This window comes from Emydura macquarii, unplaced genomic scaffold (genome assembly GCF_026122565.2).
Source record: "Emydura macquarii macquarii isolate MOO-44397 ecotype Brisbane River unplaced genomic scaffold, CSIRO-AGI_Emac_v2 contig_2422, whole genome shotgun sequence".
NCBI lineage: Eukaryota > Metazoa > Chordata > Testudines > Chelidae > Emydura > Emydura macquarii.
The window spans coordinates 10,986,490-12,076,974 of NW_027132559.1; the positions used below are offsets into that span (position 1 = coordinate 10,986,490).

The 1,090,485-nt window shown below is 39.7% G+C and overlaps 1 protein-coding gene across 3 annotated transcripts; it reads left to right on the forward strand.

Moving 5' to 3' along the window:
- The first annotated feature begins 168,581 nt into the window (after window positions 1-168,581).
- Window positions 168,582-737,454, forward strand: ZNF385D (zinc finger protein 385D). Of its 3 annotated transcripts, none has more exons than XM_067561938.1 (10): window positions 168,582-168,696; window positions 304,818-305,096; window positions 504,517-504,591; window positions 566,663-566,805; window positions 630,961-631,071; window positions 668,999-669,161; window positions 725,974-726,207; window positions 728,506-728,684; window positions 730,011-730,112; window positions 734,161-737,454. In XM_067561938.1, exons 1-10 carry the CDS (start codon window positions 168,633-168,635, stop codon window positions 734,392-734,394), a joined length of 1,584 nt encoding a protein of 527 aa, XP_067418039.1. In that variant the 5' UTR covers window positions 168,582-168,632; the 3' UTR covers window positions 734,395-737,454. The 3 variants fall into 3 exon arrangements, with proteins under 3 accessions (XP_067418039.1, XP_067418041.1, XP_067418040.1); XM_067561939.1 differs by lacking the exon at window positions 168,582-168,696 and adding an exon at window positions 303,986-304,123; XM_067561940.1 differs by lacking the exon at window positions 504,517-504,591.
- The last annotated feature ends 353,031 nt before the right edge of the window (window positions 737,455-1,090,485 follow it).

A 1,090,485-nucleotide genomic window follows, 5' to 3' on the forward strand; every position in this document is an offset into this window, starting at 1 on the left:
CCAGGAATAGACTGACAGCTCTTCTAGGCTATGTGAGCCCAGGGGCTGTGCCACGCTTGGCCAGAGGATGTGCTGTTGCACTGATGCACTGCCTCACATATATCCATAGCTCAAGCAAGGAATGTTCAATCCAAAACATTCCCTTGCCTTTGATTTCCCATCAGACCTATTGGGAATTACAAATAGGGCTGGCAACTTTGGTTGGGCCAGTTTCAGTCTTTAAATCCAACAAGGCTCAGTACCTCCATGGTCCAGGTATGTGAAGTGAATTTTGACATGGCTCTGAGTAGGAAAGTCCCAACCAAAGTACACAGGTTTTTAAGATAGTAGCTGGCCCAGAGCAAAGACAGCGAAGAGACCTGGTTGCACTTTTGTAGGAGGAGAGGGGGTATGATCAGTGATCAAATTTGGAGAGGTCAGGTAAAGGAAGAATAAGATCAGAAGGAGGCTGTCTGGTTGGCATGGGAGAAAGGAAAGAAAAAAGGCAGCAGAGAAAAGGAGATCACAAAAGATTCTGATTGAGCTCCCTTTCACAGCATTCATACATTTGGGGACTTATCCTAACCAACCTGAAACTCTGAACCTTGTGCAAATTTGCACATCTCTAATTATAATTACAATTTTCTAAAGATTTATAAAAAAGAGAAAGGAATAGTTGCTGCTAAAGTTTCTAGTGAAACAATAGTTATGCTTGACTTTGCCCACTCCCAGCCTACCTTACCTATCCACATTGTATATACCCAGGCGAAAAAGTGTTATAAAGCAGGGCTACTCACAGATCTGTGTCATTGCCAGAGACTTGTTCAACTTTTGGAGAAACTTCTTCTAAAACAATGAATTGTTGCAGTAAGTAAGTCTGCATGTGGGCTTTGCCATACCTGCAAAACCAGGAATAAAGCTGATAATCGGAGTTAATGCATTTCAATTGATTGGCTTCCCTAACACTCGTTGGTCTGGCCAGTACTGCCCACATTTTGGTTGGATCAGAAACTCTATTTCTTATTAATGCTCCATCCCAAATAACTCCCTTTCTGAAACAGCTTGCATTCTTGTAATTGTTTCAGAGTGGCAGCCGTATCCACGTCTGCTTTGGGGATTTTAATTTCTGCTCCAAGGGTTTAATGTAAACCCAAGTGTCACCGAAAGAAACAAAACAAGTTGACCAAAGTAAACCATATAAAATATTTTCCATTAATCTTTCAAAAGTAGCTCCCTCATTATGCAAAATGAACGGTAGGACTTGAAAGCCAGAAAACTTTTGTTTAGAAATAAATTCTGCCTTCCCTATATCATCTTGCTCTGCAACTAAAATGGGAGTCTGAAGTCCTGGGTTCTGTTTGTGGCTTTGTTACTGACATTCTTTTATGTCTCAATTTTAGCTTTCCGAGCACAGAGGAAGGCAGGACAGTTTCCTAAAGATAAGGAGTCTTCCTCAAAAGTCAGGACAGGCAGTGCCTCTACATGTGAAGAGAAACTTATATTGCCGGGTTTGGCAGTTTAAGACACTGGTTATCTATCTCATTTGCTGTACATATCGTTCAATATCATAATTTTAATTCCAGAATCTGTATCCTTCCAATCCTTTCCTAATAAATGAGCCACTACCTCTTGGTAACTTGAGAAATGATCTAAGCTCTGAGTTTTATTTATACTGCAACTCGCCTAGATGTTGCTTATTTGCTGGAGATTTTAAGGTACAGGCATCAGGTGCTAGTTCAGAAATCTAACTGAGGGATCACTTACACCAAGGGCTTCAGCTTTAACCATATAACATAATACCTTGGGAGATTATCCCTGAGACAAAAATGTCTCAGTGTAAGACTCTAATTCATAATTTTTTAAAAGTCTCATTTTTAAAACAAACCCATGACTATTTTTGCAACCAGATAACACCCCTTCCAAAATGATTTTGATACAAAATATAATCATCTCCAATGGGCTTATTTATCTGAATTTTACTTTCAAAGTTAGCTTAAATATTCACTTTTAGTACATATGGAATGATAGTTTTTAAGCTACTGATTTTACCTTAAACACAATATTACAAGGGGATACACTTGAAAGAAATTTCACTTTATAGACACTGAGAAGTTATTCTCAACTTTATTGGCCATTACACACAGCAGCAATGGGAAAATCTAACCCCATGTATCTTTATCAGACTTCACTGTCATTTGCAGATTGTGATGGAGTACACCCCTGTATTCACACTCTACCCTCTATTGTAATAATGTTAGTTGAAGGTATGCCTTGTCAGGTATTTGAAAACTCATATTTGCTGGTCAGTATCGTCCTGATACAATATGTATGGCAACATTGTATGGGAAGTTATAGGATTTCCTGTTTGATGTTATCAACACATGTTCCAAACCACACAGCCCTGCCTAGGCAGAAGCTGACAAACAGGTCTGTTTTGAACAAAGAATCATAGAATCACAGTGATTAGGTTTGGAAGGGACCTCAGGAGGTCATCTAGTCCAATCCGCTGCTCAAAGCAGGACCAACCCCAGCTAAATCATCCCAGCCAGGGCTTTTTCAAGCCACACCTTAAAAACCTCTAAGGATGGGGATTCCACCACCACCCTAGGTAACCCATTCCAGTGCTTCACCACCCTCCTAGTGAAAACGTTTTTCCTAATATCCAACCTAGATGTCTCTCACTGCAACTAGAGACCATTGCTCCTAGTTTTGTCATCTATTACCATTGAGAACAGACTAGTTCCTAAACCCTTCTGGAACCCCCTTTCAGGTAGTTAAAGGTTGTTATCAAATCCCCCCTCATTCTTCTCTTCTGCAGACTAAACAAGCCTACTTCCCTCAGCCTCTCCTCACAAGTCTTGTGCTCCAGCCCCCTAATAATTTTTATTGCCCTCTGCTGGACTCTTCCAATTTGTCCCCATCCTTTCTGTGGTGGTGGACCCAAAACTGGACACAGTACTCCAAATGAGGCCTCACCAATGCCGAAGAGAGGGGAATAATCACTTCCCTCGATCTGCTGGCAATGCTCCTATTAATGCAGTCCAATATGCCGTTGGCCCTCTTGGCAATAAGGGCACACTGTTGACTCGTATTCAGCTTCTTGTCCACTGTAACCCCCAGGTCCTTTTTCTGCCAAACTGCTGACTAGCCAGTCAGTCCCCAGTCTGTAGCAATGCATGTGATTCTTCCATCCTAAGTGCAGGATTCTGCACTTGTCCTTGTTGAACCTCATTTGATTTCTTTTGGCCCAATCCTTGAATTTGTCTAAGTCACTCTGTATCCTATCCCTGCCCTCCAAGGTATCTACCACTCCCCCCAGCTTAATGTCATCTGCAAACTTACTGAGGGTGCAATCCACCCCATCCTCCAGATCATTAATGAAGATATTGAACAAAACCGGCCACAGCACCGACCCCAGGGGCATGCCGCTTGTTACTGGCTGCCAACTAGACATTGAGCCACTGATCACTACCCACTGAGCCCGATGGTCTAGCCAGCTTTCTATCCATCTTGTAGTCCATTAATCCAACCCATACGTCTTTAACTTGCTGATAAGAATACTGTGGGAGACTGTATCAAAAGCTTTGTTAAAATCAAGGCATATCACATCCACACTTTCCCCACATCAACAGAGCCAGTCATCTCATCATAGAAGACAATCAGATTGGTCAGGCATGACTTGTCCTGGATGTATCCATGCTGACTGTTCCTGAGCAACTTCCTCTCTTCCAAGTGCCTCAAAAGGGATTCCTGGAGGACCTGCTTCATGATTTTTCCAGGGACTGAGGTGAGGCTTTAATTCCCCGTATCCTCTTCTTTTTTTTTGAAGAGGGGCACCATGTTTGCCTTTTTCCAGTCATCCAGGACCTCCCCCAATCACCAGGAGTTTTCAAAGATAATGGCCAATGGCTCTGCAATCACATCAGCCAACTCCCTCAGCACCCTCGGATGCATCACATCTGGCCCCATGGACTTGTGCATATCCAGCCTTTCTCAATAGTCCTGAACCTGTTCTTTCAGCACTGAGGACTGTTCACTGCCTCCCCAGTCTGTGCTGCCCAGTGAAGTTGTCTGGGAGGCAGATATTTTTCAGGAGGGACTAAAACTATAAAAACAAGGGGCAAACACCCAAGAAACCCCCCATACTCCATCTGTCTCTGGCATTGTACCTATGCAGACAAAGGGAAACAGCCATTGGACTTGTGGGGTGGGTGGATGGGGTGTTGAGTTTGGTTAGTAGCCTTCCTTGCTTGAATCTAATACAGTTTGTTAGGCACTAGTAAGCATTTTATCTTTATTTTTCTTTTAACCATTTCTGACTTTTATACCTCATTACTTTTACTCACTTAAAATCTCTCTCTTTGTAGTTAATAAACTTGTTTTACCGTTTTATCTAATCCAGTATATTTCAGTTGAAGTGTCTGGGTAACTATTAAAGACAATAAGATGGTATGTTATTCCTTTAAAGGAATAAAGGACTTAATATATCTGTACTATCCAGGAGAGGGCAGGGTACTACGGGACATCCAAAATCCAGGACTGGGGATGTGTTGGGGATGGTAAGGGCCAGGATGTAACTGGCAGGCTGCAGTTACACAGACATTCAGGGTGTCGCTTGCATGCTGGAAGGCTATTTGTGAGCAGCCCAGGTGGGAGCTACTTCAGCAAGGCATTGTAAGGCACCCAGCGTTGCAGGGCAGGGGTGACACAGCCCTCCCATTCTGAAATGTACCCCCATATGTCACCCACATCTAGACCAAATTCAGTGATTTCCCTTGGAGAATTAACATTCTCACTCTTCATCCCTTCCTCTCGATTTTGTGCTGAGGCTAGTTCGGAAGTCATGGTTTATTTGGTAATTTTCTGGGCTACCAATTTCCTGTATTGATTTTTTGAAATTGACTGCAGTTCATTTAGTCTTAATACTGCAACATTTGATACTATAGCTGCTACAGTGCTCCATGAAATGTTTTCAGTTTTAAAGTCTTTGCCAGGTCTATTAATACTTTCATATGTCTCAAACCTGAACTTAGTCCTATTTTTAAAGTATATTTTCCTCACCAAGGGACTTTCTATCCTCAGACTTTACGCAGGCAGAAGGCCCAGTGACTTCAGTAGGACTTTTGCCCTTAGGAAGAACTGTATAATCAGACTCAAAGTTTAGTCTTTCACATTTTGTTCTAACAATCCCAAGTTGTCATGTGTGACCATTCGTGTTCTGTCACTCTTTCCATGGCCTTCAGTTTCATTCAGCTATGTTTCTTTTCTCCATTTTTGTAGTAAGACAACAGCTAAGGACTGGAGAGTATTATGGTGAGGCAGGTCTGCACTGGGCGTAGGGTATAGTTGTACTCACGCAGAGGCAGCATATTCTGACTCCTGCTGACATCCTGCGGCAGGGGAAGTGAGCACATGAACTTGCTACACCTTGTTAAGGAGCTGAAGCTAAGGCCACCTACGCCGCTTTGTGTTGCTTTGTGTCCCCTAGGGAGTAAGGGGTGCAGACCCTGCACTCCACTGAGCACTAGGACATCAGTTCTGCCCAGCCTTTACACAGGCCATGCAAAAGGTAGTGGTGGGGAACCTTCTTCCCCTGTATTTCACCTGTGTAAAAGCTAGCCAGAATCTAGCCCTAAAATTACTGGATCTTGTTTCCTTGCTTTTAAACCATGGCAGGTTTCCCACCCGAGTTTGGAGGCATTCTAATGTCCCTCCTAGTGTAGCGTCTCAGTGGTTTTCTATGACCAGAAACTCTGCACAGACTGTTATTTTTATCATGCTATGTTTGTTATCCTGTTCTAATTTCCAAACTAACATTTATTCTCTTCCTTCTTGTGACTCACCTGTTTTGAAATCTGAAGCACTTGATGCCACAGGACCTGAAAATGTTACCAGTTTTCTCTGTCTTGTCTTGCATTGCATGTTCCAACTTGGGATGAGAAGTGAGATATAAGGAAAGTACGCCAGTGTCTGGTGGTCCTTCAACAGATCAGAGAGAGATGAAGAAAAAGGAAGAATCATTGTCCCTTTGAACGTGGACTCCAGCAGGTTTTGTTTGATGCTGAATCTCAAAGAAAAGATGACATGCACTTGTTGAATCCCAGTGACTTTGTTGCTCGTCCAGAGGTAGGCAGTTATATGAAAAAGTATTTATAGACGAGCTGGTCTCTGCAAGTTGATTTAAAGAAATCTGTCCTCCTTTAGCAGACCAATGACTCGTTTGGCCTGTAGTTTTAGGTTGGGATAGAGGCATCCTAGGAGGAACTATATATAAAAAAGCAAGACTTTCTGCAAGTTTAGTTTGAAACTCCAGGATAGTTGGCACTTTTCCTTCAGGGGGAGGAAGAAAGCAAAATAGAAATATCCTATTTTATCGGTGTAGAATATTTTGGATATCCTGATTTTACCCTCTGGTCCCTCCAGAGGCAGAGTCTCTTCTAACATTTGTACTATCCAATGAAGATGCCTATAAAACCTTTTTAACCTTCTATCCAAGTCCTCCTCAAAGTCTAGACTTGTTTTATGATCCATTTTTCATTTCGTTTAACCTTTTAACTTATTTTCTTTTTTTAAAAAGGCTGACTTTTTGCTGAGTTTCCATTTTTAGAATATCTATTCCCTGCATAGCTTTATGTCTGACCCACATTATATCATTCTCTAGACTTGTGATCTTTTTCACTAAGCCTCAGTGAGAAGATTTGCTTCCCTCCCTTGCCTTGGGTTGAACATTTTAAAATTAGTTTGGGCATTTTAAAAAATTCATTCTGACCCATTTCCAGTCTCTCTGGAGACCATTTCATGTCAGTTGGCATGTGCACTAAGGATTATTCTTATTACTCTGTTCAATCTCTATGTTGCCTAGTTAGCCATTTAATTAACTTTTTGTTAAAGAATAGGGAGGAAAAGAGATCCAACTCTAACCCATGGATATGCAATGACGAGATGACTCTTTCTATCTACCATTTCATTTCAGAACCCAGTGTAATTACACAGAAAAGCTGTTGGCTCTTTCAACTGTGCATCACATTATAGCAATTTTCACCAAAGATCACTGTAAATCGGACCTTCATACCCCTCTGACATATGGAGTGTACAAAACCTTTGAGAATTTACCAAAACCTGTGACCAGATACTGGATGCTGTGGCTTTGGCTCCAAGAGTATCAACTCTGTCTCTGTCATGTGTAAGTATGAAATCTTACCACTGAATTCCTACATACAGAACAATGTCTGTTTACCCAGTGTACAACTAGAACTGTATTCAGATATGATTTTTAAACTTGTGACTTGATTTACAAATTCTCAGTCAGAAATGCATATGCACAGATGTCCTGTTTTAAATAACCATTGGTCATTATTGATTTACCTTAGTTCCAGTTCCTCCAATTAGCTAGAAGAGCCCTTTTGTCTAGCTTTATCTATTTTTGTATTGGGAAGGTTTTTATCATGGATCAGCTCAGCTTCCTCTTGAACTAGGACTAGCATGGCTTCTGTTGGTCTGGCTCACTAGTTAGAAAATGTTTTCTTGCTGTTTAAACACTCACTGATCATCAAGTGCAGCCTTTTCAATACAGGATTAAACATCTTGTCAAAGTGCTTTTTGCCAGATCCTATTAAAACAGTTAAAGGGTTTACAGCGTTTCTGTCATTTTCATTACAATGTTTGCCACTTGCAAATTTCTTTCTGTGTTTGAAAGGGAACTTCTTTGTGTTCTGCTAACCTGCCCTTGAGGGAAGAGATTTTTACTGACATATAGTATGCCTTACAATGTGGCACTAGAGAAGCTCTGACCTTGTTCAGGGAAGATTAATTCAGCTGGAACAGATGCAGAGAAGGGCTACGAATATGATCAGGGGAACGGAGAGCCTATCTTACCAGTGCAGACTAAAAGAGCTTGGCTTGTTTAGTCCAGCAAAATGAAGGCTGAGTGGGGATAAATATATGGGGGGGGGGGGGGGGCAGCTATTCCATCTAAAGGATGAAGTTGGCACAAGAACAAATGAGTATAAACTGTCCATGAATACATCCAGGCTGGAAACTAGAAGAAGTATTCTAATCATCCAGAGGAGTGAGGTTCTGGAACAGCCTGCCAACAGGAGTAGTGGGGACAAGAAACCGAACTAGTTTTAAGATGAAACTTGATTTATGAATGGAGATTATATAACAGAGTTGCCTGCAATAGCAGGGACTTGGACTTAATGACCCCGGAGGTCCCTTCCAGTCCTATGCTCCTTGTAGTTCTTTCCTGGAAGTGGGCATTTGAATATATCTTATCTAGCTATTCTGTGGTAGTTCTTATGACATGGAAAACTTTCCCATCAGTAGACTTGCTATAAAAGCAGACATTCTTTTTGAGAAACCTTTTCCACCATAAGTGACACTTGCACTATGAATGTCCCCTTTTATTCCCTAATTCCTACCAACTTCCCCCCAAAAACAAAAACCCTGTATCCCAAGGAGAGTTTTGATCTTGAAAGGGAGTTGTGCCAGAGACTCCATGAGGACTTTGCTATTGATTTTACAGGGAAGGTGCCCGGATAGCCCGGACAGTGAAGGGCATCAGTGTAAAATCTTAAGATAGACGACAGATAGAACTAAAAGTATGATTGTCCTAGATCAGTCATAGTGTTTCTTTAATTCATTTCTGAAAGTAAAAGAAGCCCTTTCAGTGGCCTTCTGAAAATAATACATGTCACTGTTTCAGAATAATGCATTTGAGCTACAGCTAATAGGTATTGACAAGAGATGCTGAGCTGTTTGTAGTGGGCCATGACCATGAGGTGAGTACTGTAGTTTATTTATCATGGTATGCAAACATTTTTGATAGGCTTGTTTTTATAGTGTCTAATTTCTGTGCCAGAAACTCATTTCATTTACAGTCATTTTGCTGCCTCTGTTTGGTGCAGTGGCATCCTTGCAGAGCTTGTTTTATGCTTAAGAAATAACTAATAATACAATGGATAGCCATTTCTTAAGCAATGGGGAGGGAAGCTCCCATAATGTAGAAAGTTATTACAGTCTTTGCTGTTTCAATGAAGGGACTAGTCGCACCATTACCTTTTCTATAATTATTAATGTCCATAAAATGAATTGTATCATCCTTGCTGTATTCCATTTTGAATTTAATAGAGATTTTAATGACATTTTCATAGTAAAACAACTTGCCAGGAGGTCAAAAGAGCAAAAAAAAAAAAAAAAGGGGGGGGGGAGGGGAATGAAAGTCATCTAAATGTTCTTTTCTTTTTCATTTATGAAAATAGCACTTCAAACTGGAAAATGTGCTGGGAGCAGATTACCAGAGATTGGGAGGAGGAGGAAACAATGATAACTTGAATACAGCATAATACATTGAGAACCAGTAGATACCTTTGCAAGAGATTGCTAAAAACTCTTCATTGTGTGGCTGGGTGGTGTTATAAATTTAGTGTTGGTTTAAGTGCCTTCAGAATGACTTATACAGTATCTTTTTATTAATTCTCTGAATGTTTCCATACTACCTAGAACTCACTATTTTCATTGCTGCAACAGCATCTTCCTGAAAGGTTGAACAACTGCCTAGATAAAAGTTATTAAGGCACCAGAGAAACCCACAAACTTTTAGTGTCTAACCTGCAAAGCCTACAAAAACTTGACTTGTTTAACTATTAAACAATTAAGAAAAAAAGTTTAAAATATTATCATTATATTATGTATTGAGTGGTCAGAGCTAGTTGACTTGTTTTCACTTGAGAAAGAAAAGAGTATTTTACTTTTAGTACCGTTAGTGAGTTTTTAGTAGACCTCAAATGTTGTGAACTGAAGAATCACAAAGCACCCAGTTGGATTTCCTTAAAAATGAAATTTAATTTTTGTGTTTGGTTTTGTTTAGAATATTAAGGAACTTTAGGGACTAAACAATAGTCTGTTGTAAAAGCCTTCAGCCAGCTCAGAAACTATTATCTTCTTTCTGCTCTGCACATGCAACCAGATTTGATTAGACTGCTGCAAGGAACAAGATGCACCACAGTTTCACCTTTGAATGTTCCCAGAGCTCCCATGGACTACAGTTCAACTCCAGAATATATTTTAATCCCTAAATCCCAGCCGTGCAAAATACAGAGCAATCTAGACTTCTGTGGGAACTGAGGCCACTCATTACTGCAGAGAACTGGGCCTTTTGTTGCTGCAGTTTTACATTTTGTAAAGCACATACTATGAAGATCAATATATTGTGTTTTCTTAAGCATAAATAACATCAGAGAAAGGACACATATACGTGCTATACTAATCAGCAGGAAGCAAATGTATTACTTTTTCTATGAAACAATTTTATATGAGTGACAAATTGTTTCTAAACAGTGTGCCACCATTGGGCCCTTAGGATCTTGTGTGGCTTTCCTGCTTTTCTAATGCAGGCATGTGGGGAGAGCAGGTGTGCTTAGCCAGTAGCCTCCTACCCCAACAAAGAGCGCCTCCCTATTCCCTGTGTGCACCTGCCAGTGCAGCTAAGCTAGTGCTCATGAAAGAGGGTAGTAAACTGCTCTTGTTTCCCTTTGAAGCACGGAGGAAGCAGGGGAAGAATTTGCACCTCAGAGGGGCTATATCACTAAATGCCCCCTTAGTGGGATCAGGCAGCAATACAGCACTTGCCCTAGATTGATAATGAATATATTACATACTCCTATTTTAAAAAAACATTTTGGAAGTATAAATGCCTTATAAAGAATTCAGTATTAGACAATATTACTTATCATTCTTCTTCAAATGTGTAATATGACCCAAGACATCCAAAATTCATATATATATATGTATGTCCCTCTACTGCAACAGCAAATATTGTATTTGAAGTAAGTGGAGATAAACAAATGTCTTGAAGTTTTAGCTTCCAAGTTAGACTAGAGAGTCAAAAATAGGCTTATTTTTTGAAAAAAAGTTTGAGGAAAGAGAAATAAAGTGTGTGTATGATCTTCAGTAACAAATCAGTATCTTAATTATCACTATCAAAATTATTTTCTGGATGTTGAGCAAGTTTCCAGTTAGTAATTTTACATATTGTCCATGTCTTTGAACTCTGTTACAGACACAATTATAGCCCATTAATAATGTACCTGTAGAGTGAAATATTTTAGGTGGCTCTGTAGTGTGACGTGCAGGAAAATGGAGAAATTGGTTAAAGAGTTTGTTGCATTACATATCTAGCTGTGAGTACAACTATAATCTCCCTTTAGGCTATTAAGTACATAGCTATTGTGCATATTTCTGCAGTCCTCTTACTTTCCACTACAATGGAATCCAGTACAAACATTTTTATCTGACTGCACATGGCTTTAAACATCTCAACAGTCTTTAAAATTGTACACACCACATGTTTCTTTCACACTGATTTTAATTTTTTAAATAAACAAAAAAAAGCTTTCTATTGAGAATTTTCAATGCTCACAGACACATTGAAAGCTGATTAATATATAGTATGAGAACACTGCTTTCAGTTGGCAAGTTCAATAAGGATGTTATGCTGTGCTTTGATAGCAAAGAACCCAAAATTATACCAGTTGCTGCAAACCAGTTTTATGTTTGTCACACGTATGACTGAAAACACCGCAACTGTTGTTTGATCCAATCTTTAACCATATTGGTTTGGTAAGTGAAAGCTTAAATAACTTAGGCATCTTTGAAATTCATCTTCAGATGCCATTTAGAGAACATTAAGAATAAATTGAAAAATAAAAGACTGAAGATCTGGGATTTTAGCTTCCAGCAAAGTTATCTTTAAAGTCAAGACACTGTTTTTTGAATCTCTCAAAGATGCACAGCTGGGCAGTTCAATAAGTCCAGGAGGAGTAAGAAGTAGGGCCTTATCAGGCATTTACTTGGAGTGCTTTCATCTCTTTGGCACTTCATTCAGTGTATACAGAAGACAGATTGGTGTTTAGGCTCCCAGCGGATCACATAATATTTCTCTTTCTGCTGTCTTCAATGACTGCAATAAGGAAAACCTGCCAGTCTCTTTTTAGAATGGCTCACTGGAAAAATTCTATTTTGAAGAATGAGCCAGGAAGAAATTTTAAGGCTGGAATTTAGGAAACTGCTCACTTTTTCTTACCTATCCATTTACCACCATCACCAGGGCATTGGAGTACTTTAAAATAAATAAACAAAATTGCAAAAATAATGGTAGCACAAATATCTTCTTTGGTTTGTCTCTGAGGTAAGCCTTGGTGGTCATTTTTTAAAAATACTTTATTTGCCTAATTTTCTGAAATATTTCACGGTGGATGTTATGGAAACATTATTGTGAAGAGATGGGTCTTGTATGTGTTCCTGAGGGCAGTGATATTCATGATAGCCTTATGCTCTTCTGGGAAGAGTTCCAGGGCTATGGACTTCCCCTGCTCTTCATTGCCACAAGCTTTACTCATTTAATATGCAGTTCCATATAAGCACGGTTGTCGAGGCTAATCATGATCTCAGTGAAAGAGAGAGAGACTCCCCAAGGGTATGTCAACATTGTGATTTAAAAAACCCCACAGCACGGCCACGGCTGGGCTGGGTCAATGGGCTTGGGTTGTGGAGCCACAAAATTGCAGGGAAGATGGGCTGGAAGCTGGGTTCTGAGACCCTGTGAGGGGAGAGGGTCTCAGAGCCTGGGCAGCACCCCAATCCCAAACGTCTATACTGCAGTTTTTACCCCTTAACCCAAGCCCAAGTCAGCAGGCTCTGAGACCCAGTATTGTATTGCACTGTAGATGTATACTAAAGAAAGCCTGGGCCCATTTGGTGAGGGGCTTGAAAATCAACATAAGGGCCTTGAATCTGGTCTTGTACTGGATAGGAAGCCGAAGAAGTGAGTGTAGCACTGTGGTGATGTTTGCCTGAGCCTATGGTGGTAACGAATGCCCCTCAAATTACCAGTCTTTATTATTTAAGAATTAAATATTCTTCAAGGCTTTTTAGAAAAGATAAAACAGAGGGCTGAGATAAACAAAACAAAAACTCCTCAGTCTAATGTCAAGATTTCTTCAGTGTTGTCAAGTCGTCTGAGGAAACTCAGAGTTTCTGTAGCCTTTTGCAAGTGGGCACTGTAGATGCTATTAAAGAGACTTTCCTTTTGAGTGAATGAATTAAAAAATAAATATGAAATATTAACATACCATATTATGTTGTCAGATACCATAGCAGGAAAAATAGGGATCCACGTTGAATCAATAATTGTGATTAAATGAAGTTATATTTGTAAAAGGGAAGTAGATTATAAGTGATACAATTTAGGATTAAATGTTGTTTAATGTCAGGATTTACCTCATAAACAATTCTGGTAGGGAGAGAAGGGAGTTGCGTTCATATTGATTTCTTTTAGTTTAATGAAGAAGTAAGGCTAATTGCAGTGAAGCATGCTTATGCTATCAAGTTAGTGAAATACACCTGTGATGAAAGAGGAAGTAAATAAAAGGCGCTGAAACCAAATAGTGTGTTTATAAGAACATTTGATCATGCAGTGAAATAATCACAAATGTCTGTAAGATGTATTTAGAGCACTTCAAGCTACTGAGAAGACAAGGAGGATAGTTGGAAAGGTCTGCCCATTTATCCATGGCAGAAATAGGTTGATCACTAGTGCATCCTGCCTCATCACCATGTCGAGACCTACTTTGAAGCCAGAATGAGAGGGATATAGGCAGCAGGCCAGTTTGGCAGGAGGTAGCATTTTACCAGATTCTCTAGGACTTTACTCAAGAAACGATAGTTGGACATATTAGTTACATCTAGTGAAGGCTTCTGGAGCAGTGGTTAAACTATTGCATGTTTTAAAAAAGCTGGTGGGTTGCTCTCCCTAAAGGAGGTGTTGACTGTATCAGTCAGTAGGGAGATGAGATGGTTTTTTGTTAGCCTAACCACTCAAGAGGGTTTAGGTCAGAGTTGCACGCCATGGTGCTCACATTTTTCAATATTTTAAAGACTTTGGGTTGGGTGAATGGGCTGATTTCTGAGAAAGGAGCTGTTTTGGTGTGAGTCACTTTTTACCATCACTAACTTCTGGGGTCCAACGAGGCTGCCATGGATGTGGATATTCTCTTCTGATATTTTCAAAATATGAAGAAGTAGCCATGGATAGTACTAATTTTCATGAAATCTGTTTCCTTGTTTAAAAATGAGGGCAGTACAGTCAGTGGATAGATCAAATACTGAACAAACAAGAGAGAATAGATTGACCTTTTCTAATTCTAGTGAAACTTGCTTTCAGTTTTCCCATTTATCAGATAGCATATATATTGGTCACATATTTTTGACAGTATGTTGTACAATGACAAAAGTTGCCATATAAAAACAACACTAGTGATTATTTTTGTGAATGACTTGTACAAAGACTAATAAACAAAAAAGAAGTTTATCTGCATAATATGATGATTGACAGCTGAAGAGCCTCTCATTGCTTTTGCAACGGGTAAGTAATATAGGTGAACTAATACATCTGGGAGCCTTTCAAGGGCTGATTTTAAATTGCATAGATACAATAAATATGGAGGGGAAAATAACTCAGAGGAACAAAATTCCCATGCATTTGTTTGTGTTTTTCCCCTTTGCAGCTCTGTCCCATTTCAAAACAGAAAAGCTTTTTAATGCAATCAGAATTTCAGTTTGAAAATCTGTGATTTGTGTGTATGTATCACTAGTATATGACATACTACATATCTTAAAAATATAATAGTGCATTACCATTTGAAAACAATGGCAAATCGTTGAACAGGGCAACAGATAAAGATGAAATATTGACATAATTCACAAAAGATATCAATAATGCAAGGAAATTTAGAGTGCAAGAAAAATACATCAAAAGTAGTGGGCAAAAAAACCAAATGTATATGTGGAAAAAGTAATACAAATAGGTAGTATAAGGTATCTGAGAAATATACAGATTCTGGCTGGTGCACTGGGTTAACACATGAAGTTCTCTCTTCATGTCAGATTTCTAATTCACAGTTGGATTACAAATGAGAATGAATCTTTTCTGATACAAGCAATCTTTGCTAACAATACTTTTAAAAAAATATGTAAATAACCCTGTGGAACTCACTGCCACAGGATAGTATAGAAGCAAATAGTCTAGTAAGATTCAAAGAAGGGTAAGACATATATATGAAAAATAAAAATACAGCTAAAACAGCTAGAATTACAGGGTCAGATTCTTAGTTACACTGAGTTGGATTTCATACAGCTCAGAAAAGCAGAAGATGTGGGAGAACTGATTTTCTGCCATCTTTATGCTCCAACAATCGTAGACCTAGTAATTTTTTTTATTGAACCTTGGCTGGCATAGAACCAACATAGCTGTGCATATGCCAACCACCTCTTCCCCTGAACTTGGTGTGGGGATATCTTGGGACATGCTGGAGACAGGATAAGGCATGAGTTAAGTACACTGATTTCCAGCAATCCACATCAGTGTGATTGGCATCTAAGGGATGGTTACAAGTTAGTGCGGCCTAGTGAAGCCCTGAGACTGCTCTTATTTGTGTAAGGGACTGATCAGGCCCCTAAGTTATTCCTAGGGATCTGTTAAATGGCAGAAAATTAGCTTTGTTCCACTCCTTATAAGCACTGAACACACTGTCATAATACCTGAGAATTCAGCCTATATTCTAACAGCATTATTCCTAAAAAAACGCTTTTTCTTTGAATCTTCCTTATCAGCCCAGAAGTACCTTCTATACTGATAGAAGGACCAAGGCATTTAGGATTGCTTTGTTTAAAAGGAAGTTTCAAGTCTCTGTGTTTTCCTTCAGTAACGATGATGTGAGGACCCAATGCAAGCACACAGGGGAAAAAGACCTTTCTGTAAATAAGGGATTTCTCCCTTGAAGAGGGCAGTATGCAAGACCAGTGTTTACTTCATGGGGGAAAAATGCCTTGCAGGCCATTTAGTTGAGTTTGAACTGAAATATGGACTTGTGAACAGGGAAACCTCTTTGTACTTAAAGAAAAAACGGATGTGTCTTTAAGTCATAGGAGGATGCCTCTGCTTTTGACAGGCAGCCAAAAAGATACTTTGTATATAATGTAAGTAGGGAAATAAAAATATAAACCAAGATTATTTATAGGCATTTCCAGAGCTCTCATCACCTCACTACCATCTGATAGTACCATCGGGTGTGATGTCAGTCATCTAAAGTGAATGGTCCATAGTGTATTCTGATTCATCTAAAAATATTTTTAAAAGATAATTATTTTCTTCCCGAGTTTAGGTTAGTGTTGCTAACTGTGGCATGAAAGATGTTGGATTCTTTCTGCTACCAATTATGCTGTGGACCCATGGCCTTCGTGGCTGGAGAAGGACCATGAGGAAGATTTGCTAGATTCGTTGTCAATGCCTTCCCAAAGGAGAGCAAGTTGCTGCCTTCTATTTAGGAAGCTGTTATATGACAAGTCACTACCCTCTCTCCCACCCTGCCCCCAAATATTTGATGCTAGTATTGTAGCCATCTATTCTCCAGTTCCTAATTTTTCATTCCTTTTTAAGTGTAACATAGTTTTTGACATGTTAACCCTTGGTATCTGCCTGCCTCAGATCTTCTTGAGCTCTTGTCCATCTGAGTACAGACTTAGATGTGGAACAGACTATGCTGTTATCTGTAATAAATGATCACCTGGCAATGAATGAAGATAACTTCTCCATGCTAATACTTTTAGCTCTTTCAGGTGCCTTCGGCATTATTCATCAGGTGATCAGTTGGCTCACAAGTGAACTCTAGTGGGAATTGCTGCCCTTCATTGCTTCACTCCTGTCTCGGAGAGATTCCAGAGGAAGTGATAGACAATTGCCTTCCTGCATCTTATCTCCCATCTTGTTCAATTTTATCTAATAAGGGGCATTGGAAGGCATCATTACGCTGATGACACCCAGCTCTATTTCTCTATCTAGTTCAATTCTGCCAGCACGCTGTAGTATGCCATAACGAGCGTCTGGTAGAGATTGGGACATGAACTAGCTGGTTGAAACTCATCCATATAAGAACAGTTGATGTTGGTATGTTGTGGGAGCAACTGGAAGACTTGGTCAGGAATATATCTTGCTCCTTTAATTGAAAGTGTGTCCCCATCCATTGTTATGAGAATTTACAATGCAGGGGCATTATTAGATTCCTCCAGTGGCTGTCAGCAGTGACCACAGTATCTGTCTTTTCAATTTATGTCTAGTCTGGAGATACTGACCATTTCTCTCAGATGTGAACCTGGCTACTGTCATTGATCTCTTTATCACCTCAAGATTAGGCTAATGCAAAGCATATGCTTAGTTTGGGGCCATGCTGTTCTATTCACCTGAAACTGAAGCTGGTGCATAAGGTGGCTGCTCATGTTTTCAGCTGTATATTGTGTTGAAGCCCCCAATGCTAGTGCTCTGGGATCTGCATTGGCTTACTGTCAGTTTTAAGGCGGAGTTCAAGATGTTGTTTTGACTTATAAATCTCTAAATGACTTGGGAGCTGCCTATGTATGAGAGAGAGAGACTCTCTCTTTGCATGTCATACTGCTACAGTAGTGGCCAACAGAGGTTCTAAATCTGGAGCCCACGCTGTATGAATAGGCTTGGCAGGATTAGATTTTTATCGGTAAATGTTGATTTTATTGTACACACACAAACCAATGAAAACATTTCCAGTGATAATCTAAATTTACAAATAGGCAAAGTAAGGAAAATGATGCTTGAGAACTTACTTGAGTTCGATTTAAGAATATAAACTTTGTATATTTTGACATGTGATGTTAACAATTTGTGTTTTAATGGTTATAAAACTTTAACTTTTTAAAAACGGTGTAGACTGTCATTAAATCATTATTGTCTGATCCGCTCCATTGTCTCATCCCCCCCATAATTTCCTGCAACTGTAAAAGTGTAAATAAGATGAAAATTGCTTAAAAGTAAACATTGATAATATCTGTGAAAATAATAAAAATAATCAAATTCTGGCAAACCTAAATATAAGTGAGAGCTACCAACACAGCTTTTTACATGGGGGATCCTCAGCTTTTGAATTAATGTCCTACTCCCTTTTGACCTAAAAGAGTGTACATTGGTTGACATTCAGGGCATGTTGTATGGCCCACTTCTTTGTTCTGGGCAATTAGAAGAGAAGGGCACGATAAAGGCTGGTTTTAGCAGGTGTGGCAAGGTATTGTTGGATTATTATCTTCTGGCTTTAGGGGATACTGTTGGCTTTTTATGCTTCACTTTTAAAATATAGTAGTTGCACCTAGAGAGCAGGTTAGATACTCCATTCCCCATTTTATTATAAATCTAAACAAAGAAATAAAGTAAAACTAAATAAATACCTGAAAATCTGCCACATATAAATGTTTCAATAATATTCCTGTTCCCTTTTTATGTACTTGGCAATGATTTTAGTGCTTGATTTCTTTTATACCCTGTGTACTTATCACACAATTTCTGAAGAGGGAGTATAGTTGGAGGAAAGAGGTGTAGATGAAATGATACTGATGGCTGTATTCTTGTTTTGGATGACAATTCCAGTGTGCTTGGAGAAGCTTTCTGTGGAATTATAGGTTAAAAAAATTCCTGACAATGGAAGACACAAATAAGGTTTATTTGTTTGTGGGTTTTTTCCATGTAAGTGTAGTTTTCAAAAAGAATAATTAAAGGAGACTTTCTTTGAAACAAAACCTATTGGGCTTTTATATACAAATCAGTGTATCTGTCTTAATGGATTAGTAGGTAAAGGGTAATGTACTGTGCAGTCTGAGGAACATTTTAAATACATTTTTAAATTAGAAGTGATTGATATGCCATAGCACTGATGAGGGACCGTTGTACTGTAGGCAAATGCAGCTACTCCTTCCAAGCTGAGTTGTCTCACCAGCAGTAATGTTCTGTGTTCAATCATCACGTAGTCTGTCAGGTGGAAGGAAAGCAGTGTATTTAGTAATTTGGCAAAATAGTTGGAGAGAGGCTGATTGCTCAATCTCCTTTTTTTGTAAAAAGGGGTGATGCAGCCCCTTTTCCAATTTTCTATAATGTGACTCATTTCCCAAACTTTTAAGGCAACTGTAAGAAATCTGTGAACTAAATCTGGGCCTCCACTCTTTAGCAGTTGTGATGAAATATTGCCAAGACCAGGTGCTTGATCATTTCATAACTATTTGTCTGCAAGCATCATTCCTTTGTGACCGGCCTGTTTGCTGTTGGTTTCAGTTGTAATGTACTCAGTGGTGTGGATCTATTAATTAATTCACAAAAATGCTCACACCAATGCTTGAGTTGTGCGTGAATATCTTGTCAGTATTCTCCGTGTTTCTCCTTTAATAGTAGAAGCTGTGAGAATGGACATCCAGTTAGGACCTTCAAAGTCTCAAATACACATTTGTGATCATGTTTTTCAGAGGATTCCTCTATGTGCTGCACCGTCCTATTCCACCGTTGATTAAGATTCTTCCAAAAGGTCCTCTTGACTGCTCATTCAAGACATTTTTTCCCTCTATTGCCCATTTCCTCCTCTCTTCACTGATTTCACTTTGGCCTTCTGGTGCATCTATTCAGCACTGCACCTCTTTTTTTTATAATTAGATGGTAACATCTATAATCCGATGTTGCTTTTTCATTCTCCTTAGTCCCAGTTGTTCTCCAGCAATCTTTGTGATAGAATGCAGAAAGAAAGCACACTCTTCCTCCACTGTAGACAGCTGGTCATCCAATATAGAATATTTGTTGGAAATGCTTAACTATTAGTGATCACTTCGTCAAGTAACTTAACATGGAAGCATTCAGATACAATCAACACCGTCTCTGCAACTTTATTAAATAGAAAATTATAGCTGCTAATAGGTGTTAATAAGATTCCAGAGCAAGACCAGCACTCCTATACATACATACATTCTGGATGAGTTTAGTCAAGGATTTTTTAACTAGAATGCAATACAAGGTTGCAGTGTTGCCCAGTGGATATTGAAATGTATACTTATGGGAATTCTTATGCTAAAACCAGATGGCTATTCAAATAGTCCATATGTGGAAGCAAATTTTAATAAATGCACTTCATTATCTGATATTTCTTCCAGTAAGATACATGGTCCCAGTATTAGTTCCAATCCAGCTCTATCATGGCCAAGTCTTGCATTCATATCTCCTAAGATGACCATATCAAGTCAGGGTGACATACTAGAAACAATGTCATCTAATGCAATATAAAATATGTTTTCTGTTTGCCAACTTCTAGGTAGGCAGGGCTGTGGGGTTTGGAACATGTGTTGTTAGCATCATAAAGGGGAATCTTATAACTTTACATACAGTGTTGCTACACATATTTTACCAGGGCAATAGTGACCAACAAATTATGGGTTTTCAAATGATACCTTACAAGGCATACCATGTACAAAGATTATAACAATAGTGGGTAGGGTATGAATACAGGAGTGTATTCCATCAAAGTTTATACTCTTTGCAACCACTTTAGACTCAGTGCATTGATCAGCACTGTGGATACTACTACACCAGCATAGAGTGCCTGAGGACTCAGTGACTTAGTGTGCATAGTGGAGGAACTGTACTGTGATATATTTAGCTGTGTGAGGGTCAACAGTTTTATTACAGACTGGTTTTCAATAGAATCAGGAGTACTCCAGGGATGTGGTTTTTTCACCTACATTATTTAATGTTCTAATAAACTATCTGATGACAAAGCTGATGGAGACCAAAGTAGGAGATGTGAAATCTAAAGATTCATAGAATCCTAGAAATATAGGACTGGAAGAAACCTTGAGAAGTCAAGTCTAGTTCCCTTTGCTGAGGAAGAACCATGTAAATCTAGACCATCCCTGACAGGTGTTTGTCCAACCTATTCTTAAAACCTCCAATGACAGGGATTTCACAACCTCCTTTGGAAGTCTATTCCAGAGCTTAACTACTCTTATAGCTAGAGAGTTATTCCTAATACTTTCTGTAGAGGATCTTGAGTATGCAGATGATATTGCCTTACTTGGAGAGACTACTGACTGTGCCCAGGTGCCAACTCATGCCAACGCCCCTAGGCCTCAGCTGAACACTGATAAATAAATAGCTGGACCCAGTCTGGTTCACCTGTTTTGGAAGTATTAAAATAGGTATTAGAGTTATAAAAACGTGTTTAGGGTTTAGACTTTGTTGAATGCTTTTAAGTTGCTGCATGCATTCATCTCACTTAGAATATCAGTATCCCATGTTATAAGGTAATATTGAAGTGTTTGTTCTGAAATGTTAGTTTGCCATAGGAAGTGTTATATCCTGCCCAACAAAAGAAGGCCCATCAACACCAGACAAACCATGATGGAACATCAGAGGATGAAAGACTTTGTTGATTGTTCCCCCCATTAAGGGGAGACATGCAACTGAATTCTCCCAACAGCTGAACTTGTCCTTTGAAATAGAAGGGGAGAAGGAATAAAAGGCTCTAACAAGGAGAAACTGTATATTTTATGCTGCTTGGACTTGAGCAAACCATTAGCCATTACAAACCATAAGCAAAAGATCCCCAGTGCTTGGTCTGGGTTTGCCCTAAAGGACATACAGAGCTTGCCTATTATAAAAGATTCTATTACCTTTGGAAACTTAAGACACGAATTCATTTGTGTGTATATATGTTTACCTGTTTTAACCTTGTAAATAACTCTCTCATTTCCTTTTCCTAGTTAATAAATCTTTAGATAGTTTATTATAGGTTGGTCACAAACATTGTCTTTGATGTGAGATTTAAGGTGCAATTGACCTGCAGTAAATGACTGGGGACTGGGAGTAACCTGAATATTGCTGTGATCTTTGCTGTAAGGAACCATCTATCACAAAGGTAAGTTTACCTGGGTGACCAGATAGTTTGGAGAACCAAAGGGGACAGTCTGTGACTCTATGTTAAGGCTGTTATAGTGCTTGAGGGGTTCACACTTGATAATTGATTGGTGAAAGCTAAGTATAGAACTCGCAACCAATTTGGGGTTTGTGTCATGCTTCTGAACAGTCTGCTCTGAGGTTGGTACTAACGCTTTTGAACCACTGAAAGACAGCTTAAGACTGACCAATTACAGCTAATGCTGGAAGAGCTGTGAAAAACTCCAGAATCTATGGGACTTAAGATCATTGGTGATAAAACCAAAGCTTTGCATGCCTCCTATAAAACAGAAACAAATGACCTGCTGACGCTATAATGTAGATGACAATAATATTGAATGAGTGAATAGTTTTATTTGTCTGGATAGCTGATTGACAGTTGGAGGTACTACATCTAAAGAAGTCACACATTGGCTCAAGCTTGAGTGGCATTTCAGTGTCTTCAAAAGCATCTGTTTGGTAGTGGGATGTCAGTGGGACAACTAAGATATGAGTGTTCAATGTGGTAGTGATAACTCTGCTGTATGGAGTGGAAGAAACGTGGCTGTTAAAAGCAGATGAGGAGAGGAAACTAAACAGTCCCAGAGTCATAAGTTATGGGGTATTCTTAACACCATTTGGTTTGATGTCCTCACAGATGAGGATATACTTAGATGATCCCAGCAATTTGTAGTCTTGCACCAACTGAGAACAAGATGACTGCAATGTCGGGGTCATGTCCAATGTGCAAAAGAAGGTACACTTTTTCAGAAGTTTTGTAGAGCTGAGGTTGATGGAAGTAGCGCATTAGGTCAACCATGAATGAGGCTGGAAGATGTCGTTTTGAGAGATTTAAGAAGCCTAAATACTCCCATACTGACCCTTGATGAAAGAAGAAGACTTGTGTGGAATCATTCAAGATGGAAGTCCATTCTACATGCCACCCTAGCTATTGCTGCTTGAGATAGGTCAGGTTTACTATTATCCACACTCTGTCTTCTTCTTGAGTATCATATGGCTGATAAAAGGATTTAGTAATGCATTTGGTGGAGATGAGGGGAAAATGGGCTACTTAAATTTGTAGATGCTATAAAAGCTAACATCATGACTAAATAATAGAGTGACTGAATGCTTGTATGGGCTGAGTGGAAAAGGAGAACTAAATAACAGTTCCCAACAAATAGGTAGAAAGAAGGCCATATGAGAGAGGACACATATAATACAATAATAGAATTCAGACATTTAGAAAATTAGGGGGCCAAGAAAGGATCATTTTGTTTGAATCTTTCCTCAGAATTCCAGTCTAGTATTACAGTCTAGTCATTGTAACCACAAAATGTACTGTGTATCTTTAGAGATGAGAGGAATTGACAAATGAAATGTTGACTTTCTTTGCAAGGAGAGCCTAGCTTGTTTCCATCCAAAGTGTCTGGGTGTAGCGGTCTGGCCAATTTCACCTGTTTGTATCTTGAGGACTTGGTTGGGCCGGCAGGAAAGTCTGTTATATTTTGACCTTATATGTAGTGGCTTTGCACCACCCAAGCAGTGCAAAACTGCTGGAGAGCTGCTTTAATGGACAGCTAGGGATTCCTCTGGCCTCAAGTGGCCTAAAACTTGCATCTGGCTCCATGCCACTTGCTCCCCATCCATTGATGTAGGGGGCATTCTGAGGTCATGTGAGGGGATATAGCTGGAGCTACTGCACTTCAATAAGCCCTCATTCATTATTAGAATGGTTCCTTGGGGGCCTTTCTTGCCAGCATAGCCTAGAGCACCAGAGCCCAGAGCTGAACCTGTACCAGCTCCTAATATGCACAAATATGGATCATTTAGCTGAGATTAGTCCTGCTTTGAACAGGGGGTTGAACTAGATGAGGTCCTGAGGTCCCTTCCAACTCTAATATTCTATGATTCTATGATTACAATTCTCCTGTCCTGCAGGATGGATTCCACTGAATAACACTGAGTTCCTGTAAAAATGACACTTCCATTCTGTAGGACAGATGGGATTTTGAGTGTTGAGGACTTGGCATTATCTTTAGATGTTTTTTATAGACTTAAATAATTAACATTATCTTCATGTTATTTCTTGTACATACTCGGTGGAGAGCAGATGCCTGCTTAACATGATATATCCAATACACTTAGAGCCAAGTGCAGTGTCTACTTGCACCAGCACAACCTCAGTAACTCCTCTTGATTTGCAATCTGTGTGGAATATGAAGCATTGTTTCTAGCATTGTGTATATATTGTAGAAGATTGAGACTGCAGGCTAGGATGGCTTTATATACTTTCCACCTTTTAATATAGCCTGTTAGTCAAGCTGAAATTGAGCAAATGTGGTGATGTCAAATATGAGAGTAAGAAGCGGCTCTGACACAATAGTCAGCAACTTTGCAGATCTGGAGAAAGAGAAATCATTTGTTTATTAAAGAAGGTGGAACAATTATGAGAGCATAGTCAAGGCTGTGTCAGAGTTTTCAGTTTCACAAGGTAATGAACTGTTATGTTCAAAAATATTTTCAGAATAATAAATCCCAAATATAGATTTAAAATAGCTCTAATTTTTTTTATGTATTTATTATACACAGGTAATTTCTTTGGTTTCTGAAATATTTGTTTCAGAATAGGTTGGAATATAGATTTGGGTCATCAGTGTGTCACCCTTTCTTGGCAAATATGCCTAGGGGGAATTTGAAAAAAATTTCAGTTACTAACTAGTATGTGTGTGGAGTGATCTGCAATGTGTATTTTGTTGGTTTGATATGAAATTTGTATTGTTTGTGAACTTCAGGGATATACATCAATTTCATGCTGTTGTGTTTATAAAGAATGTCATCTTTCTTTCTAAGGAAGAAGTTTGCAGAGAGGAAACTGATGACATTTCCATGAAAGATATAAAGCCTTCTCTTAAATGATGTGTGTTTTAGAAGATTATAGGTTTTTAAGGAATAGCTTGCTCTTTTATTATGAAAAACACATCAACACTCTTTGTAAGGGAAAGTAAGATTTTTTGACATTCTTTGTAAAGATAAAACCCTTTTTCCTCCTGTCATGTTTATACAGTCTCTTGACATTCTCTGTTAAGGTAATGAATGATTGAAGGTATGATGTGTTGAAATAACAAAAACAGCATTTGTGTGGGAAGTGTTTTACATTTTTATGTACAGGTATCAACGTTGGCTTGAAGTAAGTATTTCTGTAACATTTCTGTCATGTTTTGCTAAAAAACCAAAATAGCTCATAAAAAATATACGAAGAACACCAATTTTGTTCATAATTCTATTTATTCAGACACGCTAAACTTCATTTACTAACATTGAAGGTTTTCAGAATACCTTCTCCCCACATTTTGTCAGTACATTGTTCCAGACAGAGTGCTTTTCCTGTGCACATCATAAAAATATTTGTTTAAGCACTTTTATTATTAAAATAAAATAAACAGGCAGAGGACGAAGGGCACATTTCAAGTCAGTAGTATTTGTCCAGATTAAGGGAGCAAGTTGTCCTGTTACGACTACCACTGCAGGACACTCCAACATTGAAACTCTTGCCAATTGAGCAAGAGCAGAGCTTCCCCATTGCAGAGCAGGTAGGGGCTGTAATGGGTTGACGTACCTGGAAGTTGCTCTTTCCTTATTTTACCAGTTGTAAGAGCATATATGTGGGGAACTTACTTTGCCAACCTCTTCCATGCAAGTGTCCAGCGAGCCCTGGTAGTGTAATGATTCATAGCTGTTTGCTAACTTGCCCCTGAACTCATTAACTCATACTCAGGACAAACTGGTGGCCTAGTGCTGCTTGATCAGGACATGCTGGTGAATGATGGCAGACACAGGGATGGATTTTAAGTGGCAGGCTGCAACTTTATTAAACTTAACACAGCAGAAGGGAGCTACCCACCCTTTCACCATACTTTCACACACCAGGCATTTTAAGTAGTTCCAGTACGGGGGTTAAAGGGCTCCCCACCATATTTCCCAGAACTCAAGGTATACTCTCCTCAACCTACCCCTATGACTCAGCTCACTTTTCTGATTCTTTTTGTGCCCTGCCTCTGCGAGGGGGCCATAGGGTATTAAAAAGAGGAACTTGGCCCATGCAGACCATAAAATCTCCACCTATCCCATAAGCAGAAAATCCATCAGAAAAATCCCAGGTCATTGTCCTCAGGAAACTGGCCCTTTTAACCACACTGGAAATTAGCCACCCAGAGCTCTAGTGACTAGTTTGGTTGCATACCCCATCCACGGTCTGGTATCAAACACCTGATCCAGTTCCTTGTAACCCAGACACCAGTGCTGGTGTCTGACAAATGCACTCCATTGTCCCTGGAAAAAACTCAGGGTGATTATAATGGACATTCCTTATGCTTGACCACAGAACCACTAGTCTCCAAGAACATTCCGGTAACCTCACGATTCACCTATTTCGGGCTTTATCGATGTCTAGATTGAGGGAAACTACCATAGAGACTGGTAGGGCGGGAATACTGGCAGGTGTGGCTAGTGACACCAAAAGCAGACTTTTCATAGTTTGCATTATTTTATTTATTTATATATATATAATCACTAATGAACAAACAAAAAACTCTGGAACATTATTATTCTTGAATATAACTTTGATTTCACTGAAACCATTAGGAACTTTATAAGCATTACATGCTTATAAAGCAGGACCATTTATTTCTCATACATATATGAAAACCTTCTCTTCTAGGATGTCATATATTTTCAGATAATTATATTTAAGGTTGAAATTGCTTTTCCTTTTTCGTATTTTGTTTCCAGCATTTTGTTCTTTTTTTTGCTATTCTTTACAACGTAGTCAATTAAACTTATTAAAATGATTATGGTATATATGCTACATTTTCTGTCACGTGTCTCACCTCTTAATGTTCCTATACTTTTCAGCAAAGTTTCCATGATCTCATCAAGTATTTCAAAGAAGTTGATAAAAACCTTTAGGCTATTGTCAACGTTATCTAAATTTGCCTCATCTGCTGAAATGATATAAGCATTTTCATAGATTACAAGGCCAGAAAAGACCATAGTGATTATCTAGGCTGACCTCCAGTATAATTTAAGCCATAAGACTTCTGTGAACTAACTCCTCTTTGAATTAGAGTGGATCTTTTAGAAAAGCATCCAATCTTGATTTTAAAAATGCCAGTGACGGAGAATCCACTACAACCTTAGTAGACTGTTCCAATGATTAATTATCCTCACAGTTAAAAAATTGCCTCTTATTTGTATCCTGGATTTGTCTAGTTTCAGCTTTCAGCCATTGGATCTTGTTAATAACCCTGTCTGCTGGAATGAAGAGCCTTCTACTATCCAATTTCAGTTCCCCTTGAAGGTACTAATAGACTGTGTTCAAGTCACCCATGAGCCTTCTCTTTGATAAGCTAAATAGAATCCTCATAAGGCATGTTTTCCAATCCTTTAATCATTCTCCTGGCTCCTTCCTGAATCCTTTCCAGTTTTTCAATGTCATCCTTGAATTATTTATTACAGCTGGGCAAACAATAGATTTTTGATTCTCTGGAAATGTCAGGGGAAAAGAAGATTTGTTTTGGGTAAGCCAAAATTATTTTTTTTTTGAAATTTTTGATTAATTGAAAAGTTAACAAAAAATCATTTTAGGTTGAATGAAATGTTTCATTTTAATTTTGAGAATTTTTGTCATTTTTAATTTAATAAAAGTAAAGGGAATTTTGAAATAAAATAAGTTCAAATCAAATAATCAAAACACTTCGTTTTGAAAATGTCAGTGATTCATTTTGATTTTTTTCACATTTTTTAGTTTATTTTTTTCATTTAACCAATTTAGTGGAATGTCACCAAATCCCCATTTTTAGCTGGGGAAAAAACAGTAGGTTGAAAAATGTTGCCCAGCTGTTTTGTGGACACTGGACCTGGACACAATATTCCAGTATCTGTCACTCCAATGCCAAATACAGAGGTAATATCCTCTTTCTACTCTATTTAAGATTCCCCTGTTTGTACCTCCTTGGATGCATAAGTTCTTGGAACTTTCCCTAGTGCAGTTTCTACCTTCTTTGACAAATCTACAGACAGGAAGATAATAAGAAACCTCCTTCTGGTTACAGCAAACAGACAGGGAAATTGTTTTTCAGTTGCCCAATCACAATAAGACATTATAAGGTGACAATGTTTGTGTGTTAGCTCTTTGTGAGCAGTATATTGTGTAGATGAGGTGACATCACGGTTTTCTATTACATTCAAATAATGGATTTATCTCCTATTGAGGTTACAAAGGAGAGCCACAGGAGCAACTATAGTGAAGGCATAGTGTGTTTTGATAAGATCTAGCTGTGCCCCTTTGGGTTTTGTGCTCTGGTAAATTGCATTGTTTGTTTTCAAAGGGTGATTATTTTTTACTATCTTTGAAAAAAGGTTACTTGAAAATAATAGATACAAAATACTGCTCTTTTTGATGTATTTTGTGAATGTGCTTTTTACAAATTTGGGACTGTGACTCTGAACATTTATCTTTTTGAAAAAAGTGGGAAATCACAGTGATGAATCATTACTCTGTTTCCTATTACAAAAATAAATAAATATCATTTAGAAATTACAGCAACATTCATCTATTATTAAATTTATGAGAAACATATGTTTTCATTACTATATTTTTCTTTTGCTAACAGTAAATTTTTTCCCTGAAAATACAGGGATATGTTGATTTGTTCATTTGGTATATTGTATGCAGTGCTTTTGTAGCTGTGTCCTAAGATATTAGAGAGACAAGATGGATAAGGTAATATCTTTTATTGGACCAGCTTCTCTTGGTAAGAAAGTCAAACTTTCGAGCTAACACAGAGCTGAAGAATAGCTCTGTGTAAGCTCGAAAGCTTGTCTCTCTCACCAACAGAGGCTGGTCCAATGAAAGACATTATCTCACCCAGCTTGTCTCTATTTGCTATGTTGACATTCTATGAACACACATACTGCAATTAACACGACCATATAATAAAACATCAGGATTGTTGTATTACCTTATTTTATGACATATATTTATTAAAATGGTGCTATAATTTCATTTGTTTCCCATAGTTTGAGAAACTGCTTTTTTTTTTTTTTTTTTTTTTTTTTTTTTATAAATCTAGACAATATGTGTAAGAAAGTGCCTCTGGCTTCAAAAGGCAAAAGTCACAACACAGAAAATATGAACATACAAAAAAAGATGTACACCCAAATTTTGATTTAAAACAAAAGATAATTCAATAAAACATAAAGATAACAATGGAAAAGCTATTATTTATAAGATGCCTGTACTACTTGAATGTAATTAATAAGAAAGGAAAATAAGAGATGGGCTACTTCATATATTTGGCTATTTACTAATTATATTTCTTTTTAAAAAATTACTGTATTTTAACGTTTTTGATTTAATTACATTGTTCAGCATTGCACTGACTGATAATATATGGATCTTGAAATGTCATTGTCAAATAGATAATTTGTCATTTGTATTTCTTGTGTTTAGTTACAATACATTATCTTCTTTAGAAATTACATTTTTCATACAAAAACAAAGACTATGTTTTAGCTGAGTATTTTTGAATTTTCTTGCATATCATATATTGGTCAACACTGCACTGAGAGCTAAATGTGGAGCCTCACAAAGACAAGTAGCATTAATATATATATAGTCAACACAATAAATGAATAAGTAGTTTACTATTTAAATAGTACATATATACACATTTTTTCTATTTTTAAAGAAGTAAGTTATAGTTGCTCTCCATCAAGCCATAAAAATCAAACTGTAAACTTAAAATAATATTATTTTTACCTTTATACAACCTTAACTCCAACCAAAACATTTGATGATAATTTTTTGGGATTCCTAATAATTAGCGTTTATGGAATAATTACTGTTAAACTATAATTAAAACACTTATAAATGTTTTAACTGATAAATAGTATTGCAATCCTCTCGCCAAACATTATCAGAGGGGGCACTGGCAACAACCAGTAAGAGCTTGTAGCAATATGAACAACCTGAAAGGAAGTAGATGTGGTTATATAAAGTTAAAGGGACACTTGGCAGAGAGTACTGGAAACTTCTGTTGGGAAGCCAGGATGCAAAGATAATTATGAAAACTCTTAAATTAACCCTTCTCATTTTAAATACATTCAGTGTTTTCCATTTATATTTTGTATTTTGGTCATGTTCAGGGTACAATTTGTAGAAGCATGCTAAACCTCTGAAATGGAAATAAAGAGGGAGGCAGGTTTTGTAAAGATTAAAAATACAATTTGTCATTGTCACAGTTTTGGGATAACTACACCTTTGACACACGCACACACACACACAACGCTCCCTGTAGTCTACTTTAGCAATGCCTGTTCAGGTTTCTGGCCTCTAGTTGTCACTCCTCTATGGATAGGGACCTTCAATCTTCTCTCTCCAGGCTGGGGTGTTAAACAGAAGGTTCCTGTAGTTCACTGTGATCTCCCCAGCAAGTCAGTCTTCCTAAAGGCCAGGATCTGCACTTCTCTTTCTTTTCAAGGGCTATGAATAGAGTACACCAGCATTTAAAAGTCAACATGTGACTATTTCTCAGCAAAGCACATTTATTCAGGATAAGGAACACACAGAGAAAACATATAAAAAGCAATAAAAGGCTCTACACACATACTAAACATACCAGAAATCACTCATCAGTCCTATGGTTAAAGTCTTTCCAACCTTTCAGGCGTCCTCCTGGGTCTAAAGGTTAGGTCCATTTGCTTGATCAGAAAGAAGGCCCCATGTCTGTTTAAACTCAGCTTTTTGTACCAAAACAATTGCTTTGTCTCTCAACCTCCTGAAAACAGGTAAAACCCGTCCCTCCCTTTACCCCATGTGCTCAGGCTTCTAACTCTAGGTATCTGCATAGGGGGCTTTGGGTTTTTGCATTAATCACCCTCCCCCTCCCTTCCCCCAGTGATTTCAGGAACACACAAAACTTGTATTGATTCAAAAGGCTATGAGTATTTTGTGGGCTCATATGTCTGGCCCATCTCTGTACATCAGTCTTTGAAGATATGCCTGTGTTCCTCTTATCTGTCACAGTCATGTCATATTCAAAACTTGCAGTTGAAATTTAATCCTTAGCTTTGTATTTCTTTTTTAACAATTTGATGGAGAACAACCAACCAAAATGCATGTTAAATGAATTTTTTTGGTTTGGTTAAGATTGTATGTACAGCCCAGACAGATGTATTTTGCATATGTGCATATTCTTTCGATAACAGCACTCTATTCCCTTGCCTCAGCAGCATGTTTAGAGGAATTTGGGAGCATAGCACTTCACTCACTCAGCTACGTAAGTTCAGAGGATGCTAGAGAAAGAATGTGTGATACAGCAGGAACCTCACTCAAACCTTTGTTTTCTAAAGGCTGTCAATGACTACATGATTGCAAGAAGCCTAGTGGCAAGCATTTTTGCAATAGACTTAACATTGCATAGACTAAACAACAGGATTTTTTTTGTTTATGTTCAGGGTATAATTTTGTAGAAGCATGCTAAACCTCTTGAAATTCTGTTTGAGATTTGCCTTTTCCTAGTGATGGGTCAAGGGATAAGTACCAGAGCTTCAGAGGCTAATATATGGAAAATAGATGTCCATCCCCTAATGTCAGGACTGGTGCAGTAGATCACCAAACAATAGCAGAGTCTTTTTAAAGTAATGGATCAGTGCAGTGAAATTAAAACATACCACCACCCACTCCAAAAAATACTTGAAGCAGGAATTTGAAACAAGAAGGGAGTAAGGTAAATGGATAAGGGTGGGAGAATCTGGTCTTCAGCTGCTTTTTTCCCTGTTCATGGAGTGTGTGAAGGGACTGATTTTTTAAAAACTATTTTGTTTGCTATCTAAAATTGTTGAATTGAATGTTTTGTAAGGACAAACCTTAGAATATGTATTGTTTGTGAATTGTTCACTGTAAGCGTTGTGTCTTCAAGCTGTGATGGGTCACCTAACTTGTATGTTGTTTTTTCTGTTCCCTTATTGGATGACAAAACTTTTATAAATGATTTGTTTTGTACCTCAACAAAAATTTGTCTGGTGATTTCAACAAGTCTGTTCTATAGACCCAAAATTTGCTTCTCAACACATTCATATGATCAAAACTTCATTTGCACAGTTGTTCATGGAAAGTGGAATAAAAGTGGGTACAAATATGGATGAAGTAAAATTCTGTTTAGAAGTTAATGAACTGTTCACAAATAACTTTTCTTACTATTTGACCAGCTTTAACGAAGCACGACATGGTTGAATCTACTATAAGATATTTTTTCCTCCAAGCTGCAATTGTTTTGCTTTTTACTTTTAAGCCCAAATATTTTTTTCCAGTGCAAATAACATTAGAGTGCTGGCATAATTTTTTGTAGACTTTGCTTAATATATACTGGTTTTAAATAATTCATTAACGGACGAAATGATAAACCGTCCTTGGAGGACTGAATCATTTGGAATATTTTTAAGAAGTCAAATATTTTGCAAAAGACAAAAAGAATACGGGGAGGAAGTCTGCTGCCTATTAAACTTTTTAGACCTATTGATTTTATCAAGAACATTTCTATAAGTAAATCGGTGTGGCTTTGAAGAAACTTCGGCACTGACAGCTTCACCATTCACCCCTGAATACCATAGTTACAGGCATGTTGGTATTTCTGTTATAAGCTTTCTTGGGAGGAAAGGGGCTTATACACTATAAGGTTCAGCCAAGGAGCAATGTTCCCCCCCCCCCCCCCCCTTCACCTCCTGCATTTAAAAAATAAAACCAAACCCTGTTCTGTGTTTTTTACTCATGAGCACAAATAAATAAATAGAAGTTAGTAGTTTCAGATACATTTATGTGCTCTGGGCTTTGACCCAGTCTTTAACATTACTGTCACCTTGCTCAGCACATGTGACAATTTAATTATTTGTATTCAAAACCTCTCACAGCTAACTTTTTTTGCATTACTTAGGCAGAAGTTCCAAAGAATAGCAGAGAAATTAGAGTTGATAATCTTCAAGGCATGGTAACACAATGAATCACACATTCATTGGAGAAACACAATGCATAAAAAAGAAGCTTGAAATATACGTAGTTGCCTTTTTTATGCCTTTCATTCCTCCAACGAATGTGCGCTCCATCATGTTACCCCACCCTGAAGACCATTGCCTCTCTATAATTTGTTATACAATATCCTGTACCTATGCTATCAGGACTTACTGCCCAAAGTTGTGATGTTGTGAAACTCTCTTTTGGGAAAACAAAAGACACATGTTGGTTCAGACAACAGACTACTAAGACATCATGAGGGTGCGTATGGAACAGGAATTGGCCTGTTTCCAGACAGAACTGCTTTTTATTAGTGATGACCATCAGCCAACTCAAGTGCTTGTGGCAAATACCCGGATTGACCAATGGGAGCCATCTTCTCAAAGGTGGTGTCCAAGAGACTAACCTGTGATGCAGCACACTATCACTAGGGGAATCTCCAGGAAAGTCAGTCGACCATGCAAACACAGGATACTTTTTTATCCTGCCCATGGTAACTGTGGATGGCCTAATTATCCATATACATGTCTAGTGTTTTAAAAATCTTTAAAACAAAACAAAACAAAAACCTCTTGAGCTCAGTGACATCCAGGGTAGTGGGCTCTGCAGGTTAAAGTATATGTTGGGGGAAAATGATGCATGTCCTTTTAAATATATTGCTTTTCAGTTGTACGGGCTGTCCCCTTGTTTCTGTAGTACAATAAAGATTACCGAGTACTTGATCAACCTTCTCCATACTAATCGTTATTTTGAATACATCTCTAATACTTCCCCTCTTCAGTATTGTCAACCCCAACTGTTCAGAAATCACGACTCAGGTCCTTAAACATCTCTGAAGTCATGAGATGTTTAAAAACAATAAATTTGGTCTTTGGAGTTGCCTTCTGTTGATTGGCAAGTTTTCAAGCTCTTTTTAGCAATCACGAGGAACAGAAACCTAATTTTTTTTCCAACGAAAGATGAGATTCTGAGAGATTAACATAACTCCAGGGGCTGGGGCTTTAAGAAAAGTACCAATTATTATGAGACTCATGATAAAATGATGAGAGTTGGCCACACTGCTTTTGTTAGTTTCCTCTCTTTTGAAACAATCCTGTCTTTTTAATATCACTTCATAATCTCAGTCGTTTTCATCTCCTTTTTCCCCCTTTACCCGAATACAATATTCCAAGTGAGGGCATACTGTCCATTTATATAAATAGTACTGAAAATATAACTCTATTTTCTGTGTTATTTCTTATGTATCCTACCGTCTTGCTTGATTTTTGACGGCCCCTGCACAATGAGGTGTATCCACAATGATTTTAACCTGACTTGTTGCAGCGGGACAGAGCTAAGATTCTTTTTCTCAGGTAACACAGCCCTTGACCACTAGGCTATTAATGCTTCGAAGTTGAAACCCAGTTAAGAAGTTCTGATTCAGTCGAATACAGGGAAGTCATATGCTTATAAACTACCCACATCATAACAATACAATTAAATGTTTCAGTTGATGGGAGCCCTAGAAAGTAGCTTTTTTCACAAAGGGAAGAGAGAAAAGATTTTATGCTTTGTTAATAACATGTGGGTAAACACAAATGGAAAAAAATTGTTTTTACATTGCTACAGTAAATGTTTTATTTCAAGGAATGTTGCATTCTGGAGTGGAGATGGAGAGGCTATAATAGGTTTGGGAGAGAAGAGAGCGCTGTATCTGTTATTGAGTATTTATGAAGGTAAGAGTAAAGAAAGTGACACAACACTATGCAAATACAATTGGGCTAGTGTGGTTTCCATTATATATATTAGACTGATCCTAGACGCTTCAACTTTTAGAAGAATTCATAATTTTTTTCTTTTTTTTTTATCATAATTTTTTCTGTGTGGTGCCAGCTCTTTTTTTTATGTGCTGTCTTTACAGTCAGTTAGCATGCCAGACTGTGTCATAATATTTATTCAGCCACCTATGGACAACATCTTAAGAGTGCCTTCAGAAGTTACACATACAGGTACCACTAAACACATTAGGTGTCCTTTCACCTATGTCTTATAAATTACACATATTTATACACTTCCAATTTTACAGTAGCATACAATAAGTAACACACCTTGCACATTACAGACTTACTAATATCAGAGTCTGGGAGGGTTGGTTTGGTATGATATAATAGAATGACATTACAGTGCAATTAATGGAGAGCTTTTGTGTCAGAATGTTGGTCTCATGTATATTTTCAGTGTCAATTGAATAATTGGAGTGTGGGAAAATAAACTAGTTTTGCCCTTGATATTTTTATATAAAATAAACAGGTAAAGGATAGGCATATGCCTGAAAGAAAACTGCTATATATTCCTTCCTCTAGACCTTTAAAATAACAGGAACTAGATATTCAAGGGGGCAACTCATTTGAGAGTTAGAGAATACAGAGCTTTCTCCAAAAAAAAATAAAATAAATAAAATAATGAACACGAGAATAGTGTGGCATGCCACGCAGGTCTGCAGAAGGGTGAGTGACTTGCCATCTTGAATTTCCACTGTGAAAAGAGAGAAATCTCATGTTTGCTTTGTGACTTTACTGTTTGAAAAAGCATCTTTGTGCTTTTTACCTGCTCAGATGACTTTTAGACCTAAAACAAACATTTAAAGCTGGTAAAATTGGTAATTGGACTTTAGCCTCTAATGGAAGACATTAAGAAGGTAAGATTTGTCATAGAGTAATAGACTTCAAGGCCCAAAGGGACTGCTAGATCATCTAGTCTGACCTCCATATATCACAGGCTACCAACACCACCTAGCACCTGCACACTAAACCCAATGACTGAGGTGAGACCAAAGTATTAAAACCCACAGGAGACTAGACTATTATGTGCCACAGGGAGAGAATAGGATGGAGTGAGGTGCACCAATAGTCGAGGCTCCCACAGTGTCAGGGAAATTTGAATGAAACGATGTCCCACGGTCTTAAGATGGCCTCCAGCTTTTCATGTCACTGACTGCACATGCAGTAGTAAGTGTGCTCTTATTTTGCATTTGCAAATTTGGTAGTTGGGCGTGTCAGTTGAATACACCAGTGTGCATTCATTTCTGTGGGTGCAAGCAGTTGCATGTACAAAATTGGAGGTTAGAGTTGATGTTTTATGGCATGGGTCCTAAACTGCAAAATGATGCAGGATGTGCAAGTCTCTCACAATTTCAAAGTGCCAATGCTATGTCTTTTCCCATATAAATTATGTGTATGTAAGACTAAGTGTAAAATGCTAGAAGTAACTAAATTCCTTGTAACTCAAGTTCTAACACTGTGATGGGATTAGATTAAATTTGCACTATTCTGATTCTCATTACAATCCCTGTCAGAAGGCTGGATTCATGTTGTGCCATTTTCTGTTCTCATTATCATTTTTGTCACAAGAATGAAGTTTTTAATCCATCATACACCCAGCAAAAGACACCAGTCAGCAACTGTATTACTGTGACCTTTCCAGTGCTATACGATTTGACAGGCTGGCCCTTTCTGCTTTGTTCCTTTTTACAGTTTCTCAGCCCATGAAAGTGAGAGCGGATGGACATTCATCTCAGTGAATAGAAAATTGAACTGCTTCTCTTCAAAGGATTACCACTGTCTCTAAACTTATGATGTTCTCTTCTCATTTGCAGTTAAAATGGCAAATTTTACAAACATCACCCTTTCCAACAGGAAGTCTCCTCTACTACTAGCTCCTCTTCCTCTTTTCCTTATATCACAGAAGTTAGAGATAAGGAAAAAAGCTATTATGTCATCTAATTTATGCCCAAGGCACAGTGCCTTCTTGATGGCTTTTTCCTGACTAATGTTAAGCATCCCAGTGATGGGGTTCCACCAATTCCACAGTAACTTGCAAATTAGCAGTGTTTCCTGATGTGTGGTCTAAATGTTCTATACATATTATTACTCTGGCATGCATCCTAAACAATCCTAGCCAGTTCCTCATATTCCTATCCTTCCTTTGTATTTACATCCATCAAATACTTGTTCTATCTTTTATCTATTCCTCACCCAAGGACTAGTCATTTCACCAAGATATTTTAAAAATATTTAATTTCTTTAGCCCATATTTGTGATAGCTTCTAATCTTGGTTTATCAGTTGAGAATTGCTTTCTGTTCCTCATAGTCATTACATTTCCTTATAAGAAGAATTGTTCCAATTTGCCTGGGTCGTCTTTTTGTCTTGTGGATGGTCTCCTGATCTGTCCGCATATAGAGGTATGGTAAACACCCACTGCAGTACTATTGCCAGAAGATGCTAGAGAAAAGATTAAATTAACAAGTGGGTTGTGAATTTGCTGAGATATTTGTGATAAATTGAGAAGCCACATTGCCTGATTCGTTGAGTGGTTATTGATGATTGATTATGTTGATTTTTAAAGGTTTCTAATTAGTCACTGATTAAAATTTCTGAGGTTTAAAGGGTTCCAATCCCAGAATCACATGCAACAGAACTTAGCTCAATATCTGGTTGGGAACCCTACTGTGCATAGCGATGACACTCACACTGAGGGCAAAGGTTTAAATACTTTTTTAGCATAATTAGTAAAAACACAAATGTCCCAACCCAAATGAGACTATTGCTGTAGTGAAGAATTAAGATAGTGGTATCCTGGACCCTCCTTTACATATGCTCATAGCCTTCTCATGGAGGCATAGTGGTAGGAGACAGGCAGTGTTCTACGAGCGTCCCACTCTGCCTTTAACTTGACAAATGAGTCAGATGGCCTTGATTTTGAGGCTTACATACTGGCTTGGCCTATTGTAGGACCTTGTGAATAACATGAATGGCTTCCTTGGTCCATAAATGACTTTTTCACCCTAATAATGTTGGGGTGTCCTTATCCTATAGGTTAGTATATTAATGATTTCAGCTCATTATCATTTACATCAATTAGTTGCCAAAAAAAGTTTGTGGTTGTAATTTGCAGTTGTTCCTATCCTAAAATATCCCAAAACTGGTATTAGTTCATGTTCTTGAAGTTACCCAGTATCATTTTATACAAAAATTCCCCTAAACATAATATTCCAGTTCCTTAATAACTCAGAAGCACTTTTGGGTAACTCATTTTATGCTAGGGTCATAGGCCTCAAAGCCTTACGTTAACTACTTAAGCTAAATATCTTACAGGAAGTAGACTTGTAGGTTTCTTGCACTACTGCTACATAAAACACCTTGAAACTAGCTCTGTAGGCTACAGACCAAATAAGAAAGCACAAAGGGCCAGATTGTCACCCTACAGTCCTGCCTGAGTAAGGACAATTCATAGCTGCATTGAGTCAGGAGTGGAGCAGGAACCAGAATGTGACTCTCCTTTCACTTCCACCTGTGTTGCCAATGTCCTTAAGAGAAATTTTTTGGCAGTATAGATTTAAATAATGTGACAGTTTCTGCAATTTTATTGTAAATATTTTGAATCTGTAATGCTTTAAGAATTTAAAGCATCAAACACCATGATCAGTCTTCACATCTTCCTAAATTGTTGGACCAAACTACCACACCTCTGCACCAGTCTATCACTTCCTGTAACTATATCTAACTTATGTCACCATCATTATGTCACCAACTTTTAAAAGGGCCATATTTTATCAAACCCACTGGCCACCACTAATCTGCTGCAAACACTGTAGGCCATTGCAAATGAACCAATGCCAGTTCTCCTGTATACATGTGTAAATAGGAGTATTTGTTTACTAAGTAGATTTGCTGTATAGTAATGCTGTTGCAACTGCTAAGGAATCTCCATCATGCTAGTCCCTTTTTCAACTGCACTAATTCAAATAAAGTGATATTTTAAAGTGTCTCTCATTGCCACTGCTAAATGTCATGGAAGAACACTACTGTATGGAATCATACTGAATGCAGAGTTCAGCTAACTCAGCAGAGACTCCATTTCAAAATCAATGTGATTGTGGATATGTCTACCCTGCAAGGTAAGCCTAGGGCTGTAGGACTAAAACATGCAGGCTCTGTGTTTCTAAGCCCGCACTTGAGCTTCCACACTGAACATTGACCCTAGGTTAGAATTTCTGGATCTGGGTCTCACACCCATATTCACACTGAACAACATAGATCTAAGTCAAACCAGGCTTCCTAGTGCCTTCCACCGATATAGCTGCTCTAATCCTTTCTTTATGGTGCACTGTGGGAAAACTTGACTGTCCATTTCACAGCACTTTTCTAGAGGTCATCTCAACCTGCCAACACATCCTGCCAAGCCATCTTTTGAGTCTGCATGCTCCTGGCAATCATAGCCAGCAACATGGAGGAGGCACCATTTGGACAACTTGTTCTGCTTGCATCTACAGTCCTACAAGGAAATGGTCAGACCAACTTTGAGATTCTGGTAGACGTTTCAGTGGCATTTTCTGACCTACTGATGGCACCTATCAGAGGAAGAGGACAACACAGACATGGCGGACTCCAACTGCTTGATGCTGCTCACAACTGCTAGCTGCTGATGCCCCCTGTGTAGACTGGTGCTTCTGAATCAGAGCTCCAAGTGGGATCAGTGGGATCACATTGACTTGGAACCTTGGAATCTATCAGCAATAGATCGGCAATGGATCAACTGGAAGCTGGCCACTGCGGATCACTACAGGTCTGTGGCCATCCAGTTTGGTGTTGGCAAATCGACTGTGGGGACTGTGGTGGTAGAGGTTTCTGAGGCGATCAGGTGTGTGATTTACTAATGACCCCTGAAGTCATTGCTGGTTTCGAGAGAATGGGGTTTTCTAATGGTGGTGGGGTCATTGATAGGTCTCATGTGGCCCATAGTTTGCTGTCCTAAAAGAGCACAAGAGTACATAAACTGCAAAGGGCACTACTCCATTTTTATGGAGGCCCTTGTTGACCACAGAGTCCCAATTTTTGGATGCCAATGTGGGCTGCACTGGAGAAGTGTATAAAATGTCAGGGTTTTCCAGCAATCAGGAGTCTACCTTCAATGGACTGGCTGGGACACTATTCCTTCTAAATGATATTGTCGCAAATGGAGTAACTGTTCTTACTGTTTTTTAGGGGACCTCGTGTACCCCCTTTTATCTTTGGTTATGCAACCACACCCTGATCTCTGAGCCCTTGGCAAAAGAAAGTTTAATTACACTCTTAATAGGAGTAGAATGATGGTTGAATATGTGTTTGGCAGACTGAAATCCTGCTGGAGCTGTTCACAGAACCATTTGGATTCCAGTGTCATCAATGCTGTCCATGTTACTGTGCCTTGCTCTGCTCTTCACAATCTTTGGGAAGCCAAAAATGAGCTATTTACACCTGAGTTGACCCATGACAGTAATGGATTGCTGAACCAGTACACTCAGCCAAAAGTGCACGTCAGAACTGGACAACTGGAGCAGAATGCACATGTGCAACAGAAATCAGGGATGCTTTGTGTGTCCATACTATCGACTTGTGTGGATCAATGGAAGATGGGAAAAAGTATGTTTATGAATGTGCTTCTACAGCAATGTTAACAGTAAATGAAGTGCTATTGCGGTGCACTACGAATAGGAGAGGGATGTGATTGTCATGAATTTTTAATTATGGATGAATTGACTGCTTGTACAGTGGGGTGTAAGAGGAACTGTGGATTTTCATTATGGATTGATCTGAAAAGATGTGGGTGCTTTCCTATATTGTTGAACTTGTTCTGACCTGTATTTTGAAAAGTCCCTCAATATCGACCTATTTAAATACTTTCTTGCAAGCTGCCTACTGCGTATTTGTACTAAGGAAATATTGAATCTTACACTTAAAGCTGCCATGTCAGCAATATTTCTTAGTGTTAAAATTGCGGGTTTGGTTTTGTTTTTGAAGGGGGAGGAATTAGTGACTGCACTGCCTCAGGCAAATCAATGGCTGTGAATAAAAGGACACTTACTTCTGGTACTTCTTCCTCTCTAATTGGAAATTAATAATGATTTTATTGCAGTGTGTATTTGGGTCTGTTTATATGCTATGGTGCATTCCAGCCTTGCTAAATCATTGTTTAAAATCCTTTTTGGGTGGTTCCCCCCTGCACCCCCCAACCAGCCTAATCAAAAGTGTGGTGGTAGGAACTTAAAAGCCCTTCTTTTACTTCTTTGTTTTTTATGAAGGGCCATGCCTACACTCAAAGAGAAGATGAATGAAAAGGACACACATAAAAGCAAAGAGAAGGAAAATATAGAAAGCCAATCCAGAGTCATAGAGAAGTCAAAAGAAAAGAGAAAAAAGGGACAAGGCTAAATTCACATAGAGAGCCAGCTGAATATGAGACAGAAATATCCTCATAAAAGACCCAGAAGCACTGTTTAACTTGTCCTTCAGTTAAAATTTGTAATTAAGGCACATTGGGCTTTTTAGGATTAATAAGAGTTGAGAGATGCCATGTTCTTCCAGGCTCTTAAAGGGTTATTGTTGAAGGTCTCATTACATCTGGAAACTACCTATGTCAATTCCAGGGTATTAATAAAGCACTGACAATGATGTTGCCATATATGCTCCTTGATTCCAGCTGCAACACCACATCATGACTAAAATCAATGGAACTGATCAATCTGGCCCATCATGTTAATCACTAGTTTCTGATATTATTTGCTATATCTGATCTTGTGTAGTTTAGTATATTTTCTATAACGTATTAAATGCATTTAACCTCCTTTCAGTGGGATTCAAAGGTATTCAGCTCTTAGGGCTTGTCTACATTTACAGCACTGCAGTGGTACAACTGCACCGCTGTAGCACTTAGTGAAGACACTACCTACAATGATGGGAGATCTTCTCTTGTCGGTAGAGGTATTCCACATCCGTGAGTGAAGTAGTCATACCAACATAAGTTTGTAGTGTAGACCAGAGCTTAGAGACATTTAGCTTCTTACAGGACTGGGATCCTTACTCTATTTGTTCTTGCCTTAATCCTTTGATCTTTTATATTACTTCTTGTTCCTACCTGCCTATCGTGTTCTGTTTTAATGTATTTTCTTCATCATTTCTCTTTTGGTGCGAATTGAATGATGTTTGACACCACGTTATATGTCCATGCAAGCTGATGATGATTTTGCATCAGAAACACTCATTTTATTCTGTGAAGTGAGGTTGATTGAAGGTGTTGTGTTCAGATTTGGGTCAGGTTTAATCTAGGGGCCAGGATTTATAGCGAAGGCTAAGGCTTGTGTTTGGGATCAACAGCCCCTAAATCTTGCTTTCTGTTATTGTGATAGCAATGATCTGAAATGAGGGTAATTTTGTGAGCTCAGCTGTTCTTTCAAAGAGCTTTCCACTGCCTGGGGCTGAAATATCACCAACTCTCTGGCCACATTTGAACTTGAACAAGGAACTAGATCTCTTCCAATTTTGGATCTGACCCAGAAATTCATCACTTTGGAATTTTAAATGGTTGAGCTTCTAAATTCTTGTTTTGGCTCATTTGTGATAGTGACGTGCTGATGGGCTGTCACAACATTGTGATGTAAATGTTGGGGCATTAAGTTAGGAGGGACTTTGTTCCATCAGAAAAACATGCTGAAGCCTCTTATTTGGTAAACTTGTGGTTTGGGTTATTTTCCCCCCTCTGCCATAACTTCATATCTCCCTAGGTTTCTTATCCCCTCATATTGCCATGTGTTTGTCTGCACAGGTAACTAGCCAGGCTAAGTCTGTTGCATGAGCTCTGAATTCCTCTGTCCTCTGCTCTTCCTGTATCTCCTCTTCCCCAGTTAATCTTGTTTTGCTATCTGCTTGTGTTATGGAGAAGCACAGACTACAGTGATTTCCTTAACAATGGTGAACTTCCATTAAAATCAGAGAAGAGTTTAAATTGGTGTCTCAGATCAACTTTCATAAATGCATGACTAATGGCATGTTGTCAGAGGGTGACTGGTGACATTAAGATAGTGCCAGCCACACCTGTGCCATAATTAATTAGCTGCTGCTAGCCTGACTAAGATAGGTCAGGTGATAATTTAATGGAAACCTGGGCCTTATAAAAGGACTGAGAGAGCTCAGTCTGGGAGATGGATTTACAGGTTAGTTTAGTAAGTGGGCGGGCTGGCCAGACAGCAGCCTGGATCTGTAGGAGGCTGAATACTTCTAGGGCTCTAGGACTGCACACAAGAGCAGGGAAGGCAAAAGGCACAGAGCCCAGAAAAAGGCTGAGAGTGGTGCTTCAGAGGAACCAGCCTCAGGGCCAAGTGCTTAATAGCAGAGCAGGGGAAAGACTCACAAATGTAACCCAGTAGGGGTAGGAACAGGGCTTAAGGGCAGGGTGAAGAAAAACCCTGAAGTACAGAGGAATCCTTTTCTTGGTTTAGGACTCTTTAGTTGCACTTTTGCTATCCTGGAAGGGTTATGTTTATTTTTCACTTTTGTGGAAGGCAAAGTCACATCTTCAGCACGGAAAACTATGTGTGGAAAACTGAGGAGACCCAACTTTGGGAGGGATACTGAGGCAGGGAGTGCTGGCAGTTCCATGATTGGCCAGCAGGGGGTGCTACAGGGGTCAGCCATGCCCCATAACTCATGTCCACAGACTCTATAGCCAATTGGGTGAGAGCCATGCAGAAATCAACTTCAGCACATCAGAAAATAAAAGATATTGGTCACATTATTGTGATGCTAAAACAAATATATTTTATGTTCATCTGTTAAAGACTGATTTGGTATGGGGATTTTTAGGACAATGGCTACATGTGACACATTTTAGGTATAATCATAATTATATTTCTTAAACATCAGTTTGGGAAAGTGATACTAATGATGAATACAGGGTTACTGTAGCCGGGTTAGTCTCAGAATATTAGAGAGACAGGATGGGTGAGGTAATATCTTTTATTGAACCAACTTTTGTTGGTGGGAGACAAGCTTTTGGGCTTCTCTTCCCACAGAAGTTGGTCCAATAAAAGACCTTGTCTCTCTAATATCCTAATGAGGCAGATGTTTTTGTATACAGGGGAAAATATTTAATAATATCTTAGCCTTAGAGGAAATGTCACTGGAGTATAAACAGCTAGACTACAGAGTTATGTAAGGGGGAAAAAAAACTACTGATTTTACTTACTTGTTTACAACCATGAATCATTTATTAAATTGTCATGAATCACAAATTTCATGTCCATATTTATCTGGTTAATGCCCATATTGGTGACTTTGATTTGATTAAGTTGTAGCTACAACATTAAAAATTCTGTTTTTGCCCATCACAGCTTTTAATTTATTTCCAAGTCTGGATGCCTTGCTCTGAATAGAAACTGCATGGAAAATGCTAGCAATGAGCCAGGTTTTCTGAGCAAACACCCTGGAATTTTCTGAAATTCTCTTGCATTTAGTTTTACAGATAAATAAAACTCATAATTATTTGAAGCCAGGGATAAAAGATCCTATTTGGTTTGTTAGATGTCATTATGATGGGGTGTACAGGACCCTTTGAGGCCCCTGTGGGAGGCTTCATGGTCCTACCACACCATACCCCAGAAAAGAAGCAGTGAAGGTGGGTCCTCCAGGCCTGCCTAGAGAGGCTGTAAGGCAGCAGCCAATCAGAGCACAGGAGGCCCAGTTAAAAGGAGCTGCAGGAGGTGAGCAGCTCAGTTGTTGGTTGGGTTCAGAGGAGCAAGAAAGGTGTTTCTAGCTAGTTGCTGGAGCTCAAGGGAGGAAAAGAGGGTTCCGGTGACATTGGCATTCTGTGAGGAAGAACTTCAGCCCTGAGGTAAAGGTGAAGAGGAAAGGACTACATAGGAAGTGGCCCAGGGAACAGCAGCAGCAGTAACAACTATTACAGGTGCAAGGGTTGGTACCTGGAGTAATGGACAGGCCCAAAACCCCCACTGGCAGGGTGGCCTAACCCCTGAGAAGGGGATAATGCTTTTTCAGAGACCCAAGTGAAGGGCAGGACTTAGAGTGTCCAGGGAGAAAACCCTGGGGACACTGCTCTATACCATGGCAGGCATGGACTTAAAGCTAGATCAGAAGGGGCTGAGGACTGAGCCCAAGACAGGGCTAAAGACATTAAGGAGAGCATAAGGTCAGGCTCTGTTGGGCCTTTTACCCCAGAAGAGGTTTTTGTCTATTCATGCATTGAACTACGTGCGACTTAACCAGAGGACTGAGCCACTGAAGAGTGCAGGTTCACACCCTGCCGACAGGAGGCCATCACGAGAAGTGAGTGCACTCCCTCCCAATCATAAACTCAAAAAAATACTTTTGAGCTTTTAAAATGTACTTAAAAATTCACTGAAGACTTTAGCATAGAGACTGCCATAATAAATATGAATTTAAAAAAATCTTGTACCCAGAAATGTAAAGTCAGAATTTACAGCAATTGGTTTAGACACCATCAGCCCAAAGCTATGTGGTGATTGAAAGTTTTGGTGACTTGTGTTTTTTAATTACCTCTCCTATGACTATTCCTGTTCAGGAAGACAAAGTGTAGATCTGTCCAGGTATTTACTGTACTGAAAAATCAAATTTTTTCCCCCTTTGGGTTTTTTCCCCTTTGGGCTTTGTTCTTTTAGATGAGCTGAAATGAGGAGTTTTAATAAGACCTTGATTCATCTTTCCTGAAAGTAAATAAGGGTAGAATTTTCAAAAGTGCCTTAGTGACTTAGGCATGAGAGTCCCATTGGCTGTCACTTAGGTGTTTTTTGTAAATATCACTCTGTGTGTGTAAAGTAGCCACCTTGCAGGGTGCATGTTGGCTCGAACTCGAGAAGTCCTTTTTTTTTTTTTTTTTTTTTAATTTTTGGAGTCTGCTTTAGCATCCCTCAGGCCTGGACTGTTTTCCCATTTAAATTCTATTAGAAGACCTGAATCTGAAAAAAAAATCAGAGTTAAACATTTTCTGAAGCATTTGCAAGTGAAAATATATGCGCCAATACATATATCACTGTTGAGGTGTAAAGAGGGGAAAGGCAACAGTTTAAAGGGAGGGAAACTACTCTTAATCCCCTCTTGGAAGGTTTCCAGAATGCAGTTTCTAACCCATATTGACAGCAGCGTGACCATCTATGACAAGTTGCTATGAGAGTGGCTGCTCCCTGGAGTAAGGGAGGTAGATGAGAAGAGGCTCACACTTAAAGGGAAAAAGATAAATTTTAAATATTATGTCTGAAATCCTGGCCCTGTTGAAGTTATTGGTAAAACTCCTATTGAGTCAATGGGTCCACAATTCCACTCTAAACATTTAAGAAATGCATGTCTGGATCATGAAACCCTTGTGCTGAGTAACATTTCTGTGGCTTGTTCCATTGAAACAGCATGTGTAAGGGTTATAGAATTGGGTCCTAAAAATGTCAGGGGAAACTTTCAAAGGCACAAAAGGAAGTTAGATGCTAAACTCCTATTGAGTTTCAATGGGATTTGGGTGCTTAACTGCCATTAGTGCCTTTGAAAATCTCCCCTACTTTCTCCTCTCCTTCTGATGGGTCCATTTTCACTCTGGAAAATGCTAGCCCACTGATATCAGAGTTACTTACTGAGTGAATGTCAGCATGGCTTTGCAAAACCAAACAAAACCCAAATCATGTTGGATAACTCTGATTCTGTTCTTCAAAGGAGTAATAAGGAGAAGGGATGAAAGGAAAGCTGGAGTCATGATTTAAATGTTTGATAAAGTATCCTAGGGTTGTGATCTTGATCATGGCAGATGCTCTGGGGCTTAGGCATCTGTATGCCAGGTATGAGGCTGCAGTGTGCATGTCCAGAGGCAGAAATATAGCCACCTAGGGAACTTTTACTGCAAAACTGTAGGTGCCAAGCAAGTTTAGATACCTACAGGTTTTGAGGGAGGGTGAGTGAGGGCTTTGTGAATCCCATTGAGTCTGATTCTGGGAATTAGGCATCTAAATCCTTTTGGAATCCGGCCCTTTTTCTTCAGTTGTGGAGAAGAGAGAAACAACTGAACATTTAGGGGCTGAAGAAGGTGGGAAGCTCTGCCTTTTTTCCTGAGTCCAGGGAAAGGATGAGCAAGTATGGGGTATTGCAGTTAGGCAGTTTTTCTTCTAAATGATCTGTACTTTCTCTTGTGCTTCGTATGCTTAAGTAAAAGAGCTAGTGTGTTAGACTTTCGGGCAAAGTGTGTTGGGTATGTTTCATGCATCTCAGCTACTGTGTGCCTCTGGAGAGAGATACACTGTAACCCAGAAGCTTCTGGGAGAAAGTGTTTAAATATGGGGGAGTCTGAAGGGCCAGCAATGCTCCCTGGCACTAGGTAGCTGGACAGTGGGTGCAAACTATCAGAATAGGGAGCAGGACATAAGATTTGTGCACCAAGAGTGTCTAGGTACCCCACACTGGGACAGTGACTGGATTCTGTTCAAGACCTGGAGCCGCTAAAACACTGAGAGATCCAGAGACCGGGAGGTCTGGATACCTCTCTCAGCAGTCTGATGGGTGGTTAGAAGGGGGTGCCTGACTAGATCTGTGACAAATGGCATTGTTAAGTCTCTTGTGTCCTAACACTTTAACACCTGCAGTAGCTGTTGCTTTTCCATTGCAGAAGAGTGGCTTTGTGTTGAGACCCCAGATCTAAACATCAAAGCTTGTCATAAATATGTCCCCAAATAAAATATTTGGCATGTGTAAAGTCTCTCACACATGCATTTATATACTGACCAATAAAAAAAAGAACATGATAGTAGTGTGTGAGCAATTGCAGTAGATGTCATGTTTAATTTCTGTATATAGCAATATAATCTTTATTGGTATTGTTACAGTGAGTGTAAGATGACTTATCAATTGAACAGTAAGTGCTGCGATATTAACTTTAAAGGTTTAATAGTCAGCTGTAAATATGATCCATTGCCTTTCTTGGGGTGAATAAAAATAGGCTAGGGCTGTGTGTAATAGACATTCAATTTTAATTTAGTTCTGTACTGAATAGTACTGAGGATTGATATTTGGAAACTGAGCCAGCTGAAATCCACCCCAGGCCAACAGTAACGAAAACTCCTTGCCACCTCAAGCATGATCTTGGGTATATACAAGAAGAGTTGATGATGGTGTGGATCAAGCTGTTAATGGAGATGTGTCCACAACACGCAGCCCCCTAGAATGTTGTACTAATTGGCCCCATGGGTGGCTGTTGTAGCAAGTAGATCAAAGATTGAGCTTTCCTGGAGAGCAAACTATCCTTTCATCCTCCAAGTTGGTGCATTCTGGTCAGTATTTAGGGATGGTATTGAAGTGATTGGGGGAAGCTTGTGGATCAACAGAGCATGCCAGTTTTGAGTTGCGACTCGAACAACTTTCATATACATTAACAATTGATTAGATCAATAATGCAAGCTGGTGTGTGTCTCCTGAAGTCAGTTCAGGGGCTTCACAGCTCAGCACCCCACAGTACTGAATCCTAGATTTGCTTTTATTAAGTAAACAAACATGGGTAGGCATAAAAACCTCCTCATCTTGCTGTATGAAGATGCTGCTGTAAATCATAATCAATTTGTTTTGAAGGGAGAATAAAAGGGAGAAAGGAGACATCTCCTTTTTCAGTATTTTGATCTCATGCAAAAAAATCACTTCAAATGTTACTTCATTGTGCAAATGTAATCTCCTATTCCAATTCTTTCTCTGGAAGAAACAAACAATAATTTTTTTGTTTTAAAAATAAAATGAAGCCTCCAATTGCGCAACAGAATGTGATGGCTTTTAGGAATCTACAGCCATGACATTAAATGTAATGTAATTACATAGTTCCTCCTTTATATATATATATATATTTTTTTTTAAAAAACCATTTGTACTAAACTGCTAGAAATGAAATGAAATTACTCTGAATTAAAAGCACAATTTTTGCGTGTGGAAGGAAGGGGGAAAAGTCTTTGTAAGAAAATAGTGCTAGTCATACGGCCATTCCTAAGTGCAGGAGGCTCCCTGCTGCTGTATGTGCTTACTGTCAATATTCATCCACGTTGCAATTTCCATTTCAATTCCAAATCTCAGAATTGCTGTGCACTTGTATAATACACTGCTGTCTCTAAATCATGCTGCCTACTGATGTTTAGCAACCTGAATGAAATTGTTTGATGTAATTGACTGGCACACTTTTATATATATAAAAATAAGCCTGCTCAGCAACGACTAAATTTTGATTTTAGTCATATAAAAACAGATGTTTCTTGTTCATATTTTGAAAATCAATGCGATTCCATCATCTTCCTGAGCAACACTATCTGCAGATGCCAAAGGGTGCGACCTTAAAAGCTGTAGTTTTAAAACTGAATTCTAATTCCTCCTTCCTTTTTTAAACCCTATCTTGTCCTTTTCCGATAGACCTTCTTCTCGCCTGATCAACAATCTGCTGCAGGTAGTAAGGGATAAAGCATCAACTCCCCTGAGGAATTAGAATAGTTTTTGCATTCAGTTGAATAATTATAAGTAGTAATGGAACCTATTTAAGTGAAATACATTGTTTGTATTCTCTTTTGGTATTAAACCATAGTGCTGCTTTTCTTAATTTTAAACCTACTGTAATTCAAGTTGGGGGTTTAATCAAAGCAAAACACAGCCAATTAGGCTTTAAATCAGTTAGTGAGCAAGACACTGGATATTTAACCTATGTGGCTTTCTGTTATACAGCTCTCATCTAGGGAGACCTTGGCTCTCAATTCGATTGGGTTCCTTTATAATCCCCACTCCTTTACAGAATGCATTGTGCTATACTATGAGATTTCTCTACTCCAATAAGAAATTGGTTGTCAGTGTTCTAACAGCCTCAGGAAGAATCAGATATTCTAGCTTCTGGAACAATCTCTGAAACATCTCACTAGCATGCAACCCTAAAGCAATGAATCACTTTGTCATTGACTACCATTGCAGAGACCAGTAAAGCCACATTCTGGTATTCTGCTACCATTCTGCCATTGTGACGTTTGTAGGTGCAACATAATGTGTCTAGTTCTGTGACAAATCCACACCAAAACATCACAATGAAATAGCCAGATGTTGCACTGTGACTTTTTTTCCCCATGGCTCTCTGCAATTCCACTAGAGCTGCCATACCACTTCCAGGCTGCCAGAAGCCAATCCATGTGTGGGGAGAGAATGTTACCAGTAGCTTAAAAGGTTTGGATTCAGTTTGGGGAAGGGGATGATATTTGAGTTTCTTGTGGCTACTAGCCCATTAATAACTTTTTTCTGTTAAAGAATGATAGGTGAACAAGGGGGAATGGGGAAATTATGAAACAAAAGCAATGGTTTGCTTCCCTTTGTGAGTTGTCAAAAAAGAAAATGTCCGTATCAATACTTGATGAGGAAAATAGCACTCAAAATTCAGTTGTATATTTCTGTGACTCTAAACAAGCAGTAATAGAGAGAAACAACTATTTCCTGGTGTAAGGGATGACGGATACTGTGCTTGGGCTATTGCAAAAGGGCCTTGAATGAAAACTCCGAAAGGAGTAGCTAGAATTAAAACTGAGGAAATGTATGCTGAAAATTGAAAGGGTAAGATCTGGTATGACTGATGTGGATACTTGTCGACTTTCACATTAAAATAAATGCAGATTAAAATAAATATTAGCATTTCTCAGAAAGCCAAACCTCACTTGGACTTAAAACCAAGCAGTAGCCCTGTGTTACTCTTCAAGTGGACTTGGCTGAGATAAATGGGATGTCTCATTCTTTGCTTTCCAAGAGATCCAAAAGGTGATGTCAAGTAATCACTCAGTGGCCTTGAGGGCACTCTTGGGGATCTTACTTTCTAACCTGTGCTGTTCAACAAACATGTCAAGCTGCTGGAGACATTTCTGAGCCTGATGCCATCACTATGGAGATTATACACAGCTTTACCTCTCCTTATCACCAAACCTAGAAAGTGCAGTCTCTGTGGCTACAAGCACAAAATTCCATTTAATGTTAACGCAATAACTAAATAAGCACTGCATTTATCAAAATGGAGAATACAGCTGAAGTTTTTGCAGTATGAGACAGGTAGTGTATTTGGGGCTCAAAAGGAAATTAGAACAATTGGTTGATTCATATATCCACTATTAACTACTGTGCAGTAGATCAAGAACTTATGGATGCTGGAAGCAAACGATCTATGTTTCAGTTTGACACATGAAGATATTGACTAAAAATGTTAAATTGCGGTATCTTCAAGCCAGCTGATTACCTAAAAGCCTCACAGAACATACTTTATATCCAATTCTAATACAACCAAAACTATTTAATACAGCTTGCTCACCATGTGTTCCTTTACATCCTCAATCCTCTTCTAAATAATATGAATAGGGTCTATAAATCTCTGACTACTTGTCACACTTAGGATGTAGTGCTCAAGGCACCCCAATTGTTTGTGGGTACGATTTGCATCACTTTAAATTTTACCCACAGTCCTTGCACCCTCAACTTAATTATGGGCAACAGTCCCTGAAACTTGGGATGATATCTGATCTGTACCTCCAGCCAAGTTCTTATCTAAATGATAAGACTTAAGCCTTCAGTTAACTGCAAGTGCAAAAAAGGCAATTTTTGCAAGAGGAAAATGATCCTGTCAGAAAGGCAGGCCTGGCTGTGACCAGCAGAACTGGGGCTCACAGTACTCCATTAATTGCTTCTTCCTTTTTAAAAAGTTTGGAAGTAAGTTTATTGTTTCTGAAAATTGCAGGTTTGCTGTTCCAGCAAGCAGATGTCTTTATATTCATTGACTGGGATCACAAAGGCTTTATGCCCAACCATCGCTTCTTTTTCTTTCACTCTTCTACTGTGATGCAATATGGTTTATTAGGTGTTGGGCACTGTAAGTTATCTTCTTAGGATCTACAGTGCCAAAAAAAGGAGTGGGGAGCTAACTCCATTAACGCAGGGTAGCTAACCCATGTTAACTGCCTTAAGTCAAAATGGCAATGAAGACATGGTGATTGGGCTTTTAAGTCTGGTTAGGAGATTGAATTTAAATCTGTAGAAGGGCTTGAGGTTGGAACTCAACCCTCATTAGCCATTTCGGATAAGCAACTTAACTAGCCTGAATTAAGAACACACTTTTTTGCAGTATAGACATACCTTCAGCCTTACTCTGGTTTCATGCAAAATTGGTGTTCTACAAAATAACATGACTTTTGTGCAGGAAGATGAGGAAACCATTTTTTGCAGTTGGTACAGGTGGTCAATTGGTTTCGAGTGCGTGATCCCACAGGAAAATGGTACTATCCACACAAGAGACTGTAACACAACAGAAAGCTATGCCAATCAATAGTTTGACGGGGGGTGTGGAAAAAGGAGTAAGAATTAAAAATCAGCACCTAACCAGCAGTGACCAAAAAGGAAATGAACATTTTGTTTTGCAAAATAAAATAGATCCCTGAGCCTGAAACAAAGTCTAAGGCCATGTCAAAACTAGAAAGTTGCATCATTGTAACTATAGTGGTATCATTAAAGCAACACAAGCCTCTAGTTTGGATGCAGTTGTAGGAGTACAGCTATTCCTATATGGGAAAGGGAATAACCACACAGCTTTAAAGCACTATATGGATTTAAAAAAAACAACAAAAAATCCCCTACATCCCCAATTAACATTCCTGCTAAATTTTCTTTGTACAGAGCAGGCTACAAACTGCATTACTACATTTTTGTCCTTGGGGTGGTGTGTGTACTGAACTACCTTGTGCTGTGTTGCTCCAGTTGTATACAAGCACTGAGAAGAAGAGTAGCATGGTCACCTTTGAACTTCTAGAGTAAAGTGAAAATTTTGTAACACTTTAATTAAACAACTAAATAAATAACATGAAATCAAGTGCATGCCAGATACTATCCATGTACTCACCATGTAGTAAGGTTCATATTTACTGAACATTATATATTTGTTATGCTGGAAATTTCTCCTGTATGTTTCTCAGTTGACCAGTGACACTAAATTTTGTCTAAATTAACCTCTTTCTGTATCCCACATCCAGCCCTGCTTTTCCTCCTTACCCCCCAACCCCAACCATCCCACGGTGTTCTCGGGAAGGAGTTGCATTGTACCTGTCGCGCTGGTTAGATTGGGGGGGGGGCATTTAACATATGGGTTAACATCAGTATGTCAATCATATTAATTCATGTGAGATATGCCATGTCAGGTACTGTAAGAAAGGTTATAATATGCTAACTAAGATGATAATACTTGCATTCATGTGTGATAAGTGAAATGGAAGTTATAGATATATTTGATATATTTGTATTTCAAATGGTGCTGTCTAACGACTCAGACAGGATGGCTGCAGAACAATAGCCTGCTTTATGGCTCATTAAGATATCCGCAGGTGCAAGGGGCTCAGGGGGAGAAGCTGGAGATACACCTGATGAGGCACCAGGACTTGCCCATGTTACTCTGGACTACAATTTAGTTCCTGTAAAACTCTACAAACCTCATGGCCATGGCCAGGGCCAGAGGGTATATAAGGCAGAGGAATCCATTGGGAATCCATTTTGTCTTCAGTCACCAGTCTTCAGCCAGGACTCGGCTTCAGATACCAGCTTACCTCTGGATCAGCTCATATACAACTGAACTGAAGCTGTGAAACAAAGGACTGAGACCCACCCAGAGATGGGGTGCACACCAGAGGAACTATACAAGCCTGCAACTCCACAATTCTTCTAGAAACCTGATGTATATGGACTTTTAATCGTTTGTGTGTATCTGATTGCTCTAATCCTTTAACATTTTTCTTGTGGTTTCTTTCTTTTTACAATAAACCTTTAGTTTTAGTTACTAAAGGATTGGCTGGCAGTGTGGTATTTTGGGTAAGATCCAAACTTATATTGAACTGGTACTGTGGCTGACCCCTTGGGATCAGAGGGAACCTATTTAGTAAAGAGCATAGAGTTTAAATAAGTCTCTTTACTGGACCTAGTGCTGATTTGGGAGCCAGAAGCTGAAATGCAGTAAAGGGGGCTGTGTGTATTTGTGTACTGGCTTCTGTGGGGATTCAGAAGCGCAGTTTGTGGCTGGTTGGGAAGCCTGACTTCAGTGTCACCCACCAGTACTGGGAGAATCTGTTCTCCTTTTAGAGCCTGCCCTGACCTTGGCATTTTCAGGGGGCTACCCTGGGCATGGGACGGGTCACAGTAGCCTGGAGTGGAGAGAAGCACACAGACTGGGCACTCCTGTCCCAGCAGTGGTGGCGGCGACAGCACAGGCTCCCTTGCCGTAGGTCCCTGCCAGGCCAGACAAGGAGAACAGCCTGGCTTGTGTTCCTCCCCACCTCCCCTCCTGAAATCCTTACCACTTCCTTCCAGTCCCCTGTACCAAGAGGAGCTGCCATGGCTTTTGGCAGGCATAGTGGGATCCAGGTGTCAGCCATGATCACAGCCCCCTGAGATGTGCAGTAGGTAGCACATTTCTGCATGGCTGGGTGTGCATAGCTTAAAGGGGACATTGCCCCAACTGCCAGTGTTATACTAGTACAAATTTTCAAGGGTAGACCAGGCTGTGGAAATGTCACCTGTAATAGCAGGAGAGAGAAAGCAGGAGAATAGAACTGGATCCTAAATTAAAAGGCTGATCCTGCACTCTTGCTCATGTGAGTAATCCTCTTTCAGTAGGGCTATTCATGTCAGAAAATGCTGTAGAGCTGACCCCAAAATGAGTAAGAAAGACACAAGTTGCACAAGTTTTATTTTCTGGGTATAGTACGTTGGAGATAAACTCCCCATAGTGAAAGCAACTAGATGACTTGAAACTGAAAAGTGGAACAGAATGTGGATTACTGTATTACCGACACTAATAGGAACTTACTTTGGATACCAGTATTGTACGAAAGAACTAGTCAATGAGAGTATTTAATGATTCCGCAGTTATGCTATGTTGCTTGTTGTTCTTGGCCATTTACAGACAGTCCTTCTCTGAAAGAAAGTGACTGCAGCATATAGTGGAGGGTGATGGTGGTAACAACCATAAGCACCCATGTACTGTATATTTATAATTTTGATCTTGTACACTATCTGCATGGAGACTCTCCCTCTTAAGTTCACATTCTCTTTACTCTAGACTTATTCACATTGAATGTTCTGACCATTTTATACGAATGGATACAAATGACTGGTACATCAGAAGACTACCAGAGTAACTCAGAAATTGAAGTAGCTTAGTTTCTTTATCCATTTCTTCACTTATTTCAATTCTAAAAATAGAATAGTACCAGTGTGTAGTGTTCCTTGCACCTTGTACTCTGCTTGATATTATGTCTGACAGAAACAGCATCAGATTTAACTAATAAATATATTTTAATTAAATGGTGTCTGGATTTGCTGGTCCAAATTATCTTCTGGCATAACTCCAATGAACCAAACCATAGAATTCCATGTACTGTGTTTTGGGTCATTGTAACAGAAAGTCAAATGGGAACCTGTATGGACTGTAAGCAGTCAATCCATCTGGTAAGCCAGAAAGGAGATCGTCCTTTGATCGAAGAGATGTATTCAATCTTCCTTAGCTAGAAGTTGCTTTTTGGAAACATTATTTCTGCTTCTTTCATATGTTGCACACCAGCATTTCTGCTGGAGAATGTTGAAGTCTTGTGACATGCATTAGTTCCTGATAAGGAGACAAGAGAACTTGAGTCAATTTCTGCAAACACACAAGTTCTTACTCATTCATGTGAATAGTTCCAGTGAAATCAGTGGGATTACGGACTGTATAAAGTTTAAGCTAGTGCATGTTTGCAGTATTGGACCATGGAATTTATTTTGACCTATTTAAATCATATGGCTATTTTGGCTACAAGCTGGAAATGTAAGAATATCCAAACAAAATGTTTTGGACATAGAAGAATAGCTGAATTCCTGAAGATACGTACTTGGGACAAAGAGAAAAACAAAAAATTATTTGGACGGGTGTTAAGGAAAGAATTTTGATGACAAAGAATTAAAAAATAAATGCAGTCACTTATTCCAAAGTGGCAATATGTTACTATATTTATATAGTATTAATCTTCTTTTATGATCAGGATAGCATTATTCCTGTTAAACTGAAGTAGCTAAGCTGAGAGGACACGGGAAAGACTGACTATAGGAAAAATAATTTCCAAGATGTCCGATACTAAGGATCACCTCAAGGCAATAATGCATTAAAATATTTTCCCATCTACTGACATTTTGCAAATCAATCAACACCTGGTGTACAGAGGAAAATCACTCAAGGATCTTTCTGTCCAAGATTTCATTTTATGAAAACATGATTTATAGGGGAAAAAAACAACCTATACTCTCTAAACTGATATTTAACTTCTCTTTTCCCAAATGCTGAGATTAAAAAATAGGTCAAGAAGTGCATTTAAATAGCTTATTCCACAGTGTGGTTTAAATGAGTGCCAGTGACAAGTGTATGATGTGCCGAGCATTTTGGGTTTTCCTTTTATAGCGTATTGGTTAAATTTAGAATTGTTCAAAGTAGCTGTTTATACACAAACCTCCAGGCAAATTCTCAGATCTTTCAGTCAGCTCTTTCTCTCTCTCTCCTTCTTTTTTTTTTTTTTTTTTTTTTTAACACTTACACACCGTCATGCCTTTGTCTTCATAAGCAATATGTTTTAAACTAACAAGCAATTATTGTAATGAGCTTTAGTTTGGCTTCTACAATGGAGCCTTGAAATAAGGAGCTGCCATTTGAACTAAGAATTTGAACTGGACCTTTAGCTCATAGGTCAGAGTTCTCATTTACTATGAACCTGAGTATCTAGCTTTTAGCTTTGTTGAGGACACTCTCCTCTACAGTTTTTTTAATTGAGCGCTCAAATATAATTGAGTGCTCAAATTGAGTGCAAAAATAGTTGGGGTTGGAAGGGACCTCATGAGGTCATCTAGTCCAACCCCCTGCTCAAAGCAGGACCAACCCCAACTAAATCATTCCAGCCAGAACTTAGGCAAGCTGGGTCTTGCAAACCTTTAAGGATGAAGATTCCAACACCTCCCTAGGTAACCCATTCCAGTGCTTCACCACCCTCATAGTGAAAAAGATTTTCCTAATTTCCAACCTAGACCTCCCCACTGCAACTTGTCAGAACAAGGAGCAATGGTCTCATCTATTACCACTGAGAATAGTCTAGTTCCATCCTCCCTGGAACCTTCTTTCAGGTAGTTAAAGGCTGCTATCAAATCCCCCCCCCTCATTCTTCTTTTCTGCGACTACACAAGCCTAGTTCCCTCAGCCTCTCCTCATAAGTCTTGTGCCTGACACTGACCACTTTGCTCACAATTGTTAACACCATTGCCCAGGGATCACACATGCCAGATGCCTCCTCCTTTTAAATCCCCTGAAAATTTTTAAAATGCCCTTTCTTGGTTGTCCAGCTTGGTGAGCAAACTTCTATCTGCTGTCTGGTTGTGCACAACTGCCCAGATGACCCTGCTGCCTATACACATTAGACGTGGTCCTGCCTGGAACAGACGGGAGAGCCAATATCTCCTGGGTCAATGGGGAGAAGAGCCTGTGCAGACTACATGCTGAACCTGCCATAGAAATGTCAACATCTACAAGCAGATTGCTTGGGGGTTGCAGAAGAAGGGGTTTGAATGAGACCAGCAGCAGTGCTGAGAGAAAGCCAAGGAACTGCAGCAGGCATACTAGAAAGTCAGGGAAGTCAAAAATCAATCCAGTGCTGAGCTCCAGATCTCCCGTTTTTGCAAAGAACTGCATGCCATACTTGGTGGAGATCCCACCACCACCTAACATACCATTGTGGATACCTCTGAGGAGCCTGAGTCACAGGACCCAGTGAAAAGTAAGAGTTGGATGAGGAAGAGGAGGAGGAATATGGGGAATCCAGCTGTCCTGCAAGCCAGCATCTGTTTTTGACTCCACCATAGTCCTGCGAGCTCTTGCAGTTGAGCTCTTACAGAACGATGCAGGAAAAGGAACCTCAATTAAATATGTAAATTTCCCATTACAGTGATGTCACCTCCAACTTAAGAGGAGACAGCTATTGCATTTTCATTAATTTATTCATTCTACAAGAGGTAGAGGCCCAACAAAGAGAAGTAGAGTTGCTATCTGCTTTTCATTCCTCTGTTGAGTTGAGTTGGGGTTGGGTGGGCAGGCAGGCAGTGCTTAATTTGTAATGAAAGAGGTGCTGGGGCTTAGCCCCGGCAAGCCCTGGCACAAGCAAAGCACCGATTGCATGGCCGGAGAGCGGCTGCTGCTAGCCAGATGCCCAGTTCTGAAGGCAGCACTGCCACTAGGAGCAGCAATGCTGCCTTCCGAGCTGGGTGGCTGGAGAATCTAGAGGTCCGGGGCTCAGCCCTGGCACAAATTAAGCGTGGAGAAGGGGCATGCGGAGGGGTGTTTATGTACACAAGGATGTTCCTTGCATTCTCCTGAGACATCTCAATGAAACTTCCCTGGAGGTACACTGTAGCTTCTAGGGAGGGTAGCCTTATTCCTTCCTCTGCAGTTGGACGCTTTCCCATGCCAGGTAGGAATAACTTCTTGAGGCACCATCACAGTGCACAGACTAGTGGCATGCAGGCCCGGGTGACTTTGGGATGCCAGTAACTGCCTTTGTTGCCCTTGGAAGTGAGATATCAGCTTGACCCACCACCACCTAGGAAAAATGGTGCCAATATTCAATGCCATTGCTCTATATTCAGAATTTGATGCAACTGAGCCATTCCCTCCTCGTTTCCTTCACCCCGTTGGGTCATACTCACTATGTCTTGAGCTGAGAGTAGCAGCAGGCACAAGCACTCCAAAGCAGAAGTATCAATAAACATGCCTTTTCTAGGGAAGCAAGGGAAGGGGAGGGGTGATCTGAATCTTAAGTCTTGGCTTTCCATTCCTACTATACTAACCATGGAAGCGCTGTGTGCTTTATCTGTAGCTATGGCTGATGCAGCCTTGATGGGTTCCCCCTGCACACCCATGGAAAGCCTGAGCCAGATGTAGGGCAAAAAAGAAGTGGGAGGACATGTTCTGCAAGCCAGCGCTGCATCAGACCTTGAACAGAGGGCCTGGAGGGTGACTATTGCAAACTGTATGCAGAAGGAAGAGCGGATCGGAGGAAAACAGGAAAAGGAGAGGGAGATGTACCCCGACAGAATGGGGCTTCTCCAACAGTGAACTCAGATACGATTCTACCAGTCAGTGCTCATTTCTCGGACCCAGAAGTAGTGCTCCACTGTTTGCAGATACTCCTTGAACACCACCAACCTTGAACTGATTCTTGCTATGTTCCACAGCAAGCTGACTGCCAAGAATTCGTCACGCTCCCTGCAGTTCTTGCGGCTCTGCAAATACTGGAGGATCATGCATCCTGTGTTTACAATGCTTATGACAGTAGTGCAGAGCTGTACTGGCTACATGCTTCTGTCAGAGGTGGCAGACAGCAACAAACCTGGCTAGGGCTCATGGGATATTGAAAATACGCATAAAAATTATGGGATAGAGATGATATTCTGGAATTGAGAATATTGCATTCTTCTTCAACTGCTATCCCTGTGGGTGCTCCACTTCAGGTGCTGGTGTGTCCCGTCACCGTTGTTCGGAGAAGTTTGCAGCAGTGTCTGTATGGGTGTGTATGTGCAATGCCAATGCAAGGAATCAGACATGAGCACACACACAGACCATATACTAACTGAGGCAACTGTATGCTGACATAACTTGTGTTGGTGTAAGTCTGTAGTGTAGACATGCCTGGAATTACTTCAGTTAGTTCCTTCAGTACCCTACAGTGAATTTTGTCAGGTCCGGCTGACTTGAATACAGCTAACTTCTCCACATACTCTTTAACCTGTTGTTTCCCTATTTTGGCTTGCGTGCCATCCTTGTTAATATTAATGGTATTGAATATCTGATCACCATTAACCTTTTTAGTGAAGACTGAAGATTATAGGCATTAAACACTTGTCTTCTTACTGTTATCTGTTCTTAGCTTTCTGTCCCTGCTAAGTAGTGGACCTACACTTTCCTTTGTCTTTTACTACTAATGTATTTATAGAATTTCTTCTTGTTGCCTTTTATGTACCTTGCTAGGTGTAACACTGTCTGTGCCTTAGCTTTTCTGATTTTTTTTTGGTCCCTGAATGCCTGTGCTGTTCTTTTGTACTCATCTTTAGGAATTTGTCTTTCTACTTTTTTGCAGGATTCCTTTTGGATTTTTCAGGTCATTAAAGAGCTCCTGGTAGTGCCTTACTGGCCTCTTACTATTCTACCTCTGTTCCCTTCACATCAGAAGAGTTTGCAATTGTGCTTCTAATATTATCTCCTTGAGAAACTGCCAGTGCTCATGAACTCCTTTAGCCCTTAGATTTCTTCCCATGGGACCTAACCTTCCAGTTCGGAGTTTTAGATTCTCTTTTTTTTGAGGTCCACTGTCCTTATTCAGCTGTTCACACTCCTTCCTTTCCTTACAAACATGAAATCTATCATTTCATTTATGTCTTTCACCCAGGTTGCCTTTCATCATCAGATCCACTACCCATTCTTCCCTCTTAGTCAGACTCAAATCTAAAATGGCTGTCCCCCATGTTATTCCTTCACCTTCTGAAACAAGAAGTTGTCCAATAAGTTTTTAGAATATGTTTGGAACATCTTGTGTTCTGCTGTATTACTTTTCCAAGAAATGTGTGGGTAGCTAAAGTCCCCTATTACTACTAGTTCTTGTGTTTTGGATATTTCTTATCAAAATACATCATCTCCATTTACCTGATTTGGTGGTTTGTAGAAGACCCTTACCGTGAATTCATCCCGGTTTCTTTCCGCTCCCCTTTTTATCTTCACCTGGAGACTTTCAGCTTGTCTACCACTCACCACTTTCAGGCCCCCGAACAAGTGTATATGTTCTTTATGTACAATGCAACATCCCCGCCTTTTTTTCTGCTTGTCCTTCCTGAACAAGCTATAGCCATCTCTGTCTATATTTCAGTCATGAAATGTTTTCCACCAAGTCTCTGTGATGCCAATTAATCCATAATCTAGCTTGTGTACAAAGACATCTCTGATCTACTCTTTTTTGTTTCCCCCCCTCCAGTCTGCCAGTGATGCCACCTTTGACATACACTTCCTTTCCTTCTCACACAAACAGTTCTATCTGATTGTATTCTACAGTTCTATTTGATTATATTCTACTCTATTTTTTTATATGGGTTCTTATCCCACCCTCATCACTGGTGTATCTGAGTGCTATCCTGCAGTGCATTAAATGATGTGACTAACATTTGTAGTTCATTCTTTCTCTAATCCTCTCCCTGGGGGAGAATTTGTGTGTGCAGCATAGTCTTGTTTTGGTAGGGTTGTTTTCCATTTTAAATGTACGTACTATTATCTGTTTATGCTAGAAAAGGCAAGTTGAAGAAGTGCATCTTGCATGTGGAGTGGAAGCTGGTACGTTTTGTGATGGTCCATAATTCTAGTGAGTGTTTGTTCCACAGTCTTGGGCTAGCTCCTGAAAAGTCCACTGGGCAGACAAACTTTAACCTATACCTTCTGTGTACCACTCCCCTGCCTAAAATGCTCTTACAAAACCTAGCTGCCAAGCCTCTAGTTCTGCTTGATTAATCTCCCTCCAAAAGTCCCACTTCTACCTTGAAGCCTATGAGAAGTGAACCAATTTAAAATAAATAAATAACTTCTCCAAGAAGTGTGTGTTGAGTGTCTGCACAATCTTATTTGTTACCCTGCCCCATCCCATCTTATTTGCTCTTACCTTCACTTGTCATGTCTAGATTGTTTAATCTTTAGGGCAGGGATCTTGTCTATTTATCTTCTCTGAGAGGCATGTAACACACCTTTGAGTATGGGTAAAACAACAAGTAACAATAAGACAAATTTTACTGTAAGCAAGAAAAGGCTATATTGAAGTCTGGATTACATACATCACATTCTTGCTTCTCTTAGTCCTCAATTCAGCAGTCCACATCTATTCAGTAAGCCCTTAAGCACATGTAAATGTTCCATTGACTTCAGTGAGATTTAAGTATGGGCTTAAAATTAAGCATGTGCTTAAATGTCTTCCATGAACAGGGATGCTTTCCTGAATGGGAGCCTAATTCCTTTTGTGAATAGGGATGCACTTAAGCATCCCAGGACAATGATGCACATGTTTAAATGCTCTGGTGAATTGGACCGTAACTAGCAAAACATTTATTTGGAAAATCTGAGAGCCAGAGGCTGTAATTTCCAATGGGAACATCTCTCTGGAATTTAATGTGTGAGCTGTATACACAGTAATACAACAATAAGTTTACATTTGACTCTTAAAGTCTAGCATAGCTACATGGATGGTACCATTTCCAATCCATGTACCTTTTAAATATTTAAAGTTCTAAATTGACTTCTTGCTGTTCATTCTTCTCTTCCCTGTCACAGCTTGCTTTTTACTCTTTGTGAGCGAAACTCTGTCAGCTCTCTTACTGTGAAAGAAAATAACTGTGCTCATACTTTAATAAATTATTAAACTGTTTTGGTGTGTCATGGACTGGTCTTCCCTTGCAGCAGAAAGACAGACCGAGCTAATATTTCTTATTACTCATAATACATCGATGACTCCAGCTAAAGCAAACATTTCAAATTTGTTTCACATGCTCCTGACACATGCTGCCTATTCTAATCTGCAATGAGAAGAACTCCAAAATTTATGGAATTTGACTCTGGAGAGAAGGTTTTTAACAGGGCAACTTGCTGACTTCTCTGTCTTTTCATGTTACCCTGTTTGACAGTAGGTATTTGCACTACTCTGACAATGTGAGAGACAAAGTCAGAGCAATCACACCCATCGGATCTAGTTTGTAGAACTATCTTTGCCAGATTATATTCAGACCTGGATATTGTAAGATCCAAGAACCTAATAAATATGTCTTCCGTGCATATTATTCTGTTTGCAGTTTTTGAACGTTAGTGTATATAAAGGTGCCAAATTTGCAGTCCATGAGACTGGAGTCCTCTTTAGCTACAGAATAGGTGGCAGAGCATAAGATTTCCCCCACTGCTCAAATTGTACCTCCCCTCATAGACCAAATCTAGGAGTGAGAGAAAAATCTCCAGGCCCATTTGTTTCCTGCTTCTGGTGCTTCTGCTGACAATAATAGCAAGGGTTTCACTTAGCACCAGTTGTGCTGATGGCTTTGTGAAGACTTCTCTGCTGGTCCAAGGTAGAGCTGAATGAATAACTAATTTTTTTTCCATTTGGTGGCCAAACAAAAAAAATCCCCCTGCCCCAAATTTTAAAATGATTTTTGTCAAATTATAAAACTCTAAAAATATTTTGAACTGACCAAAATCTTTCAAGTTGACCTGAAATAAATATTTGTTTCAGTTTGGTTGGTTTTAGGTATCTTTCTACCTGCCTTTCCTTTTTTAATGGTAAAACTTCAAAAAGGAAATGAAAAAGTTGAAACAAAAGATTTCAAAATGGTTGAAACAAAACATTTAGACTTTTTTGAAATTTTCTTTTTTTAGACAAAACGATTAGTTGAATTTGACCTGATGTTGTGAATAATGATTGAGCCTAGAAAAATGCATTTTTGTGTGGCTATATTACTTACCAAAAATTTCAGTCAGCTCCAGTAGAATATATGCCACTAAATGACAAGGAATTTCAATCAGTTATAATTTATACCCTGATCTTGTAAAGCCTTATGCATGTGCTTAACCTTATTCAGTGCAAGTAGTCCTGTTGATATCAATGGGACTATTCACAGAGCATAAAATTAAGCAGGGCCTAAGATTGAATTTGGACTGGCAAACAACAGTAGAGGTGAAAGGCTCCATATTTAATGAGCAGTTCCCTGAGCCATCCAATTCTTTCTGTCTGTTGTTCTTAAATAAATATTCATAAAACACTAAACTGCCCAGTTTCGATCAGAAATGCAATTTAAGAAATTCATAGTATGTTCCTACAGGATGACTCCATCATAAATTTTAGGTGGATTCACATCTGCTAAAATAGACTCATAGACTCATAATGTATCAGTGGAAAGCATTACAGACTTCCTTTATTGGGCATAATTACTAGAATCTGTCCCTTTAGTCTACTTTATGAATGCCTTTTGGGGAATGATGGATAATGAAAAATGATGTCCCTCTGAACTTCCACAGCTACCAATAAACCCTTTACAGATTTTTAATTAATATGAAAGTTTAGTGGATCTTGTTCAATGTGGGATCCTGCTTAAGAATCTCTGTAATTTTGCTACTACAAGCATTCAGCCCATTAATCTTCATGGCTTTGGGATTCCTGGTATATGAGAGAAAAGGGGCATCTCAGGTAGAAAGATAAGTACAGTAGAGAGAGTCAATAAGTGTTAAGTCAAATTCATGGGTGAATTACAGTTGTATGGCACATAAATAAAGCAAAGTTAGAAGAGCTAAAACATGAGGAATGGGTGTAGGTCATTCATAGGACTATATCTTCCAGAATTAAATAGTTTTCAATCGGTGTGTCAAGTTTTTCATCCTAATTTGATTTTTGTTTTGGAGTTGTCATAAGCAGACTTCCACCTCATGTTTCATACAGATCAAAGGGGGTGCTGACTGATGCTGTTATTAAACCTAAACTCAAATGTCTGAAAACCTAGGTTTTGCTAGCTCACACTTTGGTCTAAGAAAAAAAGTAGGATGGATCAAAGATCGGTAGCGGTGTAGGTTAATGCTCATCAGCTTCACCAGCCAACAATCTGTCTGTTTGGACCACCACCTGTCTTCTGTAGAATAATGTTCCTTCTTACTGATCAGAAATAAAAATCTCCACTTGCATATAAAGAAGATAGGTATGGGACTTTACCTAGGAGGGAATCTGGAGTGTCTGATAAGAAGCCAGACACTGCAGATGCTTCAGTTTTCAATTCACTTTTAAAAAAATTGCTGGCTGCATTAGGTATGGGCTGACTTCACTCAGAAAGCTGACAGATATTGCACCTTTATCCAGTCATGCGGTTTTTCATTGGTGCCATTTATCTCTGTTTTTGCTTTCATGCGGGATAGATTAGTTAGTTGAGCTATCATGGTGATACAGGAAGCTATTACAGAGGGTAGTATAAACTATCAAGTGTGACCTGGTCTCAGGGAAGGCTGTTGCTAGTACAGTCTGTGATTTTTAGGAAATGTGTGTCTTTTTAGTAAAGAAGGAGCAATAGTATCTTTCTGCTAGGCAAAAGAGTTCAACCTTTGGGCCTGTGGCCATACTAGTGAGGGAGTTTAAATAATGAAGGCCCCTTTCCTACCCTCACTCTGAAACTGTGTACGGCTCAAATGGTAATGAACCCAGCATAGTTTGGCTAGGGCAGAGGAGGAGGATGCATACAGCATCTATGTAGGAGGCCAAACTCCCTATGCTTCACAGAGCTATGATCCTGATCCACATCAGCATGAAGGGAGATTTTCAGGCTAGGGTGTGTTCTGATAATTGGTCCTAGGAATTTACCCTCACTGTGATCGTTAGTGTGAAAAGTGAGTAAAAGTTCATAACGTCAAATAACCTGTAACACCCACTGTTGATGGGCATTTGTGCAAAAACAAAACACAACCAAAACAAACCATCAGGAAAAGTGAAATAGTCCAAACAGAAAGGGCTACTAATATAACTAAAGGACTGCTAACATCATGCCTGATAAACCAGAACAGTGTCAGACTGAAACTCCATGAACCCCTATTGGTGTGTCTCAAATTAGGCCTATTGATGAACAATAATGAAAAATGGGCAATCCCTGGAAAGATCATGGAGCAGGTCCTTAAGGAATCCATTTTAAGGCACTTGGAAGAGAGGAAGGTGATCAGGAACAGTCAACACGGATTCACCAAGGGAAAGTCATCTGACCAACCTGATTCCCTCTGGGGGATATTTATACCTTGACTTTAGCAAAAAAACTTATCAGCAAGGGTATGGGTTGGGAAGGAGAAATTGTCAGTAGTGATCAATGGCTCCAAAAAGCAGCTGTCTGCCAACAACCGGTACAGCGAGGATTATCATCATGGCTCCCACTTCCACTATTTCCTGGGATGCTGGACCATCTTCATCTTAAGGCTAATGGAATATTGGGCTGCATTAGGAGGGGCATTGCCAGCAGGTCCTGATTATTCCCCTCTATTCGGCATTGGTGAAAAGACTGTGTCCAGTTTGCAGCGGAGGGCAACCAAAATGTCCTGACTAGATCAGGCCAGAAAATTGGCTGGAGCACAGGACTTATGAGGAGAGGCTGAGGGAACTGGGCTTGTTTACTCAAATGCACTAGGAAAAAGTTTTTTACTAGGAGGGTGGTGAAGCATTGGAATGGGTTACCTAGGGAGGTGGTGGAATCTCCATCCTTACAGGTTTTTAAGCTGAGGCTTGACAAAGCCCCTTCCTTTGGCTAAATCCCAAACATGGTCAGATTTTCAGGCCAGAGGAGACCACCAGATTATCTGCTCTGACCGCCTGTATAACACAAGCTACCAACCTCTACCCACTAAACCTAACAACCGAAATTAGACTAAGTATTACAGCCCAGAGCAGCCTAGACTGGTATATGCCATAGGCAGAGAATAGAAGGACTCAGTGGTAGAGAAATGCTTAAGTGAGATATAGCCAGTTAATCCTGGCACGTGAACTTCACCCACATGCTGCAGAAGAAGATAAAACCTGCCCAGGGTCTCTGCCAGACTGACCTGAGCTTCCTACCCCACATATGGTGATTTCTCTGCCAGCCAGCCAAACCCATGAGACAGAGAATGCTTGGCACCACTTCAGAGCCCTGATCCTCCCCGTCCACTTTCCCATCCCCCTGATGCTTCAGAGGAAGGAGCTCAACTGTCCGTCCTAGAATACATTGCACGGGGGAGATCCCTTTCAGACCCCTGCTGGTGGCCGACTGAAACCCTGAACCATGAGTTTTTAGGAACATTAGACATAAACCAGAAGTGAGCCCCACGGCTGCTGAGTCCTGTCTCCTACTGTCACAATCAACTCTGTCACACGATTGCACTCATAGATTTGTCCTGCTCGCTCTCAAAATGAATTAAGTTGTTTGTCCCACAACTCCTAATGGGAGGCTGTTCTAGGACCTCACCCTTTGGAAGGTTAGAAACTTTCCAATTTCCCACCTGAATTTGTACCTGGCCCGTCTCACCTGGGATGTGAGATTTTATCTCTGCCTTCTGCCCCAAATGTATCCTCTTCCTTTTCTACCTTATTTCTTCTCTTTCTGATCCGTCTCCTTTTTCCTCGTGTGTAATACGAATGTGGCTTAGCTGGCCAAGACTGCATGTTTTGCACCACTGTTGTAAACCTGTGACCAGAAAGGCAATTAAATGCAGTGCCCCGAGAAGCCCAACTCTGGAACAAATGTGCCAGGTCTCAAAATATGATTTTGCGCTGTTCCTGTGATTTTCCAGTAATGAGGTTGCAAGTGGAAGTCAACACCAGAGACAGAAGTTGCATTTTTATTTTCTCTGTTCCTTTCCTCCCCTTTTGTGTATGTGTGTGTTGTTTTCTCATAAAAGTGATTGAACTTTAAGACCAAAAAAGGACAGTTATTACTAACTTTAATGCCATCTAAAAGACTATTAGACAAGGGTTTTGTTTTTTTTTCCTTCTAAAGACTCTCCAATTAAAGGGAAAGAAAAAAAGGGCTGTTGTTAAATATTAATGCTTTGCTTAATATCTTACATTTCAAATGCTTTAACTGTTTCCCATCTTTTTTTGTATCTCTAACAAAAGGTTAGAAGTTTAATGATGTTTTTGCCATGGTACTAAGCAGGTTAAGGTGTCTGTATACCAAACCTCAGATCTTGTTTATTGTTGGTCAGTGACAGTCAAGTTAACACCTTTGACTTTTTGGGCCACTAGATTCCATGTAAATGAATACAACAAGCAGCCCACTGGATGTGTAGGAGTATGACTAATGGATCTGCAACAATGGAAATTCTCCAGCCACGCTTGTGTTAGCTGGGGAATGGTGTTACACAGCTGAGGCTATAGCACACTAATCTGTGGAGTGGCTAAAGGGTGGTTTGTGCAAGGCAGGAAGATTTGATCCTGATGGAAAGACACTTGACAGAGTCACAGTAGCACACCTGGGAATTAGGATCTTGAAGAATTCTATGAGTACTTTAGGGAAACTCTCCAGTGGCATAAATCCTACTATGCTGAATCTAATGAGCACACTGAAGCTAGGAAACAGGCTTGTCTGTTGTGCAAACCCCTAATACACTGCACTGGCATGATAGTAAGGCACAAACACTGTTTCACATTGATGTAGTGTAATTACATTAATGTAAATTTCTATAATCTAGACAACCCCTTTGTAATGGCTGTGAGCATAAAAAGGCTCAGAGGTCTGGCTCCATCTCGATAAAAAACCCAGAAGTCAGATATTGCTCTGAACTTCATAGATGTGCAGACTGGGGCCGGGAATCTTGGAGAAGGCATATTCTTGTGGTATTTCTGGCTGGGCCTGAAATGTTCTGCAAACAGACTCTCACTAGTCTTTCATCATTTCCGCTTCCGGGCTCAAAAGGAGGCTGGAAATATAGTAGTGTGCAGGTGGCTTTTTTTGATGTACTTTGGGTTCTGTTTATGTTTGGGATGAAAGTTTCAGAAGAGTATTTCTAGTTAAGGAGCTTTTTCTCTCTCTAATAACAATATACGCTTGGGATTTTGCAGATAGTTGTGGAAAGGGAGACTCACAATACTGTGTGTATTTGTGATCCTGATTAATAACCTACACCATAATTTGGGAGCATTTAGAATGTTACTTTTCACTATATTGTAAGCATAAGGGAAGGGAAATTGCTAATTGGTTTATGCACAAGACTGAAGTCAAGAAATTTGTGTTCTAGTCCCATCCCCACTGCTGACTTGCTGCATGAGCTTGGGAAGACTCTATGCCTTAGTTTCTTCATCTGTAAAACTTCTATGAACAGCTATTCATAGGAAAATCTGTGATACTGTACCCTTTGGAGTCAGCCCACAGCAGGTGCTGAAAGGCAAGTGGCATAGAGGAATATTGTTTGGATTGTTCCATTTGGTTTAATTAGTTAATTCAGTAAAAATATCCATTTAAAAAGATACTTGAAGCTGCTGCACAATTCAGCACGAGAGTGTCACAGAAACCAGGAGCCCTTTTTGCAGAATCCAGGTCCATTTTGCTGCAGGATACACTGGCCACTGTTGGATCTAATGACATAACCAGTCCTTCTGAGGTTAGAACATTGCAAGTGGTGAAGAAGGATACCAGTTTCTTGCTTCTAACTAGTGGTCTCAGCAGGGGGTTTTGTTTGTTTTAAAAAGGATTGTCTATCTCCCATTCAGACCAGGAACTCAAATATACCTTCCACCCGTCTTTGCTAGCTGCCAGAAAGATAATTAGACCTGAGTTAGAAATGCAGTGAGTGACAAGCAGCTGAACAATCTCATTCAGTATATTGCTCCATACAATACTGTAAAACTGCCATGCATAGTTATACACCGGAGATAATGACTAGTCCATATGGAATGGGAAAACATTGGGATATAGAATTTTGCTCTTAACGCTTCTGGTCTTCCCTTAGGTAGCAGGCAGGCAATGGCTTCCAAAGCTAACACCAATGTTACTTTTTGGCTAGCTGGAATGGAGGATTTAATTTCACATGAGCCAGCTAGCTATCTCCTACCTTTCTTCCACCTATTAGCTTGAAATATGTCATCCTTGAAATGTGACCTGAAACCTGGGTCTCAAAGCTTATTTCTTTGGCTCTTTCTGTTGGCAGTTGAAGTACTAGCAAATATTAATTATGAATGCTTTGTGCTGTGCTGTATATACATACACACAGATATTAAATATGAAAAGTATGCTGACAACTTTAAACATGGAAAAATCAGGAAATGAAAAAGCTAAGGTTCTCAAAGTTCATTTTAACATCCTAATCTTGCCTCCCCCATGCTGCACACGCAGTACTTGTAAATACTTTTGGGCTGTTAAATGTATACCAAAACATATACAGTATGTGTAATGAGAAGGAATAAATGTTATGAGGACCATAATACTTTAATTTCCTGAGTTTGGAGCATTTAAGTTATTAATCTTAATATTGCATTACTGATTTTTTTGTACTTGTTTTCCTTTTTTAATAAATATAAATAGTGGAAGGAAAGATAAACTGTCTGTTTTTAATAATGTTGGCATTTTAAATGGCCCATATAAGCTTTGAAAGTCACATCTCGAACAATGAATTGATTGGGGTATTTGACGGGTGATTTTGTGACTCTTCTGCTATTGTTTGACGGAGGTCCATTTTCTGCAAAGGCAGCAGCATTATCAGTTTGCATTGTGATTCTTCCCAATGATGATTTAGAACATGCAGAAAATTACAGATGATAACTGTGGGGAGTTCCATCACTCTAGTGGGGGTGTGTGTAACGGTGGTGAGAGAGGATTGGTATTTCAATAAGACATTTGCATTTCCCTTAATTAAATTGTCGCAGCAGTCAAGAGCAACCCTTGTCCTTGCTGGGCCCCCAGTCAAATCAGGCCAGGAGAATGTGCTGTTCGCCCAGAACCCTAGTGATATCCCAAAAAAGAGACAGGCCTTGATTAGGTGACATTAGGTCTCAGGAGACACCATAACTGAGTATGTGCAGAAGTTACCTTTTTCAATTTTTTGCAATTTTCTTCTCATACTTAGTCACAGAGATAATCCTGCCTCATAAAAAATAAGCCACAAGAAGAATTGTGTGTGTGTGTGTGTGTGTGTGTGTGTGTGTGTGTGTGTGTGTGTGTGTGTGTGTGTGTGTGTGTGTGTGTGTGTGTGTGTGTGTGTGTGTGTGTGTGTGTGTGTGTGTGTGTCCAGATACTTTCCAATTATGTTAATGGGCAAGACAAGATTTTTGCTTTCTGTTTTCTTCTTTTTCTCAGCTGTAAAAAGGGGGTGGTGGTGTTTTATTTTAACTCCCTCTCTTAATTAGACTCAGTCTCATAAACGTTAGGGCCAGAATAGACCATCATGATCATCTAGTCTGACCTCCTGCACATTACAGGCCACAGAACCTTGCCCACCCACTCCTGTAATAGACACATAACCTCCTCTGGCTGAGTTACCAAAGTCCTCAAATCACGATTTAAAGACTTCAAGTTAGAAAGAATCCACCCCATTTACTCTACTTTAAACTTGCAAGTGACCTATGCCCCAAGTTGCAGAGGAAGTCAACCCCCCACCCCCAAATAGGGAGGTCAGTTGGACCCTGAGTATTTTGGCAAGACCGAGCAGCCAGACACCCGGGAAAGAATTTGCTGTAGGAACTCAGAGCCCTCCCCATCTAATGTCCCATCACCAGTCATTGGGAATATTTGCTCCTTAAAAAAAACCCCACCTCTTGACTGATATCAGTTATGGAAAGTTTGAACTCTGTGATGAGGATCGTTGAAAAAGGCACGAGTCATGTAGATAGGAGTCCTGATGGAGATTTGAAAGTAACTCCAACATAGCAATTGTGAATGTTCTATTTCACACATTCATGGCATGAATTCAGTAACAATTTTTTTTTGTGTGGAGGTGCATTAAAAAAAGGAGAAAAGGAGGGGAAAAACATTTTTTAATTATTCAATCTTTGAATAAAAGTGGATATAAAAAGCTGAACTTAAATAAGTAATAGCTTTGGATTTTTGGATGATCTATTACACAGCACAATGTGGAACCTGCCACTTCCTTTGTATTAGAGATATTGGCACCCAGGCAGTTTATTTAAAAAACCCAACAAAACAACAAAAACAGCTTTCTCAGATAATTTGATGTGTAGTTTGTTCACTTCAAGCCTGGTCCTGGGAGGTGCTGAGTGCCTTCAAAGGGAAGTCTTTAGAGCAAGCACTGGGCTATAGATTTCTTTTGGAGAAAATGAAATGACAAAAATCATAACTCTTCTCTGAAGTAATGTGAGGAAATCTGACCATTAACTTCCTTGAGTCCAGTTAGTAATCAGACAGAACAGCTAACCCAAATGAAAGCAGAAGCTAAGGTAGTTAAGTTCTATAGTCCATTGGTTTTGGGTTATCACACTCTAAACTGATATATCGCTACTCTTTTTGCTACAGCAATTGTCTCAGAGCAATGATCACAGTATTGCTTAATGACTGCAAGCATTCATTGTTATTGGACTGGACAAGGGGGCTTGGCAGAATGACACCAGAGAACATCATATCCCACTCACACAGAGATTGCTGGTCATATACAAGTCAGAGTTCACTTCTGTGTAGAACTTCTTTTTGTCATCTGCCTCTATGGAGGTTTCAGCCTTCTAGATGAAAACAACAGTCTCCACATGGTTAATGTAGCTGGCATGGTGAATAATACCTGTTAGGATGCTGAAGACCAAACAAAGCAGATTACCCGTGCTGTCAAGAGAAGATTCTAAAGTCTCCTATTGACTTTGGAAACTCTTAAATACATACCTTGTTAGTCTAATAAAACTAATTAAATTGAAATGCTGAATTTACTCTACTCCAATTCACTGATTCATGTTATTCTTAATTTTTAAGGAAGTTGGAAATTTCAGTCAGTTTATGTACCAGTGTTTGATCAGTATTTAATTAGGAACTGTACTATTTTTATATAGTTTCTCCCAGCTGCCTATGGCCCCTAGAGTCTGCCATGGCACCTAGGAATATTCACAGTAATGCTCCAGCCAGGTAAGGACAATGATGAGCCATAACTTCACCTCTAAAGTACCTGGGAACTCCTCCTACCCTGAGAGGAATTCCCCAGTGGCCAGATCCACAACCTTTATATGGCTCTATTATGCTACAATAACTGGTATGAAAAGGGGCAGAGTGGAATAATGAATGGAAGCCCTGGAGTTCTGTTGTAGTTGAGCTACAATGCAGACATAATTCTCTAGATTTCTCCCACCTCCCCCCTCCGATTATTTGCTCTAAATTACACTTTTTTTTAGCACTTTAGGGTGGGGATTGTATGTCGTGTGTTTGTACAGTACCTGGGCCACAAAGCCTGATTGGACTCTCTGAACTCTACTGCAATATTATCAATAACCAGTGTGAGAGTTTATTATTGTATGATCACTTACAGAGCTCAAAAAGTCTAATCAGATATTTACTCTCCCTCTACCCCACACAAACAAACAAAAATAACCCACCCCAATTCCTCACCTGGTGAATTTTGTCCTGTCTCTAATTTAAAAAAATAAATAAATTCCAGAACCACCTTATTTGTATTAAAAATAAGTTAACTTCCACCCTTTATTTTGTTCACTTTAAACAGATATGTGATAATTTGACCACTCGCTGTTTAATTCATGCAGAAGGCCAACATTCTAACTTAAATTGAAGAGCTCAAGGATATCCATGTGGTGATTAAAATTTACTACTCTTAAAAATTGTTGTTGATCCTGGGCCTGATCAAAACCTGGTTACTGTCAATGGGCTGTGCATCAGGCCCATTATGATGTATTATTCAGGCTGCATAGTTATCTTAAGCACTGGCTATCTGCCCTCTTATGGCAGTCAAGATCAGCAGAGAGGCTATCAATTCTGGTTTTAAACACTCATGACTGCTCCCAGTGTTCACTTCCCTCATAGCCCACCTGAATCTAATGAGCATCAGACTACAATGTGAGATATTCTTACTTCACAAATGGATAATGATACCGATCACCTTTGTAGAGAGCTACTGAGAAAAAGCATTGTATAGAATCTAGTTATTATTATTAGAATAAATATGGAGAAGATCAATAATTTATTTCAAAGTCGGATGAACAGATTTGCTTGAAATCAGGGAAAGATACCCTAATGCAATGTATGGCTGTAAATGCATGAAAATCAGGACATTCAATATTATGGCTCCCACAGCAACTGCAACTTGGCCATGCTGCTCATATGTATTAAAGCATAGAAGTTAATTTCAGCTACAGCGAATCTAAATGATACAGAAGAAAGAAGTGATTTGTGGTTGGTATGGAAAATGTTGAAATCCAACCCCTCCCCCCTCCCCTTTTTTTTTTTTTTTTTTTTTTTTTTTTGCATTTAAAATTTCTACCACTGTGTTGCATTGGCATGTTTCCTTGAATGAATACAAAAGTAATAGAGAAGGGCCTGAGCCACAATTTTGGTTCCAACCAGCCCATAGACTTTGGGTCAGTTTAGATCTGAATCTAGATCCAAACTTTACAAAGCAGACCCTTCTTAAAAAAAACAAAAACAAACAAACTTTGAACACTTATTCCTCTTCTCTGACTTTTGGTATTTATACCAATGTATCCCATTTTCATCTTAGGCTATGTCTTCACTAGAAACACTGCAATTCTGCTGCTGTAGCGCTCCAGGGCAGGCAGATACTACAATGATGGCAGCAGGTTCTCCAGGTGCTGTAGTTAATCCCTAAAGGGCAGTAGCTGGGCTGATGGAAGAATTCTGCTGTTGTCTTAGTGCTGTTTACATGGTGGGTAAGGTTGCCTTAACTACATCATCTGTCAAGAGGGTAGATTTTTTTTGTATGCCCATGAGCAATGTAGCTGAGTCATCCTAACTTTTTAATATAGACCTGTCCCTAGACTTTTCAAGGATGTGAGTGTGTGTGTTGGGTATAGAGTTGTGCGAAAAATTCTCAGCTCTAGCAAAACACTAAGTTTCTGCTTGTTTGTTTGGTTTTTTCCCCCCAAGCAAAAACAAAACACCTTTTTAGTTGTTGCCTCAAGTTTTCCTTGAGAATAAAAATGATCATTTTTACACATGAATACACCTGCAGCAGAACTTGGTAGTTTCCCACATATCTAGATGGCTCTGCTATCTCATGATTTCAGATATACAATACAAACAACATGAATGTGCCTCAGGATTTAAAAAAAGGGAAGACTGTTTATTGCAGTACTGGCTGTTCAACATGGTTGTGGCAAGAAAACCCTGCTTCTCTCTAGTTTAGATCAATACTTGGATGACACCAAGCTTGGAGGGGTTGCAAGCACTTTGGAGGTCAGGATTAGAATTCAAAATATCCTTGACAAATTGGAGAGTTGGTCTGAAATAAACAAGATGAAATTCAATAAAGACAAATGCAAAGTACTACACTTAGGAAGGAAAAGTCTATAACTACAAAATAGGGAATAAATGGCCAAGTGGTAGTGCTGCTGAAAAAGCATCTGAGGGTTACAATGGATGATACTGAATATGAGTCAATAATGTGATGCAGTTGCAAAAAAGGCTAACATAATTCTGGGGTGTATTAATGGGGTGTCATATGTAAGACACTGGAGACAATTGTCCCACTCTACTTGGCACAGCTGAAGTAGTGTGTCCAATTCTGCATGACCAACTATAGGAAATATGTGGACAAATTGGAGGGAGTCCAGAGGGGAGCAACACAAATGAATAAAGATAAGAAAAGAATAATGGGCTTAATCTGCAGCAAGGGAGATTTAGGTTACATATTAGGAAAAGTTTTTAATCATGGGGGTACGTAAATTCTGGAATAGGCTTCCAAGGGAGGTTGTACAATCCCCACCATGGGAGGTTTTTAAAAACAATTTGGACAAACCCCAATCAGGAATGGTCTAGGTATCCTTGGTCTTGTTTCCACACATGCAGTCCTACATTTCTGTGTTTGTGTTCCTTTGAGACTATACAGAATGTGAAATATGGAATAGATTGTTTTTGAAAGATAGACGGGTGTGGGGGAAGAATTAACTTTCACTTATGTAAAATGGCATTGAAAAAAATACCTACAGCAAGAGAATGCTATGCTTGCAAAGTCACAGATTCAAATGTTAGGGAATGCCAAAATTAATGTAGGAGATACAAGGTGAGCGAGGTAATATTTTTGTATTGGACCAACTTTTTGGTGAGGGACAGAAGCTTTTGAGCTACACAAAACTAGATCACCTGTGTAGCTCAAAAGCTGGTCTCTTTCACCAACAGAAATTGGTCGATGAAATATACTACCTCACTCCCTTGTCTTGTTAATATCCTGGGACTGATATGGCTACAACAAAACTACATACAAAATTAATGTTGCTCATGCAATCTCAATTCTGCTCCCTTTTGCATATGCATTATGAAACAGTCTTCACTTGTATTCATAGATTAGATGCATGGAGTTTAAAGCCAGAAGGGACCATTAGATCATGTAGTCTGACCTGTTATATCACAAGCCCTTACATTTCACTGTTCCCCTTATATAATGATGGAACTGGGACATGGATGGTCAGAGCAGAGGCAGTCAGTGATCAGGAATCAGAGCCCTGGGTCAGAATCCAAGCAGAGGAGTGAAACAGGAGCAAGACTGGCAACAAGGGTAGATCAATGCTAGTAGCAGGGTAGGCAGAGGAGAGATCACAGCTGCAGGCATGTGCATTAAGCAGATGAAGCTCAGTTGTTACTGTTGGGCTTAAGCTCAGGCTTGCTGACTTCCTTGGCCAATCAGGCCCAGTAGTCAATCAGGTAGCCCAGCTGTGCACATAGACTGCCTGGTGACTGGGGGTGCAGCTGACATATGGTGCTTGTGTTTGACTAAAGCAAAACTTACGTTTGGATTAAGCATATTTTACTGAAGAGCATCCAGTCTTGATTTGAAGATATCAAGAGCTGGAGAATCCACCACTTCCTTGGTAATTTTTTCCAATGTTTAATAACCCTCATTGTTAAAAAATGATGACTTATTTCTAATTTGAATTTGTCTGGTTTCAGTTTCCAGCCATTTTTTCTTGTTATGCCTTTTTCCATTAGATTAAAGAGCCCTTTTAGTAGCCAGAATTTTCTCCCTCTGAAGGTACTGTAATCAAGTCACTTTGCAATCTTCTTTTTGCTAAGCTAAACAGATGGAGCTCATTAAGTTTTTCACTTTAAGGCATTTTCACCTGGCCTCAAGTCATTATTTGTGGTTCTTTTCTGTACTATCTCCAGTTTTTCAACATGCTTTTTACAATGTGGACACTAGAACTAGATGCACAGTCTAGTATTGGTTGTGCCATATATAGAGGTAAAATCACCTTCCTACTCTTGCTCATTACACCTGTTTATACCCCCTAAAAATCACACTGGGCTTAGTAAATCCCCCTAATGCTGCTTTCTGAGATCTGGCAGTTAGCTAATTCTTCATCTATTTAGCATGTGCTTTTTCAGTATTGTATAGTGCTAAAATTTTAATCAGAATGTTGTGAAGTACTAAATAAAACCCCTTACAAAAGTCAAAACATGGTCAAAGTAATTGTGTAGATGTACTAACCAAACTTGTAACTCATCAAAGAATGAAATCAGGTTTAATATTTTTTCCATGGCTCCTTTGTCTCATTTAGTTTTGGGGGAGAAAGTAACTTCCCCCTCCAAAATTACTAAAAATGTATACTCCAGAAAAACAAGAAATGGCAAGCTACAGCTTAATAGCTTTAATGTCAACTCATGGAAAAGACCACTGATATTTTAGTAATTTGCAGTTCTTACTATTCTCTTGGGAATACCAAAATTAATCATGAGCTAAAGACCCATTGTTATATTGATAAAGGTAAAAAAAAAGAAAAAATAAAACCAAAACAGAGACAAGCAGTAAACAATAGTTACTTCAACTATAGCGTTTTCTGCACATCTCTCAAGGGAGAACTTTCAATCGAGATTATGCTCTGAGTGGTCTGCTCTCATGGGATGTTCTTCTGTAGGTAAACTGAGAGCAAAGCATATAATTCCTCAGTATATATGAAGTCCTATCTTAGCATATCATAGATAGGCAATGGAATTTATTTTAAGTGTCACCGAGTCCTGTTTTCTTTATAACTGATTGCCTAAACAGTTTATGAATGGGCAGGGTAAGTGATTTTTACCTTATTCCTGTGAAATTGAAGAAAATATTTTAATCTGTTACTTAAAATAAATCATTCAATAGTTACTCATAAAATAACAATATTTCTTTTTAAACCCAACAACTCATTTTAAGGAGTAGTCTTGTAATAGGCAAATTAATGAAAACTGAGCCCTGGTCTACACTTACCTGGAGATTTGGCAGCAGTCAAAGGGAGTTACGCAAGTTACGCAGAGTAGCTTGCGTAACTCCCATCAACTGCTGTATTTCCATTCTATGCGGTGTCATCACTGCACTGCGCCACTTAAGGAGGTGGTTTTACTACATCGGCTTCCTGATCAATTGTGCAGGTCTACACTGACTGCTCAAACGATCCAGAAAGATCGATTTGACGGCGGCGACTTCTATTTCTCTCTGTTTAGTAAGGTTACCTTATGTCTTCTGTCCACGAGTACACAGTCTTCTGGTGTTTAGCAGAAGAAGTGTTAATACCTTAATCACAGTTGTGTTTTCATATTCCCTTAAAATAATTTCAAGAATAAATGTAAATCTAATCTTTTGGCAAAGGTTTACAAACCCTTTCTCCCCAAAGATGTTGGGGTTTCCATGATGTTATTTTGCAGAAGCAATGCTGGTCTGAAAGGTTGCTTCTTCTTGATGCTGTGTGGTGGTTTCCTTTGCTCTCTGTTCTTAGTGGTCTTGCTGCTGCTGCTAATTGCTTAGCTGAGACAAGAGAAACAGACAAAGCTGAGAAGAGCGTGCTTAGGAGAGCATAAGAGAGCAAGTGTCTCAGTTCAGAGAAATTTATATTCATCTCTTTCCATAATCTCTCAGAAGATGGAAGAGGGATCTCTTTCATGGGTTTGGCTGGATTAAAATATTTGCTGCTGTTGCCTTTCACTGTCTCAGCACCTTGGGGTGGCTCTTGCTAGCATCTTCAGCTCACAAATATGCAATTTGCTAGCGCATAATAACAAGGCTATGCTTGAACTTTATGGTTCTATTGCTTTTGTCTGTGTGTCAGGAAATTCTCAGAACATATTTAAAGTTAGAGTTTTAGCTCTTTTTCTTTGATTCAGTTCACGTGAGATAGAACTAAAGGGCAATCAGGGTTTAATTAGGAGTTAAAGTTCTGTACAAATGCTTCTGCTTTCTACATTAAGGACCAACCACCGCAGCCCTCCCCACCCTCTGCTTCTATCCCCCTCACCTCTCTACATTTCGTTTAGGCTGTTCTCTCTTTCCTTGCTGCCTGGGAGCCTGCAAAGGGGTAGGGAGCACCAAGAGCAGAAGAAAGACTGTCTCCCTACTCTCAGTTCTTGTGTCTGGAACCACGGTAGCCCCTGGCATTGTAAAGGAGCAATTGCAGGGAAAGTTCCACTCAGCCCTTGGAGTCCCAACTTGAGCATGATCAGTACAGACAGAATCTTTTTGGAGAATTTAGCTGCCAAAGTCAAGCCTCTACTGAGTATATATGAACTGAGATTTTTCAGAGGCTCAAAATTTGGCCAAAATTGGGTGACTTTTCCTGGGGACAGCAAAAGGAACAGACCTGCTGCCAGGGCATCTCTTTCCCTGCTAAATTTGAAATCCCTTTTGCCAAGCATGAAGGTGCTAGAGCTTCTCAACACAAGAATGTCTTTAACAAGGGCAAAACGTCTTTTCATATGATCTCATTCTTGGAAATGGCTGAACTGTTTTAGCTGATACTTTAAACAAAACAATAACAAGAAAAATAAAAAAATAGGCAGATATCTGGCATGGAAAATTTGAGCCAATACAGTTAGTTTGGCAAAGATAGAGGCAACAGATAGCAGTATTTTTTATGGAAAGTGTGAGATAGTACCACCCACAGTTAATATTATCAGCTCCACCTAAAATGCTACTGAAATATGGTAAAACAGAAAAATGTGACTCCATGCAACTGCAAAGAAATAGACAAAGGGATGTTCAATGGAAAAAGAATTAGAAGAGAACTAGCTTCTCTCTCTTTTTTCTATATCATGTTCTTCATTGTAATATCTGAGCACGTTCTCTTAGAATATTAAGCAATATGACTAACATTTGTCATCTGTTTTTTCTCTTATCCTCTCCCCAAGTATGCATAGTGGAATTTTTTTTTGCTTTTTGCCCCCTTCCGTTTGTAATGCAATTTTGGGAATGTATTGCGGGGGATTAACACGAACTACCACATTAAAAACAAATCATGTAAATATTCTTTTGTAGGAGTGTTGTATAAAGAAGTTTTGGGCTAATGCCTGACTTCATATAAAAAATAATGGGTTCATCTATTCAGCTGGCGTAAGTCAGTATAGCTGCATTGAAGTCAAAGACTTCTTCTCTGCAGCCTTCTTAGACATGACCCATGTCTCCATTTCTAATTATCATTATTTATTAGTCATTTGTAGTACAGTAGCACCTTGGATGTCCAAATGTTGGGCTATGTTGTGCTAGAAACTGTAAAAATACCTGGGGAGACAGTCTGTGCCACAAGTTGCTTAAAACCTAGACAGAAAAAAATTGGGAGAAAGGAAGGAACAGAGAGAGTCTGTGACTTGCCCAACCTGAGAAAGGAAAACTGTGGCGGAGCTCAGAACTGAACCCCTATCTCCTGGTCTCCATCCACTGTTTCAACCCCAAGAGCCTGCCTCTCTCAATTTTTTTTCAACTCCCATGTATTCGATGTCACTTTCACAGTTGCAGAATCTGCAGTTGCGGCGCCTCTGCCAACCATGTCTGTCATGGTCAATGATCCCAGGATTTTGGAATCTGGAGATCTGAGACAGTCCCAAAATGTCTGTGAATTAGACCAAAACCCTGAAGTTTGGCAGATCTAACTATGACTCAGGATGAGCTATTTGTTTCTCCTGATTAGCACAGTTGACATTTCTTCCAGCCCTGCTTGTGAGAATGGATCTCTCACGTTAATACACTAAATGCAGATGGAGAAGGAGGCACCCAGATAACATCTGTGTCACTAATGCTTGGTATTCAATGTAAGTAACAGCTCATAGGCGACTATTTTTCCCCCAGCATTTAGCATTTACCCTAAACTATTTACTGTTTCAGAATAGCAAGGAACAAGACAGAAAGAATGAAACAAGATTAAAAGAATTAAAATCTGAAAGGAAGGAACGGAGTGATTAAGAGGAGAAACAATATTGAAGCTGAGGTTCAATGTGATGTTTTGCAATGACCATCCCTTACTTTATTATATCTACCCCATCCCGTACACTGCTCCTCAGGCCCAAAGCTAGAAGCAGCATATGATAAATCCCTCAGCTTGCTTCTTCCCACTCTGAACGCCGTTAACAAACAGTGTCTTGTTAACAGTAACAAATAACATACTTCAGGATAGCAATTTTGATTATATTGATCTGTTGGGAATGGTGTCAGTGTTAAATGTTGCTAACAGTATGAGTCATGGCCAGGCTTAACACTGCAACTTCATGCTGACCTTTTCTGCACCTATTTTTTCTTCTTCTGAAAGCTCTTTAGCTTTTATAGAGAGAACAATACATGTATCTTGCTTTTATATTTAGATAAGCTCCATTCATGTAACATGGGGCTGGATCCTCACTTATAGTATAGCCCCAATCCACTGATAGACAATTTTGACATGAACTCACTTGAAATTCTCATGATCAATTTGGAGATGATTGACAAATAGAAAACAAATCAAAATTAATGGAGTAAATTTACTCCGAGTTATTTCCTTAGTTCAATCCTTCTACTTGAAAGTGGGGACAAAGGTATTGATTATTGCTAATTATACTTGTATTGAAAATTTATCCTGAAAAAAATGTTTTGATTTCAATAATATAGCCCCGTCCTGTGCTAAAGTCTATGCACAAAAATGACTGTGAATTTATAAAGCAAGTCAGGAGGATACAAAATAAAAATACTAAGGCCTGGTCTACACTTACCTGGAAATTCAAATTGCACTGTGGCAAGACCAAGTAAACCTAAATCATCCTTGACAGCTGTTTATCCAACCTGTTGTTAGAAGCATGAAGTGAAGGGGATTCCACACTTTCCAAGGAAGCCTATTCCAGAGTTTAACTACCCTCATCATTAGAAAGTTTTCCCTACCATCTAATTTAAATCTCCTTTGCTGCAGATTAAGCCCATTGCTTCTTGTTTTAGCTTCAGTGGATATGGAGGAGAACAATTGGTCACCACTCCCTTTATAACAACCCAGATCTTTTAGTCTGTAAACAGCAACAAAAAATGAGAGTCCTATAGCTCCTACAGGACTCTCATTGTTTTTTCTCAAGATTAAACATGTCCATTTAAAAAAAAAATCTTTCCTCATAGGTCAGGTTTTCTAAAACTTTAATCATTTTTGTTTCTCCCCCTCTGGATTCTTTTCCGTTTGTCCACATCTTTTTTGTAGTGTGGGATCCAGAGTTGGATACAGTACTCCAGCTGAGGACTTATCAGTGCTGGGTGGAGTTTGTTAAAATTTGCTGTTTTGAAGTCCTTTGGCCTTATTCTGCTGCTTGTACTCTTTCCTTTCCCTAGAATCATGAAATATATTGCTTCATGATCACTTTTACCCAAATTGCTTTCCATCGTCCGACTCTCAACCAATTCCTTCCTGCTGGTCAGAATCAAGTCTAAAAAGTCTGCCCTCCAGTTATTTCCTCCAATTTCTGGAACAAAAAATTGTCCCCAGTGCATTCCAAGAACATGAAAAGTTGATGTAGTCACAAGGTTTTATTATTTTAAGGTTTATTTTAAGGACTGTATTAACATTCTCTTTTTTTATTATTGAAGAGGAGTCTTTTTTTCAAGATTTCTTAGTGAATTCTTTCAGAAGATGCCAGAGTGAAAGCCCGAGAGACCTCTATCAAGAGAATGGCTACAGCACAGCACAGACAGTGATAGTGTATGCTTTCCTGCCCCAGTCTTGATGTGGGAGTTGGGTTCAGCTGAAAACCTGGCCCCACTGAAGTCTATGGGAGTTTTACTATTGACTCGGTGGAGCCAGGATTTCACCCTCCATCTCTAAGGGGGGAAAATGTTTCTTCACTTTGCATGCCCAATTCAATCCTTGGTCGTTCTGTTAAATTTCAACAAAGGTGCCAGTACTCATTTTGGCATTGTCATTAGAGGTCAAATATTGAGTGGATAAGGGAACCTAAATTACCCCTCATCACTGGAGGTAGCACTTGGTGGTCAGAGTGAGCCATGTTAGCGCAGAAGTGGAGGAAAGTGCAATGCCAATGCTTGTATGTACCTGTTCTGTGGATATTGGGGACTTTAATTATGCAAGGTCTCACAAGATAAGAGTAAACCCTATTCAGGCTAATGGGAGTTAATCCTAGCCAAGCACATTTTGCCAGCATTACATTCACACAAATACTTAAAAATCAAAGCTGCCAAATAATGCTCATTGTAATGGTTGATCTTGTCATGTGAGTGCCTGTGACATAGGAATAGGACTGAGACCACTGACTCATTTCACATAAGCTCTCAAACAGATTTTTGATAATGGTTTTTAACCATTACTAAGCAGGTCCAAATTCAAACTAATCAGATTGTTAATGTCCTGCATCATTGTCAAACCCCGTCTTTGCTTTTTCACAGTATCATTCAACATTCTTTCCAAAAATGTCTACTAGGGTTTCACCCCAATGGTCTTGTGCAACTTGATTCTTAATAAAATTCGGCTCTGCAAAGACCATAGAATTTTTAAAGCTTTTTATATTTTAGTTATATCTATTTCTTTTATGCCTTGTCTTTAGTATCCTTACTATGCAGTGCACTGCGACTGAGAAGCCACAGGAAAGAATGAACAGAAACATTTTGCTTCTCCTGAGCAATTTGTAGTTGTTGGCTTTTGCAGTCAGGAACATGAAAAGAAGGGTGTATTTAGCGCCACTGCAGCAGAAGTTGCTCTCCATTTCACCCTTTCCCATCTTTACAATAGGTTTTACACCATGAATTATCTGATAAATATTGTATAAAATCATAAGGGGTAGCCGTGTTAGTCTGTACACAGCAAAAACAACGAGAGTTTTGTAGCACCTTAAAGACTAACAAATTTCTGTGGGCATAAGCTTTCATGGGCTGCAACCCACTTTGTCAGATGCAAGTGCATTGCAGCCCACGAAAGCCTATGCCCGCAGAAATTTGTTAGTCTTTAAGGTGCTACAGAACTCTCGTTTTTGCTATAAAATCATAATTTGCTTACCAACGATGTCCTAATTGCTAATTGTTCTATTGCTAATTTGAAATGGCTTCCTTGCTTCTCTTCACTTTAACAAGCTGGGAAATAACATTTAGAGCCCAAGAAGGTGCATTCTTGGCTTTAGTCTAGTTTGTATTTGTCCCAGCCCAGAGGCTGAGCAATGCAAAGATGACCCATTTTTCTGCCTTCTGTAATTGTCTTGATTTTTTTTTAACCAGATGTCAAATGGAGAATCAACACACTTTAGTTGCTTCTAAAATTATAATAAAAAGGAAGATGATGGAACATAATTGGCTTGTTCTCTCTCAGCACAATTGTTATTGATTTTCAAGAATGTAAAACTCAGTGGGAAATGAACATTTCTCTCATTCTGGACAAGATTCTGCCACTCCTACTTACATTGAATAGTGCCTTACTCTGCAAAGGGTCCTATCGATTTCATTGGGACAACTTGTAATGTAAGATGCTAGTCAGTGTGAGTAAAGGTGGTAGAATCTGACTTTTTCTTTGTTCATCGGTCTCCTCCCATTGAATTTATTGGCAAAACACATGTTGATCTCAGTGGTGCAGGATACAGACAGTGAGCAGCACCATCAATGCTTCTTTATTCACTTTTGTGTTGAAAGCACCATTTTTGTGGCTTTGGAAGGGAGAGCTGTAAAAACTCTCTCAAGAAGGGACTGGCCCAAGCCAAAGTCCTGGATCTACAGAGCCTTGAACCTCATGGAATCATGAGTTTGGATCAACAGCCAAATTTCGCAGCTGACCTCTATTTTTTTTTTAAATGAGCTGAAACAAAATAGTGGGCCTGAATATCCACATGTTTAGAGTAAGTTGTCCTCTGAACTGTAATCCAAATTCTGTGGTTAGGAGCTGATCCTCAGTGAATGTTCCTAGCTGTCTATCCATCCTATCTAATGAAAAAATTGGATCAAGTTGGTGATGATACAAGTCACAGTGAATGACAAGGTAACCACAGTGGGGAGCATATAGTGCGAGTAGACTCTCACAATATACAACCCTTCAGCACAAGGGGCCAGGAGACCCAATCACAGCAGTGCAGCATTAGTTGTTTGGTTAATGATAGCGCAAAGCTTCTCCTGAACCAGCCTCAATGGTTATTTAGTACGTATGTAGAGATCTAATTAATTGATTCTGTGAATGAGACTACCCATGTATTTAAAGTTAGAAATAAGCTTTAAATGCTTTGTTGGAACAGGGCCATAGAACTTCTGAAAGATGCCAGATGGACAGCCTTGGAAATGAGAAGTGGTTGACTTCAGAGCAACATGGGAAGCACCTTGTGATGGGGTTTACAGACCCCATGCTAAAGTTAAAGGAGTGGTGGAGCTGTAATGGGCCGAGAAGGTCCCATCTCTCAGCAGCTTTGGGGCATGCTTGCTGTGAAAGACCTTGCTTAAAAGGAAGCTTTAGCAGTCATGCAGGGGGAGAGTGAAGGAGAGATGGGCTGGAAGAAGGTAGACAAGTTGTACAATTTGTAGTACTGGGGCAGTGGGTCTAGGCCCAGCCATAACTGAAAGGCCTGCCCCTCAGTTAAGAGGGAGGAATCACTAAGCCAGACTACAATTGACTTCTGGTGACGACAAATGGAAAAACAGGAGCAGGAGTGATGTCAAAGTTTGAAAATCAGAAGGGGACACCAAGCAGAGAACCCTAGATGGCACCCATAGCTCCTCAAAGGTGTCCAAGGAGTCAGTAGACGCTGCCTATGGGAACTTTGCCCAGAGGCTTGAGTAGACAAGGGACCAGAAATAGGCTCCACAGTCAAAAAGCACCCCCCCCATCCAGCTTTTTCCTCTTGGTGTGATGGATGGCCATCTTGGCCAGTGCCAGGAGGTTGACAAGAAGGTCCTGTGACTTTGTGGGGCCATGCACGGGGTGTGCATAAATCAGAGGTGCAGAGAGAAGTGCAACCTGAACCTCAGTAAAGAGGAGCTGGAAGAAAGGCTGCAACCTGACACATCCTACATAGATGTGCACCAGGGACTGCAAAAGGGAGAGGTGTTGGAGCAGTGCATGAACCCATGCCAGGTACATGCCTGTTCTCATGGCTCCATGAAGGAACCATCAACTAATATCCTAGTGGGCCGTGGAAGCTGAGTAGAGTACAGATTGTCCACTGGTGCTTCTCATCCTCCTTAGATGATAACAGGTCCTGCCACTTAGTGTCAGGGAGGGACACTAGGTCAAGGAAGTGGATGGTATGAAGCATGAGATAACATAAGGATGTTCTCTGGGCTTGTTTCGGAGGTGGACTGGCTGGATAGTGTGCAGTTGGCTCAGGTGGCATGTCGGGGGGAAGCTAGGGAGGCTTGCAGGGCAGGGGCTTGATGGTAAGTTTGGGAGGGCCAGGGCTGAGTGGTGGCTGGGGAGCACCCTCCAGCAGGACCCAGTTGAGGAAAGAAGAGACGCAGGAGGCCAGGCTACCTTCACCTCTTGGAGCACACGACAGGGGATGTGTATTGTGGATAGCCCCTTGCGCTGGCTGAGCACCGTGAGGCCCACCCAGTCCTTCCAATAATAGTCCAGGAGGTCTTCAAGTCTGGTAGTACCCGCCAGGACCAACCTCTGGTTCACCAGTGGGGATTTCACCACTTGCATATGGAGATGGATGCTGTGTAGCAGGGGATCGCCGCCTCAGCGGCCACTATGGACTAAGTCGTTGAGACTAGCATCCAGGTCCTGAGGAGGTCCCGGTAAAAGACTGGCAGCTCAGAGGGAATATAAACAGCTGCTGGTTGTTCAGAGCCCTCAGAGATGGCAGAGGAAGGCATGCACTAGCCTGGTCCTTAGCAGACTACCTGCACTATAAAGGGGTTTCTGCAGGGCAGACAGGGGGTAGCTGCTGAGGCAGAGCGATCTACGGGAGGAGGACTGGGACTGTGAGGAAGACTCAGCTGGGAGCCTGAATTTCCCCCTTCCCTGCCTTCTCCCTGAGGAAGGGAAACTGCTGGTCTCTCAGAGTGAGCTGGGGATTTCCCCCTAGCTGAGACTTTGTCACTGACACTGTGCAAGCAGAAGGCTGGGGCCATGCCCCAAACTGAAGGGAAAATAGGGAAGGTAAGAAGTGGCCCCAGGGGAGGCTGATCCGGAGTGGCAGCCAGAAAAGACTGAGCCACCCCTTGCCTCTCTCCCCCTGGGCCAGAACGTGGTGGAGAGAGTGGGCCGGGGTCCCCCTCCCATTCCCTCCTTCCCTGGAGGACTCTGGTGAGGGTGGAAGGTGACGAAGGATGACTTGGCTGCTGGGTCCCCAGGCTGCCTGGAAGAGTCATCCCAAGATTCGGAAAGACTCTGTTTGGCTGTAGTCTGACTACCAGGCCTGCTGGCCCCTTGGCAAAGCCTGCTACACGCTTGTTTAAACTTCGATTGGCAGCATGATGAGGTAGGTGAGGGAGTCAGTATACCAGCTCAGTCTGAGCCTGTTCAGTTGTTGGCCCATCGGCTGAAACTTACGAACAAGAGTACCAATTAGTGCCAGCGGTGTTGTGATTTTTTGTAATATAGACACCTGTCCACTGGAAACTGGTGTCAGATCAATACTCATTTTGCATGGGGCAGGAATGTCATTGAAATATATGTATTTAATTTGGGATTTGTCTTTTTTTTTTTCATTTCACTGATTGCATTTGTTCCATGAAGAAGATGCCCTATTTAATGTTTGTTTCTCATAGCCAAGGCATGTGAGAGACTGCCTTTCTTTCAACATTTTGTTTGTATTCCTTTATTTAAAAAGACAGAGATTCTTTCTTTACTCACATGGCCAAGCATATAAACTACTATTGTCAATTTTATATATATCTTCCAGCATCTCTTTTTTTCCCTGTGGAACTAAATAATACTGGCATAGTTTATATTTTTGATTTTTTTGTGATTGCAGTAATAAATATAGGTATAGGACAGAGGGATATGACATTATTTCTGTTGCAGTTTTTATGTAATTTTGCAATAAAATTGTGTTCCGTTTTTAAATTATAATCTCATTATAAAGCTTCCTCTTACAAAGGATAGATAGAGGCAGTGTTATACTGGATACAAAACATCTCACAAGAACATACAAAATCCTTACTCTTGAAAAAATGTGTACTGGTTTTGGCTTATATCAACTCAAATTGTTTTGCTATATAGTACATAAATCTGCAAATTATGGAAATATACCACAAGTAATTCTAAAGGGTAGAGCTTTTCGTTTTATTCTGTAGCGATATCAAACGGCAACATAATTATGGAAAACAATATGTACTATCTTTAACATGCAAAGACAAGATGTCACATCTAATCAGCATAAATGTAATATGATTGTATATCATAACAGTGGTGAGTTAGATTCTGCATATTTAGATATACATTCGAGTATACATAGGAACAAAACAAGAGGCATGGATTTGTGGAAGAGGATTTCAGAAAGCAAAGGACTTATCAAAAATAGAACTAATGTATTAAAAAAAAATGTTCTCCACACCTTTATTTTGGTTTTACACTTCCATGACTCTGAGAGTCAATGGACTATTCCAGTGGCATAAAGCCAATGCAAAAGAGTGCAGCGTAAGCGCCTCAGTACTTTCCACACCATTTCTTGCTGCCTAAGTACTTGCTTTAAAGTATTAATAATAATTGTTAAGAACTGATATTTGATCTAAATGCAGATTCCTTTATTAGAAACACCTTTCCCAGATGCCATGATTAGGATCCCTATTACTACACATTCAGACAGACATTAGATCATGCTAACTGTGGGGCATAATCTGCTGTCAGTTGCACATGTGCTGCTCTCTTTAACTTAATTGGAAACTGTCTGTGTGATACCAAGTGCATTTGCTCCTTAGTCTGTAATACACACTATTTGCTGTATGGAATTTATTTCCTTTGTTTGCAAGTCATCTGGCTGGCTTGTGGGCTATAAAAATGGAGTACCATGGGGCAATCTGAGTTCAAGATGCCGTGCACCTTCTTCAACGGGACCTGGGAACTCTATAATAGTAGCACTGTTGATTGCCCTGCATTGTTCTTCATTGATTTGTCTGGCTGATTTCAGGAATTGCATTAATAGGCTTCTGAGGATTCAGCCTCTTCTTAGCTAGTGGGACATGGTGTATAATGGTGTATAATACCAGGCCAAGAAAGTAGATCATTTTAACATTGAAAAATATGCATGGGAGAACTAATGGAGAAGGTGTCTGGAAGGGAAAAAAATAGCAGACCCAGTAAAGATCCTTGAAGGATTTGCTATATGTTGATTATATTAACTACAGTAAGTGTCATGAATATTGATAGTGGAGGCTTAACCGCATGTAGTCAAACTCAATAGGTATTTCTGGACTTAAGCCATTTTTGGAAGGGGAAGTGGAAATACAATTTGTTAGTTTGCGAAGTCAGAGCCTTTTCACTTTTATCTACTCTCAGAAATGCCTTGTCTCATATCAGCTCCCAATTTTCCATCAAAATTTTCCTATTGCAGTCAGCTTCACATGAGAAGGTGCCAGTGGAATGATTCCATTTTAGCAAAGTGGGATAGTGGATCCTAATGAATGTAAGGCAGTATATAAAGGTAAGTTGCTTGTGAGCATTGAGACAAAGGGAGTAGAAGGGTAATGGCTGGCAAATTTAAAAGCACTTGTGCTAGTACCAAATAGCACAATCTACTCTATTAAGAGTAATTTATCTTTCCTATCACCTTAAAGGAAATATGATCTACAGTGTAGGATCCACAAACCATCTAAATGGTGTTAGTTTCTATTTTCCCAGAAGATGTTTCATTCCAGAAAACTCATATGTAAGTAATCTCCATGTCTGAGGCCAATTACAAACAATGAACTGTTTCTGGAAGCCCTTTTCTGTATATGCTTTCTCATTCGGTCATCTTGGCCTCTTTCCCTTCTCTGTGATTTGTTACTTGAGAATTCACATAAATTGAAGAATGCAGCACATTCAAGGAAAGATCCTGGATCTGAAATGTTGCAGCTGTTCTGCTTCTGTGATCCCTTAAATCAGAGTCTCAGTTTGTACAGATGAGGATTAATAAAAAAAAAAAAAAAAATCTTGAAAAGTTGCTGTTGACGTGGTATGGTGTAGGGCACCTCCATTCCGGTTATAGCAAGGAGGATAATATTTTTGAGAACCCAGGTGCCTGAATTCTAACTGAGCGAATATAATGCTCACAGCCTAGTTAAGGCTATTTTGGTGTCTTCCACTAATGACCGATGTCAGAACAATTAGTTATGAACTTAAATTTAATGAAGGATTGAACCCCTTGCAAGACATCAATATCCTTCCCGTCTTCTCTGTTAAAAGGCATCCCAGATAGTGAGCATGTTTGTGCTGTATCATATTTCTTTGCCTAAATGGTATTTGACATGATATAAAGTGTAAATCATTAATCAATGCTCATGTATACTGATGCCCTGTAATAATTTTTACATAACTGAAGTTTTAGAAGAACATTCAAAAGGATATTTTCGCCTTCACTCATTAGCTGGGTTGCGGGTGGGTGTGGTTTGAGATAGACTGGGGGAATGGAAGGTGAAAGTATTTTTGAGCATAGTTATAAGCTCCGGAAGAGACCAGCACTGCTATGTGAGGGCTCTGACTGCATTGGAGAATGGTGCAATGTTAAGGCATTGTGCCATCCCCTTATTACAGCTGAGTGAATAATTGATTTTTCATTTCAATGACCAAACCGAAAAATCTGGGGAAAAGATCGGCTAGTTGAACCAAAACTGATTTTTTTTGCCCTCTCCTAAAACACGCACCCCACCCCACCCCAAAAAAACAAACAAAAACAAAACAGACCAACAAAAAAAACCCTGAAAAAATTAGTTTGGGTCAATTTGAAACATTTTGACATTTCAGCTAGAACTATTTGCTAAATTTGACCCAGCAAATTGACAGTCTGTTGTAAGAATTTTGCCCATCCGTACTCCTTTTTCCTTTGGATACCTGTAATACTGCGATCTGGTACATGAAAATGGAAATATGCACACTGGTCCACATGTACTGGATTATACCTGATAGGGATTGCAGAGATGTAAATGGAGACAGATTTTGGCTCTGTGTATGCAGTGACAAGAAGTCAATAGTAGTGAAAGACTGCATGGCATAATCTGTTCCTTTATGCACGAGAGGGAACAGACAGTGCAATTTTAATCCAAATGGAACTTTAGCATATTAAACTAAAATTACTTTGGTGGGACCAATTTAAAAAAAAAAAAAGGAGAGATGAGTCCAAGCTGCAGAATTCAAGTCTAGATTCTGAACACATTAATGTTGAGGATGATTGGATATAGAATCTTGGTTCAGGGTTGTTTCTAAGATCAAAATATAAATAAAACTCCATCTGCACCACTGTCATCAACCTTCCTGGCATGGCTCCCTTCTCCAAATGCAACCTAGATATACATTTCCCCCACCGCCCCCCCCATCAACTCTACACATATAGGCAACTGATCCAAGAATAGAGCTGTGTGGGAAAAACACATTTTTTATTTTTATTTCTATTTATTTATTTATTTTGGTTAACAGGTTCAGGAAAACATATTTTGGGTTGTACAAAATGTAAATGTTTTTTGGTTTGATTTTGAGAATTTTAAAAGGTGTTTTGCAATTTAATAAAATTAAAGGAAACTTCAAACAATTATTTTGAACCAAAAAAAAAAAAAAAAAAACCCAACCATTTTGTGTAATAAATGTCAAAGCAAAACATTTAGACTTTTTTGTCTGTGTGTAATTTTTTTAGTGTGGGTTTTTTGTGGGTTTTTTTAACTGCAACAATGCAGCAACACCAACATGAATTCATGAAACCTTTTGTTGTCACCAACTCTCCCTCCATTCCCACCCCCACTCCAGAAAAAGCTTAGTATGAAACATTTTGCCCAGCTTTAGCCACAAGGAACCTACACTGAGAGGGGCTTTTTGTGCCACTCTTTTTATATAGAAGAGGGAGAAGCTGGTGTCTGTCTTAAACTGGGCACCCCAAAATCTGAGGCATTAAAGGTGATTTAGGTGTTTTTGGAAATTTAGCCTTGTAAGTGGTTACCTTTAGCTTTAAAATGTAGAAGGTTGTGGGCCTGGTTCTCCATTGTCCTGAACCCTGTGGGTGAAATGGTGTCAAATGTTGTTCTAACACAGTAGCACTTCATACCCACTTTGCCCTGGTATACATATCTACATGAGGTGCAGAGCAATGAGAATCCAAGCCTGTGTGTGGCACATTTAAAAAACAAAAACATAAAAAACTTGTCAGTTGATGGCAACTGAAGTGGGTGTAGCTTGTAAATAAGGATCCACTCACTGGGCTTGGTTTTTCTTGTGTGTGTTGTTGTTAATCAGTTAATGTCATTTTAGTTAATTAAAAGGACATGACTTTTATTTGGAGACATAATATATGACAACTCTATTGGCTCAGTGTTCACATCTATTTCAGAGACATTTATCTTCTGTAAGAATCTCTTAGATTCTCTCTGAGGATTAGACTGCAGCTACAGGCTGGGATAGAGCTGCTGTGTATCAGAAAGTGAGAGACCAACAAAACTACAGCCTGGAACAATCCAGTGTGACACAGGGGGTTAAACCTACGTAATGATCAGCATGGATGTTAATTCCCTGTTAGTGCACCCTGGTTTTTTCACTTAAGGACATGGAAGTGCGATAGATCTAATTCGGGTTCTTATTTGAAGGAAAAGAGTCCATGGTAGGCTCATTCAGGTAGCATAATCTTGAGGAAGTTATGAAACTATTTTCTAAAACTATTTTTGTTTAGCTAGGGGCACAACAAGGGCCCTTGATTGGAACTGACTAGCGTAATGGTGGATTATGATAGAGAGACAGATGGGGCAAATTTGAGTGCCATTGTGACCCATGTGCCTTCTTGGACCCCCCCGACTTTCTTAGTCCTTCCAGTACCAATGAACACCAGGAGGATGGGCAGACTAGATCCAAGCTTTTGGTGCTTCCTGGGGAAGCGGAGACACAAGAGGAAGATAGGTTCTGGGGCCCCTAGAACTGCGTGGCCACTGGTGGGGATGGTGGATTTCAGCCTGGCAACTTCTCTGGGTAAGAGCTTGGGAGTGGGGCGGGAAGACTGTGGGATGCAGGGGGGAGAGCTTGGTGCTAGTTGCAGGACAATGTGGGAGTAAGAATGCAGGGCTGGGGGTGGGGCAGCAAGAGGGGCATGTGTGTGAAGTTGGGTACAGTGGGTAGAGCTTGGGTCCAGGTGAAGAGACAGCATGGGAGAGCTCAAGATTTGGTATGGGGGAACAGCAGTGGGAAAGGTGGGGGCTGGTTGTAAGGGCAGCAGAGGGAGGACTCTGGGCCCCCTTCCTTAGGAAAATTCTGGCTGCTCCCCTATGTTTAGCCTGAGTCAGCCTTTATTTTGGGTAATGGAAACAAAAAACTAAGAAAATGCCACTCTCAGATCTATTTACTGAATGATTGTCGTTGCCCCTGCCAGTTTCTATCCAAATATCTCCTCAGCACATATTGTTAGCCTTGCTTAAGCCAGCACAGTTACGGTTGTCTCTTACTCAGCAGAAAGGATTCAGCCTGGATCCAATTCCCAAGCATTTGCAAAAAACAAAACAAAAAACCCCAGGTCTGGGATGCAAATACTAACAAAGCAGAAACTGATAGTTTTACACGGCTCTGCTTTCTTCTTGCCTTTGCTTTTTGTTCTTTCTTCCCCCTTTCCTTAGCCAACTGCCAAGAAGGGCCATGTCAGAAAGGTCAATCCAGTCTTGACTTGTGACAACACTAGTCTCAATGGGAGATTTACACTTAGGGGACAGATGGAGAGATGTATGAAATAGCTTTGGAAGAGTGGAGATTTACACTTGAAATGGTTATGCTATTTCTAATACTACTATCATACTTATACTGAACATTCATCTTCAGCTCTCAAAGAGAGAGTAAAGGCAGCAGCAGCAGCAGCATACTATCTTTCCTCACCTTTTATAGATTGAGAAAACTAAGGAACAGAGAAGTTAAGTGACTTGCCCGAGGCTGCACAAAGAATCAATGGTAGAATTCTCTGGTACTCTCTTCCTATGCCAAATGCAGGATGGAGCTGGGTTAAAGGAGCACTCCCTGTGTTCTTGTGTGTGTCAGGGAGAGGTAGAAGGAGGGGCAGGCTGCCCAGCCTGTAGCATAAACTAGAACAGCCTCAGGGCTGATTTGACTTATGTACTGGTTGCACCATCACTTGGGGGATGGCACCCACCAGTTGACAAGAGATGGAGCACAGTACTCTCTAGGTATTTTTCATTCCTTCCCACTGCTTGCATGCCCCATAGTCCGGGGCTGGCAGGACTAGTGTAGAGGCATTTTAGTAGCTCAAGGTCAGGTGGAGAGCCACCCACCCTTTGCACCCGGTGGGTGTTCCTCAGGGGCTTTTTCCAGCTCCTTTATGCTGTTAGTGAAGTGTAAAGGGGTTGCAGCAGAAGAGAATCAGACCCAATAAATGATGAGATTATATTAAGATAATTGTTTATAACCCAATATGTTAAGCATTGTCACTTTCATAATTGTTTGTACAAAAATATATATATTTTACTGACACATCTGCCTGCACAGCTTGCTAAAAACAGCTTCTGGAATTCTCATAAAATCTTACCAGTGTTTGAAGAAGCTCTAGGCAAGGAGGAGCAGGCCAAGGGGAGCAGTGGAGGCAATAAACCTAGCTAGCTTCAAGACTGAGCTTGATAAATTTATGGAGGGGATGGTATGATGGGACAGCCTCATTTGGCAGTTGACTGATCTTTGACTACTAGGGGTAAATATTCCCAATGGCCTGTGATGGGCTGCTAGATGGGGTGGGTTCTGAGTTAATACAGAGAATTCTTTCTGGGTGTCTGGCTGGTGAGTCTTGCCCACACACTCAGGGTTTAGCTGATTGCCATATTTGGGGTCGGGAAAGAATTTTCCCCCAAGGCAGATTGGCATAGGCACTGGGGGTTTTTCGCCTTCCTCTGCAGCATGGGGCACAGGTCACTTGCTGGTGGATTCTCTGTACCTTGAAGTCTTTAAATCATTATTTGAGGACTTCATTAACTCAGTCTTAGGCTAGGGGTCTATTGCAGGAGTGGTTGGGTGAAGTTCTGTGGCCTGCATTCTGCAGGAGGTCAGACTAGATGATCATAATGGTCCCTTATGACCTTAGAGTCTATGAGGAAGTAGCAGCTAAAGTGTTGCCACCAATTTCAATGGCACAGTGTGAGTGATCCTTAAAGCTAGAGTCAGATTTATAAATGTTCTGTGCAATGAAGGAACATTCCTTACAAGGAAACATCACACTTGGAAGAACTAAGGCAAGGAAATAACCATGCACAAAGATCAGATCGTCTGCTATTCATCACTGGCCACATTGCACCACTCAGGCACAATCTTAATGTCGCGAGCCCCACAAATCAGCAGATATCCACATCTGCCGATGCGGTTGTACTGTTTATCATCTTTGCAGATTGGATGCGAATCCAAATTTTTGTATCTGTGCAGGGCTCTAACAGTGACATCGGGTGTTATGGATGCAGCTACATATAAAAGGTGGAGTGTGGGTTGCATACAAGTTAATTATTGCAGTTGCCAATCCAAATTTTTGTATCTGCACAGGGCTCTACTAATTTGGGGCTCCCTCAGGGGGAGCATTGCAAGGCATTGTACCTAAAATGTCTCCTGGAATTTCCTGGTGTGCAGAGAGCATGCATCTCTGGAATCATCCTTTAGGAAGGAGCCATATAGACTCCCCACTATTGGGCTAGCCACCTCTGATAGTTGGTGAATACAGGGGCAGATTAAAACATCACATCCTGCTTTGCTTTTTGGAGTGGTACGGTAGTATCTTGATGACAAAAGCAGGTTTGAGGATAACCTTTATTTAACTAACAGCAAGAAAAACCACAGAGTACTTGTACTACTGTAATCTAGCCTGGCTATGCTGTCTGTCTCAATACGTGCAACTAGTTCCTGACTTGGTCAGAGATCATTAACAGGAAGTGCAGCGTTGTGTTGTGTTGGGGCAGCTTTACTCCTCTAGAGTTATCAATACTCATTAGTCCCTTATGTCCTCCCTCCTCCTCATTCACTGACTCAAGTTCCCTTAGTCTGCTGTGCATATTTGTTTATATTAACACTCTCCACCCCCTCAAAAAAACTCCTCACCATCTGCTAGCAAAACAAAGTTATTTCACAGCTAAACACAGTTCAAGCAGCAATGTGATGCAATGTGTGTTCAACCAATAAATGCACACAGAAAGTTGCCCAAAATTCAGATACATTTTGGAAGAATATAACAGTTTGGTTAAAATTGTTTTCCCATTTAATGTTCAAACACCCCCTTTACTTCGTGGCTGCTTCTGGCGCTGAAAGGAGAGGTACTGAAATATTGTGAGGGAGACTGTATTCCCAGTATTTGATCTGGCTCAGGGAGGAAATATTTAGGACAGGTTTTCTTGTAATTTTTTCCCCCTCACAACCTGATTAATACACCACAGGGAGTTATTTATTAATATTTCCTGTGTGTTTTGTACTAGGGCAGCATGTAGACGGCCATAGCGCTATTTCACTAGGCACTGTGCCGACACCTAGTGAAAGGTGGTTCCAGCCCCAAAGAGGGTTTGGTGAAGTACTCAAATTTTAATGTGCGTCTCAAACCATGCTTCTTTATTGTTCAGCCATTAGTTCTCAGGCTTGAAACATGCCATTTCTGTCTCTCTTTGCTGCTGTTGGTATTATCTTTTTCCTGTGTCTGTGGATTCAAACAATAGAAGTTCTTTTTGTTGTTCATGTCCTTAATGTTTACATTGGATTAATATTTCAACTTTTATTTTTCAAAGCTTTGGTAAGTGTAACAGTAACAAAGAAAAGGGGAGTTTTTTTAGCTAATTCAAAGACATGTTCTGAAGTTCTCTCTTAATCAGCTGGTTAACATAATAAAGTATGTTGTCATGAAACATTTCTACCCTAGCTGCAACTCATTATATAGGCTGATTAACATTCATATTTATGAGTAATTGGGGAGAACATTAGCAAATATTTAAAATAATATTTATACTTTAGAAGTGCAAAGTCTTTAATAACTGTAATGTGGTAAGAGTTCTTCTGATAAATAAATTCATCCTCAAAATACCCCATGTTTCCCTCAGTTTACAGGTGTGAAAACTGAGGCACTCTTACATTTGGCAGCTTATGAAAGGTTACACAGGAATTTGTAGCAGAGTTATGACTCCAGGCTCCCAAATGGTAACCACTGTCTACTCTAATTTCCCTATCCTCTTCAGCCCTTCTAACTGCTCATTGTATTCCTAGTTTCTAATAGACATTTGTCCACCTCACAAAACCACCATATATTACAGTACAATATGGTACGGTCACATCTCCCTTCAGGAGAGGCCAAGGGCTGGAATAAAAGAGGTGTCGCAAGTCACTGGAGAGGCACATTAGCAGAACATTGAGGAATCTCACTCCTTGTATAGTTGAGCTATTCCTGACTCAGCATAGTGATTAGTCTCTTGTTTTCACTAAATATCAAATTCCGCCACAAAATGTGTGTGTGTGTGTGTGTGTGTGTGTGTGTGTGTGTGTGTATATATATATATATATATGAAAGTAGATTAAGTTCATGTTTTTTCCCCCTAGGTCATTCTGAGCCACAAACTTTCCTATGAAGCGCCTTCCTTTGATTTTTTTCATGTAAATATTTCTGCTGCAACCCTCTTGCTCTCATTTCTTCCAGTGACTTACTGTTAGTTGTTCTATTTAATGCTGTATGACTTTTTACTAGTATGCAGAGAATGTGGGTTTTTTTGTTCTGCAGTCTGAACATTTCAAAGATAGTTTGGGCTTCCCTAAAGTTTTATGCCATATTATTCTCTTCTTTTTCAGTGTTCAGAAGAAGCCTGGTTTCTTCCCGTTAATTTAATACCTTTGCCACTAGAAATTGCTTTATAGGTTTCTTACACATTCTGCAGTGTTTTACTGTGCTCATTATCTGTCTCATTGTTTTCCACAGGTTTGGTACAGTGCTTCCCAATGTGTTTTCCTTGCTATGCCTCATTTCATGATGTTTTCCAGTGTTTACAAAGGGATTTTTTCCCCATTTGTTTGGCTGATGGTTCTTTCCCTGCTGTTTCAAATGGCACATTGTAATATATTCTTAATCAGAAATGAGAAACTGATGATCTATGTGGTCATCATTTCCTTCCAGAGCTTCAAATGCTTTCTAAAAGTAAGTCCTGAAGTGCCTCCAACTTCTGTACCAGTTTTCTTACATGGATTTATAGAGCTATTCAACTGAGCTTTACAAGGGAATGCTGAATTTTAAGAGAGATGCATGCATTTTTTTATTAAATCTTTGTAGTGTCTAACACAGTCCAATTGGTTGTGATGGGATTAATTAAATATTTAGTGTCCTGCCATTGTAGCTGAGTCATACTTGTATTTGTGAGCTGCAGGTCTGAGTGAGCTGCATTTGTTTGAGATAAAATCAAATGATATTTTTTCTCAGTAGTCCTCAAAACATAAGCCTCTAGTAGTAGTGTCAGCCTAACATGAAATGGAGTAACAGTGATGGTATTTGTATTACAGTATCACCTGGAGGCCTCAATGTGCTAGACATTGTACATTGTAATAAAAACACAATAAAAAGTCCTTATCCACATATTGTACAAATGTAGCACTAAAACATGATTCTATATGAAACTAACTGTACCCTTAGAATATTTGTGTACCTGTATTTCTCACTGAGTTGTTGAATGGAGCAAGCGTCACAAAACGTATAGAGAAAATGTTGCTGGCACAGAATGCTATATTGCTCTTTTGAAGCCCATTGCAGAGTCCCTCCTATGTAATGTTTACACCACTCTCCTAACACTTATTTTCATATTGTACAAGCTTTCCAAGAAATAAAGTGTTGTATGGTCACTAAAATAGGAGCTTGTGGATCTGATCTCCTAGATGTGATGCCCAGCTTTCTACCACTGTGTGCTATGGGCCAGATTCTGCTACCCTCATGCACCCTGAGGAGTACCTTACTGTGCAAATGCTGAGGAAAATGTGACTACTCACAGGAAGGAGTAACTACTCAGAGTGAGTAAGAATGACTGAATCTGACCCTATATTAAGTTGGGCAAGTCACTAAGGCCTGGATCCCCAAAGGTATTTAGTTGCCTAACTCCAGTTTATTCCAATGTCCTGAGCTAGGTTAACCTGAAAGGAGGTAGGTCAGGACTGTGCAATGAGCTGACCTATTATGAGGTTAGCCTTGTGCACTAGGGTCAAAACTTAAACAAAACAATCCAATGCATAGACAAGATCTGAGGAAGTGTTCAGAGGGCCGGGAGTTCACAAAGAGCGTGCTCTCCCCTGTGAACAGCCTTAGCTCAACTTGTCCTTCCACCCCCTTCCGCTATTCATGTCCCAGGCCTACTTTTTAAAATTTATTTTATTTATAGGGTTTTTTTTTTTCTATTTGTTGGTGCTCATCATTTTGTCTGAATACCTCATATATGTTTGTTAGTTTCTTCTCACAACACTGCATTGAGCTAAGGTAGTGTTGTTACAGAGGAGAAACTGAGTCTCAGAAAGGTCACATGACTTTCCCAAGCTCCCACATGACTTTCCCAAGATCCTGTCTGTGGCAGAGCCAGGCACAGAACTCCGTTCTCCAGTGCTTTATCCTAAATATCTCACCAATACCAGCTCCTCTAGCACCGTAAGTGTTTCTTGGAGGTCAACTATCCAAGCAAGGCTTAACGTTATTTAGCTTGGAATATCTGCCAGATCCTGCTGGCAAACTTCACGTTGTGCAGTCCCCTTTAAAGAAGACTTGCAAATAATTTTAAAAAAAATTTCACTTGTAATTTTTTACATGTATTTTTAATTCTTTGTAATATATGACAGCCTGATAAGGTTGTTTGTTTTGTAAAGAGATTTTTTTTCCCCTCCCTGATAGTTTTTTTACCTTATCAAGACTGGTATTCCCTGGATTTGTGGGAGGACTGGTTTGGGTAGGGGGAGGCATATTAACTTTCTCCTCCTCCTTAATTGAAGGAGAAGAGTGAAGTTTAATAAAGGTGTACTCCTGTTCAGTGAGCTTAAATGAGTGTTAAAAACTAATAAGAGTTCAAAACAGTCTGACTAAAATATCCCTTCCTCTGTCAGTTTCTCAGCTTTCACTCTCTTGGCTCTAGTAATGTCGTCATTTCAATAGTTTTATAGACCTCCTAGAAACCTGCAATGTTTGGAGGACTTCTACACAAATGGGTTCTTGTGAGTGGAAGAGGGGGAAGGGCCTGTACAGCATGATATACTTTATTTTTATATAGTATTCTTTATGAACAATATTGCATAGTTAGCAGAGAGTTGCATGTGAAAACAGGAGAAAAGGAAGATTTTGAAGGAAAGATATAAAGAAGGTGCCCCTTGTATCCCATTAAATCAGTGAAGAATTTAGCCAGGAGTGTACTGGCAAAGAAGAAAGGGAAGTCTGATGGATAGCACATCATAAATGATACAAAGTAACTTTCAGTTGTATAGAGTCACGGAAAGGTGACACAGGAAGCAGTGTGTGAGACTCATGTTCAGTTTGGCTTGGATAAACATCCCAAAGTTCAATGCTCACTCAAACCTCTTTGGTCTGAAAAATTGAGCTGGAAATCCCTTTACTGTCTAATGGTATTTAGGCACTTTGGCTTCCAATCCTGGGCTGAACCCAGAAGTTTCACAGAGACCAACGATAAGGAGGGTTGAGAGGGCGAATGTTGCTGAACTCTTCAAAATGAAAAACCGTTTGGCTTGGCTTTTGTGGGAAGGTGTTAGGATGTGTACATGAGGGCAAGGGGTAATTGATCTGAACCAACTCACCCATCCCTACGAAGAGAAGACAAGGCTGGAGTGGAATCAGTGGGCTGATGGAGGTCTAATGGTTCGGACAAGAAACTGGGAGTCAGGAGACCTGTTTCTATTTTCAGTTCTGTACCTGAGTTGCCGTGTATCTTTTGGGCAAGTTCATGTTAGCAGCTCAGCTACTTCATCTCTAAAATGTACAATATTTCTGTTTGTAAAGTACCCCAAGGTGCTCTGATGAAAAGCACTATAAATGCAAAATATTTTTATTGTTATGGTGTGAGTGGTGGGTGGAAGACAAGATGAAACTGATTACCAAGGGAGGTGAACTTGTAATCACAGTATTCTTATGGGGGCTATTTATACCACTATTGGTTAATATGAGGTTTACATTTATATAGAGAGCTATATTTACAGTTTTCTACAACCATTTCCTTTGTTTATATTTTGTCTAATTCTTGACATATCTTAAATATACCAAGACTCCTTCAGTAGCAAATAATCATAATGTAAATAGGATGAGAAGCTTGCTTTTATAAAACAAAAACGAAACCTTTTGTGATGCATTATTCACTATGTAGGTTATAAAAAGCAGCACTGCATGTACAATCTGATCATATTGCACTATTTCTACCTTTAAAAACTATTTTGCTTTGTTCTAGCAATTGCGTCTAGCCTTAATACCTTTTTAATAATAAAATAGTTGTGAAGGCATAAGGAATAAAATATTTGAGAGTTACAGGATAATGGCATTGGCTTCAATGTTTTTCATATGGTTCATAGGAATTGCCAAGTTTAATCATAGCTCTACATCTCCAAGGACTTATTTGGTTTGAAATAATTTAGTGTTGCAAATTCAGACATGAAAGTTCTTTTGACCTGAAAGTTTGGCAGCTCAGTGAACAGAAAACAGTCCTAACAAATTTAAGTGTATTGAAATATTTTAAAATGTAATAAACATGATGATAAACCAGCAGGGCAGATTCAATTAGGTTTTAAAACTCTTTAATGTAGTTTTGATTAGATACTTTGCACAGAACAAGTGCAAAATAGATGCCTTTTAAGTGTGAACTTTAGTGATTTATTAATTTGTTCCATTCAGTGAAAGTGGCTGAATGTTTTATGCACTTTAGATCTAGGAAACACAAGGAGGCTTTCTGTGCACCAGAATTTAAAGTACTCACTAAAAATTGTGTACAACCTGATTGTGTGCAACCAGGATTTCACATCCCCACTTACAGATTTTAAGGATTCATTCTGGTTTAAATGTTTACTCTTCTTTTAATAGAAATAAAAATAGAGCTTATCTCAGTAATCTTGAAACCTGTGGATTCTTCAGTATGTTCTTACATATATAAAAGTCGTTGTCTTTTTGTGTTCAGTAAGATTTTAGGGAAACTATTCACTTGACCTTGATACCCCTGTATCAATATAAACCTCACAATCCAACTTGCTGTTTTACTATGGACTGCATTCTTTTTCACCAGCTGGAGGAACAAATCTGAGCAAGGATGTGTAGACTTATTCAAAAAGCTCGTTGAAACATGTGAAACTGGGAGAAGGTGAAATGCAAGTTGTAGAATTTTCATTCTAGCACCTTCCATGTCAGTTCAGTCCTCACAATGGAGCATTCCCCATCTCCATGGTAACTGGTGCCAGATCAGATCTTTCATTTGTGCCCCTAGCCTTGTCTTAGTACCACCCTTCAGGAAGAATTCTCCAGAATAATAATTTCCAAACTCCTTGCCAGAGGAAGTTATGAAGGCCAAGACTATAAGAGGATTCAAAAAAGAACTAGATAAATTGATGGAGGATAGGTCTAGCAATGGTTATTAGCTAGGATAGGTTGCTGTTTGCCAGAAGCTGGGAATGGGTGATGAGATGGATCACCTGATGATTACCTGTTCGATTCATTCCCTCTGAAGCACCTGTCATTGGCCACCAGTGGAAGATAGGATACTGGGCTAAATGGTCTGACCCAGTATGTATGGCCATTCTTATGTTCTAAAGCTGAAAAATACTTATATAAAAGTGCATTTCAACTCAAAACACTTGCAGCAGAGCCTTGACATGAATTTTAGTGATTTCCTGCAGGAACCCTATTTCCTCTCAAACTATTGAATAAACGAACAACAGTGTTTAAAAAAAAATCCTGGACATAATTCAATCCTCCGAGAGAGGGCCAGACTGGCATGGAGGGTCCTAGAATGAAAATTCACAGCTAAGACAAAGTTTTCCCTTTCTCAGTCCACTCCATATCCGTTTTCACAGTGATATGTAGAAAGCAGTGGATCATATCTCAGAAGGGAGAAGGATTCAGTTTACCCATGTAAAATTGTGAAAGGGAACATAAAGGTTACTGCCCATAGGGCACTCTGTTCCGTAACACCCTTCAACGAAATGATGCATCATTAGGGGTGAGGATGTCTGTCCTACAGGGTCTGGTAGACCCAGCAGTAGCCTTAGTGACCTACTCATAAAGTGTCATCCATTTCCCCCAAAAAACAGTTGCTCTATTTTCAGAGTGCATAGTCATGAAAGGAATTGTATGTGGATCTTTGAATGCCTCTGAAAAAGAGCTGTGTATAAGCTTGAAAGTTTCTCTCTATCTCCCCCTGCCCCCCAATAAGGTATTTCCTTATCTACCTTGTTTCTCTGCTATATACACCTTTATTCCTCTGTAGACTCTAATTTATGCATTTCTACTTCCTTTAGATGTTTTGATTCAACCAGAAGGACAAGAATTCCATTTCCTATTATATGAGGAAGATTGTAGTGTACTTGAGACAGAGGCCTGGTTAATTCCCAGAATTACCATGTTTGATAGAATGTGTAACTGAAGTTTCATTAAGAGTATGCCAAACTCTGTAACTCTTTTGAACAAGAAGATGGTGAGTAGGCAAGATGCTTTCAGTGAGAAGGGGAAGGGACCTATCATCTGTGCTGCTGAAAGGTGGTTTTATTGGGGCTAATAATCCACAAATCAAGACCATGACAGGAATCTACATATTGATAACAGATTCCTGAGGATTATTACTCTTATGTGATGGTGATGAGAGATTCTCATGGGTTTCTTACAGTGCAATAGGCCTGCAGTCACTACTTTTGTCTTTCCAAAAGTGCTGGCCTTGAGCCTCATTGCCAGGCCATCTTGTAAAAACACTAGTATGTATTTTGCTTCAGCTGACTTTGCCCTGATGTATGTCACTTGTGATATCAAGATACATAGATAAATCAGTGATACATAGATATCATTTGTGAATTTCCTCAGAGATGCTAGGAGGGTATTGAACACCTTTTTTGTATGATTGTCTATGGTTCCTTCTTTTTAGCTTTTCAGCTGATCGGTTTAGGTAGCATTGGATATCAGTTCATAAGTCTCTCTTGCACTGTTTTGTTTGTGTGTTTTGGGAATTTGAGAGTAGGTTCTACTTAGATCCATATCAGGTCTCATAAAATGAGTATTAATGATAAGGGGATTATAATCACTGTAGTCTGTTCCTTCATGATCTTTAACATCTTTTCTCTCATTGGCTGGGGGGAAGGGCATAAAGCAGGTCTTGTACCCTACTTCTGAGATAACAAGGCCATAGCCTCCACTTTTTAGTGTGTTTTTATCCCATAGTACTACTTTTGGTTTTCCAACTGGAGTTGAATGGCAAGAGGTGCCATCAGGAGGCTTCCAGTCTGGCCTGTGATGCACTAAAAGGCTAGTGAACCTAGATTACATACACTTAGAACCAAGGGTATCTTGGAGAGCCAGTTGTGGCTGACTTTCCTTCTTGTTATAGAACTCTAAGGAATAGACTGAGACATGCTGCCTAAGGCATGCTTCTCTAAACTGTGCTGAAGGCTTTCTGCCTTCTTAGTAAATACATACATTCCATGCTGGAAATTGGGGATGGCGATGTAGCAGCTCAATTGTCCATAACATAAGACAGGTCATACTCCACATTTCCGCCTTGGGCCACATCCTTCTTGAGTCATATAGGAGTCCAGAAAATGCTCCTAGATAGGTAGTTTCTCTGTTCAGATGTACACAATGGCCTCCCAGCTGAGCCAAGAATTGCATGATAAGAATCTGCAGCCAATATTCTCAAGGCTGTGCTGTGTCCAGTTTTAGTCTGAGTCATGATCTCCTTCTCCTGTCTGTGGGTTGGGCAGGAGTACTCCCCCAGCTGTCAAGTCCTTTACTATGAAGCTAGCCTTACCTTAGACTGAGTAATGTAGACCTTTCAGAACCTTAGATGTGGAATTGATAGAAAATTCCCACTCACCTTAATCACACCCCCATGAATCAGGTGAGGAAGTATTATACAGTTTTTCAACTTTGCAAAAAATTATTTTTAAGTTCCATTTTCTAAAAACATAAGCCTTTGTGAAAGTAGAACCCCATTTGTGCTTAATTATGAGAATCTTGGTTGAGACTCGGAGTATCTCACTCAAAGTTTCACCTTTAGTGGTTTCTCCTTCTCTTTTGAGGAATTATAAGGGAGACTCTCAGGAGAGAGTGACAGATAAATAGACTGATATCAGAAAGGTCTCTGGAGTTGGCACCATTCATGACACCGAGGCCTTGCAGGTAAAACAGCTTGCGGGAGAGTGAGAGTGGGGTTCTTTGCAGCTTTTTTAACCATTTCAGCATGGATCTTGCTGATGTGTGGGCTGGAAGCAGGAATTTCTTCCTCCTGGCTGCTATAGGGGTGGTGGTGGTGGTGGTGGTGGGGGGGGGGTTGGCATACCTTTCCCCAAGATTCAGGAGGTACCTGTGAAACTTTCCTGCTGGCTCTCCAAGTTGTGGGAATATGGGTCTGTGCCAAAGGGCCCTCCTAGAACATGCCACCTCGTGGCACTGCAGGGATGCCACCCTCAATTTCCTCTTGCTTTTTCCAAATAACTTTTTTGCAGCCCACAGTATTTAAAGTAATATTCCATTTCTAAGGTCCAAATTATCAAGTCCAAATAAAAATACAGTCTCGTTTTGGCCCCTAAGACACAAACTCTCCAGGGTAAGGGATTCCACAGCCCTCCTTCACAGGGCTGTGCAAAGGCTTAAGTCAGCTTCCTCAGCCCAGCAATAGCTGGCTTTTTAGACCTGCTTCATGGAGCCTCTCTCCCAGAATCAGCTAGCTGGTGTATTTTTATCCCTTTTAGGGGATAGCTACCTGATTTACACCTGGACCCCATTTCCCAGCTTGTCTGCTGCTCCCTGAAACACCTGTTTCCTTAAAGGGGCCATATCATGGAACAGGGTGGCTGGCTCTGATCCCTACTACTCCTTAAAGGGGGCAGACCACCCTGTTACAGGATCCCATGCCTTGGGGAGAAGCGGGGTGGCTTTGAGAAACTTATCCTCAGTTTCATATTATTGATTTTAGCTTGCCCTTAGCGAAGGGACCCTTCTTTCAGCCTGCTTAACTGACTCAGCACAGATCTTGCCCACACATCAGCTTGAAGCCAGGTAACACAGTAGCCTGCTCAACCACGGTGATATGGGCTTTACCCACATACTGGCTTGGAGCTGAATTCCTTCTGAATGCTGTGTCTCTGGCAGACAGGTGCTTTCCTTCAGACCCTCCACAAAAAGAATTTTTGAGGCAGAAAACATTGAAGCCAGTGAAGAAACTGATAGACATTTAGTTAAAAATCTGGTGAAAGGTCTGCTACAAAGGGAGCTCTGGAGTCCACTGTGTGTGCTGCTAGATGGCAGCGAATCCTGGATAGTTTGTCCTGAGGGGTGGTCCAAAGCCCAGGTTCAGAGCCAAGATCTAGTCTGACTCCAGTTGCCATGGAGATGGGGAATGCCCCACTGTGAAGACTATGGGACATGGCCATACCACTGCCCCTCTCTTATGGTGGTGGATCAATTGCAGTACTCCACCCTCCTGAACTGTTGAATTCCACAGGCTTCCAGAATTTCCTGCTGAACAACACAGACCTGGTGCTGGATGTCAGCACAGTGATGGCTTGGTAGGTACTACAACTGTTTGTTGACAATCTGTGTCAGTCTACAGCCCTCTCCTTTGATGATAACTTACGGCAGGTGAAGTGAAAGGGCAGAGGCTTGAAATGATATTGGTGAAGATATTAATTGTTGTATAAGTCATTCCTTTGCTTCTGTGATGAGAAATGCTATCTATTCCCTCTCCTCCACTGTTGTCATTCCAGCCAGTGGAATTATTTTAGATGATGAGACATTTAACCACTGGCATTACATGAAGCTTTGCCTTCTGAGGAAACCTTTTTATTTTCTCTTTTCCATACATAGACCCAAGACAATTTTTATGGATACTGTATGGGGCTACAAATGAAGATGGGCAGAGATACAAATGAAAATATCACCATGGATAGTTCTAGTTTCAGTCTGATTTTTACCCAAACCCCACCAAAGGTTTGTATTTGTATTTTAAGGGTAGGTTTTAAGGCGGCAATTGTTTGGATAAATGGTTGCATTTTTTGCTGCAGATAGGCCTAAACCATAACTCTGGTTCCACAACCCTCCTATCTTCCCCCTGCCCCAAAAAAATTTGAGAAAAATTTGTTACTGAACTTTTCATCTGGTCCCTAACTATATAATGGGTTGAATTGAGATGCTGTATCTACACATCACTTAACTTTGGGGAAGTTGGACTTTGTAGTTTGCGCCCATCTCTTGTTTTGGCCAATCTTTAGAGAAAATGCATGCTTGTGACAGATATGTCAATTTTCTGTAATATCCTGAACAAACCTTATTGAATTAAGTTTAAGTATCTTAAGAGTTCATGGTATTAAAATGCAAATGGTTATGTATCATTGTGGAGTTGAATCTAATGTCTCTGAGGTGGAGAGCTGACTAGAAAATCTTGTGAAATGTTATAAACTTCAAAGCTCTCTTTGAAACAATGTGCTAGACAAACAAAATTAAGTGGGATTCATAGGAAATACTTGAGAGGAGGGGAAGACAACTTCTCCTCTCCAGACCTATCCTTTTAGAGCCGTTCCCTTAGAAGAACAACCTTTTGTCTGCTTCTGTAACATGAGGACAAAGCCAGAGACTTAAACTGGAAAAAAGAGTGATTCACAGGTTCATGGGTGTGCTTGTTCTGAGCTAACAGCTGTTATGAAATTGTTAGCACAGAAAAACCCCTTGATGGAGTTTTAAGGATTGCTCACCGGCCAGAGCCCTTGCTGGAGTCAGGGTGATGTCTGGTAAGCTTATTAATATGCCTGTAGGGTTTTTTCATTTTGTTATTTTTGTTTAATGTGTTTTTCTCTGTATTGCTTTTACCTTAAGAGTAAATAAGCAGTGCGGTAACTTATAACTGTGGCAATTACATGATTTATGGCCTTTGAAGAAGCTTTTGTTGACAAAACTCTGTGCTTTGCTTAGGGTTGGTCTACACTACAGACACAGGCCTGTTTAGGCAAGTCTGCCCTGCTGGGGAATAACACAGTGTAGGCAGGCAACTATTTAGCCAGGAAATACCCCAGTCAGGAGGGAGAGAGACACATGTCTACGCCCAAGAGCAGTGATGGCTGGGGAGAGAAGCCGGAAGCCTACGAATGGGTGTCCTGGCTGGACCATAGAGGGAGAATACAGGTGCAACTGCCCTGAACTTTAATATTGCTTATTGGAATATATTCAGGATGGCAAAATTTACTGATTTTCCCCAAAACCTTCCTGCCCGCTGGGCAGAATCCTCAAGCTGCAGGGCAGAAGCTCCGAGCTCCCCACCCCTGTCTGCGAGCCACACTTTAACTGTAAAAGAGACACATGCAGCTCACGAGCCACAGTTTGGTCACCCCTGTAATATATTCTCAGAAAGATCTTTTTCCTTCTTCGAGTCACTGATCTCAAAATTTGGAAGAAGGTAGAGGCTGGCGATACCTTTAACTATGTACATGTTAACCATTGCAACTGGATACTCTTGTTTTAATTTATTAGGGTAAAAATTATTTAAGAATTTAAGAAATTCTGTCATTCACTAGTGTAACAGGTTAACAATGTAAACAGCAGCAGAAAAGAGAACTTGTATGCTTTGGTTACCTTTCTCTGCTCTTCTCATTTATTACTAATGTTTAATTTTTGGCTTTTTCATTACATTTTGATGATATGCTTGAAATTTAGCTTGGCATGGAAATGGATAAACTGTATTATTAATATCACATTATTTTAAGGCTTATAAAAGAGAACATTTGAATTGTCATTTTAAATCAGCCCTTGATCCAATGTAAAGATCTTAATGTGCTCTCTAGATGTGTATCTGCACTGAATTAAACAGTAATTTGGCATTCTCTTCCACAAAATGTAGTGAGATAGTTAGTTAGCATGATATGTCCAAGGAAATATATTGTGTTGCAGTGATAGAGACAGTTCCCTGTGGGGATTGCACTGTCAGTTGACTTGATTCTTCTTGATAAATTGACTCTGTGTGTCCTTTATGTTGAAGAAGCAAAGATGTGAGAAAGAAGCTCATGATATGATTGCTAGGAAGTAGGGAGAATATCACTAGCACATGAGCGGACCCTGAAACATACTTTTATTACGTTTTTCTTCATATTCTTTTGAAAATGCATTCTATTGCATAATAGACCTAATTGGGAATTATATATACACTATAAATCTATTGCAACATTTTTGAGTTTTCAAATATAAAACAGTTACACTTTTTACCTTTTTATTGCCAAAATTTGATTCATATGTACATTTTGATGAAATCCTTCAGGCTAGTAAACCAGTGTTCTTAAAATCTCTCATAGACGAAGTGATACATTATTAATGCCTTACTGTAACGGAAAATATTTAGTCTAAGCTGCCTTTACAGTTTAGATGAGAAAAATGTCATTTCAGACTGTCAAATGCATTCTAACTGCATGTTCATTAAACAATGTAAAGTCTTTCTGTAGAATAGGTATTTTAATCAAACATAACAATTCTTTAGGCCTTGTTATCTTAAAAATGGTAGAGAGAAAGTATCACTGCTGATTTCATATGTACCGCTGAAAAATGCTATCTTTAGAAGGGCATTAGCACTTCTGCACCTCCTTGAGTTGCTACCTCTGTATATCAGAAATAACTCTAGCTAGTGGAAGGTGAAGATGGAATAGAAGGAAAGTGCTTCTTGTAAATATGAGCCAGTGAGATAATAGGATCAAAATAACTTACTAAATCCTTTTTCCTTCCCAAGGAAGGACAGTGTTGTTCTAAACTGTTTCATGTATTTTTTCAGTTGAGACTTAGAGAAACAGTTATGGGCCGTGCATGCTCCTTTTCTCAACTGCTGGTTTAAAATGCATTCAATACACATTTTAAACTCTGTTTTAGAATTGTAATGTTTGTTCATGCAACATTTAAAAAAATGCACCAATATCTTTACAACAATACTGGAAAACCGGAAGCTATTTACTGTCAGTATATTTAAAAAAAAAAAAAATCCTCTGACACTAAAATTGTATAAGACTTATATCCTCACATATTTTACCCCAAAATATATCTTTAGTATAATGAAACTCAGAAGGTTTCTTGTACACAAGGTTAATAGTAGATAAACAATGGTGGTGAATAACTTAAAACAGTCACATTTAACAGTTATACTAAGAACTTTCAGGCAAATAAACAAAAACATAAAATGATGTTTTGCTTCTCTAACTTCTTCCAGCTGTGGATTTCATAGCATTCTGTAAATGTTAGGCTGCATTTTCATAACATGGCCTCACTAGAGCATGCACAGTATCATATGTACGGTCATTTGTATCAGTACTTTTTCTGTACTATCTGTCATACGCACACCTAATAGAATTTAGACATCCTATTCTGTTTTCACCTGAAATCAAAGTTAAAAGGAAAAGAGAAAAAAAGGCAAGAAACTGTCATCAGTAAATGACAAACAGTTAAGAGGAAACACAAACTGAGCAAGCCCAATGCATACACTAACTAACACTTTTCATTCTCCATTTTAAGCCACTGCCTTTAGATATTAAAGGTGATGGTTCATTTTTTGGACTTATGCTCTTTTCTAAAATATCTGTTGTACCTTAACCCCCTCAGACAGTGTCAACCACTTTTACACTGAAAATATTCAGCCATGAAACACCTTTAATGATTGAGTGTCTTTACCTTCCTTGATCAAGTAAATCTGTGGCTTCACCTCAACTGCATTTTACATAAAGTTTTCAAAGAATTACTCCTCTTGGACAAAAGGAGTGTCTAAGCCCTGGTCCACATACCTGGTGATTCAGTGGCAGTCGACGGGAGTTACGCAAACTACACAGAGTAGCTTGTGTAACTCACGTCCACTGCTCTGCTTCCCTTCTGCGCGCTGTCTACACTGCGCTGCGCCAACAGGAACAGCGTTCCCATCGACGCAGTGCTACGCGGTTTGAGGGGGTGGTTTTACTCAGTCGACTTCCTGATCGATTGAGCGGGTCTACACTGACCGTTCAATCGATCCAGAAAGATTGATCTGCAGCGGTGAATTTGCTGGCGTCAGTATAGACATGGCCTAAGGATGCTATCTGTCTCACTCAGTGACTGCCATTCCATTTCCTCCATGATCTTATAAGCATCTCTTGTTATCCAGAATTTTTTCCACTTTCCTACCATGTATTCTGTGTCGGTAGCTGTGCATATCTCCCCCAATGCAACATTGCCCAGGAGTACTGTTGTTTCTTTTATCTGTTCTAAAATCCCAATTCATGTTTCCACCTCCTGTCAACTTGACTATAGCAAGTCTCCTCTTGAAGGACCCTCCAAATCCCAACCCTTCACATGCTGGCATGTGCAGAAAGCTTAATTTCTCTCAAAAAAAAGTCTGACTACTACTTTTTAAGCATTTCCACTGACTGCATGCATTCCAGAATCCAGTTCAAAACTATCTGTCTCTATGCAGCTCTTTTAGTACCTGCCTCCTCTCTGTCCCTTGATGTAATCTGTTTGTGTAAGAGCTTCTACTTTGCTGCTTCTGCTAACTAAAGCCATTTTTCCTTTCTCATCAATGCTTCGCTATTTTAAAATCTCATCTAAAAATGTAGCATTTCTCCTTTAGCTAAATCTCTTTAATTTTTCTCCCTGCTGTTTATTTTTTTTATTTAATTGTGTAAATGTAAGAACTCTATGATGTATATGTTGCACAAAGGTGCTATATCAAAGTTGTACAATCGTGTATTATTTTTTTTCCACGTTTCAGAGGCAATGGAATTCATTGTTATGTTTAAAAAAAATGTACTAAAGACTTAGTTTTGACCTCTGCTTTGCTGGTGTGTGACTTGTAAAACTAACTGCTGGGCCTGCAGGCATGTGCCTTCAATGATTTTAAAGATAGATAGTGACGCATGTCCTCATATCAGAACTCAGCTTTAACAAATTATCGAAGAGGCAACTGAGCTCTATCCTGCCATGTAGAATAGTTACATTTGGGGAATGTTGGACATTTAGAGTGGTGCTGTATAGCACAATAGACTCTCTTTCTCTCTCACATACCTTGTGGCTAGTTGAGGGATTATTGATAACTGATTGTGCTACACTATGCTCTTACCAATCTATGAAATCACATCAGCCATAGTAATTCAATTTTCACTCTCCAGGTTCCCTCCAAGACCTCTTTCCACTTGGTTTCTCAAGAAGTCAGTTAGACTACAGACTTTGTCACTCAGATATCTTTATTTGGCATACGGCAATGCTATGCTGAGTTGATCAGTCTCAAATGCAGGGGGAATGAAAGCAGGGAGGGTATATCACAACTCCAAAGTTGCACAGAAACCGTCTCCCTTTATATACATTGTATGTATGTCTTATTGCATTTACTATACAATGCATCACACATTTTTGGATTGGCTTGATTATTTTGTTGGACCCAATCCCTCTGCAACATGTGCTGTCCATGCACTGTCCATGGTTTGATTTCCTCTTTACCTCATCTCTACATTCCTAACTTATTTTGTTCCTTGTTATCTAGTTCATAATAAATAGTTCCCTGGGTGTTCTCCCTCTTTTCTTAGTTGGCTCAGATATTTTGTCTTTCTACCCTAATGACCTATTTACATATCTTTTTCAGCACAAACATTCTGTTTTCAACCTGATTCATTTACATTCCTAATTCTATCTTCCAAAAAATAAGGCCTCCCTCCCTGTGTTAATTATTCATGTCAGACCAGGCCTCAGCTACAGGATGAAGAGAAAGTTCAGTTGTGGTGGTTAGCAGAAGCATCAGTGTCGTCAGAATGAAGGGATGTATTTTTCCTATTTCCAGATGTCTGTAGAGAACGCAAAGAAAATAAGAGGGTAGGATTCTCTGTTTTGCTACGACCACTTTGCACTGCTCACAGCACAAAATTATTTTTCTATTTATTTATTTAGGAAGTTTTAACATGTTTATAAATTCTTGCCCTGTAAATAGTAGCTACACAGCTATCTAGTGGTAGCTTCTCATTGGGGAAAAAATTAGCCCAGCCGCAGAGGAATGGTTAAGAAAAATATGGGAAGTTGTGTTATGGAAAAATTAACCCGACATTAGACAGAGGACAGACACTTAGATATTTGGTTACCTTTTATTCAATATTGAAAGTACATTCACCTGCCCGACTCTCCCCCCATTTTTTTCAATGTTAACATTTGATGGACATGTCTGATTTATTAAATGTGTATATAGAGATTTCACTCAATTTAATAAGATCACTAGAAATGACATATTATAGGTGGTGTAATGATGCTCACTCTGCAATATGGTAAAACAGTGTCTGGAGATTCCCACTGGAGAATTCCCCCGGTGTATGGAGAATGTCTGCTGGTATAGAGCTTTGCTGCCTCCTATACAGCTACAGCTCCCATTTTAGGTAAGAGAGAAGAGGGGAGGTATGCTGGGGGTAAGTTAGGGACAAGCAGATCTGAGCTCCGTTATGCATGCTCCTCAGTTGGCAGAAAGGATCTTACCCTGGGCTAGCACCCTAACTTACATGTGCCTGTGTCAAGGAACCACAACTGGTTCCCTACAGCTGCCCTTCTCCATTATGCTCATACACAGTCCCATAATATTTAATCAAAAACTACTGAGAGCGCCTGTATTTCCCATGGCAAATGTAACTTGCATATTGAAGCCGCCTTACATATTTAAGATTGTTTTTATATATTATTTTGAAGATGAAGGGGAAAAACCAACTAGTCCGTTGACATGTTGGAAATCTGTTTTTATACTGGCATATGGCACAATAGACCGGATTCAGCATGCTTAAAAAGATTGAGTAACTTGCAGAGAATCTGTTTGACATGTTCTCCTCTTCTAAAAATGAGATTGTTCCTCAAGTCTTAATCATTATTTTATTGTTTTGATGATATCCAAGGTCTTAAGTTTTGTTTCATGTGTTGACCCTTTTTGATGGTGTTTGAAGATGTGCATCACCTTTTTAGTGATTCAGTGATGTGCTAAAGTGTATAAGTTTTTTTTTTTAAATAGGAATACTTATATTTGAATAATGTGGGCATATATTAAACTTTGGAATTTGCATTATAGGCTTTACATATCATTTTGAATTTTTTCTTTACAATCTTCTTTAATTTGACTGACTTCATATATTTTTGCCATTTAAGCATTCATGCTTTTTCCTGATACACTGAACATCAAGAGTTTGTTTTGCAAAATCCATTAGAAAGATTCCAATAGATTTTGCTGACTCCCAACTGTGACGTTGAAGTGGTTTAACATCAGTCTTTTTGTTTGTTTGTATTTTGTAGAAAAGATGAGCAAACCTACAGTAACAGCAAAGGAAAGTTACAGAAAAAAGCCTGCCTCTACGTTATTTGTCAGCATAGTATAAAATAAAATTTCATCTATGTATAATGTACGTTCCCCCAAACAAAACATATTACTCAGGAGTGGCAAACCTGTGGTTTTAGGGCCAAATTCAGTCCTGAATCATCAAAAGAAAGGCTCCATGCCTATTGCCAAATTTCATTTATGCAAAGCCCTCTAAAACTTTCATTTTTGTATATTTATTGTTTTTTATTTAACTTTATCTAGTATATTTCTGCCTGATATTTCCCACTTTCTTCATGCCCCCAAATCTCTAGCTTGGTGTGATGGGAGATTGTTTCGCTAGACCACGACCCTTAGTGGTCAGGTCACTGGCTAACTGTACCACCTAGTGCTGCAAGTTCAGAAGTTGGCAGTAGGGGAACATGGACCCTCCCATTCCTCCAGGCCCCATCCTTGGGCCCTGGGGCAGGCAATTCAGGTGTGCAACCCTGACCCAGGGCTGCATCTCCAAGCCTACTCCTTGGGTTACTTCCTACCTACTGCAGAGGCACAATGAAGGCCTGGTAACAGCCTGCAATGCATCCTCCCAAATGGTGGTCAGAAGATTTCCTTCCCCACTCTCGAACAGATGCTCTGATGTCTCTTCTGCTGTGACTTGCGGCTCTGACTTGAGGTCTGCTTTAGGGTGGTGTGGGGCTCTTACTGGACTAGCTATCAGTTCAGGTCTGCTCTCTTGCATTGACCACCCTGACTGAGCTGTGGTACTCCTGCACCGTTTTAAGCTCCACCTCCATTGCGAGCATGCCCGGCAGGTATGGCTGGGTGGAGCCTCCTATGACCAGAGCTTTTCCTTAACCCCTTTGCCCCTAACTCCCCCATCACAGTTGGTGAAAGTTTCTTCTGCAGTTCTGCGTTTCCCAGCCTTACTGCACCATGTGAACAGCTTGCATACAAATTGAGCTCAGCTACATTTTTATCTCCATCTCTTTTTTAAATCCAAAGCTGAATATCCGTGTGTCCTCAGGGCCCCCGTCACGTTAGAGCCTGGCTGTCAGATCCTAAAATACCAGACACATTCTGTACTATTCCAGCAACTATCATAGAAGGGCAAAGGTAAAATAAATTACAAAGTCATCCATATGATTACATTGCTCATATAAACTGTCAAGGCATTATATAAATCTCTGCTTTCACCGTATGTATATTAACAAGAAAGTTGTCTTGTGGCTCAACCATAAGAGTGGGAACTGGAAGTTCTGAATTCCATTCCGGGATTTCTCTCAGACCCCCTGTCTGCCAACAGCCATTTGGCCAACATTTTCAAAATTGGTTAATGTGCCTCAGCGTTTGGGTGCCCGGCTTGAGCCAGAAGCTCCATCCGCCTCTGAACATCAGACTCAAAACTGAGGCACAAAAATTTTGGCCAGATTTCTAAATATTGGCCTTCATCTCTCTGTAGTTCATGGGCTTTTATGTCCCCAAGCATAAAATGTGCATAATAATACTTTAGGGGGTGTTTTATGAGGCTTAATTCTTATATGGTGCACTGAGATCCTCACAATCTTGCCAGCTCTCGAGATTTTATCACCAGTAATGCAATATATGGTATCCTCCTTCAGTCTGTCTCCTGGAATCATGGGACTATGAAAGACTCAGCTTTCATCTCTTTATATATATATATAAAGTATGTTTGTAGCCCTCATTATGAAGAGAGAGCTTGAAAATAGCTCAAAAACCAGAAAGCAAGTAAAATGAACAGAAATGTATTATTTTTAATCCAATCTCTTGATTTTGGGGGGGGGGAGGGGGGATGGATTGCTTGGGGTTTGCATTACTATCTTCAAATAGCAGGCCTCATGAATTGCAAAGCATTACTTTTATTAAGCTCAGTGAATAACTTGTAGAAAATAAGTTACATGATGAATTTAGCTTTTTTATGCTTATAGACTGTCTGAACATGGATTGCAATCTCTTGCATGTGTTCATTGTTTGCATTTACTGAAATTTTCTTACAAGAGCACTTTATGACATGATCATGAAAAGTCAGCCTACATATTTGATAAACATGATTTAACATTTGAACTGTGTTGGATGGTTCTGAGTGGTCACATTATCAATTCCCCGTATCACCAGACTGTTGCTTCTTCCTGGCTCTGAAGCATGAGCTGCCACATCCAGTCACAGTCAAGGAGGTTGATTTTCATAACAGAGGTTAAACAAACAAACAAACAAACAAATAGAACACAGTCTTAACTCAATCCTTGGGGACAGCCATCAGTGGCCTCTGGCAGCCTTCTAGCCTCAGACATATCTGTTCCCCGTCTTGCTCCAGGGACCCACCACAGGAGCTAGCTCCACTCCAGTGTGTCTCTCCCTTTCCAGGGCTCAGCCTGTCTCAGACCTTTCTCCCCAGCTGCCTACTAGAAGCACTTTATAGGCCCAGGGGTAGCCCCAGCCTTCTTTAATTAGCTGGGATTGGGTTCACCTGCTAGTCTATCCACAGGGACTAGCTACCCTGTGATACCTTATACCTCTTTATTTATATATATATATATATATATATATATATATAAAATCAGCAGAAGACTTTGAAAAAATCTATTTGCAGCTTGAAATCTTTCAAGGAGAAGTAACAGATAAGCATGAGATGGGGACTTTCTGAGAACTTAACTTTTTTTCTGCACTATACAGACATTGCCCAAGGCATTATGTAAAATTGTTACTGTCCAATTTATTGGCTGGGTACAGAGTTCAGAGTTTATATTTAATGTTCTGTGATGCCATTAATACAAAGTAGTAGTGTGATTGCATAGCCATAACTGTGAAATATGCAGTTGGGTCCCTTCTTTTAACTTTTCTTCAGTTGTGGGGTTTTGGGAATACTATCCTGCTGTCTTAAGCTATGTCCCATGCCACATAAAATAATACCACATGTGTTACATTTACTGGTGTGTATTTCTCTGTCAATGCCACAAAATAAGTGTGTGCCGTGTAAGGTGTGAGATGCCTGTGTGAGTGGCTGATATAACTGCTTCTCTGCATGGGATTTTGGAAACATCACCTTGCAGAGTTAAGCAGTGTCCTATGTGAATCACACTGAGTTGTGTACAGTATGGTTTTTGCATACTTATTGGATCTGCTGCAGTCTGTGGTAGAAAAGAACAAGAAACAAGCTTCTCTTAACAGGTTGTATTGAAGCCGATATGGATTTTACTTCTGGGAAACAGGCTGCTGTATGTTCCACCTCCCAAGTGTGGCGCCATTGCTAGTAGAGTTCTTTTTAGGATCCTAATTTGTGTGGCATATTCTGCAGCATGTACATAGTAGAACTGATCAGAATTTTTGAATTTCAAAGGGTTGACGATATTTCTGTCAACATTTCCACTGAGAAAGCGGAGATAAAAGATTTGATGACATTTTCATCAGTTTCACCCCACCCCCCTACTATTTTTCAACCGGCTTTGCTTCATATTCTAGAACGTTAACAAAAATGCCTGTGTGGTGCCCCATTGTTTTCAGTGGGGTTCTGCATAGGCACAGAAGTCGGCCCACCCAGATTACAATGCAGGATCTGGAGAACCTAAAGCCATTACTGTAAGTGTGGTTTAAAAATGCTGGAGTCATGCACACACATTTAGGTGGGTAAGGCTTCCATCTTGCGGGAGGAGAAAGCTTAGACTTGCTGTACAAGTGATGCTGCTATTTTGGGGCCCTTATTGGCCCTTGTTGCTGCCACTGATCAATTTATACTTTTGATTTAGTAGTCATGGGAGGAGATAAACTGCTTGCTCTCTAATGCTTCAGACAAACAATTATCTTTGAAACGGTGGCTGCTCTGCGAAGTGATCAATTGCATTTTGTACCATTCCTTTATTGCTTGGCTGAATGCTACACTGTTTCCTTTTTTAAAACAAACTAGTGACCAAAGCGCAAAACAGCACCAAAAAACCTAGCTACACCAAACCGCATGTTCATTTACCAACACCTGCATCCCTAAAAAAAGACCAAACAATAACAACATCCTAACTAGAACCAACAAATTTTAATTTTGAAATCATGCTGACAAATGACAAATTTTTGCTTCTTTTTAAACATGAAGCTTCATAATTTCCCATCTAAAACTAGTATCATATGGGACCTTAAGCTAATAGTATTTTTATTTAAGAGAGAGAGAAATCTGTTCTGGTAAAGGACAGGGTTTTTTTTTGTTTTGTTTTGTTTTTGGCTAAAGCAAAAAAATAAAAATGCTTTAAACCAACTAGCATTAATTTTCTCCACGAATAATTTTACATTTGTTTTGTTTTATATTTGCAATTGTAATTTCTGAAAAATTTAAACAAAGAAAATTCTCAAAATAGAAATCTTACTCTTTTTTTCCCATTTTATTTTATTTTATTTTTTTATTTTTTTAAGTAAAAATCTTCTCTGTTGACTTCCTCCCTACTCTTTCCTACAAAGCAATTTTGTTTCATGGCCTCATGAGGACTTCTGACATGATTTTTAAAATTGCTATCTGTAATTACTGAACTTGTGATGATAAAACTTCATCTCCATGACGGTTCACACAATCCAAAGAGAATCACCCAATTCTTCATGAAAAGCAAATTAAAATGCTTGCTGAATGAAATTATCTTAAAAGTCAAGTGAATGCTCGCACAACTTTTTAATTTTTTTTCTGTAGTCACCCATCTCTCAGTATTTTATACCCATCTATCTATAAAGTAGATATCATGACCTATGAGTCTTGAACCCAGCCGTGCTCCAACCCTCCGCCTGGCAGCCTGCTGACATTTGCTTACCTGGGACCCAGAAAGCCCAGCCCCAGCTTGAGGGTCCATCCCTGAAATCCGATTGATGGAATCCCAAAGTGGCCCACTGGCCCTACTTCCACCAGAAACAGGAACAGGAAGCTTGTCTGAACACCTGGATTCACTCCTGCTTCTTTTCCCCGGTTTGATTTCCTGGCATCCGGACCTAATGTGGCTCCTGGCATCTGACTTACTGTTCTGAGCTCCAATTTGTCTCCTGTTTTTTGACCTCCAAATATCCTGACCCTTGACTCCTGTCTCATGACTGCAGATCCTGTCTCTGATTACTAGGTCTGGCCACCTCTGACCCAGCCATGACAGTAAATAGGTTCAGTTATTGGATCTCCAAGATGGTTTGAAGAAATGGAGTAATCTGTTTGGATGACGAAGCTTTCACAGCAGGTGATTTACTATAGTACCCATCAGACCTAAATGTGTTGAGACTGTATTCGATGTATCCTTTGGAACTCCTTTGTTAGAAATTCTTTTTTTTTTTTTTTTTTTTTTTTTTTTTTTTTTAAACTCTCTCTGACTATGAGAACTGAGAAGGGACCATGAGAAGGGGAGGAAGAGAATGAACGTCTAACAAAATAGTCATTTGACAAACACAATGGCAAATTAGCGCATGGATGTGTTGGGAAGTCCTCTGCTTATCTGAATGCAGCCTTCTGCTCACATTGCACACTACTCCTTTTGTGTTGCTGCTGAATTACCTAGAGTCCACCTATACTTGGAGATTGCGTAGTCCTTTTTCATTAGTGGCACAGCTGCATTGTTGCTGGTATTGCAATATATTCTACTGTGGACCAGGTAAAAGAGTTTTTACCACCACGTGTCGTCTAACGATAATCAGAGGTTCAAATGTCTAAGCTTGATCTACACTAAAACTACTCTGTTGGTAGCACCAGTGATACTGAAAAGCCAGTAAGAACATTCCTAATATACACTAGGCTGCAGGGCCTGGACCAAGTTTACATACTAGACAACATTGCTTGTCACATAACTCAGTGTTTCTCAACGGCTGGTCTGTGGACTGGTGCCGGTCCCTGAGATCTCTGACACAGTTTAGGAAGGCAGCAAGCCCATCTCTGGTATCAAAAAGGTTGAAAAACCCTGACATAACCTAGGAATTGATATTGATCATGGATTTTAGCAGGGACAATTTTTGCAACAAATTAAACATAAAGAAAATGGATGAATCCTAATACATTGGAGTAAATGGTAAAACTGCTATTGACGTCAATAGGGGCAGGATTCACCAGACGTGTAGTGAAAAGTCAGGAAACAAAGGAAGTTGTGACACTTATTCTTGTCCAATTCTTTGATATTTCTTGAAATAAATGTGCCCTATAATGCTATAATGTGATTAATAGAGCAACAGATTTTACAATTGTGCTGTACTACAGAGTCAACTGCACTCTGTCTGCAGCAAAGGAGCCTTAACATAAGACTGTAAAAAAGAGTAAATGTATCAGACAGAAGGCTAGGGAACATTATCAGAGTATAAATGAAAGTGATTTCCTTTCCGTTTCCTCCTCTAGGTGTGTATGGAGAGGGAACAATAATTTCATTAATGCAACTTGTCTAGTTATTTGCCCTACTTAAATAAAAAACTCTAGACTTACAAATTGTGGACACTGTCCCTACAAAATATTTTCACATTACTTACCCTGCCCTCTCTCTTCACTCCTTGTTTTTAATTTTTTTTTTCACCATCCTCTTGTATCTTGTTTTAAATAAAGATCTTTCTTTTACTAGGTCTGCCCAGCATCTAGCACCACAGAGCCCCAAGCAGTTGTTCTGATAAAGCACTCAACTGTCCTGATCTTGCTCAAGCCAAAATTTACTCCCATGATTGCAAGGGGTTACGGGATGCTTAGCATAAGTGAATAGGGTTATATAAAAATCATAGAGCAATTTAGGCTATATAACTGCTATCATATTTGTGCTTACTGCTGTTTGTGTTTAATGCATTCTAATATATGGTGAGGATAACGCATTATTAATATATACACACTAGCAAGCATATATTAGCCAAGAAAGCCAATTACACTGATGGCAGTCCAGATGTTATATGTTATATTATATGATTCATAAAGGTTGGAGAAAAGCAAATGGTAATTTTTTTTTTTTAATAGATTTTGAAAGGTTGGACTTTCAGTGAAGAAAATGACAGTGTTGGATTTTTAGAAGTACTAAGGATCCACAGCTCATTGGGAGCGTCTAGTGCACAGCAACTCTAAAAATGAGGCCCACAATGTCTAGCCAGTAAGGTGGTTTTTTTCCACTGAAAAGAAGAGAACTGAATAGTGTCTAGCTGGTGGATGTAATCTTCATGTTGACAAACCAAATCAGAATTTTTGTGATGTAATTAATTACATCGGGAAAATAAGGATTGCATTAAAAAACAAGGAGTGTAGGAGAGAGATTGCCCATGAATAATGGGTGAATTCTTGGCCCATTAAAGAATTTTGCCACTGCCTTCAGTAGAACCAAGATTTCACGCAACAAAAGAAGCTCTCATAATTTAATTAGGCTGCTACTTCATAAAACACTCCCTCATTTTCTTTAAGCATTACTGTGTTCATGTAGGTTTGTCTTAGTGAAGGAGATAAGTACATACTATATACATGATTACTCTTTGTGTAATGTTCATACAGAAATATTCAGAATGCTTTATAGTCAAATATATATAATTTTTGCTTTCATTGGCTCTGATTTAGCAAGGCACTAACTTGAAGCACCTGCCTAACTTTAAGCACATGAGTAATCCCACTTATGTCCCTCCATGCAGGGGTAACCATGACCAGCTAACAAGTTTTGTAAACATGACTGTCACTGGATGCTAAGCTGTATTTCACACTTAAATGTTAGTTACATGTTAGTTAATGCATTTTTCCAGTGAGGCCAAGGCCATTGTACCTTAGAAAGGAACTTTTGTATCCACTTTAAAGAGCATTACTGAAACTTAAACTTCACTCAGTGCAGATACAAATTGGTGGAAAGAAGTTCTTTCAGACAAAGGGCTCCAGGCCATGTCATCCTCCTTTCTGTCTCTCATGTGTATTTAAATGCACCTCATTAAATACAATGATCCTGGGACATTCCAGAGAGCAAAAAGACTAGGATAAAGACCAAATAAAACTATATCAGTAACACCTGTATCAACAACAGTAATACCAGTCATTATATAAGCTCTACTGGCTTGGTCAGTGGTACTCTATACTCTTTTCTCCCTATTCTTCCTAGCACAGTAGGTGTGCTAGTTAGGAAAATCGAGTGGCAGATCTCGATATTGACAGGAAAATATTACAATGATTATTTATTGGTCATTAAACTTGCCTTTACTGAAGCTTACAATATATTTATCTTTACTTTCATACATATGGTGCTTGGAGAAAAATAACCTTATGCATATTTTGTTTGTTTAATTATATGAAATATTCAAGCTAACAAAAGTAATTCCAGAAGGCTTCTGTTTTGTCTCCAGGTATGAGCAAATGTCCGAAAGATAACCCCTCCTTTAACATAAAACCATGTTTATTACCCCTAAGGTTGTTATAAAAACTCAGAAAAGCTGCATTTGAAACATTACCTTGTTTTAATTGTATACTATTTTTTCTGCTATATTGAAGAGATATTGGTTATTGAAATTTATGCTTTTTACAAAACTGTAATAGAAGTTGAATTGCTGTAACAGAGATTGTAACTCTAAGGAGCTTGAATCAAGAGACGACAAAGCCCTAAGTGCCTTATCTAGACCAAGATACTGCAAAATGGAATGTAGGAATGTGTTATCAGAGCAATGAATCTAGGTTGTGAAGTGGGCCTGTCCCAATCCCCCTTTCTTTTCAAAGGAAAACCTCTGATCGCGTCTTCAGAAAAACCTCCTAGGAAACCTGTAGTTGGAAATATTTGAAACCTTTTTGTTTATTTCTTAAGTGTTGAAATGACAAACATCTTTGTGAAATACAAACTTGCAAATATGTTAACTGAAAACAAAAGCGCCTAATATGGTTTCCTAGTATCTGTGCTATGTAAATGGTTACATGCTTTATGTACTAACATGGAATCTAATAACCTTGACATATTAATGTAAGAAGCCACTTAAGCATAGAATATTTATATTGATGCAGAATTAATTAATTACTGGCAGTGCTCTAGCAAGAATCTCACCCAACTCCAGAAGACAGTACCCACTGCATCTCTCCAAAAATTGTCATGTAAAATCAACAACTTCTTTAATATTTAAGATAAGTACTCTCTTTAAGAATTATTTAATATTACAACTGTTTACAAAAACTTAAGTTATATAAGTAACAAGGGTGTTTGTTTTGGAAAACAGAATTTTACTGTCATCTTTGTAATAAGTCACAGAATTTTCTCCTTTTCTTGCAAATTCTGTCTGCTACCAAGATAGCAAATGCGAAATTAAACACTTGTCTGTAAAATCTAGTATGTGTCTCCTTGCTGTTTAACATTTAGTACACAGGAAAAACTCTTGTAAGTTGGGAGCAAATTCTTAGCAACAAAAAATAAAAACCTATTTCCTATCCCACTGCTCTCCCTTAATCAGCCCTCTTGATTTTTCTTCCCCCTCCTCACCTTTTCCACCAACTGGTCCTGAACACTAGTGTCGCAAGACTTGGCTGAACCTGCGTTGTCGGTTTGGATTCCAAACCAGCCTGCTTCCTTATGGGTAAACTGTAGGCTAGATAACGCTCCAACAGTGGACTTATTCAATTGTATCCACAGGTAATGGCAAGCTGGGTTTTGATTCTTATATCCTACCCTACAATAGGAGCTCACAGTAAAGAGATCCAAATTGTTCATACGATCATTTTGGGAGCTGAAACACAGTTTTCTCAACATCATCTTTAAAAAAAAAAAAAAAAAAAAACCCAGCAGAGAAAAGTAATTAATAGATAAATGTAAAAAATGTGGGTCGGTTCTGTCAAACCTATAGGTTCTCATTGCAGAATGCAGCTGACAAGGGTAGTGAAAAACAAATTTAATTGACTGCAAGTCACATTTGGTCTTCTAGCAATGACGGAATAAATGTTAAGTAAACTCCTATTTGAAATAGCGTTGGGTTTGATTCTTATTTACACTAAGATCCTTTTCAAAAGCTAGTAGTACAAAGGGGCCTTTTAGTAAATGAGAATTGTGCTCTTATGTATGCTTTTTTACTTTCATTTTCCCCTTATGTTGAAATCAATTTTTTTAGTCAATCTTTCTCCCTTCCCCCTTTTTTTCCAAATAAAGCCCTGAAAATAGGGCAGCTTGATATAAGCCTTAGTTTTATTGTTTTCCACTAATATGTAGATTTTGCCTGTATGTAACTCATTGAAATGCACAAACCACTTAGCACAGAACAAAGAAAATCCTTGGTCTGAGATTTACCAAAAGGAAAAGAAAGCAGAGATTAAAAATGTCTGTTAATACTTTTGTGTAAAAGGATTAAAAATGGAATGTCTGTTTCAGACTCATTAAAATTAAATGAATGAGATTTTAAGCACTTTACAATTTGCATACTAGATACAAAGTATATAGTTCCTCAGCTTTTGCCTCAGTAATCGTTCTCTTGACCTGTCCATGCTTCCTTAGAAGAGAATACATTTGATCAAACAAGGTGTAAGATCTAATATATATATTTAAATCTATCAGAAAGGACTAGCATATATGCTATGAAAAAATGCTATCTGGAATAAGCCTTCTTTGCCCTAAGCACAATAGGGTTCAATATAATTTGATCTAAAAATTACCATGAACAGTTAAAAAAGTTGTATAGATCCAGTAAGTAAATGAATGAAACAATAGGTAAAGAGAGCCTTTTAAGTGTTAATAAATTAATCAATAAACAACTGTGTTCTATCCCTTATTATCTGTATTACAGTTGCACTGAGAGGCCCTATTATGTTAATCACTGTACAGACATAAGATGACAGTACCTGCCCTTAAGCGCTTACAATCTAAGTCTCTGATCCTTCAAAGGCTTGCACACATGCTTGCACATTAGCTCTATTTGTTGTCCCATTGATTTCAAGCTCACAATAACTAAAGTCTAGTACCTGTGTAAATCTTTGCAACATTGGGGCCTTAGTTTATTATATGATGTAATAGATGGGTAAAACAAACAAAGGGTAGAGGAGGCATAAAGCACAAAGTACAAACATGTTTTTCATAGACTAGTTCTATGCACAAATTGTAGTTGTAGAGTAATATTTGTATTTTGTTTGTTAAACGAAAACAAATAAGCTTCAGCTTGCCACCTGCCTGACCATTATCATCTGGCAGTGTTTAGAAGGCATACAAAGTATGAATAATCATGCTAGAAATAAATCTTAAGGGGAGAGCTGAAAGAGGCTTTATAGATGTATTTACTGTCGGGGAGAGTATTCCACACCTAAGGAAGAAAGGATGAAGATTCTTGTTGGAGAAGTAGACAAGTGGGTTAAGGAGGTTATCAGAGGAGCAATAGAGCAATTGATGACATAAGATGCTAGGATGAAGTGGTAGGGCAGGGATACATTGTGGAAGGCCAGGAAGGTAAAGACAAAAAAATTGTACTTGTTTATATGCTTTTGCATTCTCTTCTGCACTCATCCAATACAACTTCTCCTCTTGTGTGTCACATTGAGGTGGGGAGGATGAGTTGATCAGAATGAGGGGACAGGAAGATGATGTCTGAACAGGATTCTGAATGGACTTCTGGGGCAAGATTACAGCAGTCTAGGCTAGAGAAGAGAGAGTTGAAATAGTGAGAGAGAGAAAGGCATGGCAAAGAGTTTTTTGGAGGTGTGGACTAAGGAAGGGAAACATCTTTGGAATGTTATTTGGGAAGCAATGGCAAAATTTAGGTGTGGTCTGGATGTGTGAGTCCAGAGAGGGGACTGAGTCAAAAACATTTGGAATTCTCACTATTTAATTATAAGATAAAAATACATACTTATCCCATTACATAGCATGGACCCAACCTACATTCTCTGAGTGCACACAACTCAGACTGAAGTCAACTAGAGCTTTGGTTGTGTAAGGAGAGTGCCTAATATGCCATTAGAAACACCTAGCACAAAGGTAGACATTGCTGTTGTGTTTAATAAAAATCTTTATAAATTATACATGTGAAAATGTGATTATAGTCTCTCTTTAGTCTTAAGACCTCCCCAGTGTTCTTGTCTGATTGCTATGTAAAGAACTGTACAACTGTCTCCTTCCTGAAAACTTGAGCAAGGAATCCTTTTTTGTATGGAGCCAGGTTTTTGTTTTTGTTTTAATTTTGGGAAGGGGGTAATTCTACAAATTGTGACACGTACACAATTGATCCACTGTACTATCTTGTAAAAATTGTATATTTCTCTGCCAGTCTGCCTGTACATAAATTATAGCATTACCCCTTGTGAACTGAGTGGCTAGTCAAAGTGTGGTGCCTTGGGGATGTTCCAGTTGGAAGTAGAAATTGGTGATAGACAGGTATTTCTTTGATGCAATTTTGTTTATTTACAAGGAATGTACCCAGTCCTGTGTCTCTGAATGTGGAAGGAACAAAGTCCAAAAAGAGCAGTTTCTTCGCTTACAGCCACCAAGTCTCTTTAGCCAAAAGCTCTTTCTCTAGCTCTTTCCAGGGTCACACTGTGCTTACAGGTTCTTCCTGTTTGGCTTCTCTTGCTTCTTTTCCTGTGCCTCCTGTTCTTGTTTTGTCACCTGAGACTTGGTCTACGCTACATACATTGGTATAACTACATTGCTTGGGGGAGGAGGGTGTGAAAAATCCATACCCCTGAGGGATATAATTATTCTGACCTGATCATCCCCCCCCTGCCCCCCCCCCCCCCCGCACCTAGACAGCGGTGTCATCAGGAGAGCTTCTACTGCTGACATAACTACCACCTCTCGCAGAAGTGGAGTTATTGAGATGATGGGAGAATTCTCCCCCATCTGCTTAGAGCGTCTTCATCAGATGCACTACAGGAGCGCAGCTGCAGCAATGTAAATTTGTAGTGTAGACCTGCCTTCAATATCTGTGTGTTCTCTTACCTACCCAAAGCAATACTTGGGCAAAAGCTCCTGGGAGGGTTCATACACACCTTTTGTCTTAGATGGGTCTTATATTTATATTTGCATTAATTGCAGAGTGAATTCACACCTATTAATCTCAATGGGGTTTTAACCCAACCCATAACAAGCTTTTGCCCAGATCATAACAACTTACCTAAAGCTTTCTCACATTACACATATATAATACAAGAATTATTGAAGTCAAATGGATAATTTGCAGGAGTTGGGATAAAATAAGAAAATTGCCAAACCTTCACCCAAAACTCAAACTACATTTTAACTGGAATTTTGTTAAACTAAAAATGTTTAGATAATTTTTGTCCATTTTTTGTGGTGACTATATAGTATAAATGTATGTCTTTGTTTGTTTGCCCTGATTTCTTTACTTACTCAAGAATGTAAAATGTGATAGCAGTGTTTTTCTTAAGCATTCTCTCCCCCACCCCAAGACAACTACTGAAGTCATAGTGCAAACATAACAACCCACGAACCAGATTCTGCACTCAAATACAGTGATGTAAATCCAGAGTAACTCAGTTGACTATAGTGTTATACATTAGATCAGATTGTGACCCTTAGTGATGATGAAATGTCTATTGGAAGTGGGATATTAATTCCTTTGAAATTGTAACACTTAGGCATAGATCTCGGCTGGCAAGGGAATGAGAAGGCAAAAAGAACTTCCATTCTTCCTTAAAGGAGCAGAGAGGAGATTGAGTCTTGCTTTGCTTTGGCTGTGGGTAGGTCTTGCTGAATTTTCTTAAGGGTGATGCATCGAATGCACTCCTTTTGCATGCCAGAGAGCTGTGTCTTGATACACAATCTTTACTGGCGCCCCAACCATGACAATGCAATTCTACTTCACCCTGAAGTAGGCCAGTGCCTTAATGAGAAAAGATAGCCCTTACTCTTTGTCTTGGATATGTGGGAAGAAAGACCAGATACAAGGGATGTTGTTTAATTTGACTACAACTATATTAATTTAACCAGTTTGGGAATTACCTGACAATAACTTGTATGGTACACGTCATCATTCCCTCCTTAATTGTTTCCACAATACAGAAGGCTGCCCTCAGCCCTAGTCTTCTCCTTAACTGTTCCCTGGCCATTGCTCTCCCTTTGTATGAAGGTTAAGGGAGTATGGAAAGAGGGTTGTCTTCTCACTTACTAGACATTAAGAGCCCCAATTCCACTCCTCAGCTTCTTTAAGTCCATTTCCTGTTTATCAGAGATCTGGACCCATTATTGAACAAGTATCTGCAGTGGGCACCTATTAAAAAAGCAATAACTCCAACTTTACTTTCTGACCTACACCCCTGTGTCCTCGAACTGCTGTGGAAAAATTCACCCTCCTTGGACAATCTGGGAAAAAGGGAAAAATTCCTTCCTAGTTCCACAAAAGACTACTAGTGCAATGCCCCTAGCAAACCAAAAAATCCTGTCTTACTCTGATTCCAGAGATGGGAGGTTGGGAGCTGCTAAGTGGGAGTGAGAGAGGATTCTGGCTAGAGAAACCAGGTTTATACAAGCTTCCTCCAGGACAAATGGCTTATCTACTACCCATTGGCTCATCTACCAGCTCAGATACCACTTTACATCTCTTCCCAGCACAGTATTCCACTACCATCTCTTGAGTATGGGGTGGAAGCTTTAAAGGAGTCACTACCCTTTTTCCAACCAGACCAGACAAAGCCCCCTACACACACACCCTACCTGTGAGGTTGCAAAGCTTGCATTTTTGTAAGTAACAGAAGCATCTCTCCAAGTTCAGTGTGAGTTTGATTATTTTGTAAACCATTTATTAAATATTAGTCATAATTCACATCAATTTTAGTGATAGATGACCTCTGAAAAAAATGTGAAGACCAGCAACTGCCAAATAGAGGACCTGTGTTCAGTACAGATCTATTAAAAATCTTGACCAAAAAATTCAAAATAAGACAGAGAGAGATCATGTTATTTTAGAATGTTGAGGGGGAAATATACAAAAAAACCCCCCGGATATTTCCTTCCATCTGGTTTGCCAAACTATAATCCATTACTAGTGGTCCTTAATAAATTCAGGTTCTCAGATTTTTACGTTTAGTTGACCTGAAAGATAGGAAAAGCAATCTTGTAACTGTTGAATTAAATTACTTCAAAAACCTGCATGGCTGTGGATCCTCACTGGGTGCCTCAAAGAGGGGTGTATGTTATCTTTCATGTACAGATACACATCCATAAACTGTGTTGGTGAAGCACAAATTATTATACTACCCTATTACTTTACAGTGAATCACGATGAGCCAGGTCCTCAGCTGGTGTAAATTGATGTAAATGCACTGATTTCAATGGAGCTGCGCTAATATACATGAGATTAGGATCTGGCCCATTATGCATGTCACAGTCGTCTTGTACTCTTCTCTCTCATACATTTGATGGTCAACACTGCTGGGGAATTCCTTATAAAAACACCATACTCATCCTGATGCTATCTAGTGAGTTTTTTGTGCAGCTGATGCAATATGCATAACCTGCATTACCATTAGTTGGAGTATGTGTGTTTCAGTAGAAGAATAGACCTTCCTGACATGATTTGAAAGCTTGTGATGGGGCAGTGAAAGCAATAACATGCTGAAAACCAGACAGAAGAAAGCATTCAAGATATGTCTATAAATAAAAGCTAATCTAGTATCACACAGGAAATGTACAAATATCTGAATGCATGGAGGAAAGGAATGCTGAAGGAAATAACATTTCAGATGCACTGATTTTTATCTGACAAAAATGGGTCCCCTAATGTATACATTGCTGTATCTTTCTTTGTGTGTGTGTGTGTGTGTGTGTGTGTGTGTGTGTGTGTGTGTGTGTGTTGTTTAAAGAATATTCAGTCTCTTTGTTGTTTCAAGGCTAGATTATTGTAGTTCTCAATTTGCAGTTCTTCTTGAGCGTGTTTTTCATGGGATGGAATTTACACAAAATAATACAGCTTGAATTCTTATTTGTATAAAGCTCAGCACATCACACCTGTATTATCATTTTTACATTGGATTTTTGTGAATTTTTTTAATATTTTAATAAAAAGTTCCTTTGCTCCCAAATAAAGGCCTTAATTATTTTAGACAATCAATCTGATCTATCTATTAAGAGTAAGTAAATAAGAATTAAGAGTATCCAGTGTGTCCCTGATATAACATATTTTTGATAATTGAGACAATGAAATAATATGAGAACTGGAGATTTGATTGTCCTTTCTATCAATATTTGATAAGTCTGTTCTGATTTTTAAGTTAAAATTTACCATGAATAGCATGGGTATGACCAAAATGGAGTTTGTATCTCTGCCACACCCAGCATCATAAGTAACACTTTTAGATGCACCATGAGTAATTTTTCTTATGTGGCTTGCACATAAGACTTGCATCTTCTTAAAATGATTGCCTACATTGTCTCAAGTTCGTTGGAGGAACCAGCTGTTATGATTGCTGCATAGCTACTTTGTTATTCTGTATGTTGACACCCACCCACTATTTCAATAAGCAGCACTAAGTTCAGTCAAGTTGTAAAATAGAAGAAGAAATTGTTTATGGATCTTTGAATGTAGAATGCAAAAAAGAGGTCTGTCCTGGGGATAAAGAACTAATTCAAAGAGCTCATGCTAGAAAAGATCCTCTTAATCCGTCTTAATGATACTATTGCTGCAAGGTCTCTGAAATTCTCCTAGCTCTAATTCAGTTCACTTCATTTTATATTTACTGTATATACACGACTGTTACATATTAGCTTAGTTGATCAAAATCTTTGATCACTGCATTTGCTGTGACCTCCGAGTTCATTGCCCTGTGTTCTTTGTGCCATCAGCAGTTTTGATTAGTCGACTGCTTGTGGTTCTTTTCTCTTGATCTTCCCTAGGGATCTGAAATAGCAGAACTCTGAAATTTACTCCTGTTGAGAATGAAATAATACCATTTTTACTGTATTTTATTAACACTTCATTGGCTATGCCTACATCATGAGCTGGGTATGCAAAGACGTACGCCTGTTGGCTTTCAGCGGGGCTAACATGCTGAAAATAGCAGTATAGCTGTGCTACCACGGACAGCGGCAGCAGCAACACTCTTAGCTACCACAAGTACAAACGTGCCTGAACCTCCTGGGTATGAACTGGGAGCTGCTAACACATACCACCAATGCTGCTGCCTGTGCTACTGCAGCATCACTGCTATTTTGAGTGTGTTAGCTCAAATGAGAGCTAACTTGGGTATGTCAATGGGAATTGGGAATCATACCCCAAAATCCTACTATAGACGTAGCCATATTTGGATTATGGTAGCACTTTCAATGTGATAGATGTTCTCCACATACTTAATTAGATGAAGACCTGCCCAAAAACTCAGTCTACGAAGATAAACATACACAAATGATAAGGGATAAAACATATAAACAATTTTTAAAAATAATAAATCTGTCCCGTTGGCTTTCTATCTACACCCTATTAGCTGACCCTTTCTTGAGTGTAGCTTTATTTCTGAATAATTTCTGCTTTCCACTTTGACTGGTGCTATGGACAAAGTCCTATCTTGAAACCAAGGTCAGTACAATACCTTTTAGCTGAAAGTGTTTTGTCATATCCTAGTTTTACCAAAGGTTTTCTGAGAGCCAAATACATAGTATCATTTGCTATCACCAGCCTTGTCTATAACGTTTTAAAACTAGTCAAAAGTCAAGTTTTTTCTCATGAGAGAGATTAAAGAAAGATACATAAGAAAGAGCTCTATTGAATGTGTCATCAGTTAAAACGTTTTACACACACAGTGAGAGTGCTTGATTTGAAGATGTATCAAATTCAAAAATAAAATTGCATTCTTGCTTCATTTAAATGGAATTTTAACACTATTTCATATTTTTTTCATCCTATTCCTTGCCTATCCAAGATATTTTCTTTCTAAATCCATCTTGGTTCTTTCAATTACATGATGATGAATAGACTTGTCCTCTAACTTTCACTCCATTGTATTATGTGTTACACAGTTGTGACTCAGCTGAGAGTGTCAGGATATTATAAACTCTCTAAATATCTGGGGTTTTATACAGTCTTAAAAGCTACAGTGAACCAATAATAAATAGCAATAACAATAAAACTGGCCTTTGAAGACCATGAAAGATTATTTTCATCCAGTAAGTGTCAAGGGAACAGCATGAGGGGAAAAATAGAAGACACTTCTAATAGGAGAACCTATGTCACCAAAACCCAGGAGAAATTTTAAGAATAACATTAATATTGCCTTAGAGGAAACTAAAGGGAAAACAAGCAAAGTTGGTGTTAAGATCTTTTACAGCTATAGGTATAATTCTGAGGAGTAAGAGGTATGAACTACAAATGGAGGGAGGTCTGGATCTCATATTTACTGGATGTGAGAAGACCCAGGCACAAATGATGTGGTGAGAACTAGACATTTATATTATGCCTTTGACATGTTCTCCCTCTATGGACCTCTCTTGTTTCCTGATGAATATCCTCAATTTGCTATATATATTAGTGCTGTAAGTAGAATGATGAGTTATGGAAGAGTGTCAGGTTCAAACAGTAGTTTACCCCTAGGATACCAGAAGGTTATTTTAAAGAGACTCAAATACATTTTTGGAGAGACTCAAATACATTTTCTGGATTGTTCATGGGATTAATAAAAGGCTTTAAATCCTTTCACTTCTGTCATCACTTCAAATCCAGTACAGGTGACTAGTAACTAGAAGTTGAAAGGCTATGCAATATTCTGTGACATTAGTCTAGAGCACGGGTTCTCAAACTTTTTTGCTGGGATCCTCTGAAAATATTTCAGGCTGTGATGACCCCGTCCATGCCATGCCCTCCTTACTGGCATGCACAGGGGCTGACAACTCAGAACCTCTCCATAATAACCTCGTGATACCTTGAAGGGTCACAACCCCCAGTTTGAGAATCCCCAGTCTAGGGTTGTGAGAAGAAAGATTTCCACTTCGAAGGATTTCAGACTTTGGTTTAGTTCTGATTCAGAACAGCCCCCCAAAATTCTCCATGAAGGGAATGGAGCCATGGACTCTGGAAGTTTTGAAGTCCTGACTCCAAAGCATTCTTCCTGGTGGGCTGCCATGGACCCTGAAAACCCTTGAGGTTTCCAACTGTGTGGCAGTCAGGCCAGCGGGCTGTTAGGAAACCAGATAGGTTTCCACTGGAATCCTGCCTGCGTTCCAGAGGAAGTTTATCAAAAACAAACAGTCCCCAAAATATTTTGATTTTGACAAATCAGCACATTCTGATATTAAAAAAAAGTTTTGCCAGAATTTTCCAATCAGCTCTATATCATAATACTGTTATGCTTGTATTATCCTGAGGCTGCCAGCAAAGGTACCAGTTATGTGTACTCAGCAAAAAAAAAAAGACCGACAGCAGTAAGTCTCAGAGGCATGGTCAACTGACTTAGGCTCATACTGTGGGGCTCAAAGAAGTAATATAGATGTTTGGGCTCAGAATGAAGCCTGGATTCTGAAACCCTGGTGAGGAGGGAGAGTCTCAGAGCCTGGGCTCCAGCCTGAGCCTCCATGTCAACACTACAATTTTTAGCCCTGCGTTGAGAGTCATTTGCGCTGGGATCTGAGACTTGCTGCTGTGGCTTTTTTTTTTTTTTTTTTTTTTTTTTTTTTTGTGTAGACATAGCCTTTGCTAACACTAAATGGATGGAGAAACTGAACTACTGTACTGCCTGAGAGAGTACACTATTGATCTTTTGCTAAGCAGTGACTATGTGATAGGTGCTGTACAAGACACGCACAAAAAGGAAAGTACCTGCCACAGAGTGTTTCCACTCTGAAGGACAGACACAGATAAGTCAAGGCACAGGAGGTGATGGCTTTATAATTTTTGTTATTGCTTGGAATACATCTCCATGTCAGTGAGGCAAATTCATGGGCCAGCATAGGGAAGTTTGCACTGCCTCTGCCTTTGCTGTGCCTCTTTTGTGGATAAAGAATATGTCCTTCTCGTTGCTGTCAATAGGATTTTTCTCTTGAGCATTCATTTTAATTCTGTGATAAATTAAAGGTTTTACATTCACAGGATCAATCTTTTTGTTTTTCATGTTGGAGAGAATGGTTGAATTATGACAGGGAAATGTTTTATAAGGTGATAAGTCAGCGTGCTGATTTACTGTTTGAACGGGGAGAAAGGATGAAGAGAATCAGACCTACTGTTGCATTGTGGAAGTCCATTATCCCGCTAGCCAAGCAGCAGCCCTAGAAATAATCATTTTTTAGAAATTAATACATTTTAAATAATAGTGGAACAAATTACTTATGTGAACCATCCCCAATTGAAAGAGGCCCAAGTGGAGCATGGTTTCCCAAACAAGTTCTTACATGACTAGCTGTTCTGTCACATGAGTATGTCCTGTTTTAAGTTGAACTGGCAGATCTCAAGGGTCATCAGAGCCTTTGCTGAAGTGCTCAGCTGTCAGACAAGGTGTAAAACCTGAAAAGCCTTGAATAAATCAATTCACTAAAGATATCAGAACTTTTAGCATGAATAGGAATGTTTAACTCTGGTTTCCTGGCCTAATTCCAGCTTGAGTTTGAGTTCAGCCTAACTAAAGTCTGCCTTTGAATTTCCATACTACTGGTATTGGGTGCAGTATTCTTTTTTCACTACCAGTCTGAAAATATTATTCAGTGTTGCTATATGGAGTTTAACAGCTTGCATAGTCCACCTATAGGTGGCTGCATTTCAATGGTAGGTAAAGTGCTTTCTGTACAAAGCCTGATCTTAATAGTGTTGTGGGATCTCATCACTTCTCAAGATTAGGATAATAATTTGTAAAGTACTTTCGGATGAACAGTGCACTGTGCTGTATATATACTGAAGACCTGGTGTGATTGACTGAGTCCTCTAATTTCTCCTAATCTCCAGTGATCTGTAATGGATCCCATTGGTTATCAGTTATGCCATGTTGTAAAACAGTGACTTTTTACCTCCATAGTATGCCACTTCCCTCTACAATGGATTGTGCACTTTTTGTATTTAAAATGGACTGTAAATAGGTTAATGTACCTGTCTTCTTGCCCCCTGTAAGATTTGTATCTTGTCTTTAGGCATTCCTCTGGTAATACTGCTTATATTTTATGGTTGTGATTTCCCTTATTGTAGATATAGCTTTATTTTCCTATAGATGTTCCCTGGAGCCAAAGGAGGAGGAGTAAATCTTTGCTGTAAAAGTTGTTTTTATGATGCTCATAGTGACAGGGAGGGAAAAAGTCCTTAGAAAAATAACTCAGGTTTAAAAACAAGCAATATTCACGTTTTAAAATGATTTGTGGAACACAGAGTTTTAGGTCTATAAAATAAAAATAAAAAATCTTTGGATGTTGTTGTTAATAAAGCAGGTGGCACATCTTTCAAAATCCCATTTTAGCCAGGCAGTGATGTTCAATGAAATCTGACACGTTCATTTTTGCCAGACTTAGCAGCCCCCAAGGCCTGTTGAAAGTCATCTAAAAAAAAAAAAAAGCCTTTTTAATGGATCAGACTTTTCTTTGCTGAAGCTATAGAAGTTCCCTATATTTATAGATATTTGATTCCCTTACATCTGTATCAGTTGAGCAGCAGGCTAAGTATGGCAATGTAGCCTAATAAAGTAGGCTGGTTATATAACAGTAAGGAATGACAGTTTAAAAAAAAAAGACCTGGAAAACATTACACTTGTATCTTTTAAATATTTGCTACTTATTTTTATTTTTTCCCCAAAAAGTAGGGAATTAGTGCCTTGGAATTTATAACTATATCTAATGTCATCTGGAAGACTTGAATTAGATTGTGAATGTGTTACTTGTAAGGCTGTCAATTAGTCACAGTTAACTCAAGTTTAATATAAAACAAATTAACTAGATTAAAAAAATTAGTCACAGTTAATCGTACTGTTAAACAATAATATAATACATTTAAATTGATATTCTATTTTTGAATGTTTTTCTACATTTTCAAATATATTGATTTCAATTACAACACAGTAAATGAAGTGTACAGTGCTCACTATATTTTTATTACAAATATTTGCACTGTAAAAAAGATAAGAATAATATTTTCAATTCACCTCATACAAGTACCTTAGTGCAATCTCTTTATCATGAAAGTGTAACTTACAAATGTAGAATTTTTTTTACATAACTGCACTCAAAACAAAATAATGTAAAAACTTTAGAGCCTACAAGTCCACTCAGTCCTACTTCTTGTTCAGTCAATTGCCAAGACAAACAAGTTTGCTTACATTTATGAGAGATAATGCTGCCCACTTCTCGTTTACGTCACCTGAAAGGGAGAACAGGCATTCACATAGCACTGTTGTAGACAGCATTGCCAGGTATTTATGTGCCAGGTATTCTAAACATTTTTATGTCCCTTCATGCTTTGACTTGTAGATTTCACTATCTTTTTTACAGTGCAAATTTTAGTAATAAAAATAATTAGGCTTGTCAATCATAGTTAATGCATGTGATTAACGCAAAACAAATCAACGTGTTTCTTTTTTAACAAGTGCTAATTGCATACCAGCATTCTGTGCTCAGGGGGGCACCGCTGCCTGTCTCTGGGTCAGGGTGCCCTTCCTCCCACTGCCCTATTCCACTGTTGCCCTTCTCCTCCCCTCGTCCCCACAGAGCAGTCCTGGCCAAGCTACTCTGGACCAGAAGCCTGCCTCCTGTCTTCTGTGCAGAACAGGGGCTGGGGGCTGATGTTGGAGTGTCCCTCTCCGCCCGCCACTGTGTACTCGGCCACTGCTGAACTGGGGCGAGGGAACAGGGGGAGCCTGTCTGCTGCTGGCTCAAGTGTGAATGCTGCCGACAGCAGTTGCTGCTGGTTGAAAAAGCATTCAGGTTCCTGAGTGCTCTGCTTAAAGAGACCCACCCCACCACACACACTCTCTCTCTCTTCTCCCCCTCCCCCCCCCAAATATTTTAATACAAGGTATTCTATTATTTAACAGTGCGACTAATCACTATTCACAGGAAAGGATCAGTTTTGATGATATTCTTGTCTCAAAACTTTTTGAAAAAATTTGAAATGATTGAAATGTCCTATTTTTGCCATACTTGAATAAAAATCCTGGTTTCCCAGTTCAAATGACTTTTTGTTTAAAAAAATGAGCTAATCATAGTATTTTTTAAAATAAAAAAATGGTCAAAATCTAATCAGAACATTTCAAAATTATTGAAATGAAGTATTTTGATTTACCTAAAATGATTTTTTTTTCATATGCTGGTTCATAAAAAATTTTGCTTTTTCAACTTTTTCATTCCTAAATTGGACAGTAAATCTTTTTCAAAATCTCAAATATTTTCCTAGGATGAGAGAGCCATTTCCTGAACAGTCCTAATCTCAATGTCTCTGAGATTTACAAGGCAAATGAAGACTGATTAAATGCATGGGTAGGAGTTGTTGATCAAAATGTGTCTCTTTAGGATCAAAGTATGTAGAAACTGCCCCTTTGATGATTCATATTTGTCTACTGCAGCAGGTGAAGTTGGAAATATAAAAGCACCTATAATATGAATAACACATGCATGCGGGCTCCTGTTCCCATCACTTCCCACTTTTCCTAGTTGATGAAGGGCTTTTCTCTTAAACGTGGAATGTTCTGAGAATGGATCAAATGCCTCAGGAGTGGTTTGGTACAGCACTTGCAGCTGTCTTAGGTGAGGTGTGGATGTGACATCTTGAAATTGGAAGTAGGAAAACGGCCTGAAAACAATATCATACAGGAATAGTGAGACTTTGAAAATGTCATTGTCTGGATTCTTATCTGCCTGGATTCATAAATTCCTTGTGTACCAAGGTCTAGGACACGTTTTCAGAGAAGGGGCATCTCCCACATTCAGTTTTGGAAATTCCCCCTTTTTTTGTCTGAGCACCTGAACAGGGTACTCAATACCTATGCTCTGTGCCCATGGGTGAGCCTTTGAAAATCTCCCTGGACATGTGTTAGACTAATCAGAGCTAAAATGTGGAAAAAATGCTTTCTAAAAGTAGATTCTGTAAGCTGATTTTTAGTTGCTTGACTATAGTTACTCCATTTTTGCAGCTTCTTTGTTTATAAGGCAAGGCCGTTCCACTCTGTGCACAGATCATGGAAAGTTCTTAAGAATGCAGAAAAAGATAAGCCTCGGCTGAATTCAGCAAGCTATGCAACCTTGATAGATAAGTTGTAGTTAGCTGCAAAATATCTGTAAAAGTATTTTATAAATAATGTATGCCAAATAATATAGACCAATAGTTATAGAGAAAATAGGTTTGTGCCCTTGTAAGGGGGATATGTATACTTACTTACTGCCCGTGACGGCAGTGGTGCATAGGGCAGCAACAAAGTCCTTCCACTTCTGCCGGTCGCGGGCCAGAGCGCCTATTGTTCCCCAGGTGTGGTGGTGGTCTTTTAATTCTTGTTCTACCGTTCGGCGCCAGGTTGTCTTTAGTCTTCCTCTCTTCCTCTTCCTGTCTGGTTTCCAGTGGAGTGCAATTTTGATAATGGATCCGTCCTCTCTTCGTAGCACATGACCTATCCATCGCCAGCGTCTTTTCATAATTATAGTGGCCATGTCTTCTTGTTTGCACTGAGACAGTAGATCTTCGTTGGAAATTTTATTTGGCCAAAATATCCTGATTATTCTTCTGAGATTCTTGGTATGGAATGTGGACAGCTTAGTAAGATCCCGTTGTGTCATACACCAGCATTCTGCTCCGTAGAGAAGCACTGGGAGAACACAGCTGTTATATAGTTTCAGCTTGGTGCGCACGCTGTACTTCGAGGATTTCCAATTGTTGTTCATGCTGATGAAGGCATTCCGTGCTTTACTCAGTCTATTCTGAATGTCTTGCTTACCTCTGCCATATACCATATGTATAGTTTTGTCATAAATGTTTAAGTAGCAATAAGGTATAAAACTGTCTGTAATCCTTTGTTCGGGGTCTTTTTCCACTGTCCACTTGTGGGCTTGGGAATTGACCTTCTGCAGAATAAACTCTTGGAAACTGTCCAGCCTAAAATCCTGTGTGGGTCTCTTATCAGTGCAAGGTAACGAACCACACTTAAAAACTTTTTCCAACAATTCACAAGAATTCTATGCTAAAATTCTTTTCTCACTTTAACAGAGAGAGATACTGTTTTTGGTTTAATACTTATGAATATTTTAATATTTTTGCTTAGAAAGGTTCTGTTTTCCTATTGATGCAAATGTGATAACATGGAAGTTTTTCCTTATGTAACACACAAGATCAGGGTTCACTGCAAAGTTTCTTAGAGTGGTGAGATTGCCTTTTCTGTCCTGTCCTATCCTATCCTAAATGACCATGCTCCAAATTTGGTGAGAGGGAAAACGTAAGAAGGCTAGTACTTTGCTGAGTTCTGCTGTCAGGTGATAAGTAATGGTGTTACTGTCTCCATGCAAGGAATCCATGGCCCTGGGGTGAAAATGTAAATGCTAAAAGAGTCTCTATTGCCTCCATTGGACAAACTAGTTTGTTCAGAATGTGTTAGACTGAGATAACTAAACTGACGTGTCTGACAGGTTTGGGAGAACTGAAGATTCATTTTCTCAAGTGTGTTTCTGTTTTGTCCCTCAATATGGCTATGCAGTATGTTGCTCTGTTGTCCAGGGCTGTATTGCTATCACATACTGGTGTACAATCCGGACTACTGAGGGACAGTATCATTGACTACCCTTTAACCCTGGCCACCTCACAATGCTGTGTTGTTGTAGCTACCAATGGGCTGCTCACAATCAGCCTACTAGTGTGCAGATCACACCCTGAGTGTTTCTGTGTTATACAGTTATGTTTCAGCAACTCTGACCCCAGCAGGCTGACAACAGCCCCATTCTGGCTTCCACCAAGCTTGGTTACTACTTGCAGTCAATATTCAACAGTTTATTACTTCACCTGGAGTTACCAAACAGTTTGGTTTAAACACAGCACTGGATAGGTTCAGATTAAAAATAAAACAAGGTTATTTAAAAAAAAAAAAAAAGTAGGATTTTAAGTGAATTCATGTATAAGAAATAAAGTTAGAAATAAAAACAACGAGAGTCCTGTAGCGCTTTAAAAACTAACAAATTTAATTTCTGCAGGCATACGCTTTCGTGGGCTGTAACCCACTTCATAAAATGTAAGGAATAGAAATCAGATAGGAGGTGTATATATATACATATCCAAGGGTAAGGAACAACAATGGGGAAGGTAGATATAAGCAAAGTCCATTCAGTTAGAGTAGTTGAGGCCTAGTCACAGCCATTGATTAGGAGGTGAGAATGTGTGAACAGTGACAATTACTTCTTGTAATGAGATAACCATTCCAAGTCTCTCTTTAGACCCAGTTTGATTGTGTCAAGTTTGCATATGAGTTCCAGCTCTGCAGTTTCTCTTTGAAGTCTGTTTTTGAAGTTTTTTTTGTAGAAGTGTGGCAACTTTCAAGTCAGCTACAGAGTGTCCTGGGAGATTGAAGTGCTCTCTGACTGGTTTATGGATGTTATTTTTTATGTCTGATTTGTGTCCATTTATTCTTTTGCGTAGTGACAGTCCAGTTTGGCCAATGTACATGGCAGAGGGGCATTGCTGGCACATGATGGCATATATTATATTAGTAGATGTGCAGGTGAATGAGCCCCTTATGGTATGGCTGATGTGGTTAGGACCTGTGATGGTGTTACTAGAGTTGATGTGTGGGCAGAGCTGGCAACGGGGTTTGTTGCAGGGGTAGGTTCCTGGGTTAGTATTCTTGTATGGTGTACTGTTGCTGGTGAGTATTTGCTTCAGGTTGGGGGGCTGTCTGTAAGCAAGGATATGTCTGCCTCCCACAGCTTGAGCGAGTGAGGGATCATTTGCTAGGATTGGTTGTAGATCCTTAATGATATATTGGAGAGATTTTAACTGGGGACTGTAGGTGGTGGCCAGTGGTGTTCTGTTGTTTTCTTTGTTGCGTCTGTCCTGTAGTAGGTGACTTCTGGGTACCCGTCTGGCTCTGTCAATTTGTTTCTTCACCTCTCCAGGTGGGTATTGTAGTTTTAAGAATGTTTTATGGAGATCCTATAGGTGTTTGTCTCTATCTGAGGGATCGGAGAAAATCTGGTTGTATTTTAAGGCTTGGCTGTAGACAATGGATCATGTAGTGTGTCCAGGGTGGAAGCTGGAGGCATGAAGATATGTATTGCGGTCAGTTGGTTTTCGGTATAGGGTGGTATTAATGTGATCATCCTTTATTTGTATTGTAGTATCCAGGAAGTGGATTTCTTATGTGGACTGGTCCAGGCTGAGGTTGATAGTGGGATGGAAATTATTGAAATCTCGGTGGAATTCTTCGAGGGATTCTTTCCCGTGGGTCCAGATGATGAAAATGTCATCAATGTAGCAAAGGTAAAGGAGAGGTTCTTGGGGACGAGTTTTGAGGAACCGTTGTTCTAGGTCAGCCATAAAAATGTTGGCATATTGTGGGGCCATGCGGGTGCCCATAGCTGTGCCACTGACTTGAAGGTATAGATTGTCTCCAAATCTGAAGTAATTGTGGGTCAGGACAGAGTCACAAAGTTCAGCTACCAGGTGTTATGAAATGTTATGAAAGTTAGAAATGGTTTCCAGCAAATAAAAGTGAAAAGATGCACCAAAAAATCTAAAATTGTTTCTATAACATTTTGGTTCAAGGCTTTGTTTAGGATGGCCTTTCTCATCCACGGTCTTCCAGTACGATGATGACTAATTCTCTGCTCAGTCAGGATCTCTTTCAGAGGCCCAGAGGTCTTAGGTGAAAGAGAGAGAAGTTGGGGTTTTCTGCACCTCTCTTTTATGGTCCAGTGAACTCTTCTGAGTTGGGTTCTTTTGAAGGTCACCCTTCAAAGTAAAGTTCATCCAAACAATGAGGAAGGCAACACGGAGTCTGGTGGTGAAAAGAGGCTCTATGCTCCTTCTTCTCCCATTGGTGTTTGCTAAAATGCAAACTATACTATTGCCTGCCATCTCCTGCCCCTCTGCTGTCTTGAGGACCCTGTTTATTACTTATATATAAATTGAGGTAAACACACATTCCTTTTGTTTACTTTTGCGTAGGCAGGGCTGTCTGATTTTGAACATGGACTAATAACATCATAGAGCGGGAATTAATACATTTACATATAATGTTGCTACATACATTTCACCATAATATTATTGACCATTGAGTTATTCATTTTCAAATGATACTTTACAAGGCATATTTTGTACAAAGATTGTTACAATATTGTGTAGGATGTGAATACGGGGTGCTTTCGGTCACAATTCCTACATTTTGATTTGGGAACATCTTTCTAGAGTTCTGCTACTTCCTTTGGTTGATCTGCACATGAGTTTTTATTTTCATATCCAACCTACAGTGACTTTGTTTAATGCAGAATATTTGAAGTGTCCAGGAAAAGCCTCTTGTAGAAGAAGATGTGCCTTTGAAATAGCAGTGTGTGTGTGTGAATGATTAACACTGGGCAGTTTTCTTTTTTCTTGTCTCTTCTTCCTTTTCCTTACATGTCAATATTTTTGCATTGACAGACTCTTCCTTTTCTTTCCTCCACTGATGTGCAGTACTGGAAACCTTTCATTCATAGTGTTGAATTAGTTAGGGAGAAAAAAATCTACCCTTTCCTCACCTCTTTTGACATTTTTAAGTATAGCTGTATAGTTAACCTCTACTTTTACGTACAGTCATTCCAAAATCCTGATTTAAATCAGAAGGATTATTTGGGCCAGACCATGCCCTGGTAGCTTTCTATCACATACCTCAAAAAAGTCAGTAGGATTTATTCTGAAAATATCTGGGAATTTTAATGCAGCCTGAACATTCTAGAGCTGTGTGAAATTCTGTAGTTTCAATCTGCAGGAAGCTTATGCAATTTTTTTTGTTTGTTTCCTGTGTCTTGCTTGGAACGTCAGGTGAAAAGTGAAACTCATTTGAAGCTGCCAGACTTTTCTGGTTTTGGATTGAAATCATGTGAAGCCAAAGGGTTTTGCCTTTTTCATCCAAAACTGTAATTGGATCCATGCTTGCATTAAATTCAGTCTACCTATAAGAGGAGCATGTGAGCCTTTACTGAACCTGGCTCAAGTTTTACACGTCTCTAAGTTTACCTCTTCCATTTCACATCTGGACTCCAGAAACGGTGCTCAGTGAGGTGTTTGACCTTCTGATCTTTCAAGCTGCAGAATGAAGAGCTCCCATGTGACTGGGAAACTGCATAGAGTAATTACTGAGTAGAGGGTCTGACATAGAAACCCTAGTCCCATGAGCTCTATACTGCTCATCCTTTCAACTTTCACACTGCAGAGGGTTTTGGTTAGCTAGAGCTCAGAATTGAAGTTTGTCTTGCTGTGAAGCAAGGATCTTACAAGCAGCTCCAGGTCCCCCCCCCCACTCCCGCCCTTTTAGAAACCAGAGGAATTAAATGCAACTCCCTTACACCATTTTCTCTACCCAATAGAAGCAAACAAGCAGGATGGTTTATGCAGCATTGAGATTGCAAAAGCAAATACTCAAAAATCAAAAAAGTTTAAAGTACCTATTTGGATTAAAGGAGGGAAATTCTATAATAACTCCTTCAACTTCATTATTCAGGAAATTTAGATAGATGAAAAATATTTGAACAAATAAACAATTACAGTTTTAAATCTTTATTGGGGCTATAAAAGACAATGCAACAAAACTTTCATGTAGTCATTTCTGTTAAGTTGTTTTTAATGTATCTAAGACAGGCAAAACTTGGAATCATTTATCTGACCTCAAATCGGCTTGGTTTACTGATCTGAATTAATTTTTATTTGGGTCTTGCAAAACCCAAACTCAACAAACTACATTTTGTAAAAGCGAAATGGTTTTGTCCTTACAGGAATGCTTTATCCTAGTTTTCAGAAATCTCAAGAAAGGGCTGAGAGTTCTGGGTTGAGAGTTTTTGGGCTAGTAGAGTTGTATTTCTTTCTGCACTGTTAACTTGAAATCAGTGTCTTTAATCACTATATGAGGCAGCTGCTTTGAAATTATTTTGTTTTATAAAACGTCTCTTCTTCAGATTTATACTGTAGTTGGACATAATCAGAAAATGCACACTTTTCCTTTACGCTAACCCTTAGATTTCAGGGTATATGCTGGCAGGCCAATGTGTGTGCCCCGCAAAACTAAGATTTTAAAACAACCATTTTCCATCTTCTTTGTTTTCTTGATGATAAATCTGGTAGGACAGGAAATTCATGAATTAGGAAGGGCGTCATATTTTCCGTTTTTCTAAAACCAGTTCTTAGTGTGATGAAGACATGAAATTCTGGTAGGAATGTGTCTAACTAGCTTTTGACTTTCAGATTCCCCCTCCCACCTCTTCAACAACTCACTGTCAGACTCCGAGGCTTTTTTGTTATCTGTTTATATTGTCCTGTGTTAATTTTTCAAGTAAATTTTGGGCTAGTGAAATGTCCTAGACCATATTCCTAGAAGTCTTATTTCCTCCCAATAATGTTATATTCCCTATGCTGGCCATTGTGTGTGCTTCATTCATAGCTGACCCATCAGTAGGAGTAAAAGTATAATTCGACTTCCATGCTCATTTATTTATTCGCTTCACTGAGACTGCTAGCAAGGGACCTTATCCTGCAAACACCTATTCATGTGAGTGGTCTTATTTATGTGTATAGTCTGATTAAATGGGATTAGAAGTCATTAGGACTACTCATGTGAATAAGAATTTGCAAGGAAGTGTGTTGACTATTTGTATCTTTGAGTCTAGATCTCCACTTAACTTTGTTTCAGATTATTCCATTCCAAACCAGGAAGGTGGCCCAACAGGCATACATTTTTATGCTTCAAAGCATTTCCTAATGACTCTACTTTGAAATGACATGAAGCATTATCCTGAATTATTGCTGTGATTGGTTTAAGTTTCTTTTTCAGCACAAAATTATATTCTTACAGTAAATGTGTCCTTTCTTCCATCCCTCTGAATCTTATTTCAAGCTTATCAAACAGCTGATTTAAAAGTCAATTTTTAAGTCCATTACCTATATTTTTAAAATTATATAGTTCATAATACTATCTCCACCATCCAGCCACACTTTTTTGTCTGAGCTGTTGTTCTGCAAAGCATGAACCAGAAGCAAGGTATGGAGGCATGTGCAACCAGGACTAGCTGTACCATGAAAACAGGAAAAAGTAGTTGCCTAGGACAGCAAAAAGTTCCATAATTGTTTGTGTGGGAGACTGAGAGCTAGTAGGGTAGACATTTGCTGGTATGCTTATAGTGGTAGAATCCTTGAAATCATCAAGTATCTAATGTTGTTTCTGTTACCAAATTTCTTCCGCAGCTTTTCAGTTGCTCTTCAAAATAATTCCTTTGTAGGAATATTTCCAGATTTCAAACTGCTCTTATCTTTTTCCAGCAACTGAGAAATGGTGTTTATTCCCCAAATCCAAAAATAAATAGTAAAATTTCTTTTTGCCAGACTTTCTCTCAGATGCAATATATTTTATGTTGCTTATAAATACACTAAATCACAGTATGGAACAACTCTGATTTAAGCAGACACAGCACCATTGATTTCAATGGTTATTTCAGGGCTGAATTTGATTATATGTGTTTTCTCTCTGAACTGGGCACATAGGTCAATATTTTAGCTTCTTAAAATAAAAATGAACAGAAATGAGTAATATAATGTGTAATCAACAGAAGGGACTCCATTGACTTTAGTAAGAGCTGTATACAACTCTGAGAAAACTGCTTTGTTCTGTTCTACTTATGTTCAGAATTCCTCCAGTCATTATGTCCAGCTTTGTATCTTTGTAAAGGTTCTGAAACATTCATATAAATGTAAAGTGTTTCAAAAAGTACAGATCACCATGTTTGGTAGGTGATGATTTTAATATACTGCAGTCCTCTCTTATTGCAGCTAACATTTTCATATCAATCATGTAAGTTTTATTGCATGGATGGTAATATTTAATACCTGAAATGAATAATTAAACTAAAAATCCTCACCCCAAAATTAGATGTCTGTCCAAGAGAACCTCAAACTAATGCAAGTTAGTACATTGGTGAGCCACTACCCACTGATGTCGGTCAGCGAGGACGCCATGCTAATTACCATAAGGCGGGAAGCGGGCAGTCGTGTATCAAACGGCACACTATCCGCCATAAAGCTGATAGCAGGCTGTCATGTACACTACGGTGTAATTCTCTCAAAATCACTCTCTATGGGTGGAACCAGAAGAGGGCGGTAAGAGTACTCCTGGGACTTTAATAAAAACCCTGCTGAACCATTGGACAGCGCTTCAGATGACCCAGGCGCCAACCATCCCTGATAGCCCACCAAAGCCTGTCAGAACCTGCTGATGCAGCGGTGTTAACTTGCGCTGATCGGGTGAGTCGTCTCTAGACACGGTTGTTGCTTCCCTGTTCCCTAATAAATTAGTTTTTCATAAGCCTTGCCTGTTGGGTCTCATCTTTCGGACTACAATTGATAAGTGAGGTTATTAATCATGCCTAATTAGCATGACAGGGATAAGGAAAAAAACACTGTAGATTTTCTCAAATAGTTGAGGCAACAATGTGAGTTTTCTATTAAATTTGAAGAAATGCGCTAGATAATTGTTTAATGGAGGATCGAAGGGAAGGGAGCAGCAAGTTTGGCATATCATATTGACTGTTAAACACACACAGTTGATTCTAACCTTTACATTATCTGGGCAGGATCATTAGCAATCTTGCTTTCTGCTTGCTTAGCTGTGAAGCAAGTATAACTTTATTACTGGCAGCACTACAACTACCTTTCAACAGTTGCTTTGTTCAGACTCCTCAGTTTTGGGTCCATATTTCATTCTGTCCCACATGGATTGTTCATTGTCCCTCAATCTGTTGCTTTAAATTAATATCAGAGGTACAATAATGACCTATAATGACCTTACAGTTAAGACACTCTTTTCACATCAGTTGGTTCTCTTCTATTGCACTAATGTAAGCCTGGAGGAAGTAAAAATTGGACTTATAAAGGAAAGCTGTTTACAACCTTACATAAAGAGAAATTGCAGTCTCTCCATAATATCCAAAACTGTTAAATCTGATAGTGTTGTACAGTCTGTATGATTTGCCTTTTTATATAATAGTAGATAAACATAATTTCGGACATTTTATATTTGAAAAATATTAAAAGGCTTATAGAACCATCAGAACAATTATTTCTTTTCCTTCTAAGCAAATAATTCTATCTGAAACCATGGAAGATGTAAGAAAATAACTATTTATTATTTGTGCCTTTTCTTTAGTAAAGAAATCATTTAATGGGAGACTGCTATAATAAAATATTGCAAACTTTATGGGAATGTCATATCAAACAAACCTAACTCCTTAATCAAAGAAGACATATTACATGAGTGCAAAAGGATTTACAGAATACCACTCATAACCTAAGACGTTTCAAATATGTAAAATTCAAGACTATGACCATTTTAGTCTAAAGGCCAAAATTCTGTTCTCATGTGCACTGATGTAAAAGCAGAATGACTGCATTGACTTCAAATATATTTCCAACCTTCATTAGAATCTCATAACAAAACACAGAACTCATTGATCAAAGCCACCTGTTCTTCATCAACATACATATCCTTTGCAGGTACCAAAAATCTGGATGCTAGCATTGACTGTCTGCTGAAAAAGATGTAAGGTGGGTTTTGTTAGCATATTGGTGCATGGCATCTCATAATTTTGGGGCCAGTCAGGGACATTCTCTCCCATAACTGCCTTCCCTAGTTACGTTATTGCGACCATCTCCCCACCCACTGGCATCCAGAGCTATTAAGTCAATTTCTTACTCATGACGGTGTCTTCTTCCATCAAGAAGTAATAGGTGGCAACAGTGTTTTAACCTTCTACACACTCCTTGCAGAAACTTCCAACATCTTTCGATCTGGTACATGAAGTAAAGAGAGAGCCCTAATGAAGGGGCAAGGGGAGAAATATTTTGCATGCATTCCTGTTATCTTGGCACTGCATTTCTTTATATGATCTGCCCACTTTCAGATGTTAATAGCCACCACGTGCTTGGGATGTTAATTATCCAGCAAAAAACACATGCTTTATTCCTATTAATTTGTATTTTTGTAGTGCATAGGAACCTCAGCCATGGAGCAGGACTCCGTTGCACTAGGCTGTTTACAAAAACGGTAGAAAAAGACAGTCCCTGTCCCAAAGTGTTGGCAATCTAAATTCATGCTTGTTGCCTGATTTTCAAACCCTTAAACCTAATTTATTTGAAAAAGGGGAAAAAATAGGAAAAGAAAAGGAGATACAAACATGCTACATAACATTACATAACATTACATTGATATGATTGTGTTTCTCAGCACACTTTATTACATATTTTCATGCATTAACCTATACTGCACCTGATTCTAATCCCATGATGTTAATGGCAAAAGTATAATTGGTTTCACTGGAAACATGACCAGGATCATTGTTAGTATGATAGCTGTCTCCTTTGCTAATAATTTATGAGGGCATCTTTTTCAAATATTTATATATTCATTCTCATAATTTTGTATATGAACAAAGATTCAATTAAAATAAAATTTCTGGCACAAACCTTGGTGTCTATGCATAGAAAGTGCTGTCCAACAGCTAAGTATTATTATATATAGTGGTAACTAAGACAGCTATTTGTATGACCTGCATCACTGCACTATCTGAGCACCTCACAAACGTTAATGAATGTATCCTCAGAACACGCTTGTGAGGTATGAACGTAGTAGATGGGAAAATGAGGTACAGAGAGGTTAAGTGGCTTGCCCAAGGTCACCCAAGTCTCCTGAGTGCAAGCTGAGTGCCTCAACCAATAAACCGCCTTTTTTCTCTATATGATTGTAACATTAGCTTTATGATTGAGGAAGAAATATCATAATTTAACCTAGGCTAGAGACAACCGAAGAGAAGAAACTAAAATTTAAAAGGGCAGGAGGGGAGAAAATAGAGGAATAAATCAGTCTGAACAAACTGTCATGACACTGAAGAAAATCACTACTCTTAAGAATTAGAAATTTTGTTGGAGATAATAGTAGTTATCACCATAGTAATAATAAAGCTGTTTAATCCATGTGTAAAAGGTAAGAAAAAAGGAACACAGTATTTCCATTTGGCTTTATCTTTGCAAATTTAAGTAGTGAAATCCTGGTTCTATTAAAATCAATGGGGGAAACTCCCATTTAGTTCATTAGGCCCAGGATTTCAATCAAGGTTTTTCTGATGTAAGTCGAATGTAAATTGGATCAATCTTGCTTTGTAGCAAGGGGGAGTTTTATCACTGGCTTCAGTGGCAACAGTATGGGGCCCATTGATTTGGGCCTGTTCCTGAAGTTAATGAGAATTTTGTCTTAATTTAGGTCATATAATCTATCCTCATTGATATAGTTCATTTTCTTCTTAATAACTTGTTTTACGATTATAGCAGGATCAGCTCCATAATCTGTTACAGAAGTGAAACAATTGTCTTTCAGTTTGCAAATTAAGGAACGCATGGATGCACTATACAATGTGCTCAACCCTACTGGACTAAGTACATCCCTGGTATGATTCTCATTGACTTCAAAGGAGTTACAATGGGAATGAATTTTTTTCCATGGTTTCTAAACCAGAACAGAACCAGGATTTTGTAAATCAAAGAACATTTGCATGATAGCATTTACGAAGTTTATTTTAGAAGGATTTAAACTAAAGTTGATTGCCAATCTATAGCTAAAATGTCTTATCAAGGATGAAGATCTTGTCTAAGATGCTGAAAAAAAATTTTTTTAGGAGGTTGTGACTCTCTTTTAATATTTATGTAATCCATTTAAGCATATTATTCTTATTTTGTGAAAATTTCCTTGCAATGGAGCTTCTTTTTTCAAAGGAAAATACAGCCTAAAAGGCATAGAAAAACTTCATTTCAAAAGCCTGGGGAGAACTTCATTAAGATTCTAAGAAATAACTGGTGCTTGTTTCTTTAAGATGAACTAGCAAAGAGTACTATAAAATTGGAATGTAAGAGAATTGCCAGGCTGTCAAATTATTACTGTAATTTTGAATGAAGAAATAGTTCATACAGAGAAAAGTTTCCTTATACAGTGTTTGCTCTCCAAGGGTATGCATTTCATCTACTGTACATATAAACCTCCATTTGTGGAGCTTGACAGGCTGAGCATTATTTACAATAATACCTACCTTTTTTGTTTTTCTACTTGCATTTTGGTATACAATAATACTCTGTATATTACTGATATATATCTAAATACATGTTATCAAATATGTGGTTTATTGTACTTTAAAGAATAACATTGTAGTCTAAGATGCATATTAAATTCCCTGACAAAAAACTTTATGAAATGTTAAGGTAAATACTGGATCTCAGTGGAGTCAGTAAATATCCAAAGAAAGTATACACTAAATATATTAGAGTGGAGTAACAGCTAACCGATCCACCCATGTCCCCTTTAGCAGATGTAACCTTTCATGTCTCACTACCTTCTCACACAGCATTCACTTTGCCCCTATGTTTTCTTCTATAGCAAATTGTTAATTTTGTATAGTGTTTTAAAAGCAATGTAAACCCAGGGTCATTATTTCAGATTTCTGTAAATTGTAATAAAAGTTGTCTTAACTGGAAAATCACAAACTTCCAGGAAAGTATAAAATCTCATTTCCTATTCAAGGGATCCATTTCCAATATACAATAGTAATGACATTATTCACTGCAGAAAAATGACTTGTTAGTTGCTGCACAGTACAGCTAGTACATTTAAAAAGTACGGATTTGTAACTGGATGTTGACCTTGCATAAACCTAAATGCATTAATCTGTTTGGTGAAATCATTCTAATTATATTCATAAATATATTCTCCACCACCACCTACAAATAATGCTATGGGCTTATCTTCACTAGAAGTATGTTTCATGTTTAAACATGATTATGAAGTCAAATTATCTGACTCAATGCTAATCCAGATTGACTGGTCACTCTAGATGAGGACAATTTAGGGTATGTCTTCATGGCTGAGTTTACCCAGGTCTGGGAATTTGGGTTAGTCAAGCCTGGGTGTGAGCATCCACACTGCTAAAATGCACTGGATTCATAACCATATAGCAACATCCAAGCTGTCGCTGCAATAGCCCATGTTAGGCACTAGGGTTTCTGTGGGCCAATACCATGATTCTTAGTGCCGCACTAAATGGTGCTGCTCTATAAATCAATTCATGTGTATTGTAGAACATGTCTGGCTTTCCCAGACCCCTGTGTAGAACTGTTCTTAGCCCACCATTTCAGTAAACAAAGGCACTTCCAGCTCAGCATGCTACATGCTGTTGTCCCTGGCCTCCATTCCAGTTGGTGCCAAATCATTGATCCAGCTCCGACTGATGACCTGTTTGGAATTAAAGCAATTCTCACTTTGGGAACAGCAAGCAAATGCAGGGCACGAGACATGGTGGAAGGAATTTTGGCAGTGGCTTGTCACCCTGCGACTGTGATGGTATACATGGCGGCACCTGATGCAAGGTGTAATAGCTGTACTTTCCCAGAATGCTGACCAGTGGTTCTGGAGCAGGACCATAAACACAGACTGGTGGGACTATACTGTCATGCAGACCTGGGAAAAATAGTATTGGGACCAGAGTGTCTTCATAGGGAAATCCAACTTCCTAGAGCTGTATGTGCAACTTGCCCCAACCCTTCCGCTCCAAGACATGCAGATGAGGGAGGCTATAGCAGTCCAGAAGTGGGTTGCTATTGCCATCTGAATGGTCATGCCCCAGACTGCTAGAAGTCAATGGCTAATCAGTTTGGCATTTGCAAGTCAACTGTCAAGGCTGTCATGATGGAGGTTTGTGAAGTGATTGTTGCTGTGGTTCATGTGTGTATGGTGAAGATTACTAATATCCTTGAAATAATAGCAGGTTTTGAGTGAATGGGGTTCCTCAAATGTGCTGGAGCCATCAATAGCACACATCTATGACAGAAGAATTCTATTGATTCCATTAGTGACATCAGGGAAGAGGAGAGATGGTAGCGCAGTTGGTTGCTGCTCTAATGAAGTTGTTAGAGCATTGTCAGTTTGGACAAACGTTGAGTGATGCCCTACGTGACCAGTTAATTTATGGATTTGGGGATGATCAGGTCCAAAAGAAGTTATTGCTCACATTAAAAAAAAAGGTTGTTGAAGTAGTAGTTGCAATGGAAACTGCAGAGAAGGATTCTTTGGAATTTAGAGTCAACGGAGAAGTTAATCTGAATTGGCAAAACAGGGGACCACGGAAAAAAGTTCTGTTTGGCCATTGTGTGCAAACTATGCATGCTGAGAAGGATTTCTGGGCACATCAGGTTATTTTCAAAAAGTGTCAGAAGAAAGGACACATTGCCATGACCTGTTGTACAATTCAAAGACCAGCCACAGAGTAACCATACATCCAAGAAGACACCTATGAAGACTGAAGCTAAAAAAGGAGGACAGGAGTCAGGAATTCATAATATGGGGGAGAACTAAGAGTTCTAATGACACAGGCCAAGACCTAGCTCTATATGTATAATCAGAAGCTGGAGTCAGAGATGGCATCAGGGTCCCACACTGACTTCTGCATCTACCTATCACCAGACACCTCCACAAACCGCCACAGTGTTGAAGACTTGTAGTGGGGAAAAAGTTAGTTCCAAAAGGAATATGCCAGGTGAAAGTTCAAGGAGATGAACAATCAGTTTTATCCTTGTATGTGTTTTGCAGAGATGTACCCACCATTATTTGGCAGATCTTGGCTTGAAAAGATCAAGGGGAATTGGACTGAGATCAAAGGGATCCTGAAAGCACTTCAAAATCTTCAAGAAATACTGGACAGACACTCCAAATATTGCAAGCCCAGAGTTGGGCCTTCTGCACTGAAAACTCTGGTGGAAACTGATTCAGACTGTTTAGTGAACATGGGAGTCCTGTCATTGGTTTCACAAAGTGAATAGGCTACGTTCATCATACCAGTGATCCAGGAAGATGGCTCCATCCAAATTTATGAAGATTTCAAAGTGAACTGAATCCAGATTTGTGTGCTGACCAATATCCACTACTTCATACTGAAGTTTTGTTTTGGAGGATGGTGTTTCAGTAAATTGGATTTGCTCAATTGTACCTCCAAATGGAGAATGATCTGGCATCTCACAATCAGCTCTCAAAAGGCTTATTTTATTACAACAGTTTGCCTTTCTCTATCCCATTGTCACCTGTCCTGTTCCAGAAAGCCATGGATGAGATTGTGAAGGGAGTCAATAGTGTTCAATGCTATTTGATGACAGCCTTGTTACAGGAAAGGATCAGGAGGATCAGCTTTAAAACTTTGAATGTTGTGTTGCAGTTGATTCATGAATACTTACTATGCCTGAGAAGAACTATGCACAAATAGAGTGAGAAGCTCTCAGCATTATCGTCAGAATTTGTAAATTCCATACCTAGCTATATGGTAGACATTTGACCTCGCTGATGGCTCATTGCCTGTTACTTTCAATTCTGGGAGCAACAGGGAATTGCATCATTAGTTGCTGCTCATATACAGTGATGAGCATTGCCACTTTCATCTCCTTTCTATTATTCAATTCCATAAAAGGACTAATCACAGCAATGCTGATGGGGTGTCATGCCCACCATGACCAAGCTCCTGTCAACCCAAAGAAAATGTGGATGAAGTGTTCTATCTCAATTTGATGGATAGGTTACCCATTAGTAGCACAGACATCAACAAAGAAACTATTAAGGATGATGTGCTTTCTGTTTTGAAGGGAATGATTATACAGTTCGTATCATGTCAGCCAGAATTATCTGTGAATCACAGTTGTATTCTATGGGGAATGTGAGTTATCATTCTGAAATTACTTCAGTCTCAGGTTTGGAAACTCCTTCATGAAGCTCATAATCCAGAATCACGTCTGGTGGCCAGGGACCAACAAAGCCATTGACAGGAAGGTGTACTGAGTGTCAGCAAATTTAGCATGATCCTGTCCTAACTTGGCTATACCCCTGATTGTAGCCTCAGCCTCCTTGGACGCATATTCACATGGACTTACCTGACCTATAGAAGCTTATTGGTTTTGGTCAAAGTTGATACCCATTCAAAATGGCTAGAAATTTTCAGAATGCTTTCTACAGCTACTAAGACCACTGAACATCTTTAAACCTTGTTTAGCCAATTTGATTTACTGTTACAGTTGGTGAATCACAATGGACCTCAGTTCTGTTCTGAAGAATTTCAAAGTTTCCAAGCTTAGATGGAATTCAGCACATACACGTCCCTTCATACTATTCTGATACACATGGACTAGCAGAACACTTTTAACAGACACTTGAGCATGCCTTAAAAACTAAGAAAGCTATTTTAAGTCATCAGCAGAAATTGAACAATTTCTTGCTTGTCTTAAGGAGCATACCACGTGTTACTGCCCAGGAGACATCTGAAACTCTTGTCTTGAAGCAATCTTTGTTTACCTATTGGGACCCGCTACATTCCACATGTGAAATGATATTGCCTCACATGTAGCCAAATCCAAAGCTATGCAAATTGATCAATATGTGAAACTCATCATTGTTCTTTTCAAATAGGAGACTTAATGAGGACGTAATGCTACAGTTGTGGAATGAAGTGGGTACCAAGAGAACTTGTAAAATGCCTGGGACCTGTTTCATTTGTGGTAAAACTATTCAACAGTATTATATGGAAATGACATATGGACCAGTTGCAGTCTTGACAAATACTAGAGTATGGAGATGTTCTAGTTGGACTTTCTGTTTTTCTGATCTAACCTCCTTTTGTTACCGCTCCTAATTGCAATAGCTTGTTGGGAGAAACTTTGGTACCAGATCCATTTGATTCCTTGCCACAGACTGTTCCTGTTTAGTACACTGCCATGCCACCATCACCACGTTATCCCAAGAGAGTGCAAAAACCACTGGTGTGCCTGAACTTATAAATTACTTAGTTAGTGAATTGCCCTATTCCAGGACAGAAGAAACCCTTGCAATTTGAAAGTCTATGGTTGTCCACACACAACTTTTAGTTAGGTTATATAGTGTCTTACATTAGCCATGTAAACAATAATGTGTATATAAATTTGGGAAGCTTCTTAAAGTAGGGTGGAGGAATGTATTGTCCTGTCCCTTTTAAATGTTTGCACACTCCCCTCCTCCTCAATTCAAAGCCTCACTTTTTGTGTTTTAAGTTTTGCAACCTGAACAATAATGTGAGCACAGCAGACAGCTGTGTTTTGATCTCCTCCTCTGCTGAGTCCCAATATAATAATATATAATATGAAAAGCTCTATATTAATATTTACACTGGAAATCAAGTTTGTGGTACAAACTGTAAATGCCTATTGTTAAATATTCTTTTAAATGGAAAATAACAGCTGAAATGGTCCAGGATAGCAACAATGACTTATTGCTTTATAATAAAGATTAGAAATGGTCCAATAATATTTGTCAATACAAAAATTCAAAACATGTTCTTTCTTCTTTTGTGAATCATTCAAGGGCAAGTCCCATTTATCTGGTATTCCTAAGTATTCACCAAGTAGTTAGAATGAAGCACTTTCAAACTGTGAGTGTGTCATCTTGTGTGTGTGTGTGTGGGGGGGGGGGTCACATGACACTCTTTCTGCTCCCTGATTGGATAACTGAATTTCTCTCTAAGGACAGTAAAACAAGCCCCATTTTGAATAACAGATAATGTGCTTCCAGTATGAGTTTCTGAAACTCTCAGGATTCATAAACATTTTCATGCATACACATGCAATAACAGATAGTATATTCCTGCAAATTAAATGTAAACTTTTTATTAGTGAATTTTGTTTTTCACATTTTTAGCCAGCTCTACTTAAGATTTTATTTTCCAAACTTACAATAGCTTCCTATAAAATTAATACATATTTTAAGATTCAACCTGCAGTCTTTGAATACCCCAAATCTCCAGTGACGTTAACCTGAGTTTTGTATGCTCAAGGAATGCATGAGGCCCCACATGTTGTATTCATTTCTCCAAATAAAGATTTAATTGATTCTTTTTTTTTCTAACATAAATCAGCTTGCTACATGTGAATAATGCTAGAATAAAACCCAATACATATATAGAGCCCAATTCAGCAAAGCGCTCAAGCATGTTCTCAACTTTCAACACCTGTGTAGTTTCAGGAAAATTAATGGTACTATACACAGTCTTAAGCATGTATTTAAGAAATTTCTTTGCTGGATTGGAGTCATAACAGGAGGGGAAATAAACATAAGTAATCTGGGCAAAATTAGATTTAAAAAAATTTTTGACGATATTTATTTAAAGCATTTTTAAATTTTATTTTAAATTTTCACAGTTGTGGGAAGTTATGGTGTGTTAGGTAATAGCAGTGGTTAGACAATAATTAATGACAGTAAACAATGAGATTCAAAAAGCTAAAGCTTTATAACCATTAAAATGCAAATTAACATCATATATCAAAATATACTGTGTACATATCTTTAAATCAAACTAATTTCTCAAACAGCATGTTCTTACGTTGTATATCTGTAAATCTTGATTATCAATATTTTTTCTTCAGTTTGTGTGTGTACACTGAAATAAAAATGTACCAGCCTTTACTAATCAAAATAATCCTTCTAAGCCTACATTTAAGTAAGGATGCAAGTTTCAATTCCAACTTCCAACAGGCTGTTATGTGCAATAGTGAATAAAATTATTTAAAAATGATATTGGCACTGTGTCCCTATTCAACATAATGTCAAAACCACTGAACAGACTATTAAAATCTTTCTGGCATGTTAAACTTGGAACATAAAAAGTCAAGGGCCTGTTCTGCAAACCATTAGTTGCATGAATAAATACTTACAGGACTGGGCCCCAAATTCTGAAGCCCTTATTAAGTTCTTACTAAGTCTTTGCTCAAGCAAACTTCCCATTTGACTTCAGTAAGACTAAGAACTAAGTAAGGTCTTCAGGATTTGGCCCAAACTGAATTTCACTGGGCTTTTTTCATATTTAGACTTCAGAAATATGTATCTAACAGGAAGCATGGGAATACTACCCCATGTTTAATGTGTTATATGTTTGTCATATTCCTGAAATATATTTTTATTGTGATGGTGCCTAAAAGTTCAACAAAGTGTGGTTTAGCAAATATAATTAATAACAGTATCTATGGCAGGAGACTTTTACATTCTCAAACTTTGTTCGTTGCTATTAAATTTCTTTTCAAGTTATATAGGTAGGTTCAATAAATTTTTATCTTATCAGGCTATATAACACTTTTGAAGTGTACTTTGTTTAACACAGAGCAAGTACTCAGTCCTGTAACTTTCTAACTGACAAGTAGTTTCACTCACATGAGCAGCTTCTTTAAAATGAATGGAACTACATGTATGAATAAAAGTTTGCAGGATTGGGACCATATTCCGTGAGCCAAATTTTCAGCCAACTTTGACCTGGCCTCAAAGTTAACATGCACAAAATTGCTCATGCAGCTGTTTCTGCACGTACTGGGTGAAGTCCTGGCCCCACTGAAGTCTATGGCAAAATTTCCAGCTTCCATAGTGGCAGGATTTCACTCATTTAGTCTGCTTGTCTATGCAGATAAAGTAACTGCAGGTGCAAAATTAGAAACAACGTTTTGACAATGTCTCCTTTTATGTAAATGACTGCTTTATTTTGCTTGTGAAATAATGGTGGAAGGGTTTTCTGTACTTGTTACATTGTGCTGATGAACCCTAGTAGCTTTTAACATGTGGATCTTCTGTTTCTGCTCTTGTATAGTAGTGCTATATATGTGTGGCACTTTTGGAATTGAAAAGGGACTATAGGTGTGTGGGATTGCATAACTATTTATGCTCTTATTTTGCTTGCACTGCTGCATAATAATTTGTGTTGAATTTGAGTTCTAGAGCACACTTAGACTTGTATTCAGAGGTAAAGTCTGTGTGTTTTAAAGTTTTGGTTTGATGGTTTTCTGGTGAAATTATTGTCCCCACTTTATTTCTGCGCTGTATTTTGCGGAATGAGGTAAAAAAAATATGTTCTAGTGTTAAATTGAACACGTCATTGGTATCTTGGTGGACAAAAATTTCAAGTTAAGAATGATTGCCTCATTACAAGAAGTTGTAACTCCTGGATCATAGAGCAGAAGCCATTACAGTTACAATTGTTTTTGTATTAGCGTGGACCTATGAGTTCCAGAAATGAAGTTGAAATACCACAGCCATTTCAGAAGGGAAAAACAAAAAATTGACATAGTGTATATCTGTGTACACAGTGCCTCTAAATATATCAGAATATCAAATATGAAAAATTGTTACTTATACCTCTCGTGATCTTCAGAAATGTCATAGGCAAATAGAAAATGATTTAGTGAGAGCTCTGTGTTGTGTACGGCACCTCTGAGTTTTATAACATCTTGATATAAAAAATCCAATTATGTAATTACTTATTGTGCACATCCATATTTGAGTTGTGTTTTCCTTACAGAACCATACGGTTCCTAGATAGGTAGGTCTGGTCATTTCATGTATTTCCAGAGTCTTTTGACCCCAAAATCTTAGTTTAAAATGTATTTGGATCCCATGAAGTGTTAAGCGCTAGACTTTCCTTTACCTCTAGCCCATAGGAAGGTCCAAGTTCATTTGTGCTACTGCAGGAACTGCCATGGGTGGGAACTCTACCAGGCCTTCTGGGAACAGTGATCTGCTATTGCCCCTTTACCAATAGCATGTTATTACCCCCCTGAATCAGCTCAGTGGCCCCAAAAGCTGTGCCCATGCTTCACCCCTCTCTCTTCACTTCCGTCCCACATATCTGATGACGGGAATGTAGCTCATTTTCCCTCCCTCGTAATGCTTGCAGTGAAATACAGGAAAAACATTCAGGGGTGGAAGGTATTACTTTGATGAAGTCCACGTAATCATGTAGGTCAAGCCCCAATATGGCCTTAGGAGTTTAGACTGTTGATTATGCCACCTGCTGCCCCAGTTACAACAGTCAGAAAATGCTGACATAAACTCCATTCTAATATTCCAGTCAGTAACATGCAAACAATTCTGGACTCAGCCAGCTGTGAGATGTGCCAATCAATTAGAACATGACCTGACATGCATCATAATTCTGAACATTGCTAGCATCTGTCTTCTACTCCATGCCTAGATATTCTCTCTGTGTGTAACAAAAGAGTTTTGCACAGCAATCATGTACATTATCTAATGTACTGCTCAAGGCTCAAATTTCATCCTCTCCTTTTTGGCCCCCACTCCTCTTCCAAGGACATTGAAAGGCAATAAAACCAGAAGAACTGCCAATTTTTTCTTGTATGCAGTGTTGTTGTAGCCACGTTGGTCCCAGGATATTAGAGAGACAAGGTAGGTTTAGGTAATATTTTTAGTCAATCAATTTCTGTGTGTGACAGAGATAAGCTTTTGAGCTTACACTGAGCTCGTCTTCAGGTCTTCAGACCTAGGTGTGTTGGGGTACTTATCCCATCCCACCACTCGTGCTATCCTGACTACACTTTTATTTTTAGTGTATTAGCTCAGTCGGTGCTAGCACAGACATTCAAGCTGGAAATTACACCTCCAGCTCCGATGTATACATACTCAGAAGCGGCTAGTGACTTAACAAGAATGCAGATCCATTAGCCAAAACTCCTGTTTGTTTGGTGGTTAGGGGGAGGTGAAGAAGAAGTGTGTGTGGGGGTGGGGGGAGGAGAGAAAAATGGGTATTACTTATACAGGCAAAATTGGTGCTAAGCACTCGTCATGGGGATGATTCTATTCCCCTATTCTCTGTGGAGATCTCTTCTACATTTACTTGAGTTTTGCTCAAGCCTTCAGCATTAGGCCATACCCATGATGAGTGGGCTAATAAATGGATATTTCTTCCCTAAAGTCATCTGTTTTAGCTAACAGACCCAGAACCATGTTTCTGTGCTAGTGGACTGCACTGTAAAATCAGGGTCTATGTCATGTGCAATACCTATGGCATGAAGAAATACTTTTTCCTCAATCCCTCTAGCACATTAAGTGGCATGGATCCAGTCCCATGCTGAGTGTCTCCTTTGGGGTGCTGACTCCCACTGAAGTCTTAAAATGGCTAATCACAGTATGAAGCCCAGCAGTATATGTTAAAAAAAATTATGATCAAGTCATTTTCCTATTTACATCATTGGATGTAAAATTGTGTGCAGCTGAAAAAGTGATGCTTTTAGAAAGGATTCAGTAGTCATTAAATGGGGCTATCAGTCTTTCTGGCCAGGAAAATTTGCCTATATAGAAGCAATTAGGGATTTTGTGCACACTTAATTTTTATGGGAATTTTCAAATTGTTATAGCTGGCACTTTTGTTTCCATATTCTTCAGCATTTCAGAACAGAAGCATCCAGAGATCATTTAAAAAAAATTTTGGCCTACACTGGTTAACACTTATGTAATGTACTTAAAACCAATATAAATAACATTTCAGTAAACTCATTCATTAAACAGTAAGGTGAATTATCAGAAGGCGAGAGATTCAAACAAACTAAACTAGGCAGTTCATGTCCATATGGTAGTTTGTAAACAGTGAAGAAGTCTTCGAGGGAAAAATCATAAATCCATCTTTCAGAGGCATACATGATGAAATTCTATTACAATATTTTATCACACATGGGTTGATACTGAAGTGCTCTCTTAAAAAACTAAAGTGACTGCTCTTCCTTAAGGGCCAGAAAAATGCTGAGCAATGTGATTCTAATGGGAGTTGTGGAGGATGCTCAAACTTGAATATCTTTATTACATTTTTCATGCTAATGTACAGTTCAGTAAGCCTCTTGCTTAAGTCACATTCAATATGCTCTTTTAGCCAAGACAAACAAGGCCCAATCCTAGAGTCCTTACTCAAGCAAAACTCCTATGGTAGGCAGGACTGGACGTTTGATTTACCTTTCGCTTCTGCTAGCATAAATCAGAGTTCTGAGCCCCTCATACTATAAAGTCTGCTGGAGGTATATGCAGGCTGCTGCCACCTGCCTTATGCTAGAGGGGCAACACAGACTAAAAAGTTGGCGCTGTTACCTGGAGGATGCATGGCCAAGAAATTCAATGTTTCAGTGCATACCATTTGCAGCATCTGGCAGTAGGGTTCCTATGGAGACACAAATGAAAACTAAAGCTGCCCCTGACTCACAGAACCTCCAACAAGGTGGTAAGGTGTAAAACAATCAGCACTTCTCAGGAGCATGACTCCTCCCTGGAGTGCAATGGCCTGTTTCAGTTAGGAATGTGCAATTTACACCTTCATTCCTCTGCAGCAATGACTAAGTCCTTGCATCAAACTCAGTCTTCAATTGCACCAATGTAACCCCATTGATTTTAATTTCAAACAATGTTATTTAGAACTAAAATTATCACCAACAATAAGCTTTCCATAAAACAGGAGACATACATTTCCAAAACAGTGACAAGGAAACATCTTTATTATAGATCAAGCCGACTGCTAAGGCAAACTGACAAGCAACATAACAACTTGGTCTGTTAGAATTACAGATCACACCAAAATATGTGTAAGAAGAAATAGAAGGAATAAGAAGGAGAAGGAATAAACTGTTAAATATATCTGCTTGCTTGGGAATTTAGAGTTTTTAAAGGAAAAATGTATTTAATTACAGGAAGTGAAATGGGAAGGAACGCCCTCTCTCCCAATTTTTTTCTTGTATGTTTCTTTTATAATTACTGGAGTCACTATAGGATGAATTTAGTCCTTTATGCTTTACCTTTCAATTTTTCATACAGAGATCAAAACTGATTTATTTTTGTTCTATATTTATCTGAAAACCTATTCCTCAACGTGGAGCAGCTACTAAATACCTAGGGGTCAATTTGCCTCCATGGGATCTTGTCCCCTAAACATTCTAAAGAACATCCTTCTTATGATACAAGATGCATGTTATCTGCTAATATGAATGCTTAAGAAACACTTCAGTAATAACCCATACAATCTTGAAACTTACATATTTTGCACAGCAGTTGTGGTTTTCAGGCATCTAAAGTTGACTGACCTGAATGGAAGCATCCCACACAATTTTTCTTTATACATTTTGTGCACTTACTGTGCACCCTTAGGTCTAGTACCCTGCAGCCCTTTTGTCTGAGAAATGCTAAATAATTGTGCACCCATATAAATATATACACCCTCGCTGTAAATGTTTTGTGCAGCAGTTTAGAAATGTAAGCATGCAACGTTTCAAATATCTAGTCATAAGAGTTATATTGTCATGTGCTGAAATATCTTGAATCAAGCAACAATGCTAGGAAAAATGGGTCTGGGATTAGAAATTTCCAAGGTATTCATTGTATAGGAAGGAAAGATGAAAATGTGCTGATACCTTTGTTCTATGGTAATATCATCAGATAATGGACTGACAGAATTGTGATTTAGATAGTTCCCTGGTGCTCAGATTGTGTGTGTGCGCAAACAGCAATGAATCCTATCAGTGCTCCCATTATGATTTGCCAATTTAGTGTTTTGAGCATTATCTTCCTAAGACTAAATCCTCTCCTTTGCACAAAGCCTGAGTAAATGGACTTTCTGCAGGCAAGTTCTGTAGGTGACAAAACTTTTCAAGCTATGGCATGCAGAGTGGCAATTAAGATGCTTTGTGCTCAGTACTGCAACTTATGGGCTTTTTGAGCCTCCATATCCATTCTACTTTTTAATATAACATGGGAAGTTGGCTGGTGGATCACTCTAGTGTGGATCCACTGTCCCCCCTGCTTGTCATCTTGTCCACCCCCTACTGCCAAAGTCCCCTCTATGGTATAGTAGATTGAGTCCCATGTCAATTGGGAAGTGCAGATACCATATATGGTGTGATGCTGGCAGACTGTCTGTGACTCCAGGGTAAGACAGGTATAGTGATCCAGGAGATCACACTGGTTACTGGCTTGGTGAAATCTAATTATAGGACATACAACCAGTTTAGGATGTCTGCCCATGTTTACTAATAGTCTGCCTTGAGATAGACACCCAGGTTGTGAGCTACTCCAGACAACGTGACACATGGATTCTCTGCATTGTGTCCTGTGTGATAGCTTTTGGGCTACGCATGTGCACAGCAATGAAGTAAGCAGATCTGCGCTGAATGAAACACACAGATTGGTAGGAGTATAGAGAGGCAAGGTTCTAATTGTACACAAGATGCTGCTACTGTACTTTGCAACCTATTTGTTAGTTGGTCTCATTTCTCCCTAGTTTCTGGTGGTAGAAGTGACGTGTTGAAACTTGAAGAAGACTTCTGGGAAGTCCAGTTGATGTGTGAAATGTAGGACAGAGGTGATCTGGAAATGAAACTTTGTGGCTATGCAGATATGACATCATTTCTTCCAATTTATTCAGTTCATTACTAGATTTTTTTTTTACAGTGGTTGTGTCTTCTGCATGCTTTTTTTAGTAGGGCATCTTTCTAATCTTTTAAAGAATATCCCCAACCGCCAGCAGCAAAAGAGGCACATTTTCAGAATCCTGACTACGTGGCAGTACATATCCCCCTTGCCAAACGAAAAGATGCTCTATTCCAAGCACAGACAAATAGCAGTATCACAAATTCATATTCAGTAATAGATGCCTAATCTCCCTCTGCATCCCCCTCTCCCTAAAAAAGCAAATATGGCCAACATTCAGCATAGATCTGGTGTGCTCCTAATAATCAAGTTCAGTATAAGCAATGTGAAAACATACTTTTAATGGTTTTTAATCACCGGTTTGTACAAGGATACATTAAACAGGTAGAAAAATGTGACTTATAAATACCACTTTGCCAGGGAAATCAAGTGAATGCATGAAAATAGGTGCTCTACATATTTAACAAAAAAATTAACATACAGAAAACACACAAAAGCAAATGAATATAAGAATGGCCATAATAGTCAGACCAATCATCCATCTAGCCCAGTGTCTTTTCTTCCAACAGTGGCCAGTGCCAGGTGCTTCAGAGGGAATGAACAGAACAGTTAATCATCAAATGATCCACCCTGTAGCCCATTTCCAGCTTCTGGCAAACAGCAATCCCAACCTATCCTGGCTAATAGTCATTGATGGACCTATCATCCATGAACTTGTTTAGTTCTTTTTTGAACCCTGCTATAGTCTTGGACTTCACAACGTCCCCTAGCAAGGAGTTCCACAGATTGACTGTGTGGTATGTGAAGAAATACTTCCTTTTGTTTGTTTTAAACCTGCTGCCTATTAATTGTATTTGGTAACCACTAGTTTTTGTGTTATGAGGAGTAAATAACACTTCCTTATTTACTTTCTCCACACCAATCATATTTGATAGACCTCTATCATATTCCCCCCTTAGTTGTCTCTTTTCCAAGATGAAAAGTCCCAGTCTTATTAATCTCCTCATATGGAGATTACCCCTAATCATTTTAGTTGCCCTTTTCTGTACCTTTTCAAATTCCAATTTATCTTTCTGAGATGGGGAGACCAGATCTGCATGCAGTATTCATGATGTGGGTGTACCATGGATTTAGAAAGAGGCAATATGACAGTTTCTGTCTTATTATTTATCCCTTTTCTAATGATTCCCAACATGCTGCTAGCTTTTTTGACTGCTGCTGCACGTTGAAATGAAAACACGCTAGTGGTTCTACACTAAGAAAGTGAAAGTATGATCCATCAAATACTCATTTGTACCGTTCATTCTCCTGTCACAGAGGCTCTCTTTTCATCACACATTCTGTTAAGCTATATTTTTGAATAAATATGGATAATCATATGGCCCTCTACTGCACAGGTATCACACTGTACAAAAATATTTTAGGGTGTAGGAGGGCTCCTGCCCTTTTCATTCCCTCAAAAACCAAATAAAATCTTTTTAAAGGGGCAATAAACTGTTTTTCCCCTAGCCATGGAAATTTCTACAAGATCTTATCCCCTCATACAAGACAAATGTAAATATGTAAGGTCCCAGTTGGCATAATGCTTCTTTTTTTGTCCCATTTTTTCCTTTATCGTTTCCTTTATCCTTTTCTTTTCCAAGTATTTCAGTATATTAATTCTACCTAACCTACTACAGTATTTACCTTTTCCACTCCCTTTCTAAGCCAGCTACATCATGTACATATTTTAACTTTACATAAAGTTACTGTTCTATATATTGGTTAATTATACCATATACTTTATTAACAATAATCGAAATTGCTATAGAAATTTCATATTCTTTCATAACAGAGTATGCTGTTATCAAGATGTAATTTCTTTGGGATCGTTTTCTCTTCCTTTAGGAAAAAATTGTTTTTAATAAAAAATAAGTAAATGTTTACAAAGTAATATTCACTGTAAAAACATCCTACTGTATAACCAAAACAGCATGATACACTTTGCTTCCAGCTGGATTATCATTATCAATAACATTGGAAGCAAGACCCAAAGAAAAATATTTGATCTAAATCACTCTTTCTGGAATTTTATTTGTTCCTAATTCAAGATCACTCAGAAGTGATTAACAGTAGATGTCTATATATTAAGTAAGCTGGGCCAGTGATTCATTATTTACATTATAATGTAGTAGAAACAGAATAGTCTATGTAACAGGTGTAGATAAGAAGGGTCAGAAGTCACTTTGGACACATTGGGTAAATCTGGACACTTTCAGTCAAGGTCACTCATCTGTGCTTACATGAATAAGTTTGAATCCTAATGAAAACACACTCAAATGCATCATATTCACATAGTCATACAGCATCAGTTTATATAAAACCACTAGAACATGTGGCTGATTCACCTATGAGCACAGAAAGTGGAGGTCAATTTTACAGGATAGTTCCTTCCTCCTATTCTACAGAAGGTACCTCTAAAGGACTTTAAGAATAACTTTAAAAAGCAGAGTGGAGAAGTGCTGTTGAGACATGTCCTCCTTTCCAGTTTGGTCATTGTATTTCAATACCAAAGAAGTGGGTTTTGTTTTTTTTTTAAAGTAGTTAAAAACTCATTTCTGAAACACTCTTAGAAGAATGAGAGTTTTAAAGATGGGGCAACAAAGTTATGATAATGATATATCCTTTAATATCTTTCTTCATGGAGTTAGTGCAGTAAGGGACAAACAGATTGACTACAGTGTCACAAAAAATGTTTGATTCTCTAAGCAAATTGTATTTTCCTTAAACATAAAAGCTACTGTGACTTCTGTATGCCCTGTACCCACATCCTACCGTGACTAGTAAGAAAATTCCCCCAAATGCTGTTTGAGCGGAATGGTGGATGTTCGGGTGGATCCTGGTGGCTATTGTGAGTAGAATTTTCACACCAGCTGTGGACCATCTTTTCAATACTGCTATAGCAACTACTATGATTTGGTGCCTAGGTATAAACACATTAGAGCAGAGGTTCTCAAACATTTTTTGCTGTGACCGCCTTTGAAAATATTTCAGAGTGTGATGACTTCCCCCCAAAATGTGACAACCTCCCCCCATGCCATGCCACCCTTACTTCTGCATTGCTGCTGAGGGTGGTACTGTCTTCAGAGCACCTAAGCAGCAGCTGCTGCTCTCTGGCAACCAGGCATGCACAGGGCTGACAGCTGGGGCCAGGGCAAGTGCAGGGACTGACAGCTGACAACCCGCCCTAACAACCTCATGACCTCTTGAGAGGTCCTGACTCCCAGTTTGAGAACCTCTGCATTAGAAGGAATATAAAGAAAAAGTTCCACACGCATAGTTACATTATATCCACCCTCAGGTTACTAGTAAAAGGCATAAATAGCGTTGAAAGCTGCTTAGGACTACACCATCACATTTACTGCAACAGAAATTTTTAAAATTTGATTATCTTTTTGTGCCTGTAATTTACTAAACTGCATATGTTCACCTTAAACAAACAAATTCCAGAGAACTTTACACTTCCAGAAATCAAAGCAAAAATTATCAACATTGACCGGTTCTAGGATCGAATGACTGTTTTGTTAAATTGTTGAAGGTTCCGGTCAAAGTAACACGAGGCTCATTTGAGGACATTCCAAAACTCCAGTACAGCAGAGAGTGATCTAATCAAGATGATTGTCGCAAGGAGTGTATGAGCAAATTTTGCAACTAAGGTGGGTGTGTGTGTCAAATTGAGTTAATTAGCACTAGGGTGGGGGAATATTATTGAGGGGAAGGAATCGTAACAGGTGTTTTTCATTAAGGAGGTTGTAGGAGGGTTTGGTAGCTTTGAGAGAGAAGGGTAGGTTGAGAGTTATCTATAGGGATGGAAGGATCCTATTCCTGGAAACCTAACACAGTTTATTGTGTCTCTCTTTTCCACTGATATATCTCTTCCTCTTGTTAAAGCTGAACTGAAGCCTTAGCAGCCTCTCTCTGCCAGGAAACTGTGGAAATCCCATTAAACTGTAGCACGCCAGGGGAGCCCTTACACTCTGCTTTTGGGCTCCCTAGGATGCACTGGATGTGCAGTGGGGGTAGCTAGGGCCCACAATAAGCTTTCCAGGTAAAGAGTGACTGCCAGTCCGGTCCTCCCCTTTACAGCCCTGTGCTTCCAAAATTTCCCTAGGGGTGGTTTGTGGCCGGTGTCTCCTCTGGGCTGTTGGTAAGCTCCCCCTTCGCTCTGATGAGGCGGGCAGGGCTGGCACACAGTGGATTTTTGCAGGGGCATGTCTTCAAATGAAGATAGCTACTCTGTGACCGCACTAGACTAAGACGGGGGGGCTCCGCTCTCCATAGCTGACTTTTGACACGGGTGACCCCTGGGAGCGGGGGCCAGGAGGTGGATGCCCTCCAGGCGCCTGGGTTTACTCAGTGAGGGAGGAGGAGGTGCTCAGCACCCACCTGCTGGAGGCGGGGGTGGGGGGGGGCACGGAGAGATGAGGGAGGCCGCGGTTATGACTCGGTTTCCCGCCCCCAAATCGCGCAGGGGGAAGGCAGCCCCGAGGCGGAATGTAGCCGCGGCACAGGCTTGGCACGGGCTGTCAGGGCTCCCAGTCCTCCCTCCCCATCTCCAGGGCTATTTCGAGCTTGCTGGCCCCGCCCCGGACCCCAGCGAGTCCCTCTGATTTTGCAGGGTGTGTGTGTGTGTGTGTGTTGGGTTGGGTTTAGCCCGCTGCGCTCGGGAGAGGCGGGGCGCAAGTTGCAAGGCGCTGATCCGCGCCCTGCCCGCTGAGGCGGCACCGAGCCGAGTGCCCGCGCGCCCGCCCGCCCGAGCCGGCCAGCGACCAGCCCGCCCGCTGCTGATTGACAGCCCGGCCGGAGAGGAGGCGGGACCGCGCCGGGACCACTCTCCCCGAGCGGCTGTGAAGCTCCCTCCTCCCCCCCCTCCACCACACCCCCCCCCCCCCGGATCTCTTCTCCCGCGGCTGGTCCCTCTCGCCCTGCCCTGGCCGCGCGCATCAGTCCCGGGCTGCTAGCTCGCCCTCCCTCCTGCGCGGCTACTTCGGGGGGCAGGCAGCCTCCTGCAGGATGAAGCGCTCCGCGGAGGGCAGAAGGGAAAAGCTGCCAGGAGCTAAATGTCAGCCCAGGAACGGTAAGTTTGGGGGAAGACCCCCGGCTCCCCCTTTCCAAACGTGGGCTGTCCTCATCTCTGGCTCTGCCGGGGGAGGGGAAGACCCTCCCCGTCCTCTGCATCTCCTGGGGGTGGCGAGAGGTCCCCGGTCTCTCCTCGGTGAAGCAGCAGCAGCAGCAGCAGCAGCGGGTGCTGTTGGTTTATTTTTTCCTCTCTTGAAAGGTGCCAAGCCATTTGCCACCCCTCGTCTTTTAGGCGAATAGCACTGAAGTGTTGAACGGCTGTGGGATGTCGTGGAGAGAGGAAGGGTTAAAGTGTTTGCGGTCTGTGCAGGACAGATCCCGGAGATAGTCAGCTGTACTTTGTTTGTTACTTATTTTGTCGCTCATAAAATTTGGGGTAATTTCTGTATAAGCATCTTTGCCTTCTCGGCCAAGACAAACTCTCCTGGGACCTGTCTGTGTGATCAAACTAGCCAGGAGCTGCTCCTCACGCGTTTTATTTGTTCCATGCCAAGGCTGGATGGGGGAAAACATGTCTTTTGACATCTCGTTTTGATAGTGGCTTTTAAAAAAATTGATTCAGAAGGGTTTTAAAGGTATTTATGAACAGGCAAACTTCCATAAATCTGGAAGAAGTCCTTCAAACTTTTATTGGCTCACATGTGAACGATCTTAATGCTTGGAAAGAATTTAAAAAAAAAAAAAAATACTGACTCCACTTGTGGTGTTACTTGTTCAAGAAGGCAGACACATATTTCAAGGGCTAAGCTGCATGCTAACTGTTCTTCAGAAAGCAGCTCCTGACTTTGGAAAAATAATGAGCAGTTTTATATGAGTTATTTTCAATAAGTGTTCAGGTACATAACCCTCATTTACTGAATGGTGAATTCCTTTACCCAAAGTCAAATCTGTTGGATACCATTTCCTTACCTAACAGCTGGTTGTAGTTGTCTGCTTTGATGAACAAAACCAATAGTTTATTGATAAGGTCAGATTATTTAGAATTCTGTCTAGAATTCCATGTAATGGTTCATTGTCAGCAGGGTTTTAAAACCCCTATTTGGCCTAAATTAGAAAAGTGTGTTTGTATAAATCCCCAGTATCTAACCACAAAAGCCAAAAATAGACCACTTAAATTATGCAGATGCAGTTTAACATGTCTAAATTTTACCATAATTTGTGCTGTTTGTTGCCAGATGTATTTGCCAGAAAGTAACTTTGGTGCTATTCCAAATAAGATCATTAGCCAGCCTTAACTATTCTCTCAAAGGTATATAGTACAGTGTAAGAATAGCTACATTGGTAAAGACCGCTGTCGTAATGAGTGAGAACCAAGTGGTATTACGTTTGTGCTTTGTTGAAGACAGTGCTGTCTATGAAATTTAAACGGATGCTGTCAACCTGAGATCTAGTAGTCATTTAAAAATGAAAATCAAAAGCTGTTTCTGGTATTATACCTGCACCGGAATCCTTCTGCCAATTATCCTGGTTTTACAATCACATATTTTCTCTCTGCTCTGTTGTTCACAAACCAGAAGAAGAACCAGAGTGTATCAGACTATATTTGAGAAACTTTGGAAAATGACTGTGCATGAAATGCAATCAAGTGCATAGAGTAACCATATAAATACATCAAACATTTTAAATCTCTTTCAGTTACAGTAATTTGAAATGTTACTTTTCACAGCGGTAGTGGAAAAATTCAGTCAAAGGAGTGATATTTTTTAAAGTTGGAAGTGTCCCTCTAAGTTGTAAAAGTCCAGTATGTATGGAACTAGCCAGAAAGGGTGAAATCCTGGCCTTACTGAAGTCAAGGAGATATGTTCTATCAGAACCTGAATGGCTCAAAAGGAAATGCCCTGGTCATTGAATCTAAGTCACACCCAGCCAATGAGAGTTCAAATCCAGTCCTAGATAGAAATCTGAAATAAAAAATTAGAGTTTTGCCATTGATTTCAGTAGAGCCAGCATTTCACCCACAGACTGACATAAGGCATGAGGCCAAGCTGATAATCTTTGGCTGCTGTTGAGCCATTATGACCAAGTGTATATTTACTAGTGTATGTTAGTGTGATTAAAACAGTTTTTATATTACTGTACAATAAACTAGATTTTTAATAACCATTTTATAACTTCTGCTCTGTTTTGGTTCTAATCTAAAACACAAAAAGGTTTAATGTTTATTTGTCAGTAAGTCTGAGAGAATAGTTTCTTAATACAAAATACCACATACCCCACGGCAATGTATAAATAGTAATAGCAATAAATAATATTTAATATTAAACTACAGTGCAGTGGAGCACATCTATTTTGTATCTTATTTCATTTTCAGTGGTATTTTAAAGATAATAATTCTTCCTGCTGTGTTCAGTTGGAAAGGTGCTTCAATTTTATTTATGTAGAGCATTTGTTGAACACTAGCAGTCCCAAATGAGAGCAAAGACAAATGTTATGCTTAATTTGTATGATCTAATGCTAATTATGTGGTGTAATTATTGAGTACTAGAAAATGTGTGTACAAAAATCTTAGAATGTTGTTTCAGTACACTTTTTTCAGTGTTAAATCTTTAACTTCAAAGGAACACTTTGCTTTCTAAGTTGACATCCTCAGATAAATTTTAGCATCTCTTAAGAATACTGATTATTCCTCTGTCAGTATAATGAAATTACTTAAAATGCTTAGGTTACAAAGAACACGGGAATTACAAAGAGGCAAGCGGGGTGTATGAACACATACACATGTATATAAAATATGCAATGTTGTAAATTGTTATAAATTTATAAATAGCAATGTTTTTTTAAAACATAAATGTATGTATGTGTGTGTGTATGCGTGCATGTTAAAATAACATTGCAATTCGTGCTTGTGCTTGTTCCACCAATTTTTTTAGCAGCAAACAGACTTGGACTTTTGGCTCATTGGTGCATACATGGAATTATCCTAATGATATTTGTAGAGGTCTTTTGGAAAACAAGCACCACAGTTGCGTTCCAGAGTAGGAAAGGGAGCTATCAGAAAGATGAATTAATTAGGAAGTTGGGAAATCATGCTGTTTCTTCCTGTTCTTTTGCTTTGCTGTAAATAAAAAACAGTTGGCCACAAACTTAGTTGTTTTAAATTGTCTTGGACGTCTTGACTCAGTGGAGCTATTCCAATTTACACCACCTGAGGATCTGACCCAATATGTCTATGTACCTTCAGATTCAGAGTAATTTGTCTGCTTTTTCTTCGGCTATTAAGAATCTCTTCACCAAATTTTCATTTGAAAGCCCCAATCTTCCTGTGGCTTTCAAATGAAGCTGATCACTTTCAACTGTCAGCAAACTTCTAGAAATTGAGAAAACTCAGCATCTCACAGAATCAAGCAATAAATGCTCCATAATCTTCAAAATTTTCCTTCTCTGTATAAGCAAGCACATGTTGTTTTATTATGGAACATCCCATTACCAAATGTGCCTGAGTAAAGCATAGAAATCATACAAATGTAGGTCTGGAAGGGACTTTGATAGGCCTCGTTCAGTTCCCAGCACTGAGGTAGGACTAAATATTACCTACACTATCACTGACAGGTATTTGTCTAAGTGGGTCTTAAAAACCTCCAATGACAGAAATCCCACAGCCTCCTTAGGTAATTTGTTCCAGTGCTTAACTACTCATATAGTTAAATTTTTTTTCCTAACTTCTAACCTAAATCTCCCTTCCTTCAGTTTAAACCCATTTTTTCTAGTCTTGTCCTCCTCAGTGGCTAAAGAGAACAATTTATTACCCTTCTCTTTAAGCAACCTTTTACGTACTTCAAGACTGTTTATCGTCTCCCCCTTCAGTCTTCTCTTCTCCAAACCAAACCAAATTTTTCAGTCTTTCCTGGTAGGTCACATTTTCTAGACCTTTAATAATTTTTGTTGCTCTCCTCTGGACTCTGTCCAATTTGTCCACATCTTTCCTGAAGTGTGGTGCCCAGATACAATACTCCAGTTGAGGACTCATGAGTGCTGAGTAGTGTGGAAGAATTACTTCTTGTGTCTTACTTACAACACTCCTGCTAATACATGCCAGAACGATGTTTGTTGTTTTGGTTTGGTTTGGTTTTTGTTTGGGTTCCCCCCCACCCCCCAATAATATTACATTGTTGACTATCGTGTAGCAGGGGTGGCCAAACTTACTGACCCTTGGAGCCACATACAACAATTTTCAGAAGTTTGAGAGCCCTGGCGCACTGGCCGGGCCACCGGGCTTAAACCCTGTGGGGTGGTGGTGGGGCTCAGGACATGGCAGGCACGCCCGATGGGGCAGAAGCCCTGAACCTCTCCACCACCCTGCCACAAGGCGGAAGCCTGGAAGCCCAGCAGGTGCCTCCCCAGGCAGAAGCCCCTACCCCCATCACCCCACTGTGGGGTTGAAATCCCAAGCCCTGACAGGTGTGCCTCCTGGGGCTGAAGCCCTGAGACCCCCTCCCTGCTGGGCAGAAACCTCTAGCCTCTATCACCCTGCTGCAAGGCAAAAGCCCTGAACTCTCCACCCCAATCTGGTAGGTGGAGAATGGTTGGGGGTGGGGGGAGGGGGGACATTGGGAGCTCTGCGAGCTGCACTTTAACTGCAAAAGAACCACATGTGGCTCACGAGCCACAGTTTGGCCAGCCTTGTCATATAGTTTGTGATCCACTATAACTCCCAGATCCTTTTCTGAAGTACTTCTTCTTTAATTAGGAAGTTGGGAAATCATGCTATTTCTTCCTGTTCTTTCACTTTGCTGTAAAGCAAAAACAGTTGCCCACAAACTCAGTTGGTGTCAATTGTCTTGGCTGTCTTGACATGAGTGGAGCTATAGTGACCTCAGTGGGCAGTCATTTCCCATTTTGTATGTGTGCAATTGATTATTCCTTCCTAAATGTAGTACTTTGCATTTGTCCTTATTGAATTTCATCCTATTTATTTCAGACCATTTTTTCCAGTTTGTCAAGGTCATTTTGAAATCCAATCCTATCCTCCAAAGCACTTGCAACCCCATCCAGCTTGGTGTCATTTGCAAACTTTATAAATGCAATCTCTGTCATTATCCAAATAATTTATGAAGATATTGTACAGAATTAGACCTAGGACAGGTTGCTGCGGGACCCTACTCAATATACTCTCTTATCTTGACTTTGAACCATTGATGATTACTCTCTCAGTATGGTTTTCCAACCAGTTGCACACCCACCTTATATTAGGTTTCTCTGGGCTATATTTTCCTCATTTGTTTATGAGACGTTCATGTGAGACCATATCAAAAAACTTACTAAAATCAAGTGTTAGGACCCCACCAACCCCAGTCCTTTCAGTTCTTAGTTCACTGACAGAAGCAGAAGTCCAGAGTCCAGCAAAAGGCAATACAACAGGTTCATTGGGATCTTTTCAAGCAAGCATCCATTAGGACCCCAGTCCTTTACACCAATAAATCTTCCCCCCTACCTCCTGTTTTACCTCAGTTTTTATAATGTATCTCAACCAATCATTTCTTTAACAATATTACAAGTTGATTCTTTAACCAATCCTAACATATTGTAACATAATTCTTTAACCAATCATATCCCACCACCTTAACTGATCACGCTTAGTTATGCAACAAACAGAAACAATCAAAGAACCAGACAGAACTCATTCAAATAGATAATAGAGAATTGGTTACCATAAAGACAAAACAATAAGGAGTGTAGATTTTACAACTACAACTGTTGATAAGTAATTCTTTTGCCAGACAGAATGCTATCAAACCAGGTTTCCTTTAGACTTTCTAGGATCTGGAGGTGTTAGATTGGATCACCATCTTAACAGCCTGGTATTAGCTGTTATGTTGGAATGTGTGTATGTGTCTGCACACTTCCCAGCTTATGGCTGCCACTCCAGCATCTGAGCCAAAGTACAAGGCCTCAGACTGTCACAGTGAGAGAAGGCCTGTGGTTTTGATTCTTTGTTTTATACTCCTGTAACCAGCTAAATGATAAGAATATACTTATAGAATATGGTCCCTTACAGGCAGACCTGAATATCTATATACGAACATGAAGATACATCACATCTATTGTTTCCCTTCTATTAACCTGCCAAAGAAAGATATTAGACTGGTTTGACATGATTTGTTCTTGACCAGTCCATGTTGACTGCTACTTATCACCCTATTGTCTTCTAGATGCTTACAAATTGATTGATTGATTGTTCCATTATCTCTCAGGGTACTGAAGTTTAGTTGACTGGTCTAAAATTTGCTGGGTTGTCCTTATATCATTTTTTATTGATAGGTACTATATTTGCCATTTTTCAGTCCTCCAGGATCTCTTCTGTCCTCCACGAGTTGTCAAAGATAATCACTAATGGCTCAGAAATCTGTTCAGTCAGTTCCTTAAATATTCTAGGGTGTATTTCGTCATGCCCTGCTAACTTGTCTAAGGCCATGTCTACACTATAAAGTTTTGCCAATGCAAGTTATGTCAGCATACAATCGCCATAGTTAGTATATTTCTTGTGCATGTATATACTTGGCTTATTGAGTTGCTGTTCTGCATACTCATCAGGAGTGCTTGTGTCAATGAACAATGAGGTGCATCATGGGTAGGAATCCCAGTGTGCAACTGCCACCATTCAGTGCACTCTATTTTGGGTAGTTTGAGCAATGCATGGTGGACAGAAACAACTCGTGCAGGGGTTACTGGGAGGAAGGGTTGAACTTCCCACAATGCAGTCTTCCCCACCACATAATATCATGTATATCCCATAATTTTTGTGTCTATTTTCAATTTCTCATGAACCCACATGGGACTCATTGCTGTTTGCCATCTAATATGAAATATGGAGCCTGCACAGCTCTACACTATTTTCATGAGTGTTGCAAGCACAGGACGGACGATCCTCCAGTATTTTCAGAGCTGCAAGAAGAACTGTGACGAACATGACAATTTCCTAGTGGTCATTTTGAAGAACCAATTCAAGGTTGTTCTTAGTGTTCATGGGGGAGCTGCAAACTGTAGAGCACCACTTCCAAGAAATGAGCACTGACTGGTGGGATCACCATTGCAATACAGGTTTGTTGTGATGAGCTGTGGATGGAGAACTTTCAGATGCTAAAGGCCATGTTCCTGGATGTGTGTGCTGCGTTCGCACCAACCATCCACCCAGGGAAACCAAAATGAAAGGCACTGACAGTGGAAAAGCAAAGGGCGAGCGCACTTTGGAAATGTGCAATGAGGGATTACTACTGGTCAGTGGGAATTGATTCTGAAGTGGAAAAATCCACTGTGGGGACTGCTGTCATGCTAGTGTGAGGGTCACTTATCTCCTGCTATGCAGGACTGTGACTCTTGGCAATGTGGAGGACATAGTGGATGGCTTTGCAGCTATGAAGTTCCTGAGCTGCAGTGGAGCTACAGAAGGAATGCATCCTTATTTTGGCCCCAGAGCACCTTGCCACAGAGAACTTCAACAGAACGGGTTACTTTTCCATTGTTATGCACGTGCTGGCGGGTCACCAGGGATACTTCACTGACATCTGGTTTGGCTGGTCAGGGAAGGTGCATAATGCTCACATCTTTAAGAACACAGGACTGTTCAGAAAGGGAACTTGTTTCCCAACTGGCAGATTACGACTGGTGATACTGAAATGCTGGTAGTGGTCCTGGGGGATTCAGCTTACCCCTTGCTCATGAAATCATATACCAGCCACCCTGACAACACTAAGGAAAGATTCCACTACAGGCTCAGTAGGTGCAGAACCATAGCTGAATGTGCTTTTGGTCAATTGAAAAGGCGCTGGCATTGTTTACTCACCAGATTGGATCTCAGTGTGAAAAATATCCCAATGATTATAGCTGCCTGTTGCATCTGCATAATATTTGTGAAGCAAAAGGGGAAACTTGCCATAGGGGTAAAGGGCAGAGGTGGAGTGTCTGTCTGTCTGTCTGAGTTTGAACAGCCAGACATAATGGCTATTAGATGAGCTCTTTATGGAGCTGTATGGCTTAAGGAGGCTTTAGAAGAGCACTTTAACTGCAAGTCACAGTAACGTGCGGTGATGTTTTGTGCTCAACCTGGTTCTGCAGTTTGGGGGCCTGTGAAGAGTTGTGTGGTGCTAACTGCACAACTGTGCATATATCACTGACAGCGCACCTATTAATGTTGGGGTTCTTGTGGTACATTAATGTCAACTACATTGTTTGGCACTGGTCTTATGGATTGTGAGTATACAAGACCACTACTTTACTGCCAGCAGGTATTATACAGCAATGTGTTGTTAGAGATGAATAAGTTTCAAAACAAAAGAGTTTTATTCACTTATGAAAACAGCTAAAAAAATCTGACAATCTTAAAAGTAAATACGTTTAAAAAAAATTAGGAACCTTAATAAATAAACAGGGAGAAGGAATATTGATATCCATTGTAGATATATACGTCAATCATGATTCTCACAGGTCAATGTGTATGTGAATCTGTGGTTGTCTATACTTTCCTCTAATGTGGAGTGGTAGTGGGAGGCGTGTGGGCCCTGAGGCCATGTGGAATGCTGGGAAGGGGTGTTTGTAGGAACGTGCTATGCTGTAGTTCTCCACTGACTGTAATGGAAGTCAAGCCCGGGCTTATTGAATCTGCAGGTTCACAAGAGTGTGCAGCATCTGAATTTGCTGATGGAGAGCCCTATTATGTCCTGGTGCATCTCCCTCTCCTTTTCCTGTGCCTTTCTCTTATCTGCTCTTTCCTTCTTCATACAGTTTGCACTATTCACCCTTCAGGCCCTCTGTTCAAGATCTGATGCAGCATTTGATTGCAGGATCTTGCAGATCACATTTTCGCATATCCTTTTTTTTTCTCTTTCCTATCTGGCTCAGGCATTCTGCTAGTGTGGAGGAGGAACCTGTCAAGGCTGCAACTGCCACAGCTACAGATAAAACACACATAGGTACCATTGTCACTATCATGGGAATGTTGCTAGCCTGTTTAATGCACTGGTGCCTGCTGAAGTCATCGCAGACTGGCATGGGAAAGTGCCCTATTGCAGAGGAATAATTAAGGCTGCCATCTCTAGAAATCTTCAGGAGAGGATTGGAGTGTATCTCCACGGAAGTTTCATCAAGATGTCTCAGGAGGATTCAAGGAACAACTCTATGTACATAAACGAACTGCTCAGCATGTCCTGCCTCCCGGGGACCCCTGCCTAACTCAAGAGGGGGATGAAAAGCAGATAGCAGCTCTACCTTTCTTTGTGATAGCACTACATCTTATAGTATGACTAAATTAATTAAACAGCGATTGCTGTCTCCTGCTAAGTTGGGCACTCCATCATTGTACTGGGAAATTTATTTACATACTTAACTGAGGTCTCTTCCCCTGCATTGGCCTTCTCAGTGCTCAACTGCAGGGACTGGTTGGATTGCAGTGGAGTCAAAAACAGGTGCTGGATAATGGCACAACTGGAACCCCCAGTCACTGGTCCCCCATACTCCACCTCCTCACTGTTCATGGCACTGGTCTCTGACTGAGGCTCCTTGGGGGTATCCACGTAGGTGTGTGGAGTGGTGGTGGGGTTTTTGCCTAGAATAGCATGTAGCTCTTTGTAAAAGTGGCAGGTCTGCAGCTTGCTACCAAATTGATTGTTGACCTCCCTGGCCTTCTGATATGCCTGTCTTAGTTCCTTGGCTTTCAAGTGGCATTGCTGCTGGTCCCTGTCAGACCCCTTCTCCTACATCCCCCAAGCAGTCTGCTCATAGATGTTGACTACGGCTGGTTTGGAACTATGCCTGCACAGCCTCTTCTTCCCATAGGCCCAGGAGATCCAATACCTCCTGTCTTCTCCAGACAGGAATGCATCTGAAGTGTGTAGTCGGCATGGTCAGCTGGGCAGTTGCGCACAACAAAAACAGATAGAGGTGTGCTCACTAAGCTAGACAACCAGGAAAAGGCATTACAAAAATTCACAAGGGTTTGAAAGTGGGGGACAAAGGTGGGGGAGAAGGCAACTTCTGGTATGCATGACCTCTGTGCAGTGGAGTTAACAATTGTGACCAGAGTGGTCAGTGTCAGGCATTGTGGGACAGCTGCTGGAGGACTGTTAGGGTTGGAATTGGTAAAGCAGTGTTTACACTCCTGCTATGTCGACCTCCCCATAGTGACCACAGCTCAATACTGCTTGAGAAGCTGGTATTACTATGTTGGGGCACTTACATCGGTGGGAGACAAATTTAAGTGTAGGCATGTGCACAATTAGGTTGATGTAAAGTGGCTTATGTCAACCTAATTTTGTAATGTAGACCAGGCCTAACTAATAGTTAATTTCCTCTTTCCCTATTTTAGCTTCAGATTATACCTCATTTACACTGATGTTTACTATGTTAGTTATTCAATCGCTCCTAACCCTTCTGGTGGAAAGTGAAGCAAAAATGGCATTTAACAACTAAGCCATTGCTTCATTTTCTGTCCTCATTGAGTAATAAGTCTACCTGTCCTCGATCTTCCTCTTGTTTGTAATTTGTTTGTAAAACATTTTCTTGTAACCCTTTATGTCACTAGCTAGTTTAATCTTATTTTATGCCTTGGCCTTTCTAGCTTTATCCTTATGTTTGTGCTGTCTTTTTATTTTTTATATTCACCCTTCATAATTTGACCTATTTTCAGCTTTTTGTATGATTCTCTTTTGAGTTTCAGTTCACTGAAAAGCTGGTTAAGCCAGGTTGTTCTCTTACCACAATTCCTATCTTTCCTATGCATTGGGATAGTTTGCTTTTGTGTCTGTAATAATGTCTCTTTAAAAAATTGCCAACTCTCCTGAACTCTTTTTTCCCTTGCTTCCCACAGGATCTTACCTACCAATTCTCTGAGTACGCTAAAGTCTGCCTTCTTGAAGTCCATTGTCTTTATTCTGCTATTTTCCCTCCTACCATTCTTTAGAATGAACTCTATCATTTCATGATATCATTGCCTTCTACTTCAAATTTTCAACCAGTTCCTCTCTATTGGTCAGAATCAAATCTAGAAGACTTTTCCCTTGGTGCTTTCTCCACCTTTTTCAATAAAAAACTGTCTGGAGTGCATTCCATGAACTTGTTGGATAATCTGTGCCCTGTTGTATCATTTTCCCAGATGTCTGGGTAGTTGAATTTCCCCATCACCACCAAGTCCTGTGCTTTGGATGATTTTGTTAGTTATTTTAAAAAAATGTCATCCACCTTGTTTTCCTGGTTAGGTGGTCTATAGTAGCCCCATACTGTTATATGACCTTTGTTTTTTGCCCCTTTTATCCTTACCCAGAGACTTTCAACAAATCTGCATCCCATTTCTATCTCAAACAGTGCAAGTGTATACATCTTTGATATACAAGGCAACACCATCTCTTTTTTTTCCTTGCCTGTCCTTCCTATACAAGTTGTACTATTCTATACTTAATATTCCAGTCATGTGAATTATTCCACCAAATCTTTGTGATGCAAATTTTGTCATAATTATGATTATTCACTAATTTCTAGTTCTTCCTGTTTTATTCCTCATACTTCTTTCATTAGTATACAGACATCTAAGATGTTTGTTAGATTTCTTCTCTATATTCCCTCTTGTCTCTCCTGTATCCCTGCTATGATTGCTTTGTTCCCCCTAGATTCTGATCCTTCACCCAGGTCTTCATGTTCTGGACTTACCTGTGAGCTTTTGTCGCCTGCCCCCATCACACTTAGTTTAAAGCCCACCTCACTGTTAGCCAGTGTGTAGCCAAAAATACTATGTATCTTCAGTCTGTATCCAAAGATCCAAAATGTTCTAAGATACTGTAATACAGACATTAATTAATCTTACTTTACCATTTTAATGACAAAATGGCTTTCTTAAGTAAATGTAACTATTAATAAAACCAGCACTTTGTCAACATCATACTTAAATAATACTAATCGATTTGTGAGGACGTTTTCTACACTAGTCAAAATATTAAAAAAAACCCAAACAAACAAACAAACAAACAAAAAAAAACCAACTAAAAATATTTGAACTCTATCCTCTGATGGCACACACAGAAAGTCTTGTCTTGCATACTTAAAAAAAAAAATCACTGTGGAAACTCAAATTTAGAGCAGTATAAAATAGAATTAACATTTCTGCTTGATATGGTCTAGACAGCAAGTTAGGACAAAGAGTTCCTTAAAAAAATGTAAGATATCGCTAAAAAGATAAGTATCAAAGAACTTGTAAAAAGCCTGGTTTTAAGGGACTTAGGATTGGATGTGCATTGGTAATTTAAATTTAAAATGATTAAAGAGCTGGAAAATCTAGATGAATGGTTACAGGCAGAGTTCTTTTACAAGTACTCTCAAAGTAGATGTTAAGAAGTACTCTAATGAAAACCCAGATGTAAATCAAGCAAATAGTTTTACATTGCCACTTAAGAGAAGTTTGAAATCGCTGTGTACATTGGCAAAAAAGATTATTATAGCTTACTTTTTTGAAGAACTGGTGTGGAAAATTTATGACTATAAGCAGTAAAAAGGAAAAGTGTTTAAATTATTTGTCAACACCAAAAATAGCTTTAAAATCATTACAACATTTTGATTTTGTTCCAGAACATTGTGTTACAGTCAAGTTATACTTTTATAAGGCAAATATTTCTACCTTTCTCTTATGAAATCTTTCTTGATTTTTGAATACTTGGGATACAAGGAATGAACAGTATCGGATATCCTAAATGCATATATGATGATGTTTCAACATATGGATATATATATTAGTTGACTGAATTTAGTGTTCGTGAAAAGTGCCATTTACTTGCCTAATCATATGTGCACAAACTACTCTGAGCATCATGTGACCATTCAACTCACCCAATACCACCAGCAAATGCTCCACAGGCAATTAATGGTCCATGAAACAGTTTGTGAACCTTTGGATTAAAGCATGATAGGCAGTTTTTTTAAACTAATAAACAACGTAACTTCTTTCTGTTTCTATACTTTATGTTTTGTTGCTGCAGAGCAATAAATCTTCATGAAGTGTTATAGACTTGTTTTCTATATTTCTTCAGAGCCTGGATCATCTGAAGGTGCTTTTACACTCTTTTGTGTTGCCAAGAGACCCCAACAGAGATTGGGGTCCGTTTGTGCTAGGAACTGTGTAAATATGTAATAAGAAACATGAAAAGTTTATGTTCTAACCAAACAAGGTATGCAAAGGGTTTGACTAGAGTAAGAAAACTGACTGGGTTAGTTAACATGTTTTATCTGACCTTGACCTTTTTCTTAGTGTAGACTCAAGTTGACGCTTTTTACCTGCATTTAGCTGGTCAACGTAAATAGTGGTACATTTTTCAATACTACTTGAGTGATTTAGGAGCTTAGGTCCCATTGACTTTTGAACATTTTACCCAGTATAGCTAATGTTGAACCATCTCTGAATATATTTAATGTTGGGAAAATCTGGACCTAAACTCCTAAACTACAGATTAATTTAAAATCCATTTTAGAATACTGTACCTATAAGAACACAGTGCTCTGTTTTGTCCATCAATTTATAAAATAATAATTTAAAAAAATCAATAAATACCTATTGCTGTGACTATACATGCATTTTATATCTTCTAAAGAACTGGCTAGTTATGGCAATGATAAAATACTAGGGTAACAATTTACATAATTGGATATAAGTACTTAATCAGAAGTGCAAAGTTGTGGACTGTGCTAAGTCTGAATTTGCAATAAAGGGAAAAACAAATTTTCTAGAACTTAGATGCAAACAGTGTAAAACAATATTTGTGAATGAAACAACTGGTATTCTTTTGAAACATATGCAAAAAGATTTCCCTCTGTCTATTATTCAGTTTCATTTTATTTCTGATGAGTTGTCTGGGCTATACAGAATTCTTTAAAAAGATGGTGTGGAGATTTTTAATCATGCAGTGACCACAAATGGATTTACTGAGACATGAAAGGTGCTTTTAAAGTAGGGAGAATTCTCTTAATTGATCATGGCTGTTAACAGTTTTGTATATTTGTGAAATGATTGATGACTAAATGATGACAGAAACTAACTTATTTTACTACATTTTGATTGAGTATTTTATGTTTTGGGTAACACTAGCTCATTGGTATTTTATGCTCACATCTGGAAGTTTCCAGTCCTAATATTCAGTTTGCTTTCTCTGTCTTTCCATTTAGCCTCACCATGTTATAACAATGAATCATCTTGTGCATTAAATAAACTTGGAATGTCTGCTTATGTACTGAATTTGTTTCATCACGTCGCCATAATAATTGATTGGAACTCTGGCAACTCCAATGGCTTTGTATTTGTGCTGGACTTTACCCAGTGTTGTTCTGAGCAATGGAAGAATTAACTGTCACAAAAACTGAATATCTTTTATTCTATTAGGATTTGACTTCTTTCTCTCATGCATATTTAAAGTAGTATTTTTTTTTGTGGGTTACTGATTTGAAAATTATTAGACTATGTAATATTTGGTAATTAAATAAAATGACAGCAGAATTCTTTTAATTGACACATAAAAATGTAAACAGGAACTGACCAAGTAATCAATCGTGATGATCACTGACTCATATAGATATATTGCGATATTTATTTCTATTTCATTAACTGATTTAAAATAAGCAGTGTTCAAAGTTTTAACATATCTTAAAAAACAAAAACACAAAAATATAGTCACAAACTAAAAGACAAATAGTATGAACTAACACAGTGCAGGAAAATATGTGCCAGCAAACACCAGTTCACACCTGTTAACCTGTGAATAGCTTTACAGACAGCATAGGGTTGCCATTTAAACAGGCTTTTTGCAACTAGGGGTCCTATTGTTAAGTCATGGAAAAACACTACACTTTGGCTGTTCCTTGGCAGTTTACAGCATTGTTAATCCCAAATGTTAAAAAAAATCATGGGTCAGGCTCACCAAAAATCATGTGAATTGGCTTTAAAATCATGACATTATGTAAAATAATAGATTTGGTGTTCTCTTTATTTGCCTTCGGCTTTTTGAGTTTTTAGTATACCCTGGGGTAACACTTTGAAGCTTTCTCCACAGCTACGAGGGCTATAAACTTACTTTCTTAAGGCTGAAATCATCTCATATCTAGTTGACTCCAGGAGCTAGGGCTTTAAGGAAAACAATAATTATCATGAGACTTATGACAAAATCATGAACTTTGGCAACTGATTAAGTGGATGTCTACTGCAATTACAAGTACTGCCCATTGTTGTGATATAAATTATTTCCATTATTTCTTTAGTGTTCTTTTTTGTTTTTAAAAAGTGTATGGTTTCTCATCAAATCACTGGAGGAGCTGTTCTCAATAAATGGAACTAAAACAATTGCATGAAATATGTACATTGTCTCAGTGAATATCACAGAGACTTGTCTTAAATACTCTAGATTGTCTGAAAAAATGTTCACCTGCATAAATGCAATCAAGATAGCATTTGACTGGAGAGAAGTTTGGGAGGTTTTGATGGTTTTTTTTCTGGAAAGTGTTGGAAAAACTGAAAGGTGGAGTAGAGGTTAGGAGATAGAATCCGTTCCTTCAGGTAAACTTAAGTCTAGGTTTTGTTAGCTACTTTATAATAAGGAGCTCAAGAACCCGTAGAAAGGTGCAATAACCAAACCTCATTACTTCTTATGACTGAATTGGAGCTTTGCTATATTAACCATTTTAGTATTTAGCTCAATATTTACAGCTTTTAGGTTCTGGATTTTTCAAAAATGATGGAGGTTGTGGAGGGAGGGAAAGGGGAACTTCATTTTCTGTCTTCCGAAGTTTGGAAATAAAGGGCTACACTCCTCCTCCTGGTGTAAACTGGTGCTCTCACAAGCCTCCTCTTATTAGTTGACAGTTTCATTGTTTCAGTGGAATGTAGATCATGTGGGAGGTCAAAGCTGTTGTGGAAGAGGCGATCTCTTGGGCAATTAGGGTCAATCTCCTGGGAGGCTTTGAATATAAGGACAGTACTTGAACTAGAATCTGTAATCTGTGAAGAGACATTATAGAGATCAAAGTACCAAAGTGATGTGTTCATGGCGACCTCTGTTGCAATGCAGGCAAATATACCACCCAGTAAAAGATGGGGTGCTGTATATTGTATTTGAAGGAATATTTGAGGGTTGTGGCTTCATTCCTAGATATAAGAAAATTCCTATAATCAAGATGGAGATGTTTTTTGTTGTTGGTTTGGTTTGTTTGTTTTTGTTTCGTTTGTGCTGCTCTAGGCATCTAAAGCACTAAGGAGTTGAAGAGTGTTGCAAATTCACTTAACGATCACAGGACAAAGTCTTTTGACAGTATTGGGAATGTTATAGAGGAGGCATGGTTTATATAGTGTTCTCTTCCAATCAGGTTCACCTTAGGCTTCTTTAGCTAGCTAAATATGATCCCATTCTTCTCTCATGTGTTGATTTCAGGTAGGAATTGAGAAAACTGGGACACAATGCTGTTTACATCCGCTGTACCTCAACTGTAAAGCTGGGTGTCATTTGAACTACTGCTGGCACTTCACCCTGTGTTGTCTCACCAACTCTACCAATGACTTCAAATTATTTTGAATAATAGGGGAAAGAGGACTGAGCCTTGGTTTCACAGTGGAGAGAATGTTTATTTTTTTCACCTAGAAAAGGAAATGGCTTGACCAGAAGAGGGGTGAGCAGTTCTTGCATTTTTATGCCCACATCCAGCACTGGACGCAAATACCTGTGGGAGAACCTCAGATGGAGAGTTTGTTGTGAGGTTTTGGATTTTCCTGTCAAAAGTGTCATCATTTACCTGGATGGTGAAGTCTCCCAAGATTAGTCTTGGTGAAGTCTCCCAATATGAGGTGCCTGGGAGTTTAGAGATTAGCAGGATTTCTTACTTATTCTTGTCTCTGGTCTAGCAGAGTAACCAGATACACTCGCAGGGCTTTGATGTGAGTGAGGTTTTTTTTTTTTATCTGCATATGTATGGAAGGAAATAGACTTGCCATTCAGACCTTTCCTCCCTAGGTTTAGTGAATCCTTGGGATCTAGGTGAATTAACTCTGATCTTGCTGTGTCTTCTATGAGCAGATCAGGTTGAATGACTCTGGCAACAAGCTTGGGCCTTTTCATATCCTTAGATTATAGATCTTGTATTGATCAGTGTGAGGCAGAGGTTCTGGTGTTTGACTGACTGGTTTGAACCTGTGTGAGGTAACTATTTGCTGATTGCAGCATATTAAGAGTACCTCTTTCATGAACTTCTTTCTAGGTACTGGTTTGTTTTTTCTTGTATTTCTTCCTATTGTGTTCCGTTCTAAGGAGGGATGCAGGTGAGCGATCTGCCTAAATGGCAGTGGTGGTGATCTATTGGTGTGCCAGATATATAGCGTACCTAGAGCAAAACTGCTAGACTCCTCAGGGGACTCAATTAAAGTGAAGTATTGGTGAAGGTCTGAGAATGCACTAAACACTCAAAATATAGAAATGTTCTCGAATGCCCTGGGTACTGGGCTGTTCTTGTGCTGTAGGAAGGGACAAAGCTGGTGAAGCTCTTTACCATCTCATCCTCTGACTTTCTTGAAATATCTTTTTCCTGAAGTACCATAATGTCCAATTGACATGGACTGACTCTCACTACCCAGTGGCCCATGTGTCCTGAGAACCTAAACTAAGTGTTGCTGCCAAAGAGGCCATCTCAATCTAAATGAAACAAGTCACAAAATCTGGAGGGTGTGGTCTGATAATGTGATTAAATAAATGATGATGTATGATGATTAAATAAATAAAAAAAGAACAGGCATGCAGACCCATTGGAGCTGACATTATCCAGTACAGCTAATGAAAAGTTGCATAATAAGATAATAGAGAGATAAGATGGGTGAGGTAATATCTTTTATCGGATCAACTGCTGTTGATGAGAAAGACAAGCTTTCAAACTTACACACCTCTTCTTCAGGTCAGGTTTTCCCAGACTTGAGGAAGAGGTCTTTGTAGCTCAAAAGCTTGTTTCTAACGGAAGTAGGTCCAATAAAAGATATTAGCTTACTTTGTCTCTCTGGGACCAACACGGCTACAACAACACTGCATATAGTAATAGGATAATGTAAGTCTTCCTCAGAGGCCATAGCTCAAGTAAATTCCTTGACTAGCTATCAGCTTGAAAAAAACACCACATAGCTCAAGAAAACCTGTCAGGCAAATGCAGAAAGAGATGCCAATGAAGTGTCCTGAAGTTGTAGAAGAGGATAACACTGACTGGGCTAAGGCTGCCAAAAATTGCACAACATGTTCCTCTGGCATCAGCCATATCAGAGGTAACCACACTCATAGAGCTTATCATGTTAAGGAAATTCTCATTTAATTGAGCTGAGTTCCAGCCTGAACTGGAGCCTGATTTGTGCTGTGCCATCTCAGGCTTTAACTATTCTTCAGCATCTTTTGGACAAGGAATAACAGTCACCCCGAAAGAAGCAAGAATGTGTTCCTGATGCCCCCTGATGGTGACATGTCTCTTTACATGGCTAACTGGTGGCCAGACGAGACTGATGGTTTACAAAACAAGCAAAGACATAGACGGGAAGTCAGAAGATTTTCACTGATGGTTTTGCAAACCACCTAATTATGCCATGGAGGGCCACATATTAGGCTAATCTTATACACTAATCTTAGTGATAAGACTGTCATTAAAAGGCCATGTGTTATCTGATCTTGGTGATTATTTGGTAATCGTGTAACCAGTAATTTATTTTCCTACAATGTGAAAGCTTCATTATGTCCATTCCTAAGCAGACACTATATAATTTTTAATATGAACACCCATTCTTTTTCATTCCTTGATTGTTTTTTTTGCTATTAGTGAATATAATTAATGTGTTGAAAGTAATTATATAGAATCATGTACAGCATAATTGTGTAGAATGTACCCATCAACTTATATTTTGTTTTCTCAAGCCACTCAGATGAAATGTTGTCTGGAGGAAAATTCAGTCCTTTGAGGACACCGTAAATGTGTTCTCCTTCATCTCCAGTCTAACAGTAATTTATCTTGTATTGCACCTCTATTTGGTGTTCTCTAAAGTCTGCTTTTATTATTTGAAGTCTGTGAACTTGCAAATGTTTCTATACTTTGTGACTAAAGGTCAATATCCTCTATTTCTAAACTTTCTCCTCTTTATTTGCTTTGTCTCTCATCTCTCCACATCTGTTTATGAATCTATATTCCTTTTGTTTTGTTCTAATTTTCAAATCTCATTTTTGTCTTGGTGCTTTTTACAGATATTTGTTTACAAATAGATTAATACATTTTAAGGCCAAAAGAGACAATTATGATTGTGACAGGTATGGCAATTTCCTGCAATATCCTAGTTAAACCTTACTGAATTAAGTTTAAGTATTTTAGGAGTTCATGGTATTAAAAATACAAATATTTAGATATTATTGTGGGATTAAATGTAATTTATTTAAGGAAGAGGTATAGCTAAAGGAAATGCCGGGACCTGTTATGAGCTTCAAGGGACTCTTTGAAACACTGTGCTAGACAAACAAAATAGAGGAATGCAAATGACCTACCTCTTGATCCATCCTTTTGAAGCTGTGCCTTGAGCAGAAACCCATTGTCCGGTTGATTACCTATTGATGGTCTCCTCAAAGACCCAAATTGGATAAAGGAGTGACACTCAGATTCATGAGAGTGCTTGTTCTGAGCTGATGCTGTGATGAAATTGTGACCTCAGGGGAAAAAAACCTTGTGGAGGATCTGAAGGACTAACACCAGCCAGAACCCTTGTTGGAGTGAGTGGGTGATCTCTGGTAAGATTACTAGCATGCGTTCTTTTATGATTTTGAATATGTTTTCTCTGTAATGCTTTTACCTTAAGAATAAATGTGTTTGTTAGAAGAGTTGTATTGTAACTTAACCATGGAGAAAAAGCTGAGCAGGCCAGCTTAGAAAGTCAGACTTTGCTGCAGAATTCACAGTATAGCCAGGGAGCTGTGCAGTCTGGAGACACTCCAATCAGTGGGGAGTGTGATGTGAGTGTCCACCCAAGGGAAGTGATGGTTGAGGAGCAAGGACCCTAAAGTGGGTTCCTTTGCAGAACCATAGAGGAGGACTACAGGTACAGTTGCCCTGACTATGATAATCTAGTGTGACTTCCTGCATAACACAAGCTAAAGAACGTCACCCAGTAATTTCTGCATCACGCCCATAACTTCTGTTTGAGCTATAGTGTACCATTTAGAAAGACGTCCCATGTTGATTAAAGGATTTAGGACTAGATCAGCAAAGGGACTTAGATGCCTAAAGTGGCAGTTAGGCACCTAGATCCAACATTTAGGTACAATTGAGATCCTCAAAACCCTGCTCAGCTGCTACGTAACCCTGTAGGCACCTAACATTCTAGGCCACAAAGTTTCTCCCAGTGGGCATGTGCACAACTGCCTAAGTCCCAGTGCCATGTAGCTGCTCAGTGCCCTAGGTCACACCTAAGCCTCACCTATCTCACCTGTGGGGCCTGATCTGGTAGGTATGCTTTGAGTATACTTAGCAGATTGGGCAGAACATAAAAGACAGCATGTGAGAGAGGGACAGTGTTCCATTATACTCAATAGATCAATTGTTAGTGTGTGCACCTGGGGTGTGGGAGATCCAGGTTTGATTTCCTACTCTGCCTGATTTGGAGCAAGAACTTGAACCTTCTCCTGCCTCCCACCCAGGTGGGTGCCCTAACCACCAGACTATTTAGTGTTCGGGGGGAGGGGGTGGGGCGGGGAAGGGTCTCTCTCCATCTGTCCTGTTGGAGCTGTTCCATTTTGTATAAATAATCAACTGTTAATTGGAGTAGGGACTTGAACCTGACTGTCCCGCATCCCTGGGAGTGCCCTCATCACTAGGTTACACAGTTAATGTATCTATTTTTTACTTCTCTTTTGGTCCTAATGAATATTTAATTATTTATTCAAAGTGGAACAGCTTCAGCTGGAAAGATTGAGAATGACCTATCCCAGAATACCAAGGTGGTTAGGGCAATCTTGTGGAATGTGGGAGACCTGCGTTTAAATCACTGCTCCAAATCAGGCAGAAAAGAGCTTCAAGCATAGGTCTCCCACATTTTAGGAGAGCACCCAGTAATTCTTTGGTTTTTCAGAAGGAAGGGTTTATGTGCTTCACATCATGACAGAATTCATGGCTGTGAATTCTAAGCGGGAGTCACCTTCCTCCAGCCTGGAGTTAGGTGTCTAACTACCCTTTGAGCGGTAGGGCCTTAGGCTTTTCCTTGGCGTTTCCTATTGGCTAGTTTAGGCAGCTCCCCACTCAGAGTGCTGACTTCTGTGAATCCCTCTCTTAGGTATCTAAGTCCTTGTTTACACTACAAAGACAAAAGCTGTCTTTTGTCAATAAATCTCTGTAGTGTAGACGAGCCCTAAGTGTACCCACAGAGTGGATGGGGAACTGGGTGCCTAACTTGGGGCTGTGAATTCCATTGGATGGCAGAGCACCTAGGAGTTAGGCATTGTAATGCCTAAGTCCCCTTTGTAGATCTAGCCCATCAAGTGACAGAGAATCTGCCACACTCTGGGTAAATCATTCCAATGCATAATTACCCTCACTTAAAAATGTGAGCCATATGTTTATTCTGAATTTGTCAAAATTGAGCTTCCAGCCCTTCTTAGGTCTCTTTTGTTAGACTGAAGTGCCATCTACTATACGATGTCTCTTCCCCTTGTAGGTACTTGTAGACTGTGATCAAATTTCCTCTTAATCATCTCTTTGATAAACAAAATAGACAAGTTTCTTAATGTCTCACTATAAGACAGGCTTTGCAGACTTCGATTCTTGTATCTCTTTTCTAAACTCTTTTTTAAATTTATCAACATCCTTTTTATGAAGTGTAGACACCAGAACTGGACACTATAGTAATGGTTTCACTAATGCTGTACGCAGAACTAATACCCTTTCCCTACACGCTCTTGATGCTCCCCAGCTTATGCATCCAAGGATTGTGTTCATCATCTTATCTACTGCATTGCATTGGGAATTCATGTGCAACTGGTTCTCTACTATGGTTCCCAAGTCCTTTTCAGTGACACTGCATTCCAGAATACAGTCATCTTGTAAGTGAGACCTACATTTTTTGTTCTTAGATATATTACCTTGCATTTTGTTGTATTAAAATGCATGTTGTGCAAGCTAATCTGGATCATGTGGAAAGGTGGGACTCATTTGAACAACTTACCTGTCCTCATCTTTATTTCCAATCCACCAATTTTTGTCATGTGCAAACTTAACCAGCAATGATTTTCAATGTTTTCCAGAAAATTTATAAAGATACTGAATAGCATTTGTCCATGAAAAGATCCTTGCAGAGCCCTACTAGATATGCCCCCTCTGTGTGATGATTCCAAATTCACAAATACTTTTTTGAGAGCTACCAGTTAGCTAGTTAGAAATCCATTTAATGTGATCTGCATTGATTTTATATAATGCTAACTTTTTAAAAATCAGAATGTCATGTAGGACTAAGACAAATGTCTTACAGAAGTCTATTATATCAACAGTTAACTTTATCAGCCAAACTTATGATCACAGCAGAAAACAATAACCAATTTGTTTGACAAGATATGTTTTCCATAAAATCATGTTGACTGGCATTAATTATGCTACCATTCCTTAATTATTTACTGAATGCATTTCATAACAACCTTTCCATGATTCAGTCTGGAATGATATCAAGTTTAGTTAGTTACCCAGGTCATCCCATATACTCTTTTAAAACACTGGCATTACATTAGTTTTTTTCCAGTCCTTTCTTTACTGTTCCAATATTTGTTAAAACATCAACATTAGCCATTCAGAGACCACTTCAGCCAATTCTTTTAATACTTTTGTGTGCAAGTGATTTGGTCTTGCAGATTTAAATAGGAATTTTGCATTTAAAAGGGCCATGTGTTACCCTTCTATAGCCCAATAGGTAAACTACGAGAGCTAAATCATATACCCCCAACTCATGGAGTTGCTATCAAATTGTGTTTCTAAGGGGGAGTGGATTTGCTCACCTCAGAGGGAGAAGGCAACACAATCAAGAAAACCAGGAGATCTTCTGGATTCACTGTGGACTCCCTGTTGAAATTGGTTATGTCCTCTGCATTCATGTCCCAACCCCTTATTCAGGGTAGAAGGGATGAAAGTCTGTCCCTACTGGTTCAAGCAGCAGTAATTCTCATGCAGACTTCCATTCGGATATGTCCATATATTATTGCTCAGACAGTGAGATGATAATGCCAAATTTAGCAGCTGCTCTCTTCCCAGTACCTGGAAAGCCTTTCTCCATTCTAAACAGTAGAAATTCAAAGGAACTTCTGCAGTGTTTGTTAGCAGGAAGGAGCACATAGGAGGGTAGAGCTCCTTCCCTTCTGCAGATGGCAGGGCTTTTTTTCCGCTCTATTCTGCTCCATGCTCTGTCAAAGAGGGGAGCATATAACAACATATTAGAAAACTCAATATTTCAGTGATAACATGCCTCTGTTATGATATGTATGTAAATTCCGAAATCTTTGTCCAAGTCACTCTGTACTTCCCCATTTTTTCAGACCTTCTTTTGAACCTTGAAGATCTTGGCACCAAATCATTGTGTTTGACCAACCTGTGCTTAGCAAAAAAAATGAAGAAGTAAGTGGCAATGTGGTTTCAATCGTTAGGGCGGCTCTAACTTTTGCTGGGCTACCAACAGCCTCATGGATCTTTTCTGCAGCAAGGGATGTTTGGGGTGTAGTGATACCCAGGCTAAGTACCTTCCCCCAGTAATGCTTCATATGTCACAGTTTAGAAAAGGGAGTGGTGTAGAAGCCACTACAGTGGCTCCAAGCCATCCCCAGATGTTTCCTAATACAGGGGAACTCCTCAGAGGACTAAATTTGTGGGTTTTGTGGTTACCTTGTACTACCAGAGTCACTATCACAAAGTAGCCAGAGTTGGATCCAAAAACTGATTCTTGTAATTTAGTAGGGAGACAAAATTCCTTTATTATTACCTGCTTAAAACTTCTATGGAAAATTAACTCCTGCACTTGATAATTTACAAAACAAAGGAAAGACTGAGGTGGGTCTTCAATAACCACTCCAAACCTAGGACCTGACATAACATAACCAGTTCCAATTAGCTTTTGCCAGAGCCTATTAAAGATACAGTTCCCCACATGAGGGTTGTGGGTAAACCAGCTCTGGTAGCTAAAGGGCTTAAAATGAATTAATACATCCCTTCACAAGTGCTGTGTTAACTGGTCATAACTTAAAAGTCTTCAAATCTGGTGTGCAAAAATGTGTCCCCTATAGGATAATAAACAGTACTTTCATACTCATACACAGTGCAACATACTGCATATCTGTGTCACCCTATTAAGTAACTTGTGTACCTTTTGCTACAGATATATAATATGCTATTGGTGTAGATAAGTCGCAGCAAGCATTATGAATATGGCTTAGAACTCTATTGCCATCTCTGCTAGCATTGTCTGTTAACGTTGTATGTCAGTTTTCATATGTATATGTATAGTTCAGCATTTAGTCACTACTATCGATATATTAGTATAACTGAAAACAGTTATGCTGAGTAGAAAACATACATTTTAGAAATAATTTTGCTGGCTTCTAATAGGTAGCCTGTTTTTGTTGTTGTTCTTTTACTATGATAGACATTTTGTATGAAAACAGGAACTCTTTTTCTTACAAAAGAAATGGAACTATTTTATGTAAACATATTTTTTCAAAGTTTTCCGTAAGCAGTGGAGTTTTTAATTCTTCATGGGATTTCTAAGTTTTCTTCCTCCCCTCCTTTCTACACTTTAAAAAAATTCCCTATATTCTGTATCCCTGGCCAGTAGAAATTTCTCTTTAGCCTCTCATAGGTTCTCTGTGCCCTCAAGTGACAAGCAAAAGGACAACATTGTCCTAGCAACATTAATTCCTCATGGAGCTGGGCAGGCACAGCCAGCTGTTTGTAGGGTTTTCCAGGGCTCTTGTGATTTTTTTCCCATGGGAGCTTTTCTGTACAATCTCCCTTCCTCTTCAAAAAAACCACATCCATTTTCCCCTGCTCCCTTTAGAACATATCCCCTTATGCACTCTAGCCCTTTGTTCATCTGCAAAACACTGGCAGCTGACAACTGAGACAGCTTCTTCAGTATCTGGGGTTAATTCCTCCTCCCCAGCCCCAAGGGCACTCTGCTTTCATCTACCATACAAGACGTGGCTTCAGCCTCTCCCACACCTGGAAACACTGATTTCGTCTGCTGAGGTAGAGTTGGAAAGACCATCCATCCCCCTTAGTAGTTTGTGGGTCTTTACCATTTCTCTCTGGGTCCCCTGCACAATATTTCTTTTTACTACAAGTTACAACATTAACGGCTTTAGTCCTGTGCAAAATATCATTCCCCACCAGATTTCCATGGGGATATTATTCAGCATCCCCATTGTCAAATCACCTTTTAACCCTTCCCGTTCCAAATGAACCTTTAGCCAAAAGCACAAGTTTTTTTTTGTTTCCCCAGTGCCAGAAACTCTATCTTCCGGTCAGACAACAGGTCAATCTTTTGGACCATGATTTTGCTGACCAGAGACAATTGGGCACTAGTGACTCTCCACCGCATGCATTCTTTGCCATTCATCTTGGCAAAGTCAATACATTTCATATATTCCGCCACAGGATCAGACCTCATAAAATTCATCAGAGGACCTGCAGGTACCTCTTGGGGTTTCGTAATTACAGCTGCATTAACATGAGCTGGATGGGTTGTGGACTTAATTTCTCTTAGTTTAGGGCAATGATTTCTCATGTGCTCCATGGATTTATATTGGGATCACCTTCTTGCTATACAGGAGGTCTATTATGGGGATTTCTTGCGTGAGAAATGATTCTGGGGAGGTGAGTTCCTGGATTCCCGGCCACTCTCCTTGTTCTCATTAGCCATTGGGGTTTGCACAAAGGAATCAGCCAGGAAGGCAACTTCCTGTACAGAGTTTAATGATTTGTCGTATATTGTGTCTCTGATCTTCTCAGAATATATGCCTAGGAAATGTTCTTGAGCAAAGAGATCAAACAATTGGTCATAGTTCTCAGCCCCCTTTCCCTTTGTTCATTTTCTCAGTAGGTCCTACATCTTATAGGCGTACTTACTATGCCTCCTGCCAGCAGTTTTCCTGAGATTTCTAAATTTCAACCTATGGGGTAATTTGAAATCTTTGCAAGACAGCATTTTTGAAATTCAGGTTTATTCAAAGCCTCACCTGGCATTTCAGTACATGCATTTAAAGCTTTACTAGAGAGTTCTGCAGTCTGTGTGGGGAGTCTCTTGTCCTGTGGAACTTTATGTACTTCACACAGGCTTTACAAAGTGGTAAGGTATTCTCCAGTACAGTCTGCTTCTTTGCATGCAGGGCACAACTTGTCCTAGCGGAGTGATCCTTGGATGGAGGGAGTGACTGGGGACTGTGGGATCTGTCGATGACTTGCCATCATGTCCAGATTATATTGTGTCTCCTCCTTTTATAGGGCTTCTTTGTCTTTCAGCTCCATGGCTCACTAGTCTGCCTTTCTGCCTTCCTCAATTTGGCTCTCATCTCTACTTGCCAGTTTGGGGTTCACGCTATTTGTCTTTCTGTTCTTTCTCCAACCTGGCCAGCTCTGTCTTTATAGTTGCTTCACTGGCACTCATAGTTATGATTTACTATTGTTCTATTTCCCTTACTCAAAATAAACAAACAGAAAATAAAGCTGTAACCTTTCTTGACTGTTCACAGCCACCACACTTGAGACTCACTTAAAACTGTTACGCCAACGCTAAAAGTGTAAATCTCAGTTAAAATAACAAGCTGTGTATAAATCCTGTTTTGACTACACCACTGTGACAATGCAGGATGCAATCCAGACTAGTGAGGGTTTGTGTCACCACCTGCCCCACAACCTTGGGTGCTCACAATGCTTTGCTGTTTAGATCCCAACCTGGGCTGCTCACAAACAGCCTAACAGCACGCAGGTCGCACTCTGAGTAGTCTTTGTATAGCTGCAGCCCTGGTCCAGCAGGTCTGACCCCAGCAGTCTGTCAGCAACACTTCAGTCACACTCTGGCTTCCACCAGCTTTGGCTATTACTTGCAGGGTGATCCCACCCACACTCCCACTTCCAAATTTTCCCAAAAATATGATCTGCACTCTCCAGCCCTCTCCTGGACAGTTCAGATATTCAAGGTTCATTGCCCCTGTAGAAGGTAAATATTCAACAGTTTGTTACCTTAGGTGGAGATACCAAACAATTCAGTTGAAACACAACACTGAATCAGTTTAAATTAAAAATAAAACAAGTTTATTTAACTACAAAGAGAGAGGTTTTAAGTGAATACAGGTATTAGGTATTAAAGTCAGACATGATTACAAGAGAAATAAAGATAAAGTACTTTCTAGTAGCTAAAACTTAACAAGCTAGACTTGATTCAAAGTAAAATCTTTACCACATGGTCCCAGTAACAGGGCTGACTAAATTCACAGAATCTTCACCCAGAGTGAAAGGGCTGGTTCTTTTGTCTTCTGAGGTGAGAGAGAGAGAGTGTAAACTTGGGGTTTTCTGCCCCTTTCCTTTATAGTCAAGTTAACCTTTGAAGTGGATTCTTCTGAATATTACCCCTCAAAGCAAAGTTTATTCAAACAGTAAAGAAAGTGGTGTGTAGTCTGGTGGGGAAGGAAGCTCCATGTTCTTTCTTTCTTGTGTTTGCTGAAGTGCAAATTTGCTTTGTCTCCTGCCATCTCTTCTCTCTGCTGATTTGAGGACCCTGTTTACTACTTATAAGTAAATTGAGGTAAACACATTTAGCATAGACCTGTTGTATTTTGAACATCACTAATAACATCATACAGAGGGAATTCATAACTTTACATATGTTAATACATACATTTTACTATGATATTATTGACCAGTGATTTATTAGTTTTCAAATGATACCTGAAAAGGCATATTTTGTACAATGATTATTACAATAGTGTGTAGAGTGTGACTATAGGGATGCTTTCGGTCACAAGTACAATCTGCCATGGAAGGATAGTTCCTCCGCTTCTGCTGTTTCACTTTCCCAGGAGGCAGCAAGTCACTGCCCTTGCTGTTCACAGAGAATGAAACTAAACTGGCCCCCACTCTGGTATTCTGAGCCTCCCCACCTTGTTCCTGGCACAGACCTGTGTAGTGCTCTCTGCAGGGTCCATGGACAATAAGATGCCCTGAATGTCTGAGCCTTCTTTTGTACATGGAGGGTCACTTCTATATGCAGATCTTGGCCCATCTTACTACCAAAATTAGAATTTAGCTAGGGGTCTGTAGCTAATTTTGTATTTTAAAGGCCATTTCCTGGAAGTGGACATGATTGTGGAGAATGAATATTTTAAATTCTTATGCAGTTTTGTTGCTCTTGTTTTAAAACTGGAACATGAAATACTGGAAGTTTTAGTATATATATTTGCCCTGAAAGGTCATCGTTCAGGCTATTAGGCAATGGATTAACTCAAACATAACCATTCTTATGTTTCATTTATTACATTACAATACATATTTTGTAAGGTAATAAATTGAGAAATTGTGAATCCATAACTGGGGGCAGTAGGACTCTTCAATAAATTGTTAAGCACATGCTGGCAACATTAGAAAGAATTTAATCTTGCTTATATTTGTTCAGTTATATGATGGAAAGAGAACACTAAAAAAATATGTTTTATTTTTCTCTGGTCAGGCTCTGTTGTAGCCTGCAACCATAACAGCAGTAGACGGTACCACCTGTCAAAGCCTCAGGACATACCAATGCTTTGGACTGATAAGCACTGAAGTAACTCCCCTCCAGTGGAGGAAATGCCATCGAAAAGTAGAAGGGTTAAACAACAGTTTAATTTAAGGCAGTCATTAAACAGAAGGAAGGCAATGGGAAACCACACTCTGTATTTTCTCCCAGGAGAACTGTCATGACAGAAGAAAGGCATTGTTGATCCATGTGTGGTGCTGAATGGTGAGATCCCCAGCACCTGGTTTAGGCCAGAAAGCATGAAGAATTATACTGAGTAGTTAATTCAGGCCATTAAGAGTACCATTTGCTATTATGATGACACCATACCAAACCATTTGGGAAGTACATTGCCTGGTGTTGGCATGAAAGAAAAGAATGACCTGAAACTTTGTAAATGAATCACCAGAGCAGGAAAATGGAATGTAAGGAGTATACATGAAGGGAAGCTTGTCGTTGTTAGGACTCTCCCCTTTTCCCTCACTTATTGGTTCGCAGACAGAAAACAGAAGGCCAGAGTTCAAAGTGCAGGCAATGAGATGTTTATTGGGATAAGTAAGCAAGCATAAACCACAGTTCACCACACCAGTAAAGCTTCCTTCTTTTTTTCTTCCTTTTTGGTAGGCTTAATTATACCTGTAATGCCTGCCTCTGTTACCATCCCTTACAATTTATGGTCATGTTCGTTTTGAAGGATTTTGCGGCTTAGGTACGTTCTTTTCTGTACCCCAGGGGAGAGGTAGGGAGTGAGCATGTTCCAGCAATAGTCACCTTTTCTTTGGCTTCAGTGTTTTTTGTTCTTACACCTTCTCCCATTCCTCTTGCCCCTTTCAACTGGTTGTTTGACTTTGTTCTGGAATCTGTTTTAAGAGAGGATTCGGGGACAGAACTGTCCTTCAATCATACATCTATATATCAAACTCCCATTATACCTAGCAACACTTTAACTATACCCCCTATCTTTTCTCATAGTAATAAAAAAAACCATACGGCTGTAGGGTAGGCAGAAGCAACACACAGTGTCTTTGTTTACATACGTCAATAAGGTTTTAACACACACATGTAATACTACATCTCGAAGACCTCAATGCTCACACGCACAAACAATCACAAAATTCTAACTCAGGCAAACCAACAGGCTTGAATACTATACTATTATCAATAACAATTGTGACTAAAGAATTGGAAAGGTGTACAATAGATTTATGTGGAATCTCAGCGCTGTGATGGAATAATAAGGGTTATTTCATGACGATGGATGGGAAAATGGTATAGTATGGGATTTGAGAAAGTGAGAGAAAAAGTGTTTGCATTTATCTTATTCAAGCAGACATCAAAGTGGATATAATCCTATCAACAATAGAAATGTTACAGTTTGTCTTTGAGCACAGTCAGTTAATGTCGATCATGCAGGTTTATGCCCTTACGGCAGAAGCTGATGGCAAAGTGCTTGATGAGTTCTATGAACTATTTGACAAAACAGTCACTAAAAAACCAAGCAAAAACATCACCTTTGTAATGTGAAAGTTTCAGCTATAAACTCTTATAAAGAAGTAATGGGAAACAATAGTCTGGGTTTACAAAATGAGAGAGGAAGGTGTTCAGTTGAATTCTGTTGCTGTAATCATTTGGTCTTTACAAACATTATCTTCAACCAATATCCTAGACATTGATATATATGGAGATCAGCTGAGAATATGACAAAGAACCAAACTGACTATGTAATGCTAGAGAGATGCTGGAGATTGAGCATCCAATGGACAAAGACTTTCTCGAATACAGACTGAAAGTCAGACCATCAAATGTTGGCCTCAAACATAAAATCAGAACTTTAAAAGATAAGATGTTTGGCATGCCTGCTGCATTTGGACTTGTCCAGAATCAACCAAAACTATAGGACTTCTCTCCAGAATGGGTGTTAGGCATTTTCAAAGTTGAAAGAGGATAACAACACAAGCAAACTTTGGAATAAAATGAAAACTGTTATGCTCGAACCCACCAATGCACACATTCTGAAAAGTCAGCATTGGATTGCACCATGGTTAATGGAGAAGGTGTTTGAGCTGGTGAAAAAATGACACAAAATGAAAGTGTGTGTCTCAGAGACTGAAGAATGAAGAAAAGATTACAAGGAATTCAGCAGACAGATTCAAAAGCAGAATAGATGAGACAAGACCAAATACATCCAGGCAAAATGCAAGGAACTACTAGAGAATTATAAAGGGAGTAATAATACAAAAGGTATGGTCCCAGTGGTCAGATTTCTTATTAAAAAGATTTCCCCGCAACCAAGCATAATAAAAAATCATGATGGCAGAGTTCTTACTGAAGGTGATGATATCAAATATAGATGGAGAGATTACTGTGTCAGTCTGTTTACCTCATCAGAGCTACTTACAACACAGGAAGACAGCAAAGAGAGTATGGAACCAATGCCATCAATCCTGCATGAGGAAGTGGTGTATGCTATTATGAAAATGAAACCCTGAAAAGCACCAGGGGTAGATAATGTACCAGCAGAACTGCTTAAAGTGGTTGGTGACTGTGTGAATGGTCACATATGGAAAATTTACAGTGATGTATGGATGATTATTGGCTGACTGACTGGACAAAGGGAAACCTTCTGCCTTATCAAAGATAGGAGATATAATAGAATGCAGTAGATATCGTGAGATCTCCCTGATATTGCCCATGAGTAAAGTGCAGTTTTACATAATACAGGATTTGCATGAAGCAAAATAATAGGAACAGAATAACCACCAAAACAAGCTGGTCTCAGAGAGGGACAAGGCACACATGATCAAATTGTGAATATCTATCATATTATTGAAAAATGCAGAGAATATAATCACCTATTGATTATACGTTTCATTGACTATTCCAAAGTGTTTGATACCATCCAATATGACCATCTCTGGAGCATACTGGCAGATCTAGTGATTACAAAGAATCTCATGGAACTTATTGCAAGTCCCTACGGTGAACAACAGACCACGGTGTGAATAGCATCAGGTGACAGTGAGTGGTTTTCCACTGGACAGGGTGTGATACAAAGGTGCATTGAGTCCCCAAGTCTTTTCAACATGTATGCAGAATTTATTATGAGACAGACCCTGGAAGGTTTGAAAAAGTAGTAGGAGCTGGGATTTCCATTGGTGGACACCCCTGAACCAACTTCAGATATGCTGATGATACAAAGCTCTTTGCTGCAACATCAATGCAATGCAATGGATATTGGAATCTGTGAAAACAGTCAGGAATATGGACTATCTCTGAATATAGCAAAAATGAAATGCATGTACATTGACCCAATCAATAATAATAGGATGCAAGCAGATATCACAATTAACTGTCAAGCTGTAGAGGCTGTAGATTAATTGAATTATCTGGAATCATACATATCCAACCATGGAGGCAGCTCCAAAGAACTCAGAAGAAGACTAAACGTGGCTCACTCAGACATAAGGGGCTCACTTATGAAAGTGTAGGACAACCATAGCATCTCAAAACGTATGAAGGTTTGACAGGTGAAAAGCTTAATTTTCTCCATAGTGACTACAGGATGTGAATCCTGGGAAACTAATGCTGATGAGGAAAATTGAAGACTTTGGGATGTGGTGCTGGTGCAGACTTTTGTGTATCTCCTGGATTGAAAAGAAGATGAACACTTTTATATTAGAAATATTGGAGAGAAGTTGAATTGGTTTTGGAAATCAACAGGTGCAAACTTACGTACTTTGGTCATATCAGGCATAAAAATGGAAATGACCTTGAGAAAGTTATCATGGAAGGAATGTTGGTGGGTCATAATGATAGGGGATGACCAGCGAGGAGATGGGTAAATGGTGTGTGACAGATCACTGTGAGGTCATCTGGTGAGTTCTCAAAGCTAGTGATGGATTGAGAAGGCTTCAGAAAATTCTGTTATAACATCACCAGTATTCAGTCATGAATAAATGGACTTTACTTGCTTACTTCTGTTTTTCTGGAACACTGAAGAGCAGGACTCTATAAACATAGAAGACTTTACCTGTCTTATAGGCTGTTTAGCTATTTTGTACAGTTAGGACCTAGCTCTGCAACCCTGATGTGCACAGACATAGTCTTCATCAGATGTGTGGCCTTAGTCCTTATATGGCAAATTCTTTCCCCTGAGGGTTTCTCAAACAATTTCAGTGTATGGGCCACCTCTCCACCTATTGACAAAGGCTTACCTTCCCTCTGGCCCTCACTGTTCATGTAGTGTCTTAAATAAATATACATATGTAATATATTACATAGCATATTTCAAACATGTTAACTCTTCTCCTATAGAGCAGAAATTTAATGCATATATTATGAGCCAAGTCTCCTAATAAGAAAAACAGAGGATCAGCAGGGATCTCTGTTTAATATAATGTGGATCCATGCTCCACAAAACTTGTTAACATGAGGATATCCCCACACTATATAGAAAGGGTAGCATTTGCTGTTCCACAAATCCAGCAATTTCATTTACATTTCAAAGAGAGTGAGTATATCATATATTTGATTCCAATATGCAGTAAAGCTAGGTAAGCATTTCTACATCTATCCAGTATGACCAGTTTTCGTCAGTTTCATTTGTTCTGTCTTTTCAGTTGCCTCTCTAATCTCCTTTTTTTGATCATTGGTTCATGATTAGATTTGACAGTGACAGCATGATCATAAATATATTGATGTTAGTGGCTGCAGCCAGATAGATTTGCAATTTGTTTTTTCTTTGGGTATAATTCTCTTTAGTCAGCATGACTTTGAAACTTATGGATGTCCAATATCAGTAATTCACTAGGCCATTCTTAAGTGCATCAGTTTACAAGGTTAGCTGTTTACTTTGATCAAAGAACACAAGACCAGTATCTGTTTTTACTTACTGCATCTATCTTGCTTTAGCCTAAACTTTTTTCTCTTTCTAGATTTGTCCACTATTTCTTTCCTGCCAGCCATAAGTCTTTCAATGATAGATCATAGTATATTCTTTCCTGCATTTGTTTTCAGTGTCTGTTGTTTCTTTTTCTTCACTCCTTATATCACTGCCTCTTTGTCTTTACATTGTATTCTCTACCTCCCTCCTATATACTCTTTCCATATAATCTCTGCCCCATTTAGCTTTTTTTTTTTTTTTTTTTTTTTTTTTAAACTTATCTTTCAACCACTCTCACGCAGGCCCCTAGTTTTGCAAAAAGAGAAGAGCTTCTCTGGCTTCACTTTGTGGAAGTGCAGAGATATGGTGGTCACCCAGCTCCTGACGACGTCTCTACCCACTTCCCTCAAGGACTTGGAAAAATCTTAGAGAACTTTCTGTTGTTTTTGCGAATTTTTTTAAGTTTGTTCAGAAGCCTAAGCCTTATAAAACCAAAACAGTCAGTGTGAAAGAGCTCCATTCTGACTCTCTTTAAATACTTGAATTTGGTTAACCTTTGAAGCTGGTAGCGTTGTTCAGTCTCATAGCCTTTGTTTTGTAATTTTATGCAGGAGCACTCTTATTTTTTGTTGGTTTTGTGGTTATGACTCAAGGAAGATCAACTTTCACACCTTGAAGTTACAGGGTTACTTAGGGCAAATGCTTCTTGGTTGAAAATCTGACCTGTATGATCCAGAGGGCAATACTGCTAATGAATATCCTCTTTTGAGGATGCTGTCGTCACTAACAATTTTGGAGGTAAGATATATTGCATTAGTAATGTTGGTAAACAAATATAACTATTAATAACACATGAAAATTATAGCAAGCAAAAGTCTTATCTGCATGTTGAAAAATATATTGGAGGATGGTACCAAAGGGCTGCTTTGCAGCTGGAGACTCTATGAATTATAGCAGAATTCTAATAGAAGCTCTGATATCCTTGAAGTGTGTGAGTTACTCTCTGGTCAGTGCTTGGCTAGTTTTGCTGGCTATTGTGGAGGTGATATGGCCATGGGCCAGCCTTAACCCTACCCTTTGTTTAGTTTGTTGCACCTACGGAGACTCTAACTGGGAATAGGGACCATGCTTCCCAAGGTGATGATAGCCAGAACCTTCATATACCCCTGCAATTACTGATCATATTCTAGCCCTTAGAATACATTATTCAAATCTTTAAATTAGGCTTCACTGACTTCAGTGGGACAACATATGTGTTTAATGTTATGTGCTAGAGAGATTTACTGGATCAGGACCTATGTGTGCTTTCTGGTATAAATTGGGTTGGTGCCTCTCTTTTGGCCTGATTGAAATCTCAGTGAAGTCACAGAATCATAGGATAGAAGGGACCACAAGAGGTATTCTAGTCCAGTCCTCTGCACTCAAACCATGAGCAAGCATTACCTAGACCATCCCTGACAGGTGTCTGTCCAACCTGCTCTTAAAAATCTCCAATCATGGAGATTCCACAACTTCTCTATGCAATTTATTCCAGTGCTTTACTACCCTTTCAGTTAGGAAGTTTTTCCTAACATCCAACCTAAAACCACCATTGCTGTAATTTAAGCCAATTTCCTCTTGTCCTATCCTCAGCAATTATCAAGAACAATTTTTCTCCCTCCTCCTTGTAACAACCTTTACTTAAAAACTTGTCATGCTCCCCACCCAAGTCTTCTCTTCTCCAAAATAAACAAAGCCAATGTTTTCAATCTTTCTTCATAGGTCATGTTTTCTAGACCTTAAATCGTTTTTGTTGCTCTTCACTGGATTTTCTACAATTTGTCCACATCTTTCCTGAAATGTGGCACCCGAACTGGACACAATCTCCTAATCAGTCCAGAGTAGAGTGGAAGAATTACTTCTCTTGTCCTGCTTGCAACACTCCGGTGAATACATCCCAGAATGATGTTTGCTTTTTTTACGTGTGAGTGCCTCCATTGACTGCAATGGGAGTTGGATGGGACTCTTAGTAAGGTGGCTGTTTTACAGCAGAACTTTGAAAAGGGTAATAAGTCCCATGCAGTAAATCAGCATTGCAAATTTCTTATTAATGTTACTTTTTCATTCGGCAAATTTTGTAACTGCAGCCAGTGTATTTCTTCCTTTGCTGTTTTTTAAAAATAAATTTTATATGTGGTGGCAGGATTAAAAGAATACTGATGGCACTCACCATAGGTGAACATTTGTATTGTGAAGATTCCTGCTAGCATATTACAGTGTCTGACTGACCATGAACCAGAACAGAACATTCTAGTAGATGAAAATTGCACTCTGACTGAGAAACACAAGTTAAATGGATTTTAAAAGAGGAAACAGATTGCAAATCTAGTAGTTTGAAATTAAGGCAAAAGTGCAAACCACCACTGTTTGTACTTGTGTGTGATTTGGCCCTGTAATTAAAGCTGTGATTGTAGAAGGTATAATTTGAGGTGAAAGGTGGGGACAATTAATTAACTGAAACTGAACTGCATGTGCTCTTTTAGTATCATTATTAAAACAATAAAATTTCCTACTCTTAAAAAATATGAAAATAAAATTGTAAAATGCTAATGTCTGTCATAAATGATAGTGTTTTCAGTCTATTATGCAAAGGAATGTATACACTTCTTACAAATGGGCAAAATTGACAATGAATCTGGGGCAGGATTTGGTGGTGGGGGCACATAAGAGGGTGAGCATCCTCTATGCCGTTCAGAGCCATGTGTGTATGGAAGGTTGGACAAGTGGCCAGAGAACATGCTATGGCATGGAGTCTCCAGTCCTCTATCCTTTTGGCAGGGATGTGTGGAGAGCTGCTTCAGACATTGAGTTGAAGCAACCTCCACAAAATAGATACAGCTATTAACATCAGTTTCTAATAAAATATTTACTCAAATACACTGCATTCATAACCTTGGTTACAGCACCTTCCTTGTTTCATCACTTCACCCTGGCTTCAGAGTAGGACCCCACACATCCCTTATCCCTTTCCACAGACCATTTGAGGCACCATGTAGAGGCACCCTCTCTGGATGCTGATGATGTCCTAAAAGAATCTCCACCACTGCCTTCCAGCCATTGGAGAGGATCGTTGTCATGGATGTTGTGCAAAATAGGGCAAGCATCCAAGCAACCACCTTTCCTTCAGTCTTCCAAACACACACGCCACAGTCATCCTGCAGCTATTCAGCTTATAGTTAAACAGTTCCTTTCTGCTGTCCAAGTGTTCAATAAAAGTCTTCATAAGTTTGGGGAAACAGGGTTTAATGTGTCTCTCGAACAACAGAAGTAACGGTGTTGTGATTAATATCCATAGAGGTTTCCCTGTCTCACTGAAGTAAAGAGGGCTGAGTTTCTAAAGGTCCTGACATCATGGACCTTTCCAGACCAGCCCACGCCAATATTGATGAACCGTCCACAATAATCAATCACATCTTGCAGCATCATGCAGAAGTACCTCTTTCTGTTGACGAACTCTGAGGCCTGGTTTAGAGGGCAAAGAATAGGCATGTGGGTCCCATCAGTAGTCCTTATAAAGTTTTGAGAACCTCATCCATACAAAGCTATCGATAATCCCCTGTGCATTGACAACATTTATGGTGAGCTACAGCAGCAGCTTCTCGATAGCAGCCCACACCTTGATGAGAAACGTGATTTACCAACACCAAACTGCAACCAATAGCAATCAGGAGTGGCTAGGTTCCAGATGATGATGTCCACATGCTTCTCCATGCTGAGGGGAACTTTCATGTTGGTGTTCTGCTGCAGCTCTGGACTGAGCTCTACACAGATTTCTAGGAAGCAGCCTTACTCATTCTAAAGTTCTGCTTCTACTGCTGGTCATTTCATATCTATATCACTATCCTGTCCCACTAGTCAGTCCTTGCTGACTGAGCCCAGAAGTCGTCCTCCTCCTTTATTCATGTTGCAGCAACATCGCTATCTGATTCTTCTAACCCATTCGAAGCCATTTGGCTGCATGACTGCCAATACATGTGGAGCAGCCTGTGGTATTGACAGTCAGGATTGCAAAGGTGAACAGTTTTCTCCATGTGCCCAATAACAGATTGAAAATGGTGCGGTCTTGCAAAAGAAAAGCCCAGAGGAATTATGGGATGCTAGAAGACGATTCAAGGGAATTATGTAGTTTGACCGTAAGTCCCAGAATTCCAGTAGGTTTTGTTAGATGTCCTAAAATGCACCATGAGAAAAATTCCAGAATACATAGAGCTTAGTGGTAGAACATTGTACCTCAAGATATCTGCCTGGAATGCCATGTGGTTATTTAAAAAACATACAGAGCCATGTGGACACAACGATTCACAAAGGAAGTAGTTTAAACCAGCACGAACACAGCTGTGTGCATGCACACCTTTGCTATAGTAATTCCAGGTTAAAGTGAAAAAACATATTCTGAGAGAACTTTTCTGTGTTGACAATGCTTTAGGCCCCCTTAGGTTCATGCCCCCGTGCATGTCACCTTGGATTTGATCCACTGTGTCTCCCTGAGTCTGATGGAATCTATGATAATACAGCTGAAGTGCTGAATGACTGCAAGAGAGGGTATGGAAGGAAAAGCTACAAAGGGTAAAATGTAAATAGGTGTAACTTGCTAGGCACAATGTATAATCTGAATCAGATTTTACTTTCTTTAGCCACATGTAACCTACACCGATTGTTTAGTTACTTTTATTGAGTTATGCTGTGTGATTCTTTTTTGTGCTATATATCTAGGAATATAGAGCAAAACAATTATACAAATATACTTTTGAATTTTTAAATGAATGCATGTGGACTGTGCCCCTTCTGCATTTTGCTTTCTGCAAATGCTCTATCAAATATGTTTGCTGCCAAGAATGTTCATGTAAATAGCAAATTTGAAGCAAATAATAGACAATATTAACAGAAAATTAATTTTGAATTTGTCCACTTTAAGTATTTCTAAAGGCTTTTCTACACTTAAAATGCTGCAACAGCACAGTTGCAGTGGTGTAGGTGTGCTGCTGTAGTGATTCAGTGATGACATTACCTATGTCAGCAGGCAGGGTTCTCCCACTGGTGTCGGAAATCCACCTCCCCTGGAGGCGGTAGCTATGTTGACAGGAGAATTCTCCCATTGACCTAGCACTGTCTGCACTGTGGGTTAATGTGTATCACTCAGGTGTGGCTTTTCAGAGCCCTTTGGGACATAGTTATACCAACATAATTTCCTAGTATAGATCAGACTTAAGAGTTACAATCATCCAATCAAGGAACGGCTCTGAACATATCCAATTAAGACTAATCAACACAGTTGAATTTTTAATGTAAAAAAAAAAAATCAATAATCTGCTCACAAAAGTCTGTAGAGCAAGAATTATTTGCAGAAATTATTTGGAAAATAACAAATTCAAGAAAATAGAGATCTGATTGTGGACAATTTGAAAACAGAAAAAGGCAACATTCATTCAATAAATAGTTACAGGTTTTTTCACCCTGTTCTGGGGAATGGAAAATGATCAATCTTTTGGGCTAATTCCTTCAATAGTAGGCCCCCAACAAGGGTGCCAGTTACTACCAATTGGTATGGACACCTATCTGCTGTGAACTAGACTTCACCATTGTTCAGGCAACAGAAAGTAACAGATTCAGTTCATTACCAATCCAGGCCTGATTTGAATTTAATAGTGAAAGTTTTGATTACTAATCACATGAGCCAACCAGTCTCATGAGGATTTTTTTTTAAAAAACTTTTATCTTGTGTGAGATACTTGTCTTCAACCCTGTACAGAGAAGAAGCAAAGTCAAACATCTGAGACCATCTGATATGAAATACATGATTGATGTGAATGGTGCCAGATGGGTGCCAGAAATAATTAGAATGTTGGTGCTTTCTAAGTAGGGAACCACTAAGGACCAGATTCTGGTCAGTCTGTGGAAATGTACTTTCAACTGCACTTAACTAAAACATATGTTAAAGGATGAGCTTACGTGGATATTATTGAAATCTCTTAGATTTCTGGGAACAATCAAGTACCCTACTAGCATAATTATACCAATGATGTTCTTTATTAGTACAGAGGCAAAAGCATAGTTAAAACATCCTTTAAATCATTCTGTCTCTTAGTGAAAATAACTGCTTAAATCTGGGTAAGAAATATCCAAGTCACCTTTGTATTGTTTTTATAATTCAGAACTGCATAAAATTTGACTCTGCCAAGTCAGTATATACAGGCAAGCTTGAAACTGAAACTCAAGTGTTTAGTTTTGCAAGTAGTGATTTTTTGGAGAAAACAGTTTCAAAAAAGAGTTGCTTCATATATAGTAGATAGAAAAGCATGACTTCATTTAGAGTACAATGAAAATTGTGACTGAGGCAATAAGGAATCAGGTTTCACATCTTTTAATCCTACATTTTAGTAATCTCAAAAGAATTCCCACTCTGTGGTAGTATTCACTTGTCACTATGTTTGGTTGGAGGTAGACCGATCTCTTTGTCTTAATATCAACAAAGAAGTGCATTTCCAGGTGGACTGCTTCGAGGCTCAATTTCTTAGGTAAGCAGCATACTAATTTGACTTAAACTAGAGCACATTTAATGCTCTTATTCTTCACTTGGTAGTCTTTTAAAATATTATTTGCTGTACTGATGAAATAATCATTTAAAAATACTCATTCTGGAAGTAGATGCAATGTAAAATCAGTTTTCAAGGAACAAAGGCAATGTAAAGCCTAAGTGACTGGAACGTATGTGTGGCACTTTTGCTTAAATCCCTGGTAGTTGACATTAATCCTGCAGACTTTTTATCATTAAGTTGTTAACCCTAAAGCCTAATGAGCTGAGGCTTCAATGGCTCTCTGCAGATTCGAGAACAGAACGTTGTATTGGCTTATACTTGGTTCACCCTGTAAAGGGTCAGGGTTTTTTGCATGCAAATGTACTAGAAAATTAATTTCATTAAAAAAGATGAAGGCTCAGATTCTGAAGAATTTGAATGTGCCACATGCGTCCAATATGTCAAATGCACTGGATCCAACCTGCAGGCCTGGAGTTGTCACTTCTGTTTTATTAATATGAACAAAGAACTGTGTTATATAAGAATATCCTGAACAACACCTATTTTCTCAGCAAAATGTGAGAGTACCTGATTTTTTTTCTGTCCTTACATATACTGGAGAAAATGTCTTCTTGCTTATGAAGGATCAGTCGACCAACTACTGTAAAGGGCATTTGGTATTTAATTGAAAAATTGTTTTAAAAACAACAGTTAGGTCTCAAAAATTCTAATGAAACATTTCATCTTGGAAAATGGAATTTAATCAAAATCTGAGTACTGATGGCAGCCCCCACAGCAGTTCAGTCACAGAAAGACCACCATGCATTAGGGCCCATAGGGGATAATGTGGAAAATGCAGCACTCAGAACTAAAACTCCCATGAAGTACCATGGTAGCTCAGGTAGATGCAGAGATTAATGTTGAATCAACCCGTGTCATAATGTTTCATTTGGATTGAAAATAGTGCAATGAAATGTTATATTTCTGTGCTGAAATTTTTCAGAATTTTTTGTTCTATGGAAAGTTTTTAATATTTTTATTTTTCTGCTCTTTGCCTACCTGTGAATGTGGTTCTTGGGAGAATTCCTTTCACTACTTTACTAAAAAATTCTGGATGCCCTGGACATGCTTTGAAAAATCTACTAAAATTCAATGTCATCAGGGCAGCGTCTGAAAGTCTGAACAGTTTAATTTTAATGTCAATCCCATAAGTAGGGTTTCTCAACAGTGGTTTTGGTCATCCCCAAAATACAACAATGTGTATAAAAACTCCTACTATGTTTCTATAAATATAGGAGCTTATACACTAACATGTGATAGATATGTGTAAGGAACCTAAGGTACCACCACCAACCCTTATATTTGTCACAGTAATTTCTACTTTCAAATGCATACCAGTACCTTTTATCATTAATTAATGATGAAAAAAGGTAACTGGAATTCATATAACGCTTTTTTGAAGGTAATTTTTGTAATACTTTTCTACTCTTTTAAAATCACTGGATTTTATACTTGGAACACTTACTGGTTTTATTAACACAATCTGAAGGTCAAGAAAGAGTTTCTGTTAATATTTCCCCTTCTCAGTCTCCAAGTTCCAGAGTCTGTTAAATCATGTTGCTCTGCAACCTGGTATGGAAATTGGTATCCGTATATCATCAGAGTAAAAAATGCTGTCTAAATATGTTTGTCTAAATGTTATCAGTGTCTGATATTTGTCATCCACCTTTTTTATGTGCATATTAGATGGCAGTTGTCACTGTAGCAAGTCATTTTACACATGCATTACCTCCACACAATTCAGTGAATTGTTTTGATTCTATATTGTGGGGTTTTAGTACTAAACATGTTTAATGGCTTACTTAATGACGTGTCAAATAGTCCTGCAGGAGTAAACCTGAGAGAGTCTTTTTAGTCACAAAAATATCTCCCCTACCGCCCCCCAAAATGTTTAAATCAGCTAAGCTAACTTTTAAAATAATAATAATAACTCTGTTTACCCCCAGAGCACTTGGTTACAGTACAATAATGCTGGTTGGACTGAGGTTGTAATGTTTTAGTTCTAAAGCGTCATAAAATGGAATGGGGTTCCATTTTTTTAGAAATTACTTTGTGAAAAATGTTAAACACAAAATCTTAGTATTTTTCAAATGCAGTCTCTTTTTTTATTTGGAGTTTACCATAAGTGCTTTGAATAGCTGAACTACTAAGTCTATCCAGTAATTATTTTATCTAACTTCTGGTAAATCTATCTTACACCTAATTTAATTATTCTTGACCTCACCACAAAGTTGTCAGGTTTAATGTCTGTGTAAGTCTATGTATGTAAAAGAAGTTTGTGCACAATCAGTCTTTACAATTGTAATTCTTGGATGTATACGTGGGGACGAATGATAGGCAGCAACAATAATTTATAAGCTACCTATTTTTAGTGCACTCCTTCTGCTCTTCCCACCACCTTAGCTTGAGATCATCATAAAGGAAAGGGAGTTAGTGAATGCAGTCGACCATTGCCTTTACTATGCCTCTTAATTTGTTCCAGCAATTTCTGTCACTGAACCTTTGATGGAGACAGCGGTTCACTTGGGTCTTCCCACTACAAATTCCTCTCTTCATCTGTGACATTGAGCAGTATTGCCCTCTATAGCCTTAAGTACATATTGAAGGCTAGTTGATAACCATAGGTGTGTTGGATTTTAAAAAGAAAAGGTGACAGGTCCTCAGAAAAGTAATTAGCCCTTTTTGCTGCACACCTTTCAGTTTATCTGCGCTCATTTTATGCCACTAGGTCTCTTTTGGTGTGGCTAGAAGATTTCTAACCATCAAATAAAGGGGAAAACACTGGCCTTCACGACTTCTAGTAAAATAAAATAAAATTAAAATTAAATAAAAAGGGTTCTGGCCTAATTTAGTTTCCAGGTTCTTCCGTGACAAATCACAAGGTTCTCACTGACTACTGGCAAGGTGTATAACTAACCTCACCATACAGCTAGAAAAGTTTTCTGGTTTCCTCCTTTTTTTTTTGCTAAGTATAAAGGGGTCTGTTTTCATTCAGCTAGAAACATTTGGCTGGATCACCTTAGTATTTGTCTTCCAGGGGTTCATTTGATGCCCATCTTCCCCTTCCTAATTAGTATGGAGCTGAATATTGGAGTAAATATTCATTTAATTCTCTGCATAGGACAGTTAGAGGGTTTCAAGGTTCATTTAGAGCAGTAGCTAGAGTTCAAGGCTATTCCATTGCATGATTTCTGCTTATCTGTGAAAACTGTTACTCTTTGCAGATAAAGCTACATGGAGTATATACTTGCCGCTGTTATCTCACTCCTGCAGCCTGATCAGTATTTTTTAACAAAGATTAGTTGTCTACAAGAGGCTTTAAAGTGAGGTATTTACTTTAAAAATGATTGTGTAAAAATAACACCACCTAAATCAACAGATCTGCTCTCGGTGTGTGTATTCAGCATCATATTTGCTCTCCAAGACTAGGTCCAGTTTGCAGGGCTAGCTGGTGTTAGGAAAATATCATTTTACTTGTAAACTGAGCACATCATAAGATGTGGACATCACTGAGAGACAATATCATGAGGATTCATGTTTGGCATTTTTCCAAAGTTACTTGGCAGAGCAGAATAGTTCTCTAACTCTTCCAACAGACAACATCAAAGTGAGGGGGAAAGAGAGACAAAACTTTAAACATGTCTATCATCCACCCGATTCCCCATTCATAACTAACCATCAGTGGACCCCTGAGTTCACACAGAGTCCATCTGTTGTCAGTTGCAGAATCAGGACCTATTTGCTTAACATTAAGCATGTAAGTAACCCATTGACTTTAGTGAGACTATTCATGTGATTAATTTAAACATGTGTACAAGTGATTGCAGGATAGAGTACTTGAAGCATTTTGAGACCTAGTCATAAAGGACCCCATGTAGTACAATATTTATGCACAACAAATCTCAATTAGGGATAGCAATTTCAATGTCTAAATTAATTGTGTTTTTAACTGTCTCTTTAAGTTTAATATTCTATGAAAATCAATTTTGCATACCAGTATTATTTGCATTATGCAGCTGACTAATAATTTTTTGGGGAAAAAGTTGGTTTACTTGATGTTAGTAATCTTTTTTGAGATTCTCATCTGCCTTCCAAAATTGAATTATATTTAAATCCACATAATGCAGGATTTTAACTAACCCCTCCTGGGTTTGATATTTGAACATGGCAATTTTCTCCCTCTCTCTCTCTCTGGATCATATTTCATAATTATTTTGATACACAGATAATCTTTTTCAAATGCATTGTGATCCCTTGGGAATGCGCTAGAAGCAGCCAGTTTGGCCCTTGTGGGAAAATGAATGCCTCACATTACTCAACTCTGGTTTCTGCATCATATTAAAGATTGGTTTTGATGGGCTCCAAAGGGATCCTCATTCAGTCATCCTTTACTAGAGGATGGTGTATATGATGTGTAGCCTTCAGAGAGCCTGTGGAGGGATTAAGTGGTTGGGAAATGGATTTTCCATTGGAGGAAAGAATACTGTCAGCCACTAAAATATGTAGTGCCCCAACATGAGTTTCAATGGGAAAGTTATTTAAAAAACACTGTCAACCTTCATTTACATCTGTAAAATGTGTATACCTGTGATTATTACAGCAAACGCCCAGGCCCAGGCTTTTAAAAGTATTTAGGTGGTGTTGCATTCAGGATGGTAATGCCTAATCGATTTAGGACCCTAAATCTCATTTCCAAAAGGGATTCAGGCATTCAGGAGCCAAAATCCTATTGACTGCTGATGATAGTAAGAGCCTAAATCGCATTTAGAAGTGAGACTCAGGGCATGTTTACACTACAAAGTTAAGTCAACTTAATTTAAGTCGACATCAGTCGCCGTGGTAATTTAGTCGGTTGGGCGTGTGTGCATCACACTCATTGTGTCGGTGGAGTGTCCTCACTAGCAGTTCTTGTGTCAATGAAGAAAGCAGTGCACCATGGGTAGCTATCCCACGGTGCAACTAGCTGCAGGGGGTTTTGGGAGGGGCTTGCAATGACTGTCTGCGTGTCCCGGTTGTAGTCCTTGTCCCACATGCCTCGTGTGATCTTTTCATAGATGTCAACTTTTCTCCAGCTGGCTCAGAGCTGAGTGCCTCCACAGACTCTTCTCCCCACAGGCCCATAAGATCCACCATCTCCTGTGTACTTCAGGCTGGAGTGCGTTTGGGGCATTGTTTTGCCATGATGAGCTGGGCTGGTGAGCTCTCCACATTGTGCAAACAGGATATGGGAATTCAAAAATTCCTAGGGCTATCCCAGGGGAGGGGCTGTTTCTTGTGTACCTAGCTGCTGTGCAGCAGAATTGAAAATGATCACTAGAGTGGTCTCAACAGAGCACTGTAGGACACCTTCTGGAGGCCAATTCAGTCGGCGTAAACAACACTGCATCTACATTGCATCTCTGTTGATGCATCAACATCACATTAAACACTGTGCCTCTTGCGGAGGTGGAATACTGAAGCTGATGTAACAGGTGAGTTACATCAGCTGAAGGGACCTCGTAATGTAGACGCATACGTTATTAGGTCGACGTAAGGTGACTTCTGTTGCCCTACGTTTGTGGTGTAGACCAGGCCATAGGCCCCTATATTAGTTAAGCATTATGATGCTGAGCACAGCAATACCTATATACCTTCAAAAATCTGGCTTAACTTCACTACTGTGACCAGTCTCATTGAAATCAAAGCTAAGCATGTGTATAAGTGGTTAGGATAGTGGCCTATGATGCAACCCCATTCTCTCAGCATCCCTAGCCTCTGACTTCTAGAAGCTGGAAATGGACAACAGGGGATGGATTACTTGATGATTGCCTGTTCTGTTCATTCCTTCTGAAGCACCTGACAATAGCCACAGTCAGAAGACAGGATACTGGGCTAGATGGATCATTGGTTTGACTCAGTATGGACGTTCTTGTGTTCTTAGTGACTGAAAGAGATGTGAGGAAAAATACTTTGTCTATGTTTTTTCAGTTGACTTACTTTGTGCATTCAACAGCATTTTGTGTATAGTCATATTTTAGCTAATGATCTGTTGTACTTTTGGTGCCATGCACTAGGCATGATGACATCATTCTTAGGTACTGCTCAGGGAAAGTTCACAAGTAAATTTTTTCCCAGGCTTTGTATGAACTAAATTCTTGAAAGCTGAAAGTGAAGAAGCAAGAATCTTCACATAAAGAGGAGGGGAGTATGATGGAACCAAGTGTATTTGGTTTGTTGATCCAGGGTCCACTCAAAGACCTTCTTAAACACCTGCAAGGATGCAGAAAAAGAAAAACATTAAAAAGTTTTTAAAAATTCGGGACTTAACAATACAAAGTGTTTTTTATCAGGAAACTGATTTTTTTAAATTGATTTTTTTTTCAATTAAAAGAATTCAAATAAAAAAAAATTAAAATTAACTTTCTTTTTAAAGATATTTACTGTGAGCCAGGGTTTAACTTTCTATTTCTAAAAAATCTCATTGAACCCATATAATTATGGAATTATGTAACTACAATTTACAAATCTTTTATGATACATCTGCATGTGTGGATGGAGAGTACATAGTGGAATAGTGTTGGATAAAAGTTTTATCAGGCTGAATTTGGGATAGCTGTATGACTGTCAAGTAATGAGGCCACATTACACTAATATCCCAAATGAATGCCAGTAAAACCTTTTATGTCACAAGGTCATGTATTCAGTATATGCCCCAGGAACTGCAGAAATGCTTGGAGGGGTTCAGATCATTTTACTGTTTTATTTTCTATCCCTCTACCTGTAAAAGCCAGGCTTCCTGCCTGCAAAGCATGAGTCCAGTCACATAGCAGTCAGAGAAGAGGGAAATTATAGCTAATATTTATTAGGAACTGCTAAAAATGATGTAAATTGTTATAGCTTTTTCTATTTTTTATACCTAGAATATAGATATGTAGCAATTTTAAGATCCATATCTCAGGACCTACAGAGGCTAGTTGCGAATGCTGTGCATCTTATTGGAAAGATATGACTCTCCCCTTTCCAGTGATATAGATCTGATGGGTTGAGAGAAATAAGTCATTAAACTTTATGTTGCACCTGAGACCTGTGTAATTTGGAGGGAAAACTTCACATTGTGAGTGTGGTGAGGGAAAAGAAACATTTCACTGGTTGGTGGTGTCAACACTGTCTGGTGTAGCTCACGACCCTGAGTGCCAACTGCAGGGCAGAAACCCCAAACTGGTTAGTATGTTCTGTAATTAGATTTTACCAACCCAGTGACAACTGTGAACTCTTAAAGCACTATAACAGTCTTGCCATGGAGTCACACACAGTCCCCTTGGTCATTCCAGTCTTTCTTGCCACCCAAGCAAGTTGTAGTATGTGATTGATGGTCACTTTGCACCAAAAATCACAACAATATGCAGGTTACTCCCAGTCCCAAAGAACCAGTCACATGCCCAGATCAACTATACTCCTATCTCAAACCAAAGACGAGGTCTGTAGTCAATCCTGTAATAAACTAACTACAAATTTATTAAGTAAGAAAAGAAACAAGACCATTATTTCCAAGATTAAAGCAGATAAGCGCATACACACAAATGAGGTACAATCTTAAGTTCAAAAGGTAATAGAAGATTTTATAATAAGTAAGCTTTTATGTCCTTTGGAGCTAACCCAAGCCAAGCAGCTTGGGGATCTTTTGCTTATGTCTAGGCATCTTTGCCCCTCAGAATAGAGACAGCATAAACAGACCCAATTCCTTCAGGCTAGGATTTTTAACCCCCATTCCTCCTTTCTAGAGTCCAAGCTGATTGGACAAGTTCTCCTGCACGTAGCCTCTTCATGGGTGAGTGGGGGAAATAATCAACAAAGTCTTGGTTCAGAAATGGCCCATATGGATTCAACAGTCATTCCTGATGGACAGGCGATAACAGTTCTTGGGGTGAACTAGTATTTCACATTTGGTAATGCTTCTCCCTTAACTGTGGGGCATTTACAGTCTAAGCGTTTTTATAGTTACAGAGCAAACATTTAAACATTATCTTATCACATGGGATATGGCTATTATAGTACTGTTAATAAATGCAGTATCTGACATGTAGTCCATAAAATCTAAACACTACATTGTTATGAAGGTGATATTTATTCTGATAATGCTAATACAGAAGTAAGCCAGACTGGTTTCCAGCTACGCATTTGTAAGTTTTCAGTGAGGCCTAAAGACCTTGGCATGAGCTGGCATGTAGTCTACCAGCATCACAGGTGATTATATATTTTTTAAATGATTGCTGCTTGGAAGCTACTAAGAGCTTTTGTACAGTGACACCAAGTCAGGTATTTCTGGGATGGCGGCAAATTTTCAGACTGGAGTTTAAATGTGCAAATAAGAACAACTATTTATGCCAACACCCCTGCCATGAATATCTGGGGGGGGAGGGAAGGGGGATACTTCATGCACCTGCCAAGCCCAGGTGGGGGTCAGGGCATTTTTAGATCTCTCCTCCCATGTCACTGCCAGGGTCTGCCTAACCCCTCAGCCTGGGGAGAGAGAGCTCCCTGCCAGGGAGTGAGGCACAGCTGGTATTGGATGTTGAACTATACGGCTCCCTCCATCACTGATGCTTTTTGTATGGGGATAGGGAGGGGGTAAAACAACATAGCGGCATGGGCAGAGTTGCTGGCTCATGTGACTTGGGCCGGCTGCTGAACCCCTGCCATTCAAAAGTAGTCACACAGGCTTAGTTTTGCATTGGCTGGGATGCTAATTGGGTGGGCTGTGCCCCACCAAAGTGCACCTGTTGCTATGCCCCTGATTTGAGCAAGTGCATAAACCTTAAGGGGGGAATTTGTCTCCCCCACTTCCCCAATTGGCAAGCCCGGTCTGGAATGCTTAAAATATTGTAATTGAAGGTGGATTAGTGGGCAGAGTGCAGATGAGGTCAGAAGTTCAATTCCTCATGCCTCTGTAATTTGCCATATGTATACCAGTATCACCTACTATATTTGTATTTATCAATCTATTTCTCAAAGACAAGGTCTTTTTCAAGTCTGTGCAATTTGGAAGCTTTTCTTTTTCAACAGAAGTTGGTCCAATAAAAGATATTACCTCACCCATCTTGTTCCATTGTTTCCTGGGACCAAGACAGCCACAACAATACTGCACATCTATATCTCACTATTTATTGTGTTTTATAACTTTGCATACAAGCACACTTTACTTGGATATTTTCTGTTGATATCTGGCTGGGGAGAAATTAAAATCTTGTGGGCATAAAATGTCTGTCTCATTATTTATTTGCCAGAATAGTATGTGAAATAATTTGAGTTATAGTTGAGTTATAGTTGCCTTCTGCTGGTAGTGTATTACCAATCAGAATGAACTTTAATCTTGAATATTTGTATTAACATTAGATGATAATGATAATAATAAGAATAATGTTGAAGTGCAGCATGTCTACAAATAGGTTATGACAAAGACATAGTTCCTTTTTACTGTTCCATTTCTGTTTGATCTTCATTCAAGTTTCCAAATTGGGGGGAAGGGGAGACATGAGAGACAAACTAGCCTTATAGGCCCACTAAATAGTATGTGAAATTTCTAGTTCAGTGTCAGTTTCCTTCTCTGAAACATAGTTTGGTTTAAATGTCTTAAAATACAATTCTAGGCATAAGGAACTGTAATGGTAAATAGATATTCTCTTTATCACTGGACATCTGAACCCACAATTCATTTGATTTCACTTGTCCATCAATACTGAGGAATTGTACTTTAGGAGTGTGTGGCCGCCCTTCCCTCAGTCTTGAGGGAGGCCATGCCCCCTAGTTGCCACGCAACTGTAAAAGGCAATTTATACTGTGGAATTAGCCTTATCTGGAGCTCAGGCCCTCTGGGCAGGGCAGAGTGATAAGCAATCTCTGAGCTCAGCTCCTCAGGCAGAGCGGAGCACCAAACAGTCTAGGGACTCAGGCCCTCAGGCAGGGCAGAGCGCCAAACAGTCTTTCACCTGACACCCTGGCTCAGGAGACAGAAGACAAATGCAGGCTTCTTGGCCTAAGGCACGGAGGCTGTCGAATGGGGTCAGCAGCAAGGGGGTAGGGGGACCCAGGCCCAGCCTACTCTATCAGATCCCAGCCCAGGGCCCTAACACTGGCAGAGGGTTCTGCCACTGGGTCAGCGGGGATCCCACCAAAACACATTGGCCAACTCTCTATCCACACAACTGGACTAGTGTTTGGTAACTTTAGGCTACTTCCTACATTACCCTTGTGGAGTACCTGCGTCTTGGGGTCATTCTCCGTCTTACCTGGGTACACCACCAGCAGCAGTCCCAGAAGCTCCTCAGCATCCTGGTCGGCTGGCAAGTCTGGACTGATTCTGGCAGGTCCTCAGTGCCTACGGAGTCCTGTTCAGGCTCCTGCTCTAGCAACAGGCAGGAGGTGTCTGTCTCCCTCAGCAGCCCCAGTCCGACCGAACTGTAGGACCCACCTGTTATATTTCCTGTCCCATCCTTCCACATTCCAGTCGGGCAGGTGTGGCCATCCTGGCTCTGCCTGTCAATCTCTGAGGGAGTCCACGCCCCCTCACTACATGTACCCATAGATTTTGTTTGTGTGAAATATAACACATTCCACATCCGTAACCTGTTATATGTATCTTGAGACCGTAGGGTGAAATTAATCCAGCTTAGTGGACCAGCACCAAGCCCATGTATACTTGCTTTCTGTGGCTATTCTTTATAGATTGCTGTTCTTGGCTGTTCATGAGTGAGGAGCCAGTTCAAAGGAACTAGGGCCCAAATTTATAAATGATTTAGGCACCTAATTTCCATTTTAGGTATCTTAGTCCTAAATTTAGACACCACTGAAATTCTTAAAACCCCTTCCAAGTTGCAGCCTTACCATAGAAGTGCGGAAATTCCCTCCGCACTTAAATTTCCACCTAAATTCCTTTATAGATTTGGGCCTACATGTGTAATTCAGCAAGTGTCCTCCTGACAGTTTTCTTTCTTTCTTCTTTTCTTTGCTTGAACAGTGTACCATAGTAAGGCTTAGTATATGAATAACTGAATAATTTAAAAATTACAGGATATTAATAATTAATTAGACAAACTATTTTCTAAAAGATGAACTGCATAAAATTAATCAAGAAAAATTATTGCTGGCACTTATAAAAAAGTTAATTGATCTTCACAGTCTTTTGTGAATAAACAGTGAAAAAAGGGACCTGATTAAAAAAAAAATGGAAGTTGATGGAAAGATTCACATTGGTGTTAATGGACTTTGGATCAGGCCTAAAGGGAGCAGACTGGAGGTTTATACAAAGTCAACTTTTGTTGTTGCTTCAAGCCAATTAGCTGAGCATTTTGGCACTACAGTTTTCTACTTTATTACTATTTTTGTATTAGTGTTTTAATAGGAATACACTGCTTGGATGGGGTCTCAAATCTATTGTAGTAATATAAATTATTTACAGTTATAGAAATGCAAGGTTAAATTAATATGCAGATTTTTTGTTTGGTTTTCTAAATTATAGGTATTCTTATAAACCACCTGCAAGTTTAACACTATTTTTAAATGATTATAAGCAGAATGACAAGTTAAGATTACTAGATTTACTGTAGCAATTATATGGACTATGAAGGAAGTAGAGGAAATTGTCCTTCAGGTTCTATGCACAGAAGGGATCATCTGTGGACAGATCTCCTGCTCTATGCATTTGTGGACCTACTGGTCTTGCCCTGTTTCGTACTCCAGACTGAAACTGAAGTCACAGTATGGAGCTCCACTCCATAACATGCATTGGGAGTACGTAGATTCCCTGCACTGGCTTTTTATGTACTACTTCTTTTCCCATGCATTATGACATTGCATGACCATGGGGCAGAATAAGCAGGATTGGTCTGAAGTTTTTATATTGATTCTTCCTATGTTTCATTTTATGTCCTGAAAACTTCTTGTAAATTTATTTGTATAAAGTATTTTTAAAAAGAGAATCCAGAACAGCATCTCCTTCATCTTCTCTGTCTTGTCTCTCTCCTTTTTCTTTTTAGACCTGCTTTACTATCTGTGACAGGCACTCTGTCCCATTGTGGTCTGTCTGCACTGTGGGCTTCCCACTGATGATAAATCATTAATAAGTTTCACTTTGCAGTTGGTGGCACAGTTATCTGCCAGTGCACAATTTCAGCCTTTAGGCTTTCGCTTCTGGATCTGTTGTCCTGGCTGCAATCCCTGACTGCAGAACTGCCAATGAGCATGCTATTGTCTACTACTACAAGGCCTCTGTTCAAGCTTATTAGAGCTGCTCCCACAAGAGTATGTTGACAGCATCATCACTTGTCTGACTCCATGAACTTAGCAGTGTCATGGGGATACATCATCTCTGGAAATGTGGAGCAAATGATGTCTCTTGCTCAAATGAGCTATTTTTATTAATAGTCTTTGATTAAATTTCCTTTTATTCATTAGACTTAAAGCAACCATAATGTCCAATAAACATCTAACAAAGCTGATAAATAGTAACATATAAACTAATACAAAATTATTAACACATACCCTGGTATAAGGTAGGATAAGCTCTGTTTTGGTAACGTCTCTCACTATCTCAAACTGGAAGCTTTGTGAAAACCGAATGCCATTCCTAAGACCACGTCCAGGTAACATGGAAAGCTATAAATTTAATATTATACTCAGGAGTTGCAGATCCTGATGGGTGAAAGTATGTATGTATGTGCCCTACATAGTACTGCAGAAGAACTGTGTCCTGCGGCATGTTTTCAGACTGCCAGCCATTGATTGTTCCAGATTAGCCAGCTGCTAGTATTATCCAGTTCATGAGGGAATTGCTCATCAGTTGCTTTAAGTCTAATGAATAAATGGTCATCAGTGACCAAGATAAGAATGTTCTGGATGATTCTCTCATAGCTAAACCCTTTCTCCTCCATCCTCCTTTGCTGTCACCAGGACAACTAACTGACACAGGCAACAGTGTCTTTAATGTATTTATCCTAATGCCCCTGTGACGTAAAGAAGTACAATTCTCTCTATTTTACAGAGGGAGACCTGAGGCACAGGGAGACCAAATAAATGGATTGTCCAGTGCTGGACCTGAAGTCTTTGGCAGAGCAGGGAATCGAAAGCAGGTCTGCCAACCCCCACACCAGCACTCCAGTCTCTGGACATTGCTAACTGTGATTTCCCAGTTAGCAAGAAAAGGTTTCTATGAGACCAATTCAAACTTTTCTTATGTTTGTTTATATCAAAAGTTAAAGCCGCAGAGTATGTGCAGTTATTAACAAAAGCAAAGCAAAACAAAGCCCACAAGGATAAATATAAAAAACTCTTATTGCTATGCAACAAGCCAATGGTTATGAGTTGCAATTTTATTGTATAACATATGTAAGTGTGATTACAGTTAGCATGACGTAAAACTAACTACTCTCATTGTGCTATAGCTTATTTTTAGTTAGTACATAGTAGAAAGACTTGGATGAATTTTGGGAAAATGTTCTGTGCATATTCGGTTGTGTATTTTTAATTGGTTAGCTTCTGTTATGTGAATAAATGGATTTACTGGCAGGAATGGTCACTGAAACCATGAATTTTATGCAAATACATTGGAGAATATTCACAGAAAGCAAATTTCTTTTTCTATTTTCATTTGCACCAGACACCTGTAGTTTGTAAAACAATGAATAAGGAGAAAATTATGTCCCCCCCATTTCATATATCCATACACAGTTTTTAGATTATTCTTGTTTAGAAGTACTACCTTAGAAATTTTGGAGCAACTGAGGATAGTGGATTCACATGTGGAATATATATCGTATTACCAACCCTCAACATTCAAAAATCATGACTGGCTTAAAAATAATGGGTGAAATTGTGGTCCTATTGAACACAATGGCAAAAGTCCCATTGACTTCAATCGTGTCGGGATTTCATCCCAAAAGAGTTTAAAACCTAATTAATTTTGAGTTCTTTTCATTTGTCTTCTGGGGTTTGAGCTTTTAAGATTCAGGTTTTCAGGCTTTTAGCTTAATTTTTCAAAAAAGTATAAGCTAAGATTTCATGTAAACACATGAATCCAGGAGCTGCGGCATTTAAAAATAAAATATTGGAAGACTTGCAATACAAGCATTTGAGTTGACAACACTATGTGCAGGTTATAGATGAAAATACTATACATGAATCCCATATCTACTCCTCATTTGGACCCAAATTCTGTTAACCCCGGTGTGTCAGACTGGAAATTCTACTTCATCTTCATTTCAATTTTTTAAAATGTTTTTAATGAAGTGAATAGGGAAGTAGGTATTAAAATCAGTATTGTACTCCTGCGTTATTTATTTTTATGTTAATATGTCAGTTGTAAATTATTCCCAATTTTCAGTTTTCCATGTGCCAAAATCTTTTTTATTGATATTTCATAATGATCAGAAAAGTTGTCAGGTTCAAAGCTGGGGCTATGGTAACTGAGTGGGGAGCACTTGCAGCTTATTCTCCCTTTAGGGTTACTGTGCAAATAACATTTTCCAATTTGCTGGCAGTTCAGAAAAAAAATAATTGGTTCAGACTGAACCAAAATTTTTCAGAACTTTCAGTGAATTGAAAAAGTTTAGAAAAATTTTGTGGAATAGATTAAACAGGAGAGACAAATCCCTAACCACCAGGTTTATAGAGTACTTACCTGGGATGTGGGAGACCTGGTTTCAGGTTGCTGCTTCCGAGTGGTGATTGGAGCCTGGATCTCCTATATCCTAGGGGAGTTGGCGGTGAGGGTTGAGATTGGGGATGGGGTTACACCACTATCATCTACTCCTCTGTGAATCTAGCCAGAAAAATCAAAATGTTTAGTTTTGATAGTGTTGAATATAAAACAAAAACCAATTTTCTTTTGTTTTGATCTAAAACAATGAGCTCAAATTGATACATTTTGCAAGTTTGTGTTAGTCAACCCCAATCTGCATTTTTCACCAAAAAAGGTTTTTTCAAAAAATTGCACTGAGCTTTACTTGCTACTTCCTTCCCCCTCTATTTTCTTCTTCTCTTCCTGCTCTTCCACTCCCACCGTCCATTGTGCTCTCTCTGCATAGGGGGACAATCATAGTGATTATTTAAGTGGTATAACATTTTGTGTCTCACCACATGAGGAAAACAGTTGGGCTTAGTAGTTTTCCCCATACCTTCAGACTGTTGGTTCCAAGGCAAAGTGATTTATCAAAGAGAAGGTTGAAGGAGTAACTTGAACACTGTCTGTGATTTCCTACATGGGGAACAAAAATTTGATAGTGGTATCTTCACTCTAGCAGACAAAGATACAAAAAGATCTAATGGCTGGACGGTGAAGCTACACAAATTCAGACTAGAAATAAGATTCAAATTTTTAACAGTGAGGGCAATTCATATTTGGAACAATTTACCAAGGGTTGTGGTGGATTCTCCATTGCTGGCAACCTTTAAATCAATTTTAGAAGTTTTAATAAAAGATTTGTTGTTGTTCAAACAGGATTTAATTGAGGAATGTCCTATGGCCTTCATTATCGAGGTCAGACTAGTCAATCACAGAGGTCCCTTTTGGCATTATGATCTATGAATCATTAATCTTGAAGTATGTTTCAGTTTGAAGTTCTTTGGCCCAGACACCAGGATGTGGCAGGGACAGCTGACAGGTTTGCTATGCAGGAATAAGAAGGAGGATAGTGTGCTGTGGGGACACAAGAAAAGTCACCATTGCATGACATTACCACTTCATCTGGGCTTGACAGGTATGCATGCCTATCATGAGATCCAAAATTTTTAGAAACTGGAGGCACACTAGTAAATACTTAATTATGTGTGGAGGCAGCTGTCATATAAATAAAGCCACATTTCTGCATTCCATAGTGCAGATCTGATAACATATGGCCCACAAGCTTTTAGGATTCTTTTCAGAAAACATTTATGCATCATTAATACTCAGCCCTTCTGGTACCGAGTAAAACAGTGTTTTGGAGCGTTCCCTGAGCCATTACCTTTGCTCACTGTCTCAGTATGTAGATTTTATTTGTCAACCAAAGTGGCATGAAAAGCAATCCAAGACTATCAAGAAGACTCATTTTAACTGTACTTTCACTCTATTATGCATTTTTTCCTGTTACAAAATGTCATTTGCAACCAAAGGATTTTATTTCATAGTGATGTGTAGAAAAATTATGTGGGTCACTACCATTCATACTAGCAAGTACCTCAGTTAATCGTCTGTGCATCTATCAACACATAGATCTTGATGTATCAATGTGATTTACTGACACCAGATAGGCATTAGAGTCCACATTTTCAAAACTCAGACACCTAAATTGTTTTGCTCGCACACACATGCTTCACTACACAAAGAATAGGTAATTGTGTATTGTAGGTTCAAGCAGGCAAAATGTAAATATATATAGATATTAAATTACATATCTTGCATGAACACATACATAATTGTTTTAAAAGAAATCCTGTCTTTACTTGCAAAAACAGTTTTACCTTCAATTTTTTTTTTTTTTTTAAATCAGGTTCAATTATTCCCTTTGATTTCATGACCATAGAAACTGCTAAAAAATTTGTGTTTGTTCCTGGAAATTGTCTTTTATATAATTGTTTTTTAACTTTCTTCCTAATGTTGTTGGTTGCTTTTCCACTAAGGTCATCTTCATCCTGCAACTGTGACCAAATGTGCATTCTGTTCCTGGGAGTCTTGCAGCTCACTTGGACTGATGCTCCCAGGTTTCTGCAGGTGGCAGCAATAAACCTTTCCTTTTCTAATTTCTCTGTGCAATTCTGCCTGTGTGCCAACTGGCCTTCATCATAAAGAGCATGGCTGGACTACAGTTTGCACATCTAGTGGAAGGAGGGAAATGCTGCATCACTGTGTGCTGTCTGGAGGACAAGTTAAAAACATCAAACAAATCTTTTCCTTTTGGTCAAATATTTGATGGTTCAGTTCTCTTTTTGTAGCCACTATTTCATGTATCTTAGCCAAGACCCCCTGTACTCTGTAGCAAGCTAGAACTAACTTTTGTAGCAAGATTCCTGGGTACCACAGCACTTTGTTGCAACAGACTGGAAAGTGGTGTGCAGCTTCATTTAAAATTTAAAAATGAAGGTTTTAAATGAATTAAACATGTGGATGAATAATATAATCAGTTCACTAGTCCCTGTGATTTATGTTGATATTAAATTCTACTTTATGTTGTTCCCTCATTTTCAGTTTCTGATTTTTGTATGGACAATATTTAACTGCATCATAGAAGCTGTCCACAGTGAAGCTGGAGGTTTGGCTGCTGGGAAGGAAACAGTTGGCAATGGGGGAGGCTTGGAAGCAGTTTAGGATTGTGGAATAAGCCCATTAGCTGGATGTTTCTGCAGGAAATCATCAGCAGTGAAAGTTAAAGACATTGACATTTAAATTGTCATCTTTAGGTTTTGGCTGTAATAAGACATTGAGAAGATTGGGACAATTTATGCCTTGTTTCTGGCTGTCTGAAGTCTCCTGGAGATGGGAAATTGCACTGGTTTACACTTCATGGTTTTCTTTGCAATTGTGAGAGCTAGGGATTTCATTTCTTTTTTAAAAAGGACAGCTTTGGAGTGTGGCAGAATTCTATAGAATCAGGTCAGCAAGGATTGCATTCTGCAGCAAATTCCAAGTGCAGGGAAATGCTACATACGTCTCCCAGCACCAACTCCTGTCGTACACATATGTGTGACTGCTGACTTGTAAACTTTGCCAGTGATTTTAAATGGTTCCTGCACATCTTGTTTTAAGGTGCACAACTTTGGCTCTGTTAGTCCCAGATGCACACAGACTATACAGTTTTACTGGGAGATGCTGCAGCCTAGCACAGACTCAGTTTAACCCAACATCTAAAGTATATATAGGCATATAAAATATAGGAAGGCAGGCCCAATGGTTGTGTGGAAAATGTGTCGTGTTGTGTGGGAGAGCATTCAAGGATAACCTCACATCAGATCAATGCTGGACATAATGTACAGAATTATGCTGTTGCATCTTTGTCTTTGGGAAGAAAGGGACAAAGAGATCATTAGGTGTCCATGGGTGGCTGAATAAAAAACAGTATTGCAGTGTCAAAGGAAACAATTGGCCCCCTTCTCTGGAGAGTTAGATGCCATCATCCGCTTGCCCTGATGGAAGGGAACAGAAGTCAGAGGTACCAAGAGGTGGTTCACAAAGGCAGGAAACACTCTCTCCCTTCTTTGGACATAGAAAAGCTTTTGAAAAGGGATGTACCAGGGAGTATGAGTATCAGTGGTAAACACAGCTGCTCTCTCTGAAACAACTGGATTTACAAGTGGAGAACACCCAAGGAGTAAAAGATGCCCTAAATAGGTTTTTACTTTCCATCTAAAGCACCTACCCCACTTGGAATAACTATGCTACCTGGGGTACATAGGGATACCATGGAGGTTTAGCTCCCAAATGATTCTATCCTGGAATCTAGGGATATGCAGCCCATCTCTCCATGGGGTCTCTAGATACACCCTTCCAATCATTGGAAAATTAGCAACTCTCCCCTGTTGAGGAATTTCCATGAAGGGGCTTTTACTCCTCTCAGGGGTTTTCCACCAGAGGAAACAACTGGGCCCTTAATGTGAAAAATATTGGCATCCTGTAATAATAAATAAATGGAAATCCCACAACTGCTGTCATTCATTCAGGTTCTTACAAGGAGGTGTGAGCATCCACTTGCTTTTTCTCATTTTTTTTTTTTTAAGTCCTGCTCACGGAGCAACTTAAAATTAGCGACCTTGGTCTGTGGAAAGATGATTAAAATAAGCAATAATACTTGTTCTAACTTCACTGGAGGTTTCATGAGTGAGAAGCTTTCCACAGCTCTGATTTGCAAAGCATTCGTAGTAGCATTGTGCCCCACAAGAACACCCCAGACCTTTCAGTTTATTCCAAGAGCTCAGACACCAGCATTGGCTTGTGAAATAGCTTTGAAGTTTGTTTATTTAAGCTTTTCTTACTGGGATAGCCTCCAGAGACGGAAAATTCATTTTTCGTGTCCTTGGGGGACAGCAGTCATGCGGTGTTATTTGAACACACTTTAGCTCAATATAGTGCATACCACGTAATGGAATGTAGTGCAAACAATGTAATGCAGAACACTCAGTTAAAAAAGAGGACAGAACTACAACTGAATTGGAAGTGAGTGCACTTTTGCTATTTGGCATGGGGATGCTAGATTGTGCTTTAAAGCTTACTCAGTGTGAGCAGTGAGGAGGTTCACTGACCTAGTAGGACCTCTTGCAGGCACAATTCCTGCTGGGTTCTGAGGGAGCCTAAGCCAGAGAGGAGCCCGGTGTGCCCTTTTACTGGGTACCTCATGTACTCTGTCCCGTGCAGGGCTAAATCTACTGGCTCCTATGCGGGACAGTATCATGGCCTCATCCCAACCCTGCTGTCTTTGGTATGCTGCGGTCAGCACGAGGGAGCACTCTTTGCGCTACAAGAAATATAATTCTGTCTGGCTGTTGTTTAGTGACATAAAATGGAAGAGCCTTTATACTCTCTGCTTTCCCATGTGCTTCTGCACACGGCCAGTCAAAATTTGAGCTTAGTTATCTCACCAAAGCATTCCAGTTTGCTTCAGAACTCCATGTTCATTGCTTCCACCGTACTTTGCCTTAGGAGTAAGCCTAAGCTAGAATTTACAATGCAAGTGTGTACACCATTAGGGCTTATCAGCATGGTATAACAACAAGATGATACATGTATAATTTAAATACATATTAATCACTTCATATAGACATAATTTGTAAACATATTCATCACCTCATCACTAGATGTGCAGACTTCCATAAATATATAGGTATGTAGACAGTGTCATCCCCTTTCTATGTGTAATAAACTGGCTGTGCTCATTGGATCCTGTCTTTCCATCAATGGAAAACTTACCATTGATGGTAAGTTACTTGTTTAGTTGAAATGGTGGGAACTTCTGCTTTTGGTGCTGAAGGGTTTGACTTCTGCTCCTTTGACAGCTATGAACGCTGTATGTAGGTAGCTACAGATTTGTGATATATGTACATACTATGTTACATATTTAAAAAAAAAAAAAAAAAAAAGTAAAAGACCCGATGGATACAATTTAAAGGGTGACTTAATACCACATCCTTCAGTTGCTAAATATTTCAAGTTTCCTCCTTTTATTTCTCCTTTAGAAGCACAATGAATTGACTAGCAATAGATCTGGGCTGTCTGGAGAAGCATCCAAATGCTGTACTGAGGTTTATTTACTGAAAAATTAACAATGATGTTATTGACTGAAGAATATTAGATTTTGCTTATATTTTAATGTATAAAATTATGCTTTATGCGTTCTTTGCCATTGTGTTTATATTCTATATTAATAAGACAAAAGGTCTACTAGAAGTCAGTTATGGAAATGGGAATGTTACAAATGAATACATGTACGGTAACTGTATTATGGTGATTGGTTCATTACACTTAAAATAAAGTTGAACCCTTCCTGGTGAATCCTTCTTTCCTGTAATCCCAAATGGAAAAGGGTCTATTTTACAGTGAGTCTCTTAAAATGTCTCTGAGATATTTACAAATAAATCCCCCATACAAAGGTGAGAAAATAGACTAAATTGATCCCTCCATAGTGGGTTTGGAAGCTATAGCCAACATAGCAAGATTTGCTTGGGAGGATGATTTTCCTGAACTGTTGGGAAGGGGGAGAGAGAATATGGGACATTCCCTAGTATTGGAGGTGACTGGGAGTATTGGCAGTAGAGGGATGTACCCCAGGGCAGCCGAGTGTTTTGCCAGGCAGATCCACTCCATTGAGGAGAGAGCTGACTGGAACAATTTGGTCCCTATCAGTAGAATAGGTGAGTAGGCAGGGAGTAGAACAGGATTGATGTAAGTTCACTCTCAACCAGCTTTATCCAACACAATAGCCAATGCATGGGGTGATGTAATTGGCTGAGAAATTATAATTGGCTCTTAGAAATTATAATGCGGTTAAACTTGACTCTAATTTTCTTTGGAAACTAATATAACAAACAAGGAGCCATAAGAGCATGTTTCCCTGGGAGCATTAACAAAATGAAAGTGAAAATCACTAAATTATAATTTTCAGAATGGTAATAGAATAAATGAATTGCAGAAAGATAAAGATTTAAAGCAGACTCATCAACTTTAAATTCAAATAAATTAGGCATATACAATATAGAACTGTACTGGGACCATTCTGGCTGAAATGTATTTTAAATTTTTTATGGCTGAATCTAAGTCCTGAAGCAGTTTAAAGTAATTCCCATTGACTGTGATGACTCTTTAATTATGAGGGCAGAGCTAATCAACTGAAAGCTGCCCTCTTGCTGAGTTCTGCCAAGAAACTATCTTGACACTAGCAGACGTTTTTTCTCTTTTTTTCTTTCCTTTATTTTTTCAAGTCAATGAGAATCTTATGGACCATTTTCTTCCCTGTCTCAAGAGCAAACTCGAACATTGCTAAGAAAGAGCAAGTGATTTATCTTATGCCAAGATCACCAACCCAATTGGTATTTGTTGGAATGGAACCAAGCTCTATAGTAGAGCATCTTACAGAGTGAGATACTAGCCAGGTTAGGGTACAGTCTTTATTAAGTACAAATATATCAGGCTTGCTTTGTTAAATATGTTACAGGCCTTATGAGAGTTATTGTATGGAATAATTACCTTGATTAGAGAAGAAAAAAGTGCCTGGATCTAATTTAAACACTCTAACTCATTGGTTGTAATCATTATTATTTCTTCCCTTTACAAAATACAGGTGTGTGGTTTGAGTGTGAGAATAGCTATGTTTATCTTCACGCTTTGATTAATATCTAATTCTTTTACATCATGGAAAGAGCTAATCAGATATTAAATTTGCTAATCAGTTTCTCAGTTTAATTAGTGACATACTAATCACTTAAGGAAATCAAACGTTACATATATTTAAGATTGTGACTTTAAGCCACAACCTACTTTGGGGGTGGAGGATGCATGTGAGGAGGGTCTGCTACCTGATTGCAACTCATGGAGACCTTGTGCCTGAGGCAGGTGAAATGTCTCCAAGAGTACCGGGGAAAGTTCATACAGCAGGAGTGGCTACCTCATACTCTTTTCAAAGGTGAATTTGAGCATATGTTCCCATGCCTGCTTAACTCCACTGGCTGGCCAGAGTGAGGGTGGTGAGATTGTGTTCCTATCCCTCATCACGTTCCTCCCCTCCCTGTTTCCCCCTTGCGAAGCTCAGTTGGACTCCCCTTCAATAGGTGTTTCGCCTAGGCTGGCTGTCTAGAGCCATTTTTTCAGAAGTGTGAGGTACCCATAAACCTCCCTTGAAATCAGTGGAAGTTATGGGTGATTGGCAGCTCTAAAAATGAGGCCAATCATAATTAATTTGCTTCAGTCTTACCTCATACTATTCATTAATGTAATTTTTCAGTGTATGTTTGTTTGTGACAATGCATTAAATCGTTGCCCCATCAAATTCCATGACAAAATTCCTTTTGATGTCAACGGAGCCAGGGTTTTGCCCAATGTAGATAGTAGCTATTACTGCAGGGAGCAGTAGAACCTTCTCTCATGCTATCCCATGCAAGAGCCTTTGTTGGATCTTTGTCTGTTAGCTCTCTTTGCCATAGTTTCTCTGTGGCCTATTATTCCTATTGTTCTTTCTAATGAAACCATGAAACCTTATTTCCTAAGCCTCCTAGTCTCCTCTTGGTCAATCTTCTTTTCCTGAAATTTCATTTCTGAATAGCACATCACCACTGCTTTACTGTACTTCAGTAGTTTTATTTATATTTCTTCATTTTGTCAGACATCAAAGACTGTTACTGTGCCAGGTCCTTATGAAGAATCACAAAGAGAAGAGAGGCATTCATCCCTTATACACCTAGGAAAGATCTCATCCTTAACTGAAATGATGTTCTATCTATGAGGCAGCATTTTTCATCATCACTACTAGCTATGTATTATGGATCTACAAATAGTGAGGTTGTAGGTATTTATTCCAATTTGTATCCTTGTAAGTGCCTCACTATGATAACATCCCTGCTGTCAGAGCCTGGTAGTGCTGGGATCTTCATCTCCAGCATCCTGTGTTGACAATTTCTCTGTTGACCATTTATTTGGCCCTACGATGTCCTGTTTCTCTCTGTCTTCCATGGCCTAGCCCTCCAGTGAGGTCAACTTTTAGTTCTCTTCCTTTCCTAGATAACAAAGTCGAGCTAAAGAATCCACACTAAAAACCCCTATTGGGCTACATTACATTTCCCTGCTCTTTATCCTTACTGCAGAGTTCCTATCTCACTCCTTTGACTGAGCACTGACTCTCAGGGCTATTTCTCTGGATGCCTTTCTTTCCTAGCAGGTTTCCCATTGCCTCCCTTCCTTGGGGATTCTGGCAACTTCTTTGAGGGTCCTCCTTGCTTCTTAGGGTACGTCTACATGGTAAAAAAAAAACCCTAAGCAAACCTGCAATAGTGAGTCTCAGAACCCGGGTCTACAGACTTGGCTCATGATACGCTGCTAAAAATAGCTGTGTAGATGTTTGGGCTTAAGCAGGAGCTTGGACTCCGAAACTCACTCTCCTCCTCAGGCTTAAGAGCCCAAACTGCAGCCTCTGCCTGAAGACCTACACAGCTATTTTTTGCACGGAGTTTGTAGACATGGGTTCTGAGACTCACTGTCGCAGGGTTTTTTTTGCCAGGTGGATATACCCTTATAAAGCCCTGTCCCATGTCCTCTTACAGGAACATAATCTGCTCCCAATGGTTCTCTCTAGACTGCCTTCAACAGGCCTTTTCCAGAGAGAGGGCATTCCCCTGGCTCCTCTTATTGAGTTCTTATCCTCTAATTGAGTTATTTTCTCTATTTATTTAGTCCTTCCTGACCCTTTCACACTTGGGATCACTAGCTGTAAGTAAATCATCAGATCAAGATCCGCTAGGGGTTAACTGCTATGTCACAGGCAATGCTGAGCCTGGCTCACCTTAAAGGGCCAGCCAGCCTCTGATAGTCCTCAAATGAGAGTGCTGTTGGCTTCGTATGTAAAAGATTCATAGATTCCAAGGCCCGCGGGGACCATTGTGATCATCTAGTCTGGCCTCCTGTATAGCACAGGCCTTAGAACATCCCCAAAATAATTTCTAGAGCAGATTTTTTAGAAAAATCTTGATTTAAAAATTGATAGTGATGGAAAAATCCACCAAACCTTTGGTCAGTTGTTCGAATGATTAATTACTCTCACTGTTAAAAATGTTCACCTTATTTCCAGTCTGAATTTTTCTAGCTTCAACTTCCAGCCATTGGATCGTTTTATACCTTTCTCTGCTAGACTGAAGAGCCCATTATCAAAATATTGTTCCTCAGGTAGATATTTATAGACTACAATCAAGTCACCTCTCAACTTTCTCCTTGCTGTGGTAAATAGACTGAGCTCTTGGAATCTATCACTCTAAGGTATATTTTCTAATTCTTTAATCATTCTTGTGGTCCTTCTCTGAGTCCTCTCCAATTTATCAGCATCCTTCTTGAATTATGGACATCACAACTGGACATGGTGTTCCAGCAGTGGTCACACCTGTGCCAAATACATATTCCTACTGGAGATTCTTCTGTTTATACACCCAAGGATCACATTAGTCTTTCTTTGGCCACAGTGTTGCACTATGCTTATGTTCAGTTGATTATCCACCATGACCCCCAAATCTTTTTCAAATGCCCCCATTATGTAAATACACTCTTTGTTCCTAGATGTATACATTTATATTTAGCCATATTAAAACACATCGTTTGCATGCCCTCCACATACTGAACTATGTAGATCATTGTGTATCAGTGACCTGTCCTTTTTGTTGTTTACCACTCCCCCAATTTTTATGTCAGCTACAAACTTTATCAGTGATGATTTTATGTTTTCTTCCAGGTCACGGATAAATATGTTAAATAGCGCAGGGCCAAGAATCGATCCCTGTGGAATCCCACTAGAAACTCTCCCGTTTGATGTTGAGTCTCCATTTATAATTACATTAGCAACCTACTAGTTAGCCAGCTTTAAATCCATTTAATATGCTCCATGTTATTATATTGTTCTAGTTTTTTAACGGAAATATTATGCTGTTGCAAGTCAAACACTTTATAGAAGTCTAAGTATATTACATCAATACAATTATCTTTATCAACCAAATTTATAATTTTAGCAAAAAACGATATCAAGTTAGTTTGACAGAATCTATTTTCCATAAATCCATGTTGACTGGCATTAATTATATTACTTCCTTTAATTCTTTATTAATTGAGATCCTGTAATATCTGCTCCACTATCTTGCCTGGGATCAATTTCAGACTCGCAGACATAATTAATGGGGTCATCTTTTAAAATATTGGCACAACATTAGATTTCTTCCAGTCTTCTGGAATTTCCATAGTGTTCCAAGAGTTATTGAAAATCAACATTAATAGTCCAGGCAGTTCTTTTGAAACTCTTGTATGTAAGGTATCTGGATCTGCTGATTTAGACATATATAATTTTAATAGTTGCTGTATAACATCCTCCTGAGATACTAATGAAATGAAAAGAGTGTTGTTGTTATAAGATATGACTACATCATCTGTTTGTTTCCAAATACAGACCAGAAATACCTATTGAACATTTCTATCTTTTCTGTATTATTACTGATAATTCTACCATTTCCATCCAAAGGACCAGTATCATTGTCAGGATTATTTTAGTTCCTAATATACTTTAAAAAACGCCTTCTTATTGTCCTTAACTCCACTGGCCATAGATTTCTCGCTGAGTCTCTTTGCTTCTCTTTTCAATTTTCTACAATTCCTAGCTTCTAATTTATATTTTTTACTATGAACTTCCCCTTTCTTCCATAAATATTATTTTTTAGTTACCTTCCTTTTCCCTTTAAATCACATCACTTTTTAAAAACCAATATGGCCTTCTTCCTTGATTGTGGCTTTTTGGGCTTCTAGTAAAGTGTTCGTAAACATTTCCCAATAACCAATCACATTTTTCTGATTAAATTCTTCCTCCCAGCTGATTTGGCTCATAATAGAGGGAAACGTAGTGTCTGTGAGGTAGTTGCATGTAAATCATGAAGGGCCTTGAAGATTACTTCCTGGTGTAGATCTGTGAGTGAGTCACATTGTTGTATCAATTTACTGAAATTAAAGTTAGATGGACCATCCACTGAAGACATAAGACTCCAAATTCTGATCTTAATCAGAGGATTATTAAAATTAGACTATGAATTAATGTTAATTATGTTAAGTGTTATCTTCAGTTTGATGATCAAAAAGAAGGTTTCTAGGATTTTTCATTTTAAATCAGTTGTGTTTCTTTAACCCTTAGATGGTTCCCCATTACAGGAAGGATGTGGACAAATTGGAGAGAGTCCAGCGTAGGCGAATAAAAATAATTAGGGGGCTGGAGCACATGATTTATGCGGAGAGGCTGAGGGAACTAGGCTTGTTTAGGCTGCAGAAGAGAAGAGTGAGGGGGGATTTGATTGTGGCCTTTAGCTACCTGAAGAAGGGTTCCAGGGAGGATGGAGCTAGGCTGTTCTCAATGGTGGCAGATGATAGAACAAGGAGCAATGATTTCAAGTTGCAATGGGGAAGGTCTTGGCTGGATGTTATAAAAAACTTTTTCACTAGGAGTGTGGTCAATCACTGGAATGGATTACCTAAGGAGGTGGTGGAATCTCCATCTTTAGAGGTTTTTAAGGCCTGGCTTGACAAAGCCCTGGCTGGGATGATTTAGTTGGGGTTAATCCTGTTTTGAGCAGGGGGTTGGACTAGATGACCTTCTGGGATCCCTTTCAACCCTAATATTCTATGATTCGATGGTGTAGTCTTTTGGCTTTCCCACTGCCTGATCAAGTTCAGTTCAAATAAGACAGAAATATTGTTAGTTGCAAACTGGGGTAAGCAACCAGAAGGAATGACATGATAATAACTGACATTATACATGAGACTGTGTCTGCCTTTATTTAGTACCTTTAATGATTCAGAGGGCTGATTGATTCCTTAGCTATTTCTAGTAGACAGGATATCAGAATTAGTCAAAAATGCTTTTTCCAATTGCCCTTAGCTAGAAGCTGACAGATGTGGACTTTGCCACAATTATCCAATTTATTGTTACCTCCAAATTGGATGATTATAATGTGCTACATGTGAGGCTACTCCTAAAATGCATTTGAAAATTTAAACTAGAGATGTAGAACAGAGATCTATCTCTGTTTAGTGATGCAGGAACTTTCCCTCTAAACCAGGTCCGTTTGGTTTTTAAACAAATACGGCCTTCTTCCTTGATTGGGTATCTAGTAAAGTGTACTTAAACAATTCCCAATGATCATTCACATTTTTCTGATTAAATTTGTCTGCCCGGCTGATTTGGCTCATAATGAAGGGGAAGGTTGTGTCTGGAGTCAGGTGGCCTAGGGGCCTAAGATGTTTCTTGAAGAACTAGATGCCTGCCTCGCTGCACAGAAAATGTTTGGAGGATGAGGATGTGATGCCCACCTTATAACTTTTAGCCCAGGTGTTACAGCACTTGCCTGGCATATGGGATGTGGTTCTGTCTTCATGCCACTTCATCCTGTTTGGAGTGCCAATAAATCTTGTGGTACCCTGACTCCTCTAATACATGTGTTCAAGGAGCACAAACACTAGGATTCTGACTGACTCCTGCTCTTGTGAGCAGGAGATGGGAAAAGCTCCCTACCTCCCCATCTTTGGTCACCTGCACAACAACCATCACAATATTTAACGTGATGAAATGGTACCATGAAGATTTATTGTTATGTTTCCACTAACTGCAACAGACTCTTGTTTCTCATAGGAAACAAATATATTTGCCTAATGCAGTTTAAATGATGCATTTCCAAAGTAAACTTTAGTAATGAGTATTCACGCACATAAGGAAATGTCTTATCAGCCATCTTAATAAGCAGATATTTTCTAATAAACTTAACTCTGGGTAATTAATAATATGATAGAATGGCACAAAAATAATTTTTTTGCAATGGTGTCATGCTCAAAATAATCTGAAATTTCATCACATTATAAATAATTCTGCATCTTTCTTCTAAAGAACAAGGGAGTATTATAAACTTACTGCAGAGACCATGATAATGGTATTCAGAGTGATGCTGACATCAACCTGGTGGTTCTTGCCATCACTGAAATAGCACCAGTTATCATTTAATTCTAATGCAGTAAGATAGCCTGAAGCTAAATACATGTTTTTAGCAATTATTTAGCACAATCCCAAACTGCAAAACATATTTACATAATAATTTGTCTCTTGTAGCGTATACTTTCAGGGAGTGTAACTAGAAGTAGAGGAAAGAAAATGGCTCCAAAAGGATGGAATGTTTGCATTACTTCAACCATTACTACACAAAAACCTTTAAATAAAAATAAAATATAAATAAGTTGCAGTTTTTAAACATTAACTAGGCATGCATACAACATGTTACCATATTCCATCAAAGTTATTACCTTTTTATGTAAAAGGAAATATATGAATAGGAACACATTTTCCTCAATCCTTCTGTATGCAAGGCTTGATTTTTTTTTATTTATTTTTTTAATAATTGAGCATATGCATTGAAGTCTATGTAAAAGAATTTGACCGTGTATACGTTGGTCCAAGCCCGCCCTAAGGAACCCCATTGACATCAATTTGAATGCAGCCTATGATTCAACAGAGGATACGTCTACAGTGCATACTTCTATGGGCAGTGTGGAGAGTATGTACTTGTGTAGCCCCCAGAACAGCAATGTAGGTGGTGAGGTATGGCTTAGGTGAGTATAGAATATGGACATGCCTGAAGGGTATGCCCAATGGCTCTCTAATCGCTCAAGCCATGCCTTCCCATCTATAGTGTAGTGTCCTGCTGCCTGCCAGCTCTTGGAGCCTTTCCTTGCTACAGGAAAAGACTGTGGCAACAGGGAAAGGCTGTGACAGCTCCCCACTGCTAGAGCCTTTCCCTGCTGCAGGCAAGGAGTCTGGCAGTGGAGAAAGGCTCCGGCAGCTCCCTGCTATTGGAGCTTTACCCCGCTGCAGGGAAAGGCTCTAGCAGCAGGAAAAGGCTCTCATTCCTTCCTTGGCCCACCTCCCCACGAGAGCCTTTCACTGATACATGTAGCTATGCACCACAGTGTGGATGCAGCTTGTTTTTCACTGCAGCATGTAGCTACACATCGGAGATACATCAGGGAGGAATATGGCCTCTTCTCTGTCAGGCAGAACACTCAGCAAATCAATTAATTACTTAAAAAAAATAAAACCTTAATTAATCAGCGTTACATGACTTAAAAACATAACATCAGCAATTGAACTGGAAGTAAAACAAACAGTATATTCATACTGAGCTGCATGAATGCATTTGCCTATACCCTTTAAACTGTGGGTTTTCTGAATGAGGTGAAGATGATGAATTAGCGTTCCCAAGGAGGAGGAGAAACTGGGTTTCATTAGATCACCTGTGTCTCACCCTGTGTTCGTTTATCCAGTGATAGTACTCTAGCCACTTTACCAAAATAATGGGAAAAGCTGAATGCAGCACTGTCTGCAACAAATCCAGACAACAATAACATGCTAGCAAGACAAGAATAGCACTTGTACAAATTGTTGTAGCCCTCTGGCTTCAATCAAAAATAGGATTTCTTACATGTCATCTATATACGGGGATATACTGGACAAACAATATTGTACTTCACCCAGTATAACTATATTTAGCTGAATCCTTAAAGAGATGTTGTTCCTGACTTGCCTTATTGCTTTTATTTTTTTCACATCCCATTTCATACTTCATTGTAGTTTGGATCCTCTGAACCAGCACTTGTCACAACTTCCTGGGAACATCAAAAAAATTGCAATGCTACTTCCATTTTCTGTGCATTACAATCCTGCAGTGTCAAACATTAATTCTGCAATGTGTATTAAACAGACAGACATAAGGTCATTGCTTTTGGTTTTCCATTCTCCAGGGAATTTTTGTTGTGGGAGAAGAAGCTCCTCAATCTGGCACATTAATGCTGTTGCCAGTTTCTCTGGCACAGCTAAGATGTGACCCCATGCAGGAGCACAACAGTGTTTTATAGTCATATCTTGTTCATATTTAGTTTTCAGGCAAAACACTTTAAACAGAGTAAGTTTCAGGCCCACATAAAAATACAGACACTGTTAAAAAAAATCCGTAAATACTGTGAAGTACAGAAATGTGAAATTAAAGCTTTCTTGCCAGCTGTAGCTCTGCCCAAATATCCTTTTCCCCTCTCTACATATACACTATGGATTTTCCTCACTTGCTACTTGGAGTGCAGCTCTGCTTTGTTAAAATACATGAACTGCAGCCCTGTGTTGGGTCTTGAGTGCCATACTGAGAAAACCCATCTCTTTTTCCATGTTTTCCCAATCTTTGTAAAGTCCGTCTGCTTAGATTTAAACTAGCATTGGGTTTCTATTTGTTCAGTGTATAAGGTAGATGGGGCACAGAGAGATGGGTAGCCTGTATGTGGAGGTATTTATTTTTCAATCTGTATTGGGAAATAAAAAAGAACATAGAGTCTTGAGGGTACAGTGGTTATTTTGGCCTATAAAGGGATGGTGGATGAGACAGAGGTCTAATCTCTGGTTTGTGTGAAAGTAAGATGTTTTGGGTCTATAATGTGGGGATAAGCTGGTGAGTGTACAGTCCCAGCCCTATATAGACATGTTCTTTATTATTTGGTAAGATAGCATGTAGCATTTTGTTGGAGAGGGTGGTTATCTGTGATCAGTACTACATTTTGAGGGAGGGCTACTGGAGGTATTTATATACATAGAGGGTTGGTGGGGGTAGACCTTTAATGAGGTTTATTTTTAAAAAATTACAAAAGTCCATTAATGTTAATAGGTTCAAACTTACACCTATCTTAATGACATATTTTACCTGGGAATTTCCCTGGTTACTTTTATAGAGGCTTCCTGAAGTTTAAATCTTTGCTGGAATTGTCAGTGGCTCTGTTGCCTCAATATGTTCAAACTTTATTGATTTTGCAATGTTTGAGGTCTCCTTAAAATGTTGCATTGCTGCTTCTGCCATCATATAGTAACTTTCATAAGGCCTCCAGCTGTGCTGACTGAGACCTTCAAAAGTTGCACACACATGGATTGTTAGGTTTCCAAAATGTTCATAACAAGATACAAACCCAGGTGAGAGTTGACTTTTGAGTTGTGTTACAAACCTAAAACTTGCTAAGGTTCACCAATCCCTTGTTTTACAGTTTGTACATTCCTTGGGTGCTAGTTATCAAAACATAGACTCTCCTGTTAAGTTTCTAATTTTTGAAACTCTCAAAATCTTTTAATGTACATAGAGTCTAACTAAAGCCTTTATGTTCACCTTTTTCAGGATCGATCCTTAAATAACTATACATTAAGGACTTCAAAAAAGCAAAACTGGACCTATACACTAGTTTTCATTGAGGAAAAGTATCTAAAACACATCTGAAATATTTACTCCAACCAGTGCTTGATAGACCAGTGTGCAAAAATATTTAGAACAATTTCCAAAAAGAAAAATATCTGGGTTTTTATACATCCCATAATTCAAAAACACTTTGCTCAATTAGTTTCAAACATTGTTAAAAGTCTTCTTACCTACAACTAATTATACACAATTGTACAGTAAAAAAATTGTTTTTATAACAAAAGGGGAATAGTGGGTTGCCTTTGAAGAGATGGAAACTATGTTGTAATCTTAAGAATGGAGTTGCTGCTGCACCTCCATAATATTTTGAATTTTAAAAGGTAAAAAAATCTGTTGGCAAGTGGGTCTGGATAATGTAAAGCGAAAAATTAGGAAGTTAATTGTCTTTTCTTCGTGTTATATAATCATAGAAATTATAGATGAAAATACCTGTCATCTTTGACCATCAGAAATTTCATCAGTGATATTTAAAACTTTAATTCTAGAGTAAAATTACTTTGGTCTCATTTTAAAGCTTTTGAAATTGACACTTGTCAATAGAAAGTCTTATATTAGGTAAGAAAAATATCTTTTAATTTTTATTTTAAGTGATTGGAAATTAAACAATGTAGTTTAATATGATTAATCAGCAAAATAACATTAAAAATCCTGTTTGCAGTGACAGTGAGGTGCAAAAAATGTTCTAAAAACTGCCAAGTTAAACGGGTGTTTTAAATATTATTTTGAAGTGTCTCATTCTTAGGAATAGATTATGGGGAAAAAGCTGAAGTACTCAATGCTTTTTTTGCCTCCGTCTTCACAGACAATGTCAGCTCCCAGAATACTGCACTGGGTAGCACAGAATGGGGAGTTGGTGAGAAACCCTCAGTTGTGAAAGAACAGGTTCAAGATTATTTAGAAATGCACATGCACAAGTCCATGGGGCCAGATGCAGTGCATCCAAAGGTTGTTGAGGGAGTTTGCTGATGTGATTGCAGAGCCATTGGCCATTATCTTTGAAAACTCCTGGCTATTGGAGGAGGTCCTGGATGATTGGGAAAAAGGCAAATATAGTGCACATCATCAGATAAGGGAAGAAGGAGGATCCGGGGAATTACAGACCAATCAGCTTCATCTCAGTTCCTGAAAAAATCATGGAACAAGTCCTCAAGGAATCCATTTTGAGGCCCTTGGAAGGGAGAAAGGTGATCAAGAACAGTCAGCATGGATTCACTAAGGACAAGTCATGCCTGACCAACCTGATTGCCTTCTATGATGAGATGACTGACTCTGTGGATGTGGGGAAAGCGGTGGACATGATATAGCTTGACTTTAGCAAAGCTTTTGTTATGGTCTCTCACAGTATTGCTGGCAAGTTAAAGAAGTATGGGTTGGATAAATGGACTATAAGGTGGAGAGAAAGCTGGTTAGATCATTGGGCTCAATGAGTAGTGATCAATGGTTCAATGTCTAGTTGGCAGCCGGTAACAAGCGGAGTGCCTCAGGGGTCAGTTCTGGGGCCAATTTTGTTCAACATCTTCATTAATGATTTATAGGATGGAGTGTATTGTACCTACAGCAAGTTTTCAGATGACACTAAGTTGTGGGGAGTGGTAGATGCCTTGGAGTGTAGGTATAGGTTACAGAGTGACCTAGACAAATTGGAGGATTGGGTCAAAAAAAAATCTGATGAGGTTCAACACAAGTACAGAGTCCTGCACTTAGAACTGAAGAATCCCATGCACTGCTACAGACTGGGGACTGACTGGCTAGGCAGCAGTTCTGCAGAAAAGGACCTGGGGGTACAGTGGACAAGAAGCTGGATATGAGTCATCAATGTGCCCTTATTACCAAGAAGGCTAACAGCATATTGGGCTGCATTAGTAGGAGCATTGCCAGCAGACTGAGGGAAGTGATTATTCCCTTCTATTCGACACTGGTGAGGCCTTATTTGGAGTATTGTGTCCAGTTTTGGGCCCCCACTACAGGAAGAATATGAACAAATTGGAGAGAATCCAGCAGAGGGCAACAAAAATGATTAGGGGGCTGGAGCACATGACTTATGAGGAGAGTTTGAGGGAACTAGGCTTGTTTAGTCTGCAGAAGAGAACAGTGAGGGGGGATTTGATAGAGGCCTTCAACTACCTGAAGAAGGGTTCCAGGGAGGATGGAGTTAGGCTGTTCTCAGTGGTGGCAGATGACAGAACAATGAGCAATGGTCTCAAGTTGCAATGGGGGAGGTCTAGATTGGATATTAGGAAAAACATTTTCATTAGGAGGGTGGTGAAGTACTAGAATAGGTTACCTAGAGAGGTGGTGGAATCTCCATCCTTAGCAGTTTTAAGGCCTGGCTTGACAAAGCCCTGGCTGGAATGATTTATTTGGGGTTGATCCTGCTTTGAGCAGAGGGTTGGACTAGATGACCTCCTGAGGTCCTTTCCATCCCTAATATTCTATGGTTCTATGATTAACTGCCCTTACTTTAGTAAGTATGTTTGTGTGAAGGATGAGAGTTTTGTGACGCTCCATGCTCTAACTGTAATTTGAAACTAGCCTTGAATCTGAAGTCACAGTAACTAAAGTATTAAAACTTGCTATTCTAATACATACAATTGCATCCAGCTTCATTCACATCAAGATGCCCTATTGACAATCATGCAGGCTTCAGCTGGTGGGCCTTCTATAAGGCTGATATTTTCCTTTATCACCGAGGAAGTTGGAATCACATTGCCCGTGGTAAAGGAGTCCAAATACTGATGTCATCTAATAAAAGAATACTTCAGTCACATTTGGCTAGACTGTCAAGGACCTTATCTGTCTTTACAGGGGAGTCAGGTCTCTCTCACTTCCCTGCTTGGCCCTGCTCAACTATGACTCTGGCTGCAGAAGGGAATTGCAGGGGATGCTGTCCTGATATACCCTGTGAGGAAAAGGATAACCAGCCTGGGGACCTAGCTGGGGAGTGGAATGAGCCTTATTTCCACCCTCTTGCCCACTCATTAGCTGGTCCACTGGGCTAGGAACATAGGACGGTGTAAACTACTTCATGAAAAGGAGTTAAATGACTTATTCCTCCTACAGAACAAGGGAGGAGCAGGGAAGAAATTGTGACTCAGTTACGATTCATTCTCTGATTTGTTTCTATGGTAGTGCAGCTGTATGCCACCTTTTACTCTGAAATTTTAGCCTGCTCTATCTAGCCCATTAATGTGATGTATTCCAGATAAAAATAAAATATTTTGGCCTTCCTGATCAGTGATCCTTGATCAAGGCCAGTAAGTCTGAAATGCCTGGACTTTATCATGGTTAAATTTATATGATGATAAAATTTCAACTAATATGATGATGAGGGTACCTGGAATATTTTCACTGATGTTGTGATCACAATTGATCTGTGACCACTTAAATTAACATTATGAAAGCTTGTTTCTGTTCTAACAAAACTTTAATTTATGGCCTACTAAAACATTTCTAAAATACGTTTAATATGATACAAAATGTTACCCTTTTAGACATACTTGTAAAGTGCTGTATGTAGGAAAAAGGCATTTTGTTTGCAATCAATTACACACTTTATTGCCTGCTGGTAATGGTTTCATAATTAGAATAAGCCAAGTGCATTAGATGTTAGCATGTGACATAGCTTACTCATGTAGTGTTAACTATGAGTTATTCCAAAATATGCTGAAGCACTAAACAGAAATGGAATTGAGAATTGAATTGTTGAGAAGTTGAGTAGGACATAAGTAATTGGAGAGACAGCTTTGAAAATAATCTGAAGGTGAAAGGGGCAGAGAGCTAGCTGAGGCCCCTATGTGGGGCTTATTATGATTCTATAGCTTGAGCAGTTCTCCATGGGAGCCTAAGCAGTCTCAGCACACCATGGGCAGAGCCTCTGCACTGACCCTGCATATGCAACTATGGAAGGCTACAGAGTGGACAAGCTGAAAAAAGGCCTTCTGACCATATTTACATGGATTCAGTGATCTTAACCTACACAACTGGCCTGGAAGGACTACAGCATCTATACCAGCCCATCACCTGCAACAACAGGGGTGTAGTGTGTGAAGAGCTGGTCTTAGGTTGGAGTGTGTGGATTTCATCTGGTAAGTTGCACAAGCAAACAATATGTGTTTTAATATGACTAACAGTAGAGGTCTTTGTCTAGCAACAAAGAATATAGGCCGTACTGACATGACTGGAGATGCTTTCCTGGGAAGCAGTGACTTTAAAAAAGATCAGATGATGAGCTCCCAGTGTCATGCTGTGGCTAAAAGGTCTATTGAAATCTTTGGATGTATAAACAGGGGAATCTTGAGTAGGAGTAGAGAGGATATTTTACTACTGCATTTGGCACTGATGCAACTGCTGCTGGAATACTGTATCCAGCTCTGGTGTCCACAGTTCAAGAAGGATGTGGATAAATTGGAGAGGGTCAGAGATGAGCCAAGAGAATGATTAAAGGGTTTGAAAACATACCTTATAATGACAGACTAAAGAAGACAAATCAACAAAGAGAAAGTTAAGGGTTGACTTGATCACAGTCTATAAATACCCACATGGGGAACAAATATTTGATATGCTCTTCAGTCTAGAAGAGAAAGATATATAACATGATCCAATGGCTGGAAGTTGAAGCTAGACAAATTCAGCTTAGAAATAAGGCATACATTTTTAACAGTGAGAATAATTAACCATTGGAACTATTTACCAAAGATCATGGTGTATTCTCCATTGCTGGCCATTTTAAAATCAAGATTGCATGTTTTTCTAAAAGATCTGTTCTAGGAATTATTCTGGGGAAGTTCTATGGCCTGTGTGATAGTGGAAGTCAGACTAGATGATCACAATCATCACTTCTGGCCTTAGAATCTATGAACCACGTCTGCTTCTCTGAACTTCACCCTGTCTACCTGCACAGAGCCCAAGAGACTTTCACTTTGATTGAATTTTACAAAAGAATTAGAAAACTGGAGGTAAAATTAATTAGAAAAAGGGTGATGTGTTGATCCACCTACTTTTGCCTTGTTTTTAATTTTTCCTTAGTGTTTTCTGCCATTTCCTTATACCACGTTACTAATTTAGGGCAAACAGTGGAAAATGGGAGAAACAAACCTTCATGCATTTCAGTTGGAAAATATCCCTTATCAGGTAAACATTGTTTTCTTTATACACATTTACTGAGAAATGTTGCATGCCAGAGGTGGCTTCCCAGCTTGTATCTTCACCAAGGAGTGCTGATTTATTATTAAATTTTCCTATAGAAATTTCCTTCAAAACATCATTAAAAGTGTGGTTTTGTAGGAATTCTTTATACACTATCTATTATCCTTAGACTGTCCAATAAAATACAAGCTCACTTCAATCATTCTGTCCTGACAGTGCTTGTTATTTTATATGGAGAACTTATGTTTTCACGCATCGCCTCCAGATTTAGGGCTCTAAGCTGAAAGATGAATTGTTAGCCTTTCCTGCTATTCAGAATCTTTGTGCTGTCAGTTTGTGAGGCCCAGTGCTAAGAAGATGAGGAGAAAAAGGTTGTTTCTTCAATCAATTTCTTGAACAGTTGCTTTGTCCAAAACTCCACATAGTTTTAGCAGTTGCTGATGTTCTAGCTACATTGTCTCACATGGGCAAGGCTGTATTTTTAGAAATATGTCAAATCATTCAGCCCAATGCTGATGAAGGTTGAACAGAAAAAGAGGAAAAAGAACATTTAAAAAGATAAGGAAATTACAAACATTTGGCTAGTGTAGTAAGGAGGCATGACCTCCCTCAGAGAATGATAGGGAGAGCACCCTAAGTGCCCCCTAGTAGGTGGAGCCAGAACAGCCACGCTGGAAGAAAAGGGGCAGGACAAGGAGAACCCTGAAGCTCAGTTGGGCAGGATACGGATATCTCCTGCCTGCTGCTGGAGCCAGAAGTGGACGCGGACACCGACGATGCTGGGGACTCACTGGGAGCATCAGACCCGCCAGGTGACCCAGACACTGAGGAGCTGCTGGGACTGCCAGGGAAACGCAGGATGACTCTGCACAAGAGGTTCATCCAGAGGGGAGGGTAGGAAGTAGCCTAGGGATACCAGACTATAGTCCACTGGTGTTATTGCCTGAAACCAGGTGAGCGTGTTTCGGCTGGATCCCCGCTGACCCAGTGGTGGAACCATCCGCCACTGTTAGGCCCCAGTCTGGAACCTGGTGGAGTAGGGTGGGCCTGGGTTCCCCTATCCTTCCTACCAACCCCATCCAGGGGTGGAAGCCGTTATATCAGGAGGCCTGCGTTACCTCTGCCCTGCCTGAGGGCCAGAACCCCTAGACTGGAGGCTAGCTCTGCCTGGCCTGAGGATCAGAGCCCCTAGACCATTTGGTGCTCTGCCCAGCCAGAGGGCTTGAGCCCATAGCGACTCTGCCCTGTCTTAGGGCCTGAGCTTTATAGATCACTTGTATGTCCCAGGGCTGTGAAGGCTGCTAATTCCCCATGGCAGCTTATGGTTAGAGGGATGTGGAAGCGGAGGGGCATGACCTCCCTCAGAGAGTGACAGGGAGAGATGGCCACGTACTCCTACAGCCAGATTTTGATCTATTTCTGCTAGTGAAGATTCAGAGTAGCTTCACTGAGATCAATGAATTTACTTTGGATTTACATTAGTTTGTGCTGAATTTCCATATGCTCACACAGGGAACCATAGACACTTTCAGTGCCTTCATCATTCTCTTGCTTATATCAAAATGTGGTCAGGTTTAGATCGTCAATCCACATCTATTTATTTCACTATGCCTTAAAAATGCCAAAAGCCTTCTCATCCAATCCCACGGAGATTTCCCACCCAGAACAGGCTGTGGATGCAATTCATAAAGCCAATTCATCCCCAGGGATCCACAGGAGGTCGCAACTGTCCTCAAGAAAGTCCTTCTCTTTTTTGAGTTGACTTTGCGTCTCCAGTAGCATAGCTCATATTAAGTGATGCTGGCAAGACTCCCATAGCACGTGGCTTCTCTCAAGGGTGTCTTGAGTGGGACCTCCACGGAGTGTGAGGTGGAGCATGGAAACATAATACAGCTAGAGGCTGAGAACATGGAGAGATGATGCAAAATTCTTCCCCCCCCCCCAGTTCTTCCCAGGTTGCCCACTACATGCTTCCTCTTCCTTTCTGTGTCTGGGGCCAGGAGGAATGCTGCTGCGGTGTAATGAAAGGTATTACCTTTCTAAAGTGAGACACAGAGATCCATTTGTGGAGGGGATCCCTCCAGTGGGAATCTTGTATGTATGATTTGGCCCTATGACTTGAACAATCAGCGTCCTAATGCAACAGTTTCCTGTGCATGACCTCTGGGTTGTTGAGATTTCAGTCATTTTAAAACACATTTTGTTACAATGCCTTTGAATCTATTGGGCTTCTTGCTGAGACCTAGTGGCAATTTCATTAAATTGATCCTCTTAGTAATCTTCAAATTTCATTTTTATTGACTTTATTAAATGGGTTTTGACTTTCCTTGATATTTGAAAAGTAGGAGAGCCTCTTTGGCCTTTCATAAATGTTATGGTTTTCTAAAATTGTAATTGATTTTTATGGCTGGATTTCTGCAGTTATTTTTCTGCTAGTTGCATGCATGTGTGTCTATAGCTACTACTGAGACATTTTCCCCTTAGTTTTATTTTTTTCATTTTTCTGGCAATAATTTAAGTGGTTTGTATTTTTTATGGGACTAAAATGGAATGGTTTTAAAGATATTTTTAGTTCACTTGATATAGTACTTGAGAAATGCATTAATTTTCAAGTGTATGTATAGCTGAAAGGAAAGAAATTAATAACTATACTGTCTGATAGACAACATGCCAGTCACAGAAATATTTTGCTTTCTGTCACTTTCTAAAGATACATGTGATCTGTGCTCCCATGGTGGTCTAAGGAGAATATATGCTTCCAGTATTACTTAGGTAGTAGTAGATTTCTTTTTCATACTGGAAAGCAGATAAGCTTTAATTTGTTTTGAAGAGAATATATATTAAAAAAAAAGGGGGGGGGGGCAGGGAGAGGGGAGGGTAATGCAATTGGTTTGGATGGTTTACTGGGTTATTGTGCTTGCCTTACCTCTATAGAGGTATGGTGAGAACAGCGATCTTTGGACCTGAAACTAGAAAAATAAAATGAATTTTAGGTAATAATGGGGTGAATGCTTCAATGTCCAGGGTAAGATGGGCATTTAGCACATAGCAATAAAGGTATTAGAAGATGGTACTTTATACTTACAAGTCACCAAATGATTTTTCGAATATGTGTTGAAAGGCCTTCTTAGATATTAGGAGCATTCATCTCATTATCCCCCAAAATTCAGCACATATAGCAAAATCTTGCTTGCCTTACTCACAGATATCACCATAAAATTCACCAAGACTAATCACAAGTCAGGAAAGAAAGGATTTAACCTATCACTTGACACTATACAATCATGTGACATGCAATGGTAAACTACTAAATTCTAGTAAATTCACCAGTTCAGATAATGCTTATTTAAGTGACTGTGATGCTCTCTCCTGTCATCCTGACATCTGGATCTGCGGTTTAGGAAAAGCTGATTTTTTAAGTATTTTATTTAACTATATGGCTGTGATTTTTAAGTTTGTCTATATATCATCTAATTATTTGGAATCTTAAACAATGTTTTAATTTTTAATTACAAGATACCTTTAAGTTAATAAATTATGATAGAAAAGCTGTGCGCCAAATTCAGCCCTTGTAGAAGTTGGCTCATTTCCCATTAACTTGAGTGCTTACAGTAGGGCTTTTTTTTTTTTTTTTTGGGGGGGGGGGGTAGGGGAAATAACATAATTGCTTTTGATTATTTCTTGCTATACTTTTCAGATAAAAGAGGTATTTCAAATAAATGCAAAGGCAGCCCTAAAGATCCCTATTGGTGTTTTCTTAAAGTGAATGGTTTATATACACTTATTTTTATTTTATGATTTCAGTGACATCATTCTGGTTCAGATGCAAAGATGGGGTACTGAAAATAAATAGCAGCAACACCATAAACACCCTGGTTGAAATTCATTTCTATGCAGAGGTCAGTGCAAGTCTCAGGCTCAGTTTAAATGGCATTTGCCAAATCTTCCAAGACACTAAACACTTAGAACTTCCAGTGACAACCATGGAAGATGAACATGCTCAGTACTTTGCAGGAGGAGCTCAGCATCCTGCAGGATCTGGCCTGATAGTTTAACTAAATGACTTAAAATCTGCATCGGGAATTTAATGAAAAGCAATGTTTCCACATACATTTTTCTAAAAAGAAACAATGAATGGTTCTTGATATTACCTTTTATTTATTTATAGATTTAAGTGCAGTGTCCGTTTATATACATAAAAATTGCCATTGCTATAAATCAGGCCAATCAAAAGATTGGTGCACAATACAAAGCAAAAAGTGTTTTTGTTCATGTTGCGTATCTCTGATACTGCATTTACTTAAATCTCTTCTGCTACTTGACATTCACTTCTCTAGAGTGGACCTTGGAGAATGGTTTGTCATTGCGGTGACTTTTGTTTATAAATATAAGTATATTAAACACAAAGAACTACGTCAATAAGTCATTGTGATTGACATTTACATACACAAAAATCAGGAAACTTTAGACTAATGATTCCCACAATAACCATAACTTGTCCTGTTGCTCATATTGAGTATAGTGTTTTGTATTACTCCCTGTGTTGGGATTTGTGGGTTATTAAGCATTCTTAAATTCTCTGGTAGGATGACCTTTTTGCTGTGTCACATGCAACAGCAAATTCTGCTGAAAGTTTAATGGAATTTTAATTTCCATGGCAGTATAAGATTGCAAAAGCAGTCAAGAGTCAAGTGAAGTAAATATAAGCAAATACTATCTCTCCGTTTTTTTCCTCTTTTCCTCTCCTTACTGACGGGCCTGAGGGAATCCCCCTCCTTCTACACAGATAATCTCTGCTTGATAGGAGAATGCTATTGTTTATGACACTGTGCAGGAGCCCAGGCAGAGCTACATACTTCCCATGAAGAAGACCCAGCAGTGTGAGACAGGCAATTGTGTCTTTTCTCAGAAGCAGAGGTTTTTCACAAAACAATATAGATTTTGTGGAAAATACAATATAGTCAAGGCAATGTGGATGAGTTACTAAGGCTGTGGGAATGATAACTTGCAATTTCTTGATTTTTGTATATGTAAAAACCTCAACTCTAATATTGCACTGATACTTTTTATTTTATTTTATCTTTTTTTGCATTGGATATACATTTTTTTTTTTATTTTAAAAGAGAATAAGAAAGTTGTCGGTGCATCAGATGTTTGTTGTATTCAGATATATATTTAAAATACATATTATATAAAATATATATTTAGATTTATAAAATGCTCACTCCCCCACCTGACAAGGCAATATACACACAATATAACGAAAACACCTGCAGAAGTCTTTTTGAGACAGAGAAGACAAAAAAGGAAAACCCCAGAAAAACCCCTTAGGACACATATGCCTAAATCCTCTAGCAAATTCTTGAGAAAAAATATGCACACATTCAATAGATATACACACAGATATACACACATTCAATCTATTTATCTATACATACATTTCCTGAATTCTTATGTTACGCATACTTGAGTTCATTGCATCTTACTTATACTTCTCCTTTAAGATGGTCTAGGTGTCTGGCAAAGAGTGATTTTTTTATTTTTAAATCAGAAATTCTTAATTGTTGTATTCTTTACAGCATGGATTGTCTGCATGGATTCTGCATGTATATGCTTTTGTACTTTTGAATGTTGAGCTTTGCTCCAACAAATTTTTCTTAGAAAAACATCTGTGACACTTGGTCTCATTAAGGGCTAGATTGTACCCATGCCAAGTTTCAAGTTTTATAAAATATATTTTGAATTATTAGCATGCAAAAGGATCTGAAAAAATATGAAGAAATGAAAAATACCCTTTAAACCAGGCTCAGGTAACACAAAAATCAACAGATGGAATTTTAACAAGCATCCTCCATGAAAATCACCTTAAGGCTAAACACATGCCAAAGCGATTTCATCCCTAAGGGTAATATCTTTTAGAAAGTTACAAAAGTATTCACTGAAAGTTCCATCTCATCAGCCATAACTAGTGTTGCTAGCACAATGCTATAATGTATTCTGCATTCTGTTTCTAAAAACTATTATGTGTTGAATAGCAGCCAGGTGCATTAGCTTTGTCAATTTAACAGAGATTTGTTGTAAGTGAAGCTGCCTGCTTCATAAGAAGTTCAGCTCCAGCCTTGACACTTAATCTAAATACTGTAGCTACAGGGATTTTCCTGGAGGTAATTTAGAGTGATTATTAGATGATTAAAGTGGTTCTTTGTGTCAGCTTCAATCATGAATTGGCCTTATATGTACCAGAGTTGGAATTTATCATTCTGATTGATGTTGGTGTGCAACTGAATATTTTCCACATAAATTAGAATGAGTAGCTTGGTAACCTCCACAATTTTTAACAAAATCCTTCACAATAGCTGTGTATGTTCATCTACTGCACAGAGCAGTTAAATGATAAATTTAAAATAGTGTCCCCTCGCCTTTTTTTTTTTTTTTTAAATTGGAATTCTGTGTGCAGAAAATTGGTAGTGTGCTGAGTAATCTCATGAAATATAAATAGGCATTCTCCAATATGTTTTTGACACATCTAAATTTCCAGTAATACAACTGAGTTGGATAACATCATATTGACTGTAAAAGAGTAGAGTTGATTGTAGAGCTCACTGGGTTATTTTGAATTTGCTATACTGAAATCAGCAATGTGTTTTACTTTTAAAGGCTATAATCACAGCAGTAATGAATAGCCCTAGGACTTCTGGGCCATGCAGTATATCTGTACCAAAAGACAGGCCTGACTATAGGTTCCCACCTGTTTTTTTCTGTTATCATTCACGGCTTCTCTATATGCTTTGTTCTGAATATTAAAGATTCTTTGTAAATTAAGAACATGATTCAGGCTTTTTATGATTAGTGTATGTTTAAAGTTAATCATATTTTAAATGCCTTCCTGAATGGGGATACTTTCCTGATTTGGTGCCAAAATGGGTACATTTAATGTACATTGAGAAATAAGTAACAGTAGGCTTAAGAAGGCTAATAGGAACATTTAGTTCATAAACAACTAAAACCAGAATTTACATCTTCGTTGTATTCCTCTAAAATTAGTCATTCTGTGATGTTACCAATGCAAAACAAAGCTCCTTAAATGGTGAAAAACCTGATTTGTGAGTATGTTCGTGAACGTGAGCCCGAAGATCAATTCTTTACTGTTTGTGGGATATAATTGGTTATTCATGAGTATTGGGGCGACCACCAGGCATTCATGAAAATTATTGCAAATTCCAGAATTGTCATGAATTTTAGCATAAATTTTGTATAAAATTTGTATCAGGAATGTAGTTATTACTTAACATTATTTATTATGCTGAGTGTCACTAGGTGCACTATTCACAGCCGGACTGGCTTCTCCTGCCACTTCAGGCCAAAGCCCATGTCCACAGTCTGCGCACTGTCACTCTTTCCCCACAGTTCACCTGTAGCCCTTCTCACAGCCGTCAGGACCCGCGGTGTCCTCTTCGTGACTCGGCTCTCCAGCCAAGCCACAATCCATGTTGCCCCCCTTCCAGAGGATGTTTGGCTCCTCAGGAGTCCAGCCACTTTCCCTAGTGGCTACTGAAGTATCTTGTCCACCACTTCCTGAGTGGCATCTGCAGCAACTTATTCTGCCACTTCCCCGGTGGCGAGTGGGGGTGAGTGACCCAGGCTTGCTCACTACTCTGTGTCCCTGCCCAGGGACCCTGTGGATTGCTGCTTCCTGCTGTGCCTCAAATTCCTCTCCCTGCTGCTGTCTCCCTGGAGCACTTCCTTCCAGCCCTAGCACCGTCTTTGCCCATCCTCAGCTACTACCCAGTCTCAGCAGCCTGCGCAGAGCTCTTCTGGCTCCCCTGGTCTCTGTCAACAGTAGCTCTGTCTCAGGTGCTGCAGGCTTCTCAGCCTGTGAGAGACACAGGCCTGGCCTATGCTAGGCTATATCTAACTGCAGCGCTAATCCAAATTAGCTTAATTCGACTTTCAGCAGCCGATTTATAGAAATCGCAGCAGAGTGTACACACTATGCTGTTTGCGCTGGTCTCTTGCGTTCACACTGGCCAGCCTTAATTCGAATGAGAAAGCAGTGCAATGTGGGTAGCTATCCCACAGTGCAATTAGCCTGGTGGCTGTTGGGACAAGTGTCATCGTCCCAGGATGTAGCGCTGCTTCCCCCACTCTTTCTTCCCCCCCTCCCCCCCCCAAACAAACAGGAAAAGGATTTTCATGCCCTATTTTTACTCACTGCGATTGCCATTGCTGCAGAGACATGGAGCCAGCTCAACTCTGCACTATAATTGTGAGCGTGACAAATACATCGTGGCTTATCATGGAGTACTTTAGAAATAGAGCAAGAAGACAAAGCAGATACTACACCTATGCCACCGAGGCTGCCCTGCTACAAGACATCGAGCAGAACAATTCCTGATTGCTGCAGGCTGTAACGTGTCATCTGCAGTCCGTGGAACGCATGTTCTGGTGCAGGGAAACAAGCACAGACTGGTGGGACCGCATCGTTATGCAGCTGTGGGACGATGATCAGTGGCTGCAAAACTTCCGTATGAGAGAGGCAACTTTCCTAGAACTGTACTCAGAGCTGGCACCATCCCCGAAGCGTGTGAACACTCGCTTGAAACAAGCTATGGTGGTGGAGAACAGAGTCGCCATCGCTCTCTGGAAGTTGGCAACCCCCGACTGTTACCGCTTGGTTGGGAATCATTTTGGAGTCAGTAAATCTACAGTGGGCATAGCCATGAATCAAGTGTGCAGTGCCATAAATAGACTTCTGCTCCGAAGGGTAGTGACTTTGGGAAATGTGCAGGACATAGTGGAGGAGTTTGCCACAATGGGCTTCTCAAACTGTGGGGGGAGGGAGGCATTAATGAGACGCACATCCCCATCTTAGCGCCTGCACACCTGGTGACCGAGTACATAAACTGCAAGGGGTACTTTTTCATGGTCCTGCAGGGGCTTGTGGATCACAGGGGTCATTTCACAGACATCAATGTGGGGTGGTCTAGGAAGGTGCATGACCCTCGTGTATTTTGTAACTCATGGCTGTTCTCTAAGATGCAGGCAGGCACTTTCTTCCCTGACCAAAAAATTGACCTTCGGGGTGTGGAAATGTCCATAGTGATCCTGGGGGATCCTGCTTACCCCTTGCTCCCTTGGCTAATGAAGCCGTACACCGGTCACCTTGACAGTGACAAGGAGTGTTTTAATAAGAGGTTAAGCAGTTGCAGAATGGTTATAGAATGTGCCTTTGGGTGTTTAAAGGGTAGATGGAGAAGTCTCCTCACTAGGCTGGATGTGAGTGAGAAGAACTTCCCTTCTGTGATATCTGCTTGCTGTGTTCTTCATACTGTGTGTGAAGCAAAGGGGGAAAAGTTCCCCCAGGGTTGGGCTGTGGAGGCAGAAAGACTGGCCGCCAATTATGAGCAGCCAGATGCCAGCACTACGCTGAGAGCTAACCATGGAACGCTTTGCATTAGGGAAACTTTGAAAACCAGGTTCTGCAATGAGATGCAGGAGTGATTTCTATTCCTATATGTTATTTGCCTTTGATGATCCCCCCCATCCCCACCTCCCTGTATGTTGTTTGCCTTTGATAATCATCCCACTCCCCACCCCCCTCAATATCTGTGCCCGACAAATCCGTCTCCCTCCTGAACAATATATGATTTGATAAAAGAAAAGTTTTGGAATGATGAAAAACTTTATTTTTTAACATTCAAGTCATGGGTGGTGGTGGGGGGAGGGTGCATTTACTGTCTCCAGGGGTAGGGTGGTAGCCGGCTGGCCAGCAGTCAGCATGGCTGCCGCAACTTTCTACTCACCTCCACTGGGGTGGAGGAGAGCACATACTGCATCCTGGACAATCTCCTCCTAGCCCTCTTGGGACGGGGGAGGGGGAGGGTGGCAAAGCACTCAGTTGAGGAGAATTATGGAGGGGTTGCAGCTGGACTCTGTCCACAAGAAGCCGGAGCAAGTCTGACTGGTCCTGCAGGAGTCACAGCATCTCCTGCATGGTGCTGCGATCATGCTCCTGCATTTGACCCATGTTATGGGACAAGTTCAGCTACCTCGCTCTTTGCTCTGTCTCTGCGGCTGCTGAGGCGTTCATGATCTCCGCAAACATGTCATCTCTGCTTCCCCCCCCCCCCCTTTGTCTAATCTGAGACAGTCTGTCCGCAGTGCTTCTTAAGGGTCGGTCCACTGCCGAGGTGTCTACAGAATGAAAGAAAAATAACAAGGTAGCTACAGCTAGCATAGTGAAGAAAATGATACAGATGTAACTATTTTGATAATGGGCCCATGAAACAATGTAGCAAATGATTTCCTCTCTCTGCTTGTATTCCAAACTCTTACAGAGAAGAATTGCAGATGGCGTGTGTGTGTGTAGCCGGCTGGCCAGCAGTCAGCATGGCTGCCGCAACTTTCAGGGAACTGATGGGCAGGATTCCCTGGGAGGCTAATATGAGGGGGAAAGGAACCCAAGAGAGCTGGCTGTGTTTTAAGGAGACCTTATTGAGGGCACAAGAGCAAACCATCCCGATGTGCAGAAAGAATAGCAAATATGGTAGGCGTCCAGCTTGGCTTAACAAAGAAGTCTTTGGCGAACTTAAACGCAAAAAAGAAGCTTACAAGAAGTGGAAGCTTGGTCAGATGACTAGGGAGGATTATATAAACACTGCTCGAACGTGCAGGAATGAAATGAGGAAGGCCAAAGCACAATTGGAGTTGCAGCTAGCAAGGGACGTGAAGGGGAACAAAAAGGGTTTCTACAGGCATGTTGCCAACAAGAGGAAGATTCGGGAAAGTGTAGGCCCCTTAAAGAAAGAGGGAGGCGACCTAGTGACGGAGGATGTGGAGAAAGCTGAGGTACTCAATGCCTTTTTTGCCTCTGTCTTCACAGACAAGATCAGCTCCCAGACTGCAGTACTGGGTGGCACAGAATGGGAAGGAGGCAAACATCCCGCAGTGCTGAAGGAACAGGTTCAAGACTATTTAGAAGGATTGGACATTCACAAGTCCATGGGGCCGGATGCAATGCACCCGAGGGTGCTGAGGGAGTTGGCTGAGGTGATTTCAGAGCCATTGGCTATTATCTTTGAAAGCTCGTGGCAACAGGGGGAGGTCCCTGAGGACTGGAAAAAAGCAAATATAGTGCCCATCTTCAAAAAAGGGAGGAAAGAGGATCCGGGGAACTACAGACCGGTCAGCCTCACCTCAATCCCTGGAAAGATCATGGAGCAGGTCCTTAAGGAATCCATTTTAAGGCACTTGGAAGAGAGGAAGGTGATCAGGAACAGTCAACACGGATTCACCAAGGGAAAGTCATGCCTGACCAACCTGATTGCTTTCTATGATGAGGTGACTGGCTCTGTGGATGTGGGGAAGGCGGTGGATGTGATATACCTTGACTTTAGCAAAGCTTTTGATACGGTTTCTCACAGTATTCTTATCAGCAAGTTAAAGAAGTATGGGTTGGATGAATGGACTATAAAATGGATAGTGAACTGGCTAGAGCATAGGGCTCAACGAGTAGTGATCAATGGCTCCATGTCTAGCTGGCAACCGGTCACAAGCGGAGTTCCCCAGGGGTCGGTCCTGGGGCCGGTTTTGTTCAACATCTTTATTAATGATCTGGAGGATGGGGTAGATTGCACCCTCAGCAAGTTTGCGGACGACACTAAGCTGGGGGGAGTGGTAGATACCCTGCAAGGTAGGGATAGGATACAGAGTGACCTAAACAAACTGGAGGATTGGGCCAAAAGAAATCTAATGAGGTTCAACAAGGACAAGTGCAGAGTCCTCCACTTAGGAAGGAAGAATCCCATGCACAGCTATAGACTGGGGACCGACGAGCTGGGCAGCAGCTCTGCAGAAAAGGACCTGGGGGTAACGGTGGATAAAAAGCTGGATATGAGTCAGCAGTGTGCCCTGGTTGTCAAGAAGGCTAATGGAATATTGGGCTGCATTAGGAGGGGCATTGCCAGCAGGTCACGGGAAGTGATTATTCCCCTCTATTCGGCATTGGTGAGGCCGCATTTAGAATACTGTGTCCAGTTTTGGGCCCCCCACTACAAAAAAGATGTGGACAATTTGGAGAGAGTCCAGCGGAGGGCAACCAAAATGATTAGGGGGCTGGAGCACAGGACTTATGAGGAGAGGCTGAGGGAACTGGGCTTGTTTAGTCTGCAAAAGAGAAGAGTGAGGGGGGATTTGATAGCGGCTTTTAACTACCTGAAAGGGGGTTCCAGGGAGGATGGGGCTAGGCTGTTCTCGGTGGTGGCAGATGACAGAACAAGGAGCAACGGTCTCAAGTTGCAGGGGGAGGTCTAGGTTGGACATTAGGAAAAAGTTTTTTACTAGGAGGGTGGTGAAGCATTGGAATGGGTTACCTAGGGAGGTGGTGGAATCTCCATCCTTACAGGTTTTTAAGCTGAGGCTTGACAAAGCCCTGGTTGGGATGATATAGCTGAGGTTAGTCCTGCTTTGAGCAGGGGGTTGGACTAGATGACCTCCTGAGGTCCCTTCCAACTCTAATATTCTATGATTCTATGATTCTATGTGTGTGGGGGGAACTATGCTTAAAACACATGAAGCCATGATGCTGGCTACCTTGATTGCAGAGAAGAATCCTGCCATGGAGGGAGGAACAAAGCAGCCCTCCCCTGAAAATTTTTTCAAGGGATAACCGATTACATACATTAAATTTTCCATGTGATATCAACTGATGATTAAAGTACCATTTCTCATCACGTAAAAAAACTGATCCCTGGGTTAACCACCCAGTACAGTCACCAAAACACCTGAGATCCCCTTCATGCCCCCCCACACCCAATGTACAAGGACAGAAATGCTAATAAGAAGGAAAACTCACTAGCTGTGCCTTCCCCGGGATCATTTGTGCTGTCCTGTGTGCTGGTGGACTGCTCAGGGGTCAGGAATAATAACGGACACCCCACTCTCCTGCACCCTGCTCTCCACAGCTTCCTCCTCCTCCTTCTCGTCCACAGAGTCCCCCTCATTGTTCATGGACTTTAAACTAGCAGCGGTATCAATGCTTCAGGGAGGCACCATGGTGGGATCGCCCCCCAGAATAGCATGCACCTCATCATAGAACCTGCATGTTTTGGGAGAGGAGCCCGAGCAGCTGTTAGCTTCCCTGGCTTTCTGATACGACTGGCGCAGCTCCTTGATCTTCACTCGGCACTGTTGAGTGTCTCTATGGTGTCCCTTCTCCAGCATGCCCTGTCATATCTTCCCATAAATGTCCAGATTCCTTTTGCTGGCTCTGAGCTGAGCCAGAACGGACTCCTCTCCCCGCAGCCCAATGAGGTCTAAGACTTCTGGTCGACTCCATGCTGGAGCATGTTTGGGCTTTGCCATGCAGAGAACAGTGGCAAAGCTCTCACAACATCCATCTTCCACTCTCCCTTTAAAGTCCTGGGAATTTTTGAAATTCCTCTTCCTGCTTGGTCAGCATGAAGAGCTCACATCACATCCTCCCAGCTGACAATGGCTCTCCCACTTGAAGCAGACTGGAGTTGCTGGACCTTATGGGCATTTGGGGAGAGTTGGCTCTGCAGTCTCCTCTATGCTCTAGCCATAGGAACTATGATACCTACAGCCAGATTTCTCAAGCCATGGTGGAGAAGGGCTATGAACAGGACATACTGAAGTGCTGAGTGAAAATCATGCTGCTGCGGCAGAGCTACCAGAAGACCAGGGAGTCAAACCATCACTCTGGTGCAGAGCCAAAGAACTGTCACTTCTATGAGGAGCTAGAAATCATTCTCAGTCTTGACTCCACCTCCAAGACTCCTGTGGATACCTCCAGGGCCAGCGGATACCAGAATCAACCCCAATGAAGTTGTTGATGAGGAAGTCAAGGTGGAGGATGACGCGGAGCCAAGAACCGGTTCATTTGGTGAGGTGGGGAGTCAGGAGCTCTTCTCAACCCTAGAAGGTTTCAGTCAATCAGCAATCATTTTTGCAGGGACCGAAGTGCACACAGGCGAACAGCACAGAGACCCAGTTTGAAGCTGTTCTCATGGAGGAAACGCACCCTAGCTTACTCTGAAGAGTGAGTTATCAGCTACTATGGGTGCCGCCTGCAGAAAATGGTGGCATAATTTACAATTTCATCCCTCTCAACTTGCATCGAGACCACAAACAACCTTCTGCCCATAACCTCTTCCCCAGGTTTATGGCCCCCTCCAAGCCCCTGGGAAAAACTCACCATGCCCTGCTTCACTGTGGAGCTGTGTGATAGCCAGGGGACAGTGAAAGACAGGTATATTTAACAGTAATGTATCAGTGCTGTTATTGCATTCACAATAATGCTACTGTTCATTGTTTATTATGCTTCTACAGTTGTGGCCTTGGTGGTCAAACATTGAACACCTGCCAAAAGGCTGCGGCTGATAAGAAAAAGACCTCGGAGGAGCAAAGAGGAGATTTTCCAAGAACTCCTTCACTCCTCTGAGGCGGACAAGAAAGAAAAAAAGGCATAGAGACACAAGGATCACCAGGACAGAAAGGAAAACCAGGAGCAAGTGATGGCAGGTCATAAGTGCATGATAAAAGTCATGGAGGAGCAAACGGAGCTGCTAAAATCGCTAATCACGCTGCAGACTGGAATCATGCGAGCTCCCCCTTTGCAGCCAATACAATACTGCTATCTGCGCCCCCCAGAGACCCCTTCCATCTACCAAAGTCCTGGCCTGTCTCAGTACTCTCATCACTACACCCCTACCAGAATGATAGCTGGCCTTACACCCAATTGTGATAGCTCACACTGCCCCTCACTGCTTTCTCCCCAGCCATGTCTGTGTTTGTTGTCAGTTACTGTTATTTAATAAAGATATAACATCTGAAGAATAAGCACTCTTTATGTTTTTGCACACACTGGTTGCACCTCTCATCGATATACAGTGCAAGCTGGATAGCCGTGAGCATGACACATTGCTGTTTACAAAGACACCTTATTGGGTCTTGTTGTCAAAAGAGTACCTCAAGGCCCCCCTGATTCGAATGGCTCCCTGTTGTGCCCCTCTAACAGCCCTGGCATTAGGCAGCTCATAGTCATCTGCAAGGCGATCTGGATCTGTGCTCCAGATAGGGGCAAATTTTTCACCCTTAACTTCACATAAATTATGGATGACACGGCAGCAACAATAACCATGGGAATGTTGTCCTCATTGAGGTCTAGTCTACCATACAGGCACCTCCAGCAAGCCTTTAATCTGCCAAATGCACATCCAATGGTCATTCGCCACCTGCTCAGTCTGTTATTGAAATGCTCCTTGCTGCTATCCAGATTGCCTGTATAAAGCTTCATGAGCCTTAAGGGAAAGACTGGGTCTCCCAGGATCACTATGGGCATTTCGATATCCCCCACTGGAATCTTTTGGTCTGGAAAGAAAGTCCCTGCTTGCAGCTTTCTGTACAGGCCAGTGTTCCTGAAGATGTGTTTGTCATGCACCTTTCCTGGCCAACCTGTGTTGATGTCAGTGGAACGCCTACAGTGATCTACAAGATCCTGCAGTACCATAGAGAAGTACCCCTTTCTGTGTATATACTTGTTATATACTTGTCACAAGATGGTCTGGGGCCAAAATTGGGATATGTGTGCCATCTTTTGCCCCGCCACAGATAGGGAATCCCATCGCTGCAAATTCATCCATTATTTCATGACTATTGCCCACAGTCACAGTCCTTTGTAGCAGAATGTGATTAATGGCCCTGCAAACTTGCAAAAACACAATGCTAATGGTGGCCTTCCTGACTCCAAACTGATTTGTGACTGACTGATAGCAGTTGGGAGTTGCCAGCTTCCACACGACAATTGTCATGTGCTCCTTCACTGGATGGCAGCTCTTATTCCGGTGTCTTTGCGCCGCAAGACAAGGGCAAGCTCTGTACAGAGTTCCATGAAGGTGGCTTTGCGTATTCGAAAGTTCCTCAGCCACGGCTAGTCATCCCAGACCTGTATAATGATGCGATCCCATCACTGAGTGCATGTCTCACATGCCTCAAAAGTGGCGGTTCACTGTGTGCAGATGCTCTGTGAATGCAAAGAGTAATGTGGTGCTGTTCGTTTGCATGGCACACAACAGGTCAGGGTCCTGGGATTCCAGTTCTGATTGGGCAATCATGATATACTGTGCAATCAGCTGCAATGTGTTCAGAACTCTGACCGCAACAGTGGAGGGCACTGCAAAATCCATCCTTTCAGATAGAGATGGCAGGCACTCAGGAAAGGGGGGGCATTGAAAAATGTCATGACATGCATTTGGAAACCCACGGAATGATGGAACAGAAGTCAGTGCATCACAGGATGTAAAGCCCGCACTCATGATGTACTGTGGACCAAACGCCTTTCTACAACTCCTAGCGGCACAAAGTGGCGAGTTGCACCGTGGGTTAGCTGCCCACAGTGCTCTGCTCTTAATGTTGATGCTACAGCATCGAGTGTGGACACGCTTCAGTGACAGTCTGTATGTATGGGAGCAAGCGCTGTAATTACAGTGCTTTTTGATCACTGCTGTAACTTGAGTTGACAAAATTTTCTGATGTAGAGAAGGCCACACCTTTCCCTCCTTGAACTCCAAGCATTCACTGGTCTTCTCTGTCCTGCAGCTCTTTTTATATGGGCCTGTTGGGCCCTGACTGGTTGTTCCTCCCAACCTTATCCTATTGGCCACTTCCTGCACAGGCTCCCTAGGCTGCTTTTAACCCCTTCAGTGCCACTGTGGGGCAGACGCCCCATCACACTCATATTAAAAAAGTTTTTAGTTATGCAATAAAGGAGCAGAAACAATACTAATATGATTTAGGCGACCAACTACACAACATATAAATAATAATCAATAGTGAAAAGTCAAAGTAAAATATTTGAAAACAATTCATGTACTCATAGTCTGAAATTGTATACATCCAAACTATTTGATGAATACCTAAGAATATATAAAAATATGATTCACACTACAGGCCCCCAATATTACAAGGTCTGATGAGGAGAGAGAAAGGGAAAAAGTGCAATGGTTCAAGTCACCAATGACATATGATGTGACCTAGAGCAGGCTGAAACTTCCCACAAAGCATGCCAGCCTGGGCAGAGAGGTGGCAGGGCTAAGGAAGTGTGCTGTTTCAGTGTTGGGGAATCTATGGAGCCCTAGATGCTCACTGAAGAACCTGTAGGAAGTAGAATGGTAATATTGCTTTCTGGAGGTGTGAATGTCTCCACTATTACAGCTCTCAACCAATTGCACTCTGTTGTGCCTGAATGTTGTAGCAATGCAATGTGTACAACACAAAACTACAGCAATTGTAAACTGCACAAGTTTAATACTATTATAGAGTGCTTCATAGACAATATCTACAGATGACCAAAGCGTTTATAATGGGCGTGGGTGTCTTGGGTATGTGAATTTTGTGTGATGGCTCAAAAATTGTTTGGTTTTTAGAATGATATGTGATGACACTGTATGGGTTTATATGAGTGGAGTTTGTGGTGGTGGTGGTGGTATGTGACTCTGAGTACTAACGTACAATGTGGGTGTATATGTGTGTAGTTTGGCGTTAGGGTTGCCAATTTTGGTTGGTTGGAGGTTTCAACACATGACATAATCTTTCATTAAAGATTGATCTTTTTTTAATTCCTGGAGAGTCCAGGACAATACTGGAGGGTTGGCAACCATATTTGGACTAGTAAGTGGAAGTTCCATGTATTCACATTATGAGCCTGATCTAATGTCCGTTGAAACCAATGGAAAAACTCCCATTGCTTTCAGTGGATCAGGGCAGTATAAGCTCCCAGCACCAGGGCATCCTGCTAGCTGCCTGGCTTCTTACCTGCTGGGACTCCAGGCAACTGGGGGAGCCTCAGAAACATTTAGAAAAGGTGAAGAAATATGTCCAAATAGTGAAATTATTCCTGTGTGCATTAACTTTCTTTATCACCTTGGAATTTCATCTGCCAGTGTGTTGCCCATTTACACAGCTTGGCTAGAGTCTTCTGAAGTTCCTCACAGTCAAATCTGGTCTTGGCTAACCTGTAAATTTTTCCACTTCACTACTTGCCGCCTTGTCAAGATAACACCATTATATTAAATAACAGTGGCTCTGGAACTTAATATTTTTCTATGACAAAAATGATAACATGTTTGTTTTTCTAGTCAGTTTTTGACTATGACAAAAGTTTGTTTTTCACCCCATGAATATTCTCCTAAATGAATTCTCAACTTTGATCCCTATGTTCCTCTATCAGCCATGGATGTAGCCTTTCTATAGCCAATGCTTTGTTTGATTTTTATCTTCTCCAAATACTTGTTCTCCATTGTTCCTGTTTCTTTTCATGCAGCTGCTTTCAGACCATAGATTAATATTGTTAATACACTGGTTTGATATATTTTCTCTTTTGTACTTAACAATATTTTTGTTAGTCTTGTTTGTTTCATCAATTTCTGTGCAGCACTTATAGCTAAGGCATGTATCCTTTTACCTCATCCTTGATGGAATCATTGGCACTGAGCAAGCTTCCTAGGTACACACAAGATTTTGCTTGTTCTATGACTTTGCTGCTGCATTTCAACACTTTATATATTGTCCCTTTTCCAATATGCAATCACTTCATCATCTTGGCATTTATTGTAAGTTCAAGTAGACTACACCAGTTTTAAAGGTAGCAAAAAGTATCACCATTAAGTCAGATAACATCGGAAGGCAGGAGGCAGTAGAGAAGAGAGTTATTTGAAAGATGCAGGTGTAAAGTTGAATGATTTTAAGACAAATGAAGACGTTAGAAGGAGAGGAGAACTGGAAAGATTATGATGTTGGGGACACTGTAGAAGACAAACAGATGAGAGGATGCCAAAGAAAATTGTCTGATTATCAATCTGATCTAAAGGCTGACCACTGACTAGATGGCGGGACACTGTACACAGAGACATACCATGTTTGAGCTCAGTGGAGGAACAAATCATGGACAGAAATGAATGGCAATGTTGTACTGCTGCCCATGTCTGCAAAGATGCTCAGGTATGAAAGAAGAAAAAGATTGTTCATGTAAGCTCAGTCTTTTTCAGTTTGTCCTAATTGATACCCACAAACACATCCTGTGCAGATGCATTATTAATGTTCCCCTTATCAAATACAGATGCAAATAAAACATTTAGTTATTCAACCATCTCTTTTTTATGTTGTGTAGTTCTTTACTTTTATACCCTGATCATAGTCTCACTAGTTCTCTGACTTATTTTTAATGTTTTTTATTTTGTTCCGTTACTCTTCAATGTACATTTTGTTTCTTTGTGTAGTTTTCTAGGTTTGTAATTCATGAATTATTTATCTTGAAGTTTCTTTAAAAAATGAGTGACAGGTAGGTGATCTGGTTTTTTGAACCAGTGTCAGTTGAATATTCAATAATTCCCCCCCCCCCATTTCCATATTTTCTATTTTATATGTTCACATGTGAGTAATCATTGCCAATTTTGATGAAGGGAGAAGGAAGGAATATCTCTTCTGTAAAGAGTCTAAAGCGCATCACTGTTTATAGAAGATGACCTCTTTACAAGTTTGAGTTATCATCAAGAAGCAGTAGATTGGCACTGGCTCCTGTGAAGCTGAAGAAAACAAAAGTTTGTTAAAAATGGAAGCATATAGCCTCATATTAGACATTTTCTGATAAGTTCTTTTAACACACTTTTGATGTAGAGAGAGATGAAGCCATGATAATTTTATCTATGTCTTGATAAACCTGAATGTAAGTATTGTGTGATACATATAAGGTGTGTTTTGTGGATCCATGACACCCTGAATTGGGAAAATCTGTCAATTGAAATTTCTCTCCCTCTCATATATTAGATTTGAAACCCTGTATTGATAACAGATTGATTATACTGAATTTGGTGCCATGATATCCAGACTGACAATATATCACTGTTTGGCTATGATTTTTTTTTTAAATGGCTAGTGCCCAGCCTGAGAGAATTTAAAAGGAGTTGATCTGCAGAGTGTGTGTTCTCAGTACTTTCTGAAAATAAGGTGTCTCAAACAGGACACTAAAGATTTCTTAAAAAAATCTTGGTGTCATATGATTCAGACAAAGAAAATGTGGACATAGCTTATTTTGCTGTGGAGACGACTTATGGCTAATTCCATCCTCAGTCCCACTCCATTCACAGAATTCAAGGTTTTCACAAGTGACTGTTTCTCCTCTCCCCCTTTTTTTCCCCCACATGCCCAAATATATCCACACCCACACCAAAGTTTTAGGTGGGGCTGCTCAAAAGTCCCAGTTTTGTCTTTTTGGGGAAATGGAAAGTTTTTGAAATCTTGAAAATTTTTGCAGGATGGGAAATGTTTCTACTCTGAGCAGCATTATTTTCTCATGAACCTCAGTGATATATAAAGTGGACTTCAATTGTATATCTCTCTTGCAAATACTGAACAATAGTATTGGCACAAGGAGGTGGAAATTATATAAATGCATCCCAGGAGATATTTATATCATAAAAGAGCTTTGAATTTCTCCTGGGAGGAGGTAGCTTTGCTTTACAGTCAGGGCTACAATGAAATACCTGATCCCCTTAGTTTTGTTCACATTTTTGGTCAATGACCAAAAGACGGGGGAAAAAAAAATGGAAGCAATTCTGATGACCAGAAAGCAGGATGACTCCTGAGATATTGGGATGGGACCAGCCAGATTGAAAAGAGTTGGGAGTCACATAGGAAAATGGCTGAACTCCTGTACTTCAGTTTCAGTCTAAGGCAAAGGTGGCAAAAATAGTTTCAATGGGCTGTCTAAGCATTAGAGCATATCCATTTTGTATATTTAGTTTTTCCTTTCTTCTACTTGACTTTTTCTGTTGTTCTGATTTATCATCACAATCATGATTTAGTTGATGTTGAATGACCAGACTTGTCAGTTACATACTAAAGACAAGAAAATACATGTTATTTTTTTTCTGCTCTAGACATAAAGATTATTTTAAAAATGCATTGAAAATTCTGTCAGGCTGAATAAGTGATTTTCTTCTTTAGACAGATATAAGCAACGCCTCCAACAAGTGAATTGGCTGCTTTTTGTTTTTAATTCCTTTTCATTTGGTTTTGTTAGAACAGTTTTATTTTTAACTTCTGATTTTTTTCATTGATTGTACATAAGCTATTATTCATGGACTGTGATGACTCAAAAATGGAGTCCATCTCTGGTTAAAAAGAATAAGCTCAAAGTCAGACTGAAGCAGTTATAATTGTGAGATAATCCAGTTATTGTCCTCTGTGATATTCATCTCTGAGCTAGCACAAAGCCTATACATCAGTTAAGTCCCACTCAAGAACCACTTATGCCCTACTTTAGATGGTGCATAGTTCATATGCTGTCTCCTTGCACTGGAATGAATTTAATGCAAATGCAGTTAGCATTTTGTCAAAAGAAAATAAAAAGCTGCTGGGAAAGGGAATTAATTTTGCCTCCTATTCTACAATTCTCTTGAGCATTGTTAGCCCAGTTGCCAGTATTTCCTAATTCTGGGGTTACAGATTTTTGCCACAGAATGAATCTGCCATAGAGATACTCAGCTCCATGATGCCTCCTTAGATGCATTAATGAAGTGCTTTCAATATTGTTTAACCTTTTTATTTTATGGAGAAGTCTGGATGTCATGCTTTTTCTCCAGTATTCCCTAGCATGCAAAGGGGGTTTGATTATTTTACAACTGTAATATGTATGTGTTCCCATGGATTGCATGCTGAAATTGTAGCAATGTATTACAAAATCTGCCTCCAAATTCTATACAGTTCTAAACCTCCTACTTATTAGGAGAGCAAAACCATGCTCTGGAGTGTCTCTAACCTCTGTTTGCCAGAGGCTGGGAAAGGACAGGGGATGGATCACTTGATGATTACCTGTTCTGTTCATTCCCTCTGAAGCACCTGGCATTGGCTACTGTCAGAAGACAGGATACCGGGCTAGATGGACCACTGGTCTGACCCATTGTGGTTGTTCTTATGTTGTTATTCTGCCATAACAAGTCACACAAATGTTCCCACACAGAAGATCAGCAAAATATCAGCACGTTCAAAAATAAAAGGGTGATATGGGCTTTGGTCTGAAAAGAAAAATAATAGTAAAGATTCCTCTTTTCTTCCTTATGTAGCAATAATTCCTGTAGATAGAAAGTCCCCAGAATTGTGGCTTTTGTGCCTCTCAGAAACCTGGGCATAAGAGAATCCCTTATCTGTAAATAAAGATACATCGTATGGAATAGTACCATGGAGAGCAGATTCCTTTACCAAAAATCTGTCAAGCTAGTTAAATATTATTATTATTATTATTATTTATTATTCTATTCAGGCTTTTATACTGCATTGTAATAGCTGAACATCTTCTAGTAGTGCATGAAGCAATGTAACTTTCATCTGTCATACGTGGTTTGTTCTTTATTTTTTATCCTCTCCTCAGAGAGAAAACTGTGAGCCGTGTGGGTTCTTTTAATAAATTATATGTGCACCATGCTATGTGTTTATAGCAACAAAAGCACTTGGAATGGAAAGTGGTTAGGGTTTTGATGCTCAATTCCTGTGGAGGAATCTACATGGTCAGTTCAGGTCCTGAGAAATCTCTGTTTCCTTCAGAAAAAAAGCTTTATTCTAGTGGTACACAGCTAGCTACATTGTGCCTGAGGAATGGTGCTGTCAACCACATTCGTCATCCCAGAGCTTTAGGTCATCTTTTAGGCACCATGATCCTTGCCATTGAGTGCAATATGATGTGCTCGCAATAGCCTATATGGCTTGGGCAGGCGTGCTGCTGCATTCTGTACTAGGTGCAGTTTTCTGAGGACTGATGGCTTTGTGTCAAGGTAGACTGCATTGCTGTAGTTCAGCCAAGAGTAAAGAAGCCTTGAATTACTGAGGTTATGTCTGTCCATCAGGATAGCATGGAGTCCCCTTGCTAGCTGCAAATGGTAGAATGAGTTATTTGTGCACAATGTCATGTGAGAGCAAGGAAGTGGCAATACTAAATTCCAGACTGACTTGGCCACTTATGGATGTGCCACCATGGAACTTACTTCTTAACTCAAGCTCAAGTGGCAGGGGCATGTGCTGTTAAGACTGAAAGTCCAAGGTTCAATTCACATTAACCACTGGCATGGAGCATTCATTCCTTTTACTGCCTACTGTGTGCTAGAGATAACTCCTAACCTAACTTCTCATAGAAATCAGTGGGAGTTATGTGCCTAAATACCTTTGAGGAACTGGGCTTTTCCAAATGTTTTCCAGATGTTTTCCAAACATTCAAAGGACAGTCCTTGCAATGAGACAATCTCACAGTTTAAGGACAGACAAGTAGACAGAGGTTTAGGGAGAAGGAAGAGCAACAGTAATAGGGAAATTATACATAAGATGGAGCTCATTTGGAGGAGCATCCTGTAGGGACCAAGTAAGGGAAGAAGAGGGGGAGAGATGATTCAGCAGAAATGGCATTCTCATTCCTTGCACAGAAAGGGGAGATATATAACACTGCAACTACATAAATGGCTTTCCAGCAGATTCCTTAGATATTGGGGGAATCCATGGAATTATGGTGTTGAGCTCCTTGAGAAGGTTAAGGAAATTCAGCAAGAGGAACCTCACTGATTTTTTTTCCCTCTTCCACAATTTCTATATGTTTTCCTGGGGAAGGCAGGATCTAGGCATTAGGAACACAATTAGCATGGTTTTTAGCCTCTTGACCACTACCCACTGTGAAAAGCTCTCTTAACTTACTGAGTTTCCTCTAAGGAAATGTTATTGCTATGAGTTTCTGACTTAGGGCTAGCAAATCTGCAACCCCAGTATAAAACTCCAGTGTGAAAGCTTTATATTTTCCCTACCTGTGCTTATTGATTTGTCACTAGTTTTTACAAATAAAGCTGAAAGTTCATATTTTCTTCCATTTCTGTAGAGTTTATTGATCTGATTCTGTTTTCGCTTACATTGGTATTTCATTAGTACTGCTGTGCAAAAACTGGAATGATCAGAATCTCTGTAAACTGAGACCAGATTCTGTTTTCAGTTACACTGGTTTGACATCCGGAGAGTTACTCCTGATTTACCCTGGTGTAAATAAGTCCCAATATATCTGTAAATTGACATACACATCTGTGGTGCCCTATGAATGTAATTAATTATTTAACTTTGTTTCTTTGATCTTGATTCCCAGAATTCCTTATAATTCTGATTCAACTTACTTCATTAAAATCTTGCATAACTTTACCACTCATAAATTTCATTGGTTTTAAAAACTCGGTTTTGTTTCTTACATTCCCTTTATTAGAAAACAGCATTCCTTGGCTTATTAATGAGCCCCCAAAGTTGTTGCAGAATCTTCCTGAAATATGACAGATATCTATGAACTGTAATGAATATAGAAACCTAAATGACAAATACATTTGAAGTCAAGAAATACGATTATATCAATAGTCATCCTAACACATATTAAGTCAGGGCTCACTGTCAGTGTCAAAGCAGTTACAATTGTCAAGAAATGTTTATGAAAATTTTCTGTGGAATGCATTATGTAGCCCTAACATAGTTGTCAAATCAGAACTGCATGCTAACAACATGAGATCAGACTCTTTTATCAGTAGATGAATAGTGACAGTATATGGGTCAGATTCAAAATGCTGAAATTGTTCTCACAGACACAAGTGCTGCCTTTAGCTGCGAGTGCACCAGCTGTTACACTGATTTCAAAGGACTGGCCAACTGTCCGAGACTGTTTTATCCCTGTCAGTCAATTCAAATATTTTAATAATATGCTAATAGTTTTTTCATATCTATATGATTGTAGCTAGATGTCCTTGCAAAGGGCTATCTGCAAATTTCCAGTTCAGTAAGAGCCCAATACAAAACCCACGGAAGTCAATGGGAGTTCTTCCCTTGACTTCAGAAGGCAATGGGTCAGGCCCTAAGTTAGTTAGTAAAGACTGTAGTGCAGACAAAAATCTATGGGTCTATGATATGTGCACCTTATTTCAGTCATTTTAGCATGAACCAAATACAGGGCCAAAGTTTGACTGCTGCCAGGAGCCCAATTTCCCCGATCATTCAGGGGACAACCATAATGTGTCTGCTTGTGATCCTGGAGTGTAATGGAGGTGTATTTGTTGCTGTCTAGATCTGTCAGCAATATCTCAGTCATCAGAGATGGCATGTCTGTCCCCCTCTCTAAGCACAATGGCCAGTGTTCGGAGGTAACAGATGGGTGGACAGCATGTTACATCTTTTAAAAAATTATAGCAGGACTCACTACTGAGCACAGTCCCCATAGTGCCCCAGAGACATTGTTTCTACATCAGTTTTGCCCAAGTCAAATGGGCAAATTCAGTGGGTCAAATTCAACCATAATGTAACTATTTAATTCAATGGAATTACATCAAGGATGATTTTGACCCAATGTGCCCAGCCACTGTTTCTTGGGTACTACACCTCCTCACCCTTTCCGCAGGCTTTGTGAGCAAAAATTCATCTAATAGAATGTAACCACAGGCAATGTTCTTAGTGTTAGAGAAGCTTCCAGCTACAGTAATCTTAATCAGAGTTGCCTATGGTGGGCACGGTATAGACACCCAGATAAGATGGAATAAATGATAGCCAACATTCATTTTTGCCTCTTTGCTATTGTTGCTTCACTGCAGGTGCTGGATATGCAGTGTTGTTAGTGACCAACAATGATGACCCTTTAATATTAGGTGGGTGGTATTTGCTGCTCCAATATACTAAAAAAACCCAAACAAACAAAACCCTGAGGTCTAGATACATCCCTTAACAAATTTGTTCTCATCTCTCCCCCCCCAGTATAGCTATGTGTTGTATTGTCTCTGCCACCGACCACAGATATTGCACATCAATGTTCTAGTTCCAGCTAGTCAAAGGCTGGGCTTTGGCTTTATCTGTAAGGAGTCTCCACTTAAAACTGGTGCCTTTATCTCCAAAGAAAGCTAAAAACACAGCGTAATCTTTTGTTTTTATTCATAACCAGTCTTTGCAACATTAAAGAGTTTATACAAAGAGTCTGAAGATACTTTCAGTTGATAAACACAATACTGAAACAAAGGAGTATCAAAAAAAAACCTGAAAGAAAATACAAACAAGAATTGTAATCTTTAAAACCCAGTAAATCAATGCTATTTAAATTGAGTTATAGTTTACACCGTTATTCATGCCTTCACATACTTTCTCACAGTTCAAAAGAGCTACCTCTCTACATATATAAAGTGGCAGAACCTTTGAGCTTCATAGTGATCACTCCTTAAGAACCTGCAGAGCAAAACACTTCAATGGCAAAAAAATAAAAGGGGATCCTCTGATATTAGTATGTAGTATCTGACATGGTCCAAGTGTTTTTCTCCCATTCAGTGCTGATTTTTTTTTAATAATTCTTTTCCCTATTCTGTTTTTCATCCCAAGATGGGATTCTTTCATGCTGAGACCTCATGCTTTCCAATGCCTTTATCACTGCTAAATGCCTGTTTATAATACATGTACCCAGCTGCAGTGAAAGCGTATGTTATTAAGAGGCTGCGGAAGGTGAGGCTTCCTTGCTGGGGCAAACTACTTAAAAAATACAGAGTATTGTACAAAAAGAAATGTACTTGTCCCGTATTTTTCTGCAATTATAAACAATATGTTTAATAGGTGCTTTCCCATTCACAGTCTAGCTTTTTTCTCCCTGCTTGATCCTGCAATAAAGTCACAGTTAGAACTGGATGAAATTTTCCTGCCAAAACTTTTTTTCAGTGAAAAATGTAGATTTGATGACACTATACAAGATTTTGCAATTAACATCTGTTTCACAAAATGGTTAGTGTTGAAAAAAATTTGAGAAGTTGAAACATTTAATTTTGAATATTTTTTAAACAAAGTATCTTGATTTTTTGGTTTGAAATTACCTTTTGTTTAGAAATTTCTATCAACTTTATTTTAAAATATTTAAAACTATAAAAAAAATGTTTTTGGTCAACAGGAAACACTTCCCGTCCCCCAATTTTTCAGAATTGTCAAGATACTGAACAATCCATTATTCACAGAGATCTAGTCATGGTTTTATACTTACTATATAAGTCCCTGCAGCATTTTAACTTTGGCATTATCAATGTGTGGGTTATTGCTTTCCATGCTTTCCTTCATTTCCCCCCCTTTGCCTTGTGTTCTTGAGTTTTGCCTTTTGACACAAAACTTCCCAAATATGCACACATGCACGCACACACTCAGTCACCAGATTTCTAGGCATAATGGCTGAACCTAGAGATGGCAAAGACTCGTCTATTGCGTGATTCTGATAGGTAAATTCAGTACTTTAATACTAGTGGGGGCAAATAATAGATGTTTTTTCAATACTATTCACTAAAAAGTTTTGTGTGCCAACTACCTACTAATTTTTCCAAATTAAGGACTTCCTTCATATATTCCAAGGATGAGAGATGGCACTTAGAGCCAGCAATTCAACAACCTTGCATCTGTACCTGCCGGGCGTATGGGTGCAGGAGATTTATTTGTACCTAGTAACTGCACCAGTGTCTATATTTTCACATAACTATCACAAAGTGAAGTTCTAAGGCAAAAAAAGTGAGCAGAATCTACAGTGCTTTCTGAACTTTTACAACGAAAGCTGTGTGAATAGTGTTGTCCCCTCCCCCATTTTTTTTTTTTTTTGGTGCGGGAGCTAGTTTCAAAAAGGAACTGAGGTGCCGTTCACAAAACCAGAAGAGGAGGTGGTAGAACTGGTACGCTCCTTATATTTTGTAGCTACTGCTACATCAGTTACCTGGAATGTTTCTACTCTGCCTGATTCAGAGCAAGGATTTGAATGAGGATCTCCTACACTGCAGGTCTGTGCCCTAACCATTGGTATTCTGGGGTTGGTCTCTCTCCATCTTTCTTGTTCCACTTTGTATAAAATACTTTAAAAGACACTGGTGCAGGGACTGGCTCCCAGGTGAGGGCCCTAACTAGCAGGCTATCCAGTCATCCTCTCTCTATCTCTCTCTCTGTGTCTGGCCCAGTAAAATGGCCCACATCTCGAGTGAGTGTTCTAGCCACAGGGCTAACTAACCAAAATATTAATTATTCACCCACATCTGGTCACAATGCCACTATTCTTGATTCTTACATCAAGCTGCTTTGATGAAGCTATGAATAAGGTCAGTTAATGGTGTAGCTTTCTTTCCTCTTCACTCTTTCCTTTTCCTCAATCCTAAATGCACACTCCTGCACACAAAAGACTGAATCGCTCTCTGCTACCAGCTGCGAGCATTGCTGGAAAACTCCTCTTTATGTGCAAAAGCATTAGATACAGACATGCTGGGAGGAATTTGTGGGGTAGTTTTGCTTTGGTGAGGGGCAAGATGCAGACAGAATGGGAAGGAGTGGGATTCTTTTGATCCTGGTCTGGATTTACTTTCGGTTGAAATTGATAGAGATGATACACTTGTGTAAAACAACTGTGAGTGAGAAAAGAATCAGTCCATCTAACTTCACCCTAGGATTAAACAGGAGAAGGAACTGCGTTGAGAGCCTTTAAACACAAAGGGTGAAACCCTGGTTCCACTGACGTCAGTGAGAGTTTTAACATTGATTTCAGTGGGACTAGGATTTCACCCAAAATAAATAGGTGACTTGAAAACCTGCTGAAAAGGTTTTATGGGTTTTTGGAAAGTGGGCTCCAGTGCTGCCAGATATTACATCTTACCTGGAGAGCAATCACTCCAGCCAATCAAGTAAACAGACCCAGGAAGAGTCTAATTGAATTTTGAACACTATGTTCTCAGCAGGAAGAACATCATCAAAGAGACCAATGATAAACTGAGGTAAAAAAGCTTATCTACGCCATTCCAAAACTTCACTACCTTCTCATCACAAGTAGACAGTACTCTCCTGACATTTCCTCCTTCGTGACAAAGGACATTCATTGAATCCAGAGTGAGTTAGGCTCTAACATTTACCATAAGTAGTGAACAGTAGCTCACCATTTACATGTAGATGAAGTCATTTATTTTCTCTTACACTGTGAAGAACAGCTATTTGTAAGGGCAGGGATAGTATTATATACATGTGTGCTTTTGCCCTTTCTGAAAGTTCTTCTCTCTCATCCTTTGCCATTGCTTTTGGCAAGATGAATGCTTTTTGTTGTATCCCTAGTTACTGGGAATTTTTAAATCAAAACACAGATATTAGATAGTGCAGTGGTTCCCAAACTTTTTACTAAGGAGACCCATCAACTGCATTTTTTCTTTTTATGTGACACACTCAGGGTCCAAATTTGTGCAGTGGGGGGAGGGTCAAAATCATAGGCCAGCATCTTTCTTCTCCTCTGATACCTTCTCAATGGAGTGAAAAATAGGAGGTATCAACCATCTGCAGCAGTATCCACAACCCCAGTACCGCAACCCTGGCCCAATGCAGAAAGGGAGGTCCCAGGGATGGGGATTGGAGAGTGAGCCCATCCCACACTTGCTCCACAATGATGGCTCTGTTCAGTGGGGCTGGGCCTGGCTCCCCATCGGAGGATTGTGACCTGGCACACAGGGTTGCAGTGCCACTCAGGTTTGACTTGGCTACTCCTCTCATGATGGAGGGGCGGCTGGGCCAAACCTGAGTGGCACTACAACTGTGGGCACCAGGTCTCAACACCACACACTCAAACTTGGCTCGGCTGCCTCTCCATCATGAGAGAGGACTGGTCAGGCCAAACCTGAGTGATCTGTGTGTCAAGTCACAACGTCTGGAGTGGGGAGCCAGCCCCAGCCCCACAGGAAAGGAGCTGCCTCTCTGGGGTGAGTTCATTCTCCAATCCCCTCACCCAGATCTCCTTGCAGCACAGGACGTGCTGGTGCTACCCAGTTAGCGTCTTCCCACAACCAGACTCACTGCCTGGGAAATGCTGAGATAGTGAGTTGTATAACTGAGTGCAACTGATCATACTTTCACTGTGTGGGCCTGTCTACACTGCAGGTGGGTCCGTGCTTCCCAGCTCAAGTTGAGAGACTAGTTGTGTACTAGTTGTGCTCAGTCACTGCGCTAAAAATAGTAATGTAGGCGGGGGTAGCCAACTGCGTCCATACCCAGAGGGTCTCGGGGTATGTGTACTTGGGCCGCTAGCCCAAGTTATCACCTGTGCTATCTCTGGTTACGCTGCCCTTTTTAGCACAAGCACCATTAGCGTGTGTCTGTCTACCTGAGCTGGGAACCAAGCTCCCGGGGGCATTGTCAATGTAGCCTGAGAGTATTCTTGCTGTTCAGACTATGAGCCAAATCCTCAGGGCTGGTTGCAGTCCCTTTGTGCCTCTGAAGTGACATAAAGGATCTGTACTACAGATGCATATCATCATCATCAGAGAAATCTCCTCATTTAGAGGCACTCCATACAAGTGCATCTGTTCCACAGCCAGACACTGCACCTCTGTACCCCTGCCTGCTGGTGTAGGGGTTGTGTTGAGCATATGTCATTGCAGGTGAAAGGCATGGCACAGCTCCACTTTCCTCTCCTCCATTGGCATTAGATCCATTAATACGCAAAGCTAGTGGTGGAAGTTAAAGCTGCTGGGCATCAGCTTTAAGTGTCACTGGGGCCAGGACTGTCCTTCAGAATTGGGGAGCTGAAACTGGCTCTCTGATGTATCACACGTCCCTCAGAACAGATCTTGGCAGAGAAGATAATCTGCCCCTATAATCCCAAAATCCTGTCACAGAATGCATTCTACAATCTGGAAAGGATTATTTTCGGTCAGTCTTTCTGGTTGTTTTAAAGTCCTGGTAAGAATTTGGAAGGCATGCTCAAAGACATTACACTGTCTGCATGAGAAACAGGATGGGTACTGACTTTCTGCTGCCTGCCTGCCTGGGTATTAGATGGCTTTGAGTGACTGAGGAAAACAATCTCAGTTACTAATCTTTTCATGTGGATAACATTCATAATTATAACAAGAGAACTGGATGACTGTTTAAGGTATCTGATTAGGTATCTCATAGTGGACATCTCTGTCCCATCACCCCTCCCCCTCACCTTTCTGATTCTGTATTGTTTTCTTGATATTTTCCCATTACTTGCCATAAAAGACTAGGAAAATATGCACCAATTAATTGTTTCTTGTGTACATCTGTAGCAAGCAGAAAAGTAGGAGACTGAGGTAAATCAAAAAGTCTGGAGATGGGCACAATTTATTTAATAATTAAACAAACCAATCACAATGAATATAGGATAATGCAGCTGGACAAGGGGGATGTATAATTATTGCCCAGGCCTGTAATATTCTGACTGTTCTTTATTTCAGATACTAATAGTTGAATCTGAGGGTGTTCATTACTTTGGTGAAATAGGCCAAATAAACATATAGTGCTCCCTAAACCAAGATTAAAGGTTTCAAGGTTGCACACTGTCTTTGCTATTAAAATATTATCCTGTGAATCTCACTACTGTAATAATAAAATGAAGTTACAGCATTATTTCTTATTGGTGTAAATGCAGTAGACTTTAAAGAGTCACCCCAGTGAAGGCAAATAAAGAAACACAGAATGCATCCAAATCCAGGATATTACAAAAATACCTTCACTTCTTTAATGAAAATTGGTTTAAATATATCTTGTTTTTTCTTAGCAAATAATCAGAGTGGCAAGAGTCGTGTCTATCCTATTTAAATATTTTATTATATTCACCCTCCTCATTGTAGCATCTGAGCAACTTCCAGGAGTAAAAAATAACAAACCCAATTACAACAACTTAATTATAATTACCTCTCCCTGTTCCTTGGTGGTAAGAGGCATGTTCAGGCTTTTGAATGAGTAAATAAAACAAAGAGAAAGGGGTGCTGTTTTGATAAAGTTTGAGTGAAGAGATGGCTTTTGCAGTTAGCTCTCCCATGGGACTTCATTTCTCCCCTCTATTTATGTTTCAAGGCATTTACCTTCAGAAGGTTATAAAAAACATTGGGGGTATTGCACTGCTGGAGGAATAAGTTACTTTTTGAGTAAGATGTAAAACTGCAGTTATTGACCAGATGTCAATTGAAAGATCATAATGGGAGGGGGGGAAGAGGTGGAGCATTACAAAAAATGAGATATTTGGAGGGTTTTTTTTAATAATTTTTCCTTTTCTGCAAATCTCAAGATTTTGAAATTCAAAAAATTTCAACCAGCTCTATAACTGATCACAAAAGGGGGGGGGGTTGAAATTCACAAAAATGTGGACATTTTTTCACATTTTTTTTCAAACTTCCAAATTTCAATTTTTTTTTTTTTTGTAATTTGAAGTGTCAACCAGCTTGTATAAACAGTAGGAATGCTATTCCTAAAGTCCTGCTTAAATTCTAATATGGGCAATTGCATTTTACCTGCTTAAATGCCTCTTGCAGTTTCAGCTGGAAATCATCCATTTCTTTTTTGTGCATTCAGATTCTTGGCCTTCCTCTCAATATTTGAATGGAAGTGGCAACATCTCAATAAGATTTTGCCCTTGAAACTAAGACAGAAATTCATACTATCCATTGAGAAATAATTTCTATACAAATTGTACAAATGGAAAATAGGGAATTATGGAAAATTATAATCCTTTCACAATGAAGAATGATGCAGAAAATGGTACCTTTTATGCACATGTAGGATGAACTACCCCTTAGAGAGATGGGGCTATTATCATACCAATTTTTTTTTGACAAAAGTATAGCCAGAAAAAGGTTGACAGTCATAGATGCTCAAAAGAGCTTTTGAATTACTGACAGGAAAAATGAAGAGAAATTACTGCTCTGCAGTGGAGTGGGCCATTAATTAAATGTGATATACAATGTGGTTATTCCCAGAAAGGCACAGAGGTTAACACACTTCAAGAGATATTGCACTATGTGCATTATGTTCTCTTTGTGGATGTGATCCAAGACAGTATGGTAATATGATGCTGTGTGGTCACAACTCACACTTCAGAATGACTGCAGGAACTCTCAGAAGGAGGAAGAGAAAGAAATAGTTTACAGACGCCTCTTAGGTATAACAATGTTATCAGTAGGAGAGCAAGAAAGAACCTGATAGAATGAAACAAACATCACTAGGATTCAAGTGAATTCTACCTTAAATCTATAACTGTAAAGTTGTATCATATCTGGCTAAACTGGTCCAGAGTTAGACCACCTGCTGTATGATTTATAGTTTCCTTTTGATTTAATATGACTTTCTCTGGATTTACTAATCAGCTTTTCCACTGAGACCCTGTTGGTTTGGAGATAATTCACTGTTATGCATTCTCAAGAACAAGGAAAAGAAACCCTTGTTAAGAGATGCCTAACTTGCAATACTAGATCCAAGGCGTAAGGGAAAACACTCTCTCTCCCCCCAAGAGTTACTGGCAGGCTGCTCCTGTGGTCAGCAAGATGCACGGAGAAAGCCTTGTGATCACTATGAGTGACAGCAATCAAGAAATGAAGATTACAGGGCTATTTTGGACTCCTAAAATTCAGATTAAATGGTGGTTCTGTTATTTATCCCCCCCCCCCCCCTTCTTTGCTGGCCTCCTAAGTGGATTTAATTTATTTTAAAAATCATACTCCTGGCTTTAGAACTAGATCCGTGAAAGCTTTTATAATTAAAGCTGAAACCAAAGGAGTTGTTTCCTTAACAAATGGAAACTTAGCCCAGGTTCACTGTGATTTGTGAATTTGGACTGACTTTCATACATACCCCTCCATTATTCCCATTTGTGGTGGGCAGGTTTAAATGAATCAAAACTCTTCGCTTTTGTTAAAGTTTGGCTTTTTTCCTCTTCTCTTCTGGTTTGTTCAAATGTGAAGTTCAAAGCAAAGCTAAGGAGGTATGAACCCACATAAATTAAAACCAAAGGTTTGCTGAGCTTCACATGGCTTCTTTCAGTTCTTCACGACTTCCATGGACTTATAGTCAATCTGTTTTTGTATTTTCAATTGACTTGGAGACTTTTGCATTTCCATAGAATTTGATGAATGCTAAATTCAAGGTGAAGAACTAAGAAGAACTGCATAATAAACATGTTAAAGTAGTCATCAGAAAAGTACTCCAACCATCAGCTCTTCATCTCTGACCTGCGTTTCCACTATGGAAGAGTATGAGGCGGGGGGGAATCTGTCAGACTTCAAGATGTTGCTGGGAAATCAGCATGTTTTATCTTCTCTCAAAAAAACATAGAGACATTCAGAGCAACCTCTCCAGTGGTACACAGTGCTGCTTTTTCTGCAGAAAGTAGTGGTTATGACACTGTTGGTATTGATTATGTAGAGTTCAAACAATGCATACCGGAAATACTGCACACCAGTACAATTAAGATAAACCTGATTCATATTCTGTGGTAGAGTAGGAACAATAAATAAACAAAATATGTCTAGTTTGAAACAATCTCCTTCCCTTCGGGTACTTAAAGCTAGCTCCAGAAAGTCCATACTAAAATATTAACAGGGTAAGGCTCAGTTATTTTGGGAATCCTCCTGCTCCCATTTTGTTCTTTTGACGGATGATATTGATGACATTGTAAACAGAGTTCAATTTACAATGGAAATGACTGAGACTAGGTCAGAGAATTATTCATCTGTCACATATCCATCATCTCTTAGTTGCCTGCCTGTAGGCAATTGCGGTGGATGGAAGGGAAAGGATGGGAGTGTGTCCAGAAAGAGGATTGCTGATGTTTTTTTGTTGAGCTGGTCATCTACTTTGATCCAATCGCAATTTCAGTTCCAGTTACTGGCATGTGGCAGTTTGTTTTTCAAGATGATAGTTTTTTTTTTCTCATGCTGGGGTTTACCCAGGAACCCCTACATTCTAATCTTGGTTCTGGCATTGATTCACTCTGTGGCCTTGCAAAAGTCACTTAGCATTTCTGCTTCAATATCTATACCTGCAGGAGAGGGACACTAATGTTTTCTCAGCTTCCTCACAGGGAAGTTAGAAGGATTCATACACTATCTTAAAATGGAGTTGATTTGGAAGATCTCTGAGAGGGAATTTACAATGTGTATATAGGGGTGGGAAAACTTCCTTCACATGCTGTTAATGTGGTATATCGCTCTGATAACCATAACCCTAGGATGCTGAGGAGAGTCATTCATAACAGAAGCTACAATATTCTAATACAGTGATACTCAGACTGAAGCTCGGGAGCTGAAAGTGGCTCTTTAATGTGTTTCCTGTGGCTCTTTGCATGATATTAAAATGTGTGATTTAATCATTAACCAATCTAAGTTATTAACCAGTCAGTATGCTTTTACTATGTTATTAACCCATTGTAGAATACTTGTTCAATTATTTTGTGTGAAGATAATATATATAGTAAATGAAACAAAGAATTTATGCTACTGTGACTCTTTTGGGTAATGTTGACTGTTAATCTGGCTCTTGAATCACTGAGGTCTGAATATCACTGTTCTAATAAATTACCCTCTTTAATCAGAAAAAATAGAGATGAAAATGGTATGGGTAGAGACATAAATAAATTAAGGAAAAATTATCTAAAAAGATAATTCTGCTCCCTAAAACTAGTGGAAAAATATTGCCTGTTAAATATGTATACACTCAGCTGTCACCATTGTCTCAATTGCTTGAGCTCATCCAATATTTCTTATAATTTCCTAAAAAGAAGCATAACTGAAAATCTGTCCTGAAAAGTTGATGATGATAACAATAGTTGGCACTTGTAAAAACTTTACATGTTCAAAGCACTGCACAAACATTAACTAATGAATCAATTAACTTAAAGAAGTAAATAAAGTATTTTTCCATGTTTGTAGCAGAATGTTCTTAGCACATCTTATTGCAACAATAAATGTATTCTCAATCTCTTTTAGCAGATTTGGAGAACACACTGTACTATTACGCCTGGTGAATGCATTTGGAAGAGCATCTTAATCCAATATCATCATACAATGGCTAAATGTACCAAAATAAGTAACAAACTGTCCTGTACATAATTCGATACATTTGCATGTTTCCCTTCTGTAACTGACCTTGCAAAGTATTTTTTTTATTTAAAAAAGATTATTAATTACCTATAAACATATATTTATGAATTTTCAAGTATAAAACAAAGGAAAAAACTAAGAGAAGCATACAACTCTGACTCAATTTATCTTTGTCTTCTACACATCTTGAACTAGGTTTTTAAAAAGCTGCTACTTAGACTTTGAAGTGTCTGCAGTTGGGCACTAGTCACTTTTGAAAATCTTGTCCCTTAAATGGAGACATCACCGAGATTGCACGAGGTCACCTCTTGCAGGGCTGCAAGTATTATTGTATTTTCCAGAAGTATCACTACTAATAAAAAAAAATTCAGTACTGGACTCCTAGACCTTCAGACAGTCCTAATACTTTACAATACTTGATCTTATTTTCCAGCATCTCAGTCTTATGGTTTAATAATGAATTTAATTTAAAGAGTTTCCTTCTACTCTATTTGTGAGTTCAGATTTTTTTTCCTCCCAGATTTCTCCAGAGGATCTCTCTGTCCAGCCTGTTTTCTTTGTAACCTAATGTACGTTTGTCCCAATGTACTGTGAATAAACCATACAGTTTTCAACAACTACAGAAAAAGGTCTCCAGTCTTCATGCCAATATAATTTTAGATTGAAAGGTCTTCCTATATGTCTAGACAGCACCAAGCACTCTGTGTGCTGCTGCAAGATAAAGAAATAATGAAAGAAATAACATAATATTTGTTAGGTGTAAGCAAATTAAGTGCTTTCTTTTTGCATAAAGAAGGAAGCTTGATGGTTTCTTCTCCTCCCCATACACTCCACATAATATTCATATATAGGAGTTGTCTTCGCTGCAGGGGTATGTTTATGTATACTTGTGTGGGTGCTAGCTTGCTCTGGAGCAGCTGTGTAAAAAGGATAGTAGCAGATGCAGTCTTTCACTAAAAGGGGCAGAAGAGTGAGGCTGGAAGAATTTCTTATGATAGTGTTTTCTGATATTTCCTTGATCATTAAGAATGAAGATATTGCTATAGAAGCTTTACATGAGTGACTGGCTAGTTGGGTGCTTTGGAAGAGCTTTTGAGTCAGGGCAAATAAACAAAGTAGTTTAGCCAAATTATACAATCATAGTGTAGGATTGGAAGGGACCTCGAGAGGGCTTCTATTTCAGTCCCCTACATTCAAGGAAGGACTAAATATTATCTAGACCATCTCTGACAGGTGCTTGTCTAACCTTCTCTTAAAAACCCCAAAATATGAGATTCCACAACCTCTCCAGGCAATTTATTCCACAGCTTAACTACCCTGAGAGTTAGGAAGATTTTCCTAATGTTCAACCTAAACCACCTTTGCTGAAATTTAAGCCCATTGCTTCTTGTCCCATTCTCAGAGGTTAAAGAGAACAATTTTTCTCCCTCCTCCTTGTAATAATTTTTATGTACTTAAAATTTTTATCATGTCCCCCCCTCAGTCTTCTTTTCTACAGACTAAACAAACCCAACTTTTTTTCTTTCTTCCCTCATAGGTCATGTTTTCTAGACCTTTAATCGTTTTTGTTGCTCTTCTCTGGACTTTCTCTAATTTGTTCACATCTTTTCTGAAATTGTCACCCAGAACTGGACACAATACTTCAGCTGAGCCCTAATCATCACAGAGTAGAGTAGAAGAATTACTTCTCGAATTTAGTATACACGCAGAGTAAATAAAACTGTGAAAGTGAATCTAAAAACAGACAGGAGGAAAACACCAATGAGGTTTGCTGTGCTTCTCAGACAAACAAACAGATGGATGCTTAGCCAAACAATTTATATTTGTTAAACACAAGGAGTACACATTTTGGGCAAGCATAATGTGAAAGTCACTCATAAGAATGCAATCACAGAGCCAACACATGCCTCCTTGGGAAAAGTCTGTGCGAAAATGTTTGGGTTTCATCTTGAGGAGCTTTCTAAAAATCATCCACTCTGGAACTGGGTTTCCCCTTACTCACCTGCATAATGAGCATAGTGAATAGCTTTCTTAACTTATGGATGTCCCAAGATCAACAGAGAGATCATGCAGAGGCTGGGATACTAGCACAGAAGTCTAGTGCCTTCACACACCTTCCTAGGCTACTGTCCCCCCATAGCAACATGGATCCCTTAGTTAGAGCAGTGCTGATATTTGTTCCTGGCCTTTATCTGTGCAATTACCAGACCCAGGTTTGACAGAAGAGAGTTGGATTCCATATTATATAAGGATAAAGTCATCATTCCTATGCAGGGAAATACCAGTGCATTTGGAAATGGATAATACTGTAGAGTGGCTCTCTCCAGGATCCTCCACCTCTTACCATGCTCCCACAAAATGGTGGAGCCCGGAATACAAGAAGATCAGGTGGTGACTTCTGCAAAGCTGGGGTGTGTGGGTGGTAAGATGATGTTGTATTGACACAACTGCCTCCCCATGGCTAAATATACAATATTTTATAATAATGTATTTCATCAAGGTCCCCGCTGTTTTCATCCTCTTTGGGGTGAGGTTTGTGCAGTGCTTAATTTGTAATGAAAGAGGTGCTGAGGCTCAAGCAATAAGGTGCCGGAGCTCAAGCAAATTTTTATATTAATAACTGATGCAGCAAGTCCAAAGGTGCTAGGACTATGAACTGCCAAGCCTAGAGGTGCTGGGGCCCAACACTGGCAAGCCCTGGCACAAATTAAGCACTGGATTTGTAGGAAGAAAGAAGAGGATCTGGGTCATAATTTAACATCGTTAAGCCCTTTTTCTTTCTTGACCAAATGGTCTGATGTGTGAGACAGTATTCTATAATATAACAACAGATATGGCATACAAAGTTATTGCTCTAGTACTCCAGTACACACATTTCCTCACAAGGTAGTGACTTCTGCCACTCAAACCTGGTGGTTTGTTTCCTTTTGCCTCACTTCTCAGTCTGCAGTTAAGGTCATGCTGTTGGTGAGGTCTGTGTGCAGAGTGGGACTAATCCTTAAAATATCCTTTGTCTCGATTAAAAAATGAGTGGAACAAGGCATTGTGTGAAAGACTGAAATTTAGAATGGGAACTGCTTGTTGTCTCCAAACTTTGTAACTTAGCTGATACAAATAGCAAAAGCACATAACTGTGATTTACCGACTGTTCTTTCGTGTCTAAATGAAAGAGTTAGAAGGCTATTGTGCCTTTGGTAATTATGTGCTCCCTATCCTAACAAAACCAATTAATTGTAATACAAATCAACCGTTGAATGTGCAGCAAATGGTATTGGGATAGGAAAATGTTCATTTCTCCTTTGCCAGTGCAAACTCATCCCAGGTTGACCTATATGAAAAAAAAAGAACAGTCTAGTTCTTTGTGGGCAAATACCCAGTATCCTCATACAAAATTATCACTAAGTTTGTCAGTAAATGACACTGCTACAGGCAGTCTCAGCAGAAAGGCCAAGGACAGAATAGTATAGAAAATGGTGCTACTTCTATCATCCCTAAAGGTATTTCCATCAGGTCAAAGTAGAGGGATACTGAGAGGGCAAAGTGGAGAAGTTTGCACTACTGCGGCCCTTGTTGCTGATAGAGGCCTGTCTAGAGGTCTCCAGGATTGCTGATTTGGCATCATTCACAAGCAATAAATGTACTTTAAAAAGTTATCTAAATATGCATTTATAAATCTTAAACTTTGTTTATTTTGCATTTAGGAATAAATGTATATATTTTTAAATGTTTCCACTATAAATCAATCTACACTGTTGGGGTAGGACATTTTGGGTTTGTGTTTTTCCTCCACTGTTTATTTATAGGAAGAAATCTTTGAAAGTTTAATTTGCAATTTTTCTTCTTCTTAGAAGAAAATTGCAGATCAATGTAAAAAATCTTGAAATGGTAAAAGGGATCATTGCCCTAGCCTGTTTGTGAATTTTTACCGCAGGAGAAATATCAGGAACTTGCTGAAGCAGCAGGAGAGCAGTAATGTGAAATGAGGTTCAGTCAATGAAGAGCGATAAGTCTAGTGATCAATAATCAAGTGATTTGTGAAAAGCAGTTGATGACAGTGTATGTTGGTTCCAGATGTGTACTGTAGGAACAGAACCCATTGTAGTAGATAACATCGCTATGCTGCAAGGTAAGTCATTCAAGTTTCCTTTCTGACAGTGAGCATCAATTGCAAATTCCATTATTAGGACTGTTTTGAATAATTTGAATTGGGAGAATGATGATTTCATTTAAATGTGGAAGTGGCAGTTAGTGACGGAACAATCTCTCATCTGTAAAGGCTTGGGGCAAGGTCAGTTGTTCAATTGTTTACTTTTAGGCTGAATGTGTTTTTGATGGCTTTGCCTGCCTGCGGTATTTACTCTTTGTATGCTTCTGTAATAAACACACAAGGAAAGTGTGACAAAAATATCAAAAGAATTGCCATTACAATAAGACAGACATATATGAAGTTGTCTAGAATTTAATATGGTTTTGTTTTGTTGTTTGTTTTTCTGGTGCTTGCACTTCATCTAACAACATTTTTTACATTAGAAAATAGATTTTTTTAAAAAAGAAACAAACTGACTGACAATGTAAATATTGAACATGAAACCATTAATTCAGCATAGTTTATAAATCTTCCCAGAAAACTAAAAATAACTGATTAGCTCAGGATTGATTAAGTTAATTGCAAACAGTTACAAACTTGTGCTACAGAGTAATTAGCTCTTACTACTCAGCTATTGGAACATTTGTACTGTTTTATTATTTACTTTTTTACCAAATCTCTTTAAAATGCAATCCTGCAAATCTTTTCACATGAGAAGTCCTTACTCATGAAAGGTCTGGTCTATGCTACAGACTTTTGTCGACCAAAGTCAGCTTTTTGCACCAAAACAGTGGTGGTGTACACATTACCATCCTACCCCACCAACCCACCTCCTTTGATTTTGCAACAAAATAAAACCACCTCAGTGAGAGGTGTAGAGCTCTTTGTACCAAACTTTTAGTGACAAAATCTCAGTGTAGACACCGCTCTTGGTTATGTCATGGTAAATGGCCTCCAGGAGGTGTCCCACAAGGCCCATCCTGACCACTCCGGCCATCAGTTTGAATTCCATTGCCCTACAACCATCTGCCCCTCCCCCTTTAAAGTCCCAGGAGTTTTGGAAATTCCTCTTCCTGCTTGGGTGGCATAAAGAACTGACATCACATCTTCCCAGCTGATCATGGCTGCTCCACGCACCAAACAGTCTCCTGCTTGGAAAACACTGGAGCTTCTGGATCTGATCAGAATTTGGGGAGAGGAGGCTGTGCAGTCTCAGCTCCACTCCAGCTGAAGGAACTATGGTACCTATAATCACATTTCTAGTGTCATAGTGAAGAAGGGCTATGAATGGTACACGCTGCAGTGCTGTGCGAAAATCAAGGAGCTGCGGCAGGGGTACCAAAAGGCTAAGGAGTCAAACCATTGCTCTGCTGTAGATCCAAAGACCTGCTGCTTCTATAAGGAGCTGGAAGCCATCCTGGGTGGCAACCCCATCTCCACTGCCAAGAGACCCATAGATACCTCCACAGATCTGGAGACAGCGGGCACCAATTAAACCCCAACTAAGAAGTCATGGACGAGAAGGTCAAGTTGAAGGACAATGCGGAGGAGGGGACTGTGTCGTTTGGTGACATGGGGAGCCAGGACCTCTTCTCAACCTTTTTGAGCCAGTCCCAGCGCTCCAGCTCTGGCATGCAGGATACAGGAAAGAGGAGCTCTGGTGAGTGATTTTTTGAGCTGATGCTGCTCATTTACATGAGATGCATCTGGCCTTTGCTTTGTTCCATTATACTGCTGGTTGAAGGGATAGAAATGCACAAGTATAGCCATGTTTGCATGTGTTTTCCATTCCCCTGTGAAGCTAGACAGTGTGGCAGAAAAGTGTGTTAATGCACACCGAGATTTCATGGGAATCCTCCAGAGATATCGCTAGGAAACTTTCCTGGAAGTAATCAACAATCCTCTGCCGGAGATTCCTCAGCAGCGCTGCTTTGTTTGTTCCATCATTGTAGGAAACTTTCCCATGCCAATCATCAATCACTTATGCAGGGACCAAAGGAGAGTACAGGTGAGCAGCACAGGGACCTGGTTTGAAGCTGCTCGCATGGAGGAGATACACCCTAGCATCCCTGCTTACTTTCAGGAGTGAGATATCGGCTTCTATGGCCTCCGTCTGTGGAAAATGGGGGCACAGTTTGAAATTTTGTCCCTATCTACCTGCATCAATGCCCCAGACAATCACCCAACCAGCTTGAGTGCCCCTTCCCCCCAGGCACAACTCATCATGCCCTGCTTGATCATCGAGCTGTGCACTTGCCAGGGGACAGTGAGAAAGAGGTGTATTTTACATTAATGAATCAATGCTGTTAGTGCACTGATAATCATGCTTCTGTTCACTGTTTATTGTGTTTCTGCAAATATGGCCCTGAGGGGAAACTCCTCCACACCTGCCAAGTGCCTGCAGCTGATAAGAAAATGACCATGGAGAAGAAAATAGGAGATGTTCCGAGAACTCTTCCAGTCCTCTGAGGCACAAAAAAAAAAGAAAAAAGGCCATGGAGACACAGTGTGACCAAAAATAAAAAAAAGGATAGACAGGAGAGGAGGGAAAACCAGGAGTGATAGCAGGTCACGAGAGTATGATAAAAGCCGTGGAAGAGCAAACAGAGCTTATGGTACTGCAGACTGAATTCATGCATACTCACCCCCCCCCCCCACCCCACCCCCCCCGCCTGGGCAGCCAAAACAGAACTGCTTTCCATATCCTCACCAAACTCCACCCACACATTCCTACCAAACTTCTGGCCCATCTTGGTACCCCATTCACTCCACCCCTTTGGACAGCTTCCAGAATGATATCTGGACTTATGCCCAGCTATCATAGCCCACACTACCCCTCACTGCTTTCTGTCCTCCAACTCAGCTTTTGGTGTGTGTTGTGAATAATTGTTATTTAATAAAGACATACTCTGTGTAGGATAAGCAATCTTTACTTGTCTCTTGCACACAATGGTTGCAGCTTACATTGATAAACAATGCAACCTGGCTTGCAGTCATAGCATGGCACAGTGCTGTTTACAAAGACACCTTATTGTTGCTCATTGTCAAAATGGTTCTTCAAGACCTCCCTGAGCTGAATGGCCTTCCCGTTGTGCCCCTCTAATAGCCCTAACATCTGGTTGTTCATAGTCAGCTATAAGGCAATCTGCCTCTGCGCTCCACCCAGGGGGAAACTTTTCACCCTTAGTTTCATAAATATTATGGAGCACACAGCAGGCAGCTATAACCGTGGGAATATTTTCCTCATTTAGATCTAACTTGCCATAAAGGCATCACCAGTGAGCTTTTAATCTGCCAAACTCGGCTCCTGCTCAACCTGTAATTAAAGTGCTCCTGGCTGCTATCCATATTGCCCATATAAGGCTTCATGAGCTAGGGCAGTAAGGGATAGACTGGGTCTCCCAGGATCGCTATGCGCATTTCAACATTTCCCATTGAAATCTTTTGGTTTAGAAAGAAAGTTCCTGCTTTTTCCTGAAGATGCATGCATCATTCACCTTCCCGAGGGCCGCTGACAATAATTCCCAGCCCTGGGCAGACCAGTCAATGGCCCCTGCTCTTCTAGAAAGTGATGGCTCAGGTTTGTGACCATGGGCGGCTGGTGAAGCTTCCCCTCAGGGAGGCTAGCTCCCCATCCCACCTCTTCCACCCACCCCTCGTCTTCCGCCCATGGCTCTGCTCACACCCCACCCCCACTCCACCTCATACCCCACCCCCGCTGCACCACAGGACTGGTCCCCTCCCCTGCTTGCTGCTGCATCCCTCCTCCCTGTTCGACCCCCCTCCTCTCTTCCACACTTCTCCTTCCCCCAGGGAATGCAGGAGGGATGCAGGGAGCAGCAGTGGGGGGTGAGTAGGAGAGGACAAATGCGGCAGCGGAAAGGTCATGCAGGGAAGAGGGGGTGTGGAAGAGAGGAGGGGGGGCCAAGCAGTGAGGGACAGTGGGACTGGGGTGGACCAGGGCCTGGGGCTGAGGCAGAGCAGGGGTGGAGTGTGGGTGAGGCCGTGGGCAGAAGATGTGGGAAAGGGAGCTAGCCTTCCTGAGGGTAAGCTTCACCTGCTGCTCATGGCCGGGGCCCTTTTAAAATCCCTGAGCCCCTGGGAAATTGCCCCCTTTGCCCCCTCACCAGTGGTGATCCACAAGCACCTACAGTACCATAGAGAAGTATCCCTTTCTATTGATACTTTCCATCTCAGGATGATCCGGGGCCAAAATTGGGATATGCGTGCCATCTATTGCCCCGCCACAATTGGGAATTCCATCGCTGCAAAGCCATCCGTTATTTCACACACATTCCCAAGACTTACAGTCCTTCATTGCAGAATGTGATTAATGGCCCTGAACACTTGGGATAACACAGCGCCAACAGTGGACTTCCTGACTCCAAACTGATTAGTGACCAACCGGTAGCTGTCTGGAGTTGCCAGCTTCCACACAGCGATCGCCACATGCTTCTCCACTGAGATGGCAGCTCTCATTCTGGTGTCCTTGCACTGCAGGGTGAGGGTGGGCTCCGCACAGTTCCATGAAAGTGGCTTTGTGCATTTGAAAGTTCTGCAGCCACTGCTCGTCACCCAGACCTGCATAACGATGTGATCTCACCACTCAGTGCTTGTTTCTCACGCCCAAAAGGAGCGGTGCACCATGTGCAGATGCTCTGTGAATGCAAACAGTAATCCGGCATTGTTTGTGTGCATGGCACATCTCGGATTCCTGTTCCAACTGGGAGCTCATGATATACTACATGAGCAGCTGTGATGTGTTCAGGGCACTGGCAACAGCAGTGGAGAGCAGTGTATGATCCATCCTTTCACATAGAAATGGCAGGCGCACAGGACACTAGGGCCACTGAAAAATGCTGCGAAAGAGAGTCAGAAACCCATAGAATGATGGGACAGAAATCAGTGCATCATGGGATGTTGAACCCGCACCCAGGATGCACTGTGAGCCTCTCCACCTTCCCACAACTCCTAGCAGCACAGGTTGGTGAGTTGAACAGTGGGATACCTGCCCACAGTACATTGGTCTCACTGGAGATGCTAGAGCATCAACTATGAATGCGCTTCAGCGACACGAGTGCTGTGTAATTATAGCTCTTTTTGATCATCACTGTAACTTATATCAACAACACTCTAGTGTAGACAAAGCCAAAGTAATCCCCCTAGTCAATGGAATTTTTTTCAAACATGGTAAGTGCAGTAATTTTTTTTTTAAGCCAAGCAATACAAGATAAAATTGATTTTAAAAATGGCAGTTTTCATAAGACATAGCAAAGAACTGCAGAAATTATGGTAACTCTTTAAGTGCATAACTACTGTAGGGACTTTTAGATTGAATTTGAAAATGCATGGCCTGATTTTGCTCTCATTTATACCATTTTTATGTCAGTGAAGCTCTATGGACTTCAACGGACCTACTTCTGTTTTTCATCCTCATAAATGACAGTAGAAACTGGTTTGCAATCTTAAGGGATAAGGTATGTTTAGACATCTATTATGTAGTGTGATGTTTTCCACATTGTGGAGTTACAACAGTAAATTAGTAGTTAAGGTTGTAAATAGGGTGACCAGATAGCAAGTGTGAAAAATCGGGACAGGGGATGGGTGGGACGTGTAATAGGCGCCTATATAAGAAAAAGCCCCGAATATCGAGTGTCTCTATAAAATTGGGACATCTATTATAAATCCAATTTTTATACCTCTTTTTCCAAAAAACTTCTTTCAGATTGAAGTTTTGTACATGTCACAGTAAATAGTTAGAGCCTTTTTTTTTGTTTTTTTTTTTTTTGATGAAATGGATTATGTTTTTTGTAAAGTCTTCTAAACTTTATTTGTAAAACCATGTCTCAAAACCTGCTTGTTCTAGCAACTTCAGTTTTATTTTATTCAGTAATCTTAAATGGCCTTCACTGCAGAGGAATATTTTTAATGCTAATTTTAGGGGTTATTTGGTATGGATTTGGAACAATCAACTCCTCTGACAAGTCTCAAGGGATGTTATACATTTCTAACAGATGTCTAACAGAGTTTATAAACTTGTCCAGCTGAATCAGCTTTGATGAAGAAATTTAGAAACTTCTTCATAGGTCTTACAGAGTTTTATACTCTGCCACGCATAAGTTCTTCTCAGAGGTTTTCAGCAGAGTGCCAGATGGGTTGGAGTTTGCAGTCTGCCAGCCAAGCCAGAGGAGCTTGAGGTAGTTTGCAGACTCAGCTACTGTAGCGGAGCAACTCCAGAGGATGAGCATATTGAACAAACTTCATTTTTACAGTAGCTTGGTGGATTGAGTCTGAACGTCCACAACACACTGCAAGTCTGCTGCTGCTGGGGTCTCCCAGGGAATGGAAGAAAATATAACTTCTGCTTCTGTGTGTGTGTGTGTGTGTGTATATATGTAAATAATAGTCTTTCCTGTGATTTTTATTAAATTCCTATTTAGAATAAAAATTACCTTTAAACTAGTGTTAGGATAAATTAGAAAGAACACCTTTAATTTGCTTTGTAAAAGACTGGAGCTTGGAGACTGGAAAAGAGAGGGAGATGGGAAGGAAAGAGGGTAATGTGCTCCACATGGCTTCATCATAAATATGAATGGAGAATGTATCAGGCTGAGGATGGCACCCATGACAGAGAAGGAATTTTAAGGAGAAAAAGGGAGTAACATGTGGAGGTCATGAGGACAATATATGGGCCACAATTGTTCCTCGTTGGTAAAAAATGAAACAAATGGATTGTTTTTTTTTAATTATTGAACAAAAGCCAAGAAGATATTTCCCCCATTTCTAAAACTTACTTTCTGTTTTCTAGCAACAAGATGGCAGTATTTTTGAGCAAGAAGTTTGGCAGACTCCCAGTGAGTTTCATTAGCTTCCCAGATGTGGGCAGACATTGCTGAATATCTTGTAAAATCTTTCATTGTACTTGGAGTTTTATACAGTGACTGATTTTTACAAAACAAATAGAAATGCAAACCCATGTATTAGAGGGCAGTATTGGCTTGAGGTCTCTAATGTGTACCAATGCATTTTCCTTTTTTGTCCGGCTATTAATTTGTATACATTCAAGCCAATATGTGTTCAATTCATGAGTGCACACAGAGAAAGCCCAATCCTGCTACCTCTAGAAAGGCAAAGCTTCTAGATTGATTAAGTATTGTTTCCTAAGGTCAAGAAGATTTGACCCAATAACTTTTTCATAAGGCTTTGAGAGATCTGGAGCTCAACTACACTGGTGTTAGTAAAATAATTTTAATCAAACTAGGCTTCCTATCATGTTATGTTAGGCAACATTAGGAGGGATTGGATATCATCATTGCAATAGAACTCAGCAAATCTTAATTTAAGCAATTTAAACTTTCTCTTGTAGAAACATTGATATAATCTCGTCTCTGCAAACTCATTCTGATGCATTACTAGTGTTTAGCTATGATCAAAACCTATAGCTTTACATGAGGAAATGAATGCATTAGGTTCTTCATACAATTATATTAGAATATGATATGCTACCACCAGAGCACACAAACTCAGTAGTGCTTTGTCAGATCAAAGTGTAAATCTTTGGGGAAATCCATTGGAATAAACAGAAATATTAAGGAATCTGGGTTTCATACACAGTTTTCTTAGATTCACTTCTTATCATTATAGGCACATACAGGTGAGTTTTCAGTGTCTGATTCAAATGTATGTAACTGTGGTAACCCATTCGACAAGTATATAGGTAAACTCAGGTTTGCCTATAGAATTATATTAAATTAGGACTAATCTATGTTCCATAGGATATAATATAATTTCTCAGTGGTTAGATTTCTGTCTCACACTTATATTTCTGTTGGATATGCTTTCTAGAAACACATGACATCTGGCTACTGTGGTGATATGCATAGTAGAAATGTCATATCAACAGAAAAGCATTTTACCAAATTCCTCCCTCTGTTATACATGTGCAAACCTATTGATTTTGTGGTCCATTGTGATTGCAGTAAAATACATGAGGCTGCCTCTGTAGTGCACTCTGCCAAGGTCAACATGAATTAAAACTGGGAGAACCACAAAGACGACTGTGGCCCAAAATTTGTTGTTGGACTCTTTCCTGACTGTTGTCAATAATTGAACTATTTATCCAGACATTTGTCTCTACATCCCTAATATTGCCGGACAGGGGACAGCGGGGAGGGGGAGGCAAATGCTAAATATAAATACAGTAGCTGACATCAAGAACAGATCTACTGTATCAGCCAGGAAACATACAAAAAGGAGACATGAATTTTCAAGATGCATAAGGAAGTATATATTTTTAAAGCTTATATGCAATGTGCAATAGAGCCCAAAAAACTCCTAGTGTATTGCCTATAGGAGTTATGTACCAATTTCCATAGGCACTGTGTAAAGTGTACCCTGTGCTGAATTCCTCCAAAGTCATTGTAGTAATTTAAAAAATGACATCATTAAATTTCTGGTACACATTAGCAAAAACATCTGCTAACCTTTATTAACATAATAAACTTTTACCTTGATATGTTTACATTGTTTGGAAAGTGATCTGCTCTCCATTAAATTCAACAGTAAATGGTCCAGTGAGAATAGTGAAGCAGTAAAAACAATATCCTTGTTAAATGTTGTCAGACCTATCTGAGCAATGTGTAACTCATGAATGAAAACAATTGCTCGTGTGCAAATATAATTATAATATTGAAACATGGGCCTGAATTCTGTAGGCCTTATTAATGCTGAGGGTTGCAGGATTGATTCTACAGTGAGAGTTACAAAAGGGAAAAATCAGTCTTATGCTGTATTAGGAAGAAGATCCAAAAGGCTTTTTTTAAATAACAAAAAATTAAGAAAGGGGAGGATCCTGGTAGGTTTTTTGTTTTTTACGGTTGAAATGGTTCCAAAACTCCCAATCCTTCATTTAAGGTGTGAGAGCTCACAGTAGCAACCCAGCTCTGGGAGCCCTAAGAAATCCTTTAGCAAAACTAATAAAATAATCACTCTAATGTGTAAAGAACAGCAATTAAAAATAAAACCAAATTTCAGACTTACTTTTGATTATTTTGTATTTATAAAGTATCTTTTCCTTGTCACCTTTTACTACCATTTGCCCAGCCAAATCTATGTTCAACATACCGTCAGTTAATTTCACCAGATGCAGTTTCTTATGACTGTGATTCCTAGGCATAAGAAGGAACATTAGGGATGAAATTTCCATCCCAAACCTAAATTTCTTTATTCTGCAAAAAAATTTTAAAACATGTATATAAATGAGCTTTATTTTATTTTATTTTTTAATCTGAATTGCCTTAACTCCATAAGGAGTTTCTTTGTGTGAGTTTTGTTTTATGACTATATTGCTGAAATGACAGCAAGCTTAGCCACTCCACCTTGAGATGAAACTGAGGCCTTTAAACAATTTCAACTAGAAATTGACAGAAAGCGAGACCTCAGAATAGTCGATAGCTCAGTGGTTATGACACTTAGGTGGCATGCAGGAAACATGGGAATTAGGTTTAAGTTCTTGCTTTGCCTGATTCAGAGCAGGGATTTGAACTTTATGACATCCCAAATGAGTTCCCTAACCATTGAGTGATGGAGACCCATCCAATAAAAGCTCATGGCCTGGGGGTGAAAGTATGGCAATGATGCTACAGAGGCAGCTTTTCTTCCCTGCATGGGAATGGCAAGATCATTGTGTGAGGGGTCCTCTCTGTGCATGGATCTCAGGGTGGTGGCTGGGCCCTCTGTTTTTTAGCCCTTTTTTCTTCAGTAGGCGTTATGTCTGAAGAAGGACAGAATAAAAACCAAACAGAGACTTCAGAGTTTGGATCTCTGACTGTAGAGAGATTAGTCACCACAGCATTTTAAAACATTTTAAAAGTTGATGTTTGCAAATTAATTACTTGGCCTTAAATAGTTCCAAACCACCCAAAGTGCTCCATTATGTTAACACAGGCTTGAGAAATAGATCTGTATTACTATCTAATTGAATAACATATGGTGTTGATTAGTGCTTAGTTCTTTTTATAGAACTCAATTAAAGACATGACTGCAGTATATTTTAAGACTATGAGATGGCTGAGATAAGGTTGCTTCTAGCATGTAGGAACTACTGAACCGAGGAATGATGAACTTTTTCTTTTAGTTTAGCTGTAAGATCCTCTCAGAATACGTTGTGTGCAGTGTTGTGACTGGGAAATAGAATGGAGTCTGTTCATATGCTGCTATACTAAAACACAGTCTTGAAAGATTTAAGTGCTCTCCAGGCCAAAAAAAAAAAAGCCCCGGGTTTCATTTTCTGCAGTATTGCTAAAAATGTACCAACATACGGTGAGCCTTTCCCAGCTTTTGGAATTTGGTAGAACCCTATTCTTGTAGGAATTAGTTTATAAAGAGGCCATCCTGGTGTGAATTCTCAAGACATAGGCTTTAAAATGAAGGGGAAAAAAATAAAATAAAAATAAAACTTTCAAGGAAAACTGCACCTTTGTTACTAGTAATTGATGTTGTTTTTGCCCAAGAGATTCTTCTTCTCTTAAAAATAGCTAAAGCATCTGAGATTATTACTGTGTTTTTATTATTCACATGGATGATTGAGGTGATACAACAGCTACAGGGCTAATAGCAGTGCTCAGACTGGAAGGAGAAAAGGTAATGGTATGAAAAAATGAACAGTAAAATAAGGTGGCTATTTGTCCATCAATCTTTCTTATCCTTTTTTCAATCCATCCCTCTACTTTTTGGTGGTGGTGCAGGTGGATAGGATAATCTTTTCGAACAGTCGCAGAGAACATGATGATCAGTGCTTTAGAAATGCCAATAGATTAGATATAGGAGGCAGGTATAGTACCAACCTCTGCCCCTATTTCAGCATTAACTAATAACTACCAAGCCAACTTTTGGGAGTATGACCTGAAGAGCCTGCTAACATTGTCCAATTATTTAATGTGTTTATTTCTTTCAGTTTCTCACATCACCCACCATATACTAGTTATACTGACATCAATTTAAAAGACAACTGTTAACCAACACAGAACAAAACAGATCTTAAAAAACAGACCATCTTAAAACTAAAATAAGTCTTTCTGAGCTCATAAAGAATCCTATCACCTATGATGTCCTCCAATAAACCTGCACTCATCCATTTGGGAAAAATAGGTGAGTCTTGCAGCATTTCCTAAAGCTTACTCAGATCATCTGGGAGGGAATCAATCTGGACAGGGTGGCTGGCCAATAGGAGAGAAGGGGGGCATGACTTGCCTGAACTGCAACTCATATGAGGCAATGCAGTATTATAGAGAAATGCAGTTTAATGTTGAATTGACTCCTATACAAAATGAAATATTTTGACATCTCTGAATCAAAAATTTTCAGAACTTCTCATTATGTGAAAAATATTGATATTTCAATTTTTCATCCTGATTCAGGACAAAAACAAGCTGGAATATTAGAATTTCTGGTGGGATAGAAATTCCAGTTTTCACTCAGCTGTAACTTAGGGCCAATGCAGATCGGAAAGCATGGGTGTAATGTCCTCTCTGCATGGAACACTGCTTCGCCAATGGGCACGTCCACTTTGTGGTCACTGCAGTATCTGCATGGTTGAATGTATAGCCCTATGACAATGCCATAATCCCAGCCTCGAGGTGACAAAGGCATGGATGACTGTTGTACCTTGGTACCCAGACACATCTGGGGATCCAAAAAGATACCCAAGTTGCAAACTTTAGAAACAAACATTGGGCAAACCATGTCAGGTTTGCTGATATAACTGCTACCATTTCCTTTTATTATTTTATAACGTGGGTATCATCTCGGTCTTATCTGCACTGGGTCTCTTCTATGACCCGTAGACACTGGACAATTTGTTTCAATACATTAGCAGTGTCTGAAGATATGGAAATATAGAGATGGGTGATATAAGCATAATCAATACCATAACTCATATACTATCACGTACCCTCCCAAATATACTAGATACATAATGAATGAATGTGACAGAACAAACCTTGTAATAGCCTCTATGTCCCTCAGGTAGATGGAAAATTGCCCAACAATAACTTCTCCGGTCCTCAGAAAGAACAGAAGAGAACCACTCATGCTACTCCAGCTACCCTGTAGGGTCAATAACTGGGTCAGCAACAGTCTAAAAAAATCAATATAGGCACATGGAGAATGAGGGAGCTATGTGTATTATTTTTTATAAATATCCTGTGCACTTTGGTGAGCTTGTTTAATATTACCCTGCCTAATTGTGTAGTGTTAAATCAAAGGAGACTGTGGTAGGTGGAAGCAAACAGGAAATGAAACAATATCAGAAATAAGGCCTTTTTAGGGAACAATATGGGGAGCTGTTCAGTGGGGAATGCCCCTTCCTTGCTCCATCCAGTCTAGCATGGTTTACCCATACCAGGCCTAAGCCTAGGATCAGAGAGGATAATAAAAGTCTTAAAAATCCTGCCCTAAGGTAGAAGGGGGATTGAGAAGACTGTCAGCAGCTGCCTGTGAGGAGATGCTGATGCTGACAGACACACACAGAAAGAGGCAAGAATACAGCAGGATAGTCTGTTCTCCCAGCCCAGTGATGGAGGTAATTGGGTTGAATGAAATTTACCAAACTTTACAAGAAAAGATTAAAGGTAAGACCAGGAGAAATATACATCTAGGTCTTTATTGTTAAAACATTTGTCATTGATTCCGGTGTATCTTTGATTGAACAAATAAATAACACTTTATATTGAATCGGTTTCTGAGTTACTTTAGTCAGCTACAGTCAGAGGTCCCCAGAATAAAAGGACTTACAGTTGCCGACACGTTTGTGCTTGTTGGGTTAATACAGTTGGTACATGGGGCTGCGGCACACAGATACAGTCCAGGAATAGTCCACGTGGTTCCAGCCATGTGGGACAGAAGATAGGGGCAAAGGTAGCAAAACCTGTAATTAAAAGGGCTCACTCAAGAGGGACTAAAAGGGGTCTAATGTGAAGCTTTCCCTGTAACCATGACAACATATTCATTAATTGTCAAAGGGACATCATCAATCAACACTACAAATGCCGCTTCCAAGCCTAAAATCAAATTGACTGAGTTTGAAGAGACTTGAAGATTCCAGCTGTTACTGGGGAGTTTTGCTACAATGTTCTTGATAACCTTCCCCCAAAGTAGGAAATTTGAGACAGGGTGATAATTGGATAGATAGTGTATGTCAAGAGACGGTTTTTGAAACAAGGTTTAACGACTGCTTATTTGAGAGAAGCTGACTCCTTTTGCTCCCTTTTGACATTCCTCTCCAATAAAAGTCCGACTATCTCTCAAAAGGCTTTCACCAGCCAGGAGGACACACGATTAATTTGCAAGTCATGGTCTAGGCAACCTCCAGTTCATACAGAATTTCAAAAAGTGTCACTAACTGAAACTTAAGCAGAGGCAGCTTTGTGAGTGAGTCGATGCTACTAAGAACTAATGCTGTACCTCCAGAGGCAGACTGCTTATTTCAGATCCAAGCCATCTTATTTGCATGCTGGTTTGAAAACTCCTCGCAATGAGAAACACTTGACTCTGTCACCAGATGTGAACTACCTGGATTATCAAGATTATTAATTGCCCAGAGAAATTCTGCCAATCTGAGTTTCAAGGATGCTATAGTGGAAGTGAATACATTTATCGTTTCCTCCTGTATAGCCATTGCATAACACCTCCAAAGCAATTTATGCCGCAATTAGTGGACTTTGCCACTGGTGACCTAGCTTTATTCCCTATGTTTCATCTATTGTAGGTCATTTGTTTGTCATGGTAACTGGTGAGGACAGAACCAAGGAAGAAATGTTTGAAGAGACACTGACGTTTGGTTGTCTGGTTGTTGAGTATCACCAACCCACTTGCAAAGTGGTCTGTTGGCAACACTTTATTCTTCCTGTGAAGCCAGTAGTGCTCCAGTAGCATTGTTAATGGACTGAATGTGCATGGCTATGCAAAATAGAATAATAGAGAGTAGTTTTGACTTTGATAATTTCATACTCACAAGACACTCAGCTAGCACCACAATTAGCTGTACTTTAAGAGAACACAGTTGTCTCTCTTTTTCCCTGAATGGAAAGTGCAGTTTTGCCTCAGACATGGGAGGTATTTGTTGGTTTATAACAGGGATATAATTTCTACCCCCTCACTTCCAATCCCATCTCAGAAACAAAATCCTCAAGGTGTTGCAAGCTGTCTTACTTGAGCCAGCAAACACCACAAATTGTAGCTGTGTTGGTTTTCCATGTGGGACAGTTTTCTGCTTTGCACAAAGCTATCCTGTCATGCAAAGTTCATTTTACTGGTAAGCCTCATTGAACCAGAACTGAGTTCAGAGCTCCAGGGAAAACAGGCCTGAGCATTTATCCACAATGCCATTTGAGCTGGCTTGAATTTTTGAATCCTCAGTTAGTTTGCTAATTAAATTGTAGTGCACTACTGCTCTTCTTAACATCTGAGAACATAGCTTGTTCCTCTTAGTTATAACCCAAAATAAAGCTGTTCACAAAGGTAATAATTATCCATATATGTCCCTTAATCTACTACAGTGAAGATAAGTTCTATGCTACAATAGAAAGGAAACAACTTTCGTTTAATGATACTTTGTAGGGCAGATAACGTAAGTCAGTAAAGTAATTGATATCAATCGAAAGAGTTTAACGTTTAAAAAATAGGACTGGGTGCTTGTTTTTAAACATTGTGAATGGCACTAATAATTAATTAATAATTATATTAATGAGACATTTTTCCTGCAACTGCAAACTTGCATTTGCTTGTGCAAACAATCAGAATTGCACTCAAATATCAATGTGTATGACACCCAAAAATATAGGTTTGTAACTGTGAGCATATACTTTTAGAGGCCACTTTTGAAGTGTGGCCTTCTGAGACTTCCTGGCTCTTTATTTTCCCCCCTTTATACTATATAGTCAGTATTAGGATGCTAGTTCACCTGCAGAACTCCTGGGCGTCAATCTACTACAATGAGCTGGGGAGGCTTGACTTAATGGGTTTTTGTTTACATTCTTCTAAAATATTGGGTTGACTGGTAAACATAATTTTTAAAAAATCAACAAATTATATACAACAAGATCTCTCCTTTATCTCCATTCTTCCCTCTCCTCCCCCATGCCTCCTCTGCCTGACTCCATCATCCTGCTCTGCTGCTGAAAATACTACCCTTGTTGCTCCAAAATTCAGAAAGAGGTAGCAATAGTCAATGTTCTACAGCTAAAAAGCCATCACCGGTGTCTAATGCAAACACAAATCATATGGTTGAAGCTTGAGTTATTTATTTCTAACATATCATTTTGTTGCATTCCATTCTTGTGCATTTTATTATTTCTTTTTGTAAAATGAGATTAGAATATTTCTATTGCATACTCCAAAACATCTCATACGAAGTTGTCATAATAATCCTAATATTAGTGATGTCCTATTACAATTTATGTTGTCTACTTATCTGTAAAAGTTAAGAAAAATGTATTAGGCATGTATGTATAATTTACTATATAATATTTCCTTATAAAGCTGAATGTATTGGCCAGAAGACATACACATTACAGTAACTCCATGCCCATAACGATATAAAATTAGAGAGATACTGTATTTGTAATCTTAAAATCATACTGCACTCTAGTGGGGGATGCTTTCAATGCAAAAAATGTTAGGTATGGTACAGAATATACGAACCGGAGTTTCTGACAAGTTATTGTCATCTAATTAACTTCTAATAATATTAGGAATTTTAATAGTATGTTATTTTATTCTTCTGTTTGATTAAATGCTGAATTTCTTCATTTAATATTGTGCTAGATGGACAAAAATATAGTTCTCTGATTATGGATTGGTACCTCCAGCAGGCTCCAGAGGATTTAAACTTTGAGGGATCCCTTTTTCTTCCCTAGGGGAGATCCTTACTTCACCAAAAATGCATTTTGAGGAAACTCCACAAGAAGAATCCGAGTTTTTCCTCCATCTCTCACAGGTTTCCCTAAGGGAGAATGTGATCTGGCCCAATAAAGGGACACCATTATCACTGTTGGTATAATACATTTATTTAATGACAATTATTCACTTCTGGGTTGTTGTTTTTTTCATTTGGTGTTTGTCCTGCATCCAGTGTTTTAATCTTCTTTTAGATTTTTGAAATCCTATACAACATAGAGAGTTGGTTGTATTTGTAAGCAGAAAATAATCCAATAAAACTGACTCAGCTGATCTTGAGAGATGCTGACTTTACTAAAAGTAGCAAATGCTGAGCCACCTCTCAGGTTTGGGTGCTTATTCATTGCATAATTGTAGCAAACTATTTTGAGTAAATATTCTTAAGTTTACATAAATGAACCCAATATTAATTGGAAATGGAGCAAATCTGGGAACTTGAATTGAAACTCTCTCAAATTTCGGGACTGGAATCTTCATATCTCAATTTGTCCCTTATGCTTTGGTTCCAGTTCAGTGAATGTTTTCTGGTTCTGATATAACCAAAGTCCAGAGATGGCAGCTGAGCACATGAATTTCTACCATTGGGTAGAACAGCTTTCAATATTTTGGCGTAGTTAAATTAAAACCTGAAACCTAGTCTTCATTCACTTTTGGACTCAAACTGTGGCATAAACCTAATCTGGATCTGGAAATAAAAATGGCCTTGGACAATTCTCTTGTACTAAAGCAGCTGTCTTTCCCTTTCCTCAGTATGGCTGACATGACAGTATTATGGATGCAGCAAAAGAGGCACCATATTTGAAGTTGCATTGAGTTTTTCCACTTAAAGCACAAAGTTCCTTAATTAAAATTAAATGTATCCATTCAGTTTGCAGAACTATTATTTTGCCTAAGAAACTATCCAACCTCACTGGGTACTGCATTCATGTCACATAGTGTATTCCTTCATAATGCATTAATTTTGTTGTGTGTGCAGGGAGCATGACTTTGTCTGATTTATATGACTCTGCTGGGCCAATTTTAGGTTCTTTAATTTTAAAAATTCATATTTGCATTTATTTCAGTTTAGTTTCTAGAAGGCTGACTTTTCTTTCCCTTCTTCTCCACTGTGTTTGTTGGGGTTACTCTTGGTTCACCTTGACATAAGGAGAATCCTGATCTAGATTTGTAGATTAACCTTACCTAAATTATATTTTATGAGGACTAAAGTAAGAGCAATAATGCTTGTTTATTTTTTCTCTTTAGAGTATTTTGGAGCAGACAATGAGAAAATGGGTAGAATCTAAACAAAACAGAGCCATGTTTGATAGTTTACTCGGTTTTATTATGCATTTAGAATTTTGATTTGAAAGCAGTCCAGACAAATGCAGAGAGAGTGAGTAAGGGTTGCTACAATAATTAAAGTGATTAATACAAGAATGATCGGCCTACAACTTATAGGGGCAGGATTTTTTTATGGTTCTGGTATCTTCAGTATATCAGATCATGAATATTGGCAATAGACTCCAGCTTTCCCATGGGCTTTTATGAAAATCTTGCAACAAGGCCTCCAGGTTGTGCCTTGCAGCTCTCCCACTGATAATACAATTTATTGCCTGTGCCCTGTACGCCAATCACAAGATTTGTAGCAATATTGGAATATAGTTGTATGTTGTCCTCCACACAGAGCATAACACTGGCCTATTTAGAATACTAAATGATATGCAAAACTGATGACATGTTACTTAATCATAAAGAAGACTGTAAGTATTTTACAAGGGGGTTCAACCCCCATCTCACTTATGCTTGGGGCCCTTGGAAGTCCACTTGTCTTTTAAGAGCTTGCCTTCTTAGCTTTTCCATTAGCTCCCACTATCCTCAAATGTGGTATTTCACCCAGGCTTGGTACCAGGACTGGTGGGAATCCAGTCTATTTCTAGCTTATGGAGAGCAAGAAAAAGGAAGGGTTTTTTCCCTCCAAGGAGCCTTACCGCCGTTCTGAGGGAATTTTAAACTGGCCTGCTCTTTGGGCAGCTTTCTGCCAGTTTGCTGCTAATGCAGGATTGTCCTCAGCCTCTCTGACAGCCACTCTGCTCTGCCTGGGCTGCAGCTTGTTATCCTAACTCTTACCAGTCAACCAATTAGCCATTAACTCCTTCATGGCTGCGTCAAAGTGGGGTTATGCATTCCATTTCATATGTAAAATGTATTTCTGTTCTAGGAAATAATTGTGCTTTCTCAGGAAAGATTAATATTCGGCTGCTGTAGATCTCATCCAGAGCTCACTAAGGAAAAGGTTAACTTCCCTTCTGGCTAGAAGAAATATAATTACCCGTTCTTAATGTGGAATCCTAGGGCTGGACCAGCTGTGGAGAACTGAGTCCTCACAGCACACTGTAAGAGGGAAGTAAATCAAGTGATGTGGTGATTTGGGAGCTGAATTTAGTACTTAAGAGGAAGAAGTTCTAGGAAGAGCTGGGGCTGAGTAACCCAGTATTTCTCCTGTCTACCCTTTTATCTTTTTCTTCATTGGAGGAATTTGGTGAAAAGAGCTATATTTCACAGCTTTGGTTTGGTTTTGGATTTGGCTGAGGTAAGCCATCCTGTGTACCTTTGCTTTGGTTGAGAGAAGCCCTGTTTTATTTGTGTGTGGGGCACAAATAAACATGCCATGGGTGTTTTAAACTACAGTTGTTATGATGTTTGGCATTATTTAATCCTCATCTATGGAACTCTCAAAGTGCTTTATGAAGTCAGGTGGGCATCATTCTCTTTCTACTCTGCTTCCTTTTGAATAGAAGGAAACTGAGGTATAGAGAAATTAAGTATTTTTACTTGCCCAAAACATAGTAAGTCAATAGCAGAGCTGGGAACAGAAGAAAAGTTTCCTGGTTTTGAGCTCTGTTACTCTAACCGCTAGATTAATGTTTCTTCAATATAATGGTTCATCCTCACTTTTTTGTTCTGTTAATGAACAAACACAGCAAAATAACTGGAAAGTCAGAATAGAGTTTCATTAGAAAAGGATTTTGCAGTGATAGCTTAACTCTAGAGACAGACTTAAAGCTTCCATTACAATGTGTAAATACTTGCATATGCTTAACTAAGAGGTTTAAATAAGATTCAGCAAGAGGAAGCAAAACATGTCAAAAGGAACAGTATACTTTCAGAACTAAAATAAAAAAAGGAAGACTAACCACTGTGCTTCTCTTTAGTTTCCAGCTGTTGAAATACTATGTATATACTGTGCATCATTCATCAGATTTTTTAATTTCTTTTTTTTGTAGAAAATATGAAGAAGCCCTGGAGCCCTGATGTATCCCATGGTAATCATCCTTACACTCCAGATTTCACAAGTGTATCTGACAGGGAAAGTGAGAGAGAATTGACACCTGATGACAGTGAGGAAAAGAAAGAGAGGGAGAAAAAACACACCAATTTCACTTTGTGCAGTGTTTGTAACATTCAGTTGAACTCTGCTGCTCAAGCACAAATCCACTATAATGGCAAATCACATCAGAAAAGATTAAAACAGCTCAGCAACGGGAATCTTAAAAATGATAACGGTAAGCTTTAAAAATATATATATCTCTGTCTTGTGTGAGGTGTGTATGCTTGTCTGCTTAGTTCATGCAGGCATATTTAAACAATTTAAACTTGGTTCTTTGCAATATTAACTGATTCTTGGTAAATATATGTCATGAAAAATGTTCAGTATCTTGGTATTTTTCAGCAGGGTGGTTTTTTGTTCTTTTGCAATACTCTTGGTTTATACACCCATATATTTCAGTTTCTGTGCCAAGGAGAAATAGGAGCAGCAAATTTGATATTCTATGCATATAATACTGAGTAGCATTATGTTTAAGGTTTTAAAATGACTTAAATATGCCTTGTAGTAAATCTTCATGTTAGCATTCTCTCTGTGCAAGCCTAGTAAAGTTATACCACAATTTAGCTCACTACATACTGTGCGGTAGCTAAACAGTATTATTGATAATGATCTGAGAAATACAACACTGTATGGTAACAATGATTTAAACTTGTTACAGGCCTGATCCTAAGAACATTTTAGTTAGTGGAAAGAATCCCATTGATTTAGTGGATTTTTGGATCAAACCCATTCTGAATATTTAAGCCTGTTGCTAATGGTTTTTTGCCTGTGTTGTTTCAAAGGTATTGGTTTAAACTTCAATGCACACAATGTTGGTGGTCCATGGCTTTCTACACTCCACTTGGATTTTACATGGTTTAAACCTATTCAGTGGCTTTTGGTGTCTTCAGATTGTTTTTGAGTTGTAAAGTTTAATAGATTACTTTTTCATATTTTTAAGGCCGTAGCAAAACTTTTTGAAATTAATTGACTATTTGCATAACTGATTCTAATTGCCCTGAATATAGGGATAATACATTAATACTGTGTAGAAAGATGTTTTTGTTGCTGGTGTATTTTACAGTTAATGATAAGAAAATCATTCCAAACCTAATCCTGTCTGATTTACTTTATTCAGGGTTTAATCCATGTCCCACTGAAGTTTATCAAAAGACTCTCATTGAGTTCAATGAGAGATGGCTCAAAGATTCTGTTATGTTTATGAGACCAAATGACATCTTGTGGAAGTTTTCTGTGAGTAGTTTTGGTCACTAGGTGTAGTGTTTTCCTATATGTAATCAAGGTGAATAAGATGCTTATAACAGAAACATCTTTATAACTTTATGTACAGAAGTAGGAGGAACCAATTAGAGACAATATTTTTTAACATCATTTTGGTTTTTTTTTTTTCCGTATAAAAGGGAGGAAAATATACATGTTTCATCTAGGGCTCAGTGTAATTTGCACTGAGCCAACACATAGATGCTCCAGTCATGGTTCAGGGCCCCATTGTTCTAGGCAATGTACAAACACTGAACAGAATATATGGTCTCTGCCCGCAAAGAACGTTATCTAATACCTTATATTCTTAGGCCCTGACCCTGCAACATGTAGTGCTCAGCTGGTTTGCTATGTCCATGCAGAGTTACATTGAATTCAGTGGGGGATCTATGTGGCTGTATCTAGACTGTCTGCATGCTGCAAGTTATGGGACTGAGGCATTATATGATGTATATATGATTGTGTTGGGTTTTTTTCTTCCAACTAAATGTATACTTTAAAATGTTCTGTACTAAAATCTACTACTGAGGTGTAATTCAGCCTGTGCAAAAGACAAGTACAAGGCTTGTGCACAATACACATCCTGAAAACAGGATTTAGGTGGTGTGTAGCCCTTATGCTGGCTCTGTTTTCAACAGATTCTCAAATGGTGAACAATGTGGCAATGTTGCAGAAATATAATGGGAATGAATGTTTCACTATGTGTAGGTGAAGATGTCTCGTTTCCTTAAACCCCAAACACTGTCTTTTAGAATTGTAGGATGGCTAAGAATGGTGTTATGGAACTGTTCATAGATCAGGTTAATCCCTATTAACTTTAATGGGAGTTGTGCACATGAATCAGAGAGAGTCTCCTAAATGATTTAAACACCTGCAGTGCTGATCATCAAAAGCACTGCGGTTACATAAAGAAACACTATTATTAAATGTTTTCCAAGAAGTTCAGATTGGATTATTTTAGTGTAATGTAGTTTATGTGATTATAAAAAGTGTTCCTTGTAAGAAAAAAACAGTATTTTTGTACTTTATGCCATAGCAGCAACAGAACTTACGAAGTGAGTACTGTGTAAGATACACGGGACTTTAATAACTCTGAAATAGAAATATTTCAGTACTATATGAAATAAGAATGAATACTCTATCTTCTCTAAAATATCCCACACTATTTATGGTTGCATCCCTCAGAGGAGGTAACTGCACATTTAACTCCGTGTTTGTGAATGCAGTTTTTCAGTTTGGTTGCACAAATGCTAGTTTTTTTCACCCATACCGGTTTATATTTAGAGAACAGCTGAAAATATGGGCCTGAGTAACTTTGTACCATGTCTAAAGAGCATGGGAAATCCTGAAAATCAGGGAGTCTTCATACAATGTATGGTGAATGAATAACTGTGTATTGTCCTCTTTTGTCTACTTATTTCCATATCTCGGTCCCCTAATTTAAAGGTTATAAAATCAGTGGAATTTGCAGATAAAATGGCAAAATCTCAGCACTGCTTCAGATTTTATTTTTGTTGCATTGTTTCCATTTTTCAATGGCAGAATAGAATGGAACAGGATAGAAATGAAGCTGTATTAATCTGCATTTTCCCAGCATACTCTGAGCCAGTTCAATGCTATGTTTCAGCCAACCCCTGAGAGCAGACAAGATGTAGCTTAGTAGTATATGCACTCATCTTCATACACAGGGATTTACAAACATTAGCAGAAGTTACACATGTTAAGATCTGGATATTGAGATGAGAATGAGACTATACCTTGAAACAGCTAATTTGACAAAGATAACCGTTACAATATGTTTGTTCCCTTTCATTTGGGATATATATTAAAATATTAGGTGCTATATATGTGTCAAATCCTATACAAACTGGATATATTTGAGTATTAAAAACCTTCAAATAGAAATTATTTAAACAAATAGGGTCAAAGCATATAGCCATGTCACCTGGGAGTTGAAGAAGTGCTGCTTGTGTGCAGTCAGTGTGGAAACACAGAGGATGACTCTGACCTTATGTGGATCCCAGTGGAATCTGCTTGGCTTTGGGATAGGTCACACATGGCTTCCACCCACTGGTGTGACAGTGTGGGCAGGAGCAAGCTGCGTGGGAGGAGGTAATCTAAACTGAGAGCATAATATGGCCCTGAGTGAGATCTGGCCCATTTGTTTTATCACATGCACATTCAGCATTCTTTATGCAATAATTGTTGCTTAAATAATACTATGAACCTTTTAAAATAGGGTATTGAGCTGCTCTCTTTATAAAAGTGCCATTATATATACATACAAAATCTGATTGTAAAAGCAGGCACCCATTAAGCGCAATGTACAAGTTTATTGTCTAATCACTCTTAATAGACTAAATTCTGCTGTAAATTAAACGAAGAAAGCAAACTGAAGCCTTTCTTCCATGAGAGAGTTTTCTAAAGCCTACACATCAGCATTACTGGGCATCTCCTGTGTTGTCTGGCACAGTGAAGTGCTTGCCATCTGCAGTAGAAAATCCTGTTTCCAAGTATAGTGATTCACTGATTAAATTGCACTGATCTGGGATGTCTTTGCAGAGGAGTGTGCTTTTTTTGACGCAAATGCACAATAGCAAGGTTGGTGAAAATGTTGAAGTGTGATAGCTCTTTGTTTTGTGTCATCTGTAAATTTATTTCTGCAAAGCAAGAAGAGTTTTGAGTGTTTTATGTCATGAGGGGAAATGATAGAAATTGAGAACAGCTTTATGTGAATAACAGCCCATCACTTGCTTCTAAACAAATTTGCAATGAACTGATGGGACAGAAATAGGATTCGGCTATATTATATTTGATTAGGTAAAACTTCTCACTACAGTCTTCTTCTTCAGTGTTTTTATTGGCTAGATATAAACCAAATAGCAAATGTCCTTAGTATTGTACTGTACATACATTATTTAATTATAAATTACATTGGCTCAAATATAAAGCCTGTTTATCAGAAAAAAATCAGAGTATGAACAGCAGCATTACCATGGTAAAAATTGCATCTCTTTGCAGGTATATCAGTGTCTGTATTGAATTTTTGAAACTGAGAAGGAAAAACTCTTTAGTGCTTTCTTTTAAGTAATGTGATGCAATGTGAACAAATGAGGCACTGCTACAACTAAAACTGCTTCCCTGTGCAATAGTTTCTGTCAATATTTTAAATAAGGTAGAAAATACTGGCCTATAGAAGATGAGTGGACAAAAATGAATGTAACACCACTTCCCATGACTTTTAAAAGTGCATTAAGGCATTATTTGTTCCTTTGAAACATAGGAGCCATTTACTTCAGTGAGGCAGTTGACAGTGAATCTTTTGATTTAATAAAGATAATCAAGCTCTGTGATTATTCAGTTCCTGAAGTCACAACCCAGACCAAGAATTACTCAGTAGAGTGAGTCCTGTTTACTCTCTCATAAACTGAAATCTAAGTCTTTTCAGGAACATAAAAATTCCATTCTTATAAACTGGAACTTAAAATTATTGTGGTGTAAACCAGTGCACTGTGTGTGCGCATGTGAGTGTATTCTTAGAAGCTTTTATTTTAAAGGGTGACATGTTACAATTAAATGTTCAGTGTGTGCGTCCTGCTAATTGTAGAGACTTGTTACTCTCATATTTCAGCACTAAATATTGAGCCTCAGTAGTGACTCCATAGTATAAACACAAATCTCACTGTAACCAAAATAAGATTAAAATCCATCTGTTTCCCACTTTAATGGTTGAATTTAGTTTCCAAAAATAACACGTTAGTTCTTCAGGGGTCTATCAAATCTTCCATAATATCTCTTTGGTAAAATTCTTATAAACTAGTGCAAAGGAAACATCTAAATATTAATTCTTTTTAAAATTTTTGCCATAAAATGTTAGGTTTTTTTCCTATAGCTCAGAAACCTGCATCACTTTAAACTCTAGTATTCTCCTAGCATCTCACATGAAGGCTGCTTTTCCAAATATTATTACACTTAACACAAAAACTGTTACTCCCTATGTTTACCATAATTGAATTTAGCCTCACAAAATTAATGGAACTGCCCAGCTCCACCGGGTACTACTGTTCTCTGTCTGATTTTTCTTCCCTTGCACCAGCTGTACAGCCCTTGCCAGATCCTGATCCTACTTGCCTCTATGCCTCTTTCATGGCCATCCATATCCCTCCACCATCCCTGTAAGCTGACAGTCTTCTGACAGCTGGATCCTAATCTGATAGACCCGATAAACTGCTAGCTCTACTCATCAAGTAACAGTGGCTGCATCATCCTCTTCCACTATATCATATCTTTTACCAAGAGGGGGCATGAATAGATGAGAGAGAACTGCAGACAAAATTTGTGCTTTACTGGAGGAGAGCATATTTTGCTAGTCCATACGAACACACTGGAATTGATACACTAGATCAAACTAGTAGGTGGTGTCTCCAACAGCAGCTTCAGAGAAAAGTACAATAAATTGCATTATGAATAGAGATGGAAAAAAATTTCAGCTGAAACTTTTTACACTGAAAAATGCAGCTTTGTGAACATTGAAACATTTGAGGAACTTGCATCAGTTTTGCCCAGTTGTCCATGTCAACCCCCCAAACCCAAAAATATATTAAGAAAAAAAGTTTGAAAGGTTTCAATTTTTCAATTTTAAATGACTTTTCATTTTGAAATGTCCTTAAATTTTTTTTTTTTTTTTTTTTTTTTTTTAAAACATACAAATGTTGGAAATCAAACACAATATTTTGTGGTGGCTTGAACAAAACACTTTTATTTGACCCAAACCAGTTCTTTCAACTTTTCAATTCTCTGAAACGTTTTGGTTTTGCATTGATCCAAAACACTGTTTTAATCTCTCTGAATTGCCAGCAAATTGAACAACCGGTTATTCTCACAACTCTAATCCCAGAGTTCTGTTCTTATTACTCTGAATTTAAGTAGTTTGTGGTCCAAGCTTCATTTTTTAATGTCACATTCTCAGCTGGTTCCTTCCAATCGGTAAGCAGTACATTCAGGATGACGTATCCTCTGGTTTAAACCTCTACTTTTTTTAATCATAAAGCTGCTGGCATCTGAAAAGAGGCCTCAGATGAGCAACTCAAAAGGCTCCTCCTGGGTATTCTGTAATGACTTCCTAATGTTATAGCTAGCTAAGTGCTGTGCACCATCACAAATGCTCTATCTGCCACTGTGACCAGATGCTAATTTTTGCTCTTGTTGCAATACACTTGGCTGCTTTCTTTTTCATCATACTATTATGACTATTACTAACATATTAACATTAACAACTGCTTATGAAAATATCTTACAAGTAAGATTCTGCTCTTTTTATAGCACTACTTGAGCTTACAAAGATTTACTTTTTAATTGCACTTTTTCTGATGAATTCAGTGATGTATCAATCCAGTGTTTGTAACATCACAATTAGTCTCACTGGAAGCTGTTGGGATGTTACTAAATGAATCAAGAAAAAAGGAACAGGCAATTCACAGATGCCAGGTATGTGGTACTTATATTCAAAGGCAATTAGCACGGTGGAACTTTTTCACAAGTGCTATCTACATCAATTTAATTGAACAAACCTCTAAGGTAGATAAGTTGAACCTACATAAGGCTCATTTTAAATAACACTGATGTCAGGTGTCCTGAAAAATGTGCAATTGCATTGACTTTGTTCAGTACCAATTTCCCGTTTTACAAATAGATATTGAAAAGGTTTTGAGTGTAGACAATCATTATGAATGATAGAGGAAGAACACTGAGTTAATGGCATATTAGGAATGACTTTTATATATTGATTTCTTGGTCTTGATGTTAAACTCATCCAGATGTATGAGCTTCTTTTAATATATATGTCATACTTAGAAAGTGAAGGTAGATTAACAGTTGGCTTTTCAAGTCTTCAGTAGAGGGATATGATGTGAGTTTGAAGATCCCAAGACGAAGTTCAAGCTTTTTAGCAACCGGGGAGGAAAGGTTGTTGACCATCTCCAGGACCTATTTTGTCATCTCTAATGACCTACTGGTACAGTGGTACTATAAATTCCTGTCAAATTTATATAATCTCAGGATAGTTTTATTGAATTTGGGAGAAGAAATTCATTAATAGCTGGATAGTCCCTTTTACAGGTGGTAATGTTATCTATTTAGGATTTCTTGATGGAGGAAGCCGTTGGTGACTCTAGGATCTTTCCATATTTTTCTAACAGTTCCAGATTGTATTTCATCTCCTTCTCCTCAGCCTCTGTCTTTCAGCTCCATGGCTCTCCTGTGGGCTTTACCTTCTTGTTGCTTCAGCTCCCTGGCTCTCCTATGGACTTCAGCTTCTTGTTGTCTCACTTTTACCTGCCATTTCTGGTATTCACATTCACATCTCTTTCTGCTGCCTCTGGTCTGGCCGGCTCTACCTTTGCAGTTGTTTTGCTGATGCTCATTTTTATGCTTTACCGTTTCTATTTCTCTCACCCAAAACAAGCAAACAGAAAACAACAAATTGTAACCTCTTTGACTGTTTAAGCACTTTAAGTGTGGTGGCTGAAAAGTGTCAACTTCCCCTAAAATAACAGCTGTTCAGGACCCTTCTCGCTGCACCACTGTGATGTTACCCAGGGTACAATCTGGACTGATGAACAGCTGTGTCCCCTCAATTCTGCAATCTGGATTGCCTTTTACACTGCTTTGCTGTGAAAGCTACCATACCTGGTCTGTTCTCACATCCTCCAGCATTGTTACTTCCAGTTTATTGTTTGAATTACTCTTGAATTACACTGAAGAGCAACACCAATAAATTTCTATTTCCAGGGTTTCCTCACAAATGAATGTCTTGTACTGCCCAGCTCTCTCCTGGACAATACAAGCTCATATAAATCCATCATTGTATTAATAGAAAATAATATGCACAAATCCTATTATCTCAAATACATCAATCCAAACACTCTCTGGTTCAGATAAAACAATAAAACAAATGTATTAACTACAGAAAGATAGATTTTAAGCGATTACCAGTAATGAGACATAAATCAGAACTGATTACAAGAAAATGAAAGTAAAATGCAACTAATGCCTAACTTAACAAGCTAAAGTTAATTCAAAGCAAATATCTCATCACATGTTTCAACAGTCTTACTGGCTGAATTTCTTTCAGTCAGGAGCCCTCCCCCGGTCTAATGCTGCTTTCTTTGTTCTTCAAGTGTTGTCGATGCCATGAGTAGAGAGAGCGAGCTTGGGGCGTTTTGCCTTCCCTTCTTATAGTTGATTCTCAAAGAAAAGAAAGATCTCCAGCTGAGGTTCAGGAGAGAGAGTCTGTATGGACAGGAACCCCCAGCTGTTTCTTTGCGAAGATGTAGATTTTTCACCCAAATCTTCTTTCCTGCCAAAGAATGTCCACTTAACCGGGTGATGGTCCATTTGATTTTGTTGACACCTGACTGAGACATTGGCTAGCCTTTTGTCTCTGAGGATCTAGTTTGTGGCTGCTCCCCCAGAATTGGAACATGTCTTAGTAATATCATACAGAGGAATCTTATAACTTCACATGCAATGTTGCCACACACATTTTAAGGACAACAGTGATCAGCAAATTGAGTTCTCAAATGATACCTCACAAGGCATACTTTGTACGAAATTTATCAGTCTTGTAAAAGGAGAGAACATAGGGGTAGAGACTGTCACAGATAATACAATATTGATTACCTAAATCTCACTTGGCTGCCTGGCTAGCCAGCTTGACTGCCTGACTGGCTTTCTGCTGACAATCCATCTCTCTTGGATCTCCACCAGTTTCCCCCATAGCCTGCTTGGCTTCCAGGACTACCTGCCTCCCTGGGATCCCTGTTGTTTTACCCACAACTTGCCTTGGCAGAGTGCCAGGGAGCTGGGTGTTTTTGGGCTCACTGGGTAGTTGGCTTCTCAGCAGCAGGAAAATTTTAGGTCTTTACAAAAGGACCGTGTGAAATTTTTAATCTTGCAAAAATTCCAAGGTTTTTGACTTTTTGTCCTGAATAGGAATAAAACAACACAACTTTTCACCAGGCGGAAATTCCATTTCCTGGCCAGCCAACTTTTCCTGTATCCTTAGTCTTCATTAAGCTACAGAATGGTGGCCTGACCATCACTCCTAAATGTGAGCCATTGACTCCCTCCCCCTTACCTTTTAATGGTTGCTTCCTCCTTTGAGTGGTGAAAAGGGCCAGTTATTGCCACCAACTCCTGCCAATCCAGCAGGCCATCTCCTCCCAGTAGGGTAGCCAATTGGTTCTTGCTTCAGTGTCTGATAAATTAATGAACAGGGTAAGTAGCATATCATAATCAGAGAATCATAGACATGTAAGGCTGAAAGGGACCTCAAGATGTCAAGCCCAGCCCCCTGCACTGAGAAAGGTCCAAGTAAACCTAGACCATCCCTGACAAGTGTCTGTCCCACCTGTTCTTAAAAAACTCTACTATGGGGATTCCACAGCCTCCTGTGGAAATCTATTCCAGAGCTCAACTATTCTTATAGTTAGAAAGATTTTCCTACTATCTAACCTAAATATCCCTTGCTACAGATGAAGTCAATAACTTCTTTTCCTATCTTCACTCAACACAGAAAGAAACTGATCACCATTCTCTTTATAACAGTCCTTAACATATCTGAAGACTATTATCAGATTCCCCCCTCAGCTGCCTTTTCTCAAGAGTAAATGTGCTTAAAATGGTAGCTATGGAACCTCAAGGGAGTTCTCTGGCAATCTCATGATAGCAGCCAGGGAATTCAGGTGAGCACTCAGCAACTATGCTTAGCCTGAGAGAGGTTGTGATGCTAAAGCATGGCAAAAAGATTGCCATTATGCCTAAAATAGGGAGTTCCAGACCTGAAGTTTTTTCTCTTCCTTTTGGACCCTCACCCTACAGTGAACCCTGTCTCTCTACTTTAATCTTTTTCAACTTCTCTTTCTCCCAACTGTTGCTCCTCCTAAACTTCCTTGTCCCACTATTCCCTTCATTTCCATCTTCCGTTCTGGCCCCTGTGTAGTCCTTTTCTTTTCTGAGAAATGACTCTTCTCTCTTCACCTGAATCTGTGCTTAAAATATGCTTCTTCAATAAAGATGTCAACAATACTGTCTTCCAAAACCTACTTTAAATAACACAGATTTTGGCATCACTTTGGGACAGATCTATCCATTTGATGCATTATTTAGCTGTAGTGAATTCTGTCCAATTTTAAATGAATTTTCCCTTAGGTAGGGATTGTTTTAATCTGTTTTGGATGCACCGAGCACACACACAATCCAAATATAGTTGTATAGATTTTAGCTATTCTAAGAATTGTCCTCTGTCCCAATTGTATCATTTTAAAGCTGTATGGAGATTCCTAATCTGCTATTCTTCACTTCTTCCTCAGTGTGGCATCAGTATCATTTCTAAGAGAACTAGCATTTGAGCTGCACTTGTTGTTTACATTTGCTGAGTGTTGAAGCCCAGTTTGTAGTCTCATTCTGTTTGTCACTCATTTCAATATAGACTATGATGACTGTGAATTCTTTCCAAACCCTATTAGTCACTTGTCTGTCTTTTTAATATGATGTCTTTTTCTGCTTAGGCATCTGGCAGGCAACAAATCACATGAGTCATGACCGCACACTATAGTTATCATTAACATTTCAAGGTATTAATTTCTCTCCAACTGTCCAGTTTTTCTCCCACCTGGGTAAAGGTATATGTACAGCACTTATGTCTTGAAACTACATTTCCTTGTCTCACCCTCTGCATGCACAGAATTCTTATGATCTCACAGAATTTAAAGTTCTGTTTAGTAATATATCTTGTGAAATTTACATGGGTCATTACTGTTTCCTTTCTCTTCTGTCACAGTAATCCAGCTATCACTTTCTTCTGTTCTTGGTCTTCCATTCTTTTCATTCAAAATCTGCCCTGTTCTTGGTAGTTGCTTTTCTAAAAATTTCATCAGCTAATGTTTCATTAACTTGAATATTACACAGAGGACCAAATTGGACTTCAAGATAGGGGTAAAATCCTGGCCCCACTGAAGTCAATGGCAAAACTGCCTCTGATTTCATTAGAGCCAGAATATCATTCCAGCTGTCTTTTTTGTCGAGAGACTTAAAGTTGGCACTGCATGCACTTTCACTGCTCCAGGTCACTTTAGCCAGGAAGCACTATATTTTAAGTTGCTTACAAATAGTACAGATGCCTTTTATGCTCTAGTTTCTCATACTCACAGGGCCACATTAATCTCTGCTGTATTATTATAATTTTTATTTTACTTTTATTGTGGTAATGCCTAGAGGACAACTGGTTGGAACCCCATTGTGCTAGATCCTGTACATACACTGAAGAAAATGGTTTTGAAGCAGGGATGGATTTGGCTCCATGTCTTTTGCAAATGGCACAAAAAAGTTGAAGAAGGAGATATGCCAGTTATGAGCAATGGAGAAGACAGCAAGTCAGAGTAGCATAAACGTGGCCAGACAGGGTCAGACCAATAATCTGTGTAGATCAGTACCCTGTCTATTGATAGTAGCTGGTGCCAGATGCTGCAGAGGGAATGAACAGAACAGGGAAATTATCCAATGATTCATCCCCTATTGTCCAGTCCCAGCTGCTGGCAGAAAGAGGTTTAAAGACAGACAGCAAGGGGTTGCATCCCTGACCATCTTCATTTATAGCCATTAATGGACTTATCTACGAATTCATCTAATTCTTTTTTGAGCCTAGTTATGCTTTTGGCTTTCACAACATCTCCTGGCAATGAGTTCCACAGGTTGATTGTGTGTTATGTGAAGAAGTACTTCCTTTTGTTTGTTTTAAACCTATTAGTTTCATTGGGTGACCTCTAGTTCTTGTGTTATGTGAAGGAGTAAATAATAGTTGCCTATTGTCTTTCTCCACACCATTCCTAATTTTATAGACATGTATCATATACCCCACCCCCACTAGTTATCTCTGCTAAACTGAACAGTCCCTGTATTTTTAATCTCTCCTTATATTGAAGTTGTTCCATATCCACAATCATTTTTGTTGCCCTTCCTCTGTACCTTTTCCTATTCTAATGTATCTTCTTTAGATGAGGTGGCCAGAACTGCATGCTGTGTTCAAGGTGAGAGTTTATGTAATGACATGATGTTTTCTGTCTATCTATTCCTTTCCTAATTCTGTAAGCTTTTTTTGACTGCTGCTGCACATTGAGCAGATGTTTTCAAGGAACTATCCATGATGACTCCAAGATCTTTGAGTGGTAATGGCTAATTTAGTTCCTATAATTTTATATGTATAGTTGGGATTGTTTTCTAATGTGTATTACTTTGCATTTTTCAACATTGAATTTCATCTGCCATTTTGTTGCCCAGTGATCCACTTTAACGAGTCCATTTGAAACTCTTCACTGCTTTGCTGTTCATAGAGCATCGCTTGATATATTCCCTGATTGTGTAATCATCACTAACTGTAGCCTAATTAAACCAAACTGTTCATCTTGCACATTTTACTCCAAGAAATCCAACATCTTATACATTTTAAAGATTTTAATCAAGCGATATAACTTCTTTCTTAGACTACAAATATTTTTTAAACAGTCCTTCTTCTGACTGGCTTCAGAAATATAATAAATGAAAAAGGGCACAGAGACCAAACAAAGAAACACTCTCTCCTTTTGGGCTCAATCATGCAGGGTGCTAAGTGTCTTCAACTCCCACATTCTCCTCACAATTGGATCCATGCGTGATCAGGTCCTTGGTTGGTAAACCATTTAGGTATCTCCCAGAATGAGGCTTTTTGGTAGCCTGGAGGTAGCATATGCAGCTGGCTCTGCTCAATCTACTTCCTGCTGTTTTCAGTGCTGCCTTCTTCATTTTATTTTTGGCATTTTAGAAATTATTGCATTTAAAGTGGCTCTTTTAGGAAAGATAGCGCTTGACTAATGAAGCATTCCTTCAAGTACTCTGAGCCACACTTCCTATCAAAGGTAACGCTGATCAGGCCTCTGGACTAATATAACTGAGAGCGAATTGAGGTACATCAAGAAATATCCCACCAGCTAAGCAGTATTACCTGACCCTGTGATGTATCTTTGTTGTGCAATATTTCCAGAAACATTAGAACTCTTTAGAAATAGCGGCACTGGCCACATTCAAAGAGAGGTTCTGACTTCAGGTCATCCTGTTCAAGAATGCAAGAGCTCTGTGATCTTGTGTCCTAGAAGGAGTGTGTTGCAGCAGCTGGCAGAAAGGTAGCAGTCACTGTGGATATAAAAGAAAGGCAATATAAAATGAGGAACAAAAATACGGCAATAAACCTCAGGGTTTTAAGAAAATTTTAGAGGACACTGTGTTTTTCATAACTACACATCACCAGAAAATAAGTCTGCACATAATTCAACATAAGTTTGACAATTGACCCAAATAAATCTGTTCTTAAAAAGCTTTCAGATGTAAGACTAAAACAAACTTTACTTTAAAGCCTCTTCAAATATTTTTACAACTCTTTTTAATTGCCTGCATTGTGTTTGTGTATATACCAGTTATATACACCAACAGCGCTCTCTCTCACTCCAAGGCAAATTACCTAGTTTAAACTAAATAGATAAGAAGTTCCTTACCTCAAAAAGATTAAATTAAGGAACAAAACTGCTGAAGTATAGAACTGTCTTCTCCAAATTTCCTCTCCTCACACTAGTAGCAGTCACAGAGGGAGAAGCAAACATTGCAGGGGTCTCAGCAGGTGTTCCATTGATCAAAGATGCATTAAAACAAATCTGTCCCTGATGCTGTACAGGAGTACAAATATTAATTGCATTTCAATATAATTCCAATAAAACAATTAACTTTTAAAGCAAATTATTGAAGCTATTAGGAGTAGAATCAATGGCTCAATTTAACCATTGACCCATTCATTAAAAATAAGTTTGCGTGTGTGGCATGAAAATTGATGATGGTTGGTTCAAATCTAAAGTTTTGTGTCGAACAAAACGCATAGAACATATAGTTAAAAATGTGGCATTTGAAACCCAGTAACAGAAGTACTGTACATTAGCACCAGTGTGTTCTTAATGTTTGAATTTAAAATCTCCCACTTCTAGAGAATACAAATTGGTCATCATAATTCATTATGTTCTTTGATTTTTATCTCCAACTCTTTTGATGTCAATGACCCTTGTTACATACAGACATGAGAAAGCTGAAGAAAAAAAAACTTACAAGTGCCAGGCTTGGAAAATGATGTATTATCTTGACTTGCAAAGCTGGCATTTAAAGACTTACTACTCAGAAATGAAGTTTCTGGAGAACAGTTGTAAACTTCTAAAGTTATATGAACACCACAAATTAAAAATGATGTAACTTCAAAAGAAAACAAGCAGAATTTCTGTAGCTAAGTAAGAGCACTTTAAATAAGAGAGGCTGACCCAGCACAGAGGACCTGAATACTTGTTAGAAATGAAGTATTTTGACTTTATCATCATACTTGGGACATTAAGTCAGGAAATGCTTTTGATTCAGAAATCAATCTCTCTCTTTCTCTCTTTTTCCTTTGTTTCTATTAGAAGGACTTGTTTGTAAGTGGTTCTAAAGTAGCCATAACATTTTGCTGTGCAGGCTGAAAATACATCTGGGCTGCAAAGATTCAGTCCAGGAATTTACATGTCTCTGGTGTTACATCAAGACCCACATCAGGCAATCTGCAGTGGGGTCTGGGTAGAAATTGTTTGCCCCTGTTTTGACTTCTCTGAGTTGTGACATACAGATTATTCCATGGGCCTCCATGAGACAAATTACAAAAAGAGCATTGTGGAGCATGGACATTGCTTTATTTGTGTCATGTCTTACTAGGGCTGAGCCTCACCACCTACAGAGTTGGCAGTTTATAGTCCCAACACCTCTGGGCTTGCTGCATCAATTATGAATGTAAACATTTGCTTGAGCCCTGGCACTTTTTTCATTACAAATTAAGCACAGAGCATGGACAAGATCTAGGTTTATGTCAACCACTTCTTGACATGACAGTGGTTTCTAGCCACAGTTCCTGCCAGCTTATTCTTATTCTTAATAGAAATACCTAGATCTTGGAGCTAAATTGAGCCAAAATAGTAGAGCAGTTCTTTTTGCAGGGTTACCTGTTCAGACATTCATCATGCTGTTTCTGAGGAGCACCTATAATTTGGTTGAATTGATTTTTGTCAAAGATCTAGAAAAATGTAATTCTTTTGGCTCATTAATTAATCTTCCAAACAGCTTATAATTGTGGCTTTAATTTGGTAAGCAAACAATATGGATAAGATTTTCAAATTAACATCAAAAGGTATTGGGCATCCAAATCCCTTAACTGGCTTTGAAAATCTTAACCTACATATTTTACTAATTGACTCTAGTTGTTGAATGTGTAGACTGGCAAGTCCAATGAGACAAATCTCATACAATAATATAGCAAAATAATTTAATTTTTTCTTTGGTTTTTAAAAAATTTTCTTCAATATGTTTCCATAACTTTAGTCACCAAAAAAATCCTCTACTCTGTATTCCAGTAATAACATGGGTCTGTTTTATGCCCATGTAAGGCAAAATAATTGAGACTAAAGGCTCTAACTGTATCAAGGCTTTGATATTGCCAGCGTGGTGGTGATGTGGTGGGTTTGTGTGTGAGAATTTTTTTTTTTTAATGTTTTGTTTTGTGTTACAATTTTGACAGATCTGTGTGACCTCGTGAGTAATTTAGTTGATTGTATTACTAATGCTAGTCCTACCTTTATGCAACAATGAATTTTGCCAATAGGAATATCAAGTGGTGCAATTGTAATTCAATGCAGTTAAAATATCTCTGGAATTTTAGTGAGAACAAAGGTACAGCTCTTATCACTAAAATGTAGCTCAATTTGGAGAGTAACTTCCATGCTATTCTTATTTTCTTGTTTTAGGTCTTGTCAATAAACTATGCTTCCTCTACTACATATAATCATAGAGAAAGCTCAAGAAATCTGACTACACTGATTACTCATGTGTAAATCTGTCACCATGCTTTATTTTTTCTGGATACAGTACGCATTTCCATTTAATTTGTTCTGACAGGACTGTCTCCGCTCTATAGTTACCCTGCTATAGATAAGATGCCATTAAATTCGGTGGATGAGGCAGTGCGTACAAACGCAAAATGGCAGAAGTTATGAGCTTATAATGCATTTTCTGAGGAGCAGAAGCATCCAACAAATGATGTGTGTTTCACCTTTAACAACCCTTTACAAGTTACGCTGGTGACTTTTGAAAGATTGCATTCATAATGAAAAAACAGCAAGAGTCCAGTAGCACTTTAAAGACTAACAAATTTAATTTCTGCAGGCATAAGCTTTCGTGGGCTGTAACCCATTTCATCAGATATAAGGAATAGAAATCAGACGGGGTGTGTGTGTGTGTGTGTGTGTGTGTGTGTGTGTGTACACACATCTAAGGTTAAGGAACAACAATGGGGAAGTTAGGTATAAGCGAAGTCCATTCAGTTAGAGTAGTTGTGGCCTATTCAGAACCATTGATTAGGAGGTGAGAATGTGTGAACAGTGACAATTACTACTTGTAATGAGATAAGTCCCTATTCCAAGTCCCTATTTAGACCCAGTTTGATTGTGTCAAGTTTGCAGATGAGTTCCAATTCTGCAGTTTCTCTTTGAAGGCTGTTTTTTGAAGATTTTTTGTAGAAGTATGGCAACTTTCAAGTCAACTACAGAGTGTCCTGGGAGTATTTCCCATTGTTTTTGAGCATTCACTAAAATATATAAGCAAAATTAGATATGGTAGTAATAAATATGGAAGGCACACTGTCGATTGTGAAATATGCTCAATTCAGTCACTTCATGCACAGATCAATTGCCTAAGGCTTTCACTTGCCTTTCAGACTCTCCCTGTGTAGGGCTGGAGATCACCCATTGCACTCTAATGTTGCCTATAAGAAGAGACTCTGATGCCAACATTAGGAACAGCAATGGGATAGTAACAGCTTTCCTATCCCATCCCTCCACTATGGCAATATGTAGTGCTAGAGCCCAATGGCCGTTTCCTGGTGAAGCTCTAAGCCTCTGGGCAAGGGAAAAAGCTCTCAGTACATCAGTAATATGCCTTCACAGTCCTCTGAAAACAGTAGAACCAAACTTCTGAAAACAGTTACTTTTTTTAAGGAGGAAAGAGGAACCATACTGAAAGAAGAGAAGTTGTTGACTATGATGAAGGAGTTGTAAGGAATAAAGATGGGACAAATTCAAAGCCACTGCGTAAAAGGGCAGGGAGGGAAAACTTGATGTGACAATGAGAGAATTATTATAGGAAAGTGGAAAAAATAAGGTTAAATTGCAAATATAAACTTAATGTAGGGTAGGATAGATAATGAGTAAGTAAAGGTGATATGAGACCTTTTTAAAAAAAGGTGCAAAATAATTTAAAAGCTGAGAGAATATCAAATAGCGAGTGAAAGTCCTGGCCCCTTTAAGTCAATGGGAAAACTCCCTTTGACTTCAATAGGGTCAGGATTTCAGCCTTTTTGTTAACTTCTTTTCCCATGCTTTTTTACATGTAATATCTACTTCGAATGTAGGCTCTTTCTGGCTTGTAAACCCCCTGTATGTTGTATGAGAATAGTTATCGGTGCTATATATAAATAAGAATAACTAATACTGGTATTCCCCCATGAGTTTGGGGTGTTGTGTTGCAGTCAGGTAGAGAAAAGCTAGCTGCCCCCCTCCTCCAATCATCGGGTTCCTACTGCATAGCTTCAACCTCATTAATAGGATGAGGGACAGAAGGAAATAGTTCTCTCAGGTACCTGTTCCCTCCCATTTAATTTCAGTGCAGATCTCTAAGGTAGGATTTGACTCCCATTTTACCTGACTAAACATTTGAGGGGGGAAAACTGAGGATCATTCCATGCAGTCCTTTCCTGAGAAAAACTTCTTCTGAATTCAGTGAGAATCTTGTCTGACAATAGACTGTCTTGCTTGATTTGGATTTGAATAAGGACTTCAGGATTTCCCCCTCCCCTCCCCTTCCCCCCAACTGGTGTGTATGTTCAGATGCCCCAACTTTTGTATGGGTTTTTTTTTGTTTTTTGTTAATTCAGAGCCCATAATCAGGGACTTCACATAGCATTAAAGCAAGAAAAACAAAACCACTCTGATTCAAGCCCCAAGAAAATCAAAACTGAAAAAAATATCCTTTACTTACATTTTCTGTTCTTTGTTTCACCCCATAGCTATACAATTGTAAAGAGTAAAAAACAAAGCAATCTTTAAGCAAGCTGTTGTTTGTGTTAGAAGAGGGATCTGTCTCATTTTGGAAGTTACGTAATTTGAGCATTAAATTCACACACCTAATTCCTCATGTAAAAAGTTTGGTGATATTTGAAAGAAATTTCTCATGCAAATAGGACATCAGATGCTACCCCAACCCTGCTGGCAAAAAATCATTGGCATTTGAAGCAGTCCTATGGTTTCTACGGCAAAGTGCCAGCATTAATTATATTTCCATCAGTTTTTTCTAATTGTATAATCCCACAGATAAAATTATCTAATGGCAATACTAGATCTGATATGTTGACAATCTGTGTTTCAGGGGGGCCTTGTTATCTTGATATCCACTTAGGGTTAAAAGAGTCTGACAACTTCTGAATGATGTGATACATAACATGAAATTTTTTGCAGTAATAACTGGGAATTTTAAAAATGAAGCTGAGAAGGGGCTTCTGAGCAGTTTGGAAATGTGGCACGAAAAGACTTGAGAAAAGTTCTTTCTCAGATTCATTTCAGAACAATTGGTTTAATGATATTTTCCCCAGCCCACTCTTCTCTTGCCATTTTTACATACCATTCCATGTGCTCTTTGCTTTCTGTCTTTTACCCCAGAGGTATCTATAGTTTAGTGATGATCTTGAATATGCAACTCCACTTACGCAGGTCCTATCAATTCCTTATTTAGGCAAAACTCACATGGATTTTAATATCCATAAAGATTGGACAGATCCTTTGTTTATACTGGTCTCTTCAAAAAACACCAAGCAAATGGCAACAATCTCTGCTAATTCATGTGAAGATGGAGTAAATTGACCTTTCTGGAATTTGGACCTAGGTTCCAATGAGTCTAGTCATTTCAAACCAAACATTAAGCAAGTGCTCTGGCATGAACCTGAGAGAACTCGTCTCATCTGCTTTCCTTTTTTGCTTGCACTGAACACACACCACAAGCAAAAGTAGATAAGCTCTGTAAATTCCAACCATGTCCTTCCATAAATGAATAGTACTACTGGTAACTTCTGTATGGACCATTATAGTATTTTCAAGGAATATGAAGTGCTTACTTTGTGCAATTGGACACTTTTCTCCTTCACTTTCCACTGAATAAGGTCAGTTAATGGTATCTTTTTGTGGAGGTATTATTTCAAACAAACTCCTCTGAAGCCTTCTCAGCTTCATTTCCCTCTTAATACTGAATGGCCTAGCAGTCAAAATTTCATGATATTTATAGTATAACTCAGAAATTGTTACATAGATTCTTTCTACCATATGTGGAGATCAAACAAGTTTTTTATCTCTCACAGATTGTCAGCATATCAGGCCTAATATTACCATATGCTCATTAGATCATTGTATCTATGAGATTATCTAGTTAGAAAAAGAGATGCAAGTATAACTGATGCACTGCCTCCTTGACTTATCTGGCTGCTATCGACTTTATTTGTATTAGCAAACACATAGAAGATAATAAGGGGATAAGTAACAGTCAGCATTGATTTGTCAAGAACAAATCATGTCAAACCAACCCGACAGCTTTCTTTGACAACCCTTGTGGATAGGAGGGAAGCCATAGATGTGGTATATCTTGACTTTAGTAAGGCTTTTAATACTGTCTTGCATGGCCTTCTCATAAACAAACTAGGGAAATATAACCAAGATGGAGCTACTATAAAGTGGGTGCATAACTGGTTGGAAAACTGTTCAAAGAGTCGTTATTAGTGGTTCACAGTCAAGTTAGAAGGGCATATCGAGTGGAGTCCCACAGTGATGAGCTCTGGGTCCAGTTCTGTTCAATATCTTCATCAGTGATTTAGATAATGGCTTAGAGAGTACACTTCTAAAGTTTGCAGATGAAACCAAGATAGAAGGATTTGCAAGTGCTTTTGGGGATAGGATTAAAATTCAAAATGATCTGGAGAAATGGTCCGAAGTAAATAGGAGGAAATGTAATAAGGACAAATAGGAAGTACTTCACTTAAGGAAGAACAATCAGTTGCACACATACAAAATGAGAAATTACTCCCTAGAAAGGAGTACTGAAGAAAGGGATCTGGGGGTCATAGTGGATCACAAGCTAAATATGAGTCAACAGTGTAACACTGTTGCTCCCCCCCGCCCCCCCCCCCCACCAAAAAAAAAAAAAAAAAAAGCAAACATCATTCTGGGATGTATTAGCAGGGGTGTTATAAGCAAGACACAAGAAGTAATTCTTCTGCTCTATTCCACCGTGATTAGGTCTCAACTGGAGTATTGTGTCCAGTTCTGGATGCTACATTTCAGGAAAGATGTGGACAAATTGGAGAAAGTCCAGAGAAGAGCAACAGCAATGATTAAAGGTCTAGAAAACACGACCTATGAGAGACACTTCAAAAAATTGGGTTTGTTTACTCTGGAGAAAAGAAGATTGAGGGGGAACATAACAGTTTTCCAGTACATATGTTGTTATGGAGGAGGGAGAAATATTGTTCTACTTAACCTCTGAGGATAGGCCAAGAAAAAATGTGCTTAAATTGCAGGAAGGGCGGTTTAGTTTGGACATTAAGAAAAATTTCCTAACTGTCAGGTAGTTAAGCACTGGAATAAATTGCCTAGAGAGGCTGTGGAATCTCCATCATTGGAGATTTTTAAGAGCAGGTTAGACAAACACCCGTCAGGGATGGTCTAGATAATGCTTTGTCCTGCCGTAAGTGCAGAGGACTGGACTAGATGACCATGATTTTATGAATGACTGTTTGAGTAAAGATTTCAGGTCTTGGTCCCTATTTTGCAAAGTGCTTTTGGAAACGAGAACGGAGCCATATAAAATATCTGATTTATTTTTACATGGTTCTCAATCGTCTTTTTGGGGTTTTCTCAAGACTCACATGGCCATATTACCCTTCACTATACGCCATGAAAGGGGACAAGATATAGTAGGAAAGAACCTCAAACTTGGGGAGAAGAGGAAGCAATGACTCCCCAGAAGAAGGAAAAGATAGGTAATTCCAGAAACGATTGGTGCCTCTTCTTCCCAAATGCATCCAGTATAGGTTCCTCAGCAATTTGGCTATAGGAAGATTTCTGGGGAGGAATTGTTGTGCAATTCCAGTTCTCTCTGAACCGGGACAGATTCCCATTTGAAAATTTACTTGTAAATTACTGTTCTTGGACCATCTATAATTAGTTCTGCATGCATGTTACCCCTCTTGGAGAGGGTAAAACGTAGGCAGATGAATTAGGCAGTGCTGCCATGTCTCTTAGTAGCAATGCTATTGTTTTGTGTGTGGTGGGGGTAGTGTGAAGATCACTTTAGATCAGTGGGTGTGACTTGTTTTCTCATGGATCTTTGGTGTAAGAAAGAAGTATGCAGTTGCCACTCATCCGCTCTTATTCCCCTCACCCTATCTTCTATGTATTTCCAAGCCTCTTACCCTTGAGAGAAGAATCAGACAGGAACTACACAAGCATAAATTAGCAGGTTTTCTGTGATATTCCCCCTCTATCCTCCAAGGGTTTTCCTGTTTGGGCCATAAATTGGTGAGGAAACAATGTTTGGAAAAGGCAGGAGAATTGCAAATAAAGTTCCACTTGCAGTCTCCCTTCCACTGAAGATATACTATGTAGACAGGAGATAATAGCTGCTTTTTACCTGTGTTTCAGTAAAAGTGAGCAATAAATTCAGGTGGCTAACCAGTTCTAAAAAATCATGACTTGTTATGGAAGTACTGCATATGGATATACAAGAAGAGGATCAGATATTCATGATTATATTCATTTTGAGAAACAAAGAATGGCTATATAAACTATTTAATAATGTACATATAGTACTTAGTACTCAGTGGGTACTAGAATAACATCAATCTCTGCCCCTTTAAATTCAGTGATTTGAAAAATGAGGATTTCTGCTGTATAAAGGTACAGCTTTCAGAGGAGTTACAACAAATCTCTTAATCTCCCTGAACACTTACTTTCCTCTAGATTGTTCACAGGCATTTATCCATATTGCATTTATGTCCAATCTGTATTTAAATCCAGGAATGAATGTCTGAGATTTGAGCTATGTTTGCCTGCACTCCTACTAGGCTCCACCATAAGAACTCTGGATGAAAAGAAAAAAAAAAAAAAAATCTGAGCCCTGACACATTTGGCTTCCATTTCAGCTTTAGCAGAGTACAGTTCAACCTCTACTTGCCCTTGGTGATTACAGATTTAAAGAGAGCAATTATGTGGAAGAAAAACAGGCAGGATCCACAAAAAGTTTTCTCCAGGCTTTATACAGAGCAGATGGAGACACATTAGTAGGCTTCAGAACTTTAAATTTAATGTGTTACACAGCGTGATGGGTCTGATTTCGGCCTGGTGGCCTGAGTTGAAACTATCTAATGACTTCAGCACTTTTTTATATTCTGTACTGAAACTGTGGTACATATCCTCAGTTGCTGAAAAGGGGCATTACTCAATCTATTCCTTTCTGGAAGCAGTAACTCACTGAAGAGTGTACACTCCCCAACCAGTATGTGCACACTAGGATGACATGTAGTGCTTAACTCCTGCAACTCATTTTTGTAATACAATTTTTCAGTCTGTACCCTTTTATCATATTGTAATTAGAAATGGAAACACAAAGGCCACAAGTCCTGTTGCACAGTTTAAACGCAATTGTCTCTTGAACATCTGGTATTTCCTGTTCTGCTGATAATAAAAAAATATTTAAATTTGGGCAACAGCATTGCTACAAAAGATAAATTAAGGAACATATATGTAACAATAGTAAGAAGAGTTTTCATGTTTACCATACATATATAATGTTCTTTGACTGTAGATTGGCCCTCTATGTATAACTGACACTATTAATGAACTGATTTGCTTCTGAATAATCGATTGTGTTGATATTCAGTCAAATCCTGTTTGCTAAACTCCTAAGTTCAGTGTCTAACCCAAATATTCTTTTCATTCTCCTTCCCCCCACCACCTTGTCCTGCACTACAAATTCCCCTCACCTTTACTGTAGTTGCAGGTAGTTCTTTGTTAATTCAGGCAAATCTTTGTTAATTCAATCTACTTTGCCTAGCTAATTTCAAATACAACGGTGGCCCTTAAAAACCATGCCAGTTTACTTAAGTTAAACAAACAGCCCTCAGTACCTTCAGTATTCTCTCCTCCTTCCCTACTGTTAAGTAGGACATACCTTAAATACTTGCGTTATCTAACTTCAAATATTATAGAGCTACCTAAGGTAATTGGTATGATTTTAAGGGTTTCTTTTGTAAATGTATTTAATCTGAAATATGACACTTGAAAATATTCCTACTAGCGTGTGAAGGATATGGATGAGCTGTACAACACAGACCCTGTTACCAATGGAAACTTAAAAAATAATTACAGGGCTTTGTCTCACGCATAACTCTTAGTAGAAATCAAATTGTAAATAAAAATGTGATGCTTTTGTAAATATTGGCAGGTCCTGCCTGGACCCTCCTCTTTAATGCTGAAAATGTCTGGCTCAGGTCATGACAGTATGACTAATCTTTTAAGGAGTATATACAGATGGATGTTAGGGAAAAAAATTGACTAAAGGCCCAATTCTGCAAGGTGCTGCTCAGCTTCCATTAGCATTATGGGGGCAGACCAGATGATGGAGGGGAGGGAAGAGGCATGATCAGAGGCAGCTCTGCACCCTACATTACCCACTGTCATAAACCCTGTAGGGCAGGACTAAGATTATGGAACTTGTTTAAAGCTTTCTAATCTTTGTCAGATGCAGCACTAATAGGTGAATAGGAATAAACTTGCAGAGCTGTTTTCGCTCTGGTGCAAAGCTCTGGTCAACAGCTAATTGTGGTTCTGAATCACAAATGTGAAAGAGCATGGCATATCTTGTCTCCAGTTTAAGAAAATATTTATAAAGGAGTGGACTGTGTTTATGTAGCCAGGAAAGTATTGCTTAAGATCACAGCTTTTATGAGATTTTTTTTTTTAATATTGCCTTGTGTGCAACGTCATATACCTGTGCAACAGCTTCTAAGTAATATTTCATAATGTTCAAAGGTACAATGAAGATATAGTTCTGGAAAACTATCCATACATGAGGTTTATCGGAAGTGGGACTCTTCCAAACCTAGTAATCTAAATATTTTCTTGATTAAATTTACTTTCTATGTCTCTTTTATCCAAAAGCAATGAGTTTTGTTTTGTTTTGTTTTTTCTGGAGGGGAAAGGGTGTCACACAAAGTTTTAATATCTCCTGCACATTGTCTTGCAGAGTGCAAATATTTCTTAAGTTATATTCCATTTATTAACCATAAAATACCAAAATATGTATTTGAAGTACATCTGTTTGAAAGAACATTTAATTTGTAATTCAGAACAGTTTAACATTTTGTGATGGTACTTATTTTATGTTCATGGCTGATGGCCTGTGGAAAGTTGTTGCCCTCATGATGTCTGAGGGAGCTGTAATCCATATTTTTCTTCATCCTCTATGAACTGTTGCCACCATAGACTCTCTCCTTACAAGCTATAGACGAATGGAACCCAAAGACGTTAAATAGACCCCATCCCCTTAAGGAGTGAAAAGAATTTGGGAAGCTCACTTCTGACTCTCTTAAGGAAAGTTATGGGCAGAAAGAACTCAAGTTCTGTTTTAAATAAGTCAGTTAGGGCTTTGTTGTAATTATTTGGCATACTAGCTTCCCTTTTTATTCCAACATCTAATACCTATATCTAAGTGGGGCTCTATTCTGCTGATAACTATTGGCCCCTCACATTTCAATAGTCCACCTGGATGAAATTTGTGACATATACAGTTTATTTCCCCCCCAAAAAAAAGACTTTCAGCTAACTGGATACTATTTATGACTTTGACATGAATTCACTGAATAGTTTCAGTGAAAAACATTTTTTGGGGCTGGGATGTGTGTGTGGGAGGGAGAATTCACAAGGGGGCTTTGGCACATTCACAAAATGGCTGCTGAGGATGGCTGTGCCTGTGCCCTCTTAAAATTTTAGCCTTGTAGTTAGAGCACTCTCCCAGGATGTGGGAGACCTGGGTTAAATTCTCCCCCTCTGGCTGATAAGGAGCAGAGATTTGAACTTGGGTCCCCACTTTCTAACTACTGGGCAATGGGGTATTCTTGGGCTCGTCTTTTTTTAGTCTCTCCTGTTGAAGCTGTTCTGCTTTGTATAAATAATGTAACATTAGACCAGAAAGAAGGGAGAATAGCTTTGTGGTTAGGCCCTTAGGGTGGGAGGAGACTCAAGTCCCTGCTCTACTAATGTAATAATTTATACAAAGTGGAACAGCTTCAGCAAGAGAGCTTGAGACCTGTCCCAGAATATTCCATAGTCCATTGGTTAGGGCATTTTCTTTGGAGGTGGGAGACCCAAGTTACAAATCCCTGCTCCATATCAGGTAACAGAGGGAACTGAAGCCAGGTTTACCCCCATGCTGGGTGAGTGTCCTAACCACTGGGCTAAAATTTATAAAGGGGGCACCACCACCACCTCCTCTAGTTGTTTTATGAAACCAGCTCTTCAAAAGTGCCCGGGGGGAGAAAAAAGTTTCAGGTTGAATGAAATGGATTTTTTTTTTTTTTTTGATTTGCCAGAAACTCTGAAAATTTTCAGATTCAGTTCTACTGAAACTGAACTTATTATTTTTTTCTATTTTTCGAACTGCCAGAGAACTGAAATATCAGTTATTCACCCATCTCTGTTCAGCAGTGCCTGTCTGGCTTTTTAGGTACTTTTACTAAAGTCATCACTAGAATTTCTGCACCTTTAAATGAGTATATATCGTAAATGCATTTGATTATGAATGTTGGAAATATCGTGGCCAATTGATGGGGAAGCGCCATACTAGCACAACAGGTATCTTCAGTACACTGTCACATGGTCCACTTTACATAAGTTTTTTAAGCGGGATAATGCTCGCTCTGATAGTCTTGTATGACTTCTAAATGGTGATGATAATAGTTAGTGCTTACATAATGCTTTTCATCCATAAGTGGGGAAGTGTTAATACCCTTGTTTGACAGATAGGGAGCAGACAATGAGGCATAGAGAAATTAAGTGACTTGCCCAAGATCACCCAATGAGTCAATGGCAGCCATGACTAGAATGCCAATCTCTTGCTCCCCATTGCAGTGGCTTATCATTGCTTGCCTCCCTTTTGACAAATGTAGTGAGATCCGCATGGTTCTCCTGTATCTAGCTCCCTCTTTACAGGATTATTTGCTTAATTAGTGCCAGAATAGGAGAAAGATAATAACTATTACTTGTTGTTACTATTTATTTTATTTGTATCACCAATACTGTCACTGCAGTGAGCATGATTTGGATGTATTTTCATTTCATCATTAATATTTTCAAGATTAATCTAACAAACGCTATTTGTACTCTGTGTTAGCTAACTTGGTGACTATCCAAAGACGTGTGCCTTCCTTGTTGCAGTTCTGAATCTATATACAGAAGCTGTATCTATATATCTGAATACTTGGTGCAAAAAATTACACATAGTCCTTCAAACTGATAGTAGCTATTTCTCCATCTCTTACAGTATTTATGTCTGATTGCTTATCAAGGAGTAGCTGGTAGGGCTTGGTATTGTACACTGGTGCGGTGGCAGTTTTAGGGACAGACTGTACAGGTTGTTGAGAGAGAGAGGATGCTGAATACTTCACAGGCTCAGGCCCATACATGTACTTTAGAGTTTTGTTCAACCCCACCACATTCGGCAATTGCAATCCTCTTGGATGACCATGTTGTATGTCTCATTCTATCCACATATTCTTGACCAGGGTCAAACATACAAGTGATGGTATTTATCTTACAAAAATATCAGACCTCAACCATTCTGGTAGTAGGTTTTACGCCTATAATAAAAATTTCCTCCATCAAGAGCAGTATATTGCTTTAAACCTTGTCATTGTGAACTCTTAGAATAGCCACTGTCAGCTAACTGGGCTCAGTGTCCTGTCCTGAAGAGCTATATTTATAGTGGTATATTAATAACATACTAAATATAGTTATTACTTCTATTGTGATAGGAACAGAAAAGTTCTAGGCACTGTCTAAACAGAGGAAGATATAGTCCCTGCTCTGAAATGTTTAGTCTAAGGCCTCACCCTGCAAACACTTATATACGTGCATAACTTTAAGCTTGTGAATAGTCCTACTGAAGTAACTGAAGATAATGTGATTGCTCATGTGCTTAAAGTCAAGCATGTGTGTGTTTACGGGTCTGGAGCCTAATAACTCAGATAGAGAAGGAGTGTGGAAAAATTATATTCATACTGGTGATAATTGTGAATGTATAGTTGGTTACGCAGAAGATGATGAAAGTAGACTTTACATATAGATACATTACCAGCCCAGATTTTTCATATATATATGTAATCTAAATATTTTTTCTTTTGAAAGAGATTTCTTAGAGTTGAAGAATAAGACTTGCCTAAAAATATATATTTGCTGTATCAAGACTGTTGGCAAGGTTAATTAAAAATACCACTTTAAAGTCAGTTCTGGTGAACTGGGGGATTGCATTTTATGGGCTTGCACAAGCATTTATAAGATGTTATCAGTTTCCCCTTCCTGCACCAAAACACTACTTGTTTATAATTTTATTTTTTCAACTGATTTTTATCTACAAACTTTGCCATTGCCATGTTTTCTGCAAGGCCAATTTATATTTTAAGTTTCAAAGTCAGGGTTTTTTATCTATTTGCAGAAAATATGGTGGTTTTTTAACGGGAAAAATATATCATTTCCATTCTCGGAGAACACACACACAAATCCTGCTGTGCTTCCTCTCTCCATTTTTGTATAATTGAACAGAATTGGAATGGAAACTTCAGCTACAACAGTGAATTTATTTCTTTTTTAAATTACTAATAGGTGAAAATAGGGCCTATTAGTTGAAAGTGGTGGTCAAATTTTAACAGGCAAATGCTGTAATTATTTACACAAATATATATATATGATTTTTTTTTTTTTTTTTAGTATGGCTAAGTATTCAGCTGTTGTAAATTGCTGGAGCTCCACTGCCTTGTTGTAATGGATCTACACGGACCTGGACTAGCCAAGGATCTGCCCCTGTATATATAACTTTTGTGAAACATGACTAATATGGTGTTTTTGTATTTGTTCACATCTTTGCTACTCATGATGGATTTACTAAAACATCTGTAGTTACTATTAATATCACTCTTTGGTGTATGTATTTCTATTTCTGCAAACTGTTTTGAACAAAGCTTTTTCTTGTTATACTTCCTTTCATGTCTAATTTCACAACACCATTCTCTTCTTTAAGAAACATTTTCTGAAAGGCTTATATTTATATTTTCTTAATGGTCTCTCTAAAAAATATAATGAATTACTAGCACCTACAATGAAACCAAATACTAACTCTTTAGTCTCTCAAAGGTATTTTCTTTACATCAGTGTCCATAAAACATATGAAGCCGGTGCATGAAAATATTTTTGGCAACAGTTTTTTAATCAATTTTTTTAAAAAAATTAAGTTTATATATTCTTAAACCATTTAAAATCTCTTCCACTTTCATTTAAGTTACATTTAACCTGGATGTTAACTTTTGACAAGTAAGAAGCATTTATATACCTTGAAAATTCAACTCTGTGTGTATTTATACATAGATTTAGAAATATTAATGTGTTTTACTTGCTCTTGTCCTGAAAAAAATCATGCAACATGCCCTGCTCCTGAGTTCAGGCTGCTTTCTGGCAGGAATTTTTCTTAGTTGATTAGGAATAGTATTGCAGGTCTCTTGGGACCTATATATGTGTTAGTTGTCAGGGATTATTGCTTGAGGGCAAGTTCTGTCTGTGCAGATGGAAAAGGGAAATTTTTGGTAGACTTCACGTTCACGTCCCATCAGGCAGGAACAGCCCTCAGTTGATAGCTGGGAAAATGACCATAATAAGCAACCTCTATAGTAAGTTTATTGAAAATTTGTGGTGGTGATCCTGAATTATCATTTGGAACAACAGTGTGAGGAATCAGGACACCTAACCTTTTTAAATAGCAAATTAAGACCTACATTGCTGGATGGTGAGGTATTTCACTGGTGCTGGTGAGTCTTTTTTCTGAAGGAGGCACCCACAAAAAGAAATGCATAACTATTCATTGCACCTATGAACATTCACAGGGATTAAAAAAAGAGCAAAGAAAAGAGATACTGTAGGAGCTGGCTGATCATTTCAAAATACGAAAGCTCCTTTTGTGTATGTCTGTTTCCTTCTCTAAGGAGAATCCTTTCCACAACCTCTGAATCCATAATCAGATAAATAGGCTCTCCTTGTTTGTTTTATTTAGACAAAACTCACATAAGCCTATTCTAGCAAACTTGAAAGTCTGTCTGCTGCCATTGCAAGTAGTTACCCAGACATTTTCCATTCTCATTTACCAGGTTACATTTTAAAATACTTTAATCAATATATATTCCATTTAAATTATATTAAGAGGCAATTTAAAAGTTTAATCAAAGTCTGCAGCAATTGCTAATGATTATACATGCTGAATTAGATCTTGGAGCTCCGAAGTGTGAATTGATTCATGAGTGAAGCTCAAAGTGATAGAAAATAAAGTGAATCAAGTCTTTTCTCAACTCTGAAAGCAGGTTTGCAAGTGAGGTATTGATCTATTTGCCTTTGTGCCTCGCTGCTTGGCCAGACAATTATCTACAGATCATTGAGAGAGTGAACCTCCCTGATCAGTTGAATGAGGAAGGCTGAATCTGATGTACTTGGTATTCTTCTTTGGGCATTAAGGAACTAATAACAAGATCACTGCTTTGAAAAAACATGTATGAAAATGTAAAAGGATGTAACAAGACCATTTTCTAAATGAAGGTTTCCTTGTGTGTACACACAGATGCATCCAGACTTTTTGCATGTTGATCTAAAGAAAGCCACATAGAGGTACAATCTCCTCTGTGTGTGTTACTTTAAGGGAGGTTCTATTTTAAGAGCAAAGCGTAACACAGAGTTTGTTTATACTCTGAAAAGAGTGTGTATAATGGCATTGCAGGTTTCTATTTTCCGTTATGGGGTTCTATATTACACTCGCAGTTGGATTTGTCACTCCATAATTTTCAGCTGCCTTTACCATTCCCATTGGATGTGACCAACCCTGGAACAGCCACTGCAACAGTGGATGTAAAAACCCACAGAAAGCAGATGTATAGGCAGGAATTTCTGGTCTCATCCAGTGACTTACAAATTAAAATCACTGTTATAAGATGAAAGGTTTATTTGTTTAAAGGTCAGCACTGCAGAAAGAATTGGGGGCCTGAAAATGAAACTGTTTATAATCATTGTGGATCATTTACATCATGATGGTCCAAAGGCCTACATCAGGATTGGGGTACTATTGTGTGGCATACTGTACAAGCACAGATGAAGAGACTAACTCTGCTGCCTTTTACATCTCCACCAATAATAAAGATACTGCACTAGAACTTCGTGAACTATTTTGTTGATTAACAACAAAAGGCAAAATAGAATTCAACTCACTCTTCTATAGCTGTATTAGCTATGTTAATACTAGGAAAGCTTGTTTTATCAGTAACATAAGCTGATATTATGCCAAGACAAATGGGGAACAGATACGTTGAGCAAGAAACAACTAGCCGATGTAGTCACTTTTCTAGCTATAGCCACACTTTAAAGTTAGCAAACAGCAACCGGAAGACACATTTTTTTAAAAGATGACTATTTAGAGTTGCGTATTAAATGCTAACTTTAGTACAGTAGTGCATTCCTAGCCCGAGTTGAATTTCTTAGGGATTTACAGATGCATTGTATTAAGTTACCAGCCATTCTATATTGAAATGAGAGACACGTCTAGCTGCTAGTTGACAGGTGGGGTGCTTAGCTGATCTGTTTTATAGTCCTATCATTTGGTAGGATCAAAACAAGTTTGGTATGCTGAAACTTGGTACTTTGTCTTAAGGATAAAATAATCTATTTTCAGTTTCCATAAAGCCATCTAATCCATAAATAAAAGAAAAGATGTTAGTAATTTTGTGCAGAGTATGGAGGGCAGGAATGAATAAGAAACATGGAAAAATATATCATTAAGCTTAAATGTGCTTAAGTATTTGACTAGTATTTAGCAATTTAAATAAAAATCAAAATAAGACTGACTGACTGAATTTGCTCTGATGCTTTTATAGCAACCTAACTAGAGCAGGGTAGATGCATTCCCCCAGTAAAGGGTAACTATGTGGTAAGACTCTCTGGGCTCCGTTTTAGCTTTATGAAGCTGAAACTATAACTCTCCTGGAAAGGGAGTCTTGGATGCCCATTTTATTAGTGCTTTCTGGACAGCATTACTGTCAACTACAAAGGGATCTGATGACTGCAGTTTTTGCCAGAAGAGATTTTCTTGTTCCACCAAAGATCTCTCATCAGCCATGCTCTGTTGGCTTGGTCAATTAAATTCACATACCCTGCAGCCTTCCACAAAGATGTGCTCTGGGTTAGCTCATTAATAGGGATCATCATTTTACTCTCAAGATAGTGTTCCTCACAAAAACTGAAAATAAGGGTGACATAGAAATAAATATTGGGATTGCCATAATATACAGCAAAGTACCATATCTTACGTTAATAGCAATGATTTATCAAAGAACAGCGGCTGCAGGGTTTGTGGGGCTTGGACCATGATCCAATAGGAGAACCTCTTTTTCCAGAGTCTTCTTTTAAGTAGGAATGAGGCCCATCAGGAGATTAGTTTGTGTTTTCACACACGTGTGTCCCTTTTTATGGCAGTTCTGATAGTCATTCCAGTTTTAAGAACATGGTTTTTCAATACTAAGCCACAATGATGTCTTTGCTATGCTGCCATAGGCATATTAATACACTTGGGTTCTATATTCTCAAAATGTATGTATTCAAGAGCTATATTTTTGTGTATCTAGCAATGATAAATGTCAACATTGTCAGAGAAACACTTAGCTTAAAAGATAAACACACAAACTCCTTTTTTGAATTAACGCTTTTTCTTAATGTTAAAACGGTTATTTTCCGACATTTCCAGATTATTTCTAAATTTGTTAGATCAACAGCTCATGGCAATCTATGTATGCTGTATTGTAGAGCAAGAAGTAGATTGAGTAATTGAGCTTCAGCATTTGATTTTTGGTTTGTAAGAGGATGCTCCCTGCTGAACTGGCTTGGCTGGTTTATTTTTATAACAAGATTTCGATGATGAACTCCACATGAGGGCCAAGTCCTGATGATAAAGTGGCATACAAGAAATCATCCAATATTTTCTCAACATGGAATGTTGCACAGGTTTGCTCTGATATCACTGCTCTCTGTTTGAAGTTTTCTATATTGTTCTCTTCACTGCTGAACCATACAGAATAAGACAAAGACATATGTCTTGAAAGGTGCCAAAGAGATAACAAATTCTTATGTTGCATGAATACACATACTAGTTTTTCTGTGAAATTCAGTGTTGGTGTGAAGAGCATCAAGAAGTCACTAAAGAAATTGTACAGGATACTTGTCATCTCCTGTTAGCTCTACTTGATAAAATGATGTTTGCATAGTGGATAGTCACAAATATCTGCTTGGATTTTCTTAACTAAGGTTCTCTCTTGCTAAACATAGATTCACCAAGACTTGAAATAAATATTACCAACCTCTATTTTTAGCTTCATCTCCAATTTTAATTAAACATAAGGGCAAGACTTAACAATAGATACCACACTGTAACCTATTTTTGTTTGCAAAACACATTAAACCTCTTAGATGGGTTCCTATCTTTGTGGGAAAATTTTTATTGGAAAGAAATGTCCATTACAGCGTCTATTTCATGAGTGGAATTTCATGAGGTCTGACACCTCATGGAATGTTGCCCAGCACTGAAGAACTACCCTCAAATCTTGGAAGGGCAAATGGATGGGCTCTTTATAAGCTTCACTCAGAGATGGCACATGCCAACTTTTAAGGGCAGATTTTGTTTTTTAAAGGAAAGGAAAGGGTGCTGATCTCAAGCCTCCATTTCATAGAATCATAGAAGATTAGGGATGGAAGGGACCTCAGGACCATCTAGCTCAAAGCAGTATCAGCCCCAACTAAATCATCCCGGCCAGGGCTTTGTCAAGCCTCACCTTAAAAACCTCTAAGGATGGAGATTCAACCACCTTCCTAGGTAACCCATTCCAGTGCTTCACCATCCTCCTAGTGAGAGAGTTTTTCCTAATATCTAATCTAGCCCTCCCTCCCAAAGAAATACTTTTCCTGTACCTGATGGCCATTAAGACACACACAACCCAGACATCCAAACCTTGGAGCAGCCATCTCTGCAGGCAATTCGTTGTTGACTGGCCAGCATGTCATTTCCTCAGATCTGGCCAAGCAAATTTGAGATAGAAGGGAAATGGCTCTATCATGACATCTCCTAAGACAAAAAAGGTGTTAGGAAAGACCATTAAGAGAGTTTCTGGGGAAAAAGCAGTTTGTGTCCCCAGGAAGTCCCCTAAGTCAATTGTGAATAAGATAATTAGGGGCATCATCTGCTATGGGTCGAGAGGGGCAGTTACTCCTTCAAACTTGATGTTGCTGTCCCCCCCCTTCGACTTTCTTTTTTGTTGTTGAGGTTTTTATGATCCATTAAGTCTTCCACTTTTTGCTTCTCTGCCCCTTGGATGAATTTGGGTGTGGTCATTAGGAAAGCAAACTTTGCCATCCCACCCTCAAATGTTTCTGAAATAATGTCCCTGATGGTACAAAAGGAAATGCTTTCTAGAATATCTGGGGGACTGGAATGCTTTCACATAGGAAATTGGGTGCTGACAGTTGACTGACCCAGGAGGTCATACAAGAACTTAGCTTATGTGCCTTCTTTTTTGTAACTTCAGATGAAATAGTCTGTCTGAGTTTAACTTTCAGCAAAGTGTGAAAATTATATTTAAGGGAATACTTTTTATGTTTAAAAGCTTTTCTCTCTAATTCCAAACAAAAATGCTGTGTGTTGGGAAAGATTCACCCAGTTTTTTGATTTCTGACAATAAAAAATGCCAGTAATTTCAGATAGAAAGAGAGAGGTGTTTAGGAACCTAAGAGACCTACTTTTGTCCTGGTCAAAAAGGGTGTGGATCAAGGGATCCTTTCCCAGTGAGGAATATTGTTGTTGGCTATGGTGGGAATAGTGAGAAACCAAGCTGGAGCAACAGTTACAAGTGCTCCAAAGTTAACACTGCACTTTTGCAGGCACAGCTGCCATCATTGTTCAGACTGGGTGATTGCGTGTACAGACTGTTTGGTAGGATCTACACAACTATTGCACAGTCCTACAAGTCTCTTGTTTTAATAATTGGTCTGCAGGATCTGATATTTGTTTTTTACATAAAACTGCTTTACATCTGTCACTTTGTGCCATATTGTATATAATTTTTGAGCGGGTATGTAAATAAAGTTAAGAAGGTATAAGATGCCTTTCTCTTCACCGCCACTACTCTTTCCACCCTGCATAGGTGCCAGCCACAGTCATAATGAGTACAATAAGCAATTTGCTAGTCTAGCACTACTGACATGGAATGTGTATATAATCACAGGATATGTCACTAGATCAAATTACTTTGTTTTTTCCTCTCCTCACGTGTAGCATCTAACATCTCATTCAGATGAGAATACATGATTGTTATTTACCCTTTTTCCCTTTTTTCTATGTCTCTTGTTTTTTCCTGCAATTGCCTTGCAATTTTGCACTCCTTTTGTAAAAAGAGAATTTTAAAAAAAAAATCTTATCTGCTTTAAATAATCTGCCATTTTTCAAACAATTCAAGGAAGTCCCATTGAGTTGTGTGGGAAATTATATCTAGAGAACCAAAGACATTATAAAACCTAGCCTCACAATGATTCACTAACACATCTTAACTGTTACCTTTCTCTATCACTCTTTAATGTTTTGAATAAAGGATCCTGCTAAAAATGTGAAACTAGGTAGGTTACATAGGTTAACCTATGTTTTATGCCATTACCCTTTAACAACATTTAAAATTCCTGACATATAAATTAGGAATTATTATCTAATGTGATTTCTTTTGAAAGTCTTTGTACAGAAAATAAATGTTTCTAAAGTACTACTTTCTTGGACACAGTGTTTTATTTTATTCACTCTGGCCACCTTTAGTATGCAGTGACTATTTAAAGAAATTTCATTTGTCCTATGCAAATTTCTGCTGTGGCTTCTGAACCCCTGTGACACTCTGTACTCCATGTACACCCTTATTTTGTGATTTGCATAACTGTGTTGTCCAATGCAAAGTACATCATGAAAGGTGTTCTTGGAATGCTCATGACATACTGAACATTATTGTTATGGTAGTATGTTTCCTGTAATGTCATATGTATGGTTATGAAGCTCTGCTCTGTAATATTCACAGGTATGTGTCTCATGTGGCTTGAATAGATCCAGGCAAACACAAAGCAGTGGGAGAGCTCATGCTCATGAGGCATGCATACAGGAACAATGGAGTGGCCTGAGCATCTGATAAAGTGATGCTCCTTTGACTCAAGTGGAGGAAACCATGCCAGATGTTACAGATCACTTGATCCCACGGGGTGACAAAGAAACAGGGGTTCAAGGCAGAGACATTTTGGTCTCTAGAGCTCTCCCTTATAATCCATTTAGGAAGCAACTGAAAGACTGACCACAGGGAGCCAGATTGGAGCCTGGAGGCCGATCAACCAGCCTGTGGTAAGATAACATCAAAGATTGCAAGGTTATTGAAGTGTTAAGTTTAGTTTAGAATATGATTTACCTTTGTATTTCTTCCTGATCAGATCTGATTTATATTATTCTGGTTTATAATCACTTAAAATCTTTCTTTACTTAATAAACTTAATTGTTTGTTTTATCTAAAGCTGTGCATGTAATTTGAGTGTGTGTACAGATCTCGTTTAGAGTGACAGCACTGATGCATATCAATTATTTGAATGATTGACTAACCAATGAGCTTGCAGAATCCAGTGGGCAGCACTGAACTCTGTAAAATGGCAGTTCCAAGGGTTGCATTTGGGACTGGGGATAGTGGCTGGGGAGGGTCACACCATTGCATAATCCCATGAGTGGCTGGCCAGAATCACTCACTCACTCAGGGACTGCTTGCTTGTAGGGTGCTGTGATGGACTGACCCAGAAGTGGGGGTTCATACAGCAGGGCAAGTGCAAGATGGCCCCAGCAGTGGGGGTATTGGGGTGACCCAGCGATATACCAGTCCAGATTGCAGAGGGAATGTCACAACCCCTTTGGAAGAATGTCAGGTCAGATGAGACACATTTACCAATTGTACATTTGCCAATTCTTTTTTTTTTAATCCAAAATATATTTGGTTACTAAACACACTTTCATCTGAAAGTCTTCATTTTAACTATTCCACTGTGGCTTAATAGTGAACTGTTTTAATAATTTAAGTGTGGCCTTCTCACATTTCAACTAATAATCTGTCTTGCAAAAATTTGATACCAGCACATGGAAGCACCAAAATATATAGTTTGATCTGGACTGTCATTTCATCTTTTTGCAGAGTTCATGGCTTAAATATTCTCACAAACTCCTAATATGGACAATTGAACCTTTTATAAGATAGTCATTTTCACACCTTCTGTTGAAATTTATTCTGAAGGAAGAGCAAATGCTTTCAAAAAGACGCCTTTGAAAATGGGATTCAGTTGTTGTGGATATTTTGTCTCCAGTGACATTATTCAGGATGACGTATTATATTTTTCTTGCTTTTTTAGATAATGTCATGGTACTCAACTCCAGTAATCTAGCAACAGCTAAACTTAGTATATTGTACCTTTTTTGCACCTCTTTTATTAGATGGTTGTTCTGTAATAATCAATGCAATATTTCTCCTATACAGAAACTCATGGAATTTCTTGAATGAAATTATAATACCCAGATCCTCTTTTTCTGTCAGAGCATAAGCTTCTTTTTTTCCGCTTTAGCTCGTTCTGGAAGTGGAGACAATTGACCTTTCAGTTCCACCTGTCATTTTAAGTGGCACAGTGGACTAACTTAAAATGTTTTTATCCTCCATTGTGACAATTCTTATCAGTTCCAGAAGCATTCCTCATTATATGTACCAGGGGGTGCTTCTGCAACTGCAGAATCTGTCAAAATGGAAAAGAAGCTTTCCCACTGAATTACAGCACCTATAGCTACAGATGTTACATGCAAACGTTAGTTCCAAACTGGGATCAAAATGTACTTTGCAGATGTCAGTCATTTCTTTAGTCTTCTCAAATGCCATAAAAATTATCAGTCCAAGCCCAAATGCTGTCTTTTAAAAACAGTGGAGTAATTGGGTCTATCTCTGTAGTCCAGTTCAATTAGAAACTTTCCATAATAATTAAATAGGGTTTTTAAAGATTTTCAATTCTGCAACATTAGTTGGGCAAGACTGCATTGACCGTATGAGACAAGTAAGTCACTTGTGACTGTAAAGAAAAGATCATTTTTTTCACATGCAGTCCCAACTATTTCAGCACATAATGTGTATTTCTGAAAAGTGCTTCATTATTTGCACCTGTAAAGAATATATCATCCAGATGGCATATTATTCTGATAAAAATCTCTAATAGTTGGTCCATTATCCAGAGTTTTCCTTGGCAGAAGTTTTGAGAACAGTATGTTGGATATAAGGTCACATTCTGAACTAGTTTTCTTAAACTTTTTTTTTTTAACTGAATATAGTTGTAAAATCACATATTTCTAAACTGTTGTGCACTCTGTTTTGTCTCTTCAAAAAAAAAAAAAAAAAAAAATCAGCCAAACTGCTGTCAACTGTTTATGTAATGGTTGCAATAAGTGGTCTTGTAGTACAGTGTGTTTTGCATGCCATCTACCTGTCATAAATGGCTTCATCTAAAAATGGCCCAAACTGATGTTTTTCTGCTACTTGCTCTAAATTTGCTAGGTAGTTGGGAAAAATGTATCCCCTTCTGGCTGCTTACACAAGTGTAATATTGTAATATTCTGTAATAAAGCTTTTGTTCTGAAGATGTCCTGATTTCCCTCTTATGGATTGTATCCGTTATGATACTTTAAGAAGCCAGTTGCACTTATTTTAGACTACTCCAAATGGATTCCAGCTGGATCCTAGATTTATTTCTGGACAAGACAGTTGAGAGGCTCCCATGTGAAGTGTACCTGGGAGTACTGTGATGCTATTGGATAAGAAGTGCAGGCGAGAGTAAAGCATAGAGTAGGTATTGATTTGATTTTGAGGGTACTCATGGAGGAGGATTAATTGATTTGGGAAGTTTGTGGTGATGGAAGATGTGTTGAAAGAATTTGTGGTGATCTGGAGATCTTTCAATGCAGAGGAGGAACTGACACCCTTCACCAAAGTTGTTTTCAAACACTGTCTGAAAATCTGTGGGATCAGTAGTAAATATAGATGCTATCTTGAACATTTGTTGCAACAATACTTCTAGTTAGTTGTCCCGTGTTATAATTAATCTAGGTGCAATAGATTCCTAGTTAATCCATTAAATGCTGGATTATAATATTGTGAGCGGAATAGATTTGGCAGTGTGTCCTCCTTACTCAAGTTGTCAGGTGTATTCATTTTCTCCAGTTAATTATAAGGTATCCATGAGAGGGCACTGCAGCACATGATTCAGATGTTGAAAAACTTTATATGAGGATCTACAGTAAAGAATTCATCCTAGATGAAGAAAAACTTTAAAGTTTTGTTATTTATATGATTCATTTTAAAGAATTTACCAATGTGGCATTATGCTGTATTATTTCATTCAAAGCCCAAAGCTATTTGCCGTTTCTTAGCAAATGTGAACAACTTTTTCTCTCTCTATATATGGAAACACTCCAGAGGCATTTAATTTTAATATACAACATACGGGTATTGCTAAAACAAAACAGTAAAAATTGAAAAAATGTGATTGTTTAATGTTGGGTACTGAACTCCATATTTAAATAAAAGTAGTCTGACTTTTCAGAAGTGCTGAGCACATCCACAATTCCCACTGAAGGCACCTAAGTTGGAAAACTTAGGTCAGAATTCAAAACTTCAAAACCTCATAAAAATGGAAAGTGTGTGTGCGTGCGTGCGTGGCGGGGCGGGGCGGGGGAAAATTCACATTTATCAGATTGTTGGCAATGGAGAGGCTGCATCAAATTATCTTTAGTCTAATTCAGTAATAGATTAAATCCTCCACTGCTGTAAATAAGTATAGCTGCTTTTAAATCAGTGATATTGCACAGTTTACATCAGCTGAGGATTTGACCTGCTCAGTTTTTTAAAAATCTTCCATCAGAGCAGGAAATGATTTTCCCATATGGACGAATTAAGCCTAATAACACTAAACTTCCATCAATACTCAGGTTGCCATAACACTGCTAGATTTAAGCCATTACCACAGCTTGGAGTTTGAAAGACATTCTGATGATAAGGAATGGAAAGCAGCACCATTTCTTTTCCTTTGATTTCCTGCATCAACTCTCCAGTGTGTATATTAAAATTCTGAAGCTTAAAGATTTCCAGTTTTCTGCCAGTTGAGAGGTACCTACATCAGGAGCCTTATTTGTAGCATTTGTGCACTACACCAGGTGCTGAAAACTCTTGAGTTATCAATTTATCATTGAAGAGTTCTAAATAGATTTAGCAGTTTTGAGATGGATCTGAGCTATTACTGTCTAACAGAGAATTCACAATTCATCCAGAGAGACGGTGCAATGCTGAACTTCTAAAGTTTTAACTCTATTGCTTTTGACAATCTTCATTACTATGTTTTTACAAATATCATAGAGCTGCATTTGTAACCTTTTTATTATTTTCTATAGTGTTAAATTGATATTGATTTGAAATTATTTACAAGTACAGATTTCCCATTATTTTTTCCATTGGTACTTTTAAAGGTATAAAATACCTTTCTTATATAGTACCTTTCAGACCCAAAGTTCGCAGAACACTTTGCAGATTTAATAAAATGGTATGAAAACACAAGAATCACTTCACTTGCTATGTAATGCACTCCCTTAGAGACGAAATAGAGTAGCTGTGTTAACAGTGCACAGCAATGTTACACATAGTTCAAAGAAATATTGTGCGCCAACAGGTAGAGCACTGATCTGGTCTGACTTCTCTTCCCAGGTCTTCCACTGACCTGCTGTGGGACCTTGGGCAAGACACCTCACCTCTCTGAGTCTCTATTTCCTTTCCCATCCCTTGTGTCTCCTTGTCTGTTAAGCTTATAAACTCTTTAGAGCTGGTGCTGTCTCTTTATGTGTGTATGGTGCTTAGCATGATAAGGCCCTGTGACTAACTCTTGTTTAAGCTTTTAGGAGGTAGATTTCTAGCTCTGGCTTGAAGTAATACATATCCATGTCCAAGCCACCTAACATCAACCTATGAGAGGAGGGTTGTATTTCTCTGTGGTGTTAATTGCATTTTCACAATGTCTAATTAACTTTATAATCAGGGCATCATCTTGCTCTGAACTGTGAATTCTGATCTTTGTTTCACCTTCCTTTGTATTTGGTCTCCGTTAAGTGAGAGTATTTTTAACTAGTCTTCCAGCTGGTTTCCCCTTTTCCTAATCTTTATCGTTACTTAGGGAATATAGAGGAAAAGTGACCATAAGAATCTGTAAGGATCATATTTTAATATAGCCTACCATATATCTTTATTGAAGGGTATCCAAAAAGGCATTTAATTAGTGTAACTGCAGGAATTTTTAAATTATAGTAGTGGACTGTACTCCTGGATTGCTGATGAATTTCAGTGACAGTTTCTGCCAATCAGACTGCCAGGACATTTTAAACTGTGGCTTTTAATTTGATGCCTTATTCTAATTGGGTTTTTGGGGAACATAGGAAGTCTTTGAAAGAAAAGATGGTATGATAGCCATTTCACCACTTGCAACTTGATTATGCCCCTTATAATGTGTATGTAAGAAAATAGACTTTTATGGTTTACAAGGATGGATCTCAAGATGCCAGCAATTAGAAGAATTTGATGGAGGGAAGTATGGATAAATTGCTTACCATGTTTGTAATGCTCCAGATGGATCACTTTTGTCTGGGTGGTCATTCAAAAGAAAAATATACAGCCTGCTTATAATAACAAATGTGAGGAGCCAAATGACTTTGTCATATTTGCCATACAGAAACGAAAGATGAAAGCTGTCTTTATTTTTTTGAAACACCAAGGAATCAATGTTATAACCACTTTATTCTAGCTAAAAGTAATTGGGGTGAGTATCCTTAATAGGAATCTATTGCATGATGTTGAAACAAAGAGCATGACAACTAGCACTCTACACCATTCTGAAGAAGCAGTTTAAGTTTTCATAAAGGTCACTGTACAGCACGTCATGTCTTTGCTTTCCATTAGATTCTTGCACAGCAAATCAGTTGCCTTCAGTCTTTAGACTTGGCACAGTCAATAGTTAGCTATACTAAGTAAGCTACTGTGATGGCTGTTTTGGAAACCTATTATTACTGTCTGTTTGAAAAACTCATTCTGTAACAATGGACTCCCCAAAAGCTATCAATCAGACACTAGGTACCTTAATGTAACAATTCCAGTCCAACTGACTCCCAATACATATATTTCATTATTTTATGTAATGCTTTGTTTTATTCCCACCTGACCTAGTTTACCTAAATAGCATGATTTCAAACTGATCTTTATATTGATAGGTACAAATTAGTAATAAAAATACTTTTCTTGATTCAGTATTAAACTCCACTCAGTTCAGTTGTGTGAAGACAATGCAACATCACTATTCACACCCAGTCATATAATTTAAAGACTTGGATCAAAATATAGGCAAGTAAAGGGGTAATCCTGTCTCAACTGAGCATGATTTCATCTTAATTACATAAATTAAGACTCCTAATCCCATATTTAGGAAAAAATAAACATAATATATTTAAAGGTGCCAAGCTCCTTCAGCTCCCTTTTGACTTTTGAGGGGATTTATGATCCCTTTCATACATCTGAAAATTAGGCTATTTGTAGTCAAGAGCTTAAATTTATGCACCAAAGTCTGTCAAGTTTTGGAATTTATTAATTAATAATAATAAAAAACCCTCCTTCTCTAGTACACCCAAGTTCACCCATATTCTTTAGGCGGTAAGTGATCATGGAATGATAGATTTAATTATTCTAAGAAAAAGAAGGCATGAGAGCAGCAGAGTAAGGACACTGGAGTTCAAAAAGAAGACTTCAATAAACTCTAAGAATTGCTAGGTAGAGTTTAGGGAAAACCGGCAGTTTATCAAGAAGGCAATATTGAAGGAAAAAAGGAAACTATCCCAATGTGAAGGAAAGATAGGAAGAATAGTAAGAGGCCAATATTGCATTAGGAGCTATTTAATGACCTAAAAATCAAAAAGGAATTTTACAAAAGGTGGAAATAAGTAACACCTAGCAAGGGGTATAAAAGGCAATGAAAAGAGGATCTATAAATACATTAGAAGCAATAGAAAAATGAAGGAAAGTGTAGGCCCACTATTGAGTGGGAAAGGAGAACTAATAATGAATGACACCAAGAAGACTGAGGTGTTTAATGCCTATTTTGCTTCAATCTTCACTAAAAAGGTTAATTGTGACCAGATGCTTAATCCAATTAATGTCAAAAACAAAGGAGTAGGAACACAATCCAAAATAGGGAAAGAACAGGCTAAAGAGTATTTAAATAAGTTAGATGTCAAATCAAGTCAACGGGGCCTGACAAAATTCACCCTAGGGTTACTAAAAAACTAGCTGAAGCAAGCTCGCAACTCTTAGCAAATACATTTGAGAACTTATGGAGGATGGCAAGGTCCCATAGGACTGGGAAAAGCAAACATAGTACCTATCCTTAAAAATGGGAACAAATAGGACCTGGGGAATTAGAGATCAATCAGCCTAACTTTGATACCTAGAAAGATTAATGGAACAAATAATCAAACAATCAATTTGTAAGCAAATAGAGTATAAAAGGATTTTAAGTAACAGCTAACGTGGATTTGTCAAGAACAAATCATACCAAACCAGCTTAATGTCCTTCTTTGACAAGATCACTGGCTTAACATGAGGGGAAGCAGTGGACATAGAATCATAGAGTTGGAAGGGACCTCAGGAGGTCATCTAGTTCAACCCCCTGCTCAGAGCAGGACTAACCTCAGCTAAATAATCCCAGTGAGGGTTTTGTCAAGCCGCATCTTAAAAACCTCTAAAGATGAAGATTCCACCATCTCCCTAGGTAACTCATTCCAGTGCTTCACCACCCTCCTAGTGAAAAACTTTTTCTTAATGTCCAACCTAGACCTCCCCCCTCTGCAACTTGAGACCATTGCTCTTTGTTCTGTCATCTGCCACCACTGAGAACAGCCTAGCTCCATCCTCCCTGGAATCCCCTTTCAGGTAGTTAAAGACTGCTATCAAATCCCCCCTCATTCTTCTCTTCTGTAGACTGAACAAGCCTAGTTCCTTCAGCCTCTCCTCATAAGTTTTCTGCTCCAGCCCCCTAATCATTTTTGTTGCCCTCCGCTGGACTCTCTCTAACTTCTCCACATCCTTGTTGTAGTGGGGGGCCCAAAACTGATACAATACTCCAAATGCGGCCTCACCAATGCCGAATAGAGGGGAATGATCACTTCCCGTGATCTGCTAGCAATACTCCTACTAATGCAGCCCAATATGCTATTAGCCTTCTTGGCAACCAGGGCACACTGCTGACTCATATCCAGCTTCTTATCCACTGTTACCCCCAGGTCCTATATCTATCTAGACATACATCTAGACATGCTATATCTTCATTTTAGTAAGGTTTTTGACAGTCACACGTGACATTCTCATAAATAAACTAAGGAAATGTGTGGATGAAATTACTATAAAGGTGGATGCACAACTGGTTGAAACACTGTACTTAAGAAATTATCAATTTTTCACTGTCAAACTGAGATGATTTATCCAGTGGGGTTCCACAGGTGTCTTCCCTGTGTCCAATGCTAGTCAACATTGATGAGACATTAATGACTTGAATACTGAAGTGGAGTATGAGCTTACAAAATTTGCAGATGACACCAAGAAGGGAAGGGTTGTGACCACTTTGGAGGACAGGATTGGAATTTAAAATGACCTTGATGAATTGGTCTGAAATCAACAAGATAAAATTCAGTAAAGGCAAAATGCAAAATACTACAATTAAAAAGGAAAAATCAAATGCACTGCTACAAAATGGGGAATAAATGACTGGGCCATAGTAATGCAGCAAAGGATCTGGGTTTATAGTAGATCACAAATTGATCATTAGCCAATGGTGTGGTGTAGTTGCAAAAAAGGCTAATATCACTAGGGGATGTATTAACGGGAGTGCTGTATGTAAGACCTGGGTGATAATTGTTTCACTTAACGCAGCACTGGTGAGATCTCACCTGGAGAATTGTGTCCAGTTTGGGGTACCACATTTTAAGATAGATATGGATAAATTGGACAGATCTGCAAAAGACAGCACAAAAATGATAAAAGGTTTGGAAAACCTGACCTAAAGAAGGTAAAAAATCCAGGGCACATTTAGTCTAGAGAAAAGATGACTGTCTTCAAATATGTTAAAGGATGTTATAAAGTGGATGGTGATTAGTTGTTCTTCATGTTGGCTGAAGGTGGGACAAGGCTTAATCTGCAACATGGGAGATTTGTTAGAAATGTTTTCCAAACATCTAACTATAAGGATGATTGAGTACTGGAATAGGTTACCAGAGGATGTTGTAGAATCCCTATCAATGGAGGTTAAGAACAGGCTAATAAAACACCTGTCGGGGATGGACTAGGTACTCCTCGTTCTGCCTCAGCAGGTAGGATGGACTAGATGATCTTTTGAGTTCCAATCCAGCTCTACTTTGTTTTATTTATTTTTAGAAGCATCTATTCTTATATGTTGACACATAAACAAAAAAGTTCTGCACAATGGAAAAGCTCAGGCTTTCTACCATTCTTTATCAGAAACAATTAAAAGACAGCTGTCAGATACCTCTGATCGCTTACATTTTGTCTTATGTATAGGGAAATAATGGGGAATTTTGTAATGTGGGGAAATGATTTGCTTGTTTGTTTGGTTTTTGTTTTATGGTGGCTACAGCAGAGAAATAAGCCTTGATAAGATTTTCTCCTCTTGTACAACAGAGCAGCTCTGGTCAGGAGAGAGTGGGAGTAGGGCAGAGGAATTAATTAAACTTCCAGTTCCCCATTACTCAGGGTTAGTTCCAAGCATGACAGAAGTTAGAACTGCTGCCAGCTCAAAATTACATCAATGACGTATAGTCTTTAATGGACCTTATACCAGTGGATGATAACTGTAACTCAGTGGAATTCTGTCACACACGTTCCCTGCACTCTTCTGCCCTGACATGCCCCTATAATAGGTGAGGGAAGGGAGTATGCTGAGACATAGTTAAAGACCAATTCAGTACAACAATGCCAAGCAAAGTTCTGTTGTGCTAGGGGACTTCTTTGTCACGTACCTGCAGCCAGTGGCATAAAGAGGCCATAAACTCACTACAGAATCTGACCGAATCTCTTGTGATTTAGGCTCCCGGCACATGCACAATTACATAATATTTACACTTTATGATTCAAAATTACTTTTCATTTCAAATTTTTCTTCAAATTTTTTAAAAGAAAAAAACCCTCAAAAATTAGGTCAAACGAGTTGTTTGACCTGAAACAATGTTTTGACTTTGTTTGACCTCTTAACCAAAAAAGTGGTTATTCGTACAACTGTAATGTCAACATATCTGCCACCTCCATGTTTGATCATGGTTTGTCTGATACTACAATACCTCTTGTTCCAGTATCCTGTTACTCAAACTTCAGCTCTGTTTCTTTGTTACGCAACCTCATTTCATTCCAGTTGCTTCATACACACCTATGCTGCAATCAATATTTGCTTCTGTAACATGCATCTGCAGTGGCCACAGTGTTGCACTCGGAGTATGTATTTAGCACTGCCATAATAGCTCTTGCAACCTCCAATTTAAAAAAAAATCCAGAACCAAGGGAACTGCTTTGTTAGTTCTATTGAAAACTCATATAGCTGTCAACAGTGTTTGAGGGGCACCTTTCTCAGCAAAGTCATAGTAAGTGCTACAGATGTGCAGCAAACAGACACACAGTACCCAGGGAGTTAGTGAAGGTAATATAAATGCTGGCAAAGGTTAAACAATAACACTTCAAGTGAAACTGAGATCTGTTCTGAATATATGACTACTTCTTCTGATGAATTCCAACAACCAAAATAAGAGAGTAAGAGTTCTCTTCTAGTTAAGAGGGGCCAGTTAAATTAGCTTAGACACATGCACATGCTGTGAATTAAGGAATAGTGTGGAGACCAAAGGTCCATGGTGAAAACAGACTGGAAGAAGGGAAAACCCAGTTTCAATTAACTAGAATTTTAAGGGAGAATCATAGCATAATGTCCTGTGATAAAATTTCCATAGTCATTGATATATAGTCATTGATATATCTAGTTCTTTTATTCTTGGCTCTTCTGATTTGTTTGAATGTGTTGCATGGTCATTACATTAACATTTACCTCATGGAATGTAACTAGAAAAGGCTGATGATAAAGCCAAACAGCTCACTGCCAGGATAAATAAGCACATGGAGATAGACCAAACCTTTATTATTGTGATAACAGAATGAAGCCTTGGGTAGGAAGGTTTTCCTAGTCAATAGAAAAGAAATTCCTTCTTTCCTACTCTTATTGATTTATGAAAAGTCACAGAATTTGTGAGATGTAATATGAAGTTGAAATCAAATACTGATGGCCGTCTACTCCAGGGTTGTCATTTACAAAGTGCTTATGGAGACAACATCTGTGTCCTGGATAATCTTATTTTAGGAAAGGTATATTTCCATCTGTTTTTTAAATTGCCATGTGATATTACATTTTTATCATAGGCATCATGGTTTTGCCACCTGATTGTTTGTTTGATATCCATCTGTACCGCACCAAAAGTTTGTTAGGTGACACATAAATTATGTTCATCATGAATATTTCATCAATTTTCAGGACAACAGTACATTCAGTGTACCAATCTAATATTTTAAACTTTTGTGACTTTTTCCTAGTCTATATTAGATGGGCTACTTTTAGTAAGAAAGAGATTTCTACTATTTTTTTTCTTCAATAGCTGTAAGTAAGATATTTTATTATTCCTGGTTTTATTGCTTTATAAAATAGTATCAGGCCATAACAAGCTCTTCACTTAACTGTATTACCAGAAATAATGATCAGATTAAATCTGATCTCATAAATTCTTTAAAAACTCATTTTACATTTGGTTCTAGAACTGCATTAATAGCTGAAGGTGTGCCTTTCAATAAACACCAACCCAAGTTTATTGATGTAAAAATACAGGAATTGTAGACTAAAGTTACTTTCGATTTTCATTCAAGTTTGTATAACTGCTCTGGAGTAGCAATAGAGTAATGAAAAAAGGTGGGAGGCCAAGTGACTTAACACTCATTGCTTATTTTTATGAGAAGTTGATAGCATTTAGTGTTAAGAAGTTAAAATCAGGAAAAGGGCAGAAAGATTAATCATTTTACTACTTTGAAATATAGATATCTGATTACATAATAAATCGGCAATAAGAAGCATTTAGACAAATTTGCTATTGATTCTTGTTGATTTACAGAAGCATAATTGGTGGCAGAAACTCTGGCTATGTAACAGTTACAGCAGCTTTGTGCTGCCACCTCTCAAAGGTTGGTGTCTAGAAATAGGCAGCTGGACCAAAAGATAGGCATGGTGACCCCAGTGCAGCAGGTCCTTCTATTGGTCCACACATCAGGACTACAATGACACTTGGCAGGTTTTAAAGCTGTGTCAAGTTTTTTTTCCTTCTGAATTGGGCTCATTTTACATCTTAATAATACATGCCCAAAGATAAAGCACTGAAAAGTTTTTGAAAATGGCTGGCAACCTTCAATCTTGGTTGTGCCCCCTTGTACATTTGCATTATGATACAATCTATAACTACATGGTCACATGCTATTTTGGCCACCCAGGACCGAGAGTGTGGGGCCCCCCCTGCTGTCAAAATTGTGGTGGAAGCCTAATATTGCATGATCTGAAATATCATGAATTAAGTAGGGCCTTAGTTAAGATCTGTTCGCCTTTTACATTACAGGACTTCCAAAGAAACACAAATATTACATTTAAAAAATAAAATGAGATTTACAGTTCCAGCTATAATCACAATATCAAGACAACTGAGGTACAGTTTACTACTTTTACCTTTAACTCCCAGCATACAGCTCAAGGTGTTTTGTTGCATGTGGAGGAATCAAAAGACACTTAAGTATGAATCATTGATACAGTAAATTGGATTAGCTTCTGAAGCTATTATGTTTCACTGTATCAATTTGCGGCACAGAAATATTAAGTGGATCTTTGATGCAGTTACTTTGCAGCTATTATGATGTATTATGTCAACAGAGATATTTTGGTGTTAATATGGATATGATCCAGACTTTGTGTTTTAAAGAATGAGAGAGACTAGATGAGTGAGGCAATATCTTTTATTGGAACAGTTTCTGTTGGTGAGAGAAACAAGCTTTTGAGCTCACACAGATCTCTTTTTCGGGTCTGGGAAACCTACTCAGAGTGTCACAGCTGACTACAAGATGGAACAGATTGTTTAGCAGAAGTAGTTAACACATATTGCAAGGGACCATTCAGAGTGAAGGGGTAATAGGCAGCTGGGTGGGGTTGTTAGCGGGTTATAGATTGTTGTAATAAACCATAAATCCAGGGTCTCATTTCAGTCCATGATTTTTAGTGTCTAGCAGAGTTATGAATTTAAGCTTCCAGGCTCGTCTTTTGAGGATGAGGACTGATAGGTCAGATACAGAGTGATCGTTTTGTGAAAAGTATTCACCCAGAGGTGATGTGGAGTTTTTGTCTTTTATTATTTGTCCCGTGTGAGTTCATTTGAGAACGTTGTGATTGTCTGGCTTCACCCACATAGTTGCTTTTGGGGCATTTAGTGTGTGGAATGACATCCACCACATATTGTGATAGGCATATGTAGGACTCAACAGAAATTGATCCAATTAAAAAATATTACCTCACCTGCCTTGTCATTCTGATATCCTGGGACTGGCATGACTGCAACAACACTGCATATTTTAAAGGATATCATGTAGAAAGCATAAATGGACTTCATTCACTTCCCACTGAAGTCAACAGGAATGTTTCCATTGACTTCAGTGGGGATTGAATCAGGTCCATAATGTGCTTGCAATACCTAGCTTCCTTCATTTGAAGGAAAAAAGTGTGTTGCATTGAGGAGCAGATGAAAGGGAGGGGAACTATTGCTGGCATTCACTGTCTCTAGACAGATCTGCCCCATGATCCAGAGTGGGCTGAACAGGCAGTACATCTCTTCCTAGCTGCTGTGTTGGGTGTAACCAGATAGGTGGTGCTGGTACTCTAGGAAGACTAGGAGAAGGGCCTATGGGGGAAGCAACCTTAGTGGATTGCTCTTGGGACACGGTCTCCTTGGTCGAGAGGGGACATTTGAGCATATCCTATTTCTATTCATTGTTTCCTTAATGCTGCTGTTCAGTTGGCTTTGAGCACTGGCCTTTACTTTGTCACTCCTGTCCTATTGACAAACTTGGCACCCACAAGCTATAAATGTGTTAATATTCTAAAGAACAACAATGTTAAAAAACTAACATCTTAAAAACATAATCCTTCCCTAACCTCCCCACCATCTCTTTCTGTTCTGTGTCTGGATAGGGGCTAGACTTTTGAATTTTCTCTTAAACACCAACCAGGAGTATGGTTCTGCAGAAATAACATATATACATTTTTTTTCCAATTAATAATGTTACTTTTTTGAAATTGCAGGATTTTGTGGAGATTAATATTAATTTTCCTATGTTATATTTTTTCTTGGTATTAAATATTTTGAAAATTAATTTGTTTGAAGTGGTTTAGGATAACCATAGTGCAGTTATCCATACATTTGCTAGATTTATGGGATCAATTCTTTGACAACAGAGAAGACACTGTGCTTTAGACATTGTTACGAACATGTCTATATCATCACTTTTGTCTGGAGGGTGTTAAGGGTTGAAATGGTTGGCTATTCGATAACTACTTCGTGGGGAAGAGAAAGGGGAGACAGAAATCTGGTAATGGCTGTCATGCCTGATCAGATTACATTCACTACCACCATTTAAAAAATTAATTTAATGATTGTCCCAGGAGGACTGTTCTGAAGACTGAAAGGCTTATTTATTTAACAAACATGTACAACTCTGACAGCAGTATTTCAATTTTACTTTTACTTCCTAATACTATGCCTCAACCATTTTCTAGAGGGATCATTTCTCCAGAATGTTAAAAGGTAATATTGTATTCAAGTAATTAAATCCTTGTTTTTCTGTGCAGAGGCTGGCAAACAGGGAGCAGAATGGGTCTGTATAGGTGCAGCCACACAAATTGGATTGGAGTTAACTGAGGAAAGAGCCACTAGATGCATGCTTATGTAAGATCTGTAACTACCATATTATTGAGCAGCACTAGTGGCCATGGATGGATTTACATGGTAGCTGTGCAGTCTTCCTCCCGCCCCACTGGATTGTGAGGATGGATCATTTGTATCTCTTCCCCTGCCCAGCACAATTCCCTATACAAAGTCTGATTGCTTGTGATTACTGTGGGGGAAGAGGAGTCAATTTGTCTTATGATTTTCTCCAGAGCTTGTCACCGTTGTACCTACAAGTGGAATACATAATTAGAGAGCAGTACACAAGCCTAATGTAGACGGATCAAGGTGAATTTTGCTCTTCACCTATCCCAGGTTTTAGGAAGCGCGCGTGTGGGTGTGGCCTCCCTCTGATGTTAATGTATATCCTGTAATATTAGTGTTACCTTCTTTTTATGGTAGGAAAATGTTGGCTGTTTGAGTCTTCCGATGTATTTTAAAAATCAGAAGGCTTTGGTTCAGTCTTATATTTTCTTGTTTCAAGGTCAAATGTTTTATCTCAGGCTCTTAAAACCTTTGTCCTGGGTCTGGTTAGCTGCAAATGTCCCAGAAGAGCGTGGCTGTCCTTGGATGTCTTTAACAGCTGGCTCTTGTGTTTGTAGATTAAGAACAATGCCTTGAATTGGCATTGGAAGTAAACTTGAGCTTAATGAGGTGTGGAGAGAATTGGTGTGTGGTCCTTTCAGTGGCTTGCCTCCATGAAGGGGCATGCTGCTCATTTTGCGCAAACTGTATGTGACAAGTGTTTGGATAACTGTGACCAGCTCCTTAACCAGTAGGAAATGGGACAATCTTGTAGAAAGCTAAAGATGAAAAACTGCATTTCTGCCACTGTTGCTATTTGGGCATTCAGGTTAGTGATGAAGTTCAGCAAAACCCCCAAAGGTTTATACTTTTTTACTGGGGATGAGTGAAGTTTCCAGATACTATGGATTTGCTTAAAGTGGCACTAAGAGTAATGGAATCAAATAAAGTAAAGGATAATGTAGAGTAAATATGGTGGAAAGCCTTCTGATTTTGACTCTCAATCTACCCTCAGCACAAGTGCATTTAAATCTGTTACACTGTGTAATAGTTCCCAAGGAAAGAGATGGAAGCAACATTACTTGAAGCAAGATTGGACAAGACTCAAGAAAATATATTGTGGCTTCAATCCTGAAACAACAAGAAGCTGGACTACATGGCTAACTAGTCGTTTTCCATTATTATAAATACTTATCAGGTGAAAACACAAAATAGGGAAGTTTTTAATTAAATCGTCAAAATGCTGCTAATTTGATACTTTTCAGTTAATTTTCAATGAATGTTGGTCACCATTGGCTTTAGAGACTTACAATACTAAGGTATCTCTCAACATACATATAATTTCAACTTTATCTAAGTGGATTGAGTTGTGGTTTCAATTGTGGAAGGGCGGGCACAAGGTTGTCTTTAGTAAAAATTTGATATGTAGGGGGATGGAGAAGAACAAATGTTTTGAAATTAGTTTTATAACTTGGCTCAAGCCAAGTGGGTGTTGAGGGATCCTCTCCTCTGCACAGAAATACTGGCTTTTTAAACACTGGCTGCTTCTCCCTGAGCCACAGCCACTTCAAAGGGTCTGTCGGCATTAGCACAGCTTGGTGGAAGCAGTCAACAGTGTGTGGAATATTTGTACAGGATTTCTAATCCCACAAGGACCCTTTGCTGTTTTATATGCAAATACAATGAATGATTAAACGAACAGGAAAAACATGAAACATATTCTAAATATATTGTTCCTCAAATAGATTATTTCAGATCGTTGTCAGTCTCAATTGAATACCAGTGTAGTGATTATTAGTGAATTTCCAGTTTGAGAGATTAGAACCACATAGCTGGAATCCAATCAACTTGCCTGGTATATCTGTTTTTTATAATGCAGTGTATCTGCATGATGTCATATATACATTTATTATAGTGGAGCACTGGTTGCAAACCCGTTATGTTTTTGATGAAGTAAGTTTTTTCTTTCTAATACCCTGTTTTCTTAAAGTCACTGGCATTTGTCATGCTTGGTTTCTGCTTAAAGAAGAATTTTGGGGGAAAGTTTGAGCAAAAATTGAGCAAAAAGTTCATCCGTTTGGGAGTACAAAAAGAGCAGGGAAAATATTTACTGAGACTTTAATGTCTGTATTGTGGAAATGGCTGGGTTAAAACATTGGAATTTGGTAAAGAAAGAACCCCACTGAGGAGAAGTGATTTGCAGTGTTCATATGAAAATTATTATTTCCACATCCCACAGTTAGTGGTATACCTCTTCACAGCACATCTCTACCTCATGTAGGCACAGTTTTAGCCAGGCATACACAACTTTGCTTTTACTATATATTGCAAATATTTTATTAACTATGGTGGCAATTTTTATTTTGCACACATACAGCAAAGATCACCCTAAACATCAATCATAAGCTTTGGAAAGCAAAGAAATGGCAATCATTTTGCCATGTGGAGCCATAGTTTTCCACTCACTTTTATGCCATTGCAGTAGGTGTTTATCTACTAGTGTCAGTATCACTAGTGCAGTTCTGATAAATGAAGTATTAAGCATCTCTAGCTAGCAGACATGTTAAATATGTGTTAGAATTACATACATTATAAGGTTTGGACTACTTTCTCCAAAGAAAGCAATAACAAGAATAGCAATAGAATTCCATAATTCTCTTCATTCTTTAGAAATAGGGGAAGATAATTTAGTGGAATAAGAGGAAGATAATGAAGTCTTAGAGTCTGATGCAAAGCAATTTTAGTCAATGGGAGTCTCTCCAATTACCAAGGCTATCTCTACACTGATGGCGGCAAATTCACCACCGACAGATCGATTTATCCAGTTCGATTGAGCGGCAGTGAAGACACGTTCAATCGATCCGGAAGTCGATCTATTAAAACCACCTTCAAAAAAAGAGTAGTGCTGCGTCAACTGGTATGCATTTCCTGTCAGCACAGCGTAGTGGAGATGATGTGTAGAACAGAAATTGGGAAGTCAATGTAAGTTACGAAAGCTACATAAAGTAAACTCTACGTAGCTTGCATAACTCCCGTTGACTGCTGATGAATTTACCGGTCAGTGTAATCCAGTCCTTAGTGGATTTTGGTTCAGGCCTTGAGAGAGGGAATAGCATAGGCAAGTGACTGTATGTTGTCCTACTGAGCTTTGCTAATGCTCATTGATGAATATTATGTCAATTGAAATTCATGTGCATGGGTGTGGATGCATTGGTTGAGATTTTCAAAGTCATGCAGGGGATGTAGCTATGCTGTGTCCATTCATTTTAATGCAAGATGTCTGTCTATATCATTGCACTGCTTTGAAAATTTTAGTAGTTTTCATTAAGGATTAAATTGAGACTGCAAACTCATTTCATTTATGACTCGTGCTGTGAAACGTTTTCCGATGCCATTTAGTAGTAAGATGTTTCTACAGGAAATGATTTCTGTATTTTTGGGCCCTGTGAATGCTGAGTAAATTTTTTGACCCTTGTCTTGAATGGTAGAGGACTGTAGGGAATATACTACCTATTTATCATAAGGAATTTATATGTCCCCTATTACTGTAGTAACTCAGTTTCATGATTTTTAAGTTGTTTGCCCTCAAAACATCCCTTTGAAGTAGGGAAGTGCTCTTATTCCCATTTTACAGATGGGGAACTGAGGCACAGAGACACAAAGTGACTTTCCCAAGGTCACAAATGAAGTCTGTGTCAAAACAGATAGAAGCTGAGTCTCCCAACTTTTAGGCTAGCATCCTAACCACTGAACTATTCTTTCTTTCCGAGGCTTATATATATTTTTTGTGTCTCATCCTGAGGTGTGAAGGAGATTGATCTAGGAGTGGCTTTAGCAGAGTGGTTTCTTGGGAGGAAAAATTAGGACATTTCATGGCCTTTTTACACCTTTTTGTGTCTTGTTCTTTTTAATGTTGGCACAGCAGCCAGAGCAGTGGGACAGTGTCATATTAAGAGTGAATATAGGAGACATTGCCGAAAATTCATTTGACTTTCATATCACTGCAATGTAATTCACAATGATGAATACATTTAGCATTTGTATGACTGAGAGAACCCTCTATAGATGTGCTACTGCAGCTGTACATGAGTATCTGTAGGAGGAGAGGGTCTATAAAGATTTATTTGCAAGAGTCCTTTTACTACTTTAACAAGTGGCTTTCAAAGGCTGTTTATGACTTTGGCGGAGCTGTGGGCTCTCTCCTAGGACTACTCACATTTCAGGGAACAGGTGTCTTGCACATTGCTTTATTTGTAAATTAAGAGTAAACTTCACAGTCTGTCCACTGTGTATTTTGAATCATTCTGGCTGAGTGTTGCTAGCAATAACCAATTGCTTTGAGAAAAGAGGGCACTTTTAATATTTTCTTAGCTGAAAGTCCTTGGGAGTAGTAATCTTGGTATATTTAATATTTAGTTTTTACAAACAAGGCTCCTTTCCCCCTGCCTTTCATATATGTGTTCCGTGGGAGACTGACAGTAGTCAACTGAAATGATTATCATTTTAATTATTGCCCTGTTTGTAAAGCAGAATGTCCAAAGGTTGCTAAAGCAGCTGTATGTACAGGAACGAGGGAAAGCACAAAGCAGAATAACCTTCAAACTAATCTTAAATTCCATTCTCTTAGCTCATTGAAAAGGAGAACCAGTTATGGTTATGAGCTAATTAAAACAAAAAATATTTGGGTAAAAATTTGAATTACTACTAGTTGTGTAGAGTGCATTGGAGAGCAGCATACTGTGCTCTCTCTTGGTAGGAGGGCTGTCAGTGATGGAAGGAACTTGGTTCGTGGTACATACTTCGCGCCAAGTTCTCTGCTGGTGTAACTGAAGTTGACTAAAGAGAAATTAACTTAGCATGGAATTTGACTGCTAACATCCCAGCAATGAGAAAATTGGAGACGGAGAGCTTCTGAGGCACTAAATTATTATGATAAATTCTTAGAACACCATATTTGTCATTTAAAAAATAATTGCCTCAAGTTGTAAGTTCGAGGCACCTTTTTGTTTTAATAATTGTGTAAATCAAACAAAAATAGGTTTTCCTAAATAATAAAGGGTGATGTGTCATCTGAAAAGTGCTAGGTATTGGGAGCAAATCAGAAAACCAAAAATCCCACAACACTAAGGTGAACTGGTAAAGATATAATTTGCATAATCACCTGAGCGTTCCAGTGGTTATTGAAAGCTTTTCTGAGTTACTAAAGGATTTTCTAGGACTCCTTTTCCCTCTCTGATTTTTCCAGTAGTCTTTGCTCTTTTTTCCTTCAGCTACTGACTTTTCACAACAGGTCTTCTTCCTCCCATCCTGTGTATAACTGCACTCTCATGCCCCCAAATTTTTTATCTTATTATGGTTTTTACACTCACCGTGTAAGTGGCAGGATCTTCAGGGAAAAGGCCTCTAATGTAGATGGCAGGTCAGTGTTCAGGTGGTGACCTGTAGTGTCCTTTCCTTCTTTCCAGGCATCAGGAATCTCTAAGTGGTAGGCCATGGTGGTGGTTTTATTTCTCATCTTCCTTACCCTTTTTTATAGGTAATAGTAGCCAGAATGGCCTGGTGGGGTCCAGCAGCTCTGTCAAACGCTTTTCTGGATATTGTTGTTTTATTGCTTCTCTACAAGTGCCTTTGCCAGTGAGTTTCCCGTCAAGCCTCAAGCATGTTTTAAAATTGTTCTCTTCTGATGAAAATCTGATGGAGTGACAAGGGAATACCTCTAGGACATAGGTTGTTAATGTACCTGTATGCATGCATTCCTAAAACAGAAATACACAATACATTTCGTCTCTGCACTCGGTGTACACTGGTACCAGATGAAGCTATGTTCTTGGGGATCTGTTTTGTGGTGACTTCACAACTTTTAATGTTGCATTTGGAATTATTTTCGTTTTCTGTTTCAGTGACATAGAATACCTCATCCCGTGAACACAGATAACTCTTGGTTAATACTGTAGCTGTGATACTAAAATGGCTATCGGGAAAAAGCTAGTGCCGTTATAGTAATGGATGGCTGTAATGGATATGACTGATGCCTTTGGGTATTTTGGGGAAAAAAACAAGACACAATCCTTTTTGTCAAGAAAATTGCCCTTGGTGCACTAAAAATGGCATCAGTATTTCCAGCATGCATTTTTAGAGCATGTGCAGCGGCCACATTTGATGAGTCTGTCAATAATATATGGAGTAAAGAGTCCCTTAGTAGTTGTTGACACTGTACATCATAATGGCTTCAGAGACTTTATAGTGTACTGTGTCAATAATGCACAAATTGATATGATAAAGTAGAATGGCTCTCAGGAGCAATTAGAAATAGACATGTGAATAATCTAAGTTTTAAAAAGTGCCCAAATAGTTTAGGCTTACAAGGTAAAGAACTATGGCAAAAATAAATAAATAAAATTAAAAGGTCCCCAGAAATAGTATTCATTCTCTCAATAGATAAACCATTACTGTCCAATCAGCCAGTAATATACACTGACTCTCCTCTCCACCCCTAGTGCTAATGAAAAAATCCAAGTATCAATGAAGTCTATGAGAATTTGTTCTTGACACTAGTTAGGACTATGCTTTGACCCTAGATAACCACGTGGGCCTATTAGATTTGCCATGGAAATAAAAAAAAAGTTAATAATGCACGGTATGCGTGCTGCCAACACTGCCAGCCTTGATACGCCTTTTTTCTTCTTCTCTCACAAGCACATAGCTGCCTCCTTTCCATGCTTTAAGCTTGGAATGTGCTTCTAAAAACTGTTTGTCAGGACTTCCTCCTGGGCTCATTCAAATCACTGTTAATGCCTGTTTGGCCACCATGACTTAACAGAAGGAAGTGTTATGCTTTTTAATTAAATGATAAACAAAAGTTTGATGCATGTCTCCCTAAACTGTGCTTCCACATAATCCTATAACCTGCAACCTACTTCTCCCCTTCTTCCTGCTGCATGTTACATCCTCACTTATTTGTCAGGTCCATCACTGAAACTGTAAGGTCTAGATCTACAAAGGTACATAGGCGTCTAAGTCTGATATATAATCACCACTGATCTTCACAAAATCAACACTCAGATTCCACATAACCTTATAGGCTCCTAAACCCCTGCAGATTCCTAAGTTTCCACCAGTAAGAATGCAAAAAGCTGCCTGAGTTCTGATGCTAACATGGTATGTAGAGCTTAGGCATGCTCTGAGCACGCCTACCAGATTGGGCCTTTTAGAAAAGAGAGCTGGGGCAAGCAGGTTGGGAATTCTTCCGAGGATACCTAATAGCCTAGTGATTAGGGCATAATTAGTGATTAGATCCCTGCTCTGTCTGGTTTGGAGGAAGATGACAAGCTTGACTCTCCCATGATCCAGGTGAGTGCCCTAAACACTGGGTGGTAAAGTCTCCATCCCTCTGGTCCAGTGAATATTTAATGATTCATACAAAGTGGAACATCTTCAGCAGGAGAGATTGAGAGAGTCCTGCCCCTAGAATAACCCATCACCTGGTGGTTAGGGCACTCTCTTGCAGTTTGAGAGATTTGGGTTCAAGATTTCTGAATTAGGCAGAACAGGAATTTGCATCTGTCTCTCTCATCCTGGTGGTTAACTACAATGGGGTGGCTGTGTCTCTGGTTTTTCATGAGAAAGGGCTGACCTGGCTTAGCCTCTTATTTCCAGGAAAGGGTTTGCATCTGAGAATCCCAAGCAGAGAGAGGTTCCTCCCTCCAGCACCCAAGTACAGATCAGTGGGAGATAGATGCTTAAGTCCCTTTGTGAATTTGAGCCCTAAGCACCAGACCTTCCCTCTGCATTTCACTCTTGCGTAGCTTTCTGGCTTCTGAATATCCCTTTTTCAGGCTCTTAACTCTTCCCTGCATTGAGGAACCTGGCTGTTTAACTCTGTGCTAAGGATTCCATTGGATGCCAGGACGTATAGGAGCTAATGCCTAATTCTCTTTGTGGGTTTAGCCCTACCTATGCTCTTGGAGCTAAGTACCATCTTTTTTGTTATGTGTGAATACGCCTAGTACAATGGGACCCTGAACCCTGACTGGGATTTCTATTCAGTACTGCAATACAAAAAAATTGTTCTTCCAGTGCTGTTTTCACCTAGGGACAATTATCACCTGTGGCAGAGTGCAGAGAAATTATTCAAATCCTCCTTTTGATTTGGTGGTGAAATTTTAACAAGATGGGCATGCAAACCTCCCTTCCAGCGCATCACTGAGTAACTTTGTTTTTAGCATAACTATAAATAGACACTAGTCCTTATGATTCATTTTTAGTCCTAGCCCCAAATAAAATACCTTTATCGGACCAAAGCCAGACTTCAATCAGGTTTTCTAAATGTTCTGAAATTTTAGTAGCTTGCTGCTCAGATAGGCCTTTTTAGCCAGAACTGAAGTTATATGTTAAATGATATGAACATTTTATTTTAAAATTTTGATGGAATTCTTAATGCAGCTGACAACAGAGAGAGATTTTAAATTTAACAGGGGTCTAAATATTTCTTGATTTACTCAGTGGTCTTCAAATCCTATGAAAGTATGTCGTCCTTTTGTAACTACTAGGATCAGCCTGCCTTGGACTGAACTGAGCTGCATTCTACCTGTGAGCAGCTTTCAAGTTCAGTGTTTTTCCAAGGCTTAAGTGTTGCAAAACTGAGTTGTTGAAAAGAACAAAAGCATTCTGAAACTGTTCAGGGGGTCAATCCAGACGGTGCCACTTTTTAGTTACTGCTTAGTTCAATACACTGTTTAACTCTGCCTCCGAGTCTTCCCTTGAGCTTCAAATCAGCATCAAATGGAAAAGCAGCATGGTCAAGACAGCATTCTATATCTCCCACAGCTTCAGAACACTTATTTTCTTTTCAACTTACCCTCCAAACAGTTGAGTCTCTAAATTGGTATCACACTAGGTGACAGGGCTTAGGAGAGTACATCTCTCATAGTATTAAATTGCCTATTTCCCTTAAAACAAAAATAAAATAAAATAAAAATCACTAGACAAAACACACATGTTTTCTGGCATTTAATGAAGCCTATGGAGCAGAGGTGTGAAAATAAGTACTTGTACAATCATTATCAACCTGGGCTCTTCCTTTGCTTACCACTGACATCTCTGGAAGCAGTAGTTCTCCTTAGGGGCTTACTGTTTCTTGAGGTGCTGTGTATACTTTATGGAAACAAAAGGATAGAATCAGTCTGCCTGAAAGATGTTTGATTCAAGGCTGCTGAACAATGACCTAGGTTACAGAAAAGGTGAGCTTAATTTATGGGTCCCTGCTCATTACTGTAATTAGTAATGCAGGACTTGAGGCTCATGATCTTCCTCCAGACTAATAAAAAGCTACAAAGGGTTTTCTGGTCTGTATTAAAAGGCGTCTATATTACTTGCTTTTATGACCGTCTCTGATATTATAGTGGGGACCCGAGTGTCGCTTCTATTTATCCTCCAGTCCATTTGTCACTCCCATTTCACTAGCTCATACCTGGAAGAAAAAAGTAAATGGGCCCTTCCCTCTAAAACTCTTCAACGCTGTTAGCTCCTTGTAGGAGAAATATATTTGTAATTAGTTCCTCATGAACTACGGGTATGGCAGGAATCATCTGACACTGAGGGGATGGGGTTCTAAAGATGACCCTCTCTTTGTTAAAGGGCTTTGCAAACACGGTAGGATTAGAAGCAGAACAGGCCCACTAGTAGAGGGATGAAATTGAGACTAAAATCACTAGAGATACTGAACTCCATTAAAAGATTCTTCTTTAAGAAGGAACATAAATGTTGGACAATTTGGAAATAATGACTTTGTATTGCTAAAAAAAAGTAGGTAAGGCATACTTGAAGGACCTCAGCATATATGGGGCTAATTGGTGTGTGTGGATGACCTGCATTCTAGGGTATTAAGGGAATTAACTATCCTCTGACCATCATTTCTGAAGTCATAGCAAACGAAGATGGAATTGGAAAAAAAGCTTATAATGATCTCCAACAGAAAAAGTGTGACTTTGGCAACTGGCATCCTATAAATCTAACTTCATTTCCTAGTAAAATAATGGAACAAATATTATTTTAAAAATGTTTCTGAACATCTAGAGAAGAACGGAATCCTGTGCAAAATAAGAATAATGGATTTCTAAACACAAGCAATGCTGGACAAACTTGATTATTTAAAAAAAAAAAAAAAATTAACAATCACTAAGTGCCAGATTCCGCTACCCTTACTCACTTGGAGTAGCACATGACTATGTGAATAGCCCCATTGATTCCAGTGGGACTATTTGAAAAGTAAGGTGCTACTCCACATGATATTAAGCTCTGTCAGAGTGCAGAATAAGGGAAGGGACACAGGCCCATTACTTGGGACTTTGTAAAGTAGAACGAACCAAAGCACTAGGGAATGTACTATATAGAGAAAACCTGCACTTACTTCCATCTCTGATTTCAATTATTTCCAAGGCGCTCTGGTGAGTTCAGGGGAGGAATATGGAAAAGAAGGCTGGTTAGGACCATTTCTCAGTAATTACACATTTTAAAATTGAAGTACTGAAGTAGATCAATTGCATTCTAATATACTGATACTTGTTGTGGTCTCTTCAAAGGAAGGTGAAATACATCTGTCTGTTTCTTCATTATTATGCAATAGTACTTCCTGGCTGGTATGAGGGTAAGCCTCTATAATTATTCTCCTCCTTTGTTTAACTGTTCTTTCTGCTCTTGGGGAAAATACTGAAACCATTATTCAGTTTTTAATCCGGCAAAGCTCTTTTACTTGCCTAAATATCTTTTGAAAATCTGATCCTACAGCATTTGGTCTTCTTACTTGTGCATCTAAACCTTTTTACTGTAAAGGATATAAAAATGATGACAATATATACATCTTAGTGTTTTCTGTATTTTATATCACCTTCCAAATATAACTTGACACCTTACTCAGAACTGTAGAGAATATACTACAAGCCCATCTGTTGTGCTAGTCCCTCTTTGCCTCATTCAATTACATACAGGTATATTTTTAACTGTAGTAAAACCTCCACTGATTTTCACTTTGCTGTTTTACAAACGTGATGATTTTCACAAAACTCAGCAGTCTTATCCCGTTTCTCTGGAAAATAAAATAAGAAATAATGAGTGCTGTAGTGAGGTCTCATAATTGCTAAGACAGAGCAGACGTATGTGTTATGCAAGAGGTCCCACTAACTGGCCACATTCTGGCCTTAAAACCTCAGAATCCACAACTTTTATAAAATTTACTAATTGCTTGTACATTAGTTTCTGAAACTGAATTAAAACCAAACTACAGTTGTCAAAAATGATCAAAATACACTTTCAGTACAGTGTCCTTGTTTTAGTTTTCTACCATGTTCGCTGGCTTATTTGCAAAATTCAATAATATGCAACAGTATTCTAGTCACTAGTTTGAGTTAGGAAGATTCCATGGTTTCTTCATCACACCCCCTCCTACTTTCAGATATTTTGCTTATTTTTATTTATTCATGATGCATTTATTTTTATTTTGGAAGACACAACAGAGGTGCCCCTGTGTGCAGACAGCTGTTTGTACTTTTGCGAATACAATTTTTATGTTTTCACACTGGCATTTCCTGCTGTGTCCAATGCGGTCAATGATTTTTCTGTTGAGATAAGTCATCCTCTATTGAAAAGGGTTTTTTATAAATTAGGAAAAAATTGGTGTGCTTTGAACGCAAGACATATTACAGTTAATGAAGACTCTGGGCAAATTTATAATCTAGCATTATAGAAAAGGGAATTTAAATTTTAGAAGGCTAGTTCCACTGGGAGACGAATGTTCCCAGCACATGTTGTTGTTGTGTAACAAACACAACTTGTTAAGCACTTCTAACTCTCTTTTTTTTCATCCTCTGTGAAACTAGTGGATTCTCCTGTGATTCTTTCCAAGAGGGCCCTAGGATTTTGAGGCACATCTATCCTTAAATTGATTTTCAAAACAATGGGAGTTAAGCATGTAGATGCTCTTGAAAATCCTGTCTGGTGCCTGTCTATATATTTGGCGCCTAATAACTTCCAAAATCTGATTCTAAATTACTTGTCCAAAGTTAGCCAGGAAGTCTTTGGCAGAGCAGCGAATTGAGTGCTGGTCTCTTAAGTACCAGGCTAACACTCTAATGACTGGACCAGCCTTCCTTTCAAATATGCAAGCAGAACTTCAAGAGGAGTTGCACACATCCATTTGAGGACAGACATTAATTCCTGAGGCAATTGGAGTAATTTTGTTGCAGCAGAGATGAATTTGGCCTTTTGTATCTAGATAGAAAAGGTATAAAATGAGTGAAAATATTTGCAGCTGGAGAAAAAATAATTTTGTTTTAGTCTGGGAAATGAGTATTATAATTCAGATAAGATTATATCCTCAATTTCAAATTGGTGGTGGTGAGAAATCAAAGCACTGGTCTGGCTATTCATCGCTATTATTCTATCCTGTGCTTGATAAGAAAGCTGGTATTTCTTTAGCCTGATGTTTCCTGATTATGTGAAATCAGTGGAGTTGCACCAGAAATTAATAGGGACCAAAATATTTAGAGCAGAAACTGTTACACTACAGTTACCAATCTGAGATTGTCACAGGGAAGCTGATCGCTGTGCCTAGACCAGGTCCAGTGCACCTGTGTCGGAGCAGGTTGATTCAATTTTCAACATCTTTTGGTTTCAGTCAGGACCCAGGGACTTAATGCTGTGTTAGCTGTCCCTATGGCAAACCTTTAAAATGGCCCTTATCACACACAGTTTCAAAGTTTTCCCCCTTCCCTCAACTTCCCCCAAAAGTCCATTTAGACTCTAACCACTGTGACCACCTTCACCCCTCTATCCCTTAATAGCACCTCACAACCTTTCTCTAAGGTTGGTCTGCTAGGCTCAGGCATTCTGTGTGGAAGCTCGTTATGCCTTCCTATGCCAAACTATTTTGCAAGATACTGTATGTACCCCTGATAACACGGCCCACCATATGGACATCTAATACAGGTGGGTGCATACTAGCACTGCTCTCAGTTGTGCAGAGATGCCTCCTCTGGCATCTTATCATTTCCTCCTATTGCTACAATGCCCTGCAGTTATGGATAATACACAATTTAGAGAGGTTAATTGGATAGTTTTAAGCCCCTGCTTTGTTCACTTCCTTCTATGTAGCACTGACGTGCTGTGCTTTACTGGCAGCATTTTAAATATTATTCTGAGGGTTAGCATATATGTATTGCGACACACGATTTTTAATTGAAAACTAGTGTGCACCTCTAAGGCCTGTTTTAGCATACTGATATATTAGAATGGAGAAAATGAAAAGACAATTATGTACTGTGAGGTCTCTAAGGAAGATATATAAAAAGTAACTTTGGAGGTATTATCAATTCTGAAGCCATGAAAGGGAAGTAGTGAATTGCATTAGCTGCCCCATGCTATTGCTCAGCTGAGCTAAAATAAACTGTCACATTATGTGACCTATAAAGTGACATTAGGCATTTTATTACTAGCTCTCTGTCAGCTTGAGTTCTAAATAGTTATTCAAGATTATTTGGAGAAGTTACAGAATGCTGCTTGTTTTATTTTACAGCACAGACAGGGATGCCCTTAATGTTCACAAACATAAAAGAGAGACATGAGATAATTTTTAAAATGATGATCTAAGTGCAATAGAAAGTATGATAAATATAAAACAAACTTGTTCACTCTTCCTTGCCAACAGCCTTTTATATTCTAACACCTCTGCCATTAATTTTACAGCTCCTTACCAGAATAAATTAGAAAGCAGAAACATTAAAAGAGTAATTTCACTATGCAAAAATGCATCTTTAGAGTCACATTAGGTGCAGTATCTGAGTGTGATCTTTGCTTTCACAATCCATTTAGTGGTTTGATGAATGTTTAGATTGTAAGGAAGTTAAACAGGGATGAAACACTTTTGATTATGGGCATTATTGATCTTGCAACTTGTTTTTAGCAATGCAGCTCATGTTTTCTGTAGAACTTGTTTTATATTTCCCTTGTATTGATGACTACTTTGTTTTCTGTGTGCTTGGTTTGACCTACACTCTGCAGTTAATCTCTCTGTGGTATCTGGCTCCCCCTCCCTCCCAAAAAACACATTTTATTTATAAATTTGATAAAGTATATATTCGAGAAGAGAGACCGCTCCAGTGTTGAGAAGAGGTCAGAAGCACTTGATGGCTGTTTAATCTTAACTCTGACTGAGCATTAATGCAGCCTGAAAGGAATACATGAGTGTGTGGTATACCTAATACTTGGAAGAAGCAATCTTTATTTTAATCGGCAATTCATTTAAAACTTCTGCATAACAACCACAGGACCAAGGAAAGTGAATATCCCACTGGCTGTCTTTTTATGACCTGCATGAATTTGAGATCACCAATTTAACAATGTTTAGCTTCAAGTTAAACAGAGGATTATTAATTTACAAACTTTTGTTCACTGTAGTGTAATAATAAATATTAATTTTAAGAGGTTATTTTGGACCAATAGAGTTGTGAAAAAGAACTTGGTTCCAGGTTTCTTTGTCCCTCACTTCTCTTAAAATGATCCATCTATAAATTACCTGGAATTAACAGAGCAGTTGGTTCCATAATACCTGTCCCACCCAGTAGACGATATTGTTTGGTAGGTTTAACTAGGATGCTTTTTGACACTTCAAATCTGGCATTCTGAGATTGGTTTTAGCAGTTTGTGTGGGCTTTTAGTTTTTTGTTTTGATTTTCCAGTGGCTAGTAATACATATATTTCCTTGTAATTTAGTTTACTACTACTGTTAATATTTTCTGTCAAACAATGATGAATTAGAATCTTTTTATGTAACTCAATATAGACTCTTATAGTCAGCCTGTTGTACAGCTGCTATGAAAACAGTTGTTTAACCAAATGACTTTATGCCCTTGGGTACACTGTGTCATGAATTGTGTTTCATTACCAGTATAAACAGTTTCTGCTGCTGGAACATCTGCTTCTTACTTTGAAAGGCATAGAAAAATTCACTATATAGTAATTGGATAATAAAGCTATCAAATTTGAGATAATTGTTTGTGGATTTTTTTTGCTGAAGGTTAAATTCTTATCTCAGATCCCTGACCCAGGTTACTGTTAAATTAAATAAATTAGTTCTTCACCAACTGTATTCAGGCTTTTATTAATTGTTGCTGATTTGATAGGTGTCAGTTTCTGTAGAGGAAAACTAACCATTACACATAATGACCTAATCCAGCAGACTTACATCTTTACACACTGAGTTGTTCCATTTAAGTCCATGTTTATAATGTCTTTGGCACAAACCGTTCATGATTTTTTAAAAAAAATTGTATTTATTATTTATCGGAATTCATCAAATAATCTCAATGAATGTCAGAATTAGGGTTTGTTTGAGGACTATTTGCTTTTGTGGTGTACTGCCAGTCACCTAGGCCAGAAGATATTGTTTCATCTCCTTGTTTGGGTGACTGACTCATTTTGAACAGGAGAGTAATGAATAAAAAATATCTGGTATCAAGTATGTGTGTTTAAAATTATTTAATTCTTGGGATTCATCAATGCTTTCAGGAATACAGAGTGATTTTCCAAATCTCATGGCTAAAGAGTTATGTGACTCCTATAACCATAACCCATATTCAACACATTAGTTTTTTTAATTATTTGACCAGCTCTCCCAAGAAGTACTGTTTTTAATGGACTATATTAAACAAATGTAAGCCTTGATCCAGCAAACAGACTTTTGTGGTTGCCTTGGGTTAGTGCTTGAAGGGCTCCTGGGAAGAGTACATATAACAGAGAGAGAGACAGAGATTGTGGCAGGGTACACAGATTTCTTTGATAGAAAGAAATGAGCTCAGTTAGAAAAAGACTTTTCTTTTTAATCTACAGTAAAATTTTCTACTGCCTTATTTAACTGGAGCATTGAGTTGTTGTTGTTGTTTTTCTTTTCAGAATCCTCCCATTGGTTTCTAGCTTTGATCAGGATTCTCCCTCCCTACCTCCTATAACACCTTCTCTTGGTGATGGTGATTCATTGACAATAGCCACAGATTTTTCTCCATTGTATCTGCCAGGGTTTGCAGTTACATGAGTAACAAGTGCTAGTTCAGTAATGTTTAGTCACTCAGGCCTCCTCCTTCACTATTTTTCTTCACAGGGAAAACAGTTTTGGAAAGTGTCTGTCTCTATCCTCACCTGGGGTTTTGAGAGAAAAATTCAATCAGATCCCAGTTATTACCATTCTTCAACCAGATGAATATGATGAACTGAACCAAAGTTCTCAATAGCAGCTGGCACCCTGGCATAAATTGCTTGCCCACTCATTCTGCTCTGCTAGACTGACTGACTTTGAATCCAGCTTATCTTGGTTCCATAAGAGCAAGCAGAATAATATAACAAGGTTACAATTACACTTAAACTTCAATGTCAGCGTACAAATAATGTTTGTAAATTCATCATTTACTGTGATTTTAAATAACATGCTATTGGAATTTATTTATTTTTTATATTATTTGTCAGCTCCCAGGAGGCAGAGACTTCCAAGCTGCACTGCTCCGATCTTCCCAAATTCTTTTTTACACTTTAACTCTCTCTACTCTCAAAAATCTCGTATCTTGGTGGCTTGACTTGTTGTGGAGGAAGGCTGAACATAGCTTCCCAGAAACCATCAAAAATAATCCTTATGTTAGCCAGAGGGTCGCTAGGGAATAATGTTACACATTCTTTCCTCTCAAGAATTACATATATTGCCGACACAGGAGCTCAGGACCTAACCAAGAGTTTGAACTCTCTTCCATATGGCAATGTTACAGTACAGTTCATTTTACACATGCTGAAAGTGAAGTAACCCATATGCCCCAGCCTAGCTGTACTGCATCACCTTGTCTTAAACACTATCTCTGTTTGTTTTTCAAATACACATACATTATACTCACATGCTACTTTGTCTCTGTCTCTCTCTCTTTTGTGCACAGGTATATGGATAAACACTTACTACTCCATAAAACCGTTCCTCTTTATAAAGGCTATTTTTGTTTCTGATTGATAGAAGAAAATACGTTCTTGCTCAGCAGAAATGGATCAGCAATAAATTTAAGTGACAAATCTTACTTACCTGTTGTAGTCGCAAGTATAAATTCAGTAGATGCTTATGTCTGTGAAAAATGAAGGCACAACGGTAGAAAATAAGCTATTATCTGTTGGTTGGGTAAAGGAAATGAACTCACAAATCAAACTTGTTCATTTGAATCTAGCAGTAGCCACAATCCTGTCCTGTACAAGTTAGTATCTTTTAAGAACAAATTTTGTCATGCTACGTGCTGAACTTATATGCAGTAGAAATGGACAAGTTACCCAAATTCTGGGTGACATGAGCCAGTGCTTGTTGAGTTCCAACTTGGAAAGAAACTAATTTCATATATACCTAAGTTTGAACTTGACATGAGATTCCAGGGGAAAAAAAGGGCTTTGGCCACTAACCTACAGTAGCGAAATGCCAAGGCAGATAGATAATTAAAAATGAAAGACTTATTTCCCTCTGGCTGAGGATTTGAGCAAAAGCATATAAATATTGCTCAGAAACCTGCATTATTTATTTTATATTTTGTTGCTGCTTTTTTTTTCTTAAGTGCAGCAATAAAATCGATAGGCAGCAATGTCTTAAAGCAGATATCTGTAGCAGTAAAGACATTCAGGATTGAATTGAATAGTTGTCAGGATTTTGATTTGTTGGCTGAATGATGTGCTAGATGTCAAGTCATAGGTTGTTTTATTGACTTTCCCAGCAGGGGAATAAATCAGCTGGATTTTTATAGCATTGTCAATGACTGGACTTCAGTGGCTTTCAGCTGTAGAAAATAGCGAGCAGATTGTAGAAGGATTAAATCCACCTAAAACACTTTGATTTGACTGTTTGTAATACAGTACCATGGGGATCACACCAGTCCATTTTACGATACACACAATACTTTAGACACAGTTGTGTTGGAGTGTGGTGATTTGACCACACACATTATTCAGCTAAAGTGTTGTATCAATACATATGCAACTTGTATATATGGTGTGTGTGTGTGTGTGTGTGTGTGTGTGTGTGTGTGTGTGTGTGTGTGTAAAATACTTTTCCATTGTAAATTTTGTGTAAGATTAAATAACCATCTTAATTTAAATATAGATATTGAAAATACACTGATAGAATTTTAGATCTGTCAGGAAATGAATTATTCCAAAATACTTGTCTCTTCTCTCTGTTTAGATATGATATGATATGACTTGTCTCTTGATATGTTCAGAGCTTTTTGTAATTGTTATAGTGTGTTGGTTGGTTTTAGTGAGTTCCAGAAATGTTTGTATATTTGAAAAGATAAATCACGTTAGCAATGTGAATAAATGAATTTTTGTTTTGTCAACTCTGTGGAAATATGGTTGCTAAACCACATTGATTTTATTTCAGAGCTTCCTAATTTTTGAGTATTGAATGCAGTCCCCTGGAAGTATGTTCTATGCTGTGCTTTTGTTAGCAAGAGCTTGTGCCATCTTTGGCATGCAATTTATCAGTGACTTTATAGAAAATTGATTGGCAATTGAAATGTGTGGCTTCAATTTTTAATTTTCATTATCTCTTAAGGGGAATTTATTTTTTTGTAAATTATAATCAAAGTGTGGAAAAACTAATTACTAAGGTAATTTTCACTCCTTCCCAAGCCAATAGCCAATGCAGCTATTGGGAAAAGGTATATGTTCTGCGTTCTTCAAAGAATCTGAAAGACACAGGTTTGCTTAGTTTTGTTGCCTTGGAAGAAGACCAGAAAACCAAGTAATTGTATATTTGCTCTGGAAATACTTGTGGTGATTTTAATGTTCATGGCCTATGCTGAATTGAAGTAGACTTATTTCATTAGAGGCATCACACAGAGAGGTCAATATTAAATAATTAACATGTACAAATAGATACCACTGTTTACCCCATATATTTAGAAGAAGAAATAATTGACCTGTCTCAGATATGAGATGACAGTTTAATGACAACTATAGTATTTACATCTTTGGCCTTCTTTTATTCTGCAAAGTGCTTGAGGAAGTAAACTCTCTCTTCACTGGTCATAAAACAATATCCATTGCTGATTTCTACCAGGGCTTTGCTTTTGGCCCACCACATTCCCCCTTCATGTAGTTAAGTATCTCCTCCTTCCTGGTCTATTATCTTTTCCCTCCTCCTTTTTCAGTTTGCTGAAATACTCCGTCAATCTGGACCTATGATTTTTAATTTTTCTCTCCTGTTTTTGGTCTTGTGATTGATTTTTAACTCTTTGGTATACCACAGTTTTCTGTATTCAGACAGAGGGGGAGAACCAAAGAACACAGAGAGAGATCCATCCAACCTGTTCAGCCACGGGGGCTCAAAATCTGAGATTTAGTTTTAATGTCAAACAATATGAAAGAACTTTAAAAAATGTTTAATTACATTTTAAATAATTTTTTAACTAACCGGCTAAAAAACCCAAGTCAAATTGGTTGGTTGTAAAACTGTACCTTATTTGTTTCTGAAACACAGCTGCTGATGTGTTCTACAGTATTTTTTAACTTACGATCTCTCAAGGTCTTTCCTGCAAAAATCCTACTAATAAGGACAGGGCCTGATCTTTGGGTCTAGCTAAATTGATCTCATTTGAGGAATTGAGGTGGGGGAGCAGCAGGTTTAAAGACACCTGAAGGCCCACAGTCCTTGAAAGCCATATCAACCTCACCAGCCACCGCCCCATGCACAAACATTTTAGAACATGCCTCAGGGTTGCCCTAGCCTGTTCTCGGCAGGTAGTGGCTCCCAAAGGATTATAACATAGCCAAAGGCTCCCCATTCACTGGCAAGAGCTCTACTCTGGGCGGTTTGGAAAAGGTGGAAGAGCTGACATAGCTGCAAATCTCCATTGGCTCAGTTAAAGTAGCTATCTAGTCCTTTTGAACTTCTCCACGGTGGAAAAGGGTGGTGAGAATCATACCCACTGTATGAGTGTTTTTTCATTATTATAAAGGCATCTTATATTGGTGATTTGAAAAAGGCAATGTGTGATCAGACTTTTAAAATAAAAATTTAGAGTGGAATATGATATACTCTGGGGGAAAAAAGATATTTGAATGGTCTGGCTATATGCCTTTCCTCTTCGTTATTATGAAGGATCTGTTGATACAATACTGGATAAAAAGGAAGAATTCATACAATTATGATAAAACTGGAAGTATTAAGTGCAGCTAATCCTATAAACTCACATTTGAGGATACTTCTTTAGGTGTTAATGTTTTGTTTGTTGTTAAGAATGTCAAAAGTATTCTTGACTTTGTCCTTTGTAAGGACAGGAACAAATTACAGGAAGAAATGGCACGTTTCAGTCGCCATTTAAGTATTCACTTGGGGTGGGTTCTTTTGTATCACCAATTGATCACACATTTTTTTTCTCCATCAGTCACATCTAGCAATTTATATGTTAAACTGATCTGTTAAATATTTAAAAACCTATTCCTGGTTTTTATTTTTGATCTTTTATGACTGAAATAATGTAAATGATTTTTTCCCTGTAGCACACATCATTCATACATATTTCTGCAGTGTAGTAATGCCTCAATGGAGGGGGCAGTAATATTAAATTGCAGCTATGTCATACTCATGTTATTTTCAAACACAAAGATAATGTAATGATTTTGTTCTCTTCACTGGACACTGTACTCTGATGGGTGGGTATGGCAGTGGGTTTTTTTTTTTTTTTAATTTGTGCACTGCCTGGTCCCATCAAAGCTGCTGTTAGTTAATTCCTCTCTAACAAATGCTTGTTTTCCACACTGAATAGCCAGGTGAATGTTAACCTCAAGAAGCTTTTTGAGATTTTTGTGTAGTAAAAATTAGGAAAGAGGCAAGAATTTGGCTTTGCTCTCAGGTGCACTGCTGATGCCATTGCTGCATATCATGTTTAAAATGCCCCTCCGCCCTGCATCTTCAGTGGTGGGGAGGTTTTGTCTGGATTAGCAGGGTAAAGAGAACCCCTGGACTCTTTAAGGATTGCACCCCATATTCCCTCCTCATGGGCTTGCGGAGAGGGGCTTTGTGGCTGATTGGTTGGACAGAAGGATGCAGCATAAACTTATTGAGTATTGTGCACTGAAAGGGAGGGCTTATACAATCCTTCCCCTGCCGTTGGGGACATTCTGGTTCAGGAAGAAAAGTCCCCCCCAGGAATAGATTAGGAACAGGTCTTTGGGCCTTACTGTGGGCATCATGCTACATGACTTTGGAGAGCTGGAGGGAAGGACTTTTTCTTCATTTCTGGGTTGGGCTGGGGAAATTGAGGGTTTCAACATTCCCCCCAGCAGCCCAGGGACTTGGTAAATTTAAAGTTAATTTAATCACAGTTTGGCAGGTGTCCGGAGCCAGAAATTGATCACTAGGGGATCTGGTTCTCTGGTAAATTAGGATTTGAAATCTGTATTAGGAGACGGCATCTCCTAAAGAAATAGGGAATGGGGATCCTTATGGCTGGTATAGTGAAAACACAACCCTCTCTATTCTCCAGTCCTTTAACCCACGGAAGAGGGAGGGCAACGTAGTTTTATGAATAGTGTTGGTCTGTTTAATGAAATGGGAGGAGGGGCTAATGGCAGCCCTCTTGCAGGTGAGTTATTCCTGAATAGTTCTCAGGTGTGTTACTTGATAAAGCTAGAATTGGTCAAACATTTTTCTGAATGATTTTTTTTTAATTAAAATTACCTTTTTCACAAACTCCATTGTACCAAAAAATTCTGGGTGGCTCTTGTGAAAACAGATGAAGCAATATCTTTTATTGGGTCAACTTCTGTTAGTGAAAGGTACAAGCTTTTGAACTACACAGAGCTTTTCTTCAGATCTGGGGCAGGAAGCAGGACATCTGAGCTAAACACAAATTGGGATAGATTTATAAGCAGAAGGGATTATGCATGTTGGAGATGGTCACATGAAATGAAGTGGACAATCGGGGGTTAGATTGTTATGCCTGAAGTGTTTGAACTGGATGGCTGTTGTCAATTTCACTTCCTGCCTACAGGTAGCAAAGGAAATTGACAAAAGCTTTCCACCAGGGTTGTTGAGACTGAACTGGTAGTGGGGAGTGGGACGGGGTGAAAGTGAGTAGGCTGAGTCCTTAGCTCTCTCCCTATCAGGCCCAGAGCTGAAAGGGATGCTGGATGTCCCAGCTTTCTTCTTCTCCAGCAGATGGACTGGAAGGCCCTTGTCAAATTCACTCAGATGAAAATGTGTAAGTGTGTATTAGGGGAAATTCTTCAAGGAAAGTGGATGGATAATGTAATATGCAAATTTGCTATCAATTTAGAGGCTTGCAATATTTTTGTAGTAATTCAGGGGGTAAGCTAATAAAATGCAGATATAAGAGGAACCAGGCTCCATCCTCTCTAATGCTTGAAACTGAAGTCTGTCTTTTACATTAACATTCTTACACTGGGTGGGAAAATGACTCAACCTTAGCCTCTCAGATAGACCACTTTGTAGGCTGAAGTAGAGAAATGCTACTGTTTTTTAAATATTACAAACTGGTGAATGAAGGGCAAATTATAATCTTCACTACAAAGTTTTAATTAGGCAAATCAAAAAGGCAAAACTACTGGAAGTCTGGACGAAAACAAGCAAAAAACAAATGTTTTATCAATGTTGAGAAATCTCCGCTGTAACAAAACCAGATTTTTCTCTTGGGAATGGTTTTGTGAAAGAAATATTTAAATTATCTGGGGAGTGCAGAGCTGTGAGAGTCTGACAATCAATCTCTTATTTTAAATCTAGGGAGAGCTTCAATACAGTATCTTGGTCTTCTTTTAAAATGTTCTGATTGTAATGCTTTTTCAAAAGATCACTGCCTTGTCAATATGAAAGCAAGAAGATTTTAAAGCAACAGGTCATAAAAGTATTGTAATCCTGCTGTTGTCCAAGTGCCACTGCCAGTTCCCACCCTTTCTCTTTCCTGAAATTAATAAGAACATGTACAGTATTTAAGACAAAACATAATGTATCTCCTCTTCATATTTTAGTTCTGTTCATTTTAGTTTTCCACTACCAGTAACACTGTTCAGCATCTTCACCCATGATTCAATAATTAATACCTACATCTTGTATAGTACATTGCATCCATGGATCTCAAGATTTATTAAGGTGAAAATAATTTAATCTGACACATTTCCTATCTGTCAGTTCCCACCTATTGTAACCTCCCTACTTTAAACTAGGTATACTGTGGGCCAACTGAATCCCTGGTATAACCCCAGTTGATTGACTGACTGAATTATGCCAGGGATTCATTTGGCCAAGTATAATCTATATGGACCATCATTCTGTCTCTTGCCCTTCTATTTTTAGATGATTTTTTCCTACCACCCCAAAATAAATCTATGCATTCTCTCTTCCAACTGCTTTCCCTTTATGCCACCTTATCAACTGCAGCAAAATGGGTCTGAAGCAGAGCACCTTGTGACATCAATAGTGCCTCTCCCTACCTCAGGATAAATCAGTTGGATATGATCACTGGCGTATAGAAGCGAGGCGAGGTGGATCAGATCCTGCTGTGAAAATGGCAGGAGTGAGCCAGACTTTTTTTCATGCAGGTCTTGAGATGTTTGTTTGCCAGAGTTTGAGAGCCAGATCTTTATCTGGTAACACTGGTGTAGCTGATGCTAGAAAGAGGATAAAAAGTTGGATGATCCATGAAACACATTAGGCATCCCTGGTTTTTGCCCAGAAGCATCTCCTGCTTCAAACTTTTAGCCATCTATAAAATAACTGTCTTTTCAAAATTGTTTTCACACTGAAAAGCTCCATCTTGTTGGATATTTCCTGCTTACGTGTGCTTGTTTAATAAGCATGGAAAGACAAAATGGAATCTATCATAAATTACTGCAGTTACATGTGAAAGTAAATCACGTCTTGAAAAATAATTTATTATGTTTCTGGGAACAATTTAGCTGTGATTCATTGCTAAAACTTGTGGAAAGCAGCATATCATGTCTGAGGCTGGTTGCAGAAGTGAAGTCTTTTTGATTATGAGTGGAGAACAAAAAATTCCACATGTTGTTTCCATGGTTTAGAGCTGTTTCACTGATTTTAAAAAAGTCTGATTAACTAGAAATAGCTGTTGTATGGGCAGAGACAAGTTACTCATTTATTCTTGTCCAGGAATTCGTCTCCTAGGTTGTATTCTATCCAAACGAAACATTTTTGTCCCAATTCTGTATTCTTGTGAAAGGGGCTGACACTCATTAAGATAAGAAAATGCAGTGGCTTAATGTAGCCTTTTACCTTTGGAGACAAAAGACCAGATCCTCAGCTGCTGGAAATCTGCCTACCTCAATTGATATCAGTGAAACTGTCACTTACACCTACTGAGAATCTTGTCATATAGGTTCTGTGTGTGTGTGTGTGTGTGTGTGAGATGCACACAAAAGTGCGTAGGTGTTATGATCTTTTTAATTACATGATCACATACAGTTTTGTTCACGGGACTATGCCTCTTTAGCTAAGAGAGTAACTGACACCAATAGTTGGTTGCCATTCTCTTTGTGGATCAGAACTAGGGAGAATGAGACACATTTTGCCTCAGCAGGTTTCACAGATATTTGCTGACAGCAGATGTATGGTGAAACTCGGGAATCATGGGTTCCATTCCAGCCTTGGGAGCGGAGTGTACTCCTATGGGTAGAGGCTCTTTTGCCTGTTCACTCTAGGCTCAACCCCTTCTGCCCCGTCCCCTGCAACTTGTCCCTGTTTTACAGTCCTGTCTTTTCCTCACTCCTGGCTCCTTTTCCCAGTCTCCACTGCTCAGGCTTCTCATTCCAGTCTCCCTGCCCAGCCAGTCTTATATGCCCATTCTGGACTCTCTGCCTAAGCCCCAAACTGCTGCTAAAATTGAAGTCTCTACTGAGCATGTGCAAATTGCAATTTTTCAATGGCTTGTAACTTGGTCAAATTATGGGTAGATTTTCATGGGGACATCAAAAGACACATCCCAGACACAAAGACCTACCCAAATTTCAAGTCCCTGAGACAAAGCACAGGTCACTAGAGCTTTCCAAAGAAATGGTCACCAGAATTCAATGTGGGGAAAAACAATGTATTTTTCCCTACCTTTGTTCTCAGAAATGGCTAAATCATTTCAGCTGAAATCTCCTAAAACAATTCAACCTAAGGCTGTCACCCAGCATAGAAAATTTTAGCTCAAATGATTAAAATTTCACAAAGTTATAAGCCACAGAAGACAGGGTTTATATTTAGAAGTGCTGAGCAAACTTAGTAATGGGAGCACTACCTGTTCCACATATAATAAGTATAAGTGAAGGTATGTCTGTGGCTATGGAGCAGGAGGAGCTAGCTGCCCCAAGTGCGTAACCATCTGAGATGTTAGGCACATGCTCAGGACCGCTAGCTCCTCCTGTCACTCATGCCGCCATAGATGTACCCTAGCTCAATCAGAATGGGAGCCCGTATGTCTCATCGATACCTTCAACTCAAAGTGTAGAGAGACCCTGAGTTTGGTCAGTCTCAACTGGAACAGAACTTTCTGTATGCGTATGTCTAACACACACAACTCCAGAGCTCTCTAATAAGCAAGCAAGTCTACAAATGGTGAATCCAGATTGTCATCCTCCCTTTGCATCTGGGACATACAGGCTTGCATCAAGAGTTGTCTGTCTCAAAACTGGTGGGATTACACTCTCTGCATTATGAGGGTGGAAAGTGCAAAGCGCCTAAGTCACTGAGGATCATAAATCCCACTGATAATCTCCTAGGTCAATGGAATTTATACTCCCAAAGGACTTTGATGTCTTGAGAAATCCCACTCTAAATTCACCTCCTTGAACCCCTCTGCACCCAAAGTTTAATGTTTTTGAATAAGGACACTCATGTATACTGATCTCTTATGAGTAAATATTGCCTCCCCAACTTGACTAGGCTTTGTCTGAAAGTATATTCTGCTATAAATGGTATGTGTGTGTGGGGGGAGGGGGGGAGGAGTGTTTATATTAAAAAAAAAGCAACAGATATTGAGTATCAATATTTAAATCTTAACATGGAAGAATCTTCTCTGCAGTGAAGGATGGACCGGCTATGATGATCTGGCTAGTGTTTCTGTATCACTGTTCTGTCGGATCAACTGTCACACAAGCTCAAATGTCTCTGATCCTTAACCTTCAGTGGATGGCACAGAAATGACAAAATAGCATAGCACTAAAGCTGATAGAAAGTCTTCTTTAGCTCTTGTTCTGTAAATCCTGCATTTTTTTTATCTGAAAGTTGGGAGTAGAGTTGGGGTGTGTGTGCGGGGGGAGGGAGGACACATCCTATATAGCAGAAAACTTATTTGAAAGTTTTGCAAAATGGTGTTAATTTAAAAAAAATTACTTTTTTTTTTTGGATCTGCTCTAGTTCTGACTTCTGTTCATAGTGCCACATGTAATAGCTGCTGGATTTATTTATGTAGTATGTGGATTTAGTATATTACACTGCACTCTGATTACATATCAGAGTAGCAAGTAATAAAGTCCTTTGTGTGAAGGTAGCTAGAAATTATTTGTTTACCCATCTACCTATTTCTAAGCAAAACTATATTTTTGTAGCTGCTTTATTGGTCTCTTCGTTGGAGTCTGCACTGTAGAATCTATGAACTTTAGCCTCCCTTGATTCAGGAGAACACTTAAACATGTGCTTCAGTTTATCCCTGTTCAAGACTGCACTTTAAGTTAAGCGCACGCTTACCGCCCATTATTTTCAATGGGACTCGAGTCTATCCTTAATTTTAAGTGTGAGATTAAGTGCAATTCTGAATATGGATCCCTCTGTTCCTCTTTTTGTGGTAGGCATAATAGAAACATCCTTGGGTCACAATTCATGCTTAAATTTCTTCCTGAATCACAGCCATAATTCACACAGTGAACACTAAATCAATTGTAGTTTATTTCAATTATTTAACATGTGCAAAGTTGCATTTTTTTTTCTTTGAGAGACTCTTAAAGAGAAGAACGGAGATCCTAAGGTTTAAAGATATTATAGTATATTTTAGAAGTTTATTTGTCTGTGTTGCCACTAACATCTTATAGACCAGATTTTCAAAGGTAGGAATGCACAAAATATTTGTGTGCCCCGTTGAGATATGCACAAATGTCATATCTATATATGCAAAAATATAATCTGCATAGGGCTTTGTTGTTCTTTTGGGGTGTTCTGTTTCTTTGGAGTTCTACTATTATGTAAGTTTTAAGTATAGTCACGCTAGTCACTGTATGTAGATTTCTTAAGATATAAATATAAGCTATGATGGTCCACAATATATACTATATAAATGTCTGTAAACTATTCACTTTTAAATGCACAGAATGTGACTATATTTTTCCACCCACATGTTCTATCTGTTTTACGCGTGCGCGCGCAGACACACACACACACACACACTTCCCATTATATACCTTTAAAGTGTAAGGTTTGAAGTCATGTTCATATGCAATATAATATGGACTATTAAGGTTTATATTTTCTAGTTCTTTAAAAATATACATGCACTGGTTATCATGACAACTCCGGAAACATACTTACCTGCACTATTACAAAAACAGCAGAACATTATACAAAAAATGAAATTATGGTATATATCACATATATTTTAGTGAAAATGTGTTAAATTAAACAGATGTTTATTTGGATTAAAATTGCATTTTGAAGTTATCTATATTCAGTATGACAAGGCGGAAGGGAGTATGTGATGGTATCGTGTGAAGCTTTCTGGCAAGAAGTTGGGAACACTGTGTTAATTGTGGAAAGCAAAGCCGTGCATAAGCTATGCAATCACTCCGAATTAATGTCGTCATCATGCTTGGTACATGGCACCCATTTTATAGGAAAATGAAAAACTATTTTAGATGACAAAAATTTTCATTGATACTGTTTCAAATCCTTCTCTCTGTTTCATCTTCTTCCAACCCCTATTTCCCTTGAGACCAACAGTACAGATATTGGAGAGAGCAGAAAATTATAATAAAGTTTAGAAACCACCAGCTAGCCCTGAAGTGTTGCAAAATATTGGATCTGAAAACCAGTACTGGTCCAGATCTAAGTAATAACTTGAATCCAGAACCTGAGGCCAATGAAATTTGGGGTCAGCTGACACATTTGGAGGCTGCTTGAAGCTGTTCAGAAGTTTGAAATGTTAGAAGTACTCTTTGTGATGTAGCATGTGTGAAGGGCAGTGAAGCATACTCAGATTCAGGACCACTTACATTATTCAGAATCACTTGGCTCTCATATATCACCTCAATTCATCTCATGTATATCACCACAACATTTGTGGGGTCTAGGCATTTACGCTGCAGCTGTCACCTTGATTCATGTTTATGAAAAGCTGTAATATACACTGTGTATATCTACTACATTATATTATATGAACGGTTGTATACATAACACATTTATTTTTCAAACAGTAACTGGTGACCAGATAATGTACTATATAATGCAGTGTTTCAGCTTCTGTTACATTTATAAAGTAAACACAATTTGTTTCTAACTGGTTGTGAGCGTTATGACCATCTTTTTCCATTTATATAGCACCACATTTGAATAGCGTCTGTACTTTTTGATTGATGTACTGAATAATGGATAGTGTTTTTAAGGTTCTTTCTAGATGTTTTTCCTTCCATCAAGTTTTTCAGATCTCTTGACCCTTTTCTAGTAGTAGTTGTAATCTTGCCTGGGTAGGGTCTAGTGAAAGATGCTATTATTATTTAATTAGCAAACAAAAACTATGTTTAGTGGCAGGGGTGATTTGGGACACATGCAGTCCACCCTAAACCTTAAAAGTATGGAGATAAAGTTTTGGGGAAAGACTTATCCATCTTCATATTGCCTACAACATTGCTGATAGCATAATCCAATACTCGAGAAGGCTTTTACTTCCATCTCCAACAGATACCCAAAAGCAATCCCAATTTTGTCAGTTTTGCACTTTAATGCAAAACCTTAACAGTTTTTATATTTAACATTAATATGATTTTATATTCATTCTGTCAAAAGAGCAGTACATCTGACTGTCATACAGTTACTGTATTTGGGAAGTTATTTTGCTGTAACATTGCTGAGGGCACTGCTAAGTTTTTATCTTAATGTGTATTCCATTCATAAAGGTTGTATGGAGGAATGTATGAAGACATATCCATATGGGAAGAATCCAGTGAGCTGGCTTTTGAGGCTGCCACTGGGGGAGAGGAGTGGGACAGTAGCCTGATAGGAAGATGAGTGATAAGTAGGAAGAGGCGGTGTTCTGATGGGATTTGTGGAAGCAGGGGAGCTAGTGGAGGATTCAAAGGTGCGCGCGTGCGTGTGTGTGAAAGAAAGAGATGGTCAGGCAGTGAAGATAATTTCAGCAGTTGTTTTGCATGGATCAGAATGGGGCTAAGAGAATGGGGGTGCCTTATTTACATTTTTAGTAGCCTCACAGTAGCAATCTTATGATTCCTAAACTGTGTCAACCACCAAAATCGCAACCAAGGAGCCACAACAGAGCAAACATAATTCTGGGATGTATTAGCCTGAGTGTTGTAAGCAACACAGAGAAGTAATTCTTCTGCTCTGCTCCGCACTGATTAGGTCTCAACTAGAATATTGTGTCCAGTTCTGGTGCCACGTTTCAGGAGAGATGTGTACAAATTGGAGGAAGTCCAGAGAAGAGCAACAAAAATGATTAAAGATCTAGAAAACATCACCTTTGAGGGAAGATTGAAGAAATTGGCTTTGTTTAGTCTGGAGAAGAGAAGACTAAGGGGGGGACATGATAACAGTTTTCAAGTACATAAAAGGCTGTTACAAGGGAAAGGGGGAAAAATGTTCTCCATAACCTCTGAAGGTAGGACAAGAAGCAATAGGCTTAAATTGCAGCAAGGGTGGTCTAGGTTGGACAGTTGTCAGGGTGGTTAAGCACTGGAATAAATTGCCTAGGGAGGCTGTGGAGTCTCCATCATTGGAGATTTTTAAGAGCAGGTTAGTCTAACAACTGTCAGGGATGGTCTATAATTCTTGGTCCTGTCATAAGTGCCTGGGACTGGACTAGATGACTTCGCGAGGCCCCTTCCAGTTCTGTGAGTCTATGAAATTGCTCAGTGCTTGTGAAGGATTCTTAATATTTTGTTTAAACATCTGGGCTATTTTGTTTACTGAAGATCTTTTCAGAACTAGTTGACATTCCCAAGTAATACTTTTTCACTGTAATTTAGACACTATTTTCTTCCTTTTATGTTTCTATACTGTATTATAATAAGATTATTGTAATTGTAATTCACATCAACAAAGGGACATTTTCTTATTCAATTATCGCACGATTACCATCATTCTGCTCTGAGCAAAAGATATAATATACCTCATACACCTTTGGTGGTATATGAAATATATGTTGGATAAACATGAGAGAGGGAGAAATCCAGTAGGGAATTGCGATGTGAATGCATTATTTGTTTGTTTGTTTTTTTAAAAAACACTGTGTAAAAGAAAAGTTCCTAATTTGTCATTTCAATAGTATCAAAACTATAGTTGAAAAGACTTTGGATGCCTTTGAACTAGCTTGCCTTTTCGTGGCAGTAGGAAGAAGGTTTCACACTTTTGTTTTTTTAATCTGTTCATTCAAGAGGTTATGGTCTAATCAAATTATAATGTGTCCATGCCTTGGTTAAGAAATAGAAAATAGATCAATAAGGAAAAATGGAGCTGAAATAATCTATAAAATTATGACAAGTTTTTAATTGTGGAAGAGGGTTAGAGATCATAGAGCATTTGAAAAAGATATAGCTGTGGTCAAGTTTGTTTAGCTTTTAAGAGATGTTAATCTATTTGCCAAATAAGTTTTAAAAAAAACCAAAAAAAACCAACCCTTTTTTAAAAAAATTACATTTTAAAGAGGGACAAAACCAAAAATATTAAGTAGGTCGGGGGTGAAGGAGGTCTGCAAGCACAACTGAAAGAAGATAGTGTCAAATGAAATAATGTACCAAAGATTCAAGAATTTGCGAGACTGGACTCCATTTAGTTTCTTAATCATTTAGCGGCCTTGTCTGCCCTTACTTTGCTTATGAGATCGGACAAGATCACAGCTAAGGCAATACAATATTATGGAGACTGTATTACCAGTACCATAGTTAAGGCAGCATTTAGCTTTTCATTTCATTATGGATAGAACAAATATTTATTATAACCAGGATGACTCCACTTCCTCTTAGGGTACAGATTTTATTATCTAGAAAGTTGGAAGTAAATATATTCAGTAGCTTAGGCATTCAAAAGGGTTAGAAAGGAATAATTTTTAATATTTGAATACCCAAGCTACTGAATACATTTACTTCTGATTTTCTAGATAATTAAATCTGTCCCCTAAGAGGAAGTGGTATCATTCTTGTTATTACATTATCCATTTAAAATTAGGACTGATATCTAATGTTTCTTTGAAACTTTCTAATTTACAAACAGCTATATTTCAAGTTTAAGTTCAAATTTCAAGTTGCAAAATCTAATGCAGAGAGTAGTAGAAGGCAGAGGGTCCCTTTCTAATATGATAAAAATAAACACACACAGTACTCTTTGTCTCAAAGAAAAAAATCAAATACAAAACACCTGATGATCTGAACCTCTAAGAACCCTTTATTCATATAGGCAATAGAGTATCTGTCACCAGAAAGGAAAGAGGGGCAAAAATTGCCCAATAAACTGCAGACGCTGATGTAGACAATGAAATGTAATGATGTAATACAAAGTCTTCCTAGCAAAGCTAAACTTCTGTTTGTTTGTTTGTTTTTTTCTACTGGATCTATCTGCCATCTTTGACACTATCGATCTTTCCTTCCTGGATTTGAGACTTTGGCCTGCTGCCTCTTGTGTTACCTCACTGGAGGCCACTCCTGCATCTCCTTTCTTAGCATAGCATCCTTCCTTGTTTGAAAGCAGTGAAAACAAACTGAATGAAACGTAGTAGATTCAAATCAACTTCTTTTTCAGAATCTTCATTGCACAGCATATTTTAAAATTGCAGTTGTTGATTCCAATGCAAAAAAAAAAAAAAATAAGAAATGTTGGAATTTCCCATGGAACAGAAATTTCATTTTCCAATCAGCTCTAATTATGAACTTCTCTCTCATTATCCTGACATCTGAAAAAAACCTTTTCCCCTTCACTAATCATGTACATCTCCCCTGACCAGTATGTGCAGCAAAGGAGGAACCATGCCAAAATGGCATTCTGATGGGAAAAAGGTGCATGATATGTCCCAATGACTTGTTAAAAGGACAGTTACTACCTCAGTTAGGAATCTATTTTAATCCCTGCTTCAAGCTTCACCATCCCTTTTAAAAAAAAAAAATAGGATAACTGTTATACACACAGGTGAAAGTGAAGGTAGCTTTGTAAAAACTATTGTGAAAAACTCTCTCTCAACATACTAACTTTTGGGAATGGTGAAAAAGAGACTGGCAGAAATCCTTTTAAATTCCTTGCGCGGAGGCTGTTTGTTCAGGCTTTGTTCAGGAGGCAACTGCTCTGAACCCTTTGCACTGTAGCATATATATTTTTTTAAATCCAGATTGGATGTTTTTCTAAAAGATCTGCTCTAGGAATGATTTTGGGGAAGTTCTATAGGCTATGTTCTTCAGGAGATCAGTGTACATTGCTAGCACAGGGGATCTGAATGTGTACAGGACTGGTTCATTTGTTTGGTAAAGTAGGCAGTTCAGTTTGTAATAGCCTATGTCTTTCAGTGTACTTTGAAATCTTTTTTGCAACTCTGTTACTTGCAAATTGTCCCAGTACATTCTGCAATATTTTATTACTTACAGAGGACCACCTCCGACCAATACAAACGTGCATAAAGCACTGAAGAAAAAGGTATCACTTTCCATAATTACTTTTAGCACAGGATTCACTTACATTTTCATAATTATTTAAGTTTTACATGGAATTTTGCAGTTTAAATGAAAAATTATAGTCAAATTAGCTATTTTGTCATAGTATTACAGTTCTTGGATTCTGCAGGATGTAGACACAGCCATTTGAGCTCACATCACCCTTACTTGGGTATTTAGTTCTGTCTGTAGATTCACAGAATCCATCTGCTAAACTGGAACAATTTGACAGATGATTTTGTGCTCTTAGATATAACATGCTACTTCAGGAGTCAAATTCAGGCAGCATTTCTCTCATTTCTTTAAGCACCTTAGAATTCCTTGATGAGGGTCACTAATGTGCAACCTGGTTCCTGATCTTCTGGGGACAAATAGTTGTAAGGATGAAAAGAGAATGCTTTGAAAGTAAGTTTAAAAGAAGGATGAATTTTGTAAGAGAAAGTACTCTAATAGACTAGAGTGGATAAAGCACTGGAAAGTATTAATAAGGAAAAAGCTTGCAGTGATGGGGATAGATTGCATGATTGGATAGGTTCGAAGATCCTCTTCCATAAAAAAAATCTGGGGAAAGGGAAAAGTTGCAAAACCAGTTGAAATTCATCTCCAGACCCTCACAATCTTATGGCTTGGTTATTGCAACCTCTCTGATCTTGCTGACTTCCCCATTTTCCATCCTACCCCAATCCACACAAATTATAGTTACTGACTCTCCCCCATATTGAAAACCTTTAATTGCCTCCCTGGTTTCCTTCACATCAAATTCAGGCTTCTTTTCCTCAGTCTTAAGGCCCTTCATAACTGTGTGTTCCCCACTTGTCTAATAGTTTCTCTTACTGAGTCACTTTGCTCCCATTCCACTTCCTCAATGATGCCACCTTTAAATTACCCATTTGTCTGCTTCTCCCACAAATGTCTCTGCATGTTCTTATGCACTGCTTATTAAGCATGAAACCCCATCGCTGAAGTATTCCATAAGGCTATCCTACCCTATCTTTCCTCGTACCCTCTTCTGTTTTGGAACCTACAAGAGATCAGCCAACTAAAGATGGCTAGGCTGAGCAGCTCTCAGGGATAGGAGACGTTGTTTATTAAAGTAAAAAACAAAATAGAACAAAACTTTCAAATGATTCAGAGCCATCAATTGTTCACATAGCACATGTACCTATGTGAATATATTATTTTGTTGTTGTTCTATTCCTCCTCCAGTCCCACTCTCACTGATTTATTTTTCTTGCTTGTTGCTGTCTTATTTCAAATTAAACTGTAAACTCTTTAGGGCAGAAATGATGGATTCCTATGTACAGTGCCACAGCACAATAGAGCCCCCAATCCTAACTGGATAGCACCACAACATCAATGTCACTGGCAGAGAGGGCAGAAGTCAGCTATGTGGAGAAGGAGTTAGTTATTAAATGACCATTCCTTTTGTGTCCTTCCCCCATGTCACATTATGGGCTCTTCTGGTAAGGGGATGAGCTTTCAGAAGTCATTGGGACCACTCACTCATGCTCAAGTATTTTGCTGGATCAGGCCAAGATCATTCAGGACTGTGCCAGCTTGAGTCCTATGATCCTTTTGCTCCTATCCACAGAAGGGCACAGAGTAGTCTGTTTTCTCTCTTATCTAATAAACTTGCAAGTACTGCAGATCATCTCAGTAATGGAATAACAGCTTGTGAATTGAGTGATTTTTACATAAGGGAGCCAATATGAATCCTTGTAGTGGTGAGGAATAATGTTTCAAATGAAAAATATCCTCCAGAATGTTCCAGGAGAGTAATTTTTACATGGTGCATGTGCACACAAAACTTACAGCACAGAGTGGAGAAGTGGATTATAGTGCATTGCTTTGATTCTCCAATATTCACCCTCTGGGATTCATTTTGAATTAAAACTGAAAATGAAAAGATAAACTGGAAAAAAAAATGTCCTCAGCTGCTACAAAGGTCATATATAATGTGTTGCATTAAATCACCAGAACACATATATAGGAGACAGTGGCAGCAAAAGTAAAAATATAGTCTTGCTTAATAGTTTGACAGATTTCATCACAAGAAATGGCATGAGCTAAGCCAAAAAAGGGAGAAGCACCTATTTTGTTGTAGTGGGAGTAGCCAAGACAATCTGGCATGGATAAAAGAAGAAAAGCTTCCTAGACATTTACCTTGCATTATGTTTTTTTTCTACTCCTCAGCAAACAGACCTGTTTTTGAGGGTCGGGGAGAGAAATCCCAAACACTGTTTTATGTTGCTATTACCTGTCAGTTTCTTGAGGGTAAAAGAGCTTTAAAATATAATATATTACTTTAAACTACTGAAGTTCAGTTGACGGATGAAAGACAAAATTACAAGCACTGCATTATAAATATATCTAAAGGAGAAGTATGAAAACACAAGATGGTTTAATTTTTCCATTTGTTGTGTACATATTGGAGTGTTGACAGTACTATTGACAGAATTCCCAGTTTCTTGTGTATGCTGTGGGTCAAAGTTTGCTGCAGAATATGTTCACTTCACTGATGTTACAAATCCAAGTACAGATATTCGAAATCAGTTAAACCTGGCTAAAGTGGAAAGGAAAGCTTTAGACGGTCTCCATTTAACTTCAGTAGATTACTTTGGGGATTCTTATGGGACTTTTAGGATCAATCATAGAAATTAGAGATGATAAAAGCCCATCTATAATACAGCCCATTCCCAGTGCCAGGACAGGATAGTTTCTTATGATACGTTTTGCATTTTTTCCCCAGTCTATGTTAGAAGGCACCCAGAGATTAGGACTTTACTGCTTACCTTAGACTATGGAATATTTTTCCATTTGGCTTAATTTTTCTTTTACTTTCATTCCATTAACTTCTATTTATTCTCCCTTGTAGGAGCCTTTCCCCTCAAGTGACTGACAGCAATGTTGCCCTTGCTAGTGCCCAGGAACACAAGTATGGGGATCATCTACCATGCTGGTTGACACTCCATATCCCAGAGGAGATACAATCTCAACAAACCCATTCAGATGACCCTTGCAGTCCCTTCTAACCCTAATGATTCTATGATTCAGCTAGCATATATGCTGTGTGCTCAGCAGCATATTCAAGCCAGGGCCTCAGGATGCTTTTTAAGATAAGTAGAAAAATGCATCTAAAAGTTATTAACCAAACTATCTAGCCTTCTGTGCTCGTGTAGTATGATTCATATGCTGGCCTCAGAGCTGGCACTGCTTTGCCCTCCCCCACCCTTCATGTGGCTACCTCATATAGTAGCAAGATACTACTCCAAAAGATTTTAAAGCTATTTTTGGTCTGATGTGTTTCCCCGTAACAAAAAGATAACAAACATTTTCTTCCAGAGTTCATATATTGTCTGATGTGAGGATTTTTAACTGCTCACATATGGGTCTCTGCAGTGCTCACGTGTATAATTTTGTCTGGGAACTTTCATAAGGATATTTAATAGGAAGACTATATTTTCTAACTCTGGTATTACTCAGCTTCTGCCCACACATGCTATATGCCTTCTGCTTTACTCTAGCCAACCATATAAATCTTTGTCTTTCATAAGAAGTAAAATTCACTAACTTCTACAGTCAAAATTGTTGTTGAAAAATGAGTTTATATAGCATGGTATTTGCAACAAATGCAATGAAACCTGGTTTGAGTGACCACAAAAAAGATTATGTAAGTTCTAGTGACTTTTTTGATTTTACCCTACAGGCTCAAAAACCAAAAGACAAATAAAGGGCCCCAAAATTATTAATTTAGAAAAAGGTCTCATGATTTTGAAGTCGTGTGAGATTTTTCTGAGGCCTGACTCTCAATTCCGAACACTTGGATTGGCAATATTGCTCTCCTAATGTAAATGGTTATGTACATATTTTTGTAAAACCTGCAATATTTATTTGACCATGCCAAACAGAAACAAAAACTAAGCAAGAGTAACAAAGAAAATAACTCATCTCCAAAAGCCTAACTGATAAATGTGGAAGGAAAAGAAAAATTCCAACTTGAACCAATGGATGTAATCTCTTTGTTGTGCTTCATTTAGTAGTGGTTGAATTTACAGTTGACTTTTACCTCTGGCTAATTGTTATAGTGATAAAACAATAATACATATATTTAACTAAAAAAAAACCCACCTTGGCACTTAACAATACCTATGAAACTTGCAGACTTACATGTGTCTCTTTCTGCCAGTCACTCCAATTACATATGGGTGTAATGCATGTAGAGTGGAATTCTTCTAAGTTACCACCTCCTGATTCACCTGGTTGCAGACAAGATTATGCTTTAACTGCAGCGCTCAGAGAATGCAGTGTAAGACTGCTGAAATTGGTACAGATCTTTTAGGCTTTGGAGAGGATACCACTCGATTTTACCACTGATGAATATCATCACATGCAAATCCAGGCACTCCATGAACCTGTGTGAGATGGGACTACCACATGCAGTCTGCCTTCTGCTTTGTCCCTTCTCTGAGGCCGTGAACCTGAGTGAGAGTGTGGGTATGCCTTGCTTCCCTGACAGCATACATCATCTCCAATATGTTGTGTTTTTCTCATCCACATGTGCAGTGTTACCTGCCAGATAATGATGCCGCTACTGCTACTGAAATTGGCCCAGTGTGCTCTAGAAGACACTAAATCTGTGGCCTCAGAGCTCTCTGAAGGTTTCACATCTTGCCAAAGATATGGTACAGGATTTTGAGGGGGGAGCATCGGGGTATCTGCCATTAGGAAACAGCAATAGCCATCATTTTCCAGAAGCCCTCACATTACACTTGTGAGACAGAGAACAGGTCAAGCACTAGCTTCTTGGCACAGGTAGAATTCAGTAATAGGGCATTGGGGTTGTGTTTGACAGTATTTGGGGGCCTTCACAATGCATTCTGAATGGGCCTCCTGCAGGCTGTGTTCTACCTCAGTTATATGCTTTTGGCTCCCCACACATTCCACCTCCCAGTATGTAGATGACTATGCTTTATTTTGTGCATAGGCAATACCCATTTAGAAGGGGTCTGATCCATAGCTAGTCATCATCTGATATATTTCACAAGTTGCCCAACAAATATTCCCCCAAAGAGAATATATTTAGTATTATTTCTCCATTATTTCATGTCCTTCTCAATGATGGACCTTTCCCCTTCCAACCTTTTCTTTTGTTTCTTATGTAAAGTCCTTTTTAAAATAGCAATACAATTCTATAAAATTCTCTGACAAGAAAATGACTAAATTCCTGGGAAGTATTAGAGGAACTGGAATTTCTGTTCCACAGGAAATTCTGAAATTTTGAGGAAAAATTGGAACAAAAAGCTAATATTTCCCCTGAAATTAATTTTTAAAACTTAATTTCTAATCAATTAAAACACTACTTTTGTTGATGTTTTGAAAAAAATATTTATTTTATTGTAATGTATCATATAAAATAAGATTTTGAAAGTCATTTTGAAAAAAAAAAAAAAAGCATTCCATTCAAACAGGCTGAAACAGCATGTTTTGATCTTATATAATGCTTACTTTTTAATTTTTTTCCTAAATGAAATTTTTCCAAACTCTCACTTTACTTTGGAATGTGTCTATTTTGATGAAAAAAATTGTGAAAATTTTTTGACTAACTTTACTAATTATAAGAGAGATTATTGAAGTTTAGATGTATTAGTCATGTTAAGGTTAGAACTATTATTTTCATCTTATATCTCTTCTAGATTTTCTGATCTAAACTACTGCAATCAAGTTCTTCTGATGTGAATATTTTTTTGACCGTTTAGAAGTTATGTTTCTGATATCTGCATAAATAGAAAAAAGCAAGTTCTTTTATCTTCTCCCAAATTATTTTAATTTGAGGCAGAAGGTAATTTTACACAGGACATTGATTGTGCAAACAAATATTGAATGGCTGGCTGTGCTAGGAGTGTACAATGCTGTGTCCTGGGAACTCTGTAAAAGTGACATTTTCAGTGTAAATAGGGAACATGGTAAATAGTTACTTGTTTGGCAACTAATGTATTACAGAGAAGCTTCAGACATGAAAAATAACTACAGCTGGGGTAACAGAGAAGCTGCCAAATGGATTTGCTGTAGACAGAACAAGTGAGTCATTGTAGATGTAACATTTTTTGGATTTTGACTCTTAATTACAAACACTTTTTCTGTGGTATACTTATGAGCTTCTAACGAGTTACAACTTAGAGCTGGCTGGGAAACAGAATTTCTGTCACATGAAAAATGAGTTTTCAAGATGGAAAGTCAAAAGCTTATTTTTCTTGGTGAGGGAACGGGGGCAGAATAAAATTAAAAAATATTTTGTTTGGGAGCAGGAACATTTTGATGTTTCCAAAATGAAGTATGCTCCTGACACTGACAGGGAACAGGGCATTCCATCTGCTTGGTTACCTGACTCCAAGGCTCCCTGGACGTTCACCTCCCCCATGCCCACCTGGCAGGCTGCCCCACTCCTATCTTTTCCTTGGAAACCTGTCTGGTTTCCTGCCAGCTTTCCCATTTGTCTCTTGGGCAACCCACCTGGCTTGCGGCTCTCAGACATGCAGCTCTTCCAGAGCTCCCAGGATTCTGGGTTCTCATACTCCAGGTAGCCCACCAAGTAGACTATCCTGGAAGCAGTGTTCCTAGTATAGCTGTGCAGAGAACAGTAAGTCTGTTTTGCAGAGAATTTTAAAATGTTGGGGTTTCATTCTGATTAAAAACCAACTAATTAACAAAACCAAATTTCTGAATCCTCCATGAAATGGAATTACTGTTTTCTGCCCAGCTCTAGTTATGACTGATTTTTTTGGATGTGCTGGAAATTCCATAATATATATTTTTTTAAAATTTCAATAAATTATGCAAATTTTTGGCAAATTGAAGAAACTCCATTAAAATTCAAACAAATCAATCTGAAATGGATTTTTCCTACCAGAGACAGAGGCCTCCCTTTGTAGCTTTTAGTCCAATGCTTACAGGACTCACCTGGGATGTGGGAGACCCGGGTTGAATTCTCTACTGGCAGGTCTCTGTCTCTCTTGTTGAAGCTATTCCACTTTGTGTAAATAATCATTGGTCTAGGAACTGGGACCTTCTGGCTTCTGTATCTAGGTCAGTGGCCTAACCACCAGGTTCTTACTCTTTCCTGGGTCCAATGATTATTTTTTGTTGTTGTGAGTGACTATGACTTGCTGTTGTGAATGACAATGAATAGTCATTGAACCAGTAAGCACTCTAACCACTGGAATAAAGATTATAAAGGAGATCTCCCTGTCCTTCATTGCCAGCATCAGAGTCCTTCCCCCTTCCCCAATAATTTCTTTTAGCTGAAACTATTCAGTGAATTCATATCATATTAATAAATAGTTTCAGGTCCACCAAAACAGCATTTTTCAGCAAATAAACTTTGTCTGAAGTATTTTGTCCAGTTCTAGTCATGGGAACTCTAGAAATAATGGTGACAGGCTTTGAGGATAGAATGCCAGCTATTGAATCACCACCACTACATCCTGAAGCACTGCAGTTTTCATCGGAGGTTTGCAGTCCAAGCATTGTCCATGACCATATCTCCTTAGTTTGTGAAATCTGAGAGAATCACAGCATAATTTTGTAATATTCCATTAGTAATTTCTCAGACTTCTGATGCTTTTTTAATGTAGAGGAGAATGCACTTACAAAGGGTTGTTTGGGTGTTAAATGCATACTAGCCCTTGGTCTCACAGATGCACTACCATGTTCATCTTAAATCTTCCTCTCCCTAACAACAATACACATTCGAATAAAAGCCTATACGGTGGCTTGGTTCTGAATATTAATTTCAATTCCAGGACCTTCTTTGGTTCTTAAACTTGGAGAAGTTTTGTTTCCCATTAAAATTTAGGCTTACTCTGCGCCTAAGTGGGCATATTTTTATCTTTCAGGATGAGGAGTGTCCATACTGTGACAATAAGATTACAAGTCTTGGCAGGTTCTGTCTGTCAGACTTCACTACTCCAGAGAATAAGTGATTGCAGTTGTTCATGGTTGACCTAAAGCAAAATATTTCATGCAACTGGAAAGCCAGTTAGTGGCATATATTAATTATTCCTGTTTTTAAAATAATACCACACATATAACACTTACTTTTGGAAAGCTCTGTCAATAATTCCTCCCAGAATCCCTATGGTTCCAGTACAGTGGTTCATACCTTTCCCAGTAGTTACAACACAACAGTATGTGAAATTACCAGTTTCCTCTGTATACAGTTCATAGAATAGGATATAGGAGCTGTAGAAGCTGTGTAACAGTGCTTGAAAAACGCTTACTTTCCAAAATATTCTACTGTAAATATTAATTTCCCCATTTTATATATGGACCTAATCCTGTACTTCTTACACAGGCAAAAATCCCAGTGATCCAGAGACATTCCTGTATCTACCTTAAACACTTATTCTCTGGCCCTGGACATCAGACCTATGATTCATTTTCACAAGTTCCTGACCAATTCTTCCATTATGAGCTCAAATCACATATCTAGATTTTTAGGTAATATGAAAAAAAAAACTACTACATATATATGTGATGAAGTTTATATTCTGGCAAATTATTTTAGACTTGGAATAGTACTGTAACTTATTTTTTAAAATTCATCCAATATGAATCCAATATGGCCATTACGTTACTTCCAATTTATATCGTTGCATTTCATTATTTATTTGCATGCATGGAATGTAGTTGGCTGTGAAGAATTTTGTGATACAATTTATTTAGTGTATCTATCCAAGAAAAAGTATTGTACATAGTATAAATTCTCCCAGAATAAACAAACATGGTAAATCAAAACAACATGACAATTATTCTAGGGACAAGTTTATAGTTGATTTGCAGGAAGTGCTAAGAATGCAAGAAGAGGCATAATCCTGTTCCCATTAAGATCATTGGGGAAAATTTCCATTAATTTTCGTGGATGCAGGACTAGGCCTGAAGGATGTCAAATAATTCTTAAAATGTGATTCTACTGTGCAGAGTGACTTTAAAAATAACTACTTATTCAACAGCTCTGCCCCCTTGTATTTGCTGACGTTAGTGACAAAATAACATTTTACTACTCTTTACTCCTGTTAGGTTTGTGGAACCAATATAGTTCAGATGGAATGAGTTGGATTCTCTCCCTTCTTGTACAACAACAACAGAATTGTTTATTAAGCTCCATTCAGTTCACTGAACTTTTGATCTGTCATGTAAATTTTGAATTTTTTAAAAATATATATTACATCTGCAAGAGCAATGAGAACTTCAGGTGGCATCTTTCTTGCTAGAAAACAACTTGAAAATTCTGAATAAAGAATCCAATCAGAGCAGTGGGACTGTATTAGTGAAATTTACATAATAGAGACAGTTTCATATTCACAAAGCAGTTACTGAAATATAACTTGAGTGGTTATGCAAATTCCTGCACTTTGATTGCCTGAAAGCCATTATTAACCAATCAGAATACAGGGACTAGTATACTATGTAGTTATTTTAAAAATAACTTGATGGTGCAAATCAGACATCTTCAATCAACCAGATTTTAGGGAACTGGAAAATTTAGAAAAAAAATCTTATAGCGATGCTTCAATAATTTAACAATCCCTATGCTCAGAAATGACTGGAGCATCTTTGCTGACACAGAAGTCATCCGGAGATAGAGACAGGCATGGAGAATTTCAGTCTAAATCTTTGGCAAAACTACAAGAAAGAGAAAGCATGGGCTTATAATGGAAAGAAGCAAGCAACCTCAACTATAGACATCACTACCTGTTTCATCTCTATTACTATTCAAACTGTGGTGCAATTTTTGGCTTTGCCATTAATTAAAATCTCAAAATACCCATTTACAGGTGTGGAAATAACTTCTGTGTGGGATGGATTCTTGCTTTGAAGAAACCATTTCCTACTGGTTCTTTATTTCTTTTACTTGGACTATTCCTGATACAATTTGCCCTGGCATTAGGGCTGGGACAGAAACTCTACCAGTTGACATTTAAAGTCAGTAACTGGGAGAGGATGGATGTGAAAGTGCTTTAAGGACACTTAAAGGACATTTGGTACAGCTGTTTTCATTCATTGGTGTTTTATTGATAGAACCCAGGAAATTGTCCCCTTTTGTACCTATACAGCTACTCAACCTCAGAATAGTTCTAGGTTGCCATAGAACAGAAGGAACTAATTATCTAGACTGATTGGAAGGCAAGCCATGATCATCAGGAATCTCATGAAAAAGAGAGTTTAGGTGGCATGTGGATTCCAGTGTTCACTGGGAAACCTCATGTAGCTAGGTAGGTTAATGCTGATACAGAGACTTAGTAGAAAGATGCTGCCACCAAACTGTCACTTGTTGCTCATGCAACCATACAAGGGTTTGTAGATTTAGGTAATTTAGAATTTCAGATACCATTGTCATTTATTTATGTGAATAAAATATCTTAGAATCATAGAAGATTATGGTTGGAAGGGACCTCAGGAGGTCATCTAGTCCTACCCTCTGCTCAAAGCAGGACCAACCCCAACTAAATCATCCCAGCCAGGGTTTTGTCAAGCTGGGCCTTAAAGGCCTCGAAGGATGGAGATTCCACCACCTCCCAAGGTAACCCATTCCAGTGCTTCACTCCCCTCACAGTGAAAAAGTTTATCTTAATATCCAACCTAGACCTCCCCCACTCCAACTTGAGACCATTGTTCCTTGTTCTGCCACCATTGAGAGCAGCCTATCTCCATCCCCTCTGGAACACCGCCCCCCCCCACGGCTGTTCAGGTAGTTGAAGGCTGCTATCAAATCTCCTCCCCCTCCACTCTACTCTTCTCCAGACTAAATAAATCTAGTTCCCTCATAAGTCATGTGCTCCAGTCCCCTAATAATTTTTGTTGCCCTCTGCTGGACTCTCTCAAATTTGTCTACATCCTTCCTGTAGTGCGGGGCCCAAAACTGGACACAGTACTCCAGGTGTGGCCTCACCAGTGCCAAATAGAAGGGAATAATCACTTCCCTCAATCTGCTGGCAATGCTTCTAGTAATGCAGTCAAATATGCTGTTAGCCTTCTTGGCAACAAGGGCACATTGTTGACTCATATCCAGCTTCTTGTTCACTGTAACGTCCAGATCCTTTTCTGCAGAACTGTTGCTTAGCTGATTGGTCCCCAGTCCGTAGCAATGTATGGGTTTCTTCCATCCTAAGTGCAGGGCACTGCACTTGTCCTTGTTGAAACTCATCAGATTTCTTTTGGCCAAATCCTCCAATTTCTGTAGGTCACTCTGTACCCTATCCCTACTCTCCCAGGGTATCTACCACTCCCCCCAGTTTAGCATCATCTGCAAACTTGCTGAGGGTACAATCCACTCCATCCTCCAGATCATTAATGAAGATGCTGAAGAAAACCAGTGCCGGGACCGATCCTGGGGCACTCTGCTTGATACCAGCTGCCAACTAGACATCAGGCCATCGATCACTATCCATTAAGCCTGATGATCTAGCCAATTTTCTATTCACCTTATAGTCCATTCATCCAACCAGTACTTTTTTAACTTGCTGGCAAGAATACTGTGGGAGACCATATCAAAAACTTTGCTAATGTCAAGGTATATCACAGCCGTTGCTTTCCCCACATCTACAGAGCCAGCCATCTCATCATAGATGAGGCAATCAGATTGGTTAGACATGACTTGTCCCTTGCTGAATCCATGCTGACTGGTTTTGATCACCTTCCTCTCCTTCAAGTGCTTCAAAATGGATTAATTGAGGACCTGCTCCATGATTTTTCTGGGGACTGAGGTGAGGCTGACTGGTTTGTACTTCCCCAGATCCTCCTCCTTCCCTTTTTTAAAGATGGGCACGATATTTGCCTTTTTCCAATCATCTGGGACCTCCCCTAATCACCACGAGTTTTCAAAGATAATGGCCAATGTCTTTGCAATCACATCAGCCAACTCCCTCAGCTCACTCGGATGTATTGCATCTGGCCCCATGGACTTGTGCATGTCCAACTTTCTAAATAGTTTGCAACCTGTTCTTTCAGCACTGAGGACTGCTCACCTCCTCCCCATTCTGTGCTGCCCAGTGCAGTTCTCTGGGAGCTCACCTTGTCTGTGAAGACAGAGGCAAAAAAAGGTATTGAGTACTTCAGCTTTTTCCACATCACCTGTTACTAGGTTGCCTCCCCCATTCATTAAGGGGCCCACACTTTCCCTGGCTACCTTCTTGTTGCTAACATGCCTATATAAACCCTTCTTGTTACCCTTCACGTTCCTTGCTAGCTGAATCTCCAATTATGCTTTAGTCTTCCGGATTTCACTCCTGCATGCTCGAGCAATATTTTTATACTCTTCCCTAGTCCTCTGTTCAAGCTTCTTCCTCCTGTAAGCTTCCTTTTTGTGTTCAAACTCACCAAAGATTTCTTTGTTAAGCCAAGCTAGTTGCCTGACATTTACTATTCTTTCTACAAATTTGGAATGGTTTGTTCCTGTGCCCTCAATAAGGTTTCTTTAAAATACAGCCAGCTCTCCTGGACTCCTTTCCCCCTCATATTAGCCTCCCAGGTGATCCTGCCCAATTCCTTGAGGGAGTCAGTCTGCTTTTCTGAAGTCCAAAGTCCGTATTCGGCTGCTCTCCTTTCTTCCTTATGTCAGGATCCTGAACTTGATGATCTTCTGGTCACTGCTACTCAGGTTGCCATCCACTTCTACATCCCCTATCAATTCTTCCCTCTTTGTGAGCAGCAGGTCAAGAAAGTTCAGCCCCTAGTTGGTTCCTCTAGCACTTGCACTAGGAAGTTGTCCCCAACACTCTCCAGAAACTTCCTGGATTGTCTGCACAGCTGTATTGCTCTCCCAGCAGATGTCAGGGTGATTGAAGTCCCACATGAGAACCAGGACCTGTGATCTGGAAACTTCTGTTAGTTGTCTGAAGAGAGCCTGATCTACGTCATCCTGCTGGTCTGATGGTCTATAGAAGACACCTACCATGACATCACTCTTGTTGCTCTCAGCTCTAAACGTAACCTAGAGACACTCCAAACGGCTTTTCTTCAGTTTCATACTGGAGCTCTGAGCAATCATACTGCTTTCTTACATACAGTGCAACTCCTCCACCTTTTTTCCCCCCTGTCTGTCCTTCCTGAACATCTTAGGGATGTTTTTTTCATTTTGAAAATTGCTGTCATCATCTATGTTTAGAGCTGATCAGAAAATGGTAGCTACATTCTGCCATCCGTTTTAAAAGAGAATTTTTTTTTAAATGAAAAAACTTGGACTACAAACTGAGAAACAGCTTGGGTTTTGATATATAGTGAAATTTTAGGTTTTCAAAACCTAAAATGTTTGCAGGGGTTGACTTTCATTGAAAAATGGAGCATTTAGGAGGAAATAAAGCTTCATTTGTGGAAATAAAACACCATTTTGCACTGGAAACAAGTTTAGATGGAAATTTTTTGTCAAGCTCTATTTATATCATTGTACTGTACCACTGTACAATTTTGTTTGTATTAAATTTAAATCCACTAATAAATTAAATAAATTAAATCCACTCCCTAATATTCAAATGTGTCACCTGCAATTTATAGAAACCTAAATAGAGTCAAAACAGCCTTCGTTTCATGTTTTTTTTCATATTTTCCTTTATTTCTGTACTATGGATATTAAAAACTAAAATACTGTTGATTCTATATACACAAAAACTTCTTTTGTACTACTATACTAAAGGCTCCATAGCCAATCGTATTCCAAAGCTGTTCTTCCACAAGAGCGTGCTGAGAAGTTTTGTTTTTTAAACAGCAGAGGGCCTGGAAAGTTAACTTCCTTTTAAAGAGATCTGTTTGGCATAGAGGGCTCTGTTTTAGGATAAATGGGCTCAAGGAACAGAAGCCTCACATTCAATGGAGCTATACCCATTTACCAGATGAGGATCTGTCCCACCCTGATTTACCATTTGATGAGTCTTGATTGTTTAACATGTATCTGAGTAAATTGATCTCATGAGAAATTCAGTTAAAAATGAATAGATGTGTAATAATAAATGAGTGAATAATGGTGGCCTGATACTATGTAGAAAAAAGCCAATATAATTCAGAGTGGTAATCAACTGCATTATCCCAGAATTTTCAAGTACTGTGGCAGATGTTGCTGCTGGAATAAAACCTTCATGATGTCCTGCATCTCAAAAGTGTTTTACATGTGGTCATAGGAATTGTATCCATAGCCAGGAAAGACAGACACAAAAAAATGAAGAGACTCTTCAGCAAAGCTAGTAACCCCATCGGAGACAGTACTGTTTCAGCATTCAGACTCTAGAAATGTGATTCTACCTTTAATTGACAAACATACAGTGCTCCAGTGTAGTGCAGTGTTGCTGACTTTCGTAGCTCTGTTGTGGGTGTTGCAATATTTCGAGTTTTTCTTCAAGTCCCAGCTGCTGGAATCAGGTTATTACCTGAGAATCCCAGTTTTCATTTGATTAAAAAGTACATTTCTAGAGCTCATGTTTGCAGAGAAAAGCTTGAAAACATAACCCCCAAAAGCTTCGACACCAACAGGTAAATGAAAATTATTACTTTAAAATTCTCAAATACATTATTTTAAATGATTTATGATTTTTGAATGCTTAGAGTTGGCTGTACTCCATACAGGAAAGGGGAAGCACAATCCGAAGTCAAAGTGGACCAGTCCTAGGATAGATCAGAGGCTGTGTAGGTGCAGAATACTGAAGGCAGCCGCTTGGGAATAGTTGCAGAGAAGCCAGGATGGGCAGAAGTGGGCCTCGGCAGCTGAGAGCTTGGCCAAGACTTTCCCTTTTTCTTGCAGGAAGCCAGCAATAGCCATATCAGGATAAATACACGGTTACAGCCTGCAGTCAGGAAGACACTGTAGAGAAGTCACACCAAAACCAGTTTATATTTTTCTGCTAGGCAGCCCTTAAGGCTGATTTAAGAAATCTGATTTAGTTTTGTTTGTGTCTGTCAAAGCAATTGTGCCTATGGTATTTGTGTGACCGTTATGTGAATAAATGAGGGGTTTTTTTTGGTTTGTTGGCAGTTCTGGGAGGGAGAAAGGTGAAGCAAACGTTAAAAAAAACCTTTATTTTGGGTTAAACAAAATGTTTTATTCAATCCAGATGTTTCATGTTGATTTTGAGTTTTTTAAAAAGTTTTTAAATTTAAAAAAAAAACCAACCTGGATATTTGAAAATTTCAAAACAAACAGTAGCTTTGAACTGAAAAATCAAAAGTTTTTCATTCTGAACATGTCAAAACTAAACATTCCTTTTTTTTTGGCATTTTATTTCCAACTGAAACAATTTGGTAAATTTGACACATTCACAAAATGTTTCTGTTAATCCAAATCTGCTTTGTGGGGGAGGGGAGGGAGTTTAGGTTAAAAAATTTTTGCCCAGCTCTAAGTTGCACCTTTTATTTCTGTTAGCCTTAGAAAAGTAATTCTCTTATCTGAAGTGTGCGTGCGTGTGTGTGTGTACTTAAGGAAACATTCCAAGGTCTAGAACCTGAAGAATGCCTACATCATCTATCTCCAAGCTCATAGTATGCAGTCATCAGAGGGCACTTGGGTACCATAGTTCTTTCAGCAACACCTTGGAGTGGGATTGATTTCTAAAACTTCCTGAATTTCCAAATCCAAGCTATTGGAAAGTTGAACTGGCATTTAGAAATTGTAAGTTTTGGGCTGGGCCCTGTCTCAAAACGTTTTAGAGATTCCTTAGAGTTCTACAAATTCAAATAAAATGAGATAATATATAATTTTTATCTACAGAACAACCTAAGTGTCAACATTTCAGATTTGGGGGACAGACTTGGCAAAAATTATATTTTACAAACTGTACACTCTTTAAATTTGTAAAACTCAGTTGAGAGACATGTTACCTCAAACGGCTCTACCCAAAAGCCTGACCATATGATAATTTTAGCTCCCTCCAGATAGATCATTTGCAGAGATGTTTTTGTCAAACAATGACACAAATTGGTCAAATTGGGGTTGTTTTTCTAACTATTCCTTTACACACTATATTTTGTGGGTGTATTTTAACTAACTTGGAAACTTTTAGGGCCCAAATTATTGTGGGTATATGGGCCTTGGGACCCTCATTCCAGCTTGGTTGACCTTCTTTCTGAACTAAGTTCAACTGGCACCTTTTATTAGCAGATGCTTCTGGTGGATATGTTCTGTAGGTCAGCCATAGGGAAAAAGGCATTTAGACATATAACTTAACTGGCCAATATGTGTCACTGTTCTTTCACAGAAACACTGCTTCAGATGACTTATCTGGATGCAGCTAAAATGGATGGGAGAAGGCACAGAGTGAGTTGCTATTTAAAAGAAGTAAGGTTGGTGGAACCTGGCTCTGTGTGTACCAGGTAGTAGTCAGAGCCTAACTCAACTTCCTTTCCAGTTTGCACTCTGTCATTCATGGCTTGTTATGGACACAGAATATAATGACTGCAACTTAATCACTTTTTGACTGGAGCGCAAATAGCTGGGATTTACACTGGAAGGTTCTTTCTATTTGTAGTCTGTTATAAATGCCGGCATGACACTTTTAAAGTATTAATATTATTCATCAGTATTCAGATGACTACTATTGCTGTTTCTCATTCCTTGAAACAGAAGTCCTCTGGGCCAGATTTTGAATGTTACTCACATTGGTGAGCAGTTACTCATATTAGTAGTCCCATAACTTCAGTGGGATTACTTGTGTAAGTAGCTGCTCATGAATGGGAATAGGGGGTTCATAAACTGCACTTTGTGAATTATGCAATGTAATATGATAGGATAAATATTCAAAATTCAGTTAAGTCACCAACACTTAGCATGTCTCATTATTATCACTTCCATGATTCCTGGTTGTCTGGTGCCAAACTATTCTCTGCAAAGGCTGTCAGCTGTAGAACCAGCAAACAAACTCTAAACCAAACTTCCCCACACTCCAGAATTGCCCTGAGCAGTTGATCTTCAGTGCATGCTGCAAGGTTCATCGAATTGATCAGGGTTTTTGGTAGGGTGGGGTTTTATGGGAATGTTATCTGAATAGGGAGGTTTATGTTGAGTAGGGGGTTCAGTTCTGTTGTCTGATGGGATTTAGTTTAATTTTTGTTTGTTTAACTTTTGTCCGTGATGCTTAGAACCCTTTTTTTGTTGTTGTAGAAACCCAAAGAAATAACTAATAAATTAAATAAGTATTTGGAAGTTGCCATTGATGGCTGCCTGGCAAGAATAACTTACTAGATATTTTCACTGTGCAGTACACTTCCAGTTACCTAGGCATCAACAGTCAATTTTAGATCCTAATCCAAAATCCACTGAAGTCAATGGGAAGACTTTAGTTAACTTCACTATGCTTTGGATCAGGCCTTTAATTTGTATAACAGGATAATACAAAGATGACTGAGGAGGCAGAAGAATGTTCCTCATTCCATGGCCTGGTTTCCTGCACATGTAAAAGTGCATAACTCCTTTCTAAACCACAAGGCAAGATAACGCACAGGGAAGAGTTGTTATAAAAGAAGTAGAAAAATGGAAGTTGTGAATGCAAAACCCTACAGATAGTCGCATTCAGTATTGACACACAAGGGATGTCAATGTTACAGGACTCACTTAAAGTCTTGCACAGCAGGGCCAGGGTCCGCTAGTATAGAGCAGGGGTTCTCAAACTTGGGGTTGTGACCAGGTTATTATGGGGGGAGGGGTCATGACTATCAGCCACTGTGCATACCAGTAAGGATGGCATGCCATGAGAGGGGTCATCACTTTTTGTGAGTGAGGGGGGTCATCACAGCCTGAAATATTTTCAAAGGGGGTCCCAACAAAAAAAAGTTTGAGAGCCCCTGGTATAGGAGCCCATGCTCTCTTAACATACTAACTCATAGTCTAAGCTGTCTCATGGATAATGTTTCAGTATATTCCATGCAAAGTGAAAAATGCTGACCATCATTTTACCCATCCTGTTTGGCTCAGATCCATCTCATGTTAACCAAAATGCTAAATGTATGCATGCTGTCTGTATATTCTGCAACCTCAGAACAATTTGAAGCTTGAAAGTTGGAAATTTATTATCTCTAATGGATGCTGTCTGAAGCTGGAGAAAGGCCAAAATATTGGTTCTTTTAAAAAGAAAAGTCTGAGGGATGGGGAGCTCATTACCATTAAGTGGAATTTTCTTTCATTTTCATAGATGTTAGTACTTGCCATATTCATCACTACTCAAAGCCCTCATTTCCATGTGTTACTTGGGGATTCCTGTTTTTATTAAAGGAAACCCTCACACTATAGACAATATTTCACATAAATTTGTTTTAAAGTTTATATTGGATTAAACTTCAAATAACTTAAACACATAATTGCTCTAGTGTGTACACAGAGTAAAATGCTAAAGAACACTATTCATTCCAAATTGTAGTTTTCCAGTCAGGTAATATAATTTAAAAAGACTCCAGTTTATATAAGAAAAATGTAACTGAAAATTCAAGTTTAAACCCTTCTATTTTATCTCCTAACAATACCCATTACAATAAATGTTGCTCTTTTGCTATTTCATTGGCAAGCTCCAACGTGCTGTATGTATCTTCAGAAGAGAATTCTCCACATTTTATCATTTTAAATCTCATTTCCTTTAGATAAAAGTACATGTACAGTATAATAGAGTAATTTTAAATCAGAGTTAAGAGTCCAATGTTAGATGCTCAGCTGCAGCTCTTAACAAAGCTTGAGAAATATATATTTTGCACCATGCTTTTCTAAGTGCTAAGCATGCATTTTAATGTGAAATGGGAGAGCAGAGAGCTCTCATGTTCTTAAGCTACACTATAAGCCCAGAGGCTCCACCACATTGCAGCTGAACTGCTCTTAAAATGCACGAGAAAAGGTGCAGATTAACAGTATTTAGATGCATTGGTTTGATGTAATTTCAGGCTGCCTGAATTAATGTTCTGTGACAAGCCCTCCCTTGCAAACCTTTAGAAGCAAACTGTTTCTTTGTCTACAGTTTTAAGCTTGGCTACAGCCTCTCGTAGATTCTTCATTGTTTCTCACATATTGGTTTTTGGACAAAGTCGAATCATCATCTATGAAGGACTAACTGCCCAAAGGGTATACACCCAATTGCTAGTGGTTTATTCAGCTTTGACACTTCTCAGTGTGATCCTAACTGCCTTTTGTAAAACAAGCAGGCAAGGAAAAGGCTCAAGAGACTTTCTTCTATTCATTTCTGTAATAGTTTTCTTGCCACGGGAGGCTTAAGAAGATTTGTACTGCCTGCTTTCTTTTCATTAGCAGTGAGTGCAATGCTGTTGGGTAAGTTAATGTGTGAGACTATAAAAAGAAAAGCACAGGAGTTTGAAAAATGTATAGTTTCTCATTAATCCATTTTAATGTAATTTTTCTTAACTTATTCAGTGTAGGGTGCAGACAAAAATAAAGCAATGTGTTACAGTTAAGATATTTTCTGTTGTTCTCAGCCAAAGAATACGAATTTAGCTTTAGTCTGTTTTGTTGAATGCAATACTATGCTTCACTGATTTTTGGCAGGAGCATGTTAAAATTCTCATTATTAAACAGACAAGGAAACCTGATTGAATTTTCAACACAATCATAGTCTCGGTCATGGAATGTAACACTATCTAATAATTTCTTTGTATTTCTATGTGCAACAAAATACACCAGTCTTTTAGAGGCTTACTGTGACCACCACATTGAATTAACCTGCTATGCTTAAATTACTGTTTAGATATGTTTACTTTTTCTTTTTCTGACTGTTTCCATCATCTGGGAAGGAAGACTGTGCAGATTTGCTACTAAAAACTACAATTATACAAATTCTTATTGTGTACAGTACAATAGCTATTTGGATCATATTTATTTCAAAGGATAAATTTAGCTGAGAAATAAAGGTACTTCAGTACTGAATTTTATATGTTAGTATAGTTAATCAATAAGATTTATATTGTATGTACATATGATGGCATTCTCTCTTTGTAATTGTACTATATTCTCACGAACATCATCACTTTCCCAAAATTTCAGGGCTCATAAAATTCCCAGGAACATTATTGGTAGCTAGTGAACATAAATTAGCTTTATGGAATAATGCTTTCAGAAGGTGAATGATACATTTTAAAATCTACATTTGATAAATTAATACAGGACACTCATGCAGTATGTACGTACATTAAGAAGAGTGAATCTAGTGATAAATGGTAATAGTCGCTAAAAGAAGATTGCCTGCTACATCACCGAATTTATTAATCATACTGCTCATCAGCAGCAAATTGAATCTTATTCTTTGATGATTTTATCTCTTGGTGTGCTCTGCATGTTTTTTGTGTTGGCATTTCACAGATATTCCCAGAATATAATTGAACCAGCCTACCAGGAAATAGGGACAAAAATAATGACCTAGAAAAATACTGAGAACTCTAAGGGAACATTTTTTATGAGAATGATGATTGTAAAAAGAGTGAGCAAAACAAATGGTACCTGAACTGTGGACCAGTAGTTCAAGATTTATAAAGCAATTTCTTAGTAAAATATATACTGATCAACAGAATTTTTTGGACAGAGCAAAGTTTTATAATTTTTCCCAGTGTTTTTTTTAGTGGTGTCTTTTGATGTTTTGAAATATTAAAGTAGAGAAGACCATTGATAGACATGAATCCTGAATTATAAAAATCATTTTACAACTGGCCATACTGCTGTCAAGCAACTCTGCATACCTGATGTCCCAGTTGCTCATATATGCATTGTATGTTATAGCACTGCCAGCAAATGATATCATAAATCAAGAAACAAATTATATGCTTTCTTTATGGTGTCTTTGAATTTGCATGCATCCACATGGTTACAAATAATCACTCACAGTTATTAAGTCCTTAAACAACTACAGTGGCTTGTAGATGATTTCCCTGTATTCTATTTGTATCATTTTATAGGACGGAAGGCTGACTCACTGGAAACTGTAATGTAGATCAGAGCCTAAAAGAGACTGTTACTCATGCATAGTTATATAGAAAAGGAAACAACTGGAAGTGTCCTGCTCACCTCAGATTTTTCCCCCCTGTAAAATAGGAATATCATGCATTCCTTAGAGAAGGTGTTTAAGTCTCAAGTGGGTAGAATTACTACTTTTTTAAAGGTATAACACTTGATTAGTTTTCCAGACAACATGCCACTTTCCAAAGTTGTTCATCTACAGATTCTACAGTGTTCTATTTCTGCCAACTATAGTAACTCAGCAGCAATTTGAAAAACCTGGCTACTCACCTGGAAAAACCTGGAGTGAAATCCTGGCTCCATTTCAGTCAGTGGTAAAGCTCCTCCCACTTCAGTGGACCAAGGATTATTATTTGCACTCTAAAATATGAAAGGGGGAAATAAACAAGACTTACTCAAATGAGAATAAGCTTATAGTTTTAAAAGCCCTACTTCATACTGCCATGTAAGGCTGTATGTGTACATGTATGTTCAAAAGGAATTCTGCTAGTAGTTGATTCATGCATTTCCCTGTTTCTTTCAAATGTTTTTTGGTATGCTTTGCATTTTAAAAGTCCATGCACAAAACAGTACATCAAGAATACCATTGGTAAATTACTAACCATGGGAGATCTACCCATGGCCCAAGCATAATTTTTTCAGGCCCAGTACAAACTTGTAACATGGGCCCCCTCCCACACACATACAACCTCATGAGCCATGAAATTTTTTTTCCTCATGGTAATGGGGGTTGCAGCTGGGCCTCCGGGCCCTCCAGGGCCTGGTAATATGTACCCTTCCTTCCCCCACCTTCCCCATGTGGGGGCCCTGAAACTACCTCTATCGCTACAAGCATTTACTGAAGGCTTTTTTTCCTTTGTAAAGGTTTAAGCTTTGCTTGTTTTCTCCTCACAATTATAGAAAAACAAACACAGTGCCTTGCAGCAGAACAGAACCAGTAATAATTTCTTGTACAGAGTATTTTTAACAGTCTCCAAGGAGCCTGTTTGGCATTCTTTAGTCACTCAAACTCCCATTGAGTTCAATGGGCATTTTCAGGATTAACAAGTGAGTAACGAATACTAAATGGTGCTCTCAGACAAGAGTTTATTCAAATATGAGCAAGCCTTTAGGGCTACATTTTCAAACTAAATTATCTGACTCTTATGTACAAATGAAGTTTGCTTACATTAAAGTGTTCGTGGGCCAAAAAATTGGCAGTAGAAGCACCTACCATCGTAGAAGCTATTTGTTATTTTGACAATGTGGGCATAGACTGCTTTTCTTCAGATAAACACCTTCTCATTTTACATAGCAGGCCATAAAATATTGCCACTTCATTTTATCCCTTTAAATAACTATGTTCTAGAGGGAAAATTTGAACTATACTTAATTTAAAAAGACTAAGTTTAAAGTAGTTTCTGGTACTGTACCTGCCAATGGATCCCAATGTCAGTTTGACTTTTGCATTTTACTACTAAAAAGCATTGTTTTTTATTCCTACACTAGGGTGATTTGTTCCCATTAAAGGCCAGAGGTGCTTGCCCAACCCCTGTTCCATGACATGGCCACTTTAAGAAAACAGATGTTCAGGGGATCAGCAGACAATTAGAGAATGAGGGCCAGGTGTTAATCAAGTGGCTTACCTCCTGAATGACCAGATAAAACCAAACTAGTGAGGTTACGGTGGGGAGGGAGTGGTACAGTGAAAGGGAAGCAGGTGCAGGACAGTGGTTCTCTGCAATGGAGACCAGTACTGGTGGGCTTGGGAAGTCTGCTTGAATCATGATACAGCCACAGGAAGGAGGGCTCGGAGTTTCCTGAACCCAAAGGGGAAAAAGTGTGAGAGTCCGGGGACCAGAGCAGGAGAGGAGGACACCTATGTGAAAGACTCGCCAGAGAGGCTGGGAGCTTCAGTGGGTCTGGCAGAACTCCCCAGCTTGGAAGGAACTGGTGGGGGGTAAGAGGGGACCAGGGACCTGAAGCCCTCGAGCAAAGGTGAATTGGAGACCCTCAGAAGGAATGTTTGGGCCTGAAGGCTCAAAAGAATCTATATTTAAAAAAAAACCCAAACTTGGTGTTACTTAGACTAATCTGGACTGTGAAAAAGTTATTGGGAGAACTAGAAGGGAACTCATCAAACACTCCTGTGTCACACAACATACTATTGTTTTTAAAGCAATCTATTTGACATAAATGCTTTTTTTATTAGTCTGCAGGTAGACACTGCCATTCTTGACATTCTTAATTCCTTTTGGAAATAGTTGACTGCTAAAGTGTAGAGAAAAGGATGGTGAAGATCTGAATGGTGCTTAAAAATTAATCTAATGATTATGGATTATGATGTGGATTACTACAAGGTGGGTGGGATACTGAGGGGTGATATTGATTAAGGGTAAAATTTGCTCAGTTGGCTCAGAGGACTGAGACTGCTGAGTTAAATAAAGCTTGATAGAAGAGTTTAGAGGTGAGAAGATGAAAAGGGGTGGTTCTTTCTTTTCCTTTTCTTTGAAGGTGTGAGATCTATGATGGAGGTTTGGTGTTCGTATTTTGTGGAGCAAGGTTTTGCAGGTAAGGAGATTAGTTCTCACTGTGTCAAAAATGTGAGAGCTCCATGTTTGGGGAGGTTCTTCTATGGTGGTGGTTGAGTTGTAAAGTACAACTCTCAAGAGGTGTGAGTTTCACAGTGAGTAGAGATTCATTTACTTTCGGGGAATGAGAACTCTGCAGGGGACATGCTGAATCCCTCTAAGTTAGTAATTTGGGGATGTACCTCTATTTTAGGAAATAAGGATGTCATTGTGCACTCTTCTCTTGATAAACCCAACACAGCACATTAATGATATGGCCAACTCATGACCTGCACTGAATCTCTTGTTTTGGGGAAAGATTTCTGAGAAAACAGTGGCAGGTCAATTCTGCTGATACCTAGAATCCTCAGACTCCTGTGTCCTGGTCAATCAGGTTTCAGACCTGTGTTAGGGATTAGTAAGAGCACTAAGTGATTTTTTGTTGTTGTTTTTTCCCCCCTCTGGCAATAGACCAAGACAAGGTGTCCATGATGAAGTTGTTAGAATTGCTGAAGTGTTTCAGGCCTTTATTCTTTAAAATCCATATGGGGAACAGCTGTTCCCATGTAGGCTTTGCTGTTCCTTCCCCTCTTCTGGACTTTTTCTTTTCTCAACCCCTAACTCTCCAACTCACTTCCGCTGAGAGTTTCTGTCTTCAGCTATTTCAGGATGTAGGGGAAATGTTGGAGTGCTCTTAATTTGCTTTATTCTCCCACACTGTTGGGGTGCGGTGGGCAAGACAGTTTATAGATGTCTCCCATGTGAGGTGTCTGACTCTTTTCCTTTCTGGAACCACCACACTAGGAGAGAGTGTGTGTGCAGGCTATGTGTTATGAAGTGGGGTGGTGCAAATGGATCTGTGAGGGATCCAGAAGGGAGAAAATGGCTGAGACACCGCTGAAGTGACACTAGTAAGACTTGCATTATGCACTTCAGTTATTTACATGCTTTTTATAACTTGGGTACCTACTCCCCAAAAAGCAGTTTAACCTAGAATAACTCATTCGTCACATGGGTAAAAGAAAGTATGTATACAAAAGTGTTCATTGAATCAAACTAGTTTGTGAATAAACACTACAACCAGGTAGATAGCTCTGAATGGCTGGTTGCTCAAGAAAGATAAGAACTTCAGTTCAAATTGATATTACCTCACAATGGTATTAAAGTTCTACCATGTTCCAATATCAGCACAAATTTCCTTTGGGGGCTTAATAAAAAGAGTCAGCAAGGTGTTTTATCTGTAATAAGTCTCTAATCCTACAGAAGTAGGAGTCATTGGTGACCAGCCAAAGTATCCAGGATGATTGTCCTGTCTGTGCAGCTTTGGCTGGTGACAAGTTACTTGTTGAAGGTGACAGCTTTATTTTGTTCAGTTTTGATGGGTGATTCATTGACCAGTTTCCTTTTCATGAGGCTCATATAGACCAGATTTATTTATAGAATAAAATAGAACAGAAGAATCTTCATTGTTTGTGATTCACTTCAGGATGTATGCTCTTTGCAAAGCTTCCATGGGCTATCCTGCCTGGTGGTGAAAGCTCCATGGGTAGGTTGCCATTCTCTGTGTTCCTTTAACACAATATTATGTTCCTACTTTGCCAAGTGCATTTCTGAAGTTTTCTTGTTCTTAAATAGAGCCCCACAACACACTTTTTTGCTTTTTTTATAAATGTTTTTAATCAGTTTTTAATACAGCAACATAAAGTAACTTAAGTAGCATTGGTTATGAATTTTTCAGTGAAATTTTTTTCATTGGAAAATGCTAACTTGTCAATACCAAAATGTTGAAGAAATTTATGTTGATGAAACTTTCATTGGGAAGATTTCTCAGATGTATGATAGCAAGACATAGCCCAGTGCTTAGGGCACTCACTTGGCATAGGGGTGAGCCAAGTCCAAGTCCCTACTCTGAATCAGACAAAGAAGCATCCTAATCATCAGGTTTATAGAATCAATCTCTCAGTCTTTCCTGTTAAATAATAATCTCTAAGCCAGAGAGACTCACTTTTAATAAAATCAGTACATAAACACAGTAAAAACAAGAAAATAAATTACAAATTAAAAATAATTGCCCACCCCAAACAGTATAAAGTGCTTTTCCAATAGCCCACTGCTGAATAAATTGATCCAAATCAGTTATAAGAGTAATATCTAAACTCCAAATGAATGCATAAAACCACTAAAAATGTAAAAAACTGAAGAACTTTGGCAATCCCAGTACCAAATAATTTAGATTTCCTTTTTTAAATGGCCATTTTGCTTGACTCAGAATAACATTTGCAAGGCATACCATGGATTTATTTGGGAATCTATACTTAACAGTAAAAATAAATACAATAGGAGACAAATCAAGGGACAATGCCCAAGAAATACCATGAAGTAAAACAAATAATGGCTGTAACCTGGAACAACTGAGAAAAACAGTTTCCTCTATGTCACAAAAAGAAAACAACACAGATACCTCTGGAGTCAAACAATGCACAAACATATTCATGGCAACAGCGTGGTGAAGAATTCTCCACTGGAGATCACCCATCCTCTTTGCAATTGGAGGCTTGCTTATAGTTTGCTAGGCTGGCTGATTGGAGTCTGTCACCAGAAGTTGTCTTCTCTATATCATATCTGTAATTAACAAGTGTTCAAAAATAATGAATCTTTTCCACAAGCATATATAATGACTTATGGTCTAAGCTATTAAAAGTAAATTCAGGAGACCCACTGAAGGCATGCAAGTTGCCAGGCTTGTCAACCTCCCAATCCACAGCAGAAGCAATAGACAAGAAAATAGAATCATTAGTTTAGTCAGGAATGGCTCGCTCAAGGACACAGCTGTCTAGCCTGGCAACTCTGCCCCAAGGAAGGGCTGATTCCATTGCCTGTTAAAACAATCGAGAAATCCAGCGAATGAAATGAAAACCAAGCTTGACAGCGAAGATATCCACTGAGACCCATGGAATAGCAGTAAAATCTAATTAAATGAACCAGTTTTGTTACGCCTGCTGCAATAAGGGAAGAGCCCAGACTCCTAGAAATAAGACTAGGAATCCTCTAGGGAGGGTTATAAACAAGGGGTTCAACAAGTACCCCCTGGGAAATCCAGCTGCCTATCCTGTGGTCTCAGCTTAAAAAATCTCCAAACACTAAAAAGACTTTGATTAAAAAATTAAGTAACACCTCAAAATTGAGGCACCCAGGCTCCAACTAAAAAAGTTCCTGATCCAGACCCCCTAGCAGTCAAAGAAAAACAAAGTTTTTTGTTGCTTCCAAGGAACAGCTTCATCCACAAACAGCTGTTGCAGAGACTGTAACTGAAAAGTAGCAGCTCTGCTCAAAAGACCAATGGGACCCTAACCCTTCCCTCACTCCACAACGGACAGATATACAATATTCTGCCTCAGTCACTGATAACCATCCCAGAAAAAGTCCAAAAGAACCTTCTGAACTTTTTCTAAAAAGAGTGGAGGGAGATGCAAAACAATACACCTTATGTCACAACATAGATGCAATTAAATTATTGACTCACACCTACCCTCAGAAGAAGAGTGGAGGAAAATACCCCTTCCACCTTCGTGGTCTCTCCTCTAACCTTTCCATAATTCCCTCCCAATTCTGACCCAAAACATCATCCAGTCTCAGCATAATTCTCAAAAGCTTTAAAGCCACTTCGGGTCCTCAATAGCCTCATTGGCAAAATCAGGAGTGGGTGAGAGATCAACCATGTTCCCAGAAGGAGTACGCCCCTCTTCTTCCAACTTATGTGAGCTGAGGAAGCCTGCTTAAAGGAATGCTGCCGTTCAGTCAAAATCTGAACATCACAATCACGAGTAATAAACATAGTCACATTGTTAGCATATGCAGAGACTTTCACTGGAGCACAAGCTGGAACGGGAAGAGAGAGACCAGAAAGACAGTTTTACAACATACATAACAGAGGCTAAATAGAAAAAGCATACAATAAGCCAGACAGGGAACAACCCTGTCAGACTGGAAAAAGGGATCTCAAAAAACCATTCACCTTAAGTAGACTATATATGTGTAATTATATAGTAATTGCTTGCAGCAGACAAACCTGTGCCCAAAACCAGAAGCACAAAGGGTGAGAAACAAATATCTATAATCTACACAATCAAAAGCTTTCTCTTGATCAAGGGAAATCAACCCAACATCCAAATCAAACATTATTTGTGACTGAAATTACATCCAGCAATTGGAGAAGTTTATCAAAAATGGACATGCTGGGGATGTAATAGAACTGATCGTGTGCACAACTGAACCGATAACAGTTTTCAGTCTGTTTGCCAAGGCCTTTGAAAAAAGTTTATAGTTGGAGCAAAGCAAGGACACAAGTATCCAATTCTTCACCTCCCCAAGGTTCCCTTTCTTGGGCAACAGGGTAAGAACCACTTACACACACAGTCACTATTCTCAGGGAGCGGCCTGCCTCCTCTTTGGGCACTGATTAACCAAATGTGTCAGACTCCCACAAAGAAAACAGACCAGGTGCTTAGTGGTAACAAATACAATGTTGTCACACTCCCCAGTCCTATACCTCAGGGAAATGTTTAAAACTTCAGAAGCATTGTTTAAGATCATATAATCCTGCCTACAAAAGGACAAGACATGCCAAACTTCTGGGGCTTTACAGCCCCAAAGGAATTGTCCTAATAGGGCTAGTCATCTTACCATAACTCGCCAGGGCTCTAGCCAGCTGCTCATTTCCTACAAAGGGAGGAACATTAATAATAGTGACTTTAACAGCAGGTGTTGAGAGGACGAATGGGCTAAACCTTCAAAATCCAGAACAGACTGAGGTCTCTGTCCCCCTGGGCTGCTTATGAAGACAAAAAGCCTGCTAAAACAAAAGAAATTCTGAAGGTAAACCCACAACAACCACAAAACTTAATCCCCTCTCTCCCCCCTTCCCCACCCCAAAAGCTATTCCCAAACAGAAAGAAACAGAGATCAGCAAAGCATACCCACTCTCAGCTTCACTACCCCTATCCTGAGAGAGAGACTAACTCTATAGGATGTGTTTGAAGAGAACTGAGTGGAAAATGGTTTTTCTATCGTACAAATCTTTGAGTCTAAAATTTTTCCCAAATGCGAGATTTCATTTTTGTTCCAGTGCAGAATGGAAAAAAAAGTAAAATCATCAAAATGTTTGATTAAAACAGAAATATTGTTTTCTGCTCAGCCCTACCCTTAGGTTATCTGTCCTTAAGAAGATCAAGCTTGGTTCAGCACCACAGGATGATACAGCCGTATAAATCCTTAACCTCTATATTAGTACCAGTTTAATCTACATTTATTTTTATTAATTTAACGAGTGTCTGTGCCCATTCAAATTCTTAGAACACACTTTGGACAAACCTATTGAATTGTCACAATGTCAATATCACATTTATAAATATTGCATACTTAGCTGAATATAGCTATTCTGCACCAAACACCCAGGTAAGTAATGTGTATAAAAAAACAAAGTTAATGTTGTGTACCTGTGAGCCTTTCAGTATTAAATAATATTGCAACAAATATTTATATACATTATATTATATACATTTACATACATTATATTATGTGTTATTGAGGAATTGTGAGTATTTTCATGGGGGAAATGCACCACAGCTCTCCTGGAACTAAGAACAGTGGATAGTGGTTAGGCAAATTCACTTGGGTTGTAATGTCTCCAGAGAGCTACCATCACCGGAAGAGAAGCTCACATATTCTGGTTCAAACTGAGTTCTCCAGGGAGAAAAAGGATTTTTTGTTAAATAGCCTGAGTTAAAACTGACTCAGGGCCTTCTGTCTGATCCAGCAAATGGTCAAGATCTTCCGTCCAAGTGGCGAGTAGGGGGAGGGGCAAGGGCACTGTTTCCTGAGAAGGGTTGGAAGGACTTGGTCCAGTCTGTATGTTAGTTTTTAGCAAAAGCTGTTATGAACTTGTGATCACAAGAAAAACACTTTGTGTGGGATTTGAAGGAATATTCACCAATAAGATCCTTGTTGGAATTAGAGCATGATTCTCATCAGTTTATTAGCATGTGTGTAGATTCTCTTATTGTATTTAAAGTTTTCTCTGTAATGCTTTTACTTTAAGAATAAATGTGTTTGCATAGAAAGTACAGTGTAGTAACTTATAACTGTTGGCAATTATACCATTGTTAGTCTCTGAAAAGAGAGCAAAATGCAGATGCTGGCCATTTAGGCAGTCTGTCTTGCTGAAGTATATCACAAGCCAGGAGCTGTGCAGTCAGGAGGGAGAAAGATACAGATCTCTACCCAAGTGATATGACATCTGAGGATTTGGGAGTCTACAGTAGGTCCATTGCTGGATCATGGAGAAATTCAGATGCAACTCTGACTGACATCTTTCTAGACATAGGTACAGGGTAGCTTTAGATTCAGCTGGTTTTTGTCATTGTTTCTTGCATGTAGCATATCACTCATTGACCGAAGCCTAAGGTTCCTCAAATCAGTTTGGGACAGCCTAATCCAAGATGCGATCTGTCCTTATCAGTTCACCCTATTTTAAGATGTATTTTAACTATAGAGTTGATCAGGTGTGAATCATAGTTTGGGAATGCATTTCTTAGCTACTATTAACATTTTGAATAAACATATTTTGTTGTTCTGTAGGTTTTGGATGAATTTTTATCCAGAAATGTCAGCTTGTTTTGTTAGATTTTATGTATGTGGGAGTAGAGTAGGTATGGTGACCTTTTGATACGTTTAACAGATGTGGGATCTGGTTGAGTTCATTTTGTTTGTGATAATAGAAGTGTAATTATTTAGCATTGGAATTTTCTCCATGAGGGCAAGAAAATGGTAGTCTGTGCATTTTGGCAAATATCCACCCAAAAATCAAATTTTATAATAGTCAGGAGTTCTTCTTTCCCTTTTTCTTTTGCGTGCTGCGATTTATCGAATCCAGTGATATTAAGAGCTTCATAGACAATAGCAATCCATCATTTTAAATCTGTCTGCCTTTCTGATTCTTTGCAATTATTAGACCTTGGCAAGGGTTTATATATGTTGCTCTTTCCATTTCTGTGTTGAAGTTGAAAATATTTCTAAAAATATTGATCCTTCTAAATTTGTATTTTTGTGTTGATGGTTCAGAAGACTTCAAGCCTGAAATATGGAAAGACTGATTTTACCAGGTCAGTTTACAATAGCTGTAGTCTTAGATTGTAATTTATTTATTTTTTTGTGACAGGGACTCTCTTTTTGTTCTGTATTTGTACAGCACTTAACAAAATGGGGTCTTGGTCTATGACTGCAACTCCTAGACTCTATACCACAATGCTGAGATTAGGTATCTTTCTAAAAGGTGCACTTAATCCAGTTTCTGGCAGAAATTCTACCTCCTGTGTGTGTAGGGGGTGAGCTAGATGGTCAAAGTAGTCCCTTCTGATCTTGGGGTCTGTGAATCCCTCTGTTAATTCCCTTCCTTCATGGACCATGGGGAGAGCAAATCTCATGATTCAGGTCTTCAGCCGGTTGCATGCAGGTATCAGAAGAGACTTCCCCCTTCATTCCCAATTGGCTGAATATATTCTGGAAGGTTTTTTTTCCCCTCCTCCTTCCTCGGAAGCATCTGAGATTGGCCATAACTGGAGACAGGACCAGTGCTCTGAGGTGATACAGAAAACTCTTTCTTAGGGCCTGGCTGGTGTGTCTTGTTCACATGCTCAGAATCTTCCTGCATGCCTGATTTAGTGCTGGGAAGGACTTCTCTCCTAGTCACATTGCCAGGGACCTTGAGGCATTTTCACTTTCTGCAGCACAGGTCATGGAGCACTGTGCTGAAAAAGGTATTTGGACAAATCTCATCTAATGAATTTCCTGCCACAGCAGAGGCCTCAGTATCTCCTGTTCTCTGACTGGCACATGATAGTTCAGTCTTCCGAGGACTGGAATGCTTTAGTTTAACTAAAGTCACTGGACTGAGTATAAGGGTATTTGGGTGGTGTTTAATGCCCTGAGATAGACAAGAACTTGGTCAAACTAGATGTTCCAATGATCCTTTCTGGCCTTAAACTCTATGAAAACAATAGCAAAAGGAAGAAAGGAGAACAGCAGGATACGGACCATGGACTTCAGAAAAGCGGACTTTGACTCCCTCAGGGAACTGATGGGCAGGATTCCCTGGGAGGCTAATATGAGGGAGAAAGGAACCCAAGAGAGCTGGCTGTATTTTAAAGAGACCTTATTGAGGGCACAGGAGCAAACCATCCCGATGTGCAGAAAGAATAGCAAATATGGTAGGCGTCCAGCTTGGCTTAACAAAGATGTCCTTGGCGAACTTAAACGCAAAAAAAGAAGCTTACAAGAAGTGGAAGCTTGGTCAGATGACTAGGGAGGATTATAAAAACACTGCTCGAACGTGCAGGAATGATATCAGGAAGGCCAAAGCATAATTGGAGTTGCAGCTAGCAAGGGACGTGAAGGGGAACAAGAAGGGTTTCTACAGACATGTTGCCAACAAGAGGAAGATTAGGGAAAGTGTGGGCCCCTTAGAGAATGAGGGAGGCAACCTAGTGACAGAGGACGTGGAGAAAGCTGAGGTACTCAATGCCTTTTTTGCCTCTGTCTTCACAGACAAGATCAGCTCCCAGACTGCTGTACTGGGTGGCACAGAATGGGAAGGAGGCGAACATCCCGCAGTGCTGAAGGAATGGGTCCAAGACTATTTAGAAGGCTTAGACATACACAAGTCCATGGGGCCGGATGCAATGCACCCAAGGGTGCTGAGGGAGTTGGCTGAAGTGATTTCAGAGCCATTGGCTATTATCTTTGAAAGCTCGTGGCAACAGGGGGAGGTCCCTGAGGACTGGAAAAAAGCAAATATATTGCCCATCTTCAAAAAAGGGAGGAAAGAGGATCCAGGGAACTACAGACCGGTCAGCCTCACCTCAATCCCTGGAAAAATCATGGAGCAGGTCCTTAAGGAATCCATTTTAAGGCACTTGGAAGAGAAGAAGGTGATCAGGAACAGTCAACACGGATTCACCAAGAGAAAGTCATGCCTGACCAACCTGATTGCTTTCTATGATAAGGTGACTGGCTCTGTGGATGTAGGGAAGGCGGTGGATGTGATATACCTTGACTTTAGCAAAGCTTTTGATACTGTCTCTCACAGTATTCTTATCAGCAAGTTAAAGAAGTATGGGTTGGATGAATGGACTATAAAATGGATAGAGAACTGGCTAGAGCATAGGGCTCAACGAGTAGTGATCAATGGCTCCATGTCTAGCTGGCAACCAGTCACAAGCAGAGTTCCCCAGGGGTCGGTCCTGGGGCCGGTTTTGTTCAACATCTTTATTAGTGATCTGGAGGATGGGGTAGATTGCACCCTCAGCAAGTTTGCGGATGACACTAAGCTGGGGGGAGTGGTAGATACCCTGCAAGGTAGGGATAGGATACAGAGTGACCTAAACAAACTGGAGGATTGGGCCAAAAGAAATCTAATGAGGTTCAACAAAGAAAAGTGCAGAGTCCTCCACTTAGGAAGGAAGAATCCCATGCACAGCTATAGACTGGGGACTGACGAGCTGGGCAGCAGCTCTGCAGAAAAGGACCTGGGGGTAACAGTGGATAAAAAGATGGATATAAGTCAGCAGTGTGCCCTGGTTGCCAAGAAGGCTAATAGCATATTGGGCTGCATTAGGAGGGGCATTGCCAACAGGTCATGGGAAGTGATTATTCCCCTCTATTCGGCATTAGTGAGGCCGCATTTGGAGTATTGTGTCCAGTTTTGGGCCCCCCACTACAAAAAGGATGTGGACAAGTTGGAGAGAGTCCAGCAGAGGACAACAAAAATGATTAGGGGGCTGGAATACAGGACTTATGAGGAGAGGCTGAGAGAACTGGGCTTGTTTAGTCTGCAAAAGAGAAGAATGAGGGGGGATTTAATAGCGGCCTTTAACTACCTGAAAGGGGGTTCCAGGGAGGATGGGGCTAGACTGTTCTCAGTGGTGGCAGATGACAGAACAAGGAGCAACGGTCTCAAGTTGCAGGGCGGGAGATCTAGGTTGGACATTAGGAAAAAGTTTTTCACTAGGAGGGTGGTGAAGCACTGGAATGGGTTACCTAGGGAGGTGGTGGAATCTCCATCCTTAGAGGTTTTTAAGGTGAGGCTTGACAAAGCCCTGGTTGGGATGATATAGCTGAGGTTAGTCCTGCTTTGAGAAGGGGGTTGGACTAGATGACCTCCTGAGGTCCCTTCCAACTCTAATATTCTATGATTCTATGATGTAGGATGTCAGAAATATTTCCTAAACAGAACTAAGAAAATGCTGATGACCGTTTTCTTTCTTCTGTTTTGTTTTCCCCACTCACCCAAAGAGTTAGGGCTTCTATTTTGTTTTTTGGCCCATAGTGATTGTGTTTTGATCTTGGCCATATTTGTAAAAAGTTTATCTTTCAGTGGTATAGCTGGAAGGGCTGATTTTATTAATTTGTGGATGTGCATGCACATGCATGCAAACTGGGATGGTCTTATGTGACATCTAGTCTGTTGTGTCTATTTTAGGTAGATTGTCAGATAGTTGTGGAATTTAGGAGATCCTGTTGCCACTTTCTTAGCTGTCCTACATAGGCTTGTATTTAATTGACAGTTTTTATTTTTTTTCCATCTTAATATGAAAATGTGTATCAAGACACTGGAACAACTTTTCAATAACTTATCAGGGGTAGTTACTGCATAAGGAATAAGAATCACAGTAGAATGTTCATTTTAATGACTCCTGCCTTGGCAATGGGTAACAGTAGCCCGTACCAGCAGTTTAATCACTGTTGATCCTTGGAAACACTATAACCAAAGACAGCATTGTAATTTTGTATAATAATTTCTTCTTATACCAGATTCTAGTTTTTACAGTCAATACCACACTTACTAGAAAATTGTAGCAGCCATTGTACACCTAGTGGGAACACAAGAACAACTTTAGGAAGTTGATTCCAAGAAATATCAGAACTACAAATGGATTGAGTCAAAATTCATCCTTGCTGTAATTCTATTGACTTCAATGGGATTACAGCGGTGATTAACTGAACATGAAGGATCAGGCTGTTTTTCTTTTTATCTGCTTGTAAACCATCATGCATGCACACAGCATACAAACATTATAACAATAAAAAAAATTGGTTCGAAGAGCACTTTTCAATTTTTCTGTAATGAGTGGGGGAGGATAGCTGATTCACTGAATCCTGGAAACCTGGACAATGTAAAGATTGACATCCTGCAAGAGCAGTGACCAAGGATACTGGTATCTTTCTTTCCAAACATCATGACACCTTGATGTATTTTTAAAAATATAATATTCTTGGTCGAATATAATTATAACCTTTAGCCCCGTGGTTAGGGCACTCTTCCAAGATGTGGGAGATACACAATCAGTTCTTCCTTCTACTTGATGTGGATCAAGGACTTGAATATGGGTCTCCCATATCCCAGGCTAATGGCCTAACCACTAAGAAGAAGAGTTTAAGAGTTACCTACCCCAGAATACCTGTAGCCCACATGATTAAAGGCATTCTCAGACCCAAGTTAAAATCCCTGCTCCATATCTGGGAGATAGGGAGAATTGAATCCAGGTCTTCCCCATACTGGCTGAGTGCATAACCACTGTGCTAAATGTTATGGGAGTGTGTGGAGGGGGACCTTCTCTACCTCTCTGTTTTTGTTTGTGAATGGCACCAAAATCACCTTGTGAATCTAGTCTGAACTATTTCTTTTGCGTGGGTAAGTGGGAGGGGGGCACTGTACTTATTTGATGGACTTGCATCAAATTCATGAATAATTTTGGGTTAACCAAAACTTTGATTTTGACAAATAATCAATTCCTCTGAGAATTTTTGCCTAACTTTGCAAGGTAATGAGTGAAGTGTTCCTCCTCCAGTGGAGAGCAGAAGCCCCACATTCCTTTGAAGCACCAGAGCAATAAGAGCCACTGACCAACTCCCACAGGGCTGCTGCTTCCCTATAATCATTGCAAATCTCAGCTCCTGCTAGGCTCCTCCTTACCTCTGGTGGTCCTTGCTTTCTCCAAAATCCAATTTCTTTATCAGCTAGTTCTCTTCTAACTCCAGTGTAGTCAAGGGTAAACTGAGTTGACCACTTCTTGCTTGGATAACATGGAGTTTAGTTTAGGAGTTTACTCACTTTTTTAAAACCACTACACCACTGTCTAACTTCCTTTGCTTCAATGTCTCCACCTTCCCTCCTATGGCTCACCAACTCTCTGCTATGGTCAACTGGTTCCCTTGCAAACCCCACCAAGTATGTTCAGGGACTTCCTAAGCATAGGGAAACCCTTCCCATGACGGAGTAGGCTTTTCATCAGACCCTGCTCAGAAAGAGGCAGAATTGGAGTTCATCTTGTTTTAAGATGGAGCCCTTCAGAATAAGACGAGGACAGCATGTCATCCCCAGAAGATCCTGGTGTCTTATTCAGAGTGCCTACTTAGTGCTAGTACTAGTGATATAATCAAATAAAATTAATCTCAGAAACAAAGCTAATTCTTTGTTAGTTTAGAAAGAAAATAACTTTGTGCAAAGTTTTAAAAGCAATAGCTTGGACAGTATATGATATTTAGTCCCATTCAGTCTCTAGCGATAATGGACTTCTATTCAATATATTCTTTCAGATGTAAGCTTTTTCCAATCCTCTGACACCATTTGCATTTTGCGGAGGCATAAATCTAATGAAGAGATCAAAAGAGGATATAAAATAATTCAGACAATACTTTAGTATTGAGCGATATGCCACCATTTACAATGTTTTATGCTGTTAATGACGTCAATAACCTTTTAATCTAGTAGATTAGGTTTAAAGAAGGAAAGTTCTTTGTTTAAGAATAATCTGTAGGCTAAACAGTTATTACAGTAGGTCAGTAGGTGAACTTGTTACAGTGCCACAATAGAGCAAATCAATGTAAAGATCATTGGCATTATTGTATTTTGAAGGTCAAAAGCATCAGAATGGTGAGAACAGATGATAGAGCAGAATAAGAGGCTCCGATTGAAGATGTTCTGGATCATAGACCTTGATTGTACTTTGACATTTAAAAAAAAACACTTTTTTTTAGTTGTCTTTCATCTGTGATAAAGTTCATGTGTATTGTAGTTTTCTTTGGGGAAAGTGTTTGAGTATCAAGGACGATATTTTTTCCGTTTTTCCCTTTTAGAGATTGAACTGTGAGTCAAACTTCTACTACCATTAGCACAGTCGTCAGATACACAGCAATACTACCAAGGTTATTCTCCCACAGGCCTGGCCATGAGATTTTTGAGAGGTTTGGTGAAATTAATTTTATTGGCTAACATTTGAAATTTTGTCAAAGCCTCTTCTGCTGAAGGTTAAATTGATTGATTACATCTTGTGCTGGGGTCTGCGAAGAGAAACCAACCTTTACCTTTGTTCCCCAATAATTTTCCAAATACTCTTGGGAGGCTGGAATTTAAACCCCTACATGCTGATGAATTATAGATTACTCTGTGTCATTTTACTCCACCTATTTATAACAACTACAGAGAATACAACAATACTAGTATGACCATTTCTCATAGGGCAAACCATTCCCTTTCCCTTTAGAAAGCTTTAGGGCATCTGCCTGTGGAACTGTGATAAAACACACAATGGAAGCGTAGATAAATTCAGTAAAAAATCACTATCCTAAATCCTAACATTATATTTAAACACATGAGGTTCCATTTTTCTTTAGCAACATAATTCAGATATTTGGAAATCAAAGCTGGGTTAAAGGAAAGCCTCTCTTTTTTTTTTTTTTTTTGACATGCTATATGTGTTAACTAATCTTATGACTGGAAACTTACAAGAAACTGTCCCATAATACCATCTCCTCGAAGAGAAATAATAAAAGCGTCTCAAGAGATAACTCTCACACTTCACATCATGGTGATGTATTAATGATGACTTTAGTGATAACAGTAGGAGTGAATGTTACAACATTCTGGAAGCAAAGAAATAAAGCAGCCCAACACAAAAACTTGTGAAAGATCACCTACAAGCTCATAAGATATATGAAGTGCACCCATGTCATCAGTGTATCCCTCACTCTTCTTCATCACGCATCCTCCTCCTCCTCTCAGCTCCCTTTCTTTTTTCATACAAGCAAAGTACACAGCTTCAGTTCCACTTTGTTGCAAGAGGCCAATATTGTGTGTTGTGTTGCATGCTCTTTTTCTCTCTTTGTCCTGTGCAACAATTTGCAGTTCATAGTTTTTCACTAAACACAGCTATCTCGTAAAAAATCAAAAGCATTTTTATTTCTATAAACACTGACAATTCATTTAGTAGTTTTGTTGAAGTTTTGGCCAAATTGGCTTTCCTTGGAGCTCAGCCATGTCAATATTGTTTAATTACAGTTTGAACAGAACAGTCTGGCTACGACATCTGATTATCATTAACATATTTAGGAGGCCTTTGTGACATCAATCTGATTTTTTTAATCATCAGTAGTTCAATGAGTTCCATGATTTTAATAACTGAATATTTGTAGATAACTTTGATCACAAGTATATAATTTACAAAAAAAATCATATATATTACAGATACCAATTAACTGAAAATTCTAGAACAGAATTAAATTACCACTGATCTTCATGATTATAATGGGCCAAATCCTAAAATAGAATGGAGTGATTTAAATTAATGCAATTTCAATCACTGTTTGAAATTATTATCAAAATCACATTTTTAAAAAAATAAGTAATTTTATATTAAGGTGAGGCTTGTAAGACTTATTTGTGCTCTTGCAACTTTATAACAAACTAATTTATAAAATGCCACTGCTTATTTTAATTTTAAAAAGCTGCAACAGGCAAAATGCAAAATATTAAAAATTAGGACTCTGATTCTGCAAACACATGAGTAGGTACCTCACTTCACCCACATTGACTTTATTGGGGATACCCATATGCTTAAAGTTAAGCATGTGTTTGCAGTATTAGAGACTCAAATTGTGTGTTTTATTAAAAACTTCTTTGTATATATATTTATCATCAAACAAGAAGTTAATTAGACTCAGTACTTTTAGTTAGACATACAAAAGTTTACAGTAACTTTGTTATACATCGAGGCCAACATTTTCATAGATAGGAGCCTATAGTTAGGCTCCTAAGCCCATATATAAATTTATAAGTGTGGGATTTTCAAAAGCACTTAAGTGGGTTAGGCCCATTGACACCAAACCATAAAGAAGGGAAGTATAGCCTAGTCAAAGCATTTCAACATTCTTGATTTGTAGCAGTTTGATATACCATAAGGTGGTTTAAAATATAGCCCAAGCAAATTTTGTGTTTGTGGTGTTCTCACAGTAATGACGTTAATGAGGCCCTAGACTTGTCTTCTTCAGCATAGAACACTTACGCATGACACTTTTTAGTGGAAGATTACTTTATGTAAAATCAGAAATCCTGATAATAGTTAAGAAACAGGTACAAAACACTTGATAACTTACTATGAAAAATGGGAAGAAAGAACTAGCAACATGTAAATAAAAATATGACAAATTAACATTTAACATATGCTAGAGCACGTAATAACTGGCTATAGCTAATGAGCCACATAATAAGGCTTGGACTACATTCAGTGCAGATACACTATTAAATTGTGGAGCCCAGGTATATATTTTAATCATTCAGGATATGGTATCATTAGATGCCGTTAAGAAATAGGAATAGCTTGGGTATCCTCTCTTTCATAGTACTTTAACTGATTATCAACCTGTCATAACACTGAGGCTGCTCTGAATAATGAAACTCTCACTGCATTGCAGATAAGGCATATACAATATTTTAAAATTGAAAATCCCCATGTTAAAAATAGTATAAGAAAACCACAGTTTTAAATGAGTAATTTTCTTATTCTGGAACTTGAATCACTGAGTCTTGTATTACTGTTTCAATTGCTCTGCTTATATTGGCCTTTTTGTTAAGATCATGCCTTTCATCTTCTACAGATTATCCTATTATTCAATTCAAGAAAAAAGGTAATCAACTGTAAAGCTTAAAAGTAGCAAGGACTACTTACAATTAGAACTGTGAAAGCTTAGGAAAATCCTCCTAGGAAGCATATTTCTTTCTTCAAAAGCTCTTTAAATTCCATAGTTTCTTGGCTTGGCTAGGAGAAGATCTCCAGTCCTATGGTAACTGGGTATGGAGAATGGCAGGCACAGAAGTCTTCTGTAGAATACACTTGGGGATATATCATTATTTTCACCAGAAGTGACGCTAAAAAATCTTCAGCAGTATTCTTACTGTGAATGTATAACTAAGATGTACATGGTTCTCATTTCACTATAAAAGTGCTGTCTTGAAAGCTTAGACATGGCCTTTCCTCCTTTACACATTATATAAGCCTAATTTGTATTGGTCCTTTTTTAAAAATGCATGTTACCTTCTTTTTATGAGTGGAATGTATGGCTGTAGCCTACCAACAAGCTAACAAAAATGAAAATATCCTTTTTCACGAATAGTTTAACTGTAAGCAAAATGGTACATTAAACTAGCAGTGAAGAAAAATACATTGTTCAATTCCCTGAAAGTCTCAAATTAGGGCAATTTCACAGCTGTGAAGCAGGAATTGTATTTCATAGTTGAGATATTAGGGGTAAAGGTTTCAAGGGACTATTCTGAAAATGGGTCTTAGACACAACATGCCAGGTTTTCAAAAGTAGTTAGCTACTTTTGAAAATCCCAGTAGGCACACATGAAAGTTAGGCACCTAATTCCCATTGAAAGCCAATGGGAGTTAGGTGCCTAACTTTTTCAGGTTCTTTTGAAAAAAAAAAATCTTACTAGGCACCTATCTGCATTTTCAGGTGCTTACATATCTTTGAAAATCTGCTCCTTAGTCTCAAATCACCTAGGCACTTTTGAGAATTGTACTCTAAATCTTCTAAGTTTTGTCATAGACTTCAGTGAGGTCAGTCTTACATCCCTGCAGTAGATAGTGTGAAGCAATCACCTAGATTCATGAGGAAATATTTGGAAGAATTGCCCAAATAATCTAGACTTATTCTTCTGATGCTGCCAGTACTCAAGCTCCGAGACTGCTGACCCCACATCCTCTGCTTCATTGGTCCACACATGCCCTGAGGAGATAGCACAAAGTACATGCAAGAATTTCACAAACCAAACAGAGAACAAACTCCAAGTCCTCTTCCCCAAAATGCTATGCCGTTTGGGAAAAGAGCAATGAAAACCATTTTAAATGGTGCACAGGATTTTTGATATACAACTCTTATTGTCTTTCATGATTGCTGTCTGGCTAAAAGTCAATGTAATATTTGAAAAATTAGGTTTAATAGTTTGTGGTGCTGGAGTCTTGAAATAGTCTTTCAAAATAAGGACCCGACTTCAGAAAAAAAGTCCTCTTCCCTTAAAATTGGTCTGAAACACTGAAGAGGAATATTTTATTTTTTAACACTCAGATTTTCTGGTTAATTGCATAAATGGCAAGTTTCCTCAGAGCTGCATGAAAGTGCAAGTGCAAATAATTTTGAAAGAAGGCTAAACATGACCACATTTTCAGTCAAATTATTTGAAAACCTAAAATATGGAAAGATGAAATACATGTTGACTTTAAATCAAACAAAGAGGCATTGAAGCATTTATCTGGAAAGTGGAAGCAGTTAAGTTTTATAGAGCTCTGCAACCTTATTTTGTTAGCTGCATGCAGTTTATCATGCAAGAACAATGTATGTCATAGGGATATTCTTAAACAGCCATTATGAATAGGAATTACTGCAATTGTTCTGTTTTTAATTTGGCTCTCAGGAAAGAAGTGTAAAGTTTCAGGAAGTTACAATTTGAGGGGTATATGCTGAAATTGGAGCTCAGTAACTTTCCTATTAAGGAATGTATTATAAGTGCCACATATAACTCTAAAAGTGCATAACTAACTTCTTACAACATTAAACCAGTACCGCTACAGTTAAATGTATGTTTCTACTATAAATTCCAAATATGGGGAATTCAATATCTCAGCTGTTCAGATTCGGACTCATTTGCATGTTGGTCTGCTATACGCTTTTATGATATAGATGAAAAGAATTTGTCTTTGCATAAATGTATTTACTCTACAAAGTAGTTTAGTAATGAAACTGTTCATATTAAATTCTTCTCATCAAACTCCAAACTGAAACCAGCTAACTTCACTGAAGATGGTAGTGATCATCAGTGTGAACTTTCTTTGTCATTATTTTGAAAGATATAGTATTAAAGATTAGCAATATTAAAGTATGTAGCTGAACTACTGTAGAGTGTGTTTAAGAACTTCCAAGATCTTGTGGTTGTTGATGACATTAACCTTGTTACAACTTAATGAACTTTTACTCAAAAGAATAAGAAATTGGGACATAAAACTAAGAATCTAGCAGTTAGACACAAACTGATAACTTTACTTGGGATTGTTATGATGTCCTTAGCTCAATTTTTTGTGCGTGTATAAACACAGCATAGTTACACTATTACAACCTTAATCATCTTATCTCAGAACAGTGAGTGATGTTACATACCAGCTGTACTGCAAATACCTATTCACAATGTAATGAATTAAGGATGTCATGGTAACCCTAATTTGCTTTTTGTTCTGTTTTCTTGCTTTTGTGAGTTTATCCCTGACCCTTAATGTTACTTTAACAGAGTTACTTTGTATTTAATTGAATTATAGTGTTTAGAGATGAAAAGTGTAGAGTATGCAAGCCATAAAAGGATTTCTGCACAGATGGATGAACAGAGAACTCCACTGAGTTGCATTCTTTGAATACCATCTGGTTTAACAAATACTAGAAGGATAGAGTGAACATATGGTGCTTAGCTGGCCCTATGTCTTGCCAGGAAACACATTACAGATATGCAAGGGACCATGGTCTGGAAATATATGACTCCAGCTTCCCAGGGCAGTGAAGAATTTTTAGATGCATGGATAGCTACTATTAATATAGAAATAGGTGGGAGGTGAGGGGGAGAATAATTACTTCTGATTTTAGGTCAGAATGTGGTAGGTCAAACTGAGTATGTCTACATGGCAAAAGAAGACAGAGGAGGGAAGAAAAAACCACCCGTGGCAGCAAGTCTCATAGCCTGGGTCTACAGACTTGGGTTTGCCGTATGGTGCTAAAAATAGCTGTGTAGACATTTAGGGCCGGGTTCTGAAGCCCGAGAAGGGGATGAGTTTAAGAGCCCAAGCCCAAACTTCTGCATGGCTCTTTTTATCCCCATAGCCCAAACCCCCTGAGCCAGAGTCTGTAGACGTGACGGTGAGACTCAATGCTGCAGGTTTGTTGGATTTTGGTTTTTTGGCCATGTAGACATACTCTTTGAGGCTGATGCATAAGGAATACATTTTAATTTTGTATTCTTTATTCATTTGTATCTTGGCTCTGTTGGGTCCAGTTCTGCTCTCATTGAAGTCAATACCGTTTTCACATCCATGGAGCCTTAGGGGTGGGGAGGCCTTGTCAGAGACAGCAGGGAGAAGAAAACCCTTGGCCCCTGACAGGATTGCACACATACCCCTCCTCTCCTCAGGAGTATGTGGAGTGGGCCTCTGTGGCTGGTTGGTTGGACAGAAGAGATACAGCATAAACACATTGGCCCCTGCACGCCAAAAGGGAGATGCTTATAAGTCCTGTCCCCTGCATGGGGGCACCTTCTATCGTGGGAAGAAAAGCTCCCTTCCTCTCTGCTCTTGGGATTAGAATAGGACTGGCTTTTTCGTCTTGCAGTGGGCATCATGGCAGTTGCCTTTTTGAGGTTGGGAAAGGATTTTTTTCCTCACTGCCAGATTGGCCTGACCAATGTGGGATTTTTAACCTTCCTCTTAGCAGTCAGGTACCTGGTGGATAGGTTAGGTTTTAAAATTCATTTAGTCACAACTTGGCAAGTGCCCAGTGCAGGCAATTGATCAGTAGAAGGCCTGGCTCCCTGAATTGGAAGTAGATTAAGAAAAGGCATCTTCTTAAAATCTGAGAAATAGAAGCTGGGCTCCTAATGTGTGGTATAGCAAGGAGACAAACCTCTCTTTCCCATCTACTTAATCCTCAGAGGAGGGATGGGTTCTGTAAACAAGTTGACTCACCACTGGGCACCCTCTCAAGGCTACATGTGACATAGCAATTGTCCCTTTTGCCCCTGCGAAAAGTCATTCCAAGGCTGCTTTTCCAGTGACTCAGTCCTCTGGCCAGGTCATACTCTTAAGTCCACCCCTTTTGAGGTTACAGCTGTCCAAATGGAAGGTCTCAAAAATGTCTTCAACACAGACAAAAATACTTTCCCCTCTATGGTGCTGTTCCTCAGCCTGTCTTCAGTTCAGTCTCTAGACCCATTCCTGGGCTCAGTAACCCTTGTTTTGGGCTTGCGTTGGGGGTCAGTAGGGAAACCTAGTTCCACCCTGTACTCTGTGTTCCAGCCCAGGGCTGTGAACTGAACAGCTAGGTCTGCTTTTTTTTCCTGTGCTGCAGTTTTCTGACAAACCTCTTAAATTCTCCTTGGGATGTCTGTCTCTTCCCAGACCTCCCCACCTGGAGAGCTTTTCCCATTCTGTTCCCTGTTTTCATCAGGCTCTGTCCCAGGCATCTGTGACTGGAGAGCTTTTTCCAGACTCTGCTGTTTGGTTGAGGTTTCTCCCAGGCCTCCCTGTTTCCTTACGCTGTGAGCTTTCTCTTTGGCTCACTCTCCAGTCAGACTTTATCTCTGCTTAAGCCTGGCTCTCACTTCCATTACTGCAGCCACCTTCTGCACTTTATGGAGAATTTGCCCGATTTCCCTTTGATTGAGGTCATTATCTAGTCAGGTTGACTTAGCCCGAGGCTCTCCAGCATACAGGGAAAGCCAGCCTGTTGTGCCATTGTTGGGATCAAGTTAATGTGGTTGGGGTCTGATGGCAGTCCTCCCACCAGGTGGTAATGATTACAAAGGACTGTTGACGTGCACTGGATGAGTTATTGTCAGATGTGTTACTTAGTAGCGTTGAGGCCAAGACAAATCACTGTCCTGGTGTCTTGTCTGTCTTTCTACAGTGTCCAGCACAATGGGAGTGTTCCCATTCATTTCAATGGAGGCACAATCTCATAGACTCTAAGGTCATAAGGGACCATTATGATCATCTAGTCTGACCTCCTGCACAACGGAGGTCAAAGAACCTCACCTACCTACTCCTTAGGTTAGACCCCTAACCTAAGACTGAGTTATTGAAGTCCTCAAATAATGATTTAAAGACTTCCAGGTACAGAGAATCCACCAGCAAGTGACCTGTGCCCCATACTGCAGAGAGAGGTGAAAAATCCCCAGTGCCTATGCTAATCTGCCCTGGGGGAAATTTCTTTCCCGATCGCAAATATGGCAATCAGCTAAACCCTGAGTGTGTGGGCAAGACTCACCAGCCAGACACCCAGAAAGAATTCTCTGTATTAACTCACAACCCACCCCATCTAGCAGCCCATCACAGGCGATTGGGAATATTTACCCCTAGTAGTCAAAGATCAGTCAATTGCCAAATGAGGCTGTCCCATCATACCATCCCCTCCATAAAATTATCAAGCTCAGTCTTGAAGCTAGTTAGGTTTCTTGCCCCCACTGCTCCCCTTGGAAGGCTGTTCTAGAACTTCACTTTGATGGTTGGAAACATTCATCTAATTTCAACTCTGAAATTCCTGATGGCCAGTTTATATCCATTTGTTCAATTTGCTCTGTATTCTCCATTTTCTGCCCCTTATGCCTCAATTATCATACTTACTTTTTTTATTGAGGATCAGAGATGCAAAATTCCTCTTGTTTATAATATTTCTGAAACTTTATCTGGACCTCTTAGCTAAAGGACAGATTAATGGAAGCTCGTGTATTAGTTTTTCAAGCTATCATGCCACTTATTAATATAAATTGCATTATGAAAAATGTGCATTAAAATGTTAAATCCAAATGTAACATTATCTGTGTGAAAAAATAAATTTGCTTTGAAGATTGTATTCAGTAGATTAAATGGTTTCATTTTGTCAAGCTTTCTCTTTACTACCTCTTTAACATCAAGATAAAATATCTATTTCTCTTGAAGGTACTAATCATAATGAAATGGCACAATATAAATAGATGACTTTCATCATAATGCACTGTTTTTAGAAATGTTCATAATTTAAACAATTATGTTCCTTGACTTCTTGCCAATTAAGTTCAGTCATCTAGGGACTGGGAATTTTAATGAGAAAGCTGAATGGTCTTTTGCAGATATGATCTGTTGGCAGGGACACAATCAAATGAGAAAAGGTTTAATCTCATTTTCTCTATTTCTTTAAAGGATTGTAAAAGAGATAAGAGTAAACATTTAAGTGGCTGAAGAGACAAGTGCTGCACAGAAAATGTGTTGAAGTTTTATGTAGGCTGAATACATTAAAAAAAAATCTTTGCTTACTAACCCCTGAAGTCAGTGTGACCTTTCAACAGAAATAGATGTTTTATCTGGCTGTTTCAAAAATATAAGATGTGTTAAACACACCCATGAGAAAATTTAAATTAGAACCAAACTGTAGCCAACAGCTATTATATCCTGATTAGTCAGACAGTTCTAATGAACCTGTTCAAAGAAATTCTGGAACCCAAATCATTTTTTAAAAATGAATCTTAAATTGTTTCTTATGGTAAACTATGGTGAATGTATCTAACTTTGAATGGACAAACCAGAAACCCCTTGTGGATTAGAATTATATTAGCTAAATGCCTAACAGCTGTCTCACAAGCATGAGACTAGATAAAGCAACCAAGCTGTAAATCTGTGCAAACTGCATGAAAGGCTACATAATGCAAACTGATTACTTTAGGACTTGCATTAATGTGTCTGTGAATAAAAATAACCCACCAACAAATCCTCTCCTAATTTTAACAACTACTGATGAGAAAATCTTAACAGATGGATCATTACGAGGTATGAGTCTACAATGAATTAACATTATGATCAAAGAAAAAACTCGGAATTACTAATCCCCAAGAAGTAAGAGTTCTAATCTCTGTGCAGAAAGCCAAACATTTGAGGATTTATCATGATTTGATAGGAGCACTTCATGGAATACAAATGTCCATTGGGGCAGGTTTATGGGTTTTTTGTTCATTTTGTTTTTTTAATGAAGAAATATAAACACTTTAGGATTTACATTTTAATTAGAGGGAAGGTTCATGATGTAGTTATTACATCACTGAGTACAATATAGGCTATCAAAAAGTGTCTCTTCAACCTCCGACATCTATTAGGAAGGATTAATTCTATGCTATTTTGATGTTAAATGACTTCAAATTAAGGGTGATAAGAGCAGTGATTTAATTCACTGAGTCACTTAGACCCTCACAACCTAATTCCAGTTCAGTTCCATAAATATTTCTTTTTCTTGCCTCTATAAAAATCATGTTAACTAGTCAGCAAAACCACACCATAGAGAATAAGTTTAATTTAATCAGCACTTCGTTTGTTTATAATAAATTTGTAGACCATGAGATTTTATGTGATAAATAGCAATGAGCTGATAAAAACACAATAAAACCACCAAGCTATATTCCCTCCTGTCATCCAAATTTGATTTTCATTTGTGGTATTGCATTGCCTAATGCTGATGATTACTCACCTGTTACTCTTTACTCCAAGCTGCTATCAGAGGGCTGTGTTGCTCCTGTGTGTAATCAGAATAAAAAACAATGGCCTGATGATGTGAAGTGTTGAATGCCCTCGACTCTGTTGACTTCCTTGGGAATAAAAAGGGCTTAACAACTCATAATTTTGCTTGCCCCAAGAAAGCAGACACTTAGCACCTAGTGAACATTTTCTATTTGGTGTGGGCCATATTCATTCCTGGAGTAAGTCCACTGACTTCATTAGATTTACACCAGGGATGTATTTGACTTTGTGTTGGCTTTGGGGGACACAACAATCTACTGTACCTTTGCTGCTTAACTGCTGATGAAATTTCATAGTGATACATTCAAGAAATGATGGCAAAATTTGCCAAATGTGACAAATTGTGCAATTTGGATAAAGTTTCACAAATAGTGTGATAAACTGTGATAGTTTTGCAGAGCTTACCATAAGCACTGTTTACTGATTATAAACCATTAAAATGATAATACTCAAAGTACTATTGAATCTTTTGGACTTCATATATTATCATAGTAATGGACTGTCCATATATATTACGTAATAAAGAACAGTTAGGAAAAGTGATTATCGTTCCTGTATAATGACCATGTCAGTAACATTAATGGCTCAGCTATTTGAATTTCAAACAAAAGCACCAAAATCTTTCTCTATTATGGTTTAACGCCTTTTGCATTTCATTAGAAAAACCAAAACTGACTATAAAATTCCCTGTTTTTAGTTAGAGTACAAACAAAGCATCTGAATCAGAACAAAATACTATGCTTTTATAAAAAATAACTCTAATGAAAGGAAAAATTTTGCTACTGGTCCAATATTGAGAATTTTAGCCCCAACCATGTTTTATGACAGAGCTTTCAATTTATGAATAAAATACAAGGTTCATCATGGAAATACTAACAAAATCTTAATCATATTTTTGTAATGTTTCCTGTCTTGTACCAAAGTAGTGACTTTTATTTATGAATCACCAGCCATGATTTCTCAAGAACCGTGATGTTTTTTTTTTTAAGGAGACTAGAATATCATTAGTGAAGTCACAATACAAGCAAATCATGAATAATGTTCCATTTCAGTTCAATGACAAGAAGATGTCCACACTGTTGATTTTCTTTCCACATTGAGCACATCAACATAGTTTATGCAGTGAAAACAGAAAGCATAATGCTGATAAACAGAAGCCTGATATGTATCATTAGCTTTGGGATGTATATATAAAATTAAGCTAAGCCATTTGTGTTGGAGTACTCCATGTTAAGTTTTGGATACAGTATATTTGCATTAAAGCAGTAGTTCATTAGTTGTACACTTTGTGTATCCTACTTGTACATTTGTGTTTAACTCATTTGCGAGCCATTTTCCCCATGGTTTGTCATCCTAAAGCTGTACTTCAGGTTAGTTTATGCTGACTGTGTTCTATGTTCTGTGAACATCTATGGATGTTCTGTGAACATGGGTCATCCAGAAAAGCAGAGCCGCATTGGCCAATATCTGCAATGCAACAAACTAGTTGTACAGGATTATGTGTAAAGGGGAAGGTGGAAAGAAAAGTGATTTTATGAGCTAGGTTAACTTTTTAAAAACTCTGTCATCATGCACTTCTTCACTTCCAGCTGGGAATGGAAGTAAAAGATCTGAAACTGCTTGAGTGAGTTTTTTTTAAGTAGTTCCTTCCCAACCTGACATAATAAGTAACAGCAGGCCTGTCCTCATAAAATTTCCAGCCATGATCTGCAGATCTGAGAAGATTGAATAAGTATCTAAAATTCTGATTGCTTATTTGAACTGAACTTCCAGACCGTTTTATGTAGACCCTACTCCACCACCAAAACAATCTGCATGCAATTTGGAATGCCACATAAAGATCACTTTGAGATTCGGAATTGTAGGATCAGACTGCGCCATGGCTGAGATTCTTGGCTCTGGCATAGGATTATGGGAGGCAAAGAGGGCCTTCCCTGTGGTTGCTGGAGCCAAGATCAGCCCCCAGCACAAGTCTGAGCAATTTCTAGGCTGTTCACCAACTGTAATGCCGTGCTACTTTCTTTGGGCCCCATCCAACCCCCATTTAAAGTCTTGGGGAGTTTTAGCACTGAGTTTAATAGGAACCAGGTTGAGCCCTTGGAGAGGCATGACTACCTCTCTCTTGAGGTCCTGTGAAACAAGGGGGGACAGAAGGGATTTCTGCAAGCTACTCAGCACACTCAGACAGTATACATGAGTAGAGTAACAGAGCTGCATATGTGCCTCAAAATCAAACTCCTTTAAATGCTTCTCAGCAAATTGATGACACTCCAAAGCCATCACTTTAGGGGTGATGGAATGTTGGCCAGGTTACCTTTTGAGAGCCCTCCCATCTGTGCGTGTTTTATTTTTTTTTTCTGTCGACATGATCATTTGAAAGAGCATGAGGTCATCACTGTGAGTCACCTTCCGTATCTGAGTGTTAAGAAAGAATAACTTCTTGTTCTGTATTGATGGAGGAATGCTGCTAAATGTTTGAGTTGCAGCTCAAAAAAGTCATAAATGGGCACACTGATATATGAATGAACTAGAGGTACTCTTATCTGAGCAGAAACATTTAACACATACTGAAACAGCTAAATACCCCAATACATCAGGAAATCTGACATGACATAAACATAATTGATACATAGCACTCACATTTTCTAAATTCCCTCTGTAGCTTTGTGCATACATGGTTTTCAATCAAGACAATTGCACAAACACAGACACACATGATGACCATATATTTTTGTGCTTTAAGGCTTATATATGTCTGCTTATCTGTCTAATCTACCTGTTCACTACCCTGCTTTAACCATTTTAAATAGCCAAATAAAGCAAAGGCACCATTAGGGTTACATTATCCCCTCCAGGAACTCCTGTGCACACTTTTGAGTCCTAGGACCAGGGCTAGATGAGCCCTAATTGTGTCTTGCAGAATTTGCCTATTTAAGTGGCTTATTCTTTTTCTCAATGTCTTTTTGCTATGGATATATCAGCTGACCCTTTTCATTTTAAAGCAAGGTGTGGTTTTGGAAATGATACATGTTTTGGTGGGATGGTGCTTTGCTTTGTTTTGAAAACTTTATGATAAGACTTTAGTTTTTCCTTCTACAGAAAATGTTTAAATCTTTTTATCTACAATTTTGAGACTAAAATCAACATCAATTTAAATTCATGACATTGATAACCACCTGTGGGTGCAATCAGCCTCACCCCACGCATCTGCTGCAGTTGTCAGGTTTGGATGGAGGAGTTAAAAAGGCTGTACCTGGCTTAGCTGGGGCTTGAGCAGGAAATAGAGAAGCTCTCTGGTTCTCACTCAGAGAGGGAAGCCTGGCTGAAGTCAGGGTGCTGAGTTGGACTTCAGGCAGACAAAGCCTCCCTGAAGAAATGTAAGCAGGTCTGCAACAGACAGCCTAAGGCAGCTGGGAAGGAGTGTCAGAAAGTCAGTTCACCCAGGACTCTGTGTGCTGGTGGAGGGGCCTGCAGGAAGATTCCAGCTGAGTCAGGGACTGCCCTGCCTGGGTTGCTGCAAATGCTCTCTTGTAACAGAACCATCTGGCTAAGAGAAAGGGCTAAGGTGCTCTGCAGTGAGCTGGTGGAAAAAGGCATAGTGGGAGCAGAGTTCATACAGTGGGAGCCAAGAGAAGAGGCTGAGGACTGAGGCAAAGGCCCAAGACCGGGCAAGGTAGGAAGTAGTCCAGAGAAGCAGCAAGGAGTCTGTAGCATTAGACCGCTGACTGCCTGTTCAAGGTCTCTGGACTGGAACCCAGAAGAGAAGGAGCGCCTTATCAGCCCGCTGAGGAAGGGCTGGAACAGCTGTCAGACGGGGGCACTAAAGGAGGGCAGCCATGCCCTGCTATCAAAGGATGCGCCAGCTGGTGAGTCTCACATGCTTACAATCCAAGACTCCTGTTTCCTTGTGGCAATACTTAGTAAATGATGATCTCTGTGGGGTTTGGGGAAAACTAAATCTTCCTTCTCGGAATACCAACATAACCACTCAACATCAGTGCTACAGGAAATGACATACATTATTGTCTGTTCCTGTTAAGTGGGGGATTTGCAAATGAATCTCTCATAATCATGGATCCCACCGGTCGTACACTCCAATCTCAGCTCCTGCTTTCCTCATATAGCTGCAGATGTGTGACAGCAAAGCACCAAGGTCCAACAAAACACTTAAATACAAGATTAACTTTAAGCTCTGAGTAGCTCCACTACATTCAGTGGTATTACTTGTGCTTGAAATATGATATATAAGTAATTTGCTGGACTAGAACATAACTACTTTGTGATACGGTGGGGGAAAGGACAGAGCGGTGAGGGCAAAGACATCCATGGTGCCTTCTCTCAGACTGCTTCTCTTAGTAGATCTGCTGCATTGAAAGAGGGATGGGAAGTCCACCAAAAAAGGAAAAAACAATATGAACAAATTAAAAAACAAATCCAACATAGATACACTGCTGTGAACGTGCTAAATAAGCTTCCTTCACAGTGAGCAGATCAGGAGGATTGAGAGGAAGGCAAATAGATACTTTTTTCACAATGCAAACAGCATTTGAAGCCATCCATTACAAAGTAAGCAGCCTTCCACTAAGCCAGTGGTTCCCAACCTTTTTGGCTCGAGGGCCACAAGTATCATTTTTTGCAGCCCTGAAGGGCCTCCAGGCTATCAGCTCATAACAAATGTATTGATGTATATACCAATAAGGACTACAAATCACTACATATTTAAAGTAAACATTTTGATGCAACTGTGCTCATTTTTATGTTCACTATTTTACACCTACAAATTACTCTCAATATGTCTCACACTCGCAGACAGCACTAGTGTCGGTGAGTGACTGTCATTACACATAGAAGTATGTGGCCTGGCAGCTAAGTCATGGTGGGTGACCTGCTAAGTGCAGGCCAAACTGGAAGACCCTGATTTTTAGAGTCCTGCCCCTCCTCAAGCATGGTGGGTCCCGGCTGCTCCACCAGCAGCACTCCCCCTTTCCCTTCCCACTGCAACCAGACGGAATGAGTTCAGCAAGGAGACTGCCTTCTCACTGATCTTCCGTCCCCCTGGCTGCAGCAGGGAAACCCCTTGGCTGTGCGCTCCATCTGGGTCCCTAGGCAGTGGGTCTCTTCTGCAGTCAGGAAGACAGATCAGCCTTTGCCTTACTCTCTGCTACAGCCTGGGGGAACACTGATCTCCCTTCCCCTTGGCTGCAGTAAGGAGCCTGCACCGGTCTTGTAGCCCCATGGCAACACGCTCCACCTGGTCCTTAGGCAGCGGCTCTCTTCTGCAGCCAGCTTTGAAAGACCCCATGGGCCACAGGTTGGGAACCACTGCACTAAGCTATAGCATGTCTGTAGTGAGACAGAGTCAGGAATGTTCATGTAAATTAGTCACCATGGTGAGTTCTAATAGCACTATAAGTGTAACAGAAACAGTCACACTGGCCTAAAATAAAAAAAATTACTAGAATCCTTCTGCCTGATAAACCAAGCACATCTGCCAATTGCACACCTGCCTGTGCTGCCGAACATACTTAAAACCACACTGCTTTGGAGTGTGATTTTTTTTTTTTTTAAAGGAAGCCACAGAAGCACAGACTGGGGTGGGAATAAGGAGAATATATTCGGATGTAGATTTAAAGAAAAGTACATTCCCTGCTTTTCTTGTTGCAAGTCAAACATAATTAGCTGTTTTGTTTTGCAACTTAAAGTAAGTTGTTGAAATGTTTCATTCAGACACAAGAAGTTTTTTGTATGATAAATACAATGGCTATGCAGGTGTCACTAAGAAAAACAGCTGTGTAGAATTTTAAATGATAAAGCACCCCTAAGTGGGGTTTGAACTTGCAACCTTGCAAGCAGATGGTTGGCACGCTGTTGATTAAGCTACACAGTTTTAAATGAAGAGGTGTTCAAATTTGTGGATGTTAATTTAACCACTGGAGGGAGCCAAGATTCCATGAATGTTATAGCGACCTTCTGATAATTACAAAGAAAAATGAATGTAAAATATTGTGCAGCTTTAAATGACAATGTGTTTTCCTGCTTCTAATGGACTCTACATGTATACATCATTTCTGAAAGTCAGATATAATTTACAGATCATTTTTGCTGCTTAATGTATGAAGAAAGAAAGAGACAGTGAGGAGGCTAGAAAAGCAAGGAGTTGCCTGCTTTGGGGATACAACTTTGTCTCTCTTAAGATGACTTTCAGTATGTAATATTGGAGTAAATCAATGCAGTCAAAATGAATATGGTTCCCATGCTTTGTATATTCATGGTAATATCCTGTACTTGTATTTTTTAATATCCTAGATTCCCCATCATTTGGTCCTTCAGAGATAATAGTGAGAGTTCTCTTTTTCTAATTTGCTTGTTGTTGTGACTGTGACTGTTTTATAGCTGTACTATGACTTTTTTGATATGATCCAAGTTAATCAGCTATAAAGCAAGGCTCAGATGCCTAGAAAAGTTACTGGTGCAGTACTGTTTGTCATCATCTTATAATAACCATTTGACAGGCAAGAAGGTATTAAAGCTTTTTTCTCCCTTGTGAATTATTTGATTTGTCATTCGCTATTTCTGCAGCCTGTGTACTCAAACCAATTTGTGATAACATGACCAGAAAGCTAAAATTCAGTACAGAGTTCATGCTGACATTGTTATTCCATACAAGAGGCCCCAGTGGGGACAGATAATACTATAATTCAGAAAACATGATGAAATGAGATCTTGTATCACAAAGACTTTGGCGGATGAAGAAATGTAAACATCTTTTACTTTAATATAAATTAGAAGGAGATGTTTGGTCATATTGAAGAAGCATCTATTCTTTTCAGACAATTCGTGAGACTTAGGAAGCTAGTTTGAATTGGAAAATGGTGTTCATTTTGTACAGAGTATATGCACACTTATAAAGATTTGGATTGACTTTGGCAGGTAGCTTTGATTTCAGATGTTTGGATTAGGTCAGAAGAAAAATATGCTATGTTTATCATTGTGTATATATTAAAACAAAATTTCATAAGCCCCAAAGAGTTTTCAGTTTCCATAATGAAGCTATAATTATTTATCATACTGTATAACCATTAAGGATTATTTTTGGAGGTCATCATGGTACATCTTAGAATAGCCTTGTTGTTCTCAGCAAGCAGACCATAGAGAGAGTAAAATATTTTCTGCTTGAAATGTGTGACTAGGTGGTTCATTGTGTACTGAAGATTTCAGTCAGCTAGTCTTAGCTCACATATTTTTTTGGTCTCCTCATTAATCACTTTCTAGGGTTCCTCGCATTAATAATTGAAATGTAATGTCCCATATCAGTTTAGACTACAGGGTTTATTCTCGCCTGTGTGCATAACCATCTCCTTAATAGTAGGAAATTTCTTTATTTGTTTAAGTGCCCGGCACATTGATAGCAAATTTTAAACTTTTTCTTTAGATTCCACATAAATGCGTTGCAAGAAAATCTATGTTTATGCTAACTATAGCTTTGCATGTTAAAATAAAAATGATGATTGTATTTGAGGATAGTATTCAAGGAGGAGAATAAATAGTGAAGTCACATTGAATTAAGGGCAGAAAAAGTGCATTTCAGAAATGATCATTCCAGACTTTAAAATCCCTGGTGATTCTATTCGCAGAGAATTTATTCTGACAAGCCTGAGGCAAATCTTTCACTCTACTCTTCTCAGGATTCTGTAGTAATGTACTGTGGTGATCTGTCGAGAATTTTACACTCAGGATTTCAGGAAAGGAGAGTGGCAAGAACAGTTGATGTGATAAATGCATGTAAACATCTGCTGGTTTCAAGTGCATATTAGCAAAAATATTCACACTGAAGAGCTTCTGAAAGGATATTTTGTTTTCCAGGTACACAAATGTGATGTTTTAGGTGTGCAAATTGCAAACTCTTCATAGAGATTGATATTTCAAAATAGAGTGTTACACTTTCAGCGGTGGGCTTCCATCTGCTCTCAGATTCAGCTTTATTGAGCCTCACAATGGCTTTTCAGTCTCTGCGGAGCTTTGGGACGAGATGATAATTAATAATAATATTTACCTCTTATATAATTCTTTTCATCCATAGTTTTACAGAGGTGGTCAGAATCATTATCTCCATTTTTAGGGCTTTGTCAAGCCTCACCTGATACGGCTTCACCACCCTCCGGTACGCAACTTGAGAGTCATCTGGGAAAGTGACTTTCTGAAGGTCACTCAGCAGCCCAGTGGCAATGGCAAGTGTCAGATTTTCAGAGTTCCAGTCCAGTGTTCTGTCCACTAGGCCACATATACAGATTACTGGATATAGATCATCCCTACCTCCTTTTGGCCCAATCCTCCAGTTTGTTTAGGTCACTCTGTATCCTAAAATCTACCCTCCCCCCAGAGATGTGCATCTTAGCATCCTCCAGATCATTAATAAAATCAAAGCAGCAACAAGGTTGCCTAGACCTTCATCTGCAGGTCACTTACACAAATTCTTCTTAGACACATTCAGTACTGCTAAAGTCTACAACACTGCTTATAATTTGGCTTCAGAATTGGTGGTCATAAGATCAGGAAACCAAGTTGATGGACAAGATCTTGGAGACCAAATCAAGGGCCAAGAAATGCCTATCGTGTAGTTTTATGCAGCCCATGAAGAAGGGGACCTCTGCAGCCAAGGGTGGGGAGCTCCTGGAAACACAAAGTTATAATTAATAATAATATAACACTCTTCATCAGTAGCTCTCAAAGTGCTTTGCAAAGGATGTCAGTATCGTTATCCCCATTTTACAGATGGGAAAACTGAGGCACAGAGAGACAAGAGGATTTGCAGCCAGTGGGGAATAGAAACCATCTACTCCCTGATTCTAAGTCCAGTGCTCTATCCACTAGGCCGCCCAAGTTTTGGACTGTCACCTAGACAAAGGCAAAGTCTCCATGTTGAGTCTACTTAAAAAAACTTCCACCTTTGGCGCATGCATGGGTAAGACACTCATTGATCAAAGAAAGCAGGTTACAAACTTTACTCCAGCACAGAAGGAGGGGATAAGTCAGCCTCCTGTTTCTACAAGCTTTTCTTCCTCTCCAAGCTCCTTTCTCCAGCCAGTAGTAATGGTAGTTTCAAGTCAAATGTGACTTCCTAGAATGCCTCTGACTCTCCCCTGCCTCTTTCCTTTCTCTGTCTCCTACTGCTCCCTCGCTCAGTTCCTTCATTCTGAATGTAAGTAGGCAAATCATCCCACTTCTAAAATTCTACTCAGCTTTCATCTAAGATTCCTGCTGTCTCATTAGCTCTCAGAAAACAGTGTTATTGATTCGTGAAAGGACACGTATAAAACTAATGACAGATCAAAACTCTCTTAAACCAGAGGACAAATTCCATTCTTGACATAATTAAAATAGAAAGAGAGAGTTTATTTCCAGTCTGGATTTTCAGCACTCTTCTTACCAGAGGTAGGTTAATCCCTCTGTAAAAGTTTGCAAACTCTAAAGCTTTTCTATTCAGAAAGAAATTTAAAATAAATAAGATACAAAGTGTACCCAAATGACCTCAATTTCCTAGGACAAACCAGCATATAGACTAGTGGAAAGAAACTCCCATTAAAGGAATTTTAAAGAAAATCCCAACACACCAAGAATCTATCTATTTCTAAAGTACCTACCGTCTTGGTGTCCAAAAAGAAAACATACTCCTCTCTGATTAACTCCTCATCCACCGCAAAAGCTGAACTATCATTGCAGATTCAGCAACAACACCCAAACATTTCACAAGTATGTCAGTTTTGATTAATTTGTGTTTACCAAAAAAAAAAAAAAAAAAATTCCAAACATTTCATTTTGTCATTGTTGACGTTAAGCTTTTTGAATTTCTAATTCAAAATGACCCATTTTAAAATGTTTTTATGTTTTTATTTTAAAAACGTCAAAGCTTGAAATTAAAACAAAACATTTAATTTTAAATGAAACCTCTAGTTCAACCTGAAACAAATGTTTTCATTTTGTCCAAAATTTTGAAAATGGTTTGTTTTGGGTTATCCCAAAACAAAAATTGTTTTCAATGTTTTGGAACTGACAGCGAAATGAAAAATCATGTATTTACACAGCTATAATCCCAAAAGTCATAAAAACAGACTGGAAGTATATCAGTACAGTAGAACTTCAGAGTTACAAACACCAGAGTTACGAACTGACCTGTCAACCACATGCCTCATTTGGAACTGACGGTACACAATCAGGCAGCAGAGACCCCCCCCCCCTCAAAAAAAAAAAAAGCAAATCTGTACTGTACTGTACAGTACTGTGTTAAACGTATATTACTAAAAAGGAAAATTAAAAAAAAAGATTGGACAAGGTAAGGAAACTTTTTGTGCTTGTTTCATTTAAATTAAGGTGGTTAAAAGCAGCATTTTTCTTCTGCACAGTAAAGTTTCAAAGCTGTATTAAGTCAATGTTCAGTTGTAAACTTTTGAAAGAACAACTGTAATGTTTTGTTCTGAGTTACGAACACCTTCTTTTCGCAACTCTGAGGTTCTTCTGTAGATCAATCCATCTAAACAGAAGTTTAGTACAGAAGGTCTTCACTGTCCAAAAAAACAAATCCAGTTCTGTATTTGTCTTTGAAGATGAGACAGCCTTGGCTTTTACTAGTCTGGGACACAGTCATCCATCTGAAAAAGACTTCCTTGTGAAGGTACCAGCAGAAAGAAGAATGGACTTTCCTAAAAAGGAATAAGGTTTCTCAGAGGCTCTTTAGCCTTGGCTGCCTAAGACATTCTTGCCTAGTGGCCCCAGACAATTACGCCTTCAAAGATAAAAAGCCTAAAATCTCTTTTCCAAAGATATTTCTTCCCTTCATCCTGAGACATTTTAGTGTCTGATTCATCCCAGGCTGTCTCCATTTTGCAGCTAGATCTATGGTATCTAATAATGTGGCATGCTAGATTGGCGCCTATGGCTAGTACCCTGGAAAACTGACTTCCAGACAATAACTTGTGTTGACATCAAAATTCCCCAGAGGCTAACTGGTTGGAGACTAACTTGTCAAAGCTGTGGCCAAAATTTATGTCCAAGCAAACAGACAGACAGACATGGCCAGATTTTCAATGTGAATTATTAAGAAAAATGAGAGCTGCTGCCTGCTGAATGTTTTTGAAAATATGGCCCATAGTGGGTTTTTGTGTACAGATGTATATGCACATCCTGACGAGACCGTAATGTCAACTGATGGGATAATTAAGCACAGAAATAATCAAGGAGATGCTAGCAAATGCTGCCAAACAGACTGCACAATTCACTGTTTCTCACAGTCTGGGAACTTAGGTTTCGGAGGATGAAGACTTCTCTGCTTTTTGGCCAGTGGTCCTAAACAAATTCAGATGGCTAGGCAATGGAGATAAAATAGCTTTGACGATTTACTGACTTACCAAAAAGATAAAATCCCTCTTGGTAGTTTTGGACTTTCATGGCAAAAAATGAGATGGCAGACATAATATATCATTTTATACACATAGCTGCTTTGCATTGAGCAGATGTTTGCATTGAGCTGCTCTCAATGATATATAAATCTTTTCAATGAGTGATCACAGGCTGAAAGCGTTTGTCAGATACTTATAAAGTCAAAAGCATGTTCCCTCCTTCATTTCTTATGGCAAAAGGGATAACAAAATTTGGGTTTCAAGAGTGTATCTTGTTGATATTGGACACTTAGAGATCAGTGTGGATACCAGTGAAACGTGGTACACCTGATTTGCAGATCAGTAATGTTTAATGTGCAAGGTTTTCTATATACTAGTTGAATACAAAGCTTAAAATTAACTAAAATATATCATACTCACTAAACCTGAAGATCTAGAGAGTCACTCAAAAGGTGTATACAGAAACTGCTTTCTTCAGGGGCCCCGCCAGGGAATCAGCACCTCCCGTGGAGTCAGCTGTTGATGGAGCGCGCCCCTTTGTCTAAATAGTGACTTCTTATACACTTCCATAAACATCCTTCACCTAATTACCTCTCTACTCATTATTATATATGCTAATTACCTACATTGGGTTTCCACACTTAACTACATTCCATTCTCACCATGATAATTGGGGTCATCAAAACTTCTGGTGATAGGAGAGGCAGTGTAAAAATTTGCCCCTTGGCAATGAAAAGGTGTACCCCCAGATGTTCAAGGATAACTTGTTGTTCCCATCACCCTTATCTATATGCAGTTGCAAGCATACATGTTGTATATTTTGTCTTATGTGCCGTAGTAAATGAGACATCAGCAAGGTTACTCAGTAGTCCTATTCATTTCTGCCAACTGGAAGATGTCGTGCTACAGAGGTCAGAATAGCCAAGCAAGCAACTGAAGCTATGCTTGGTCTGTAGGACAGTGATCAAACAACTCAAATTGTACTGGGTCTCCAACGTCTCGGGAAAAATATCTAGTTTTTAATATTGTATGAACTAATGTATATATGTATTGCAACTGTGTAAGCTGTCTCTGGTAGTTAAACAGAACTTAGTCTATAACTCTCAAATACGGTTCTGCCCTCTCAAGCCTGCATTTTGATTGCTTTCATCTGAAAAATTGAAGAGAACCTTGTTCAGGTAAGAATATATAATGTACACAAATGGCCCAAAATTATTTACTGTAGTAATCATTTGTAGCTGAAAGGAAGTTTGTCAAGTAGTTGAATACTTACTAAACCCCAGAGGATTCTTTGATTTTATTCCTGGCTATACCACTAATTCATCTTTGGCTATAGGCAAGTATTTCACAGTTTCTGTGTACCTCAGTTTTCACACCTGTAAAATGGGCATTGTATTATTTGTTCATCTCACTGGACTGGGCTAATCTAATGTTTGTAAAGCACATTGAAATCCTTTAATTAAATACATTAAAAATGTAAAGTAATATTGATGTGTGGACGTAGACATTGAAAGGAATATGGGGAGAGTGGCTTTGTTTTTGATTTCACCAGCATTAGGCAAGATCAAGAAAATAAACAAATGAAAAGATTATGTAACAAGAAAAGGAAATGGAAACCCGGATTATGCAGCCATCCACAGGCTATATTTTAATGACTAATACTGAACTATTTTTAAAGATTTCAAATTCTCTGAAAAGCCAACCTATTATTTACAAGTTGGCATTGTTAAATGGCAAGGAACTACTGCAGTTTGGTATGTAGATGATAAAACAAAACAAAAAATAAGGTTGATTAGCGATTAAGGAAGGGATTTTAATTGTTCTTTGTGGCACTGAAGTAAGCATTTATATAAAGAAATAAATACTGCCTTTGATCTTAAGGAAAGGAAGGAAGCAAATGGAGAAAGAAAAAAATTAAGATAATTTGTAATTTAAGTAAACACAAATAAACCTATTTCGAAATAGTACTAAAATACAAACCAACAAAGCAAAAGGGACTGAAATTCCTGTTTTGTCTTTTGCTGCTCAGTTTTTAATACTTGTTATTAGGCGATGTGTGATTTTTAAGACTGCAAATTGGATGTCAAGAAGAGAGTGCAAGGGCTGGCACAGGGACAAAAGGGGAGGTGAATTGCACCTCTCTTCTTCAGTGATAGTGGAACCCTGAGGACTGCCCTGACTTGGGCCCCTATGGCAGTGACTGCATACATTCTCCCTCTTGCCCACAGCCTTCCTTCGTATGCACCCTGATAGCTCTGCAGCTTACAGGGGTATTTTCCGGAGACCATGTCTGCCTGTCTTGTGGCCCATTTATGTCTCTGCAGTACTAAGGAGCCACAGGGCAATCATGAATCTGGTTTCATCCCTGGGACTGGGGGGTTGTTTCTGAGTTATAACCCCCTAACAGCAGTTTGGAAATGCTGACTCAGTTTTAAAGCGAGTGACTTAAATTAAATGTCTATTTTGTGTGTATTTGCGTATGCATCAGTAGTATGAATTCAGTGTGTGTGTGTGGGGGGGGGGTGTAAAGGTATAAAAGTAAAAGGAACATGGTTTTTAGACATTAGAAACAGGGCTGTTAAAATAAAAAAAATTTAAAAAAGAAATATCATAGGAAAAATTCACATTTCCCATTTCCCAATGGCTGGCCCCCAAATTTTGCTTTTGTGAAATTTTTGTAAAGTGGTAGAAAGGTTTTGAAACATTAATTATATTACAGCAGCAGCTGGGGGCTCCCCACGAGTCCTGGGGCCTCGCGCTAGGACTGAACAACCACGTAATAAGAGACAGTTCTAGCACAGAAGAACTTGGAATCTAACCAGAGAAAACAAAGTAAAGATGGGAGCGGAAATTATGTGAAAATGAATTTTTTGAGCATTTATTCAAAAATCGGGCAATTTTAAGTGAAAACAGGAAGATTTTTATTGAAATAACAGACCCATTCACAAGTAGAAAACCCGCCACAAAAATGAACAGAGTTTCACACAACTGAAAGTTTCACTAAAAGCAAAACATGAAATCCCTCCCCCCCTACCATTTTTTTCCATTGTGACTATTTCAAACAGCCCTGCTTTTACGGATCACATGGATTCATGCTTCAGTATGGAACAAATTGGCTTTCAATTGTTTCTTTACATTTTCAAAGAGCACCAACCATTCAAACTTGAGTGGCCTTATCTATGCTAAGAGTCTTTTTTCCTGAAATTTCCCACCATGGCTGCTAACAATTCATCCCCATTGGTGGTAGAAACAGAGAAGGCATGAGTGTAGGCAAAGTGTCAGCAGCTGCCTGTATTTTTAACCACCATGTCACCCAGGCCTGCTCTGAGCTAGATTAGATGACATCATTCTTAACATTCTCTGGTAATGGAAGTCCTAGTTAGACTAGTATTCGTACCAGCAGGGCAGCTTAACTGGCAGTAGCAACAGTGGGTAAGACTTGGGAGAAAATTCCTACTGTAGACAGAGCCCGTGAATCCTGTAAAATGTCATCATCAGATTGCACGTATTGTGGCATCCCAATGGCAGTAAACAGAAGAAACAGGGCAAATGAAATTTGTGGGGAGGGAGGAAAAAGATCTCTCATTTTTAAAAATGCAAAAATAAATTAACAGTAAGAAGCATCAAGGACTTTAAAAGCAATTTAACATTTCTTCCATGGACTAATCTTTGTAGTGTCAAATCATTAAACAATAAATAATGGAATTTTTTGCAGGGGTAACATCTCATGCTATCGAATCAGTGACATCAATCTACCCATATGGATTAGAAAGTCATCCTTATCTATTTACAGTCTAATCTACTGATGATACATAGTTTGTTCTGTTGTCGTTTCTTTAATATGGTTGGAGCTGAAGAGCCCATCAATCATTCCCAGATAGCCATCAATAAGGATTTTAGAATGATCTTTTAATGAGGATAATTTTTAATAGTGAATTGTGTGTAACTGCCTGATGTGACTGATGAAGATTCAGCAAAGAAAAAAGTAAATGGAACTGTTGTAACAAGACTCTTCTTCTTGTCTGTTATCCAAATCGTACTCCCCCCTTCAGAAAAAATGCATGCTCAGAATCTCTTGGGACCATGTGAGTGACAGAAGTGTTGTACTTCTGTATACATTAAGGTATCTTAATAATTGACTAAAAGTTTTAAAACATCCAAAGTATCATATTAAAATGCTTTAGCAATAAATAGAAGAGCACTTAAATGGCTTGCAAATCTGAGTTGTTGGAGATAGAAAGGGAGAGCATTATCTGTACAGCAAGAATCATAATTTTATAACATTTCCCCCTCTTTCATAGGCTTTAAAGCAGCACCAACTGGTGTGGGAGGTTTTGATGGCACTTGATGTGTTTTCTGCAACCTGCTTTGCATGATGGTTTGCATAGCTATGATACGTAGGGACTCTGATTTTGCTATTTTTCCTGTTTGCTGCATTGTTTCCACACAGCAGAGCCCTACCAGTGCCAACTGCTTATTCAGGTGTAAGGGTACTTGGAATAATTCCCTTCATAACTCTTCCTTTTTTTTAGGGAGGCAACATCTAAGTGGTCAGGCGAGGTGGTGATGGTTGGACTGTTTTCCTTCCCTTAATCCTTATTCCTCTTCATCTCACACAGGGAGTGCTGAGATCATAAAACTGATACAAAATATCAGTTACATTCTTCAATGGTGTTTGTAATGCTGTTGCTGAAATTAAAGGGTGAACATTTTGAAAAATAGAATATGTTGCTTGGTACCCTTCAGTGTCTGGCATGTTCTTCCACAAAACTAGCTATTGTTTATTAGTTAGGCTTTTTTTTTTTTTTTTCCCTTGGTGGCACTGTTTTTTCTTTAATTGAAGTGTTGCATGATGGCAACAGTTGTTGAAGAACTCTTCTATTTATAAAGTAAAGCTGGGAGTTATTTTAGATAACAGATAACCCCAGATAATATACTGGCTTTATATTATTAGCTCGTTTTAATATAGTAGCATCAATGACTTGGTACACAACATATTATAGTATAAACAGGATGAAAACTTGTCTTTCTCTTCCTCTTTGGTATGCTGCATTAATACCCTGTTTTCAGTACAAAACAGCTATATTAAAGCAAAGACAGCAGCAGCTGCAAAGAGAGCAGAGAGCCAACAACATAATCACAAGGATAGCAATAAATTGATCCCTTGCGTCTTCTCATGAGTATACATTCTGTCACTTAGCTAACTCTACATTTAGGTAGAAATAATTTATGGAAAAAGGGCTGTATTCATTGAAGTGATAGGCTATGGTAGGCAGCAAAATGTGATTTTTCTATCCACTATTTTTTTAATCCAGTGAGGAACAAATTATCTCATCAGCTGACTGCTTTGTTAATGTCATTTTATTATGAGCAAAACGTGAAAGTTTTGACACATTTTACAACTTGGAGATATTTGTATGTTAAACCCCTCCCCAAGGTGTATATTTCAGGGGGAATAAAAAATGGGCACACCAGTTCTCAATGTTACCATAGCAGAATATCTTGGTAGCATATGTAAATGCAATTGGGAATGATATAAATAATGACAGAGATGGGGAAAGGAAAGCATTTATGGTAATTACAATCCCAAGAACAAATGACATGTTAACAAGTAGAGCTTCATTTTCATTTGAAGGAAGACCTGCATAACCTGCTTTTTATGACAGTACCAAATTTGTAAAAATGCTTCTTAGTTCTAAAAGAGCATGAAGAAGATTGTCATTTTATGATGCAGAATTTCAGGAAAGTGTGAAAACGAGAGAGGACCCTGCAATTGCACACAAGTCTGTCTAGCCTGACCTAATATATATCATAGTACCTTCTAAAAAAAATGTCAGCATGTTTGGAGTTAATACTTCAAACACCAGAACTTTGTGTGTGTTCTTATTCCATTTTAATTTATCATATTTGTCTTTATTTTAAAATATGGGGTGCAAAATCAGTAATCAGTGCCTCTAATAAAATAATCTCTTACAAATGAATTAAAACCACTCCGTAATCTATTTCAAAACATATCTTATATTTAATTGTTCTTTGCTTTAAAGAAAGAGTTATTAGGTTCTCATGTTTTATCTTTACATTAAACCATTGGGTAAATAAACTGCATACGCCTATAGGCCTCTTGGATCCTCAAGTTTCTCATTAAATATATTTGAGATAATGTTTGTATTCCAGAAAACAAAGAATGGAGATTCTGACTCCATACCTGTCCTCTGGTCACCTAATTCTCCTCCCAACTGGCTATTACATTTTTGGAGGTCAAATTCAACCCTAGTGTAAACTGCAATAAATCTGTTTAAACAAACAACCAAGTTCTAACTGTTTATACCAGGACTATGATTAGACCTCCATGTATAAGATCAACATGCAAGATTTTACTACAGTAATTCATAGAAACACAACTACATTTATCCTTGTAATGATTTCATTGTCTTATAGATGTAGAGCATCTGTTAAAAATGTGAGTGCTTTGATGGTGTGTTTGCTGTAGCATGGCATATTCCAAACACACACTCACTCCCTGACTGAAAACATTCAAATCCATGCACTATTGAAGAGTTTCTCCTAATCTTCTGGACTATATAAAAAGAGGTAGCAATTAATACATGAACAGTGTATACTAACAAAATAGCGTAAGGACTAAATGCTAGATTTGGCTGGGAATTTTTCTATCTGAATGATTTTCAGTTGGGAAAATGCAGTTTCCACAAAATTGAAATTTTTCATGGGAAAATTTTCATTTTGCTCAATAGTTTTGATTTTTCATCAGGAAAATGCAGATAAAATATTTCATTTCATATCCATTTGACCCAAAAGTGGAATATTTCATTTTTTGAACTGACCCCAAATGTTTTTTGTTTTGAGACAACACAACAAAACATTAAACTGCATTTTTCTGTGGTGCTTTACAGCAGTTGCAGTTCCAGCCCCCATTCTCTCCTATGGGGTGGGTTCCCTTGGGAATTACCTATACCATTAGGCAATACACTTATTTCCCTCTGACTGATCACGGTGATGCATCATGGGAGTCACATGCCTTTGTACATTATATGATCTAGAGTCTGACCAGGGAGCCCAGTCATAGGGAAAAGGGGCATCAGGATTCCAAATTACAGCTCCCATAAGGAAATGGAAAAATGCACTTTAATGTTGAAATTACTCAAAACAAAGCATTTTAGGTCATTTCAACAGACCAAAATGAAATGTATACATTTTTCTTGCCATGTTAATCAGGAATATCTTTGCTTAAGAAAAGGACCTCAATTGCAGGCTGCCAGCTTCCAGCTCCCCACCCCACCAGTTGCTTCTAGAGCAGTGTTGAACGCAACCAAGGTGTGAAGCTGTGAACTTGTATCTGAGAGAGGCAGCCAGCAGGGTCAAGGGAGGGGTGGCTTTGTTGTAACTTTTCACACAATTCTGGGACACTGGACAAGAATACACTTTCCCAGTAATGGCTTTTAAATATGGGACTACCCTGGTCAAACCATGGCCTACCGCAGTTACAGGATTGGATTTGGTTTTCCTTATCTCATTACAAAGCCAGAAACAAGATTTGGGGTTGGAAAAGTGGGGCTGCTAGCAATAATAGAAGACACCATGTGACCTCTCACAGTGACCCCAGTTTGAACATGAAAAAAACTTTCTTCATAATCCTAACTAACAAGGAATATAAGCAACACGTCTGTAGTTGGCCAAAACGACAAGAGTTCTGTGGCACTTTAAAGACTAACAAATTTAATATTTGCAGGTATAAGCTTTCGAGAGACTTCAGCTCTCTTCTTCAGATGCAGTAATAGTTGGCCAGATTGTCAGTGTTGACGGATGACGTCTTTAACAAAGGCCATACACATGATTCCTTGAGTGCTTGGCCCTCTGCCCTCCTCAAAGGAGGTGATGATAAACTCCACCAACAAAGGACCTAATATGACACTCTAGCTTCCTCTCGCAAGGAGCATAGTGATCCAAAGCAAAGGCTGTGGTGTGACATTCTGTCAGCAAATCCAGAACACAAGATGGTAGGGGAGGTTATTGTTCAGCTTATACATTTGGGTGTGACTGTGAACTTAAGCACGCTTAACTCTAAATTAATTCATTATTTGGGTCAGGAATTTCATGGGTTTTGTATGATAAATATTATTGTGTCCCCCTGCTCCCCCAACTTCTATGGGGCTTCTTCATTAGGTGCAGTCTACCAGCGTACTTCCCAGATTCCTCCATCACTCCTGAATACCTCCCTCCTATGATTCCTCCAAACTTCCCTTTCAGGCCGTCTATCCCCTGAACTCTCATCACCTCAATGAGCCATTGTACCTGGTTACCTGCATGCCCCCTCCCTTAATTCCCTCACTGTCCCCCTTTTATGGTCTCTTATTCCTCATTTTTAATATTAAGACATTTTAATATTTTATTAGTGGAACAGGGTAGGGGGCTGGGGAAAAGCATGAGGGGAACTGATTTGGGAGAGCCAGTATGCCCTGTGCAACTGGAGAGGCAGGTTGGTGAAGACGCCTGGGCAGTGGGCCTCTCTATTGACTCCTTGGATGTGCTTCTTGCCTCGTCCAATTCCCTGGCCCAATAGCCAGTCCAGCTCCCTGGTTTCATGAGCCTTTTCCTTCATTTTTATTGATGAAAGATGATTCATGTTTGGGTTTTTTTAGATTAAATGTCCAAATAAATAACTGTAGAAAGTAGATAGGAGATGTGGAATTAGGAAATAAAACTTGGCTAGGCAGAGAGGATGAAGGGTTTGAGTAGCAGGGCAAGGGAATCAATGAGCCTTTTATTCAGCTCTGCTCCTCCACACTTCCCAAATAAACATTTGCATGCTCCTTGACTGGTCTGGCCTGGTCTGTCCATGGGACTCCTGTGGTGATGGTTTGTCATTTGAGGAAGTATGGATGAGAAGAGGGGCAGAGAAGTATGTGGGGTCCAAAACTATGAGGGAAAGGAATCATAGGACTGGAAGGGATCTTGTGAGGTTATCTAGTCCAGTCCCATGCACTTATGGCAGGACCAAGCATCATCTAGACCATCCCTGACAGGTGTTTGTCTAATCAGCTCTTGAAAATCTCCAACGATGTAGATACCATCACCTCCCTAGGCAACTTGTTCCAGTGCTTAACTACCCTGACAGTTAGGAAGTTTTTTGTAATGTTCAATCTAAATTGCCCATGCTGCAGTTTAAGCCTTTTGCTTCTTCTCCTATCCTCAGAGATAAGGAGAACAATTTTCTTCCTCCTTCTTATAACAACATTTTATGAACTTGAAAACTGTTATCAAGTCCCTCCTCAGTCTTCTCTTCTCTAGACTAAACAAACCCAATTTTTTCAATCTTCCCTCATTTTTGTGTCTGTTCTCTAGACTTTCTCCAATTTTTCCTGAGATGTGGTGCCCAGAACTGGACACAATACTCCAGTTGAGGCCTAATCAGTATGAAGGGTTATGGGTTAGGAAGCTTCAGGAGGAAGCTTCAGAGGATGGAAACAGTTAGTGAACCTGGACAGTTCCTTCAATTACTGTTTGCACACCTAATTAAGCTACAACAAGCCCAGTGAACAACTTTTTTTTCTTTTGCATGTAAAATTTGAAAGAGCCCCAGGTCTGAGAATATTTGTCTAGCTATGTAGAATTTGTAGTGACTGTGATTTAATAGTTACTGGGACCTGAAAGAACATTAAACTGACAACAGAAAAATGTTAAAAGGGGGTAATTGTTTTATATTTTCCTCCGTTAATGTTAGTGAATACTTCATTAAACAATTATGAAAAATTTAGCTATGCTCTGAAGCTACTATGTTAAACGTAAAGACAAAATTCAATCATCAGAATGTGAAAAAAGGAATTTGAAGCCTCATCACAACCTTAACTATGAGGTTGCTACTTAATTTCATAATATACTGCCCAAAACCTTGAACCTGCACAGGCAAATCCCTGCATCCACACATAGCCCTTGTGATGTCAATTAATAGGTACACTTCAAAATGGAAAAATACTTGTTAAGATGCAAGACCTGAGTTCTGGAATTTTTGTTTCTCTAGCAAGCTAAAGCCTGAACTGCTTTAGGTAATGATAATGATGTACTGCATTCTTGACCCTACTTTAGATGCTTGTGATAGTATCAGCTCCTTTTAAATACTTCAGAGTTTTAAGTGTTTTGTGAGGACTAGTTTCCAGAACAACATTTTTTTCATATTTATCTCAACTGGACCATGTCATGTGGTATGCTGTGCCTTTAAGGGGTGCTGACTTGTGTGCCTGGTTCCCTTTCACACCAGTTGTGTGATGGAGAAGGGGAGGTGCCTAAGAGGCAGGCCTGCCAGCAGATAATTCAGATACCTGTGGCTCAATCTAGAGAGAGACCAGGAGAACAGATTGTACCTGTGTATGCTGGGAAAGAGGCCTACAGAGAAAGGGCAATAATAGTAAGTACTCTCCAGGTGAGGAGTAGAGTGGATTTTTGTGGCTGGAGCAGAAGGCTGTTCCTCTGTATAGAGTCTGGGGCAGGCAAACTGAGGCACAGCAGCTCAGGATGTCAGAGCGGTAAGACTCACCCTCACAGATCTGTTGTATGAGTAACTGCTCATCAGCGATTAAGGGTGACAGAATATGTCCTTTAATATTGGAGCAGCTAAAACAGTATTTAGCATTTTTCGTTTAGTGCCTGAACCGACTCCTACTGAAGTTAATGGAAAGACTCTTACTGAGGTTTGTGTGAATTGGATCAAACCCGTAAGAAGCATTTCAGTTCATCTGAGGTGAGAGTGAATCTGAGACAGTGACGTGCTGGAGGTACCATGGAGTAGGGTCCTAGTATGCATAATGACCCATCCTATACTTACATTGCCATTAATTTTAAGTGATTTCAAACTCTTACATTTTCTGTAGCACTGATTTGTTTAAGGAACCTAAGAGTAGTCTGATTTTTAAGGTATTGAGCACCTGTAGCTCCTATTACTTTCAGTGGCAGCTGGGGTTAATCAACACTTTTGAAAATCAGACTACTATTTAAAAAAGCAAACACCACATCCTATATTGTTGTGAAAAAATCACTTTACTTTACAGTCCAGGTAGGGGAGGAGATCCATTTCTATATTCAGTTTGAAGCTTACTGTCATTAAAAAAATTTGAAATGCATAAATTGTGATCTTCACAGAACACTTTCTCCCTTTGTTTTAGCTCTGTCTACAGTGTATAATATAATCATCTGAATAGTTGTTACTGCACATTTAAAATACATAAATTTTCTTGTTTTCTAATAGCACCATATTTGCCTTAATAATAATTTACTATTGATTAGTTGGGATATTGTTTAATGATACTTATTCAAGACAAAGGATATCTTCTATCCATGTGCTATGCAGAACAAGTAATGGAAATGATTTGAGTTCAGTTGAACTCACAGTGCATAAAATAAACCACATACATAAATCTTTGCAGGATCTGAGCCTAAACAGTCTAGAAAAAGAGAGTGGAAGAGGGGAAAATATTATTTGTATTTTGCAGCTGGGGAACTGAGAGAGCTGATGCAAGAAAGCTTGACCTATCACACACATACATATGCACAAAAGGGAGGGATTGAAAATGAAGTAGGACAGGTAACAAAGGTTGCTTTGGGTTTGTTATAAATACACCGTGATTGCTAATTATGGTTAATTTTATAATATAAGTTGTCGGTAAAGTATATGCACTTGATGCTCTATACCATAGGTGATCTTTTTCTTATTTGCCTATTGGACGAGCATTAAAGGTATTAAGATTTTATGATGCATGATAGTATTTGTGGGACATCCAGATCATAAATCATCCATGAAATCAAAAACCTATTTTGTTGATATATTTGGAAATACTGGTACTTACTATGGCTACAGATCACAACTGACACAGAATATTTGAAGTTCTTTGTTAATGTTATGCTCTCTGATGCTGCACCTTATCCCTGTAGAAATATACTAACTCATTCGCACTGGTAAACTAGTCTTTAAATTAAATGATGGGATAATCTCTTTCTGTTGCCTTAATCTTTGTGCTAATGAGTTTATATAATGCTGCTTATTGCCTTGTTGTTATATGGCACGCAAGTGTACTAAAAATTACTAGTTTATTTTTTTCTAATTCATACTAAAACAAAAGATAAAATATGTCTTTCCTTGTATGTAACTTCTGCTGGCTGGTATTCCTGGTTTTTAATGTCCTATTTTTCAAGATTCCCAGAGAATGTGATGGGGCCCCAAATCCCACCCCCTCCACAAATAGATTCTGTTCCTGCAAAGCATCATTTGCCCCCAGTGCCTATCTAACAGATAGATCATATTTTCCTCCAATAGTAAAAAGCTGTTAAACCAGGAAGGAGAGCCACAGGAACAGCATTTTCATTTCATGGTATTTTCAATTAATTTTACTTACCGTCTTCCTGTAATTTGTGTAGAGTCTTGAGAAATAGATGATTTGCTTTCTGGGTGGTATCCACAAAAAATGTTCAAGGCAAACGTTAACTCCCAGCCACTCCTGGAAAGAACAGCTTGAGTGAGGTTACTTACCTTTTAGGTCAGAGTGGGAGGCAAAGGAATTGTGGTTCTGATTCAGGTTCCACTGTTGACCAAAATGTTATGTGACAAAATCAGGGGGTTTTGAACAAATATAAGGGTGATACTGTGATTGCACATGGGGGAAGCTCCTCTCTCATTTCCCCTACAGTTTCCCCTCTGTGCCTCTTGTGGCCATGCTGCCCACAATTACAGCTGCTGCACTTCGGTGAGCCCACGGACAGTTTTCTCCAAATACCCATCTGGATGCCAGCCATCTGAAATGGTCACATCCTCTCCTCCCTGCTACCCAACAGAGCTGTAAGAGAAGACAGGTGGAGGTATCCTGAACAATCTTAAGGGATGGTGCATTGGTGCAGAGAGTCCATTCTGAGGGAGGGTGGGGGATGAGTTTGTGTCCCAATATGTGAAAGTGGAGGAAAAACAAACTGACCTTTCAAGAACAGCAATATAAATTGAGAGAGGTAGTTTTTCTTCGTCACTTCTCTCATGCCTTTATTTTTTTGCTGCAATTCCTTTTTATAGTATTAGCTCCAAAAATCTGCAAAGGCTTAGTGTTTGATAAACAAATGGCTCTAAGGTTTTGATCATGATCACTGCCTTTGATTGGTGATGAACTGATAACATAGATTCCATGAGCTGCTCAGGTTATTTTGTAGGGATGTTAACTGTTAGAATTGGCAGGATGGGGCCTCTACATTTCATTTGCTATTACTACATTTATAACCACTGTATTATTGACATTTTTATTAAATAAAAAGAAAATATATCATAGTCTACAATTTAGTTTATCTGGGTATTGCAAGCAAACATTTAATGCATGCAATAGTTGTACCAGGATAGAGAAATTGGCTTTTGAACAGGAAATGGGGGTGTCTGGTTTATCTTCCAACTCCTTAAGAAACAGGGCCAGATTCTGGTCTCATTTTTACTAGCTTGACACTGGTGTAACTGCATTGAAATTCAGTGAGATGATTTCTAATGTTCTTTGTTGTAAATGCCCAGAGGTGTCAGGGCTTTGAACTGCCAAGCCTAGAGGTGCTGGGGCGAAGCCATGGCACAAATTAAACACTAATATATATATATATATATATATACACACACACACATATATCAGAGAGATGTGAAGTATTGCAGTATACTCAGGATAAGAAGAAACCAGTGGTTAGGAATTAAGTGATTAATGCTGAGCTACAATAGATCAAATACTTGAACAGTCAATTAGAGGGGGGAGGAAGGAGAGAGAGAGGAGATAAAGGAGGAGATAAAGTACTGGAACTCAGCTGCTCAACAAAAGTGTGTGGAAAGACACCAAAAGAGAGAGATCATGCAGTGGATTTTGTCTTTCCTGGGTGGTTATATACTAATGGCAAAAGATGCAGAACTGGAATTTAGCCATCTCGGGGAGAGAGACTAATGAACAGATATTAAGTACTGGAGCACAATCTGTCTAGAGAGAGACCCCACTGAGTATGGTAGATCAAGTTCTTAAACCTGATTATTGCAACTAAAATAAAAGGGTCTGATTCTCCTTACATTTTCATTGGTTTTATATTGGTGTAACTTACTTGACTTCAAAGAAATTACTCCTTATTTATGACCAGGTAGATAGAAGAGAAGTCAGGCATGGTGTCTCTTGCTTCCTATGAAAAAAGAGCAATGACCAAACTGTATTGCACTGCAGTTCATTAATATTATCTAATGCCTACAAAAATGTTTACACTCCCATTTAATTTTACGATGGCATCTTAAGTTTTATATGGCAACAGACTTAGCATGTGGTCAGATTTATTACAATAGTATCTGAAGCTTATGCAAAGAATAAATAGAGATGAAATACTCAGGTACCAGCTATCTCAACTTTAGGATCACTATGGCCCATTAGGTTCCTACCTTTCTTTCCTTGCAGCTGAATGCTTAAAAACTTGTGATTAAAAGGAGATGAATATAAAAATGATCAGTCTTAATCTTCATGTCCCTGTGACCCTAGCTGTTTCATTCAGTGTTCCTTTATTTCCTTGAAAACATGGAGCCTTTGTTCCTCTTCGCTTGTAGTGCTATAGTTATACCTCAAGATATCTTATGTATGTATAAACAAATACATCTGGGGACAAATCCTGTCAAGGATTTGAGTAGTCCCACTGAAGTATATATTGTATTAGCACAAGAAAAGATGAAAGCAGCACTACTGAGCTTTTTCCACTTGCAAAATCATAGTTTCAGAAAAAAAATATTTTGTGACAATGCCCTCTAAGGTGCATTTGCAACAGAGTTATTGTGGGAATTTGCTACTGATTCACAAAGAAATCTTAGTTTACAAATAGCATAGCTAACTCCTGAAGATACATAAGCTTTATGATAATGGGTACACTTCCTCCCCTTTCTACCATATTAGTCAGCTATATATAAAATTGATTTGACAAAAACATTGTAGATAAAAGTACAGTCTATATATTCCTTAGTATCAAAATTAAGAAGGAATTCACGGAAACAAGACAGTGCAAATAGCATGTCAATGATCTAGCCAGATGATAAGATGCAATAACATATTGGAGTTTTTCACCATATGCTGAGATTGCAGCTGAAACAACAATCTCCTTATCTTTTAATCTGGAGGTTTTATGTCTTCTCTCCACGTAGTTGTAGGTGCTGACCCCACTGCTGGAAGGAGTAGATAAGGATAATGTTTTAATCTGTATGTTAATTATTTAAATTACTTAAATTATTTAAATTACCGTAAACAGATAGTTTTAAAAACTTAAAGTTCTAAAAAAATTCTCTCCCCCTCCCTCTCTCATTTGAAGCGCAGTGTGTATTTGTGTATTATTTCTAAAGGAAGGGATCTTTCTAAAGATTCATACATTATGGATGCCTTACATGACACGGAATATGTCATGCTCCATGTACTAGTGAAATGGAAGAATTATTCCATACACCGTTGGAGAATGGGAAATAAATTTATTTTCCCCTCTTGAATGAAACATTTTAGAATCTTGGTTAATGCATGTGTCTGAGGTTTCCCTGCTCTTTTTGTTTGCAGCCTTTTCCCATTAAAGTTTTTAATGGTAAACATCTGAGAAGCTGATATAGTGGAAAGGAGAAACAGTGGTTAAATACACAGTACTGGTACCAGTTCTGTCCAGACTTTGTCCTGACCCACCAACTTCAGATTTCGAACCAATCAATACCTTCAAGTCAGTGGCACAGCTATGGGCACCTGCACGGCCCCACAGTATGCCAACATTTTTATGGCTGACCTAGAACAACGCTTCCTCAAAACTGGTCCCCAAGCACCTCTGCTTTACCTACACTACATTGATGACATTTTCATCATCTGGACCCACGGGAAAGAGTCCCTCGAAGAATTCCATGGGGATTTCAATAATTTCCACCCCACCATCAACCTCAGCCTGGACCAATCCACATAAGAAATCCACTTCCTGGACACTACAATACAAATAAAGGATGGTCACATTAATACCACCCGATACCAAAAACCAACTGACTGCAATGCATATCTTCATGCCTCCAGCTTCTACCCTGGACACATTACATGATCCATTGTCTACAGCCAAGCCTTAAGACACAACCGGATTTGCTCTGATCCCTCAGACAGAGACAAATACCTACAGGATCTCCATAAAACATTCTTAAAACTACAATACCCACCTGGAGAGGTGAAGAAAAAATTTGATGGAGCCAGATGGGTACCCAGAAGTCACCTACTACAGGACAGACCTAACAAAGAAAAAAACAGAACACAACTGGCCATCACCTACAGCCCCCAACTGAAATCTCTCCAACACATCATTAAGGGTCTACAACTATCCTAGCAGATGATCCCTCACACGCTCAAGCTGTGGGAGGCAGACCTATCCTTGCTTACAGACAGCCCCCCAACCTGAAACAGATACTCACCAGCAACCATACACCATTCAAGAAGAACACTAACCCAGGAACCATACCCTTGCAACAAACCCCATTGCCAGCTCTGCCCACACATCGACTCTAGTGACACCATCACAGGTCCTAACCACATCAGCCATACCATAAGGAGCTTATTCACCTGCACATCTACTAATGTGATATATGCCATCATGTTCCAGCAATGTCCCTCTGCCATATACATTGGCCAAACCGGACTGTCACTACGCAAAAGAATAAACGGACACAAATCAGACATAAAAAATGGTAACATCCATAAACCAGTCAGAGAGCACTTCAGTCTCCCAGGACACTCTGAAGCTGACTTGAAAGTTGCCATACTTCTACAAAAAAAACTTCAAAAACAGACTTCAAAGAGAAACTACAGAGCTGGAACTCGTATGCAAACTTGACACAATCAAACTGGATCTAAATAGGGACTTGGAATGATTATCTCATTACTAGAAGTAATTGTCACTGTTCACAGATTCTCACCTCCTAATCAATGGTTGTGAATAGGCCTCAACTACTCTAACTGAATGGACTTTGCTTATACCTAACTTCCCCATTGTTGTTCCTTACCTTTAGATGTGTGTATATATATACCCCCAATCTGATTTCTATTCCTTACATCTGATGAAGTGGTTTACAACCCACGAAAGCTTATGCCTGCAGAAATTAAATTTGTTATTCTTTAAAGTGCTCCAGGACTCTCGTTATTTTTGCTGTATACAGACTAACATGCCTACCTCCCTAGAACTTTTCTACAAAGAGACATTTTCATGTTTCTTCAAATGTTTAGTGCTTACCAAGAACTACAACAATATTCATTTTGGGGGCATACAATATAGCTGAGTACACTATCTTAGAGCCAGGAGAATGCACCTAGAGAAAAATGGAACTTTCTCAAACTTGGTGGGTCCCAATACTCTCCTAGTCTAACTTCATTGTTTTTAGTGGCGTTATGGTGAGGGTGAACTTGAGTCAGTAACCTAGGCCTGGTCTACACTGGTGATGGAGGTTGACGTAACATCACTTACACTGGTATGGCAGTTCTGTCGACTTAAACCACGGCAAAAGTTGACGTAATAAAACCACCTCCGCAAGTGGTGTAGCACCTAAATCGATTTTATTGGGTCGATTTTGCATCAGTGTAGACAGAGCGTAATGTAATTCGATGTTAATGGCCTCCAGGAGGTATCCCACAATGCCCAGTTGTGATCACTCTGGGCATTTGCACTCTGCTGTTACATGGTCACGCTACCTGGAAATGGCCCCTCCCCACATGCTCCGGGAAAATTTGAATTTTCATTTCCTGTGCAGCCAGCGTGGAGAGAGCTTTGTCGCTGGACTCCTCATGGCTACTGCAAGACCCAAACGCGCTCCAGCATGGAGTTGACCGGAGGTCTTAGATCTCATCGGTCTTTGGAGCGAGGAGTCCTTTATGGCTCAGCTCAGAGTCAGCAAAAGGAATTTGGACATTTACGGGAAGATATCCCAGGGCATTCTGGAGAAGGGACACAACAGGGACGTGCAGCAGTGCCACATGAAGATCAAGGAGCTGTATCAGTCATATCAGGAAGCCAGGGAAGCTTACAGCCATTCTGGCTCCTCACCAAGAACATGCCGCTTCTACGAGGAGCTGCATGCAATTCTCAGCGGCGACCCCACCACTGTGCCACCCCGCAGCATCGATTCCTCTGCTAGATCATAGTCCATGGAAAATGATGAGGACTTTCTGGATGGGAAGGAGGAGGGGGCTAAGGAGAGAAGGGTGCAGGAGAGTGGGGTGTCCGTTCTCTCTGAAAGTCAGGACATATTCCTGACCGCAGAGCAGTCCAGCAGCACACAGGACAACAATAATGATCCCAGGGAAGGCACAACTGGTGAGGTTTTTTGTTTTTGTTTTTTTTTCTTAACAGTTCTGTCCTTTTAAAAAGGGGGGGGGGAGCGGAGGAAGGGAATTTCAGGCATTTAGCGGACTTTACTGGGAGGTTACCCCCAGAACAGATTATTTATGTGCAGAGATATGTTCCGAGAATCATCAGTTGATATCTCAAGGAAACTTTCATGTAGGTAATCTGTTATCCTCTGCACAAGGTTTTGGGGGAGGGCAGCCTTATTCCTTCCTCCCCGGTAGGATACTTTGCTGCGCCATGCTGCAATCGAGGGAGCTGGTATCATGGCGGAACACAGCACAGCGGCATAAGGGCCAGGCTGGTACCCCGCTGCGTGCAGCAAATCTTCCCTTTCCTTGTGCGTTACCCTCAGGAGACTGATATCGCTCATGGTCACTTAGGGAAGATGGCGCATTTTTAAAATACACGAGCTGTACAGCAGATACCCTGTACCTCTCTGTACCCCATTGTAGTGTCCTACCAAGTCACTTTAATTGTTTTGATTTGGTTTCAGAAGAGACTATTAACACCCCCCTTCCCCATGCTGTCTTCAGATTTCTTGTGGCCACCTCGTGACAAAACGGTCATCCAAATTAAATCATGTTGCCCGGGCACCCCTCTAATACTGAGCATTTGAAATGAACTTTTTAAAGATCTTTAATCCTCTCTATAGCACAGTGAAGTGCCCCCGGCTTACCATCTCTGTAATGGCACAATGAGCCGACCCTTCTGGGATGTTAGGAATGGAATGAGGGGCTGGGTTTGCCTTGTGCACTGCAAGTGGAGTATTTTATACATTGTTGCAGTTGTTTCATTTTCTTGGATCTGCTAACAATGGCAACCTTGTGCATTTCTTTTCGTTCTGTAGACACCTCGGCCTTGGCCCAACCCTCTAGAAATGCTGCAGAAAGACTATCGCAGATTAGAAAGAGGAAAAAAAATCAAGAGACAACATGTTTGGCAAGCTCATGAATGCCTCAGCGGCCGCAGAGACAGGGCTCAGAGCGTGGCGGCTGACTTTGTCCCAGAATATGGACATGGATAAGGAGAGTCGCAGAGAAATGCAGGACCATGATCGCAGTACCATGCAGGAGATGCTGCGAATCATGCATGACCAGGTAGACATGCTCCAGCGGCTTGTGGAGCTTCAAGAGGAGCAGAGGCCGGACAGAGTCCCACTGCAGCCCTTCCACGACGCTCCTCCGCCTATGGCTTTGCTGCCCTGCCCCTCCCCCACCTCAAGAGGTCTCAGAGGAGAATGGCCAGGCTGCAGTATGTGATGCACTCCACCCCGGTGGAGGCGAGCAGAAAGCAGCGGCGGCCCCGCTGACAGCTGGCCTGCAAGAAACCACGCTACCCCTTGAGACTGTGAATGAGCACACACCCTCTCCCCTCCATGACTTGAATGTTCATAAATAAAAGTCTGTATCATTTCAACACATTTCTTTATTAAATCGTATCTTGTTTGGGAGGGATTTGGAGGGTACTGATATCGATGGTGGGGGGGATGTTGAGCAAAGGCAAACAACATACAGGAACAGAACTCAGTCCTGCATCTCATTGCAGAACCTGGTTTTCAAAGCTTCCCTAATGCAAAGGGCTCTGCGGTTAGCTCTCAGCATATTGCTGGCATCGGGTTGCTCATAATTGGCAGCCAGTCTTTTTGCCTCCACAGCCCAACCCTGGGGGAATCTCTCCCCCTTCGCTTCACACACATTACGAAGAACGCAGCATGCAGATATCACCAAAGGGAGGTTCTTTTTGCTCACGTCCAGCCTAGTGAGCAGACTCCTCCATGTGGCCTTTAAACGACCACACGCACATTCAACAACTATTCTGCAAGTGCTTAACCTGTTGTTAAAACACTCCTTGTTACTGTCAAGGTGCCCGGCGTATGGCTTCATTAGCCAAGGGAGCAAGGGGTAAGCAGGATCCTCCAGGATCACTATTGGCATTTCCACATCCCCGATGTGAATTTTTTGGTCAGGGAAGAAAGTGCCCGCCTACCTGTTAGAGAACAGCCTGAATTCCAAAACATGCATGTGTCATGCACCTTCCCAGACCACCCCACATAGATGTGGGTGAAACGACCCCTGTGATCCACAAGGCCCTGCAGGACCATGGAAAAGTACCCCTTGCGGTTTATGTACTTGGTTGCTAAGTGGGCAGGTGCTAAGATAGGGATGTGCGTCCCATCACTGGTCCCCCCACAGTTTGGGAACCCCATCACGGCAAACCCATCCACTATGTCCTGTACATCTCCCAAACTCATTAGCCTTCGTAGCAGAAGTCTATTGATGGCCCTGCACACTTGATCATGGCAGCACCCACTGTAGATTTACTGACTCCGAATTGATTCCCAACCGAGCGGTAACAGTTGGGGGTTGCCAGCTCCCACAGAGCGATGGCGACTCTCTTCTCCACCGTCAGAGCTTGTCTCAAGTGAGTATTCACGCGTTTCAGGCACTGGGCCAGCTCCAAGAAAAGTTCAAGGAAAGTGGCCTTTCAGATATGAAAGTTTTGCAGCCACTGATCATCATCCCACTGCTGCATAATGATGCGGTCCCACCAGTCAGTGCTTGTTTCCCGGGACCAGAACCAGTACTCAACAGACTGCAGATGTTGCGTTACGGCCTGCAACAATCGGGAATTGTTCCGCATGATGGCTTGTAGCAGGGCTACCTTGGTGGCATTGCAGTTGCCTGTGCTTCGGTTTCTTGCTCTACTTTGAAAATACTCAGTGATAAGCCGTGATGTATTTATAAGACACAATAATAGTGCAGAGTTGAGCTGGCTCCATGTCTCCGCAGCAATGGCGAGCACGCGACATAAACGGTGTGAAAATCAGTTTCCTGTTTGGGGGAAGAAGGGAGGAGGAAGGAGCCTTGCATCCTGGGATGATGAAACTCATCCCAACACCCACCGCAGCTAGTTGAACTGTGGGATAGCAACCCACAGTACACTGCTTTGAATGTCGACATAAGTGTGGCGAGTGTGGATGCACGAGCCCAGCACAAAGAGCGTGGTGTGTACATGCTCCAGCGACTTCTAAAAATCGGTGGGTGAAAGTCGACTTTAAGTCGACTTCACTCTGCAGTGTAGACATACCCTTAGATGCTGTCTTGTGAAGCTGTTAAGTTATCCGAGCAGGACCTATATGCTCTGGCTACGTGCTAGCAAAACATGCAAATGTAAAGACATCACTGAAGTGCCCCCCCCCTTACATCAGTTGGGACATATTCTGTCATCATTATGCCCATTTTCTTGATTTTTTTCTTAACCCTGGATTTTGAAAGTTTAACAATATACTCCATCCTTTCTTTTCCCTATGGGAATAATGGAGGAAAGAATTATTGGTCCCCCCGCAATTACAGTTTGTCATCATGAAGGCCAAAATCCTGGCCCCACCGAAATCAGTGGTAAAATTTTTCTAACAGAGATCTCCTAAAGCTGTGGATTAATTTGAATAGATACGTAAATATCTGTAAATTTGCATAACTTTTAGGGACCCATTTTTTCTTTACATTGTTCATAGGGATTCCTGCTGGAGACAATGGCAAAAGACACCGACATGCTTAAAGTCTAGGATTTGCTATTAGCATAGTCTCCACTGAAATTTGCTTGTATAACTGATCACTTAAATGGCAAAAAATTGTAAAGGCATTGATATGCAAAGTGACATTTTAGTGGCAGATAGGAAAATGAAATGTTCATAGAAAATGTAAGAGGAAAATAATTCTGAATACCTATTCATTGGGAGGGGGAAACCTGGAAAACAATCATACTGAAAGAAACCTAGAGATGATAGTAGAGAACACATTAGACTCCATCTTGCAATGCAATATGACAGTTAAAAAGCCACAGGGAAAAAGTGGGATACATATATCAGAAGTTTTGCATAGCAGAGCATGGAAGCAATACAGTCTCTGTAGCCCTTCTGTGACTGTACCTGTGGTATTGAGTTCACTTCTGGACACTCTCCTAACTCTTAGTCCCCTTTGAACATCCCTGATTACATTAACCAAAAATAAATAAATAAAATAACAATTAGAAGAAAGTGACGTATATGTTCAGGGGTTGGGGGACTACTGATTTATTATAAGGACAATTTAAAAGAGCTAAATGTACATAGTTTGGCTAAGCAAAACTAAGCTGATATATGATAAAACCACAAGTATTTGAATAAATTAGTAACATCTACTTGTCCTCTCTCAGGAGAGAGAGAGGAATTATTTAGGATCTGGTCCTGCCTATGAGTAAATATAAGTATCTAAATTAGCTTGTTTACTTGAAGGAGACTACTTATCTGTGTAAGGAATTGCAGGTTCAGGCTTTAGAAATAACGTCCTAAGGGAAGTGGAAGGAACTATCAATGGGTACAGTTAAAAATAGACTGGACAAAACACTAAAAATACTAGGAAGTTAACCAATGGAGTTACAGTGATTTACATCAGCTCAGGCTTTGGCCTGTAATGTTCTTCACTGGCAAAGAGATGGATTAGATGACTAGATCTTTTCCAGCTATAATATCTTAAGGGTACGAATAGAGCTGGTTTGGAATTTTTCAACAAAACTTTTTTTGCTGGAAAATTTCAATTTGTCAAAACCAAATTTCTGTTTTCGAGAAATGCATCAGTTTCAACAGAAAAGGTTTATCAGGTTCAGGATAGAATTTCTGGTCAAAACCAGAGTGAAATCCTAGTCAAAAGCCCAGATTTAGAGCAAGGACTTGAATTTGTGTCTTTTACCTCTCAGGTGAATGCATTAACCATTGGGCTATTGGCTAGTCTGAAAAATTTCTTCATGAAAAATTTCTAAAGGTCTCAGTTTTATCTTGATGCAGAATAAAACCAAATGCTTGAAAACTTCTAAATTTTTTTGCAGAATGTAATTCTTGTTTTCTGGTCAACATTAGTCATGAAGAAATATTCTTTTCTTGACGTTGCTATTTCTCCACCTGACTCATACTTTCGCATATGTTAGATTACCATGTGGTGATAGTCCATAAATAAAATCAAGCAAAACACTCGCCATAGAAAAAACAATGACCGTAACCATTTGCTAACTAGATTTTAATTATTTTATTCTATAGCTTCATGTAATGAATCTTGTATTATGCAGCATTGATTTTCTTACTCTGCATCAGAAATGTTGGATGTTAAAATGTCTCATTTTCATATTTGATCTTTTGAATATTGTGATATATATTTAAAGGGAAATATGAAGATATAAAGGTTGAGAACATATTTGAAGTAGAGTTTTCAAGAAAAAAAGGATTAGCATTTTTAGCTGTATATCTTAATTTTTCCACAAAATTTTACTTTCATGAGTTTGAGTAGTACTACAAACAATGCTCTCAGTGACAAAATAGCAGTTAATCATATCCATAGTAGCGTACTATTTTTGGAAAAGCAGAAAATTCTGGCAGTATATATGGAACAGTATAATTTGAAGCTAATAATATCCATTGTTCAGCAGATACTTGCAAATAGGAATGAGGAAAGACATCCAGATATAATGGACACAAATTAGATATGAGCTTTAAATGCAATATGTTTGTTTTTTAAAAAAGCAAAGCAATTTAAGTTTGGACATTTTTACAGAGAGATCTTTTCATGGCATGAGGGCTGCAGTCAGGTTTAGGACAACAACTCTTCTAAACCCTCTTGTAGACCAAGTTGAGGAAGTGGATTGCTGGTCAGAACTCCTTTATTGATGACTGATCCATCAGACTATCTACTTTCATCCTAACCTGGTGTGATGACTGTCATCTTGGTCTGTACTAAGAAAAAGGGAACTTCAGAGTTAATAACACTGAGCTAAACTCTTAAGTTGAGAACTGTAAGAGAACTGAATTCTCCGTAGATCAGGCACACAGAAGGAAGCATAACACACACTGACCAGTACTTTAAACAAGCAGCATTTCCCATCCTCTGCCCTGTCCTACAGTAGTGGAAGCAGGAACATTTTACTAATTACTATTATTATGAAATATCTATTGGATATTGGATGATACATTAGCTTCACATGGTTGCAGTTAAAAATTATATTATTTGTATTAATTGTTTCAACAATACCATGTTTTGATGGTGTATAGTCTGACCTGCATAGAAACCATTTATTAAAAAAAAGGTAATTCTAAGCAGCTGTGAACTATATTACTGGTATTTCCGACCCACTTCAGAAAGCCGCATGGTTCTTGGTATATCTAAGATATTGATTTCTCTAAAACATCCAACAAAACTACTTATAATTTAGTAATCGTAATTGGGGATGATTTTTATCTTTTATTTTGGTGATGTCTTTTTCCCCCCTCCCTAATCCCCCTTTCCCCCCCATCAGGGGGAAAGCTACTATATATTTCAAGCAGATATAGACTGAGATGACCAGTGTATGGGAGAGTGTATGGATCCAGATCTCATTTAGGCCAAGGTTTGGGTTCATTGATGCCAATATCTCACAAGCCGTTTTCATGACACTTCAATAAAAAATGGTGGCAATCTTGTGAGATCAGTAGAGCTGCTGAGATTTTCACCACCTTGAGACAGAAATATTTTGGTTATGTCCAGAATGAGAAAATTAGACCCCGTTTAGTTTTGGATCTGACGCTGTGGATGTAGGGTTTGATTAAGGGTTTCAAATGCAACTTACCCCTCCCAAAATTCAAAAGTGTTAGTATTCCAGGTTTCATTTTTGGATCATGTCTAATTTCAAGGGATTTTTTGTTCTGTGTTTGCTTTTAGGGGGGATTTTAATAATTATCTTCTTCTTCAGAGTCAAATATTTTATTTTGAACATGGTGACAAATGTGAAGTCACACTGGCTATGGTACATGGAAATATTAAATTACTGACGTTGTTTTCTTTTTTATAATTATACATACAGTGGGGTGTGTTCACATTATTCCTCTGAATAAAGCAGATTGATGTGTTAATTTATATTGTTGCACCAGCAGTATATACAACATGTTTTATTTTTAAAAAATGTTGCTGTCATTCAGTTTTTTTGGAAAAAGGAAACCTGCCAACCCACAGAATATTAATGAGATTTAGGTAAACAGTTAAATCAATGTACGTTTGTAATAATAAATAGCAATACATGCCACTTACTTTTTGTACAGCTTTTCATCATCAGAGTATTTAAAATATTGACTTGTTAATCCCTACAATACCGCTGTAAAGCAGATAAGTAAATATTATGCAACCATGGTATAAATGATAAACTGAGGCACAAATATGCTAAGTCTGTGGCTGAGCCAGAAAGAGAGCCCTAGAGGCCTGTTGTGCAGTCCTTTGTCTTAACTACTAGAGACACTTCCATGGCTAGAAGATTTAGTAAAGAATTTACTTCTCAGAGAATAAAATCCTTGCTAGTTGTTGCACCATAATGGCTTTTCCTAACTCATTCTCCAGTGCACTATAGTGAAGAGAGTCCTAAAAGAACCTAGCTAGTTCTAGACATAGGAAATCTTCTTACTCATTTCCATTCAGCACCTTAATATGCATCATGGCATATTCTGTGGCTTTGCTAATTCAACTATCTTTTCATTCGGTGTATGTATATCCATTCAAAGCATTCATAAGCAGAAGAAAATATCTCCTATGGATTGAAAGTGATGGTTGCTTTCTTTGCTGAACGTCAGCACGTATAGCTTTTGTTAATTTCATTGTACTAAAATTTAATGCCATATAAATTTACATTTGCTTAGTAGCTTTCATAGTAGTTAGCTAGTTAGTAGCTTTCATAGCTGAAAAGACATTTTTTTAAAAAAAGTGGAATATAATAGCACTGATATTAGATATAGTGCTATTATATTTGGGGCTTTTATGAGTTCATGGCATATCAAAACAATTATGCTTATTATATTCCATTATTCAAGAAGTCACATCTTTGTGCTGAGAATACTTCTGTCAGGCACAATTTAAATCTCTGCACACTTACTTTTCATCATAGACAGCTAATTTCTATTTTAAATAGTAACTTTGCCAAAGAAGCAATGCACAGAATTTAGCATTCCTGAAAGTTGATCAATTTAGTTAACAATAAAATAGATGTATATTACTACTTAAAATCAGCATACAGATCAGACATGATATAATCTTACATAGTTTTGAGGTTAATAAAGTATACCCATTTAACCTTCTGATCTTCCTTTATGTATGCTTCTCAGTGATGGAGTAGTGTGTAATTACGGATCACAATTTTTATTTCATAATTAGTACCTTTATGAAGAAGTCATTAGATTCTTTAACTTGGAATAATCAACTCTCCAATTGTCAGTTAATTCAGGATGAATAAGTAATCTGATATGTTTTCAAAGTGAGATTCTACTGCAAAAAATGCATGTATAAATGGAGTATTTGGGGATATGCTGTATATTTAATGGTTCACACATCAACAGGAGTAAAGAATCCACAACTGAAATGGAACAGACAATTTGGTTAAGATTGTAAGCTCTTTGGGGGAGGGGCCATCTTTTTGTTTTGTGTTTCTACAAGGCCTACCACAATGAGGTCCTGGTCCATGACTAGGTGTTATGATAATACCAATTGATATGGAACACAATATGCCTCTGAGTTGTTTTGACTCTGCAGCACTATAAGAAGTAAAAAGCAGGGGACAGTGTCATTGAAGTAAGAAGTTATGACTTGAAATAAACAAGAAGTAGACTTTTTGAGTAAGTAGGTAGTTTTTATGTAGACAATTTTCTGTCCATGACCACACTTTAATTTAGCAAAAGCTATCACAGATTGACAGCCTGAATATTTCCCCCATCTCTGAACAGAACAGATACCATAAGGTTTGGACATCAGCATATTGACATGGCAATGTGGTTTTGGCCTTAACTAGAAGGATCTCCTCCAGAAGGTAAGAAGGTAATTCAACTTTCATGGCATATGCACTCCTTATCCTCTCTCCTGAAATTACCAGCAAGGATGAAAATTTTGATGGTAATTTTTGTGAAGTAAACATGAGCCCCCTAGTACAATAACTCTCTAGATAATTGGACTAGGAAAATGCTATTTAATAGATATCACTTAATCCCTCCATATACCATAATGGGGAAAATATAGTCAGTTTCACACCTAATACATTTCAAAGCTTTATTAAAGCATGCATGTTCCTTACAAACTCAGTAAATGAAGTGTTCCTGTTGTAACTAGCTTGTTTGTTTTTCTGGGGAGTATGCCTATTGCATTTTGTATGCAGCTTGGAATCTATATCTTCAGCAATCAGTAATGTCCCTTCCTACAACATTTGCAGCGTAATAATAATAGTAACATTACACTCTTCTTGTGGTGGTCTGGTTCTTTCACCATGTTACGTTCCTCACTTGCAGACAGCTCATGGAAATAATTTGAAGTCATGCTATTGCCAGAGAGGCAGCCCACAGCATATATACATTTTATATTTTCATTACTGGGGATTCTTGCATGAAAACAGAATTATTGGTTGGAAACCCAGCTCCACTGATGTCGATGAAACTGCCATTGACTTCACTGGAGCCAAGATGTCACCATTTGTTGCTTGAGAATTCATGTATGTCTCTTCTATTTTCTTACTCCTCTCTTATAAACAAAATTTTGAAATTCCTGACTCAAACAGAAAGTCAATAGGTGTCCTGACTCCTGTAAAGTGAAAACGACATTGTGTTATGGTTGTGAGTGTAAATTGTCCTGATATCTCAGATTAGTAGTAAGAGCCTAACAAGGAGAGCAAAACATTTTACTCATAAGAGGCTAACAAAAGGTACAAAAAATTTATTATTACAGCATCCAAACATTAAACATTGTACCAGATCTTCAACTGGTATAAATTGGCATAGCTCCACCAGATGAATACTTGGCCTGATGCCTGTAAGAGGCACTTCAATTTGGTTAGGAATAAAAGGAGAACACACACACAAAAAATGGTGAGTGGTAATCCAGGTTAAATTCTGATCAGAAAAGTAATCAGATTATATCTTGGAATTACATTTGAGGGCCATATTCTACCCATAGACATCATGAAGAATTGATATTCCTTGCATGTCATGAAGATAGAAATATGTAATATATTATAATCCAGTTACTTAAAACAGTAATGACATGAAAATCTGTACAATATGTATTCCTTTGTCATAAAACAGTGTCTAATGAGGAAAATAGGAAAGATCACAAACTGTGGCAGGTTAAGTGTAAAAATATAAGGCAGGCCAAGAAAAGAATTGAGCAGCAACATGCTAAAACTAACAGTAATTTTTGTAAAGCACATCAGAAGTAGGAAGCCTGTCAAACAGGCCATTGAAGAGAAGCTAAATGAATGTTTGCATTGGTCTTCACGGCAGAGGATGTGGGGAAGATACCCACATCAGAGCTGTTCTTATTGGATGACAAATCTAAGGTATTGTTCCAAAGTAATGTATCAATAGAAGAGATTTTGGAACAATTTGATACATTAAACAGTAATAAGTCACCAGGAGATATTCATCCAAGACTTCTGAAGGAATTCAAATTGAAATTGCAGAACTACTAACTGTGGTTTGTAACTTTTCACTGAAATCAACCTCTGTACCTAGTGGCTGAAAGTTAATAACATAATGCCAATTTTTAAAAAGGGCTCCTGAGGAAATCCTGGCAATTACAGGCCAGTGAGCTTAACTTCAGTGCCAGTCAAATTGGTAGAAACTATATTAAAAAACAAAGAATTATCAGGCACATAAACACAATTTGTTGGGGAAGAGTCAACATAGCTTTTGAAATGGGGAGTCATACCTCCCCAATCTCTTAGAATTCCTGGAGGTAGTCAGCAATCATATGGATAAAGGTGATCCAGCCAATACAATGTACTTGAATTTTCAGAAGGCCTTAACAAGGTCCCTTACCGAAGGATCTTAAGCAAAATAAAAAGTCATGGGATAAGAGGGGGAAGGTCCTCTCATGAATCAGTAACTAGTTGAAAGATAGGAAACAAATGGTAGGAATAAATGGTCAGTTTTCACAATGGAGAGAGGTGAATAATGGGGTTCCCCAGGGATCTGTCTCTGGATCTGTGCTATTCAACATATTCATTAATGATCTGGAAAGGGGGGTGAACAATGCAGTGGCAAAGTTTGCAGACAATACAAAATTACTGAAGATAGTTAAGTCCAAAGCAGATTGTGAGAAGTTACAAAGCAATCTCACAGAACTGGGTGACTAGGCAACAAAAAGACGCATGAAATTAAATATTGATAAATGCAAAATAATGTAATCTCCCTGATCATCAGTTATACATCTCAAAAATTGGAATAATAGTTTTTTCTTACTTCCACCAACCCTCCATTTTGTCTGTATAGTTTATTTAAATGTTGTTCCTGCAAACACTAGCCCTAGGTGCTTAACTGTAAGCCCCTTTTGTCTTAATGACTTCACTAGGACTATTTACATGCTTAATGTTAAGCATCTGGGTAATATTTGCAGAATCAGTATCTTAGGCTGTAAGCTACGTGGGGCAGAGACTATCTCTGTATTTGTACAATTCTGAACACAATGGTTGCAGCCTCTAAGGCGCTACTGTAATACAAGCAATGAACAATACTGATAACGAACACTTTTTTATGATTTATTACCTGGCAATGTCAGGTTAAATTAACTTTGCATTAACTGCTGTTTAAGATTCTTTGTTCAGAGATTGCAGACTATTTAAAACTGATCCTGATCCTGGAGATCTTGAATGATCATTGTGGGTGCTAAGCACTGTCATCTACTGGGAAACTCAGGCCCTATTACATCATTAGTTTGATTAAATAATATACTTGATAAGTAGTCCTGATTCCGTTAGTTATCTTTTATTATTGATTTTCATTTTCTGGTTTGCACAGAGGGCTGTCCTACACTAGTATGAGAGGACAGAAACACATCCATTTTAAGATAATAGGATGCAGTACATACAGTAAATGCTTGGTTAGAATTGCATTTTTTCCTCCATGCGTCATTAAGTAGTTTAATAATCTAATGATTTCTCAATAAAATGACAAGTTCCCCCCAAGTTTGATATACAGCTCTGTACAATCCATTAACATAAATTGACTTTCAATAAACCTAAGTAGTTGAGTCCCTATAGGGACCACAGAAGCAGGATGTTTTCTGTTGCAACTTTGTGCCACGCAGTCAGATAATCTACTTTGATTACTCACTCCATTTGCATTTAGTGGTATGTTATTTGGAAATCAAGCCCTTTGTGGGTATGAAGTTTTCTGTTCTGATATTATTATTGAATTTTGTTGTACTAGTTGAATTTTCTGGTTTATTTCTGGCATATTTTTATTGATTGTGCAAAATTAGCTGCTTGGGAAGGAAAATTCATCGGTGCCCAGAAGAGCTCAAACTGATCCCTAGAGAAAACTTGCAATGCCTGATGAGAAAAGAAGTAAAGTAAAACAAGATGCATATATATATATTCTACATATACTGTGATAGGAATGAGGGGTGTGTACACCAGTGTGTCTATATATTTATTTCTCTCGTTGATACTTTATCAATAAAGGCTAACATTAATTCAGAATTCAATCTCCATGGCTTCTCTTAGGACAATTTTTTGCTTTTATCCTTAAGGGAAAATATTTATGGCATGGGTTATGCCATAATAAGTGCTCAGATACCATGGTGGTGGGCACAATGTAAGACCTTAGGTAGACTCTGAGACAGATATAATTGTTTATGTGAAGGACAAAATATGTAGAGACACTCATGTGACATGTTCCCACTGGGTAATGTTTACCTGAATAAGATGCAAATTAAAAGGAGGACTTTAAAAAAAAACAAAACAAAACAAAAAAAAAACTTTAAAGTGGACTCAGGAAAGACTCAATTCCATCAAGAGTGATGAGTTGGAATGGAACACAAAGCACTTCAAGGTGATGTGACTTAATCTCATCCACCCCTTCTCTTGGATAATTCAGAGTGTATTCATTTACTGGTTTAAAGTACATTGTTCAAATAGATGTACTGAAGATCTACTTAAAGCAGCAAAATCATATTTGGAAACAATAAGTTGCAATAATATGAATAATTGTGAATATGTATAATAATTACAATTTTGGTGTAATCTTTAAATACCTGACTCGGGCAGAATTTGCTAAGTAGTGTCTGATGTGGGAGCACAAAAAGACAGACACTATTTAATTGTGCAGCATGAAATAACCTTTGCTGGCTTTTAACAACTTGAAAACACAGTACTGAAATGAAGCCACTTGGAGAACTAAGTGTCCTCAAGACCAGCATTTAATTTGTCCATAGCACAACATTCATAAACAAATACCCATGTATTTCATTAAAACACTTCGGGGAGGGATCTCAAATAATTTGCATCTGCTGTTAGTCTCAGGGAGAAATTCTTTCCTAGAGTAAGGTGAACAATGGAAACATTTATTTGTGATTAATTTGATTTGAAACACCCCAAATCTAAATAAATAGTGAATCAGATTCTCAGTCATGCCAAATATTTCTTGCATGCTGCTGGTGGGGAACTGGTTTCTGCTACCTTAGACCCACATAGTTTAGAATACGCTTAGGGCTCTTCTAAAATATGTTATCTGGCTATGCACTGTAAGGCCTGGATATAACCCAGAGGTCAGTGAGCTGCAGCAGCATTTTAATCAAATATCCCATGCTTGTGCTATAAGTAAAGTGGTAGAGGAGGCAGCAATGCCAGCTCTGTGCCAGCTAGGCACTCCCTCATGCTTGAAAAGAAATTCTGACCCACACATATCTGCTGGCCACAGTCTACTGCAAAGGAGCCAATGAGTATAGGGGAAAATCTGGTCTCATATTCACAACAAGCTAGCAACCAATTATATTCTTCACAACTTTGTGCAAGCCAGGAGAAGATGGTGAAGGGATGTAAGAAAATGGATTGTTCTCTCAGTCACAGAAATTAGCAACTGAGCAATAGAAATGACTTTCTGTTCAAATCCAGGCTTCTTTATCGATTTTTTTTTTAGTGTGATTTTTTTTCTATATGAAAGTACTGTATATCTCTTATCAGCTTGATGCAGCTTCGGTTGCTTTGGCACTTTATGATGTTCTTGACATCATTCATAGAGGTATTGAGTTAAAACTGAACAGTTTCCTTGACCTAAACAGAAACGTGACAGTCCTGGAGCTGAATTTAAGACCTAGGTGCACATCTTCAAATGTATTTTGGAACTTTTCTTTTAACAAGTGACTAAGGTGAGCCCATATCCAATGGTTACTATCAATAATATGGAAGTAAATGTTCCACAGATAGATTGGTGTGTTCTAACAGAAATCAAAGTCCTTTAGAAGCCAATTGCATATGTAAAAAGGCCACATTCATTGATTTTGGTGCAGGGGAACAAACTACCTCTTCTTGTGGCAGCGAGGCTCTCTGCACCATTCAAAGAGTGGGCGTAGTGTTGTCCATTGTAGGAGGCTTTTCACCTTCCCCTTTTACATCTGGTATGAGTCGTCAGTGAAGACAGTGTACTGGACATGATGGACATGGGTCTAACCAGTCTGCGGTATTATGGTATTGCCTTGAAGTTGCTGCAGGGGAAAGGAGTTGGTTGAGTACATGGCTGGGGTTCATAGGTGCTCTCGGCAGAGGCTGCTGAAGGTATGTGCTGAATTAGCACATCACCTCGTTACTCTGGCCCTGCCAGTTGTGTAGGACATTGCGTAGGCCTGCTACTGTTGTTTTGATGTAGGGGAAATTCTGACTATTTTCTATCATTGCGACTTGCACCCCTTTAGGACTTTCCACCTTTGGGGCCCTCCTCCAGGGTATGCACAATTTTCTTCCCTGGCTACCATGCCCGTCTTTAGGGACAGGCTGCAGTCTGCTAGTATCTTTCCCTGGCAGCAACACTTTGAATGGAGGCAGCGTCTCTCACCCACTGCTGGTAGGGTGGTGGTCCATGTGCACTTTTTCTTTATCCCTCATGAACTTCTACATTCCACAAAAACTCATGAGCTCTAGAGAACATGTGCGTTTTAAAGTGATAGGGCTGAGTGCACAGCAGGGAGGCAGCCACTGGGCTCCACCACAGACCTGACCCGATAAAAGCCAGCACCATGTTTTGGGTTGTCCTTCAAAGGATTCAGTGTGGGTGGGTGGGATGTGTTTGGGGGAGAAGCGGGGCACATGGGAGTCAACAGCATGTTGGATTCCTGGTGGGGGAAAGAGCAAGGTGCCAGAGAGGGACCAGTTAGAAAAGTCTCAAGGGAATTGTTTCTAGAGGGAGATGGCAATGGCTTTTAGGCTTGTGATTGGGCAATGGCGAAGGAACAGAAAGCCAGCTGGGTGTGTCCTTTTTTAATAGAACTTTTCCCCCTTAACTAATCTGCCCCAGCTGCAGAGTAACTATGTAGCTGCTACTGCAAACCTGAGCCAGCAGTAGTCCTTTCCACTTCTTCCCCTTGCTTTGTGGGGGTTGATGGATGTTTGGCCACATAACAGCAGAGATCTGCCAAAGCACTCTCTGGGTTGCAGTCAAAAAGCCAAGTCCACTCCCTAAAGCACTTGATGAACACTGTTCATTGAATAATTTTCATTATTTGCTTTTTGGTTTGAAATTAGGTTACCAGCCAGTGCAGAGGCAACAAATGAAATACTTGAAAAATTAGAAAGTAGTATAGTTCACTTTTAATGATCTAATGCATCTTGATTGTGCTTTGGATAAGTTTTTTTTTCTGGAAAATTATATGCAATAATGATGATTTAAGCATTTACTCTTCAATTTTCACAATATGATCACAGCTTACTCTAAAATATAGTGAGTAATACCAAGAAATCCCACCTACCCTACAACAAAACTGTGCAATTTCTATGAAAGTTCATGAGACATCCAAGTGCAAATGAAACAAAGTTGTCATGCGTTAAAAAAAGAAAATAAATAAACATGGGAAATAACATACCAGCATAAATTGTGGCATATAAAATAAACAATTATTGTACATATGATAAATATGTCTATAAATGGTATTGTGCATTATAGGGCTGGAAGTATATTTTTATTTAAATTCAGGGTCCCTTTTGTTTGTCTGCGTAGGTGTTCATGTGACCTTCGGTGACTGTCTGTTCTTTAGAAACTGAAATAATAACAAAAATTCCTTCCTTCCCAGTCTGTAGGAGAAATAGCTTACTAGTTTATAGGTTTTTGCTTGTTTCATTGAATCAGTTTGTTCTTTTATTTATGTTTGCGTGTGGATATTTTGGGTGTGTCAAAATGTAGAGTGACTTTTGTGTCAAAGAAATCAATACTGCATTTAAATCTGTGGTCATTATTATGTCTTGCAGTAATGAACTCCATGGTCTAGGTCCAGCGCTTGCCTTTACTGCCAAGAAAGGTGGTTTTTTGTTTTTGTTTTTTAATCTTGGGGTGACTGTCTAATGCTTATGAGCTATCCTAAAGTGAAAAATACAGTGAAGAAAAGGCACTTTAGTTGTACCTGGAGATAAACCTATGTGAGGTCAAACTAAGGCAGGCATATAATGCTGACTTCATCTAGGTTTATCTTAAGGTAAAACTAAAGTGCGCTTTCATCACTGTGTTTTTTCCCCTCAGGTTAACTCATGCCCCAAGGAAAAAAATACACCTTTTTAGCAATGAAGAAAATGTCTTAGGAAAAGGAAGTTAGATATTGGGTGGCAGTTTGTGAGGTCTCTAATGTCAAGTGGTGATAATTTATTTAGTATCAGTCCGACTATTGCATGTTCTAAAGTGAGTGGTAGATTCTCTTTTTCTGAAGAGGTGTTGGCAACCTCTGTGTGGTGTCTCAGGTTGTCTGTATTCTCTTTTACCATCCATATAAACTAAGTGATAAGGGGCCTTCAAATTTGTCAAGTTTAGCCATGTAGAGACTGCAGAAGGATTGGCATCGTACATGATGGCCAGAGGGCAAACCGCAAATAAACAAGAATCAGCTTTGATGGATTGGGTAGGGAAAAGACCAATCCCACTCACTCTACTTTTGATATACTTCAGCTTGCTAGAGAAACTTCATCTGCACTTTGAATTTACCAATGATGCTAAGTCATTTTTTCTTATAGTTAGAGTTAATTTTGTACTTGATTGATTTCTCTGAATCATTACCCTTCACTGATAGCTGCCATTGCCATGTTTCTGTTCATTTTAATTATAGCTTACATCAAGAGATTTACTTCTGTCTCAATTCCTGCTGACGGTCACATTTCACCATGTAAATAAAACAATTAAAAATTCACAGAGAGGCATAGCTGCGAATAATGTACATGTAGCAATGGTTTACATAAGTAAAAATGCTCTGTTGCCTAGGGCATAAATGTCTTCTATCTTGCCTTTAAAATAGTCTTGTAGGTTAAGGATATAATATAGCATTATTTATCTATTTTTGCTGTGTGACTCTGCTAATCTCTCACTGTATGCTAGCCACTATGCTTTCATAAGTCTTAATTTTGCTCTTGGGTGAGTTGATGTGAAATCCCCTTAGCATTTCAACTGCCATATAATTACCTGACTATTAAATCAAGCTCCATCAAGAACCAGAACAGATTTCAGTTGGAGGTGCGGAATACAAAATTTACCTGTACTAACAATAAAAGAATTTAGGTGGCATTGCTATCACTGGATCCAAACTTTCCTACAGTTAAATGATACCCAAAGGATAATCAGAGATTGTTCACAACCTAAATGTTGTACCTCTTAGATTGTCTTTGTAAATAGCAGATGTCATCCTGGGTCTCTAAGAATTTGCTTTGTAATTAGAACTGGTTGGAAAATACTGAAGATTTCAAAATTCATATGAAAACTGGAAAAAATTGTTTCCATTTTTGAATGAAGGGTATTCATAACTGTTGACCAGATCAAAATACATGTACATAGTTTACCTATATTTTTCAGTACAGTCAGATTTATGATTTTTAAAATAACTTGAATAACTTTGCATTATTATTAATTATTATTTGTTTTGTGATAGTGCCATGGTCCTCTTGTGCGAAGTGCCACATATAGACACAGACATAGTAAAATAGGTTTTCTGCCACAGAACGCTTACAATTTAATTATAAGACAGACCATATAGCGTAACAAACAATATGCACAAATGGGGAGTCAGAAGAAAGGTAATATGATTACAGAGGCTACATCTGTATACAACTTAATGCTTCTAATTCATATAAAATGAAATAAGTAAATGATCATCCATTTCACTTCCAGAGGAGGTGACCTTCATCATCTTCAATTTTTCTCTTTTGAATGTAAATAAAATAAAAAGGGATGGTTTTCATACCAAATTTGATTTAGAAAAATAAATCCATTTTTAAAAGAACATGGCTTTACTTAGCCAAATTCAGCAAAACATGAAAACAAAGACTTAAAGTTAAGCATGTGCATAAGTGTTTTGTTGAATAAGGATGTTCTGTTTCAGTGTATAGGACTTAAGTACATTAAACACATGCTTGAATGTTTTGCTGAATTCAAACCCTATCTGAGTGAATTTAATATATTTTAGTGCTTCTGGATTTTAAGGTAAGGTCTAGCGCCCAATACAGTAGGAGCAAGTTCTATTCATTCCTCCTTACATGCCAATGCACCTTGCTCCTGACCAACTCAAGCATCTCTACTATGACAATGACACAGAGACTATCCTGAGAACAAATGACCAGTTGTGCCAGAATTATGCCTAGCTTTGACTGTAAGTAGAAACTAGATTGTGTCTAGGCTATGTTTCATTCATATATTTATAGTCTCTATTCCCTTCCCACCACTTTTCTGGGGAAGTAATTACTGATTCCAAATATTAGATCAATATATGGATGAACATCAGCAGGGAGGAAAGACTAACTTTCCGCTTGATGGAAAAAATCACATGAGGGCACAGGATTATGGGCCTTTAGGTTTTGCAGGGCTCTCCCCCCATCTAAACATGCATGCACATACAACCCCAATCCCTTTTTTGGTGGGAGTCCCACTCCTGTGCTGTAATTTCAGTCTCCCTGAATGCAGTTCTAACATATGACCCTACCTGAATAGGATAATCCCAAGAGGATATTGAATATTTTTCTCAGGCAGACACTGGAGCAATCCACAATTTCAGAGAAATATACTTAGGTTGAGAAAACAAGCCTCCCATAATGTTATTTTCCTTAAGAGGAGAAAGAACCCTGGTCTGTGAAACCTGCAGGGACAGTTTTGGCTGCATGTGATTGGAAAGGTAGAGACAAGAACTTGCCCTTATGAAAATGGGTTATTAATATTCATGTCTGAATTATAGAGCAAGAAATCCAAATTTGAATGTTTTCCTTCATGTACAACTTTTGTTGATTCAACCAAATTTATTTCTTATTTAGGGCAAATTGGAACTTATGCCTTCAGGACAATTAGCACAGTGTTATGTCAACTTTTACTGCAGGTACATTTTTGATATTGAGAAATTTGCATGCTACTTTCAGTTCCAGTCTGTCTCTCAGTCTGTTGTTGCTCTACTAGATAATGGGTACTTTTAATTTTATTTTTCCTTCCTCATTTCAGGCATGTGTATTTAAAAAAGGGCAAACCACATTGGGTGTAATAAAATACTAGTTAATCTGACAAACCAAAACTTTGTGGTTCAGATATTTTTTCATCACTTTTAAATGATAAAAGGTTTGGGTAAGTGTCCCTTTTTTAGAGGATTATCTACACTGAACCAAACCTGCAAACATTTTGCAGTTGCACACCTGTGCATTTATTTATTGCGTTGGGAACAATAGCATTTAAGCTTGGAGGCAATTTAGAAAATCAACTGAGTTTAATAAGAGCTCATCATGAGCAGGAGGAAAAAAAAAAAAAAAGTTCTGAACTTCCAGATAACCTGACTGTCCAGTAGGATATCAAGTGACAAATTCACCATGCGAAGCACTAAGCAAGCCATATACTATATTTCCTCAGAACAAGTTCCTAGTGGCCTTTCATATCCTGGTAGCATGATGCTTTTTCTCGGATCATATGAAAGCTACCTTTTAAAAAATAATCCTTTTATACTCCATGTATATTTGTTTTTTAAATCTCTTTGGGCATTCCAGCTATAGTACCTCTTCTTAATTTACTGAACATTTTGTTTATTTCAAAATCTTTGAAGCTGATGCAATATTTGTAAGCTACAATAAGGATGATATTTTAAAGGGAATGTTTATAATGTGTTTTGATACAATTTAGATACATGTTGTGTAGATGTACACAAAATTTAGACGTTTGATACAATTTAGATACATGTTGCCTTAGAGTAGTAGAAAATCCGAGGAGGAGGAGGTAGTTTAATGCTTCATTAGTATACTTTTAACTAGTTCAGTGTTAGCTTGATTTCCACCCACCCCGCGCTTCCATACATAGAGGAGGAGTATTCTAGTAAAAGGTGACTACTAAAGGGATAAATATATCTTTCTATATTTCTTTCACAGTATTTCCAAAGCAGGTATTTTCATGGAGTATGACTAATTTCTTATATGCTTTGCATGTCTGTACTGTATAGTAAACCTAATATGCTCTCTGAATCAAACCAGACATACAATGTAAACAGTACATTGTCTCTGCAAACTATGCTGATAGTTTCAAGTGCTTTGCATTATTTATTTGAAAATGTCTGTTGCTTAAACACTGATTTTGACTGTGTTTTTGAAGTGGCAGAAAGTCTTCCAGTTCAGATCCATTTAGAGAAAAGGGAAAACTGCTTACTATAAATTTAAAGCACTACAATAGAAAATGGTGTCAGTAGGGATGATAGTGAATCAAGTTCTCTGTAGAAAAGGTAATTGAATCTTCCAAACAAATGGTTGTATCACTATCTGAATTTCGTTTCCTCTCTCTCCCCTCTACCATTTGTATACTGAACATGTAATTTGATTATGCCATCCCCAGAAGAGTACACTACCCGAAAGCAAATATTTATTATTTCAAGTGGCTGGTTCTCTACTCCCAGTAAAATGATTTTGAACTTTACCTGATAACTTGAACATATTTGCAGAATAATTGTTTATTTCTTGAGTTAACTAGCAGTGGGCTCAAGCAATGCAATTTGGATCTGGATTTCAAACGCCTCCGTTTTTGGCAGTCCCAGCATTTGCTTTGGACTCATATCTAATATTAAAATTTCATATTATTATTGTTATTTATTTGTATTACGGTCGTGTCAATGAGCCCCAGTGAAGGATCAGGATCCAATTGTGCTGCACAAACAGAGTAAAAAGATGGTCCCTGATCCAAGGAGCTATAGGCTATGTAATCCAGGCCAAACCCTTCCAGGATGTCCAGAACCATAAGGTTGGAAAGATCTGTGGTAGTTAGAGGTGCTATTGATTTAGATTCCCCTTGCTCTGTTGAGGAAGTTTGGATAAGTGATTCCCATACTTAACATTTTAGGGGGCCAATCCTTCCATACATCATCCATCTCAGACCATACTTGGTAGTAATGGGAATGAAGGATTGGATCCTTAAAATAGGAAACCGGTTAAATTTCATAGTTTCCAACAGAAATTAAATCTCTATTTGTTCCCAAAATTTCTTACCATCTTGACTTCATTGAAATCTCATGAGAAACGGGATTGACCAAAGCCAGATTCTGAAACCTTTATTCCTTATGAATAATACATCACTTCACAATGAGTTTTCTGTATTTCAGAGTGTCCATTTGAGAAGAGAGGACCCAATCATGCCATGAGCTCCATATAGATGAATTTCTGCAGAAACCATTGCAGGATTGGGGCCTTACATACTACAAGTGTTAGGGGAGTAAAATTTTTTCTCATGAGTTTTGAGTCAATTTAATTGAGATTAATGACAGTGACTCAATGTAATATTAGAAAAGGACCACTGTCATTAGAGCAGGTCGGATCATTTTTCCCCCCTTTCTGATAATTTTAATGACAATGGAAAAACAAATCAATTTTCATTTATATTTTCCATGGAAAAATTAGAGAATCTGAAATACAGCTCCCATAAGGCATTGTAGTGGCTTTTCATAACTGAAATATTTCATTTTCCCCCACCCTCCTAGCCACTCCATTTTTTTTTTTTTTTTTTTTTTTTTTTTTTAAAAAAGAAACTGGACATGATTAAAAATAAATTTAGTCTAAAATTCAATTTTCCATTAAAAAAATAGTGGCAGTGGAATATTGTCAATCAGCCCTACATAACACTGTTACTATATCAATCCCAAGATCAAATATGAAGACGAATATGGTATGTTGTCCTGACAATATGAATCTTTGAAACATTATTTTCATAGTTTGGTATAGATCTACCAACTCTAATAGCACAAACAAAAATCATTTAAAAATGTCTTATTTAAGTGAAATTTCAAATAGAGAAAAAATCTTCCCACTCTCTTTTTTAATAAGCAAAACACAGTAAGTTGTCTGATTAGATGCATGCAATATTTCATGATAGTCTTTAGAAAATAATACTATTATTTTAAAAATAAATCACTTTAATGACTAAATCAATACCTAAAGTTTACATAGGTGATAGCCAGAGATCATGAAGAGGATAACATATCTTCCTCATGTTTCAGTACAAGTTGCATTCCTTTAAGAATGTTTTAATAAAATTCCAGATAAAGTTTGTTGATAAATTAGCAACTAATTCATATCAATTTTCCAAAGTAATACCAAAATGATTAAAAAATGAAGGAAATGGTGTCTGTTCTAAATAATTTCAACTTGAATATATGTTGTGATGAAGTGAGAATTTTCTGAAATATTTTTATGAATCCTCTGTGCACCTTGTTGGAGGCCCAGTACAATTTGAGTTGCTTGATCACTGTCCTACAGGCCTAGCGTAGCTTCAGTTGCTTGCTTGGCTATTCTGACCTCTGTAGCATGACATCTTCCAGTTAGCAGAGATGAATAGGACTGCTGAGTAACCCTATAGATGTCTCAGTTTCTGCATACCAAGGCACATAATGAGACAAAATACAGATACTGTGTGCTTTCAGCTGCACATAGATAAGGGTGATGGGAACAACAAGTTGTCCTTGAATGTCTGGGGGTACACAGTTTCATTGCCAAGGGACATACTTTTACTCCATCCTTCTTGTCACCAGATGATGTTTTGATAACCCCAATTATTATGGTGAGAATGGAATGTAGTTAAGGGTGAAAACCCAATGTAGTGAATTAGCATAAATGATAATGCATACAGAGATAATTAGGTGAAGGATGTTTATGGAAGTGTATAAGAAGTCACTATTTAGACAAAGGGGCATGCTGCATCAACACCTGACTCTATAGGAGGTGCTGCCAGTTGGACCAGAGGATCCACTGACTCCCTGGCAGGGCCCCTGAAGAAAGCCATTCCTGTATACAGCCTTCTGTGTCAGTGCTTAGCTCTCAAGATTTAATGAATATGATATATTGTAGTTAATTTTAGGCTTTGTATTTAACTAGTATATCTATAGAAAACCTTGCACATTAAATCTTATTGATCTGCAAATTGGGCATACCGTGTCTCACTGGTATCCACATTGATCACAAAGTGTCCAGTAGCAACACACCTCAGTTCCCCTGTATATTTTGCATCACTACCTAGTGGTGTGGGGGAAGGACTAAGTTTGCTCTAAGTGCAGGCTAAGAGGTGTGTGGGTGGGTGGGTGGGGGCGGCCTAGCTCTCTGAGCCTGAATGGGTCATTAAAAAGGACTGACTGAGGCTGACCACTTATCATTGGAAAACCAAGAAGAGAATGGAAAACCCGGTCATCAGGATATTGATACCTAGCAACCTATGGCCCAGAGGGAGATGGATTTTCTCTCACTTCTCAGTAGAGAAGTTGAGCAAATACCCCAGCTTGAGAACAAAAGACTGGGGTGGGGGGGATGAGGTGGGTGATAAAAGGATGGCTTCTAGAAGGAGTCTGGTCCCTCACATGGGAACTAAGGAGGTCAGACACAGAGAATGAGAGACAGCCTGAGTATGGGGTTCATTACAGCTTGGCTGGGGCTCCGGACTAACCACAATGGACTATGCATGGACCTTCATTTCTCCACATTAACCTAACACTTTCAGATTCTGTATGCCAGGTGACTATGTGGTTACCTTGTTTTGAAAAGGCTGCCCGTGTCGCTGTAAGTACTCACTGAGAGCATTACCTTGAGGTGCTGCAGTACAAGCCTCCTACATGAGTCTGGCTGGGCTGGATTTGCTGCAGGGAGCTATGGGGCAAGATGGTGGATGCCTAAGGCCCCATATGGAGGCCATGGGCCTGCCCTTGTAGAACTGTGTGGATCCTTGGGCCCCAGCACACTAAAGTGGTCATCACAGGAGACTGGTTACAAGCTGGGGCATAGTGACTCCATGACATATGTCAGTTTAGAAAAAGTACTGTCCAACAACATACAGTAAGAATATATCTCCCAGGACACCAATTAAAAAATGGCAACCCATTTAAATGGTGAAGGACCTTAAATTGTGTCCTTTGTTTGTGAAGAGAGTCCATACACTATGTAAAGATCTTTATAACACATGATGAAATGGTTTTTCTATATTTACAAAGTTGATGATTATTTATCTCTTGAATGACAAAATAAAAGAGAGAGAAGTAAAAAGCATTAATTCCTCTTTCTTCACTGGTGTGTTTTGTTTTTACCACTCAATTTCTTAATAAAATTAAACTGAAATTAAATAGAAAAGTCAAAAGGCACCTATGATAATACCAGGATATCTTTGTATTTCTGGTTGAATTATTGTTGAATAAGATTTTGTATTGTTAGAAATTATTGGGTTAAATGAGGTCACGAAGTTGGAAAGTTAGAGAATTTCTGGATGAGAACATGTGAGTGAATGGGATTAGGGGTTAGGGGACAGTTTTTTCTATTTATAGTCGATCAGTTGTTATAGATGGCTCTTGTAGCCAGCTGTAGAGATCCTTATTAAACCCAACTGCAGCTGCTTCAATGGACAATTGAGGATAACTAAGGGAGTTAAGTAATTCCTCCAATGTTTGGGGATATAGAGAACCCCAGGGGTACTTGTGAGGGCTTCAGTCCCTGTTGTGTACAGTAAGAGATTAAACGGTTTACATCTTATAAATCATCTTGCAATGAGTCTCCTCCATTAAACGTGAATTGCAGTATGATGTCATTGGCTGATAAGATTACCAACCTCTGTGATGTGATTACCAAATGAGGTTGCTGATTTTTGCATGTGCAGCCTAGACCAGACCAAATTATATCATAGGATCCGTGAACTTCAGGAAAATTAACTGTGTCCATACTATTTGCATTTTACATTTGATATAGGAGATGACTGAATACAAAAGTAGGTTTTTTTTAATAAATCATCTTTGTGTAGGTTGAGTGTTAAAATGGGGTGAGATAATGAAATACTTAATAAACCTAGTATTGGGATTCCTGAGACTTATTGTTCTGGGTGACTTCAATATCCATACGGTGGTTACTCTTATGATTTCAATGAGTGTCCAAAACAAATTTTGGCTTACCACCTCAAGCTGGTTATACTTCAAAACTGTTTCATCTTGGATTGAAGATTGAGGTGATGAAGATACGTTTGTCATAGTTCATGGGTTCATGATTCTGAGGGCTGACCTACACTGGCAGTGGCGGTCGACATTACGTAGCTTGCGTATCTCCTGTCAATGTACTTACGTTGACATATCGTGGCATCTTCATGGTGCTGCTTCGATGGGAGATGGACCCACCCGTCGACACAGCCTTACTCCTTTTAGGGAAGTGGATTAATGGGGTTGACCGGAGAGCCCATCTCCCATCGCTTTAACAGGTCTACATGACCTGGTCAATCAATCCTGCTTCATCGATTGCTGCAGATCACGCAGTGTAGGCATATCCTGAAAGGTGGTGCTCCATGAAACTATGGCCGAGTGAATTTTTTTGACGAAAATGTGGTGTTTGGCTCTCCTCCTGACCCCAACAAAAGGCAGATTCAGTGATACTTAAACATTTTGCAAAGTCAACCTGACCCAAATGTGTTAGTACATGCCACTCCATTCCCCACCTCCAAAAAATCTGAAAAAATCAAAATGTTTCATTTCAATATTTTCCAAAAAAAAAAAAAAAAAATTCCATTTGAAATGACTTTTTGTTTTGAAATTTCCTTTAATTTTACTAAAGATATGTAAAATGTTAAAAATGCTGACCTGATTTTTATTTTTATTTTTTTTCACTTTTCAAAATGGCCAGCAAACCGAATAATCTGTTATTTGCATAGGTCTACATGAAAGTCTAAGATGTGAGAAAAAACCCTGAGATTCTGTTTTTTAGTGGACTCAAGTCTGTTCAACCTCTCAAGCCTGCTGTGCTGCAAATTTAGTCTGATTATAAAATAATGAGAGGTGTGAGGTATTGCAGAAGTAGAGGTCACTTTGGGGGTAGCAATTTTATTGAATTCTTTAATTAGATTTATGGCTGCAAATCCCTTTGGATTAATTTGTGAATTATTTTGTTTTTTAATTAGTTTTCTGCACATGTGCTTAGAGATGTTTGAGATAATTTTATAAACTTGAAAATATACAACACGTACACAAACCAACAAAATACATATATGTACATGTACACTTAATCACAGAAATGCTGATCTGTGCATTGCTTAAGTTTTTAAATGTATTCATTTATTAACTTAAAATCTGCACACATGGCCTTATCCTGTACCCAGTGAGTTGATTGGGAGATTTCCCGTAGCTTCTCAGTGGAAGCAAGCTCAGGAACATATTATGAATTTGTGTATCTTCAGGTATCATTTATTTATTTAAAAAAATGCATTCAGCCCACCTCAGAAATAAAAGTTGTTCTCTTTGGTGCATTGCTACAAGATAACCATTGCTCTTGTGGATAGATTGATTTACAAAAATAAGAATAACAAGTGTTTCTTATGCTTTGGATATGACATGCCTGATATACTCAGACTTTGCTTCTATTCTTAACATGTTAAAATAGTTACACAGATGCTCACTGGTGCTGGGAATAGGTCATGAGGAGAAAAGGGAAGAAATGTAGTGGAAATTCTAAACAAGCTCTTCTTCTTTCCGCAATTCATACGAATTATCCTTCAAAATGCAATTAAGTATCAAAATCATGGACCACACTGTATGCCATGTTATTAAATGATCTAACTAAAGATATTAACCTTATGGGTGGAAGGTAGTGTGAGAATTTGTTTACTGAGATGTTATGCAAAGTTTTGAAGTTCCTTCCCCACCTTAAAAATAGTTGGAATCCCATATATTATTTTATCTAAGTGCTGGAGAAATATAAATTTAAAACTTCATAATAGCATATTTAATCATAATGTAGAGCAAACTAGGTAGTCTTTGACAATGGGCTTAATGTGTAAAATACACAAGACATTATACCATAGATAGGGTTTGGATAAGGGGCTGGAGCACATGACTTATGAGGAGAGACTGGGGGAACTAGGCTTGTTTAGTCTGCAGAAAAGAAGAACGAGGGGGGGGGATTTGATAGCAGCCTTTAACTATCTGAAAGCGGGTTCCAGGGAGAATGGAGCTAGGCTGTTCTCAGTGGTGGCAGATGACAGAACCAGGAGCAATTTTCTCAAGTTGCAGTATGGGAGATCTACGTTTGACATTAGGGAAAACCTTTTCATTAGGAGTGTGGAGAAGCACTGGAATGGATTTTCTAGGGAGGAGATGGAATCTCCATCCTTAGAGGTTTTTAAGGAGTGGCTAGACAAAGCTCTGGCTGGGATGATTTAGTTAGGGATGGTCCTGCTTTGAGCAGGGTGTTGGACTAGATGACCTTCTGAGGTCCCTTCCAACCCTAATCATCTATGATTCTATGATACCTTTTAGAAATCTAGCTATTGGGTCTAAAAATAATGTGAAGTGACATTTTTAAATGTGCAATGAACTTTGAGCACTATCATAGTGGTGAAAACATAATCTGACCCATTGAATATTAAACCAGCACCTGTAGTTCCCAGTGCCACTGCTTGGAAACTAGAACATTCTTCTCTATAAAGGACCGTAGCATGTCTGGCCCTAACAAGATCTCAGAGGAATGTAAGAGGGTGGAGCATTTCCTGCACCATCATAGATTTCCCCAAGGAGCAGAAAGGGGTGCAGATGGGGTGGGGCTTTGGCTCCAGTCTCTTCCAGTGTGCCAGTGAGGTGCCTGGAAACTGAGGTAGCACATGAGGGGGTCAGTATGTCACACCTGGGAAAGGTCCCTAGCACGTTACTTACCTCCTCCCTCTAGAACAGGGAAAGAAGTATGACTGTCACAGTTCTTCTCAGTGGCTCTTTCTAGGTTTCCACTACAGTAATACAAATAATAATAATATATGATGCTTCATATACAGGGCACTGCACAGTCTCAACCTGTGTGTGCTAACTTTATAGAATAGTTCTTCACATGTGCATTAAAGATGGTAAAAACTCCCATATTTCTCACTTAAAAGCACTGCAACTCCTGAAAGGCCAGTTTCTGACACCCTTATTCATGTTGAGTACTAACTTGAAATCCATAGGACTAATTGCAGAGCAATGTTACTAGCCCCAGAGTAAAGTTCTACTCAGTGTGGGGAAGGTGGCAAAATTTAGTCCAAAACGGCTTAATATTTTTCAATGACAATTTTTAGACTTTCAATGCACACCAAAGTCTGTACCTGGAGAAAACATATCCTGAGATGGCTGAGATGTTGTGGTTTGAACCACAATTCCCACATATTCACAGTAACTACTATCCTATGCTCAATTAGTCTGGGAGTTGAGTATACCTGAATGTATACTCTCTCTCTTACCTGCCAACATTTCAAGGGGTTAAAGCAGGATTCAGCACCACTAAATCTGGCCCATGCACCTCTCCATAGATTGAGACAGAGGGGCAGATGGGCTAAAATTGATTGATGCTGTGACCCTGTGTGCAAGGTAGCAGCACCACTCCGATTATGCCCATCTACCTTTTCATAAAGCAGTGAGCAGGTCAGACCTAAGTGGTGCTGCAGTGTTGTGTGCCAGGTCTCAATGCCACTCAGTCTGGGGGCTCAGGGCAAACTGCCCTTCAACCAGGACAGCGTATTTGGGGGGTCAAAATAGGACAGTCCTGCAAAACCTGGGACTATTGGGGCCAGTATGCCCTTCGATTCTGATTTCATACATTCCCATTTCCTTTTGCATTCACCACATAAATTGCAAAGTTGGCTATTGACATGTGTTCATGAATAGAATATCTGCTTTTAAAGGTAAAGGACCTTATTGTTCAATGGACTGGACTGGGTCTCAGGAGATTTGGATTTAGGCCCTGACTCAGCAAGGTACTTGAGCAGCAGCTTCAATAAGATTTCTACTCTCAAACTTAGTTACACACTGTAGGATCTCCATCTCTCTTTACTTCAGTTCTTTCTTTGTAAAATAAGGTTAATAATACTTTTCTACTGCACAGGGCTGTTGTGCAGAAAAAATCCTTAAGGTTTTTAAGACACTCAGATGCTACGTTGATTGAGGCCATATCACTTCATATAAGATAGCTCTGGATGGTAACAGGTAAAACATGTCTGTCCTGGAGATCAGAAGAGAGAAATGAATATTTGTCATTAATTAAATGCTCTAAATGCTCATTTAGGACCTGTGCTGTGAATGTGTGTTAAGAATGACCACAATTTTTTAAAGAATAAACACAAAACCAAGCTAAAAGTTTTGCATATTGTGACTCCAATGTCTAATGGTACATTAAATTTAATTTACATTTGACTGTTGATCTTAGTGCTTGTTTTTAAAATATAACCAAGTATACAAACCTTCATTAAAGAAAGACACATGAGACTTTTCTGATCATGAAAATCAGCAACACGTAGCCTGATTCTTTGCGATAGAGAGAAATTTGCACTAATGTGTTTAAAAAGCAACTATTAGTTTTTAATGAATGTAAGAGATTTATTTTTTTCAGCTGAGCTACTAAAATAATAATCATACATAAAGGAGTACTTCACACGAGCTCGGGAAATTATATTCAGAGATTTAGCTGGGGAATTGGGTTCTGGTTTGAAAGATAACGTTCATTTATACATACAAAAAATGTTTAGTTCATTAGCATACTACTATTCTGCAGACACTGAAAAGCTTTAATGCCCGAAAAATTACTTAGATGTAACTTGGTTTTATGAATTACCAAGCACTAAAGATATAAATGGCCTTATTATTCTGTCACATCTAGTGTTGTACTGTTCCAGAATGTAGCTATATTGCACAATAGGAGGCATTCTAAAGTTGCTTTTATCACGAGTGTACCAGCATAGCTTGATTCTGAGATAATATATTGACTGTAAACGGGTATACAATTTTAAGACATTTGGCAAAAGTGCAATACTCCAGATTAAAGCCTTTTGAATGTTTCCAAGTTTTAGGTATTGTATTTCATGAACTGAGGCTTTTATGTGTTTCATAATGAAAATAACCACTAACAAACTAAGAATAATCTAGTCATTTTGAGTGAAAGAGGAAACTGGACCAATCAAAAAGTGCTAACTTCCTGCTATAATCCCTTGGAGTCTGATTTTTCAGTTGCTTAGATCAGTGTAAACAAGGAGAAATGCCACTGAAATCAGTGGAGTTAAAGTGGTGTAGAACTGGCATAAATGAGAGGAGAATTTGGCCCACTATCATTTACCTTTTCAAAGCAGTGGGTAACTTCAACAGATATCAATTGGAGTCATGTGGCTAAAAGATGTGTAGCACTAAGAGTTGAAATTTCTCTCTGCTCTCTAAAGCACCTCATGATACACTGTTTAGAAATTGATATTTATCTTTGTTGCCTGTAATTAATATTATCATCAGCATTGATTATTTCTAACTCTATAAGGAAATGCTTTAATTCAGTTCAGATTATGCATGAACCAATTTGCTATCAACTTGCATTTTGGCTTTGGGTTTTCTTGCTGTTCAAAGCTTTATTTTAATCATTGTGGGTACATCAGACAGAACACAGAAATCTGGGATACAAAATTTTGAAAGCAATTTCCACTGTCTGGAAAATAGGCCTGAGGGTTGTTAATGGCTTCTTTGTATTGGGGAAGTTTGCGCTAGCAGTGATACTGCCCCTCTTTATTCACTGATTTTTGTAAAAATGTATTTTTAACTTTTAATACTGGCAAAAATGACTCTGAAGAAATGTTCACTGTTAATATGCATACTGTGTTAAATGATAAAGCTCTTATACCAGAGTGATAAGCACCTGTATGAAAGAAACTGATTGCCTGCTGAATTAGTCTGGCAATGCTGATAACTCCATAGTGAGGTCTATAATGTCTACAAGGATGAAAAAAAAAAGTGTATGCCATGAGACTTGCCTACAAACTATATATTTAGTCTTTGCATACCACGTGCATGTCAATCAAGGCATTTTGGAAATGGCTTAACTTCCCAAAGATACAGCATATGGCCTTGAATGATTTCGTGAAATAAATGTCCCCCAAATCCTCCATTCAGCAGGGAAAAAATAATGCTTCTTGCTCTAAGTCTTTAAAGCTGGGATTTTCTAAGTAGCCTGAGTTAGGAGCCCAAATCCCAATTGTCACCAAAATTCTCTTTTGAAAATCTCAGCCTAAAGAAATAAAGCATATTTGTAACTAATGGCTGTGTATCTGAGTGGTGACGTGCCTAGATATTAGAAAAGGGTCTATGGACCACATTCTCTGGTGCACTGCAGCCATTTTGTGCTATACCACTGCATCATCTGGTCCTAAAGTCATTTTAACCAGTGTTGTATGCATCACCCCAATATGTGTGACACCCTGATGGCATAAAACCAGCATAGGGGCTCTTATGACACTCAGTCCCGTGCTGCTGGTGAATCAGGGGCACAAGCATGACCTGGATGTCCTGTGCTATATCGAACCTTGGCTAGCGCTTTTGTGATCCTCTGGTTGAATGCCTGGCATGAAGTAGCACTAATATGGCAAGAGGGACCAGCCCAAAGAGCCAGCAGCAGACTCAAGGAAGTGCAAAGATAACTTTTAAATCCAGTTTGTGCTCTGTGCAAATCAGTCCAGGGTCTGGCCCCATACACTTTGGAAGTAAGGGAGCTAAACTAATTGGATTAGAATTAGATGGGTTGAAGATGGTTTAGAGGAGGGAATTCAATACATTGTATTTGTAAGGGTTTGATGGAAGGTTTTGAAGATGTGAATCAGTGTGTATATTCTATATAAGATTCATAAACCGACGATGTACTGGGGCATAAAAACATGTGGGTCAAAGATAAGTGATTACACAGCTATATGAAAAATTCAAACATGGGGAAAAATGTATTCCTTTTTATGACCACATCTGTTATATTCACTAGCTTATTCTGTCTGCAGAATTTACATTAAATCTTGTTTAAGAATGTATGAGGTAGCTGATGGGTATTAGGCATCAAATGAGTCTGTCAAAGAGCTGACTGTTGATAAGGTATTGCAACCAGTGGCATGGCAAATCTCTGTACACAAAATCTTTGCAATCAATATTATATTAATCTTTTAGTCTCTGCTAGTTTAAAATGAACATCCTTCCATGGACTACATTCAGCCTAGTGGCATCCAATGAAATAGCAAACACTGCTGTATAGTTGGAGAAGGAAGTTAAATTCAATATTGGAAGCTCTAAACTGAATTAGTAGATTGAATGCAGCATTCATTTACCTGAGTGTCAGTAATGCATGGTGATGTAATATGGGAATGTGTATGTGAACCACTCTTTCTTGGTGGGCTTCTCGCCTCAGACAGAGGGATAGGGCAGAGAAGATAAGCACCAACAGCAGCAAAGTCCTAATCCTAGCTTCTGGATCCTACCCAACAACCTCTGAGGAGTAGGGAAATAAAGCAAAAAAAATGACCAGAGACCTCTTCCTTGTTGGATATAACAGTTGTTCCAGAGAGCAAGTTCACTCAGTTGGCCCCAGGATTTAGGTTTTGCATTTGTTTTTTAGACCAACCTGATTGCCTTCTATGATGAGATGACTGGCTCTGCAGATGTCGGGAAAGGGGTGGACATGATATATCTTGACTTTAGCAAAGCTTTGAAATGGTCTCCCACAGTATTCTTATCAGCAAGTTAAAGAAGTATGGGTTGGATGAATGGACTATAAGATGGATAGAAAGCTGGCTAGATCATCAGGCTCAACAGATAGTGATCAATGGCTCGATGTATAATTGGCAGCCAGTAACAAGCGGAGTGCCCCAGGGGTCAGTGCGGGGGCCACTTTTGTTCAACATCTTCATTAATGATCTGAAGAATGAGGTGGATTGCACCCATCAGCAAATGTGTAGATTACACTAAACTGAGGGGATTTGTTGATATGTAGGAGGGTAGGGATAGGAAATAGAGTGACTTAGATAAATTAGAGGATTGGGCCAAAAGAAATCTGATGAGGTTCAACAAGGACAAGTGCAGAGTCCTGCACTTAGGATGGAAGAATCCCATGCACTGCTACAGACTGGGGACTGACTGGCTAAGCAGCAGTTCTGCAGAAAAGAACCTGGGGGTTACAGTGGACAAGAAGCTGGATATGAGTCAACAGTGTGCCCTTGTTGCCAAGAAGGCTAACGGCATATTGGTCTCCATTAGTAGGAGAATTGCCAGCAGATCAAGGGAAGTGATTATTCCCCTCTATTCAGCACTGGCGAGGCCTCATTTGGAGTACTGGGTCCAGTTTTGGGCCCCCCACTATAAAAAGGATGAAGACAAATTGGAAAGAGTCCAGCAGAGGGTAACAAAAATGATTAAGGGGCTGGAACACATGACTTATGAGGAGAGGCTGAGGGAAGTAAGCTTGTTTAGTCTGCAGAAAAGAAGAATGAGGGGGGATTTGATAGCAGCCTTTAACTACTGGAAAGGAGGTTCAAGGGAGGATGGACCTATGCTGTTCTCAGTGGTAATAGATGACAAAACTAGAAGCAATGGTCTCAAGTTGCAGTGGGGAGATCTAGGTTGGATATTAGGAAAAACTTTTCACTAAGAGGGTGGGAAGCACTGGAATGGGTTACCTAGGGTGGTGGTGGAATCCCCATCCTTAGAGGTTTTTAAAGTGCGGCTTGACAAAGCCGTGGCTGGGATGGTTTAGTTGGGGTTGGTCCTGCTTTGAGCAGTGGGTTGGACTCTAGATGACCTCCTGAGGTTCCTTTCAACCCTAATCTTCTATGAATCTATAATATAATAAAAATGCATCCAAATGCAGCACTTGTAGAAAGAATGATTATTGACGTGACATGGAAAGAAGGAATGCACCTTTCCAGAATGACTCATGTTATTGGAGCAGAGTTTGAGGACAGAAATCTACTGCTTTGCAATGTGTCATTTTATTATCAAAGGTATAGAGCATAAATGTAAGATTTTTTTGTTCGAGATCTTCCCCATTGTGACACATTGCACACCCCATGATCACTGTTATAGTGTAATCGTGTATTGTTTAATGAAAAGTATATCATGTAAGATGTCTTTTGGAATGCTCGTGATATACTGAACATTAGTGTTATATGTTTTTTGTAATGTCATATGTATGGTTATGAGGCCTTGCTATGTGATAACTCCAAAGATGTGTCTCATAGCTTAAAACAAATCCAAGCAAGACTCTATGAGCAGAGGTGCAGTTTGCACTTCATTAAAGATTGTATGGAACAAACCCAGCTTCGTATTCCAGGAACAAAGGACTAGTCTAGATGTTAATAAAGGAATCAACGACTCAAGACATGGAGGGAACAATATATCGACATTGTTTGTTACCTGATCCTGAGGGGGGAAAGGGGGCAAATAGTGGAGAAGGAACATTTTTAAAAGGAGAGACATTTTTCCATTCTCTCTGTCCCACCTACATCTACAAACACCATCAAGCAACAGAAGTGCTGACCCAGGGGGAGAGTCTGGCTGGAAGGAAATCCAGCCAGCCTGAGGTGAGAATCATCTGAGTTTGTAAGGATGCTGAAAATGTTAAACTTAGTTTAGAATGCGGTTGGCTTTTGTTTATTAACTAAACTTGACTTGCTTTCCTCTGACTTATAATCACTTAAAATCCTTCTGTAGTTTAATACATTTGTTTATCTTACCAGAAGCAGTGCATTTGGTTTAAGGTATGTTAGAGACTCCAATTAGAGTGACAAGGCTGGTGCATATCAATTTCTTTGTTAAACTGATGAACATATGAGCTTGCAGTGTGCAGGGGCAGCATTGAACATTGTAAGACAGCAGTTTCTAGGGTTGCATCTGGGACTGGGGGTATTGCCTGGGGTCATACCATTGCATAATCCAATGAGTGGCTGGCTAGAGGCACTCACTGAGTTGGGAGGTGCAATTTGCTTGCTGGTGGCTGTGCGTGAGCTGCTCGGGAGAGGGAGTTCACACAGCAAAGCAGAGTAAAATGGGCTCCAGGAATGGGGGATTGGGGTGACACAGCGATTCACCAGTCCAGATTATGCTAGGGGAACGTCACACCCTGTTCATCATGACAGAAAGGAAAGAAGGTCCCATAGAGGGTATAAGTATTACAAACCTGGTCTTCAAAGGTTGTCTCTCGGGTGTTTGTTTTTTTTTTTTTAAAAATTGTTTTCACTGTCTCTTCCAAAATAGCCTTTAATATTGCCTTTTCAAGACTGAATCCTACTGTCAAGTGGAACTGTGGATTGAGTTCTCCAACTGTCTGTGGAGCTCTGCATAAGAGTAGGACAGAGAGATAGTAATCCAAATCTTTCTCATCCTGATACACAAAGGGTGTCAATAAGCAAATAAAATTACTACTCTGCTTAGAAAAGAAGTGACACACACTAGTCCAAACATAGCCCTTGCCTGGAGTTTGGCCTTATTGATAACTCAGATAACAAAAAACAGACTTCAGCCTAAGCTTTCTCTCCAGGTTTAGTCTTTCCTTGTGTAGCCCCTACTTGAAGGCATGGTTTAAGCCTCTGCCCTAGTGCTTGCTAATCAGAGTGGTTTCTCCCCCTCCTTGCATGATTACAATCCTGGGTTCTTTGGTGTGAGGACTGCTATCCCTTAGGAAGATAACTAAAACTACTACACTTAACAAGGAGTATGACCCAATATACAAGAAAGAAAATACAATAAAACAAATCACAATAAATGAAATGCTACACGCCACAGCGAAAGGCTCCGGCAGTGGAGAAAGGGTCTGGCAGCGCCCCTCTGCCAGAGACTTTCACTGTGGTGAGGAAAGGCTCTGGTAGATGGGAGGCAGTGGGACACTACACTGCTAAAAATAAGAGTGCAGATGTGGGATGCACATCTTGGGGGTATAGAGAACCTAGTAAGGTATATGTCCTGGAGGATTTAGGCATGTAGAGCAATCTGCTCATCTAAGCTGTGTCTCACTGTCTTAGCTACTATTTATACCTGTGCTATATGGGTGTGCAGTGTCTATGCTCTATTCACCGCCATAAGTGGCTTAAGGGACTGAGCAGTCTTGACTTCTCATGGGTCCTGAAAACTGTCTGTATAAATAACCCCTTCAGAAGCCTCTCTATTGACTTGTGCAGGAGCTTCCAGTCTATTCTCTTCATGCCCCAGACTCGAAGCCTCCAGGCAATTGGTGTTCAGAGCCTCTGGAGCCGTTCTGGTTGTCCATTGGGTTGGTGCCACACAAGCTCAGTCCTGCATCCCAGGAGTTGACGTACTCCAAAGGAGGTTACACTTGTTTTTTTCTGAAGGACTTTCTCTTGCCCCAGAGAAACACTCCCAAGTTGACCCCGTATATCCTTGTTGGCGCTAACAAGATCCAAACATCAGCAGCGATGACTCTGCAGGATTGTAGCACCTAAGTTTAGGGTGATCCAGCAGAGGGGGCTTATATTCTATTAAGGTCCCCAAAAGCAGCCACCCCCTTGCTGGTTTTCCTGTTCAACTACCTGGCTAGCAGGAAAAATGAGTTGGGTCAAGATTTCTTGATTTTAATTATTCTCCAATCCAAATTTACACAGAATATTTTATTAACATGGTCTGATACACATTTACAGGATGATTTTGCACTGCTAAACCAGGGACGCCTCTGACGATCTATATTAATATTCCATGATAGATCACCACAGACATTATTTTAAAAATTTGTGATCTATTCCGCAAAATTCAAAGACTAGGTAAACTATTTGCTGGACTATGACATGCCACGTTCACTGTCATGAAGGTTCCGTTTACACAACCAAATTGTAGGAGCCTAGGCTACAACACGACTAGCTCAAGCAATTTGAAAGATGTTAGCACAGTTTAAGAAGGGTGTGGGAGGGTGTCAATTGAATTAAGCTAACTCCAATGAAAAGGTACCTTGACTTCTCATATCAACAAAGACCAAAAGTCTAGGCTCTAGAAGGAAATTGTAGGGACTGCAACATTTTATTCCCTTTATATGCATTTACATTTTATGATCATTCAATCATCAGTGTATATGCTTCTTATGCCTGTTGTCTGCAAGCACCCTTTTTTGTGTGTGTGTGACCAAGTCTCACTGGCAAAACCAAAAAAGCAGGGATGTGACATTTCTCTTTTTCTATGCATGCATACAAGCCACAGAATTCTACCATCTGTTTCATATATTGGTTGAGCACTTTCCTGTTTTATTGTGTCTTCTACTACAGGAATGAACACACACTCAGACACACAGAGGAGCATAGATACTTCTTACCTTTTTAAATTTGAGGCCAGAAGTCTGAACTACTGTTTCACTTTACATTGGTTGAAAGACGTGAGACTGCGGAGTGGGATTAGCTCTTTTCTAAATTACCAAATGCTTTGTGAAGAAACTAAAATCCCAAATCCACACCAAGTTCTTAAGTGTCAATATTTGCAATGAGAGCTGTACATAATAATACTGTGTGTGTTCGTTCATCTGTATAATAGCTCCACATATGAGGTCATTGCTGCAGAAGAGCTGGAATCACTTTTGTTTCTGCCCTGTATTTCAACCACTGGAAATACAATAGAATCCAAAATTGTGCTAAAAATGATCTTTTTTGGCCAAACTAATCTCTCCTTTTGGAGATCTGTTTGTGCCAGAGCAGATATGGTGTGCAGCTAAATGCTATTTCCAACATGGGAGCTTCCAGATGATCAAAATTTCCCCATTTTGCAGCTCAAATAATCTTTCATTTCTTCCATTTATTTGAGATCCCCACCACTTGCAGATCTGATTGGGGGGATTTTGCCCTGCGTATTGAGGTAAAGTAGGTTTATTATCTTAAACAAAAATGAAAATATAGCTATGATATTAGTAGGAAACTGTTACATGGAGATTATTAATGCATTTGTGTCAGAATTTTATATATAATATACATTACAGTACTCTTTTCATGGCAATATTTTTGCTGAGGGTTCCCAGTAAGTTTATGAAACAGTTGACCACAGATATTACATGCCAGAGTAGTAGATGTATTCATTTTGCTAACATCAAGCTTTTCACATACTGTCTTGGCTTCCTAGAGGTTAGGAATTAGAAAGGATATGAAAATCTCCATGCCTCTTTTTTGAAATGTATGAATATTTTCACGTATAGTATTTCCTCCCAGTCCCCTAATCAGAATTGTTCTCCAGTGCATTTCAAGAGCTGTACTCAAGTGCAGGTGGAGGCAAGCCTTGCTTGATTGACTGTGAAATGCCTCAACATTTAGATAAATGAGAGATATATACGTGAGATAAATATGAAAGAAAAAGTCATTTGTTTGTTTCTGAATCAGAATGCAGCTACGACCGTCCACCAGACTGTGTGAGTCGGGGTTCGAGAAGAATGGACAGCTGGAGAAGGGAGAAAGGTGAAAAAGAATGTTCCATAAATATGCTACTTTAAAAATAAATATTGAATGTATAACAAAAGGAAAAATACTTTGTACAAGACTGAGTAACTTGCATTTAACATACATGTAGAAGACAAAAAATAAATTCTAAATGCAAGTGGGATGCTACTTAATTTTATTTTCATCATGAGATATTTGAATGGAGATGTGGTTGAATTATTCAGAGAGATATAATAAACCACTATGGCCAGAGCAAAAATAGATTCTTGCGATTGAACCAGCACCCTATCTACCATATTGGCATGAAACAAAGCAGTGATGCCACTATAAATCCACATTGTTTTTATTATCTGACATTTTATCCTGCTTCCTTTGGAAAGCAGTTTTTCATTATTATTTTTTTTACCTTAAACTCTGTGTAAGAATGTGCTCCAGTTCAGTGTTTATGGAAAATAAATGCACTACAGCAAGTTGAAAATGGGTTCCTGACAAGGATCAATAAATGCTGTATACAGAAGAGTGAAGTTATCAAAATGCAAATATATTAAATAAAACAGAATATAAAATTACCAAGATAAACTATTCCCTCAAAGCATACTGGTGGAGACATTTTCTAGTTTACATAATGTAATTAAATTCAGGCTTGAAGAATTCAAATTCGTCCCAAAGACGTTATTGGCAACATGATTTAACGTTGTGATAAGGATGAAAATGTAGCATGTTTGAAGGCCACAAGAGTATTATAAAATTGTGTTTGAAAGCTGACAATAATTGTTTGCAAGCATTCCTAAAAAAGGCTGCTCACTAGTGACATTATGAAAATAAAACCTACTTTGTTATTAGTCACCTCATAGAGACAATTTGGGTCAAATTCATCCCTGATGTGTTTTCACTGGGCTCACTAGATTACACCAAGGATAAATCTGGCCTGCTTTGTTATGCAGAAAACACAATAAATACAAATGTAGTGGATAGAAAAGAAAATATGAATCAATGTCTTCTTAAAACATTGCAAGGCATTTTGCTTATCGTCTTGCAGTGATGTATAAGGGTGGTACAGGTGTTACACAATCTGCTTTGTTACACTGTTGGTTCTCATTCTTTGTGACAGGAGTCAGTATGATCTGAATGCAGGACTAGTCAGGGCGCAGGAGTTCTAATCCTGGCTCTTCCACTGAGCTGATGTAACCTTGTTCAATCACTTAACCCTCTGCATTCCCATCTGTAAAATAAAAATACCACCCAACAGCTGGGGTTAGGGCAGTAGGATTAATTAGTTTACATTCTTACAACACTGAGAAAAGGCAATGTACTATATTATAGCAGAGCATTAGCTCTGCTATGGTTAAGGTTACGTTTAGCTTTTCGTTTAAAGCCTGAATTTTCTAAATGCTTTAGAAACCTCACTTACTCAGATTCAGAGATGACCTGTAACCCTTGATAGCATATGTGTGTGAGGGAGGCACAATTTAAAGGTTTAATCTGTGGCTGAGGACAAGGAAGGGGTGGGACTCAGAGGGCTTCCCTATGCTCCCTCTGGCAGAGCTGTGTTGCCAGCCCGGTCTTGCTTCCCTGCTCTGGGTACCACTTTGCAGTGCTCAGCGGGAACACTAGGTGCCGGTGCCTTACCCGAGCATGTCGTCCTCAGCAGCACTCAGCACAACTCCCACCCTGTCAGAAATCTGCTGGGCACATGACCTGCTATGCCCCCCACATGCGTTGCCTCTGCTTAGATTGCCTTAAAATTTGGTGGTCCTCATGGGAGCATGGAGTTGGATTACTAGTCTAATTTTGGGGCCATTTGGCCGGAGATCCATCCTCCCAAAAAAACCAGTGTTTCTAAAGTTTGGTTTACTTTTTGCAACTTTTATTGCACACTCATAGGGATAAAACAAGACTGAAATAATTATGCTACCATTTCAAATGCTTGAGAGTTCCCCCAGCAAAATACATGGCACCATTCAGCCCTTTGGGGGAGATCAAATTATAGTGTTGAAAGACACAGAGTTTGGTTCTTCAGTTAGGTGCGCTGCAAGCAGTTCTCATGCTCAGATACCAAATGGATCACACAGCCATGTGCAGAGAGGCTGAGGGGACTGAACGCTAGCCATGACTCTCAAGACTTGAAAGGCTCATGATGGGGGGAAGGAGGGATGTGAGTTCAGATCCAGTCTGGGCAGAAATCTGAAATTCAAAAAGAAGTCAAGTTGCTCCAATCTCTCTCTGGTAAAGGGGGTTTGTGGGAGGCTTGCTTTTTATGGTGATGGTGGTGGTGGTGGTGGTGGTGGGGGGGGGGGGGGTTGGAGAAGAGAGAGACACCAGTCTTTTCTCACATGCTTAAATTTCCTGTAACAACCATGTAAGAAAACTGTCAAATCCTTGGAACATAGAACATGTCTCAGATTTGTCTCACCAGCTCTGCCAGAGTGTAGGTTTGGTAGGGGTAGCGAGGGACCAGCTGCCTTCTGGGTTTTCACAAGTTTGAGTTTTGTTGAACTTGACATTCTGGAAGGGCACAAGATACCACTGAGCAACCTTAACTATGCGTTCATGAAGGGTCCCCTCCCCCACTTCTTAGCATAAGTATTAAATATTCTGTAGGCTTCTGACTGTCCTTTGATCCGGTAGGATCATGGATGTTCTCAACTCTCCAGTCAATTGGGAGTTGAATAAGTGAGACTAGAAGAACCTCAGCTCTTGGCAGGAGATTCTTTGCACATTTATGGTGTCTCATTTTGTAGACTTTCAATATTTTTGTTGTTTCTGAACCTTTTGCTTGCTCTGTTGGCAGAAGTTTATAATCATAACCAGAATCAATCAAAGGGAGGAACAATTTGAATCTTCCTGTAGTGTTTTCTATTGGAGCTGCTTTAAAACAAACAGTTGTCCTTTTTTAATTAATTCACCTATTTAATAAAAGCTTGATGGCATAATCCCCTGGTGAGAGCCATTCAATATTTTAATTTTATGTTATTTGGCCAGTCTTTGCTTGTTTGCCTTTCAGCAAGATTTGTTTGTGGTTAGTTATGCTTCCTCAGAATTTTTGTCTTGATGACTCAAGCAGTATGTGCCCATTAACTCACAATGATGGGTGATGTGTGTAAATATTTGTACCTTTCCTTTTCTTCCAACATACTTTACTTGTTGTGTTACACATCTGCCTTTATAAAAATACATATGTTATAAATTGACCCTTTAATAATATTTTGAGGGAAGAATTGTTCGATGTCTTGCCCTCCAACCCCTTTCCCTCAGAGTAATTGGCCTATATGGTACATTAGTCTTTACTTTCTGTACCCATTTCTCTTTCTGCCATTTAGAAAAATCTTTTTAGCAGACTTGAATGCCTTTAAGTCACGGAGCTGAGATCAAAGACTAATCCATTAGTTGCCTCTCGGAACTGCCCTTGCATGAGAGAGAGACTCAGAAAGTTGAAAACTAACCTTCGCAAAAATGTGTTGACCTCAGTGAAACATACTTTTTCAGCATGTAGTATGCCCAGTATTAGGATCAGATCATGTACTGGTTATTTAATGAGTCAGTCTTGCTGAATAATCACATGATAATTCATATAAACAATTGTGTCTTTAATCTTGTTTGTTTTGTGTATTGCCTTATAGTGCTTTGAGTAGTTTTTCCCTTGAAAAAGCTGAAAATAGTCCCTCCTGTTCATGATTTGAGATAGTGCACTTTTAACTTAGCTGGTTTTAAAAAATGATTGAAACCATTTAATTTTCTGTTTTTAAATTAAAAATACTAAACCAATTCCTCACTCTGCACTGCATGCTGGGGACCAGGTCCCCTCTAATCTCTCAGGCCTGCCCAAGAATGCTGAAAGTGCTCCCTTTCTCCATGTTGGAGGTAACAGAGATGAGATGAGGGAAGCCACAAGCTCCATGGGACATAGGTGCACGCCCCCTCACTGTGGATTGCTGTGCCTAGCACCAATGCCCACTAGGTTACAGAGGCCTCATCTGCACACCCTTGCTAATCCGCCAACTGCATTACAACCTGCCAGTGTTGGGACAGTTGTAATTTAAACCCACAAGACCAGACCTCTAGGATGCAGAATAGAAGGCGAAACCCCATATGAGAGTTTGCCAGTTTTGCCATGTTGCAAAAATCCTTTCCAAACTTCAGAACTGCAGTTTAGCCTAGCCCCTGGCATGTAAGAAAATCCAGCATACTAGTTTAAGATGGGGAGGAATGAGAGCCTCAAATGGTTACTTGCCTTACAGCAAACTGTAGCAACCTCCAGCTCCTCCAGGCAAGAGCCTATCACCTGGTCCCATTACCATGCCAACCATCCAATGGCAGTAGTGGTGGACAGGAAGGGAACTCAACATATGCTGAAATCAAGTGGGAGAGGAAAGGGGAAGCAGAGGAGCACATGGAGCCCTAGCTGGTCCTAGTTGAGATCTTATTCACCCTAATCATCCGAGGGTGACTCTGCTACTCCTGGTTTCATCAAAGCTGCACCCTGGCTAGTGAGCTGAGTACTTGCTCAAATTTGCTCGTGCGTACCAAATATAATATACATATTAGAGTGAATCCAAACAAGACTTTCATGTGCACGCGCATGCACCCCCTCCCCCAAAAAATCTTGTTTGGATAGACTCCCATGGAATATTTCATCAGAAAAGACAGACTTGTGTGAAAAAATTATGTGCCAAGGATGTGGGGGAGTTAGAATGGAAACATATCTCAGTCTTAGCTACAGAATTTGCTATTGGCAAACATAATAGGTAAGGTTCATTTTAGGCATTATGGTTCATCCAGTACTTTTCTTGTGAAATGGTTACAGTGAAACGGTTACTGCAGTTTTATAGTATGGCATGTGTACTTAACAAAAAGAGAATAAATAATGATGATATCCATTTTCTCTTATTTGTCAGTGAACTTGTTTTGATAGGACCAAAAATTATCCTGGCTCATTATTACTTGAATTTGATATTCAGTCCTTGGATTTATGGAACTGGAAAGTTGTTATAGCTCTACTTATACTTCAGATTCATTTGCATGTTCACATATGACATACTGTTGTGAAACTGGGCTTATTGTTGAGAAAAATAACCTATTTTGGTTATTCTTCTTGGTGCATTTCAGTAAATGAGGAACATTTATATATCATCATATGATGGACTTAATTCTGATCTCTCTTTACAAGTTAATCCAAAGTAACTTGATTGAGTTTGGTACCTGAGATAAGAGTTTCATGCTGTCTTGTATGATATTCATTTCCTGAGCTGACTGACTACTACTCATGCATTTAAACTAATTTGTTCAGAAGTTGGGTTTTTGGTATACTTTTCTATCAGCTAATTTTTTTCTCCAAAAAACCTTTGACATCATTAAAATTTAACTTTTTGTATGTTGTTGTAATCAACATCTCATTATTTTCACATATTATAGTACCTACTGTTGATGTATGAAGAGTGGGCCAAACTTGCCCTTAAAGTCAATGGTAATTGTAGGAAAATGAAGATAAAACATGGCTTAGTTAATTCCAATGTGTAGGCAACTACTTTTAGTAAAAATAATTACTTGATGAAATCCTTTGGGGGTCTGTGTGAAAGGAAGGACGAGAGAGATAAGTAATGAAAAAGGTTCTATACAAAAAGGAGCAACAATTTTAAAACAGGATATATTATCTTTGGTGGGATGCTTATAGGCTTTTGCGTAAAATGGTTATGCTGGGTTTTTCTGTCTCTTACACCATTTTCTGAGCAGGCTTTCCGTTTAGTGATTCCGTTTTCTATTACTCAGAGTTAAATTGCCAAATCACTGCAACACACACACGAGCTAGAAATCACTTTTATGCTGTAGTTAACTCTCCATGAGCATTTGGAAAACAAATCCTCTTAAACAAAACTCACTTTCCTCACAAAAAATGAGAAATCAGATTTTATGCATATGAAGTTCAGAGGAGGTGGGAGGATGGCAAGGTAGAGGGTTGCAGTATACTGCCACTCACCCCACAACAAGTTTACTATTCCATGTCATGAGTTGGAATGGTGACTGCATACAATCATTCCCCTCCACTTTTGTAGGTGTTAAGGATGCAGGATCCATGTAATTGATGAAGAATCCTGTTTCTTTGCTCGACTGCCACATTTAGCATCACTTTTGATTCTGGTTTATGCAGAGTGTAAATCGATGGCATACAGATGCCCCCTCATGCTGCTCCACCAGCAGGCCCTTCCTCAATTGAGCTCCGCTGCAGAAATAAAGTGATTCACTGAGCTTAGTACAGATTCTCAGCACTGACGTGAACTTCCCCCTTGAGCTGGGCACAATTTTTCAGATTAGTTTTTGTCCAAAAATTCAGACTCTGATCAACCAAAACTATTTGCAAATTTGACACGAGTTTGGTAATGAACAGTTTTGAATCAAAAAAAAAAAAAAAAAAAAAGGCAGGGAGGGCTAGGTGCCATTCACAAAACAATTCCTTCCTTACACCCAATGGTGCAGAGATTAGGACGCTCATCTGCGAGAAGGGTTCAAATCTCTGCTCTAATGAATATTTAAGTATTTATACAAAGTGGAACAGGAGAGATTGAGAGTCTCCCCTGGCTAATAACCAACACGTTGGTAGTTAGGGCAGTTGCTTGGGAAAGGGAGACCTGAATTCAAATCCCTGCTCCAGTGTAGGAATTTAAACCATGGCTCCAATATCCCAGCTGAGTTCCCTAATCACTGTCCTATTGGATATACGGGGCAGATGTCCGAGTGTGCATGCGTCACAGTTGCCACAGTTTGTCTTTGTAACTCTAGCCCTTTGTTTCCTTTGCTTTTATTTTTTTTAAAATTTTTAAATGCCTGCTGAAATGAAATGTTTGTTTCACCTGAAACAAAAGTTTTGTTCACTTTTTCAATTGGCTGAAAATTCCAAAATATTTTGCTTTGACTCAAACTGTTTTTCCCCCTCCATTTTTCAGAACTGCCAGAGAAGCAAAAAATATGGGTTATTTGCACAGTTATACTTTTGCCCCATAGATAGTCTACACGCTAGTAATAATCACCTTGAATACAATTTTCTTGGTGGTAGTTCATTTAATAGATGAGTAGAAGTGGTAAGGATAGGCAAGCAAATGCAAAGTCTCATAGCTATGAATGGGGATTCCAAGCCTATATGAAATTGTCAGGTATTTAATTTTACTTGAAGGGACAGAGTAAACTATAATTAACCCCTTGGTGCAATTCTGATTTATCAGAGTTCAGAGGTAGGTGCACATATGAAGAATCCCTGTGTGCTAAGAACCTAGACCAATATTTTCAAACCTGGGTGCCTAGTTTGACACCATCCCCTCTAAATTCATATTTAGGCATCTAAAAGTGATCTGATGTTTAGAGATAATGAGTTTGGAGACCATCCAAAAAAGTAAGTCACTTTAGTATCTAAAAATAAGTAAAACGGCCTACATTTAGATGCCTGTGTTTGAGCATTATGTATTTTGGCCCTAATGTATTTGAGAAGTGTTGTATTTAAGCTTTATTTGTAAAGTACATGTGAGAGAGAGCTTGAATCTGAGATACAGCCCCTCTCTACACTACAAACTTATATTGGTATAACTGCATCACTCAGGGGTGTAACTCCCAGTTTAGAGTGTGATGGTGATGGGAGGGCTTCTCCTGTTATCATAACTACCACCTCTCAGGGAGGTGGATGCCTACAAGAAGCTCTCTCATTGGTGTAGACAATGTCTTCACTAAGCGCTACAACAGTATCACTGCACCAGTGTAAGTGTAGGCAAGCCCACAATCTTTTCATTGGGCCATGGGAAACAGAGAGAATTACTTTACAGGAAAATATGTAGCAGGGCATTTTCAGACCTTATAATTAAATTCAGAGATACAGCAGATCAAAAGGGAACTGTGCAAAAAGATGTTACAAGAAAATCAGATGCTGATACAGACCAGAGTTTCTCTGTGTAAATGTCTTTCTGAATTAGAATGACAAGAAGCTCCGTTAATAAGATCAAAAGGTGGGAACAGAGATGAACCCTCCTTTTAAAGCTAATTATTGTAAACCAGATACGAATGTATTTGAATGTTGTTGGCAGTGTTAGAAAAGCAATGTCTTTATTCTTCTTCTGTGGGAAAAATACTGGAGTATTCTGAGTTTGAAAGTAATCAATTGTTCTTGGATGGTTTTAAAATAATTTTTCTTTTAAACATTAAATGGCGGCAACCATTTTGTGCTTTGATCCCATTTTGTCTTAAAAAGAAGTATGAATGGCCTATGTCAGTCCTCAGAGAATTCAGTGGAACACTTAGGGCATGTCTTCACTGCCACAGTGGCAAGCATCGATGCAGTGGCATCGATCTGAGCAGGTCTGTGTAGACCTGCTCAGTCGAACAGAGAGCGCTCTCCGGTCGACTGAATTAATCCACCTCCCCGAAAGGAGTACAGCTGTGTCGACAGGAGGGGGTGTTCCATCGACCCAACACCATGAAGACGCCATGCTACGTAAATGTAAGTACATCGACGAGGGATACGCAAGCTACATTATGTAGCTTGCATATCTCCAGTCGACCACCGCCGCCAAAGTAGACCAGCCCTTAGTTACTGTAGGATGCTCTATTGGCTGCTGAGTGGTCACAGGGTTCCCTCTATAGATTAAGGAACCAGTGCCTCAGTAGTACTGTCTTAGAAAGTTTGGAGATGCCATTTTTTAGTATGGGGATGAAAAATTAAGGTCATTTGGGGTCATTAAAGAACCCGTGGTAATTCTGCAAGTGTAGGGATGTTATAAACACCAGTGTTCTCATCAAATTGTCAGGGGGTAATTACATTCTTCCCACATAAATTCCAGCTTCGGTTTCAGATGAATATATTCCTCCCTTTTTCCTCTAATTTGCTGTCTAGTGATGCTGTGCACTGTCAATTGTTGTCCTGTTCATTCCAAAGGTGGTTGGATTTCAGTGGGTGTGAATGATCCACTAGTGATCCCAATTTTTGAAAACTCTTGAGGTGTAGGGTATGAATCTAAGTCACTGGTTTTCGCTCTATGCCAACATATTTTTTTCTACACTGTTCTGATGCTCACAGATATAGATGTGCAAGGTGTGGATTTAAGGGTCAAATTCAGAGCTAATGTGAATAAGTCAGTGTAAATTGGTTTAAAATATCTGTTGAAAGAGCAGACTCTGTACTTTATTGTACCATCCTTCCATCCATTTTGTATGCAAGTTACTTATGTATTACAGCTTACTGCTGTGTAACTTGCCACACCTTTTATGTCACCTGAATTTTGCCCAGAATGAGGCACTACACTTGATGAGTTGAATTTGTGCACATGTTTTCCATGGAATTAATAACATGGTTTGTAGCTACCTCCTTTTCTTTGCTGGTATTTTGTTGTATATTTAGGGCCCAATCCAATTCCCATTTGTATCAACAGAAAACCTTCCATTAACTTCAATGGGTGTTGGCTCAGGTTCATTCTTTGAAATAGTTTCCAATTTGGAATTACAGATGTAGCAATTATATACATTGTATATTGGGAAAGAAATATCTTAGTTTGTTATCAGCTTTCAACCTCGGACCATGCTATGATGGATAAAGATAAATTAATCACTGGAGTGGTTGCCTAGAGATCAGTGATCATGTCCTAATTACATTCAATGTTGGGAAAGAGAGGACAGTTTTCAGCAGTATATACTTGGTGCTTCAAAAGTGTCTTCTCAAAGCTGATGAGAATTATTAATGAAGTTATTTGGAAGAAAATTTAGACAGAAAAATATGAGTGAATATTGGGAATTATTTAACAAGAGTTTACTAGATAGCCAAAAAGCCATGATTGAACAATCAACACAGAGAATAACTTTGACCGTCTTGGTTCAGTGGCAAAATGAAGGCTGCAATTAGAAATACAAAGGCAACATAACAAATGGAAAAAAGGGGAAAAAGCAGTCAATATAAATTAGAAGTTATAAAGTGTAGAAATTTGCTAAGGGAAGCTAAAGACATCTGGGGAGCCTCCAAGGGTGACCATGCTCAGGAGAATAAGTAATTTTTTTAAGTATTATTAGGAACAAAAGAAATTCTGTCATTTCTCAGCCTCCTGAGCAAGATGATTCTCTTCAAAATGGGCTGAGGCTTGATGAATGATGTGACGCCATTGCAGTATATTACCAACCAGCTCTTCCTAATTCATGGGGTCAATGCCTCCCTTCTTGAGATACATTTTCAAGATGTCCATGTAACGTTTCCTCTGTCATCCGATGGTCCTTTTACCATGACTAAGTTGAGAAAAGAACTCTTGCTTGGGGAGATGAGTATCAGCCATCTGCACACAAGGACCAGCCCAGCAAAGTTGATGTTTCAAAGTCTTTGCTTCAACACTGGTGATGTTAGCTGCAGAGAGAATGCTAGCATTAATGTGACAGTCTTCCTATCTGATACGGAGAATCTTCCTAAGGCAGCATTGTTGATACCACTCCAGACGCTTCAGATGGCTTTGCTTTGTCACCCATGTGTCACACCCATAAAGAAGAGTAGGGATGACTACTGTATTGTAGACCATCATCTTAGTTTCCATCCACAGATCTCTGTGAATAAAGACACGATGGAACAACTTTCCAAAGGATGCACTGGCACAACGGATCCTATGTTTGATTTCCACATTAAGATTGGCTGTCTAGGAGAGGTGGCTACCAAAGTAAGGGAAATGCTCAATGTTTTCCAGGGATTCACTGCTGATGACAATTTGTGAGGGTAAGGGAGAAACTTGTGCTGGGGCAGGCTGGTGGAGCACCTTTGTATTCACAATATTGAGGGAAAGTCCTAGGTTATGATAGGCACCTGAGAAGAGATCTAGTGTGGGTTGCAACTCAGCCTCGGTGTGTGCGAGGATAGCACAGTTGTTGACATACTGAAGATCAGTTATAACAGTCCTGGTGACCTTAGTTTTAGAATGGAGAGGCTGCAGATTGAAAAGTTGACCAGCCATGCAATACTCAATCTCAATTCCAGAGGAAAGACGGTCATCAATAAGAATCAAGATTACGGCAAGATAGATTGAGAAAAGGGTTGAATCAATAACACATTCTGTTTAACACTAGTACAGATGGTGAACGGGTCTGTCTCTAACCCATTACAGAGGATGGTGATGGTCATTCCATCATAAAGTAGCCTGAGAACACAAATGAACTTCAATGGACAGCCAAACCTAGACAGCACCTTCCATAATGTTTCCCAATTGATGGAATCCAAATGCTTTAGGTCAACAAATGCCATAAACAATGGCAGGTGTTGTTCTCTATACTTCTCTTGGATCTGTCATGCAACAAGAATCATGTTGGTGATGCCCTGAGACGGTCTGAAACCACATTGGGATTCTGAAAGGATGTCTTTGGCAAGAGGGAGGATATGACTCAGAAGAATGCAAGCAAGGATCTTCCCAGCAATGGAGAGGGCAATATCTTAATAATTCCCACACATTAACTTGTCCCCTTTCTTAAAAATGGTCACAATATTAGCATTCTATAGATCAGATGGAATTTCCTCATTAACCTAAATTCTAACTAGAAATTGATCAAGTTTTTGCACGAGTGCTGTTCCACCAGCTTTGAAGACCTCTTCAGGGATGCCATCTGGGCCTTAGGTCTTGTTGTTTCTAATCTGAGTGATTGCACACCAAACTTCCTCAGAAGATGCAGGGTCAGCAAAAGATTCTATTACTGGATTCTGAGGAATGGCCTTGATGGTGACAGCTGAGACTTCAGATTTGCAGTTCAATAATTCGAGAGTCTCGAAATGCTCCTTCCAACATTGCTGGGGGGTTCATTGTCCTTAAGAAGGATGGAGCTGGCCTGGGATTGCAAAGGGGTTATGCTATTTGAACTTGGCCTGTAAATGGCTTTTGTTGCTTGAAAAAAACTTTTCATGTCATGTTGATCAGGAAAACTCTGGATCGCTGTGGCCTTTGCTTGCCACCACTGATTCTTGATATGTCACAGCCTTCTTTGAAGTACAACTTTAGGCTTATATAAATCTCATTTTTGCTGGCAATGTTGATGGCAATGAGTGGACTATCCAATTGATTCGGGACATGTTTTGTGAAGAATAGTCTTGAACTCCTCCCAATGTGTTTGGATGTCATTGATGTTCTCAGGAAGGTCAGAAAGAGCCTTTCAATGAGGTGCTGTTGAAGAGTCTCCTGACTAGCATGATTTTGAAGTGCCTTGATGTTAAATCTCTTCTAAATTCCTTTCAGTTGTTTGTGGTGCAAGTTGCATGTTCATGATTGATCTGACTAAACAATCATCTATCCATCAGTCATCCGTGCCTCTCATGGCTTGCGTAATATGGACATCAGTATGATCACTGACTTGGACGATGACAAAGTCAAGAAGATGCCAGTGTTAGGAACGTGGGTCTTTGAACGTGGTCTTATATTTGTCCCTTTGTCTAAAGATGGTATTTGTGACAAGCAAATCATGCTCCATACATTTACTGAGGAGAAGAACGCCGTTAGAGTGAACTTTTCCCACTCCTTCTTTCCCAATGGTGACTTTCTAGAGTTCAGGATGTCCCCCAACTCTTTCATTGAAGTCAACCATGAGGATAAACTTGTCTTCCTTGGCTGTAGCAGTGAGAACTACATGAACAGCACAGTAAAACTGCTCCCTTGTTGTCTTCATCTTCATCAAGTGTGGGAGCATACACACAAATGACAGTGTCATCCTAGTTGTTACTAAGCTTAAGACACAGAGTCATGAGACATTTGTTAATACCTATTGGGGGTTCTAAAAGCTGGCTAGCAATCTTGTTCTTGATTGCAAAACCAGCCCCATGAATACGCCTCTCTTCAGATTGCTTTCCTTTCCAAAAGAAGATATAGCCACCTTCATCTTCTTCATCTTCTTTCAACTGACCTTCATCTGCCCAATGGGTCTCATTTAGGGCATCAATATTGATGTCATATCTTGCAAGTTCCCTAGCTATTATGGCAGTTCTTTTTTCAGGACAGTCACTGTTCAGGGAATTCATGAGAGTGTGAACATTCCAACTGGCAAACTTTATTACTTTGTTTCATATATTCTGACTGTAGGACACAGCCATCCAGCTGGGCAGGGAGTGTGAGACAGCCTATGTTTAGGGCATGTTTTCTAGCCCTTTTCCCATTCAGGATGAACAGATGGGAACCTGAAAAGGACTGCTCAGTGGTGGCCACAGCTGCCAACTTGCGCTTCTGTCTCACAAGTCCAAGCGAAAGATGACCAATGTACGTCCGCTGCCTGCATGAAGATTTGTAACTAGGGACTTCTAGAGATCACTGCTCCTGTCCTCACCACCATTCATCCATTACCACAGGACTTTGTTAGTGGGAGATGTTAACACCCTTGGCAGAGGCCTATACATGAAATCTTTTAACATGGGGGAGCTGGTGCGCAGGCAATAACTTTATGAAATTTAACAGGAAGGAGCCCTGGACCCGGTGGCATGGAAGTCCGAGACAACCGGAGGTCTCTGTCCTGCTGCAGCCCTCATCTGCCTTCACAACTACAGAGAACTTACATGTCCTCAAATATGTCAATTCCGAGGTTAGGGTCTTGAGAAGTTTGGATCGTGTTCCGTCTGGACCTCACCTCAGAACTGTTCGCCAAGGGTGACCCTACCAGGAGTACAGAACTCCAGAGGACATAGTTCTTAGGGTCATTGGGAAACACAAGCTTCTCCACCACAGGCAACGATCCAAGGAGAGGAATCCAGCTGATATTATTATGTGGATGGCCCTTGTTACAAGGAATGGATAAGGCTACAATGTGGGGGCAGTGGCCCTGGAATAGGGCCGGTGTGTTTGCCTAGGGCCACAAATTGCCTTAACCCAGCCCTTGACTGAAATAGTTATGGTTCTTCTTTGAGTGATGTCCCTGTGGGTGCTCCACTTTAGGCGTCGTCGCATCCTGCGGCCTCAATTGGAGATCTTCTCAGCAGTATTCGCTCGGGCCGTGCATGCATAGCTCTTGTCTCACAGTGCCATTGGCGCATCTTCTATCGTGCGTGTGGCCCTACCCCCTCAGTTCCTTCTCCACCATCCACAGGCTGAGCTGGAGTGTTACCAGCAGTCGGAAATTTTTTCCTCTTTGACGGTTTTTAGAGTTTGTTATTAATATAGTTTAGTCATAGTTAAGTTTAATTTAGTCAGTTAGTTACTTATCTGTTTAAAATATAATCTTTTTCTTTTCTCAGGGTAGCAGAGCTTATAGTAATAAGACATGCCAGGTTCCCCTGGTTTTAAGAGGTTTACCTCTTGTAGAGAGGCTATGCCAGTGTCCAATGGACACTCACTCTGTGTACACTGCTTGGGCAAAATCCATGTGCCACAGAAGTATACACTGCAAAAATTTCAAAGCCAGGTCCAGGAGGGACAGACACCTGAGGTTGAAACTAGTTCTAATGGAAAAATCTCTCAGACTTTCTGACTCTCTGACCCGGGACCAGACAAGCCTGAAGCAGAATGAACTCCAAAGAAGAGGGCCTCTTCCTCTACTTCTAGCTCTGTGGCAAAAAGAAAACAACACAGGTTTCAGCCCTATGCTCACAGATATCCTTTCCAATCCCAGTATAAACAGTACAAGCCTCAGAGGGGAAGACAAAGATCACAACGCAGACAGCCACAACAGTCATCTACCACTTCTCAACCTACACCATCTAAGCAACAATTTTGAGAAGTTGATCGAGGGTCTGAGAAACCCCAATCAGCATGCAGTGCCAGCCTCACTAAAGAAAAATTTTGAATTCTGCTTAAGACCGTTCCATCCCAATTGGTCAACAATAACAGACAAATGGGTTTTGGAAATAATCAACTCAGGATACACCATCCCATTCATAGCCATTCCCCCTCACCCACTACCCTTCCCTGTCCCTTTACGTGGCTACAACATTCGTAGTGTGTAATGCACGTCTACACGTGCGTTGTCTCCAAGGGTGTCTTGCTTCAGTATACAGACCGAACAGACACAGTCTGAACGGAGTCCAAACATGGTAAAGGACTCTCTGATATGGTTGACTCTAGAAAACAATATAATGACGGGAATTCATTTTCCCCAGAAGCCACCATCGATTATGATCACCAGCGATGCCTCACTCCTATGATGGGGAGCTCATATGCAGGAATACACAATTCAGGGCAGATGGTCAGAATTGGAAACTTACCTTCACATAAACGTATTAGAACTTCGGGCAGTGCTCAATGCTTGCCGACACTTTCTACCGCACATAAGGAACAAATCAATAAAAATAATGATGGACAATATAGCATGCATGTTCTACATAAACTTCCAGGGGGGAGCAAGATTCCACTCCCTATGCAGCGAATCAATGAAACTATGGAATTGGTGTATAAAACACAATAGCGACATGTCGGCGGCATACCTGCCTGGCAAACAAAACATCATTGCAGACAATCTAAGCAGACATTTCTTACGAAATTATGAGTGGGAATTAAACAGTGAAGTCATCAAAAACATTTTCCACCAGTACGGACATCCAATGATCTCTTTGCCACGAAACAGAATCACAAATGCCACCTTTTCTGCTTGAGAGCAGGACTGAGGCCAGGATTGATGGGAAATGCCTTCATACTCAACTGGGACAAGGGACTACTATATGCATTTCCACCCATACCAATGATACCATACCAAGACCATGCAAAAAAATGAAGGTTGACAAGGCAACCATGATAATGATAACACCAGCCTGGTCGAGACAAACATGGTTCTCCGATCTCCTGAGCATGTTACTACACAAACTGATCACGTTTCCCCCGAGACACGATCTCCTCTATCAGGATGCAGGACAAATTTATCACCCGGAAATACGAAAACTTCACCTCACAGCATGGCTAATAAGTTGTTCTGTCCTGAAGTACTGCAGTGCTCTGAACAGGTGAGACAGATATTATTAAACAGCAGAAAGCTAACAACAAGGAAGACTTACCTGCAGAAATGGCATAGGTTCCAATCATGGTGTGAAGAGCAATGAATTGATGCATAATCTTCTTTTATTTCGATGATTTTCGAATATATGATGGAACTAAAGAAATCAGGGTTATCAATTAGTTCCGTAAGAGTACATCTATCGGCGATCATTGTATTTTCCACAACAAAATAAACGATATGACACCCTCAAATCTCTCTCACCATCGTGGGATTTAAGTTTAGTACTCAGAGCCATTACTACACCACCATATGAGCTTCTAGCAACATGTTCATTCCTCCATGTGTCCGTGAAAGTTTATTTCTGGTTGCTATTACATCTACCTGACTAGTAGGAGAGATTAGTGTGCCGACGGCTTATCCCCCCTACACGATATTTCACAAAAATAAAACCACCCTTAGACCACACCCTAAATTCCTCCCAAAGGTAGTGTCATTTTTCCATATTAACCAACCCATACACCCACCTACCTTTTATCCAAAACTGTATTCCAATCCACAGAAGGCAGCACTACACACTCTGGACATCAGAAGGGCCATAGCTTTCTATCTGGAGAGAACGAAACCATTTCGGAAGTCAGACAAATTATTTGTGTCACTAGTGGAGTGCTCGAAGGACAGAGCCATCTCCAGCCAAAGACTCAGTGGATTTCAACATGCATTCACTTATGCTACGAACAAAAAGAACTCATTCAGCCCGAGCGAATACTGCTGAGAAGATCTCTGATCAAGGCCACAGACACAATGACACCTAAAGTGGAGCCACCCACAGAGACACACATCTCGAAGAACACCAATTACTGCATCAGGTGAGTAACCCTTTTATCTTTTTGAAAACATTCCATCTATAACATGAACCCTTAATAAGACTTATCACTTCCTGCCACCACTTATTTGCTTATATGATGATAACATCTCTAACAAATTGTGATCAATAGACATGATTAAAGAAGCTTCTGCATTAGGGATATTATTCATGCTGATTTATCATTTTAAACCCTATCACATATCTAAGGGGGCAAAAGGTGACAGGAATGGTCCCTTAGTGGAATAACATGCAGAGCTAGTGCCTGAAATGTTGAATTGGTTTGGGGTTTTTTTTATTTTTCAAAAAAAGGCACTGTAATAAACATCACTACTCATGAAAAAATGAAGAAAAATATGATCTTTCATTTGAAATATATTTGTGTTCTGATTGTAAACTAGTATCAGTATTAAATTTAAGCCACTTGGTTTCTATACATAAATGCATATTGGTGCGATTCGTAGTTCTTAAACCTCATATTTGGAAAAATCTAGCTACTTACAAATAAGGTTTGCGGCAAGTGCTGTTATTGAACTGATAAAGTTTGCATGGTTAAGATTTGTAAAGGCTCTCCAAATCAAAAGGTGAGTCTTTGTTTATCTCTAGAAAATGCTTTTATAAGAGGTTCTCGATAGCCATTTCCAATATAGAATGGACCAGTTGATCAGATAGCAGCTAAACTAATGAAAAGCATCATGGAAGTGACAGGAAGATTAATTAAGTTCCTCCAGTTGTATTCACGTGTGGCAGTACAGAGTTCCTTTGGGTACTGCTGCAGTTAAATAGTATTCATGGTGACAAATACTGCAGATTTCTAGAAGTGACACTTTTGAGTCAAGGGTAAAAAACACATTTGGTAGTTTTATCCAGTGGAAAAAGACCAGAACCAGAGACGAGCTACCATACTAGTTAAAAACACACATGAATACAACTCTCCCCTTTAATTTAACCTCAAGGGATTAGTTAGGAATTACAAAATCTATATTATTTCTAGCAAAAATGCCATATGTCTTAAACTATTCCAGATGGCTTCAAAGTAAAAACAAACCAAACTTAGTGTATTTGACTTCAGGCACAAAATCGTGCACATTTGGAAACACTTCCAATTACTATTGGATCCTTGCAGAATTGTGACTTGGTTGTTCCTCTTTCTGTACTGTTGTCGTTATAGCATAAATATGAATAAAATGTCCATTACCCAGAAGGCTCCCTAAATCTAATTTGCTAAAATTTTACTCTGTTTACCTTGAAGAGATCTTTTTTGTTTTTTAAAGGGAAACAGAGATATTCAGTGTGATTTGTGCTGCTGCTTCCATTTTGTTTTCCTATGCAGCACAGTACATTTCTGTTGCCCAGAGCTGTCTGTGTGTACAATAGATGAAATTTATTTTGAGAAAAATTGGAACCCTCTCAGGTGTATGAGATCTTTTAACCTTCTATACGAGACATATAAACTGATAATGTTGTGTCACTGGTGTCTTTTGTTGCACATTATTACATTTCTGCCAACAAAGAGTCCCTGGATATGCTTCTGCACGCCCCCTTCCTCCTCCCTTCCCTCTCCCCCCCTCCAAAAAAAAAAAAAAAAAAAAAAACCTGTGGTAAACCTCTCAGATTGAAATTCCTTAAAGCCAACTAGTAAGAATCTTGGTATAAATTTATTATTGGTTCCTTCCTGGGATAATTCAAAACCAGAAGAGAGGTTTCCAGGAATCAGCAGGCACATTAATTTTATTAAATATTAATCAATGTTTGCAGTAGACATGTCTGCAAGTGGTTTTAGTTCCCAACATGGGAGCAGTGTGTAAACTAGCACTAAAAAGTGTGTGAAAAGAGTGGCATCAAAGATAGAAAACAGGATGATAGAACATATACCTTACTTAGGGCTGTGTTGTGGCTTTGGCCCTGAGCATAGGGTGGCCCAGATATGGACCACTCCACGAGAAATACAGGGCACAAATTATGTCTTTGGGAAGTACAATTACCAACCTACTTCTCCCTTCTTCCAGGCAGGTAGTAAGATGCTGCTGACCAATACCTGCAGGAAATTATAACACCTCTGTGCCAGCTTAGCTCTGCTGGTCTATGTATCAGAAAGAGGGAACCAAAGGTTCACCCCATCTGTCCACTGGCTCTGCTTAATCCTGGATGCCCAGATCCCTGGTCCCAGTAGCACACCCAGGGACATAAGGAAAGTTCTTATACTCCTTTATGGCCCAGCATGGCTCTGTGCCGTACAGACCTAAATGCTTGTCCTAAAGCACTGAGGGTTAAAATTACTGGGCCAAATTCTATTTTCCTTTACACCCATGCAATTCCATTCTGGGGTCAGAATTTGACCTGTGTTTGTTAGAGTTCTGTTGCTTTTTGTAATTTTTGGGGAATTGCACAGGTGTAGTGAAAGCAGAATTTGTCCTGAAGTATGTGAATTTGGGCTATGAAAGCCTGCCAGAAGACCAGCCTCTTCCGCTGCATCTGCTCCATCATGGAAATGCAGAGGAAGTTGCTTAAATAAAATCCCTAGGTTCTCTAATGGCTATTGTTGATTATAGATTTTCTTTGTTTACACAACAAACATATAGTAACTGGAGTGACAGTTTGAACCCATGAAAACATAAAAGTGAAAATAGACATCTGAACTGTATCAGTACTAAAGATGAGTTTTAAAAGGGACCACATCTTCTGGTGTTGTAAATCAGCTAGGCTGCATTCACTTAAACAGAGCCATAGTGCTTTATGCCAGCTGAAGATCTGGCCTGAGATTCATGACAATTTATCATGACACAGGCAGCATTGCATGATAAGCAGCTCTTCACAATGAGGAGGAGATGGCTTCTGGGCCAGCAACTAAGATGCAAATACTACTTCAGTGATCTGCCCTTTTAAATATTTGGCCACTCTGTACTCACTTGGTGCAGAGCTTCACTTTTGTTTTGTTGCCAGAACAATAAAGTGATCTCCACAAATAGCTGTGTAGCTGTCAACTTTCCCTAAGAACTGGGTGTATTGGTTGAGCCATCAATGTAATGGGGCCATGAAAAAGGCTAATGCAATCCTAGGATGCATCAGGCGAGGTATTTTCAGTAAAGACAGGGAAGTGTTAGTACCATAATACAAGGCACTGGTGATACCTCATCTGGAATACTCTGTGCAGTTCTGGTCTCCCATGTTTAAGAAAGATTAATTCAAACTGGAACAGGTGCAGAGAAGGGCTATTAAGATGATCCGAGGAATGGAAAACCTGCCTTATGATAGAAGAATCAAAGGGCTTGGTTTGTTTAGCCTAACGAAAAGAAGATATGATTTCTCTCTGTAAATGCATCAGAGCGATAAGGAAGAGAGGAGTTATTTAAGTTAAGCGCTAATATGGACACAAGAACAAATGGCTATAAACTGGCCATCAACAAGTTTAGACTCAAAATTAGAAGGTTAGCCATCAGAGGAGTGAAGATCTTGAACACTCCACTCCAAGGGGAGTGAGGTGGGTGGGAGGGAGCAAAACACCTAGCTTCAAGACTGAGCTTGAAAAGTTTATGGAGGGGATGACATGATGGGACTGCCTACAATGGGATGTGGCCTATCGGTGAATGCCGGTAGAAAAATCCCCAACTGCTGGAGATAGGATGCTAAATGGGGAGTTACTGCAGATAATTCTGGCCCAGGTATCTGCCTGGTGGTCTTGCCCACATGCACAGGGTCAAATTGATCTCCATATTTGAGGTCAGGAAGAAATTTTCCCTCAGGTCAGATTTGCTGACACCCTGGGGTTTTTTCACCTTCTCTGTAGCATGGGGCATGTGTTACTTGCAGGTTTACACTAGTGTAAGTGGTGAATTCTCTGTCACTTGAAGTCTTTAAACCATGATTTGAGGACTTCAGTAACTCAGCCAAAGATTAGGGATCTATTTCAGGAAGGGGTGAGGTTCTTTGGCCTACAATGTGCAGGAGGTCAGACTAGAGGATCACAATGGTCTCTTTGATCTTAAAGTCTATGAGTATCTCCTTTGCTGTTGGGTGTAAATATAACAGCTACCTCTGCCTTCTTTGGTGTAGAGGGAATCCTCCTTCAGTTGGTATACTCCAGTGTAGTTTTGCTGTGTAAGATGGAGGCTGGATTTGGGACCTCTTGTGACCTACAGCTCTGCAAAAATGTTTGGGGACAGGCAAGGCTTGGCCAAGAGTAGTTTTAAAGGATTTACCACTGGATTGATCCTCTGGTCTTTTTATTCCCACTAAGGTGAGCTGTGCTAGAGCTGCAGAGTTACCTTGAGTAAGTCTGCTGATGATCTGTGAGGATTCCTTCCACCTCTTCCACTTCTTATCTGAAATTCTTGGACTGGACATCAGGGACCATGTTTTCTGCTACAGGTGAAGTCTATTCCCCTATTCAAAGAGGAAGTGAATGAGCTGGACTAAGAATGACTTTATAGCTTGGTGATTAGGGCACTCACTCTGTGAGGTGGGAGATTGAAGATCAAATTCCTGGTCTAGTGAATATTTAATTATTTGTGCACAGTGGGACTGCTTCAATATGAAAAATTGGAAGAAATCTTCACCAGAATATCCCATACCTCTCTGACTAAGGCCCTCGCCTGCAAAATGGGAGATTCAGATTCAAATCCTTGCCCCACAGCAGGCAGAGCAGTAAATTGAAACCTGGGTTGCCCACATGCCATGTGAGCGCTCTCGCTACAAGGTAAAGGTTATAAGGGAAGCTTCCATTACCATCACCACCTCCTCCTCCTCCCTCTTTGAGAATGTAGCCGTTTGTTTCGTTTTGCATCAAAAAGGGCCTGGAAACACAATGAAATGGTTCATTTTGAACTAAACAGAATGTTTTGTTTGATCTAAAACATTTTTGTTGACTTTTCCATTTGCCTAATTTTTTCAGAACTTTTGGGTTTGGTTCAGGTCAAACTGTTTTTTTCCCCCGATCCTTTTTCAGCACTGCCAGAGGAAAAAACAGTTACTCATCCAGCCTTAGTCATGACCCATATACACCCATTTTGCAGGGCTTTCTTATCATGACATTCATACCATGGCCCTTCCCCTCCTTCAGTCTGCACTCAACTCTGTTGGCCTTTGTGGAGGTAGCAAGGAACCCAGTCAAGTCTTGTACAGGGATGTTGAGTCCCCTTGCATGCCTGGTATGTAGCCACCCTGTACAACAGAACCATAATTATCCTGCTGCATTATGAGCTTTCCTTGACTCCTTTGATGCTAGGATAATTTCACTCTAAGTGATTGGACCTCATGAAAATTGGACTTAGTGTAGAGTGGAGCTTTTAAGAATAAGAAGTGGAGCTTTAAGTGAATTATATTTGTCATCCTCTTTCCTGTGGAATGAAAGCATTTATCCCATTACATCCCATTATAATGAGATAAACACTTCAGTGTACTTTCCTTTATTTTTTTTCTTTATTTTTATTTATCTTAAGTGCGTTACTAGTGAAAGATGCCAGACTGGCAATATTGAAAACGAATGTCCTTTATTGATCCACAAAACAGATTCGGTACATACAAAGCAGCCTCCCCAGTACCTCTAGTGTGCATCAAATCTAACCTGACTCATGACCTCTGGGGCAACAAGTATTTCATTATCTATGTCTTCTATCTTTCTTTTTGGAGACTGCCAACAAAGATACCAGTTGTAATGGTGGCTGTGTTCATGTGGGGATCTGTCTACTAGGACCCAGCTTGGGACTACCACATTTGTCACCGAGACAACAAACTAGCCATCAGCTGCTAATGACTTACCAACCTGGACAGGATCTAGAGAGCTAGAGGGGAAAGGTTCTAAACCGCATTATAAATCTTTTCTGCCACCCAGTTTCTCTCTCTTTCACTTCATTATTCATGGGCAGAAATAATAGTTTTTCAAAAACCATTTGAGCACAATTGTAATTCTATTTATGATTTTGAGGGTGAGGGGGTGTTAACTAAGCTTCATAAACTTGGATGCAAACATCCACTTAACCTTTTAGGGGCTCATCCTGCAAAGTGCCTACCACCCTCATATCCCATTGAGATCAATGGGAATTGAAGGCACTTAGCACCCTTCTGGATTGTGCTCTTAGTGAGGAAAACATGCCAACGATATATGTGTTATCTATTATGTAATTGACCATATTATGTCACTGAGTGCATTTGTTATCACAAGAAAAAGTATAATATTTTAAAAGATTTTTTTTTTTTTTTTTTGCAAGCCAGGATTAGTTAACCCAGGATATTAGCACACCCCAATGGGAGCTAGTTAAAGAAAAAATCTGTTTGTAGTACTCTTAGTACTGATGTCACAGGCACAGCAAGGACATGACAAGGAGGAGTCAGATTACAGTAAGAATGGGCAGTGCAGCATGCAGCCAGAGTAAATGCTAAATCAGACCAGGATTGTATCGGGGATAAGACTGCCTGCAAAGCACTCATCCTGAGAAAGCACACTGTTCGCTCACTGTTCCTATGCTGGGAAATTTCCACGCAATGTAGAATGAAAGAGCTCTGTTTTACATGTCAGCCCCGTGCGGGAGCTAATGCTGAACACACAGCGGTGGGATTCTGACTGCATGATTAATGAGAAACATCATGTATTTTGGTAAGTGTTAACTATGATTATGTCATTCTGCTTCTGATCACATCTTATCAATAGGAGCAATTATTTAACATTTTAGATGCAGGAACATTTCATGCTGGCGCACACCTACAACTGACAACTAGAAAACCACATTGGTTGTGCAGCTCTAAAGCAACCCATTGTCTTAGGAAAGGATTCCATTTGAATGTGGTACGGCTTAGTTTTAGCTGCTGAAAAATAACATGAACTCACCCTACAGTTTGTCTTAAATGAACTTGTGTTTCGGCTGCTGAGGGGGATGAGGAATTGTTGTGAAGCATGGGAAGTTACAGGCAAACTTAATGAAATATATAAGCTACTACTGGATGGTTTATGATTTGAAGTCTCAGCAAGCATTAGCTTTTCATTCAGCATTTAGCTCAAAGAATTCTAAGGCTGAAAGGAGAAGCAATGTTTTATTTGCAATGGTATGTTTACCTAGTACTCTGCACTTTGCAGATCACAGCTATGGGGCTGACTGCTGGCATACCATGAAATACATGTTACTTTAAGCCTTTAGAGGTCTCAGAGCTGTTAAATATTTGTGCAGAGTTTAGTTTTGTGGCGTGATGGAAATCTTCCTTAGGTTTACAGCTGAGCTGGCGGCATACCCGAAAAACATGCTGGAGCTTGGTAGGGTGACCAGATAGCAAGTGTGAAAAATCGGGACGTGATGGGGGTAATAAACGCCTATATAAGAAAAAAGCCCTGACTATCGGGACTGTCCATATAAAATCAGGACATCTGGTCACCCTAGAGCTTGTATCTGTGTTAGTAATGTAGTGCAGCAATACAGTTTTAGGATGTACAATCACAATGTTATGCTGCAACTTAGTGATGGAAAGTAGGGGAAAAAAAAGTGAAGAAAATCCAATTCTTTTATGTCTGAAGTCTTATGAAACACTGTTTTTAATGTATTGCTTTACAGCATATATATTAGTGAACAGAACTGGAGCATTTTTGTGACATTCAGCAGCTTTCTCTGTTTCATTAAATATTAAATCAAGAGTTCACCTTAAGCTTAAAGAAGTATTTCTTTGATATTATGATTGACTTCTATCATGTGAATCCTATACTGTACATATTAGTGTGTTTTTAGTGTAGCCATTATTTCCTCCTTTTCTTTATCGTCCTTAAAAGTATAGAGGGAAGGGCCCCCAACTTATTTATTAAAGATGAAGTTCATCAGCTGCCTTGAAAGCAACTGTGATTTTGCTGTAAATTGTCATATTAGAAAAGATGTTTTAAATTACTGGTAGAAACAGTCCCTTCAAAGATAAATTTCCTCTAATATGGCTTCAAAGGAGAGAATAGATCATTTATGTACATTAGTTTAGCTATTGTTTATGCCATAAACATTTTAGTTTTGAGTGAATTGGTTAATTTTGATTGTCTCCTTATGATTAAAAACAACCTGGCATTAGTATTTTATGTATTTATGTATTTAGCTTGTTTTTATATCACTGCAAGTGCTAGACATTTTCTTTGTAGTAAGCTTTGCAATGATTGCCTGCTTAGTTGTGGTAAGACTCTCTGGTTGACTATAATTGTAAGGGTTAAAAGTATTGGGTAGAGGTCAGCTGTACTATTTTAAATTAAAATGTATCTGCTGTTTTAATGACATTTTGATATATATGTAACATGGATCAATCACTGTTTACTAATGTTTTGCCATTCCAAACTTGGTGTACTGCTCAGTGATTCACACTGTCATTTGTTTAATTGTGTAATTCAAATTTTTAATAGGACAAACTGAAATGTGACTTGCTTCATAGGAAACCTCTCTTCTAACGGTTCAACTAAAGTTTCTATTATGCAAGTTTTCAGTATGCTTTGTTCAGTCTGAAACTTCCATCAACATTAGCATAAAATTGGCTTCCTATTTTCTTTCTTTTCAGTAACAAAACATGCTCTGGAGGGGGTGACAGATTAATCTGCAGCTATCCTAGGCTGTCTCTTACTCCAACTCTCAGAAACCTAACAGTTCCTAATCTGATCTGCCCTAGTAGAATATTGTACTAGTACTAAGCAGACGTCTACTGAGCAAACCCAAGTGAAGGAAGAGCAGTGTGTATCACATAGTCACTATGACCTAAAACTGAACCTGGTGCTCTATCCACCATATATACAAAATACACTTTTTATAGTTTATGCTTAATTTACTGTGGTAATTTTTTTATTTTGCTTCTGATTTAGAAAAAATCCTTCTCCCTACTGTTTCTTTTTGAATGTCTATTAGTATGATGTTAACCCACTTTCAGAATAAAATAAGGAAAAAACACTCCACAGATTGCAGGTATGTGTGCACATGTTTTACTTGCTTCACTAGGCCTTATCAGCTAATTGGTGCTGATGTAAGGTAGCATAATGGTAGAGCGTGCCCTACACTGGGTGCCAAGTAAATATTGAAATAATTACCAGGGAAAAACCTAAACCCTTTCCCTCTGGAAATATGATTTTTACACAATCAATATCCAGTGATTGAAATAAGCCCATATGAAGCACTGTCTCTGAAGTTCTCTATTATTAAATACCAGGTTACTAAATTCAGAAGAGGTCAATAACAGTGCACTTTGCTATATATAAACCTGCAACACCCAAGAAAATTATTCATAGATATTGTGTATATAGATCCACTATATGGCATAAAACTTAGCTTTCAAATGATCAAACTAATGGACACTTAATGACTTAAGCTTCACTCTTGCCTTCTATTGGAATTTCAATACAGTGGTTTCAGTAACTTAATTTTCACTCGCTGTGCTGTGATGTAGAGTTGCTGTTCAGTCATTGTGGGTACTTTCATTCCTTATTCTACTGACTGTGCATTCATCATTTTGAGTTGAATATGAGTTGTGGAATTAATATAAAAAACACAACCACAACTCTACCTGGCACTGTATTTGGAATTAGTGGAAAGTAAATGAAGTATTTTGTAACTAAATATTGTACAGTATTAAAAAAACCAAACAACCTTTGCCAAAGATGATTATGTTAATAATTTAGCAACAGATTCAAGTCTGCTGTGAACCTTCTACACAGATTAGAGAAAAGAGACTGTGGGTGGTTGTCAGTGTCACAGTGCTGATGTTGCAAAGTGGCAACAGGGGATCTGCTCCAGTTCTGTGCCGTAATTTCTGGTTAAGGCAGACGCATTGTTATGACTGACAGATTATTTGCTCCAGTATGCCAACTCTGTTTTGAAAAGGTCCAATTTGGGATTGCTACCACAGTTCAACTCCCTTTCTCCTATCATTTATATCACCCTAGCTTGGTATTATGGACCAGTGAGTAGAGCCTGCTTATTTTTCAGCACCATTGTGATGGTCATTGTTGCAGCTGGTTGAGTCAAAAGATACATTTGGGGCAAGTTTGTTGGGTCTAGATGTGATGTGAAGTTCATTCTTTGTAGGCAGGAGATAAAGCCGGAGGGAGGGCATTTTAAGAGGGTTATACACGATTTTGAGCTAGCAGCACATTACATGATGATTATCAACCAGGGGATACGCTGCAGTGGTATTGCAGTTCTGGGACCGTGAATGCTGTTCCTGAGAATCCAGTAAACCTGCAAAGGAATGGAAATAAAGGTTCTAAAACATTAACAAAAACATTCATTAAAAATGGAAAAAATGTAACATTTTTCAGTGATGCGTGTCTGGTTGAGTGTGCAGATAATATTCTGTAATGCTAAAATAAATTTTAAAAAAAACACCTAGAAAAAAAATCCAAATTCTAAACAACCTGAAATTCCATCACATTTCTGCTTGCATATATTGTCTGTTTCCAGTTTTATTTTCAAGCGAACATTGTAGTAGTATCTTGTCTGCATTCATGGTACTACTATGAGTATCACTTTTTACTCCTGGAACAATTTCTTGAAAGAGAGATTGATATTGGATGAGTCATGAAGGAAAAAAGTCCCCTAAATCTCACAGTCTCTTTAAAGAAAATACATATTGTAAAAAATGAAATAAATCTTTCATAGCAGTTTTAGTGAAAACATTTTAACAGTTGCCAATTTGTTTTTAGAAGTCTGTGATGTATGTGCTAGATTACAAATAGCAGAGTCCTCCTTCACTAGTTCTGTTTATCTTCATGTAAGGAAGGATGAATCAGTGAGCATCTTTAGGACCACACGTCTAAAAATATGAAAAACCATTGATACTTGGTTATGCACTGTACTGTAGTTTATTAACAGCAATATTCAATAAAAAGTGTAGTTAATTTATAAAGGATGCTGACTATGACAGAACAATGTAGTTGAGAAAAGCCAAAATATAGTCTCCTGAAATCTAAAGAAGCCTTATATTTATCCTGAGAACTTTACACTGAGAACTTTATATGTCTTCTGGGAAGTGAAGTTCATATCTTGAAACTTGAAGAATCATTAACACACACATACATAAAATAATAAATAATAATTATAATAAATCCTGCTAGATACTTACTTCCCCAGTGCTGTGGCGTGTTGTATGCATCCATTCAGATGATATCCTGGAAATTGTTTGTTAAAAGTTTCTTTAATTGGTTCCAGTATACTTCTGGAAATGTGCTGTTGGTTTATTTGAGAGAGAAGTTCCCAAATTCATGAGAAATTGTGGCTCCCAAGGTTACCCTTTTGTGGATGTCATAATTGTTCCAAGAACAAATGCAAAATTTGAATTAACGCTTTCTTGCTTCATTAGAGAACATGGTCACTCTTGCTTTGGACTGAACCTCCCTTAACAGCAAATGTTTGTGTGTATTTGCCTTAACTGTGATGAATGGCATTTTCCTTGTTTTGAGCCCAGTCATGTATTCTGCTCCAGAGAATCTCTCACCGCTGTTATGGAATGCAGGTTCAGACCCATAGCACATAGCTATCCTCTCTCCTATCTCTATATTGTATTCCTAATTTATTTTCTTTCAAATGATTTTTAATACAAATTCTTTATCATAAAATAGGAATGTAGCATTTGAGTCCAGAATTCTGTTTGTCATATGGCTTCCACTTCTATGTATTTGTGTGCAAATAAAAATGTATGTAATTTTTATTATATTTTGTAGCCTGTTTGCAATTATAGAAATTCTTGCAATTGCAAAACTGTTATCAAGTTACAAGAATACTTTCAAAGCTTCTGGCTCTGATTACAGCAGAGAGAACAGTGATAAAAAAGCAGAAACGTATTTGGACTTTGATCTTGAGAAAGGGAATGTTTCAGTATGGTATTAGACCATGAAAAGTTCTTAAAATACAGCAAAGGTCATACAGTCTTTATTTTTTAAAAAGGGGCTATTACATATCATTTACTGCAAAAATTAGTTTTGCAACTGAATTTCACAGTTGATTGCTAGCATTAAGAGAAAATGCAGCATAAGAGGTTGGCTAAAAATATCAAAACCTAAAGTGCTTGAGATCGTAGTTGAATCAAATTGCTAGGGTTGAAAATGGAAGAGGCTTTGCTCCGTTGCAGCATTAAGTCATTATATAGCAGAGCCACAGACTGTAGGTTAGCCTGTATTGAACACAAACACTAGGTTTGTAGAGATTTGATAAGATATTTCTACAAAATCTGCATGGGGCTTCAAAATCTAATATATATAAAATATTCCAGCTCCATGGAGCACCTACGACTCTTTACCTCTTTTATTGTCTTCTGAGCTCTCATTTTGGTTTATCAACCCCTCAGTCCTCCTCACACACACACATACATATATATAGAAAAACTAAAATATGTTTTCTTTTCTCAGATACACAGTAGCAGGTTACCATGATCATAAATGTTGCACGACAGGATGCTAACCAAGAGAGTTTAGATTCACGTTTTTGCCAATGTCAAAGAAAAAAAAGGTAGTTTGAAATCTGGATTATTAAGGATGTTACTGTATCAGGAGAGCAACTTGCAAACATCTGCCCTGTGTCTGCCTTCATGCTTAGAAGCTATGATGAGTGGTAGCTTTTATAATTTTGAAAGAAGTTAAGAATTCTAAAGTAGATGTTTAGGGCATTTAAATAAAGGTGTTTGTTTATTTTTCACTTTCCAGTTTAATAAGGCCAACAACCATTAAAAAATATATGCACTGTGGTTATAACATTCTATTCAATCTACTTATTTTTTAAACAACTCGACTGAATGGCCAAATCAGTGATTTGGAAATTAATGGAAAACAGTCATCATTGTGAGGCCAGATTCTGATAGGTTTACTCAAGCTGAGTAACACTTTACTCCATATGTAGTCATATTGATATAAAAATCTAGACTCAGAATATAGCTGTTTTTCAAATACAGCTTGAAAAGGTCCTTGGTATTTTATATCTTATGGTACCTTGATTTTGGAGGTACAGTTACAAGAGAGACACTTTGCAGTGTCTCCTAACTGTATGTATGTATGTATGACCAGTTGATATTTTAGTGGGACATACCAGGATCCAGAGGCTTTGACTTATATTGAGAATTTGTATTTCATATAGTGAATGTATTCTACTTATAATAAAAGGAAATTGGGAAACACATCACTCTTGTTTCCCTTCATAAAACAATGTAGAACACAGTGGGGGGGGGGGGGAGTCTGTCCCCATTTTATAAAAATCTGCTTTACCAAGATTTGAAGAAACAAAGCGATGGTTAAGTTTGATTTCTACTCCATCAGTAGAGATGTTTGATTGGTTTTTTTCCTGTCCTGGGAGGGAAAACTACAGAAGCAGATTCCAGATTATTATTCAAATGTTACAAGCCATGGAGTTATTGTTCAGTTTCTTTTGTTCTTGTTGACCTTGTTTACTTACAGTTTGTTTACTATGGAATGCAGTACTTTATGAGGACAGAAGGAAATAATGGCTGTGTTTTCCAATACTGTTACCCATCATTGTGTTACGGATCAATATTTAAAAAAAGCAGAACCTTGACAAGATCTCAAATAGTAAATGCAGAAAGGAGAAGAAAAATTAAAGACTAGTCTTGGCACCACAGTTGAGATCAGTGCTCTTCTTCCTAAACCAAGATATTTTTCACTACAAATCTGAGACTCTACTGTCTGTATAGTCTAATGTTTAGCAAATGAGGTTTTGCTTGCCAGTATTTACCTGTGAAAATCAATCCACTCACCTTCTGTCAGGACTAGCCACTTATCAGAAGTATTTAGTCTGTCCAAATATGTGACTATTCTATAGCAAGCACAGTGCCCCTTTGTTTTCCTATTATTATTGGTAAGTGGTGCTGCTAGAAGCAGCCAATTCTTCAGCAGCATGGGTTATGTGAGCTTGTCTGTTGCTGAGAAGCGTTAAGAACAACAGCAACCCCTCCTCGGTACAGCATGTGTTGTTTTTGGTAGCCATTGTTTCAGCCATACGGAATAATAATAATTAAAAACACAACTAAAAGTTTCTCAGAAATGCACGGTTTAATCCTGCAGTTTACAGGTCCAGTAAAGGTCCAGTAAATTTTTACAAGTCAAATAGGCTGTAGAAGAGGGAGTGTGTTTGTGTGTGTGTGTGCACGCGCCACAAAGTATTTTTATACTGTTTCTCTTCTCTCTCTCTCTCTCTGAAGGAATGCCAGGCCCACAAGAATCGGTGCCCTAAGGCTATTTTTATAGAATATTTTCAATACCCTGTTACACATTTAGCACCAAGAAGACATGAAGTAATTTGAAAAATATTGTTCTACTAATCCTGACCATAAACGCTATACCCTGCAATACTGAGTATTTAATCTACCATGCCACATGCAATAGTGTGTAATTTAGACTAACCACATAATAATATTGCCGTTCTATTGGACCAAATCCTGAGAGGTGCTGAGTACTTGCAATTCCTGTTGGCCATTACAATACGATTTATATATACTCTCCCTTTTTTACTGAGAAAGACCATGAACTAACTCCTTTTAAAATTAGATATTTAAACCCTTTTTTATTTTAGATGGGCTATTGATTTTAATTTATAGTTTTTATAGTGATTTTAACTGTTGCTTTGATCTTGTAGATTTTTAGTCTAGGACTGAATAATTGTTTTATTCTAGACTACCAAGGATATATTTTGTGCACCTGCCCAGGACTTGGGATTCCCACTGAATGGGAGCTTTTAGAATCAGCAAGATGCTCAACATCCCTTAGGATTTGTCTCACAGTGCAGCATGTTGTGGAAGTAAGTCTAGTCAGACCTATGGCTATGGGATTAGTGTTCTAGTGCTGACTACTGGAACTCTGCTAATAACTCTCTCCAGTCACGTCACTAGTTTCCAGCAGTTCTCAATTTATAATCCAGTGGTTTTAAAGAGACACATTGTGATACCAACGTAGCACATATAAAAAGTACTTTACAATAAAAACACATAGATTAAAAAACTAATAATGCATACAATAAAAACAGCAATTAAAGTCACTAATAAAACTATGAATGCAAACAAAATGCAATTCCACAAGGCCAAGTGAAATGCAAGAAAAACAAATCTACTTTAAAAGGGATTAAAAGTTTCCTGTCCTTCATAGAGCAAGGCATATTTCAACTTTGGGTCCACAGAGGCAAAAGGACAGACAGATAACCCACCTGCCCCTGCAAGACTCAGGTCACCACATAAAACTGTTTCCTTTTTCCATTAATGACTAATTGGGTGCATCTCTATTGTCAGATGCAAAGATCAGCATTTAGAGAAGAAAATTAATTTAAATGGCATAGAATTAACCTTGTGAAGGCGACATACAATGACGTTGTACATCACTGTTGACACCTTGACAACATAATAGCATTAAAGAGGATAATATATAAAGGTCATTAATGTCTTTACATTATTCATGCTTTTACTGCCTACATTTTATTCTAAAATACAAATCTGAACAAACAAGTGAATCTAGCTGGTCAGAGGAAATTATCTTTAACATAAACTTATTAGCATTAACAGTATTCACCAATGGGTACCGCTAGAACTGAATGGGCATTTTCCATTAGTGTTCTAACAAATATTTAACTGAGTTTGCTATGACTGTGTTCTCATGACTTTTGTGATTGCTTTCTGTGAACTTCTAGAAGATAAGTTTACTTGCAGGAACTTTTCTCAGAAACAGCAAATTGTAATAAAATATTGTGTACTATTTGCAGAAAATTAATTTTAAACTCATACGAAATTAAGAAAAAAGTGATTCTAAGATTAATCCAGTCAAGAAATAGAAATTATGCTGCATGACCTATGTGTCTAATGCACAAAGCCTGAATTTTGAGTATCTCAAAAACAAGCAGCAAGTTAAGAACTATTTGATGTATATTCTGGCATTTCTAATACCTTTAAAAAAAATCACAAACAAAAAGAAATGATATTCGTTACATGTTATTAGCTCAGCTCTAGGAAGCTAAATTTCACGATATTTAGGATAGTAGATAGTGATCATTGTTGAAGCTCAGGTTGCCTTAAATAAATACAGTTGCTTCAGTATGTACATTATTCTCCAATTATAATACAGTAAGTATCATATTTGGAACTTAAGTCTATCTAAATATTTGCAGTAATACCTTATCAGTTTGTCGCAAACAAAACAGGTTTTTAAGGTTGACCCTGCATGGGGTATGAGGCAACAGCAGGCAAATATCTTTCTGTTACAAAGGAACTATTAGAACTCTAGGAGGCCTTAGGTAAAAGGCAGCTTTCTATGTTGGAGCTGATTTCTGATGAAAGAGTCCTTCTCATCAGCAATAGGGGAAGTTTTGGGAGGAGGAAGTAATCGTTATTTGTAATGAACTGTAGAATGTGTTGGAAATAGATGCCTTCAAATCAATTCTGCACACTGCGGTTCCTGAGCAGGCAAAACTGCCATTGGCTCCAGTTGAATGGGAAATTTGTTTTTGTTGGGAATGATAGATCAGGGCTACTCTAATTAAAGTGATTGTAAAATAATTGGTAACAGTTATTAAGTATTGTAGCTTCCGTGCAAATGTTTAAAATGTTAATTGAATGCTCTTTAAAGATCCTGAATCGATGACCTAGAGATTGAAGCTCCTCACTTCTATAAAGGTAAAGCAGGCAATAATGAAAGCTTTTCTCCTTATAGTCTCCTGCTTGAATACCTTAAGACTTTACTTGGGGGGGGGGGGGGAACCTTGTTTAGCACTAAGAAGATATTTCAGTTTCCATGCCTGTTAAAGCTTTGGGCCCCTGTGCTGAGATTGCCAATGAATAACTATTAGTGCCAGCTCTGCTGGTTTTTATGTCTTTTGGGAAGTGGCTTCAGACACCAAATCATATTCTAAAAGTCCTCAAGCAGCTTTCAAATGACAATACGTTTCAGTCATTATTACTATTAATTATTTTCTCTTTTCCAAGTAACAGCTCAACCCAAGTCACATTTGACCCAATGACAACAATGTAAAAGGCTCCTTATAACTTTGTAAGACATCTGAATCATTCGGTTCACCCACATGAATATATATATATATATACATATATATACATACACACACACACACATATATATGTATATTTCTGTATCTTTGCCTTCCCTTCTCTTAAAATCTGAAAACTAAAGTTATTGTTCTTGTTTAAATGTTATCATTGGTAAAGAGTGATCTTTTTTCTTTTGCTGCTTATGAATGGGATCCAGTTCAGCTGCTCTTACTCACAAGAGTAGTCCTGACTGGAAATCAGTTAATTTCAATGGGAAAATTTACCAGGGTCTGACTTCACATGTGTAAGGGGTTGCCAGATTGGGTTACAAAGGCTTTTTTTTCACTTGTTTATCAGCATTATTGGTGGTATCGTTAAATATATCAGTTCATTTCAGAAAACATACTTTATTAATTATCTGGTGCTTCTTTGCTAGCTCACAGGTTATAGATAAAGTAAAGCTATTGGTTTATATTTTTAACTTTTTATTGTAAGCAGAGTAGTTTTAACATTTCTGTAATAATGTCACCTCATGCCGTTCTGTTTAAAATTACAGTTGCAAATCATATAAACCCTCATTTTCAGGGGTTTGTAACTCAGCCACAAAACGTTGCACGTTAATGAAACTTGATTTTAGTCTCCAAACCAAAATTTTAACCTCTTCCAGTTGACCGTTTGAAGTGTATTTAAAAAATCAACAAAAAAGGGCTTTTTAGTGAGAAAATATTTTTACTCATATCCGGAAAGTGGCTCTGGCTTTTAGAGCAGTAATTTTTGAGAGGTTAAACCATATTACAATGCTTTTCAATTTTGTGGGCAGGGAAAAAATATATATAATTGAAAGAGTGTATAGTAAGAACTCAAGGCATATGCAAAATGAATAAAAGGTGAAAAAAATTCCCATATAGTGTATATATACAATATGTGTGCACAGTGCTAGCTGGTCCTTTAACGGGGTGGGGCTCAGTTGTACCTTATGCTAGGCTCAGCCCACATCCCCATATGAAGAGAATGAGTCCTGGGGTCATGTGAGTAGAAGCTTGAGACTCAGAACCATGGCAACTTAAATTAAGGGAAGGACAGAAAGGAGCAGAGAGATTCTCTTGAGCTTCCCGGTAGAGGCCTTGAGTCAGAAGAAAGGATTTGATTTATATGTTGAATTTATGTTAAACTATTTAATTTGGAGAAATAAAATTAAACTCTGAAGAGAACGGATTGAAATCCTGATCCTGGTGGGGGTGTTTTTTGGTGCACTTGCTGGTGAGTTGGCCCACTGGCTTCATGTTTTGAAAACTAGTACCAGCAAAGATGTTCTAAATGTGACTAGTATGTATACTGCAGGATGACCAATTATATCTTCTGATAATCCGAGTAAAAACCTCATTTATTGTTCATGCCAAGTGTACATGTATATCTTTTCAGTATATATTTATAATGGAACAGAATACAAATCCTAGACTTTCAGGTGGATTCTTGTCTCACTGCAGACTATGGTCCTTCCTTTGTAGATCCAGTCAAAGTTTGGGGCCTATGTCATGTCCGTCTTAGAAATATAGTTGTTTTTTTCCTCTCTTTTTCTTATTTTTAAATGGCATATTGTAAAGCAATAAAAGCAAGAAATAATATTTAGATAAAGTCGTTTGTATCACAAACTAACAGAAGACAGACCATTCAGGCCAAGTCTGAAATTCTGATCTTGAACCTGAGTCTCAGTTTAGTAAGGAGAATCGATTATGTATTTGTTCTCCCTTGTGTTCAGATTCCTCTCCATGTTTGGAGACAACCTAATTAAAAATGATTAATTCTTCTCTCCTTTTAAAAAAATGTTCTTTTTAGTTGCACTTTAGTGTATTTTAATTATATTGAAAATATCATGTAAAATATTATATGGAGATTTTCTGGCATGATCAAATATAGGGTCTGATCCTACTCCCCTTGAGGCCAATGGAAAATCAGCCACTGACTTCAATTAGAGCAGAACTGAGCCTGTAATGTTGCTGTGTGCCATGTGTGGCATCATACGTAATGGCATGACATCATGTCAGAAACATCAAATCTTGATACCGGAGAGTACCTTCCATGTGATATGGTAGCGTGAATGTCATGTGAATCAAGCAAATCTGGAGCCCTCTGCAAGCTATTCATCAGGTCTTTTCCACATAAAATAACTAAGTTTCAGTGTGTGACCTCCCTGCCATCACCCCCATCCTACTTCAAACTCCTAAGCCATGCCAGCTGGTAAGAGGTGAGAGGAGCCAGTCCTGAAGTATGAGGATGGAAAAAGAGTTTGTGTCCAGTATTAATGTACATTTGTGGATGAAGTTGGAGGAATAGTTGATGGAAGGCTCTAGTTAAACAAGGAAATGGAGAGACATTTTCAGGGGCATCAATTTATCAACACATAGCAGTAAGGCATGCTTCTGAGCACTAAAGCAGCTTGTGCACTTCAGTTCATACCATGTGGTACTGGAGCATGCCTACCGATGGCTGACATTTCAATGTCTTGCTGGTGAGCTGTGGACTCCAGCACCTAGGGGTACCCTGAAGCTGAAGGTTTGGCAATATTGCCTGGACTGGCCTTGGCAACTGTTGGACAGAAATCACCTGCTGTGTCAAAGTCCCATGCATAATGGGGTAGCTTACTGATTGAATCTGAGCCTGAATTCTGCTTTGCCTAGCTTTTGTTGGTTTGTCATCACCGCAGGGTTATTTTGCATGTAGCTTTCAGTTTGTGAATACTTCACAGCTCCCTTAGCACAGCTGATGCTTGGCCTAGGACATGGAGATTTGCTTTGCTCTGTCATTTTTGGAAATGCATATGCTAATATAGTTAAACACCACAAGCATTTGAATGCATTTTGTGAACTTAAATGGCACCCTAAGTAAGAATTCTCCTGGAAACAAAATGCTGATTTTTTTTTACGTGCGGTAGCAACAGAATCTGCATAGCAACACTCAACAGCTGTGTGTGCTGTAGGTCTTCTTAAAATGGGTAAGTACAATTTCACTGTCTGAAGAGTATAATAAAGAAATCGTGACACTCCCCATTTGAATTCTGTCTTTATCCAGGCACTAATTCTAACAGATTTTGTCGAAGTACACAATGAAATGAAATAGCTGGTAACATGCACTCTCTCACACTCCCCCTTAACTATTGAATCAAATTCAGTCCTAGTGTTAAAGGGGGATAACTCCGTTAAAGACAGTGGAGCTGTACTCACTTATGCCAGCTCTGAATTAGGTTCCTGGAATGTGGAAAGCACCCGTCCTTGATTCAGACACAACATTGACACTAGAGCTATGCAAACTTCAGTTGTTTCAATTTGCAAAGGTTTGTGCAAACCTTGTTTTAGGATTTGGCTTGGATTGGCCCACACTTGCTGAGTTGTGTTTAGAGTTTTATGTTAAAACAGACATAAGCACTTACTTGGCTATGTTATTCCCCAAATCATAAATCAGACCATGTTTGCTTGCAACTCCAGATTTGGACTTGAGTTTAGTGTTTGGAATGAAAATTTTAAACAGACAAACTGTGCTTAAGTTTCTGGTTTCTGAAATTTCCACATTGCTCAAATTGACACTTCTAGTAAACAGATTCTGTGAACCACAGTAATTGACCTTTATGGGTCAAATTAATCAAATTCATCAATAGCATCTCTACACTAGGGATGAAATTGAGGTCTCATCTCTGAGACCTTCTCTTTTGCAGTGAATGTGCTGTTTTTATACCTTTCCTAGATTCAAGAAATATGTTTTTCTCTCTGGAATATTCCTGTTTCTTTTTAATGGTATGATGTAGGATATAAAAGACAGAAATATTGATGTATATTTAAAAGGACACTGCCAGTGTGTTGAGACTAAGGATTGACCCAATCTCTCATTTCGTATTTCATCTTACAAATTCTACCAATATGTTTAAACCTATTTTAATTCTGTGCAACTTTTTAAAGAAGCCAAAATGTCTAACACAATAAACAAATTGCTGCCTGTACACTACAATGTGGGTCAATTATTTGGGTTTTTGGTTCACACTTTAAATTCACTATCTCTTATAAGGATTCAGTTTATATTTAAGGGGTCGGTAATTTATGCTACTTGAGAACTGATTGAAATGAAAAGTTTTGAACTGTAATAGTATCTGAAAACAAAATTGGGGCCACAAACATGCAAACAAAATTTAGACCCTGATTCTCTAAACACTGACTTACGAGCTCAATTTTGTTACTGTGAGTAGTCACTAGAGCTGGAAAAATAACTGATTTTTGGGCTTGCCAGAAAGACAAGGTGGGTGAGGTAAATCTTTTATTGGACCATTTTCAAGCTATTGAGATCTTCTTCAGGTCTGAGAAAGGACTTGGTCCAATAAAATCAATAAGAAGTCGGCCCAATAAATGATATTACCTCACCCACCTATTCTAGGACTGACATGGCTACAAAACTACACTGCATTGTTGGTTTGCTGGCAGATCTAGAGGAAAAAAAATTGGTTCAACTCAAACTGTGAAGGTTTTTAAAAAATTTTTGATGAATCAAGAAAGATGACAAAAACTTCATTTTTTTCTGATTATTTTTAAGCTTTTTTAAAAATAAAAACAAAGGAAATGAAGGGCTAGTCTCAAAAGCAGCAGAGGAGAAGCCACTGCCTCTGTTATACCCAACAACTCAGTGGTTAGGGCACTTCTTTGGGCTATAAGATACCCAGGTTTGAATCCACACATTGGAGAAGGTACTTGTACCCAGGTCATTGCTCCTCCAGGTGAGTGCTCTAACCACCAGGCTATTGGCTAGTCATGGACAGGTTTCTCTCAGTTCCTTCTGTTGAAGTTGTTCTACTTTGTATAAATAAATAGTCATTGGGTGAGAGATTGACAGTGACTTTGTAGCTTGGTGGTTAGAACACCCACCTGGATTCCAGTCTCTGCTTCAGAGTGGGAATTCCAGCCTGGGTCTCCCACATCTCAGGTGAGTGCCCTGACTACTGGGTATAAGGAGAGTGGAGGTAGCACTTCCTCCACCTGTTGTTTTGTGAATGGCAAGGTCTGAGTGCTGACATTCAGATCAGGATTCTGATCTGAATGTCTTCAAATTTCAGTGGTGTTAAGATCAGGCAGTTTGTACAGATTCATCACCAATGCAAACACAAATTGATTATTTAATATACAAAATGCAATTAAATGCTCATGTGTCTATTGCTTAGTTTAAGTGATATTTCTAACATGAAGAATAAGAGGAGATATGATAACAGTATGTAAAATAAAGGATGACATATAGAGAAGGACATGTGGTCACTCCTATTTATTCATTCTTACTATACAAGAAAAAAGAACATCATAGCAGAAATTAAAAGGTAACCTATTTTAGATGGATAATGGTAACTATTTGTTTATGCAATATGTAACAACATCTGCAGTTATACTAGCTAGTATAAACATTATAAAGATTAACAATTCTCATGTTTCAGGGCATAAACTGGTCATCAGCAGGGGTCAGATAGGAATTCTCCTTTCTCCTCCATCATGGAACTCTATATTATTGCACTCTAAGGAGAATTAGGGGGCTTTATCCCTTGCCTTAAAGCATCGGGCATTGGCCTATGTCAGATAACTATGCTAGCCAAGATTGACTGACCAATGGTAGTTCTTCTGTTCTAATACCTATTTAAGTCCTGACGCAGAGAGTGGTTTTAAAAAAAAATACATGGTTGAAATATTTGAACAAGACTCTTGCTTTGAGTTGTAAGACAATTGTCCAGGACCAACAAGTGAGTTTTTAGGTCTTAATGGTTTTACTGTGTTACATCCAAGGGTCTATGTTTCTAGCACTTGAGGAGGTATACACAAAAGATTATTTAATTTTCACATTTGGAAATGTTTGTGTCTCTGGATTTGGTTCAGGCCTATTTTTAGATATGTTATTTTTAGTCAATTCAGGAAGTTCTCAACTGTAGTCCATGCACAACAGTTGAATAAAAGGAGTAGTTACGTTACTTGCTGTATTACTTATAAAGCTCACAGTGTAGACCTTTTAAAATTATTTCAATTATTTGTTTATAGATAATATGTAAATTGAATCAGTAAATGGTCTTAATTTTACACTAGAATTGCTTGACTAAGGAGAAAGATTCTTAGAAATCTTCCATCTCTTGCCTACATTCAGGTCATGAATTAGGGCTACATTGTAACATTGCTCTGAATAAGGGGGAGTGCATAGCTGTGCTGGCTCAGGAGATCAACAAGGGAATTGTGACACTAAATCACAATTCCCTCCACAGTCACCCTCTTGCTTCAGGAGGGGAAGTAAGTATCTGCTGGCCTATATGTTGATTTACTGTCCTCCCTCTTCCCCTCCTTCCATGCTAGATCAGCTCTATAGGTCCGGTGGAAGGGGTGGGAGGGCAAGGCTCTGTCTATTCATTCATCCTCTCCCCAAGCCAGTGGGCAGCCAGGAGGCAGGCTGCTCTCTTTTCCATCCACATTCTGTGACCTAAAAGGTGGGTAGCCCAAGCAAGGTAGTAAGACATGTCTTGCATGAGCTACATTACTCCCCTGAATGGTAACATAAAGGCAGGTCACAATTCTGCCCTGAATTAGAATGCCTGACATCTCCCTACTGGTGCCCCATTCATATAGATTATGTTTCAGTGCATCCTCTATAAATACCCTGGTTTTAAGAGAATATGGCAAATCCTTATCAAAATATACAGATAGAAAGCAACAAATGTTAGTTGGTAAATATTCTACTCTGAAATATTTTTTTTGAATGGCTTCGATAGTAGCGTGGCAAGAGACAATTGAGTGTGTAGTTATGCTGTAATCATCTCGCCCCATCAGAAAAGAAACTATCCATGTGAGATTTCCATTCCATGTAAGCAATGGAATAGCGGCACATCACAGGCAGATCATGCAGGCTAAAAAAAATACAACCTTTGCTGGTGGTGGCTGTAGGCTTTGAAAAGTTTCAATAGTTCAAACAGATTTACTAAAAATTGTTGCTTGCGTGTGTCTTTTAACACAGTTTGCATTGGTCAAGGACAGGTAGTTCTGGTAAACTAACTGTGTGGAGGATGTGTCTTTATCCACTTCCCTGTACTATGCATCTGGGACCTCAAAGTCCCAACTTTGGACATCAGTCTGGAGAAACCAAGAGGTCATCAAGTTGATGGCTTGGGCATGGTGCTGCTGAAATGCTGGGAAACTGGGTCTTAGCACATACAGATTTTCATCAGGCCCTTCTTTACTGTCTGCAGAAGGAATGAATTGCTCCCTGTTCTACTAGAAGTATGAGTCCATGAACCCACCATTGATCTTAGTTTCTACCAATTTATTTGACACTCTTCTGAGGATTTACAAACTGAGCAAGTAGGCATAAAGAGTGAGACCATATATACATACTGTGTATATGTACATAAATGCTGTAACATGCTGCTGGGGATACCCAGACCTATGAGTCACTGTGTTACCTTATATATCATGTATATATATCTTATATACCTTGTATATCTGTTTCCTATTTACTGTATCATTCTACCTCTGCATCTGATGAAGTGAGCTGAGTCTCACGAAAGCTTATGCCTACAAAAATTAAATTTGTTAGTCTTTAAAGTGCCACAGAACTCTCGTTGTTTTTGCTGTATACAGACTAACATGGCTACCCCTCTGGAACTGTGTTACCTCTTTGTCTCAACCAGAGTGAATTTAACTGGCAGTTAGACTCTGTGTCAGCTCCCTGCCACACCTGTCTGTTTTCCTCACCAGCAAACTTCTCAAGGCTCTCCTAGCCCAAACCTCACCTAGCAGATAACAATCAGTGAACTCCAGCCCGAGTTCCTCAGAGAAGTTTCTCTGCAATGCACAGCTCCTATCTCTGTACTTTCACAAAAGACATTAAGCTCTATTAAAGAGTCAGTACATCACAGCTTATTAATTTAGCTGGGGATAAATACACCTTTTCCTTCACACACAGCACTGAAATGGTTTGCAGTGAAAATAAAACAAGTTTATTAACAAAAAAGCATAGATTAAGTAATACCAAGTAAAAGAGAGAGAGGCAGAAACGGTTACAAGCAAATAAAAGGGAAAACAAGCATCTAAAAGTCTAATACTTAATTTGGCAGATAATCTTTATTCAAGATGTCTTTTATCCCCCGTTTCCTTTTCCAGCTTTGAACTGGCCAGCATGGTCAGGACCCATCACATAGATCAAATCGCTTGGTTTCTTTGTCTCGTGAAGTGAAGAATAAAGATAGAGTGTGTGTGTGTCTCTCTCTCTCTTTCTTTTATCCCCAAACAGATTTTCTTGTCTTACAAGTCAGGAGCACCTCCTGGGGATTCAGTCTGCAGGAGCCATGTTAATTTTCTGTCTCGAGAGTTCAGGAACAGGATAACCCCAGTGATTTAGCTTGATGGCTTTGTTTAAAGCTAATATGTAAGTTGAGGTAAACACACATTCCTTTGTCTAGGACAGACCTATTTATCACCTTTACCTAGGCTAGGTTGTCTGGTCTTAAAATTGTTCTAGTAACAAGGGAATTCATAGCTTCACATATGATGTTAACGTGCATTTTACAATGATATACTAGGTGCTGGTGAGACCTCATCTGGAATACTTCATGCAGTTCTGGTCTCCTGTGTTTAAGAAAGATGAATTCAAAGTGGAACACATGCAAAGAAGGGCTATTAGGATGTTCTGAGAAATGGAAAACTGTCTTATGAGAGGAGACTCAAAGAGCTTGGCTTATTTAGCTTAACCAAAAGAAGGTTGAGGGGAGATATGATTGCTCTCTATAAATACATCAGAGGGATAAATACCAGGGAGGGAGAAGAACTATTTAAGTTCCGCACTAATGTGGACACAGGAACAAATGGATATAAACTGGCCATCAGAAAGTTTAGACTTGAAATTAGATGAAGGTTTCTAATCATCAGAGGGGGAAGTTCTGGGACAGCCTTCCAAGGGGAGCAGTGGAGGCAAGAAACCTAGCTGGCTTTAAGACTGAGCTTGATAAGTTTATGGAAGGGATGGTATGATGGGACAGCCTAATTAACTGATCTTTGATTACTAGCAGTAAATATGCCCAATGGTCTGTGATGGGACGTTAGATGGAGTGGGTTCTGAGTTACTGCAGATAATTTTTTGTCTGGCTGATGAGTCTTGTCCACATACTCGGGGTTTAGCTGATCTCTATATTTGGGGTCAGGAAGGAATTTTCCCTCAGGGCAGATTGGCATAGGCCCTGGTTTTTTTTTTGCCTTCCTTTGCAACATGGGACACTTGCTGGTAGATTCTCTGATGGATTCTCTGTACCTTGAAGTCTTTAAACCATTATTTGAGGATTTCAGTAATTCAGTGATAGGTTAGGGGTCTATTAGAGGAGTAGGTGGGTGAGGTTCTGTGGCCTGCATTGTGCAAGAGGTCAGACTAGATGATCACAATCGACCATGCTGACCTTAAAGTGTTTGGGTCTATATGAATAACCAAAGCTATTAGCTTTCATGTGATACCTCATAAGGCATATTGCGTACAAATTTTATTGCAATAGTGCATAGGGTATGAATACAGGGGTACTGAGGGTCATACCGAAAGTATGAACAAAACTGAACCAGTTTTACAACACAGAAGCAAATTAAATAACACAAGGTCCTGCCTCCCTCTCACAGATAATGACACATACATACCTTATAGCAAAGCATCATCCTTCCTGATGGGGACAGACAATCGTTGTGAATCTGAATGCAGGACTCCATGACTATGGGCTGTATGGTAGGAGAAGTGAAGTCCAGCTCAAGAAAGAAACAGGAGGGTGGATTCGCACCCCTCACTAGTGCATATCTCTGTGAATGATGTGGGCTGCAAATGGACAGACTGGTTGAGGGCCACATTCCTGGCAACCACCAATCAGGAGCAAGCAAATCTAGAGTTTAGTCCTGAAATGTGGAAATTAATCTCAATGTCCTTTTGAAATGAATCTTTCCAGCATCTTTTTCTGGTAGCTGGCCCTTTAAATTTGGTAGAGATAGCAGCTGCAAATCCTAAATTGGCCATTTGGCAGTTCGGTGATAGGTGTCCTTTCTTTCCAGCTGATAAGGATTCCTCCCTTTCCTCTCTTTTCAGTAAAGAGGTCACACATGCTTACAGGCAGTTTTTGGCTACATAGTGATGCAGAGCTTTTAGCTGAATTAGGCTTCAAAATACCACTAGCGCTGGCTGGTGAATGGGAATCTCTTCCATGAACTTTTTTTGGGGAAAAAAAAATGTAAAGAATTCATCCCTAATCTGGATGAAAAATCACAAATGTGACATATTTTTTTTGTGGGGAGGGATTTCCAGAAAAATCTTATTTCAGGAAAAGCACAATGGAATTTGGGTGCTTGCTGGCTACCCACCTGGAAGGATCTTGTCAATTTCACTTGTTGCCTGCAGGCAGATACCAAAACCGACAAAAGCCTTTCAGGTGGGCTGCTGGGGGCTGAGCGCTCAGCTCTCTGCCTCCTTGGCATCCCCTCAGTCCAGCTGCTGCGAAGGCAGAGAGCCAGGGCAGTCAGACTCTGTCAGCCCACTGGAAAGGTTCTTGTTAATATCAGTAATAATGAACACTGACAGAGTGGGTTGAAAAAGCTTTTCAACTTCCACAAAATGAAATATTTATATTTTGTGCTGAATTTTTTAGTTTTTCTATTAAACAAAAAATAAAATGTCTTTCAGTTCCTTCCTTTCCTTATTTGCTTCCCCCTCCGTTTTTTTCCCCCAAGAGGAAAGAATAGAAAAAAAGGGAGAGAAGAGGAGCTTAGGACAAACAATGACATATTTAGGTTCTTCATTTAAAAAAAACTGGAAAACTTAAACCAAAATTAAAACGTTAGGGTTCCAGGGAAGCATCTCTGACCCTGGGAGAAACATCCCACGTGGATCGTCAGGGTTCTGTCCTGTCCTCACAATATGGATGCAGACCCCTCCTCCAGAGAAGAGCATGAGGTGACAACTGGGCAAGACTGACCTTATGGTGGTTGGAAGTATTGTGTTTTTCTGCAGAAGCTGATGGATTGACCCTAGAATAACATTCTTTTAATGGAAATGAAGGTGTCCTATCTGTTCAATGGTTATCCATTGTGTGCATAGATATTAGGTCAAATGGGTCAGAAATCACCATTTCCATCCTGTGAGAAATTCTGGCATTTCAGCATTTGTTTTCATCCCGAATTGGGATGAAAAGTTTAAAATACTGAATTTCCCCCCAAAAAACTTTTAATTTGGAAAAGTTGAAACATTTCACTTTGTGCCGATTTGATATTGAACTGCATCTGTTTGACCTGCTTTGGTCCTTGTGGGAGTTGTATTTCTGGTACTTCATGTCTCCATTCTCTTCTAAGAGCTTGGCCACCATCCCCAAGATGGACTTCATTTCCCATGATTCATTACAGTCATGGGACGTCCATGACACTCACCCGAAGAGGAGATCATAGTGCATGCATCATGGGCAAAGTAGTTCAGCCAAGGTCCCCCACTCAAAAAGAAGAAAGGGGGCAAGAGATACCACAGGCGCTCAGATTTCTCACCATAAAACTAAAAATTTCAGGGCAAAATTGAATTTTTCACATGGAAAATTTCAGATGTGCACAAATCACATTTTTCATTTAAAAAAAAAAATAATGGAAAATTCCCAACCAACTCTAATGTTAATCTTAGATACTTTGAATCCTTAGCTGTTTGGAGGTCCTTGCAGTATGTGAGGACAAGTTGATAAAATATTCAAAAAACAGCAAATACCAGGCTGTATCATTTGCATAAAATCAACTTGTCTGTAATTACTTGTTTTGAATTTCAGTTGTGTAACTGAATTCATGAAAAATAAATGACTTTTTGGGAGGGAATGGGAATAAGAGAGAGGTATCAGTATTGGGTTTTGTAAATGGGGTTACAGAGAGAGACATTTTCTGTATAGTCATCTAAGTTAAACAGTGCCCTATAGTCATGACATTGTGGTAAACCTGCTGACTCATTACTGGATACCGTCTCCATTCAACTGAATGAGCTGGAGAGAAAGTGTCTAGACTGCGTTATTACCCAGTTTGACATCTAGCTAGTAGAGTGCGCCATAATCTCCAGAGTACGGTAAAGAAAAATAATACCTTGAGGTCAGAGGAAACCAGGCCCAGGACAGAGGGAGAAAAGCTGTGAGAGAGCAGAAGGCTGGAGGCAGCAGCCAAGGAGCTGGCTGTGAAGGAAAGGCCAGGAGGAAGCAGGCAGTGTGACATCTGGGACTGGAAAGCTCTCTATAAATATATCAGGGAGTAAATATGAGAGGAGAAGAGCTGTTTAATCTAAAGGACAATGCTGGCAGGAGAACAAATGGGTATCAACTGGCAATGAACAAATTCAGACTGGAAGTTAGAATAAGGTTTCTAACCATCAAAGGAGTGGGGTTCTGGAACAGCCTCCCAGTAGGCGTTGTGGGGGGCAAAGAATTTAATTAATTTTAAGAGAGCTGGAAAAATTATGAGTGGGATTGTATGATGGGGTTGCTTGTGATGCTGTGGAGCGAGACTCAGCAGGCCTGGGGGTCTCTTCCGGTTTATGTTTTACGTTCCTACAATCTCTTGCATGCATCAGGGCTTCAGCTGGTCATCTGTAGCAGTGAGGAAGGGTTTCTCCTGTTCCCCCTCTCTTCAAATGTATGCTATTTTTTGTCTCCTCCTTTTGAAGCATAGAAGATGGCCATGGCAGGAGATGGGACACCGAACTAGGTGGGCCGGTGCTCAGGTGGAACGAAGCATTCCCCATCTCAGGTGCTTGACTGGTGGTTTTTGCTCACATGCTCAGGGTCTAACTGATTGCTGTATGTGTGGTCGGGAAGGAATTTTCCTCCAGGTCAGACTGGCAGTGATCTTAGGGGTTTTTTCACCTTCCTCTGCAGCATTGGATGTGGGTCATTTCCTGGGATCATCAGTAAAGTGAGTATATCTCACTTAATCAATTCCCTGCCATAGCATCCTTGTGTTACATGTGGAAGACCAGCACTTTGCCCATGTAACCACCCAACCTCTTGTATAGCAGAAAACTTTCCTGCATGTTAATATCTGCTCAGTGGTATCCCAATGTTTCCTTTTTCTGTTTGTTCCCACGAAAGCATAAATACTTACTGCTTTATAGGGTGGGAGCTGTCTTGTTAATAACACAGTCTTTGGAGGCAGAAATCCACAGAGCTTTTGCAAGATGTCAACATTTATTCATCCAGTATCTACAACATTTATTCATCCAGTATCTATAAAATCCAGAGACTGTAATAGATGGATTCCAAAGTATTGGATGTCACATTTATGTTCGTATAAAAAAATAACCTGCAGCCTTTTAAAATTAAAACTACACAGAGCACCTTGTGTTATTTCAGCAAAGTATTTTAGCAATTGACTTAGTATTTTGTAAAATACATTAGTTGTTACCACCTTGAAATGCCAACAGGCAGAGAAATCTAGTAGAATGGGATTTAAAAGCGGTTCTGATAAACAACATTTTAAGATTCAGCTAACAATTTGTTTTTTAATATATTTTATGTGTCTTAATTAAACTTTATTAAAAGTGACTGGATATAAAATTTCCATAAACCATCCCTATAATTTATGCCAGCCAAGGTTAATATTGGTTCCCTTGGTGCTCAGTCATCCCCTGCTTTATTTCCAGTCTATTTTTCATCTTTCTCTCCGGCCTCCCAAATTTGAGGTGACCTGTCAGTTCTAAACTTGCGAGATTTATGCCTGAGTTATGCACCTGCCCTTCTTTCATACTTGACCCCTTGCTGAAGCCAAACAGTGCTGCTGTCCAGGAGTAGCTAATCATTTGCATCCCCAATCCCTTGTCAGTTAAATTCATAATGGCAGATGTGTTGATCAATACAGCAAAGCAAAGATTTTATGACATTCAGTGACAATTGGCAATTTGTGGTGTTTAAATGACTCATTTCTTAATCCTAAAAGGCTGGTGTCTTATCATATTGCATGATCGTCTTCGATTTGTTGCATAGCAGTGGTCATGGTTAAACTGCAATCATGTGGTATAGGACTGTCATAGATAATGTCTGATTTTATGTTGTTCATCCAAGATTGTATGATTCAGGTTGGCATGGATGAATTTCATAACACTGAAGTGTGGTGTGAATGTTCACAGTCCATGATCTCGTAAAGTTGTCTGTTGAAGCTTCACATATCTGAGTTTTGAATGCATGTAGGTGGAGCCAAGCAGTGGTTCTTTAATAAACGGCTTATACTTGCAGCCTTTTAACACAGGAACATACCACTTCAAACTAGTGGCCCATCTAGTTAGGTATCATGTATCTGAAAGTGACCAGTTCTCCATTGTGGAAAATTATAAAATAACCTTGCCATTGGAATAAGTTTCTTCCAAACTACTATCCATTTTAGTGGTTGCTTTATGTCCAGAAGTATGAAGCTTTATATCCCATATAAATCTTATTCCTGTCTAATGTGACTGTGGATGTTCTCATCCATATAAATATCCTTTTGTGAGTCCTGTGCTTTTGGCCCCACTACTTTCTTGCCCACTAATATCTAGCTAGAAACAATCTATCTTACTCCCTAGTCTACTTCCTAAGGGACATAAACCTACCAGAAATCAGATTTAAACATTTATTCATCCAATATTTACTGTGAATCAAAACCCATAGGCTTTAGTAGAGGAATTCTAAAGAACATTTTTCTTTTATACACAAAAAATAATCAGACCTCTTAAAAGTTGAACTGTGCAGAGCACTAGGCTAGATATCAGTGAAGTACTTCTAAAATACAGCAGAGTTACTACCAATGCAGAATCTGAATGCCAGAAAACTGTACGGGAGTTGATGCAGGGAAGAATCGTACCCCACAGTTGCATCTGACGAGTATATGCCACAGTGCTGCAACATATTTTCCTTTGTTTTGAATTCTCCATGCCCCAGTATATGTTCAAACTTAGGGCTGGACTACACTGCCACTGGCGTTTGACAGGAGATACACAAGCTCCATTTACTTACGTACGTACTTGTCGTACGGCCGTGTCTTCAATGCACTGCGTTGATGGGAGACACCCTCCAGTCAAAACAGCGTTATTCCTTTCGGGGAGGTGGATTAATGGAGGGCACTTCCGGGATCAATTGAGCAGATCTCCACGACCTGCTCAATCAATCCTGCTGCATTGATCCTACTGCTGCAGCAGTGAGGACATATCCTTAGGCCTGGTCTACGCTGGCAGTGGAGGTCGGCATAACGCCACTTAGGTCGACCCCCATTGATTTAAAGCATGGTAAAAGTTGAGCTAATAAAACCACCTCTGCAAGTGGCGTAGCACTCAGATCGAATTCCATGGGTCGAATTTGCATCAGTGTAGGCAAAGTGCAATATAAATCGACGCCTCCGGGAGGTATCCCATAATGCCCCATTGTGACCACTCTGGACATTCACGCTCTGCTGTACCGTGACCACGTAAATAGGAAATAGCTCCTCCCCTCAAGCCATGGGAAATTTTGAATTTCCATTTCCAGTTTAGACAGCATGGAGAGAGCTTTGTAGCTGAACTGCTCATGGCAACTGCATGGCCCAAACGTGCTCTAGCATGGGGTTGACCAGAGGTCTTGGATCTCATCAGTCTGTGGGGTGAAGAGTCTGTTCTGACTCAGCTCCGAGCCACCAAAAGAAATTTAGATATATATGAGAAGATATCTCGCCGCATGTTGGGGAAGAGGCACAACAGGAATGTGCAGTAGTGCCACATTAAGATCATCTGGCTTTTAAATGTCCAAATGCACATTCGACCACCATTCTGCACTTGCTGAGCCTGTTATTGAAACACTCCTTCTCGCTGTCCAGGTGCCCAGTGTAGGGCTTCGTTAGCCAAGGGAGCAAGGGGTAGGTAGAATCCCCCAGGATCACTATTGGCATTTCCACATCCCCAATTTTTATTTTTTGGTCAGGGAAGAAAATGCCCTCCTGCATTTTATTGAACAGACCCGAGTTCCTAAAGATGTGCACGTCATGCACCTTTCCAGATCAGCCCACATTGATGTCGGTGAAATGTCCCCTGTGATCCACAAGGGCCTGCAACACCACTGAGTAGTATCCCTTCTGGTTTATGTACTCTGTGGCAAGGTGGTCAGGTGCTAGGATAGGGATATGCATGCCATCTATTGCCCCCCCACAGTTTGAGAGCCCTGTTGCGGCAAACCTGTCCACTATGTCCTGCACATTTCCCAAAGTCACTACGCTTCATAGCAGAAGTCTATTGATGGCCCTGCATACTTGCATCATATCATCTCCAACGGTGGATTTACCGACTCCAAATTGATTCCCAACTGACCGGTAGCAGTCTGGGATTGCCAGCTTCCACAGAGTGATGGCCACTCGCTTATCCACTGTTAGAGTTGGTCTCAAGCGAATATTCACGCGCTTCAGGGCTGGAGACAGCTCCATGCAAAGTTTAAAAAAAAAAAAAGTGGTCTTTTGCATACAAAAGTTCTGCAGCCACTGCTCATCATCCCACATCTCCATAATGATGCGATCCCACCAATCTGTGCTTGTTTCCCAGGACCAGAACCGGCGCTCCACACACTGAAGATGATGCATGACAGCCTGCAGCAAACGGGAATTGTTCCACTCTATGGCTTGTAGCAGGGCGGCCTCAGTAACATCGCTATTTTCTGTGCGGCGGCTCCTCTCTTGCCTTTGAAAATACTGCAGGATAAGACGTGAGGTATTTGTGATGCTCACAATGAGAGTGAAGAGCTGAGCGGCTCCATGTCTCTCCAGCAATGGCATGCATGTGGCATAGAAAAATAGCACAAAAAAGCGTTTGCAGTTTGTTTGGGACAAGAAGAGAGGCGGAGGGATCATGTTGCATCAGGTCCTACGGAGATGACGACAAGCTTCCCAAAAGCCTCTGCGGCTAGTCGCAGTGTGGGATAGCTACCCACGGTGCACTGCTTTGAATGTTGACCCAAGCGTTGCGAGTGGGGACGCAAGAGCCCAGCACAAGGAGCTTGGTGTGATCACATTCCTGTGACTTCTAAAATTCAGCGGGTGAAAGTCGATTTAAAGTAAATCGACTTCAGTCTGCAGTGTAGACATATCCTTAGTCATGTACCATTTGGACCCATCCTGATTTCCCTTCTGCATCAGGATAAAAGTTGCTCTCTGGAGCTGTCCTTGACATAGTTAGTTTGTTCTTCCTTTATTGACTTCTATCGTCTTTCACTCAACTAATCATTAACTCCCTGTGCACCCCATCTTTCCATCCATACACTGGTTTTGCTGCTGGCATGAACCTTCCTGGATGGAGCCAGGCAGGATTTGCTCCTAAAAACATACCTAGGTGTGTAGCTGTTCCAGCTAGGTTCCCTCTGCTCCTCAATGCATATGGCCAAAAAAGTGTGTAATGCCAACATCCATTGGATTACTAACACCGGTTTTAATCCTAAATCTTCCTATTGCTGGCTGAAAATGACATTGCTGTACACTACTAGCTTCATTGCCAGAGTTTTACTAAATGTCAGTGGAGTCTGTTGAAATAACAGAATCTCTTTTATGGTATTTGTCATTTTTTCTGAGTTGTATCCCTGTTTTGTTTAAAACAAAAATATCATTGCAGCAGAAGTTAATTCATTTTATTTTCTCCAAGCGTGCTCTTGAAAAATGGGGCTTTTAAAATAGCTAAGATATTCAGCATCAAAATGAAAAATTCTTTGAAAATCTGTTTGTGATATAGTATTGCTCTGATTAATAACCCTTGCAAATGTGTGTTCATTATACCATAAACATGACCTTTATAAGGACATTAGAAAAATCCAACTGCTGAATATGCCAGGTCAAAGATTTTTAAATGTCAAAAAGTATAATGCTTTTAAATTAATGTGGGTTTGCAATGCTCAACGGTTATCAATATTATTTTTGAATTTTTGAAGGCTTCATGGTTCAAGTATTTTAAGGGAACCTGACACTGGAGGAGGGTACGTTGGATTGACTCAGGTGTCCTTCAGCAGGCTCTGACCTGCAGTTCCACTGTGGGATCTATTAAGTTTATAACCATCTTTTTGTTGAGCCCTGGGTCAGTCACTCCATGGCACTATGTAGGAGGTCTTTGATCAGAATTCATTATAAACCTCTTGTGGGCTGGGGGACCCAGAATACTCCAGCTAATAATGGAGTAGTTATTCTGGTGCCCAGCAAAGATATTGCTACAGCTGCTGAACCCCACAAAAGAAAGGGGGTAGTGCTGGGTGAACAGTTTGGCCAAAATATCCAAGCTGGCCAAAGAGATCCTGAACACTTCAGGTTCTTCTCTTCTGACATGTGCATTTATATCATTATGTTTATGCTGTGGGTCATCATGCTGTGTTGTCAGCCAAAAAGAGCCTGTGCTCCTCAAAGAGGACTGGATCTAGCTGCCATTGCATTTAAGTTGTTAAATATCCATTGACTTGAAATGGAACGGGACTGAGCACTGATACTGGGTGGAAGATGCAAGATGAGTCTTTTTTTTTTTTTTTTTTTACATGAGTTTACACGGTCCAAAGAAAAGGGACGACTGCTTTCTCGTATAATTGGTCTTCTTCTGTCATTTGCACTCTGGACAAGGTCCTCTGGGCTGGCATTATGATGTCATTATGAAAATGTTAACATAATGCAAGCTTGTCTTTGCTGCTATAATTCAGGCTTTACCAAGCTCAGCCTTTTCTAGTAAAGAAGTTGGAAATGGGGGCAGATAATGAGAGGCAGACAAGAAATGAGAATCTGTTGTAGTTTGCCAGAAGAAAGGGGAGTTAGTGGAGCAGATGCAAACAGACATCTCAATTGTTCTCCAGAATCTCAGCTTTCACTTTTTTTTAAAATAAGGCCTGGTCTACACTAGGAATTAGGTCAGTATAACTGTCACTTAGAGGTATGAAAAATCTACAATCCTGAGCGATGGAGCTAAACAATGTAACTCCCAGTATAGAGAGCGCTAGGTCGGTTGGAAAATTCTCCCGTTGGTCTAGCTACCATCTTTCAGAGAGGTGGATTACCTATCCTGATGGGAGAACCTCTCTTGTTGGCATAGGGAGAATCTTCACTGAAGTGCTATAGGGTGTTGTAATCCTGGACATATGTCCGACCCATGTAAATTGCATAAATTAAGCTGTAGAGGTCACTAACAACACATTGCAGGTGTAATTGGTTTCGTTTTCCTGAAGGTGAGGCTTTGCTTTCAAAAGCTTGAGAAACATTGACTTAATGAAATGTTTTTCTTATTTTTCAACATATTACGTATGTGTGGCATTTAAAATCAAAGAAATATGTATACAACTACTTTTCATTTATCTTACCTATGGGTAAGTGTAAGGCTCTGTGCATCTCTGGAAGGTTGCTATATACATGTATTTTGGTGTTTTCAGGGAAACCTTAAAAATAAAGGTTCAGTATAGTACAGAGAAAGGCATGAGACTTACTTCAGTCATATTGTAAGAGTGTACAACTCCCCTGAAATCATTAGAGCTGGTTAAGTCAGGGCTGAATTTGGCCTAAGGCACACCAGGCTCTTTTGTGTTTCTAAGAATTGGTTCAGACACAACTATTCATGTCGTTAATACACCATAGTTATACCTGAGTTATACCTGAACTTTACATAATTTCTGTGTCCTTTGATTATCATTTGATAGTAATTAATTCAGAGAAATATAAGGCATATTAGACATTGATGCATATAAACACTATATGTTACATAATTAAAAACACTGTCCATTATTATATCTCTATTCAAAGGTGCTATAAACAGATATCTATCTGATCCTGAAAAAAAGCTGATTATAGCTGTTAGCATATACCTCCCCATGAATATGTGCTCAAATTCTTGTGAGACCTAGGATGATAGGTCCTGTGGTTAGGATGCTGGTATAGTACTTGGGGAACCTGGGTTCAATTACCTACTCTGCCACAAACTACCTGTGTGGCCTTGAAAAATCACTTAGCTTCTCTGAGTCTTCAGTTCCTCATCTGTAAAATAGGGAATAATAGCCTTTCTTCATTCCACGTGGGTGTTATGAGAATAAATAGTAGACCTGTGCAGATAAAGTTAATTCTGTTTTGTAGAGGATTTGGTCATTCAAAATGTGGTTTCATTCTGGTTGGGAATGAAAACCAAAAATTTCTAAATTCTTCATGAAAGAGAATGGAGCAAAGGCTCCAGGGTGAGCTGCCCTGGAGCTGCTCACTCTGGAAGCCTTGAGTGCCTATTTTTTTAAATTCTTGTTTATTTTGGGGAAAGAATGTTCCCCATGTACACTGTGAAACAGGAGTACAGGGGATTTGAATGGTTTCTTTTGTGCTAAAAACAGGAGGAGATGAAGGATCATGATTAGCAAGCCCTGATGTCAGCTTCATGGGACTATCATACAAGGAGAAGAGAAATCTGCTCCAATAGATGGATGACTATAGAGGCAGCTACATTATTCTATTTAAATACATCTGTCTTAAACTACATTTTTATATCTTCCAACATGCTGCATGCATTTGTATATCTTCCAAATACTGTAAATGCAAAAGAAATAATGTAAAACTGAGGGTGCATTGCTTTGCATTGGAATAATTAGGGTTCATTTTCCCAAAACAAGTTACTAACTTTGCAGGAGTCACAATTACCTCTGGGTAAAAATAATACTCTAAATATTAACAGCTGAGGCACTGTTGTATTCATCCTTTTCAAAGTTGTTATCAACTGTTAATGTGACCAACTGAAAAGGCTATGAAAGAAAAGCTCGGATTGCCATAGGTTGTACAGGCTCCTAGGCTTCCACCTTCCTACTCATGGAAGTCGGGGAGTTTTGCATAAGTAAGGACTATTTTCTAAGGTTTATTCTTTATTGTTAGGTTTCATGTATCCAATGCCATCATTTCTAACAATGATTATATCACACACATTTGTGTTTGACTCTGAATATTTTCATTTTCAGAAGCATATCTAAGATTTTTATGAAATGAAAGAACAGCACTAAAACCTGTAACACCAAATGAGAAGTCAAGTGCATATACTGCTTTAAAAAACTGCAGAGAATTGAGACCTAACATTATAAATGGTAGGCGGCATCATCAGACTTCCCAAACGCTATGTTGCTATTACAGCACTGGACAAAGTAACTCAGCCTTGACGTAGAATCATTAAGATCAACAAGGATGAATACAAGAGATAAATTTAGCCCACCAGATTTTAATATTTAAAATAGATCTGTTTACATATAAATAATGTATAGCATGAAAATCAAATTAATATTCTGTACACTGAGAATGTGCACGCTCTAAATACTAAAATAGTATAGTATAAAGGCCATTTGGCTTTTAAATGAAGAATATTTTACCAATGGAGGTTAAAATAGTTCATCAGTGGATACTATTTATTATGGAACAGATGTAATCTTGAAAATGCCAGTCTAGCACTTTCTAAGAAAAGCATCTGTTGCAAAAATTAAGACCATTGATCCAAAGATGGGGAGCTTGTTCAGAGCCAAATGAACAATCTAGTAATAAGAGCGTTGGTGAATAATGTGATGTAATGGTTGTAAGTCTTGGCAAATCATGTTAGCCTGAAATATTCCTTAAAGGCAGATCTGCAATCCATATTCTATGGACAAACCATTTATTTTCAAACTTCCTGTAGTTATCCTCTGAGAAAACAGCTTTTTTCTTCTGTCTTGTTATAATTCTTTAACATTCTCCCTCCAATTTGTCTGCAGATCTAAATGTAGTGTTTGTTCAAAAATTAGGAAAATGTAGTGCCCATCATGGCCAGCCCATCAGTTTTAATTGCTTGTGTCTTTTTTTTATTTGTGAACAAAATCTGTTCAAACATGTCAAGAACATTTACTTGTCCTCACTGATGATTAAGGGTTAGGTCCACAAAAGGACTTAAGTGCATAACTGCCCCTTTCGGCAGTTCAAAACCATTGATCAGTTGCCATCTAACTCTTTAGGGACCTAGGGGACTCTAATGGTAGAAATTTAGGTGTCGAGATTGCTGCCATTGGGCATGAGTACAGCTACCTTAACCTAGGCGCCTAGGTGTGTCTCCCATGCCTAAACCCTGGAAGGAACCTCAAACTTCGTAGTCCCCTGCAGGTCCCAGTTTGTAAACATGCTTTGAGCATGCCTAAACACACACATGATGGCTGGAGGAGGAGGTGGCATGTTTCTTACTCACTTTTACCTCAGTGATAAGAGCAATCACCTAGGCTGTGGGAGACCCAGGTTCTAGTCCCCTCTCTGCCTGCTGTGGAGAAAAGATTTTAACTTGTGGACCCGAACCACTGGGTTATGAGGTATTGTGGGGTGAGTCTTTCCTGTTGAAGCCATTCCACTTTATATAAATAATTAGTTATTGGAGGAAGGGGAGTGGAACCTGGGTCTCACGTGGGAGTGCCCTATCCACTTGGCTATAATCATTCTCATTTTCTTTAACTCAGCAAATATTTAAGGATTCCACTAGATGGCAAGACCTAAATTGCTTTGTGGATCTAGACCTAAATCCATGGCAAGTTTAAAGTTTCAAAGTGAAGCTATTTTGAGTTTCAAAGCACAAAAAACCTTAATTAAAACAAAACAAAACAACATGTGCTTTCCCTCCCCACACACTTATATAATGTAAAAATGTCTCAATTAAGTTTGTTGAAACTTTCAGGGGGAGGGGGGAATCACCTTTGGGCTCAGACTCTGCATGATCAACTTTAGCCTTTAACAGTGATGAGCCGGCAGACTTTAAGTTTCTGTAGAAGAATGGGAGGCTTTTCTTTTGTCACCATTGGCTCAGGGAGTAAAAGCCTCCGTTAAGATGCAGGATTATTATTTCTAAATCATATCAATTCATGAGTCCCATTAGCTCCATCTAGCATATAAAAGGACTATGAATGTTACTGTGGGCCAGAAGGAGCTAGGGTAAGAATGAAGGTTCCTGGAGGTAATTCCTAGGAACAGCCATTTGGGGAGAAAGCTAATGCTAAGACTTATATTTTGCTATTGGTTTACTGAAAAACAGACTCCAGGATGGGAATGAATTTAGACACTAGTTTAGAGTTTCCGTGATCTGATGAGAATGGAATTAAGGACTTGGTCTATTCATACAACTTGAAATGAAAAGTGTTTGCCAAAGAATGAAAATAGAATTCAGAATTGAATTGTTCTTTCATCTTATCTTTGTTGTGGTGACAGTGATGGAATAATTTCAAAAGGATTAGATTAATAGATTATATGAGTTTAGAGTTTGAGCTCAGTTTGCATCATAGCATCTAAAGGTTCCAAATGCTTTGGCAATTTATCTAAATTGTTTGAGTCCGCAAAATTTAGGCTGGAAATCTCATTTCTATTGAAATATCTGGCTCCTCTTCCTCTGAAATTTAAGAAGTTAAGGGCTAGGAATGTGCATGTGCACAAGGAGAAGGTATGTAGGGTGACCAGTAGAAAATCTTTCTCGCGATCCAGGTCACAAGAGTTCAATAGCACGTGGCTGCCCAAACTGTTGTGAACAGAATGTCAGCAGGATTGAGGGATAAGGGCATTGACCTAGCACTCAAGTAATAAACAAAAATAATATTTGTGTACTATGAGTAGCAAACAACCATCGTTAGGCTCTTCAGAACTCCTTGGCTATTTTCTGTTGCATCATCATTGTTGAATAGTTGATTTTGCTCTTGGTCTTAAGCTAGATAAAGGGTAGCGATATTGGTGTGTGTGTGTGTGTGTGTGTGTGTGTGTGTGTGTGTGTGTGTGTGTGTGTGTGTGTGTGTGTGTGTGTGTGTGTGTGTGTGTGTGTGTGTGTGTGTACACTCATCCCACTCCTCCTCCTTACCAAGCAGTGACCTACGGAGTATATCAAATTTTCATTTTGAAAAGGCTTTAAGAAATTTATTTTAAATTATAATATAATACAATATAAAACCCACAAACCACAATGTTTTGATTGGACCTGAAACTATTTATTTTTCATTTTATTTTAATGGAAATTTTCAACATTCTTTGTTTTCATTCCAATTCAGAATGAAAAAAAAAGATGTTGGAATTTCCCAAGGAATGGAAATTCTAAGTTTCGATCAGCTCTTCTTTCAGTTTCCCTTACCTATATCAGCCTCCCACTTAACCCACCCTCCCTTTCCCCACATTATGCATTACAAAGTATAAAATTGCATGTTAAAAGGAATGGCTAGGAAAGGTGTTGCATGCACAAATCACCGCCTGGAGTAACATCTGATTGTGTGAAATATACCATCTAGAATGTGAATCTTACGTGGCAGGAAAGGGCTGTGCTAAAGATCTTGTATGCTCCCAGAAACAAATGCAATATTGCCTGCTATCCTTGACTTAAAAATACTGCAAAAATAACTTTTTAGTGGCAACACATAATCTCTAGCTGGAAACCCAAAAGCACATTGGTGTGTGAAAATGTTAAGTTGGGAGCGAGTAGTATTAGTTCAACTTTTCAGAATCTCCAAAAAAAAAAAAAATGTCTTTTGATTATAGGAAAGGGCAAAGATTCAGCTGGGTGAGCTTATTTTTTCCAAAGCAGTTCACTCGTATTTACCATGGATGAGTTGTCAGTGACTCTGGCAGAGGAACTGTGATGTCTGTAGTTTAGATTCCTTGGAATCTCAGGCAACAGATGATTGCCTCAAGATTACTTAAAATATTTAGGTAACTGTGTTTCTGAACAACAATATATTTTCCCCCTTTATGAAGAAAAAGCTGGGCTCAAAACTCAGACATGAACACTCCTTAACTTTGGGGAAGTTCAAATACAGATTAGGATCTGAACTTTTGTTGGGAGTCGGGCTGAACCCCCATATCACTGGTCTGCAAATACTAAAGTATTAACGGATGTCTTGCCACTTTAAAAAGTGGTAATGTAGTGAGGGTCAAGAATTTATCTCAGGTTCATTTTTGAGGGAATGTTCAGGGGTTCAAGCAGTGCCCAGTTCACAGCAGGAGTTTGTTCTGCCCCTGCTGATGACCTCTGAGAGGGGGAGCCTCAGGCACTAGCTCAGGGTGCCAAATGCATGCTGGGAGGAGGAGAATATTCCATTTTTAGTTATGGTCTATAGGCTGAGGTGTGGATATACAGTTGCATATCTCCCTCTAGCCACAGTGAAACTCCCACTGCAGTCAATGAGAGGTTTGCACAAGGATCCGGGGTATGTTTGTCCTTCATGTAATAACTAAAACCATGTAGGTATTATTGTTGTTTGCTAAATGCATGGTTGTCACATTCAGCATTGCTCAGTGGGAAAATGTACTCACATTTATGACCTCCACATTTTATTTCTTTTCTGTCCCTCTTCTCCTTTCTGTTTTTTCTCCCTCTTCCCTGTCTAACCTCATTTCTTCCCCTCTGCCTTTTCATCCCTACTGCAACTCCCCTTCACGGACATCACTCCCACCCATTCTGCATCCCATCTGCTACACGGTCAGCATTAACTATTTCAATGCTGACATTCTGAAATATTCTCATAAGGCTTTTGAGTTAACAGCCCAATGAGATGGAGGGTGCCTGTGAGAGTTCATACCTCCCACAGCCATTGCTTCAGGCTGTCTGTTTGTAGATGCAGGAGTATAGCGCTGCACTTGTTTACCTTCCAAATGTAAACTGAATGCAATGTTTGCACTTATAAAAATGAGAAACTTAATTTAAAAAAAATGAACGATCAGACTTTGGAGTCTTACAGCATACATAACTACATCAAGTGGTGGTGGGTGCTTGACACTACCACAGTAGCAGGAAGCAGCTGGGCTGCTTAGTATACTTGTCCTCTGTTTGGCCAGGATTGTCCTATGTTTTTAAACTCACTTCCAGAGGCTCCAAGTCACAACCAATGGGCTGTAGAGCAGGCTGAAGGTTATTTTTTTAACTGTGTTCCTATCACTAGATGGCACTGTGCCGAGATGGGTGGCAGAAGTAGGTGGCTGAGGCCTCTGTCATGTGACAGTGATAAAGGATAGTAAAAGGAGCCACTTTAACCTTTATCGTATGTCATTCTATAAGTAGTGGGGGACTACAGTGCCATCGCTGTAGGCAATCAGAACCTTTAACTTTGGAGAATTCTGCTGTCATAGCATTGAAGTCACTCTGCTAAGTAAAGAGCCAACCATGTGCAGTATAGTTGGATACAGTTTAGTTGTGTATCACCACTAGTGGCTATTTAAGTAGGTCTAATTTCATTGAAATTACTAGCAGACTTTCAAAATGCCACCTATGCATGCTTCTGTACAGTCTCCAGTCTCTGGGGGAGTGTAGGGAATCTAGAGGGCTCCTCAATAAAGTGTTAGTCACTAATAAGAGCTTTCCAATTCATGATCTGCTATAGGTTTAAATCCCAACAAACACATGAGGAATCTTTGGCATCTAATAGGCACTTTGGTTAGGACTTTACTTTTTTATTAATGGTATGGGCAGTTTGTGGTCAGACACCAACTTGAAATAATAAAGACTTTACAAACTTCCTGGGACTGTCTTGTCCACACATATACTTACCATGTTTTCTTTCTCCGTTTGACTTGATTTATCTTGTGTTGCACTACATTGAGGCCTGTTAGTTATTTTTACATAGGCTGTATAATAATTCCATAAGAACCTTCCAGTGGTTCTTCTAGTCCAGTGTCCTGTCTCCAACAGTAGACACTCTACTGATTTCAGCCATTATCATGCAGCTGATAAATAACTTTCTAATGGACTGTGGTGAATGCAGACTTCTTGCAGTATTTTTATGTAGTCTCTGTGCACTCAACTGCCTAACTGTATGGCTCTGATTCTGTTCACTCTTACATTAATGTAAATTAGCAGTAACTCTAACAAAGTCAGTGCAGTTACACTGGTTTCACACTAGGATGAGAGCAGGATGAGCCCTAAGTTAATACCTTTGGTGTACGAGTGGTTAATGTGCCGTTCTCAGTAATACTTTGTAAAATGTTTTATAGAGGAACTGAAAAGATGGCAAAAAATGTTGTCTTTGATCATTTGGCTCCAGCTGATTTTATACAGAGAAGCTGAAATGCTGATGTCCCAGCTACAACTGGTTAATTAAATCTTATTCTGTTAGCCCTCAGTTGGAAGCATTGAGTTGCAACTCTGGTTAGCAGCTTTGCTGGCCAAATGTGGACAGATTTTGTGTGTCATTCTGACTGCGGTATATATGAACTCTAATGAAAAAAATACACCACTCATCTATGAAGTAAGTGCATGTGAGAGAGAAATTTTTGATCTCTCTCTGTGCAGTGAGGGGGGTAAAACTCCCTTTGCATTTCGTTTTTTGAATGTTTCTTGGCCTCTGACCAGCAGGTTTTTACAGTCTGCTGTCTGCCTCTCAGATTAGAAGAACACTGGCATATTTCAACAGTTTCCTAGGATTCAAATAGTCTTTAATTAACAGTGAATTGATGTTTTGGAATGTAACCAAACATGGCAGACACTGGAAGCAGAGATTGGGTTTGAATATTTCCAGCTCTCAATCATCTGGACTGCATTGGGATCCATGGCAAGGGGCAAACAAATCAGTAAAATTGTGGTTCATTACAAACAGGTGCCTGCTTATTGGTATGCAAGAGGATTTCTTCATTTAAATAATGTTCCCATAGAACTGTTCATTGGTAGGTTTAGGAAGGAGGAGCTTTTCTGCCTCACGGAGTTCTGAACCAAGCCCACCAATCACAACAGTGAAGTTTGTCAGTTCCTTTTGAACTGCAGTGGCATTGGAACTTTGACAAACTCCCCTTTACGTAGTATTCGTTTTAGAACGATACATTCACAATAGACTTTTACTGGTCAACTCTTGATGCAGCAAAGGTATGGTTTGTTTGTTAGGTTTAGGTTTTGTTCTGAAGTTGCTAGGCTAGAGAAATAAATAAGCATTTAACAAAATAAAATTAAAATAAAACCCAAGTGAATAGAAGAGTCATGGATAGTCACCAGTTGAAATAATTTTCACTGTGTGGAAGAGCTTATTTTTTTAAAATAATTCTTTGGTGCTAAATTGACACAGAGTGTTTGAGTAAAGGGCTGTGATTTCAGCTTTGATTTTATAATAGAGTCACGTTGGTTGAACATCTAAAGGAAAGTTTGACGTGAATTATATAACATGTCAGGATAATCCAGAGGAGAGAAATAGAGGTTTGTTAGGTAATTTTAGAGAACTGAAAGACTGATCTCTTAGACAATTATCAGCAAAGAATCATATATAGTGGTTAAATCTATTGTATCCTTAACAAGGTAATAAAATTTGTTGGCAAACACAAATGTGTGTGTTTAACCTGACACTGGTTTAAAACTCTGTTGTTGTTTTTTTCATACCAAAAATCACTTGCTTACTATCTGCTTTCTTATTTTTCCTTGAAGGTGGTACATGCCAGAGCCCTGCTCTTCCAGCCTTGGTGCGTACTCCAGCACCACCATTACAACCATCGCTGGATATTAAACCATTTCTTCCATTTCCCCTGGACACAGCAGCAGCAGTCAATCTCTTCCCCAACTTCAATGCAGTAAGTACAATATTGATGGATTAATGCCCATTCCACAGATTTACAAGTCTCTGGAGATACAAGAAAGCTCAAAATGGATTTTTGTCTTTACTTAGGATATGATGACATTTTACTAGACTAGGTTTTGGTACATGTGTTACAGGGTGGATCCAAGATGCTTAGTTCTCATGATGATAGAATTCCATTGTCGGTCACCAACACACTTGACTAAAAATACTAAATAGTAACATGTGGGTGAATATTGAGGGCAAAACTTCAGGGACAAAATGAAGCAAGAATGAAAACATAAACAATACCTAGAGTACTTGCAGAATTGTATATAAAAAACAAGACAGTATATTTTTTCTCTTTCATTTTAGGATTTTTTCTTTCCTTGTCCTTGAAACTAGAATCTGATAGTTGTATCTTCACTAATTTCTAATATTGTACTACTACATGTGACATTATAAATGATCCATCATGTTTTGAGAAAAAATGTTACTTCTTAAATATTTCTATCCATTTTTTTCTAACAAGAGGCTATTTCATTATCCTTCCATTTTTCCTATATCTGCTGAGAGAATTAATTCTATAAACAAGATTGTAACTTGGTTTTAAGTTGATATCACATTTGCTGCATTTTACTACTTTTTGCCTGATTAAAAGCAAGCAAGCACCAATTGTAGGACTAAAAGCAAGCACCCCTTTTGCAAGATGTACAAAGCCCCTTGCCTTATGTACAAATACTACGATATATTGAAAAGGAATTACATTAAGAAAACATAAAAGAAGCTGAAGCTTCCAAATCAAAAGAAAATAATTATAATTCACCCCTCATACACACAAACACATACACACACACACACACACATATGTAATTGAAATGATTAAGAATAGTAAAAGTACATGTCAATTCTCTAAGTAATTAGTAATTTTTAACAAATTTCAGTAATTAAATATTAATTAATTTACTTGTTTATATTTATGGGTGTTCTGTTTACTATAAAGTAATTAAAATTAACTAATTGCTAATAATATTTGTTAGTCTTAAATACAAACAACTAACAAGAACACACATCAATGAAGACCCCAGAAGCAGTAAATTGCAAGCTGATTACTTTGAAATCCTCAGAAGCATAGCACCAATTCTAAATTATTCCCTAAAAGAGTATCACTCTTTTAAAGACACCCTATCAAGATAAAAATCATATTCAGAAATGTAGTAAGATTAAACCCCACAGTTTTTTCTTACCTGTGTTATGGATAACATGTTTTGAAACTCATGCGCTGCAAAGTGCCATTTCAAGTGTGTGTGTGGGGGGAGGGAGGGGGACAGATTTGTCCCCCTACCCGCTTCTGACAATCCTCTTACCCACTAGCAGCCTAATCCCCCACCCACCCAGCACATAAGCCCCTATACCCAGCCCCTCCAAATCGGAGTGAATGGCATTGTGACCTAGCGCAAACCTGTGACCCGTGCACCAGGTTGCAATGCCACCCACTCAAATTATGACAGAGGGACAGCCGAGCCAAATTTGAGTGAGTGGCATTTTTACTTGGTACGTGGGATTGCAGAACCGCTCATGGTTTTGGTCAGGTCATGTCCCAGGTTTATCTCCCTGACTCTGTGGCCTATTATGAAATTGAAAAATAAATTAAAAACCTGATTTACTTCTTATGATTTCTGCTGTTTGTTTACTTTTTCATCTAATCCAGTGTATAAAACTGGCCAATTACACTATTATTGTGAGTTTCCTTGTCAGTTTCCATTCAGTAGCAGAATTGCAGTATTGATTGTTTGAATCCTAAAACTTCTTCAAGTATAACATAAATTATGAAGCCACATAAACATTTTTTGTTTTGTTTTTTAAATAAAACCCCCATTTTAGAGCTATTATGTTGTGTACCATTAAGTGGCACTTGCAGAAGATACATACTAGTGCTGCAAGTGGCTGATGAGCAGGCACTATAGGGAATTTCCTGGAATGGCCTTTTCTCAGAATCGGTGCTTCAGGAAATGGCCTTAAAGGTGTGTATGTGTATCTTGGTGGGTGCTGGGAGCTGCCTTCCTCCCCACATTTGCGCAAGTGGCGGGTATTTCTTGGGTGTCCCAACTTGAATTAAGTATTTATTAATTAAAGGTATACATTAATACCATAGTACATTTTGAATGAAAAAGATGCATTACAATTATTCAGGAAATGAGAAAGTAAAAATGGACTCCTACCAGTGACCCCTTTGTTGCTCATAACCAAATATTTTTTACAAGCAGTCCTTTCTTTTCTTACCCCTCCACCATGTCTAGTTTAGACTCTCTCTGCTTCTACCCCCATCTTTTTGGCAAGCTAGGGACCCCTAATCCCTTGTCATGATATTGAACTTCAGGCGTGTTGTTGTTGCTGTCTCTGAAACATGGTCTACACTAGAAAATTAGGTTGGCATAACTACATTGTTCAGGGATGTGAAAAATCCACACCACTGAGTGGTGCAGTTAAACTGACCTAAGCCCCCATGTAGACAGTGCTGGGTCAGTGGAGGAAATCTGTCAACCTAGCTGCTGCCTCTTGGGGACCTGGGTTACCTAAACTGATGAGAGAACCATCCTGTTGTTGGCATAGGTAGCATCTACACTAAGCACTACAGTGGTATGCCTATCGCAGTGCCATTGTGCTGCAGTAGCATTTTAAGTATAGACAAGCCCTGATACTTTGCCATCTGCTGAATTCACGTTTGCTGAACATGGCATTCCTTAGCATGAGGATCTAGTCAGCTGAGCTGTTGCCATCAGCCTCATCTCATACTTTATAGCTGCAACGTGAACCTTGCATTCTGAATTCTGACGTGCAGCGTCACACCTTGAGTTCCACTTTTCCATCTGAACAATGCAGTATTGAACATTGCTAAATTAGTTTGTATGCTTGAGTTGGATAAAGGCATTCTGTAAACATGTAGGTTGTCTGAGAAATCCTGCATATTTCTAGAAATTCTTTCCAGTCTGCAAAAATCTATGGCGACAGGTCAGCTGCAGTGGAACATAATCAGCCTAAGGAGAAGGTAGCATACAAGCCAGATTTGACTTTGCACAGGATATTCTGACAAGGACATACATTTAACATGAGAGAAAGAGAACAAATGTAATATTTTAGGAAAGACGTCTTGATCAATACATTTGTTCATGTATGATCATGTTTTTGTAAATGTGTATGGAGTACTTTTTATAGCCAATGATCTCAAATTTCTTTACAAACCTGTATCAACTGAGTCTCCCAGTAGCCTGTGAAATAAAAGAAGTCATTATTTACGTGACTCAACTAAGGTCAAACAGCAAATCAGTAGCAGAACTGGGACTAATATCCAGAGCTCTGGATTGCTAACCCTGTGCTTTAAACACTAGATTATATTCCATCTCACTGCTAGCGGAGGTACTCATTCCAATAGCAGATGTATTAGCATTGGCCAAATTATTGAGACCTACAAGTCATAAATCATATCTGAGACAAATGACTCTCAAAAGACCCCTCTGTCTTTCCCAGAGTCCTAGCAAACAGATGAGTTTTGCAGCATATGTGTAAGATCAACAAATCTGGGCTATTTCAAAGCAAGTTGGGAGTGTCCAGAGACCTGGACCCCATGCAGCCAACTTTCCAGAAGCTTCCTTTCTTTTAAACCAAAGGGTGGGAGGAAGGAGGGAATTTAGCTCAGAAGCTTCTGCTTGATTGCAGCTGTAGCCGTGTCACAGGTGAGAGGAATCAACTCTCAGGTAGGCATGTCCCAAGCCATTTAGAACTTTATAAATGAAATACAACTCTGCCTAGAAACAAGCAGGCAGCGTAAATTATAGTGCAGTGAAGTAATTAATGTGCTTCTAGAGAAGCACTCTCCTTAAAAGCAGGCTACAGTAGTTTTTGAATAGATCTAAGGGGTGATGCTAGGTGACTTTCTGGATCTAGGTGAGCTAGATATACAAGCAGTATAGAATTATGTATATGAGCAATCCAGTTTATTCAGATTGTAAATTTTCCAGGGCAGAGAGCAAGAGTGTGTGTGTACACAATGATGTTCTGATACTGATTGGGGTACTAGAATTAAACAATACTCTTTTATGTCATGGTTTTATCTCCATTTCAGTAAAATCTCCAATACAATATTATTTTGTTTAAAATCTCCTGACTTGGGTCTCAGAACAATTAGCTGAAGCAATTACTAATGGGTGCCTCTGAGAAAGAAACTGACCTCTGATCTGTGTGAAGGCAGGACAAGGCATGTCAATCATCTGAGATAGAAGATCTTGGGGATGGAGGACACTGATCTCCTTTTCCAAACAGTTCATGGGGAGACTGGTGAGAGGGGACAGGGAAAGTCAGCTTTCACTATGCTTTTCAAGTTATCTTTGAATGTTCATTTCAGGAAGAGACACTTTCTATTTTTAAAACAAAGCCTAAAAGCAGCATGCTAATTAACAATCTGGTAAACTGAACATTTGTAGGTGCTATATACTTAATTGTACAGCAAATGTGTACTCCTGAGTCAGACGTAAAAAGAAATGTTAACAATTTGGCCATTTAAATTGAAGACCGCATACTGCCGTGCAAGCCCTGAAGAACCTCTCTCTCTCTCTCTCTCTCTCTCTCTCAAGATCGTCAATTCAGTGTAAGTTTATCTCGTAAAGAAGCTGAACAGAGTTTTTATTGAATCTGGACATAAGAGTTTTGGATAAAAACAGAATGGAACATTTATAGAGTTTGTAGAAGAATATCTGTGCAACAGGAAAATAAATACTAGGGTCCAAATCTCAAGCATCTTTGTCACGCATTTGGTATTTTCCGCACTCCACACCCTTCAGCTGCAAAATAAGATACTTTTTAAAAATATTTGAACATTGGAGTCTTTGAAAGTATGTTAAATTAATATTTCTGATACTGCATGGAAAACAAAAATGGATTTATCCACTATTGTGTGTTTTTTATGATCACTCGCTATTGTCTGTAAAAGTTCCTATAAATATTACCTCATATTTGGTGGACTTTATTCTGCTAAAGAATAAGAATAATTCTGCCTACGTTCTGTAATGTAAAAACAAGAAAAAACAACTTTTCATAACTTCTCTGACCCCAAGTAACTGTTTGTAGGCCAGATTTATTAACAATTGAATTAGTTAACCCAGAAGGTAGCCCTATGGTTGCTTGGGAAATATAGTCTCCTCCAACCTGAGCAAGCAGATGGTAGGAATAGACAATACAAGAAACCTTGTTGCTGATCAAGGGTGTTTAGGCCCAGGACATATAGCGAAGAAGAGCACACAAAGGACTCTCCAGAAGATATTTTGAAAATCTTCTTTTTAGGCTCAGTGTCTCAGGTAGCTTTTCAGCAAGGATAGAGCTAGTTTCCTGTGTATCATGGATGGAATGTAGCTTTTGGGGCCAGAGCAATCAGAAATACTTGTGAGTTTTACAAACCACCATTGCTTGCAGTATGAAATCTACAGAATGAAAGCTGGTTATTTTGCATTGCTCAGTGAAATGTCCATCCTGTCTGGATTAACTGAAGGAGCGCATAATTTGACTATTTTTTCTGCAGGATATAATGGCCTTTAAAGAGCAGCAGTGACAACATGCTGTCAGAATAGTTTGGTTCAAAGAAGGGATAGCCATGGCAAAATATGGCTTCAATTTAGTATGAATCAAAACAGCATTTTTTTAAAAGGACTTGGTAATAAGAATGAACTTTTTTGCTGGCACTGATTTTTAACTTTGCTTACAAGTGAAGTAACTCTGTCAGGTGAGGAAGCATAAAGCACCCAACCGTTTTAAATTTAATGGTGAAAAAGAACAGGAGGGACATGATTGCTTCTGGTATCTCTTTAAAGAAAAGAAAGAGCCTTTAGATTCCACTGCTTGGCCCATCATTTACAGGTTTCTGTGAGCAGAATTTTTGTCTTTGCCTAGTAGCAAAAATAATTTGTTAGCTATCGTCATTGTGGTGTCTGATTCCTTAGAGACTACATCTCTAGTGCTATTCAACTGGAATATTTGCCAAAATGTTAGAAAAAGCTGTAATCGTAGTTGAATAGAGCTGGAATAATGGGAGTAATGGCCTGGTTCACAAACTCTTTCATTGTAATGTCATTTTCCACATTGCCTGGACCATTAAACTAAAGTTAGCACAGAAAAAAGGGGGAGGGGTGGGAATAGGCGAACAAGCAAACAAAACAAAATCCGGGCAATTCAGACATTTTGTTTTGGTTCTCCCAAAACATGAATGAATCAACATCAATATGAAATATGCAATTATTTGCAGAGGCCAGGTTTGTTTGCTGAATGTTTTAACCCTTAATCTATGCTCTATGCCCTTCCTGAAATACACCCTGACTCAGATCCTCTGCTATGGCTGAAGGACACCCAGCACAAGAACCACAGTGCAAAGGGGTGTCTTTGTGCCTACCCAGTCATGAGCTGGTTGTGTGCCAGCTCAGTCCTCTGGAGCAACTTAGAACAGTTACTGCCAACAACCCCAAGGAAGCTCCAACCATACTCCTTTCTTTCATCTATGCCCTATATCAACAATGAGACATGGCAGGGGTACTTTGGAGCTGCTATTCTGGCTCTACACCACTGGATGATCCTCCAACATTGGGCGGAGCATGGCAGACTGAAGTTGCTTTAGGACTGGTTTCCACTGCTGCTGCAGTGCAGAGTGACCTGCAGAGCAGAGCAGGATCTGAGCATCTTGTCCAATGTCTCTTGGATGACTTTTGTTTGATGGACAGGATGGAGGAGGCATTGGGGAGAAAGGAACATACTTCATAATACCATTCATTATCAAGCCCAAACTTCACCCTCTCTTTTGCTATCTTTTCTTTTTTAGCTTTCAGCCTGTTTTACCACCTAGCCAGTTAGGTTTCCAGCATGTTTCAGCCCAGACCCCAACAATGTTGTCTTGTAATTGTATTCTAAATGTTACCTTATGTTTCAACAGCTCTGTTGGCCCTGCTGTTGGAGTTGTTTGAATTTCCTGCGAGTTTGTTGGAGCAATTTTCTGCAATTTTCTTTTAGGATTATGCTCCAGTAAAAGCATTTGAAGCTGTTCTGTGCTCACAATGAGCAGTGGGCAGATGTTGCCAGATGCATGGCAGTAGTCTTGCAAGGTTAAAAGGGCTTATTTATTCCTAGGCAGAACTGGATGAATGTTGCCAAAAAAAAAAAAAATCCATGGAAAGTTTGCTTTTGAATTTAAATTCTATTTGCAATAGCTGTGTTCACACTCTTCCTGTTTTTCCTTTCTACAGATATTCAAGTGATCAAATTTCTTCCAAAAATGGGAAACAAACTTTAAGATCATATTAAAATATTTTAAGCGATTTCCTCCTTTGAACAATTCATGATATTTTTGAATGTAGCGTCCCCATACGTAGCCTGGATATAATTCCCCTGTTTACCTCCTCTATTTCTTGTTGTCCGCCCATTGTTTGTTGTGTGCTCTGTGTCAGTGGTAGATTTGTCTTTTAAGCTGATGATGGACCATAACTATGATTTTTTGCCCAATAGGCAGATCAGTGGTATTGGCGAAAAAAAAACCCAGCATCTTCTTCAGTGACCAGTTTCATGACTTTCTTGAATGTCCTCACTGATGTTTCCTTTTGGGTAGTCTTTGTGGACAGTCACTGCAGATTGTATTCCTTCTAGCTCTGAGTATCTCAGTGCAGGTAGAAATGCTGTTCATGGAATCAGCTGAGCCTGTGGCACATGGAATTTCAACAGTCCTGATATCAGGACAGTCCTAATATTCGGGGCTTTTTCTTATATAGGCGCCTATTATCCCTACCCCATCCTGATTTTGCACACTTGCTATCTGGTCACCCTAACTGGATTTGATCTGTGACCTAGAGGTGAAAACCTGTGTATGCCATTATCAGGTCCTGAGCTGAAGTTGAGACAGTGTAAATTTTCTGTAAATATCCCAAATGTGTCTTCCAATTTCTTGCTGTAATTTATTTAAAAAAATGAATATGATGTAAAGACCATATATATGTTTTCTTTTAAATTTATGCTTAGTAATACAGAAGGAATAAAGCTTTCCTATTTAACTATTTCTGCTTTGCATATGTGCTAGCGGGTACTGCACAGTCAACTGGCAGATAAGTAGCTATCAGAAAGTCATAGCGTCCTACTCAGTGGCTATTTAGCAGCCCTTTTGGGGAACTGAGGATTCCTCACGCTCTTAGTTTTGCATGCAAAGCATCCTCATAAAGTAAATTAAATGAAGTGCTCTTCGGATTTGTCAAGTCTTAATGAGTAGAACTGCTTAAAAATAAATTTTAATAAAGCATTTAAAGTAATGTTTTAATCAGTTGATGTTTACACCCTTTGTCTTAATAGCACTCAGATGAAAAAGATCAATGATTATTTTATTCTGCAAAGGCTATAAAACGTTTAATGGGTGGCATAATCATAAAATCTACAGTTTAAATATGGATGGTTGGTATTAACCTGTTTTTTAAAAGCTGCAATTAAAGAGAAACAGAATCACTTAAAGAAATGATTTGATTACTATGGTCTGAGAAGGAAAAGACTGAAAAACATTCTAATTCATTAATATTTCTGTTGATGAGACAAACGTATTCACAGGAACTTGCTTGCACCGCTAATCTAGATAAATAGCTAGTTTACTGCATTTATTCACAATCTAAGCTTTGTTCTTTTATGGACAAATTTTCAAGAACAGGCATGGAAATAAGCATGCACATTCACCACATGAAATTTTACACTGTGACTGAAAGCACACCTTTGACACCCACCAGGCTCTTGTAATAATCTTTGTAGAAAATATGCTTTGTGAGGTATCATTTGAAAAAGAATAACTCACTGGTCAGATGTATGTAGCAACATTGTAAGTAAAGTTATGAAATCCCAGTGTATGTTGTTGTTAGCACATGTTCAAAACCACACAGCCCTGACTAGGCAAAAGTTGTTAAACAGGTCTATCCTGAGCAGAGGAATGTGTTTTTAACCTCAGTTTACATATAAGTAGTAAACAGGATTCTCGAGACAGCAGGGGGAGTAAATTGCAGGAGAGAAAGCAAACTTGCATTTCAGCAAACACAGTTCAGAGGAAAGAGCATGGAGCCCCTCACCATCGGACTCCATGTCACCACCTTGAGTGTTTGAATAATCTTAGCTTTGAGGAGTAATTCTCAGAAGAATCCATGTCAGAGGTTCACTTGACTATACAAGAAAGGAGCAGAGAACCCTAAGTTCTCTCTCTTTCACCTAAGAAGACAAAGGCACCTGTACTTCAATTCACGAAAAAACTTTCTTCGTTTATTTATAAACTTGTTTTATTTTTTAATCTAAACCAATTTGGTGCTGTGTTTAAACTGAACTGTTTGGTAACTCCAGTTAAAGTAGCAAACTGTTGAATATTGATTCCTTTCGGGAATCATGAACTGTCCTGGAGAGGGCTGGATAGTGCAGAACACACATTTTGGGGAAAATCCAGGACTGGGAGGGTGTTGAAGGGAACCCTGCAAGTGGTAACCAAGGAATGGAAGCCAATGTGTGAATGGTACATTGCTGATAGCTGCTGAGTCAGGACTGCAGCTATACACAGACACTCAGGGTGTGACCTACATGCTGATAGGCTGTTTGTGAGGGGCCCAGGCTGGGGCCTATAACAGCAAAGCATTGTGAAGCACCCAAGGTTATGGGGCAGGTGGTGAGACTTCACTGGTCTGGATTGCACCCAAGAATGTGCACACACAAATAATTTTTTGCACAGTTACCTCTTTGAGTGTATGTATATATTTAGCAAAAACGTTGGTGCCTTTGTTTAAGAATTTGGCCTAAACTACACATTTTAATCCATGATGATAAATAAATACAAGATTTGAGATTTTCTTCCCTTCCCACAATTTTAAACCAGAGCGATTTTTGGCTGGTAAATGACACATGGTGAGGAACACATGGAATATTTTTATAGTTGTTGTCTTCGTCTATCCCCCAATACGAGGATGATGTCGGCACAAAGGGTTCGTTGATGAATTTTTAGGTGGCTAAAGAACCCAATTCGTGCCCTGCAGATTTTCCCACAGAGTGACAGGTGTAATCTTGGAGAAGACATAGTTGTTGGCTAGTGTTGTGTCCTTTCTTTCCTCCTATGTCACTTCTCTGTATCATGAGCACGTGTGTTGTCCTCAGAATGGGCCGTAGCTTGGTTTATGGTATGGGCCACTGTGTTCTGTTGCACGCCAAATCCCCCTGGTTTGTTGGACTGGTACCACCCTTTTTAAGGTGTACTTTCATTCTGTGTTTGAAGCGCTTCTGCTGCCCTCCGCAAGCCTTTCTTCCCTGACTTAACTAAGGGAAGAGGACTTGCTTTTGGAAGCGAGTGTCAGGCATACGTACACAGTGGCCAGCCCAACAGAGTTAGTGTTTCATGACCTGTGCTTCTACACTGCTGATGTTGGCTAGAGAGAGAACAGTGATGTTATTGCATCAGTGTTCACAACTGAACCTGAGGATCCTCCTAATGCAGCGCTGCTGGAACCACTCCAGCCTCTTAAGATGTTATCTAGAGGTCACCTAGGTCTCTCACCCACAACATGCAGATGATTGTGTCATCCTCGCACACACAGAGGCTGTCCTGCAAAGCACCCTAAATCTTTTTGTAGATGCCAATCACAACCTGGGTCTCTCTCTCTCAGCATCAGGAAAAACAAGGTATTCTCTGAGCCGTCACCTGCACAAACTATTCTTCAGACTCCACAAACACCTTCAGCAGAGAACCCATGGAAAATGTGGACCATTTCCCATACCATGGCAGCAACCTCCCTCACAAACAGCCAGCACTGACACAGAAATTGAATACAGGTTCTGCTGTACCAGCACATTCTTTGGAAGACTATTTAAACAAGTCTTCAATGACAGAGATCTGCAAACAGGCACCAAGATCTTGGTTTACAAGGCAGTTGTCATTCCTACCAGTGATGCCAATACTTGTGATCTTAGATTTTGTTTGCAGATGTCAGAGTTTGAAGAGTTGGCTGTCCATATGAAAATCAGCCCTGATTCCGCCAAGAAAGGTGGTTGCCGATGAGAATCAGGATCACAGCAAGGTAAAGAGTGCTGGAGCAATGACACAGCCCTATTTGGCACCAATGTAAATGATGAATTGTTCAGTCTCTGAGCCATTGCACAGAATGGTGGCAGTCATCCCGTCATAGAGTAGTCTGATGATGTAAATGAATTTCTGTGGGCAGCCAAGCCTACACAGCACCTTCCAATGGGCGTCGTGATTGATAGTCAAAAGCCTAGATTAGGTCATTGAATGCCATGAACAGTTTCTGATGTTGCTCTCTGCACTTCTCCTGAATCTGTCACGTCATGAAGATCATGTTGGCTGTACCTCGAAATGGCCTGAAGTCACACTGTGATTCGGGGAGAAATTCCTCAGCAAGGGGGAGGAGGCGGTTTAATAGGATCCAGACAAGGATCTTCCCTGCAATGAAGAGGATGGTAATAATCTGTAGTTCTTGCACAAAGATTTGTCCCCTTCCTTGAATATTGTAATAATGTTGGTGTTCTTAAAATCAGGTGGAATTTATTTGCAGGTTCAGATTTTGTCAAGGAGTTGGTGGAATTTGTGCTGGAGCATTGTTCCCCCAGCTTTTAAAACCTCAGCTAGGTTGCTGTGTGGGCTGGGTGCCTTGTGGTTTTTTGTCTGGGTGATAGCAAGTTGGACTTCCTCAGAAGATGGGGGATCAGCAAGGTGTTCTGTTGCTGAACATTGTGGAATAAACTCAATGGTGTCTTTAGAGACCATATTTTGGTGGGTTATTAGGCTCTCATCATGCTCCTTCCAGTGTCGTTTAATGGTTGCATTGTCCTTAAAGAGGGTGGAGCCATCCTGGGAATGTAAGGAGTTTAGGCCTTTGGAACTTGGTCCATATATAGCTTTTGTTGCTTGAAAGAAGCTTCTCATGTCATCCTGGTCTACAAAACCCTGGATCTCAGAGGTCTTCTCTTGCCACCACTTGTTTTTGATGTCGCATAACCGCCTTTTGACTTCAGCTTTGAGCAGGTGATAGGCCTCATGTTTTCATTGGTTAGAGGAATCATTTTGCCAGTTACAGAATGTATTTCTTTTATTTTGAATTTATGCTAGGATTTCCTCATTGTTTTCATCAAATCAGTCTTGGTGCTGGTGAGTGGAATATCCTATAGTTTCAGCACATGCACAGTGAATGGTATTTTTAAATTGATCCCCGTTCTTTTGGATGTCGATGTTATCAGGCAAGTTGGAAGGTTTCTCAGACAAGTATTGACAGAAAGTCTCTGTCTTGAAGTGCTTTGAAATTGTACTGTTTTCATTTAGTCTGTGGGTGTTTGAGGTGTGGTGGAGCAAGCTGCAGGTACATGATTGATCTTATTAATCGATGGTCTGTCCAACAGTGATCTATACATTTCATGGCTTGTGTTATATAGATATCGGTATGATCTTGGGCTCTTATTATTATATAGTCGAGGCGGTTACAGTGTTTGGACTGAGGACGTTTCTAGGTAGTATTAAATTTGTTGATCTGTCTGAAGATGGCATTTGTGATGAGCAGATCATACTCTGCACATTTGCTGAGGAGATGAATACCATAGGGGTTTACATTTCCTGCCCCTTCTTTGCCTATTATGCCGCTTCAGTATTAGGAGTCCCATTCAGCTCTGGCATTGAAATCTCCCAGGAGGATGAGTTTGTTTTCCATAGGTGTGGCTGTAAAGATTGCATCAAGAGTGCAGTAAAACTTCTCCTTGTTGTCTTCCTCATCATCAAGTGTTGGGGCTTATCACTGATGACCGGTGTATATTGGTTGTTGCTGAGCTTATGCCAAAGAGTATTGAGACACTCACAGATTCCCACGAGAAGCTCCAAAAGCTGATGGCGATCTTATTTTTGATGGCAAAACCAATCCCGTGGATGAATCTCTCTTCAGGTGGCTTTTCTTTCCAAAAGAAGAAATAGCCATCTCTATCCTCTTTTAATTGGGCCTAACTGGCCCAACAGGTCTCACTAAGGGCTGCAATGTCAAAATTGAGTCAAAATTGACTGTTCTCTGGCAGTTATGGCAGTTCTTCTTTCTGGACATTCACTATTCTTAGAGTCCATAAGGCTGCCGATATTCCAGGTGGTGAAATTCATTGTCTTGTATGGAGGGGTGTGCGACAGATTATGTTCGGTGCACCTTTTCTAGCTGGCTCCCCATTTGGGGATAGCAGAGGAGATCCTAAATAGGCCTGCTCAATCACAACTGCTGCTGCTGCCGAAATACACTTCTGTCTCATCCAAACACAAGACGACCATCACATGGCTGCCTCTTGCATGCAAATTTGTGACAGAAGACTCTGCTCCTGATCAGAGATCATGGCTACTGTCTTTACTGCCACTCGTCCATTGCCGCAGGACTTTATGTGGGTGTAAGTCCATTGTCAGAGGCTTATGTGTGAAATCTTTTCATGTAGGGAAATGGTGCACAGGTGGTAACCACACAAAACTTGACCCAAGGAAAACCCAGACCCAGTGGTAAGGAGATCCAAGACAAACAGGGGCCTCTCTCCTGCTGCAGCCCTCATCCGCCTTCATAGTCGCTGAGTTCTAAAAGGTCTTTTTATGCTCCTGATCCACCACTGAGGTCTTATGGGGTTTGGACCATGTTTAGTCAGGAGCCTCGCCTCAGACCTGATCGTCAAGGGTGACCCTACCAGGAGCACAAAAGCGCCGGATGATATAGCGCTGAGGGTCTTTAGCCCATGCAAGCCTCTTCACCACAACAAGGTTGCAGTCCATCCAGAGACCAAGCCAGTTATGGGACTTTCTGGCAATACCTGTCTGAGAAACTCTCTAACTTTCCTGATAACGTCATTGATATTTAAGAACTCTGGGGTCAATTTAAAAATACCGTTTACAATACATGTGTTTATATTATATGTAATATTTTATAGTGTCCATATTCTGTCTAATTTACTTTATCATCCTATCATTTTTTAGCCAGGAAAGACCATTCCCAAAGGTTTATGTTGGACATGTACAGTCAAATTGAGATTTAAAATGCAAGATTCTCATGTAACTGCTATTTTTCTTGGCATCTTTCCTTTGTCTCTGTTAAATGTTTGAAGTAATACTGCATAAATAGAGCTAGACACATGAAACTAACAAAACAATTCATAAATTAATTGTGCAAAAGACTGTGTTCTATTGTTTTAAAATATATTTTATTATAAAACAGAGACGTGTTAATCAGATTATTACTATATATCAGAAAACAATGTATTAATGGAGTGTTATCCCAGAATTCAGGGAGTTACAAAGGTGGCTTAAAGTTGCCTTTGCCTCATTTGCACAAGTGTTAAAGATGCTTTAATGACCAAAGTTGGTGAAGAGCTGAGTTTTGTGTCTCATCCAAAAGATGGAGTCTCTGACAGCAGATATCCCTAAGCCCGTGCTGGGGTATTGGTTAATTGCTTACTTAAAAAAAACAAGCGGTACCTACCAAATCACCAAAGCCACTTCCTCCATAACCCTATATTTTTCTTTGATGCTTTCTCTGCAAGTACTGATCCAGCCTGACCTTATCTAGCTAGTGAGATTTGATCAGGCCACAGATTGAGTTGGTATGACCATGGAAGCAGTAAGTTTATTTATGGCATGTGGAGCTTGAGTTTCATCTCAGACTCTAGTTGTTGTCTCTATCAGGGCAGGGGGACACCTGGAAAGATTTCCCTGGAGTGACTTGCCTCTACTTAGAGGGGCGAGGAGGCATGGGGCCAAAAAAGGGGATAAAGTCACTCTTTGGCATCCATTTTAAGATAAACTTGTAGACTAGAGGACTCTGAAATGCTGCTGAGGGAGATGAATAGATTAACTGGGCCTGCCTTAGCACCACAAATCCCCACTTACTCCATCTCACTGACTCTGTCACCATGCTGCAGTGCTAAAGGAGAGTCATGCATAAGGATCCTGCTGGGTTACTTTATCATTTGTTTTAAGACATTAGCTATATCATATTAGTTGTACATATGGTTTAATGTTGTAATTCTAACTGCAAGCTCTTTTGTGTCCTGCCGTGCCCACCCGTTGCTGCTAAATGTGCCACCTCATTTCAGAAACATTCTGCCTACTGAGCTTTACTGGTTCTGTACCTCCTCTAGAAATTGTATATTTTCCTGGATATTTCCCAAGTGGAGGCACGAGACACTAGTTTATCATCAAATACCTATTATACCAAAGCGGCAATTTTAGCCCTTATCATGTCATGCATATCCATTTGAAAAGTAACCATTATGGTGACATTTATAGCAAAGCCAGCTAAGTACATCTTCCAAAGAAACTGCTCAGGTGCCATTTATAAGAAGTTGTTCCCTACCAGAACCGTGGAGTAATAAATAAATAAATTCAGGAATAAACAAGTTTAAAGTTATGAGTTGCAATTCAACTGTGGGGTTGTGGTGACTGCACAGACTGCTCAGGCTTTATTCCAGTGCTGTATTACAAGAGCAGATCACATCATATAAGTGGAATGATAGCCCTGTAATTCAGTTACCTATAGAAACTGGTACACTCTCTGGCTTCTGAGGCAAGACAGTTACAAGCAACTTTCAAGAGTCTGCTTGAGGAAAGTCCAGAGGTAGAGAGCAGGGACGGGCTTGTGATGTCCTGGTGTGACACACTGCACCCCCTATGATCACCCTCCTAGTGTAATTGTGTATTGTTTAATACAAAGTATGTCATGTAAGATGTTTTTGGAATGCTCATGAAGTACTGAACATTGTTGTTACAGTAGTATGTTTGTTGCAATGTCATGTGTATGGTTATGAGGCTCCACTATGTGATATGCCCAAAGAGATATCCTCATAGTTTAAAACTTATCCAGGTATAACTTTCCTGGAGCAGAGGAGCAGTTCGCACCTCACCAAGACATGCATAAAACAAACCCAGCTCCGCAGTATTCCTAGAACAAAGAACTGACCTAGGTATCAACAAAGGATCAAAGGGACTCCCCTTTTTCCTTGGCCAGCTTGGAGCCATGATAATGCTCACTAACTCAGGACATGGATGAACACATACAAGGACATTGTTTGTTACTCCTCCCTGAAGGGGAAGGTGAAGCCCCAGAGGGAAGAAGGAACATTTTAAAAATGGGAGACATGTTGCCATTCGCTCTTCCTTCCACCTCCATCTAAAAGCACCACCACGCTACTGAAGTGCTGACCCAGGTAGGGAGCCTGGCTGCAAAGGAATTCAGCCAACCTGTGGTGAGAATCATCTGAGTTTGTGAGATTGCTGAAAGTGTTAAGCTTAGTTTAGAATGTGTTTGGCTTTTGTTTATTTTGACTGACTTGCTTACCTCTGACTTATTATCACTTAAAATCCTTCTGTAGTTTAATAAATTTGTTTGTTTATTTTACCTAAAACAGTGCATTTGGTTTATCTGACATGACAAGGCTGGTGCATATCAATTTCTTTGATAAATTGATGAACATGTGAGCTTGCAGTGTTCGGTGGGCAGCACAACACTGAACATTATAAGACGGAGGTTCCTAGGGTTGCATCTGGGACTGGGGATAATGGCTGAGGTCATTCAGTTGCATAACCCAAAGAGTGACTGGCTAGAAGCACTCACTTACTGAGTTGGGTTAAACTTACTTGCTGGAGGCTGTGTGTGGACACTGCAGAGTGCAAGTTTCTCACAACAAAGCAGAGTAAGATGGGCTTCAGAAGTGGGGGATTGGAGTGGCACAGCAATTCACCAGTCCAGTTTGCACTATGGGAATGTCACAGCTAGATAGATAGATGGAGTTCATCACTCATAACTCACAGGCTTAGAAATGTAAATGTGCACATGCAGGTTGCCATGCTTTTGTGACAGCAGGGGACAGATAAAGGAATGTCTAAATTCACTTTCTGGCTTGCATTTTGTGTTTGACAATTACTGATTTGCTAATGGAACCAAACAATTACATTATGGGTGTTGCTAGGACTCTGGGATGGCAAGGAAAAACCAAAGGGGTACTGTCAAATCTAATCATAGCAGTGCCCTCTAGGACTGCATCATCAGCACCAGGAAATAGCATTAGCTATTGTTGGAGTTAGGAAGTAACATCAAAGGTATCTGGAAGAAGAGTGGTAATACTAAGAATGGCAGTGAAGAACTTGGCAAAAGCCCTGGGATAGAGGAAATAGAGAGAGAGCCTGAAAGAGAGAGGAAAGGAGGATAAGTCCTTGGATTTGAGATATTTCTAGGTCTTTGTACTCAGAGGTTGCTGTCATGGAAATGTGTTAATTGCTGTCTTTGTTGAATGCACTTATTCAGTAAAACACTGGAAAAAAGACAAATGTAAGATATTTTAAACTTGCTTTACTATTATAAAATTCTTACACTTTTAGAAAATTTTCATGTTTCAAATAAAAATATTATGTTTTTCATTTAACTACAGAAATGTAATCTGACTTATTTGGAAGCTACTTTGTTCTGTCACTGCCCACCTACCATCTTCCACCCACCTTATTCTCTTTCTGTTGATTTATTCTCTCTTTACTGCAGTTGTGTCTGCTTTAAATTCAAGTCTGTTTTTCAGCCTAATTTGCAAAAAGAAAAATAGGAAATTATCCCAATTCTCATTGAAAACATGTCTCAAACTGCACTAAAATGCGTACTGAAGTAAAAATAGCTCATGCCTTTGAAAGGGAGTTGCAGTTATGAAAAGAATGGAAAATGCTGCTCAGGGGTGGCAATCCCCACCAGGTGTAAATTGTCATTGCTCTTTAGCAATTCAGGATGTGCCCCTAGAAAAGTCTACCAGACCAAAGAGTTGCCCTTAAGTTTCCATCCACAAAGAGAAAGGCATGTCCTCTCAATTTTAAATGGCTCTACTTTATATTAAGGAAAGCAAGAAATCACAAAGTGTGCATGTATCTCTTAGGCTGCAGCAAAAAATGCTTGGTATCTTTTCAGACTGGCAGAGTTCTTAGGATTGTAAAGGCAATAGTATTAAAAGAGTGGCCATTTCAAACAACACACCATTACACCAAAGCTGTCAATCTGAGATGTTATTTGTTTGTACCCTCAGGTGCAGTTTATTTTGAAAATGTTTTTATTGCATCAGAAATATTCCCCATAGCTATTACTTTCCAAACATTAGAACTTTTTGAAAAATCTTAATGCACTCAATTTCCTTTTAATGGGTTGCTCTGATAGGGAAGAGTTTTGCCACATAAATTGATAGTGACCCTGAGGGTGGAGAGTTCTCTGTGTCTGATGTTAAATGTAGTGTCCCTTGAGCAGTTCAGATGAGAGTACTAAAATGCAAAGCTGTAGGGTTAACACATAATTTTGTGCTTAGTTACATATTATACATTTATTAGCATAAACTTAAACATATAATGAAAGAAGATCCAATACATTTTGATCATATACATGTTTTGTCCTTTCTCAGTTAAACGTGAAAATGGTACAGGCTCACCAATTGATAGCTCAAAAGCATAGAACATAGCATAGCACATACAAAGTTTAAGAGTACTGAATGTTTAGTCAATTAAGTGATTTGATTACCTTAGATTAAAAATCAGGCTGTGTATTATATACTTGACTTTATATGTCTTGTCTTGCCCCTCAAAATGGTGCTATAATGTGATTTTTGCCTGTTACTTAAACCTGCCTATACATGAAACAGGATACACGAGAAAATAGGGGTTGTAAGGAAGAACTTCAAGTTTAGCAATAAAAGGTGTGTTTAAAATATATTTAAGCTTGCTATAAATTACAGTGATTAATTAGTAATACAGAACACTCCTTGAGGTTAGTTACAAGTATTAACTGGTGCATAACTTCTTTTAATATTTGATTTTATTTTTAAAAAGACCAGTAATCATCATCAGTTTTAGACTTTGGCTATCATTAGCAGTATTTGAGTCTTGGACCAAGTCAGGGATTTAACATTACATTTTTTTCAAGCAGAATGATCATTTGTTAAGTGTCTTAAGTTTAGATGACTACTCCTGGTGATAAACATGCCTTTTTCAGGACTTGTGTTATTATAAATAATATACTTTATACTATAAATAATAAGGCAGAAGGCAGTTTTCTTGAATACATCAGATGCTAGATACTATTAAAGATGGCAGAGATTTAGTATAAATCAATCTGCTTTGAAGTTGTCAGTGTTTTAGGAAATGCCCCACTTGATTTTTTTTTTCTCCCTTTCCATACAGGATTTCAAAGCTATTTTGTGCAACCTTCTCATCCATAATTCTGTATTTTTCAAATGTCCACAGAAAAAATAGTCAGGGATAGCCCAAATATACATTTCTGAGTGCATGGACCTGATTCTCCACTTACTTACCCATTTTTTTTAGTGTTAGAATATCACTTACTTAGGTTTTAATATTCCTGACTCTTACTGGTGTGGGATGAGACTCAGGCCCAGATATTTAACCAAGTTAAAAATTATGTAAGCAAGGAAGCATATTCTTATTAAGGACTGATCCTCAAAGGGCTTGGTGCTTCCATTTGAACAAACAGTTTCCAGTCCTGCATTAAGTTCCATGCAGGCAGACGTTGAAGTCAATGAGGTTCCATCCAGGTACAGGGGTCTATCTTTACAGAGCTCATTGCAGGATTGGGGGCATAATTTGGATGCTGTCTAAAGTTGATGCAGATCTCCAGATAATAAACTGAGCTGTGAATTTAGTATGCATGTGATTTTCTTGTGAGATTTCCGGTATGTCTTTTCTGGCTTTGTCTGGATCAGATATACTACAAGAATAGTCTTTCTTACATTATTTTTCCTCTGGGCCTGGAAATGCTGAGGTATGTAGAACTAAAGAAAATCTTTAAAGTTATCTTACAGGTTCAGTAAGGTTGAAGTTTTAGGCTAGAATTCATGTTGCACCTAATTTTATCAGAACCAGTTCACCCATCACTAATTGTGAGGCACAGAGTAACTTTTAAAATGCACTGCTGATCTACTTTCTTATGTTCTCATTGTTCTTCCATTTTGGCCCAGCATAATCAGTACATAAAACAAGCCCCTTGTTTTATTTTCTTTCATCAAGCGACTGTTAGATGAATCTCCTTTCATTAATAAATTATAAAGAAAGTTAAATACATTAGTAGAAAATTCTTTACAGACAACTTTTGATAGGTGGTTAAAACAGCACCATGATTTATTGTGTTGTTCTCAAGACTGGGATCCCTGAACAACTTAGGAGAGCTGGATGACATTTTTTGGACTAATAGCTTATTCACTGAAAAATGTTGTTTTGTGTTGACCAAAACTATTCCCAAATTTGACACATTTGTTTTATAGTTTGAGAAAAAAATTGTTTTGGGCTAGATTCACAAGGGGACTTAGCTACCATTCACAAAACTGGTGATGCCATCACTCTTATGCCCAGTGGTCAGGGCACTCAGCTGGGATGTGAGACACCCAGGTTCAAATCCTCCTCCAGATGCGTGGCCTAATCACCAGCTTGTTGGCTATTCTGGAGCGGGAGAGCTCTCTCTAGCTCTCCTGTTGGAGCTGTTCCATGTTGTATAAATACTTAAATAATCATTGAAGCAGGCACTTGAGCTTGGATGTCCCACATACCAGGTGAGTGCGCTAGCCACCAAGATATAGAGTGTCTCTTTCTCTGGTCCAATGACTATTAAAGTATGTTCTACAAAGTGAAACAGCTCCAACAGACAAGAGGGAGACCCATGCCATAATAGTCAAAATGTTCAGGATTAGGTTATTCTTACCTAGGAGTAGGGATTTTGAACCTGGGTCTCCCAAATCCCAGTGAGTGACCTAACTACTTGGCTTTTGGGTGTAAGGGATGGGGGTGGGGTGCACCACCTCATTTGATTTGTGAATCTAATCCTTCATTTCCTTTGATTTTTTTTTTAAGTTAAAAATGGCCTGAAATCAAACAAAACATTTTGTTTGGGGTTAAAGTAAATTTGTCGGTTTTTTAGTATGCCAACAATTCTGAATAATTTCGTGGTTCGTTTGAACCATTTTTTTCTCCCCCTTTTTTTGAACTGCCAGCAAACAGAAAAAAATCAGTTATTCACCTAGCTCTTCTACTGACTCTGTGGCCTCTGGCAATTCACTAAGACTTACATCCTGCTCCTTTCTCTGCAGGGCCCTACATTCAGAGGTGCCTGTAAAATAGGCAGCTAGAGGGTGGAGCAAGCAAATCTTTTGCTATACAGCAGCTGTAAACACCTGCAAAATGGGGCACAAGAATGGCAAAGGCTATACCAGCTCCACAGATTCCTGCAGATAATGCTTCCCCCTTAATTTTTGGAGGTCTTTAGGGCTTAGTCAATCTACTCAGTCTGGCTTTTGGAAAATAATTTTCCCTTTAAGCTCTCTGCTTCAGTTTCCTCATTTATAAAGCGGGAAATTAATCATTACATGCCCTGACAGGTATTCTAAAAACTTATGTTTGAATAGCGTTTTGAAAATGTAAAGTGCTATGAAAGTCATAAGGGTGACAAAGAATTACAAATGTGCATTGAGAAAATATATGTGAAAATATCATATGGCTTAAGTTGGAAAAAACACTTGATAAAACTTAAATAATTGATAAATTATGCCTAAGTTATGCCATCACCTGACTTCTACAGTTTGGCATGTATATCTATCACAATTAAACTCTGAAAGAAGGGTTTCCAAGCTGCTACTCATTTAATAATTATTTTTAAAATTGACATACCCTGTTAAAAATGTGGGACAAGACATGAGCCAGAACCCTCCATCCTTGCTTAAATTGAATCCAGACCAGAGCATCATCTCATTGGTCCATCTTTAGTTCAGACATTCAGAAATACTTGGATAAATGTCAAAAGTTTTGTCTCTTAGCTGAACATTATCCAGGCTGATTCAGTCCAACCGTCTGCAGTATCTGCCCTTCCTAGCAAGTTTAAAAGAGTTTTCTCTCACCCCATCCCTCTTCTGCTAAGCTACTTCCCAGGAAGGGTCTCTCCAATAACTGAGGTTTTCCTAAGCCTGGTCACTGGTCCTATTTCGCTTTCACCATCACCTGTTGCCAAGCTCCTGGCTCGCTCTGATGCAGGTGAGGAGCCCTCATAGTACCCAGTTTGGATATCTTCTCAATGGGACCTCCAATCCCTTATTAGAAAGTAATTCATTGTATCTTTGTGATAAGTCAACGCATGCACACAATTTGTATTTTACTGAAATCAGTAAACAAAAGGGCCTGATTCAAAGCCCATTGAGATCAATGGGAGTCTGTTGACTTCACTACCCTTTGGAGTAGGCCCCAAATTCATATCTATGTAAAGTAATAAAAAAATTGAACATGATGGCTTAAAGTTTGTAATAAACATAAATTGTGCCAAACCAGTGCTTAATTGTAGGGGAAAATAGATGGCTATGATACAGTTGCTTCATTTTTCTCTGCTGCTGATTGAATAATACAGTAGAAGTAAGCTTTTTGAAATGTTGGGAAAAGTTACCAACATTTTCAAATGTCTCTGCTTAAAGTTAGGTATCTGTAGTAACTAAGAGGCCTTACTCTCTTCAATGGAACTGCTAATGAAAATCAGTGTTCAAAATCAGGACAATCATTTAGGTACCTAAATATGGACCTACTTGCCTAACTTACAACTATCTAAGTTTGAAAAAAAGCGGGACTTTGTGCTCCCCCCCCCTCCCCATTAAGCATGGTCCAAATTAAAGTTGTGTCAGAATGGAATATGTCTGAGTCAGATTATGAGCTTTATCTTGTTTTGTGTGGAAATGGTGGATCCTGTGACTGCCTTCAGGAAAATTCACTTTTGTGCAGCCTACTGTATTGGATTCCAGACAGCTGCCTTACCCAAGAAACATGCTTGAGACCTTGGTGAAGAAGTATCACATAGAAGCCATCAAGACTGTAGTCTAGAGCTATTAACTTTGATTCTGCCTCAACTACCGGCTCACCCCAATGGAGCAATTTTTTTTTCCTACACAGGGCCCTACAGGTGGCACAAATATGACAAAAGGCATAAACTGGAACTTCTCAGCTGAGCACATGGCACAGAAGAGATACCCTACCTAATAGTAGGGTTCTGCTCTGTTCATGAGGGCTGAACATCACCACATGTAACAAGGACTTGCAGGCGGGACTGCACCCAGCTGAAACACTCACAAATTTCAGACTCACAGGAAGGGCAGGATCAGACCATGGAGGATGTGTCTGAGGACTCTTGTTATTTTCAAAGATCTGTGGTTAAGAAATTCCTTTGCTCAGTCTGTGCTCCCTGCTTTCCTGTCACATTTTCCTTAAAGGAATTAAACTAGAAGCCCAGAATGTCCACAATCTTGGTACAGCTCTGAGAGAGTACCCGTAAGTGACTGGTGGGGAGAGGGGAAGAGCTTAGTGAGGTTTCAGACATTGATTTCAGGGTCCAGAGCAGCTAGGTGGTGGCACACAAGGATGGGTGTCAGATAAGAGGTGTGAGACAGGGTGTTTTATATCCCCAGGCTAGAAATAGTGACTAGACTCTACCCAAACTCAGCTGGCTTGGAAGCACATGGGACCTGGTGAGTGGGTCCACTAGTAATAGACTGATATCTGTACAGGTTCGTATCTGGGTCAAATTGTTTAAAAAAAAAAAAAAAAAAAAGTAACTAGGACTAAAGTTTGTGTGGGAATTGCTGTTTTTAATTAAACCTTGACATTTTTTGTTGGGTATTTACAAATTGCCTTCCCATCCAAAAGCGGCAGCACTTTTCAATAAATTGAAGTTTTATGTCAACTGCAAATTAAGAAGTCACTTCCAGGAGTGTGGTGCCTTGAAGGCAAAAACCATTGAATACTGTTTATACACAATATTTCAAACTTCACACAGTTGCTTGAGTAGAACATATGCTTCTTGCATGATTCAATTAGATAGCTGGAAGTTCAGTATTGGAAAGTTCACACTGATGAAGGAGGTCACAATTACAGCTCGGAGACAGCTTCAAATTCTGCTTACTGAAACATCTGCCACTGCTGCAAAACTGGGAATTCTTGGAAAGGTTCAGGAAATGCAGCCCCTTTGAACTATTTTTCTATAACTTGATGTAATTTGTATTTAAATTGAGTAAATTTGCCTTTTTTTTAGTAGAAAAATACAACAGAATAAAACCCTCAAAGAAAATGCCACCCAGCAAAACAAAAGCTGCCACCTGTATATGTATGTATTTGCTAAGGCTAATATGATTTTATCATGGGGATCCAAGCAAAGATTATATGCACAGTTGTGTTCTTTTTACAAAGTCAGCATTTTCCAAAAGTCACCGCACAGTGGTGAGAGAGCACAATTTTCCTGTATACATAACCCTGGTCTTTCAGCTACCACTTTATGGCGGCTGTTTATAGATGTTAACTTCGTTATGGTGGCCACTTGTATCTGTGTTATGTGTTTCATCAAAAGAGCCTCTGATGCAAAAGTTAGACTAAAATTAATGGAGAAAACACCTCACCAATTACATTATTTTTTACTATTTGTATTTCACAATTCAGGACTACCCGTATTCAAATACTCTGCCAGTTGTAATTTTTTCCAAACAAACAATATAGACATGTTGGAAGCTAGTAAATTGTACTTCAGCTGTGTGAGGTAAAGGTAAACTAACAGTATGTATTCTTAGAAAAACAAGGTGGTCAAAGATCCACAATAAACACAAATTATCACAAGTCTACAATTAATCTAACAATTTACAGTTATATCCCACAAATGGGTAGGTGATAGCTTTCTGTCTAACCTGAGGTAAACCAAAGCCCCAAATATAAACAATCCCTCCCCCTATGGTCCTTAAGCTTTGGATCCAGTGCAGAACCAAAGTTTCAGATAACCTATTTATGATGATCTATTTCTGTGAGAAAAATGGTGAGAATGCTTTTTCCTTGCCTGCCTAAACCAATTCCCCCCTCAGCCCTTACCCTTACAGACCTAGGCCAGCCCTGGCTCTGCATTGTTCCTGGCTCCCTCACCCATTCAGGCTCAGTTCATTCTGCCTCTCCTCCCAACTCCCCAGTTCCACACACATATCAGAAGGCCCCATTAGTTCAATATGGGGGGGAGTATTTTGCGTGCGTACAGATTCAGAGCCCAAGTTGTGCCCAGCCCCCCGGGTTTGTGGTTTGCAAAGGAGAGAGTGAAACAAGGAGCTTCCCTCACCTGCTTCCTTTCCTATCCACCACAAAATGGAAGCAAGCAGCGCCTCCATATGTCAACCATTCTGCAGTGGGTTGGGGATACATTTATTGTCATGGTCCCACTCTCCATGCTGGCCTACAGAAGTGGCTGTACCCTCTCTGTCTAAGGCACCCATTACCATAGTATCTGAGTGCCTCATGTTCTGTAGCAGATTTAGCTTCCCAACTCTCTTGAGAGGAAGAGAAGCATTATTATCCTCATTTTCTTTACAGATGTGAACTTAGCCCCAGACAGAATAAGGACTCACCCAAGGTCACACAGGAAGTCTCTGAGGGAACAGGGAATTGAATCAGGGTTTCCTGAGTCCCAGACTAGCACTCTAACCACCAGACAAGGATATGGCAACCGCAGTCCCTGGTGAGCCCTGTATCTCTGAGATTAAGTGATTGCTATATGCCATAATCCACCCCAAATTTATCAGACTTCTGTACTGGTGCCAATTTTGACAGAGTACCTCTAGCGTTCAGAGACAGCAAACTTTTCTTATCCAGTTCAGACAATGATTATTTAATGACTGAGATAGCAGAGCTATGTCTTTCTGACTCATTTCCAAACAGCAATGTTGGATATGTCTGTTTGATTGGATTTCTGTGAGATGTATTTTTAGTTTTAAATGATTAGTAGAATCCCTCCAAAAATAGTATGCTTGCAATTGCTGTAAATGTATATTTTCATTTTTTGGGGGATATATCCTATTTCACAGAAGTCATTTGCATCAAGTCAGATTTGTTGTATTTTGCAAGTGGCTATACTATTAATCCTCAAATGTTACTATCTTAATATTGTTATTGCTGTGAGACATCTCCAACTAGCAAAGATTTATCACTTCTCATAAAACAATGCTTTGCTAATGTCATTAATGGTTACATTGAGAAAGGATTGATTTAATGGAAACAATAAAGTCCTTTATCAAATATCTTTCTCGTACAGACAGGCAGTAAATTTTATAAAGAAGTAATGCATCTTCCCCACTTCAAAATATATTTGGAAATTTGCTATCTAGGTTTATTGTATTGTTAGCTTGGCCAGCTGTGCTCACTGAATCTTGGAATAAGCTATATTTAGATAAAACACAGTTATTCTAGGAAACCTTTCAGTCTTAATCCAGCAAAGCAATTATATATAAAAACCTGCACTGTTCTGAAATTGGACCTTCCTTTGGCCAACTGGTATATATCTGAATTGTATTATATATCTGATTTAGAATGTAGCCTTTGAGGCAAGGACCACATCTTCCTCTATGTATTATGCAAGACTGAGCACATCTAGTGTGCTCAGAGAACACAGGCTGAGATGTAAACCCACCAGACCCAAAATGTTTGAAGATAAGGCTGTCCTTAACTCATGGGCATCCAGCCAGATCCAGCAGCTCATGTGGAATGAACTCTGATCTGAGATCCACACGTAAGAAGTATTTGGAATAAGGTTGGTTTACCTTAATCCCATCTTCCTCCTCTTCTAAACATACTTCAATTCCCTATTTCTTCAAAAACAAATATAGGCATCCCTGGCTGACCAGAAGTGGGACACAAACAGTGTAGATAGAGGGGCCCCTTGTTTGTGAAGCTGGGAGAGGGAGCAGTAAAATATATTTTTTCATAAGGAAGAAAATGGAAACTGTGAAATTGGTGGTAGCTTTAGGGGGAGGGGGATGAACTATAGGGACATCCTAGTGTTGGGAGGAAGAGTGAAGGAACTGGCAATCCTCATGTTCAGCTGATTATACAACTTCCTCTAAAAATATGTAAAACCAACAGTACTGTGAGTGTTTTACTCTTTGCATGAGATGTTGTAGCTGTGCCAGTTGTTCCCTATTTACTTCTATTGCCGTTTCATGTCTAGGTTTGGCAGAATTTGATTTATTTTTTAAATAATTTTGACTGATCACATTGATGTTTATTTTGAAGTAGTTTAAAAAAAGTTAATAGATTTAAATTTTCACAGTTGTGCAAAATGATGTCAAAATATACAAAGTAAATATCCTTACATCAAACTAAGATCTCAGTTTGCCTATCTGTAATTTCAGTTATCATCAATGGAAACATTTTAAATCAGTTTGTGTGTGTATGGTGAAATCGATGTTTGCCAACATATACCAAGGATAATCTAATCCTTCCAACCCTAGGTATGACCCTGTACCAGTTGCATCCTGAGCACCCCGTTATGGCCAGAGATCACTCTGCAGCTTCCTTTCCAAAGAGCTGGTCTTTCCTCCTCTCAACCCCACTCCTAGTTGGAACTTTAGTTTTCCTGTGTCAGGGTTGTCTTCTCCTCTGTCTACACCGACTGTTCAAAGGCTGTCTGTTGTTAAAAGTCACCATGTAGTTTATTTATATTGCTCTTCCCACCACCTTTACTTCTGATCCATACGCCAGATCATTTACAGCACTGGTTTCTCCTCTCTGAAGGAGTTGGGAGGAAAGAGATTTCTCCACCAAGACATCCATCCTTCTTGGTTCTGGCTCAATTAGCCTGTCTCTCTGCCAGGAATTCTTTCCTGTGCCACCTTCTATTCTGTGCTAATGGGCTAATTAGCTCTTTTGTCCTCCCCAGCCCATTCTAATCTGCTATTTAAGCACAGTCAAGTCCACAAGAAGGAAAGGGGCTTAAACGGTGTTTAAGTGCTTGTCTTCACGTACAGCGCTACAACAACGCTGATGCACCGATGCAGCTGTGCCACTGTAGTGCTTTAATGAAGACATTACTATGGCTACAGGAGAGCTTCTCCCACCAGCGTAGTTAGTCCACTTCCCCAAGAGGCGGTAACTATGTTGATGGAAGAAAATCTCCTGTTTACATAGGGCTGTCAACACCAGGAGTTAGGTCAGTATAAATACATCGCTGAGGGGTGTGGATTTTTCACACCCCTGAGCGACATAGTTATACCAATTGAGGTCTGCAGTGTAGACCTGGCCTACGTGATCAGAGTGATGGCTCAGCTGTTGGCTCCCAGAACTCTGTCCCAATCTTCCTTGCCGGAGCTTTTCACACTCCCTGAAGTTTCCTGAGCTTCCACCACTTCACTGCAATATCCTGTGGCTCTTCATAGAGATGCTGTTAATGTCTCAGAGGTGTGCCTCTTCCATTAATCAGGGTTGGCAAGCCCCAGGGCCTCCAACTCTTGGGGGTTTGTCTACACTGCAATTAAACATCCAGGGCTGGTCCATGCCAGCTGATTTGGCCTCAGGGGCTTGGGCTACGGGGCTGTTTAATTGCGATGTAAACATTCAGGTTTGAGCTGGAGCCTGGGCTCTTGGACCCCGCAAAGAGAGAGATGGTTCCAGAGCCTGGGATCCAGCCTGAGCCTGAATGTCTACATCACAATTAAAAAGCCCCATAGCCGAAGCCCCTGAGACCAAATCAGTTGACATGGGCCAGCTTCCCTGTGTTTAATTGCCATGGAAATATACCCTGAGGAGAAAGCCACCCTGTTACAGTGCCTTAATTTTTTAACCTAATACCAGAGGTTACTATATATACTATATATTACTATATAATTATCTATATCAACTTTGCCAATGTGTTTAATATCTTCCAAAATTCCTCTGTGAAGTCTCCTTATTATCAGTGAGAAGAATACTGGAATATTAACTTTCTTCAACATAATTTATAATTTAAGTCCTTCAATCTTGATATCATTCACTGGTATCTTGTAGTGGTTGAAGAATATAAACAAAGATGAAACTTAGGACCAAGTCTGACAAGATGATGAGGTATTCAGCACCTCTCAGGACTGGGTTTCAGGTGGCTTCTTTGTTGACCTACCCTGCACCCTCTCCAGTAATAGCTTTCCAGTGGTGCTACATGTTGCAACATAGTAACTCACACCGATTTTAGTGGGAGTTACTGGGCATCCTGTGGTGAGAGAATTGGACCAAGGTGCTGCAGATAGTTATCAGGATAGGTTTTAACTAGAGCCACATAGTGTAAATGTAAAACATACCCAAAATACAGCAAGTGGCATTTACTTGACTGTCATTTTTTGAAAAACAATCTTAAACACAATGGGCTATATTCTGCTGTCATTTCTTCCAATGCAACTTCCACTAGTATTGTTGTGTGACTGAGAGCAAAATGTGGCCTATTGTTACTTAAACACAGACAATTTAAGAACTTTTAATTGATGAGAAATTTGAGTACTTTTAATTGACAAGAGCCATCTCTCGGCTCTCCAGCGGGCTGCTGTTGGGTCTCCACTCCAAGCTGGGCTGCCACTCATGCTCCTGGCTTGGGCTGCCACCTGGGGTCTCTGCTCTAAACAGGGAGCCCTGCTGCCTCTCAGGCTCCTGGCTCCCCACTCCCAGCAGGGAACCTGGCTGCACCCAGGCTCTTGGCTCAGAGCCTGGCTGCCCCCGGACTCGGTTTCCCACTGGGAGCACAGCAGCCGACCAGACTCTGGGCACAGATCTCCCCGCTGGGGGCAGGGAGGTGAGAAGCCTGGCAGGGAAATTAGGCTCCCAGCATGGAGCTGCTTGGAGCTGAGAAACCTGGCTCTCATCCCCCCCCCCCCCCCTGCCTCTCTTTAGTCGGTGGAGAAGCACTCCTGGTGACGACACACACCACTGACAGAAGGAGGATACTGTGGACATCAGCCACCACAGTAATTACTGCAGTGGCTCTAAATTGACCTAACCTAGGTTGATTTAAGATTGTAGTGCAGACATGCCTATGGTTATGGTGATCATTGGGAGGAAATAAGTGAAGGATAAAGGGAACCCATTCTTGCCCACATTCCTACTGTCCCCTGCAGCCACAGCAGGGGTGATTTGATGTGAAACACACAATCACTGCATGATGTGAGTGAAACATCAACAAAACATTGTATTGTACATAAATATCGCAATCTGTATTTAAACTAACATTTTGTAGTTATGAAAACTTTGATGTTAGTTTGATTGAAAAGGCAAAATGGAACATTACAAGTGTCCTAACAGAACTTCTCGGTACACCAGGATACCATAGAAAATAGTCGTTTTAATTTTTAGGAATACAAGGTCTCTAGGCTATTAAACATTTGTTGAGAAATTAGATGAGACCAGTGGATATTTTAGAATTAACAGGTACGTGGATTATTAAAGGGAGAATTAGCAAACTTCTATTGTGAGTGCGTTCCTCTTAGGCATGTGGGCCCTTTTGTAGTCCATAGGGATCCATTGCAGTCCACAAACAGTAAATGTAACTATGAGCTAATTGGTGAAGTCCAAAGGTAGTGTGCTAAATATGTAGGGTCTAATTCTGACACACACCCCCTTGAATTCAATGGGATTCAATGCCAGGGTCATAATATATTATTTACAGTAGCATATGTAACCCTTTAGACAGGGTACTCCTGAAATACCACATTCATACTCTAGGGGACTTCCCCTGGACTACAGAAGCGATGGCTGCAGAGGCTCAGGACTCCATTTCGCATGTTGCCTAGGTTCCAGGGCAGAGAGAACTGGCTAGTAGTATTACCAGAACCAATCATAAGCTAGAACTCGGAAAAACCAGAATTTTACTTTGGCTTGGACTATGTTTGGAGTATAGAAGGGAGAGAAGCATCTCAGCCAGGTAAGACCCTTTTATCCTGCACATTGCAGGGAAGATTTTGGACTGGTCTACACTACACAGTTAGGTCGACATGAGCTGCCTTTTGTCAACCTAATTATGTCAGTGTCTACACTACAGCCTTCCTTCTGCCAGCGTAAGTGCCCTACTACACCAACATAATAACTCCACCTCCGTGAGAGGTGTAAGGCTTCGGTAGTTGTAGTTAGGGCGATGCAGTGTCTATGTAGACTCTGCCCTGTTGGCTGTCTTGTCAATTACAAGGCAGGAGCCATGAAATTGACAAGAAAGCCTGGCAGCTAGAGCCCAGCTGCCCCCTGCTCCCCTGGAGAGCTAGGTGGCTGGACCCCGCTTCAGGCTGGGAGCTGGGGCGAGAAGCCAAAGCAGTTTTGGACCCCAATCTGGGCTGGGAGATGGGGCAGGAAGTTTCAGACCCCGCTCTGGGCAGGGAGCTGGGGGGGAACAGCCCGCCGGGAGCCTGTGGGGCAGGTGAGGGTGCTCATCACTAATCCAAGGAGGGTAGTGTGGACATGAACCATCTAATATAGGTCAACTTACATTTCTAGCATAGACATACGCTTTGAGCTCTTTGGAGATTTCTTGTACACTGGACAGCTTCATCTCAGTGTAGACCAGAAACTGCAGGAGGCTGAGGAGAGAATCATGGTCAGGCTACCAGGAGCCAGCCTAACTGCACATTGGCATCCAGGCCAGAGAGCCACAAGCATGATCTGACCACCCTTGGTATGGAATCTCTGTAAGGACACCCCTGTTTGTTTATGCTGATATTGTGTTTTAAGCCAGTCGCCAATTCAGCACTGCATCTCCCATAAAGACTGAGCCCAAACTCACTATTTGCCTTGGCAGGTGCTAGGAGAGAGCACAGGGTGGTTTGTACTGGCTATAAATGTTGGGAGCGGTGGAGATGATGCATTATCTTTTATTGTCCGGATCACATTTTCTCCATTGTCCCCCTTATTCTGAGTTCCCCATACCTAATAAGCCCCAGTCACTGTTTTATTACTCTGGGAATTATGATGGCTATTTTATGTTTGTGTGCCCTGATTGACACTCCTCTGTATGAAACTGGCTGTTGAATATTTTCCCATGTGACAGGCCCACTGTTTTCTTGGCATTTCGTTGGGTGGAGACACCAGGCACCCTTACAGATGAACCCAGGATCCATGCCCCCTGAGGAGAAAAGGGAGAAGGCTGCAGCCATACTTTAGGATTAGGTTACAAAACGGAGGCACCACCAGAATTCTAATTACAAAAGTATCAAGATAATAAAAAAACAAAAACAACTATACATCAACTTTACCCCTCCCATACTAAAGCCCAGTCCTATGAAAGCAATCAGTAGAAAAACTCCCATTGATTTCAGTGGTGCAGAGGTAGGCCCCTAGAGACCAACAATTGTCACTGTCCAAAGACTGTTCAATGGCCTTTGTGAAATTAGTTATTATTTTTATTACTGTAGTGTCTAGGGGCCCTAGTCATGAATCAAAAACCCATTGTGCTAGGCTCTGTACAAACACAGAACAAAAAGACAACTCCTGCCCAAAGATCTAACGATTTAAATAGAAGAAAAGAGATAACAGAGAGAGAGACACACACACACACACATGTGGTAGCATAAGGAAACCATTAGATAATATAGGTGAGCATGACAGGCACTGGTGTCTGCGCACCAGCTGCCTAACCATTGTGGTTTAAATTTATTCCTGGTGAATAATTGTCAATATCACAAAATCACCACCACAGTAACAGCATCCATCTGTGTTGGAAGTATCAGCAAAGGCCAAGAATCAGAGGTATACCAAGACTGACCTACAGAGCAGAATGCAGTTGGCACATTGGTGAAGTTTAGCCACTGCTAGTATTTACAGCTTGTGTGGCAAACTATAGTTCTGCAGGGCTGTCAATCCAACACCTTTCACCAGGACAACATTCACCAATTAAAAACAAATAACTAAGAGCAATTAGACCACACTTTGCACTAATTACTATACTTGCCTGTTTCTCCTTTTGCATTACAAAAGCATTAAGATGTCTTTAAACTGATGAATATCTATCTTTTTTAATGACACTTCTGTTTGACTTTTTTTAGCAAATACATTTCCTTCCTAGCGAAGACCTTACTTTTCTTTTTGCCAAAATTCACAGCAAATTCATGAATAGAGGGTTTTCAATGAGAAAACCTGCCAAAAACTTCAATATAGCAGCACTACTGGGCCCTGCAGCAATGTATCTTGTAAGCCAGAAGGGGAAGCTCCAGTGAAAAACTGAATAATGATTTTTTAAAAATATATTTTGTTTGCAACTGGGTACATTTTATAAACAAAAGCATTATTTAAAAGAAGCATTGATTAGAATACAGATCATACATTACAATGCAAATGTACCATACAGTACAATGAAGAAATTGGACACCCATTTTAGCAGTTACTGCATTGCAGTCAGATCCATCCTGACTAGGTTTATCTGTTCTCATTCAGTTTCCTCAGAAAAAATGAAATTATGAATTTCCCTCATGCACTCAAAGCAGCTGAATACACTGAGTCTGTATGCTTAGTATAAGCTTACAGTCATTTGCCCTCTTTTACTGCAAGCCTATTGTCATTTGTAATTCTATATTTATTTCCATCAAACTTATCTTGCCTTACTGCTAAAGACAGAATTCTACAGTCCATACAGGTAATGCTAGCTGAATTTTGCGGGGATGAGATTTACAATACAGCAATATTAGGGTGTTTGCTTGTTCCTAAAGCATCAGAATCAAACTCTTTCTTAATGATATACAATATATTTTTGTGGCAGTGTAATTAATTTTTTCCACAGTCATAGATTTTTTTTCCTAAGTGGCAAATTATGCTAAGTCTTTGTGAGTTAATTAAAAACCTTATCTGTTAATTATCTACGGTATATATACAAAATAGCTGTTCACATAAGTTCTAAAGTTTTAGGGGGGTTTATCACTGGCATCTTACTGACTAAATTAGGAAAATTTATTAATAGACTAAACTTTTGCTTTTATCATTTTAATTTGAAGGTATTTAAATGGTGGTTACAGTCAATCACCACATCTAATTTGTCAGTGTAAAATTAATTGCAATAAAATGACGCAAGAAGTAAGTTTGAAAATAAATGTCATTTCTTTTGTGTCTGTTGAATGTAGGTTATATAAATAGCCTAGCTAATTGCCACCATTTTGGGCTAAGAGAGATAGAATTAAAAACCTTCGTGGTCTGTTGCTGTTATCAATTATCTGGAATGCTCTCCTGTGAAAGGACTTAGTTTATTGTAAGTTCAGGACAGTTTTGATTTTCCTCACAAAACGTTCAATAAACTTAGGCTGCTTAAAAACTGCTCATTCTAACTTGGGGGGAAAATACTTGCATCATTCAGATGCTATAGGTACAGAGTTTGATTATATTTAATGGAGGTATTTAAGTGTGATTTTTTTTAAATGAATCAAGACATACAATATCTACAGTAACGGAATTTCTGGTGCTTATTACCAGATTTTGTCTCTGCTCCAAATTCCTGGCATGTGAAGTGACAGAGCATATATTCACAGGTAATAAAGACAAAAACAAAAGAGAACCAAATGAACATGATGATAAAGGTTTGGCAGGAATACTTAAAATTAATACAAGTACTGAAAGAATAAAATTAGTAATCAAGTTGGGAGTCGTATGTTGGAAGTAACAAATGTTCTACGTTATCTACAAAGATAACACACTGCATTCATTTTTCTTTAGTAGCTAATTTAACTACCAGGTTTTTATTGCTTCTGCTCAGTCCTTCCATTATTAGCTGAAGTAGACATTTTCTACAAAAGTTCATCTTTGGTAGTAATAATTTGCTGCCATATAAAATTAATGGCTTTACATAAAACATATTACTGATTTCAGTGCCACTTGTCAGTTTCTTGCTCACTGGTGAAATGAACACAGTGTATATCTATTATGTCCTGTGTGACTGTCCTTTAACGGCAATGTATATTGTAAGTTTTAGCATTGTTCCTTCTGTATATTTTTTAAAGAAATTGTTTTTATAGAAGAATGTTAATTAGTAACTGATAGATATAAAGATTGGCAGGGACAGCCCATTAATTCCATTTAACTTAATAGCACTTAGATCTTAGCTTGCAGTACAGCTGTATTCAGACTGGATTATAAATGTAATTTTTTGCATCATTAACTTGCCTGATTAATCTTAGACAGCATAAGCATAATTATAGAAATACCAGACTTCTTGTGTGCTGGTTTAAGGTTGTAGCTTTGCTTCTTTATATTTGCATCATTGTCAGTAGCATAGGTTTTGAGAAGGGAAGCTGAGAAACTAGTACTTTTCCTTTCTCAACGATTAAACCATGCCGTGTTGTAATCATTTCTCATTTCTAATTTTTTTTAAATGCCCCGCATACCATGCTTCGCTTTTGACAAGTACAATTATAGGGTATTTGCATAGTAATTGACCACCATTAGCAGTGTGTTCATGCTGCTCAAGAAGTATTAATGCAAGCACATGTAGTGTATCTTTGGTGCCTTTCATAGAACACAATGATTTCTGTGCAGGTTCCATGGGGGAATGCTTACTGCCAGAAGATGTCATTGTGATTTTCACATCACAGTCATCATGGATGCCCCGGTTGGAGAGCTCATAAGCTGTTCCCCATATTGGACAAAAAAGAGCCCAAATTCAAATATCAGCCTCAGATTTAGAGTGGATTTGATGAAGTGCTGGACTTTGTTGGTGATAGGACTGGGAATTAAATGCTGTACATGGCCTCACATTATCTGTTAATAATAATCAGGAAACCTGACCTGCCTGATATCCAAAAATGTTTGTCACATTTTTTGTCAGTAGAATAAATTATACCCCCAAAATGAGTTCTTGGCTTTGTCCCAAGTATTGCCTCGTCAGTATTAAACAGCACTGAAGTAACACCCACAAAAAATCACCTACTGCATGCGAACACACAGTTACATAAGTACTACATATGGATTTAACTGTTAAAGTTCAGATCCAGGGTTAGATCCGGTTCTGAATTCCTCCAAAAGCTCCAGAGGAGGTGGATTCAGTGCTTTGGATTTTAATTTCTGTATTCAAAGAAAAAGGAGGAGGAGGAAAAAGAACATAAATGTGGTAGTGTCATTTTTACAGTCCCAAACAAATATACGTGGTTGCTGGGGCATGAGAGAGGTCGTCAGAGAAAGGATGTGACTGGAGTGCTCTATGTCTCTAGATATGTAACTAATTAATAGATGAGGTGCCGGTAGGTGGTACTCAAGAATATGTAGCATAGTTCTTGTTTTTTTGTAAGAACAATCACTTTTGTTTGCACTGTAAATGGCCTTCCTCTGTGCATCTCTTTATGTAGCATTTGAACAGAGGGAGCATCTTCTGAGGTAAAGAGGAAGCATTTAGCTAATTTTGGCTTTCTCAAGGGGAACGCAGATTTAATAAAAAAGGTAAGCATGCAGCCACCCTTTAAGGCTACTAATCTAATTTTTATGTCAGGGTCACAGAGTGCACAGCCATCCTTAGAAATAACAAATACAGCATTTTATGATTTATTTCTGTTTTTGCATTTGAGACTCCTAACTCCCTTTTTTTCCTTCCTGTTTGTGGGCAGGAGCCCTGCTTGGGTGGATTCCTACACCATTGCAGGAAGTGGTACCAGCTAGGGCAGTACTTGCTGCTTAAATAGGTTGCAGAAGACTCTGAGGTCCCCTCAGAAGACCAGGGGAGGTGAGCAGGGAAGAGGTTTGAAGCACTGCAGAGGGCTTGATAGTAACCCTGGTTCCAAATGCTGAAATGCTTGCATCTCCTACTGTTGCTGCAGAACAGCCAGTGGCTCCATTGCATTCTTCTCCCAGTAGTTCTTCGATCTGTGGCTGAGAGAGGTGTGACATGCTGTACCCATGTACACCCTTATGGTGTGATTTGTATATCATTCATGTTCGCCCTTACAGTGTAACTGTGTATTGTCTGATTCAAAGTATGCCATGTAAGGTGTTTTTGGAATGCTCATGGCAAAGTGAACATTATTGTTATGGTAGCATGTTTCCTGCAACATCATACATATGTACAGATATGAAACTCTGCTGTGTGTCACACGTGGTTTGAATAGATGCAGACAAACACGAAGCTGTCTTTCCACACACTGCAAAGGCATGCTTATAGGAACAATTGACTGGCCTAAGCACCTGTGAGCACTTTGGCTCACGTAAAAGAAATTATGCCCATTGCTGGACAGGGCCAATCACCTGACCCCAGGGGGTGTTGGGGAAACTTGTTAAAAGCTGAGGCGTCTTTTCTCTTGGCTCTCCCTTGGAATCCATCTTCTAAACAACACCAAAGACTGAGAATTTACCCACGTGGGAGGCTGGTTGCAAGATGCATCACAACCAACCTGTGTGGTAAGATGTATATAGGCTAACATATTAATCTTAGGTTAAGATGCGAGTTATCTTTTAGTTAATTGTGATTAACTCCTTGATTTATTAATAATCTGACTTAGATTCACTTAAAATCTTGCTGTAGTCAATAAACGTATTTGTTTGTCTTATCTAAAACAGTGCATGTGGATTGAATGTGTGCAGAGACCTCACTTAGCGTGACAGAGCTGGTGCATATCAATTTCTTTAATAAATTGACGGACAAATGTGAATGAGCTTGCATGGTGCAGTGTACAGCACTGAACGCTGAAAGATGGCAGTTCCCGTGGTTGCATCTGGGACTGGGGGTATTTGCTGGGGGGTTTATCCCATGAGTGGCTGGCCAGATGTACTCCTTCACTAGGTCAGGGACCAATTACTTGCAAGAGGCTGGGTGTGGGCTGACCCAGGAGTGGGTGGTTCACACTGCAAAGCCGGGTAGGTCGTGGCCCAGGATTGAGGAATTGGGGTGACAAAGCTACACATCAGTCTGGATTGCGGGAGGGAGGGAATGTCACAAGAGGGAAAGGGGAGTTCCCACATCCAGGAGCCCTCCTTTTGAGAGTGAGAGGTCCACATTTACCATCCTGGAGTGAGGAGAGTCATGGGTTATCAGGTTGCTGGCAGCTCTGCAGGGAGCTTCCCTTGGATGGGGTTAGTAACCCTATTGGGCTCTCTTGCAGAATTCCAGACACTCATAGTTCTCTTTCTGCCCCTCCCCGTCCAGTTTTATAAGTGGGATTGTTTCTCCCCTGCTCCTAGGGATGCCTCAGTCTCTTAGGGTGGCGGAGAGATGTCACAAGTGCTCCTTTCCAGACATCCTCCACCAGCACCTTTAGCCTCCAAACTGCTGTTGGAGATTAAGATGGCAAGGCAGTATTGCACAAACCTCTTGCTGTCTCCCTTCTGTGGGGGAAATATTTCTCCCCTCTTCTGTTGGGAAGGATACGCTAGTGGATAGAGCATTGTAGTAGGACTCAGTTCCACTTTAAGACAAAGTCTTCCTGTGTGAACTCAGGCCAATCACTTAAATTATCTTGGGCCAATTGTAAAAGGAGGATAGTATTTCCCTTCCTCTCAAAGATGTCAGGAGGATAAAATCCATTAATGATTTTGAAGTGCCCGGATGCTATGGTGATGAGGGCCATATAAGCACCTAGACAGATATATAGACTAAGGTCATTTTGGTGGGTATAGGTGCACCTGTCTCCTGGTCATCTTCAGGTTCTTCAAGCAGCTGCTGCCTTATTTGTTGCCTTCTACCATTTCTATGATGCCAGAGTCTATCTCAGCAGAGTTTCTATCTGCAACTCTGAGGAAAAGGGCGAGGGTCAGTCAGAGGCACCTGTATGTTAAAAATTAACACTAAAAAGAAAGGACACAACTAGTTTGATGATAAATGGTATATTCAATTGCTTGATCATACTTTGGTTCATTATTAAATATATTCAAGAGACCAAATAACCAATATCAGTCTCATAGACTTTAAGGCCAGAAAGGACCATTGTGATAATCTAGTCCGATTTCCTGCTCATCACAGGCCACAGAACCTCACCCACCCATTCCTATAGGTCCATAACCTCTGGTTGAGATGCTGAAGTCTTCAAGTCTTGACTTAAATATTTCAAGTTACAGATAATTTACCAATTACTGTATCTCAAACCAGTAAGTTTCCTGTGTCCCACACTGCAGAGGAAGGTGAAAAAATCACAGGGTCTCTGCCAATCTGGCGCATGGGAAAATTCCTTCCCGACCCTAAATATGGCAATCAGTTAGACCCTGAGCATATGAGTAAGACCCATCAACAGACACCTGGGAAAGAATTCACTGTCTTAATTCAGAGGCCTCCCCAACTAGTGTCTCATCTACAGCCTTGGAGATAATTACTAATAGCAATTGTGGATGGGCCATATGCCATTGTAGGCAATCTCATACTATCCCCTCCAATAACTTATCAAGCTCAGTCTTAAAACAAGTTAGGTTTTTTGCCCCCACTACTCCCCTTGGAAAGCTGTTCCGGAACTTCACTCCTCTGATGGATAGAAACCTTTGTCTGATTTCAAGCCAAAACTTATTGATGGCCAGTTTTGTATCCATTTGTTCTTGTGCCAACATCGGCCCTTAACCTCCCTGGTATTTATCCCTCTGATGTATTTATAGAGAGCAATCAGATCTCCCCTCATCCTTCATTTTGTTAGGCTAAACAAGCCACACTCTTAAGATTTCCTGTCAGGCTTATTGCTAAAGCCAATAATAATATAGTACAGGAAAGAGGTTCAATACGATACCAGTCTTCAGGAAGCCATCTTGTGCGGTATTGTTTCATTCACTTTGCACAGAAGTTGTGCTCCCAAAGTTGCATCCTAAAAGCCATCTTTTTATATCCTACCTGTTAACAAGTAAAAGATACTGTGTACATCATCTGAAACTAGATTTAACCAAATCAGCTTTCTGTCTTGTTTTTCTGGTGCCATGGTTATATTCCTTATCTCTTTGTTCTGAACACATGCATTCCAAGTACCAAGCAGGGCGAAAGCACCTCTTATGTGTGTACTATGGTAGAACATTCATATATCTTGTCCTTGTCCTTTGGGACACTCCAGTGTTAGCCTGCGAGAGTAACTCCCTACCTGTCACAAGGTTAAAACACTCATATGTCCTGATCCTGGCAGTTTTCTTATCTACTTAAGTCAAAGTTTGCTTCAGTTAATGCAAGGTGTTATGGGATACTTGATATGGGTGGGAAGAGTATAATACATTCAGTTAGCATAACTTCCGAACACTTATATTAATACTATGCCTAACATATATGCATTGGCCAATGTGTCATTCATTTATCCTGACACTTCTTTTTCCGAATAGTGATGCTAATGATGCAAACTGCATTTTAAATATATCACCAGCAGGCAACAAATGAGCAGTTCAAAGATGGTACATTTATCTTCCTTCTCATAGATAGGTACCTTTGATTTGGATGTTCCTGATTCAGTTCAGACAACATTGTCTGGCACATAGAGCGGGAGGCTGGGTATCAATGGAAGTGACTTTCCCTGGGTCCTATCTCAGTTTAGCCATGATATTCACCTGACAGAGATTTTTGCAAAGCACTTGGAGTTCTTCAGATGAAAGACACTCTTGTGTCTAAGTTGTAATTCTTTTCATTCAGTTCTTTTTGTAATAGTTAAGGCTCAGCTCCAGACCACAAGGCCTGGCTCAAGTGACCTGTCTGGGTGCTAGGGAAAAACAACAGGATAAGAGGGAGAAATTCTCTCCTTCAGACCTTGGACTGGCAGTGAAACTGGTCCACAGAGACTACTTGTACCCATAGAGTAGCCTATGTGTTTCACAGAGTTCCATGGAGTTTAAGACCAGAAAGGACCATTAGACCTATTGTATATTACAGGCAATTACGTTTCACGCAGTTACCCATATACTGAGCCCAAAAGCTTTGGTAAGACTAAAGTATTTCAGTCTCGAGGAGACTAAACTGTTGTGTGGTACAGGGAAAGAACAGGAGAGGCCAGGGTTTCACCAGTGCCTGAGGCCCCTGCAATGACAGGGAACTGACTAGTTGAGATATGCCCAGATAATCTATACCCCAGGCTGCAGAGAAAGATAAAAAACCCCAGACTCCCAGCCAATCTTACCTGAGGGAAGATTCCTTCCTGACCGCAAATCTGGCAATCAATATGACTCTGAGCATGTGAGGAAGACACACCAGCCAGGTATCCAAAAAGAGGCTTCTCTGTACCACTGGTCCACTCCAGCTGTGGCTAATCTCTGATGCTTCAGAGCAAGCTGAAGTAAATCCCCATAATAAACCTAGCCAATTGCACACGGGGGAAAAAAATCCTTCCTGTAGATGGAAGCCCTGAAGCATGAGATTCAATTATAGTTGTTAGCTTAATGCACAAATACATTGTTATGAGCATGTGGACGTCAATGCAGGCAATCCCATTCTCCCCATAGCCTCCCCCCACATGCAGCCCTTTCATGATGAGGAGGAAATGATAGAAGTACTCTAGGTAATGAATGAGCTGTAAATACATTTTCCACAGCCATTCTCTATGCTCAGGATCATTCTAATGATCCGCTCACTAAGTCTGACAGGAGACATGGAATAAACCTCAATGCAATCAGTAGAAAAATTAGACTTTTTAAGTGGAGTCACTGTTGTGGGGACACACTGGAAATGAGAGTCTGCTCTGTTCACCAAAAGTCATAATGTGAAAATGTGTGTTTGTTTATTTAGCATATCAGCAGAAGCCCTCCCTTCTCTCCACCAACCTTCTTTTAAAACTTGTTTGCAAGGACACTGAGTTTCTGTCTTCTGAAGGAAGGGGAATCTTTAGAACTAGTTGAGAAGTAACTAATTTCAATAAGTGACAAGATTTACATCGAACTCCGTAGTAAACAGAAGAATTAAATAGGTCTGTCCCAAGGTCTTGAATCCCTGTTTGGAGGACGATACAATGCACCTCAGAAATTCAGGGACAACATTGTTATAATAACATTCATGTGTGCTAAAACTATTTTCCTTTCACTTTTTCTCAGATTTTTTTAATCCTAAAAAAACTGAATCAGAAATGAGAGTGATAGTGTTTTTACACCTGCTTCGCACTGGTGTAAATGACTACAGAAAGTGCAGGTCAATAAAGAATCAGACTCCCTCTCGCTGTATCTTTCGCGCTTTCTCGTATCTTCATAGGGGTATTCACCTAATATAGCACCAAGGAAAACCTGATACTGTTCAGGCATACCTGTGCAAAGGTCTACTTTCATTTCTCTGCTTCACAAGCTATCATAGTGTATCTACGAGAGCCTGATTATAATTTTCACACATCATCCTCCAGTCTTGTATCTATCTTAGGGGCATTTGAGAAACAAGGTGGGTGAGGTAATATCTTTTTATTGGATCAACTTCCACTGGTGAGAGAGACAAGCTTTCAAGCTTACACAGAGCTCTTCTTCAGGTCTGGGAAACTTACTTGTAAGAGCACTTCTGTAGCCATGTTATGTGGACAGGAGACCAGGTCAATGAGCAGTGGTAGCTGTGTTGGCAGGAGAGTATCTCTCGCTGACGTAGCACTGTGCACGCAAGTGCTTATGCTGGCAAAATTTATGTTGCTCGGAGGGTGTTTTTTCCATAGCCCTGAGCGACAAAAGTTTTGCTGACATAAGTGCTAATGTAGACATGGCCATAGAATGTCACAGCTAAATACAAGATGGAACAGATTGCTTAGCAAAGTAGTTAACACATATTTCAAGTGACCATTCAAGATGAAGTGACCTGTTAACACCCCTCTAGTTACAGAGAAGATAGGAAAGAGGGGGGGGGGGGCACACAGTTGCAAGGGGAGGGGAGTTGTTAGTGAGTTACAGATGGTTTTAATAAGCCATACATTCAGTGTCTCTGTTCAGTCCAGGATTTTTAGTGTCTACCAAAGTTATGAATTTAAGCTCCCAGGTTTGTCTTTTGAAAGTGTTGTGCAGTTTCCTTTGAGGATGCGGACTGATAGGTCAGACATAGAGTGATTGCTTTGTGACAAATGTTCACCACAGGGGATATGGGTTTCTTTCCTTTTATCATTTTCCCATGTGAGTTCATTGTGGGTGAAGTTGGTCCAATAAAAGCTATTTCTCACTCACTTTGTCTCTCAAATATCCTGGGACTGACACGACTACAACTTAGGGTATGGCTACACTGCAGCTGGGAATGAACTTTGCAGTGTGGGTAGACAGACACACACTAGCTCTCTTGGAGCTATCGTGCTAAAAACAGCAGTGTAGTTGGGGGAGCATTGGCTGAAGATTGGGCTAACCATCTGAGGACAAACCCACCTGGACCCCCGGTGCATACTCAGGCGGCTAGCCCAAGCTGCTGCTCATCCTACTCCCACTACACTACTATTTTTAGTGTGCTATCTCAAGTGGAGCTAGTGCATGTCTGTCTACCAGTGCTGGGAGCATGGCAGGCAGTCCAGACAGTATCCTAAGTGAAGGTTCATCTCCCAAGCTCTTTCCCAAGGGTCACTCATATGGATCGGTGATTCAGGTAAGACTCATATCTGATGGCACCCCTGAAAAAAACAAGAATGTTAATGGCTTCTACTCTGGACCAGACTCTTACCAGCCCTGTAGAAGTAAAACTTCTCCTTAAAGTTCAGTGATGGGGGCATGATGTTGTTAAAGAGCTGTGGTAGCAATTCTATAGTTCATACTTGATGCTGAGGCATTAGCAGCATAAAATGTTCAACCTGAGACTCAGAAATTCTCAGAGTCAAGCTTTTATTTGAGTTTATTCAGTTGCATCTGCAAACATACTTTATTTAGACTTGTTGTACATCAGTGAAAAACTTTGAAGTTAGATGCACAATTTTGTTGTTGTTGTCCTGAATGAATGGCAGGGAAACATTTCTGGAGAAATTTATTTTGAATGTCAAGTTTTGAGATAGTTTATTGGGGTAGGTCACATAGTTCTGTTTTCCCAACTGGCCATGCCTAACCCATGTGCTTAAATAGGTCAGCAGAAGCAACTTTAGCTAATTTTTTCAGAGAAGAAGAGAGGTAAAACTTTATATGCTTCCTCTGAGCCAGTCAGAAAAAACCTGCAGTTCAATGGTATAATTATATATATCAATATTCTCATTTCTACTTACAGTTAATTGCTTCCCCTGAACTTTGAAGCTAGATTGATGTGTGCTCAAAAATCCACAGCAGAATTAAATTACCTTTCTGCTTACACTGATCCTGCGGATCAGTGGTGGCCTAAATGGTCGCCAGCACAACTTACTTACCCCAGCTGGAACAGTTTTCTGGGGAACATTCTACCAATCCATGATTACCAGATTGTATGGTAGACCAGCTCTGCACTCATCACTCTGTGTACCAGAAATGGATGAGTGAGTCGTGGTGGGCATGAAGTTGGCTGCACCAGCTTTGTCTTTTGGTGTGCCCACATTCCAAGTATGCACTGGAGCTGGAGCAGTGTCAGTCCCAGGATATCAGAGGGACAAGGTGTTTGAAGTAATATATTTTATTGGACCAACTTATTGCGGTGAAAGACAAGCTTTCAAGCCAAACAAAGAGGAAATTCATAGGTGCTCATCAGGAATGTTTTATGTTCCCTTTATGCCATTCTGGTGAAACAAAGGGACTTTAATACCTGCCAAGGATATGGCTCCAGACCCTGCATTTTAATTATTGGATACTCAACCAGATAACTTGTTAAAATACAACTTGCCCTGTCTACACTCAGGCCTTGTCTACACTAGCATTTATACCAGCAAACTTTTGTTTCTCAGGAGTGTAAAAAAACCACACCCCTGAGTGACATAAATTTTGCTGGCATAAGCGCTTATGTGGACACCGCTATGTTGGCAGGAGATGCTATCCTGCTGACATAGCTACCACCACTCATTTAGGTGCTTTTATTATGTTGGCGGGAGAGCTCTCTCCCGTCGATGTAATGCGGCTACACAAGCGCTCTTACAGCTGTGCTGATACAGCTATGCCACTACAAGTTTTAGGTGTAGACTAGCCCTAAAGTTTTAAAATGTGTGAGATGGAACATGTTAACTAACCCATTTAAAAGAGGGTCTTTTGTCCTAGACTAGACAATGGCTGGGATGAATGGGTCAGTTGCCACCTTTCAGAACTATTATTTAAAGCTGTCTGCAGACTCAGGCAGACACCGCTCATTGTTACACTAAGATCATGCTTTCAAGGTAGTCTTCACAACCATAAGAGCTAGAAACCTAAACGAAATTAAATTAAAGCTGAGATTCTGACAACTTTGTGTGACTCCAGGAGTCAGGGCCTATGGCTATGTCTACACTTGTGAGTGTACACAGTTACACGTGTGTGTGTGTGTACTGCTAGAGTGCATACATGTTGAGTATCTACATGGGGTGGGCATGGGTGCACATTGTACACAGGCACATACCCACGTCCACACTGCCCCTTTTTTTTATATGTGACGTTAACACTCAAATTTCAGGGACAGTGTTCCAGAGTCCTGTGCGCCACAGCAGATGCTGTAGCAACCGCCTTGCTGCATGTTACTGGAACTGTATGCTGCCTTCATGCATTTGATGATTGCAGACTGTACTCATCTCTCCCGTTTGCCAAACAGTGTTGGGGACATGGAATGAGTTCAGGAAGATGGGGTTCTGCTCCTGCTCCTGCTCTTGGGACAAATGTCCTTGTGGTGCAGTATTAGATACTGGATAAAACTGGCTCAGAGAGCTGTCAGAGGGCGAAGACAGCTGATCCAAAGGAATAATGAAAATCCAGTCAGGTCCTGTGCAACAGGTGTTTTGAATGCCAGAATTGCCATGATATACACATGGGTGGGCTGCTGCTACTCGTCCCAGAGAATCAGCATGTTGTGGTGGGACCACATCATCTTGGAAACCTGGGGTGAGGATGAGGGGCTGTAGAACTTCAGAATGAGAAAGCAGACTTTCATCGATTTGTGCAAGGAGCTTGCACTAACCGTCCATACCAGACCACTTGATTTTGGAAACCTGTATCACTGCAGAAGCAGATGGCTATCACCCTTTGGAAGCTGGCAATACCTGACAGTACTGGTCTCTTGCCAACCAGTTCGAGGTTGGGAAGTCAGCTGTTGGGGCGGTAGCTGTGCAGGTTTGCCAGGCTATTAATACTGTGATCTGTGGTTGCCATAACCAAAGTCTCTGAAATTATAGTGGGATTTCAGGGATAGCTTTTTCTGAACAGTGTGTTGGGGGAGGGGGCATTGATGGAACACATGTCCCCATCAAAAGGGGCCAGAAACTACATGAACTACAAAGGTTGTGATTCACTGGTTCTCCGAAGCTTAGTGAATCACAGGTTGGTTCATGAACACAAATGATGGACACGCAGGAAAGATCCATGATGCCAGAGTGCTCAGGAGACTGGGGATGTACCATGGGGGGAAGAAGGGATGTTATTCTCCTGAAATGATGTTACTATGTGTGGTGTTTCTGTGCCCACTGTGGCTCGTGAAGCTGTACCCCCACATCACCAACCCAGAAAAAGAGAATTGTACTACAGACTGAGTAGCTGCAGAACAAACGACCATTGGTGATGCCCCGGAACCCGTCTGGGTGCCAGTGTGTCCAATGCTGTTTGGATTATTGTGGCATGCTGTGCTTTGCATACCATATGGGAGGCTAAAGGGAAATACTTCCACAATAAGTAGCACGCGACAGATTTGCTTTCCAAAGTCAGTACAGGCAACCTGACCCCACCCATATGCACACTGTTTCTGGTTCCCAGGAAATCAGATAAATTTGTGATGCTCTGTGCTCGTGCTTAATGGAACAGTGGGGATCCAGAAGGTTACTTGGGAGTGCGCCACAGTACCCTATTATGACACCATGGTGCTGCTTTACAAGCTCAATAGAGCATTTCCACATATTTCAATTGTGAGATACCTTGGTGGGTTTCGATCTCCTGCAGTTGATGTGCTAGCTGAAGGACAACTGGGGAGGACCCTGAAGCTTAACAGCTTTGACTGTGGTTTTGTGCTATGGGGACTTTTAACATGCTTTAATGTCACCATTCAGCACTGTTTTTGATTGATGCTAATTGCTTTGTTTTAGGTTGTTTTATGAGGAGTACTTAAGCACTATTACAGGATTTTGAAAAAGTTCTGTAAGGTTTTGGGAGGGAATTAACACATTCCTTCCTTACACTTCCGTCTGCCACTGTATCTCAGAGCTCTTATCAGGTGCTATGCTTGATTTTCTCTCCTGGCATGACTTCTCACATGACTTCCAGTGGTAACTTTGGTGGGGTGGAGGAGTCATTAAAGCACTCGGTGTTAGGTATTTTCACTGTTGCTTTTGTATCAACAGAGACATAAAGGTGTTTCAGTTCACTTGTCTTTGGGTTTTCGTTGTGGTGCTTTGGACAAGCAATAGTTATTTCACAGCACACATCATTGTCATTAACACCCCTAATACCCCTTTTAAACATTAGCCAGTTCATGGCTGGGGGTGGGGGAAAGGAGTTGTGGAACGTATGGAATTGTTAGCATGTCCATGGAACCCGATTTTTACCGAAATCGCAGTCCTGTGCTGTGAATTCTGCTATCTGCTCCCAAACCTCTGGGAATTATTGCATTGATCAAACTCGGGAAAACAAGGTGCACACACAAGGGAAGTGAACCAGTGACTTTTATTTACATACATACATGGAACATATAGCTAGAACAGTTTGTGACAAGAACAAATAAGCAACAACAAAAAAGCCACATTCCTGCAGAGTGGGCAAATATTAAATTCTGTCGCAATGTCACCACGCCCTTCCCCTCCCCCTCGCTTTCAGGGGGGAACACCCATGGAATATTGTGGGTGGTGACAAATGTGGATGTCTCGTGCATGATCCCGTTCCCTCTGCGCACACTCCCATTGCCTCTGCTGTCTCTGCATTTGTAGAATGCCTTATCCTGCTTAAGAGCTTGATCCTCCTTTATCCTAACAAAGTCCAGCTGTTCCTGAATCCTTCTGTCTATGGCAGCAAGCAGATCTTCCAGAGTCCTTCCAGTGGCTTTCTCTGCTCTCCCTGCAGTGCTGCTCCTGCCCTCCTGGCAGAATAGGTTCCCTCTTGGCACTGGAATGTCTTGCCAAGGATAACATTATGTATATATGAAGATACCTAAATCCCCTTCCTCCATGACGCAACTCTGCTGCCAAAAGCCACAATATTGATGCTTTTTAGAATCCCAGGAATGCAGCTGTTACAGCCTCCAGACTTCTTTTGCGGCACATAAAGAAGGAGCTGAGGTTAAAAATCATAAGATAGCTGCAGGACTTTTATTAAAATGTTGTAATATTTTGACCCCTTTATATATTGCTGAGTGGACAGGTTTAGTGAGCTACAAAGTTGGATCCAACACATTTGTCCTGTTCTTAAACCTTAGGAACCAGCTTCAATTTTTGCTACATCAAAAGTTTGCAGGATTATGCTACAGGATTTGGTCACAATTTAAGAGGAAATTGATGTACAGTGTTCAGTGTTAGCAGACAGAATTCCCATGGAAGAGGAAAAGATAACCACAGAAAACATCCACCTACCCCTAACCCCCTGCATTGCCAGAAGATGTGGCCCATGTCCTGTGAACAGTATTGAAAGGGACATGGAAACAGAAGTGTATTTTCTTCACTGAGCTTTTGGATTAACTGGTGCAAGCCAGCCACCTCTCTGCTGGTGAAGGACACGGCATTGTTTGTGCAATCTCTGGAGTGGGTGCTTCACCCACTCCTACTTTTCCTGGCTTTTGCAGAGTGGTTCAGTGCAGGGAGAGGACAGACACAGGGATTGGGAATGGTACAAAGCATTTGAAATGGTCACAGGGATAAGGGAATGCCCTGACTTTCCTTGGACAAATAGACAGTTCCCTTTCTCTTCCCAGACTGACACCTGAGTTACTAGTCCTCTCCTCCTGTTCCCCCGGCTCTCATTCACATGGGGAAGGAAACAGGTGGGGAAGAGAGGGCCAGTTGTGCATCCTTGAGGAACCATAAGTATAATAAAACTGTTCTTTCCCCCATCTGGATCCTTTCAGAGCCCACATCTTCCCTTCCATCCCCCTCAGCTGGATCTGCATATCGCTGTTCAGAGTGCTGGTTGACAAGTTCACAGACAACCCGGAGCACAGGCACTGCTTGTTAATACTTTCTTGTAGGTTATGCTAAATGCTTTACAGTGGTTCTTTGATTTATCAGTGTGTCTTGCTTGGGGACCCTGTCAGGATGGATTGGGTAGGGTGTGGTGTGGTGTCCAGATTCAGGCATGGATTACTTGAACAAGAGAGGATATTTCTGAGTTGTGTGGGGGTGTATTGTGACTTACCTGCCTCAGATTCCGGTTCCTGGCACAGATCAGGATCCTCCTCAGGCTCCTCAAGGGAGTATGCTGGGTAGAAGTGCAGAATCACATTCTCTTCTTCCTCCGTGCCTCCCAGGGCTTCCTCAGAGGTCCCTGCTGCCTCCTCACCTTGCCCCTCATGGGTGTCCCATTGTATGATGAGACAGGTGTGGGGTTGAGGAGGGGGGCTGTGAGTGACTTCAGTCTCTGTATTCACAGCCTAGGAAAGCATCCAGTCCAGATCATCATAGCTAGGGCAAGAGCTAGGTCTCCTCATAGAGCGACTGTTTGAGTCCTTTACTCTCTGATACGGGAGCCTCAGGTGATTCAAGTGCTCCCAGCACTGGGACAGAATCTGGTGAATGCCAGCCTTCCCCAGCTGCCCGTGAAATCTCCTGGTACAGGTGAACTTTCCTGCCATCTCGTGCAAAGTTGTGGAGGAAGGTGTACTCTGACCGAACACTGATCAGCACCCAGGTGTGCTCCAGAGACCATGCGTCCGCTCTTGGAACACGATCCCTAATCACCTGTACTCATCAATAGAATTCAGCAGAAAACTGTTCTGAAGTGCTCAGTACAGGTCGTTACTATTGCTGGCTAAAGGGACTTTTATTCCTTTGGATAAGTGTCAGGCAGCAAAGGGATCAATGCATTGTGGGAATGGGCCTGGAGGACTATCAATACCTGTGACCTGGTATATCCCATTTGCCCCCATCCACACTGCACTGCAGAATAGGTTTGGGGCCATGCCACAGCATAGGCATGTACATACCCGCACCCTTCATGTGTGCTAGCTTTCATACTTCAGGAACATGCTTCAGGGCTTCAGATGTGGACAGTAAGTGGGTTATGGCACAAGACCACACTTATAACCTTGTATACTTGCAAGTGTAGATGCATTCTGCTTTGTCTGGACCTCCCTGAAACTACTTTTAACTCATTTTTAAAATTAACTGGATAACTCAAGGTGACACTGTTCCTTTCAGATATGTAGCTTACTACATATGCACAGCAACTTCTTAACAGTTCTCTTTTACCTTACTTATAAAGACACATTCTAAAAAGTGCTTAATCACTGAATAGGCTTAGACACCAGGCAGTATATTCTGTTGTTCGAAGGTTCTATAGAGCTTTCTCAGGTAAGCACTGTACATTTTAAAAATATTCTCGTCACATATTGCATGTTGATTATAATGGCTTTTTTGGACTCATTACATTATGCTGGGTAAATAAGAGGTGTTTTGAAAAATTGCCTAAATGGGCATAGCAGTACTTGCATAATACAATGCAGCCCTCATGATTAACCATGAGAATTATTTTTCAGTCCCTAATCACGCCTTTACATAATCAATTTTTTGAAATATCTATGTATGTAATAGACTGTAATGGCCTTTTTGGACTCTCATGCACTGTGAGGAAATATTTGCTTCAGGGCCCAATTCTGTAGAAATTAATAAAGTCCCCCTTAGCCATTTCTGAGTCTGGCAAACATCCTGCTTTTATTTACTAGGAGTTATTAAAAAGACCCACCGTCATTAAAAAACAGTTATAACATTTGGTCTGGTTTTTCAAAATTTATTCACATATGAACAATGCTATTGGGAATTTATGTAATCTTCATTACACTTGCTAACCTTTTGTTCCAGACTCTATCTTAAAGACTAAGCTTGAAAATAGCTTTTTATTATTGTGGTGTTTTCTCCAGAGTTTACATATGCTCCATTCTTGGTTGAACTTTTGAAATTATGAAACTTTCAAAGTTAGGATTTTAACTTTACTGGTATATTTACAGAAAGCGTAACATTTCTCTCTGACTTTGTTTTAGGAAGATATGTGTTTAATAATATTATTACCTCTGCCTCTCCTCATTTAAGTCTCCTGAAATATCACTTTTTCCACAGTGCCTACCAAAAAAAAAAAAAAAGTCACTTATTTTCACGACTTTAAACTTGAGCTCTTTCAATTTTAAGTAATTAGAAAACCACCATGATGTATGTTTGTGGACCTTAAACTAAGCAGCCACATTCTATTCTATTCATATGTATGTATACTGCCTTCATCACTGTAGTATCTGAGCACCTTTCAGTAGTGCATTAAATGACATGACAAACATCCTGGGTGGTTCATTTTCTCTCTCATCTGCTCCCCAGTGGGAAAGTTGTGTTTGCAGTATAAGGTTTGTTTTAATAAATTTTGAGGGGTTTTTGGATCTGCTCTGGGAATGAATCAGGACTGACTAGTGAAGGAGGCTGTTGTCTGTAGGACCCCTGCCTCGTTAGTTGCAGAAGTTGGAAGATGTGTAGTGAAAGAGGCAGGGAATTGCAGGAAGAGAAAGGAGGGTCTCACAGTTAAGGCAGTTGAATGTTGCCCTAGAGAATTGGACTCTGTTGCTGTCTGTGCTAGAGTTCCTATATGAGGTTAATCAAGTTACTTACACCAAATTTCTCACACACAGTCACAAATTGTGTTTCTTTCACTTTCAGGGTGCCCAACTTGATGGCCTGCTGTCTGATTTGCAGAAGTGCTGAGTACTCTCAGCTGCAAGTGAAGTCAATGGGAGCTGCATATATTTATTGCTACATAATGCTAAGTACTCTGAAAAATCAGGTCCTTGGCATCTCATTTGAGCACCCAAAATTAATGGATACTTTTAACCTTAATCTCTCTGTGCTTCAGCTTCCTACCTGTGAATTAGGGATAATACTCCCTCATCTCACAGGGGTGTTGTGCATTAATGTAATATTTGTGAAGCACTCAGTTACTAGAGTGAATAGTGCCATTGACAAGCCCATGAGGAAATTAATAATTCTGTCTTCTGAGCAGGGTTTGAATAGTGTGCAGTAAATAAGGACCAGGGCCACGCGTTGAACCATGAGGAAAAAACAAAATATTGAACAGTTGCTCATTAAGTGAGCATTGTCAATTCTGTGCACCGGATGAGGCAGGGTGCTGACGAGAATGATAGCATGTGATCATGTAATTAAAGAATATATCATAATACATACACATAAGGGAGGCAAATTAAGGTTGCACAGGCAACCTTAATTTTGACATTTCCTAACTATTGAACACTTGACTTTGCAACCATAATACTGTTCTTTTAATGTAGTTTTTGTGTATGTAAATATATATGCAAACACATGTACACAGGTTTATTCTAGTTTTACAATACACTTTGTTTTAGTGTGCTTGATTAGCACTATCATTGTGTCTTAAGAAATTCATTTTTAGATTTCTGCCCAGTTTTAAATAATTACTTTCTAAAAAATAGTCTTGAGCAAATGCTGCAGATGGTGGTTATAATTACTAGATATTTTTTCTCCTGAATAATTTTGTTTAATTGAGGTAAAAAGTGTTTCTATATGAGATGTATGAAAAGCAGCACATTACAGTATTACACATAAGATCAGAAGTGGTAGATCACTAAGAAAGGTTGCACTTGTAATGTTGAATTTCAGTTCACTGGGTAATTATTCAGCATAATTACTGAGGCAACACTAAATAAATTAGCTGTAAGAGGATGAACCATGCATGATAACACATCTAGAACATGAATTTTAAGCATCTGATATCAAGGGCTGGATTTACACCTTACGCACCCCTAGGTACAACATCTTCAGCACACCTCCACCTGCACCTGACCTTTGTGTTTTTGGAAGGAGGGGGGGAGTGCACATGCCTGCACATGCAATGGGTGATAGAGGAGCTGGGGCGACTGACTTGGTTGGACTAGATGATCTCTTAAAGTCTCTTTCAACCCTAATCTTCTATGATTCTTTGGGCAGGGGGAATATGCTCACTCGTGGGATCCGACATCCGGTGTAGCCTGAGGGCGGGACCTTGTGGGAAAAAGAGGAGCAGAGCAGCAGGATTCTGGGAGAGAGGAGGAGGAGCAGGAGATGGGGCCAGAGTTCCGGTGCTCATGCAGGACCCCCAAATTGGCTGGGGTCCCTGGGCATGGGCCCCGTTGGCCTGTGCGTAATCCGCCACTGTTTAGATATCCCTAGAATACCGGTGCCCCAAGGCACATGCCTATGGTGCCTAATTGGAAATCCAGCCCTGCTTATCATAGTTTTCCAGTTGCATGTAAAAGCAAACTATTTGAGCATCTTTTTTTATTTGTTTGTTTTGCTAAATTATCTAAGCTGGCACCATCATTTATTTTGAGTTTGGTACATATTTTATACATTTATGGTCCCCCTCCCTGCCCAGTGAAGGTAATGCTCAGAAAATGAAATGGATTTGATAGCCTTGGTGATGTACATCCACATATAATTAGTGAATGTCAAATGCACTTAGGGTCAGATCTCTGAGCTATGCTGACTTATACCAGTTGAGGTTCTGGGTCAATTGCAGTGACTGCATCCCCACTCTTCCAATGTGTCTCAGAAACAACATGGAGAGTTGTCCTATGTTCTGGACAATGCAGTGTAGATCAGCCAGGCAGTTTTAAAATAGAGTAAATCCACCAAATTACTGGTTTTGAGGGGAAGTAGCTTAGTGTAGCAATATTATATTCTCTGTTACATCGTACAATGACTAGGCATGGAATCTGAGTTTAGGTTTGCAACATTCTTGTAAGTGTCACAGTTGTCTGGATGTATGGGAATTAATTTTCAGCGGGGCTTCTACTCAGTTTTCAATTTGTCATATGCAGTTTTATACCTGCAATTAAATTATGGCAATAATTCAGTTGGTGGCATAAATTTTGCATTTAGTGGTATAAAATATTACTTACAAGCACAATAATGTACTAAGACATTACAGGGGGGTAAGGGGCATTTGTTTCAGCATTTTTGCACTTGCTGTTAATTGTTGGTGCAAAATTGGAGGCCTTTAAAAAAAAATCAGTTCCTTAAGCTTATTTACATTATAATTATCACGGGTTCTATGAGTAACTTGGCTGTAAGAAGTTACAGGAGACTTTGTGAAGCTGTGGCATTGAATTCACTTTTCTATTCCAGTAATGGACTCTAGCTCTAGTGTTATGGATGGTAATTTGCTTTCATTTGGTATTGTATTTACCACTAAAGAACTCTGATCTATAGCGAGCTTTTCTTGAGATCTTGTTCCTCCAGTTATTTAGTGTTAGATTGTAGTTGCTGGACACAACAGCTACTTTTCTGGTTTGCCAATTTTCTCTTCTACCAAATCTCGGAAATTGAACATTTCTGCAGTATTAAAATTTCTGAAGAATTCAAGCTTGATGTGAAATCATGAGTAATGGGGAGGAATTATATGAAGCAAAACATATGTAAACTCAAGTGAGACAGTTGCAGGAGGGAAAAAAATATAGTTGGAGAAGGGTGGTCGTAATTATTTTCAAGTGTCCTGCTAAGACTGGAACCATGATAGCAGTAACGGGGTACAATGGGCAGGTTCTGTCTTGCAGTAGTGAGTTTTAGAACACAATTAGCTTGAGCTACTTTGTTTGGCTTTGAGATAAAGTATGCTTTTACCTAACTTTTATCTACTGGTTTGAAGCCTTATTTTAAGTATATATAATTATTTTTTAACAATCTTTGCACACCAACATTATCTTCAGCTTGTGCTTATTTTTATGTTAGAGTGCAATGCATACAGTATTGCTGAATTCAAGCTTTTGGGATTCGTGTGGCTGGCCCACTGGCTTAAGAATCACGAGATTTAAAAAATAGCTGGTTGGTTTTATTTATTGGCCTTTAAATGCTCAGCCTTTACAAATAACTTTTTCAAACTTTTCTCTGCAACTGTGAGGTCTAGAATCCTGTTTTAAATGAAAGCTGAGATTTGCACATACTGGCATGGCTCCAGGAACTGAAGCTCTTAAGAAGGTCACCAATTATCGTGACACTTGTGATAAAATCATGAGAGTTAGCAGTACTGTAAAGTAGGCAGAAGTGAGTCACACTATAACCTACTATTATGAAACGAGATACTTGTGACAGCATCAATCATAAAGCCATTTTACATTGGGCGTGAACACATTTGTGCATTAACATGACTGTCAGGATAAATTAATCCCAAACCCCAGCTAAAACAAAAGGGATTGTGAACCCACGTGGGAGCTTCGGGCTGAGTGGGCAGAGGGGGTTTTCTGAGTACTGTTTGCGTAAGAGTGGGTGTGGGAAGGCACAACACACAGAATGAGAGAAACTCAGGGCCAGAGCAAGAAAGCCAAGCAGTAGCCTGGAAGCATGGTACAACCCTAGAAAAGTCTAGAGAGAGGTCTTGGTCAGGGGTGCTGGCTGAACAAAGCTTGGGCCTGTAAGCAAAGAAACTGCTGCTTTTGGTTTTGGTCCCTCCTGCATTCGGGGAAGCAGGTCTTTATACATTCCTCATAAATAAACAAGATTGCATCAAAGGAAAGACCAGACTCCATGATCAATTCCCACGCCCAGCTGGGACACCGTCAAAACCCTGAACTTTGACTAGCTGGTTGGGTCAAAAAGGAGTACCAATACAATATGCATGGGTGAATAGGCTGATATTTTGATTGCTTGATATTCATATTCAGGATTCTTAGTATTTGGGAAATCCCTGAATATGAATATCAACCTATTTGTCCCCTTTCTGTGCCTTTCTTTTACTCTGGGGAGGGGGGTTGCTGATGGGATCTTTTTTCATTTGGATTTCTGGGACAGGGTGTTGAGCCCTTCCTCTGGAGGCTGTTGGGAAGGAATCGTGGTGGAGTTAGTGAAAAAATTTCTTTCTTTCACTTTCCTATAGGAAGGAGAGGTATAGATATCAGATCTTTATTGTCAGCAGCAGTCTGGGAGCCAAGCAGACTATTCAGAAACTAGTATCAACCTGTTGCTATTTAGTAGCATTTTGCTGGCTGAATATGGCCAATGTTCTTGCAATTCAACAAATTGATTTTCACCCAATCCTATTATACAAAGCCACTGACACCTAGAAAATTGCACATACATTATTGTAAATGGCAGAGAACCAAGGAGGACAGTAATGGACACCAGTAATTTTGGCCAAGTGGCTGCAACTTTATTATCCCATGAACAAGATAGTTTTTGAGGCAACCTTTGCTGCTTTGCAGCAGCTGCCCTGTCTGGGCAGATTACAAAGCCTTACCTTTCTCCTGTGTCCCTGTGTGTGCTCTGCATTCGTTTACACGGTCTGGCTGTTGGAGAAAGTTGTTTTCTGTTTATGGCTAAACTCTTGGAACTGAGAGGGAAAAAAACAAAACACAAAAATTAAAAAAAACCCAACAAATCCTACTTTTATCTGCCTACTATTTGAAACAGTGAAAAGGGAATTAGGACAAAATTCTTTGTGGGTGTAACATTTTTTCCACACAGCTCTAACTAGTCGCCAGATAATTAGGACATAATTTCTGTGTTTGTGATTAAATAGATATGTCTGGCAGATTTGCAGATTTGTTAGTTAGTGGTTTCAGCAAGAAAAATCATCAACAAAAGAAAGAGCAATTAATAACTATTTTTCAGGAATGATCCTTCTGACTATTAAATTTTGAATCAACAGTTGCTACATAGAAACACCCCGCCCCACATTTCCTTCCTGTTGTTAAGGCGACCCCACTACAGAGGCCTTGCAGGGACAATAGCTATGTTAGCTCTAGAACAGTAACTTAAAAACACTGACAGGAGCATTGTCAAGTGCTTAGATTCAAAATGTGGACTTATTTAAAAATAAATGACTAGGCAAGGGAGAGTTTGGGTTAACAAAACTAAGTAAGGGGCCAACTTCTGCCATCCATATTGAACATTCTCAGGGAAAGCTTCCAATGTAAGTTTAACATGGCTGAGCCTTGAAAAAAAAATTTTGACCAAAGACTAGAAATATTTTGTAATTTAAAAATAATAAAAAACCCACAAGCTTTAATTTGAATAATTAAAAACACAAACAAAAATCCTTTGTACTAGTGCTTGGGTATCAAAAAGGAAAACTGACTAGGATTGGAATGTAAAATGTTCCCACCTAGTTTCATTACCAGAGCTCAGAGTTCCATTATGGCTTTCCCACCAGCCTTGAGCAATCATAGAATCATAGAATCATAGAATATTAGAGTTGGAAGGGACCTCAGGAGGTCATCTAGTCCAACCCCCTGCTCAAAGCAGGACTAACCTCAGCTATATCATCCCAACCAGGGCTTTGTCAAGCCTCAGCTTAAAAACCTCTAAGGATGGAGATTCCACCACCTCCCTAGGTAACCCATTCCAATGCTTCACCACCCTCCTAGTAAAAAACTTTTTCCTAATGTCCAACCTAGACCTCCCGCCCTGCAACTTGAGACCGTTGCTCCTTGTTCTGTCATCTGCCACCACCGAGAACAGCCTAGCCCCATCCTCCCTGGAACCCCCTTTCAGGTAGTTAAAAGCCGCTATCAAATCCCCCCTCATTCTTCTCTTTTGCAGACTAAACAAGCCCAGTTCCCTCAGCCTCTCCTCATAAGTCCTGTGCTCCAGCCCCCTAATCAATACACCATCCTTGGAGTAGACCAGATGGCAGATTCTGACTCTGAAAGTCAGTCTGCCTTCCAGGTTCCCCCGTGATTCTAGGGAGAAATACCTGGTATCAGATCTACAACTAGTGTGGAGTACTTCCCCATCCCAGCATGCCTCTGACAGTCAGCTTGTTGGTGTGTGAAGAATGGGAGAGACAATGCTCCACCCATTCTCCATCCCAACCAGTAATGCAGAGGTAGGGATATATTCTACATATGGAGGCTGTTTTCCTTTCCATGCTGCAACCCACAATCCAGGTAGCCAGCTCAATGGAATAAGGGGGAATCTTACAATATTTTACTTTCTTGCACAGACTCAAAGGCTTAGCTGCAATCTGTTTCTGTGTGAATTGCAGTCCTGCCCCAACCCCAACCCCACAACATAAATGGAAAAAATAAATCAGGTTGTTTTAAATTAGCAAACTATAATAACATAGCACTAGTAGAACAGTAAAGCAGATTTTATAAAATAATTGTTATCTTGAGTAGTGCCCCTTTCAAATAAAAGCATATATTTAGCAAATAAATTATATCTAAAACATGGGATACAATTTGCATGTGTAATTAGTAGCAATCAGTGAACCTGAAAAGATTAGGAAGTTCCATTAAGCATCTAAATTCTTGTCTGCTTGTGAGGTATTGCTTCCCTCAAACTTTCCTACAAACAACCCCTCGTCCTCAGGTCCTTCTGAGAGTCAACTATCTCCATCCATCCTTGTGACCCAGACAGGTGTCCCCCCTCTCCCCCCCAGCTTCTGCCTTCCAGTGTCAATCAGTCCCCAGTTCCCATCAAGCAGCACTGAAAAATGTATTTGTTTCTCTCGGCCTTCCTACAACAAACTTCTGGATGCTTCTCTGATGCTTTTGAATGCTTTTTTTGATATCTGTGCATCGGCAGCAATTCCCAAATGAGATCTCTAGGAAAAAATGATATTGCCAGATATCACTCCAGCATTCTCACTTACGGTTGGCTGCCCTGACTTGATTAGGAGCTGAGTTTATGGAGTCATATTGGGAAAAGTAATTCTGACTTGCTGTGTCAAAGAGCAATTGGCAGAGAAAGGATTCCGGCATTTGAACCAGCTTTCCTTAATCACCTTGGAGGCCATCCAGAGTGCTTTGCTTATAGAACTACAAGCACAAATCATAAGGTTCGCAATAGGGCCATGTTCTGTAGTGAGTAGGAGAAGTACAAATCTATACAAAGAGGAAAGGAAATATACAGGCATGCATTTCTTTATCAGTAGGAAAATAGAAAATCTGTGGAGAATATTTATCCTTTTGCCACATCCCTCCCTTCCAAAAAAAAAACCAACCAGCTACCCACCAAAAAACCACTGTTTGCAAAAGTTATTTGCTGCAAACTTGTTAAACCTAATGGGAGGACATTAGTTCCACCAGAAATCCAAGCCCCCTTTGAGTCAGCATCCTTACCACAGGGTGGATAAACCCAAATCCTTGAGAAATTAGTTGTTCTAGTCTAGGGGGCATTAAAGCAGCTTTTGTATTGTACTTTAAGTGCTTGTTTCCTGGATGGTTGGCTCCCTGATTTCACATGAAAAGTGTAGCACTTCTGTGGCAAGTTTACAGCCTGGATATGTTAATGCTGAGAGTCTAGGCCATCATCTGTGAAACAAGCAGAAGAACTATAGCATGTGAACCAAGTTCTGGTATCATCACCCAGCTATGTAGAAAGTCAGAGGGCCAGAGGTGGGGGAATGGCATTGTTGGGGAGAGAGGGACAAAAGCAGAGGAAGGAGAGAGAAGAAACTGAGGCAAAGGACAAGTAGAGACAATAGATCAAGGTCCATCACTTTGAAGAAACAGTTCATATCCCAGAAACTAACCGGAAGATCAGTAATTCCCAGATAATGTCACAGAACCTGTGGCCATATATGAGGCATGCAAAGCTACAGATAAACCATCTAAACTACTTGAGAATCTGAGAGTCTCACTGAAGTTTGAGTATTAGTAGAAAGTCAGATAAGCTATGCTTGCTAAACCACTGCCTGTGATCAGTTCCTGTTGGCACATGAAATTAATTTCTCAAATACGCCTGTGGATTATAATGTGTTACAAAAATTGATATTAATGTTTATTTTGGTATTCCAGGTCCAACTTTATTTAAAATGTTGCTGATTAAAGGATAGCAGTTACTTAACTCAAAAAGACAAGAGATTTCAGGGAACAGATATATTTACTGTGGTAAGATCAGTGAGAGTCAGACTGTATGATGCTAAGAATGGAACAAATAAATAGGGGGAGACAGTCATTACTGAAGTGAGATTACAATTTAATTTTAATCAGAACATTACAAGAAACAGTAGGATAGAAGTGGAATGGAGAAGCAGGGTAATGATTATTAGATCACATGATCATGTAGGGTAGCCAATTCACAACTTGATGGTTAAATCATCAAAGTTTTTTTATTGCTTTTTTAAAATAGATAACTTATCTCCCAAATGCTGTTTAACATAACCATTGTTAGGTCTGATTTCTTGAAAGATGTCTGAACAGAAACAAGTCTTGAGAGATTTGAATGAAAGATTAGGTCAGGAAGGGCAATCTACACATAAAAGGAAGCATGGAAGAAAGCATGGAGATGTTTGTGGGAGAACAGACAGGCATTCAAGGCTGATTTCATTGGCAGAGTCATGGGTGTGATGGGATAAAAGACAAAAAAGCAGGTAAGGAGGAAGGACAGGGATCTTTTAAAGGATAGAATCAGTTAGTAGGAAATAAGTTTCTAATTCTCAGGAATATTCAGGCAGTGCAAACTTTTCTTGTTTGTATACTCTGAGTATAAGTCTCAGCCTTTCAGGAAAAGGTATGTGGGAAGAGAGAAAAGAGTGCATCCGTTCTGTTCTTGTAATCTGACATAAGATTATAGGGTGAGCATGAAGAGGTTCCCATTTCTAGTTTGGGACTAAAGGTACGTTTTCATTTGAGGTGGCAGGTGTCAATGTAAAGTACTCCTAAATTGCCAAGCTCTTACTGGCCATTTGCTTTCTCCATGTAGCTGTCACTCACCTGCTCTGTGTTCTGTACTATATTCTGAAACTTGGACTTTTCCAACATGATGATTCAGTGTGAAAAGATTGTAATACACACATTAGATCAAAGCATGACATCATCACGTGCTACAGGATGTTGTCATTACAGTCCTTGATAGGATTTGAACAGAGGCCCCAGCTGGGATCTGAGCTCCATTGTGCTGGGCATGGTGCAAGCACATGTCATCTTTGGATTTTGTTCATCAAAGTCTAATAGGGCTGGTGCAAGCTAATAGTTTCCTCAAAAGCTGTTTGCAGTGCTATTATGGGGTTGGTCCCCCACAGTATCCTTTAGGAGCACAACGGTTTTCGGAACTCACCCAGCCTTTGATCGCCAATCTTCAGGCTGCCAGAAGCAAGGATCTGGTTGTAGGAGAATCAGCCCTCCGACTAAGTTCATAGGAGTCTACCCTTTCATAGAAGGACTCTCTTCTTTCAGAGACCTCCAGTAGACCAGGACTCAGTTCAGCGTCCACAGGCGAGTGTGTCTAGTAATAGTTCCAAGGAAATAGTTTGGCACTGGGGTCTCCTTTTTCTCAAAGGGGGCCACAACAGACAGTGGTCTCCTGAACAGTTCTTGCCTTCAGCCAGCCCCTCTGTAGGAGCTAAGGGCTGAAGTTCTGCTCTCCTCTCCTCCAAGTCTGCTGCCAGCAGAACTGGGCTTCTCCCTTTACATCTTCTATCCAGCCCTGACATGCCTTGCTGTTGTGGCTGGGTTGGGTTGCTTGAGTCCAGAGCAGTTCATTAACTCTCACCTGGCCGGTGTGGGGTTTATACAATCCGTCAAAGAGCCCTACCATCTTTTGTTATTGTTTTTATGATCTGGACACCTTTCCACCAGGAACTGGCATAAGATCACAACCAATTTAATATCAACTATTGAATAGACATCACATAATACAAAGTTTCATTGCTAAGCTGGTCTAGATTCATGCTCGAAAAGGTGAAAGACACTGTCTCCCTACTATTACAATTCCCCATAATCATTAATTACCCACAGACAGAGCACCAATCCTGCATTTATGAAATACCTCATGTGTTGCCTGATGAGAAATAAGTGAACCATAGGGACATTAGCTCAGAACAGATTTAATTTCTTAAGATAAATATAAAAATTACACAATCAGTTTGAGTATTGGATATATCATGGCTAGGGGTTGGATAGCTCAGACGATGACTTTGTTTGTATAGCCCTGTAACAAAGTGCCCCAAAGATAAAGATTACCACTTGCTTAAATGAATGGCTCAAAAGTTATTGTACAGCTATTTTTAAATTTAAAAAATACAGTTATCAAATGGTTATTGTCAAAAGAGGAAGAATCATAACAACTTTAACCTGTAGGTTTCTGGAAGTTGATTTCATCATTGGTGCTGAAATCTCACAAACAGTTTTTGTGAGATTTTGGGCCTGAATCATAGAAATGTAGGACTGGAAGGAAGCTTGATAGTCATCTGGTTCTGTCCCCTATACTGAGGCAGGACAATGTATTCTCTAGATCATCCCTGACAGTGTTTGTCTACCTGTTCTTAACCTCCAATGGCAGAGGTTTCCTAAACTCCCTAGGTAATTTGTTCCAGTGCTTTTAACTTCCTTTACAGTTAGGAAGTTTTTCCTGATGTCTAACTTAAATCTCCCTTGCTGCAATTTAAATAATAGATTTCTTAGAAGACCAGCCAATCTCATAAGATTCCCTACATCCATGGATAGTGGAAACTTTGCAAGATCAGCTGTTGTAGCAGAATTTCCCCCAGAAAGATGATTTTCATGAAAGTTTGGCCATTGCTGAAATAGAACCATAAAATAGGCTACCTATTTGATCTAACCAGGCACCAAAACCATCACTCAAACTATGTCCCCCAGTATCAGCATGCACAGAGATTCCTTTGCTCAAAGTTACCAACATGTGCATTGGGACGAGGCACTCATCTGCCTTTGCATCAGCAGTCTCTGCCCTTTTCCTGGATTACGCAGAGGGTTGGATTGGGTTCCGCATTGAGGAGGAAGATGTATTGTAGGCAGCACAAAGGGTGGGTATGGATGTGGGTGGGCACACTTTATCCCACTCTGGCCTCATGGAGATTGTTTAAGAAAGGTAATAAAGCCTATTTTGCTTTTCCCACAAAGCCCCCTCCATAGTGGTGATCCTGCCTTTGAGAGGGCTCAAAGAGCAGCCATGACCAGAAAGATTCCCCGGAAGCATGTCTCCATTGGAGCCAAGATTCCAAGGAGGATTGTCAGGGGGTTTGGAGAGACAGTTGATAGAAGGCAAGACCAGGGGAAAAGCTAGAGCATAGCTAGTGGAGTCATGATTATATGATTCAACTGGCATGAGAGGAGTGTAAGTATGGCTGTTGCTAATACAGCAATGTATTAAAAAATGTTTAAGCAAAAAACAAAAAAGCAACGGTCAGGGTTTACAGTAATACAATATCCAGGGATGGTATGCAGTGGGGGGATTGGAGGGTGATCGGGGATCAGGGGGTGGCAGCAGCATGATGAGCTGTGGCCCCGTAGGAGAGGCTGGAAGTGCGGGACTTGAGGGTTGCAGGGGGGTATGTGGGGAGAGGGGGACGCTATCCAGCGTCGGGGGAGGGTCCCAGGGAGGCATTTGCCAAGGAAGGCAGGTGAGTCCATGTGCGGGAGTGGGAGTGGAGGTCTGGGGAGGACAATGGTGGGGTGGGCTGCAGTGGAAGTATGGCTGTTGCTAATACAGCAATGTATTAAATACTACACTGCAGTCCATATCCTGAAGGGGTTGGGGACAGGTAGGGTATCATTCTTCTCTGGCCCCTATTGAAGTTCTTTGTGTAAAGCCCATTTACTCAGGCTTTGTGCTGAGGATCTAGATTTGACCTAGAGAAGTGTTCTCTAAAGGAGGGATAAAATGGTTAAAAATAGATTTATTTAAATGGCTGAGAAATAATCTTCAGATACTTGAAGGATGATCTGGAATTTACCCTGGCTTTTACAGAAATTGCCTCATATAAAAGACTGATTTCTGGAACCCAGAGCAATGTTGAAGATTTTCATAATATTTGGGAATCCTGCCATGATGCAAAGCCAGCTCAGCACCCCATTGCATAGAGTTGTTTATACATCCCCATTAATATTTTACTTAGTCCTCCCTTTCTTTTTTTCTTTTCTCCAGATTCTTATTTTATTTTATTTTTTTTACAATTACATTATTTTTACTCTGCCATTTTTTAAAGTAAAAATATAAATTAGCATGTTGATAGGTAAACATGTTCAGTGTTTACTTCTTCATCTTTCTTCACTGAAGTGAGATATGAATGAATAGTAGCCAAAGAAATGCTTTTCAACATTGCTCATTACATTTTTCTTTCCTCCTTTTTTATTTTCAGTAAAAAGCAGCAATAATAATATAAAAAAGAAAGAGAGAAATGTACTGTCATCAAATAAAAAATGTTTGCTATAATGTGAGCTAGGGATTGGCACTGTACAGATTCTGTTTAATACCATAAGTGGCACAGGCAGCCTTCCAATGGAACAGAAAAGCTTTTATTTCTCTTTTTTTCTCATTACAGATGGACCCAATTCAGAAAGCTGTAATAAATCATACATTTGGAGTTCCTCTTCCTCATCGAAGAAAACAAATCATATCATGCAACATTTGCCAGCTGAGATTTAATTCTGATGTAAGTTGACCATTTTGTATTAGTTTAAAATGTGTATTAGTCTACTCTGGATGTGCAATGAGAGAGTCTTCTTTGTGTGTATTAATTTGAACTTAAATGAAACATAATTGTGGATCCATAGTAGATGAGGATGATGTAGGGTACTGTGCACAGAGGCAATTATTGGTACTTTATACACAGTGGGCCAGATTCTCCCCTCAGTTCCATTCCTGCAAGTTTACAAATTTCAGTGGTGCTGCAAAGGGTATACGTGAGGGCAGGACTGATTCATCATCTTTAATGGGTGCAATCTATTTTCTATTTCCTAGTGGCTCCACATTCCTAGATATTTTGGCTGCACTATTTTTTCCTGTAAATACCAGACGCAGTACAGACTTGTCCATGTGGCTTGGCTGCACCTCTTCTGCCCTTGCTCCAAAATCTGTACCTCCAATAGCATAAGCAATTGTGGCAATTCGGTGCACCTGTCTTATCCATTGCAATCCTAGCTTTTAAAAGGTTCTTTTCACCATTTGTCCCCACCTCATCCCCAGCCAAATGATGCAATCTGAAGGTTAAGAGGTGCACTCCAACTGTAAGGAGACCCTCTTGGGAACCACTGAAAGGGAGTTTTGCAACAACTGCTCCCAGCCTTCAAACCCTTGCACAGTAAGGGGAAGATGCTCAGAGCCTGAATGGATTAATGGAACCTCCATATCCTTGCATTCCAGCCAAAATACCTCTTCATACACCTCCACCATGGCAGGCCAGTCATCTTCAGAACTTGGGACATGACAGATTTGACCCATCCTTACCCATTTTTCAGGGATAAATCAAAATATCCCTCAACCCTTTCCCCTGGTTCAACCCACCTTCAAAATAAAAAGTTCTAGGTTCCCATCCCACATTCATAAGTGGGTAATAATTGGCAAGGAATCTGCCATGCTTTCAGTCTGTTCTTCTTCCCAAGAGGAAGATCTGGGCTCTTTCTGTAGGTGTGCCCAGGGCCCAACCATAATTTTTTCGGGCTCAGTACAAACTTGTAACACGTGCCCCTTCCCACACACATACCACAATCCCTTACCCCATACATACAATCTCATCAGCCATGAAAAAAGTTTGAATTCTGAAATTTCTGTTGCATATTGTACATTTCTGAAAAATGCCCCCCCTTGCTATTTTTGTTTAACATAACACCCAGCCTGACAGTCCTACACGTTTACTGACTATTTTGTAACTTTTTGGTCATTATAAAGGTATCGTATCCTGTCAATGTCTTGATGTTTTTTATTCTAATGGACAAATGTGACTGCAAACATTTTCTAATTAGGCCAATTAACTTTAAAGCTTTATTTTTCTGGCCTTTTTCATTGCAAAATCATGAATTAGTTCCCCAGAGCTATAATCTCAAGAGTTCCAAGAAAGTTACCATTGTGAGGGTCACCTATCAGATTACTATCTCCTTGGAATGCTAAACCTCGTGAAGCAAGAAATAAGGTAACATCCAACAATCTTTCCAATATTTCTTTCCATCTTCTAGCTTCTGTTAATATTTGTTTTTGAATCTCACTGTCCACTCCATGTCCACCTGACAGTGACTGCTGTAATTGCTTCCACTGGCAGTAGCAATTTTTATGTTCTATGCTCTTTTCATGTTCAGGAAGTTTAGTATATAGTTTACACCATTTTTTCACAATTACTGAATACTCTTCATTTTTTGCCAGCATACTGTGTTGTTTAAGCCTCCCTTCAGGAAACAGCTGACATGGAAAACAATACAGTGCTTGGTTGGTAGCCAGTCTCTTGGTATCTTTTCTCTCTTGTTGAAAGTCTTACATCTGAGAAGAAATTCAGGAAAATTATGCCCATCAACATCTTTTGGCATTGACTTTGCTAGCTTCTGCATTTCTTCAAAAGTCAGGACACCAGATAGATTCTATATCCGTCAAAAAATCGTTCTATTATGTTTTCAGGCCGCAAGCCTGGATCTTTGAAAAGACAAGAATCAGATAAAGTAGCACTACTCTCTCCTGCTTCTTGTAAACCTTCTGAATGTGGTGGTGCTAATGGTGATAATATCTACTGACTATCTTCAAGCATTAGATTAGAGTCACATGATGCATGTTCTGACAGCTTTTTTATCATCAATTGCCAGTGCCACAGACACAGTCCCTATATTGACATCATTTTCATCTTGATTTTGTTCATCTGCTTCCCTAGTTAGTATATTGCCTGACTGCAGAGAGGCCTTGTCTGATTTGAAAAACTGGAGGATAGATTGGTGTCCTTTTACCTTCTTTTAGTTCCCTTTCTTTTACCTCCTTACATTTCTGGCTGCCTGAATTGTATTTATAGCCAACACCAGACATGGCAGTATGGAGTGTGTGTGTGACTGTGAATGAATTAGACACTTACTCACATATATTTTTGGTCTGCAAATCCTACCAGAAGAAGCAGCAGCATTGGTTCCCACTGTCTTATGGTGCTTTGCTTTGCCCCTCCCACCAGCTGTCCCTCCCTCCTGCCTATTCACAAGGAACTCTGGGACTGGTAGTTCTTGATCTTGGTATGATAGACCATGTCACAGAGAGGAGCACAAATCTCTCTGTCTCTCAGTCTCAAACTACAAGTCCTAGTGTAACTGCACAAGCACACCCCTCTGTTCTAGAGAAGGGCCTGGGCTGGGTCAGCAGAATGTTCAGAATGTTGCTTGAGACTGCTCTAACACTGCTTCTGATTGGCTCCTGCAAATCTCACAAGATCTGGACAATAGATACATAGATACAGGGAAATAAGTTTCTATAAATAACCTCAAGTATGATCTACAATTTAACCTCAATTTCCCCCCTCCCCCGCCCCTCCGTGGGAGCCCTGTGTGTGCCCCTGTGCTTCCTCTACATTTACATGTTAGCCAGTGAACAGCTTAAGGGCTCAAGACCCTCACACACAGGCTGAGACACTTAACATCCCCCCACTAAAAAAGAAACTGGTGGCCTGATGGGGACTAAACCACTAAAAAGTTCCAAAGTGCCCAGATCCTCATTATCTTCCATAAGCTCCAGCTCCCCCCCCCCCCCCCCCCCAAAGAAGCAAAACACATATGTCCAGATCATAACCCCAAGCCAGAGAGAACAGAAGAGGTTCTGTACACAAACATGTTTAAAAGAAAGGAAGTACTAGCCACTATTGAGATCAGGTAGAGGAAAGAGGATGAGCAGGTTCAAGCTAAATGAAAACATCTCCAATCCAAACCCCTTCTTTTCTTTGAAGATGTAAGTGGAAAGGATTGGAAAATGCCTGACAAAGGAAAAAAGGTTAGGTGATAACCTCTGAAATACTACAAAATAGAAACAAAATATTCTCTTCCATAGGCATCTCTCCTGGAGGCTTTCTGACATGAATGGATTTGGCAAAAGCTTATCTCCCTGTTCCAAACAGGCCTGATCATTGGCTGTTTGTCTACTGAAATATCCACTACCAATACAATAGGTTAACATTTGGTGTGCTGTTCAATCACAAGGTATTCACAACAGTATTGGTAGAGTGATAATAGCCAGGCTTAAAAGTAAAGATGCTCATCTAGGCCTATTCTTAGACAGCATTATTCCAAAGGATCTTCTCATAAGAGAGAATTCAGAGCACCGCTCCTTGCTTTCAGGCATGCAGGTTTCTCATAAACTTTGAGAGGATCAATAACCTCTTCTTTAAGTATTGCCCACGTAGGGATTAAGATAAATTCAAATACACTTATTGTTTTCTGATGATAAGATCAAGACATTGATCTCCACAGTCAACCAAGTACCATGCATTCATCTTGACTTGCAGTCCTGGATCTTCTGCATAGAGATTACTCCTTGCATACATACAAGAGCTTCCTCTTTCAACTCTGGAACTATTCCCAACAAGCTATGCAAAGATGAGTAAAGACACCATTCAGTTATCCGGTCTCTCAGTGAGTGAAAACTGGATACCCAGATGAAGGTAGGATCCTGCCTTCATAATCCAAACTCCAGAATCCTACTATGAACATCAAGCCTTTCAGGATGGGGAGCTCCTGTGGGCATGGGGCACAGCGACACAATGGAACACTGGAAAAGTCAGTGAGGCTTTAGAGAATCATTAACTTCTAATGATCTTGGCAGCCACTCTGGCTCTTCAGGATTTGATAAGGGAGAATGTTCTAGTTCAATCAGACATCATGTGGCATATGTAAATCTGCAAGTAGGAACAAAAACCTCAAGTCTCAATACTGTAGTGATGAGACACATCCTTTCCTGGGAAGAGTGCCACCTACTCTGCATCCAGATGGCCCACATAAAAGGGACACTGAACACACAACGAACTACTAAAGTCATTGGCAGAAACTCAACTCAGATTGGTTCCTGAACAGAGAAGTATTCCAGCTGATGGGAGGAAAGCTTTATTCAACCAGTTGAAATCTGAAATAAAAAAATCTTCATCAAAGAAGCAAACTATATGTCACTGGGAACCGACACTGACTCACAGTTGTCTGAATCTGCTGTTTATAGTCTTCTGCTGCTGCTGAGAAGAATAATTCAAAAGATAAAAATGTATGGTCATTCTCAGAAGCACATGCAGTTGCAAATAAACCAGTCCCAGGAGGACTCAGTTCATTCAGTATATTTGACAGCAGCATTTTGGAAGGAAATCTGTAAAGTAGACATCTGGCCATGTCAGAACAACTTAAAATGTTACAGTTCTCTGGAGCAACATCCTTCAGCAAGATGAAGCTTTATGTATGATCCCAAAAACTAGGTAATATCGCTAATTTTAGGGAAGGGAGGATCTGTCTACTTATCTCTCCCTTCTCCTTAATATTTCCCTATTTTACATTGCATCTCAAGTGTCTCTGACAGGGATAGGGGTCAGGACCCTTAATGGAAAATTTGTTACCTAATGTTTTCCTCTCTTGGTCCATAACTCTTCCTCTTCGTCCACCCAAGGTTAGGTCTCTGGATACCTCTGTGATGGTCTCTTTTTGGATCCCAGAAGCTGAAACTGGGTGACGAGATGGATGTTCAATAATTGCCCTTTCCTGTATATTCCCTCTAAAGTATCTTGCACTGAGCACTCTTTGAAGACAGGATACTGGGCTAGATGGACCATTGGTCTGACACAGTGTGGCTATTCTTACAATCTTATCACTTGAATTGCAAGAATTGCTGTACGGAGGCTTTAAAAAACACTAATAAGTATTCAGTATTTCAATATGGTATTGGAAGTACTTATCTGGCATGTGGGTGGAATGAGCACAGACAAGCTCCATAGCCCCATGGGTAAGTTTGAACTTCTTTCAGTATTTGGAGTAAGAGAGGTGCAGTCTAAGGTTATGTTTACATTGTATGTGGAGCTTCCCAGCCTAAGTTCACAGATTCATTCTAGTTGGCTAAAAACAGTTGTGTCAATGTTGCTTTGATGTGGCTTAGGCTGGATCTCAGGTTCTCAAGTGCTTCCTGCCACTTCACAGCCCCCTGCACTACTTCCAAGGTTGGGAGCCTGAGCTCCAGCGTGAGCCACAACATGAAAACAACATCACCACAGCTGTTTTTAGTCCTCTAGGTCGAGCCCTATCAGCACAAATCTGCAGACCCAAGATGGGAGATTGCTAAAATGCAGTGTAGACATAAATGTCACAGTTTAGGGGAAAGGTCACTCTCAGAAAGGAAGCCATCAGGTAACAAATTGTGCTTGGTGGCATTGTAGTAGGTGACTGGCAGATCTACAGATATTGCAAGTTTTTCTTCTCTTTTGAAGAAACATTTTTGTCTTACTGAACATTCCTACCCTAAATTTTCCACTGTGTTTTGTTGAATGTAATTTAAAACCATAAGAACAATAAATAGGATTTTATTCTGAAAACCAAACCTTTTTGGCAGTTCTACTGATGGAGCTTTATTTTTAGATCCCAGAGATAGGATTTATCAGTCAGTAATGAATAGAAATGCCATTTACTTACAGTATGAGGGTATTATGAAAATGTTTATAGTAAAACTGCTCTTTTGGACTTTTTCATTTTTGTTCAAGATACAGAATTGTCTCCCTTTTGCTATAGATTTCTTTCAGCACAGAAGAGCTTTTTTTCTGGTTATATAGTCACAAAATTAAGTTTAAAAATAAAAAATAAAAAAGGCAGTACAATTGTCTAAAACTGTTTATGATCTTCCTAAAGAAGCTATCCCTAAATCTTCACGTCAGCTATATGTTTGGTATTTCTTTTTAAAATAAATCTTCCTATACAAGAGAAGGGAGGAATGAGCAAATAACTAGAGAGGGAGAACGTTGAAACAGCAGAGGTGAGCTCTGCTGTAAATGTTTCTAGCAATGAGCCTCTTGTCCAGCAGATAAAGATCTCAATTCAATATTTGCATTTTCAGCATGGTACCATTCCAGAAAAGCACTTAAGCACATGCTGAACTGTAAGCACATGAATGGTCCAAGAGCTTAGTTGTGCCTGCTGCCAAAGTACTCTGGTGCCAATCCAAGTGAACTGTTAAATACATGCTTAACTTTAAACATGGGATTAGTTCCATTAAATCTATTAAATTAAGCACACACTTAAACACCTTGCTGTGTAGTGCTAACCACCTTCCAGGATCAAGTCCCAATGGACTTTAGTAAGACTGCTTATATGCTTAGTGACAGACATACTTAGTGCTTGCCGGACTGGAATCTAACTGCAAAAAAAAAAAAAGAATGATTACTTGTAAAATATTACTTATGCTGAGTTATTTCTAATTTTTTTCCTCCATTTTGGCTTCTGTCTTGAGTAGGTCCAGTCTTATTTTGCTAAGGTCACCAAATCAGCAACGAGAGCCTGTTAACTAGGTCAACTGTTACATCCCAAACTTCTTCTCTTTTCATTCTCGCGTAATGAGGATCTCTGAGTGATCATTTAGTTTGCCTTGTGTTGAAAGGGTGGGCAGGAATTTTGGTGTCTGCATAGCACTAGAATGTCATTATGGTCAAATATTTCCTAATGTGCTTGCCAGAAATATTTGCTTAACATAAATAACAACAGCAGCAAAACTCTCTTGAAAATTGAGCTGGCCAGTTGTCAGAGAGACCTTATCCTTTTTACTTGTTTCCCCCCTTCACTCTAATATATTTTATTGGACCAACTTCTGTTGGAGACAGAGACAAGTTTTGAAAGCTTGTGTCTCTCACTTGCAGAAGTTGGTCCAATAAAATGATATTATCTCACCCACCTTGTCTTTCTGATATCCTGAGATCAACATGGCTTAAACTATACTACATGCTGAAATATTAGACATTTTGGGCAGAGATTTCCTAAACCCCAGTCAATGGGCGAGCTGCACAGGGTCTGTGCATTTCCACTGTTTACATTTACAGCTGTGTTTGCATGGAGAAATAGGTAATTGAGAATTTACTTATGTGATGGGTCACATTTTGTGCAGGCTTTTCAAAAATCACCCCATTAGGAACAAAAAAAGGACACTCAGCTTAATCCCCTTATTATCTCATTGTTATTGAGTATTCCAACTTCCTGCTTTCACACCTGTTATCCCTCAATCCACTTTCTCTTCAGCTATAAATCTAGGAGGTGTTTGAATTCATTTACACTATTTGCTTCAGTCATCTTCTGCTGTATCTACCTCCCTGTTTATCATCCTTTCTGTGAATTATTGTATTCTACTTGCTCTTACTATCCTCATTTTTTTTAGATTGTATCCTTTAAATTTAGAATCTTTTCTCAGGAAAAAAAGACATCAGCCTCTATTGTCATTCTAATAAATACCTTTCAAACTCAATCATGATTATATACAAGCATATACCATGTACCAGAAGTCATTGAGCATAATGTTCTTAGGGCAACATTTCTTTGGTGACTGGCACATTTTTCTTCTTCTTTTGTCCTTTATTAGCATACCATCAAATCCCTGGCTCTATGAATTCACTGTTAGGTCTTGATCCTTGCAAGGGAGGGGAGGGAATCCAGACCCTTATGCCTGCCCAGCATCTCATCCCATGCAATCACTTGTGTCCTGGGTCCAGTGACTCCTCCCCCCAAGGGGAGGGGCCTTTAGAGTACTTCCTGGCTCACAAATAGTCATCTCATTGAGGTCAGTGGTACTCCAGTGGTTATAAAAGTTTGTAAAGGTGGATCTCTAATTAGGATCATGGCCAATAGTGATCATACTCTACTATGGAAGAGCGTAGATGCTCTAGAGGTGGTGAACAATTGATGGCCCCTTTGTAAACACATGTAATTTGGAATGAAACATCTGTGTGTACCTTTGGACTTATTCTCATTGGAAAATACACTCTCTCTCTCCTAACTTAATTTCTTCAGACATGGGTATCAGACATTTTTGTTGCCCTAATCTACATCTGTCCTGTTCTACCATCTCTTGGTTAGTATAGAGAGGAATATTCAGAAATGATTTCAAATATGGAATTGCACATACCATTCATTGGAGATCAGAATGTGACTCAAAATGGAAATATGCTTTTATGTCCATACTTTTCCAGAGATGCTGGTTTAAAGTGTTGACTGGAAAAAAGTAGTAAATAGTCAGAGAAAGTGACCAGAAGCAGAGATGTCCATGGAATCTCTAGCATTTATATCAGTGCGTTCTAGAAACCCTAAAGAATTTCTGAAGTATTACTTAAGATGTAAGATTTTTGGCACTATTAAAGTCCAGTAAAATAGCCTAGAATACTTTGCATTTATATAGCATAAATACAAATTTTTAGAACAACCCAATACATGTTGTTTTGGATATGCCGTGACTTCTGTTTGTATAGGCATTTTAACAAATGTTACCTTCTCTTTCCTATGTCACAAATTTTAAAGGCTGGGACAGAAACAGAAATTTCAGTCAGAAGTCTCTTGCCATTCTGTAAAACTGGAACTGTTATTTTGAAGTGAATTCTATATTTTGAAAGAAACTGATTTTTTTACTTCATTTCTCTCTCTTCCTTGCCATTAGTTTGTTATATAGTATAATATAGTATAGTATAATGTATAATAATAGTATAATATAATATAATATAGTATAGTATAGTATAATGTTATAAACATTAGTTTGTTATATAGTAGCCAAGAATTTTCGTAATCTAGAATTATATTTTATAAATTCATTCTAGAAAACTAGAAAAAGCAATATCCAGCTGACATGCACACGTCCTGAATTGCCTCATAGCATTTCTAAAATGGGTATCAGAAAGCAGAAATTAAATGATTGCTTATCAGGATAAAAAAAACATTGTATATAATGGGTGTACATAGTGTATTTTTAAAAGTAGGCTTTTTAATACAATATATATTGTACTTACTTTTATAACATATACCGTGGCTACATGGATTTGACATATTTGCAAACCATAGGAATTCACCACACCTCATGTTCTATCTTCCTCTTCAGTTCCTCAGTATTTCATGGGCTAGTTGAGCTGAATTCCCTTGATGAAATCCTGAGACGTATGGGAAACTCCGTATTCTTGCCTGATAAAGGTTGAGTACAGTCCAGCATATTATGGGGCACAAAGCTGCTCAATTTCTCTGTGGCTGGCTCTTGGCCCATAAGTTGGAATGCTCATACAAATGACTTCTCCACTCCCTCCATCAGCTCTCGGTGGATTCCATTGCCCCTCTCTCTTCTCTTTTAGGGAACATAAAGTCTACTGTTGTATACAGGTTGCTGTAATGCCTGCAGAGCTACCTCCCCATCCACACAGAAGTATTGCTTGTGGGGGGGATGGTAGGGATGTTGTGAGGGGTTTAATTGCACGGTCACCCTCAGAATTTCCTTTTCTCTAGGAATGGGGAGAGATCTTCAGGCTAGTAAGCCTTGCATGTCAGCTGACAGCTCACTCTAGTGCTGGTGGGGAGAGATGGAAAAGGAACTCCTTGGTCCCCTCACTGGCTGCCTCATTGTCTCTCAGCCAGGGAGACACCACCACCATCAAGCCCACGCTGTGCAGAGTTCTCTGTCTCCCCAAACTTCCTTCTCCAATAAACTGCAGATATGAACTCTACCTCTAGGTAGGATGTGGAGTCAAATACCCACAGTGCCATGGCCACTGCAGAGGTGAGTCTGCCTGTCAGAGAGCAGCATGAGCACAGATCCTGGTCAGACTGAGGAGCTGTGGTCAAAATCCTGAACAGTAGGGTGGGGATTTTGCCATATGTGAACCGTAGAGACTGTGCCTCTAACAATTGCTGCTATGTTATGGGAAGGCAGGAAAGTAGAGGACAATTGCTCTTAAATTAATTTTTCAGGCAACACTGAGCTTTGGGCCAGACCTTGTGGGGGATTTCTCCTGCTCCCCATTCTGCCTATCCTCCTAGTGCCTTTCAAAAAGCTGTTCCTTTGATGTATCAAAAGATGAGATCTTATGAAAATGGCATGGTTTTGCCACACAAGATCTCTGAGTGTGCAAAGCCCTCGTCTTTTCAATAGTCTAGTTATACAGAATTGGTAAAGCTTTAAACACACGAGAGCTGCCTTTTTAATGACCATTCTTCTAGGTGTGGAGTATGGAGATTAATTGTTTTCAAAGGTTTCTGCTTCTGTGCTCTGCTAGCACAGAACTCAGAGGCTGCAGCATTTGCCCTTTGAAGGCCAAACTCTCAGCTCATACCTGGGCTCAAGCTGTCTTAAATTTGCTAGGAACAACAGAGTAAAGAGGGAGAGGCCCAGATGAAAGCAGCTGGAGGAGTTAATTTAAAAGAAAGAAGGTCTGAGAGGAGAGGAGAGCAGCCCCTCCGTTCCCCCCCCCCTTTAACACATCATGGCAATTAATGTTAAAGGCTTCTCTTCTCCTCCCAAAGTAATGAAATTAAGGTACCACTTCAGATGTTAACTGCTGCTTAAAAGGGGGGTTGAATTGCACAATGTTTGGATTTAACTGCTGTTATTTAGTGTGCCATCTTTGCTTTTTTTTTGATTGGTTGTAGCTTCTCAATATATTTATGTAAAAAAGATAGAAATTCAAATGGCAGGGAAATTGAAGCAATGGGCAAGTAATCATGGTACAGTCCACAAATTTCACATCTTGATAACAAAATGTTATGTGCTTCAGTCACCATTAATCGATATTCCTGGTTTTTGCCTCAGTATATTTCTGTACTTGGATTACCACACTTCACTGTTTCAAGGGGCTCATTGAGGATAGAAAGATGTGACAGAGGAGAATTATATATCATATTGCGGACCTGGGAGGAACAAAGATCTTAACAAAGAATGTTTAGGTATCTCATTTGCTGTAGAAACAAAATCAGTTAGCAGCTGTAACCCATAATGATGTTTTTCCCCCAAACAGTGTCCCTTTTCAAAATGCTTTATATAAGTTGTTACTATTGTTGACTTTGGGTGATTATATCACAGTGAAACCTGTTTTAATGGTTTTCTGCTATCTCTGGACACTCCTCTTAATGACCAGTATAATATCATTCCCCATAAAAGTTCTGGAAATATTAATCACAGTGCACTATGCAGCCTCTTAATGTAACTAACAGACTTTGGAATTTGATCCTCTGTAGGAATGGGACCCGATAGCCAGGTTTTAAAAGTTTTGCATTCGAATAAAAAACACATGTTTGAACAATGCCTGTGAGGGTGAATTACCTCTGCTCATGTGTGAGTTTTGATCTGAATTGAAAATGAAGTCTCTAAAGGTTTAAAATGGCCATAGGAGATGACTCCTCAGGACAGAATCCAATATGGCAGTCTCAAGTGACTCTCCCATAGCCTTTGAAAGGCTGGCTTTCAGAACACATGTTCAAAATGTAGGCCAAACTCTGCAGGTACAAACATACTGTTGCATTCATCTCTAATTGACCTACATTGTTGAATATTGATCTTCAAAGATGATTTAGAAATGTAAAGATTTTGTCTATATTGGGTTCATATATGTTTCAGTGTACAGTAGAGGAACAACTGCAGAGAAAGATGCATAGTAAATTTACTTTTACTTGGTTCATTTGTATTAGATATGTCTGAATGAGCATAAATGTTTCCTCAGATTCTTTATAAAGGAGGTTTCAGAAGGTAGACTCTGAACAGGTTTTATCCTTTCCCCAGCATAGATTATTTTCTCTGCATCAGTGGACTTGTCATGATAATCAACTTTTTTGTCCCAACCATCAATCACTCTTGATTACAGCTGGGTAGAAGTTCTGTTCTGTTGATCAGCTCATCAGTGCACATAATATTACACCTGGAGACTCGTGAAAATCATCCCTTGATGGGAGAATCACTTGCCTTCAAAGCTTTTGTCAAAAGTACTTTCATTTACATTTGGTCTCCTTGCAGTTGTCAGCTCTAGCTTTGATTGTATTATTTCTTTTATGAAGGTAATCCTTGTACGTTCAGTTGATCCTTGCCTAGATAATTAAAAGAAAAACATTTTAGTTTTGAAATATCTTATGTTGTAACTTTTTTCACTTGGCTGTACAAATATTGGAGTAATTAAAATTACATGAATTACAAATTAAATGGCTACATGGTACTTTGCTGGGAAGTAATTTAGCATAACTTTGCCCAGAATTTGTGCAAGAGCCATTCTGTCCATTTTATTAGGTTCCCTACTAATATTCTTTAGTATGATTGGGGTAATATTTGTCTTTAATGTTTGGTTTATTTTAAGTGGTTGGGTAACTAATTTCATAGTAATGAAGACTTTAAAAATTAAATGTATTTTTCATTTCTTTAAGGGAAATATGATTTATATTGCTGTGATCTTTGTTGCATGCCACATTTAGGTAAATATTTGTTTTTCTTTTGTGTTTCTAAAGCCAAGTATATTTTCTTGCTTGTAATAGGAGTGAGTATTAAGCAGTTATCAATATGATGAAACTTGGCTTAAGTACTTTATACTTCACAAAGAATGTAAAAATTAATTCTAATTAGCTATCAGACCAACCACATGTAATTTAATGTTACCACACTATTTCCACTCACAGTCATCATTCTTATTGTAGGGATATTTTTTGTTCATTATTACCACAAGTTTAATCTACTATAATATCAAAAAGAGCAATTTAAAGGAAGCCTATAAACATGACATTTAAAAGGTTCAGGACCAAGTATAAATGAAAAACAAAGTAGAATACAAGAGTATGGAATAATGAAGATTTGATTAGCAGTCATGTTTTTGTATAAAAGATTTAATTAGCAGAAGCTCATTTTCCTATTCCAGCTAGCATTTCAGGACAGTGATATATTGCTTTATCGCACGGACCCATGCCAACAAATAGAAGGTGTTATGTTTTCATTAGATGCAGACACTTCAGCATTATTATCTCTCACTGTAATCTATACAATGGTACAAAACACAGTCAAATGTCACTGTTTAATAGGCCAATGATATATACAGTAATTTAAAAACTATGAAGTGTTCACTCAGAAGCTTTATTTTGTTTCTTTTAAAACTGATGATATAAGCATTAAATTACAAATCGAATAATCACTCAAACAGGCTCATTTCTTATGCACTGTCTTTTGAATGCCTCTTTGCTTTGTACAGGATTTGATCACTTGCTCTGAAATTATTCTTCCAGAATGACAACTGTTTATTTTTATGGCTTTATAATTAATATGAGTGCACTGCAGCATTATTATTTTGCAGGATCCATCAATCCGTATTACCCTTCTATAGACCCATCACTCTTTATTATAATTTAAATAACAGAACATTTTCTGTTGCTGCTGAATAGCAGTATTTGATGTCTACAAAGTAATATAATTTTAGTCAAACAGTCTACCACAAGATGACTGTCATTGCTTGTCAATTTATTCTGCAATATGATTTTTATATCAGAATCGTATGTAGTGATAAACGGTTACAGTAAAGTCAATTCTAATGGTAAACAGTTGTTGAGAAGCAGCCATAAGTGAATAGTAATGTTTGGAGATACAAGAAAACATGAAGTATATTGAATTTTTTTATCTCCATCACTATTGGAGGAATATTGAATGTTACTCAAATTGACAGGGTTTTACTGTATATTATCTAAGCCCCTGGGAAAAACGTTTACAAATTCAGATGCACATGACAAATTGTATCTCTTTAGATCCTGCAAATGCTGTAAAGGCAAAATCAGCCTTTCCCTTACAAAAGCTGAGTAACTGTGCCACGTGTATAGAGCTACATGTGGGATGAAATTTGTACATAGTAAGGTGCTCTTGGCTGCAACACAATGCCTATGTGGCTGTTATTTTACTCTTTAGGCTACTGTCGTGGTTAGTGTCCCTCCACATTCCTCCCTTGTCGATATTTTGGGCCCCAGATCCAGTAGCCCTGCAATGACAAGCCATACCCAATATGGGGATAGTGCAGAGACCATCTCTCTCATGCATAGAGGATGTGGGTGCCTTCCTAGAATATTCCCTCCACCGACAGAAAGCTGAAGGTGGGCTAATGTGGTGTGTGGGATGCAGATGTCACACTTAAGAGGTGTGTATTATGGCTTGTGTCTAAGATAAGAGGGTAAGAAAGGTTTTTCTCAGATTATCATGATAATTTAGGCAGTGTGTTTTGCAGTTTGTATGTACTTTCTTTTTTAGACTGGAGGAAGGGCATGTTTTTTGTGCTACAAATAGCTGTACTTCATGTGGATTTTACAACTTCTGTATGCCAGCAGCAGCAATCTAGTTCTCAAAAGCAAAATTAGCTGATGTTGGGAATGATCCTGGGCCATGATGGTAAGGGCAAGAATGAGTGTCTTATCTCTTGCAGTTCAATAGCAGTGTGAATGAGAATTATCAAGGGTGGGTGGACCACAAAAGGGAGTACTTGTTTGCTCCAAGGACTCTTAGTGCCTGAGTTGCTAATGAGAATTAACCCTTTTGAGATTTGTTTTCCAGCCATGGCTGTATTGGTTATTATTTTATTTATTTTCGGATATCAGCCAGTGGTGCTTTATGTCCCAAGTAAACAATGAGTTCAGTGTTCATTTTGTTTCTTACCCAATTTTACCCACGTCAGCAGACAATAGTCAAACACCACAAGACATAGATGGCAATCATTTCTCAAGGAAACCTGTATTAATAAGACCTACATTGTTGTAGAGTGATAGTTCTAAAATTGGTGCAGCACTATTGTAAATGGTAGTATTTGGGATCATTCCTGGAGAATTCTATAGCCTCATTTGTACCAGGAGCATTCAAGAACTAAAATAATTATAAAAATCATTCATATAGCTCTGTAAATGTATACAACGGTTGCTTTACAGACAGAGAGGATGTGATCTTTGCCCTGAAGAGTTTGTTCTAAAATGAACAATGAACAATGTTCTAAAATGAAACAACAGTTTAGGGATGGGAATACAAGGGCAGATTATTAATAAAGCGTTGTTGGATGGAAAGCTTCCTGAAAGCAGTGGGTTTTAAACAGACCTTTGAAGAACAGGAGATTTGATAGGCAGGAAGTGGGAGAAAAATTTAAGTACAGGGGACATCATAATAAAATACTTTTAAGCCAAGATTGTGGAAGAGTCAATGAGTACATAAAAGCAAGAGGATTGGATGATGGCATTTGGGGGGTTGAGGCAATAAGGGGGGGAAAAACTGAGATCTAAATTAATTTTTTTTTATAAGGCCCTTCCTGAAGATGAGAACCAGGAGCTTAAATGTCCTATGGTAAGAGATAGGAAACGAGTGGTGAGTTCCGTGTGTGATTGTGCAGGTGGGGTCATATGGAGAGAATGACAGGAGAGGAAAATGATTCTAGCCTTGCTGTTTTGCATAAACCGGAATGGAGAGAGACAAGAAAAGAAAGTTCAGAAAGTAAAAAAAATTATGAAAAGTCAATGAGAGAGATGAGCCAGACAGGGGCAGGTGTTTTAACAGAGGGTATATCTAAGAAATGACAGGATTGAATTATACTAAAAGAGAGAAAAGGGGTAGGAGGGAGATGCGAAAGGTAAGAGTCATAGGTGACAAACCAGGGAGGACGGAAGCATAGCAGAATTATCAAAGCGGGTGGAGAAAAATCAGGAGGAAAGAGGTACGTTTTAGAAATGGTGAATTTCTGACTGCAGTGGGAGATCCAGGAGATGTTTCGGAGTGGACAGAAGGAGCAAGTCAGGAATAGGCAGGAAGATCTGGGAATCTTTCATGATGAAGTGCATGTTGAAACAAAGGGAGTAGCTGACAATGCAGAAGGAGCGTGTGTATGTATATACACAGGAGAGGCTTAAGAACAGAACAATAGTTTAGCCAGACCAGAGCCACTTTAGCCACTGATGAGAGGCAGCCAGCTGTGATCTGTTCTGCCACCTAATGCTCCGTCTCTAATTAATTCACCTGGACCTCCTGCAACACTGGGTTCTGAACCCCACAGATTCAAATATTTTCTCTTTATTAATCTATGATGGGACATTTCCTGGGGGTCATGAATCACTGTTTTATCCCACTGATATTAAAGACTTTTATGCAGGTAAATATTAATGCAGATACATACAGCCTTTCAATTTACTATTTTCCAATCTTGCTATAGGGGACAGTACATAAAGACACATCCAGCATGAATAAGTTGTTCAGTGTATTGTTTTTTTAATGAACTTAGCTTGTAGGTCCATCCTTTCTGCGCTCCCTAGCCTTAGGTTTGTTGGTTCACACAGAGGCATGAATTGCAATATCCCTGGAACACTTCCTTGGGGTTCACTGGTAGTCCGTCTTGCCACCATCAGGACCCCCCGCATTCTCTTCCTGACGCAGCCCTCTGGACATGCCACAATCCATGTCTCCTCCCCAACTTCCGAGGAGATTCTGCAGTCCTAGTTCCACCACTCACTTCAGTGGCCGTCGCAGTCTACCACCATCCCAACTGTGGTCTGGGGGAGGGACCCGGGCCCACCCACTACTCCAGGTCCTAGCCCAGGGACCTCTGTGCAGCCAGCTTTCACTGCCATTCCCCCAACTCTTTGACAGACTTCCCTGGGCCACTTCCCCACAGCCTTAGTACCTCTTCCAGCCTTGTATCAGGGCCTCTGCTCTGCTGAGCTCCAACAGTCAGCCTCTGCTCTGTCCTGGGTGCTGACCTTCTTCTGCCTGCAGGGCAGGGCAGGGCAGGGCAGGGCAGCCGACCTGACCTGACCTGACCTGACCTTCCCCAAGCTCCTGAGATTGACTATCCCTGTTCTACTTGGCAGCTCTCTTTTATACTGGGCTCTTGGGCCCTGATTGGTTATCTCACAGCCTCTTCCCATTGGCTGCCACTCCAAGGGCCCTCTTAACCCCTGTGAGTGTGGGGCAGATGCTACACCACAATCCCCTAGAACTGAATATGAAATCATTTTTTTTTTTAATCTTACCAAAAAAAATGAAGCCATGAAATCTGTTTGAAATTCAATGTCTGCGAAGGTTGTTAAAAAACAGATGGTGTGTCAGACTTAGAGCAAGACAGAATAACAGAAGATCTAAGTGAACCATCCTAGGGAGTTATAGCCATTTACAAGTTATTGGCTATGAGCTTTGATTTGAATCTATATATTCTTAATGTCCAGGGTCATGGAATCTGAGAGAATTATATAGGCATGACCTCTCTTTCTTAGAAAAAGACTTCCCACCAATTACTATATCTGAATTATAAAATGAGCACTGTGACAGAGTGTGCTGGGTGGTAACTCCCTAGCCATCTCTCTACCACAACAACCCCAGCTAACTAAGGTGCATTAGAGCTGGTTAGACGGACCAGTACCTGATTAGGGAATGGGAGACAGCTGTCCGCCTAACTGGGCTGAGAGGTTGTTTGTACCTGATTAGCGGATAGGAGGCAGCTGCCAGGCTGACTAAATTGGGCTTATATGCAGAGGAAAGGAAGGCCTGGGCTGTCTCATAGGGAGCAGAGATGCCCCAGAGGCTGCTAGCTCTAGCCTGTATGAAAGTAGTGGATGCACAAACGCACTGTAAATAAACTGCACTGGCAACTGCTATGCCAGAGGGTCTTTGAGTCATTTGTGAGATAGAGGGGCCGTGGCAGAGCACCTTTGCAAGCACCTTTATTCTAAACTGGACAGACTGAGTATAACAGTAGCAAACATGCCAGAATTTTGTTGAACTGCTGGGCTAACAGAGAGTGACTACATTTCAATGCACTGTGTATTGAAACATGAATTGCCTGCAGGAGATGGGTGGCCTTTAGTTTCACCACAGCATGTTCAGCATGTGCAAAAGATGCATTTTCCAATTGATGAGTGATGGGTTGGCACTTGAGGTCCTTTGATTATGGATAGAGGCAGAATACTTGCTTATAATTCTCTTGTATTAGCACCACACAAGACAGAGGAACAGTCTGTTGATCCTTTTATTCATGTCTGATCTTGATCCATTTTATCTTGATCTCCCTGAATTGCATATATACATATTTCAGGCAGACCTATTCAGTAAAACTTCAGCTAGTATGGATGAGGGAACCAACCCTGCAGCCAATTTGGAGTCAGTTAAGTTGTTACGCAACAAGAGCACCCTTCCCACCTATGTGTTTAATGTTTGCTATAGGGTGACTCCTTTTATGAATGTTTTAAAAGGTATGGGATATGCCCTTGTAATTACTCCAGTGTTCAGATTCTCAGCTAATTTAGCCTGTATTTCCTAGCTCTAAAAACTTTTATTAAAGGTGGGCGACCAGTAGGAACAGAGATTCCTATAGACAAATGCTGCTGCAGGCTTTTGGAGTAATAAGCAATGAACTCAAAAGACTTCTGGAACCAATGCTGTGATATGCCTAGTGAGGGGGTTTTAAGGCCCTGGCTCCTGAAGCCTGCATGAGTCATAAAACTACATTAGGGTGACTGAAACTAAATAAACCATTCAGCTGTAGGTTGAATTCATTCCCAGTCAAGAGCTGCTTGCCCTACTGGCAAATTCAGACCAACAGGCTCCATGGCTTAGCATGCAACCTTTAAGCTATTCCCCCGGCTGGTTGTCAGCCTGAAGAAACCCATTAGACTTACTATGTATAAAAAGCCTGAAGGTGCTAATACATCTTAAACCTCTCAACTAAAAGGCAATATCTGGTTTATATTTGGTGTGGAATACAGTTTTATTTTTTGGAAGAGGGAAAGGATAGGGCAATAACACTGAAGCTAGAATTGTCACTGTGAGTAGAAGTGGAAGAAAGATTGATTGAGTTAAAGACCAAAAGCTCAATTCTCCGCTTATGAGTGGGAAAAAAACAAAACATGACCTTGTGTCAATAAATGCAGTGCTGGAAAGACAGGGCAGGAGTTAAAAGCCACATCTGGAGATCTAATGTATATTTGTGATGCATGGCGGAACCAATGTGTAAAAGCAAGTGGAGCTGAGTGCTGCCCCACAGCCCTCGTTTATGCAAATGCTTTTGCAAGACACCTGCAGACCTGCCGAATGTCTCACATCTCACATGGCATTGATGCATTTGGCAGTCTTATCATGCCTGTCTGCAGTTTAGGTAAAATTACAAGGAGAGACCCTACAGAATACCCTGTAATCTGTGGGGAGATGCCCTGTGTTAGGAACCAGGAGAATATTGTTTCTTGTCCCATCTCTTCTACTGAATAGTGTTCATACTGGTATGCAACTCAAAGTTTTAATTCCTTGCCAAGGCCTCCTATCACGAGGTAACTACCTTTTCTCAATTTTACAAATAAGGCAATGGAAAGGGTTGCACAAGGACACTTCAGGCAGAACTGGGAATGGAACCCAGGTTTCTACTATGTCAAAGTCAAAGCCACTCAGTCATGCTGCCTTTCAAAATGAATGTGTTCAATCTGTATACATGGCTGTACTATCTGTTACTATTACTCTAACTGCTAGACAGTACTGTGCTTTCACAGTCAGGAAAAGAACCAGGCTTCTGGATAGCCAAACATTCCACTGTTGTCCTGCAGATAGTTGTGTAACATATGGGCAGAGTTTGTCATATCCCCACGTAGAACATAACAACCTATTGCTGGAACCAGTTTCTCTCTTAGTTCAAGTGCAAGAATCTTGTGCTATTCATTGGAAGATCCTGGACTCAGTGCCCATTTCCAAACTTTTGAGTGCTTGAATTTGTAATCTAAATGTCCTTTTAATGTAGATTATTTCTCTTTTTTTCTATCTAATCCATGACCAACTCATAAATTAATGTGAGGATCCTGAAATAACTGTAATTCTTTAAATGATTTTATATGGCAAAAAATTTTTATTTTGAAGTAAATTTGGGTGTTACGTTAATATTTGTTGTACTGTTATATTTTATTATTTGTATTCTGGTTAATGGGAACTTTCTCTCTAAGATGGTGTAGCTCTTGGACAGAAGAGCATGATAGGTGACTGAAGGCAACATATGGGAGATTTTGTGTGTCTGTCTACAGAGTGGAAGACTGTGTCTCTACAAGCTCCCTGTAGGTCAGAACTTCATTTTATAAACTTATCTTTTGAGAATAACAGCCTAATTCCTGATGGTATAATAATAGCACTTATTGCGGGTTTGGTTGTCTCCGGGTATTGCTAATGAGCTACCAAGCCTTTCATCTTGTTTGAATCAAGCCTATTTCAGTAGAGCCTAAAGTTGTTCCCACCTTATGGATGTCTGTGTCTACCATAGCAGTTTCATCAGCATAGATGTCATAGAAGATAGATAGACACCCAACACTGAGTATTTGTTTTATATACAGCAGGCACCCATCCATAAAGCTGAGCAAGGCTTCCACATGTCTTTCATGCAGATAATCCTCTGTCCTTCCTTATTGGGCTACAAATTTCTATACAGCAGTTTTTGGCCAGATGCAAAGCCACAGTGCTCGCTGGAAGCACCACATGAGGGAACAAAAATGGAACATACACACTTGGCCCTGTACAGTCTGTGTTGCATACACATTGCAGATACAGTAAAGGTGTACTCTAGGAATTATTTTGCGGGAGTTCTGTGGCCTGTGTTATACAAGAGATTGAACTAGATGATCACAGTGGTCCCTTCTGGTCTTGGAATCTATGAATTTATAAAAGGGAGCTCTGCACCGCACTTAAACAATCACATGACTTTTCTCTTTTCATTGCTTTCTGTTCATTTCCTATCCTTTTCTATCTAGAAGAAGCCATTACGTACACTGATACAGGCTTTCATGCTATTAATTTATTGTCATACTAGTTAGGAAAAATCCAAGTAACCACTCATTTATTTCACTCCCTCTCCCTTTAAATTCAGATTATTTTGTCATTCCTGTCAGTAGTAGTAAACATTTTAAGATGAAATCCTGGGGCTCCGCTGAAATCAATGGCAAAACTGTTGTTGATTTCAGTGGGGCCAGGATTTCACCCTAGACATAGCAAGAATTGACATACTCAGTATCTACGTTTTGCTCGCATGAGGCAGGACTGCTATCTTGATTACCACCTTAAAGTTTCCATATATCAATGGAAACAAGATGGGCCAGTGTTTATAGATTGTTTTGGTTGATTGCATAATGAATTTGTAAGGAGGGATTCATAAGTGATTTCAGAACTCATGTCAAGATTTCCAGAATTTTCTTTCTTTATGGAAAAAGCAATAGAGCTTTAGCTAAACTCAGAAAAGGACCTCCAAATCAGTATATGAGAAGTTGGTCAAATAATATGCAGACGAAGAAACTAATTGATTATACTGTAGTACTTTAATAAGCAGGCTAAAGAAAGCAGTAAGGCTTCTAGAGTAATTTGCTAACTTTATCATTAGTTGATTTCACTATAGATTTCAATGGAGCTTGAACTATTCAAGCAAATAGCTCATTCTTGAAGTTCTTTTGTTATTTTTAACACATTAAATTAGCTCATTACTGCTGAATATGTAGTGGAAAATAGCATCTGTTTACACTGTAATAATATAAAAATTACTTACTAGTAACAGAATAAGGAGCAATTTGCAAAAGCTAATCATATTTGTGCACTTGTCTGCAAAACGTAAATTGTTAATATGTACCCAAGGGGAAAACCACTTGCTGATTTAAACAATTTAGCAGTAGCATTAAGCAAAATATATTAGAAACAATACTATTTAGGAATGAGTTAAAGTCCTAAGTATACCAAAATACTAAATGTAACTGTCCCCCTTCACAACCCCACCTTTAGATAGCAATGGATGACCTCCAGAAAGCACCAGAAAGCTCATATGCTTATCCAAACAGTGTGCAAAACTACCCAAAAATCTTGAATGTGCAAAATTTGGTTAGAAATGTAATAACAAGATTCTTCAGTGAGAATTCTGGTGGTTTCTGCTTCCATTCAGACAAGAAGTTAGCATCAGAACAACCTTTCTCATTTCCATTTCTGGACAGAGTCACCAGTTGCATTGATATGAGGCAGCAGGTACGGAGAATTAAAAAGCAATCAAACTTTTTCCAAACCAAAAGTTCAGTTCAGGTTTTGAATGAAGATTGACGACAGTTGTTATTGTGTACAAATCAGTTTCTCCATGTAAGGAGAAGGAATCCCTGACTTCTGATCTTAATGCAACTATTTGCAAATATGAATTTCCAAAGGATTAGCTTTGGGTGGGGGCTGTGAATGGAGGTTCTGTGTCAGCCTCTTTGCAGTTTTCCCAGTCTAGCCTTGCCATAATGTCAAGTTTTATATGCACAGTTATACAGAAATCCTCACCGAGTCTGGGCATCCTACCATGCAGGCTGTGTGAAAAGATGTGTCCCCCAAGCCTAACGTCTTCACATCACAGAGGAAATTTGCTTTAGGGCCTTGTGCATTGGTGTGAAATTCACCCTTTGAGAGACTTTAACTGTGTTCTTTCAGTACCAAACTTTTTATATGCCTATCAGTGGATGCCACAACTCTTAAATGATAAAATGCATATTGGAATTTTAAAAATCCCCCCTTATTCATTAAAGTGTTGCAGTGCCTCATTAATTCTGATGGTATAATCCAGTCTTTGATTAGTCAGGTTGTCAAGTGTCTATGACTAAACTCTGATAAAATGGGAGACAAATGCCTTTCATACCACAGTAGTGTCACATGAAAAAGTCAGCATTTCTTCAGGTTGTAAGGCCATATCTGCAAGGTTAAATTAACCTTGTCTTAGCACTTGCAGAGCTTTGCTAGCACTTCCTGTGCATTCTATTCCTCTATCTTGATGGAAATTGCCAAAAGACAGTTAAAAGAATAAAATACAGTGTCACCAACTTTTGTCTAAACTTTTTCATTGTAATGCATACTTCTGGGGTGTGGGAAATATGTATTTTTTCTCCGATACATTGAACATGGTTGATTGAAATCAACACTGAGACGTAATAAAGGGAAGAACAGCCTGAGGATAACACTACACACTAAATGAATGCATATTCTTGAATAAATAAGTATTGGGCATTTTACAGACTGCTGTGAAGACAAGTTCCTTGCCCCAAAGAGTTTACAAACTTGGGGTTGCATGTCAATGGGATGTGGGTACCTAATTCCCTTAAACTACTTTGAAAATCCCAGCCTAAGTAAAAATAAAAATAAAAACACAAGACGGAGGGGGAAATTTATAGTTTAAGGTCAAAAGTGACAATTTAATCTGGCAGCATGTGTAATTCCGTGGGCAAGTTAGTGGTAGAAAGGTAAGGGAAGTGTCATGTGATTCATAAAAATCTATAGAATTATAATTTCAAAGATGTCATCCTCTGCAGCGTGGCTGGGGGTCGGGGGAAGGTTGCCCCCGGTTCCCAGTTCCAGGTCCTTCAATTGGTGAAAATTGTGATCATCCAGTGTCATCGGAAATGGGTCAAGTTGGTTATAGTTCAAAAGCCCTTTCTCCCATGTACACAATGGTACCCAACATGACAAACCTAGAATAATTTATGTAGATATATATTCAAGAAAATATTTAAAAATCAACTTTTTAAATTGTTCTTTAATACAGGCAGGTCACACATGCAGCTCTCCAAAACTAAATTGTGGCTCTGACAATACTGTGTTATCAGTTAATGTTCAGGACATGATACCTGATTAATTATTTTAATGTTACGGATGACCATAAATGGAAGGAGTGCTTCAAGTTGATTTGCCATCATTGGCAAATAAGAAGTGGTTCAGTGGTATTGATAATCAGCTTTATTTATTATGTCAAAAGAGTTGTAACGAGCCACTGGTTAAGATGTGAGCATTCAGCCAGAAATTACTGGAATCCATTCGCAAATGGTATGAACATAGTTACATAACATACATTATATAACAATTAATTACAATCACAAAGTTATTCATTACAAAATCCTTGTTTTTACTTTGGTCTTGATCATTTTTAGGCCTCAGTGGGAAGACGAAGAGTACTGACTAGTAGTTGAATCTTTAGAAAATACCAGCACGGAGGACCTGGCTAAACACAACACGCAGTGGCACTTACATGCTATAAGAAGTGCAGCCATAAACTTAATTTGGCAAGGTTGAAGAGGAAGTACATCAAGCATCGGGGAAAAAAGCTGAAGATGCTGGGACAAGTGCCAGCTGTGCGCAAGACTTACCTCATGCTAGGTCCCATAGCATGTATTTTGAGAAGAACATCTGCTGCTTTTGTGGTAAGCTGAAAACCCAAAGGCATCCATTAAGCATAGTTTCCACATGTGAGACAGGTGAGGAACTGCAGTCACTCTTTGTGACAACGTTACATGGAAAATAAGGTTAAGTGGGTGCATTGACCCAAAAGATCCTGCACATATGACAATGAGTATCACATCGAGTGCTACACAAAGAAGGTACATAATGTGTTGTATCAAAAGGAAAAGTAATAGAAACAAATACTGATTCTACTACTGATTCTACTACAGTATGTGACTCAGCTGGAATTCATAAATTGCCTCACAGAGGCTCTGACGGGATGGGAAAGTGGTGGTGATGTGCTTTGAACATGATCAAAGAGAAACAAAGGCTTAGCAGAATGGCTATTAAAGCACTTATTGAAGAGGAACTAGTGTAGGATATGGACATAGATTTTAGCAGGCCTATCCAAAGAAATGAATCACAGCACATATTCTCAGAAGCTGCAAAAGACATGGCTCTATCAAAAGTGGAAGAAAGTGCTGATATCATCAGTAATATGAAGACTCTGTTTGCAACTGCTAAATTTTTACAGAGAAGCATTTTGTCCTGCACTACATGGGAGCTTCAGGGATCCATAAACCTGAAAAAATAATACCATGTGACCTGTACTACTACTTTAAGAGGTGCATTGGTGATTGCAGTGACTTCAGCAGCAGGAAGCATGACATTAAGTAAATGGAGCACAAGGCTGCCATTTTATTGCAAAGCCTCGTGTATGAGCGCTTGAGTGAAAGGCAAGCTTCCAATGCATACACAATGACTAAGTAATCTACCAGTTCAAGTGGCTTTTGGTCTAACAGTATATTCCGAAACCCATAGTCAATTCCTTAAGCAGCTTATGCACAGCATTGGCTCCTCCGCTGACTATAATGAAGTACACTTCAGCCTCTCTGCACTCCACCCTCTCTACTCCACTGGAGACTGCAATTGCAAACAAGGTTCTTCACGTCATGCAAATGAATGAAGGGTTGTACATTCCCCCAGACTTCATCAAGGGCAGGTTCATATTTTTTGCGGGTGATAACTTAGAAGCTACAGAAGTGATAACTTCTTGGAAGATACAGCAGATGGTAAAGGTACCCCTTGTGCTACTGTTATGGTATGCTGTCAGGAATCTATTGATGGGAACTAGTCCCAGCCTTAGGTGCTGTCTGGACCAGCAAAGAACCATTCCTTGAAGGAGCTTCTTGATTCACTTACTTTCCTATCAAAGTCCAAAAATTCTGAAGCCAGGAAATCCAGTTTTCAGTAAAGCGGCAATTAAATTGACTATAGTAGAGTTTTCTGCATTTACTAACCTTGACTTCACTTGGTTATTGTGCAAAAGTGGGATGCACTCCAGAGGTGAAAAATCATTGAATATGATTTCAGCTGAGGAGATAGAATACGTACCCTCAAATGATCCAGTCACCCTAGATGTACCACACCACACCATTTCAGGAGGTGCCAGAACAAATGACCTGAGTATGCATCCTGTCAATCATACCTAGTTGCCCCACTGATGGCTCAGTTCAATTAACACTCTTTATGCAGCTGGAAGGCATGAACAAATACATCTGCAGAATTGAATCAAAAGATGTCGGAACACTTGATATGGACCTTCATAGGCCTATTCAACAACTAACCATGTCCCATGATGATCTTCATGGGCAGTGGATTCTAAATCCTGGTAAATTGTACATATTCTTCTCAGTGATATGTGTAATCGGCTCCTTTGTTGGCACTTGAGTTCCAGAGGGGTAGCTGTGTTAGTCTGTTTTTAGCAAAACCACGAAAGCTTATGCCCAAATAAATGTGTTAGTCTTTAAGGTGCCACAGGACTCTCACTGTTTTGTTGGCATTGTTATTCCTGAGACTGGAAGCTTTTGTACAGTGACAATGCTGTGAACCAAATTGTTGCAGGGAAAAAGTTGCAATGTACTATAGACGCACGCACCCAAACACTCGTTGCCCTTCAAAAAATGCTACCTAGATGTCATCTTTGAAAAGCATACTGATGTGTTTGAAGTAATTTCCCAAAGGATACAGGACTTGCGAGACCAGTTCCACGCATCCAGTGTACATTCTGCTATTATTCACAATGGAGAGCTGAAGTATCACAGAACACATCAAGCAGTTCAATGAGGCTGAATCAGCAACAAATACAACTTTCAGGATGGCGCGGCAATACATGAAGATGGTTGAGTCTCTGCTGCTCTTTATTCGATCTGTCAGGACGGCTAATTGGAATTTTTTCCTGGTAGCACTGGAAAGCCTTTGTGAAATACTTTTTGCTTAGATTTAACCAATTATTCTGCAATGATTGCCTGATACCTCAGTGAAATGAGAAGTCTAGAAAAGTCTGACCCTGACATATGGGAGGAAAAGGAAATTGGGTTATATAAGAATGGCCATACTGGGTCAGACCAATGGTCCCTTCTAGCCCAGTATCCCATCTTCCAACAGTGACCAGTGTTAGATGTTTCAGAGGGAATGAATAGAGCAGGGCAATTATGGATTGATCCATCCCCTGTCATCCAGTCTCCACTTCTGTCAGACAGATGTTTATGGACATCCGGAGCATGGGATAGCATCCCTGACCATCTTGGCTAATATTATTGATGCACTTATCCTCCACAAACATATCTAATTCTTTTTTGAATCCAGTTATACTTTTAACCTTCCCAGCAAGTTCCACAGGTTGACTGTGCAATGAGTGAAGAAGTACTTCCTTATGTTTCTTTTAAACCTGCTGCCTGTTTATTTTATTGGATGACCTCTGGTTCTTGTGTTATGTGAAGGGGTAAACAACACTTTCCTATTCACTTACTTCACACTATTGATGATTTTATAGATTTCTATCATATCCTTCCTTAGTCATCTCTGTTCTAAGGTGAAAAGGCCCAGTCTTTTTAATTCCTTATATAGAAGCTGCTCCATACCACTAATAATTTTTGTTTCCATTATCCGTTCTTTCTCCAATACTAATATATCTTTTTTGAGCTGGGGAGACCAGATTTGCACACAGTATTCAAGATGTGGTTATAGCACGTATTTTTATAATAATAATAATAATAATAATTAATAATATATTTTGTGTCTCATTATCTATCCCTTTCCTGGTGGTTCCTAACATTGCTAGCTTTTTTGACTGCTGCTGCACATGGAGCAGATGTTCTCAGAGAACTATCCACAATGACTCCAAGATCTCTTTCTTGAGTGATAACAGCTCATTTAGACCCCAGCATTTTGTGTGTATAGTTCAAATTATGTTTTCCAATGTGCATTACTTTACACTTATCAATGTTGAATTTCATTGGCCATTTTGTTGCCCAGTTACCTGTTTTTGTGAGATTTCCTTTGTGACTCTTCTCAGTCAGCTTAGGACTTAACTATATTGAGTAATTTTTATATCATCTGCAAATTTTGCTGCTTCACTATTCACCTCCTTTTCCAGATCATTTATGAATATGCTGAACAGCATAGGTCCTGGTATAGACCCTTGGGGAAGCCCGCTCTTTATCTCTCTCCATTGTGTTAAAAGATTATCAGTTCACTGGGTTCAGACGAATTCCTAGAACACGAAAACAGAGCAATGAAAGTAATTGCGGGGAGAAGGGGATGGGGCGGTGGGGTTGGTGGATATAACACACTACCCAAATGCTCCTTCGTGGTTTTTCCTGACAACCCCAGAACTCCATCGAATTTCAAATGAAACATTGTGTGGCTGCGATGACTTCCATAACCAAGCACCATCCATACACATTAGGTGCTGTCAAATGCCAAGAAGGGACAACTTTAAAGCTACAGGATGGGTCTTAGAGGATGGACTGATCTCACCAGTTATGTGTGAAATACCATGCACTCCCAAATCAATTCTTTAGCTAATTGAATGTTCATGTGCAAAGATCAAAAGTTCACCACTCTGCAAATGTTTAGGCAGCAGGAGATGTGTGAAAGCTGCATGGACAAGGATCAGTGTGTCGTGTCTAGAAGTGGTTTGCCCTAGACAGAGACAATGCTGATTATGACTTTGATGAATAAATGTTTTCAGTCTGACATGTCAAAACTAACTTATCTAGGATTACCAAAGATCAATGTCTCTTTTGACACATAAGTAATGCATCCCTGTGTTAAAGTATAATTTTAAAAAGTTGATTTATAAATATTTTTCTCAAATACAAATCTACATAACTGTTCTAGGTTTGTCATGTTTGGTACCATTGTGTTTGTGGGAGAAAAGGGCTTTTGAATGATACCCAACTCAACCCATTTTCAACAAAATTGTGTTATCAAAATTTCCACCAAGCAGAGGACCTGGAGCTGGGATGCAGAGGCAGCCAGTCCTTCTCCTCCCTCCCTCCCAGCCACGCCACAGAGGGTGACACCATTGAAATTATGGCTCTGTAATTTTACAAATCAAAGGTCACTTCCTTTACTTTATCACTAACTCACCCATCGAATAAGATTTTATTAGCTCATCTAGTACGATCTCTTGTCACACAGGCTGTATAATTACATCCAGTTAATCCTGTCCTGAGCCCAATAAGCTGTGTTTGACAAAAGGAGATGAGAAACAGCAAAAACAATGTGATGAAGTGTGAAGTTTAGCACATCTTTTTGGCCCTGATCCTTCCAACACTTAAGCATATGAGTAGGACCCCTGATTTCAGTGGGACTATTCTTTTGTTTAAAGTTAAGCCCATTTCCTGTAATTTCATTATGTTTGTTTTGATTTATGTATTTTAAATTTTGGAACAAATAGAGATTTTCAGATTCTAGTTTAATAACAGTAGGCAAAGGGAAGAAAGCTAATGTTGGGTAGTAAATGTAATTGTTTGTTAACAGTAATGCCATAGAATACCCCTTAAAGTCTGCATCATGCATTAGGATTTGCAAGCATGGACTCCCTATGCAGAGTCCAACAGATAGCCAAGAGGTGATGAATATTTTTGTCTCCTCTGCACTGATAATAGTACACAAGTCTGTAATTTATTGCAAGTATATTTTTCTCCACCTGCAAAGTTCTCTTTCTAAAAAAGCAGCCCTTTAATTAGAGCTTCGTCTGACTACACTCATGCATTACTGTAAAATGAAAATTAATTGTATAGAAAATGTTGTGTTTTATGATCATTCAATATATTATATACAGGCAGACCTTTGGTTCATAAATGGCATCCCATTGATTTCAGTGTGGGAGGTCAACATAGGTGCAGGGGTCCACCCATGTGCAGTTTATTTTAGGACTGGGGCATAAGTTTCCATGTTGTTGAGGGCTCTTCTTGTGCCCACACTGCTTATTTCTTCTATGTATTTTGACTGCTTTGCTGAAGATATCTGCATCTTGTTTCACTATATTTAGATAGGGATTAAGGAGAAAATAGTTACAGAAAACCATTTCCTTATTGCAATATTAATAGTCCATATCATTTAGGTATTTATTTTCCATAAATATATACAATTAAAATTGTATTGATGACTGTAAATTACATCAACATTCTCTGAGTACAAAGCAAAGTGCAGTGACACTTGGGAGGCATTGTGTGATATAAAACCTGATGCTTTAGGGCATAGGCCATCCTGAATTACTGGGGAGGGGGTCTCGGAGGAAACTTTTCCTGTGGGCGAGATATTCCATACCCTATTACAGGGTATTTGGAGGCTTCCTGAGAAGCAACTGGTAGTGGCAACTTTTCAAGACAGGATGCTGGACCAGAAGGACCAGAGGTTTGATCCAGTATGGCAATTTTTTTGTTCCTAGAAACTGTGCAGCCACAGCGTGGAGGCTGCTGCGGGCCAGAGACTTGGTTTCCTCTTGGCATCTGGGGAGGATCAAAGGATTCATACAGCATCAGACCCTTCAGTCCTGTGCCTGGCCCTCTCATGTCTTGCCCTCTCCCACTCTCTGCGTGCTGCTTTGAAGAAAGTTTAAGTGGAAGAGATCTTTGAAACACCCTATGCCCTCCCGGGCAACAAAGAAGGAGGCTGGATTTAACCCAGGAGAATGTTTGATCCTTCAGATGGACTAAACACAGAGATGACTACTCAATGAGATAGAGTTTACAAATCTTATTGGTGGAATTTGAATTTCTACACACTACGGGAATGTCTACACTGCAATACATAATCCACAACTGGCACGTCTCAGGGTCCTGGTCAGCTGTCTTGCTTGCGGGGCTTGAGCTGCAGGGCTAGAAATAGCACTGTAGAAATGTGGGCTTGGGCTGGATCCTGAACTGAGAGACTTGCAGTGTAGACATACCCTAAGTAGAGCTGAACAAAACCCCCCAAAGATCCAGACTTCAGTAAGACCGTTGTTTTGAATGCAAACAGACAAAAGAAGTGGTTTCCCTAGCAACAGAAACCAGGTGAAAACAGTCAAATTAGCTACACTAACCTCACCCACTCAAGTTTCCTTTAGTTTCAGTTCACAAAACAAATCGGGGAAGAATCAAATGTCTAGTATTCAGTCAATATGAAGTTTTCGACTGATCTGAGGGGGCTCAGGAGAGGTAAGTCCTGTACATTGTTTGCTGTAACTGCAGTTGTGAACTGCTGTGGCAAACTGACACTCAAAGACACAGACTTTATTTCAATGACTGTGATTCTCTTTGCAGGTGAGATCAGGACTTATACTCTGATCTTTTCAACACTATCTAGAAAATTACTCTTTATCCTAGAGCAATTGCTATTGTGGAATTATTTTAGGATCAGCTGCACTTATCATGTTTAAACTAACATGATATGGAAACAAACAATCTAAAAGCTGAATTACTTTGAGGTTATTAAATAAACCACAACCTTGTTTTATGTCACAACAATGTGATAGTTTCTGTTTTTCTTCTGTTCTGTAATTCAATTGTATGTCAACTGCCCCAACTGAAATCTATCTATCTATCTATCTATCTATCTATCGCCATTAATCACACATCATTCAATTGATCTTTGTTAACATAATGAACAAAACACATGTGGGTGTCTTTTCAGCAGAGAATGTTATGATACTTTTAGTTAAATATATATATAATGGCATCTATCTTGTTGCTCACGTTCTCACTTATGAATATACCTATTGTTTCAAAACTAGAAATATACGTGTCTTACCTAGCTGTAGGAATTAAATGTGGCTTCATTTATCATGTGAGTTGCACAAATGAATTACTCTTCTCAAGAAGCCTTCTCCCCTACTCTGAGACTACTGGCTTGATTCATCTGAGTGGAAACATCAAATTAATTTCATTTGCTCTGGAAACTTTGAGTCTAACAGATTTAACGTGGGCAGAAAAATAGACAATGCTTTACTGTCTGCCAATTAGTCAGTCTATTAATGATTAGATTATAGACTTTTAAGTGCTAATGTTAATCTCCATCTAATATACTGGTGTGGGGACTGTGATCCCCCTTCCCCACCCAAATAAAAAAAACATTTTGCTAAAACCCTAAGTGTTATGATTAATGGTATTATATTACAGGTTAAAACAAATATAGATACTGTTACCTTGAACGTCAGTTCACGAAGTCCTCCAAAGCATGGGACTTGGGAAGCTTACACTTTGACCTATCTTTACACATCAATAAGGGGAAGAATAGATGGTGAACTGTGACATACCACGGCCCTATACGAATAACTAAGTGCAAAAAAGCTGGGTTAAAAGGTTTTTATGGAGGCAAAGCCAAGCATTCAAAAGTTAGAAACTGCAAGGTAAGGTTGCCTGTGCAACTGGAATTATATTCTGATATAGTCAAAATGAAACTGCTCTGTGAAAAACAGATGGGCCATGGTGATTTTTGACCTTTTGTAATTTGGCCAAATCAGATGGAAGGAGACAGCAAAAAGCAACCTTCTCATCCTCTCTGCCAAATGTCAAGGTCCTGTTGCAAACCACTGAGGCGGTAGGGTTGTTCAAAAAAAGGTTGCAAGGATTTTTTTTTTTTAATGGCAAATTTTAGGCAGCCTCATTCTAGGAATCACTGCCACTCCCCACTGTCATGGCAGACTCTGACCATTGCGTAACATGGCTCCTCACCATGGTGACCAGTCTGAGCTAGTGCACAAAGGGGCAGAAGAGTTCCATAGTCAGGACTAATGGAACTGTGTGGGGCAGGGAAGAGATCATACAAATGACCTCTCTGGCCTTGGAGCAGTCCTGTCTCCCAAGTGCTTGAGGCAGAGTTCCTGCAGGATGAGTGGGAGGGGAGGGAAAAGGAGATTTGTTACTCCAAAGAAAGAGATGAAAAAATTTACCTTGGAATGACCTGCTGTGGGCGTATCTTCTCTTCTCCCACCATTTGCCAGGGCAGTGGAGAAGCTTTAGTCTCTCTGGCTGAAAGTTCAGTTTTAGTGCTACGTAGATGATATTAGTTTGTTACAGACTGACTTGGAGAGCGTTAGCTCAGGCTGTAGTAGCTCATGTTTTTATCTTTGAAGAGTCCCCAGTTCAATTCCTGGTGTTTTGCTTAAGATGGCTGCCATCACATTTGTACCTTGGGAGTGACTGGGGTAGGTGGCCTGCTCCCTTCCCAAAAAGGCAGGGAAGGGGCCTGTTTTCCCTACCAAGAGCGTCAGAAGCACCTTTTTCTCCCTCTCCAAAACCTAGAAATGCAGAGGTGGCAGCAAAGTGGGGACCCAGCTTTTACCCCAGCAATTGGTATGTAACTGCTTGGTTAATAGGCCAGGACTTCTGCACTCTTTTCTTGGCACACAGGCAGCCCTCTGTTGGGAGGGTGTCACTGTGGTCCCCCAAAGCTGTGCATCTTGAAGTCAACACCTCAGAGGATTGAACAGAACTTGAGTTTTCACCCTTCCAAGAGGTATTGTTATAGGCTTTCTGCAGACTCAGGCAGACAATTATTACTAATGTTTATTCTATGTATTATGAGAGCACCCAAGGGTCCACTACAAATGGGGCCCCATTGTGCTAGGCACTATACAAACAGAGTCCCTGCCCCAGAGACCTTTCATTCTAAATAGAGAAGACAGATACAGGGTAGGGGGAAAGGCTAGAACTTACAAACAGAACAATCAATGTGATGACAGCAAACGGCATGTTAATTCCATGAATTTTTTTCATTCTTATTCTTTGAGTTGGGTTTTATTAGGAAGGATTTGGCTAAAGGGAAAAACAAAGGAAGGAAGATTGGCCATAGATGGGAAAGGTGATAAGGCCGGGAACAAGAGAGAGGGGAACATCAAAGGGCAGATGTGGTGATTCTCAATGAAAAGGCAGTGAGAGCAGAAAGGGAGTTCTTTTATTTCATTGTTTTTAATGAAAACTAAGATTTTGATATAATCATGACCCCAAGAGTGGGCCATATGCATGGGGCTATAGTGCCTACGTCTGACATAATCTGGGCCTGCTCACAGGGCATAAAATTAAGCACATGCACAGGCCTTTGTTGGATTCAAGCCTAAAGAATTTAACTGAGATGGTAGATGATTTACTAATGTACAGAGCTTCTCAGATTCACAAGCTTCTCTTGAAGACTGCAATGTAGGCATGATTAATGTAATTCTAGGAAAATACTGAGGTCTGGATTGTTTAAAATATTTCATCTCTTTTCCATTGCTCACTCAGTGCCATTTGCTTGGCAATGTGATGCTCTTATGGTAATTGTGGTGCAATGCAATAATGATAACCAAATATTTAATTGCTTATATACAAATTTGAAAAGTTATTTTATATTTGTTAATGCTGAAGTTTTATTAATTCATTTATTCTACAAATTCAACATAAGCAGGTCTAACACTTCAATATTAATGATTAGTATAAAAATTAATAAATAGATAAATAAAATAAAACCAGGACAAATTATCTATTTTGCAAGAGGGTTTTTAAGTTGATCTACATTACTGAGATGACTAGGAGCTCTTTATAAATAACTAGTGAAAAAATATTTATTATTTGGCATTTTACTGCTTAGCTGGCCTTGAAGTGGAAACAAATTCTCCTAGGCCTGATCCTGCACACACTTAGTCATGCACAAGATCAGAGCCCTCAAAACTTAATTTAAAAATCCATAAATATCTAGCTTTGGGTATAAGCTAGTTGTAGTGTTTCAGTGTTGCTGCTATATAATGCATATTCTCATACAGAGCATTGTAATTTCTCATTGGTGATATCTGATGTGCATCTTGTGTTGCATCACTGGTTGGGCTACACATCATGTGACAGAGCACCGCTTCACAAGGCTGGGAGTGATGTTATTTATCAAATTATGAAGTCATGAGAAAGGAAGGAAATATTAAATTATATTTATACAGTTCATAGAGTATGTGCTGATGGAAATCACAAAATATACTGTAGAAAAGGAGGAGTTTCTCCCCACACTATTACCCTGAATCAATTTAATCTGATAGAACTGCTGGTTTAGGTAAAAGTAGAAGAATACCATTTCCCAAGGACAATGGACCTCTACAGTAACTGGCAATTAAAACAGGCAATAGTCCTTTTACCTTGCACTGTGGATGGAATCCTAACTCCATTGAAGTCAGTGGCAAAACTTCCATTGAATTCAATAGCTCCAGGATTTCGCCTAGTGTGTCTCTTAACAAGTGGAACCCCTCTAGCCAGGTTACCAGTACAGAGAGGAGGTTTTTTTTTTTTACTCTCTTTTTCAGTTCACTTTCATTTTCTGCCATTGTTATTAGCAGGATTCCCCCTGCCCATATAATGGTGCAGTCAGTCATTCAGTCTTCTCGCATAGTTCTGCATCATGGTTTCCACCAAAAAATATGACTAATCCTTCCCTCCCCACTTTTTTTTTAAAACAGTTCTGCATGACATTCTGGGATAATTGTATCTTACAAACTGTGATTTTTGGACTTAAGTTTCTAGTAATGACGCTTATTTGGTTCTCTTTAGTTTTCTGAGAAATGATTCAGTCAGTTGCTGCTATTAGATTTTTCTATTGCCATGCTGGATAGAATATTTATGAATCATTTTCCATTTTTTCCCCACTGGCTTCCTTCTGTTGGGGAAGACAATGACAGATGTTTTGTGTGGTTCCAGTTCAGTTGTGAAAATTCAGTGTAAGCTCATTTGGGGGCTGGTTAAATGCTTCTGGAGCAATCTGTCCTGTCCCACATAGAACTCTCATTATCCTGCCCGCTATGATTCTCTTGAAACAACCCCAGATACCTTTGTGTCTCCACAAAGAATGGAGATTTACATTCTGAAATAAAAAAGCATAAAAATCTTCTGAAAGTAGCGTTTGGTAAACTGGCAGCCCTCTGTGGGAAGTGAGTAATGGACAGTTCTCCGTAGCAGCCATTCTTTGCTTGTAAATTGAAGCACTGTGTTTCTGCTTGGAACAATTTTGTTCATATATTTCAGAGCACTGTAAAGGTCACAGATTCCCATGCAGGGCCTCATTACTTGTGCACTCAAAGTTCTCCTGGAAGTCAAGTTTGTGGAGTTGTACCAGTGAATATTGAAGTCGAAGGGAATTGATGGGTGCATGAAATATACAAATTTGGTTCTCTGAAGAAGCTTAAGTGAGTGTGTCAGACTAATACCAAATTAATAATCAAATGTTAAGGGACAAATTCTGATAACTTTACTCACATTGGCAGAGTAAGGCACTAGTCAATGTAAGTAAGTATATCAGTATCAGGGTCTGATTGATCAAAATAAAATAGAAAGCATTTTAAAAAGACATTTTTGCAGTAGATAATCATACTGGGCTACAAACCATAGACATAAACTTGAGGCAGTAGTATCATAAAGGTATACAAAGAGTATAGTGCCATTTTAATGCAGTCATCCTAACCTGACATTGGTCCTTCAATTTAACAGTACTTAACATCACTTAATTGTTCATATTTGGCTTACAGTATGTCTCTTGATGTTTTGTGTTGGGAACTGTAAAAGATGCATGATTGTGCTATTTCTGTTCAAGTTGTTTCTAATTAATAACGTCATTGTCCAGTGTTCTTTCAATAAGGGTACCTGCTATAGTGCTTTAATTATTTAAGGGATAGAGAAACAAATGTTTCAACCAAACCAAATGATGCATCTAAAAATATAGCTAAGTTTTTTGTTGGAGTAGTACATGAAGTCTCTTTCTCTCTCCTTTACGTTGCCCCACCCCTCAAATCACAGGCATTGAGACAGGAATCATGACTTTTCATCAGTGCTGAGAACTATAAATAAACCTCAGTATAATATAAATATTAGCTTAGCATTTCCTGATGTCACCCCAGAAAATTTGCAACCAGACAATGTTCAAATAAAACTCTAACAGATCCTAGATAAAGCAGCAGCCTTCTACCTCTGCAATACTGGTTTACATTGAATGACTAAGTCATGTTATGATCTTTTTCACTCCATATGTAATGAATCCCTGCTGTTTTCACTACATGTTGCAATTCTACAATAAAACATACTTAGCTCTTGACTCTAAAATAACTAATGTTCGAGGTCCTTATTGAAGAATTAGCAGCCTTGTTCATTAGCATAAATAGAGTTGTTACCAATCAGGGTTGAACTTCAGTAGCAGAAAACTTCGAGCATGTAACATCCCATTCATTTATGAACTGTAGGATTGGTTCCTGTTTTGCAGAAGAGCCGTAAATAACCAAAGAAATTATTCAGGAATAATACCCACACACATCCACCATTTTTAATCAGATTTTATACTTAAATACCCCAAAATATGTAGCATAAATGAATAGAAGAGTTATCACAATGAATTATTAAAATAATAGGGATTCAAGGTTCTTTAGTGTAGTGTGAAATCTCTGAAGTAAATATACACATCTGGTCAGGACCTACTACATCAGATAGCCAAAACACATCTGGCAACACTCTAGGCTTGGTGGGAGAGTCATACACTGAAAAGATCCTCTCACCTTGAATTTCACAGGCTACCTTTGTAACAGGCAGGCTGAAGTGATCTAATTTTTCCCCCCAAGTGTTTTCCCCCCCCAAAATCCAGACATTTACATGTCTGCGTTGTATTCAGTTAGTTCTTAGGTGATGGGGTTTTCTGGACAGTCAATCCTTGCTTTCCCTTTGAAAAGTTCCTGCTTCCAAAGTTAGATGTAAACCATCACTTCTGGAAACCTGAGGCAAAGTTTATAATAGGTTTATACACTTTCTATCAGAAGAAAAACATGTCTTTCTCCCTGCTCCCTGAGTCTTTTGAATCTTTATGTGATAGAAAAAAAAGCTCTTAAAAGCAAAACTGATAAAGAGGATACATTTTACATGTGGTACAGTAAAGCTCTATTATTTTGATCTGAAAGTAATATAGCATCGCATAATATTTATCATACTGGGGTTGTTTGAATATGATTTTAATTGTTTTCTAAGCATCATTCTAAACAGAATTTGGTCACTACCTATGTATTGTGGATGGTACCCATTATTGAAAGGTAGTCTGTATTTGTACTAATACAGAGAATGCCAGTTTAGAAATGAGCCTGATTGCATGGTTCATTTTGTTCTCCTTTGTAGAGCCAGGCTGCGGCCCACTACAAAGGCACTAAACATGCCAAGAAGCTCAAAGCACTGGAAGCCATGAAAAATAAGCAGAAATCTGTTATTGCCAAGGACAGCGCAAAGACTACCTTCACTTCCATCACTACCAATACCATCAATACCAGCTCTGACAAAACAGGTTATGCGATAATCTTTGTTGGGTTTTTTTTTTCTTTGTTTAATTCCATGTCTGTTCGGTTATGTGCTTGCCACATTGATTCATGCTTGATCCATCTTTCTGTGCGATATTGATATTTTTCTTCTTTTCAATACACTGGTGAGAGTAAGATATCATGTAACTGACTTCATTTTTGTGAACAGAGGCTTGTCATTCTTTTAGGCGATAAAGCATACGTATGGCTCAAGTAATATTTATGGCCAATGAACTATTAAATGCTCTAAACCTTGTAGTTTGTATGCAATGTCTCTCTAGGTAATTACCTATGGTACATTTGTTTTAACTACAAACAATGCAGCAATTTCACTAATAGTGTCTAGAAGCCTCTGATAAAAGTATTGTTGATAAAAGCCATATTGTCATAAATTTCAAGCATTGCATTATTATTAAAAGTGCATGATTTTGAGCTGGATAATAGCTGTATAACCTCCACTCCACATAAACAGGTAAGTGTTATTGATGCCAATTATTCTGCTAAACTGAGTCTTCAGACTGAAATAATATCCTTTAAATTATTGCTTGGGGACTAGTTTCTTTTTTCTTGCAAACAAAAGTCATGCAAGTATCAGGTGAAGTCAATGGGTTCCATTAACCTGGCATTTTAAATATAGGCTACTATATTGGAGATTTCAAAGGAAGGATATAAGTTCAAAGAAGATTGTTTTAGTAGTTCACAAGAAACAATTTCTTATATTTTTCTGCAATGTATGTACTGTATGAGACACATGAGATGCATACACAAAGTCTTACAGGAAAAAAGAATAATGCATGATGAGCAAATAATGTATAATATTCTGGTGTTGCTGCTGACAGCTGCTCATCTGGAACAAATTCTCCTATGTCAGTGGCTTTGGTGTTGTAAATAGAAATGTACAAACAATTGAAAGAGTTGCTTATATTTTTGTTGTATCATATAAATGTGCATTTCATACTTTTTGTAAGGTCTTTACTAGAAGCCATATGGTAAAGGCAGGAATATGTGTTATGTGGAAATTCATGTTATAATTGTGGTTCAACAATCAAGTTGGTTTTTTCAGACTTGTCATATGCCTGAACTTGGCCCAAGGGGGGCACCTATATGGGACTTCCGGGTGCATCAGGAGATTTTTCTAAAACTGAATATAGCCAATTTTGCAGTGACACTAAAGGTATCAATAACTGTGGAACAATGGGGGCGAGCACCAAAACCTAGTTACAAAAAATACAAAACTAAACTAAAACTTAAGCATGGTTTTAAATGTTGGGTTTCTCTTACTTGTTAGTGAAGTGAATATTTTGTTGATATGCTCTCATAGAGAGTTAGTGAGTTTTGTGCAAAGGACTGACTTATTTCTTTATAAATGATCATGGTAGATTTCTTGAGACAAGGGAGGAAGACAAAAGTGAAATATTTTGAAGCTGTGATGTTAAGTGTTAAAAATTTTTGCCTGCATTGTTTTGTTTTTGTTTTGTTTGTCTGAGGTTGATATTTGTTTGGAGCATGATCCAAAGCACATCAAATCAGTGTGAGTCTTTCTGTTGACTTCATGGGGCTTTCAGTCAGGCCTCTGAAGGGCGTTATGATTTGTTGTATACCTGAGCTCAGTATTTTGAACCTATGCTTATATCAGTATACAACAGAGAAAAAACTGCACAGTAATGGTTACAAAGGAAAGCCAGTGACCTGGAGAGAAGTTGATTTAATGTTCAGATCTCATTTATAACTTGTTGGAGACCTTCCATAAATTAGGTATATATCCTATGTGAACAATATGGTGGTTATCTGAGCATTCTATAATATCTTTGCCACTGGGGCCATTCCAGTGATTTAATTTTAATTACACTACCTTGATATACCAAAGTCCCATCCATTGCCCCAAATGCTGCAGACTCCTAAGTACTTGAGTAAGTTTACTCATGTGAGGAGTAACATTGAGTTCAGCCATGCTACTCATTGAACTAAAGTTGTGTGTATATAACTGCAGTAATGAGAACCATGTTGCTATGCTAATATCAGATTAGTGTGAAAATAGGGACTGGTCATGGAGTCTCATAGAACAGGAGGAGGAGGAGGAGTTGGAAGAGAAAATGCTGATTGAAAGATGTGATTATAAAAGTTTCTCTGCTGAGGAAGAATCTGTTTCAAGGGATGTTGGCATGATGCATCAGGAAACCCAGTAAGGTCAACTGAAAAAAGCCAAAAATAATGAGAGAATTATTTTCACGAAATATCACAAACCTTAGCCAACTGTTGACATTTAAAGATACGTTACAAACAAAAAGTCATCAAGTTTGCTGTTCAAGCATCCCTAAAATGTATCAGTGAAAAGAAGATCCACCCGTGGACAATTTGAAGCCCAATTCTGCACTCTGGATTACCACTGGCGTAACTGAAAGAACTGAACCTTTCTTGTTTAAACAGAATTTATATAGAAAACATCATCTGCAGTAGCAAAAGAAAAACAGCACAAAGATTCTGGGCAGCTAAGTGGCTGAAATTTCCTGGCAAAAGCAGGACTATTTGGAACAATTATCTGCAGGATTATTTGAATTTTCTTTTCAGTTGCCCTCCATCCCACACGTGCTTCACAGAACTCTTCAGAATACAAATGCTTTATGAAAGGCAGAGTGTCTTGTGCATCACATATATGTATTCTGAGAATGGTGGCCAATAAAAAGCAAGTACGTTGAGAATCACATCAATGATCTGAGGGAATGTGTTGCTCGTCAATATGGTTTCACTCATGAATTATACAATCCATGATTTTAAGTAACCTCAGTTTCTAGTCCCTCCTCTCACTGTCATTTGGAAATAGCTTTTCCTACAGCTTTATGAAGCTATACACAGAAGATTAATGCATGATCTCAAGTAAGCTGAGAAGGGGTTATGTTCAATCAGTGCTAATACATCATGTACAACAGTGGTTAAATGGTGGATTACATGTCAGTCATAGTACATTGGTCCAGTTTTCAGTTCAATGGCTGTGCCTACCCTGTGCAGCACCTACATCAGGAAATCTGCAGTGCCATGCAAGAAAGATTATGAAAAAGACCACAATATACAACCTGATGCAGGAGCTGAAGCAGCAATTTGTTATGTTGCTTCCCCCTGAAGTATTTTGTCAGGCAGTGGTGTCAACATGTCTTAGTGCAATAAATAAAAGTGACCATGCATCCTACTGTGCAAGGCACACAGTTTAAAATCTTGGGCAAACACTGCGTACTAAGAGTGGAAAGCAAGATCTGGGGACATTTTTCTCATTCTGTGAAGGTCATTAATATCTTAACCTATGCGAATAACTTTTAAAATCAGTGAGAGGCTAAATGAATGACAGTCTTTGGAGCAACAAAGTGCTATGTATAGATGTATTGGCAATCACAACAATTTGAAAGGAAGATGCCCTTCTCCCAACATACTGGAACTTTCTTGACAGTTTACTTAACGTCCATAGAGTAGCCTTGCTGCAAAAATAGGAAGTGAATTTGAATCCCAATGTGATGCTAAATTTACGCTGATACAGAAACCAGCACTTAAGATTTCTTCCTTCTGAGGAATCTGAAGAATGTTTGAGAGGTGACAAAAATGCATATTTTCCACTGCATATAGACGTAGATCACCATAAATAGGTTCTTATGAATCAAGTCCTGAAGGCACAGAACCAGATTCTTTGTTCTACCCAGCAGAGAATTTTAGTATTGTTTCATCCTCCTCTGTCTCCATATGTTGCAGGCCACTCATAAATTTTGTCCATCATCTGATATCAATAGAGCAAAATAGGCCAGTGAAAAAGTGACAGTCATTGACAGAGATTCCACCCGCAGAAGTCAACAGCTTCTGTTTTGTTTCTGCATGTTATACAGTTAGGTCCAGATCCTCAGAAGTATTTAGGCACCCATCTCCCATTGATTTTAATGGAAGCTAATGCCTAAATATGAAAGAATTAATTAATGAATGCCTAAATATCTTTGAGGATCTGGGCCTAAATCCTCAAATTTCTATTGAAGTACAATATAACTAAATTCAAAACACATATCTAAAAGCAGAGCAAATGTTTATTTAAGAAAGAAGAAAAATAATTGTCTAAAACATGCCATGAATATACACACACACACACACACACACACACACACACACAACCTTTTTTTCCTAGCACAATAGATATGATCTGAAAATGCTTTGCTGCTCACAAAGCTGTGACATAATACATTATCTTCCCACATAAATAGGGCAGCAGGCTGATACAGATGCTTTTATGCTTAAGGGTGCTGATTGGAAAATATTAGAAAAAATAATGTTATGTGAGAAACTGAAGCAAAAAACTGACGCTATGGGAGAGAAAGCTTAGGGAAGTTGGCATTATACATCGTCGCTAAAAGAAGGGACAATTTTTGCTGAAAGAATTTGTCAATTATCAATAGGCTTGTATAAGCCTTTAAAAAACGGATTTATTGGAAAACTGAGAAAATCCTCATTTAACAGGACATGGATGATGAACAGATGGCAGTTGGGCCTGAAATGACACACAATTGCAATCCAGCTTGCACAATCCTTAAATGAACTCCAGATGAGGTAGGTGAGCCAGTTCAGCAGCTGGTACAACAAACTGGCTGATGGTTGTATTGGCTGGGAGACAAGCAGAAAGGGTAAGGGGAATACGAGGGACTTAGAAAGAGGAGAGGGCAAGGGGAAAACGTAGAAGAAGAGAGAGTGATAGCAGAAAGAGATGTCAAAAAGTAGAGATGGGATGACAGAACTGCCACAACAGTTGCCTTCCAGCAACTTTCTGTTTCATTTTTGTATATTGTGCCTAAAAAGATTTACCCAGCTCTCTCCTAGAATATTCTTTTGTGTAAATTCCATACGTTTATTGAGATTCACTTCTGTACTAGTTTCCAATCATGAAAACCAGGCTGAAGCCTTGGAACATACGCTATTGTCATCACACAGACGTGTAACTCATATTTTATTACAGTAAGAAACATTATCGATTGGAATCTGTTTGATTAAACCACTAAGTGTCCTTTGCTTCCATTTTCAAATTGCTTCTTTGCATCTTTCTGCTGAAATACAAGGGAAATTAGAAACTATATATTCTGGATAAATTTGGTTTTCTCTTTGCATATTCACATTGTGCCATATTTAGGCTCCATTGTCCTTGGATAGCTTGATCTTTTCTAATAATTTCACTGTGGGTCAGAGCTATCTAGGCAATCTGCATACTTGGTTGGGAAGATATTTTCCATGATGAAATTAGAAGCTGAATTCAGACCTCATGTAAGTAGCTGCAGCTCCATGGACTTCATTGTAATTGCATCCACTTACACTAGGGCTGAATTTGGCCACATGTGTAGTGGGTTGAGAAACTGAGTTCCCAACATCCAATATGTCCAGTGCCACTGTTGAATGGGAACCCTCACATCCCATGTAGTGAATCATTTTTCTAAAAGTGAAACTACGTAACTTCTCAGATTACCCAGCTGTTCCTCTGATTTATATGGTATGTGAAGGAAAGAGTGACAATGATTAGTAACAACCCAAGAGGTACAAACAACTCACAATAATTGTTTTGCTGAGTTTAGCTCTTTCCTCTGCTCACAAAATGTCAGTGACCAATCTGCAGTTTCCTCAGATTTGTTGTTCAAATTTAATGACAAATTTGAATATTTTTTACTGTCTTTCAGTGTTTGATGCTGGAATATCAAAATTTGAGCTATGTTGGTTAGCAATGATTGGTCATAAATCTGTTAATACTGTTTCTCATTGGATAACCCTAACTCTTCTAATAAGAATGGGTAGCCTATGAATGCCTCAAGGAGAGGAAACAATTTAGGAGAAGATGGCAAGAGATGCACAGGATTAGGGAATTACTGAAAAATTGTAAATCCTCTCCATTTTAGGACATAGAGGCATTGGCCAAAACATCATTCCTTGTAAAATTAGGCTATTGAGGAATGTATTGATTTGTTGCAGACTAAATTAAACTATTTCTCATCACATTCCCCCAAGTAATTAGCCGTGTAGCATTCTACATGTAAAGGCTGCAGTCAGATCTTTGTGTGAATTACAAAATTTTCTTTCTAGTGTGAATTGCAAGTTTGCAAAGTAAGTGAGCTTAAAATTCACTGTCCGCCACTGTTTGTGTGAGAGAAATTTAGTCAGATGAATGTTAATTGAAAGCAAGTATAATAGGTGTCTGACCCCAAAGGGCCTCTCAATGCCAGCTGGCAAAGGGTTCATTGATATGAAACAACTCCTATCAGGCCTGATGAACTCACTGCACCTGACACGTTGTTATATTATTCATCAGTAAAGAATGTTGTGTAAGGAATCAAATGAGATCTTGTATCACACTGGTCACCATAAGCATTGTGATATATATATACAGGTGTTCTTTTTCTCTGGGAGTCCTGAGAAAGCAGCCACTATCACAGAGGTATGCAGCCACTATCACAGTGAGTTCATTTGAAAATTTAAGAAAATGAAATATATACATTGTGGTATTTGCCCTTCTATGTTTATAACGCTGATTGATTATTCCTTTCTCAAGTGAGCCCTCCTTGCCTAATACATTTATATTACGGCTGAAAATAGTCAAATCCATGTGTATTCCAGATATATGCATAGCAACATTAGTGATTCATCTCCAGGACTAGTTCTGGAAAAGGACTCCAATTAGAAAAGAGAGCCAATTCCTTCTTATCACTGTTCTCATTTTATCTCCCTCTCATTTTTCTGTGAGGTCATTTTTACTATAAGCATCTGTCTCCGACTTATATCAGTAGTGGATAGGGTTCGTAGTTTATGAAAGATGCCTCAAATTTGGAATTATTGAATTATTTCTGTTCTCAGTGATATTGTTACAATTAATATTGGACTGTTCAGTAACCATTCAAGTTATTTGTTTACATTGGAATATATAATCTATTGTTCAAAGATCAACCATATTAAATTTTCCTCTCATAACACACACTGAAGAAAGCATATTAATTTGTTCATGATGTCTTACAAATAGTTACAGACAACTCCTCTATTTATTAGCATTTTTGCAATGTAGTAGCTTTTTATGTAATCTTTCTGTTAACTGAAGAAAATAAATTGCATTTATAGCAATCCTAATACATGTAATAATGATACAAATATTTAATATATCTTAAATTCATAATAATATTTTATACTGACTGAAATCTACCATTGAATTCAGAGCAGTTTATTGTACAATTCAAGTATAAAATTTACCAATATATTTTCAACTATGAATACACCAGCAAATAGATACAAATTCTAATTCCCAAAATATGTATCCATTTATTTATCCATTTATTCTTTTGCGTAGTGACAGTAATATATGCCATCATGTGTCAGCAATGCCCCTCTGCCATGTACATTGGCCAAACCGGACTGTCACTACTCTAAAAAATAAGTGGACACAAATCAGACATAAAAAATGGTAACATCCATAAACCAGTCGAAAAGCACTTCAATCTCCCAGGACACTCTGTAGCTGACTTGAAAGTTGCCATACTTCAACAAAAAAATTTCAAAAACAGACTTCAGCAAGAAACTGCAGAGCTGGAACTCATATGAAAACTTGACAATCAAATTGGGTCTGATAGGGACTTGGAACTGTTATCTCATTACAACAAGTAATTGTCATTGTTCTCACATTCTCACCTTCTAATCAATGGTTGTGAATAGGCCTCATCTACTCTAACTGAATGGACTTTGCTAACATCTACCTTCCCCATTGTTGTTCCTTACCCTTGCATGTTTATATATACCCCTTATCTGATTTCTATTTCTTGCATCTGATGAAGTGGGTTGCAGCCCACGAAAGCTTATGCCTGCAGAAATTAAATTTGTTGTCTTGAAAGTGCTGCAGGACTCTCGTTGTTTTTGCTGTATACAGACTAACACGGCTACCCCTCTGGGACTTTGGCAGCTTTGAAAATCCCACATTAGATGTCTTCCTTTTTAAATTTTAATTTCAAGGTAAAAGCTTTAGATACAGCCTTGCTCCGACAGAGCAAATGGCCCATTGTTTCATGGATACTATCACCACTTGCCTGGGAATTACAGATTATGGATGCACAATTATCTATCCTCTTGATTACATTCTTGGAAAATTTAGTATAACGACCCAAACCAGTCACATCTGATCAACTCCCAACATCCTTCACTTTAAATCACCTATGCTTTGACTTTTCCATACTTTAGACCATCCATATTAATTGCAGCACAAAATGTTATCAGCATTCCACAGACTGTAGTACCATTTTTGCATTTGATCTTAATGGTAATTTGGGAAACAATAGATTCTCTTTTGATTTTTGTGTAGAAGCACTTTTCTTTCTTTCTTTCTCTTTCTTTCTTTCTAGTCAAATGGTAACATAAAAATCAGAATAATTTAGATGCACATCAATTGATCACTAATGTGCAATAAAATCCTTTTTTTTAATTGCATCTATATATGTTGCAACTAAGAGCTTAATCCTATGAACACCATGTGTTTTCTGGGGACCCAGCTGCTTTTGATTGGGATTGCCTGGACAACAATTTTATGCTCGAATACTCCTGCAGAAGCAAACTTCTGTCAGTCCCAAAGTCTGGATCATCCTACTCAGAGAGAAAGAAGGAAAAATGCTTTTGTTCGTATTGGACATATGCATGGAAAAGCAGTTTATACAAAAATATTTAATAGAGTCTTTCATAGCATTACAGTGGTCAGCTTGTTTGTTGCTAGAACTCTTGGAATGATTTCTGATTTGTCAGGTAATATCTTTGCATTCATCAGCTTTGCTATCTAAACTGAATATCGGATACATGACACAGTACAGTGTGTCTGCCAGTGGGTCCTTCCAGACTGTGTATTGCTTTGTTGTTGCTTGAACAGTCCTGAAGCTAGTTACTGAGGCAGAGGTCAAAGGTGCGTAGCCATTGGGATCTTACAGGAGACTGTAGCATTGCAATACTTCTACCATACTCTGTCACATTTTTATTATAAACTCTTAAGATTAGAGATTTATTATATTATTGTTTATTTTGTCAGTTTATGGACTAATTTGCTATGAATTGGAACCAATCCCAGGACCCTATACTTGCATATAGTTGTGAATTTTTTGAGTGTGTGGAAAACTATATCTCTGTTGTCCATACAAGGACAACTGGGGAAACAGATCTTCCTCAAAATTCTCCGGTATCTTGCAAGTGGGACAGGTGGTACGGTGAGACAGGTGATTATTTGTTTGTGCTTCCTAGGGCTGTTTTGTGTTTTTTACTTTCTATCACACAGGGGGGCAGGAGGGGAGTCCCTGGCAATGCAAAGGGCCCACATCTCCACAGCAGGTTTAAAACAGGCATATAAAACTCCTATCCCACACTCCTGTACCCCTAGTTTAGAGGGTGAAGAGGAGTGTGCTAGAGGCTTGCTATCCTCAACTGGCAGACAAACCAATGGAAGTCAATACTAGGTAATGGCAGCCTCCAAACCAACATGCTGTAAGAAATAGCCATTCTGCACCCACCCCTCACTCCCCCCCCCGAGCCATTCTGCTGCACCCAATAGAAACAAACAGCAGAATCTCTAATCCTATATACGTCCGATGAGAACTTATCATTAGTTTAACTCTGCTCCTGTTGAAGTCAGTGGGAGTGGAGTTAGGCCATTGCTGAGCGCTTTTCAAAATCACACTATCAGAGCAGATTTTATGTGCCTGATATCATATCTGCAATAGCATTATTTCAATAAGTACCCTATTAAATATTAGCAAATCACTTCTCCATCTGATGTAGCACCAGATGTAACTATGATGTCTGTCATCACCAAAAAAGTGAAAAAATCCCTTATTTATGTTCTAAATATTTGATACATAGTCCACCTAAAAATAACTCTTCAGCTAAATGTTTTAGTATCCTCACCCTCCGAAATCAAATTGTCCTCAGAGCATCCTGTGAGACTTTCTTTGTATCTCTCATTCTCATCTTTCCTTCTGTGCTTCCCCTGCCTAACCACGCTCTATCCTGATGCATCAAATGACCACTGTGTCATAATTTAAAAAAACCCTTTTAAACTAAAGGCTATAGAAAATTAATATGGGAAGCGAAAGCTCAGAAGAAGTAGTCCGTGTCAGGCAGAGTTGAGGACAATAAAGAGATTTTAAGACTTATAATGGTATTGGTTCACTTCAATCTGGAAAAGGTAGAATTGTCAATAATAATGCAGAAAAGACAAGACTTCAGTAAACTGTTCTGTATTAGGGCAAAAGCTAGAGGATGTATTCATATCATATGATGAATGATGGTGATGATGATGATGATGACATATTTCCAGTCCAACAAAGGATTCTAACCAGCTTCTATAGTGGCTGCTAAAGTTAGATATTTTTAAATCAGCAGGTCTGGATAACTTGCATCCAAGAGTTGGCCAAGGAACTCTTTTGATTGTTAATGTTGATGTTTAATAAATGTTGAAATACTAGGGATGTTCCAGAGGACTGAAAGAAAGTTAATATAGTACCAGTATTTTAAAATGATAAACAAATGTATTTTATAAAGATATACAAATAATTACATTTCTGTCAGCATGACATTGATACCAGGCAAAATTGTGGAATAGCTAATACAGGCTTTGATTAGTAAAGAATTAAAGGAGGGTACTATAATTAATGCCAATCAACATGGGTTTACAGAAAAGAGATCTTGTCAAACTAATTCTATATTTTTTATGAGATTGTCTTATAAAGATAAATGTTGATGTAATACATGTAGGCTTCTGTGAGACATTTGAGTTGGTACTACAGAGCATTTTCATTAAAGAATTAGAATGATCAAAATCATCATAGAGAGGGTGCATTTCTAGCAGGGACTGGTTCTTGACCGTATGCTATTTAACATTTTATTCAATATGACCTGGAGGAAAACATAAAGTCATTACTGCAAAGTTTGCATCTGTTACAAGGATTGCAGGAGTGGTAAATAATGAAGACAACAGGTCACTGATATAGAGTAATATGGGTTGATTGATAAGCTGGGCACAAGCAAACAATACGTATATCAGTATGACCAAAAGTAAAGTCATACATATAGGAACAAAAAATGCAAGCCATACTTACAGGATGTCAGGAATCTATCCTGGGAAGCATGGACTCTGAAAAGGACTTGGGCATCACATTGGATTATTGGCTGTCTGAATTCCCAGTGCTACACGGTGGCCAAAAGGGCTAATATGATCCTTGGATATATATATAGGGGAATATCTAGTAGGAGTAGAGAACTTTATATTAAATCTGTATTTGACACTAGTGGAATACTGGTGGCACTAATGGAGTATTGTGCCCAGTTCTGGTTTCCACATTTCAAGGAGGATGTTGATAAATTGAAGAGGGTTCAGAGAAGAGCCACAAGAATTATTAAAAAATTGGAAAACCTGCCTTACAGTGAATAGACTTAGTAGTACAATCTATTTAGTTTATTAAAGAGAAGGTCAAGGCATGACTTGATTACAGTCTATAAGAACCTACCTGAGGAACCAAAATTGATAATAGAGGACTCTTCAATCTAGCAGACAAAGGTACAATGAGAGCCAATGGCTGGAAGATGAAGCTAGACAAATTCACATTAGAAATAAGGTGCAAATGTTTAAATGAGATAATTAATCATTGGAACAATTTGCCAAGCAGTAACTAATTCAGGGAAGTCCTATGGCCTATGTAATACAGGATGTCAGACTAAATAATCACAATAGTGCCTTTTGGCCTTAAAAATCTATGAATGCCAATGAATGAATCCACTGAAGAAATATGTACACACAACTCTCCTTTTTCCCCCAAAACAGGCATCTGCCATGCCTGAAGACTTCTTTCATTTGGTTTATTGTGCATTTGAACAGTATTGTCATTTAGGTCTCATTGTGGTAAAAACTTTTGCTTATGCTTAACTTTAAGCAAATAACTAGTCCCATTGACTTCTGTGATACTACTCACATGCCTAAAGCTAGATACCAGGTCCTTAGATTGTATCCTGCTTGGTAAATAACTGTTTATCCATCTGTGTTTTGTACAACACTGAACATGTGTCCAGTGCTCAATAAATAACATAAATCAAACACCAACAAATTAAATTATTGGTATAGGACTTCAAACCACAGATCTGTATGTATCTTGTCTCAAGTAGGTAAAGCTCTCTATTCTTAACTGTGTCATAAAATTGAGATTGGAGAATTAAAAAAAAAAATTCCTGGAACATTATTTCTTCCTATTCCTATATCACTTTTAATATTTTCTTTCTGTCTTTGACAGACTTAGACATTATAAGACAATTACAATTTATCTTATTCCCCAAGGTCTACATTTACAAGCGTTCTTATTCCCTTGCATCTTTCTATCAGAATTTAGTTTATTTTGTTTCTTCCCTATCCCTTACTTGTACAACTGGAAAATAAGCTTTTTAAGGGATTCAAAAGTATCCCCTAATCTGATCCACTGGATCTATGTTAATGGAAGTCTAGATAATAACACAATTTTTAGCTTCCTTATACGTGTTTTCTCTCATTACCAAAGGGAGATTAAACTTCCTCTCAGTTATACTATTTTGACCACTTTTTCCAAGTTTTCATTTCTGCATGCAAAAAGCTATTCTTTTACATTGGAGGCCCCAAAAGAGCTTTTTAGTTCATCTACCTTATCATGGGAATCCTGAGACATCTGCTGTACAGTTTTAATCCTTTTCTTTGTTACATCCAGCTTTTTACTATTTCTGGTCCACATATTTATTTTCTACTCCACTGGTTTAATGGCTGGAAGTGAAGTTTCTAGCATAGCCTCAGCAGATCCATTTGAAAGTTCATAAGTAGATTACTCACTTCATCCACCCTATCCAGTTCACTTGCAGTGGTTGTCATTAATAAATTAACATTCTCCAAAAGTTATTTCCTGATTTTAAAAACAGGAACATAACAATATCTCAGTAACTGAATGCTAATCAGAGGTGCCCTCAAAATATGTGACTGATCTTGCAAAATAATATTTTGTCACACATTTCTCTCTGTCCCACTCAGTGCAACCCATTACTTATCATATCAACGTACACAAGATTGACCTAAGGATTTGGAGGAAGGTTAGCAAGATGATCCTATGGGAATCGACCAAAACATACTTCACTATCTCATTTTACTTTAATAGGGTGTATAGAGAAATGTTAAAGCAACAGCACTCCAGCCTCTTCCTGAAGAAATGGTGTCAGGTTGCTTGTTCATTTCAACTCAAGCCAGTGATTTACAAAAAAAAAAAAAAAAAGTTCTAAATTAGCTTTCTTAAAATTAAAACTGAGATTCTCCTTTATTTGCTGGTTTCACCAGTTTAAGGGAGCCCACAACTGCAGGCTGTATGGATGCTAAAGGCCAACCGTCATGCTAGCTGTTAGCAAATGCTAAATTTTTAATGGCAAGCACTTTAGGTTACCAAAGGATTTGCCTAATTCCAAACCAGAGGAAGTTCAAGTTTTCCATCTGCTCCTTCCTCTGTCACTGGTATAAAATCTACCCAATTTAATCAAATCATAGAAGATTAGGCTTGGAAGGGACCTCAGAAGGTCATCTAATCCAACCCCCTGCTCAAAGCAGGACTAACCTCAGCTAAATCATCCCAGCCAGGGCTTTGTCAAGCCAGGCCTTAAAAACCTCTAAGGATGGACAAGTTGGAGAGAGTCCAGTGGAGGGTAGCAAAAATGATTAGGGGGCTGGAGCACAAGACTTATGAGGAGAGACTGAGGGAACTAGGCTTGTTTAGTCTGCAAAAGAGAAGAGTGAGGGGGGATTTGACAGCAGCCTTTAATTGCCTGAAAGGGGGTTCCAGGGAGGATGGAGCCAGGCTGTTCTCAATGGTCTCAAGTTGCAGTGGGGGAGGTCTAAGTTGGATATTAGGAAAAAATTTCTCACTAGGAGGGTGGTGAAGCCATGGAATGGGTTACCTAGGGAGGTGGTGGAATCTCCATCTTTAGAGGTTTTTAAGCTGTGGTTTGACAAAGCCCTGGCTGGGATGATTTAGCTGACGTTAGTCTTGCTTTGAGCAGGTGTTGGACTGACCTCCTGAGGTCCCTTCCAACTCTAATATTCTATGATTCTATGGAGACTCCACCACTTCCCTAGGTAACCCATTCCAGTGCTTCACCACCCACATAGTTTTATCCCTGTCTCCTTGTCTTTTCCCCCAGTTTACCTTCATCTTATTTTGTGACATTTTATCACCTCTTAGCTCATTTTAAATGATGAAAGGAAATTGGTGGAATTTCTTAGCTTTTAACTAATCTCCTCCCACCAGTTTATTAACACTCTGATTATAAATACTCATGTTTTATGCCAGTATTTTAGTCTGGTACTAACAATAGTATCCTCTAGGACTGGACATCCAATTCTGGGTCTTTCCTTCGGTAATAGTTTTTCTAGTACTTTAAAGAGACTTAAAATTAAAAAAAAAAAAGCAAAGCAAAACTTCATTTACCTGAGAGCTTGCAGAGACTTATGCCAGACTGAGATATGTATGCTCTGAAAATCCCACAAAGTAAACCTTTGAGATCAGAACAATAAAGAAAAACAGTACTGGAAAAAAGCCAAAAGTTGCAGGTACTAATCTAATCCACCCTGCACAGGTCATAACATTTGCTGTCATCTGGCCTGGATCTGTGTTAATCTAAACTTAGTCTTTTTCACTTCCTCATACACTTGGATGTATATATCTATTCAAGATGGCTGTCATTATAGAACTAGGGATATATATTGCTGATATTTCCAGCCCTACAAATTTGGGAGTGTATTTTTCTTCTTCTGATAGAGTGTCATGACCTTAGCAACGGACACTATGTACCTATGTAACACATGTGCCTAATAGGGAGATATCTCTTTAAGAGATCTATGTGAGGGGGGCTTGGTAGGAGTTTGTTGTGTCTGGGTCATTGTTTCTAGACAGATTTAAGACTCCACATCCAGAAGTTTTTAGAATTGGGTCGGGTGTGAAAGTCTTGGGTATGCTCCAGTAGGTTCCCTGTTGCTGGGGTCAGACTCCATGAGGGCAAGCAGTCTGGGTAGCTGCTTTACAAAAAGGCCATGTGCTCTGTGTGAGTAGGGAGAAGCTGAGACCCAAAGAGCAGAAGACAGCCTGGTTTTCCTAATTCTGAAGCATTTTGCAGCAGGTTAGTGATATTGTTAACCCTCCAACAGGGAAGTCCTGGCAGCGTTAGGAAAAAATAATTTCTTTAATTTTAATTATACACTTTGAATGTTGTTTGCTTTTTAGCCAAACTGTTTTAGTTAAAAGTTCCAGAAGGGTAGCCGTGTTGGTCTGTATACAGCAAAAACAATGAGAGTCCTGTAGCACCTTAAAGACTAACAAATTGCTGTGGGCATAAGCTTTCGTTGGCTGATGCATCTGACAAAGTGGGTTGCAGCCCACGAAAGCTTATGCCCGCAGAAATTTGTTAGTCTTTAAGGTGCTACAGGACTCTTGTTGTTTTTGTTTTAATTAAGTTGTCTCAACTAGTATGATTCATCAACATTTCTTTAAATGTGATAATGTGGAAACAGTCATTTACATTTTGCTATTCTCCATTTTGTATTTTTTTGTAACAGGGTTTTTTTAAAAAATAAATCTATGTACTTAACTGGTTGGTTAATCAGTTAGCTGACCGACTAACAGTGATTTCAGCAGGGGAAGAGGAAAAGTCTGCATGGATTCTAGCTGAAGATTCCTACAGGCATGCCGAGGGAAGATGTTCCTTTTGACTCAGCAGACTATAGACTTGATGATCAAAGCCTCTAACTGAGACTCAGGTGAACTTAAACTAAGCATTGGGAACTCTGAGTCTATTCTCACAGTGTTTCTGTGGGAACTGACCTGTTTAGATTTAAGGTGCTTTCTTTATTTATGTTCATGTAAAACTGTGAAGATAATGTATGTGGATTACAAAATAGACATATTATGTTGTAAAAATTAAGTTATTATTATTAATTATGTTTCTTTATCCTAAGATTTATAAAGTTAGTACTTAAAAGTCCCAAAAGTTCTTTTGGAGACTTGAACGTGGGGATATTGACCCTGTGCAATCCTTGCTGAAAATCCTTAAAGACTGAATTCTGGGTCTCAAGCTGCTTTTCCATGGAAGTTTGGGTTTTTAGGGACTGGAGAAGGGCAGTGAAGTGAACTGTAGCCCACCAAAAGGTTACCCCAGCACACTTTGCAATTGACAGAGAATGCTTCCCAGTGGCTGAGCTAACCATTTTTTACTAGTGTGTCCTTTTAATACAAGTTTCAAGAACGTGTCATTATCTATAATCTTGGGAGTCACTCAAGGCAGATATAAAATTTGTTATTTTATCAAAGTAAAGAGGCTACATGATACAAACAAAGTACTTCGGAGTTAGTTTTTATATCCCTGAATATCAACCGCACAGAGAAAAGGATGTAGACTTATTGTCTATTGTCCTTATCTGTGGTTAGCATAGTATACACTATTGGTTCAAGCTCTGGTTTATTTCTATTTTATAACACTAAAAATCTGTCTTGTCATCTGACCTCTATATATGTAGTGCTATGGTAGAATTCTGGCCGAACAATTCGAATTGTAAACTTTTATTTAAATGAGAGAAACCCTTGCAAGACCAAAATATATAATTTTTGCATGGAAAATCTAATACAGAGGTTGCACAGTTAATATAATTTCACTATAAATTTTATGGTTACCTTTTAGGGCCATGATTTAGAATGTGGTAGTAAGTTGAAAGATTTCAGGGGTGGGGACCGGTAACACAATAAGTTATGTCTCCAGTGTACTACATGAAAAAATGAAGGATTAGAGGTGTTGGAAGAGAGAAATTGATCCCCCATAATACACTTCCACATACTGCAATATAGATATACGTACATGTTCTGTATTTTTGCAGTCTATCCTCTTCCTTGGTCTTTGGTCTCATTTGGAATATATTTTACTCTCCTATTAAATGTAACTGCTACTACTGAGTTATGAACCTTAGCAAGAGAGCTACAGGACAATATCATAGATTCCTCAAATAGGAGACAATGAAAATGATTCCGATAGAGATACCTAATTTTGTATCATCTCTGCAGTTACATGTGATTTATTTTACTGTTTTTTCATTTGAGTGACTACCAGTAATTTATTTGTCCCATCAACCATGCTGACTGATGCACAGTTTCCAGCTTTAAAAAGGAAATGCCAATGCTCTTTGCTTCATAATGACTTTAAATATAGACCATTGTCCAGTTTTTATAAATCTAGACTGTATGTACTAAGTGGGGAGTTCTTTAAAAACTTTAGTGGCCCAGTAGACCACAGTAATGTACCTCATTTAGAGCCATTGAATGGTTAGTATGTATTTAAGTACTTCTAAAGATTTGGATTATTATTAACATGATTATGTAAATAAGTGTTCGGGGAGAGCTTTAAGAAGGAGATTTTTGCCAAGAACTTAGTCCATTGTACAAATCCATATTTAAGTATCCCTATACTGTGATTTCCCATGGAATCTATGAGCTGAATACCTACATAGCCATTTATCTAAAACATGTTGCAAAGCATTAATTTAATTTATGTAAACTCATTAGCCATGTATGCCCTGGAATTTAAATGCCCATTTTCCCAGACACATCAAACTACCATTTAATAAGACAGAGTTAGGTCCAGATTGTCAGATACTTGGTAAAACATTATGATCCTAGATTATTTATGGAAAAGGAACAATTCCAAACCGTGGTTTCCTCAAGAACAAAATTCTGCTTGTTAGTAACATAAAATATAGTTTAAGAAATCCAAGTTAATGGAAAATTTAGAAATGTTTTATTTCCAGTTATGATCTCTATACTAGAATTGAAATGAACATGTCAACAAGAATCAAGAACAGTTATATTTTTAGAATAACCAGAAAGGATTCATTTCTCTCTCTCTTAGTCTTTAATAATATTCTTTAATTCCATTGGTGCAAACTGATTTTAGAGATGCTTTTGAGTAGTGTCCACCTTTTATAAAGTTTATATTTTTTGGGGTGAAATCAAATTAAAAAAAGATAATCTTGATGTTTAAGTAACAGCAATTACATAGATTCTGCTTATATTAATACTGTCTGAGTACATTATAAAGCATTTATCAAAGTTAATGCATTCCTGTCAAATCAAGCAATATTAGAAGAGGACTTTTATAATGAATATTAATATAAGAGACAGCAGTAAGTGAAGTAAATTATAGAGGCATGTAAATGTAGTATTAGCTGCTACAGCAAAGTAGTCTTTCGTTGTAAATTAATTTCTTCCTATGATGTTAGTAAAAAATTAGACCACTTGGAAGTCAGCAGGGGCTGCTGAACGCTGATATGAGTTTTAAAGTACTTTGCTCATATGTCTGGCTCTAAATTAAAAGCCTTATTCACAAAAATGAGTTTATAGTAGGTGAACTCAGGTCATCAACCATGCAATTTTTTCTGCATAGATCTTAAATTCTTGTTCGCACATCAAAACACCTATCTGCTATTCAGCAGCGATACAGACAAGTTAAGGAATATGTACAATAATTATCCCAATATATTGAAAATAAACTGCAGGAGTTTTAAATGCATAATCTATTTGATCCAGATTTCAGAAATCCTAAAATTTGGGTGCGGAGTTCCATCCCAGGTTTTTTTAATTGACCTATTAAGAAGGTAGGAACCATCTGGAAATAAGGGTCTGGAGATGTGTTCAGATTTTTAATACTCCCAAATCTTGGCTCTCCAGTTTTGGTTTGGGTCAATCTCTGGTTTAGTGTGAAAAATAATTTATTAGAAAATCAAGGTCGAACTACAGCAAGCATGGAATTTTACTCATGGAATTAGTAACATTGTCATTATTTGTAATTTGTAATATTTGGAATGTAACAGTGTCAATATTTGTAATGGTCTACATGAGACTATACAGTTATCAATATAAATACATATGAACGAGCATTTAAATGAATGTAGTACTATATTAAGATAATTCTTCTGCAGTAAGATTGTGATTAGTACTTTGAATATGATTTGAAACCTCTTCCTTCCCCCATACCATATGCTTCAGTTTAAGATATTAAACATTATATGAGTTGATTCAGTATAAAAATGTTTCCAAAACAGAGAGGAAGGATGGTCCAATCAATAGTGCATTAGCCTAGGCCTGGGATTTTACTCCCTACTCCACCACAAGCTTCGTATTTCACCTTAGGCAAGTCACTTAGTTTCTCTGTACTTCAGTTCTCCATCTGTACAATGGAAAAATAGCACTGTTTTATCTCACATGCGTGTTGTGAGGATAAATATATTAAATATAAGCAGGAACTCGAATATTGTGGTGATGGGGGTCATATAAGTACATTAGATAGAACACTGAATAGCCAGGCTGAAATGTTATTCCTTATCTGCTGTGATTTGTATTAAAGAATTAAGATCTCTCTTTTCTCTTTATGTGTGGTGCATATTATTAACAAATCAATGTCATTAAGTTGTATTTTATTAAAGAACGTTGCATGATATAGTTTTGACCAATGTCCTGTTTATATTCAAGGCCTGAGAACTACTGATGCATCTACCTTAGTAAAAAGAGTAGAAAAGGGAGAGAAGGGAAGTAGGTAAGATATGCATTTAAAGCATATTTTATTATTTGGATTAGGACAGTTCCTAGGGAGCCTATATCAGAGATCAGGACCCCAGTGTCCTAGGCACTGTACAAACACATTCAAATGCTATTTTCCAAACAAAGATATGACACTGCTATACTTTGAAATTTGGTGATGCAAAGGGGTTAGTGTTCTAGATCTTAACCTCAACAATCTGAGTTTAGAAATGTTTAGGTCACCATTAAAATGAATTGGGTAGTTTCAGTTTAGATCCCAGTGGATATTTGTCCATATAATAAAGCCACCACTTAATGTGGCACAGTTGGCAGTCTCTACTTAAGAGATGCCCAGTACTATGATATCAAGAATGAGGTGAGGATTTAAGTGCATTTTTAAATAAGATGCACATCCGATGCAGTGGTTTTGATAGTAGATATTGTGTGATATATCCTGTTGGGATACAAGCTACCAGCCACTATAATTACATTTTCATTTTATCTCTGTTAAATTCCCACAAAGTCTTCTGTATTTTTCACCTTTCAGGATTAATTTTTTCCTTGCTTTATCCATGACCAAAGGTGAATATTTTTAGACAGTTGAGCAAAATTGGTTCAGCAATTTGTATGTGTAAAATAGAAAAAAAAAATCTCCTATTGGGTGGCTGTTTGAATCTTGTACTACTTTTATTAACAGCTTTACCACAAAAATACCTAGGGATATAAAGATGAGAAAATATGGAGGAGAAATAGTTTTCAATGAAGAGAAGTGGCTTTGAAAATCACACACTGGGCGCGTTGTAAATTTTATACATTTATCCAGCTAAAGAAGGCTTTGATGCACATGTAAACAACTACACATCACAAGGGTTGTTTCCAGGAAGAATATATTTCATTTTCTCAGTATTATCTCTGTTGAAAATAATTGCAGTGAAATCTTGGACCCATTGAAGTCAATGGCAAAACTCCCACTGACTTAAAATGAGCCAGGATTTCACCCTTGAACTTTAATTCCCTAAAAAATAAGATTTAAGAAATGTGAAGCCTAGTTGATGGAAGGGTGAAGCTTCGACTTTTCAAGGGCATGGTTCTGATGCACAGTGCTTCATTAGCAATGTTGTTTTAAAAAAAATAGTTTTCTAGATCTTTGGAGGAGTCTGATGCAAAAGAGGCTAGGGTTAGGGAAAGGTTTTAAGGGTTCAGATATGTGTGTACTGTCTTCCTATTCTGTAAACAGCCACTAAAATTTTTAAAGCAAAAAAGGGATTCTGAGCTACCTGGGCCTGATTTTCATCTCTCACTGATTTTACCTTTGGGCAATCCCACTGATGTGGAGTTGCTCTTGATTTATACTAATATAGAGGGAACAGTATTATATCCTCTGAGTACGTCTTCACTGACAGTGGCAAATTCAAAGACCCGCTTAATCGATCTGGAAGTCGATGTATTAAAACCATCCCCTCAAGTGGCTCAGCGCATGAAGATGCCGCGTAGAAGAGGAGTTACGAAGTCGATGGGAGTTATGCAAGCTACTCTGCGTAGCTTGCGTAACTCCCATCGACTGCCGCCGAATTTGAAGATAAGTGTAGATTAGGCCTCTGTCTTTTCTGGAATATTAAGTGCTGCCATGGATTATATTTGTTCTTTCCATCAAGTAATTCCAATTAAATTGTTCTCCCTTGTTCTCCCTTGGACATGTCAACAAATACTGAGTTAATCCTCAGTCAAAGCAAACGAAGCTGGTAGGCCTTGAAAAAAAAAAAAAAGAAAAGATAGTGACGGTGTTAATATGTGACCATTATTTATAAGCTAATAACAAGGATTTACTTGATGTACTTAGTAATTATTGAGAAGCCTGAAGAATGATATCTCTGAAAATTGGCTGGGTAGAAAGAACTTGTGCGCGATGGCAGTGTTCAAAAAGAAAAAGAATTTTGAATAACAGAAGTAAGAGACAAATGAAGGAAAAGTTAATACAGATAAGCAAACAAAACAAGGTCACATATACATAAAATTACATCCTTATAGTTCTGAAATATGTATTATCCTCAGCCCTTTTACTTCAAAAAATCATGAACATGACTACAACGGCCTTTGTTAAACCAGTGTAAATCAAGAGTAACAGCATCTTTGTGACTTCAGTGGTGTGACTCTAGTTTTAGGTGTAACTGAGGAGTGAATCTGGCCCTATATATTTGTGATCCTTTCTATTATTTTTGAGGCATATAATGAATCGCTTTCTGATACTGAGTTTGTTTCAGTTATCCGCACACACACTACCTGTCATTAGTAATAAGACTGAGTTGATTTGAAAGGAACAAATTGCTCAAAATAGAAATGCCACTCAAGACGTCAGGTGCTGGCTCTCATCTGCATTTTAAGCTACATAGTTTTAACTGGCTGTTTCCAGCTTGTTACATAATATAATGCTTTGGATAATAAACATGTTTTATTTATTTTTTTAAGTATGTGTTAATATTTACATTGAATGGATCTAAAAACAAGACAAACCTTAAATGGCCTGATTTTTTTCCTCCACACCAGTGAATAACAAAACAAGTATTATTGCCCTTATTTTAATAGTATATTCCCATCTGAATTTTCAGTGGTTTGCAGAAGCCAATTTAAATCATCTTCCCCACTCCCCCAACTCCAAATACACAAACGCAACATTTTCATCTATTATTTTCAGTTTAACATAAAACATAGTGTGGGAGTGTATCATTCGTACCCTGACCTGATGGCTACCTAGTGGACACTTACAGCAGGCCTGGTGCTGGACACCGGGTCAAGTGAGGCTGCCTACAGGGAGCTGGAAGGTGGCCACTTTCACTCAGGCGCCTCACTGGCGGCGAGTTCCCGGGACTTGGCCGCCATCCACTAGATAGTAGGAAGTATTCAAGGTCGTAAACAAGATAGTTGTGTGAGCTAAGAAGCTACCAGTAATATGTAAGCTGTTCCCGTGTGAAGTAGGTGAAATCATATAATAGCCAATCAGCAATTGTGTGACCATTGTATGCAAAGATGATAAAAAGGTATATAAGCTGGAGAACAAGATGGAATAAACGATTCTGCTTGCAATCATATTGGTTGTTGTGCTTTATCCGTCCCGCATCCTCTGCCATCAGCAGTGGAATCCTCCCTCGTCCTCTGCTATCAGCATTGGAACCCGACAACATAGGGCTTTCCCAACCAAGCCAAGAGCAATGGTTTCTCCTGCAGGCACTGTAGAATAACAACCTTTCAAGAGATGCAGGAACTTTTGCATTCTTAATCTGAGTCCTACGGTCTCCCTGGTTGCTAAGAAAGTTAAAGTAAAAACCAGCAGTTGTTTGTATCCTTCGTAAGAACACTGAGGAAGGTTGCTCAGGGCCAAAAAGTTGTTGTTGGTTCTCACTTTATATATTTGAAAGTAAAATAAAGATTCCCAACAAGGAATGGGACAAAAATGAGTAGGTAGAGTTCATTGTTCTGTTTTTTCTCTAGTTTGTGTGTGTGTGTGTGTGTGAGAGAGAGAGAGCACAAGGCACTGCCAATTGCCCTATAACATGTTTTAATTAAAAAATGTAAGTGAGAAGTTATATGTGTGCTAGCCTAGTAGTATAGCATTTATAATGGCCACTTCAGAATATGTACAAAATATATATTTGTAGAGAAAATGATTGTTGATAGTTGATCTCAGTCTATGTTGTTTAAATTTGTTGAACAATTCCAAGAAAAAATGAAGTTGTAATAGTACAATGGTCAACATTAAAAAGTCTATATTGACTATTATATATGTAAATGGTGATCACATTAATACTGCATGTCAGCAGTCAGCATTCCATATAGATGTATCAGAGATAAGCCTGTCACTTAAATATATTTGTTTCCTGCTTTTTGTAATTTTGACTTTGGATTTTTTTTTGTGCCTTAGTAACCTTAATTAGTTTTCTGTGAGTCATTTTGTATTTGAATTTTGCTGGTTTCAAATAAAGAGATTGAAATGAAGACTCAGGAAGTAATCTGAGTTTCAAATTGAATTTGCTTTGCCACCATTTATCTCAGCAAGAAATTATCCAGTTTTCCCCAATGAAGCTAACTCTTCAATATGTAAGTAAGACTGCCCCTAGTAAAGATGTCCACTGTCTCCCATTATTCTCAGTGCAAGGGAAGCAAGCCACAGAGTGCCTTTAGATAAAGTGACTGCCATTTCCCTATAACCTTGCAAGTGGAATCTAGGGTGCATCTAGAATCGTGGCTTCTATTTTGCTTTGTTTTCAATGGAACTGAAGCCAGGCTTTCATGTGTCTGCTCTAGGCACCGTGGTTAAGAAACTGGTCAAGAAAATGTGAGGAGCCAGGAGCCTGTCACTTTTACAGATGTGCTTAGTAACATCATCATTTTAGCTGTATTGCTGCAAACTGGCTTGTGACCACCCAGTTAAGTAACCATGTTAATTGTTCATTTTGTTCCTGTGTATTTTCAGTGTCTTATTAATCAGAGTATAAAATGTTCTTCATTTGTGTAAGTTTTCACAACTGTGAAATTATTCTACCAATTTTCACCGAAAGAATTCCAAGAAAAGGTAGCACCTGTCTAGAAATTTGAACACTTTTTAAAAGCTCTTATACAACCTCATAACATAGGAACCCAAAATGCATTAAAAATAGCCTTCACATTTATTATTTCCTTCACTTTTGCCTAAAAATATTAAAGTCAAAGCAAGTAGGTTACAAAAGTTTCACTGAAAGAAAAAGTCAGGTACAATCTTACTACTTGTATGAACTAACATAAATAAGTAGTTTTCAAATGGTCATATCTGAGATTTCATATTTTTTTATTTTAAGAACAGGATAATACTGCAATATCTCAGATAACCTTGTGTACCAATTCTTGTCAAATGTTGACTTTTTAATGGCCACACTGAACCAACTTAAGGGTGTATTCCTCCTTAAACAGATCAATAAGCTCAAGTTGTGCAGGCTAAAAGCAACTGTAAAATATACATTGTTCCAATGCAAGTGGCGTTGGCTCTTTCTTCCTTCTGTAATTTCTGCCACATTTCTGTCTCCTCTTTGTCTCTTAGCAGAAAGGATGATTTAGTTCTGATTTCTTCAGCTGGAAAAAGCTAACCCTGAATGTCTTGTGTGATTTTGTGTAAAATCAAAAACCAATTTGTATTTTCTTGCTAGAATCTAAGAGGCTACCACTGACATTTATATAGATATGTCATTTATATGTAGCTGATGTAAAGGACTACAGGAAATCTAATTAGAGAATACACAAAAGGAAAGATTAAGAATACCTCAATTTCAGATATCACCTGCCTGTTTTATTTCTGATGATATAGTCCAGTGAAGGGTGTTGGCTTCTTAATGGTACACTCTTCATGGCTCCTGAGCCCTCCCACTGAGGAGATAATATTTCAGACCTGGAGCTTGTGTACTGTTTTGTTTTATTTTTTTCCTTTTCTACTGAATTTTCCATGGGTGAGGATAACAGGAGCATTACTGTAACATTGGAACACCAAGAGGAATTAATAGATGTCATTCTCATCCCTCCTATAGTCTCAATATATATATCGTCTCATATAGTCTCAAATTGTGTGTATTTTGTATGTCAGTCATATTTTAACCTCTTAGCTGTTGGTTAAAGAAGAAAACTCCAAATACATTAGATATAGGTAGTTTTGACATTCACTACAAATTTCCTGGTAAAATGAACCAAAACTACTTAATGAATTAAAGATCATCTGCCTAAACTTGTGTATTTTATAAATATAGCATTTAGTATATGGTAGAGTAATTATTCTGCTTTGAACTTTTAGCCAAAAGGAAGGAACATTCCCAGAAAACATTAATTGATTATTCTTTTGTCTAAAAGTTTCTCTGATAGGCTTGTAAATATTGCTAGAAATAAATCCTTTCACTATAATTGTATCAGGACTAAGGAGTCCAAAGGGAGACATTAACATGCAGACTTTAGGCCATATCAAGAAAGACTCTATTAATTTTAATTAAAGTAGTTGATGTTTTAACTTAAGGGAAAAAAACCAGCCTTGTAACTAATTCTCTGGAGGGCTCAGATCACTAAGAAGATTATGGACTGCAGATTAATACATAAAAATATATTTGTTTTTATAAAGGTAATTAAAGAAAAGTTATATTGACCCATTTACTGGAAAAAAAACTATGTCACATAAAAGGGTGCTCAGGAGACTGGGTGACCTAGTGGTTGGCATGTCTGACATCTGACCCCTTGCTTCCCTGGCAGAGGTGTGTCATTAAGGATGTGTGGTAGGGGGTTCTGGGTGCTCCCTCTCCACCAGGTCCCAGTCCAGGGTCCTGTGTGAAGCAATGCAGGCAGGGTCTAAGTCCACTGCCCTGAGCTACTTCCCTCTCCCTTTTCAGTTTGGGGCATGGCCCTATAGTCCAAACAGTCAGTAGTGGCTTGACTTGAGTAGAACCCCTTTGTGGATCTTTTGTGGCATCTTGCTGCAGCCTCAGGTCCCTCTGGGCGGGCGGATGTCAGATCGGAAACGCATAACCCCACAATGTGTCTCAAATTCAATCACATAGTTCTGGCACTGCTGGGTGCTCCTCAATCCCCTCGGCAGTCTTCCTCAGTCAGAGACACAGTGCTTCTTCCCGAGGGGCTGTCCCGGCTGTCAGGCTCCTATTGGTGCACCCCTTATGTAGGGAGGCAGTTAGGTCCAGCCTCTTTGCCAGTCAGCCCTGAGCTGAGCCAGGTTCTCTCCTTGTCTTCCCCCTCCAGGCCTGGCACTGGCTGCAGGTATAGCAGAGCAGTGCTAGCTAGGCCGATAGGCTCTCTTTAACCCTGGTGTGAGGTTTCTCAGCTTCATCATGCCCAGGAATAAGACACACACATTATCCTTTGGCTTTTCAAATATCAAAGTTCTGTGGGTGTTACACATCAACAGGAACACTATGATACATATCATACCACTGCTTGGAACTTACCTATTTACACTTATCTATTTCTAACGTGTAGTTTGAGGGAACAATATTTCTCTCCAAAAGTGTCTCAGTTGCCCCCTCTCCCCTCTTTCTTAGTTTGTTCTTAAATGGGAGTTATTCATATTGGTATTCTCTCCAGGAAAGTATGCCTGCCTATTCTGCAGTCACCTTGAAGTAAAGGGAAACTTGTTTATTAAACCCTGTATATAGTATATACAAATACATTTTCATCTGTGGTGGAATGGAATTCTGTAGCTGAGATTTCTTTACCAAGAATGCCCTGAGCTCTGATACAAAGAGTTTTGGATTTACTTAAGTTATAGTGCTACCCCTATGAGCAACAGTTGTGGTGGGTTATGGACAGTGAGGTTATCCTAGTGATAGCTATGCCCTAGCTTGTTGAAGCCTTTACAGCCAGAACCTTGCAGTTGATCTCGGATTGAATAGTGTCATGTGTTCTCATCAGTCTGTCTTACTGAAGAGGTGGGTGGTTTCATATTGGAGCAGTTTAACTTTTGAAGCCAATCCCCATGTATATAACACATTGTAATAATGTAGCTGGAAGTGACAAATGCTAGACCATCTATCTCTGTACATAGGTCTAAATCCAAAAAAGAAAGAGCAGAGTGTCCTAACCAACTGCAAATGGAAAATAACAATGTCTATACATTGCTGCTGTTTGTGTTATTAGGTAGGATCTTGAGATTCCCCACCACTTCAACAGGTAAAATGTCAAAATAAAGGTCAGAAATCTGAACAGCATTTTAAAGAGCCCTTCTCTGTACCAGCATCACATCTGCCTTGGCCAAGGTTATCTTGAACCAGTAGATTTTAATCTGGGTACTTATTTCTCTTAGATACTGGGCAGCTGGGTAATAGTACTTACCATCTTTAATGTGTGTGTGTGTGTGTGAGAGAGAGAGAGAGAGAGAGAGAGAGAGAATCATTGTCAACACTAAGCAAGCCCAAAGCATCTTACAATGTCCCAACACATATATTGAATAAAAAGCTCAGATTGGACTGAACCCTGGAAGACACCATTGGTCAGAGCTCTGAGAAAGGAAAAGTAACTACCCATTATGATCTTCTATCATGTATCTGATTGGAATAGTTAAGCCATCTTAATGTGGATGGACATTACATATGACTGCAAAAGACAAGCCAACAACACGTTTTGATTAGTGTTGAAAGCTACAAAAAGATGCAGTAATGCTTTCATTGGCACTTGCTATCTGCCTATGGCTAGAAGGAAACAATGCATTTGTTACCCAGGGTTCTGCCAACCCAAAACTCGTGGTAACTTTACTTTGTGTAAGATGGTGTCAGGAAATAAATCAAATGGAAACACGGCCATGCAGCTGATAGATGGACTGGTAGAAACAGTATAACACAAAAGTTCTCTTACTATAAAGCTATACTTTACTTAGGCTCAAACACAACACAAGAGTGCTCTTACTTTAAAGCTATACTTTACTTAGGCTCAACCACTTACACACGTCCACAACAAGTTAGCAAAACACCTCAACCATCAATGATAACCAAAGTCTGGGGCAGCTTTTGAGTGGAAACAGCGACGGCTTTTCAATTATCCTGACCTTCTAGCTGTCATTGGAGGATCCAGAAGCTGTGTCTAAGAAAAGATCCCAAACACTCCAAGCCTCTTTCCGCCCTCCCCCATTTATCCTTGTTAGTAGACAATAACACATCAAGAAAGAAGAAAAAATGTTTCAAAAGCCAACCTAAGGTCGCCAGAGTACTAAATTAACTAGATGTGTTCCTACAGAATCTTCATATCTTCAGGCCTGGACAAACGTCTCCCAGAGGGCACGCATAAATAAGTTTATTGGTCTTTTCCTGAAACACAGATCCCAGCACATCCACCAGAGCATCAGGGAGAGGATGCAGGGTCAGGCAGAGGTTGAGCAAGAGGCTCCCCTGCCTTCCTGGCTTAATCATGCCAAGGCTGCGGAGGCCTGCAGAAAGGCCTACCAAGTTTGGCTGCTGTTAGCAACAAATATGTTAATAAATATTATACTATGAAATGGTCCCTGGCCCTTTTACTGGTCTATCAAAATCTCCTCGTACACAGCAGCCTAACCAGTGTTGTTTCAATACCATATCTTGGTCTGAAGTTTGATTGAGAAGGGTCTAGAGCACTAACAGAAGTCAAGAACTGCTGTTGTTGTCTTGTCCTACCACCCTCTTGTGCATACAGAATTGGTTCAAGACAGTGTGGTTGTTGATTAGGTCCTTTGAACCATATGATTTTTTTTTTTTTGAGCCCTGGCAGGACTATTGTATATTTCAAAATTGGCATTGTGCTGCTTTTTAGAAGACAGTATTGATGATCTTAGCTGACATTGCATGATCTTCTCATAAACAAACCAGGGAAATATAGCCTAGATGAAGCTACTAATGTGGGTACATAACTGGTTGGAAAATTGTTCCAAGAGAATAGTCATCAATGGTTCACGGTCAAGGTGGAAATTGAGTGGATTTCCAAGGATTGGTCCTGGGTCTGGTGCTATTCAATATCTTCAAAAATTATTTAGATAATGTCATAGAAAGTACACTTATAAAGTTTGCAGATGATACCAAAGTGGGTGGGGTTGCAAGTGCGATGGAAGATTGTACAAAAATTCAAAATGATCTGGACAAACTGGAGAAATGGTCTGAAGTAAATAGGATGAAATTCAATAAGGACAAATGCAAAGTACTCCACTTAGGAAGCAGCATTCAGTTGCACACATACAAAATGGGAAATGACTGTGCTAGGAAGGAGTACTGCGGAATGTTTACTGGGGGTTACAGTGGATCACAAGCTAAATATGAGTCAACAGTGTAACACCTGTTGCAAAAATAGCGAACATCATTCTGGGATGTATCAGCAGGAGTGTTGTAAGCAAGATACAAGAAGTAATTCATCCACTCTACACTGTTAAGGCTCCATCTGGAGTATTGTATCCAGTTTTGGGTGTCACATTTTGAGGATGGACAAATTGGAGAAAGTCCAGAGGAGAGCAACAAAAATGATTAAATGTCTAGAAAACATGAGCTGTGAGGAAAGATTGAAAAAATTTGGAATGTTTTCATCTGGAAAAGAGAAGACTGAGGGGGAGACATGAAAACAATTTTCAAGTACGTAAAAGGTTGCTACAAAAAGGAGGGTGAAAAATTGTTCTCCTTAATCTTTGAGGATAGGACAAGAGGCAATGGGCTTAAATTGAAGCAAGGGCAGTTTAGGCTGGATAATAGAAAAAACTTCCAACTGTAGTTAAGCACTGGACCAAATTGCTTAGGGTCATTGTGGAGGTTTTTAAGAACAGGTTAGGCAACCACCTGTCAGGAATGGTCTATTTATTATTTAGCCCTGCCTTGAGTTGCAGAGGACTGGACTAGATGACCTGTTGAAGTCCCTTTCAGTCCTACACTTCTATGAATCTATGACAATGAATCCATTGGTTACCACCACTCAGTAGTGGGATTTACATGCTAGCATGCCTTTAATGGAGAGTACAGAGCTTTCCACTTCCTCCAAGAGGAAAGGTGGCCAGAGGGGAGGTAGTGGTGGAAGAAGCAAGAATGAACATTTTCAAACCAATTCCTCTCTCTCACCACTTCAGTTCTACTCTTCTTCTGTCCCCACAGTAACCCGTGTTGCAACTTCTTCACCTCTTCGTCCTTACTGCTCCTGCAACCCTTACTTTCTATCCACCTTTCTCCACAGCTGCTTTTACCTCCAAATCTTGCTGCTATGAGTCTGCCAACCAGAGGCAGAGTTCTGCCTTGCTCACTGTTGGCAGAAGCACTATATTTTAATTTGTATATTAATCAAAAAAAGCTAAGCTAGGGAGTTTTTAAATTTCGGGGTAATTTTATTAAAAATACAAATTAAAATCTTCAGCAATCACCTATAAATGCAGTAGAAACCTGCATCCAGCTGGCAAATTAAAATTAAATATTTTCATAAATGGTATGTTATTTTATTTATATTACATATGTTACTGATTTTAACTGCTTATTGCTTCATATTAATCTTCAGAGCCAATGACAGAAAGAGTGAACTTCTCTATATTTATGCTTATGCTGTAGGAAACAGTTGCGCACTGGCAAGAGGAATGGACTAGATGACATAATAGATCTTTTCCATCACTGATTTCTATGGTTGGTTGATCTGCTAGGTGTTTTTCTATCATATATTTCTCAATCTGATGTCAGGCATTGTTTGGCATTCATCATGCTGTCTTCTTTTTCTTCGTTTTAACTACTATTTAAACTAAATAGATCATTAAAATGAAGCTTTGTTTACTGGAATGAAGGTACTCAGATGAATATTGCTAATATGTTTCACAATAGCTGTTTTAAGCATCAGAATTTTCATTCTTCAGATGAATTAGCTTGCTCCCATGTAGCTTGCTGATGTCATTGTCATCAAAGTTAAGCCCAGCAGTAGTTTGCACATCCATGGCAGCTCTGCATGCTACATTCTCCGTCTACCGTTGCCTTTCTTCTAAATTTAAATTAAATAATTAGTTAAGCCTTGGGGAAAATATTGTCTTTATCTGAGCTTATATTGTATTGAGTGGTTTAGACAGTGCTTCTCAACCTTTCCACACTACTGTTCCACTTTCAGGAGTCTGATTTGTCTTGAGTACCCCAAGTTTCACCTCACTTAAAAACTACTTGCTTACAAAATACAATAGTGTCACAGCAGTCTATTACTGAAACATTGCTGACTTCCTCTTTTTTACCATATAATTATAAAATAAATTAATTGGAATATAAATATTGTACTTACATTTCAGTGTATAGTAGATAGAGCAATATAAACAAGTCATTGTCTGTATGAAATTTTAGTTTGTACTGACTTCGCTAGTGCTTTTTATGTAGCCTGTTCTAAAAATAGGCAAATATCTAGATGAGTTGCTGTATCCCCTGGAAGACCTCTGCATACTTCTAATTGAGAACCACTGGTTTAGATCATTGTGGTTGTATGCACCAACCCTCTTCATGATAAAAAAAAACACCACACTAGAGCAGTTCACTAGATTAGTTCCATTCTTCACCAAGAAATGACTTAAAACAATATAATACTATGATCATCATATATGCAGATAACACAAATTAGCATATAGGGCCTGATCCAAACTCCATTGATGTCAATGGAAAGACCTCCACTGATTTAAATTTGCTTTTGCATCACATCCTTAATGCTGAGGACAGAAATTTAATTCTAAAGTGGTATTTGATTAAAGAAATACCGGTAGACAAGTGATATCAGTATCTGAGGTACACAAGTGTAAGACAGTGGATCAAGAAATGTAAAATAGCTAGAATGTTTATTAATTAAGCACATTCTGCAAAACACAGTACAGGAAAAAGTGTCTCTGAGTGACTGTGGACAGAACCAGTAAACACAGTCAGACTATGGATAAATTAAATTAAAAAGGCAAAAGGAACATTGAGCTAAATGAGGAGGTGGATAGAGCAGAAGTTAGAGGAAATTATTATAAGAGTTCCATGAGGGGGCTTGTTAGACTATGTTTGGACAGCTGTGTCTAGTTTTGAGCATATGTTAAATTTTAGGCTGCATAAAGGACACAGAGGAGATTGAAAAGGTTCAAATGAAGGCAACAGGAATGATTAAAGGGCTTGGAGGGTTAACATATGCAGAAAGCCAGGAAAAACTGAGAATGCACTCAGGGAGAAGATGTGTAAATGGGGTAATGCTTTAGGTTTTCAAGATGCTAAAGATAGTGAGAGTGGATAAATAGTATCTCTTTAAGGTACCATGATGTTAAATCCTGGGACTAGGAGAAATGGACTAACCAGGAGAAAATGGCAGTTAACTCTTATTCAAGCTAAACTTGTTCGTTCAGAAGATGGTAAACAAAATTCCTTGAAATGAGTTTTTTTTTTCTCTGAAAATTGATGCATTCCACCAATTAATTTTATGTGATATTTTTTCCTGAATATTTTCATTTTCTGAGAGAAATTTTAGATTACTGAAAATGATTTTGAAGCATATGAAAATTCAGAAATAATGTTTTTACATTTACATGCACCAACATTTGTATTTATGAATTACACAGAAAGCTGGAGGAGGTAGTAGTGATTATATTCACAAAAGCCACATTATTGTTTATTATTGTAGTTGACCCTAGTGGCCCCATGCAAAATGTGTGCCCCATAGTGCTACATGCTGTATGTTCACATAGTAAGAGACATACCTTATACTAAAGAACTTTCCAACCTGGGCTGTCTCTCACAATGCTTTGCCAGTGACAAGCAGCAGACCTCTCCAGGCACTGTTATCACTCAGCCACCAGCATGCAGAGGCACACCCAGCTAAGTTGCATGAATACTCTCTAAGGCACTCATGAATTATACACAGGGAAACACCAGCAAATCTCCCAAGCTCCCAGCCTTGCCATCCCAGAAATATATTGTCTTACACTGCTCAAGACCTTCTCTTGAACAATGCAAGCTTATTAATTAGTTTGCCACTTCATCAAAGGAAAGTGGACGTGTACCAGCCTTTGTGACCTGAGCAGATTTCCCAAGCTCTTTAGACACACTCCTTAGTAAGGATAAAACATTAAAATAAGTTCATTAACTACAGAAAGATAGATTTTAAGTGATTATAAGTGGTAGGCATAAAGATCAGAGATAGTTACCTTAAGAAAATAAAAAATGAACACGCATTCTAAATCCTAAGCTTTTAGACTCAGCAAAAGTTGAATCAAATAGCTTTTCTCACCCCACTGGATTTCTTAATACACAGGCCAAATTTCCTTCTCAGCCTGGGACTTTTTTCAAGACTTTTTTTTCCCCAGCATTCTTGTTGCCTTCAGAGTAGGTCAGAGAGAAAAGAAAGGGTCTCATGATGCTACTGTCTCATATTTTATACTCTTAATCCATTCCCTGGAAAACTACTGAACCAGGCAAGTCCTGATGGGCCTTGCTGAGTCACAGAGTTGAGTTGAGTCACAGAGTTGAGCTGAGTGGTGCTTGCACAACTGAGTCATAGAGTTGAGCAATCCCCACTGTATGATGTTTGTGCAACTGTCTCTTATTGAAGTATAAATCTCTTATTTACAATTCCCCTGTTGGTCAATGACCATGTAACACCCACCTGAGTGCGGGTCACCACCCTTTAAGTCACTTGAGAGCCAGCCATGGGCATCTCTGAAACTCACAACATATTTCAATAACAACCCTACAGCAAAATCTCGTAACTTCATGCACACTAAAGATGCACATATTTTGACAGAACAATGAGTCTCAGCAGATCATGACCATTCATATGGTATCTTACATGGCATGCTTTGTATGATATATTACAACCATATAGAAATGATGAATATGGGAGTTACAGGGTGCTATTTTGAGCTACAGTGTTATAGTGGTAATATTGAAAACCCACATTTTCTTGAGGCTACCATACTGAATATCCTGTTATTATCTTGCTACCGCTGTCAAATAAGATGACTTGATATATTTTTGGCTGCATCCCTGATGGAATGCCAGTGTAAGAAATTGTAGAACAGTTTCTGTCCTGCTTATCACTGTGAATTTTTTTCTATTTGAACAATATGTGTAATATTTATGCAGAAAAATTCTTCCATTGTCTAATTGTTCAGACCATTGAGGAACAGGAAAAACAATATAATGTATTAAACCTCTAAAAATGTTTGAAATAATTTGTATAAATATAAAATGTAACACTTTAAAATTGGATATCAGAGGACTTTCCAGGTCTGGAAGAAAGAACTGTGTTCTATACTGGAAAATTTAGAAAGTAGCTTTGGTTACAAGCCAGCCTCTAAACATTGAGGTATAAGGGAAAACTTTCCTTGAGGGCAGATTATCCCAAAACTGCCCACTGCAAGTTTTTTTCCTTAGAAACATATAGTACTCACAACTGTTGGAGACAGGGTACCAGACTAGATGGACCACTGGTTCCTTTCCAGTGATATCAAGTTTTATCCTCAGTGGATCACCAGATATGTATCTTATACCTGTTACTGATTGTCTGTTTGATATATAACACATGGTAATTGTGTGGGAGAATTCCCCAATCTACATGTAGGAGAAAGGAAGAAAACATTTCTCTGGCTGGTTAACGTTTGTATTATCCATATGATTTTGGCAAATGGCAGCTGTTTGAAGATTCTTAGTTGTTTAGAATCTTAGACACAGACCTGGGAGAGAGAACTAAGTAATCCAAGCATCAGATGAAGTGCTCAAGGGCATATGACAAATGCAATATATTGCATGGATCTGAAATATATCATATGGGTCCCAGTCTGCCAATGAGCTCTGCATTGGCAAGAAACAAACCCAGGACTGTGTAGTCCCAATCTAGTGCTTTAACCACAAGAGCATCCTTCCTCTCTAAACTAAATTGCAGTTCTCATGTTCATTTTTTTCAGAGTGCATTTCCTGTTTATTTTCCTGACTGTTTAATTTTGGGCGTGGGGAGGAGGTGAATTGATCCAGTTGAGATAGTGGAGAGGACCAGGCCAGTTCAAATCTAGGAAAAACATTTGGAAGCTCAATTTCTCACTTCAAACATATTTTTAATGACTCTCATGTTTCTTTGTTGCTGATTAAGAGCTGAACAAGTTTTGACAAGGCACACACTTCTAAATATCTTTTTTTGGCACACCTGTGTGCTTAAATTTACATTTTGCACTAACCTGAGTAGGATAAATAAGAAATGGAAGTCCAGTCACCTTGGGCCATAACAGTTACCACTGCATGTATTTTGTAGACAGAAGAACATCTGGATAATAAGTTCTAAGGGCTTAATGTTACACAGTTAGTGAACTAACAATAAAGTGATCATTAACTTGTATCACTATTACACTAGTGGTACCAAGGTTGTATCAATTCTGTTGATACAGTATTCTAACACCATCCTTTTGCTCACAGTGACATGTTAATGCTTGGAAAATAGGAGGAGCCTTTCTGAAAATTCCTGAGCATTCCAAGAGGCAAGCCAAGGGGTACTAAACAAATCAGTTTTAGCTTACAAGAACATTGCTGAAGTATTTTTCATTTTCTAAAATTATTTGATTTACTGTTGCTAATAACAACATAACCTCTTGGAAGCTTGACATTGAAATCATGTGTTCCCTCTCCTCCCCATGATGCATGCAAATTGGTTTGTTATTGGAATGACTCTGCTGGAGTCAGTGGAGTTAAACCAGTGTGAATGTGATCAGTCAGGCTCTTCGTTATTTTATTGATTACTATTGACATACATCAGCGAATGTTTTAAGATAAGAAATAATTATAATCTGCAGTAGCTGAGCAGAGAAATTCTCCAAACCAACTAGCCCATGATTATCACCTAAACTGATGTAATTTTACTAGTGCTAAAAGTAAGAGTCATTGGAAAACATATGAAGAAGTGAGGAACTTTCAATCTGGTTTGCTGATTTATTAGCTATAATTTTAAGTGGTGTGTGATAGATTGGTCTGTTCTGCAAAATCTAGCAGCTGTGTTTTCATAGTTGTTTTTCACAAACACTGGTGCCAAAGTGATCACTCCCAAACTAATGAATAAAACTTAATACACTATATTCCAATGATCTCCAACAAAGAAACTGGAACTGTAGGTCTTTGCAGTGTAGATAGAATGTCTATCATTAAGAAACATGTGCTTAGAGTTCCCATAGAGCAAAAGGAAGAACCTTATCCAAATCATCTCATTTGGCACTGCTGCAGCTGCACAATTGGACTGCTTTAAAAATAATTTCTAGGTAAAGGATTTGATGATAATTCTGGACATTCGTTGAATCTAAATTATATCTTCAATCCCTGTTCATGTTACCTTTCCTTTTTAATTCTGCTCTATCAGCTGACATTTGAAATCACTGCCACAGTCTCAGGTCACAAGAAGAAAGACTCTCGTCCAGTCCATTCATATTTATTTTTGTAGAGTTAGCTAAAAACTTAATTCCATGGAGAGATGCATTGATCAGATGACTAAACTGAGATTTGAACATTAGAATGACACGGTTACTGGCTCGGAAGTTCACACGCTGCATGATTTACAGCTATATCAATTTTTCTATAGCTGTGGCTAAAGAAAATGCTAAGTTCACAAGCCTTGTCGTAATGGTTTCTAGGAACCCTTCAAAAGCAAAGTGTGTTGCGGGCTGTGCAGTAAGAGACAGTTGAATGTTGAATTCAACATATGTGATTTTTCCACAGATAGGAAAGGTCTCTGAGATTCTGCTTAAAACAACTTATTAAAGAATCCTACCAGCAGTCATAACCCTTCCTAATATGGGGCTGGAACGTTAGTGATTATGTGCTATGTCTCTGGAGTCCCAAAAGAACAAAGAGGAGACTGCTTTTTTCTTTTTAATCTAGACCATCTATCTTGTTGGGCACAACTAAACCAACTGTCAATAGCAGAGTATGAGAGAGAGAGACAGAGGTTACCATTTGATGAAGACAATGGTGATTATTATATATGGCAGCTTATAATAAGCTGATTGCAAATGACTGACTGAAGGCTTATGTCAGGCTTATTATGTACTTTTCTAATAAGCAGAAAAGTGGAGTGTGTAAGAACTAAACCATCATGCACACAATACAATGATAGGCTGCAAAAATTTCAACAAAAGTTGTTACTTCCTTTTTTTTTTTTAAACAATTTTGAGCATTTGCCTTTCAGTGGCTTCATTTGACTATTGCCATTGCTAGCATGTCTTCAGCAGCTCTAAACAAAGCCCCTGTGCATTTTTAAAAACCTCCCTAAATCTACAGTTTTATCGTGGAAGTCTGGCTACATTAACAAACCTCACAGAGCTTCACTTTCAGAATTTGCAATGTCTCCAAAATACCTTAATAGATATATAGCTCTGTTATGTAAAATTGGAAAATACATTATTCTTGCTACTATGCTTAGAAATTCTTCCAGCATTACTAGGCATACTATTCTACTGTCTCTGAAAGATGACACAACAGCATAAATGCAGTGTTGTTTGAAGGATTGTCAGATCATGCCTATTGTACGTTGAGGACAGATGAATACAAAGTGGAAACAAAACGAAGGAGCAGGAAAAAGAAGAGATAAAAAAATTCCAAGACGTTCTGGGCTCACTTGAAGTTTATTTCTCGCTGAGTTTACTTGGGATTTGTAGCTTGGTACATTAAAATTATGTTGGAAAGATTGCAGAAAAGAGTTTATAAATATCACAAAATATGGGGACACAACTCGTAGTCTCCAGGCTACCTTTTAGCTCCAATGGCGGTCACTCCACTTCTGCAGAATTTCAGTTTTCATGTTTAAAAATCACAAACAAACCTTCCAAATGGACCTGGTGCAATGTTGTCTCAGTGTGTCTTCATACATATAAGCCAATTGATGGTCATTTGTCCCTGTTCCTCATTTTAGCAGAAGAGCTAGTTAGTACCTAGTTAATGTATTTATCCATTTTGGTTAAATATCATAGAAATTAAATATGGGAAAGACCTGCTGTACTAGGTCTGTGTTGAATAACACACAGCTCTTGGGCTGACCCTGCCCTTATATGTTTCCAAAGAAGGAGTGCCAGTGGCTGTAGGAATGGGGAAGAGGTATGATTTCTGTGTTGTAGATAGTGAGTAGATCTGGGAGTTTCAACAGCAGCTGGCTGGGGAAAGTGGTAGAAGGCACATTCTGCAGCTATACTCACTATAGTCTGAAGCTGCTACTTGACTCTCAACAGCTGATGAAACATTTATTTTCAGATATTTGAAAATATTAAACTCTGGGGTGGAGATGAGGATCTTTGTGTGCATCTTACAGGGAGGAGAAGGGAGCGTGGAGGCTTTTGTTGGAAGGGGCAAGGAACTGAAGCCTTTGCTGATGCAGGCCTTTTTTTTTTTTTTTCCCCTCCTGTTTGCTCTCCTTTGTGACCAATCAACACTCAAGCAATGTAAGTGTGTTTCTGTGCTCAGCAGATCAAGAGCCTTCCTGATTCATTTGATCAATGGTTCAGAGCTTTTCAAAGGAACAAAACAATATTTGGTAACTGGTTAATTTTCAGTCCCTGCTCCTCTCCAAATTAAGTAAATAAATAAATAAAGCTGAAGTCAAAGTACACCTAATTTTTTAAGGCAAATTTTAATAAGGAAACTTAAGCAATGTCTATAGCCACCTGCCAAATGACAGCTACCTAGAGTTATGTGAGAGGGCCACTATTTGTGTAAGTCTCTTCCAAGGTTCTTATATTTGTGAACATGGCTTTCTTTATCTGAATATGAACAAATGAAAACAACTCAATTGCCCCAGAGTTTGAAACCTACATTTCATAATGTGTATGGCCCCCTCAGAGACAGTCATGCATCAAAAAAATTAGTTTCAGAGAAGTAGTGTCATCTTCCCTTTTTCCCTAAAGCTCTAAAAGCATAATCTGAATTTTGTAACGTATCATGTACGCGTCCAGTGTTCCAAATAAATACATAGAACTTTGTGTCCATTTATCGCTGATTGAACTCCTTTTCAAATTTATGTGCAAATGAGTTGCAGCCTTGAGCTCCTGGCAAGTTTCTAATGTGGCATTTAGTGCTGCAAAATTTTTGCAAGGTTGCGTAGGTGCCCAGATATCACTGAGGTGGCTGCTGTAGAAGAACCTGATATAATACTATGTTGTAGCTGCTGCTGTTCTGTCAATGTCTTCCAGTACTGTACCTATAGTCTAAGATATTCAAAACAGGGTACCTAAAGTAAGTCTCCTAATTCCATTTTTAAACACCTAAATAAGTGGTCTGATTTTCAAAAGTGGCTGAGCATATATTAAAATATAATTTAATCATGTTTGAAAATCTTGGCCATTGTCTGTGCTAAGGATGGGTAAACTAAATCAGATCAAACAAAAAACAACCCTGATGCCAGATAACTTATTTAAGGTCTGAAAAGTTTTATTCAATTGGTTCTGTTTTGGCCCTCATTATGGCCTGCCAGCAGTCAAGAGTTTGAACTAGAGTTGTCAAAATAACATAGAAGAGAACCTGTTCCTGGGGGATTTCCAGCTTAATTTTCTTTTGCATTTCATTTTCAGACATGAATAATGTTTAATGTTTGTTGTTTATTGGTTTAGGATAGCTGACTTATGGTGCTGGGAAAAAAGAAGTAGATTGAATCATTTGTATTTTCCATTTATATCATAATTCTTCCTAATAATATTAATATTCCAAAAAAATTATGCTTTAGCATCTGATGGAAAGAAGTAATTTTAAAGTTTCTACATATATATTGTTCAGAGCCATTTTAGATCATTCTATCTTCCTATCTTCTTATCCTTCCAATTCAGCAGGTTATTTAGGAACATATGTAACTTTTAGCACATGAGTAGTTTAGTTAAAGGAAACGGGTCTAGTCACATGATGAAAGTTATGCAGATGCCTAAGTGGGATGGGGCCAGGTATAGTATATGCCAAACCACAACTGAAAAAACAATCTAGAATTTAAAATATATTATATTTGAGTTTCTCCACCCAGTAAAAGTGGTGAGAAAACTATTTTTGGGGTTCTGCTGAATTTTTTTCTGAGGAATATTTTAATGATCCAAGTCAGTGGGAGTCTTTACATTTATTTCAGTGGGTTTGATTGGGCCCTGAAACAGTTGAGTGAGAAGGAAAAAGAGGGAAAACCGTTATTTTGTTGTATAGAGCTGACTGGTACTAGTGAATGTATTTATTATGTGCATTGTGGTAGTGCCTAGAAACCGCAATTAGGAACTGAGACCTCATTGTGCTAGGTACTGTACACACACACACTGCAATGAGAATGTGGTCTCTGCCATAAAGAGCTTATAACCTAAGTATGTGATGAGAGGCAATGGGAGGATACAACAAACAGACTGGGAGAGCATAAAGTAATATGCAGAATGTGCTTTATCTGTAGATTACATTAGCCTGGCAACGTCTGTGCATGTAGTAATGCTGCCCTCTAGTGAGAAGAATGTGAAACCTTTTCATGTGCTCATGACTCACTACATAATGGCTATACCCTGCAGAACACATAAGACATGCCATAGTACTGTCACAGAAGAATGGCAAAGAGTGTGTGTGTGTTCACCATCCAGTATAAGCACACTTTGGGCACCCTGTGGTATGAGGTACGTCTAAGCGCCTGAGTACATATGAGTATATGCGCATGTTGGCTATGAACACCCATCATGGAGCATGTGATTGCACCTAAAAATGACCTAATGCTAAAAAGTCTTCCCTTTTGTTTTATCCCCTGTCCTCATCCCAAAACTAGCTGAAGGAAGGGTTTGGGAACTAAACAGGAAAAATTAGAAGTATTGGTACCTAAACTAAATTGTGGATTATTTGGCATGGGAGTCAATGGGAGTCCTTCTTTTGACTTTATTGGGGTGTGGATCAGACCCCTAAATTTTCTTCTTTAAAATGCCCCTCCTCCAAAATAAAGTATCTCAGGAAGAGGAAGACGATCAGTTAGAGAAAGTTTGTGGGAGGCAGGAGAGATTTCAAAGCAAAGTGAGAGAAGATGGGTTTGTGGTTGAGACAGAGGACTGAGAGTCAGAAGATATAGGTACCTGTTACATAGATGTTGTGGCCTTGGTTAAGACATTTCAACTCTGGCCTAATTTATCAAAAGTGACTAATGGTTTTGGGTATCTCAGAACTGGGTATCCAACTTGAAACACATTAGAGGAGGCTGATTTTCAGTGAATGCTGAGCTCCCACCCTGGAAAATCCTCTGAAAATCATTTAAGCTGTCTCAAATTGCTACCAAAAATTGAGGCACCCAAAATACTAAGCTACTCTTGTAAATGTAGGCCCATCCATCCCTAAAATTCCCCATCTTTAAAGTAGGGATGATAATCTATACTTATCTGTATCTCACAGGGTATCCTGAAACTTAACTCATTGATATTTATATGGCACTTTGACACCCTCTGATGGAAAGCATGGTAGGAATTCAAAGTATTACTATTTATTATGTAGAAGAAAAGGGCTTTAAAAAAAAAAAGTCACTGGCACTCAGCTGAGTGAAAAGCATGGCTACGGAATGGTGATCTGACTGTTGCAGCCACTTGATATTTTGAACTTGTGTGTTCATTAGGAAATGATTAGATGACTGAAAGCCTCTTCAGACAAGCAGATTGTAGCTATCTTCCAGTACATTGTATAAACATGAATGTTTGAAGAGATACTTTTAGTTATTCATAACAGAGCTGAATTTTCAGGAGCTGAAAATGAGGATAATTTTTAAATGGCTGAACTTGTATCTCTGCTTATTTATTGTGATTCATATACCTTTATTGGTTATGCTATATGAGAGAGAGGACAAAGCGAAAGTTAAGAAACCGGCTGCGTAGTATGTTAGACTCCCAAGATGTGCTTTTAATTTTTCAAGACCTGAGGCTGAATTATGTCTGAACACCTGTCACTATTCAAGGAGGGGGGAAACCTTAACAAAGGAAGTTAGCTGTAGACTTTATTGGGTACAATCTCATAAGCTGAGTAGTTTCCGTAACATTGGGTGAGGCCAAATTTAGAGAAGTAAAACCACTTGTGTTGCTACTATATTACGTCCATTGAGGAAAGTGTGCAGCAAAAGAACCACTCATAAAACAATGTGGTACAAGTAGAGAATCCCAATTTGAGTATACCACTGACATTAATAAAAAGCAGTAATTATACTCACTAATATCCTCTTCTAGTGAATACATTGTAAAAAGACCAAAAGCTATTATAGAACCAACATGAAGAATTTGCAGTTAGTGGCAGTATTTTTACCTTATGGTTGTTTTCCTCAAATGTCCATCTGTGCCGTCTCTTATGAGCAAAGACTGCAGCCTTCATTTAGTCCATGACTAACCGCCAGGCAGTTACACTCCTTGCAATACATCTGCCTGCCTTCCAGCAAGAGGACAGAACTCTCTGACATTATTAATCAGTACCATGCCTCAAAATTAACCATATCAGTAACTTTGATTTTCCAAATAAAATAGGTGTTTAATATAAACAGGTTTACAAGGGAAAATATGCGAGACAACCAAAACAAGCCAAACATGAAATGCCTCATTCAAGATCCTCAAAAGCTCTGCTAAAGCTATTCTGTAAACATAGTTACATAGGAAAAATATAGAAAGTATAAACTGCTGCTATGCAGATGATTTCCTTTAGACTCAGCTGCTCTCTGGCTCTGTCAAAGCCATCTGTGAGCTATCATTTCTTTTTCAAGGTCCAATCCCCATCTAATCATGACTTTGTTGAATGAAATGATATAATTTTGCTTTTTCTTAATTAAAAGGAAAACTGCTAAGCAAGCCCCTATATTTGGGTTCCCTAACACTTACCCTGAAAAAAGAATGGTGTGGCCTTTTTTGAGAAGCTCTAATACTTGCATTGTTTGCAGCAAGTCCTCTGATAATTGGCACAGGGCTAGGAAAGTGCTATGTAACATATATACACCATAGATACAGCATTCTGCTTTTGCTGACATATAAACTGTTAAACATCACTACTTCCCTTCTCTTATCTTAATATCACAAGAAAATGTTGGTAGCTGTCAATATAATAATTGACTACATGAACATTCTAAGGACAGACTCAAACCACTATCACCACACACTTTACTGGGAACACATGGGATCTGCCAAAGCAGTTCTAGTTAGTAGGGGGAAACAAGAGGTACCATGTGGCCCACATCCCTACCTGGAGGCATCACCTGGGCAGGAATTTCCCCAACTCCCAGGATCTGGAAAGAGGGAGACAAGTTATGTTGCAGTCACCCTGCCCAGTCCATTCTCATTGTTAACCTGATGGCTGAACTGGTAGCAGTCTCTACAGCAATGCTGAAGGTTCTGGGTTTGAAGCCTGATGATGATGGACAGTAAGAGGGATTGTTACAGTTGTGTATCATATAATTTGTTCTGACATTTTGTTTTTTAAAAAACTCTTAGAAATTGCTTACAAAATGTTGAAAGAAAATTTCAAGGTCAAGCACCTGAAAGTTAGGAAATGCCAGGTTTTGGTTGCCTGAGCAACTTTAATTGTGCGTATGCATTGTGATACCGTCTTTAGCTATATGATCACATAGTATTTTTCTGTAGGACTGCTGTCTCATTCTGTGCACAGGATAGATGCACTGTGTTGGATGAGAGGGTAAGGGACAGTAAGGGATTACGGTTGCATGAGAAACTGAAAACTGATATTTCCTAACTTTTGAATGTTTGACTTGGCACCCTAAATGACTTTCTTTTGACATTGTTTTTGTATACATTTATAAATATTGATTGGTCATTTTATCAGTAATATAGTAAGTTGTCTTAATATGCATACCCTTGTTTTTTAATGATGTCATATCAATCAGGGTTTTTGAGCCTAGGATTGTGATAACTGAGGCTAAGATTTGCAGAAGTCAGTAGTGATTTGGGGTGTTTCAAATCCACCTAAAGCACCTGAAAGAAATCTAGATTTTTCAGAGGGCAGTTCCTTCACATTAGCTGAGAACCAGGCCTATTTAAGGCATATAAAGTTGGGCATCTAAAAACTGAGGAACCTAAAATCCCGTTACCTTTGAAAATCTTGGACAGGTTCGCGTTTGAGAGGTAAAAGCACACAGCAGAAATATTTATATTAACTGCACAGATAATTAATATTAAAAGTTTTCCTCCCAAGATACCTGGAAAGTTCCTAAGTCTCTTTCTTCACCAGTGCCATAAGTGAAATGAAACTCAATTTTCTGAGCTTTCTAAAATATGGACAGGTCTTAGGCAGAGACAAGTGTGCCAAAGGAAAGGCTCCTTATCAAAGCATCAAACTGTGGAGACAGGTTGAAAATCCAACAGAGACTCAGAGTTGTTGGGAAGTGAAAGTAATGACTCATTCAGTATTCACAGTAAAAATTAGGATATTACCTTGGCCTCTCCTGCCCCAACTATTGTCTGTGTAATTTTCCTGCCAAATATCCGGGGAGAGTCTGTGTATAATTTCAAACACCTATGCGCCAATGTACAACTGTAAATGGGTCACTATGGATCAATGAACTATATGTTTTAGTTAAAGTGCTCTCCAAGATAGATGTACGAAAGAACGTGCATATTTTTCCCAATGGTCTCTATCACCTCTTCTTTCTATAAAGAAAATGATACTGTTACAACAGATGCTAATATAGCTTCTGACAATTCTCATGATAGAAACAACATTAGTTTACTGCCAAAAACAGATTTACTAGCCTGATGCTCTCCAGATAGGAAGTCAGTTTTTGTAGCGGGAATAACTTTAATTGTTGCTGGACAAAGTATTGCACTTAAGAGAGTTGTCAGAAATTAGTTCTCTGAAATTATAGGTTCTGCTTCAAGGTAGTTGAATCTATTTTTAAATTCTAGGATTATAGATCTGTTGTAGAACTCAGTGTTCATACAGAGGTTGTAGAAGAGGACATTGTGAAACTCTAGACTTGGTTAAAAATGGAAAGAAAGTATTAACTCCCTTCTTAAAATATACAAAGATCTTTTGCAAATTGAAATTCAGTTCACTCATTCTTTTCCTCTCTTATTTCAATTTTGATTAATGGAAGCAATTTATTTTCTCTCTTCTGTCATTGATGAATACTTATCTGGACTTTTGGGGTATTGTGGTTTATTTTATTTGTTTTTTCTTCCTCTTGCTTTTGCAAGATTGAAGTAGACAATATAGCGGATTTCTCCTCTGGTGTCCTCCCATCACCTTCAGATTTTTTTCCTTTCATAAAGGACCTGCCTCAGGGTGCTATCCCTTTTCTTCTCCATCCCCTCCCCCCCTCACTGTGCACTACAGAGGCACCAACGTCCAGAGAGAGGGGCAACAGATGGTGCCCCGACCCACAACTAGAGAGCAAAGCACGGGACCCACCATAGCAGAGTGGGAAATTTGTCACACTATGGATTGTGTTTGTTTATTTTATTGAGAATTAGTTCTGAAATCACTAATACCTTATGGCCCAGTTAGTCCCTTTTACAACTCTGTGCCATCTTCTTGCTTTGCAGGTATCAGTGTAAGGTGGGGGCAAGTAACTTTTACTTGCTTTCCCTGGCTCTGCCATCATCCCCAGTGCACCAGCCGGTGCAGCTGTGCCAGTGTGTGCCGAGGGATATACACAGTGCCACATATAGGGCTGGTACGGGTCCTTGTCCCCAGAGCTGGAGAAAGCTGAGAGGCACATTCTGACTAAGTCAGATTCTTCTTCCTGGGCTGCTCCTGGGGCACAAAACAGTGCACTGTCTCCTTCAAGGGGCTTGTGGCAAATCCATAGTTTATCCCTGTGGGAGAAAGTAATATTTTTAAGCCAGTCCTGTCAGCAATACATAGACACCAGTGATCAAGTATATCCACCTCCTTCCATTTCTTTTGCTGCTAGTTGGGATTTAACTTCCTACTTTCTCCTTATTATTTCCTTGTACTTCCCATATGGACTTCTTGTTCTCTGCCCCTGAGAAATTGCTCTGCTAAACTGGCACCAGACTATTGCAAATCTACTCAGGTGGTGGGCTTTCATTACTTCCCGCTGCTCCAGTTGTTTCCTCACTTTAAAATCCCATACTCTGTAGTGCAGCACTGAAAAATGCTGCTGGCCCAACCTCCCTCTGCACTTGACAGCATACTGCTTAAAAGACCCATGCAGGATTTCCACCCCACTGTACACCAGGGAACTCTTGGAGAGAGTGGATCTCTGGGTAGGATTTTGCCTCTTGAGTTACAACCCTTCCTTTAGCCCTCCTTGAGATAGCTGACTCTGCACTGCCCTCAGTATGAGCCCGTATGCAACTCGTACAATCTGTCCTCCATGTGAAGGTATGGTCTATGGAAACAAATGGCTAGAACAGTAATGCGCTGTTCCGTGTGACGATCAATCAATGTGCAATTCCAGTTCATTTATCATAGAAGATAAAAGTACAATTCTGATTGTATTTCTTTTGATTTAAAAGCATGAACATGTAGCTAGAAAGTACATGCAGCTATTAGGCTCATGGCAGTTTGCTGATGTGGCCCTTGGTGTGTTGCAAAGCTTGGGCTTCCTAGATACTGGATAATGTAACATTCACATTAAATGTGTGATCAAAACACCATTTGTGTTTTGCGCTTCTCTTAAAAGCTATGTTTTACATGATTAATCTTACTCTGCAGTCTCCAAAATGTAGCTACAGAAATTAAACTTTATACTTAACCTTATGCTTAACCTTCAAGCCAGAGTCCAAATTGAAAATTTGTTATTTTAGCAGGTCAGCTGAAACCACAATCAGCAAAATCCTCTCTACACTTGATTGTAAACTCCACCCTTTAATCTACCTCTTTGTCCTTTGTCCTCGTTTTAAATTGAATTTTTCACTACACAAGTCTCATTAATTAAATGGCAACAGTAGCTTCAGCTAGCAACATTTTTTTCCTTAAAGCTCCTCGAGCAGAAAACCTTTCATTCATAGTTTCTGAAAGCAGGTTCTCTTCTGCCTCACTGAGGAGAAATCGGTGTGATAGGCCTGAAAGGACAGCTCCCAAATCTATTTGCAACAGAAATTACTTAAAATATCTTGAGAATAAATTGAATCTCCTCCCCATCTCTCTCCTTCTTCATCCCCTTTTCCTTTTGTCTTTTTTGTAGCAACATTTATCAGAAAGTTTCAAAATTCAGACATTGCCTCACACTTTCCTCTCTTGCTCCTTGCCATAGGCCTTTTTCTCCCTAGCTGTTGTGGTTACTGCCAGCTCCATTCAAGGAACTTCAGTAGGAATGTAGTCATCCCTTTTTTTGTGGTTAATCCTTTTCAAGATTGATAAACTATGCATTAAACTGAAGGGACGGCTGGTAAAAATGGAATACAGATTCTGTTACAAAATTATGCACTACTACTTACGAAAACATGTCATATTAGGACATAACATAATCCAGTTGAACTACAGAACAGAAGTCCAAAAAGGTCTTGCATGCAATTTCCTATGTTCCTTTTTCTTACTCTCTTTCAAAACACTTCCAGTTACTGAACATTGTCATCTTTTTATGCTTGCTTCCCATTGACTCACCAGCAAGACATAGGAGAGAACTTGGAAAGAGGCATCGGTCAGAAGAGGGTGAAGTGGAACCATTTGTTTCTCCATCCTTTATTTCTGAGTCACAAACACTTTGAGTACATCAAATTTCATGTGGCTTGTTGGAGAATTGAATAGCAGGAACTAGTCAAAATAGTCAACACTCTTCCAAGGAAGTTTCTGGTATCTGGCTTCCATGACCAGAGGAAGTTGTGAGCATTGGGAAGGCAACATGCTGGTCCTGGAGAAGACCAACAGTCCTTATGTCTCTCAACAGTGTTCCTTCCATTTGTCTAGGGAGTAGTGTTCAGGGATTCTAAAGAAAGTCCCTCATTATCCATCTTAGGCTGAAGGTCTCAACAAAAAGAATAAAAAAGTGTAGAATTAATGGAACTTTATTAGGGCTTCAGTGAAGTGGGGGGAATTCCCAGCAATTAAAAGTGAAGCCAGAGAGTCACCTCTCAGCCGTGATCTTCAAATGCTGTGCTAGTTTGAATAGAAATAGTTCTGTTTTTAGTCCGGAGCTCTGAACTCCTACATTATGGCAGATTCAATAGCATCCGTCGTGTACAATATCACTTTAATGGCTTTAAATGTCATATGTCAATAGCTGGTGATACTTAACTGAAAGAAGTAACTGTCTAATTCTGTTACTGGTCACTGAAGAACACCAAAAAAATTCTCTTCAGTCAGTTATTAAGATCTGGGACTTTTAATAAAAATACCCGTACCAAAATCATAGCCTTACTGAGTCTAACTTAACAAACTACATTACATTTAAAGCAAAGTTTTCTCACCACATGCTTTCAGTAGTCTTACTGACCAAACTGTTTTGGTCAGGACCCCTACCTCAGAGTTTAACGATTGCTTCCTTTGTCTCTTCAGGTGCAGTGAATGTGATAGGCAGGGAGATGGAGAGATAGGTCCTTTGGAGTGCTTGTCCCTCAATTTTATAGTTTCAGTCCCTGTCTTCAAAAACGTTTCTAGCTGAGAAGTAAGAACTGAAGTGTCTATGTGGAAGGATATTCCCTGCTGGTTTTTTCACCTGTTTGAACTTCCTTAATCATCACTTCCTGCTTGATGACTCTATTTACTGCTTAAATGCAAATTAAGCAGAGCACACATTCCTTTATTGAGGACAGACCTGACTTCTGCCTGGGCAGGTCTGTGGTATTTGGAACATAGTAATAACATCATACAGGGGAGTTTTATAACTTAACACACAATGTTGCCACACATATTTTATCAGGACAATACTCACCATCAAATTATGAGTTTTCATATGATACCTTAGAAGGCATACCTTCTACAAAGATTATTACAATAATGTATAGGGTGTGAATATGAGTATTCTGTAACTCTACTGCAAGACTCTTTTATAGAGAACATTCTAACATGTCAAATATCAACTAGCCATAAAATATACATGCTCATATTTTGTGTGAATATGTATATGTAAACATTTGGGCCAAAATGCTCAAACTTGGGTGCAGAAATTAGGCCCCTAAATCCATTTTTAGTCATGTGGGTAAATGTCCTAATTTTCAGCAATGGTGATGATCACCCACAGTTCCCAATGATTTCAAACTGAAGTCAATGGGAGCTGCAGCTGTTAGCACCTTTGAAAACCAAACTACTTATTTAAGACTCTGATCTAGTTAAGCATATGCTTAACTTTAAGCATGTGAGTAATTTCACTGAAGTCACCCAAGTTTGATATATTTTTGAGAAGGCAGTTTTATTTTAATATACTTTTCTGTTGCATTAATAGATGCAAATAGTATCTCACAAACAAATATAACTACTACAGACAACACTCACAGTGGGATTATCAAAGCAGCCGAATTAGGTGCACATCTCCCACTGAATTTCAGTGGGGTCTGGAGACATAACTGCCTTAGTCACCTCCTGAAAGCCGAGTGTCAAGCACCATAACTTAGCTGTCTGCTCTCTGATGAGCATCAGATAAAGTTAAACCAGAGATGGAATCAATAACTTTTGAAGTAACAGAATATAAGCACTGTAATATTTCCAGTTGTTATAATGCACTAACTTCATATATGTAATGAAATATATAATATACCTTTCACTTTTTTTTTCTGTACAGCATATTGGGCTAAATCATCAACCCGTCAAAATCAATGGCAAAATTTCCAGTGACTTAAAAGAGAGCTTGTTTTGGTTGTCTATATACACGTTAAATTGGATATTTAATATCCATGCTTCCTGAGGCCGAGAGAGAAAATAATAAGCTCATAAACAGTTATTATTTGTTTTAAACCCGCTTTCCTTGGGGTGGCTCTATGGACAGTTTCAAAATGAGGAACTCTTATGTTTAGTAGTAAGAGCTGATGAGTGAGACTTTCACATTCTCAGAGAGCGAAGGAAAATGAACTAACTATAATTTCTGTATCCTTAATCTAAAGAAATTCACGAGGAACGTATTTGGGATATTAAATTAATTCTGTTTACTTAGAAAGACTTTAATAACTCAGTTGTGGTTTCCCACTTGAATTATGAAGTCTGCATCTTATAGAATAAATTCATACTCAGATGCTTTTTATGTATTCTCTGTTTTTGTTTTTATTATGAAAATAAATCTTTGATTTTGCCAGTGCTTTGGTCTTGTCTTTTATAGGTTGTTTTAAGTACTTACAGTATTGCTATATTAAAATGAGACCATCAGTCCACTGTGAAATCTGAAGTGTTTCCTTTTATTTGCTGCTGAAGTACCATTCCACACAATATTAGTAATCTGTTTCTATGCCAAAACCAAATAGTGACAGTTACAAGAAAGAATATTTGCTGCAGGCCATTGGTATGAAAATAGCACAGTGCTGCAAGCCAGCGTCACGAGAAACAATTCTCTCATGTTTGCACTGTAACTGAATTTCAGGATTGATTTTAGGTTATATATTATTGAAATAGCTCTTAAACAGTTGTCATAATGTATTGCTAATAGATTCTGATTCAGTCTTCAAGCAATTGTCAATTAAAATGACTTATGGCTGGTGTCTTAAATCCTTTATACGTTTAATGCAGCACCCTGTATTGAGGGCACCAGTTTGCACACAAAAAACAGTCACTTAATATATTCAAATATCTGAATGTTGGTTAACTTGGAAGAATGGTGGGAAGGGGATTTTAGTTTCCTCTTTACTTGACACATTTTAGCATGTTTATACCTTAATCTTTAACAGTCAATTCTAAAGTCTACATGAATGAGGGTGTCTTTATAGTTTTAGACTTGGCATGACTTTCCACTGCGAACTAATGTGTATTTTGAATAGTTTCCCCTTTTATTGGTTTTGACAGTATTAATAAAACTGTATATGTGGAATGTATGTTGTTATAAGAGGGCAATTTATTAAAAGGTGTATGAGTAAGATATATGGTGTCCACACTGGTGTTTGTTATCAGTCACATAGCAAGCGGGTGGCATTTGCTTGTTTAGTTTTAATTTGTGTATAGGGTCTTGCTTTGATGCATATGTATTAAAATGAACCCAAATGGAGTAACAATTGACTGTATTTCCTTTTTCATTTCAAGCTAATTACATGGTGAAATGCAAATCAACAATCAGATAGGAGGTCAGACACTCAGGCAGAGTGTAGTTATTTAAATGTTTTATTCCCGTACTGTCAAGCATTTTCCATGCATGGAACATGCCTTAAGAAATGTTGTTCTATATTATGCTAAAGACATACTGATCCTTGTACCTGAAATCCAGTAGTGAAGACTGGTATAAATATCTAATTTCCTATAAGATTAGGATAAGTGCCAAACTGGCCATCCCTCTTTATACAAAATGGGCATTGGTGATTTTTAGTTTTGTTTTTTTCTCCTACTACATTATGTATCTGATTTTCTTTAAACCAATAAAAAGCATGCCTTGCACTCACTGTACCACAGTTTTGGTATAAAGAGACTACAGTTTTAAAGTAGTGGGAAGCATTGCTGAGAATATTTTTGAATGAGAATAATTTTGCTGCAATAGTGTTCAACAGAAAGAAATCCAAAATCAGCACTTGAAAGATGAACAGGCTAGCAAATATCCGCCATCTCTATCGCCTACAGATTCTACCAAAATACAGCACATATTTATAAGTTCCAGGCACTCTTCATAGCCAGCATGTAATAACATTCTCAAAAGAACTGCATCCTGGAACAAAGTCATAGCTCCAGTCAGGCATTGTGTTTTACCCAGCAAGGTCACCCACATGAGCATCACTATTCAGTGAGCCAAGTATTAAGGCATGTAGCGTAACACATTATCTTGGTCATAGTCTAAGCAGAGAATTTTATCTCCAGATGATTTTTTGGATGTGGGCATCGCCTTAAATGAGAAGCAAAATCCTTTAGTGTTTAACACTAATTTTTTAAAGAAAGTTACCAAGGCTATTTCAAAAGAAAACTATGTACTTTCCATGAATTTCCCAAGAAAAATATGAATAATGTCTAGTTGTGTTCAACTAGATGCTCTTTTCCCTTCCCAAAAACAGTAACGTAATATGTCACGGGTGTGTAGAGTATCCACTCTGCAAGCCAAAGATGTTTTTATATTGATTTTCTGGAAACAATAAAGACTGTGTGAGCATGTACAGAGGCAAAAATATATACATATTATATCCCCTTATGCTGAGATGTGTGAGGCTAGGAGCATCTATTTTACCTATGCAATAGGTGGCATCAAGAAAAGGTTACAGATGTGGAGAATTGTGACATGAGAAGTTACATGCTTCATTTTCTCTTCCCCTTCTTCACTCCCATCCTTTTTCCTTTGAACAGCTCATTTCTAAGTTTTGCCAGTGTAATACAAGAGGGAAGTCACCCCTCCACATCTCTTCCTGCTTGTTATCCTTTGGAATTAATGTGCACACTGCAGTGGTGTTGGTTAAAACGTTAATCTGCAGGATGGGGGAATAAGGAGGCGCACACATTTTTTCCAGAAAATATGATAGTTACATTCATTGCTGTAATATTAAGGTTAATATTTTAAACACCTAAAAGTCAGAAAATGCAAAATTTAAGGACCTGGTCCTTACAACTGTGAAAACCAGGAGTATTATTTGCTGCTAGCCATAGTCCAATTGATGTCAGTTACACACTTAAAAGACAAACAAACAAACAAAAACCACTTGGTAGTAAGGCAGGATCTGTCTAAAAGTTATATTAATTTTAACACGTCACAATGCACACATAGGACCCAATTTTGCTCCTACTCCAGTTAATTAGAGCTGTGACTGCAGCACTGAGCACAAAATTGCACCCACTGTATATTAAAGTACACATGTAACAGGATAACCAGTCCTACGAAATGTGCCATATAATCAATGTATATGAGATAAGGTGACCATTAGAAACTTAACATTTGCATTTCCTGACATTTCAGCTTTTAAAGATGTAACTTTACCACTGTTCATGATTTTTTTTTTTAATTTCTCTTATGCAAGAAGGAAAAGAAATGAGACTGAGAGCCTGATCTCAAACCTTATGAAGTGAATGGGAGTCTTTTTGTTAACTTCAGTGGGCCTTGAATCAGTCTAAAACACTAATCAGTTACTGATTTCTCTGTGTACTTCCATAGTTGCATGATCAGCATTAAAATAGCAACTACTTCTACAGTATGTAGCTAAATATGTAGTGATAAACTTAGTGAAATGAGTATTTACCTTGTTTCATAATTCCATTGAGTAACATTAAAACTAATGAAAATTGCAAAATCTTTTTCTTTATAAAAAGTACAGTCCCCTTTTATTTTTTTACTTGATCTGAAGACTAGTCCTCAGTGAAGACTAGCTACCTGGAAAGCCTCAACTTTTAAAGATGAGCTATTTTTTCAGTTATCCTGGAGGTATGTGTAAAATTCCCCAAAACAAAACAAGCAGACACCACCACAAAAACAAACATTTACAGCAGAAAAAGGTAACATTCATCACTATTTAATAGCACAAAAATGGGCAAATAGATTTTACGCAAATGTCCCAAAAAGATTAATCTTTACATTGAAAACAGAGACTATAATGGAGTCTCAGTGTAACCCTATAAAAACATCCTGTATCCATGTAAAAGTGGAGATATTGTACAGTGAGTAAGACTATTTTAGATTTATTTGTGGCCTGATTCCAGAAGCAGGCTCTGGTTTCAATTTTTACAGCTTAGTCACTTGACCCTAAGATGTTCTGATAATTTTTGAATACCCAGCTAGAATGCTGTTTACATAACGAAATCTTTGCACGTTTTGGAGCTTACCCATTATTGGACTGGAGATATGCAAAAGAGCCAAACAGCTTGTGTTATTGTTTACAAATATGGGGATGGAACCTGAAATGGAACTTCATGTAATATCCACTATGGTGCCATTGTAGGGATGTTCCTTTTATACCCTGTATATGAGGGTTTCTCTGTGTGTGAAACTGCTTTGCAGTTTTTGGAGTAGCTCATTCCAATTCACACAAAAAAGGTTGTCACCCAAGTTACATTTTTTATATACACAAGCGTTCAAAATTGTGGTGCAATATATATAATACCATCCATATATATAAAATACTTCTTACTGTACTTAACCTTTTCAAATCTTACTTCTAATATAAAGTAACATTTGAAAATATTAATCCATTTTAACCAAATGAATTAAGGAAGAAGGGGAAGAAGGTAAGGAAAAAGGAGAAAGCGTTAAGACAAGAGAGGGCTATTTTCTCTCTCCTTACCACTCCTTGTGCCTTTTCTGTGACTGCAAAACTGACTGTTCTAATTATACTGTATGATTATATCTCCTGCCTATAAAGGCAAATTTTTGTTTCAATTCTAGTGTTGTTCGATTTGATTGTCTCCCTTCCTGGACAGGTGATTTACACTTTAATTATGCTGAAAATATAACAAAAGAAACCCAAAAAAGGAAAAGAAGAGAGAGAAAGGAGAGAAGATTAATAAATTCATAGAGATTACAGATGAAAAGGACCATGTAATCCACTACATTGCTAATGCAGGAGTGTTTGCAGCAATATATCTTTGTTAAGTTTAGTTTTAAAAATCCCAAGTGATAATGCCTGTACTCCATCCCTTGCAAAACTAACCCCGTGGCTGCACTTAGGACAGAGGAATCCCATGCACGGCTACAGACTGGGGACTGACTGGCTAAGCAGCAGTTCTGCAGAAAAGGACCTGGGGTTATAGTGGACAAGAAGCTGGATATGAGTCAATATTGTGCCCTTGTTGCCAAGAAGGCTAACGACATGTTGGGCTGCATTAGCAGGAGCATTGCCAGCAGACTGAGGGAAGTGATTATTCCCCACTGGTGAGGCCACATCTGGAGTATTGTTTCCAGTTTTGGGCTGCCCACTACAAAAAGGATGTGGACAAGTTGGAGAGAGAGTCCAGTGGAGGGCAATGAAAATGATTATGAGACTGGGGCACATGACTTATGAGGAGAGGCTGAGGGAACTGGGTTTATTTAGTCTGCAGAAGAGAAGAGTTGCACCATGGATATATAGGGTAAGATTCTTCATCCTTACTCATGTTTGGTAGTACCTTTCTTTCCAGGAGTAATCTCATGAAGCCAAAAGGGCTTCTAATGGAGGAAGGTGCATGAGCATATGTGGCCGAGTCTGACTATTAAGCTCCAATTCAGCAACTATACCTGTTCAGGAAAGCACTTAGGCACAAAGTTAATTTTAAGCACATATTTGAGTCCTCCTGGAGTTAAGCACATACTCATGTGTTTTTCTGATTCAAGGCCATGGAGAGGAACTTTCCCCTCTGTGATCTGTTATCCAATCTACAAATGGCATTGCCTTGTTTGACCGCCATATTTCACTACATTGTCATTTCTTATTTGCGGTCCAGCTTCATCCCTAGGTCTTATATATTATAACAACAAGTTTGTTACAAAAGTCAGACAATATTTCATAGCTAGGATGTAATTGGAGGGCTTTTTTTCATAGCTACAGTAGGATGTAATCAGGTTACATTTTAAAGCTGTTAAATGATAGTCATGAAATAACTTTCAGAATGTAAATAAAAAATCCCATCTTTTACAGTATTTTAACTATAATAGGACTGCAAATGGACTAAAGTCAACTGTGTTATGATTGACTGGGCTCTATCTAATGTCACAATTCTGCCATCTTGCTTGCTATAATAATTTGTAGATAAAAGTCTAAGTTTTTAAAATATTATCTTTTACTTTATACACCTTTTACTCCTGTGGTTGTTTAAATAACACTCAGAAACTCATTGTAAAAAATAAATATATAGGAATTTGTATAGACACTTTGTATATGATTTTAATAAATATATTTTTCTTGTGACATTCTTCAAAAATAGATGAGTAAAGAAAAAATATAAATCCATATATCTCTGTATTCTGATGCCATCACAAAATTCTACAACTGAGCTTTATTTCATGCCTATAATGATGCCTACAGAATATATGTTGATTGTATCTTTAATTTAATTTAATTTTGGGAAAGGAGTCTCTAGCTGAGGATAGGTGCTTCCTTATATGGGACAAATTTAAATAATTAAAATGTATTATATGTATAGCATTGTGTATGATAGTTATACACACACATTTTCTGAACAAACTGAGTGTATTTCTACAGCTCTTTGAAAATATAAAGCCATACAAGTAATTACTGTTATTAATCTATTACCTTCGGCTAAGAGCAAGAGTAATAGCAATTTGATATTTTGTCTCTATCTGACTTATTTCAGGGGCATACATTTTTAAAAATAGTACAGAACGTTAAAAGATCAAAAATAAGATAGTAATAATACATAGCAGTTTTATGGCACCTTACAAGTTCAAAGGACTGTGTACAAATGTTAATTGCCTAATTTAGTAATAACTGATATGACTTCTTTTAAGGGAGCATCCTACATTTGTAGGGGAATGGTCTCAATAGTCTAATGTGCCTTTTCGGTTTAAGAAATGTGTATCTAGTAAGTGTTCGTATTATACAGGGGGCAGTATGTGTGGTGTTTCTAGATAGCACTGTATTTTGCAAATGTACTCTAGTAATAAGAAAAAGATCATGTTTAGTTAATTATGATAATTCAACATTTTCCCACAATATTGTGCGTCTGTTTGTAGCTGCAATATTAGAATTCCAAATGAAAAAGGTCAGTATTTTTATTTTGTTTTCATCTCCTTCTTATTTTGTCTGCAGACGTTACCACAGGGACACCAGCAATATCAACGACAACAACAGTGGAAATTCGGAAAAACAGTGTTGCGACAACTGAGATCACCTCTAAAGTGGAAAAAATCCCCACTACAGCCACTAGCAGCAACGCATGCCCTTCCGTGGAGACTGAGGAAGAAAAGGCAAAAAGGCTGCTTTATTGTTCACTATGCAAGGTTGCTGTCAACTCCACCTCGCAGCTGGAGGCGCACAACAGTGGTGAGATGTAGCAATTTCTTTTCTGTCTCAAGAGCTCTGCAATTATCTTCCTCTGAATAGATTAGATCTCTTGCAGCAGGGGACAAAGAGGTGGCAGAAAACTGGCAATTACATGGAATTCATTAACTATTAAAGAATAAATGACAAGCAAAGAGCCTTTCATAAGGGGAAAAAAGGAAGTCTAATTCCTTTAAGTTACCAGTTTTCTTAAATTTCACTTTTTATTGCTTCCAAACCTTACTGTGCTAAGTGACAACTTATACTCTGTTACTCTGACTGTCAGAAGCTGGGACTGGACAACAGGGGGGTGGATCATTTGTTAATTGCCCTGTTCTGGTCATTCCCTCTGAAGCATTTAGCACTAGTTGCGATCAGAAGACAGGATACTGGGCTAACTGGATCATTGGTCTGATCCAGCATGGCCATTCTTACCTTTGGTGCTCAGAATTTGCATACTTTCATTTATGCAATATAACAAAGAGAATGCCATTAGTTTGGTATAAAATATAATAAATTATACTGAACTAGAGGGCATCAGCCAGCCAAATTGCAAAGATAAGAGTTCAAACTTCTCGCTGAACAATAGGTTTGAGTAGCCATACAGAATAATAAAAAAAAATCCCTGCACTAATTGGCTGATGATGGCTACTGCTTGGCAGCTAGCAACTGCCTTTCTCATAAATTTAACACTTTCTTGCCCCTGGTGTTAGTAGTGTTGGAGAGTCCTTGTGTAGACAGGCCACCATCTGTTGCTACCATTTTAAACACCATATTGATTGGACTTGTAATCAGGGTTAAGGATTCTGGTGTCAGCAGCTAGCATCTTGTCTATAATAGAGCTTGTAAACATTGCTAGCACCAGTGGGACATTTTGAAAACATTCCCTAATGTAGACAATGCTGGAAAAACCTTAAGAAATAGCCAAAAACACAGAGAATGGACTTGAAGAAGAGAGAGAAAGCTAAGCTTAAAGCCTGAAACATAACATAGTGATAGAGATCACTCAGTGTTGACCTATGACCTTGTCTAATGTCTCATGATTGATTTTAAGTTTGCTATAAGTAGAATGACATTTTAGAGGTTTAGTATTAACAGGTGTATATTTCTTCCTAGTTTGGAAGACACATAGAGCAAGTAGGCAAACATAAGTAATGGGTTTATTAGGATAAAGGACCTATTGTATTCGTGTGAGACCTGTGGGTTTTAGCTGAAATATTATTGCCTAAAATGATGAAAGGTTTTAAGTTAAAATTCAAAAGAAATAACCTTGGCATGTTGCAATGTTCCTTTAAACTAAAAAGAACATGCTGGTGTATTGTTTTTGATGGTGAAAAGAAGTTTGAGTAGTTTTAAATGTTCTGCGCCAGATCTTCAACTGGTTTAAATTGGTGTGGCTCCATCAAAGTCAATGTAGCTACACAAATTCAACACCATATCGAGATCTGGCATTGTGTGCTTATCACAATAAAAAGTCAAAAAATCTTCAAAATGTAGGTTACTAGTCGAGTACAATGTGTGCGTGAATGTGTATTAATTTTGAATAAGATTGTAACACCATTATGCACATTGAATAGTAGCTTAAACCATGGATGGCCCCATTTAAATCAGTTATTTAAAGTATTATTTAACATGAGTAAAGGTATCAAAATCATACCCTTTCTTCTTGATTTTATATCTATAATGTGAGCAATGTCCGTATTTCTCTGATATTTTGGTTTCTGTCCCAGACCCTTAAGATTCTTAGGTTGCTGCCTGGAACCTGTTCTCTCTCTGAGTTTCTTTTTATTTTATTTTATTTATTTATTTTTTGTAACCTCCAGGATTTGGGAACAGACTATTTGCTTGCAGATTCAAGTTTCTGCTACATAAAAAGTATTGTTTATCATCCCCATCACAGAAGCCTACAAATCACTTGCAACTACATCTTTAATAGCTAAATCTCTCTTCCTTTTCAACTACAGTTCATGTCTTATTAGCAGCAGGCGTTAATGCAAAGAAGTCACACCAATTTAACTTTGCCTCAGGACATCCTGAGCATGCACTACTTATTGGTGGTGGCTGCTTGTTCCTGTTTTGTTGCCTAGATAAGTGCAATTTAATAATTAAATACCAGGTAATTAAATGTGAAATATTGTAACTTTATCATCAAACTGATATAGGCAATGTGGACATGTTCCAAAGATAACACATTTGACAAAACTGAGATTTATATTATTTATATATATATAAAAAAGTTGAAACAATAAAATGCAATGATCTTGCCCAAAATATCTGTTTCCTATTTGGGAATCTCTCCAGGCACTAAGCACAAAACTATGTTGGAAGCTCGGAATGGAAGTGGAACTATTAAAGCCTTTCCCCGGGCAGGCGTCAAAGGCAAGGGACCTGTTAATAAAGGAAACACGGGCCTACAAAACAAAACATTTCACTGTGAAATTTGTGATGTGCACGTAAACTCTGAGACACAACTTAAACAGGTACTTAAACAGCTTGGACAACAGTGAATCCTTGACTCTGCCTTGTTCTCATAGAGGTGAAGTACCTATACATTTAGCATGTGTCAGTCAGTATCTGAGAATTCACATCTAAATGGAGTTTGCTGCTTTTGCCCTTTCTACTTGGGCTTGTGTTCTGTGTGTTTGTTTTTGGTATGATTTCCCATCAGATAAAGTACATTTCTTCAAAAACTGTTGATTATAGACATTTAAAAACTGTTACAGAATCTCTCTTTAAACGACAATATGTTACAAGTGTCTTTAGACTCCATTATTGTCATGGCTTAATAAACCCTGTCATTTTGTGTGCTGTGTGATATTTGTATTCATGAGGATGTGGGTGTGTGCAGAGAGGGTTTTTTTTTATAGAATATTGAAAAACCTCCATAGGAGTGTGGGCTGTTTTTATCAGTGTTCCTCTGCAGCCAATAAGCTTAACCTCTAAATTGCAATTACACAAAGTTATAGTCAATCATTCTCTCTTAGATGAACAAAACCATTGTTCAGAAAAAACACTTAGTTACTTTATGTGCCTCTTGGAATGGAAAACTTGTTAAGAAAAGTATGGATATAAATACTTTGATGGACTACATTTGTACCTGTTTTATGCTTTCAGGGGGAAATAATATTGTTCTTGTTTACCTTACTTGCAATAATCCTTTTCAGAAAAAAAAAGTTCTGGAAAAAACTATTCTTAGCATCTAATGTTTCATAGAATTTATACAGGAAATTACTGCACATTCTAATAGTTTTTATGTATAGGGTCTGCATTAATGTGGTTTTATTTTTAATTGAAATAAATTGAAAAAGTGAAAGTGAAGTGAAAGTGAAATCTTGAAAACTCATGTCTGTCCTATATGGACATTAAAAGTATCATGGCACTTTGTTTTTGGGTAGGAATGCCCCTATGTTCTTCCATCACTGCTGTGCAGCAGTTGGCTGTGTTTCACGGATGCCTTAAGGTGGGATTTTTCAAAAGGGCCTAACTTTGCTCCCATGTAGTCAGCGGCGCTAAAACTCCCATTTGACTTCAATAGAAGCAGAGTTAGCCCTCGACTGAGTCCTTTGGAAAATGTCACTTATAACGCATGAAGTACTAAAAGCACCTTCGAGTTGAAATGCATCAAAATGTTTAATAATTAAATGATTGCTTTCTTTTATTTTAATTAGTCAAATGAATACTAATGTGGAGAGCAATAGTCTTCCGCACTGGAGCATGTCTGTAGAAAGGCAGTAGTTGAAGTGAGCTATTAATGATGTGATACTCATTGAAAGAAGGTGATTTTTCTAATTTCCTTTTTTTAACAGCACATAAGTAGTAGAAGGCACAAAGATAGAGCTGCTGGGAAACCCCCTAAACCTAAATACAGTCCTTACAACAAACTCCAAAAGGGAGCACATCCACTTGGGGTAAGCAAACGATTTTCTCTTCCACGATGTCCTACTGAGAAGGAGTTTCAGAAGATATCATTGGGAAAAATGTGTAAAAGTTGAATGACTGAGTGGGTTCCAGGGTATGCTGCAGGATGTAGCACAGAATCTAGGTTTGATCATATTCCCTGACTTCCCTTGGGGCAACTCAAATGTATCCTAGAGCTGAAGAATGTCAGTTCTAAGTAGTAGATGGAGGTGGGAAGTGATAGCTCATTGTAAACGGGCCTTTTATGAATGCCCACTGAAGACAATTGGAGCCTTTCCATTAACTTCAATGGGCACTGGACTAAGCCCCATAATCACTCTTTTTGGAGTGGTACTGGAGATGATCTCAGAACAGGGCTCCATTATAAAGGTCATTAAACAGAAAGAAGATACAAAGGGGTAGAAGGATAGGTCCCCAGAATGATAAAGGCTGCAACGAACCCATCTGCACCTCCCACAGTGAATCCCCAAGAGATTCCTGATCAGATTGCTGGAGAGCATCCACCATAAAACAAACACTTTTATTTTATTTTATTTTATCAAAAGTACCTGGATAAAATTAAACATAGTAAAAAAAATCTATAGTTTTATCTTGTGCAGTTTCAAGCCAGGGCTGGTCACATTCCCTTCCCAGAGGAGAAATTATTTGAGGGCCAAATCTTGTTAACTTCAAAGACTTGAGCCAAAGGGAAAATAATGTATATTTGCATTTAATAAAACCTTCTTAGGGTCTTGCTTTTAGTCATAAAATACTTTAGCTCCCTATTGGAATAGTGGAGTGTAACATAATATCCATCCATCAGCGGATGTGTCTGGGAGTCCCTATGTAGCATTGTGTTGTGTAATGAAATACAATTATTCATTGATATTCATTATTCTAGTATTTGATGCGTGCTCTTAACAAATCCCTGTACATCCCTGAGTGCTGTACATATCAGTCACTCATTCATGAGCTATAGTGTACACTTCCGGCAGTGAGACAGAACTTGGCGTCTTTGTCTCCAAAACCACAGTTCTCTACCTATTGAGGCTGCCTCTAGAGATGAGACTTTAGTCCCCAGTAGGCCAGTCATTACAGGGGTGCATTCAGCCAGTCAGGAGCCTTATTAGGCGTTGTAGTGTTCTACCCAGTGCACACCTTGGCAGGACCCATTGGTGGAGAAATGGCACAGCAGGATATCTCATTAAACCACCAGGAAATTTCGGGTCTCCAAAATGTACAACCCTATATAGAATAGAAAATAGACTATGTAACAAGAAAAGTAGGATCTGGTCTAGCAACAGATGGAAAGAACTATTGTATTATTAATCGTTATTATTATTTTATTTATAATTGTATTTATTTACTGGTGTATACTATGGTAGCACATAGGAATTCCAAACAAGGATCAGGACCCCATTGTGCTAGATGCTGCACAAACTAGTAACAAAGACGACAATCCCACCCCAAGAGCTCACAATCTACATGCCAGACAGGAGCCAATAGCTGGATGAAAGAGGCAAATGAGGTGGGAAGTGGGTTGGAAGGATGAAGTAGCAGAAATCAAGCATGTTAGCAGAGAAGCAGAGGTCATAGCTTGCTGCGTGACTTATTTGTGATAAGGATAAAAGGGTTTTTGGGGGTGGGAGGGGATTGTTTTATTTTGTTTTCCTTCTGCTAAATAACATGGAAATTGCTGTTATTTGGAACTCAAATGGAATAGACAAAAAGCCAAAATACACTAGTTTTTCTTTAATTATAAATGTTTTTGATGAGCTCTAAAGCTGATTAACTTTCTTTGCTCAACATGAATAGTTTTTCAAGTCACTTAATCACTCTGCCTCAGTTTACTCATCTGAAAATGGGATTAATAATACTTAGCTATTTCACAGGGATGCTGTACATGTTAATTAGTATTTGTAGAGCACTTTGACAATGTACTATATACTGTATGCACTGAGTATTACTGTTGTTTCATCTCTCTTGAAAAGAGAACCATGAGCACTTCAATAAATCCACTGAAAGCCTATATAGTTTCATTAGAATACCAGCTGTGAAACTTTTCAAAGAATCAGAGCTCTATGCTGCACATTCTACAGCAACAGTATCTGGAAAGGGGATTTTTTCCTCTTTTCCCATTGGCAGAAATATATCAGAGTCACCAACAGCTTTACGACTTTCATGGAATCATAGAAGTTAGAGCTGGGAAAAGACCTATTACAGTTCTGTAACTCATCTTGTTTAACATTCTGCCAAAATAGTACTGTACCCTAGTGTATATTTTTCTAGTGCTTTGTCCAGTGTACTTTTAAATGTCTCAAACAAAGGGCTTCGCCACTTCCCTTGCAATACTATTACACAATTTAATAGGTCCGACTGTTAGGAAGCACCAGACTGCATTGGGACTCACTATATCCCTCTCCAAACTGATAGGTGTCTAGCACATAAAAAACTAACCTAAAATAACCCCAACTTGTCATCATTCACTTTCTCGCTCTTCAAATCCATGTTATTATATAATAAAAGAATTCCTATAAAAACATGATTTTTCTGAAGAATTTATTCGAAATAAAAATGTAAAAACCCTATTTAAATGTAAATGTAAAGTGAGGAAAAGTAACATCATAGAAAGGGAAATAGAAAGCTTGCCCCATGACCTGCTAAAGGGTGTGACTTCAGGTCTTTCAGTGACCAAGACGAGAACCCAATGGTAGATTTTCAGAGGAGTCCCAGGGGCTAAGCTGGTGCCGTGTGGTGTAATTTGAACACACCCACCCACCCTGTCTGTTGGCTGGGGCGAAACTGGCCCTGTCCAGTAAGTGAGAAATGTCCATATTTATACAGAGATGTACACCACGCATGTACGACTTACTAAGAGAGAGATTCTCATCCCAGAGACACAAGGCCTGATCCAAAGTCCATTAAAGTCAACAGGAGCCTTTCACTGGCTGGATGTGACCTGTATTCTCGTCTCAGAGTGTAGTCTGTCATTTTGGGTTAGTTTATGCACATATCAAATATCAATGCTAATATACTAAAATGAGATCTGCTCCTGGAGTGTATTTTTAATTATCCTCAGATATAGTCAAGCATTTTATACACATTGTGTGTTTGAAAGATGTAAATGGAGAGTTTTCAAATTTATATTTGCTGTTGCACCGTGCTGATGCTTTAAAAGCTTGTTAAAGAAAAAGCTGCAGTGCTTGTTACAGTACTACATCACAGCCAACTAAATAGTGATTGCATAAAAACATATATCAAAAATGAATTTTCAAAACAGTGTTTTTAAGATACCTGCCACTTTTCATTGTCTCCATCACTGTGAACTGCTAAGAAATGCTATTTTACTGATTCCTCCCAGCAGGAGATCCAGTCAGATGATGTAGAATAGGGAACAGAGAATGCATCTCTCCCTTGTGAATGCATGAAAAATGAGGGAATGTTCATAGCTAAAATTTGACATGAAATTTGTTTTATATTTTTGCAAGGGCAGGCACTAGTAAACAGTGGTTCATTGATTATCTTTTTATTAATAGAAATTATCTAACAACAATGAAAGTACTTGCTTTCTAATGCATTCAAATGGAATGTGTTTTCACTAAGTTCTAGTCTGCATTATCAGACCATCCAAATGCCTGCTTCTTAACTGATTGCCGGTTCTTTCTTATTCAATTTTTCCAGGGCAATTGCAACTCCCCTTAAAATTTTGTAGAAGTTGTGGTTGCTCAGCTCCTGTTAGGACTCACTAAAATTTTCATTTGAAATTACATATCAAATTATAGGTTTCCACATTCAGATGTGAAACTGAAACCGAAATAATATTGGGTTTCAGTAGCCTCTACCAAAACAACATGAACATAGTCCTTCCTAACTGGAGTATGTGATATAGCAGCTCTTTTGGAAGCTGTCACAGAGATGCAGCTCATTTTAGTGTCAGAAACTAATACCACTCCTATGTCTGTATTTTTCATTTATAATCTAAACAGAGCAACCTGTCATGTAGCTAAATATGAACAAATTCTGTTTTCTCTGTTTGTTTGTTTTTTCTTTTTCTCACAGGTAAAATTAGTATTTTCAAAGGAACCTTCAAAGCCAATGGCTCCACGAATCTTACCAAATCCACTAGCAGCTGCAGCAGCAGCTGCTGCTGTGGCTGTGAATTCCCCTTTCAGTCTTCGAACAGCCCCAGCAGCTACCCTATTCCAGACTTCAGCACTTCCTCCAGCACTCCTACGACCAGCACCTGGGCCTATACGGACCACCCATACTCCCGTGCTGTTTGCTCCTTACTGAACTCCAAACGGAAATCAATTGTACTGCAATAATTTTTCAAAACAAAAACAAACAAACAAAAAGAAGCAAATCAAGAACATGGAACTATGCAGTGTTTATTTATAGTTTAAAGTATATATGAAGAGCCAGGACTTTTGATAGAGAAGTGATCAAATTCTAAAAGAGGGAAGAGGCAGTATTTTCTCCAAATGGGAGCATTCCTCTTGAATATTGACCGTTTTAGACGTGTTCTCCAGCATTAACTCACAGCGACATACAGAACTTGTGAAGCCTTTTTGACTGTGCTTTTTGGCACATAATTCCCCTGAAATGTCTTTCCTGCTTTATGAAACAACTTACAAATTTGTCTAAAGGGCATTAACTGGGTTCCAATGTACATAAAATACTTTATTCTGTAGATTAAAAGAAGAAGAAAAAAGAAACACTGTGAATAGTAGTACCCTTACTGATCTGCCTGACAAATCAGCAGTTACTGTATTTTTCTGAACGAAAGTAGCTACAATAGATGTCTTGTACAACAATAGTATTGTGTCTCTATCTATGCCACTAGGTTTATAACTGAGTTGCAAAAGGTCAAAGAACAAATTATCTCACTTTGTTAAATAGCCAAAACGATGACAACCATGTGGTGTTCCTAGTTAGAAAACTTTCTTTTCCTCACCTAATAGAAAAAGTTAAAGTTGAGAGACATCCAGTAGGTCTATGATTAAGACAAAATAAAATACAAAGAACATTTAGTGCAAAAATTCCATATGCTGTACACAAAATAGGCAAACTTTGATCTAACTGAAAAATATGTGTACAGTGTATGTATCCAAAAGAACTAATACTTACGGGATGGATCTACATTAAAGGCATGGAGATGGACAGCAAAAATATACTGTTTTCATGAGTCACAGAAAAGTATAACTTCATTAGTGCTAAAGCAAAGTGAAGTCAAGAGTAGGTTTTGCATGGTCATACCTAGCAACCGAAAACCAAATGTGAAAACCTGGCCCCATGGATGACAACAGGAGGTTTGCCATTGTCTTCAGTGGAGCCAGGATTTCACCCCAAAACTAGGACATATTCTTTTTATATCATACCAGTGGAACTGTCTGTATGAAATAGGGGTAAAAACTATTTTGTTATAGGTATGGTCACAGAAATTAATGTGTTCTATGATTTTATTTCCTACTGATGTGATATAAAATATTTATATATATAAAATCTAAGTCACAACACACCATATGCATATTATGAGATAATTCCACATCATGGATTTGGAGCAAATACCACCTTTAGGATCATAATGGACTCTAAATTCTGTAGCTGATCTTTGCATACTTTACAAGCTTTTAAAGCCTTATATATTCACTATGAGGCTTAAAGGGGTTGATAGTGTCCCTTTAAAATAAGATTCATCAGGGGTATATATAGATATATTGTATATATGTTAGAGTAAGAAAAATAACTTATAAACAGAAAATCTACTATATAAAGTAATTATATAACCATTCAGTTTCATATGTGGGTCATTAAGTAGTAACAAACAGCAGAGAAAAAAAAATAGACAAGTCTTGAATCTCTGATACTTGCTGCCTGCTTTTCCCCATAGGGAGCTGAAAAGTATCTATTAAGATTATGGAGTGGACTGCTGAGTCTGATGCAGCCACTCTGATGTGTAGCTCAGTGAACAGCCTACCATACATTTAAGATGAATAAAAAATTAAAACTGTAATTTAAGTTTAGGTGGGAGGGGGAATGGTTTAAAAGGTTTTATAACAATACGATTAATGTAAAATAATGGCCATGTGGTCTCTACCTAAAAGTGCTTGGGGTTAATATTAGCAGTTTGGGAGATGTATAAAATGGGAATACGCAGCACCCTCGACTTTCAGGTTATCCGTGGGCCTTCCATACACATTGGTACTTGCCATTTTTTTAAAGCATATCTGCATATAATTTTTTAAAATAAAAATAAATAAAAGAGAGAGAAAAGATGTTCCATGGATGTCTGTGTCCAAAAAATTCCAAAGAAGTGTGTTTATTTCTCGGTAAGATTAATTAAAATAAGCTCTGTATTAATTATGTCTATGCATTTCGTCCAGTTTATCTGCAAAAGTTTGTGCCTTGAAATCAAATTGGTTGATAGTTATCACCTTACTCAGACATAGAGCACAAGCTAGATATCGTGGTGATTTCAAGACTACTGAATTATCTGAATTGCTTTGACCCATGATATTGAAAAATAGGAGAGAAAAGTTCCTAAAGTCATATACAGGCACCTAAATAGGTGGAATGATTTTAAAAGTGCTCAGCATCCAGTGGCACCCAGAAAGGTTATAGATCGGCCCATCTTTAAGGCATTGGGCCTGCCAGTCAGGGTCTTTGAAAATCAGCCCACTCATTTAGGTGCATAAATATAATTTAAAAGCCTAATTTTGATCACCTCTTTAAAAAATTTTGGCCTGGGTCTTAGGCTGAGTATTCTATGTTCTGTACGCAGCAGCTGTGATGTCATGAACACATGTGGGCATGTCCTTTACTGAAGAGGGCAGTAGTTTTCAAAGCGTGCTCGTTGGCACCATTTATCAGCAGTCTTTTCTAGTGATCCACAGACTGAAACATTTGAGAATCAAGAGGAAGACTGGGGTGTTGGGAAGGAAGATGGTCCAGAAGAAAATTTTTCTTGTATGTAGAATGGAAAAGTGTGAGAACCACTAACATATTGTATAATATTGCACACAGCCTATTGGTAGGGAGGGCACATGCTGTACACCCTGCTATGCTATCACGATACCATTAAAATCAACAGTCCCATCTTTGTGAACATGTTGTGGCCTGTGGCATGTATGGAGGCACTGTACTAAGGACAGAGTTAATAAAAGTTTTGCTAGGAAATAAACAATGTCATTCCAACTATTTCCATCTGCAAATCCACTTTCTGTTTCTCGGACCTCTTTTGTCACAGTGCTCTATGGAACAAGTTTTGTTAACACAAGGCTCTTTTAAATGTCAGCTGTAAACAACAATCTCAAACCTTTTTATGTCACTTACTCACTACCTAATAAAGGATAAAGCCTAAATGTTAGAATCTATAGTGGATTTTCTGTGCCTTCCTGTCCCACGCCCTGTTGAACAGCACCTGTTTGTCAGGAATAGATCAGCAACCATAGGGATTCAGACTCCTCTGCTAAACAGCTATTTGCTTAATATTTTAATGAATAAATGTGAAAACTACTGGCAGAGCAATCTGCTTGGTGAATGGTGATTGCAATCTACGTGTATGACCACAGCATTTGGAATTGGAACTGTCGTAGTTAAGCCACATTACAGACACTTGTATCAATATGCCCATGGCAGAAAACATAGTACAAGGAGAAATGTCTCTTCTTATTTCATTTTAACTAAATATAAATAACACTACAGGACTGGAGAGAAGCCCTAAGCCCATGGAAATGGGTCACTTCACCCAAGATATGAATAAGTCATCGGGCTGACAGTATGAAATCATGGTTGCCAGGGAAATGGCTGTGTATGTAGTCAGGCAAGCCGTTATGTTCACTGATGATGTTTTCTCAGATTCCATAATAAGTTTTTAAAAAATTATTGTTCTGTCTGACCAGAAGACGTGTTATTTTTATGGAAGGGTTTTTGTTTTGTTTTTTACACATTATCTTTTCTGATAAGACCTATAATTTTCCAGGCATCTGTGCCTTCAAACATTTGGTTTGAAGATTCATCATTGTTCTGAAAGAGAGGTTAGTTACTTTCTTCAAAGCTAGTATAGACTTTCGGCTCTCCAAGGTCCATAAGGGAATGGTGTATTTACCGTGATTTTAAATGAACTGGAAAAGATTAACAATGGAGTGATTGTGCCAAGGAGTATTTATTTGAAAAGTATACATCTTAATTATTTCAAAGCAGTTGATCTACATTCTATACCTAGAATAATTAAATCTGTCATTTTAGAAGGGGAAAACCACAAAACAGGCTGCACACTTGTCTTTTCAGATACTGAAGGCAGAGAACCAATGCACAGAAGCTGTGTGGTAATCTTTATTGTCTCATTCATTTATATATAAAATCCTCCAGTATAGAATATCATTTTCTATCATAGTGGTTTTGCCTTTCTGTTGTACTTATGTGACCAATGGGATTGAAGAACCTTGGCATGCCATTACATAAGAGCTGAAGCCACCTGTTACTATCTAGTTCTTACTCTGCCTTTTGTTCCCCAAACAGTAGACCTGTTTTTGAAGTTCCTTGGGAAATTTTGACCTCAAAAGACCTGGGGTAAAATTTTCAAAAGAACCTAAGTGACTTACGAGCCTGTCTCATTTTCAGAAGTGACTTTGACACTTACATTCAGATTTTTAAAGTTATTTCAATGAGACTTAATCTCATAGGTGTTTAAATCACTTTTCAAAAATGGGACAAACTCACTTAGGTGCCTTTAAAAATTTTACCCCATGGTATCTAGGTATTTGCACCTTGTCTCCCAAGCTGCATTTGCTCATTGGCAAGTGCCATCACTTTGCTGACAGCGAATCATGGAAATCTCTGATTTAAATTTTGGCCCACAGTTGAAGGGAACAGTCCACTAATCAGAAATTAATAAGCCTCTGTTAAACTGCCATCTCAACCAGATCTTTAAGAATCTAACTGAGAAGAACAACTGTATGCAAGGGAAGCACCAAACCTCCGCTCTGAGAGGTTATTCCTGTACTGGATCTTGCTGTATTTAACCTTCATTCTGTAAACCAAGGAGAAAAATGGTTATCAGGCACACAGAGCCAGAGGGTCAGCTGCCAGCGAAATGGAATGAGGCTAGCAGGTTTTGTAGTCCCAGACCAAATCTTCTCTCTCTCTGCTAGTGTAAATCATAGCACAAAATATTGACAGTACCCTGATTCCTTCCAAATATTGACATTGCAAACCTGAAGTGGTTTCCAATGCAGACAAAAAGAGAGTTTGGCTATTGATTTAGATCCACCAGATTGATTGCATCATCATTGTAAATGAAATATTTGGAGGCTATCAGAGTAATTTAGATAAATGATTCATTTCTGAACAAAAAATGAAAATGAAGTTTGCGGGGTTTAAAAAATATTGGGACAAATCCTGGAAATCAATGGGTGTTTGGCCTAAGTAAGAGCAGGATCCTGCAAGATGTTGAGTGTGGATGGGAGGTGCTGAGTCCTTTGCAAAAGGCACTCCTGCGAGCCAGATTTTCTAAGGTATTTTGGCACCTAAGGATGCAGATAGGCATCTCAGCAAATTTTCAAAGAAGACCTTGGTGCTAACACCCACTGATTTCAATACTAGGCACTTTTGAAAATGCCACTAGATGCCTGTCTGCATTTTTAGATGCCTAAATACCTTTGAAAATCTGTCTCTCAATGCGTCACAGGATCAGACCATGCAGGAAGGACTGGACACATGTTTTAGCCCACTGTTGCTGGTTTTCAGCCTCCCATGTTTTCCTGCATATCTTTTACTATTAATAGAAAAAGTTTGGGGTCAAAGCTCAATGGTATTTTTCCTACTTTACTACTTGATTTGGAATAGCATCTTCCATAGAAACAGTGTTCCAAAACACTTTACAAAATTACAAGCCTTGAGTGACTGCAATATAAAAACATGATTAAAAATATTTTGGCTTAAAAAAAGGAAGTGTTCTGCTTTCTGTACAGCTGAGGCCAAAGAATTTCAACTCTCGGCTTTTTAATTATTGTCAAAACCAAAGTAGACTATTGTTATCACCAAAAAATATTGCTACATGTGCAGTTGTTCTGTTTGTCATGTCTGTAATTTGGGCACTCTGAATGTGTGAGCAATTAGACTTGAGAATGTCATAGGCTCCTAGGTGCTGAAACTCATGCGGTAGGTGACTGGAAAGCTAAATGTCCTAGATTTGCAGAAAGATTTGATTTGGTTTCATGAGCGGTTAAACATGCAAGCTAATAAATATCCACTATTCTGTGCATGTACTGTTGTTAGGATATTATTAATTTCTTATTTTATTATTATTTGTATTACGATGGTGCTGAAAGACCCCCACTGTGCTCAAGGTCCCATTGTGCTAGGTGATGTACACACATAATAAAAGCCAGTCTCTGTCACAGAGATTACAATATAAATAGACAAGACAAAGGGTGAGAGGGGAAACCAGAAGCACCCAAGTGGTGAAATGACTTGTCTAAGGTCATATAGCAGGTCAGTGGCAGAGATGGGAATAAAACTTGGCTGCTGATCCACAGTTGCATGAACTATCCATTGGATCACATTGCATTTCCAGTTAACCAAGATAAACTCTGAGTGTGGACTCTTAGTGCTATGACAGGCCAGAGTAAATGAATTTTACACATGGGATGAACACAGAAGCTCAGTGGGAGGTGGGGGTGAAGTAGTAACTCCACACACATGCATATTATACCTACAGACTTTGCTAAACCCAGTACCATGTCCTGCCCTCTTTCCATAACCCGTCCTTTAAAAACCTTTCTCTGCAGCAAAAGCAGAGTAGTTTGATACTTTATAAGCCTTCCACAGTACCCAGATTTCCTCTCTCAATTAGGAGAAGTCCTGTGTTTTCTTGTGCTGCACATAGCTATTCCCTGGATGTGGAGCGAGAGGGTTTACCTTACATAATATGTTTCTTTTATACGAGCCAAGGAACGAGAATATAATGAGTACATTTCATTTAAAAGTTCAGATCTCAGCTTGTGTAAACCAGTGTAGCTGCATTTTTAGTGGATCTATATTACTTGGCAACAGCTGAGGATCTGGCATATTGGTCAGTTTGGTTATGGCTGCCTTATAATTTTTGTCCTCAAACCATGTCCAGAGAAAAGAGTCCTATTATAAACCTGTGTATTCAATGGCAAATATTTGTTGGCTTCCAGGAGATTTTGATGTGAAAATGTTCCAGCTGGATTGCTGATTGAATTCTTTCTTTTTTTTTTAAGTTGAAGGTAGTAAGCTAATACAGCTGCACCAAAACACAGCAGCAATCTGGGGTCTTGCAACAAAATTCCTGAGCTTCCTTGTGTGTGTGTGGTTTTCTTTGCATGTGTAGGTGTGAAGGGACATGCTCTCCTACTGGGCGACAGAGGCTAACAAGCTCCTCTGGGCTTTTGATGTGTTAAGCAGAGACACCTGCACAGCTTGTTCAGCCTGGAGGAGGAGGAAGGGGTGGTGACCTGGAAGAAAGTTACTCTATGCAGAGACTGCTAGTAACAGAGGTAGGTCAGTTGAGGAAGTGGAGACAGCGATGGACTATACTGCTTTTGGAGCTGCCCTGGCTGACGGGAATGCAACATGCCTCAGGAAGAGGGGTTGGAGGTAAATCCCATGAAGGGGCAATAAACTTTGAGAGACTGAGTCTGTAAAGCTGTATCCAGGGGCTGTGTGAGAGGCTGACTCTTGTTCCAGCTAGTCCTCCCTCTCCTGCAAAGGGAAGAGAGGAAGAAGAACTAGCCTTCTGCCCGGGTGTGATTACCCTGAGTGAACTTTCCCAAGTACAGCCACTGGGGGAAAAAAGAGGGTAAATGACAGATAGTATGACCTTGGGGTGGTGGGGAAGGTGTCTAGGGAGTCCTGCGCTCCTACACTAGAGTTGTGGGTTGCTTGTTTTTTGTGTCTGCTTTGAGTGTCTGAATTACAAAACTTATACATGGGCATCTATTTTTCTAGGGTCAATTTGTACTGAGTTTTATTTTCAATTTTCTACACCTAAAGCTTTATATTTGTGAATTTATCACATGGTAAAGCACTGACTTGTAAATATATTAATTCACCAAATAGTCCCATGTAGCCGAAGGCCAGGCTGTCTTTGGCTCTTGTGTGACTGTTCCTGGGACGTTAGCCCTGTCCCAAATGATCAGGGCTGACTCGGATGTGTAGCCAGGCACTCCATCCTTCTCTACCATCCCAGCCCCAACAAATTGCAGCCAAAAAAATCTGAGTAATCTAAGAAAGGGCAGCTCTATCCACTGAAAGGTCTTGCCGCCAACCTGCTCCCTTTGAGGGCTCCGGAGCATTTGGCGATCTAGTTGAAAAGCTAAGGCAGTGCATGAAGAGGTGCCCAAAGACTTCTAAAGGGAGACCCTTTGCTGGCTGCGGTCATCGACTGGATGGTTCTAAGGGTAGCAATTAGAGTTCTGGGTGCTGTGCAGTCACGGGTGGCGGGGCTTGGTGACTCATGCCCACTTAAACCATACAGCTTGGAGAACGCCAAACATCTCATGCTAGGAAACGAAGATGCTGGGCAGGAATTGTGTCGTGAATCTGCTAAAGCACCTGCCACTGTCAGGATACTGAGTTAGATGGACCATTGCTCTGACTCAGCATGGCTGTTCTTAAGTCAGAAACAGATAGAAGAACTTTTCATCATCATTCCCAGTGCGAGACTGAAAGAAAAATGATCTGTGCGTATACAAATATAACCTGCTCCTTTGTTAGTGTAAGCAAGAAATCACAGAATAAAATGAATGTAACTGGGGATGCTTTTACTGGCATCACTTGGAGGGGGCACGGTTGTCAGTTAATAGCTATATTTTAGTAATATATAAAATGACTGTGATTTTTGTTCTAGAGTTTACTTTACTCCGTGGTGGGGCTAGAAGGCCCTCCAAGTCCATACAGCACTCTGTACCACAAACGTGCTACAAAAGAAATGTATGTAACATAGGGCAGTGTGTGTCTGAGATTGTAGTTAGTCTGTCCCTGAGGTAGCCATTAAGTTTTTATGTTAAAATTTATTATGCTGTCATTCTAGCGCTTTTATTTTCAGATGTATCAAACCACTATTATAGTACATATTTGTTGTCATCTCATCTGTTTTAAGGAAGGCAAGTGATTACAAGTTACCAAGGAAACTAATAAGCAGTATGCAAGAAGTGGGCTCTACAATTCTACTTGGTAGATAGCAAATCATTGTTGTTTTAATTTCAATTAAATTACATCTACTTCTCATGTCGATAACATAAAAACAAGCCGTGTGCCATTACAGAAGGAATTCACATAACTATAGTCATTTAGTAAATGGAAATGAACATTGTTTTGTGCATTATACAGCTGGAAAATGTATAGACACATTTTGCTGAAAGACTTGGCTATTATAATTTTACATTAAGAGGGCTATATATTATATGAGTTTATGGGAAACCTTCTGTTCCATACTGTAAGTCTCTAGGTCTGCGTACCATAGCATCTGCAGAGGTTTTAAAACAACACAATAATTGGTTTTCTGACCCTGAATTGCATACACCAGCATCATACAATAACTACAATATACAGCTGCTTGAAAACACTGAGGGCTTGTCTTCACTTACCTTGGAGGTTCGGCAGCAGTCAACCGGAGTTATGCAAACTACGCAAAAAACTTGCGTAACTCCCGTCGACTTCTGTGGTTCTGTTCTGCGCACTGTCTTCACTGCCCTGTGCCGACGGGAACCGTGTTCCTGTCGACGCAACGCTATGCCACTTGAGGAGGTGGTCTTAGTACGTCGATTTCTGGATTGACTGAGCAGGTCTTCACTGACCACAGAGGGATGTGAATAAGCACATGTCCACAGTGCACTGGAGGCATGGGGGAAGACCAGGCATGCTAAGAGAGCAGTGCCCACATTATTGTAATGTTGTTTGTTTGCTCACTTGGGATTTCATTTCTTGTTTGTGGTGTTTAGTGTTTCTATGGTACTCATCTGTGTAACAGACAATCAGTACCATGCACACAATACATATGCGGTATAGCTTGAACCAAACCATCTCTGATTGCTTCAACCCTCATCATGCACCCAATTAGTGTCCCAGTAAGAGGCCTGCTATTGCAGCCCATATCTCATAAATCATCAGTGGGACAACAAGTGTGCGTAAAGGATGAAGAAGGGTTGCCAGATACTGATAATCATGAATAGAGAAGTAATTGCAAAAAATGTTATGGCTTGTCATACAGGATGTCAGACTAGCTGATCTAATGGTCCCTCTGCCCTTAATATCTATGAAACAATGAAGTAGTTCTGGTCAACTTTTTATTTTATTTTTGAAAAAATTGTCTCAATTTGAAAAACAAATCAAAACCCGCACCTTAAAAATTGCATTTTTTGTTCTGGTTTTTCAATCAGCTCTAGAATGAAGTCCAAACAAATGCCTACTGAAAAATCAGAGCTACAACCTGTGCCATAATAAGTCAAACAGATGGAATGTATAATATTAATAAAATATTACAGGCAGCTTCTATGTCCCCTATACCAACTTATATTTTTTTATTTTGTTTAAATTTTCATGACCAAAAATAATTTACTTTGCATGACTTTCACACAAATCAGTATGTTTTAGTTTGTTTAAATGAACCAAAATGTTTCATGTTGACTCAGTTCAACATTAAATTACATCTACCATTTTTGCTGAGTTGCCTCATGGGAGTTGTAGTTTGGGTGCCTCATGACCCCATTTTCCCCTCTGGGCTGGGCGCCTTTTCACATGACTGCAACCAACATGGGAGATGTAGTTCAGCTGGGTCCAAGGCCATAGGGGAGACTGAGGGAAGAAGCCCCATGGCACTACAAGCAAATGCAGTTCAAGAAACAAATACAAAACATTTTGATTCAGGAACTTCAGAACTTGTCATGCCATATTTTAACTTTTCATCCTGATTTGGGGAAAATATATTGAAATTCCAGAATTTCTCATGGAACTGAAATTCCTAGTTCTGCTCTGTTCTAGTAGTGAATGAATTGGGGGAGGGGGGAGGAGAGTGCAAGAAGAGAAAGGAGGGTCTCATAGTTAAGGCAGCTGAATGCTGCCATGGGGAATTAGATTCTATGCCTGCATCTGTCACAGAGTTGCTGTGCGATGCAAGTTAACTAATTAAAGTAAAATTTTCTCAGTTAGCCTCTGTGTTCCTCATTTTCTCTGTGCTCAGTGTGAAATACCTCGGCTAGGTTTGCAGAAGTGCTGAGCACTTTCAACTGCAACTGAAGTTAATGGGATCTGTGCTTTGACCATAGAAAGTGCTACTAAATACTCTAACACTCAGGTCCTAGAAATCTCATGTTGGGCACCCCAATTAATGGACGCTTTTGACAATTTTGGACTTAATCTCTCTGTGCCTCTAATCCCCATCTGTAAATGGTGATATCATGCCTCAGTTACAGAGGTATTGTGAAGATAAATTAATTTGTTTGAGACTCACTCAGATACTATGGTGAGAGCCGAATAGACATGCACAGGAGGAAATTAAAACCTTGCACCGAATAGAAAAATATTAATGATGTGTAGTAAACATGTTCTCCTGCCACACATTGAATGTGGAGGATAAATACTGAATAACTATCCCTTTGCAGAATGAGGCAGATCTTATGGGCCTTATAACACCCTTCAAAATCTGCATGTGTGAACCTTTTTGTGAAATATGTATGAGAGTTGCAGGGGCAATTCTTCTAAAATACTGGGTCAGATTTTATAATCAAGTCTGGCTCCTTTGCAAAACTCAGGAGATGTAAAATGGCTGAAAATTGACTGCAACAGGAAACTGAAGAGAGAGAGGAACTTGATGCAATCATACCTACTAAATTACAATAGAATTTTCCTTTAGCACCAAGAAACCCCTCCTACATTGGCTATGTTTGCAAGGATTGAAATATATACAGATAATTGTTTTTATCAAATAGAACTTTAAAAATTCTATTTGTGGATTACAACTATCCCTGCATTTATCATAGACTCTAAGGTCAGAAGGGACCAATACGATCATCTAGTCTGACCTGCACAATGCAGGCCACAGAACATTGCCCATCCACTCGTGCAATGGCCCCCCTGACATATGACTGAGTTATTAAAGTCCTCAAATCATGGATTAAAGACTTTAAGGTACAGAGAATCCACCAGCAAGAGACCTGTGCCCCATGCTACAGAGGAAATCGAAAAACCCCGAGCCTTTGCCAATCCGCCCCAGGGGAAAATTCCTTCCCAACCCTAAATATGGCGATCAGCTAAACCCTGAGCATGTGGGCAAGACTTACCAGCCAGACACCCAAGAAAGAATTCTCGGTAATAACTCAGAACCCATCCCACCTAACATCCCTTCACAGGCCATTGGTATATCTACCACTAGTAGCCAAAGATCAGTTAATTGCCAAATTAGACTGTCCCATCACACCATCCTCTCCACAAATGTATCAAGCTTAGTTTTGAAGCCAGCTAGGATTTTTTGCCCCCACTGCACCCATTGGAAGGCTATTCCAGAATTTCACTCCTCTGATGGTTAGAAACCTGTGTCTAATTTGAAGTCTAAACTTCCTGATGGCCAGTTTATATCCATTAGTTCCTGAATCCACATTGGCACTGAACTTAAATCATTCCTATCCCTCCCTGGTATTTATCCCTCTGATGTATTCATAGAGAGCAATAATATCTCCCCTCAGCCTTCTTCTGGTTAGGCTAAACAAGCCAAACTAGTTGAGTCTCCTCTCATAAGGCAGGTATTCCATTCCTCGGATCATCCTAGTAGCCCTTCTTTCCACCTGTTACAGTTTGAGTTCATCTTTTTTAAACATGGGAAACCAAAACTGCACACAGTATTCCAGATGAGGTCTCACCAGCACCTTGTATAATGGTACTAACACCTCCCTATCTCTACTGGAAATACTTTGTCTGATGCACCCAAGGACCGCATTAGCTTTTTTCACGGCCGCATCACATTGGCGGCTCATTGTCATCCTGTACAATACACCCAGGACCTTCTCCTCCTCTGTCACTTGCTACTGGTGCATCCCCAGCTTATAGCAGAAATTCTTATTAGTCCCTAAATGCATGACTTCATGCTTTCCGCTATTAAATTTCATCCTATTTCTATTACTCCAGTTTACATCCAGATCTTCCTGTATGATATCCCGATCCTTCTCTGTATTGGCCATGCCTCCCAACTTTGTGTCATCCGCAAACTTTATTAGCACAGTCCCACTCTTTGTGCCAAGGTCAGTAATAAAAAGGTAAATAAGACTGGTTCCAAGATCAACCCCTGAGGAACTCCACTAGTAACCTCTCTCCAGCCTGACAGTTCACCTTTCAGTATGACCGGTTGTAGTCTCCCCTTTTTCAATTTGTTAGTGCAGTAAAAATGTGAATAATAGTGTAAAATTAAAAATGCATACACACCATAAAATGACGGGATAGGTGTCAGAACAGAGGAAGTGTTTCATGGGAGAAAAACCCTTTGTAATAAAGTAGAAATTGTTGTAACAAATATAATTCTTGGTGTTTGAAATATCTGAGGATCCAGTAGATCTGCACCAGGCAGAGCTTTCCTAACCGAAGTTATGATGAAGTTACAGTGGATGGGGCTGTGAGGAAAAGGCTCTCTGCTGCATCTTGTAAAAAGTAACCAAGATTAAAATTATCATAGATATTGTATTCAGAAAACAATTATGAAAAGACAAAATGGAAATACATGCTCTTAAAGTATTAATCAAAGACAATAGTTACAGGATGATTTTATGCCAGTCAATCAAACTTCAGGCAAAAAGAGAGCGAGTGGTGTTAAGTTTAGATTCAAATTAAAGAATTAAATTATATAGTAACTCAGATAACTATTTCTGGATTTGTTTAAGTAGAAGCCAGTCCATAATTTTCCCCTGTGGAATAAAGATGAGAATTTCAAAGGCTCCCTTCTGGCTAAATTCATTTTACATAAATGCATAATGCAAAAGTATAAGCTGCAGGGAGAAACATTCTGGCAATATACAGTCAAAATTGTGACATTAAAGTACAGCTCAAAATGTGCATATAAGAAACATAGTTGGTTTATTTCTTGGACTCAAATCAACAACAAAATGCTTTCATGGCAATGACTCCATGAAAGGACTTGGAGGCTCCTTGTAACAGGGGGCCTTACATGAACATGAGGACTCCCTCAGCAGGGGAGATGAAATGTTCTGCAGCTGTCAGAAACTCTAAAGGCAGTCCATTAGAGGAGAGAAATAAGGGGGAAACAGTGACTGGGGGAACTCTTCAATGTATAAGGGAAAAGGTGTGATGATGACCGTCAATTACATCTAGCCTGAAAATCCTTGGAATTGGAGTGGCATGAACTTTAGAGTGAGTATCCACCAAACAATCAAGACAGAGTTACAGGGTAAGATGTGGAGAATGAGGGATGTAGCTGTATAATTTTTTTTATAAATATAATGTGTGCCTGAGTTTATTTGTGTGATAGCATCCTTCCTGGCTGCATAAATCAAAGGCGGGGGGAAACCAGCAGGAAGCTAAACAATGGCAAAGATAAGATCATAAAGAATGTCAAGGGTCTTTGGGGGAAAGAATGGGGATGCTATTAATGTGGGGGAGTGTTCCCCCAACTTCCTGTCAGCAACTAGGTTAGCAAAGCTTATTCTTTCCAGACCCAAAGCTAGGAACAAAAGAAACCAAAAATCTTATCAATGCTGGCTTAGGATGGAAGGCGGCTTGAACAGCTGCCTAAAGGGAAATGCTGACAGACACATAGAAGGAGGAAATCATGCAGCAAAGTCATCTTCCCCCAGCTAGAGATGGAGGTAATTTATCAAAGCTTGCAAGGAAAGATTAACCTTTAGGTAAGGGGGCATGTACATATAGGCCTTTAGTGTTTTAACTCTTGTTTCTAATTGCTATGTACCTGTGTGTGAATAAATAATTCACTGGGGTTTTTTAATACTTTTGAATCACTTTAATCAGCTGCTGCCATTTTGTTCTGGGACCCTATGAGCTTGTAGGTGCTAAACACAGTTGGATCAGTTGAGTTAACACAATTGGCAAATGGGGACTGCAGCCCACAGACCCAGTCTAGGAGTGCTAGGACCATGTGGTTCCACCCGGAGAGGGGCAAAGGCAGTGAAACATGTCCCCAAAGGTGTGCCCTAAAAGGGGTCTAAGCACAGCTTACCCTGTAACCATGACCGAAGTGTGTAGTGTAACTGCAAGTGAATGAGATAACGAGTGGAGAAATAAAACTGGACTATTGCCTAAAACATGAAGATAAACTAAACAAAACTAAAATCACAGTTACTGCAATTAGAGCTGTTCCAACAATATTTTTTGATTTGTTGTCCATTCTGAGAGATTGAAGAAAAATAATTATTTTGGGTTGAAACAAACTCATTTTTTTTAACCCTTTGGTGAATCAAAAAGTTTACAAAAAAATCATTTTGGATCAAATGAAACTAAATACATATGAATGAAGTATTGCAAAGTAGTGTCCCTTAAAAAGTTTTGCCCTGTATATTTCATAATATAGGTGATTTCATAACATAAGTGGTTAACATAGGTGGTTACTTTCTCTGAAACAGAATCAAATCATGCAACCAAATTCAATGTGGTGTGTTTGGATGACAAATTATTTTAAAACAAAGGGCTAGAGATGAATGAACACCTTCATTCAAGTGTTGATTTAGTACAGGAGAAGGTCTGATGTGGGACTTGTGTGATAGATACTCAGCACAGTTCCAAGTTAATAGGCTGGTTTTTAAGCCCTCTGTATACAAGTTACTTGGGCTGGCTAAGCTCTGCTTAGAAGTTACTGCAGCAGCAGCAGAATGAGTAATTTGAAATCAGATTCCTGCTCTGTTTCAGGTTCTGTTTAAGGAACAGCACAGTATTTGGCTATCCTTCATCCTTGCAAAAATCCATTCCTTTTAAAAATATAGCTTTGTAGGAATGTTAGTGTTTGTGAATCCACAGACCAGGATTTAGTAATTTGTTATATCCATAAGCACTGCCAGTGCACGCATGCTTTTTAATATATACATTGACTCTGACCTGGAGAGTCAACTTTGGCCCCTTGGTCCAAAACTGCCATGTTCACACTGGACATGGCAGCCATTTCTGAAGTGAACTTATTCAACCTCCTTACATTGTCCCTGCACTGTCTCTTTCAGTAAATATTATCTTCTCTGTCCCTTCTATTCCACGAGTCTGGTGTCAAATCCTATGTTCTGGGTCATCAACTTGGGCAGCAACTCTTCCCACCCCCAGATCATCTGCTGGTGGGGTCTCTCTCTCTAGTTTAACTGGAGTTTTTATTCTGTGACTGGGAGCTGGGTTTTCTCATGGTATTTAAATAAGAAGCTTTGGACCAGTGGTAGTCCTGTTCAGTTTAACAGCTTGTCTTTACTAAAAAGCAGTTAAACTGCCAGTTCCCCCTCAGTGCTGAACTACACTATGTTCTCTCTGGGTGAAATTCATCCTCTGCACAAAGGAGTGGCATGAGACCTAAGCACCTCTCAAAACTGTAAAATAGGGCTTAAACTGTGCATTAGGTAGCCCTTTCTCTGTTTGCTTAGCAACTGCCACTCTCAGCTCAAGAAGGAATTCTAGCTAGGTAGCTCCGTATTTGTATCTAAATAGTATAAAGGACATGGATCATGCCCCTCTCACTTATTCAGTTATAATCAATCAACTGCTCTCACTTATCACTCATTCACTTCAAACACTCATGTTTTAAGATTTAGCAGCGTGTGGGGCTGCATTAATGTTAATCATGGGTATTGTAAGAGCACGTTGATGGGCGATTCCATCTCCATAAGGCTATATGTAAAGCATACAATTTTCATTACTACCAGAAATAACATCACTCAACAGTTCCAACAAACAGATAAACAAAATGGTGTCAGGAACCGTGACAATCAGCAACCATGTATTCAACAAATCAGATTATTTTTTAAATCTGGTGGTCCTCCTCTTAAAAATGTGTGTACCATTTAAACATCTGGTACAGCTGTTGACAATTACTTTCTCCTATGAGAATCATGACAGGAAGAGATGGGAGATTATCTAAACAGCACTCTGATCCTTAGTTTTATGTAATAAAGGAGTTCTGCCTCACAGATGGCTAACTTCTACTAAAATGGTGCTACTTGAGAAATGTCATTTGTTCCTTTAAAGACAGACAAACCTGTCTCCTCTACAGCTGTGAAACACAAGCAATGCTTCAAAAGCTGAGTCAGATTTAAAAACTGCAAGTCGCAGATATGATTGCAATTCCAGAGCAGATTTTTGTGGTTGAGCATGGCATGACAAAGAGCAATACCTTGACACCACAAGTGCTGTTAACTGTTAAAGCAATTAAGCAATGAAATGATCAGCGGAGGAGGGAAGCTGATGCACTGTCCTGAGTGATGTTCTAGAATAGGTTAGATAAATGTGGGGGAAATGGGCAGAAAGTAGAGGAGAATCCTAGTTCTTGCAGGGATGTGAATTGAGTGATTTATTTCACCAGTTAAATCTATGATACAAAAAGGAAGCTGATTAACTCATTTTTTTCTTAATCTGTAGGGACAATATCCCAGATTAATTTGGGCCCCGTCCTGCGAGGTGCTGGGGACCCACAACTGACATTGAAGCAAAGCACCATGTTCCGTTTTTATGCAATCCTCAGGAATTTGCCCCAAAAAGGACGGTGTAAGAACTAAATAATGACCTTGGGATTTGCCTCAACGAAATCCATAGATCTCAAGCCATTCAGTGTTAGTGAACCTGAGGAACTGCCTGAAATGGTGTGTGTGGTGGTGGTGGTGGGGGGGGGGGGGGTGTTAGGGATTTAGCTATCTTTTAAATTTGCTTCAGGGATTCTCCATAGCAAGAAATCCTCCTCTTTACATAAGATTTTGTGTAAATAATATAACTATAGCGATAATCTGAACACATTTAAGATGATCAGAAATTTTAGAGAGTGGGAGATTTGCAAACATCTTGGCAATTGTTAAGAGAATTTGAAGGCTTTGGAAGGCACTCCGGATGAAGGACTTCTAAAATGAGATTGAGATGTAAATCAACCTATTCTACAGCATGTGTTCTGTACTCTGATGCAATTTATACTGTATTTAACGTTGGAGAAAGAAACATCTGCTTGAGAAAGATCAGATGCACTCTCACAAATAGGGGTAAGAATGAGTAATAAGTGAAGACCCTCTCAATATGACTGCTGAGGTCTAAGAGCTAAGGTACTCTTCACCATAGTGGCAGAACAGAAGAGATCTACTCAAACTGGTCATATAGAAATGCTTGGTCTTGAGAGGAAAAGAGCTCTTTGAACTACAGCTCAGTTTATGAGCCTGCCACAAGTGGGCAAGGAAAGATAGTTGTTATGGTGTTTGAAACAAATGAGTTCCTGCACTGCTTTACTGAAAGAAGTATCTTGACTACTGAACAGGGAAGTCTCAAATCCCTGCTAGCTGGGAAAGGCATGTTGTGAGTGCATGGGAGCCAGGTACTCCTGAATTCTGATTGCTGCTGTGCAGCTATCTTGGTGAATGGCCTTAAACAGGTCCTTCAATCTCCCTGTGTTTCATTTTCCATCTGTAAAATTAGGATAATACCACCCGAGGCGTATTGTAAAGGTTAATTAGGTAATGAGTCAGACTGACTGAAGCTGGCCCAGCAAGATATAAAGGGTGTGACCCGTCCATGCCTAGGGTAGCCACCTGAAAATGCCGAGGTCAGGGCAGGCTGTAAAAGGAGAGCAGATTCTCCGAGCACTGGTGGGTGACACTGAAGTCAGACTTCCCAACCAGCCACAAACAGTGCTTCTGATTCCCTACACTGGTTATCAAGAAGCCAAAATAAAAATATACACAACCCCCTTTACTGCATTTCAGTCTCCAGCTCCCAGTCAGCCACTAGGTTCAATACAGAGATCAGTTATTTAAAACTCTATGCTCTTTACCAAAAAGATTTCTCCTGACCCCAAAGGGTCAGCCACAGTACCAGATCAATGTAAGTTTGGATCTTACCCAAAATACCACGCTGCCAGCCAATCCCTTAGTAACTAAAACTAAAGATTTATTATAAAAAGAAAGAAACAAACTATAAGAGAAGTGTTAAAGCAATCACATACATACAAATGATTTGAAAGTCCATATATATCAAGTTTCTAATGGAATTGTGGCGTTTGCAGGCTTGTATAGTCCCTCTGGTGTACATCCAGTACCTGGATGGGTCTCAGTCCTTTGTTTCACAGCTTAAGTTCAGTTGTAGATGAGTTGATCCAGATGTGGGTGAAGACTGAAGACAAAATGGATGTGGTACAGCTGCCTTTTATGTCCTTTGGCCTTTGCCATGCTGCTTGTGGAAATTTACAGGAATAAGATGGAGTCCAGAGTCACATGAGTAAGTCCTGGTGACTCATCAGATATATCCCTGGCTTCTCTCCCTAAATCCCCTGTACCTGTGAAATTCTTAATGGTCCATTAAGCAGGCTGGTGCTGCAGTCTCCTGTCTGGGGCGTTGCCTAGACACAGCACAATTTGAAATACAGATATATCAAACATATCCATAACTTCCATTACACATATAACACATGAACATAAACATTATCATCTTACTTAGCACATTCTAGCCTTTCTAACAGTACCTGACATGGCATATCTCATATGAATTATTATGATTTTGACATATTGATGTTAAATAATATAATGAATGTCCCCCCCCAATCCAGCCAGCGTCACGAAGGGCACCTCCCTTTCAACTAATCCCCCACACCCTAGAGGGGTACACCACAAGGAAGGGAAAGATTTAGTTGCCACTACTACCAGCCTTCAAATTTTCAGTTCAGGGAAGACGTTTTAGGGCAGATCTAAACTACAAAGTTATACTGGTATAATCATGTGGATTATGGTTGTGATGTCTTTTTAAACTGATATAGCTATACCAGTATAAATCCTAGTATGAACACAGTTATAAAGGTCCTGGAACCATGGACACCTAAGCTGATCATGAGGTCTATAGGTTTGGATAAAATGTAATTTATCTGCTAAGCATTCTTATAAAAATTAATAATGGAAATAGCTGAAGCTGTAATAGGCAGAAGGAGAATATAAATAAGTGGGTTAGTAGGCTGCTGTAGTTAGAGGCCTGTTTCATTAGTGCAAGACCTTGCGGAAATAGTTATGCCAAAGGCTGTGTTTTAGCTGGGAAAAATGCAGGCCTAAGACACTAACCCCAGGTCATCAATTGTGCACACTCATTCTCAGAGACAAGCAAGTAAATACAAAGGGCACAGTACGCCGTAGAATTCTGCACGAAGGGAAATCTGGAGTGGTGGGAACTCTAGCAATCTGGTTACCAGGCAATAACTAGGCACTTAGACTACAAGGAGGTATAGGAATTATTAAGAAATTAATGCAACTTATTAATATTAATGATTAGAGGTGTAATTATAAACACCTGGAATGTCACATACGGATGGTAGGCAAGTATTCTGTTATGCTCATGGAAATTGATTAAATATAGTTGTGTATCTTATGAGTTGCATAAAAAGGGGGATAAAAGATCGTCTAATTCCCTAGTTCTGAAAAAGAATCTGTCATTTGTGATAAGTGCATGTTGCACTGCAATAAGTCTTAAAATTGTAATAATTCATCAGCCTGCAGTCCTTTCTGCTGATATAGCTTATTCCACTTCCTTAACCGGTAAGTGTTATAAACATCAGTATAACTGCATTCACACAACAGGGTTTTCCCACTTCAATCAGATGAATATACTTAAAGTAGCAAAACCCGCTAATACAGACAAAACCTTAGTTTACAGGTGAGGCGCGGTAGGAATTGCTCTAAAGCAATGCACCCCCTGGCTACATGCCATCCAAGTGACTTCAGTGTGAACTGCTGGGTGTTCTACACTTTTGAAAATCAGGTCACTTACTTAGGTGCCTATGGACTTAATGAGCCTAAACTTAGGCATACTTTAAAAAAAAAAAACCTTAGCCAATGATAAGACCTGGACTTGTACCTTTTCACTCAACATTTTGTTCCTTTTCAATTTCCAACTGTTCTAAAAGGACCAATGAAACACTGACATGTTTAAAAAAAAAAATCCCCAAGGTGACTTTTAAAACAAATAATGGCAGAAGTTGCCAAGTTACCCTTTTACTTGGAAAATATTGTTTGTACGTTCAGAGTAGCTTCCTATTTTGTTGCATGAGAAAACGGATGGACAAAGGGAGCGAGGGGAGCTATAAAAGATTGTGGAACATTGAGAATGCTGGGTCAGAATCCTGGTAGAATGAACACAGTACAGAGCAGTGCCAAGCTCCCTCCATCCCTGCTGGTAAGAATAGCACTCTTTAAGAGTCAGGCATCCAGAGGGGAATTTCCTGGCTCTTTAGAGCAAACATAATGATCAAATGCCTTTTTCCTTTCTTTCCATCTAGACTGCAAATGAAACCAGAATCTGTCTGTGTCTGTGGAAAGTCTGAAAAGGGGATGGATTTCTTTGAAAATGTAAAAGAAAACAATGCTAAAGGAAACCTATTGCAACTGGGAACATGATGCAGGGATGTGAATATCCAAAGCATTTTCCCTGGGTCTCCTGTGACTCTGAGAAATTCTTGAAGAAATTTTTAAAATAAAATCCCAGTACAGCCAAAGTACTCTCAAACTCCCCATGTATCCAGGTCATGGATAAATCCCTCCTTTTCCATTTGTCTGAAGATGTCTCCTGTTCTGTTCAAATATATGTCTATTGTGTGGAACATGTGAGATGCTATTATGGTGGGATTCCTTTTCTTTTTCAATAGAAAATGGTAAGCACTATTCATACAGAGCTCATCCAAAGGAAAAATAAAGAATGTTATAAGGAACTTTTAATATCCTTTGAATTAGAACTTTGAGGTTTCACAATGAAAATAAACTAGATCCAGGGAGGGTTAGTGAAGGAAGGGCATCCCATCTGTGGATAGGGCATAAAAAATGGCATACAGACAATTTTAGAAGCAAAATATAGAATTACGACTGTCAGACTTTTCAGTGCACCTGGACTTTGGTATGGAACGAAGGAACATATTTTGTTTCAAAGGTTATAGCCATTAGGCACAATTTTTCCCTGACAGACAAATCCTGCCTCATCCTTCATTAATCTTGAGGAGACACTTACAGCAGAACTAGTGTGATTCTACTGAACAAGGTGGTGAGAGATCACTGACCTTTTACATGTCCAAAACATACATTACATTAGTGACAGTAACTTGGTATCTTTGGAAAGACTTGTCCAATTTTGATATGTGATATTTTTATGTATTTTAGCCTGTTCGGGATAAATTACCATAGGATAATATTTGAGATTATGTTCAGGGATCTCTGATCTGTTTGTGGAAATATATCTGTATAATGGTACAGTGGAAGCCATTAAAAGATCAACATTTACCAAACACTAATGCACAGTTACTACAAATAGCTTCTGTAGTGTCAGACTTTCTCTCATTATTGTGTGGTAAATACAGGAAAAAGTGACTGCTCCTTCCCAGTTGGAAAGATGGCCATGATAACTGCAGGGGCGGAGGTGCGGGGGCAACTTATCCTACAGAGTTCTGTAGCACTTTAAAAACTAATAAAGTTCTGCGAGCATAAGCTTTCGTGTGCTGCAATCCACTTTCTCAGAAGCATGAAGTGGAAACCACAGATAGGGGGTATATATATACATCCAAGGGTTAGAAACATAACAATGGGGAGGGCAAGTGCTAACAAAGTCAATTCAGTTAGGGAAGATGAGGCCTATTTACAACCATTGATTAGAAGGTGAGAGTGTGTGAACACTGAGAATTACTTCTTGTAATGAGAAAACCATTCCAAGTCCCTAGAAGTAACTGTCACTGTCCCCATTGCTGATGAAGGGGTGGGACCACGCTGTGACATAGCAGTGTCTGCAGATTCAAATATTTTGGATTTGGGACTATTTAATTTCAGAAGTATTACTATACCTAAGAGTCATAGAGACATTCAATGTACTGTTTGGATTATCAAAAGGGGTAATGTAAGTGCGGGAAGATACTATTACAATTGTATACATAATTTGTGTGTGTGTGGTGGGGGGAGGAATAGATGAATACAAATTGCTAATCTCGCTCTAGAATACTTTTTCTACATCACAGGCTCATCCTACCCCCACTGAAATCAATGGAAGCAGTGTCATTAATATCAGTGGGGGTAGGATCAAGCCCTAAGAGAAAATCCAGCTTTAGATATTTCCTCTGTTTTTGAAAAATAAATTTTCCTGAAAAGGATTCCCTGGTTTTTAATTGGGACCTCAAGGGAAGCAAAGATATTTTAATTTATGAAGATGAAGTAAAGTCCATCGCTCCATTTCTCTCCATCAATGTCATAGTGGCAAGAATTTTTTTACTAGATTATTAAGAATAAAAATAGACAGCTGAATCTGTTCTGCTAAGATTAAAATCTATACAAAATACTACAGGGATTTTTAAATGTATAGTGTATAATTGTGGTTAACTTTATAAATATGAGAACTAGTATGTGTTCAACATTATAATTATAAGAATAGAGCAAGTAACTAGAACTCTAGTTCCCATTGTACACATTGTGCTACTTTCTGTCCACCTCTAGTTGTTGTCACAAAACAGGTTATTTTTATCCTCTTTGCTGTAAATTCTAAAGAAAACAGTAGATTACAATTCTGATTTGTTGGCTGTTCCTCTTTTAATCACTTTTTTTTCAATCTCAGCATTATGTGAGAGCTGTGTAATGATTACTAGCTAATCAAATCACATATTTCAAGGTTAAGACAGTCGAGCGTACAGTACTACTATCATCTGCATACTATTTCAGGCATTAACTTACTGATGTCTCATTCTCATGACAAAGGTTGTAACAGTAGAAAAATACCATAACATTAATTGCTCTGATTGGTGTAAAGAGATTAGGAAAATAATATGAACTCATTGTAGCTAATTTTCATACTGTAATCATACACGTCTCCTGACAATCTATCTTTAAAAATAACTTGAACTTTCCATGCAGCAAACAAATGTCAGTAAATTCTGTCATCAGCCTCCTTATTAAATAAAAATGCTTTGAGTTAGCACCATCCTTGCCTGCCAAGTTGGGTTCAGTGTCCATTGTTTGACTACCTATTAAGGCAAAATTCTGTATATAGATCTGCACCCATATGCAGTGAGTTGCAGGATCAGGGCAGCTGCACGATTGTGCTTGCAAGGATCATTTTCCTTTGTGTCTTGGACAGTACTGAGTACATGGCCAGTGCTTCACAAATAATACCTTAAGAGATGGGTGGCTTGCTAGTTTTACTTTGTTACTTTAAGGAAAGAATTTGAATTTAGTTGATGACAAAATAAATGGTGTAACATTTACCTACTTCAAGGAGTAGTGAGGCATGTATTTTCATCTTTGTAATTCTGATTTTAAACTAAATCATAGTATTATTTTCAGTAGACAACTGGTTGACTGTGTCCTAAGTATAGCCTTGATCCAGCAACTAGATCTGTGGGGGACCTTGTGTTATCCGATTCATAACAACTAAAATCCACTTTAAATTTTAAAATAATCACCATGTCACCCAACTCTTAAAAAGTTCATACCTGTAATGGTACGGAATACATTCCACCAACTATCTATGTAGTCTGCTTCATGAGACTCAGGCAGTGCAGTTGAGTGACTTAACCAGTGTCTGGTTTAGGTTGGATGAGAGTTATCTAGCTGAGACTAGATAAGATAAGGCTAGATAAAACTAGAAATCCTTTGTTGTGGAGAAGAAACCATAAGAAAGAGCAGAGATTATATTTGCCTCCTCAACCAAGGTATTTATTTGTTGCTCATGTTTGCAAGATGAGAGTTAATTTGTAGCCTGCCCTAACTACTTCTAGCTACCCTGGTAGCAACAGTGGCCAAGTCTGCTTTTCTTCATCTGTGCTTGGCAAGAAGGGTACAACCTATGCTTCCAGAGGCTGACCTCAATATCACAATGATCCACATCTTTATCACTTCAAAACTGGATTATTGCCTGGGGCTAAACATGAAACACACTCAAATTCAACACATGTGGAACTTGACTGGTCATTTATTAGGCAGTACTTATAACAGGGAGCATCTGACACCTGAATTCTGTAATCTTCATTGGCTGCCAATTTATTTCATGGTGAAGTTTAAGGTGTGATGTTTGGCCTAAAAAGTCTTTGTGGTTTGTGTCCTGGCTATCATCAGCACTATCTTGACCATGAGATGGTAGAGTTCAGGATCCTGACAAAAGGAAGCAAGGAGAACAGCAGGAAACGGGCCCTGGACTTCAGAAAAGCGGACTTTGACTCCCTCAGGGAGCTGATGGGCAGGATCCCATGGGAGGCTAATAGGAGGGGAGAAAGATGTCAAGAGAACTGGCTACATTTTAAAGAAACCTTATTCAGGATGCATGAACAAACCATCCCGATGTGCAGAAAGAATAGCAAATATGGCAGGTGACCAGCTTGGCTTAACAAAGAAGTCTTTGGTGAGCTTAATCACAAAAAGGAAGCTTACAAGAAGTGGAAGCTTGGACAGATGACTAGGGAGGAATATAAAAATACTGCTCAAGCATGCAGGAGTGAAATCAGGAAGGCCAAAGCACAATTGGAGTTGCAGCTAGCAAGGGATGTAAAAGGTAACAAGAAAGGTTTCTACAGGTATGTTAGCAACAAGAAGGTGGTCAGGGAAAGTGGGAGGCAACTTAGTGACAGATGATGTGGAAAAAGCTGAAGTACTCAATGCTTTTTTTGCCTCTGTCTTCACAGACAAGGTCAGCTCCCAGAGTACTGCACTGCGGAGCACAAAATGGGGAGGAGGTGAGCAACCCTCAGTGGTGAAAGAACAGGTTCAGGACTATTTAGAAAGGCTGGACATGTACGAGTCCATGGGACCGGATGCAATGCACCCAAGGATGCCAAGGGAGTTGACTGATGTGATTGCAGAGACATTGGCCATTATCTTTGAAAACTCCTGGTGATTGGGGGAGGTCCTGGATGATTGGAAAAAGGCAAATATAGTGCCCATCTTCAAGAAAGGGAAGAAGGAGGAACCAGGGAATTACAGACCGGTCAGCCTCACCTCAGTCCCTGGAGAAATCATGGAGGAGGTCCTCAAGAATTCCTTTATGAGGCACTTGGAAGAGAGGAAGGTGATCAGGAACAGTCAGCATGGAATCACTGACAAGTCATGCCTGACCAACATGATTGCCTCTGTGATGAGATGACTGAGTCTGTGGATATGGGGAAAGCAGTGAACGTGATATACCTTGACTTTAGCAAAGCTTTTGATACGGTCTCCCACAACATTCTTATCAGCAAGTTAGAGAAGTATGGGTTGGATGAATGTACTATAAAATGAATAAAAATCTGGCTGGATCATCAGGCTCAATGGGTAACAATCAACGTCTTGATGTCTAGTTGGCAGCTGGTAACAAGAGGAGTGGCCCCAGGGTCGGTGCTGGGGCTGGTTTTGTTCTACATCTTCATTAATGATCTGGAGGATGGGATGGATTGCACCCTCAGTAAATTGGCAGATTACATTAAGCTGTGGGGAGAGTGGTAGATACCCTGGAGGGTAGGGATAGGATACAGAGTAATCTAGACTAATTGGAGGATTGAGACAAAAACAATCTGATGAGGTTCAACAAGGACAAGTGCAGAGTCCTGCACTTATGATGGAAGAGTCTCATGCACCGCTACAGACTGGGGACGGACTGGCTAGGCAGCAGTTCTGCAGAAAAGGACCTGGGGGTTACAGTGAACAAGAAGTTGGATATGAGTCAACAGTGTGCCCTTGTTGCCAAGAAGGCTAACAGCATACTTAGCTGCATTAATAGGAGCATTGCCAGCAGATTGAGTGAAGTGCTTATTCCCCTCTATTCGGCACTGGTGAGGCCACATTTGGAGTATTGTGTCCAGTTTTGGGCCCCCCCACTACAGAAAAGATGTGGACAAATTGGAGAGAGTCCAGTGGAGGGCAACAAAAATGTTTAGGTCGCTGGATCACGTGACTTATGAGGAAAGGCTGAGTCAACTGGGCTTGTTTAGTCTTCAGAAGAGAAGAATGGGGGAGAAGGTTTTGATAACAGCCTTTAACTACCTGAAGGGGGGCGGGTTCCAGGGAGGATTGAGCTAGGCTATTCTCAGTGGTGGTAGAGGACGAACTAGGAGCAATGGTCTCAAGTTGCAATGGGGGAGGTCTAGGTTGGATATTAAGAAAATCTTTTTCACTAGGAGGGTGGTGAAGCACTGGAATGGGTTACCTAGGGAGGTGGTGGAATCACCATCCTTAGAGGTTTTTAAAGCTTGGCTTGACAAAGCTCTGGCTGGGATAATTTAGTTGGGGTTGGTCCTGCTTTGAGCAGGGGGTTGGACTAGATCTCCTGAGGTCCCTTCCACTTCTAATCGTCTATGATTCCACGTTGCATGACCAACCACCGAGCTGCTTAGGCTTATTGCTCCCTGGTTTAAACAGAAAGTGAGCAATGACAAGGAAAAGGAGTGGTGAAAACTCTGGTGAAAGGAGTGGAAATTCCTTCACTTAGTGTGACAGAACTAGTGTCTCATTGTCCCTGAGGGAATGGCTTGACTGACATATGATTGGGCTCAGGATAGGGAATTTATTTGTTGAGTATTAGATGTGTTTAATATATCTTTTTAAACTTTGATCCTGTTCAATGTCTGTGTCTTATAAAGACTGCATAAGGCTCCAAGACTGTTAAGAGCACCTCTCTAACAAGGTAACATGACTGAGAGAATGAAATGCGTTGAGCTGTAAGCCCAATATAGGTAAATAGTTGTTAGCATACCATGAAGGTGCCATTTGCTGAGAGAACTTGAGCTCCTGTAGCTAGCTGAAAACTCAAATCAACATCTTTCTGGAAAGGATGCTCAGAAACCGTGGGATTTGCTATTTAGATTTAGTTGTCATCTCGTGGCTGATAAAAATTCAAATCAAAATACTTTGTTGACATGACAAGCTATGTAAGTGGCGCCAAACTGTAAAAAAGAAACAGACCCTTAGATACTCTGCCTCTAGATGTGGGTACAATCTGCCTAGCGTAAGTCTGCACCATGTTTGAGGATTTTATTCTGTGCCTTTTTGTCACTATTGTTGGATTCTGATTCGATGGCAGGCTGCTACACAGCATAATGCTATCTCTGCATACACATAGACTTTATTGTAACTTTGTGGACTGCTCCTGCCAGGAATAGTATCCTTCCATGCATCTGGTGAAATATGATAAATGAATGCATTTGTTTGGGAGACTGTAACAGGAAGAGTGTGTCTGAGATATATGTATAAACAGAAGAATGTAGAGGCTCGTGACTGCCGAGAGTAATGTAGACTGGCAGCGGAGGGGACTGAAATCTCCTTTGCACAGAGAGCTAGTGAATTTTCTCTGTTATGGTAGGAAACCATTCCTATGGTATGCTGAAATATAAACCTATCTTGTGACCACTAGGCCCATATAGGCTCTGATTCTGCAGTGTACTTAAGCATTGGACGAGGAGTCAGGAGAGCTGGGGTCTATTCCTGGCCCTGTCACTGACTTGTGTTACCTCACCTCTCTTTGTCTGTGTTTACTTAAGGAAATCATCCCTGGCAAAAGTTTTCACATGTTGGCAACTGTAGCAGGGAGAAGTGGGTGGGAAGTAAAACCAGGGGAGATGAATTGGGGGAGAGAATAAGAGGAAGTGAGAATGAGAGGATCTGGATTGGAAAGAAGGAGCAACAAAGGCCTGGATCCACAAAGGGATTTAAGTGCCTAGGAAATCATAGGAACAACTATGGGTCCACAAAGCCTGAGTTAAGCACCTTGGCTCACTATACGATGAATGGGGAGAGAGAGGTGCCTGAGAATGGAATCCATAAAAACCAGCATGCTAGGTAGGGAGCTGCCTAAGCTAGCCAATGGGAGATTTGATGAGAGGAGTGTGTCCTAAGCCCCACCTCTCTTACAGTTAGGTGAATCCCTCCTTCCCAGACTTAGGCAACTATCTCTGCTTGTGAGGCATCCCTCTCCTGGATCAGGTGGCTTAGTGCCTAAGCTATTTGCTAGATGATTTAGATACCTGCCTTTCACCCCACAAAACAGATGGAGGAAATGGTGGTTGTCCCCATCTTAATTTTCAGACCAGTGCTCAGGTGGGCTGTGGGTGACCAGGGTTCAGTTCACCCCTCAGGCAGTGGGGAAGAAATAATTTGAACTGGGGTCAGTTCTTAGAGTTATTGGGCCAGAAAGAGTGAGCGGTTAGGGTACTCTCCTAGGTGCTGTGAGACTCAGGTTCCAGTCCCATTGTTTCAGTGATTCTAAGTATTTATCTGAAGTGGAACAACTTCAAAAGGAGAGAATATCCCATTGCTCAATGGTTAAGGTGCCCTTGTGGGGAGCTGAAAGGGCATCTAGTACTTCCAGTACTATCACTTAGGAGGAATAGTTCCAGAAATACAGAAAGTGCATTCCAACACTACTGTTTTTAGGACTTGTACACTGCTTTTGAGAGATGGGATACCACTGTTCAAATCCTTTCTCTCCTTCTGCCTGAGGGGGAAGTGAACCTGGGTCTCTCACATCTCAGGTGAGTGCACTGGAATAAAAGTTATAAGGGGGGACACCACCATTACCTTCAGCCAGATGTTCAATTCTTTGAGGCTACCTAGTGGATTGGGTCCTGCAGGTAACATCGCATTTGCCCATCTGTCTTCCTCTGGTTTGTGAATCACTCTGAGACTTAGGCAAAAGATAGGCATTCAGACACCTATAATGAAGCAAAGGCAGCAATTTACATGTCTCTGGAACTTTTTTACAGCAGAAATTTAGGCACTGAGTTGAGGTGCCTACAGGATTAGGTGGCACTGAAAAGAGGTTTTGGGGCTCACAGTGGTGCCTAAAACTAGAAAGTACCTTTGTGGATGTGGGCCAAGATAGGGAAACTGACAGAGAGGGAGATGTGAAAAGAAATGGGGAAAGCACTTTGAGAGAGAGGCTGAGAACTGAAGACATCAGACAGAAGCAGAGAAAGATTGGAGAGCCAAAGAATTAAAAATGGAAAACAAAATCATATACACACATACACATACATATAATATGGCAACTCTAAGAACTTTCGGGAGAATTCCCTGCTGACTCAGTGGCAAGTACCTCCGCCAATGCCAACGCCCTGGGCTGGGGCTTGAAGGAGCAGGGAGGCGTGAGACCCCCCATCCTGAACGCCACGCACCCCCAGGTGGCACTCTACTTCCCCAACGTGCTAATAGGCCACATTATCCCACAGAAGTGGGTGACCTTTATTAACTCTGGCCATTAGGCTACACTGCCCTGATGGGTCATTTTATTGACTCTGACTACTAGGCCTTGCTGCCCTGTGAATCAGGGCCATCCTACTGATTCTGGCCATTAGGTCATATAATTCTGAGAGAGAGAACAACTACATTGACTTTGGTCATTAAGCTGCACCCCCTGAGGCTAAGGGGGTTGAGAAACACAGCCATGGGGCTATAGTGACCCCTATCTGCCCCGTGACAAGGTAACTGAAACATTACATGAATTTGTTCAAACTCACTGAATTGTTCTTTGACCCTCCACAAAATACACCCTAAAATTATTTAGTTTTGACATTTTTAAAGGAAAATTTCCAGTTCAAATGAGTCTTTTGTTTTGAAATTTACTTCAATTTTATTATTTGAAAATTATCGACATTTTGAAAAGCTCAGACAAAACAAAATGCTTCATTTCAGGTTTGTTTGTTTTTTTAAATGTTTGGTTTGCAAAAAAAAAAAAAAATTGAGGAAACTGAAAAATCAGTTATTTGCACAGCTATGCTTAAGCGCCTAAGTCCTACTGATTTTTTTCGATAAGAATTAATATCAATTTTTAAATGGTACTTAAGGTCCTGACTCACTTAGGCATTTTTAAAAATGTTACCCTTAATCATCTCAAGTAGGAAGATGATCATAATGCTGGATAAAGCCTTCATCACAGCAGTAAAAATGTAATAAAGAGGTGTGGAAACTATTTAAGAGGAAATTATTCTTGTAAGTAACTTGACATCGCAAAAAAAAATCTTGCTGCCTAATAAAATGTTAATACACAATTTGGGGGGGAAAAAACCTTGAGCTTTGCAGTCTAGATGTAAAACACATTAATTAGTTAAAATAAAAGGTACAAAATGTCACTTACAAACAACTTTTGATTGTTTGATGGAGAGATACAAAAGAATGTTGGTTCCCAGGGTGAAATTCACCCTAGGCTTCAGATCTGGCTTATGACTCCTTCAATCTCATTTAAGTCCCCAAAGACCCGGGGCTGGCCCTATTCCCAGGGATGAATCTCTGTCTTGGAGAACATTTTTTTTCAAAATAACTATACAGATATGAAAATGCTAATGGAAAGCCATCATAGCACATGCAAGCCACCACTCTTTCAGAGAGAAGGCATGGTAAAAGAGAAGACCATGGAATGTTTTAACTCAACCTTATCTTACCAAATGGTCAAAATACTATGACTTATATCCACCTACTAAAAAAAGATAAAAAGCTACTCTAAGCAGCACTGTGTATAACTTACATGGAGAATAGCCAGACTCCAAGGTGTCCACTTGAGACTTGACTGTTACCAGGCTAATTAATGTACATGTTTCTCAGATATTGCAGTGATTGGTGGTTGTACAAATCCTAAAATAGATACAATTGTCTCTAGGACAACGCTGGTATTTTTACTATTTTAAGTACAGTAAAACAATGCAATATCTCACATACCATGCTTTGTGATAACTGGGAACACTTTAATGGCAGCCATTGTATTTCCATAGTTTCATCCAAGCAAGAGCTACTTTGAGACTAGCCTTTCTCATTAGAGTTTGCAGCTTCTCAGACAATAGCTGGAAGCACACCAAACTTTCTTTTAAACTTTGAACAAAATATTCTAAGCCTCACAAAAGGTGTGAGCTACTTTTTCTTTTATTTGACCAGAAATGTATTGTACATCAACATAACCAATGATCACAGCAGCTCTTCATATTTTTTTCAGCACTATGGACTCGATTTCACCAGGAGGGCTTAGGCTGAGAGTTGCAGTGCCTAATGTTTAGGCACTCTGCCACTAAGTCCGGTCTTGAGGGACGCAAGCTGCTGATGCTTAAGACTCAAAGTTCACAACATTCACAGTTCTTCTCCTGGAGGTAGGCATCTAAGTGAGGTCAGCCATTCTTGAGGAGAAGGAGACTTTCCTGCCTCCCCACATTGTTTTTACTCAATGGTCTTGTGCTTAGGGCACACAGTTGGGATGGGGGAGACCCAAGTTCAAGTCCTAATTCTACATCAGGCAGAGTGAGGATTTGAACCTGGATTTTCTACATCTTGTGTGAGTACCCTAAATGCCAGGCTATTTGTTATAAGGAGACCGCCACCACCACCTCTTCCTCCATTTGTCTTGTGTGGGACCCGACTTAGTAGACATGATCTCAGGTGGCCTCTGAGCAGGTCTACCAGATTGAGCCCCCAATGATGAGATAGATGGGAGTGCGCCTAGTCTGTGAATCCCACTGGGGTTAGGCAAGAGTTAGATACCAAGCTGCTTGATGGTGTCAAGTCTGAGGCTACTGTGCACGTGCTCACTAGCAGACATGTGGGTGCCAAGGGGATTTTATCAGTGGAAATTTCAGAACCAACTGTGGAGTGGCTATAGAGTTCCGGGTCCTCCACAGCTGCCAGAGAGGACCCGGATGTGTTGCAGCAAGGAGTTTAATAAACTTGGCATACTTCCTGGTTAAGGAGTTCTCTAGCTGCTGCTTACGGCATGCCTCTTTGTGCTCATGTTCTCCACTACATGGCATCAGAAAGAAAGATTAAAGGAAAGAAAAGAGACCATCACCAAACTGCCAAAGTGGTGATTGAATGGGGAAATTGGAAAATCAGGAAGGAGACCTGTGAAAGCTAAAGGAGGAAGGGGGCAGAGCCTTGTCTCAGTGCAGCACAAATGCCTGTTAGAGAAGTTTAATTTTGGCAAGTCAGGCGGCTGGCCTTTCTGGATCCACAGATATGAGCAACTGCAGATGACTTCTGGTTTACCAGAAAAAGCACAAGAATACCTGGTAAATGCCCTGATATTTGCCATGGGGGTTGCTGCTGCTGACATACTGTGTGCCTTACCCCTCACTGATAAGGAAAAGAAAGAATATTGCAAAGTGAAAGAAGTTTAGAAACCTATTTCCTAGGCAGACAGAATATAATATCTGAAAGGGCCAAATGTAATAGGAGGTGCCAGGAACAGAGGAAATAGCTGAAACTTTTATTACTGCAATTGATAGTCTTGCTGACCATTGCAAATATGGACAGTTAAAAGTAGAACAAATAAGAGACAGAAACCAATTTATCAGCACAGTTTCAGTTAGACCCAGATCTCATGTTAGCGAAAACTACAGCAAGAGTGAGAATGCAAGAAACCATAAAGAAACAGCAATGTCACTTACATGCGAGCAGCATAGGGGAATTTGTATTGGACAATATTGAGTTAGTAAAGAGAAAAGACACAAATGTCAAAGGAGAAGTCTGACCTAAATTACCATATAAGCACAGTGCACAACTGGAGTTGGAGACCAAAGAACCTAAACAGCAGGGAAGTTTGGAAAAGCTATGGAAGATGTGGAAAGACACCAAGCTGCAGCTGGCAACAATGTCCAGCAAAAGAGGCAGAATGTAGAAGATGTCACAAAATGGGACACTTTGCAACAACTTCTAGGTCACCAGGAGTAGTGGATACTATCCAAGAGGGAGTGCTGTCATCAGATGACAGAGTCCACACTTCCAGGAGCTATATCCTCAATAGAATTGACATCCTCTTGGTACACAAGAATGAATCTAAACGGTCAAAACCCTAAATTTAAAATTGATACTGGGACAGCAATCACTGCAATTCCAAAAAGAGATTATAATCGATCCCAGAATGGTGACCTTCAAAGCCCAAATAAGATTTTACATGTAACACTACATTGGATGATTGCAGCCAATTCCTTGGAAACTTGAAAGAGAATGGAAAGTTCTTCAATCTGCAATACAAAGAGGAATAACTCCCCTACTAGCGTTGCCAGCAATACAAAGGCTACACCTACTAGAGAAAGTGGACAGCATTAATGTCAACAAGCAAACTATATAGGACATGTCCACACATCTTCACAGGGCTAGGAAAGCTATTAGGGGAGTACAAAATAAAACCGGTGTCATCATTTATCCCATTTGTTCTCACTGCCCCCCACTGCATTGCTATTCTCTTGCTAGGGAAAGTCAAAAGAGTTAAGGAGAAGAGAGGCTATGGGGTTATTTCCCACATAGAAGAGTCTACTGACTGGTGTGCAAGGATGGCTATAGTACCGAAGCCCAACAGCAAAATCTGGATTTGTGTGGATCTTACACAACTTAGTAAAGCATGCATAGAGAAAGATGCATGCTTCCTGCAGCAGACCAGATATTCATTCAGTTAGCAGAAGCCAAAGTCCGCTCGAAGTTAGATGCTACAGCATACTGCTGGCATATCCCATCCTTGCTAAATAATCTATACCATTATCTACATTTCATTACCCACTTTGGAAGGTATTGCTTCAGTTTTTTTCCATTCAGCATATCTTCAGCACCAGAACATTTCCAAAAGAGAATCTCTCAGTCACATCAGGTTTGTCTGCAGATGATGTGTTGGTATATGTCAGAGATAAAAATGAAAAAGATGAGCAACTACATGCAGTTTTCAGATGTTTCCAATAAGCCAGCCTCACTCTGAACAAGATGTGAATTTGGAAAGGAGCAGATAAAATTTGTAGGACACATAATTTACAAACAGGGAATTCAGCCAGATTAAAACAAATTGAAGACATTACTTGCCTTACCCAAATCCAAAGATGTTTCTGCTGGAAGATGATTCCTGTGCGTGACAAATCATTTTGGGAAATTCTTATAAAATTTAGCTCACCTAACAAAACCCTTCAGAGAGATTCTTAATGGTCATAACGTGGCTATGGGTTAACCCACAATAAAATGAATTTAAAATAAAAATTACTGACAGTTCCACCTGTTTTGGCACGATAGTTGATAAATTAACCAACAACAGTAGTAGCAGACTCATCTTATGATTTAGAAACAGTGCCCTCAGAAAAGCAGCCAGAAAGAGACCAGATACCTCTTATATTTATATCAAGACGCCTCGCAGAAATAGAGCAGCAATATGCTCAAGTGGAAAAGAACGCTCTTGCAGCCCTATGGGCCTATGAGGGCTCAGTGCATATCTGTTTGGCTTGAATTTTGACATAGAAACAGACCACAAACCCTTAGTGACATTATTGGTTCAAAACTACTGAATGATCCTCCACCCAGGTTTCAAACATTTTGACTACAGCTGATGTGATTTTTCTTTCAACATTGAACACATACCAGGGAAAGCACTCATAGAAGCAGACACTCTATCGAAAGCCCCAATTGAGCATCCACCAATGGAAAAATAAAAGGCTTTCAAGAAAGATGTCAGTCTATATTGACCCCGATCTGTCACCTGACTTCAGCAACTTAGAGATGAACAACTAAATAATGCAACTTGCCAAACTGAATCAACTCTGCCAGAGGTTGGGGTCAAAGGAGTCAACTGTCAGCAGACCTACTACCATATTTGCAGGACCAAAGTGACCTTCATGTCTGGTGGCCTACTGCAGAAAGGATGGCTCATTCTTATCCCTATGTTACTTCAGAAAGAGATCTGCTCCAAAATCCATGAGGGACATGGTAAAAACAAGGGCAAGGCACAAGCACAACAATCTGTATAGTGGCCCGGTCTGGGTAGGCAACTTCAGACCTGAATAGAGGGCTGTGAAATATGTAACAAGGAAAAAAATCCAGAACCACTACTCCTTACAAAGCCATCTGACTGGCATAGGCAGTGGGTAGCCACAGATCTCTTTTTCTGAAACAACACCAATACATTAGTATAGTAGATATACTTCTCAAGACGTATTAACTTGGCTATACTTACGCAGTCTTCATCCACACAGGTCATCCAGAAACTCCATGTCTTGCAAATATTAACTTTAGTTTCTGGAAATCCTCATATCTGATAAGGGGCCTCAAGTTACCTCTGAAACATTCCTAGCATTTACACAGGACTTTTGATTTTGAACATCGTACTAGCACTCCACATTACCCCCAGAGCAACAGGGAGAAGTATAGAGCCATGCAGACTCTAAAAAGACTTACACAAAAATTAGTGGACCCATATGAAGCACTCCTGGCATATTAGTCAACACCATTTGAGTCTGGGCTGTCTACAGCAGACCATCTGATGGGAAAATGATTAAGGATGCCTCTACCAGTAGCACTGATACAGCTTTAACTTAAGTGCCCCGATCTCAAGGAATTTTGAAAATGAGATGCCAAAATAAAAATTCAGCAGCAACTAAACCTCAATGATTGACACAGACCAAAAACACTACCTGAACTAAGACCAGGGAACAAAGTTTGATTCAAAAAATTCTAGAATTCCTGACCCCAGAACTATCAGAGAGGACCAGGATGTGTTGTGGCAAGGATGTTAAATACAGAAACTTCCTAGTTAGGGAGCTCTGTAGCAGTTGCTTCAGGCATGGCTCTTTGTGTTTATGTCCTCATATACAGTTATAAAATCTATCTTTTTTTCAGTATAATTCTTCCCTGTGTAGGGGAGCAACTCTTAGCTCACATGCAAACCCTATTTTCATGGCTTAAGTGAGACTTTTGTATGCATAGGCCTTGAGCTGGCTCTGTGCAATGGTGTACTTCACTATGTGATCAATTACATTTGTTTTTTGTGCCTACAGTAGGTTACCAGCTGCTTGGTTGCTCATTTATCTGTGGGGCCTGGGTTGAGGCAGCATACAGTGGTCAAAACAGAAAAGGATTAGAGGTGATTTTTCATGTACTTTTTATTGTTGACACTATTAGGACGATGTGCTATATTTCAGCAGATGGCTCTCTGATTCTCTAGTGCAACATAGCTTTTTAAAATAAATCCTGACCTTTATTGCTGTGGGAATATTTTGAGTCTTAGACCAGGAAATAGAAAGGGTTAATCCAGAATTGCTGGATTGCCTGCTGCTTCCCCTAATGTGACTGGGTACAGAGATGCTGTGACAGCTATTCTCTTTATCATTCCATGTCCCAGATAATACTGAACTTCGCCCTTGGCCAGTCCCACACTCAGTGGAGACAAAAGAAGTTTTGCCATTGACCTTAATAGGAGCGAAATCCAGACTCCTTAAAATTCTAGAAAAACACAAAAAAGGAGCAGAGGTATTACTTTTATAAATGCCATTAAATGCCTCTGTCTTTTTCCAGTAAGTATAACACAGCATTTCTGCACAAGCCACCATGCATTTAGCATACACTACAACAGAGAAAGGAGAGAAAGCGCCTTTGGAAACAATACTATAATTTAACCTTGTGTATGTGATCAAGCTCAGCAGAGATGCTGACAAGCTGAACAACTTGTATTTGGTTCAGCTCAGCCACATTGAAATGAGGTTTATATTCCTATCCATTATGGGAGAAGGATGAAAAAACCGCCTCATTGTTTGCATTGTAATGGATACAATGGAATCAGTTGCACTGAAAGTAATGGATTGAGGCTGCCCACATCATTGCGCACCATACATTCCCTTCACCTGCTCCTCCCACCGCTCTGGTTCTGTCTTCAGTGGTTCTCTCACCTTATTTTCTCTGTGAAAGACAAGTTTACAAAAATGCATTCTCCCAGTTAGTGCTGAGAAGGTTTTTTGTTTGCTTTTTGGGGTGAGGAGAGAGAGAGAGAGACGAGTAAGAACTGACTGCTCAGAAAAACCCTTTAAAAACATACAGAAGGTTAGAGAAAGCGAGATGGTGAGGTTTATTGGACTGGGTTCTGCACTGGGAGTTGGGAGACATAGATTCTATGCCTGGCTCTGATGATAATCTGTTGTGTGACTTTGGGCAAATCCCTTCACATCTGTGCTTCTGTTTTGCCTCCTACACTTTGTGTTTTGTCTACTTAGATGATAAGCTCTTTAGGGCAGAGGTGGTCTCTCTAGTGATATGTGCTTGTACCATGCCTAGCACAATGAGCCCCCATTTCAGTTGAGGCCTATAGATTTTAAGGGCAGAGGAGACCATTATGACTATCTAGCCTGACCACCAGTGTTACATAGACCATCCCTCCATATAGCTAAACAAATTGTGGTTGAATTAGAGCACATCTTTTAGAAAGTCTTTCAATCTTTGAGTGCTACTGTAGGAAGGTGCTGTGGCCTCCCCCGGAGACAGAGCCCGAGGGAGGACCCCAGCAACCGGGCCAGCGAGGGCACCCGGTAACAGCTACTTTAAGACTAATGATGTATAATAATGGTGATAAAGCCTCAACTGCACCACAACAGAGTTTGTGATGACTAAGTGCAGGGAAGAGGGTGAGAACAAGCTCCCCCACCCCCTATCACCTACTCACTGATACTGATACTAAGGCTGGCCTAACTTCCCGATTGCAAAGGCTCTCTCTGAGCCATTTTTCCAGTGAGGATCCCTGGCCACCTCTGCTCCAGACATGCCCCGCACCATTGGGAAGGGAGGCATGGTCAGCTCTTAGAAGAATCCTGGGCGGTGGCTGGGTGTAAAGGGGCAGATGAGTGGGTAAATATCAAGGGGATCCCCAGCTGTTTCTGTAGGGCAGCTGTCCAGCCTCTCTTTGCTGTCTGGCCTGTGCAAGGCAGCCAAAATGAGGGCCAAGGATGTGATTCACAATTTAAAAACCTATTTTAAAATAGTTTGTTCATTGCATAGGTTTTTCTTTAAATCAATGGATTTCACGGTTATCTTAAAATATTAATTTTAAGATAATGGCATGTTATAAAGACTAAACATTAATTCAAGGTTATGTATTTGGGAATGTGCTATAAACATGGTCAGAGGGTCATTCCTTATGACTCAGTCTTAATTAGAAATGTAGAGAGGATGTCACAGGTATACAGCTTTTTAATACACTGTCATTGACGGAGACCATTTAAGAACACAAATAAGCAGGATTTAACTATTTTAGATTCTCCAGGTTATGGAGTTGAAATCAGTAGTTATTACAGAGCTGTGGAGAGGGGAGCTAAGCAGTGCACTGGATTAGTGAAGTAGCCTTTCACTGCTAGACGTTTGGGTTCACAGTTCTGTTCTATGACTTTGTAACTTCTACTTAGTCACTAGCAGACAGCTGACTGATGCACATCACAAAATGCACCGAGAATTTCGGTATAGCTATAGTCCATCCCGGTTGGCAGACACAGCCCAGAAAAGGCCTAGGAGGAGAATGGTAAGGGCATTGCAGGTTAGGAATGAAGTGTATTGGCAGCAGAGAGTGGAGAAGCTTGCCCAGTATCTCCTCACAGAATGCCTTCCTCTAGTTGTTCCAGCTGCTCATTTTAATGGGTACTAATTTGTCAACAAAATTAAATTAGTCATATAGCATATTGTTCCTTAACTGCGGAGCACACCAATACTTTTATATGGCAAACAATAGTACATAACAGTATGGAGTATGGTTTAACTTATGCAGTATGGGCTAAATCCTGGCTTCTCCTGCAGCCATAGATGGTTCTTACTCAGAGGAACTGTATATTTCTGCAGCAAAGAGGGGTGAATGGAAAGTCAGAGGACCCAGTATACTTGGGTTCAGCACAGAAGAGTTCTGCTCCCTGAGGCAGTCTTGTGCCTAGTTCGTTGGGATTTTTAGAAATGTTGGGCTGGGGCTAGTGAATCACTCTCTCTGATCAGGTGGCTGTTTATCTACTCAGAGCTCATTGGCCACAGGAGCTATTGCATCCCTGGCTTTCATGCTGGCTGTGTCGCACTGCTCACACAGCAGAAGGAAACCAGACAGTTGCTATAGAGGGGACAGATCCTCATCTGATGAAAATCAGCATAGCTCCATTGAAGTTAATAGTGCTATGCTGCTTTACACCAGCTTATACTGTCTAGTTACATTAAATAAACTCCATGCAAGTTTTACAAATCATTTCTAAGTTTAGCAGCTTTTAGTTTACTAGTTATTAGAATCCACAATCCCATTACAATTAGATCTAAATTTTAAGGAAGGCAAACAACTGACGAAGAGTTTGGACTAAATACAGAACGAGGCAGTCCTACATTGTGCCCGGTACTAATATTCTTCTAACATACTAACCTGAGAAGCTCTCTGCTATGGGCAGTGACTGACTGACTGGCCTCAAAACAAGGACAATCTATATTAATGAAGCCAGAATCAAACCTTTATGTATCTTTGTTAGTACTAGGTCACTTAGAATTTTCTGCCTCCTCTGCCGTTAATCACTGAATCAGTGAAACTGTTAGTTTAATCTGGGTCTTTCTTAGAACTATCAATCAGGGGAGCTTTCCGAGAATAGAGGCAGTGATTCTTTAACATAAATAAGAAGAAAGAAAACTTTTATAAACAGAGCACAAAGGGAAACTAAGCCACCTTCTTGTTTTGATATCTCTTGGGAAATGAGATAAAATAAAGAAAGGGAAAAGGGTCTTGAGCAATCTACACTGACCGAAAGAAACGTGTCTGCTATTCTGTCCAGTTTCTGTTCATTTTGGTGGAGATGTGACTTTTAAAAATCACTTATTTATAAAACCTCCCCATGTCACTTAAAATTAGTTTGGGATACTCACTCTTCCATCCATTTTGACTGAAAAAATGGAGACCTGCAGTATCAAATGATATGTAAGCAGTCATATACTCAGAGTATTCAGTTAATTCTCCCTCCTTTCCAATCTTTCTCTTTCCGCTCTACCCCTTTGTATTTTCTTTCCTATGCCCCCTTGCATTCTCAATGCCCCCTAATTCTCTTCACTTTTCTCTACTCCCTCCCCCAACATATAGAAACATACACCATGTATTTGGAGGTAGTATCCATGTGGTAAATTGCAGAACCAGGGATAAAAGATAGAAAGGAAGGATGGTCCAGCATTAGGGCATCAGCTGAGGACTTGGGAGAGCTGGATTGAAGGCCTTCTGCCACAGACAGTCTGTGTGATGTTGGGCTACTCACGTAGGGATATGTTTACATTGTATTTTAAAACCATCAGTGTCGAGCCTCAGAGTGCAGGTTTACAGACTCTGGATTGCATGATAGTGTTAAAAACAGCAGTGTAGACATTGGAGCTTCAGAGCCCGAACTGAGATATCTGTGCTGCTGTTTCTTAGCCTGAGTCTGTAGACCTGGGCTCTGAGATGGACCAACATGGGTTGTAAAACCATGTGGACATGGATTCTCTGTGCTGAATTTTCCAAACCGTGAAGTCTGTTTTTAAAGAAGAGCTTCACCTGGAATTGAATAGTTGCCACTTTAATCTGGATATGTCCCCATTGATCAAAATTACTTTTTGTCTTCTTGTATACTGAACAGAGCTAACGCTGTGTTCAGTGTACTCTGAATGCTGCACTAACAAGCAATAGCGTTTACTTTTTTAAAATAATGTATTATTTTCTTTTTTTATGTGAATTGATTGTACACATTGTGAATAGCACAGTATACATGTTAATTATAAAAGGGGAGGTATGACCGGGACTGAACAGGTAGTTATATCTAATGTGGAAGTGGTGGTAGCACATATATACTTCAGGATAATTTTCCCTTGGATTAGCTTTCTTGGCTACTGGAGTTCATTATTTTGTTTTTACTGAAATACAGCTGCAGGTGCCTTTTATCTGGTTATGAATAGGGAATCCCTGAATGCTGGAAGTTCCTTAGGGACTGGTTTGTGTGTTCAGTCTTTCTCTTAGATATCTGAAACAAAACTAAATAATATTTTATGTTCTTAGTGCAAGAACAGGACAGATTGTCTGCAGTCACTGTTTACACTTGACCTAAATATCTATGTTAAATGTGATTCTTCTGCATCTTTTTCTTTTATATAGGCTATTTTAAAGGTAAACCAGGAACCAAATTCTGTCCTTTTGAAAAGCTAAATGAGTAACTTAAAAGTTTCTGAGGATCTCATCTCTCTGGTTTCTCATCTAATCTGTGATCCTTAATTTTGTGCTGGAGCCTAAATATCACAGTGACTGGGTGTTTTTTTAATGGTAGTTGCTAATTCCATCATAGCTTAAGGTTGAAGCCAACTTTCTGTTATAAACCTGCTTTTCACCTTTTCTTAACTTTAACAGATGAAATCAATTCACCTGAAATTTTCATGCCACTTCATATCTCAGTCTAGAATTTTCTTGCAAAATTTAGTGGGGAAGTGCACACAATGTTTCAGAGGGGTGTGTGTGTGTTAAAAATAACTCTGTCATTTACTTTTCAAAGATTACCTAGTGCTCTTTTGGCTCATTATATCTCCCAAACGGATCCCTGATGAACAGAAATAGTTTCTGAGGAGGTGGATAATTGAGTTGTGGAGATAGTTAAAGGTATTATAACAAGAAGATAAGACTACAGATACTGACCCATAAACTATCAGGTGTAATATATACACAAATACTTTTTGATTTGCATAGAAACATTTACTACTAAGCACTGGCTTCTTCCCTGTGAACTTTCCTTAGGGTTTTTATGTCATAGAGGATGAACTCACTCAAGAAGATTCATCCTGATGGAGCCAGCATTATTTTGCTAATTAAATACGTATTGGATTGATGTAAGGATGATGCCATGGAGAACAGCTATTGGCTGAGCCCTCTCCCAATCTCCACCTGCCCCATCAAAAACCTCAGCACCATGGAACACCTGCAGACTGACTTCCATGAATCAAGCAAATGAAGGAGGTCATGGCACTCCTTTTTTCTGGGATACTCCTCCCCCTCGCAATTCTGCAGTTTCATCCTTTCAGTAGTGAATTGCATGCTTCATGTCTGATGGTTGCTGTATCACTCTCCATTTGGCAGTGAGCTCCTGCAACAACTGCAGTTCATATTTAATATTATCTTTTTATACCAGGAACACATCTCTTACTATTCCAATAAAAATACATACAGAGAAAACATAAACAGCTTTGAACATATAGAATCCTGTAACTATAACTAGTCAGAAAACATCAATGTCTACAAACAAATAGAGATTTTTGTTGTGAAAATGAGGAGGGAGGGATGGGAGAGAGCCAATTTTTTCCAGCAGACTTTATGCCAACATTTTAAGAGTGAACAGTAGAAATTTTTAAAATGGTTTTGACATTTAGTGAGAAAAAGGGCAGTTTTTCCACCCACAAAGCTTAATTTAAAAAAAAAGTGAAGAAATTGCTTTTTCATTATGCCAAAAGAAGCAACAATAGCTTAAATTTATCTAATTTATTTTTGTAATTCTGCAAAATTCACAAAAGTGTTAGGTTCACTTTTGCGGAAAGAAAAATATTGTGCCATGGTGCTAACATTCTATTTTATTTTAGAGTCCTCAGTGAAATGGGTAAGATGCTTTCAAAGGCTGATTCATAACCAAAGAGGGTTGATTCAGTCCTGGTTCCTGTCCCAAAGAAGAGCTTGGGAAAGTATGAGCCATGACTACTACATGAAACTATCAGTTGTCCTTGAATTCCTTCCTGAAATGTAATGCTGCCATTCTAATTAAGTTCTGGGCACAATTCTCAGGGGAGATAGTAAACACTAAGTTTAATAATGACTGGTCTAACTCTATGCTTGTCTACTTATAATGTATAGTAACCAAACCCATTTCTCCTGAATCAATGTCCTTTGTATTCACCACTGCACTTTCGTATCACTTAGGTCCCATTTCAGGAAAGCAATCCTTATTCAGCAACACACTTAAGAACATGCCTAACTTTAAGCATGACTTAAGTCCCATTGAAATTGATGAAATTAAATCATGTACTTAAGTGCTTTCCTGAACTGGGATCTTGGTTGCTTCATACCAGATGCTGGAAAAATCCTACCAAGGGCTATGGATAGGGTTTACAAATGCCACACTAAGTCTGAGACAGGAGAAGGAATGGGAAAGTACTCAGCAGGGATGGAAGAGGCCATTTCCTGGAGGAGCAGTGCTCTGCAGCAATAGGAGAGGAAGCTTCTGCCGAGGGGATCTGGCTGTGATTTCCCACTGTCCCACTCTAGACACTTCCAAAGAGGGTGGTAGAACCATGGACAAGGAGTCAAGAAGGCTGAAGGCCTTGGTCCTAGACTGTGGGATTTGAAGTAAATCCACTACAACCACCCCAACCTGTGATGCAGGGGCATTAGGAAGTGGCTCAGGAGAAGGTAAGTAAGTGGGCCAGCTGAACATAGTGAAGATGGAGGGCCTAGGTTCCCATAATAACCCTGGAGTTCCTGACCCCTGGCCCTGAGGAGGGAAGAACTAGAGGTTACCATCAACAAGGCTAGTCCAGCTAAGACCTAATCCAGAAGGGGCTGGAACACCTTGAACTGACAGGCAGGAGTTGGAGGTCCAGAACAGTAGGCCTATTGATCGAATGAGCCATCCCACTGCAGGCCCTTTAATAAAATCAACAGGTCAGTGAGTTGTCTTTTCACTGAGTGTCCTAATTTACTTCATCTTAAATTTCAAACTGAACCACTCAGACTTTAAGATCTCTTTTCAACAGTTACTGCATTTGTACTCTTACGAAGGTAATGGCAAATGTTTTTGACACGTTGAACTTCATCAAGTGTTGTGTCCTTAAATGTGGTTCTACTGTGAGAAATAACTACGTTTAAATGGCCCTCCTGTTGAACAGATCTGCTTCCCATATATAGTCAAGTCATAAGAGATAAGAACAAATAACCCTCTGTTTGTTCCTATCAGCATTGCAGAGCCAACACACCTAAGTGGGCATGAGCTAGACTGCCCTCTTTCTTGTGCTTCATCAACAGAAATGTTTACTATGTTCCAGTTAGTTATACCTATGCAAACCTTTCCCAGTCTGAGGGCTGGTTAGAAGTATCACAGAGTGCATAAGATGAAGGGAATCAGGTTGCACTAATTTGGCCTTCATTTCTTGGTGATGATGAACAAGAAGGAAAGAATCTACCATGAATCTGAGTGTCTAGATAGAACTTTCAAGGTCTAGTATTTGGAAAGAAGCAACCATTGTTTTATCTGGAAACATAGCACATTTTATATGGAAACCATGGAGAGGCAATAAGCATGAAGTCCCTCAAACTCCTTTTTTTAGAAAGTATATTTCAAAGTAGAACTGTACTCTAGGAATAAAATGGTGACTGAGTCTAGCAGAGTAGGGAAGATCAGCTTTATCATCCTTTAGGGGCATCCACATTCTAATGAAGGTATATGGAGAATGATTTATATTAACCTATATTGAAACAAAAGTGAAATGAGTTTTAATCAATAGTGAGAACAAGAGCATAAATTGGCTTTTTTATCCATTGTTTAAAAACAAACAGGTGACTCTAGGGCTTTAGTTCTGACCACGGTCTTGGTGGGACAATAATATCAATGTTCAAAGTAAAAATACAAAGCAGAATATTCTTCTGTTGAATGAGCTCTGATTGTTTTGCCACTTTCCAGAATGGTTCAATGCAAAAACCATTAAAGCTGCTCTAAAAGGTTGCTGATATAACTTTTACTTTTTTACGCTCAGAATGGAACAGTTGACTGATCCTTTTTGCAGGTGTGTTTGCATGACAGAGGGGGACATTTTTGTGAAGCTTGCATATATTATGCTTGAATGAATTGTGGAGAATCGCTGAATTTGACAGGTTTCATTCTAGCTAATCTAGCTTTCATTCTCTAATAAAATAAAATAGGGAAAGGGATGGATTTGGTAATTAATACCTGTGATATTACAAGACAACAAGGAAGAAGCACTTGGCATGCAGACTAGAAAGTCTTCAGCCTTTGAAATGAAAACTCAGGGCAGGAGCAGTCACAATAGCAGGATTAGCAGCAAGATTAGAGTTTTAGCCATCTTTTGTTCAGTGGATTTTATTGTTTCTGATTACAAAAAATACTGAGAACCACTTCCTTTTCTGTCTGTCTGCTACTTAATTTAAAAGTACATAGAATTAGGTATTTTCTTTTGGTTTTTTTTGTTTTTATTTCCAGTAATTTACTAGGCTGAAAGCATGTGAAGCATGAAGTCACAGAATGACAGCTTCTCAGTGAGCGTCATAGGAAACACAAGAGTGAACTGACTATTTCATCTTAGATCAGGAGGGGAAGAGCCCAATGTTTTCCTAGTTCATTGGTTCAGTGCCTAAACTCCTTGATGATAAAATTTAAAGAAGATACTTGAAGAAGTATACAGGAGACCCATTCAGGGTTCTAATGCTTTTTAAGTATTCCAGTAGTTACCACGCATCTTATTTTAATATTTGTCTGAGTACTTTAAAGCTCATTGAATATTGTATTAAACTAAATCATAGTGCTAGATAAAAATTCCAGTTCATAATCGGTTTGATTCTTTAGCCTAGTTTAGGAATCATAGAAGAAATAGGATTCTGCATGGATCCGTTATGTGGAAAATGTAAGGTATGTAAAGAAGGATTATGTTTAGATTGTAAATTCTTTGAAGCAGGGCCTACTATAACAGGACTTTGATTCTCATCACCATGTTTGTTTTACATTTTTGAACCTGGGCTCTTTTGGATCAAATTGTAAAATGGTTTATTTAGGCATCAACTTGTCTACATTGCCATCCACCCACATTGCTCAACAGAAGACTATTCAACTTGGGATTTCTATTTTTGTTGAAGGGTGCTTTTTTTAAAATTTGACAGCATTGGGTATGACACGATCAAGACCAGAATTCAGGAATTCAAAGTATTAAGCACTAGTTTAACTTTATGCCCGTGCTTAAGTCTCATTGATCTCAAGATTTGATATGAAGGTACACAGATACAAGAAACACTGAAAACCAAAATTAAAAGTGAAATGAAAGGAGGACAGTAAATGCACAAAAGAAAATAGTTGAATCCCTGTGAAATTGAACTGCCGAGTTTCTCACACATCTTTTTTGTGGGTGTCTTTTGTGGAGTGTTAATTAGAAACAGTGCTGTTTAAGGACCCTGACTTTTTTTCAATTTTAGAACCAGAGAAGTTGACATTGATTTTTCTGAATTTGAGGGTTCATACTTAAGATGAGATATGGATCGTGTATGGATGTTCTCTCCATTGAAAACACCTAAAGATCTATATCTGTCTCTCCCCGGGCTAGCCATTTAGTTGAAGAACAGGTAAAAGATTCTGACAACTGGCTACACCAAGCCTGAAGTCTACAGCTAATAGAGAGAAGAGATCGATACCCTTCCACCTCTGCTCCCTGCTGCATGCCTGAATCTAGGAGCTCAAGTTACCTGTTCGAGCTGAATAACAAGCCTATGAGTCAAAGATCCCAAGAAACAAAGAAGAAAGGAGAACACTAACTTGTTCTTGTGAGGCATAAGGAGACATCCTAAATGTCAAACACATTTGTGTCAAACACACACAAACCGGGTGTGTAGGGTGTAGATAGCAAGAGTGCAAATTGGGACAAGGAGTGGGTGGTAATAGGCGCCTGTATAAGACAAATTTCCAAATATCGGGACTGTCCCTATAAAATCGGGACATCTGGTCACCCTACGTGTGTGTGAGAGAGAAGGCGTGTGATGTTCCCCTCTGCAATTTGGACTAGTATATCACTGTGTCACCTCAATCCCACCACTCCTGGAACCCGTCTTGCACTTGCCATGCCATGTGAACCCCTCAACTCCTGGGTCAGTTCACTCACAGCCTCTTGCAGATAAGCAGCTCCTATTTTAGTGGGTGAGTGCTTCTGGCCAGTTACTCATGGGATTATGCAATGGTGTGACCCCCAGCCAACATCCCCAGTCCCAGATGCAACCCTAGGAACTGCCATCTTACAGAGTTCAGTGTTGCCCACTGGATTCTGCAAGCTCATTGGTAAGTCAATTTATCAAATAAATTGATATCACCAGCTCTATCATTCTAAACAAAGTCTCTATACACACTCAAACCACATGCACTGCTTTAGATAAAAAAAAATACATTTATCAAGTACAGAAAGATTTTAAATGATTATAAGACAGGATAATATGAGTCAGATTGATCATGAAGATATAAAACAAATAACATGCTAAACTAAACTTAACATTTCAGTAGCCTTTCAGTCTTTGACATTATCTTACTACACAGGCTGGCTGAGCTGACTCCCTGTGGGGATTTTGTCAGTTGCTTGTTGTTACTTTGTAGATGGATTCCAAGGGAGAGCTCCAGAGACAAAAATGCCTCTGCCTTTAACATGCTTCCTCAACACCTTCTGGGATCAAGTGATAGGCCATGTCCGGTAATGGCCATGATTTCCTCCACTTGAGTCACATGAGCGTCACCTTATCAGGTGCTCAGGCCACTCCATTGTTCCTGTATGCATGCCTCTGCAAGGTGTGAACCCTCACTTTGCTTTGTTTTTGCCTGGATCTATTCAAGCCACACGTTTGGGAATATTATATAACAGAGTTATATAACGTATGTGACACTACAGGAAACATACTACTATAACAATAATGTTCAGTATGTCATGAGAATTCCAAAAACACCTTACAAGAAGTACTTTGCATTAGACAATATACAGTTATACTATAAGGGTGAACATGAATGATACATAAATCACACCATATACCATAAGGGTATACATGGAGCATAGCATGTCACAAGGTGGATGCCTTTAAAAGTCTTTCAAGATAGACACTAAACCTTAGTCTGTTATCTAAATAGTAAGAGAATCTGCCATATAAAAGAAGTACTCTTCCTAAAGCTTCTAGTGTATGATTCAAAGTTCTAAAGATCACCTCTGTGTACATCTGTAACTGTGTTATCGTAGAGGTGTGAAGTAAGTATGGTGAAATAATAATCTGTTTCCTCAGTGAGACTTAAGAGGAAGTGCTAAAGTAATTAATAAATGTCATTCTAAGACTGTACTTGTTTTGGACCAGCCAGGGAAATCATTACCTGGTTAAGAGCTTAAAGTAAAGGAAACTTGCTCCTCCTTAACTCTCCTGTGAAGGGTCAAGTAATTTGTTTTGTAACCCTATAATTTGTTTCAATTGGCTGTGATGTTACTTGAATATACTGATTTACTGATTCCATTTCAGTCGTAACCTGGATTTGATCATTGCATTGTTTTAACTTTACTTTTGATTGAGACCTTCAAATTGATTAAGTTTATTCCAGCTTTAATTATAGTAAATTTAGTTGTCTACTTGCTTATTCTACTTTTTAAATAGTCCATAGGAAGTACACTGGACTGCTTATCCCTTCCTACACTGTGGCTAAACAACCTAAATGTGCATAGGGGCAACTGTCCCGCTCCTAAATTAAACCTTTATTATGGCTACCATTCAGATGCGGTAGGTGGCTTGGGCTTTGGCGTGTACTTTCAAGGAGAGTGGTGTGATCAGACATTTCTGGAGAATTGTATCATCCAGGTCCCCACCAACTACATCTCATTTCTGCATCCAGTCTTAGTGTCGATCACTATTTGGGAATACAGGTTCCAGAATAAGTGGGTCAGCTTCTGGAGTGACAAAATGGTACAGATAGATAACTCGGACTGTAAAGTCCCAGAGCATGAGGTGACTGATGCAAGCATTTGTACTGTAGTGCCCTGCATGTGAATATACACTTCATGACCAGGCATATTTCTGGGATTTAAAATGACATTCCTGATATTTAGACTGATGGGAAAACTATTTTGCCCCACAGATGTTCCGAACTTACCCAACATATTTTTCAGAGTCCACAGATTTCAGGGTGTGCCAAAGCTTACCCCAGCTATGGCCTACCGCAGAATCTCAGGGGAGCTATATCATCAGTGCATGATTCCACCACCTCCCTAGGTAACCCAGTGCTTCACCACCCTCCTAGTAAAAAACTTTTTCCTAATGTCCAACCTAGACCTCCCTTCCTGCAACTTGAGACCGTTGCTCCTTGTTCTGCATCCACTACAATTGCAGGTCAATCTATCAGCATTTCCTTCTGCACAAAGATGGTGGGATTCCCCAATCCTTCCACTAGGTTTATCATTCATAAGTTGCTAAAAAAGTTAGTCATGTTCAAAGAGACCCAGGTATATTCTACAAAATTGTTCATTATTCAGAAGATCCTCAAACCCTTGATCATTAATAAAGATGTTGAACAAAACCGGCCCCAGGACTGACCCCTGGGGAACTCCGCTTGTGACCGGTTGCCAGCTAGACATGGAGCCATTGATCATAGCTGCCATTTAACCCGGTAGGTGCCTAAATTTCTGCCAGTAGGCACGCACAAAACTGCTTAAATCCTGATCTCACCAAGAAGCTTGGCACCCTTGCTCATTCCTAAGCCCCGGAATGTTGGAGATCAAAGGTCGAGTCTTTGCTACAAGAGTGATTTGAAAACAGGTCTCGCAGGTCCCTAACCACTTGGCTACTAGCTATATTGGGGTGGGGATGTCTCTCTTTCTTTCTCTCACTTGTTTTCATGAGAAAGGACTGAACAGGCTTAGGTGCCCAACTCCAGGAGAGGGTTCATGGCTATGAATCCCAAATGGAGATAAGTGCCTCTCTCCAGACCTGAGTTAGGTGCTAACTACCTCCTCAGCACTTCCTGATGGCTAGCTGAGGGAGTTCCCCACTGAGATTGTTGGTTTCTGTGAATCCCACTGTTAGGTACCTACCTCTCCCCATGCATTGTACAGAGATCCTGGATACCTCACTCACGGTTGAAGACTCCACTGGGTAGCAGGGCACCTAAAAGGTTGAGAGTTGCCACACCTACAAGGCTGAGCACTGGGGAGCCCTAAGTCCCTTTTTGGAGCTATCCTCAAGTGTCCATACTCCTCCGTAAGGTTTGTGGTAGCCACAACAAGGCAATGCTATTTAAGGCAACCTTCCTGGGTGACTTTTTTAAGATGAGAGCTGGTTTCTGGATAAAGGAGCAGAGTCAGGCAGGGCATTAGCAAGGAATGTAATCTTGATTTTTACATCAGTCAAAAACAGGTCAACTCGGTCATGGTTCAAAGATTTTCATGCATGAGAGTGGGGAAGCAGGCCTCTGCCCAGTGCAGGTTTTCAAAGCATTCATTGAAATTGGGCCTGTTGGTTTTATAACCAGCTTTCAGTTCATAGCGGTGTTGAAGGGAGTCAAGTTTCTCTTCAGAGGATTTCTGCTTTCATTCATTTAGCAAAAGGATTGTTACATCTGCTGCAATGTTAGGAATGGGAATGGAAAAGATATAACCTATTAACACTGAGAGCCAGGGTGTTTTAGATCCTACATTTAGCCACCCCAAGGGGTAATAGGTCAACTTAAATTTCATTGTTAAATATATTATCTGTTCTGTTTCAGAACTGGAAAAGCCCCATCTATGGAAATGTGGGCATAGCATTGTTCACTGGGTCAAAAAGAAGGTGTATGGCAAACATGGAGGACTCCAGCTAGTCCAGCCCAATTCAGCCACCTGTGTGAGATGGCAGAGAAGGAGAATCATGCTGCAGGACCAGTTGTCACCTTTCATCCACTCTACAGAAGGCCTTTCTCATGCTTTGCAGGTGATCATTTTTCACCTGGGGGAGAATGATTTAGACATAGCAAAAGGGATTTATCTGATCATGAGGATAATGAGGGATCAGCCAGATTCAAGCGCTTTTCCCCAGTGTTATCTTAGACAGGTTGGAGATGCTCCCAAGACAGGTTTGGGGAGGAATCACCAGATCTTCAAAGATCGACTAGATGTGGTTCATCAACCTTTTGTCAAACCTGAATCTGCATATCAGGTTGCTAACTAGGTGAGTTTTTCATGGTTTTGTGAGCATTTCCCACAGCTCTGTCCGTAACACCCAAAGAACAATTGTTCCTCTCTAACCCTTCTGAAATACTTAATACATTACAGAATTAGCTTATTATCATGAGATTTCAGGGTTTTCTCATAAGATTTCCATCATTTTGTAAATTTGAGTGGGTAAGTGATATTTTTCATGACATTTTTACGGTCTGTCTACATTGCAATTAAAAACCTACAGCTGGCTTATGTTAGCTGACTCGGACTCAGGGGCTCTGGCTAAGAGGATGTTTAATTGCAGTGTAGAAGTTTGGGCTCAGGCTGGAGCCCAGGGTCTAAGCCCTTGTGAGGTGGGGGTATACCAGAGTTCAGGCTACAGCCCAAACCTGAATGTCTACACTGCAATTAAACAGCCCATTAGCCTGAGCCCCATGAGCTTTAGTCAGCCACAGGTGTCTAATTGCATTCCTTTGATGTTTTTGTTCCAAGCCTAGGCAAAATCATGACCACCATTTTAAATACATTTTTGTGAAAGGATGGCTTAATTTTGAGGTCTGAAAGAATGTTGTCAACCACTTTTGCATGTCAGCTAATTCCCCTCGAGGCTGCTGAAGGCCAATTTGACCGCTCCCCAAAGTGAGTTAGAATAGAAATACAAGCACAAAATGGCTCTAAAACAATAGAACTTGGCCAATCCTTTTTTAAAAAATTGCTTATTTTGAAATGGCACGGTATACTTTATCTATAGAAGTCGGATTAGTGAGGTGATTTAACTCCTGTATATGGCATTCTTGAGACAGATACTGGAATACTGCCTATAGCTCTGGGATCCACATTTTAAAATGGAAAATTATTTGAGGGCTGGAGAAAATGCGTTATGATGAGAGACTTACAGTCTGTTTAACTTATCAAAAAGAAGACTGAGAGACTTGATTACAGTGTATAAGTACCTAATGGGGAGAAAAAACCAGGTACTAAAGGCTCTCTAATCTAGTGGAGAAAGCCATAACAAGAACCAATGGCTGGAAGCTGAAGGCACACAAATTCCAATTGGAAATAAGGCAGAATTTTTTAACAGGGAGGGTAACAAACTACTAAGAGAAGTAGTAGATTCTCCATCTCTGGATGTCTTAAAATTAAGAATGAATACCGTTTTGGAAGATATACTTTACCCAAACACACATTACTGGGCTCAATACAGGTGTAACTGCATGAAATTTAATGGCCTGTGATTATACAGGAAGTCAGACTAGATGATCTAATCATCCCTTCTGGCCTTAAAGTCTATGAAAGTTCATCTGTCCATACATACTTGAACTGTGCTTTGTTATTAGCTGTTACAACATACTCCTTAATATAGTATATATTCATAAAAAAACAAGATCAAAGTACCTTGTGGTGTGATAATAAATTATCAGCAATACTTGTCATTTCTCTTTCAGTTCTTAATCCACTGATCCACACAACACATGGACCATTCTGAATATTTTGTTCGCACTGAGACAATTTGTAGGCGGCAAGTGTGAGTCTGACTTCAAACAGTCTTAGTCCAAGCAGCTCCATCAGATGACATTGCCAATGTTCGCTGCTAACATTGTTTTTTAAGTCATCTGTCTTTTAATACAGACAGTTACTTATTTGTTGTGCCTATGACTTCCTTCCTTCTTACACTATGTAATGAGGCATTGCTGCAGTCCAAGAAAATCTTTTGACTGGAAACAAAGCACATGAAACAGAGAGAAAGGACAGCCATTTATCAATATACTTGTCACTCTCTTCTGAGCCCTAATTAGAATTAATCTCTGTCCCAGGTTGATTTTCTGGTTTAAGTTTTCTTCCCCCTCATTTTGATAAAGAGAAATCTGTTTTGTGGTCTTTCAAATATAACATTAAGCTCATTCTAACTTTTTTCATTGTCACTTATAGTATGAAAACACCAATGCTTGGCACAAGATAATTGCCATCTGACTTGTAAACTAAAGTCTATATAAAAAATAGGCCGCCCATCAAAACAAACAAAAAATAGCATAGCATTTGGACTATTGTGAAGTTGGAGAGAACATGGACAAGGAAAAAGATTTGTAGGGAGGAAATTCAGCCACTGCTCACCATAGTGGAGGAAGAGAACCATGATTATATTAGGTGCTACACTTAAACAGTTTGTTCAAAATCTGACTCCTTAACAAGATTATAAGTTGTTTCCTTACAAATCAGACCAATAATCCAGCTAGTTGGGTATTATACACTGCCTCCAGCAATGACCTACATCTGATGCTCAAGAGAAATGTTAAAATGCAACTGCGCCTGGTTAATTCTGCAATGTTCTACTTAAAGTCAGCAAGGAATTTTTCTCCACAACAATCAGCTGAAGTGTTGTTGAAGACGATTGTTATTACTCCAGTAAGCCTGGAGGTTCCAGCCAAAATCTTGGTTCCATTATACTAGTCATTTTGTGAAAACCCAAGTAAACCAGTTCCAGTGGGTCACTTTCTTTATGCTAATTTATTACCTTTTTTTCCAATGCTGAAAAACGTCAATGAGTTAGCAAGGCATGATTTTTTTCTTTTACCAAAGCTATGCATATCTAGCTGTACTTTGCTACATTTTGAACTATAGTACCTTTGTTTAAATATTGAGAGGAAAGTAAAATGCCCATTGCTGGTGTAGTTTTGGCAGTATAATTAGTTATTTAAGACTGTTCTCTGTGATGTTCGTGGTGCTGTTACTTAAGAGGAATGAGGGGAACTGGCTGGAAGGAGGAAATGGGAAGGAAGAAGTTAGTGTAGTAGGAGACTGGAAATTAGAGGCCTGATTCAAATCCTGTTAAAGGCGATAAAGACTCACATTGACTTTAGTGGGTTCTGGATCTGTGTCTAGGCCAGCTGCTCTTTTTGTGTACATGCTGACGTGCTCTGTTTTGTCAGTGCATGTCTGTTATCGATTAACTGTACAAACTCTTTGCAGTGTGCCTAGTGAGGAGAGTTCTATAGCAACCATAATGCCAGTACACTTGTCAGAATGCTCCTCATTTTACAGTATCTATTTACCACTGAGTGTGAGTGGAAGATTCCAAAAGGATCACTGGAGTGAATTTACATTCTAACTGTGGGGACAAACAAGTGTCATGTTTGTGTACTGAAACTTGCCGTGAGCAGAAAATGAGCATTGCAACAGCAAAGAGGGATTTTATTTTTGTTTGTTTGTTTGTTAACTCTGTCTACGACACTAGTGACAAGCCTAAACCTCTATGGCTTTATTACACATTCAAGTACAGAGCTGTTTGTACAGCTCTCCACCTGCCATTAAAACACTAACATGCAGTGGTCTATGAGACTTCAAACAGGGCGTTCACATTTTTCCTTTTGGGTCTTTATCCAAAAGCACATTATATGCCTTAAAAAATCCCATTTCTCTGAAGCAAGAGCCTCTTTTTTTAATGAGCGCATTAATCCACTTTTCAGTGTTGATACAGTTACAGTAAATGCAAAATTTCCAAATGAGAATCAAAATCAAGTAGAATAAAAGTAATTCATTTTTTTTTAACTATATTTACTTTGAGAGCTCAGCGTACTTTGCTTGATCATGTTGTATGGACATTTCTTTTAAATATAAAATGTTAAGGTCATGAGCAAGAGTTTTACAAACTAAGCCTTTGTTGTACTACTACTTTGTCTTACAGAAAAGAAGAGGATTTCTGCCAGTGTAATTGTGCATGTTAGGATTAAGGTTTTTTTTCTTCTGGGTTTTGCCCTATAAATTCTTCTCTGTAGTGGATGTAAGGAACAAGTATAGGGCCAAGACAAACAAATGGTCATCTTACAGACAAAATCCTTCAATGATTTATGGGTCTTGGCCCTGACTTAGAGTTGTCATCACTGAAAGTATCTGCATTACAAAGATTAGGTATAAACCTTAGGGTCTGATCATAGACTTTAGAGCTAACAAACAGCTCTCTGGCTGGATTGCCAAAGCTCTGAAGACAAACTTTCATTAGATCTTTCATGGGGAAGAAAGGAAAAGAGACAGAAAAATGATTTTTGAGTCATAGTGAATACGGTAATGGTGAACAACAAAGAGAAGAGGGTTTGCTGTGTTTTCTTGTTTTGCATTTCTAAGATCCAAAGCTCTTATCACAAATAGTAAGGGACACAGATGAATTCTGCAGTTTTGACTTTGTCCAGATACAATGTTCCTATGACTTTGTGTTATGTGTTATACAGACATGTCATTAATTGTAAAAACTTCTCTAAGAATAGGGGAAAATAGAACCTGAAATCATTACCTGAGAAGGTTAAACCTGCTCCTAAGGGGGATGTTGACATTAAATATTAATGGAAATGCTGTTTCTTAACATTCCTTCCATACTTGTCTTGGCAAAGAAGATTGCAATTTGAGGCCAGATCCTCAGCAGTTGCAAATCTGCTAAGCTTCCTTAAAGTAAATAGAGTGACATTAGTTTACATCAGCTGAAGATGTATTTTAAGGGAATTTCTGAGATAGTCTTATCCGAATGATCCAAATTCATGAAACAAATATTACTGGTAAACTCTCATTGAAGGAAATAGAGGCATAGGCCCAATAAAACTGCAAACCTAGAAAGGAATAGGAGTACTGAAAGCATAAAGCAACCAGGGCTGCACAGAGGTTTTGGCCCTGGAGAATGGGCCTGGAAGCAACTTTCTACCAGTCAGACCTATAAAACAGCTAGAATAATCTCCTGCAGTTCCAGAATATTGAGGTAGAGAGAATGCCGTAAGAAGTCAACATTCACCCACAGTTATCAGCCAGTGGTGTCTTAAGTGCTGCAATTGTTTCCTTCTCTAAGTAAAGAGAGATTCTCTCTTGGGTAAATGTTAACTTTATTAATAAAAAATGATTGAGTGTGTATGTGTCTATATATTCACCAGTGTATCTCTACGTACACACATATATTAAATATAAACTTCTGAAAATATCATCCAATGGTTAATCTTTTTCTCATTTGGAATTGAATATCAGGAATAACTAAGTGCATTTGTTTAGGTGAATAGTGTATTTGCCCAAAAAATGCATTAGGGGGAGGCACTAAAATGATACATGAATACCAGTCAAATTGGGCAAATAATTTTCCCCCTTCAAAAAAAGAAAAAGAAATGTTTTGACATTTTCTAAATGAAATATTTCAAATCTTTTGGAAACAAAACATTTACAGTTTCTAAACAAAATTTAATTTTGAAATGTTGGTTTGAATTGATGTTTGAAATGTTTTTTTTAATCCAAATAAAATTTTGTTAGCATTTGTGTTTCACTAAGAAAAAACAAAAACACCAGTTTTGATTTGAAATGAAAAATGAATTTTTTTTGATTATTTGGTTCAACCACAAAGCCAAAAACATTAATTATACACTCAGTTCTAATTAGGAACAATAAATTGACATATGTGTTTGAAAAGGTACGTATGCACATATTTGTTTATGCTACCAAGGTGTGAAATGACAAACATGCAACAACAAATAAGCCCTTCATAATCACAATTCCAAGAAAAGAATTATCACATTGACTAAAGTCATATAAGAGAAGAAAAGACAAATATGAAATAACTAAGAGAAATGGAGGACCGAATATTGTGCTAAACCCTATGACAATTGCACTTTAAATGTATTAAATATTTTCTTTTTATATTATCTGATATAATCTATATCATAGTCCATCTAGAAAATATTGTATATAATCCCCAAGTTATAAAAGTAATTAATACCTAATAAAATATATTGTATAATATACTATATGAATGTTCATTAACTGATAATTTAAGTATGCTCATTGTTTCTTTCATTTTATTACAATTTAACCAATATATTTTATTGCTTTCTTTAATTGTGATTTTGAAGTGTCTGTTTTTATTGTATGGTTGTCATTGAGGAAGGATGGTCTAGGACTTGGAAGAACTGGGTTAAATTGCCTGCTCTGTCACAGCTTTCCTGTGTGACCTTGGCCACGTCACTTAGCTTCTCTATGCTTCAGTTCCTCTTCTGTTAAGTGGAGATGATAGGAAAGTATTATTCCACAGGGCCGATGTGAGGATCAATACATTAAAAGGCCATGAAGTGCTTTCAGATCTACTGATGAAAAAGGAGATGTAAGAGGTATTATAATTATTATTTCAAATCCAGGTATTGTAATATGAAAATGTGCATAGTTATATTTTCAAATAAATTGTATTAGAAAAAATTTCATGTGTTGTTCATCATTCATACTCAATTTGAATTTGTTTTGTGTGTGAGATCTTTCTGGATTTTTACCACTTACAAAGAAGAAACTTGACAAACATAATGGAAGCCGAGGAAATACATTTGGGATGGTATTTAGGAATATCTTTTTCCCATTATGCAATCAATGTAATTTAAAATGTTTCTAACAAGGTTTTCCTTGGAAAACAAGCCAATGTACAATTACTAATTGGTTTAAGTGTGATTTATGGCACAGCAGGTTTACACAATAGACTCATTATGTAGGACAGCTTTATAATGAAGCTTGTAGATCTGTTTTATACATCTAAGCTGAAAGGAACTGTATATGCTGTTCCAGGGAAAGAGAGGGATAGAAATAACCAACACTGGCACTGTTTGCATCTGCTTCTCATTCCCCTGTTCAGCTTGGCAGAGGGAGAACTATGGAAAAGCTTGTTGCTGCACACCATGATGTCCCAGGAATCCTCCATAAAGATCTCTATGAAACTTTCATGGAGGTACTCCGAAATCCACTGCCAAAGGTTCCTTGGGAGGGCTACTTAGCTTCTTCCCCTGCAGCAGGAATCTTTGTCTGCCAATCAGTAATTACCTCTGTAGGCACCAAAGCAGCAGCATACGGACTCTGTCTGTAGCTGCACGCATGCAGCAGCTGCATCCTCTGTTACCCTCAGGAGAACGGTATTGGCTGTTATCACCCCCACATGGGGAAAACAGTGCCAGTATTCACAATGGTGTCCCTAGGTGCTTGTATTGCTACTCCTCTGAAACCCATCCCCACCACTGTCTTTTGTTCCTTCTTTCCCTTTCCCACTCCTGGCCAAAGTCACCCTGGTTAGGGCTCTCACTGTGCTTTGTGTCTGCCAAGGGAAAGTGAGAAAGTAGTGTATCTAACTTTTATGAATCAAGGCAGTGACTGCACTCACAATAGTGCCTCTGTCTACTGTTTCTTTAGCTTCTGCAGATGTGCCCTTAAGGAATTCCTCCAGCACATCATCTGAGCGGCTCCAAGTGAAAAGGAGATGAACCAGGAGGAGTAAAGAAGGTATGTTCAGGGATGTGTTACATTCTTCTAATTCAGCTGATAATGAGCAGAGAGTATGGAGAGATACTATTAATGAAAGTCTGAAAATGGACCTCCAGGAGAGGATACAGGGGTAGGAGAGATGATACAGCCGCTGTAGGACCAAACAAATATGATTGTGCTAAATACATATATACTCACCTTCACCAGCAGCCCATACAGAATAGCCTTCCATACCCTCCCCAAATACATTCCTTGCAAGTTCTTGGGTCAGCCCAGGATCCCAGGCACTCCACTCTAGGCCATATTTCAGAATGACATCTGGATATACACCTAGTTGTGAGAGCTTCATTTGAAAAACTGCTCTTGCGTGTCATGTCCCTTTTAGAAAATAGAAATGTTTGTATTGCTGATGAATAAAAATGTAATTCTAGAAATCAAATGAATCTTTATTTGTCTTCAAATCACAGTGGCTGCTGCTGAGATTCATGCACAGTGGCAATTGGTGCATTAGCATAGTACAGGGAATGCACACACAGCAAGGGACATTCTATCATGAAAAAAATTAATACCTGGGTCAAGGCATTACAGAAAGACCCATTACTGGGGTGCAACGTCAAAATGCTCCTTCAAAGCCATCCCAATTTGACTTGCCTCCTATTGAGCCCCTCTAATAGCCCTGTTATCTGGCTGTGCAAAAGCAACTGCCAGATGATCCGCCTCAGTGCTACAGCTCTGTAGAAACTTTCCCTCCTTAGCTTCACAAATGTTATGCAGAGCCCAGCAGGCTGCAATGACCATGGGGATATTTTCCTCATTGTGGTCTAACTTGCCAAAAAAAGGCATCGCCAGCAACCCTTTAATCTGCCAAAGTCACATTCAATGGTTATTCTGCACCTGCTGAGCCTCTTGATAAAGTTCTTCTTCTTGCTGTTAACATTTCTGGTGTAAGGCTTCATGAGCCATGGGACCAAGGAATAGACTGCGTCTCCCAGGATCACAATTGACATTTCCACATCCCCAGTTGTCATTTGCTGGTCTGGAAAGAAAGTACCTGCTTGCAGATTTCTATACAGGCCAGTGCTCCTGAAGATGTACCTTCCATGACCACCCTGCATTGATGTCAGTGAAATGAGCCCCAGTGATCCACCAGCACTTGCAATTCATAGAAAAGTAGCCATTTCTGTTGATTCTGTCTGTTGTATTCTATCGCAAGGTGGTCTGGGACCAAAATGGGGATATGTATGCCATCTACCACCCTGCTGCGTTAGGGAATCCCATTGCTGCAAAGACATCCACTACTTCCTGCACATTGCCCAGAGTCATTGTCCTGTGTAGCAGCTGACAATTAATGGGTGCATGACTGCAATCCCCACGGTGGACTTCCCAACTTCAAACTTTTTTGCAGTTGATGGGTAGCAGTCTGGAGTTGCCAGCTTCCAAACAGAAATCACCATTCTCTTCTCCCCCATGATGGCAGCTCTCATTTCAGTTTCCCTGCATTGGAGGGCAAGGATGAGTTCCACACACAGTACCAGGAAGGAGGTTTGCACATTTGAAAGTTCTGCAGCCATTGCTCATCATTCCATACCTGCATCACGCTGCAAGCCCACCACTCAATGCTTGTTTTCAGACAGTCCACAATGTGCCGCGGCTCCAATCTTGAATTGTTTCGTTCCAAGGCACACAGCAGGGTAGACACCATGTTGTCATTATCAGATTGCAAGTCATGAAATAATGTAGGATCAGCTGCACTGAGTTCATACCATGCGTCAGAAACTGGAGAGCAGAGCAGGATCCAAGCATTCAGGCAGATGATGGATGCACAGTTTACAGGGGCTGTTCAAAAGTGGCATGAAATGTACTCAGAAGCCCAATGAATGATGGCACAGAGAAAAATGAATCGTGGGAGGGTGAGTCCCAGAATTCCCAGAGACAGAGGATGACAGGTTTCACAGGGGGATAGCTACCCATGGTGCACTGTTTTCTCTGTGGATGCAGGAGCACGAAGTGTAGATGCGCTCCACCATCACAAGGAGCATTGTATGGATGTGCAAAAGCAGTTTAATTATGGCTGTAGATGACCATCAATGTAACGTAACTTGACAAAACTGTGTAGTGTAGACGTGGCCTTAGACTGATGGAATAATCGGTCAGTCTCCTTCCAGCTGCTACGGGTTAGTAAAACCCATAAAACTGTACCTCTCTAGAAATAATTGCTTGCCTGTATTGTCTTGTTTTCCTTTTAGAAACAGAAGGATAACAGTACCAGACTAAAAATGAAAAGCCTGAAGTATAAGGTAGTAGGCCAGTGCCCCTCTGCCTTGTTTAACCATCTTTGCTGGAGGAGCAGTGAGCAGCTGTCAGATAATTCTAGCTGTGAACACACAGTAGAAGAAATTATGAAAAATGGAGATGAAAAAGCAGTTAATGTTTGTGACCCGCACTTCAAATTTTACTGTCCTGGAAAAGCTATGCACACCCAAGCAACAGGGTAGAACAGACAACCTGCTTTGACTCATGCAATGAACCACCAACACACCAGTTTTTTCCTTGAAATACCTTAAACCATAATGCTGAGCGGCTTTTACATGAATGATAAAACAAAACTGCACACAGAAGGGAAGTGTCACAGATCAAATCCTAGTTAGAATTCTGAAAATACAGTCTTATGCTTTCCAAACATGTGCACCTCTACTGCTTTTTTACTAAAATCCCAACCAAAAATCAATTTGGAGGGCAAAAATTTAGTAGGAGAATCCTGCATTGTGTGTAACAAGAAAAAACTGTGCCTATCGGCTTGCCTGCTTGAAGCCCTCACAAGAGACTGGGTAGGAAAGGCAAAGAATACACTCTGGATGTACTCCTCTTTTGGCACAACCTGGTAACTTCTGAGGGAAGCATCCTAATTTAACTGACGAGAACCAAACCTCTATGGCTTTTGAGGTTTGCCCATCTCTGCCAATAATAACTCATTTTCCCCATGTTGTTGGTTCTTTTATTTTACCCAGTAAGGGTCCAGCCCTGCAAGGCACCAGTGGAAATCACTGGGAGATGGACAGCACTTAGCACTTGGCAGGATGGGATCCTACACAAGTGCAGGATGAGACCAATCCCAGAAGAGCTTTGCAGAGAGCTAACGTGTCTGACTGCGGGGGTCTTATTTTCATTAACCTTGACCCTCCCAATGACACACTCATTTGTTGTGTCCTGTTTCAAATTAGAGTGCAACTCTTCAAGACAGAAATGCTATCTATCAGAGTGTTGGTACAGCATATGGGGTCCTGATCGTGGTTAGGGACTTTGGACGCTACTGCAGTGCAAATAACGCATGTTGAAATAAATCTTCTCCTTGACCGTCTTTAAGATTTACTTTAAAAGTTGGGAAACTGGTGACTCGTGGAACTAGAAAGACCCTCTCATTGTTTTCCCCAGGAAACTGTAATATGGGTCACACAATACCAGATGTTTTCCATGTAGACTTTTTTCTTATATGACCCATTTCTAGGAATTTTATTTTTTTAAATTGAGCGTATTATGGAGAGAAGACTGCATTGTTTTCACTATTTTTTTCCTGCTGCTTTTCAAATGTATGCCTCTTTGAGCACAGCTGTGCAGTGGCCCAAAACTTACTAGGAAATGAACACTGTGATAATTTCACACTTCTAAAGCACCTCTTAAACGTCTCGTGTGAAAATACCAGCCTCAATACCTTTAGAGATTAACAGCATAGGACCAGATTCATCATATTGAGCTGTTTCCTGCAGGCATTTAGAAAAAAATCCACTTTCAAGAAGAATCAGAAAAGGTTCCTTTTGCTGTAATGACCCTGAAACATAAACAAAATGTGCTCAGAATAGAAAGAAACCTTTTCAGACTGCTCCAAGACGATTTTGTTTGCTTGTTTGTTTTTTGGTTTTTTGCTAGAATATTGTTAATGAAGATTTCAAATATTTTACTTAAAATCAGTCATCTCTGCATCAGTTTTCCATTGGGACTATGGCCAATGGAAAAATGTATAGACTCTCATGCAGTATTCTTACGTGTATCATACTGCACTGCTTTTGTGACCATCCTGTATGCGATTTCAGGCTTCATCTTTACATTTTAAGAGCTGATGCCTCTTGTACACATTTGTGCCTGATGTTCAGCTGGTGTAAATTGGTCTGTGTAAATATACTGATTTACACTAGTCAAGGATATGGTCCCTTACTTCCCCCCTCCCCCCCCTTTTAAGAAACAGTATTGTAGATTTTTAAACACTTTTTGGTTTTGAGTCAGAGTCAAAACCAGATGAGTATATTCATTTCCCATTCATGAGATTTTTTTCTGGCAATGGTAGAAATCTTGTGAAGTTGGCTGATCTTGTGAGATTTACACTGTTTGGATCCAAAATATTCTTAGAACAATTTGCATGATTGGGATACTGTTGAGTCCCAAGCCTGAACCCAGATTTGTCCTGAAGCCCAAACTTTGAATGTTAACCTAACTGAGATCTGAACAGTCTTGCCCCACAATTTGCATTCTCCCTGTCTTAACTTGGCATCTCAGTGGTGTTTTTCACAGAAGCTCTAATCTTCCCCTGGAGCAATAACTCAGCATGTGGACCCTGAATGGAAGAAAGGGTATTTTCCTCACTTATTCACTCATCATGTATCAAACATTTTCTTCTTCAATTCTGCTGATGCCCCCTCCACTAGTATCCTCAATTACATTCTCATATCACTTTCAAGAAACCTTAGATGCAGTCAGTTTTTTGTAACAGCAGTCCAGCTATTTATGGAGATTTAAATTATGTTGTTTCATTCACTAATTTAGCTAACGGTTTGGCATTGGTACTGGTATGTACTTTTATCCATTTGGATTACAGCTATTCTTATAAAACCAGGACATTCAGGAATTCTAGATTAGTTTTGAGAGAACTACAGGTATGTCACTCCAAGGGTTTCCTTTGAAATCCAGCAACACAAACTCTATTCTACATGGGATGATAAGAGTAATCTTTTTACAGGACTTGTGTCCCTCCCACCCGTGTGTTGGAAGAACTCCCCACCCATCTTGAGGATGCCCCCCTGACTCACTTCAGTGGGCAGTCTGCAAAGCAGGCAATGGGAAGCAGTGGGACTCCAGCAGCAAGGCAGGAGAAGCATCCCCATGTAGCGAGGGGGTGGGGAGCTCAGCCTTCAGCCAGCCACCCTCCTGCTTGCTCCCTCCCCGACATATAAGTGCCACCACCACCAGGGGGAGCCGCTGGACATCCCGGCGAGAGGCAGCCCAAGATATCTGGGGGTGCATGTGATCCTGTGCGCCCCCGCCTCTCGCTGTCTGTGATAGTCAATTCTAAATCTTCTTTTAACCTTTCCTTCCCCATCAGGATATATGTACATTTTGTTTCCAAAATCTGAATGGAAACGACATTATAAGTCAAAACAAAACAAAACAAAAATGGTTTAGAATGTTGCCTCTCAAAAGATATCAAAAAACGTTGCCAAAGTTGACACTTTCCCAAGGAAAATGTTGTTTTTTGATGAAGCCACACTGTCTTATGGGAAAACTTCACTGCGCTCTAATGGCAAGTAAGAAATCAAAGATGTTACCATAACTCTCCTTTTGTTAATTTTATGATTCCACAATGTACATTTTATACTATAATAAATAGTATAAAATTCTTATTCAGCAGGTCCATATTTTATCCCATGTCCCACCAAAGTAACTGAAATCGTGTAGGTTTTCATTGCTGCCATCCTGAAGTTCAATCTAGGATTGGGACACAGTCTTCTCCGTGTTGGGGCCTTGTCAGTAACATTTATTACCTGAGCACTATCTATCAGTCTCCCTGTGGATGTTTCTAGGACTCAAAAGACTTTCCTGTTTTTAATTAACAAATTGAATTAATTTGTCAGTTTTAATTCTTCTATTTACCTCTAATTTTGTTCACAAGTAAGACATCGTAAGAATGTGTTGGCTGGAGTTGAGAGAGAATTGCAAGTGAGTTATTGGACTCAGTTTTTAAGGTCAGGGGAACAGCAGATTTTTCAGTACTTCCCAAGTCCAAATGAATTATTTTTATGGACGTTGCACTTTTCTGCCATGGGTATGTCATAATTCAGCTAATCAATAAATTTCCCTGCCTGTGTATGTATGCATAGTGCCTCTATTAGAAACTGCTACTGTGAGAACTCAGCAGGAAATTTTTTCCCTATACCACACGTTTTTTGGAGGTTATTGAAGAATTTCCCTGTCCCAAAATAGGACAAAGACTTGATAGCTCAAATTTTTGCTGATCAAAAAAACTGAAAAAACAAACAAACAATGGTATGGGACAATCACTACATTTAATTTGGATGTTAACCTTTTCTTCATCTAAATTTACTAAAAAGTTAAAAACTATAAGACATTTGAACTCAATAAACTATTTTTTTTTTCATTTAGAAAACTTCAAGATGGATTATTTTGACAATTTCAAACTTTTTTCCCAGTAATTTTTTGAGTCAGGAGATTTTTTTTTAACCTGTCCCCATTTCATGAACAGTTTCCATTTCAATGAACAAGCATTATTTTAGCAAAAAGAAGAAACGATTAATTGAAAAATTCCCAGCTAGCTCTCAGCCATACTCTAATTTTGTTTTTGTAGCTATGTGCATGTCTGACTTGATACATTGTCTTTAATGTACCTGTCTCCCAATTCTTTAGAAATAGATTGTAATATATGGTACGATACTTGTCATCAAACAGAGAAAAGAATTAGGATAATAAATGAATTTTTGAAAAAATATTTATATTTTTTGAGAACTCGATTAATGTTTTACAAACTATTTCTAAGAGCAGGAAAAAGGGGAGTTTATGAGGTAATTTTTAAGTTTTAAAGACTTTATGGTTATAAGACCAGGCAATTAAGTGATTAGGGAGGCCAGGGGAGGAGTAGAAGACGTATTAATACATCTTAGCATGAATTTAGTACTTCAAAGCTCTTAATACACATGAATTAATTGAATTGAGCATGTAACAAATTTATTCAACATATATGGTATTTTATTTATGCTCTCAGACTGTTCATCACCCAACTTTGATTTCCACAAATATATTTCTGGTTCACTTTTTAATAAATCTATTAAATACTCAGTACCCAAAATTCCAATGGAGGTGGATAGTTGTGATTGGTCACATACGTCACGTAGTGGTGTTTACATTCCCAGACAGAAGAACTCTTATAGTCAGGGGCATGATTTGAAGAAGCCACTGGGGTTTTTTAATCTCTCATGGAGAAGTAGGAGACAAGCAGGATTAGAAATTAGCATGAAGATTTGTTTGGGGTTTTTTTGCACCACACAGGCTCTGTTTGGACCATTGTCCCTAGACTGTAAAAAGCACATTCCAGAAAGGTATCAGGACATCCTAATACTCCAGAGATAATGACACTGTAATAGCTAGAAATGTCTTGTTAATTTGATGAATAGAGATATTTTGATCGAGCCATCCAGTACAAGGTAATGGGTGGTATCCTACACACCAAAGGGTGGTACCTTACCACATCAGGAGGTGGCAACTACACATGTCAGAGGAGTAATACGAAACTTGTTTGTCTCAATGTATAAAAAAAGGTCTTAAAGGAAATATCTTTGTCTGGCTGAGCGGGGAATGGAAAGTCCCACCGTTTACTGAGCCAGTACCATTGTCGGGGCACACAATATTAAGTTTACTTGTAGCACAAATAAGGTGCTTTCTGCTGTGCTTGTTTAGCAGTAAACCTGGCTGGGTGCCTTCATTGTTCAGTGGATCGGTGGTCGTGTCAAATTATTCGATCGTGGAATGGTGGCTCAGTTATCTGCACAGAGCTGGGACAGCATACACATGAGGAGCATAAACATGCAGCCAACAACTAACAACATCATTTAACCCTGAGGAGGCCGACTCTTTGGTGGAAGAACGCCATACTGGCAGCTCTTAAATCACCTTTCTCCTGACCACCAATTTAGAAGTTGAGGCCAGGGAAAAGGGATGTTTCCAAAGTGTTCAATGCCAGAAGCTGGACACAAGATGTTGCAATCTGCTGAGTAGCATAAGGGCTGCTCTGTGTTATGATGGAAACTGGGATGACACCTGGCAACATTTGGATCTGGGGGACAAAAGGTCTCTTACAGTCATCTTTGCCACTCCTCCTCCAGATATTAGTCAAGCACAGCTCAGCCAATCCTGGGAACCTGGCTACAGAAAGGTTAAGTGTACCAATTATAATATACAGACAGTTATGTAAAGCCTATGTGACAATGATTTAAAAACTGTCCTACTATAACAGCTACTATAACCTTGATTAAAAAGGAGTCAGTAACAAAGCCCAGATAGGCATCCAAGCATTCCTGGCTTTGAATTCCATGTTCAAAACACTAGATTGAATTAAAATCCAGATGGATCCAAATAGCAGCACATTCTTTTGAGAATCCTAGTTCAACCTACTATACCCTGTATGTGAATGTATTTATTGGCATGTACAAGGAATATTTATGACAGTTAGTGTGACAATCTTTATGGTCTATGAGAGCATAAACAAAACGGCATACACGCTTAAGCATTAGTTCATGAAACGGACCCTCAGGATGAGTTTTGGCTGAAACTGGGGAATATGCAGTAATGGAGGAAGTGGCAATGCGGTAGTATCCACCAGAAGGATGGATGAACCAATTTGGCTAAAGTGGAAATGGAACCAAACCTTTGCCAGAAAGTCAAATGAGAACCAAATGCTTTGAGATTAAAAACAAACAAAAAATTTAAATACCCCTTTAAATAACTTTTAAAACATGTTCATGTGTCTCTGGAAATGAAAATTCAGAAAATCAATGAGAAAAGATGTTCTTGCTGAATTTGTAGCCAAATCCACAAAACACAGGAAATGCTTATGAAAGTCTCTTTTTCATATAACCAGCTGACTCTGGACCAAAGATGTTCAGATCAGCTTTGAATAAGCAGTCAGACTTTATGATATTTAACCTAACTAAACAAAATCACTGAACTTTTTTATTTGTGTCCATCTATTGCAGGTTTCTCTGTAGTCATCCTAAGAACTGGGGGGGAAGACGCTTGTCAAAAATGTATATTCTAAAGATAGGGGATAAGCAGGTTCTCATTTACATTCCTCTGGCTGTTTAAAGCAGCCGTAGTTTAAATGAGAATCAGTTGTGGGACGAGGAGGAAGTGATAAGATGCAGGTCATGATTTAGGTTTAGGACTAGTTTGGACACTAAAGGATGAATTAGGGTTAGAATTTTCATTCCAGTTCATTGGAGGCCAAATATCTCATAAGGTGTTCTCGCAACATTTTCACTACGTCAGTAATGGTATCAGAACATAGCCCAATCCTAGTGCTGGATTCACCATGGATGCACAAAAACCAGAAGAGCTGGTTCAAATTGGGGAATTCTATTATGACCCCCTAAGAAATTCAAAAGATTTCAGATGTGGGATTCTCCATATGGTCTATCTCTAGTTTGTAAAAGTATGATCTTAATTAGCTGAACTTGTATTGTTAACACTTTGCTAGGGTTTCTGATTGCTCAACCAGCAATTGCACTGAAAATCTTTTAATTAAATCTGTCCAGCTTTTCATTGTAAAATCATAGGAAACATTATTAATTAACCCTGTAGTGATATTTCTTGTGGAGGGGCGGGAAGAGAGGAATTGTGACCTGGAGCACAAAAATCAAAACCTTTGCTCCAGAACCTGCCCATCTGCTGTCTACTGTATTATTATTAGCAACACAAGTACAGAGGTGTAAATGTAATTTGAGCTTGTTTTTTAAAAAAGTCTCTGAATAGGCTGATAGTTGTTGGAGTACAGGAAAGTGTCGAACCAATATTTATTTAGTTGCTGCCCACAAACGCAGGACTACAGACAAAAAAAATCAAGGATTTTCTTGTAACCAGAATTTGCAGCAGAAACAGTTCACACAATTTCAGGCTGTAATACACGTTCAGGTCAGAATAAAACAATGCCTCTTGGATTTGTGGGGAGGGAGAACCCTTCATCATGTCCTCCCCTAGCTGGCAGCTATTAGCCTGGGCAGAAGCACAATTTAAACAAAAGTGACATACAAGGCTTCAAAAAAAGAGCCCCCAAATGCCCTTGTAATTGTGCTTGTGATCATTTTTTTTCACCCTCGTGATTTAATCTATTTATGTTTTAGTATATCTAAAACCAAATCACATGTTTGAGAGTAATGAGGTTGAATAACTATCTAAATCTTTTTTAAGAGATAGATGTAAAGCTCAGTTTAAAATGTAATGTTGGGGGCGTATTCAACCACAAATGGCCCTGAAATGCATTTAAGATAAAAAAACGTTTTACTGTATATGAAGTGGGACATTTTCTTCCAGAAAGAGAGCTACTTCAAGGAAGTGACACCAGAGATTATTGTGGCTCATTGTATTTAAGAAGATGGATTGCTTTTTTGTATAATATGCAACTTTCAACCAATGAGGGGACAGGACAGGACCTGCAAAGATTTTTTTTTAAATTTAGCTTGGGCCCTTTCTGCCTCTTTTTTTAAAATAATGTATAAATGTGGCTTGCTAAGGTGCAGATTTTATTTTTTCTGCTTGATTTTTACCTTTAGAAACATCAAGAATGTAAAATCTGGTTTTCATGGTTTTGTTGGCAGAGTTGAACGCATGCTTACTAGGAGCTCATGCCACTCAATAGAGATTACAAGTTTGGTTAATAAAAGTAATAGTGTTGATGTAATATATTTACTCTTCTGTAAGAAATTTGTCCTGGTACCACATGATTTCTTGGTAAAACATGACATTTTGATTAAGAAAGTAGCATGATACAAAATCAACATACACGCAGTGGTGGTGTAGCAGTGTTGGTCCCAGGATATTAGCGAGACTAGGTGGGTGAGGTAATATCTTTTATTGGACCGACTTCTGTTGGTGAGAAAGAAAAGCTTTCAAGCTTACCCAGAGCTCTTCTTCAAAATCAACATGGCACACATTAAATGGATTAACAACTGGCTAACCAACACATCTCATATTTGTAAATGGGGAATCATCACTAAGCAGGGGTTTTAGTGGTATCCCACAGGGATTGATTCTTGGCCTTCTGCTATTGGAATAGAACATAAAATTATTACTGATCATTTGACACAAAGATTGGGGGATGGTAATTAATGAAGATGATTGGTCATTGGTACAGAGTTACCTGGATCACTTGGTAAGCTGGTCACAAGAAAACATAGCCAAATGTAAAGTCATACATCTAGGAACAAAGAATGCAGGCCATACTTACAGGATGGAGGACTCTATCCTGGGAAGCAATGAAAGAGTTGAAGGGGTCTGTTGTGGTAATTGAGCATACCAATTTACCTTACTTGTACCTCAGCTGTAAAAAGTGAGTGAAAGATCAGAAATCGTCACAATAACCTGTTCTATAAACATGTTTTAAAAAACGTAAGGAGACATTCTGAATACATTTAAATGGAAGGACTTGTACTGATACCATTCAAGGACTGTGTTAAGATTGTGACTGGAAAACAAAAGCAGTAGGGGGACCAGAAATCAATTAACCAAAATTGGGATATCAGAAAGTAGGCCTACTAGTGGACAAAATAATGTGAGGAGGGCTACACCACCCATCACTCCCCTGTTTGGTCCTCAAAAAGAGATTTTGGTAGGAGGCTACCATGACATGGCTGACTAAAAGAAAGGAAAGGAGTGAACTTCACCACCATGGCTGTCACCCCCATGCCCTCCTAAGACACTGGACCTTTTTCATTCTGATCTCAAGAGCTATCCTGACCAGACTGAGCGAGAGAAAGGGACACCGATGACATTTCCACCTCCACTGGCTTAGGCTAAATCTTTAACATCTGGGATGTGAGACTTCATCTCCCTCCCCCGTGTTCTTTTCCTTCCCTGCCTTATTTCTTCTCTTTCCTATCTCTCTCTTTTTTCCTTCTGTCTCATAAGAGCGAGGTTAGCTGGCCAAGACTGTCTATTTTGCAGCACTGGTGTAAGCCTGTGACTAGAAAGAGGCAGCTAAATGAACTGCCCCACACAGCATGGTGCCAGTACAAGTTTGCCAGATCTTGGAGTGCCTGATAACGTTGTGTGCTGTGCCTGTGTTTCTCCAGCAGTGAGGTTGCACGTGAGAGTCTATGTCAGAGACAGAAGCTGCATTTTCTCTCTCTGCTGCTCTTTTCTCTCCACCTTGTCTTGTTTTGCCTTCTAGGAAACAGGCTTGGACTTTAGCAATAACTACAGGCCCAGCCCATCTTAACTAATTTTTCCCTTAAAACAATAGTTATTCCCCTTGAAGAGACTGTAAATAGTGAGATTTTTTCCTAAAGATCCACTCCAGCTAAAGAGAAAGGGATGAAGGGATGTTTAAAATCAAAGCCTTACTTAATATTTTACATTTCAAATGCTTTAACTGTTTTTCCTTTCCTTTTTTTTTTTTCTGTATGTTGAAGTATTAATGTTAATGGTGTGTTTGCAATACTGAGGCTGAGGTCGCTATATAGCTCAAACTCTGAACCTTGTTTAACACTGTGTAAGGTTGGACAGTGACTGAGTTGTTTTCACACCTTTGACTTTTTGCTCCCCATATTCCATCTAAATTAATACACCATTTTATAGTGGATATTCAGCTGAACATGAGCTTCCACTCTGATGCTGTGGCCAAAAGGGCTAATGTGGACCTTAGATGTATAAATGTTAATATCAAGTAGAGGTAGTGGGTTATTTGACCTCTGTATTTGGCACAAGTGTGACCACTATTGGAACACTGCATTCACTTCTGGTGTCCACAAATTAAGAAGGATGTTGACAAATTAGTGGGTTCATAGAAGAACCACAAGAATTTTTGAAGGTTTGGAAAATATGCCTTATAGTGATAGACTCAAGGAGCTCAATCTATTTAGTTCAACAAAGAGAAGCTTAAAAGGTGATTTGATCACAATCTAGAAGTGCCTACATGGAGAACAGAAATTTGATAATAGAGGGCTCTGAAGTCTAGCTGACAAAAGTATAACAAGATATAGTGGTTGCAAGTTGAAGCTGGTTTTCACAAGCAATAAGGTGCAAATGTTTAATAGTGAAGGTAATTAACAATTGGATCAACTTACCAGGGGCTGTAATGGATTCTCCCTCACTGGAAATTTTAAAATCAAGACTGGATGTTTGTCTAAAAAACAAGCTCTAGTTCCAACAGGAATAAACTCACGGGAGCCTAAAACCCATGTTTTATAGGTCAGACTAGATTATCACAGTGGTACTTTCTGGTCTTAAAATCTATTAAGTGGACAGAGTGTTGAATCCTCTTAACAAGCGTCCTTTATCTAAGATGTTAATAAATCACCGAAATCAAATAGCTAATAACAAACTAACTCATTCAAATTTCCTGTGAATAACTCAGTTTTCACTCTCTTGTTATGTTTCCATTTCACTAGTTCTCCTGTCCTCACAGGGTATGTCAAGACAGTCCACAACAGTGAGCCTCCCAGCCCGGGTGAACAGACTTGGGCTCATAGGGCTTGTGTTAGTCCTCTAAAAATAGCTGCACTTTGAAACTGCAGCTCAAGCTGAAGCTCAGACTCTGAAGGCCAAGCTACAACTTCAAAGTGCTGTCTCCGACAATTTTTATAGCTCTAGCAGAAACTCTGCTAGCCCAAGTCTATCAACCCAGGCTGGGCGGTTTCTGCTGTGGGCTGTGTAGTGTGATATGGTGAAGGCAGAAGGCAGTAGAAGAGTGCTGGATGGGAGATATGTGAGCCCCAGAATGCTCCGGGCTTTGTTCCCTGCTGACTCACTCAGAACCACTGGGGGCAATTAGGAGCAGCTGAGGCTGATTAGTGATCAGCCAGGTGCTCCATAAAAGGGCTCCGCCCCAAACACACAGTGCACGAGCTGGAGGAAGTAGGAGTGCTGTGCTGTGGTGAGGTGAGAGGAGTGCTGTGCTGTGGTGAGGTGAGAGGAGTGCTGAGCGGTGGTGATAGGAGTACGGAGCTGTGCCGAGGAACGAGCTGGTGAGCAGAGCGCTGTGGTGGAGCAGTGAGGAGGAAGGTACCAGCTCCAGAAGCCAGAAAGACTGAAGGAGGGGGAAAATTAGCCCAGGGGAAGAGTGTGCCGTCTGGAAAGCAGTACCAGCAGCACATAGCTGCTTCTTATAGGGCCCCTGGGCTGGGACCCGGAGGAGCGGGTGGGCCCGGGTCCCTACCCCCTCCCTGTGGGAAGACGGGGTGACGGGCAACTTCCTGGCCCACTACAAGCAGGAAGGTGCGAGACCCACTGAGAAAAGCCGGCCATCAGCCACACGTGGTGTCAGGGGAGGGATTTGAACCCCCGCCTCCAAAGCGATCGCAAAGGAACTACTCCAGGTCTTCGCTAGGGTGGGCATCCCTAAGGAGATTTTGACAGACCAAGGGACCCCCTTTATGTCCAGATTAATGAAAGACCTTTGCACCCTGCTCCGCATCCAGGCTCTGAGGACCTCAGTCTATCATCCGCAAACAGATGGCCTGGTTGAGAGGTTTAATCGTACCCTCAAGAGCATGGTAAGAAAGGTAGTGGCCCAGGACGGAAAGGATTGGGATGCCCTACTACCCTACCTGATGTTTGCAGTACGGGAGGTCCCTCAGGCATCCACTGGGTTCTCTCCCTTCGAGCTATTGTATGGTCGCCATCCACGGGGTATATTGGATATAGCCAAAGAAGACTGGGAGGAGCAGCTCAACTCAGGACGAAACGTCATCGAGCACGTGGCAAAGATGCGAGAGCGAATAGCCCGGGTAACTCCCATCGTGCGGGATCACCTGGAGAAGGCCCAGGAGACCCAGCGGACCTACTATAACCGACGGGCCAAGGCACGGAGGTTTCAGCCAGGAGACCGGGTGATGGTGCTGGTGCCAACGGCAGAGAGCAAGCTCCTGGCTAGCTGGCAAGGTCCGTATGAGATTGTGGAAGCAGTCGGAGACCTAAACTATAAGGTGAGACAGCCAGACCGCCGGAAGCCGGTGCAGCTGTACCACATTAACCTACTGAAGCCCTGGCGGGACCGGGAGGCATGCCTGGTCGCCCGAGAAGCGACCCCCCAGACAGATGCTCCACAGGGGGAGGTTAGAATATCCCCTGAATTAACCCCCGAGCAACGGACCGAGGCTATCGACATGGTCCAGCGGAACCAGGACGTGTTCTCCAAACAGCCCGGTCGGACAACGACAGTCCACCATCACATCATCACTGACCCTGGGGCGCGGGTGACGATAAGACCATACCGGATCCCAGAGGCCAAGAGGGAAGAGATTAGGACGGAGGTAAGAAGGATGTTGGAGCTCGGGGTAATTGAAGAGTCCCACAGCCAGTGGTCCAGCCCAATAGTCCTAGTCCCCAAGCCTGACGGTACCCTGCGCTTCTGCAATGACTTCCGAAAGCTGAACGAGGTATCCAAATTCGATGCCTACCCAATCCCCCGTATCGATGAGCTAGTAGATCAGTTGGGCAAGGCCCGCTACCTGACCACCCTGGACCTGACAAAGGGCTACTGGCAGATCCCCCTAGCCAAAGATGCCAAAGAGAAGACCGCCTTCTCCACACCTGACGGCCTATTTCAATATACCGTCCTCCCCTTCGGACTCCATGGGGCCCCCGCAACCTTCCAGAGGTTGATGGACCACCTACTGCGACCCCACACCAAGTATGCAGCCGCCTACCTGGATGATGTGGTCATCCATAGCCCCGACTGGGAAACGCACCTGGGGAAAGTGGAGGCGGTGCTCGACTCCCTCCGGAAAGCTGGCCTCACGGCAAACCCAGCTAAGTGTGCGATAGGACTGGCTGAGGCCAAATACCTGGGCTACGTGGTAGGGAGAGGCCTGGTCAAGCCCCAGTGGGACAAGGTGGAGGCCATCCGGGCCTGGCCCCGACCGGTCCGCAAGAAACAGGTCAGGGCGTTCTTAGGGATCGTGGGCTATTATAGGAGGTTTATTTCCCACTTTGCTGCTAGAGCAGGGCCCTTAACTGACCTCATAAAAGCTCGGGGCCCAGATATAGTGAAATGGACTGACGCGGCTGAAAGAGCGTTCCAAGACCTACGGTCAGCCCTTTGTGGCCACCCGGTACTGATTACCCCAGACTTTGACAAGGACTTCATCCTCCAGACGGATGCCTCCGAGACAGGACTAGGGGCTGTACTCACACAGCTAGTTGGCAGCGAAGAACACCCGATCCTGTATCTTAGCAGGAAACTCCTCCCCAGGGAGCAGAGGTACGCAGTGGTCGAGAAAGAATGTCTGGCGATTAAGTGGGCCATGGAAACCCTCAGGTACTACCTCCTGGGGAGACGTTTCACCTTGGTGACGGACCACGCCCCACTCCGGTGGATGCACACCAACAAGGAGAAGAATGCGCGTGTCACCCGATGGTTCCTCTCCCTGCAGCCTTTCCACTTCCGGGTGCAGCATAGGGCCGGAAGCCAACATGGCAACGCTGACGCCCTGTCACGCCAGCACTGCCTTACGTCCCAAGTAGCCCAACCCCATGGTGTTGCGCAGGGGGGGGATGTGTGATATGGTGAAGGCAGAAGGCAGTAGAAGAGTGCTGGATGGGAGATATGTGAGCCCCAGAATGCTCCGGGCTTTGTTCCCTGCTGACTCACTCAGAACCACTGGGGGCAATTAGGAGCAGCTGAGGCTGATTAGTGATCAGCCAGGTGCTCCATAAAAGGGCTCCGCCCCAAACACACAGTGCACGAGCTGGAGGAAGTAGGAGTGCTGTGCTGTGCTGAGGTGAGAGGAGTGCTGTGCTGTGGTGAGGTGAGAGGAGTGCTGAGCGGTGGTGATAGGAGTACGGAGCTGTGCCGAGGAACGAGCTGGTGAGCAGAGCGCTGTGGTGGAGCAGTGAGGAGGAAGGTACCAGCTCCAGAAGCCAGAAAGACTGAAGGAGGGGGAAAATTAGCCCAGGGGAAGAGTGTGCCGTCTGGAAAGCAGTACCAGCAGCACATAGCTGCTTCTTATAGGGCCCCTGGGCTGGGACCCGGAGGAGCGGGTGGGCCCGGGTCCCTACCCCCTCCCTGTGGGAAGACGGGGTGACGGGCAACTTCCTGGCCCACTACAAGCAGGAAGGTGCGAGACCCACTGAGAAAAGCCGGCCATCAGCCACAGTAGGCATACCCAGAGAGTCTTGCAATTGAGAAAGAATCTGCATTTCTAGTGTGGAAAAACAAATAGAAAGTGAAAAACAAACAATGAAAAACCCCTCCACCTTTCAGACTTTTTTTAATCAATCACAGATAACTAAACAAATAGCACAGTCCCAATTTTCTTTTCCGATTCTTTTGAAAGTCACTTTTAAGGTAAGCATTTAATAGATAAGATATAGTCTTGATAGCATCTCAGTGGATTTGGTTTTGTGATACAAATGGGGCCCAGACATAATAGTTCAAATACAACCATGAAGTAGCCCTGTTTTAAGAAGCACCGTTACACTAGGGCTGAATTTGTCTCGTAGCTTGAAAAAGAGCTGATAGCCCCCACCCCCATCTAAGAGTACATTTTCAAGTAGATGAAACAGAGGAACATCCTTTAGTTCTCGCATGTACTTAGTACAATTACGTGAGTTCAATTGGAGTTTTTGTTCCAAAAGTCTATGGGATGGTGCCCTAGTATATTGGAGAATGAATTGCAAACGCAGGGCTTTGGAACCATGAGCTGAATTTTACAAGGGAAGACGCATCTGACCTTTGCAGTAGAACAGGATATACAGTTTGTACAAGGAGCACATGTTAAAGAAACCTTGTGCTAAGCAGGCAAGCTTGAATTGTGTTACTTTCATTGTTAATCCCTATCTTTTCCAAAACTATGTGCAGGAATTGAACATTTTAAAATAAATTTAGATTAGAATATTTTTAATCCCATTTTCCCTCCTAAAAGAAATAACCTACTTTTCAGGTTTGAAGTGTGTTAACCGCTCTGAACTGTGACACTGTTCTATTCAAGAGATGGCAAAATCTCATTTCATTTTACTTAACGGCATTCATTTTTATCAGATGCCATTTACCTTTTGGCTGACAATGCTCTCTCACAATGTTTTCTGCCTGACCTCCAATGGGCAGGCTTTGTGAAGGAGATAATGGGGAGATAATTTCTATTTTTATAATAAATTATATCTCTAGTCCTTATCTACTTCTGAATGTTAGTGACAGACAAATTTCAAATGTTCGGAGGTTTGGGTCAGATAAGCACCCAAAAGAACTTTAACAGAACCTCTAGTCCTAAAGATGTCCCCTCTTTGCCACTGAGCCTTCTGCTTGCATCCTAACCAATCCCCCATTTTACATAGCACTCAAAGACTTGAGTGGCCTAGTAGCTTCTGTTTTGGGCCCTTGTGCATTATTCAGTGACATCTTGACAGACTACGGGACTTCCCTGTGGGTTGTATCCCAGAACACAGAGTAATCTTATGACTGAAAACCCTACAGCATATGAAATATCCTGCTTGGTGTGGAGTTCTGTCACGGATATATGTTGTAGCTTGTGTGTGTGTAGTTTTTTCGTTTTGTTCTTAGGAACTAAGACTACAATCCAAATTCTGCTGTCATCTGCCTATGTACTATACCCTGTCTGAGCAGAGGAAGTCACTGGATCTTCTACAATTGACACCAGCTGAGGAATTGCCCCAGTAGAAGTAGGGAGATGTTAGTACCATGGCAGAGAGCATTGGTAAGACCATCAATGGAATACTCATGTCAACATTTTAAAAAGAATATTGACAAGTTAGAGAGGGTTCAGAAAATGCTACACGAATTAGATGAGGATTAAGAAACCCCATCAAACACAGAACAAGCAGGTAGAAAGTTCAGTCAGTCCAATCCAAAAATCAGTTTATATATAGTTCTTATTCATAGCCAGTACACTGAAGTCAATAGGAGTCTGCCCTGAATAAAAACTAAACAAAAATGAGAGCGGATTTAGTTCATAATCAGCTGTGACAATTTCTAGTCCTCGGCTCCTTTCTCTTCTTACATCTGCCACCTCATCACCCGTATCTCTTTACAAAAAATACTTGATGTTTATTTCCTCTGCCAAGTTGAACCTTGTGGCCACATTACCTCCTGACCCAGTCTCTTATCCTTACCACCTCATAATCTCAATGACACTTAGGGCTTGTCTACACTTACCTGGGAGATTCGATGGCAGTCGATCAGAGTTACACAAACTATGCAAAAAACTTGCGTAACTCCTGTTGACTTCTGTGCTGCACGCCATCTTCACTGCACTGCGCCGACGGGAACCGTGTTCCTGTCGATGCAGCACTACGCCACTTGAGAAGGTGGTCTTAATATATCGATTTCTGGATCGACTGAGTGGGTCTTCACTGACCACTCAGTCAATCCAGATAAGTCAATCTGACGGCGGCGAATTTGCTGCCATCAGTGAAGACATAGCCTCATTTACTGTCCATTACTTCCTCTTCCCACTGAGCTACCCACCCAAACACCACATTAACTAACTATATGGGAAACCCGGTTTAACAGCTTTACTTAAACAATAACTTCTTGTGGATTTTTGCATGATTCTTAATATATTGTCTTGACATGTTCTGAATTAAACCATCTGAAAATAAAGATACCTCTCATAAAACAACTTAATTTGGCTCATAATTGTTTTCAGCATGTAAAAGTGACCCTTCTAAACCATCAAGTATATATATTAGTGGTTGATACTTTATCCTGTTTGCACATGACAACTGCAATTATGTTATGATCCCTTTCACATAAGCAACCTCTATCTTTTATTTCTGTGATCAGTTCCTTTCAAAAACTTGTAGCAGGGGGATTTTCTGTTTGTTTGAGTTTTAGTTGCACGGAAGATAATTCTTTCAGTGTATAGAACTTAACATTAATTTCCGGCTAAATTTTTTGGAAATTTTCAGTAGACATATGCCAATCCACACACATTGGGGTGATGATGCTCCCTAAGTGTACAGCTGTCTCAGTAATTTTATGCAAAAAATGAGATGATGTCTGGACCAAGGTCAGAAAATCTAAATCTCCACAGGAAAAGCTGTGTGAAGACATCTGAGGAAATAATTATAACTGAATTAAAAAAAAAAGAAAGATTGAGGTCAATACCTATTTCAGTTCTTTAACCCTGGAGAATTATAGCAGTCCCAGATAATTCTGAAAACTCATTAAAAGCCTAGAGGATTTCACTCCCATCTGAATTTCTGTTTGAAAATAACAGCAGTGATATTATAGTAAATATACTTTACCGTTTACTACCCTGTGGACGCTAGATCTGTGTATGGTAGAGATGTAGGAGCAGCAAGACCAAGTGCCTAAGATATAGGCCAAAGTTTGTAAGTGAACTGAGAGGCCCTAAACTGCCAGGAAAAAGAAGAATGTTGAAATGTATGGGCTCAAGGGATATGAAATTATAATTAATCAATTCCATTACTTGTACATATATAGCACTTTTGCCTGAGGATTTTAGAATACTTTACAGATATTAAAAAACTAAGGCCTTGGTCCTGCAAGGAGGACTGCTTGATTGTGAGACTCAGTCTGTGCAGAGCTTTCTGCAGGATCAAGGCCCACATTTAACACCCTGTCTATGAGGTAACAATTTTCTCAGTGCTTCCTTGAAGATACTGTGTACCCCCAACTCCCAATGGAGAGGAAACCGGTTGTGAGGTATTTTTTAACCTGAAAACTGAAAGCATGCTCAAGGAGAAAGGATTTGGGATGTCTGAGCTCTGCTGTAAGGGAGTTGAGGGTGCACAGCTCCTAGCAGAATCAAGCCCTAAATTAGTAGATACTAGCTGCAGTGCTCACACCTCACAACCCTTGTGTTCTTGCCATCCAGATACATTTTCCTATTTACCTTATTGGTATTAGTACTAGTAATGGGTGGAACCTCAAAAGGGTTGTTTCCATTCATGTATGCTTTCCTTTCTGTTACGTTTTGCTTCTTTGTCTAAACCATTTGAGTCTGGAAAACTGGCTGAAAATCTAACGGAGACGATACTCCCTCATGAGATTGCCAGTAAGTCCCTGTTTTCTGGTAAAAGTGTCACACAAGCAGCTTTCCAAGCAGCACAATTGGTGACCATTCTGTGCTCTGGATTGGATGGAACGGGGCAGTGCAGGGGTAGGCAGGATGGAATGAGTCAGGTGTCGGGTGAATGAAATAACCAAACCTTTTCAAACCTAGTAAAGGATCATTTCAAGCTTTGGGTGAGAGTTTGTGTCCAGTCTAATTCTAGCTGAGCCCTGGATAACACTGGTTTTGAATGAATTGCCTGTCCTCTTGCTTTGGACGTAATAATGTCCCACAATGGCAGTCAGCAAATTTAGTTGATACTTTCTTATATCTGTTATGCCAAGACATCTCAAGATTCTTTCAAAAGTTGCACAGTAGTTTAATAATACAATAATAATAATGTGAAGTTAATTATTGAAATCAAAAGGTGGAAAACAAGCCAGTGTGTCACACCGACTTAATAAATAGCAGCAGCATTGGCTTCTCTGGGTAGGGGCTTCTGGAGAGAGTTCTGAATTGCTAACGTATCAGCCTGCCAGTGTGGCAGATACAGGCCTCAGTCCTACAAACTGCTCCACATGGGCAAACCTCTCTGCCTGCAAGTGCTTCACTGAAGTCAGTAGGGCCTCATATGAACACCTGGGTCAATCTGCGCAGGAATGGAGGCCTCAGTTATGATGAAACCATAAGCCAGCACTGAAGGACCTCATATGTACTTGGGTGAAGGGGAGTGAGTGGGATGGGAGGGTCCCAGAGTTAGTCAGAGCTGAGAAATAGATAAAGGGCTTTATAAGTCAGAAGGAACACCTTGAAACTAATATGAACTCAGACTAATTACCAGAAATGTAACTGAGCCAGATTTGGAGTTAAGAGCTTTCTCCCTCTTCTGCCAGTACCAATCAAGCAGCAGCATTTTGCGTCAGTTGTTATTTGTGCACACAGAGCTGCTAACAAGAAAAGGACATTACAGTAGTCTAACCAGAACAAAAGGAAAGCAGAAATATCTGCGTCAGCAAGGTGACAATGTACTCTGGCAGTGTTCCTAAAACTAGAGCACACAAAAAGGGGGTAAAGCTAGCTAGGATGACAAAGCTTATCCTTTCCAACTCTTCCGTATTCTGTACTTAACAAAGATTCCTTAAGTGTGTTTTTATTTTATTTTAATTTATTTGACTATTATTGTTACTATTAATGTCAATAGAGGCAACTATTGATTTCTTTTTACAGCACAAATTACAGTAATACTGTATTAATTTAACTGTCATAGAGCTGCTTGCTGTCTGGGCATGTGTAAGTGTTGGGAAAGGTTGTAAGAAATGTTCTCTCTGCACAGGGTTTGGGCATAATCTAGTTGCGATACTTCTTGGATTCAGGGACTTCATGCTAGCCCAGCATTGGTGTTTAATGTTTCCAAAGTGTCCAGGAAGGGTAGAGGTTGGAATCATGGCTCTGCCACCTCCCTCAGTACTGCCTGGTGAGCTGGCTGTCATCCAAGGATTTGATCGAACTGTTGTAATGGGTGGTGCAGTGGCAATGTTTCCACTACACACCTCAGAGATCAGGAAGCACTGTGCTTGGGTGAGTCACAGTACCTCCGGGAGGAACTGCTGGGTCTGTGTGCCTCCACACTGTCCCCAACATGGGGCTTTGCTGTAAATGGCAAAGCGTAACTCAAAATGATCAACCCATTACTGACAGCCTATGTTCCGAATTAGACAATTACACAATAGCCTTAGATCATGACCAGTTCCACCCGTAAGTGAGCAGATGCATGTAGCATAATCTGTGCAAAGAGCAGCTCTGCAGGGTCATGATGTCCTCCAAAATATGTATTGGCAAAGCTCTATGTAGCTAATGTACTTGTGCTCCAACCACTCTGCAAAGGCATGGTTTGAACAAAAATGAGACGCCTTAGTCCTGTCTTCTGTTTATTTGTTGCAGGTGTTGCAGGAATAATTGTTATGCTTTTAAGATACTTATTCAAGTCCTCTTGGACTCACCCGCATCCAAAGGCAGAATTTCTCTTCTCCGCATATAAGATCTTCTATATGTCTGGCAGAATAAACAATGTTCAAAGGCCTCCTAAAACATATAGTTAGTAAAGCAGGAAAATGTCTACCTACAGTACATGTGGTTTTACATTTCCTTCAGCTCTCTCAGAGTCCTTCATTCCTGGAGTCTGTCCCCAAATATAGGGCATCCTCAGGTGATGAAGGAACAGCATAGTACCCCTTATGCCACCCCTCCCTTTGTTCCCAACATATGGGGCATTTGCCTTCTGGGAATGCAGCTGGGACTAAGTCTTCTCTCCTGCTTTTACTCCAAGGGAAACTCTCCTGTGCTCTCCCCAGAGCAAGTGTCATCTTTACACGTCAAGTCAAATTCAATAAAGCTTTATTGACATGACAGTTTATACCTCTGTTTTCAACGGGTAAGGAAGAGACAGAACTATCAAGTATCTGTTAAGGGATGGGGGCAATCTGACCAGGACAAGGCTTCACATTCAGTTAATCCCATGTCCCACTGTTATGCCTCCTTCTATGGCTGGTGACAACATAGCATGATGTCCATCCAGCTCGCTTCTTCCTCCCAGGTTCATGCACAGTTTTTTCTCAACACTTTTGGATGATATCTGTTTTCACTGCTGATAATTTGAGGAAAGAGCTCTCAGACACTCAGGGCTTGTCTACATTTGAAATGCTACAGTAGCACAGCTGCACTGATGCAGTTGCCCCACAGTAGCACTTCAGTGTAGACACTACCTACACCAACAGGAGGGGTTGTCCGGTTAACATAGGTAATCCACCTCCCTGAAAGGCGGTTGCTAGATCCATGGAAGAATTCCATAGACCTAGTGCTGTCTACACTGGCGGTTAGGTTGGCTTGACTATGATGCTCAGAGGTGTGGATTTTTCACATCCTTGAGTGATGTAGCTCTGTCAACTTAATTTTCTAATGTAGACCAAGCATCCTCTGCATAAAGGGACAGTGAAGTAGCAAGTATCTCTCCACTTCAGCTCTCTCTTTGTCACCATTAACAAGGAGAGAAGAATTACTACTAAGAAAATCCATGAAGGAGGATATATTTTAAACCCTCTCTCTTTTTTCTTACTTGCATGCATAGCACATTTTAACAAAAGCTGTGCGTGCTTTGCTTTCTACCTATTATGTTTGGGACCTAACCTCTTGGTAACTATAACTATATCTTTTTGGAGGGTTTAGAATGGGAATTACATTATATTTGACTTTATTATTATGATAGCTGACACTTTTATATCTGTTGTCCAGGGTGATACATTATGAACTATTTCAGATTATTCACTGTATTCCTAGTTCCTCTTCTCCCCCTACCCCCAGAGAAATTTAATTGTGTTTCAGATAATGCTACTTCCAGATGTTGAGATGAACAACCATAAAAAGGCTGATGGAAGGAGGTTGCTGAGACAGCAATTCCATATATTTATGGAAGGAATATTGTAGAGGGAAAATACAGTGGGAGACACCACCAAAGTGAGTGAGAATACTCCTTTCAGTTGCTGCAGAAATGGCCGTGGGAGACATTTCTGTGCACTATTGGCCATCTGAACCTAATATAATATAGTCAAACAAATAAGCCTAGAATACAGAGTCAATCCTGCTGTCTTAATAACATACAGAGATAATAAAATAGTTTTTTCTTGTGCAGTTATTTCTTCCAAAGGGATGATATTAGAATTGAGTTTAAGGTTTTTGTTCCTTTAAGTGTCTACATTTGTTAATAATACTATTAATATTAGTTATTATTATTATTTCCTTAGTACCCACCTCTAAAATTGCTAACTATATTTTCTGAAATCGGCCACTGCATTTAGAAGCAGTCCTAATCCTGGCAATTGACAAGACTATCATTATAATAAATTTAAGGGATACTACCTGTGGTTTTAACTTAGTAATAATCACTTTGTTATGCTATTACCTTGTGTAAAAACTTTAAAGGAAAATCTCTTTCTCTGCTAAATTACAAATCACATATAGTTACTCTGAAAATGTATTATGTCTAATCAGGCTTGACAGAATTCAATTTTTTATTAATATTTAGATGGGTAATATCTATTTATTTTTAAGCACTTTCTCTGTTTTTAATCAATTAAAGTTTTCACAATTGTGGAAAATTATGGGGCGTCAGACAATAAATATTTAAAGACAACTGAGATTCAAAAAGTTAAAGCTTTATAACCACTAAAATACAAATTGTCAATATCATATGCCAAAATACACAAAGTAAATATCCTTAAATCAAATGCTAATAAGTATTCAAGTAACATTTTTCTCATTTTACCTATCAGTAAATTTTTATTATTATTGATGGACATTTTTTTTATTGGTTTGTGTGTGTGACAGTGAAATTGACCTTTATAAATATTTACTGCTACATGGAAAAAAATTACATTAAAAGAATGTTACATTTGCAATGTCAAGCACTCCAAATGTAGGAAATGCCAAATTTAAGGGTGCCCATGTGACTTTATTTTCAGTTCCTTCTCTTCCTTCGGAGAAGAGAAGACTGAGGGGGGACATGATAACAGTTTTCAAGTACATAAAAAGTTGTTACAAGAGGAGGAAGAAAAATTGTTCTCTTTAACCTCTGAGGATCAGACAAGAAGCAATGGGCTTAAATTACAGCAAGGGAGGTTTAGGTTGGACATTAGGAAAAGTTTCCTAACTGTCAGGGTAGTTAAGAACTGGAGTAAATTATCTAGCGAGGTTGCGGAGTCTCTGTCATTGGAGGTATTTAAGAGCAGATTAGATGTCAGGGATGATCTAGATAACACTTAGTCCTACCTTGAGTGCAGGGGACTGGACTAGAAGACCTCTCAAGGTCTCTTCCGGTCCTACGCTTCTATAATTTTTAATGGTCTTGCTCACTTTGTCATAGGAACTTTTTGGTAGGGCCAGGAATGGAACTCTTGGTTCCTGGTCCAATGCCTGAAATACAAAAGAATATCATTTTCTCTTGGGGCAGCCCTCTATTTCTTTCCGGAAGCAGGGCCTGTAGCAGAGCACATCTGGGCAAGCTAAGGAGTGCAGAGGGCCTGTAGTAGCTGCCTGACTGGCTGCACCGGCTAATTGGTGAGAAGACTCAGCAGAACTTCTGTTAGGGCTTGTCTACACTTACCTCCAAGATTCAGCAGCAGTCGACCGGAGTTACGCAAGTTACGCAAAAAACTTGTGTAACTCCCGTCGACTTCTCTGCTTCTCTTCTGTGCACCATCTTCACTGCACTGCGCCACTTGAGAAGGTGGTCTTAATATGTCGATTTCTGGATCGACTGAGCGGGTCTTCACTGACCACTCAGTTGATCCAGAGAAATCGATCTGACGGCGGCGACTTTGCTGCCATCAGTGTAGCCGTAGCCTTAAGCCTAGCAGCAGCAGTAGTTTGGTGGCTACTCAAAGCATTTGTCTATGACTGTGACAGCTCCTGTGCCTGCTTGTTCCCAGCTTTGGCTTACCCCAGGTAACCTGGCTCTGAACCTTGGCTCAGATTTCTGATTCTGACTGTGGCTCTGACCCTCAGCTCTGGCCTCTGATTCCAGTTCTAACCCTAGGCTCCTTATTCTTGGCTACTGACTCTTGCTCTAACCACTAGGACTGACTCCTGTTTCAACCACGAGGTCTGACTGCCCGCATCCTGGTCTCTGACTGTCTCATTCACTGTCCATCCTGTGCATTTTACAGGATCATGTAATTAAAGACAATATAACAATGCATATTTTAGGATGCATATTTAGGTTAAAATCTTAATTCTTTTCCTATTGTGCTTGACTTTTAAACCTGAAGTTTTAAAAATATTTTTTTTATATAGTTTCCTGGCTTTTAAAAAAAAAAGCAGACTGAAATCATGTGTATCCATATTGGACCCACCCTCTATTGCTTGTCAGTGATCCCTAAATCCCTAGATCAGTGATACTCAGATTTCAGTGGCTCAGAGCCAAATTACCGACCTTACCCAAAAGAGCCACACTAGTGTGAATTCATTGTTTCATTGACTACATATTTAAACAGGATGACAGGGAAATATTTAGTTACATAATTATTCCCACAGCAAAATGACTGACTGACCTAGTGTTATTATTTTAACAACTATAATTGGTTAATAACATAGTAAAAGCATCCTGATTGGCTAATAATTAAATCACGCAGTGTTTTAATATCATGTGATGCAAAGAGCCACAGGAGATACATTAAAGAGCCACTTGCAGCTTGCGAGCCTCAGTCTGAGTATCACTGCCCTACATCCACAGCACAGACTGTGACCATTTGATCTAAAGGAGTTAACTAGTAACAATAATGAGTTTGTTGCAATATATCCTGCCCCTTTATTGGCTAGGAAGCCTTGGACCAGTCAATTCTGTTCAGTGAGCTCTGCCCCATTATACCTGTCTAGGGTGTGGCTGGCTACAGGCCTATGTAGGAGGGTGGCCCCGGATGGGATTATGGGATTGACCGGAGTCCGGGTGAGTGCTGGTCGATGTTGAAACAGGCTGTTGTAGCTGGGGCCAGCCTGTTAGAAAAGGATTGGATGTTGAGCCTGCGTAAGCCACGGAGTCTTTTGTTTTGTGCTTTTGGTGTCCTTTATCTGAAGGACTCTGTTACCCTAGAAAGGGATGAACTCTCTAAAGTGGCTTGACTGGGAGGGCCAAATCATACCTATCGCTGAAGTAGGCCAAACAGCAGGGTGGAGAAGATGAGCCAGAGTGGTTGCAATGTCACTCCCTGCTGTGAGGGGTGCTGTGGGTTGCTGAGTTTTGTCTCTCTGCGGACCAGCCATTCAAGGGGGATGCTACACACACTTTAGCAGTAGCATATACAACTATTTACAAGACAGCAGAGGAATGTTGGATATCAAGCATCTTGGTTCTATTTCCATCCTTGGAAGGGGTGTGGGTGTATTCCTAGAGGCTACAGCCAAGCCAAGTGCATAAATCTGAAACAAAGCCTAACAATGGGGTAGGCCCACTACTAGTTGGAGATGATAAAAGTGAATAATGATGCAGAAAAGGCAGAAGTGTTTGTTTATGGTTTCACATGTAATCTGTGTCTGGAACAAAGCAGAATGATGAACCTGTATCACACAAAGCTGATGAACTCTTTTCCAGTCCATTCGTAACTATGGAGTAACAACTAGGAAGAAAATCAGCAGGCCCAGATAACCTGCACCCAAGAGCCTAAAAATGTTGTCTGAGGAGATTTCTTTAATTTTGGATAAATCTTGAAATACGAAGGAAATTCCAGAAGACAGAAAGAGTGCCAATTGCTGGGCCAGTATTCAAAAAGAGCAGGTGTGATGACCCAAATAATTATAGACTGCTTAGGCTGGCACCAATCCTAGGTAAAATGATAGAAAAGATGATACAGGATGTGACACTTTGGGGGTTTGCCCAGACCAGTAAGAGGGTCTGTCACTGCTTTCCTTGTAACCCTGGCTTCCTGTGCTGTGTGGATTTGCTAATACAAGCAGCATGCCCTCAGCACAACAGTCTCACCCTGGCTTCCAGCAGCCTGGTTACCCCTCACAGGTGACCTCAATAACCGTTCTGGTCCCAGGTCTTCCCAAAACCGTCTCCCCTGCAGTGTCCAGTCCCTCCTACTGGTCACTCACAGAGGTAACACCAAGCTCACTGTCTCCAAAGAGCCAGTACACCCGACAGATTGTTAGCTCAGCTGGGGTTATACACTCCTTCTTAAAACGCAGCCTGAGATGGTATATAGTGAAACAGTTTTTGTTCGTTAACAAAGAACATAAACTGAAGTGGTTTCAAGTATGAGTGAAAGGGAGATGGAAGGGTTACAAACACAATAAAAACTACACACTTTCTAATGTCTCAAACTTAATTCTAGCAAGAGACAGCTTTGCCTAACACAGTTTCTTACTTACACCAAGTTGTTAGAATTCTCCAGCATGACTGGCTGTTCCAGACAGGATCCAAACCTCACAGAATCAAAATGGATGACTGGCATGTCTCTTTGCCCTCCCGCCCCCATATTACACCAAAGTTCATGGTCTCTGTTTCAAGATCCAGGAAGGTTTGCTGAGGTGCAGATTCTGTCCCTTTGTGTGATTTTTAAGTAGTCTTCTCCCCCTGCTTGTTAGCTTGATGGCTTTGTTTTCCTTATATGTAAATGTTCTTCCATTAACCAGCTTGATCACCTGCAGATGACAGACAAGTGAATACATATTCCTTTGTCTAGGGCAGGCTGGGGCTTATGCGCTGCCTCCAAAACACAGTTTAAGAACCTATTTCCAGAACACTCCTACTGCTCTTTGAACATAGCCTGTACATACATCACACAATGATTTTCAGGACCACTATGTGATTAGTCTACATCTGACACCTTACATGATGCCTTTGAGATATATATCATGACCACAGTGTGGGGCAATGAACATGTCAGGCCTGATGGGAGTTGCAGTTTGGGGGCACTCTGCCTGTTGATCTGGAGGGGATCCTGGGTCGCACCTCCCCTCTCACAATGATGTAGAGGGGTCAGCCACTGGCTGAACTGTAAGTAGTGAGTCAGAACGCTCTTTACTGTCTGAGAGAGAACCTATTTCTCCCTTTGTCTGGTCACAGACTTTAAAGCATAATATCAGTGAGTGCCTTGCTTAATTTGTAATGAAAGAGGTGCTGGGGTTCAAGCACATTTTTTTCACATTCATAACTGATGCAGCAAGCCCCAAGGTGTTGGGGCTATGAACTGCCAAGCCTAGAGGTGTCATGGCTCAACCCTGGCAAGCCCTGCCACAAATTAAGCTCTGAGTAAGTATTCATAATTCCTCATATAGTGTTAATATATACATTGCACAATGCTATTATCACCTGTGAGTCACTAGCTTCCATAAAAGACCTTATTCGATTAACTTCTATAGTACAATAATATTGCATACAATTAGTTGATCCAATTGTTTGTTCTCTGGGTTCAGCCCCGCCCCCATTTTCCCCTTTGGGATGCCTGGACACTGATTGTCACACAGGTGTCATTCAACACAGAAATAATGCACGGTAATATTATTAATGCCAGACAACATGGTTTTATGGAAAATAGTTCTTGTCTGACAAACCTGATTTCATTTTTTGACAAGATTACAAATTTGGTTGATAAAGGTAACTGCATAAATGTAATATACTTAGATATTTTACTTAGAACCGCATAGCATTGTGATTAAAAAAATTAGCACTATACAATATCAATAAAGCACATATTAGCAACATATAGTCTCCTCTTCTGGTCTTAAATCATACTCTTCTTTTGATGGCCAGTGTAGATTAGTGCTAGAAACACTGCATTATGATACTTTAACCTTAATCTGTTGGCTGTTCCTGCCAACTTCCTACAGTTCTACTAGTCCTCCTTGGAACACTACCAAGAATTTCTGTTCTCAACTCCTCACAAACTAATAGCTCTTGCTATGAAAGGTAAAATATTTTACATCTTTTGCCAATCAATCATAATTATAGTGTGCGGAAAAAATAGAGCCACTATGAGAGAAATCTGATCTCAGTATGACTCCAAACTGGGAAAGAGCCCACTGCAGCTGTTCCACTGCATTAGATCCATGAGATGAACCTCATTAGGAGACGCATTCACCTGCTTCAGAGATCCATACTGCATAACCCTCTGTTCTGTCATTGCAAAAGACATGCTATGCACATTGTCACTTAACCCCTTACCTTCCCACCCTTCCCCGCAAATGAATAGAGTAAATAGATAACAATATAAATAGCAACCCCCTCGGCTGCCTGGCTTTACTGCGGCATGTGTGTATGTAGTTTTATTTTTGAATTCTGAAGTAACTAAACCAAAATAGACACACAAGAAAAAAAAAAACCTCACAATTTGTGGAAGCTCTGTGTGTGTCTGTGTATTTTGGGTGCAGCAAAATATGGCTATAATAGATATATTCATAATGTCATTACAACTCTGTCTGTCTGACAGTTCAGCATCTGGTAAAGCACCATGTGGTATCCTAGCAGATACTGAGCAATCACTCAAGCAGAGACAATATATAGGGAAAGAAAGAACAAGCGTAACCATTTAGTCACCAGATTGGAGAAAAGTTTACCATATTCTGTTTTATCGTAGATTGCGATGTACTCTGAATTTTTTCAGGCATACATGTAACAAATCTTTATGATGATTTTTAATGTCTCTTTTTTTTTAAACAAATTTGTTTTTCTTTATTTTATAAGATTTTTTTCTCATTTTTCTTTTTGTTTTACCATAAATGTTGATGTTTGAGTGTGCTGGGCCCAATGACTTTTCTTTTCCTGTTCGTAAGTTTCATACATTTTGAACAGAAAAATGACTAAACAGATGGTCTGGATTACTCCCACATTCACTATACATAGTGTACCTGATTTTTAAAAGTTGGCTTATTTTTGGCACCAACAGGCTCAATCAATTGCAGGGGAAAATTTGCACCTACAATTATTTGCAGGTGGAATTAATGTAACTGGATCCTGGTTTATATAAAGGACATAAACTGTGCTTGTGAATATCTGGGGATTACAGAATACTAAGGTTCATTTAAAACCAAGCTGAAATCATATTGAAAGAGGCCTTGTATATGGATTAGAAAATTCCTAAAAATATGGGCCTGATCATGTAACCCTTACATGCTTATGAGAGCAGTGGCACTGACTCCACCAGTATTACTTTTGTAAAGTTTATTTGTGAGTAAGACTTGATCTTACAGTTATAGGCGCTGGCTCCCCTTTCACTTTACACCAGCTTTACAATGGTCTAACTCCACTGACTTCAGAGCTACGTTATTAGGAGACTGACTCATCAAAGACTGTTTTCTTGGTATTCATCCACCTTCTTTAAAAATAAAGATGATTCTTTCCAAAAAAGATAAAAGGTCCAGCCTGGAGCTGACCCCTGCACAGCTGGGTGGGGCTGGTGGTTGGGAAGAGGGAAATAATAAGCTTTGCCCAGGTCTTATATCTCTGCACACAGGTTGGCCACCATTTGTCTGAGGATCACAACTGTGCAGCCCCTCCTCCACAGGTCAGCAGCAGTGTTGGGAAGGCTGCCCCTCTCCCTGGAGCCCTCATTGTCTGCCTGTTCCCAGCCAGGAGGAACTGGCCTGTTCACCACTACAGAACCCTAGCTCACTAGAGAGATGGCAGGAAATCTCATCCCAGCTCTCCTCCAGCTGGAGGATTAGGATTTGAGGTCATGAGAGAAGGGGTTGCCACAGGCTGCAGGAAAGGGCCTGTTGTGCTGCTGCTGGGACACAGCAAACCCAAGTGGAGCCTGCGCTCAGGTCTGGGAGATGGGTCCTATGAGCTTGTGGTGCATTTAAGAGTTGGTCACTGCCCAATGGGAAGGTGCTGCCTTAATCTATGACTTAAGTGCTGAGGCTGGAGGGGTAGTTGAGGCTTTTTGTGACTGATGGAGGTAGAGTTCCTCTTGGGCATCTTGGATTTTTCTCCTACTCCCACGACCGGTCTTTGCAATGACACCAGGATTCTAGCTATGCTAATAAAAGAGTATAACATGCATAATGCATAAAATGCATAATACAAAATACATAAATAAAATGCATCAATTCCTGGGTGAAAGCTTGTAAGAGTTTGGAACCCCCTATCAGAAAGAGGAGCTCCCACCACCCAAGCCTTGATCTGTTCAGGGTCTTATGCTTTACCCATAGCCATAAACGCTGCATATGTGCTCCCTCCTAGAATACTTCAAAGGGAGCTAACTTCCTGAAAGCAGGATAAGGTGACACCATAAGCCTACACACCCTTCTGCACCAGTCAGCATAGCTGACTAAGCTGTGAGGGGGAATATTCTGCTCCCTTAGCATGGGTGGCATAGCTGTTGTGCTGGTGATCTCTGCACATGATCTCTCCCCCCTCCACACACACACAAGGAATTCTGGCTACCTGGGCCAGATTTCCTCTTAGGTAACCTGGCGTCACTATGTCCTTCTGCACCTCCTTTAATGCATCTAAGGATATCGGGGGCATAACATAGCCCCAAAGTAAGATTGCTATTTTGGATTATTCATCCTCTCAAGGATGAAATAGAAAAGAAAATGAAAAATATAATATTCTTTGCATTATATGGTCAAATTCAGTTGAATAAGCAGCCCGAGTGAGAAGCAGAGACTGATATGACGAGCAAGCAAGTAAGAGCATTCAAGAGGGTTAATCAAATTGATCAAGTGATATCTCTGATGACTGAGTGGGCCACCGCCAGCCTTCCCACAGGGGTCTCTGCAGCGCAATCTGGTGGTACACCTCCCCACATGTGTAGCTTTTCCCCACATTTTTCCACAGTGATGTCTAATGAAGTCCACAAGGGTGAGAGCGCATGTATGCACATTGGAAAACATTGCATGTGCTTTATGCTACATGAGAGGATACAGAACAAGGTGACATTTTTGGAAACTGACTTTCAAAGAATGTGGGAGTAACACAGACCATCTGTGTAGTTAGTTTTCTGTTCAAAAACATATGAAATTTACAAACAGGAATAACAGCCATCTGGCCCAGCATCCCTTTTTCAATTTAACTTAATCCCAATTTCCTGCTTTTTTACTATAGTACTTAACCTCTTCTTGCTCCAGATATAAATCTGAGACTCTCCTGAACTCCATTACTCTGATGTGCTTCTGTCACTTTCCCTGGGTATTTATTTCATACGTTTAGAACCCTTTGCCTGAAATACTTCTGCCTGAGTTTCCCCATTTACTGCTAGTTTCCTCATTTAGATTGTCACCTCCTGTTTTAAAACTCTCACCAGTGAGAACAATTTTACAGATAAAAAAGGCCTTGCTCTTTGCATGCATGAGGCAGTTCATTGCTACCAAAAGAAAGGACTTCTGTATTCTTAAAATGGAGGCAATAATACTTAGGCCTTAAAAAAGTACTTTTACTCCATAGATCTCAAAGGAGGTGAGGTATCACTGTCCTACCTTCAGGAATCTAGGATATAGAGAAATGCAGAGATTTTCCCAAGGTTATACCACAGGTCAACAGCAGAAAGGGGAATAGAACTCCACGCTCGACTCCCTGTCTAGTAACTCATCCACTGGACTGTGCAGCCAGAAAAGTTGGTTGATATAAAAGAAACAAAAACAAAAACTTAAAAACCCAATGGAATAAGTGACAACTGAAATTCAAGCCCCTGCTGCTGGAGAAATCACAAGTCCAAGCTGCGTGTAGCTAGGTGCAGTTATGTGTGGTGCTCTGAAGAGAAGCAGCCTCTGACACAAGGGGAGTTGGGAGTTCAGGCTCCACCCTAGAATGTCCAGTGCTGTCAAGAATAGCCAGAAGGGTGGTGTAAGGAATATTACTGCTACCTGCTGTTCCAGGATGTGTTTCCCTGGCTGCAGTGGCGAGGAGGGAAGGCCAAGAAGAGTGTAGATGCACCCTCGGGTCTGAATCCTATGTTTTGTTGCTAAGGCCTTCCTATTGTTATCCTCTATAATTGTTCTGTTGTTTATATTAATAGCAATGCTCATTTATTGCTGTATATAAAAGTTCAAAAATTAAAAGACCCAAGCCATACTTGCACGAGTAGTCATATAGAATTCAATGGGGCTGCCCACATGAGTAGTTCCCATGGAGTACATTGGTCCTATAGACACAGATCTGGCCATAGGGCGCCATGCAACTGCACCAGCCCTGGACTGGGGCGGAAGGAGGAATTTATTACATTCTTTGTTGAGCTACAGCATACTCCAGCCTAACTGGGTCCACTGGCCCTACACTGGGGAAAAGCAGAGCTGTGGCTTCACGCAACTCCTACTTCTCCATCCTATTCCCCACCACTTGCTCATGGGAGGAGTATTGAGTGCCCAGTCCTTGTTCTCCCCCTGGGCTCAGACCCAGGATTCAAGTAGGTCCTGGGAAGCCATGCGGGTTGGGTGAGTGGGACCCAGCTCCCCCTTCCTCCTGCATAGCCATTTAGGGCCAAGGCACCAAGTAGCCCAAAGTAAGTAAGTAGTTTGCAGAAATGTCCCAATGTTTATATGTCGTGCACTACTGTATATATATTTTTACTTTTTAGTGTATCTAGTACCAAGACAAAAAAAGGATAAAAGGTTTGGTTCATTTAATCTCTGTATATTTGCCAAGATACTTTCACAAGATTCTTTCATGTCCGGAAGTATGGTAGAGGGGAGCACGTAAAAAGGGGATGCTGCTATGGCAGAGAAAGCAGTGACAGGAAACACTGTGTTCAGCTTGGGAAACCGGTTGTCAGGTATTATATTTCATAGTGACGAATTCTGTTTTAGGCTATCGGCCCTGCAGAGAGTGAATCTAACATAGGTGAGCTATTATTCACTTGGCTTTCTATTTTATTGGACTGTAAAGTTTGTTCAGAAAATAGTTGAAACTGAGTGTGCTTTCTTTCCTTAACTACGACTTTTTGTCTGTCCTTATGCCAAGGCAGTCATGGAGGGAAGGCCAACATTTAATGGGCGTTGTCCTTGTTTTCGATACAGAGAGATAACTATTTGTAATGGATGTGAGTTTCTATTGCAGGCTATATAAGTAGGATTAAAATAATGGCTTATTTTTCTATATATGTCTTGGCAAATTGTTGCAAGGCACATGTGCGATAGCTAGAAAAAAATTCACAGCTTGAAAAAAAATGCACTTGAGTGTTTTTCAGAAGCAAATAGTTTTCACAATTAACCCCACTGCTCTGTTTACACATCAAATAAAAATGTGGAGAGTACACACAGTTGGTCTCATTAATTTTTGATAAACAATAAGTATTAAAAAAAGAATTACTTCAGAGTGTCTGCACTCTCTGGTCTTGGATGCAATGTGAAACATATGCTGGGACATGTTTTCAGTCTTGTGCTATCAGATGAGGATGTGCTGCAATGGAACTTATTTATTTGGATTTTATCCTTTACATAGGAGCTCCTATACCTTGTTCTCAGTGCTCATTAACAATTCTTCAATACGCACCCAGAAAACAATCCTCTTATAACCTGCATCCTACAACTATTAATCAACATATACACAACACGTACAATAACACAACAGCAAAAACATACTTTAGATCTTCCACCATTGCCTCACTGCTAAGGAAAATAAATCAACGTTGCAGGGTGCCTGGAAAGTCAACCTGTAGGCCAAGGGAGCAGTAAGTGGCAAATTTTAGGGACTTTCATAGTGAATGCCCTACCTGCTCTCCTGTCTCTCTTATACTCATGAGATTGCAACTCAGGCTTTTCCACCACCTCCTGATTAGCGTTGTGGTATGGCTGGGTCGATAACACACTGCACTAGGACTCAGGCAATCTGGGCTCTATTCCCAGCTCAGCCACTGGCTGGTTGGGTGACAGTGGGCAAGTCACTTTGCCTCTCTGTGCCTCAGTTTCCCATCTGTAAAATGGAGATAATGATACTGATCTCCTTTTTAAAGAGCTTTGAGATCAACTGATGAAAAACACTGTAAGAGCCAGGAACTATTATGAGTGACGGAGGTAAACGTAGGCATGTCATTATTCTTTACTTGATTTGTTTGACATTTTTTTAGGCTCTAGGTGGAGGAGAAACAAACAACTTGGGCACTCAGAATGTGTGAATGGTCAGCCTTTGATAATTAGACATTGAAGATTATCCCATATATCATTTGAAAGAAAAATATCCCTAGGGTTGCATTAAGATGTTGTCAAGCAGCAGCTCCTGCCTCCTCACCGGCCCCTTGTTGGACTTAATCACATGCACCAACTTGAATTTCCTCTCTTTGTGCATTTTAATTTGTCAGCTCAGCTGCTGCCATCTTTTTTGTAGAAAGATCTTACTTGGTTTTTATGTAGCAGTTCAGTCAGAATTCCATCTGCTAAATGCAGATTATATACAAAGGGCAAAACTCCTTCAACCAAAGCAATTTAATTTACTCTATACTACAGTAATTCAATCTGGTCTAACTTCAGTTACAGTACTTGTCAGTGTATCATTGACTACATTTCCATATTTGTCAGAATTCCTGCTAATCTCACCAGATGATGCCTTCTGGACTTATAGAAGTTGCTTTTTAAATATGTTTTGAATGACTACGCAGCAGACTGCAAAGAATGCCGGAAAAAAATTCCATAACAGTTTTTTTAAAGTTAAATTGAATTATTGAGGGTGTTGTTTTATTTTTGTTCATTCCTAAAATAGCTGGAGAGCAAAGAAAAGAGTTGGAGTGGTGGAAATATTAGGGTTATTTTAAGGGAATTATAAATACCTATTCAGACATGCACTGACCATGTTAGTGTTTTATTGATCTGGAGATAAATACTGTGTTTTTACTTTATGCACATAAGTCATGATCTGTGGAATTCACTTATTGTTCAACCCAGTATTCCTGTAGAAAAAGGCTCAGTGGAACCATTAATCCAATGCAGTGGCTTGGTTTTCATACATCACACGTGACTCAGCATGCCACTAGAACAACATCCATGAGAGATGTAACCTGATGATACACGTGCTTCACCTGCCTTGGAACAAAAGGCTCATAACAAAGTTTACAGTTTATAAATAGTGTCTTAAAACATTTATATGGCTCTGTAGGAATGCTGAATTTGTTTTTCAACTCTGCATATAATTATTTAGTACAAAGAGTGTGGTAATCTTGCAGAAAGAAGTATATACTTTTAGTTTGAGACTATCCAGTGATTAATGTTCCTTTGATAATTTTTGTTGTATCAATAGATTACACAATATGTAGAAAACATATGGATAAGCTGTTCTTTCTCTAGCGTACCATGATCAGAGAGAGAAAACACATGCAACACCTGTTGTACATATACTGTTTGTATGAAAAAACCCTGCAGGAATTTTATTAACCTTACCCTTGAATCATTGATATAAGTGTGGGAGGGGCAAGGGACAGCAAATCTAGATAATACTCAACAGCTGTTCCACCCTCAGTTCAGAACAATTGACTGAGGAAAAACTGGCAATATTGTGATCGGAGAACATCGACTCACATGGTAACCACATGGTTAAAGAACATGAGCTAACATGTTTTTCAGGATTTACTAAATGCTTTTTCAAGGGGTTTTCTGGCCCTCCTTTATCTTCTCACAAAGTTTTGCATACTTCATGATCACTGTCCCCTTCCTAGTTTTAGACACACACACACACACACAAGCCTGCTTTCCCTCAATAGTAAACGTCCAAAATAACACAGCATAATCCAATGAAATGCAAAGGAAATATTTATGTAATTGAGACATCTTGTTCTCATAAATTATCAAATAAGAAATAGCTGCCAAGCCATTGAATTTTCTTAGGGCTGTGCTCTTTCCCTTTATCAACATTATATATGATTTATGAAAGCTAAAGTGTCAGACTAAAAAAATAAGAGAACATGGCATGCATTCTAAAAAGGAAACCTTGGCAAAGCCAATGCTTCAAAAGTTTTAAATTGGGTCACAATATTCTGGTTTTTGCTTGTTTTTGTTTTTTTTCCTTTTTTCATCTACAAAATTATACACGGATTTTTTCCACTCATCGTAAATAAGATTTTTATTTCAAGCGTTCCAACTCTCCAATGAAAGGTTAACAAACTATTGAAAGCAGAACATTTTTAGAGTTGGTTGTTCAATATGCCCAGGGACCTTGTCCAGACCTTTTTGTTCTGATCACTCCCAAATTTCCTGGCCAGAAGTTCTGGACTATAAGGTTTCAGTGTAGCCTATAGACTTTTTTCAAGCCCAGAGCAAGAGCTTGTCTTCATCTTTCAACTTCAGCAAAAAAATATATATATATAAAATGAAGACAGTAAGCATATGGAACCAATTAAATAAAAATTACACTCCTACAGTATTAGGGGAGTAGCAAAGTCCTATAAATGTTGTATGTTCGATATTTTAAGAACTCCTCTCACACACTTCAGCACTTCTGTTTTCAATACACTATTTTATATCTCATGGGGCAATCACACACCAGTATCTTTTTTTTTTCCAGTTCTTTTTTGTGATGCATATGCTAATTACTGACAAACAACATTTCATTTATGTACACAGCCATGGCCAATTTTGACTACAGTAGACGCTTGTTTACGGCAACACCTTGTAAGAGCAAACGCCACTTACAAGCAACATTCCCCCCCCCCCCCCCCTGGCAACAGTTCCCCAACTGTGAATTGTCCACTTAGTAACAGCAACATAGTCGCTAAATAAGAGAAACACCACATCCAGGGGTGGAGATGGGGGGACACATGTAGGGGCATAGCCCTCCCCCCAAACTGCATCATTCCATTCCCCTCCTGACCCTGGCCCTTCAGCGCAGCTTCAGGGCACACAGTCCTGTCCTTGCCTGACAGAGCCTGCGTGGAGAGAATGTGTAGGCAGGGAGTTTGGGGGGGGTCTGGAAGAGATAAATTTTTCAGGGGGAAGGGAGAAGCTAGGGGAGGGGAGCAGCAAAGGCACAACTGAAAGGTTTCCTCCTCCCTTCCTCAGCGGCCCGCTTGCAGGCGTTGGGGATGGGCGCATTTGCTATTTTGCAGTGGAGAGTATCAGGGACCCTGTGCACTGAGCTGTCCTCTCCATCTCAGTTGCCAGTGGCCGGGTGTAGGTGTGCTGTTTTGCAGTGGGTGATCATAGGACCTGCCCCTCCCAAGGGCACTGACCTGTCCCCTTCTCCCCTCCCACCGCCGTCTCCACTGTCTATGCTAGGAGCCACTCCACCCTCCGTTGCAGGCTGCACCCGGTGCCTTCCTCAGCCCTCCATCCCTCGCCAGGACGGAGCGTGACGTTGCCAGTGGGAGCATCCTCAGCCTGTCTCCGGCAGCCGGGCTCACTCAGCTGCTTTGCTGACTGGGGTCTCCTTTGCCTAATTCCTCCCCAAACTTGGGGTTCCCATGCCCCATCCCTCCCAAATTCCCCCCAACACACAAAACGTGGCTGTCTCACCCTTTCTGAAAGACCTTTAATTCATCATATGCCTTTGGTCAAATGGCACTCCCCATAACAGCAACAGCCGCTTAGAAGCAACATAACAAAAGGGCACCAACATGTTGCTACTAAGGAGCGTCCACTGAATTTAAAAATACAGTCTAACTCAATAGACCAAGCGCTTTAGTTTCGGAAGTAACTGACTTTATAGGTGCAATTTTGCACCAGCAAAAAAAACCCCAAAAAAACATTGGGTGCAAATAGAATTGACTGGTTAGGTGTTCAACTGTCACCCTGTGTATCTTCTTCTTGCCATGGGAGCAATTATACACTTGTCACAGGATGGTCCCATTGAGAGTCCTTTCAGGCCTTAATCACAGATCACAGCCCCTCCAGGTCTTCCGCACCATCATCAGGCTTCACTATATTCCTATAGCATCATAATTCTTTGTTTGATTTATAAAAGTGTAGGTGACTGTGCAGGAAGGCAGGACAATGCGGGGAGATGGGGACAGATCAGGGAGGAAGGTTGAGGAAGCAAATATGGGTGGGGGAAGGTGTGAAAGTAGGAGGGGAGAGAGACAAGTGAGTAACAGGAAATGGATGGTATTTCCCTTATCTTAGGTGTGAGAAGGAGGTAAGGGGAATCTCCATCTGAGCAGCCAGGGAGAGGTATATTACAGTCCACAGCCAGCTTCCCTACTTGCTTCCAGAGACCAGGACCAACCATCTTACCTCTGTCTTCCTTCAGCATTCCTTTATGTCCAGGACTTCCTTCCTGTGAATTTGTAGAATCAACTTATAGAAGCTAGGTTTGATTCCCCTTCAATTACCCCTTCAGCTGTAGCTCTGCTCATTTGACTCCCCCTGTCAACCACCTGTCTTCCAATTAGGTCTTAATTACTATATATTGATGGGTATTAGAGTGACAGGGTGCTGAGTTAGCTTCTAGACTTATAGACTTTAAGGTCAGAAGGGACCATTATGATCATCTTGTCTGACCTCCTGCACAATGCAGGCCATAGAACCTCACCCACCCATTTCTCTAATAGACCCTTAACCTATAACTGAGTTACTGAAGTCCTCAAATTATGGTTTAAAGACGTCAAGGTACAGAGAATCCTCCAGCAAGTGACCCAGGCCCCATGCTGCAGGGGAAGGCAAAAAAAAACCAAAGCAAAACAAAACCCAGAGCCTCTGCCAATCTGTCCTGGAGGAAAATTCCCTCCTGACCCCAAATATGGCGATCAGCTAAACCCTGAGTATGTGGGCAAGACTTATCAGCCAGACACCTGGGAAAGAATTCTCTGTAGTAATTCAGATCCCACCCCATCTAACATCCCATCACAGGCCATTGGGCATATTTACCACACAGCACCCAACAAAAAGATCAAGTTGAAGGTCAAGTGAAAACTGGAGTCTGTTTTCAAAACCATGTAAATGATCTCTACAAATGAAATAAGCAATTCGCCACATCACCCCAGGTGTAGTTGAGACTGGGACATGGATGAGAATGTGCTGGCGGAAGCTCATTCCAGAGAAGACCAACATAGTGGTTGAGAGTTGGGGGAAGCTAATGGAAGAGGTAATATCTGCTTTTGAGGCAGTTTCCGTCATGGGTCACAAGAACTCAAGAACTTGGGGGTGCCTTTCAACAATCAGTTGCTATTGACCGATAATATTACTGCAGTAACCAGGTTGCCTATTTACCATCTGGACATAGCCAGGAGGTTGTATCTCTTGCTTTTGGATGTGGACTTGCTACTCTGATCCATGCTTTTGTACCTCAAAATTAGACTATTGTTATGCACACCACCTGGAGCTAGACCTTAAAATCTTGCAGGGTCTGAAGTTGATGAAGTATACGGCAGTTTGCTTATTAAGCAGGGCATCTCACTGGAAGCACAAGACATCAGTGCTCCGGGATCTGCACTAGCTGTCTATAGATCACTCACTAGAGACTCCATCCAGTGGAAAGGGAGAACTGTAGAGTACCGCCTAGCTCAAGAGACCAAAAATCATGAGTTGGACCCCAAAAAACCATGAGATTGGCTGCCAAAATCATCATATATATCTATATCATGTCTTTTTAGTCTGTCTTTTGTCTCTTTGACTCCTCTTTATTCCTCTGCCAATGTATGTCTGATAATTTCAGGTTGAAAATTCAGCCTTTAATGCATACAAAAGTGCACACCTAGCTGCTCAGATGGAGATTCCATGTATTTCCTTCTCATGCCTAAGATAAGAGACCTGCCGTCCGTTTCCTATTGCTCTCTTGACTTTCTCCCCTCCTAGTTTTCCACTTTCCCCTGCCCATATTCATTTCCTCAACATTGCTCCCTGCCCCTGCCCCTGCCTCTGCCCCTGCATGGTCACCAGCACCTTCATAAATCAGACAAAAAATCATGTGTTATTTTAAAATATACTGTACTAGGACTATAAAATTGAGCTGGAAAATGAACAATTAACAGCCAAGAAACACAAAACACTCTCCCTGTGTATCAAGTTTTCCAATTATTTTGCAATAACCATTTATGTGAAAATGTCTTTACAACGCCAGCTACCTCGCTAACTGCTGAAACCCCTAACCCCAGGGATGCTTTCTGTATCTCAGTGCAATCATTTTTATAATCCTTAAATAATATATTTTTAAATAGAATCAATTCAGTCACATTCAAAGCGTTTCAAAAATAAATTTAAATCATTCTACCTTCTTCCTATAGCTTTCATAAAGGACATAAATATATAAATCATCCAGTAATTACAATAGGTTTAAACAAAAAAATTGCATACTTGTCCAAATTAAATAGTTAAAAGAATTATTTAATTTTGACTTCCACCCTTCCCTTCACCCTCCACTGCCTTGGTGCTTCTCCACTGCCCAGGCCTGGAAACACTCCCACTACCCTGAGTTTTTTCTGCTTGGGACCTGGGGGAGTCAGGGAAATGGTGCTGCCAGATCCAAGCAGAGGGGGAACCCCAAGGGCAGCAGGAGGCAGGAGTGGGGTTGGGGTGTGATTTGTAAGAGGTGCTGCTAATCCTGGCCAGAGGAGAAGACCCTGAGCAGTAGCCAGGAGCCTCGGTCCAGCAACACCTTCTCCCCAATACTCCCTTTCTCTGCCTCTTGCTGCCCCAACCCTTTCTCTTCTAAGAAAGTAGGGCACAGTATCAGGACAGATCAATGTCCTCAGCCCTGAGGCTCTCGCAAGGAGCTCTGCCCCTATGCCCAGCCCTGAAAACCAGGGGAATGGAGGAGCATCTCACGTCATCATGACAGCTCTTCTTGCAGGTTCCCAAGTCTCATGATTCACAATCAGTTTGAGATCTGATGATACTGATTGTTGGTCTCCCAGGAATGCTTACCAGCCCTTCACATTGAGTGACAATCCTACCATCCAGGTAAGGCCTGTGCAGATACTGCGATGGCTTTCTTATGATATCAATTTAATTGGTGGGCTTTTAGTTGTGGGGGCCTCACTTATTTAACAGCTTTGATTCCTTTTTCGGTTCTTCTCCTTTAAATATACTCCCAGTCTTTCGAGGAATAAAGTTACTCACCTCTTTGTTGGTTCTTGGTTTGCTGTACCTGTGAGTTGGGATATCCCTGAGATCATCTGGTTTGTTGTGGATTTAGGCACCGGGCACTAGGTGAAGGCACGGAGCACCGAGAACCAGAGCCCGTTGGTCTGTAGACCACTGAGTCCCTGTAGAGGGAGGAATAAGGGGCTGCACCATTCATGGGGAGCAGAGGATCTACGAAAGGGAAGCTACGTATTCTCATCTTCATATTATGAAAGCTGGCTTGTAGTCTGTAAAATATGCACAGTACATACAGTGTCTCTGCAATAATTTTCACAAGAAGTGTAAATTAAAATAGCCCTGGAAAATGCTGTGTATTTCTCAAATATGGTTAAGGGCCAATAATACCAGCCGTAAGGAAGACTGCCCCTCAGGCAGTCTGAGCTACTGTTTTGGGTCCCCGCTCTTCCTACTTCCTTACCAGTCCCAGGCTGTGGGGAGCAGAGAGAAAGGAGTCTCCGCTGCCCAGAAGATGACTGCTGTGTTCTTAGAGGGGAGCGGGGAGTTTGGAGGGAGCAGGCTGGATGCTACGTTCTTCATGAGAAGACATGAGTCTCCCAACTTCAGTGAAGACCTGCTCCATTTCCTTATAACCCTCCCCTTTGCAAATGTCATGGTCCAACTTTCTCATCCCATCCTTACCTGTTAGTGCTTGCCCTCTTTCCCTGGGAACATCTCTGCTCTTAGGAGGGGAGGGCAAAGAGGGAGCAGTAGTCCAGGAGCTATTGGGGCAAGAGTAATCTTTTCTCATCCCCAAGCCCATCAGCCAGGCTGCTTCACTCTCTGACCCTAAAGGACACTGTCTGACAATGTGATGTACTGGGACAGGGAGCCTAAAGCAATGTAGAATGTATCACACGCTATGGTATTGTTAAAGCATCTAGGTGGGAAGAAACAAAGGTGACTTTCTACTGCCTTTCCCCCCTGATCCTGAAGGTGGCAGGGGTCTAGTTTGAGCTCTGTGTAATTTAGAGTAGCCACAAGGCTGCTTTAAAAAGTGCTGGCTTGCAAATAACCCTTTAGTGGATATCACTGGAGCACCCACTTATGCCCCAGGAAAATCCCTTACCCTGAGGGTGATGTACAGCCATATATAGTGGCTCTATAATATGAGGCTTAACACCTGCTAAGTTTTTAAGGTGCAGCTTGATCCTGGCTGGGATGATTTAGTTGGGGTTGGTCCTGCTTTGAGCAGGGGGTTGGACTAGATGACCTCATGAGATCCCTTCCAACCCTAATCTTCTGTGATTCTATGAATCCTCTGACGCCTGTTTAGGGCAATTTTAAGTCCTAATTGCATCACTGGAGTGATACAAAGGGGAGTTACCATGGGGCAGAATAGCCTGTAGTGTTAACGGAGTTATCCATAACGAACTCAGTAACTGAAATATCCCAAAATGGTTACAGCTCTTAGGATTCAGCAAGAAACCCTGAAATGCATTGACCTAATGTGTATTCAGTGGAGCTGAAGAAAGGATTTATGTGAAGATTTGCACCACATGTACAATGGGCTAATACTTCTATTGTAATGCAGTACTTCTTAACACTTGGCATTCTACACCAAGTGACCTTGCTGGCACTGTAATTTAATTTTCTCATACAGATGAAATGAGGCCATAGAACCTGTGCTTAAAAAACATATTTATTTTGTCAAACCTGTATTTAAATTTGCATATAAAAATAATTTATTGCACCAAGTGATTGCTAAAAGAGCCCTTGATGAGATGAAATAAGTAGATAAAAGATAAAACATTTGCAGTATAATTTTTACTATATGAGCAATAAATGGCTAGTTGTGCTTTTATTAATCCATTATATTTGCATTGTTTAATTTACTTGTAAGGCAGAGTTGCTATGAAATATAATGATATTGTACAGCAGCTCTAACATGTTGGTTTTTAATTATTATTCTTATAAAATATAAATTAGCATGGTTAGCAATTCATTTGAAATCTAATTAACTTGCCTTAGCTATCCTGTCAGATGGCTGCAATATGAAAATATTCTTTTACAAGGTTAACATATTAATAAGAATGTGATTATGCATTTTTGCTCATTTAATTATATTACAAAATTTCGTTTGTCTCTTAGATGAGTCTCAAACATCCATTCAGTATATGCTCCTTTAACAAATCATTTGATCATTGACATACAAAATCTGATGTATTAATTCTATGTTCGTTCTTAAATACTTTTAAACAATGTTCAATTTGAATGTTATTGTCACTTTGTGTGAAGACTCTGAAAGACCTTTGTATGGATGAGGCAGGGGTTTGGCTCAAGCAGGCAGGATATTTGATTATCCTTCTTTTCTTGAAGTGACAGCTAAGCTAGAAACTTGCTGCCATATCTCCCGGGCCTGTGACAACTAATTCTCAGGATACAAGTGAAGTGAAGCCGGCTGTCAGTATAAAGGGAAACCTAGAAGTACCAATTCCTTTATGCCTAGTTCCTGGGAAATTTGTTCCTGTAAACTATGTGAGAACTGCTGAGCCTAATTGGGGTTTAGTTACATGGCAGTTGAGATGTTTTGTAGGAATATTATAGACTCAGGGGCACTGGCATAAAATACAGTAGCAATGAAATGATGAAGGTACATATTTGAAATCACAGTAGTTCAGTCATCTTAAACCACTTAGTTAACCAAACCACCGAAATACAAAGAAGATGGCCTTTTTGGCGGAGAGATGGCTATGTTATATGACAGACCTACCAGAGTTTTCAGGTGGCTCTTAAGCAGACATACTGCAAATGAAAGATGAGTGTGATTTGTGATGTCTACCAATTGGTGGTCAAACACTAGAAATCCGAAGTCTTTCAGTCAGTTGTTTTGTATGTACCCTGCATATTATGCATGTACTACAGCTGAAAATCTAGCCAGGAACCTAGCGGTCCATAGTAAGTGTAAGTGTAGATGAGCAAAAAGGGAACATCTCCCTGGCCAAGTTAACAGAAGTTGTGTTAAGCTTTACTCAGCTCACAACAGCTCTTTGTGCATCTTAAAATGATAGAATATTTGTACTTTACACTATGACCATCTACTATATTTTAAGACATGAGTCAAATTCTCTGACTGGCATGGTTCCCATTGACTTCAGTGCAGCTGTGATAAAGTGCAGTAGCAGATAATGTGGCTCTATAGCTTTAGCGCGCCATAATTTTCTCTGTAGAAGCAAATTTGCTCCCCAAGTCATACCTACAAATTTACATGTACACCCACTACACACACAAAACCACGTACTGGCATACACAACATGGGTAACTGCATACACAAGCAGGAAATGTGTAGCTATACATGTTGTCCATGAATGTATTTTTAGCATGCATAGATGCTAGGTTTGCACTCAGATAGAGTTTGTGTGCTAATTTTGCAGGTTCAGTTAAGGTGGCCATAGCTGAAAATCTGTCCATTGATGACTATACTTAATCAATATTTGTCTAAAATTAAATGCATTTTCCCCCGGAAGAGGCATATTTTCCACATGTTCCTGATCATGATTACTTTGTATATCAGAATCAAATCCACACAACTGGGTTTGCACCGAGACAAGCTGACAGACATATTGCAAGACCAATTTATTTTCTATACCCATATTTAGTGTTTAGGGTTTATAATGTCACAGTGCAACAGAGTGGTTGTATTGCACAGTATTTTATATAAGTAAATTGTTGTGAGTTGAAAAGACTAAGCAAAATTAAGCTTAAACTGCAAAGCTTCAATAAACTGCTGGGCAAACTTGCTGGACTAGTTATGATTATCTTCACAACCTGATTAGAAAATAGTACATAAGCCAATAAAGGACAAATTATTAAATAGCCATGTGCAAAGAACTGTACCCAAGTAGGTGCAATTGCCACAGTTCTGAGTGTGCAAATCATGTGATCTTCTGCACTCTTACATTTGTGTATGCTGTCTCCCAATACGCATGAGAATTGCATTAATTACATTCACAAGCATAGATGTACTATTGCACCAGGATCTTGGGTTAGTCTTTTTTTTTTTTAAATTGGCCCAAAAAACTGTGAAATTCTAGTTGAATTCAGAGATGGCTTCTATATGAAAGCAGCAGCAGATGAAAACAGGATCCTTAGCATTCAAACTAAATAGTCTGAGGACTCAATGTAGCAATGAGACCAAATCAGCAGGTGATCCTAAGGATAATATAAGCAAGAGAGACCTACCCCAGCCCAGGAAGATGTAGACACCATGCACCTAAGATGCTTCTCTCTCAGCTTCTCAAAACAGTGTGACCTGAGAGAAGGACCAGCTAGATTTCACATGACTCCAACTCATCCAGCATGCATATACATGCTACTTTCTTTCTAGGGTGGAAGGCTATGGGACAGGAAGCAGGGGTGGAAATAGCCAAAAGTGAGCCTAAGACAACCTTAGTTCACTCTGTGTATAATTAATTTTACAGGACCTTCAGTAATATTCATAAATGTACACCATTTTTATGGAGATTTTTTGATACAACGTCTTGTTATGTCTGCAAACTGATGGCCAGACATTCCAAGCAGATTTTTAGCCATTTAGCAGAGCTGAGAAAATGTATGTGTAGAACATGCAGGCTGCCACAATGGAACTTAAGCCAAGATCCTTGAGTGCCTCAGGCTGCAATCGTACCAGATGAGCCAAAAGGGGGAATTTTCCCTCTATTTAAAACAGCATAACATAATTTTCTCCAGTTTCATTTCAGATGAATTTTAGCTGGTTATGCATATTGCCAGTTGATCTCTGACATTATGCTGTATGTGAACCAAATTAACTTAACATGCATAATCTTAACGTGTTCACTTTCGCATTGTGTATTCCATAGACTCACAATGCTATTCCAATAGGCTATAACAATTGTCTTAATAAAATGTGTTTCAAAGCCAAAAGGAATTTAGGATCCAATTTTCAAACAGCCTCCTCAGTTATGCCTGTCCGTTTTGCAGAGGCATGCATTTACACACATTGAACACTGCCACTTATTTATGACATACAAGTAATTTCAAATAGAAATCTAGTTTTTTCTTGCTTATTTGAAAATGTGGACCTTAATATCTACAAAGAAAGGGTGTGTATATCTTATGGAATAAACGGTGACTATCTGGACCTTGTGTATGAATTTTCTTACTAGAGAGTGTCACTATTTTAATAACTATCTAAAAAATATATATGTGTTTCATAGAGACTAACATCTATAAATGAGATGAGATTTCTCTTTTCCTCTTTCTCATCTGCCTTTACCTTTCATATTTGCCTCAAAAAATATCAATAATATATTTCTTACAAAATGCAACCCAGCTCTCTGGGGTTTTTTTTAATCAAACTAGCTTATCTGCTTTATTTTTTACTTGCAGTGGAGTTGTAGCTTTGTTGGTGCCAAAGAGAGACAAGGTAGGTGAAGCAACATCTTCTTTTGGACCAAGTTCTGCTGGTGGAAGGGACAAGCTTTCAAGCTTCAAAGAGCTCTTATAGAATCATAGAGTTGCAAGGGACCTCAGGAGGTCATCTAGTCCAACCCCCTGCTCAGAGCAGGACTAAACTCAGCTAAATCATCACAGCGAGGGTTTTGTCAAGCTGCAGCTTAAAAACCTCTAAAGATGGAGATTCCACCACCTCCCTAGGTAACCCATTCCAGTGCTTCACCACCCTCCTAGTGAAAAACTTTTTCCTAATGTCCAACCTAGACCTCCTCCTCTGCAACTTGAGATCGTTGCTCCTTGTTCTGTCTACCACCACTGAGAACAGCCTAGCTCCATCCTCCCTGGAACCCCCTTTCACGTAGTTAAAGGCTGCTATAAAATCCCCCCTCATTCCTCTCTTCTGTAGACTGAACAAGCCTAGTTCCTTCAGCCTCTCCTCATAAGTCTTGCGCTCCAGACCTCTAATCATTTTTGTTGCCCTCTGCTGGACTCTCTCTAACTTCTCTACATCCTAATTGTAGTGGGCAGCCCAAAAACTGGACACAATACTCCAAATGCGGCCTCACCAATGCGGAATAGAGGGGAATGATCACTTCCCGTGATCTGCTGGCAATGCTCCTACTAATGCAGGTGTGGGAAAGTAAGCAGAGTGTACAAGCTAAACATGAGTTGGGACAGATTGTTAAGCAAATGGAGTGCCTACACGCTGTAGAGCACCCCTTAAAATGAAGCAGGAAATTAAGGATTAGCAGGCAATTGGGTGTGATCCCATTTGTAATGGGCCATAAAGCCAATCTCTGTGAAATCCATAAATTCACCTTATCAGGCTCATCTTTTGAAGGTATTGTGCAGGTTTCCTTTGAGGACAAGGACTGGGAAGTCCGATATGGAGTGATCGCTTTGTGCAAAATGTTTGCCGCTGGGTGATAGGGTGTTTTTATCTTTTTATCATTTTTCACTCAAGAGCATATTGATTGTCTGATGACATAGTTGTTGTTGGGGCATTTGATGCACTGGATGAGGTACACCACATTACCTCATTGTTTATTGTAGGTTTTCATGTAACCAGAGTATAACCAGACTTTGGACAAGTACGTAAAGTTTTTGCTAAACTGTTGTGAGAATTTGTTGGAGGAGGGGGAATTAAGGGATAAAAGGAGGAAATAATGAGAAAAATATGTGGAGTTTCTGCCATCTGATTGAAGAGAAACAACAGCTGTGTAAAGTCTGTGGTGTGTGCTGTAGCAATGAACTCTGCCCCAAAAAAAAAACCCCACGTCATCCCAACCCCCTTAAACCAAAAGTACAAAGAATGTTGACTTAGGGACCAGATTCTCCAGCATTTACACAAACAGAGTAATGCTTCACTTCACAAGTAGCATTACTGAACTCAATGGGCCTACTCATCAAGTAACTTTCTATAGAGCCCTGCCAGGACTAGTGTAGAGCCCTGCAGTGGGACTGGGATCCCGTAGGTCTTACAGGACCCCCTGCCATAACAGTGGGAGCAGGATTAAAAATAGTCCTGGTGAGTAGAAAGTAGAGCCCTACACATGTATGAGGGCGAGGGCGAGGGCAGAATGTGGCCCTAGGACTACTGCATTCCAGAATAAATTCTCACCATCAGCTAGATTAAGCAACTACCTAATATTTGGTTAGATTGCAAACCCCTTCCACTGATTAGCAACAATCTTGCAAGTAGTCTAGTTAATTTCACTGAGATTGCTCAGGTAATTACCAATGGCAGTAAAGGTCTCACAATATGGCCCAGGATGAATCTAGCCTTTATTTCTGTCTGAGCACTGTCCACAAGAAATTTTGACTTTTCTAAAATTAATTTGTGTTAAAAATTGTTAGAGCTGCTCATTCGGAATTTCAAAATAGATTAAACTTGTCATCAGAATTTGAATTTCAACCCAAAAAAACCCATTCCTGCACATAACTCTTTGTCATTAGATTTTTGTCGTGAATAATTGATTGTGAATGTTTGATAACTGATAATTATAGGTCACTCAGTCTGACATCAATCCCAGACAAGATAATGGAGTGGCTGATACAGGATTTGATTAATTCATAATTAAAGGATGGTAATCTACTTCATGGGTTTATAGAAAATAGATCCTGACAAACTAACCTGACGTTTCTTTTGATGAGATTACTAGTTTGGTTGATAAAGGTAATAAGGTTAATGTAATATACTCTCTGAGGCATTTGACTTGTTACCATATGAGATTCTGATTAAAAAGCTAGAAAGTTCTAAAATGAACATGGCCCACATTATGTGGATTAAAAGCTGGTGAATTGATAGGTCTCAAAATGTAATTGTAAATGGGGAAGCATAATTGAATGAGTGTGTTTCTAGTGGGGTCCTACAGGGATCAGTGAGTGACCCTACGTTATTTAATATTTTTATTAATAACTGGAAGATAAAATAAAATCATCACTGATAAAGTTTGCTGATGACACAAACATTGTGGGAGTGGTAAAAATAATGAAGAGGACAGGTCATTGATACAGAGCACTCTGGATTTCTTGGTAAACTGAGTACAAGCCAACAATTTGTGTTTTAATATGTTTAAAAGACAAAGTACATCTAGGAACAAGGAATGCTGGTCATACTGACACAACGAGGGACTCTATCCTGGGAAGCAGTGACTTTAAATAGATTTGGTGTTTGTGGTGGATAATCAGCAGAACCTGAGCTCCCAGTGCAATAATATGGCCAAAAGGGCTCTTGCAATCTTTGGATGCATAAACAAGGGAGCCTTGGGTAGAAGTAGAGAGGTTATTTTACCTCTGTATTTGGCACTGGTGTGACCACTGCTGGAAAACTTTGTTTTGTTCTGGTATCCACAATTCAAGAAGAATGTTGAAAAATTGATGAGGCTTCAGAGATGAGCCTTGAGAATAATTAAAGGATTTTCCACCTTTAAAGGGTTAACCTGTTCCTTTCAGTATCAGGACTGACTTGTTTTCTACCTTCCTTTTGAGGGTTGAATTCTGAGCCTTTTGGTTTTCAAATAGTTTGTTTTCTGCCCAGATATGTCCATGATCTGCAGCTCCTTTGTGCTGCTTTGTCACCCAAAAAAAAAAAAAAGGATTCAGAATCTCTCTCCCATTCTCCTGGTTCTGACCATGGCCACAGTCACAACTTTGGCCTTTAAAAGATATTGAACTTTATAAAGCATAGAAGTACCCAAAGGGTTAAATGCTAACAAAACCAATTGATCTGAAACCTACAAAGCTGGGTTTTACAAACCAAGAGTGTTGGTTTAGGTCCTTAAAACCTTACCGATTTACACAACATATTTACACATGCAAATTCTCTTTTTCCCTTGCACTGCTCTAATTATTTTCACACAGCTGTACATAAATTACATTCCCTTTTATGCATTTGGAGGCTGTTAAGTTCCAGTTGAAATCCCTTTTTTACTTTTAGTGATTTTAACTAAACCATCCATATTCAAATAATTTCAGTCAGGCTTATTCACAGACCATTTCTTTGGGAAAAGGGCCCATTTTTCCTTCAGAATGGCTGCAAAGAAACCAAGAATTATTTTCCAATAGCACTTTCCACAACTTTCAACTGTTTAATTCTCTCCAACCTCCGTAGTGTTAACTTCTCGCTCTCTTTCCTTAAATCACTTGCTTATCTTCTACAAGGACACCTCCATCAGCCCAGATATCACCTTTCCAAGTATTGTCCCAGGGATCTGAATCGCCCCTGCCTGCGCTTACTCCTGTCCTTGTTCCTGCCAAAATGCCCCTCTGGGCTCCCAGCATGTTTTATCAGTATCTTTCTTTCTTGTTGCTCTTGGGTGGTCATTCTGCCCGGTAGGTGATGATCCTTTCTGATAGAAGGCACAGGTATTTTGCTCTTATTTACTGTGTTAGGTTCCATCAATTTGGTTAAAACGACCTTAGGTTGCCTGCATTCTCAATCAACAATTTAGCCTCTCACCCCTCTCTGTGGGCTCCAGGCTAACACTCATTCCCAGTGGATTCGGGGCACTATGAATCTGCAGCACCTTTTCCCAGTGAAAGAGACTTACACAGCAATATCCTTACTTTGCTACTTTACTTTTCTCAAAACTGCTTTTCCAGGCAATTGCAAGGTATCAGCAGCATGGTACAAAATCAGTCAAGCTGTTTCCCAACATCGGTTTCAATTGTTCTCCCTTTCCAGATGTTACCTTTCCTTTGGACACAGTTCCTCACTTGAGAAGGCATTCAGCCTGAGTTTCTAAGACTCAGTAACAGAATGTATCCCTAAATTGACTCTTGAACTGCAACATGAGCTCTGTAGGGAGCGACTCCACCCTGTTGTTTTTTTACCTCTTATTGAAATGGACAAACTACAAACTATTAACTGTTTGTACCCTCCGTCTCCTTCCTCTACATCGTCTTCACCGGGGCCTCCAATTCTGTTACCCGGGGTTCTGCCAACCCAAAGCTTATGGTAACTTTACTTTGTGTGAGGTGGTGTCAGGAAATAAGCCAAATGGAGACACGGCCATCCAGTTGATAGATGGACTGTTAGAAACAGTATAACACAAAAGTGCTCTTACTTTAAAGCTATACTTTACTTAAACTCAACCACTCACACCATCTACAACAGGTTAGTAAAACACCCCAACCTTCATCCCTCAATAATTACCAAAGTCTGGGGCAGCTTTTGAGTGGAATCAGCAAGGCTTTCCGACTGGCCTGATCTTCCAGCTGTCATTGGAGGATCCTGAAGCTGTGTCCAAGAAGAGATCCCAAAGAGTCCAAATCTCTCCCCCCCATTTATCCTTGTTAGTAGACAATAACATGTCAAGAAAAAAAAACTTCTTGGGCCCACAGTTTCAAGCTAAACCTAAGGTCGTCAGAGTACTTAATTAATTAAATGTGTTACTACAGAATCTGCATATTTTGAGGCCTGGACAAACATCTCCCAGAGGGAACGCATAAATAAACTTATTGATCTTTTCCTGGAACACAGATTCCCACACATCCATCAGAGCATCAGGGAGGGGTGTAGGGTCAGGGAAAGGCTGAGCAAGAGGCTCCCCCTCCTGGCTTAGTCATGCCAAGGCTATAGAGCCCTGCAGAAATGCCTATCAAGTCTGGCTGCTGTTAGCAACAAATATAATAATCAATATTACACTGTCAAATGGTCCCTGGCCCTTTTACTGGTCTATCAAAATCTCCCCTTACTAGAGCAGTGAGAGTTTCTCCAGCCTCAGGCCTACAGTAGTGACTAACCGTTCAACCAATCTACATCCTCTAGAAAGAATGTCTTCCTATCTATGAAAGCCCTTATGTGTGAAGATTAGCTACTCTGATTTGGCAAAGGGAAAGATTTAAAGATTTCTGTTGAACATTCCATATGTATTCCTTCCACAGAAAAAATTTCCAAGAACTAAGAATGGAAAGTACACATGTTCCATTTACTGATAAATACTATTATAATATCTATGCATAACAGAACTTTAAAATGTTTTGTTAGTAAATGTGATTTAATATTAGCATTCACAAATCTGTCACCTATCTATCAATTCACGCATCTCCCTGGTATCCCAGTGTCATGTGTACAGTTTGAAAAGTGATTGTCATTGAAAAGGAATTTGCAGTCAAACTCTCCATTGATTTCACTTCTTTCTAAGCAGAGTTGGTCTCCTTTTCTTTCCTTGGGACGTGTGACAGGCACTTCTTTATGTGTCATGGGAATGTTTGTGAGAAAAAGGTAAATATTAAATTGCAATCTAAAGTCCAGACAATGGTGCAGTTTTCTTAAGCCGGTTAGTGTTCCTCAACAGTCAACGATAGGTTAAGTTGACATGAAACTAGACCAGCCAATTTCTTCAGAAATACCAGTAAAACTTACAGATTTTGACTTGGAACTGTTGTAGTTTGTGTGACATCGACTTGCAGATATAGACAGGAATAACCTACCAGTATTTGAAAGTCCTGAGGAGTCTTTGATAATAAAACACCATTAGGATAGTCTCTTCTATGGTCTGAGTGGTTCCCAGACTTTTTAGTAAGGTGACCCACCAACTGCATGTGTCTTTTTTTCAGACTCACTCTGGATCCAAATTTGTGGAACGGTTCAAGACTCATGAGCTAGGGTTCTTCTCCTCCTCTGCTGCCACTCCCTTCTCACCTGTTGAGGGGGCACTGGCTACCCACAGCAGCACCCGACGGCACTGCAGCCCCAGTCCCAGACGGGGGCAGAGGGGAGATCTTGGGAGAAGGATGTTGAAGAGTGAGTGGTGTTGCAATCTGGAATGGGGGGGGGTCGATTTGCCAGGAGCTGGGCCCAACCCCAAGGGACAAGAGCCAATGTTGCAGTGTGTTGAGTGTGGGACAGGCTCACTCTACAACCCCCACTCCTTGGGCACCATTCTCTCAAATTTGTCCCAGCCACTTCCATCCATCATGACAGAGGGGCTGCCAAGCCAACTTGATTGGTGCTGAAATCCCATGTGCCAGGCTGCAACACCCAGAGTGAGGAGCTGGGCCCAGCTCCATGGGATAGGAGCCATTGCTGTAGGGTGAGGGTGGGGCAAGCTCATTGTCACCACCAGGGCTTCTTCTCTGCACAGGGCCCACAACCCACCTAGAACCTTCACTCAACCCACTGTTTGGAAAATACTGGTCTAACTTGCACCTCCAGCATACTCCTGGTTTGTTTTCAACACTGCTCCTCTTTATAAATATATTTATATAGATAGATAGATATATAGAAGTCTACTAAGTAACCACTTCTGTTCCTTGAGTTTTAAATGAGTCCTAGTACAGATTCAATTGTTTTTTTAAGATCATAGATGGACAACTGATCCTTTAGCAGAGGCTCACCAGAGCCATGTGTTTATTGAAGAACTATTGACCTAGATCTGATTCACCTGTTCAAGATTAATCATAGCCTTTGACCTGTCAGAAACACAGTGGAAGCTTTGTCATTTGTTAAGGTTCGATTCCCCTTCTGTCTCACAGGCAGGGCCTGATTTGGTAGGCAGCCTTTGAAAACACCGACTGGATCATGCTCTGCACAAAACAGAGGAGGAATGGGAAACGGGCCCGAAGACAACCTCTCCCCACTTCCCCTGTGGGGTGCTGCCGCTGCCAGAGGACAGGTGCAAATGCAAGCATTGGCCCCCGAGCATTGTAGATGCATGGTACACCACTGTTATCAAAGAAGATTTTTGAAAGAGGCACTCCAGGTCTACTGGTTGAACACAGAGTATTGGCAGCTGACTGAAAAGCTTTGATTAAGGTTATTCAGTTCTGAATGCACATAGAAAAGGGATCAAACAAAAATGAGATGTTGTGGATTCAGGGTTTGAGGATTATGGGTGATACCTAACCATACATATTGAATGAAATCGATATGCACAGACTGAGTTTAAGCAGATCATATACTATTAAGCATTAGTTCTTAACAGAGCTTACTGGGAAAGAAATCTACAACAAATATTTTAATTGGTTTCCTGCTGAAAGTAAGGTCTTGACTGCCATTTCACAAGCTAGTTATTGGATGCAGATGTCACCATCTTACCAAGTCCATAGTGTTCTAGTGCAACTTTATTAAAGTAAAATATTTAAACGATTTAAAATCATACAGAAATCCTGTTCTTTAAAGGAAATTGGTTTTGATTGGAGGAAAATGCAGTAAAACTGGATAAATGAAAAGCTTGTTAAAATAAGTAAAAGGAAGATTGTTGCCTTAATCTATTATACATTTTTATGTTTTACTAAAGTTCCCTCTATGAACAAAAAAGGAATTTCTGCAGAAAGCAAGCAATGCACAAATACCTTGACTATTCTTGAGAAATCTAATTTTTATTCCTCTTCACAAATTATAGGGGGACATGTTTCATGCATGTTTCATGTATTTGTTGAATAGTGGATGATTAAATGCGTTCAGCATACATGTAAAATATGTGACAGTATTTGATTTTTTAAAATTGGCAAGTCTTCATTGTATTTATGTTATAGCTTGTATCATACAAAGTGTTTGCATATACAGTAAACATGACAGTATAGAATTGACTATACAATTGTATCACACAAGATATTTCCATATACAATCACAATGCTTACAAGCACATCCTCTGAGACTGTGCAAGCTGTTCTAATAATAATCTTACATTTGTATAGTGCATATCCCAACGTGCTTTGCAAACTGAGATGTTTACTGTATACATCGAGGTCTGAAATGCAACCACCTCTGATGAAACAGTGCAGCTGGGATAACAGTGCGCAGTTATGCTAGTACACTTCAGTTTAGGACAGGACATGCAGAAAAGCTTTTGCGATTGAAATTGGTGGTTAAGATCAACAGAAAGTAATTATCCAGGTTGGAATCTGGCCAGGACAACAGGATTAATGCAAGTCTTACAAAGAATGCTGTATATTCTTTAATGACAACAAGCATTTAAGATTTATAGCTCATTCAAAACCCAACATCTCCAGAAGTACAGTTGCCCTAAGAGCATGATAAAGCATTCATTTGTTAGACATGCAGATGGATGAGTGCCACATACTGCATCACCATCAGTAATTCATACAGCATTTATGTTTCTTAGGGGTCTCTCATCACGTATTGACTCGATTCAAACCAGCCTAGCTTTTGAAATCTGATGAAATAAGCTGTTAAGCCTCTGAGCACTCTTATAAAAGGACATTTTATGTGATACCAAAGGACACACACAGGCCTAGTTTTAAAAGGTGCCTCAACCTAGCCTCCTGTTCTGAGGTCCATAATTTTGTGGATGCAAGTGATATAATTAAGACATCTAACTATCTTATTTGCTTGCTTCATTCATGGGTACAAAATGGGAGCCTGCTTCCAAAAATCAGGATTATAGTGCCTAAATAAAATGACTGCAATCCTTTGAAAATGTATCCTTTTCAATCTTTTGAAAATTTCAGTGGAGTATGCATATGGAATACAAATAAACAGAGAGTGTACAATAGCTCATCTCTGCTCGAACATTTATCTTTATGAATGAATGGTCTTTTCTTATGAGTGATTATAAGGGTTATAAAAGAACAGGCATTATAAATTATCATTAAATCATTTGGGCTGGAAGGGACCACTATTAAGTTATCTAGTAATTCTTCCTGAATCAAGTTAGGGTTGACTACATCATTCCTAAAACCTTTCAGAATCATGTAATGCCAAGATTGTAACATCTTGTGGTCATTAAATATTGCCAGGCACAGTTTAAAAGAGCAGTGGTAAAAGAATTAAATTAGAGTGGTATGAAATGAAGTGATTTCATTTAGTAGGATTTCCTGTGAATATTTTTGTTATTGTTTTCTTTAAATGAATTTGCAGCTTGAGCTTTTATTTGAGTTTTGGGTAAAAAATTCAAAGCAAAACTCAATCAAGGGAAATGATTGAATCTCAGTCCAAATCTCTGAACCTAAGCCCAAGTTTTCTCAAAACATTGCCTGAGCTCAACAGTAACTTAACCCACTTTAAGAATTCCAGATGAACTTGACTTGAATTTGAGGATTTATTGTATTATTGATATAAAAGGCATTACCACAGTAATAGTCAAATTCTGATTCATGTAACTTCATTCTGCATAGCTAAATTCACCATATAATTTCATATAGATGTGCTATTTTTCTTCATTTTCTATTCTAAACTGCTATGTAGGGTTCATGCTAGGTAGGGTTCATGTATGCAATGTATGCAATGCAATGTATGCAATGAAACAGCTGCCATATCCCACCCCAACTGCATTTCAGTTTAAGCGATTGCAGCATATCCTAAGTAACACAGTATGCTGGCCCTTTTCAGCAAGCAACCGCCCAGCGTTGCCTTATTCTAGTTCAGCCTAGAACAGGGGAATTGTGGGAGTGGTAGTTCCCAGGGCTGATGGGAGTTAAAGATACAACAAGGAATGATGGGAAGGTGTGCCAAGGAATGTAAATCCCCTCCCCCAAGAACTTGGAAGGAGTAGGTTTTGTAGTGAGTCTTTCTACTAAATGGAAGTCGGGTGACCAAATAGCAGGTGTGAAAAATTGGGATGGTGGTGGGGTTAATAGGCGCCTATAAAAGACAAAGCCCTGAATATCAGGAATGTCCCTATAAAATCAGGACATCTGGTCACCCTAAATGAAAGAGAGTAGGAACTCTGTCTCTTCAACCCAAAAACCTAGGAAAAGCTTTGAGGCGCCCTTTGGTGAAAAGGTGGCCTAAAAAGATAACTGAAAGTCTGGGTAACAAGGAAGAGGTAATGCAGTACTGCCAACCCCAAGTGTTCTAAAATCATGAGATCAGCTTAATCACATCATTTTTTTAAAACAATAAAAATTGGGTTTTATTTGTCTTCTGGTTTCTGAGCTTTTAGGGTGAACGTACTTTCTGAGTTTTTCACAATCACAAGGACAATGAACTTACTCGCTTTTAAAAAGAAAGCTGAGATTCTTATGCAATCTGTTGATTCAAAGAGCTGGGGCTTTGAGAAGGAAAAAAATCACATTTGTAATAAAACCATGATGGTTGGCAACAATACTGGTTTTTGCAGGAGAACAAAGGTAGTATAAGGGGGACAAAGGAAAGAGAGAGCATTAGTGGTCAGACCTGAAAACTGCTTCACTGTAGCAGAGGACCTAAACGGCTAGAAGTTTTGGAAGATGGAGCGCATGAGCTCCCTTCTAACACAAAGGAGTCATTTCCTGTTGTGTCCTGAGAGAGGAGAAGCTTTACACACCCTCAGTGGAAGGCTGTGATCCAGGAAAAAAGCCTGGATGAAGTCTTGGATTGTTTTGATTAGAGATGAGCCAGTCTAGCGGGAAAGCTAAACTGCCTTACCAAGAGAGGGAAGCTGAGGCATGGTTGCTGTTGTACAGTGGAAACAAACTGCACACTCTTTTATGTCAAGGAAACCAGATGAAAAACTACACATTGTGCATGTATTAGGCAGTACATTTTATTATATAACATGGGAAAGCAGCTGATGTAGGTTTTGGGGTATTTTTAGTCTTGGTGTTCCACACCGAAACTAAAGCCAAAATAAAAAATTAATTTTCATTTAGCTGCAACACTAAAATGCATGGTTAGAAAAAATCAGCCACATCTCCAGAGTCTAATTTCTGGTGTTACTTCCAAAACTTGTAGTTTCCTACAGGAAACAGGTTCTTGATTAATATGGATCATTAATTGCTTAAAGTGAAGTGGACCCTATTATTTCAATGAACAAACAATGCCATTTGACTACTAAATCAGCATAACAATTAAAAGCTTTCAGATCTACAATTTTACAATATACGTTTAATAAAAATGAATAAAACTGGGTTTCATAGTCATTCAATTGTGATTATTGCTGACTTATTTATTTTTTCAGCCTAGACATACAAATATACTTAAAATCCAGACTGAAGGTCCAACTCAAAGGCAATCTCAGAATAAAAGAAGTGATGCTAATAATTACAGTATGAAGTAGGTGAGACTGAAAAGGCAGCAAGCTGAAATGTCAATGCATGCCTTGCTCACCTGTCTATCAGTGATCACGCTGCAATTGCAATGTGATTTTTTAAACTTATGAGTGTGTAGGTCTGGCTTTTCTTTTGGAGTAATGTTGCTTGCTACAGAAACTGGAGTGGTAACTCTTCAGTATTCTCTTAGGGATCTCTTTACTTTGGAGAGGTGTGCTTATTCACCAGTTGGGAAATTAAGCTGTAGAATCCACAAATTTACAGAGATGATAGTATAAACCTGATCTTCACAGACTGAAGCTGGTGAATTGAAGTAGTGACAATGGAATTACGCTGATTTACACCAGTTGAAGAGCTGGCTGTTGATGTGACACCTGAGATACGTTTTGTTGTAATATTTGAGGGCCGATTTTAGTAGAACGCCAGTATACAACTAACTTCTCTTGATAAATATTTTTGGACATCACTGAAATTGTGTTGCCCAGGTATAGTCAGGCAATAGAACGATATGACTAATTGTTTCATGGCAAATCAACATTTTAGAGGTTATTCTGTGCTAAGCAGACTTCCCTCTATGCACTTTTAACTCCTAGTACACATTTTAGTCATTACACTGGAACAACACCTTTGATTCCATTGCAATGGCTTTGCTGCAGCACTAAACCTCAAGGCTTTTCTCAAGAGAAGTAATTGTCAGTAGGAGGATCAGTTCTCATGCAGAAAGGCTAGTGCTTTTTCATTTCCCCAGAAATTGTACCCAACCAAAGGACTAATTCTGGCACGAGTGGAAAATCTAGAAATTCCCATAAGTGAGGATTTCATATTGAATACAGCACAAACACACACAAAGGATGTGTGAGAGGTGCTTTACGAGAATACAGAAGAGATTCTGAAGATAACTGCTAACGGTTTAATTTACTTTGGCTGTTCATCAGCCAGTGTTTGTGGATTCTGGCGAAAAGCTCTCAGTGAAAAGAGGTAGGCTGTTAACCTCCTGCGATCTGTAATCACTGAGCAGTGATAAATTGTCCATAATGATCAGTATTTTATGCTGTTCCAGACTTCATGCCATATTTGCAAAGATTCTAAGTTTTAATTGTCTGTGTAAGAGAAGTACGCTTTCAAAGCATTATGCTATTGTAAATCTTATACTGTGAGATGGTGATAGAGCTAGTTTTAGACACCCTCGAAGTCAATGCATGCTTCATCAAGCCTCCAATGAAAAGGGCCTAATCAATTACACTGAGGGCCAAATTCACTGCTATCATAAGTAGATCCAACTCCATTGGCTTCAATGATGTTGTGTGTGTCTAATTATGTCACTGGTGAGTTTGACTTTCCTTTTTGTGTCTGAGTGATAAAAATCCAGATGCTAAAATGGCATGCCATTGGGGAACTTGGTAGGGGGCTTTTTCTGGTATATAACTGGGGATCCTGGTGTCTTGAGATAGTACCTTATTGCTGGGCATTGTGGGTGTTAGGAGTGAATGGGGTTTGGTTAGCCCTGAAGGCTAACCTTAGTAGAGGTCCCTGCAATCCTAAAGCCAGTTCTGGTGACTGCTACTTACTACAGTCAAGTGTATGTTCTTATAGACTGATACTCAGAGACCACATGAAGAGCCCAGGGTGCTTAATTCAATTTAGACCTCTGCAGTTACTTGTGCTTAGGATTGTAAAGTTAAAGGCAAGTGTTCTATCAGACCTAGGGGTCAGATTTTCCAACCTATGTGTGTATAATTTTGACTCTTTGATTATTAATTTTTGCATATATAGGGGCTTCAAGCACAAATGTTACTGCCCTTGCATGTGTTTAAATCTGTCATCTTTACATATAGGGAATAGTTCATGAAAAATGCAAGTGCAGATGTCTGCATTGACAAAGTATTGTGTATGGGTTGGGTCTCCTTCAAAATGTGGCCCTGGTAGCTTTACCAACAAAACTGCTGCAGGGGGGAAATGCTAGAAATCCCTATGGAACTTTGATAATTCAAATGTGTAAACACTGGATTAAGCACTTGACTAATGTCAGTAAGAAAATGGAGATAAAAGCTTGTGTCCCTGCAGCAGTTGTAATTCCTAGAAAAGAAAAAGTAGATGCTGATCCATGATCAGAAGGGGAAGTAGCTCAGATAGAGACTTAAATTATAAATACAGGGATTCATTGTGGCACTATTAATAATAGGCATTGGATTCATGTTATTGGTCTGTTGTTCCAAGGAGTCTTGCAGGCTTGCAACTGGCCCTGCTTTTTCTGTTCCCCCATGGCTATGAAGAAAAGTATTTGAACCTGCACACTGTATCTATGAGCTGTGGTCTAGATTTCCCTTAGCCCTCATTCAAATACACTACTGGGAGAATCACTAGCTGAGCACAGTGCAACACGAAACAAGCAAATGAAGACTGCCAGAGGCCAGAAAGGGGAATGGGGAGAGATTTGAACAGGTTCTTACATACAGTATGTATAGTCTGAAGAGACATACTTATGGAAAATTATGTTCTCCATGGCCAGGCTACTTTTAAATATTATCCCAGCCCTCTTGGCCCATGATCATACCAAGTGCGGTATACGGTATGTAATCCATCATAACGCAAATCCCAAGATGAGATGCCTGGATCAATGCATCACAGATAACCACTAAGGTGAGTAACAAAGAGAGAAACACATTATGCACCAGAGTGGTGGGACAGAACTACTGAACTGGTCTGAGGGTATGAGCTTCAGATGGTATCTGGTGTGAGAAAATCCTACAGGTAAATAGGTTACCCATTACATCTAATCTATTGTGTTTCTAATGCACTGAAATCTCTGTTCTGATATAAAATCAGAACGTATTGGTAGGTCAGCTTTTAGTAATGCATCAATTGGCAAAGTTTACATTAAAGTCTCTGATAACTGTGACTAAATCATTCCTATTTGTTTGTCAATCACTCACTGAATTTGCCATAAAATGCTTCTATGCCCTCCTCTGCAGTTGCTGTAATTGAGGCATAAATCTGGAGTGTGGTCAGATTAGAGTAAAATGTAACAAAATGGATTGATTACTGGATTGTATCTCATCACTGTATTTTCTGCTGTTCTCCAGTGATGGATGCTCTGTGTTCTCAGGCGAGATAAAAAATAGCTAGTAAAATAAAGCCTGGTTTCAAAAAGCTTTCGCTTGTTGCAGTTTTACTAGATTAGTGAGGTTCAAGTAATCATTTTTTCCAAAAAATGTGGATTTAATAGAGTGGGGTACAATGAGATTCCTAGTAAGAGAAAGTGTCTAGAAACGTGTAATGCTAATTTAGACGGGGCTTGAGAGGCTTGCTAGCTCATCTAAAAACACCAGCACACTGAAGAGATACTGTGTGAAATAATCCATATATTATACACTGAGTCCCTTGGCAACAGCAAAGATCATTCACATTATATCTCCTACTGCCTTTATTTATTTCTATAAATGTTGTTTAAATGTAAATAGTCTTTATCCGTAATCAGCATTTACAAGAAACATTGTTAATGTTACAAAAAAATTAAGCCTAAAGAGAAACAGTTCAGTAAATGGAGCGTGAGACAGGGAGTCAGGAGACCAGAGTTGTATTCCTGGCTGTGCCATTGACTCAGCATGTGATGTTGAACAACACGTTTAACCTCTCTGCCTGAGTTTCCCCATGTGTAAAATGGGATTAATGATATCTACTCCGCTTAGCAAAATGCTTTGAGTACCGTGGTTGAAAAGTGATTTGTGAGTGTAAAGTAGGGGGTGATATTATTTAAAAAGCATAGCTAATACGGGTGGGTAGGACTCAAACTGGGGACAAAAACATAATGGTATATCTCCTCCCCTCACCAAAATCATTGATGTGTACTTCCCCCAAATGCTAGCAAGTTCCAGCTCTTTCTTAAACTAGCCTGAGCTTTAGGTCCTGTCATCTATTCTAACCAAGCCTGAACCTTTTCTAAGACTCAGATAAAAATAATTTTTCTTCTCTCCCCTGCCACCAAATATCTTTTTTATTCCTGCCTGCTGCACTACTAGTAATTCTGACAAAACTACTGAGCCTTTGAGCAACTATATTTTTCTACACCCATGGTTTCCCTTCCCTAGCTCTGAAGAACTCATTTAGTCTGCTCCCATATGTTGCTTCTCCTGAAAGCTTTACTCTGAGACCTCATCTTGTCTTGATGTGTCCATGAGGTATGCTACGGCATTTGAGGGACACATCTTGTACTCTTGTCAAATCTCTTGGCTTGCTACCACCACACAAGAAGAACTCTGTGCCTCAAGCCAATTTTTCATCTTGTTCTTGAACAACAATTGGTGTGCTAATGCCTACCTGGCCCTGGGAGATTTCAGGGAGCTCTATAGGGTAGAGCATACACATATACTGCCCATAGAGACGTTTTTATTTCACCAGTATATGATTGGTTTGCTGCAGGTGCTGTGCAAGTGAACTGCTTCTTGGAACATGCGAGCAGTGTGTTTAAATCTCTCTGTATTAGTTCAGGTCCTGAGTCAAAGTGTGACAGTTCGGGGATAGGTCTGTCAAATTATGAACTTCATTTTGTTTTGTGCAGGCCATTTGTGATTGACACCTAGTGGACAAACTATTCTGTGACAGAACTATCAAAGATCATCAACACTGAATGGCTCTTCCCTGCTGGAACAATAGGTTTTCTACTAGTAGGGCTACTGACTTTCAGTAAGTTTTTACATTGAAGCCTGCAGGAGGGCTGGACTTCCCTCCATCTTGCAGCACACAGGGAAAGGGCAGATTTGGGTTTTTTGAAAAGGGGTGCTTCTCTAAGCAAAAGGGGCCAACCAATGCCAGAAGCAAGAAGACAAAGTCACGCAGGTAGGAAGAGCTATCTAGCCCAATAACTTCTGAAACAAACCCAGCACACTTGGGTGTAGTGAGATCCGACCAAGGGGATTGCATTCTGGAGTTTGGTCTGAGTAGACTTGTGATTGTCTTATCTTCTGTACGAGTAAAATGGTGGTATATAAGAGATTCTTGTGCTAAGCCTGGTTCATTGATGTATTGCCATGTGGTCCCTGAAGGATATAACTGGGAAACCAGAAATTCCACAGCCAGGTGGACTCTGAGGGGGAATATCTCTAAGTAATTGGAGTCTTGGGAAGGCTGTGACACTGGTTCTGAGGGCTAGATGGCCTAACTATGAGACCCACTGCCCACAAAGGGTGTCAGATATGGGGTGTGCACCCAAGAGACCTGGAGGTAGGACCAATGATCAGTCACTACCCATATTCAGGAGTCTTAGCAGCATGTGGGATTCAGTGGTTGAGTCTCAATGTGATTGTGTCTCAGTGTTCAATGTGGTTGGATCTCATCATAATAGACTGGTGTCAGTGCAGAGAACAGGACTGGGCCAGGTTGTTATACAAAACATCAGAGAATATTATTGGATCACAAATCATGCAAAGTTGTGATAGTGTGCTAAGTTGCTAGCCTCAAGGTCAAAAGATTTTGTCAAAGGCATGGAGCAAGGAAGGGAAGGGTAAGAGAATGGGGGGAGGGAGAAATGAAATGAAAGGCAAAATAGTAACTCCTAGATGCAGATGTCTCATGAAGTCATGTCAAGGGTCAGAACAGGGGTCAAGGAGGACAGTTAGGAGCATTTAGTTGAGTTTATTGGGAAAAGATTTGTGTTTATAGTTAGAACAGTGAGGTGAGGTTTAGGGGATTGGGTTTACAACAATTTCGAGGGTGGAATAGTAAAGGGTATCCAAAGGTTCAAATGACATTACTCACATATTGGGCTCTACAAAATCTTTCAGAACCTCTTGAGTTTTATCCATCTAAAAATGTTCTGGAAAATAAAAAACAACATGAACAACAACAACAAACAACTCTTAGCTGTCTCCCCCTCCCCCTGACCTCCAATAATTCCAATTAATGCGGTTTTTCTAATTGAGTTTGCTGGGACTATGCAGCAAATTTATAATAGTTCATATTCCTATTGACATTAACATTTTTATGACTTAGGAGCTACGGCCAATGAAGTAGCTTGCTGTCAAGTTACTCAATTGTACATACTTACAGCAATTACCTACTTCACAGGAAGTAAAACCGGTGATATGTGGTTCTAGAATTAGTCACACATAGTGCTGTAGCACTATCTAAGTCCCCAAACAGCACAAGAAAAATAATTGATTATTTGTAGCTCCAAACAATGAAGTGGATTAAAGGCACACATCCTTTGCTTATGGACACAAGCTGCTGTGAAATCAAGTCCTCCATTTTCATTCTGTCAGCAAAACCACATAATTTCAGCTCTTCTGCAATTAGCCTGTGCCCTAAGCTACCAGCCACTGTAACAACGTGTGTTTGAAACGCCCTTGAAAAAAGACTTCTCTAGAAGATGAGGGTGTTGAGCTTAATAAGTAGTGAGGGTTTGTATGGAAGCATGGGAGACTTGGAGAGGAGGGTAAAAAGTACACTTTGATAAACCAAAAACTATTAAAATAAACTGATACAAAACAGAACCCATCTTTGAAGCCAGGGAGTAGATATTCGATATTTTGTAGGGTTTTTTCCATAGATTCATTGATTCTAAGGCTAGAAGGGACCACTGTGATCATCTAGTCTAACCTCCTGCATGCTACAGGCCATGCAATGTCCCCAAAATAATTCCTAGTGCCTATCTTTTAGAAAAACATCCAATCTTGAATTAATCCACCATGACCCATGGTAACTTGTTCCAGTGGTTTTCTCCTCATTGTTCAGTGTATGGTCCCACACCTTATTTACTGAACACGATTCACTGGTTCGAATTATTAACTTTCTCATGGGCTTTTCTAGGGCCCTCACCATCATGTATCTGAGTGCTTCACAAACATTAATGAATTTATTTTCACAATATTCCTATGAGATGAGTGGGTATTATTCCTATTTTACAGATGGCAAAATGAGGCACACAGCTTAAGGTCAAAAGTGTCTATCAAATGTGGGTGCCTAATTTGAGACAGCTAGGGTCTGACTTTTCAGAGTGCTTAGCATAATATAGCACTTACTCTGGTCAAAGCCGGACTCCCATTGACTTGAGCTGCAGCTGTGAATACTCAGCACTTCTGTAAATCAGACTTCAAGAGCATCAACCTGGTCACCCAGAAAATGAGAAACACACCTTTAATGACTACCTGTGAAAAGTTTGCTTTAGGTGACATGCCTAGAGCTACACAGAAACTCTGTGGCAGAGGCAGCGAGAGAATCCAGTTCTTCACTGTAGCATTCATCTGTCTTAACTGTGAGACCACCTCTTCTCTTCCTGCCTTGTTATCTGTACACTTTCCAACTTCTGCAATACATGAGGCAAGGATCCTTTAGAAAAAAAAAGTCAATATCTTCCTCCACGACCCAACGCTGATTCAGTGCATAGGATGGATCTCCTCTGGGAACGAATGAGATTGGGGACTTGAGGGCAACTGTGATCATGTAATTTAATGATAGTATCATAATGCATATGCACAAGCAGGCCAAATTAAATTTGCACAGGAAACCTTAATGCTGGCATTTCCCAACTTTTGAGTGCTTGACTTTGCAGTCTTCACATTCTTTTAATGTAGAATTTTCTGTTCAATTTCCTGAAAAAAAGAAAACCAAACTCCATCATGTTACTACCCACATGGGTCATCAGCAGGTTTGGAACCTTTAGATTCATTGCACAGACAGCTGCCCCTTGAGCTAACAGAGTAAATGATAACAATAATAGATTGTCAACTTCCATATAGACCAGCACTAGAGGGGGGATGGGAACTTTGCCAGTGTATTTCACAGCTGTTTGATGACAGATGGTGAAATTTTTAGATCATGGTTTCCATTCCAGGCTCTGGATTTTGTGTGTTTCCTGGTGACCACAGACACTTTTGCTGATTCCCCACGTTTGACCCCTTCTGCCCTGTTGTCTCTTGTCTATCCCAGTCCTGTCTCTGCCTCACCTTTGGCTCCTTGTCCCAGTCTAATTCTCCTCGACTACCCAGTCCTCATATTCTGATGCCCATCTCTTGCCCAGCCAGTCCCATTTCCTCCTCAACTCCCCAATCTGTTTGTCTCTTCTCCCAACTCTGAGTCTCCAATTGCCCCTCTCCCCACAACATACTTCTCTTCCCCATTAGCTCCTAATTACTTCCTCCCCTGACTCCTTATTCGATCTCAGTTCCCCTTCAATCCCCCCATACACAAACACACATCCCTATCAGCCCCCAGTCCCAGTCTCCAACCCCAGACTCTTTTTTCCTATCTGCTCCTCAGGCCCTTCCTGCAGTGCCCTAGGTCTGGCTTCTGTCTCATCTGCATTTGAATCAGATGCCGTCTTCCTTCCAGTCACCTGGGTGCCAATAAGGGGTGGAGGGCATTGAGAGCACAGGAAAGACAGTGTCTCTGCTAACAGCCAGGAGTAGCCATTACAGGGAATTTCATCCCTTTAGCCCTGGACTGAAACATGCTCAGTCATTATGTGAGGGTGGTGCATATGCATTCTGGTCAACACTAGGAGCAGAGAGGGGATGAAGTATGCTCAATGAGGATAGAATCTTCAGAGATTATAGCTGTGAAACTCTAGAAAGTCTTTACTGAGCATGTGCTAACTGCAGTTTTTTCCAAAGACTTGTAACTTGGCTGAATTTGGGCAGATTTTCAGAGGGATGGTACAAGGCACATCCCTGACACAAAGGCCACTCCACTCACTGCCAAATGTCAAGTCCCTACTCCAAACCATGGGGGTGCTAATGCCTTCCAAAGAAAAGATCACCAGGAATTTAACATTGAAAACCCTATTTTCCCCTAGCGTTGTTTTTGGAAATGGATGAAGTGATCTGGCTGAAAGTCAACAACCACCACCAGCGTCAGGCAGACACCCAGGATGGAAACTTTCAGTCTGAATGGTAAAATTTGGCAAAGTTATAATCAACTGAAAACAGGGTTTTAAAATGGGACGCATTGGGCAACCCTAAGCATGGATTACATAGGCAGTGCTACCAGCCCCACCTGTTAGTATTAAAGCAAACATATAAATATATTTGTATTTTCCATAGACCTTCTGAACCTGGGTAACTGGATTTCTGTTTTGTTCCTAAATCCTTCCTTAAAAGCAGAGGGAGAAAGATAACATATTTTTGTTCAGAAACTCTTCATTTATTGAGACCTTTCTGCAGTGCACCTTCTTTTTCTGGAAAAAAAGAGGTTACTGAGCAAAGATAGTTACATTGTGGAGGTTAGAAAATGTAGAAATAAATATTTTGTCTCCGATTTTAGTAAGAACAATAATATGCAACATGTTCATGAAATCAGTATGGCTGATGGAACTAAACGTCTAAAAATGGAATTTACCACATCTGAGCTGGAATTAAAACCTAAAGAACTGAATGTGTCCAAAATGGGGGGAACAGGTGGTCTCTATCCCTGAATACTGAAAGAATTGGCACACATGTGATTGCTAGTCTGATAGCAAGGACTTTTAATAAATCTGTGTATTGGGAATAGTACCATATGACCAGAAAATAGCTCACATCATACCTATATTTAAGAAAGAGCAAATAAGTGATGCAGGCAATTACAGACCTTTTAATCTGACCTTAATAGTATGAAAGGCTTTAGAACAAATTGTGAAGGAAAGAATAATTAGATTCATGAAGACAAATGGTAAAGGGGATGTAATGCAACATGGATTTACCAAAGGTAGGTCATGCCAGACTAACCTGATTTCCTTCTTTGAAAAAATAACTCATTTTTTAAAGATAATGAACGTGAAGTAGATTTAATATACTTGGATTTCAGTAAGGCATTTGACATCCTACCACATGAGAAATTATTAGTTAAATTAGGGAAGATGGAGATCACTATAAGAATCGTAAGGTGGATGAGGAACTGGCTAAAAGGGTAATGGGTTGTGCTGAAAGGTGAATTACTGGACTGGAGGGAGATACTAACAGAGTTCCTCAAGGATCAATCTAGAGACCAATCTTGTTCAATATTTTTTTTAATGACCTTGGCACAAAAAGTAGGAATGTGCTAGTGACATTTGCTATTGATACAAAGTTGGGAGGCATAGTCAATGCAGAGGAGAATCAGAATACTATACAAGAAAATCTGAATGATCTTGAAGACAGGAGTGTCAAATGGGATGAAATTCAATAGAATAAAGAACAAGGTCATGTATTTAGGGGCTAATAATAAGATATTTTATTTTTTGCTACAGGCTGGGAGATCATTGGCTGGAACCAACAGAGGAGAAGAAAAAGAACAAGGTGTATGGGTCAATCATAGATGCCTAGAACACAACAATGTGATGCAGCTGTGAAAAAGGCAAATGCGATTCTAAGATGCATTTCCAGTAGAGATAGAGAAGTATTAAGGCCATTTTACCAGGCACTGATAAGACCTCATTTAGAATACTGTGTGCAAATCTGATCACCTATGTTCAAGAAAGATTAATTTAAACTGGAACAGGTACAAAGAAGAGCTATTTGAATGAACAGGGCAATGGAATGCCTATTTTACGAGAGCAAACTGGAAGAGCTTGTGTTTTTTAGTTTAGCAAAAAGAAGGCTGGGACGGGATATAATTTCCCTCTATAATTACATCGGGGGGTAAATAACAGGGAGGGTGAAGAGCTACTAAGCTAAACAACAATGCTGGCACAAGAACAAATGGATATAAACTGGCCATGAACAAATTCAGGCTGGAAATTAAAAGAATGAGTCTAACCATCAGAGGCATGAGGTTCTGAAACAGCATCCCAACAGGAGTTGAGGGGGCAAGCAATTTAATTACTTTTTAGTGAGAAATGGACAAATTTATAAGTGCAATTGTATGACGGAGTTGCTTATGAGGGCAGGAGGCAGGGCTCCATAGCCCTGGGGCTCAACTCCAGTTTGTCTTATGTTCCTAAAGTTCATGCTTCAGGGTTTCAGCCAGCCATCCACAGGGGTCAGGAAATGATTTTTCCCTTTCCGTGTGGGTGCATCTTGATCCCTCCTATTCTCTGCCTTAATAGTCTAGTTTCCTGTGTGTTGTAATACTTCAGTCTCATTTCGTTTATTGGGTTTAGTGTATGGGTGGTGGTGGCGGCTTGGGATAGGCAGACTAGAAGATGATCCTTTCTGGGACGGTTGCGTCTGGAGACGGGGAGGACCAGGCCTCTGAGGTGGTACAGAACATTTTCTCTCTCTCAGGTGCTCGGCTGGCTGGTTCTTGCTCATGTGCTGCTCAGTGTCTAACTGATGCCCTACCTGGGTTCAGGAAGGAATTTCCCCCCAGGTCAGAGTGATGGTGAGTTTGAGGGGTTTTCAGCTTCCTCTGAAGTCTATGGGTGTGGATCACTCAACAGGATTATCTGAGTATATCTCATTTAATCATTTCCCTGCCATTGTGGGGGCCTCAGGCACTGGTGCACCTCGGTCCCTCCTAGTCTCTGCCAGTGGCACATGAAAGTCTCGTCTCCTGTAGGTTGTAATACTTAGGTCTAATTATGGGTTTCATGTGCAGGTGCAGGGTGGTGTTGCTGGCCTGTGATGTCCAGGGGGTCAGACTAGATGATCTGGTGGTCCCTTCTGGCCTTAAACTCTGATTGCAGAAATTTCCTCCCACAGCCTAAAGGAATCCTCTCTAGAGATGAGAAGGTAATTCAGTGCATGGCCTTTTTCATCTTTGGTCTCCCTACTGAGACGGTCAATTTAGGGGCCTTATCTTATGTTTGTTGAAGTCAATGGCAAAGCTCCATTTATGAAAGTTAATATGCTTTTTCATAAAAGAGCAGCTGGTGTAGGGACGGGGGAGACTTGTTTGCACTGGTAATTAACTCTACTTTCTTGTTTCAAGAACAGGAATCTGAGCTGAAGCATCCCCTGCAGCCACCTAACAAATCATAAGTCTCATTGATTATTCCTCACCGTGACTTAGATTTGATTTGATCCTTAGGTTTTCAAACCCAATTCTACACACTGTGGGGGGAAAAAAAAATCCATTTTCCTCTGAAAGCAATTTCTCTTGAACTGCTTTTCCTCGCAGAAGTCCTCCTGCTGAAGGATTGGATTATTTCTCTGCCCGCCTTTCCCCTGGACTCTTCACATCTCTCAGGAGGCTGCCTTTTAATTATGTTGTTACTTGTTTTCAGTTCCTTTTTATTATTTCTTTAAATGTTATTGTTTACGCTTTGAATTGATCACCCCTGTACAGTCTGAAGCTGAGCATTTGGTGTGGCAGTGAGTAAATTTCTCCTGTCGTTGCCCTCAGGCTATTCACTGGAAACACGATGTTGCAGTTGATAGAGATTCTTATGATAAAAAGAATTTACAACAAAGAACAAATTAATTTTTTTGCACAGATCAATGGCACGATCAGCTGCAGTTTCCCTTTTTCTCACTTCCGGCTTCCATTCGCTTAGAAAGCAGATTTTAATTTATTTGAACAGACTAATATAGAAAGCTCATTGTCATACATAGTAGTGAAACTCACCAGAACAAATGCAGCTTCATTGCTATTGTTCCTTTGTACACATCTCAGAGTCATAATGGTGTGCTTAAACCAAATGGTACTATTTTAATCTCAGTGTAATTTTTTTCCTCTCCTGCAAAGAAACACCTTTTACGGTTCAAAATTGATGCACTCAGCCACACTATATTGTGTGTTTATTCCTTTCAACGTTTTTACCACTTTGTGCTCACAGAATTCTCAAAGCAAGACATTTCCTTGCATCCTTTGTCTTTTGTTTGATACTAATTTTTGTTGCTGTTCTTGTTTTTAATCCTGTAGAATTTTAAAGAGTGTTGTAAACATTCTATCCTGAATAAAAGAGAAGATTGGGAGGAATATAGAGGCACAGAAACACTTAAGAAGGAATACAGAACTTTACTGCATTAAGACTGAAACAGTCACTGACGGTAATGTCTCTTGATGCCTCGTTCACTTCTGGGCATGCCTCTCCTTTCTATACAGAGATCTTCTGGAGCTTGATGTGCATTGAACCCCTTTTCTCTTCAGCATAAGCATTTAGCAGCTGGTGATCTGCTGCAGCATATTCATTACTTCGTTAGCTCTGAAAAGTACTTTGAGTGAAACCCTGACCCCACTGAAATCAATGGCAAAATTCTCATGGACTTCAGCAGCACCAGGATTTTACTCTTCATTAGTCAATGTTAAGGTAACTTCTCATGAAACTAGTGATAACTCTGTTTGTGCAAAATCATGGTATAGCACATAGTCATCGGTGTTATGCCACACACACACACACACACACACACACACACACACACACACACACACACACACACACACACACACACACACACACACACACACGATATATATGCCAGTATAGATTAGCAACATAGCTATAACTACTACAGGATCTGCTGGGTTATAGATGTGTGAGAGAGAAAAGAAAAGGTCATTTAGTTCATCCCTCCGCTAATGCAGTGTTGTGTGCTACACTACAGTATATTTCCTTTGTCTAGTCTTGTTTTAAATGTCAAGCATCAGTACTTCCCCTGGGAGACTATTCCACAGTCTATTAGATCCCCATTGTTAAGAAGTTTTCCCTTATGTTCAGTCCAAATGCTCATTTTGAATCTCTGCTGATCCCTGTACCAAACTAGTTCTGTATCTTTTCCCAAGTATTTGCTGCACTAAAATACCTTTCAAAGTCAAGGAGATACAGGTCCCTTGGTGAGCTTTTTAAAGATGTGAGATATGATTTTTTTTTTAAGTAAATGAGAAAATTTTGTCAAAAAGAAAAATTGCCATTCATTATTAAACTCAAAATTGGAAAATTTTGCAAAAGTCATTTGAGTGATAGAAAAGAAGGCCAGCTAAGGACAAATATACACTACAGGTTTTAGGTAAGGTTCTTCTTTGTTAATCATTACTAAATCTTTTCTTTTTCTGAAATGGAAGACCTAAGCTTTGAATAAAGTAATCTTGTTTTACATAAATGAGAATATATATGGAACAAGTGGGCCCAGTTTTGCAGTCCTTACTCACTTTGAGCACTTACTCCTGTTAGTAAGCCCACTGGACCTGACTCTCCACTCTGTTACACTTCTTTTATGCCAGTGCAACTCCACTGGAGTTAAGTGGAGAATCAAGCCCATCAACTTGAATGGGATTGTTTGTGTGAGCAAGTGTTCATTCACACAATATGGACTACACAACTGGATCCAGGGTGGACAGTTGAGAAACGGACTGTATTGTTAACAAGAAACTAAATAAATAATCCATATTACAATCCCAGTCTGATCTACCAGCAGATTGTTTGAGTGTATGACATGGCTCCACTCACCACACTGGCGCCTCCTGCTAGTCATCTTGGGGATTAGCGTCGCAGGTCAGTAGGTCCTCTTCTGAAGGTGCCTCACCCATCATCACTTCTGCTCCCAGGCCCATGCCACTCCAAGAAGCACAGCATCCTCTTCATGACACAGTTCTCCAGTCATATCACAATCTGTGCCCCTCTCTTCTGGTCAACTGTCCAGCCACTTCCCTAGTGGCTCCAGCACCTTCTTGGTCCTGACCCTAGGGGCTCAGCATGCCAGTCCTAGAAGCCAACTAGGAGCTCCCTCTCGCTGCCCTGTTCCTGCCCAGCACGTCTCTGTCCAGGGTGCTAGCTTCCTTTTGACTGCAAGCAATCCAGTCCTCCCTCCTTAAGCTCCAGGGAGTAACTGACCCTGCTCTGCCCTGAAGCTCTTCTTATATGGCACCTGCCACTGGCTGCTCCTTGCAGCATTTCTCTAATTGGCTGCTTCCTGTGCAGCCTCCCTAGGGCTCCATTAACCCCTTACAGGACAGTGGGGGGGGGAGGCAACGCCCCATTGCAGAGTACAATAACATACAATGAAGAAGGATAATGACCCTGTAGTATACGGAGAGCCAAAACATATCCGAACTTAAAAAGGAGATTGTTTATTTTGGTACAGGCTCTCATAGACAACAAATCAGCTCCATATTGGAAAAACTTCCTCACATACCCCTTTCCCTGCCACCCCCAACCCCAGCTGGAGAATGCTTAGTACAGTCTTGTCTTCTAACAGTAAATAGCTATTTCTCACACCGGCCACCAAGTGTCAATAAGCATAACAAATATATCTACAGCATTACAGACCCTCTTCCTTCTCTGACCCTGTCCTGCCACTTACAACCACACAGAGTCAAGAACAACTGTAACCCTTATTTCCAGGGAAGCACAAAGACTATGGGGCTGGTTAACTCCAATGGCAACATTAGCCACTCTTAAGCAACCAGGGACGAGGCTGGGCCGTGCCACCTTCCCAACTGAACAATGTCTAGCCATGCTGGTGGGGATCAGAAGAGATCACATTCTGCACTCTGTGAATACATGGTGCAGCAACTGTAGTCTTTGGGAGATCCAAAAGGTTCAATACTCCTGGTGCTGCTCTTTCAGCAGTGCAACTCCACACAACTTCCAATGAAGGGTTGTGCATTCAAGGCATAATTTATCCCTAGAACATTAGCTGTTAACTCTGCAGCAGCTGAATTCAAACTTTTATCTGGCAGCAGCCTATATTTAAAGTGCACTAGTTATTTAGTAACTGCTCCTTCACGTGCAGTGTAAAGAGTGTGCAGCCACATGGACTTGCACACCTCTGTCTGTAATATTGCTTTGTCATGGTGCATTCTATAATTACTGCTATAGTTCTGCTAAGGTTGAGAAAAGTGAGCAATATAGAATACCTTTCAAATGCCCTGAGGTTCCAGTAAAAATTCCAATGCATTTAAAAGGTTTTAATGAAATGTTATAATAATTACCTTGTAATTAGTTAGTCACCTATTGGTCCAAGTTCTGTTCTCTGAAGCAAGTTGCACCAGTTTCAACACTCTAATGGTGTGCGTGTGTATGTGCATGTTTTGTACACTGCAGTATATTTCCTATTGCTTCATCTAGTTTAGTTTTAAATATGTGAAGCACTATCACTTCCACAAGAACTTTCCTTAGTCTATTACATATCATTGTTGGCAAGATACATTGGTGTACATGAGACCACCACTGGATTAATCATCTTTGAAAAGCTGTTAGAATAATCTTTAGTTGCTCTTTTTAAAAATTAGTTCTCTAATAATGGCATTATTCTTATAACTTATTATTAAATAATATTCAAGCTTACTGTATTTAATCACTGATTCTGAGAATAATTTTTTTTTCTCGTAGCCTAGTAAATTACCTTTCAACTCCTTTATAAACTTTCCAAAAATTGTGTCCAAAGAATCTGATTAGTTAAGTGAGTAGACAGTCCTCTGATGGAAGCAGGATTCTGGATGAATTTATCCCATGTTCATGATAAGTTCACATTATACTTCACTTCGAGTTCCCTGTCTTTGCATTTGGCTGACATTATTTTTTTGGATTTATAATAAAAACATAGAATAAATGCTGTCAGTCCCCAGCAGTGCACCCACTTCCTCCCCATCTTGGCTCGGGAAGACCAGTGGAGAAGAGTCCAAAGTGGAGCTGAGATAATTATTTGTATTATTTTTGTGATTACTAAATATGCCCAAACATGCATTTTGGGGAACATCCTAACGGAGTTCACCAGCCGCCCATGCTGAGCATGCTAAAAATAGCTGTGTTCATATAGTGCCTCAGGAGTCCAAGCCATGTTATCTCAAGCCAGGTTAGTGCAAAGCTGTCTAGCTGGGCGGGGAGGCTTCCTCCCAGCTAAATTGTAGACATTCCCAAAGAGGCTACATGACATACCCAGTGCCACACTAGAAGTCTGTGGTAGAGCAGGGAATTGAACCCCCCATCTCCCAAGTCCTCGCCTAGTGCGCCAACTACTGCCAAAATCACTTTGGGTGGAACAAAAAGTTTTGTTCGATCCTAAGTGAAACTTTTTTGAGTTTTATTTTTGTTTGTTTTGGCAAGAAAAATTGAAAAACTTCAGTTTGAACTAAACCAAAGTTTTGTCAGTTTGAATCCAGAACCCCAAAAAATCAATTATTTGCCCTGCCCTAGCCCAAAGCACAAATTCTGATACAAAGTGCCTCCTATGTCTCTAGTACCTCAGAGAGTAAAACCAACCAAAAGTCAAGCACAGCAGACTTGGCAGTAGGCCCCATGAGCTACTGACTTGCTCCTCTCCCCTATCCCCAAGATGCTGGCAGTTTGGACTGACTCCACAGTCATGAGCACAAGTTTTCAGAATGCACGTCGAAGGTGGCTGTGGTGACGCAAACCTCTCCGGCCACAATCTGTTCTTTAGAAGCGATACCTTAGTTCTGGAGCTGAAAAATTGCTTCACTGAGAAAATCTGGTCATGTTTCCAAGGAAGTGTCTACCAATGGCAGGAAAGGGACAGGTATAATTTTCATATGAACGTCCTTTTGCCAAAACCTTAAAAATGCTCTACCTTATTTCAGGAACTGGCGACAGAGTATAGCTGTTGGTTTCATCCTCTGTGTTGCAACCTACCACAGGGGCCACACAAATCATGTGGTAATGAATGTTTGTGTAATAAACAGGCAGAGCTGGAAATTTGATCTCTCTTAATGAGGAATAATACCGGTACTAGGGAATTTCCATATTGCTTCCAGCTGGGCAATTAGGTTTCCTTCAATAAAATATGTGATGTTTTAGAATGCTGGCATTTTCCAGACTGCCACCAGAAGGAATTCTTAAGGTAATATGTACAGTATCTAGATCTATGATCTTCAAAGAGTTAGCGTTAAAGAAATGGCAAGTAATGATTATCCAGCAGTTGGCGCACTAGGCTAGGACTTGAGAGATGGGGATTCAATTCACTGTCCCATCACAGACTTCTAGTGTGAGCTTGGGCATGTCACATAGCCTCTTTAGGAATGTCTACACTGTAGCTGGGAGGAAGCTCCCCGCCTAGCTAGACAGTTTTGCACTAACCTGGCTTGAGAAAGCCTGGCTCATACTCCTGAGGCACAACATGCACACAGCTATTTTTAGCATGCTCAGAGTCCCTCCGGCTGGGAGGCTTGTGCCTAGCTGCAGTGTAGACATATCCTCTCTTCCACCTCTGTAAAATGGGGATAAATAGCACTTCCCTACCTCACAGCAGTGTTGTGAAGATAAATACATTCAAGATTGTGAGACACCCAGATAATACAGTGATTAAGGGTGAGAAGGGGCATATAGGTACCTAAAATAGATATTTCCAAAACCTTCCAAATATCTGCACTTAATTCCTTCTTTAATTGCATACTTTAAATTTGATGTTTCTTGCAATGTATTGAAAAACAATAAGGTTATAAATGTAGACTGGGTAATTGCTGCATAACTTACACAATATCTTATTTACATAACTAATTTACTTGCATCTTGCATTTTAATTAACCCACAATCAGTGTTTCAATGAAATTTTAATTTAGTGTACAAAATTGAAAAAGTTGTCAAATGTTGCACTTAGTCATGCAACTATGAATTTCATTGTCTATTCAGTAAGATTAAAGACTGTACAATTAAGATGAATTTAATCCATGAATTCACCAAACATTGTATAAACCCTTGTTTTTGCCTGCTAAATTGTATTTAAAACAGGAACATGTATATAATACCAAAATAAGGACTAGAATAATATATTGTGCTAACACAAAATAATAATTTTCACTAACAGTATTTTTTTCCAGTAGATACAGTTGTAGTGACAAAAAGTTAGGAGGCAAAGTTGAAGAAGGAAAATCTGTTTTTTTTTAGTTTTTTTTTTTTTTAAAGCACTTCATTCCAGTGCTGAAAATGTGTCTAGAAGTGGCAGAATCTGGTTTTTGGAATGTTTATTGTGTGAACATCAACTATTTAAATCTTTTGAAATTTTGAGGTTAATTCCAGCCTAAAAAGGAATTATTTCAATCTCAAACCCTCTGTTAATTTAAGGCATGAAAATAGGCAGGAGTTGGTTGTTGGGTTTTTTTTTTGTTTGTTTGTTTTTCTTTTGTTTTCTGTTCAAACAGGAGTAAATCTGATTTAGATTTTCTAAACCTGTAAGAGGTACATTACTCTACATATAAATCAAATCTGTAAAATTCCCTTTTCCTGTTCTCTCTCTGACAATGCCGTGTATATTCAATGGACTCCATGCATAGTGTCTAACATTAATCACCAGAATTTGGGAAGTAAATTATTTAGCTGCTTTTTCCTATGTTTAAATTAGAATATTGTTCAGGTATAAACTCAATTATTCAACTGAAAATACTTGAAAGAATGTCAGTTTTTCCAGTTCTCTATGCATTGATATACAGTCATCTCAGAATACTCATAAAAATGCAATAGCATTTTAAAAGGTAATCATTTTGGAAGTCATATCATCCTATTTATAACCTTTCTGTGCTTGGGAATATGTTGGTGTAAACATGAATGTGAAGATAATTAATAGAAAGTGCAGTACATTGGGTGGCTTTTATTCATTGCTTTTGAGCAGAACAAACAGAATAATATGCTCTCTTTTACTTTGAAATGCAAAGGCTGAGATTTGGACAAAAGATGTAATTTAGTTATTTCAAGGTACTTGTGTGTCTGTGTGTACACCACAAGAGGTAATGCAATTTGTCTGCTACACTATTTATGCAGCATTCTGTCTGGCACAACATTCCCCCCAGACAGAAGGTGCTGACATATTAAAGATGCAGGCAACAAGCATTTGATCTTCTGTTTATATTGCCTTTCTTTCAAAACAGGAGGACAAATGCAGCAGAGATTTGGATGCCTCTTGTCTGAGCATAACTCCTGAATTGAGGGGCAAGCTGGAATTTCACATCTACACTTAATGAATACATTTAAATGTAGTGCAATCTTTTGAAAAATATTCTCTAAAAATGTCTTTTCACATTTTTAGTTGATGTTCACATCAGTGGTGTTGCTTTATATAATCAAGCATGACATTTCATAGCAAGGCATGTTAGCATAGCGAATTTAGAGCACGATTTAAAAAAAAAAAAAAAAAAAGGAATGTAAACATTTCATTAAAGGTCTCCCCATCTTATCCTTAAATAACTGGAGTATCAGGGGGATGGTTAGTGGCATGTTACTCCACTGTGGGAGTGTACAGTGGAATATAGGATTACATGATAAGAGTAGAGGAGTATAATGTGCAAATGTAGCAAGCATCATTTGCATCATGGTGGTTCACAGTCAAGCTGGAAGGACATATTGAGTGGGGACCTGCTGGGATCAGTTCTGTGTCCTGTTTTGTTCAGTATCCTCATCAGTGATTGAGATAAAGGCATAGAGAGTACACTTCTAAAGTTTGCAGATGATACCAAGCTGGGAGGGGCTGCAAGTTCTTTGGAGGATAGGATTACAATTCAAAATGATCTGGACAAACTGGAGAAATTATCTGAAGTAAATAGAATGAAATTCAATGAGGACAGATGCAAAGTTCTCCACTTAGGAAGGAACAATCAGTTGCACATTTACAAAATGGGAAATGACTCCCTAGGAAGGAGTACTGCAGAAAGGGATCTGGGGGTCATAGTGGAGCACAAGCTAAATCTGAGTCAACAGTGTAACACTCTTGCAAAAAAAAGCAAACATCATTTTGGAGTGTATCAGCAGGAGTATTGTAAGCAAGACATTAGAAGTAGTTCTTCCATGCTGATTATGCTTTTTACAATATACAGGAAAATAACTCTAAATTTCTGGGATTTCTTTTAATCCTGTATGTTTTGGGGAAAGTTGAACTGAAATCTTAATTGAGTTTCACAACTGCATCATTTCATCATCCTGATCTTGATCTTTTTAAAGAGGTGAGGACCTCAAGACTGGAACGGCTACCATGCTTTCATTCCAACACTGAAAATGTGTACAGAGGTGGCAGAATCTAGTTCTCCAAATGTTTATTGTGCAAAGATCAACTATTTAAATCTTTTGAAATTTTGAGGTTAATTCCAGCCTAAAAAGTAATTATTTCAGTCTCAAACCCTCTGATAATTTAAGGCCTGGGAATAGGCAAGGGAAGAAACAGGAGAAATAGGGAGAATAATCTTTTGGAAGTATTATTTTTCCTTTAAACAGCCAAGAGAAGGTTGGAACATATTTGGCACACCTACAGGAATGCAGGTGCTGCCCAAAAGCAGTTGTGAGTGACACCCTGCATACACTCAGATACTGCTGACAAGAGCTGAAACACTGTAGTATTCTGTTTATCCCTCAAACAGCTACAATACAGGAAGTAGCAACCCAAACTTCCCCACTGCTCTTCCTGGGTGCCTCCACACTGTCGAGGCATCACCAGTAATGGAGAGTGGGTAGTAAATTATCTGTGCCCATTCAACCCTTGCCTCTCTTAGAGTCCCAGAAGTTTGTCTTAGGATCAAGACCACCATCAGTTTCACACAGTCCCCTTCCAGCCTTGAGATGGTAACACTCGTGATCTGTATTGGACATAAATGAGTGAACTAGTTCAGGAAAGGCTCTGCTGATCAACCCCCTATCAATGCAGTCCCCCTTAATATAAATATTAAAATTTGGACGTAGAAACCAAAATTTCTTGTTAGGCCAGAGATCAGTTCAGATCAATTATGTACCCACAGCTGGGCACCCAATAAGTGTACCAGTGAAGACTAGGATTCAATCTCTTCAATGCAGAGCTATTTATTGAAAAGCAGGTATCACAGACATATAGAAAGGACTATACAATGCATCTCCTGAGTAAGCCTCAATTTCACAAGCATTAACCCTCAGTAACTATGCTGGCCCCACATAGTATCTTGATTAGTAAACAAAGCATGGAATAGCTGCCACTCCTGGCAGCTGTCTCTTCCTTCTTCCGTTTCCCTCAGATACTTGGTCTATTTGCAGAGTCCCTCGTAGCAGGGTCTTGGCTACCCCAAAGCCCTCTGATGTATGGTCCTCATAGCAGGGTCTAGGTTACCCTGAGGCCCTCTGATCTCAAGTCCCTCTTCCGTCTGACAATATCACCAGCCTTCTTGGATGGATGGATGGATGACTGGATAGATAAGATTAGATTAGATTAGATACCATGTGATCTTCCTAGTACTTATATCCTCTCCCCAAAGGAGTCATATGTCCCCAAAATATGCTTTTCTAGAATATCTAGCATATCATAATTAATTCATAATTTGGGAGGGGGACTACAGGGATCGGCTGATGTTCACTTTCCATTAACTATTCCCCCCAGGCGCCTGAGGTCATGTTGTGGTATAGGGTCAGTTGACCCAGGTCATCTAGTCCCAGATTCACCATCGCACATCCATGTATACACACTAGGCGAACTGGACATTGGCTGACTGTGACCACTGGTCTGCCACATCAGCACAGCTGCTTACACAGGACTTGGACAAACATACATGGCTCATGTCGATGCCAAGTGCGAGTTTGGCCTTTTCAGTGATTTTCCGCTGTCTAGTGTTAAGAGGCCCTGCTCCCAGAATCCTCTAGCACTCAGGCTCACCAAACTTGTCCATTGTAATACTATATAGTGATTCAGCACTGTCCCAGCACTTCTGATTTTTTTTTCAATATTTTTTACTACAGAGGACATCATTTTTAATCATTTTGACTGTAGAATCCATAAAATATTCCTAATGTACTTTCTTTGGGTAATTTAGATATTTCTCTCTCCAGAGCTGTGACAGATTGATCTTGAATTCTTTCTGTTCTTCAGTTTCATGTTATTTTCCTGTATACTTGGATCTATGTAAGAACCAGTAGTGAAATTTCAGAAAAAACATAGATTCATCATGCTTACCATTTTGTTGCAGCTGCTGTTGTATGTTTTCTCTTACATATACCTCATCTCCTACTGGGCTAGATCCTCTAATGAGAGCCTGCATAGTTCCATTGTAATGGAACTATGCCAGTTTACACCACCTGAGAATTTCACCCTGAATGTCTTTACTGTCTTTTGTATACTGTGATAATTGAAACTTAATAAAGGCAGCAACGTAAAATAATTTACAACTGTATCCGTTCTGTGTTCATTTACCTAGAAAACGTGAAAGGGCCATGATTTCTGAATGACCAGAATAAGGGTAGTGTGCCTATGAATGAAAGATAAATGAGAATTTGCAAATGCTTGTTGTTTCTGAGAAAAAGCCCTAATGGGGGTTGGTGGAGGACAAAGTTCACAGAAGATAAATTATGTCTCTCAGACACCTAATCTCCATATAGCCTCCTCCTCTACCGGGTGTGATCAACATGAACACATTGTGTGGATAGCTCTGGGATTAGAGTATGTTTTCTATTAAGGTTGATATGCTGGCCTAATGGTATCAGTAGGGTTGGCTGACCCAGTTCAGATAAATACAGAGCAACCTAAATTTGTGCCCCAAATTGATTTGCAAATATGAAGAATTTTTGTTCTTTTCAGCATAAGATGCATGTGTACTATACAATGGAGCAAAAAAGAGAAGCTGAACATTTTAAACAGTCACTTTGATTTTTGAGTAAAGTGTTTATCACCGCAGTCAGCAGAAATAAAATTTACTACCCAAGGAAAGAGTCAAATGTATTTTTGTAAAATTCAGCAGAAGCTACATATAAATGAGAGTACCTGTTCTGAGTGTCTCCTCCTATTTGCTAAACAAAATGTTTAGGCCAAGAGTACAGTGTTCAGAAACAGTTGCAAAATACTGTAAGAAGGGAAACTGAGAAAAGCCTAATAATCAAATCATTCATACCTTTTACATGAGGAAATAACTACTTTTCTCCTGTGGCACAGAAGACCTTCTGCTAACAATAATATGTGGGGTTTCCTTTAAATATCTGAAACAAACAAAAGTGTGTGTAATAATGAGAGTAATTAAAACTGATAATGTGCTGTATTATCAAAGATAAAAATCTTCAACAAAACCTTTCAATATTCCTGAATTCTTCTGTAAATTAGAAGCTAGACCATCACTCAAATCCAAGCCCTGTCCATTTGTTGAAGAGAAAACAATTTGGAATAGCAATATCTGAGTTTAAGACTGGTGTATAATTAACTGATTGATTATCTATCAGAGGCAATTAATTTCTATAAAGAAATAGATAGCTTGCTTTCGTGGGTTTTTTTTTTTCTCATTATTTCCTAATATACACAGATGAACATGCTCTGGGATATTCAGTATATAAAACACAATGTTGATGATTGACTATTGAATATAATTTAGCTTACAAACCTAAGTGACTCAAGTTCTTTGGGCCTGAGACCGTCGTTTACTAGGTGCTTGCTATTTTTTCCATTAACTTATATGGACCAGCTCAATGCGCCTAGCTCAGTCTTTTTGGTCTTTAGGTATCACTGCAATGTCAGTGCTTAATACAATAGTCTGTGGCCTCCAGTTTCTGCCTGCTGCAGCAGAAGTGGGTGCAGTGCTGTGTGGGGGCCAGCTTTTCTGAACTATTCCCCCCATGCAAGGCCATCTGCCAACCAGGAATTTCCAGAACACAACATGCTGTGGCTTCCCCTTACGTGTCCCTTATGCTGGGGAAGAGAAAGGGTGGCATATGAGTGGCTACACCAGCCTTAAACCATCTGGGGGTTCCACCTGCACATGGTGAATCCCTAGTTACCTATTTTAAGAGCATCATAAAGAGGCCAAGGTGGGGTTTAGGATTGAATTCAGAGTCAGATCCTGTGTTTTTGTTCTTTTTTTACACACAAAACACTAGTGGATTTCAATGGGCATTCTGAATGCCAAAGGAATACAGAATTAGGCCCATTCATATATATATATATATATATATATATATATATATATGTAGCACTTGATGTTTTGTTTTTAATTACAATGTGGGGAAGGTTTAACTTAAATGATAAGCTGATAAATAAAAGCTCTATCTAAAAATGGGTCAATCAGCTCCTGAAATACCAAAAAGGTTAAAGCATTTTCTTCTTAAATTTCCTAAGTCAGAACCTTGAAGGCAACTCCCACTGACTTCTGTGGGCTTTGGATCCAACCCAGAAAGAATAGCCTGAAAAAATGAGCTAAAAACTAAAGGTAGTGTATTTTACACATTGTGATACAGCAGGGTCAGAAGGCAGCATCGAGGGGAGTAGAGAAGCCCCAGAATGATCAGAACCTTGTTCCCTGTGGGCTGAGGAGAGGTTACTACAGGTCAATTAGAGCCTCTGTGGCCAATCAGGGCCCCGCCAGTGACCTGATAAAAAAAACCCTGCTCCAGCCAGATGGGGGCAGAATGAAGAGAGCTAGTGGTAGTGTTGGAGGAGTGCTGGAACTGACTGGTAGGACCAGAAAACCAGGTGAAAGGGAATTCTGGGAGGGAGGCTTGCCTCTCACCCCCCTGACCCAAGGGGAAGGAGGGCAGGGATCCCAAGAAGCTGAAAGAGCTGAGTGGGAAGGAGCCCAGATGAAAGAACTGCAGCTTCAAGCACTTGGTGCTACCGGAGCAGACAATGCCAGAAACAGGGACAAAAGGTGACACCCTGACTCACCACAAAAGGGAAAAGCATGGGACCCACTCTAGTAGAGCTGGTAATTTGCCACAATGTTTAATTCACTGCATTTCATTAATATTTCGTTTACTATTTTAGGCTTTTTTTCCCCCTATTAGTGAAAGTTCAGGAGATATTTGGATCCATGGTTTTGGTAAGAGCCAGTCTTTATTAAATATATATTTTTATAATGCAAAGCAGGCAGCACTGGGGATACCTATTATCAATGTGCCCAGCATTAATTTACAAATAACCTTTGTGTAAAATGAGCTACTCCTGGCCTTCTGGTTACAGATTGAATGGTGTGATACAGCAGCTGAGAGTTGGCTGAACTGTGTAAGTCTTTGTAGAAAGTATTAAGATGGGTTAAATAAAAAAAAGTAGGAAACAATTCAGATTTCATATAATTTTTGCTAGTTTCTTAACCAAAAATGCCTGCTATGACTATAAAATTGCTATTCTCAGATGATCAGTTGGTGTTTCCTATAATTGTGTCCACTCATCCTCAAGGTTTGAATTGAAGGGTTGTCTCATTAGTAATTTAGTCTTCATTTACAAAGTACATTTACCTCATGAAAATCCAATTAATAGGTTTTTAAGGACTTTAAAAACACATTCTTGAGCTTATACAATTTTCTCTCTATAGAAAACAGCTGCCATGTAGTTAGCAATTTAACACTGCACCAAGTCTAGGAGCAGCTCTTCATGAATCAGGACAAAGGCTGTTGATTTCCACTGCTTTTTAACAGTTCATAAAAATGTTTTTTTCCCCCAGTGTGCAAATGCTGAGATGAGGCGTGGTCTTCATGCATGTAACGTGTACCATAGCCATTTGGAAAGCCTGCGCTGGTTGCATTTAGTGAAGGCACATGCACTGTGATGTGACAAAGGCTATATGCCTTCCTTAGGATTCATTCATGGCTTTGCCACACACCCAAGGAAGGGGCTGCTTATGGTTGTACTGACTCAGGAACAGCTCAGGAGTCACGTTATTACTCTCTGCTCCAGGGAAGGAATGAACTGTAATAGGTTTATACCTGGCACAATGTATGTTCCTCTGCATACCAGCATAGCTACGCTGTCTGGCATATTGGGAGCTATACCCAGTCTCCACACTTTTCTGCTTGATCCGGCCCACCTGTTACAGGAGTGCATTATGAAAGATGTCTGTAACTATGCAATTAGTTAACAAGGTGCCAGTACCTAGCTAAAGAACATGCCCCATTTTTCCTCCATTTTGTAGGACTAATAAAACTTATTTTACACAAAAAATAACTTCCTCGGGGGGACTCGTTACTCCAGCTCTTAAGATGGTGTGAGGGTAAACTAGTTCTTGTTGCTTTAATTCTTTGTGGTGGCTAACCAGAAGCAGTGGCTCACTTTAGCAATGGCAGGGAGTAACACTCTGCTCCCTGCTGCAACGCAAATGCATGGTATAGCTATGAAAAATGGCATTTCCTCAGGGCCGAATGGCCAAACTGTGAAGTAGGGCAAAACTGCATAAAGAAAGTATGGCAATCAGGGTGCCAATGAGGGGATGTAGCAGCTCTGGTGAGCCTGCTTCCCCTCCTCAGCTCAGTTGGCAATTAGCATGAGAACATGAAAGAGGTGAAAGGTGCCTTCTTACACCTCTACACCATTTGTTAGCCAGGCCATGATTTGGCCCTTATTGAGTTGAAGTGACTGAAGTCGAAGCCATTGCCACCAACTCACCTTAATGGGTGGAAAACGTGATGGATTCAGAGGTGACTGGCACAGCCCCACTAGAAAAAGAAAGAAGAACATATGCCCCTCTACAGTCTCTAGCCACTCATTGGCCAGCCTGGGAAGGAATGGAGATGATTGGTCCTCAGCCTCCCCTTTCATTAATTTAAACCCTAGCTTGGACCATATGGAGCCTCTTTTTGCTTTGTTTCAGTAGCACACACATACCCCGCCACCAGCACCACCCTGTACTGGTAGTTTTGGTGTTTTGTGGACTCTGTGGGTCTGACTGATCATCTGTGTTGGGGTCAGGAAGGAATTGTTTCTTCCAGTAGGGGCCCAATTAGCAAAGCATTGGTAGGATTTTTTTGCCTTCCTTGCAGTTAAATAGGAATTGGATTTAGTAACTGGTAGTAGTACTTGATAGGGATGTTGTTTTGTTGTAACTTGCACCCGGGGTTTCCAGTGCAATTAAAAGGAACGATTTCCAGGATTAAAAGACCTGGGGTTTTGCTGATGGGCCTTAGGGTCATGGGATAAGGGAGACCTTACTGGACAAAGTGCCACCCCTTTAATACCCTCTCTCATACTCAGGAGGAGGGGTCAAAGGATACAGAACATCAAGCTGAGTTCTAGAGGTACACCGAGTTATGGGTTATATGTTGGGAGCCCATTAACCCCTGTACTTAAAATGCCTGATATGAGAGAGTATGGGTGACAGGCTGGGTAGCACCCCCTCCCCCGTGTCAGGTTTTATAAAGTTGCAGCCTGCTGCTATTCCTGTGTTTGTCCTCATTTGCCATCACATCCTGATCAACTGCAGACATGTTGAGATATATAGAACGTGCCGAGTCCCCAGAATGTGATCTGTTACATGCAAAGTGCTGTTTAGACATTTGCCTTATAAAGAAAACCCCACACAATGAATCTATTGTGAAGTGTACTCTATATAAAAATCACAAACAGCTTTAAAAGCACATCAATACTGTGTGTTTTTATTTGACTGATGCTTGCATAGTTGGACATGCAGTTTTTTCAAGAAATAAGCAGGAAACAGCAATCAAGAAAAAGCTATTGATTAGTGATTTAAGGTAAAGTCAAATGGAAACATTTTTCATATACTGTCAAGATTTATTCCAAGGGCCTCCTGTTAAATTGGTACTGCTTGCACTATGCTTACTGCAGTGATTCACTGATATATTAATAGGCACTGCTGAGTACCAATGAAATCTATATTCTATTACATAAGATTCTACTGCTTTGTCATTTATCCTTACTTTGAGCATCAGATTTTCATTTTCTTTCCACTGCAACAAAAGCATTTCTCTTCTCCTCTTCAGTCCCTCGCCAGAAAAATTAAACCCACCACACCCCAAAACATAAACTGAGTCATTGTTGACATACAAATAGCATAGAATTAGAGATGGGGGTAGAACCAAAAGCCCAACCCTAGATCCAAATGCCACAGCTGACCATGCTCTGTATAATGGCCAAACCAATATCACGGACCCGAAATCCTCCCCTCCACCCTTGGAAAGCTTGGGGGAGGGGAGGGTTGATTGAAATCCAGGGGTGGATATTGTATCTTAGCCCAACTGTATGCGAACTTCTGGAACAAGGGCCTGAGTCTCCTCTCCTGTTGGTGTAAATTTAGACTTACGCTATGGAAGTCAATGGAATTACACCACTATGAAATGAGTGACAAGAATGTACAATCAGCAGCACAGGGCTAGCCCCACAAAGGGATTTAGACACCTAAATTCAAAATGTAGATCCTCAACAATCCCATTAATCCTGTAGGCACTTAAATTTCTGCTTCTGCACATGTGCATTGACACTGCAGTTCTGATGCCAAGGCGGCAAAATCAAGACTCAGCCCTGGCAGGATCCCCAAATTGGGCTTTGCATCCTCTATCTCACCTGTGGGGTCTGATTGTTGGCCTTTTCAGGGGCTGCTTGCCAGACTGGGCCATGCACAAAAGACCGCTGGTAGTGCCCTCATAAACTTTAGCCCAGGGGTTATAATGCACCCAGGATGTATAGGTCCTGTGTTCAAATTCTCTTGATGTGGAGCAAAGAATGGCACTTGGGTCTCCTACATCCTAGGTGAGTCTCCTAAACAAGCTTCAAGAGCAGAGATTGAATACCCCCTAGTCCAGTAGTTAGGGCATGTTTCTAGGAGATGGAAGAATCAAGTTCAAATCCATGGTCACGTCATGTGGAGGGGGGATTTGAGGTTTGGTATCCCACATTGGGAGATACCCTTAGCCCAAAGGGTCAAAGTAAGGGGTCCTCCTCCTGTTGTTTGCAGAGTGGAGACAGGCACCTCCCTCTGACAGGTTTAGGCACCTAAGTCTCTTTGAGGAGTGGGATTCAGGATCCACCCCTCTCCCTGGCATTTCCTAGTGACTAGATTAGGCATCTTCATGCTGAGCTTGCTGGCTTCTGTGGACCCCAGTCTTAGTCACATAACTGTCCCCAGGCACTGTACAGTGGAGCCTGTGTACGCAACGAGGGGCTGTGGATTCCATTAGGGGCCAGGGACCTAATGAGGCTTTGCAATGCTGAGTTGAAATCCAGTGTCTTGTCTTGTGTGTGGGTATAAATCCCAGGTTTACTGCTGATAATTTGTGTACAGGAGTCATTTAAAATAACTCTCATGCATGATATTATGTATATGTTGAGATCTATGTATACCAGACAGAAGGTGGTGTGAGGTAAAGGCAGAATCAGATCACCACAGAAATGCTTCTCTGCTGCTCTTCAGCAACTAAATGGTTGCCTCTGCTCAAGGAAAATGTGTAGAAGAGGAATTAGTCTTTGGGCTATGTCATGGGGACCACCTCTCTCCCACTGGAGAATTTGCCCTGTTGTTACTGATTTCAGGGGCACTTAGTTTTTTGAAAAGGTGAGATTTTTCTACCTGGTGATTCTGAGAGACTCTGCCCTGACAGCATATGCTAAGGCCTGTGTGTTTACTGTACCTGCCCTTGTTCATTAGTTGGGAACTGATAACTCACTTGGACACTTCTAAAGAGAATTGTTTCATTAGACATTGGTGGTGTTTTCTTAAAAGAAGCGCACTACTTTTCAGATGTTCTGCAACCATGTCCCCTTGACCTCTGACTCCACCAGAGTCATGTCCCCTTGACCTCTGACTCCCCTTGACCTCTGACTCTTGGGTTAAAATTGGGCTGGAGCTGTATTTTGGTGGCACACTTCTGAAGTCTACTTAGGTGCTGCAGAAAGTGATCCAGTAGATCAATATGTGTCACTCTTACATCTCGACTGATTGAAATTATACTGGGGCCATTGTGCTGCTGTGTTGTGCCCAAGAGAAGTTGCCTGAGTAGTTTGTCAGAGTAGAGATGGTGGTGGTTGACCTAGCCTGATTTCACCATAGTTACCGATAGTTGTATTTGACTTCTGTAAATTCCTTCTGAATTTTTTTTTTGATAAGTGCTATGATGTTGGAGTCATGCTGGGATTGCAGATTACCCTAAACTGAGCAAAAAATGGGGCAGAAAAGCCCCCAAAACTGATGGCTATTTCCAAAAATTGGATTCTCCCAGCCAGCAATAAACAGATACCTTACTGGTTATCCAGAAGGCAAAACCACAGTTTCCTTAAAGCCATCCATCCCTATTGCTTCCACCCGGACAGCCAAGTCAAATATGATGGAGATTACTGAATCTTTGTCCATCGTAGGACAAAAAGTTCTACCAATCCCAAAGGATCAGGCACATTACTAACCAGATGAATGAATGTCAGATCTTGCCCACATACATGCTTATAGCCAATATTTATTAACTAAACTGATATTTTTAAAAAGGAGAGACAGTAATGGTTAAAAGATTATACATACAGATGAAAATAAAGTCCCTGAGTCAGTTTTTCAGTAGCAATGATATTGAAAGAACTTTCGCAGTTCAGTGTATCAGGTTTGTAGCAGTGGGGAAATAAACTGCTAATTTGCCAAAGTCTCTGAAAATTACCCAAACAGCTTGGGGATCATCAATCCTTATTCAGAGCTTCCTTGTTAGAAAGCCAGTCCAGAGAAATGAAGCAGGAAATGAAGACAAAAGGGAGATGTTTCCAGGGCCTTATATATATCTTTTCCTATGTGGGTGGATGCTCTTTGTCTTAGCATGTGGAAATTTAGAAGAGTCCAGGGTCACATGAGTCAGTCACATGTCCTTGCATGCTTTGAGTCATAGGAGTAATCATTATTCATTCTGGCTAAAATGTCCACAGGAAGGCTCACTGCATGGGGATAAGCCTCTTCTATGGCCCATCAAAACAGGTAAGTGTCCTTTGATGGGCCATCAAGTGGCATTGTTCATTCATAATGTACCTAGACTGGCTCCTGATTACTCCAGGAGCAAACATTTGAAATCCAAATGGATAATCATATTTATAACTTCAGATACAAAGATGACATGCACATAAACAGGATAATCCTATTTGATAGACTAACCTTTCCATTGATATCTTACATGATATACATTGTGTAAGATTTGTTGCAATTATACAACAGTGGTAGCAACAATGATATACATGGTCATATTTTAATACAATGTCACAAGTGCTTTCTCATTTCTACTCTAATCTCTTAAACTGGTGCTGTCTGCTAGTCAAGAAAGTTTCACTCTTCAAGTAGCAGCATTCTGGTTGTTAAGAGCTCCTCCAAGTATAGTTTGCCTATCAACTCAAGTCCAGAGCCTTCAAGAGACTTGTATACGTGCTTAACTTTAAGCACATAATTGGTTTGACTGAACTCACATGCTTAAAGTTTAAGCACATGCTTAAGTCTTTGTAGGCTGAAGACTGAAGTATGAACCCTAAGGGCTTTATAAATTGATGGCACTGTATGTAAATTGAAGGCACTGATGGCATCACAGCAAGATTTGGGGAGATCAAGGTGGAAGACCTACAAGACATACATTTTTGGATATGCTGTATGACAATTTGTTTCTACCAATATCCACAACTGACTATCATAGTTTGCTTACTTTAAAGAAAAAAAAGCAAATTTCCTCTTTGTTAGCAGTCCCTTTAAGAAAGCAATATAAATATTTGACTTAGGTTGCCAGCCGTGTTTCCCCCTTCTGGGAGAGTGTATTACAGTCCTATTATCCAACCACTTTCCTACTGACAAGTGAGGTGATTCACTCCCATCCACTATTTTGGGCCCCAGCCTAGGGACCGTATAAATACCAGCCTCCTGCTGCACTTCTTCACCTTCTGTCAATGCTAATATATTTCCCTGGGCCACTTCCCTTTGACCCCAGCACCTTCTTCGCCTTTACCTCAGGGCATCCAGCTGCTTAGCCCCACATCCAGCCAGGAGCTCCTTTTTGCTCCCCCAGTACCAGCTAGCAGCTCTTCTGTTCAAAATGTTACAATTTTCTCAGCCCTCCAGAGATGCAGTCCTCACTCCCTGAGCTTCTAGCAGCAACTGACCCATTCGAGCCCTGCAGCTACTTTTATGTGAGCCCGCTGAGCTCTGATTGGCTGCACCTTGTAGCCCGCACTTGATTGGTTGTTTTCCATGCAGCCTTTCTAGTCCATTTGGAGGACTCAGGATAGGGCATGCTTAACCCTTTCTATGCCTGTATGGGATAGGCACTCCATCACACCACCTTTAAATGCTTTGTGATCTGTGGATGAAAAAGCACTACATAAGTCCTAAGTAGTATTAATAAAATAAATACAAATTCCAGTTATTAGTTGTCTACCTATTAGATTTATGCCCAGAATTTAGTAGTTAGATGTGTGGGTTTGTGTGGGGAAGGTTCCACTCCCACAAATAGTTAGTTAGGTTTTTGAATTCCAATATTTGTTCCCACAAGTGATTACAAAGTGAAAATATCTGCATGTGCAAACGGGTGCATTTGCTTTAAAATAAAATCTTTCTTTTCCTGTGGACAGATAGCTACAGTTGGGAGACCATGGGAGGGGAAGAAAAAAATTACTAATGACCTCATAGATTTTACAGTTATCAGAAAGTAAGAGGCAAAAGCTGAGCTATAAACAGCAGCATCTACTCTCTCCATTCTGTATCCATTCATCACATTCTCTGATTGGGAAGGATGGATGAATTTCTTGTTTATATGAAGGACCTACATTAGGTGTTGCTGTCTCCTGCCCACCCCCTAAATTCTACCTGGCTGCAGCAATCAATTTAAAGGGAAATATGAATAGAATCAGGACAACATGTGCTATTATTATAATGTACGACTCTTAAGGTATGTGAAATTTTGTTCCTAAACAACTTGACACTGTCCTTATTTTCCACCTCACTGATCTCCTTTTATATTCTCACCTCTTTACATTTCTGCTTTTTTCCCCCTTCTGTCTCTTTTAACTTATGGCAGTGGTGCAGAATGCTGATGAGCAAGACTTGTTTCCAGCGATTCCTGTGATTACAGGTAATCACTTTGGGCACCAAATTCTGACTGCATTTTTAAAGGAAATTTGGAAGCTGAGCAAACCTTAAAATTCAATAGTTTATTTGGTGGGTACAGGTCCACTATTCAGCTGCTTTTTGTATCTGATGCTGTACAGGCAAAAGATTTTTCTTTATCTAGCACTCCAATTATATCAACTGCAGATTGATGTTGAGCAGTACAGTAGCAATAAAAAGGGCTTATAGGCACATAAGCTACAGTGTTAGTGATGATAAACATTAATAAGAGAGTTACCTTCTTACTATTAAAAGTTTTTAAATGTGAATCTTGGGATTACAAGTCTGTGGAAAAGATTCTCAGCCAGAGTAAATCAGTATAACTCCACGCACATCAATACAGTGATGCCACTTACTTCAGGTGTGGATGTGGCCTACCACCATCTATGAAAAAGTAGGACTCTTGGGCCATGTCTACATTACCATTCACTTTGGTATAACTTACATCGCTTAGGAGTGTGGATAAGCCACCCCGAGTGACATAAATTACACCGACCTAAGCGCTGGTGTAGGCAGTACTGTCAGTGGGAGAGCTTCTCCCGCAGACATAGCTACTGCCTCCTGGGGACGTGGATTTATTATGCCGACGGGAGAGCTCTCTCTCCCATCAGCATAGAGCATCTTCACCAGATGCGTTACAATGGCACAGCTTTATTGGTGCAGCTGTGTTGCTGTAGCACTTCTAGTGTAGACTAGCCCACAGTTAAGATGACCTTTCTTGAGAAAGCACACATGCAGTTAATTTTCAAGAGCTGGGATTTGGCACCATTTTTGCACCTGAAAAATGACTTAAATGAAGATCAGTGTTCTTACACCTCTATCTGCTTTGTATTGGCAGATAAGTATTTCGAGTTGCTAGTATGAAGATTTGTAATTGTCAATCAACTGCAGGTGTAAATTGCAGCAACAAAGGAGAAAGCTTCCATTTTGAACTTAATGCTAAGTGTGAATTTGAATTACATAGGGTATGGGGGTAACATTTTACTCTGGTTCATATATAAGTAAGAATTTAAGAATCACACTTATGGCAATTTGAGCAGTTTTCAGGTCTCCCCCATTCTGAGTTAGCCTATTGAGGGAACCTTTTAACTAAGGTTGTGGGGAAAAGTGAAGACAAAAAGAAATTGTATTTGTACCTTTGCAGTAGCACACACATGGTCTCCCATTGCTGGTAATTTTCCACTCTCTAGTAGCATATTATTTTGTTTTCACTATCACAACGTGGAAGTTGCTTCATATCAATCATTTCACTTTTTCTTTCACAACAGAGAATATCAATTCGTTTTACTAATGTCTTAAAATGGAAAGCTGATAGTCAGGAAGAAGGTTGCCGATATGACAAAATGGGCTCTGAGACAAATTTGACAGAGGTAATCTGTACTTTGTTTTCAGCCTGTTCACTGAAAACACAATGGAATTGGAATCTCCACACCTCATGCTTTCAAGCCTTGGGCTCTTACTAGGTTGGATGGCTAAGCTCTACTTTCAGTAGAGTCAGGGAAATGACATAATTTATTCTTTTACCCATAACTCTGCTTTATTTGCTCTCCCATTTGTCTGTATTGCACAGGATAATTAGTATAAATTACTTGATCAGTGTTACTGCTTCTCTGAACCTGAACTTTCTACTATGGATTATAGCTATTTGAAAACATTCACCGTAAAGGAAGGACCACTCATAACAAGTATGTTTATGTTAATGGCGACATACTCAGACATGTATGTGCAACTTACATGGAACTGACTGAGAACCGTGCATGTGTATTAATGAACAGAATTTGGACCCAAAGCTGGTCCAATATATCAGAACATTGGTTAATATCCAAGACACCAGGTTACAGGTGTAATACCATAAGTTCTTTCAACTTCATTGGTGTTAATATTTTTCCTAAGGAGGTTTGGGGGGGAAGAAAGAGTGACTGTTGTGGCAACAAATACTATTCCTGGTTCTCCCAGGTTGGCAGCCACACAAACACTGTTCTCCACAAAGTGTCTTGATGAACAGTGTTAGTGACAGAAGTGAAATCCCAGATCCAAACAATCCTGAAACTGTGCGGAACTTAGGCTCCACATCTGAAGTCAGCAGCTCAGGCTCACCTGTAAACTGTAAAATCTCAGTGGTAATGGGCAAGCAGCAGCCAGTGGTGGAGGCAGGAGGACAGTGGCATGTCCTCTGAATTAGGCTGGGGTGATGATCCATCAGAACTTGCAGGATCTACAAGTGGGAACCTTTCAGGGATTGTAACCTGCTGTTTTTATGTTGATATGCCTTGCTCATGACATTTACCAGATTGGAGCCAGTTTTGTCGCAGACTAAGAGCCAGTATGGCAGTTGGCTGGGGAACTGAAATGTCACAGAGAAAAGACACACACGAAAGAAAAATGTGTCAAGGATGTGAAATGGCAAGTTTGTGTTGGTGGACTGTGTGCCAAAGTAACTGAAGTAGCGTGTTGTGTTTTGATGCAGACAAATGAAATATGTGCACAATGAGCTGAGACCAAACTTACAAAAAACAAGCCTGTATGTATCTTCTTCACTTTCTTGTGTATTTTGTAATAAGATATCCCGTGCAAATACAACAGCAGCAGCAGCCTGGGACAAGGGCAACAAAAGAGAACATTCCATTAGTGAATATTTAGTTTTAGCATATTCCTCTATCAAATGTTTATTTTTTCATCTCCCTCAAGGTCCTCCCCCCTCCCTCCAATCCGTGACCACTTTTTACCTGGAGAATTTGACCTAGTGTCCCCCAACTCAAAATCCTTCTTAAAAGCACAAGTTTACATTACAGTTTTGAAGCTTTTTTATTGCAAAATGTTAAAGAAGCTTATAAAGACATTCAGGGAAGTGGGGGGAGGGGGACGGGGAGAGTGGGGATTTCCATCTGACAGAAAAGTTCTGTGTGATGTTGCCTGTTTCAAAGGGAAAATGAAATAGCTGATTGAAACTGAAGAAAATTCAAGAGACATACTATCATTAAAAAAATCTAGCTGCTGCAGCCAAGGGACAGCATAAGTTGTATAAATCTAGAACTAGAATCCTGGTCCTTCAGCCTCCAAAACCACAGACTTCCATTTTCACTACGAGAACTTTCCTTTACTGTTAGTAGAAGCTGATCCCTTCTGCTGCCTTTGACCAGTTTCTTCAGATCAATATCACTCCCATACTCGCACACCCAGAGCCGGTACTTTGCTGTATGATATTGAGATATGTGCCAAATGAGTCTTATTCTACTCTAGGATATTGATGTTGGGGTGTACAAAGAAAGCAACTTTTTGCAGGTGTGGAGAAACAAGGTGTAACTGAATGAATAGGTATGATTTTTCTGCACATTAAATGGAGGCGCTCAAATTTTGCTGGAGGAAATAAGGAGGCCCTTTATCACCATAATAGACACCGGAAACCCCTTTGGATAACTGGTTAAGTGATGGTATCTTTTAAGATAGTTTCCTTGAGTTACAACATTTCTAAAGTGACAGGCTGGGTGAATATGGACCCTTTGTTCTGGGATTTTCTGATTTTTCATTCTTCTTCGTGTTTTGACCTATGTGTTACTGTTGGAGAAGAATAAAAGTGCATTCAGGACCTTAGTATATAAATGGTATGCTAATCCCCAATTGCTGCAAACTTTACAAGACTCTGTGATTTCCTGTTCATTTTATAGTACAGCAATTTTCTTTAGTTCCCCTCATTATTGCGGTTGGGTGTATGCCTGACTTTGGTGGGCAATGCTGTTTTTATTTTCTCTTCAGCATTGTCATTCACAATGAATAACCGTCTATGAAAAATAGCACACGCTCAGAATATTCAGCTGATCATTTTCAGACTCAGCCTGATTCTTCTATGCAGTTTTAAAATTATGAAGAATCTTGAATTATTGTCATTTATAGGGTAGTAACTTTCCTGGTCTATTAGAAACAGCTGGCAGATACATCAGAGGCTTCAAGCAGATTATTACTTTAGAGCAGATGTTAAACAGAATGGGACAATAAACAGCTGTTGCCATTAGAGGTGTTGTGGGCGTATTTAAGTATCTGCGTGGCTCTGGCTAAATATGGCAATGATCTAGCCAAAGACTTGTTAGTAACAGGTTATTATTCCAAATATTCAGAAAAAACTAGCTTCCCACAACAGGTTCACAAAGTAAACATGGGCTTTTCTCATACAAATGACTTCATTTTTCATAATTGTTTAAGCAGCAGGGAACTTTGAATGAAATAAGCAATAGGGAATTAATAAATGGGGAGGTGAGACTTGTACACCAGACTGAATAAAGGTTCGTATGAAAATCATCCCTTAAAAATGGCAGTCCAAAGAAAATCTTCAGGTTGCCCTCTGCATAGCTTGTTTGGGTGAGGCCAGGGGCCATCTGATGACCATCCAGCTCTGAGGTAAGTGGTTAAGTAACTGATTTCCCCCACCACCACTCCCCAAAGCCATGTCAGATAAATAGGATGTTCCTGGAAATAATACAGTGAGAGGACTGCCTTTTGAGGTCAGGGCTTCACAGCAGACCTGTCCACAAGGACTCAATAAAAAGCCAGAGGAAAAAAATTGCATTATTTGCACCAAAATCCAAAGTACACAGCCAACTACACTGCTCCCTCCAAATCCATCAGTCCTCCCTGCAATATCCCAATGACTCAGCCATAAATCATAAGTACTTCTGCTCCTAGTACACTGGATCTCAATAGTGTTCCATAGCTGGAAGAGGAAGCAGAAGGCAACAACAGCTTGTGTTCTCTCTATCACCTCAGCCTCTGCACAACTTCCTCTGTCTCGCTGAAAAGGAGTCGAGGGCACAGTAGATTCCGATTTTCCCTTGGCAGAGAGGAAGGAATCTTAGCCACTAGCTTTGCCCACTCTAGCAGCCACCCAATCTGGTGAGAGACCAGAAAACAGACATGAAAGTAGTACTCTGGTCAAAAAATGGAGGTTAGGCAGATCTGGTTCAGTTTTGCAGCTGTGTGCCCCCACCCCTGCGTGTTCAGAAGTCCTTCACTAATATTGGTGGAGGTTTGAGTGCATGATTTAATATGAATGCAAAGTTCTACTCAGTTGGGCTTGAGAGCTAATAAGTATTTCACAGCTGTAATTTGGATAGACTAATAATGCCATTTACGTGGTTAACCACAATGTCTCCAATGCCCTAGAAGAGGAAGGTGGGAAGGGAAAGATTTGCACAATTTGAACATGCCTGGAGGCGGAATTCCTGCCCTGGACACGTACATACAAGAATGTCCCTGTGGGCTGCATGGAAAAAAACCACAGTATAAACAAATCCACATTGACTGTCAAGGTAAACTGCACAAATATTCATCACTGGGGATAAAGTCAGGACTTTGGGTACCAAGCACAGAGGATTCTCAACTATTTGCTCTCCCTTAGTGAGCACTAGTACAGCCACCAGCTTCTGGCCAGAAAACACTTCCTTCATTTTCCTATTTCTCTTGTACTTGTGTTGAATCTACTGAACCATGATGTTCCAGTTACATTGTCAAGTCAGAACCTTGTCAGGTAGTGATGAAATCCATTCAGTGTTTTAAAAGGGATCAAACAGTTTAAAAAAAAAAAGTTAAGTTCAATGTAAGTTTAAATCTTGATATATGTTGTGATGGATTCACCCCTTTCCTTCCAAGCCTGTTGTATAACAGTCAACCTCAAGTGCTGTGCAGATGTTTTTGGAAGCTAAAACAAAGGGAGATGAAGCAAATGAACTCTTTGGAATGGAGCTCCATCATTTAAAAAAAAAAGTTTTCTCTGCATTGATGTTAACTTGTTGAAATGTGAAATCATGATACTCTATGTTTCTAATCTTTTGAGCAGGAATGGCTGTTATTTTATATTTATTTATTGTTGCTCTTGGAGAAGTAGATAATGGGATGAAGAAGATGAGAGATAATGAGAAAAATTTCAGCTTTAGTTTTCCTCTTGCCCTGGCTATCCTGCATTGGAACACCAGTACTTCCGACTCTCTGGAACTACAAATTTGAAGGGACTTTTACATCATGTGAATGTGAACATGAAATAAGGAAGTCTTATTAATTGTGTGACTTATATTATGGGTTGCCCAAAAGCTGTAATGAGGATTGGGTCCTATTGTGTTAGGTGCTGTACAAACATATATCCACCCTCTGGCCTGGATTTTAGAGACAGATTTGACCTTAGTTTCATCTATGCAATTTCCTTGATTTCAGTGGCTGATAAAAACTATTATAGAACCTGCCAGAGATATTTTCTTTGTTAATTTTTTATTTAGTTGTAGTTTCCAGAAGTGATTGTATATTAACTAGTTTAGGTGAAGGAAGGCCTATTTTTAATTTTCCATTTTAAAATAGGTAGTACAGTTTTATAATGTTCTTAATACAGTTTTAGACTGCTCTCCTGGAAGTCAATGGACATACTCAATGGGAGTTGGATTGGATATATCATGCTCTATTTGTTATTGATCACAGACAGGGCAGGCACAGGTTACTATCAGTGTCTAGCCTCTTAATGGCACCATTCAGATATTTCTTGGGAAGGGGGGGGATTGTGGTTTTCCCCCCAGAAGGGACCCTGTTCTGGTCACTGTTTATGCCCTCTCCCCACTCCAGGGATCTCAAGACTCTTATCCACAGAGTGAACGAGCAGCTGACGTTTGGAGTCAAGTTCTAAGTGGATTCTCTGTGCTCCACTGTACAGGAACAGATTCGCTGTACACCAGATCACAACGTCATTTGGCCCAGCTGCCCCATCCATCCGTACAGAGGGACAGCAGATCAACTTTTAGTGGTGTTATGACCATGCAGCTGGAGTAACAGTCTGAACTGCTCTATCAACAACCATACTGATTTAGTACACAACCACTGCTTAAGCACTGCTAGGCCATGGAACTTTGAGCAAGTGCAAAAACTGAGGGAGGGGGCCGGCAACAGTATTCACTAATTTGTACTATTGTAGCCCCTAAAATTTAGACGACCAAGGACTGACACACCAGCTACATGGGATCATCATTTTCTGTTATTGTGCGACTAGGGGTTAGTGATAGTCCTATCCACTACAATTTCACAACTGGTAGACCACTCAAGCAGAACATGTTCTAACAACCAAAAACCTGGAAGAATGACTGCCACAGTTCTCTCACTGTCTCCATCTTCATCACAACAGTAACAGCAGATGCAAGGAAGGAGCAGATGATATACTTCCATGTAGCCCATCAAAAACCAACTACAGTGGTTACCATTAAAAAGTTAATATTTGCCGGGAGCTTCCACAGAGTGATGTTAGAGAGGCCACATGTTGTAGTCTTTCATGGCAAATGATGACTACTGTTCTATTATCAGTAGCAGCATTGTGTCATTAATGTAATATAAACTAATCTACCATATTCCAATTACTGGATGAAAGTGTTTCAATTTATGGGTAATGCAAAGTGCTGGACTGTCCTACACAGGGAATATGTCCTCTGTTGAGCACTGGCTTTGCTGGTGAATATCAGTGGATCACCTTAGGATGTTACATATCTTGACTTGATCAAGGTCTTGCATGACCTTGGGAAATATAGCTTAGATGGAGCTACTATAAGGTGGGTACATAACTGGTTGGAAAACTCTTCCCAAGAGAATAGTTAACAGTGGTTCACAGTCAAACTGGAAAGACATATCGAATGGGGTCCCACAGGAATCAGTCCTAGGTCTGGTTCTGCTCAATATCTTCATCAATAATTTAGATATGGCATAAAGAGTATACTTATAAGGTGTGTGGATGATACCACACTGGGAGGGAGTTGCAAGTGCTTTGGAGGATAGGATTAACATTCAAAATGATCTGGACGAACTGGAGAAATGGTCTGAAGTAAATAGGATGAAATTCAATAAGGACAAATACAAAGTACTCCACTTAGGAAGGAACAATCAGTTACATACATACAAAATGGGAAATGACTCCCTAGGAAGGAGTACTGCAGAAAGGGATCTAGGGGTCATAGTGCATTCATAAGCTAAATATGAGTCAACACTGTAATGCTGTTGCAAAAAAAAAAAAAAAAAGCAAACATCATTCTGGGATGTATCAACAGGATTGTTGTAAGCAAGACAAGAGAAGTAATTCTTCCACCCTACTTCACGCTGATAAGGCCTCATCTGGAGTGTTGTGTCCAATTTTGGATGCCACATTTCAGGAAAGATGTGGACAAATAGGATAAAGTCCAGAGGAGAGCAACAAAAGTGATTAAAGATCTAGAAAACATGACCTATGAAGAAAGATTGAAAAAAATGGGTTTGTTTAATCTGAAGAAGAGACGGCCGAGGGTGGCCATGATAATAGTTTTCGGTAACATGTTAACAACATACAAAGTTGTTATAAGGAGGAGGGTGAAAATTTGTTCTACTTAACTTCTGAGGATAAAATAAGAAGCAATTGGTGTAAATTGCAGCTAAGGAGGTTTAAGTTGGACATTAGCAAAAAATTCCTAACTGTCAGGGTAGCTAAGCACAGAAACAAATTGCCTAAGGTGGTTGTCGGAATCTGTCATGGCAGGTTTTTAAGAAAAGGTTAGACAAACACCTGTCAGGAATGGTCTAGTTATTATTTACTCCTGCCTTGAGTGCAGGGGAGTAGACTAGATGACCTATTGAAGTCCCTTCTTGTCCTACACATCTGAGTCTGTTACCTTATTGTGCTAATTGCATATAAATTGCTACTATTCTACAAACTGTTTGATGTTGTTGCCTACACCAAACTACCTATTATAGTTCACATATTGCACAAGTAGAAGACTACACAAACAAAACTAAGTCATGCCCTAACAAACAAAAAGTTTTATGTTAGGCCCATGTCCACCAAAGGCCAGTACAGAATACAAATATTTCTAAAGAGGAGGCCCAAATTCAAATGCCTTCCAATTCTGAATCTCAACCCAGTCATTTACCATGAGTATCAGGAAGCTCAGGCTCATTCTTGAAATAGTTCTCTGTGGGCAATGAACTACACAGCAAGATGGCTACCTCCTAAAGGAAAAAGACAACAGGTGCCCAGTCTTATCCACATATCCACAACATGGTTAGGAAACTGTATCTCCAAAAGCCTCTTTTGGTGCTTGCTTTTTTTTTTTATGGACCACCTGCAAAGAAATAGCTTTTTTCCAACCTTCATTTAAATGAACTAGGTGCTCGTGCCCACTTATGTCTCTCAAGACTGAAGGCCTCTCTTTATCCCCAGACAGAGAAAATGCAAGTTTAGGACATTGCCCTGTCAACATCACTCAATTCCTAGAGGGGAGAGACCCTCTTTATATGTAATAGGGTAGTTTTGTTGTTATAATCTTTTCAAACTTTGCTGAGACTACACACAAGAATGCCAGTTAGTGCCAACTGTAGTATTGTCTTTTGTGATGTTAGCACCTATCTCTAGTTGTATACCTGTCCTGAGAATCTATTATTCTAATTACAATCTCCTGTAAGATATTTGCCGATTTCTTTGCTTTCCTTGCAACCTTTGTCATTAGAATCTGGACTGAGGACAAGGTCACCCCCACATTGCTGCTTCAGCACATTACCATGTAGTTTCAAATTTATCTCATGTACAGCAGAAAGTTTGGCAATACCATTAGTACATTCTCAGAATAAGGAATGTGAATAAATTAATAAATGACAAAGGATATCCCCTTCTCGAGATAGGGGTAATAACACGAATGGGAAAGAATATGCAACTAGTTTTCTTGATGTCATGACACTGTCTACTTATTCTTATAGTCAACTGATGCAATATTTATAAAAGTAATTTTATCAACAGAGGTAAAGTTATATCAGAAATACCCTGCCCTTGTTAGTCAGTTGCTAGCAAGGAAGCAGTTAAATACATTAGTGAAGTTTATTCAGATATTAAGGATAGCATAACACAGTTTTGCTACATAGACACAATTACTAACTTTTTTTAAAGGTTCCAATCTTATATCAAAGAACACTGCAAAATAGAAGTTGGCAAAGCCTTTTAATATTAAATTTTGGGTATATTTAATTCCTGATCCTATTTCCAAAAAAACATTGAGGGACCCATTCTGGCCACCACTCTAGCCCCTATACATCACTGCAGAAGCATATAGGATCTGGGAGAATTCCTCCAGTGCAGGAGCAGGCTAGGATCAAAATAATCAGGCCTATGTTGCATACTCCTTATAGGCCCCTGTAATGACATCATGAGGAAGAAACTGATTTTTAAAGACATGTTAATCTAAACTGGGACCACAAACATTAAAATGCTTTAGCCCAGATCCTGCCAAGAATTTTGCAGACACTTAATCTTTACGGTCCAGGAGTAGTCCCATTGAAGGCAAAAGAACTACTCCCAATATGTAAAGTTAGAGCTGGGCCAAAGTTTTCAGCCAGAACTTTTTGGTGAAAAATGCAGATTTGAGACATCGAAACATTTCAAAAATTCATGTTGGTTTTACCAAATTATCTCAGTCCAAACCAATTTTTAAATAGAAAAAACAACATATATCAAATGTTGACCTTTTAAAACAAAATGTTTTCATGTTTTGTTTGAAATTACTTTTCATTTTAAAATTTTGTTTAATTTAAAAAAAAACATACACAGTCATTTAAAATGCTCAAAATTGAACTAAACATTCCATTTCAGGTCAAAGGAAACATTTTGTTCATCCCCAAATAATTTTTTATTTTGATTTTTGAAATTGCCACCGAAGCAAAGAAAAGAAATCCATTATTCACACAGCTCTACATAAAGTTAAACCTGTGCATAATTCTCTTCAGCACTGGGGCCTTAATCATAATAAAATGGTTATTGCCTGGGGTAACTACAAGGGAAAATTACAGTTGTTTGGATTCCCCCACTGGTATATCTTCATCCCTTCACATGTTAAGATTTCCTTAGCATTTCACCTTAGCTGTTAAGCTCCTAGGCTGATTTGAAGAGTAGTTATAATTTATATATCTCTCCAAAAAGGATTCATAGAGAGAATGGCAGCTGACTCTTATTTGTTATTAGGATTGGTAATGTGCTATAATGACATCCAGCTGCCAGAACCCTGAGACTACCTGCAGGGCACTCGCCCAATAGCTGCTGAACATCTACAACTCTGAATCCACTGCCAGGGATAGATCAGCCAATAGGATTAGATTTAAGGGGGGCTAGTAGTAGAAGGACTACGTATGTTGGAAGCTTTCCCTTGGCAGAAAAACCAGATAAGAGAAGGAAAAAGCTAGTCCCTAAAGACTACATTCTGCAGCTAAGAGTACATCCGTAAGAGAAGGAACCTCAATGAGATAATTAGCTATTAACACCTGACACCCTTTTAAAAGTTAACATTTCCTTTTTTCCCCGAAATAGAACTGAAAAACATTTCTAAATGCACTCTACTGAATCCACCTTCTCAAATCAATAACCTCTCCCCAGATATCATTCTAGTCACCACTTGCCCTTCTCTGTAGCTTGTGCCAAGTGTTTCCATTTGGAATGATTGGCTACAGGATGACTTTAAACCCATCATGTTACTATATGATTTATATTTGGAGTGTCTTTTGGGAGTCTGTGTTCTTTTGGGAATCTGAGTTCTGGACAAATATGGAACAAATAGGTGTTATGTTCTGGTTTATGAGTTTCATGAAACATTTTTTCCTTTATGGGACCAGAGGGATTGTGGGAATTTAAGCTAATTTTGCAGCCTGAAAAATGGTCTCTGCATTGGGACTGCCCAAGGTTCTTGCTGTGAATTAAGACTCTGCCTGAGCTTACCAAAAAATGGATTTACTTTGAGAGGAGCCAACATCCAGTTTTCTGGATTTTATGTATCCAACTATTAACAAAACAGTTCTAATTTCTAAGCTCATACTGCTGCACGTTGCAGTTCTCTGTAACATTTGCCTTGTTATCCAGAATTTAAAGTTTCATTTTTTATGGATGGTGGGCTTTTTCCCCCTAGCTTTTTTCTTAGTTCCAAAATAGACTTCACTATGTGAATCAGAGCAATACTGTCTTTGAGAGTCTACATCTTATCAGATAAAGGATAGCATCAGTTGACATATGAACTTCCATCGTTCATTTTCATACGGGGCAGGATGTTTGCTTAATAGCCTACTTGTGACCATTTAGCTGTTATTTCTAGACATGAAGCCAAAACATAAAGAGAGTTTATATCATTAAACCATCATTTTAGCGGGTCTAGTTTTGGGTTTAGCATTTGAGAACTTATCACAAAGAGTGAACAGACAACTCCTTCATTTGAGATAAGATGACTACACCAGCTGAGGGCCTGGGTCAAAAGTGAAAACGAGGACATGTACTTTTAAAAAAGGGCTGCTAATCTTTGAACCATTGTCATCCTCACACGCCAAGGCAGTGGGGCTTAGCAGTTAAGGCATGAGACAGTGTCCGAAATCTGGGTTATATTCCTGGATCTGTTGCATAACCTGTTGTGTAACTTGGGCCAGGTATTTCATTTCTCTCTTCGTCTTGTAATTTTTGTCTTTTCTTCTTATTTGATTATAAGATTTTCAGGGAAGGGACACTGTACAGTGCCTAGTACACTGACACTCTGATATTACTATTGGCCTCTACACATTATTTTAATACGAATATCTAGTCCTATAAATTATATTAGAGATAGTGCAAGTCACTTCCAAAGCAGTGCATGAATAGAATAGCAGCAAATACCAGTATGTATTAACAAACCGTCCAATCTCCGTAAGAATTGGAATGTGAAAACAAGTTGTAAAATGGAGATGCCAAATCCAGTTTGAAAAGTAACTTCTTTTTTTAGGTTTCTAATGTGTTACCAATGAGTTCCGAGTTACTACAGAGCATTCTTTCTTGGATGTCTGGCTGATGAGTCTTGCCCACATGCTCAGGGTTTAGCTGATCGCCATATTTGGGGTCAAGAAGGAATTTTCTCCCAGGGCAGATTGGCAGAGGCCCTGGGGTTTTTTTGCCTTGCTCTGTAGCATGAGGCACAGATCACCTGCTGGTGGATTCTCTGTTCCTTGAAATCTTTAATCCAGGATATGAGGATTTCAATAACTCAGTCATAGGTTAGGGGTCTATTACAGAGGTGGGTGGGTGGTTCTGTGGCCTGCATTGTGCAGGAGATCAGACTAGATCAGGGGTGGGGAACCTTTTTGTTGCCAAGGGCCTGATGGTGAACCTTTTTGTTGCCAAGGGCCTGATGGTGGCCCTGGCGGCAGGCGGGGATTCGGCGGCGGGACAGTTTCATGTGGGGCGGTGCCCGCCGCCGAAATGCTGCCGCCGTTTCCGCCTTTTGGCGGCGCGGTTTTGCAGTGTCCGCAGGGTTCCGTGGGGCACTAACCGCCTCCGGACTCCACCCGCCGCCGAAAATGGGCAGACGGCGGCAGGGTTTCGGCGGCGCGCACTTCCCGCCTGCCCACGGGCCGGATCAAATTCTTTCGCGGGCCGGATCCGGCCCGCGGGCCGGAGGTTCCCCACCCCTGGACTAGATGATCAGATTGGTCCCTTCTATCCTTAAAGTTGGAGTCTGAGTCTATGAGAACAGTTTTAAGTTGACAGTAATTAAGTAACTATCTTAATAGTATGCTGGAAGATATCATCTTGGTCAACAAAGAAAAGGCAGTATATGTTGCAATGTATACTCAAATTTCTGCAGGATATCTTAGCGGTCACTTTGTCAACAACAGCAGCTTTGTGGAACAAAGGAAGATCTATAATGAATCTAAAGCAGAAACTACAGATTACAGAGAACCTAGAAAGAGGGGGGAAAGTAGTGGATGTTGCACAGGGAAACAACGTTGGTAACTCCACTATCTGCGATATCTGGAAAATGAGACAAGCTGCAGAGCTTTGCTGCATCCATGGACACTAATGTTGGGGTGGGAGAAAGGAAACCAAACACATGTGCCACGTGAGGCCCTGCATAACGTGGTGTATCGGAAGTTTGTAGAAGAGGTGCACCAACATCCAGGCCCATGCTTAAAGAGACGGCAAAACACTTCCATAGAGAGCTAAACGGCAAAGAGGCAGTTTTTGCTGCCAGAGACGGCTGGCTCAAATTAGCATTTCCATTTATCTGAACATCTGGTTATCCAAAAATGTCAAATGTTCCTCAGGCCCTTTGGATAAAAGGGAGGATTCTGTAATTACTTTACCTAGAACATGAGTTCTTGACTTGGGGATGAGGGCCTAGAGGGGAGCGGGGTGTCCCAAAACTTTGGCTAGATGGGAGGGGGATCCTGAAATTGTCTTTTATGTTAATGTGGAGTCGTGACACGGAAAAGGTTGAGAACAGCCTGTTATCTCAGGTTACAAGCATACATAATCAAAAGGTAAGTGCTTAAAAGTCGTTTTCCTGTAACTGGCACGTCATGAAGTTCCATGAAGTCAAATGGAATTGTAGACACCCAATAAATGTGTAATGAGGGCCCAACTAATAGCACACATGAGAGTGCCTCTTGGTCAGCACCAGATTAAGGCAGTCTGGGGCCTAAGGCACATCAAGAGACAGGATGCCCTCCAATTGGACTGGTGGTAGTGGGGAGTGGTTTTTGCAGCTGATACAATCAGATGCATGGGGCACTTCCCCCTCGCAAAGGGGGATTTTTGAGCTGTCACCAGACCCAGGCAACCACGACTGCACTGGTTACAAGTGGGTCATGTTTTCAAGCTTTTCTTTACAATGTAGAAGGCTAAACACTTATCTACAGAAGAAATCTGGGAGTTTGATGTAATCACGTCATTCCTGGAGTCAGGGCCTCAGTGCTCCGTTCCAGTTGTCAAGTTGTTGAAGTCATGCTTTGGAGCACCTTGCTGGAGTGAAGTATCCGGCACTAGAGTTTGGGACACTGAGCAAGTGTCCCTGCAAAGACTATGTAGCTGGACTAGTTATCTTAAATGACAGTTGTGCATAGCACACAGAATCGGTACCGCTATTTTATTTTGGTGAGGCAGCACATAAGATGTCCCAAAGGCAAAGCCACCTTGTGCTCTTTACGGTCATTTGAGATGCAGTACAATGCCTCCAGCATTACAATAGCAATACAGGACTTGTATGCATTAGTCCAGTGGCATCAACTATATCCCACCAGGAAACCATGCTGGCAACCAGCCAAGAGTCACACCAAAAGTGTATTAAAATAGCAACCACCCTCGTCTTTAAAAATCACAGAATATACCATGACAACCACATGTCCCAGCATATAGTAGTAGCCTATCTTAATTCAAATGGATATCTCATCAAGGTGCTTTGTATGCTGGGACACAATCTCTGTGGGTCACATATCATTTATTAAAGGTGAGAGTGGCTGCTAGCTGCATTGCAATATAATTATCATCATACTTTAAACTGATGTAGCACCTTATATAGGAGTATATCAAAGTGCTTTATGGACATTAGTTATTCATACCTTTCAACACACAAATTGAAGTGGCTGAATTATTATTACATTCCTTTTGTAGAACTCTGGGTGCCTGATTTGGCCCCAGGAGTCCACATGGACCAACTTAGTCATTAATTTGACAGCGATTTTGCCCCAGGAAGGACACCGTTTCTCTATATTTGCTTTCAGAGAAAAGCAAACTATATTTAGTTTTTATTCTGAAGCTTTCCTAAAGGGGGATGAAACATAAAAAAGACAAATGGCATTGGAACTGGAAACAGCACATATTTTTATGTTTAAAATGTAGTTTCCTTTGTGTCTCTTTAATTCTAAAACATGAGGTCTGAGGAATATAGAACATCACTGTTTATCTTGAATCTCTGCCGTGTTTTGGATCAAAAAACACAACACCCAGGCCAAAGACAATACTAAACATCTACCTATGAGGTCACTGGTCTGCAATTTGTTGTGGTGACAGATCCAATATTGTGCTGGAGGAACAGTCAGGATGACTATTAATGCACTGTTATAGGCACGGTTGGGAAACTGTCTGAGCACCATGTCACTAAAAGAAGTTGAGCTTATTACACAGGTCCAGGAGAGACATCACTTGTGGGCTAGATGGCTATATGGGGAGAGCTTTTAAAATATTTTAATTGATTTTTATGATAATGTAATCCAGCTGTAGCATTAAACGTAAGAATTTTATTACACAATAGTAACAGTTTAACTGGCAGAGTCACAATATAATACTAAAATAACTATCTGTGATGCACCAATCTTTTTATATCAATGTTTGTTTAGCTTGGTGTATCACTTAAAACAAAGACCACAATGACAAGGCTCAGTCTATAGGAGACACATCTCAGGAAGAGTTATGGACAGAGATATCATTAGGAATTTTATGCACTTTGGGCTTGTTCCTGCTCAGAAAATGTAGTGAGCGGAATTTTAAACATACACAGGTACAGAGAAGTCCTCCACACACACTCCTATTTAGTGGGTGGAATAGGAGGACCATGCATGGAAGCCTTGCAAGAGCAGGTCCATTATCGCAAATGAAAGAAAACCGTTTCCTTAACACATAAATATAGTTTCCATCACTGAAAATACACTTTTCTCAAAGGCCACATAAAGATTCTGAAGCTTTAATTCATCGTTACATTTATTTTTGGATCATCTTCAATTTTTGAAAAGCAAGATTTTAAAATAGTGTTTCTACTGAGAGAATATTCTCCAACATAATTTGCAAAACCACAAGCTATACCCCATGGACCAGATTCTGAGATTTGTTCTTGTTCAGTCGTTGGCAGTCATGCAAAGAATTGCCAAAAGCTATTTTGGGAAAATAAATACAAAGTATCAGAAACAAAACACCCTGGAAAGGTGAGCCGGCATTTAGATCTAAGGAGAGGGCCAGAAATGGAACTGATGGGGAAGAGGGGAAAGGGAGGAAAGTAATGGGGGAGGAGATGAAAGGGTTTATGGACTAGACTATTACTGGTATCACTATATTAATGTGTCTGGGCAATAAATATTAGCAGAAGTAATGGTTACTAAGTAAAAAGCAGACTATGTGAGATACTTTTTATTTGATCAACAAATAAACCAGTTTGACCAGGAACACACTAACCAGTATATAGATACAGGGCTGGCCTTTTAAAATTACTCCTACTTTGAAGTGTGAATTCTTCAGAGTGTGCTAGATTAGAAACAGAACGTATGATTGACTCTGTGGTTAGCATAGTGTCTTCGGAGACCCAGATTCCAGCCCTGCTCCACTGATAATTTAATTAGTTCATACAAAGTGGAATAAATTCAACAAGCGATTGAGAAAGACCCACCCTATAACTCAATGGTTGAGGCACTTACAGAGGTAGAATACCTGGGTTCAGATCCCTAAATCTAATCAAACTCCATGGGGATTTGAACCTGGGTCTCAATATCCCACATGATTGCTTTGATCATAGGGCTATAGGCGGGCCACCCCTGCTTACTTGTGTCTTTGTTTCACATCACTGAATACCAAGTGGTAATAGGACTAAGGCTCCTCAATCCCTTTGAGGGGCAGGACTTGGAACCTATCCCTCTCCTTGACAGTTCCTGTTGGCTAGCTTAGGCAGCTCTCTGCTCAACTTGGCGGCTTTTGTGGATCCCATTCCTAGGTGCCTATCTCTCCATATGCATTGTGTAGGGAGCTTGGACACCTAACTCAGAGCTGGGCAGCAGGCACCCAGATATAAGGCTTTGCAATGCTGAGCCTAACTCCCCTTTGTGGATCAACCCCCAGGGCTTTTAACTGCCAATGAACTTCAATGGGATTTAAGTGACTTACTGCCATTTGGACCTTGAAACAGCGCCTTCAAATAAGTAGCCATCTTGGCCTAGAAGAGAAATTCTAGCCCTGTGACCTTGTGATGGGAATTTCTGCTGCGGGGGGCTGAGAATTGCAGAGATAGCAAGGAATGTTGCACGAAAGTGGGTTGTAATATACAGGAATTGGGCAGTATCCTTTTCAATTGTGGGGCACCCTCTAGCGTGGCCTCCCTTGTTTTCTGTTGTTGTGGTCATCAGAACCCTGCCAAAGCAGCTGTGGACAGCAGCGAGGTCTTGTCTATTTGTACTTAATTAATAAACACAGTTATTTGGAATCTAGCTGTGCCTCTGTGAGTTTCCCTATAGTCTTAATGTTATGCAGGGAGCAAGGTCATAACAATCTGAAAGAAGATCAGGGGGCTGATAACTTGGCTCTTTCCCAGAAAGGAGAAAGAGCCGTTGATGAGCTATGTCATGGCACACACTGTTGATGAGTAAAGGGCTGCTTCAGGGAACCAAAGCAACACAGGGCTACAGGACTTGGCAGGAATATAGGAACAAGGAGATCTAGTCAATTAAATGGTTTAAGACCCTGATACGTTTAGTAGGTGAAAAAGGTGTTTTAACCACTGTATCAGTAAAACTTGTGTATAACTCTGAATGCCAATTGTTCTCCAACATTGTCAATTAATCCTTCTCTATGTTAGCAACAAAGTACTTAAAATGCTAAAAATTGTGTACACATGGTCTACAGGATGGCTTCTCCTCATGCTGTCCCCATTGCAGCTGAACTGATGGTAACACTGGTGAAGAAATTTTTTAAAAATTCCCACAAGGCCATGATTTGTGTCCACACCTAAAAAAAAACTTGCCATAGAGAAGCCCCTCCTTGAATAGCCTGTAGAAGCAAGCCACAGCATGGCATGTGGGTCTGCCTCAGTTTCCTCTTTATGGGGTCCATGCAAAGGAATACAGTATTATCTCTCACATCAGCAATTTAAACCCTATTATTCATATAAATAGCCCACAGATCCCTCATGGTAAAGATAGCTCCTCTCAAAACCCCACAGAAAAACAAGACTGCAATGTAGCAGCTCTTCAGTCATATTCACAGACCACCATTCCCAGGTTGTCTATAGGAGAGTTAATCACTCAGTTCCAGGGCCCCACTCTCCAGGCCATCTATCTGAGAGTTCCAACACCTGCTTCTCTTCCAGATGTTTTCTCCTATAGCCCCATGTCAGCTGTTCCATGAGAGAGCTCCCTGTAATCCTTCTCTAGGCTTCCTCATCTGAAGATCGACCCTGCTCAGGGAACCTCCCTTCAGGAGGAATCCCTTGTTCCTGGACTCCTCCCACAGCCCTCCACTTGGGTCTTCTGATAGAGGGTCCAGGCAATGTTACATTCTCCAGGCCTCCTTGCCTGTAAGTACTACTACTGCTCCTCAGATCTTCACTCCCTGCTTCTGGGCCCAACATATACTGACCAGGCTGGTTCATCACCTCTTCTTGAGGGCCACTCCAACTTGGCAGCATTTCCCAGCTCAAGCCAGTCCTTCAACCGTTTTCCTCAGAACTCATCACCAGCCAATCAGAGTTACTGTGCTCCTTCTGGTTTCCTGCAGCTGTCTCCCTCAGGCAATTCTCTACTGCTCCTTCTGTCTCACCTCTGTTCTCAGGCAGCTCTCAGCTGCCCTTCCTGACTCTCTCAGGCAGCCCTGGCCTTTCCTGTCTTCCTTTTTATATGGCCCAGATACCTTCACTTAAACCAATCTGGGAGGCAACTGATGAGTCACAGGTGCACGGGACTCCACTTCTTCTGAAACGGGCCAGTCACTCTGTGGCAAAATTCAGGAAAGAGCCTAATTACTGCCTTAAGTCCTTCCCCACACAGAAAAGCACTTAAGAAACACAGACTAGTGTGTCCTAGTAGACAGAAGATTGTGTTGGGACTCAGGAGACGGGGCTCCATTCCTGGTTCAACCATTGGCCTGCTGGGAGACCTTGAGCAAGACTTCCGTGCTTCATTTTCCCCATCTACAAAATAGGGATAATGAGACCAGCCTCTTTTGTAAAGGGTTTTAAGATCTATGGGTGAAAAGCGATATATAAAAGCCTTTACTATATAAAAGATATTATTATTACTATTAAGCATGTGCTTAAAGTGCTGTCTTGACTGGGGATGCTTTCCAAAATCAGAGTCATTATGAGGAGGGGAATTGAACTAATAATGATTCAAAATCACGGAGGAACCAAACTTTATATTATCTGGATGTAGAAAATACATTTAAAAAATTCTTAAGGATGGAAGACCCGGCAAAAATAACTCTTGAAAAAGAGCTGGTAAGAGAGTAGTTGGAAAGCATGAATATATTCAGGTCAGCTAGTCCAAATGACATGTTTCTTAGGGCAGTATTTCCCACAGAGTGAGCCCGAATCACCCCCATGCCCTGCAAAGGGGAACAGCAGGGCCCAGAAAAAATTAAAAACATAACATTTGAAAGAGGCAATAAATTTAAAATAATGAGATATTCCTCGCCACACCTTCTTAATGGGATGCCCCTTTAAGGCTGTGATACTCAGGTAGTGGTGGGTCAAAGTAGACAAGAGTGGGATGTGAGTATGCACAGTTGGGGGGAATCTCTGTTAATAGAATAAAATTAAACCTATAGCTAGCTACATGTGTTTGTTATGAGTGGGGGATGGGTGACACACACATACATGCACGCTCCAATGCACCTTATTTAAAAGAGGAAAAGCTCCATTAAAACAATGGGACAGGTCATCTGGTGCTACAACTCCACTGAAGTCAATGGAGTTATGTCCATTTACATTAGCTGAGAATCTGCTCCCTTATTTATTATATATGCTATGAAGTCAGTACCCATTCTCATGATAGTTGTAACACATCACTGAACTGGAACACTGGTTGTAATCTCTAAAGCCCAAGAGTATGACTGAACATCACACAACCACATTGCATATGTCATTCAGTTATGGTTGAAACTGAATTCTGCCAAGGGGTGACTTGAAAAGGTGAATCAGTTTGTGATGAAGCAAGTTGTTCTAATGAAGTCTCAGAAAAAGAAAAGAAAAGGTGGAAAAATTATGACAAATATATGATGTGTGGTTTTACATCAATTGATTTGACACTGCCGTGTGTGTACTGTGTTCTGAAGTGAGGGCTAAATGAGAGTATGGCGCTTTAGAAATCATTGAGACATTTAGAAACCAAGCATCCATCATTGAAAGACAAACCTGAGGATTTTTTTTCCAGAGGATACTTGAAGCCTTTAGAAAACAAAAAACAAAACAAAACAAAAAAAACACAAGACCTGATTACTGAAACTGGCAATGTCAAACACATACACCCTTCAGGCATCTAACTTGATATCTCTGCAAATCACACACCAGGGTAAGGCACATGTCACTGCAGAAAGGCTTATCCCTGCCTGCGGAATAGACGTGGCTTCAAAAGCAATACGGCCTGAAGCAGCTACCAAATGGCGGCAGTGCCTTTGTCAGCTAACACTGTTTCACACAGCATTAGCAACATGACTGAAAGCAACTGCTTTCAAAACTCAGGCAAAGCTGCTATTTAGCAATTCAACCTGATGCGTCAAACGGAGTCTGCGGTGTTGCACAGCAGCAAATGTTTGTGAGTTATGTTTCTGATAACTCTATTGAAGCCACGGTGCCAGGATGCACAACAGGAAGACAATTATTCATGACATTTCAGGAAGTAGGGAAAGGTTTCCGTATTCTGTGGGCATAGTGTATTGCAATCTACAGAACTGGTGCCCAGGCTATGACAGGTAAGCCCAGAGTCCTGGGCACATGGATCTAGAAAACAGTGCTTAATGCTTCCTTGCTTTGCTGGTTTTTTTCGCTACCAAGCTTTTGTGCATGTGACTAACTTGACGTATGCAAGTGATCCCACTATTGACATAAATTAGTGTGTGCAGGATTGGGGCTGAGGACAGTTTGATTGGCAAACCCAAGACCCCATTGCCCTCTGGAAAGGCGGGCAGAAGCAAATCTTATTTGCTAGTGGCATGAATCCCCTCTGACCTGCTGCTACCATTTTAACAGAAATCAATGTGCCTTAAGTAATACCTCTTTAAATCAACACACCTATCGCTGATTTAGCACTTTTCATCAGTAGATCTCAAAACACTTCACAATCTTTAATATATTTATCCTCATATGAGTGTGAGGCACAGACATATTATCCCCATCCTACAGATAGGGAACTGAAGTACAATGCTTGCCCAAGGACACATGTGAAGTATATGGAAGAACAGGGAATCAAACGTGGGTCTCCCATTCCTTGGCTAGTGCGGTAACCACTGGATAATCCTTCCTCTGAGAAAAACTACTGCTACATTGCTTCTTTAAAAACATCAGTATTCATGGTTTAATTATCTTTTAAATAATGTTCATATCATTTTTGTTAATCAAAAGTGTTTGAGCAGGAAATTCCCCTACCCAGAGTCCATCTTCTTCTCCTTGTTCCTGAAGTGCAGTCTGAGCACAACCACTGCATTTGTGTCATCAAAATCATTTCTGTGGCAAGAGGCTGCTGGGGCAAGCAGAGAATTATGATTTCTTTGCTGATGGAGAAGGTGGGTGTGGGGCAGCAAGCTCTTTGAGCCCAAATATTGAAACCTGTGGGGGAAGAGGGTGATGTGATGCAGTGACGGTCTTTGTGACAATTCAAGGTCAGGTTTGTGTCCTATGACTGGCAAGCACTAGATGCAGATAGTGTTGTTGTGCTTCCAGATTTGGTTTTGTTTTGATTTAATCTCTCTTTTTACATGATTTTTGGTGAGTGTCTTTTGGCAGTTTTGATTTTCTTCATATGTAATGTCACTTTACTGAGCTGCAAGAAACCAATGCTAAGTTCAATTCTTATATATTAAAGGTACTTAGTGTTGTGCCCTAATTTGGGTACAGGTCTGTGATCACCTACCTTTGTTATGCTCACACACCTTGCTGTCCACCCTGCAATGTTGATGTTTTTTGCTCTGATGCTTTTACTACTATGCACACATGTTCTTCATTGTCTCACATATATTCATGTATCCATAATGAAGCTAACAGGAGGGAGAACAATAAAGAAAATCAGCAAAATTTGCTCTTTGTTCTCTTTTCCTAAGTTTGGCCCTGTGAAAACCCTTTTTGCTATTGTTTAGTTTTCCATGAGTGGTCCCGTGAGCCCAAAGGGGTCAGGACCTTGTCTTGGTAAGAAACCGGGACTAGAGTGGTGAGAAAATTTTCACATACAAAGGAAAGTGGAGAATTTTGGCCTTTCGCCAGGTCCATGCTGGATATAATGGTTCCAAGGCACTTTGCTAGAAATCTAAATGACTTTGCAGTAGCAAGAATAGTTTTTGCACTAAAAAACTGACATGTAGCTCTTTCCAAGTTAGAGGAAAGCTAAATAAGGCCAAGCTCATGGAAATGTAATCCTTCCCTTGCAGTGGGAGACTTTACCTCACTACCTTACTTGGCTCTGTCTTCTTACACTTTGTCTTCACTGCAGACTCAGCATGAGTTAAACAGCGGCGGGGTTTTCCCTTAACATATTCCACATCCACACGCCTCCCTCTGTGCCACACAGTGTGTGAGCCACCACACCCTAAGATATAGAACACATCTCAACCTAGCTTATACTACATATCGCTATCCCGAGATAACTGGAATCTATTCATGGTAGTCCTCCAGTCTGTTCCCTCCTCACATGAGCCCTGTGGATTCACCTAGACATTCCCATGTCCTACAACCTATGCCCAACAATGTCTGGGGGAGTCAGTAAACGAGCCAAGTCTTTTAGCTTTGGAACCTCACTCCATCAGCAGTATCAACTGTACTCTACACCTGCTCCTATTCAGGAAAAAAGAGAACAAATGCACCAATGATTTGGATTTTCCTTTTAAGTGCCATGGTTTTATGTTTTTATTTATCTTATGTTTACACAGCGTTGAACTCTGTCTAGGCAGGTGGCATGTCCACTTTTTTAGCATAAATGAATTTCAGGGAAGAAAAAGAGGAAGGAATCTTTATTTCTTTAATGCGTGGCTAAACACTACATATGATTTCCAGGCAAGGACCCTATGTGTCATACAATCCTATAAATCTGCCTCAACATACTCCTCATATAGTTTGAGAAGGTGAGCACACAAGGCATCCATTGTGGGCTTCATTATTATAGACCCTGGGCCACTAATAGGTGTATTTGATGGTTGCCTACTAGCATAACCCAAAGCATTATTAGAGAGACAAGGTGAGTAAGGTAAAATATTTTGTTGGACTAACTTCTATTGGTGAGAGAGACAAGTTTTCGAGCCATACAAAGCTCTTCTTCAGGTCTGGGAAAGGTACTCCAAGTGTCACAGCTAAATGCAAGGTGGAACAGATTCTTTAGCATAAGCAGTGGGCACATATTCCAAGGGACCCTGGAAGGCAGAGTAGCCCATTAATAACTCTGTAGTCATAGGGCAAAAAGAGGGGGTTAGTGGATTACAGATTGTTGTAATAAACCATAAAACCAGTGTCTCTGTTCAGTCCATGATTTTTAGGGTCTAGCAGAGTTGTGAATTTAAGCTTCCAGGCTCTTCTTCTGACTGTGTTGTGCAGGTTTTCTTTGAGGAGGAGGACTGCTTAGTCAGACATACAGTGATAGCTTTGTGTGTTGAATTTCATCTTGTTGATTTCAGACCAATTCTCTAATTTGTCAAAGTGGTTTTGAATTCTAATCCTGTCCTCCAAAGTGCTTGCCACCTCTCCCAGCTCAGTGTCATCTACAAATTTTATAAATATACTCTCCACTCCATTATCCAAGTCATGAATGAAAATTTTGAGTAGTACAGACCAAGAACTGACCCCATGCGATATGCCTAGATACCTAGATATGCCCTCCCATTTTGACAGCGAGTCATACTCTTAAATGTACACACTTAAAGTATACAAGTATACACTTAAAATGCTGCATCAGTGCGGTGACACCAATGCAGCTACACTGCTGTAGTGCTTTAATAAAGACACTTCAAGCCGACGGCAGAGAACTCTCCTCTTGGTGTTATTAACCCACCTCCCTGAGAGGAGGTAGCTATGTCAGCAGGAGACATAGCACTGTCTACATGGGAGACGAGGTTGGTTTAACTATGTCACTCAGAGGTGTGGATTTTTCCCACCTTGAATGACATAGTTATACCGATATAGGTCTGTAATGTAGACCAGACCTCAGTCTTTCAAGCAGTTGTGCACCTACCTTATAGTAATTTCATCTAGACCACATTTCCCTATGGCTTATGAAAATGTCATGTCTAACTGCGTCAAAAGTCTTACTAAAATCAAGATATATCATGTCTACTTCCCCCATCCACTAGGCCAGTAACCCTGTTAAAGAGGGCCAATAGGTAGATTTGGCATGATTTGTTCTCGACAAATCCATGCTGGGTTTTCCTTATAAGCCTATTATCCGCTGTGTGCTTTAAAACTGATTATTTGATAATTTGTTCCAGCATCTTTCCAGATATTGAAGTTAGGCTGACTGCTCTACAATTCCCCAGTCCTCTTTGTTCCGCTTTATAAAGATAAGCACTATGTTTACTCTTCTCCAGCCCTCTGGGATCTCACCCATCCGCCACGAATTCTCAAATATAATTACTAATGGTTCAGAGATTGCTTCAGTTAGTTCCTTAAGTACCCTTGGATACATTTCACCAGGCCCAACCAACCTGAATACATCTAATTTATCTAAATGTTCGTTAACCTATTCTTCCCATATTTTGGCTTGCATTTCTTCTTGTTAATCTTAATTGTGATGAGTATCCAGTCACCAATAATATTAACTAGTAAAGACTGAAGCAAAATAGGCATTAAACACCTCCACCTTCCTGATGTCATTATTTATTAGCTGTCCTTCCCCACTATTCGGAGAATCCACATTTTCCTTTGTCTTTCTCTTGCTTCTAAAGAACCTCTTCTTATTTAAAGAACCTCTTCTTATTGCCTTTACCTCTCTTGTTAGGAGTTACTCATTTTGTGTCTTAGCCTTTCTGGTTTTGTCCCTGCATGTTTGTGCTCTTTTTCTCTACTGCTCCTTAGCAATTTGTTCATGTTTCCACTTTTTGTAGGATCCTTTTTTTGATTTTTAGCTACGTAGTTTTTGAGTATAACTGGCTCTTTTATGGGTGTTCTGCTACTCAAAGCCCAGAGCAAGGTCCTCACACAGTTCCAGGAATGTGGCTTTCCTCATGTAAAAGTTCTTGACGCATTGCTAGTCATCCCATATTTCCAGCACATTGTGGTCCACCACTACATATTTGTGGTCCTGGTGCAGAAGTAATGGTCTGCATCGGAGGGATCTGTCATTAAAAGCAGCCTCTGCTTCGTCCATATCTCTGTGTCCACATGGTTTCCTTCTCCTGTTGCTGTTTTACGTCTGCTTCTATGCCTCTGCCTCCATCTCTTAGGGCCAAAACATTCTCTTAACATTCCACCACCACCTATTAGCAGCCGCTTCTGCAGAGTCATCCAAAAGGAACACTTCTTCCATGAGAAGAAGCAGGTTCTTGTTCGGATAAGGATCCATACTTTCAGCATTTAGCAGCACCCAACTCCACCACTTTGAGTCCTGCCAGGAAATGAATTTCCCAGGCCTAGGCCATTTCATGGCACAATCCCCAGAGTGGGCAGACAAGTACCCTGCAAATGCAAGCACAGAGAGAGACAGTAGGTTGTGGAGCCATGAATCTCAGGATTTGCACCCAGACACCTGTATTGTTTAATCATGGCCAAATACAGTGGCAGTGCAGGTGTGGGACATGACTGCAGAGTGCTTATTTAGACAATGTGTTTACATTGCAGAAGGCTAGTCTTCCACCCATGACTGCTTAACCAGGGGTTAGCATTTTATTGGTTGCTTCTTGAACTCATCTGCATGTCCACATTCTGGACCTGCATCTCCCCTCTCTTACCTCAGTGTAAGGCAAGAGTAACCTATTGGGGGCAATAGAGTTGCACTGGGATAAAAATCAGTGTGAGAGAAGACTTGGGTCCTGTCTGGGCATGTACATGCCTCTGACTAACGTCCTGTAGCAGCATCGGCTGTGTCTAATGTAAAACGTGAGATGGATTAGTTGGGATAGTCTCATCTTGGGTTGTTCTCAATTCCTGGCCAGGCATAAGAAGGGAATCTATTAAAGATTGGTGCCTAATTTTCTTCTAACTGATCCTGGTTTTATACCAATATCCCTCTATTTAAAAGGAATTATTTTTAATAATAAAATGAGGGGAGAATCCAGTCCATTAGAGCTGGGTTTTATTTCCAGAAGATGGTCTGATCAGGAACACATTCCACTGTAATTCAAGTCAACTACCGCTGGGGATGCTTCAATTAATTGAACTTTAATTATTCTGTCATTTTGCATGTTCAGACAAGAAGTCTATTCTGTCAAATTTGTCCTTGGGCACTGCACTCATTTCAGTATGTGCGTAATAAACCAAGAGAGAAGACAAAGTGAAAAGGAAAAAAAAGCTACCACAACAATGGTGCTTTCTTGGGTCTTTCAGTATTTACAGTAAGATGTATCAGGTTTTTCTATCAATGCAGCCAGTAAGGTTCTATTGTGATAAAAATGAAATCTTGAGCTCAATGTACTGAACTTTCGAAACATCAGCAGCAGAAACCACAATATACGGCTGCTTTGAATGCCATTTTTGACACCGCCTTTATTTATTTATTTTGTAGGTGAATGGTATGTACTGACTTTGAGGGATCACAGCTCCCATTTTAAGAAGATGTAGGAAATAAAACATTCCTGCTCGTTATACAAGGAGAATACAGAAAATGCAGCACCGTCACCTTTCCGAGTCCAATCAACTTCTGACACCGGAAAACATGCAGCTAAAGAAGAGAAAATCTCTGCAAAGGTCACCTTGTGGGTATTTCTCCCCAGTTGCTTGCCCCCCATAGACCAGGCTGCAGGGTCAGCCCACAAATCCAACAAGCAGCCTGCGATTCACAGGAGAGAAAGACTCTATAGCCTGACGTTTAGGAGACCAAATGTCCAGTCCCCTTGCTCCCATGGCTTAGTGGTTAGCACCCTTTTCTGAGAGGTAGAAGGCCCCGCTTCAAATTCTTTCTCCCCATCATGGAGAATTGAATCTGTGTCTCCCATATCCTGGATGAGTGCTCTGCCCACTGCGTTAAAGTTATAGGGCAGGCAGGAGCAGCACCTTCTCCTGCAACCATATTTTGAATGAAACCCAATCCGGTGGGCATGCTCCAGTTAAGATAGGGGGAGAAGCACTTATCTTCTCCCAGTTCTGGGTCACTATGGGATCTGGCCAGGAGATAGGCATCAGTACACCTGGAGTTGATGCAACTGTGCATGTGCCCAGAGGCAGAAATTTAGGTGCTTAGGGAACATTTAGTCTGAAAATTTAGGCACAGAGTGAGTTTTGGTGCCTACAGGGTTTGGCAGCAGCCAAGCAGGAATTTTGTGGCTAGCTGTGGAACCTAAAACTGGGACTTAGGCATTTAATTCTAGGATTTCAGTGCCTCAGGCCCTATGTGTGGATCTAGGGCCTATCTCTAAGATTCTCAAAAATAAAAGCCTAAAATTAGATGCCTACATACATATTTAGGTTCCTAAATAAATGGCCTGATTCTCCAAAGTTCTATGGTAGTCCACACTAGGGGTATGTCTAGACTACAATTAAAAGCCCACAGCTGGTCCGTGCGAGGCAGAAGGGTCCCAGAGCTCAGGCTGCAGTCTGAGCCCAAAAAACTACACTGTGATTAAATGGCTTCTTAGCCTGAGCCCCACAAGCCCAAATCAGCAGGCACAGCCAGCCCCGAGAGTCTAATTGCCGTATAGCTATACCCTAATTGTGTGGCGTTTTGAGTACATACAGTAGTTATGTTTACTTCAGTGGGAGTTGCTGAGCACTCAACCCCTTGGAAAATCAGGCCACTTTGAGAAGGCATTTAAATATGGATTGAGGAGCCTGGCAGAAGTCTCCTACTTTTGAAGATCTTGGCTTAAAACTGTGCCTTAGCTATGAATAGTGTATGAATAGTGTAGCTATGAATAGTGTATTTAGGAAATGGACATCTCAAAATTCATCCAGCCTCAGATTGTTTAGACACATTAAAGATTAAATATCACAACACACACATGCCTGTTTAAGATGAGGTTTCCTACCCACTCAGCCCCCACTTTCCCAGTCTCTTGCCTTTGCCTACTTCATGCACAGAGTGGTGGTAGGGATAATTACTATTACAAATTAAAGAGCTGAATGAGAGAGGAAAAGCGGAAGGAGGAAGAAAACAGTGTGTGTCCTCTCTCTAAGAAGAGTGTGAGGAAAGAAAAAGTGTTTAAGCATCACACTGCATAGCAGGCTGCACTGAATATCTTTCCATGACACATTATTATATTCAAAATTAAGTGTTTATTGCAGGCTGGTGTGGACTCAGCCAAGTGATAGAAACTGGAGCAAGTAAAGTGTAACTGTGGCAATGGTTAAAATAAACAAACATATTTCCCCAGCAGCCCCCTCCAGCCCTCTCTCTTTGAGTTGGTGCCACTACTGCTTTTTACTCTTTTTTATTGCAGATGCATTTTCACTGTCTAGGATGAAAGAGCTGAATCTGGGATTTGGTTATCATTCTTTTCTATGGTAATCTCTCTCTCTCTCTCTCTCAGAGACTTGTTTAAAAAAAACCCTGTTGCCATAGCCCCTTTGCAGGAGCTGGTCTGGGCTGGTGTGAGACTTGGTACTGGCAATATAATAGCTGATGGTTAAACTAGTTACTAAGAAATCTATACTGTATAATTTTTTGCAATAGGAAACCCTCTAAAACATTCCAGATGCCCTTTCCTAGCACAAAGCATGTTTACAATCGAATATGAAACTGTGGTATTTGACTGAAACTGAACTTTGCCTTCCTTTCTAAAGGCTTGAGGCATGAGCCTCAGCTCTTTACTCAGGCAACACTCTCATAAGATTTCAGAGGTGGTGGATGTCTCGGATCCCTCTGTAGGACTTCATTGCCCTGACTCCATATCTGCATATGGCAGGGAGCAGTTCCCTCAATGGCACCATTTCCTCTGCAGAGGATGCTCTGTAGGTCTAGGCTCCATGCAATGGAAGTAAGCAGTGACTAGGGGTGACTGGAGGAAGAGTAGCCAAGCTCAGGGGACACATGGGGTCCTTCCTTCAGCCTCACAGAGCTTAGGCAGAAAAGATAATACAATTTCAGGCTCTATTAGCTGTTCTGCTCAACTTCTCCCCGCATGAATGAGCAGCCATGGCTAGGGGGAGACTCTGTTATGAAGCCAACCAGAGACTGGGAGCATCCCACTCTCATGCAGAAGGCCCTTGGCTGCTCTAGGATCTGTGCAGGAGTAACTTGATTAAAGTCAGTAGTGACATGGGTCAAACACAGTAAGAATCAGAGAGAATCAGGCCACTGTGATATTTATTTCTCTTTCAATTTCTGGGTTTGACAAAGTTAGGTCACAGAAGACCACAGCCCAGCATGCTGGCCAATATTGTACTGTCCTGCACTCTGCTGTCTTCACAGGGTCACAGATTCCAAAGCCAGAAGGGACCATTGTGATCATCTAGTCTGACCTCCTGTATAACACAGGCCATGGACAATTTCCCCAAAATAATTCCCAGAGGAGATCGATTAGGAAAACATCCAATCTTGATTTTAATATTGTCCATGTTGGAGAATCCACAACGATTCTTGGTTAAATTGTTCCCATGGTCAGTTACGCTCACTGTTAAAAATGTACATCTTATTACTAATCTGAACTTGTCTAGCTTCAACTTCCACCCCACTGGATTATGTCATACCTTTCTCTGCTAGACTGAAGCACCCCTTATCAAATATTTGTTTCCCATGTAGGTACTTACAGACTAATCAAGTTACCCCTTAACCTTCTCTTTGTTAAACTCCATGCAAGAGATGTAAGCAGATACTAGGAGTGACTGAAGGAAGAGTGGGCAATCTTATAGATTAAGGACCTTGAGTCTATCACTGTAAGGCATGTTTTCAATCCTTTAATCATTCTCAAGGCTCTTCTCTGAACCCTCTCCAGTTTATCAATGATTGTATCCTCGTACTCTGTCATTCTGTCTGCGTCTATTTTTTTTTCCTGTCTTCAACTTAGATTGAAGCTCTTTAGGGCAGGGATTAACTTTATGTTCTGTATTTCTGCACAGTGGGGTCCTGGACCATAACTGGGTCTTCTAGGCACTGTGATAATACAAATAATAATAATTAATGAAAGATAAAGAATTAATAGCCATGAAGATGAAAGTCCTCCATTTGTCCACATAAATACAGGCAACATCTGTAGGAGTTTCTCTTCGCTGCCATACGAGCAACCTTATACTTATCATGGGAAAACCACCTCTAGGGGATAGAAGGATAAATCAACCTCAATTTCCACTGAGTCTTTGACAATGAGACGCTAAAAAGGATGTCCATTAGTACTATTTGGACATGGATAACCCTGCTGAAAACTAAACCAACACCACCACCCTCTTTTCCCATAAACTGCCAAATAGCCATTGAGTACCCACTTTCCCTCTCTCATGATGTGGGCTGAATACAAACCAGCAAGCTGGAAGTGAAAAAGCCAATGATCAGTCCCATGAGCCATGTGTCCAGTTTTCCACCTTCCAGATTCTAAAATCTCTCTGACCTGTTTATGGCAGGCATTCTCTCTCAGCACCAGGATAGCTTTTTTGTGTGTGTGGTTATTATACAACTGTACAATAGGGTTTTTTTTTTTTTCTGATTCTTTATGTGATTATGATCTATGTCATTATGTAGTATATTGCCTAAATCTCAAATACTACAAAACAAAACCCTTTACATAATAGGTTTATGTGTAGGGAATACCAAGGTGACTGAATCAATTCATCTATAAAATAAAGCTGCTGGGATAATCAGGCCCCAATTCTGTCTGTTCAGTAATGCCTTACTCAGGAGAATAATCACAAGGATTTCAACTACTCACATGAGTAAGCTCGTACTTAGCATAAGCAAGAGTATCAAAGTCAGCCGCTAATGTTTCAAACCACTCTGATGTCAATAAAGCACTCCAGGGTGCATTTCACTGGTTTTCTCTTTCTTGGCTAATTTAAGCAACTGGCCCTGACCTTCTGACTTAACACCTGAAACATGCCATCATTTCAACACAATGTGTACACCAGAGTCCCATATCACTTAATCTAATGAACCTTACTAGCTATACTGCTAGTGTTGCTGATGGTCTCCTTCCTGTTTCTCAAGCAGCAAAAATAAACACACAGAATCCTGACTCATTTTGAAGTATTCAAGTGTGTGTGTTTTGTTTTCTTCTTTTAACCATAACATAAAATTAACACTGGGGAACACAGCACTGCTTGGAGGTATTCACTCAACCCAGGTCCATGAACTGGTCAGAAAATATCCATTCATCACCCCCAAAAGGTCTCTCAAAAGCAGGTCCAGTTTGATGAATTTTCCCCAGATCACAAGCAGAGTCTGTTAGAAACCTGCCCGGTTCTCTGCCAGCATTCCTGGGAAATTACTAGGGCTCTCAGAGCTTCCAGGCTCCCAGCCACAGAGTCAGGGGCCTGGAAGTCATGGGATGGGCTTGCAAGGTCCACGGTACTGGAGCAGCCACACCACACAGGCTGTCCTAGGTTCTGAACATCAGGGCTTCCAGACTCCCAGGGTAGCTGGCTACCTGGGCTACCTGCTCGGGAGTTGGGCAACCTGGTAGCCTGGACACCTTGGGGGTGCCCAGCCCTGAGGTAGTCCACATGTCAGGGCTGCTTCAGAGTGGTCCCTGGGAGTCCTGGCAGCTGCTGATTGAAACTGACATTTGTGTCAGTTTCACCACTGCTAATCTCAGCAATATCAGTCCCCAGCAACCAGTCCAGGGAAGCATATTTTGTTTTGGAAACACCATGTGTCCATATTTGCAAAACAAAATATTTTCATGATTTCTTGTTTGCAAGAAATTTTAAAAACTGGGTTTCAGTCCAGTTCAGAACAAACCCAAATTCCAAATTACCAGCTTTTCTCAGGAACCAGAATTCCCCAGTTTTGGCTATCTCTAAACCTATAGTAGTGATCAACATGCCTAAGCCCTGGTCTACACTTGCCTGGAGATTCGGCGGCAGTCGACAGGAGTTACGCCGGCTACACAGAGTAGCTCGCATAACTCCCAAACTGCTGTGCTTCCCTTCTGCATGGTGTCTTCACTGCACTGTGCTGACACAGTGCTACACCACTTGAGGGGGTGGTTTATCAGCATCGACTTCCTGATCGATTGAGCGGGTCTACACTGACCACTCAGTCGATCCAGAAAGATCGATCTGACGGCAGCAAAGTCAGTATAGACACACCCTAAGTAATATTTCAGAAGTGAAATTGTCTCAGAATGAGTGTTTCCCACCTCTCTCCCTTGTACCACTATGCATAAACAAAGGGTGGGCAAATGTTGGTCAAAGCCTACAGACTTTGAGAGTTTTTATATCTGACATCTATGTTTCTGTTGCCAGCTGTAGCTAAACTTACGACTCATAGGCTACAGAGTCTCTCTTAAGTCCTTTAAAAAAGAAACTGCTTCTTGTCCTCTGTTCCTGATGGCAGTCCAGTCAAGGTCCTTTATACAGCAAACTATTTTTCATGACAAAATGTACAAAGACTACTAACTGTAGCAAAATGAGTTCTTTCATCATTAATGTAGAAGCAATTACTTCCTTTTACAGTAGAAGTCCAAAGTATTTTTGCAGATGGTTTTGTCACTAGAGTCAAGCTGATCTCTTATTGCCAAATGGTAAAGCCCTCTTGTGAGTTAATGATGCATTTTGGTTTTTAATACTCTGGTGACTGAGGGAACTGTAATGAATCTCACTGAGCTTTATTTCAGGGCATGAACCTGCTAATCAATGGTTTGGAAAAGTCACCTTCAAAGCTGTCAAAGTGCTACAATATGTTTTATTTCTTTTGGTGAAGTACACCATCTTTTTTACTCTAGCTCTTCAAGATAAAGTTTCATTTCAGGCTACGTTACCAAACAGTACAGTGATCTACCAAAAGCTAAATAACAGAATGTAATTGTTTTCATGGGATTTATTAGTTTTTCCACAAGATTAGAATATTAATCTATAAATAATCATGTAGAAGAGATGACTAATAATAAACAGTACAATGCTCACAATGGATTAGGCAATTTTAGTTATTACAAGTGTCATGTTTTCATTAGTTATATTTCAACAGCAGTAAGACTAATGTGACCCAAGAAATGTACCCTGGTTCTCAGTTTCAGCCTAGCCACTCTCATTTGTGCTTCTAAAGGTTAACACTCATGGTACAAGTTTAGAAGTAATGCTCCAGTGACACTGCATTTTTTTCTCCTTTAAACCACATGATGCAATTTCAGGATGTATTGGCACAAATGTGTTATTATTGGTTCCTGCAAGACATAATGTATCCAAGATGTGTCTACAGCAACCTGGAAATCAATTAGCATCTAAGGCGGGCTGTGACTATGAGATCATTGCAGAGAATGAAGATTTAACATGTACCTTTTACAGAAAGTGGGCGTATTTGGATCAGGCTTTTATTTTATTTGTTTTTATCCCAGAAGGCAGGAGGAGATGGTGAGGTATTCAGTTAACATTTGTGCAACATTGTAGTGAAATCCTATTTAGGATCATAATGTCACCTGGTTTAATGGCAAAAGCAGATTCAGCTTGTGCTTATCACAGCTTCTGTCTGCTTTTTATAGTTGGTTAACCATTAGCAAAGCCTCTGAAAGTCGGAGTTAACCCCAAAACAGTAACAGGCTGCTTAACATTTGTAGAGCCAATTTTTTACACAGATGGCAAAGTTTAGCTGATAAAACAGTAAATATTTGCCTGGTTTGTAGAAGCAGTATCATAGCATACATACTGCAGGGGATATGGATTTATTCCAAAGGCGAAGTTGTTTGAGAAAAGCTCACCAAGGTTTAATGGATTCTAAATTAAATTCTTTATGACCAACAAGTCAAGCTGGTGATGTGTTTTCTAAGGTTCTGGAAGGGCAGTTTAAGATGTGGGACATCAACTATCCACCCCAGGAATCTGAACATGAAGTCTAGCCAATTTTCTTAGGATATCAATAGCTGTAGGAAATGGTACAATTTCAGTTTGCATGGGGGGTTGTGTGGGCCTACTTGCGTGAATGTTGTTCAAATGCAGTTGCTTGCACGCCCTGAATTTCATTATTTTGAGTTTGGTGTTCAAGCAAAATATTCAAATGGAAGCATAATTGAAACCACTTGTTTTTCTTGGTTTTATAGATTCTCTACTTTCACATCTCTACCCATATCCATAAATTGTGCCAGACTGCACTGAAAACTCGGCAGTTTTTGCAGACTTGACCTCAATTCAGGTTTGTGACAAAACCGGAATTTGTACTAATGTGGGTACAACTTATTGTCCACTTACCTTGGTCCAGCTGAAGTCAATGGAAATTTTGTCCAATTCATCCTCAGTGTCAGCAGAGTTACTATAGGGCAGCATTTCTCAACCTGGGGGGTCACGGGTTTAAGGGGGTCACAAGCAAGCCGGCGTTAGAGAGTAGAAAGCAGGGCCCCATGCCACCAGGGGCCCCACAAAGCTAATTAAGAAGTTTCAGTCCCATGGGGCTGAAACCTTGCACCCCAAGCTTAAGGTAAGGGGGGTTGCAATTTTTTCTAGTGGGGTGGTCACAATTTTTGTTGAAGTCCAAAGGGGATCGTCAGCACAGAAAGCTTGAGAAACACTGCTCTAGGGATTAATTTTACCCTCTAGTAGTGGTAGTTTTAATCATAGTACTTCTTTATACAAGAAATTGCTATTGAGAAGTTGGCTGTTTCTTTACTGGGGACAGTGGAAGAGAGAAAACTTTTCTTAGAATGAAAAATAAAGCATGCTGGATTGTTAACAGGAAATCTCAAGATCTCCAAAGGCAGAGAAAACAGGCAAACTGTTTTTTTGCAAATTGCAGATTTGACTGAAATTTTTGAAGTTACAGAATTATTGATAGACAAAGTTCTGCTGAAGAAATCTATGGACTATTTTGAACAAATAAAGTCAAGATTTTCTTAATCTGTTTGTGAACAGTTCATACACAGAGAAAAAAGAAGTTAATTGAATACATTTGTTGTGAATTAAAACTTGGCTTTACTAGCTAGCGTCACAAAAATAGAGTAAAAGAGAACATACCACATTTTAACTGTGAATTTCAAAGTACATGAAAATAATAATGATGACTACAACTTGCAAATAATACATCTATATAATTATTAGAAATTCTATTTTAAGCACAAGAGTGCAAGAAGTGAAGATTGTTATTCAAAATTCTTATTTCAAGTATATTTCAGCCATTGGCTCAGTGGTTAATGGATATATTTTCCATCTGAGGTTGGGATTATATCACAGTGGTTTCCTGGTAGAACATAAAGGACAACCGCAAAGATAAGAAATAGCAACAGTGTATGGTTATTTTTTGCTATGGTGAGTCTCCAGCCTTGCAAGTACCTCTTGACTTCTATCATTCATCAATTATAGGTTGTGCAAACCTGAATCTACTGTTAAAAAATGTTTTATGACATCTAGTCTATGCCAAGCTTGCTCTTGTACTGACTTTCTATTTAAGAAGGCTGCCTTTTTATAAGCTCAAAAATCTATGTGCAAGAAATTGTTGAAATAAAATAACATTGCTATAACATTGCTTTAAAATTATGAAAATGCTGGGGAGACATGCAAAATTGCTATCACTGCTTTTCAGAAAGGCTCATACACATTCACATTGGGTTTCTATTTTATTTTATCTTTATTATATCCTATGTGGAGTAAAAATTTATATTCTGTTATAAAGCTTATCTTTTCCATGTCAGTTTATATTGTCTGTTATGTTACAATATGCAGTCAGGTTTCAGATTGAAATGGAAGTGATTTTCAGAAAAACACAGCCAATTTACCTATCTTTTGAAGTTCTTGATAATGTTGGAAATGTACATGCATCAGGGCAAGGTCCTGGAAGAGTGATTTTGTTAAAAGACAATCAAGAAATAAAGTATGGAACTTCAACAATCAAAGGACAAGAAAGCACTTACCCTTTGTGGCAGGGATTGCATTTAATTACAAATTTCATCACAAAGGGCTTGATCTGATGACAGAGCTTCCATTTACTTCAGTGAGAACAGGAGCAGTGCAGAAAAAAGTTGTATGATAATTTATGGAAAAGGTACTGTATTCTGCATCCCACGGACAGATTCAGACCTTGGTGCAGTGTATGGAGTTAATTTCCATGTGGCTTTATGAGATCTCGTAATTAGACGTGGGCTTGAACATTCCCTGTTCCCCGCCACACCTGCCGCCCCCACAGTGGGGGAGGAGTGGAGGAGAACGGGAAACAGGCCCACAGACCCACCCCGTGGAGTTCGCTGCCACCGACAGGGGGCCATAAATGCAAGTACTGGCCCCTGGGCACCAGAGACCTATGGTACACCACCGTGTATGGTGCAACTTTTTACATGTGGATGGCAGGGTTGTAACAGGGCAGCCTGCCCCTTTAAGAGCCAGAGGGGCCAGGAAGCAGTCCTGTTCCAGGAACGAGGTTGGTGGGTAGGTGTTGGGAACTGACAGCCCCAGGTGAGTAGTGTCAGGCGATAGGGTCTGATGAATGCTACCTAGAGGACATAGAGGAGGGCCCAAACCCTATTAGGGGAAGCCTAGGACCAGGGGAAAATGAAGGCTACATCTTCCAGTAACTAAACACCAAGCTACGGACAGTGTGATGGACAGAATGGGGTGACAGGCCCTGCAGCAGCGCTGGGTTGAGGAAACATCCTGACTAATTAGCTGCCAGAGACCACAAAGTCAGCAACCTCCCATTGAGAGCAGGACATTTGCTTTATATTGTCATTTTTGTTTTGCATTTGGAAGAATAAATAAAGCCCTAAGGCAAAGGCTAAGGACTCACGTGAGTATGGCTGATTATTCTCCAGATTGGCGAGCAGGTTCACCAGCCTACAAGGATGAATAAACCCTTCACAGGCACTAGGTGGAGCCCAGGGTGTGACTACCAGTTTGGCAAGGGCAAGGTTGCTGGCTACCCTGATTAGCCAAAACTGACCAGTGATAAGTAGCCTCAGAGTCTACATTAGGCAAGCTTCCACTTGCTGCGTGGACTACAGGAAGAGTGCAAAGAGCTAAGAAGAGCTGGAGTTTGGAGGAGAGAACATGGGAGTTACTTGTTGCTCACTCTTACTAAACCCTGGTCTACACTTACTGGGTGATTCAGCGTCAATCAACAAGAGTTACGCAAGCTACACAGAGTAGCTTGCGTAACTCCCGTCGACTACTGTGCTTCTCTTCTGTTCGGCGTCTTCACTGCACTGCGCCGATGGGAAATGCATGCCCGTTGACGCAGCACTACGCCACTTGATGGGGTGGTTTTACTGCGTCGACTTCTGGATTTACTGAGCAGGTCTTCACTGACCGCTCAGTCAATCCAGATAGGTTGATCTGATGGCAACGACTTTGCCACCGTCAGTGTAGCCATACCCTAAGAAAGCCTTCTGTTTGCTAAAACGGGACTGGGGTTGAGAAAAGCCTTCTTATGTTCATTGTATACTGTAGCATACATCGTACTTATCAAAGCACTGTACTAATATTAACTAAACCTTATAACACTCTATAAAATAGGTAAGTACATAGTATTCACATTTTACAGGTGGAGAAGCACAGCTCCTGACTTGTAAGCCTGGCCTCTTTTTTGAACCTGCAATTTTGTGAGTGCCATTAATATCATTGAGATAATTAAGTAAATGATTGTGCCTGCAAATGAATACAGAGGTATTGAAATGATATTAATTGTACCCATAAATAAGTGTAAAGCTGTACCCACAATATTTGTGCCCATTCTTAGCTAGTGAAAAAATGAGGCCAGCTTCGAAAAAAAAAAATCTAGCCAAGATTTATTATTAACCACAAAGCAAGTCAGTGCTAGCAGTAGCCCATTAATTAAACCAGCCAGCCTCTCTGAAGCCGTCTCTCCCTGAATTGCATTGTTTTACCTTCAGATTAGTTCTATAGCCACCCAGAAACAATAAATATGTATGCAAAATATTTTAAAGACCTAAAGTTGTTGTTCTAAAGACTTCCAGGTGACCACCCACCTTTTCCAGAAAGTGAAAATTTGTTTTTGTCATCGACAAAAGGGCTTGAGTTGGGAGCCAGGGTTTGTTTTTTAAAAGACTGTCAGGAAATGGAGAAACATTTTTTTTCTAGTTTCATCACTAATGTGATTCTCCCTCCCACCCCATATAGCTAGTTCTAATCATGATAGTTCAAATAAATCCAGAACTGCTGGGTAGATTATCATGATTTCTTTTGGTAGTTTGAACCTGTGTCATCATTCTGTGCGTCTTGGTCAGTGAGTTTTATATGTGAGGCAAAAAATGGATGATGTGCCTAATTCATTCTATCTGGCTCTGAAAGAGATCGTTAATGTTGCATTTGGTCTTATGATTACTAGCTCGGAGAAAGCCATTATTGATTTAATACTCAAACACTATTTCCTAGCTGTGTTCCAAAGAAGCTAAACCAGACTTGGTCAAGGGACAAGCCAATGGTCAGAGCCAGAAGTCAGAAACCAAAACAGAACCAAAAGGCAGAGCCGGAATCGTGGTCAAGAGTTAAGCCAATCATTGTAGAAAGATTGAGAGTAGGCCTGGAATAGAAGCAGGCATGGCATGGGTTGGAGCAAGAGCTAGTACAGGAAGCAGATCTGGGACAGCTGCGGTTGTGGAATGCATCGAGCAGCCACTGTGCTGCTACTGCTACAAGGCTTAAATGGCGATCTGTTAGCCCTTCTGTCCAATCAGGGAGCACAGTCACTTAGTTAGGGGTTATTGGGCCGAGGTGAGCTCATTGGATTGCTGAGTTCCTGAGAATATACACTCTATGCTCCCAGTAACCCGTTCAGTGCTGTGGCAAGGCTATTTCTTCAGATACTGATACCCAGAGCACTGACAATACAGTAGCTTTAACAGAGGATGCTGGAATATTGAAAAGTGAAAAACCCAGGATTCAAAGTTTTATAGAATTCCCTAATATTCACAACTTGCAGAAAAAGAAATTTCTCAAAAGTAATCTATTTCCTTGGGATCCTTGGGATGCTGGGCATCCTAATATTAAATGAAATAATTAGGAGCTGAAGGCACTCAGTGCCTCTCAGGAATAGGACCTAGCGATGGGTCAACTCGAATGGTTCAGGCACTCAGTTCAGATGTCAATCATCCAAAGTTCTGGAAGATATCCAAAGCTTGCCTAGACAAAAAACAGTGTGAAAACAAGATTTCTATTACTTCAGGGTTTCAACTGGGTCACAATTATTGTGATACATGTTTTGGGTTGTTTTTTGCTACTGCTGACCCTGCAATAAACTATGAAAGACATGGGGAGCTATGTTTCCAAGTTAAACAAACTTTTAAAATCTCAAAAAGTATTTCCTTCCATGCAAGCTTTGGGGGATGGTCAGAGCTAGTTCTTATTTGAGTCAAACCAGTTCACCCATCTCAACAAGTTGTTAACTCTTCATACGCTAGATTGATTTGTAGTAGGAAAAAAAGTGAGGCAGTATTCAGCAAGAGGCTAGCCCCACGAGCTTTCACCTTTTTCTAGGAGGACATCTAAAATGAAGGGCTTCAGAGGAGAACTTTGTATAAGTTCTAAAAATGGAATCTCAGTCTCACAGCAATTTGTCTGCTGTGGCAATGCGCCATTGGAAGCATTCCAATGGAATCTGCAAGTCATTCGTATAGCTGACAGACTATCCCAGAACTGTGGACATGGAGCTTGCCTGCAGAACAAAGACTTAAGCAATAACACACATTTCCTAAGTCCAGTGGATTTCCAAAAAGCCATACCACATTTATTGCTTGAAACAGTGTGAAAGTATGAAGCATATGCCAAGAAATCATCCAAGCCTGCCCAGCAATGCCTCTTACTCTGAATTCTGACATGAACCTTTCATCTGCCTTGGCTAATTTACTGGACTAGTTACAGGGAATTTTCTTTCCATAGTCCTTATGTCTACTGGCAGATAAACTTCAATAAGGGCTTTGTGATTCATCCAGATCAGCTCATGATGGTATTTGCCTGATCTAACTTCTCATGCATGAGTCCTTTAGTCTACAATCCTTCTCTCCCTGCCCTCTGGAGCCTGGGGTATGTTTCATGATTGCTTTAGAGAGTGGCCCAAAATAGTGCAGTTCAGACCGCAAGAAAATAAAGAACAAATGAAGCAATTGGATCATATGTTTTTAAATAACACTGTCTTGTAATGTAGACCCTTCCTTTGGCCTGTCTAAAAATGCTATACTATGATGTCTTCCAGAATCCAAACATCTGTTTGTTTTTAATATGCCACTTCATCGTGTAAAACTGAACATAGTTCTAATTATCTTTGTAGAGCCAGTCAGACATTCAGACAAACTCTGACTCCCATTCTCTGCAACCTCTTGGAGGACTGCAGGGAAGATTACTCAGGGGAGAATTTGGTCCAAGATCTTATAAACCCTCTATTGTCTTTGAAACTGCAATCAATATAGCAAATGTATTCCAACTGTGTGGAAAGCATTGATGAAGACATCAGTGTCAGTGCACAAGCAAGTAATTTTATTTTTAAACCAGTTTTGACTGAATTTAGGCACAAAGTTGAGAGAACTGCTGTACAGAATGAAATCTTCTCTCCTCCACATGTACAAAACACTACAGGCAATGGTGAAGTCCTCCCTCTGCTGGTCAAGGCTTGAAGGGGAGACCTCTGAGAAAAATTCAGCTGCTTTGGGAATTGGTGCTGCATAGTGCTGAGTCCCTCTGCACTGACACATCAACACTTGAAAGGCTTCCCCAGGGGCTGCTGCTTCCTAGTACAATGGGAGCAGAAGACCCCTGGGGATATCTTGGTTCACCGCTATCTCTGACAGAGCCATGTAAAAACTTGCAAGTTCAAGTTCTGCCTTGGTGCACAGGAGCTCCTATGTAGTGGTTGCAGAGGAGTCCATGGTCTCTGTACCAAGGCACAGGAGTTGGCAGCAAAGCTTGCCATTGTGATACTGCTTCATTGACTGGGGAGCTAAGTCAGCAGCATGAGGGGAACACTTAAAGTGCCAATACCTCAATACAGAGGAACTGGCTCCTTCTCGCATCAGGCCTCCCTCCCCTCCAAATAGGCTTAGTCAAGCCTGTGCCCCTCTCAAGTATCCTGCACACATACATTCTAACACTCCTCCCCAAAGACCCACTTGCCCTGTCATGGCCACCTGAGACCCATCTTTCCCTCACAGCCCTACCCTCATTCCCCTTGCAGCCCATTCTACCTCCTGCTGTGAAACCTGCACTTGTAAATTTACCTTACTCATGAGCTCAGCTGTGAAAAGTGAGTGAAAGTTCATAAAAATGTCACAACCTCTCACAACACTTGTTGAAGGGAAAAGGTGCAAAAGCAAGCGAGGCTGTCAAGAAACAAAGAGGACTATGGCTATAAATTAAGGACTGTGCTAAGATCATGCCTGTTAAACAAGAGATGTGTAGAACTGGAAGTCAATGGGCCAAAACCTCTGTGTTGAAAATTAGGCCTAATTGTCATACAAAATGAGGGGGGGGGGCTATTCTGCCCATCACTTCCCTTTTGAGGTCTGTAAGGGGATTCCACTGCATAGAGGTGTGCCTCATTGTGTCTGGGTCTCAGAATAAGGTCTTGCCCTCTCTGGAGTCCACTTCTGTTAGTTACTTGTGCTGTGGCATCTCTCTCTGTCCCTCAGCCCTTCAGCCAGGTCACTATATAGTCCCCCACACCTTCCAGGTGTATGAAGTCCTACTGCACAAGCTACCTGTATGCTGTCTCAGATGGTCTTCCATGCCAACTCTAGATCCAGTGCCACTTTCCCAGGGGCTGGTAAGGGAACTCAGTCCTCCCTACTAATCTGGATTCCAGCCCAGAAACCCTAGGACTGGCAACCTAGATCTACTCAGTTTTATACTCTGTTGCTATTTCCCTGGGCTCCTTCCTACTCCATCTCTCTACGTCCTTGCTTATTTCTGGGTTTATCACCAGAAATTTCTCTGCTCCCCGTGGCTTCTTCACCCTTCTTGGCCTTTTGCTGGACTCCCCAGTCATGACCACAGGGCTTACTCGCCTCCTGGTCCCTAACCAACTCTCTTTCCCTTTAGGGAGTGACTGCAGAACTCCTCTCTTGCAGTCCTTTACTGCTCGCACTTCCTGGCTTTGTAATGCTAGCCCTGCTCCTCTCCCAGCTGGGCTTCATTTGCCACTAGGCTCTATCAATCCCTGGTTCTCAGCTGCAGCATGTAAGGTTAATTGGCCCTGTCTGGCCACCTTAACCTGCTAAGTGCTTGTGTGGGGTGGATACCCCAGCACAGAGTCCTTAAAAGAAAAGACTGGGAGAAGGGAGAATCAAGAAACTGGTTGTCTATAATGACTGACCGAAACAGGAAAGCAGTGATATTTACTATCATGACTACCATCCCTAGGATCCACCATGATATTTCTGTGTCATCTTTGACCTGATCCTGAAAGATGTCCTGAGCTGACTAGGCTACAGAGAGGGACTCCGCTAATTCCCAAACACCACCTGGGATGTGAGACTTCCCCATCCCTTGTCCTTTTCCTTCTCCACCTTATTTCTTCTTTCCTATCCCTCTCTTTTTTACCTTCTAGCTAATAAACAGTCTGGTTTAGCCCACCAAGACTATATATTTTGAAACACTTCTGTCAGCCTGTGACCAGAAAGAGGCATATAAAAGCCTGATGTGGTACAAGTTTCCTAGGTCTCAGAGTGGCTGATAAGACCATGTGCCATGCTTGTGTTTCTCAAGCAAGAAGGCTGGAAGTAAGCGTCAACACCAGACACAGAAGTTGCATTTTCTGTCTGTGCTGTTCTTTTCTTGGCCCTTTGCGTGTGTGTATGTGTTGTTTTGCCTTTTAGGGAATAGACTATAACAGCAGCAACAACTCCAGCCCATCTTGACAAACCTTTATTTTTTTGCCCCAAAATGCCAGTTATTATCATCTTTATTACCATCTAAAAGAGAGGCTTTTATTTAACATTCCTTTAACACCCCTTTAACTGTTTTTCTTTCCCCCCACCCTGTATCTTTATTAAAGTGTTAAACATTTTTAATTATGTTTACCATGGTACTAAGCAGGCTGAGTTCTCTGGTATACTAACACTCTTCCCTCCTCCTCCCCCCCACCTTGTCTAAGACTGTTTAATGTTGGACAGTGACAAAGTCATATGAACACCTTTGGTTCTTTTGGCCCATTTATTCCGTCAAAATTGATACAACACTCCCCAAGAAGATGTATGTTGTGCTGATGACAAGGCAGAGCTGTGGTAAATAGAAAACAGAAGTAGCTGATGGCTCAGAGCAGTTCATTGATACATTCACTGAGACTACCTTGTAAAAGGGAATAACTTTGTGGCTAAGATTTTTTTAAAATGGTGTATCATGATAATTAGGGCCTTAATATACAAGTTTTAGAATTTTTATAATATTTTATGTACAATGAACTCACATCCTGTAGAAAGACATATAAAATAACTCACAGCATGCAGAAGCTGGGATTCAATTTTTTTTTTTTTAAATAGGAATTAGCTCAGATACAACACAGATGGAAAAAATGCTGAGCCTTGCTTATTTTCTACTTCAATAATCTTTATTGAACAGCAATATTGTTCTACATGAATAATTTTGTTTTATTTTCAGGCCTATACAATACTTCTGCCTAAATTCAATGTGTACTTGGCCTTATGTACACTTCTGCTACAGCTGTTTATATGAACTAGAGGGCTCAAGGGATTATGAACTGCGAAGGAACATTGAGCATAATGCTAATATTTGGTGTTCTTCTGTGATGCATGCAAAATACTGCTGGGTCTATTTCCTAAATGCTTGCAACTGATCATTTTCTTTAACTGAGATAGAGTGTTATGCAAAACAATTGCCTCTTCTATAGAAGACAGTACAAATTCCCACTGATAATTACTATGAAAATTCCCCACGAATCCCACAAAATCTGGATTATCTAAATTTACTGTCCTCAGGATATTCAGACAATTAGAACTGAACTTCATGACCTTAGCGAGCAGAGATACTCAGAACTTCTTGGAAACTTTTGCGTAAAGCACCTACAACAGAATAGATGACTGCTTTGCAGCAAATAGAGCTTTTACCTCTAATAAGGCTCTCTATTAATTTCCAAAACTATTAATTTAAGCCAAATATGACTTAAAAGTAGAAACACTAAACACTAAAATAAAAGAAACAGTTTTATCACAAATTTCTTAGTTATTTGAGTCATTGACTCTTCTTATTCAGGCACTCTCCTTTTGTAATGAAGGAAGAGTAGGCAGAGTTGCAAGAATGAAAAAAAATTCAATTATATGTAGTACTTTTAGCATGCCACGTTAGGTCAGCTAAAAAGCCTTAAAAAGCAGGATGTTTGTAACCCAAAGAGGAAAATCTGAATGCAAACTTGGTTGGCTTAACTGTGAAGCTCTTTTGGCAAACCACTGAAAAGCATAATTGAATCCAGCCCTCCTGGGAAGGAACCCTAATAAACTGGAGGACAACTTGTCTGTTAGCACTTTAATTCTGCCTTCACAGTTCTCAAACCTTTATCAGATTACAGTAGAAAGTTTCACTTACAGGAATGATTACGCAGTTATAGGTAAGGATTTGTTTTCTCCAGCTAGCAACCTCCAAAGAAATGGCTTTTTAAACACAGCTAGCCCTCTCTGCAATACATTTTCAGAAGGGTGGCCACATTTGTGGGCATATGGAAAATGTACTTTGCATTTTTGTGCCCACTCCTGCTGAGAATGCAAATCTGAGAAGTTGCACAGCCAAGCATGTGACTGCAGTTCAGGAACAAATCAGATCACCACAAGAAGTGCACCAACTCCAATTTAACTGCTAGCCCATATTTCACCCGCAAAAAGGGAGGCATTATGGACACTGCCTTGGGATGTCTCTAAAAGACCACATGGGCCTGATTCATTTCCCACATCAATGTGCATTTGGAATAACTCCACTGAAGTCACTAGAGTGATACAGATCTTAAACTCGTGCAAGTGAAGCTTTGTGTACAGTGGAGATTTGAGCCACTGATTCTCAATCACCAGTGTAGTCGCACCATTGTGATCACAGTCAAAATACTGTCAGCCATTATATGAACCTCTGCAGTTTATCCTTGCTTGGAAACTACCAGCACAAATCCCCCGTGAGAGTGGCTTTGCTAGTCTATATTAGGGGATTATACCAGCTGCCATGGTGTTTAGCCACCAATGGCTGTAACAAAGGCAAATCCCTAGTGAAGGCAAGACTTGAGGGGAGACTCAGACCTTTTATTTCAAAAACTGTTGTCATGCTGTCTGGAGTGGCTCACAACCATGATTTTTTGCCTCAGGGCAGACTGTCAGAACACCAGGCAGACACCCCAAACAGGTGGTGTGTTCTATAATTAGATTTACCAAGCCAGTAACAAATGTGAACTCCTGGGTCATTGTATTAGTCTTACGATGGAGTTACAGACAGTCCCTTTGGACTCTCCAGTCTATCTTACTCCCCAGATGAACAGGACTTTGTGATAAAAGGTCACTTAAATCAAAAGTGACATCAGGTTGCTCCCAATCCCAAGAGACCAGTCACTTACCCCATATCAATTGATACTCTAGATCTTACACTAAAGACAACACTGGTAGTCAATACTATAGTAAACTAACTGAAGATTTATTAGCTAAGAAAAGAAAGTGAGAGTTATTGAGGGTTTAAAGCAGGTAAAATATGTGTACAGGTGAGTCACAGTTTGTAATTTCAAATGGTGGCAATGATGTAATAAACTGACAGTTTCCCAAAAGTCTTTTCACGATATCCAAATTGTCTCTGGGGATCTCTGCTTTGCATCTGGTATGCTTCCCTATAAGAGTCCAAATGGTCAAAAGATGAAGGATCTTTCTTTGAATCCATTCTTTTAGCTTCTTGTCACAGAAAACAAGCTGACACTGTCACTACCCACAAGGGCTTTTCCTTTGATGACAGAGAGTGAGGAATGTGTTTTCAGTCTTTGCGTCTGATCATCACACACAATGAACACTTGCTTTCAAATTAGCACTTTTCTGTTAAAGTTCTTCATTTGCATTCCACAAGGCTGCTTTCTCATTTAATGAGTTATTTTGTTACAGGAGCATACACAATGTAAGTGTTTGCTATTACGTTACAACAGGATACAGATAAGTGAAAACAATGCAAGTAACATCCAATTAGTTTTCATGAAGTTTAAACACAAAATACATTATTCTACATTTAACAATTACTTGGATTTATACTAATACATAAGTGAATTGACCTTCGGTTTTGGCATGAGCTGGAACCTTGTCTGCCAGTGTCATATCTGTTTACACTATTTAAACACTAGCAATTTTCATTGCAAGCCAGCCAACCACTGGGAACTGAACAACAAAAAATAATTTCCAGACCATCTGCAGGGACAGGTGAGATCAAAGATGAAGAAATCACATTGTAAAGAGTCCCACCTTTTACTGATGCATAGAGCTAGCTTGTACTTCCCTAAACATGTAGGATAGTCCTGATCAAGAATCCCAATTGACTCCAGTACAAGACTGTTAGAAGATATTATTTTACTCAGGTGAAAAGGTCTCAGAATTCTTTGACAAAGACAGTGGGGAGGCTCATGGAGTGAATAATATACTGTTGTGATGACAAAAGCTAACTCCTGTTTTACCTCATGACCCAGTATCAGAATGTCATGATTACTGACTATGTGTGTGAAGTCACTTACAAGCTAAGTCATTTTGTTCACCATTTGAAATAACTAAGGACCAGATGCTCAGGTCAGGCAAAGATGGGCTTGGCACAAGACCTGTGGGCAGGGGAGAACCCCAGATGGTTTAAAGCCATCTTTGTGGTCCTCAAGGCAACTGCAGGCCCCAGAGTAAATGATTGAGTCTGATTTCTTTTACACGTAAATCAGGAGTAACTTCATTAACTTACTGGAGTTTTACCAGTGTAAAAAAACAAAACAAAACCAGTGTTAGATTAGAATCAGGCCCTCTCTCACACACCTTCACTTTCATTTGCTTTTTGTCTCTCTCAACCAATATTAAAATCATTAATCTTCTCTTAAATAAATAAGCTTCCTTTTTCTTTGTTGGTATACACGTGCCTTCCACTTGCTTAGTTTTGTTTCATACAGACTCTTATAAATCTATTCAAATTCATCATCTTCTTTCAAGTTTTTTTCAACATTTTTGTCTTTCATTTGTTCTAGTTATGATAATGGCATATGAAAGTCTATCACTAAAAAAGGATACTTCTGAAGAATTACAGACAGCCTGCGATGTATGTCCCTGGAGGTGGTTTTAGATGCCACAGATCTGAGTTCACATTTTTCTGCCATTGTGCAGCGATATGTAAAAATAAACCCCCCAGCTGGTTCAGACACCATTCTTGCTGAAGCAAAATGCACTCTGTATTTTTCTAGCTAATGTCATGGCTAGATCAGAGGATGATTGCTATTGGTGAATTCAAAATGACTTTACATGCATTTACTCCACACAAAGAGAAAATTGGGTTTGTATTTCTATACTGCTTACAAACCAAATGAGGTCACAACCCTTTGTATGCCATTGATTAGATTCTTACCCGACTCATTCTCACTCACAACATAAGTGAGTTATGGCTACTCTGTGGTACCAGCCTCTGTGCACTGATCACATTTATGCTGGGAAATTGTGCTTTACAGAGCAAAAAAAAAAATCAGAAATAGCAATGCAAAAGGATGAACACTTCATGTTTTAACATTCTGATTTGAAAAATGTGCTAAGGACAGATTGTCTACTTAGGTTGGAGGGGTAAACATATTAGGTAATGCTGCTATGAATCAGACCTTTGGAAACATGCAGTCATTGTTTTATGTGTTTGTTTTTGATGTCACAAACCTCTGTGAACATCGTTTCAATTGATAATGCTATAGCCATCGTCTGGAAGATGCGACTCACTGGTTGGGACATCTAAACAACAGCCAATGAGCTGCCAAGTACCATCATAGAGAGAATGACAAGAAGACAGGAAAATGAGACTAGAAACAGAAATGCTAGATAAGTAATGTCAGGGAATAGAATAGGCTGAATAGGAAGGAGCTGGGAATGAACAAGTGAAGTGACAAACTACAAATCTAAAGGGAAGATTTTTTTTCAGCATTTATATTCCCATTAGATAAACAAAGTTGCCCCCTCAAAATAAAGCCAAACATGAAAGACATTTTGGGTGTAGTTAACCTCTCTTAATAGTGTACTTTGTGCTCCTGGAACTAATAAATATATTCAAGCACAAATTAATTATGGTCTCAAAGCAACTGGATTGAGAGAACCCGATCTGCAGCTGGCCTAATCCAAAATAGCTGTAAACCAGTTGAGCTCCATGGGAATAGCACAGGAGTGTAGGGACAAAATCAGGAAAGCCATGGCAAAGAATGAATTACAGCTGACAAGGAATGTTAGAGACAACAATAAAGGGTTCTTAAAATATGTCAGACCAAAAAGAAAGATCAAGGATGGTGTGGGTCCACCACTGAATAGAAGAGGTGAGCTGTAACAGAAGATGATAGGAAGGCAGAGCTGCATAATGACTACCTTACTTCAGTCTTTTTGTAACACTTTGGAGGATAGAGCTAAAATTCAGAGGGATTTGGTAAATTGGAGAACTGGATTTAGACAACAAAATGAAATTCAACAAAGACAACTGTTAGATGCTACACTTAGGGAAGAAAAATCAAATGCACAAATACAGAATGGGGGAAAACTGGCTTGGCAGCAACACTGCTGAGAAGGATCTGGGAGTTGTGGTGGATCACAACCTCAACATAAGTCAGCAATGTGATGCCGTTGCAAAGAAAGCAAATGCAATTTTAGGTTGCGTTTAAAGAGTCATAGCATGCAAGTCACAGAAGGTGATAGTACCCCTCTACTCATCACTGGTTAGGCCTCAGATGGAGTACTGTGTCCAGTTTTGATCGCCAATGTATAGAAAGGATGTACAGAAACTGGAAAGGATCCAGAGGTAAGCAACAAAGGTGATTAAAGGGATGGAACTTAATCTATCTGATCAAAGGCTGAAGGAACTGGGTATGTTTAGTTTGGAAAAGAGGGGATTAAAGGGGGACATGATAGCAGTCTTCAGATACTTGAAAGGCTGCAATAAAAAAGATGGAGAAAAGTTGTTCTCTTTTGCCACAGAGGGAGGACAAGAGGCAATAGGTTCAAATTACAGCATAGCAGATTTAGATGGAATCTCAGGAAAAATGTCCTAACTGTCAGACAGTAGGACGTTGGAATAGACTGCCTACAATGGAATAGACTGTGGAAGCTCCTTCAGTGGAGGTTTTCGAAAGGAAGCTAGATAGTCATCTGTCTTGGATGGTTAGACACAACAAATCCTGCTTCTTGGCAGGGGGTTAGACTAGATGACCCTTGCGGTCCCTTCTAACACCATGATTCTATGTAATGAAACCTGAAATCCATCTATTTTGTGGTTTCATAGCAAAACTGAAAGTTGAGTCAAATTCAACACAAGGTTTACTGAGGTAAGTGAACTTTTTAGTGAAGCTAGGCAGATCTATGATATTTAGTGGAATTCTGTAAAATTCCATGGTTTTGTATGTTTTACATCTGAAATAAGGCAAGACATGGAGGTTTTGCATAGAGTTTGCTTTGAATGACAGATTTCTCCAATCCAAAAATACAAGTTCTACCTCGTAGTATTTATTTGTTTTTAAATTTAGATTTGTTCCATTGCAAACTTCAAATTCACTGGGCATGTTACAAAGTTAGAAAGCACAAGCAATAATCACCTACATAAACATTATAAACACAGACATTAAAAATACCAAACCCCAGCTTCAATGCAACTGCCCCTTCAATGCCGTGAACCCCTCATACAAAACAACAAGAAAAACAAGAAAACAAGTACATCACATGAATATCACCAAGTCAGGGCTGTGTTGAATCAATTGGGGAAGGAGAGGTGAATTCCAAAGCCTCACCAAGGACACTTTAAGTGAAATCCAACTAGGAATGGGCTGGCAGCATATTTAGACTGCCATTGTTTAGGAGGGATAATTTAATACCTCACATCGTCTGTCAAAAGCATCCTATTACTGATTCAGTAATGCACAGCTTTTCTAAAAATGACTCAAGATCAATGGTTAATACAGATAATCAAAAGGAACTAAAGGTGTATTATCATGCTTTTATCTTTCTTTAATGATTTCTATGCAATTAAACATTCATGACATATTGTCATTTTTTTCTTTACTTTATACTTAATGTAGAACTCATTACAGTGAAATATTTGCCAATAGCAATCTCTTTCATACAATATTACCATAGCCAATTCTTCCCTTGTGGCATGTTTCAGCATATAATAATTGACCAGTAGGTAATGTACTAGCTTTAGTCATCTCCTGTGATCTCATTAATTAACATCCAGGGACAGTCACTGTAATCTTTACTTCTTTACTCTGCTTTCTTTGTTTTAGTAGCATTTTTTACCTTACCTCCAGAATAGCATCAGTTATTAAAGGAAAAAGTCTACCACTATTTTCCCCAAGTCCAATAGGCATATACACTAAAGAAATGTACCAAGGTGCAAAACAGAATATTCCATTTTACTTTTTTCACTATTAGGTCTAGCATTTTTTTCATACCAAAAATGCTGAAACTCATTTTTTTCAAAATTATTCACAAGGTTTCTTCAAAATTATCTTCCACTTGAAATCTTCAAATGCCATGCCCAAATTAAAGCATACCTATAAAAGTAATTGTGGACATCAAATGTCCTGTGTTATTACATAAAAAAAGACTATCCAAAGAAGAATCTGGTTTGGTGTATTAAGTAACAATTTGCATGGCAGGAATTACTGGAGGATCCTCCCTCAGAAGATTTGGTTGTCATCCTGCAGTCAGCAGACATTGCGAATGCCAATGGTAGTAACCAGCAGAAAATAGTAAATGAACAAAGATCTAAAAACTGTATCAATTTCTCAGGATTATAAATCACTGTGGGTCACTTCCTGCTAGATAGGAGAGAAATGATGGCAGTAAAGCTCTAAGCACTAGTAGCTTTTTGCTGAAAGAGTTCAAGATGATTGGGATCATTTTATGAAACGTCTTTAGCATTATTTTACTACAAGTTAATGTTAATAATGCTCTTTTCCATGTAAAAATCAGATATGGATCATTGTGTCCTGGATATCTGGCTGCAAGTTGGATTTTTATCATTACTATTTATTTAATTTTAAAACTTGTCAATGTGCAAGGAGAAATGAGTGCACCATAAGAAGCTGAATAGAATGGAATAAACAATTTTAAAATAGGAAAATGATTAGCAAACAAAATAACCTAACATCCACTATACCAAGTAAAAGTGCTAATTCCTTCAGATGGCTGGGTGGGTTTTTTTCTTTTTAAGTGTAGATAGTTGTTTTGTTTTTCTGCTGACATATTTAGACATATTTTAACATTTCTGAGTAAAAAAAGGCTGCTGTTTGATCTAGGTCCAAGGTGGCGTAGAGTATTCCTGATTTTGAATAAAGGGTGTACAGATATATGAAGTGTCAAATTGCTTTGTGTTCTGAAGTAAAAGCTGGAGGGACTGGATGGTATTGGAAATCAAGAGTGATGAAGTAAACTAAAATTTATCAAATGGAAGTTTTATCAGATGAAAGATAGTAAGGTGAGACTCCAAACAAGAAACAGTTAGAAAATGAAGGAAGATGGAGGAATGTGGCATCAAGTACACTAAGGACATGGATTCATATAATCATAATACCCCCAATCAGCATTCATCTGATAAATTAAAAGAGGATCTACTAAGAGTAAAACAATACAAAAGGATTGTAGAGAGGTAAGAAATGTGGGATGGAACCCCACAAAAATGAAATTCAACTCGGAAAAATGCAAGTTAGTGCATTTTGGGGAAAATAATCCAAAACACAGATATTCAGTGGTAGGTTATAACTTGAAAAGTCAAAATACCAAAAGAGACTTGGGAAAAACGGTGGCCAGCATATTAGACAGGACTTTGCAATGATATTATGAGGGTGGGGAAGAGAGAAATAGAATCCAAGTAACAGACAGAGGTACCTAGTCATGAAGTAGAAAATAGACCCTCTTTGTATGACTTTGTTACAACTGTATCTGGAATACTCCATTAATTTATGGGTAATTTATGACCAGAAATATATACACAAACTGAAGGCGAAATTAGGGATTTGCAACAAAAATGATTACAGCAGTGACTGTGGCTGATTTATTGAACTGGGAGGACCAGACTCATGAGGAGAGATTAAATAGAGTATGGCTCAGAGATGGCTAAGGGAAGACAAGAGAATAAGATATAACAATGTAAAGGGTGTAAACACTGGAAGCGAGAGAGAGCGCAAGATACAGCTATCAACTGCCAGATGTTGAGAGCAGCAACAAGGGCTGGATTCAAAATAGCGATTTCCTCAAAAATAACAGCCTTTGAACTAGTGCTTTGCACCCTGACATCTTCAAAGCATGCACTGGGATTTACCCATGCAACCCGCATTGTCCTGAAGTGCATAGCTAAAATTTCATTCAACATCTGAGGGTCAGAACCACTGAATTCCCTTAGCAAATCTACTTTTCAGGGTTGAAGAGAGCACACTCCATACAAATGTGCAGGATGATTGCTAAATATCAGAAATTAAATAACTTCAGTATCATATCTCTGAGTAGCTGAGTGTGACTAACATTTTGTAATTATAATAAAATTCTGAAGGAAATAAATTAGAGTTGAGATCTATGGAAACCAGAAAAATCTAAATAGTTATGCAATAATGGAGTGAAGCCCTGCTTCAATTCACATTTTTGTCACATCTTTCCTTAAGTATTTTTAAGCTGATTTCTACATTTAAAGTTAGCTCTGCCAAGCCTGCTGTCACTGCAATTGGTTATTACCCATTCCTGGCTGGTTCTATCAAACTAATCCATGGCAAGGCAGAGCTGTCAGTATAAATGGATTCAATGTACAGTGGTGGAAATAATAAAAGATAGGGGCTGTGCAGTGGAGAAAACTATGATTATATCATCACTCCAGTACACATTAAGCTCAGCAATTTCAGCCATTTGAAAAACACAGATGTCATTTCTGCAACATGTGTTTTATTGAATGTAATAAAATCCACCATTTTAACAGTGATCACTGTTCAGGTCCTGCTGACAAGACACTTGTCTAAATAAACATTTCAGGTGGATACTAACCTGTATCAAGCTCTTAATGCATAATGTAAGACTGCATGGTTTATAGTTCCTCATGTGTGGAAATGACAGGCGGTCACCTCTTTGTCTTTCCAAGTCCACTAGTGAACTATGGTATCGAGAGTCATGATAGGAAAATGTCAGAAGTTCCAGTAAGTGCCCAGGCATAAGAATAGGCTTTCTGAGAGATTTCCTTTATTTCCTGCTTCCACTTGGGCTGGGAATACAGCAAGACAGCTTCTCTTGCGGCATGTCTACCTCTGGTCCTGATTAGAACCAACAAATAGTACACATGCAATGTGCAAAGGATAATAATTAACAATAATAAAATTCCTGTAAAGAATTCAGATCAGTAATGGAGTTGTATGTTTGTCTTATCAAGAGAGCAAATTTGACTTGATACGAGTTTCTTCTCCTTGTGACATGTACAGTGTCTCGCTTCCGCCTCTATCAAATTTATGGCACAGATTTAGCATGTGTCCAGTCTCATAACTTTTAATTTAGGCCTTTGATAGGCAAATACATCTCACTCTCAGAAAGCACTCCTGATGGCGTGAATGTGACAGTCTCCATCTATTCTGCATTAGTAATGGAAATTTCTTAATACTGGATTTTGGTGAAGGAGTTTTCGGAATTAATGAGCCAGGTCTCCAGAATTCTATACTGGGCCAAATCCTGGTCCCGCTGAAGTCAGTGGCAAAATTTCTATTGACTTTCCATTGACCAAAGAGAGTGGTGTTATGGCAGCCTCCTGCTTGAGTTTGTATCTGTACAAAGTTGAACTGGTAGTAGCTCTTTTTTCCTCCCTCAAATCTAGAGCTTTCCACAGATATTAAGCATGGCATTGGGAAGTAATAATTTAAGAAAGAAATTGTCTAATACAGTTACGAAAAAGCCTAAGAGCTAGATGGGGTGTTCTCTTCATATGTGTATAGGGCAGATGGGAACCCCTTTGCTTACCCTTCAGAAGGGACATAAAAAAATGATTTGCAGTGAGTGAGTGGGGCTTATCCTCCAGTGTATCCCTATAGGCCATGGCACCACCAGGAGGACATGCATGCTGCCTACTTCCCAAGCACACCAGGAGCAGGGCTGGTTGGGAATTTTTCAGCTAAATGTTTTTTCACCAAAAAATGCCAATTGGTCAAAAAAGAAAATTTTGGCGCAAAGGTTCAGTTTCAACAAAGGTTTCCATTTGAAAACAGGTTTTTTTTTTTTGTTTTTGTTTTTTAAATTGTACAAATGTTTTGTTTTGATATTTTTCTAAACCAACCCCCTCCCCCTGGTTTTCCAGTTCAAAAAAATATATTTTTCCTTCCAAAACTTAAGCTAATTATAGTAACAAATTTTAAAAATGCTCAAAATTGAAATGTTTTGTTTTTTCAGATTTTCAGTTTGCAAAAATTTCAGATTCAACTTTTTGGCCCAATTCAGGATAGGAAAAGTTTTCAATATCTCAACAATTTTCACAGAATGGAAAAACTGTTTCGCTCCTAGTTCTTAACAGGGAGTTTGTGCCTTCCTGTGGCATAATTCCTCCTCTGTGCTCTCCCTGGACTGGTGCAGCTCCCACCAATCCCAGTGCAGGGTTAGGCTTGTATAGGCTTGTATAGGCTACTAAAGTTGGGTTGGTATTTTCAGAGCTGACCATGGGCTTTAGACACACAACTCTCATTGGAATTAATGGACACAGCATTCCAATTAATTTTTGGGGAGCTATTGTGGCTAACACACCAGTCATTTTAGAAAATATCAACCTTAGTCTAGTTTTATTACTTTCCAGGGTCTTTCTTGCTAACAAGATGAAAACCTTTTTTTCCTGCATCATTTGATTTTATAGTTTCACTGCATTTAGTGGGCTGCATTCAGATAGAACATAAAATGGGACACTGATACCATGTGAATGAAGTGAGCAATGTTAACATTCAAGAAAGCTGAAGTCAGATACAGGCTATATATGTTCCCACATTTTAATTAAGTACATGTTTGCAAATATATAATACACATATACAAACGTATTACAGACGTTCTATAAAATCTTGCTAGAAATTGTTGATTGATAATAAAATATTGATAGAAATAAGAACTGTAAGTAAACAGTATTAGCCCTTTGGGTATTGGAATAGATATTCCATACAGTTATTCAAGGATCAATACATAATAACTGAAAAGTAAGAGGAAAAGTGTATTTCTCAGGCTGTTTTAAAAAATGTGGATTATTTTTGGATACTGATGATCTCTTAAGTGCAATGGCTTTTGCAAGCATACTTATCAAAATGCATATATCAAAATATCAGGTGGCTGTATATAGCAGTTAAAGAAAAACCATAAGCATGAGTTCTATTTTCATAAAAACAAGCCCAAATTCATCCTTCCTCCTCATTCCCCCCAAACTCCAGAATAAGGGAAAAGTAATTGATGGAAAAACTTAAATAAAAAGTATTCCATTTGTAATCTAGAGCTAAATCAAATGTTAGTAAAAATACCGTATTAGGTGCTCCTCAGTCTTAGTGTTTATCTCCTATGTCTTTATCTTCTGTCTGTGCTATCAACACCTTTAATCTCTGTTATTTGAAAGGGAGCAGAGTAACAGTTAATCTCTCTTGACTAATAAGCGACAATGAAAAGTACAATTCTTAAAAAATACAACACTAATGTAATTTAGTAGTGATGATGATGTTGCTGCTGTCTGACCTCCAGTTTTGCTACTTTTTGTGTTGCATGCAATAATATTTCATTCAACAATTCCAAAGCAGATATGAATGGTAAGAATAAACAGCCTTTGTATTTAGACTGCTGGCAAAAAAGTGAGTTGAGAGGTTATGTGACAGTCTGTCCCAAATGACTGACACAGAGCAACTGCTAGATTTAGTATGTCTTTATCTGAACAACTGGTCTAGCATAACACCACCTCAGTGGACTGCCAGTTTTTTTTAATATCTCCACTCTCTTGATTACACCATCACATCCAATTTAGCAACCTAACCCCCTGGCCTTTCTGGCTACAACCATACAACATAGACAGTCAGCTAAAACAATATAAACACCTGGTTGTTATTATTAGATAGCAAAGTTCTGAAATGTTGGCCTCTTGTGGCAGTTTCACAATATAACAAGAGAAATAACAACCTCCCCATGTTCATTTTACAGCATCCAAACTAACTTAGAAACTTGTAATGATTTTAGACACACAACACACCTGTGATATATTTGTATGCAAGCATTATTCCACTTTTACAGATGCAGAAACTGAGGTGAAGCAAGTTGCCCAATATCACATGGGAATTGTGTAGTAGAGCCAGGTTTAAAATCCAGTTCACTAGGTCCTAGTTCTCTGCCTTTACCCATAGCTTCCTACTGTAGTTACTCTAACAGACCAGAGAGCAAACACAACAGTTCTCACGGGGTATGAAAAGATGCAGCCACCAGCCTGTTCGTTCATTTCACTGACCTGAGCAAATACCAAAGTTGTGCCAATTTCTGTCCAATGTCTGGCTATCATGTACATCAATAAATAAATAGAGTAGAACAGACAAGGAATAAGAAATGTGCCATAGCTACCCAAACTTATAACTAATTTAGACCCTCAATATGGATTGCTTTCAGGACAGGGGCACAAAAAAAGAATCCTGCTGCCAGTGATGTGGGAATAACCGTCTCTGTTTTTCTCTGTCACTTGCCTTTTTTTAAAGAGCTGATGAAGGACATGCTAAACTCAGCACATTCTTATCAGAGATTATTATGCATGGTTTCATTATTCAAGAGAACATTGTGTCACCTTATCCTGAGTCATCCATGAGTCACAGTTTTGCCTGAGTAAGGACTTCAGGACATGGTCCCAACGCTTCTACCTAAGACACAGAGGCAACAATGAAGGAGCTTGACAGGGTTTGGAAGTCTGGTCTGGAGAAGCATCTTCAGATGCTCCTAAACTGAGGGTATTTCTACACCGCAATCAGAGATGTGACTGCAGCACATGTAGACATACCTGAACTAGCTTTGGTCTAGCTAACTTAACTAATATAACAGTGAAGCCTCAGCAGCATGGGTGGCAGCACAGGCTAGCTGCTTGAGTATGTACCGAGGGCCCTAGGTGGGCTTGTACAGCCCATGCAGCCACCCGTGTTTCCATGACTTCACTGTTATTGTTACTTGAGCTTGCTAGATCAAAGCTAGCTCGGATACATATGCTACAGTCATACCTTTGATTACAGTGTAGACCTACTCTTAGAGTCATTTAGGCACTGGCCCACGCTTGGAGGCATATGGAGGTGCCTCTCTCCAAAAAGAACTCAGAGTACACAAGGGGAGCGTGCCCATTGCCCCTTCCTTTTGCATAGACTGGTCACAGTGGTTCCCAACCTTTTGGAGTGAAAGCCCCACTAGTTAACACTAGGTAAAACACATGCCCCCCCACTCATCTCCCCACCCTGCCCCCTCACCAGCCATAAACACATAGGATAATAATAATAATATTAATAATAATACTAAATTAATAATAATAATACCCAAGAAAGAATTTAAGCCTTCCCTGGAGCAGCTGCCACTGCATGTCCCGTGTGGCCCCACCCCTTTCCATCTCTCATGGACTGAGGGTAATGGAGACGGGCTCTGGCAGGCTGGCTGGGGCTGCTCCAGACCCCCGTAGATGCGGGGCTGCTCCTGCCTGGCTGGTGTGAGGCTGGAGAGGGGGGCCTGCCCCTCCACTCCGGCCAGCATGGAGCTCGAGGCTGCTGTGCCTGGCACAGAGCTCAGGGGGCTAAATTATCTCAATATTACTGAAGCCTCATGGACCCCCTGGACTCTTTGGTGCCCTCCCAAGGGGGTCCCAAACCCCAGGTTAGAAACCATTGGACTAATGCAGCCTTCTCCCTCCAGTGCACTAGACAAACTCTGTGGGTTAACGTGTGTGGTGGCCACACACATACATCCTCTTCTTTCCTATCCTCTTTAGGATTTTCACTCCCCACACGCACACAAAGGGGCAGTTCCTACCCTCCTCCCAAGCTCTTGCACCCAGGAACAATTTGGCCATCTAAACGAGAAATGCTCTGCCATCCTCACACCTGGTATAAGAAAGATAAATTAAAAGGTTACTACTCCCAGGAGCTATGCTCATGGACACTTGAAATGGTGCTAAAGGTAGAAGTCCCAGTTCCAATTAATTAACATTTGAATATTAACATATTGCTGAGCTGGAGGTTGGGTGAAACCTTGCTGCAACTGGTGGACATACCTGCCACCCTTCATTGGTACAGATGTAAGAAGCAAGAAAGCTCCTTTGGTAGTAAGATAGCTGAAGCAATGAGATCCACCACCCGAAACACAGGCCACATTCCAGACAGATCAGAAGATGAGCTATGTGAGCTGTGGGGGGTTTTGCTGAAGGCTGAATGCAAACGCAGAGGGCTGGGTATTGCTTTGTTGGAGCTGCTTGCATGTGTGCGTGCAGCCAGAAACACCACAGAGAAGGCAGCCAAAATCCAAGGACAGCCAGCAAAGCATGACCTTGAGAGTTTTGGGGAGTAGAATTCTGGCTAGAAAAAAGAGGCTTGCAATATTGAACAAGGAAACTCTCCTCTGTTTGATTCCTGCTCTGTTCAGCAAAACAAGAATTTGAACATTTTTTTTAATAAACAGGATTGCATCAAAGAAATACTTGACGATCAACAATTTCTCCACTTCATGAAAACAACCCACAACATCTGAAATTGCTGAGGTGATACAGCTACACAGCCCAAATCCAGAGGGCTGCGGCAACTCTTACCCAACAATGGAATGCAGCTCTGTGAATTCTTTATTGTTGTGACTGTCTTTTAACAGTGTGAATTGTGCCCTAAGCATTCTGGTAGGAGAAGGCAGATGTTTTAAAAAGAAAATGACTGGACCTAATTTATCCCAAGTGTAAGTCTGTTGAGTTCAGTGGAGTAACACCAGGGATAAATTTGACCTAATAATACCATTCAAGGAGTTTTATGACTGGGGGTAGAAAGGGGACAAATTCATTTGCTTTTTCATGTATGTCTTATTATTATTTTATATTTATTTTCCCAGAGTCATTCATTCATTCTTGTTGCTTTTACCAAGGAGATTTGCTCTCTTCTAAATACTGTCTCATAAGTTTTTGAAACATAAAGGTGACCCCTCTCCTCCTTAACAAAAACAACGTTTCCTTCTAATCAGATTTTAAAAGATCACTCATCAGCAATTTTTGAATAAGAAACAGGAGCCAACTAATCCATACCCTGTAATACCTTCACCTTCTCACTTATCTGTTCAGTGATGTTGTTCACATGGTTATTTAATAGAGCAAATTCTGAAATGTTGGGCTGGAGTTTGTGCAATCTACATAAGCTGTTTTGTGCAGACCAAGGGGAAAAAACCTACATGACACCATGGTGAAGAGCAGATGTCTGCAGCTTATTTTCCATGATTGGATTTTAATAGAATTTACATGAGGTCTCACTTATGTTCAAGTTACCATAGTAGGGAGTTTGGCTGACAGAGCAAATTGAAAGGCAGAGTTGCCTGTCTTGATAGATGTGTGATAAAACCATTCCAGTGTCTTCAAAGGAGAAATTTTTGGACCTGAGCAGGGAAGCTAGTGCAACCACTTTCATGAGTGTAGAGGCAACAGTGAATCACTCCCCCACACACACACTCAAAGGTACAGCCCCTGGTTTGTCAGTTCTTCTTGAACAGTCTCTTTGAATCAGGTCTAGTTCAGCACATTCATGTTCTGTACTTACCCATTTTTAAATAGACAGGCAATAAAAAGGATTGTTTGTAGCGGTGGTGCAGCTCTGTTGGGTCCCAGGATATTAGAGAGACTTGGTGGGTGAGGTAATATTTATTGGACCAATGTTCCTGGGTAAGTAAGAGACAAGTTTTCAAGCTACACGGAGCTCTTCTTCAGGTCTGGGAAAGGTATTCAGAATTCCACAGGTAAATACAAGGTGGAACAGATTGATTACCAGAAGTAGTTAGCAAATATTCTAAGGGCCCATCCAAGATGAAGTGGCCCATAAACACCTTTGCAGTCATGTTTCAAAAATGTATGAGATATCTCCACTGCTACAAAATCCCCCCCATGCACCTTTCAAGATCCATGGGTCCTGCACGTGCCTATCACAACATGCTGCGTTCCTCCTCCAGTGCACGAAATGCCCCAACAACATCTATGTGGGTGGAACCAGACAATCACTGTGCTCTCGAATGAACTCACACAGAAAAATGATAAAAGGCCATATCACCCATTGGCAAACCTTTCACAAAATGATCACTCCATATCTGGACACCTCAATCCTCATCCTCAAGGGAAATTTGCAAAACACCTTCAAAAGACGAGCCTGGGAGCTTAAATTCATAACTTTGCTAGATACTAAAAATGATGGCCTTAACAAAGACACAGTATTTATGGCTAACTACAATGCTAACCCCCCTTTTTTTTTGTCTTGTGACTGCATCTGTAAATCAGGCAGTGAGGGAGACACAAAACACACATACACACTTCTCCAAACAGGCAATCTGATTAAAGAACTAGTTATTATGGTAAGTACCCATTGTTTTGTCAAATGGGCAGTTTCAGGAGGTGAACTAGTAACACTTGTGGAGCCTGAAATGTTTCCACAGAACATTATATACATAGAAATTATTTTCCTTTCAACTGTATTTCCCTTTCAAAAGTACAGAACTTTTGTGTGAAGTGCTGCCTTCATGTTATGCTAAAGTAGCTGCCCAGGAAAAGTCAATGCCTTTTGTATTACTGTGGATGTGGATTGGGATGGAGGACACAGAAAGCAGTTGCTTCCACTCCCTGAAAACACCTCAAGCAATATATGACAATGGATTACCAAAATATATTCAGTTAATTCAGACGTCTACTATCAATAATAGATTTTATGCGTTGCATGAACTAGACCTTACAGAGTCCATTCAGAAGGGTCAGCAACACATTACCCCCTGGTGCTTTATCCTGAAACCTGAAGGAATCTGTCATGCCCAGTTTCTCCTGGGGAACTGCTGTACTGTCATATTTTACCACAGCTGCTGAGATTCCCTAGTGTCCCCAGCCATAAAGAAACCTTACCCCATTACCTCTGGTATCTTGTTGAGGCCAATGGCCTGTTCCCCTCCCCACTGGGTTCCCTCATGAATTCTGGAATTTTCAGAGGGTTCTGGGTGGCTATTAGACAGCTTTTGGCACCTTCCAGACAAAGACTATTTATTCCCTCAAATCCAGAGTCCTCTGGGGAAGAAAGTGTCTTCCCCACACTCACTGAAGACACACAGGTGGAGAAAACACTCCTGCTCCTGTTGCAAAGGCAGTCATAGACATAACTTTAGAGTGGTAGTTAAAGACTCCCAGATCTCTTAGAAGCTGCACACTTCTAAGAGCTAGAGTGGGGTGAATAGTGGAAAAATCTACTCTAAAGCCTGTTTGATAAATCCAACTCACCACTTAATCCAGCCACATTTACATCTTTTTATGTCAACTATTCTGTGAAAATTTGGGCAACCAGTTTTTATTCACTCAGATGTTTAGGTAAGAGCTTGTACTCATATGAATACAGGTATTTACACGCATATAAGCATATTCTTGGTAGAAGTAGTGTCCCTATCATATTTCTGGCTCTGCATGTAAATGATGGAATCTGTTGCTTTAGGTCATTCCAAAAATTTCTAACCACAACCTCTAAACATTTACTATGTACTAATACATTCATATCCTGGTAAAATAGCAGTGAGGAAATTCATCATTGCCATTTAAAGTATACTCCATTACTATTTTACTAGTACATTTGAGATCAGGTCTCATTGTGTTAGCTACTATGCATATACATAGCAAGAGACAATCCATGTCCCAAAGAGCTTACTCACTAAGTAGGCAAAATGGACAATTGGTGGGAGAATGGAAATATTATTATCTTCATTTTACAAATGAGGCTCAGAGGTTCGAAACAATTGACTTGTCCAAGATCTCACAGGAAGTCAATGGCAAAGCTGGGAAATGGAAAAGAAGCTGTCTGAGTCCTAGCCAGTGCCTTACTCACAAAACCATGCTGCCATTGCATGCTAGCTGTTCAAGTTGTACAGCACTTAGATATTCTGTTGATAGGTGCCTTACAAAAACCTAAGATGAATGGAAAGAAGGTGTCAGGAATTTCTTAGCTGCCAGATTCTACAAAATTGAAGACATCCACTCTCTCTTAGGTATTCTTTGATAACGGTTCTGCTAGCTTCAGCATAAGAATACCATTCCCCTGCTCCCACTTCCTGTCTGTTTTATAAGGATCGTTCTTTCAGTTGTTAGTACTACCACATAAAGTAGTCTGCTCCTGAATTTGAGATTAAACCAAAGCTAAGCTTTCAGTCAGTGTGAATGTATATATTATTAAAGGATCAAGTTTATCATCAAGGTAATTCTGTTTTTTTATGCCAGTGAAGATTAAAAACAAACTAGTTAAAACAAAGACCTTACTGTAAATTATACCTGCACTAGTGAAAGGCTTGAATGTCTTTACTAGAATAGCATGTCTTGTGATTTAAAAAAAAAAAAATCATATTTTAATATTGCAATATCTGTATACATTTTATACAGCTCAATTTCATATGATCTTTGCTTTTAAAATTAAAGATCTGGAATAATGTATAAGCCTCTACATTTCTTCAGTAGCATTAGAGATTTTTCTTAACAGCAAGTTCAACAAGAGCCATGTACTGAGCTGGGATGGGAGAAGAAAAAAGAAATGAACAAATCAGATCCTGAGGGGAAAAAAGGTTGACGCCTGCTGTGTGTGGAGTGAAGATTAGGGGAGCAGTTTGAGGAAGCCACACATGGTTGATTGGGAAAGTCAGGTATCTGAATAGTATCTGCTCACGTCCACTACTTTTTCCTGAACAGATAGTGTGGGCCAGCAGATCGGGCACCAGCCTAGAACTGAGAAGACCTGGATCCTATTCCACTGACTTTCTGCATGACCTTAAACAAGTCACTGCATTCTCCTCCCACCTTTTGTCTGCCTTGTCTCTCTAGACTGAAAGAATATTTTACTTTGTGTTTGTACAGTGCCTAGCACCAGAGGACCCTGATCTTAGCTGGGGGTCTCCAGTTACCATCATAAAACAAATAAATACATGACCCATGAAAGAATAAAAGGACAAACATCTCTTTTATGTTATGCATGAATTATAAAAAGGTTTAGGAATGATTCCTTGTAAGATTGTTAGACTTAGACTACAATCTTAATGCGAGTCAGAAATAAAGTTAGTCTAAAAGTTAACCTAAGAGAAGTTAACCTAAGTTAACCTAAAAGTTAGCCTAAAAGAAGGATACCAGACTGGAAGGAGTGTGGTTATTGGGTCATGGAATGTTTTAGTAGCAGTATAGCAGCTATGGTTTTAAGTTTGTAACAAATGTTGCACTATCGTTATGACAAATTGGTCTGCTTTGGAACATTGGCGTGTAACACTAGTATTCTACAGGAGGGATGTTGAAGGAGGCCCTGGGCATTTTGTGAGTTGCTGTGTGGAAGACAACTGATTTACTCAGCTCCCTGGGGTCCCTCAAAATGAATTGGTTGATGTGCAAATACTGTCTATAATGGTTTAAGTGTGAACAGACTTGTAAAGATAAAACAACCCTGAGGTAGGAAAAAAAGGATAATTACAAACCCTATTCAACTAATAACTAAATGAAACAATCAGAACAAACACGAAAAACCTAATATTATTAAACCAGACTAATGTCTTTGAAATAACATGAATTCAGTTAAATTAAAAGTCAGAGTCAAGATAACAACCCCTATAGGCCTAAATCTGTGATCTTTCTTCTCAGGATGCCTGACCTCTAAACTCATTCTTTGCTATGTAAATCTGTAGCATCACTACATTACATGATAGCTCCCAGAGGCACCTATTCACAGTCTGTCTTATTTGCATTATTTGGACTGCCAATGTCACATCCCATTGGCGTGTAATAATATTTTTGTTTACATTTACCTAATGTATCAAATATATATGTACTTGGAGTCCTATATCAGTATGAAACCACTTAAAGCCTCAGAATCCAATCAATTTTTTGCAGATTGCAGGCAATGCAAGAGTTGTGCTTCCTAGATTTGGGGCACTAAAAATGTAAAAGAATCTTCTATTTCTTTTTAAATAAAGACTCTCCTTCACTCTATCACATAGGTCTAGATTTATTTGTGAGACTTGACCATCTTTCTCTGTAGAGGCAGAGAGGCCTCTGGATATACAGTCCCCACTTGCAACAGTGGTAACTTCAGAGAAAACCTCCACAAAGGCTTCTGATTGGAGCTCAGGGTTTGACTCCAATTCCCATTGTACCAGGACCACACCATTTCAGTAAGTAGCCAGATAAAAAGCCAAAGACTTTCTATAATAAAAAGGGAAGTAAAAAGCTCAAGGGAAGCAACTCTGAATTTTGCTCCTTGTCTGACCTGCTCAGGGCAATGGAGGGCTCAACCAGAGTTTGTCCTCTGCAAGATATAGCCCTGGCCTGCACTACAAACTTATATCAGTATAACTTTGTCACTCAGTGGTGTGGAAAATCCCAGTATAGACAGTGCTATAGACTGGGCTTCTCCTATCAACATAGCTACCACCTCTCAGGGAGGTGGAGTATCTACCGCAACAGGAGAAGCTCTCCCGTTGGCATAGGTAGCGCCTTCTCTAGGTGATATGGTAATGCAGCTGTGTCACTGCAGCACAGTAAGTTTAGATAAGCCCATAGTTCCTGCTGCTGACACAAGGGACCTGAGACCTGTGTAAAGCCCGTGAGCACTTCATGGAAAATGTGAGTCCTGAGACCAGATGCCAAGAGAGGGGAGATTTAACGGTATGGAAGACCTGCCTGATCCTGTCGGGATATTCTTCAGTCTGGTACCAGACTTATCCTGCTGGAGAGCTCACATAAGGTTCCAGTAGACTCATACTTCTTGTTTAAATCTTTTTGGGGTTAAAAAAAAAATAGCAAGCTGCTGAGTTCCACCTTTTCAGCAGGAAGATGAGAAGGACCTAAACACATATACATATGTAAAAAGAATCTGTTACAGAAGAAGAACTTTTGAGAATTACCCTGCTAAACTTCCCCCAAATCCCAAATCAATTGGATGGGTGGGTAGAGGCAGCAAAATTTTGTTTCATAGACTCATCCAGAAATGCTAAGGCCAGCTCACTCACATACCCCCACTCTTAGTTCTGTAATTGTCAGAGAAATGAACATTTCATTTTTCATTTGAGGAAGATCATCTCGATTCTCTGCTTACTCTTAAACTAATATTGTATTCTCTAAATGCTACAATTTTATTCATACTTAAATAGCTCTTCACACTTCAATTTTTTTCCTTTTCAACTCATTTACTGTAACTGAACTGGGAAGCATTTAGAGAACCCAATATATTGCCGTGAGCCATGCGGTGACTGATTGCTCACATCTCTATTGCTACAGAAAGGCTGCTGCTTTATTAAATTGCCGATTTTGCCAGCAATAATAAAAATCAAATCTAATCCTTTATCAGTGAAAATTAACTAAAATAACAGTTCAAATAGTAATCATTTGAATTACCTAGATTTGTATTTTTCCCTACTGTAACAAATAAAATGAATAATACCCCCACCAGGCTAGAAACAAATCTCTCACATGATGGGGCTTTTTCATTTCTCTGGGGCCTATTCTGTATCCTAACCGACTTCATTTACAAGAAACTTTTTGATGTTCATGACAAGCTTCCCATTGCTTAATTTCATTTCATTCCAATATTTCTAATTATAGCCCTTGTATCACTCTAAATAATCTCTTTCTCTCAAAGCACAAAGTGAATTATATTGGACTGGATCAAAGGGAGGTAAGTCTTTGGCAGTGGGACATAAGTGTATTTAAACAAGCTGTCTGAGTCCTACAAATCTTTTGCAAACTCATGCAATCCCATCATCAGGCATGCTAGACCCAGCACCTCTTTGAAACCATTTTAAGCCCTGCTTATTCACACATTTCAAAGGTCTGTAGCATGTTATCATGCACGTCTTTATTACTCATTCAACTTAGACATGAATATGAAATTGTGAAACTACTAACTGTGGCATGTAACCTATCACTTAAATCAGCATCTGTACCTGATGACTGGTGGAAAGCTAATGTGATATCGATTTTTAAAAAGACAATCCTGGAAATTACAGGTCAGAAAAACCTTACTTCAATACCAGGCAAACTGGTTGAAAATATAGTAAAGAACAGAATTATCAGGGATGTAGATGAACACAATACCTTGGGGAAGACTCAACATGGCTTTTGTAAAGGGAAATCATGCCTCACCAATCTATTAATGTTATTTGAGGGGTCAACAAACAGGTGCACAAGGTGATCCAGTGGATATAATATACCTGGACTTTTAAAAAGCCTTTCACCAAGTCCCTCACCAAAGGTTCTTAAGCAAAGTAAGGAGTCATGAGATAAGAGGGAAGGTCCTCTCATGGATCAGTAACTGATTAAAAGATAGGGGGAAATAATAGGAATAAATGGTCAGTTTTCACAGTGGAGAAAAGTAAAGAGCAGGGTCCCTCAAGGATCTGTACTGGGACCAGTACTGTTCAACACATTCATAAATTGTCTGGAGAAAAGGGGTAAACAGTGAAGTGGCAAAGTTTGCAGATAATACAAAATTACTCAAGATAGTTAAGTCTACAGCAGACTGCAAAGAGTTACACAGGATCTCACAAAACTGGGTGCTGCATGCAATTCTGGTCACCCCATATCAAAAAAAGATATATTGGAATTGGAAAACGTACGGAGAAGGCCAACAAAAATGATTATGGATGTGGAACAGCTGCCATATGAGGGGAGATTAAAAAAACTGGGAATGATCATCTTGGAAAAGAAATGACTGGGGGAGGAGATATGATAGAGGTCTATAAAATCATTAATGGTATGATGAAAGTGAATAGGGAAGTGTTATTTACCCCTTCACATAACCCACAAGCAGGGGTCACCAAATGAAAATAATAGACAGAAAGTTTAAACAAATATAGGAAAGTACTTCTTCACACAACACAGTCAACCTGTGGAACTTGTTGCCAGGAAGTGTTGTGAACACAACATCCTAGGTTCAAAACAGAATTAGGTAAATCAAGGAGGATAGGTCCATCAATGGCTATTAGCCAATTATAGCCATGGTGATGCAACACCATGTTCTGGGTGTCCCTAAACTTCTGACTGCCAGAAGCTTAGACTGGATGACAGGGGATCGATCACTTGATAAATTGCCCTGTTCTGTTCACTTCCTCTGAAGCATCTGGGCAAGATATACCATTGGTCTCACCCCGTATGGTCATTCTTATGTTCCTAGATTTTTATGCCAAAATGGCCATATTTTAGTGCCTAAAGCGAGAGCATATAAACTCATATATAGGCTCCTAAATAAAAGTAACCCAATTTTTAAGTGAAAGCTTTATATGCTGAAAAAACCAATGAGAGTTCTGTGGCACTTTAAAGACTAACAAATTTAATTTTAGCCTGATAAAATTAAATTTCTTAGTCATTAAAGTGCCACAGAACTCTCGTTGTTTTTGCTGTATACTGACTAACACGGCTATCCCTCTGGAACTCTTTTATATGCTGAGTATCTCTAAAAACTCAGGACTCTTTTGTTGTACTCAAGTATGAAGTTAAATGCCTAACTTTACCACCCTACTTTGGAAATATTGGCCCCAATTACCATTTTCATCAAGGCCACTGTGTACAAGAGCATAAATTAATGTACTAATGCAAATAAGGCATTTTTTCTTTAAAAGGAATGCTCTCCACCTAAAAGCCATCCTCCTATCTGAAAATATTTTACCTATTATTGTTACAAGTAACCCTAAATTTACTATAACTGAAAATTAGTGGGTGGAGGTTTTCATTTTGTTTACTTTGTGCATTTGACTGCACTTCGTGTATCAAGTTTATTGTGTTCCCAGTTTGCTCTTTCACACAGCACTAGGGGAGAGAAAAACATGACAGTAAAGCCACAAGAATTAGCAGGCTTGATTAGGCAACAGACATCTCAATTTTAAACTCCTTTTAACTCCTCTCTTAAAGAGAATATGGCATCCCTTTTAATCCTTCTACATTGATAATCTGTAGTTTGGATTATTTTATGCACAAATACTAGTTAAAATTTTCAATGTAAAATCTCATTTTATTATATTCTGTGACGATATGTAACATGCACATTCTGGGTTTCTCCAAAGATATTGATTTATAACATTTCAAAATTCTAGTTAACAATTTTAATCTTCCTTTTTGAATATTCAAGCTACTTTGTTTCTCTTACAAAGATTTTCTTTGGGTATGTATGTCTCCACTGCAGCTGGGAGCATGGCATCCAGTCTACATAGAGATAGACACGTGCAATCTCTGCTCTAGCTAGCACATTAAAAATAGCATTAGGGAGTTGCAGCATGGGCAGGGGCTAGCTACTCAAGTAAAAACCGCCTGATCTCCTGGGTCTTAACTCAGGTCTCTAGCCCATGCCATCACTTGTGTCACAGTTTCCACACTGCTATTTTCAATGTGCTATCTTGAGTGGAGCTAGCATGTGTCTGCCGACCTGGGCTGGAAGGCATGCTCCCAGCAGCAGTGGAGACATATCCTTTCAGGCCCCATTCCAGCAAAAGTGTGTAAATACAGGTTTAACTCCATCCCAATTCAGTAAAGCACTTAAATACATACTTAAGTCACATCCACGTCCATGGGAATTGTGGCTTATGTTTACATCAGAACATATCATTATCAGTGGCATACCAACGAGGAGGCGGGGGGGGCAGGCCCCCGGGCACCAGCCTGTGGGAAGGCACGGGCCGGCCCTTCAGGATGGGCGAGGGGCAGGGAATGCAGGAAGCTCTGACGGGTGCCCCTCAGCACCTCCCCCCCGTGCATCATGAAGGGCCAGCCCAGTATCCCATCCAAGCCGGTGCCGGGCTGTGGGGTTGGAGCGGCAGGACCGTGCCGGGCCGGCCCTTCATGATGGGCAGGGGGTGCAGGACGCTCTGAGGCACGCCCCTCAGTGCTTCCCCACTGCGCATCGTGAATGGCTGGTCCAGCCCCCCTCCCCAGGCCAGGAGGTGTAGCCGCCCTGTCTGAGCTGGCGCCAGGCTGCAGAGCTGCAATGGGAGAGGTGGGCACCACGCAGCTGGTAAGTGCAGAGGAGGGCGGCAGAACCAAGCCTGCATTTGCACCTCCCTCCCCAAGCCTCACGCCCTTTCAGCAGGTACAAACCCCTCCACCAAGGGCAGCTGGGGGGCGGCACCGGGAACCGCTTCAGGTGTGAAGCCTGGGGCAGCGCAAATGTAGGCTTGGCCTCTGAGCACTGGAGACCCCTGGTATGCCACTGATCACCACTGATCATTATTTTATCTCGTCTGCCTCCTATTGACCTCAAAAAGCCGATAATCTAAGTATGATGGGAAAGGAGGAATATTTTATGTAAAGGAAGAAAAAAGATGGCATGTATTTAAAAAATGAAGCTTCTGACAAATCTTTGTCTGTAAGCCTTTATTTCCATCTAAGTATCTCAGCAAAGATCAGACTAAATTATCCATTCTATGACTTCGATAAAGCTAAATCCTTTCTTTCTATACAGTAAAAGTGAACTTAAAATATTGAAAATTAGTTGTCAAACTCAGGGTTCCACAGTTTCACTCATTTTGAATTAATTATCTCTAGTAATTAGAACTGGTCAAAATTTTACTGGTGAAACATTTTTTCAATCAGAAAATGCCATTTCATCTAACTGAAACTTCCTGCAGGAAGTGTCAATGTCAATGAAATTTCATTTTGGAAGAAAAGCATTTAGATAATGTTAAAACATCCTATTTTTGACAATTTTGCAATGGAACATTTCAATGTTTCATATCAAAATGACTTGTTTTGCGTTTATTTTATATTGTAAAAAAAATAAAAAGTCAAAATCAAAACAAAATACTGCAATTGATGTGAAACTTTTTTTCAAAATTTTGTTTCATGGGAAATTTTGAAATTTGGAATGGAAACAAGTTTCAAAATTGCAGCATTTCCAATGACTTTTCCAATGAAACCAAAATTCCACTTCCTGCACAGACTTACTAGTAATACCATCAGAGCACTTACAAGTTACTCTGGAAGACTGCAGCGTGTAGTAAATTTAAGATCTCTCTTATAGAAGAGATGAGTAATTCATCTCTAGTACCAGTTTGATTCTATACTTTGATTTACTTACAATTTAAAGTCACGATGCCTGATATATGTATGCTGAAATAATAAACTAAACTAAAAAAAGCCACCATGACAGAAGGAAAATTAGGAGTCCTAAAACTGATACACAAACTGAACAATCTTGGCAATGTGTACTTGTCAGGATCCCAACAAGGGTCAGAGCAGGAGCAAACTTGAGGCTAGGAGTAGCTGAGCAGTTTGTAGTCAGGTCTAGGACAGGGTCGATACCAAGGGTCAGAGTCCAAGTCAGGTTTCCAGGTCTGAGTCAGGAAGCAAAAGCCAAATCAAGCAGAGGTCAAGCCAGGAATTCGAGAACAAAAAGCAGCAAAGTTCAGCTACAGAAGATCTGTGCTGTTGCCTTGAAACTTCCTGGAATACCCCTTGGGTTTATATAGGGCAAGGAACCAATCAGTAGCCATGGGGCTGTTGTCTGTCAAACCCTTGAGGCGGAACATCCCATGGCCTGTGTCCCTTGCATGAACTGTGACCAACAATTATGAATTACTCTTTGAACTGCCTGATTCCCAGGCTTTACAGTGTGCTCAGACCACCCTTTAATCTCTTCCTGATCTTGCCCCTACTCCAAGCAAAGGGGCATGGAACTCACAGGGCCAGCGTCACTCATACCCTCCAGAACATCAAGTCCCCAGGAGCAGATTACCCTTCTCCAAGCAGAAAACCAAGCTATACAGGTCATGGTGGACCGACTTCAGGCAGAAACCCACATCCTTCAGGAACAGATTACAGGGATTATGAAAATGCCTTCCCCAGCCCCAGGGCCCCATTCAGTATCCAAGTCCACGGTGCCTTCACCGGAGTGTTATGATGGTACCTGCAGCAAGTTTCATGGTTCCATAAATCAGTGCAGACTCCTATTTAAGTTGCAGCCCTATGTCTACACAACTGACCAGGACAACCTAGACCTGGTCATTAGTCATTTCATTGGTGAAACCCTAGACAGGGTATCTCCTCTGTTAGAACAGGATCTTCCTGTACTGGCTAACTGGGACTCCTTCCTGGAGGCTTTTGCAATGATTGTTGATGATGCATATAGGGCTGCACTGCAGAGATGGGCTTAGAGAGTCTCCATCATGCCCCAGGATCAGCAGCATCATATGTGGACCGCTTTGGATGCCTGGCAGCAGATATGGCTTGGAATGAGCTGGCCCAGCTGCATCAATTTTGGCTAGGCATGATCAATGAGATAAAAGACCAATTGGCCCACCTGGACCCCCCCACAGGACTTGATACCTTTATTGAACTTTGGATTTGTATTGACCCTCGGCTTAGCAAGAGAAGAGAGGACCCATTTTGTTCCCATGCTCCACCTACAACCCCCCTCCCTAGGCTGAACCTATGCAGATGCACTCAGCATGAGTCCAGTTGGACCTTTCTGAATGGGAACACTAGTGGTGAGATAATCTGTCCTGGGGCTGCACTCACCACATTGGCACCTCCTGCCAGCCATCACAGAGATTAGCTCTGCTAGCCGGTGCACCCGCTCCTGGCCCATTGTCATCACCAACTGCAGACCCACCTCAGCCCAAGTACTGCAGCGTCCTCTTCATGACTTGGCCCGCCAACCATTTCACTGTCCATGTTTTCCCCCTTCAGTTCTAGAGTTTAGCCACTCCCACAGGAGCAACTGCAGTCAACTGTCCAGCCTCTTCCCTCGCGGCCCCAGCATCTTCTTCACCCTCGCCTCAGGACCTCAGCGTGCCAGTCCTAGCAGTCAGCCAGGTGCTCCCTCTAGCTCCCCTGTTCCTACCCAGTGTTGCTCTGTCCAGGGTGTTAGTTTCCTTCCACCTGCAAAGCACTACATCCTCCTTCTGGAGCTCCAGGGAGTAAATGACACTGCTCTGCCCTGCAGCTCTTTTTGTATTGTTCTCCTGGGCCCTGATTGGTTGCTCCTCACAGCTTCTTTCTAATTGGCTGCTTCCTGCGAAGCCTCTTAGGACTCTATATGCCAGTGTTGGGTGGACGCCCCATCACACACTCTCCCCCTCAAGACCAACTGTCCCAGGAGGAGGAGAGGTATTACCTCCCCTACTTCCTTCACAGCTGGATCCACAGGACATTTCTCTCCTGCCTTAGGTTCTCCACTAGGAGGAGCAGTTTGCCTCTTTCCTCCATGGCATCCCCAAATTTCCTGTCTGTGCCTCTCCATCATCTTGTGCTACTCACATGGCCATCTTGGTGGCTTTCAGCTTCTCCCATAGGCTGGGCCCTTGCTCTGCAGACTCTCCCAGCACCTATTCTCCAAGAGTCTGAGTTCCCATCTCACCTTGACTTGTCTGTTTATAACTCCCCTCAACCTTTAGCTGAACATCTAAGGGACTCTTCCTTCCTTTCCACTTCTCTTTTATCTCCTGTTCAGCTCCTTTGGCCCTCTCCACCACCTTGGTGTAACACTTCTGGGTATCTGGCACCTCCTTCTGTTCCTTTCCGGATCCTTTGCCCTTCTCCTGGCTTGGGTCCCTTTTCTTACCCCCAGTTGAGAACCTGCCCTTCTCTGGGCTCCAATTCTTCCTGTGAGCGCACTGCCTCTTCACATGCCCTGGTTCCCCACAGGCAAAACAAGTGTCCCCCCCGTTCCTGTTCTCTTCATAGGTCAGGAACCTTGGGGTTTTCCTGTTCTCTTTCCCTTGAGGCTAGACTTCTTCTCTTCCCAACTGGGGCATTCTCTCTCAAAGTGTACCCTCCATCCACAGACATAACACTGCCCTGCTCAGGCTTCTGGCCTGACCCTGAGACCTCACTTCTTGCCCCAGGCTCTCTGACCCCTGCTCAGTTCCTAGAGGATCTTGAGAAAAGAGTGCTGCTCTTCAGCCAGCTGCCTCAGACAACCCTACAGGTATCTCTGTGCCTCCCATTGTCTCTGCTGGTTCTCCAGGATCTGCCTCATTAGGGCCTAGATCCCCCTTGATTGCTCATCAACCCCCTTCAGTGGGAGGGGCAACTCTGAAGTCCAGCCTGGGAAGGTACAGCTGCCTTCTGCCAAAAAGGCCTCTGCACATGGTAGCTCCATTGTCCCTCTGCTCCAAGTGTCTCTTCTACAGCCTTTCCCACTCCCGTAGTATCAGAGGCAGCTGTCAAATAGTCTCTGAGTCTCACTCAGTCCCCTTCCCTAAAGGGGTGACTTAATGCCTTCATTCTCCACCACGTCATGGGGCTCCACTCACCACATTGACGTCTCCTTCCAGCCATCATGGGGGTTAGCTCTGCTAGCCAGTAAGCCATCTTCTAGTGGTGCCTCAGCCATTGTTGTCACTGCTTACAGACCTGCCTCAGTCCAAGTACTGCAGCATCCTCTTCATGACTCAGTCTTCTGGCCATGTCACTGCCTGTGTTTTCCCTCTTCCAGGGGAGGAGGACAATATCTCAGTTCTAGAGTCATCTTCCCCAGTGGTGCATACAATCTACTGTCCAGCCACTTCAGGTGACCACAGCACCCTCTTCACCTTCGCCTCAGGGCCTCAGCATTCCAGTCCTAGCAGTTGGCCAGGATGGCCAAGTATGATCCAAGTAGCTCCTGGCAACATCACATTGTAACATTTAGCTCAGTGTACTTCTAAACCAGCTGCCTGTTTTCCCCCTGACCTAAGTTCCCAGAATCCCCAGCCAGACAGCCCATCCAGGCTTCAGGTATGGTGTGGAGGGCTGCATGGGGTCAAGCAGGACGATGGACTTCCTTTGTTATAGGATCAGCTATCAATACAACTTTCTAATTGACTTGCAGCCTGGCTCCAAGATACATTTGTGGTTAATATACTCCATGTCTTTGCCTGAATTTGCAGTTTTTAAGGATTAGATTGATGAGAATCTAAAAAAAAAGGTTTCAGACAACAATCCATTTCCCCAGCCAGACCCCTGTCCTATTTGTAAAAAAGGATGGATCTTTGAGACAGTATGTCGACTACCATGTCCTAAACAAAATCACTATGCAAAATCAATACCCATTACCTGGATCCCAGAGCTCGTAGACCAAGTAAGAATGGCCCAGACATTCTCCAAGCTGGATCTCAGGGATGCCTATAATCTAATCACGATCTGACCAGGAATTAGTGAAAGATCACATTTCAAACACAATATCATTTCAAATACCAGGTGATGCCTTTTGGTCTTATCAATATGCCTGCCACATGCCTGCCATCTTTCAACACCTAGTCGATGTTTTGTGGACCATGCTGGAACATTTGTGGTCACCTACTTAGATGATATTTCAATCTATTCCAAGGATTAACCCAGACACAAGCATCATGTGCGCAACATATTAGGAACATGGACTATAAGAAAACTGGAGAAAATGTATCTTCAAGCATCCCACCATAGAATTCCTTAAGTATATACTGTCCTCCAAAGGGGTTCACATGGATCCCTGTAAGAACTAGAAGCAATTCATTACTGGGTGATGCCCTGAAGCATTCAGGAAATATAATGCTTCATCAGGTTTGCAAACTTTTATATGCACTTTATATGAGGTTACTCTCAAATTCTGACTCCAATCACCCGTTTCCTTCAGAAACCCACCAAATTCGTCTGGACATCGGAAGACCAATGTGCTTTCGAATGCCTGACAGAGATGTTCACCACTGCACCCATCCTCATGCACCCCAACCCAAGTCTCCCATTCATCCTGGAAACTGATTCCTCCAATGTTACCATCAGGGTGGTGTTGTCCCAGTGACAGAGCCTCAGTCAAGAGCTCCATCCCAGCACATATTTCTCTCAAACTCTCCCCTCCAGATTATAATTATGAGATTTTGGATAAGGAGTTACTTGCCATCAAGTCAGCTTTTGAAATCTGGAGGCACTATCTAGAAGGGGAAAAAGCCCTATGCAGGTATATACCAATCATAAAAATATGAAGTATCTGAGCTCTGCTAAAGCCTTGAATCAATGACAATTGTGCTGGGCTCTCTTCTCCAGGTTTGATTTTACCATTACACACCACACTGGCTCTAACAATGGAAAGGTAGATGCCCTCTCCAGAAAAAGAAGAGTATGCCAGTGTCGTGGGGTAAGCCCACCCCGTCCCTCCTGGTAGGGAGTTTTGGGAGACAAGGGGGGAATGGGGCATCTCCGTAGGTGCAGTCTACCAGACTGTTCCTGACCTCCCAGCTATATGACTCAAAAAACCAAATCATGGTGGCCATCCCAAGGGCCAAGGCGGTGCGGCCTAATAGCCAGAGTCAATATTCACCCTGGGTCAGGGCTATGAGGCCTAGTGGCCAGAATCAATACCTGCCCTTGGATCAGGGCTAGGCAAGTAAACAGTCTGTAGCCCTGGCCCTCAGGCAGGGCAGGGCTGCAATCAGTCTATAGATTGGGCCCTCAGGCAGGGTCAGGCAAGAGACACAGTCTATAGCCCCTGACCCTTTGGCAGGGCAGGGCAGGCAAGCAGTCTGTAGCTATGGCAGCCTGATACTCAGGTAGGGGGTTGCTGTCACCCCAAGGGGAGTGGCAGGGAAGTTAGGGGGACATGGGCCCACCCAATTCCACTACGTCCCAGACCAGGGTCCTGTCCGTGATAGGGTTGGTCATCACCCTGGCCAGCAGGGATCTCACCACAACACCCTGATTTATCTTGGGCGAGAGATACCATTCAATCTGTCTGCCTGGGGTACTTTCTACCGTGCCTCCTGATGCTGTCATCCATGTCTTTGGGTCTCATCAGGGTCTTTGGGTTCCCTGGCATCAGTAATTCCCTGGAGTCTGCCTCCGTTCAGGTCTCCAGGACCTCTGATTCCCTCAGCTGGAGACTGAAGCGGCTCCTTGCTTGGAGTTTCCGCCAAGCATCGTTCCTCCTTGGTTGTCCACCTGAAATGAGCTGGGCTGCTCCCTTTTATACTGGAGCAGTAGTTGGCACATGCCCAGCACAGGCAGGACTTGGGGGGGCGGGATTTCCGCTGGCCATAGTGTGGGTTTAAGTCTTTCCTGCTCAGTGCAGGGTAAGACCACTCTGTCACAGTCAGCAACCATAGGGAATCCAATATAAAGCCATCCTGTATCCTGAAACTGCATCACTTCCTTGCAGGATCATTACTATCAGATTTAGTGGCAACCATATATTCTTCTCTTCTAAGCAACCTTTTCGCTAAGAAGCTCTTCACATCTGATACCAAACCTGCAGCTGAAATCACACAGAGGGATGGATTCCTTCATGTCCACAGGCATGTTTAGGTCTCTGAGGGAATCCCTCATCTGAGAACTTTACACCTATACCATGATTTCCCTTTGACAGGCCACTTCAGCCAGGCTAAAACCTCATGCCTGGCACGCAGATCATTCTGATGACCAAAACTACAGTCTGATATTCAGGCTTACTTCAGATTGTGTGATACCTCCACCAATACATAGGTACCTTAAAATAAACCATTCAGAATGCAAGGCCCTGGGTCCAGATCACCATGAACCTCATTGTCTAATTCCCTTAATCTGAATGTTGTCGTGCCATCCTAACATTAATGGACCAGTTTACAAATATGGTGCACTTAACTCCCTTTGCACAACTCCCCACCTCTGAGGACACTGCCCACCTCCTCATTTCCCATGTTTTCCACCTCCATGACGTCCCAGACCAAATTACTTCAGACCTGGGCCCTCAGTTTGCATCATGGATTTGGAAGGCAGTATTCCATTTCCTAGAGGTGCACTTCCATAAATCAACTGCCTGTCACCCAGAAACAGATGGCCAGTTAGAAATAGTGAACCAGGTACTGGAACAGTACCTACAATACTTCACAAATTTCAACCAAGATGACTGGACTTCATTGACTCTGCATGCTGAATTCATATATAATAATGCAGACCAGGCCTTGGTGCAGCTGAGACTCAGGAGGAGCTAAAGCAACATCTTGATGTGGCCAAGGCAGAATACAAATATAATGCCTTGATGCAACTGAGACTGTTTTTTGCTAACTATAGTCTTCATCCCAGTTTTCATCCTGCATTTCTCATGGTGCCCAGTCTTTCTGTGGACTCAGATCTGATACATCACATCCAACAAAACCAGGAGGAGCTAAAGCAACATCTTGATGTGGCCAAGGCAGCATACAAGTATTATGCTGACCAGAATTAATAGGAAAGTTCCATTTTCGCAGTGGGACAGAAGTTGTGGCTATTGACCAAACATCTCAAGGCAGGCTGACCTATCCGCAAACTAGAACATCAATACATAGGTACTTACCAGGTCTGCAGACAAATCAATGCAGTAACCTTCCAGTGTCAGCTTCCCTGATCCATCAAGGTGCCTCCTGTATGTCATGCTTTCCTCCTTAAACTCTTCTCCGACAATATTTTCCATAACCAAAAACAATCTCCGCTCTCACAGTTCAAATTCAGGGACAAGAAGATTATCTCATTCATGAGACCCAAGACTCCCAGATACACAGAGGAAAGATGTGTTACCTATCAATTGGGAAAGATAAGGGCTCGAGGAGTGGACCTAGGAACTAATTCATCATGCACATGCCCCTGAAAAAGTCAACACTTTCTACAGGGCATACTCAGATAAGCCCAGACCTCCAGAGCCCCAAGAATACTCCCTGAGATAAGCTCAGACCTCTGGCACCTCAAGATTACCCCCAAATGGGGATGACATGAGGATGCTGGACTCAAACCAAGGCCCATTGGGTTTTCATGAAACAGCCTTGGCTGTCATGCAACACCAATACATTTGATTACCAGGGAATTCATAAACTTGGTGAGCCAGCTTTCAAAATTTCATGACCCACTTCCTGTTTGGCCACATGGCCTTGACCCTGAATGCCTGGTGGCAATATATAAAACTGCCTGTTTCCTTTCTGGTCTAGTCTGAGTACCAAGCTATTGCCTACTAACTGTTACTTGAACCAATCTGACTCCCACTCTGCTGCCTCACCCTGACCCCGCCAGCTGCCTCGCTGAACCTTTTCCTAGGATTGGATCTTCTGGTGATTGGACCACTTGTGTGAACTCTGACCACTCATCAGGACTGCCCTTTGACCCACCTGACTTCCAGGCATTACAACTGGCTTGAATTCAGTGAGCTTACTCATTCACTTAAAGTTGGTACATGCTTAAGTGACCTGCTGAATAGTGGCCACTATTTCCAATAGAATTAAAGGTAAGTTTTCATTTAGGAAGGATCCAAATCAGAATAGTTAATGCTATAATAAAAACAGAGACCCTCCTGTGTTGCACTGAACATTTATTGTACATGGTAACACTTGGGATGGGTCATGTAACAAAGACATGGGAGGCAATAATCATTGCTATTTTCAGTTCCTTTGATTTGATTCAATGATGCATTGACTAAATTAACCATTTTAACCTCAGAATTTCAACGATATTTTGCTTCCTTTGTAAATCTTAAATGAAGTAATCTGTGAAACTGTCTGCAGGTGCCTGACATGTTCCATGATAATGGTTTGTGAAAAGTAACTAGAAGTTCAAAAAGTCAGCAGTCAAAGCTTATCAGTCATGTTATCAGTATTAAAGATCATCACTAAAAGCATTCCTGGCAATATATACCTCGTCCTACTAACGTCAACTCTAATTTACCTCCGCAATGAAAGGTTTCTTCACCAAAGATCTAATCCTGCTCCCATTTAAGTCAATGGCAAAACTCCCATTCAGTGATGCAGGATTGGGCATTAACTGTTCCATGAAATGGACAAACTGATGTCCATATCACTTGTCCTGGAACAGCAGATGATTTTGATTACTGGGAAAATACTGTTCCTAGATCACCTATCCAGATCTATAAAACACTGAGAATATATCTACAGAGCAAAAAACTCCTGATGGCAGCAATCTCAAAGCCAGGGTCAACTGACTTGGGTTCATGAGGCTCACGCTGTGATGCTAAAAATAGCAGTGTATACATTTGGGATCGGGCAAAGCCTGGGCTCTGAAACTCGGTGAAGGGGGACATTCTCAGAGCCCAGGCTCCAGCCTGAGCCTGAATATCTACACTAATATCTACACTAATTTTATCCCTATAACACAAACCCTGGAAGCCTGAGTTAGTTGACTCGGGCTTTGAGACTCATTGCATCTGAGTTTTGTTTTGTTTTGTCGCTGTGTAGCCATACTCTGAGCAGTTTATTTTAAGAGTGTGATTAGTTCCCATTAGAACTCCCATCTTGCATTGCTTTTCATGAGCATGGATTGAACTTGGCAGGCTGCCTGGAGTGTTTTCGCTCAAATACCACACATATATTGCTCACTTTGCTGCTCCTGCTCTTGTGTACTAATATAAAAGAGGAAGTTGAGATAAAAATCAATTTTCTTCAGAGAATAAAAATGGCCCAATGTTTGTTGCCATCAAATACCTTATACAAAAATCTTGCAACAACCGTTGTGTATTAGAACTGTGCACAGCTCACACTACATGTTACGGTCAGACAATTACTTTCCGCACATTTTTATTTCCCAAAAATGAAAATCTAATTTTTCCCCAAAGTTTTTCTTCTTTTCACTAAAAAAAAGCCAAATGCACAAATGTTTCCACTGATAACTGAAAATTTTCAGTTTAAAAACTTAAAATTACTTCAGAATTTTTGAGTTTTCAGTGAAAACTTGAAAGCTGTCTTTTGCAAATGTTTCATCAAAAAAGTTTAGACAAAAAGTTTGAGCAGCTCTTCACCATATAAAGCAATTTGGATTCATACTTTTATGTCTGTGGGACTACTCACATGCTTAAAATTAAGCACAGGCTTGCATGCTTGCCTGCTAGATTGGGGTTTTAGTGTATATTCTTAACGGTAAGCAACAAGTTTCAAAAGTTTCAGATGTCATTAAAAATCTGGCACGTGAAATTGGACAAGCAAACCCACACTTCCACTGTGCATGTCATTATGTAGGAACAAACATATGTGTACTTTCTGATGTGCCATTTCAGACTTGTCAGAATATCCTTGGATTTTCTTTTGATGGCATAATTTTAGTTTACTAGTGTAACTATTTTTAAATCCCCAATGAATGTTACAGACAATTGTTTCCATATAAATATGTTAATTTGTAGCGTGAATGATGAAACTTGAGATAAAAATCTAATCCATTGGCTAAATACATTTGGGAGGAATTTGAAGGTATAGGTAACTGACATTGGAAAGATTTTTTCTAATTATGGTAGAATCATAGCTGGCTCTCATAAAGGTTTACCCAATGTTCTTTGCAGCTATTAATGATGCCTGGGTAAATACATATTTTGTATGTTTTTTCAGTTTGAACCAATTGCCCCCCCCCACCCCCGCTTACACAGAGAACCAGCAGACCTTACTCTCTAAACAATCCCATTGTTTTCTACAGGACTATTCATGGAGAAACAAATTAGTCAATATGGAAAAGACTAACAGAATTAGGTCCATAGTATTTACCCTGGAGATTGACTTGATTTGGAGGAGCTATTGCAGTCTCACTTTTTACACTTCTATGTCACCACTTTTTAATGCACAAATTTGTTGACGCAATATCCCCTGCAGATATCATAGTCTAACAGGCTGCCACAGATACATACCAGCTTTGGGTGATAAAAATACTTATGATGTTCTTATTTAAAAATGCTAAGCATAGTAGCTAGTATTTAAACTTCATTATCTCAGAATATTTGACAATGTACTCATCTTCAAAAATGATGATAAAGTACTTCACATAATTAATTCCTATTTTACCAAATTCCAAATTGCCAAATTCCAATTCCAGAGACAAAAGTCAGCACCTTGTATGTGCACACTTATTAAAACTTACAGAATGGTGAAGTGGACCAGGCTAGTGGCTTTAGTATGTAGGATACTAGAGGCCTCATTCTGAATGTGTACCTACTTGAGTGGACCCCGTGCCTAGGATGAGTGCCTCTGACTCCAGCGGGCACAGAAATCTGCCTGTCCAGGGTGACTTATAGGATCAGGACCTAGGCTCTGATCCTGCAAATGCTTAGCTTTACTCACATATGTATTTCCATTGAGATATACAATCAGTTTCAATCAATTCATATAAGCTAAGATTTACAATAGAATTTCTGACATGAACAACCATGGTAAAATCCTATGGGATGTTAATAATTCCAAAGTCTTCCAATCAAATGTTTAAAATGCATATTTAATAACAAACCAAGGCTCCCTGTGCCAGCTTTACATCTGTCAGTCACTTTTCCCTCCCCATCCCTGCTGAGATTTGCAACTGACTACTACCAGCTTTTATGAACATCAAAATTGCTTTATTGGTGCAATGCTCAGAGAAGACATCTCTTTTAAAAGTAATCTAGATCAGTCAACCTGTCCACACCCAATATATCATTCAGTAGTCAGTACTTTATTTTGTGACAGTAACAGGCAATAAAATAATGCAGTGAAATATTCTAGTGTGAGAAGGCTAATTCAGTGTAGGTTAATAAAATCTTGGTGATTCATCATGACATGTTATTTATGCACAGCAACTTATTAGCTAGATGTGTGAAATCCCATTGTTGTCAGCTGGAATTTATGTCCTGAGTACTGTTTTGCTTTTCTTATCCATTTTTCAACTACAAGAGACATTTACTTTCCCCATGGAAACTGAAGAGTATCCAAAGGTCTTAAGAACTGCATAATCTCTGGCAAAAGAAAAACAAGACAAAAATTATAGCCATTTCCTTTCTTCACAAGGTCTGAGCAGATGGCACCGGTGCACTGTTCTACCTGCATGCAGAATTGGAGGGGGGCTTTCTAAGACTTTAAGAAGTCAGCTAATGATTACTTAGTGATCTCAGTTCAAGCCATGAGCAATAAACTGCTCAGAAATAGATTGTTAATTGTTACTGTTTTTTTCTTTTCCCTTTTTTTTCCCATTCACCCTTATGTGTTCTATAGTTGACAAGAACAAAGAGAGTATGGCCAGATCTGTTAGTCAAGGAAATTTTACCTACCCTAGGCAGTTGGAATGTATCACAGTATCTGGGTTCCAGTGGCTGGAAATGGTTAATCTACCTGTGAAATAAATAATTAATAAGTGGTAGTAGAGTAGTACTATTGCAATAGCACTGAGGGGCTCTCTCTGAGATCAGGACTCCAATGCACTATGCACCATACCATCTGACAGACTCTGCTTTGAATTTTACAATCTAACAAGACAAGACAGAAGAAAGGTGGTAGGGGAAATAGGCACAGAGAGATGAAGTGACTTGGCACCTGGTCTCCCAGCAGATCAGTAGCAGAGCCATAAAAGTAGAAATAGTGACCTCTGCACTGAATCTTGCTGCCTCAGCGGCACTAGTCTATGCTGATGCCTTGAATCCTGAGGTCGCTCAACTTTTATATGCTCACAGTGGTCCCCACATCCTACTATGCCTTTGTCTACGCACAAAGCTGTACCATTTTACCTCAAGGTGTGTGACTGTATGACCATAACTATCTGTATTAACTGCATACTTTGATCAGGGTCCAAAATGTAATCTACATGCTTGATTTCGAAGATTGTATGTTAGACTGACAACAGGAGCTGAGGTGCGCTCACCTCCTCAGAGAGTTTGAACACCCTCACCCACAAGGGAGACGCTGCCATTTGAGGCCAGAAATTACAGTCTATAAAAACCAAATGACACCATACCTTCCCCCTCACTCCCACCAATGATGGAGTGGTAAGCAAGGATTCATGTCCTGCAGGATGCTCTGAATGACCGGAAATAAACAAGCTGAGGCCCCAGGAGTAGAGTTGGTTGGGAAACTTTTGTCAAAATGTTTTTTGTTGGAAGCTGTTGATTTGTCCAAATTGAAACTAATTGTAAGAAAAGGTTTAGTTTTTGACAAAATGTCTCCGTTTGAAAACTTTTTTGGAAAAAAGGAGTTTCAAAATTGTTTAAATGTCCCATTTTGACATTTTCAAAAATAAAAACGAGGTGTGGGGGGTAATCGGTTCAAAACAACTTTTTTTGTTTTGAAATTTAAGCTAATTATAGTAAAAAAATTTAAAATGAAAAAAGCTCAAAATCTAGTTGAAAGATTTTGATTGATCCGAACTGAATTTTTGAGGGATTGTCAGTTCAAGAAATTTGTTGAGAGTGACTTTTCATGCTGATTTGGGACAGGAAATATTTTTAAATCTTGAAAAATTTTCCCAGCATGGGAAAACCATTGCCCAGCCAGCTGTAACCAGGAGTCTTTACCCCTGGGCACTGAAATAAATAAAAAATTGAGCAATATAGTGATAGATTTCTACAGGACAGAGCTGGTTCTAGGTGTGGGTGAGCAGGGTGGTTGTCCTAGAGCCACTGTACTGCTGCTGTATTCTGGTTTTTTTCCCCGTCTGCTCTGATTGGCCTGCTATTTGGGATAGGGGGTTGATTGGTTGGTTTTTTACTCCACTGACTGGCTGGCTGTTTGGTTTATTTTTTGTTTGGCTGCTTGAAGAGAGGCACCAAAAATATTTTCTGCCCTGGCTGGCCAAAGGGCTAGGGATACTTCCACTTCTGGAATAAGAGGGCCTCTCTTCTACAGATTCTCCCAGACACGGGAGGTGGACCTAGAAGATCAACAAGGCACGCTGTCAGTTGTGACAAAAGTGGGTCACGGGAGGATCTTCCTTTCTAAGGGAATGTAAATTGGTTCTGTTCTGTTCTTGCAGAAAAAAAAACAATCTGATCTTATAATGAAGGGTAAGATTAGATGAAACTGAACATGCATGAAGGAAATGTATTGATTTAAAATCCTCAAATGCTTTGTTCCCAGTGCTAAATAAAACTATTTTAAGAAAGCTATTGCTTTGTGTGTCACTGGTCACAAGTTCCCAAAGGAAGGAAATGCAGGCATCCAAAATCCAATCAGGCCTGCAAGGTGATAAGCAACTGGTATACATGGGGCAGCGTACCTGGGTCCTGGTCTAAGAATCATGAGAATTCATCCATTCAGGTAAGGGTAAGAGACCTAACACCTAAGGGGAGGGGTGCACTCAGAGTATGTCTACACTGCAAATGACACCCACAGCTGGCCTGTGGCAGCTGATTCAGGCTTGCGGGGGCTCAAGCTGCAGGGCTGTTTAATTGCAGTGTAGACATTCCTGGGGTCCTAGAGCCTGAACCCAGAAGCCTACCCTGAAGTTAAACAGACCAAGCCCTGAAAGCCCAAGTCAGCTGGCATGGGCCAGCTGCAGGTTTTTAATTGCAGTGTAGATATACCCTCAGAGACCAGAATGGGGCCAGGTGGGCAGCTAGGTTCATTGTCATGGTAGTGTGTTTTTAAACTGACTTAGTTAAATTGGTGCTAGCTTCTGTGTAGACGCTGTGACCCGGCCATGCCCAGGGTAGCCAACTGATAATGCCAAGATCAGGGCAGGCTGCAAAAGGAGAGCAGATTCTCCTCACGCTGGTGGGTGACACTGAAGCCTGGCTTCCCAACCAGCCACAAACTGCTTCTGATTTCCCCACACTGGATATCAAGAAGCCAGTCCACAGATGCCTACAGCCCCCTTTACTGCATTCCAGTCCCTGGCTCCCAAATCAGCACTAGGTCCAGTAAAGAGATCAGTTATTTGAACTCTATGCTCTTTACTAAAAAGGTTCTCTCTGACCCCAAGGGGTCAGCCACAGCACCAGTTCAATATAAGTTTGTGTCTTACCTAAAATACCACGCTGGCAGCCAGTCCTTTAGTATCTAAACTAAAGGTTTATTGTAGAAAGAAAGAAATAAACCATGAGAGAAATGTTAAAGGGTTAAAGTAAATCACAGATATATAAATGATTAAAAGTCCATTTACATCAGGTTTCTGGAAGAAATGTGGGTTTGTAGGCTTGTATAGTTCCCTCAGGTACACATCCAGTACCTGGATGTGTCTAAGTCCTTCGGTTCAATCGCAAGATGAATAGATCCAGAGATAGGTGTGTGTCTGCAGCTGGACAGGATCACAGACCAAATGGTTTCTCTGGCTTGATCTTATATACCCTCTGTCTTTTGGCCATGTGGCCTGTGAAATTTACAGGAGCTAAAATGGAGTCCAGAGTCACATGGGCCAATCCTGGTGACTCTTCAGGTGTGCCTGGGGTCCAGTCACGTAAGCAGGTTCTGGTGACTCATTAGTGATGCTGGCTTCTCTCTCAGGGCCCCTTGCGCCTGGGAAGGCCTTACTGGGCCATTATGCTGGCCATTGTTCTGCACCCATCCTACCTGGGGTGTTGCCCAGGCAGCACAATTTGAAACACAGATATCTCAAATACATCTATGACTTCCATTTCACATATTACACATGAACATAAGTAATAGTCTCTTACTTAGCATATCATAACCTTCCTAACCACACCTGACATGGCCTATCCCACATGAATTATTATGATTCTGCCATGCTGATGTCACACAATATACTAACTGGCCCCCCTCTCAAGCCAGCCCGCATGACAGATGCTTATTGATATAAACTTGTCTTCTATTGATTTAGCTTAATCCGGTAAGGATTTAATTTAAACAACACCAATATAAACTTGCGTTAAGAATCAACGAAAGAATGCCCACACAGGGATTTTGGTCCTGTGTAACTACAGTGCTTTCTAAATCCATTTAAGGTAAACTGGTGTAACTTTGGTGTTTATACAAGCTTGAACAGTCCATGTCAATTCATCATAGATTTAAAAATAATTAGCACATAGTGGAAATTTAGTTAAAAAAATGGGAGACAGTTGAAAGTAGCAAATGAAAAGGTGAGCAATTAACTGCAAGAAATTGCTTAAAAAAGAAGCAGCTCAATATGGTATTTTCAGAAATCTTAGTTATTGGTAATAAAGATGAAATTTAAGTGGGAGGGAAAGTTACCTCTTCTCACACGATAGAAACATCCGTAGCACCAGCAATAGCATGTGACAGTCACCAGAGAGCAACACACTGGCTCCGTGGAAACCAGTAGACTGTACTGTGTCTTTTGATCCCAAAAGGTGACCTAAGATATGAGAGGTGTGAAATCTTTTAGTACAGAGGTTAGCTTTTGATTAACAAACACCTGCAGTTTGAAGCTTTAGGAATACCTAAAATTTATCATTTCTTAATTGTTGCAGAATGTGAAGCTTTAGAGGACAACAAATATCTTTAATGATATAGCGTCCTTCCTTTTGTTTCTGTCTGCCTTTGTAAACAGAACGCTTGGCAACTTACAGCCTTGAAAGAAAATTATAAACACCTCCCTTGCATAATTTCCTAATTAACCCTCTTTTTGTGTTATTAAAGATTGCATTTAACACTTTCCTTGAAGCTGACTTCATTAACGTGCCTATTAAAAGACCATGCTGTGAGCTCATTAGCATAGTTCCCATGTGTAAAGAAGGGACAGATCCAGGATTAAATAAGACAGAACCACACTGCTAATTTAACAGCTAATAGCTGAAGTTCTGCATCCTGAGCCCAAAGTAAAGAAAGGGATGCAATGATTCTATAGAGAACTAGTTAGCATGCATCAGTGTCCGTGCCCTTCACAGTGCCTTAGACATAAACTATTCTTGAGGCGTGCTTACCACTATGTCTATACACCACCTCGCTTGGAAAGGGCTTTGCATGGGTGGCGGGTATAATAGACTGAGGAAGCCTAAGCCTCCCCAACCAGCTGCTGCTGCCAGTAGCTCCTCCGCCTCTCCGTCCCGCCCACACTCGACCCTCGGCTTCCACATTCCGCTGCAGGAGGAGTCGGCCCAGCTGCCACCAGCAGCTGCTTCTGCGCGTGGCAGACCCAGCCCAGGACAGGACCAGTGCTGCAGCTATTGCTCTCCACTGCCACATGGAATGCAGTGTGGGCCACGATGCAGCCAGAAAGCAAAGGGCGCCTGCCCTCCCCGCAGGGTGCCCTCTCCCTGAGGCTTCACCGCTCACACCTCTTCTCCCTCTCCTCCACCCCCTCACATCCAGCCTCCCTAAAGGGAGGAATCACGTGCCACCCATGGGGCTTAGGGGACAAATCAGGTCTGTGCAGTTAATGAGTCATTTGCCTGTAGGACCTTTCTGCCTGATTTGTTGCAGAAGTTGGTAGGTGTGTAGTGAATGAGAGGAAGGGGATTTCAGGGAGAGAAAAGATAACCTCATGTTTAAGGCAGCTGAATGCATCCCTGGTGAACTGGATTCTATCTCTGCCTCAGCCACAGAGTTCCTATGTGTTGCTGGAAAAGTCACATAAACCAGGCTTTTCACTAATTGTGTGTTCCTTACTTTTCTGGTGGCCTGACTTGATACCATGAGGTCCGATTTGCAGAAGTGCATCTGAAGTCAATGGGACCTGTGCTATGTTCAAAGTATTGGATAATGCTAAATACCCAGGAAAAAAAATTAGGTCCTAGTTCTCTCAGACTGAGAACCCAAAATTAGTGGATAGTTTTTACCTTAATCTCTTTGCCACAGTTCACCATCTGTGAAATGTGGTGGTTATATCCATTCATTTCATAGGGGTGCTGTGAAGATAAATTAATGTGTGTGAAGCACTCAGATGTTGAATGATAAGAATGATAGAAATCGAATAGTCTGTAGTACATGATGTCTAGGACCACACATTGAAGAACAAGGAGAAAACAAAATATTGAATAGCTGATCATTCAGTATGCACCATCCAGCCTATGCACTGACTGAAGCAGTGAGTGAAGGCCCTGTGGAAAAAAAAATACTATGTAATCATGTAACTAACGGCAGTATAATAAGGCACAAGGGAGCTAAATTAAGGTTGCATAGTCACACACTCTATTGATGTAGTTTTGTGTGTGTTAGTTCTAAATATAATTTGAGACAGTACCAACTCTTCAATCCTGATAGGAAGATTTTATACTTAGGGTGTGTCTACTCAGCAGTTTAAGCCCAAGCCTAACCCCCCTTGCGTCCGCACACCAATTGTGTTAACCTCGGACTCAGACCTAGGGTCCCAGGATCCTGCAGGGCTGCAGGGTCTGAGCCCATGTCAAACTGGGACCTAAAGTCTGAGCCCTATTGCTTTCCTGTGTGCAAATGGCCCTAGCTTGACTCAGGTCCCAGAAGTCCTCTGGATGTATCTGAGGCAACTTTCATAGTCCTCCCTATGCTGACAAGATGTGGTGCAGTCTACTCTGGGCAGCGAATGGGACCCAGTCCCAAAATATCCTCGCTGCATCCTTTGGCAGCTGCTCCAGCTCTAGCTCCTCCTCACTGCTGTGCAGAGCTTGCCCAGAGCAGGCAGCAAAGCTGACAGGCAGGAGGCAGCTCCTGGCTGCCAAGATGTCGGGGATCATCCCACCCTCCAGCTGTTCCGAGCCAGGAGCCCTGCTGATCTCCCTCCACTCAGGTCAACCTCTTGATCCCTGCTCCGCTCTCTGTCCCTTGTTCTTGGACATACAGCCCCGCCCTCCCGGGGGCTGCGTGTGCAAAGACCCCTGAACAGCATGCTCTGTGAGGGCAGTGAGTGGGAGCAAACCTCAAAACTTTCCCACAGCCTCCCAGGGATCCTGGGGTGTGGCAGGGGCAGAGATATGGGATTCCCAGCAGGTGCTGGAGCACACTGCACCCCAATCCTTGGGGATGCACTTCCCTTCTCTGCAGCCAGCAGCAGCCAGGCTGTGGGGTGTGTGTGTGTGTTTTTCTTCTCAAACCTACTTTTTATGTCAAACTTCAAAACAAACAGGCAAATATAATTTAAAAACCCAACCAAAAGCACTTTCATTGAACGTCCCATTTTAAAAGTTTCAAAGTTTCATTTTAATAGTCCCGATGACTGAAGTCCTAATTATCCTCAGAATTTTCTGAATTTTCCTGCCAGTGTCACTCAGCCTAGAGGTAAAGAGCCCAATTCTCAGATCAGATGGTAGTTAAGTATAAAGCTAGGCACCCTGGGATAGGGTCACTTTGACTCAGGTCTGTGCACTGTAGTGTAGATGTCAGAGCCCTAGGTTCAAGCACTGGTCAGAAAATCCTTAACCTAAGGTTAAAAATGCAGTGTAGATGTTCAAGCCCAGGGATCCCTGAAACGGGACAGCTGACTCAAGTCCCACTAACCTAAGGCTTACCTTGCTTTGTAGAGATACCCTTAGGCTCTTCAACTGGGGAGGATGGACAAAAGAGAGAGTGGCAGGAAAGAGTGAAAGAAACTGCTGGGAAAAAAAATTCATATGTCTGAAAACTGAAAGAAAGCAAAACAGTCTTTGAAAGATGATTATTTTTTGTAACATTTTGTTTCCCAAATCCAATAGCAAAAGCTTTTACAGATACTCTAGCTGCTTCAAGAGACAGACAGAAACATTGCAAAAAGGAGAAGCAGTCATCTACAAACAAAGAGAAAACAAAACAATCATTTGAAGATCAGTTTCTCATTTTGAAGAAGCCAGCATTATTTTAAATTCTTCCATTAAAGCATAAAGGCTCTTTCTCAAGTTAAGAACTGATAGTCTTTTAAAATTGTTCCCCCCACAACTACCTTTCAATTTTTAGAAAAATGGGTCTCATTTTTTGACCTAGTTCAACCTTTCCATTACTCTGTAATATGGATTACTTGGTGATTTCATTTCTCCCCATTTAATAGTATCACTGGGCTACGGGGAGGAAATTGGAATGACTGACTAGTCAAAATAAAGACCACTGATGCCTTGAAACTGCTATAGTGTTCTGCTGTCATTCATGGAATACATTAGCTATTAAAATTCTGACACTTAGTTCCTAAGACCAAGATTATATCAGGATTGGAAAAAAGGAAGAAAAATAACCTACTCCTGTTACACTCTGGAGGCAGAAGACAGCTCCAGGCACCCCTCAGACACCATACGGTGATGATGATTTTGGAATTAATAACACCATTCAAAGTTATTCAGGATGCCGTGGGTAGGCAAGAGGAAGCATGATCAAATATAAAAGTGAAGATTTAAAATCCATTCAACAAGGAAGAAATCAAGCATATTTCAGGCCCAGCCCTGGTTCCTCTGGAGTCAATGGAAGTTTGTCATTACTCTAATGGGGTTACCTCTTCTGTTGTCAGTGCAGCTACTGTTTCAGTTTCTCTCCAAATGACTGGCCAGTTTAACTTTTGCTGTGGGTTGATAAGCCAAAGATCAAACAAAATCCTTTGCCCAGTTGTGCTTGGCCACAAACACAAGGTCTGTGGAAGTTTTTCCTCTAGGAGCAGGGGTCTCCAAATCCATGCTTCACCCTGTAGTCTTCCACCCTGCGTTCACCTCTCTTACTCAGGGTTTCACTGCCCAGCACACCACATCAGTATGGCACTACTGAGGCATATAGGAGCCTTCTATTCCTGCTTGCCTACCTCTTAAGCCTCTTCTCCAGTCATTCCACAGGTTTCTTTCCACAGACCACCCCCACTGTTCTCCACAGTCTTTTCACCACAGCCCCAATGTCACTTCACCAGAGAACTCCAAGGGCAGTTACTGCTCTCTCTAGGGCTCCCCTAGGTTCTTCCAAACCCCCTGCCAAGCCCTTTAACTGGAAAAACCCAACAGCCAGTCCCTTTCCTTTCCAAGCTGTGTAGCAACACCAACATCAGGTCTTTTCTGATCTGTATTGTAGTAGAGACAAAGCAGTTGTTTCTTATTCCTAACCCTTTCCAGCATCCATTGCTCCTAAGCCTACAACTCCCATCCATTCTGGGAATTGCACCTTTCAGAATTCTTTTGTTTTCAAGTAAAACTGAAAACAGGCCATGCTGGGCCTTTAGCCTCCCTTAAAGAGGTAGTACATCCTGCTATAGGACCCTTGATTGTTATTATTATTACTACTACTACCACTACTACTGTGATAATAGTGTCTATAGGCCCCAACTAACATCATGAACCCATTGTGCCAGGTGCTGTATGAACACATAGTAAGAAACAATCTTTGCCATGAAGAGCTTACCATCTAAATGGACAAGATAGGCAGGGAAACAGAAGCACAGGGAAAGGAAGTGACTTGCTTACGGTCACCCAGCATGTCAGTGGCAGAGCTGGGATTAGTTTGCAGGTCCCTTTGAGTCTTGGTCCAGTTTCCTAGCCACCAGACCATGCCGCCTAAGCTATCTACTTATATTTCTGTCTTTCTTATCATTTAGTCTCATAGGAGGAAATTTTGAGCATCACACTCAAGAATTTGGCCATATATCTTTCTACTTGAAATCCTTCAGGTTCTCATATGCAGAACCCCAAATTTTCCAGGTTCAGCCACTCCTTTAAGATAAGAAGCACATGTTCCAAACAGGAAGCCAAATTCTGCTCTTGCTTACAATGGTATAAATGTTAAGTAATACCAAATGTAACAGCATTACTTCAGATTTACACCAGAGTAAAAGAGCACTATAACATTCGCACAGCATATCTTCTCTGACCAACCAGCACAGTTTACTTTAAAAGGTATTTGTTAGAGATGAATCTGAACCAAAATCCTGGATCTGAACACCCTCCACCTTTTTACTATTGGGTTGGGAAAGCACTTGATAAGAGGAATAATCAGATTTAGGATCTAGATCTAAATATCACTGCTGGCTCTAATTTTCTAATGGGCCAAACTACAACCCTGAATCTGAGCACTGATACAAATTTGTGGGAGTTCAAAACCTGGATCCAGATATGAATTTCACAGCCAAGGTTCATCTGCAATATCATTATTGTTTTTCATATGTGTTGTAAATGTGTTTTTACAGCACCTAGCACAATGGGCTCTAGTCTTATCAAGGCCTCTGAGCACTGTTGTAATGGAAATAATAAATAATAACATATGCTTAATAGGTTTCACTAAATATACTCTAAGATAGAGAATTCTAGAGAGACAGCATAAGTAAAATATATAGAACAGGGCATCTACACTTTATCCAGTTTAAGATGCTACATTGACAACTTGCCAGGTGCCTGAAAGATGCGCCTAATTTGCACTATACAGAAGAAATTGTAAGGCATCTTTGCCTTCGATGTGGTGGATGGCCTGTGGACACGCCAGGTCCCAGCATGCCATGCTCCAGATGTATCAAGGACTGAACATAGCATGCTGAGATCACTAGACTCTACAAGTCATGATACCATATTAAAAATTAAAGATTTCGTGTTCCAGGTAAATAAACTACTGAGAAGAGTTAGGAGGAGCCAATACTCTTAGCTCATAAACAGTGACAGGGACGGATGATAGATATTAAATCAGATGAATTAGGATGTAAGATTTAAAACAAAGATTTAGAACACCTCCTTGGCTAGAACATAGTAGATCATTGATTTTTTGCGTTGCTGGCTGATCTGAAAAAAATAAAAAACTGTTTCAGGTTGAATGAAACATTTTATTTTGTTTTCAGGGTTTGCTTTATTTTTTTTTTTTTATTAAATTGACAAATTTCTAAACAAAAAGTCACTTCAAATGGAAAAAATCGAAACATCTCATTTCAAAAATGTCCAAACAAAATATATTGATTTGTATGTAATGTTCTAATAAAAAATACCTGAAACAATTGGGTGAATTTGACATGACTTCACAAAAAGTTTTGGTCCACCCAGTCCTGTGTTTTTTGATGAAAAATGTTTCAGATGAAAAATGTCATCCAGCTCCACAAGACTAGAAGTCTCAGAAATAGTTGCACCACATGCATGGGCATGTTATGAATTTAATGGCATACCTGAAAACTGATGCTGAGTGGAGGTATTTAGTTTTACAGTTCTCTATTACCATGCATTGTTTCGGCCTAGAGCGAACTAGTACAGTAAAACCCTGCAAGACCTTCAGGAGCTGTTAGCAAGTTCTTAGCTAGTCCCATTGCAGAAGGCTTTATCCATTTAAAATGGCACAGCTGAACAGAAAGGAAGAGGATGTACTTTCTGGCAGCATAAATGACTGTGTACAAAAAACTATTACATGAATTACCTCAGAAAATCAACAACAACAAACACCATGAAGTGTAGATGTGGGCCCTAGAAAATATAATTCACTCCAATGGAGAGTTGCTGCCACAAAGCAAAAAAGCCAAGACGGTAAGAACAGGAAAAAAAGATGTGAGTTCTGTGCTTCAGAGAGCACCTGCCTTTTTTAAGGGAACACAATTGGTTGATTATTATTGATTGATTATGATAGGATCTATTTGCTATCTTTAATCGCCCCAGAGAGATGCCCTTACACATTCCATGTGTGTGTAGTCAAAATTGCCTTAAAAACTGGATACCAACAGTTCCCAGCTCCACACGCCCTGCATGGTGTCTGCTGTAGAAAAACAGCAAAAACACATCCAGAAGTCAAACAGTCCTCCCTGAGGTGAGAAGAAGGAACTGCTAGTGAGGAGCTGCTGCAAAGAGCTGTAATTCATCCCATCAACGGATTCTTTCTCCATCTGGAATTAAGATATATATCCCTGCACCAGAGACACTATCGATGGCAGAAAAAAAAATACGACAGGAGTTTTTACAGATGTAGAAATGAGAGTTACTATAATATGGAAAGACAGCCTGACATATAGTGGGCCCCAAATACATTCACCATTACCCCAGGAGATAAAAAAAGCCTTGCTTGCTGAAAAAAAAGAAGCCTAAACAGCTCTAGTTTCTTGTGAACATGTTGCTATTAGATCTGTACTAAGAACCTGCTCTATAAAGCTCGGAGCTGATGAATTTGTATGCTGTTATTGTGCAGTGGTATTTGCTAGAGAACGTTAATCAAAACAACCATAATACACTGCACTTTTAGTGTGTGTAACTTCTCTTTCATACAAACTAAATCCCAAAACACTTCTGAGAGTTAAAATACAGAATTACAGCGCTAAATAATAAATAACAGCAGAGATGAAAATAGAGAGGCATTAAGTGGTATAGCCAACGAAGAAAAGATGTGTTTTCCACTGACGTTTTTAAACAAGATAGATAATCAGGGAGGTGGAAAAGCAGAGGAATTAAAAATACTACTCAATGGCAGGAGCTGCGGAGGAGAAGGCTCTCTCACCAATAGTGTCAAATCTGTGTGGAGGATCAGTACTAAAAGCCAGCATGGCACAGGTCTTTGAAAAGAAATGTGAAACATCTATCAACATTTAAGTCACATTACACTCCTTGAAGGCTCTACATACCTTTTGCTACCACTGATGTCATTTAAGATTTGGGGATTTTTGTTTAAGGAGCTTCCATTTTTTCTTTTCTTCTAAAATGCATTTTCCTAAAATAGCCCCCATTGTAAACCTTGGCTTTTTTCTCATTGGATATTGAAAAAGTGAGATTTCTCTTTTTTTTTTTCATTTTCTCCAAGGGAAGATCACAAAGAACAGTATTTTGGCAGCCTGTCTCACTCATAGGAATTGGGGGAGAGAGGGAGGGAGGGAAAGATATTCTCTCTTTCTCCTTTCGGAATTGCTTGTTTGTTAGCCGGCATTCTTCCCTCTCCTTTCCCTCCCTCCACCCCCACACTATTAAAATTGCCTCACAATAGCTAGAGGAAGAATGACTCAAGTTGGTCCAGTACTTCTAGCCTTAGGCAGACCATATTAGATTATTTTTAACATGACCTCCTCCTTCGTAAAAATATCTAACCTCCCTGGGTTTTTCCTCTGACATCCAGAACTAAGGAGGAGATTCAAATATAACAACTTCGTAATTATCCAAGATAAATCAACAACATGCAGCCTCTCCTCTCTGATATTTTCATTTTACTGACCTAGTTTTGACACTGACTGGAACTCTGAAGACTGCTGCTTTCCACTATCAGGAACTAAAGCTAGATTCTATTGGCCAGATTTTCAAAAGTGCTCAGCTCCTGTTAAAGCACTTATGTAAGTGGCCTGATTTTCAAAAGTGGCCAGTGCCTAGTAAAATGATGGGAACTGTTGGGTGCTGGACACTTTTTGAAAATCAGGTCACATGTCTAAGTTAGTAAATGGGCTTCTGGATAAAACTCAGGATTTGCAGCAAACTACTACCTTCCTAAAAGGAGGGAAGTTGATGTGAGACATAAATCCTTACCCTTCATCCTAGTGCCCGGGCAGTATGGAGGACATCATTTGGTCCTAATTGTATTTATTTTGATTTTTCATCATAAAGGATGCCCATATGAGGCTCTAGGCACCATGGGTACATTTTTCAAAAGCATCTAAGTAACCTAACCTAGGAGGCTAAGCCCTGTTGACTTTCAGTAGGACTTAGCCTTGAAAGTGCCAAAGTCTCTTTTAAAAATAGGACTTCATGCCACCCACTAAAAAATATAGGCTTTTAAAACAAGCCCAAGAGAGGGAGGTTGCCCAAATGCCATTGAATTTCAGTGTGATTTGGGCACTTAATTCCCTTAGGCTGCTTTCAAAATCCCAGACACAGTCCACCCTTATAAAAATAAAACAGGAGCAGACCCCACTGAACAGGAAAGGATCAGTCAGCAAGAAAAGCTGAACTAAAGTTATTCACATCCTTGTGATTCCGAAAAGAAACCCAAAGCCCTGATCACCTCAGCCCTTTTTTTATCCAAGTATAGAGAAAAAAGGGTCTATAATCTCAAACATAAAAAAGCTCTTTGGGTAAGTGACACTGAGAAGGGGAAGGGTCGATACTAGTGGAGACATTGCATTAATTACAGCCTCTCAGTGAGAATCATGGTCACGGAGGTGACTCACATACCTTGAGTGCACAGGTTGGGAATACAGGATTGGGCTGTTAGTCAGAGGAAAAACACTACCGCAGTTAATATTTACACAAGATTAAGCACTCCTCAGCCTCTTCCTACAAATCTGCCCTCCAAGCTCATTTCCTTTGACTAGCTTTCCCCTCCAATCTCTTTTCAGGCATCCTCTACTAGTAGTAGCATGGCACACACACACACACACAAAAAAGTGTGCGGGGGGAGGGGAACCAAGTAGGGAAGGGAAGAAATGCTGAGAAAGACAAAATAAGCCTCAGGATTGTTCTGCTCTCCCCTGCAGCATTCCATATCCAAACTACTGTTTTTCCATTTATAAGGCATTGAATGGTTACCTGGAACCTGTCTATCTCAGATACTAATTAATCAGCCCTCACTAAGTTTCAGCTTCACTCAATAGGGGAGTTACTTCTGATGAAGCCCAGGACTATCTAAATGTACAAGAGTTGGGTGCTAGAGACTAGGTGTTCTAAGCACAGAGTCCTTGGTGGTGACTTGGACATGAAAACATCAGGTAGAATCCAAGTCCTATGACCTACTAGGTGAATCACATAGCCACTTTGGGCAGTCCGCCTAGTATACAAATGAGGTGTGAAATTGCCCCTGGCTTTGCTGCTCCTGCAAGTAGACCTGGTAACTTGTCAGACGTAAACAGTAATAATAATCTTGTGGGAAGGAAAGGAGACGAGACTATGATTCCTTTAAATTCCTAAAATGCTGCCTAAATAGTACAGAGACTGGCACCCTAGAAATGTAATAATAATGAGAATAATTTTAAACCTGAGCATGAATTTTTAAATGGAGTAAAACCAGATTTCCGAAAATAAATCCTTCAGCATAAATCAATTGTTTGATTTACAAATCTGGATTACCTCCTGCAGTAATTAAGTGTTCTGGATTCTCCAAACCAGTCATCCAAACATCCAAAGCTGGAAAATGTAAGCAGCCAAAAGTACCACAGTTTGAAAACTAGGCATCTTTCTCTTTCTCTTTTTATTTTTCATTTTGAACAGGACACTAAAAAGACAACACTGAGATAGATAGACAGGAGCTGTAATAGTGCTTATTTCGTTGGATTTACACAATGAGGAATTCAAACCTAGTGATTTAATGTTGCTAGCATCATCAGTCTTGTCACCAGAAAACAGCTAATCTACTTTAGCAGCAAGTTCATTAAAGGCTTATTCTTTTTTTCTCTAGAAGAGGAAAGGTCCAAGATAAGTCACCTTCCGCTGAATATTTGCAAGCTATTCCTATAAGCAGGCTAATGTGATAATTCACATACACTAAAAGAGAGAGAGAGGAACGGAGAAAGCATACATTCTTAATAAAATATTATAGCATGTAAATTAAAAGGTTATTGCTTAGAATATTGAAGAGTTTTAAATGAAAGTGGCTGAGGCAGAATAAAATGGATATCCACAACAAAAAATGAGATTCTAGTAGAAAAGCTAATGATGAAGTACAGAGCTGGCGGTAGGCCAGTTTGTCCAGATCAGTTCAGTTGAGTAGGAGGGCTAATGTCAGATGACACGCTGGAAGTTAGAAAGGGCTAGGAGATGGATGGCAGCTTAAACTCAGACTGGTCCAGCAGTCAATAGAAAGCTTGTTGCAATGATCAGCCCTGTTATGCTATCCACTGGGACTTGGGGTACTTGAAAGTAACTACAGTATCTACCTGTCAGTGAGAGACAGTAGAGAAAAGGGCAATCACATCAACTAAAATGCATTTGTCTAGTAAGAAAGCAAACTGTTGACAGTAAAGATGGTGGGCCATATTCTGAGCTCAGTTACACTAGTGAGAATCCAAAGTAACTCCACCAACATCAATGGAGTTACACTGGATTTTCATTGGTGTTAATGAATTCAGAATCTGGCCCTATTAGAATAGGATTTTACTGCATAGGGCAGACGTTTCCACAGAAAACACATTCCTCTGCAGATGTAATACTTAGGCAAAAATTGTAAAGATTTAAGACTCTTATGAAGTTAATCTTTAGGTCAGATCAAATCAGCATAACTCTGCTGGCACCACCTGAGCTTCTAGAATCTTCTTTTCTTAGACAAGGGAAGCTGGGAGCATTAGCTGAATTGCAACTTCTTCAAAATTGATGATTAAACAGCATGCACATATACTGAAGGAAGTGTAATAAAATACCACCAGCTAATCTTCTATCTAGCCTAAAACTTTAACTATGACTGAAAAAAAATATTCTTGAGTTGGAATGAGATGCTACAGGACATCATCACTCTGACATGTTTTAAGAGGTACCAACATTTATATTGCCGTAGCATCTAGGGAACTCAGTCATGATTGTGCTAGGCACTTTGCAAACACCGAACAGTGACAGAGCCTGCCCCCAAAGGGTTTAAAGGAAACCAAGGAGGTAACTGGAAAGTGAAAGACATAAATGCCAGAGTGTCTAATATATTTAAGAAATTATTCATGAACAGTTCATTGATGAGAAATTATCCTTGGAACATCACTGATGTTACTGAGATCTATGGTAATTTGCAGTGTAGTTCCAGGTGCCCCTAATATTAAGAGATGTGACAGAAAATTTATTGTTCGTTTAAAATAATTATAAGCAACAATTATAACTGACATTTATCTTAATGTCTTTCATCCAGAGATTGCTCTAAAAACTTTCAGCAGATTTAAAAACTGAGTGGATCAGTTCATCCAGCACTGAAATGCAACCACTTCTGAGAACCAGCAAGGAATGGTCCAGTAGTATGTCCAGTAGAATGTGCCATAGGACTCACATGGCTCTATCAGACACCCCTGGACTTGAGATTTTGTATACATAAACATAACAGAGAAATGGCTTAATTCAGACCTAAGTGACAAAAGTGACAGTACAACTCTCCTAAGCTCATATATCCTGTCCATTCATTATGGGCTTCACCATGCACTATTATTATCATTTGTTTATGATATGCTAGGCACTTTCCAAATTTTGAGAAGGGCAGTCCCTGCCCTAAGGCGCTTAAAATCTAAGGACAGACAGACAGACAAATAGACAAAGGTCAGGGAAGGGGAACAACAAAAATGTTTATACAAATCAACAACGTTCACTATAAGCTGAATGGTAGTAATGGATGTGAAAGAGGGAGTTGTTTGATGGCTACATTTAAGTTCCCTACTTAAAAGCCGAAGAAACTAAAATATATTTGGGATCTGGATGATCCTCACTTGCTAGGATGTCACGGGAAAAAAAAATGTTTACAGGTTAAATTGCAGTGATTTTTGTAGTTACTGTCATGTTTAAGGTCAATAAAGACTCCTTTGCTAACACATACAAGCACATTTTACTTTTTTGCAACCTCACTTAGCCATGTTCACCCCTGATGTAACTACATTGATTTCACTATTGACTTAATATAGAGTTATAACAAAGATACATTTCTGAAGACTCCAGGCCAAATTTACCACAGACTTAGATCAGGGTATACATCAGCAATAAATCTAGTTTTTCATCTTTTATCTTCTTAAACACATTCTTAAAATAAAAGATATGTAGAAAATTAACTGATTCTAGATGCCTTATTCCTCCCATGTGGGATACAAGGAAGTCCCCTTGTAAACAATAGCACTTGATCATATCTTTCAATGGCAGAATCAAACGGTAGAAATAAATTATATTCCTTCTCTCTCACTCTCTCTGCCTCCTCTTCCTCAGCCCCAAACCACTCCCTACACCTGTATCATATTGACCTGCGGGCCGACTTTTCAGAAAATGTTCAAAACTGAAGAGGTCCAGACATGTCTAATGGGATAACATAAAGCAATTATTATTTAAAAAATGACTTTGATTAAACATCTCTCAATCAATAATGGCTGCAATCAAATAATAAAATTTGAAATCATTGATTCAAGACAAGGAACAAAAAATGGAAGATACTGTAGTACTTAGTGGACACCAAGCTGCTGTATTCTGCGGATGGTAGAGGTTATAGGGCATGCAGAAATCAACTTAATGGCTAAGAAAACAAATGTAGGAAAGATTGTGAAAGATACTTAAAGGCAATGAAATGGGGGAAAGTAAAACATTTTTTGATCATGCTATGATGGTTCTGGGGATAAATAGGCTTGTGAAACTCCCTCACCATCTCCCATGGCATGCCATATTAGACAGGAAGGACAGTCAGATAAGAACCCTTATGGTAATTAGAGAATCTGAAGTTCTACAAATGTGGATTTCCTCTTTAAACTGGCTTGTCAATCAGAAGAAGGATATATTTAAAGAGTAGGTAATGCACTTTGTATAATTAGAAATTTTACTGGGAGTGCACTCTAAAGGATGCTAGTATTCAGTACAGAACATAATACAATCTACTTTAGGGTAACAGAGTTTACCTTAGGGTTTTCCATAATGACTGTAATGCTCCCTAGAGTGACTCAAAAGCATAATCACCAACCTCAGGGCAGACCGTTAAGAATCAGGGCACCAACCCCAAATTGGCTGTGAGTTCTATACTTAGATTTCACCAACGAACTATCAAGTATAAACTCCTAGGGCACCATAATTGCCTTAGCATGGAGCTATAGACAGTCCCCTTGGATATTCCAATCTATCTCACCACCCAGGTGAACATACCCCTTGTGATAAATGGTCTATTACACCAGGAATCATAGCAATATCAGATTACTCAAAGTCCCAAAGGACCAGTCGCTTACCCCAGGTCAACTGCACCTTAGATCTCACACCAAAGACAACACTTGTAGGCAATCCTACAATAAACTATATACAGATTTATTAAATAGGAAAAAGAAATTGAGAGTTATTTATAAAGTTAAAGCAGGGAAACACACAAATGAGTTACAATCTAAAGTTTCAAAAGATAATAGAAGTTTCTATAATCAGCAAGCTTTATATGTCCTTTAGGGCTAGCCCAGATTAAGCAACTGTGTGTCTCTTGCTTATGCGTAGAAACACTTTGCATCCCAGACTCCAAGAAGCACAGAGATATCTAGTTCCTTTTGTTTGGGGTTTTTATCCCGCTCCTGCAATGGGCTCAGCTGATGGGAGGATTCCACTTGAATGACTCATCTTCATGGGGAGAAGAGCAGGAAAACAAAAGTCTCTTTCAGAATATGTCTACACTGTCTACACTGCCTGCTCCTTGGGGATCGATGCAGTGGGACTGATTGAGCAAAAGGAGTAACTCTTCGTCAACCAGAGGGCATCTCCCGTTGACGCAGCACAGTGAAGACGCCGCAGTACATCAAGTCGACGAGAGATATGGGAGATACGTATCTCCCATCAACCCCCAACGGTAATGTACACCAAATCATACTCTTGTTGGCAATATGTGGGGAAATTCCAGTTGTAATTTTCCACAATAATCCATCTGGTATCAATGGACCTCTCCTTTTGTGAAAGGCATAACACCGTCTGCCCTTCACACTAATTAATGTCTCTCTCCTGTCTGGTGATTTACACATTCACAGAGGCTCACAGTACAGCCACTCAAATATTACCTTACAATATGGGATATGGATGTTATAAGTGAGATTAATGCATGCAACAACTCACAAACATTCAATAAAGTCTAAACTCTAAAGACATTATAATTCTAATATCTATTTTAACAGTATTAATACACAGGCGAGTCTGACTGATTTCAGCTATGTATTTTTCAGTGTTCATTTGAGACATGGAGACCTTGGCATAAGCTGTCACCTGGTCTCCCAGCATCAAAATGACTATGGTCAAAATATGCACCACAGCTAACTTTGGTTGCCTCAGTTTTTTAATGTCTTTGAGACAGCTAGTGCCTGATTCCCAGAAGTGCTGCACATCCACAGCTAGCACTGGCTTACACTGCAGTTTGTGGTCCTCAGCACCTCTGGAAAATAAAATCAGAGCCCCTGGTTATCTCAAGCTGGGCACCTAAAAGTATTGGCCCTTTTTGATAACTATGGCGTACAGTGAGACTATCTTGTCAGGAAAGTGATGGAGTGTGGATCTCCTGTTTGGGCTCAAGAGGGGAGGACACAAGCCCAATTCTGGCAGCTGGGCTCTGTCAGTTCGGCTATGCACAAGCTTGTTGCTCATCTTTTTACCATTTCTACACTTACATTAGTTTGCAGATGTACATATAACATTTTCACTTGAATTTACACTGCTATTGTTCTTCAAAGTTGGATGGCAATTCTCACCCTTCGACAAAGGCTAATGATAAGTATAGGCCTGGACCATGCACTGCTTTCCTTTGCAAGATTGAAAGTTCACTGTGGAAGCCTCATACACGTCTGTATTTTTCCTACAGATGTCCTGAAGGAGGAAGAAGAAGAAGAGGACCTGGCAGATTGCATTGTACCTAAACCACAAAAGGAATAAGCTTTGGTGAAGTCTCACACAGAGGACCTCTATTTTTACAGAGTTGTTCTTTTGCATATCTAAGCATTCTATCATTGAGTTTGTTAGAGGGGTTTGTTTGATTATCTAAATACTATTATGGGGCATTCGAATTAAAATCTGTGATTAATTCTGCTCATTATGGAGAACAGTATGAGATTTATTTTTATTCCCAGTGCTTTTAAATATGTTTGTCCCCATTCATTGATAAGGAGCTGATGCACAATTGAAAGACATTAGAACTAATCCTGGATTTAATATTATTTTAATGGCAGGTAAGCATTGCGTCATTTTTAAAAATGCTTGTGAAAGTCAAAGGTTTAAGAGTCCTGGAAAGTGAAGTCCTCTTTGCATCGACAGACCAGCTGTTACATAGGCAATTGCTTCGTAAACCAAACTTGAGGCACCACCTCTAAGAGAGGAAGGAGATATTTTCCTATCCAAAGCCACTCAGACCTGGGCTCTCTTCTCAAACTGCCAGCAAGGCAGTCAGTGCCAAGTATAGTGGAGGGTTTTGAGATGTGGCTACCTCAGAGATACCAGTATATTTCATACAGTCATTAGATGTTATAAAGCCTGGTCACTTGGGCCAGTTCTAAATGGATAACCTAGGAGTGAAAGGCTGCCTGCCTCAATTTCCTAAAAGATCCAGTCCCTCTGACAGAGCAAAGAGAGTGGAATTACCATGAACCCTAAGAAAGAAGCAGCTCACAGCTGCCCTGCTCCAAGAGTAAACCAGGGATTCAGACAGACACAGTTCAGTCTTTGCTTCCACTTAGCTCTGGGTGGGACAAGTAAGTTGTGCCAGCCCTGTACCTGACACAGCTTACTTCCTCCTCCATACCGGTTCAGCTGGGCTGGGCTGGCTAGTGCATGGGGCAGGGGAGCTGAGCAACAGTTCCACCCACTCCCCAGCCCTACTGCTCACTAGTGCAGGAAGGGAAGTAGTGACCACAGTGGCAGGCTAGACCAGTAGCCCAGACAGTTGAGGATCTGGCCCATTATTAAGATAAGTAAACTGCAGCAAAGAAGTTTAAGTGATTGGCTCGAGGCTAAACAGTAAATGAATGGTGGTTCTGGCAAGAAACAAGATAATCCTGAGTCCCACTGCCTGACTCTGTCTATCTCCTAGAGCACATTCCTTCCATGTATCTATGTAATGAAGTTAGTCAGAGATAGGAGTCGCATCTACAGTGGAAGGTTATGGCTGCAGCAATATGAAGGCAGGCCAAACTCCAGCTTTAAGTTTCTTTCCGCTTCTAAAAAGTAATGTCCCACTTTCAAGAACAAAGAGAATCATTTATCATCATCGTCATCATCTCTGAGATGTGCACAGGGATGCCTCACTGCCACAGAGACTGGAGATCCTGACAATAAATATTTTGTACAAGATCCTGAACAACTGAAGGAGGGATGACTTGAAGATGACTCATTTAAGATTTAATACAGACACCGTATGGTGTATTCCAGATGGCTTCATACAATAAGAAGTGGCAAAAAGGAGCTCTCTTTTCTTGCAGTTTACTCGGGGGGTTAGAGAACCAGCCTGCAGGAATTTAGGCTTCTTCAATAAACACTTTGTTCAGTTCATACTGCCACCCATCTTTACTAATGCAGTCCACAAGCCATACCAAAAAAAAAAAAAAAAGCATCTTAAACTTTTATTTAACCTCATTCCCAATTCAGCTCACTTTTTAAACTAACTACATAAGGGCATGCACCATGCATCCGATGAGGTGGGTTTCTGCCCAAATACATTTGTTTGTCTTTAAGGTGCCACAGGACTCTCTCTGTTTTGCATAAGGACAGAGTATTAGATTGTTCAGGGAATGACTTTGCAACCTTGCATTTATAGGTCATATATTTGATAGTGACAGAGATTAGTAGTGAGACAGGGGTGAGGTAATACCTTTTATTGGATCAACTTTTATTGGTGAGAAAGACAAGCTTTCAAGCTATACAGAGCTCTTCTTCAGGTCTGGGAAAAGTACTCCCAGCATCTCAGCAAAATGCAAGGTGGAACAGATTGTTTAGAATAATTAGTTAGCACATATTGTAAGGGACCATTCAAAGTAGAGTGGTTTGATAACACCTCTGCAGTCATAGGGGGAAAAAAGAGGGGTTAGTGCACTATAGATGGTTATAATAAGCCATAAATCCAGTGTATCTGTTCAGTCCATGATTTTTAGAGTCTAGTAGAGTAATGAATTTAAGCTGCCAGGCTCATCTTTTGAAAGTGTTGTGAAGGTTTCCTTTGAGGATGAGGATTGATAGGTCACATATAGAGTGATAGCTTTGTGAAAAGTGTTCTCCCACAGGTAATAGGATGTTTTTGTCTTTTATCATTTACCTGTGAGACTTCATTTGAGAGTGTGGTGACTGTCTGGTTTCACCCACATAGTTGTTACTGGGGCATTTAGTGCACTGGATGAGGTACACCATATGTTATGATAGGCACATGTAGGATCCACAAATCTTGAAAGGTGTGTTGTGGGAGTGTTGATCATTGCAGCAGTGGAGGTATGTCTGCAGGTTTTGCATTTGTTGTTCTGGCAGGATCTGGTGCCATTTTGAGTTGGTGTGTCCTGGTCTGTGGGGACCTTGCTTTTGATGATGATCTTGGAGATGCTGGAGGGTTGTATGAAGGCTAAAAGTAGGAGTTCAAGAAAGATTTATTTCAGGATGAGGTCCTTCTTAAGTATGGGTTGTAGTGGTTTGATGATATCCCATATGAGTTCCGGCATGTGGTGGTAGGTGACCCACTCAGAAGGGGTTTTATTTCTGCATTAAAGCAGGTTCTCTCTGGGTATTTGGGTGGCCCATTACATGATGAGATTTACTTCTCTGGAAGAGTATCCTTGTCTGATGAAGGTGGTTTTAAGTGTATTCAGGTATATATCCCAGACTTGCTCCTCAAGCATATTCTATGGCATCTGAGTGCCTGGCTGTAGATAACAGATTTTTGGTATGTTTGGGGTGGTTACTGGATCTATGAAGGTAGGTGTTGTTAATCCTGGGTTTCTTGTATATGATTAGCTGTATGGTTCCATTGTTGAATCTGATGCTATTGTGGGAGGGTTCCAGAGAGAGTTTAATGTTTAATGTTTGGGTGGTAGTTGTTGAAGTTGTTATGGGTAATCTATGAGGGACTTTAAGACATCTATCCAGAGGATGAAAGTATCATTGATGTATCTCAGGTATATTATTGGTTTCACTGTGCATTTGTTCAGAATTCTCCAAGGTGGTCTATGAAGAGGTTGGCATATTGAGGAACCATCCTAGTACCAATGTCTGTTCTCATGGTTTGGATAAAAAGTTTGTTGTTAAATGTAAAATTGTTATGGGTGAGGATGAAATGGATGAGTCTGACAATGTGTTTGTTCCATCTTGCATTTTGCTGTGATGCTGGAAGTGTCTTTCCCAGATTTGAAGAAGAGCTCTGTGTGGCTCATAAGCTTGTCTCTCTCACCAAAAGAAGCTGATCCAATAAAAGATATTACTTTACCCACCTTGTCTTTCTAATATCCTGAGACCATCATGGCTAGAACTACACTCCATACAGATGTTAGTAGTGTCCAAAATCTGCTGGCCTAAGTGAAAAAAAATTGCTGGTCTTAAACCTGCTTCTAGCAGACAAGTATAATATCAAAAAATCATCATCACAACTCGCACTAGCTGATGCTCTTGTTAGCCATCTTTGAAATAATCTCAGGTATAGAAAATGGAGAACTCTCTTATTTTAAGATGGGTCCTGCAGGTCAGCATTGAAACATATTGGTGAGGAAGCATGCTTGCTTTGCTACTGGCTATTTCTATACCTAGCTTGTGGATATACAGGACTTCTGTCTGTAACATTTCATAAGCTCAACATTCAGTTTAAAATAAAAAGAAACTACATAAGTGAGGGAGACAAGGAGCTGATTAGCTGGAGGACACTGAATGCCTGCACAGCATTTAGCAAAGCATGGCTGCATGCACTATGGACAACCAACTGCATGTAGATAGATTAAGAAATAACATCTGTGACCTTTCTCTCCAAAGGCACAAGTATCTGCACAGATAGCAAAATTAGCAGTTCCATAATCACAACCCGTGGAAGCAATCTATGCAGAAAGCAGATACAACATTTCATTCAGAAGAGGGAGCTGTCATGAAACATAAGCCAGTCAGTCCACTATGAGAAAAACATCTTTCTTGTGACTGATATAGTAATGTTCCAAACAACCAGGTTGGTCTGCGATAGAATTAAAACTGTGAAGAATGGGGAGTTGGGCCAACTCTCACAGCTATTTTCATGACTTTATGCTGACTTGGCTAACTTGTATGCCAGGGGAACTGGGAAGGAGTGCAGGGGGAGCCCTTAGAGCACTGAGATATTGCTGAGTGTGCATACAGTAGTGAGAGTTAGTATATAGGAAGTTCTATTTACAGTTCTAGTCTGTATGAAATGATAGGTTGTATTATGTGCCAAATAATTTTAAAGGAGATAAAATGAGACTGTTTTTAAGACATATGTCAAGGGTCAGAGTTAAAATGGAGGTTTCCAAACTTGGAATTTGTAGACTTCTGGGCTAGCAGAAAAGCTTTCTACCAGTGCTGCTGGGCTACCTCCCGCTGCATTCATCTACAGGGTAACTCCTGAGAGCCACCAAATGAGTCTCTGGCTCCCAACTATCTGCCAGGTTCAGATGGCCAAGGGAGGTTTTGGCTTCCCATGGGGAGTGAGTGTTGAGGGCAACTAATGTCAAAGTCCAGCAGAACATGTAGGAACCCCAGACCTGAGCACTCCAATCACCTCCCAGGGGATCTGTCCAAGAGCTAGTGGGAGCCCCTTATTGAGGAAAGCTTTTAAGTGGCAAGTCAACAAGTCCTACAACCCACCTCTTCATGGTGAGAGCGGGACACTGGCATGAGCTCCGAGGCTAAGAACATACAAGGAGATGAGGAAGATAAGGTTAACCCCATGTTTCTGTCCCAGAAGAGGAGCTTATAAACAAACCCAAGCAATGGCAAAGGTTCACACTCCTGCAGGCATGTTTCAGAATCCACACAGTAAGGTTTAGCCCCCTCCCTCCTGACATGTAAATGTATTAATTCTTTGGTGTTTCTTTTCCCATAATTCTTCATAAATGAGTTTTTTCTTCTTAGCAGAAGATGACGAAAAATGTTCTACTACAGAGAACTGCATGTAGAACTGCCTTTTTAAAAAATGGCTGCCATATATTGACCACAGTTATGTCGCCATTTTGAGAAGGTCATCTATCTCCAATTGTTCTCAATAGGACTGAGGCCATGGGTTGCTCTTAACATAAATGGCTGTTAACAAAGATGGCTGTTGGAAACAAAGGGAGATGGTGGTCAGTTAGAAATATGGTACATTAACTGAGAACTTCTGGGATCTCAGTCTCATTGGGAACAATAGATGATGGCAGCCATTTTAAATGAAGGCAATTTTGCCCTGTATTGATGCAATGGAAGGAGGCAAAAACAAAATCTAATGTGACTTTACAAATCAGTTTAATCTAAACTATGACCACAAACATGAAAATGTCAAATCATATGGTTATCTCAGGGTGTCACCACAGGAATGAGTTAAAGTTGTTATGGGTACACTAACTGTACATTTCCATACCTTGTCTTGTTTGAATTTCTTTTATAGTTAACCTTAAATATGAATTTTCTGGGTTTATAATGCGTGGTTCTGGGACAATAACATTATCCTTGTAATTAATATTCCCTAAATTACTGATATGTGCATTCAACCTTAACTGCATCTTATTTTTGTCTGGGACTACACATACTGAAAGAGAGAGAATGAACATGTATCATAAACACTCTAAGCTCTAATTTATTCATATTTGGACTGTCCTTTTAGAGAGACAAAGTGGGTTTGGTGATGTCTTTTAGTGGACCTATTTCTGTGGGTGAGAAACAAGCTTTCAAGCTACACAGAGCTCTTCTTGAAACCTAAAGAAGAGCTCTGTGTAGCTTGAAAGCTTATCTCTTTTACCCACAGGAGTTGGTTTAATAAAAGATATTACCTCCCCCACCTTATCTCACTAGTATCCTGGGACCAACACAGCTACAACACTGCAAACAAACCTTACTGTTAGTCATTTTTCTCACTACTAATTTTCTCTGGGCACCCCATCAGCATGTAAATTATACTCATTGCTCACAATCACTGAATTCAAATTGGTGCAAGTTTTCCATGTACAGCTTTACCACATTCACCCACAGACATGCATTTTCTGAATAATTCAGATGAACAAAATGAACCTGAGTTTTATTATCTCCCCCACAGGTTTCTCCATGGGTGGGGATGATCTTGCCCTAAGTGAAAACAAGTACATCACTGAAGTCACCACATGGATTGTAAACCTGTCAGAACACCCAGTCCTTCTGTGCTTTACTTTTATTGTTTTGTAATAATGTTAATAAAATATTCAGGCAAAGGCTACAGAAAAAAGTACACAAGAATAAGTAGGTCAAAGTTTGTAATTCGTTCCACTTGAAGTTCAGGGTTTCATGTACATTTAAGGCTAGATCCTCCGGTCGTGTAAATCAGCACAGCTCTACTGGTATTATGACCTAAATTTCCAAAAGTGAATAGTGATGTTGGGTGCCTCAGTTTTTGGGGTGCTCATGAGATACATTAAAAAAAAAAGCCTGATTTTCAGAAAATGCTGCTCCCTGAAAATCAGGTCTCTTTAATTTTCCCCAAATTGAGAATACAATGATTGAGACACCCCATATCATTAGTCTTTCAGAAAGTTAGACCAAAAGTTGGAGAGGGGAGTTGTCTGTTTGTTTTAATACATAGTGCACTGATTCACTGAATTTTTTTGATAAGTAGTATTAAAATCTGTATCAATATTGCTTAAATGTCAACATTTGTTTGGTTCTCTGAACTGAACCATATGATTATATGTTCCTACAATGAACTGATTATTCTCCTTTCCTTTATATTTATCAAGGGAAATATTAAAAATGCTTTTATACTAAAAAACCCACAAAAGTCTCAGAAACTCCAACACACTAAAAATACATATATTCTGAGATGCTATTATATAGGGGGAGAAAGGCAATATATCTTAGTTCTCAATTTTGAAATTGTAATAAAAGCATACAGTGTAATGCAAAATAAATCTTGCTGTGTAAATTATCTTTCTGCAAATGTTATTCTTCAATTTTGCTTTTAAATTATCCAAAATGAATTAGGTCTTCATATTAAGTTGTCAAAGTGATAGTTCTCTTCCTAAAATATAGATTGGATTGTGGATATAAAGAAAACACAAAGAACTGGGCACAAAGTTATTTTTACCACCTCCAATACTGTATGTCTTTTGCACTTTCACCAATATTTATCCAAGCTGAAGGGTCAGTGTATAAGAACCATTCTTTTGCTGAATGACTATTTTTCTAAGATATTTTAGAGCCAATAAAGGGAGGGAAGAAAGAAAGAAAGAAAACAACTGTTCTGAAAACAGTATAGCACAGAGACCCAGAATTTGATTCACTTGCTACAACTATATGAGGACATATTGCCCTTGAAAAACAAGTAAAGTTATAATTCAATGTTAACAGCAATGTGCAACTGATTAAAATGTAATTACTGGATTCGACTCAGGTTATGTATCATAGTGCCATCTTTCATAAATCTTTCTCTTTTAGCTTTAAGATTAAACTAGTAAGGTGTCTTCTGATCTCACGCAACTGGGTTAACACCCCAATTAACATGAAGACAAACATACTACTCTTGTATAAGTAAAACAGGTACTAATGCCAGTCTTAGAGGAACTCCTTTTTACTCAACCAATAAACATAAATTAATGACAGCGGGGTTTAAAAGGGCAATCATTGATTTGGAGGCTGGAACCATCTATGGGAATTTGTACAATATAAATAACAAACTAGGTAAAATACTGGAATTTGTTTTAAATTGTAAAAAGGGGTCAGATTGTATAAAGTGGCACTTCAAGTCCTCACAATTAAAGCTGGATTTGTGAGATAGAGAGTGAAATATGATTTCCATTAACTCCCTGTAATGTTCTGATCAGCTATCAAACCATGGTAGGAGAGCACAGAGTATCAAGTAACTGTTAAGATTGAGAAATGAAGTAGTCACACAAGTCAAAAAATGCAGTTACGGTTGAAAGCTCAACCCTAACTCTGCCCTCTTGTGCTTAGGCCTTAAAATATAGTCCTTCTAATAGGTAATTATGATAATAGTAATATAATCTTGTATAATGTAATACAAACTGGAATGTCTTATACATTTTTACATATAGTAAGTTATATTGAAGTGCACGAAGTCATGAGACTCAGTTTGATTTTAAACTCTAGTGAGGTATATAAAATGAACCAAGCGGGATGAAAATCAATAGCTCATTGTAAGAAAGTTTAATTATCTCTCTTTTATTACTGGGGAAAAGACAACACAGTCCTATTAAGTAGTGCCAGCTAGAAATTTCCACTGACATTTTATTTCTATGAAAAGTGGAAAAAATACTTTGTTAACATTTTCATTGCCACTTCTTCCTGTTTCTTGCCCAGCTATACTGAGGTGTGTTTTTCAAGATCATACAAGTTATCATTAGAACCAGGATTAAAAAGTAATGTCTCCTGCTACCTGTTCGTATGCTAATCCACTCCACCAAAGTGCCCTTGAGCATATAATTAATCTTCTTTTTATCTCAATTTCCCAATGGAAATCCTACACTCCCTGCACAACATGGGTCTTATCATTTGAGGTCAAACCTTGGGGAAAGACAGTATCTGGTCAGCTACTCAGCTTCTTCATCTAGTGCAACAGATTAAATGCATGATATGTGATGTGGCAGCCTTCTTGATACTACTGCATTGCTCACATACACCTGCTATTTCTTCCTGTTACTGTTTCATTCCCTTCGCCAGAGCTGACCCAATGGATGTATCCACACACAGAGGCCCACATTTTTACGAGTGCTGACTAGTTCTGTATGTCTGAAATTTTGTATGCCTAACATGAGATTCTTAGGGCCCAATAGTCCATTGCCTTGCATTTTGTGTAGTCACACTCACCTATGTAAGATAAGTGTTAAATGCTACCAAATCAGAATACAATAGAACCTCAAAGATACGAACACCTGGGGAATGAAGGTTGTTCGTAACTTTGCACAAAACAGTATGGTACAGTACCCTGCAATCAGTGTCTTCCAGCTGAGGCTGGGAGAGATCTCTGCAAAGGTGGCACCTGGCAGCACTGCCTGGTCTGCAAGCTGCTCCCTGCCCTATTCCTGTTTCTTGCCTTTGGGCTGAACTACAGGCCCCAGCCCTCAGTCACCTCTCCCCAGGGCTCATCCTGCTCCATGCACTGCTCACCAGGCTCCAGAGGCAGCACATGACAGGGGGTTGATGCCAGCTCACTGCCAGCTCCCCTCCCTCACCTGCCCCTTGCACTCGGCCAGAGATGCTGGCAGGATCCAGGAGTGCAGCCATGGGAATGCTTGGGCCACATCGGTGCACAGACTGTAGCCCTTTAAAAGTCCTCCAGAGCACAGCAGACTCCCACTCCAGCTCCAGGCCAGGGTTTGGCTTCAACCTTCAGTTTCTTGCAGCAAGAGCTGCTGGGCTGTGGCAGCTTTCTTTGTGGGAGGGGAATGTGAAACAGCACCTTTGGCTTACAGGAACAGCTCAGACCACGGACTGCTTCTGTTCTGCACAGTATTTGCTTTTTTTTCTTTTTCTTTTCTCCCCTCCGCTGCTGCCTGATTGCTTACAGTACTTCCGGTTTCACAGGGCGTTGGGTTGACCAGTCAGTTTGTAACTCTGGGGTTCGTATCTTTGAGGTTCTACTGTAGTAATTTGTCTCATGTCCAATTCTTTCCACTGCAACGGACTCAAGGGGCTTCCTAATCCTGTACTCTGAATTGCCCCCATATACTTTCCTCTGTGTCTTTCATTAAGTGAGTAGTTATCAATGCAGCAGAGCATACGGTCCAGTTTTTCTCATCAATCTTAGCAAAACCAGTTTTTAAAAGGGTTGCTTTTAATCAGCAACTAGCTGATTAATAAGTGTCTAACCTGCAGATATTAGCAAATCAGCTGCTTGGGGCTAGGCCTGGGTCTTCCCAAATGTTTTCTTTATAACTGCTAGCATCTTTTGAGGACTATTGCTATATGAATAATAATCATTACACACATATTGCGAAATCTCAACTGTTTGTGATGAATATTGTCCTCTTCATGTAGGAGAAGTTCGTAAGGTATGAGATGGGTGTAATTAAAAAATAATTAAATTAATAAAATACTGACCCAGCCACACGTGAGGCCAAAGGAATGCATCCATAGCAGAAAGGACTCTGGCGAAGGGTCCTGTATGCACTAATTCCTCAGCACTGTTTTTCTGAAGGAGGATGGTCCAGTTGTTAGGGAATTAGCCCGGGACTGGGGCAACCTGGGTTCAAGTTCCTGCTCTGCCACCGATTTTTTGTGTGATCCTCCTTGGCCTTAGGTTCCTATCTGTAAAATGGGGGCAATAGTTCTTTTCTACCTCACAAGGGTGTTGGACGGTAAGTACATTAAAAGTTGTAAGGTGTTCAGATACTATGATGAGGGAAGGGGGGGTGCCATATAAGTACCAAAGAAAGAAATTTTACTCCTTCCTTAAACTACGCTGCTTGGAAGACAACAATAATTTTCCATAATGAGACTCCCTTTTCCATACTGCCCTCTCCCCACACCCAGGACCTGGCTTCCCTCTAGTCTGGATCTAACTGGAACTCTTCTCCCATTTAGCAATATGGGAAGCACATGGTGAAAGTGACCTTTGACACTGTTCATGACCCCCCCGTTTGAGAACCCCAGGTATAAAAATAAATCCTCTGGAATGATAATAGAGTGGTATGATTGTTCTCGTCTCATAATTAATACTTAACCAGTAAATCACCATGTGCCAAGAGTCCTTTTCATTACACATTTTCCATCATGTAATCAAATGATGCTGTGAGACACTGAGGTATACTACAACCTCTTCTACACTATGAATACAACTGTAAACTAACTGGAAAAAGGGGTAAACATTGAGGTTAACTGGCTAAAAGATAGGAAACTAAGGGAATAAATGGTCAGTTTTCAGAATGGAGAGAGGTAAAGAGTGGTGTCCTCCAGGGGTCTGTACTGGGTCAAGCACGGTTCAACATATTCACAAATGATCTGGAAAAAGGAATAAACAGTGAGGTGGCAGAACTTTCAGATGATACAAAATTACTCAAAATAGTTACGTCCATAGCAGACTGTGAAGAGTTACAGAGGAATCTCATGTGACTGGACAAAGGGATCTCACAAAATTGGGTGACTGGGCAACAAATTGGCAGATGAAATTCATTGTTGATAAATGCAAAATAATACACATTGGAAAACATAATCCCAACTGTACATACAGAATGATGTTACCACTTAAAAAGATCTTGGAGTCATTGTGGATAGTTCTCTGAGTACATCCACTGAATGTGCAGAGACAGCCAAAAAAGCTAAGACAAGGTTGGAAACCAATAGGAAAGAGGTAGATAATAAGACAGAAAATATCATAATGCCAATATAAATCAATGGTATGTTCACACCTCTGATAATGCATGCAGTTCTGGTGGCCCCATCTGAAAAAAAAAAAAAGATATATTAGAATTGAAAAAGATACAGAGAAGGGCAAAAAAAATTATTGAGGGTATGGAACAGTTTCCATATGATGATTAATAAGACTGGGATCTTTCAGCTTGGAAAAGAGATGACTAAGAGAGGATAAGATAGAGGTCTATAAAATCATGATGTGGAGAAAGTGAATAAGGAAATGTAATTTACTCCTTCGCATAACACAACAAACAGAGGTCACCCAATGAAATTAATAAGCAGCAGGTTTAAAACAAACAAAAGGAAGTACTTCTTCACACAACACACAGTCAGCCTGTTGAACTCATTACCCGGGGTGCTCTCAAGGCAAAAACTATAACGGTGTTAAAAAAAGAATTAGATAAATTCCTGGAGGATAGGTCCATCAGTGGCTACTAGCTAACATGGTCAGGGATGCAATCCCATGCTCTGGGTGTCCCTAGCCTCTGACTTCCAGAAGCTGGGAGTGGACGACACTCAATGATTTCCTGTTCTGTTCATTCCTTCTGAAGCACCTGCCATTGGCTACTGTCAGAAGACAGGATACTGGGCTAGAGGGACCATTGGTCTGACCCAGTATGGATGTTCTTATGACCAGATTATGACACCCTCCTCTGAGCCGGTTAGAACACTCACCCAGCTGTGTTTCATCCACACAGCAACTGCTTTCACAACATAACTAACTGTGTCTGTATCAGCTCTTTCTGGACAGCTAGTCAGACTGACTTAGCCGGGGACAGTGCCTAGAGGACATTCACACTGATCAGTATCAGCAACTCATCAGGCAATGCTGAGATGTCCTAGTACTCAGGGAAGAAGGATGACCATCAAAGTGACATGTGCACTTTTGTTAAGAAGCAACCTGGTTACAGTAAGATCACCATGTACTAGGCATGAGCAGGACATGTTATTACCTAACATAATTACTAAATATGTATTAACCATGATGTGCACGGACAAAAACTGTATGAAGAGGAAAACCACGTCATTAACTGGTTACAAATGGTAGTTAAGACAGAATATGTGTGCGCGTGTGTGTGTGTGTTCTTTCTACTAGCTGAGCTACTCTTGTTGTTGTTGTTTCTTTGTTTGTAACTGCAAGTCCTAACCTTCAAATCTGATCGTCACATTTCCTACTGTTATAGGAATGTGTACTCATGGGACAAATGATTACCAAATGATTGCTAGATTTTTTTTTTTAAACCAACCCTTCCCATATGTGTTAAGAATGGGTTCCAGCTTGTGTTTACAAAAGAACTAGGGGTTTTAATTTTTTGGAAGTCCACATTGCTATCAGCAATATTTCCATGATGGTCCCCAATAGCTTCTTTGTCAACTGTTCACTAAACAAAAAGAAAATGCTGGCATGACAGTTCTGATAATTAAAACAATACAAGCATTTGCTTCACAGAATTTTTCTTATTGATACTAGATCACATTTGCTTGCAAAATACTAACCGCTTCAAATGGTATATTGTACAATAACAACATTGCTTCAAATGGAAACATTTAGCAACTGGCCATGCTATTGTTCCATGACTGTTTTAGATTTGTTTTATTTAAAATTGCAACTATCATACAAAATATGTCAATTAAAAATGATATAGGCTATTAAGAATCAAAACAAAAGGACCTGCTCATAAAAAGTTATTTGTCCCATGCTTCTGAGCTATTACATACATTATTCAGGAAAACACAAAATGCGTTCTTTACCATAAGGAAGTATTTGCTTTTATGTAATTCAACAAAGCTTTTTATCACTGCCCATGATTGGCTGCCTCTAAGGGCAGGTCTACATTAGAAGTGCTACATTGGCACATCTGCACCAATGTAGCTGCACCACGGTAGCGCATCTAGTGAAGACCCCGCTTGCTGATGAGAGAATGCTCTCCCATTCGGCATAACTCCTCCACCTCCATAAGAGGTGGAAGCTATGTTGGCAGGATAGTGTCTCCTGTTGACATAGCACCGGTGCGGACAGCGCTTAGGTTCCTGTAACTTGTGTCGCTGGGAGGGTGTCTTTTTCACACCCCTGTGAGATGTAAGTTAGATCGACTTAAGCAGAAGTGTAGACCTGCCCTAAGTTATAGTACAGTGAGGGAGATTAATCTAGTGGTTAGATCATATGATAGTGAGTCAGGTTCTAGGTTCCATTCCTGGCCCTCTGACTGACTTATTGTCTGATCTTGGAAAAGTCATAGTCCATCTGTTCCTTAGTTTCCCCATCTGTAAAATCAGAATAATAATGTGTACCTGCATCATAAGGGTGTTGAGCTATTAGTACATTAATTAATGTTTTTAAGTGCTTGAGAACCTTATTATTATAAATTCTTACCATTGTTATGTGGTAGAATGAAACACTTCTTAAGGAACCTAGCTAGCAAAATAAGTGGGTACTTCTGCATCTGTAAGTTGTACATTTAGACTCAGATCATTCCTCCACTGAAGCTAGCATCCAAACTCTCATTGACCTCAAGAGAGCAGGAGAGACCGAAGTTCCAAAATTTGGACCATGATTACATTAGAATAAGGAGCATATGAATTTCTTTCTTCAACATAACTGAGCTCCGATGAAGTTTGACCAAACAAAATCAGATTTGGCTCACTCTAAAACAAGTGTGGAACCATTTAGACATCTGATGAGACCATAGGTACTGGCATCTTCCTTCCCCAAACACTTCTGTTGCCTTGCAGCTAACTGATAATTAGATGTAAAGCCCCAACCCCACAGCATAACCAGGGAACTATGCACGTGTAATACTGCCTCTTTGACAATATATCCAAGGTCTGAAGGAGAGTGGAGTCATGACCCCCTTGACAGGGTTAAGGGTGCTGTGACAACATGGGAGTTATTTGATCACTCCTGTGTATTGTCAAATACCAAGCACTTTCCACAAGTGTAGAGTTAAGACAGTCTGCAAACCACCAGCTAGGCTTCATACCACTGAAGGATCAGCCTTTTGGATTTCAAAAATCACAATACTAAATTCATGCCTTTAGTTGTGCACCCGTGTCTGAATTATAAGTGCAAATCAGAGTGCTGCACCCGTAACTACTGCATTTGCACCTACAATCAGGACAATAGATGGGCAAGAACTCTCTCTTGGGCTTACAATTCATTTTGCAGATTCAAATGTAGTGGTTCAAATTACATTTACTAACAGAAAGGCCTGCCATCAGCCTATTTGAAAACATATACCTATGTGTCAGCCCAGTTGCATCAGCTAAGTTTATTGACAGACTAGTTTTTACTACTGTCAACACTGCAGAGTGCTGGAAAACGGTATTGTATTCTTTTCTGCCTTATGAATCATCAGCAAAATGGCATGCCAAATTCTCCTTCTGGAATCTTTAATAATAATAGTGGTTAGTGAAAATGCATGAAGACTTTGATCTGATTTTCAGATACCAAGATGATACATTTCTGGCAATCAGAATAATAATGTTTAGACTGACATTAGGAGAGAGAGTAGAGCCCTGTGAGACCCTAGATCAACTCTCATCAGGAATTAACCAACTAATGCAGTAATATGGATGACAAAAAGAGACAGCTTAGAAGCAGAAGCTAAACTATCCCTTATGGAAAAGCTCCATAGAATGTAATAGAAATTAATCATTCTTCTATAGATTTGTTGAACCATCCTACAGAATTCTATGACTAGAAAAATGCATCCTTTACTATGTTGTACATATTTTAGAGTCATTTCCATAGAGTCCTGTTGGTTTCAGACCTATTAAGATCTATAGGTCTTTCCTATTAAAGCAGTCTGCGGAAGGCCAAAGCTCAGTTCAAAGATCCAACATGTTTATATGATCTGAAAATACAATAATGGAAAATCACATCATTATAACTCAATATGACAATACCAGCAATTCCAGATTGCACTCTTGGACAGTCTTAACACTTAAGCTATGTACACAGTGTGAGCTAGAGGTGTGATTCTCCTTCTCATGTACACGTACTTGTATTAGCTCTCAAAGTAGCATGAGTATATATAGCAGTGTAGCAACGGTGGCATGGACAGCAGCGATGGAGGCATGGCTTAGTCATGCTTAATACAAACCTGCCTGAAACCAATGGGCACATTCTTGGCCTAGCTAAGCTGTGAGTCCACGGCCGCTGCCTATGCTACCATGGCTACACAGCTGTTTATGCTCTTGTTAGCTTCATGAGGGAGAATGTGTACACAAGCAAGTGAATCACACAGCTAGTTCGTAGTGTAGATGTATCACTAATAAGGATACAATTTAGTCACGAAAGTCATGGCAGTCATGGATTCTATGACTTTACTGGACCTTTGTGACTTCTTCAGATTCAGTGGCTGAAGCTTGGGGGTCAGAGCCGGGGCTCTGTGCCCCCCTTCTGTGATGGTAGGGGTCCCCCCACAATGCTCCAGCTTTCATTCCTCCCCCGTAGCTTTGCCTCCTCCCCACCCCCGGGTTATTTTTAGTAAAGTCATAGACAGGTCACAGGGTCCATGAACTTTTGTTTATTGCACGTTTATTGCCTGATCTTAACCTCAATCATTAATGGACGAGGTGGGCCTGGGATTTGCATTCTTATTTTCTCCATAACTTACCTTGGAAATAATGAGCCCAATACTGATTGTAGCACTGAGCTAGAATTTTTGTTATTGACTCCAGTGGAAGCAGGCCCGGCTCCAATGATCTAATATTGGACAATAAGTGGTCAAATTTTTGGATGGAAATCATGCTTTCTTCGGGCCATATTTATTCTAAACCTTTAATCACAACTGCATGTCTTCTAAAAGATATGAACTAGCTCAGCTAGAAGCTCTGATCTTAATGCAGAAACTATGAGGTGAAATTCTGGGCCTGTGTTCTGCAGGTCAGACTACATGATCGTAATTGTCTCTCCAGGCCTTAAAAATCTATGAATCTGCAGTAAGTAGTAGATTTCAAGGATCCTGTTTGAACAGTAATGCCCAACTCAGCATCAACAAGAATCAGAACATTTTCCTTCCAGGGTAAGAATCTTTGTAAAAAAAAAAAAAAAAAAAAAGGGAATAAAGATCCCTACATTTCAATTAAATATTTTAATGGAGGTATTACTGGGACAAGAATGGAAATATACAGAAAAGCCAAAAAGTCCAGAAAGTCAGTAAGTCAGAATACATATATACGTGTGTACACACACACACACACACACACACACACACACACACACACACACACACACACACACACACACACACACACACACACACACACACACACACACACCACAATTCAGCAGCAGCAGCTAATTAGTAATTTAGCATAGTCCAATGGTAGCAACACAAACCCAGCTCGGTTCAGCAATATCAAGCGGAAATACTAAGCAAGCTCAACCCTCAGCTCATTCCTGTGGCAGCCATTAGCAAACCAGGCCTGGCTCCAAACAAACAGAGAAGAAGAAATACAACAGTTTGAAAGAGATAACAACAATTTGGAATTTCAGAAATTAAACAAAATCAGTATAAGAACAACTGAGAAAGTAAAAATAACCAAATACTGAGGGGGAAAACTACTAAAATCAGAGCTAATAACAATTTAAAGGATTAGTTGCCAACTTGAGCTTGCACATTCACTCCCCTTCAGCTGCTTGTTGTCTAGCAACTTTATTTAAAAAGGCATAGGCGATACGTCATTAGGACATCTGTACATGTTTTATTGGCTTAAAACTTGGAAAGTAAGTCTTGCATTTCAGCAAGTAATAATATATCCAGATCTTGCATGGTATGGGGGCTTTTGGGGAGGGAATTTTCCATTGAATATCATTCTCTCTTTCTTTGCTGGTATTTAAAAGAAATTATGAAGACAGAAGGGGGGGGGGGGAAGAGAGAATGAATTATTACATCTGACAGTTCTCTGTTACAAGTTCAGTGGTGTTCCATGGGAAGGCAGCTGCTGACATTCCTTTTTTGAGACACTGTATAAGCTCCCTAGATAACCACTGGATCAGTTCATCTACAGGCAGCTCTGAATGCTTCCACAAACCAGTGCTTGATTTTTGCATGCAAACGTAAATTGACATAAACATCACGTTGACACTGCTTGACATCCACTTAAGACATCATTTCCTTTTCAGTTAAGTGTGCAGCTCATATTGCAGTTTGGGAATAAAAAAAATCTGCAAAAAAAGTTTAAGGGATCCCCCTTGTCATACTGTCTAGAGAGGCTCACAACTTTGAGTGCCTATCTCAGATCAGACTGTTGGAAAACAGGGCAGACACCCCAAACTGGTGGTATGTTCTATAATTAGATTTCAACAAGCCAATAACAATTGCGCACTCCTGAATCATTATACCAGTCTTGCCATGGAGACACAGACAGTCCCTTTAAGTACTCCAGTCTATCCTGCTACCTGGCAAACTGAATTTAGGTGATAATGGTCACATAAACCAAACATCACACCACATCAGGTTACTCCCAATCCCAAAGGATCAGTCATTTATCCCAGATCAACTGGTACTTTGGATCTCACATGAAAGACAACATTGACAGCCAATTGTATAGTAAACTAACTGTAGGTTTATTAGCTAAGAAAAAAAAAAAAGAGTTATTCAGAGGTTAAAGCAGGCAAAATATAATAATAAGAGTTGAATTTGTAAGTCCAAAATGATAGCAGTTGATGTAATAAACTGCTAATTTCCCAAAAGTCTTTTCAGGGAACCCAGATGTTTCTCGGGATCTCCACTTTGCATTTGGTATCTTCCCTGTAAGAGTCCAAACAATCAGAGATTAGGATTATTCTTTTGAATCAGTATTTGTAGTTTCTGCTCAGAAAAGACAATCTGAACAGTGTCTTCACCCATGTGGGCCTGTGAATTTTCATTGTTGAACACACTGGCCCTTGCTTTGAAGTTAGCACTCTTCTTCATTTACATTTCCAAGGCTCCAATATTGCTTGAAGGGTAATTTAATTACAGGTATATACACAATGTAAAAAGGTAATGTAAAAGCAAACAACAATCCTTCATTAGTTTTCACCAAGTTTACACATTAAGTAAAGTCTCATCTTAACACTAACACACACTTTTGATCAAGGGTTAACCAGTTACTGGGATATACATAATGTAATGCAATAGCATCAACAGGTTATAGTTAAGTGAAGACAATGCCATTAACATTTCCTTTGAACTAAACTAACATACAAGTGAATTGGCCTGATTACACTACAATACCTTTTGACACCCCTTTGATTTCTATTAGCATATGAGTGAATTAGCCTGCAGCCCTGTTCTGAGCTGGATAGATAGTGTCACACAGTCCCAGAGACACATTACATTTGTGCTTCTACTTCTTAATGAATAAAAAACAAAGTACAATAACAGTAAAGCTGTGTGAACCCTCTCAGATGAAACCCCAATTCAGGCATGTAATAGTGACCATAACATAATAAAATTTAACATCCTAGGGGCAGGGGGAAACCAAAGCAGCCCACCACAGTAGCATTTAATTTCAGAAAGGAGAGCTACACAAAAATAAGGAAGTTAGTTAAACAGAAATTAAAAGGTACAGTGCCAAAAGTGAAATCCCTGGAAGCTGCATGGAAGCTTTTTAAAGACACCATAATAGAGGCTCAGTTTCAAGGTATACTCCCAAATTAAAAAAAAATAATAAAAGGACCCAAAAGTGTGCCACAGTGGCTAAACAACAAAGTAAAAGATGCATTTAGAGGCAAAAAGGCATCCTTTAAAAAGTGGAAGGTAAATCCTATTGAGAAAAATAGGAAGGAACATAAATTCTGGCATGTGAAGTGTAAAAATATAAACAGGAAGGCCAAAAAAGAATTTGAAGAACAGCTAGCCAAAAACTCAAAAAGTAACAGCAAAAACATTTTAAAATACATCTGAATCAGGAAGCCTGCTAAACAACCAGTGGGGCCACTGGATGATCGAGATGCTAACAGAGCACTCGAGGAAGATATGGCCATTGCAGAGAAACTAAATGAATTATTTGCATTAGTCTTCATGGCTGAGAATATGAAGGAGATTCCCAAACCTGAGCCATTCTTTTTAGGTGACAAATCTGAGGAACTGTCCCAGATAGAGGTGTCATTAGAGGAACAAATTGATACATTAAATAGTAATGTCACCAGGACCAGATGGTATTCACCCAAGAGTTCTGAAGGAACTCAAATGTGAAATTGCAGAACTACTAACTGTGGTATGTAACCTATCATTTAAATCAACTTCTGTACCAGATGACTGGAGGATATCTAATGTGATGCCAATTTTTTTTTAAAAAAGCTCCAGACGCAATCCTAGCAACTACACGCCAGTAAACCTAATTTCAATACCAGGCAAATTGGTTGAAACTATAGTAAAGAACAGAATTATCAGACACATAGTTGAATACCATTTGTTGAAGAAGAGTTAACATGGTTTTTGTAAAGGGAAATCATGCCTTAGCAATCTACTAGAATTCTTTGAGGGGGTCAACAAGCACGTGGACAAGGATTATCCAGTGGATATAGTGTACTTAGGTTTTCAGAAAGCCTTTGACAAGGTCCCTCACCAAAGGATCTTGAGCAAAGTAAGCTGTCATGGGATAAGAGGGAAGGTCCTCTCCTGGATCAGTACAGGTTAAAATACAGGAAACTATGGGTAGGAATAAATGGTCAGTTTTTTTAATGGAGAGAAGTAAATAGTGGGGACTCCAGGGGTCTATCCTGGGACTAGTGCTATTCAATATATTCATAAATTATCTGAAAAAGGGGTAAACAGTGTGACTGGACAACAAAACGGCAGATGAAATTCAAGGTTGATAAATGCAAAGTAATACACATTGGAAAACATAATCCCAACTATACAAATAAAATGATGGGGTCTAAATTAGCTGTTACCACTCAACAAAGAGATCTTGGAGTCTTTGTGGATAGTTCTCTGAAAACATCCACTGAACGTGCAGTGGCAGTCTAAAAAGCTAACAGAATGTTCGGAATCATTAGGAGAGAAATCGATAAGATAGAAAATACCATATTGCCTCTATATAAGTCCATGGTATGCCCACATCTTGAAGACTGTGTACAGATATGGTCGCCCCATCTCAAAAAGATATATTGGAATTGGAAAAGGTATAGAAAAGAGTCATAAAAATGATTAGGGGTATGGAACACCTTCCAGATGAGGAGAGATTATTAAGACCGGGACTTTTCATCTTGAAAATGAGATGACTAAGGGGGGACATGATAGAGGTCTAGAAAATTGTGAATGGTGTGGAGAAAGTAAATAAGGAAGTGTTATTTACTTTTTTCTCATAACAGAAGAACTAGGGGTCACAAAATGAAATTAATAGGTTGCAGGTTTAAAACAAACAAAAGGAAGTATTTCTTCATACAATGCACAATCAACCTGCGGAACTCTTTTCCAGAGGATGTTGTGAAGGTTTAGACTATAACAGGGTTCTAAAAAGAACTAGATATGTTAATGGAGGATAGGTCCATCAATGGCTATAAGCCAGGATGTGTAGGGATGCAAAACTATGCTCTGAACTGTCTCTAGCCAGATTTTGCTAGAATCTGGGAATGGGCAATGTGATGGGTCACTTGATGATTACCTGTTCTATTCATTCCCTCTGAAGCACCTGGCATTGGCCACTGTCGGAAGATAGGATAGTAGGTTAGATGGACCAATGGTCTGATCCAGTATGAATGTTCTTATAGTCTAACGCAATTTATTGTAACAAACCCACTTCTACTGGCCTTAAGTAGGCATGAGTTTGATCCTATCAGAGCAGTGGTGCACAGCTATTCTGGTTGGTAGGTGTGATGACCACAACAACAAATTCTGACTGCAAATCCTATAGACTCTCCAGCTGTTAGAACCATGTGGGTATCTGATAATAAGTGGGCTGACCCAAGAATGAAACATATACATGTGGGGCACAAAATAAATTATTCTGAGTTTGGCAGTGATAAGGTAAAAGACATTGTTTAGTGGAAAAGTAGAGTGGCTTAATTAAAGGAATTTCACTAAACAGCAGTAAACAGCAACTAACAATAAACAGCACAACCTGGGATGTCCAAGTGCAAAAAACCTTTTGACTGTTAACTTATAAAGGCAACAGTCTAAAAATATCAGTATTTGTGCTCTATTTTGACCTTTTAGGTGACAGGATGGGTACATTGGCTTAATGATAATAAATTCATCAACAAACATAAAAAATAATTAACCATTTTCTGGCTGGGGTTTAGCTAGTTTAACCAAATATAAATGTCCAATGTGGACATGTAGTTTCCCTTTAAACACAGGACTGGAAAGCTATAAATGAGTCACTGCCTTTAGTACAGAATACCATGCTAATTCTAGCCATGCACGCCACAAACTTCAGGTGTTAATTTTTTAGTGCTGTGCAAATTTTCAAAAGTGGCAGGGTATGTCTTTAAAAATCAAATTTATGTTCTTGCTTCACTGCAATGACTCCATTTTAAGTAGTTGCAGAAATCCAAAAACCCCAGTGCTCATTACACCTTTACAACCCTAAACCAGGACTGACTGCTAAGCAGAGACATAAGCATAAGAGATAATAATGCTGAAAAGGAGTAGAGTTGCGAGTGGGGCTGCAGGGAAGTGCTGCACTGGAGTGAAAATGGCTTGGAAAGGAAATACTGTTTCTTGCTTGTTGTCTTGTCCATGAATAACTCAGGAACAAACATAATGAATGAACTTACTCCACCATAATTCAGTCTAAAATGTGGCTTCTTTTTTACTGAGACAGCATATGTTTGTGCTACAAAAAATTACTCAGGTCAGAGAGTAGAAAAGATTAAATGAAAGCTTCTTAGAATTATCCAAAATAATTTATGTTTGCTGCTGTATTTATGGCTGGACACCTATCACTCCCATACGAGTGCTGAAGTCAGCCATGAGGGAGGGATGAACAGAGGAACGGTTGTCCATTTTCTCTGTAGAAAGGCCTTGTAAAAAGTCTTCACTGCCAGTAAGCATGAGCATCTCAACCAGTCTCCTCTAGCAACTCTGCTAGTGGCACAGGATGACAAGGTTAAAGGGAGACTTAAAGGGAAATACCCAGTAAACAATCTACTGCTCAGTATAAATGCACTGCAACTGAAAAGGTTAATGGCTGTACAACACCAATACTGAGGTTTCCATTTGAAAGCCAATGGCAAAATAAAAATAATTTAAGTTCTGTTAGGAATCACAAGTCAAAGAAGTTACATTAATTGTTTGTACACTGAGAAATGTCAATAAGTGAACTGAAAGCAAGCTGATACATAGAAATCATAATAGCATGGCATTTTAAAAAATTTTGCCATTACTGATTAAATTGATTTTCTCCTAACAAGAAAATCTGCAAAATGAAAGTGGGTTTAATTTTTCCTACCTGCTAAATATTGATCCCAGGATACTCGCACTGAACACATATTTCTGATAGGAAAGAAAAAGCATTTTAAAATAAAAGATCTGTTGGGTTGAATGGGAGACAATTCAGGATAACAGCTCTCATGTAAATGTCCTTCAATGTCCAGCAAAGTTAGTGGGTTTGTTTAAAGAAAACAATGTTCTTTATAAAGCCAATAGAAGCCACAGAAATTGGAAAATAATTACTTGCTCTATCTGTAAATGAGCAGGTATGTAGACAGTCTCCCTTCTTCTTATACTCCCCCAATTCTGAATTGAGAATCTATACTGAAGTTCTCACTCATTCCTTATCCAGGCAAAGCTCACACTTACTTTAAAGGGATTTCATTTGAAAATAATAGACCAGGTTCTGCTCTCCATAATACCATCAAAATGCTTAAATTCACTGGGGCTGTACTACAGAACAGAATTTAGTCCAATAACAGTTATGACTGAGTAAGGACTGAATAACAATTTTATAATTGTGCCCAGTGACTATAGGGTTGTACTAAATGGGAAAGAATGAATTGGTTTAGGGGAAAGAAATAGAAATGCCAGAAATCTTATAAGAAAGCCTGTTCTAACAAGATATCTGTGTCTATTTTGCAGACATGAGGGTTTTTAATAAATTCCATGTATACATCCAAATGTTGGAGTGCTTATCCAAACCTGAACTCCAGATCGCTTAAGATTCAACCGTTACTATTTCAGAATGGCACAAAAATTGATACTTACAGGGTGCAGTTTGTCATTCATTGGTTCTAAAACTTCCCAGTGCAGCAAAAATGGTGGGGAGGAGAGGAGTTGTTCCTATTTTCTATCTTCCTTAGCAATCAGAAGTTCAAAGGCAATTTAAATGTAGGTTTTCAACTGGTCTCCCAGCTGGAATCTGAACCTCACTTAATCCAAAATGAGGTCATGTTCAGCATTACAGAAACTATAATCTGACATAATTAGTAGTTCTTTGCCACAGCTTGTGTCACCTTAACTGTGATCTTTCAAAACTGGTAAAATTAAGTTTATGAGGTTCTTCAATATGGTAGCTGAACTTTGTGACTTTGTCCTGACTCACAACTACTTCAGATTTGGAGACAATCTATACCTTGACGTCAGTAGCACAGCTATGGGCACCCGCATGGCCCCATAGTATGCCAACATTTTTATGGCTGACCTAGAACAACGCTTCCTCAAAACTTGTTCCCAAGCACCTCTCCTTTACCTACACTACATTGATGAAATTTTCATCATCTGGACCCATGGAAGAGTCCCTCGAAGAATTCCACCAGGATTTCAATAATTTCCACCCCACCATCAACCTCAGCCTGGACCAGTCCACACAAGAAATCCACTTCCTGGACACTACAATACAAATAAAGGATGGTCACATTAATACCACCCTATACCGAAAACCAACTGACCTCAATACATATCTTCATGCCTCCAGCTTCCACCCTGGACACATTACACGATCCATTGTCTACAGCCAAGCCCTAAGATACAACCGGATTTGCTCCGATCCCTCAGACAGAGACAAACACCCACAGGATCTCCATAAAACATTCTTAAAACTACAATACTCACCTGGAGAGGTGAAGAAACAAATTGACAGAGCCAGACAGGTACCCAGAAATCACCTACTACAGGACAGACCCAACAAAGAAAACAACAGAACACCATTGGCCATCACCTACAGCCCCTAGCTAAAAACTCTCCAACGCATTGTTAAGGATCTACAACTATCCTAGTAGATGATCCCTCCCTCGCTCAAGACCTATCCTTGGGGAGAGACAGCCCCCCAACCTGAAACAGATACTCACCAGCAACCATACACCATTCAAGAAGAACACTAACCCAGGAACAATACCCCTGCAACAAACCCCGTTGCCAGCTCTGCCTGCACATTGACTCTAGTGACGCCATCACAGGTCCTAATCACATCAGCCACACAATCAAGAGCTCATTCACCTGCACATCTACTAATGTAATATATGCCAGCATGTGCCAGCAATGCCCCTCCGCCATGTACCTTGGCCAAACTGGACTGTCAATACGCAAAAGAATAAATAAACACAAATCAGACATAAAAAATGGTAACATCCATAAACCAATCGGAGAGCACTTCAATCTCCCAGGACACTCTGTAGCTGACTTGAAAGTTGCCATACTTCTACAAAAAAACTTCAAAAACAGACTTCAGCGAGAAACTGCAGAGCTGAGACTCATGTGCAAAGTTGACACAATCAAACTGGGTCTGAATAGAGACTTGGAATGGTTATCTCATTACAAGAAGTAATTGTCACTGTTCACACATTCTCATCTTCTAATCAATGGTTGGGAATAGGCCTCATCTACTCTCACTGAATGGACTTTGCTAACACCTACCCTCCCCATTGTTGTTCCTTACCCTTGGATGTATATATATACCTCCTATCTGATTTCTATTTCTTGCATCTGATGAAGTGGGTTGCAGCCCATGAAAGCTTAGGCCTGCAGAAATTAAATTGGTTAGTCTTTAAAGTAGTACAGGACTCTCGTTGTGTTTGCTGTATACAGACTAACATGGCTACCCTTCTGGATCTACTCAACAAGCATTCCTATTGACCCTAATGGGGCCTCTGATAGAGCAAGCGTGAACAAGGGGGGAAATAAACTGGCCGTTAGTGAACAGCAAAATAGACAGACAATGTTTAAATGAATCAGAGATAACATTTACACTGTTAATTCAATACCATAAGAATGAGATGTATTGTTGCATGTGTAAATAACCAAAGACCAGTGAAAAAGAAAATAGAGCCTCTTAGAGAAGGCTGGGATAAAAACAACATATTATTTTCTTTGGAATTTATAAAGAAGTAACAGGAAAAGATTCTAGAAGCAGACAGATGTTCCCCAGGGAATCCATAAGGAATATTGAGGGGAAATTAAGATTGTACCAAAACAGAAGTGTCTAAAGTCTGACATGAAGTGGTGAATGTGACAAGAAAGAAGAGCCTGTTTTAAAAGATAGACTCAAAACAACGTTAACAACTATGGGGATGCCAAGTAACATGGGAAAAGCTGATTGAAAATAAAAAAGTTAAGACTGAAGAGGACCCCACAGCCACCCTAGGAAAATTGCTTCATGTTTAGTTAGCATTACTCCTCCCAATTTCCCCACCTCATGTACTATTTTTATTATTTATATTGTGATAGTACTTAACAGTTGCAGTCATAGACCACGACAATATTGTATAAACACAGAACAGAAAGATGGTCCTCTGGCCCAAAGAGTTTACACTTTAATTATAAGGCAAGAGGTATATATCCTGTTTACCTAACATGGTGTGTGACACACCATGTATAGAGAAAAAAAATGCACCTTTGATATTGCTCAATGTACCTAGTATATTACATCCTCTGAGAAGTGCTTATATTCACTGTGTATTAATACTGCTACCCCACACAAACTGTGACAGCATTCCAAAGCACAGGGCTTAAACACTGTATCATCTGTTTCTGTTGCCATCTGGGTTTTCTCTGAGTGAAATTGAGGGTACAGTGGACCAGTGTAAGGCTGTGGAAGAAGGAGACATTTTCAGAACTGGTGTTTAATTGTGTAGAGTATAATGATAATCAGCCCACTATTAAAATAGGGGATATATTTCTAAACTGGACCATTGGAGGGAGCTGTTCACTGTAATTCCCATCTGGCAAATAAACAGTGACCCTCTGGGAAATATGAGAGTAGGTGTGGACAGGAAAGCCAAATCTCAAAAGTTAAAAAATAAATAGCATTAGATGCAGGAGCTTGTGATGTAGTGGGAAGATGACTGAGCCTTTCAACATGACTGGGTGACTGTTGGACAGTCAGAGATGCCCAGTCCAAACTATGTTCAGGGCAAATCAAGGTTGAGAAGTGCTCTGGGAAACTAAGGAGATGTTAGAGAAGTTACAGTAAATGATGGTTTCAGTGTGATTGCAATAAGTTTCTGTTCAGCTTCCCAAGCAAGAGTTTCTGTGCCTGTACATTCCTCCCAATCCCCACTCAGAGTGCAGTATCAGCACAAGAGGTTTCTGCGTTAGCTGTGCATAGACTGGCATGGAGAATAGTACTGGGGGCTGATTTACTTAGAACGTGCAAATCCAACATTCTGTACAAGTAGCATGGACGGTCTATCTATGGCCATTGGTAGTGCTAAGGCTGTGCTGCACCCTGGAGCCCAGGACAGGGAGTTAGGAAGGTGGATTTTGCCTCCATTTCACCATCATAAATAGCATTATTTGAGTATTATGCAAGTGACGTGAACTTCGCCCTCTGTAAACAAATTCCACATTCCAAATTCCTTTACTCCCAGACTCATATGTGAAGCGGGTGTTTGGCCCAAGTTCACATATACCAGTTCCAATAGCTGTTTATGCCTAAGAGAATATTGTACCTAGCCTTGCTCTCTTTGTAATCAATGGATATCTTGCTGTTGGTTTGTATAGGAATATGATTGGGACCTGAGATTCTTTTTTTCTAAACTCTGTTTGCTTTGTCCAATGTAATTCAAGATCATTTTCTTTGACTTTTCACTATATGAAAAGCAACTAAGACAGACATGAAGCAACCATAAGCCACTTCTCTGGCGATACACGTATCAGGTCCAGCCATTTTGAAGCTAGTTGTCTTTCCTCTACACTGTCCCCTGATTTATATCTCCTGAAAATTAACATGAACCTCACTGAAATTCTGAAGGCAGTGCAGAGGTTTGAGCATTAACTTAAGCTAATGGCCAGACTTTGGAGGGATTTAAAATGAATTTATCCACCTCCAGAGAACAATATCTCTACAGAGGAAAAAACTGCCGAAAGAAGCAATGGTGAAAACTAGTGAAAACAGTTAGGGAACAAAAGATTTAGTCCTTCTGTTTTGACTGCAAACTCACAGAGGGCTAAGGAGTGGGACTTTCCGGCCTTATGTTTTTCAGTGTTTTAAGAATTATAGTAACATGAAAAGTCTTTTAAATTTGTCACCAATAAGATTATTTTCTGTGTGTTTTAGACAACATCGTATTTTTAAGACACTGAAAGGGAGGTAAAGGGAAAACTGACAAACGGTTCCTCATGCCATTTGGAATGAATATAAAGTTGTCTTCTGGCATCCATGAAGAGGAGATTTCCAGGTTCCCATATGGTTATTCTCCTAGCTGGAGCCTGTAGAGCAGATGTACAACACATGGAAAGAAAATGATACTCAGAAAAAAATAAATCTGGAATATAAAGACAGGAATTTCAGGAATCACTGAGGTCCGTGCCTCAAAATATGCCATTTTCACTAACCATACCACCCCAAAACCCCTGTATTTTATAACTGTGGTTGTTTTATGAAGCCAGTATGCTGCCAAAATCCTGCTGCTCTTCAAAAATTTATCCATGGAGAGAAGGCTCAGTGCTGTTTATGCTTTTGTTTTTCTGTGACTCAAAATGGACAGAAAACAGATTCTGTTCTTCATACAAAATACATGAAATCTTCATTTATGGATACTATTGAACGGTCATAAGAAGGACAGCTTCTCAGGGAATATCACTTCTTCAGTGCCCCTTGACAATGAGCCTGCTTTTGACAAGAGCACTCAATAGCAAAAAGAGAGTTTCCAGCTAATAATAAGCTCCAGTAAATACAGCCACTGTGACCTTCCAAAGTTACATCAGCCACATATCTCTTCAGCTATGTTCATCCCAGGCAACATTACTCCTGTCTGTGCAGTGAACCATGTCTCTTTCAGAAGCATCTGTGGATTTTGAGTGATCCCTAAGCATTTTAGAAGTGCAAAGCTAATTAAAATTATGAAAGGATTTATTTTAGCTTTTAATGGTATATGCTTAACTACTTTTGTTAACTGATGAATTCCATCTATGCATAAAAGGATTAGTGGAAAATCTGCAATGCAATGCAAATCAGTATCCAATATGGTTAATCAAACAATGCTTTTTTGGTAACCAGACTATCAGACAAGCTGATGGAACACCTGGAGGGCAACTCTCTGATAGCAGCTCCTTGTGCTGGAAGGAATTAAATAAGGGATAAACTATGGACAGCTGAAGTCTAAAAAAATATCCCAATTGTGATGGCTTTTAGGAAAAAAGAGCTTGCAAGTGCTTCATTTTCTTTAGGATTTGCTGGGATGCAAGAGTCCCATTTTCTCTTACAAAAAAGTCTCCATAGATGGATAGAAACTTTCACAAATAGTCCTAATTTGCCTTTCAAATTATCAAGGGCTTAGTAAAACATGGGTTAATGCACTGCCTGCCTTTCACTTCTGGAGACCTGGATTCAAAGTAGGTCGCAAGTAAAATAACTCTGGTAATTTCAGTCTAGTCCCTAGTGGTCATTTATCTGCTTCTCAAAACCACCATCACCTAATTAAGCAGTGTCTTGCATCACTATCACATAATCAAGCAGTGACTTGCTGGGGTGAGGCCCAGTTCTGAACTAAATATAATGAACTTGGGGATCATGATGGAGGTGCATTTTGAGGAAATCTGCACAGCAGAGTTTGGCTGCTTTTTCCAACTTCATACTCCAGGTCTACGTCATCTTGTCACAACGTTGAACCATTTGTGCTATGATGTCCAGGAGAGGTAGGGAAGTATTATTATCCTTATTTTACAGAGGAGGAATGAGAGGTCAAAGCGTTTGCCCAAGGTCAAACAGGAAGTCTCAAGTAGAGCGGAGAAATAAACCCACATCTCCTGCATTCCAGCCCAGTGCTTTAGCCAAAAGACCTTCCCTTGCAGACTACTTTGACATCTGCTTTCTACAAATACTTATACCAGTAAAACTAACTGCTCAGATTTGCAGAAGGCAGACAGAAAGAGGACTCAAGCATGGCCAACTGAATATCTTCTTTAAAACAGCAACACTGCAAAAACAAAATAAAACAAAACATCAAAATATAGCTGTCATCCCTCCTTTACACCATGTGAGAAGGTGAAAGTATCAAGGTGACTGTAGGGCGGGCCCCTGCCCGGTCCAGTCCTGGCGGCCCTTCCACGGGCCCCGGCTCGGTGGAAGGCCACTGCGCCTTCCTAATCAATAGGGGAACGTTAGCTTTTCAGTCTTTCGCCCCGGCCCTCAGGCAGGGCGGGCGAGCAAGCAAGGAGTCTTTCGCCCCGGCCCTCAGGCAGGGCGGGCGAGCAAGCAAGGAGTCTTTCGCCCCGGCCCTCAGGCAGGGCGGGCGAGCAAGCCCTCAGGCAGGAGTCTTTCGCCCCGGCCCTCAGGCAGGGCGGGGGCGAGCAGTCTTTCGCCCCGGCCCTCAGGCAGGGCGGGCGAGCAAGGAGTCTTTCGCCCCGGCCCTCAGGCAGGGCGGGCGAGCAAGGAGTCTTTCGCCCCGGCCCTCAGGCAGGGCGGGCCCTCAGGAGGGCGGGCGAGCAAGGAGTCTTTCGCCCCGGCCCTCAGGCAGGGCGGGCGGCAAGGCTTTCGCCCCGGCCCTCAGGCAGGGCGGGCGAGCAAGGAGTCTTTCGCCCCGGCCCTCAGGCAGGGCGGGCGAGCAAGGAGTCTTTCGCCCCGGCCCTCAGGCAGGGCGGGCGAGCAAGGAGTCGTTCGCCCCGGCCCTCAGGCAGGGCGGGCGGGCGGCCCTCAGGCAGGGCGGGCGAGCAAGGAGTCTTTCGCCCCGGCCCTCAGGCAGGGCGGGCGAGCAAGGAGTCTTTCGCCCCGGCCCTCAGGCAGGGCGGGCGAGCAAGGAGCAGTGAGCTCAAGTCCGGCCGGTGGTATAGGCTAATCACTCTTCGGGGGTTGGCAAGGATCAGGGGGGAGGGGAGGTGGACGCAGGCTCACCCAACTCCACTGCGTCCCAGCCCAGGGCCCTGGCAGTGGCACGGGTGTTGCCACTCCGTCAGCAGGGCTCCTGCCGCAACACGCCGGCGGGCGTTACCCCTAGTACAGCCATGCCTCTGGCTGTCCCTGGGCTCCTTCCTCCCCTGGTTCCCCAGTACCTGAGTCCGTCGGTTCATCTGGGTCGTCAGGGTACACCGCACGGGGTAGGCCAGTCAGTCCTTCTGCATCCACGGGGGCAGGCTGGGAAACTCCTCAGCGAGGGGCAGCTCCTCCAGATCACAGGGCTGGGGGTACGATTCAGCCTCCGGCAACTCCTCCAGGTCAGATCCTGCCTCCAGGGGTTGGGCATCGGGCAGCTCCTCCAGGTCCAGACCAGCTTCTGGGCGGAACTCCCAGCTCTCCGGTTCAGGGGGCTCGTCCCAGCCGCTGCGGGCCTGAGGCTGGGCCCAGTGCTTCGGGCCTGTAGGCCTCGGCCAGTCCAGGGGGCCCAGAGGCCCAACCCAGGCCTTAGAGGCGGGTCGCCCCAGGGGCCCCAAGGCTGGGAGAGGGTTACCTGAGGCGGAGGTCTGGCGTGGTTTGGCCCCTGGCTGCAGCCAGCAAGGCAGTACATCTGTCTCCACCAGCAGCCTTCCCCCTTTTGAGGGGCAGGGCCTGCTCTTTATGGCTGCCGCCCTCCCTGAGGCTCCGCCCCCCTACTGCCGGGTTGGCCGTCTGGCAGGACCTATCGGGGCCCAGCTGCCTGGTTGCCGGGCAGACTGGGCTGCCGGTGAGTCTAGCGTCTGATTGGGTGCCTGTGGCCCTTCCACGGGCCCAGGCTCAGAGGAAGGCCACTGCGCCTTCCTACAGTGACATAAACAATGAGATACCAACATTTGAAATATCTTATGCTACTTTGTTTTAACCCTTTACTATTCTGAGCTGGCTTCTATTTAGGGTGTAATATTATTTAAGGGTAGCAATGAAAACAAGTGGCAACTCACAGATCCACAATCATATCTCAATCCAAACTGCCCCAAAGCAACAGTTGTTCAGATTCTGTATGGCAATTCAGCCCATTATAGAGACAGGCCTAAATCCTGAAGTTTTAATTGAATATGAAGCAAGATATCCCCAGACTTTGGGTAGGGGTTGCGACAAGTTCAGATGCAGTGTCCGCTGCAGACCTCAGACGAATTCTATACAATGGGACCAAAATCTTGAAGACATCATTGTGTGGGGAGTCTCAGTAGAATGACTACGTTTTGAGACGGCTTCGTACTGAATTACCATCAAATCTGGGAATTGGGCTCTTCTCCTCTAGGCTGACTCACAAGGGCAGGAAAATGCCCCTGTGCCATTCTTCTGGGGATAATTAGGACATCAGTCTCCAGGGCTGTCCGATGATTAACATGAAACTTAACATGAGGGACCTTCAATGAAGGTGGTTTTGTTTTGTTTGTTTTTTATTTATTTGTGTCTGTTTGTTTTGAAGTTTGACATAAAATATAGGTTTCAAAGGAAAAACACACACACACCCCAGTCTAGCTGCTGCCACGGACTGGGGTGCGGTGTGCTTCAGCACCCTCTGGGGATCTCTTATCCCTACCCCCGTCACATCCCAGGATCTCCAGAAGGTTGTGGGAAAGTTCTGGGGCTGGCTCCCACTCACTGCCCTCACAGCGCATGCTGTCTGGACATCTCTGCACACACAACCCCGGGGGGAGGGGGGAGGGAAGCAGAAAGAGGAGCAGGGACCAAGCAGCTGCCCTGCAGAAAGGGGAAGCAGCCAGGGTTTTGGGGGTCATCCCTCCCCTGGCCATGCTAAGCTGGGAACTCTGCCACTTCCCCTCCCTGCAGGGCAGCCACTTAGTCCCTGCACCACTCTCTCCCACACCCTCCCAACCCTTGGGGAGGCCCAGTAGCCAGGGCCACGTGCACACAGGAAAGCAATAGGGCTTGGACCATGGTCCGATCTTCACATGGGCTCAGCCCCTCCCACCATGCAGGGGCTTGGGACCCTAGGTCTGAGCCCTAGATTAGCACAATCAGTATGTGGACGCAAAGAGGGTTAGGCTTGAGCCTGGGCATACACTGCTATGTAGACACATCCTTGGTTTGTATGGGCAAATTGCACATTTGTTTTCTTTAAAACTCATTCTAGAATGATTCAAGGCCAAATCCTGAAGTCTTTACTAAGGCCAAACTCCCAGTGAAGTCACTGAGTGAGGAATGTGTAAAGGCTCCATAAGCATTCAGACTTCTAGAACACATATCTTAATTGTAGTGTGGCAGTGCTGGAGGTCTAATACAGTGAGATTTGCAGGATTTTTTTTTCTATGCAGTTAATAGCACTGACTGTGTATTTGTACATTATGGAGGTCAGCATTAGATTTCAGACTATTCTACAAACACAAAATCTACTCCATTAGCATTTTTTATAAAGTTCTCATTAATCAGTGTAATGTTCATAATGCAAACTATCATTCAGTAGCCAGAAATTATGGATATTTAATAACAGCTTGAGCCCTCACTGTCTTTGAAACCATGGCCTAGAACCATGGATCTGATAGAGGAAAGCTTGATGCAGCTTTGGAGGAAGGGGTGCAAAGATGGCTGCCGATGATCACAAAGGGACTATTACATCAATCATCGACATCCTGACCTAGGACTCAGGGGCATCCTTGCACTACTCCTAGCTAAGCAGACTTTTAGGGCAGCTTTGCACTGGTGGAACAACACAAAGCTGCCCCAATGCAAGGGAAAATTTGGCCTTGTCTCTATCCCTGTGTGATACTATGGCAATTATGGAGCTTCCCTGGTTTAAAGGGGAAGGATACAGTGGGAGGGTACTTTTGGTGAGCAATCCATTAGGCTCATTTTTACAGGGAAACTGACTGGATTTGCTATAGTGGAATAATTTTATCTCCATAGTCATGCTGGTATAACTCCCTATGTGATGTTTCATTCCAGAATAAAAATGACTTTATTCTAGTATAATTACTTCACTATAGCTGTGATAGTCAATTTCCCTGTGTTGAAAAGTCCTAATTCTACAATGCTTCTTCATCCTGGGTCCAGCCAAAGCGGGGTAGGACAGGGAGACCTTCAGAACATGCTAAATGTTTACTCTTTTTCCCCCCTACACACATTTTTTGTGAGAGTGTCAAGGTGGGAAAAAAGAAGGAGCTCAATTAGGGATGTGGAGCAGTTTTTTTTTGATGGTTGGAAAGGCTTTTTAAAATGATGTTTTTAATCTATTAAGTAATACTTATTTTATAATGTTTGTAAAATGCCACAGAGCATTATATGGCACTTTCATACATTTAAATAAGCAAAACAAGTTCAGTTAGTTACTTTAATTCTTCAAATTGCTACTAAAATAGGTATACAAGGCCCCAATCATTCAACAGGATGCATGAAGGTGACCTTCTTGATGTCAGTAGTGCTTCATGTGGACTGTGGGGTCCCCCTGCGACAGGATCTCATACTCAGTGAAGAACAGCAACAGAACAAGATTTTCACCAGTCTTCTGTTTTAGCAAGCAATGTGTAAATAACTATGTAAAATTATATGTTTCAAAAACTATTTTCTTAAAGAAATAGAATAGCCCAATCAAGATACAAATCTATCTTCACTCTAATGATTATTAGGTATTACATAGAGTGGCATTTAGTTTCTAGTACTTACATATGATTCCATCCTTTCCATTGCTAACACTTGTCCCAGCCTGCCCTTGTGTTTGCTCATCTGATCAAAACAAATTCTTGAATGTGAGCACTGTTTAAAAAAAAAAAAAAAAAAGCCATGGCTAGGCTGGCAGCCTCTCATCTGATACTTTACTTCCAGCACACCAGCAAGGGCTGGTAACCCTTGTGGATGAAAAGCTTTCAGCACCTAAGAGGATGAAGAGCCTTTTGTCTGTCTCAAGAATCCCTTCTGGGAGACTCAGAGCAACTCTGACAGGCCTCAGATTTCTTCCTCAGGCAGGATGGGAGCTGTTGAAAGGCATGAATAAGCAGAAAAAAATATGGGACAATTCTGAAAGACCTCCTCCTCAGAAAATCTACAGACAGTAGTCACAATCCAGTGTAATTTTCTTCCTTCCATCTCCAGCCTACATCTCTAGGGGAACAAGGACTCTATTTTACAGGTAAGCTAAAACAAACATACAAAACCAAAGCTGTCTCTCTCTCTCTCTCTCTCTCTCTCTCTCTCTCTCACACACACACACACACACACACACACACACACACACACACACACACACACACACACACACACACACACACACACACACACACACACACACACACACACACACACACACACACACACCAAAAGAAGGAAAAGGAAGAAAGTTTAGGATGTTTTTTCCAGACAACCATAGTGCTGACTTTTCCTCAAGCAAACCCAGCCTAGCACTCCAGCTATTAAGTAACATAACAGGCTCTTTCCAATTGCTTTCTCCCTCCAAGCCAATCTGAACAGTTAGCTAGTGTATGGTCCCTCCTTGATACTTTACTGATGAAGAAGGGTCCAGATGCAAGCAATAATACAGTAAACAAAGTAGGAGATGCCTTTTATGCACCTTTGTCAGTGTTTTCACTATGATGTTTGTTTTCTCAGTAGTGATCATGACATGATATCAATAAGGTCAAGAAGAACAATTCCAGAAATGTGGATACCCTCTAAAAATTACAAGTGTAATCCCTTTAGGGTTTAAAGAGCATGGCTCCTTTAAAACCTTCTTCTGAGGGAGAAGAATTGCTGATGGTTCCAGGAAGAGGAAAATGCTGGTTGTTGCAGGGTCCAGGAGAAAGGGAGAGCAATGGGTGTGAGTGTCTGTACCTCAGGCCCTCACATAGTGAAACAGCTGAGAACCTGCCCAAAGCCTGAGAGGGACAGAATAACCAACTGGGATGCCCAAGGACAGGAGCCAGGAGGAGCACCGTGCCAGGGAGGAATGACCCAAGGAGGACAAGCCAGAGCTGGACCCAGTATCACTGTGACCCAGAGCTGTATGGGGCTGTGAGTTATGTGACCTTGCATTAGGAAGAAGGAGGGAGGCTGCAGATAGCTAAGTGGGGAGGGTCTCATTCTGTGTGGGTTTGAGGAGAGTGGCAGGTGAGGGCACCGGTGGGGTTTGTTGGGGGGAGAAGTTCACTGGTGCCAAAGACGAGCAGGAGCACCCAAGACTCACTGCTGAAATCCTAAACTTTTGAGTGCAGATGCATTTCTCAGTGTTTGCCCTTTCAAACTGGGGTACCACTGGGCTTGTGGGACCTCATGGTGGATGTAACCCTGTTTTGCCACTCCCACTATCTTCCCCCCTGTTGTTTTTTCTCCAACCATTCCTCTGTAAATAAATATTTCCCTTTCCTATATTCATTGTACTATTCCAGTGTCTGTGTGTTTACTCCAGGGTGTTTGGAACAGGTGCCCCTGGGGTGGAAGGGACTTTCCCTGTGGCATTCCTGCACACGCCTTTTTTTGTCCGGAACTGCCTGCAGAGCAGACTCCATCTTGGCCACGAGGGCTCTAAACATACACAAGTAAGGATGCAGACGGAGGAAAGGTATTTTTCTATGTCCAAGGAATCTGACTGCACTATAACCTGGGAGCCTCACTAACAAGCAGTCAGGAGGAACTCTAGAGAAGGAGGAAAAATAGCCAACATTTGTATTTCACCTTTCAATCTGGTGGCTCCTAATAGCTTCAGATGTTTCCCAGTTATCACTTTACCTATGTGTGGTAGAGCTGGTCGAAAAATGCCCAATTTTTTAGTTTTTCCTGTGAAGGACAATCCTGAAAGACTTCCAATGAAAAACCAAAACTAGAAAAAAGTTTTGGAAACTGAAAGGTTTTCCATGTCAATACACATTTTTGGGTTTTGGTAAAAGTTCTCAGTTTTAAAAAATTGAAAACCAACATTTTTTGGTTTTTTCTTAAATCAAAACCTGAAACTTTTCTAATAAACATTATTCATTTTCAAATACTAAATCATTTTCAGATCTCAATTTTTCATTAAAAATCATTTGGAAAGCCAATCTGCTTCCTAAGTTTTCTATTAAAATTTCCAACCACATTGAATATGCAGCTATGTCTGGGATAGTGCACAATAATTGCCAAACAGTTTGAAATACAAATATAGGCTTACAATCATAAATCAATCTCCACATTTCTTCTATAATTCAAAATTTCATCTTTATTTCTGGGTACTAAATACAAACCCAATCCAGACACTGCCTGAGTGTGACACACTGCACCTTCAAGTACACCCTTATGGTGTGATTGTATATCATTCCTGTTCACCCTTATTGTGTATTGTTCAATGCAAAGTATGTCATGTAAGATGTTTTTGGAATGCTCATGGCATACTGAACATTATTGTTATGGTAGTATGTTTGTTGCAATGTCATGTGTATGGTTATGAGACTTCGCTATGTAATCTTCCCAAATATGTGTCTCATGGCTTGAGGCAGATCTAGGCTAAACCCTCCAATAGCAGAGAGGTAGTTCACGCCTCACTAAAGATTGCATTAAACTCTTCCAGGAAAAATGGACTAGCCTAGGCATCGATAAGGGGATGCTCATGTGACTCAGGACATGGAGGTATCCATGCACAGACATTGTTCGTCACCTGACCCCGAAGGGGGCGGGCAAAGGAACATGTTAAAAACGGGGACATTTTGGCTGCTGACTCTCTCTATCTCTCTCTTCCTTTTCCATCTACAAACAACATGAAGCAACTGAAGGACTGTCCACAGGGGGACAGCCTGGCTGAAGGAAATCAGTCAGCCTGTGGTGAGCATTATCTGACTTTGTAAGGTTACTGAAAGTGTTAAGCTTAGTTTAGAATGTGATTTGTTTTTATTTCTTCCTGATCAAATCCGACTTATTTTCCTCTGAGTTATAGTCACTTAAAATATTTCTGTACTTAGTAAACTTATTTGCTCGTTTTATCTAAAGAGTTTGGTTTAAGGTGTCAGGGACTCCATTTGAAGTGACAAAGCTGGTGCATATCAATTTCTTTGATAAATTGACAAACATATGAGCTTGCAGAATCCAGTGGGCAGCACTGAACACTGTAAGATGGCAGTTACTAGAGTTGCATCTGGGACTGGAGATATTGGCTGGGGTCCTACCATTGCATAATCCCACGAGTGGTCAGCTACAGGCACCCATTCACTGAGTTGGAGGGAGGAGGGAGCAACTTAATTGCTGATGGCTTTGCGTGAGCTGCCCAGGAGTGGGGATTCACATAGCAAAGCAGAGTGAGACGTGCTACAGGAGTGGGGGATTGGGGATGACATAGCAATATACCAGTCCAGATTGCAGAGGGAAACGTCACACCATGTGAAAGTCTCATTGGCACAAGTAGGAGTTCTGCATGCAATGAGCTTGCAGGACTGGACCCTAACTAAATCAAAGACAGTTGCTATAATGATGATGAAAAGTCTCTAATCCTAGAGGAGTTCCGGATTTGACCCAAAGCCTGTGGAGTGGGAAAAGTTTTAAATATGAAAGTATTAATTTGCATCCAGACTTGAAGATTCTGCACGAGAGTAATTATAATAAGTAAGTTGAGGAAATGACTATGAATTTAAATATATGGATTGCCCACCCCCTCTTTCTGGCATGAAGAAATGGATGATTAAAATGAATGTTCTACCCAATCTCCTTTCCTTGTTTCAGGATTTATCTCTGTCTGCTCTGAAGGATTTTGTTTTAAACTATTTGATCGTTTGAATATTTTTATTTAAAGACTTATATCTGGAGATAATTTATTGTCCTATTAACATGTCTGAAGACCCCATGAAAAAGGCTATGAGAACCATTCTTAATAACATCCACAGTATATATTAGTTAGAAGTAATATTAGCTGATGTAAAAATGAAATGAGAATGTACCATAGAGAATAAGGTCCATAAAAATGTCCAGGAGAGAGTAAGCCTTATCCATTCCAAAAGATTATACCTGCAGCACTCACCACTGTCTGTAATTCAGTTTCCAGAAGCTATAGAGATGAAAAAAATAGCCATTGTTTTTAGTAAATCTAATAATTTGTTACCAGAGATGGGCAAATTGTTCCCAGCCAACCAGTTATTTGAATAATTTAAATTTAACTCTCTAGGCCACTCACACCAAACCCCTATGCCATTAAAATGTGTGGAAATTCTGTCATTAATTTCAATAAGAAGAAGGATTTGGCCCTTCCTGGATTATCTGTGATTTTTTCAGGTTTGTTCATTATTGAATAAATAATTAATGGGAACAAATTTCAGTGCATGAGTTCTTCAACTGCTTGCTATGACTATTGCTTTTGATGGTCCTTATTCATAATTCACTGTTTACATGGGGGTTTGATCCAAAAGCCATTAAGGTGAATTGACCTTAATGAATGGTCATTAAGGTGAATGACCTTAACTTGACTACAGTAGGCTCTGGAATAGGTCCTGCTTGACTAATCACATGGTATTCTTCTTCTAAACTGGATAACTCCCAAGTTCACACAGAGAAGGAGGCAAATATTGGTAGAAATATTACCGTGAATATGTGGCTGCACAAATATTCAGAACACTTTCACTCTCCTCAAAATTATTCTTCTTATATTTATATTATGGGAGCACCCTGGAAGCCCAGTCAAGGATCAGGGGCCCCATTATGCTAGGCACCGTGCAAATAAGCATCCAAAAAGACAGTCCCTACCCCAGAGAGCCTGCAGTCCAGACCAGGTCAGATTGGTGGACAAGACAGAGAAATGGGAATGAAGATACAGTGGGAGGACAAGGTAATGATAAAACTAAGAGTTTAGCAGAAAAATAGAAGTCTCAGAACAAGCAGAATCCTTGTGACCAATTCTGCATACAATCTATGAAAATTTATGGATTTAATTTATCTAACTCTTCAACAACTTTTTTTTTTTTTTTTTTTTTTGCAGTACTTGCCCAGGTGTACTAATTAATCTTACTTATATGCAAATCTCTAATATTTACAAGCTTTCAGGAGGCATTAAACCCAAATATTTGGGTTTAAGAACTATCAGAATGAGATCTTGGATTTAACATCACTCAGATGGTATTGGGATACCACTACTAAGCTTCAAATAGCATTCACAGACCCACGTACGAGTATAAGATTTATCCTATGTATATTTGTACAGACTCATTTGTTGAGTTTTTTCTTAAATTGGGGCTAGATTGTAACTAAACTTGTGTAAGGGGGTGATGCATAAACTTCACTAGTTGAGGAGCAGCACTAGAAGTCATTAAGATCCAGCAACACACTTATGAATCACAGTTCCTCCTCTGCTTCCTCCTTGCTCCCAGAAGACAGTACATCTGCTCCTGGTCTATACCAACTGTAAATCATTTCCCCTCTCCCAGCTCTGGTTCAGCTACTCAAGCCAGTAAGGAAGGAGAAGGTATGGGGTGGTGCCCAGGCTTTATTCATTCCCTGCCCATTCCATGCCCACCTACTCTGGGGTGGGAAGTAAGCAGGCACCAGGACTCAAAGTCTATTTAGCACACATAAGAATGGAAAAGGGTCTGTTGTGAGCACATAAAACAAGTCAGAATCTCACCCCTTCAGGGCAGGGGTCATGTCTTCCTATATATTGTACAGCACCCAGCACAATGGAGCCTCTGGGTGTTCCTGTAACAATAAATAAAATAATACTAATAATAATTCAATCCTTAAATGCATAAACAGGGAATCTCGAGTAGATGTAGAAAGGTTATTTTACCTCTGTGTTTGGCACTGGTGTGACTGCTGCTGGAATACTGCATCCAGTTCTGGTATCCACAATTCAAGAAGGATATTGATAAATTGAAGAATCATAAGAATGATTAAAGGATTAGATGACATGCCTTATAGTGATAGAGTCAAGGAGCTCAATCTATTCAGTTTAACAAAGAGAAGGATAAGAGGTGACCTGTGTACAGTCTACAACTACCTGTGTGAAGAATAAATATTTAATAATGGGCTGTTCAATCTATCAGAGAAAGGTATAACACAAACCAATGGCTTGAAGTTGACCCTAGCCAAATTCAGATTAGAAATAAGGTGTACATTTTTAACAGTGAGCAATTAACCACTAGAACTAGTTACTAAGCGTGGTGTGGATTCTCCATCACTGACAGGTTTTAAATCAAGATAGGATGTTTTTCTAAAAGATATGATTTAGGAATTATTTTGGGGGAAGTTCTACGGCCTGTATCATACAGGAGGTCAGACTAGAAGATCACAGTTTTCCCTTCTGGCTCTGGAACCTATGAATGCACACACAAGGGAACCAAATTAAGATTGAAGAGGCAACCATAATTCTGACATTTCCAAACTTTAAACTGCTTGATTTTGCAACCCTTAGTAATGTTCTTTTAATGTAGTTTATTCTGTGGGATATAGCACATATGCCTCTCAGTGATTTGTCAGTGTGTTTAATTGATTATTCAATGGATAATTTTAGTAAGCTTGTTATTTTGGTTTTAGTGTAACAAATAGTGCTGAAAATAAAATATAACAGAAAATATCAGTCAAGAATATAAACATAAACCTAAGAAATAAAGAAATTAAAATATTTCTCCCTTACTTTAGATATATTTTTAAATTAAACTTTCTTCAAACCTACTGAGCAACAATTAAATCTCTTTTCATTTCCTAGAGTCTGGAAACATTACAGTTTTGGACCTGGGCCCAATCTGTCAAGAAGGAAGAGGGAGGGAAGAGAATAGGAGGCCTACTCTAAGGAGAGATCAATGAAGTGTAACACTTCTAGCAGAAACTTAGATAGGAATTTGGATGGAGGGAGGCAGGATAAATCTTTAGCTTTATTACACACACAGTTTGTGATGGTGTTTGCCAAGGCTATAGAGCAAAACTCAGACTTTTTCTACATTGATGCCACAAGCTCCTCAGTACATTACACAATGTCGTCATGTTACTGAAACAACTTCCAAGTTGGCACTAATATTCAGCACAAGCTAGATTGGAGCCATACTTTTTTTTTTTTTTTTTTTTTTTAAGGAAACTGGTTTTTCATTGGCATTTGAAAAATGGCAGTGTCTGAGAAACCCACTAATGCTTGAATCTGAAGGATAATGTGAGTTTCACATTCTTTGGTACATGTGTTATGGGTGAGTTGTACATTCTTGGAGTTGGATTAAATGGTTTTCTGAACATAAACCACTGAAGGACCACTTAATAGTGTGTTTCCCCTGGAGGTACAGACTGTCAGCTGTTATCTGAGTGTTTTGGTTGAATCTCATCCAATCTGAAACATTCTCAGTTTAATTAGGTATTTAATATCCATTATTTGCAGTTTTAGTAGAAATGGCTTCAAATCAAGCTGCTCTAATGCTTATCTGCTGCCTCGGTGACAAGATGACACATGCTGATGAAAGTCTAACACATCTTAGGTAAAGGCTAAACTCAGTGCCTCTGGTAAGATGGTCTAATGGCTCAGACTTAGAAATCCACCTTTATCTCCATGAGAGTAACATACTTCTGCCAAAGAAGGCTAGCAACAGGCAGAACTGCCTGCCGAGAAAAGCTGTGTGCAATGAAACTCTCACCCATAAGGTGAATATGGTTTGTTTCATCTCAAACACATAGTTCAGACCGGATGCATCGAAGAATTTTCTTGACATTCAAAAGTCTTTTGGGTGAAGTGAGGCTTAGTCCAGTTTCACTTCAACTTGGACACATTTTGCTTTCATGCTGAAATCATTATATCATGTTCATTGTTTTAATGAAGCCAGTGGGAGAAGCTGGGAATGCCTGAAATGCAGGCCATTCCTGAGGTACCTAAGTAAGGGCATTTTTTAAATCTTGCCCAATAAAAACACATTTACAAATATGATCTTCTATATGTCATACAATACACTTTTTCCATATTAGGTAGGCTACAGATCCAAAGATTCAAAGCCAAGATCTCAGCAGTTGAACAGAAAATCTACAATTTCCACACTAAACCAGTAAACACCCTATTTGGAGTTTCAGGCTTATTTTACAGAAGACAGCCATAAATTTCACCTAAATCCCTAAAGCCTAACAACAAACCATATATAAACACCAAGGAAAACCATACAAACAAGACAGCTGCCCTTTCTTCTAGGCACACAGCCTCCAGTTGTTTCCTCCCTGACAAAACCCAAGCTTAACTAGACTCAGGCGCATGTGATTAACTGAGCTCAGGGACTCACTCCTATGTGGAAAAACTCTTCTGGGATTTAAACCCAAAAGCCATACCATTGTTTGGCTCATCAGTGCTTCTCTAGATTGTCACCACTATAGGGCATCCTGGCTGTGAAACCCATCCAAAGAATACCAAAAACTATATGTAAGATGAGTTCCAGAGGGATAGCCGTGTTAGTCTGTTTTTAGCAAAACAGTGAGGAGGGTGAGTGTAAACGAGGTTAATACAATCAGGGTGGATGAGGCCGTTCACAACAGTTGATGAGTTACACACGCCCTCCTCACTGTGATGTAACTAACCCATCCTTGACTGTGTATATATACGTACCAAACTGAAGTTTCCCCTTCATGCATCCGACGAAGTGGGTTTCTGCCCACGAAAGCTTATGTCCAAATAAATTTGTTAGTCTTTAAGGGGCCACAGGATTCTCGATATATGTAACATGTTTCTATGGACCACATTACTGTAGTATCTGAACATCTCACCATTTCCAGCACATTTATTCTACCAGTGAGTTAGGGAATTACTATTATCCCTATTTTACAGAGGGAGAGAGAAACTGTGGACTTGCCTACACACTTAGTTCACAGCAGGCAGGAGTGTAAATCTAATCCACACTTGCCCACCACACACTAAGTGTCATTGTGGACCCTGCTGCTGCTTCACACTAACAATTCCTTAGTGGAATTGTTTCAAAGCAGTAGATCAAAGTGTGCTACAGAACTTCTAGTGTGCAGCAGCAGGTTCCACACAGAAACTTGGTGTGCAGCAGGCTAATGTGGGGTAGATTTACACCCCAGCTCTCCATGAACTAAGTGTTCATGAAGTCAAACCCTAAGTGACTTGTCTAAGGTCACACAAGACATTTGTGGAAGAGCGAGGAATTGAATTCAGGTGTCCCAAGTCTCAGGCTAATGTCCTAAGCACTGCACCATCTTTCCTCTCTAAGGAAGGACCTCTAAACCACAGCTACCAAAAATATCCCAGGGGAAGGTGGAAAGTTCTGTAGGAGTCACCACAGATAAGGAAGGTTGGGTCTGTCATCACTGATTGACAATCTTTTGAAAATATATTTGTATTTTCCTACTATTGAAATGAATGGATATGTGCCAGACAGAGTTATATTGCCTGCCTACCAGTAGCCAAGGAAACTCAGGATATACATTCTAGAAATTTTCATGAAGACAGGGGAAAAATGAGGCCATCCAGTTGCACATTACTGAGCATAGTATCATGAGGGAGAGAGGCTAATTACTGAATCTCATTACCCAATATTATGAAGAGACCCAAAGAGGATGACTTAACCTCGTAAATTTAAACACTATGGCCTACATTTTCAAAAGGGGTAGTGATCTTTGGAGCCCAATTTGAGATACCCGTTGCCCGAAAAAAACAGGCCCCTTCTAGGTATCTCAAGTTGGCCACCCAGAAACTGAGGCACTCAAACTCATAAGTCACTGTTGAACATTTTTATGCCTTCAAAGTAAGGGGCAGTTAGATGACAGCAAAAGCCTCATTTATTTCAGCCTCCACTGAAAAGGATCAACAACTTTCATTGTATGTCTGGCTGATCCTTGTCTCCCCTAAGGATTTTTTTAATAATTACCCAGAGTCATTAACACTGGTTCAGTTGAACCTGCATTAGCACCATTGGGAGCTCTGGTGTAGACAGCCCACTGACTGTCAATGCATTTTTCAGCACCACATAGATTAGACTTTTTCCCAGAAGAGATACGTAACTGTGCATTGAAAACTGTGTTGGCAGCCAGAGGCCTGTCTAAACTAGGCCGCCCGAAGTTGCCACAACTAGTTCAGCTGAAGTGATGTTAGCAACAGCGGCCTAGCATAGACAATGCCCCTAGGGATCAAGAGTCATCACACATTAAAATAAATGCACTGTATGGAAAATGAGCTATGTTGGGTTGTTAATTCTACTGACATGAGAAACTTGATGCAATAAGTAGGCACAGAAAAATCCCTTTATACTGCTTTATACATAATCCTTCAACAAAGGATAGAGAAGATAACACATTTTCCTCCAAATACTTCCCACTGACCCTGTTTACCCAAACACCCTTGCATTACAACACAGGATTGTTGCAGCAAAGAGCCATCCTTGAAAGTTGAGCTGTTGGATACTCAAATGTTTCATTTTTATTGCAGCCTGTTTCTCCATTGTCAATGCAAGGATCCTAAACTGCAAGCAATGCAGAGAACAAGAATTTTCTGATACATTTTTAATACTCTAAACTGCTCCTAAGAATGGAACCAACAGGGCCACAGAAGTACAGTGTCATGGGTGCAGAAACACAGTGTGAGGGCTGAGCTATGAGCAGCCTGCATGCACTGGTCAGCTGCTTAGTTGCAGTCAGGTGACAAGTGGCGGGGTCAGGTTTAAGCCAGGATGCTGGGAAGGCAAGGTCAGGCACAAAGGTGCAGGTGACAGCAGATAGCAGGGGCAAGGTCAAGCCAGATCAGGATAGCAGCATTATAGACAGCAATCAAATAGCAAAGTGGAGGACAAAGTGGGGTCACAAGCCAGCATCTAGAGTCTACTGCAAGCAGGAGCAGAGGAAGACAGGCAGTCTTCATTGCTGATGAACATAATATGTTGGGGAAGAGTCAACATGGCTTATGTAAAGGGAAATCGTGCCTCACCAATCTATTAGAATTCTCTGAGGGAATCAAGAAACTTTTGGACAATGATGATCTAATGGATACAGTGTACCTGGACTTTCAAAAAGCCTTTGACAAGGTCCCTCACCAAAGGCTCTTAAACAAAGTAACGAGTCATGGGATATGAGGGAAGATCCTCCCATGGATCAGTAACTGGTTGAAAGATAGGAAACAAAGAGTAGGAATAAACAGTCAGTTTTCACAGTGGAGAGAGGTAAATAGCTGGGTCATCCAAGGATCTATACTGGGACCAGTGCTGTTCAACATATTCATAAATAATATGAAAAAGGGGTAAACAGTGAGGTGGAAAAGTTTGCAGATGATACAAATTTACTAAGATAGTTAAGTCCAAAGCAGACTGCAAAGAGTTACAAAGGGAACTCACTAAACTGGGTGACTGAGCAACAAAATGGCAAATGAAATTCAACATTGATAAATACAAAGTAATTCACATTAGAAAACATAATCCCAACTATACATACAAAATGATGCGATCTAAATTAGTTGTTACCACTCAAGAAAGATCTTTGATTCATTCTGGATAATCCTCTGTAAATATCTGCTCAATGTGCAGCAGCAGTCAAAAAGTTAACAGAATGTAAGGAACCATTAGGAAAGGGATAGATAATAAGACAGTAAATATTGTAATGCCACTATATAAACCAATGGCATGCTCACACTTTCAATAGTGCATGCAGTTCCGATCACCACATCTCAAAAAAATATGTATTCAAATTGAAAAAGAGATAGAGGATGGCAACAAAAATTACTAAGGGTATGGAACAGCTTCCATGTGAGGAGAGATTAAAAAGACAGACCATTCACCTTGAAAAAGAGACAACTAAGTGCAGATATGATATAGTTCTGCAAAATCGTGAATGGCTTGGAGAAAGTGATTAAGGAAGTGTTATTTACCCCTTCATATAACACACGAAGCAGGGGTCATCCAATGAAATGAATAGGCAGCAGGTTTAAAACGAACATACAGAAGTTCTTCTTCACACAACACACAGTCAGCCTGTGGATCTCATTGCTGGAGATGCTGTTGAGGCCAAATGTATAACTGGGTTCAAAAGAGAATTAGACAAGTTCATGGAGGATAGGTCCATCAATGGCTATTAACCAAGATGGTCAGGAATGCATCTCTATGCTCTCGGTGACCCTAAGCCTCTGATTGCCAGATACTGGAAATGGACAACAGAGGATGGATCACTCAATAAATGGCCCTGTTCTGTTCATTCCCTCTGAAGCACCTGGACCTGGCCACTGTCAGAAGACAGGATACTGGGTTAAATGGACCATTAGTCTGACCCAGTATTGCCATTCTTATGTTCTTATTTCCCTGTGAGTAGAGCTAGGCCCAGCTCCCCTGTGTCAGAGCAAGTGAGCCCAATCTAGCCAGTGAAAGGAGGCTGGGCCACGCTTGGGCCTATAAAGGGCTTCCTGCAGAAGGCAGGAAATAAGGAGGTGGAAGGGACTGCTTGGGACACGCTGTACCTGGGAAAGGAAAGCAACATGGAGTGGAGCTAACTCGTGTGGTGGGTCCCTGGAGCAAGGGACCTGGTGCTTGAGGTGCCAGCTCTGGGGCTAATGCTCCAGGAAGGGAGCAGAGCTGATTAGACCTGGAAAGGTACAAGGACCAAGGCACAAGAGACCCCTGGAAGGTGGCTCTGGCGCCTGAGAGCAAAGAGTGAGTTAAAAGCCCATTTCTGTTTGTTTGCATACCTGTGTTAAAGAATAAACCTGCTTAAAGGAGACTGGGTGTGGCAGCCTGTGACAACAATCATAATTTGCACTTCCAGCAAATATTTCATTGAAGCCCTTTTATTTCAAAGCCCTTTACAAACATGAATTAAACCTCACAGGAGGCAGGTGAGGTAACGAGGATGACATAAGGACATGGAGAGCCAGCCTCTTTTGAAAGACAACTTAAAAATAGCAGAGCTGAAAGGTCATGGTAAGTCTTGTGTGAGAGAGAGAATGAGATTGCCACACTTTGGAAATCCTCAACACAGCTCTGAAGATGGGTGATACAGGGCCAGATTCTCTTCTCTCTTACATTAGCTTTACCAGCGTTCAAATCCACTGACTTCAGTGGATGAGCTACTCCTGATTTACACCTGTATCAGGGCTTTCTCCAAAGCTCACTGACGTCAATGGAAGACTTTCCATTGACATCATCAGTGGGCTTCAATCAGACCCATATTGACTCCATGCTAACAATGCATAGGTGGCTGTGCAGAACAGGCTCTGCATTCACTGATGTCACTGCAAGGCTACTGAAGTAGCATGCTGTCATTCCTCTGTCTCAAAATCATTTAGTAATTTCTCTGCGTATTTCACAAACGTGCACACATGCTGTGAAAAGAAATGCAATCTGTTTTCAATTAATGCTCCTCAGCAAAAAATGTATAATGAGACATGGGTTCATTTCAGATTGGATTCTTTCCTCCTCCCTTCCTCCTTCCTCCTTCTGTTTTTTATATCCAATGGTGGTCTCTTGTCTTTAGATTATAAGATCTTTGCTCCAGAAACAGAATCTAACTATGTATTCGTACAACACTATGGGGTCTTGATTCTGCGTGAGGACTTTGGACGTTAGTGCAATAATAATTTTCCTATGTACCATATCCTGTGGAATTAAAACTATTAACAGCCATACAATTTACAAATTGATGCTGTGCCTTACATGCATTACGCACAACAAAAAAAGTACATGCCTTATCTTCTAAAGTCCTCTTTGGTACCAAAGGCGGGTTCCTTCTTTAACGTAAGGCATTGACAATTAATGGTACAGTACATCTGCAAGGTAGGAAGGAAGACTCGGTGTAGGTAAGAGACAACCTTGTGCTCATCAAAGTCAGTCAAATATTTTACAGGCAATTGTGCTTCGTTTTCAGAAGGGCATATGGTTTGGGGTTAAAACACATGACTGGGAGTCACCAGAGCTGTCTTCGTATTTCCGGCTCTGCCATTTACTTGCTGTGCAACTGTGGATAAGTCACTTAACCTGTTCTATGCCTCAGTTTCCCCCATCTGGAAAATGAAGATAATACTACTTCACAAGAGTGCACTGTTTTTTAATTCATTACTGAGACAGTAAGCTTTTTGGGACAGAGAGCTAGAGCAACAGGGTCACAGTCCATCACTGGAAGCTACAGCAATACAAATAATACTACTACTGTTTGCAGAATGCTTTGAGATCCTGGAAGTGTTTCTGTAAAGTACAAGATTATTATATTTAATATAAATATATTAAAGTTCTTATTAATTTATCTCATAATCTTATTAATATTCTATTATATCTATATAATATTCTCATAATATAATATTATTAATGTTCTTTTGTGATATTCGGGGATAATAGACAGGTGATACAAACCAAGAGAGAGGTCAATTCCTTTTTAACATTCAACATATAAGCAAGTAGCAGCAGTATGTCACTTAATAAAAAGCAACTGCAGGGAAAATGTCACTTACTGGAGGTCACAATGCTCTTTGAAAGCTGTGGTGGTCGATTCACCATGATGTACATCAATCCAATAACCAGATAGCATATCACCTTTTTTTAAGGAATATGATCAGACTTTCTGAGCTGGCTGGATTTGCTGGTTCAGCAGTCTTATGACTAAAAATAGGGATGAAATACTTTTAGTGCCCACTTTTAAATTACGGAGCCACAAGGAGGCTGAATCTTGATTAAGTGACAGGCTGGCAGTTGTACCTTGAATGACTAGTCTGATGTGTGATTTCCTATCATCCTGCTCAGTGAACCAGTAAGGTGAATGTAATCAACAATGGTGTCTTGCATGGTGAGTTTACAGCAGAATAATTGTATGAAATGAATACAAATTAAAGTCTCTAAAAGATAGATCCACTGCAGGTCACTCTATCCAACATATTACATGCACATTTTTACGAACAGGAACATCAAACACTACATGAAAAAGCAGAGTCTGCTTCTTTCAGATAACGTAAACCCATGCATCATAATCCTCACACTGGTTAACTTGGGAGTTGCACTTTTAGAGCTTGATTCAGATCTTATACTGGTTTTATGCCTGACTGACTTCATTATAGTTATTCCTTATTTACAATGGTGTTAACAAGAGCAGAATCAGGCCCTTTGAATCTATGAGCTAAATTCTCTGCTAGTATAAACTGGCACAGCTCCACTGACTTTCATGGAGCTGTGCCAATTTATAGCAGTAGAGAATTTAGCTCGACATTTCTAAAAGGCCTGAATTTTCTTGTATAAGATGATTTAATTCTGAGGAGGATTTTTTTTTCCAAAGGTATTTTTGGAAAACAGCACTGCATCGCATTTTTATCAGCTTTCTCTAATTACCACTGTAGTACTATAATTATAATCAAAAATAGGATTTTTTTTTATTGAGTGAAGAATGGGAAATGTTCCCTTCCCTTCCTGCAGCTTCTGAGGTGAGCATTTTTAAATCAAAAAGCTAAATTTAGAAAGACGGTATTGTCTATTTTAGAGTAATTTTTTTACAGAATAAAGATTATCTATATTATTTTCCAGCAAGACATAAACATGCTTTGTAAAAGACTGAGCATGGACTGAGTAATAACATCTACTGTACATACAATATAGACTGTGTGAGTATAAACTAGATCTTCAGTGATGCTCTATTTTAAGAACCCTGGCAAAAGGAAATTAGGTTTTAGCAAAATAAAGTGAGCAATCAAGGAAGGAATCAATGAGTACTTTGAAAAGATTTGAGCAGGTGAGAACCAGTGTGAGTGGTATAATGAAGAGATCAGGTAGTGAGACTATTTTAACCAGTTTGTGACCAGTCAATTAACACAGTGTTTCTGGTGAGAAAAGTGAGTGAAATAATGCATTACTAATCCTTGTGTGAATTTGTCCAATTGAAAAATAACCATTTGTCCAGCTAGTTTAGTCTTGTTTACAAATCATTTTCATATGAGTCAGTGACTGGATAATACAATGCATTATTCATTATTCTCTAATCTGGCTTCTTGAAGGATTTTCTGGACAAACCTTTCAATTGTTGGACTCTAAGGCCTATTGACATTATGGACCGAACTCTGCAGTCCTTACTCACATTGGTCAGCACATATACAGGCAAGTACTTTCACTGACATGCTCCTGAGTACACTTCTATTGGCTTCAGTGGGACTGATTGTATGCTGCATGCTCACCCCCTGCCCCAGGTAGATACACTGCAGCTGCTAGGTGAGTAATGTGCTTCTTCCCGCCACACACAATGCTCCAGTGACAAGAGAGGCTGGGGGGCTAATGCTGGCCTTACTTCTCACGAGAGAAGGTGGGTCTCTGCTGCTTCCACTGGAAGGGAGAAGGAGAGCCCCTGCTGCTAATCAGGTCTCTCTGGGAAAGGAGCTGGGCCATTGCCACAATCACTCCAAGTGGCAGGTGAGGCCACAGTTGTTCCTAGGCCCCAGGCTGCCTTAATCCAGCACTAATACAAAGATGGCAATTGTCTGTGATCTTTCTTCAGTAGCTATCTGAATGGGTGAACACCAAGTACACGCTGGTGACTTACTTATAAAGCAAGGGCATTGCAAAAATGTCGCCAATTTTTCAGATCTTTCCCTAGGAGAAAACAATTAACCAGTCTGTGAAGGAGATCTCATGCGTATCGGTTTAGTTACAGTGCCAGTTCCAGTTCGTGCAGTTACTGTACACTATGTCCCAGTCTGTTGAATCATATAATATAGTGACACAATGCCTGACACTGGAAGACTTTTCCTAATTAGTGTTCCATGACTAATGCAAAAATTAAGAGAGATAATTGTGTTAGTTATACTTCTGGGGCAATGCTTTCACAAACAAAGCCTGACGAACGGCATGTGATTCCCAAATGCATGCCTGCATAAAAGGCTTCAACAAAATGGAATCTCAGACAACTTCTGTGGAACTTTTATTTTAATCTTTTGTCCTCATTAGTATCTAATTTTTAAATGTCGCCTTCCAGAATCCTTAAGAGTTGTCTTTACATCCAAACAGATATTGGAAATTTATAACAGTTATACAATTTAAGTCCTGGTTTGGGTTTTTTAGTAGATTTTGTCCCAGTTCCAGCATTTACTTTAATCCCTAGGGACTCATTTCAGAAGAAGTTAAAAATCCCAACCTATTAACAATAAGTGCCTTTGTAAGTGTTCATGAAGAGGGGGCTCCCATTAAGTTTAGTACTTAAATAGATTCTCAGATAAATAGAACATACAAGGTGCAAGTCAGCAATAAACTCTTTTACTGTATTGGTTTTTACTAAAAGATAGACTTAAAATGGTTGTTGCCATTCCATAGTTCTTAAAGAAAACAAAAAATACTCATTCGTGGTGCATTTGTCCAGAAATTCTTCTTCCAAGTGGCCATTGAAGAAGTTGCCATATTGGCGAGCCATCTTAGTATCCATGGTTGTTCCCATAGTTTGGACATGCGAAGCATCAGAGAGATGACTGATAGCTAAGTCAATTTCCTTCAGGGCATCTCAGGAGGAGGGCTTTTCCCTTGGAATACTAAACAACCTCCTCATCTAGGAATTCTTGGGAATCCATGGTAAAACCAAGGCTGCTGGATTTTTAAGGAGTACAATTAATGCTTAATGGGTTTCAATGTCATGTTCTCTTACAATATACCAATTGATAATTAATTGACTTTCATTTAACGTTCCATCGTTTACAACAATGGCAGGTTCCATTACAATTGCTTGGCACAGGTGTGCTTGGGAAGGGAGAGGTGAGGCTGCAGGGAGCCTTGTCTCCCAGTCTAGCACACCCACCCACCCAGGCCCTACAGGAGAATATCCCACAGCCTGCTTCTGTATTGGCTATGACGATTCATTCTATGCTGTTAGTTTTGCAGAGAATGAAGGAAATATACCAATGCTACCTGAGAGTCACAATCACAAGTAAAATGGGCTTCAGATAAGTGTTGCTTAATTCACAAAATGAAAACAGGTTTCGTGAAGTTCCTTCTCAGCTTTGTAGTAAAACTGTTCAGAAAACAGGTGGCCTTGCCTGGAGGGAGCAGAACAGTGGAATCAGAAGTGTTTTGAACATCCAAAAGTGGCACTTGGAAGCATAGTAGGATTCATCATATTGGATGAAACCATTGGTCCATCAAGTCTGGAATCCTATCTCCAGCAAAGAGCAATACCAGTTGCTTCAGAAGAACAAAGGAAGATGTAAACCATCCATAATTCACCTAACTCTGCAATATTGTAAGATGGGGTGAATTTCTTCCTGGCCCCAATTCCAGACCAGTTTCTGCAATAAAGCATACTGATTGGCAGATTTTGTCTCTTAAGTAGTGGAACTGCAGATGCTATTCATGTTCATACTAATAATCCCACTTTTTAATTTTACTGGGCTATTTGACTCAAACATAAAATCTGAATTTGAATCTAATAATAATAGCATTGATTTCATAGCCTTGATTTAGAAAAGCACTTAAATCTTTGCTTTGGTCCACCCATATTCCGGACAGCACTTACTTACCCTAATCCTGAATCAGGACGCATTCCTGAATCAGGACTATATAATACACAACAATTCATCATATTCTGCCTGTATTTCCCCTTGAAGAGAGAGCCATTATTGATAAGTTTAACCTAACCTAGGCTGGCAGAACAATTCTCTAGGATAGTATCAAGTTTCTGCTAAATGCTGTATCCCAGTAGGTATTCAGCTGGTGTTCCATAGCACTAATGTGAAACACAGAGTGTGACAAAGACTCAGAATATGGAGGACAGATGACTCACTCATGAAGGAAACTTAAAATGCCGAGAGACTCATTCCTTTAATGGAAATAAAACATCATAGAATTGGGGTTAAAGTTATCACTGATGTAAACAACAAGAAGCAACAAATTTGTGGGCACAACAGATAATTTTGGGACTAAACCAAGTAATAACCAAAATGCAACACATTTGGGAGCTATGCATGCAGTGCACATGGGTAAACATATTTGTTCATATCTTCTTAGGAAGGTACTGGATATAATATTGTACATTCAGGAAAATACTAAGCTATCTGTATGCAAACAACCCCAAGTCCCAGATTTTCAAAGGAGTCTTCAATCTAACTTCTAGCTTTATATCTAAAATTCTGTGCATGAAAACTTAGACAGACAGATATGTAGGGTGGGATTTTTCAAAAGTACTCAGCAACAGCCAAGCAGCAAAAGCTGCTCCCATTGAAGTAAGTGGGAGGTTTACCAGGGACTTCAGTGGAAGCAGAATGAGGCCAAAGATGAGTGTTTTTGAAATTCACATTCCTAACGACCCAATTAGAACATGTAACTATTGTTCACACTGTCACAATTGTGGATGCAAATTTTGAGGCGGAGTTGATGAAGCTTGAAAATGTGACTCTTTAGCCCAGATTTTGTGACCTACAATTGGGCAAAAATATGCAATTATGCATACACAGTTTTCACCAGAAAATGCCACAATTTTGCATGTAAATCACAGTGGTGGGATGCATAAATTAAGCACACATTTTTGCTAGCACATGTTCATGCACAGAGTTCTGCAAGTCATTCTTGAAAGTCCAAGGTCTAAATTCTGCCATCAGATACATGCATGCAGCTCCCAATGAAGACTTCAATTGGAGTTTTGTGTGCATGTGTTAGATTTAGACTTAAGCTTTTGGCTACCAGATAAGTGTCCTATAAGCTGGGCTTTTGTGCTGAAATAGCCAGTTGGAAGCATCCCACCTTTCTGTTCCCCATGGAGAGCAATAAGACAGATTTATAAAAGAGCAACGGAGCTAAATTATTTTGTTTTTCAAATTTTAGCTAGAGAAGGGCCCATGCTGCAAAATTTTGGACACAAAATTCCACTCAAAATATATTCAGGGATTTTCAGATCCAGGTCCTGGGTTCAACCTATTACAGTGATCAGATGCAAAATTCAGAATTATATTATGACCCACCACTACCCTGAAGAAAAAAAAAGGGGGGGGGGGGGTATTTGGATTCAGGCTTTAGATTCAGGACCATATATAATTTTTAGCATACAAATAGCATTTATTAGTTAAAATAGAAGGCAGCTAAATGAACACTTCTAATTATAAGTACCAAATATCTGCATTTAAGCAAAATTAGCGCTATGTTAATAGAATCCCAGCACATATGTAGATAATAGCACAATTCAGTATTTATGAAGTGATGGCTTTCTGCTACACAAGTACTTCTCACCCTTCTTCCTGCTGAACTCCAACAGGCTGTCTACTTTGGCTGACATCCATCTCAGTAATTCAGCAAGTTTGGCAATCAACATTGGGCCAGTTATGGGTATCAGGAAGGGCATGGCTTCCCCTGTGTCACAGGGGATGAGTGAGTTTCCCTCTCAGAGGGATTTTTTTTTTTTTTATTCCCTTAAGGCTTCTTATGCCTGTAAGATAGAACAATCCTTCACTGGGGGCACAATGCCTCCCAGTGCTGAATGTCACAATTTTAGAGGGGCAGCATATGTTCTCCTTTGAGCTCTGCTGACCAATGTGGAGAAGGGCTGGGAGCACAAACTTGCCTCCCCCTCTTGTCTCCAGTGGTACTAGCCAGGAACCGTCAACATGCTCACGGGAGTGGAAGGACTGTGATTAGTCTTGACTCCTTCAGTTCTGCACAGGGATGCAGGAGGTTAGAGAAGAGGATTCTTGCATCCTTCCCCCAATATATGTGCAGGGACCTTACATTTTTAACAGGTTAACATTCTTTGTTAATACTGTTAATAATAAAGACCATATGCGGTTACTTTCTGCAAACCATAAGTAATGTATGAAAAGTGACCAACATCAGACCAGAGCTTCAGGTCCACTGACTTCAACAGAGCTACACTGATTTACACCAGCAGAAGATCAGACCCTTTGAGGCCATGCACAATATATATACACACCAGAAAAGAAAGGCTGACCAAGCAGGGATCTCTCTCTCTTTGTGAAGGCAATAAGCACACTGTCTTGTGGGAAGTAAATCCAGACGCACCCACAGGAACAGGTCCAACACTGCCATGCTGGCAAAGCTCCAGCAGTCTGCTTGATACTGTGACAGATTGTGCTCTACTGACAGATTCTACCAGCCGTTCTGGGGTTCTTAGGTTACAGCCATATGGTGACCTTAATAGGACTCACCATTAAAACAAGCAGCATAATTAAATGTAAATCTGTACCATTCCATTCCAGAATGCTGAGTTATTAGTTTTCCTATTAAAAAAAATAGTTTAGGGAGCCTAATGAGTAACGTCTTTGTCTTTGGGATCTGTATTTTAGGCCAGAGCCTTACCTGCCACAAAACAACATAACTCCATTGGCTTGCAATTGAACTACAGTGACTTACACCAGCTACGGAGCTGGCCGTTTGTGTTCAGTATATAAAGCACAGTCAACATCTGAAATCAAAGGCTAGTGCTGCAGCTCCACTGTAGTTGGCTTTGAAGCCAAAGAAGCCACACAGATTTACAACGCTGGAGATGCAGCCCTGATTTTATAAAACATGAATAGTCCACCAGGAGGAGCAGAGCACGGTGCTGTTGGTCAGGACGTTGCTGAGACAGCTATGTACATGACCTGCTTTGGTAACAAAAGCTTTCTGAAGAGATGACTAGATGGTCTGATTTATTTTTAATGAGAACAGGTTTTAGTGATAGTTTGTCAAAATATTTACCTTGTGCAGCAGCCAACACAGTAAAAGAAAATAATACAAGAGATTTGATTTTATTTTGTTTGTTTGCAACAACTTAGGGCTTGTCTGCATGAAGAAAAAGCCCACAGTAGCTGGTGTGTACTAGCTACTCTGCACTAACTCCTCATGTGGACACTCTTACCGCGCAGAGTGCCCTCCAGTGGCTTAGCTTAATACATTTCAAAAAGGACAGTAAGGTAATGCATACAAAGGCACTCTTTAGGTTATGTCTATACTTATGGTGGTGGGTGGAATACATACACAGCACACCTAGCTAGCACGGGTATAAATACCAATTTAAACAATGAGGCATTGCTTAGGCAGGCAGACGTGCCAGAACATTAGAGTATATGCCCTACGTGGCTCTCTACAGGCCCAACCAGTGCCTCCCGCATCTACGTTGTTATATATAGCAATATAGTGTCCCACTCTCTTCCCCTGCCAGAGCCTTTTGTTGCCCCGTGTAGCTATACACTGCAGTGCGGATGAAGCCTGCTTTTCACTGCAGCATGTAACTACACATACTCTACTCATGCCATCTGTGCAGACAAAGTCTTAGTGTGCAGGAAGTGTTCACATGGGGAGTTAGGGTGGAGTAGCTAGTGTCCTTTAAATTCACACCCTTGCATATGGCACACTAACTGCCCCATCTAGACAAGCCCTTAACTTCAGGATTTACCCTCCTGTTTCTTTTGGGATTTTTGCAAGGCACTTTTTGAGAATTTGTAGAATGAGCCCAAAAGATGCAGATTTTGTGGGTACACAAGTTTGCTGATACAGTTTCAGCTAAGAAGGTTTTTTTATTATTATTTATTAAAGCCAAAATTGTCAGCCTACAGTTAGGCCCCCAAAATCCATATTTAAATACTTACATAAGTGGCCTGATTTTCAGAGGCAGAGGCACACCTGCTACCTCCCACTGAAGTCAATGCCCAGCAACTCTGAAAAGCAGGGCACTTATTTAAGTGCCTAAATATGCAAAAATCCACATTTGAAAAGGTTGATTTTAATTTCTGTGTTACAAATGTAAACTTTGATACGATGGCAAGGAGGGAAGGGGGGGAGACTCTGAATACACCTTTTGGGGATCTTAATTCCTTCTGTAAATCTCTCTCAAAAGTAATAAGCACCTAATTAAATGTATCATTGATCCCTTTTATCTAGATTGAATACAATCTGACTAGTGGATTGATGGATAATGCATTGAAAAGACCGTAGTGTTTTGACTCACTTTCTTCTCATTGCAACATTATGTAAAACTCACCCACTATCTCTGAGTTGATTGTCTAGAGCTAGTGCACAGCTCAACAAATTGCCTTCAATATGTGCAATAACATGTTAATTGCAGTACTGAGGTCTGCTTATGGCATATTGATTACTCAATGACCTTCTGTAGTTCCTGTCTCCCACACTAGCAAAACATCCAAGTAAAATCTTTAAAGGTGAACTGAAATACTTGTAAAAAAAAAAAAAAGGCTTAATTTATTATCAACACAGAAATGTAATCCTAGACATTATTGATAGGATCATAGCTGTATGGTACCTGTTGATTCACCTGTCACTGGCTCCCACTTCTCTGAAATCCTGCACATTGGGTAGGTACCTCCCACTTTCTCCTTGGTTCCAACATATTTTAATCAATTATTTATAACAACAAAGCTAATTCAGTGAACATGGCCCATCAGGATTAGTTCCTACAGTGTCCCAGGACTACCTAATAGCACAACACTGACTAGGGTTATAGGCCCAGATCCTTAGAAGTATTTAAACACGTAACTCCCACTGAAATCAATGGGATGTAGATGCCTAAATATCTTTGAGAATCTGAACCACATACATTCTTTATAGGGGCTTGACTTCTGCCCTGCTCTTAATGAGCTACCAAGACACGAGCAAGAAGAATTGCAGCCACTGAAATAACATTGTACTTTGTACTTAAGATATATAGCACTTTTAATACATAGATCTCCAAGTACTTAGTGAATGTAGGGACATCCCCAATTTGTAGATGGGGAAACTGAGCCAAAGATCAGTTAAGTGACAGACAACCAGTGGCCTACCACAGGTTTCTTGATTCGTACTCCAGCGCTTTATCTAATACACTGGGCCATACTGTCTCCATCCTACTGACTGTCCATGGCATTATGTGCCGATGAAAAGAGAAGCACAAAAGAAGCCAGTTATAATACACACGTTTTTTTCCAGCTTATTCCAAGAAAGGGAATTTAATCAGGAATTATGCTACATATTCTGGAGTGCTCTTTAGTTATTAACTAGTTTCATATCTCTCATCATGATTTTTTTGTTATTTGTATTACAATAGCTCCTTGGAGCCCCTGTCAAGAATCAGACTCCCACTGTGCTAGGAAATGTACAGAATAAAATAGATTCCCTGCCCCAAAGAGCTTGCAGATAGAGAGAACTCCCATAACATAAGGATTATGTCACATCCTTTAAAAATACAAAAAAAAAAAAACCTGATGAAGCTCCAAATCATTTACAGAATGCATGTGTAGATTTAAAAATTATAAATAAAATAGGTGAAAATCTGTTCTTCCTATCATATGTATCTGCCAAGACTTAAATTCAGACTTCTGTTTTTACTTTGTAACATTAGTTGATTACATTATTAGTAGTTAAAGAAGGGAGGGCATGCAGCTCTGTACTGTTTAGGAGTTAATGAGATTACAAACTACTGAAAAGGAACCATAGAACCATGGACTCAGGTCTTGCAAATAAAATCTCCCTTGGTTCCCCCTTTACGAAAGTTAGTCCATGCAGCATTTGTCATATTTTTGGTGTTATAATCCAAGTTCAAAACATTTGTATGTTAAGTGTTATTAACTAGACAATACATTTAAAGAATTGGAAACACTATAGTGAAGAAATAGCCATATAATTTAGATTGAGCAATGCTCCTTGTCAGCTATCTGTTCAAATAGAGTTTTACCACGGTGGAGTGGAAATATGAGCAGATAAATGCATGGCTGCCTTGGGACTACACGTGATAAATTTCCTCCAGTGGGATAGAATTCTGCATTCATGCAGCCCTATTGAGCTCCACAGGGTCACACTGAGCTCAGTGAGTTTACATGGACGTAGCTGAGGGAAAAAAATTGGCCTACATAATTTCTTCATTGACAGTTACCAAATCTTTCTGCTTTTAGTGTAAGACTGTTACAACTTAATAAAAGTGTAATCATTTGAAATTTAACTGGCAAGCTCAGCTCTTGAGAAGCCCAAGTCTGGGAAAGTAGAGACGTTAGAAGTTAGGACTGAAATGCACCGGCTGAGTAATATGGAAGAAGCTTGCATAAGGACCCACTAAAGCCAAGCACTGATCCTATAATTCAGGTTTATTAGTGAGGGCATATCAGGTCTGATAAATACTTGGATGTTCATTTCTAAAGATCTGGCCTGAGGTGTTGCCACACCACACTAAAAGAATAATAGAAGCTGAGGAAAAAACAGATCTATTAATCTCATCTGCTGCAGTAGCTTTCAATTACTCTTTGGTTTTCTGACCATTCTGCTACAGCATGTTCTCTTCTCCATTGAGATAGTTTCCACACTGGGAGCCTTGGACAGCATCAGTTTCCTCTGGTCATGGTAGTGTGTTTCCCAAATAATTGACCTGGGTATCTTGTGTCTGATAGGTCCACATCCCTTGTCGTCTCAGCAGATATGTGTTGGTGTTATTACCAGGATGTCCCTTGTTTTACATGCAGGTGTTTTTACTGGTAAATCCTGCACTCTACAAGGAGGTAGCTCATCTAAGATATTATTCACTAAGAGATGTTTATGTTTCCTTCTCAAAATCCTTGTTTTGTTTTTATCTCATATGATCTCAGAGCAACCAGATGAAGTGTCTCAGCCTTATCTCCCAACAACCATTATTCCAAATTTTAACAGATTTTCCAAGGTATAGTTCCCTCAGGTGCACCACACTTCTCTTAGTGGGACTTCTTTATGCCTTTACACTTTTCCCTTTCTTTCTGCACTTGTTTCTGCATTTGTTCATGAGCTGTACCCTGTTTCTTCTTCAGCTGAGGATGTTTAGTTCATGCCTGACATCCTAGCAGAAGCTCTTCAGGTGACTTTCCACATTCTAATGGTGCTAGTCTATAACTCAGCAATGCAACAAGAGGATCTTCCATCGCATGTATTGCTTTTTTAAACTGTCTCTTAATTTTTACACCACATTCTGCAAGCCCATTACCCTGCAGATACCTAGGACTAAAGAGTAATATGTTCAAAGTCATCTGCAAAAATATTGAAGTCTTGTAGATTAAAAGGGGGTTATCCTGACTCTAAGTTGTCCAGGGCCTACTAGGTTACAGAAGGTCATGGTAAAACTAGTTAAGACTGGTTAGAACCAGCAAAACAGGAGGTAGGAAGAATGTAGTAAACAACATATAGAAGGTTCCAGAAAATGTAGGAAAAGCACGCGAACAGTGTGATTGCCAAGACAATGCACCAGAATATAAAAGACAGACTGTGAGGAGAAGTTTCAGAGTCTGAGATTGCCAAATCTCTGTCAAGCTGCCATTGAGATCCATCAGTGCAGACCCTGAGGACTCATTCCAATGCCTGGCCAGCTCCATTGTAGGACTTCACTACTAGGACTGTGTAAACTGGAGTGCTGTTAACAGTTAATAATGCTTGCTTAGGTATTCAATAAATTTTGCTTAATAAGAGAGTGGAAAGCTGTTGTCCAGTTACTGGTGTGCCCCGATTCACCAACAAAATTTGGTCAACAGTCTCTACTAGCAAACTGAGGTCCATTGTGGTCCATCTACTTGTGTAATCCCAAATCTTGGGAAAAAATAAAAGCTTTGAGTTTCAGGATGACCTGGTTTGATGCGGCATCCATCAATATTTCTACCTTTGGGTAGTTTGAGGATGCACCAAATATAGCCAAATCATCTCTGTCCTCTAAGATAAAAATATCTACTTTTACTGTGTCCCAAAAACCAGCTGATATATCCATATTTAATAGTGATTCTTTGGGTATGGCTGGCCTATAGATTTGGCGTGAGGGAAAGGTATTTACCATATCAATGATGTCATCACTCATGCCTGGCCAAGAAAGTGTTTACCATGCTCTTCTTTTGCACTTCTCTGTACTCAAGTATCCTTCATAAATGGCCCTTAGCATGTTTTTCCTGAGTTCAAACAGAATCACAGTTCACTTACTTTTGAGTAGCGCCTGAAGGGCACATACTGTTCACTCATTAATTGTATTTCCAATCCAGAATACAGAGCATGAATCACTGACTGCAGTATTTCATCCTTTGCTGTAGCACTTTTTAACTGTGTCCACATTTGACATGAAATGGGTCCTGAATATTTTACATCTTGATGTGAATATCTATATCATATTCATTTTCTAGATCCTCAGTTCTAATTCATCCCAGATCCTGCATAGGGTATCTGCCACGATTAAAGATTTCCTAGAGGGAATTTGATGACATAGTCATATTTTAAAAGCTTCATTAGAAGTTTTTGAATACTAGGTGGTGTCTTACTCAGGTCCCTTTATGAAATGATTATCAACAGTTCATGATCGGTTTCAATTACAAAAAATATTCCATAAACATAGTAGTGAAAAGCACCACAGCCAAATGCCATTCCTAGGGTTTCCTTCTTTATCTGTGCATATTTGTACTCTGTATTTGTGAAAGCTCTCAATGCATATGCTAGTGGTCTTCAGTTGCAACCTTTCTTTTGAAGTAGCACTGCATCTATCTTTCCTTTGAAGCATTTGTGGATGTCTTTGTAAGGCATGAGATATCAAAATATTGTAGCATGGGAGTACATGTAAATAATCTTTTCAAATGGTTGTATTCGTTTTCATGCTCTCTAGTACAGTTCTGTTCCACACCATTAAGTAATAGCTTTCACATATTTTTTGTTTTCTCAACCAGGTTATCTATGAATTTGCCCAGCCAAGTCACCATTCCAGTAAACCTTTGTAAATCTTTTTTTCTTGCACTTTTGCTGGATGTGGACTGACACCACTTTCTGACAGGATTTGCCCAAATAGAGAAATTCTTTCTTCAAGAACTGGCACCTGTCTTTGTTCAACTTCAATCCTTTATCCCTGAGAATCTGCAGAACTGCGACCAGCTTCGCATTGTGTTCCTGTTCTGTAGCACCGCATATAAGACTATCATCCATTTACACACTGACACCTTCAATGCCTTCCAATAAGTGTTGCATAATTCTGTGGAATACTTCAGATGCAAAGCAAATTCCAAAAGGTAGATGTTTGAAGCAGTATCTGCCAAAAGAAGTGTTAAAAATACACAGTTGTAAGCTCTCTGAAGTCAAAGGAATTGGCCAAAACCCATTAGATGTATCTAGAATCATGAAAAATTTGGCACCAGCTGTCTCTCCCAAGATTTCATGTCTTGTCAGTACATGATAATGCTCCTTCATGTTAGCGTTTAATTCCTTGGGATCAAGACAAAAGCTCAAAGATCCAGATTTCTTTTGTTCTATCACCAGTCAGTGCACCTTATCTGTACATTCCTCAACTCTTTCTATTACTTCCACAGCCAGGAGATATTGCAGTTCTTGCCAGAGTCCACCTCTTAGGCCTCAGGTACTTTCCTGGTTGCATATATAACAGGATATGCATACTTCTTCAAAGTTATTTTATGCATGACTGACAGTTTTCCCAACCCTTTGAACATATATGTATATTCCTCTACTAAATGTTGATGCCTTGCAACAAGCCGTGTTCTAAATTAAACAGCTTGTATAACAGTCCCAATTGTTGATCTGATTCCAGGCCCAATATAAGTGTTCTATCTCCTGTAACAATAACAAAGGTGTTTTTAGTCTTTTCTTTCTAATGTGCCAGATTGAGCAGATATCTGCCCACCACAGGAACAGAGAGCACACTGTAAGCTATCAGAACATTTGCCTGTTTCTCCAGTATGGATTTGTATTTTAAAGTTCACCACAGTTTTCTGGAATTACATTGGGTGTCAGCACCTATATCTATTTTATATGTGATTTGTGAACCATTAGCATTAAAAGTAATGAACTAGTTCTTGTCTATGGGCAGTGGTTGCTGTAGGGCAATAAATATACACTGCCTCCTCACTAGAGCAATTGTTATGCAAGAAATCAACTTGACAAAATCACAGCTATTTTGTGCACTCAGCCACCATTAACTGGAAGCGAGCATACCACATAGATAGGAATAACTTGAGCTTTGCATAAGCATATGAAGTAGCTGCAGCTGCAATTTTGCTGATAAGGTTGGAGACTAAAATTGGACGAATCATGAGAATAAGCAGAAGTGTGGATAGCTGACCTTGGCTCTGGGTGTTCCTGATTATGAGGTTTTGTTGATGTTATGACTAGGAGCTGCTTGCTAATATTAGGAAACTTGTTAGCGTGCAAGGAATTATTCTGAGTTATTTGCTTTGTTTTGAGCAACCTATAAAAAAATTAATTAGACTGTGTAATTTGGAGAAGTTCGGAGAGGTTTTTTGACGAGCTAGGAGGCTGACAACCAACTCCCCTGCAGCTAGAAGGAAGGCTGGCCACCTGAAACCTGCTGCTGACCACTTAACACCATCTTCAGCTTTGGGTAACTATATATGGATTGCTCTAGACTATTGCTATGTTAGATGTGTGCTCTAGACTCAATACAAATGTTTTTTGGGTGAAAGCACTCTAGTTTGTACCAAACGTTTATCAGATGGAGGAACTCTGTCCCCTTTGATTTATATCTTGAAACTGCCTGAAGTGAAACCGCCTGAAATTACAATAGTTTCAGGTTCAGAAAATCCTAGATAACTCTATCACCGTATTTCTGTATTGCATCCACTGTTTTTTGTTGTCTGCGTTGGTTAGCAAAATGGTTAGATTTGTGACACATTCAGCACTTTTGTCCAAACACCTCCCACACATTTGTTTGGGCTGACTCTTCCACAGAATGATTTTTTGCCCTTCCTTATATTGAATGTTATCAGTGTATTGGTTTTTATGTGTGCATTTTCTTCTTGTCCTGCTTTGTAGTGACCTCCTGCACAGTGTCCCTGTTAACCTCTTTGCTTAAAAGCCTGCCTTTTCAGTTTTGCTTTTTCTCCTACTTTGCAGCTGTTTATGATTTTTTCCAAAGCCAAGCCACAGTCTATCAGTAGATGCTCCTGCAACTTTACATCATTACAGCCTACCATCAGCCTGTCTCTAATCAAAGACTCTCTTAGGGCCCAAAGTTGCAAGACTGGATCTTACACTTCAAGTCTGTGATGTAATCCTCAATGCCGTTCCTTTTGCACTCTTGTGTGGAAAAGGAATCTTTCAGAAGTTTCACTCTTTCTAAGAATGCAATGAGTCTCAGATTTGCTAAGACCTTATCAAAATCTTCACTGTCCTCACGGGAAAGTGGGAAGCTGTTAAAAAGATCTAGAGCTTTCCCACCAGCTACAGTTAGCAGTAAAGTTGCTTTTGAGGCTCCACTCAAGGAACTTGCATCTATTGCCATCTGTAGCCGGGAGGGGTAGTCCCCCTCTGAGGAGGACCCAGAAAGGGAGCCAGACCCACCCTGGCTGACAGAAGCCTGCCCCAGGGAAACACCTGACTGGAAGCCAGGGCGCGGGACTAGGCCTTTAAAGGCCCCAGGGGCCCCACCTGACCGGAAGCAGGAGGGCGGAGCTAGGCCTTTAAGAATCAGGCCGGCGAGCTCACTTGGCAGGAGGCGGCTGAAGTGGAAGGACGTGTCTCCTCTGGAGCGCCTAGCCAAGGCTGGGCTGGGGAGCTGGGCTGAGAGGGAGTGGCCAGCCTTAAACCCAGACTGGGGCTCGACCGAGGCCTCCCCCGAGGCCTCCCCCAGGTACTATGGCCTGGGAGTTGGAGGGACCGCCAGAGACCCCCTCGGTCTGGGAGCCGGAGGAGGGCCCGTCGGGGCTCCCAGCGGACTACGAGCCGGAGGAGAACCCCCCAGAGACACCCGGGGCCTGGGAGACTGAACCAGACCTGCCAGAGCAGTGCCGAGCCTGGGACCCCGAGGACCTACCGGCCCTGCCCGAGGCCTGGGGACCACAGCACCTGGAGGAGCTACCCTTCGAGGATGAGCCCATGGAGCTCCCTGAGCTGCCGCCCGTGGACGAGGAGGGCCTAGCAGATCTACCCCACCTCAGCGACCCAGAGGAGGCAGGTACTGGGGGTTTCGGGGAGGAAGAAGCCCAGGGATCGCCACATGTTAGTGGCTGAGTCAGGGGCAACCTGGGTGGCGTGTTGCGGCCGGAGCCCCGCCGACCCAGTGGCAAACGCTGTTGCCACTGCCAGGGCCCTGGGCTGGGACACAGTGGAGACGGGCGGGCCTGCGTCCCCCTCCCCCCTTCCCTATCCTCCGTGAGGAAGCCTTCCCCGCCGTGCCGTTCCAGAGAGCGGCTTGCTCACTTGCCAGCCCTGCCTGGGGGCGTGGCCTTAAGACTGTTTGCCGCGCCAGCCCTGCCTGGGGGCGTGGCCGTAGACTGCTTGCCCTGAAAGGGGCACAAGACTGCTCCCGGTGGGAGGTAGCCGGGAGGGGTGGTCCCCCTCTGAGGAGGACCCAGAGAGGGGAAAACCCGGACGCTGCTCTCTGGTTCCAGGGGCACGTCCACACCATCATATACAGCAAACTTCTTCCAGACTTCCTCCATATTCCCCACTAACCTGAGTTCTGGTGGAGGCTTTATGCGATCCATTTTTATGCTATCTATCCTGTTGCACTTCTGATCTGCTCTCTGGTGTAATGGCTCCTTGAAACAGTCCCTCTCTCCTTCACATGCTGCCTTTAATGTTCTCCAAACAGCATTTTCCCATCCAGCCACTCTTGGTGTTATTCTGCCACTTTCAGAAGGTGTATGTTGTTTTATACAAAGGATTTTTATTCTACTCTTTGTAACATAACAACTGTTAGTGGTAGCTGGGTTGTGGATTGTTGTGCTGTGTGTGGAAACTATCTTGTTCTCTGTGCCTGCAAGATGTCTGACCACTACTTCCTGGGTCCATGACCCTTCCTATGGATATGCATTAGTTCACTCATATAATGAGCACAACAATGACAAACATGGAACAATCGAAATTTGTGTTCACCACACCACCGGTTTCATTTCTATTCCAGAAAAATTGCAACATGGAAAATCACATTAATAAGGAAGAATAAAAGTTCCATTTTAATTTTCAAACTATAATAAATGTTCTTGGTCTGGAAAATGTAGGTACATTTTAAAAATACTGTAACAGTAAGTATTAGACATATGTCATGTCTCCTGTTATAATTGTTAATGAGGCAGACCTGCATCCATTGTTTGAGATGCATTCTGTTTGGTATTGTTAGTATTCAGTTGGTTCTGATTACTAGATGTTAGCATTAGGAAAGTTCCTGGTTCGGAAAGTTTCAAAACTGATTGCACAGATAGTTTCACTGAAAAATAACTTATCTATTGGTGTGGTTCTTGCTACTTGTGGAGCTCCTAGCATTTCTGCAGAACATTAGAGATTTTCAGAAAACTGTACCATAGGGAACGTTAATAGATAATTGTGATGTTCCCCCCTGCAATCTGGACTGGTGTGTAGCTGTGTCACCCAAATTTTTCACTCCTGGGCCCTGACTTACCCTGCTTTGCTGTGTGAATGAGCCACTCCTGGGTCAGCCCACACCCAGCCTCCTGTGAGTAATCTGTCCCTGACCTAGTGAAGGAGCACTTCTGGCCAGCAACTCATGGGATAGACCCCCAGCAAACATCCCCAATCCCAGATGCAACCCTGGGAACTGCCGTCTTGCAGAGTTCAGTGCTGTACACTGCATTCTGCAAGTTCATTTACATTTGTCCATCAATTTATCAAAGAAATTGATATTCACCAGCTCTGTCTCTTCAAGTGAAGTCTCTTCACACACTCAATCCACATGCACTGTTTTAGATAAAACATACAAATGAACTTAATGATTACAGCAGGATTTTAAGTCAGCAGGAATCCAAGTCAGTTTAACATAAATCAAGGAGTTAGTCACAAAAACCTAAAAGATAACTCATATCCTAAACTAAGATTAATATTCCAGTCTCCTTCAATCTATGGCATTATCTTACCACACAGACTTTTTGCGATGCATCTTGCAACCAGGCCTTCCCTCTCCATGAGTAGGTGCCAGTCTTTGATGTTGCTTGGAAGATAGGTTCCAGGGGAGAGCCCCTAGACAAAGATGCCTCTTTCTTTTTAACAAGTTTCCTTGACACCCCCTGGGGGTCAGGTGAGCATCCACCTCGGGCAATGGGCGTGATTTTTCCCTTTTGAGCCACAGTGCTCAAAGGTGCTTAGGCCAGTCCATTGTTCCTGTATGCATGCCTCTGCTGGGTGTTGAAACACAGCTTTATGTTTGTCTGCATCTATTTAAACTATGTGAGACATACATTTGGAGATATAATGTAGCAGGGTTTCATATCTGTACACATGTATGACATTTCAGGAAACATGCTACCACAACAATAAGGTTCAATATGTCATGAGCATGCCGAAAACACCTTACATGGCATACTTTATATCAGACAATACACAGTTACACTGTAAGGGTGAACATGAATGATACACAAATCACACCATAAGGGTGTACATGAGGTACAGAGTATCACAGTAATTATTTAATACTTCAAATTCTTCCTTCTTAAAGGCGAGGTCACCATGCATACAGAATGAGCAGGGAAACAGATATGTGTATATTCCACACTTATGCATATAATTACTACTTTCCTGCTAGTACTTGCCTGGCTATCCCCAGATTGGTGTATGAATAGCTTCTACTGAGAGGGAATGTGAATTCTCATTCCACTTGTTCCCAGCTTCCCCGTTATATAAGGAAAACCCACTTACCAACCCCCACCTTAATCAAAGAAGAGCTATTCCCTCTCCAGATTCTTACACCAACTAGGAGAGACCACCAACAGCTGTGAAAGTCCTGTTATTCCACAACTGACCCCCCTGCCACTGCCAACCATCTCACTAGAACCATCAACATCTCACAGATGGAAACTGTAGAACCACCTTCCCCACCAAGTCTGCTGCCAATAGATGTACCTGGGTACCCACCTGCTTGTAATGCTGCTTCTGTGGTGAGGAACAGTTGCCAGACAAAGGACCCACCTTATAAGAACCTTCATGAAGTTCTGGGGAAGGGGAATCATGGTGGATAGAGAGGGATGGGGGATGGAAGTGTTTATGTAATTTTGGGTAAAGAGAAAGAGTATGGAATTGATGGATTTGGGGGAGGAAGTGTTAAGATTTACTCAGCCATAGCTACATGTATTGTTAATTGAGGCAGAAAATTGAGGGAGCTCCTTGTTAAAATTTTGGTACCACATCGCTATTTCCCCCTTTTCCTGAAAGTCCTTCCTAAATATACATTTACCCTGTGGAGATTTTCCTTGATAATCTGAAGTTAATAATCCAATGTCTTCCTGTATGTACAGGGCAGAGCACACTGTTGGTGCTCAATAAATAACAGATATTAATAATCTTACATTGTCACAGTTGTTATCAGTTAAGTACCAGAAAGGCTTAAGACTACTCAGTGTGCAAAATTAACTATATGCATACCTCTTTCCATGACTGGAGGTTTATAGCTTTATAGTGACATGTTTTTATTATCAGCAAGTAAAATTCAAATGCATCATTGTTGGTTCTCTCTCTCTCTCTCTCTCTCTCTCACACACACACACACACACACACACACACACACACACACACACACACACACACACACACACACACACACACACACACACACACACACACACACACACACACCCTATTGCCCTTGAAAGGTTCTGGCTTGGAGATCATTGTAATTTGTCTTCAGAGTACTGAGAGAGACAAAAAATTTTTTTGTTTTTTGTGGCTTTTAAAATCAATTTGTTCTCCAGAGACCAGTGCTGCAGCACATAAAAGTCTTTTCATAACTCAGTGGTTGGCTGAGAACTCTATTTGGTATTAAAAGACATGATAGTCATGTTTGAAAAGCAATGTGTTGAGTAGTTATGACATATCCATGACAGATCATGTTTTTATCTACATTAGTGTGAAGAAAAAGTAGACAAAGGAGATAATGCAATGCCTTCTCTTCTACCATCAACTGTCAAGGTCATACAAGTCCCTCCTTCAGGTCTTGTCAATGAATACAAAAGCCATATTCTAAGCTTTAAATAAAATAGGAGCAAAAAATCCACACTTGAATGGACTGATTTAATAGGAGCTAATGGGTTTTCAGCACTTAAGAAAGTCAGGCTACTTTAGGTGCCTAAATGTTGGTTTCCAGCCTAATTTTAGGCTATTGTTTATCAAAATCTCAGCCACAGTTTTTTAGTACAGCCCACTTTTCTAATTGGTAATTATGGACCCAATTTCTAAAAATACTAACATGCAACTGTGCATGTAATTATGTGTCTTATTTGCACATGCAATTCCTTTTTAATTGCACACAGAAATCAGGTAACCAGTACATTCACAACTAAGGGAGAGTTAGACACAGTAATTACTCACACAAAGTAGCTTGGTAACTGTGTGTCACACACAGACCAAGAAAGGGACCTAGATATCATGTCTGGAAATATAAAACACACAATGAAACCTAATTTATGAGATTACTTGGGAGATAGACAATAGCTGGTTACTAGCTGGTTAATAGCTGGATAGTCTTCTATCATGGTATTACCTGCACATTTGACAAGATGACAAAATGTAGCTCTGGGTTTCTTTAGCTACAACAGAGGCACATAATGGGTTATTTCTTCAACTATTAGACTGAAGTAGTCTCCGTTGGAGCTGCTTCACCGCCTGCGTTGAGAATTCTAACACCATCGTGTACTTGCCCAGCAACCAGTCCAATTAATCGTTGCTACCACAAGGTTTTAAGCCCTAAACAGGATCAAAATATAAACATTACTATTACTGATTCAAGGCCTTTTAACCCTGAATGTGCTGAAATATAGCTGATAGGATAAATCTCTGTATTAAGGTGTGTGACTCTAAAATATTGTTGAGCCTAAAAAGCAGTAGTGCAAAAGTTTCAGCCAATTGAAAATCTAATTGTGCTTGTCTCAACCTGAATTTCTTCTTTGGATTATCAGTTGTCTATGTCTACACTAACGGCAGCAAAGTCGCCGCCATCAGATCGACTTATCTGGATCGACTCTGTTAATCCACCCCCGCAAGTGGCATAGCGCTACATCGATGGGAACGTGGTTTCCGTCAGCGCAGTGCAGTGAAGATGGCATGCAGAAGAGAAGCACAGCAGTCGATGGGAGTTATGCAAGTTTTCTGCATAGTTTGCATAGCTCCCGTTGACTGCTGCCGAATCGCTGGGGTAAGTGTAGACCGAGCCTCAGATAAACGGATGTATTACATGCATTTATACATATGCATTTATACAGACAGCCAACAATGCAGGTATAGTTTCATTCATACCTATACTCTATTGTACATATGTAGATGTGCACACACAGAGTTAAACAATGCATATGGTATTCATCCATATACTGTACCAAGAAATATACAGAGCTTCAACAGGCACCTTTGAAACTTGACACTTCTCAATACAACCATTTAAAAGCTATTTGCTATAATTCCCCATCCTAAGTATGGACAATACCACAAATATCAAAATAATGGTCAAAGTGGTAAACTGCAAGTTTTTAAGGATGACTAACTGTAAATGCATAACACACCCACAGTACAGTACATATGTATCAGTCAAGGCAGACTCAAATTATTTAAAAGGTCCCAACAAATGAGTGAAAAAGCAGTGAAAAGTAGTTATAGAAAAGACTTAGCAATGTGCACACTGTATAAAAATCATCAGTAGAATACTGAGGTACTGAAAGTTATGCCCAGCCACAAGTGATCATAAATATATAGATTTTTTTAAACCACATAGTTAAACTCCCAAAATGGAAAGTTGAGATATAGGCTTCCTGAACTCTTGTGAGACCCAGCTAGAGCCATAGACAAAAAATATTATTTCCTCTATTTAGTTTTATTGATTCATTTATTTCTTTTTACAATTTAACAAAATGAAGCCGACAGAAATGGTGGGCCTAATCTGTCCCTGGCATAATTCCACTAAAGGCAATAGAGTTACGATAGTGCTAGATTTGGGGCCAGGCCCTGAAATCCATTGCTACCTGAAGTTGTGTAACTACCAACTACGAATGTTGCAATTAGATCCTCTAGTGCAGAACATTTAATTTTATTGGCCTAATAGGCTAGGGCTTTTTACTGATTTTTTGCAGTTAACCCAGTGCAAACCTGTCCTCAAGTACTGGTGTGCCAAAATAAAAGTGAGGGTGCCAAAGCTGGGTTACCTTTACTAGGACACAAAGCTGTAAGTTAAAAATGGCCACCAAAACTCCTCCAGTTTTGTGAGTCCCTTCAGAAATTATTATCAGTGTTTTTAAGCCATTTATTAGTGTCAGTGTCAGGTTGCAAATCTGTGAAGGCAGACATATCAATCACATATAGCAATGATGACAGTAGCTGCAAATCATGGAAAAGTGCCAAGGCCTCCCACACATGGAAAAACATTTAACAAAGACAGCTGATTAACTCATTCTCACATAGTCATTTGTACCATGCTGCAGAAGTGCATTTCAAGAATAATTTCCATTACTATAATAAGTGAGCTATACGACTTGCTAATAGAACAGCTCACAGTCTCTTTCCTGCATTCCAACATTATCATATTAAGCGCCATAAGCGAAGAAGAAGATATGGCTTTGCAAAATGTTCCAGGTTCCATTAAAAAAATTCATACCAAAATCATTCTAAAAAAAACTTTTCAAAGGTAAGTGGAAATGCTATAAATACCTCTACTTTCCTACTGCAGAGAAATGATCGTAAGGGCCAAGCAAAGATATCAGAGTCCATATTACTTTCTGCAACTCCTTTTCTCTTCTGCATTAAATCTCTCAGTGATTCACCTGATCAATTTACAGTGTGTGGAGTCTCTCATCTGGTGCTTCTGCAGCTTGCTTTCCTATTATTCTATCCTCTAGAGAAAAAAACATTTGCTAGGTAGTTATAACTCTGTGCCTATTACACTCCCTCAGTCTCAGCTATCTTTCCTATATGAAACTGAAGAACAGGTTTGGTTTCTTAGGGGAAAGATTACATCCTTTCACTGAGTTTCATATTTACTAGTAGCATTTATTATGTATATTATGCTAGTATACAAAATGTGCTCGGAGCACACATAGGAAGATCCATTCCTGCTCTGAGCAGCTTACAACCTAGAAGACAAAATAACATATGAAGGGTTGGGAAAATGGATGCAACATACAAGCAGGATTTTCTTTATATATCCTCAACTGTCTTTACCGCAAAAACAACGAGAGTTCTTAGGCACTTTAAAGACTAACAAATTTAATTTTTGTAGGCATAAGCTTTCATGAGACTCAGCTCACTTCGTCTGATGAAGTGAGCTGAGTCTCACGAAAGCTTATGCCTACAAAAATTAAATTTGTTAGTCTTTAAAGTGCCACAGAACTCTCGTTGTTTTTGCTGTATACAGACTAACACGGCTACCCCTCTGGAACTGTTCAACTGTCTTTCTATTTGGAGATTATTATCTGGTTAATTTCTTGCAGACATTATTCTAGAAGTGGATTTTGAGAAAGCCCCTTTTGTTATTCCTAGCTGGTTTCATTAGGACTTGCTGTCTGAAAATACTGGTTGCGACAGACGAGTTTTCCTTTGCTCTATTCTCATATTTGTGGTGCTATGGAGCAGTGGTTCTCAACCAGGGATACGTGTACCCCTGAGGGTATACAGAGGTCTTCCAGGGAATACATCAGCTCATCTAGATCAGTATTTCTCAAACTGGGGGTCTTGAGCCCCGAGGGGATTATGGGACAGGTTTAGGGGAGTCACAGGTGCAGAGCTGGCATTATGGGGTGGCAAGCAGGGAAATTTCTTGGTGCCCCAGGTCACAGGGGGCCCCACGAAGCTAAGTTATATGCTTCAGCCCTGGGCAGCGGGGCTTAGGTTTCAGATTCCTGAAAGGGGGACAGTAGTCTGGAAAGGCTGAGGACCACTGCTATAGAGGAACAAAATGAAGCAACACAAGCTCTGCTGAGCACATCAGACATGTCCTTCACTTGCTAGATTGACTCTCCATAGGATATCATGTCCAATTCAAGATCTTAATCCTGACTTCCAAAGGATTTAATGATATCGGGGTGGGGTTCCTAAAAGCATGCCCAGAGCTCTTGGTGTGCTAACACCATCAGGAAATCTATTGCTCTGGTCTGACAGAACCAGCAGTGCCTACTGCAAGGTAGAGCTTTTCTGTGCAGGAGACAGCATTCTCGGGGGCCAATCAAAGACTGCAGAATGAACTCCCGTGGGACATGAGAAACACCACAAACCTCACTACCTTCTGTTTCAAGGGCAGAGTCTACTTCTTCAGCTTTGCTTCTGCTAATATAAACATACAGCACACCCTACATTCATTATTTTTAATCCACTAAGTTGAATTCACCATTTTTAATCCACGTACAATTTTCACCCTAGGGAGAGAAAGGCCTGGTCTACACTGCCAGAGGCAGTATCTCCCTTCGACTTATTAACGTTCCCTTACCACGGCATATCCACTGTTCTGCGTCAACAGGAGACGCCCTCCAGTTGATGCAGCCTTACTATCCTTGGTGGGTGGATTTATTGATCGATTGAGCGGGCAGTGGAGACCCACTCAATCAATCCCCCTACATCGATCCATGCAGCCCCAGCAGTGTAGACATACCCAAAAAGAGAGAAAGGAGTAAAGAACCTGTCATCTGATGGGTGAAGCATAAGAACCTGAATAGAAAAGAACAACCTGGGCTCTGCTTTGTGGTTATTAAGTCTCGGAACTTGTAAAAGTTGTTCTTCCTACACATGACTCCCAACTTACAAAAAAATTAAATCTTTTATCAAATATGACAACAGAGATTTCCAGTTCACACAAGGCTAGCACAGTTCTGCAAGCTTAGCTGGTGGTGAGGTGTATGAAAGGAGGCTCAATTTTGGTTCACCAAATAGAGCAATTACCCTTAGAGTAAGAGGGTCCCAGCTTGAATTTTGAGGTCAGCAGTGTGCTAAGCCAACAAGCAACAGAGAGGGCTGGGGAGAAGGGTACAAAAACGTATGCAATTTATATAAGTAAATCCTTCCTAAATTGATTTATTATGCAACTGAAACTGGAGGCTTAAATAACCTTTAAAAGAAAAAGGGAAATTGTGGCATTTGTTCAAGTTTGATATTGTCGATATAGAGTCCAAAGAGGAGAAACAATCTTTTTGTGGCTGAGATCACAGAAGTGACCGAAGCTCTCCAGCTGGTGAGACAGGTCACCAACATATAGATCTTGAGCTAAATTTGAAATCAGCATCCCCTACACAGGTATAACTCTATAAGGATTCAGTCTGCATGAAATTCTGTTTACATGTTATAATTTTTTGGGCAAATAATACTCATGTCCACAAAAAATGCTATTTGTACTTGATTTGTGCTCAATATGCGGATGCTGCGGTTGTGCATTCTATCATTGACGCACACCAGTGAGAGCAAACACAAAATGGACAAGTGAGTGCAGAATTTTGGAGCAGCACTCAAACAAACAAAGGACATTATTTCAAAATGTGACCCTTTACTATATATCCAATATCTCCAACCATAAATTCTCTGAAGTCTCTCAAGTATTCTAAGCACATTTGTCATGAGATCTGTGGAGAATGGGAATAAAAATAAGATTATGTCAGGCAATATTACTATGTTCTAATTTCAAGAGCAAAGAAGAAAATATTTAGTTACCCAGTAACCTAACTAATATATAGGTAGTAGTTACTAAAGATACCACATAATACCTACGTGCATCTCTCAACAAAATCAAAAAGTCTCCCGCATCCCAAAAAAATTATTAAAAAAAAAATCTATGGCTTCCAATAACACCAAAATTTCAAAGATATTTTTTACATCAAAATCTCTTTATACAGATTCTGACAATACAGCAATGCTCTCAGAAGCGTCTGGACACTACCGTGTTTGAAATATAATCACAGCCTACAAAAAGCTTCAATTGTTCCCATATAATATGTTCAAATTTGCTATGGCTGAAATTTGTATTAAAGTGCCATTGAAATTAGTTGTTTTTTTAACAAGGAGATCGGATAAGGTGACATGATCAATCTTAGCTATCTGCTATCCACCAGGAAGCAAAATCAAAAAACTGAGAAAAAGGGAATATATCCTTTTGCAGGAATTCCCATGATACACAGCAATGGCTAAAGAAGACAGTGAAACCTGTAATGATTAATAATGGAGCTTGTATAGAGAAACTTCAATTATATTTATATATATATTTTCTTCTAACACATTAATTCCTCTCAAGGCAGCATGGACTCTGGATCAGACTGCCATCGACTCAGATGAATAGCTTCTACCTTATGCAAGCCATGGATTATGAACACCTTATTAATAACTATTGTTAGCCCCCGGCTCTAGTCAGGCACCACATTGCTGGTGAAGTTATCAGATAGCATAAACAGGCCTGCCTCAGCCTCTCTCCATTCTACTTGCAGCCATAAACCATAAAGAATCAGACATCTTGCAGGAATAGAGACAAGTTCAGGAAAAGGCAGAAACCATGTTCCTTCGATGTATACTTCAGCAATGCTGATTATACAGCTAGTGTTATGGATAACAAAAGAGTGTAGCTATGTGAAATCTCTGAAAGTTTCATGGAAACTACTTTAAAACACCATAATGGGGGCTCAAACTAAACAGATACCCCAAATAAAAAAAAAGGAAGAGGACCAAAAAAAATGTCACCATGGCTTAGCAGCAGAGTAAAAAAGGAGGTGTGAGGCAAAAACGGTATCCTTTAAAAATTCAGATTCAACAGAGCTTTTATAAAGAGAAATCATGCCTCACCAATCTGTTAGAATTCTCTGAGGGAGTTAACAAGTATGTGGACAAGGTTGATCCAGTAAATATAGTGTATTTGGACTTTCAGAAAGACTTTCACAAGGTCTCACACAAAAGGCTCTTAAGCAAAGTAAGGAGTAATAGGATAAGAGGAAAGGTTCTCTCACGGATCATTAACTAGTTTAAAGATAGGAAACAAAGGGTGAGAATAAATGTTCAGTTTTCACAGTGGAAAGCAGTAAATAGCAGAGTCCCCCAAGGATCTGCACTGGGACCAGTATTCTTCAAGATATCCATAAATGATCTGGAAAAAGGGGTAAAGAGAGAGGTGACAAAGTTTGGAGATGACACAAAGTTACTCAAGATAGTTAAGTTCAAAGCACACTGTGAAGAGTTATAAAGGGATCTCACTACAGAGAGTGACCATGCAACAAAATGGCAGAAGAAATGCAATATTAATAAATGTAAAGTAATGCACATTGGAAAAAAATGAATCCCAACTTCTCCATAAAATATGATGGAGGTCTAAATTAGCTGTTACCAATGTGACATCATCATGAATAGTTCTCTGAAAATATCCGCTCAGTGTTTAGTGGCATTCAAAAAAATCTAACAGAATGTTAGGAACCATTAGGAAATGGATAGATAATAAGACAGAAAATATCATAGTGCTTCTATATAAACACATGGTACGTCCACACCTCAAATACTGTATGCAGTTCTGGTCACCCCATCTCAAAAACAAATGTATTAGAACTGGAAAAGGTGCAAAGAAAGGCAATAAAAATAAGGGTGTGGACCAGGAGTATGAGGGGTATGAGGAGAGATTAAAAGGACTGGGACTGTTCAATTTAGAAAAGATACAACTAAGGGAGGATATAACAAAGGGCTATAAAATCATGAATGAAGTGGAGAAAGTGAATAAGGAGGTGTTATTTGCTCTTTCACATAACACAAGAACCAGGGGTCACCTGATGAAATTACCAGACAGCCAGTTTAAAACAAACATACGGAAGTATTTCTTCAAACAACACACAGTCAACCTGTGGAACTCATTACCAGGGAGTGCTGTCAAGGCCAAAAGTATAACTGGGTTAAAAAATAATTAGACAAGTTCAGGGAGGATAGGTCCATCAATGGCTGTTAGCCAAGATGGTCAAGGATGCATTCCCATTCTTTGGGTGACTCTAAGTCTCTGACTACCAGAAACTGGGACTGGACAACAGGGGATGGATCACTCGATAATTGCCCTGTTCTGTTCATTCCCTCTTTAAGTGCCTGGTATTGGCCACTGTCAGAAGACAGGATATTGGGAAAGATGGACCATTGGTCTGACCTAATATGGCCGTTCTTATGTACTGCTGACAATACTAGACTAGTCCTTTTCCCAGCTATTCTGTTTATAAAAAGCTATTCTAAAGATGCACAAGTAGTGGGATTCCACCTGTATGTGAGAAAATTCAGCAAAATAGATTGTGGGGTTTAGGTCAAATCAATAGTATTTTATGTACTTCGTCGGAGATAACCCTCAGAACTAGCTTAGTTATAGAAATTGAAAGGTTATTTTTAGTGTTTAGGTATAGAGTCTTTTTGTATAAAGGAGACTCATTCTCGCTCTCTAAAACAATTAAGGATTATTGGTGGCGATAGATCCAATGTGAAAAATTCAGAATGAAATTTCAAATCCACCCAAAATTCCAGGTTGTTCAGATATAGAGATTTGGCTGAGGTCCATCTCCAACAACAAATGTGAGAACCATAGTATACCACACTCAGCACAAGTCAGAAATGCAATTTAAACACAAAAACAAAAGGAAAGAAGGAAATAACCAGGGGAGAGAAGTTGGCATTGCCAGGTGAAAGAACATAGTTATTTCCAGAGCTGATAAGCGTTTCTAAAAGATAAAAGCTCCTGAAGTACAAAAGAAACAGAAGGACTCCATAGGACATCAGAGATTCAGCCAAATATATGCAATAATACTGAATTTACACCAAACATTTATAAACTGAGCAAAGTCAGGGTTTTGTTAGCACTTAGGTAGGACACTTCGGACATTTTTTTTTAAAGGGGACAATGATCTACTCACAAAAAGGCATGTCTGCATAAACTTGCATTTGGGCAGGCAAAATGTGTAACTGCATGAGCAAAAGGGCATTTCTGCTCATAAAAGACAGAATGTATACAATTTGAATTTGTGGTCCCTTGTGCTTTTAGCCTGGGTGCCCAAATCCCATTGAATGGGATTTGGATGCCTAACCCCCTCAGGTTCCTTTGAAAACCCCAGCCTTAAATCTTGTCATAACAGAATGTATCATCCTCAGATGACAGCTGTAGTAGCCTCTTCTAGGTCACTACAAATTCTATTCATTCTGACCTTAAGAATGCCATTGGGGACAAAAGCTTATTTGGCAGATGTATTCACATGTAATACTGTAACAGCTGCTCTTTGGTATTCTGCTCCTTATAAATCTTGAATTAAAAATATGTAAGTACTAGTATGTGAGGCCCAGACTGTTGTAGCTTGGTATCCAGTGTATTAGACTGTGGCCAAATCCTGCACATGATTAAACCAATACAACAGTGACTTCTATTGCGTTACTGAGGGAAGAATTTGACCCTTTATTCTTTAATTCATTTTTGCAAGGCACTGAGGTCGTCTCATAGCACTCTATTAAAATGAATCTCATACACACATAAACTTTAAGGGCAGAAGGGGCCATGGTGATCATCTAATCTGACCACCTGCACATCGCAGGCCACAGAACGTCACCCAACCACTCCTGTAATAGATTCATAACCTCTGGCTGAGTTACTGAACTTCTCAAATCATGCTTTAAAGACTTCAAGTTATAGCAAATCTACCATTTTCTCTAGTTTAAACCAGCAAGTGGCCTGTGCCCCATGCTGCAGAGGAAAGCGGAAACCTCCTAGGATCTCTGCAAATCTGACCTGGGTGGAAATTCCTTCCCAACCCTAAATATGTCGATCAGTTGGACTTTGAGCATGTTGGCAAGACCGACCAGGCAGACACCTTGGAAAGAATTCTCGGTAGTAACTGAGTGGCCTCCCCATCTACAGCCCATCTCTGGCCATTGGGAATATTTGCTACTAGCAGTGGCGGATTGCCTACATTGGCATGTAGCCAATCTCATCATACCATCCTCTCCATAAATTTAACAACCTCAGTCTTGAAGCCAGTTATGTTTTTTGTCCTTTCTGCTCCCTTTGGAAGGCTGTTCCAGAACTTCACTCCTCTGATGGTTAGAAACCTTCATTTAATTTCATACCTAAACTTGTTGATAGACAATTTATATCCCATTTGTTCTTGTGTCAGCTTTGGTGCTTAACTTAAATAACTCCTCTATCTCCCTAGTCTTTATCCCTCTGATGTATTTATAAAGAGCAATCATCTCCCATCTCAGCCTTCATTTGGGTAGACTAAACAAGCCAAGAACCTTGAGTTTCCTCTTGTAAAGTAGGTTTTCCATTCCTCTGATCATCCTTGCAACCCTTCTCCTCACCTGTTCTAGTTTGAATTCATCTTTCTTAAATGTGAGTGACAAGAATTGCACACAGTATTCCAGATGAGGTTTGACCAGGTACTAACACTTCCCTATCTCTATTAGAAAGACCTCTCCTAATGCATCCTAAGATTGCATTAGCCTTTTTCATGGCTGAATCACATTGGCGGCCCATAGTCATTCTGTGATCACCCAATATACCCAAGTCAATCTCCTCCTCGATCACTTCCAACTAATACATCCCCAGTTTACTGGAAAAATTCTTTTCTTAGTCCCTAAGTGCACTTTAAACTATTAAACTTCATCCCATTTCTATTTCTCCAGTTCTCAAGGTCCTCTAGATCTTCTTGTATGATATTCCAGTCCTCCTGTATGCTGGCAATACTTCCTAATTTTGTGTCATCCACAAATTTTGAAAATATTAAATAAGAGTGGTCCCAAAACAAATCCCTGAAGAACTCCACTAGTCATCTCCCTTCAGTCTGACAGTTCACTTTTCAGTATGACCCTTTGTAGTGTTCCCTTTAACCAGTTCCTTATCCACCTTTCAATTCTCATAATAATCCCCATCTTCTCCAATTTAACTAATAATTTCCCATGTGGAACTATATCAAATGCCTTACTGAAATCCAGGTAGATTAGATCTACTGCATTTCTTTTGTCTAAAAAATCTGTTATCTTCTTATAGAAAGAGATCAGGTTTGTCTGGCATGATCTACCTTGTGTAAAACCATGTTGTATTTTATGCCAATTATCCTTTACCTCTATGTCCTTAACTACTTTCTCTTTCAAAATTGTTCCAAGACCTTGCATACAATTGAGGTCAAACTAATGGGCCTGTAGTTTCCTGGATCACTTTTTTCTCTTTCTTAAAAATAGGTACTATATTAGCAATTCTCCAGTCATGGGGTATGACCCCCTGAGTTTACAGATTAATCGCATATTTTGGCCACTGGTATTCATTTACTTCATGGAGGGAGATGAGTTGTACCAAATACCCTACTGAGTTTTGCTACATCGTCTCACTAATATTTCCAGCTCAATGCATTTGTCGTGTCATTCATTTTCTTGAACATGCTGCAGCACAGCATACTTTTCCACTCTTGGCTTTCTCCTTGTGCTGTCTATCTGACTGGAGCAGCTGTCCAAGGTAGCTGTGCAACTTATTTTAGGATCTGCCTCCACATGTTGTAGGATTGCTTCTCTGTTTAACTGCTGAACATGAAACTATATTTGTGCTCAAATCCATTTTAACCATCCTTTCTTGTGTTCATAATTCATCTTTTTTAAATAAGTGCAAAGTAATACACACTGGAAAAAATTAATCCCAAATGTATATAAAATATGATGGGGTCTAAATTAGTTGTTACCACTCAAGAAAGAAATCTTGGCGTCATCATGGAAAGTTCTGTGAAAACATCTGCTCATTCAACTCACAGCAGAATTCAAAAAAGGTAGCAGGATGTTAGGAACCACTAGGAAAGGGATAGATAATAAGACAGAAAATATCATAGTGCATCTATATAAAAACATGGTATGCCCACACCTCGAATACTGCATGCAGTTCTGGTCACCCCAGCTCAAAAAAAAAAGTATATTAGAATTGGAAAAGATGCAGAGAAGGGCAAAAAAATGATTAGGGGTATGGAACAGCTTCCACATGAGGAGAAATTAAAAAGACTGGGACTTTTTGTCAGTGTGGTGAGGTCATGCCAGCTTTAGTGACACATTTCACTATCTACATTGTTAGATACCTGAAACACCACACACACACACACACAATGGAAATCTTTTTTGGATGGCAGAAAAAAATCTCCCCCTAACTTCCAAATATCTTTTTCCCCCTAATAACTGAAAATCATATGAATTTTCCTACTATTTATTTTTCCCCTGCTACTCTCTGATTTTGAAAACTGGCCTCCCATTAATTGCAGACTCAATTAACTGCAGGTGCAACTGCTGAAAGATAGACATCTGTCTAGCTGACTGCACTCATAGGAGTCATTTAGTCTGAATGTGCCCTGTAATCACAAAATCAATAACCACCTCCTTCTAACAAGTTCCTCTATGTGTGGAAGCCCTTCAATAATTTCCTCCATTTCTTGTATTATTTTTATCTGAATGTTCAGAGTTTTTTCCAAAGGGGGCTATGATTTGAGTATTATAACACTTTGTGTGAGCTACATTAACAGACACTATATTACTCTGATTAACTAACATTTTTATTCCAAAAGGTCCATGAGCTACTTTAAATATGCTGGTGATGAAAAATCCATAAAAATGGCTGATGCCATTGCTAATATCACATCAGACAAATTGTGGATCAATGTGGGTCATTTGGAATAAAAACCTGCTAGAAACCAGCCCAAAATGTTCCATTTCTTGACAACAAGCAATTTGATTCAAGTCCTTTTTTTAACAACTCTGTCCCCAATCTCCTCCAATTTTCACTGTCTCTCTTAAATGAAATGGTAATCCAACAATGTTAAAACAGGAGTCAACCTTTTGAATTCACAATGTGTAAGTGAATCCAAAATTAGGCATGGTGAGTTTTTGCCCATCTCTACTATGCACAGGGTATATAGCAGCCGAAGAAATAATGATCTGAGTTGACAAAGAAAATGAAAATTCTAAATTAGATTGACCTTAAAAACTTCTTTCCTCTTCTTGACACAATTATCCTTTTTAGTGTCTTCTTCTCATTGTGAGACTCTTTGGATGCTTTTCTATGTTTTACCTTCATTGTTATTCTTATACGTATTTTTGTATAGTCATTGTTCAGTTACTGTAATCTTTCAAACAAACTAAAACTCTGCAATATTGTTGTAATAAGAGAAATTATAATCACCTATCGACTGCAGTTTAGTCAATGATCCATTCATTATTCTGTCTTGGAAGCTTTTGGAGTTCGTAAAACAATGTATTTGATTACCTCAAAAGTCAATATAAGCACAATTGTGAGAGTGTGATTAAGCCAATCAGTTAAGATAATTTTTGTGGCTCTGAACATGGGGGTATCAATCTACGCATCCTCACCCATCATGTGTAAGCTTCTTAGCAATGATGAGTAGTTTCCAAATCTAATGCCCACTAAACATCAGCTTGAATAATAAGGTATGTTCACCTCAATGGAAAATAGTGGTGAAAGTTTAAAAAAAAAAAAAAAAAAAAAAGGTTTGTCACTCCACATATCCCCACCTTTATAGCACATGGGGTAAATGCCCAGTTTCTGTGTTCCTGTGGAAGATGGCCATGTCTTTTTGAAATGCCAATGTATGCATTTCAAAGATGATACACTCAGCAAATAGCGCAGCTTTTCAGGCACATTTTACCTGAAGTGCCATGTAAGTTAGGCAGAAGAGAGTGAGTTGAACCAAACTATTGTATATATACCTCTGGTGTTTGATTGGGCCTCAGACCCTCATAACATGTTTCTACTATTCCCCACTGAACCTTAGCTCAGGCTTCAATCATTGGTATAGTACTCTGGAGAAAACTAGAGAGTAAGGGCAGAGAATGTGAATTAAATGCAGTTAAAAAAGTCAATGTAATAGAGTAAAGAAGCAGATTCCAAATCTTCATTTTCTCCTAAAAGGTACATTTCACAACACCTCCAGTATCAATACACCAAATAAACTACTCTGAGAAGTCAGCTTAGATGAAATCGAATGTTCTGGGAGATTCACATGACAGGCTTATGCCATTTTCATTTAAAGGGTCTCAGATATGTGAGGATGGGCAGAATAAAAGCCAAGTACAAATAAGCTTTTACCCTAACTCAAGAAGAACATCACTCATGAGTCACAAAGAATTTCTGTACCTTCTGCAGCCATGTCATTTCAACTGCACCATCCAATAAACATTAGCTTTTCATACAAACAATGGGGAAGCTGAAAAAAAAAATACAGAGTATGATCCAAAATCTCTCTTATTGAAGCAAATGGCAAAGCTCTCACAGAACAGGATCAGCTCTAGTGCTAAAAAGCAACATGCAAACTAACTGCAGCGTGTCTTCTCATTTCAAGAAGTCAAAGTCCCTTCAGGATTGCAATAGTTCTTGCTAAAATAACTCTGGAAGTAATATTTATATAATTTTACTGATATTTTCTTTGCACTTGAAAATATTTCTTCAAACCAGTGCACCATTTTAAGAACTATTCACCTAAATCCATGTCTTCTCTTTTCATCTAGAACCATACAGAGGTTTTTGGTTTTGGTTTTCTTTTTCCTGGCAGCCATACAGTTCAGTAATCTTTAACACTGCATTTTCCCCCTATAATGACTATTCCAGCAACATTTCAAAATATTCATCTCCAGATTACCTGTGTTTCCATAATAACTTGATTCAGGTTTCCAAACTGCATTTTTCCCAAGGGAAAAAGGATTGTGTCTTCAATTATTTACATGGAGTTATATAAAACGGTATTCTTATCGGCAAGTTAAAGAAGTATGGGTTGGATGAATGGACTATAAAATGGATAGAGAACTGGCTAGAGCATAGGGCTCAACGAGTAGTGATCAATGGCTCCATGTCTAGCTGGCAACGGGTCACAAGCGGAGTTCCCCAGGGGTCGGTCCTGGGGCCGGTTTTGTTCAACATCTTTATTAATGATCTGGAGGATGGGGTAGATTGCACCCTCAGCAAGTTTGTGGACGACACTAAGCTGGGGGGAGTGGTAGATACCCTGCAAGGTAGGGATAGGATACAGAGTGACCTAAACAAACTGGATGATTGGGCCAAAAGAAATCTAATGAGGTTCAACAAAGATAAGTGCAGAGTCCTCCACTTAGGAAGGAAGAATCCCATGCACAGCTATAGACTGGGGACCGACGAACTGGGCAGCAGCTCTGCAGAAAGGGATCTGGGGGTAACGGTGGATAAAAAGCTGGATATGAGTCAACAGTGTGCCCTGGTTGTCAAGAAGGCTAATAGCATATTGGGCTGCATTAGGAGGGGCATTGCCAGCAGGTCATGGGAAGTGATTATTCCCCTCTATTCGGCATTGGTGAGGCCGCATTTAGAATATTGTGTCCAGTTTTGGGCCCCCCACTACAAAAAGGATGTGGACAAGTTGGAGAGAGTGCAGCGGAGGGCAACAAAATGATTAGGGGGCTGGAGCACAAGACTTATGAGGAGAGGCTGAGGGAACTGGGCTTGTTTAGTCTGCAAAAGAGAAGAGTGAGGGGGATTTGATAGCGGCCTTTAACTACCTGAAAGGGGGTTCGAGGGAGGATGGGACTAGGCTGTTCTCGGTGGTGGCAGATGACAGAACAAGGAGCAACGGTCTCAAGTTACAGGGCGGGAGGTCTAGGTTGGACATTAGGGAAAAGTTTTTTACTAGGAGGGTGGTGAAGCACTGGAATAGGTTACCTAGGGAGGTGGTGGAATCTCCATCCTTAGAGGTTTTTAAGCTGAGGCTTGACAAAGCCCTGGTTGGGATCATATAGCTGAGGTTAGTCCTGCTTTGAGCAGGGGGTTGGACTAGATGACCTCCTGAGGTCCCTTCCAACTCTAATATTCTATGATTCTATGATTCTAAAAACTGTTTTAAAAATATTCGAGTTTGAAGTATTTTTTAAGCTAAACAGATATAATAGAAAGTGTCAAGTTCAGGTATATACCCTAATAACAGCACCACCTATGTACTGAACAATAACAATCTATCAGAGCTGGGTAAATAGAGAAAAACAGCATATGCCAACACTCATTCAAATTCTGAACAGCTGTTTATTTTGACCATGTCTGCGTCCTTATTTATTTGCTATTCACAAATTGTGCAAATTATTTGTTGTTGAATGAAAAACAGCCACGCCTCACACACTTAAAGGTTTTTGTGCATGCAACATAGTTGCAAGTGATTATTCCTATATTGCAGGCACACTTTATGTCCACCTTTCTTTAAAATTTGTCCATGAGGAATTGAACTGCTTTTATTTCACATCCCTTTGTGCTACCTGTTGTTTTCATACTTCTGCTTTTTTGGTGGCAAATTGATCCCTTCTGAGTGCAATGCCATGATTTCTCTAAGGGCATTCCTGGGTACATTCACTAATCTTCTGCAGCCGAGAAACCAACTCTGATATTTTGGGCCATGTGTGTCACCTTCGCTTCTCCTGTTAATATTTCCACTCTGCCCACAAGACCTTTATTATTTTTATTATTTCTGAACATATCAAATCGAAGCACAGTTAAGCTGTGGCTGGGGTGGATTAAGCAGAAGGTCTAATAGCTTTAGTCATTATGACTAGTCAGACTACATTTTTCACTTGGTTTTTAATCCTATTTTTCTCCCTCTTTGGATGTAGTTTAAGTGAATTTAGCATTGTGGTTTTAGCCAGAATGAAAGCTCTAGAAGCTAAACTCCTGCCAGTGTGCTTCAACCCTTTTGTGGAAGGATCACCACAAGGTACAAAAGATTAGTACAGTCATTATCCCATTCAGTGTTTAGGCTCCCTGCAGAGACTGCTCACTGATGTGCTAATTTTGATGCAGCAACCTGTCTACTAGGAAGTGTCCTATTTGCTTAGGCTGGATTCAAAGCTGTAACCTAGAGATGAAAGGCTCTAAATTGCCTTGCTCAGGAATTGCTATACTCGATCACAGCAGTTGTCTTTCTCATCCAGTATCCTGCCTGTGAGAGTGAGCAGTAGCAGCTGCTTCAGAGAAAGGTGCAAGAAACGATGCAGTGGACAATTACTGACTAAATTGCTGATAGAAGAAGTTTCTTTCCAAACCTATCAGGTAATATCTGGATTATGCCCGGAAGCATGAAGGACTATATCCCTATTGTTTTAAAACTCCCATCTAGCATAACTTCCAATCCTTCTGTGAATCCTACTATACTCATGGTCTCATGTGGCAATGAATACCATTGGTTAATTATGCAATGTGGAAAAAGTCCTTTTATTAGATTTAAATGTGTTGTGCTTCAATTTAGTTGAATCTCTACTTAAATTTGTATGATGAATAGGGGCAAGTAGAGGCACTTGATATACTTTCTGCATACTAGTCATTATTCTGTAATCTCTATCATGTCCCCTCTTGTTGGTCTCATCCCTAATTAAAGTTCCAGTCTTTTCAGTCTCTTTTTAATATAGAATTCTTTGCATACCTCTAATCATTTTCATCCCCATCTCTGGCTTCCTGCTGTTTCCAAATCTTTTCTGAGATGAGGTCCATCAGACTAGAACACAGTATTCAAAGTGAGAGTATTCCAAAGATTTCTATAATGGCATGATAATATTTTCATTATTATTTTCTATCCCATTCCTTATATATACTATTTGCTTTTTTGACTGCTGCCACACACTAAGTAGAGTTTTCATTGAACTGCTGGTAGTAGATTCTTTGTTCAACCTGAGTGTTTCTCAGTACCAGTCAGTTTTCCCTTACCTCCAAGTTTAAATAAATCCTCAGTCATGTGAGTTCTCCATTCCAGCAGTCTTGTTTCACTTTATTTAAAATTGAGTCCAGCCCTTGTTGTAAAGACAATCCCTTTCCACAAATGTCTCAGTGCCTAATCATTTAAAACCTTCTGATCTAAACCATCTTCTCATCCATGCGTTGAGACCCTGGTGTCCCCCTGTCTACTTTCTTCTGGATGTTGAACCCAAAACAGTATAAACTAATACTAGAGATCTTGGATTTCAATTTTCTTACTTGTAGTCTAAATTTAACTTACATGCACCATGTCTTACACCTCCAAATTGGTACTAGCATGTGCCATGACCACGGGCTCCTTTTGAGTACTCAGAAGTTTGCCTAAAGGTCTCATGAGATCCTATACTTTTGTATCCAATCACATGTCACTTAATGGTTCTCATTATCACCACATATCCAGCTATTGGTATTTTTAATGATCAGAACTCTTATCACCACAGCCAATTGACATCTCACCATTGTAACTTCATCTCCTGGAGTAAGCTCCCCAGAACTTGAGAAGAACTCAGTCTTCTTTACCTCTAGTGGATGCTTGGTCCTGTGTAACTGAGTTTATCCCTTCATTCCTTTCCTCAATGGAAGGATAGAGGAAGTCAGTTCTGAGGTAGTCCCTTAGATACTACAGAGATAGGTGCTACTGAACTTAAGATAGGCAGAAAAACCTATTCTATAACATACCTGTAGGCTATCTCTCCTTCATGTCATCAATTCTGGCCTCATGAGGCTTTTCTTGGGGGTCTCAGGACTCACTGTAGGCCCAGTTCTACTCCTGCTGAAGTCAATGGGATTCTTTTCACTGACTTCCCTGGGTTTGTTTAGTCTAGAGAAGAGATGACTGAGAGGGAACATGATAATAGCTTTCAAGTACATAAAAGCTTGTTACAAGGAGGAGGGAGAAAAATTGTTCTTCTTGGCCTCTGAGGACAGGACAAGAAGTAATGGGCTTAAACTGTCGCATGGGAGGTTTAGGTTGGACATTAGGAAAAACTTCCTAACTGTCAGGGTGGTTAATCACTGAATATCTTGCCTAAGGAGGTTGTGGAATCTCCATCATTGGAGATTTTTAAGAGCAGGTTAGACAAACACCTGTCAGGGATGGTCTAGATATTACTCAGTCCTTCCATGAGTGCAGGGGACTGGACTAGATGACCTCTTGAGGTCCCTTCCAGCTCTATGATACTATGATTCTACTATGATTCATTGGGAGCTAAATTAGGCAATCTGTCCCTCAGAAAGAGAGAGAGGCACTGACAGAGGACCCGTCTCATTTTGAAATTATCTCTTGAGCTATCGACTTGCTTTTTATTTTTACTTAGCTTTCTCCCTCTCATCGAAGCTGTATATACCATCTGAATTCCTTTCCTATCCACCAACCAACTCCTTACACTTTCCTTCATGGTTCAGCGTGGGATAGTGTGTCCCACATGAGATGCTGTGTCAGCAAACACTGTTGCTGCCATTCTCTGTCATACAAATGGCACATGCTACTTATGCCAGACTCATCTCAATGACCTTCTCACACTTTTGACTGTAGAAATTCTATTAATTAGAAGTGCTGTGCTGAGTGCCAAAAAAAAACTTTCCAAGAGGGAAAAAACCCTCACCAGGTTATTTCTTTGATGAATATTAGTCTGAAAATAGCTAATGCAGAATATGAAAATTCAATAATTTGATTTGCAGTGGAATGTTCTTTCTTCTCAGATCTGAAATAAATCACCAAAGGCTTTCAAAGCGGACATTTAATCCATGAATTCAAATCATTTCTAAGATTTATGATCCATTAGAAAGACAGTTTCAATTTCCCTTGCCCTTGTGAGATTTTAATGTATTGCTAGCAGAAAATGCATTTACTTTACATGCTGTTCATAGCAACAATATCATTTATTGATAAGGCTTTTTCAAGCGTTAAAAAAAGATAGAGCTGGATATGTTCTTTTTGATTTGTTTATCTAAAAATAAATGCAAACAGAGACTGCACCAACACATAGTTTCATGCAAAAACCTGTGGATATTATTTCTGCTGAGCAAGGAAATAGCTACAAATAAGAATATATCAAATGGAAAATTGGATTTGTACAAGATACATTATTATACTGTCTGATGTATGTATAAGCAAGTTCAAGTTGACAAAAAGATTAGCCCAGCTCCCACTGACTCAGCCAAAAAAAAAAGGCTTCTTGTTTGCTCACCTGGGGACAACACCTGGTCTTTTGAGTATCAGCTGGGGTTATGTGCATGTCAATACACAAGGAAACCAGTGATTCTACTGAGGCTGCAATGTGCTTCTAACATCCACTAGCAGTGCAACAGGGTGGCCTGGCCTTTAAGAGCTGGAGCCTGTCCCATCTAATTAGCCCTGCCCACCACACCTAGAAGGAAGTGTGGGGTTTAATTAGGAGAATCAGCTGGGTAGGGAACAGCTGAGTCCTCTGTAAAGAGCAGAAGGAAGGGGAATTTTCAGGGAGAGAGACAACCCAAATGAATGGGAGTGAGAGATTACAGAGTCTGCTGGGAACAAGTGTTCTCCTGCAGAGAACCTTGAGTCTTCAGGGAAAAAGCATCAGACAAGAAAAGACTAGGAGACCCACCTGGGAAAGACCGGGAGTAAGGATTTAGACTCATAGATTCTAAGGTCAGAAGGCACCAATATGATCATCTAGTCTGACCTCCTGCACAATGCAGGCCACAGAACCTCACCCATCGACTCCTGTAATAGACCTCTGACCTATGACTGAGTTATTAAAGTCCTCAAATCATGGTTTAAAGACTTAAAGGTACAGCGAATCCACCAGCAAGTGAACCGTATCCCATGCTACAGAGTAAGGAGAAAAAACCCCAGAGCCTTTGCCAATCTGCCCCCGGAGAAAATTACTTCCTGACCCCAAACATGGTGATCAGTTTAAACCCTGAGCATGTGGGCAAAACTCACCAGCCAGACACCCAAGAAAGAATTCTCGGTAATAACTCAGAACCCACCCCATCTAATATCCCTTCACAGACCATTGGCATATCTGCCACCAGTAGTCAAAGATCAGTCAATTGCAAAATTAACTCAGTTTTGAAGCCAGCTAGGTTTTTTGCCCCCACGCAACTCCTTGGAAGGCTATTCTAGAACTTTACTCCTCTGATGGTTAGAAACCTGCATCTAATTTCAAGTCTAAACTTCCTGATGGCCAGTTTATATCTATTAGTTCTTGTGTCCACATTGACACTGAACTTAAATAATTCCTCTCCCTCCCTGGTATTTATCCCTCCGATGTATTTATAGAGAGCAATCATATCTCCCCTCAACCTTCTTATGGTTAGGCTAAAAACAAGCCAAGCTCCTTGAGTCTCCTCTCATAAGGCAGGTTTTCCATTCCTCAGATCATCCTAGTAGCCCTTCTCTGAACCTGTTCCATTTTGAGTTCATCTTTCTTAAACATGGGGGAATAGAACTGCACACAGTATTCCAAATGAGGTCTCACCAGTGCCTTGTATAACGGTACTAACACCTCCCTATCTCTAATGGAAATACCTCATCTGATGCATCCAAGGACCGCATTAGTTTTTTCCACAACCACATCACATTGGCAGCTCATAGTTATCCTATGATCAACCAATACACCCAGGTCCTTCTCCTCTGTCACTTGCAACTGATGTGTCCCCAGCTTATAGCAGAAATTCTTGTTATTAGTCCCTAAATGCATGACCTTGCATTTTCCACTTTTAAATTTTATCCTATTTCTTTTACTCCAGTTTACAAGGTAATCCAGATCTTCCTGTATGATAGCCTGATTCTTCTCTGTATTGGCAATACCTCCCAACTTTGTGTCATCTGCAAACTTTGTTAGCACATTTCCACTTTTTGTGCCAAGGTCAGTAAAAAAACGTTAAATAAGATTGGTCTCAAGACCGATCCCTGAGGAACTCCACGAGTAACCTCCCTTTAGCCTGACAGTTCACCTTTCAGTATGATCCATTGTAGTCTCCCCTTTAACCAGTTCCTTATCCACCTTTCAATTTTCATATTAATCCCCATCTTTTTCAATTTAACTAATAATTCCCTATGTGGAACTGTATCAAATTCCTTACTGAAGTCTAGGTAAATTAGATCCACTGCACTGCCTTTGTCTAAAAAATCTGTTCTTCTCAAAAGAGGAGATCAGTTGTCCCTACAACCAGTTCTTCTATGAGGTCCTCACTACGCATAAATACCAAATCTAAAATGGCATCCCCTCTTGTTGGTTCAGTAACTATTTGGTGAAGGAATCCATCAGCTATAACAGCCAGGAAAATTTGGGCCCTATTATTACTACCAGCACTTGTCCTCCTGTCTGTATCTGGGAAGTTAAAGTCTCCCACAATTACACAGTTTCCACTAGTATTTACTTCATTAAAAGCCTTAAATAGGTCTCTATCCATGTCCAAATCAGATCCTGGTGGTCTGTAGCAGACCCCAAGCACTCTCCTAGGGAAAGCTCTAGTAGTTTTCTTCCCCAATGTGATTTTCGCCCAGACAGATTTTGTCTTATCAATTCCATCACTCCTAATTTCTTTACAGTCTACCTCATCATTGATATACAATGCTTCTCCACCACCTTTGTCTTTATATCTCTTTCCTAAACAGCACATACCCTTCAATACTTGTATACCAGTCATGACTACTATTCCACCATGTTTCTGTTATCCCTATAATATCTGGATTCACTTCCTCTACCGGTAGCTCTAGTTCCTTCATTTTGTTATCCAGGCGCCTCGCATTGGTATACAAACATCTCATTTTTGCTGTTTGGCTTTGCTCATGTTCCTTACCTGATTTGGCACAGTCAGTCTACTGCCAATATTGCCTATTAGACTGGTCTCTACACTACCCTTCCTCTTAATGTCCATACTGCTCCCCACTTCTGTATCCTTTCTTACTTAATTTTCTCCCTCTCAATGCTAAAATAGACGTGGAGATTACTTAGGCATCTCCCCCAGCTCCCTAGTTTAAAGCTCTCTTAAATCAGTTGTGTCAGCCTCCATCCTAGAAGTGCATTTCCCTCCCTACTCAGGTGAAGTCCATCCCAAGAGAACAGAGTCCTCTGTCCATGAATACCTCCCAGTGAATACATCCCAAAGCCCTCCTTATAGCACCACTGCCTGAGCTATCTGTTGATCATCAAAATCTTGTCATGTCTTTGATGTCTTCCTCTAGGGACAGGCAGAATCCCACTGAAGATCACCTGAGCCTCGATTTCCTCAAGAATCATCCCCAGCCTGGCATAGTCTCCTCTGATATGTTCCAGTGAGAATCTAGCTATATCCTTTGTACCCACATGAAGGACAATCAGTGGATTCTTTCCTGCTCCCGTTAGGATCCTCTTCAGCCTCAGGTTCACATCCTGTATCTTAGCACTTAGCAGACAGCACACCCTTCTGTTCTCCGGTTCAGCTCCGGTTAGAGGCCTGTCTGTTCTCAGCAGGGAGTCCCCAGTCACGTATACCTGCCTTTTCCTGGTAACAGTGCGATTCTCCAGCCTATCATCTGTTCTTTCTGGCTGCAAGTCATCTGGTCTACTATTCTTCTTTGCAATCCTCTGCAACCATTCCTGTATTCTCCTGGGGCTCTTATTTGGTGGTATCTCCATTGGTTCATCCACTCTTTGTATAGGACTAGCTGCTCGTCTCTTCTTTCTTGCCCTCCCATCTTCAGCAACCACCTGCTGTGCTCCTTCTTCATTTTCCAACTCCGCAAACCTATTTCTGAGCTCTATTTCTCCTTCACTAGCTTGTCTTTTCCTCTGCTGGTTTCTTGCAGTCACATGCTTCCACTGGCCACTTTCCGCACCCAGCATTCTCCCCTCAGAGTTTGTTGGTCCTGCTTCCATCTGCAGGTCTGGGTTTTCCCTTCAACCTCCTCATTCCTTTGCTCCATCATCTGCTCAAATCCCCTTCTAAACTCAACCAGAGTTTCGATCTGCATCTCCAACCCTTGAATCTTCTCTTCCATCAGCTCTATGAGGTGGCACTTCATACAAACAAAGCTCTTGCAAACAAAGGTCCTCCCTCCAGGATCATGTTCACCCTGCAGCTTCCACATCCAGTCATCTTCATTGTGTCTTCCATTGCTTGTATCATTACCATTACCACCTCTGTATCTGTCATAGCCTTTCCCCCTAGTTCCTGTCAGTGAGACACAAACAAAAAACCCACCAAAACAACCCTAATGAACACCCAAACACCACACACACCCTCCCCAAACTCCCCTTGCAAACTCCCACCCAAACTCCCCCGTTTTCAACTCTGTTTGCTGGCTCCTGTGAAAACTTGACGGGGATTTTGAGAATTTTGTTTGGGAATCATTTTGTTATTTTAATCAATCCAGCCCCAAGGAAGGAGAGGTGGCCAAACCATGCAAAAGTTTATTTTGGTAGTTTGACTTAAGGGGCCTTCTGCTGAAGCAGGGGGAAACGGAGGCTAGGCTGCTGCATAGTGACTTCAGGCCACAAGGGGTGCTTGGGAGGCAGCTGGTTCATTCACAAGCAGTTTTAACTGTTGTACCTCTAAACCATAATTTATTTTAAGTTCTTTTAAACACCCCCCCCCCCCCCCCCCCCACACACACACACACACACACACACACACACACACACCCAATGTCTTGATATACATAAAATCAGTGAAATTAGAGATGGAGAATACTGATTATGCCTTCTCAGTCATTTTTTATTGTTCCTTATGATTAAATGTTTTGTGCTTTCTAGTTGTAACAACTCCTGCAAAGAGGATCTACCACTTCCTTTGAAAGATGCTTCCATACTGTATTGGATCTCAGCAAAAAGAGAGCTTTTTGATAGGCAGCCTGCTTTTTTCCTGTGCTTAATGTGCAATGTTTGTATACAAAAGATTGGGAGTTGGTATAAAGAAATGAGTGTCAGTTATGCAGAGATACAGTGGCTGTGAGCAAGGCAAATAGGAGAACAGAGATCCTACTAGGTCAGAATCTCAAGTCACACTCAGGTCAATCACACACTCAGCCAGATCCTATTTTTACTAGTCAACTGCACCTCTAGACCTCTAGCCCTTGGGCAACACTTGACTAGTGAACAAAGCTCAGTTTCCTAGGGAGAAATGATACTGAGGCTATTCTTACAGGAAGTACCTCTGAAGAATGGAACTTTGTCTCCAGAAAGTCTACTGTGAGATATTTATTCAGAAGGACACAGGTAGCTCTGAAATCCTCTTGCCCTTAGCCTTTTGCAGAGATCACTATAGAATGAAGGTATAATCCATGAAAAAGAATCAGAGTTCTTCTGAGGATCTGACATAAGGAGTCAAGTCTTTCAGCCACCAGTGGGACTGATATAGCCAAAGTTTACAGAGCCCTAGCATACCCTCACTAATTGAGAGAGTTATTTTCCACACTTGCCTCCATTCTAAAATATCAAAAAGCTTATGCAGTTTTTCTTCAAGCCAAGGGAAAAGAGTTATTCAGATATGTTACTATATTCTGAATAGCTTTGGAATCATCTGGGTAAGAGGCAGAATTGGTGAGAACAAAATAATCTTGTAGAATAAAGGACAAGGATAACATTTCAGTCATCTGTCCCTCCTGTTCTTTCTTTGCCTCCAACTTGGAAACCTCATCCCTTTATCCCACAGACACAAGAAATCTCCCATGAGGAGGTGAGATGGCGCAAGAAGCTCTAACATACTCAAGAAAAGGGAACAAGCCATCTGCTTGTGATGTCCTTGAAGACTGTTCCCCCGATTTGGTAGAGTGAGCTAGGATTTGGAGCCTGGAACCCACCTGGCCTCACGAGCCATAAAGAGGAAGCATTCCTTGACCTGGCATTCCAGAACAGCATGCAGCAGTAGAAGGCCAAGGCTGCAAAGGTAGCCATGAACCAAGAGACCAAGTATGAGAAGGAGCAAATCTATAGAGAGAGAAATCTAGCCGAACTCACAAGAGCCTTCTCTTAGTTGAACAGCCTATTGGAAAGAGATCTTTAGTTATATCTTTAGAAGTTCATGGTGCCATTGGACCTGAGGGCTTCATTCTGGCATGGAAAAGGAAAATGGTTAAATTCCCTACAGGAATAACACCTACTTGGCTAACAGCTGGAACTATTTGAATCCAAAGATGCTTACAAGCCCCAGCAGCCAGAATCCCCATTGGTCTAATTAAATGCCTCATGTCCTCAAATCAAAGGGTGTTTACACAGTCTATTTGCCAGAGCCAAGAAATTGAATAGCAGTGGCATATGCCTGTATCTAGCCCTCTGCTTATTTAGAGATGGGACTGCTTTTTGTCTGTTTTGCTCAACTGACTCCCACTTGCTTCACCTCACTCCCACTGAAACATTTCTGCGCTGCTTCCTTTGAGCACAGAAGATAAAGGAACCATCTGCTACTGGTATTAAGAGCCACAGCTGGGCTATGTTCATTCTCTCTTAACTTGGGTTATAAAAACCACATGGGCTGAGCATACAGGAAGAGAGTGCTGCTCATCAGGCATATCAGGCAGGAAATATGTTGTTGGTTATTGATATCTAATGCACAAAGTGAACTTCTTGAACCCCAGTCCACCACTATGAGCTCTAGAAGGCGTCCTGATGTCCAGAGTCAATACACAGTTGACTTTCAACTATTCTGTGACCACACCAGCTACTGGAAATAGAGGAACTCAATAAAGTTGGCTAGGGAGGAAGGATAATTTATAACTGCATTCTGGAACATTTAGATTCAAGGCTGAAGAATGTGTACCTTCTAACAACAGAATTACTTTTAAGTTGCTCCAAATTTTGTGAAGCACAACGTGAAACCTCCTACAACAGGGCTATGATAAAGGAATATATAGAGGCTAGAATAAAAATAATAATTAAAATATATAATTGATAATTTCTTATTTATTAAAATCTTTATTGAGTAATATATATTTTCAATTAAACCAATTATGGTAGCATGTCCATCTTAGTTTAATCTTTTTGCTATTCCTAAGCAAAACTGTAGAGAACAATTGCTCTTCCTGAAATAATGGGAATTCTAGATATTTTACTCAGGCCTTAAACACAGCAATTTCATTTTGGTTTTATAGACTGAAATCACAATTTACACCCTCAAAAAGTGGTAAGCATTGTGTCTTCAGGGGAAACTAATTTGGGATGCTGGATGCAGTACTCTATATAAACTATATAAATGCCTTGATGATATGACCTCTGTGTGAAATTTTATAATAAGGGGTAATGAAACAAATGGAAATGAATCAAAAAGGGTCCAAACAACATATGAGATTTTTTTAAATTGTCTTGTGTTTGAGGCATCTGCAGAAATCTAACATCTGCTGGAAAAGTACAGGTCTAGTGATAAGGCTTTTTTTTTTTTTTTTAAGTTAAAAAGCTTTCCATCAATGCCTCAGAACAGGTTTCCCACCTTTTATGTGATACCACAGGGCTTTTAAAACAATTTATTCTCAAACAGTCCCCGATGTAGACTTCTGAGGTGCCAAATTGGATATTTTTCCCTTTTGTTTCAGTTCCCCTTGCTAGGTTTATCTCCACTTACATTTTTTCATAGACTATCCAGTGATTCTTTGAGGGCTAAGGGCTACATGGTGTAGATGATTAGTGTAGAAATAATGTAGGCATAGTTCAAAGATTATATGCTAGCAGGTTCTTAATTAACTAAACATCTAAGACCTTCCTTCAAACATAACCAACTTGGATTTATATATATAATCATTTAGATTCACTTTGAAAAGTACATTACTATGGATGAGTAAAAAGAACTTTCCCATTGCTGAACTAAACCTTTACAAACTTCAGATCAGTGGGCGTTAGGTTCTTAATAAGGTCTTACTTATCTTTACTCAGCAAAAATGGCAGTGACATCAGTTTTCTTGTATAAGGAATGAATAAAAACTGAATACTTGATCCAATATGTATTACAGTATTTGTCCCAATGTGATTAAAAAGCCAACTTATCCATAGGTCTCTTTACTGGACAGCCATCCAGCTTGCCCTATTCCCTAGTTCAGGAAATGGAGGAACTGGGCAGGAAATTTGTCCAGTGGGTGGTCAGGAATGGAAAGACTGGAGGGTAAAGCCTGCACAGACCTGGATGAGCAGGAGGGTATTGTGTGAACTAGGTTAGATGGGACCACCATAGGTTTGTGGGTTCAAATAAACATCCAGACTTCAGAGTTCTTTCTAATAAGTATCATACCCATTCTCCATTTTCCCAAACCTAAATAGACCTCCTGCCTTGACCTCTGCTTCTAATAGAGCTCCCTATTTTTGATGATCTCCATAGCAAAGTCTGTCAGTGATTGGTTTTCCATACTGTTGTTGCCAATTCTCATATGTTTTGGCTCTTTCCTGACTCAGAGGTATGTAATGCTTTATTCTGAGGTGATCCCAATAAGGAAAAACTGCAGAACATGCAAGATTTAAGCATTGGCCTAATAGAGAATGTACTAGGCCTGACAATGAAGTCCACAGTACTACCGGACAGTGAAATGGAGAGTGGAGGGAGTCTACATCACCTGTTATGGCTTGTGGGTAAGGAGAAGCCTTGCTGATATCCAGTGAGGTAGGACTGTTAACAGTGCTCTTTGGAAGCCAGAGAAAGAGAAAGATGGGCATAGGCGGCAGCTATGATAGGCAAACAGCTGCCGCTGGAAGTGCTTGCTCTGCCTCGCTGGCCTACCCACGTTCCACCCAAGGCCTCACTCTTGCTCGGCCTATAGTGCCGAGGCTCCCCCGCCCGTTGCTTGTACCTCTTCATCTTCACCCACGAGAGGCGCGAGCAGCGGGTAGGAGGGAGGGACATTGGGGGAGGTCCGCTGAGTAGGAGTGGGGCCTGGGACAGAGCAGGGGTAAAGCATGGATAGGGCCTCAGGAGAAGGGGAGGAGCTAGGGGTAGAATCACTGTCCGAGAGCTGGGGGCACTTTCCCCCCCTCCCCCCCAGCTTCCCCAAAGGCAGGAGTCACGTGCCTCCCATGAGGATGGGGACCATGAAGAATTAGGGACAAAGCCAGAATTTACTGGGCAAGACAAATGTCCAAAAACATCTCTGAAGGGGAGTTCAAAAATTATGGTATCTGCAGAAATTGAGGAAGGGTTGAGGACAGCACACTAGGAGAAATTACCTCTGTACATCATCAAAATGCTGCATGGGGATATAAACCATGTGAATCCTGCTGATTTCAATGGGAACTGTCTAGGTAAAACCATAAGCCACGCTGAAAATGTGGAGATATAAGACCCACATTGTGCCATGAAGAGACTAGCATGAAGACTAGAAGAGACTTTACTGCTTGGCTGAGAGCTGGTACCACAGTATAACTGTTACAAGGTAGTTGAGAGGAAAATCTGAAAAAGAACTTCAAACATAATTCAGGGGCACAGGTGGAAGAAGGTAGGGAGGAAATTTCCTTTGAGATTATTTGATGGGACAGCTGCCTGCAGGCCCATAAGTGTCCCATCTTGAATCTGAGTTCATAGGCAGGTACATGTGTTAGACAGACACAGTAAGCCTCCCCACAGCACATGGTATTCCTTGCTTTCTCTGATGCTTGAGAAGTGTAATTCTGTCCAGGTGATTTGGGATTTGCCATAGTGGCACTGGGATTGGGCCAACATTTAAAAAAAAATGGGAGCCTTGTGGTTAGGCTCCTAAATCCATATTTAACACCTGTATAAGGAACCTCACTTTCAAAGTTGCTAAGCACCCAGTAGCTGCTATTTAAAAACCAAACAAACAAACAAAAGAACTCTTGGAGAATGTTAACCACTGTGCAGGTTCCTTTCCTAGAATTCTGATCTCACTTGCACTGCTGTAAATCTGGGATAACTCTTATGGTTTGAATGGAGTTATTCCAATTTTACACCACTCTCAGTGAGATCCAAATCTGGCCTTTTATTATAGATGAAAGAGCTGAAGTTTTGAAGTAAATATAAAGTACATTGGATAAGTGGAGAAGATCCATGCATAGTCTTTGACTACTGCAGATGCACAAACAATGAAAAACAAAGAGGTTAAACAGGGGACTCATTTAAATTCTCTTTTGCTCCATTTTATCTCTTTTGCTATTTTGCATTTAAATATTTGAATTGCAGTATTACAGCAACAATACAAATAATGTTTGAAAATGCCCAAACCAGTGTGCTGGAAAGCATTCCCCGTAATGTATTCATTAGATCAGAATATCCACACAGTCAATGTGCCTTTAATTTGTGCATGACTATGAAAGCAGGCATCTATTTGTGAGCAGGATTCAGGCTTGTTGTCAATGTGTCCTTTGAAAGGGGAAAGCGAATGTCGGTGCAGAAACTATTTTTCCTCTGAAACTGTGCAATGTTTAAGAATCAATTAATAAAATGTGCAAGTCTTGTCCTGTTTTTGTGTTGAATGGATCTGAAGGAAAGCGGTCAGATTAAAAGAGAAAGTACCAAAAAATGTTTTAAAAAGCAACAAAAGATGAGTCACAAAAAGCCTGGGGATGTTTTCTTTTCCTTATAACTCAGGAAGAGAGAGACATTTAACATGGAATACACTGAAGAAGAAGTGTCAGCTTGAGAGTTGGGGTTACTAGGCAATCATTTGCTTCTTGAAATTCACAGGCTGTTCCTTTGTTGTACTGCTGCCCAATGCCAGTGAAGGGAATTGCAAAGCTATATATGAGAGATACCTACCAAAGTAACACATTCCCTAGGTTTCTTTCTACCAAGGTTTTCCAGTTTGGAGGTATTATTCTAGATTTGTCTTGCACTGGTGATTGATGCATGTTTGTGGAAGCAAGTCAATATATCTTTCTATGTGATCATTACTGACTCAACTATATTACTTAGATTTTTTAATGCCCTGCATTGGAGCAATGCTGTTGAAAAACCTCTTTCATTGATTAACTAATTATTGGTTATCTTTAAAATGTAGTCCAATAAAA

Coding starts and splice junctions, on each gene's coding strand:
- ZNF385D (XM_067561938.1), top strand. CDS start 168,633: ATGAAGCGCTCCGCGGAGGGCAGAAGGGAAAAGCTGCCAGGAGCTAAA. Junction 504,592..566,662: donor CAGCTGGAGAAGGGAGAAAG/GTGAAAAAGAAT, acceptor TTTTCCTTGAAG/GTGGTACATGCCAGAGCCCT. Junction 728,685..730,010: donor CTGAGACACAACTTAAACAG/GTACTTAAACAG, acceptor TTTTTTTAACAG/CACATAAGTAGTAGAAGGCA.